A 992326-nucleotide genomic window follows, 5' to 3' on the forward strand; every position below is an offset into this window, starting at 1 on the left:
GAATTTTTTCATAGAGTATATTTCACCTAGATCTCATAGTTATGTATTTACAAAAGACTGTAATAACTCTCTGGACCTCATAAAGTTACTTCTTGCTAGGGACTCAAAACATCATCAGTTGGGCTCCTAAAATAAATGACCATGGGATGTAGAGAAATGAGCCAAAGCTGGATCAGCTGTACTGGCTGACATACAAAGTCAACTTCAACGAATGGGACACTGTGATATTGCCCCTCTCAACAAATCAGATGACGAACCACCTTGAAGAGATATCTTTCTCTTAGCTCTGCATTATCATCTGCATACGTTATTGCTACTGCTGTATGTAACAAAGTAGACTTTTCATTAGGAGTGGGCGCAGCTCACATAATTGCGTATAGCATACTCAAGATGAATTACCTAAGGATTACAGTAGATTACACATCAAGAGAAATTCTGCAATTTGTGCTGTTTCTTAGCACAAAAATGCCCCTCGCGTCCACAATGGACGCAATAATGCATTTTTTTGCTAAGAAAAAGCACTAAATCCAGCAGAATACAACTAGTGAGCACAAGCAGCCATTTGCACTCACTAAATGTGTTCTTCATGTAGAATTTTTCCCTAACTGACTCCTGACGTTTAGCTCTATTTTCATAGTGGAAAATGCACCCTCAGATCCTAAATGAATGCAAGGAGGCTCTTTTGTACTAAAAAATAGCACTAAATGCAGCATAATAGTTAGTGAGCACGAGCAGCCCCTTGCACTTGCTCAATGTGCTTTTGTGGAAGGATTTTCCCCACATATTATGCAAGCCAGAGTAATCACGTAATTATCTGCAATACCGCGCCAAAGAGCAATGCAGAATTACCTAAATGACTATGATTTCTCAGGCGTAACTGAGATTCTGCCCAGGCCTTCTTTTCATGTGGCAACTACAATCTAGTCGAGTTGAATTAATGTTGTGTCCTTCACATATGACAATTCCGAAAATGTTGAATTTTAAAAGTGGTTTTCATTATATATATATTCTTTGATTTATCTAACTCTGCCCTACATACCCATTAGCACCTCTTACCACTTCCCATCCCTGAAATCTTAAAACACTGAGCTCCCTCCTAATGCTACCCTTCCATGAACTGTAAAAAAAATTCTTACTACCCCTTAACACTGCCCTTCTCTGACCCTTATAGCCCCAACTACTAATTACCACAACCAATCCCTGAACCTTACCGTCCCCTAACTACCCCTAAACGCTACCCTTCCCTGAATGCTAAACTTCGCTCTTTCAACCTTTCTGTGAATGCTCCTCTCTACTTTAACAGGAGAATGCTCCCAGTGCACTTACCTTTATCCTAAAAGGCATGACATTCTTCAATATTTTGTAGCCACCTTTTTAACTCTATGTTCTCAGTAGACAAGATTTTTAACAACTTTTTTCAGTCTCCTTTTTGAGATACTATTTTCCATTGCAACCCATTATAACATTAAATATGTTGTGTAGGGGCTTTAGATGTGGGTAACATAAAGTACTTTAATTGTCGAAGAACTGGTGTACCTGATCAACTGAAGTCGCGTAGCATTTGATTTTATATTATGTACTTGCCTGTGAGGAGTCTGGGGTTGTCAAGACAGACCTGTGGAGAATAGATTTTACAATATAGATACTATAAAGGTAATAATCTGACTCTTGTTGTTTGGGCAGTGCCAGTGCTTAATTTGTGCTTGTTGTTTCTAGTGCTGAGCACCGATACTTATTTTTTAGGGCCGGCGCTCATTCTTCTGCCTCAAGCATTTACTGCAAGCAAATTACCACTATGGGAAAGACGGAGGAAGAGAAAAACGAAAAAGCTTCACATTGGGAGAAAACAGAAAGCTGCCAGAGTGAGTTGAAGGGGCTGGGAGTGGCTGTAAATGGAATAAAGAGGCCCGAAATGGCTTCAGGATTACGCTGTCTCAGTATTCCGTGTTCTCACATTTAACTGCAGCAGCCGCAGGTTTAAAAGGAGGGCTTTGGGCACCGGCACCTTTTTATTTACAAATTAAGCACTGGGCAGTGCTGTTGTTTCCAGTTTAAGTAATAAGCAGGGGGTTGATAATGTTAAATATGTTAAAATGTTAGACATACCACGTGTATTTTTATTTCTGTGACTCCATTCAGAAATCAATTGCCTATACTTTCATATGCCCATGCTGCAAAACATGCCCACTCTCCCAGGTAGAATCTCTTTGTTTGTTTGGGCATAAGCTCTGCAAACGTGATGTGGCTGTATCATACAACATTTTGCATTCCTAAATATTTTGGGGGCAGCTATTAATGTGTTTCCGGTCTTCCTTCCTGCTAGATTTCTTGATATCTAAGGCCCATCTCTCTTTCAGACACTCAAGATTGATTTTAGACTGTTTAATAAATGCTTTCTATAGCAAAGTGGCTGCTTTGCTTCTGCTTTTAGTTGTACAAATTAACCTCAAGCCTTAATGTGTAGGCCATTCATGCAGTCTCAACCTCAAGCCTGAGTGTGTAGGTCATTCATGCAGTCTCCACCTCAAACCCGAGTGTGTAGGTCATTCATTCAGTCTCCACCTCAAGCCTGAGTGTGTAGGCCACTCGTTCAGTCTCCACCTCAAGCCTTTGTGTGTAGGTCATTCGTTCAGTCTCCACCTCAAGCCTTAGTGTGTAGGCCATTCATTCAGTCTCCACCTCAAGCCTTAGTGTGTAGGTCATTCATTCAGTCTCCAATTTCTAGCCGCTGTGTAGTGCTGCTCTCACTGTGCCATGCAACTCTAAAATCTTTAGCCACTTCCCTTCGTATAAGAACCTTAGGCTTGCCACTCCCTTCTCTACCCATTGACTTATCCACTTTAGGTCCCATAACAAATCTATGTTCGTATTTTCTGTTGGTAAATCGGGCTATAGGATGTTGTCACTTGTGTCCCCTGTGAGCTGAGCTTACAATTAAACACTATAGTTCTAAATAGTGGTGACATCTTGTCAGTATGGTAAGAAGCCTCTGTATTTAACGGGGCAAATTTATATTCCAGCTGCCTGGTTGGCTGTTGTAAATAGGCCGCCTGGTGGTAGAGATCAAAATCTGGCACAACCACCCTTCAATGGCCAGAAGTAAAACTTTGGATGATGCTATTCAATGTGTTTAAGGGCTGATATCAAGACTTTCAAAATAGTATCCAATTCCTAAATTTTTATGTCAGTGCTCAGATATGTAGGGTAATAAAGAAGTACAGTATGCATCGAAGTAACGCATTTTCACCATGGCAACCACTGATAGTGGTAATGTTTTCCAGATGTCTGGTGCCCTTCTAAGTGCAGCTACAGCTGGTGTGACATTTCCCTTAAACAGATGTATTTCCAAACTATATATCTGGACAACTAGATATCCTATTGTGGTTGCTTCTGTCTGGTGTTTCTGGCTCCTTATTTTTTTCTACCGGCATGTGGACTGGGAAGGTGCTGGACTTACCATGGTTCACCTTACAAAGCTCTCCAGAACCTCTATGGCTCCCACAAAGTCAGCACTGGCATCAGCGACATACAGGAGCATATCATCTGCATACAGGAACATATGGTGCACTGTCCCCTTCGCTATGATGCCTTTGAATAGTTAACCTTGACCACGCCGCCACTGGTTCTACCATGATGCCAAAGAGCAGCTGAGAGCAGACATCCCTAGTGTGTTCCTCTGCCCCATAAATGCTTCAGACAATTTGATCTGTACAGACTCAGGCATTGGAGTCAGTGTAGAAAAAAAACAGTCACGTCCCTAATGCCCTCACCCAACCCCGTTTCATCCATTACAGCATACATATAACTCCACTCTAAAGTTTCAAAACCCTTTTTCCCATCTATGGAGAGCACCTTGACCTTGGGGTGGGGAGCAGTTGATGATTCTATTATTTCTATTATTATCATTCTAAAATGAATAGCAGGGCTGTGCTGCGGTATAAATCTACTTTGGTCAGGATATGTCAGCCCCCGCATTAATGTTAGTTGTGGTGTTGCTAGTTATTTGCCCAGCTCTTTGTAATTTGTGCTAAGCACTGATAATGGTCTGTTTGAAACCATTTCCTCTCTGTTCCTACCCTGCTAGGCAGAGACATTAATGTTGCCTGTCTGGCCGTTGTGGGCATTCTTGCGTCTGGCGCTAGTTCATCCATATATGTTACATACAATCTGGCGGGAGGCAGTCGGAGCCTGGTATTTTTCCCCTGCCACACTTTTAATTGCTGCCCTGATCTCCATTTCACTATTGTTCTCTCCTAGGATTTCTGCATCGACTAGTCTAATTGTGTTATGTCCCACTCCCTGCAGAAATGTGTGAATCAATAATTACTCTGTTCACTCCTGTAAAGCGCCACATAATGCTAGGCAAATGCACTGTTGAATTTATTCTGTGTCCGTACAGTTTTTTCGTCCTTTCTGATTTCTAGTATAGGAGACCCTAATCAAGCCAAAACCCTCACCTTTTTCTCATCCATCATGTACTCTTGCTAGATAAGCTCTATAATAAATAAATCTGAGTCATGTTTTATTTGGTCAGTTGGGGCTGCACTTCCAGGATGTCTATCTTCTTAATCTCCAGGTCCCTCTTCAGCTATTCCTGGTTGTCGATATCTCTCAGCAGTATTGATCTCACTCCTACTACTGCTTTTATGGAGTGACCACATACAGTCTTAAAGGCCTCCCACTCTATTGGTATAGATGCTGTTGTACCTCTGTTTTCCCCTCAAATAATTCTAAATTGCCTTCCTGGGTGAGTGTCAGCATTTCAATTTCTAACTTCGAAACAGAAATAGCTGTTCTGTGCCTGCCCCACAATACCTCCCAGTGATTCATTATGGATTCCAGATTGCTTAGTGGCTTTAAACAGGAACTTATTCCCTTTGGGCCTATTCTATGATTTGTGCATATGGCTGTAGGAGATTGCAAACCTCAAAGGCTTATTATTGCAAAGGCTTATTCAGGATAATAGTAAATTAAATCAATTAAGGTAAGGACATTCTCCACAAATCACTACAGAAACTTATGTGCGCACCTTTACTTTCTAAAGATCTTTCTACTTGGCATGAGTCCCTCCAGGACTGAAGGTTGTCTTTATTTTATTTTTTTAGGGCACATTTTATATTTGTTCTTCCCTAATCATATGACATTAAATCCAGAGTGGAGTATACATGTAATGATACTTTGTAAAACAAAGCATGTGACAGTCTCAATATAGAGATGCAAAAGGTACATGGCATAAACAATTACCTAGAGATGTGTTATTAATCAGAAAGCAAAGTAGGTATCAAAATGTGTAGGGTGGGGATGTGTATAGGATCAAGGGTTTGGAAAGGAAGGGGGTGCCACGAAGTACACATAATCTGTCATCTAAATAAGCACTTTTTACTGCTTGTTAGTGGAATCTATAGAAGAATAATTAACATTCAAAAGCAAAGTATACCTGTCACTGCCCAGTATACACTTTCTGCACAGGTGGACAGGAGGAGTGTCTGAGAATTCTCACTCAAGGTGTCTCAAGCAAAGAATATATCAAGTGTTTTCTCATGGAACGCACTGGGGCCAAGGAAAAAAAAAGCAAACCACAGTGGCAGGAGAGGGTGGACTATATTATGATGAATGTGGTCAGAACCCCATATGCCAGTATGAACACAATAATTATACTAATGATAACCAGATACATACACAAATACAGGCAGTAGTAAGGCTACAAAAGATCCTCCCACAAATATCTTCAATAAGTGTTCAGGTTGGGGTAAGAGTAATTGGCAATGGAGCCCATATCTAATCAAACATCGATAAGGGGTCTTGCAGTTTGTATATGACATAGTCAAACGAGGCCACACATTATAATACAGACATTGAGTTACCTATTGTGGGCACTCTTTTGGCCAACCAATTTCCCAAAATACAGGCGGCCGCAATTGCTAGTGAGGTGGCCAACCACCTGTACCAATTGGTATTAGCTTTGTCTATGGCAGTTATGTCATGTAATATGGTTTAATGTTTGTGGGCCATAGAATATGTCCACTAACAGCTGCCAAAGATGCCCATGTCTCGGAATCAGTGCTTAATTTGTGCTTGTTGTTTCCGGTGCGGAGCACCGGCACTTATTTTTGAGGGCCGGCACTTATTTTTCTGCCTCAAGCATTTACTGCTAGCAGAAGACACATACGTGAAAGACGGAGGAAGAGAAAAACAAATATGCGTCACAATGGGACAAAGCAGAAAGATGCCAGAGTGAGCTGAAGGGCAGTGAGTGACTTTAAATAGATTTAAGAGACCCTATATGGCTCAGGATTACGCTGCTTCTGTATTCTGTGCTCGCACATTTAATTTCAGCAGCCACGTGTTTCAGAGGAGAGCTTTGTGCACTGAACGTTTTTATTTACAAATTTAGCACTGCTCTGAATAGTAGTTCCAATAGTATGTAGTAGGTTGCAGGAGGCTGCAGGAAAGAGACCAACTTGCTTCCATTTGATTGGTGACCCATAAGAGCTATGTAAAAATTTGAAATAAGCAAATTTGATTGCAGACTCTCCTAAGTATGTATTGTGTCTGGGCAGTAAGAAGGGTGAGTCTTCTTCCGAATGTTCGTGGGAAAGATGCACCTCTACATATATTCACAGTTCAATTTCTACTTGCTTTGAGGACCATTTAGTTATTAAAATGCCATAGATGCCATTCACAACACGTTGTCCCCCCTTTTCACTATGTGGGTATAAATCAGCCATGAGTGTTGCACGTGAGGAGTGGAGGCAAATTTGTTTATAATGCAGCCTACTCACTGTCTATATCACCTGTGCTGAGAAAGTGGTATTTGAACACAGTGCTTTGAGCAGGTCCCCCAAAGGGAGTATACCTCTGAACGCCTATTCCAATAGTTCTTAATATGAGCTAGTGGTGGCAAGCAAGGCCCAGCAGCACAGCAGCACTCTCTTTTGGGGACTGGAATTTATTTTAATAATCAGGCTTTGGCCCAGCCAAAGGAGAGAAAGGCAGAAAAAGGGCAAAGAAGAAGAGAAATAAACGTAAACAGTGACAAAGAGAGAACACATGGATGAAAAACAACATGCAAGAATGAGTCTCTGGTGGTGGAAATGCTTCTCCTGCTTTGTTGTAGGTTAATATAACTGCCCTACTGCAGGAAGACAGAACCATGGAAAGTATAAGAAGCAGTGCCTGGAAGCTGGGGCTCAACAGCCACATCAACATCCACATCAGTCATGAGGGAAGGAAAATATACAACAGAAGCAGAGAGTTCTCGTGTAGTGAACAAACGCAGGTCTCCCAGATGTGCCCAACTGTGTTCTCAGCGAGGTCTGCTCTGAGGTCATGATGTGGTCCCCAATCAAGTGGACACTAGGACAAGAACAGAGCAGTTCTTTGGCATTTGTTGCTGCTCTCCAATGTGAACCTATGGGCTGAAATTTACAAAGAACTGTGTGATTTTTTTTGAACAACACATTGGGTTTGATTCTCAATGGCACTCCTACACATACATTGGAAAATTCTTGTATGCTTAGTCGGTCAGTAGATCTCGGTCGCTTGGATAAAGCCTAATGGCATTAAAAGAGGATGATTATTTTAGTGCCCCTGATGTTCCCCTTTAAAGCCAGACTGCAAGGGGTTGTGCCCCAAGTTGCCCAGCTGACTGATATTTTGACTTTAAACTAAAAAAATCATCCGTCTCTCGACCCCATACGTTGATGTAGAACCCAAAAACGCTTTTTGAGCTGTCGATCCTTAAACAGGATCACCTTTTCTGCTTCCTTTACCTTTATAGGTTACGGCAATTTATTTCACCATCTCTTCGAATAAAACTATAGTTCAGCATTCTTTTTCTGTATGGTTTCCTACCCACCGCAGTTGCTGCACAAATCGCAGGAACACAGTGCATTTTGGTGTTTGTCCCTAAATGAATACTGGAATGAAAGTGCCTTCTGTTGTTTAATACCACTGTGTCTCATCATCTCCAAACAGTCCTGTTGTGTCTTTCTATGCTGGGTTCACTCTTTAATTTAGAGGTTGTCAATTACTCATCTGCAGCCTCGTTACACTTTGTCACCCATCATACCTAGACTACTTGACGCAGTTATTCCGGACACGTGACAATGTTCAGCTTCTAGTAGGGCATATGTTGTTTTTTGTATTATTGTGTGATATCTGTTTCACCTTTACCAGGTGCATCGTAGCAGTCTTGATGACATCTTCTGTGAATACGCTGTTAAAATGGCAGTGCACCTTTCATGACAATTCAAGTGGCCTGCACTAGTGGTGTGCAAAAGCACATAATTGTTTTGCACAAAAATTCGTGAAATTCCATCAAACATCAAAAAAGTTCTAAAACTAAGTAAAAATAAACGTTTAGTATGAAATGTGCTTTAGCAGTATCTTGAGTGCAATCTCTGCGTAAAAACATCTTGTGAAATTTGAGCACGACACTAGGTGGGGCAGAAAATGTCTCTTTTGAGAGAATGTCTGCACAATTGAGTCTCCTACATGCAAAAACTATGCACAATTGTATAATCATTTTTTCATTTTTTTTATTTTCTCTAATGCAAAATTCATGAATTACACATATTTTATTGATATCATTAGCATTTTACCTGTCCTAGTCTTAACAGGGCTGATATTATCAAATCTACCCCAGATTTACACACACTTTGCGTCGGATTTGAGTTTCTTTTCCAATGCAAACCCGTCCTATAGTGTTGTGGTGGGATTTACAGTCCAATGCAAATTGCATTGGATTCTAACCTAAAGTAACACAACGCTGCGCAATGTGCTGCCTTTCATTACTTTGGATCAAGGGGCGTTCCGTGGGTGCTGAACGGACTTTCGCATGCAACTAGCCAGGGGTTTTGACATACATACATATCTGCAAAGAATTGTACTTAGGTATTTGCGCTAAAACCCTGTGCCTCCTCAAGGTATGAGTAAAAAAGAGAAATGTGTTCATTTCTCCTTGTTTCGCACACTTTGCCTGGGTGCTGCATTCTACAGCCCACATACAAAGTGGGAAATGCCTTAAAGCTTTTGTTTTGGAAGGGACACCTAGCAGCACAGAACCAATGCTTTCCACAACGCAGACATCCTTGCACTAGGGCTCAACTGTGTCTGCGTTGGTGATGGCATTCAAAGGAGCACTAGTGTAGGGAGAGTAGCACAGCGCCACATATTAGTATAATTGAAGCTGTATTGCTCTCTTCCGTTCACGCAATGAAGTGCAGCAACTTTACTTGCTGTTCTGCGTTGCATGAATTCTATGTAAATCTGGGCCAAACTGTTTACCCCTTTGTCATATGTTGGATTCTCGGACCGTTAACCATTAGCTATAGCTTTGAGATTCCTGAATGCGAGGGTGTATCAAGGTTGGGTGTCGAATGCTTTGGAAGACCGAATTGTCAATTATAATTGATTTGCAGTTTTGTTTTTCAAATGAGAGTTTTTTTCAAGATGTCATCACACCTGGAAAAACTAAGATTTAAGTGGTTTAGCTACCAGGAGATTCAGATTCTCTCTGCCCCTTGCTGTGAGCGGACCTTTGAAAGGATAGACCTCATGTTTTCTATGTGGCTTTATGCCACTGCACCTCTCTTAAGACAGAATCTTCTACTGAAGTTCTGTTTGCTAACCTTTCTCAGATATTCCTTTAGTAGTAGAATAGTTTAGGAGCTGGATTCAGTTGGTTAGGCAGGAGAACTTAATTTTAGAATCCAGACTTGTTGCTACTGAAGTCTTGGACTTTTATATGTTGCTTTAATTTTAATATTATGTGACACCTTAATTTTCCATTGGCGATATGTATATCTATACTATGGTTTTGAGACTCACCTAGGTAACTTTGGCTACAAGTCGGTAATAAAGCCCTTTGGCACTTTAATTTGAACTCTGAGGTTTAATGTGTGACTATTGAGTTGCACTGTAATTGATTTGAATAATCTGGTAAAACTATCTCTTCACCCCTCAGAACAGAAAAGAAAAGTTCCATCAGACGTCAGATGAAAAGACAGAGTCCTAGGCTCCAACAGATGGTAGCAAACAAGGATGGTTCTCTTTCCAAACTGAAGAGAACTAGAATTAGGCTCTAGAACAGTTAGGGCCAGATGTAGCAAACTTTTGCGAGTCGCAAATGGCCCGATTCGCAATTTGCGACCCCGCAAAATCGGAAATGGGATGAAAAAATCCCATTTCCGACTCGCAAATTGCGATGCGAGCCAGTACCGACTCGCAAAATTTGCGACCCCATTTTGCGACCCACAAATAGGAAGTCGCAATTTGCGAGTCACAAACCATATGCAATAGCAACTCGCAAATTGCGACTAGTCGCAAAAAGCCCATTTTGCACTTCCAATTTACCACTAACTCAGAGCAGGTGGTAACCATTACCAAGGTATAAAAGGAGACCCAGAAGGCATCTGGGTTACTCAAGATGGCGGAGATATATGTGATAGGAATGAGGAGGAGAGCCCACGCCGCACAGCAGAGGAGGAGGAGGAGCCAGAGACAGGAGAAGATTTACCGAACAAGGCAGACACTCTTCCAGCAAACTGAGGAGGAAATTTATGACAAATACAGACTTATCAGCGCAGCCATACTAGTTTTAATAGATTTACTCAAACCACAGCTAGAACGCCAGACTGTGCGCGGCTGCGCCATCCCTACGCATGTGCAAGTGCTATGCTCACTGCCCCTCTTGGCCTCGGGTAGCTATCAGGGGGTCATTGCTGTGGCAGGTGGGGTATCCCAATGTGCACTATCAAGGTTCTTTAGGGCATCCCTAGACGCCTTACTCACACACATGTCCCGATACATATACCTACCCAGGAATAAGGCAGAAATTAACAGCACCAAGTTGGACTTTTACCAGATTGCCAACTTTCCCCATGTCATAGGGTGTGTAGACGGGACACATATTCAAATATGCCCTCCTGCAAACCTGGAATATCTGTTCCGCAATAGGAAGTGTACACACTCACTCAATACTCAGGTGGTTTGTGATGCCCATTATGTCATCACTGACATGGTTGCTAAGTTTCCAGGCAGTACTCATGACTCCTACATTTTTAGGCACAGTGGGATACACCAACGCCTGGAACCTGGGGAGTTTGGAGACGGATACCTCCTAGGTAGAGCTGAATACACCTTGTAGACATGCACACAGATCAATGTGCAAACCACCCATGCCTTGCTAACAGTGTACGTTTTGTGCCCAACAGGTGACAGTGCATATGCACTACGGCCATGAATACTGACTCCGTACTTAACACCCAGCAATGAATGTGAGAGGCGATACAACAGTGCACATAAGAGGACCAGGAACATAATCGAAAGAACCTTCGGACTGCTGAAAGCAAGGTTCAGATGCCTCCACCGAAGTGGAGGTGCCCTCCAGTATACCCCCATAACGGCTTTCAAAATAGTTGTCGCATGCGCTATCCTGCATGACATTGCCACCCGACGTGGGCTACCTCTCACCCCTGCACATCCAGATTCGGAGGATGAAGAGCAAGAGCTACCACATCGCCATCATGGGGATAGGAGCATCGCAAATCAAGGCAGACTGAGACGGGAACACATTGCAAACCAATACTTTGGAAGGTACGTGCTAACTTCTACCATACTCACCAATAGAACAAACAGTCGATGTGTTAAGTGGAATGAACAAATGATTTAATAAGTGCAAATAACCAAACTATATACAAGAAAAAACAGTTCAGGGCCTTCAATAGTCCACTTGGCATGGGACACATTGCCATCATGTGCCCCAACATCAGGGACAGTGTTTAGCTCACACCCTACGGTGGGCTCGGCCAGTCTGGCTGGTACTAGGTGGGTCAGCCGTGCTCTGCCTTGTACTCCCACTCCGTAGCACCCTGGTGTCACCGGCAGAGACACTGCTGACAGTGGAGCCCTCCTCACGGTCTTGTGGGGTGTCACCTGTACCCCTGGACACCTGCCGTGCCTCCATAAGGTCTATTGCATGGGTGATCCGGCCCAGTCCCCGTGCCACATCACCCGCAAAGTGGCCCATGTCAACCTGGAGGCTGACTGTTCTCCTAGACAGCCCAGTTGTGTTAACTGCCAGCCTGGCAATAGAGGAGGCCATCCTGTCCAGGCGTTGCAGCAGCTGGCGGTCCCTGCGCCGCGCACGGCCATCTGCGTTAGCAGTCCAGCCACCAGTTTGCACATAGACAGGGCAAGGTCACCTGTGTTGTTCCCAATGACCTCCAGTTGTGAATGCACCTGCTGCATGCTGTTGGCATGGTTCCTCTCAAAGCGCTGCAAAACCCCACTAATCCTCCTTAACTGTTGGTTTTGCAGGCGCTGACCCCGTAGCAGTTGAGCCTCCGCTGGTGTTGTTGAGGGAAGCCCTGACTCTGCCTGCTGCTCTGCTGTCATCATCCTGCGTCGCCTGCGCAGCGGTGGAGGCCCTGGAATGTCTGATGTGGCACTCTGGCTTGTACCTGGTGCAGGCTCCAACACCACTGTTGAAACAGGTGTTGCCAGAGAGGGGATGGTGTTGGTGGTGCAGGTGGGAGTGGTGGCTGGTCCAGTTGTCTCCTCTCTGTGCTGGCTGACCATTGGCACCTGGCTGCTTGGGCTGGCGGGGGTGTCTTGTGGGAGACCTGTGGGACATGGGGAAAACACTGTCAGTGTCTACTATCAGTTAAAAACTTCCTAATAAACAATAGCCTATGAAATGCCTACTTGACTACATTGCCCATAATGCATCATTCTGGTGTTTGCTACTCTGAAATGGAGCTATCTTGGTTGTGCATGCCCCTGTGTACATGGTGGGTGGGCGTATGGCATTGATGGGGGTACAAGCATATCACATGGTACTCACCAGTTGATGGTCTGGGCTCAGAGGTGTTCAGTTCTCCAAATCCAGTGACAGCCTTCGGCTCAAGGGTCTCCTCAACCCTTTCTTCCAGGGGTGTGGGTGGTGGTATGGTAGATGGTCCTCCTCCTGTGCCTCTCATCTCCCGGATCCGCTCTGCCACCCTCCCCTTGGTCCGGGAGCGGAGGTCGTACCACCTCTTCTTTAGTTCTTCCACACTCTGGTGGCTGACCCCCATGGAGTTTACCTTGTCCTGGATATCCTTCCAAATTCCTTTTTTTTCAGAGTCTGGTACAGTGAGGGCTGCCTTGCCAAACAGCTCATCCTGGTGCTGACAGCACTCATCCGTTAGCACCTCCAGCTCCTTCTCAGCAAACTTGAGCTTTCTCATCCTGGGAGTGTCAGCCATGGTTGCTGCTGCTCTGTTAGCTGTGCTGCAGTTAAAAAGGGTGTGGTCCTCCCTCCTCCCAGGTGTATTTGTAAACTTCCTGGCTGTGATGTCATCATCATGTGCCAGGAAGTGTTTTCCTGAGTGTTCTGGAGTGGTTTCTAGAGTGTTCTGCAGCACCTGCTTTCAATTTTCAGCACAGTCGCAATTTGCGGCAACCACTCGCAAATTGCGAGTCCATTTTTTGTGCGGTCGCAAAAAAACGACCTCGCAAACAGCGGACTCGCTATCTGCGGTGCGACTCCGGGTGCGAGTCGCAATTTGTCCGCGCACTTTCTACTTGCATTGCAGTTAGTGACACGCAAATTGCGAGTCGCTATTTTTTTTCTACCTACATCTGACCCTTAGTCCCCAGAGCCCAAACCCTAGTGTCCATGTCCATATTTGGAGAATCAGCAAAGTTGCAGAGGCTCAGAAGAGAGTTTTAATGGCAGTGGAAAAGTGATTATTAAGAGGGTTGTAGAGTGCAGTGGTTGGCGTTTAGCTTACAGTGATTGTGAAAGTAGATTGTGTTTTGCAGACATGTTTGCATGTTGTGTGAGCGTGGTGGTTTATAGAGACATTGAAATGGTTATTGGGTCCGACGTGGCCCAAGAACCCAGGATAATTTAAAGGTGTAGAAGACACTGTTTATATTGTCTGCTTAGTGGTTGTGTTCATTGTGAGATGTCACGAACGGCACGGTTAAAATAGGGATTTACTTTGCATGAATGTGAGACAAATTGGTACAGTGGATCTTAATGCACAGACAGAAACTGTACTGATTTAGCTGTTACCCCACAGGTCGCGGTTTCATCAGGAGTGTTGTAAACTTTCTTGTGTGATTGAAACTGTTCATTCTTTAGCAAAGCAGACAAAGGTTATTGTGTTGTATTTTGTATGGGTGTGTTAGTTTGAAGTAAGTGTGCATGCAAATTGTAAAGGAGGGGGAACTGCTGTGAGGAGTGAAATCTACATCACAGTGTCGCACGCTGGTATAGGGCGGTTGGTGTGGTACTGGGCTGCTATAGGGGGGCAGTGTCATAAGGTGCTGCGTTGCACTTAATGGATGTGTTGGAGCAAAGGATTGTGGATACAGCATTATTTTTAATGTAATTGGAATATTGCGAAAAAGGTATGAAACATGAAATGCTTTAAAGTAATGTGAGACATGTTTAGAGGAGATGTTCATGTTCCCAGTAGGGAGGGAGAAGACGCCTCCGGAAGGTACTCCAGGTCACTATTCAGTGATTAATATATGGCTCCATACATGTGTTTGGCTTGGTCAGTGGTACAAGATCACAGAAAAGGATGGTCCATTGAGATTCCCACAATATGGCACATATAACTTGAGAGTTATTGAAAATTTGAGGAGAGAGTTATATGAAGTGAAGCCACCTCCTAGACCCACACAATGGAATCACTTAATGCTTGGGAACGTGCAGCTCATGCAAGAGAAAAAAAAAGTATCAGCGCAATGTCAAGAAAGCTATGCATACTTATGCAGATGCTAAGCAGAGAAGGTGGTGAATTGACATGATAGAAGGAGTTAGATTGTATCTAGCTTTGAGAGAGAATGGGAAAGGAAAACCGCTCAGAAATCAAAAGAGAGGAAACAAAAATTGCCTGATGATACGAGTATGGACAGTGATAAAAGCTCTGGAGTGAGTCTTTTGGATGTGTTACTATCCAAACGTCCACCTCAATGTAATGAAGTTAGGGATGGAAGTGGAAATCAGCCTGTTGGTTTGACTAACTTCACAACTGCTCTAACTAAGATGATCCCTAGTTCTGTGGGAGTTACTTCCACTAGTGTACCCTGTGAGTTAAGAAGTGAAGGTTTGAGAGAATGTGCCCCAGTTGATCCTACAGTGAGTGCTGTTGATGCCCTTACAGTCCCAATTACTTTAGGCCCGGTAGTTCCTATGTACAAAACAGAAGGCTCCGGGAGAAGTACATAAAATTTGACTGTACTCAACAATGCTGAAAGGCAGAGCAAAGTTCCAAATGCTTCAGGCGTTAAGGAGTTTGTTCCTTTAGTTCCAACCCACACTAGCACTCCATGTGGAGCGAGTGCAGGCACAACTTTGAATATGTCAGTTGATAGGTACTTATCAGAAGATTCCCGCACATAATACTTTTGCATGGAATCCACCTTTGAATTTGTTGGAAATCTTGGCTTGGAACAGCTAGAGACCTATCAAGAAGATGAGCTTTCATCAAGTGTACCAATATTACCAAGTGAGCAGGCCAAGTTCATGATAAACTGGCAGAATTGGCTCAAAAATATGAGGTATACTTAAATACAACCAAGGCTTTGCAAAGGAGTTATTGAGTGCACAACAGTGAAAAGGACATTGCTGATATGAGAAATACGGGACTAAAAATCTAGATTAAAGAACTGATTAGGAAATGGAATAATGTAGATAAGGGGTAGACCAAATGAGCAAAAAAGAAAGAGGTGAAGAAACCTTTGGGTGAACCACCACCCATTGGAACAGACGGAGGTGTTACAATCTTCCCCTTGAGAGAAGTGCTTGGTGGTGGTTATGTTCATGTGCGCTGGAGTCGAAGTGATCTTGCATCATTTTCCAATAATTTCCCAAAGTTGCAAGAGAAGCCAGTGGAAGGGTATCGACAGGTTGAAAGATTTGGACAAATTCCACAGGTGTTGTGGGTTGATTTAAATACATTTTTGACATTGTCATTCTGAGTGACTTGTGGACTGAGTGCAAGATAGCTGTTCGATGGCCTGAGACAGAACTGTCTAGGAATGTAGTAATTAAGGGTCCTTCGTCATTGGTGATGAAGAAATATCAGAAGGTCATGATATTCCTGAAGGGGAAGGTGCCTCCTCAAGATGTTGATTGGGTCAATATTGATAGAACAACTCAAAAACCAAAGGAGGTGATCCATGCTAATTATGAAAGGCTGTTAGAAGCATTCAAGCAGTATAGTGTTATAAAGACCTTAGAATCAAAGGATATGGGACATTTTGTAGCAAGGTTTGTGACAAGATTGAGGCCAGAGGTAAGTCTCATAATTCAGCAGCATTTAATCTGTTGGAAGACTAAGGGGGTCATTCTGACCCTGGCGGTCGGTGTTAAAGCGGCGGCCAACCCGCCAACAGGCCGGCGGTCCAAAAAATGGAATTCTGATCCTGGCGGGAACCGCCAACACAAGCCGCCGCTTTAACACTCCGACCGCCACGGCGGCACAAACAAACAGCGCGGCGGTCACCGCCAACAGCCAGGCGGCAGACAATGTACCGCCCACCCTATCACGACCCACCAATCCGCTACCTTTTCCGGGGCGGGAGCCCCGCCGATAAAAACACGGCGGAAACAGACATTTTCAATGGAAAACGCTCACCTCGAGACACTCCACGCGGAATCGGGACAGCATGGAACCCGAACTCCACATCCTCCCAGCCATTGCCTTCCTGCTCTTCTTCCAGGATCACGAACGTCGCCGCAGACGACAACGGTGAGTACTGCACCTACGACACAGGGGAGGGGGGAGGAGGAAAGGTTACGGGCACACACATACGCGACACACCCACCCCCACCCTCACCCCCACCCAAATACCTACACACCAATGCAGATTAAAAAGTCAGAGTGACACCCCCAAACCCCTCAAAACAAAATGCAAAGACAAAAGGCCATGATTATAAAAATAGATCTATATTATATCAGTAATTAAGTATAGTGAACTTAGCAATATAAAAATAAATATGTACACATCTGGAACTAAATATATACAGGGAGCCAAAGTCCGGCACAGTTTTCCAAGTGCAAATGTCCGTGGGCCAATGTGCATTAACACATGGGCAAAGCCCACACACGAGACCGACTCCATTGGAGAGAACACTGCTGGGGCATCACAAAAATTAAATACAGGCACCTAAGGGGGAAGGGAAGGGGGGGCACCTCTGCCACATGAGTCCACAACGCCAGATCCACGAAGCTCCTCCATGCCCACTGTGCCATCCTGGGGAGTGCAAAGCCACAGTCTCTCAAGTCTCTACAGTGGGTGGGTTGCCCACTGTTACATCCTGGGGAGTGCAAAGCCACAGTCTCTCAAGTCTCTACAGTGGGTGGGTTGCCCACTGTTACATCCTGGGGAGTGCAAAGCCACAGTCTCTCAAGTCTCTACAGTGGGTGGCTTGCCCACTGTTACATCCTGGGGAGTGCAAAGCCACAGTGTCACAAGTCTCTACAGTGGGTGGGCTGCCCACTGTTCAATCCTGGGGAGTGCAAAGCCACAGTCCATCAGGTGGATTACAGAGTCCACTGGTCATGGAGGAGGCATGGTGGGCAGAGTGCCACGTGAAGCCCTGCCCGACACAGATCCGGGGCTGCCAATGGGCCAGCGGTGCTTGACAGGAGGGTCCAGCGGAGCGGTGCTTGACAGGAAGGCCCAGCGGAGCGGTGCTTGAGATGAGGGCCCAGCGGAGCGGTGCTTGACAGGAGGGCCCAGCGGAGCGGTGCTTGACAGGAAGGGCCAGCGGAGCGGTGCTTGAGATGAGGGCCCAGCGGAGCGGTGCTTGAGATGAGGGCCCAGCGGAACGGTGCTTGACAGGAGGGCCCAGCGGAGCGGTGCTTGACAGGAGGGCCCAGCGGAGTGGTGCTTGAGATGAGGGCCCAGCGGAGCGGTGCTTGACAGGAGGGCCCAGCGGAGCGGTGCTTGTCTTGGTGGGGCCCTGTTCAGCGGTGCTTCTCACAGCGGCCCCTCTTCAGCGATGATTGTCTTGGCGGGGCCCTGTTCAGCGGTGCTCCTCACGGCGGGGCCCTGTTCAGCGGTGCTTCTCACAGCGGCCCCTCTTCAGCGGTGCTTGTCTTGGCGGGGCCCTGTTCAGCGGTGCTTCTCACGGCGGGGCCCTGTTCAGTGGTGCTTGTCTTGGCGGGGCCCTGTTCAGCGGTGCTTCTCACAGCGGCCCCTCTTCAGCGGTGCTTGTCTTGGCGGGGCCCTGTTCAGCGGTGCTCCTCACGGCGGGGCCCTGTTCAGCGGTGCTTGTCTTGGCGGGGCCCTGTTCAGCGGTGCTCCTCACGGGGGCCCTGTTCAGCGGTGCTTGTCTTGGCGGGGCCCTGTTCAGCGGTGCTCCTCACGGCGGGGCCCTGTTCAGCGGTGCTTCTCACAGCGGCCCCTCTTCAACGGTGCTTGTCTTGGCGGGGCCCTGTTCAGCGGTGCTTCTCACAGCGGCCCCTCTTCAGCTGTGCTTGTCTTGGCGGGGCCCTGTTCAGCGGTGCTCCTCACCGCGGGGCCCTGTTCAGCGGTGCTTCTCACAGCGGCCCCTCTTCAGCGGTGCTTGTCTTGGCGGGGCCCTCTTCAGCGGTGCCTGTCTTTCGAGTGAACCACACCTGGCCAATACCTTCCGCTCAGTCTGCATCGGTTCTTTCCGTTGCGGGGCCCTCCTGTGATGGAGTCCTGGGGCCCTGGGTCTTCTCCGATACCCCCGGAATGGGGCTGGTGGGGCCCTCATGGCCAGGTCGGCTGCTACCTGCCTTTTGCGCCTTGCTGCCCTTGCCCTCCTTGGCTCACTCACCGTGGCCCTTGGCTCCCTTCCCCGATGTGGCAGGTGACAGTGCAAGGCTACTCTCCTTGGGGGCAGGCGTATCAGGCCTGTCGCGCCTGCCCTTGAGTTTTTGGTCCTCTTCCCAGGGTGGGGGCTGGCTGTGTTTATGCTGCTGGACGATGTCCCTGCCCAAGGAAAGGGCGGACTCCAGAAGCCAGGCACGACCTTTTTGGGAGTTGCTGGGCTGGTGGTGGCTGAGGTGTTTTTGGAACTCTTACGAGATGGAGGGGGTGGGTCAGGTGAGGAAAAGAGGTTAAGTTTAGTGAGGAATAGTTTTTTAGGAGCCATGGGAAGGGTAGCTGGAGTGGGTATGGGAGTGGAGGAAGAGGATGTGGTTGTAGGTGAGTCAAGTCTGGTGTCATTGGGTGCAGGTGCTTGGGCTGGAGGCTGTCGTGAGGTGGATGGCTGTTGGGTGGGTGCCTGCCTGCGTTTGTGTGGTTTGGAAGCGGTGGTGACAGACACACTGGGAGAGGATACAGGGGACGTGTACATGGCAGTGGGGGTGGTGACTGCAGGTGTGCGGACTGGTCTGGAGGGTGTGCTGGTGATGGGTGTACTGGCTGATGGTGGTGTGCATGCAGGTGTGAGTGTAGACGTCACAGGGAGGGAGGAGGGAGATGAGGAGGTGGGGGACACAGAGGAGGTAGTGGCTGTTGGCATGTCTGCATCTGGATGTTGCTTGGGTGAATGCTTGTGTGTTTTGTTGTGCTTATGTTTGGATGAGCTTCCCTTGGGTGTTGAGGTGTGTGCAGGCTGGTCTGTAGGTGTGGATGGGAGAGGCAGAGGAACAGGGGAGTGGGACTGGGTGGAGGCAGTTAGAAGAGGGAGGCTGGAGACAGGGGGAGACAGGGACAATCGCTGCCGTCAGTGCTGAGGCCAGAGCGTTGAACGATCGCTGCTGGGCAGCCTGATCCGAATGAAGGCCCTCCAGGTATGCATTGCTTTGATGCACCTCCCTCTCCACACCCTGGATGGCATTCAAAAGGGTAGACTGCCCAACAATGATGGTCCTCAGGAGGTCAATGACCTCCTCACTGAGGGTAGCAGGGGTGACTGGGGCAGGGCCTGAGGTGCCTGGGGCGAAGGAGATGGCCGGCTTCCTGGCCGTGCGGGCACGGGCCGAACGCCGAGGGGCTGCTGGGAGGGCAGAGCTGGTGCGCTGGGTGGCGGCTGTACCTGTAGTTTCGGTGTGCACGGATGTTGCCGCCACCGCAAGGGAGCTCCCATCCGAGGACGTGTCGCTGTCACTGACGTCTGCACGGGTCCCCGTTGTGGAGCCCCCCTCGTCCTCCGTCTCACTGGTCACCTCGGAGTCCGTTGCATGGCCCTCCCGGGCCATGTGAGATGCAGCTCCCTCTTGCGCCGATGCCACTTCTCCTCCGCCTGATGATGCTAATGCACACATTCCCAGAAAAACAAAGAAAATGGGGGGGGGGGGGGGGGGAAATAAAGACAAGTTGAGTGCATGCATTGGGGACACCGTTGGTGGAGAGGACAGACACAGAAGCCCCCTGCACTACGCTGCGCACTTGGGGTACACTACTCATTCACTGGGACATGCCCTACAAGCCTATGGGCGACAACTGCCCACACAGAATACACAGGTCCATGAATAGCGTTACTAGGCACCCTACAGAGGTGGGGGGCGGGGGGCACAGGGCCATGCCTCACGGAGGGGCCTAGCCTACAGAAATCGCCCTGGCCTAGGGATACCCACAGCCCTTCTCCCCCACCCAGGCACCTCCACTGCGCGCAAAGATAGCAGAATGTGCTGGTACTCACTCCCTTGTGTCTGCTGTGATGTCCTCAAGCGCCCATCCAAATCGGGGTAGGCCACCGCCAGGATCCGGGACATCAGGGGGGTCAAGGTACGACTGGCACCCCTCCTAGGTTGGGAGGCCATCCCCAGCAGAGCCTCGGCGGTCTTCCTGCTCCCGCGGCGGATGTCCTCCCACCTCTTGCGGCAGTGGGTGCCCCGTCTGTTGTGGACCCCCAGGGCCCGGACGTCCTTGGCGATGGCACGCCAAATCTCGATCTTCTGATGGGCGCTGACCTATGTGACATGTACAGGGGGGGAAAAGAAACATCATCACTTTTCTGCATGGTGGGTGTGAGTGGCCCCCCCTCCCCAACCTTGCCATGTGGCACATGCTCTCATCTGTCGTGCCATGCATTCCTCATTCGCTCCCCTCCCCTCCATCGTACATCCACCCCACTCATCCCAGGCATTGCCCACTAAGCATGGTCCCAGTGTACTCACCTGTTGGTCTGGAGGACCGTAGAGTAGCGCATACTGGGGGAGGACCCCGTCCACGAGCTTCTCCAACTCTTCGGAACTGAAGGCGGGGGCCCTTTCCCCAGTCGCAGCAGCCATTGTCACTTCCAGACCGAGGTCACAGCAGCACTTGCAGTATAGGTCCTCTCCTGTGGATGATCAGGTCTTGAGTGATTAAGCAGATAGAAAATGGCGGTTACGGCCGCGGCGGTGCATACCGCGGCGGTGCGTACCGCGACCGCCGGCGCACATCGCCATTGGCTCCTGAAACCCATAGGGTTCAATGTTATCCAATGCGGCTTTGCGCCGCGGTCTTCGACCGCCTACCGCCACGGTGTGCCACGTCAGCGCAATGACCTCACTTCACATTGTCACACTTCACAGGTCAGGCAGCCGCCATTTCAAGGGCCCACATGGCTTAATTCCTACTACGTCACACATGCCTAGGCCTTGCATCGACACTCATACAAGCCATTCATTCCAGAGAGAAACGTGTACTGTGCAAGCTGTGGGAACTTACCTGTGGGTTGATTGACTCTGTGCTCGCTGTTGTCCTTCCTAGGCACCGTCCGCTGGGACTTGCGAGGAGACAGAGGAATGTTCCTGTGTTCAGACCGCTGGTGGACCTGTCGACAATGGAAGAACGACATGTCATACTGACCTACAGACTCAACCGTGCCACTATCCATGAACTGTGTGCCCAGGTGGAGTCTGAGCTGATGTCACCCATCCGCCAACCCACAGGGATCCCCCCTCTAGTGCAGGTGCTGTCAGTACTCCATTTTTTGGCTAGTGGATCATTTCAAACTACAGTGGCCATATCATCTGGGATGTCTCAACCTATGTTTTCCAAGGTATTGTCCAGAGTGTTGTCTGCACTGATGAAATACATGCGGAGCTACATAATTTTCCCTGAGGTGGGTGACTTGCCTACAGTGAAGGGTGATTTCTATGCCCTTGGACACATTCCCAATATCATTGGTGCCATTGATGGTACCCATGTGGCTTTGGTCCCCCCAAAAGACGATGAACAGGTGTACAGGAACCGAAAGAATTATCATTCGATGAATGTCCAGGTGGTCTGTTTGGCTGACCAGTACATCTCCCATTTAAATGCCAAGTTCCCAGGGTCAGTGCATGACGCGTACGTCATGCGAAATAGCAGCATCTCTTATGTGATGGAACAGCTACAGAGACAGCGTTTGTGGCTAATTGGTGACTCTGGTTACCCCAACCTGCCTTGGCTATTGACCCCAGTGAGGAATCCCAGGACCAGGGCAGAGGAACGGTACAATGAGGCCCATGGGCGTACTAGGAGGGTGATCGAGCGGACCTTCGGCCTCCTGAAGGCCAGGTTTAGGTGCCTGCATATGACAGGGGGATCCCTAATGTACTCACCAAGGAAGGTGTGTCATATCATCGTGGCCTGCTGCATGCTTCACAACCTGGCTTTGCGACGCCAGGTGCCTTTCCTGCAGGAGGATGGTCCAGATGGTGGTGTTGTGGCCGCTGTGGAGCCTGCCGAGAGTGAAGAGGAGGAAGACGAAGAGGACGACACAGACAACAGGGACAGAGTGATACTGCAGTATTTCCAGTGACACACAGGTAAGAATTTACTCCAGCATTTAAAACTATCTGTAACAGTACAGGCTCTCTACTGTCTGACCTTTCCCCCCAATGTATGGTAACTTAGTTGTGGATTTCCCTTCCTATTTCAGGGATCTGGTCCCCACGGAGTGCCCTCTGGTTTCTTTCCCCATGGACTACCGCTGTGTGACACTGGTATGTTGTCATCACAATGTAACTGGATATTTTTGGTTGGTTATGTCTAATACATTTGGTTTAAAGAAAATAAATTACAGACTCCAGATGGTTTTGGTGCAATAATTGTGTTTATTGAAGTGAAGAAATGGGTGAATAGTTCAAAAAGGGTGATGGGTGATGGTGGAGGCATGTCCTTGGCAGAGTCCAGACTCTCGTTTGCACAGGTGCATTGTCCATATGCCTGTGGAAGGTGGAGCAGGGGCAGTTCTAGGTTGGACAGGGTGAACAAGTGGGACAGTGGGATGACATCCGGGGGGATCCTTTCCTGGCGGGGGTCTTGACATCCTACTCTGTCTTCTTCCTGGATCTCAGGCCTTTCTTGCGGGGTGGTTCTTGTTCTGCAGGGGGTGGGGTCCGGGTGGCCCGTTGCTGTTGTGTCGGGGCCTCCTGACCACTAGCGCCGGCGGAGGTGGTGGGCTGTTCTTTGTCCATACTAGTGGCAGGGGCCCTTTGGGGGGCCACATGGTCCCGCAATGTGGTAACAATCTGGTTGAGTGCCACCACGATTGTACCCATTGCGGAACTGATGGTGCGCAGTTCTTCCCGGAACCCCATGTACTGTTCCTCCTGCATGGCCTGGATCTCCTGGAACCTGGCCAGGACCGTCGCCATCGTCTCTTGGGAGTGGTGATACGCTCCCATGATGGTGGTGAGGGCCTCTTGGACAGAGGGTTCCCTAGGCCTGTCCTCCCTCTGTCGCACAGCAGCCCTCCCAGTTCACCTTTGTTCCTGGGCCTCTGTCCCCTGGACGGTGTGCCCACTACCACTGCCCCCAGGTCCCTGTTGTTGTTGGGGTGGTGAGTTACCCTGGGTGCCCTGTAGTGGTAGACACACCGCTGCTTGACCTGTCCTGGAGACAGAGACATGGGCCCGCTGGGTGTGTGCTGTGCTGGTGTTTCCAGAGGGGGGTAGGTCTGCTGTGGCCTGTGGCTGCCTGAGGGGAACCGACTGTCCAGAGGTCCCCGATGGTCCGGGCTGGTCATCAGGTTCCAGGTCGACAGAGCTGCTGTCATCACTGGGGGCCTGTTCTGGGGGTGGGATGGACATTTCTGGACCCTCCTGACCGGTGTGTTGGCGTTCGGGTCCTGCAGGGGTAAAAGAGTATGGTTATTGGTTCTGTGTGTGCCATGGCGTGCGATTTGTGTGTGCCCTTGTCCCCCAGTGCTGACATTCCCTTGTGGGAGGAGTTGTGAGGGTGGTTTGTGGGGGGGCGGGGAGGTATGTGCAGTGGTCATGCTTAGGTGATGGGTTTCCATGGTTTGTGGTGGCATTCAGGGGTTGGTGTTGGGTTGGGTGGGTTGTGCTGGTGAGACATTAGCAGGGAGGATGTGTGATGGGGGGTTGGGGGTGAGGGTGGGGGTGTGGTTGGCATGCTGGTGGTTGGGGGGATGAAGTAGTTTAGATTAGACTTACCAGAGTCAATTCCTCCGCCTACACCAGCGAGGCCCTCAGGATGCAGGATGTTCAAGACCTCTTGCTCCCATGCTGTGAATTCGGGTGGGGTGGGTGGGGGTCCGCCGCCAGTCTTCTGCACAGCGATGTTGTGCCTTGACACCATCGACCGCACCTTCCCCCGTAGGTCGTTCCAGCGCTTGCGGATGTCCTCCCGATTTCTGGGATGCTGTCCCACAGCGTTGACCCTGTCAACGATCCTTTGCCATAGCTCCGCCTTCCTGGCTATTGTGGTGTGCTGCACCTGTGTGCCGAAGAGCTGGGGCTCTACCCTTATTATTTCCTCCACCATGACCCTGAGTTCTTGGTCCGAAAACCGGGGGTGCCTTTGGGGTGCCATGGGGTGGTGTGGATGAGGTGTGGGGTGGTGTATGTGGTGATGAGTGTGGTTTTGTGTGGTGCTTTGTGCATAGATGTGGTGTGGGTGATGATGTTGGGTTCCTGTGTGTGTTGTGGTTTGCGTTCCCTGTGCTCTCTCTCTGTGTATTGCGCCTTGTCTCTTAATTTCTAGTAGTGGGGGTTTGTGGGTGATGTGGGTGTGTGTTTTATAGTTGATTGATTGTGTGGGAGTGGTGCATGTATGTGAATCAGGTGTGTGTATTTCGATTTGTCCAATGTGGCTGTGTTTTGGTGCTGGGTGTGTATTCTGACCGCGGCGGTGTGTACCGCCAATGGAATACCGCGTTTGAATGACCGCCGCGTGGATTCGTGGGTCGTAATGGCATGGGCGTATTTCTGTTGGCGTGACGGTGGAGGTTTGGTCATCTCCAGTTTATCGCTGACCGCTGATATGGCGGACTGCAGTGGAGGTCGGATTTTTGGCGGTTTGCCAGTTGTGGGTCAGAATGACCGTTGCGGTTTACCGCGGCCGCGGCGGTGTTATGGCGGTCTTCTGACCGGCGGTAACTGCCTTTTACCGCCGAGGTCAGAATGACCCCCTAAGTCCATTGATGTGATTCTGCATTATGATAAATATTGCCATGATGAAATAGAAATGAAGCATAAAAAATTGAAGAACAGTTGATGCTTGCCCAAATGAAAGTTGCTCAAAGAACTATCCAGATGCCCATGGCTGTAAACTAATGCTGGTGCAAGGTGTATATTAGCAGCCACAAAGTACAATGCAAGGCAGAGTTTAAGGAGTCCCAATAGACCTTAGTACAGGAATGGATGTAAATAGTCTCTAAAAAGTTCAACTCTTTGGCACCTCTGCAATAAGCTGGGACATTGGAAGCTGGAATGTCATTTGAATCCAGTTAATCAGGTCCAAAATGCAGGATTTGTGCCTTCACAGAATAGCAGCCCTAACCAGATCCAGGGTGTCCAAAGACCCAGGAGACAAATTTGTTATGTGCCCCAATCTCCGGTGATGCAAGTACCCCAACCCCTGATGCCATGCAGAATGCTGTTGGATTACGCCAGAATATAAATCAGGTCATGAGAATGAATGTGAATGGAATACAGGATAATAATCTGTTTCAACAGTTCCATTTGTTTGACACAGGTGAAAGAAATGTCTCACAACAGTCAGCCTGATGGTGTCTGTGAGGGGAGGAAGATTGCATACTTGGCACAACATCAGAAGTAGACCAGAGTGGGCCATTCGTACATAGTGAAGTGGATGGCCATCCCATGTCATTTTTGGTTGACACTAGGGTTTCCCATTCTACTCTGAGAGCACTAGAAGTCACAAACCAACCCCTCTCAGGAAAGACATCTAGGTTGCTGGCATGGAGAATTAACAAATGACAGCTCAAGAAGCTGTCCCAGTCACAGTAAAAACAGGATCTTTTGAAGACAACACAAGCTAATAATATGTGATTGCCGTCCAGTGAATCTTTTGGGGAGAGAATTACTGTCCAAACTGGATTGTGTCATCTATTTTACTCCAGCAGGAATGGAAGTTCATACCTTAGATGAAGATGCTGCCTTTGAGCTGTTAATGAAAAGTGAAACGCAGTGCACCTTATTGACTTTGTTAACAGTTGACGATTTGCCTCCAGATTTGAGAGAAACAGTTAGACTTGAAGTGTGGGCTTTTTCAGGAAAACATTTAGGACTAAGAAAAGGTGTAGAACCTCTCTGGATGCTGAATTTCTTAAAACCCCACCATATAGTTTGACCCCCAAAACAATTGCTGGAATAACTCCTGTGATTGAGTTCATGAAACAGCAGGGAATTCCGAAGGAGATCATGGGAAGTATTGTAACTCTCCCCTCATGGGTCTTCAGAAACCAAATGGAAAATACAGAATTATGCAGGATCTCAGGAAAATAAACAATATTGTTGTCCTTTGTTGTCCTGTGGTACCGAATCCATCTGTAATATTGTTTCAGATTCCATGTTAGGCTAAGTGGTTCACGTCATTGTTTTATGTCAAGCCTTCTGTTTTTTTATACTGTTGAATGAGGATAGTCAATCCTGTTCGCATTCCGGCTCGGAAACAGGGTTTTGGCATGGTGCAGAGTTCTACAGGGATATACTGAGACACACCATCGATTTTCAATCAGATAAAAAAAAATGTTGAATCCTTGGTCAGGCCATGCAATTCGGTCCTGATTCAGTATATCAATGACCTTATGGTGGTGTCAAATACTCAAAATGCTTGTAAACAGGATACCACTGTGTTAGAAATGGGGTCTTTGGTTGGCAGTCAGGTTACCCCATGTCCAAACAAGGACCCTCACTCTAGTCAGGGTAAATGAGAATCATCCTCAGTTGACCCCCGCTCAACCCCTTGGTAGCTTGGCACAAGCAGGCAGGCTTAAATTCAGAAGCAATGTGTAAAGTATTTGTACCAACACATACAGTGATATAGTGAAACACTACAAAATGGACACCGCACAAGTTTAGAAAAATAGGGACTACTTATCTAGATCAAACAAGACTAGAACGACAAAAATTCAACATACACAAGTCAAGAATGAATTTTAAAAAGAATAAGAGTCTTAATCCTTAGAAAACAGTGAGAATGTTGTTGTTACACAAAGTACCTGGTTAGCATAAAAAATAAAGCTGCACGGGCAAGCGTGCATCGAAAAAGGACAGCGATGCGCCAATTTCTCACTCAAAAATGAGACCGTGCGTCGTCCCTTCTCCGGGTCTGGTCAGCGTGCGTCATTTCCTCTCTCCCGCAAGAGAGCGATGGGTCGATTCCCAGATGGGCACATTGGGTCCAGGGAGGCTTTCTGTTGATTTTTCACACCCAGTGATGTTGCGTTCGAAATCCGGTCGCACAGTGTCAGGAAATTGTGCTGCATGAGGCTTGCGTCGTTAGCAGCAGCCGCTAGCGGGTGTTGTGCATTGTTTCTCTAGCCAGGATGCATCTATCTCCCAGCCTTAAATTGTGAGGTCTGGTTTCTAAGAGCCAGCATGTAGCTGAATATATCCTGGAGGGGTTTACTGGGGGCTTTCTCCAAAGCCTCATTTACCAGACTCAAAGGTCCCTTGACAGGGTGGTCATACAATAACTCAAAAGGACTAAATCCAAGCCCTTTTTGAGGCACCTCCCTGTAGGCGAGCAGAAGGCATGTCAAGAGGACGTCCCACTTATGCCTCAAGGGCTCTGATAGGCCCATAATGATGCCCTTCAAGGTGCTGTTGAACCTCTCAACTAGACCACCGCTTTGGGGGTGGTAAGTAGTGGTGAACTTACATGTTACCCCACACTCCCTCCACAGAGACTTCATATATGTTGATATGAAGTTGGTACCCCTATCAGATACCACTTCCTTGGGAACCCCATGTTGGTAAATACATCAATCAATGCACGTCTCACCACAGGGGAGGTGGTTGACCTCAGAGGAATGGCTTCTGGGTACCCGGTGGCATGGTCCACCAAGACCAGGAGAATCGTGTTGCCCCTGGCTGTCTTGGGATCCAGAGGCCCCTAAATGTCAATATCAACCCTTTCAAAGGGGGTACTAACCACAGGAAAAGGTTGGAGGGGAGCCTTGCAGCCCCCCCTTGCCACTTGCCTGACAGGTTTGGTGAGATCTACAGAGAGCATCCAAGTGCCTGCACATTTGGGGCTAGTAAAAGTGGGTGACAAGCCGCTCAAAGGTCTTGTCCCACCCCAAATGACCAGCTAAAAGCACATCATGAGCCAGACCCAGTAGGAAGGCTCTGAAGTACTGGGGTACCACCAGCACATGGGCTGACACAGGCTCAAGAACCTTAGGCTCACTATACAGGAGGCCATCCTCCCAGTAAATCAAATGTGATTCATACCCCTTGCCGGACGCCTGGTCTGCAGCCTGCTGTCGCAAACCGTCCAGAGTAGGGCATATTTTCTGTGCCTCACACAATGTCTCCCTGGTGGGCCCCCCTTTCTGCTGCCACTGTGACAGCTCAGGGACCTTTCCCAGTTCAACCACCTGTTTCCCTATAGGCTCCCTGGCCTCCCCCTCAGGTTCAGCCTTCTCCTGGACCATGGGAACTTTTTGAGCCAGTTTCCTGTGCCCCTTGCCCTTCCTCCTTCTGGCAGACACCGGGGCCACTCTTTCAGGCACCAGGGTCTCCTGATCACCCTGACAGGCTACCATGGACCGGGTAGATACACGCACCTGCCCAGGCAGACCCAACATCTCCAAGTGTGACCAGCGTTCCACCTTCTTCCGATGGGAATCCTCCAGGTCATGCCAAGCAAACAATCCACCGGCATGGTTGGAGTCACAACTACTTTCAAGGAAGCTGAGAGCCCCACCCATTCAAAGGGAACCTGTGCCACTCTGCACAGGTGCTCTGAATTTTCCACTGCAACTATTTGGTAAAGTACACAGGAATCTATCTGCTCTTAAAACACCAGGTGACTCCTCACTGTAGTCACACTGCCTCCTGTGTCTCTAAGAGCCTCCACCCTCTGTCCATTGATGGTCATCCACCGTCTGTACTTCATAGTGTTCTCAGGCACTAGGGTTCTCTGGACTATCTCACTGTCCCCTAGTGAGACAAGGGTCATCTCAGCTGGCTCCCACCCACCTGGAACCAACTCCTCCCCAATCGCTACACTGGCCAAACCCTGTGACTGAGCACCAATGGATGCTGTTTGGTGTCTTCAGGAGTCAGACCCTTGGATGACACACTGCTACCTGCCCTGGAGACCCTCCCTACAGGCATAACAGGTCCACCCACTACTCCATTGTGTATACTCTGCACCTCCTCATCTCCTCCTCCTCCTCTGTGTGCCCTCCGCCTCCTTGGCTGTCACCCAGGCCCTCGGTGTCTTTTGCAGCTCCTCCTTCCTGGTGGAGCTCTTAATGGGACAGGCAAGATCCTTACAGAACTGTTTCAACTGAGCAACTGTGTAACTTTCCAATTTCCCTAACTCAAAAACAGCTCCAGCTGGTTCATCCCCAGATTAGGACATGATGGTAAATCAAAAGTGCAAAGTTCCAAGGGAGAAAAAAAGAGTTCCCAATGAAAAGTTCAAAATCAATAAAAAGATCACCAAAATATGGAAGTAGAAAAAAATCCAAAAAGAGGAAAAGCAAAATCACAAAGACAAGTGGTATGTGGTCACGTAATGGTCTGCACTGAAAACAGTAGTGTACACTTATTCACTGTATGTCAAATACAAATACAAGTCCAACCCAAACCCCTGATCACCAATGTTAGAAAAGGGGTTTTGGTTGCCAGTCAGGTTACCCCCTGTCCAAGCAAGGACCCTCACTCTAGTCAGGATAAAGGAGAATCACCCTCACTTAACCCCCATTCATCCCCTTGGTAGCTTGGCCTGAGAAGGCAGGCTTAACTTCAGAAGCAATGTGTAAAGTATTTGTACAAACACACACAGTAATACAGTGAAACACTACAAAATGGACACCACACAGTTTGGAAAAATAGGGAATATTTATCTTACTCAAACAAGACCAGAATGACAAAAATCCAACATACACAAGTCAAGATATAAGTAAATAAATAATAAGTCTTAATCCTTAGAAAACAGTGAGAATGCTGTTGTTACACAAAGTACCTGGTTAGGATAAAAAATTAAGCTACAAGGGCGAGCGTGCATCGAAAAAGGCCAGCGATGTGTCGATTTCTCACTCACAAGCAAGACTGTGCACCGTCCCTTCTCCGGTCGGGTCAGCGTGCGTCATTTCCTCCCGCCCGCAAGAGAGCGATGCATCTATTCCCAGACGGGCACCTCCAGTCCAGGAAGGCTTTGCGTTGATTTTTCACAACCAGCGATGTTGCGTTAGAAATCCTGTTGTATGGTGTCAGGAAACCATGCTGCATGGGGCTTGCATCGTTATCAGCAGCCACATAGGCCCATATTTATACTCTGTTTGCGCCGGATTTGCGTCATTTATTTTAGCGCAAATTCAGCGCAAACCTAACTCCATATACTTTGGCCCTAGACCCGTCTAGCGCCAAAGTTATGGAGTTTGAGTCATTTTTTGTACGTGAAAACCTACCTTACGCTAATGACATGCAAGGTAGGAGTTCCTGTGCAAAAAATGACTCTAAGGCATGTGCGCCTTATTTATCCTCCGGCGTCAAAATGATGCACAAGAGGAGGCGGGCCTTAAAACAAGGCACCCAGCCGGATTTGTGCTGTTTTTTAACGCCTGGGTCAGGGCAGGCATTAAGGGACCTGTGGGCTCATTTCCATGGTGGGAGACAATGGAAGCAGACCACAGGTGCCCTTCCCGGCACCCAGGGACACCCCCTGCCACTCTCGCCCACCCCCGGAGGACACCTGAGTGCAGGTAAGTATTTTTTTTTTTATTAAGTGGCATAGGGGGGCCTAACTTGGGCCTCCCTACATGCCACTGTGCCCAATTGCCATGCCCAGGGGACAGAAGTTCCCTGGGTATGGTCATTGGGCATGGGGGCATGACTCCTGTCTTTGCTACGACAGGAGTCATTTCCATGGGGGTTGTGTGTCAACAAATGGCGCTAGTCAGGTTAGAGCCAATATTTATGACTCTAACCTGACTTGCACCATTCTTTGGTGCACAACCCCCAGTCTTCCCTTCGCCTCCGCTGCCCGGTTACCATAATTTATTTTGATGCTAACTGGGCCGCAGCGCCGGCTAACGTCATTCCATAAATAAGGCGCCCGGCTGGCGCGTTGGAATGGCGTTAGCCCGCGGTAAACTTTTTGATGCAAATCTGCGCTAGCGCTGATTTACATCAAAAAGTATAAATATGGGCCTTAGTTTCTCCAGCCACGATGTGTCGATCTCCCAGCCGCGATACAGGTGGAGCATCGATTTTAGCCACAAGGCTGGTGGCGCATTGCGGATGGTGTGTCGAAGGTTTCCCTGCACGGCGTTCTGTGCGTGGATTTCAGTCCTTTCCACCAGCTTCACCTTTCAAGGGACCAGAGACAGGTTAGGGCACCACTTGGCAGGGCAGGAGTCTCAGCAGAGAGTCCAGGTGCTGGCAGAGAGAAGTCTTTGATGTCCCTGAGACTTCAACAATACGAGGCAAGCTTAGTTCAAGCCCTTGGAGATTCTTCACCAGTGGGAAGTCACACAAAAGTCAGTCTTTCTCCTCTCTCAGGCAGAAGCAGCTACTGCAGGCCAACCCAGCAAAGCACAGTCACAGGAAAAGGGGCAGTACTCCTTCTCCAGCTCTCTGGCTCTTCTCCTTGGCAGAGGTTCCTCTTGGTTCCAGAAGTAATCTGATTTTCAGGGATTTTGGGTGCAATACTTATACCCCTTTCTGCCTTTGATGTAGGCCCACTTCAAATTAAAGTCTCTGTTGTTCATAAGATCCTGCCTTGCCCAGGCCAGGCCCCAGGTGCACAAGGGGGTTGGAGACTGCATTGTGTGAGGGCACTCGCATGTGTTGAGCGGATGTAGATGGAGACAGACGCTACTGGTCCCATATTTAAAGGTTTTTTTTACTTATGCTTGTAGGGTGAAGTCCCCTGGTGTGTTGCTACCGAGCCTATTTTTGCAACCTGTTGTATTATTTAACAAAACTGAGTCCTTATAGTGGTCTGACGGGCCTCTGACTGCCACTACAGGTCGAAACATCGACATTACCTTCTCATTTGACAAGCTGAATTGAAAGTCCATGATGTTGCTTGACCTGGGACTGAAAACCAGGCAACTATTGTGCAGAACTGTGTCATGAGGAGGGGTATAACCCCTTCCTGGATCTGCAGTTGGGATTCAATCTTATGATCTAGAGGGGTTATATACAGTGTTGTTGTTTATGAAATGGACATTCATTAGAATTGTTGCACCTTTTTTTAACTTCCTGAATCCTATTGAATAATATATTGGATTTTAACAGTGCAGAGTTGTCTTATTCATTAATTGAAGACTGGATCATATGTACACATACTATATCTAAATAATTCCTCTAGGAGCATTTTTAAGTAATATATTTTCTAAAAGTGGCATTTTCAAACTAACAATATAAAAACCAACTTCACTAAAAAATATATTTTTAAATTTTGAGTTGAGAGACGCTAAACTCCAAATTTCTGTCTGCTCTCAAAGGAAATCTGCACTTAAAAGTTATTTAAAGGCAGCCCCCATGTCAATCTATGAGAGACATAGGCCTTGCAACAGGCTCCATCAGGCTATACGAATTTTAGGTACAAACTTCAAATGTGTTTTCTACTCACCCCGGAGAGACGGCTCCGCTGTTAAGCCGTTGCATGTAAAGATTGGCTAATAAGTGATCTCTTACAAGATATACACATAGAGGATAATTTGCACAGAGTATGAACATTTTGCCGATTTCCACAAATATGGCAGAGAACCATCACCCTTCACTCCTCGCAAGTAAGATTGTCTGCGGGCAAAGAATTTAGGGTCATAATGACTTATGCATAATGACTTATGCACTTTTGTAACTTATTTGTTCTCCAGAGGGATAATATTGTTTAAGAATCAACTTCTTCGCTTACACCGCCATTACATATGGTTGTGATTAAATCACCAAATCACCTGCCATGTGATATCACAAAGTGGGGAAAATACATGAACAATTTTGGCAAATTCCCACTATCTTTTGCAAACATTTCCTGTATCCACCCCTAACACATCCCCATCCTCCCCTTTCCTATCTCTAGATCCCACGTACCTCAGCAGAAATGTATGCATAGTGTTGCAGTGTTTAAACAGGAGAACTGAATTTCCAGTTTTCATAACATGGCCTGGAGGCAGTTTATAATTAAAGACAGGGAAGTGTGCATCATCTACATCTCCTCTTTTATAGCCTTTAAAGCAGCAACAATAATAAAGGAGCCCGTCATAAAGTGTTAAAAGGGAATCCTGATCCATAATATTCCAGAATTTCGTTTCTGTATCTACTTCATGCAAAGAAAATGATAAAATACCCTTAAAAAGCCTAAAGAAAATTCTAGTCAATCTTGCTTCAAAGACAAAGATGTCTTGCTCAAATTGTTTGTTGATTTTTTGGGTAATACTAAAGAAGAAGAAGAGAGAAATAATGGATAATCTTCTCTACAATATATTGCAGAGAAGTACACATCAGTAAAGAAATGTCACACGTAGTAGCATAACTCTTCCAAATGTCCTTATATATGTATAAATCAACGATATATAACAACAGTCTTTTTTTCTTCCATCAATAACACAATAATTTAGTTTTCTTCAACAAATAAACAAACAATACAATAGTGTGGGAGGGCAGGTTAACATATACATGTTTACTTAATTGCATCATGAATTTCTGGTTACGATACTAGGAAAATCATCATTTAACATCGAAACCGATGGTGTTTATTGTATCATTTTTAAAGGTTATCACTTATGTTCCAAAAGCATTCCTCTCTTGGTTTGAAATAAGAATTGTAAAAACATGAAAGATGTTGTCCAATCTGCAGATTTCGCAATATCCTGTAAACCACTGCCTGAAACTAATCCTTTTTATTCCGCAATGCCTACTACAGAACAAGACCCAAATCTGGAAAAATTCACACCTGCCTCCAACATCACCATACTTACCCACTTAATCAAAGTTGTTAAATAGATTCCCAAACATGATCCGGACCTGATTCACACTAACTATTCTATAATCTTCCGACGTTTACTCGTAAACCTTCAAACCTCTAACCACGCAATTTCGGAAATGCCAAACAAAACGGAAAGAAAAAAGAAGACAGTCTCTTTATGGGTCCTTTAAATTAAACACTATCCTTTCAGGAATACAAACATTTCTCTGATACATCCAATGTGTGGACGTCCAACGCACTCCTAGAAGAAACTGAAAATACCAACCTGCACGACTTACGTGCCAAAATATTTATTGTCAAGAACGTATTGTCCCGCCATCTAAAAACAGGTGTAACGCTTTATAAATAATAAATAGAAATGTAGTCTTACAGTGGTCTCTTCAATGAAATACACCGTCCATTGATATCAGATTGTAATCGAAAGGCTGTCCACTTTAATGGACCAGAATGGCATCAATGGACAGATGCGACCTGGTTTGAATGAGTCTTGCAAAACTAACTCTATCATCTAAACTTGGCTCTTTCCTTTCCCAAACACCCAGTTTGAATTATGGCAATCCCAAGGATACCTCCTTGTAACAAAATCAGTGTTTACTTAGCCTCACTAGCTGCTACCTTAGACACGTACAAAATAGTTGACCATATGGATTCTGAAAATTCCCTGCTACACCTCCTCTGCAGCTTGTTTCATTGCCTTTCCTGGAGCAGGACAGCTGGATCTAAGTTAGCAAGAATAAAATAGAAACTACTCTCCTAGGCCCCGTCAACCCTACATCCAGGGGCAGCTCCTCCGTAAGGGCCCCACCAGCAGCGACAGCTGCAAACCTGTTCCACAGAAACGATAATAAACATTGGCCATGGGGGTGACGAGCAATGAGGGGAACTGCTCAGAACTTCCCCTCACTGCGCATGTATGTTTGGCCAGCCGTCTCGGGCCAGCCAATAATACATGCGCAGTGTGCTCTCTCAAGCCCGGCAACACAGTTGCTGGGCTTGAGAAAGCCTGCACAGGCTCCAAGTCTGCCTGGTAGCACCCTGGCTGGGAGCTCCCAGCCAATCCTGACGCTGCTCTGAACAGCATCAGGATTGGCACAGGGCAGGCTGAGAGCCTGTGAGCCTGTGCCTGCAGCATCCGGAAGGCGAGGAGAGGAGCAGCTCACGGCGCGACGCGGAAGCTGAGGTAAGTTTTTACATTTTTTTTATTTAATTTCCCCCCGCCCTCTCTTCCCCAGTTAATCCACCTCCCTCCCCCCTTCACCGTCACACCAGCCACGACTGCCTACATCTCTCCAAACTCCAGAAAGTTCGGAACTATAGTCTCCACCCGTTGCTGGGTTTTAAACAACATGACCATACCACACTGGCTCGGAAATCCCTTTACCTACCCTGTGAAGAAAATATTGACCTTTACAGCTCTCTTCCTCATGTGAAAGTGGCCCCGTCAATTACTAAACAACCTAACATAACTATATGTCCCTAATCTACTGACCAAAGGCCTAAGGGCTGCTAACAGATGTCTCCTCAATACCCTCCCAACTAGAAAATAAGCAGTTTTTTGTTTAAATATTTCACATGCAGGGCGCCTCACTGTGGAAGTAACTACCACTACACCTGATACTTGAAAATGACATTGCTAAATTCAGAGAAAAGTTAAAAATTCACATATTTTCCCCCTCACTGCATAATCCACTCCCACTCATTATATCCCTTCTGAGGTGGTTTCCAAAGTTCGGGCTCATCAGATTCCTAAGGTGACCATGTTTTTCACTCATGGCTTCCAGGGCCCTGTTTCATTACGGCACAATTGACTATTTAGTTAATATTTCGTGGTATGTCGTGGTATGCGCTTCAGCATGCCACATGCCTTTCTGATGGACTACTTTACTCTACGCCTCCAGGTTTTTCTGAGAAGTACCCCTCTACCCACTAATCCTTAAAAGTACCCACAACTCAAAGTGCCCCGAGGCCACTGTTCAAGGCTTAGCAGTGCTTTACAAAACCCCAAAAGGAATTAAAATAAAAACACAAATCGATACAAAGCAATGCATTCCTGCTGCCAAACCACTATCCTCTAAGCATGATGTGCTGCAAACAGAAAGAGATGAACATTCCCAGGGCTGTTAAAGCTGTTCTCAAAAGTCATGAAATCACTATTGACAATGCAGAAGGTTGTATGGCATGCAAACATTGTGCCAAGCACCAACCAGCTAAAGCAGTCCAAGACAAACTGTACATTTTCTTCGTTCCATCTTCCCAGAATGCCCAACCCTTTCACTAGCCTGTTTTAAAAGTCTGAAATCTTCCATAGTAAGAATTTAAGTTTACCTCAAAGCATTATACTTGATCCCTCCCTCATCCACCCCCCAACACACAACCACCGACTGGATCTATAATAAATAGTGATATATTGACAAGAAGAAGAGGTTCTCTATTAACATTTCCAACACACTCGGATGCCAATAGTGAGAAATCCAACACAGGCTTAGGAAGACTAACATCGCATGAAGCCTCCATTCGTGCAGTGCCACATGAGTTATCATTAAAAAAGAGCAATAAGCTTCAGCTTGGAAAATTTCCCACCTCCAGACCTGCTTCCCACCTGTAAAACCTGTTGAAGGAGATATCTATCCTCACAAAGATACTTATGCTAAACGGTGGCAGATTGTACCTATTTGCTTCCATATCTTTATATACAGCACCCAATTGCTGAACATCAAAAAGAAAATGATAATCCCTCTCTCTAACTACTGTGGAAAAATCTGACAAATATTCCGCAAACACACCAAACAATAACTCACAATTTATGCACAATTTATTCTCCTCTAAGGGACCAATTCTGTTTGGGACAAAAAAGCCCCTGGCACCGTGACAAACATGCACCTCTGCCTGATTTGCCGAGTGCATGGCTATCTAGATCTCTGGTACTGATTTTTAGTATGAGCAAACATGAATCAGGCATGTGCACCATGACTTAGGGCTGTCTCATGGTAATGAGGTTTTGTTAGACTGGAAGAGTACCAAGCATGGTGGCAGTGGTGTACCCCAAAATGACGGGTGCCCCCTACAGAATGCGACGAGGGGCCCTCGAGTCTCCCCATATCTCACAAATGTTCACAGGCCCTGGGCTGAATAGGGACCTCGTGCTGGGTTAGGAAGCCTCTGACGGGTTGAAGCCCCCTTTCTCTTCAGGGGCTGCAGGGGCCTGCATTAAGTCCCGAAGTGGTAGAGGACTATTGCCCTTGCCAGGAGTTAAGTGACATGTATGTGGTTGTAAAGCACACTCGTTTTGTGTTTAGTAGTGATCAGTCGTTTGAACAGGACATTTTCTCTGTGTCACAGAAGTGGTACTTGTAAGGTCAGATTTAACATTACTATTTCAGAAATGCCACTTTTAGAAAGTGGGCATTTCTCTGCTCTTACTGCCCTGTGTGTCTTGAATCCTGTATCTAATACACATCTGGGCCAGGTGACAGCTACTTTTTGTGCATTCCCTCTAGATAGCTGTGAGAAAGTAGCCTCTTTCTAGCCTTGTTACCCCCACTTTTGGCCTGTTTGTGAGTGTATGTCAGGGTGTTTTCACTGTCTCACTGGGATCCTGCTAGCCAGGGCCCAGTGCTCATAGTGAAAACCCTATGTTTTCAGTATGTTTGTTATGTGTCACTGGGACCCTGCTAGCCAGGACCCCAGTGCTCATAAGTTTGTGGCCTATATGTATGTGTTCCCTGTGTGATGCCTAACTGTCTCACTGAGGATCTGCTATCCAGAACCTCAGTAGTTATGCTCTCTCATTTCTTTCAAATTGTCACTAACAGGCTAGTGACCAATTTTACCAATTTACATTGGCTTACTGGAACACCCTTATAATTCCCTAGTATATGGTGCTAAGGTACCCAGGGTATTGGGGTTCCAGGAGATGCCTATGGGCTGCAGCATTTCTTTTACCACCCATAGGGAGCTCTGACAATTCTTATACAGGCCTGCCACTGCAGCCTGAGTGAAATAATGCACACATTATTTCACAGCCATTTTTCACTGCACTTTAGTAACTTATAAGTCACCTATATGTCTAACCTTTACTTAGTAAAGGTTGGGTGCTAAGTTACTTAGTGTGTGGGCACCCTGGCACTAGCCAAGGTGCCCCCACATTGTTCAGGGCCAATTCCCCGGACTTTGTGAGTGCGGGGACACCATTACATGCGTGCACTACACATAGGTCACTACCTATGTGTAGCTTCACAATGATAACTCCGAATATGGCCATGTAACATGTCTAAGATCATGGAATTGCCCCCTATATGCCATCCTGGCATTGTTGGTACAATCCCATGATCCCACGGGTCTGTAGCTCAGACCAGGGTACAGCCAAACTGCCTTTTCTGGGGTTTCACTGCAGCTGCTGCTGCTGCCAACCCCTCAGACAGGTTTCTGCCCTCCTGGGGTCAAGCCAGGCTTGTCCCAGGATGGCAGAACAAAGGACTTCCTCTGAGAGAGGGTGTTACACCCTCTCCCTTTGGAAAATGGTGTGAAGGCAGGGGAGGAGTAGCCTCCCCCAGCCTCTGGAAATGCTTTCATGGGCACATTTGTGCCCAATTCTGCATAAGCCAGTCTACACCGGTTCAGGGACCCCTTAGCCCTGCTCTGGCGCGAAACTGGACAAAGGAAAGGGAAGTGACCACTCCCCTGACCTGCACCTCCCCTGGGAGGTGTCCAGAGCTCCTCCAGTGTGCTCCAGACCTCTGCCATCTTGGAAACAGAGGTGCTGCTGGCACACTGGACTGCTCTGAGTGGCCAGTGCCACCAGGTGACGTCAGAGACTCCTTCTGATAGGCTCCTGCAGGTGTTGCTAGCCTAAGCTCTCTCCTAGGTAGCCAAACCCTCTTTTCTGGCTATTTAGGGTCTCTGTCTCTTGGGATTCCTTAGATAATGAATGCAAGAGCTCATCAGAGTTCTTCTGCATCTCTCTCTTCACCTTCTGCCAAGGAATCGACTGCTGACCGTGCTGGAAGCCTGCAAAACTGCAACAAAGTAGCAAAGACGACTACTGCAACTCTGTAACGCTGATCCTGCCGCCTTCTCGACTGTTTTCCTGGTGGTGCATGCTGTGGGGGTAGTCTGCCTCCTCTCTGCACTAGAAGCTCCGAAGAAATCTCCCGTGGGTCGACGGAATCTTCCCCCTGCTACCGCAGGCACCAAAGAACTGCATCACCGGTCCCCTGGGTCTCCTCTCAGCACGACAAGCGAGGTCCCTTGAATCCAGCAACTCTGTCCAAGTGACTCCCACAGTCCAGTGACTCTTCAGTCCAAGTTTGGTGGAGGTAAGTCCTTGCCTTCCCACGCCAGACTGCATTGCTGGGAACCGCGACTTTTGCAGCTACTCCGGCTTCCGTGCACTTCCGGCGGAAATCCTTTGTGCACAGCCAAGCCTGGGTCCACGGCACTCCAACCTGCATTGCACGACTTTCTAAGTTGGTCTCCGGCGACGTGGGACCCCTTTGTGCAACTTCGGGTGAGCACCATTTCACGCATCCTTGTAGTGCCTGTTTCTGGCACTTCTGCGGGTGCTACCTGCTGCTGAGAGGGCTTCTTGTCTTGCTCGACATCCCCTCTGTCCCCAGACGCAATTGGCGACATCCTGGTCCCTCCTGGGCCACAGCAGCGTCCAAAAACCCTTTTCGTACGATTTGCAGCTAGCAAGGCTTGTTGGCTGTATTTCCACAGGAAAACACTTCTGCACGACTCTGCACGGCGTGGGAGATCCATCCTCCAAAGGGGAAGTTTCTAGCCCTTGTCGTTCCTGCAGAATCCTAAGGTTCTACTGTCCAGTAGCAGCTTCTTTGCATCCACCATTGGTATTTCTTGGGCATCTGCCCATCTCCGACTTGCTTGTGACTTTTGGACTTGGTCCCCTTGTTCCACAGGTACCCTCGTTTGGAAATCCATTGTTGTTGCATTGCTGGTTTGTGTCTTTCCTGCAGAATTCCCCTATCACTACTTCTTTGTCCTTTGGGGAACTTTAGTGCACTTTGCACTCACTTTTCAGGGTCTTGGGGAGGGCTATTTTTCTAACCCTTACTATTTTCTAATAGTCCCAGCGACCCTCTACCAGGTCACATAGGTTTGGGGTCCATTTGTGGTTCGCATTCCACTTTTGGAGTATATGGTTTGTGTTGCCCCTATCCCTATGTGTCCCCATTGCATCCTATTGTAACTATACATTGTTTGCACTGTTTTCTAAGACTATACTGCATATTTTTGTTATTGTGTACATATAACTTTTGTATAATTGCTATCCTCATACTGAGGGTACTCACTGAGATACTTTGGCATATTGTCATAAAAATAAAGTACCTTTATTTTTAGTATATCTGTGTATTGTGTTTTCTTATGATATTGTGCAAGTGACACTAGTGGTACTGTAGGAGCTTCACTCGTCTCCTAGTTCAGCCTAAGCTGCTCTGCTAAGCTACCATTATCTATCAGCCTATGCTGCTAGACACCCTATACACTAATAAGGGATAACTGGGCCTGGTGCAAGGTGCAAGTACCCCTTGGTACTCACTACAAGCCAGTCCAGCCTCCTACATTGGTTGTGCAGTGGTGGGATAAGTGCTTTGAGACTACTTACCACTCTTGTCATTGTACTTTTCATAAGAGAAAAATATACAAAACAAGTTCAGTGTGTGTACACATTGCTAAAAAGTTTTGCATTTCCTCTTTTCCCTCTTTTCTAAGTGCTGAAAAGTACTTCTAACTTTCTAAAAAGTTCTTAAAAAGTTAAAAAAGTTTTTTTTCTCTTTCTAAAAGTTCTGAAAAACTTTTTCTTCACTTTTTCTGTCACTTAAACTCTTTCTAAAATGTCTGGCACAGGCCAAAATGTTGATCTGTCCAAACTTGCATATGACCACCTTAGCTGGAAAGGAGCAAGGAGTCTCTGTGTAGAAAGAGGTTTGAGTGTAGGGAAGAATCCTTCTTTGGAATTGTTGCTTAATATGCTTAGAGAACAAGATAAGGCCATAGGGGCCACATCTGGTGAAAAAGCAGCAAATGGTTCCCAATCTGATCCAGGGACTCCCCCAGGAAAAGATTCAGGAAAGAAACTTCTCAGCCTGCCCATTACTAGACAGTCTAGCATAGTTGGTACTGATGTAGAATCACACCATACAGATGGTGTGCTCTCACACTACACTGTTAGCCATGCTGTTAGGGTGCCTTCTGTAAGGGACAGGTCTCCTTCTGTCCATTCTCACCATACTTCTGTGTCTAGGAATGTCCCTCCCACCCACCCTGATGACAGATTGTTAGAAAGGGAGCTCAATAGATTGAGGGTGGAACAAACCAGACTGAAGCTTAAGAAGCAACAGCTGGATTTGGATAGACAGACCTTAGAAGTAGAGAAGGAGAGACAGAGGTTGGGTTTAGAAACCCATGGTGGCAGCAGCAGTATTCCCCATAGTCATCCTGCAAGAGAGCATGATTCAAGGAATCTGCACAAGATAGTTCCACCTTATAAGGAGGGGGATGACATTAACAAGTGGTTTGCTGCACTTGAGAGGGCCTGTGTTGTACAGGATGTCCCTCAAAGGCAGTGGGCTGCTATCCTATGGCTATCATTTAGTGGAAAAGGTAGGGATAGGCTCCTTACTGTGAAAGAAAGTGATGCCAATAATTTTACAGTTCTTAAGAATGCACTCCTGGATGGTTATGGCTTAACCACTGAACAATACAGGATAAAGTTCAGAGAGACCAAAAAGGAGTCTTCACAAGACTGGGTTGATTTTGTTGACCATTCAGTGAAGGCCTTGGAGGGGTGGTTACATGGCAGTAAAGTTACTGATTATGACAGCCTGTATAACTTGATCCTGAGAGAGCATATTCTTAATAATTGTGTGTCTGATTTGTTGCACCAGTACCTGGTAGACTCTGATCTGACCTCTCCCAAGAATTGGGAAAGAAGGCAGACAAATGGGTCAGAACAAGGGTGGACGGAAAGGTTCATACAGGGGGTGACAAAGAGAACAATAAGAAGAAAGATGGTGAAAAATCTCAAGATAAGCATGGGGATAAGGGTAAAACCAAAGATCCCACTTCTAATCTTAAACACTCTTCAGGGGGTGGGGATAAAACAAATTCTTCCTCTTCTTCTCAACCTACACAATTTAAAAAGCCTTGGTGCTTTGTGTGTAAAAACAGAGGCCATAGGCCAGGGGATAAGTCCTGTCCAGGTAAACCCCCTGAGCCTACCACCACTAATACATCAAGCTCTAGTGCCCCTAGCAGTAGTGGTACTAGTGGTGGGACTGCTGGCAACAGTCAAGTTAAGGGTGTAGTTGGGTTCACTTATGGGTCCATAGTAGAAACTGGGGCAGTCACTCCCAAGACAGTTTCTGTCACACCTAGTGGCATTGGCCTTGCCACACTGGCTGCTTGTCCCCTTACAATGGATAAGTACAGGCAGACAGTTTCAATAAATGGTGTTGAGGCCTTGGCATACAGTGACACAGGTGCCAGTATCACTTTGGTGACTGAAAACCTAGTGCACTCTGATCAACACATCATTGGACAACAGTATAAGATTATTGATGTCCATAACTCCACTAAGGGGGTGATTCTGACCCCGGCGGTACAAGACCGCCGGGGCCAGGGTCGGCGGGAGCACCGCCGACAGGCCGGCGGTGCCCCGCAGGGCATTCTGACCGCGGCGGTTCGGCCGCGGTCAGAAGAGGCAAACCGGCGGTCTCCCGCCGGTTTACCGCTGCCCTTAGAATCCCCCATGGCGGCGCAGCTTGCTCCGCCGCCATGGGGGATTCTGACACCCCCTACCGCCATCCTGTTCCTGGCGGTTCGCCCGCCAGGAACAGGATGGCGGTAGGGGGTGCCGCGGGGCCCCTGGGGGCCCCTGCCGTGCTTGGCGGACGGCCTCCGCCGTCCGCCAGGGTCAAAATCAGGCCCTAAGTTTCTTCCCTTAGCTATAATTCAGTTTAGTTGGGGTGGAGTTACTGGCCCTAAGCAGGTGGTGGTATCACCTAGCTTACCTGTAGACTGTCTCTTAGGTAATGACCTAGAGGCCTCAGGTTGGGCTGATGTAGAGTTTTATGCCCATGCAGCCATGCTGGGCATCCCTGAGGAATTGTTCCCTCTCATTTCTACTGAAATGAAAAAGCAAAGGAGAGAAGGCCTGAAAACTCAGGATCCCTCTCCATCAACAGGTAAAAGGGGTATCACAGTATCCCCTTACCACCCTACCATTCAGGATACCGTTCCTGTGGTGGGAGAAACCTCTCCTGGGGTGGCACCTGTTCCAAGGGAATCATCAGTTGGAAAAACTGTACTCCCTGAGGTGGAAGTACCTCTCTGTGGGATAACTAACATTGGTGAGAAAAAGAGCACCATTTTAGTTAACATGGAGCATCCCTCCAACCCTCCCAGAGAAACTTTAGTGCAGAAACCCTGCACTACCTCACAACACTTAGGTCAGCATCCCTGCCCAGGTGTGGTGCTCATAGGACAGCATCCCTGCCCTGCTCCAACTAAAGAGAAACAGCATCCCTGTTCTCTCTTCCAGCCATATGGACAAAGTTTTTGCCCAGCTATGGCTTTACTGAGACAGCATCCCTATCTGGCATTTCCATCATTACAAATAGGTTCAGTGGACAATTTCCACTGCTCTAAACTAAAACTTACTGATAGAAACTCTACAAATACAGCTTCACATTGTTGCTTAGCTACAAAAATTCAAACAGGGTGGTTTACATCCCCACAGGGAAGTAACCATATAGTGGATGATAAAGGGAGTAACCAGTCTATTGCAGAGCTACTCTCTACTTATCACCACTTAGACAATAAAGTCTCAACTGGCCAAGGTTAGCCTTATTGTCCTTCTTTTGGGGGGGGTTTGTGTGAGAAAGTAGCCTCTTTCTAGCCTTGTTACCCCCACTTTTGGCCTGTTTGTGAGTGTATGTCAGGGTGTTTTCACTGTCTCACTGGGATCCTGCTAGCCAGGGCTCAGTGCTCATAGTGAAAACCCTATGTTTTCAGTATGTTTGTTATGTGTCACTGGGACCCTGCTAGCCAGGACCCCAGTGCTCATAAGTTTGTGGCCTATATGTATGTGTTCCCTGTGTGATGCCTAACTGTCTCACTGAGGATCTGCTATCCAGAACCTCAGTGGTTATGCTCTCTCATTTCTTTCAAATTGTCACTAACAGGCTAGTGACCAATTTTACCAATTTACATTGGCTTACTGGAACACCCTTATAATTCCCTAGTATATGGTACTAAGGTACCCAGGGTATTGGGGTTCCAGGAGATCCCTATGGGCTGCAGCATTTCTTTTGCCACACACAGGGAGCTCTGACAATTCTTACACAGGTCTGCCACTGCAGCCTGAGTGAAATAATGCACACATTATTTCACAGCCATTTTTCACTGCACTTTAGTAAGTTATAAGTCACCTATATGTCTAACCTTTACTTAGTAAAGGTTGGGTGCTAAGTTACTTAGTGTGTGGGCACCCTGGCACTAGCCAAGGTGCCCCCACATTGTTCAGGGCCAATTCCCCAGACTTTGTGAGTGCGGGGACACCATTACATGCGTGCACTACACAAAGGTCAATACCTATGTGTAGCTTCACAATGGTAACTCCGAATATGGCCATGTAACATGTCTAAGATCATGGAATTGCCCCCTCTATGCCATCCTGGCATTGTTGGTACAATCCCACGGGTCTGTAGCTCAGACCCGGGTACTGCCAAACTGCCTTTTCTGGGATTTCACTGCAGCTGCTGCTGCTGCCAACCCCTCAGACAGGTTTCTGCCCTCCTGGGGTCAAGCCAGGCTTGTCCCAGGATGGCAGAACAAAGGACTTCCACTGAGAGAGGGTGTTACACCCTCTCCCTTTGGAAAATGGTGTGAAGGCAGGGGAGGAGTAGCCTCCCCCAGCCTCTGGAAATGCCTTCATGGGCACATTTGTGCCCAATTCTGCATAAGCCAGACTACACCGGTTCAGGGACCCCTTAGCCCTGCTCTGGCACGACACTGGACAAAGGAAAGGGGAGTGACCACTCCCCTGACCTGCACCTCCCCTGGGAGGTGTCCAGAGCTCCTCCAGTGTGCTCCAGACCTCTGCCATCTTGGAAACAGAGGTGCTGCTGGCACACTGGACTGCTCCGAGTGGCCAGTGCCACCAGGTGATGTCAGAGACTTCTTCTGATAGGCTCCTGCAGGTGTTGCTAGCCTATCCTCTCTCCTAGGTAGCCAAACCCTCTTTTCTGGCTATTTAGGGTCTCTGTCTCTTGGGATTCCTTAGATAACGAATGCAAGAGCTCATCAGAGTTCCTCTGCATCTCTCTCTTCACCTTCTGCCAAGGAATCGACTGCTGACCGCGCTGGAAGCCTGCAAAACTGCAACAAAGTAGCAAAGACGACTACTGCAACTCTGTAACGCTGATCCTGCCGCCTTCTCAACTGTTTTCCTGGTGGTGCATGCTGTGGGGGTAGTCTGCCTCCTCTCTGCACTAGAAGCTCCGAAGAAATCTCCCGTGGGTCGACGGAATCTTCCCCCTGCTACCGCAGGCACCAAAGAACTGCATCACCGGTCCCCTGGGTCTCCTCTCAGCACGACAAGCGAGGTCCCTTGAATCCAGCAACTCTGTCCAAGTGACTCCCACAGTCCAGTGACTCTTCAGTCCAAGTTTGGTGGAGGTAAGTCCTTGCCTCCCCACGCCAGACTGCATTGCTGGGAACCGCGACTTTTGCAGCTACTCCGGCTTCCGTGCACTTCCGGCGGAAATCCTTTGTGCACAGCCAAGCCTGGGTCCACGGCACTCCAACCTGCATTGCACAACTTTCTAAGTTGGTCTCCAGCGACGTGGGACCCCTTTGTGCAACTTCGGGTGAGCACCATTTCACGCATCCTTGTAGTGCCTGTTTCTGGCACTTCTGCAGGTGCTACCTGCTGCTGAGAGAGCTCTTTGTCTTGCTTGACGTCCCCTCTGTCCCCAGACGCAATTGGCGACATCCTGGTCCCTCCTGGGCCACAGCAGCGTCCAAAAATCCTTTTTGCACGATTTGCAGCTAGCAAGGCTTGTTGGCTGTATTTCCACAGGAAAACACTTTTGCATGACTCTCCACGGCGTGGGAGATCCATCCTGCAAAGGGGACGTTTCTAGCCCTTGTCGTTCCTGCAGAATCCTAAGCTTCTACTGTCCAGTAGCAGCTTCTTTGCATCCACCATTGGCATTTCTTGGGCATCTGCCCATCTCCGACTTGCTTGTGACTTTTGGACTTGGTCCCCTTGTTCCACAGGTACCCTCGTTTGGAAATCCATTGTTGTTGCATTGCTGGTTTGTGTCTTTCCTGCAGAATTCCCCTATCACGACTTCTTTGTCCTTTGGGGAACTTTAGTGCACTTTGCACTCACTTTTCAGGGTCTTGGGAGGGCTATTTTTCTAACCCTTACTATTTTCTAATAGTCCCAGCGACCCTCTACCAGGTCACATAGGTTTGGGGTCCATTCTTGGTTCGCATTCCACTTTTGGAGTATATGGTTTGTGTTGCCCCTATCCCTATGTGTCCCCATTGCATCCTATTGTAACTATACATTGTTTGCACTGTTTTCTAAGACTATACTGCATATTTTTGGTATTGTGTACATATAACTTGTGTATAATTGCTATCCTCATACTGAGGGTACTCACTGAGATACTTTGGCACATTGTCATAAAAATAAAGTACCTTTATTTTTAGTATATCTGTGTATTGTGTTTTCTTATGATATTGTGCAAGTGACACTAGTGGTACTGTAGGAGCTTCACTCGTCTCCTAGTTCAGCCTAAGCTGCTCTGCTAAGCTACCATTATCTATCAGCCTATGCTGCTAGACACCCTATACACTAATAAGGGATAACTGGGCCTGGTGCAAGGTGCAAGTACCCCTTGGTACTCACTACAAGCCAGTCCAGCCTCCTACAATAGCCACAAAAACAGGAAGAGTGGGTGTGACAAAGGACTCATCTGCATTCTGACGGACCTTCCTTGGCTGGAAGGGAGGAGGGGAGCTCACACTTACACTTCAATAGGCAAGTGCCTCCCCCACACAATAGTCTTAGGGCCGGGCTGGGATGAAAGAGAGACCTGTGCACTCCAAGGAGCTGATCAGAGGTCACCCCTACTTCAAAGGCACTTTTTGGTATGAAGTACTGGAGCTCTGACTCTAGCAAATCAGTACACTTCTGTACTTGGGAAAAATTCTGTTGTGCTGTAAGGATTGCGACTTTGCCTGGACTGACTGTTCCAAGAAACTGCTTCTCTGCTTTTCTAAGCCACCCTGCTGCCTGCTGATCTCTGCTCTGCTGAGGACGAAGACTGGACCCATACTGCTGAGCCCAGAGTGACTCCAAGGGCTTGCTGGCTTGCCCCCTGTTTTTCTGCAGTCTCAGGGACATCAAAGCCTACCTGCAACTCTCCTGGTGCTGCTGGACTCTGCCATCTGTGAGTTCTACTCTTGCCTCAGGTGCTCCCTCCAGTCCCGGTCCTCAGAAATGGGTTCTGCAGCTGGTTTCTGCCTAAAAGCGACACCTCGAGTGCGTGAGAAATTCTGCTGCATCGCCCCTTCAACACTGACTCAGAAGCCAGTAGACAACAGTAGATTCACAGCCTGAGCTACCCAATGATGATGCTCTGTGTGGCCCGATGATGATGCATCTCATTCACTTCAACGGAGCCTGACAATGATGCAGTGACCCCACTGTGTGGAAAATATTGCTGTATCGTACCCTCGACGTTGGTGATTTGTTTTATCAAAGGTACTGTTTCAGCAGGCCCTGTGTGGGTTGTGTAGCTGGCCTACCCTCCATCGTGGTGGGCCTGAACATTGGATTTGCACTGGTCCCTCGCGACCTCAACTAACCTTTTGACTTCTTGTGACTTCTAAGCACTATTTTAGATTTAATCTTTAAAAAATCATATCTCCACTTCTCCTGATTGGATTGTTGTTGTTTTGGTCTTGTTTTACTCAGATAAATATTCTCTAATTGTCTAAACTGGTGTGGAGTCTTTTGTGGTGTCTTCATTGTGTTACTGTGTATGTGTGTTGCACAAATACTTTACACATTGCCTCTTAAGTTAAGCCTGACTGCTTTGTGCCAAGCTACCAGAGGGTGAGCACAGGTTAGTTTAGGGAGTTTAACTGACTTATCCTGACTAGAATTGTGGTCCCTACTTGGACAGGGTGCAAACCTCTGCCAACTAGAGACCTGGGCCTCATTTACAAGCATCTAGCAGCACACTGCGCCACCAGAGCATCATTTTTTTATGTTCCGGTGCTGCAGTGTCCCTGCACATTTTTACAGGGCCACGCAAAGCCACATTGTGAGGCCTTGTAAATATGCCCCCCCTGAGTGAAAGGGGTGTTCATGGGTGTTGCTGTGGGTGTTACCACACAACACCCATGGAATCTGACACATTCCCAGATTTACAAGGCTGGGAATGTGTCAGGTTCCTATGTCACCTCAGGGGTGCCATTAAAGTAGTGCAACGGGGAAAACTAACATTATTTTTCCCAAATGTTTCCTCTTTCTGCATTCTGCAGCACACATAGAAAGAGGAAAGGCCATTAATGATTGTGTATGTGCAAGAAACTGTCCCCTCCTGCACATAAGCAATAATCCCTGCAATGCAGGCACTCTTGCTCCATGGCACAAGTGTGCCTGCGTTGGGACTAGGCAGAAGTTTGGGTGCCAGCGCAGAGGAAAGTACAGGGATTTGTTGCAATTCCGTAAATACGATGCATCCTTGCACTTTTAAAATGATGCAGCGCGGCGCAGCAAGCAGGCTTGCAGCGCCAAGCAGTGTCATTTCTTTGTAAATGAACCCCCCAGTTTCTAACAGAACCGATCACCCAGGAAGTTGCATCCATTTGGCCTGAGTCCAGAGCACCAGCCTTCTACCTGTGTGCCAAGACTAGAGGATCCTGTGAGGAGGAGGAGAGCATCTGAAGGGAGCACACCAAGCGGGGTTCTTGCAGTGTGGATCCCAGTCAGAGAAGTGTAAGACACTAGGTCCAGTTAGGACCATTACAAAACTTCATGCTCTCTATCCACTCTTGCAGAAGCTACCACTGTCACCCTTCAGAGAACTGAGATTTGCGACCCCTGGTTACCACCATGAAGATAGAGCTGTCACCCCTGTGAGAGCTGAGATTGGTTACTTTAGTGAGCCAGGAAGGGTCCACAGTGAAGCTAGGGTCATCACTAATGTGCTTGCTGGAGTCGGCAACCTCTATATACCAGAAAGGGAAGTACGTTGTATCTAGGGCCATCTCACATGTTTGTGCTGAAATAAATGTCCCACCCAAGCCCCCATCCTCAACACCCAACCATGTGCCATGAGGGGTGGCCATCATGAAGCTAGTACCTTTGCCTAGCATGCTGACATTAAGAAACAGTGGCGATTTTTTGTGTGTTGTTTCAGTGCTTTGTGGGATTACATTAAAATAAGCAAGTATTTGCTTAGGCAATTAGTTTATTGCCATTACTTTTTGTACTTTGAGTCATGAGCCAGTTTATGCCTTACACCTCCCTCCCCCATAAAAACAGCCTTGGATTGCTCGGCACACACCACCACTAAGAGTTGAGTACTTAAAGGGGTCATATTTGGCCTATTTATTCAGGACAATAGTGGATCAGGTGCCGGAACAGCTGGAATAAAAGGCCACAACCCTCTTGGTTGGGCCAGTAACCCCTCCATTCCCTGTGGCCCTCTGAAAGGGGTTTTGACAACTTCTCTCCTTTTTTTAGCTCCTTCCTCACATACATACTACAACCGCTGCCATATGGTTCCAAGACCACTTCCAGTAGTGTATCAAAGATTGCTATGCCCTTTCACAAATCACAATTTTCCAACCACCAAATCAAATTATTCATTATTTCCGGATCTAAGGCAACAAGCATTTTTATCATAAACCTTTGAGAGAGCGTAGCTTATATAATCTATATTAACATGAAATGTTTATGAATTAAGGTGTGATACTGCCACATAGAAACTATAATAATAGTAATTTTGCTTAGACATGCACTTGAATTGTGACCACGATGAGTGGCCATCAATATATACATAGGCTAATAATAATGACCAAAGTGTTTATATTATGTTTAAATATGTTTACACTAACATTTGCGTTATTAAATCTGTACTGAAAACCTCATAGGCCTTAAGTTAGCATGAGCCGCAGCTTAGCTGCTCTGGCTCTCATATTAAATGCATTTTTCTATTTTCCAGTGTGCTGACTCACAAGGGGCCATGACCCTGTTTATTCTTTTTCTTCGACTTGGAAGATGAATGTAACCATGTTAGATCCGTTCTCACCATCTCCCCTTGTCCACAGACTAAGGTGGTCATCACAACCCTGGCAGACGGTGTTAAAGATGCTGTAATACCGCAAACAGGCCAGCGGACAAAAAAAGAGAATTATGACCCTGGCGGAAACCGCCAACAAAGACAGCCACTTTAACACACCGCCCGCCACGGCGGTACAGACAAGCAGCGCGGCGGTTACCGCCAACAGACAGGCGGGAGACAATGTACCGCCCACACTATTAAAACCCGCCAATCAGCCACCTTTTCCGGGGCGGATTCACCGTGGATAAAAACACAGCGGAAACAGTTTCTGCAATGGGAAAACGCTCACCTTAGCACATCCCACGAGGAAGGAGGACACCATGGAGCCGGAATTACAAATCCTACCTGCCCTTGTTTTTCTGCTCCTTTACTACCAACAGCTACGTAGGCGCAGAAGATACCGGTGAGTACTGCACCTACGACACAGGGGAGGGGGGAGGCAAAAGTTAGGGGGACACCCCCCAAACACCCCCACCCTCGCATTATACAACATACACACCAATGCAGTCACAAAAATCACAGTAACAACCCACAATCCCCCCGGAAGAATGCAAAGACAATGCGAAATTCGGCCAAACATTGTAATGTGCCAATATACATGTCATACAAAAATATACAGATATATATCTCAAAATCACTCTTATTTACACATACAATCCGAGAAGTAGTGCAGATATGTACACAACAATGTCCGTGCACCAATAGTCCAAAAATGCATGGGCAATGCCCACAATAGATACCTGACCAAAATCGGAGAGAACACTGCCGGGGCATCAGATAGAAACACTACAGGCAACTCAGGGGGAATGGAAGGGGGGGCACCTCAGCCAGATGAATGCGAAGCCAGATCCACGACGGGGCTCCACGCCCATTGATGTATCCTGGGGAGTGCAAAGCCACAGTCTCTCAAGTCTCTACAGTGGGTGGGTTGCCCACTGTGCCATCCTGGGGAGTGCAAAGCCACAGTCTCTCAAGTAGATGCAGGTCTCCACTGGTTCTGGAGGGGGACTGGTGCCCAGACTGGATGAGTCTCCCCGTGAAAGTACCTGTCCTGTCACTGTCCCAGCTGAACATGGGATAAGGATGCCTGATGTGGCGGTCCATTCAGGTGCATGCCCTGTTCAGCGGTGCTTTGCCATGGCGGTCTACGGACTGTTCAGCGGTGCTTTGCCATGGTGGTCTTTGCCCTGTTCAGCGGTGCTTTGACATGGCAGTTCTGGACTGTTCAGCGGTGCTTTGCCATGGCGGTCTTTGCCCTGTTCAGTGGTGCTTTGCCATGGCGGTCTTTGCCCTGTTCAGCGGTGCCTTGCCATGGCGGTCTTTGCCCTGTTCAGCGGTGCTTTGCCATGGCGGTCTTTGCCCTGTTCAGCGGTGCTTTGCCATGGCGGTCTTTGCCCTGTTCAGCGGTGCCTTGCCATGGCGGTCTTTGCCCTGTTCAGCGATGCTTTGCCATGGCGGTCTTTGCCCTGTTCAGCGGTGCTTTGCCATGGCGGTCTTTGCCCTGTTCAGCGGTGCTTTGACATGGCGGTTCTGGACTGTTCAGCGGTGCTTTGCCATGGCGGTCTTTGCCCTGTTCAGCGGTGCTTTGCCATGGCGGTCTTTGCCCTGTTCAGCAGTGCCTCGCCATGGCGGTCTTTGCCCTGTTCAGCGGTGCTTTGCCATGGCGGTCTTTGCCCTGTTCAGTGGTGCTTTGCCATGGCGGTCTTTGCCCTGTTCAGTGGTGCTTTGCCATGGCGGTCTTTGCCCTGTTCAGCAGTGCTTTGACATGGCGGTTCTGGACTGTTCAGCGGTGCTTTGCCATGGCAGTCTATGAACTGTTCAGTGGTGCTTTGCCATGGCGGTTCTGATACGGACATTGGTGTGTGGCATGACGATCTCTACACTGGGCATTGGTATGTGGCATGACGATCTCTACACTGGGCATTGGTGTGTGGCATGACGATCTCTACACTGGGCATTGGTGTGTGGCATGACGATCTCTACAATGGGCATTGGTGTGTGGCATGACGTTCCATCATTGCCCAGCAGGGCTGTGGCATCCTGGTCCCTCATGGGCTGTGACTCTGGCGGTGGTTTCTGGACCAGTGACGATACTTGGGCCCTCCTGGGCTGTGACTCTGGCGGTGGTTTCTGGACCAGTGACGATACTTGGGCCCTCCTGGGCTGTGACTCCGGCGGTGGTCTCTGGACCAGTGACGATACTTGGGCCCTCCTGGGCTGTGACTCCGGCGGTGGTCTCTGGACCAGTGACGATACTTGGGCCCTCCTGGGCTGTGACTCCGGCGGTGGTCTCTGGACCAGTGACAATACTTGTGCCCTCCTGGGCTGTGACTCCGGCTGTGGTCTCTGGACCAGTGACGATACTTGTGCCCTCCTGGGCTGTGACTCCGGCGGTGGTTTCTGGACCAGTGACGACGGTGCTGGCGGTTGTGTCTGGACCGCCGGAAATGATGGCGCACTTCTCCGCCGTGACACTCACAACAGGGTGGGCAGACTTCCTCTGGACCTTCCCCCCCTTTTTTGGAGTTACAGCTGACTCACCAATCGCCTTCGATCCCATGTCACTTGTTGTCCCACCAGGAGTCTTAAGACGGTCCCGTCGTCCACTCTCCAATTTCAGAGCCTTTACAGGGGGTGGGCTGCCAGTGCCTTGGCTCCGGGTCCTACTGCCTGCCCTGGTGGCCGGTGCACTCCAAAAACCTGGAACACGCACCACTGGTACTGGAGGCTTTTTGGCTGAGGCGCTACGACGGGACTGATGAATTGGAGGGGGGTGTGGGGGCAAAAAGGTCAATTTGACATAGGGACAGTTTCTGACGGACACTGGGATGGGTAGCTGGAGGGGGTCTGGGAGTGGAGGAAGAGGAGGTGGTTGTAGGAGGTGTTTTGGGTGCAGGTGCAAGTACTGGAGGCTGTCGTGAGGTGGATGGATGTTGGGTGAGTGATTGCCGGCGTTTGTGTACTTTGGGAGGGGGCGTCACAGACACATTGGGAGAGGACACAGGGGACGTGTAAATGGCAGTGGAGGTGGTGAGTGCAGGTGAGCGGCTTGTGGTGCTGAGTGTCCTGGTGCGAGTCCTAGTGCCTGTAGATGTGGTGCATGCAGGTGTGTGTGTAGACGAGACTGGGAGGGAGAAGGGAGAAGAGGAGGAGGGGGACACAGTGGAGACAGTGGATGTTGCTGTGTCTGTATGTGGGTGAGGCTTGCGTGAGTGCCTGTGGTGTGTGTGGTTCCTATGTTTGCTTGAGCTACTTGTGTGTGTTGACTTGTGTGCATGCTGGTCTGTAGGTGTGCTTGGAATGGGCTGGGGTACAGGAGATTGGGTCTGGGTGGAGGAAGTTGGAGGGGCGAGGCTAGACACAGGGACAATGGCTGCCATCAGTGCTGAGGCCAGAGATTGCAGGGTTCGCTGAAGGACAGCCTGACCAGAATGAATGCCCTATAGGAATGCATTACCATGTTGCAACTCCCTTTCTACACCCTGGATGGCATTCACAATGGTAGACTGCCCAACAGTGAGTGACCTGAGAAGGTCAATGGCCTCCTCACTGAGGGCAACAGAGGTGACTGGGGCAGGGCCTGAGGTGCCTGGGGCGAAAGTGATGCCCACCCTCCTGGGTGAGCGGGCATGGGGCGAACGCTGAGGGGCTGCTGGGAGGGCGGTGCTGGTAGGGGAGGTGGCGGCTGTACCTGTAGAAGTGGGGCGCACAGGTGGTGCCGCCACCACAGGGGAGCTCCCATCGGCGGACGAGTCCGTGTCGCTGGTTGGTGATCCGGTGGCCGACGTGAAACTTCCCTCGCCCTCCGTCCCACTGGTGCATTCAGAGTCTGTGGTGTGGCCCTCCATGGCCATGTGGGATGCAGCTCCCTCGTGCTCCGGTGCCAATGTACCTCCGCCTGATGATGCTGATGTACAAAAGGACAGGGAGAGCAGCAAAAGGGGGGGGAGACAGAACAAAGAGAGTTTTAGTGCATGGCATGCCGCTACCGTTGGCAGACAAGACAGACGCAGCAGCCCCCTGCATTACGCCGTGCCCCTGACCTCTGCACATGCAATTTCTGGGACATGGCCTACATGGCAATGGTGGAAATCTGCGCACATGGATGCCACAGGGGCAACTATACCTCAACTTGGCACTCTGCTGAGGTGGGGTTGAGTGCCACATGGCCTACATTACGGAGGGGCCTTGCCTACCTAACTCGCCTTGGCCTAGGGACACCCACAGCCCACCTCCCCCACCCATACTCCTCCACTGCAAGCAAAATCCACTGAATGAGGTTGTACTCACCCCCTTGTGTCTGCTGTGATGTCCTCAAGCCCCCATCCAACTCTGGGTAGGCCACCGCCAGGATCCAGAACATCAGGGCGGTCATGGTGCGACGGGCACCCCTCCTACGTTGGGAGGCCATCCCCAGCTGAGCCTCCGCCGTCTTCTTGCTGCAGCGGCGAATGTCCTCCCATCTCTTACGGCAGTGGGTGCCCCGTCTCTGGTGTGCCCCCAGGGTCCGGACCTCCTTGGCGATGGCACGCCAAATGTCCCTCTTCTGGTGGGCGCTGACCTACATGACATGCACAAGGGAAGAGGAACAGTCATTACCAACTGCACCGTCAATGTGACTGGCCCCCTCCCTACTCTGGCCATGTGGCCCATTCATTCCTATGCATTAATGTTCTATGAAATCTGGCCCCTTCCCTCTTCCACCCAGCCCTCTCCACCCAGGCCTAGCCCATACAACGTGCTCCCTGTGTACTAACCTGTTGGTCTGGAGAACCGTAGAGTAGCATGTACTGGGGGAGGACCCCATCCACAAGTTTCTCCAACTCCTGTGCAGTGAAGGCAGGGGCCCTGTCCCCAGACGCAGCAGCCATCGTCGCTTCCAGACCGAGGTCACAGCAGCACTAGCAGTGTAGGTCCTCTCCTGTCGAAGGTCAGGTATCTAGTGATTGAACAGATAGAAAATGGCAGTGACGTCCGCGGCGGTGACATCCGCGGCGGTGCGCATCATCACCGCCGGCGCACCTGTTCATTGGCTCCTGGGACCCATAGGGTCCAATGTTAACCAATGCAGCATTGCGCCGCGGTCTACGACCGCCTACCGCGACGGTATACAACGCCAGCGCAGTTACCCCACAATCCCATTGTCCCAGTTTAGAGGTCAGGCAGCCACCATTTCAGGGGCCCACATGGCTTCATTTACTACTGCATCACACATAGCTAGGCCTATACTCAACACACATACAGGAAGGGTTTTTTGTCTGGTGTAGTCTTGTGTGTAACTGTGGGTACATACCTGGAGGAATAGTGACTGGTTCTTCGCTGTTGTCCTTCTTAGGCACCGTCAGCTGGGACATAAGAGAAGATGGCGGAATCCTCCGGTGTACCGACCGCTGGTGGACCTGTTGACAATGGAAGAAAGACATGTCATTGTCACCTACAGGTTTGACCGTGCCACAATCCAGGAACTATGTACCCAGTTGGAGCCAGACCTGATGTCACCAATCTGCCATCCGACTGGAATCCCCCCTGACGTGCAGGTGCTGTCAGTGCTCCATTTCCTTGCAAGTGGGTCTTTTCAGACAACAGTGGCCATGGCATCAGGGATGTCCCAGCCTATGTTTTCCAATGTGTTGTCCAGAGTGTTGTCTGCCCTGCTGAAACACGTAAGGAGATACATCATATTCCCTCAGGTGGAGGATTTGGCTACAGTGAAAGGTGACTTCTATGCCCTTGGACATATCCCCAACATCATAGGTGCCATTGATGGGACCCATGTAGCTCTGGTCCCCCGCGCAGGAGTGAACAGGTGTACAGGAACAGGAAGAGTTATTATTCGATGAATGTCCAGATGGTCTGTTTGGCAGACCAGTACATCTCGCAGGTAAATGCAATGTTCCCTGGCTCTGTGCATGACGCCTACATCCTGCGGAATAGCAGCATCCCTGATATGATGGGTCAACTCCAGAGGCACCGTGTATGGCTATTGGGGGACTCTGGTTACCCCAACCTTTCCTGGCTATTGACCCCAGTGAGGAATCCAAGGACCAGGGCAGAGGAACGGTACAATGATGCCCATGGGCGGACTAGGAGGGTAATCGAATGCACCTTCGGCCTTCTTAAGGCCAGGTTCAGGTGCCTCCATATGACAGGTGGATCCCTATTCTACTCACCGAAGAAGGTGTGTGACATCATTGACGCCTGCTCCATGCTCCATAATTTGGCATTGCGACGCCAGGTGCCTTTTCTGCAGGAGGATGATCCAGATGACGGTGTTGTGGCAGCTGTGGAGCCTGTGGAGCCTGTGGACAGTGATGAGGATGAAGCTGAGGATGAAGAAAACGACAACAGGGAGTCAGTCATACAGCAATATTTCCAGTGACACACAGGTGAGAACATTTTCTGGTTTAACATTACATTAACTTTCACACGTCTACCTCTATCCTGTACCTACATTTCACTCACTATTTGTTAATTGAGTTGTACCCTTCCATTTCAGTTTCACAAGTGTGGTAACCTACGTGTCAACTGCTTGCATCCTTGAAGGGCTTGTGATGTGTGACATTGGTATGTTAGCCTTACAATGGGTAACCCATTATGACACTGTAATTGATATTACAAAGTTCCAAATCATAGACTGACTCCAGATTTTTTTGTGTTTCAAGTGTGTTTATTTAAGTGCTCAAAAAATGAAGGGGGGTTGTAAAATGGGGATGGGTGATGGTGGAGGAATGTCCATGGCAGAGTCCAGTTTATTAGTCTCACAGGTGCACTGCCCATCTGGGCATTGGAAGTGGAGCTGGGGCAGTTCCAATCTGGACAGGGTGACAAAGTGGGACAGTGGGGGGACAATCAGGGTGGTCTCATTTCCTGGCGGGGGTCTTGCCATCTTGCTCTGTCCTGTTCCTGGATCTCAGGGCCCGCTTGCGTGGTGGTTGTCCGTCTGCAGGGGGTGGGGTGCTGGTGTGGTGGTCCTGTGGCGGGGCGTCCTGTCCACTAGCGCCGGTGCAGGTGGTGGGCAGTTCGTCGTCCTGGCTAGTGTCAGGGGCCCCTTGGAGTGCCACGGTGTCCCTCAAGGTCTTTTGAATGTCCGTCAGCACCCCTACGATGGTGCCCAGGGCGGAGCCGATGGTCCTGAGCTCCTCCCTGAACCCCAAATACTGCTCCTCCTGCAGAAGCAGGGTCTCCTGCAACTTGTCCAGGACCGTCGCCATTGTCTCCTGGGAGTGGTGGTATGCTCCCATGATGGAGGAGAGGGCCTCGTGGAGAGTTGGTTCCCTTGGCCTGTCCTCCCTCTGTCGCACAGCAGCCCTCCCAGTTCCCCGGTGTTCGTGTGCCTCCGTCCCCTGGACCATGTGCCCACTACCACTGCCCCCAGGTCCCTGTTGTTGGGGTGGTGGGTTAGCCTGAGTGCCCTGTAGTGGTGGACACACCGCTGATTGACCTGTCCTGGGTAGGGAGGTTTGGGCCTGCTGGGTGGGTGCTGTGCTGGTGTTACCAGAGGGTGTAAGCTCGGTGTTGGGCTGTGGCTGGGCAAGGGGAACCGACTGTCCTGACGCCCACGATGGTCCGGGCTGGTCATCGGGATCCAGTGGGGCTGAGCTGCTGTCGTCACTGTGGGCCTCTTCTGGGGGTGGAGTGGTGTTGTCTGGACCCTCTGGTGTGGTGACGTTCCTTTGGGTTCCTGCAGGGGTATAAGAACATGATTATTGCATGTGTGTGTTTCATGGTGTGAAATGGTTGGGTGTGCGTGATCCCCAGTGCAGGCATTCCTGTGTGGGGGCTTGTGTGGTGATGGTTGGGGGGGGTGTTCTGGGTATGTACAGTGGACATGCTTTAGTGAGGGGTGTCCATGCTTAGTTGTGTCATGCAGGGCTTGTTGTTGGGATGGGTGGTTGGTGTCATGGGTAGATTAGTTAGGATTTGGGGTGATAGGGGAGGGTGTGAGGGTGGGGGTGTGTGATAGCATGCAGGTAGGGTGGGGGATGTGATAGTTAAGATTTGACTTACCAGTGTCCCATCCTCCACCGACTCCTCCGAGGCCCTCTGGATGCAAGATGGTCAAGACTTGCTCCTCCCATGTTGTTAGTTGTGGGGGAGGAGGTGGGGGTCCGCCGCCAGTCCGCTGCATCGCGATGTTGTGCCTGGAGACCGTGGAACGCACCTTCCCCCGTAGGTCGTTCCACCTCTTCCTGATGTCCTCCCTATTTCTTGGGTGCTGTCCCACGGTGTTGACCCTGTCCACTATTCTGCGCCATAGCTCCATCTTCCTGGCTATTGATGTGTGCTGTACCTGTGAGCCAAATAGCTGTGGCTCTACCCGTGCGATTTCCTCCACCATGACCCTGAGCTCCTCCTCGGAGAAGCAGGGGTGTCTTTGGCGTGACATGGGGTGGTCTGTGTGATGTGTGGGGTGGTGTATGTGTTGATGAGTGTGGTGAGTGTAGTGGTATGTGGTGTTTTGTGCGTGGATGTTGTGTGGGTGATGGTGTTGTGTGCCTCTCTGTGATGGGGTTGTCAATAGCTGTGCTCTCTCTCTGGCCTTCTCTCAGAATTTCTGGTTGTAGAGGTTTGTGGGTGATGTGGGTGTGTATTTTATATTGTGTTGGGTGTGTGGGAGTGGTGTGTGTATGTGTCTCAGGTGTGTGTATTTGTAATTGTCCAATGTGGCGGTGTTTTGGAATACCGCGGTTGAAAGACCGCTGCGTGGATTCGTGGGTCGTAATAGCATGGGCGTGTTTCTGTTGGCGTGGAGGTGGATGTTTTGTTTCCGCCAGTTTATCACTGACCTTTGGTGTGGCGGTGTTGTGTGGGTGTCTGAATTTCGGCAGATTCCGTGATGTGTGTCATAATAGCTGTGGCGGTCTACTGCGGCCGCGGCGGTGTATTGGCGGTCTTCTGCACGGCGGTAAGCGCCTTATACCGTCAATGTTGTAATGACCCCCTAAATGTTAAAAGTGAATTGAAACAATGTAGATTAATGTAGTGTACAAGGTCATTCAAACCGGTGAAGACAATGGAACTGCTGACCAAAAGATGTGCAAAGAATTACAGAAGGATGAAATCATACCGGACACCACCTCTGAAGACGTCAATTACGAAGACTAATCAAAAACTTGTAAAATAATATGGGGTCAAGAGTTAGATTACCTAATGTGTTTTATGATAGGTTAAAGATAGTGGGGTATAGCAAATGTCCAATAGAATTTTGGGGGAATGTACATCGAAACAGGGATAAACACCCATGTCACAGGGAGTCATTTAGGTGGGTTAGGGAATGCTATTGATTTTATCCAGAAATTCCGTCTCTCAGTTTGGTGACTTGGTGGGTTACTTAAAACCATCCTCGCCTTAGATTTGCCCATTTTTACACTTTACCTCCTTAAGAGGAAAGTGCCCTTTTGCCCCAGAGCTGAGTTTTGACTGATGGCGATTTGACTGAAGTCCTGGGGACGAAGACTGATCCTGTGCGCTGACCTAAACTTTGGAGGGTAATTATGACAATGCAATTGTAATTTGTCTGTTTGCTTTTCCTTTCTAGGTACCAACTGCTTGCTTTTGACAGAGACCTTAGCTAGATGTTTTCCAAATTGGTGTTCTAAATTGTTTTGCATGAAGCCCAACAAGCGAATGCTAATCAGTGGTTAGGACAGGTGTTCATCAAACTGACGCAAATAGACAAACGACCAAGATTATGTTTTGTTGAACTGACGCGCTATTGACACTCTGCTAAATTGATCTATGTTCACGCCGTGTTATGTTCTGATGTTTGTGATTCTCGCTTTAATGAAAGTTTACCAAAGTTGCCATATCGTGACTATGCTATTATGTTTCTTGGTGTTGAGATTAACACATTTGCTATTAGACTGTAATTAATAGGGAATAAAACTCAAAAAATTCTACTAAACAAGGTGTGGTTATTCATGGCTGAAAGGTCGTGGTAGCGTCTTTGAATTAATTAATGACTTTGACTAAAGTGAAATGCATTGTCGTGATAAATATTGATGACATTATTGATGTATTAATTGATATATTGATTAGCTATCTCGTCCTACGGTGTCTCTCAACTGGATCAAAAAATGAATTGGCCTAAAACAAGTCCTGATGTGTAATAAAATATCATAAAGGGACGCGTTAACACCTTAATGCCTGCTCTCTGGTAAACAAAGCATGGTTATCTTATCTGCCTAGAAATACAAAATAGCCAAAATCTGAAACAATTTCATTTCTGACTTCTTTCTTATCACTACCAAACCTAGGTGCAACAACAGTTGCCTTGTAATTAACAGAAACGCTTAATTTCCTGCAACTTAAAAAAAATGTCACCAAAACAGATACTCAAGTGCACACCTTGGTACACATTTACAAAGCTGTCACATAGCAGAGCACCTGAACCAAAGCTGCTGCACTGGGTTGCCTGAGAGAGAGAGAGAGTGAGAAAATAAAACAGCACCACATCATCAAAGAAATGGTTATCGCTCTCTGCCCCAGTGCTGGTCCACGTTCAGGCTGCCTTGTGCCATGCACACACCTTTGCTCCACACTGCTAGGGTGCCTGTGGGATGTCTGGCCTAGGTTTTATACCAGAAGGGTAGCCTTCCCACACGAAATGCTGTACCTAGACAAACTTGAAAAATGCCCCCGCTTTGGATGGGTGCTGTACTTTGCAGCAGCATGCAAAGTCAGAAACCTCGGTAGAAATTAAAACATTTCTCTTTTATAATGTCAGCCTCAAAGAGGTGTTATTTTTCACTCAAAACCCTGTATCCCGTTCTGCAACAAAAACCATGGATGGTTGCATGGAAGCGTCAATGTACCACCTATGGTATTTCCCCCCTCCCCCACTTGATAAAAAGCAACTTGTTGTTGGTACTGCCCGAATGTGGGACCGCGAGTGTGCGGCTCTGTTAAATGATGGAGCACGTGGCCTTTAATTCCGCGTGTTGGTCGCTGTGAAGCCTTCCTGTTGGTTGATCTTACTAACCTGACTTCCTTGTTCTTCGGCATCCTCCGATCTTCGGATTTGTGTCTTTCTTCCATTGCGGCTATCTGTTGTTGGCATCGCGTTGCGATCATTTCTGCATTGTGTTCTTCTCATTGTGTGGAACTCCTCTGCGACCTGAAAGGAAACAAATGAAAACCACACATTAAAGCCAGCAACTCAAACGCGCTGTTAGTACAGTGTGTAAAAAAAAAATACTTATCTGATTATGTCCTAATTAAAATGTTTAATTGTGCTGGAACCAAAACGACACGAACAAAAGTTTCTGTTGAAGCACATACAGTTATTTCTTGAACTTATAACAGTTGCAGATACTTATTCTGGAATCAAGTTCTTATATATGTATTTTCGGTTTATTACTTTGATATGTGACTGTTGAAAAAACTTATTTGTGGTTACAAACTATTCTTGGAGCCTGAATTGATATATAATGTTAATGACTGTTACGTTTATTTATGGCATAAAGGAATGCCTTCATTTACAGGACTTTGGATGTATTTAACTTAAAGAGAATATCTGCACGTAAAGTGGATATCTGCATGTTTTCTAGAACCATTATTCAGCGCCCCAAAAAAACTGCAAAGGTGCGTTTATAGTAACTGTAGGAGGCTGGCCTGGCATGTAGTGGGTACCAAAGGTACTTACACCTTGTGCCAGGTCCAGTTATCCCTTATTAGTAGAATAGAGGTGTTTCTAGCAGCTTAGGCTGATAGAAGGTAGCTATGGCAAAGCAGCTTAGGCTGAACTAGGAGACATGTAAAGCTCCTACTATACCACTGGTGTCATATGCACGATATCATAAGAAAACACAATAAACATAGTTACTAAAATGAAGGTACTTTTTTTTATGACAATATGCGACAAGTATCTCAGTGAGTACCCTCAGTAAGAAGGTAAGTAATATACACAAGTTATAGGTACACAAACCACAAATAGGTTAGTAAGAGTCAGAAAAGTAATGCAAACAGTGTAGAATTGCAATAGGTTGCAATAGGCAGACATAGGTCTCGGGGCAACACAAACCATATACTCCAAAAGTGGAATGCGAATCACGAATAGACCCCAGACCTATGGGAGCTTGTAGAGGGTCGCTGGGACTGTAAGAAAACAGTCAGGGTGTCCAAGATACCCCACCCCAAGACCCTGAAAAGTAGGAGTAAAGTACACCTACTACCCCAAAAGAGCACAATAGTCGTGATAGGGGGATTCTGCAAGAACAACAAACACCAGCAGTGCTCTGAAAATGGATTCCTGGACCTGAGGGCCTGCAAAGCAAGGGTACCAAGTCAAATAGTCGCGACAGTGTCCAGGGGGGCAGGAGCCCAGAAAACCCCAGATGAAGGTGCAAGGAAGCTGCCTCCGGATGGAAGAAACTTGGAGTTCTGCAAGAACGAAGAGGACTAAGAACTTCTCCTTTGGAAGGAAGATGTCCCACATCACGATGAAGTTAGCAGAGGTGTTCCCACGCAGAAATACCACAAACAAGCCTTGCTAGCTGCAAGGGTTGCAGTAGAGGTTTTTGGATGCTGCTGAGGACCAAGAAGGACCAGGATGTCGCCTTTTGGAGAAGGTGACAGAGTGGGCACTCAGCAACTCAGAGAGCCCTCACAGAAGCAGGCAGCACCCGCAGAAGTACCTGACAAGGCACTTGGAAGATTTGTGAACCGGAGTCCATGCAGAGTTACAAAAGAGGGTCCCACGACATCGGAGGCCAACTCAGCGGGTTGAGCACTGCAGGATGGAGTGCTGGGGACCCAGACTAGGCTGTGCACGAAGAAAATCCTGGAAGAGTACACAGAAGCCAGAGCAGTTGCAAATCATGCAGTACACAGGTTTGCAGTCTAGCGTGGGGAGGCAAGGGCTTACCTCCACCAAACTTGGAGTGAAGGGCCACTGGACTGTGAGAGTCACTTGGGTAGAGTTCCTGTGTTCCAGGGACCACGCTCCTCAGGATGAGAGGGGAACCAGAGGTCCGGTGATGCAGTCTTTTGGTGCCTGCGTTAGTAGGGGGAAGATTCCGTCGACCCACAGGAGATTTCTTCTGAGCTTCTGGTGCAGGGTGAAGGCAGGCGACCCTGATAGCATGCACCACTAGGAAACAGTCAAGAAAGCTGGCAAGATGAAGTGGTACAATGTTGCTGGTAGTCATCTTGCTACTTTGTTGCGGTTTTGCAGGCGTCCTGGAGCAGTCAGCGGTCGTTCCTTGGTAGAAGTTGAAGAGGGAGATGCAGAGGAACTCTGGTGAGCTCTTGCATTCGTTTGGCTACCAAGAAAGGAGGATTGACTACCAAGATAAGAGCCTATCAGAGGGGCTCTCTGACATCACCTGCTGGCACTGGCCACTCAGAGCAGTCCATTGTGCCCTCAACACCTCTGTTTCCAAGATGGCAGAGGTCTGGGACACACTGGAGGAGATCTGGGCACCTCCCCTGGGAGGTACTGGTCAGGGGAGTGGTCATTCCCCTTTCCTTTGTCTAGTTTCACGCAGAGCAGGGCTGGGGGATCCCTGAACCGGTGTACACTGGCTTATGCAGAGATGGGCACCATCTGTGCCCATGAAAGCATTTCCAGAGGCTGGGGGAGGCTACTCCTCCCCAGCCCTTCACACCTATTTCTAAAGGGAGAGGGTGTAACACCCTCTCTCAGAGTAAATCCTTTGTTCTGCATTCCTGGGCCAGGGCTGTCTGGACCCCAGGAGGGCAGAAACCTGTCTGAGGTATTGGCAGCAGCTGCAGTGGAAACCCCGGAAAGGCAGTTTGGCAGTACCCGGGTTCTGTGCTAGAGACCCGGGGGATCATGGAATTGTCCCCCAATACCAGAACGGTATTGGGGGGACAATTCCATGATCTTAGACATGTTACATGGCCATGTTCGGAGTTACCATTGTGACGCTATACATAGGTAGTGACCTATGTATAGTGCACGAGTGTAATGGTGTCCCCGCACTCACAAAGTCCGGGGAATTTGCCCTGAACGATGTGGGGGCACCTTGGCTAGTGCCAGGGCGCCCACACACTAAGTAACTTGGCACCCAACCTTCACTAAGTGAAGGTTAGACCTATAGATGACTTATAAGTTACTTATGTGCAGTGGTAAATGGCTGTGAAATAACATGGACGTTATTTCACTCAGGCTGCAGTGGCAGGCCTGTGTAAGAATAGTCAGAGCTCCCTATGGGTGGCAAAAGAAATGCTGCAGCCCATAGGGATCTCCTGGAACCACAATACCCTGGGTACCTCAGTACCATATACAAGGGAATTATATTGGTGTACCAGTATGCGAATGTGAATTGGTAAATGTAGTCACTAACCTGCAGTGACAAATTTGGAAAGCAGAGAGAGTATAAACACTGAGGTTCTGGTTAGCAGAGCCTCAGTGGTACAGTTAGGCACCACACAGGGAACACATACAGGGCACAGACTATGAGCACTGGGGTCCTGCCTGGCAGGATCCCAGTGACACAAGGGCTAAAACAACATACATACAGTGAAATATGGGGGTAACATGCCAGCAAGATGGTACTTTCCTGCACAACCCCCCCTCCCCAAACGAAGGACAATAAGTGTAGCCATTACCTGATGAGTCTTCATTGTCTAAGTGGAAATATCTGGAGAGCCCATCTGCATTGGAGTGGGTACTCCCAGGTCTATGTTCCACTGTATAGTCCATTCCCTGTAGAGATATGGAGCACCTTAACAATTTAGGGTTTTCAACTTTCATTTGTTTTAGCCAAAGTAGAGTTTTGTGGTCTGTCTGAACAATAAAGTGAGTGCCAAACAGGTATGGCCTCAACTTTTTCAGTGCCCAGACCACAGCAACGGCCTCCCTCTCTATGGCAGACCAACGCTTCTCTCTAGGGGTCAACCTTCTGCTGATAAAAGCAACTGGTTGATCCTGGCCATCAGAATTCAGTTGTGATAAGACTGCCCCTACCCCTAATTCAGATGCATCAGTTTGAACAATTAATTTCTTGGAGTAACATGGGCTTTTTAGGACAGGTACAGAGTACATGGCCTGTTTGAGCTCCTCAAAACCTTTCTGACAGCTAGCTGCCCATAACACCTTTTTAGTCATTTTCTTGCTTGTGAGATCAGTAAGAGGGGCTGCTATGGTGCCATAATTCTTGACGAATCTCCTGTAGTACCCTGTGAGGCCTAAACAGGCTCTCACTTGGGTTTGAGTTGTAGTGGGAACCCAATCCATGATTGTCTGGATTTTGCCCTGTAGTGGTGCAATCTGTTCTCCACCTACCAGGTGGCCCAGATTAACCACTTTCCCCTGCCCTATCTGCCACTTTGAGGCCTTGATAGGGAGGCCTGCATTTGCAGGGCCTCCAAAACTTTCCAAAGGTGAAGGAGGTGCTCATCCCAGGTTGAGCTAAAGCTAAAGAAGATTCCGTCGACCCACGGGAGATTTCTTCTGAGCTTCTGGTGCAGGGTGAAGGCAGGAGACCCCCAGAGCATGCACCATCAGGAAACAGTTGAGAAAGCCGGCAGGATGAGGTGCTACAATGTTGCTGATAGTCGACTTGCTACTTTGTTGCGGTTCTGCAGGCGTCCTGGAGCAGTTAGTGGTCGATCCTTGGTAGAAGTCGAAGAGGGAGATGCAGAGGAACTCTGGTGAGCTCTTGCATTCATTATCTGAAGAATTCCCCAAAGCAGAGACCCTAAATAGCCAGAAAAGGAGGTTTGGCTCCCAAGAAAGGAGGATTGGCTACCAAGAAAGATAAGAGACTATCAGAGGGGGTCTCTGACGTCACCTGCTGGCACTGGCCACTAAGAGCAGTCCAGTGTGCCCCCAACACCTCTGTTTCCAAGATGGCAGAGGTCTGGGACACACTGGAGGAGCTCTGGGCACCTCCTGTGGGAGGTACTGGTCAGGGGAGTGGTCACTCCCCTTTCCTTTGTCCAGTTTCGCGCCAGAGCAGGGCTGGGGGATCCTTGAACCGGTGTAGACTGGCTTATGCAGAGATGGGCACCATCTGTGCCCATCAAAGCATTTCCAGAGGCTGGGGGAGGCTACTCCTCCCCAGCCCTTCACACCTATTTCCAAAGGGAGAGGGTGTTACACCCTCTCTCAGAGGAAGTCCTTTGCTCTGCCTTCCTGGGCCAGGGCTGCCTGGACCCCAGGAGGGCAGAAACCTGTCTGAGGGGTTGGCAGCAGCAGCAGCTGCAGTGGAAACCCCGGAAAGGCAGTTTGGCAGTACCCGGGTTCTGTGCTAGAGACCCGGGGGATCATGGAATTGTCCTCCCAATACCAGAATGGTATTGGGGTGACAATTCCATGATCTTAGACATGTTACATGGCCATGTTCGGAGTTACCATTGTGACGCTATACATAGGTAGTGACCTATGTATAGTGCATACGTGTAATGGTGTCAAGGCACTCACAAAGTCTGGGGAATTTGCCCTGAACGATGTGGGGGCACCTTGGCTAGTGCCAGGGTGCCCACACACTAAGTAACTTAGCACCCAACCTTCACTAAGTGAAGGTTAGACATATTGGTGACTTATAAGTTACTTATGTGCAGTGGTAATATGCTGTGAAATAACGTGGACGCTATTTCACTCAGGCTGCAGTGGCAGGTCTGTGTAAGAATTGTCAGAGCTCCCTATGGGTGGCAAAAGAAATGCTCCAGCCCATAGGGATCTCCTGGAACCCCAATACCCTGGGTACCTCAGTACCATATACAAGGGAATTATATTGGTGTACCAGTATGCCAATGTGAATTGGTAAATGTAGTCACTAGCCTGCAGTGACAAATTTGGAAAGCAGTGAGAGCATAAACACTGAGGTTCTGGTTAGCAGAGCCTCAGTGATACAGTTAGGCACCACACAGGGAACACATACAGGGCACATACTATGAGCACTGGGGTCCTGCCTGGCAGGATCTTAGTGACACAAGGGCTAAAACAACATACATACAGTGAAATATGGGGGTAACATGCCAGGCAAGATGGTACTTTCCTACAGTAACAACATAGAAATTACACACAAAGTATTTAGAGATACTAGAGTCACAAGGGTCTTTGTTTTGTTATACATTCAGCGAATGCACTCTTTGAGCATCCTACTACACTAGGCACACAGAGGAGGGATATAAGGTACTTAAAAAAGTATATTTACCCACAGAATAGATTGCAGGTTCATTTTTTATACCATCTATGTACTGAGTCTCATTTGTTTTTTACTTCTAGGAGGAGAAAGGTGCAAGGAAAGTCCGATAACCAGAGTAGCAGCCCAGTGACAATACCAGCCTCCTTCTGCCCCCTGTTCCCGGTGGGTCAATTTTGACTTTCACTTTCTTGGGTCTTCTTGGCCTACGGGAAAGTTGGGAACCTTCATCATGGGCTGCTTTACTCCCACAAAAATATTCCAGGTGGGAGACTGGCACTTATAGCCCTACTTTGAGTTACTTTAAATCTTTTTTCCAGTGCTGGAAAGTAAATTGCAGACATTTCCAGTGGTTTATGTGCCCCTTTGCGCTCTGTACCTTTGTAAAACAGGAAGGTGTTGAAGACAATTCAAAAGAAAGACATGCAAACTTCCGGTTGTTCCAATTGAAGACATGGCTAGGAGCACAGGTAGTTTGGAAATGGAAATTTAGCATCATTCAGATCTACTTTTACTGACCAGTTTCTAGATTTGACAGGCACTGGATGCTAAGAAGGGCTGTTGAGTTCTTAGGTTGATTGCTTGATTTCCAAAGTGCCACATTGCACAGAGTAATGCATGTGAATGGTGTCAAGTGTCACTTTAAAAGGGTTTTTATTAGGAGGGAAAATCACAAAGGGTAAAACACTTCCTTGGCAAATCTTGAAGTCTAGATTGAAGACAAAGAGTGATAGCACAAATTGCAGGTATATTCGAAAAACAAATGTGCCTTTGTGTGTACTCCATGAATTTTTTATTTCATGTAAATTCATTTAAGCCCCGAAACACATAAATTGATAGTTCACAAATTTGAAAGAACTTACCTTACTTGTTGTGTCAACCTGCTTCACCGTTTAATCTTTTATCCTGGGAGCAATGGGACATTTTTAAAACTCAACGCACAGTGACAACAAATTCCTAAATCGTCTGAGTGGTATTGTTTTTCCCCCCCCAAATACGGCCCATATTTATACTCTGTTTGGGCTGAATTAGCGTAATTTTTTTTTTTACGCTAATTCAGCGCAAACCTAACTCCTTTAGGTCCTAGTGCCAAAGTTATGGAGTTAACTTTGATTTCTGGACGTGAAAACCTATCTTGTGTCATTGAGATGCAAGGTAGGCGTTCCCGTCCAGAAAAGGACGATAGGGCCTTTGCATCATATTTATCCCCCCGTGCTAAAATCCAGCACGAGGCAATGGGGGCCTTAAATAATGGCGCTAAGCTTGCTTAGCGCCACTATTTAACGCCTGGGTATGGGCAGGCGTAAGGGGACCTGTAGGCATATTTCCATGGTCAGAGACCATGGAATGTGCCCACAGGTGTCCTTCCTTGGCCGCAGGGACACCCCCACACGCCCCCACCCAAGGGACACCACAGGATGGGGGACCCATCCCAGGTAAGTCCCGGTAAGTATTTTTTTTTCCACCGCTCGGGTGCCCTGACTTGGTGCCCCCTGCATGCACTGGCTCCAATGGCCATGCCCAAGGAACATTTGCCCCCTGGGCATGGCCTTTGGGGTAGTGGGCATGGCTCCTGTCTTTATTAAGACAGGAGCCATGTCTATGGGGATTGTGTGCCAAAAAATGGTACTACACTGCTTAGAGGCATTTTTCTGCCTCTAAACAGTGTAGCGCTATAATTCGGCGCACAAGCCCCAGTTTCCCCTATGCCTCCCCCGCCCTATTTGCTTCCTTTCCAAGGATGCTAACAGGGCATTAGCGCCGGCTAGCGCCATTCCATAAATATGGTGCCCGGCTAGCGTCTTGGAATGGCGTTAGCCCGCGCTATACTTTTTTTTACGCAAAATTGCGCTAACGAAGTTTTGCGTGAAAAAGTATCAATCTGGACCTTAGTGCGTGGATACGGCAGACTCTGAGGGTTCAGGAAGGACCGCGCTTCTCTTTTACCAGTCCGACATTGGGGCAAATGGTTTTTGAAAGCAGGGACTCTGGAAACCCTCTACATTTCTCTGAGAGGTATGTGTCAGGATTCCCTTAACGACGCATATACGCATCCCGCCATATTTTGTGCTCTGATGTCCACACAGATCACAACTGCAGAATGGCAAACCATGCATAAGTATCCACAGTTAGTAAAGTTTGATTTTGATCTACTATCTGTTCATGCACACTCAATTGCACTAATTCAGAACCAGTAACGATTCATAAATATTCATGTGTGAAAATCTTTACAGGAAAGTCAAGAGGCTCAAACTGTACTTCATTTGTGAATAAAAACATAAGCGCAGTGCCACAAAGTTTTTCTCAGAAACTCGCCGAAAGCTGCCAAATATTTGGGATTACTAAATAGAAAGGATGCCTGGTCTTGTTTCGACTTCAAGCCCCTATCTTCTATCACCCTACACATCCTGTCCCCTTGCCTCACCTTTACAAGTTCTTTTCTGTCTATAATTCCCCCATTTGTCACTTTTTTCTTATTTTTCTCTTACTCTTTTCTACGTAAAATACATCACTTACAATATCATGAAAAACAGTAAAATAAGCCGCCCTCAGAGAGTACGATTTCTGTCACGGACGCACCCGCCCATGGCAATCTTGTTTAAATAACTGGACTTTCATGTGCCGAGAGCGCCTCCTTGTGAAAAACCTAAAAACATCTAATCGTCTACCTAGGTGCTTATTTATACATCCCATGTCCCTCCTTATTCCAATGCACACGCAGGCTTACCAATGTGTTTTAGAGGATTTACAAATTCCACAAACAGAAACATAGCTTGCGCTCTTTAATAGAAGGCGTGGAGGTGGAGTGCTTTCCGAGAGGTCATTTAAAAAGAGTCAGGCACAGAACGTTTTGGATGAGTCAGAATAATAGCCAATCGCATGTAAAAATAAATGTGCAGCGACCCAAATACTTTATTTGACATTTCTCCAGTCCCCGTTTTTTGCTTAAACGACATGCATACTTATCAGTATTTGGATAATTGTTAGGTTGAATTGTGGTTACTTTGAGGCCTAGCTTAAAACATACAAACTAGGAATACCCAAAACGAAAGTCGTGCATCCTTTGACATCAATCAATCAATCAAACAGTATATTTATAAAGCGCACTACTCACCCGTTAGGGTCTCAAGGCGCTGGGGGGAGGGGGTGCTACTGGTCGAAAAGCCAAGTTTTGAGGCGCTTCCTGAATGTTAGGAGGTCCTGGGTCTGGCGTAGCTGGAGAGGTAGTGAGTTCCAGGTCTTGGCGGCGAGGTGTGAGAAGGATCTTCCTCCGGCGGTGGTGCGGCGGATGCGGGGGATGGCGGCGAAAGCGAGGTTGGAGGAGCAAAGATGGCGTGTGGGAGCTTGGAAGGTAAGTCTGTCGTTGAGGTAGGCTGGACTAGTGTTGTAGAGAGCCTTGTGTGCGTGGGTCAGGAGTTTGAAAGTGATCCTTTTCGGTACATGTAGACAGTGTAGGTCTCTGAGGAGGGGGGAGATGTGGCTGTGGCGTGGGGCATCAAGGATGAGGCAGGCGGATGTGTTCTGGATTCGTTGTTTCTTGGATTGTAGCTTGGCCGTTGTTCCTGCATATATGGCGTTGCCGTAGTCCAATCTGCTGCTGACCAGGGCGTGGGTGACGGTTTTCCTGGTCTCGACGGGGATCCACTTGAAGATCTTGCGGAGCATGCGGAGAGTGTTGTAGCAGGAGGAGGAGATTGCGTTGACCTGTTGAGTCATGCTGAGAGTGGAGTCCAGGATGAAGCCCAAGTTGAGAGCGTGGGTGGTGGGTGACGGTGCGGTGCCTAGGGAGTTGGGCCACCAGGAGTCGTTCCATGCTGAGGGGTTGGAGCCGAAGATGATGATCTCTGTTTTATCGGTGTTTAGTTTGAGGCGGCTAGATTCCATCCAGTTGGAGATGGCGTGGAGTCCGTTGTGTAGGTTGATTTTGGCAGTAGTGGGGTTTTTCGTAAGGGAGAGGATCAGCTGGGTGTCGTCTGCGTAAGAAACTATGTTGATGTAGTGTGTCCGTGCGATGTTGGCGAGGGGGGCCATGTAGACATTGAAGAGTGTTGGGCTGAGGGAGGATCCTTGAGGGACGCCACAGATGATCTTGGAGGCCTCTGACAGGAATGGCGGAAGGCGGACTCTCTGGGTTCTGCCGGTGAGAAATGATGAGATCCAGTTGAGAGCCTTGTCACAGAGTCCGGCGTTGTGGAGTCGTGTGCGGAGGGTGTGATGACATACCGTGTCGAATGCGGCAGAGAGGTCTAGCAAGATGAGTGCTGCGGTTTCTCCTTTGTCGAGCATGGTCCTTATGTCGTCTGTGGCAGCGATGAGTGCGGTCTAGGTGCTGTGATTTTTCCGGAATCCAGATTGGGAGGTGTTGAGCACCTTGCTGTCTTCTAGGAAGCAGGAGAGCTGGGTGTTGATGACTTTTTCGATGACCTTGGCCGGGAAGGGGAGGAGGGAGATCGGCCGGTAGTTCTTCGGGTCATCTGGGTCCGCCTTGGGTTTCTTCAGTAGTGCGTTGACTTCTGCGTGATTCCAGATTTCCGGGAAGGTGGCTGACTCGAAGGAGCTGTTGATGGTGTTGCAGAGGTGGAGGGCGATGGTGTTGCTAGCTTTATTGAAGATGTGGTGAGGGCAGGGGTCCGATGGGGATCTGGAGTGGATGGAGGCCAAGGAGAGAGTGATGATTTCTTTGTTGACGAGGGTCCAGTTGTGGAGGAGGTTGTTGTTGCTCGGGGCGTCGGGCTCGTGGATGTCTGCGGTCTGTTTGGGGTTGAAGCTGTTGTGGATTGCTTCTATCTTGCGGCGGAAGTGGGTGGCGAAGGAGTTGCAGAGCTCTTGCGACAGAGGGGGTTAGTTGGAGCAGGTCTTGGGGTTTGAGAGTTCTCTGACGATGCCGAAGAGTTCTTTATTGTTGTGGGCGTTGTTGTCTATGCAGTTTTTTAAGTGGGTACTTTTGGCGGTGCGGATCAGTTGGTGATGCTTGCGGATGGACTCCTTGAGTGTGATGTGGTTGGGTTCGGTAGGATCCATGCGCCAGGCGTTCTCTCTTCCGCGGCGTTCTCGTTGGGAGCTCTGAAGATCTGGGGTGAACCATCTGGCCTTGGCACTGTGCAGGGTGATTGAGGATTTATTAAGCGGCGCAAGGGTGTTGGCGCAGTTTGCTAACCAGAGATGCAGGTCGGTGGCGGCTGTCGGGGTCCGAGGTTCCTGGTGGTGGGGTCTGGGCGAGGGTGGAGATCAGTTGCTCTGTTGAGACTTTGCTCCAGTTGCGTTGGGGGTTGTGTGCGATGATGGTGAGTCGTTGGTTTCTGGTAGGAGAAGTGGATGCAGCTGTGGTCTGTCGGGCTCAGAGGTGTGGCTGAAGGAAACGTGGCTGTTGGCAGCGAAGATGGGGTCGAGTGTGTGGCCTGTGATGTGAGTGGGTGACGTGACGAGTTGTTTGAGGCCGAGGTTAGCGAGGTTGTCTAGCAGGTGGTTGGTGTTAACGGCGTTGTTGTTTTTTAGGTGGAAGTTCTGGTCGCAGAGGAGGATGTAATCTGCTGAGACAAGGGCCTGGGCGCTGACGACGTCAGCGATGGTGTCGCAGAATTGTGCTCGGGCCTGGTGGTCTGTAGATCAGTGTTCCTTTGAGGGTGGCGTTGGCGTTGACATAGATGTTGAAGTGGAGGTGTTCGGCGGAGTTGAGAGTGTCGTGGGTGCTGGTTGAGACTTTGATGGTGCTTTTGTGGACTCTGGCGATTCCTCCTCCTGGTTTATTGGAGTGGTCTCTCCGGGTGATCTTGTAGCCTTCAGGGATGGCAATGGCAATATCAGGTTCAGAGGCCGAGTTAGTCCAGGTTTCGGTGAGGAAGTCGATGTCCGGTGATGTGGAGGTCAGCAGGTCCCAAAGTTCGATGGCGTGTTTGTGGATGGAGCGGGTGTTGAGTAGAATGCAGTTCAAGTGGTTGTTGGCAGGTCTATTGAGGCGTTTTGAGGTGCAGGTGAAGTGGCAGGCTTGGCAGGTGAAGGGTCCTTTGGTGGTCTGGAAGCACGTTGGGGAGCGTCCTGGGTTGAGGGCGAGGAGCTCCTTGGTGTTGTAGCGGCGTCCAGTGGTGTGGGAGGGCCGCAGGGCCAGGAGGACTGATGCTGGGCGCGGTCCAGTCGCGGACGGGCACAGATGGGCTTGCCTCTGGCGCGCCAGCAGCACGCCAGCTGCGCGCGACTGCCATTAAGAAGGGAGGAGGGAGGGAGGAGCAGTTGGGAGGCGGGAGGGGAAAGGGAATGGGGCGCGAAGGGGGTGAGGCCGCAAGGGACGCACCGACGGGAAGGCTCAGAGCGGCTCAGGGAGAGCCAGCAAGGGGAGCGCACAAGGGGCGAAAAAGGCACAAAAAAAGGCACAAAATCCAAACGAAGGCAATAACAGCACAAAATAGCAAGGCACAGTAAAACACAGCACAATGAATGCAAGGCACAAATGCACAAGTCTAGAACGCTTACCAGAAGCCCACTAGACACCAGGGATGAGGCGCAGGCGGGTGCCTGCGTGTGGAGGAGGGCCTCGACCACGCGAACAGCAGAGTGGGCGGGGGTCAAGGACACGGGCACAGCTAGGTGGTGCTGCGAGCGTGGGGGAGCGAGGGAGGAATGTCTAAACCTCATACTCCAGAATCCCTCACTTCAACAGCACATATTTACTGCTAAATATTAAGAGACAGGAAATAAATGGAAGATAAATATGGCTCCTACAAGCCGTTTATTTTCTTGTACAGCTACATCCTTCATGATGCAAGTTTTTATTCGTAAATGAGCCCATGAGTGTTCTCTAACCTAAAAAAGGTTTCAAACATGGGTCAACCCTCTGTTCTAACCTCTACCTCTTTTACTGGAACCTGTTTTTTAAAGTGTTTAATCAACAAAAATCCTATTTACATTTCCAAATAAAGGCATGTTTTGATGTTTGGTATGTGGAATTATACTACACTTTTTACACACCATGAGAGTCCCCATATTATTGGGGCGATTCGTTTTTACTTTTCCAAAAACAAACTCCTACTTTGGAAGTTTGTTTGTGAATAAGTACAGTGCTTGAAATGGAAAAATATAAGGGTAGGTACTCTGTATCAGAGTACCAGCTTATTTCTGAGAAGTGCCCGTACTCTCCAATTAAAAGCATTATGTTTTTCTTGAGAAGTGCAGGTACTCTCCCTCTAAAAATAAAAAAGTGCCGGTAATCCATACCGGAGAGTACCGGCCCATTTAAAGCACTGGATAAGTAAAAACTTTTAAAAGACTTTTAAATGGTTTGGTATGAACCGCCTTGACCGCACTTCATACATATCAATAGAATTCACCTCAAGATGGCGGTGAACTCTAAATTTGGCTGACAGAGTGCAAGATGGCAGACGTTAAGTCCTCTACCACACTGACGGACTCTCGGGACAAAGACTCTGACACCCTTAGTTGTAGCGTAAAAGGCCATTTATTAGGACAGGCTTGCTTATCATGATAGACAAAAGTATAACCGTAACTTAAATGTTGACTTTATCTCAAAACTTGTAACTCCCCTTTGTACATCTTCACTTCAATCAACCACGTATCCTTACTCACCCAATTTCCCCTTTCATTCCCACACATCCCCTTTTCTTCGTACCCCCTGCCTGACTCGGGCCTCCCCCAGTCTGTCATCCTTCACCTGCTTTCTTCCTCCCCTGGAAGAGTGGACAAGCCCGCATCGGACTCTCCACCCTCCCCGTCTACTGCCCGCACGAAGCAACCTGCCCTAAAACTGGCATAACTACCCTGCCAACCTCATCAAACTGCCTCCAAACCCCTTCTTTCACCCCTGCTTACCTGTAGGGCGGGCGAGTGGCCAACCTTCGCACAGCGTAACAGCCAGCGTCGAACAGGCTGATCGTCCCACACCCACCCACTTTTATAATGACCCCTAAGACCCTCCCCCACACCCTCCCCAGCCTAACAAATCCTAGGACATCCTCTTCCGGCCCTGAAAGCTCCCGCAGAAAGACTGGACTGCGCCCAGCTCTTCACGGGGCCCTATCGGGACATAGACTCTGACACCCTTAGTTGTAGTGTAAAAGGCCATTTATTAGGACAGGCTTGCTTATCATGATACACAATAGTATAACCGTATCTTGAATGATAACTTTATCTTAAAACTTGTAACTCCCCTTTGTACATCCTCACTTCAATCCACCACATATCCTTGCTCACCCAATTTTACCTTTCATTTCCACACATCCCCTTTTCTTCGTATCCCCTGCCTGACTCGTGCCTCCCCCAGTCTGTCATTCTTCACCTGTTTCTTTTTCCCCCCTAGAAGGATGGACAAGCCCACCTCTGACTCTCCACCCTCCCCCATCTACTGCCTCCCAGCACAAACACAGTTGGCATACTTGCTGCCCCACCAGCGAACCCACTTCAACTCATCATGCCTCTTCATTGTTTGCACAACGCCAAAATCTTTGCCCCAAGTTAGTCAGCATGAAGCGCAATTCCATCAAGTAATGTGCATTCCCCATGTCCAAGAGATGCATACCGTCATCCCTGAAAAGCACCTGCTCCTCTTCTTTGTGTGTCAATACCTTAATGTCCTGCACCCAGCAGAACACCCTCATAGCCCTACTGACCTTCCTCCGGGCCCTCTCAATGGACCCATGTTTCTGTGCTCCACGCCATTTCCTTCATGGCACAAATTCCATCCATACTAAGCAAGTCCAATGCATGTTGCGCTTCATCAGTACCAAATCATGTTGCATGTGTTGCAGAAGGGTGAGCCCAGAGAGACGCACCAGGTCATTCTCTCCCAGATGTAAAACCAATACGCTAGGACATCCCCATGTTGGTAAAATCGTTGCGATAAGAGGAAGCAAATTGCCCCACCTCATGCCGCTTTTTCTCCACCACAGCACTTCATGCTGCCCAATGAATGAAAGAATGTCTGACCAACCACGTGATTGCCTTATGTTTCTCCGGGCCACTCATACAACCTGGAAAAAGAAACAAATGTCAGGAAGGGAAAAACAACCCCCCTCCCACCCATCCTACAACATCACCCAAAGTAATCACTCTCTACCCCCAAGTTTCCATACCCGTCCCCTCAACCATTCAAGCCCTTACATATCTCTCACAGAACTTTGAACGCCAACGACCAATGCGCCTGATCCTATCCCAGTTCCACCCCAACATGGCAGCTTCCGTCGCTGCGCCAATCCTAAAAGAATGAGTACCGGAATTACCCGCCTGTCTACTCAATTGTCTCAAACTCATTCCCATCGCAGAGAAAAGCTGAAAAAAATGTAACCTTCGTACCATTCTCATGAATAAACACACTGGCCCTCATTCTGACCCTGGCGGTCTTTGACCGCCAGGGCGGAGGACCGCGGGAGCACCGCCGACAGGCCGGCGGTGCTCCAATGGGGATTCCGACCGCGGCGGTAAAGCCGCGGTCGGACCGGCACCACTGGCGGGGTCTCGCCAGTGTACCGCGGCCCCATTGAATCCTCCGCGGCGGCGCAGCTTGCTGCACCGCCGCGGGGATTCCGACCCCCACTACCGCCATCCAGATCCCGGCGGTCGGACCGCCGAGATCCGGATGGCGGTAGGGGGGGTCGCGGGGCCCCTGGGGGCCCCTGCAGTGCCCATGCCACTGGCATGGGCATTGCAGGGGCCCCCGTAAGAGGGCCCCTACATGTATTTCACTGTCTGCTGCGCAGACAGTGAAATACGCGACGGGTGCAACTGCACCCGTCGCACAGCTTCCACTCCGCCGGCTCGATTCCGAGCCGCCTTCATCGTGGAAGCCTCTTTCCCGCTGGGCTGGCTGGCGGTCTGAAGGCGACCGCCCGCCAGCCCAGCGGGAAAGTCAGAATTACCGCCGCGGTCTTTCGACCGCGGAACGGTAACCTGACGGCGGGACTTTGGCGGGCGGCCTCCGCCGCCCGCCAAGGTCAGAATGAGGGCCACTATCCCTTGTATTCAACCTGATTTTCCTGAGCTTGTCCCATTCCCGTACTTGGCATGCTTCTGACAGTCCCCCTTGTTCCAACCATATCCTTTTACGCTTACTCAATTGATCTGTCTTCGAGTGCTGCAACCAGATCCCTATCCTTTCACTGTGACGATGAACCTCACTCATTTTCAAACCAACCCCTTTCCCCACCCCCAACAGTTCAGACACACAAAATGCACCAAAAAACATCCACATCATACATAAACAAAACAATGCCACTTCATTGGCATTAAAACAGCAAACTGGCAACACATGTAAGATCTCCAAGAGGAACTCAAATGTAATAGCTTCACGAACATAAACTGCTCCTGCGCGGATTCTCCCCCACCCCTTCAACATCTTTCCCAAGATATCATTCCTTGCCGGATCCCATCCAAAAAACAATTTTCCATAAAAAGACACTCCTGCCAACTTGCCCAGTGGCGGGCGATAGCCCCTTCCGAATCTGAAACACCACAAAACGCATGACCCTGGCCTCTAGGATTCCCTGTTCCTGTTTCCAAAACTTCCCCTTGTAAACTTCAAAATCCTGAAATTCCAGCCATGTCAGGCGGTAACTCCTGAGGGTTGAATCCGCTAGTGACCTCTCCACCAGTTGCTTGACCGTCACGTGCCCCACTCCCAAATGTCTTCCGGGACCGCTGTCTTGTGTTCCTCTGTGCCGGGTGCCAACTGCCGGAAAACTGCCACTGCTAACAAGACAGGGAATCTGCAATGGAATTGTTTACCCCAGGAATGTGCGCAGCCTTAAATATGATATCTAAAGTTAATGAATGCAACATAAACCTCCTGAGCAACCACAGCACCCTCAGATCCTTAGCTCTCTGTTTGTTCACCAATTTAACCACCGTCAAATTATCAATGTGAAACATCACTGACCTGTTCGCCAGCTCATCCCCCCACACCGACAATGCCACCAGCAGAGGAAAGAATTCTAGAAATGCAGTGCTCCTCCCTTGCCTCAACCATTGTGCCGGCCATGTCTCCGCGCACCAGCGACCATCCCAAAATAGTCCAAAAGCAACTGCTCCCGCTGCGTCCGAAAAAATCTGCACCTGCCAAACAGTGTCCTCTTCCCGAAAAGACATGGAGACGCTATTGAACTGCATCAAAAACAGGTCCCATACATTAATGTCTTTTCGTGGACCAATGGTCAGCCTAATCCTGTGATGTGGTAGAGATGCACTTGACATTGCCAAGCCCATATGCCTGCAAAAAGTCCTGCCGGCCCGTGACCAATCTGCATGCAAAATTCAGAAGACCAAGCAGCTGCAGCGCCACTCGCAATTCAATTTTATGCTTCATCCTGATCCCCCTTAAAAATAGCAGAATCTCCTCCACCTTTTCTGCCGGCAGCCGTGCTATGAGCTCTTTTGTGTCCAGTTCAATGCCCAAAAAGGTCAAAATGCAACTCAGGCCCTCTGTCTTTTCTGAGGCCAAAGGTACCCCAAAATCCAGAGACAGACGTTCAAAATGCCACAGAGCCCTGCCACACGAGCCAGAATGTGCTGTTCCTACAAACAGGAAATCATCTAAATAGTGTGACAACGTCGGGTACCCACTGGCCTGAACAAAAACCCACTGCAAGAAGGTGCTATAAGCCTCAAACAGCGCACAAGAAATCGCACACCCCATGGGAAGTACCCTGTCCACATAAATAGCCCCCTCTAACTGAATCCCCAGAAAAGAAAAATCATCCGGGTGAATGGGGAGCAGTCGAGAAGCTTAATGTCACACTTGGCCAGTTCCTGCCCCTTTTCCACAACTTCAGATGAGCCGGATAGCATCATCCACTGTGGCGTATACCACTTTTGTATCCTCTGGCGCAATGAAGTCATTCACTGACGCCCCTTCCGGCCACGACAAACTATGTATCAGCCTATAATCTCCCTTGTTCTTTTTCGGTACTACCCCCAAAGGTGAGATCATTAAATTCTCCATTGGCCACTTGTGAAAGGGGCCCAAGATTCTACCTTCAGCCACTTCCTTGCTCAATTTCGATGCCACCACATCTGGCATGGCTTTAGCTGACTGTAAATTTTCCGCCCATCTCCTTTGTCTTGGTCCCTGATATCCTACTCGGAAACCATATCTGAAACCCCATTCCAACTTCAGCGCTGTGTCTGTATCTGGGTACACACGCAACTAAGAAAATAACCTCTCCAAACTCATTGGAGTAGGTGCTTTTGGCCCAGTAGGTCCTTGTCTCCCCCTGCCCCTGGTAGACCTCCACTGCTCAGCCGGGCTGGTGAGTGAAAAACATTGCATGAACGGGTGTTTTCCCCCACATTTGGAACACTCGTTTTTAAACTTACATATGTGCCTGAAGCAAAACCCCTTGTTGAAATTCCAACATGCTCCTGAGGTGGATACCTGCGCCCTCTGAGGCATACCCGCCCCTCCCAGAGCGGGACGCTGCTGAAACGGCATATAGACTACCTGGAGACCACTAGCTGTGTGGGTGGAGGCCGCAGAATGCGAGGATGCCATCCATTGCATCCACAGCTCCGAATCCACTTCCCCCCAAGGTTTCTCAGGGTTTATGAAAACTCGGGCCCGAAACTCCTCATCGTAATTTAACCATGCAAACCCCCCAAAGTGTAGTTGGGCTTTCTGAATAATGTCCATATTTTTAAACATGGCAATGGCCCTTTCTATATATTTCTCACAATATATACTGGCTTGGATTAAAAAAGGCAGAGGTCCAGTTGTCCATAGTAATTGGAACACGTGGCCTCCTCGCCAATTTCCATTCCTCTACCTTGGACCCTTCTTTTGCCTGGATGTCCCTATGCGATAGTTTAAAAACATCCACGTATTCATGTTTCCATATCTTTGCCTTGGTCTTATCCACGACATGTGAACCCAAAGGCATGATGAGTCCCATGTATGGGAGCCTCTTCTTATGACTCGCCCCTCCCTTATCCTCCTCTGCCTTCTCCCCATTAGCCCCTGCATCTTCGTCCTCGCTTTGCGCCGCTGTCCCCTCATCTCCCCTTTTATCTTTTCCGCCTGTCTCTACCGCACCTGTAGCAGGCTGCACGTGTATGGAATCTTCCCCCACACCAATAGATTTGTATTGTGCCGCACCGGCCTTACCCTTCCATTCACCCCATGGCGCCCACCATTCTCCCTTACCTTGAACCCCATGATCAGTCACTGCGGCGTCCAGCCTTGGTCTACGCCTGCCTCTATCCTTGCGGGAGACCTCTTGTCCCTGGACGGTAGATGTTGAAGCCTGCAAAACATGAACAGAAGAAGGTGTATCGCCTCTCCTGCCCCCTTGCCCTTTCCCTGGTCCCGCGATCACCTCTTTCTCTCGAAGTTCACCTTCTGCCCACTCGTCAAGGTCCTCCTCATAATCCAGCTCAATCATTTCGTCCTCATCTACACCCATCCCGTCATCAGCACCAGTTGTATCCACCATACTGTATTCATCATCCAACCTGAAACCCCCCTGACGCAAGCCAAGCCAGACGTATACTTCACGAGATCCCACGGTGTAGAGAAGGCCGCCGAAAGCCCCTCTATCTCTTCGGACCAATGTTCTGAGGCTGTGTTGCGTCCCGTTGGCTTTGCCACCTTTCTGCAAACATCTGCCGCTGGCATTGACTCTCTGCACCGCACCTGGCCGTATGCGCCAGATGCTGCTGTCACGCTGCCAGGCCCACCAGCCGCATAGCTTACTGCCCTGCCTCCTGCTAATGTGGAATCCACAACCAACTACACTTCTCTGCCCTACGCCCTTCATCCTGGCCCCCACTAACCCCAGCTGACTTTCTCTTTGCCTTCTCGGACTTCCCCTCAGCCTCCCCCATCTCTCTGCACAGCTTGGCCCACCTGAGTTCTGTCTCCGCCACCAATTTGCGCTGTTCCTGTAGCCTGGCCTCTATATCAATGGATGCCAATCCGTGGCAAGGGGGTGCCGTGCCACCACCCCTGCTAGCCCCACTGCCCTCTTCTGCCTGAACCCCCTCCCATATGCCAGATGTCTCAGCTCTGCCTGGCCCTGCTGCCCCAGGGGCCCCCACCCCAGCACTGACCTTCTTTCCCTTTCCCTTTGGGCCCCCAGCTCTTACCCCCTTTTTGACCCTTGGTCGGGGCCCCAGCCAAAGTAAGATCCAGGGGCTGCTCCAGTCCCCAGGGGTCTTCTTCACCCTGCTTGTCCTGAGATGGATGTTCCCCCTGCTCATAAACCTGAGCCAGGGGGCCTGTGTCACCACAGGGATTCAACCCCCAGCTGCTCAGGCCCTCAAGGCTTCCTCTGTGGACCCCCATCTATGGAACGGGAGGGGGTGGACACACTGCATCCCCGCCCCTTTTTACATTTCTTTTTGGTGTCTTTACCGGGGGAAAGGCAAGCAGCGGTTGCCACTGCCACCCCATGTGATGCTGTGCGCATCATGCCTACCCTGGCCTGGTCAAGGACACCAGGCCTGAACAGGTCTCCTCGACTGGCTTCACCTAGGAGGCGAAGCACAGCCCAAATAGCCCCCAAATCGTGGCCTGCGGCCATGATTATGTGCCCAAAAACGCTAATGCAAACAACTTCCTACCCACTCCTACGATCTCCAACCTTCGCGGAGCGTAACAGCCAGCGCCGAAGAGGCGGATCGTCCCACCACCACCACCTTTTATAATGACCCCTAAGACCGTCCCCTGCCCCCTCCGCAGCCTATCCTATCCTAGGCCGTCCTCTTCTGGCCCCGAAAGCTCCTGCGGAAAGACTGGACTGCATCAAGCTCTCCACGTGGCCCTATTCTCTTTCCATCGAACTCTAACTCAGGCCCCTGGTTTCTTCTTAATGACGGAATTAACGTATACCTTGCAATTAACATATAATATCAAAATAGTAAATGAGGGAAAATCTTTTTAATATTCTATTGAATTTACAATTTTCTTGTGATTCACAAAACGTTTTGCCAGTCATGTGTCCTTAAAAGCAATGCCTCTCCTAAATTCCAGGTGTATGCCTGGAAAGCCTATTCATGATAAATTTATGCACAGTTTGCAATGTTTTGCCTAAGGCAGCATAGTCCATTTGCACTGTAATTTTTCATTTCTGTTCGTAGGGTATGGAAACCTCTTACAGTGGAGTCACGAGGAGATTGTTCTCTTCCTCTTTTGTACTCCACAAATAAACTGTTGTCAAATTTGAGGTAATATTTTATACTAATTATCACAAGCAGCAACCCTCCATTAGGGCCAGGTGCGTCGGCCCCTGTCACCACAAAAGTTGATAAATAAACTGGTACTGAAGTGAATTTATTACCATTTTACTTTTCCCATTCCCCAGCCCAAGCCATGTTTGGGGGCAGGACCACTGCTGCAGCAGGCAGCAGGGAAGTGGTGCTCACTCCACCAATTTACAGTGAGCCTGTCACTTGGGCCTGCCATTTTGCGATGGCCAGCCTGACAAGCACAGCGTAAACCTCCCCACTGTGCTGTCTAAAACGGCTTGGTGGAGCTCAGCCACAGGCCCCCAGTGCCTGCAAGAGCATTGAGGTGGCCTGCTCCACCCAATCCTGGTGCTGCTCTTATGCTGCTAACATTATCAGCAGCATTAGAGCAGCGTTCAGTTTGTGGAGAACTGGTGCAGCCTGTAGACCAGACCAGCGCCAAGGGACAGAAGCAGGAGGACTGGAGGCGAGCTAGTGCATGCAGTGTGTGTGTGTACATTTTTTGTTTACTTTTTTTTAACCCTCTGATGCACTGTAAGACACACTTCTGCCTTCAGCCTGAACGCCAGAGTTCTCAGTCGACGTTTGTTATAAACTATGGCCCGTATTTATACTTTTTGACGCTAAACTGCGCTAACGCAGTTTAGCGTCAAAAAAATTTGCGCCGTCTAACGCCATTCCGAAGCGCCATGCGGGCGCCGTATTTATGGAATGGCGTTAGCCGGCGCAAGCAGACCGGCGCTGCCTGGTGTGCGTGGAAAAAAAACACGTAGACCAGGCAGCGCCGGCGTAGGGGGAAAATGGCGCTAGGGCGTCTTAAAATGGCGCAAGTCGGGTTGACGCTAAAAAATCGTCTTAACCCGATTAGCGCCATTTTTTCGACGCCCAGACGCCATTTAAATGACTCCTGTCTTAGTAAAGACAGGAGTCATGCCCCCTTGCCCAATGGCCATGCCCAGGGGACTTCTGTCCCCTGGGCATGGTCATTGGGCATAGTGGCATGTAGGGGGGCACAAATAAGGCCCCCCTATGCCACCCAAAAAAAATTGAAAAAAAACAAAAATTATACTTACGTGAACTTACCTGAATGTCCCTGGGGTGGGTCCCTCCATTCTTGGGTGTCCTCCTGGGGTGGGCAGGGGTGGCAGGGGGGGTCCCTGGGGGCAGGGGAGGGCACCTGTGGGCTCATTTTGAGCCCACAGGCCCCTTAACGCCTACCCTGACCCAGGCGTTAAAATGTGGCGCAAATGCAGGGTTTTTTGACCCGCCACCTCCCGGGCGTGATTTTTGCCCGGGAGTATAAATACGACGCATTTGCGTCGCCGTCATTTTTTTAGACGGGAACGCCTTCCTTGCATCTCATTAACGCAAGGAAGGCGTTCACGCTAAAAAATGACGCTCTTTGCCAATACTTTGGCGCTAGACGCGTCTAACGCCAAAGTATAAATATGGCGTTAGTTTTGCGCCGAATTTGCGTCGAAAAAAACGACGCTAATTCGGCGCAAACGGAGTATAAATACGGGCCTATGTTTATAACGAGCCATGACTAGTAGCTTTGGCGCTTTGACCAGGGATTGCTGGTCTGTGGATGCCCCCCCCCTCCCAAATATTTGGGGTGCCAACCACCACTGATTATCACACTCATAAGTTTTCTCACATGATAAAATCTGACAAAATCTGTTCAAATAAAAAACACATTACTCTGAGTTGTATACTTCATAATTGGGGGCAGTACACAGTATTCCGTCTTATTGAAAATTCTGAAGAGCAAAATAATGCAGAATGATGCAATAATAGTGCACCCAGTAAATACCACACCCTGCGTTACTGGCAATTTCAAACATAGTATTATTGCACATAAAACACAGGCAGCTCATAATGAGCCTCTTTATATTTGTACACATTTATAATTGCCCTGGAGGGGGAGAATAAAAGTAAAACTTACGCAACCTCTGACTTTGCTAGAGTACCCAAACATATTATGTAGGCTGAGCATAAAGTGCACCGAGAACAGTTAAAATTAGTCCCCAATAGTAAAGGACCATCCAGTAAGTCCAGTAAATATGTAAGTCCAATATGATTGAAATCTTTTTATTCCAATGAAAGCAGGCAGCAGACACATGTTTCATCTGATGACTTTTTTAAGGCTGCAAAAATGCAATATTAAATAGTATAGTATACACAAACAAAGCATGGTAAAATACTGTACTAAATACAACAACATATCCCACACCAAGCCAAATCTCAGATGTGTAAAATCAAAACAGAGCCTACTAGTACTTAAACATATACCCAAGAGATTGTGCCACCTTGAAGGAAATTCGACTACAGAGGTCCAAAAATAATATCCATTCAAAAGTGCAGGAAGAACAATAAATCTCCAAAAAATCAGTTTTGAAGCCATGAGCCCAGGATATCACTTGTCCTGTGCAGAACAGTGGAAAGTGAAACGCTACAGTAGGCAGTCAAGCAATCGATTACCCAAATGCAAAGTAACAGCCGGAGTGAGTCAGCACCAAATGAGCCCACGTTGATTAACAGGCAGTCAATGCTGATGATAAGTTCACGAACATAGCAGGGCTGAGTATCAGGCTCCTGCATGTATGTCAAATCTAGAACATAAAATGCCAGGGAGAAGGAAACAGCAACAACAGTGACAACCATGTGAGCCACAATTAAATAATAAATTAAGGGCCACGTGTAGCAAAGTTCCAATTTGAGACTCGCAATTTGCGAGTAGCAAATCCAAATGTAGGATAGTGTCCTTGACACTATTTGCGACTTGCAAGGGGGTCGCAAATGCCCACCTCATGAATATTCACGAGGTAGGTCGCAATTTGCGATCCCCTTGGGAATGACGGCCCTCACAGTGATGGTGGCCTGCTGGAGACAGCAGACCACCATGTCACCTCACTGCTTTTCAATAAAGCAGGTTTTTTTAGTAATGCAGCCTGTTTTCCTGAAAGGAAAACAAGAAGCATTACAAAAACAAAAAATGAAACGTTTTTGTTTCATTTTTTCAGAGCAGGCAGTGATCCGTAGGACCACTGCCTGCTCGGAAAAAGTGTTTTCAGTGACATTCACAAGTGAAATTCCCGTTTGCGAATGTATTACCACCAGTGTGACACTGGTGGTAACTGCGATTGTTTTGCAACCGCGTTCAGGGTCACAAAACAATCCTACATCGCACTGCGAGTCGCAATTAGGAAGGGAACTCCCCTTCCTAATTGCAAGTCGCAATCCCGGTTTGCGATTCGGTAACAATGTTACTGAATCGCAAAACTGGGTTTGTGCATCGGGAGTGCTTTTTGCACGTCACAAACAGCCAGATTTGCTGTTTGCGACGTGCAAAAAGCATCGTACATGTGGCCCTTAGTGTGCTGGCATCCATGCTATGCCCCAAGCCAGACAGAGTCAAACGGTGTGCCTGTTATATTACAAGTGTAGAGGTCTGGTAGCGTTGTCACAGTAAACAAAGATACAGAGAGGCCTTGATAAGCCCCATGCAAGTCAATGTGTTGCCTCGCCTTGCGATAGGGAGGTGTACCATGGGTGTTACGGTGGGTGTTCCCATGTAACACCCATGGCATTTGACACATTCTAGATTTACAAGATTTCATTAACCTGGGAATGCGTCAAAAGCCTACACCTCACCAGGGGAGGCGTAAGGAAGGCACAAAAAGGAGAAAAAAAATAATTTTTCTTGTTAGTCCTTTTTCTATGCGTGCTGTATTTTGCAACACATGTAAAAAGAGGAAGCACCTCTTGTGATTGTTTTTGTGCAGGAAGGTGCTCCTTCCTGCACAAAAGCAATCATGCCTGCAACACAGACTCCCTTGCACCATGAGGCAAGGGTGACTGCTATGGCACATGGCAGCCCATTGTGCACCTGCACAGGGGAAAAGGACAGGAATGTGCTGTATCTCATAGATATGGTGCATTCCTGCCCTTTTCATTGGAGGCATCGCAGCGCTGCAAGAATCCTTGCGGTGCTCCCCTGCACCAAACCCTCGTTAACGAGGTCCTTTGTTTGCTGTGCTACTTTTCGTGACATCTTTATAAATCTGGGCACAAGTGTCTTGTAAAGTATAAACAGTGAAGAAAAATTGATACATAGTATTTGCAGTTCCATCACTTCACTACCACACTAAACATACAGACGTCCTTCCAAAGGGTACACATGGAAACATAACTCTATTTCCATTGTGAGAAAAAATGAATGGAAAGACACTGTTTGGTGTTTGTGAAGTAAATGTTGATACGAAATATAAAGCAATATGCTACTTCACCAACGATGGCACTGACAATGTAATCTCTGTTGTCATCTTTGTATATAAATAATAATCATTGTTACTACTGCACTACCTAGCATTGCATGTTCTCATTAAAAAATCATTTGGAAACAATGTTGTAGTTCTACAGTCAGCAAACAGATGTAGAAAAGAGGAATCAATTGGGGCTTTAGTGATTGCACTGATGATCTCAATGTCAATTTGATATGTAAGTTGGCAGCCGTAAAAGGTGAGCTCTATTGATCGCAGGGGGTAGGGCCAATTTTAATTAGTACAAATAATTGTAAACCCAAATCAGTCATAAATGGAGCATACTTGTATATCTTGATGAAAAATATTCATCGACCAATATAGTGCATTTCGTATTTCTTTGATTGCAACAAAGTGCACTTATAGCTTTGTATGCACTTTTATTGTTTTTTATTTCGATTTTCAAACCACAATTGTGATTGTCAGTAATTGAAAAAAGTTGTGCAATAGACCATCACAATGTTTCCTGTGAAAAAGTGAAAAATAATTTCAGTACTGAATATTATTTAAATAAACCACACACATGTTCATTATATATCATTACAATCACATTTATGACCAAATTAAATCAAGATTTTATTGAAAATAGAAATGGTTTCTCTTCTACATCCTGCTGATTTTAATTTTCATAATATCTGTCTGAGGGACATAGAGTTGGATAGCACATTTTATCTACAGACAGGCTATCTCTTGAACGCTTTAAGAGGCTTTCTTTCTTTGCTTTTACACCCCTCTCCCAATAAATATGTTCAGTGAAACACAGCAGAAAGATACCTTGCTGGAGTATCTGGGGATGGCCGCAATCCTGGTTATACTGAAATTTGGATGCCCTCACCTCCAAGTATGCACATCATACTCTCCAATCTCCCTTATTAGTGTGGAAACCAAATGTCTTGCCAAAATACTAGCAAATTGGCTAGTCAAACTTATCATCTACCTTGTTCACCCATGATAAAATGGCTTGGTAGGAGAGAGGGATACTAGACACTGCATCAGAAACAAGCCAACAAACCTGGCCCATGTTCACAAATTCTTTAGCACTAGTGCACTGATACTTGAAGGTTTTGAGAAAGTGTTTGTCTCCCTCAATTGGAGATTTCTTTATCAAGTGCTTCATAAAATAAGACTAGGCTCAAGATTTCAAGCACACATCAAAATAAATTATAGTAAACTAGGGAACAGAGTTTGGGTTAATGAAGTACTATCACAACTGTTCTCCACAGGACGAGGGTAAGACAGGGATGTTTGCACTCTTTTAATGGTCATCCAGCCACTTGAGTGAATGGCAGCCTCACTGTGATGTGATGCTCTATTGCATGGTTTTCCGAGGAAAGGGGGACATCAAAGACCTTGCTGGCGCAAATATGCTAATTAGAAATTTACTAATGGATGTTTATGTGTTTTGATTAATGAAAAGTTTGTAGAGAAATTAATTGCAGAGAAAATAAAATGTACGTTTGAAATTGTACCACAGGGATTGGCAGCCATTTATACGAAGTTATGCTAAAATTACTAAAAGATGTGTGAAATAATGAAAATGTGAAAGAATAATGTAGTAATATGTCATATTAAGATGTTTAACCTAAGTTTTACATTAATTTATAGAAGTTAACATAGCTATGGTTAAGGCCTAGTTCTTTCCAGGCCTCACACATGAGGCTCTGAAATTCTAAAGTGCTGCAGAAGAAGCTGAATGCATAACCTGACCCTGAACCACCCGATGTTAAAGTTGCTTAGCTAGAATTTTCTGCAATGTACCGACAGACAGGAGATGATGAAGACAATTTGATACAATTATGTGTAGAGTAGGCTAAATGTTCTTTCCAAGGACTTGAACAATGAGACCACTGACTGAAGAGGAACATGCAACATTTTCGATACCTGAAGAGCCGAATGATGAGGACATCGTATAGTGAACCAATCCGTGTGATGTGAAAGAAATAATATTAAAATTTATAGATTTGGAAAATTAATATTATAGGTTAGAGTCATATCTGCTGATTGACTGACCAATTGGTAATTAGGGGGATGGACTGGGAGACCCTAATAAAAAGTCATGACAAGGGGCTAAATCTTCAGATGCGGGAGAATAGGAGTGAGATGCTGATGACGTCAGGAGATGAGGTTCGAGATTCTATCATTGGGCTCATACTCTGAGAGCCTGATGCGTTGCTGATCTATTGATAACCTGAAGACGAAGACTGACTTTGTTGCTGATCCATTCTGTGGATAGGTAGCTATGACAATGTGGCTGATGTATTTGTGCCTTTTCTTCTAGGTACCAACTGCGCTGTTTTATAGTTTTCTCGTAGCAAGATGTTTTTCCAAATTCATGTTTTCAAAATTATTTTACATGAAGTCCAACGTGCTGATGCTAATCTGGGTTAGGTAGGCTTCTTCAGGGGTGACGTTGACAGTGACAAATGACTGACGAGCTACCTGCTGAATTTTGCTATTAATGTTGTTGTATTCATCTCTATTGGCTTACGTCAAGTTTTCTATTATGTGTTTTCTCAAGTTCTGATTAGTCCATGGTATTGATGGTGACTAACGAACTAATACTTGTGGATTAAATAAAGTTCGGTCTAACTTGATGACTTAGTTTTGTAACAAATAGGGAAATAAAATTGTTAAACGCTTTATGATGTCATGATTATTCATGAATGGATGGTTAAAATTGCTTTGATTTAATGTTATTAATTGGTTATGCTGATTATTGATGCCATTGATCACTACATAATTAGGATATTCCATGCGATCCAAAAGGTTCATCGGCCTATACGCGTCCCCTTGTAAGTTTATTTATTGAGGACCAGGCGCGCTAACAACATCATATTGCTCTACATAGATGGCATGCTACTATTCATATGCTGTCCTCGAAGGGCACAGCAGACACTAATGAAAATGTACATGGGCATATCCAGGTTAGAAATCGGTCGAAGCAAGCCAGTCTGGGTCCTTGTCTGATACAAAAAGGCAGCGAGCTGCCGGCAATCTAAGCTGCACTTCCAAACTGACAGCATTAAATTTGTAGGTTTCCATTTCACACTCAGTCAACAGTGGTTCTAAGAGCGCAGTATGACACTCTTGTTGAGAGCGACAGATAGGAATCTAAAGGCCTTGAACACACCACCAATACAGAAATTTAGAAGATATTCTCACACACAAAACTGCTACAAACTATCCAACAGTACCCCTATGAATTTTCCCAGTATTTTTTTTAATAAATCTGAGCATTGTGTAGATTTGCATGGGTGGATAAATTGCCTTAGTTTGCAGATGAGAAGAATGCATTTAATCTATACATGAAAGTGGAAAAAGAATAGCAGGCATAAGCCTCTACTGGACATCCCAATAGGTCATTGTGAATCATTGGATTCCAGTCGTATAAATCAAAATAGGTTTATGTGATGGCACAGATAACCTGACATTCCCATGTCATTCCCTGATTCCCCCAAGCTCACCTTCCATGATCAAAGTAGTATTGAAAAACTGGTACAGGTCCCTCACCAGAATAGTCTGGAGCGGTTAACTTACACAAGAAACTCCAGTTTGGAAAGACACATTGCTGTTCCACTCAGCAAAGCTGAAGATTTCAGCCACAAAAGCATAGAGGAATCTTGAAACTCCAGCAGTATGGAAAGTGGATCTTATGAAGTTATTTATGACACTCCAGTAAAAGTTGAACTCAGTAAATATCAATTTTATGGACTTCTACAGTTATGGAATGACCTCAATGGTCAAGTTGATGAGACTTCTCTCACTGAATTTAGTCTATTAGAAACCAAGGTGGTCACTGACAGGCTGGGTAGAAAGGCTATCAAGCATATACTGATCCATCGAATCCAACACCCTGGATAGTTTTATGGCAATGAGAATACAATAGGAGGGTAAGTACAGGATTACGAGAGAAGGAACACTAAAGACGTGCAAATACCTACATAAGACTTGGCTATATATGCTAGACTTCTGGATAAGGACATCGATTTATGGGACAATAGGGTAAAAAAGGCTATATATTTATAGTTAGGACTCCCAATTTTATGGTATTTATTTTTTGACATTTCTATCTGTATTTATCCATATTTATTCTTTGCTATTTCTTCCGTATTTATCCATATTTATTATGGTTTTTGTGAAAATATGAAGCTGAAACTATCATATTTCCACATTTATTTAATCAATAATTGTACACTCATGCTTGTATATCTGACAGGTTTCAGTGATGTGAGCATCCTCACATGATACATCGTTGCACTTATATGAAACATGCAAATTTTAGTATCCAACATGTGCATATCTACTGGTATTTAAGCTTTTTACCAGCATGTCTTCCTTTTTTAAACCTCTTACCTGTCAATCTATACAGATATCTACATGGCAGTCATAAGTGACAGCATTTAAAATCACTCAAAAAATAACCCAGTTTCTGTTTTTATAAATGATTTTCTGCCTGTATTTATCAGTAAAAATGGAGAAAACAAGGAGCCTTACTTGTAGCTTCCCTGTAAAAGGCACCTCTGTAAGGGTTTACTCGGGACTCTCACCCATGGAATGTTCAAGGCATACTTCATCATCGAGTCCTTCCACCAGAATTATGTTATCTTTGGCTGGGCTCTACCTTCCTGAACAATCTCTTAATATTGTTAGGAATCAAATGAAGAAATTAAATTGCATAGGGTGAGGAACCAGTCACATATTTTATTCATGGGTTTCCCTGGTAAGATTAAAAATGTTACAAAATGTACAGTGAGGGCAAAGGAAGATGAATAGTAATCAAGCAGCATAGGATCAACATGTTAGTGCCATACTTTGCCTCACGGGTTAGTGGGCTTCATCATGGCCAGAGGGGATCCTTGTCAATGTTGTATGAATCCAGTTGTGATTTGCAATTTTTGAAGAATCATTGTGAGAAATTGGATTAATATCTGGGGTGGTTGAGTAACCTCATCAAGTGATAATGTCACTATTCTGTAACTGTTCCAGCTAGGTTACTGCAATTTAAACCCTAGCTCAGTCTTGGGTAGCTGTGGCACAGAGCAGTCAGTCATAACTCAAAGAAACACAAGTGTATAGAATTTCCTGGTATCAAAACAATCAATAAGTAGAAAACATGGTACAATAAAAATCCTGCTCCATTTTATAAAAAATAGTGCCCATTGTATCTTTAAATAGACACCAAAATTACAAAAATCCGACGAAGAGGCCCAAAGTTATGATTTGTCAAACATTTGCATAAATCAGTGCTTTTCACTCAAAAAGTATCATAAAAGACTGCTTTTCACTTGTAGCTATGAGTCTGGAATGTGGGGGTCTAGGCCAAAGTCAAAGGTTTAGTCCATGATGCAGCACCTGTCGAATTCTGGGTCTGGGGTCAGTCGGGTACTCTGCATCTTGAATGCAGTGTTGGGCTCAACATCAGCGGTCAGGCAAAATCCAGCGGTCCAGGACGAGCCTTAGTTCTCAACGGGAGTTCGAGGCTATCCACAAACAGGAACAACTTTTCAGCAGGTGCAATTGAATCAGCTTTGCTTAGAGGCTTCGATGGGGAGCTGGGTAGTGGTAGCGCAGTAGCCTCTGGTTCTTTTGCCAAAACCAATATCTTTGAGCTCTAGACTCACAAGTCACAGATCCTTTCAGGAAAAGAAAGAGTACCCTCTAGCATGAGCCAAGGGTCCAGGACCAGGGGGGGGCACCTTGTGAGGGCTAGAACTCAATCTCCCAGAATGTACCAGTATGGTCCAAGGAAAATCCAATTGTAACTGGTCAGCCGGGCTCTTCCAGGTGCAGGTCTTGTGCTCCTGGATCTTAACAGGAGTCTATCCAATTTGCCCTTGGGAGTCAACTGACTGGTCCTTGGCAAATGTGGGAGCATGTCCAGCCTTTTCAAAACGCCTTTAACAGACCTCTCCCTGAAGGTCTATTTTTGGTTCAGCAGGAGCAGTCCTCCTTCGTGCATACTTTCTTTCTGAGATGCACAGGTTCAATAGGTGCAGTCCTTTTTGTGATCTTTCAGAGCCCGGTAGTGTCCTGAAGAAGATATCCAGTATGCCACTGTTATGCCTGACTCTAACTTGTGGGTGGGGATGTCTCCCTAACCAATAGGGGAAAGTTCTGGGGACAACCCTAACCACTTTGACATAATTTCGCGGGGTTTGGCCCTAAACAATTCCATGGTGCCCTGCTCTGCCAAAATCCAATGTGGCAGAATCTTTCTTCCCATGGTCACAGCTCTGGGCGCACCCCTGAGTGTGTCTAGAGAAATGAGGAACTGCCTTTCTGAAAACAATTCTGGGACATGTCCCCCTCCTCCTCCACTGGCTAACCACTCTGGCTGCTTAGACAATGGTAGAGGCTGACTTAAGTGGGAGTTACATCTAACTGTGACAGGGGCTGTACCTTTGAAGCTTGAACAGTTGCTGGTCATATGTCCCAGACCACCCTGTGAGAAGGACGTCACACTTCCTCCCAGCAAATTCCCTTTTGTTCCCTTTCCTAAGTGCAAATCACACCTCCCAGCAGACTACTGGGTGACTACTGGGGACAGTGGTGCTCAAACATTTTTAAGAGTAGAGGTGCTGTCATCAATATTACTTCATTGAACTCATAGGGGTGGTGGAAAAATCCCAGTTTTACACAAAGAAAAACCATAGCAAATGAGCCACTTCCATTGAGCAAAAGGCTGGTAAAGGTGCAGTATGTATTTGGTGGTGAATTTTGGTTTACACTAATGCAAATATATTACTAAAATGTGGTATGGTAGCCCATTTATCAACAGCACATTTTTCATTGGAATGGCAACTAATTTTGCACAGACATAGGGGGTTATGACAACTTTGGAGGAGGTGTTAATCCGTCCCAAAAGTGACGGTAAAGTGACGGATATACCACCAGCCGTATTACGAGTCCATTATATCCTATGGAACTCGTAATACGGCTGGTGGTATATCCGTCACTTTACCTTCACTTTTGGGACAGATTAACACCTCCTCCAAAGTTGTAATAACCCCCATAGTGTTTCTGATAAAACCATATAGCCACAAACATTAATGTGTGGACATCTGATTTCAGAGAATATTCATCATTTGGGCATCACCAAGTAAAGTGTCTTGAATTGCTTTGATCCTATTGAAATCTTGGTTTCTGTCACACTTTAGAATTATCAAAAAAGCATGTAATTTGTGCTTTCCTGTGTGCTAATATATTTTGCAAGATATGTATAGTTAATTTATAGGTTTTAAGTTTTGTTGTGTGTTAGAAAAAGCAACACAAAAGGATGATGGACAGAGTGCTAAACAATGCAAACACTCACTCCCAGATCTGGGTTTAATCCATCTTTGTTTTGCTCACCATGCCACCCCAGGTTGGAACCAGCCATATGCAAATCAGTCTTGACCCTGTTCCTCATAGGAACAGTCCAGCCGGAACTGCCAAGCAAGGTCCTCACTGGACCGGAAACAAGCATCCCGGGACCGATTTCAGGGTTTCACCCTTCATCAGCCAGGCTAGCTTGAAGCCAGTGGCACAGTGATCAAGGGACCCATGTCTGGGCATACCCTTCCCACTTAGGGCAACTTTAGAAACACAAAAGGATGATGGACGGAGTGCTGAACAATGCAAACACTCACCCCCAGTCACAGATCTGGGTTTAATCCATCTTTCTTTTGCTCACCATGCCACCCAAGGTTGGAACCAGCTATATGCAAATCAGTCTTGACCCTGTTCCTCATAGGAACAGTCCAGCCCGAACTGCCAAGCCAGGTACTCACTGAAACGGAAACAAGAATCCCGGGACCGGTGTCAGGGTTTCACCCTTCATCAGCCAGGCTAGCTTGAATCCAGTGGCACAGTGAGCAATGGATACCCTGAAACTGGTCCCAGGATGCTTGTTTCCTGTCCAGGGAGGACCTGGCCTAGCAGTTTGAGCTGGACTGTTCCCGTGGGGAACAGGGTCAAAACTGATTTGCATATGGCTGGGTCCAAACTGGGGTGAGGTGGCGAGCAAAATAACGATGGATTAAACCCAGATCTCTGACTGGGGGTGAGTGTTTGAAAAGTTTCAACACTCCGTCCATCATTTTATTTTGTTTTGTGATGTTACTTTGTGCGCCCTAAGTGGCAGGGGTATGCCCAGACGTGGGTCCCTTGCTCGCTGCACCACTGAATTCAAGCTAGCCTGGCTGATGAAGGGTGATACCCTGAAACCGGTCCCAGAATGCTTGTTTCCTGTCCAGGGAGGACCTGGCCTAGCAGTTTGAGCTGGACTGTTTCCATGGGGAACAGGGTCAAGACTGATTTGCATATGGCTGGGTCCAAACTGGGGTGACGTGGTAAGCAAAATAACGATGGATTAAACCCAGATCTGTGACTGGGGGTGAGTGTTTGAAAAGTTTCAACACTCTGTCCATCATTTTATTTTGTTTTGTGATGTTGCTGTGTGTTAGAAAAACACTGACATCCTCCAGCCTTTCTTTAAACACCAACAACATTGCCGCATTATTCACTTTACAAAACTGTCTCACTTTGCAGAGGAAGAGAAGTAAAAGTAAAGATCAGTCTTCCTGGTAAAAGAATAAGCAACAATTTGACAGAAAACAATGCTAGACATCTGACCTCTTTATTTGAATGCACAGCAAATGGGACAAGATTCATAAAAAAAATAACGGCATATTTTTGGCCTATCAACCTTTTGGACTCCATTATGGTTACTTGTGGGGTGCTGCTGCATCCCCAACAACTCCTACTTCTACAATCTGTGATCTGGAATTATTTCCAAAAGGACTACTAGGGACTTTAGCATGAAAATGTCAACTTTCTAAAAGTGAAATTTTCAACGCAATAATTTAAAATCTGATGTCAGCATCAAATTGAATTTTAAATTCTTATTATTTTGTGTCCTGGAATCATGGTTGTAGCTTTTCTCAAACTGAAAGTATACATTATAAGGTCTTTAATGTAACCCAGAGCTCTTCTATAAGGGAGCCGGCCTTGCTACAGAGAAAAAAGTATGATTTTTCAATGCCAGGACATGTAAAACTTAATTACCCGTGCCCTATATTTTAAATACCATGCACCCTGACCTGTGGGCACTTGGGGCCTACCTTAGGTGATTGCTTATACGTATTAAAAAGGGAGGTTTAGGCCTGGTTTATTTTGCCAGATTGAATTTGCATTTTTAAAACTGCACACTCAGGCTGCAAGGGCAGTCCTGAAGACAGGTTTTCCATTGTCACTTTAGTGGTGGCAAAAAAGGTGCTGCAGTCCACTTGTGACGTTTAAGTTACAGGCCCTGGGTATCTAGAGTACCATTTACTAGGGGACATAAACTAAATATGCCAATCGTGTATTAACAAATTCTGTATGTTTTTAGGAGTCAGAGCATATACACTGGGGACTGGATGGCAGCACACCAGTTTTCAGAGTTCAGACACCAGCAATAAAATCCAGCAAAAAAGTGAGGGGTGACCATGCAAAAAGGGCATTTCAGTACAATCAGCATGCACACTCTCATACATACATGCCTTCTCTTTTTTGTTTTTTATAACTAGGTGTAAATCTGTAAGGCAGGGATAAATAGCATACAATTAATGTCCTCTTTTTCATTGGAGTGAAAGCACATCAGGGAAATGAAACACACCCTGGTGTACATTCTCATTATTAAGAAAGCAAACTTCACTCATGGATGTCCTAGCATGTGGCATGCACAACATAGATAAAAACTAATTCTAGGCAGATAAGCATGCTTTTCTATGGCGATGAGTGGGTGTGGGCCACTCACCCCTGGTTGGATTTCTTAGTGCTTCATAAGGTGCGAGGGTGAACTGATATTGTAGTCACATTCTATGTAGTTAAAAGGAGAAACAGGGCTTACAGTTGTAGGTTGAAAGAAAAGAGATGCAAAGGGGTTTTGTTTGCTCTGTGTCCTATTCCCTGCAGTGAACATACACACTTAAGGAAATGAGAATTAAGTAACTGTTGATTCACTTACTGTGTCAAATGTCGAGGGTCTCTGTGGTACCTGAAACTTTACAGCATATGTCCATTAGACCCAGTGCTTAATTTCAGGGGCGGCTTCTCTGCTATGGCGGAGGAGCGTCGCCACCCCCCACCCCCGCCAGCAGCAGCTGGAAAACCTTTACAAAAAAACAATAATAAACTCCCCCTCATGGCGCATGTATGTTTGGCAGGCCGTCTTGGGCCGTCCAAACACACATGTGCTCTAGGCTCTCTCCAACCCAACGCTGTGTTCCCGGGTTGGAGATAGCAGACAGAGACTTCCACTCTGCCTCAGAGCGCCCTGGCTGGACGCTCCATCCAATCCTAATGCTGCTTTCATACGGCCAGCAGCATGAAAGCAGTGTTAGGACTGGATGCAGGGCAGGCATGGATCTTGTGCCTGCAGTGGAGGAGAGGAGCAGAACAGCGCGTAAGGTACGTTTTTTAAAAATTATAATATTTTTTTTGTTGTCCCACCCCTGCCACGTGCTGTCCTGCCCCTTTTCCCTTCCCGCGAGCCGCCACTGCTTAATTTGTAAAAAAATGAGTACTGGTGCCCAAAGCTCTGCTCAGAAGTCGCGGCCGGTACATTTAAACATAAGGACACTGGGGGCACTAACGCAGTTTTGCACCACAATGTTTTGCTCCGGCTTCCACCATTTATTAGCACCAGCTAGGCACCATATTTATGGAATGGTGCAAGCCGGTGCAAAGGGTAGGCTAGCTTAAAAAAAATGACGCTAGGCAGGTTTGAGTCAAAATAAATGATTCTGACCAGATTAACATCATTTTGTGACGCTAAGGGGCAAATTTATACTCTGTTTGCAGTGAATTAGCATCATTTTGTCTTTACTCTATCTCAGTGCAAAACTAACTCCATATTTATACTTTGGTGCTAGACCCGTCTAGTGCCAAATTTATGGAGTTAAAGTCATTTTTTGGAAGTGGAAACCTACCTTGCCTTTATGAGATGCAATGTAGGCGTTCCCGTGCAAAACATGACTCTATGGCCTTAACACCGTATTTATACTCCCATGCAAAAATGGTGCAATGGAGGGAAGAGGGGTCAAAAAATGGGGTAAAGCTTGCTTTGCCCCATTGTTTAAAGCCTGGGTCAGGGCAGGCGTTAGGGGACCTATGGGCCTATTTTCATGTTGGAACACCATGGAATAAGCCCACAGGTGCCCTCCCCAGTCCCCAGGGGCACCCCCATCCACACCAGAGGGACTGCGGAGGATGGGGGACCCCATCCCAGGTAAGTACCTGTAAGAGTGCATTTTATTTTTTAAAGTGCCATAGGGGGCCCTGAAATGGGCACCCATACATGGCACAGGGTGCAATGGCCATGCCAAGGGGACCCCTGTCCTCTGTGCTGGCCATTGGGGTGGTGGGCATGACTGCTGCCTTTTCTAAGGCAGGAGTCATGTGGCATGGTAGGTTTAACACCATAAAATTACGCTAATCTGGTTAGAGTCATTTTTTTTTAACTCTAACCTGCCTAAAGTAATTTTTTGGTGCTAAACCCACTTCTTCTATATTGCCAGCCCCACCCGACTAAAATCATTTTTTTTTACTCTAGCCTACCCTTTGCACCGGCTTGCACCATTCCATAAATATGGTGCCAGGCTAGTGCACAGAAATGGTGCAAGCCGGTGCTAAACCTTTTGGTGCAAAACTGAGTTAGTGCAGTTTTGTACCAAAAAGCATAAATAAGGGCCAATATTTTGTAAGTTTGCGCCACTTTTGCGTCAAAAAATGACGTTAATGTGGCGCAAAAAAAGTATAAATCAGGGCCTTGGTGCTAGACGGGTCTAGCACCAAAGTATAAATATGGAGTTAGATTTGCACCGAATTAGAGTAAAATAAATGATGCAAATTCGGTGCAAACAGAGTATAAATATGCCACAGAGTATAAATATTGCCCTAAATATGGCGTTAAGGACATAGAGTCATTTTTTGCACAGGAACACCTACCTTGCATCCCATTAAGGCAAGGTAGGTCTCCACTTTCAAAAAATGACTTTAACTCCATAAATTTAGCGCTAGAGGGGTCTAGCACCAAAGTATAAATATGGAGTTAGTTTTGCACCGAATTAGAGTAAAAAGAAATGACAATAATTCTGTGCAAACAGAGTATAAATATGCCCCTGAATATCAAGGCTGCCTAATCTCAAAGCCACCTCTTGCAACTTTAATCCACTACCAGACACCCCCTGCCTCTTTATGTCACTCTTGCAGGAGTTTTTTCATTCCTCCTTTCTCCCTTTGTGACGGTTTTGCCCTGTTTCTCTTCTTCATCTTTCCATCTGGGTGTTTATCCCTCTTTTGTGCTCCGTAAATATCTGGTGAAGAAAAATAAGTGCCGGTCCCCAAAACTACCAGCTCAAATTATCTTCTAACTAGACCACACCTAATCCAACTCAAGTTCTTGGTCATGTTATAGAAGAACCCACTGGAGTTCTGGAAGATGGGCTAAACTGTATTTTCTAAGTAAGCCATTGTGACGTGTATTTTTGGACAATCTTTCATATATGAGCCAATGAAGGGCTTGTGATTCTAATGCGTGATATAATGAGATGTAAGTCCTATGTTGTCTGCCGTCTCTTAAATTCAATAAAAAAAAAGTTTATAAAAAATAGAAATAAAAAAGCAATTCATCATGAAGCAAGGATCGCAATAAGAAAGAAAAATAAAATGTGAGAACAGCAATCTTGTTTACTTAAAACATGTACAGGACAGCAAAAAATTAGGTCAGCGAACAACACAAGTCTTAGGGAAGGCGAAATTATGGCAATATTGATGTTCATAAATGTTTATATTTTTGTCCAGAAATACATCGTCACGGTCTATTGTTCTTTTATTGACATTTAAATATGTCTTTTGATTTTTGTTCTTTTTTATTCCTTCCACTGAATGCAGCCTCCTACGAGTCGCTCTCACCATCTTCCCTCACAATTTTGACAGCAGTTGTGGCCGGATTAAGTGATTACTCAGGTTTCCACATGTTAGATTCATCAGCAGCTGTCACTGGGTTGAGGATGAGCCATTTGGCACTCAATTCCAACACGTCTCCGATCTAAACAAAACATCTCTTTTTATTGGGCTTGATGATGCAGAAATCCGAGGCATTTAGTGAAGCGTTATTAGACAGTTTAATTTCTTCAAGATATTTTATTTTGCATTTTGGTGTGCTTTTATTGCACAGAATGCAGTAGTTTAAAAACATATTTCGTAGAACTGTGGAAAATATTTCATGGTTTCCTGTGAAATATGGGTTTTATCATCATACGGACAGCCCCAAAATCATTCTGCAGAGCTTTAGTATCAGTCTGGTCTACTAGGATTCTGCTGTGAGAAGGACCAAATTATGTTTTAAGATCATCTAAATTTGCAGCTAAAAGTACAAATTATGCAGCACATTTTCAGGCAGTTTTATTTTTATCAATTTGAGGTAGAAATAACATTTTTGTGGAATCTGAAAATTATGTAGAGTTGCAGTGAATCCATAATTATGTGGCATATCCTGCAGCCACAGAATTGCATAAATTCACTAGTCCTTACCTGTCCAATGTTCTTCCAAAAATGCATTCACAAAAAGTATACACAACCCAGGGGCGGCACCACCGTAATGTCGTCCCCCTGCTCAGAGTCAGTCTGTGAAAAATAAAATGATAATAAAATAATTGTATTATCATTTTATTTATCACTATCTGACTGAACCATGGAATCTTGGGTGGGGCCAGACCATGGCAGGAAGGAGGAGTGGTGGGCACTGTAAGCGCACATCTTGGTTTGGCCTTCCATCTTAGGATGGCCAAACCGACATGCACACTTACATTTCTCCAACCCAGCTGTGTAATGCAGCTTGGTGGAGAAATGGCACAGGCTCTCTGTGCCTGAGCGAGAACCAGACAAGCCCGCTCAGGCCAAACTTGGCGCTTCTCTCATGGTTGGTCTAGCATGAGAGCAGTGTCTGGATTGGGAGACTGTGCTTTATGCCCCAGTGACTGCTGGGAGGAGAGAAGCACCGAAGCAGCCGGCAGTGGTACTGGGATCAGCAGGTAAGTTTAAAAAAATATATATTATTCACCTAACACCATCCTATGCCCCCTACCCACCCCACCTCTTTAGATTGGCAGCAGAGGCCTCTGACAAAACCTGAGCACTCTAATTCCAACCAATGCCCATTGCTTAGTGCACCTTGAAAGTAGCAGCTTTTCAGGTTGACCATCCCAAAATAAATGATTATTCAATCTATCAGTCAAAATATCTTTTTTCGACCTTTGAGAGAAACATCATAAAAGCACATAGAGAAACTACAAGCTACACATCATTAGATATAATAAAATATTTAAAAGACAGTTAAAATGTTTAAAAAAACATATAAAATCAATTACATCGTAACTCAAAGCAGAATAAACTAACCATAACGTGCAGAATCAAGTACTAGACTATCATCCCATTTGTGACCCACCCATGGTTTTCCTACTTCGAATCGGCATTTTAAGAAAATTACAGATGCTGAAGCATACGAGAGAAATATCAAGCTGAGACACGATAAAGCAATCCTGCACTTCTTAAAAGCAATGATTACACAAGTTGCTTAAGGCAAAGTTTAAAGAAAAATAGCAGAAAAATGTCAAGTGCAATAAAGATTGTTCAGACCTCCCATCACCTGGGCATGGGGGCAACTTGCTAGTCCATGCCCGGGCACCCTCGGAAAAACACATTTGGTGTCAAACTGTACCAGACCGAAATCTGAAGAGAAGAGATCTCTCCCTACAAGTGAGCTCCATCTTAGATAAGTAGTAAGGTCACCTGGAAATAAAGTGCTGACATAATTGTGAGTGGATTGTTTGCTGAGGGCTTACTCGATTCTTAGGGAGCAAGTGAAATCAGCACGGAAAGACTTAATCGACCTCTTATTTAGCTTAGTGGGGTTGCCAGGAGCATTATAGAATTTTGGAAGACTGATGTCAAACAAGGGCCCAGATTCTCAAAAGTTTGGCGTTGGGTTAGCGTTACATTTGTAATGCCAACCCGATGCTAAACTGTTGTTGGGATTCACAAACCAATGCAATTCGGAATTTTGGTTGGTTTGTGGCAAAGTAATGTAAAGCAGCGCAAAACGCAGCTATGCATTACTTTGCGTCAAGAAGACTTTTTATGGGTGGTATATGGGCCTACCCATGCTCTCACCTATGCTTTTTGGCAGTAAACCCTGTTATGAAACATTAGTAGAAAGTGTTTAGTACCAAAAATTAATGCTGCTGAAAAGCAGGCATTAAATGTAGAAATATGTATGTTTCTCTGTGCTTTTCCGACTTTGCATGCGTGCCGCACTGTACAGCACATATGCAAAGTAGAAAAAGCATTTCCACTTTTCTAGGCATAGTATTTTGTACAGGAAGGATACCCTTTCTGTACAAACCTATTTTAGACTCAGGCACACACCCTAGCACTATGGCGCTAATGTGTGTGTATGGCGCACAGCAACTGAAATCAGCACTGGCACTAGGAAGAGGGGAGGGGAGTGCTATTTCTATGTGAATATGGCACTGTCCTGCTCTCTCTTTGTCTCGCAGCGCAGCATTTTTGGCTGCTGCTCTGAATTGGGTGACAGCTTTCAGAATCTGGGCCAAGTTCTTCCTAACATAGGTGAGCCAAGGAATGGAAAGGCCCTTGTCCTGTCTAAGACAGCCTAAAATAACCTCTCTATTGAAGCTGGTTTCACCATGAGCCCACCCATAGCATAAGGGAGGCCAGTTTCGTAACGATCCATTCGATGACTAAGCTCAGGATGCAGAAAAAAATTAGTGCTTGACAGGAGGAGATGCAACAGACTCCTACAGATCCTGTTTTCCTCCAGGATCTGTAGGAGGAGTTCTGTCCATTAGGATGGCATCACCGGCATATAATGATGCCTGTACAAGGGAATTAGCAACTTTGAGGTCATCCCTAGTAGTTGAGAACAATTGAATACTGAGATTATTAATATTAAAAATAAAAAGTAGGGGTGTCAAAAAACACCCCTATCCCACCCCGCTAGCTAAAGAGATGATGTCATAGAGGTCCCCTGACTGGCCATGCCACACCCTGGCCCCTAGATTCTCATGGAGGGGGTATAGAAAGTTAACCAAAGGAATTTCTACCCCCAAATTTATTAAACCCAGCCACAATTTACTCCTGTTGACACAATCGAATGCAGATGGTCAATAAAGGCCAGGTACAGAGGGCAGCACCTGGCGGTGGTATACTTTCCTAAAATCAGGTTCAGGTTAAGGCACTACTCCATGGTAGCTAGCCCAGGGTGAAAAAAATACTGACACGGAGACAAAATGTTATTCTCAGCTGTCCAGGGCAGGCCTGCAAACACTTAAAAATAGCCCTACCAAAACCTTAACAGAGCTGTCAATGAGAGAGATTGGCCTGTAACATTTAGGGGATCCTCTATCACCTTTTTCAGGCCGGGCATAGCAGCGCGCAAGCACTGCTTTTCTGACGTGATGGTATGTATCTGGGCTTTTAACCACACCCACCGTACGCCCATCACTATCACTCGTTTATGGGCTTGCCCTTCAAAAATCCTTTATTTTCGTTGGTAAGCGCTTTACGTTTGTCCCTCCTTGGGGCAGTTTAGTTACCTGCCTTGGACATCCCCCCTGTTACATGGATAATTGCACCTTTGCCGATGCGTTTGACTGCAAGCAAACTTCTTTTTCCTTTGTGTGTCGCTTTACGCTGATGCCGTGGCGCTTTGAATCGGCTCGCTTATGTGAAACTGTTATACTTTTCATTTTCAATTTAATTGGCAAGAAAAGTCTGGTTAGGAGTTTACAACGCTAATAGCTCTAACTCGAGCAAATGCTTGTTTAAATATATGATAACAATGATAGATAGAGACCAAGACTCCGGGGTCACGAACCACCAGGAATTATTAAATATGTTGGTAAGTAGAGGTCCCCACAGTTCCAAATTAAATGTGAGCAGTATATACAGTGGTATTCTACCGGGCCCACAAAGGGCAAAGATGAGAAAGAAAGAAGAGAAAATGAAGAGTTGAACATAGGACAGAGTAGAAAAATTGAGAGTTAGTAGGCTCTAGATCTAATCAGAATTATGTAAAAACTGCACAATGGAATTTTCCAAGATTTTCTGACTGGCAGCTTGATATTGTAATTTTTCTGTAAAATATCTTCAGTTGTATATCTGTTGATCTAACTTCACCCGGTTTTAGTATTTAAATCACTTCAACTTATTTCATGCGGCTTTGATTTTGTAAACAAAGGGTGTAAGTTTGGATTTGGCGGAGGAAGAGGGGCCGTCATAAATGGCTGTTCAAATATCAGCTTTCATGTAGGTCATCTCCCAGATTTAGAATCTGGCGGTTTCACAGACAAAAGTCTGTTATCCGTCCTCCACCTCAGCTGCATTTTATTTACTTCATCAATGCCGACATCCCGTAAACAGGGTGGAGAGATCGAACTAAAATCACTACTCTCTCTAGCAAGAGTATCATTTCCGTCAATGTAAATATGGCGGTACATTATCTCCACATCTGTGCGGAAGGGAACATTGCATAAGTAGCCAAATTCTGCCAACAACATGGGCCCAACTTACTCAATCAAAATGTCACTGTCCTTGGAATCTGTCTGGTGGTGGAGTATCAACAACACAGTGCAACACCAGAATAGATTAGTACAACTTTAAAACCATTGTAGATGCACTATGTATACCAACAGTGTCATTAAACGTACAATTATCTACACCAATCAAATCTAACACCAATTTGCTCTGTCTCCCTATCTGTTCCCGTGCCTAACAATTCCTACCCAAATAAAATACAGAACAAATACAATTTTATTATGCCCTCCCATCTCAAATTATTGAGATACGCACATTTTTCTCCACCGAACATATGATGCAAACACTCTATAACTAACCTGTTTTTGTTACTAAAGTGTATATATAGTATACTAATATGAGAACACCTTTGATTCCTATTTACTCACTCACGTCACATCCATAATCATATGATTCAGTCATGTACCCTAAATAATTATTGCCAAAATCCACTGACTGGTATGTTACATTTTTTTTACTATTGCAAATAATACCGAGGCAGGATACACACTTACATGCCAGACATTGAACTCATACAGGCAACCTAGGTGTTTGCAGACTTAGGCCCTGATTTGTACTTTTTGGTGCAAAAATGCACTAACGCAGTTTTGCACCAAAAAGTTTAGCACCGGCTTGCACCATTTCTGTGCACCAGCCGGGCACCATATTTATGTAATGGTGCAAGCCGGAGCAAAGGGTAGGATAGTGTTAAAAAAATGACGTTAGTCGGTGGGGCTGGCAGTATGGAAGAAGGGGGTTTTGCACCAAAAAATGGCATTAGGCAGGTTACAGTAAAAAAATGACTCTAACCTGCCTAGAGTCATTTTCTGATGCAAAACCATCCATACCACAAAACTCCTGTCTTAGAAAAGACAGGACTCATGCCCACCACCCCAATGGCCAGCACAGGGGACAAGGGTCCCCTCAGCATGGCCATTGCACCCAGTGCCATGTAGGTGGGGCCATTTCAGGGCCCCCAAAGGCACTTGAAGAAACAAAAAATACTTACCTGTACTTACCTGTACTTACCTGGGGTGGGGTCCGCCATCCTCCGCTGTCCCTCTGGTGTGGGTGGGGGTGTCCCTCGGTCTGGGGTGGGCTTATAGCCCCACAGGTCCAATCAGCGCCTGCCCTGACCCAGGTGTTAAAAAATAGGGCTAGGCAAGCTTTGCCCCATTTTTTGACCCCTCCTCCTTCCTGTGCACCATTTTTGCACGGAGATATAAATATTTTCGTTAAGGCCATAGAGTCATTTTTTGCATGGGAATGCCTACCTTGCATCTCATTAAGGCAAGGTAGGTTTCCACGTCCAAAAAATGACTTTAACTCCATAAATTTGGTGATAGATGGGTCTAGCGCCAAAGTATAAATATGGAGTTAGTTTTGCACCGAATTAGAGTAAAGAAAATTATGATAATTCGGTGCAAACAGAGTATAAATATGCCCCTAAATGTATGGCATGTTCTCTATGTGAACCCGAAGGTATAACTACATTTAACCACCTAAATAATAGCATAAATGTAGACACACTCAGAATCTGCATGCCACATACACATAGGCCCATATTTATACTTTTTTAGCGCCACATTTGTGTCGCTTTCTGACGCAAAACCAGCGCAAACTTATAAAATACAATTAAGTTTGCGCCGATTTTGCGTCAAAAAGCGACGCAAATGCGGCTCTAAAAAGTATAAATATGGGCCATAGTCTTTGACACCACCAGTCCAAGCTCCTTTAGCACACAAGTAAGGTAATGAATTATATCTCCCACAATACAATGCGCAATATAATGCAACAATATCTCCAAACAAAAAACAGACACAAAGGTTGGATTTTAACTTTTTATATATAAATGCAAACAACAACAAAATATTCATCTTTGAGTATTAAACATCTTTCTAAAAGCAATGTCCTTAAAGATGAACAAAAATAAAGACCTGGGCTGGGAGGAGTTGCTAGGGTCCTATCACAGTGTCTTAAGTTTTCACTGTAACAGCTATGGTGCATGCCTCCCAACAATCTTTGTAGTTTCTTCCTTAGGGAGCTCTTCATCCTCAGATGTAAATCTGGGCACTTAATTCTTGGGTGGGGTTTTCAAATTTTGGTGGAGGGGCAGGGCTTGCATTACTGGGGAGGAACATTTGTAAGTCTGGTGAGGTCAGGCATTGTGTATGGGCAGGTGTGATAATTGAGCAATATGGAGGAATTGGGTCTTCAGGTGAAATTGTAGTGTGGGAATGAGGTCAGGTGTTGGAATGGGATCAGTTGCTGGAATTGGGTGATGTGGTAAATGAGGCAGGAGAAGTAATAGGGACCGGTATCACAGAAGCACTGGTGTCTAAGGAGTCACTGCCAGAGACAGAAACTCTCTGTGGGATTTACATTCAACGCACATGTTCCCCAGAATATCAAACATTTTTAGCAGTTGCTGACTGACATTCTAGATGGGATGCAACAATGCCATCTCACCGATGGAGAGTTCTAAAGAACCTCTATTACGTCATATGAACCATTGCTGGTGGGATAGGCACCGGTAGAAAGGTATGCGGGTGAATGAAACCATAGTACATTTACAGCCTTGGTGCTGACTTGGTATTGGGGCAGGAGTGATAGTGGTAGTGGTGCAATTGGTGATGGTGGCAATAGGAGCAGATGTTGTAACCTCTGATGGTTTGGCCATCACCACAAGGGCCTAAAATAGTCAGAGGCCTGAGAGTCTGATGGTGATGTTGCCTCCTAGTCAGGTATTTCACCCTCAGCGCACTTGGGTCCTTCAGGACACAACCAATAACCCTCAGTGGCCCTCCTGCTGTTTCACCAGAACATGGCTAGTATTTCCCTCTCTTGCTCTGGAGGAAAATTAAAGCAGGCAAATGCACAAGTCAGTCACATCATGAAAAATATCATAAGGCACACACAACAAATTTGTCTGTAAAGTTACCACACTAAGGGCCAGATGTATGAAAATATTTAGCATTTGCAAACGGTGCGAATCGGTAAATTCGGCCGTTTGCGAGTGCAAAATAGTGGTCTGCAATGCATGAAAGGCATTCGCAGACCACAAAGTAGAAATCGCTAAAATTGCGATTTCTAGCATTGCGACCTGGATTTTGCAAATCGCAATTTGCGATTCGCAAAATCCAGGTCACAAGGCAATGCTGCAAAAAATCGCAAATTGCGATTTTTCGCAGAATGGCATTTTGCACATGCAAAATACCATGATCTGCAACCAGGTGGTAACCTGGTGTAACATTTAAAAATGCAGTTAAACTGCATTTTTAAATTGAACATGTAAAGCACACATGCCCTTTTGGCATGTGTGTACCTTACATGTTGCTAAAAATGATTTTGGGGTGCAGCAGAGGGGGCCTTAGGCCCCCAGCATCCTAGCCTTTTGCATTTCCAAAATTGCGATTTCTGGTTCAGAAATCGCAATTTTGGAAATGCAAAAAATTTGCAGCTATGGGCCAACAGGCCCATAGCTCGAATGGGGCGGGTATTGCAATCTGCAATTTGGTAATAGCATTTGCGATTTTTAAGAAATCGCTATTACCGAATCGCAAAGGGCCGGGATGATACATCTGGCCCCAAAAGCTTAAGACATAGAAATAGAGTCAATCTAATATAGACAATTTAGGCAGAATTTTTTGCGGACCCAAATAAACTGTGGCACATTTTTAGCTTTTGATGGATACTCCGACACTAATGTGGCATTAATACAATGTCACAGCCTATAAATCTCATACGGTTGACATTAAATTTGTCACATTTGTGAAAGAGTATCCCATCTACTAAACTCAAAATCTGCCCTGTAATACATAAAAGTATATATGTTTTGGTTTTAGTGTTGTGACGAGAGTGTCACTAAATGTTGTACCGTCCTGGTCCTTGCCATTTCATTCACCACTGTAAGTTCTATCATACCTTTCCCACAATATGGGCCTATTCTAAATAAAATGTGTTATTACATGTAGGCCTTCTTTGGGTCAATGGTCTGGTCATGCACTTGCCCGGGACCTGGTAGTCCCAAGCTACCATCTCCTCAGGTGATGTCCTGTTCACGGAATATTGTCAAGGAGAAGTGTATTTTGCACTGTAAGACAAACATGTTATGCTTTCTAGAGATCCTGGTATCCCAATACTCTTTTTCTGCATCATTGAAGTGCAGCTCTATTAAAACATCTGCTGAGGGCCCTGGGTTCAAGTTTGTTGGATAAAGAACTCTATCATTAATATGTCAGTTATCACATACACCACATTACAGGTTCATTAAAAGGATGGCACTTGTAATGAAATGTGCATTTTGGTTTGCTATGGATTATACCCTCCCCAAATGTATACCACCAATCATGATGGCATCTTCACAGACTACTGTCTGCTAAACTCTAAATCATGCCCAAAGTCATGTCTCTGGTAGATGTGTACCTAAAAAATACTGCTCTGACAGGCTGTGGTTAAGGCATGCCTCTGACTTGTGAAAGGTAGAAGGTTACTCAGGGAACTCTCAGTAAAATGTTACCGGGTAACCCAAAGGTGAAAGATGGTGGCAGAACTCAAAATATTTGCACACATGTTACTTCCCAACACTTTTAGAGGAGTATCCTTTGTGTACCATACAAATGTTAGGCCTGAGGGTTGATGACACTTTTAGTACAGCAGATGTGACATCTGAAACATTAGGATCAAAGAGTCGTGTCTCTTGCAAAATTATTTAGTATAATTTAAATATGAAATTTATGAAAGTATATGCATTTACCGTACCTGACTCTGAGCTAGCTGTAATGGGTCACAGCCCCTTCCATAAGGGTGTGCAAATCCTCTTGAGTGAAGTTGAGGCACTGTCACCTGCACTTTCAATGACAGTGGGCCCCAGCAGAACGTACTGAGCAACAAGAGTAAAGGAGTTCTACTACAGATGTTGATTAGAGGGCAAGTGACACCATGTTCAAGAACAACGCCTATGTTGACTTGAGAGATTTTCTGTCTACAGATGCTAACAAGGCAGAAGACAGATTCACATACCCATTTAACCACCCAAGAAGGTAGGTACAGAATTGGCTTAGTAATCTGCCATCCAGGCTAGATTCATCAAGCATCCGTCACGCTACATCCACCTTTAAAAGTCACCATCGTCAGCATAGGGTATGCCTGTCAATATGGAGGCCGGGGACTACGTCCTTGTTGGAAGTATCCCTTATCAGTTATGTGATTCTGACAAGAACAACTTGAACATCCCCATTACAATCAATAGATTTGCATCGTCAGCCCAGTAATTTCTGTCATAAACATACTTTATATGTGTGAAGAAATACGTTTTTTTGTATTGTAACCACATTTAAAACTATACATTTAAAAACTATTACCTTTATTTTAATACAACTGTTAAATTCTGTATAAATATAATAAATAAAGTGTTAGAATGTGTATATACGTTAGTTGATAGATACTTAATAGAAACAATATATAATGATGTCTGTTGCATAATATTGTGAAGCATGTCAGCAACAGTGCCCACCTTGTAGTCAAATTATATGTGTGTATTAACAATGTTTGTCAATTTTATCATTAAACAAATGTGTCTGTTTAACATGCGCGTACCTATATCATTTAGACATTGAACTCTTATTTATGGAGCGCTATCGATCATCCACCCCAGGCATAACTGGGAAGGATAAGTCACGTGATGAGCATGGGTAGAGACTACATGTGGATCTACAAACCCAGCAGCATCATATAGGCATTGGACCAGCAAATACAATCTGAACTATTGCCAGACATCAGAACTCAGGCTGCCATACCACCTATCATAGCAGTGTTACATTTCTATGCAACTGTTTCCTTCTAAAAACACAGTGGTTGATTCAAATGGAATGTCTCTGTCAACTATTTTCGGCTATCCTTAACCAATTCCTGGATGAAATGCCCAGATGCATGCATTACTACTTACAACTTCCTACAGATAATGGTGCACTGAACAATATCAAGAATGAGTTTTATGGATTGGGAGGCATACCACATGTGGTGGGTGCCATAGATGAAACCCACATTGCATTAGTGTCACCTCACAACTAGGAGTATGTCTACTGCAATAAGAAGCATTTCTGCTCTATTAATTTGCAAGTGGTTTGCATTGTAGGTCTTCACATTACTAGTTTCTGTGCAAGATTTCCAGTTTCCACCATGACTTACTAGTGACAACGCCAGGGTGATGTTGATGACGTGCATCAGGAGGATGACAGTGAGGAGGAGGAAGGGACAGACCTCTGGCAACAACCCACTGAATACATTGTTGCCTGATGGTAAACTACTGGGTATAGGTGTTCATTTGGTTTTCTGGGATATGGAGGTGTTATCTTTGAAAATGATACTTAATAACCCCCAAAATGTAACTTTTAAGCTATGGGCTGTTTACTGTTTTAAATGGAATATTAAAATAGATTTCATTTTTAATTGAGACAATTATAATAAAAAAACTTACACCATGAAGACATCACTGATCACATCCCTGTTAACACCAAAGTTGTACACAGCATACAGTTACTTAGTGTACATGTGCGCGTCCATTGCATGGCAAATATCATAAACTAACTAGACAAGCATGACCTGGATGTTGAAAGGTATATGGTGTCATCCGTCATGTCAGTGAACATGTCATGAGTGATGTAATATATGAGGTCATAAGCATTGTATAGTGGGGGTGCTAGTTATAGTTACTTTGCTGAATTACAACTGCTGAATTTCAGTGGTTTTTTGGGTTTAAAACATTACATTGTGTGTGACTTTGTCTCCTAACTATAACATCCCTTTAACCTTTTGTGTTTTCAATTAAGTTCACAGCATTTTTTTAACATAACTTTATTTCATGTTTCAGACATAACTAACAAGTCATGTTAACCTTTGTTTTTTTCAGTGAATACACATATAGGAGAAATACCCCCTGCCATACATGATGACGGATATTGCAAGTCACCGATGAATTCTAGGACCACAAAGAGAACCAGCGTGAGTTCCTTGATATGATTATGGAATACAGCCTAGTTGATGTACCCGGGGGGTACTTTATTTCTTGTAATACATGTTCACACCATCGCCTTTTCCACAAACCACTAAAGTAATTGGTACATGGCTCGTTCTTATGAAAGAGAGAGCTTGTTTACAAACATGTAGAATCCCTAGTGCAAAATTAAACACATCAAAAACGTGTTATACATTTCTAACAAGGAGATATTAGAATCAGTATAATACATGCCAGTTTTAAAAAATAAATAAAGTGTGGGTAGCTATGAATGTGTAGAAACATGCATTACAATTCTTACTTTTCTATAATTACCTAAGGAGTACAAAAAGTAACATGTTGCCATAAATACCTCTTTTTTGCTTGTGTTATACTGTACAGCTAGAAACACAAAGCAGAAAAAACAAAGGCAACATGCTGTTTTTTTCTGTAAGCAGCTGCTTTAATTATGCTCCATGACCTTACCTGCCTTTGCCCTCAGCTGCTGGCAGCAGGCATTGTGACATCAAAATGCAACTGTAATACTTTATTACATTTGAGCAGCTACATCCTTTCTTTTGTAATAGATGATTGGATGTGTCACAAGTCGACTAGTATAAAAAAAGTTGAGCCAGGTTTTTGTTCAGGGATTACAGAACTCTATTCTTTACATATAAACATTGGTGGTGATAGTGATAGCACCAATGTAGTTATGGTTGAGTTAGTTTCCATGAGAAAGGCATTATTTTTTAAATAACTTTAGGGCCATTCTATGGAACTCCATAAAACATTAAAAAAAAGTTCTTCAATCATAGGTCCAGTGTGGTGAATTTCGTGCAGATCTGTCAAATAGGGGCCAAGAAAAAGGCAGGGTCCAAAAAGTGCCATTCCCTATTATAATTCCCATAGGAAGTTTTGCTCCTTAATAAAGAAATTCAGAATGCAGCACACATAGAAAGAGGAAGAAACTAGGGGAAATAAAGTTATTTCTCCTTATTATGCCTCTCCTGGGGAATGCACAGTTTTGACACATTTCCAGGTTTACAGATCCTTGTATATTTGGTAATCTGTCAAAACCCATGGGTATTGCATGGAGAAATGCACTGCAATGCCCATGGAACGCATCCTTGAAGTAAAGTGAGGCAACACAGCGCTTTGTGCTGCCTTGCCTTACACCATATCTATGAGGCCATGCAAAGCCACGCAGGTTGGCTTTGCATTGCCTCTTACGTATGATTGAGACGCCTGCGCCAATGGAGCGTCATAAAAAGTTACGCTCCGGCAGCACAGGCCTCCTGTAAATGAGGCCCCTGGTGTACGTCAGCCTTTACTCAAGAAAGCCCTTTTTTTGGTTTGGTGTAAAACCGTTTAGTAGTTTTCGCGAAATTAGTATTTAAATAGGAACTCGGACTGGGGATGAAGTGTTTAAAGCTTAAAACATTTAGAGCTACCTAAGTCTGTGGATCCCCCAAAAAATAAACTAATTGGGTGCCACAACATTGGAAGACAATGATGTCGGAGTTATTACATGAGTTGGGACTCTGTAACTTCCAGTAGCTTTGCAATTTTCCTTTTTCGTTCTTTATATAGTGAGAAAACACTCATGTCTTAACAACTTTCCGGATATTCTCAAAGAGCTGAAAACTTCAGTATGTTACACTACTCCATTCGCAAAGCTTTTATAAACTTTCTGTAACCAAGTCTTCTTCGCTGTGAAATGTGTTATACAACAGCATCTGTCACTCTAAATCACATCTAGTATGCAGTGTCTGCCAATTACTTAATTACATTATAATAAAACAGTTTGGAACAAGCAAACATATAAATAGTTGAAAGTAAAAATGACAAGGCAGGAATATGCTACTAGAGACCTTATTGCAATCCACAGCTATGCTACTTGGCTTAAGATCCATTGTCAAATTGTGCTAGTGTGTGATTTTAAAGCCCCTGAGTATGTTCCATTCTTTTTTCAAAGATATCAAGTTCTTGCCACTAGTGCGAATCATAACTGCAAATGTTTAGATCTGCTCTTTGACACAGCTTTAGCTGTCACATCAGACTACTGATATTTGTTTAAAACATTTATATCTAATACACATACCTAGAAAAGTTTTGGGTCAGTTGTGTTCATGTCAGTTAAATATGCCATTCACATTTTGCTTGGGCCTACCACAACATACAGCAAGGGTCAATGGGTCAGCCTACTTCAGCCTTTGGCTCAACAATTAGGGACAGCATTTTCTCGTGCACAATATGCACATCTGCTGTACGAGTAGTCTCTTCAATTCCGTGGGTGGTTGACCAATGTGTTCTCTTTTTAAAATGCATTAACAAGTTATAATTTAATTTTTTGCTTTTTGTGTGGGCCCAATAGCTCGACCCACACTGCAAACAACCAGCAGATTGCTTCTTGTTGGACGTCACCTCCCGGGCTGGCCTTTGCGCTAGTGGTGCCCTGTGCAACAGACTTTTTTGATGTCCCCGCACCCCATGACCACCTCCTAGGATTCCATCACTACCACCTAGCAAATGTGACCCTCATCTCTCCATAGCCGCTCTTTCACATGCATTCATTTATTTTAAAGGGCTTGTAAAGGTTGGCTTTACTAATCCACTCAGTTATCCACATAAAATATAGTTCTGTTCTTTGCAGCAGGCATATTAACCCTCTACGCTACTTTATGGTGAGTCAAAGCTGCCGCTAGACAAAACTCCCATCTCTTTTCCTAGTAGGAACATTAATCACAAGAGTTATCTTGACATTTTAATTGCTTACTGAAGGCTGGACGCAAAAGGAACTTTTCAGCAGGTGCTTTTAAATTGCAAGTTTCTAAGTTATTGCTAAACACAGCACCCCCCCTGAGGTCAGTGCCTCCTAGTTCAGGTCAGCACCCGGTGCGGCTGCACTGCTCCCACCACCATAAAGTCATTCCTGGTCACTTCCAACAGTGTGGGCACTGCTTTGGCGCCTTCTTTGACATGCTAGATGATTGTGCAAGCACGGGTGTCCATATTTCAATGCTTCTTCTCAATTTTTAGCATTTAGTGTTCTAAGATGGCAAATGATCCAGCCATCTTGAAATGATAAAGAATAATAAAGTAATAAAGTATACCAAAAACATTCACAGATGGACAGCGATACATGCATGTGCAGTCTTGAAATGGTAAAATAGTGATAAAATATGGCAAACAAGCAAAGAGAGAGCTCTTCAGCCGGGTATTAAAGGCTAAACTTTTGTCAGTGCTTGTTTGTATATATAAATGGTTCAATATTAGTGAGCAGGGCTGTTTTCAGCTAAATTTTGTTGTCGCCCTCTCGGTACAGCCTAATTTGTGCTTCCCCTTTGGTGGATCTCAGACATTTTCACCCTCAGCTTTTGCAGCCCTGTCAAGTTTCCCCGTCCATGTCTGATGTGCTGCTCCAGTTCAAGTTGTTTCTTTGAATTACGGACTTGTAGACCGGCCTATTCCATTACAAAACATGAATACAAATTCAGAACTCAAAGAAAAGTGCCTGGTCTGAATCAACCCATCTCGCATGGACTTTGGGAACTTGGCATTAATGCTTTTGTGTCTGGGGTGAATAATTCAAGATCTTTTTGTGACAACTGCTATGTTACTGTGACAGAGGACTATAAAGAGGGGTTTTGAATTTTTCACCTTTGTAGCAGCTTTATTCCTTTTTGGATTTTTTCACTTGTTTTCAAGTCTGTTAAGAGTCCTGGTTATGAAAATGACTATTGTGTCAATGGGAGCTTATTTATTAGTTATTGGCTGCGCCGATCAGTCTCTCTGATCAACTCGTATAGCTCCTCAAACTACTCGAGCCCCTGTTGGCAACTCATCTCAGGCATACATATTTCCCTCTAATTTTCCTCTAAACTTTAAATGTGTCCTTGCCCCTGGGAGCCACTGTTGTGAATCCGGTTTTGTATTTTGACTCACCTATTTCATCCGTCAATCGAGTTCCTTTTTTATTAACTCGCTTGAATATTTCCACTGAAACATAAAAGATAACTTGGCAAAATCCGTAAATTGAAGTGATGTCAGAGTCACGTGATTACATTCGGGTTGCACTGAGCGATGGCCGCAATTCAAACCTCCCGGCAATCGGAGAGGCAACCAGGCATTCTTCCACCACATTCAGCACCTGATTACTTCAGAAGGTATCTTTCGGCAGTGACAGAAGTCATGTTTAGAAGACGTGTTCTGTAATAGATGAATGGATTTTGTGATTAAAGGGACTTGGCAAGATCCCCTAGTAGCTGCTCTTCGAAAGACACTGTCACATTGTGACGCGTTTATCTTAGCACATACATGAAACCAGTTTTGCAACAGTGCTTTCTTGATTTTTTCCACTGATACTTTACTGACAAATTTACATTTGTATTTATTCAAAACCTTTTATATATCAAATGCATCAACACACAAAATAATCTGTGGTGTCGACATGCGCACAGTAAACACCACGGACTACGTTACAGAATACTGTCATGATGTAGTATCTGGCTTCAGTAGGAGTCAATTATGCACAAAGATGGGTCAGTTCGCCAAGATGCTAGAGTTAGCGAAAGTGACATCACACTCCCTTTGACTTCCAATGAAATCAAAGGATTGACCTATTCTACTGTTAGGCCCACAGCTGTGTCTTATTTCTGCGGAGTAGTTTAAGTAAATGAGTTTAAACTACAGAATGGCTCTCAGACCCTTTTCCTGTTGCATACTGTATGATCCCTGAAACCAAGGGTATCCAGGCAGGGGCAGGGTCCAGGGTACCCGGGAGGGAAGCAAAGACTCACATATTCTGCTCCTGGCTACTCCTAAGTAATGCTCAGATGCACGCTGTACTTTTCTGGCAGATGGTATCAAATGCTCTTATTTCATTCCAAAAAGCAATTTGTGTTTTAACTAGTTTTGAAATCAGGTGAAATGCAGCTACTTATCCAGTGTTCCAGTGGCCCAAATGGTAGTTGGGTAAAGACCAACACGACCTCCGACGACCTCTGAGTGTCACACAAAGCAGGTGCTAAACATAGGGGACTGTCAATGTATGTTGAGGCTGTACAGAATGTTCTCTTCGCAGATCGACTTCCACAAACACCTTCCCCTGCTTCGTTCACTTGGAACACAAAAACACAACACCGGCCTCAGTGAATATATTGACATGCAGAGGGAATGCTACCATGACACGACTAATGTGTTTGCTTGCTGACTCCTCACAACCAATAAACTATCCCCCGCTTTGTCTTGGGGAGCAGTCGGCACCACACACCACATCAAATGCACACCGCGCGCTGACACGTGTCCATACAAATACATGCACTACTCAGCATTTTAACCTGCTGCATATCATATTTTATCAGCACCTCTAAATAACATATAGCCCTTAATTTAGTACAGTTCCTTTCCAAAGAAGCCGAACATGGGAGCAGGGTAACAAGTATTGTAAAAAAAAGAGAGGAATTCCCACTGGTCGAATCGTGATTACAATTTGATATCTGCGTGTAATACGCCTTTATTTATTTAATTTCTTGTTTAGAAAGAGATCGTAACGCGTTAAGGGGAAAATTTACAAAAAAGTGGTGCATCGGTCCCAATGCAACTTTTTTCTCACGTCTGCCCCACCTAACAACACCATTGTTGTGCTGTATTTACAATATGGCGCACCGTGCCTGCCGTTAGGACAATAGCGTCAACATTTTTTACGCTATTGTGGTGCTTTGCTGCCCTAGCGTCAATGATTTTTTTCCGCTAGTGCAGCAAAGCACAGGCAGACCCATTGATTAAAATGAGTGTATAATTTTAACGCCTGCCCTGAGCAGGGGTTAAAAATGATGGACAAAATGGCACAGTGAATGCTGTAAATGTAACTGCACAATTGTTTCGGGCCTCCATGAGTTGTAACGTCCCTTTGCATACATTATACCTGGCGCAGACATACTGTGGTCCAAGGATTTACAAAGTGCTGCAATGCAAACAATGCACTACTTTGTAAATAGGGCACCAGAGAAAGGCCTCCTTAAAGCTGCCTTAGAGTTAAAAAAAATGACACTAGGGCAGAGCAAGATGGCGCCAGGGGCTTGTAAATGTACCCCTCAGTATGTCACCTTAGACCACTGGAATAAAAAAGCAGCTTTGAGTGTGTTAGAGTTCACCCAAACGCAAGGGATGGGCTTAGATAGGGAATTTTTGAATGGATCCACCGGAATGGATAGTGCTAGTTGAACGCTACACCTAAGAGTCTAGTTCGCAGGCATTTCCAGAATGGTAGGCAGTAGTCTTTACCTAGAAAACGACCAGGCATGGATTTTCTGTGGTATGGCCACTAGACCTTTAAGGATCTTGCACCATGTGTCTCTCTTCAAAATACACTATTGATTTAGTGCAGAGTAATCAAACTGCAGGTTCCTGGAAGGGACTCAGTGGTGAGCCAGATGTGGAGGTAATCAGGCAGTGCTTAATTTGTCAGAAAATTAAGTGCCAGGGCTCTTGTCAAGAGGCCACTGCAACTTTCATCACCCATTGCTTCTGCCAGTGTTGCGAATGACAGTAACAGCACAACTACTAACTGTCACACTCTTACAAGTGTGACAATTCTGACTTTATACATTAAATATGGCTAACACTGGCCACCCATCTATTCTTGAAGCTTTGAGTGGCAGATATTAGTCATTTTTAAGTAATACTAAATTTTCAAACAACTGTTGTGCTCATCTCTAATTTAGAGAAACAGCACCACTATGTGGCTCGCTGTCATAAGTGCCAGTGTTCACAGTTAAATGCCAGTGCCGAGCACCGGAAGCCACCCGATCAAATTAAGTACTATTTAAATTAGGACCTTTGCCCCAGTATGTTTTGTGTCTGAAGTGAAGTGTCTTCAATTGTATTCTGGCTTCCACTGGAAGCCAGCAGAGAGTTTCAAAGCTAACTTCACAAGACTGTCTCTGTAGATGCATTGAAGGCACATTTTGGCAGTCTGATTTTGCACTCTCTGAAGTCTAGAGATGAGTTTTTGGGGAGAACGGTAAAGACTACACCACAATAATCCATGTCCACTATCACACAGCGATATTTAGCTCTACTTGGTGATCAGTTGGAAGAATGGAAGGACTTTCCTAAGGAGAGACTATTGAAAGTGTGTGTACCTGTGTCCACTGCATTGATTAGTGTAGCAAAAACACAAAACAATAACTAGTAACTAGTTACTCTGTAATTATTTGAGTGTTTATAGTATTATACATAGGCATTTAAGTCATTTTATATTGAGACAGGATATGTTCTAAGTCAAATACGAAAAATAGCAGGTTTCATAACTGGTAGCCCCACATAGGCTCATATTTATACTTTTTGACACAAATCAGCGTTAGAGCAGATTTGCGTCAAAAGGTTTACCGCCAGGTAACGCCATTCCAAAGCGCCAGCCGGGCACCTTATTTATGGAATGACAGTAGCCGGCGCTGCAGCCTGGTTAGCGTCAAAATAAAATAATCTAACCGGGCAGCGGAGGTGTAGGGAAGAATGGGGGTTGTGCATCAAAGAATGGTGCAAGTCAGGTTAGAGTCAAAAATATTGACTCAAACCTGACTAGCATCATTTTTTGACGCACAACCCCCATAGCAATGACTCCCGTCTTAACAAAGACAGGAGTCATGCCCCCGGCCCAACGGCCATGCCCAGGGGACTTGTGTCCCCTGGGCATCGCCATTGTGCACAATGGCATGTAGGGGGGCCCAAGTTAGACCCCCCATGCCACTTTAAAATATAAAATAAAAATACTCACCTCTACTTACCGTAGATGGCTCCCCCTATCCATGGGTGTCCTCCAGGGGTGGATGAGGGTGGCAGGAGGTGTCCCTGGGGGCAGGGAAGGGCACCTGTGGACTGCTTCCATGGTTAGAGACCATGGAAATGAACCCACAGGTCCCTTAACGCCTGCCCTGACCCAGGTGTTAAAAAATGACTCTAAACTGGTTTAGAGTAATTTTTTAAGGCCCTCCTCCTCCCGTGCGTAATTTGTGCATGGGAGTGTAAATAAGGCGCAAAGGCCTTAGAGTAATTTTTTGCCCTGGAACGCATATCTTGCATCTCATTAACACGAGGTAGGTTTCCACGGTAAAAAAATTACTCAAACTCCATAAATTTGGTGTTAGACGGTCTAGCGCCAAAGTATAAGTATGGAGTTAAGTTTGCGCCGGATTTGCGTAAAAAAAATGACGCAAATCCGGCGCAAACGGAGTATAAATATGCCCCATAATTTTACATGAACAGTATTAGAGTAGCAGGGGTAACCAGGGGGCACATCTACACCTGTTCCAAAAGTGGAAAATAAGTGTACATGCATAAATCTTTGAAGGTAATGGGTGTTGAGCACTGGGGGTGGGGGGAGGAAGCTACATCTACAGTTTCCATGTAGGGATAAATATATTCCCAAGTTCCCAAGTCTGATATGGAATAGGCTCACAAACCAAGATCCTGTTTCGCAACTAATTCCAGGAAGAGTGTCAAGTCAATCTTCTTTTATTCCAAACTTCAGTTTATAAGATTAGGCACTGGTCCAACCCATATTCCAAGCTTCCCTTCACAAGTTAATGGTCCTTCCTGGCTAATGTGTTTCGTCTTGGTATTAACCAGATGTCTTTTTCAGGGATAGGAGAAACATGAGTCACTACAAAGTGCTTTTGTACATATACAATGCAATAAGACACCTCCACCAGTGCAGGCTAAGCATAATTTGCTTAGTGTTACACATTTCTCTAAGAGCACAAATAAATTGAATACCTGATCTATTTTGGTGTTTTTTTTTCCAGTCTGCCTGACTGTGCAAGAGTATACTGACTTTCTTCACCAATACTGATATATGTTTGTTATCAACAGTGTGGTGGATGTGATTTCTTATTGATCTAAAAAGTCCCTTAGCTTCATGTACGCTTGCTAAGATTCATGGTTCTAGTAAGCCCAGAGACATAGGGGCTTATTTATACTCTGTTTGTGCCGAATGTGCGTCAAAACTTTTGACGCACTTTCGGCGCAAACCTTGCACCATATTTATACTATGGTGCCTGACCCCGCGAACGTCAAAATTCCCCCTTGTGCGTCATTTTCTGGATGCGGGAAACTGCCTTGTGTTAATGACATGCAAGGTAGGTGTTCCCTTCCCAAAAATGACTTGCACACCCGTGCCCCATATTTATCCTACTGTGCAAAAATACCGCACGGCCGGGAGGCGGAGGCGGAAAATGACTCACAGCCTGATTTGCGTAAAAAAATAACACCTGAGTCAGGGCAGGTGTTAAAATGGGGCAAACACACCAGTACTTAAGGAAAACACACAGAAGCAACAGCAGAGTTCCAAAAGGATGACATGGAGGTGCTATTCATCCAGCATGCACAAAGACGGAGAGCACAGGACCAACACCAGCAGCTTCCACCACACCAACAGGGACCCCAAAGGCAACACAGAAGGTAGGAGAGGATATTCCGGACCAGGACAACCCTTCAGGGACTCAGGCAACAAGACATCACCCAGAGGTACGGACTCAACTGGCAAGCCATTCAGCAGCTGCTGCGCAACATTGAGCCACAGTTGGCACCGAGGTTGCAGACACCCCACATCATTCCACCAGAGACCAAGCTGCTAGCTGTCCTCCACATGTTGGCAAGTGGCTCCTTTCAAACCACTGGTGCCCTGGTTGCCGGGATCTCACAGCCCTCATTCCCTACCTTCCTACCCAAGGTATTGGATGCCATCATCTCCCTCATACCCCGCCACATCAGCTTCCCCATCACACAGCAGAAGCAGCAGGAGACCAAACAGGGCTTCTACCAAATCAACGGCTTCCCACATGTGCTTGGTGCCATTGACTGCACACATGTACGCATTGTGCCACCTGCTGCAACCAAATATCTATACCGCAACAGGAAGCACACAAACTCCATCAATGTGCAGGCCATTGTCGATCACTGGGGGTTCATCACCAACATCGTGGCAAAATATCCTGGGAGTGTACATGATTCATTCATCTTCCACCACTGCACCATCAATCAACACTTCCAGGATGGACGATATGGCAATGGCCTACTTGTTGGTAAGTACAGAAACCTACTTATATACACACAGCACATTAACCCTGTAGGACACACAACACATACACCACTACATTGACACGTGGCCAGGTAGACAATGAGGTTGTGACACAGCTAGGTATGTTTGATATCCTCACCCAATTGGATACACACCTAGGGACAAATGACAGATGCAAATAACAACAGATGGCACTCCAGAGACACAAGGGACCAATTTAAAACCACACAGTGACAATGAAATGGCCTTAACTGCCAGTACAACTTGGAAGATTAATCTTACAATATCACATCAATAACACTCAATCACACACCCTTCCAAACAATATGTACAGTGTAAGGGGTAAGCAATGTGTTTTGCTGCAGGCATAAGAGCATGACACACATAGCACGATGATGATGACTCTAATGAATGGGACATGGAATCATTGAGGCTGTACCATTATCTCACATCACTCCTGCTCGGACTTTGTCCACTACCAATTAGCAAGTGGACTGTGCTGAGAACACATATTGATCTGACAAATTTGAAAGTGCACATTCCTACACATACGGATTGAGACAATTACACATATACACAACAGATGTACCGGCATATGGACCTTCTGACACTCAAACCGTCAACTTCACAACCAAGTTAGCCAGCTGAACTGGACCAGGTTCAGTAGTGTAGGTACACGTTTGAACATGAGTCAACTAGTTAAGGGCAGAAAAATAGGTCTGCAGAGAACTTGTCACACATGGAATATTTGTGCATTGTCAACTGTCAACACGTCAGTGCTGCAGACTTATGGAGATGTGTTGTACAATTTCACATAGCCAAATCAAAGGGCCTCACTGATGTGTAACAAATTCTATCGCCTATGTTAAATTGGATGGGATGTCCAGGCCATATAGATGTAAACGTGTTACCACCACTGTGGAATTGATTCCGTGTATGGAAGTATCATGTCACCCCCAGTTAAGACACATGGACACCTCTTTCACATGACATAATGCGTGGGAGTACACAATGGACTGTAAGTCTACAAAAATACCACTGATATCCGATCAATCAGCCAAACATCAGTTCAGATAATTAAACATCCCAATGCCGATGGTACATCCTAGAAGCCTAGGATTCCACAAAACAACACAAACACAGATGAGTCACAGACAACACTAGAGAACAACTGCCATGCAAAGTGATAATCATGGTGCAAGCAACATCAACATTTTCTCATTTATTTTCTCTTTCAGCTGATCAGGGGTATGGGATCCAGCCATGGATCATGACCCCATTTGCAAACCCAAGCACAGCATCAGAGCGTGCCTATAATGAGGCACATCGGAGGATATGCACCATAGTCGAGAGGACCTTTGGCATCCTGAAGTCAAGATTCAGGTGCCTCGACATCACCGGAGGCAGACTCCTATACTCACCTGAAATGGTCTGCAAGATTATTTTGACCTGTGCCATCCTGCACGACATTTGTGTAAGGAGGAACATTCCCCTCTATGAACCAGACCCACAAATGCCTGAAGAGGAGGAAGAGGAGGATGCTGTCTATCAACATGAGGGGGACCATCCAAACACTGCAGCAGGATTGTGTCGGAGACAACACATTGTCCAAAACTTATTTTTACTATAGTCACTATCACCACTGTCTTACCATATGTCATTAAACACCTATTCTAATCACTATATCATGGTCTGGGTAATCATTTATGTATCACATTATCCCTAAGATTCATCATCAGAGTGTAGCCTCATGGAGCATTGCAGATATACAAATTAGGATACTAAAAAATCCACATCACATTTGAATGAATGTACACCCAACTTTACACACACTGTAAATTACATATATCCTGTCCATTTCACATTTGAAGGGCAATATCAGAGGACCACAGCTATGGCACACATACATGTTGGCAACATGGTTCAATGCAGCATATGGCACACAACTAACACAACATCATTCATAAGGTAAAAAAATGCCTCAGACATGAGGCAGTGGATGTGCTATTGCATTAGTAACAAGAATGTATGACCAGACCATTGACAGCAGTAAGTGTGACATCAGCTATCTCTGCAAGGAGTATGTGTGACAAGAAGTCTATGTAAGCTGCAAATGGATAGCACGAATGCCCCAGGTATGACTAGCATTGCTCACAAGACATGCCCTACACATGCCATCCCAGGTCATAAGTCCTGCCACTGCCATGTTTTCAGTCTCTCCCCACCCTTCTCTAGGAGGCTCCGGAAATTGACTATTTGTACCCAGATAATCCTTCATCTACACACACCCAGACTCACATTCTGACTTCAGTGTGCTTCCCTCTTTAGTATGTCATGCCATAGTCATAGTTCATCTGTCTGCATGGACTTCTGGTCAGATAATGCACTGCCTGGTAGTCTGTAGGACATGTAAGCACCTGTTCATTGCTTCCCATGTGAAAGGAACTGTTGGCCCTTTGAACTTGATTCTCACCTACAGGATTTGTGAGAGACTGAAGCTGCACACACCCTTGAGCACCTCCATGCAGACCAGCCATTTGAACCTGCACTGCCCTTGCTGCTGCCTGGAACGGCATGGAATCTGTCATTATATGTATATGCCTGTTATGCATTGCCTTATAAATCACTTGTGTAACACAGGCCTTGGGTTATTGTGTAACGTTACAGCACACAGGACAAATACAGTTTTCATTTTCCACAGTGTTGTTCCAGCTTTGACCAGTCTCAGTCTGCTCACTGTGTATTTGCCTTGTTCATGTTCGTTCCTGACAGAGCCTCCCTGTTAGCCTGATTGGTCCCTATTGTTCTGTTACCATAATGGTTCCAGGTGGCTAGTTTTGTCTCATAGTTGCTTTCCATGCCCTCACTTTCCTCCTGGGGTACTGTGTCAGGTAGGTCTACAATGAATGCTCAAATACATTGTATAGTGTAATCAATTTACTTATCGTATCATGGGGTGGGACATTTCTTCAAATAGCCTAATCACGGCCCATCCCTTGTCTGGGTTTCAAGTGTGCATGAGTGACAGATAGTGACCGTGTGCCATGGCTGTATGCATGGATTGGGTATGGTGCCTCCAGCACAACAAACAATGTTTGATAATGTGCATGAAATGTCAAAACATGTTTGTACCCTGACAGTCCACACACTGATTCACATCGGCCCTAACCTATTGATCAATCAATCAAAAATGTTTATAAAACACGCTACTCACCCGTAAGGGTCTCAAGGCGCTGGGAGGTGGGGGGAGAAAAAAAGGTGGGGGTGGGCTGCCGTTTTACTTTTCAAAGAGCTATGTCTTGAGGTGTTTTCAGAAAGATAGGAGGAACTGGGTCCTGCAGAGGTTGGTGGGGAGGGAGTTCCAGGTTTTGGGGGTGAGGTAGGAGAAGGACCTGCATCCTGAGGTGGTGCGTTGGATGCGGGGGACTGTGGCGAGGGCGAGTTGGGCCGAGCGGAGGTGGTGGGTGGGGATGTGGAAGTTCACTCTTTCGTTGAGGTAGGCTGGTCCAGTGTTGTGGAGGGATTTGTGTGCGTGGATGAGGACTTTGAAGATGACCCTTTTGTCGATAGGAAGCCGGTGGAGGGATCTGAGGTGGGCGGAGATGTGTTCATGGCGTGGGAGGTTCAGGATGAGGCATGCAGCTGCGTTTTGGATCCTCTGGAGTTTCTGCCGAAGCTTGACTGTGGTGACAGCGTAGAGGGTGTTCCCGTAGTCTAGCCTGCTGCTGACGAGTGCATGGGTGACGGTCTTTCTAGTTTCTATGGGTATCCATTTGAAGGTTTTCCGCAGCATGCGGAGGGTGTTGAAGCAGGAGGAGGTGTTCGAGTTGATTTGCTGGCTCATGGAGAGAGAAAAGTCTAAGATGACGCCGAGGTTGCGTGCGTGGGTGGCGGGTGTTGGCGGTGGTCCTAGGGTGGTGGGCCACCTGGAGTCGTCCCATATTGTTTTGTTGGGGCCAAAGATGATGATTTCGGTTTTGTTGGAGTTTAGTTTGAGGTGGCTTGCTGTCATCTATTTGGCGGTGTCTAAGAGTCCGGCGTGGAGGTTGGTCTTGGCGGTGGTGGGGTTCCTGGTGAGGGAGATGACGAGCTGGGTGTCGTCTGCATAGGATATGATGGTGATTCCGTGTGGGGAGAGGATGTTGGCAAGCGGGGCCATGTAAATGTTGAAGAGGGTGGGGCTGAGGGAGGACCCTTGGGGAACTCCGCAGATGATCTTGATTGCTGGAGATTGGAAGGGAGGGAGGCGGACTCTCTGGGTCTTTTCGGCGAGGAAGGAGGCGAGCCAGTCCAGGGCCTTGTGTCAGATTCCTGCGTTGTAGAGGCGTGTACAGAGTATTTGGTGGCAGACAGTGTCGAAGGCTGCGGAGAGGTCCAGGAGGATGACTCTGGATGACTTTGTCGACTCTGGTTCTGATGTCATCAGTGCAGGCGATGAGGGCGGTCTCAGTGCTGTGGTTCTTGTGGAATCCAGACTGGGAGGCGTCAAGTGTGTTGTTCTCCTCTAGGAAGTGAGACAGGCGGGGGTTCACTAACTTCTCAGCGACCTTGGCGGGTAAAGGTGGGAAGAGAGATAGGGCAGTAGTTCGTGAGGTCATCAGGGTTTGCTTTGGGTTTTTTCAGGAGTGCGGTTACTTCTACATGCTTCCAGGAGTCTGGGAAGGTGGCGGCTCCGAAGGAGCTGTTGATTACGGCTTGGAGTTTGGGGGCGATGGTTGGGCTGGCTTTGTGAAAATGCGGTGGGGCAGGGGTTTGAGGGGGAGCCTGAGTGGATGGAGTTCATGGTTACTTCGGTTTCTTTGTCGCTGGTGTGGGCCCAGGTGTGTAGGACGTTGAGGAGGGGGGGTGTTGTTTGTTGGTCGTGTCTGTGTTGGAGGTGGTGGGTGCTGGTGGTGTGAAGCTGTTGTGTATGTCTAACATTTTGAAGTGGAAGTGGCTGGAGAGTGAGGTGCAGAGGTTCTGTGTTTGAGTGGGGTTGATGTTTCAGGATTTGGGTTTGGTGAGCTCTTTGAGGATGGTAAAGAGTTCCTTGCTGTTATGTGAGTTACTGTCTGTGCATTTCCTTGTAGTAAACCCTTTTGGTTGTCCTTATGAGTTGGTGGTGTTTGTGTATGGTGGTTTTGAGGGTGGAGAAGTTGGTCATTGAGGGTTCCTGGCGCTAAGCTTTTTCAGTTTTGCGACATTCACGCTTGGATACTTGGAGTTCAGTAGTGAACCAAGGGGCGTTCTTGATGTTGCGGGTGGTGGTGTTTTTTCTAAGAGGAGCGAGTGAGTCTGCGCAGGTTGTAATGCATTGTGTGAGGTTATGGGCAGCAATGTTGGGGTCATTGGTGTTGGGGGGGTGTTTTGTGCGAGCTGGGCATTCAGGTGTTCTGCGGGGATCTTGTCCCACATGCAGTAGGGTGTGGTGTGTTGGTGGTGGTGTGTGGGGTGTTTCGAGAAGGAGAAATGGACGTAGTGGTGGTCGGTCCAGTGGAGTTCGGTGGTTTGTGTGAAGGTTATGTAGTTGCTGGAGGTGAAAATTGCTTCTAGTGTGTGTCCTGCTGAGTGGGTGGGTGATGTGATAAGTTGCTTGAGTGCTAGGTTCATGAGGTTGTCTAGTAGGGATGTGGAGTTGTGGTTGTGGTGGTTCTCCAGGTGAAAGTTGATGTCACCAAGGAGGATGTAGTCGGCGATGGCGTCACAGAAGGGGGGCGAGGTCCTAGTGGTCTGTAAATGAGGGTTCCTCTGAGGGTGGGGTTGGCATTTATGTGAATGAGGAAGTGCAGGTGTTCTGCGCTGTCAAGGGTGTCGAGTGCGTTGGTGGTGATCTTTATGGTGTTTTTTCGTACAATGGCAATGCCACCTCCTGGTTTGTTTAGACGATCTCTACGATGGATTTTGTAGCCTTCTGGGATGGCTATGGCTATGTCGGGCTGAGATGAGGGATTCATCCAAGTTTCCGTGAGGAAGGCAATGTCCGGGGAGTGTGATGTGATCAGGTCCCAGAGTTCGATGGCATGTTTGTGTATGGAGCGGGTGTTTAGGAGTATGCAGTTAAGGTGATTGAGGGGGCTTTTGTTGTTGTGGTGCGTGATGGTGTTGTTGAGGGGGAGTTGGTGTTGATGTATGTTGTGGTCGTGTTGTTGTAGAGCGTGTTAGCGTTGTTGTGGGGCTTGTTGGGGTTGGCGTGGGGCGTGTGGGTGTTTTTGGTGTTGTTGATGTGGTGCGTGATGGGGATTGATGGGGCTTGCGTGATAAATAGCTGTGAGATTAATCAGCACAGAGGCACTGATGTTCCCAGCTGCTGTGGGAATTTTAGTAGCCACCCTGTGTACACATGTTGTGAGGAAACCTGCCTGTTTTATAATACTGATCCATTAACTTTGTGAGCACACCACGGTTGCCCTGTTGTCAGTCTCATAAAACGTCTGCAGTGCCAGAGCTGGACTATCCCCATGTGTGTTCTCAATTCCTCTTTGGATTTCGTTCAATTCAGCTGTGAAGGATACTTTGTTAATGCAGGAAATGGCTCCACAGACTCATGACTAGACCTGCACGTAACTGTGACAACATGGACCCCAATAATGACACAGGGTACACATGGCCACACACTTGAACTGGACACCTTTGTGCAATTAACCACTGGAAATATGTGAGCACATGCTGCTTGGTCTGCTGGTCCTCCACTGCCACAAGAGAAAGATAGGTCATTTACATGACTCAAACTGTGGAGTGACATTACATTTGTGGATTGGTTTTGGGACTTTACAGACAGCATTTTCAAATGCCTGACTAATGGGTAGTATACAAACAAATGACCAGGAAGTGGTATCCAACATTCCAGTACATGTGATGACTTAGTCTTGTAACATTGCCATGATCAACCGTCCTCTATCTATCCTGTGCATGGTTTGTCATGGGAGATGCTTTTGTCTCAAAATTCAGGGAAGTTCACTCAACATCTGTTGCTACGTGTATGACAAACACATTTCCTTACTCGTTTCCACACTGAAAAGCATCTGATGATTATCCACATTGACAACACATGCATACAATCACATTTATGAAAACACGTCTTATGATGTTCACACAGTGGGACAACTAAAATTGAAATAGCCAATTCACAGATATTGACACACAGGCAATGAGTTACTGTATTAAGTTGCGTAGCCTTGCTATCCTCTATTGACGCACAACCTGCTCAAACTGTGTAATACCAATTTGTATTCCAAGAGATTGGGTATCTATTGCATCAGTGAAGAGTGCAAATCTGGTACAACAACTAGAGGATCATGGTCTGCAGAAGTGTGATCTGTCACATGTGCCCAAACACTGGAATGCACTGCAATGTTGTACAATGTAGCTGCAAACAGCCTATCTCTGTATAGTTACAGCTGTCATGTACTATAAAAATGTGAGAAATTACCCAAACCCAGTAAAAGTCATAAATGTTGACGCATGTGCGTAAAAAAAGACCCATATGACGCATATGCGTAAAAAAACGCGCATATGCGTAGAAAAATGATGCTCACAGCCATGATACATCCATTGGCCCGAGCAGTAATTACCACACTGTACACCATGTAATTCGTTAACAATGAAAAATATTTGGAAATATGGATGCGGGGTAATTTCTAAGCTTGTGCGACAAAAAAATGATGCACAGACTGTAAGGGTTATAGTATTTTGAAGCATCATAATAAAAAAGCACCACATTTGAGGCAGGAAGTGATGCAATAGGATATCCTTGGTACAGTGGGTGTACTTTCACTTTCACTTTGCAGTCTGTGATTTTTCTTGACTATGTGGCTGTGTTTGGACTTGTCTCCCTGTGAATATTGTGAATTTGTCTCCTGTGTGCTCTTTATATTGCCTTTTGGTGTTTTCTAATCGTCTGTGGTATCCTGTGTAAGTGTATTTTTGTCATTTCTGGTGTCTACTTTTGTCTTTGTACTGTTGGGTGTCTGTTGTGGGTATTGTTAGTTTGGGGATTGTTGGGCTGTTTTAGGGTTATTTACATTTCATTTCCCTCTCCCCCTTCCCCTTCCCCTTCATTATTCTCTGTACCCCTTAATTCCCTTATTATTTCAGTCATGTTTGGTAGGCCATGTCTGGGTAGAATGGGTGAGGAGGAGCTGGGGGGATTCATTTGGCTGGTGTGCCACTTCCTCCCAATGATGATCGAAGCAGGTGGCAGGGTGATACAGGGGTATCACACAGAGGCGAGGAGGCTCCGGTGGTCAAAGGTCCTGTACCATCTGCAAAGCGTCTATAACACACCGTGCAACGACCACCAACTAAAGCACCGCTGGGCTGACCTTGTTACCAGGGAGCAAGACCTGCTGGACCACATGGGTATTGTGATTGGTGGCCCTGTTGGTGAGTACAATTCAGAGTAATGTGAACATTTAAATGCTCTGTAGTGACAGTAGCAGATTTGTTGATATGCTGCAGGCAATGTATTTGGACTTTGGAATGCAAGTTAAACATACAGTGGCCCTGAGTTATACAATAATTGCTACACAATACCGTCATTTGTTGACTCAACAGCTGCACTAAGTTACAAAACACAACTGGAGCCTGTAAATTAGTGCTGCCTTCACGTCAATAGATGTTGCAAATGTGGCTCTAACATGTTTTAGCCATGGTCTGTGAGTGTTCCAGGAAAGACATGTTTTTCACCAGATATTTCAAGAATTAATGTGTTCCCCAATTATTTCTAATACATGTCTGAACTGGATTCTGGCCCATAGTACCAAGTTCTTTTTAACCTCAGGTAATACCTTAGGCTGATAGTTTGACTTGGTTGTGCGCGCAATTAAATTAGGAATGGATGCCAAAGTAATGCACACATGTTCATATCTAAATGTTTGGTGCTACTTTCCATAGCTGTAGCATATAAAATGAAGCAAATGATACAAATTGAGGGATAACAACTATCCATGGCCCTCTGTTCATTGTACCTGTGTGTTTTACATTGGTCTTGGGCACAAAAGCTGGAACAAAGCTAATGCATTTGCCATTTGTGTTACTCTATAGCCATGCACTTCTCATAAGTTATGGGATCATCATGGGATACCAGGCATTGGGGAATGCATGGTCACAATGTATTACGTGCATGATGTCGTGCAAGGGACCCCTGACCAATTCCATCATACATATAAAGTTCCCTAATACTTTGCTAGTTTTGTTTGGTACACCCCTGCTGATCTAGTGCAGCATGTTTTCAATAACTAACTTCCCAGTATGGAGGCTATCACAGATATGGGTGTATGATAAGATCAGAAGACCAGCATTCCCGTGACTGCTGCCATTCCGAAGAAACATACAAATTGAAACCTACATCATCAAGATTGACACAGTGGTACATTTGCTAAACCATGTGTTAATGATACGACAGTGTCCGTTTACTGTATACCTGCTGATGTACCAACTTGGCAAATGTAAGATGATGAATGTGGCTCACTGTGATTTCCAAAACCCATAATGGGTAAACAGGGCAATGAGAGACACATTTCAAGTGCAATCACTACGCCTGTGCCCATGCAGTCTGTCATGGATGACTACAATCTACACTGTCAGCATATATCTCCTTGTTGTATCAAAATAGTAAAAATGGTCAATCCATGGCTTGCCTCAAATTGTCACCAATTAACGCACAGGATCCCTGCCGTTATGGTGTCGTATGGGGGATATGTGGCTCAGGGTACACTGTTAATGTAGCATATGTAACCTACACACAACACAGGCCCTACATTTAAGGGACCATAGAAAGCATGATAAATCATGACCTTAAATCAACCCACAGGTGCGTCACACAGTAAATGATTGCTTCTTGATGCACAAGCCACAATACATGAGTGACTGGTATTGCAGTGCTCCAGGAAAGTGACTTTGCATGTCTCTCATTACTACAAATGATGAGAGGAGTACACAACATAAATGAGCCTGCAAACAATAGATGGAGCATGTTTGTCACCACATGATATGTGTGCATGTGTGCAGATATGTGTGTATCACTCACTGGAGTGACCGGGTCTGTACATGTTTGCAGTAGTATGTCTGTTGGAGTATCATCATGCCTGAGAGGCTGGACTTTCAGATTTAATGTTACACATAGTAATTTTATTTGAAAGTGTTGTACAATGCACAGACATTGAGCACATTTCTCCCTTCCATGCTTTACAGGTGGATCTACCCCCTACACAATCGGAGAAGTGGCTCGATTTGCGGACCCAGACATATCCAGTAAGTGTTGATATTTCAGTTCTGTGTTGTGTTTGCAGCTGTTGTGTGATTGACTCCTGTGTGTTGGACACATAGCAAGGTATGATGTGCTGACAAATGATCTGGTATGTTACTTGACTGGAGTTTCACTTTTATTCCATCTTTGAGTTGGACAATCAGTAGCGAATAGTCATATTTTGGGATTGTAATGCAGCCCTGTAGGCATGGCCATGTGAAGAGGGTGACATTTGTTTTTGAAATTTTTATAAAGAAAAATTAGCAGAGGCCCATATTCATGATTTAGTCAGCAAGTCAGACCAGGTGGTCGATCGTTTACCCACTTGACAGTGACTCACTGGAATGCTTCCCCTTTAGATCTTCGCCTTACCAAGGATAACCCTGTATTTAGGAAAAAACTGAAAACATGGTTCTTTCCTGCCTGATCCACTCACACCTACTTCTCCCCGCTGCTTTTCTGCTGACTATACATAAGAGTCTAGAAAGGGTTATATGGGAGATCGTAATATTAGAATGAGTATTAGGGTGAGTCAAGGAGGGATAGAGAATGGAAGAGTCAAGAAAGGATCCTAGAGAGATCATAGTAATAGAATAGAATACGGTTTGGAATGAGAGTGGAGAAAGAGCACGTATTGAGAGAGGCATAGGATGAGACATAGAGTAGTGCATTGGCAGGAGTTGAAGGTTTATTTTTACTTTCTTCCTCTCTTTCTACTGTAGGAGTAAAGAAATAAATATATAGTTACATATCTATATAGAAATGGAATACATTTATAAGGAAAAAAACAAAGAGATATAAAATTGTATTGCATAAAGTTCCATATGTGCAATTATGGATAGAAAGTTAGAAATTCAGACAATTGGACGCTGCTGTAGGAAAAATCTAATTTATTTGTGTATTTTTATAATTTGTTTCTTTATATATATATATATTTAATATTATTATATTATATTATATATATATTATAATTTAATTTTATTATTTACTCAATATTTCAATAATGAAGTACTTGCAGATACAATTGTTATGATCATACTTACATGTTATGATAGATCAAATAAACAGAAACCCCTAAGGATCCATTCAAATAACTTATATGAGATTTTAGACGTGACTACAGCCAGAACCGCTGGACGGATTTACACCAAATTGGCACAAAGGTAGTTCTTGGTCCACAAAGTGCCCTTTTTTAAAAACGTTTGTATAAATCCGTTCAGTAGTTTTTAAGATATTTAAAGAAAACCAAATTTACATATATGGGTGGAGCCTAAGCACATATTTCATGGTGGGATCTGATTGGCTGTCAGCACCTCAACCAGGAAGTACTGGCAGCCATCTTGGGACCAATATACATGATAGCATCCCATTGAAATGCATTGTAGTTACAATATAAATCATTTGCTGATGGTACCATACTAATTTTAGGAATTGTGGTGTGTTCTAAGGTGATGTTACCCTGCTGGGATTTCATTATTCATTAATCATGTTTGAGAGAAAACTGTTTTCTCATGATTTTCCCATAGAGGTGATGGAAGGTGCTCCAAAAGCTAAAATTAGAGCATATTTTCTATAAAATTTGCACTGTTTTTCTCATCCATATGGGAATGAAGTCTCACATTCTCAGTAAAACATGTACTTCCAACAGGAACAGCCTGTCAGTTGATTCCCTTGTGTTCTACCACAGCCTCCCAGAGTGTTCTAAGGAACAACTAGAGTGCTAAAAGTCTTACTTATGACTAAACTGTGGCACACCTGAAGCCATCTTCATTTAATCAAACTTGTAAAATGTAAAACTTTTAATTTAGAAAAGAACAAAATGAGGGGCTTCATTTTTTCAAAGAAATGATGGTTAGTACTGTGAAAAGAAAAATTGGGACATGTTTTAAGTGAGTTTCCAAATATCTATCTCTTCTATTGCATTAAAACATTTTGACATGCGGAATGAAACATGTACTTTCAACACCAGCACCAGACTGTTCTAATGAGAAACTAGAGTGCTAACATTCAGAATTTATGGCAAAAATGTGGTATATCTGAACACCATCTGGATGGCATTAAAACAAGACAACAGAAAACAATTTCTACTGACGATACTGCAATAAATAAGGAAATTATGGAGCTTCATAACTAACAAGTCTTCCAAAATGCCCCCAAGAGAAAATAGAGCCCAAATTAGCACACGTACCACGTAAAAGTAGCCCAAGTATAGGCCAATAACAGAAGTGTGCAAAATGCTTATTTTTTTTGTTTTTTTGGCAGTTTTATTTAGCGCAGACTTGACCCGAAGGTATTGGGGTGCTTTACATGAACATCAATTACATTACATTGGGACGCATTCATTTTGGTACATACAGATAGCAAATCATTTAAAAGTGCTTTGCCGCTATTTGAGGACTCAGAAAATATGTTCTTATTTTAGTTTTTTAGATTTAGACCATAATTTCAGTGGCAATACAACCATACATGCCAACAAGAGAGTCCACGTGTTTTTAAGCCCAAAAGGGCTTTATTTTAGCTGCTTCCTGCCTAAAATCTCCTCTTTTTCAATATATGTCTGTTGGCCTTGGCCCATTTTTCAGGGTAGGGTCATCCACAAACTTTTTGCCTCCTTCCTCCTATTTTTTCTGACCTGTTTTTTTTGGCTTTACGACTCTGGGCGCTTTGTCACTGTTGACCAGTGCTAAAGTGCAAGTGCTCTCTGTTTAAGCTGCATTTGTGATTGGTTTATCCATGATTAGCTTGTTTGATTTACTAGTAAGTCCCTAGTAAAGTGCACCAGAGGTGCCCAGGGACTGTAAATCAAATGCTACTAGTGGGCCTGCAGCACTGGTTGTGCCACCCGCATGAGTAGCCCTGTAAACATGTCTCAGACTTGCCACTGCAGTGGCTGTGTGGGCAGTTTGGAACTGCCACTATGACCTGGCAAGTGTACCCACTTACCAGGCCCAAACCTTCCCTTTTACTACATGTAAGTCACCCCTAAGGTAGGCTTAAGGCAGCCCCATGGGCAGGATGCAGTGTATTTAAAAGGTAGAACATATACTGGTGTGTTTCACATGTCCTGATAGTAAAATATTGCTAAATATGTTTTTTACCATTGCAAGGCCTATCTCTCCTATAGGTTAACATGGGGATTTAAAAAAATATCTTTTAAGTGTAAAATCCCATTGGGAGCAGATAGAGATGTGGAGTTTGGGATCTCTGAACTCAAAATTTAAAAATACATTTTTGGGTGAAGTTATTTTTTAGACTGTAAGTTTGAAAATGCCACTGTTAGAAAGAGGACATTTTCTTGCTTAGCCATTTTGTGCCTCTGCCTGGCTGTGGAATGAACGTCTGGGTCAGGATGACAGTTAGGCTGGTTGTGACAGTCAGACAGAGGAAGCTGAGGTGTGCCCTGCCTATCCTGATGGGTCTTCCTGGGCTAGAGTGGTGGGAGGAGCTGACACTTGCACCTGAATAGTGCACTGTCTTTCCTTACACAATGCAGTCTCCAACCCCGTAGAGTGGGTCTGGGACAAGGGCAGGAAAGGCAGGGTCTTATGCACTACAAACACTTTCCTTTGAGTTTTGCCTACTTCAAAGGCAGGATTGAGTATGTTTTGGACCCAAATCCTCAGACGTTTGGAACACTTCTGGATCAAGAGGAGACTGCCAAATAGAAGAGCTGAAGAGCTGTGAGGAGGAGTGCTGTCCCTTTGCTGTGTGTACTTTGCTGGGTTGGCCTACAGTTGCTGCTTCTACTTTGGAGAGTACAAAGTCTGGACTTTGCTGTGATTCCCACTTGTGACGTTTCTCTAAGTGCTTGGACTGAGCGTGCCTCCTGTTAAGAAGTCTCAGGGACATCAAAGTCTTCACCTGCCAGCCCCCAACTTAATTTGTTGAGGACCCTGACTTGCCAAGTGGTGCCCATTCCAGTTCTTGGACCCTTGGGAGTGAAATCTGGCATAAAACAAGAAGAACCAGGCACTCCAACTCTGGCCGACTCCAGAGCTGGCACCGCTGGCCGACTCCGCGTCACTGCCTGCACCAAAAGCTGTGGTCCCCACTGAAGTGTGATGACTGCAACTGCAGGCCTGATGCCACCACAGCACCTCTGAAGTCCCACAGCCCCATGAGTCCAGAGTGCTGTGCCACCTATGTCTGTAATACCGGACTCTGCCCTGGTGCCTGTGGCCTTGTGGTGTGACCGCGACCCCGAGAGGTTGCCCCATCGCCTCTTGACCCGCTGGACTCATCAACCCCACCAGATCATATGGCACAGCGCCTCACTGCTGACACCACCTCACCTCCAATGCATCCGTAGACAACCACTACCCCACCTCCCCTGCATAGGAGTAAGGAACTGATGCATCACCTCCTGCGTAGCAGTACAGAACCGATGCTGCACCGGCTCCAGCAACGCCTCATCTCCCCGACTCCATGCCATGTTTTTGACTCTGCCTCGTTTCTAAGGTACTGTACCTGGAATCCGTGCGACTCTGTGACCATCGCTGCACTCACTCGCAAGTGGAGTCAGACTGTTGGGAACGACTCCGTCATGATGACATGATAGCACCAGTTGGAAGTAGTATGTGTTTCTAAGCCCTTTATTGGGATTTAATCTTTGAAAATTCATATCTGTGCTTGTGTATGTTGGATTTTTGTCACTTTTGGCTTGTCTTGCTTAGGTAAATACTGGCTATTTGTTAAACTAGTGTAGTGTCCATTTGTAGTGTTTCCAGTGTGTTACTGTGTCTGAGCACAAATACTTGATACATTGCCTCTGAGATAAGCCGGACTGCTCATGCCACACTATCAAGGGAATGAGCAAGGTTTATCTTAGGGGTGTGACACTCTTATCCTGAATAGGGTGGGGGTCCCTGCTTGGACAGGGTGTAAACTGACTGCCAACCAAAGACCCCATTTCTGACAAAGTCAGTAGGGAAAATCAATTCCACCGTTTTTTTTTCTAAACCTCCTCTTAACAAGTTCAAAATGTTAAATATGGTACATTGGATCAGGGAGGGCAGGAGGAACGGGGTAGGGATGTGAACTCAAAATACAGAGGGCAGGAGAGAGGTGGGCAGGGGCACCAAACTGACCTTACAGAGCAAGCGCTAGGGGTTGCATCAGCACACTACACCACACAGGGCAAGTGGGACAGCAGTGCAGCACAACATACCATGAAAAGCAATAGGGAGGTTCCAGAGCCATGAGCATGGGCAACAGAGAGCAGAGGGGAAAGAGGCAAGGGCAGCAAGCTCACCATACCGGAGAGACATGAGGAACACTTTCAGCATAATGGACAATGAAGGGCAGGACGAATGTGGCAGTCGGAGCACATCAGACCCTGCAGTGCAGGAGGGAGGGGGATGGTGCATGAATTGGGACAACAGAGGGTAGGGAAGAGGTGGATGAGGCAGCAACCTAACTGTTCAGGGCAGATGGGAAGGGCAGAGGCAGAATAAAGGCTACACAGGGCTGTAATGATGGAGCAGGGGCATGGCCTTGGACAATGAATGGCAAGGAGGAGGGGGCAGAGCACCAAGCTTGGAGGGGGCAGCACAATGCCAGGCCAGGCCCTGCATAGAACCCCCCCCCCACACCAAGCATGGCAATGGGCATCTTACTTAACATTAAAAGAACCTTAGAAATTAACTGTATAAAACAAATGTTACAAAGACGTTAGAATTAGGAAATAGAATTTAAAAAAAGTATAAATTCAGGGTGTTCCTTCCTGCACAAAAACAATCTCCCCCTTAAGGCAGCCATCCTTGCACAATGGTGCAAGGGTTACTGCATTGGGACACTGCAGCAATTGCAGCGCCGGCGCAGGGCAAAACACAGGTGTGCGCCGTATTCTTTCAAATATGGCGCATCCCTGCATTTTGAAAATGATGGTGCCTGATGCTGCCATATTTGCCGCAGTGCCACGCACCCTCATTTTTTATTAAATCTGGCCCTCTGTTCTAGGAGAGCAACCCACCCATGATCAAGGCGTTGTACGCTGAAACGCATTGGGTGTGCCGTCCAGCAGGATGATGTTGTTTTTTGGAGATGTAGTTTTTTAAAAAAGTGCATGTCATCTTGTAACTTCTGGAAAGCCTGTGATTTTTCGGTGCGACAAGTGGATTTGGTGTAACCAGTAAAAAAAAAAAATAATATATATATATATATATATATATATATATATATATATATATATATATATATGGTATCATAATTAACAAAAATATTTATTTTATATCATAAATGTTTTTTTAAATGCTAAATTTATTACTATGAACGTATATATATATATATATATATCTATATATTGATATATAGATATATATATATATATATATATAAACACCTATATATGTGTTTACATAAGTGTATATTTATATAAAGTAATACATATAGAGAAGTTGATTTAGTGTACATTATATTACATGTATATATTAAAACATTTAACATTTACTATTCTAAACTCTATGGGGCATATTTATACTCCGTTTGCGCCGAATTTGCGTCGTTTTTTTCGACGCAAATTCGCCGCAAAACTAACTCCATATTTATACTTTGGCGTTAGACGCGTCTAGCGCCAAAGTTCATGGAGTTAGCGTCATTTTTTTGCGTGAACACCTTCCTTGCGTTAATGAGATGCAAGGTAGGCGTTCCCGTCTAAAAAAATGACTTCGAGGCATGTGCGTGGTATTTATACTCCCGGGCAAAAATGACGCCCGGGAGTGGGCGGGGCAAAAAAACCCGCATTTGCGCCTCTTTTTAACGCCTGGGTCAGGGCAGGCGTTAAGGGACCTGTGGGCTCAGAATGAGCCCAGAGGTGCCCTCCCCTGCCCCCAGGGACACCCCCTGCCACCCTTGCCCATCCCAGGAGGACACCCAAGGATGGAGGGACCCATCCCAGGGAAGAAAAGGTAAGTTGTGGTAAGTATTTGTTTTTATTTTTTTTTGTGGCATAGGGGGGCCTGATTTGTGCCCCCCTACATGCCACTATGCCCAATGGCCATGCCCATGGGACATAAGTCCCCTGGGCATGGCCATTGGGCAGGGGGCATGACTCCTGTCTTTGCTAAGACAGGAGTCATGTTAATGGGGGTTGGGCATCGTAAAAAAATGGCACAAATCGGGTTAAGGCGATTTTTTGCCTCAGCCTGACTTGCCCCATTTTTGGACGCCCAAACGCCATTTTTTCCTACGCCGGCGCTGCCTGGTGTACGTCATTTTTTTTCACGCACACCAGGCAGCGCCGATCGGCTAACGCCGGCTATCGCCATTCAATAAATACGGCGCCCGCATGGCGCTTCAGAATGGCGTTAGCCGGCGCTAAATTTTTTGACGCAAAACTGCGTTAGCGCAGTTTTGCGTCAAAAAGTATAAATATGGCCCTATATTTTGGGCTGATATTAGTGTCAATATTTTGTACTTACTATAAGTATAGGAGCACAATATTGTGGAAAACAATATTGTTGACAAAGATATTGCTTACAACGATATTGTGTCAGTGATCCCAGGTCCGAACCTACAAAAATGCAATATATGCCATTGCACACATACCAGGAGAATAAAAATTGGGTGGGTTACATCATCATCCTGGAAGACGCAGACCTCCCCGGCCATGGAACACTTCAGCTATGTAATGGGTCAAATAACTCTGCTGTCAGTCTCAAAATAATCTTCTGTGCCACAGCGACAGACCTAACAGTAACCAAAATAGAGAGGTGTGGTGACAAACATGAATGGTAACTTATGAAAGCCACTTACATCCCTTCTGTGGTTGATGACCAGAAACGGTCAGCATTCAAACATGTTAATGATGAACTATTGTTGATGACCATTTTATTTTCTCCAAATGAGACGTTCAGCTTCTCCAGCTGCTGCAAAGTGTATTACCAGAAGGTAGTGGGTATCTCTGGTGAATCACAATAGCGTAAACGACAAACCCCAAGGTGGAAGCTCTCCTTGTGCAGGGCAATGTGTTTTATGTTTCAAGCTGTTCTAAAGGTGAAAGTATGTTAGGCCATTAGCACTGTAATGAGAAAGTATCTGCATCTGATAGGCGACCCCTGCCCTATTGCCAGATAGACTTATGCCCTGAGCGCTTCCAAGCAAAAAAGCAGAAAACACAAAGGCCTAGATTTACGAGAAAATGACGGAGCGTGACGCTGCACCAGGTTTGGCAGCGCTGCACGCCGTAATTTTCAAAACAAAGGGATGCTCCGCATTTAATAGAATACGGTGCACCCCTGTGTTGCCCTCTGCGCCAGTGCTAAATTTGCTGCCACCCTTGCAGCATGGTGCAAGGACGGCTGTGTTGCGGGGGTAATTGTTTATGTGTAGGAAGGGACACCTTCCTTTACAAAACCAATCTTCAATGGCCTTTTGCTCTTTCTATGTGTGCTGCAGAACGCAAAGTGCTGTATGTCAAGGGGTCGTATTTACAAGGTGGCGTTCAGCCACTAAAAGTGGCTGAATGCTGCCTTGTGAATGTGGCGCAGTGCATAGTGCCACCAGAGCATCACTAAAGGTGACGCTCCGGTAGTGATAGGGCCTTGTATATATGGCTGAAAGTGTCTTAATTTATAATTGCATTCATATAGTGCTTGCTATCTATGCTAGGGCTAGTGTGTGCTGTAGAAATGCAAAAAAAAGGGAAGAAAGAGTTTTTCTTTTTCCTTTATTTCAATGGCTTTTCATTTATTTATTGATCATTGGCCAATTTGCACATTTCTACTAACAGCATATTTTTCTTCGAAAACGTTAACGTACTAGCTGAAAAATAAGAATGTACAACGTGAGGCTGGAGGAATGCAGGTATGGGAGTACTTATTTCATTTTGGTGGATATCAGTGGACGGCACTGTCACTTATTAGTGGGGACAGGGACTATTAAAAGATGGTCGCCTGGGTGGCAAACTCAGTCCTATTTGTAAAATGTTCTTGGCTGCCTGTGCTATTCTTGCAGGAAAGCCAGCTAAGCACCCCCGCATTAATTTTGCCTTTAGGTCTGTCAGGAGGTACTAGCCTCAGGGTGGAGGCTTGACTATGACATCATGTTACACCGTTTTTTTAACAGTCCGTATGCACACAGGGGGGCATATTATGTCCCCTATGAGCATAATAAAAACAAACAGGGGCATATGACTTTAACCAAACCGTGATGTTTCTGCCACTAAAAAGAACCCTACTATGAGGTGTGTGGCATTCTTCAAGACCAAAGCTTTGGACCATATCACTCTGCAGGTACACCTCGTAGTAGGGTTATTTTTAGTGGCAGAAACATGTTGACCTTAGTATCACATTGGGGTAAAGCCAAATTCCCCTGTTTGATTTTAATATGCTCCTCGGTACATGCAAGAGATTAGGTTCAGGCCCACTGAGAGGCATTTTTAATTACTCATTCACATTCCCTTTCCATTTCACTACAAAATGTCCACCAACAGGATTCAGCTCACATTGGGGTAACTCCTGTTATAGGGTACATAGTGGATCTTATTCTGTTGGTTTGGAAGACTTATAGCTCTCTCCTCTACTACATGTACCAATGATAAAAGGAGGAACCAAATTGTGAAGCATGCCACCTAACGGTGGGTGAGGGTTTTTATCTTTAAAGTATTTTACTCCGTGACACTGTTTTTTGGAAATCCTATTGTGCTATGTTTTGTTCTAGATAGAGCCTTGTCTCTTTTTTGTGTGTTGTGTATAATTTGATATCAACATTGCATTGATAGGGTCTTTAAATGCTCTACTCTTGCCCTCTGTGTATTTAATTTTCCTCATTGGTCTATCCACATTTTTCTCAGTCTATTCCTACAGAAGTGTATTGTGGTGCCAACGCTCACCATAACAAGAATAAACTCAATTTTCCACAACACCAGCACCTTTTAAAACAGGGCTGCAAATACTACTTCCAATGATACATTTATCATGCAGCATGTGCACATTCAAATCTCAGAATCTTTGTCCAATCCTCTTTCTTTCAGAGAGAAAGAAACTGTGACTGAGGGTAAATGTGCATTTTGGTGGTTTCAGTGCAGAAAAAGCAGTGGTATAAAAACACATTTATCACAAGGAACCGTGAAATATAGAAAATATTTAATGGATGCCTGTAAAATATGTATTTTGTCCTTTTAATAGCCCCCAAACCATTTTGTACAGCTTTAATATAATCCAGGTTAATAGGATTATGCAGCATTGAAGACCAAAACATGCTCAAGATTATTTAAATTATGCAACAAAAAAATGAAAATGATGTGGGATGTTTTCCAGCAGTATTACTTTCATCAATTTGAGCTAGAAACAACATTTTTAGTGAAAATATATACATTTTGCAAATGATGTGGCTAATTCAGTAAATCCATAATTATGTTGTAAACTCAGTACTGCACAGAACTGCATACACTTGCTGACCTCACCACAACCCCTTGTTTTATTATGAAATTATTTGTGACAAGTAAGCAAAACAAACAAGTTACTTACCTTCGGTAATGCCTTATCTGGTACAGACTATATCTAGCTACCCTACCTATCTATTCCTTACCTTTGAATTCTCCCCAGCTGTCAGACTGCATTCGGAAGATGTTTTGCGAGCAGTACCCCTGTGCCCTGCTAGGTGGCGATGATCAGCTCCCCATCTGTCATCGGTGTCATTTGCACCCAAAATTACATTGATATTCCTATATAGGCGCCACCCAGGTGCACCAAAATCTGTTTTTTTTCATGACTTTCCATGCCAGAAGCGCAGAAACATGCAGAACACTGGCCCTTGGCGTGTCAAAGCTAGGACCCTGAAAGGGAAGTTCCTGCCCCTGGAAATCTGTTTGCAGAGTGGGGAGAATGGGTGGTCAGTAAGGAATCTGCAGCTAGATAAAGTCTCTACCAGGTAAGGCGTTACTGAAGGTAAGTAACTTGTTCATCTGATAGAGAGTTCTAGTTGGTAGGTTCCTTAGAGTTGAATAGATACCCAAACAATACCATCCCTGGAGTTGGGTCTGTGAACCAATTTCAAATCAAAAAGTCCTACACGACAGAACATGCAAAGTGTCCAACCCTATGGACCTGACTGTCCAGGCAGACATACCCATGTTGCTGCCTGGCAAATAACCAGGACCGGATCTCCACATACTAAGGCAGTGGTCGCAGCTTATAGCTCTGGTGGAATGAGCTCACAGGCCCTCAGGGTGTTGCTTCTTGGCCAGTACGTAGCAGATCTTAATGCAAGGTACGATCCAACAAGAGATGGTTCACTTCTACCCTGCCTGACCTTTCTTTGCACCCAGATACCCCAAAAAGTTGGTTGCCCTCCCGGAACTCTTTTGTTAGATCAAGGTAGAATGCCAATGCTCTTTTGGGGTTCAGGCTGTGGAGTCTCTCCTCATTCTTAGAAGGATGTGGTGGTGCATAAATAGTAGGCAAGGTGATTGTTTGGCCTACATGAAAAAGCGTGACCACTTTTGGCAGAAAAGAGGCCTTAGTGTGAAGTGCTACTTTGTCAGGTTAGATAGAGAGTGAAGGCGGCTTACATGATAAGGCCTGCAGCTCACTCACTCTGTGGGCAGATGTCATTGCCACAAGGTAGGCTGTTTTTAATGTGAGAAGTCTGAGGTGACAATTATGGAAAGGCCCGAAAGGAGCACACATCAAAAAGGTCAGAACCACATTAAGATCCCTCTGGGAAATAATGAATGGGGAAGGAGGGAAGAGATGAGTAAAACCTTTGAGGACCTTGTGTGCAATAGGAGACTTAAACAAAGAGGGTTGTTCTGGCAACTGCAAAAAGGCAGAAATGGCAGATAAATACTCTTAAGAGCGCCAAAAGAAAGCCCTTCTGAGTAAAGGAAAGAATGAACAGTGGAAGCTCAGAAAGAGGGGTGGAAAGGGGGATTTGGTGTCTGTGCACCATGCAATAAATTCATTCCAACGACAGGCATATACCGTTTTCATGGAGGAATGCCTGGCAGCCAAAATGACGTTACAGACTTCGGGTAAAAGCTCAAAAGCTGTCAACTGTCACAGCTCAATCTCCACACAAGAAGGCAGAGAATGGACTACTTTGAGTGAAGAACCCTTCCCTGGTGCTTCAAAAGAAGATCTTCCCAAAGGGGCAGTCTGATCGGAGAATCTATGGACATGCTCAACAGCTTGAGATACCAGACTCCCTGTGCCCAGTCTGTATCCACAAGGATTACTTGTGCCTGGTTTTTCCCAATCTTCCTGAGAACTCTGGGCAGGAGTGGTATGGGCCGAAAGGCTTACAGGAGGCCTGAGTTTCACTTGAGATGAAAAACGTCTCTGAGTGAGAGCCGCCTTGGAAACTCCAGTGAGCACAACTGCTGATACTGTGCATTCTTAGTGGAGATGCACAGATCTAACCAAGGCTTTCCCCACTGCTGAAAGAGACCTTGCCCCACCTCCTGGAGGAGACGCCATTCGTGATCAGCTAGGCAGTTCCGGCTGAGTTTGTCTGCTCTGGCGTTCAGAGATCCCATCAAATGTTGAACCACCATGGATTTGCCCTCCTGTTCCAGCCCTGTCCAGAGGTATAGAGCCTCTTGACAAAGGGTCGAGGACCCCAGCCTGCCCGGTTTGTTGCAGTACCACATGGCGGCGGTGTTGTCTGTCAACACCTGCACTAGGATTCCTTTGGTGGAGGGCAGAAAAGCTTTCAGTTCCAGTTGGATTGCCCAGAGCTCTAGCAGATTGATTTGGAGTCCGGATTCTGCCGAAGATCTGAGACCTCTGAACTCCACCTCTCCCAGATGGGCACCCCATCCAAGGAGTGGCACATTTGTCACTAATGTCATATCTGGTTGGGTTAGGGAGAGGGATCTACCATTGAACCAATCGTGGTTCAGAAACTACTGCTGCAGATCTTTCGCGGTTCCCTCCGAGATCTGAATAATGTCATAGAGATTCCTCTGATGTTGTGCCCACTGGATCTACAGTTCCCATTGCCGAACCCACATTTGCCACCTGGCATGTGTCACCAGCAGGGTGCAGAAGGCTAAGAGCCCCACCCACCTCACAGTCAGGCTCACTGAAATCCAAGCTGGAGGTCGAAACGTTGGTATTATAGCCAGATATCCTAGACTCGCCACTCTGGAAGGTAGGCCTGAAACTGCACCATGTCCAGAAGAGCTCCGATGAATGGGAGCATCTGAGAGGGAGTCAGGTGTAACTTTGGCACATTTATAGTGAACCCCAGTGAATGCAGGAGGTTCGTTGTGGTCTGGAGGTGTGAGGCAACAGCCTGGGGTGAGGCTCCCTTAATCAGCCAGTCATTGAGATAGGGGAAGACTGGCACCTCTAATCTCTGCAGATGAGCTGCAACCACAGCCATCACCTTGGTGAACAACCAAGGGGCACTGGTATGGCCAGAGGGAAACATGGTGAACTGAAAGTACTTGTAGCCTAACGTGAACCACAACTAAATTCTGTGGGCAGGTAGGACAGGGATGTGGAAGTGAGGGGCAGATTTATGGAAAGTGGCGCTGCACCAAGTGCAGTGCCAGTTTCCCTGCGCCCCTTAGCACCCCCACAGCCACCATGTGTGCGCTATATTTAAAATACAGCGCACCATGGCGCAGGGTAGGGGACAATAGTGTCATTTTTCCTGACGCTATTGATGTATTCTGCTGGAGTAGCGCCAAAATATTGGTGCTACTCCTGCAGATTACATAGGGCCCCATTCTAAAGAATGAAAGCCCTCTTTCAATGCTTGCTGTTGAGCAGGCATTAAAAGTGCCATAACAAATGGCGTAAGGAAATCTCGTAGATTTCCTTACGCCATTTTTCCAGCTCCCCTAATGGGGGAACGCCCCCTTTGTATACATTATGCCTGGCGCAGGCATAATATAGCGCAAAGGGTTACAGAGTGGCGCAATGCATGCATTGCGCCACCCTGTAAATAAGGAGCAGGGATTTTGGCCTCGTTGGGCAACATTAACGTCAAACACAATGACGTTAATGTGGCACATGGTGGCATTAGGACACTATAAATATGCCCCTAAGTGTCCTGCAAGTCCAATGCTACCATCCAGTCTCCGAGGTCTAGGGCAGACAAGACCTGAGCCAATGAGAGCAGTTTGAATTTCTCCTTCTCGAGGAAGAGATTTAGGGGTCTGAGGTCTAGAATAGGGTGAATACCTTTGTCCTTTTGGGGAACCAGAAAGTAGTGGAAATAACAGCACAGTCTACTTCTGGCATCGGCTCACTTGGCCAAGAGAGCTGCATGCTCACGTGGAGCAGAGACAGGTGATCCTTGGTTACACAGTTGTGAGATGGTGGCATGGAGGGAGGGATAGCATAGAAGGGGGGTAGTAGCCCCTTCAGATGACCTACGAAACACACCTGTCCAAGGTAATGTACTGCCTGCAGGGCTGGTGATGGGTACTCCTTCCACCAGCTGAGTGCCTGTGGTGGTAAAGAGGCAGACCAGGAGGGTTTAGAGGCTGCTGCAGATGGGGAGGCAGCAATCAGGCCAGAACGCTGGCCACATGACCCACAAGGATGGTGGGTACTACACCCTTGTCTACGCAGAGGCTTGGCAGCATGCGCAGCTCGTGGCTGGGCAGGAATAGGCACAGTTGGAAGCCCCTTCCGTACCCACAAAAGGAGCAAAAGGCAGATTGTGGGGGATGAGGGGCCACCGTGAAGCCTAAGGACCTGACCATAGCTCAAGAATCCTTAGAGCCCTCGAGTGCGGAATCTGCCTTGTCTCTGAAGAGGCGGGTGCCATAAGAGGGCATGTCCATAAGAGAAGCTTGGATATCCTCAGAAAAGGCAAATGTCCTCAGCTAGGGGTGGCCCCTCAGAGCAATTGTCATCGAAACCGCTCTGCCAACAGAGTTAGTTGTGTCCAGTCCACAAAGAATGTTGCACTTTGCTGAGTCTCTCCCCTCAGCAACAGCCTGAGAAAGTATAGCTGTGCCTCCTCTGGGGCCTGTAGCAGCACTTGCACAAATGTGTTCCACAGAGTATGGGAATATTGGCCCCAAAAGACATGCAGTGTTCACAGACAGCAATGCCAGGCTGGCGGAACAAAACATCTTCTTACCAAATGAGTCCAGCCTCTTGGATTCCCTATCCAGAGGAACAGTAGAGAATGTGCTGTGGGAAGTTGAGGCTTGTATCACCAAGCTCTCAGCGGTTGGGTGTTGCATGAGGAAGGCTGGGCCCTAGGTGCAGGGTGATGTCAGCAGGCAATCTTCCTCTTCGCAGGAGCCCCTGTTCTGGGTTTGGACCAGGTACCTAAAAGGAAGCCTGTGAGGGCATCAGTGAATAGGAGCAGGGGTTCAGATGTGGAGGTTCCCGGTTGCAGTACTTCTGTCAAGGGACTAGTCTTGACTGCCACCAAAGGAAGCTGAAGGTTCAGGACCTCAGCCGCCCTCCTCATCACCATTGTGTAAGAGGCTCCCTCCTCCGTAGCCATGGTATGGAGAGAAAGCATACCAGTAGCTGGAAATGTGTGTCCAGTCCACTGGCTTCACCCAAATCCTCACGCCAGTCCATTTCCTCTTCATAAAACTGGTATTCTAAAGAGTCCAGTGACCCCTCCCAGTCTTTCCCGAGGCCTACCCTAACAGAATAGGGGTCAGGACCCTATTCTGCGGGCATCAGAGTCGGCATCAAGCAACACCCATCTGGCTCACTCATCCATTAGGCTCGGCAGGGGGACTAGCGACCGGGAAGGTCGAGTTGGTACGACTGCTGTTGGTCTAGATCCAGGACTGGATACATTGGTGCTGAGGCTGAAGCCACTGGTGCAGAACCCACTGGGGCCCTCGTCTACCCAGCATAGCTTGAAGCTAAGCCAACAGGGTCAGACTACTCAAAATTTAGGTACATTGCCTTATAAAATTATTTTAATTTGGCTGGGGTCACTCACGCTCTTGGATAAGTCAGGAGGCATGCAGTTGGCCCAGGAGCAAGTTCCAAAGAATGAGGCCTAGACTGACGATGCTCCTTCATCGCATCGGCCGATGGACAAGTAGAAGTCAAAGACCGCTCTGACTTCTTGCTCTTCGTTTGTGGCTCGACTTACCAGATCACCCTGAGGACTTGGAGTGGGATGGCGATGATTTCGAACTCTGCGACTGATCTCTGGACCTTCCTCTCACCTGGGACCTTGGCCTGCATGGAGTCACATGCTGGGCTGCCATCAAATTTAGAGACCACTCCCCCAAAGCCTTCAGCTGCATGGCCCGGCACTCGGAGCACAAATTTTGGTTGTGGTCACGCTCCAAACATCAAAAACAGATGAGGTGCGGATTGTCACTGACATCACCCAAAGACAAAATCCATAGGGCTTAAATTCCAACTTGCTTGACAACATCCGAACACAGCAGGAGGTAATACCTCAATAAAGTTCGACAAAAGGTTGAAAAAGGCCAGTCAAAAACTGAATGAAGAGTAGATCTTCTCTTGGATCAGTGTTGGCTGGCACGGAAAGAAAAGAAATGACGTTGGCTGGTCTGGGTGGTGCCTATATGGGAATGCAATTCCCAGTGCAGACGACTCTAACGACGAACACAGAGCTGATCAGCACCACCTACCAGCACGCAGGGGTACTGCTCAAGAAAAATCTTCATTATTGAAGTACATGCTTCACACTGTTAATAGGGGTTCAGTCTACTTCTCAGTATCTGTGGGAGCAATTTCTTGTGCTATGTGGGAGATCCTCCACATCCATCTTCTTAGCCAGCATTTGTTTATTATACACATTGCGTGGCTTTTAGTTAGAAAAGATATGCACACCAGGCCCAGCACTCGATTGGTACCAATGGCCTTGCAGACAACTGATGCTTGCAAGTCTCGATGGCGCTGCCTGAGCTCATGCAGTGTTCATTGTCTCATGGAAATGCATTGACAAGGTCTAAAGATCTGGTTTTAATGTGCTAAAGCACAAAGGTAAAGAGGAATGTACAAACGTTATTTGCATGTATTAGAACGTTTAAATCAGACATATTGGGTTTGCCAATGTGTGTTCCAATACTGGCTTTGAGCAGGTCTCGACACCCGCAGCTTGAAGTACTAGCCCCACTCCCCCTGGGAGTACGGGTCTAGTTGCACCCCTGATGTACACTAAGCAGAGTAAAATAATAAAAAGATGACAAAGGGATCAGTTCTCTTGAAAAGAAACAAATAAGATATCTGGAGACCATGAAAGGGACTGGCAGGAAGAGGCTAATATTTAAATCTGTCCATGGATTCTGTGGGTCACTGTTTTTATTTTCCCTTCACCGGAGCTTGAGAGTGAACCGTGTCATGCATGAACACGGGACATTATCTCAGAAATGGATCCCTCCCATGCCTTTACTTTGTTTCGAGAGTGTCCAGCTCAGATGGCAGCAATGTAGTTGGATGTGTGTCTAAAGTTATAAAGCCTTAAAAGAGGTTGCTATGTGTCACTCGGTTACAGCCATAGTAAACTTCCAGACTAATTCATCCTTCTTCTTCCAACTGTTTGTAAAAATAAATAGTTGAGAACACAGTCACAAAACACAAGAATCCGGGTCGCCGAAGAAAACTGGTCAAGGTTAGAGGGCTCGTTTTTGAATTGGCAGATGGACCACAGGCATACTACTGTGTCAAAGGAAGCACCCGTTCATACTGCTGGCTTACAATCCTTCTGATTTAGAGATCACCCCGTTTAGGCTAGCGGTTTTTCTCCTCAAATGGTTCCCCCAGCTTGTGTAACCTCAGGGCAAGCAAATCAGGGGCATTTAAAGGGCGTTCTGCGCAAGGTTGTCATAGTGTTTCTCAGAGGTAGTGTCGATGGAAGTGGTGTGCGCCATTTTTGACAGCATCATGAGCACATAATGGTCTTTTCCCCTGCGCCATCTGGAAAATGGATTTGCCCTGCCCTCTCAATTGGGCTGGGGACCCTGGAGGTGAGAGACAGGACAAATGTAATTTTTTTGCTCAAACTCCCATTTGCCGCCACTTCTAAACCCACGCCACGGTATCTTTATTAGCCACATCATGATCCGAATCTGAGTTGGTTATTACCAATATGTTGCTTCGGCGGTTATTTCCAGCACACTGCTAATACTCCAATTTACATAGCTGTCTCGCACATAACACACATGGACAAAAAGATGAGCAAAAGAAAATGAATGAACGGTCCAACGCTAAAATAAACAACAAACAACTCAGAAAATTAAAAAGAATAGAAACCAAAGGCGAGGATATACAATATGGGCAATTAAGCAATATTCATGCATTAAGCACATGCAACCAACAAAAAATCGAATGCCTTCCAGAAGGTCGTGGCGGTTACAGTAAAAGGTGGGCCTCCGTTGGAAAGGAATAGGAGCTGCCGGACAGTAACGTGATGCGTTTCGGCATCCCTCTTGACGTGTAATGATGTCTGCGGCGTCAGGGCACTCAACCCCTGCCGACTGCCCCTCACGCCGTGACCTTCTGCTACAGAGGTAATTATGAGAGGGTAAAGAACCCCCATCTGTATGAAGCCATCATGGAGCTCAACGTGTTTCCTCAGAGCAAATGCTGAACATTAATGGCCTGAGCCGCAAATGGAAGCCAGTCCCATTCAGTTCAGGTGTTAGGAATTAAAAATGAAGATAAAGGGATAAAGGTTAAGCCATGTGAAGTGAATGGGCAGGCCAGGGGATTGGTCAAGATTAGGGCGCCTGGGCCTCATTTTGATGTCAGAGAGGAGCATTTGGCCACAAGTTACAGTCTCGTCTGCCCAAACCTCACAGATGACAGGCTCAAGAAGGAATTAACTGTCCACTCAAAGGCTTTGCGTTGATCCTTGAGGTCACAACACTGTCTTTTGGGGTTTTGACCCGTGAGGACATTCTGTTTGCCCAGGCAGCCCGAGATGTACTGAAAGACAATAAATCTATTTTCGAGGAATTAACACATATGGTCAAACTAATCCCTCAATATGGCAGCACGGGTCCAGTTCTTACTTAAAAACTACATTAAGAGAAGTCGAAGATGATGCGGCCGCGTCTTGTCTCGTGGCTAATGTGATGTGCACTGGAAGACAATTCCAGGCACTGTCAGAAAGTAGGTTACTGTATGCTGGTATCAGCTAATACAATATATTTTCCAGTTTAAAGATCTGAGGGTTAGTAGGGATTACTAAAGCAGACAGTTATGAACTAAAAGCTAGATATGACCGCTGCCCCATTTATATTACTGAGAACTGATAAGCATCAGTGCAAGGCTATATTAAACGGTAGACATGCTTTACAGACTCTTCTTAAAACTAACATAACACAACACAATCCTGCCTATGTCGGTACGCAAAAAAAAAAACAGAAAAACAGAAGTCCCTATATTCACGCACAAAAAGATAGCAAAGAGACCGGTTGCGTGCTGATTAACCGTGTTGTCGGAATGTCCATATTTTCTTTTCCTGGCCTGAGGTTTGCTCGAAATAATCCATTGTCATGTGAATTCAGATCTCGGTATACGTTGTTGGCAACAACAGTTCTTTTCTTCATCAGTAGCTGACTCTGAAACTACACGCAATAGAGGGTTGTGAATGTTTTATTGAGTGTGTGCATCACAAAATGACTTAAATGTATGACACAACAGCTAAGTCACAAAGAGGGGCAGTTACATTTCATCCATAAAACAGAAAGCTGAAAACGACAGAACTCGTGAAGAAAAGTCTTGGGTACTCCCGAGCAGCGTCAAACAGGTGTGCTTTTTAAATGCCTTACTTTATGTACATCAGAGGATAGCAACTGTGACATGGTGATACAAAATCAGAAGGGATGTAAGAAGCGGGGCCCTGGTATCTGCCTCATCTCTTGCTGGGGTAATTAGCTCAAAGAACGTGTCCTGAGTTGCTGTTTAGGCCTCAGTAAAGAGCGTCCTTTGTCATCGGATTAAGAGATGTTGTCTCAAAATGCCGGCATCACCCCTGGCAAATGGACTACAATATCAAGGCTCAATGCACCTTTTGTCACGCGTCACAGGTATGCCGTGTGGGGGGTGCGAGGAAGGGCCTTTCTAAGTTACCTCACATTTATTGGCCTTTTTATTGAATGTAAAGTACACACGAACAGAGCCCTGGTGGAAAATAGAAAAATGGGAAAAGCTTGATGCATCGTTTCGCTAGCCTAATGCTTAAAAGTATGTACTGCATTAAAGTGCAAATACAACTTTTTTTTCCCAGCGGTCGGGCAAAATGTTTTTGGCCCTGTTCAAAGAATAAAACGCACCAAGGGCCGTATTTATACTCTGGTTGCGCCGAATTTGCGTCGTTTTTTTCGACGCAAATTCGACGCTAAACTAACGCCAACTAACGCCATATTTATACTATGGCGTTAGACGCTTCGGGCGCCAAAGTGCCCGGAGTGGGCGTAATTTTTTAGCGTGAACCCCTTCCTTGCGTTAATGATATGCAAGGGAGGCGTTCCCGTCTTAAAAAATGACTCCCAGGCCTTTACGTGGTATTTATACTCCCGGGCAAAAATGACGCCCGGGAGTGGGCGTGGCCAAAAACGGCGCTTTTGCGCCGCTTTTTAACGCCTGGGTCAGGCATGGCGTTAAGGGACAAGTGGGCTCCAAATGAGCCCAGAGGTGCCCTCCCCTGCCCCCAGGGACCCCCCCTGCCACCCTTGCCCACCCCAGGAGGACACCCAAGGACGGAGGGACCCATCCCATGGACATTAAGGTAAGTCCAGGTAAGTTTTTTTTTTTTTTTTTTTTGTGGCATAGGGGGGCCTGATTTGTGCCCCCCTACATGCCACTATGCCCAATGACCATGCCCAGGGGACAGAAGTCCCCTGGGCATGGCCATTGGGCAAGGGGGCATGACTCCTATCTTTACAATGATAGGAGTCATGTTGATGGGGGATGGGCGTTGGAAAAAAATGGCGCAAGTCGGGTTACGACGATTTTTTCGACGTAACCTGACTTGCCCCATTTTAAGACGCCCATACGCCATTTTCCCCCTACGCCGGCGCTGTCTGGTGTACGTGGTTTTTTTCCACGCACACCAGGCAGCGCCGGTCTGATTGCGCCGTCTAACGCCATTCCATAAATACGGCGCCCGCATGGCGCTTCAGAATGGCGTTAGACGGCGCAAAATTCTTTGACGCTAAACTGCGTTAGCGCAGTTTAGCGTCAAAAAGTATAAATATGGGCCCAAGTATTGCACTAGATTGACGTTGTATAATCTACCCCCAAAGTGAGAGATCAAGCATTGGCAAAGCCACTAAGACTCGCCTTTGGGCCCTATTGGCTTTGGCAATGGATTTTAGCCATGCTGTACAGAATCCCAGATGCTGTGAGGTATGGTTCAATAGGAAAAAAAGTTGAACTGGCAAATAAAAAGGAAAAATGCACGAAATCGTTTTTTATAGTGTGGGTGGCGGAGCAAAACAGAGGGTGCAGGTAGAGGAGAGGAACACAGAGGACGTGAGTGGAGGAAGCAACGCAGAGGGTCAGAAGCAACAGGGAAGGCAAAGGTGAGGAAGCACGGTTTAGGAGATGAGGGTCCAGTGGGTGATGCAACATAGTTAGTGGGGGCGTGAGAAGAAGCCACATTAAATTACAGTAAAGTGGAGGGGGCGAGGGAGACACTCCCAGATGAGAAAGCAGCGTAGGGTGAAGTAAAATAGGGCGAGCGCAAAATGGAGGGAAGGGAAGAAGCACACATGTGACACAGAGCAACGCAGCGCGCAGGTGGATGTCCTTAATTACATAGGCCACAGGTACTCGTAAAACTGTTCCCAGGGGCCACAAAGTTTGGTCTGTGATGTGACTGACGGCCGCACTGATGTCAACAGGGTGGCGGTCAGGGGGTGTGGGTGTATTGACTGTAAGGTGGGTTTAGGGGAAGGGAAGCATATTCATCTAGTGTCTCGTCTGCACAATGTGAAACCAAACACTTGGGATTAATCCTTTGTTCTTTACTTAAGTGTGTGATCCCAGGTAATTATTTTATTTAACATTCCCTCTTTTTCTTCATTATCAATTTTATTTCACTTTCCCTCCTGTTTCTTCATTATCACATATGAGGATCTCAAAATACATTACTTCAGGATGTGTGCTGTACAAAACGTCATGTGTTTGATTTAATAAATTATAATGTTCTCTTTGTGTAATATAATCCCACGCCACCCAAAAAGTTGTGGGGAAGAATGAAAGTTTCTGAATTCATGTTTGAAAACTATCACTTAAAATGCTTCTTAATTCACTGATATAATCTGATGTACTAAAGTGAAACCGTTCTGCATGTTAATGATATACACTGTTTGAAATTTTGACAGATTTTATCATACTTTTGCATTTTTGCTACAAGATGTTTTTAAAAATGAAGGTTTTTCTAAATTTATGAGGTGCAGGACACCCTAGTTACTTGTTTTCTTTAAATTAAATTATCCTTTAAATAAATGCTTTCCTGTTTACTTAACATCTTTTTAAAGTTGGTGCGGAGTTGAATCCAATGCTGATGTTGACCAAGGGGGCCTCATGTAAAGGTCAGGAGGGTTGAATGCGGCCCCTGGGCAGTACTTTGATTATCATTGACATAGGAAAGGATTTCTTGATTTGCAGCTTTGGTCACGCCGCATTTAGAGACCCTCCAACTTTATCCATATCAGTTAATGTATTGCCCAAGGTTGGTGTGGAAATAAACTCAACAGAATAGGCACATACAGTTAATGGCTACAACTGAAAGATTAATTAGCTCTTTACTTTTCATTAATAAATATTTTTTCAAATCCTACTTTGTCCAGGCGGCAAAATCTTGTTTTTTTAAAGATATTTAGACATATTAATCTAGAGTGGACATTTGATTTACTCTTTCCAGCAAGTGACTTTGGCCCGTATTTATACTTCGTTTGCGCCGAATTTGCGTTGTTTTTTTCGACGCAAATTCGGTGCAAAACTATCGCCATATTTATACTTTGGCGTTAGACGCGTCTAGCGCCAAAGTATGGGCAAATAGCGTCATTTTTTTGCGTGAACGCCTTCCTTGCGTTAATGAGATGCAAGGAAGGCGTTCCCGTCTAAAAAAATGACGGCGACGCAAATGCGTCGTATTTATACTCCCGGGCAAAAATCACGCCCGGGAGTGGGCGGGGCAAAAAACCCTGCATTTGCGCCACTTTTTAACGTCTGCGCTAAATTTTTTGACGCTAAACTGCGTTAGCGCAGTTTAGCGTCAAAAAGTATAAATATGGGCCTTTGTTTCAATTCAACTCGTTATTTATTGCAATACTTGGGGTATTTTTGATTTATATTTTTTTATTTGTATCCCCAGATGCTTTCTCAGTCTAAGTCAGAGAGGCCATGAGTGCTTACATTATAGAGTATATACAAATCTCAGAATCTCTTGCTTGATCCTTACGGTTATTTTGATGAAACATTTACGGATGCTTTGAATTTTTAATCATGATTAAGCAATTCACACACATGCTGATTTATTACCATGTGTCAATGAATAATCAGCTGTGGTTTTGAATGAATCTATGAGAGCCATATTGTTCTTCCATTTTGACTGTACACCCCAGTAGTCAGGAGCATTATGAGGGGGCCCTATTTCAGCTCACCTTTGTACCAAAAAAGAGCATCCTTGCAGTACTTGTCCATTAAAAGGAGTAGATTCGTTGAAATGAAGGCATTTCCTAGGGATTGTTTCAATTTGTTATCAGTTAAGCAAAAATATTCATGATAAATCCCCGATAAAGATGTTAAACATGAGAGGATTTGGGGATTCATAATCCTTCTGGAAATTGGTTTCAAAGAGATGATTATTACTGAATAATTGTGCACCCCACTCATTTGGCTTTGGAGACTATTCAATCTTTTAATTGAACAGGTATGGTGACTAATGCTCTGACTTGCACTGTTATTATCTTGGAAGAATTTCGGACCTATGTGGGAACAGAATTTGACATTTTTGGAACATCTGCTGAATTCTGTTAGGAACAGAGGAGCTTAGAGTCCAGTACCTGCCATCAATGGAATATTGAAATTTGATGTACACTGGTGGTTTTGCATTTGATTGAGGACTTTTAATAGCAGCTTGAGTTATAGATTTTGTCATTAGAGGTGGTTGACTGCCCCATGATTCCCATCAGAAAGAAAAATTGACTTTCACATAGGAAGAATATTATATACAATCTTTCCTTGTATGTTTCCGTAAGGTTTTATCTCATCTCTGTTGTAAGCAGGCATTGATATCATTCCACCCCCAACAAGCTAGATTTAGCAAATTGTATTCAGTTCATAGACGTATGTCTTGTCATATCTTGTTGGCAAATAATGTAATATTTCTAAAGGGTTACTTTATCTTTATTGATTTCACAAGACCCTTTGAGAAGATGACATGTTACATTTTATGGTTAAAAAATAATCGGATTTAAGCTCTGCAATACAATGATCTGAAATGGTGGCCTAAATGTGTGTTGGAATAAAACTGCAGAAGCTATCTTGGATCACAGTAATATTAATTTGCATTATAGTGAAAACGTATCAAGCGTCAAACAGAAAAATGTACAGAATTTCCTCAATCACTTATCCATTTCTGCAAGATGATTTACCCATACAATAATGTGTACAAAAAGAATCGACCCTGGTTACTGCCCTCTAACAGTCTGACATGAGCACAAGTCTTTAAGAGCTGCCAATGCTGAATTTACTCTTTAGAATATAGTGTGGCCTTTTGTGAATAGCAATTAATTTTGGCAAGTGTGAATTACTATATTTTCCATTTGTATGTCAGAAGTATGCAACTAAAAACCTTTGTGAACCAGGACATGTGCATCGGACATCTTAAGGCTCTTGGGAAAATAGTAAAATCTTGTAGATGTCTGCAGTAGCTGTTGCTTTTGATACCCAAAATGCCTTAGATTTCCAGTTTTCATTTTCCTCCCCACAAATAGGATGAGAGTGTTTATCCTTCAATAACTTCAGAACATGCATATACACTAGTGAAATTTCCCCAAATTCAATTATTTAATAGAAGGAATGAGAGTTCTGTATCCACTCTTCTTACTGTTCTTTTTCTGGTCCTGGAAGGCGTAACATGTCTAATTGTGGCAATTCTATACTTCTGGCTTTCCTGTTTGTATAAGTGAGGTGCACCCTTTTGTGGATGATGGGAATCATTTTGATCAGTTTTGAAGAAAGTATCCCAGTGCTGGAAATGCCATGAAAAACTATCTGAGGTACTTTCTGAAATAATATAAACTAAAGAGTTCTACTTAAATATTTGAATATTTGTTCTGATTTAGTGATATAAAAGTTTGGTAGAGCTCACCAAGAAAAACCTCTTATATACATAGGGACCTTTTGAAACAAGTTATCGTGAACACAACAAAGTTGTAGACACAAACCAGAAGAGTAGCGGCGGACCCTCCACGTGAGTGGAGGAGTATCACTCTGCTAAAAAAAAATGCCTCCAGAGATGAAAAATAAAATGGTAATAAACTTTCTTTATTACCATTTTGTTTTTCAGCACCCTGTCCTGAACCGAGTGTCAGGATGGGGTGGGGCAATTGCTGCAGAGAGGCAGCAGGGAGCTGTGCTCTTGTTTAAAGTACGCATTGTCACTTTGACCGACCGTCTTGCTACGGCCAGCCTAATGTGCACTTTAAACTGCTCTAACCCAGCTGTCTTATGACAGCTGGATTAGAGAAAGCACAGGCCTCCAGCACTATTGTGAGCACTGAGAGAGGCAGCCTCCACCTATCATGACGTTGCTTTCCAGCATGATAACAAGTGTCAGGATTTGTTGGTGGTGTTTCTTGGTCCCATGTTAGAGCTTCCGGGAGCAGGAGGGCAACGTGAGGAAGACACCTGCAGGTAAGTGACCTTTTATTTTTATTTTGTATTTGTGTATTTTGTATTGTGCCCACCCACACCCTGCCCCACATTGTAAATACACGCCAGTCACCACTGCAGAAGAGTATTAACCTGATTGCCAGACTGAAAGGAATGCTACCATTGAATCAGGGAGTTGCACATGTGAAGGTGAACCACAAGGAAGGCACCGGGAGTCACAAACAACCCTCAATGTGTTTTGTTTAGTATCTCCTAGTCTATTTTGTTAAGAGAGTGTCTCTTCTTTGCTTGCTGTCATTGTGTGTCAACCCTTGGCAGACCTGGAATCTGATGTGTGTTTCAGTGTGGGATTTAGTGAATATTAGAGTCTGGCAGGAAGAGGAAATTGAGCAGGGATTTTGAAAACCTTTGGTGGAGCATGATTATGGTTGGTTATCCATGACTGTCATATTTGATTTACTAGTAAGTCCTTAGTGTAGTGCACCACGTGTGCCCAGGGCCTGTAACTCAAATGCTACTAGTGGGCCTGCAGCACTGGGACCCTGATTGTGAGTTTGGCGGGTAGAAAAGCCCGACAACCAAACACCTGCGGTCAGGTTACCACCTATGCAACAGCCCTCCCTAAGCCCCTATTACAAGTTTCCGGCTGGGCCAGCAGGTGAAAACAATTTTCGTTCACTGGCCCAGCGGGAAACAGCCCACAACATTGATGTTAGCTTGTAATCGAGCTGGCGGCAATGTTGCGGTGCATCAGGTGCAACAGCTAAGCAGACAGTGAAAAGCCCGACTGGGCTGTCCATAGGGGCTCTTGCACTAGCCATGCCAAGTGCATGGCCAGTGCAGGGGCCCCTGGCACCCTGTCTCCCCCAGCGGTGCAAACACCATGTAAAAGCTGGCAGAGAGGGGACTCGGCACCACGACCGCCGGCACCGCCAAGCCATCCACTGGCAAAAAAGTGGCAGTACTGGCAGTCCGACCTTGGCGCATTCACCACAGTCATAATGTGGAGGCCAGAGCACCGCATTGGAGGTGGTCTGACAGCCATCACGAGTCTGGTGGTCCTAGGACCTTCAGACTCATAATGAGGGCCTGATTGTGCCACCCACATAGGTAGCCCTGTAAACATGTCTCAGAACTGCCATTGCAGTGTCTGTGTGCACAGTTTTAAACTGCCATTTCAGCCTGGCAAGTCCACTCCATTGCCAACCCCCAAACCTTCTCCTTTAGTACATGTAAGGCACCAAGGTAGCCTTAAGGGCACCGTGCAGTGTATTTAAAAGAGAAGACATGTACTAGCATGTTTTTCATGTCCTGATAGTGAAATACTGCCAAATTCGTTTTTCCCTATTGCAAGGCCTATCTCTCCCATAGGGTAACAAGGGGATTGCCTTGAAATATCTCTTAAGCATAATTCTCCATTGGAAGCGGATAGAGGTATGGTCTCTGAACTTACCATTTAAAAATACATATTTTAGTGAAGGTGGTTTTTAACTTGTGTTTGAAAATGCCACTTACAGAAAGTGGGCATTTTCTTGCTTAACCATTCTTGGCCTCTGCCTGGCTGTGGAATACACGTGTGGGTCAGGATGACAGTTGGGCTGGTTATGAATTCACTTTAGACAGTCACACAAAGGAAGCTGAGGTGTGGCCTGCATATCCTCTTGGGTTTTCTTGGGCTAGAGTGGTGGGAGGAGCGGACACTTGCACCTGAATAGGGCTGTGCCTGTCCTTACACAATGCAGTCTCCAACCTCTTAAGAGTGTGTCTGCATAGCATTAAAAAAACAATGCCTCACCTTCTACATAGCAGAAAACCGATGCCGCACTGGTTCCAGCAATACTTCCCCTTTTTGACTCCGTGCCACGTCTTTGACACTGCTTCGTTTCTAAGGTACTGTACCTCGGGTCCATGTGATTCCGTGACAGGCGCCGCACTCCCTCAAGAGTGGTGTTGGACTGTTAAGAATGACTCCATCACAATGCCGTGATAGCACCAGTTAGAACTAGTGTGTTTCTAAGTGTTTTATTGGGATTTAATAGTTTAAAGTTTGGATCTTTTCTTGTGTATTTTGGATTTTTCTCACTTTGTTCTTGTTTTTAAATACTGGCTTTTTTTCTAAAATGGCGTGGTGTCCATTTGTAGGATTTTCACTGTGTTACTGTGTGTGGGTAGAGACACTTCACGCATTGCCTCTGAGATAAGCATGACTACCCATGCCAAGCAACCAAGGGGGTGAGCAGGGGTTATTTTAGGAGTGTGACTCCCTTACCCTGACTGGAGTGAGGGTCCCTACACAGACAGGGTGTAAACTAACTGCCAACTAGACACCCCATATTTCTAAAACATATCTAACACATTTCTATTAATAAATTCTTCTTTTGTACAGCTGAGCCTGGTCTGCTTCAAAGACAGATGGACATCTTCAGATTGCCACACAATGAAGTCAGTGTATGCAGAAGACTTATGATGCTGCCATAGAGAACGGCTGTCGCTCCCTTCTTAAATATGCTGCCTTTGAACACTTTAAGGGCCAAGGCATGTGAGCATCCGGGGTACTCTTAAAAAAGATAAAAACAAATAGGAATTTAGAGTAACCAGTGGGATGGAGAGTAGGAAGTGTGTAAGAACTCCAGTGATACGCCTGTGCCACGGGCCAGCATCTCTACACAGATCTAAGCATTTGTGATTGGCTCTTGGAGGGTGCTGGTATCACATACTTGGCTTACGTCAATGTTGTTCATGACAAACGAGAAATTACAATGGTGACAGAAACATAAACATTTGGTGACATCCAATTGAATTCAAAATGATAGCACACCGATGGATTTGATTTGATGATTTTGTGTAGTGGTCCGATTTCCGATATTTGTTAGAAAAACTGAAGGAAAAAGGAAACTAGGGTTTAGGATTGTTTCTTTTTTACCGTTGTAGAATAATAATCACCCTGTTTTTGCATGTTTTACGAATGTCAACAGTTGGTCATAATTCGTCTTTGCTTAAAACATATCTGCTGTCCTGAATGTAGAAAAAGTATGTACTTTAGAAATGTTTTTCATGGAATATGAACAAAGGGATTATCCACTATCCACCGTCGAATTGGGGGTTAACACATTAAATGCAGGAATGCTATTCCTGTCATGATTTAACTGGTAGCATTGACAGAGACATTAGTCATGGCGGTACTGGACGTACTGTTTTTATTTTTTCCAGTACTTACAGCGGCCCAGCGGCCTGAATGTGTTAACACTCCAGATGCTGGGTAGCCTGACAGACTACAGAGGATGTGCCCTGCAGCTGTGTGGAGATAGTAAGAGATGTATGGTCCCACCTACACATGAAAAAGTGCCCCCTTCGCAATCCAGTTGGCTTGCATCTTTATGTGTGCAACAAACACGTTTTATCTATGTAATATGTATTAATGGGTTGACGCTTATTTGAGATAAAGACAGTTTGCTAGCTTTCGGATCAGGACAGTTTGCAAATCACTCTCACACTACAGTACTTCTAGGCACTGTTTCATAATAGACGTGAAGGAAAAGGGAGAGCTTACATATGAAAGATTTTCAATACCTGAAACACATGCAGCTAGATTCACAGGAGGGATGAAATCAGGGATCGAGCCGAGCTCTGATTGGGTGTGAAGAGGCCATGTTTAGTGGGTAAATTCGATTTTAATGGTATTCACATAGAATGGTCTTGTCATGACTTCAGCCCCTCCGCCATTACCAATCCAGTGCTCAGCAGGGACATAAAACACTGGAGCTGCTCATAGAAGATCTTCCTAGCGGACAACAGTGCCCAACACACAGATACTGGTTGAACACTTACATTTTTGGAGAATCTAGCTAGCATTTACAAGTGAACCCATTACTGGCATTTGTTAGGAATACAGCGAGTACCACAGCCTTGAGCAGTATTTGCAGCTGTTCTGTAGGTTGTAGCATCTGGACACTGCAGGACAGGGGTGTCCAGCTTCAGCGCATGAGAGTCCCAATCGTGGCAGAGTTTTGGAATAACCACCGACTTTGCAAGTTTTTATCATTTAGATTCGTGTGCAAAGGTATCATATGTGTTGATCCTAAATATATGGCCCAATTAGACCAACAATGGGCAGCCTGTTATAGTATATCTCTATTGACTTCATATTGAACTGGTAAATGATGACTAGGCAGTTATACAGCATTGTGTTATCTAAGTTGCACAGGCCTGTGCATAACATGATGCAAAACTCCCGACCTTGGAGAGCGTGTATCATAGGCCTGGGCAGGGCAAGCTCCTGTGTGATGGACAAATCTCTTCAGACAAGATTGTGCTTATTAATCCCGCCTAGCAAAATATTTCATCTATATTTTATCTAAAATCCATACAAGTGATCCAATGAGACAAGGCCACATGTAAAACAATATAATTAGAACAAAAAAGAGAAATTCAGGGAAAAAATCTAAATAGTTAATTCACATTTGGATTTTTCACAAGGAAAAAGTTGTCCTGCTAGGCACGTTTTTATAAATGCCCATTTGCTTTGTCACATTTTGTTAAAACTGACTCGTACTAGCTTATTGAACACACTGTGCTTATTTCATTTCTAGTGCATGGTTGCCATCTAATGGGAATGCAGGTTGTGTGGACGCCATTCAGTCAGGCTGCAGCAGCTCTCTGGTTCCACCAGGCTGGCTTGGAGGCTCTTCAGTTTGCAAGTGAATGGAGTGGCTGCTCATCTGAGCCGGAGTGCAGTGTCCATCCGCTTCCACGGGTCGGGGTGTTGTGCCATTCATCAGCTGATTCCACGCGCCTGGGTTGTTCTCGTTGGTTGACACCTTCGCTCCTTTCTCATGCTGGACAGGGGGACCACACACTATAAAAATAGATTAAAGGAGTTAGGCAAAGTAGTTCATGTCCGTCCATGCAATCGCGAAAGATATAAACACTCACATTTAACTCACCCCTCTGAATTGTTGAAGGGGTGGGGTAGTAAGTGGGCATAGGGGCTAATGCCTGGTCTCTTGGCTGCAGCTGAGGTGTTGGGGTTGGTTCCCTACTAGTTTCGGGCTAGATTTGATCATATTCCTCCACTTCAACATCAATAAAGGGAAGCATGCTTTGAAAGCTGCATTGGCATTTCTCCTGCTGCGGCTGTTGCCTTGCAGTCTCCTCGGTAGAGAATTACTGCCCCTTCTTGGACACCTTTACACAGCTCATGATCAGCATGCAGAGCTGTGGGAGGCAAATGCTACCAGAATCGCAAGTGATATCCCGCCCACAACGCTCAATGGATCCAGGTCCACTCCTAATTTTATGACACTTCAGGGCAGGGCGTTTTTCCAATATCCCAGTGAAATTGCCAGTGAAATTCTGAGCCAATGCCGGCTCATGCATATGTACATATTTAAACTGAAATTCCGTTTGATGGCCATGTTTGCTCTGAGGATGGGGTTGTGGCTAATCACAGGAAATTTCAGCAATCTGTTAGGTTTCCTGCCCCTTTTTGTTATCTGAAAGCCTCACATGGGTTTAACTGGTGACTCAGTAAGAATAAGTCTTTTCATCTTAGAGCTGTGGCACAGGTCTGCAGACTAGTGATGGTCTTAAGAATATTCATAGGCCACAATGGTCACCAAATACCCACCTCTCTAGGTTATATGAACTCACAGGAAAGAGTGTGTGACCAAAGAGACCCCAAGCCCATTTATTCTATGCAGGATCGTTGAGTGATCACTCATATACATTCTATTAGGTGTGAATCAATTACAGTCTAAAGGGAAATGTCTCTATGCACCTTCTTGGAAAGCCTAAACCAGATGGACAGGGTATGGTCAGAGGATATAATATGATAGTAGATAAGCACAACTGGAGGAGCACATGTGGGCAAAGGAACTACGAGCTCTGACCACAGATGGTCAAGCTTACCCACATTAAATAAAACACAATAGAAAAAGTTTAAACAAAAGGAAAAGGGTTGATGAGATGAGAATTATTACAAAGGAAGATCAGTAGAAAATTATGGAATGATTAATATACTTAACAGAAGAAAATATTGAAGTACATCATTGTAAAGGAGATGGAAGCCTGAACAGTACAGAAGCTGAATCATTGTAGAAACCGGGGGAGTGATAGTAATGTTTGACTCACAGATGAGTTAAAGATGTGTGGCCCGAGTACATAATTTTAGTCATAACAATGAATCATTGTTAAGAAATAAAACCAAATGCATCTGGGGACATTTCAGGTCACCTAGTGCTAATTGCAGACATCCTTGTAGCATGACACAAGGGTACCTGTGTTATGAGGAGGATTGATATTGTGCAGGAAGGAATGCCTTCCTACACAAAAGTTATCTTTAGAGGTATCCTCTTCGTATGGGTGCCGCAGAATGCAGCAAGTGAAAAAATGAAATAACGAGGAGAAATTAAGATATTTCTCCTTGTTACGCCTCTCTGTTAGGCACACCATTTTAACATAAACCCAGGTTTACAAGTTTTAATAAATCCAGACGTGCGTTAAAATACATGGTCAGATGCATGAGAATGCCCAGGCTCCACCCATGTACAGCCTAACCAAAGCAGTGGAAGACAACTCAGGGCAAGGTGCTGCGTTGCATTACTTTTTTTTTTACATCACCACACAAGGTGACGCAAATTGTTCCTTGAGTGCCTTTGTGAATATCAAGTAGCATTGTGGCTACGCCAAAGAAGTGGCAGAACTACCACACAAAATGTTAGTAAATCTGGATACTGGTGTGTGAAAACAAATGGTGTAAGTATAGCAGGCCACGCATCAAGAGGAGGTGTCCATGGGTTATGTCAAAGGTGCTTTAGCTTAATGCGAATGGCTGGTGAGCCTCGGTCATGTGCTGGTAGCATGGACCAGTTTATGGTTAGCTGGATGATAAGAATGCTGAAGAGATGAATGAGGACTTCAACTGTTGATAGGAACAGTTCTTGGTTTTCAAATCGAAGTGGTGTGGATCAATGAAAGAATCAATATCCTTGCCAGAGACGAGGGACTACTTTTTCAGGGGATTCTTGTCTGTGGCCCATTTGTGCAGGCTGAGCTCCAAGGAGCATGTCATTGACTGGCCTGATGATCAATGATTGTTAACAGAAGCAGGTTAAGAGGTTACCAGATAAAATATAGGTTTTTGACGAACTTTGGAGGCAGTAAAAGTTCATGTAGTAGTGGACATATTTTGTACACTTTCCTGAGACCACTTCAGGACATTTATTTTAATCTTCAGTAAGTTTGGGAACTCTATGAAACTTGTGTGCAAAAAATATTTTTATGGGGGCCAAATGTCTACAAAACAACCTTGTAGCAGGAAAGTTCTTGGGCATTTTTTGCCAAAAGTGTCACCTACTGGTGAAGTTATGTGAAGTCCTCAAACTTTGAAGTTTCACGAAGTTTCAAAGTTCTGAAATTTGTACAGCTCTGCTGCTGATGGACTTTCAAATGCAAACAAGCCTAGGTTGCTTTAGATTTCACTACCAATTGACAGATAAGGTCAGATGGCAACCAAACGTAGCAAGGGTGGCAGAGACATATTTCTGTCTGCGCCAGCGGTATATTTAGGCTTAGCCATACGTAATAAGGCCCATATCAAAGTCCTTGCCTAGAAAGAGATTAGGGATGTCGGAAGTTACAGAATGTCATAATTAAGCTTAAAAAAGGCTGGTCCTTTGCCATTCTGGAATTGTATGAGTGTAGACAGTTGTAATGATTAAGATACTGTATTGCATTGCCTTGTACTCTACTGTGTTATATGGAGTTTTGTAAGCACAAGGATACCTTGGGGTGTCATGACGATGACCCTTTAGCCGAGATACCATGCTGGAAATGGAATTACTTAAAAAAGAGGAACTTTGTAATTGTTTCTGAAAAATGGACGATGAAGGCAAAGTATGCAAATTAGGTGCCAATTTTTTTCATAGGTGTATAAAATGAGATATTGTTCAAGTATCCGCTCTTTAATATTTGATGAGAGTTCAGTAAAATATGTAATCCGGTTCACCATAGGTACAGTGTGGAACACACACTAGAAGCGTCTGTTGCAAGAATAATGGTAATGTACCAAAGATTATGAGATGTGCTACAATAATTTCTGAAAAGATCCACCGGGAGCCAGTGTACAGAGGTGATGCACAAGAAAAACAAATTCTGAGTCCTAAGAGGATACATGCTGCAGGACATTGAGTCACTTCAAGCTTCTTAATAAGATTTTCAAGGAACCCAAAAAAGAAAATTTCAGTTATTAAGAAATTAACACAAATGATCAGTCACGACTATTGCATTCGAGAGTAAGGGCTGCACAATGCTCCTCAAAACAGGCATACGAAAATGAGGACACAGGCAATGTGTTTATATGGGGCAACAAGAACGGGTTAGCATCAAATCTTAAATCCTAAGGTACGCACAGATGCCCTTAAACATGCACCAAAAATTGGTAATCAAGATGTTGATGGCGCTGTTTATCTTAATGACTGGCTGCTTAGGAGAATTCACTTTCAGCAAGTAACTGTCGACCGATCAAACAGCATATGTGAACCTTTGCTGCTGACTCATCTACATTTGCACTTACACCCTGCAGAGGGTGTGGCTGTCTTCTATACACACCTGAAATGTAATTCACGTAACTGACGTAGGGCATTAGATTGCTGACAATACATAGAAATAAAAACTGGCGAAAGTGAGACCTTGTGGTGAAGTCTGGCTGCACTGAACTGTGGTTCGAAGATGAAGGAAAACATCACAACAACATAAAATGAACCCACTACAGAAGAGGCCACACATGTATCTGGCAAACGCAGCCTACAGTAAACAATGCAAAACAGTTGTGGGACTCTTGTTCTCAGAAATGTTGCATCACAGTTCTTTTAAGAACTTCAGGTGCCCTGCGAAGCATAGAATTCATAGGATAACTCGCTGGCTGAATATGGTCTAATGATTGCTACTTCAGCTACAGAAACCTCTGTCTCTTTTAAAGCACCCCGGAACTTAGTAATACAATGTTCTTTCCTAGTTTCAGCAAGGGCAACAGAATTGTAGAGGAGGCTGATTTCAAAGTTAAAACAAAGTGCAATCTCACAGTTGTTTACTACACATTCTAGGAATGAAAGAATGAAAGAAAAGATAAATAAATAAATAATGAAAATAGGAAATAGGAAAGCAAGAAAGAAGGAAAGAGGGGACGAGAGAATGAAAGAAATAAGAGAAGAAAGAATGAAATAAAACATTAAAGCAAGAAAGAGGAATGGAAGAATGGAATAAAAAATGAAGAATGAATGCAAGGAAACAGGAAATTAGAAGGAAATTGGACTGAAAGAATAAAATAAAGAAACAAAGGAAGAAGAAAAGAAGGAAAAAAGAAAGAAGGATTGAAAAAGTGTTACAAGTGCTGCAAGCTAAACATGATAAAGATTTCCTTCATGGGCAAACTTTATTCAGGAACCACTGATGAAAATAAGTCCAGAACAAATATAGTCTGAAGAACTGTCTGCTCATGAATTCAAATATAAAATACAGAAGCTTTCAAGAACAGTTTCAAATGGATGAAGTCTGTTATGCTGTGAGATTCCTTTTGGGGTGTTCTTTGTTTATCAGAGGACATCAGATAAACAAAGAGATTTCTCAAAAAGGAATTTACAACAGCATTAGCAGGAGAGAAGAATTGATAAAGCGTGGAAATGGCCTGTACTCCTATCTGGTATGAAGCGTCCTGCCATAACATCAGGTTCTAGACACGAAAGCAACATCAAATTAATAAATTAAATACAAAATCATTGGCCCAGAGGGGAACTAACTTATGTGTGGATGTGCTCCTTGTTAAAGAGCAAAATGTGTCACTCAAAGTGAAGTTATCCATTGGCTGAAGTGGGCAGACCTCCAGCCCCATGCTGTAGTGGACAGAAGCAAACGTGAATGACACACCAACAGTCCAGTGGATGAAGTCAACTGTCTGAAAGCCCCTTTAAATAAATATATCATACATGTATATTTTTTAAATCAAAAGGTCTTAGCTAATATAAGACTTGAACATGGAAAGCAGTAGAAAATGCTAGTAACAGGAGAAGTGATAGAAAATAGAAAAAGAGCAGGAGTTGCAGTAAAATAGCCCAATAAAACACAGGAGAAAGAGAAAACTAAACAAGAGTAGAAAATAATACATAAAAGGTAGAGCGATAGAAAAGGGAACTGATAGCACAAAGAAGAACAGAAAGCGGAAAATATGAAAAGAAATTAAAGTACTGAGATAAATAAAAACAGTAAAAGTTAGTAAAAAAATTAAAAAAATAGAAACATGTCAAAATTGTTAAAGAGAAAAGAAAAAAACAGAGAAAACACATCAAACAGTAAACATTCTTATTTTGCTCACTGTGTTCTGCAGGACAAGAGGAACACTGACCAGCAGGCTCCCGGTTGATAACTTCAACAACGGTTGCATCATCGACACCACATTGCAGAACCACAATCAGCTGCAAAAGGCACACAAAGAAATGTTGTACTGGTTTTTAATGCAGCAAGTGTGCAACGTGGAGCATTGTACTATTCTCATAATACATTTTGTGAGTTGGGACAGACTTAAAAAATGTTTTGAGCTGCCAATTATACATAAGGTGTGCAAAATGCATTATATAAATGGGCAAATTCCTTCTCCTGATTCACAGAATCAGTAATGTTTGAATTTCCGCTTTGCAAATGGTGTGTACTTACATGCAAATTAAGTCTGGGGGTTTCCACTTGTAAAATCTGGTGACCCCATGAAATCTCAGCTTTATGAGTATTTTCTGGCGATTTGAAAGTTCCTACCCTGAAAAATGCTTTTAATATCACTTATCAATGGTAGGAGTAAATGTATTTTTTGGGAGGGAATCAGGAAGAGTGTCCTTCAAAGCCCCAAAACTTGATGAGAAGGAGGTTGTCCACAAAAAATATATTTTCTCATTGGAGAAAAAAGTTTTCTGGTGCAAATACACGTCTGCATCATATTTCTGCATGTCAAACCCTTGTAATTCAAGTTTACAACTTTTTTGAAACATTTGTTGCTGAGGTCTGTAGGTTTTATGAGAGATTGGGCAGTGAGAATTCTTATTTTGATAGAAGAAGCATTCATTTGTTCTGTGTAAAAAAGCGTGATTAACTTCAATGTTTTGCTTCCTTTAAAATGTTATCTGTTATGTACATTGCAGGAGGGCACCTCTATCACAGTCAAACATATTTACTCTTTATTCATTTTGGGAGACATGTTTTATTAAAAGCAAAATCACCCCTCCTAGAAATTGAGAATCATTTATCCAAAGCAACAGGACTCCTGCTCCAGGCTCCAGGGCATGTGGTCTTGGTTTTCCTACATGAAGTCCCTCCTGCAGTTGGGAGATTAACAGGCCTTTGCCCCCAATCCAAAAAGCTTCCCCTTCTCACATAGCCCGTCTGGCTGCTTGGCAGATGCCAAAGTCTGAGATTTCAACCTCCCCTTCTTATAGCTCATTTCCAGACACCAAAATATAATTTATGTTTGATTATTTGAAAATTTGTTTGGGCCTCAGTTTCTTTTAAAGTGTACACTCCTCTCTTTCTTCTTTCCCCTTGAAAAGGATGTCTGTCACAGCAGGCAATAATCTGAAGCTGATTACCCCACAACACAATTCACAGGAGTGACCACAGTTCACACCAGGATGTCAGCTACAGTGATATGTGCATCAAAAGCTTAATCCCAGGCTCCCAGCCCTACACTTTCTGACTCCTTTATCAGCACCATCCCCTTCCTGAGATGTGTTCAGGCCCCTTCCTTGTGATCTATCACTCAAACAACAATCTTTAGAAGTCTCTCTCTCTCTCTCTCTCTCTCTCTCTCTCTCTCTCTCGCTCTCTCTCTCTTCATACAGCATGTCCCACCTAGTTCACAGGAATGCTGCAATACACAAGTCTGTCTGGGGGGATTCTTCTACTCCTTATTTCTTTACCACGCAGGCCTGAGCTTCCCAACATGAAACATAAGGTCCTCCTAATAAAGTAGCATTGCAGGAACACTTGTACTATGTGTACATTCACAGCAGACTTAGGGCCTTATTTAGAGTTTGGCGGATGGCCTTACTCCACCACAAACATGACGGATATCCCGTCTGCAACATTAGGATTCCATTATATTCTATTGGTATCATAATACGGGGGATGGGATACCCGTCCTGTTTTGACGGAGTTACCTATCCGCCAAACTCTAAATCAGACCTTTAGCATTGAGGACTGTTACCTCCATGCATTTGACGATTACAGACACACGTACACCCAGCAGACACATTCAGTCTACGCGCACTGTTCAGTACTGTAGCTTTTCTGTTTTGTACCAATGAGTGCTATTTGCAAACACACACTGCCAGCACACACACTCACCATGTGCATTGCACAAAGCTTCACCCTTCATGTATTGCATTTCACACAAGCACACACACTCCCAGCACATGCTTTCATTGCGCACACAGTGAGCAGCACTACATCTTCTCATGTAACGTATTCCTCACAGGCTTACTTACACTCAGTTCATGCACTAACCACAAATACAAACCACAAACCACAGTACTGCTCTATCCCTGTAGTATACCCTTCCCAGGCACACATTCATTCAGCGCAATCACTTATCTTGCGAAGCAGTCCACATCTATTTTATGTAAGCAAGTGGTGATTGAGGCACATAGCAATAGAATGTTTACAAATGTGACTGAGGCTGTAGGCCTCACTCCAGAGACTCAGGGTAAAAAGGACCTATTCACTACTACTGATCACTACACAATATTCTGCCCCTCCTGGGCTTGTGCTGCTTAACTCCTGGTGAAGGCAGTAGCCTTCCACCTGTATGAGGGTAACGATTTGAGCACCTCTTCCGGTGCAAAAAGCCCACAATCCATGAGACAGGCCTGTGTCATGCCGCATACTCATGATCATTGTTTGCCTACGACAAAAAATCAGCATTAATGATCCAGCCAACAGTACAGTTAGGCACTTAGGGCTGGAGTACTTGTTTTTTATCATGCAGATGACTTTTCCGTCCCAACATATACATTTCTATGTATAGTGGGAGAGAGAGCCAGAAATAGAGAGGGATAGAGAAAGAGGAGGCTGTATGATTTATCATACAAAAATATCCTAATTAGAAAAGCATGACCTTGAGACCATGCATTTTTTTTGTAATTGTAGAACAATATAGTGTACCTTTAAACTTTGAAAACCTTATTGCCTCACTAGGATTTGATATGGGGTACAACACTGTTTCCTATCGTTAACATATATTCAATTGCAGATTTAAATTAGTTCCTCATGTATAAGTAATATTGTTTAGGTATTCCATTTTATATTTTAATGCGATTTTCAATTGAATGTTTCCTTCATAATGATTTGTTACGATTTATTTGTATTTCCTTAAAATCGTTTTCATAATTGTATTTCAATGATTTGCTTTCTTCCAAAGTGATTTCTCACTTTTTGTTTTTCCATTAAATCAAATCCATCACTGTCCTTGCCTTACACTCTTTAATCTGTATTTTGAACCTCTGTGTGACATCATCAAAGAGTCAGATATTCCTTATCAATATGCAGACGACATCCATCGTTATATGAAGGTTTCTTCCTGGCTGATATCCGTTTACTGGCCACAACACAGTCCTGGATGACACATCACCTGAGACTCAGTGGCAGCAAAGCTGCGAGCCAACGTAGCTTACCACATTCTTACTCCACTCTGGGTAAAAACTGGATGAAATTGGATGGATGCTACTAACATCTTGGACGGCTCCCTATCATCGAAAGCTCCAAATCACTTAGATTTGTTCTGGTCAGTTCATTCAATCTTCATAAAAACATCAACAACATGGATAGAACTGCCAATACTAATTGCCTGCTCAGAGTTATCCATGAGTCCAAATCTAAAATCAAGAGCAAAAGGTAACAATCAAGTCTTTGTTACACTCTATCTTAAACAATGGCAATTTTATTCTCTCTGGCATTCCTAAATTTCAGGTTGCTCCATTAGGGTCTCTTCGCATTCAGCAGCACGTCTGATTTCAAGCCCTTTAATCACATTACTCTGCTTTGCACTCTCTGCTGCATGGTTGTTGCACAAATGTTTACACTGTTACCACCCCCACTGCGTGGCCAAGAAGCTACAGGATGTTTGCGCTAAGTCTACAGCTCAAAAACCCTCTTACTTTAAATTTCTATCTTCAACAAAAAAAAACTGTGTTTCTCCAATCGCACACTCAAAGTTGGAAACTCTAATCATTCTGTCACTCACAATATTTTTCTCTACTTTCATTTAAAAAAAACCTAAAACAATAGCTTCTTAACTATTGCATCGCTACTTCCTCCGTCTAGTTACTTGGCCTCTTTGTTGAACCACAGACCTTTAAATTTTTTAGTTAAGCAACAAAATTCCTGTGGAGGCTTCAAGTATCTTATTTCCCCTTTGATTGTTATGTTAATATCCCCTGAACTAGCTGTGCTATGTGTGATGGCCCCTCTACAGTAATGTACATAGATTGATCTTACTGATTTTAAGCTTATGTTTCCTTTTTACTTCACACTGCTCTTTGTAAAGCGCTCTGTTGCTCTTGGATCTTTTATGCACTATATCAAATATAACACACCGGAGAGCAATTGAAAATGCAGTGCGTGCCTGCTTGCCAAGACCCGTGTGACTTGTGAGGAAGAGAAGAGAGTGGGAGGGAACACAGTCCAGTGGGGGGCCCTGCTGAGAGGACTCCCTGAGCGAGGTGTGAGTGATGGCTGTGCACCAATTGGGAAATTGCCATGTGCAGTGTCAGCTCAACAACCTCTACATACCAGGGGCCTTGAGCAAAGCACCTGGCAGGACTTGCCAAGCCTGTATCACCTGGTTGTGGTGACTCATATGCCAAAAGGGGCCACAGGTGAAGTTTCTGTTGTGGGAGCGCTGAAACTCATAACAGCTGTGGTGGAGACGTTTACACCAGAGGACTCTGAGCCTGAAGTTTGGGCTGTTGCCCATGGAAAGACTGAGGCTGCATTTGGCAGGATGAGCCCACACAGCGAAAGAATTGCCTCTGACTGCCCCCTGAGGACTCCAGAAGATGCAGCGGACGACATGGCACCCTCACTGGGCTCCAGTCTGGAGCTGAATGAAGAAATTATTCCTCTCCCTTCCCCAACTGGGGAAGGTTGACTTACAGCATCTTTGCGATCTGGGAGCTGCTCTGACAACTGAAGGACTCCGGCACCACCACTCAGGAGAGAAAGCCTACACCACTTGGTGCTGCAGTGAATGTCTAACTTCTCAGATTAGGATCAGAGGTCTAAGTTGCAGGCACCAAGGGGACTCACTGCAAAAGCTGGTCGCTTTGGTGCTGCAGGAACAGGTAAGGCTTGAACTGGCCCTCTTGTTCCCCGAGGGACTCACTGCTAACATTGCTGCAGCACCGTAGAGACTTTTGACTAATTCCTGAAGTCAAAGGAGAACTCTTAAGTGCAGTCTAATAAGGAGAATTCTCTGGATGCAGCCACATGTGAATGGGGAAATCCCCGGAACACATTACAAAGAAGAGGGTGGGACAGGGATTTGCCTCACAACTTCTAGAACCTCAATCTCAAGGGGATTGTGTTGTTGCTTCTGAATGTTGTTATACCTTTGCCTGTGTAGAGTTAGAAATAAAATACTTATTTTTTCTTATAAAAGCAAGTATGTGACTGGACCTTTATTTATTGCTCATACTGTTTGTATTTTGAGTTATGAGCCATGTTCACTTACCTGTATCTACATCCCCTTGTCCCATCCCCAAAGGGAGCCTTTGGCTGCTCGTCCACGGTTATTGCTGAGAGTCAAGTGCAAAAGGGGTACTTGGCCTAGTTGTTCAGGATCCACAGTAGGTTGGGCCCCAGGACATCAGGAGTAAAATGCCTCAGCCACCACAGTTGGACCCCGTACCACCTGTGTGCCCTATGGCCCTCTGAAATGGGTTCTAAGAGTATGTATGTATGTTGTTGTTAAACTTGTTTCTGATGTGCAATATTGGGTGACAAATTATTTGTGCAAATTAATATTTTTTATGATGCTTATAGTCATAACCGATTAATTATATCGCACTTGAAATGGCTTTATATTGTTTAGAAATATGATTAACGTAGTATAGCTATGCCACTTTTCGTGTGACAGCATTTTACTCAAATGGATGAAGTTTTCTAGTGTTCTACACATTTTGCTCCTGCTCATTTCCTCCACCCAATCAGTGACCCGCTGCAAGCTTTCTCTCCTCACAGTTTCTGTGGAGCACAGTGTGTTATGATGTAGATGGTAATTTTCCTTAGAAAGCATATATGGAGAATGAAGCTGTCCATTGTGTTCTCTATGTATCATTTTGAAGGACGTCCACTTTAAGTTCAGATGTAGGTCTGCAGAAGAACATTATTTGTATTAGTCTTTGTTTGAGATGGTTCATATTGTATTTTGCTTCTCCGTACTGCAGTTGCAGAGGAAGCAAACAGAAGATTGATTTTACCTTAGGAAATTGAATAGTGCCATAGGTCTTAACTATCATGATTTTGATTCTGATTTGCCCAAAAATGAACTCACCATGATCATGTCATGCTGAATCTGCAGTTTTGCTGATTGTTTATGCATAAAATCTGTATAAAACCTTTGTTTTTGGAGGTTCATGGGTGACATCTCATTTTCTTCCAGAAACGATGACCAATTTACTGAAGAATTCCTTTCTCTTTACAACACTATCAGTACTCTTTATGAGTTTGACACATGGGGGCATATTTACAGCAAGTAGTGCAGGACAGCCCAGCAAGTGACTGTGATGTAGTTTTCTGCGCCACAGGGAAATGGCAGAAATGCACAGTTTTGACAAAATATGGTGCATTTCAGTCCCTTCCCCCTGTGCTGGTGCACAATTGGCTGCCATATGCCAACGCAGGCACCCTTGCACCATGGTGCAAGGGAGCCTTCATTGTAGGCAGGATTGTTGCACAAAAATAAGCAATGGAGGTGTTTTCCTCATTCTATCTATGCTGCAGAATGCAGCACACATGGAAAGAGGGAAAAACTAGGAAAAATGAAAATATTTCTCCTCATTACGCCTTCCCTGGGGAGGCATACGGTTTTGACATATTCCCTGGTTTACACATCCTTGTAAATCTGGGAATGCGTCAAAATTCATTGATGTTGCGTGGGAAAACCCCACCATAATGCCCATTGTATGCCCCCCTGACGCAGAGTAAGGCAACGCAGCCACTTGCTTTTACTCCATATCTAGGAGGACATGAAACGCCACGCATAGTTGCTTTGCCGCTGGAGCGTCAAATAAAGTGACACACCGGCAGTGCATGGGGCTAGTAAATATGCCCCTCAGAATCTGGAAAGATTCAGGCCCATATTTATAAGTTTTTAGCGCCGCATTTGCATAATTTTTTACGCAAAAGCGGCAGAAACTTACAAAATTAAATTGTATTTTGTAAGTTTGTGCCGTTTTTTGCGTCAAAAAGCGTTGCAAATGCGGCGCTAAAAAAGTATAAATTTGGGCCCCAATTTCTTAAATAGGGATTAATATTCAGACTTCTAATTTTGTATTCTGAATCTGGGTCTTCATGACATTTACTGTATTTTTCTATATTGCTCATACTAAGATATTTGTAATACATTTTAAAAACGTATTTCCCATGATCTGGAACTCAGGTATTGATTGGTCCCAGGTACTGTGTGACTATTTGATTCTTACTCTGCTAGACTAGTGGGTTTAATGTTTGGAGGATGGCGTCTCTTGCTGCAGGATAAACATAAACTGTGAGCTGAACTGCCTGGGAAAAAATCTGGGAACTTTACAACATTTCACTGGGCCATTATTTCTGTCATATTTAAAGCCTGCTCAGAGCAGGCGTTAAAATGACACACCCATTTTAATCAATGGTCCTCCCTTGCTGCAATATAGTCAAAAATGTTGACGCTAGTGCAGCAAAGGGCCACAATAGAGTTAAAAATGTTTATGTTGTTGTCCTAACAACCATTAGGTGGGGCAGCGGTGACGCAAGAAAAGTGGGGCATCGGGACCGATGTGCCACTTTCTTGTAAATATGCCCCTAATTCCCTAAAACATGTTCCTTTTCCTTGACCCCTCTTTCATTTTCTCTTCCTGACATTTATTTCCAAAAAACCTTTCTGATCTATAGCTTCTTTTTTGCTAGTTATTTATTTTCTACCACCCATCATGTCTTGAGTGAAACACCACAGATTTGTGGAGTTGCTGCTGATTTTTAATCCGATTTGTCCAGTAACTGCAATAACCAACTCAATCAGGATTAACAGGGAGCTCGCAATGAGGCCTTTAATGCGCTCTACATCCTGTTTTGGATGTTAGCAAGTTTTTGATTTTGCTTACAATAAGTCTTGCTGAAAGCATGTTACCTGTAACTGGAAAGTGGCAAGTATATTTTATACATGCCAATAAACCCGATTCGGGTGGGTTACTCTCAAATTTTTAAGCCAAAATTGAAAATTGTAGTTGCCTCCGCCTTTTAATTGTTTCTTCTTCAATATTAGTCAATGAGGAAAATCTATTCAACCGATTCTTTTCAAGTTCCCCCACTTACCTGTTCTAAAATGTTGGCATGTACTGAATGTGTGCTGACACCTACCCAGGCTCTCATTACGTGTGGCCATAATAATCCCCTCCTTTCCCTTCGCGGAACTACTGTTACTCGGGTCCAGGTAATTGTGGAGGACAGAGAAATAATATGAATTAGGAGTTGTTGGGTAATAACATGGAAATTAGACTTATAGTGCATATTTCCACTTGTTTTTCCCCAATATTTTACCTTCTTCCAGCTGTGAAATCTCCAAGTGAAACAACACAGAGCTGTGATGTTCCTATAAAACTCAATATTTTGATGGAGCCGGTACCTGTTCTTTTACCAGAACCAGCCCCATCTGAATTATTGAGCCACTCCTAATGGTGGCCCTAGTAGAGAAAATGTTAATAATTAAACATAAATAATGTTGAGACAGCAAAGAACACACACTAGCACTGAGGTTGCTAATAGGAATAAAAGGTGATGGTACTGTGGATTCCATTTTCAAAGATGATAGGGCCAGCCAGCATCCTTCCTGATTTACCAAAAAAAGGAACACACCTTTATGAAACTACAGAGGCGGAGATCCAGTGCTTAATTTGAGGCAGAGGTTTCCGCTGCTCGACACCAACACTTAATTGTCAACACTGGCACTTATGACAGTCTCCCACATTGTGGTGCTGTCTGTCTAATTTAGAGATTAACACAACAACTGTTGTTTATTCATTTAAATATTCATTAAAAATGATTAATACCTGCCAGCCAAGCCTTTCTTATAGCCTTGTGTGGTCTGGAATACACTGAATCGTCACACTTGTAGGATAGTGACGGTCGCTAGTTATGTTGGAACTGTCACTGGCAGCCCTGGCCGGTGCTATGGGTGGTACGAGACGCAGCTGCTTCCTGATGAGGGCCCTGGCTCTTATTTCTTTACAAATTAAGCACTGCGGAGATCTATATGTCTAGACCTGAATGCTCTCAAATCTGTTACAGGTCATGCATTTCACAGTCTGGAGCATAGTGCCATATAAATCAGACAAAGTAATCCCAATGTAAGTATAAGTAGTAACATACTTTTAAAAAAAATAAATGGTGATCAGATAAGCTTGAGAAAAAAAGTAGTCTAACAAAATCTCAACGAAAATTAGTGAATGTATTATTGAATGAGTGGATGAATATATCGAGGTGTGTGTGGCGAGAAATAGGTATACATCGAAAGATACAAATGCATGCATGTAGACGAAATTATAAACACATCAATAGAAAAAACACAAAGCAATGGAGGAAGAAGAAACTAAAAACATGAAATAAAGGGATAATACAATTACAGACTTACCTATGTATAGATATACGTTGATATGAAGACAAAGCAATATAGAAGGTACTGAGAGATAGAGAGCTAATGAAACATAGGGCTTTCTTTAGAGTTTGGCAGACAGGGTACTCTGCCACAACATTGCCACCAAATTTGTGGTCCACCCTTTCTGTTCAGAGATGGGAGAAATGCCATGTTTCTGCTGGCAGAGACTCTACTGTTTCCACTGAGTGGCACCGGGCCGTCAGTCAAAGTACCTGAGATCATCTGCTCTATTTAGGTGGGACGTTCAAACAATTTTTGTTCAGACCCGGAACCCCTAGGGAAAGTCTGGTGGTCTTAAAAAGGGAACATGCTGGGAGAAAACGTTCAGCATGTCAGGGACATTTTTTTTTTTTTTATTTCAAAAACAATCTCATGCTTTGGGAGTTTGTTTCTGAAGAGCACAAATCTTTGCTAAGGTACTGCATTAAATATAGCAGCTGCTCAGAAAAATGTCAGTGCTGTCAACCAAGCTGCCACAATGTAGGCACTGCTAATGACATATAGATCTTCACCTACTTGGTGGTCTTACACAAGGGCAGTGGAGTATATTTCTCTGCTGCCCTTTGTGGACAGACAGACATATAGAACAGGAGGTAGAAAGAGAGAGAGAGAAAGTGCTGTTCTGAGTAGATCTGTGATTTGAAAAAATAGTTTGTAGGATTCTCACTACTTCAACAAAGGCATGTGATTTACATAGGTTAACACCACTTTATTCACATGCTTTGAATAATGCAGTAGTGAGTAGGGAGCAGCTATATGTTCCAAAGATGATTTTACTTGTGCTCAGAACTAACCCAGAGTCCTATAAAGGTGTGTTGAGACTGAATAGCTCTTAATTTACTCCAAGTACACAAGGAACAGTGGTACATGCAAACTAAAACACATTTTCTAGCCCTTTCCATTATGAGCTTATCAAAAGGTAAAGATGGATACCACAAATACAGTCATTCTTGCGCAGGTCAGCAGTTCGCTGTACATTACATTGGGGACATTACAGCAGAAGTGTCTTTAGATCAGATGATGTTACATCGACAATGTTGTTACATTGTGGGCACCGTACCTCAATAATCTACTGAAGCACACTAATGCAAGCATTGTGCCACTTTGTAAATACATTGCGGGAGAAAGGCCTCCCTAACGCCGCCTTAGTGTAAAATATAATGACGCCAGGGTGGCACAAAGTGCCACCGAAGCATCACTTTTTGTGACACTCCAGTGGTGCTGTGCACTGCACCATATTTACAAGGCGGCGCTATGCCCCTTTTGTGCAGTTCTCTACGGCAGAGGGGAGCTCCACCACAACTCCCACTGCTTTTGACGCTGCCCCAGTTTTACAAGGAATCGTAAATCTGAGGCATCGCCAAAAACTAATGCCACCCCAGGGGCGGCATTAGCATGGCGCAACGAGGAGAAATACTTTTATTTCTCCTCGTTTTGCTTTTTCTATGTGTGCTGTATTCTGCGCATAAACAATTATTCCCTTCAAAGCAGATACCCTTTCACTATGGTGCAAGGATGCCTGCGTTGGCGCTGGCAGCTCAATTTAGCGGCAGCGCTAGAGGAAACATAGCAGTGCACCATATTTTTGTGTCAATTTTGGCGCAGTATCACATAGGTTCCTTTTAAATAATCTATGAGAAAGTGACCCTCCGGTGGCGATATGCCCTGCGCCGTATTTTCAAGGTGGCGTTAAGCCACTTTTTTGGGCTTAACGCCACCATGTAAATATGACCTCTTCGCATGCAGCCCTTTGCGTGGAAGGGGCTTGCAATAGGTGTTCCTGTGGATGTGCCACAGCAATACCCATTGCATTTTGACGCATCCTCAGATTTACGAGTTTTCGTAAACCTGAAGCAGCACCAAAATCTAACGCCACCCCAGCGGTGGCGTTAGCAAGGCGCAACGAGGAGGAATACTTTTATTCCTCCTCGTTTTTTGCTTTTTCTATGTGGGCTGCATTCTGCAGCATGAATAGAGAGAGCAAAATGCCAGACATGATACCGTCCCACACATAAACAATCAAACCCCTCAACGCAGACACCCCTGCACGATGGTGCCAGTATGCCTGCGTTGGCGCTGGCCGCTAAATTTAGCGGCAGCATGGGTGACAACATAGGAGTGCGCCATATTCAATGCGCTGTGTGAAAATGACAGTGCGCGGCACTGCCAATTTTGGCGCAACATCGCGCTCCCTGATTTTCCTTTAATTATGGGCCTTAGGGGTATATTTATAAGTCCCTAGCGCCACCTTGCGCCACATTAGCGTCATTTTTTTTACGCTAATGTGGCACAATGAGGCCAAAATCCTAGTGCCATATTTACAAAGTGGTGCAATCCATGCAATGCGCCACTGTGTAACCCTTTGAGCTACATTATGCCTGCACCAGGCATAATGTATGCAAAGGGGACATTGCCCGGTTAGGGGGGGCCCAAAAAATGGACCAAGGAAATCTAAGAGATTTCCTTGCGTCATTTTGTACGGCACTTTTAACGTCTGCTCAGAGCAGGCATTAAAAGGGGCATGCCATTATTTATAATAGGCCCCTATGTACTCTGCAGGAGTAGCGCAAATATTTTGGCGTTACACCTGCAGAGTACATCAAAATGATCATGAAAAATGACGCTATTTCCCCCTAACCTGCGCCGTATTTTAAATACGGCGCACACATGGTGACGATAGGGGGGCGCTAAGGGGCTAAGGGATAGTGGCGCTGCACTCGGTGCTCCACCGCCACTTTCCATAAATCTGCCCCTTAGTGTTTAGAAGCTGAGAGGGTTTCGGCAACTGCCTGAGGGGAGCATAATCTGGGCCACCCGGCCGCTTGTCCAGCAAAGCGTATTCCGGGGCATATTTATACTCTGTTTGCACCAAATTAGTGTCATTTTTTTTTACTCTAATTCGGTGCAAAACTAACTCCATATTTATACTTTGGTGCTAGACCCCTCTAGCACCAAATTTATGGAGTTAAAGTCATTTTTTGAAAGTGGAGTCCTACTTTGCCTTAATGAGATTCAAGGTAGGCGTTCCCGTGCAAAAAATGACTCTATGGCCTTAACACCATATTTAGGGGCATATTTATACTCTGCGGCGTATTTATACTCTGTTTGCACCGAATTAGTGTCATTTTTTTTAACTCTAATTCGGTGCAAAACTAACTCCATATTTATACTTTGGTGCTAGACCCATCTAGCACCAAGGCCCTTATTTAAACTTTTTTTGCACTGCATTAACGTCATTTTATGACACAAAAGTGGCGCAAACTTACAAAATATTGGCCCTTATTTATACTTTTTGCTGCAAAACTGCACTAACTCAGTTTTGCACCAAAAAGTTGAGCACCGGCTTGCACCATTTCTGTGCACCAGCCGGGCACCATATTTATGGAATGGTGCAAGCCGGTGCAAAGGGTAGGCTAGAGTTTTAAAAAATGACTTTAGTCGGGTGGGGCTGGCAGTATAGAAGAAGAGGGTTTAGCACCAAAAAATGGCTTTAGGCAGGTTAGAGTAAAAATAAATGACTCTAACCAGATTAGCGTCATTTTATGGTGCTAAACCTACCATGCCACATGACTCTTGCCTTAGAAAAGGCAGGAGTCATGCCCACCACCCCAGTGGCCAGCACAGAGGTCAGGGGTCCCCTGGGCATGGCCATTGCACCCTGTGCCATGTATGGGTGCCCATTTCAGGGCCCCCTATGGCACTTTCAAAAATAAAATGCACTTACCTGTACTTACCTGGGATGGGGTCCCCCATCCTCGCAGTCCCTCTAGTGTGGGTGGGGGTGCCCCTAGGGCCTAGGGAGGGCACCTCTGGGCTTATTCCATGGTGTTCCACCATGGAAATAGGGCCACAGGTCCTCTAAGACCTGCCCTGACCCAGGTCTTAAAAAATGGGGCAAAGCAAGCTTTGCCCCATTTTTTGACCCTTCCTCCCTCCTTTGCACCATTTTTACATGGGAGTATAAATATGGTGTTAAGGCCATAGAGTCATTTTTTTGCACGGGAACGCCTACCTTGCATCTCATTAAGGCAAGGTAGGTTTCCACTTCCAAAAAATGACTTTAACTCCATAAATTTGGTGCTAGACGGGTCTAGCACCAAAGTATAAATATGGAGTTAGTTTTGCACTGAATTAGAGTAAAAAAAAAATGACGCTAATTCATTGCAAACAGAGTATAAATACGCCCCTTAGCGTCAAAAAATGATGCTAATCTGCTCAGAATCATTTATTTTGACTCAAAACTGCCTAATGTAATTTTTTTTTTAAGCTAGCCTACCCTTTGCACCGGCTTGCACCATTCCATAAATATGGTGCCCAGCTGGTGCTAAAAAATGGTGCAAGCCGGTGCAAAACTTTTTGGGGCAAAACTGCCTTAGTGCAGTTTTGCACCAAAAAGTATAAATAAGGCCCTCCGTTTCTAAAGCAACAGGCACTCCACGAACTGTATTTTCGTGCACGTCCAGGAACAAATGCTGCCATGGCTGAAATTCATAACATTTGTGATTTGATACCTGCAGGAACAAAGCGGCCGCAAACTCAGCAGCTGAAACCTCTCGTGGCTGTTCCAAAGAAACTGCAGGCGTCTGCCATGAAAAAACATATTTGCTGGGGAACCTTCGGGGAAGTCAACTTGACGAATGGCGCATTTGTGAGGCTGTTGCTTTCAGCAGCTCGTGTGAAAAGCATGCATATCACTCGACAGTTAAAATACCGATTGCGTTCTAGTCACATATGTAGGCACTATTGATGTCACTGCGAACACAGGGGAATGCATGCACATAAACAGTCGTAGATTTACGACATTTGTAATTTACGACCAGGCGTAGCCATAACAGGCGCTCGTCAAGAATGTCCCCGATTAGGGCCACCAACATTGGACATCAGGGCAACTCAAACGTTTGCTTTTGTTGCAGGAACGGCACTTACCTGTCCATCCCTGATATAACCATATGCACCCGCTGCCAACCCCTTACCTGACTGTGGGGCCTTCCATTGACAGGTAGGTGGTCTGGAAAGGTGTGACAGAGCCATTGTTGCGCATCTTATTTTCAGAGGCACGCCATTTCACTTGCATTACTGTGCATGACGGGGGGGAATGGCTGGGGCTTTTTTCTGTAAAAAGGGTGTCTGTTGGCCGGCTAAAAGGCTCAATAGTTTGAACCAGTGCAGCACCACGAACCACATTCTGCAACATGCTTGTGCACTGCGCACAATAAAAATATTTTAAAGGGTTTTGGAGGTGGGGCACCCCAGGCACATTTAAAAAAGCTGTACCTCACGTCACAAAAAATCGAAAATGAGGAACATTTATCTCAGTACCCAAAAAAATGTAAATGCGACACGGAGGAGGGGAATGAAATGGGATAACAAAACAAGAAAGGAAAAAAGGGGTCGAATTAATGGGAAGGAAAAGAGATATCAGGGTACAGATTGGAGTGAAGCTCTAGGTAAGAACTAAGGGCAGCCGTACAAGGATGTAAACATTTCTAAACGTAGTAAGATAAGATAAAGAACTAGGCAATTTGAAAAGAAAACAATACAAAGTTGAGGAGAAAGAAGCTGAACCAGCTTTAGTTTTGGAGGAGCAATGAAAATAGAAAGAAGAAATAAAAGAGAGTAGACAGAAAGGAGTAATATGAATTGGTAAAAAGGGAAGGGAAACAAATAGATGAAAGGGTTCCCCTATAAAAGAGTAGCAAGGAAGTTATGTGGTTCTGAAAAAAAAACAGACCACCGTATGGATTTTCTTTTCTGACATGAGGAACTTTAACACATCGTAGGAATGCTATTTGTTTTTTTCTGGAAAAAATGTTTCCTGAAATGTGGATTTCTACAGAATCATAACCTCTTTTAACCAGGATATGTTTGTTTGACTGGATTGCAGTTACTTGGGAGATGGCTGGACAGCTCCAGATGTCACGCCTGGGCAGAGATCAGCATCATGTACTGGAGCTCTTGCACTGCAAACGCACACTCCCTAGCCAACATATTCATTTAAATGGAAAGCAGTGCCCTGGTGTGTCATTTTTCCAAGCTGACATATACATGTTTACACACATCAATATGAGAAGATTGCGACGTAACCCACAGCAACATTACACCGCTCCAAATATTTTTCTTTTATGAGCTCAGCCATAGGAAACATCCTGATTTAATCTCGAGTGTACTGAAATTTCTTTCTGAGCCTCATTCCTTTTTGTTGAATTAGAGCCCTCCAAATTAATACTGTCAGATTTAAATTTTATTTAATCCAGTATAATAATGACTGTATTGTAACTAATGAAACAATCTTGGCTATGGTCCCTAGAAAACATCTTAATGCTTAATGTGAGTTTCAGGCATCAGTAAAGAGCACCCTTACTAAGGCTTATTAATGGATTGTGGTGTATGGTCTCCCGGGAGATGCTGAACAAACCAGGAAACACATACTGGTAACAAACATTTGATGCACATTGGAGGTAAGTGGCCTCAGCACTCCAAGTTAAGATATATGATATAACGTTCCCCCTTCCGTACATTATTAGGATATTAGAAGTCACTGGGGAGTTCTGTGACCATGTAGAGAACCGAGGCAAAAGGCCGAGTACCTTTATATGGTCAAGGAACAAATAGGTGACTTGCAATATCAATATAATATATAGGAGAGGGTATTTTATTCTTTTTAATACATGGTCACACCACATATCTCACAAACAACTGAAACCTTTGGAGTATTGCTACTTCATAATAGTGACAAATGCAGATATGAAGAATCTGTAGTGTTAAATTAAACACCCCAAAAATAGTTAGCATTTTAGAAGCAGTTCATTGCAACTCAGATTAAAAAAGGACTATCTCAGAATCAGTAGTAACATGCAGAGGGACTTCTTATTTGCTGTCGTAGTCTATATGCAAAAAAATAAACACTTTGTCATACATTTCTATTTATAAATCTCTCTAAGATCGGTTAATTTCAGAAAAAATATAAATTACAAGACGGGAAGCCAGTTCGCCTTTTCCTTGTTTAAACTGCAGCTGTTTTACCCCTTAATTAACAAAGAAGTGGCTTGCCCACTCACAGATTTTGAGAAGTTTGTTCAATGACCACCACATTGTTTCCCATCTATACAAGCACTTATTAGGCTGTGATTCCATAGAAGAAATTCCAGGGCAGGAACTGGTCAGAGATATTCCACTCAAAAACTGAGAGTGCTTCTACGGTTAGGCCCGAGCTGCCACTAGTTGTGTAAAATTGTGAGAGACTTACTATAAGATCCTTACATACTGGTAACGCACCTGTTTGGCCAAATGGAATAAACCAAAATATGATGCCTGCTAGAAAGTGTGCAGTGCCACAGGCTCCCAGAACCCCGGTTCTGGGACTGCCACAGGCTGCATAGATATTGGGAGGGGGTCATTACAGATATAGACTGGGCTTTCATGGTACTGGTAATAAGGAACTTGTAAGTGATCTTGCTGGGTCTCCCCTTCATTGGTGGACAGTCATATAGATCTTTGCACTGAACAGTTCAAAACTACCCTTGTTACAACCATACAAGTGATCCTAATTCACTGGGGGAGTATCATGGCCTCTACATTTGGAGACTGGCTGTACCGGCTGTGGGACACTCTAGCTACAGAGAAAAGTTTGCTAACTTTAGAGAATAACCTTAAGACATATGATGCAGTTTGGGACACTTTCATCGCAATACTCTCTTGAGATTTCAGGGTACTGACCTGCCCTCACTATCTATGCATTCTTTGGGTTATTCCTTAGGAACCCACGACCACTGATGGAAAAACCCCTTCATGTTGTTATCCAGAGGCTGCCATGTCCCAAGTTAAAGGAGATCTACATAGCAACTCCAGTTCTCCCAGTTTACATAGTAGCCCAGTCATCAAGAGGGGAGGAGGGGAAGGGTTAAAGATTAGGTTTAGTAGTATTACTTTCTGTTCTTGTTTTTTGTTAAGATACAAACAGCTTGAATAGATCCTCGCCAACCAGATGGAATGTAGACAATGGTATGTGTATACAGGAAACTCAATAAAACAGTTTAACTACAGCTATAATTATACTCTATGACCTGCCATTTATCTTAGCTGTGGACTTTGGCTGCAGACATTATGATGTGACAACTCAACTGTAATAAGTTATTAGGGTAATGCAGGTATGTTACTTTATTATTACAGATGACCAGAGAAAGCCATCTTTTCCAGAGGGCAAGTAGTACCAGGCAAGTGCAAATCCAGACTCTGACTTACTAACACTTTGTGCCAGGTATGCATTACAAATATGATGCAAAGTCTGCACAAATCATGATTTGCACTGGAAAGTTGCAGAAACTAACACCAAGTACTTTGCATTACTGAGTCAAGTGGGGCACACCATGGGTGATACCACTAATGCCTTGTGACATGAATTCCTATCTACTAACATTGGTAAACAAGGATCTATGCCAAAAATTAAACATCGTTGAGACAGGCTTATCAGTAGAGCTACTTTTAAAAGTCTCCACATTTTCCATCCTCCTCTGACCCCCATCATTGACTTTTGTGGTCAATATAACAGCAAAACAGCAGATGAACTCTGTTGACAAATAAAGAAAGTATGAAGATATTACAAAACTGTCTACAACAAGTTCGACAAATCAGAATTAGTTTGTTTCCTATGCCCAATTTGGTTAGTAGATCTAAGACAAAAACAATAGCCTCAAAATCAAGTAGGGCTATCACAAGACAGTTCAAATGGTTTTCAGGGGACCCTTTTTTAAACAAAAGGTGTGAATTGTAGCCCCTCCAGGGTGAGAGTATGGTCAAATGATTTGAACAGGGGCAGTTACAATAGACAAGAAGACCAAAAAATTGGATCTGCTTTAGGAGGCCTTCTGAGAGGCCACTGGGGCCTGATGCAGAGCATTTCCATGAGGTTCCTCCAATGTTAACACTGGCTATTTTTGTGGCAAATATGGACCTGGGTCACAAATCATGGAAGGAACCTGCTTAAATGTGCTTGTGCAGGCTAACATCTATGTTTGAAGTAAATTCGTAACATTTTAGGAATGCTAAAAGAAATCTAGGAGTACTTCTGAGAATCTAGACAGTTGCAGATTTCCAGGAGTATTCAAATGTGTACATTTATGCATAAGAAAATGTAACAGGTGTACATGTTGGTGCCTTATGGGCTTCCATTGACATTTGCATTCCAAAAATGTATTTAAACCTTCACGAACACCTCCCTTTTACAGAAGTAAATGAGGACTTATTTGAGTTGGGGATCTAACTTCAGAAGTTTGGTTAACACCCACAAACGTGTAAGGATCACCCTGCCATTGGAAGTTTGATGGTGATCATCATCTCCATTCTTTCCTGACTAATTAGATTGCCAGGAATAGACTGTCATTAGGAGAAGACAATAGCTTTAACATCTGTCTGAGAAGGCTTCACAAACGCAGGAGTGCTAATGAAACCAAAAGGGTAATCAATGATTTGTACTCCTACACCAGTTTGAACCATGAAAGTCAAGGAGCATTTCTCAGCCTTGAATATAGCTGGAATGAAGACACAGCTTGACCGTTTAGTCCTGCAAGACCTATGCCAGACGTACCCTAAACTGAGCGCTGGCATTCCAAATGTCCTATACCAGCAGATGATGAGATTTCCTCTAATTCAGTGAAAACCCATAATCCTGAAGCCCACTATATACCTGAGCTTGTATAGCGTGAATTATTGTTTGTTTAAAGCATGGATTACCCCAGTTATCTATACAACTGTGAGCCATTCACACTCCACTATGAAGAACTAATGCAAGGTATGCAAGCATCACCACAAAAGCACTTTGGAGGAGCTCACCCTGAAGTTTTTTTTAATGTAAATGGAAATTGATGAATTTCTACTGTTTAGAAAGGATATGGGAAGGGATTTGCTGAGTTATTATCCGTTTCGCTTCCGAAGCCTCCTCCACTCTAGGGGCCAGAGCACTGATGAGATAGCTATCCAACAAACAGGCTTGGAACAATTAAAAAGGGAATAAACCCATTTGAAAAAAATATGCGCACTATTTGGAAAACCTTACAGGTCTCGGGTATTGTGGCTGCACTGAATGTTCATAAAGCAAACGTACATTCAGGAAATAACCAGCCAGCTGAGTGGGTATATTCTCTGTTGTGCATGCTATGGGCCTCCTGTGTAACTTCACAGACCTGCTTCTCCTCTGATGCGTACACTGGCTGCTGTAAGCGTGGAACGAGTAGATGCGATGGGGAGACATCTGAAACCCAGTATTCTCACACTCTCTTTGTTCCAAATTGAAGATCAACAAAATGAGAGTCTCTGTTACTCAGCTTCAAACAGAACCTAGTCTGTCACTGCTGTATACTCAACCACTAACAGACCAAGAGCAGGAGAAGGATAAGATGCAACCAGAAAATGTGTAGGAAGGGCCTAGGAGACAGCCTCCCTAAGGAAAGAGACAAGAAAAGCTGGAAAGGATCAGGTGATGTACTCACTTAGTACCACCTCCCCTGACATTAAAAGAAGTTAAAAGTAAAGGGAAATGAGTTTCAGTGCTTTAACAGATCTATAGAGGTGTCTTCATGAGAGATGAATTAGAGATCTCGCGTATAGCCAATAGGAGGGAGCAAAGAAAGGGACCCCGGGAGGTAATGCCATTCAGACATCAAGAAACACCAACACAGAAAATCCGCCTTCCACTCACATAAGCAGTTTAGCTAACTCTATTGAGCACTGTGGAACTGTGAGAATCTGACCTGGTAGGACGCAGACAACACATTACCATAGATACTTTGATGCCAGTACAGCACCCCTCTCAATATATTTACCCCAACAAGGTTACCAGGTGGAAGGTTTTTTTTTCGAAAACAATTGATTACAACAGTTTTTGTGATGTTTTCTTTAGTAATTAAATCATTTACACAACTAAGTTCAATTTAGTGAAAACAACGAATGTATCGGTGAGAGCAAAAGACCAATTCTGATTCACACAATCAAGACATGAGGAATTGTATCCCTCCAAGGGGATTTGTCATTACAAAAATTCCACCCCTGTGGTTAAATTTTTGCAATACTAAATGGAGGGTTTGGGAGGAGTTTGTTTGTGTCCCTTATACCTCCTGCCTGTACAAGGAGATGACACTAATATCCTCGTAGGTTTATGAGTATGCACACACCCTTTGCTGTTTCCAGCACTGGAAACACTTTCAAATTAACTCCTGTCACGAGAATGGATTAATGTATTATCAGGTTAGGAATATCCCATTGGCACACAAAAAGGCAGTCGGCTTTATATTTTACTCAGGTAAGTTTGCTATAATACAGGCCTCTTTAACTTTAGCCAGACTGCTGAACTGTAAACACCGAACAAAACCTGAGCACCAAGGGGTTATATCTATAGTGTGTCATAAAAGCATATTACACAAAATGCACTGTTTTTCCCTCCAAAGGCATGTGCCAGAACCTCTCTCCACCACATGAGTGTGCAAAAACCTCTTAACCATCCCAGCGATTTTGGAACATGATCTGTAGGAAAGACTGCACTGTGTGGCAGAAATAAACTAGTGGAGTAAGGATTAGAAAATAAACTCATTTGCCTGAAGCAGCCATTCACGCATTTAATTTGTTCTTGCTCTTGACATTTTCAGATTCTTTTGAGAGAATCTGTTGTCTGATTTCATATCGTCGGATAAGACAGCATGGTGCAGGTTCTCATCCTTGTCTTTACATTCAGACTCAATTTGTACTGGACCTAATAACCCAGGTTCTCTCGATAAGTTACCTCTGTAACTCTGTAATTCCCTATCAAATATGGGTATTTTACTGGAAGGGTACCCTTCTAATATAAAAGGTATGCTTTAATACTTTCCCCACTTCTTATATGTGTGTACAGCGTGGCACACATACAAAACTTGAAAAATGCAGAGGATTCTAAAAGTTGCTCCACTGTTACATCTGCCTGGAGGAGGTGTAATTTATTGGTGTAAATCCATGTCTACCAATATTAGTAGAAACCCATAGATGGTTGTATGGAAATGCCAGTGTACCACCCATTGTACGTCCCCTTTACGCATTCCAGAGCAAAGTAGTGCATGGCACTACTTTCGGTTACTTTAGGTAACTTTCCAATGCAAATCGTGATTTGCATTGTAAAGTAAATCCCACCACACCACTTTATGCTGGGTTTTCATCTTTTTTCCGAGGCAAAGTGTTAGTAAATCTTGGCCTTCATGTCTGTGTCCTTTGCTAAGTAGGTCCTGAAACTGTACTTTAAAATGCTAACATAAAGCTGTTTATGTTATGTTTGCTCTGTGTTTAAAGAAATGTAGCACAGCTCCCTCGAGCATTGTGCAATTTCTATAGTGGAGCAAATCAGTAGCCTTTTTAACCTTCTACATGTGTAATGCCAGTGATTAAATACTGCTCTTTTACTGCCATGCTGTGCCCTTTGTTTAGGTGTGACAGAAACTTTAACTGCTATTGCACATAGGTTTAACTTTTCTATGTAAATGAACCTTTTACTGCTTCTGCCCGCCCACCCCCGTGCTGTAACTGGCATGAGAAAAGGAAGCTAGTTTTGTGGCAGTATGTATTGTACCTGTTATGCATGTGACAGAAGAATGACCTGCTGCTATTTGTGGCCCCTGTGTCAGAAAACTGTGTGCTGAAAGATTTAAGGTGATAGAACCACTGCCTTCCCTAGGGCAGAGACGAATCAGATTAAATGTTCCCTTTGGGGGCTTGGTGTTGGGGGCGATTTTTGCTGAAAGTACACCTGCTATCAAGGCAAGGGCATTTATGGCAGAAATATAATAATGGGCGGGATGCCCTGTGAGCATGACCCAGGCAGCATTGTTGTCATATTCTTTGTTACAGAAAATATAAAAAAGAAATGCTCCTGGTGCAATTGGAGTTTTTTTCTGAGCATATATGTGTGGTGGGGGGGACGGGATTTTTTGCTTTTTGTTCTTGCTTGTAACTACCATGCCTAGCATAGCAGTCGGAAACATAAAAATACTGGGGCATATTTACAAGAAAATGGCGCATCAGTGCTGCCCCACCTGACAACACCATGGGTGCACCGTATTTATAATATGGCGCACCCTGGCAGTCGTTGAGGCAATAGTGTCAGAATTTTTGACGATATTGTGGCGCTTTCTTGCACTAGTGTCAAAAACGTTGACGCTAGTGCAGCAAAGTGCAAGGAGGCCCATGGGTTTCTATGGTTGCATCATTTTAAAGCCTGCTTCGAGCAGATGTTACAAATGATGCCAAAAATGGTACAGTGAAATCTTGTACATTTCACTGCACCGTGTATGCCAGCCTCCTAGCGCCAGAATGCCCCCCCCCCCCTTTGCATACATTATGACTACTGCAGACATAATGTGGTGCAAAGGGGTGCAAAGAGGTACAATGCAAACAAAAAAAATCTTCCTAACGCACATAAGAGTAAAAAAGAATTAGACTAATTTGACGGAGGAAGGTGCTAACGGCTTGTAAATATGCTCCAGTGTTGAAAGCTCAGACCTAAATAGGGCACGTAACACATACTGCTAAGACAGTAACCCTGCTGTCTCTGCCCTGCCATGCAGACAACGTCAAAGCTGACTGTGCCGATGTGACTGGAAATTCAGTGGTCCTGCCTTCTCTTAAATTAGTGTGGGCCCAGAGAAGTTAACTAAGAGTGCATGGGCTCGTATTGTTTTGTGGATGGTTTGTTACCGCCAACCTCTGATTGAGGCCCCTACTCTTTCTGCACCTACTAACGTGTGTAACAAACCTCAGGACAAGCTGCTGTTAAGAAACACTCAAATAGGCAGACGTTGAAATATCCGGTAATAGAATAATTCAAAGCTCGTTAACCGTTATTCGAGACGTTATCGTTACATAGAGCACGCATTCCTGTAGATTACCTAACAGAGTGTGAAAGGACTGCAGTGATTGTCCTAGCTATGAGCCATGCATCTTTCTTGTTCCAAGGGCAATACTTGTATCCCACTTCAAGGTGGAAACCTATGTATTTTCCTAAAAGGCTCACATTTACTGGGTCAACAGCTTCCCTTGCCTAAATCGCCCTTTCCACAATTTCTCCTCTTTGTAACACTTTTATTTACAGAGTTAGGATGGTACTTTCTAATACTGTTAAAAGTTTGGCTGCTATCAAGCATTCTGGTCCTAAAAATGAGTTGCTATCCAGTAACAAATTACCCGCTCCAGTTTTGGTTATTTCAGCTAAGGCTCTTGAAAACCGGACTGAACCGCCCTTTCCTGAAAAATAGTCCAGGTACCCATATGTAAACCATCATGTAGAGGAAGGTATGCATCAGCTTCCTCTTATCCTTAATATGTTGTTTAATCATGTCACACTATGTTCTGTCACGCAAAGCCGTCATGCTTGTAGCGATATCGTTAAAAAAAACAGCTTCCAGCGTGCACAGCGTTTCCTAACTTCCATGCAGCGCGACAAAAAGCTGGACATGTCCCTCCCAGGGTCATGGAAGCAAAGTGAAACGTGCTGCTCTAGCATGCCGGTGCCCAAGCCATGCGTGAAGCGCTTCCAGAGGCGCTGCTGTAAAAATAACCCATGGGGTGACGCCCTGCGTCATCACAATGTCGGGGCCTTGATTTAGAGCGCCCTCTGCAACAGTCCAGCGCCGCGAGCTAACAATAACACCGGGCAAAGGCCGCGCGGCCGCCGGCAGCTGTGAGCTTCCAGGGAAAACAATGAGGTAAGATGAACCGAGGCCAGCAGCGGAGCACGCCGGGACTCTGGCCGCCATTCAATGCATCTAAGATGTGAATTATTCGACGTATAATCTCAAGTGGATGCCTAATGCTCTTTGATCCGGGATACTTCTCGCGCTGCTGCATATGGACAGAGGGTTGGTTACCCGAGGCTTGCTGCCGGGAGAAGGCTGCGTCAGGCCGTCAGTACCGCTGCCTCCGCCGGTTCCTCTCGCTGTAGAAGCTACAGTGCACACGTGCTTCAGGGGAGTTCTCTTGTTTCTGGAACAGAGAAGGGAACAGAGGGAAAGCGATGAGAAACGAAGGATGTGAAACAAATGGCTGTTATCACTAGAAAGTATGAGAAAAGAGATTTTTCTGAAATGTAAGTTGTATTGAGAAAGACCATTTGAGCAATTTCGAATCGAGTGGATGACCTGCTGCAAATTAACGGCCACCATACAGGTACTCTATACACATGAGGGTCAGTGATTTTTTTGTGCTTCAGACACAAATCATGTTTGCTGACTGGGCCCGGGATCTGCCAATCACTATTGCAAAATATGCTCCTGCAGAACTTCTGCCAATCTGACAGTCTACTAGTATCCGGCAAAATTCTAAAGGTCTCTCTAGGACTTAGATTGTCATTCTCTAGAGGTCCCTCAGTTCCTCTCACTGCCTTCTCCGTCGTTGGACGGAAACACAAATCAATAGTCCACCTTAACTCTGTACTTAGATTTCCTTCCAGTCACTTTTTTTGCCTTTGACCGTGTACAACGGCATGTTTCATTTTGGCTAAGTTTGCACTATAGAAATATCGCATGCATACATAATACATACATACATACAAAACTCTTGCAATTTCCTTGACATTTCCTTATCAGGCGCTGCTCGGCATGTCCTTTAACCCATACTAATATATCCTTACCAGGAGCATGTATCAATGACCATATACTTATTCTGCAGACCCACATGTTGTTGCCAAAAACGGGGTTCTCTAATAAACCAAGGAATAAATGTCAAGGGTACAATTTGTGCCCTTGATTACTCGTTATCCTTATTAAAAGGATAAGGTCAGTATGAGGTCAGTGAGCTGCTGTGGAGTGTTGAGAGGACACAGGGGAATTCCCTTTAAGGACTAGGTGGTCTCACACACTATATAGTGTCATGCTTCATCATTTGACCACCTAGCCCCACCCAGGTAGGACAGTGCCACCTGGGCGGACTCAACCTCGCTATTAAAAGAACAGGAGGGAGTGCATAAATAAATTCTTGGTCTGGAAAGATCGGGATCCAGCTAATCTAGGGAAAATAAAAACACCTAACCAGCCACCTGTATGAAGTTACAATGTAATAATGGTGTCTGTTTGGTGTGGTCAAAAACATGGAGTAGGACACCTCCGTGAGAACAAGAACTCACAGGGTCACCTATCTAAAAAACGGTAGCCAACATGTTTCTGAGACAGTCTGTGGTAGTCTGTCACCTCCACAGACTACATCATCCTCGGTGATTTCAACTTTCACTTAGAAAACCCACAAGACCACAACACTACCTCCCTCATAGGCAACCTCAACAACCTCGGACTCAAACAACTGGGCACCGCACCCACCCACTCAGCAGGACACACGCTGGACGCAATCTTCACCTCAAGCCAACACATAGCCTACACCCAAACCACCGAACCCCTCTGGACAGACCACCGCTGCGTCTACTTCCCCTTCACCAAACCCCCCACACACTACCATCAACACACCAACATTCGCACCCATCACCAACTCATACGCACCGCTAAAAGATTTCACTACAAGACACGCCTTGACAACAACTCCCAAAACAGCAAAGAACTCTTCACCATCAACGAACTTGCCAAACCCAAAGCCAGCAAAGCCAGCAACATAGACCCCACACACACACACAGCCCCTATGTGACGCCCTTTCCAACCACTTCCTCCACAAAATCCTGGACATCCACAATAGCTCCACATCACACACACCTACCACACATACCCCTCTCCCACCCAACTCAACCCCCCCTCAAAACCCCCCACCACACTATCCACATGGACCCCTACCACACACGAAGAAACGGAAAAAAACATGAACTCCATCCACTCCGGTTCCCCCTCTGACCCCTGTCCACACCGCATCTACAACAAAGCTAGCCCTACCATCGCCCCCATACTCTACAACATAATCAACTCCTCTTTTGACTCCGCCACCTACCCAGACCCCTGGAATTACCGCTCTCCTAAAAAAACCCAAGCCGACCCGGAGATCCTCTCCAACTACCGCCCCTTCTCCCTCCTCCCGTTCCCCGCCAAGGTTGCAGAGAAATTAGTCAACCCTCGCCTATCCCACTTCCTCGAAGAAACCAACACCATTGACCCCTCACAATTTGGGTTCCGCAAGAACCACAGCACAGAAACCGCCCTCATCGCATGCAATGACGACATCAGGACCAAAGGCGAGACCGTCGCACTCATCCTCCTAGACCTCTCCGCAGCTTTTGACACCGTCTGCCACCACACACTCCGCACACGCCTCCACAACATAGGAATCCGCCACAAAGCCTTAGACTGGGTCTCCTCCTTCCTCACTGAACGAACCCAGAAAGTCCACCTCCCGCCCTTCCACTCCAACACTACCAAGATCACCTGCGGAGTCCCCCAAGGGTCCTCTCTCAGCCCCACACTCTTCAACATCTACATGATCCCCCTAGCCAACATTCTCCGAGCACATGGAATCACCATCCTCTCATATGCAGATGACACCCAACTCATCCTCTCCCTCACCCGCAACCCCACCACCGCCAAAACCAACCTACACGCCGCTCTCCTAGACACCGCCAACTGGATGACCACTAACCATCTGAAGCTCAACTCAAACAAAACCGAAGTCATCATCGTCGGCCCCAAAAAACCACATGGGATGCCTCCTGGGGGCCCACCGCCGTAGGCCCCGCACCCACCCCCGCTACCCACGCACGCAACCTCTGCATCATCCTCGACCCCGCCCTCTCCATGACACAGCAAATCAATGCTCTAACCTCCTCCTGCTTGCACACACTCCGCACCCTAAAAAAATCCTTCAAAAGGATCCCCCATAGACCAGAAAGACAGTCACCCACGCACTCATCAGCAGCAGACTGGACTACCGCAACGCCCTCTACACTGGCACCACACTCAAACTCAAACGCAAACTCCAAAGAATCCAGAACACAGCCGCGCGCCTCGTCCTTGGCCTCCCCCGACACGAACAAGTCTCACCACACCTCAAATCCCTACACTGGCTCCCCATAGACAAGAGAATCACATTCAAGATCCTCATCAACGCACACAAATCCCTCCACAACACCGGCCCAACCTACCTCAATGAAAGAGTAAACTTCCACACTCCCACACGCAACCTCCGATCAGCCGACCTCGCCCTAGCCACAGTCCCCTGCATCCAGCACACCACCACAGGAGGCAGGTCTTTCTCCTACCTCGCCCCAAAAACCTGGAACTCCCTCCCCACCGGCCTTCCCAAAACCAAAGATATTATTCACCTGAGGATTGTACAGTGCTGTGCGTGAATGATTAATTCCACAGATAGTCAAAAACTCCTTCCTATCCTGGGATGTTAATTAGGTACTAATGTTGGTAACAAGAATGACAGGAAAGCCCTCCTCTTTGAAGACCTCACATAAAATGCTTATTGTTGTTTTGGCAGAAATCTCTGAAATAAATCTTACAATTAACAAATGGTCCCCATAACAATGGCAAATCTCCTGCCAAGATCGATGCCTGCCATGGGACCAATTAAGTCTAGACAAAACTGCTACTCCTGACCTGGGTCACGAATACTGCTGAAATCTGCTTGGAACCAACTATCAGCCTTTTCCCACATTTCTTACACGCAACACAATGCTTCACCCATGACACAACATCACTTTCTATCCCTGGCCACCAAGATACCATCCCCAACCATTTCTTTGTAACAGTTTGACCTAAATGCCCTTCAAGAGCTATTTCAAACAGCCTCTTCCGAACATCACTAGACAATACATTCTTGTCACCATGCATAATCGCCTTACCAGCAACCAGGGGCGACTCGTACAATACTTTACTAAAAGGCCTCAGTGTGTTGGGCAAAGTACGTTCTCTTCTTTCCTCTTTCTTGATCATCTCCTGCACTGCCATCAACACTTTATAGTTGTTCACATCACAAGACCATTCTGAGTCATTAACAGCTCCATGACTCCACTGAAAGACATTTTCCACACTCACCACTGGTCCTTCCTTTGCACTCCTAACCACACTTCCACATCCACACTCTTCCAATCCAATTGCATCCAGGATAAGCAATTCACTTGGACATTCCTCCACCCATGTATGTACTCAATGGTAAAATTGTATTCCTGTAGATGTGAGGCCAGTCTGCCAAGCCTTGCTGAACCTTTCCCAGCTCCCCCAGGGATAAAAGCTTTACTAGAGGCTTGTGACCAGTATGGAGAGAATTATTTGGCAACTCCACACTTATGTTCTAAAATACTCTCCTTCCCATGCTGCTACTAGCATCTCTCTCTCTCTCAATCACAGATTAAAGGCGCTCAGGAATCTTGGAGGAGCTATACATTTGTGATTACACTGCCCCTATGCCAGTGGCACTTGCATCCACAGTGACAATTGATTTTCCTTTATTGACATAAGGAACTAGGATCCCTGCATTGCAGACCTCCTCATTGATACTTTCAAAAAGCTTTTTTTGGAAGAAATTAACCCCCTTTCTCATTAGCACTTTCAATCGTTCCGTTTTGCTTGCATCCAAGCACTGTATCACTTTGTTGAGGATGCATGCGGTCTGTATTCCGTAGCCTGCACATTAAAAAACTTTATATTGTATGGGACTGACTGATGCAAGTCGGTCACACAGGGGTTGGGCACGCAAAGGTTGGGCACACAGGGCTGATTTTTGGCACAGAGATAAAATAAACAGTTTACTTCATATAGATTTCAACCCCTCTATCACCTCTGTGCTTAAGCGCTTCATTACCCCTCACTTATCTGATCTTAGTTAGCTCATGGGTCCTTTGGTATTCAAACGTTGGTTTATTATCATCCACGCGTACAGAGTGACTTCAAGAGATCCTCTTCGCTAAGCTGGCAACCCACTGCTACAATGATGCTGTAATCAGGATGCTTCCAGATTCTCATATATAAAAAACGAGTTTATTAGATGATGTAAGAAAACATACTTTTCGAAGGTTTCCCACAAGTATTTGCCCCATTTTTATACTACTAGCTGCTGGTTTTCGACTTTGAGAGTGCACTGAGGCCTGCTGTCGAGACCTCAGTGACATTCTTTCCCCTTTTAAAATGTTATGTTTAATTGGGTACCCCCAATTGGTATTTGCTGACTTACTTATAAGTCTCTAGTATATGGTAATCCACGTACCAAGTGCATTTAAGGCTGGCTGTCCACAAGCACTGCAGCACTGGATGTGCCACTCTTTGTGTGATAAAGTGAAAACATGACTTTCAGCTGCCATTGTAGAATGAAGAAGCTGTGCATGCACTGCACCCGAATTTGCCATTACTACTAATGACAAAGTCCACTAGTCCCCTAACTATATATGTAGGTTTCCTCTAAGGCAGGCCTCTGAAGCTGTATGGCAAGGAGCTGTATGTTGTTAAAATAGACATGTATTTTCTGATATGTTTATACAGCAAAGCCCTAATGTGTTGGTGTTTGTTGAGGACAGTTAAGTAGCTTTATATGGTAATTTGAGTTAACGTTTGGCACCCAAGGGCATCTAACGTCTGATTGAGGCTACCTAAATGTGTCATGTAAGGTATCAAATTAATGCTGACCACTTTTGCGAAAGTTGTGATGGTTTGCTCCATCTATTCCAATGACTTTACAGAGGCACAGGGACTGAGATAGATTTCTGCCCGCCTAGGGAGACATGTGAATGACTCCCAGGACAAGGGCAAAGGCGGTTGCTGCACTGGAGGTTCGCCGTCATCGACTGGATGGCTGCAAATGGTGTTAGCCCAAAAGGAAAGCATCAAAGGGTGATGCCACCTTTGAAGGGCTGCTGTGGCAATACTCCCACTTAGGAAGCCTTTTGTTTCCCCTAGACAGGGTGGAGCCAAGGCCAAGGGACGAAAAACTGGTTTCAGAACCATAGCCATACCTCCAGGAGTAGGCTGCCCAGGTCTTCACATTTGAGGAAGACTTCAGCCATGCTGGTTGTGGCATGCAAGATTAACTCTGGGATAGTCAGATGCCACACATCACTGGGACTGTGTCACCAGATAGGAGGGGACCTACTAGCCCATTGGCTAGTGACTTGGTTGTTCCCTCTGGGCATTTTACTGGGATTTAATAGGAACCACCAGCACCAGAGATTTCAGTACTTGTTGGATTCGGACCATGGACGAGAAGAAGATCTCTCCGCACCCGTTGGAAGTGCACGAAGAGAGGCTGCAATGCCAGAGTGACCACACCTGCTGCATTTTGGTCAAGTATAGTTTTGAACCTGTTCTGCATGCCAGGCTCAGGGAGAAGTTGATTCCAGGCTCCAATCTGAAGCAAAGATGCCAAGGGTCAGTTGGCTGGCCCCCCAGAACGGCAATGGGGACATTAAAGCTGGAAAAACCCAGACCGCATTTCTGGTAGCCACTGCAGCTGTTTTGCCACCACCAGACGCCTGTCACTTTGAAGGACAAACCAGGAACATCTAGAAGTTGCATCTGAGTCTGCTGGACCCGTGGGTGTTAGTTGTGACTGGATTCGTCCACCCTAAGGGATACTAGTCTTTCCAAACGTTTGCACCAGAACTGCTGTGTTGCAAGAACAAAAGGTCTGCATCAGCAGCCCTTTGACCCCTGCATAGAAGATTTTGTGTGATCCTGAGATCCTTGGCCAGAGTCAGCCCACTCACCCCCAGGAACCCTCATTCATCAAGTACTCTAAAAATTCATAAAAATATGCTCTATTGTTATAAATTGTTGTTGTGTCTCTTTCTTGTTTGGTGACTTTCTTTTTTTGTTGCTCGTTGCTGGTAAATTTTTTGCACATTGTTCTTTTGCTAAGCCTTGCTGCTCTGTGCCATAGCTACCAAAGGGTTTACCTAAAGGTTGAGCAAACAACTCTGACTGGAACCAAGGAGATAAATGTGAGTGTACTGCACAATAAGCCTCCACCTTTACCATATAATACACCTATTTTCTTACAGATGATACAACTCTCAGTGACCAGTGATTCCTCCACCAAACAGCAAGTAACTGCCAGTGGCCAAAACACCTATGATCAGTAACATAATGGACATTCTTATCTTAAAGTGAGATTGATCACCAGTAGTAGATCACAGAATACCCCCTGCCAAACCCACCCTGTTCAAATTTGAAAACACTGGCCTACTGCCACCCACCCCTGCCACCCACTCCCGGCTAAAGCCACTGTTCCCACACTTGGCACTATGATGACAGCATCTCTTTGAGACCATTTGTCAGCATGGTTTAATTTCCCCTCTCAGTGTAGGTCTACAGAGAAGAGCACTGCCAGAGGAGAAGGCAGTTAGAGAAAGTAAAGCACCACCCTTGCTCTAACATCTCCCTCAGGTCAATGGAGACAGCGGAAAGACAATGTGGGTGAGACCACCGCCACCTCCATTCTGCTGCTATGATTGGGACTTTGGAGATGCTGACAAGGTGGAAGAACAGAGTGGTGATGTCACATCCACTTTAGTTAACCATTGTTGTAATGTCACTACAGTAAATAGCTAGATTCCAAGTCAGGTATTGACACTTCCAATCGAAGTCATATACACCAAATCAGTAAATACACAAGGAATTTCATAAATCCATATCCAATTAAGCTGATAATATCAGAAGTGATACAATAGACGTACTGGGACGCTTCTATTTCCACTATGTCAGCCATCATTGAAGTTATTCTCAAAGACACATCTAGGTGGTAGTTGAATGCAAATTCGATACTTCCTGACCATCCCTATCAATTTTATTATGTGGCAATATTCAAAGTTGGAAATGGGACTTTGAACTTTATTAAGAAAAAGAAGAGAATTATTTTTTCATGTCAAGCAGTAACATCAGCGTAAAGAAGGAATGAAGAAATCCCTTTCTGCCTTCTTAAAAATGACTGCTCCGTGGGGCATTAGACTGCTGGGGTTGAATATGTCAATGCAGCCCAGGTGACCATGTGGTGTTCTCACCTTGGAAAATGGCCGGGTCTCTATCTCCCCTGTGCCTCCTATGCCCTTCACTCTCTAGAAGATGGCTAATTGATGTTCTGTTTTAGGTGGTGTTCACCATGTCACTGCTGGCATTGATTAAAATGTTGTTACTAGTGATAAGTGTCTGAAAATAATTAGCATCAGTTACATGACCATCCAAATAAGGTCTGTCCTATTTGCGAGGGACGATTTTAGATTGATGGTTCAACCCACATTAATTATTTTCAAATCTTGTTGTACTAAGTTTTTCCTTGAATAAAACAATTTTGTTATCCCACCTAAATGACACAACCAATAATATTTTATGATAAATCAGTGTTTAATATTCTGAGTTCGCTAGATTGAGAGGTGTGCTGATTTATTTCCCAATACAAACTCTATAGAAGCTGTCTGTCCGTGGCCTCTTTAGTTTGGGCTCCGGGTCATTAACCAGTCAGATCATTGCTAGGTTCTCTGGTCTATCCCAGTGTTGCCATGTTGTCTTGTGTGAAGACGATTGCAGGTTTAGGAGAACACAGGGTTTAGTTGATCCGTTAAGTAACTGAAGAAGAACCTGGTTCTGAGGGACAGGGTTCAGGTTCTCATCAAATCCACTAGTTGCTCAGTTTGTTAAGGGGGTACAAAGGCAAGGGATTCCAGGATTGTTTATTCCACAGCTGACTGCTGAGAAAGAATATTTTTTATTGGCCTGTTTGTGATTGTAGTGAAGCATGACCCTAACCAATGGGCTGAGATGACTTTCCTCTTTTCACAATAATTTTCTGTTTTTCTGTGTAACATTGCTGTGTTTAAGGTGAGTTGTTCAGCAACTTATTTTGAAGTGTGGCCATTTGGATTGGCTGGTAGTTATGACTGACAATTATTCCTATGAATATTTGCACTGAGTAATGTTCACACGACAGATGGTGCCTTCACTGTTCTTTCTTTGATGTATATATTTGAAGACATCCATCTAAAGTCTGTAACTTTACAGCTCAGTTTTGTTTGATCTGCATATCTTCTCTGATTACGACAATAGCCCTGGAAGTTACAATAAAGGTGGTCTGCAGGAGTGATTGTGAACCATTTCTTATGTGCCTTTTTAGGCTACTGGCTGTTGATGGAGTTGCCATTGATCACATATGTGTAGAGCACCATCATCGGCTGACCTTTGCTTTCGGGTCTTATCTGATGATGTTTGCCATCTATTTAGGTATGATCTACCTGTTGGAAACCCTTCACCTAGCATTTTCTTTCATCCTTCCAGGAGAATGTCATGCAACTTCAGGTCTACAAGGTGCATCTCTTCACATACCCATTCACTAGCAGGAGTGACAGCTCTGATTTGTTAACCTGGATTCAAATTGGTAGCTTACAGTCTCATCCTTCGATCTATAGTTGTTCATCTCCCCGTATTCTTGCTATTATCCTGGGCTTCTGTAACATTTACTCTGCTTGAAGGAGATAATACCTTGCTTTCCTTTACTGAACGTTAAGAGGTGAATGGGATCTCTATTTTCAACAATCATGTATCCTCTGGGACAAATGGCCCTTCTCTGTACACCTTAACTTAACTGTCGGGCTTGCGTTCAATTTTCAGGTTAGTCAAACAGATGGAGAAGTTAAGAAGGACTTATATTTATTTTGGACATTGGTGTCATGGTAGGCGCACAGATTACATGTGAAGATCAAACAGGCTGTTCTAATAATTCCTAGTAAGATTTCTAAGTGGTGTCACAAAACTTTGGACCACTGTTACAATACCTGGGTTGTTTCTCTTTGGTTGTGTTGCACTTCAATAGTTAAAGTGCCATGTGTTTGCATGGCTAAAATGGAAGTATTTAAAATGCCTATAAAGTCCTCTCAGATCTGGTATGCCCATGGTATAGTTTATAAGTAAATTGTTAAAGGGCCACATTTCTGTTTCCTGACATTTACAGACCTCTTCACGGACCATATATCATATTTGGGAGTATTTTTTATTTTTTTACATAAAGCCCAGCATGACTTAAAGGACAAAAGCAGTTGCAATTCATTGAAAATCGTGTTGAAACTCTTGTCCACCCTAGCTGGGACTGTCTCAGATTATGGTACTACAATTCTTGGCCTAAATATTGTCCAACATAAATTTCGTGGCCTAAGTATAGTTTACAAAAAATGTTGTCCTATTGGGTGTTCATTTACTATCATTAACTCCACTGTAGCAATATTTTTGCAAACGATATTTATGCCATGATATTTATACTAAACCTTATTCTTGTTATTGATATTCTGATATAAGGCCCCTCTCCCAGAGCTCCCTTTTTTGGACTGCATGATGTATGGAGTATCCTATGTTTTTGAGCAACTGGATTTCACATAATATAGGAGACTAAAGCCAGCCTTTCAGACTGACGTCTAAATGTATATAATTAAGCACTTTTGGCCTCACAAAGGGTATGAAAGCGTGGCATAAATATCACTACTAATCTTTCCAATAATATTGATAATAGCGTCAACTGAATATGGAAAACTGTAAGTCTGTCATATGGGGCACAGCTTCAACAGTCGCTTTATTGGTACATGGCGGCGCTGTGGAAAACAAAGCTCAGAGGGAATCTACAGTGACGTGCTTTATTCTTGAAATTAATGATTATTCCCACTACACAATTAGAAAGCTTTCTGTTCAGTGTGACGAAAAGGAAGATTTTACTACACAGATTCTTACTGGTCCTTTCTGGATAATTTCTATGGCTGTGGGGCCTCGACACAGAGATTATTAACAAAATGGCAAGGCACAAGGCATGGGTTGACTGCACTCACATTGGACCCAATGTCTGCAGTAATAGTAAACTGGCAGACAGTAGCATCCGGGGGAGTCCTTGGACTGTTACGATGGTGTCTTCCCAGTAGAGGACCTGGATAATGTGTCAATAATGTGCAAAAATCAGACTGCTTCGGACTAACATGCTATAAAGAAGAGTACATCTGAATAGTGCAGATATCTGCTTTGTGAAACGTTATAATTTTATCTGGAAAAGATTGGAATTGTCTAGTTGTAGCATGTTCATTAATAACAGGAACAAAATAAGCTAAGGCCCATCCTCACACACGTGCCACCTCCTGAGTGGCAAATTTCCTGACCCTCAAGGTAGGACACACATCCAAAATGCTGGTGATGCTAACTGATTAGCTGGATAAGTGTTTGGGTATATATTTCTGAATTATTGAAGAATTACACAGTACAATATATGGCTTCTATATGAAAAACTATTGCTTTTCAAGGAGAAAGCATTTTCATAGTTGGCCTTTCCTGGCCAAATAGGTCTGCCATTTGATCTCCTACCACGTTCAGTGACTATTCATGCAATGCATTAAGGCTTCACCTGTAGCAATACATGATGCAGGATCCTAGGCCGAGCAGGATGGCCAGGGTCACCATGCAGGCAGCAATGGTAATGTTGCGTCTTTCCATTTCCTCCACATGCTGTTGCTCCCACCAGTTTAAGTCACTTTCTTGGCATCGCACTCCAATATATCCCACCACACACCTGAGTCAAACAGAACAAAGGACAGACATCAGCAGCTGAAGACAGGGAGACTGGAAGCCCCCAGTTTTACTTCAAGAAATGGGGTAAGTGGACAAAACAGACATAAACTGAGTAGATGCATAATCGCGAAGGGTAATCACTTTGATCACATCCCACCAAAACTGTCAACAATTTTATTAGGAGCACTGCAGAAACACAGTGCTATTTTCTTCACAAATTCAGATCTTACCAAATGTAATTTTCTCACAAGACATAATGTAGTGAAACTAAGTAACTTCTGGAACTTCTTTTACATCAGTCAGTTCTTAAAAACGAATTCAACTTCTAGCAGATTATGGGAGCCAACTTCAACTATGGATTAGGCACATAGAATTTCAAGGGAGGCTAAAGTAGGCCGCCCTTTGCTCTGCCCGAAGATGAACGTGAGGCTGCCTTGCAAAAAGAGGTACAACCATATAAGTAAAAAGAATTATCTGTGTCCCATAATTCCTGCATAGCCACAATATGGTTTCCCTCTAAAACATTCACCGGCAATATTCCAACCCATTACTGTGAACCCTGATTTCTGCCGACACACAGTCTGGGTTGGGGAAAAACCCTTACTCTGGCCCTGCTTTGGGATAGGAGTGATGGCGCGTACATGGCACATAGCAAGTCAATCATTTTCATCCAGCCCATGCAAAGGAGCAAACCTATTCTCTTGCGGGATTTCCCTAAATTGAACCTCACCCCCTGGCCTTCAATAAGTGGTTGGGACTGGACACCTATTCCTTAAGTGATTGAAGGCTAGAGACAGATAAAAATACTGCAATGGGAGCACCCTAATCAGTAAAGCTGTATTATGAGTGACTATTCTGGTGAGAATCAGATCACTGGCGAATCTGGGATGCCCTATATTCACCACTGTCCCCACTGATGCATTTCTCCCTCCTCCCAACCCAGCCCAATTTTCTTGCCATAATTATATGGGGTGACAAAAATGGCAATTCACAACTGTGTTATCACACCACTGTCTCACCTTGTTGAGCAAGTCAAGCATAGACTCCCTCTTACCTGCTTTGATTCAGGGTACCCTTCTTAGAACCCTTACTAGAATCGCTGAATCGGTTGAAGGTATAGCAGGGTGAAGTCACCTCCTGTGTCTTTAGCACCTTTTATCATTTCTTGAATTTGACTTCTCAGTCAGACTTTCCTGTTCAGCCGTCTGATTGGGGTGTATATTCATATTTAAGGCAGAGAGTCCCAACTCCCTAGACCCCCGCAGAGGATGGGATGCTTTTGGCCATATTGGCACCGTGCAATTAGGTCCTTCTCTTATCAACCTTTGATCTATATGTTGTCTATTCTCCATCTCGTCCACTTCTCTCTGTGTAGCCTCCTTACTACCACTAGCGACATTTGGCAAAATAGGGAGGGAATCAGTCATGAGAGACTCTCTCTGGGTAGCTGCGCAATAACTTGGGCAAAGGTATATTTTGTCTTCTATCACATTTAAATGAGCCATTATCAGCATTAGTGATTCCTTTAACAGATTTTCAAACATCATAAGTAATGTATTCAGGGCTGCTTCGACATCGGCAGCTTCAGCAACCTCCAAAGTCTCCATTGGCACCTTACCCTTACAGCTTACCTTCCTGCCCCCGCCTCCTCTCTTTTTTTAACCGGTGGGTCAGCGAGGGGAGATGTATTCACATGAGCATGGCCCTCGTAGGTGTGAGCTGCATACCAGGTTGCATCTGGGTTGGCCCTTCCAGGTGGTTATCAACCGTTACAAAAGTTCCATCATTGCTTGGAACCAGGTCTCCCATAGCAATTTCAAGTGAAAGTCTCCATACCCTCAGTTCAATTTCTTTTGTAATGGCCCCCGCAGCCCCTCACCAGGAAAGAGTCAGTGTTAGTAATGGTATCACCTCCACGGGCTCCTGTCACTACTTTGCGTTTCCCCATTGTACTTTAGGCAAAATTATGGACCACAATAAAATGGACTTTGGCAGTCAAAAAGAGTAGCCCAGCCTGGCTTCCTATGACCACTGACTGGTGCGTATAAGCGCTGTGTGTGCGGGAGAGGCAGCACTGTAAGCACGATTGTAAGAGCCTCCTCCTGTATGCAGCTATGACGGCTCGGCGAGGTCCAGTGAGCCTTGAGGAAAAGAGTCCCACCAGGGCAAGATGCAGACACCAGGAGCAGAAACAGAAACACGTTCCTGTAGGGTATCTTCAATCGTGGGAACAAGAGGGATGGCCTGGCCTGAGACGGCCATTGACGGGCTCGGCTGCGGTAGAGATGAACTTGCCAATCCACAGAAGGGGAGAGCCTATATAACCTTCTAGAGCCCAGACTTCAAACAAAAGAAAAAAGCATACAAGCATGGCTTCTGGCAAGATAATTAAAAAATAATTCAAACAGAGGGTAACTTATTGTTTGAAGCCTTGATGGGGCCAACAAAGCATCCTGGGATAATTAGTCGACAATTTTAATAAAATATTGTGTAAAGTTCATGTAGAGACAATGCTGCAAGGCAAAAGTGAGGACTGACAGCCATAAATGATTTAACATGTGTGATTTAATTTAATAAATATCTTTTACATGATTGCCATACAAACAAAACAAAGAGAACTGCATTCGTTATTTAAATTCTTCTGGGAAGAATACAAGAAGTTTTTGAAAAATCAAAAATAGTTATTAAAAAAAACACAGAATGCAAAGGAAGACAATGGGCCTCATTACGACCCTGGCGGCCGGCGGTAAGCTGGCGGTAACACTTCCAACAGGCTGGTGGTGTTCCGCCAGCTATTATGACCGTGGCACAATAGCCGCGGCCATACCGCTGGCCCCTTCACTATACCGCCAGGCTTCTGCCTGGTGGTCATATTCCCCAGGGCAGCGGTGCTTGCCCTATGCCTGCTTGCACCGCTGCCCTGGGGATTATGAGTCCCTGACCGCCAGCCTGGCCACAGCGGTAAACACAGCCATGGAAAGGCTGGCAGTAAGGGGGACTTGGGGTGCCCCTGGGGGTCCCCCCACTGCCCATGCACTTGGCACGGGCACTGCAGGGGCCCCCAGGAATAGCCCCATCGCACATTTCACTGCCCGAAATCAGCACTGCTGCCGGCTCTATTACGAGCTGGCAGCAATGTTGATGTGACTTTTCCGCTGGGCCAGCGGACGGTAACACGGTTATCGTCCGCTGGCCCAGCGGAAAAGTCGAAATAGGGAGCCAGAAATACCGCCAGCACTGGCTGTATTCTGGAGCCCACTGCCTCGGCCGTCTTCTGAGAAGACCGCCGAGTTTGTAATGAGGGCCTATGTGTTTGCAATGACTGATAGTATGACATTTGGAAATAGGAGCTCAGTAGTAACCGTCTCCAGGTAAAGTCACCTAATGGTAATAGACCTGTTACTACAGTCCATGCCATAACGATGTCAAACTGTTGCTGAATGATGGGTCTAATAATACATTGTATGGTCGCTCTTATTTCTTCTTTTTTTAGGCGTCATTCCTATATGATCAAAGTCGATAGTCCTGGAACACGTAGTCCCCAACGAACGGTGCGCTTGGTGATCCCGTGCTGTGAGAGAGATGAAAGCACTTTGTAGTGTGATTTCCCCACCCATAGGTGGCAGCAGCTACTGGCTCCTCCTTAGCCCATGGCAGTCCTGGGACAGGTAGTCCCCAAGGAATGGTGCACTTGGTGATCGTTTACATAATTACAAGCTAGATATATGAAGCTACCTTGCAAGTGCAACTCCCAACAACTGCAACATGTTTTTTTTGCTAGCTACTAAACCCCGTTTGTAATTTGGAAAAGCTTTTTTGAATTTCAAAAGGGGCTCCCCATCCTAATTGCTATTTCAAATGAGGTGCATCAAAGGACTGTGACTGAAGTTGCAGTCACAAGCCATTGAACATTTACTGAATCCTCAAAGGTGCTTGTAAACTATTTACATATAGAAAGCTGCTCCCTTAGGGAATTGTGTTGAGTGGCCTTGAGGGGAGGAGGCAGTAGTCCAGTAGAACCTATGAGGTTTTCATAAAAGTATCTTTTTTTTTAAAGCATCACTGATTCTTTTAAAGAACGTGCACTACTTAACAGAAAAGTTTCTTGTTTGGGAAAGCAAATGCATGGATTGTGGTCTGCTGTTTCATGCAGGGCTCCAATCACATGGATTCAAACAAAAGAGACTGCCCAATTGATATTCATCACGCAGTTTGTTCTGCAAAGCTTTGTGACTGGAGACGTTCATTGGTCACATTGCAAAATTACAGACAGATTACAAAAGGTTGGTGCGTACTTTGAAAACACTATTTGGCTCCCTACATAAGTGCAAGCAAATTTCATAAATGTCATGTTTTATGTTCCAGGATGTATTACCACTGATAATGTCTTCTTAAAATTATACACTTTTTTAAGTGTCAGTCAGAGGTAAGCAGTGAGACACAGGTGGAAAGAGCGATTGATTATCAGCAGAATTTGACACTCTCCCACTACGTTTTATTCAAAGACTGTTTAGGATTGGTGTCCATCAACAAGCAGTGGCATGGCTGGCTTCTTTCCATTCAGATAGGTTACAAGCTACAATCAGTGTCCCTTACACCTTTCTCTTTTACGTCAGTGCCACTGGCATTTGAGGGAATCTGGGGCCTTCCTTAAGACCCACACAGTTTAACACCTGTATGATTCCTCAGTCAAACTAGTGCAGTCTTTGTGCTGTGAAACTATAACATATGCAGAAAACAACCAAATTATTGTTACCATTTCCAATACTGTTTCTGAATCTTGTGCTAACTTTATAGCCTGCATAAGAGCAGTTGCCTGGTGGATGCTTCAGTTCAACTTCAATAAAACAGGAAGCTCATCTCTGGTATAATGACCAGTAGCCTTCTGAAATTTGAGCAGCGCCTATCTATATATGTATTACTTTAGTCCTACTGTACAATTGAAAAATAAATAAATAAACACAAATTTACTCTTTCCAATGCACTATTCTGTCTCACCCTATACCTCTCTCAATCTATCCTCTTTCTCCATTCTCTGACTCATCCCAAACCTCATTCTACTACTATGATCTCCCTAATCCTTTTCTACAGACCCTCCCCTCTTCTATCTCTCCTTTACTCATCCCAAACGTCATCATACTATTATGATCTCCCAATTAACATCTCTGGATCCTTCCCTCTTCTATCCCCCCCATTAGCCTATTTAATCCAATTAACAGACTTACATGTCCACCTCTCAAATTAACTCATATTTCTCTATACTAATACTGTACTCATATTTTCCCTATACTAATCCCCAACTAATCCTTTTAGATCCTGGAATTGCATGCTACTCACCAAAAACCACTTAAACACCTTGTTAGGGGTAGTAAGCGCTATATAAATACAATTACAATTTCACCTGTGTCCTCAATAAGGAACCTGGGTCATACGGGACTAAGGGCCATATGTACGAACACATTTTCCCATAGACACAGAATGGGCAAAACTGCTTGCTACATCTGGCCCTAAGTTCTGTTCATGAGTTAGGATCTGCAAAAAGTGGCAACCATCTATTTGGCAACTTGTAAATGTTGAGAAACATCCTCTCCACAGAGAAATGAAATCTGTCATTGACACATTCAGGCCCATAATTATACTTTTTTAGCCCCGCTTTTGCGTCAAAAACCGGCGCAAATGCGGCGCTAAAAAAGTATAAATATGGGCCTCATTGTATTGAGGCTATACCTTTGTTACTCTCTCTGTCTTACTCGCCAAGCTACAAATGGTCCAAATATTCGACAGCCAGACTCATACTTGATTTACCCATTGAGGAAGTTTGCATATCAATCAAAATTTGCATTATTAACAATGTGCAGAATAGTAATCTGCACTCAAATTCACAACATGCACACTCACAAGATACTTTTGGTTTTGAAACTATTTTGATATGTCCTGTTCAAGTGCATTTTCCTGGCTTATGCTAAATAGACCTCAATTAGATTTTGATGCTCTCTTGTTCAAAATGGATGTCACATTTACTGTTTATTATTTCTGCTGGTAGTAGTCAAGCAACATTTACTGTTTATTATTTCTGCTGGTAGTAGTCAAGCAAGTTATGTTTATTTCTGAATTACATTGTTCTCAAAGAAGATTCTCTAGCATGGCCTCACCAATGTAACATTTTTTCCAAAGATCTTCTGCTTGCATACATTATTACATTCATTCACAATGGTTCACTGTTGTTTATGAAACTAGTTTGTTCTGACAGCTCCAGATGACATTATTTCAGCTTCTCCAAATCAATATCCATGTAGTGGCTAGTGCATTGTAATGTTATGGAATAAATCTGAATCTTCATTGTGATTTGTTGAATATGTATTTCCTTGCACCACAATGACTTTGCACTTTTCGTAATGGTCTATGGAGAAATTCCTAAATAAACCCTTGAATTTGGGGGTGAGCCAGAACTCTGTGGAGGCCTTTCCTGTGCTACTAGGGATGCTGTCCGGTTTCATACTCATTTTGCTGCATACTTTTTTTATGTTGCTGCATTATTCTGAATTGTCCTATTACTGAGAGCTTTCATGGCAGTGACTTTATATATTTAAATTAGATTTGTTGCATTTGCACTTTACTATTCCTGTATTGTACCTTTTGAATTTTTGTAATACATTTTCATTCATTTTTTTAATTTTTGCCCTTGAACTCACTTATTGAGTCAATCCTGTCTTATTTGACTGTGTTTTTGATATGCTGATCTGTATCTTATCTTGGGACACATTGCCTCATGAAACACAATCCCTGAACCGCTCAACGGGTGGGCGTGTTTTCGAGGTGTAAGATTTTAGGGGTGTACAGGGCACACACATCAGGAAGTCTCTTATTTCCCAGTCTCTATGAGATCTACACTGTCTCGATTCACAAGAGAGTTCTGTTCAACACCTTGCCCCTCTTTACAAGTATGATGGACAGGAAAGCCCGTTTGCCAAACTCCTGACAGGGTGGCCGCTGGAGTTATTAAGAGTTTCCCGCTAGGTCAGCGGGCGGAAACCTTAGTTTCCGCCTGCCGACCTAACGGGAAACAGGATACAGCATTGTCTTTGGTTCGTAATGGAGCCGGCGGCAATGCTGTAGCCTGCAGAGTGCACCAGCACCATTGCAGTGTTCACTTTCTGCAAAACAGACAATGAACATTGCAATGGTGCTGAGCAGGGGGGCCCTGCACTGCCAAAAACATGGGTGGTGCAGCAGCCCCCTTGTGGCCCCCTGCACCTGTTCTCTGACAGCCTTTTCATGGCAGTGTTACTGCCATGAAAAGGCTGGCCGAGAACAAAGTCGTAATCCATGCATGCTGCGCTGCCCTGGCGAATTACGATTTCCGCCACCGCCAGGCTGTTGGGATCATAGAAACTAGACAGTGCTGGCGGTTTTGTAATGTGGCAGTTGGACTACCACAGGAGCAGCGTTCCTGACCGTCACCACAAGTGTGGTGGTCTGAAGACCGACGCACTCATAATGAGGCCCCTTCTGTTTGCATCACAGGGCCCTCAACAGTCTTAGTCCTAAGTATCTATTCGGATAATCAAGCTTCGCTGAACTCGGCGAAACGGCACTCTGCAAATGTAGCTTCACTTTTGATCACTCTGATCTTTTGCAGCCACTGTGATGGCTGTGCTTTCTCTTGCTTGCCATCCAAACAGTGGAATGGCTTGCCTTTCAACATTCAGACAGAGTCTATTTTCCATTTGTTTAAGAAAAGATGGGAACATGGCTTTTCAAACAGCCCTAAGCCATCACTCATACTGTCTCATCTGTTTCGCTATCTCTCTTGACATTACCTAGCACCCGAATGAACTTTAATGGGGTTTAGAGAGCTTTACAAGTTCTTAACATAACATAATATTAATAGTTGATACATTTAAAAAACACTTTAATGGATAGGGGAAGACATTTACAGTAGAACAAACAGACAGACTGGCAGATAAGACATGTTTTCATCCATTTTAAATGCCATAAATCATAATGCCCAGCTTGCAGAGATTTTTACTTTTGAGTAGTTGTGCTTTACTTTTTTTGTGAGTAGGACATACTCTTGAATTCAAAGGACTAAGGCATGCACCTGAATTATAAAGCTTTTTCATGAGTAAATATGTCTAATTCATCATTAAGTCAATTGTTAGCCTGGAGTAACACAGAGCTACTCACAGAAAAAGCTTTGTGAATCAGGGCTGGAAATTCAGAAGTAATTCACATAAGAGACGCTATGTGACAGAAAAAAGCTTTGGGACTTGGACCCCATTATATTGTATTATGTAGAGGCAGGACGTTTTATTGAATTGGTAGCCTGATATACTCAACTTAATTTAGATACATGAGGTGGTAAGGAATGTGTAACAGTCAATATAAAATAGATTCTGTAATTGTAGTTTGAGTTAGAGGTCATAGTACTGGGATTTTTTAAAGGTACAACCATACTTGCTCATATGTATAAAAGGAAAGTTAAAACACTGTAGACATAGCAATATACAAATAAACTAGTAGTGATATACTTAATGCTAATGTTTACACCCAAACATGGTCAAAAGGGGGTAGAGGAGGAAATGAGACCTGAAGAGAAAAAGAGGTGAGCGAGGTATTGAAGGGAGCTGAAGCAGGCAAGTAAGCATAGCTCGAACCTGGCTTGGGACAAGTGTCTGAGATTATCACTCCCAAATGCATTTTTGAAAAAGCAAAAACTCCATTCACTTTTCTATCTCAATATTTACTAAATGTCACTGAATGTTGTCTTATGATCTAATGTGATAAATTGAAGCACAAAGGCTGAAGAAACAACTTTATTTTGAGTTGGAAAGTGTTTTTACCATATTTTACGTGACATTTATTTCAAGGTTTGCATGCACATTTTTCCCGTGGATTGGCTCATGCCTGGGCTCTTAGAGTTAAGCCAGACCCCAGTCTTAGCTCACTCTATAAATTTGTTGACTTGTCAATCTCTGGTGGGAAGGGAAAAAATCAAACATAAGCACATTCATTAAGGCACGATGATCAAGCATGACATACAAAACTAACTCACTATGTTGCAGAATTTTGCGGCCTAAAATTCAGGGGCTTTGCTCTCAATGTTGCAGAAGGTGCATGGCCCAAGTCACAACAGTGTGGGGGCAGACAGTACTCTAATTTGAATGTTGTTTACACCCTGTGGGTGTAAGGGGGCCCATTTACGTCGGTTGTTTGAGGGTTTATGGCAACCTTGCTATGCCACTGCTACAACTAGCAGTGGTAGAACATTTCACATGGAAATTATATCACTCAGTTTCAGCTGCCCGTTACCAAAGCTGAGCCTTGAAAAAGCCTGCCTAGTCAAAGATTACTTAAGCCATTGGTTCCCAACCTGTGGTCCTGGGTCCGTGACACATTCCCAGGTAGTCCACAGGCCTGGGCCGGGAGGAAGGCACTTCTCCAGCTGGGGCCTCTGAGAAACACGTGTGTGTTTTTATATGTAATGCTTCCGTTGTGCAGCAGTTTTAAAAGCACCTCAAAATTCCTTGTACATCCAGCATAAAAAGCGTCAAGATAACTTTAAAGATTAATGTACCTGCTGGAGAGAGATGCAAGTTTTGTCTAATGGCAGTTTTGACTCATCTAAGTTAGCGCAGACGGCTAATATGCTTGCTGCAAAGAAACATTTATCATGCAAAGAACAGTATTTTATTAGCATAGGACAGTGGATTACTGCTTTATCACAGAGATTATTTTGTTATTGTGCAGTTTATAAATTACAATTGTAATCTAGCACAGTGAGCTATGAACTGCCATTAAAAAGCTGCATGCAAACTGCATGGCACAAATTAGAAAGTTTTCTTTTTCCCCCAGTCTTTCATTTTTCTTATGCTGCTAAAAAAGGTTTGCTTGCGTAGAAATACATTCTTATTATTGAAGTCAACGCTAACCACTGTGTTGTGTTCTAATCCTGAGGTTGTACTTCTCCAGACCAGCACTCTTAGAAATCAGTGTGGATGATGTGAATACTACACCTTGTACTCCCCTGTAAAGTACTCCGACACCCTACACTGGTATGAAAGGTGCTATAAAACACATTAATTAGATGTGACAGAGAGGCTGTGGAGAGCTGAGAGGCCCCAGTGGTCTTAATTCCTTTCTTCACCACATATTTAAGTGGAAAAGCTTTCTTAGATCTTATGTACCTAAGAAATCAAAACAGAAATCACTTGGAAAATGGAGACTCTGAACTGAGGATTCAACTTTTCTAACTAAAACCAAACATTGAAAAGGTAGTCGCCGAGATGCAGCGCCAACATTCCCATTAGATTGTTTTGATTTTTGCATCTTTTTTCAATATAGAATAATTATATCTTTAGTATTTCGAGTATTTTTTTGGTGTTTACTTGTTTGTGTATTTTTTGTGAATTACTGTTTTAATGGTTGATATTATAATCTTACAAATTGCTTGGGGGCCCCAGCTTCCACTGATTCAGTGGGGGTCCTCAAAAGTCAAAAGTTGGGAACCACTGACTTAAGCCATCTAATTCACCTAGGGCCATATTTATACTCCGTTTGCGCCGAATTTGCATCGTTTTTTTTACGCAAATTTGACGCAAAACTAACTCCATATTTATACTTTGGCGTTAGACGCATCTAGCGCCAAAGTTCATGGAGTTTGCGTCATTTTTTAGCGTGGACACCTACCTTGCGTTAATGATATGCAAGGTAGGCGTTCCCTTCTAAAAAATGACTCCCAGGCCTGTGCGCCGTATTTACACTCCCGTGCAAAAATGGCGCACGGGAGTGGGCGGGCCTTAAAAAATGACGTCTAGCCGCGTTAGCGTAATTTTTTACCGCCTGCTCAGGGCAGGCGTTAAGGGACCTGTGGGCTCGGAAGGAGCCCACAGGGGCCCTCCCATGCCCCCAGGGACACCCCCTGCCACCATTGCCCACCCCAGGAGGACGCCCAAGGATGGAGGGACCCACCCCAGGGACATGAAGGTAAGTTCAGGTAAGTATTTTTTTTTTTTTTTTGTGGCATGGGGGGCCTTATTTGTGCCCCCCTGCATGCCACTATGCCCAATGACCATGCCCAGGGGACATAAGTCCCCTGGGCATGGCCATTGGGCAAGGGGGGATGACTCCTGTCTTTGCTAAGACAGGAGTCATGTTAATGGCGTCTGGGCGCCAAAAAAAAAATGGCGCAAATCGGGTTGAGGCGATAATTTTGCCTCAGCCTGACTTGCCCCATTTTTTTACACCCAAACTCCATTTTCCCCTACGCCGGCGCTGCCTGGTGTGTGTCATTTTTTTGGGCGCACACCACTCCGCAGCGCCGGCTAACGCCGGCTAACGTCATTGAATAAATACGGCGCCCGCATGGCGCTTCAGAATGGCGTTAGCCGGCGTTAACTTTTTTGACACACAACTGCGTTGGCGCAGTTGTGCGTCGAAAAGTATAAATATGGCCCTCAGTATTTGGAAGTACTCCATAAATGCTCAACTACACTCACAAACATAGCTGCATGTGTAAACGTACTTTCTAAAGCGGCTAGTTAAGGCAGCTCGCTAATGAACTGGTGGCTATTTTGTTATCCGTGTTTTTCTAAGAACTTTGGCCCAGATACTCCAAGATTTCCCGCAGTGCAGCTTCATATTTTACTGTGTTGTGTGAAAGGGGAAACAGAGTAGCATCTTGTCTACCATGATTTCCCTGCTTCCGGTGTCATCCCATGTACTAGCGCATAAACAGGCTACCATGTGGGATGCAAAATCTTCCGATTAAAAGTCGAACATTTTGTTAAAGAACATATAAAAAGTCAAATCTCAAAATCACTTAAACAGTCTTTCAAAACATTTTAGAGACTCCATTTTCCTTGGGGGGGCCCAAATTCGATATACGTGTGTCCCCACTACTTATATTCTGGAGATTGCAGAGTTGTTTTAGGCTTTTACCTGACTGAACTGCTCCCAAAGGGCTTCTGCTTTGGAGACTTCTGTCGATTAAGCCCGGATAACCCTTTCCTCCTCCCCGTTTGGAAACCCTCTACAAATGTGCTTGTTTGTCTCAGAGTTGCGTTTAAGCACTCATTTGTGGTGACTTACTGCCATCTAGTGTCAACTGTTATAACGCAAAGTAAATCGAGTTAACAACTATTAAAAGAGCCCCACAAAGCAAAGTCTCTAAGACTCATATTTATACTTTTATGCGCCCCATTTGCTTCATTTTTTGCGCAAACTTACAAAAACAGTATAAATATTGGTCTTAGAGAGTTTGATTTTCAATGTGAGTGTGTGACCCCTATGTTGTACTTACACAAATACAAAATATTTGAGGACAATCGTAACTTAACAAATACAACAGCAACACGTTTGGCTTTGTATTTACTGCAAGAATTTCAACACATACCGACGTGGAAGTAAATGAACACCATAAAATGGCAAGTGATTTTCGAATGGAAATGTAAAATACCAGAACGGTGTAAAATGAGCATCAACAACGCCACTCGTGTTGGGTTTGTGTGTTAAGTGACAGCTTTTGAGTATTGGGGATGAAGATTACTTTACATGTATAGGGAACCTGAATAAAGGCTCTTACGCCCATATTTATACTTTTTTAGCGCCGCATTTGCGTCATTTTTGACGCAGAAACGGTGCAAACTTGCAAAATACAATTGGGGCATATTTATACTCCGTTTGCGCCGAATTTGCGTCGTTTTTTTCGACGCAAATTCGACGCAAAACTAACTCCATATTTATACTTTGGCGTTAGACACGTCTAGCGCCAAAGTTCATGGAGTTAGCGTCATTTTTTTGCGTGGACACCTACCTTGCGTTAATGAGATGCAAGGTAGGCGTTCCTGTCTAAAAAAATGACTCCCAGGCCTGTGCGCCGTATTTACACTCCTGTGCAAAAACGGCGCACAGGAGTGGGCGGGTCAAAAAAAATGACGTCTACCCGCGTTAGCGTAATTTTTTAACGCCTGCTCAGGGCAGGTGTTAAGGGACCTGTGGGCTCGGAATGAGCCCACAGGTGCCCTCCCATGCCCCCAGGGACACTCCCTGCCACCCTTGCCCACCCCAGGAGGACGCCCAAGGATGGAGGGACCCACCCCAGGGACATTAAGGTAAGTTCAGGTAAGTATTTTTTTTTTTTTTTGTGGCATAGGGGGGCCTGATTTGTGCCCCCCTACATGCCACTATGCCCAATGGCCATGCCCAGGGGACATAAGTCCCCTGGGCATGGCCATTGGGCAAGGGGGCATGACTCCTGTCTTTGCTAAGACAGGAGTCATTTCAATGGGGGTTGGGAGTCGAAAAAAATGACGCAAATCGGGTTGAGGCGAAAAATTTGCCTCAGCCTGACTTGCCCCATTTTTTGACGCCCAATCTTCATATTCCCCTACGCCGGCGCTGCCTGGTGTACGTCATTTTTTTTCACGCACACCAGGCAGCGCCGGCGGCTAACGCCGGCTAACGTCATTGAATAAATACGACGCCCGCATGGCGCTTCAGAATGGCGTTAGCCGGCGCAAATTTTTTTGACGCAAAACTGCGTTAGCGCAGTTTTGCGTCAAAAAGTATAAATATGGCCCAATTGTATTTTGTAAGTTTGCGCCGTTTTTGCGTCAAAAAGCGGCGCAAATGCGGCGCTGAAAAAGTATAAATATGGGTCTTACTGTTTAATGTCTCTAGAAGCTATCCGTCTCTACCACCGCCTCTTTTTTTGTGAGTGATGTAGTTGTCATTTCTGTCTCTGTCTCCCTGGCTCCTTCCATCTTTTTCCACCTTTATGCACAAAGTTTCCAAGTATTTGCCTGTCTCTAAGTTATTTTTTAGGTCATTTTGCACTTTTCTATCACTTTGGTCCTCCTGCCACTATGTCCCCGGGTCTGAATCTGTGTGTGTGTTTATATGCAATGGCATGTATTTTTATTTTAGCAGTTATGCTTTTAACCGCTTTACATTTATGCTTAAAGACAGCAGCTAATGCAACCACTTACTTATTTCACGCCCCAAATACAGTGCTTATGCTCTCACAATATTTGTAACAAAAAATAAGAGAACTTCACATCACATCTTTAAATTTCAACACATACACAATATCATACGATAGTCATAGTTGTGTAATTTATAATGTTAATGCAATATGTCAACAGTGTGATAATTTATATAATTTGTGAAGTCATCAGTTATAGTATAGCGTCTTTATCACAGGATTTCAAATTCTTGTTTATTGCCCATACAGTTATTTCAAACAAAAGTTTCCTCCCATTTTCTCACAGGGCTAGACTCTTAAAATCCTAAGAGTTTGGCTGAATTGGTCACTGTCTCCAACCACTATACTGCAGTGCAAGAAAGGGAAAAAAGTCAAACAAATCTAATCTAATGACTTTACATATAAAGTCATTTCAGAAAGGTGTACAATGGAGTGAAATGGGAGTGATGAATAGAACAGGAGATAGGAATGGACAAGAAGAATGGTTGGGGGGCAGGTAGATATTGAATAAGGCAAGAACATTCCCCTCCAGAAAGGCCACATTTTAGTTGTGGTCAGCAAAGACACACCTTTCCAAATTCACTCAAATGAATCAGAACCAGTACCAAAAGTATTAAGCCAGCCCAGCGTGCCCCATGCATATTAATGAAGTAGGTCACCAACAGCCGCCCATTATTATTCGCTGCCATCCCCGGAATAGTGGACTGCTGAGGCCAGCAGACCACCATGTCTGTGATTGTTTTTATATAAAGCATCCTTTTATTTTATTTTTAAAGCAGCACGTTTTCCTTAATGGAAAATGGGAGAGATTTACAAAAAACTGTTTTTGTCAACATAAACAAAGGGGAAGGAGTCCCTGGGTAGGGGGACCTTTCCTGTTTCAAATGGACCACTATCTTTATGTAGTCAGTAAAATATGAATGTTTTGCAACTGGATTTTGGTTGCAAAACATTAATACATCCATTTGCAAATCGTTGTTTGGAACAGGCGCCCCAAATACACTTCTTCCAAATAGCGATTCGGTATTTCCTTGCAATCCTAAATTGCGATTTGGTAACATGATACCAAATCTCAATTTGAGTTTTGTACATAGCAAAAGGTAATTTACTGTCAGTTTTGCATATTGGAGCCTATGCCATAACAAAATCCCTCCATATATCTGGCACTTATTGTGTAAACGGAATTGCTCAGTCGCAAATGATGGTGTCTCTCTAAGGGTACCTAAATGCAATGAGAATGCGTTTTTAATGGTTTTATCTGAATCTAAAAATCAGGATGAGAAATATGATAGCCAAGTAACTAAGCCTTCCGATGAACCGCTTATGCGAGAACATTCTGCTTTGTGATCTTAACATACAAATGTTGTCGGATGTGTACTTTGAGCAGAACCGATCAAGATTAAAATTAACCCTGTTTAGAAACTTCTTTGAATTCTACAGGACCCTATGCATACAGATGCAGAAGTTGGGAACTGACCTGTCATCACAGCGGTATTAAAGCAAGGGGATTTAGTGCCCACTGTGACCATCTGTAATACCACTATACATTCCGTCAAAAAGACTGGTAAGAATGGGTACAACTTTATTCAAGATTTGCATGCCGTAAATAATGTTATACTGAGTTTTCCAGTGCTTCGCAAAACACTGCTACCATATTATCATGTATACCTGCCACTGCCAAATGCTTTATGGTCCTTGACCTATGCTCCCTGATTGGCTGGGCGCAACCTGAAGGAGAAGTTGTGCCCGACTAGGGAACTCAGTCTCTAAGTCCTAAAAAATAAAATAAAATAAGATGTAAGGTGGCAGGGTATGGGCACCTAATCCACTGGGGTCAAATAAAAGGGTTTTTGGGGGTTCTATGGATCTTCAGACCCACTGCAATGCCAAGCACAACACTTCTGGGCTGCCCGTGACATCCTCAACCATCCTCAATGGTTGAGCCCCAACTTATTTTCTTCTCCAGTATTGGATATTTCATAGATTCACATGCTTGAATCAGAATAGTAAGCAATTTGAAATATCATTCATTTATGTTCCTCATACATTGTCGATGGTGGGTAAGAATGATAATAACATAGAGCATGACTAGGAACAACAACCATAGTAATAATAATGATGATAATAACATTTGTAATAATAATAATAATAAAAACATATGCATATGAACGTTCATTATAAAAGATGTTTACTATATAATGAAAGAAAAGAAGGAACAACAGAGACTCACCTTACTGAAATAGATGCTGTAACATAGCCTGTCCAAATGCTGCACTGCTACGATATGATGAGTCTGAACAATAATGTTGAGTGAACGTATGTACACTCTTCCATGTTGCAGCATGACAAATCTGTTCCACTGAAACTCCTGCAAACATTGCAGCTGAAGTAGACACAGCTCTTGTTGAGTGTGCTCTAGGTTTTGCAAGAAGAGATTTGCCAGCAGTAGAATGGCTAAATTGTATTGTTGCCGCAATCCTTTTTGCTATGGTTGCTTTTGCCACTGCAGTACCTTTCCTTGTTTGTGCATATGCGACAAACAGCTGATATGATTTCCGAAAAGGTCTGGTATGGTGTAAATAAAATGTAAGACATCTCCTTATATCCAAAGTATGCAGATACTGTTCTGCTGGTGTGGTTGGATTTGGGAAGTATGTGCATAAGATAACAGGTTCATTAAGATGAAATTGTGACAGTACTTTTGGAATGAGTTTTGTATTAGTACTTAATATGACTCCTTCACTTGTAATTTTTGTGAAACGGCTCTTGTGTTGTAAATGCTTGGATCTCACTAACTCTCGTAGCGGATGTTAAGGCTAGTAATGTGGCCACTTTCCAGGTAAGGAATTTCAAGTCCACTTTATGAATCTGCTCAAATGTTGCTTTTATTAATTGAGCCAAGACTATGTTTAGATGCCATTCTGGAGGTGGTGAGTGAATTGGCGGGAAGACATGAACTAAGCCCTTCATGAAATGTTTGATTATCCTTGCTGAGCAAAGTGATGTATTTTGAGAAGAGCGTCTGTATCTTGAAATATCTGCAAGATGTACTTTCACAGGCATATGCATCAGTCCTGAACGAGCAAGGGAGCGGAGATAAGGTAATATCTGCTCCGGTGATGTCATCAGTGGATGTAGGTTTTGCTTTTGACACCATAAACAAAATCTTTTCCATTTTAATCTGTAAGATTTGTTGGTCGACTCCGCTCTTGCTTTTGCTAGGATGGCCTTACATTCTTGGGGAATATCTGTATCCTGGAACTCATGGAAGTCAGGAGTGATGCACATAATCGAAGAGAGCTTGGATCCAGGTTAAGAACTTGGCCCTGGTTCATTGACAGCAGGGTTTGTTTGTTAGGAAGGCGAATGGGGTCGGTCTTGGATAGGAGAAGTAGCTCTATGAACCAGTGTTACCTGGGCCACCTGGGAGCTATCAGTATTAAATGGCGCTTCTCCCTTTCATCTTTCTGTGCACTTTCGGTATCATAGGGATAGGGGGAAAAGCGTATGCAAATATCCCTGACCATCTTATCCAAAAGGCATTCCCCCATGATCCTGGGAGTGGGTGCGACTGGCGTAGAACTGGCATTTGGTGTTCTCGTTCGTCGCAAAGAGGTCTATTTCTGGTTTGCCCAATATGCAAAAGAAGTTGTTGAGTTCTACTTGATCCAACTCCCATTCGTGGCAACTCTCCTTGCATCTGCTGAGCGTATCCGCCAATGTGTTGCTTGAACTTGATACATGCTTGGCCTTCAGTGAGATGTTGTGTGCTGTCAGCCAGTTCTATAGGTGCTGCGCTTCCTTGCAGAGTGGTTGTGACCTTGTTCCACCTTGTTTGTTGATATAATGCACGCAGTTCATGTTGTCCGTTCGCACTAGCACTGCAGACCCTTGTATGCATGGTAGAAAGTCCTGGAGAGTGAGCAAAATGGCTTGAGCTCCAAATGGTTTATTTGCATGGACCTTTTTGAGTTGGACCATCTGCCCTGAAATCGTAGGTCTTGAAGGTGACCACCCCAAGCTTCCAGAGAGGCACCTGTTGCTATGATGAATTCTGGCATCAGTGGTAAGAACAAAAGGCCTTTGGAGATGTGAGAGATGTGAGTGAACCATTCCAAAGCCTTGATCATTCCTGGAGTTATTGTTATGCGGTCCTCGAATGAGCCTTCTGTTTATATCCATCCGTTTTTGAAGTTTTTCTTGTAGAGGTCAAATTTTCAGGTGTGCTAAAAGAATGAGGTTGATTGCAGCAGACATTATTCCCAGTAGAGACTTGAATTGACATACTGAAACTGACCTTTTTTCCGATATAGTCAGCGCAAGGTGAAGTATTCTTTGCTGCCTTTCTAGAGTAAGGAAAGCTTTGTCTTTCTTGGTACCTAGGATTTATACTAGAAAGGTTATCACTTGTTGAGGGGCAGTGCGGGATTTCTGTATGTTTAAAGTGAGCGCCAAGTTCTGGAAAAGGGTTATACAATCCCTTGTAGCTTTGGCTGCTTGAGTAGGTGTCCACGCTTTTAGCAACCAGTCATCAGGTATGGAAATATTTTGTGACCTCTTCATCTGAGAGTCACTGCAACTGGGGATAGGCCTTTGTTAAAATTCAGGGTGCTGATTTGAGGCCGAATGGGAGGACTTTGAATTGGTAGTGGGTGTCAGCTACTGTGAAATGGAGAATGTTTCGGGTGTAGGGGAATGTGGAAGTATGCATACTGTAGGTCAAAAGTGGTCATAAAGTCACCATTGTTTAAGATACACAGGATGACCACTAAGGTAACCGTTTGGAACACTTGTTTTTTGAGGAATTTGTTGAGTTTTCTGAGGTCCAAAATGGGTCTCCACTCTCCTGAATTCTTTCTTATTAGGACAAAAAGAGAATAGAATCTCATGCCACTTTGGTTGGATGGTACTTCCTCTATTGTTCGCTTGGCAATCATAACTTGGGCTTTTTTTTTTCCACAAGTGAAGGTGAGGAGGGGAGGCCCCTTTTGGTGGCATATTTTGCGGTTTGTGAATGAACTCTAATGTATGACCATGAGCTGTCAAATATAATAACCATTTGTCCGTTGTTATGTTCCACCATTGCGAGGGACATTCTGACATCCTTGTTGTCACCGCCTGAGTGGTAATAGCTGGCACCCAATTAATCTCATTGCCTGCGGACAGCCTCTCTAGATTGTGAAGTCTGTTTACTCCTCCCTTTCTGTCTGTTGTAGGCAGCTGATGGTGGCACACGTTATGTTATGACTGTTGTTGGTAAGTGGATTTAAAGTGTGGTTGAAAGGGCTGTTGGTAGCTCTGGAAGCCACCTGCGTATGAGGAAAAACCTCTGCCTCTAGCTCCTCAAAAGGGGTTTCTGTGAAACTGCAGGGCACCAAGAGATTTGGCACTGTTCGTGTCCGTTTTGATGGTGAGTAAAGCATCATCAATGTGTTTTCCAAAAAGCGTTTCTCCATCGTATGGCATGTAGAGAATTTTGGACTCCACCTCAGGTCTAAACGATGTTGCTTTTAGCCATCCCTGTCTGCACAAGACAGCTGCGTCAGCCGAATGCCTAAATCTGATGCAGGTGACATCCGTTGCACAATCTATTATCTCTGAGGATGTGCGTTCCCCTTCTTGCAATATTTTGCAAGCTTCCGATTTCCTGGCGTCCTGAATCAGTTTCAGCAGAGAACCCATATCTGACCACATCTGCCTGTCATAGCGGCCAAGGATGGCTAATGAATTTGCGCTCAAACTATAATAGCAGACATGCTGGAGAAATGCTTACCAATGTTATCTAAGCATCTGCTTTCCTTGTCAGGTGGAGTGGTGACTGGGGTAGAAGGGATTTTTGATCGTCCTTGTGCTACCTGTGTGACAACTGAGTCAGCTTTAGAGTGCCCAGTAAGGTAGGCAGGAGAATCCTCAGGGGCCTTATATGTTGTATCCATTTGTGGCACTACTGCTATCACAGTTGCAGGTGTCTTTAAGAGCTTAAGGTCCTCCTGCCAGATATGGTCTATTATTGGTATCGGCCTAACAGACTTCCTAGACTTCTCCTTAAAGTCATATAAAAACCATTCTGAGTACTTTACAGTTAGTAGCAAATTGGATCTTCTTGCGTCTCTCTCCATTAAATTGGGGAATCCGAGGGATGTGGCAATGGAGGGGAAGGTGTTGGGTGAAGATAATCATTCCATTCATCTTGAGACAGAAGGGTACCTTGCAGCTCGCCTTCCTCCCCATCGTCATCATCAGATGACAAAGGGTCTTCCCTAGGTGGCGCAGCTATTGTCGATGATGGGGTCATTCTTGGTGTAAATGGTACCATAAGTGGTGGTGGTGGCAATGGTGGGGGAGTTAGTTGTGTACTGTCGGATGGTTTCGGAAAATGTTTTCAGTAATCTTGCAACATAGCCAGCAGATCTCGGACTAGCTGCGATGGAAGTTGCGGCTTGTCCCTTGGATGTTCCTCATAAGTATAATACAGAGGATACCTTTGCAGAGGCTGAGGAGTATAGTATCCTCCATAATAGGAGTCATCTCCCTCCTCCTCATCATCTTGATATTTTACATGAAGTTGAGAAGGGCTATGCGCTGGCTGAATGGCCTTCTTCATCAGAGTCGTCTAGATCCAGTAGAGTACTTGGGGGGTATGGAGATACTTTACTTGGCGCAGTACCCTGTGGCTTTATAAAAGATTTGGTGATTTTGATATGTGTCAGTGGGGCAGCCAATGCTGTTGTTGGTGGTGCTGTAGATGGTCCCGTTGACAGTGGTCTTGACGAAGTTGGTGCCGTCGACGGCGGTGCTTCCGACGATGATGCCATTGATGATCTCGTCGATAGCGGTGTGCTCGTCGATTGTCACGCCAACGGTGGTATGCTCATCAGTGGTGGCCTCGTCGATGGTCTCATCAACAACGATGCCATTGACGGTAGCGTCTTCGTCAACAGTGGGGTCTTCGTCGACATTGAAATCTTCATCGACGCTATGGAAGCATCAACGGCGGTCGTAGTGATTGTACTCAACTTACAAGGCCCTGTCAATGACATAATTGTTACTGTTGTTGTCATCAATAGCATCGTCAACGGGGAAACTCTCGTTGATGCAGTGGTTATCTGTGAAACAGGCCTCAGAGATGGAGTTGGAGGTTCAGAAGAGGAACTTTTTGGGGAGATTTCTGTAGATTTCTCCCTTTTTTCACTGCTTGGCTGCCCATGGTTAGTCTTTAGGGCTTTTCCAGCTGCCTCAGAGGTCTCCTGGTCGTCGGACCTCACCCTTTTTTGAGACTGAGAGTTTGTATCACTCTCCTTTGAAGAGATATCACCCTGTTGTTTTAATCCCTGTAACCACAATAGAAGTCTTGGTTCTCTATCTTTCAGGGTCTTTGTAGAGAAAGTTCAGCATACTTTACAGTCCTTTGGCTTGTGGAACGGATGGAGTCAGTAAAGGCAGCTTTTGTGTGGGTCATCCACATGTAATCTCTTCTTCCCAGAGGTTCTGCAGGATCTGAAGAGTCTCTTTTTTTTAGTATCTGACATTTTTAATTGTTCAGAAGCTGAAGAAAAGGAATAACTGAGCAGAACTCAGGGAAACTCCCTTCACACGACATATAGTAGAAGATCTAAGGGACTGGAGCTTCTGTGCTGGGGGTTCTAGTCTCCCGATTGGCTAGACTTTGGGTCCTTTCTAATGAAGCTAATAAGCTGTTAAGTGAGAGCACTTTAGCATTGTTCTCTATGTACATTTTTTAATTCTGCTATTTTAATGTACAGTGAGACTCCCACTTCAACGACGGGGATGATTCAAGCATGTGAATCTATGAAAGATCCAATACTGCAGAATTAAAGTTACTTTACGTAACAAAAACATAAAAATTCACTGAAAACAACAAAGGTTACAGGGATGGTATAGTTAGGTTCTGAATTTACTTGTACAAATGACATAAATTGAGCAGTTATAGTTAGAGTTCTTTCAGGTAACTATAACTCGCGCCCTATGGTAACTATACTCGCGCTTTCGCCATGCACAACAAATTACTCCACATATTATGTAATTGATGAGATCTTGTATGCATGTTCGATATCACTGCAACATTTGCAATAACATTATTTTTAAGAAAACTGTGCACGGCAAGGGCATGGGTTCTAATTACCTCAGGGCGTGAGTTATAGTGACTTGAAAGAAGTTCATGTACGAGTAAATTCAGAACCTAACTATAATGTCCCTGTAGCCTTTGTTTTTTCAGTGAATACAGTGAATATATATGTATATATATATATATATATATTTATATATATATATATATATATATATATATATATATATATATATATATATATATATATATATATATATATATATATATATATATCCACTCCAAAAATATTATATATATAAATCAAAGTCTGGCACTCCTTACAAAAATATAGTGGCCTTCATTTATTCCAAAATTCCATAAAGCAGAAACATAGGGCTTCTTCCTTGGCCCTTCTTGCAATACATATCTAACAAAAGGAATTCCAGTGCCAGACTTTGATTTATATATATAATATTTTTGGAGTGGATTAAAAAATGGGTCCTGTGCCCATTAACTGAGCACCAACCTCGACAGGCGAGCACTGGAAGGAACACAGGATTACCTTTGGCTGATATATATATATATATATATATATATATATATATATATATATATATATATATATATATATATAATCTTTATTATACACACACACACACACACACATATATAAATAGAGAGAGAGAGATCTCCACAATGCATTGAGGGCAAAGATAAGGTGGGTTATGTTACAGTGTAAGCTGGGACGATTCTCAAGAGATGAGCTGATCCTTTAAGAGTTATATCTTCACCTCTTTTATGACCTGTATGAGGGATTTGAAAAACTTATTTCGAATAATATTGCTACAGTAAGGCCTGTTACCATTCTTTTATGTGACACATCACTTTCCAATTCCAGGTAGCCTTGAATGTTTTTTTTTTCTGCAAGGAGAGATTTTTATAGTTTACTAGCTAGTATGGAGGAGGAGATTCCACTGATGCACTTCTTCTTTACGAGAGGAGTAGTCAGCAGGGCGGACAGTCTAGAGTGGTGGGTTGTGTACTGTTAGAATGTTTTCAGTTTTACTTTGATGAAGAGTGGTCACTTGCATAGATGGATTGGTTGGAAATTCAGACTACTTTCAATGCTGAGTGTCTGGCTGTAGGAAGCTGGCCTGATGTGTGGTGGGTACCTAAGGTACTTACACCTTATACCAGGTCCAGGCATCCCCTCTTAGTGAATTGTAGACAGTGTTTAGAAGCCAGGCTCTCTAGAGGTAGCTGTGGATGAGCAGCCAAAGCTAATCTTGGAGACATGCAAAGCTCATGCAAAACCAGTGTAGTCAAACAGCACTTACACACATGAAAGAAAACACACAGTTTTACAGAAATAAGGGTATTTTATTTTTAATCACACAATACCACAAAATACTAGAAGGGCAACCCTCCAATAGAAGGTAAGTAATACATTAATAATATACACTAGTAAACAGCAATAGTCATAGAAAAGGTTAGAAAACAGTGCAAATGCAGTTAGACAATAGTGACCCTAAGGGGAGCCCAAACCATATACTAAACAAATGGAACGCAAACACAGGACCCACACCTAGGTAAGAGGAATGTGTAGAGGGGAGCTGGGAGTACTAGAAAATCACAGAGGTGCGTAACACAGTACCCCCCCAGTGACCAGGAAATGTTGCAGAAGCCGGAAGGAGCCATGGAAACAATGTTGCTAGAAGAGTCTTCTTTGTGGAGGCAGATTGTCAGTCCCTGGAAGGTCCAGTCATGGTTCCAGTGGCTAGAAGTCTAAGTGGAGGTTCCAGAGGAGTCGTGCTGGAATCTTGCAAGCCGAATCTGATGACCCACCCACGAGGGAGAGCCTAAATAGCCCTAAAATGGGGATTGGTCACCTAGCCAGGTGACCACCTATCAGGAGGGGGCTCTGACATCACCTGCCTGGCCTGGCCACCCCAGTGCTCCCAGAGGTCCCTGCCAACCTTGGATTCAAGATAGCAGAACCGAGGGACCCTCTGGAGAAGCTATGGGCACCACCCCTGGGGTGGTGATGGACAGGGGAGTGGTTACTCCCCTTTCCATTGTCCAGTTTCACGCCAGAGCAGGGGCTGGGGGTTCCCTGGACTGGTGTGGACTGGTTTATGCACAGAGGGCACCAAATGTGCCCTTCAAAGCATACCAGTGGCTTGGGGAGGCTACCCCTCCCAAGCCAGTCACACCTATTTCCAAAGGGACAGGGTGTTACCTTCCTCTCCCAAATGATATCCTTTGTTCTGCCTTCCTGAGCTTGATCAGATCAAGCAGCAGGAGGGCAGAAACCTTTCTGAGGGGTGGCAGCAGCTTGGGCTGCCCGGAAAAACCTAGAAGACTGGTGGTAGCAATGCTGGGGGTCCTCTAAGGAGCCCCAGAGTGCATAGGATCATACTTCCACTACTTGCAACAGTATTGGGGTATGATTCCGACCATTAAGTAGCTGGACATAGGTAATGACCTATGTCCAGTACACACATAAAATGGCATCCCCCCACTCATGAAGTCCAGGAAAATGGAACTGGAGTTCATGGGGGCACCTCTGCTAGTGCTGGGGTGCCCTCATACATTGGTACTTGCACCCTGCCCTCTGGGCTAGGAGGGCCTGCCATAGGGGTTACTTATATTGACCTGGTGCAGTGACCTAAGGTGAAAAAGGGTGCATACACCCTTTCACACAGGCTGCAATGGCAGACCTGCAGAACACTTTGCATAGACACACCATGTGTGGCATAATACATGCTGCAGCCCATGGGGATCCTCTGGTACACCAATGCCCTGGGTACCTATGTACCATATACTAGGGACTTACATGGGGGTACCAGTATGCCAAATGTGGAGTGAAAAAAGGTTCCAGCACCCATGTTTAAAAGGAGAGAACCTAATCACTGGGATCCTGGTTAGCAGGATCCCAGTAAAAACAGTCAAACACACTGACAGACAGGCAAAAAGTGGGGGTAACCATGCTAGAAAGGGGCTACTTTCCTACACTGGCCATGTGTAGCAAGTGGAGTGCTTAGAGAGCTAGTGTGATGTGATAATTTAGGCAAAGTTGATGAAATTATCTTGTGCCACATTTTGTATTCTTTGTCGGTTTTTAAGCTTCAGATAATACGTTTAAGGCCTCCAGGTAAAGAGATGATAAGCACAATAGCAGCATGTAGGTTCTGTTAGAAACCTAGGTCTGGAATACTGCTATGAAGAGATTACAAGCATGGAAAGTGTTTCCTGTGACTTAGTTTATTTGGGAAATTAGTGGCAAACTGGAGGTCATGATTACCCCCGGGTTTCCTCCTTCGATTAATCTTTCTTTTAGATCTACAGTAGCAGGCCCGTAAACCTTTAGTGGAACCATTTCCAGCAGTAGTTTAGGTCAATAATATTGCAATGAGGTGTAATTTACCAATAAAGTATTTTGCTTACACAAACTGGACATCAATGGCCTCAGGCCCTCTTCATTTGGCTTTTATGTCTACCACCGTTTTTCTTTTCTAACACACTTTTGGGTTGTTTTTTGTTATCAGTTGTCACTATCACAGTGTGTTAACTTGTTTACATACAAGAACTGTTTTCATTTACAAATCATTTTGATACAATATTTGATCAAATCAACTATATTTATGTGATATAGGGGGTCATTCTGACCCTGGCGGACGGCGGAGGCCGTCCGCCAGGGTACCGCCGCTGAATGACCGCACCGCGGTCAAAAGACCGCGGCGGCCATTCAGACATTTCCTCTGGGCCGGCGGGCGCTCTCCAAAAGAGCGCCCGCCGGCCCAGAGGAAATGCCCCTGCAACGAGGACGCCGGCTCAGAATTGAGCCGGCGTAGTTGCAGGGGTGCGACGGGTGCAGTTGCACCCGTCGCGTATTTCAGTGTCTGCTTTGCAGACACTGAAATACTTTGCGGGGCCCTCTTACGGGGGCCCCGCGGCACCCCCTACCGCCATCCTGTTCATGGCGGGTTTCCCGCCATGAACAGGATGGCGGTAGGGGGTGTCAGAATCCCCATGGCGGCGGAGCGCGCTCCGCCGCCATGGAGGATTCCCCCGAGCAGCGGAAAGTCGGCGGGGGACCGCCGACTTTCCGCTTCTGACCGCGGCTGAACCTCCGCGGTCAGAATGCTTGTGGGAGCACTGCCAGCCTGTTGGCGTTGCTCCCGTGGTCGGTGGCCCTGGCGGCCACCGGCCGCCAGGGTCAGAATGACCCCCATAGTGTGCTCATGGTCTTTCATGATTGATTTTGGTATAGATAACATATACTGACATCTACTTGAGTTTTTTCTTGGAACATCAGTTGAATGCTATAGCAGTGGGCTCAAGTCGTGGTGTTAGGTGTTTGTAAGATGGTAGTTCTTCAGTTTCAAAGATTAAGATCTTGGTTTTCAATGAGTTCAGTATCATGATGTTTCTCAACGTGCACTGATTGTTGACTTTTTTATTGATCTTGTAGTGTGGCAGCTTGATCCGTCCATTTTTCTTTCTTTAGGATAATTTGTGTGTCCATGGCATAGCTGTAGCTGGTTAGGTTAAAAGACTTGATGAAATCGAGCAGCACATTGAGGTACATGCTGAATAGGAGAAGTGAGAAAATCGAACCTTGCATTAAGCCATGCTTGCTGGTGAAAGGAAAGGACATTAACATGGTGAGCCAAATTATCATAGATCTGTCTTCAAGGTAGGAAAAGATTGAGGCCAGGAAGGTTGTTTAAAAGCCAAGTCCCCCTAATACCACTAGGAGGGAGAGGTTGTGGATAGTCTCAAAAATAGCAATCTGGTCCTGTAGATGATCTAGGAATTCTTTGAGAATAATATGGAGTTCCTTGGTCAGGCATTTGGCACTGGTAATCTGTTACGAGTACTGGAATATATTTGCTGTGTTGATGGAAGATTTGTAGATCCCGTTAAGTAATTGGCAGGCTTTGCCATTTTGTCTTTTAGAATTTTCGTGCTAAAATTGGGTCTCTAGTTGGCAGAGGTATGCATCCTGTTCAAGTAGGGACCACAATCCTAGTCAGGATAAGTCACAACACAACCTAAATAATCCTCTACTCACCCTTGGGTAACTTGGCAGAGAGCAGGCAAGCTTAACTTATAAGGCAAAGTGTTAAGCATTTAAGCAATAACTCATATAGTAACACAGTGAAAATACCACTAAAAGTACTCCACACCGGTTTAAGAAAATAGATAATGTTTAGCTGAATAAAATAAGACCAAAACAACAAGAATCCAATAGGTACAAGTCAACATCTCACTTTTAGAGGTTTAGGTAAGTCCTAATCCATAGGAATCAAAAGTTGTATCTTTTTAGCACAAAGTATGTGGGATGCGTAAAAAATAACAACACAGATGGCCACAGAGGAGGTGATGCGCTGGAAAGTAAAGCGATGCGTTGATTTTTCTGGAACAGCAGACGTGATGTGTTGATTCTTTCTTCGCAGGCAATGTGATGCATCAATTTCAGGTGTGCAGCCTTGGCTCTTTACTGCAGTGCGGGGATATGTTGATGCCCAGGGACAATGTATGGAAAATCCATAATGCATTGCAGTGATGAAACAGGTGATGTGTAGATTCGGGAGGTGCTGCAGTGATTTTTCAGCTTCGAGACAGGCGCCGCGTTGATTCTGCAGGTGATGCATCGATTTATGCAGGCGTTGCATCGGTTTTCCTGGCACAGTGGATTTTCTCCATCTGGTGAAGTCTTAGAAGGTCCTGAGACTTTGTAACAGGAAGCAAGCTCAGTTAAAGCCTTTCAAGATCACTTATGGAAGAAGGCAAAGTCCTTCCAGCAGAGTCAGGGAGCAGAAGACGGCAGGACAACAAGCAGGAGAACAGTCCTTCCAGAAAAGCAGTCCAGATGACTCCTTTGGCAGCACGGCAGCCCTTCTGACAGCGTCCATTAGACTATGAAGAGTAAGTGAGAGCCCCTCCACCCTTCCTGCCTAGAAAGGCCCATCAGTATGCAGATAAGTACAGATGCAGCTGCGTGTCCTGTGTTTATGGCTGTCCGGGAGGTATTACAAGAGGAGCTGTCAACCAGCACAGACCAGACGTGGATTAGAGACAGACTGTAAGGCACAGACAGCAGTAAGCGCAGAGAAATGCCTACTTTTTAAAAGTAAAAAAACTGATGATGGATGGAATGCAGAACATATCAAACATTCACACCCAGTCACACATCTGGGTTTAATCCAAAAAACGATGGTCTAAACCCAAATCTTTGTGACTGGGGTGAATGTTTGCATTCTTTAGCATGCCATCCATCATCTGTTCATTTTGCCTTGCCGCCTTAACTGGGAATGGAATGCCTAGACGTGGGTTTGGTGCTCACTGCGCCTAGCCTGGCTGATGAGTCGTAATACCCTGAAACCGGTCCCAGGATGCTTGTTTCCAGTTTGGGCTGGGCTGCTCCCTTGGGGAGCCGGGTCAAGACTGGCTTGCATTGGCTGGATCCAAACTGGGGTGACGGAGTGGGCAAAAAAAAGATGGATTAAACCCATATCTATGTGACTGGGTGAATGTTTTCATTTTTCAGCATTCCAACCATCATCTGTTCTTTTTGCTTTCTAAAAGTGGGAATTCTAAAATAGTAATGTTAAATCTAAGTTCACCAGAAAGCAGGGTTTCTCACTACCATTCCAACTATACCAAACATGACAATGCCACTCCCTTCAGGCCAGAAATTACCACTTAAAAGTATACAAGGGAGTTTCCAATGCTGTCTAAGAGAGGAACAGGCTGCACAGCAGTGAAAAATGACTTTGAAAGTAATTCACTACCAGGGCATGTAAAACCTACAAGTACATGTCCTGTCGTTTACTTACATAGCACTCTGCACCATGGGCTACCTAGGGCCTACCTTAGGAGTGAGATCTATGTAATAAAAGAGGAGTTTAAGACTTGTCAAGTAGTTTGAAAAGTCGAAGTGGCAGTAAACTGCATATACAGGCCCTGCAGTGGCAGGCCTGAGACATGGTTAAGGGGCTACTTATGTGAGTGGCACAATCAGTGCTGCAGACCCATTAGTAGCATTTAATTTACAGGCCCTGAGCACATGGAGTGTCCTTTAATAGGAAAATCCAAGTGAATTAAATATGCCAATTGGTTATAAGCCAGTGTTACCTTTTTTTAGGGAGAGAGCACATGCACTTTAACACTGGTTAGCAGTGGTAAAGTGCCCAGATCCCTAAAGCCAACAAAAAGGAGGTCAGAACAGGAGGAGGAGGAAGGCAAAAAGTTTGAAGTGACCCTTCAGAGAGGGCCAGTTTCCAACATTGTGCTTCGCCATTTAACGTGGTGATTTATTTTTCATTTTGTTTCTATATCGAAGTGTTGCAGGTCAGTGTCTAGGCTGCAAGGGCATCTTGGAGTCTGTGGAAACCCAGTTGTGAAGCTGCTGCTCTTCTACCATTTGGTCATTAGAGGAAATGACTGACAGATGAGAACTGAGTTGAGTGACATAAGCTGGAATATGTGCCACTGTTTGGTAGATATATTATTTTTCTTCAGAGCATGCTTGTACTAGCAGCTTTAATCAGATTTTGATAAGGTCAGAATGACATCCTTGTTGACCTGCATTATAACTCATCCTTTTTTCTTATTTTCAAAATGACTCTGTAGGCCTGTGTGTGTTTCCACGCTCTCGCAGAATCGGTTCTCTTTGGAGGTCTCTTCCCAGATTTTCGGAAACAACATTTCTAGTATGAGTGATGTGGACATCAGAAAGATCTTTGTGAGGAACACTGAAGGTTGTAATACCTCATTGTTAACAAATGCCTTCACGAAGCATGAATGAAGCACCTACATTGCAGATGTAGTTATAGCCACCAATAATTTCTAGGAATAATGGCTTCTTAGCAGCATCGAAATTTAAATGGCAGAGCTGAGCTTCATATAAATGTAAATGAATAAATAAGGCGTGCACGTGCTGCTACCATAACCACATTTCTAAAACAGACAACACACAGGGCAGTCACCAATAATCACTCCTAATTTGCACATTCACTACAAGTGTATGCTGAACCCATCAACTAACCAAGCGTAGTTTACACGTGTTCACTTACTTGCATGCATATTCCTGAAGTTCAATTAAGTGAATGCAAACTCCTCCGTTGAGGCAGTATTCATTATGTGATTCGGGGCAGTCCTCTACGTACTTCCTTTTCACCGGTGAGGTGATGTTGGTGGGCTTCATAGTGGCAGGGCTGATAAATTCTGTAACGTTGCAAATAGTGATGCCTTTAATTCATTATGAAGTAATATTCAGTTGTACTTATTGCATATGTTTATATGACAGAAGAATACAACACATGTCGCTGCAAAGCACAGCGTTATCCTGCCTCAAGAAAAAGGAGTACACATTTAAGCACTGTAGCCATCTTCATCCACTTAAACATGTTTTAAAGTTGTGCACCAGCTACTTTAATAGCACACGTTAAGCATTTCAACTTACTTATGCAGTGTTAAATAAATAACTTACTCTTGAAATAAATGTGTTATTCACTGATGCTATACTGGGAAGTCTTAATTAGTTCCCTTTTTCTTGATTATTTCAAGCACCTTGATTTATTTGCCTTCGTTGCTCAGTTACAGTCTTCTTCTTTGATGATGGCTATGCAAATATGGTTATCTTAAAAGGTTTTAGGCTGTCATTTGTGTTGGCAAAACGTGTAGTCAGCTATTTCTGCCATGTTTGCACAATGTGTTTTTCTCCTTCCATTTGTGATTAGTGTGGATTTTGTAAGCATATCTGTACAGGCAATTCTATTCTGGCAAAATTCAGCCAGAGACTTCTGCTACCATAAGTTATTAAAAGCTTATGCAAGGTAGCAGGTGCTCCTTAAGCAGCAGAGCCAACTTACACCACTTTGGGTTGTCAGAAACTAACCAGCAGGAGGACATTTAGGGCCTATTTACTACTTTTTAAGATGCTCCAGCAGTGCAGAGTGCAGACCCATATCTACGAGACCAAGCAAAGCCACTTTGCATGGTGTCTCATGGCCTCGTAGATATGGTGTAAGGCAACTCAGTGCATGTAGCTCTGTTGCCTTACACTGCATCAGGGGGCATTCCATGGGCGTTGTGGTGGGTTTCCCAGGCAACACTAATGGGTTTTGATGCAGTCCCAGATTTACATGGAGCTGTAAACCTGGGAATGTGCCAAAACTGTACGCCTCCCAGGGAGTTCTTCCCTTCTGTTCTTCTGTGTTCTTCCGGTCTTCTGTGTTCTTCTTCTCTGTTCTTCTCGGTGCTTCTGTGTTCTTCTTCTCGGTTCTTCTGTGTTCTTCTCTGTTCTTCTCTGTTCTTCTCTGTTCTTCTGCTCTTCCGATCTTCTGTGCTTCTGTCTTCTGTTCTTCTGTTCTTCTGTTCTTCTGTTCTTCTGTTCTTCTGTCTTCTGCTCTTCCGGTCTTCTGTTCTTCTGTCTTCTGTTCTTCTGTCTTCTGTTCTCCTGTCTTCTGTTCTCCTGTCTTCGGCTCTTCTACCTCCTCCGTCTTCTTCCCCCGAGCCTGCCCTCCTGCTCCTTCCTCATCCCCCTCCCTCACTCGCCTCCCCCTCTCTCACCCCTAGCTAACCCGTTCGCTATCTACCTCCCTCACTCCTCCTATCTTCCTATCTCTCTAGCTCCCTATCTCACTATCTAACTCCCCCACTCTCCACCTCCTCCTACCTACCTATCTGTCTATCTATCTATTTCCCTATCTATCGACTTCTCTATCTATTTTCTCTATCTATTTCTCTATCTCTCCCCCCCTCCCGCCACCCCCTCTACTACCTATCTCCCTATCCTCTCACTCTACCTCTCTCCCTCACCCACCTCTACAACCCCCCCTCCCCTATCTTCACAACCCTACTCCTATCTCTCTCCCTAATCTCCCTAATCTCCAAACCTCCTAACACTCACCCTCCTCCACCCTAAACCCCCTCCCCCAGCTCCTCTCACTCTACCTGTCCCCCCCCTCCCTCGCGCTTTCCCGCCGCGACCTCCTGCACGCCCCGCCCCCCAGCTCCCATTCGCCCCCAGCTGACCCCTCCCCCCCCCCCCCTACCTCTTATGGCGGCCGCTGCGCGACAGTGGTAGCGACCCTTGACCCAAGGGTAGGTCGCTCCCCCTGCCGCTGCAGCTCCTCCAAGTTCCCGAGTTCCTGTGTTCCTGAGACCCACCTAACTGTAAGTACCCCCCTCCTCCCAGCCCCTCGCCCTGCCCCGCGCCACTCACCTTCTCTCCTGCTCCTGCTTCTTTTCCTCCTCTCTGTCTCTTCCTCCTCGCTCCCCCTCTGCAATCTTCTTCTGTGTTCTTCTGTTCTTCTCTTCTGTTCTTCCCTTCTGTTCTTCTGTGTTCTTCCGGTCTTCTGTGTTCTTCTTCTCTGTTCTTCTCGGTGCTTCTGTGTTCTTCTTCTCGGTTCTTCTGTGTTCTTCTGTGTTCTTCTCTGTTCTTCTCTGTTCTTCTCTGTTCTTCTGCTCTTCCGATCTTCTGTGCTTCTGTCTTCTGTTCTTCTGTTCTTCTGTTCTTCTGTCTTCTGCTCTTCCGGTCTTCTGTTCTTCTGTCTTCTGTTCTTCTGTCTTCTGTTCTCCTGTCTTCCGCTCTTCTACCTCCTCCGTCTTCTTCCCCCGAGCCTGCCCTCCTGCTCCTTCCTCATCCCCCTCCCTCACTCGCCTCCCCCTCTCTCACCCCTAGCTAACCCGTTCGCTATCTACCTCCCTCACTCCTCCTATCTTCCTATCTCTCTAGCTCCCTATCTCACTATCTAACTCCCCCACTCTCCACCTCCTCCTACCTACCTATCTGTCTATCTATCTATTTCCCTATCTATCGACTTCTCTATCTATTTTCTCTATCTATTTCTCTATCTCTCCCCCCCTCCCGCCACCCCCTCTACTACCTATCTCCCTATCCTCTCACTCTACCTCTCTCCCTCACCCACCTCCACAACCCCCCCTCCCCTATCTTCACAACCCTACTCCTATCTCTCTCCCTAATCTCCAAACCTCCTAACACTCACCCTCCTCCACCCTAAACCCCCTCCCCCAGCTCCTCTCACTCTACCTGTCCCCCCCTCCCTCGCGCTTTCCCGCCGCGACCTCCTGCACGCCCCCGCCCCCCAGCTCCCATTCGCCCCCAGCTGACCCCTCCCCCCCCCTCCTACCTCTTATGGCGGCCGCTGCACGACTGCGCAGCGGGTGCGCGCAGCGGGCACGCCGCTGGCGCGCCGGAGGCGCGCCAGAGGCAAGCCCGTCTGCGCCCGTCCGCGCCTGGCCCGCGCCCAGCGCCACGACCCCTGGTCCCCAGCTCCCCCAAGCCCCGCTGATCCGCTACGACCCCACCACCCTCCACGCCCTCAACCCAGGGCGCTCCAAAACCTGCTTCCTAGCTCACCCCAAACGCACCCATGGACCCTTCGCCTGCAACTCCTGCAAACGCATCTTCCACCACGCAACTACCACGACCACAAGCCCACGCGCCATCAACCACCTCAAGTGCATCCTGATCAACGCTCGTTCCGTCCACAAGCACGCCGTTGAACTTTGGGACCTCCTGGACTCCACAGCCCCGGACGTCGCCTTCATCACGGAGACATGGATGAACGCCTCCTCTGCTCCAGACATCGCTACCCGCCATCCCCGAAGGCTACAAGATCTCCAGAAAAGACCGCACCAACCAAGTAGGAGGAGGTGTCGCCATCATCTTCAAAGACTCCATCAGCGTCACCACCTCCACCGAAGACCCCCCCCTCGCCGCTGAACACCTGCATTTTCAGATTCGCACCGACCCAAGGACCACCCTCAGAGGATCCCTCGTCTACCGTCCTCCCGGACCTCGCGCCTCTTTCAGCGACGCCATCGCCGACTTCATCTCCCCGCACGCTCTCGCCTCACCGGACTACATCCTCCTAGGCGACCTCAACTTCCATCTGGAACAAAACAACGACCCCAACACCACCACCCTGCTCGACAACCTCGCCAACCTCGGCCTCAAACAACTGGTGAACACCGCCACCCACATCGCCGGACACACGCTCGACCCTATCTTCTCCGCCAGCAAACACGTCTTCTTCAGCCACACCTCTGCCCTACACTGGACCGACCACAGCTGCGTCCACTTCACATTCCGACGCGAGACCTCCCACCTCCGCACTCAACCCATCCCTCATCGACAGTGGAACAAGATCCCTGAAGAGCAACTCTTCTCCGCTCTCGCCGCCAACCAACCCACCCTCACCACCGACCCCAACGACGCAGCTCTCAACCTCACAAACTGGATCTCCAACTGCGCTGACAACCTTGCTCCCCTCAAACGCACGCATCGACAGACCAACACCAAAAAACCTCTCTGGTTCTCTGACACCCTCAAAGAATCAAAGAAAACTTGTCGTGCCCTTGAGAAGGCCTGGCGCAAGGACCACACCGCTGACAACATGACCGCCCTCAAGAACGCTACACGCGAACACCACCACCTGATCCGCACTGCCAAAAGGAACTTTTTCACCGACAGACTAGACAAAAACAGCCACAACAGCAGAGAACTCTTCAGCATCGTCAAAGAGTTCTCCAACCCCAGCGCCAGCGCCAACGCCGTCACGCCCTCACAGGATTTGTGCGAATCCCTCGCCACTTTCTTCCATCGCAAGATCAGCGACCTCCACGACAGCTTCGGACACCAGACCCAACCATACACCACTGAACCCGCTTCCCCGGACATCACCCTCAACAACTGGACCCACATCAACACGGAAGAAACCAAATCCATCATGAACTCTATCCACTCCGGCGCCCCTTCGGACCCCTGCCCGCACTTCATCTTTAACAAAGCCGACGACATCATCGCCCCGCACCTCCAGACCGTCATCAACTCTTCTTTTTCTTCTGCTACCTTCCCCGAATGCTGGAAGCACGCTGAAGTCAACGCCCTACTAAAGAAACCTACGGCTGACCCAAGCGACCTGAAAAACTTCCGCCCCATCTCTCTTCTACCTTTCCCAGCCAAGGTAATAGAAAAGACCGTCAACAAACAGCTGACCACCTTCCTGGAAGACAACAACCTGCTCGACCCTTCACAAACCGGATTCCGAACCAACCACAGCACGGAAACCGCCCTCATCTCAGTCACAGACGACATCAGAACCCTGATGGACAACGGTGAAACAGTCGCCCTCATTCTCCTCGACCTCTCGGCTGCCTTTGACACCGTCTGTCACCGCACCCTAATCACCCGCCTACGCTCCACCGGGATCCAAGGCCAGGCCCTGGACTGGATCGCCTCCTTCCTCGCTAACCGCTCCCAAAGAGTTTACCTCCCTCCGTTTCGCTCAGAACCCACCAAGATCATCTGCGGCGTACCTCAAGGCTCATCGCTCAGCCCGACACTCTTCAATGTCTACATGAGCCCCCTCGCCGACATCGTACGCAAGCACGACATCATCATCACCTCCTACGCCGACGACACCCAACTTGTACTCTCCCTCACCAAGGACCCCGCCAGCGCCAAGACCAACCTACAAGAGGGTATGAAGGACGTCGCAGATTGGATGAGGCTCAGCCGCCTAAAGCTGAACTCTGAAAAAACGGAAGTCCTCATCCTCGGCAACACCCCGTCCGCCTGGGACGACTCCTGGTGGCCCACGGCCCTCGGCACCGCACCGACCCCCGCAGACCACGCCCGCAACCTCGGCTTCATCTTGGACCCTCTTCTCACCATGACCAAGCAAGTCAACGCCGTGTCCTCCGCCTGCTTCCTCACTCTCCGCATGCTCCGTAAGATCTTCCGCTGGATCCCCGCCGACACCAGAAAAACCGTGACCCACGCCCTCGTCACGAGCCGCCTGGACTACGGCAACACCCTCTACGCCGGGACCACAGCCAAACTCCAGAACCGCCTGCAACGCATCCAAAACGCCTCAGCCCGCCTCATCCTCGACGTACCCCGCAACAGCCACATCTCCGCACACCTGAGACACCTGCATTGGCTCCCAGTCAGCAAAAGGATCACCTTCCGTCTTCTCACCCACGCACACAAAGCCCTCCACAACAAGGGACCGGAATACCTCAACAGACGCCTCAGCTTCTACGTCCCCACCCGCCCCCTCCGCTCCGCTGGCCTCGCACTTGCTGCCGTCCCTCGCACCCGCCGCTCCACGGCGGGTGGGAGATCTTTCTCCTTCCTGGCGGCCAAGACCTGGAACTCCCTCCCCACCAGCCTCAGGACCACCCAGGACCACTCCGCTTTCCGGAGACTCCTAAAGACTTGGCTGTTCGAGCAGCGATAACCCCCCCTTTCCCCCCTAGCGCCTTGAGACCCGCACGGGTGAGTAGCGCGCTTTATAAATGTTAATGATTTGATTTGATTTGAAAACTGTACGCCTCCCAGGGAAGGCGTAACGAGGGGGAAATATCTTTATTTCTCCTTGTTTTTCCTTTTTCTATGTGTGCTGCATTGTGCAGCACACATAGCAAGAGGGAAAAGCCTCCATTGATTGTTTTTGTGCAGGGAGTGTCCCTTCCTGCACAAAAACAATCCTGGCAACAATGCAAACATACTTGCACCATGGTGCAAGGGTGCATGCGTTGGCACTAGGCTCCCAGTTTTGCGCTGGCTAAAAGGATGGGCATGCACCATATCTCATAAATATGGTTCATTTTTGCACTTTCAAATTGGCGCTAGGGCAATGCAGCAAAAAAGACTTGCAGTGCTGCCCAACGCCAATTCATTGTAAATATGCCCCTTTAATTTTGAGGTTTCTTCCTGTGACATGAAATAAAATCTGAAAAGATGATTGTGCCACAGAATAAGCCAACTTCCCCTTTATTTAGGAGTCCAAGGGACATAGACTGGACAGGCTTGAATCGTACGTGGCAATCAATATTATGTTGTGAAATATAATGTGAGATATTGGGTGAATTAAGAAAATACAAGACTGTCCCTAAAAACATATTTATAGCTTTTGCCATTTAGTGCCTGATTCACATAACATTTGCAGTAGTAATTAACCTACAAAAATGTGTGTCTGAGTAGTTAAATCCTGATTCAGAACATTTTTAGAATACGGGTTGGGGGCGACTGCTGAAAATCTGGCACTATTGCAGTTTTCTCACTGTCCTATATTTAGATTAAGGAGTAGGAATATGATTGTTTCATGGATATGGACAATTGGTGACAATTAGGAATGAGATGAACACTCACAAACGAGTAATTTCGAGAGCATTACCAAGCATTCTCAATTACTTTTCACATGAAAATGCACGGCTAACGTTAGAGGAAAAAATGCTGGAGTAAGCTTGCAAACTGAATCTGAAATGGTAACCAACACCACCATATTTCGATGGAGTTTAGGAGAAGGAGATTTCTGCATACGAAAATATTGATCTTGTGTAAGCCTATGGCTTCTGAAAATGTTTTTTTGTGAATCTGACTCTTATAAAACCTCTTCTACGTAAAATGCAAACAACACATGATTCTATGAGCTAGAAATACAGGGAGTGCAGAATTATTAGGCAAATGAGTATTTTGACCACATCATCCTCTTTATGCATGTTGTCTTACTCCAAGCTGTATAGGCTCGAAAGCCTACTACCAATTAAGCATATTAGGTGATGTGCATCTCTGTAATGAGAAGGGGTGTGGTCTAATGACATCAACACCCTATATCAGGTGTGCATAATTATTAGGCAACTTCCTTTCCTTTGGCAAAATGGGTCAAAAGAAGGACTTGACAGGCTCAGAAAAGTCAAAAATAGTGAGATATCTTGCAGAGGGATGCAGCACTCTTAAAATTGCAATGCTTCTGAAGCGTGATCATCGAACAATCAAGCGTTTCATTCAAAATAGTCAACAGGGTCGCAAGAAGCGTGTGGAAAAACCAAGGCGCAAAATAACTGCCCATGACTGAGAAAAGTCAAGCGTGCAGCTGCCACGATGCCACTTGCCACCAGTTTGGCCATATTTCAGAGCTGCAACATCACTGGAGTGGCCAAAAGCACAAGGTGTGCAATACTCAGAGACATGGCCAAGGTAAGAAAGGCTGAAAGACGACCACCACTGAACAAGACACACAAGCTGAAACGTCAAGACTGGGCCAAGAAATATCTCAAGACTGATTTTTCTAAGGTTTTATGGACCGATGAAATGAGAGTGAGTCTTGATGGGCCAGATGGATGGGCCCGTGGCTGGATTGGTAAAGGGCAGAGAGCTCCAGTCCGACTCAGACGCCAGCAAGGTGGAGGGGGAGTACTGGTTTGGGCTGGTATCATCAAAGATGAGCTTGTGGGGCCTTTTCGGGTTGAGGATGGAGTCAAGCTCAACTCCCAGTGCTACTGCCAGTTCCTGGAAGACACCTTCTTCAAGCAGTGGTACAGGAAGAAGTCTGCATCCTTCAAGAAAAACATGATTTTCATGCAGGACAATGCTCCATCACACACGTCCAAGTACTCCACAGCGTGGCTGGCAAGAAAGGGTATAAAAGAAGGAAATCTAATGACATGGCCTCCTTGTTCACCTGATCTGAACCCCATTGAGAACCTGTGGTCCATCATCAAATGTGAGATTTACAAGGAGGGAAAACAGTACACCTCTCTGAACAGTGTCTGGGAGGCTGTGGTTGCTGCTGCACGCAATGTTGATGGTGAACAGATCAAAACACTGACAGAATCCATGGATGGCAGGCTTTTGAGTGTCCTTGCAAAGAAAGGTGGCTATATTGGTCACTGATTTGTTTTTGTTTTGTTTTTGAATGTCAGAAATGTATATTTGTGAATGTTGAGATGTTATATTGGTTTCACTGGTAATAATAAATAATTGAAATGGGTATATATATTTTTTTGTTAAGTTGCCTAATAATTATGCACAGTAATAGTCACCTGCACACACAGATATCCCCCTAACATAGCTAAAACTAAAAACAAACTAAAAACTACTTCCAAAAATATTCAGCTTTGATATTAATGAGTTTTTTGGGTTCATTGAGAACATGGTTGTTGTTCAATAATAAAATTAATCCTCAAAAATACAACTTGCCTAATAATTCTGCACTCCCTGTATATTTCATTCACATTAGCTGCTTGGTGGCCAGGAGAGATATTGCTAGATATGTTCAAGCACCTACACCACCTATGGTGGCCAAGTGGCTGCGAGAGATGGATTATTGTGTGTTGGCTGAAGACTCTGGGGCTCATTTAAAACATTGTGCTGCAGGGCTGGCTGCACCACCCTGCAGCGAAAGAACAGTGCATTCCTGTCCTCTTCCACTGTGCTGGTGAACAATTGGCTGCCTTGTTCCAACACAGGCACCCTTGCACCATGGTGCAAGGGTGTCTGCGATGTAGGAATGATTGTTTTTGTGCAGCAAGGGACACCTTACTGCACAAGAGCAATCAATGGAGCCGTTTTCCTCCATAGAAAGAGAACAAAATAAGGAGAAATAAGTTATTTCTCCTCATTACGCCTCCCCAAGGGCAACATATGCTTTTTATACATCCTCAAGTGTTCAAATTCTTGTTTATCTGGGAATGCATAAAAATCCAGGGGCGTTGCGTGGGAACACCCACAGCAGCACCCATGGAACGCCTCTTTGACGCAGAGTAAGGCAACACAGCGACTTGTGCTGCGTTGCCTTGCTCCATATCTATATGGCCATGAAAAGCCACGCGAAGTGACTTTGCCTGATGGCCCTGTGCATATGGGTCTGCAGCCTGCACCACGAGTGCATCACAAAAAGTGACGCACCCGCAATGCAAGCCTCTTGTAACTATGACTTTCTATAAAACACAGGGTTGTCGAAGCAAGTAAGAGGATATGGGGCAAATGGTGGCGTATTTCTGAGATTTACTACCTCACTCTCTCTCATTGTGATTTTTCACAATATAGGACATAATGACGATGTCTGTTCTTTTGTGTTCATTGCATGGCAGTGTGATAAATGGTGCTGTGGGGTCACTGCCATTGCTAAATCGATATGGGGCATACTGTTTTTTTTGCAATAAAACAAAAGAAATTCTAAAGCAAACATATTTCCTATTATTGAGTATAAGGATAAGCGCATATTAAAAGTAATCTATTTCTTTATTTATGGTTCATATTTTAAACACTTTCTGACCGCCCTGCTAACACTTACATACATGATTGAAATCAGAGCAAATCAACTTCAGAAGGAAGGAAACGCACCATCAACAAAGGGAGAGCATCACAATATGTGCAGAGTGAAAACACTTTTTTGATTAACCTAAAGTCTCTGATTAATTGTTCATTTGTTAAAACTGAAAATGTTCAATATACAAAAACTGTAACTTTTTGCTCTCACTCACCACTCCAAAAATAAAAATACCTAAAAGAAAATCTTACCTTTACAGTATTCTCCAATTCTGAGCATCCCACCAGAACAAGTACAGGTGTAATTGCCCTCTTTATTGGTGCATTTTGAGTCTTCTGTACATGTGTGTGTTCCTAGCTCACATTCATCAATATCTGACAAATTCAGACAGATTACAATCAAAATAATTAATTGACTTTAGTTAGTTTAAAGCACAAGGCCCTCCTATACAGTAGAATATGTAAAGACCTTCTTCGAAACAAAATCAGATTTTATGAAATATTATTGATAGGGGAAGGCATTGCAAGGTTAACAGAAGTTCCTAAAAAGTATCTATTAATGCATTAATATGACCAGGTAATCTCCGAACACCCTTGGGAAAAATCCCACCCAAACACTCCCTCCCCAACACACCCATGTCACTGACAAGAACACCAATCAAGTTCTTTGGAATAGGGGTCATAAGACCCCCCGACGTATTTATTTATACATATATACAAAAATAAATTTTATTACTTTAAGCACAGTATCCCACAGTCGTATTTTTTTCTTATGGAAATTAAGACCTGGCCTTAACAGAGAAGCTAGTGCATGGTAGTTACCTAACCATAGCTAAGATTGTTCCTGTGCATACTTCAAAACAACATTTACGAGTGAGATCATGACTTTTCCAGTGTACCTTCCTCTTAAAACCCCTTGACTAATAGAATGGGCATGAACGGGTCCCTCTTTAGGGGAGGACCCCACCCACCTTCCATACCGGGATGGTCCGGTGCAAGGGGCTTGTCTGCCTGCTAGGATACCTACCTTGAGCACCCCCTACGCCCATCTTCCTCCCCCAAGGGCCTGTGCTAGTTTGCGCCTACCTCACCTGCGCAGGTGGTAAGCAGGAAGGACTGTGGGTCAGCCATGTCCCCAAGCCCCCCCCCACACCCCTGCAACCTCCTTTCGACCTGCTGCCAGCACACCTTGGAGGGCCCTGTGACGCAGTTGTTATTCTAAGTCAAAAAATATGCCATACATGGACCTAAACTATCCCATCAATTATGACCTCACCCTCCAACCAATATAAACACAACATAATAAATATGACCTGCAAGAGAGAAAGAGGGTTAGACTTGGCACAAGCTATTACTATGACCTCTGATAAAATCCTATCTGAATTGCACCACATAAAATTGCATCACCTTATCAGCTTCTCACTTTCCATCCAGTTATGCCACAACCCCGAGCACTCCTCCCACCTGGTGCTGTTTGCTTTGGGGATGGTGGGAGGGGAAAAACAAAATGCTGGGATAAGTGAGGAGGGATGGTCTTGCCTGGCGTCCTTCATGGCAGCAAGTAGGAAAAGTGACCCACTCACCGCCTCATGGCACCCTATAAGGGGTGGGGCTGCTGCAATACTGGGAAAGATCCGGGAAGCATTTTAGTGTTTTTGGATACTGCCCCCAGCCAGCCATTCCTGCCCAGACTGTCACCGAAATGCTGCAGCGGCTTGCGTTGCGACTCCAGTTTGGGGCCCAGCTCCCATGGCATATGCATGGCTCCCCCAAGTTGGGGGAATCTCTGCCATATGGCCAGGTAATCGTCGATGTCTCATTGGAAACCCCCTTCCCCCATCACTCCTGCCACAACACACCCATGTCACTGCCAAGATCACCAATTAAGTTCTTTCAGTTAAGGGTCGTAAGGGCCCTGCCGTATTTATTTACACATATATACAAAAATACATTTTATCACATTATGCACAGTAACCCACAGTTGTATGAATGAATGAATGACGCTGTACTTATAGAACGTGTGAATACCCAAGGGTGTCTTGGCGCTGAAAGGTCTAGGCACAACTATAATAGCATCCTAAAGATGACATGAACCCACCTGAAATAATATTTCGACTAAGGGCAAGTATGAAAACGCCACTTCGCCGGACCTGCTAAAAAAACTATCTAGTGAGGAAAATATGTGTATAATCAGGATTTTAAAAGCTTGTAAAATTTCTGATGACTCGATTGATTTCTGAAATGGGGTGGCATATTATTCCATAGCTGACTAGTCAAAATTGCAGCCACAAAGCTTTATTTATCTTGCTAACCAATATCAGGTAGAATACTGAAGAACTCAAATGTCGAACTGGATTGTACCATCTGTTTTTTTTTGCTAAATTACCGGATTTGACACTGTATAAAGCTTTGTGGGCCTGGCACAGGTCTTTAAAAGCCACCCGCCTTTGTATTGGGAGCAAGAGGAGGTCTTTTAAAGCATTTTCTGCTGAAATGAACTTTAGTTCTTTAGCTCTGATATTTAAACTTCTAGCAAAATCATCTCTTACAAGAAATTATATACACATAATTGCATTGAAGATCGTTTTCTGACAAATCACAATTCATAAATATAACTTGTTGCTGATCACCTGTGAAAATTACAACCCTTTTGATCCCTTCCTCGGGTCTGTACCTATTCACTGCATTTTACAGTATCTGTAGTTTTTTAAGTACTGTATGTCTCGCTCCCATATGTGAGGCATTACAATAATACAGCATAGGCTGCTGAGGCAAAACCAAAGGGGACCCCACAGGGGAGGGAAAAAGACATAGGGCCTGATTACGACCTTGGCGGAGGGGATTACTCCATCCCAAATGTGACGGATATCCCGTCTGCCATGTTACAAGTTTTATAGGGTATAATGGAACTTGTACTACAGCGGGTGGGATATCCATCACATTTGGGACAGAGTAATCCCCTCCACCAAGTTCGTAAGCAGGCCCTTAGATTGAAAATCCCCGACGGCCACTGTCTGTTTTCTTTCCTCTAGGAAGGAGGCTATAAGCTTGTGAGCAGAACCTCAAAATGCTAATGTTTGTTAAGCTGTTTAATAGTACATAGTGACTGACCATATCAAATGCGGCTGAGAGATCGAGCAGGATCACTGATGCTCTCCCTCCTTTATCCTTTATAGTTCTAATTTCTTCTGAGATGGCAATTAAAGCTGTCTCTGTATTGAAACTGGGTCTAAAGCCATGTTGCGCAGTTTCCAGTAGAGTATTTTCTTCAAGATGGTCTCATATACATACATACATTTACATGTTTTTCCAGCAATTTAACCAGAAAAGAGAGTCTGGAAATAGGGTAGTAGTTTTTCTCCAAACTAGGATCTAATGAGAATTTTTTTATCAAAGGCAAAATAGATACTTTTTTCCAGCTGGCCGGGAAAGTGCCAGTCGAGAAGACCAGATTAAATAAAGAAGTCAAAACTGACACGAAGCAATCTGCGGCAGCCTGCACAACTTTGGTAGACACAGATCCGATGGTGCCCCAGATTTTACTTGATTAATGAGCTTGACCGTTTGGTCAATGCTCAGTTGGGGAAAATGATCTAGGCCAGCTGGTTGAAAATTGTAAGAGGGTGTTGGTCTGGCGTCAAAGATGGAGATAGTTGCATCAGATTCTTTGTAGGCTGCTACAACCTTATTTTTTAAAAAGTCTACTAATTTATTACAACAATCCCGACTAGGAGGAAGACCCGGAGAAGAGCGTGCATTGGAAAGAGATTGTACCACTTCAAAAAGCTCCTTATTTGAGTTTGAGGCCTTTTATATTTTGGATCTAAAATATTTTTCTTTTTCTTCCAGGATGAAGTTCTTATTTTCCCTAATTGATCCTCGATATGTCTTCTAACTGTTCTCACTATAATCTCATCTCCACTCTCTCTCCATTCACAGACATTTTTGTTAAAACAATATTAGAGCTGGTGAAAACCAGGGTGCTGATAGCTGTCTCCTATTACATTTTATTGTACTAAATTTAGTAATTCCCAAATTAGCCACTCTTGGGATCTAACAGCGGCTTTATTTGGCTCTACATCAAGACATGGTGTTGTTTGATTAAGCTGCCCTGTTAATATCTTGTTGTCTAATTTGTTCCACTGTTGGACAGTTTTAGATAGAGCAGGTTTGGTGGTATCATTTCATGACAATACTGGGATACTCATTTTGAATTGTAATGCCATATGATTGGACCATAACAGTGCATTTTCGAAAATAAGGTTTGAGTAATTTGAAAAAATACCATCCAGGGTGTGGCCTAATTTATGAATGTTAAAACAACAAAAAGTTGCACCAGCAACCTTGTCTCTTAAATCTTCCTGGTGAAACATTAAATCAATTAGGATAGTATAGTTTGGGTGTTGTATGGTGATCTCTATATAATTACGAATTTCTTCTATAAAAGGTGCCTTAGGTTCAGGACGTTTATAGATTAACAGTCCGTGGAAGTTGTATTTTTCATTAACCTTGCATTTAAATGAGAGAGACTCACGGTTTAATAAGGGAGGAAGATTGCATGTTAAGGTCAAGGTATATTGGTAAATATTGGCTAAACGTTTGCCCCCTCTGCCCAGTCTACTAATGGAATAATCACCGGGCATTGCTGCCACAATGTCTGAATTGGAGGATTAATTCAACCATGTTTCAGTAAGGAATACCAAACTGGGTTTGTTAGAATCTAGAAACTCAAGAGGTTCAATCTTGTGCTTAGCCAATGATTGCGTGTTGATCAATAAGAAATTAAGAGAGCTGTTCATATGATCTGATGGCCCTAGCCATCTGCGCAGCTTTTGTGGTTTTGATGGATATTGAGTTAACCACTTTCAACGTATTATTGCAGGCAGTGCAACAAAAACTGCTAGAAATCACCTCTAGGACCCATGTCACTGACATGAACACCAATAAAGTTCTTTGGGTTAGGGGTCATAAGACCCCTGGCGTATTTATTTACACATATATACAAAAACACATTTTATTACTTTAAGCACAGTATCCCACAGTTGTACATTTTTGTTCTTATGGAAATTAAGGCCTAGCCTTAACAGAGACACTAGTACATAGCAGTTACCTGACCATAGATAAGATTGTTCATGTGCATCCTTCAAAACATTACTTATGAGTAAGATCATGACCGGTTTCAGTGTCCCTTCCTCTTAAAACCCCTTATCCAATAGAATTGACATGGATGGCTCCCTCCTTAGGAGAGGACCCCACCCACTGACCTCCCATACCGGGACGTTCCTGTGCAATGAGCCCATTTGCCTGCTAGGATACCTACCTCGGGTACACCCTACATACATCTTCCTTCCCTCAAGGGCCTGTGCTACTTTGCACCCACAGTGCCTGCGAGGGTGGTTGGCAGGTAAGGATGCATTTCAGTAAACGCCCCAACTCCTTTCAACTTGCTACCAGCACCCCTTGGAGGGTCCCTTGGTCTAAAAGGATGCCTTATACAGACCCGAACTGTCCCACCAATCACGACCTCACCTGCCACAGGCCAGCATAGTTCACCTACTTTCTGCCCTCCGACACACTAGCACAGGCGTTGAACTAACCACACCGACAAATCCTCCAGAAACATTTAATTACCTTCCTTAGACAAGTGGACCCCAACCTGCAAGAAAAACTACTTACCCTTGATGCAACCATGAGGTATAGATGATAACCTAGCCAACCTAAACAACTTGCCAATCTTATTATTCACTTTCTTCACAGAGTCGTTGGGGGCTCTGACCAACTTACCACCTCTCCTATTCAACCTAGGAATGATGTTTGACCATGCTAGCAAGGACTTGGGGAACTTCATCAGAAACCAACCAAACTCCAAGATAACCAACTCAGACAAGCTTTCCTTCCGATCTCTGCTAAGTCATTGCCACCAAGATGTACAATAATAAACCCTGGGTGCATAAACCCCCAGGTCAAGAGTATGTCCAATGCAGTTCTCAACTGGGCCAAGCTCAACCCTACTTGACCACAAGAAGTCAGACAATATCTCACTTACTTTGCCCTGGCCACGTAGCCACCTGCAGAATAGAAAACTTTTGACACCTCACATACGAATCGCCCAACACCAGTACGTCTGTAGCCCCTGTCGCTCCTGCATTGACAGGAAGCACCGAGCTATTCAGTGCCGTCTCAAATCCTTGCACTGCTGACCTGCCTCAATAGGTGAATACAAAAAGGAGGCGAGGAATTAGATGGAGATGGCTACAGCAGGTTTAATTTCACGTAGCGCTTGTGCGGTCAGATCCCCACCTCCCAATCCTTTGCACAGCCGGACCCACTAGCCCCATCCCTGCTAAAGAGGTGGTGGCCCCAATTCTAAAGGAATGCAGGCCATTCTTAGGTGGGCCCAAACCTGATGTCCTCAGAGCACTGCGAAGTACTCTGCAGAATTGAAACCTAGTGAGAGGTGTTCCATCCTCATGCACCCGCAGGGGGCCAACAAACCTCTGAGATCAGTGGGCCAAAAAAGCTTCCAAATTCCCCAGGGGACACCTTTCATTTCCTATAGCCCTATGCAACAGTATATGATCACCCCTATCTATCTGGTCTGTCTTTGAACTGATGAATGTGATTACCAGGGAGCCATTTAGCCACTGAATGTCAGCCCACTGCAAACCACCTTTCGTATCTCTCATGTTTTGGCCACAAGTTACGCTAACCCTCAGTGCCCTATAAAATGCAAAGGCTGCCCTGAAGAGACAGACCTCATCCTGTGACCGGCAAATACTCTCTAAGGTAGACATGATAGCCGCTAGCTTAACTGTGTCGATGGGGCACCTAGAGTCCAACTTGGCTCCTTCCAAATGCTGCCAATCCTTCAATGCCCTCTGGACCAGGAAAGCTTTTGTCCCATCTGTGTGCCACAGTATCTTTTTAAAACATGATATAGCAGCAATGTTGCACCGGACTAATGTTTCCCACTCTTCTCGAAGGGACCCCTGAAATGCTATCACTGACTTGGGAGCAATTCAACCCCCTACCCCAGCACGCCCCTGAAACTTCTAGTAGGTGCAAAATGGCCACTCATAGGGACGCCTTGTCCTAGATGCTAAACTGACTGCCACGAGGTCTGGTAGACGGGGGCACCAAGCTGCCACAGTTGCTCCGGGAACTGTGTAGGGAACTCAGCTGCTCCTGGGTGATGGTACCTTAAGGCCTGCATTTTAAAATGAGATAAAGCATCCGCTGCATTGTTTAGTATATCAGGTGCATGTTTGGATATAAAAATGATATTCAACTTTAATTACAGTAACACAATTTCTTTTAACAGTCTAAGGATCATCGTGCACTTAGCTGCTTGCTGATTGATGCATTTCAACACAGTCATGTTGTCCGACCAGAATACCACAGACTTATTGTGGAACTGATCTGGCTAAACCATGAGGGCCACTAGAATGGGAAAGACTTTGAGAAAGCCAATATTTGTCACCAACCCAGACTCCACCTACTCATTTGGCCAGAACACACCATTCAGGACCAATAATGGCACCAAAACCTTCACTGTCCACTGCATTCATAAACAATCCTATCTCTTTCTTGGTCCTGGCTGGGCCACACTACTGTCACACAGAAGTACCTTAGAAATGCCTTCCATATCCTCATATCCTGGAGGAATTCACACAATCACCTGGGAAGGCAGTGCTTCGCTTTCAAGCCAGACATGGTTTGTGCAATTGACTGGGAAAACAGGCATACCTTCAGAGCTTGAGGAAAAGTGTTAACTTTCTCAAAGAGGAGCCTAGATGCACCTGTCACTGAGTCTTACTCAATCCCAAGCAACTCAATAGTTGTAACTGGCCTACAGGTGTTACCCTGCACCAGGAGTAATCCAAAGAGCCCCATCAGTTCCTGGAAGGTTGCTAAGCCCCCCGCACAATCTACCATACACTGGGGGCAAAAATAGGAAACCATCCAAGTAGTGAAACACCCACTGGTGCACCAAATCCTGTCTGAACACCCATTTAAGGAAAGTGCAAAATTTCTCTAAATAGGCACAGGAGACCAAGCAGCCTATTGGGAATCCACTTGTGAAAATGAAATGAGACCTTAAACTGGAAACCCAGCAGATGGAAATCATCCTGCTGCACCAGAAACAACCGGAAGGCTGATTCTATGTCTGATTTTGGTAGAAGCTTCCCAGGCCCCAGCTCCTGCAGCATCCTGATCGCTTGGTCAAGCAAAGTGTACTTGACTGAGCATAAGGCTCTATCAATAGCTTCATTCACAGACTGACCCTTAGGTGCTGATAGGTTATGTATCAACCAGTATTCTCCATGCTCTTTTTTGGGGACTACTCTCAGAGAAAGCAGACAAAATTCTCCAGCGGGACGGACTCAAAGTTGACCCGTCACCCTCCCCAGGTTCTTCTCTTTGAGGATCTTAGCGGTGGCAACACTATAATTTGACCTGAGTGACTGTTGATTTTTGCAGCATGGACACTTACACACTCCGCTGCTGGGATCCTAAACTCTTCCAAAAACCCTTCATACAGAGCCTGCACTGCTGGTGGATTATTTTAGACCTTTAACCATGAAAACATTGGCTGCCAGTTCACCGTTGAGGGGCCTTCATCAGAAGGGTGTGATTACTCCTGCTTTTTGGTGCCTCAGTCCCTAGACGTTTTGAAACACTTTGCCTCTGGGTGTGATGGTAGGCCAAAGAAGTAACATCAATGCTTGAATTAGCATTGTCCCAGGGGGTCTGGTACAGGATCCTTTATTAAAATCCCAACAAGACCCTTTCCCCACCTCCCACAGGGGCTTGCCCCTGTGCCTGCCCGAAAGGGTTGACTAGAGGTAGATTCAAGGCTCTGGGGCTTCATAAAGTGCATCTAAGTGTTCATGTCAATCTGATCCCAAGCCAGTGCGGGCCTAGCGGCTTTAATACTTCTAAACCCTTTGTCGTAGTCCCTCCAGGCCATGCCACTAAAACTCATTATAAGTTAGGAAAGCACTCTGCTATAGCGTGGAAAGTTGTGAATCCTTTCACCCAATTCAGCAATGTCTCTTCAACCCTCTTTTTGTAAGGCCAGTGGCCACAATCCCTAGAATGGGAGCACTTCTTGCACCGCTTGCCTTCGTCCTTTTGGGGCCTATCCACAATTAATTCACACATATCTTCCTTTCCAAATGTTTTCTTTCACATCCAGTGGCACATGCCTGCCCTGCTGTCATGCTCAGAATGCACAACTCCAAGACTAATGCTCGACAATAATGTTGTCATACTTCTTACAGTTGCTTCCTGAGGAAGGAGTGCAACCCCCACCGCTGCTGGTACCATTGGGGGCATATAACTGGCGAGCGATGTACTAAGACTTGCAGTACACTGTGCCGCAGGACTAATGTGTAACGCCCAACTGGCCCCCATCACAGGCACGCAACCCACCTGCACTTCCTGTCCCCCTGAACCATACCGGTGGGCCTCTAACCTCCTGGCCCTTTCAACAGTATCACCCTCAGCTATGCCGACCAGTGTGCCACCCACTAAAGCAGTGCCCAACCTTAGAAAGCCAAGGCAAAACACTATCCAAATTTTCAACAAAATCAGGCTGACTAATGCCAACAGGTGTTGCAACCCCAATCGTTATGCAACTTTTTCCATTTTGAACTCACCGCTGGTAACATCACAGTAGAAACATGACCCTGCGCCACCACATTGCTGGCGTTGCCTGCTGGTGGTGCCTGTGGGGTGACACCAGTACTCTTACTTTCCTACCTATGAGGACCCTGACTTCTACCCCACTTCTTAACTGGAGAAATGCCATCATGGGTGCCACCTCCGGTTTCCTCAGCCTCTCTGCCGGGACCATTAGTTTGCTAGATTGCCCCCCGGGGCCTGTGGCGCGAAAGGGCCAAAATCTCATCCACTGTATCCATCCTACACATTAAAGCCTCTACAACAATCTCCTCTCACACGTGTTTAGCACCCTTCTTCATGCCAACTGGCATCCTTGTACAGGACCTAAAACTACACACCACACCACATACCTGTGTACACCGCAACCCTGGCCACCAAGGCTGGATACAAAACCATAAGCTACCACTCACTATTAAAATAAGGCACTACCAGTGACTCTCCTGCAGGAATTAGCCCAAACCAAAAGCTTACAAACACACACTAAATACCCTTCTGAGTTAACCAGGCACCTACACAGCAGCCCCAAACCCTCAGGGGCATATTTATACTCCGTTTGCGCCGAATTTGCGTCGTTTTTTTCGACGCAAATTCGACGCAAAACTAACGGCATATTTATACTTTGGCGTTAGACGCGTCTAGCGCCAAAGTGCACGGAGTTAGCGTCATTTTTTGGCGTGAACGCCTTCCTTGCGTTAATGAGATGCAAGGTAGGCGTTCCCGTCTTAAAAAATTACTCCGACGCATATGCGTCGTATTTATACTCCCGGGCAAAAATCACGCCCGGGAGTGGGCGGGTCAAAAAAACCCACATTTGCGCCTCTTTTTAACGCCTGGGTCAGGGCAGGCGTTAAGGGACCTGTGGGCTCAAAATGAGCCCACAGCTGCCCTCCCCTGCCCCCAGGGACCCCCCCTGCCACCCTTGCCCACCCCAGGAGGACACCCAAGGATGGAGGGACCCACCCTAAGGACATTAAGGTAAGTTCAGGTAAGTATATATATATTTTTTTTAAATATTTTTTTTTGGCATAGGGGGGCCTGATTTGTACCCCCCTACATGCCACTATGCCCAATGACCATGCCCAGGGGACACAAGTCCCCTGGGCATGGCCATTGAGCAAGGGGGCATGACTCCTGTCTTTACTAAGACAGGAGTCATGTAAATGGCGCCTGGGCGTCGTAAAAAATGGCGCAAATCGGGTTGAGGCGATTTTTTTGCCTCAACCTGACTTGCCCCATTTTAAGACGCCCTAACGCCATTTTCCCCTACGCCGGCGCTGCCTGGTGTACGTGGTTTTTTTTCGCGCACACCAGGCAGCGCCGGTCTGCTTGCGCCGGCTAACGCCATTCAATAAATACGGCGCCCGCACGGCGCTTCAGAATGGCGTTAGCCGGCGCTAATTTTTTTCACGCTAAACTGCGTTAGCGCAGTTTAGCGTCAAAAAGTATAAATACGGGCCTAAATGTCTTAGGCACCCAAAAACAGTGTCCCAACATGGCCAAAACAAATTGAAAAAGGCCACAGGCTCTTCTTTAAAAGCAAGTCACTGGTAAAACGTCAGCTAAAACCACAGGCTCAGGGGGCAAATGAATCCTCACCTTAAAGGGTAACTAGCAAAGTGCCCAGGACAGCAAATCGCAATCCCCAAACTTTATCCAACAGATATTGTACTGCACCTCTCATAGCAATTACATATACAACATTACGAAATATAAAATAATAGTTTGTCTCTTGAAAAATCCTCACACTCCAGGCACCCTGTGCCACCATCACATTCAGAGCCCAGTGCTCCCACCAGAGCCGCCACTGAGAAAAGCTCCCAAACCCATGAAGCTCCAAAAGGCATCTTCGGGGGAATGTGGCTGCAGAAATCAAAGGGGAGCTTGCTGGATGCCTGAAAATAAAAGAGAAAACACAAAATGCGGGCAAAAGCGAGGATGGAGGCTCATGCCTGGTGTCCTTCTTGGCGGCGAGAGGAAAAAGAGACCTACTCTCCACCTCACAGCGCTTTTTAAGTGGGCAGGACTGCAGCATTGCTGAACGACCCTGAAAGCACTTTAGTACTTCTGGGTGCTGTGTCCCAGCCAGCCATTCCTGCCCGACCTCCACCGAAAGATCACAGCAGCTTACGCTGCAACCCCAGTTTGGGGACCATCTCCCACCGCATATGCACAGCTCCCCAATTCTACAAATATCTGCTTGTCTTCATTTTGGAAGCATAACCTCCTATCTTCTGTTCCCAAAGGGAATGAAATAGAAACTCTGTATGCTTAAAGGGTGTAACAGGGCCTGATGGGATCCTGGATAGACCCTACAGCCAATAGAAGAATCGTAAGCTTCACACTGAAACATGTGGCAAGAAACAAATGCCCAGATGTACTAATTATTCATGTAGCTCAGCATCTAAATTTGCTAGACTGTACTGTGCAAGGGGGGAAACAAAGCTCAGCTCTATATGTACAACAATTGGCCTCCTACTGATGTCATCCCCTGCACTGCTGCACAAACAGCCTTCCTTGTGTAATCAACACCCTCACAATTTTGCAAAGGTGACTGTGTAGTGTTAAGCATAGGATTTCTACTGGAGGTTGTACTCTTCAGTAGAACTTCCTGTGATAGGACAGTCTCAGAAGGTCCCATGCATTGGATGTCTGCTGTGTTTTGCATCAGACATGCAATGCGTTGCTGTTTTTTGTAAAAATGAAGACATTTTTCTGTTTATGTGTCTGCTCCAATTAGGCATTAGTTTTTGACACGCCCTCTACGCAGGGACCACAGCCTAGCTTTAGAGAAAACTCCAGCAAATTCAGAACGCAGCCGCACGTCTCATCCTCAACCTCCCTCACCACAAACACATCTCCGCCCACCTCAGATCCCTACACTGGCTGCCCATCAACAAAAGGATCATTTTCAAAATCCTTCTCCACGCTCACAAAGGCCTCCACGACACCGGACCGGCCTACCTCAACAAATGAATCAACTTCCACAAACCAACTCGACAGCTCCGCTCAGCCGACCTCGCCCTCGCTACAGTCCCCTGCATCCAACGCACCACCTCTGGTGGCAGATCCTTCTCCCACCTCGCCGCCAAAACCTGGAACTCCCTCCCCACCAACCTACGCAAGATTGATTGATTGATTGATTGATACAAACCCTGCCATGTCTATCTTTGTATATAAGTAACTGTGTCAAAACATATGAGTGTTTACGTGCATCTGCCTCAGTATTACCCCCTAATGCAAAACAACAGAAAATGGTACAAAGTAGTACAAAGCAATTGCTGCGTTTCTCACACTAGTGCCAGCAAACAGAAAGTATGCAAATGCAGGAGAAGCTTCAGGAACAAGTAGGAGGAGAAAGGGTTTTCCCATAGCACAAATGTGAAAAGCTTTCAGACTGCCTGTTGAAGCAGTACCTCATAGAGGAAATGTCCCAAAGGAAGGGAAATGGCTGGAACAAATGCCCAGGCTAGTGGACCCAAAGAGGACCAAAAGAAACATCCATGGGGAAATGCTGTCATGAGTGTGAAGTACACAGCAAGTGGTAAGAAACCTCTGCAATAAGGCTATTAATACAGTAATATAACTATGACTCAAATATCATGTGAGAAAACGGCTGATTGCAGAGGCCCCCTAACTTTTTGCCACCATTTTCCACTTTTTGCTGGTGTTTTCCTGACTCTGATGGTGCCCTGGGTACTGCTAACCAGTCCCAGGGCCTGTGCTCTGTGTAAAATCAATATGCAAATTAGGCTAATTATAATTGGCTAAGTCAACCTACCTATAGGTCCCTAGTATATGGTAGGGCATGTAGGTTATGGGACCACATCATAGGTTGTGCACCCATAGGTGCACTGCTCAGGTGCCCAGTGTCATTTTAAAGGCAGGCCTGCCTTGCTGGCCGCTTTTAAATTAAAGTTATATGCAAATTCGACTTTTGAATTAAAAGTAGTTCCAAAGTCTTAAACTACCTTATTTGTACATATAAGTCACCCCTAAGGTGTGCCCTATGTGCCCCTAGGGCTGGGTGCCATGTAACTATAAGCAGGGACCTCATAAACGTAGTTTTACAAGGACTGGTGAGGTAAAAACAGCCATATTCATTTTTCCCTCATTGTAGTGAATGGCCTTCATATGTTAGAATGGGGAGACTTTATTTTAATTTTTAAAGTCCACTTAAGTAATGGATACTAAGAGTTTGGTATCAAATTAATTGTTATAATAAATCCCACAACTTCCAGTTGTGGGATTTACTATAACTTGTTCAGGGAAAGAGTTTTAAACTTTACCTGAAAAGTTGTCAATTTCAGCCCTGCGTTGTTTTTACTGATGTGCTCTGATTGGCCAGCCTCTGGCAGCCTGGCCAGGGTGCCTTGATGAGGTGTGAAGTAGCCTGGCTTTACACAAAGAGATGTGCCTGTGGGAGGGAATTTCCCCTCAGCAGATGGTGAGACAGGAAGGGGGAGGGCTGCCAAACTGGTCTTCAAAGGCAGAGAAGGACATTTGGAGCACCCCAGCAGAACCCCCTCATCCTGCAACCCTAGACACTAGGTTCCCCCTTGATTGAATTAGGAGAGGGCAGGAGAGGGGTGTGTTTATGATTTTTAGCCACACCAGTGGGTGGGCTCAGCCAGATGTAACCTCCAAAAATCAGATTCAGCCATGATGGATTTTTGAAGAATGTTGCCTCCTGGGATTGATTTTTGCCACACTTCCCAGGAAGTGGTCATCACAGGGGGAAGGACCCTGCACCTGATTGGAGAATCAAGACCCCCCTGTTTTTCACCCAGGAGCAAGGATAAAACTGGCAGACCTGCACCCACACCTCAGTTCCCTACCAGATCCCTACCAGGAAGAACTACGGAAGAAGAAGGTCTGCCCTGCTGGACCCCTGGCCTGCACCTGGAACCTGCACTCTGAAGGACTGCACCATCTGCACACTTGGGCCTCACCACAAGAAGGACTTTGCCTGGCTTCAACTGGTTCAAGGAGGGACTCCCTGTTTGCTACAGGTGAAAAATTGCTAACCAAAGTCCCCTGCACCAACTCCTGAAGAAATCAACCAGCTGGCCACTGCCTAGTGGCCAAAAAGGAGTTTGCGCCAGGTGCATTCTGGGAGTTGTAGTCCACACCCCCAAGGAGAATTTCTGGACCCTTGGGATGAGCTGTGGACCCCAAAATAACCTCAAAAGAACATCTGTGAGAAGACCCAGAAGTTTGGAGAAGTTTTGATAAAAATCTCCACCGCGGGCTCCCGTGACACGTATCCGGAGAAGAGTTCCAGGAGGTCGGATTGGACTGGCAGGTTCGTCCCGCTGAAGAAAATCTTCAGAAAAGAGACTAAGTCCGAAGGTAAACTTTTGACCGAGGCCTCCCGTGAGCTGTAGCCCAGCAGGGCTCCTTCACGGTCGGCCTTAAACTTTGACTTTGCCCCGGTCGAGGAGCAACCAGATGACCCGATTGGCGCTTTTTGTTTCTAGGCGCTAGACAACAATAATTCTTTAAAAATTAATATCTCTGGTTCCCCTTATCCGATTGTATTTGTTTTTGTGCCATTTTAAAGATAAAAATATAATCTATTATTCATAAATTGGTTTTGGATTTTTAAACTGTTTCCTGTGTTTTATTTAATTGCTGTTTTGTGATATTTTAATGCTTTACACTCTGTCTCCTAAGTTAAGCCTTGTCGCTTGTTGCCAAGCTACCAAGGGTTGAGCTGGGTTTAATTTACTGAGACCTAACTGGACCTAAGTGGAGGTTAGTGGCCTATTGCTAAGTGTAAGTACTTACCTGCCCTTACCAATAACCCATTTTCCAACATATCACAAATAAATTAAAATATAGATAATCACAAATAATGCTTTAAGCAGAATACTTGTCTGTGAGCAGCAACAAAAGAGAATCAGTTGCTCGCAATCGAGTATTCTTAGGGCCCATGCTCTCTGATTGGTGGTCGTTGTATAGTTTCCCTTGGTTTCCCAGTTCCCTAAGAATGTTGAAAAGTGTAGTTTTCTGCGGTGTTTTTATAGGCTGCTGTTTAAACATAGGCAAGTAAAGAAGGGATAGCTCTTGCCTCTGTGTCTTTAATAACATTAAGAGTTTCTAACGCTACCATTTTGGACTACTTTACATTTCCTTCACCATTCACAGAACCTTGACAACTATGATACTTCTACATTACAGTTTTGAATTTTATAGTACATTATTATTTTTTAGAACAAGCAATACATACAGCGATATATTACTATGATGGCAATCCAATAGAATACTGAAATGCCATAACATATAAGTGGAAAAAAATAACTACAGTCAATAAAATTTTCAATTACATGATAGTATCAAGGGATAGCCTAAGGAATATCAAAATGCATAAAATAGCATAGTGGTATGAAGAAAAAACTAACTAATGTAGAAAAATGGAAGAAAATAAAGATGTGTCATTGAAAGATGCAAGTCTAATAAAGAAAATATTTACAGCACAATAGCAATACAGTAAGACAATACATGAAGTTCCTTCTCAATCATGAATTAAACCAACAAAAGTACCAGCTTTTATGGAGGTTTCTTAACTTTATCCTTCATACAAATAGGTGAATTATAATGCATAGATGTTTTTGTTAAGTATTCTAATACTTCTGTAACTACTTTTTATTGTGTTCTGACAATTAGTAGTATTAATTTTATGTGCATAACATATGCCATATGCCATTTCACCATGCATTATAGAAAAGTTTAAAATGGTTAGAATTTAGTAATATTTGTAATAATGCAATTGCATCACCCAGTTGTTTAACTTTCATCTGGAGCAGTTGAAATTCAATGGCTATTGTTCCAAGGGAAATATTTCCAGATTGAGGGAAATTGGTTTGAAATACAAATATTAATCTTTTCTAGGTTTTCAAAAAGTCTAAACAAGAGTACAATGAAAGATATGTGTGTAAAAGTACTAGGAGAAAATGAACATGATCGAAAAGAAGTGAGCATTAATATGGAAACAGGACTAAAAAATGGTTGATTATAAAAAAAAAAATTGTTTGGGTAATATTGGTGGCACCTAATGTAGACACAATCTTTGTCCATATTTAATTTCACACTAAAGTTGAACGAGATCTTTTACAATCCTTTTTCCGATGACTCCCCTGTCAGTATGATAGGTTTGAAGTGAGGTACATTGAGCTATTCTCCCGTCAAATTGACGGAATTTTTAACTAAAAGTGTGGATGCTAGGTGCACTTGTACAAATCAAAAGAAAGTTACAGGCAAGAAACTTTTTTTCCTGTAATGCGATAATTTCGTCTGAGTATTAGCCACCTTTTTTCGAAATATTATGTTGAAAGTTTTTAGACTAAAATTAGTTAAGCAGGCTCCCCTCTTTTCTACTTTGATCGCCCCATTGAACTCTCTCTAAATGCAATACCTTTACTTTTCAACTTTATTTTTTCATTTTTTTCATTTAAAAAATTTGTATGCAATATACTTACAATGAAGATAATACGCAGTAATGGAGAAGGAAAACAATACATTTACTGCAAAACTGACTTTTTATGCATGTTTTTATGCATAAATGTAAAATCTGATGGACTTTTCTAACTATGCTTCCGGTGAATCATCATAGTGCAGACAACATATAACCATTAATCTTTTAACATTCTGTTTTATGCCAACTCATGTTTTCAGTAAAGTCCTACAATTCTTGAAATGGTGACTGATCTCAACTTGGTACTGTGGTATCAAGATATCTATGCCTTGCAAATAGCTATATAGGATTTATAAATTAAAGCATAGATTGGGCACAGCATTTGAAGGTCAGTATTTCCTTAATGGAAAAACAGAGTTAGCATACATATTCTCTCTCTCTCTATATATATATATATATATATATGGCGTTCGCCACTAGGAAGTTATAGGTAGAAATACGTTTCCTTACAAAAAGTGTTTTTTTACTTGCCTATATCTTTGGCACCGCTTGAAGAATCTTCACTAAAATTTCCAAAATAATTTGCCCGTTCTGTCAGCTGGTGCCTGGAAGGTTTCAGAGTGATCCGTACGGGAGGGGGGTTGAGAAAAATGGGGGGTCCCAAAACACGTTTTCCCCATCCATTTTTCCATAGGGATTTTGAACAGCGATAGCGCAAAAAAATACTGAACAGAATTACATCAAATTTTGCAGGAAGGTAGGTCCTGGTCCAGAAAGAGTGCTGTTTTTGATTTGGTGTAATTCTTCCCAGTAGTGTTTGAGAAATTAAGGGGAAAACACATTTGTATATCTAGGGACGCAAAGGATTTGCGACCCCTAATGATCTCGTGCTGAGATCTGATTGGCTGATAATACTTCAACAACAGAAGCTGTTGAAGTGTTTTCAGCCATCTTGGAACTAGGCTCCAGCCGAGCCCAAAAAAAGAGGAAAAAAAACAGAAGGGGCCAGGGTACAAACACCCTGACCTCTTAGCTCTGGTGGTGGTGTCCTAATGGGACCCCCACTAGGACTAAAAAGCATTCTTTTTTGTTGATTTTACGAGCGGAGCACAGTGGATCCCCAAATCGGATAGCAAAATCACAAAAACGCTTTGTTAGTCTAATGCCCCAGGGGCCCAAGTCCCAAGGACTCTTTTAGAAAATAGGTGGTTGGGAGGCCTCCCGGCCCCCTGTCGCTGCCCCGGGGGCAATCACCTCTCAGGGGCTCTTTTTTTTTTAATGGGAGGGGCTGTGGTCCCCCTGCTGCCCTGGCGACCGCCATCTCCCCAGGGTATTATTGTAATATGGGGAGGGGGCCACCAGGTCCCTTCACGCTGCCCCGGGGACCACCACCTCCCTCGGGCGATCTTGTAATTAAACAGGGGGCCTTGAGGCCCCCCCGCTGCCCCGGGGACCACCACCTCCCCGGGGAGATCTTGTAATGAAATTGGGGGGCCCTGTTGCCCCCCAGGGGCAAGACTGTAGTTGGAGCAGGGGGGCCGCGTGTCTCCCCTGCGCTCCGGGGACTACCACACCCGGGGCTAAGATCTAGTTGGAGGGGGGCCACAAAGCCCCCCTCGAGGAGCCTCTGATGGCCCTGGAGACCGCCACCCAACGGGGCCGGCTTCTGCTATGTCGCAGGGGGCCCATCCTCGGTACATAGCTGTTTGCTGGGGCTTGGCCTGCCGGGCACGGTGAAAGGGCTGTGCACAGTGTGGGATTGAGTGGTTAGGGAGTGTTGGCCGCAGGGTCTGGCTGCAGGCCAGGTCTGGCAGGCAACCTCCTCTGCGCATGGGTGAAGGAGTACATGGTTAGGTGCTTATAAGGGCTTGGCCTCAGGGCCAACTGCCACCCCGCACGGCCAAAGGCTGTCCACTGCGGTTGTTGGATTAATGAATAGTAATTAGAATTACTGTGCATTAAAAAAAACATTAGAAATTCACTGAAAAAAACAAAGGTTACAGGGAAGTTAAAGTTAGGAAATAGAATACAAAACACTTAAAAAGTCACTGAAAAAAACAAAGGTTACAGGGACGTTATAGTTAGAAAATAGAATTAAACGAACCTTAGAAATTCACTGAAAAAATGGACGTTATAGTTAGGTTTACTCATAGAAAACCGTAGAAATTCAGCAGTTATAGGTACGTCAGCTATCTATAACCGGCGCTTCTGTAATGCACTGCAGTTGACCTCACATATTACATAACTCATGACATGGTCAGTGACATCACTGATAACATCTCATATGACATCACTGATGACATCATCCACACAGTCATACACCAACTCATTTTCTGATACAAACTGTTGTATACCCCCACGCACACATCCACTCATACTTATTCAGAACTGCATAAGAGTAGTGCTATACAGACATTCATTCAAACAGCCACTGACACAACTGCTCACTCACCCATACACTACTCATTGAGGTATTCACAGACTCATACAGTACCTTCACATCCACTCATATACCCACTGACACACCCACTCATACTCATGCACCCCATTAATAGATCACTATTCTAGTGACACATCCAGTTAATCAGCTGTAGAATCACTGACACGCCCACACACTCACCCATATAGTCATTGACACAGTCACAGACTCATTACTCATTATCACAGTCACTTACACACTCAATCACTTAACTGTGCAACTATTCACACACCAACTCACTCACATGAACAGGCACTTACATACCCAGTCACCCAAACAGCCATTCACAAAGCCACTCACTGACCAACAAAAGTTGTCACACATCCACTCACTATCCTATATAAAAACTGACTCACCCACTCAGTTTACAATACAGCTACTCATACACCCACTGACTCTCATATACAGTTACTGACACAGCAACTCAGTTATATTTACAACCATAAAGTAAGTGACTCACCAAGTGACTCAACAATACAGTGACACCTATTCACTTATCCCCGACAACCACTCTGACACCCACTCACTCACACATGCAGCCACCCACAGACCCACTTCACTGTAATGCAGCTGCTCACACAGTCACTTGCTCACCTATACACCAACTTACACATCCATTCATTCTCCCATACAGCAAATTATTCAACCACTCATTCACCCATAGACACACTCACACACCCACTCACACATTGATACAACACTTACACTCACTGGATAATGTCATCAGTGATGTCATATGAGATGTTGTGTATAAATATATATACATTATATATATATATATATATATATGTATATATATATATATATATATATATATATATATATATAATAACAAATAACAAAGTTAGCATTGGCAACATCATCTGATTTTATAGCCTTCTTCTGTGTCAATATCATAGCATGTCTTACCTTGGCAGAGAAGTCCATCACCTTTGTATCCTTCAAAGCATTTGCAGACATAGCCTCCCTCTGTATTAATGCAATCTGCTCGTGTTAGGTCACATAAAGCATTCATGGTGGAACATTCATCCACATCTGCATAAAAAGAAAATTATTGGACATTTTTCATGAACTGTACTCTGACATTCTAAATAAGAATGTACTATGATTCAGATATCGACCATGAACATTTTATATATTTTAAGTTTAAATATTTACGTGCAATTCTTCATTTAATGGCAAGGCACATAGTCCAATATTATGCACAGGTCCTTTATTGCACTCATCCAAAGCAGCAACAAAAGAGCACTGATTTTGAATCAGAACAATAAACCATTCTAGAACATCCTTGAACATACACATATGCTTATAACCTGCTGCCATCTTCCTTCTTTGTTGCTGCTCATACACACAGATAAGTAATACCTTAAGATTTTATATTCTATGTGTGAAAGGGTTATATTTTTTTAAGAATGTGTGTGATTATGAAATAAGGACTAAATGATATTTTCAAACTGTCCAGGGAAATGAGGTGTCTATGCTTTTTTAAGGTGCAAAGAGGTGGTATTTTTTATTGAGTTTTGTGTGGTTATGAAGATTTCTCAAATTAAAACATAGCAACAGAAACTTACTTTTGATTTAAGTTGAATACCTAATTTGGCATTAGATATGCGCTTAAGTGATGGTTCACTGAGCAGAGAGAAATAAATACTTGTCTTCGCTCAAGTGGTAATTTGAAGAGAATGCCAGCAAGTGAATCAGGGATGCAGTCCTTGCAGAGTGGGGTTTACTCGATACCAGCAAATTATGGGTCGAGCGTGAGTGATCATGTTATCCCGTGCCTTGTAAGGAGCCAGTATTAGAATTTTTTGATTGTTGGGTTTGCTGTACGCAAGATGCTTTGTGCATACAGCGACCTTTGTGGGTCAATGGGATGCGTTGGATTGGAATACACTGAAATAAAAAAAAGCCATGCTTTGGGGAGACTCGATGAGGGTTTATGAACGCTTAGAGGCGGTGGTTATAACAACACTTAGTGGATAAATTGGGTGTTGCAGTAGAAAAGGAAATTCTCTTTAATTGGATGAATGTTATTTTGGCGTAAAGAATGATTTTGTGGAGGAGCAGGATTTGGACACTAGCATTAGAATTTATGTGAACAAGGTTTTTGGTGATTTGGCTGAAAGAATAAGTAGGAAAATTGATGATTGTGTAGAGAGCCATATGATAAAAAAGGTAAATCAAAACAGTGTTAGAGGAAGAAAGTTATTGGTCAGTTGAGGAGGGTGAGGCAAAGGCAGGAGTTTCAGCAGTAGCTGGTCTAAAGAAAATGAAAAAGAGGAAGTACATTGAGGTGCAGAAAGATAACAATCTGAAGGTTACTGGGCGTAATGCTCCAGGAAAAGGGGGAATGGGGATTTCCATAATGAAAAAAATTGGGAAAGCTATGAAGGCAAAAAGAAGGAGTCACAAAGCGGTGGCTTTTGATGAAACATCAAGCAGTGGAGATGATGATTTAAGAAGATGAGGAGATAATTAAGCTAAAAATAATTAGAATCAACTGGGCTGAGAAGGGGTCTGAAAATGTTGATTTTGATTCAACATCCTTTATCACTACAATGGACGCCTACAGAACATGTTATATAACATATTAGATGAGGCAGGAAATGTGTAAGGAGGTGCGAACACCTCAGAGATCAGTGTCCAAGACATACTTTAGATTCTAAGATGGAGTATACACCTCAATTAGGTCCTAAGATATTGGTCTTTCTGAATAAGTCTGGCCGTGATCCTAGGAAAGGGTTGGAGAAAGGACTCAAGAGCTGTCAGAACAGACTTTTGGACATTTTGGGTCCACTGGCTAAAGTTCTTGATTTGCAGGAGAAGGCATATAAAAATAATACAGGAGTAGATGTTGTTGAAATGCGCCAATGGTTATATAGGACAATTTGTCTGATGAGAAATTGGATCAAGGACTCAAGGGCTATCAGGACAGGCTTTTGGACATTTTGGGTCCGATAGCTAAAGTTCTTGCTTTGTGTGAGGAGATACAGTAAAGAATGTAGATGTTCTTGAAGTGCACTACAGGATACAAAGGGCAATTTGTCTGTTAGGAAACTAAAATGCTGCTCTTTGTATGGAACTGAGGAGGACTATATTGATAATGATTTAACCTAACCGTCGGATCTGGCCAGCAAGAAAATTGGAGCAGAATATAATGGTATGGTTTTTGAAGAAAACTTTGTAAGGGACATGTCCTGATATGTAGGTACCTTTAATAAGATCCAAAAGGCATAAAAAGAAATGTGAAAGGTTTTTGGTGGAGCCAGGAGAATGTGGGTCGATTTCTTGGGTACTGAGAAAGTATTACTCGTGGATCTTGTACATGAGGATATAGACCCTTTGACTATCATGAAGAGCCAAAGAGTTTTTATCCACAAAAACATAGAGCTCGAGGAATCCAAAGTGAATGGAGAACTAGAAGAGGAGCAGGTATGTCCAAAACTAGGCCCTCTGTGTTATCCAAGTAAATATGGACGGCAGACTAGCTCAGTTTGTGTCATGTGGGAAGGAAATTAAAAAAGATCTTTGGAGTTTGCAGGCAGTGCAGGGATATCATATAGATTTTAAAGGAACTCCTTTGCAGGAAGAACATCAATGGTTTTAAAGTTCTCAAGGAGCCTAAAAAAGGTTGTAATGCAGGAAGTTAAGGCACTTCACGAGCAAAGAGCTGTAGAAAAAGTGGGGAATGTTCAGGTAGTTTTGTGAGCAACATTTTGGTAGAAAAGAAAGACAAATGTATGAGACCAGTCACAGATTTAAGAGACTTGAATGATTGGGTGTGGTATAGTAATTTCAAAATGGAAGGCATTCATATGTTGAGAGATCTATTAAGAAAAGGAGATTGGTTAGCCAGGCTAGATTTAAATAATGCTTATTTGACCATTCCAGTATGCGAGGAACACAGAAATTTCCTTCAGTTCCAGTGGCAAGGAGAACTTCGGTGGTTCAAGTCCTTTCATTTGGCCTGACATTGCCACCTTCGTGTTTCACAAAGGTCATGAGACCGGTGAAAGCTTGGTTAAGGTCAAGAGGGGTACATCTGATAGTATACCTGGACGATATTTTGATTATCACAGAGAACAGGGAATAGGCAATTGAGCTGACAGAATTAGTGGTGCCAATTATACAGAATTTGGGTTTCCAGGTGAAAAGGAAGCAGTCATGTTTAATACCCAATAGGGAAATGATCTTTTTAGGTTTTCATAAATGGATCTTGGAAGGTGTGTTGGCGTTACCAAAAGATAAAGTGAGGAGGATTCGCAGGGAGCTGAAAAGGATAACATGTTCAGAATGGATCTCTTTACGGCAGTTGGCAAGTTTGTTGGGGTTTCTGTCTGCATCAATTCATGCTATTTTCCCAGCACCTTTGCATTACAGAGAAATTCAGAGGTTGGAGGCTTGCCATTTATGCTTGGGTGCCAAGTTCTCTCAGAAGTTGAGGTGAGTCTGAATGCACTACGGGAAGTGAATTGGTGGTCGATCAATTTAGAAGCCTGGAATGGCAGAGCGATTTTGGGGGAAATTCCAGAAACGGTGAGTGAGTGTCAACAGGAGGTAGTTGGTCTGTAAAGGAGGGTGATATGCACATCAATTGCTTAGATTTGTTGGCAGGATCTTTTGCTGTAAGGAGTTTTGTGAGGGATCATGTAAGATGCTGTGTGTTGTTAAAGATGGACAATGTTTCAGCAGTCAGATATGTCAATAAATTGGGGGAAACATGGTCGAGAGTGTTAGCAGAGTGGGTAAAAGAGTTCTGGAACTACAGTTTAGGTCACAATATTATGGTTCATGTGCAGCATATTTTGGGACTGAACAATGTGGTAGCAGATTGGAATTCAAGGAATTTGAAGAATTCAAGCAATTGGGTATTGAACATGGAGGTGTTCATGAGTTTGCACAGGAAGTAGGGTCTATTAGAAGTGGATTGTTTTGCAAACAGGTTGAATGCTCAACTTCCAATTATTTACAGTTGGAGGCCAGATCCAGAGGCCTGGGTGGTGGATGTTTTTCTACAAAAATGGGAAGGCTTTATGCATTTCCACCCTTTACAATGATTCAGAGGGTTCTTATGAAGATCAGGAGAGAGGGAGCGAAGGTGGTGCTGCTAACTCCATTTTGGCAGTCTCAGGTGTGGTTTCAAGGTGTGATGAGTCTGTTGATAGACAATCCTGTGTTACTGCCTTGTTTTCCATGGTTGTTAGTGAATGCTCAATGGAAAAATCATCAGCAGATAGAGACAGGTTAGTTATTACTGATGAGCTAGATGATTTTAGTAGAGTTTGGCAGGTGTCAGGATTATCGTCAGAGGATTCGGAATTCAGCAAAGAGTCTTGGGCACCAAGTACAACAAAGGCATACAAAACAGCATGGAGAAGATGGGGCCATTGGTGTTCTGGAAGGGGTGTGGATCCTGTATCAACGTCTGTAGTGGAGTTGGCTAATTATCTAATGGAAGTTTTTAGGGAAGGACTATCTTACAGTACAGTTAACTTAAGTAGGTCGGTGATTTACGCAGGTCATGCTTTAGAGGATGGAGTGCCAATAGGGCAGCATGTACTATTAAGAAGATTGATCAAGAGCATTCGTGTGTAAGCGCCCCCTGCGGCTAACTATTCATCTTAATGGAATATGACAGTGGTGCTGAAAGATATTATGAGTTGGGGAAGTAATTAAATCCTTTCTTTAAAGTTGTTATCTTGGAATGTGGCGATGTTGCTTTCTGGCGAATGTCGAATATAAGGGCTTTGGGAATTTCTTTGAGAAGTTTCCAACTTAAAGACATATGTTTTTTATGTCAGAAAGCATACAAAAACTATGCTATGGACAATTTTTTTATCCGAAGATGGAGCATCTTGACGATCTCTGTATGGTACGGTGTTTGAAAGAATATGAGAGGAGAACCTTGGGGTTGAGAATAACAGTGTATTTTCAGTTATTGATTTATTTTAGACAGCCACTAGAGGGGCTACAGTAAGTAAAGCTTTCATGATGGGTGGTAGTCTTAACCGTATTATGAAAGGAGCAGATTGGGAGAGTGATTCAACATTTAAGAAGTTTTATTTTAAGCCTGTAGAGAATGTTGTTGAAATCGTTATGGCTGGGCTTTGCAAAAGAGGCCCAGCTAAAAGGACTACCACAGGATGGATAGGAATTAGGAATTTCCTGTTAGAAAAACCCTCACCCACCAGTGTTACCCCTTGGTGGCATGCTTCATCATTGGGTTTCTTCCTGTTCCGCTATGGAGCGGGCGTGCTACAACCTACGCGATACGTGGGAGCACTGACGTAGTCTCGTTAATGTGAATCCCAGGAGGGATAGGAGTAGAGGTGGGGTCTTGGGTGAGTTACAAATACCTGTCTCCTAGTAATTCCAATGATTTAGTAGATCTCTTGGAGGCGGTACGATTAAAAAAGGGCTGCAGAAGTGGGGGATGTAATGTACCTGATTTCCTAGTCTACATGTTTCGGAGCCTTACCCCTAGACGCCTCTTCAGGACCAAGGTGAACTCCCTGGTACCACTCCTTGTTTGACTACTTCTAATGAAAGCTTAAATAATACATGCTCTGTGATATGGTGCAATTCACCTTACAAATTTCAAAGCAACACTCCCGCTCTGTACATAAGGCTCACCTCCCCGGGGTCTGAAACTTGAATGCTCACATGGGAGCTGAGTTTTAATGTGCAGCAGCTCTTGCATCTCAGCATGCTAAAGCGTGCAGCAGTAGACCACTAACTTCCCCAAGATGGCGGCCTCCTGTGGAACGAAGGGGGGTCCATGAGGACCCTAGAAGTAGGTATCCTTGTGGGTGCTTGTAATTGCACAGAGGTCATTGGGGCTTCATGGGCTTACTGAGGCAGAACTGAGGATTCCCATATCGTTTTGATAATTATTTGGGAGTTTCTTTCTTGTGTTTAACAAAGGGTTACTTGTTACCCTCTTACTATGATGGTGACATATATATAAGTGGCTAATATTTATTGTTGAGGGTTTGCTCTTTGTGACGCTATGGAATGTAAAGGAATGAGATGCACAGAGGACCTTCTGCACTGCCTAGGTGTACCATTCATTTCAGGAGATGAATATACGACTAATAATTAATGTGATGTTAATACTTCGTCAGCTGGCTCCAAGGTATGTTTTTATTGAGGCTAAATTGGTGTGTGCACAATTTATAAACCCATCGTTGTTCTTTTTCAAACATTGTAGACTCACAATTAATCTCTTCATGGTGTTCTAGGATAACCCACTGGTAATCTTCCACTATGTGTGTTTTCTCTTTGAAATGAGTGGACATTTTGGTCGTAGCCCGTCCACATCTAATAAAGTTCACTAAACAGGTCTCCTTTGACGGCAGCACAACATGGGACATTAGAGACTTCTCCAATTGTAACACTCAGCGAGCAGCATACATGATCACTTGTCCATGCAAATCGCAATATGCACTCGTCATCAACAGTAAATCATCCTTCAGTAAATATAGAAGAGTCCTCAATTAAGTCCAATACAATCCAAAATTTGGCAAAAATGCTTCTTTATTCTTCTTAAAAAGTTTTGTCCCAAATTTAGTTTCTGCCAAGCCAACACGTGTTTTGTCTGGGAATTACCCCTCAACTTCTTCAGGGCTTTCTATAACAGCAAACAATATACAACGTACAACCTATAAGTACATATCCATCATTCATATAACTTTTCAGCTCCCGTTCGCATGCAGTGTTATACAATAATTTACATACAAAGGGTGGAAACCATATTTCTAGACAACATAAGAATTTATATTAATCCTTGGTATATCGCTATAACCGCTCCTTGTTGCTGATTCTTATTAAAAGTTGTAATAAGAATTCTCCCATATGTGCACACTAAAAGCAGACACGATATCGGTATCACAGTGTGAATTTCCTGGCCTACAGCTATAGTCTTTCTTTATGCTTATTAATACAAAAACAGACGTTCGTCATACAATTTCTCAAACTATCCTAATCTTACTTATTACTTACGACCTTTTCACTTTGAAATTAAAATTAGAATGTCGCCACTCAGATCATACTTTGGGGGTCATTCTGATCCCGGCCGGCGGCGGAAGCCGCCGGCCTGGCTGGGGCCGCCAGAATACCGCTGCGCGGTCAAAAGACCGCCGCGGGTATTCTGGGTTTCCCGCTGGGCTGGCGGGCGACCGCCAAAAGGCCGCCCGCCAGCCCAGCGGGAAACACCCTTCCATGAGGATGCCGGCTCCGATGCCGGCGGGGTGCGAAGTGGGGCCCTCTTACGGGGGCCCCACGACACCCCATACCGCCATCCTGTTCCTGGCGGCCGAAACCGCCAGGAACAGGATGGTGGTATGGGGGTCGGAATCCCCATGGCGGCGCAGCAAGCTGCACCGCCATGGAGGATTCCCCAGGGCAGCAGAAAGCCGGCGGTACACCGCCAACTTTCCATTTCTGGCCGCGGCTGTACCGCCGCGGTCAGAATGCCCAAGGGAGCACCGCCAGGGTCGGAATGATGCCATTTATCTCTTTTCTAATTACCTACATATCTACCAACAAATATAAAGAATTTACTATACAGTATTGTAAGAGCTTTGATCGAATTTCAATCATCATCTTTCCCTAAATCTCTCTAACAAATGTAAAGGATTCATTGTTTTGTTTTATTATGTTAAGGTAATTACAATTAAATTCATATCTTTATATTTGCTTTTTATCTCTCCCCTAAGAAATACTCTAGTTCATACTCCGAATTTAATCCACATTCTACTGCTCTCAGACGTATAATCCATATAGATTCCTTTCTTCTTAATGCTAACTCTCTATTACCTCCTTGGGGACTCTTCCCTATTTGTTCAAATCCAAACATGTTTAAATCCTTATGAAGACCCTGTGTTGTACATGAGTTCATGTGTAATGCAATGGGATAGTGTTCATCATCCTGTCTAATAGCCCTCCAATGTTCCAAAATTCTCACCCTAAGGGGGCGAATAGTACTCCCTACATATATTGTTTCACATTTGCAGACTAACATATACACTACAAATGTCGTATTATAGTTTATATGTATACGAATGCTATATCCTTTGTTTCCAAATCCTTGAAAGTCTTTCTTAGCTTGCCATGCCCATCTACAAACCCCACAGCTTCCACATTTGAAGAAACCTTTATTGTGAGTATCTAGCCAATTGGAATTCAATTTGGGGTTCAAATAGCTGGGATTGAGAATATTACTAAGTGTTGTTCCTCTCCTATACGACACCTCTGGTTTATTCTTAATATACTTTCTTAAGATCTGATCTTGTAATAAAATATTCCAATGTTTTTCATACTTTTTAGTAATAGAACAGAATTGTTAGTGTAGTCCGATACTCTTCTTAATTTGTCAATTTTTCCATCTTTTTCATGTTTTCCGTTTCCTGAAATTGTAACGTCTGTTGTTGAGGTATTCTAGATACCTTACGCTGGGATTTCATCACAGTCTCCTCTCGATATCCCCTGGCTACAAATTGTTTCCCTATATCATGAATACAATTATAAAAATCTTTGTCTTGACTACAATTACGTCTCGCTCTTACCATTTCTCCAAATGGTATTGCTTCTATCTGGTGTATAGGGTGCGCACTAGTAACATGTAATATTGTATTACAGGCTGTTGGTTTATGATGTAATCTACTTTCTATGTCATTATCTTCCACATAAAATTCCACATCCAAAAATTCTATGTGTTGAACTGTACCTGTATGTGAATTGGATGTTCACCTCATTACTGTTCAGATATTCACAAAATCCCTTCAGATTTTCAACACTACCTATCCATATCATGAAATAGTCGCAAATATATCTACTCCGGTAAAAGATATACGTCTGCCATTCCGCTGCTCCACGTCCCCATATCCAACGTTCTTCAAACCATCCCATAAACAGGTTTGCATACGAGGGAAAGAATCTTGATCCCATCGCCACTCCCTGTTTTTGTCTAAACCATTCATGTTTAAAGAGAAAGTAATTCTGATTAAGAATAAGATCTATCATCTGTAATAAAATATCTGTGTGTTCCATTAAGCTAGCTGATTTTCTATTTAGCATATGCTTTATCACCTGTATACCTGATTCATGTTTTATACTCATATATAAAGCAACAACATCCAATGTCACCATCAGCCTTTTAGATTCCCAATGTATATCTGATAGTTGACTTAATATATGCTTAGTATCCTCTATATGTGATGGAAGGTTTGTTACAAAAGGTTGCAGAAATATGTCTACAACCTCTGATATCCTCTCTGTAGGACCTCCAATACCAGATACTATTGGTCTTCCTAGGGGAAATGGAAGCTCTTTATGTATTTTAGGTAGAGTATAGACACACAGGAATTTAGGGTGCTCTACCTGTACTCAGCGAGCAGTGTACGTAATCACTTGTCCATGCAAACTACATTATGTGGGGATGACCACCCACAAGGTAAAGACTCGCATCTGCGAAGACCGTAGTAACCTGAGATGTGGACGGGCTACGTCTAAAATGTCCACTCATTTCAAAGAGAAAACACACATAGTGGAGGATTACCAGTGGGTTATGCTAGAACATCATAAAGAGATTAATTGTGAGTATACACTGTTCGAAAAAGAACAACAATGGGTTTATAAATTGCGCACACACCAATTTGGCCTCAATGAAAACATACTTTGGAGCCAGCTGACAAAGTATTAACATTACATTAATTATAAGTCGGATAAACATCTCCTGAAATGAATGGTACACCTAGGCAGTGCAGAAGGTTCTCTGTGTATCTCATTTCTTTACATTCCATAGCGTCACAAAGAGCAAACCCTCAACAATAAATATTAGCCACTTACATACACGTCACCATCATAGTAAGAAGGGAACAAGTAACCCTTTGTTAAACACAAGAAAGAAACTCCTAAGTAATTATTAAAACGATATGGGAATCCCCAGTTCTGCCTCTGTAAGCCCATGAAGCCCCAATGACCTCTGTGCAATTACAGGCACCCACAAGGATACCTACTTTTAGGTTCCTCGCGGACCCCCCTTCGTTCCACAGGAGGCCGCCATCTTGGGGAAGTTAGTGGTCTAGTGCTGCACGCTTTAGCATGCTGAGATGCAAGAGCTGCTGCACATTAAAACTCAGCTCCCATGTGAGCATTCAAGTTTCAGACCCCGGGGAGGTGAGCATTAGGTACAGAGCGGGAGTGTCGCTTTGAGGAAGTAAGTACCTTTTGAACATTGTTTACACTGCGCTACAGATATAGTAAGATGAATTGATTCTAAAACTTTGCCAAATCTTTAGAGTGTGACTACAAGCACAACCCCCTCCCGGAGGAGCTATGATATGAGAATCCAAATACTACTGAGTAGGTTACGCATGCACCACATGTGTGTTGTTTGGTGTGATTCACGTGTTTACATGTTTAAAAGTTTTAAATGTAGTATGTCTTGTACTGTTGATTGTGAGAGTACTTTAGTCTCTCAGTCCTGATATTCACGAATGCCGTTTCCCAAGAGTGGGGTACAGTTTGAAAATAGGTGGCACCACTCCCACAAATAACATATATAGCTGCCCATTACAAATGGGGGCTATGATAACTATGCCTCTCTTGTACTTCCACAGGTATCAATGACGCAAACCATAAACAATAGGTATTATCTTATGACACCACATTAGTAAGGTGAATTGCAGCATATCACAGAGCATGTATTAATTATGCTTTCATTAGATGTAGTCAAGCAAGGACTGGTACCAGGGAGTCCACCTTGGTCCTGAAGAGGAGCCTAGGGGTAAGACTCCGAAACATGTAGAGTAGGAAGTCAGGTACATTACATCCCCTACTTCCGCAGCCCCTTTTTAATCATACCACCTCCAGAGAGACCTATTAAATCCTTGGAATTACTAGGAGACAGGTATTTTTAACTCACCCCAGACCCCACCACTCCTATCCCTCCTGTGATTCACATTGACAAGACTACATCAGTGCTCCCATGTATCCCGTAGGTTGTATCACGCCCGCTCCGTAGCCAAACGGGAGGAACCAATGATGAAGCATGCCACCAAGGGGTAACCCTGGTGGGTGAGGGTTTTTCTAACAGGAAAATCCTTTTTCCTATTCATCCTGTGGTAGTTCTTTTAGCTGGGCCTCTTTTATAATGTTATATAGGCTCCAGGAGGACAGACCCAGCCCCACAACCTCCTTCTCCTCTTTGTTTTTATATGGCTGGGCTTTAAGCATGCATAAGATTGGCCTCTGTGCTTTGCCATAAAATGAAGATTTTCCACAGCTTTGATGGGTAGAAAATCAAGATTGTATTAAAGACCGCCAGAATAATATTATCCCTCCCCTGTAGTTTCTCTCCCTATTTATGTATTTTTGTTTTATTTCCAGGATGAAATTAACATGACGATTAAGAGCCTGGAGAGAGGATAAAGTTGACTGTAACATTTGGAGTTGGACATGGACGAATGAGGATTGGGATTAAGGGCCAGATGTACCAAAGGGATTTTCCCATTCTGCGTCAATGGGAAAATGTGTTCGTACATATGGCCCTAAATTCTGTAGTGTTAAAATGGGTTCTTTGGTGTCTTCACAGCAAAAATAAGGAGGATAGCAGCGGGTTCTAAGCATATATGCGCATTAAAGGATGTTCTAGAATGGTTTAATGTTCTGATTCTAAGTCAGTGTACTTATGTTACTGCTGTGTATAAGTGCAATAAAGGAACTGTGCATAATATTAGCCTCCATGTCTTTAAAAAAAATCTCGATTTTCTACCTCTCAAATCTGGAAAATCTGCAATAATAGGTATGACCCTCTAAACGGTGATTTAAATAGTAATTAAGATGGACATGGTGTGGCCAGTGGTGGCCATACATCCTTAAGGTGAAACACTTCTATATGTAGGTGAAACACTTTTTGTGATGTTTGTGGCCATTTTTCACAGTACTTTTATTTATGCACTTATTGTGCCACCAATAGGATTTAATCAAAGTTTGAGTACAAGTTTATGTAACGAATGATGTATCTATTGACAATAGGTAGTCACATTTTCTACCCTTGGTGCAACAATTTAACATACAACCTGAATTCAGTTAATGTAAATATTTCTCCCTGTGCTGTCTTCAATCAATTGCCACACTTCCCTTGTCCAATTTTGGTACATCGGTTTCTGAAGAGTATTGTCATTATATCTCTGTGAAGATCCACACAGCATCTATGTGGCCTCTGTCTGGCACATAGGCCACAGGACAGTTAACATTTCATACTTATATTAGGAATCCTACATTACCCTTGCAGAAATAGCCATCCCCGCTGAATCCTCTGAAACACTGACATCTGACACCATCTTTTGTAGTCATCTGCTGAGCATTGATGTCACAGTTTAATGTGGTGGATATGTTGTCTTGATCTGCAAGGCAACCAAGTTATTCAGTGGTGTGTAAAAAAACAGTAACTGATGACAAATTAATGAAAAAACCTTGCTAGAGTCATCCACGTCTACTCGCTAGAGTCTTCCACGTCCACTCAGTGGCTAGAATTGTAGCTGCCTATCACAACTTTGTTTTCAAGTAGGAGTTTACCTCTCTCCTGCTCAGCCACCCCGCAGGACACCTCTGAAGACACTTTTCAAAGGCAATAAGTGGTGTTACCATGGTAGCACTGCGGATGTGCTTGGCCCCGTGCTCATACCTCTGTTTCACACCATGTACAGGGCCTGAAGTATTACAAATGATCATGCTTCTGCGGCGTGTTGGCTGTGAGGGAGGTCTGATTCTTTCATTGGAGATATGTATGTAAGTGCAGTGCTAAGCCTGGCAAACATCCCAAAAGACAGATGCGCCAAAGGATCCTAATGCAGCTGAGTAGCAGGACCAGAACCAATGCAGGTCATAAGTTGAAGAGAAAGTTAAGAAAAGTAAATGTACTATCGATTTGGGGAAGGCTGAAGTGTGGGTGCATGAATGAGTTTGTATGCTTCCCTGTCCATGAAAGCTAGCCCGGGCACACTGATGGTAATTCATTCTTGGCATATTGTGAACATTCAAAGCATGATGGTTGCCTTCCCTTGTCATAATGCTGTCACTGGCACAATGGTGCTAATTCTTGGCGTAATCTGGGTACCCATGACAAAGTAGTGCCTCATCCTGGCTGTATGCTGGTACTAATTAGCATATTGTAGGCATCTATGGCATGTTGAAATGCATCCCTGGCATACAACTGGCCCTGGCACAATCGTGTCAATCCTTGGGATTTTGTGTGTTGTCAAAGGACAGTGATGGCCAGGCCTGGCAGAAGGTATTTCTTCACATACTGTCAGCAACCAGAAGATGATGGTGTACGCTCAAAATAACTATGGTGCTGGCTTAATTGTGGAAGTACCTGACATATTGTAGGCATCCATGGTGCAATGGTAAATCCTTTGCATGCCATATACCCCTGCCATGTAATGGTAATACATGGCCACTTAAGGTACCAGGTGCATATGTTCATACAGTTGGCCTCATGACTGTTTGCTAACATATACACAGTATAATGAGCATGTGTGAAGAATTGGGTTATTGGTTGACTGGGAAGTGAGCCCTCGTCAAGAAACAGCCAAAATCCCTGGCAGGGTAAACCACAGAAAGTCACTAAATTAATCTCTGCTTAACCCTGGTAAGCTTGGTGCGGAAAGCAGTCAGACTTAACTCAGAGACAATTCATAAACTATTCATGCAGCACACAAACACTAATAAAGTGAAAACACAACACAAGAAAAATCCTACACCAATTCAGAAACAAAGAGTACATTTTAATAAATTATTTGACACCAAAACAACAACAAACCAATCAGCACAAAAGGAGTTATGAATGTTTAATGTTTTTAGTAAAGACTAGCACCGAAAAGGTCAAAGCACCAATGATGGACATCTAGTCTTGCGAGACCGGATCAAAGTAAAAAATATGACCTACTGCGATGGAGCAGTGGATTGGTCCTGGTCAGCCCTTACCTTGGGACTTAGAAGAATTTTCAAGAAAAATGTTCTAGAAGATAAAGTTCCGTTGGGCAAGGCTGCAGGTGGTGTCGGGGGAAGGAGCTTCATCACTGGGGAGCCTCTGGATGAAGTTGTGGTGAAGATTTCTACGTGTGGATTAAGGGCCTGATTTAGATCTCGGTGGAGTGGTTACTCCATCACAACGGTGACAGATATCCCATCCACCCAAATCTAAATCCCATTGAAAACAATGGGATTTAAGTACTTGAAAACCATTGTTTTAAATGGGTTTTAGATTTCAGCAGATGGGATATCTGTCACTGTTGTGACAGAGTAACTCTGTCATCGAGATCTAAATCAGGCCCTCCGTCACTTTTATGGAAGACGAAAATCTCCAGCAGGAAGAGGCAGGAGGCTGTAGCAGACCTGAGTTCTAGGAGGCTGGATACCGCTTTGGCAAAGGACCTCTGAACAGGATTTGCTGCTGTGGAGAAAATAGTGGGCACTACTCCAAGGCCAGGCTGACATGCGTTGCACCTCGGGTGCATCCACAAGCAGGATGGTCCTCGTATTTCCTCAGTTCTTAAAGCAGTTTTAGCCAAAACATTTTCAAGTCCCTGGTTTCGGATTGTGTCTATCTTGGCACCTTTAGAACCACCATAAATGGTCAAGGACTGGAAGGGCATCATTTGGGGGGGTTAGGACTCACTCAGCCTGGGTTCAGGTGAGGGTTCAACATGGTGGGAGTGTGTTAAAGCCCTGTGGCACTGAACAGGAGGCCAGCAAACTAGCCTTTGGAGTCCCTCTGGGAGTCCAGGGTTCAGGTGAAGAAGCAGGGCTCAAGCAACAGGGCAGGCTTCTAAGGGTCCCAGGCATGCTCCAGGTATCAAAGCAGTCATTCTAAGTGCAGTGAAACAGTCTTGAGGAGTACATACCAGGCAACAACAGCCAGACGTCCTTTGAGAGTTCTTCCTCGGGTCCACCCAGAAAGTGAACTGAAGAGTGGGTCTGAGGGTTCTATTTTAAACCTGGTGCCTCCTTTGATGTTGAAAAAGTTTCTGGAGGTTCCTCTATAAAGTGCTTGTATTTTTTTTATTCTAATGCCCATGCTCCAAGCTAGCTGCAGAGGCAATGCAGCGGTGACAAGCTCTTTGTATGAAGGCAGAACATTGTAAGTGGGACTGTGCCCAGCTCCGTCCTGCCCTGCCAGCAGATGGCCCATTCAGACACACCTAATCCCTCTATTGTGTGACTGTCTGGGTGGCATTTACAATTTTCTAACTGACAACTACACCCAGCCATGTGACTCAAAGGAGGCTGCAGGCACCAAATGGTAGAGGCAGGAAAATGCCAACTTTCTAAAAGTGTCATTTTCAAAATGTAATTTTAAAATCTGACTTTACCATTAAAGCAGATTTTTAATTACAATTTCATAGATACCAAACATGAAATGCTCGTCTGTCCCCAGTCAAAAGTTAGCACAAATTAAATATAATATTCAACCCATTGTTATCCTATGGGACATGTAAACCTCACAGTAGTGAAAAACAAATGTAAGCGTTTTTCATTACCAGGACATGTAAAACTTAAATGTACATGCCCAACCTTTTATTTACAATGCACTCTGCCCTATGGGCAACCTAGGGTATGCCTTAGGGATGACTAATATACAATAAAAGGGGAGTAGTGGGCTTGGCAAGGGTGTTATATTGGCAAGTCCAATTTGCAAATTAAAACTGCATTCAGGCTGCAATGGCAGGCCTAAGACATGTTTTAAGGGGCTACTTAGGTGGGTGGCACAAAATGTGTTGCAAGCCCACTAGTAGCATTTAATTTACCAGCCCTGTGTACATACTATACCATTCTACAGGAGACTTATAAGTAAATTAAATATGCCACTTAGATGAATGCCAATTTAACCATGTTTAGGAGAGTGAACACAAGTACCTTAGCAGTACTGGTACTGGTTAGCAGTGGTAAAGTACAAAGGGGGTCATTTTGACCCTGGCGGTCATTGACCTCCAGGGCCAACGACCACGGAAGCACCGCCAACAGGCTGGCGGTGCTTCTTGGCCAATTCTGACCGCGGTGGTAAAGCCACGGTCAGAAAAGGGAAACCGGCGGTTTCCCGCCGGTTTTCCCCTGGCCATAGGATTCCGACCCCCTTCCCGCCAGCCTGTTCCTGGTGGTTTACACCGCCAGGAAGAGGCTGGCGGGAACGGGTGTCGTGGGGCCCACTGGCATGGGCACTGCAGGGGCCCCCTAACAGGGCCCCATTAAGATTTTCAGTGTCTGCCTGGCAGACACTGAAAATCGCGACGGGTGCAACTGCACCCGTCGCACCCCAGCAAATCCGCCTCTTTGCTGGGGCTTTCCCGCTGGGCCGGCGGGCGATCTTTTGAAGATCGCCCGCCAGCCCAGCGGGAAAGTCAGAATGGTCCCCGCGGTCATTTGACCGCGGGGCGGTGTTTTGTACGGTTTCCGCCCGGCGGGCGGCTTCCGCCACCCGCGGGGGTCAGAATGACCCCCAAAGTGTGCAAAAACGAATTTCAGCACAAAAATGGAGGGAAACAGGCAAAAGGTTTGGTGGAAGACCACACTAAGGCTGACAAGTCTAACAGCATGTAAGAAAAATTAAAAGCTGGTGCTTCAGGACAAAAATAAGGGTATTTCATGAAAAGGATATGATTTTATTCAGAAGGAGTTTAAGCATATTTAGACAACATGAAATTCTGAGGTAAAATGATATGTCCAAAATATATTATTGAATTTATTAGATTTATACAGCGCAAACCTGGCTACAAAGCAACGGAACACTGTACAATAACATCAATAAAACGGAGCCGCGGTCAGAATTGCCCTTGATGCACCGCCAGCCTGTTGGCGGTGCATCCTCCGTCCCCGGCCCTGGCGGTCCATGACCGCCAGGGTCGGAATGAGGGCCTATGTCTGTTATGTCTTGACAGTATTTTAAAAATCTGTTTTGATAAAACTGTGAGATCTGGGTAGCTTTTTTGTCTTCTTCCAGTGATTATATGCGTCTGCTGTCTTTCTATTTTTCTGTCCTTCCAAGTAGACTATCTGTCATAAAATATGACTGAGAAGCCACTTAGAAAAGGCAGTAGCAGTTAAAGAGACAGGAATGTAGAACTGAAATGTTAAGAATTAGTAATATATGTGAGATTGCACATCCAGACTTTTTCTAACTTTCACTCATACCTATTGCTTTCTAATCACTTTTTAGGGAAAATGGGCAGAAAAAAAACATTATGCTTTTTGCGAAATGGTGAACATTAAACATCCACTGGATGAGTCAGGGTTACTTGGCACAATTTGAAAGGATTTTATGAGTGACTCTTCAGGACCTCTGACTGTTTTAGCCAATGTAGGTGACAAATTAAGCTCTAAAGTGAACTCTTTCTTCCCATTTTTATAAATGCTTTTTCAGTGGGAGAACTGCTAACCCCCCAAAAAATTGCCTTCTCCACCACAGGACCACAGACTCACTTGCTTGGATCACTAGTGCAGTGAAGTTGGGGGAAAGTAATTAACAAATCACAACAGGCATCACTTCTGAAGTTTTGACAGCCACCACTGACAATGGCAAATCTTCAGCAGCATTTCCCACACCCCGAAAACCCTGCCTTTGTGTCTACAGCATGAAATACAAGAAAATGGGTAAGTGCTTTTTTTTTTACAAGAACTCACTTCAGGCTTGATTTAAAGTTGGTCCTCATGGAACATCCAAGAGATTCAGGGGCATATTTATACTCTGTTTGCGCCAGATTTGCATCATTTTCTTTTACGCAAATCCAGTGCAAACTTAACTCCATGTTTATATTTTGGCACTAGACATGTCTAGAGCCAAAATATTGGAGTTAAAGTAAATATATGCCTGCGGAAAACTACCTTGAGTCAATGAGATGCAAGGTAGGCATACCTGGGCAGAAAATGACTGTAAGACCCTAGCACCTTATTTAGCCTCCCGTGCAAAAATCATGCACAGGGGAGAAGGGTCTAAAAATGGTGCAAAGCTTGCCTTGCACCATTTTTTAATACCTGGTTAAGGGTAGTTGTTAGGGGACCTGTGGGCCTATTTCCATGGAATAAGCCCACAGACGCCCTCCGAAGGCCCTAGGGACACCCCCACCCACACCAGAGGGACAGTGGAGGATGGGGGACCCCTATCTCAGGTAAGTATAGGTAAGTACAGGTAAGTATTATATGTTTTTTAAGTGCCATTGGGGGCCCTGAAATGGGCACCCCTACATGGCACTGTCGTGCAATGGCCATGCCCAGGGGACCCTTGTCCCCTGTGCTGGCCAGTGGGGTGGTGGGCATGACTCCTGTCTTCTCTAAGACAGGAGTCATGTGGTATGGATGGTTTTGCATCAGAAAATGAAGCTAGGCTGGTTAGAGTCATTTTTGTGGCTCTAACCTGCCTAATGTCATTTTTTGGTGCAAAACCCCCTTCTCCCATACCGCTAGCCCCACCCGACTAACGTCATTGTTTTTTACGCTAGCCTACCCTTTGCACCGGCTTGCACCATTCCATAAATATGGTGCCCGGCTGGTGCTCAGAAATGGTGCAAGCCGGTGCTAAACCTTTTGGTGCAAAACTGGGTTAGTGCAGTTTTGCACCAAAAAGTATAAATCAGGGCCTGAGTTCTGGATTTAGCACTTCCTCCAGAAATCTGCCACTACCCTATACAAGGATAACAGATTGTAAAATATAAATAGGGCCAACTGTACTTTCGAGAAACCCACACATACCTTGCACCATGATTTCTGCAACCAGAGCAGTTCTATTTTGCACTTCTTCTCCAGTGCCTGCTGCGTTTGATGTGCTGCTAGTTGAGTGGTTCATGTTAGAGAGCTTCAGTTTATTCCAGAGTGACGGACTAATTTCTGAATATTCTTCCCCTGAACCTGTACAGCAAAGGGAAAGCAGTTGAAACTTTTTTTTTCTTAATATTTTGCAGTTGTAGTAAGTGGAGAACATATAATTTTGCAAACACGTGCAGTATTTAAACTTTCCAGAGTGTAGACATCGACTACATTAACAATTAAACATGCTGTATTTACGTGTTAGAGTTGAGATTGGTGCAGCGCAATTTGGCGTTTCATGATTTTATGCATCATATCTGCATGTTATACAATAGCAATGTTAATCTGTGTGCACTGTATTAATCAATTAACAGTAGGTGACTGTATTTACACGTAGGGAGAGCCACATAGACAACCAGTTATAATGGATATATTTACTCAATTCTTCACCATTAAACTCAGCATCTAACCTCGGATTTACAACTTTGTTTAGGTTGTTTCTTTACACATTTTCAAGGATCTTGATTATCAGATAAGGCTAAATACTGTTTAAAACAAATGAATACTTAAAAAATATATATTCATTTATTTTTACACCAAATCACATATGAACACTAATACATTAAAAAAAATTAATTGACATTAAAAAACATTTTTATGTACTTTTTTGTCCTAAAAGTATACTTTCCACATTGGAGAAAATCACCAGAAAACATTAAAAAAGAGAAATAAAAACAAAATCTGTCGATACAGCGTTTCTGAGGATTGCATAACTTTTCTACACCGCCTTCATCAGGTCATACAGTAAAAAACGATAAAATATTCTCTAGTTTATTCCCTGTTTTAGTTTCAAAATTATGAAGCATGGGAGTTTTCTTCCTCCTTTATTGCAGTAAATGATGGGATGGGTGGTGCTTCAGTGTTTTTTAACCTGATGCTAGACGTTCTGTTCATGGTTGAAGGCCTCTGAGGAATACCAGTGGGAACTAATAGCCAGATAGGGAGCAGTGCTTATATTAAGTACTGAACAAGAGAATTAACAACAGGTGTTGCAAGAGTGAAGGTTTTAAGAAACACGATATATAATATAATTTACAGAAGTAAGAATTTTCCTGAAGTATGGTCTTAAAACACAATGGCAGGATAAATATTTAAGTGGCAGCCATGCTCCCAAGTGGCAAATGTGGACACATTCCCATCAAATAATGATATCCCCAGGGCCTGAAAATGCTTGAAAGAAGCAGATTTCAGCTTCAGGGCAGCTCCAAGCAGAAAAGAGACATGTCTCTATTGGTGAAGAGTAAAAACCCTATGTCCCTCTCGGGTTGTAAAAGGGCAGGTTCTAGAATTCAGCAATGGTCATGAGTCAATGAAGGATAATGAAGGCTCATCACATGTGTAGCCTTCGGTGTTCTCTGCAGCTCATTGCAGGTGTTTTTAGATTGGTTCTGGGCATCTGCGCTGTAAGGTCCTCATTGCATATGGGTCGCTCACTTCCATTAAGTAGCAATCCACACAAGCATCGTCATTTGAGTCTTGCTGTATGGTCTTCCTGGTCAAAGGCCTGTTCCCGTTATTACACCATGTACCACATCCTCTTTTTCCAAAGCAGGCTCACTAGCAGGGCCTTCTCGAAGTCTTATATCTTTTCCTGGTTGGGAGGGTCCAACAGCAAACAATACTTGTTTCAAGCAAACGTCTCTCTGGTCGGGTGCACAGCATCTCCTCTCAAAAGCCAGATTATGTATGTATGTATATGACATTTCTATAACAAAAAACTAGCCAAAGGGTAGAGGAGCACTGTACAGGTTCAAAAACAAGCATAAAGTCAAGCAGTGATAGAAGCAGTAGATGAATTATGGTTGGTTAATGATTTGTGACATGGTGTTCTTTAAAGGCGTGTGTTAACTCTTTCCTAAACCGGAGGCAGAGCTTATGGATATGGGAGGGGTTGTTCCAGATCGTGGGTGCATTAAATAGAAAAGGCCTGCTGTCTTGTTTTTTTCTTTTTTATACTTCCTTGTCTGCAGTCTGACGGTGTCCTGGCTATCGGTGTGCCGAGAACCACCAGAGATGGGGAGCTTGTCTGCAAGATAAGCAGGGGTGCTGGATGTGAGGACACTGTAAATGATGAAGTTGGTACTGAAGATCGTGCAGGCTTGCAAGGGGAACCAATAGATATCCATCAAGATGGGGGTGACGTAATCATATCTCTTCAGGCCCTGGATGAGACAAACTGTTTCATGTATGATGACCTTAACAGGTGCCATGGTGGAGCCTGGGAGGCCATGGATGAGGGTGTTACTGACTTAAAAATGGAAGGGAATGAGGGCTTGAACAGCAGTTCTTAAGTCACTTTTTGGAAGAAACAATTTAGCTTTTTTTTAAAAGGAAGAGCTAGTGCCAGGCTATGTTTTTGGCAGTGTCTTCCTTGACAGCAACATTGGTGTCCAGGAGGAATCCAAGTGTCTTCGATTTCAGTGAAAGTTGGAGTTCAAAGATGTTAAGGTTCATGTCATTGAGACAAGTTTGTAATGTTTAGGTCGAGCGCACAAGCGATTTGACCTGTTGTAAGTATTGTAGGCTTTTAACCACACCCACCACACACCCATCACTTTCACTCGTTCGTGGGTTTGCCTTTCAAAAATCCTTTGTTATCATTGGTAAATGCTTTAAGTTTGTCCCTCCTTGGGGCGGTTTTGTTACCGCCTTGGAGACAGACACTGTTACATGGATTACTGCACAAGTGTAGATACGTTTGACTGTGAGCGTTTTTTTTCTTTTTGTGTCTCTCCTTCACGTTCATGCTCATGGCAGCCGTGGCTCTTTGAATGGGCTCGCTTATGTCAACTGCTTTACTTTTCATTTTCATTGTAATTAGCAAGAAAAGTCCAGTTAGGAATTTAAAAACACTAATAGCTCTAACTCGAGCAAACGTGAGACCCATTGCATTACAAATGCTTGTTTTTGTTTGTTTTTCATGGCAAATGCAAGTTATTTTGTCTTGGTTGGATTGAGCCTCAGGTAGGGGACTGGACATGTAAGTCTGGACGGGGTGTAGGCAATATTTGAGGTGTTGGATGTCTGAAGCAGAGGAGACTTTCAATTGTAACTGTGTACGGTCAGCGCAATGGTGAATCTTGATGCTTCTATCTGTAAGTAGACCACCAAATACTGCTTGAAGAATGTGCTGTATCAATCAAACCAGGGTACATTTTCCTGGACCTTTATGGAAAGCAGACGGGGGTTAGAATAAACTGATCAATCCAATGTATATTCATTAACACTGAAAGTAGTTGTTTTCAACCAAAGCCTCACGGAGACTGAAATTCTTTGGCAGGTAAGCAAATAAATTCCCCACAAGCCCACAGGATACCTGTTGAGTGTCATGACAGGGACATGCTCATGCAAACTGCAAGCTCCATAGGGAGGAACAGAGACAACCTGGATTAGAGCACCCATCTCGGTCATTTATCTTAGATGCAGCCTTCCCTATAGATACACACATGTAAAGTACACTTATGTCACAGTAAGCACCACACACCATGGTGGGGACATAAGCCACTAGGGCCCATATTTACACTTTTTTAGCGCCGCATTTGCGTCAATTTTTTACGCAAAACCGGCACAAACTTACAAAATACAATTGTATTTTGTACGTTTGCGCTGATTGTGCGTCAAAAAACGACGCAAATGCGTCCTTAAAAAAGTATAAATATAGGCCTTGGTGTACAGATACAAACACCTGTAGCTCTGGACTAAGTTACCCAATAGCTTGGTGTAGGGAGCATCCAAGGGCATCAGCCACATTCTCCTTTGTTCACCCCGTGGCCCAGTAGGGCCTTGTGCTCGTCCTGGTAAGAGTCACTGAATGATGGAGCTGCTCTAGTGAACTCAGAGACCGTCCACTAAAGGGAAAAATACAGAAATGTAATAAAAGTCAGTGAGGGGATGTCTCCGATTTTCCTTCCATGTGCGGTTGATTTCATCCTAAATGAAGTCAATGAAAGTTATCAACCATGATGCTCGTGTCAGAATATATTTCAAATTGATGTAAGGAACTCACCCACACCTGTTTTTAATCTTCACTTAAGTCTCCATTTCCCTTGGACCTGGGGGTCATTTGACCAGGCACCTTACTGTTGCCTTGGTTCCTTGATTGCACTTTGTTTTTCTGGTGCTGGATTGCTCCCTGGAATATATCCAATACTTTCTCAGGCAGTATCTTCAACAATCGAGTCTTCATGATAGTCTAGTAAAATATTTTTTCAATATGAAGTCTTTCATGTCAGCAAAAATTATTTCATATTTCTTTTTTTCACACGGAGTCCATATGATTACTTTATAGTGGAATTGCATGCCTTTTGATGTTGAGGGAGTTAAAGGTGGGTGAGTCGCTGTAAGCTCGAGCCAGGGTCAGGCCTAAATCCTGGCTCTGACTAAGCTCTAGATCCCGCTGGAACCTCGCGCCAATAACGAGTCACGCCTTAGCATGGTTCTACCTGTCACCCTCGCTCCACCCTTATGCACAAAAAGGTACAAGGAAACCAGTAACATTAAAGGTAAAAAGGAGAGACAAATAGATACCCATTTAATGTCTGGTATTGTGCAAAATGAAACTAGAAAACCTAGATTAATCGTGGTTTCCCCGCTTAACCTAATTGTGTAATCTTGGGCACATACAATGATGCAAGCAAGAAACGGATTATTAAATTGCACATAGACAACCTGTGATGCATAAGAGTTTAATTTTTAAGATATTTGATATGGCACTGGGAAGTCTGGAAATGGTGAGTGGTGCAGAGTCCTTTGCAGTTGAACTTTTCATGAAACAAGTTCCCCCGAGCTTGAGGTGCTGTGTGTGCCACACTATGATATGAGTGGATAATTTGAAGCGATCAAGGGAGGCATCGAATGGGGAGAGTAGAACATTGCACACTATGCAGTTGTTTTTAACATATTAAAGTTAAACATAGTTACAATTTTGAAACCTGTGGACAAAGTGATTCACCTTGATTCACAAAGTGTGTGACTGAGTTAGTGAGTCACTGAGTCCGTCAGTCAACGTCAGACATCGACTATATGGAAAGTGAATAGTTTTCACTATGCTTTGTGAAGTTGTTGAAATTCATTTTGCCACATTCGGGAGGTTTTTTAGAAGTTGGGTAGGTCTGAAAAACAAGGGTGGAAAAAGTCACATAATATATTGTTTGCTAAGGACGTAAAAACTGCAAAACCTACTTTCTGGATGAAAATTCTCAGGCAAAAAACATTTGGCTGAGAAGTTTACCCACAAGTGATGTGGACAACCTTTCTGGCAAATTGCCTATATTTGTGCATTCTTCTACGGCCTTTGAAAGACTGCTGAGGATTGTGCAGCACAAACAATCCGCCACGATAGGTAAAGCTGGCATGTGCATCCGCACGTTACTCAGTTTCCCCAGGTGGAAAAGGATCCCTTTCCCCACACCCCTGACATTATTTTATATCCTGATAACACACTTCCTCTTTCATTTTCTACCAGTAGATGTTTACAGTATTAGTGTTTCTAGAGCTAGAAAAATGTTTATGAATACCTACGAATTTATGAATGTGTGGCTTTTCTTGACTCCTGGTGGAAAAAAAAACTACCGCCAGTCCTTTAAATGGACCGGTACTGTCTGGTACTGAGTACCGGCATTTTTTTATTTTGAGAGGGAGAGTACCTGCACTTCTCAAGAAAAAACGTCATGCTTTTAATTGGAGAGTACCGGCACTTCTCAAAAACAAGCTTCTATTTTTCCATTTCAAGCACTGCCTACCGCCTTACGCTCTGCACTTCGTGCTGCAGGAGTAGTAGGTGGAATTTGAGTTGAGAAAAATCACCAAACCTGATTCAGTGAAATGCGAGCAAAAGGTCAACTTTTTGAACAAACATAGTTAGGTGGAAAAATATTTTGGTGACTGGGTCTTGAGAAAGAATAGAAGATGCCAGGCAGACAAGGCAAATTAATGAAAGAGCAAACAAAAATAAAAGGCCACGGGGTTTACAGAGACATTTTTAGTGCAATTAAATGTTTTTCCAGAAGATGAGGTAGACTACCCTGTACCAGCTGTCTCAGGGGCATGCTTAACATGGCAGATCTGTCCATCTCTGCTTAGCACAAAGCCTGCATCACAGAAGCAGTGCACTACTCCAAACTTATGTTCACACCTCTGGTTACACCCTCCATTTTCCTAAGTGCATGGCTTAACCCCTACATGATTCCAGCAAACAAAAAAGGAAATAAATGGCAGCAAATAATCAGTGCATACATCTAAAAATTAAAAAGTAATCTAGTCATTGGTGCTGGGTTTGAGGTGTTCTGTACAATGTTTGGTGAAAGATTGGTTTAAAAGAGACATGAGCATTTCTCCGTTGACTCTTGGTCCTCAGCCACATAAGTAACTTTTATTATCAGACCTTGCTGTGGATGATTGACTAATTGCATAATTCAAGATGTATCTGGTGTTCAAGAGTTATTCTTAGATTGTAATCACTGCTGTAGGGTCCACAAAACATGATGCTCCACCACTATGTGTTATTGGCATGGCACAGATGGTTATGCTTTTAACTGCATTTAATTGCCCAACTAAAAATATTTGTTGCATTTCCGTATACTGCAATCTTGGCCCAGGGATATTAGAGTGCCTCTTCTTAATACATTCAGTGATTTTCCCAGAATGACAAGATGTTGAACCGAAGTGGGGATTCAAACCTGGCTCCTTATTGTCGGCAACTCTGGCTGGCAGTTCGGGCCGCTAGAACACATCTCTACATTTCCTCCCTTAATAAGGGACAGAGCCACAGCTTGGGTCATGAGGAGAGGCACAATTACCAGTTGAGTGTAACATACTGCTTCTTGTCTTAACTTCACACTCGGACTTAACTCGGGAGGGGTAGTAGTTAATTTCAGCATTTCAAACCCTCGGATTGGCTTATGTGTTTTCTAAATTTCATAGGCGTGGACTATGACAAAAGGGACAGAATCTCAAAACCGAATTGGTCATTCATCCAGAATTCTATTTGCATTACTGGAGAGGAATGCCTGTTTAGTTTTGTGTGTTCTTTTTTTCTTTGGGTTTTTTTCCCATGAGTGTTCATGTTTCCGAGCTATTGGTCAGAGCTTTCATGGTCGAATAATGGAGTGTGACACAAAAGAGTCTGGAATTTTTGTAGTTCACATGTCCCTGGTGTTCAATTACAGTTTTGGAATATTTCCTGTTTTGTCTTAGTAATGAAAAATAGATGTTCTGTTAATGTGACCCAATGGTCCCTCATTAGCTTTTTAGGTTGGTTGAGTCTACTAGGCAGCATAAGCTGTCCAGTTGCAAAAGACCTGTTTTCAGTTTACCAGATTTTACTTGGGGCTAAAGCCTGTCCACCAGTTACCATTGGTTGGCATTGTAGTCACCCTCATTTGTTTGCTTCTTATTTGATTATGTGCCTTGATGTCTTGTGCCTGTTCCTCTCCTGGGGCATAGTCTATATACTTAAGTCCTTCCACTTTCATTTTAGGAGATTACTTTCTTTATTTTGCTGAAGCACTTCTCCGGAGTACATGTTTTCCAGCTGTCGCCCATGTGTGCTTCTCCTCTCTACCATTCTGTGTTGCTGTCTCTTGTTCGAGTGCTTCTCTTCCCTATCCCAACATCTAACATTCTGTGTTGCTGTCTCTTGTTCATTTGCTTCTCTCCTCTCTCCCACTCCATGTTGCTCTCCCTCATCTGGGTGCTTTTTTTCACCCTCTGTGTTGCTCTCTCTCACCTGTATGATTTTTCTCTCTGCCTGCGCTGCTCTGTTTTGTTTCTTTTTGTGTGAGCACTCCACGAATTTGTGTGTTTTACAGCTGTCTCCCGTGCGTGCTTTCTCTCTCCCTTACATTGTTTGTTTCTGTCCCTCTCATGTCCGTGTGTTTCTCTTCCCCTACCCTGTGCTCTGTATTGCCCTCTCACCTGTGCTGTTCTGTCCCAGTTGTGCTTTCCCCCAACCCCCCATGTGCTACTTTTCCCCTCCCTCTCCCCACCTGCTCCTCCGCTATCCCACTCCCCTAAACCCAACACCTGCAGTACTTTTTTCAATTAGCACCCACCATCTTGGATCGGTAAATAAAAAAACAACTGGAGTCCCCATCATACCGCTGATGCGCATTTGTTCTGATTCGTAATAATATTACTGTCATTGCACCTTTTTTTTAATTTGGACGGTGCGGGACAGAGTCCTGACCCTGTCCACGGTACCGTAACATAAGCCCCCGCAGCCCCCGCTGTGCGAGGGGGTGAGGCTAGTGCCTGGAGGCCCCCAGAGCAACATTGGCACCAAGAGCAATCAGGAAAGTTCATATGTTCCAAAATGGAGACATTTTGGATTGCCAATCCTTTGTACATTAGACATTGTGACTGAGTGTTGATGGTTGTGTTCTTGGAAGACCTATTGCAGGCTCTTGCATTTTTATTCGTTTTAAACCTGCAAGCAAACCATAAAGCGACTCGAACTGATTGATAACTTAACTCTAAAACCTTTAGGAGCTGGAAGTGTGTATCCGCGAGGACTTTACCTCCGAATAGACCTGAGGAATTCATTTTCGACTCCAGCAGCTAGTATTAAAAGAAAGTCATGCAGTTTCTCATGAGGTACTAGAACAGGTCAGACGTCTTGTTGGCGGGTAAGCCCTCGAATGACAAGCAGGACAAAGGCAGTATGGACAGATATGTCCGTGTGGGTTTATTTTGTTGTTGTCGCTATTTAAATAGGGAGCTGGCCTGACATGCTGACAGGAAGGGATTATGGCGCTTCAGTAATGCCACCTTCCTTCATCCAGCTGTCATGGAAAGGACTGTGCGGTGTTGTTCCAGTGTAAGTGATGAAGAAGAAACGGCACTTGACTACAGTGATCCGGAATGCTGAAATCTGAAACCCGGAGCCATGCTGGCGTAATGCACCCAGGATGACATATTCGCAAAAACATTACCATTCATCAAAGGGCTCTGAACGACAAAATGCGATCAGGCCTCGGGAATGCTCGCGCCGGAGGGTGCGCACGTGTGCCCGGCCGCATTTCTTCGCGAGCCTGAAATATGCTTTCATCGGCCTGCTTCATGACAGCGCGGGCACCGATGTGTGACGCCCCAGTGAATAGAGCTGCCTCGTAGCGACCGTGAACATGCTTGTCAAATACATTGATAATGCATAGACGAACAATATGCACTTGTGTTGTGCGTTAATCTATCTAAGATTTTGTCTCGAACGTTTCACATAAAATATTAGGTTGTACATTAAAAGTGTAACAACATAGCGAAGAAATATAACACACGTACTTTTCATTGACCAATGGAAGCATCTCAGTTAACATTATTTTACTACCGGGATATGTTTGTTCCTTTCCAGTGGTCCAAACGCTTAGGTGTGTCTATTTCATGTTTATTTGCGGACACGCGAAGCCCACATAGCTCGCTGTTTTTTACTGAGATATTATGATGTATCACGACTTCAAGGTGGGCAGTTATATAATTGGCTGTCTCTCTTCGGTGAATTGTCACTTCTTGCTTTTTTTCTGGATGGGGCTGTACATTTTGATCTCACTTTGTTCTTCAGACTTCAGGACTTTGCATTTCAATATTTTCAACAGATTTTTCACCTGTATTGTTTACTAAAGACATTTTTAAAAAAAATTCGGAAGAGTAGCACCCATTTTTTTTTTGTTTACTTCAGAGTGTTAAATCTTAAAGTGGTTCCAAATATGGTGGTCAAAATGATTAGGACTTGATCATGACCCTCGTCAATTATGAATCCCACGCAGACCATCATTTGTACAAAGGTCCGAATTATGAGTTTGTTGGTAAAAGTTGCCTGCTGAATCTTACCAGGTGAAAAACGCCCGTACAGAACATTTGATTTTCTGGTCAGAAATCTTCCAAAACTGTCATGCTGTTCCTCATTTCAACTGGTGTTATTCATTATTTTTGATAAATAGCAATATGCAAGGTATCATTAATTATCAAGTTCAATAAATAAACCCAAAATGCCAAGGCACTCCTAATTAAGCCTTCAGTTTGATGACTGACTGTCCAAGTATTTAATCTCTTTATCTTTTTTTTGTTAAAAAAAAATCACATACTGATGATTGGACTGGGAAAACCACCAGCTGGGGTAAGAAGTCTAGAGAACCTATGTGGGAAGACCACATTTGGCATCTACCCTTAAAGCTGATGGATTTAGAACTGCCTTCAGACAAAATGCAGCAATGCCATTATTTACATTTATCATGCAGCCCTTAAAAACTGAAGCAGTGGGGAAGCCAACCTCAGAGCCATATCCCTAAAAGCACTGAAAAACATATTGGACGTGATTCACAAAGGTAAACCTGCACATATGTGTAAGTTTATGATTGTTTGCTATTCAAAAAAGTATTTTACTAGTAGTATCTTTACGAAAGTGGAGTCTCAGCCCATAAAAAGACAGGGCTGTCCTTTCGTTTCATGGGCTGAGACTCCTCATTCGTAATACTACTACTATTAAAATGCCTTTGTGAATAGCAAGCAATCATAAACTTACACAAAAGTGTTAGTTTACCTTCGTGAATCAGGCCAAAGGTTTGCTACTTGTCCTTGATTATGACGTATCTGGAATTTTATGAGCTGGCCAACAAACACAGTGGCTTGTGATTTTCCCTAGTGTCTAGAAGACAGTGGGCATATTTAAGTATCCCTAGTGCCACCTTAGCGCAGTAATAGCGTCATGATTTTGACGCTAAGGTGACGCTAAAGTGTTTTTTTCCCCACGCCATATAAACAAAGTTGCGTAATGCATGAATTGCGCCACTTTGCAAACCCTTGCTCCACATTATGTCGGCGCCAGGCATAATGTATGCAAAGGGGCATTCTGCACTAGGAGGCCCGCAAAAATGGCGCAGTGAAATGTAACAGATTTCACTGCACAATTTTTGGCATCATTTTTAATGCCCCTCAGAGCAGTTATTAAAATGAAGCCGTCATAGAAACCTACAGGCCTCCTTGCACTTTTCTATTATAGCGTAAAAAATTTTTGCACTAGTGTAGCAAAGCACCACAATAGCATCAAAAATGTTGACGCTATTGTTCTAAGAACACCATGGTGTGCGGTATTATAAATATTGCGCAACCATGGTGTTGTTAGGTGCCGGTAGAGGAAAAAGGGGAGCATCAGCTCTAATGCACCACTTTTTCCTAAATATGGGCCAGTGCGCCTTCTTTCTTCGTAAGAAGTATGTAGAAACTCTAAAGTCTAGTATAAATGGCCTCTTGATTTAAAACTGGCAATCACAGGCCCTTATTATGAGTCTGGTGGCCCTGGGACCACCAGACTAGTGGTTGCAGTCGCAACACCGCCAAAGCAGCAGTCCGGCGTCCACATTATGACCGTGGTGGAGCCGCCATGGCCCGACCGCCGGCACCGCCAAATTGCTGCCGGTCGACATCCTGGTAGTACCGGCGGTCTTAATCCACCAGGGCAGCACTACAAGCAGCGCTGCCCTGGGGATAGCTCTGCCCTGATGATTACGAGTCCCCTCTCTGCCGTCTCCACCGCCATGCAAAGGCTGGTGGAGACGGGGTGCCAGGGGCCCCCATAGACAGCCCTGTCACGCTTTTCACTGCCTGAATTACAGGCAGTGAAAAGGGCAACGGTGGTGTCGCACCTGACACACCACAACATTGTTGCTGGCTCGATTACGAGCCGACATCAGTGTTGTGGCCTGTTTCCCGCTGGGCCAGTGGGCAAAACTCATAATACGGCCAGCAGGCGGAAAACCGGAGTGACGGTTTTCTGTCCTAAAAAGTTTGCCCACCAAACTCAAAATGAGGTCCTCAGCGTCAAAGTTGCACTGGCCTACAGCTTTTGCTGGCTCCCACCCGCTCTTATACCAATGTGGCAAAGCCCCTGTTCAAAGCAAATTTATTCTAATTGTAGCAATAGTTAGGTGTACTACATGTATCACGATCGCTGTTCGTATAACCATGGCTCATGTTTGACTGAGCTCGTTTGCCCACAATTTAAGTGAAGAGAAATATAACATGGTTGCTCCAGAAAAAACAAGTGGTATGTATTTTAAGTGAAGCACTTGTCACTACATGGGCTATACATTTGCTGTTTGATAATATTTCTACAGATGCCTTGTTGCGTTTTTTCTACTTTGTATCAACTTGCAAACTTTCTAAAAACAAGGTTATATTACTATTTAAAGCATAGATTACCCGAAAATGTGTCATTGCGTTCTAGATGTTAGAACATTGTTGATGGCTTACTCAAGGAAGCTCCCACTGATTGATGATGGAAGTTTAAATGCCAGACTTTTTGTACATCTGTTGGGAAGATCAGCTCTGTCAGTTCTGAGTGGCTTGTTAGATATTAGTCAATATATGACCTTGATTAAGTGTGTTAACAGTAAAGGATGCAAAGTCACTCTGATGATGGACAGGCATCCGCAGAGGCGACGGCTCAGTAGGAGAATGTCAGCAGATGTTCTATTGAAATGCATGTTTAATCAGGATTTCAACAGAATCCCATTGATTATTTAAGGGATAAGGTACCCCTGCCAAACATAAGAAGAGAATACTACAAGTAACTAAGGACTCCTGCGACAATCAACCGGAATAAGAATTTAGCTAGTTGTGACTGGCAATGCTCCTATTATCGTGTGCATTAAGAAATACTTTGGCCAGATTTAAGAGCCCCTAGCGCCATTCTAGTGACACATTAGCGTAATTTTTTTTAACGCTAATGCGGTGTTAGATGGCCAAAAATGCAGCGCCATATTTACGAAGTGCTGCAATGTGTGCATTGCGCCAATTTGTAACCCTTTGTTCTATATTATGCCTGCGCCAAGCATATTGTATGCAAAGGTGTTGTTCCCCGGTTATGGGGGGGCTGAAAAAATGGCACAAAGAAATCTAAAAGAGATCTTTGCATCATTGTTTTAACACTTTTAACGCCTGCTGTGAGCAGGCGTTAAAAGGAGCCTCCCATTGGTTACAATAGTCCTCTGTGTGCTTTGCAGGATTAGCGTCAACATTTTTTACGCTAATCCTACAAAGCGTCGAACTAGCGCAAAAAATTCTGACGCTCATTCCCTAACTACCACCATGGTGCGCCGTATATTAAATACAGCGCACACTTAGGGCCAGATGTAGCAAACTGTTTGCGAGTCGCAAACAGCGAAAATCGCCATTTGCGAGTCGCAAACATGTGTTTGCTATGCAGAAATGCATTTTGCGAGTCGGAACCGACTTGCAAAATGCATTTCAGAGTCGCAAATAGGAAGGGGTGTTCCCTTCCTATTTGCGAGTCGCAGTGGTATGCAACTCATGGAGTCGCAGTTACCATCCACTTGAAGTGGATGGTAACCCACTCGCAAACGGGAAGGGGTCCCCATGGGACCCCTTCCCCTTTGTGACTGGACCCCAAATTATTTTTTCAGAGCAGGTAGTGGTCCAAGGGACCACTACCTGCCCTGAAAAAATCCGAAACTAAAGGTTTCGTTTTTTTTTTCTAAGTGCAGCTCGTTTTCCTTTAAGGAAAACGGGCTCCACTTGGAAAAAAGAAAACTGCTTTATTTAAAAGCAGTCGCGGACATGGAGGTCTGCTGTTCCCAGCAGGCCTCCATCCCCGTGAGTGCCCAGGGTCGCTATAGGGGCGCAAATTGCGACCCACCTCATTAATATTAATGAGGTGGGTCTTTGCGACCCCATAGCGACTCGCAGAAGGTGTCTGAGACACCTTTCTGCATAGCAAATTGCGACTTGCAATTTGCGAGTCGCAGGGACTCGCAAATTGCAAGTCGCAATTTGCTTTATTCCTACATCTGGCCCCTAGTGGCATTAGGGGGGCGCTAAGGGGGTGCAAGAAAGGTGGCGCTGCAATACGTGCAGCACCATTTTTCATAAATATGCCCCTTTATTTCTTAGACGATCATGCCATCACCTCTCCTCCAACACACATTCTAGTCTTTGGTTTACTTGTTACTCCTTGTCAAAGAGATACCCTGGTTGCAGATACACAGAATAAATATGGAAACTCAAGTGAGAGAAGAAGAATACCATTGAGCAAAGTATATGTCTTGTTCAAAGTCACTTTAAAAAGTAGTTTTCGATGTATGGTGAAAGGTAGACATTTTCCTATTTTCTTGTAATGAACTCTAGCCATTTAATGAAGTGACATACTCTTATAAATTATGCCCACATCAGCTAAGATTTGTATTCTCAGGGGAAAATAGACAATAACAGCTGAAAAAAAATTCATCTCCCTTTTAAGCAGCAGTTGTGGGCCATGATGCTCCTGCCCCCATAACTCACATACGTAAGGTAATGCTTGTGACCTCTCAATAATCATAACAATAATTAGCGCACTTCACAGCCTATCTTTAAACTTCAACACATAAATAAATAAAGGCATCATAGTCATATCACTCCAAATGTTAATGGCAAGATAATATGTCATGTCTATGATAAGGTAAACAAAAAATGTTCGGTGGGATGCATGAATTAATTCCATCCACTGTCAATTACCCAGGCCGCATCCCAGTCCATCACTTTTTTGCCCACAGTGCCACTTCATATTAGATCCAGCCATATGCAAAGCAGCCCAAACTGCCACACCAGGTCCTCCCTGAACCAGAACACAAGTAACTGAAAACCGGTTTCACCCTAGTTGCGACTCGTTAGTCAGGTGCAGGTTGGTTTGAGTGGGAAAGTGAGCATGGGACCTATACTTGGACATACTTGTCGCATTTAGGAGTTTCCAGTGAGGTAGACAAAAAAGTAATGAGTGGGATGCATGGCTGATGAGCCTTGATAAGGGCAAAACCGGTCTTGGTGAGCTATATATATCCCACATGATGAAGACCGTGAAGGTTGAAACGCATTGGTGTTTGTTTGTTTGGGATCATTTTATATATTAAATGAAGATTTGTGCAATCCTGTGAGTGCCACGTCTTTGACAAAATTGTCAAGCTGGTGTGAAGATATATATATATATACATATATATATATATATATATATATATATATAATTATTATTTTTTCACTGTAAAAATCTAAGGTTGCAGGGACGTTAAAGTTAGGAAATTGAATTTTGAAAAAATTAAGAGATTCAATCAAAAACCAAAGGTTACAATGACATTATAGTTAGGCTCTCTTTTTATACGTACAGAACCATAGAAATTCAACTGTTATATTTACAGTTATTTCAAGTAACTATAACTCGTGCCCTAAAGTAACTATAGCTCGCACCCTCAGGTAGCTATAACCCGTGCCCTTGCCATGCACAGTTATCTGATCAATAATGTTATTGCAGATGTTACACTGACTTATCAATGATTTTATCAAAGATGCCATGTGTGCTGTAATTTGTGGAGTAGTTAGCAGTGCATGGCGAGGGCCCCGCATTCAAAATTCGCCAGAGGTTCACACAGTAGACCTGTTCAAAATCCCTATGGGAATTAACACTAGAAACATATCTTTTTTTGACCACCCTTTTTTCCCATCTGACGTGACTGTTGAATTTTTAAAGAAAAGTCTTGAAGATTTGTCAAGGGGCACCAAAGATCTAGGCAAGTCAAGAACTGTTTTTTTTTCTATAGAAATTAGGTCCTACCTATAAACTACCTGGTGTCTACCACCACTAGGTAAAATATATATATGTTTAAAAATATATATACCGGGACGTTATAGGTAGGCTCACATTTCACTCGTTCAGAAAGTGTGAAATTCAGCAGTCATAGTTACCTGAGATAACTATAACTTACACCCCTGCAATGCACTGCTTATGGCGTCACATATAACATCACTCATGACATGGTGAGTGACATCACTGATGACATCACTGATGACATCTCAAATGACATCCAGTGAGTGTGAGGGTTTTCTAAACGTTTTTAAATGCTACGCATATATACCAAGGTAGTACAAAAGTTAAAATGGTATTCTTTCTGTACTACTAATGAGTGATACTATTTCTAACATATATTATGTGAGTGGTTGTGTGACCGGGTGTATCTGTTTGTGGGGGGTTTGCGTGCCTTTATGGGTGTCTGAGTGCCTGTATGGGTGTTCAAGTAGGTATGTGAGTAGCTGTGTCGGAGAGTGAGTGGTTGTGTGAGTGACTATATTGGTGAGTAAGTGGGTCTGTCAGTGGCTGTATGGGAGATTAAAGCCCATATTTATACTGTTTTAGTGCCGCATTTGCATTATTTATTGACGCAAAAGCGGTGCAAACTTACAAAATACAATTGTATTTTGTAAGTTTGCACTGCATTTGCATAAAAAAGCGGCGCAAATGCAGCACAAAAAAATTTGAAATATGGGCCTAAGTGGCTGTGTGAGTGGCTGTATGGGTGAGTGAGTGGGTTTCAGAATAGCTGGATGAGTGATTGACAGGCTGTGTAAGTGGCTCTATGGGTGAGTGAGTGGCTGTTTGAGTGGCTGTTTGGTTAAGGCAGTTGCTGTGTGAGTGGCTGTATTGTAGAGTAAGTGTCTGTGTTAATGAATGTCTGAGGGAGTCAGTGGCTTTGTGAGTGCTTGTATGGATGTGTGAATGGGTAAGTAAGTGGTTGTGTGGGTGTGTGAATGTGTGAGTGCTTGTATGGGTGAGTGAGTGGCTGTGTTGTGAGGCTGTATGGGTGAGTGTGTGGGTGTATGAGTAGCTATATAGGTGAGTACATGGGAGTGTAAGTAGATGTATGGGTGAGTGAGTGGGTGTGTGAGTGCCTCCATGAGTGAGTGAGTGGTTGTGTAAGTTGCTCTATGGATGAGTAAGTGGTTGTGCGGGTGCATGACTGGGTGTATGAGAGGTTGTTTAGAGATGCAAGTGGGTGTGATAGTCTCTGTGGATGATGTTGTCAGTGACATCATCAGTGATGTAATTTGAGATGTCATCAGTGATGTCATCAGTGATATTACTGAACATGTAACGAGTGATGTAATATGTGAGGTCATAAGCAGTGCATTGCGGGGGCGTTAGTTAGCTCAGGTAACTATAACTACTGAATTTCACTGGTTTTGTATACGTGAAATGTGAGTCTAACTATAATGTCCTTGTAACCTTTGGCTTTTTCAGTGAATTTCTAAGTATTTTTTAAAATTCTATTTCCTAACCATAACATCCCTGTAACTTTTGGGTTTTTTTTCCAGTGGAATTCCAAGTTTTTTTTATGTTGTTTCCTAACTATAATGTCCCTGTAGCTCTTGGTTTCTTAACTGAATTTCTAAGGTTTTTTTAATTTTATTTCCTAACTGTAACCTCTAACCTTTGACAGTGAGTGAGTGCATAAGTGTCTCAGTAGGTCTGTCAGTGGGTGTGTGAGTGTCTAAGTAGGTCTGTCAGTGGGTGTGCGAGTCTGTGAGTGGGTGCATGAGTGTCTAAGTGGGTCTATGAGTGTTGTGTGAGTATTCAAGTAGGTCTCTGAGTGGGTACATGAGTTTGAGTACATCTTTGAGGGAGTGAATGAGTTTCTCAGTGCATCTGTGAGTGAGTGCTGGACTCTCTGAGTGAGTCTGTTAGTGGGTGCGTGAGTCTAAATGAGTCTGTGAGTGGGTGCATGAATATCTGAGAGGATCTGTGAGCGGGCATGTGAATGTCTCAGTGGATCTGCGAGTGGGTGCATGAATGTGTAAGTAGGTCTATGAGTGGGTGCATGAGTGTCTGAGTGAGTCTGTGTTTGACGACATGAGTCTCTGAGTGGGTCTGTGAGTTGGTACATGAGTGTCTGAATGAGTGTCTGAGTGCGTTTGTGAGTGGATGTGTGAGTGTCTGTGTGGTTGTGTCAGTAGCTGCATGAGTGACTTGGCCACAAAGGAACCTCACCTGACTGTTTATCCAACAAGAGTCTGCAGTTTAGCACAACATCTCTACCCAATTGAAGTACTTTCTACTATTTAGTTAGTAAATGCTACTTCAGAAGGTAAATGTCCAATGTGTTTTACACACTGCAGCTGTGTAATGGACCAGGAGGAAATGTCTCCAGTGACCTTGTGTGCGTTTCGCAATGTGATTGTCCCTCGTGCCTCTTTCCCCAGAATTCTGTGATAACATGAATCCTCCTATAGAGAGGCCTACAAGGCTACAAAGATGTAAATCCCCACCAAACCAGGGTCCTTCCTCTTAGCTATATGATGTAAGTGCTTCTTTGTTTTGTGGGGATATCCCCGTATTCCTCAGCATCAAGAACTCATCATCAAAATCGGTGAGAAATGCACTGGGGAACATTTGGTAAGCTGTCCATCATCCTGGCAAAAAGTGGGAAGACCTTTGCATATTACCAAGTTGGACAAGGCGGGGCCAAATGGGCGAAGCATCCAGGTTATTTGCATATTTGCATACTCATAGCAATTTAAAGGGAGAGCCATTGACTCTCCTCTCACCCAGAGAGGACAAGAAAGAACCCACTTTCCACAGTCACATACAGATGTACAGGCCTCTACATATAAAATAAAGATTTTGTCCCAGGGAGGTAGTGGTCCTCAGGGAGTGGAGTGCTGCATGGCCCCCACACATTTTTGGCCATATCTCCAGCGGTGCAAAGGTCACCCATAACAGCCTATGGGGACTGTGAGGGAAGCCTCAAGGCCTCCGTGGTTCCAGCCGGCCTCATGCGTCCTGCAGGAGCGGTAATTTCTCCCACAAGCAGAGAGCTGCTATTGATATCAGCTCCCTGCTTTGTGGAAGCAATGTTTTCAACTGTTTCTCTGTACGCATATTTGCGTGCAGGGAAACAGATGAAAACTTCACTTTATGCTAGTGAGAGCAGTTTGACAGTGACAGCTCCTGCCAAGTCAGAGCAAATGCTATGTCCTAGGGGGGAGCATCCTAGGACATGGTAGGAGCCGGCCCTGCGGGTGCCGGTACCCAGGGCCATCTATGGCTCCTCCAGAGGGACCACGGGGTCCCCCCCAATATAAAAATCGCCCCAGGGAGGTGGTGGATCCGGGATCTCCATAACAGACGCCCTCCATTATTTTACTTCTGCCCCGGGGAGGTGGTGGCCTCCGACGCTGTGGTTGGGGGCCACACGGCCCCTGCATTGTATTTGATTGATGCCCTGAGGAGGTGGCAGTCCCTAGGGTTGGGGGGGAACATGCGGCCCCATGCATTGTATTTGATTTCAACCCCGGGAGATGTGGAGCTGTCGGGGAGGGGGGCAGGCAGGCAGGCAGCCCCACTGTGTTGTACTGGGGAAGTGGTGGTTCATAGGGGTATGGGGGCAGCACAACCCTGTGTATTGTATTTCATTAAAGCCCCGGGTAGGTGGGGTTCCCCGGGGCTGCAGGGGGCTCTGCACCCCCCCACATTCATCATAGATAGAGCCCCGGGAAGGAGGTGGTCCATGCGGTATTAAAATGCCTAGGAGGGGGACCCCATGCACCCCCTCCTTTATTTCAAAATGCCCCTGGGACCTGGCCCACCCTGGGCCTTCATAAAAACAAGCGCAGGAGCCTGGGCTTCTTTTAAAAAAAAAAAGAAATTGTCTTGAATTTGCGATGACGCAAATTCACAGCAATTTGTTTTTTTTTAAAGTGCTTTTTGCCCTGGCGAGGCCCCTCTGGGATGCCAGCACCAGAACTAAGAGGTCAGGGTATCCCTAACTTGGCTCCCTTTTTTTCCATTTTTTTCTGGGACTAGGCTCAAGCCAAGTCCCAAGATGGCTGCCAACACTTTCTGGTTTGAGGTGTTGGCAGCCAATCAGAGCTCTTCAGCTCCGTACACAAGCTCTTATTATTCGTGAAGTCGTCGGGGAGGGTCTGCGGCCCTAGATATACCACTAGGTCATTTATATATATATAAACCAAAGGTTAGAGGGACAGTATAGTTAGTTTTAGTTTTTGCACGCACACACTGATAGAAATTCCTCAAGGTGGCATTTGACATGGTCCCTAGAGATAAGTTATGGTGTATACTAGGAGATCTAGGGCTCCCTGGTCCTCTTCTCTACATAATCATTCGGCTCCATTATGATAGTTTTGCACAAATTGGGTGGGGAACAAATGGGGAACTACTGATCCTTTTAGGGTGGATAAGGGAGTTTGTCAAGGATGTTCACTTGCCCCCACTTTGTTTTTGTTGTTTATCGATGGTTGCCTTAATTACCTATTGGACTGCGTCAACAAATCCTCAGTGCTTGAGGGAATTAAAATCTTTGTTTTGTTGTTCGCAGATGAGAAGTTGTTAGTATCTAAAACCCGCAAAGACCTAGAGACCCTTTTGACCAAGTTTAATCTATTTTGCTCCGATCATGGCCTGGCCACCAATACAAATAATACAGAGTTTGTTGTTATTCACCCACAGGAAGGCTTTAGGGGGTATTAACACTAAATGGGGAGGTGTAAGAGAAAGTGCTGGATTTGGACTATCTTGGTATTCATCTTTCTGGCACTAACTCATGGGTCAACCAGGTTACAAAAAGTACACTCATATTAAAACACAGGACAGCCGCTAGCTTATAATTTGCGAATAAGACTTCACTTCATCCAATCTCTCTTCTTCTTGAGGTTTGGAGGGCCAGAGTTGTAGCAGCGACAGTTTATGGAGTAGAACTGTGGGGCCATGTTAGCTTAAAAGCACTGGAGGTTGCAGAGAATACATTTATGAGAGCAGCACTTACACTTCCCCAAAACTCTTCATTAGTTTTGAAACAATATCTAGGTATTAGGTTCACAGTCCCTTTAGTTTGTATGAAACCAATTCTACATTGGTTGTGAGTTTGGTCCACCCCTGAGTTGGAAGGTTATTGGGTGGGCCATAGAGATGTTTTAGAAAGGTCTCAGGGAGGAGTGTTGTTCCCATGGTTGGATTATTATACTCCATGAACTTACACTAGTATTGGCTTGACCCAGATGCTATTACATCGTCTGCAATAAAAAAGCTAAAGTCTACTTATTGGGCGCTCTAAGAGGTAAACATTTCTAAGCAGTTAGGTCTGGGACAGTTGGCTGAATGTTTTCTAGAGTTCAAGCGAATCTCATATTTTGAAAATTACTTGGATGACATTGATCCCCCATTTACAAAAGCCCTTTATCTTAGGTTCGGAATTAGCACACTTCCCATTGCTACCTTTACTGTCAAATGGAATGGTTGTCAAGGAGGTAGCAAAATTTGTCCCGCATGCAGAGGTAGCGAAGAAACAGATGATCACTTACTGTGTTTTTTGCCCCAGTAACAACAAGCAGCACAAGCACTGGATAGCCCATTTATGTCGTTCTCCAGGTGTTGGCCAATATAGGGTGGCCCTAAGAATTTGTAGAGTAGATACGTCTCTGGCTATCGTCTTTTCCATTGCCAAATATCTAGAGAGCATTTGGCCGATTGCCCAATTTGGCATAACATTTCTTCCATTTATGCCACTTTAGCTGCAGCTTAGTATTAATATAACTTTTTAGTATTGTAATATATGGGTGTGTTGATCCTACTATATTCATGTTGCTATTTTGTATTTAAAAAAAAATGATGACTGGTTCTTAATGTTCAAATAAGATGTGAAGTATTTGATTTGAATTTTTGAACTGTTACTTTTATGGTCGATGACCGAAATAAAGTATTTAAAGAAAAGACAGATATTCAACAGTTATACTTATCTCAAGACACTATAACTCGTGCTCTAAGGTAATTATAATTTGCACTCCCAATATGCTTAGGTTTTTCATCAATAATTTTATTGCAAATACTGGAGTAATATTATAAATTATATCATAGAGGATGACATTACTTATGTAATATATTAGGTAAGTAGTTTTGTATAGCGAGGGCATGAGTTATAGTTACCTTAGAGCACGAGTTATACTTTCTTGAGTATAAATACAATTGTTGAATTTCTATGGTTTTGTGCGTGTAAAATCTGAAACTTACTATAACGTCCCTCTAACTTTTGTTTTTTTAGTGAATTTCTAAGGTTTGTTTAATTATATTTCCTAACTATATTGTCCTTGTGAGCTTTGTTTTTTCCAGGAAATTTCTAGTTTTTTTTTAATGTTAAGTAGTATTTAATTACCTTATGTAAGCCAAACCCTAGTGCGCAGTGCACGGCAGGGATTAGCAGCAGGGCTTTGCCTGTAGCTAAGCCCTGGGGCCAGCAGCCCATAGCCACTCAAGCACACGCACAGCCTTTGGCCATTTGTGGTGGGGATTGGCTGCAGGGCCTGGCCTGTGTCCAGGACCTGCAGCCAACAACCCATACACCCACCCATACCCCTCCCACAACCTTTGGCCAAGCTCTGCTGGTTTCGGCAGAAGGGCCTGGGATGAGCCCATCCCCCATGGCCCATCCCCATATGAAACTAACACAGGAAGAGGGCACACGGCCCCCTCCCCTGGTCCATCACTGCAAGGGGAGGGGGTCACACGGCCCTGGTCCCTGGGATGATTTTGGCCGTGGGGACCCTATTCCCCGGGGCACAGCCCTTAGTAAAAGGGGATGGGGACTGAGCGCCCTCCTCCCTGGGCCAAGTTGGCCCCAGGAACCTCATCCACAGTGTGTACTGTTGGGGGCTGAGGCGAAGCCTGAATGCCCCCATAGTTCCTGTCATCTCCCCACCTCCAGCAGGAACCTGCATTGCTCCCACAAGCCAGGAGCACTTTTATTTCTGTTTTCCGTCCCGCTTGACAGCAGGCAGGGAAATAGATAAAAAGTCCACTCCCAGCAGGTAAGAATCAGCTTTCCTGCTCCCGCTACTGGGAGTGGACTTACTGTTTGCTCTCACTTGGTAGGAGCTGTCAAAGATGCTGCCAAGCAAAAGAAAACATCTGCGTCCCGAAGGTGGGCACCTCCGGACCTAGGGAGTTTGGGAGGGTTGGCAGTCCTCAGGGCCATTAATGGCTCCAGGAGGGCCTGTCCTCAGGGATGTTGTGGCCCTGGGGCTGAAAACAGCCCTGGAGGGGGTCACATGGCTCCCCTCCCCTTGTATAGATGGGCCTGGGAGGGGGTGGGCCCTGGAGCTGAAAAAAGCCTTGGAGTGGGGATGCGCAGCCCCCCAACCTTGCAAAAAGATGGCCAAAAAGGGCCCGGAAGCGGAGGGGGGGTCAGTGCGACCCCTCTCCCCTTGAAAAGATAGGCCTTGCTCTGGGGCGGTGGTGGTCCCAGGGGCCACAAATGGCTCTGGGATGGGGGTTCACAGCACCCACTTCCCCTTAATAAACATTAATGTGGCCCTGCAGAGGTAGCGGTCTTTGGGATTGAAATCTGCCAGGTGGAGGGGTTCTGCGTGCACCTCCTTCCCCTATATACTTATATCAATTTTTCACCTGGACTTGGCACACCCAGGGGCTGAGGTTTGAACAAGCACGGAAGACCAAGCTTGTTTTTTTTATATTTTTGCCGAGATTCACTGTTCCTCTGCGATTTTCGAGGCTAAATTAAGTAAAGTGTTTTTCGGCCGCTGAGGGATACCTGGGGGACCCCGCCACCATACCTGGGGGGTTCTGAGTATTCCTACCCTTCTTCTTTGTGTGGGTCTCAGTTGAGTCTGAGTCCCAGAATGGCTGCTATCACTTCCAGGTTTACGTTTTGACAGCCAATCAGATCTGAGCATAAGGCCTTTTGGAGCCACATTCCTAGATATACAAATTTCTTTTTCCTTTACTATTTAAAAAAATTGAAATAACTCTAATTATAACTGCTGAACTTCTATGGTTTTGTGAGAGTGAATTCAGAACCTAACTATAACGCCCCTGTAACTTTTGTTTTTTTCAGTGAAGTTCAATGGTTTTGTTTTAACATAAAGTGATTTTCTTTACTATATGTTAATCCAACCACCTCAACAAATGTCCTTCAGCCTTGTGCAGTGGGGGGTTGGTCGCAGGGCCTAGCCTATGGCTAGGCCCTGCTGCCAAACCCCTATAACCACTAAACCCCATGCCACACATGCGGCCAGTCCCTGTGGTCAACCGCCCTAACCACCCAACTCCACCCTACTCATGGTATTTGTCCTTTACAGAAGTGCAGCTCCAACTGGGGCACCTGATATGGTTATATTTATAAATGCTTCCTGTTCAGGTTTAAATTATGTAAAATGAGCATCTAGGTCAGAACAGCCATGCTTTTAATATTTTTTTTGGGAGGTGGGGGAGAGCCATGCAGGCCCCCTCCCCCTGCCTGATTTTGGCACCGGGGAACCCATCCCCTGGGGCCAGGCCATCAGTCCTGGGTGCAGCGCAGGTCCCAGCCAGCTCCTCGCCTCCTGCAGGAGCCGGCATTGTTTTTGCACTCCTGGAGCTGATAAAGATGCATCTCCTTGTCAGGAAACCTCCATTCGCAGCAAGTGAGAGATGTTTGACAGCTCTCACTTGCAGCAAACTGAGTGTTTGCTGTGACTTGGCGGGAACTGTCAAAGTGTCTGCCAAATCACAAAGGTGGGCACCCCGGGACATAGCAGGAGCCAGGCCCTGGGGGATGGCCGTCCCCTGGGCCATTAATAGCTCCTTGAGGGTGGCCGCATACCCCCCTCCAACAAATAAATAGGGAGGTGGTGGTCCCCAGGGCCAGGAGTCTGTGACGGACCCCTTCATTCTTTAAATTCAGCCCCAGGTAGGGGGCGGTCCCTGGGGCTGCAGTGGGGCCCACAGGTCCCCTTTAGTACCATACATATTTTTTGTGAATTTCCAAACTATAACATCCCTGTAACCTTTATTTTTTTCAGTGAATTTCTAGGGTACTTTTAAGGTTAAGTAAGATGTCCATCACAATGCATGGTGGGGGTGGGTCGGATGCAGAGCCTGGCCTGACATTGTGCTGCCCCACCCCCAAGGTTGCAGCATCTGCCCCCCCCTTGCCATCCATTGCCCAAGTCCATGCTCCTGATCTCTCATTACAGTCCTGTGTGGCTGTTGTTCTGGCACTGCCTTTCCTGCCTGCCCCGAACAGTTAGTTTGCTGCCTCATCCACGTACTCCATACCATCTGTTGTCTGAGTCCATGCACCAGCCCCAAATCACAAAGGTGGGCACCCCGGGACATAGCAGGAGCCAGGCCCTGGGGGATGGCCGTCCCCTGGGCCATTAATAGCTCCTTGAGGGTGGCCGCATACCCCCCTCCAACAAATAAATAGGGAGGTGGTGGTCCCCAGGGCCAGGAGTCTGTGACGGACCCCTTCATTCTTTAAATTCAGCCCCAGGTAGGGGGCGGTCCCTGGGGCTGCAGTGGGGCCCACAGGTCCCCTTTAGTACCATACATATTTTTTGTGAATTTCCAAACTATAACATCCCTGTAACCTTTATTTTTTTCAGTGAATTTCTAGGGTACTTTTAAGGTTAAGTAAGATGTCCATCACAATGCATGGTGGGGGTGGGTCGGATGCAGAGCCTGGCCTGACATTGTGCTGCCCCACCCCCAAGGTTGCAGCATCTGCCCCCCCCTTGCCATCCATTGCCCAAGTCCATGCTCCTGATCTCTCATTACAGTCCTGTGTGGCTGTTGTTCTGGCACTGCCTTTCCTGCCTGCCCCGAACAGTTAGTTTGCTGCCTCATCCACGTACTCCATACCATCTGTTGTCTGAGTCCATGCACCAGCCCTCTTCCGCCTGCCATGCATGGTCCGATGGGCTCCCACTTCCCTCTATTTAGCTTGATAGCCCTGCTCTTTCCTCCTGCCCGTTGTTGCCCATTTCAGTGCCATATCATTGCCCTCCTGCTTAGCCTCTGTGCTTAGCTTGCTGCTCCTGCCCTCCTTCCCCCTGCCCTCCGATGTCTGTGAGCATGCTTCTGCTCCCTCCTTTTTGCCCACCATGTTGCACGGTACAGGCACTGCCCCTCATATCTACTCTGAATGTTCTGATGGGCTGCCACTGCCCCTTCCACCTGCCTACCATGGTCAGATGGCTGCCACCTCCACCCTGCCTGTCAGAGTTCCTAGCCCCTGTTCCCTCCCCACTCTCCTCCATGGTCCATTTTGCTGTCAGTCCCTACTGTCCTAAATGCTCTGTTGTGCTGCAGCTGCTCCTCCTACCTGCCTTGTGTGTTCTGTTATGAAGCCTCTTCCCCTGCCCTCTCTTGTCTGTGTCCATCCCCTACCCCTCCTTTCTGTCCACCATGGCCCTTTGTGAATACCCCTGCCCCCTCTCTCTTGCCCACCATGGCTTTTGTGCTGCCACTGACCCTCCTGATTGCCATGGATGGTCTTCTGAGCTGCCACAGCCCCTCCCACCTGCCCTCTGCGGTCAGCTTGCTGCCCCTGACCCCTCCGACCTTCCCTCCATTGTCTATGTGTATGCCATTAAAGTCTCACTGTTGCCCTCCATGGTGTGTTGTGCTTCCAGTGCCCATCCCGCCTGCCCTTTATGGTCAGCTTGCTGCTCCTGCCTTGCTCCCTTGCCTTCTGGCCTCCATTTTCCATGTGCAGGCCCCTATCTACTCCCTCTTGCTTTGTCTGGGCCGTTGTTGTGCCCCTCCACCCTCCCTCCTGCCCTTCATGGTCCATTGTGCTGCAACTGTCCCTCCTGTCTATAAGGTATGGTCATGTTGCTGCCCTTGCCTCTTTCCCCTCTGCTCTCTGTTGTCCATGTGCATGGCCCTGTCTCCTCCCTATTGCTTTACATGGTCCGTTGTGCTGCACTGCCGTCCCGCTCACCTGTCCGGTGTATTGTGGTGTTGCAACCCCTGATGCCTGCCCTGTAAGGTCAGTTTGGTTCCCCTCCCATCTCTCTGCTGCCCACTGTTATTTGATTGCATGTCCCTACCCCATTGCTCCTGCATTGCGTGATACAATGTACAATACTTGCTCACATTTTGAACTTTGTAAGAGGGAGATCGTGAAAAAAACCTGGGGAATTGATATTTCCTATTGACTTACATTGAAAAAGAGGAGATTTTAGAGCGGAGACAGATAAAAAAAAAGCTCTTTTGGGCTTAAAAACATCGGGGGTCTCCTGCCTGCATCGGGTCTGTTGGGATGTATGGTTGTACTGCCACTGCCTCTTCCTTCTGCCCTCAATGGTCAGTTATATTGCCACAGCCTCTCTTGTCTGCCTGCATGGTTGGTTCATTGTCCCGTCCCCTATTTCTCCTGCCCTTCATGGTCCGTTATGTTGCCACTGCCCTCCCTCCTGCCCAGTGTGGCCAACTTGTTGCCTCTGCACCCTTCTCCCTGCCCTCAATTATCCAAGTCTATGCCGTTGACCTCTACCTCCCCGCAGTATTCTAACGAACAACTAGATTGCTAGCAATCTATACTTGTTACAAAAGTGTGGCACGCCTGATGTCATCTTGATGTAATCAAAACTATAACTAAAGCATTTATTTTAGAAATTATAAAAATTAGAGGGTCTTATTCCCATAGAAATTATGGTTAGTTCTCTAAAAAACTAAAATGAGGGCATATTTTATGAGTTCTCAAATAGTGACAAATCACTTTTAAATTATTTGCTGTCTTTATGGTTTTTTTTATCCAGTTGATCACTTGAATATATGTTACACTTAGGGGAGAGGATTTTGGATTTTGGCCAAAGTTGCAGACTTTGTAATTGGGGAACCAGGTTCAAATTTCAACGTCAGCTCGACATCCTGAGATTCAGGGCAAAACACTGAATATCCCCATGCCTAAAACAAAATTGAATGTGTCCATGTGTATTGCAACTGATGCTCATGTCAAGCACTCTAATACCTTCAGGTCAATTCTGTGCTATATAAAACTGAAGAACAACTAAAAACATTAAGCGTTTTGCAAACTTTTGTCAATGGGCTATACTTGGGCTACATTTGGGTGATATTTATGCTATATTTGGGCTCGTTTTTGTCTGGTGGCCATATTGGGAGACCTATTTGTTATGAAGCTCCCTAATTTCCTCATTTACTGAGGTATCGTCAGTAGAAAATGCTTTCAGTTTCCCAGTTTGATTCCATCAAGATGGTGTTCAGATGTGCCACACTTTTTGCGTAAAAACTTAATATTAGCACTGTAGTTGCTCATTAGAATACTGTAGTAAAGATGCTGATCACCAGGGAGTTAAGTGGCTGTCTACTACTGGTATTAAATGTGCATGTTTCAGTCTGCACATCAGAAGGCTTTATTGAAATAGAAAATGAAGATATTTGAGAGCTCACTTTACACATGTCCTAATTTTTCTTTCTATAGCACTAACCATAATTTCTATGAAAAAAGGAACCCCATTATTTTGTTCTTAGCTACATTTAATGTTTTAACTTTTACCAGTTAGATTCAATCAAGATAGCTTCAGATATGCCACACTTTTGTCATAAATAAGACTGTTGGCACTCTAGTTGTAGTTGTTGTTTAGAACACTCTGGGAGACTGCAGTAGAACAAAAGGGAATCAACTGACAGGCTGCGCTTATTGGAAGTACATGTTTTACTAAGAATGTTAGACTTCATTGTCATATGGCTGAGATAATATAAACTTCAGAAAATATGCTCTGATTTTAGCTTTTGGAGCAACTTCCATAGCCTCTATGGGAAAATCATAACAATTCATCTTTCTATCAACATGATCCATGAAATCCCACACCCCACAATTCCTAAAATTAGCATTGCAAATTATTTACATTGTAATTAAAATCTGTTATCACCATTTATTTGTTCTCCATTTTGTGACCCTCTATATCTGCCATTGACTACAGTGCATTTTATTGGGGTGGTTTCATGTATATTGGTCCCAAGATAGCTGGCAGCACTTCCTGGTTGAAGTGCTGAGAGCCAATCAGATGTCACCATGAGATCTGTGCTTAGGATCCGCCCAAATAGCTCTATATTTTTTTCCTTTAATATCTCCATATTCACTGAATGAATGTTCAACAAATAACAAAAAGCATGATCTGTGCTGTGTCAAGATCTAGCTTCCTTCCAAATTTGGTGTAATTGCGTTCAGGGTTCATACTGTAGTCATGACTAATGACCCTACAGGAAAAAGCATGGGGAAAATCCTCTTTGGGACCCCTCTTTTTCTGGGCCCCCACTTGACGGATCATCCTGAAACTTTCAAGAGAGCAGCTGAACCCATTTTCGTATGAGTTTTGCAAATTTTATGAAGATTCAGCACCAAAGTTATTGCTAAAACAAAAACGCTTATCCAATGGAAACTGGTTTCTAACTATAACTACCTACTGGAGACCACCAGTAGGTTTTATATATATATCTTTTCTTTACGTTTGTGTTTGAGACTTGGCTGATGCTGCGGTCACCAGTAGGTAGTTATAGAGTTATAGTTAGGTCCTACTTTCCATTGAAAAAAACATTTTTTGATTTGGCCATATCTTTAGCGCTGTTTGATGAATCTTCACAAAATGTTTAAAAAAAAGTGTCCAAGGGTTTTGTTGTTCATGGAAAGTTTTGGGGTGATCCATCAAGCAGAGGATAAGAAAAATGGGAGGGGGGGGGCAAAAAAAGTGTGTTCATTTTAATTAATTTTATAACATATTAACATATTATTAACATATTAATTTCCATAAGGAATTTAAACATGACAGCAGCTCTGACCACTGGACGGAATTACACCAAATTTGGCAGAAAGGTAGCTTTTGGTCTGGAAAGAAGCCTTTTTGTTATATGGTGTAAATCCATTCAGTAGTTTTTGAAACATGAAAAGAAAAACAAATTTGTATATCTAGAAGTGCGAAGGCTTTGTGAATCCTCCCTATCATGTGCAGAGATCTGACTGGCTGCATCCAGGAAGTGTTGGCAGCCATTTTGAGACTCGGCTTCAGCTGAGTCTCAACAACAAACATAAAAAAGGGAAAAGGTGCAGGGTAAATTTAACCTAAGCCCCCAGCCTTAGTCCAGGGGTCCTGTGCGTGGCGCCCGGTTGGGTAGTTACAGGGAGTAGTGTGGTAGGCCTGGCTGCTGGCTGCAGGCTGCAGGCCAGGCCCTTTGGCCAGCTTCCCATCATGCACGGTGAAAGGCTGTTTTGGTATAACAGTTTTCGTTCTGGTTTTTTCCTACATCATCACATTCTACTGGAAATGTATTCACATAAAGTTATTGACTTTTGGAAGGGTATTTTCAGTGAATTCTGAGCAACTGATTTCTAAGGAAGTCATGACTTCCCTTCAATATGTTACACTTTTCAAAAGTACACATAATTTTTGGTCGACATTCAAGACACTTGGTTACGGTGTTTACAATCTAAAATGCACTTGGATTTGAGGTGACACACGACTTGGTGCTCGCCTCACCTTTTTCTGATTTCTTAACTCCATCAATATTATAATCCTTACAATAATTTTTGGGGACTTTATCTAAATGTTTAGCAATGGTGTGACCGAAATACCTCTTTGTTCACTGCTCAACCATGTTACATTTAAAAAAAAAAAAAATATATACTTTTTTACTTTTCCCTGTACTTTACCATAGGGAAAGTCTGCAATCCGGGTGGAGATCTCCCTATGGTAAAGGATAAGAACAACTAAAAAAGTTTATTAAAATTGAACAAAGGTGGCAATTGTATGCTGTTTATGACCGTCAAATTCACTGCGATGTGTTTATTCCATCTTTTACAAAGATTTCAATATCAAAGTTCACACTTTCTATGATGGTAAAAGTTTTTCTGAGTATTTAACTATTTAGGCTATGTCTCACAGTCCCTTCCAAAGTGGAAAACAGATTTTGCTTATCGTTCTGGCTCGACTTTGTAGCTATAACAGAGTGACAAGTCAATCCTCAAATACATTTTGTTTTGTATAAAATGTACCAGCACATCCAAACAATACTGGAATGAATTAAGACTTAAAATAATTTAAAGAATAAAGTCTTAAAAAATGTTGAGGATTGTTGTATGAGGTGAAAGTTTCTAACAAAAACAAATGGTATAAAAATGCATAGTATAATTGCAAATATGGAAGAATAAGACAAAAAGAAATTAGGGGCATATTTATAAGGAACTGGCACATCGGCTGCCAGTTTCCTTGCGCTGCCTTGCACTCCCGTAACCACACCATGGTAGTGATGTATTTACAATACAGCGCACCATGGCACTCGTTAGCACAACTGCACCAACATTTTTGGTGCAGTTTTCGGGGCTTTGCTGGACTAGCGCCAAAAATGTTGGCTCTAGTCCAGCAAAGCTCAGGGAATCCCATAGGATATAGCACTAACCCTAAGCAGGCCTTAAAAAATGACACTAGAATGGCACAGTGAAATCTTGTAGATTTCACTGCACCAATTTTTTGGCCTCCCTGCAGGGGAATGCCTCCCTTGCATACATTATACCTGGTGCAGGTATAATGTGGCGCAAAGATTTATAAAGTTTGCAAATACGGGTCAGGGTGAGCCTGTGTAGCGCCACCGTGGCGTCAAACAATTATGCTACGGCGGCTCTAAGGAAAGCAAAGGGCTTGTAAGTATGCCCCTTCGTTCTTTTGTCAGATCGCATCAGTGCATCATAATATTCAGTGTATTGCTTCAAACAGGTAAGAGCAACTAGCAAACTACCAGTTAACTTAATTGTCTGCAAACTGCTACTGTAATGTTGAAAAATCCTAAAGTGCTTTCAAAGTTGTAGCAACCTTTAGATAATTCAATCTCACTTCTGCTTTTTAGGAAAATCTGCAGGCTTAGTGCAGGACAACCTACAATCAAGGAGGTCTCCTGTGTTCTGCTCAGCCATTGCTTATAATGTCCATGTCCTGTTCCTGTAAAGAATAGGATTTTAGGGCCTGCTGAATGTATTAAATGGTCCAGATTGTTCTTACCCTCTTTTAAAGGAGAACAGTGGTAGCTTTAGGGAAGGATCTATGGTCTGTATGATGTGCCAGTGTTTCTTGATGGATGATGTTAGCCTATTACTATGTGGGCAGAAAGTGGTAACACAGACCATTTAATTACATTCTTTCTTAGGTTTTGTAGTGAAGAGATCATGCCTTTTGTTATGCCAAGCCCATTTAAGTGCATATCTCACAATTCTTCTGAGATACCCTATCTCTAACAGTTTTCTTTTTAAAACATTGGTCACAGTGAAATAGTCGCTATTAATATTGCAATTGTGTTGTTTTCTTAAAAAGTAACCAGAAGGTAGACCATCTTGCCTGTAACTGCTTTGTAATTCCACATTCCCAATGAGATCGTTTTGGTATTTCATGTGGCATGCTTCTATTATTTAGGAATTTTCAGGTAAAATATGCCATATATACATATGATTCTAGCTCACCATCGACCACTCCTTTCTAATTGGATTTCATTCATCTCTACAAATGCCCCCATATCACTTTCGTTATGATGAGATCCATTTATCCTAATATGGTTTGAAACGTTGTCGAGACAACTGAATGACAATCTAAATAGTGAAAGGCATCATTACCCACTGAACTGTTTTGAGAACGTTTATGAGGTCTTTTGTCACCTACAAGTAAGACCTACTATGTTTGTATCCTGATGTACAGTGTCTTACTATATAATGGCTGTCACAATGGTTTCACATTGCACTGATTCACTTATCAAAATTACTGGCATTTGTATGTTTTTTTTGGTGGACTAATCATAGATGAGTTAAAAGTGTTTTTAATTTCGATTGTGGTGGTCATTTTGTATATTTCTTGTTATATAAGCATTAATTGCATGTTATTATTTAAGCCCCAATCAGATTGAATGATACCTGTGAGAACCATTGCTGCAAAGTAATAGTATATTTTGAACAGCTTCATGTACTGGCCGTTCTTCGCTACCATGCTTCCACAACCACTTAATCACTCAGACAAGAGCATCATATGTCAGCAACTGGCCCACAAGCATCCCCTCAGAGTTGTGAAGGTCCTCTAATCACCTGATCTGATAACACCTAAATTATGTTCTCAATGTCTCAAAGCCTTCTTCTGCCAGCATGTCACTTTTGCTTCAACCATGATTTGCTTAAATAAAAATTCTATGTACCACCATGTTAGGAAAATCCTCTTTTTACATGATCACCCACAACGCTTGGGACTGCTGCTTGTGCATTTTGACTCTGAGAGTGCACTGGGGCCTGTTAACCAGACCTAAGTGCCGGTACCAGAGTGGAGAGATCAGTTGCAAACCAGTTTTTCCTTAGGCATGGAATCACCACCCAATCGGTGTATCTTTACTTACTTAGAAGTCACGAGTATGTAGGGGTACATGGGGCCTGTAAATTAAAGTGTCCCACCAAGGCTGCAGCAGCTACTGTGCAACCCGGAAGGTGACAACGTGAGAACACATCTCCCAGCCTGCCTCTATGGATTGGCAGATTAATTTTAAACTGATAACTCAACTCTGCCATCTCAAGTTATGGAAAAGCCCAAATCACCCTTTCTAGTATATATAAGTCACCCCTACAGCAGGCGTATTGGGTCCTAAAGCAGGGTGCTGTATATTAAAAAGCAGGGCATGTATTTGTATATGTTGTAACAGTAAAACCCCCAAATTGTCATTTTCGTAGTGGAAAGGCTAGTAGCCCCACTGGGGAGTACAGGATTGCATACTGGCCACACAGCTGTGCTAACTTCTGAATAGGACGACTAAAGTTGATAATTTAGATATCAAATATATCGTTATATTAAGACCAAAATGATGCCAAAGTTGAATTTAGTGTACATTTTTAAGAAATGCCACTTTTAGAAAACTTCCACTCTTTTGCCCAAGTTTACCAGTGTACATTTGTAGATGCTGACGACAAGCAACCTTCTGCCCTCCTGGGAGAAGTGTGAACAATAGATGCCTGCCATTGGAAGAGGTGTCACCTTTCCCTGGCAGGAAGCCACACAGGGTGGGAGCCAAAAAGTCGAGCATCAAAGGAGATGCCCCTTTGAAAGGGAAATGCTGGACACACACGAGAGGAAACGCTCTTAGTTGTTGTAGAAAGGTTGGCATTGGGGACAGAGTGAAGAGATCAGTTGCAAACCAGTTTTTCCATAGGCATTTGGTCCTCAGGTAGCCACACCTCTAGGGGGCGCTACCAAGCTCCACACACCAATAGAGGGGTCTTGCCTTCTTGGGAATGGGCAAAATTGTGCACTCTGGGATGACTAGATGCCACAGTTCACAGGAAGTCATTGTTGGGGGAAAGCTCCGACTAGCCTACATAAGAAGGGCTGCCCTGCTGTTCCCTGAAATTGCCAAGAGGGACTGCACCAGTCTCTGGGCAGCACCTGCTGATCCCTGGGTTAGCAAAGAGAGGACTGCACCTGTGGTGCCTGGCTCATAGAAAACTCACTGCTGAGTACCGGACAGAAAAGGTGAACTCCAAGAGTCTGTTGGCTGAGATACTGTTATAGTAACAAGGCTAAGAAATCTGAAGTAGCCTCTTCTGTCTAGTCAGTAGGCATAATTGCTTGACACCCAGTGATTGCCGATGTGGAGCCTGGATGACCTGGGAGAGTCACTCAAGACTGACTCTAGCCTTCACCAAAGGGAACTGCTGGTTTCACTGTGAGTAGAGACCAGTAGTTCAGTAGAAACTGGACTTTTACTGGACCAAAGAGGAATTTGAGAGACATCAGCCACAATGGTCAAGTCACCTAACGTAGACTGTGGAGCGAGGCTGCATATCATCCTCAGCATCTTACATCATCTTCAGCATCCTGTATCCCTTGCCTCAGGACCACTCCATTGAAGTCTATGGCGGTTTGGCCATAGCGCCTGAAACTGGACTTGAAATTCCTTTGGTGACTAAGCAATTCTAGTACTACTTCTTATGGGCCCCCTTGACCTTTAAAATTCTATAAATAGTATATACAAAATGGAATTTCGAACACAGAGCCAGTATAAGGAGCCCAGGCATGCTGAGCTTTACTTGTAAGTAGACCTTAGGAGGAAGTTTCTTGGGCACAAGCAACTTGAATATTGAGTTCATACTGTGCACCTTGTACTACGTAGTTCTTGTTTCATATATGCTCTAGATAACTCACGAGAGGATGTTTTTATGTTTTGATCCTTTTGACATGCGGAATGCATTTGACAGGGTAAATCTACAGATGGATTGGTACGTGAGCAATAGGTGACTATTTTAAATATAATGGAGAGTGATATGAGTCTAGATATGTTGGGCATATGTTGGGCATCAAGATTCTGCATTGGTTAGGTCTTGATACAACCAGAATGTAACATATATGGAATAAAATAATGAAAATTACAAGTTAAGTGGTATTTAAGAACAATATTTTTAGTTGGAGGATTTGAGCATTATCTTAATAACTGTGTGCGATAAAGAACTGGATTGCGAATGTTATGAACTTAGGGTAATCAGATGCTGGATGCACAAGACATTTGGTAAAAAGGATGAATGTATAATGATGGGGATATAGGACTATATATTTACTGGTTGAGGCAGAGATTCAAAACTAGGTTCGTTAAGATCTACATAGAGAGCAGATTGTTTCATCAGTATGATACCAGCAAAGCCTACATTACATAGACAATGAAATGTTTGTTGGGACTGCTTTATTTAGAAGGGTACCGTTTAGTTGGCTCCATATGACATATTTCACGATGTGTGCATATAAGAAATGATTTAATACACAGGGTGTCCTTATTTATTAATTTAAAAAATGAATGGATGTCTATAATTCATAGGAATGAAGAGGAGTTTAATTCAATTAAATAATTGGCATACTTAAGAAATGAATGATTAAGTGTGTGTTTTGTTTAAGGAGGTGATCCAAAGTACTGTACCTCAAACTTTCACGTGTGGGTTATATAACATTGGTGTTTATGAAATTTGTTGCTTAAAAAAGGCAATTTTTACAAATGCGTGTTTAAACTGAAAAGGCTGCCTGTGCTACAGGTAGGTATATTCATCTATTAGTGGAATGATTGGGCAGTGTTTTTAGTTAATTTTAAAATAAGAAGGTTGGTAATAGTTCATACGTAGTATAACAAGAAGAGGGGAAATTTATTCTTTTGGTATGTATGATTTTTTACTGAAGTGTTTAGTTTGAATTTAAGGATCAGGTGTATATATTTATTTATTACAGCCTTGAAAAAAAAGGTTTTTCACCTCGAAACGTGTTGGCTGGTTGGTATCTATGTCGAACTGAAGTTAATAAACTGAATTGATGAATAAAATTGAAGTACAACATCATTGCATTTTGATTCTAAATATTTTTTGGGGGACTTTTACTCTTAATGTACCTTCCCTTAAGGAAGGGTTTGTTGCAGGAGGTTTGTGGTGCAGGGCTACACAAGTCCTAACGCATGAACATGTATAAATATGATAGCTTACAACCTCGAGCAGGGACATCCAACCGCCAGCAGACATGAGTGTAGTGGCAGTGGTGAACCATCGTTCATCACCATCGGGAACAGGGACCAACCAACCATACCAATCGTTTAAGCCCCTTCCACTGTTCTCTCAACCCCACACTACTGGGATACCCATTGGATTTGTGAAGCCATAGAATAGTTTTTAAAATTGGGGGCTATAAATCCCCCTTCATCAGTAAGAAATTGGAATTTGTGTAATTCCACCTTGTGATGACTGCCGTCCCAGGTTAGCTCCAAGAGCTGAGAACATTTTAGGACAATCACTGGCATATTAGCAAAAAAATACAAAAGCCGTGGCAGAACAATCATTTTGCATGGGGGGGTTTCCCTGGTTTAGATAGTGGACATTTATTCCAGAACTGAATGGATTCTCTTATTAACTGTCCTGCCTAGGTTGCCTTCAAATGTGTCTTCATCTTTATGGAATATTTGAATCCCAATTTATTGGAATAACCTGTTTGCCCATGACAATTGTAGGTGTGGACGTTGGGTATTCAGTAAATGCTTTCATGTGGTAATAAGCATGATCTGCTCTTCTTTACCTTCAGACCAGACATCGACCCAAACCTCTTCATTTGCTCAAGTACCGGTACAATGTCAGTGTCTGGGTTATTAATATACACTGATGCATCATCAGCGTACATGGATATTAATCTACTGTGAGAATGTTCATTATTAATTGGAGTGCTTTGGAGACCTCTCTAAGTAATAATGTCTCTATTCTGTATCAGGTCCCGTTAGGTTATTTAAATTTAAACCTTAGCTCATTCCTTAGTATCTGTGACACAGAGAAGTTAGGCTTAACTCCAAAGCATAAAGTATATATATAAATCCTACTCCAAAATAGTATATATATCTATCTATCTTCAAGTAGACACGAAACTGACAATAATCTAAGATTTTTTTAAATCACTGCTATTCACTCAAAAAGTTTCTGAACTCACTGATTTTGATTTGTAATGGCTTTCTATGAGCTTTAAACTAGGGCTTTGTGCCAAAGTCAAAGTTACAGGCAACCACGAAGAATTGCCAATCGGAAGCAGGGGCATGGTATGTCACAGTAAAGTCTTTTACCTTTGCACTTAGAATCTTTTCTGGGTTTTGTCCACATCGATGTGGCTCATTGTCAGGGTCCTCCGCAACTTCTGGGGTTGAGTTTGATGTCAGTGGACAGGCGATGTCCAGCAGGCCAGTGGGAGCCTTGGTTCTTAATGGACGTTTGAGGTTACCTTCAAACCAGTAAACATTTTAAGCTGGTGTAATTTGGAGTCAAATGCCCAGGGAGGCCATGACGACGGTGTGGAGCTGAGTAGAGGTTTCATGGTAACCTCTGGTTCTTTTGAAAAAAACATTATCTTTGAGCTCTAGGTTTACAAGTTGCAGTTCTTCTTGGGGGATAGATTACACTCTAGTACCAGCCACGGGTCCAGGACCTAGCAGCATGTCTTGCGGGTTAGGACTTAATCTATCCAAATGCACCAGCGGGGTCCACTGCAAATCCAGTTGTAAATGGTCAGCTGGACTCTTGCAGATAAAGGGGTTTTCTGTTTTTTTGTTCCTGTAGCGTAAAAGGAGGCTAGTCAACTACCCCATGGAGTTCATCACTGGTCACTGGCAGCAGGTCCTGCCCTTGAGGTCACTCTCCATGGCTTTAGAAGCAGTTTTCTTTGTAAAGTCATGCCTTTGGTTAATCAGTTGCAGTCTTTCTTGGTACAGTCTTTCTTTCAGAGATCCACAAGTTCAGCAAGGACAGTCCTTCTTCTGTTCTTTCGGAGTCTTGTAGTGTTCTAAATCTGTGCCACTCTTATGCAGCCTCAGATTTGTGAGCAGAGAGGACTCACTAACCAATGAGGATTAAATTCCCATGGGCTATCTTACACACTCTTGTATCACAGCCTAGGGATTGGTACTAAACAATTCCAAAGAGCATTTCTCAGCACACATCCAAGCTGCTAGAATCTTTTTCTTTCTGTCACGGCGATGGTGACACCCCTGAGGTATCTCCATTATAATGATCAGATCTTCCCGGAAGGCCAGTTCTGCAACAGGTCTTCCCTCTCCAGGAGAGATGCCAGCATGTCTACCTACACAAAGGCGACGGCAGGCTAAAGTGTGACTTGCTGGTGGGTGCTCCTCAGAAGCTCAACATCTAAAGGCACAACATACCCTCCTGGTCATCTTGTCAGCAGGAGGTCACACCTCCTCCAACTAACAGGGCCTTTGCCTTTGCTCTCATTTCCTAGGAGCAATTTACACCTCCTTGCAGAAAGGCAGCAGGCTGTTTTAGGTGAAAATATCTGGGTTTCATCTGAAATAGCTTCTAGAAACTTTAGGCAGAAAAAGCGGTGACCTTACATTGATATTTACCTTCATAGTTACTTAATTCTGATTTTGGCAATAATTTGGATTTAATCTATTAATTTGCTATCTTGAAGTACAACTTTTGGTATTCCCAAATGAAAGTTAGCACTTTGTAAATATAAATATGTAACCCCATGTTAGTCAATGGGAATGCCAGCCTTGCTACAGTGAGAATGACAAATGGTGACTTTTCACTGTTAGGACATGGATTCAACACGCCTTTCTTTTTAGCATCATTCACCCTGCCTTATGGGCACATGATGCCCACATTAGGGATGGCTTATAAATGTTAAAAAGGAAGGTTTTAGGCATAGCAAAAAATGTTATTTTGCCAAATCACACCTGCAGTTTCAAAGCTGCCGGACTAGGCTGTAGAGGCAGGCCTACAGTCATGTTTTCACTTTGTCACTGCACAGGTGGCACAATAATTGCTACAGCTCACTAGTGACATTTAACTCACAGGCACTTGGTACTCTGAGTACCATATGCTAGGGACGTATAGGTAAGTTAAATATGCCACCAGGTATTAGCTAATTGAACATATATTTCAGGGGTCAGAGCACATGCACAGGGGCTGGTCTACATGGTCTAGAGTAAAAAAACCAGCAGCATCATTCCAAAATTTGGAGGTGATTGCACAAAAACTAGTATTTCCTTACACCTATATTGATAGAGAGTCATCCCACTGTTCTATCTCATCTCTGAATAAAGTCGCCACCAGGGGTTCCACAGCCAACGCAAAAAGCATCAGGAATAGAGGACATCCTCGTTGCATACCCCTTTGTACCGCCCACCTTTCAGAGATTACCTTGCCATTACAAACTTAAGCTTTAAATCCACAATATAGCTAATGGATCTGTGTCATGAACACATGCCCAAATTCTATAACCTCAAGCACCCAAAATAAATACTCCCAACTAAGGGTGTTGAATAACTTCTCCATAAAAACAGAGGCCACCAATGCCTGGGATCTACTCAACAGTGGATGGTTCAGTGTGTGGTATAATTTTCTTATGTTTTCTGAGATGCTCCTCCTAGGAATTAATCCTGAATGATCCAGGTGCATTAGATGTTGTAAAACACTCACTAACCTCTTGGTCAGAACGTTTGCCTGATCCTTATAACCAAGGTTTAACTTAGACAAAGGTCTGCATGAGCTGATCTCCATAGCGTTCCTGTGCCGGTTTGGCTGCATGAATGCTTCCCTTGTAAGTAGCAACAAGCCCCTGTCCACATGATATATTTCCAAAAAGTGAGGAGCAACCTTGGTTGCATACGTGTCATAGAATTTTGAGAGTAGGACGTCACTTCCTTGGATTTGACCCTTAGCTCTCACCCTGCTCATGCGTCACCCTTTCCAAGCCAGCAGCCACCAAATAATCCCTTGTGTTGACAGAGGGGGAGGTGGGAGCCATAGGGTAGAAGTTCATATCATATTCCACAAAGCCCTCATTAGTAGCTGTTTGTGTGTGGAGAGTCCACTGAGAGGCACCCAAATAGCAGAAATAATCTAAGTTCTAGTTCATTTTTTACCAGCAATACCAGCATTGCCAGTAGGCACTCCACTTTATCACCCTCCCTTTGCTTCATGGCAACATATCCCTTATGATTATTTTCCCCAACCTGGCCACAGGTTCTCAATATGCTGCTCTAACTGCGAGTGATAGTTGAGAAACTTCACTGTCTCCAATTCCAATTGAAGCAGTCGGTCCTCCAATTTTATGATCTGCTTTTCCAGCTCAGTTCAATCTCCATATACCATCCCATAAAGACCTTAAAAGCTTTCCAGGTAATATAAGGATCACCAATCAATCCTTTATTAAATATGAAAAACTGGTCAATGGAGTCTCCAAAAGCTACTCAATATGGTGCATTCTGCAGGACGATTAGCTGGAGCCTCCATGTCGGAATTCTCAATCTTTCCAATGTTAACTTAAATGGGTTGTGATCAAAATACATCTTGCTCTGATATTATTCACCAACAACAAAAGGTTGCACCTGTGGGTTCCTCACAAACCAATTGATTATAGTGTGTAGTGTATGCACATGGCAGTAATATGAATACTCCCTCTCAAGTCAATGTTTCATCTTCCATACATCAAGCAATATCTACTTTGTCAACCATGCATGAAATGGAGTGATGGTCTGTATTGCTGCGGCACCTTTCAGTGGCGGGAAGGATCTGTTCTACTATAGACTGGTTACACAGTTAAAATCCGCAGCCCACATGGTGAATAATTTGCTGCTCTCGCAAGATTTGGGACATGACCAATTATATAACTTCTAGTTATTGCGTGTTAGTTGCATATACATTTACAAACTATACCTGTTTATGATGATGTCTACCCCCAATATTATATATCTGCCTAAGTAGTCTACAACACTTTCTTCTATCACAAATGCCACATTAGGATTGGCCCATAATAAGGCACCTCTAGCATAGGTGGAACTTTGCGCAGAACATTTGCTACCACTACTTATCCTTTAACGTCAACACTTCCACTTGACTGATGTGACTTTCCTACAAAATCACAAAATCAATCCCTCGTCTTTTTAAATACAAGTATATTCTGTGCCTTGTCACCATATTACTTGACTCTCTAACATTCCAGATGAGTAAGTTATAAAGAACTATCATATTCAAATTGGCATGGTTGGGATTCCATTGCCATGGCCAACTTGTCCAATGAAACTGTGTTATAACACAGCAACTTCAACAACCATTGACTACAGAAGTGTAGCACTGACACCATTTGAACAAAAGACAGCCCCAGGGGAAAATGAGCATTGCTTCACATCCAAGAAGACGCAACCTTCAACCCTGTTGGACTTGGCCCTTCCTGCAGGACCATCCCCAAACCTTTTGCCTTCACTCCTCTTATTTTTGATGAATGTGTTTCTGCTGGCTACACAATAGTGAGCTTAGGTGCACCTGGATGGGTCATCACTGGTAGGATGGAAGGGAAGAGCTAGGCCCAGCCCCACTTACACTTGAACAGGCTGTGTCCTGCTTCCACACAAAGAGCTACACCTGTAGTTAGTCTGGAGCCAGGGCTAGGAAGGCAGGCCATCAGTGCATTTTAAAGGCTGGAATCTAGAAACTTCTCCCCACATCAACGCACAACGGAGTATAAATAGTGGACCATAGGCACCAACTCTTCAGTTCACTCCTGGACCTGTGGATATACTACCAGAAAGAAGGACTGCTGTGTTGCATCAAGGGCTGGCACTCTGCCAGACTGCTGCTCTGAAGGAGTGCTGCCTTGCTGTGCTGACCTGCTGCCCGTCTGTCTGGGTGAGAAGGACTTTACCTGCATCTGTTGAACGCAGGACCTCAAAGTGATTCCAAGGGCTAGTTGGCTGGCCTCTAGATGACAGCCTTAGACAGAAGTCTCCAACAACCTTGAACAGAAAACCTGAACCCTACTATCTGTGAGTCTAATATGCTAAGTGGTACACCACCAGTCCTGGCAAGCAGAACTGACAAATCGCTGCTGAATGGATCGGACCCATCACAAATCCCTGCATCACCTCTCCAGTGTCATCGGAACCACCACTGCTCGACACATCCTTGGCACACGACCATGCTCCCTTCATTGTCTAACATAGTCTGGTTACTATGCTTATTTAGTCACTGGTCATTGGTTTGTGCTACATGTTTTCTAGAGGCAATAGAACCTGCAGTTAAGAAAGACTGCAAAGTCGAAATGGGTTGTTGTTGGCATCGCAATAAACCTACTTTTTGACCTTGAGGCATGCCTTTGATTTATTTCTTGTTGTCCATATAATATTAAACATGGTGCATCCCGTTATACGGGCATCAAAGCAACTGCAGATGTGACAGGAAACCTGTCATGAAAAAAAAAAAATATATATATATATATATATATATATATATATATATATATATATATACATATATATATATATATATATATATATATATAAATATATATATATATATATGTGTGTGTTTATAGAAAATATACAAAAACATAAACTGTCACTGAAGCGATTGTCAGAATGAGGTAATACCACAAGCATGTATTTCCACAAAATACAAAACATTTTTTTATATGTCAGACATTAACCTAGTATTGAAACATTGTTTACCTAAAACATGTGAGATAGTGGACGTAATGATGTAATGTTTTGAATAATCTCAACCAGTGGTAACTACTCAGGGCTGCATCTCAGTTCATCGTTACATTGCAGACTATGCTATCTCAGTTTTGACCCCAACATATGCAAATCAGTCTTGACCCTACTCCAGTCCAGCATGAACAGCCAAGCCAGGTCTTCCCTGAACTGGAAGAGAGGTAACCTAAGACAGGTTTTGCCCTTATTAGGGATCATCAGTGAGATTTAGGTTGGTTCCAATGGCACAGTTTGCACAGGACCCATGTCTGGTAATACCCGGCCCACGTAGGGTGTCACACTGAAGTAGTCAAAAAAGTAATGGATGGAATGCTTGAATTAATGTCAGACAAAGGTGATTAGTCTGGGCTGCATCCCAGTCTGTTGTTATTTTGCACACCATACCCTCTTAATTTGGACCCAACCATATGCAAATCAGTTGTGACTCTACTAAGTCTGCTCCAGTTGAAACAGTCCAACTCAAAATGCCAGACCAAGACCTCCCTGAACGAAAGACCAACACTCTAAGACCAATTTTGCCCTTAGGACGCATTAGTCATGTACAGCTCCATTCTAGGTGCACAGTGTGCACGGGCCCTACGTCTGGGCATACCCATCACTCTTAGGGCGTCGCACTTAAGTATATAAAAGAGTGAAGGATGGAATGCTTGAATTAATCTCAGCCACTGGTAATTACCCTGAGACATATTCCAGTCCATTGTTATTTTGCAGACCATGACCCGCCCATAGGCAAATCAGTCTTGACCATTCACCAATGGGAACAGGCCATCTTCAACTGCCAGGCCAGGTCCCAACTGGTCTTGGGTTATTTGTCTTCCATTTGAGGGAGGACCTGGCCTTGCTATTCATGTTTAGACTGTTCTTATTGAAGCACAGTCAAGATGACTTGCATATGGCTGGGGCTAAACTGATATAGCATGCTGGGCTAAAGAATGATGGGTTATAAGGCTGCCCCAAACAATTGCCGGTGGGTAGATTTATTGCATATATTCATCCCATCACCTTTTGTGTGTTTGATTTGATGGCATAAGTTGCCAAGGGTATGCACAGATGTGAGTGTTTTGCTCGCTGTGCCACTGGAACCAAGCTATACCCAACTGAAGAACCCCAATCAGCGTGAAGCCAGTCTTGGGTTGCATGTGTTCGGGTTTAGAGAGGACTTGGCCTGGCACCTCGGGTTGGACTCTTCTTATTGGAACAGGGTCAAAACTGATTTGCATATGAGTGGGTCCAAACTGAGGGTAATGGTTGCCTAAAGAAATACAGGGTTTAACGCTACGCCCAGCACTTGCCAGTGGTTAGATTCCTCCCATCACCCCCTTTTGTGTGTTTGGTAGAATAGGTAAAGAACATCTACAGAATGTAAACAATACTCTAAGAGCACTACTTGGTTTCTCTTCTTGCCATTACCAAGACCCTTAAGACACGAAGTAGCAAGGGCAGTACCAGGGGTACACCATGGCAAACCATTAGGAGTAGCTGCTGCCTTGACTATTTGACATCCATGAATGTTACCTTTTGCAAATGTCAGACACTTGTTCATATATCTCTGAAATTGTACAATTGACAACGAATAGCACAAGCAGGCTTACTAAGGGAAGGATTCATGGGATGGACACTGTGGCATTTGGTATACCTGGTCTGGCCAAAGGGTGCACTATCACCAGTGATGAAGGCCTCAGCATGCTTCCTCCAAGACGGACCCTGTTTAATCCTGTCATCTTGTCCACTCGAATTACTGACGACGTAGACCAGTCAGAGAACCAAATGTCATCCTCAAACACTGTGATTCCAAAGGGGTGACCTGGAAGAAAGAGACATTGTTTAGCTGTTGCTGATCCAAAGATCTCATTATCATCACACTTATGTAGACGAAGCATTTTTTAAAAACCCTACATGAACACACATGCACATCAACCCACACCTGTGTTATCGCAAACCCACCTTCCCTAGCCTCTAGCAAAGATTTTCACCCACAATTCAGTTAGGGACCTTGTACACTTAGAAATAGATATCAAAAAGTTAATCTTGTTGTTTCAAGGTTTGGCTTTAATTTCAATAACCCAAGAACGGGAACATGTCACCAAAACTTTATGGTATTAATTTATTTTAATTTAATGATGTATAGCTATTGCCTCCACGAGGTCTACAACCCTTTCTTCCTGGCCAACTTGGATACTTATGATCCTCTATCCAAAACGAGCACAGAATAGATTTACTAAAAGCCAGTTCACACTTCACTTAACAGTAGATACATTCTCCAGCACACAAATGAAAGAAAAGTCCGATTCTCACGACAGAAAAATACCTTAAAAAAGAAAAGAGGACAACATACAAATACAGGATACTGAACACAAACGGCCCTGTAGCTATTTCAACCCTGTAAGACCACAAGGCACTGATACCTCTACATGTGCCGTGGATGACCTCCCTGACATTTTGGGACAAAGTGGGTGCGGATGCTGCCAATGACAAGCTGTAATGCTTTGTTATAATTTTCTTATTTTGTTTCTATTAGATTTCCTCCACCAGTCTTATTGTCACATTCAATGATGTCTCTTCAAGTGTTGTCATTGATATCAAAGGTCACGTGACATCACTTCCTAAGGTTGCAAACCATCTTGTATAATAGATGAAGGCTCCCTGGTACTGTGGCTGATAAAATGATTGCAACCTATCCGCACAAAAACTGCTTGAACATCCCAGCTATAAATCTGCTATAAATGCCAGGAAATGACAACATATTTTAGGTAAATAAAGCATGTACTCTTGGATGTATTTCGGGGTTGCAACCTCTGACTTGTCCTTGGCGATCCCTGGCCCTGATTTTTCGACCCCTGGCCTCAAAGGTAAAAAAAACAGAGACAATAACACAGTTGCAATTCGCTGTTCTCGATCTGTAGGACGCCATTGTCCTTGTTTACTGCCTATATTAATATTTTATTATTTACTATTAATGTAAAAAAAAGAGCATCAGGAGCTGGATCTCGACTTCTGCTACAGCTAAGATAAGCAGACAAATATGTTTAAATGTATTTTGTGTGCATGTCTAAGGGTGGGAATTTGTGTGAGGGAGACACAGGGCCTCATTTCCAAGCCCCTTGCACCACTTCTGCATCATATTTTTCTTGGACGCAGTGGCGGTGCTATCAGTGCACCACTCTGTGCCATATTTACAAACTGATGCATTGGGCCCAATGCGTCAGTTTGTAAAGCCCTGCGATACATTATACCTGCTCCAGGTATAATGTATGCAGCGTAGGTGTTTTCACTGCTTTGCTCTACGCCTTCACTGCGTCTAAATGTTACTGCGTGCTCAGACCAGGAGTAAATTTGACACAGGGCTTTTTCCAATGGGACTCTCCTCACATTGCTGGAGTTGTGTTAGTTTAGCAAAGCAACTACAGCAATGTGTCACTTTTGCGCTAACAGATGCATCAGAATTTTGCGATGCATCGAGAAAACAAAAGTCCGCCATGGAGCTCAGAATTGTAAATACACTGCTTCCATAGGGATGTGCATCAGATGCAAGAAATCTGATGCATTGATGATGATGCGCCAGTTTCTTGTAAATTATGCCCACAGTGTGTATGTTTGAGTGTGCTTTTATGTGTGTGTGAGTTTGTGTGTGTATGTGTGTGAGAGAAAGAAAGTGAGTGGGTAAGTGGATGAGAGTCAGTAACGTTTAGTGAGTGTCAACAAGTGATATTGAGCCTTAGTATGTGATTATAAGTAAGAGTGAGTAAGAACGAGTGAGAGTAAGAGTGACTGCAAGTGAGAGTGGATGAATGAGAATGAATGAACTAACAATCAGAGTGAGGGAGTATTGGAGTGAGAGTGAACAACAATGAGTGAGTGTAGTTGTGAGTGAGAATGAGTGAGAGCAACAGTGAGAGCAAGTGATTGTGAGTACATGACAAGGAATGAATGAGAGAGACTAAGTGAATGAGAGTGAGTTTGAATGAATGAAGGAGAATGAGTGAGTAAAGGTTAGAATAAGTGAGAGTGAGCGAGACTGAAGGAGTGACAGTATGAGAGTGTGAGTGAGTGAGTGAAAAACTATGAGTGGGAGAAAAGGGTTACTCATGGCATATAGAAGTAATTAATGGCAAACATCTAGCACAAACATATTGCATATAAATTGTGACATAACATGGGCCTACCACATATGAGGGGCACCCATTGCAAAATGCTGCCCTGGCATAATTGAGATCATTTTGGAAATATAGGAGCACCAAGCAGACATTATGAAAACATTATGAATATTTAATAAGTAATTTCACAGTCTGTGCATTTTTTAGCAAATGTATGTGAAAATTGTGATTTAAGTGCCTTCTATGACCCAGTTGTTTCTAAATGTTTTAGGGAAGAGCCCCCTGGAGCTCTGATAGAAGAGATCTTGTTAACTCGCTTTACTCATTAGCTACCAATCAGAGCAAATGTGACTCTTAACTACAGTCAAAGATCATATCAGCACCCTATTATAGGTGATATCTAAAAATGACATTTGTCTGTGTTGTGATGTTATATTAATCATGCTGTAATTGTGGAACTTCATCAATGTCAATTTTCGTGGAGTCATCAGGATCGGTTCATGTGACATGTTCTGTGAAGAGTTGGGGTCATAGGTCATATAATGTCGCTTCCTGTGATGTGATTATTTTCTCTACCTTTTTTGAGTTAATGGAAATTGTGAGGAATTATACAATCCACTGCAATCATCTCAACAAGCTTTTTGAAAAATGCGCTTAATAACTGCCATAAAACTGTGCAGCCTTGCACATTATCATTTCCAGATGTGCCTGAGTAACCCGTGCACCCATAAAGCTTTGGTTACTCTAAATAATGACAGCCTTCTCTCTTACAGCTTAAACATGTATAATCTCTTCTAAAGCTTCAAATATGTCCCAAAATGTTGTTAGAATAATCATGACATAAAAATCAAATTTTTCACTGCCGGGCGGCATGAAGGGAGAAAAACATTGCTACTTTTCTATGACTATGCATTAGCTCATGCACCCTCATATTTCTAAAATATGAAGGCACACATAGACATAACAATATTGTAAGTGATCTAGAACCCATAAACCTCACCTACTTCATTCTGTGTGATGATTCGGCGACTGGAACCATCCAAGTTGGCAGTTTCTATCACTGATTTCTTGGCGTCGCACCAGTACAGCTTGTCCGTGATGTAGTCAATGGTTATTCCGCTGGGCCAAACCAAGTTGGTGTTGGCTATGACCAGCCTCTCCGATCCCTGTAATGAGGAGCTTTCTATCTGGGGGTGGTACCCAAGGGCAGTCCAGAATATTCGTCTTCAATAAACAAACACATAGAAAAAATAAATGAAGACACTTCGTTCTAACAGTACGCCCTGTACTAGCATGCACTGTACCTTGGTACTGATGATGTACATTAAACGATGTACCAGCACACTTTTACATTTTTAAACCTTTATTTTTCGCATTACCCTGAGAATGCTAGCTAACATTTGTAGTGACTAAGCGGTTCAAATAACATGAGCTCAGTAACAGAGTAGAGTATTCAAAGATGTTCGATGCATTCCTGTCAATGGTTTACCTTGTCAGAAGAAGGGTCCTTTCTCAAGGACAGATCATAGAACATTGACTATTCTAAGTCTGGCTGCATAAGAATTGGAAAGGATGTAAATTCAAATTAATATGTTGATTATCTTTATTGATTGGGGTATACTCAGGCTTTAGTGGTGCCTATAGTGTCTTGACAGCAATTATCCTGGGAAGCCAATGTAGTCACCTATCCTATTTGGATAAATTTACTTTACAGATTTAGGGGAATATTTACTAATAGTTCAAGCAATGTAGCGCAGTGAGCCAAGTTGCTGTGCTGCGTTGTGCTGCATTGCGTTAACGAGAGCGAGCTGAACAGCACCATATTTATCCAAGATATGGCTCTGTTCAGCTCTCTCTATGGCTGGTACACTTGTGGCTGCCTAGCTGTAACAGAGGCACCCATACGCCATGGTGCAAGAGTGCTCGTGTTACAGGCAGAATTTTTTGTGCAGAAAGGTACCCTTTTTTGCACAAAACAACCCTTAGAGCCATATTCCTCTTTCCATTTCCATGTGTGCTGCAAAGTACAGCACACATGGAAAGAGGAAGTACGGAGAAAAGAAGATATTTCTCGTTATGCCTCTTTCAGGTAGGTAAACCATTTCGGTGTAAGCCCAGGTTTGCATTTCTTTGTAAATCTGGGTTTAGGTAAAAATACATAAGTGGATGCATGGGAATGCTCATACTCCACCCATGCAATACCTACCTGACACAAAGTAACGCAAGGCAGCGGTATGCAGTGTCTTGTGTTACTTTGTACTTACTAAACCACGCGAAACCACAAAAACTAACTTTGCATGGCTTAGTAAATGTCAAAATGCATTTTCCATCACGACTGCACCACAAATTGTGACACAAGCCCCACACAAAATCTTAATTAATCTGGGCTTTAATCATTTCAATAAAATTGAATAATTGTACTTCCTAGATCATGCTGGCAATGGTTGATAAGGTTTTAGTGTGTTTTACTTTCTTTGGAAATTTATGATATATGTTTTTAATGTATTTTCATTTTTTGTGTGTATTTTTTATGGTATTTACTTTTAATTTTATTGTTCTGATAGGTGACGCCTTGAAACTTGGTTAACTCCTGGCAACTGTCTGCTCGTCATACAAAAAGTAAGCAAACCATTTGACATATTAAATGATAAAATGCAGACCCAGATGTGAATAGTGTTTTAAAACCACTATATAATTTGCTATCAGTTCTGTGTTATTGGGTGTGTCTACCTTTTAATGATTACTTCCATTGGAGTTGTTCTACCCTGCAACACCATGTTGCCCTTCTTATATATTCCACTCCCTTAATGCCCACCTACGTTTCTGTCCCATGTTAGGTCCTAAGCATTCAGTTTTTCGTTTCCTTTTTATGTCTTGGCTACAGACAACTTGGGCCATCTATCAGTCAGACCTATTGTTTCCAAATAGAGTGAGCTTTGGTCGGTCCCTTGCTCATGATGTTGTCTCTCCCACTTCCCTGCTCCTGATTCAAAGGCGTTGCTCCCTATTTTTTTGTTTGTCCTACCCAGGAGCGTTTCAGTCTAACAATGTTCTGAATAGCCAACATATCCTTCCACTACCGATTTTGCTAGTATTCGGGTGACTCCTTGTTCTTTTACTTTTGGCACTCCATGGGAGTGCATGTGTTTTTTTGCAGTCTCTCTCTGTGTGCGGCTCCCCCTCATACTCTCCCAGCCCCTCCACTAAGCTCATTGGGGAGAACACATGGAATACCTCAGCATCGAAAGCATAGTATACCTAGCCAAGACCCATACAGATGATACCTAGCCAAGAATACATCAGTACCTCCAGAGCTTTAAGGTTGTTAGCAGCAGCGCGTAACTGCTTGAGATGCTAGTGTTCAGTATCTGTATGTTTTTGGAAAATAACATATGCACAAAAAGCTAGCGCACACAGTAGCAGTTTTTTCATACGTATGTTTCACAGAGCTAGGTTGTCTTGTCAAGTGCTCAACTGAGGTTCTTCTAAGGCTATGCCTCTCTTCTTGTAAGGCTGCTATATGGGAGGGTAATGCAGACCCCTGCATAGCAGAGGAGGGCCCAACCATCTAGGGGACCCCAACCCTTTAAGGGAGCCCCATTCAGCCCACAATCAATGAATATCTGTATCTGTGAGATATGAGAGACTCAGAGTCTGTCATGGCAATCTAAAGTGGGGCATGATTCTGCGTTAGGCCACTGGTGCTACAGAAAAGGTGACTGTCTAATCACAGACAAACAGAGGAGAGGCAGAGGATGGAGGGATGAGAGGATGGAAGGTGGAGACAGGCGGAGAAAAGGGGGTCCCTCCTCCATGATAACTCTTTGGACGAGCACTGTGTCTAGTGTATTTTCATGACTCTTGTCACTTTTACATGGACATTAGCATACATGCCAATAGCCCGGAGGAGACTCCCAATTTTTTAAGCAAGAACTGTCTTTGTTTTGGCTGTCTTCCTGCCCCACCCACACCCCATCCCCTATTATTGGTGAATCCTGTCCCTTCTCACATAAAACCTTATTTAGGCTATCTATATATAATGTGAACAGAAAAGGAGCTAAAATGCACCCTTGTCACTCACCCCTTTTCAAGGCAAACTGAGTAGTACATCCCCCTGAAAGCCCATAACAAACAGCAGCTGTAAGCTATAGTGTAAATAGTATAAAAGTGTAACAATGTTTTTATCAAAACCTATGCCCAATATGATAGTCCCATTTTTGAACCTATTTACCCTATCAAAGGCTAAAGCTAGATCCATAAACGCCAAGTGGAGTGAACCAGTGTTTGCCTTGGTGTACTTAGTTATAATCAAGTGAGGGTTCATACATTAACCTTAATGGGATGGTTATGTTCATCCAATAAGCCTCACAACTGTGAGGCACTAACACCCTGAGTCTGTGTATGGTTGGAATTTTAGAAATTGATAAGTAAACCATTGCACAGATTGTAAAAAGAAAGACAAACTACAAGTAGATTAGGAGACCCCGACTTCAATTGCTTAAGACCACACTTTAAACTTAAAGAGGGAAAGAACAAGAGACCCCCTCCTGGATCTACCTGAACTGGAACCAATAGCAGTAATGAAAAATTTCCTGAAACCCTCCAAGAACAAACTATTGGATGTTTTTAAAGTCTACTACAAAATTATGTTTTTCAATTAGGAATCCCATATTCCTAGCCACCCCTGCCACATTCCAACATAAAATATTAAGGGTAACCTGGGCATTAGAATTCCAAGGCCCCATAGTAATAGCAATCCCATCTCTAAAATGAGAACCATGAGACAGTCGTTCATTGTCTGTGAGAGACTCAGTGGACCAAATCTGTTATTAATGGGGAAGCCTGAGAGAGTGACTCCACCAGTTGGCCCGTATGGTTTAAGGAAGGCAATTGGGGAGGCACAGGAGGAATAGAAGGCTTAGTCACAGGCCTGTGAAAACAACCCAAGGGAAACAACTGAAAGTCACTACATGATAAACTTGAACTAAAAAGATATGTCAGCAGTTGTCCCACAATCCTGCCACTATTACAATTCTCAACTATACTATCTCCAGCCATGGTTTTAAGTAACTTGCCAAGCCCATTTAGACTCCGCGCCATAATAACAGACTTTAAAAAGTTCAATTTTTGTCCCTAGTTGCCCCTCAAACCAGTGAATTATTTTATATTTAAGCTGTGTGAATTGTTCAACCTGCCATGGTTTCAGGGGGGCACATTAGTGAGAACAATTACATAAGGCATGGCAACTGGTGGTAAGTCAAGACTCTAGTGGAGAGGACTAAGGTGTCCATCCTTGGCAGCTGGGTAAGAAGACCCTCTACCTGTCTCCACTCCTCCAGGAGATTCCCGTCTAGGCCAGGGACGAGCACACAATATATGTTGCTCCCACCACTTAATTGACACGGCACAGCAGTGGGGTCAACAGTTGCTCTAAGGCCGAGGTCCCAGTGAAGGAGGTTGGCAGGATGGACAGAAGAGGTCTACTTGCCAGCTTCTTGCACAGCGGTTGCATCCTGCAATGCCGAATGACAAGACTCACAGTGTAACCAACTGAGTTGGCTGTAACCAACTGTGGGGGCTTAAGATTTTAATTTAGTAAGTCTAGCATTACACGCTAAAAAGGAGGTAGTAATTCAATTATACAATTTATTTTAAAAAACGGGGATCAGATCCACCACAAATTTTAGTGTCAGTTTAGTGCTTTTAGTCTCGACGATAATGAGTGCTGCTTTCTTTTTTTTTCTGAGGGAGCTTAGAGGATGGTGCTGGGCTGGCTGTGGAAGGTTGATAAATAATGTCTTCAACAAGGTGTCTGCTACCAGTCAAAAGTGACCCTGTGTCAGTGTTAGAACCGTTTGCACCCCCAGCCACGAAGTGCTATGGTCAGTTATGCATTCCGAAGGTTTAGCAGCAAATACACCTAGACCCAGCCCTTCCTTGACTGAAATATTTGCATTAGTGAAAGCACTGACCACAGATATCAAATATATAAAAATCTAAGAGCCACTGCACTGGCGTTTCTGGGCACACCACATAGGAGACAACTTATGCAAGCCCATCCCTCAAGTTATATGTGCTTATTTGATAAGCGACTAAACAATAAGTAGGCAAACGTTGTGGAAGGGTGGCCCAGCCTCCTCCAGGATCCAAGGGGGATGGTCGGGCCCGGCCTTGGCCCAGGCTTTGGCCATGCGCATCCTGTGCTAAGGAACCCGTTTAACAATTAAGAGCACAAGAAAAGGACCGTGTCCTAAAGTCTGCTGCCCCATTACTGCAATTCTGGGACTAGCAGGCAACTTTAGGCCTTCCTTCTTTACCAAGAATGTGAAAAGTATGTTCCTGATAAGTTGCATCAATCATAATGTTTTCACTGTTCAAGTACTATGAAAAACTGTGAATAAATTCTAAATCTAGATTTTATAATCGCATGAAGACCAGCATTCTTGCCTTGCATACAGACTGCTCTGTGCCAAGCTACCCAAGGGTGAGCACAGGTTTTACAGTGAGTGTAATCACCCAACCCTGATGGGGGTGACAAGTTGTGCCTGGCTAGGCCCTCACCTCAGCCAATCAGAATTTGCTGCCTCCAACTTCCACCTTCTTGTTTAAGTAGCTGCACAGAATCAGCAAATGGAGAAGGAGCCTGTAAGAATAAAGGAATGACCAGCCTAGCTGGTTAACAACTGTCTGGAGTTTAGAGACTCCTGGCTTGTATTCTGGACTTTGAGAGGTCTCTCCAGGCCTGGATGCACCAGTTCTCTGCCCCTCTCTCAGCACCAACTGAGGGTGAACTTGCTGGGGACACTGAAGGATGGGGGTCCCCTAGATGTCTGGGGACCAGCTCAGCACCATTGGAGGGTGGATTTTAAGGGACCCCGAAGGAGGGGGTCTGCTAAATTTTTGTAGAGCTGGTCGTACTGTATGTGCCACTGGAGTGGGTACTCTAAACTTTTGAAGGTCTGGGTGGCTGAAGAGTGCAGGCAAGGAGAGTAGTCTGCCACTGCAATGGGAACGTACCTTCACCTCCTGAGGAATGGACAGATATTCTGCATCGAGCACGCACATCTGCTTGTAGTGTTTCTGGTAAGGAAACTTTAATCAAATTTGTGCACTACTACTATCATACAACTGCTAGATCAATAAAATGGAAGCCAGACGGGGAGGATGGCTGTTGGTGGCAGTGCAGTCATCTAGGCACACTGACACATCCGCTGGCACTGCCTCAAGCTTCAACAATACTGGGCAGAAGTTTTAGCCCGCATTGTTGGAACCTACAGCACTGACATACCCAGCTTCCCTAGTTACACCCTGCTTGGCGGCCTAATGCACTGACTCACCCCTTTTGCTCTGCGAGGGGCCGAGCTACTACCTTTGCCCTCTAATAGCCAAGCAGGTTATACTGTCTAAATGGGGAACCAGTGGCCTCCCGACAAGACTGGAATGGCTGCATAAACTCTGGGGAGTCCTGGGAATGGAGAGGTTAAAGGCAATAGTGGACCACAAACTGCCACAGTTTTATAAAAATGTGGGGACAGTGTATTAGATTCCTATCCCATGAATTCAGGAAACTTTCATGTCTGGCATGCCTACGAGTCCTCCGCCTAACGCAGGTGCCACATGACATTGACTCAAGAGAAAGGGCGATGCCCTAGCGGATATTACTTCCTCACAACGTGCACATTTTGCATAATATAATATCGTAAGTTGTCGAGCAGACCCTTAATTACTTCCCATTGCTTTTCTCCTCACTCTCCCCCTCCTACGCTCTTCCTGACTATCTACCTCCATTTCTCTCTGTTGACTATTCATTACCCTGACTGTACCTCACCAGCCTATGTATGTAAGTGGCTTGTTATTCAATGTTCTTTTCTGAAAACAATAAAACACATCTATCCATAAATAGTTATTCCTTACGCTTCAAAAGCCGTTGTATATATTCATAATGATTTTTTTTTCAGTGGTTTATCAAACGTAAGAAATCCTTAATTTTATATTCCTACATGATCAAGTCCAAACACAAATTATCAATTGATTTAGCAGGACCGAGGGGAAGTGAAAATATAAAAGAGAAATGTGCAAAATTAGCGAAATAGTATTCTTTTAAGTTCAGCAATGCCAGGCCACCGTCTTTTATTGGACTATACAAAGTGCTCAGTGCATTCTGTGGTGTTTTATTAGCCCAGGTAAAAGTAGAAAACAACCCCTCAACTTCCTTTAAAAACGTTATCTGCAAGGCACAGGGTAGAGCAGCAAATAAAAATGTGAACAGAGGCAGTATAGGCATGCGAATCGACGTAACTCTGCCCATTATGGAAATCGGCAGTCCTGTCTACCTGGAAAAAAGAGCCTTAATTTTCTTAATAAGGGTTAGGGTAGATAATTAAATGAAAATAAATCATCTATTTCCTCCGTGGTATAAATGCCCAGATATGTCTTGGGCCTTGAATTCACCAGCGGAGAAAGCTCTATTGCTAAAAAACCAGTCGCACAATTGCATAGGAGAAACTCTGTTTTTAGCCTTTTTATACCCACCTGCGGACTGAAATTCCTGGAAAATGTCAAACACTCTCTGTTCGGTGGCCGTAGAGCATTTTAAAATTAGAGTGACATCATCTGTATATAGTTTGATCTTTGTGATGCCCCCTAAAGGTTGTTCTGCACACTCGTCATTTGTAATGGTAGTCGCCAAAGGTTCAATAAAGAGCTCAAACAGGATGGACTAAGGAAGACACACCTGTCAGGTACCATACTTTATGTTACAGGTGCCGATTTTGACGGTGGTTTTAATTCACCACGCCGTAGACCCCTCATACATTTTAGAAATCACCTTGGTAAAATTCGTAGAAAACTCAAACTTCTCAAGGATGAAAAACAGGCTTTCCAGCTAACCAACCCAAAGACCTCCTTGGCGCCTAATAAAGATATTTGTGCCGGAATAGTTTTTTGTTTAAAATAATCTAAAGCCTGAACCAGAAAATTTGTGTTCCTTGATAGCTGCCTACCTAGAATAAACCCTCACTGATCTGCGTGAATAAGAGCCCCTACTACTTTATGCTTTTGGTTGGCCAGTATCTTCATGACTGTTTTATAGCCTGTATTGAGGAGACTAATGGGCTGATACAAATTGATGTTCTCCGGCTATTTATCCTTTTTCAGAAAGCTCACCATAATAGCCGTGTTAAAAGATGGAGGAATTTTACCCTCCTTCAGAATGGGGTTGGCAAGTTGCACTATTTTAGATGCTAGCAAAGAGGGATATTTTTTATGAACTGTGGCTGGAAGGCCGTCTTCTTCACATGTCTTCTCAGTGGGTAAAGACTTAATGACCTCCACCACCTCCTCTGCAGCAAATGCAGCTGTTAAACCCTGTATTTGACTTTATTTTAGCCTGGGGATAGGAAGGTTTACCCGAAAACGTCTAACATTTTCAACATATGTCTTGTGCATAATGCTATATATCAGTTCATTGTGTTTTTGAAACTCTGCCTAGATCTGCCCTGGATCTGTGATCTGAGTCTTGGTCTCCTCAGTCTGAGCCCTCTTTCCTCCGGTCTGCCAGGCCAGAAACCTCCCCATATATTTGCTCTCTTTGTATACCTTTTGTTGGTAGGCACTATTAGCAGTGTGGTCTCTGTTATAATAATAATCCTGCAATAGCTGTTTCGCTTTCCTAACCTCTTGTTGATTATTGATGTTATGCCACAAAGCTTTTGCATTACCCTCCTTCAGGCCTTGCTCTTAGTCCTCCTTCTTGCCAAGCATTTCCTTTCCGCTGTGCTCTTCAATGTTATATGGGACTGTATGGATGACTTAAAAGCTTTCCATACCTTTTCTAAACTAGCTGTATACTGATTGACCTCAAAGTAAAGATCATTCTCAATTTCTCAATCTCTTTAGTCCAGACCTCGTCCTCTAGCTTAACCCTACTAAGTGCCCACCTAAAACCTGGTTTGTCTGGCTGCATCCCTAAAACTGACACAATGATTAGGGAGTGGTCTGAAACCCTCTAGGTACATGAATATAATCCCCTACACACACATTCTGAGAATGCAGAAAAAAGACCAGCCTTGCTGCTAACTTATACCGTTCAGAAGCACAAGTGAATTCACACCTGGCTGGATATTTGTCTCTCCAACCATCCATCAAACTCAAAACTTTCAAGTAATCAAATATAAGTTTGGTGGACTACGGTTTGTTCTGCCTTCATGTACTTGTAGATTAATTTAGTGTCGGATTCAGTAGAAGGTTAAAATCTCCGCCCAGAATTAATCTACCCAGAATCACTGTAAAAACCTGGAAGAGATCTGACAACGGAGCTGGATCGTCCAATGTAGGGGCATAGGTTGTGGTGACTGTGACTTGAGCATTGTTTATAATTCCACTTACCAAATCCCACCTCCCCTCTTTGTCAGTCTGGAAAGAGCTTATGTGATATTTCAGGAATTTATTCATATGTGTAGCCACTCTCCTATAGGCCACTTTGGCACTGGATAAACAAGCAAATCTGGCCCAATTTCTAAAACTGGTAGGGCACGGCATATCCACTTCCCTAAAGTGAATCTCCTGAAGCCACACAAAATCAGTGGAATGGCTTATTATCCAGTCTTCAGATGACCAACACTTACGCCTATTGTTTAGGCCACTGGCATTGTAAAACATTATTTGCAAACCATTTGTTTGCACCTTTATGCTAGGATGATGTATCTTTGGATAGCAAGGGGGTCTCTCATTGTCTCTCATTGCAAATGCCAACTGCCATCGAAAATATGTAGATTCACCGAAGATTACAGAACACAAAAAATACTTCGCTAAAGCGGCAGAGCCACTACGCGTCATCTGGCAAAGTGCAATGTGCAAATACACTTTGTTATTAAAAATAGTCAGTCACCCTGACCCAACCAGTAAAAGGACCTCTACCATCATTCGTATCCGCTCTCAATAAGATACAAAGTGTCATTGGACAAAGCGCAATGTGCTAAGTGCAGAGGATATAAAGTACTTAGAACTCCCTCTCTCCCCGGCCCATTCATAGCCAGAAGAGAGATCTAAGGCATAGACCCAGTGGATACGCTCATCAAGAGACTAAGCTGTAGAAGTGTCAATTTACTCATGTTACATCTTTTCTTCTCCTCCAATATCACCACCACCTTCAAGGCAAGGGAACCCCAACCCCGTCCTCATTAAACAAAGTGCATATGCCAAAGGGGTAGATTGTTAAAAAGGATTAAAGTGCTTAATGGGCCTGTACCACAGAAGGGCCTTAGATGTCTGTACTTGCACATAAGCTCGAGGATCTCTCTGATTGATCTGGCAAATCAACGACCACTTGTGGGCTCTGACTACCACAGTATGTTATGGAGCCATCTGGATCCTCACCTCTCTTGCAGAATACTGAACCATCATCTTCACTTATGTGTGCTGATTCTACCATACCCTTGGCGCTTTCAGTAGGCAGCTGCAACGCCCCAGTTATTACGCCTGCTCACCCTATATCAGCATGGGGCCACTTGTTTTACCCTTGGCCTCTAGAACAGGGGAGAAAGAGTCTCGTCCTCTCTGGCCCTTGCCAATTTGCCAATAGTCTCTCCGGAGGCTTTCCGTCAAACTTCCTTCGGCTTAGTTTGACCTACTAATGCTAAGGTCTCTCAGGCCTACTCCCATCAAGCGTGTGCCTTTCCCACTCCTATTAGTCGTAATGCCTCCTATGCAGTCTGTACCGGATGTGCCACGGGGCTAGGCATAACTGTGCAGCTTTTTTTCAAGTGATTAAGGCTGACTGGGCTGAGTGTTCCTCTCCCACGGTCAGAGCCCCATGGCATCTGCATCCTCACTCATCTGCAGCTTTGGCGTGGGAGAGGGGCAAGAGAAGCAGCATGCAGCATGTTACGAGGGCCGCCTACACTCCATCACTAACTATTCTTATGCAGAGCTTGATTATTCTCATTCTTTCCTCTATATCTCTGCCCTGCAGGTTACTCAGGCAGTCAAGGTTTTTCCCATTTAAATAATGTTTTCAAAATATAACATAAACTAAATGACTGCTTTGCTTAAAGGTTTGTTCAGTTTCAAAAATCTCTAAAGATTTGGACATGTAATGTGTCTTCTTGTACCAATCAGATTGCACAAATTACCCTGGAAAGAATTTGTGGTGATTCTAAATTCTCCAGTATTAGTCTGAGATTATTTCACAGATTCATAAACACACCCAAATGGAACTTTAAAGGGCAAAGGAAGGCTGGCTGCGTAAGGTTCGGGAAAACATGAGCATGGGGAGCAGAAATACAAGAAGAGAGAAGAGTATGTTATTGTGTATATGTAATGATCACAGGAATGCGCATGGAATATTTTACTACCAGAACATCCAGATTTTATTACAGTTGTGCCAAAATATCACTGCCAAAATATAAAGTACGACAATAAGTAAGAATATAACGCTATATATAGATGTACTGTTTTTAACTCCACACACATGAATGTAGACGATATACATTAAACTTCAAGGTATGTCGATGTGGAGTTAAGAATAGGAAATCTATACTTACCTATAAACGCCTACCTTTATGATAAAGTGATAACTAATATTTTCGTATGTTGATATTTGTGTCCTCAATGTTCTGACCTACAGCCTAACCAATACTGCAGTAAGATAGCACATTGGTTTAATGTTCCCGATGCAGAGCTTTGTAAGTAGACATTGAAGAATTAGCTATTCTGTTGTGCAGCGCAGGGATATGGAGAACAGCGCGACCAATGAATACTCAGACACGTAGTTGCTCTTGACCTCGGGCTACGGGTCCCCAGGCCTTTTATGAACTATCCCCTCCCATGTCATTGACATTACCATCATGTCCAGATGAGGCAGGGTAAATCACAAAACCGCCCTCTCGTGGAACCCCAAATGTGCGAGTCCCACTGCAAACATAACATACCCCCTTTACCCTGGAGAAAATCAAAACAGAAACCAAACAAACGCCAAGACAAAACATGAACACAAAAACTCTGGTCCGTGGCCTCCACATGCCGGGTCCGTGAGGGTGCAGTCATTTCCCACCTGGTTGACAGAGATAGTCAAATGTGCAGGACAGCAGTCAGCCTAATAGAAATTCTTTCAATCTTGTAAACGTTACAGGATTCGGACGTTGAATATATCTGTCGGTGCCTTGTCTATGGGACCTAGGGCCCTCCTCTGCCGTTTCCCTCGCTTCACGAGTTGTCGTGTTAATCAGTCCTATTCTGTTCAGGTATTACTCTTGTTTGGGAGTGGCTCTCTACTTCCCCTTGTGAAGGATGATGTGGTATTGACACTTCATCATCTCGGTCCCGGGCACTGTCCTCTTCCTCTTCACGCTGACACTCTGTTTTGGCGTCATCAGTGTTCTCCTTTCCAAAGTCAGGCTGCTGGTATGGCTTGACAAATAAGATGTTCCTCATGATGAAGTCAGCGCCTTTGTGAGCCGGTATCATAATTCCTTAGATGGCACTTACCCATGGTTCCTTCTCAAACAGAAACATGAATTTACTCCTGGCCTGTCGATTCTTCACTAGGACGAAGTCACTAATCTCAATCTCATGCTGTTTGGCTTGTCTTTGCCTTGATATACTATCATGTGGACTTTTACGCCTTGGTGGGTCCTCAGCAGCCTGGTCCGTGATTTCAGAGGACTTGCTCACATGAAGAATAGTGTCTCCTACCATCCTATTCATGCACAATGTAGTGGGAGGTATTGCAGTGGTGGCATGAGTAGTAAGGGGGTATTCACGGAGAAAAGCATAGAGAGAGCAATCTATGCTCTGATTGTTGGCAAAAGTGATTCTTAGGACTTTGTTTAGAGTTCACATGAAGCAATAGGGAGTGATTTTTCTGTGAGTGACACCCCTAGATGCCAGGTACTCAACGCAATCTTGGCTGGAGAATGGTGGACCACTGTCCGTTCTGAGTTCATTCAGTAACCCATGAGTGGCCATTACTTTCTCCAAATGCAGGCTGGTCTTAGTTGCTGCAGTGGAGACCATGATTACCTCTGCGTATTTTGAGAAATCATTGATCACCACAAGCATGTGGTGACCATCTGGCAGGCTCCCAAAGTCTGCATTAGTCCTGAACCAGGTATTGACAGTATATTTCCGTGGTGGTTCAGCAGGACCAGCCGCTTGACACATTGAGCAGTGTCTCACAGTGTGCTTGACTTGATCATCCAAACCTGGGAACCACGCCTTGCTTCTGAGCCTGGACTTTGTCTTTACCTCTCCTCGGTGTGAGGAGTGGGTCATGCCCAGTACTTGTCTCTGCAGTGCATTGGGATCACCAATCACAGACCTCTTAGGAGGCATCCCTTGGGGGCCTCTTCCACATCTTCAGCATCAGAAGCCTCTCTTGCTGTGGACGGCGTCGCGTGCTGTGAGAGGTAGTCCGCTGGATTCTGGGACCCTGGTCGGTACACCACAGAGAAACAATAGTCTTGCAGTTGTAAGATCTATTTCTCAATCCTGGGAGGTGGCTTGGACAAGGACCCATTGAAAAGGGGTACGAGTGGCTTGTGGTCTGTGTGGACAGTGAATAGCTGGCCGTAAAAGTATACATGAAAATGACGACTGCCCCAGTGGACAGCAATAGTTATTTCTCGATGTAAGAATACTGTTGCCTGTTAGTGCCTGGCTGGCATTCGCTACCGGAGCCCACTCGCCATCGTCCTGTTTCTGAGATAGGACTGCTCCAAGGCCAGTGGCGCGTGCATCTACTGACATTTCTGAATTTTTTTTGGGATCAAAGTAGACCAGAGTTGTGTTTTGTGGTGGTCCTTGACTCTGGAGCTAATAGTAGTTGATGGTATCCAGCTCGCAAATCCATTTTGGAGAATCATCTTTATCCGCTGAGCTCAGCAACAATGTCATCTACCCTGGGTGTCAGGTGTCGTTCTTATTTTATGGCTAAGTTGGGCAGATGCATGTCATCACAGATTCGGACTTCACCCAGTTGTTTGGGCTTGCGAACGATGACGATCAGGGATACCCAGGGCATTGTGCCTTCCACCTGCTCAATAATGTCTGCTTGTTCCAGCTTCCTCAGCTCTTCTTCCACTTTCGGTGGAAGTTGGAATGCCACTTGAAGAGGTTTTGATGAGACTGGCTGAACTGACTCATTGATTTGTAGATGTATGAGATGGTCCTTCAGAGAGCCAATGCCTTCAAATAATTGTGAACATTCTGCAAGTAGATCGTCTACCGTCCCTAGGTGTATGCTGAAAGCAAATTAAATTAGGCTGAGTTGCTCTTCCGTCTTGCAGCTCAGCAGCATTCCGGAACCCTGTCTTGGTAATGTACACTTTGATATGGGTGGAGTGTGTTTCATGGACGATTTCCGTTGTGAATACTCCCGCTAGTGGTAGCAGTGTAGATGATCCAAAACTATAGACTTGAGTATTGGTTTGACACAGGTATGGCTGTATTGGTAGGGTATGTAGTACAAACTGTCCCAAGATGTTTATGGCGCTCCAGTATCAATCAGTGCTGGTACCTAGCAACCCGCGAGTACAGTACATTTTGGTATGCATTTTCGGGGGTATCCTCCTGGCTGCATGACATCGACGGCCTGTACTGTTCCTTCTGTATCTTCATCATCGTACATATCGTCTTCGGCTCCCGGGGCTATTGGTAGTTGTATGAGGTTGATAGGCGTGGGTTTTCGCTGTTTCTGAGGAGCGGACGACCTACATACCTTGGCAAACTGGTACAAGTTGTTGCAGTGTGAGCACTTCTTGCCTTTGGCAGAGCATGTCCTTGATGAGGGTACAGTCTCCCACACATGTAACATGTTCTTACGCTTTTGGTAGTTACTGCATTCACTGGTTCCACCTTGACTTGGCGCTGCAGGGCTGCTTTCAAGAGTTCTTTTGATCACCCTGGCATGAGAATATTGGCAGGATGTTTTCTCTCAACTTGATGGATGCACATCCATGGATAAATTGCACCCAGATTTCGTTGCCTGCATCCAGTAGTGTGCATGTGCTTGCGAGATCCTTTAGTCTAGAGTAAAATGTGTCCACCGACTCTTTAAGGAGTTTCCTAGCTTGACATAGCAGGAACCTCTCGTAGTCTGGGTTAGCGAACAGTTCAAAGTGCTCAGTAAGGGCCCTCTTCAGGGATTGGTATGTGAAGGGTGGACCTTCTTCGGCCACCGACTTTCCCTGCTTGTGGATGGTGGCACCCCCTAAATGTAGAATCATGGGGTGTCGACTTTCATTGTCGAGAGCCACTCCTGCATAGTAGTTCTCTAGCCTCTCCTCCCAGCCCTTCCATCAAGCAGCCTGAGCTGATGGGGGACCTTCTACAACAAAGGGCTCAACAGCTGGAATGGATGCCACTGGAGGGGGCCAACTGGGAAGTCAGTCGAGGGAAGTGGTGTGTCTGATGTCATCACCTCACTCTGCGAGCTTGTGACATGATTGTTTACTTGGTGCTCAAATGCCTGTATACATAGGCCAAGGTGAGTATCGGGGCGACTTAGTAAGTTCCTCACATGCAAGGTGATAGTATATTAGGGTCTTGAGTAACTTTCACTTTCATTACTTGTATTGATGCTGCGCTACCCCTTGTTAGGAATAAGTGCCACCTGGAGTGCATTCAAAAATTAACTTACAGTTGGAGGTGGCTCCGGAACTGGTGTACACACAGTGAAGGAATATGCAGTTTCTGTCTAGGCCTGTAGTGATAGCACAACGTTAGTTTGAAGATGTGTTTGAAGGCATGCTCCCCTGGATATGGAGCTATCTTGTGTTGAGGGTTTGTAAGGAGTGGCACCAGTAATTCTTCAGTACTGTGGCAATTAATCAGTGGTTTTACTGCGTGGTGGAGCAGGCAGCCTTCAAGGCACGAGCAGCTGCTTTCATCATGTGACTGGGCATGGCAGCATCACTGCAACCGTTTGCCGGGGCCGCTGAGGAGTGAAGCAGCCTGCCAGATAAGCATAAGCAACTGCTCCGACATGACTCGCTCGCGGTGAAACACTCAGCGGCACGCATGGGCTGAAAAAGCCGACGTGTAGTGTCAGAGACAGACAGCGCGGGCAGCGGCTTTTCAGGGTCGGGTGTGTGGGCAAGCAAGGCACCACGCAGCAGAGGCTGCATAAGAGAGAAGGTCTGACCTCCCTCATCACCAATTTGTTCTGTTGAGCAGCGCGGAGATATAGAGCACAGCACGACAAACAAATACTCGGACACGTAGTTTGACCTTGGGAAACGGGTCTCCAGGCCTTTTAATAACTAATCCCATCTACGTCATGGGCATTACCATCATGTAAGGCGGGGTAAAGCACAAAAGCTCCTCCCGTGGAACCCCATATGTGCGAGTACCACTGCAATCATAACATAAGTAACGTTTTTTCAACATTTTCAACAAACTTTAAACACGCTTTAATACAAATTTAGGTTTTTGACAATCCATGATTCACAAGAACATTCAGCAGAGTTAGACCTTTTCTCAATCTGTTTTCACATGACTACAGTCTATAATAAATAGCATAGGCACAGTATTGACAATTGTATGTATTGAAGGTGCTAACATAGATTACACAACAATCCTGGCAGATGTTTCATTCAAAATATGTCATTTTACACCGCTTTTGTTTTGGGAAATGCTTGTAACATGCTATAAATGTATAATTGAATGCAACATGGTAATGCCTATTGAGTAAAAGGCTGCTATCCACTAATCTGCAGGTTTTCAATGATTTTAGCAAATTCTGAGAGTTGTACCTTTCGGTTTAGTATGACAGTCATCTGAGTGACCTTTTGGTTTAGTATGACAGTCATCTGAGTGATCAAAACCATCTCTTTCCATTCTTATCGCATTTTGCTCACTTAATGAGTTTGTTTTGCTTTAATACCTGGTGAACTTTTAGGTACTCGTCGAAGATTATTTAAGGAACCACTGATTTTTTCAAATCATGCATTGCATGTTTTGAACATAAATGTAATGGCAGATATGTGACTTTGACGAGTATAGAACCTATATATGTCCTTCCTTGAGAACAGATCTATTCAAGGGAACAAAAAGATGGGAGCGGGTTTATTGAAAATAATATTTATTTGACATAATCCATCTGTAAATCAGTAGTGTGTTCAACATCTAATTAATGGATCGTAATGGTTTCACATATGACAAGCCAAGGTAAAATAAAGGTGTTGGAGAAAAGTAAACTTCCCTTGACGATAAATTGTCAATAGGAGAAAAAAATGCTCAGGTGATAAACACTGTATAGAGCATGCATTGGTTAACCAGACGCTGAAGTCAATTCGGGAATTTTTAACACCATCTAGAAAACTCCAGTAGGATTTTTCTGCCAATTTCCAAACTATGGTCTCAATAATTGTAGCAATTTAAACTCTAACTGTACATTTTTACTCATCTCAAGTTTAGCTTTGATTGGGAAAATTCCTTTTTTTGTTTGTAACCACTTATGACCAATAGTTAATAGAGTTCTCGTTTTCCCCATTATCCACCATCATTGACGAAAAAATACTTCTGTAAACAGCAGGGTTACCAGTGCCTTCTAAGACAAGATACTCAGTTACATCTTACTTTGCCTGTGGGTGCACAGCTATCCCTCTTGGCTTATGAGTGCCTTCTTTAATGATCATTTGTCGCTGTGATCCATTCAAATTACTTCTTTCAATAGTGGACCTCCTGCAAAATATAAAGCATTGAGTAGATACTCTTCCTTTGCTACAAATATATACAAGCAATGTCTGTATAAATGCAGATATTGGAAAATTGATGAAAACTGTCTGAAAAATAAATAACAAATAAAAAAACAGACTAACCCTACATTGTAATTCACTTACGTTCTCATTGTTTTGAGTAGCAAACCAAAGCTTCTTATTTGGTCGAGAATCTGAGCCCCTCACAATGAGTGGGTCAATCTATGTGCAAACTTCTGTAGGTGAAAACAAGTAGTATGTTCGATGACGTAAGGAATTTGTTATGGAAAACATTCACACTAGGAGTTGCCTAAAGCACAGTGTTTGTACTTACAAGGTGCAGAAAATATGTCATATCCTAGCCCACTCGTAATCATGATCTAAGGCATAAATGTGGTGAGGTGTACACACCCATTGTCTGTCCAATAGAGTTTGCGATTTATCCAGTCTACAACAAGCCCTTCAGGAGTATCTAAATGCTCCTGAATCACTTTTCCACGCTCCGAACCATCCAGGTTGGCACGTTCTATCCATTTCAGACCAGCATGGGCAAAGTAGATCTAAGGAAACAGAAAAAAGAGAAGTCAAACACTGCCAGACATGGCAAATAGAAAGCCCCAAAATGGCTATCACTTTTGGTTACATACCGACATGAGGTTCCATATGCCATAGCAGGTGAACTGGCTGGCAACCTTTCTACTTCTAGACTAATGGTAGCATATCAAATGCATTTGGTATCCATCAGGCAAAATGTGGAAGATGTATCAGCATGAATGTCAATTCACCAAATATACCATTGAACCGTTTCGTTCATTCACACAAGCATGTATGCTTTCACATTCACACATACACACACTTACTTAAACATACTCTCAGCCGCAAGCAAACCCACAACATATATTTAAAAGCACTTTTACTTACCTTCACTGCTAGGGAGAGTCATATTCCAGCAAATTGGAGTCCAATTCTTATCACAGTAATAATGTTTAATGTCATATTATTCACTATTACTGTAATAAAAGGTTGACAGGCAACAAGTTAAGTGGAGTTGCAACCCACGTCCATAAGGACGAGCCACCCTTGAAAGCTGCTTTTGCCAGCTCTGATCAGGAGTCGCAAAAGCAGTGCCAGAGGTCACAAGGGGCAAGCTAGGGGTCACAGCTGCAACCCCTGCCGATCCATAGATGATGTCCATGCGTATCAGACTGGAGAATGGAATGAATCTCCAATGCTGCTACTGGTGTCTTTCTTGCATAGATATAAAACTGCTCCTGTTGGGACTGGAACATTCCCTGCATGATGTTGTGAGCCTGCACATTTGCCCTCATCTACCCCAGAATGAATCTCTTACATGTTTTTGACATTAAATTAACCTCAGCACACATGACCACTATGCTTGCATGATGCAGACTGCTTTGGATAGTGTAGCATCTCCCCCATCCTTGTACCCGCTGAATAACTAGGCCACACATGAATCTGCAAATCAAATGTTTTTATTCTTCTGCGTGTACCTGTGAACTCCAACATTCTGAACCAAGCTTTCATTACATTCTATTTTAGTGATTACATCACACTGACATGGAGTCCTCGGGAGGCCAGAAAGGTTCCGTTCTAAACCATGCAAGACACTACATTTCCCCCTCTGTTAAATAAAAAATGTAACATTTTTAGAACATCATTGGACATACACAAGTATGTAAACATATAGAAACATTGTACAACTATGGGGTGGATTTATGAAAAGTGGCACTGCATCTAGTGCAGCGCCACTTTTTTTGCGCCCCTTAGCGCCCTCTAACACCACTATGGTAGCGCCATATTTAAAATACAGCGCACCATGTCGGTAGTTAGGCAGACTAGCGCCATAATGTTTGACCCTAGTCCTGCACTTTGCAGGATTAGCATTAAAAATATGACACTAACACTCCAAAGCACCCAGAGGACCATTGTAATCAATGGGAGCCTCTGTTTAATACCTGCACTAAGCAGGTGTTAAAAAATGCTGATAAAAATGGTGCAAATGAATCCCATAGATTCCTTTGTGCCTTTTTTACTGCACCCCCAGCGCCGGAGCGCCCCCGGCATACATTATGCCCAGTCACGGCTCGCGACAACCAGAAGGGGCGGGGCGGCACGCGTGGCACCGCGCTGCTCCGCTCTATCCGCTCCTCTGCTGGCTGCAGGCCAGTTTGACCTGAGGCCAATCCTGACGCTGCTCAAAGCAGCATCAGGATTGGCTTGAAGCGCCCAGCCAGAGCGCTCCCAGGCAGACTGTGAGCCTGTCAGACTCTCTCCAGCCCGGCAACTGTGTTGCTGGGCTGGAGAGAGCCTACTGCCCATGCCCGAGTCGGCCTGCCAAACACACATGCACTCTGAGGGGAGTGCTCTGTGCACTCCCCTCAAGTGCTTATCACCCCCAATGCCCGCTCCTTTTCAAGAAAATGATAATAAACACATTTTATTATCGTTTTCTTGAAAGGTTTTGTACCTGCTAGCTGCTGGCAGAGGGGGGCAGCGCTCTTCTGTCCTATTGGAGGAGCCACCCCTGATAACGCCTGGTGCAGGCATAATGTGGTGCATGGGGTTGCAAAGTGGCACAATGCAAGCATTGCGCCACTTTGTAAATATGACGCAGCATTTTTCACCTTCTAACTCCACATTAGCGTAAAAAAAAAGACGCTAATGTGGCGTTGGAACAGTGCAAGGCCAGCATAAATCTGGCCCTATATATCTTCAATTAGTCTTCTTGGTTCTTTGTTCAGTTGACCTGATCTGGTTACTGGAAGCTGTGAATTGTCATCTTCAATGTCAGAAATTGCTAAAAGTGGTAAGGAATCAGCAACAGTCACTCAGTTGTCGGAGTCAGTCTTTCTGTCACCATCTTGAGTTGAAGACTGTTAGAAATGGGGTCTTTGGTTGACAGCCAGGTTACCCCCTGTTCAAGCAAGTACCCTCACTCTAGTCAGGGTAAAAGAGAATCACCCTCAGCTAACCCCTGCTTACCCCCTTAGTAGCTTGGCAGAGCAGTAGGCTTAACTTCAGAGTGCTAGGTGTAAAGTATTTGTACCAACACACACAGTAACTTAATGAAAACACCACAAAATGACACAACACCAGTTTAGAAAAATAGGAAATATTTATCTAAACAAAACAAGACCAAAACGACAAAAATCCAACATACACAAGTCAAGTTATGAATTTTTAAAGATTAAACTCCAACAATAGCGATTAGAAACAAAAATGCTTCAATGAGATGTTATTACGGCGTCGTGAGGGAGTCGTTCCTAACAAGCCGACACCAGCGGCGCCGGACACGGAGTCGTGTAGACCCCCAAGTACAGTACCTTTGGTGAAGAGTGAAAGCATGCCGATGCGCGAAGTTGGGGATCACGGCGTCTGTGCGAAACGTTGAATCCGTGCACTTCGAGCGGCGTCGGTCACGACGTGGTGCAGCGGCTTCCACGGAGTCGCGGACTTCAGCGGGGCTGCTGCGGCATCGGGCCTGCGAAGAGCGTCGTGTTCCAGCGAAGGTCACGGCGTCGGGTGCAGGCGGCGTCAGCGGATTCAGCAGCCGCGTCGGTCCGGAGTCGTCCGAAGTCGATTTCCTTGGATTTCCACCAGCTTTCCTTTCAAGGGCCCAGGGACTGGATAGGGCACCACTTGTCAGAGCAGGAGTCTCTCCAGAGACACCAGGTGCTGGCAGAGAGAAGTCTTTGCTGTCCCTGAGACTTCAAACAACAGGAGGCAAGCTCTAACTCAAGCCCTTGGAGATTTCTTCACATGATGGAAGGCACACAAAGTCCAGTCTTTGCCCTCTTACTCTGGCAGAAGCAGCACTGCAGGAAAGCTCCACAAAGCACAGTCACAGGCAGGGCAGCACTTCTTCCTCAGCTATCAGCTCTTCTCCAGGCAGAGGTTCCTCTTGGTTCCAGAAGTGTTTCTAAAGTCTGTAGATTTGGGTGCCCTTCTTATACCCATTTTAGTCTTTGAAGTCACCTTTCTTCAAAGGGGACTCACACCTACTTGTGAAATCCTGCCTTACCCAGGCAAGGCCTCAGACACACACCAGGGGTTGGAGTCTGCATTGTCAGAGGCAGGCACAGTCCTTTCAGATGAGAGTGACCACTCCACCCCTCCCTCCTAGCAGAGATGGCTACTCAGGAAATGCAGTTACACCCCAGCTCCCTTTGTGTCACTGTCTAGTGCGAGGTGAAAAACAACCCAACTGTCAAACTGACCCAGACAGGGAATCCACAAACAAGGCAGAGTCACAGAATGGTTTAAGCAAGAAAATGCTCACTTTCTAAAAGTGGCATTTTCAAACGCACAATCTTAAAATCAACTTTACTAAAAGATGAATTTTTAAATTGTGAGTTCAGGGACCCCAAACTCCACATGTCCATCTACTCTCTAGGGGAATCTACACTTTAATCATATTTAAAGGTTGCCCCCATATTATCCTATGAGAGAGACAGGTCTTGCAACAGTGAAAAACGAACTTGGCAGTATTTCACTGTCAGGACATATAAACCACATTACTATATGTCCTACCTTATCCATACACTGCACCCTGCCCTTGGGGCTACCTAGGGCCTACCTTAGGGGTGCCCTACATGTAAGAAAAGGGACGGTTTAGGCCTGGCAAGTGGGTACACTTGCCAAGTCGAATTTACAGTGTAACAAATACACACACAGACACTGCAGTGGCAGGTCTGGGACATGATTAAAGGGTTACTTGTGTGGGTGGCACAACCAGTGCTGCAGGCCCACTAGTAACATTTGATTTACAGGCCCTGGGCACCACTTGTGCACTTTACTAGGGACTTAACAGTAAAACAAAGATGCCAATCATGGCGAACCAATTACGTACATATTTTAAACAGGAGCACTTGCACTTTAGCACTGGTTAGTAGTGGTAAAGTGCCCAGAGTAACAAAAACAGTAAAATCAGAGTCCAGCACACATCAACAACCTGGGGAACAGAGGCAAAAAGTTAAGGGAGGCCACGCCAAGGATGAAAAGTCTAACAAAGACCAATGAAATACAGGCCTGAAATGAGAAGAGTCGCTGGTAACAGACTTCTCTGGGCGGTGGGCAGTCACCAAGTATCCTTTGGTGGACAATACTTGGAAAGGTTCAGCCTCATAAGGAGCATCAGATTTTCTTTTGCATAACTGTTGAGCGATCACCAAGTCTTTTCTGTATGAGAGGTCCTTTGCATCTCACCTCTTGTCTGCATAAACTTTAATTTTCTGTTTGTGAACCAAGTCCCTTGTACGAATCCTGTTGTCACTTCTATCTCTATTTGTGGTCCACTGGTTGTCATTGCTCTCCCATACATCAAAGTCACAGGACTTTCACCTCTAGTTGAGTGGGGTGTCGAACATTAAGCTCGTAAAGCAGAATTTAATACTGTCTTTAACTACTTGTGTCCCAACGACGTAATGGTTACGTGCCGGGGCACAGTGATCCTGTGCCCAGGACGTAAGCATTAAGTCCTGCCACTGGAGCATGGGGGGAGCACTAGCGCACTCCCCGTGGGCCTCCCCCCAACCCCTCCATGGGCAGGCATGAAAGGGGAATTGCTTCCCCTTCCACCCCCGACCCCTCCATCCTCTCCCCCCCAGTGACGTCTGATGATGTCAGCACTTAATCGCGCGCTGACCTCACCAGAGGCTCCACTCATCACGCTGGAAGCTCAGCTTCAAGTGCGATCAGAAGAGAAATGGAAGCATTTCTCTTCCGATCGAGGGGTGGGAGACGCCACAGAGCCATTAAAGTGAAGTGATCAGGCTGCAGAAATGCCCACTAGACACCAGGGATTTTTGTTTTCTGTAAATAAACAATATAGGGGAGTGACCCATTTGGCAAGGGTTGCTCCCCTGGGGGGCAATTTTTAATTAGGCCTTTTCTGTTTCCCCCCACCCAAGTGCAGATCAACCTATTTTAATTAGGCCGATCTGCCCCCAGGGGCGACAAATGGCACTTGACAGCAGGGATACATTTTTTTTTTTTAGTCAAGGGGTCGCTCCCCTGGGGGTAAATTGCTTTTAGGCCATTTCTGTCCCCCTTGGGGGCAGATCGGCCTATTTTTATTAGGCCAATGTGCCCCCAAGGGAGGCAAAAACCACTAGACACCAGGGATTTTTTTTTATGACAATTTCACTAAAGGGGAGTGACCCCTTAGGCAAGGGTCGCTTCCATGGGGCAAATTGTTTTTAGGCCATTTCTGCCCACCTTTGGGGCAGATCAGCCTATGTTAATTAGGTCGATCTGCCTCCAAGAGGGCAGAAACCACTAGGCACCAGGAATATTTTATTTTTTTCGTATTTTTTACAGATGGGGAGCGACCCCTTAGGGAAGGGTCACTCCCCGGGGGCAAAAATATATTTTAGGCCATTTCTGCCGCCCTTGGGGGCAGATAGGTCTATTTCTATTAGGCCGATCTGCCCCCACTTAGGCATCAGGGATTGGTGTGTGTGTGTGCGTGTTTTGTTTGGGGAGGCAGCCCCTTGAGCAAGGGTCGCTACCCACAGGGGCACATTGCTGTTGGCCAGTTTTGTCCCCTTTGGGGGAAGATCAGCCTGTTTTTGTAAAGCCCATCTGCACCCAAGGGAGGCAGAAAGCCCACCAGAGACCAGGGAAGATTTTTTTTCAAAAAAAGAGGGTGGGGGTATGGCCATACCCCCATCCCAAATAAAGGGGGACAAAGGTGTTCTGCCCACCAGTGGGCTGTTGGGGCAATTACCCTGACCCACTCCCCCAGGGAGCAGAAAGCCTACTAGATGCCAGGGAATTAAAAAAAAATATTGTGGCTACCAACCAGTATGGAGATGGTTATGCCCCCACCCCAACTGAAGTGGGTAACAGTCTTTCAGCTCTTCCCAACACACTAAAACATCTTATCCCACTGCATGCAAGAGGACATTTGATTATTTTGGGTTGTGGTTTTACATTTGGGCTATGAGATCTTGTGTAACTCTCAAAATCGTCCCACTTGGAATGGTGAGGGCTGCACTTTTTGGGCTTTTGGACACTGCCATGTAGAAAAATCTATGAGACCTAGGCGCATCTGAAAACCAAACATCTGGGTGAGTCCATGGTGGTGTGCCTCACATGCAAACACACCATTTTCCTACACACAATGCCCTGCAAACCTCCAGCTTTGCTTGAAATCACACATTTTTCCCATATTTTTGTGATGGAACCATCTGGAATCTGCAGGAATCCACAACATTCCTACCACCCAGCATTGTCACATCTAGACTAATAAAAACTCTGCCCCACTTGTCAGCCTAAAAACTTTTTTTCAAACTAATCTTTTGGACCGCTTTTGTTCCCCCTCAATTTCAACTTGTTTTTGGCTCTTCTCTGTCACAGGCACTTGACCCACCTACACAAGTGAGGTATCATTTTTATTTAGAGACTGAGGGCAACGTTGGGTGGTAGGAAATTTGTTCCAGTGCAGTGATCCCACACAGATATGTGGGTAAAATATGTTTTTTGTAGCTAAATTTGAGGTTTGCTGAGGATTCTGGTTAAGAAAACACTGGGGGATCCATGCAACTCACACCTCCCTGGACTCCCTTGGGTGTGTAGTTTTCAGAAATGTCTGGGTTTGGTAGGTTTCCCTAAATGGCTGCTGAGCCAGGACCAAAAATGCATGTATCCCCACAAAAACAGGTAGTTTTGTAATCATTTTGAAGTCTCCACGTAGTGTTTTGGGGCATTTCCTGTCACGGGCACTAGGCCTACCCACACAAGTGAGGTACCATTTTTATCGGTAGATGTGGGGGAATGCTGGGTAGAAGGAAGTTTGTGGCTCCACTCAGATTCCAGAACGTTGCAGCACCGAAATGTGAGGAAAAGGTATTTTTTTGATAAATTTGGAGGTTTGCTAAGGATTCTGGGTACCAGAACCTGGTGAGAGTGTCACAAGTTACCCCTTCTTGGGTTCCTCTAGGAGACTAGTTTTCAGAAATGTCCAGGTTTTCTAGATTTCCCAAGGTGCCGGATGAGCTAGAGGCCAAAATCCACAGCTAGGCACTTTGCAAAAAACAGGTCAGTTCTATTTGGGAAAATATGATGTGTCCATGTTGTGTTTTGGGGCATTTCCAGTTGTGGGCACTAGGTCTACCCACACAAGTGAGGTACCATTTTTATCAGAACACTTGGAGAAATGCTGGGTGGAAGGAAATTTGTGGCTCCTCTCAGATTCCAGAACTTTCTATCACCGAAATATGAGGAAAAAGTGTTTTTTGACCAATTATGAGGTTTGCAAAGGATTCTGGGTAACAGAACCTGGTGAGAGTGACACAAGTTACCTAATTCTGGATTCCCCTAGGTGTCCAGTTTTAAAAAATGCACAGTTTTTGTAGGTTTTCCTAGGTTCCGGTTGAGCTAGAGACCAAACTCCACAGCTAGGCACTTTCCAAAAAAACACGTCAGTTGTCAATGTAAAAATATGATGTGTCCATGTTGCATTTTGGGACGTTTCCTCTTGCGGGCACTAGGCCTACCCACACACGTGAGGTACAATTTTTATCAGAAGACTGGGGGAATGCTAAGTGGAAAGAAATTTGTGGCTCCTCTCATATTCCAGAACTTTCTATCACACAAATGTGAGGAAAAAGTGTTTTTTTTTTTGCCGAATTGTGAGGTTTGCAAATAATTCTGGGCAACAGAACCTGGTGAGAGCCCCACAGGTCATCCCATCCTGGATTCCTCTAGGTGTCTAGTTTTCAAAAATACACAGGTTTAGTAGGTTTCCCTAGGTGCTGGCTGAGCTAGAGGTCAAAATCCACAGCTAAGCACTTTTGAAAAAACACGTTAGAATTCAATGTAAAAATGTGATGCGTCCAGGTTGTGTTTCCTTTCGCGGGCATTAAGCCTGGGGGGAATGCTGGGTGGAAGATAATTTGTGGCTCCTCTTATCACGTAAGTTCTCATGATCCTAATGATACAACTGGATTCAGATTTTGTTCCGGCTTACTAGTAGTGCCTCATATCCACCCAAGAGCAGGGATGATTGGGCAACCAGGCACAGGCACATGACACAAATGACTCCTCAGGGAAATCGTGGTCATTCAGATCTCATCGTAGCAAATGCACCCTCAACACGCATGTCTGGTAATGAGCCCTGAGTGAGAACATCAACAGATCAGCGTCCAATGAAAGCAAGCGCTGCGTAGAAAGACAAACTTTCAGTGCATATTAAAACGAGCACCAGAGGCACCGAAACACGTGCTGCACACAATGCAAATCTGGTCTGAATGACAGAAACCAGTCTCACTCCAATTTCTCCAGGAGTGATGCTCCAAATTACTGCATCATGCATTCACGACACAGCTGCGCTGGTGGAAGCGCTTCCAGTCCTTCTTTTTACAGTGGGACAGCCATTGCGCAGAAAAAGTAGCAATAGCAAGATGCCACCAATTATAGCCAAAGTTATTGGAAATCCCACCAAAATACTGGAGAAGATTGAGTAGATGGCTGAAGGTATTAAGCCAAATATAGAGAAGGTGTGAATGAAACCAGAACCAACAGCCTTAAAGAAATTTGCGATTCCAGTAGTACTAGACAGATTAAATATTTGTCCCACGAGCTCACCAAAGTGTCTCGGAAAGTTAGTACTTAAAAGGGACTGTATCTCTGCTGATGACCTCGCAACCTGAAGCGCATAGGTCTTGCGTGCAGATGTGGGCGCCACATGTTTTTGAAACAATAAAGCTGTGAGTTTGCTCAACTTGTCAAAGTTCACATTTGAAGTAGCGATATGGGGCCAAATCTCAGCTACTTTCCTTTGTCGTGTAGGAGGAAAAATATGTTCCCGCAGCATGTAACAATCTTAGAGACCGAAACGACATAAACCATTCCGGCTCGCATCCCACAACAGCCTTCACTATTGAGGAGGACATAGCTGCCATTCGAAAGCACCTGGAACGCAGGTCTAATCAAGATAACAAGCCAAGTTTACTGCCGAAGAGTTACACACACCCTGCAAGGATAGCTGTTTGCAAACCATTGAATGGCTGACAGAAGTCTTGCATTCTCTACCGCTAAGAAAGACCTCTTTCATGCCACTAAGACATTTGTACGAGAAGGGTAGCTCCCACACCTCATGGTTGTAACTATGTCCTAGCCTTTCGTATCTGCCTACTGAAATGTGTTGTAAGCAGGACGTGAATTGAAGTGTTAAAATAGGCAGATTAATTACCCCGTGTGTTAACCACTCATCAGAAGGTATTTCAGCCACAGTAAATGGCAACTTTTCTAGCTTCTCAATGTTTAACATGACATAAGTCGCTACTTTTTTAACCATTAGTTGTTGTTGTCGCATTAAGTTAAATGTGAAAAATATGTCCCTTGCAGTAACGTGTTGCAAGGGAACGACCTGCCTTCAGTATTTGTAGTGTCCAACCTAACTGCATATGGACCTTAACTGATTCTGTCCATTATGTAAAGAGGCCATATCACTTTGTATTATGTCTATTGCAGAAGAAATAATGTTGTTTAAGGTGTATATCCGGTCGGACAGGGTAATAATCCCATTGTCTACAACAGCTAATGCTTTCTGTAAATTTTCCTGATCTATTTGCCTTAACCGGGCAGCAGCTTGTTGTTGAGAAAGCTTTCAAATTTCATTATAGACTTCGTATAAGAAGCTCTTTCTGCATTGTTTTCTGGGGCCTAACAGAAAATCCTGTAAGTCAGTGTTATTAGACAGGAGACTGAGGTGTTCCCTAACAGCATCTAGTGCGGAACTCTTCAACCATTGCTAGCATAGTTTCCCTGCACTGTATGTTGTTATTATACCCGCATGTTAAGATAACACATTGTGAGGGTCAGGCCTACTTGTTCTAAAACCCCGTAGAGTTTACAAAACATTTATGACACCCATTGGTATCTAATGGCCACAATAACCACCCACCAGGACGTGAAAGTGAAGCATTAAATGTGCCATTTTGGACCCATTCATCGAGCTGATCTTCAGTTGCATTTATATACTTTTGCCGTTTGTGAAATTTTGCAGGGGCAGGAATACTAGGCACATTCAAATCCTTAATTTTTGTTAAGCCTAAACAATTTGTTTGTTGTACAGTTTAATTTAAAAATATAATTTGACCAGGTATCAGGCATGCTCTAAATAAAGCTTCCTTTCCCCTTACTTGCCAAATCTTTGATCCCCATACACTTTTTAGGTCAATCGACTTCAAACAATATTCATAGCCTTCTATAGCCAACCGGGAAACAAAGGAATCCGAATAAATGAATTTTGTATCTGTCATTAATATATGTACATTTTCCATAAATGGCAATTATGACTCAGCAGTTTTAACATTGTGCCCAGAAAAATATGCACATTTTCAAGATATGTTTTAGAACTCCCTTGTGGTGGAGTCAGACAATGTTCCCGTTGTGTGTAATTAAAAATAGTTGTAAGGGTACTTGCTCTGTGAATGAAATGGTGTCCATAATAATTATAGCAAAACATGTCACCATAATTTTCTTTGGATTGATAAACATCCTCACTTTCAAATACAGTAAAGTACTGCAATTCAGTCATCATAGAATCAACTGTTTACACACCCAAGTCATCAGAAACAACTCTGGGTATTATTACATCATTCATAGAAAGTTTAAACGCATATGGTATTTGAATGACGTCAGTCGGGCCATATATATAAAATGTGACTTTATCCCAAACAATCCCATCAGGAATTGGTATAGCGGAAATGTTCACGAAAGACAAGTCTCTGGGGACCTTGTGAGAAGAAAAATTGGGTTTTAGGACCTCATCCACTAGTTCAACTATTGATTTTTCAGGAAGGTAGTGAACATGTATTAATAGAAAGAAAGTAATAACAAAGCCAATCCACAGATAGTTCCATGGGAAAATAAAGTAATTTTTTTAAGCCAATTTATCAGTTTACATGTTTTTGGCAGTTCAGGTGTAGAAGAGGCAAATGAGTCCGAAAAGGTGTCATTGATGTCGGCAAAGTACCCAGAAGCAGTCTGTGCAAAAACTGGAGCCGTATTTGAAGGAGGAGAACTGGTAGAAGTCTCCTGCGGTGATTCACTGTAAATGACGCCATCCGTTTGTGTAGAAGTCGAGTCAAATCAATCAGCAATTTCCATGTTGCTTGTTGTAATAGATGATAGTGGAACTAATGCAAGATCATTTTCCAAACTCCCCAAGCTCGGAGAGGTGTCAGCATTGCTGCTCAAAATTTGTAGAGTAACATCTTGACCAGTAGAAAGAGGGATTCGGGTACTACTGGTTGTTCCTCTTGGTCTGCCGTGCAGGATCGGCCACATGGTGTAACTTGACATTGTCGATGGAGACAAAGCGGTTTTCTTTAGAACCAGGCAGCGATGGTAGAATGACAGTTCTGGTACTGTGTATTCCCAGGACTGGGACCGGTGCATGATAGGACGGACCGAACTCCTTTTTCACAGCAACTTTTTCACGCACTAGATCCCAACCTTTGGAATCCAGCCAGAAACTCTTCTCGTTTGGCAGGTACTTTACCCATAATCGAATGTACAGTCGCAGGATTAATGCCCGACGTTACTGCATGTGGGTGCGCCCGGACAGCACGTGCTGTGTGTGTTTTTAATGTTTGCATTGCAAACTATACTAATCGTCTGTATATTTCCGTAAGCTCAGTATATAAGCGCCTGACTTCAGCTACCGTCAAGGTTGCTGCATCAGGGTGCGGTGTATATGTGGCCAATAAAGGCCAGGTAGGACCATCATTACTCAGAGCACCTAACCTAACATGTAGGATTGTATGCGGTAGGGCGCCATCAAGCAATAATTATGTTCTTGATAAGATTGGGTTATTTATTTCTAGATATGCATATGCTCTCTATTGTGCAGGTATGTTTGCAGGTGTATAGAGGTGAAATGTATTTGTGTTCCCATCAGCTGCTGGAAATGTGACCCAAGAATAGAAAATGTCTGTTCTATAGGATGGATGAGCCTCAACAACCAATGTACCTGGACCCCCCTGGGCTGCTAGGCCATGTGCCAGTAAATGTGCGGTAAGGGGCGGTCGCATATTAACTGCAATTGCTACCCGTTGTGGGTTCACCATGATGAATGGTACGTTTTGTTAAGAGATAAGCACACCAAATGGGGATTATCCTTTTAGGGTTCAAGCTTGAACAACCGACATCGTTAGTTAGGTACTCCATACTTAGCTGAGAAGGAAAATCATCAATACCACGGACATCTCCGTAAATAGTACTGAGGTGTCTTTGCATGCAGTGAGAGAGATACTCAGGAGGACCCGAACATTAGTGCCTGACCAAACATTGGTGGTGCCAAGTCGCGCAGGTTCTCATTATCCTAATGAGACTGCTGGATTCGGGTGGCAGAATCATTTGTATTGCGGGGGACTGAGTCTGATCCCACACCAGATGACACCTATCGGCCTAATCTGGGTTTTGTTCCGGCTAACTAGCAGTGCCTCATCTCCACTAAATAGCAGGGATGATTGGGCAACCAGGCGCATGACACAAATGACTCATCAGGGAAATCGTGGTCACTCAGATCTCATCCGTTTCACTCAGTTACATTAGTCTTATGAATGCAAGGACAATCAGAGGCAGAGTGTAGTTCAATAAGGTTTTATTGAAGCAATTGCCTCTTAGATAATAAAGCATGTATTGCAATAAGTAGGACGATGAAGCATGACAGGATTACAATTGTGACAAGGAGAGTAAAACACAAAAAAACGCTACCATGTTGTCACTACAATTTTTAAGATTAGTTACTACCTAGACTATGTTACAGTACAGCATGTTAAGCTCTAAATCTGCCCTTCCGGTTCCCTTGGGAAGACATCATCCCTCATACCTGAGAAAGAGGCCTGTAGTCTACATAAGCAGCTGCAGTGAAGCACTAAACAATCAGCATACAGTTGTGGTCATCTGGCTGGAATCTCCCTCTAACGTACATGGGTCAAAGTCATGTTTTTATAATAAAATAGCTGATGTTCCAAAAAAGGATCCCCATTTAAGAGTGTGTATGTTTCTGTGAACATTGGAGACAAAGCGCACCACTTTTGCCAGCAACCTATCTTACTACTTCCTTGAGAAAAGGGCAGAGTGAAAGAAATGTCTTGTTTAAGAACGTAGTACTGCCCTAGGCGAAGAACAGCTAGATAGAGAAAATAAAACAAGGCCGTAACTGTGGCTATTGTTAGAATAATAAAAACAAAGCTGAATAAAATATATTTAGGTTAAAGTGCACATCAACAGGACTAGTATGCTAAAATATTGTGTTTGAAACTATAGCTAAAATGGCTACACAACACTCTCAGGCCCGTATTTATACTTTTTTAGCACCACATTTGCGCCACTTTCTGATGCAAAAGCGGCACAAACTTACAAAATACAATTGTATTTTGTAAGTTTGCACCACTTTTGTGTCAAAAAATGATGCAAATGTGGCGCTAAAAAAGTATAAATATGGGCCTCAGTTTCCAGAACTTTCTATCACCAAAATGTGAGGAAAAAGTGTGTTTTTTTGCTACATTTTGAGGTTTGCAAAGGATACTGGGTAACAAAACCTGGTGCGAGCCCCACAAGTCACCCCTTCCTGGATTGCTCTTGGTGTCTAGTTTTAAAAAATGCAAAGGTTTGGTAGGTTTCCCTAGGTGCCGGCTGAGCTAGAGGCTAAAATCCACAGCTAGGCACTTTCCAAAAAACAAATCAGATCACAATGTAAAAATGTGATGTGTCCATGTTGTGTTTCCTGTTGCGGACATTAGGCCTACCCACGCAAGTGAGATATAATTGTTATGGGGAGATTTGGGGGAACACAGAATAGCAGATCAAGTGTTATTGCCCCTCGTCTTTCTCTCCATTTTTTCCTTCCAATTGTAAGACAGTGTGTAAAAAGACATCTATTTGAGAAATGTCCTGTAATTCACATGCTAGTATGGGGACTCCAGAATTCAGAGATGTGCAGATAACCACTGTTTCTCAACACCTTGGCCCTCATTATGATCTCGGTGGTAAAAACCGCAAAGATCAGTGCTGGCGGCCAACAGAAGAACGCCAGCGCGACGGCCCCTGCCCCTCTGGCCGTATAATGTTTCCCTGCTGGGCCGGCGGGCGGAAACAGTGTTTCCGACTGCCCGTCCAGCAGGGAACAGGGCCTTAACATTGACGGCCAATGTTGGTGTGCGACGGGTGCAGCAGCACCCATCACGCAGATCACTGCCCGTAAATCGGGCAGAGACCTGCGTGACAGGGCCCCCGGGGGGGGCCCCAAATCACCCCAAGACACCCATTCTGCCAGTCTTTCCCTGGTGGTGCAAACCGCCAGGAAAAGGCTGGTGTAATGGGTATCATTTTCCGGAGTAGCACTGCCCTGGCGAATAGGAAAAAACAGCCGCAGCCAGGCTTACTCCTGGCGGTGGCGGTGTTTTCTGCCGTGGGGTTTAGGCTGCATCATTATATGGCGGTCTGAACCGCCATGCCGGTGGTGGTAATTACCGCCACTGCCAGCATGGTCGGTCCAGACCGCCATGTTCATAATGTCCCCCCTCATCTTGCGCCCATTTTGGAAATACAAAGGTTTCCTTGATACCTATTTTCACTCTTTATATATCACCAAATGATTTGTTGTATATCATGTATGCAATGAAAGCCCATTACAAAGTGCAGCTCCTTTATTGGCCCTGGGTACCAAGGGTTCTTGATGAACCTACACGCCCTATATATGTCCGCAACCAGAAGAGTCCAGCAAACATAACAGTATGTTGGTCTAAAAAGTCTGCCATAGCTGGAAAAAGTAATAGAAGAAAACGTGGACAGAAATAGCTCTTTTTTCCACCTCAATTTCAATATTTTTTATTTTAGCTGTTACTTTCTGTAGGAAAAGCTTGAAGGATCTACAGAAATGACCCCTTGCTGAGTTCAGAATTTTGTCTACTTTTCAGAAATGATTAGCTGACTGGGATCCAGCACTGGTTTCACACCTGTTTCTGTCACTAACTGGAAAGAGGCTGAAAGCATAAAACATTGTAAAAATGGAGTATGGCCCAGTAAAATGCCAAAATTGTGTTGAAAAATGTGGTTTTCTGATTCAAATCTGCCTGTTCCTGAAGGCCAGGAAGATGGTGATTTTAGCATCACAGACCACTTGTTGATGCGGTTTTCAGGGAAAAAATCACAAGCTTTCTTCTGCACCCTTTTTCCCATTTAAAAAAAACAAAACAATGTTTTTGCTGTATTTTGGCTAATTTCTTGGTCTCCTTCAGGGGAACCCATATCTCTAGGTACCGCTAGAATCCCTACTATGTTGGGAAAAAAGGATGCAAATTTGGCGTGGGTAGCTTATGTGGCCAAAAAGTTATGAGGGCCTAAGCGTGAACTGCCCCAAATAGCCAAAAAAAGGTTCAGCACAGGAGGGGAAAAGGCCTGGCAGCGAGGGGGTTAAACTGAGCTTTTTAAGAGTTGCACGTTGTACTGCTTTCTTTAGCATACTCATAAAACGCTCAACAAGCCCATTGGACTGTGGCCATAAGGGTGTGATCTTTTGATGCTTTATATTCAGATGCTCCAGAAATTCTTTAAATTCTTTGCTGTTGAAGGATGGACCATTGTCAGACTTTACAATTGCTGATATGCCCCATGTGGCAAAGATGCCATCAAGTTTGATTACTCACTGAAGTGTCATAGATGAAAGATCTTTGGCCAAAGCAAAACATGAATATTCATCTATAATCACCATTACATAATGTCCATTATCAAGAGGACTAAAGGAATTATGGCTAGTCTCTCCCAGGCATGGTTAGGAAGTTCTGATATGTTCAGAGTATATTGAGTGACTTTCGTTGACAGGCAAATGCACATGTGACAGGCCTTAAGTTCCTTTTCAACTCTTTCATCCAAGTATGGAAATTAAACTCGGTCTCAGAGAACTCTCTTTGTAGCAACAGTACCACAATGTTCTTCGTGAGCCACTTTGATCATCTTTTGCCATAGATTCCTCTGAATAAGGATCCTATATCCTCACAGCATAACTCCTTCTTGAGTTATGAACAATTCATCTTTAAAACTTTTGTACTTTTGATACCATCATTACTGAGAGGTTGAATGTGTTTATTCCACAACTGATGTGTAATTATGGGCCTGATTTAGAATTCGGCGGATGGGTCACTCCATCACAACAGTGAGAGTTTTCCCATCTCCCAAAATCTAAATCCTACTATCTTCTTTTAGATTTACATTTCGGCGGATGGAATATCTGTCACAGTTGTGACAGAGTAATCTGTCAGCTGAGTTCTAAATCAGGCCCTCTGTCTTTTAATTCCAACAGCTCACTATCATGACTTGTGGCACCGACAATCTGGGCTAACAAAACAGCAGCTGTTGTAGTTGACTTCACAATGAAATTGATGTAGGCCTCAACTGTTTTGAATGGAGTACCATGACCTTGAATAGGCAATCTAGAAAAGTAGTCAGTAGGATTTTGATTCTTTCCTGTTAGGTGCACAATTGTGTAATCCTACTCTTGCAATCACAGTCCCCATTATTCAATGCGAAGAGGCATTTCTGCTTTTGGATTGCCGAAAATGGTCTGCAAAGCCTGATGATCAGTCACCAGCATAAAAGCTTTTACATACAGGAATGCATGAAAATGTTCACAAGTACATACTACAGCCAAACTTTCCTTTTCAGGCTGTCAGTAAGCACGTTCTGATTAGTATAGGCCACAATATGTTGTCTTGCATTTGGACGTACACTATGCTGTGCAAATATAGGCCCTCATCATGACATTGGCAGTAAATCCCACTTACTGCCACGGTGACGGCTGCCAGCATACCGCCGCGGCGGCGAATATCCACACACACCAATCCAACAGAATACTTCCACATACACAAATCTGCCAGCCCAAAGGTAGTGTTAAACTGTTGGTACCAACACCCATACCGTTACGCCAACAAAACCACACCCACTACATCATGACCCACGAATCACCATGGCGGACATTCAATGGCAATAAACCATTGGCGGTACACACCAGCGCACTCACAATGGACACTCAAATGCTAAACTACAGAACATTGGCCAATACCAAATACTCACACCTGACTCATACACACACCACTCCCACCCACCCACAGCACTATTAAACACACACCCATGTCACCCTCAAACCTTTACGAATACAAATTATTGCCACAAGACTGACATCAAGACCACTGCGACAACTAGATACACAGACCCATACATCCCTCACATACCCCACTACGCACACCAAACCACAGTACCCAACACCCACACACTTACACACACCACACAACACCTATGTCCCCAAAAAAGGCACCCCCATTTCACAGATGAGGAGTTGCGGGTCATGGTGGAGGAAATAGTCAGGGTAGAGCCACAGCTTTTTGGAGCACAGATACAGCAAATGTCCATTGCAGGAAGATGGAGCTATGGCGGAGAATCATGGACAGGGTGAACGCCGTGGGACAGCATCCAAGAACAAGGGACGACATCAGGAAGAGGTAGAACGACCTACGGGGGAAGGTACGTTCTGTGGCAGAAAGGCACCAGCTGTCCCCAGGGCACATCAATCTGCAGTGTGCCCACCTGTACAGGGACCCCAGTCCACACCTCATACCCAAGACAATCAGGGACCTGGAGTCAGTGGCAGTGGGCACACCGTTCAGGGGACAGAGGCCCAGGGAAAAAGGGCCACTGGGAGGACTGCTGTGCGCCAGGGGGAGGGCAGGCCCAGGGAACCGACTCTCTAGGAGGCACTCACCAAGATCATGGGGGCCTACCAACAATCCCAGGACACGATGGGCCAGATCCTTGACAACATGCAGGAGAACAAGCACCTGCAAGAGGAACACCATCAGGAGATCAGGGAGGACTTGCAGGACCTCAACATCACCATGATCTCCATAGCAGGGGTGCTTGCAGACATGGCCAACATCATGAGGGAATAAACTGCACAGCAGCGGGCCCCTACCACTAGCCAGTTTACTGACCAGCCCTCCACTTCTGCTGCAACTAGTGGACAGGAGGCCCTGCCACAGGACCCACAGGCCACCAGCACCCCTCCCCCTGCAGAAGGTGAACCACCCCGTAAACATTCCCTGCAACCCAGACGGAAGCCAGAGACTCTTGCCAAGACCACCCCCAGGAAATGAGATTCCTGACTGTCACCCTTGTGTCCCACCCTGTCATCTTGTGCACTTTGAACTGCCTTTGCTCCCCTTCCTATGGCTCCTTGGACACTGGATCTGTGCTACAAACAGACTGGAACAATACCAGGGACTTTCCTCTACCATCACCCCATTCCATTGCACTTTTCCCTCAATTTCATAGTACTACAATAAAGACCCTTGAACACAACTTGACTGATAGTATTTTATGTGTTGAAAATGTGCATTCAGGGGAACAGTCACATCTAGTGCAAATTATTTGAACACTGTGATAACATACAATTAATGACCTGTGACTGTCTGTAGTAATCATATCAGGACACTGTTGTCATATCACCAACATCTGTAAAATGACAAGACATAGGTGACAGTAAGATGAGATGCAAAGGAAGTAAATGCCATCATGCTACAATCACACAGATGAAATCAATAGTCAGAGCAATGACCAGTTCCACTGTCTCACCTGTGTGTCATTGGATGTATTGACGTATAATTGATGTTTTGTTGTCCACATCCTCATCCTCTGCCTCCTCATCCTCACTGTCCTCAGGGTCCACTGCTCCCACAGGGGCATCTCCAGTCTCCTCCTCCTGCAGAAAAGGCATATGTCGTCTGAGGGCCAAGTTGAGCAACATGCAGCATGCCACTACTATCTGGCAGACCTTCCCGGGTGAGTAGCACAGGGATCCACCTGTCAGATGGAGGCACCTGAACCTAACCTTCAGGATGCCGAAGGTCCTTTCAATTATTCTTCTGGTTCGCCCATGTGCCTCATTATAACGGTTCTCAGCCCCTGTCCCGGCATTCCTCACATGGGTCAGGAGCCACGATAGGTTTGGGTAGCCAGAGTCACCTTCAAGTATTGAGGGACAAACATTAGCCTGACACAATGCTATGGGAATAATACCTGAAGGCATACACTGACATACAGTGGGTGGGGACTCTGGCTCACCTATTAGCCACAGCCTGCGCCTCTGTAGTTGGCCCATCACCTTTGGGATGCTGCTATTCCTCAGGACAAAGGCGTCAAGCACTGTCCCAGGATATTTGGCAGTGACGTGGGAGATGTACTGGTCCACCAGGCACACCATTTGCACATTCATTGAGTGGAAACTCTTCAGATTCCTGAACACCTGTTCATTTATGTGGTGGGACAAACGCAATATGCGTACAGTTGATCGCCCCAATAATATTAGGGATATGCCCCATTGCATAGAATCCTGCCTTCACAATGGCCAAATCTTCCACCTACGGGAAAGCAATGTAGCTGCACTTGTGTTTCACCAAGGCAGACAATACCCTTGCCAGCATGATTAAAAACATTGGCTGTGGCATTCCTGCTGCCAAGCCCACTGTCAGTTGGAAAGAACCAGTTGCCAGGAAGTGGATCACTGATAGCACTTGCACAAGAGGGGGGATGACGGATAGCTGATATCAGGTCAGGCCCCAATTGGGCACACAGCTCTGTGATTGTGGCCATGTCCAGTCTATAGGTGACTATAATGTGCCTGTCATCCAGCGTAGCCAAGTCCACAAGGGGTTGTACACAGTAGGTTGTCTCCTCCTCCTATTCATCCGCAGCGATAGGTATATAAGGGACACAAGAGTGAGTAGGCTGTCACAATTTGAACAATGGAGTAACCACCTCAGTGTACAAACTGCATCTATGTGATGGGACAGTGGGAATGGCAATGTAAGTGCAATTCTAGGCAATGACACAGTTATGGATAATCCGATTCTTGTCCACCACCATGAAATGGCGACCACCTGTCCTGTATCTTGGGACAGGGTGAAGTGAGGTAACTCCACCAGCGCTGGGCGTCGTGGCGGAAGGCCGTCTTGCACTGCCATGCAATTCCTCATTGGCTAATATGGGGCTCTATGGAGTAAAGTGGCCAATATGGATCATTGCCAGCGGTGACGGTATACACTGCCTCGGACGTGACCGTCATTTTCTATCTAAATTCTCACTTGTTTCCTGACTTTCCACAGGACAAGACCTACACTGCATGTGCAGCTGTGACCTGTGTCTGGAACCTACCATGGCCCGTGTGAACAGGGAAAGGGCCCCTGCCCTCAGTTCGGAGGTGTTGGAGCTATTGGTGGATGGGGTCCTACTCCAGTATGGACTGCTGTATGGGCCTCCAGACCAACAGGCGAGTACACCTTGGGGACAATGCATGTGGAAAGGATGCATGGAGATGTGTGTGCAGACATCGTGTCATCGGGGGGGGGGAATGTCTGCTGGTAGTGTGGGTGCCGGGCGATGTATGTGGCAATGGAGATGGAAACGGGATTGGTGGGCCGTATGTATAACAGGCTGGATTTTATGTGTAATGGTGTCTTCCCGCCTGTTTCACCTCTGCAGGTCAGCACCCATCAAAAGAAGGGATTGTGGCGTGCCATCGCCAAGGATGTGCAGACCCTTGGGGTCTACAGCAGGTGGAGCACCCCCTGTCGGAAAAGGTGGGGATGGCCTCCCAACGAGGAAGGGGTGCCCGTCAGAACCTGACCCCCCTGATGGCCTGCATACTGGTGGTGGCCTACCCAGAGCTGGATGGGCACTTGAGGGCATCACAGCAGCCACAAGGGGATGAATACAGTGGGAGTTACAACAATAATTGGTAGGTGGCATGGGATCCGGGTGGTGGGTGTAAGTTAGTGGGTGCCCCTTAGTGCCAGGTCAGACATTGCTGCGTGATCCAGCTCAAGGGTAATGGGTGTATAGCAAATCCAGGTGACCTAGCTAGGTTGCATTCCATGTCAGACATGGCTTAGTGGGTCCCAGGAGGGGTGCAGTTGGCAGTGGTTCGCGCTCTTCTTGCTGTGGCATCTAGCCAATTAAATGGCAGTGCAATGCATAGTGCTCAATCCTGATCCCTGTGTGTGACGGTACTGTGTATGCCAACTGTGGTGTTAGTGCTGTAACTGACCCAGTGCTCCCTTTCTCTCCCTCCCCCCCTTTCTCCATCTGCCATCCTGTTCATGTGTGCATTAGCATCATCTGGCAAAAGAGCAGGGGCACCGGGGACAGAGGGAGCTGCATCCCACAGGACCCAGGAGGCAGAGTCCAACGATGCTGATTCAGATACCTTCTCCGATGGAAGATCCCTGTTGGTGGCGGACACCTCTGTGACCACCCCAGCTGCAGGTACAGCCGCCAACCCCGTACCAGCACCGCCCTCCCAGTAGCCCCTCAGCGAGTTGCCCGTGCCCGCTCACCCAGGAGGGTGGGCATCTCCTTCGCCCCAGGCACCTCAGGCCCTGCCCCAGTGAGCCCTGCTGCCCTGAGTGAGGAGGCTATTGACCTCCTGAGATCCATCTCTCTAGGGCAGTCAACAATTGTGAATGCCATCCAGAGGCTGGCATCCCAGATGCAGCAATGCAATGCATTCCTGGAGGGGATCCACAGTAGATTGGCGGCAGAGATCAGTTCAGGCTCTGGCCTCCTCTCTGATGGCAGTCATTGTCCCTGTTCCTACCATCCCCCCTCCATCTACCACTTCCCAGTCCCAGTCTCCTCAACCCCAACCCATCCAATGCACACATACAGATGAGCATGCACACAAGACATCACACAAGAGTGACACGGTCAAACAGAGGCACCACACGTCAGTCCACCTGCACTCACACAAACACCAGACAGTTCCACACACAACCACATCCACAGCCTCCACTGTCTCCCCCTCCTCCTCCTCCAACTTCCTCACAGTCACGTCCACACTCACACCTGCATGCACTGCTTAAACATCCACCACCAGCATCACCACACCAAGCAGCACACACACACACCTTACTAGCAGACACCTCCACAACATCCATCCACGCGTCCACTGTGTCCTCTCCCACCCTGTCTGTCCCCCCTCCTAAAGGACACAAACGCAGGCACTCAGACACCCAGCAGCCATCCACCTCACATCAGCACACTGCCCATGCACCTGCACCCAAGTCCAGCAGACGTACTCCTCCAAAAACCACTCCCTCAGCCTCCACTCCCATCCCTCATCCCGCCCCACCGTCCCTAAGAAGCATTTCCTTGCCCAAATTGATGTCTTCCCTGTCCCTACCCCCGTCCTGCCCGTAAGAGCAGGGTCCCAATGACATAGCCCAGCACCTCAGCTAAACAAGGGGACAGTGGAGGCACCTCCTAGTCGTGGAGGCAAGACAGTGAAGGATCCCACTCCACCAGCCAGGAAGGGGAAGGATCCCACTCCACCAGCCAGGAAGGGGAAGAAACCCTCACCTCCTGCCAGGAAAGGGAAGAATCTCTCACCTCAAGCTGAGACACAGCAGCCCTTGCCTCCAACAGAGGCTGCTCAGGAGGACCCTTCCCCTGCTAAGACACAGCAGCCCTCATCTCCTGCAGAGTCTGGCAGGGTACAAACATCACCACCACCAGTGGGCACGGGGCCCTCATCCCCTGCAGAGACATAGCAGCCTTCCCCTCCAGCAAAGACTACCCAGGAGGCACCTTTCCCAACTGAGACACAGAAGCCCTCACCTCCTGCAGAGGCTGCCCAGGAGGCACCTTCTCCAGCTGAGACACAGCAGCCCCCACCTCCAGCAGAGGCTGGCAGGATACCAACACCACCACCGGTGTCACAGAGCCTTCACCTCCAGCTGAGACAATGCAACCCTCACTTCCAGCAGAGGGCATGTAGGCTACCCTCCAGGGACTGCTGTACAAGGAGCCCCCTCCAGAACCAGTGGGCAAGTACCCCACCTGACAGACTGTGACATTGCACTCCCCAGCAAAGGATAATGGGCATGGAGGCCCCTCCAGAACCAGTGGGCAAGTACCCCACCTGAGAGACTGTGACCTTGCATTCCCAGCAAAGGATAATGGGCATGGAGCCCCCTCCAGAACCAGTGGGCAAGTACCCCACCTAAGAGACTGTGACCCCGACTCCCCAGCAAAGGATAATGGGCATAGAGCCCCCTCCAGAACCAGTGGGCAAGTTCCCGTCTTCAGCTGAGGTGCCCCTGACCCCCCTTCCTTCTGAGGTGCCTGCCCACTTCCCAAATGATGCCCCTGCACAGATCTGAGCAGATGTTGTCAGGAAATAAGTTGGGCCTTGGATGTGTGCCCTGTGGCCATGTGGGCCCTTTGTACTTTGGCTTGGGCATTGGCCCTTTCTGAACAATTGTACATATCTCTTTGTTATCCAATTGGTTTATTTGGTGGCTGTTCCCATTCAATACATTCTCAGTACTGCCTTGCTGTAGTCCTTGCATTATTATGCAGTGTGTCATGTGCCATTGTTTTTCGTCTGGAGCTGGTTGTGTGTATGGTGTGTGTGAATGATGTGTGTTGTGCGTGTTTGTGTCACTCTCCTTTTCCTCCCTCCCTCCCGTGTGTGCTTGGTGGCTGTACTCACTGTCGTCGTCTTCGTCGGTGTTGGTGTTCCAGGTGGAGCATGGCATAGAAGAGCATCGGGAAGACTTGCAGTTCCGGTTCCATGGCGGCGTTGATCTTTTCTGTGTCTCTGATGGTGAGTATTTCATCTTCTGTGATTTGTTTCCGCCAGGCTTTTGATGGCAGTGGTACCGCCCCGGAAATCGTGGCAGATTGCAGTGTCATGATATGGTGGGTGGTACCTTGTCTTCCGCCTGGCTGTTGGTGGCTACCGCCGTGGTGTGTGGTGTGAACGCTCTGGCGGATGGTGTGGTACATTGGCTGTCTATGGGAGTTCTCACCTCCATGGTCTTAATTTGGGGGTAATTACCACAAGCCTGTTGGCAGTATTCCCGACACTTTAACTCTCACCGCCAATGTCATAATGAGGGCCATAGCGTCTAACCCAACTAGATTAGAGGTGACCACTATCTCTTTACCGAGCTTCAGATTAAAGTATATTATTTCTGTAGCATTTTTCAATAGCATGTTTAATTCTCTTGAAACTTTTTTCATATTCTCATGACCATTTAAAAAAAAAAAATTATTTGTTAACTCTTGTAAAGGAGCACTAACATCTTGAACAGTAACTGCCCATTCCAAGAATAGAATGCACCACTGATGCATCTTGTTGCGGTTCAGCATTTGTTAAAGCTTGTACTCTTGCAGAATCAGGCATCATACCTCCATAAGAAAAGATACCGCCAAGGAATTTCAATTTTGTCCTATTGAACTCACACTTGTCTGCATTTAAAGTTTAAGCTGCATCATTGAGCAATTGACATACTTGTGTGGAGGATTTATCGTGCTCCTTCTGTGTAGCTCCAAAAACTGATATATCATCATTATAATTTATTACATTCACAATATGTTGTATGATGAGTCGTATGATGAGTTGAAAAAGTTCTGCAGCTGATGACACACCACAACTGAGACTCTCATATCAAAACAAACAAACATGTGTTGAAAAGGTTGTAATATATCTGCAGCTTGTCCAAATTTTAACTGATGATCACCTTTGTTTAAATCAAGTCGATAAAAGAATTTGGCACCATTCAATTGAGTTATCATGTCAGCAATCCCTGCGTGTCATTCTCGCTCAATTCCTTTGTATGCCTGGAGCATGTCAACACATATGCGCAGAGTTCCATGACAGTCCTTTTTGGCACTACTACTGTGACAGAAACCCATGGTGTTGGACCAGTCGAACGTTCAATAATGTGCTTAAGTAATGATTCAGGTTCTTTTTCAACAGCTACTTGTAAATGAAAAGCACATCATCTATGTGTCAGAGAAACAGGACAGACATCCTCCTTTATAATCTGTTTTAATTATATAGGGGGTCATTCTGACCTCGGCGGTAAAAGGCGCTTACCGCCGGTCAGAAGACCGCCATAACACCGCCGCGGCCGCGGAAAGCCGCCACGGTCATTCTGACCCACAACGGCCAAACCTCCAAAAATCCGACCTCCACTGCAGCCCGCCACATCAGCGGGCAGCGATAAACTGGAGATGACCAAACCTCCACCGTCACGCCAACAGAAATACGCCCATGCCATTCTGACCCACGAATCCACGCGGCGGTCATTCAAACGCGGTATTCCATTGGCGCTACACACCGCCGCGGTCAAAATACACACCCAGCACCAAAACACAGCCACATTGGACAATTCGAAATACACACACCTGATACACATACACACACCACTCCCACACAATCAATCAACTATAAAACACACACCCACATCACCCACAAACCCCTACGACCACAATTACTGAGAGAAGGAGAGAGAGACACAGCAGACAATCTATAGAAATACACACTGAGGCACACTACACCATCACACTCACCACATAGTAGCACAAAGCACCACACACCAACATACTCATCATCACATACACCACCCCACACCTCACCCACACCACCCCATGGCACCCCAAAGGCACCCACGCTTTTCGGACCAAGAACTCCGGGTCATGGTGGAGGAAATCCTAAGAGTGGAACCCCAGCTCTTCGGCTCACAGGTGCAGCACACCAGTATAGCTAGGAAGGCGGAGCTATGGCAGCGGATCGTGGACAGGGTCAACGCGGTGGGACAGCATCCCAGGAATAGGGAGGACATCCGCAAACGATGGAACGACCTACGGGGGAAGGTCCGCTCGATGGTCTCCAGGCACAACATCGCGGTCCAGAAGACTGGCGGCGGACCCCCACCCACCCCTCCTGAATTTACATCATGGGAGCAAGAGGTCTTGAACATCCTGCATCCTCAGGGCCTCGCTGGAGTAGCTGGAGGAATGGACTCTGGTAAGTCCAATCTCAACTACTATATCCCCCCCACCCCACCAGCATGCCAACCCACACCCCCACCCTCACCCCCAACCCCCCAGCACACATCCTCCCTGACAATGTCTCACCAGCACAACCCACCCATCCCAACACCAACTCCTGCATGCCAACACAATCCATGGACACCCATCACCTAAGCATGACCACTGCACTTCCCCCCCCCCCTAACTACCCTCACAACACCTCCCTCAAGGGAATGCCTGCACTGGGGGACAAGGGCACCCATAACACGCACGCTATTGCACACACAGAAACAATAACCAAACTCTCTTACCCCATGCAGGACCCGAACGCCAACACACCAGCCAGGAGGGTCCAGAAATGTCCATCCCACCCCCGGAACAGGCCCACAGTGAGGACAGCAGCTTTGTCGACACTGAACCTGATGACCAGCCCGGACCATCGGGGACCACTGGGCAGTCGGTTCCCCTCAGGCAGCCACAGGCCACACCAGACCCGACCCCCTCTGCCAACACCAGCACAGCTCCCACCCAGCGGGCCCATGCCTCTGTCTCTAGGACAGGTCAATCAGCGGTGTGTCTGCCACTACAGGGCACCCAGGCTAACCCAACACCCCAACAACAACAGGGACCTGGGGGCAGTGGTAGTGGGCACACCGTCCAGGGGACAGAGGCCGGGGGAAACCGGGCAGCTCGGAGGGCTGCTGTGCGACAGGGGGGGGAGGAGAGGCCCAGGGAACCCACTCTCCAAGAGGCCCTCACCACCATCATGGGGGCCTACCACCACTCCCAAGAGACAATGGCGACGGTACTGGCCAGGTTCACTGAGATCCAGGCACAGCAGGAGGAACGCTACATGGGGTTCAGGGAGGAGCTGAGAATCATCGGGACCGCAATGGGGACCATCGTCCTGGCACTCAACAGGATAGAAGACGCGTTGCAGGACCATGTGGCACCACACAGGGCCCCTGTCACTAGCCCGGACCAGGAACAGACTACCACCTCCGCCGGCGCTAGTGGACAGGAGGCCCCAACAACACGACAGCCCACCAGAACCCCACCTCCTGCTGAAGAACAACCACCCCGTAAGAGGAGCCTGAGATCCAAAAAATCGACAGAGTAGGATGTCAAGACCCCTGCCAGCAGGACATACCCCCTGAAGTCTTCCCACTGTCCCACATTGCCACCCTGTCCAACCATGAACTGCCTCTGCTCCATCCTTCCACAGGCAAAAGGACAATGCACCTGTGAGACTGAGAACTGGACTCTGCCATGGACATTACTCCACCCCCACCCATCACCCTAATAATCACATGTACCAATATCTAGCACTGTAAATAAATCACATATTGCACAAAAATCAGTTTTGAGTCATGCTGTATTATTAACATATGTATTACATATTACTGTTCAATATCTGTTCTGTCAATTACTGATGACAACATACCAATGTCAATACGGTGTAGTTCATGGGCAAACCAAGCAGAAGTCAGGCACTGAGTCATACAGCACTGAGAAGGGAAGGGAAAACCAAAAATTAATCAAAAAGATCTGGGGGGAACTACAGAAAGTACAGATGCAGGAGGCTATAAGCAATTGTGAAATGGCGTGGGTGATTCTTACCTGTGTGTTACTGGAAATACTGTTGTATCACTCTGTCCCTATTGTCTGTGTCGTCCTCTTCGTCTTCCTCCTGTTCACTCTCCACAGGCTCCACGGCTTCTACCACACCACCATCTGGACCATCCTCCTGCAGGAAAGGCACCTGGCGTCGCAAAGCCAGGTTGTGAAGCATACAGCACGCCACGATGATATGGCACACCTTCTTTGGTGAGTACATTAGGGATCCACCAGTCATATGCAGGCACCTAAATCTGGCCTTCAGGAGGCCAAAGGTTCGCTCAATCACCCTCCTAGTACGCCCATGGGCCTCATTGTACTGTTCCTCTGCCCTGGTCCTGGGATTCCTCACTGGGGTCAGTAGCCACGGCAGGTTGGGGTAACCAGAGTCACCTATTAGCCACACACGCTGTCTCTGTAGCTGTTCCATCACATAGGGAATGCTGCTATTTCGCATAACATACACGTCATGCACTGACCCAGGGAACTTGGCATTTACATGGGAGATGTACTGGTCAGCCAAACAGACCACCTGCACATTCATAGAATGATAATTCTTCCTGTTCCTGTACACCTGTTCATCGTCATTTGGGGGGACTAAAGCCACATGGGTCCCATCAATTGCACCAATGATGTTGGGGATGTGTCCAAGGGCATAGAAATCAGCTTTCACTGTAGGCAAATCACCCTCCTCTGGGAAAATGATGTAGCTCCGCATGAGTTTCATCAGGGCAGACAACACTCTGGACAAAATCTTGGAAAACATAGGCTGAGACATCCCAGATGACATGGCCACTGTTGTCTGGAATGAGCCAGTTGCAAAGAAATGGAGGACAGACAGAACCTGCACTAGAGGGGGAATTCCTGTGGGTTGGCGGATGGGGGACATCAGGGCTGGCTCCAGCTGGGCACACAGTTCATGGATGGTGGCTCGGTCAAGTCGGTATCGTAGTATTATATGGCGTTCTTCCATTGTCGACAGGTCCACCAGCGGCCGGTACACGCGAGGATTCCTCCTTCTCATCGCAAGTCCCAGCGGACGGTGCCTTGGAAGGAGAATATGGAGTACAGAGTCAATCCACTCACAGGTACGTACAACACAGCTTGCACAGTACAGGTAAATGTATGAGTTGCTATGTTTGTATGTGTGCCATAGCAAGGCCTAGCCCTGTGTGACGCATTAGAAATTAAGCCATGTGGGCCCTTGAAATGGCGGATGCCTGACCTGTGAAGTGGTACAATGGGATGTGAGGTCACTGCGCTGGCGGGGCACACCGTGGCGGTAGGCGGTCGAAGACCGCTGTGCGAAGACGCATTGGTTAACATTGAAGCCTATGGGATTCAGGAGCCAATGACGATGTGCGCCGGCGGTCGCGGTACGCACCGCCGCGGTACGCACCGCCGCGGGCGTGACCGCCATTTCCTATCTGCTTAATCACTCGAGACCTGATCTTCCACAGGAGAGGACCTATACTGCAAGTGCTGCTGTGAACTCGGTCTGGAAGTGACAATGGCTGCTGCGACTGGGGAAAGGGCCCCTGCCTTCACGTCTGAAGAGTTGGACAAACTTGTGGATGGGATCCTCCCCCAGTATGCGCTACTCTACGGTCCTCCAGACCAACAGGTGAGTACACTGAGTGCACATTGAATGGGTTATGCCTGTGTGGAGTGGGGGGGATGTAAGTTGGTGGGGTGGGGAGGAAATGAGGAGTGCAACGCACGACAGATGAGAGAATGGGACCCATGGCAAGGTTGGGGAGGGGGGGGCATGTACTCCAAACATGCAGAAATGTGACCTTTTCTCTTTCCCACCCTGTACATGTCAAACAGGTGAGCGCCCATCAGAAAATCGATATTTGGCGTGCCATCGCCAAGGAAGTCCGGGCCCTGGGGGTCTACACCAGACGGGGCACCCACTGCTGCAAGAGGTGGGAGGACATCCGCCGCGGAACCCGAAAGACCGCCGAGTCACTGCTGGGGATGGCCTCCCGACCTAGGAGGGGTGCCAGTCGTACCCTGACCCCCCTGATGTCCCGGATCCTGGCGGTGGCCTACCCTGATTTGGATGGGCGCTTGAGGACAGCACAGCAGACACAAGGGGGTGAGTATCAGCACATTCTGCTATCTGTACGTGCAGTCGAGGCGTCTGGGTGGGGGAGGAGGGCTGTGGGTGACAGTAGGCCAGGGCGCTTTCTGTAGTGTAGTCCCCTCCCTTAGACATGGCCCTGTGCCCCCGCCCCCCACCTCTGTAGGGTGCCAAGTGCAGCTACCCATGGTCCAGCATCACCCATGTGCGCGTCTGTTGTCCCTAGACCTGTTGGCCTAGTCAGAAGTACTGAGTAGTGTACCCCAAGTTCGCGACTTAGTGCATGAGGCACCTGTGTCTGTCCTCTCCGCAAAGGGTATTGATAAGACATGCACTCGACTTAGTTTTATTTCTCCCCCCACCCTTATTCTTTGTTTTCTTGTGCTTTAGCATCATCAGGCGGAGGAGATTTGGCGTTGGAGCACGAGGGAGCTGCAAGTCACCAGGCCCCGGTGGGCACTGAAACAGACACCGAGGGCACCAGTGATCCGGAGGGCGAGGGGAGCACCACAACGGGGGCCGGTGGAGACACCAGCGACACGGACACGTCCTCGTTTGGGAGCTCCCTAGCGGTGGCGGCAACATCTGTGCCCCCCGCAACAACAGGTACAGCCGCCACCCAGCACACCAGCACCGCCCTCCCAGCAGCCCCTCAGTCTTCGCTCCGTGCCCGCTCGGCCAGGAAGGCGCGCGTCTCCTTCGCCCCAGGCACCTCAGCCCCTGCCTCTGTTACCCCTGCTGCCCTCAGTGCGGAGCTCATTGACCTCGTGAGGACGGTCATTGTTGGGCAGAGTACCCTTCTGAATGCCATCCAGGGGGTGGAAAGGGAGGTGCATCGGAGCAATGCCTACCTGGAGGGCATTCATTCGGGTCAGGCTGCCCATCAACGAGCGTTCACTGCTCTGGCCTCAGCACTGACGGCAGCCATTGTCCCTGTCTCCAGTCTCCCTCTTCTATCTGCCTCCACCCTTTCTCTGTCTCCTGTACCTCAGCCTATCCCATCAACACCATCAGACCAGCCTGCACACACCTCAACACCCAAGGCCAGCTCATCCAAACATAAGCACCACAGAAGACACAAGCATTCACCCAAGCAACACCCAGATGCAGACATACCAACAGTCACTACCACCTCTGTGTCCCCGTCCTCCTCGTCTCCCTCCTCCCTCCCTGTGACGTCTACACTCACACCTGCATGCACACCACAATCAGCCAGTTCTTCCATCACCAGCACACCCTCCACTACAGTCCGCACACCTGCAGTCACCACCCCCACTGGCATTTACACGTCCCCTGTGTCCTCTCCCACTGTGTCTGTCACCCCCTCTTCCAAGACACATAAACGCAGGCAGACACCCAAACAACAGCCAACCACCTCACGACAGCCTACGTCCCAGTCACCTGCACCCAAGGACAGCACACCTGACTCTCATACAACCACATCCTCTTCCTCCACTTCTATCACCACTAATCCTACCCCTTACCTTGGTCCCAAGAAATATTACCTCTCCAATCTTGACCTCTTTCCCTCCCCTGACCCACCCCCTCCATCTGGGAAAAGTCCCAAGGGCACCTCAGCCACCACCAGCCCAGCTTCTAAGGTGCAAGTGGTGCATGGCTTATGGAGTCCACCCTTTGGCGGCAGTGACACTTCGGTCAGCAGCAAGGGGACAGCCAGCCCCCCCCCAGGCAAGAGGACCCGGAAAGTGAAGGGCCGCCGTGAGCGGACAAAGACGGCTGCACCCAAGGAGGTAACTCCGGCCACTTCACCTGCCACAACAGCCAGGGGAGGCAAGGGCCCGAGATCCCCATCTAAGGAGCGGAAGGACAGCAGGGCGGAGAGGACAACCACCAGGAGCGCGGAGCAGGAGGGCCCCACAAGCCCCATCCCGGCTGCAAGGGACGACACCAAAGGGCCCAGGACTCCGTCCCCGAAGGGGCCTGACACTGCACGGTCGGAGGGCGAGTGAGCAGGGTGTCCAGGCCAGGTCTGACTCCCTTGACATACTGCACGAGCACCGCTGAACAGGGCCCGCCGTGCAGAAGAGCACCGCTGAACAGGGCCCCGCCGTGAAGAGAGGTACCGCTGAACAGGGCCCGCCGTGCAGAAGAGCACCGCTGAACAGGGCCCCGCCGTGCAGAAGAGCACCGCTGAACAGGGCCCCGCCGTGAAGAGAGGTACCGCTGAACAGGGCCCGCCGTGCAGAGGAGCACCGCTGAACAGAGCCCCGCCGTGAAGAGAGGTACCGCTGAACAGGGCCCGCCGTGCAGAAGAGCACCGCTGAACAGGGCCCCGCCGTGAAGAGAGGTACCGCTGAACAGGGCCCGCCGTGCAGAAGAGCACCGCTGAACAGGGCCCCGCCGTGAAGAGAGGTACCGCTGAACAGGGCCCCGCCGTGCAGAAGAGCACCGCTGAACAGGGCCCCGCCATGAAGAGAGGTACCGCTGAACAGGGCCCGCCGTGCAGAAGAGCACCGCTGAACAGGGCCCCGCCATGCAGAAGAGCACCGCTGAACAGGGCCCCGCAGTGAAGAGAGGTACCGCTGAACAGGGCCCCGCCGTGAAGAGAGGTACCGCTGAACAGGGCCCGCCGTGCAGAAGAGCACCGCTGAACAGGGCCCCGCCGTGAAGAGAGGTACCGCTGAACAGGGCCCGCCGTGCAGAAGAGCACCGCTGAACAGGGCCCCACCGTGAAGAGAGGTACCGCTGAACAGGGCCCCGCCGTGCAGAAGAGCACCGCTGAACAGGGCCCCGCCGTGCAGAAGAGCACCGCTGAACAGGGCCCCGCCGTGAAGAGAGGTACCGCTGAACAGGGCCCGCCGTGCAGAAGAGCACCGCTGAACAGGGCCCCGCCGTGCAGAAGAGCACCGCTGAACAGGGCCCCGCCGTGACAAGCACCGATGAACAGGGCCCTTCGTGACAAGCACCGCTCCGCTGGGCCCTTCATCTCAAGCACCGCTCCGCTGGGCCCTTCATCTCAAGCACCGCTCCGCTGGGCCCTTCCTCTCAAGCACCGCTCCGCTGGGCCCTTCCTGTCAAGCACCGCTCCGCTGGGCCCTTCATCTCAAGCACCGCTCCGCTGGGCCCTTCATCTCAAGCACCGCTCCGCTGGGCACCGCCGTCTCTGAACCGCTCCGCTGGGCCCTTCCTCTCAAGCACCGCTCCGCTGGGCCCTTCCTGTCAAGCACCGCTCCGCTGGGCCCTTCATCTCAAGCACCGCTCCGCTGGGCCCTTCATCTCAAGCACCGCTCCGCTGGGCCCTTCATCTCAAGCACCGCTCCGCTGGGCATCGCCATGTCAAGCACCGCTCCGCTGGGCCCTTCATCTCAAGCACCGCTCCGCTGGGCCCTTCATCTCAAGCACTGCTCCGCTGGGCCCTTCATCTCAAGCACCGCTCCGCTGGGCCCTTCCTCTCAAGCACCGCTCCGCTGGGCCCTTCATCTCTAGCACCGCTCCGCTGGGCATCGCCATGTCAAGCACCGCTCCGCTGGGAACCACCGTCTCAGGCACTGTTTATGGTTCACTGTGCCCACCATGCCTCCTCCTTGACCAGTGGAGACTGTCATCCACCTGATGGACTGTGGCTTTGCACTCCCCAGGATGGTACAGTGGGCAGCCCACCCACTGTAGAGACATTGAGAGACTGTGGCTTTGCACTCCCCAGGATTGAACAGTGGGCAGCCCACCCACTGTAGAGACTTGAGAGACTGTGGCTTTGCACTCCCCAGGATGGCACAGTGGGCAACCCACCCACTGTAGAGACATTGAGAGACTGTGGCTTTGCACTCCCCAGGATTGAACAGTGGGCAACCCACCCACTGTAGAGACATTGAGAGACTGTGGCTTTGCACTCCCCAGGATGGCACAGTGGGCAACCCACCCACTGTAGAGACATTGAGAGACTGTGGCTTTGCACTCCCCAGGATTGAACAGTGGGCAACCCACCCACTGTAGAGACATTGAGAGACTGTGGCTTTGCACTCCCCAGGATGGCAGAGTGGGCAGCCCACCCACTGTAGAGACTTGAGAGACTGTGGCTTTGCACTCCCCAGGATGGTGCAGTGGGCATGGTGGCTCATCGTGGATCTGGCGTCATGGACTCATGTGGCTGTGGTGCCCCCCCCCTTCCCTTCCCCCTGAGGTGCCTGTAGTTTTTACATCAGATGCCCCTGCAGTGTTCTCTCCAAAGGACTCAGGTCTCCTGTGTGGGCTTTGCCCTTGTTTCGCAAAACATTGGCCCACGGACATGTTAGATTCGTAGGATGTGCAGGACTTGTTACTTCAGTTATACACTGATGTGTATATATTTATTTTTATTGTAAATATTTATCACGGTTGGTCAATAATTTTCTGGAGCTTTTTTTGTAAAAAAATATTTATTCTAAATTTGGTTGTGTCATTGTATTTTTTACGGGTGTTTGGGTGGTGTCACTGTGACTTGTTGCTCTGCATTGGTGTGTACATATTGGGGGGGTCGCATATGTGTGTGCCCGTAACCTTTCGTCCTCCCCCCTCCCCTGTGTCGTAGGTGGAGTACTCACCGTTGACGTCTGCGCCGGAGTTCGTACTCGTGGTAGATGAGCAGGTAGACGAGAGCAGGTATGATGTTCAATTCGGGTTCCATGCTGTCCGGATTCCGCGTGGAGTGTCTCGAGGTGAGCGTTTTCCATTGAAAATGTCTGTTTCTGCCGTGTTTTTATCGGCGGGGCTCCCGCCCCAGAAAAGGTGGCGGATTGGTGGGTCGTGATAGGGTGGGCGGTGCATTGTCTGCCGCCTGGCTGTTGGCGGTGACCGCCGCGCTGTTTGTTTGTTCCGCCGTGGCGGTCGGAGTGTTAAAGCGGCGGCCTGTGTTGGCGGTTCCCGCCAGGGTCAGAATTGCATTTTTTTGACCGCCGGCCTGTTGGCGGGTTGGCCGCCGCTTTATCACCGACCGCCAGGGTTAGAATCACCCCCATAGTCCTTAACTTTCCTGAAGGGAAATTACTTCAATGAAGGGAATTGATTTACTATTTTGCGATGAGTATTCAAGTTGTAATTCACCAAAATCATTCCCATGCCGGCAGCCATGTTAAAAGTGAGAAAACAGACACACACCACTGTACCTTGAAGCACATGGATCAGTGCTCATGCTTTTGTTTTCTTATGTTTCACTGTTGCTTTAAACAAACCTTGAATTTTTATGGGCATTGATGCAGCCCAAGTGTACACTTTGGTCTTTGACAGCGCAAGCCGTGGTAATTGTACTTTTCTTCAGGCATTCTATTTATCAATGCACTGATATGCTAGTGAAAGGTTTTGAACGTCCATTTATTTCCAATGTAATCATTGGACAGTGTATGCATGATTTTGTTTCTTTGACATGTCAACTTTTCTTTGACTGACTTTTGTCATCACAGGTGACCAGTCCGACATGTGCATGTTTTTCTGAGGTAAATACTGGCATGGTACAATCATTGTCACTTATTGAGGTGGAAGAACTGTTTCACAATGGTTTAGATGACGATCGACTTAGCTTAGCATCTATTTGCCTCAACTGAAGCTGCTGCTTGGCCTTATGGTCACGCATCGAAAGTTGCTTCTGAAAAGTTCTGGTGGACATTTTGGGCCTCATTATGACCCTGGCGGCCAGCAGTAACACAGCCATACCGCCGGCCCATCCACTATACCGCCAGGCGAAAGCACCGCTGCCCTGGGGATTATGAGTCCCCGATCGCCAGCCTGGCCAAAGCGGCAAACACCGCCATGGAAAGGCTGGTGGTAAGGGGGACTTAGGGTGCCCCTGGGGGCCCCTGCACTGCCCATGCACTTAGCTTGGGCAGTGCAGGGGCCCCCAGGCATAGCCCCGTCACACATTTCACTGCCGAATTTCAGGCAGTGAAATGCGCCACGGGTGCAACTGCACCCGCAGCACATCAGCATTGCCGCCAGTTCTATTACGAGCCGGCAGCAATACTGATGTGACTTTTCCGCTGGGCCAGCGGACGGTAACACTGTTACTGTCCGCTGGCCCAGCAGAAAAGTCATAATAGAGAGCCAGAAATACCGCCGGCACTGGCGGTATTCTTGCTCCCGCAGTCTCGGCCGTCTTTTCAAAAGACCGCCGAGGTTGTATTGAGGGCCTTTGTCTTTGCACAGTGACGCACTTAGGCCCACATTTATACTTTTAGATGCAATACTGCGCAAATGCAGTTTTGCGTCAAAAACTATAGCACCGACTTGCGTCATTCCAGTGCACCATCCAGGTGCCAGATTTATGGAATCCAGCAAGCTGGCGGTAAGGGTGGGGTAGCGTTTGGTAAAATTACGTTAACCAGGTGGGGGTGGAGGTACAGGGGAAGGGGGTTTTGCCTCCAAAAATGACGCTAGGCTGGTTAGAGGCAAAAAAATGCCATTAACCATCCTAGCATCATTTGCTGGCCCAAAACCATCCATGCCACATGAGTCATGACCACCAGCCCAATGGCCAGCACAGGAGACCCTGGGCATGGCTATTGCACCCAGTGCCATGTAGGGAGGCCATTTCAGGGGCCCCCAGTGGCACTTAAAATATTTTTTTGAAATACTTACCTATACTTACCCCACTTACCTGGGATGGGGTCCCCCAACCTGTGGTTTCCCTATGGTGTGGGCGGGGGTGTTCCTGGGGCTTGGGGTGGGCACCTGTGGGCCCTTTTGATGGTGTTTCACCATGGAAAGGGTCCACAGGTCACGCCTGCTCTAACCCAAGTGTTAAATAGTGGCACTAAACAGGCCTAGCGCCATTATTTAGGCCCACCTGTGCACCTTTTTTGCACAGGAGGATACATAAGGCGCTAGGGGCTTTGAGTCATCTTTTGGACGGGAACGCCTACCTTGTATCTCATTGACGCAAGGTGGTTTCATGCATCCAAAAATTACGTTAACTCCAATATCTTGACACTAGATGGGTCTAGCATTAAAATATAAATATGGAGTTAAGTTTGCGCTGAATTTGTATTAAAAAAATGACACAAATTCAGCACAGAGTATAAATATGTCTCTTACTTTTTTCTTCACTACGCACATCATCACAAAATGGTTCTCTTTACCATACCCTTTGCATATCTGACCAATGGCAGGACACTTTCCATCGCGCAAAAACACAAATCCACACCTGATACACAACTTCGTTTTGCATGTAGACATTACTTTGTGTTTTTTAGTCTTTTGTTTCAAATTACTTTTCACACTCATAACTGAGACACTCAGAGCACCTTCGGCCTTCATGTCTGCAGTTTGTCTTTCAACATGTTTTGCAACTCTGGCAGCCATCAACAATCGCTCAAGACAAAGAGTTTCACTCAGCATTCGTCGTATGAATCGGACAAGAATTCATCGATCACAATAAGCCGCATTGCTTCTTCATCATTAAATTAATTGAACTTAGAGTGTTTAATGACCGTGTTGAGGCTTTCCAAAAATTCATTCATTGTTCTGCCAACTCTTTGTCTTTTTTGACTGAAACTATATTGTTCATAGTCATTATTTATTACTGGATTAAATTTGAGATTCAACACCATCGTTCTTTGCATTTTCTTTATGACTTTTTTCACACCATCACCCGTACGATTTTTTAAATATTTGATAATATTCCTGTCAACAGTCTCTTCAAGTGCATCTATGAAATCTTCAAACGCCTCTATCCATGCAGTTCATCTATCACAATGTTTTGCTTTTTGGCAGTGTTGAATGGTTGTGTTTTTAGGAAGGTGGAAGCATTGTAGATCAATGTGGAATTTATTGACGTTGAGAGTGGTGTGTACCCTGATGCTGTCAAATGATCCTTTTTGTAGAAATCCTCTTTAAAGTCTTTTGATGTGTGAGTCTCAGTATCAGCTTTAATTTTAATGGGAATTGTATCTTCTCTCTTAGTTGCCATCTTGAAGTTTCTCAGATCCAACTGTTGCCTTCAATCATTATGCTCTTGTAAGTCCTGTGATGTTCTGAGTCCCGCTTAGCAGGTTGATAAGCAACTGCTTCTGGTACGGACAGCTCTAGATGCACAACCCGGAGCAGCTCTAATTGAGCAACTTCGGTGACTGCTGTGGACCGATTACTCTCTTTAGTGGGCTCTGTAAGTCATCTCTTTAATTCTTTTTGCACTTCATTTCGCATTTCTTATACCTGGTTGATCTTTGCCTTGCAGCATTATTTGTTATCTAATTGTCTGTAACTGTGCTTTGTAAACCTAGTTGAATCCACCTTCAGAGTTAACACTCTGTATACTGTCTAACTTTATTTTGTGTGGCAGTGCGGTACATATTTGTATGATCTTGGTTGTAGTTTCTTGGCCAACGAGGCATAGACTTTTTTTTTAAACTCTCTTTCCGTTCACAGGATTCACACTGGCTGGAGTCGTACTTTGACTCCTTGTACTCCAACTGTCCACTCAGCACTTTGACAAAGCCACACGTGGAACACATTTGCAGTTTGCTTTGACCAAGGAAAACTCTCCAGAAGAGCACTTTCATTGGGTTACTTATCTCCTGTATCACCACCAGTCTTAGCATCTTCCCCAGCCTGGTGCCCACTGAATAACTAGACCACAGACGGAGCTGTAAATCACATCTTTATTCCGCTGTGTGTACCTGTGAACCCCAACATTCTAAAAGACGTTTTTATTAAATTTTATTCTTGCGATTAGGTCACACTGATTCAGAGTCCTCGGGGAGCCAGTAAGATTTTGTTCTAAATCATGAAAGACACTACAAATAGGACCATGAGACCCACTGTATGGTTCTGTGATCTAGAGGGGTTCACCATGTGTGCCTTCCATAGCGAGAGTGACTAGCATCTGCTCACAGATTATATGAGACAAGCAGTAGTGACAGAATGATAATGGCAAGAGAGACCTTTTTATACCTGTTGTCAGTGGAAAATTAAACAGCCTACTAGCCTCACTAGTACCAAAGTTCTGTCCAGTCTTAATTAACTTGGTCTTCAATACCTTCCATGTGCATGAATAATGTGCATATATGTAGAACTGATTTTCATGGTAGGATGAACCAGAAGTGTGTGGAATATGTTGTATTATGAGCTCAGTGGGGTTCCATCATGAATATCTACTGACAACATGCTGCACAAAATAGAAGTTGGAGGTAGTCTGCCAGACTAGCATTGTGTATTGCTAGCATTTCTGAAGCCTATATGAAGAGTTGGACTCCAAAGCGCAGAAGGGATGGAGGCTGCTGTCTCTTTGGATTGCACGTGCAGTCTTTTGTCCTTTTCACTGGGACCCCTATCAGCTTGGTGAGGACTGTGGGAAGTCTGCCTCACATTAGAGGTGCAAGATAAGCCTTTTGTCAGGGCCTGCCTCCTTCCCCTGAAGTTGATAGGTGAGGTCTTCCTTCCCCCTTATAATGTTTTTTGGCTTTCTCCATGTGGAGCCTTACCCCCACCTCACTACCATCACCTTAAGAAAAAGAATGTGACTATTTTGTTTCAAAAAAGGTACACAGAGTGGCAGAACACCACGATTCAATCCAAAAGCCACACTCATAAAATGCAAAAGATCTGTTTGCAAGACTATTATGGGAGGTGTGTCCAAGACTTCTATCTAACCAACGTAGGCAACACCTAGCAGAGTGTTTAAAAATCTTCTTAGTCACATGGCTGATGACTTTGACATTTAGGCCCATATTTATACTTTTTTAGCGCCGTATTTGAGTCATTTTTAGTCACTAGACTTAATTTGGTTATAGAGATCTTGCATCTCACAGATTGTCTTTCAATACTACTGCTTAGTGGTAGAATGACATGCATTTTCTTGCCAAAGTTTACGCAGTTGTGAATATGTATCCCCAATGCAGCTCCCAAAAGTATTTGTCTTATCTTCTTAATCCCTTATGGGTTAAAGGACTAAGGGGTGTACTTGGTGCTCAGATATTAATGTCCAGTTGATTGGCGCCAGGTCATCACTAGTAAACTGATTCAATAATCCTGATTGAGGCCCAGTAGCCTTGTGTGCTCCAAAGCCACAAAAACTATCCTGATGGCACATCACACTGCTTATTTCCTTCTAGTAGTAATAAGAAAGAAGCAGCTCTTCTAGGAGTGTATCTTAGGTGCAGTGGAGAAGGGGTAGTGAATTTTTTTTTCAATTTTAACTATTAGGTGCCCTCACTGCCATGGGCATACCTGAATATCAAGTGGAGCCAGGGAACCACCAGGCAGTACTTATACCATTAGGTGGATTGTTTTCTTCTGCCTAATATTGGTGACTTCCAGGCAAAACAAAAGAGGAAATGGCATATTTTTAGCCTAATGATCTTATGATTTAGTAACATACCCACAGTGTCTTCTTTCCTTTTATATTCCCTATACTAATTTACCTAATAAATTTCATTTTTCGTCAATATATTCTCTTACTAGGCTAGGTGTTGTGAGTGAAGATGCCTAATATGACCTTGTGAGTTTTGTATATGTATAGTTTCACATCTCCTTCCCCAATGCCTCCAGAATTGGAGGAGCTTTCCCCTCAAAAACATCCTTTTTCACTCTCTCTATGTATTGCGTTCGTATTGAACCTTCTGCAACAACCAATCATCCATTATGACGCTTCCTTATTTAAATCTTATTTGGTTTTTTTCTGAATAGCCTATGTAATTTCAGTGATCTCCCTCCAAAATGATGTCATTACATATCCCATTCAACAAAGTTCATGATGCTATTTTAGTACCAAATAAAATTTGACTTGTAGTCGAGACCAACCAAATAATTATTCAATTATCGTGAATAAGTCACGCTGGGGTGTAAAATGTATATTCCTTGTGCTGAAACTGGATATCCTCCTGGCATCATCAGCACTGCATATGGTAAATAATGTAATCTGGACATCTCTACAATTTGTGCCTTTAAGCCGTACTCCCTCTCTTCATACAGTCGTATCTTTCCCTGAGTTAAAGTCTCTTCCCTGGCCTGATCTCACCAGTATGTAGACTAACATCTCCCATTTGTTTTATAAAAGGTTGCCCTTGTTTTGGGCAGCATATGGACATCTAGGTTACCGAGGTCCAATATATCCCACCTTAAAGTAATATAGAATGTGCTATTCAACAATATGGCTGCCTCCGAACTTTAGGCATTCTTCTGGAATCTTAAAGTTCTGGATGATATGCTTGAAAAGACAATTCAGTAGGGTTTATAAGATCTATTTGCTGGCAAAAATGGTGAAATCAATATTGTCATAATATCCATAACTAACTTGAGTCCTCGTTATCCCTGCTCTCACTCATACCACTCTGACTCTTGTATTAGTACATTTCTTTTTTACAATGCTCCAGGTCTCATATGTGTTTTTGATATATTAGGACATATGTCCCTTGCCTTTCCTTACCTTTCAAACCACATCTAAATCTCTACCTGCACAGTACGAAGGAGTAGAGAAAACTTTCGGTATCTTGTAATAAGCGTTTTTCCCACAGATGTAATATACACCAGGAACAGTGGGGTCTTGTCCATTTAGCATAAAATCCCATACATTCTTACACAAAAAAACATTTCTGCATTCACTCATTCCTACAAACTTATTGTCAGATTTTGATTGTGGTCTTTAAATATATATATATATTTATATATATAAAGCTTACATGCATGTTGCCAATCTAAAACTAAGAGTCCTTGTGTATCAGGTGTGTTGTGAACCGATTTCTTTCCGAAAACTATACCTTTATCTATCTTGTCTTTCATTGCTTTTCTTCTGTAGTCAACTTGATTAACAAACTCTTTTTCTACCTGTGTGAGAAGACATGTTAAATCATTCTGGTGTGCATATTATGTACCAAAGGTTAGTGTAGGTTCAAAGAACCCATCTACTGTATATATGTTCTTAGACTTTGCAATGCTGCTTAAACGCTGATTAATGGGGAAAAAAGAGAAAACTAAATCAAAGTTAGAATAAAAATAATGAATATATTCTTGATTTTACAAACGTGTTAATAATAAGCTGCGATTAATGCCATAAGTTAGTGGTAAGCTGTGATAGGTGATTCCCTCTTGGACTGACAAAGGAATTTGAGTACACATAACAATCACGCACATTCATTGTGTCCACGTATTCATACAGCAAGCTACAATAAACAATGGAAGACAAATCTCCCTTTGTGTCCTCTAAATGAAGCACTGCCTCTTCCTTATAAACCTTATCCTGCTTAGATGTTGTCATTCTCTGCACTGGAGTTGCTGTGCTTTGCATCTCTCCTTTCATTGAAACAGTCATTCTCGTAATCAATAAAATGCAGTCGTAGTTTTTAGTAATCAAACTCGATCCTGACCTATAACCTTGACATCCTGATCCTCACAGAAACATGGCTCAAAGTCTCATCTAACCGCGCTCTTGACCTTCTTCTTCCTCCCAACTACTCCATTTTGTGGCACGACTGGGAAGATAGACAAAGTGTAGGTCTTGCACTCATTCACTGAAACTCTCTGAATTGCCAAACCCTCCGACAACTCATTTTTAGTCCAGTTGCGGCTGGTGACTGGGCAAAGTGGAGGGAGGAGGCAGGGAGAGCAAAACACAAATAAATACAAAATATATAAAAAAAATAAACTTACCTTAAGGTCGCGGCCGTACCACCGCTGCACTCTAGGTACAGGAACACAGCCTGCCCTGCGCCAATCAGAGCAGTGTTATGATTGGCTGGAGCACCCTAGCTGGGCGCTTCAATGCAGACTGGGAGGCTGGGCTTGCTCTCTCCAACCCAGAAACACAGCGCCGGGTTGGAGAGAGCCCTTGTACGCATGTGTGTTTGGCCGGCCCGAGACAGCCAGCCAAACATACATGCGCACCTATGGGAGTGGTCTGTGCGCGCCCCTCACTGCTCATCACTCCCATGGCCCCGCCCCTTTAAAAATAAAACAATAATAAACACGATTTAATATCATTTTATTTTTTAAAGGTTTACAGCTCCTGCTGTTGCTGGTGGTGGTGTGTGTGTGGGGGGGGGGGTGACGCTCGTCTGCCATAGCGGAGGAGCCAACCCTGTTTCAGTCCTGCGAAAGCTTGTTGGTAGAACTGTCCACATCCACTACTCCAACATCAGATTGAATGTGATTTACCATCCACCAGGTCAATACAACACCTTCATCGAGAAATACATAGATTTCTTCACCTCTCAACTTATCAGCTCTGACAACAATATCTTCCTCACATACAGATCCCGTTCTCTCTAACCAGCTCTTTCACCAAAACATATGGGCAGCTCAAGAAAGATAAAATATGGCTTGAAGACACATCTAACCCTGACACAGAAGCCATGGATATCATGGCCTTTCCCACCCTAATTGTGATCACATCTCATTTTGACGTCAGCGAGGCCACCGACAAGTTCAACTCCTGCATGGAATCCCTTATTGACAAATGTGCATCACTGACATGTAAACTATCCAGATGAAAACCTTCTAGGCCCTGGGTCTCCAAAGAACTTTATGAAGAATCAAAGCTTATCAGAAAATACGAGAAAGGTTGGAGAAAAGTATAATTCTTCCTGAGTACAACTAAGCTACTCAAAACAAAAAAATATTACAAAGACCAAAATCCTCAGAGCTAAATCCTCCCATACCAGAGCCCTCATGAATTCCGCAAAGAGTAGACAGAAGTGCCTGTTCGAAGTTACTGCACAGTCCACTAACCCTGCTATTTCTTTGGCTCCCAAGTCATCTGTGATACATTGCAATGACTTTGTGGATTTATTTGATAAAGAGTTAGAGACATCCTTATTACCCTTTCCAACAATGACACTCTTGAAATGGTTGAGTCTCTACCATGCAAAGCAATAAAATCATGGTCATCTTTCTCTCCAATCTCTGAGCAGGACCTACTACAAATTGTCGCCAAAGTATTACCCTCAAACTATCATAAGGATGCTATTCCAGGATCTATCAGCAAATCTCTTGCCACACACCTACTCCACAAATTGACCACCTTGGTCAATTTCTCTCTCTAGCAGGGCCTATTCCCTGAATCTATGATCCTCCAAATAGTCGATGACTCCCTTAGAATTCTCAACTCCAGCAACTCCTGCCTCTTGGTCCTCCTGGATTTATTTGCCACATTCAAAACTGTCAATCATCATGACCTCTTTCATATTCTTGAACTACGCATGGGATGTGGACGAACGATCCTCAGCTTGTTTTCCTCTTACCTATCTAGCCATTCCAAAATTGTGAAAATGGGCAACTCTTTCTTGAGACCAGTCAACGTTCACCAAGGTATCGCCCAAGGTTCGATCCTCTCCCCAACTCTCTTAAACCTCTACCTAGAACCACTATGTATGATTTTCTTCTACCTCTACGCCGAGGATACCCAAATGTACTTGAAAATCTCATCACCAGAGGATGTTGTCCTGCTTTCAAATGCACTCTTAAAGATTCAAAACTGGATGCCCAACAACAATTTAAAACTCAACACAACTAAAACAGAATTTCTTTTGATCTCACCTACGAAAGCAAAAACGCCTGCACAAGAATGGATGGCAACTTTCCCGCCTTTGCAGGTTGCCCTGCCATTGTCACGAGTGCCAGAACACTCAACGTCACCCTGGACAATCGTCTCAATCTTCACAGCCACATAGCAGGTGTGGCCAACAGCGCATAACACCAACTTAAGCAGCTTTGAGGTATCAGACAACTGATTCCGGAACAAGAACTCAAACCAGTGGTGCAGTCTCGTTCTCTTTAGACTAGACTATGGAATTGCACTTCTCTCAGGCATTTCCAAGGTTTACCTAGGCCCACTGTGTGCAACACTACATGCTGCAGCAGCTTCGTCTTCGGTCTCAATAAATTTGACCACATTTCCCCTGCCCTGCTAACCCTCCAATGGCTTCCCATTGAAACGCAGGCCCAATTCAAAATCACTTGCATCACCCACAGAGTGCTGCACTCACCCTCCTATCTAAATGAGAAACTGAAAATCTCCTGAGCAAAAAGGGGTTCCGGAAATGCCCAAGTCCTGCTCCTGGAACCTCCCATCTTCAGGCAAGAACAATACATGAATCAGTCCTGTTCTGGCAGCGCCACTAGAATCTAGAACTCTCTGCCCCCTCACTCCATCTAACCACCTGCCTAGCAACTTTCAAAAAGGACCTCAAGCTCCTCATATTTGGCATGCATCTTGGTTAATTCTTACTTGACCAGACGTATTTATTTTTTCCAATGCACCCTGATCTGCTTTCGTTTTAACTGTTCATGTCCTCTGCCCTTTTGTTGTAACTGTCTCTTGTGGTAAATCCTGTATAAATACACTCATGTAAATGTCCAACTTCAACTACTATTAATGTAATCTTCTCTACCCCTGTATTCTTTGTGTTATAAAGCTCTCTGAAGCCCTGTCTGTGCTATATAAAATTGCAAAAATAAAATAAATAAAATAAAGCCTCTAGGTAAAGGAGCAACTCACAGACCTTTAGCCCTTTATGAGCTGTATGTGACTTGTAGGCAGCTAAGAGGGAGGGTCTGCAGCCCAGTAAAGAGGCTTTACAAAGCAGCTTCAGGAGCAGGGGCATCCATTGAGATGCATACCTCCCTGAAAGTCTCACGCTGTATGCAAATAAGAGGGGCCTGTCACATTCCCTTTCTGCTCGACGCCCCAAACATCCTAGAACCGTCCCTGTGTCGCACACATACGTTAGTTAAGCTGTACATTTAGATTATAAGGCTTATTTAAAAGAGTGGCTCTTGCCCCCTTTACCGCCCCCCTACCGCCACCATGTGTGTGCCGCATTTAAAATATGGCCCACCATAGCGCAGGGTAGGGGGCAAAGGAGTTATTTCTTTTGGTGCTATTGATGTATTCTGCAGGACTAGCACCAAAATCTTGGTGCTACTCCTACAGAGTACATAGGGGCCCATTGTAAACAATGGTGTGCCTCATTTTAACATCTGCTCTGAACAGGCATTAAAAGTGCTGAAACAAATGACACAGGAAATCTGTGGGGGCATCTGCGGGGGCATAATGTAGCTCAAAGGGTTAAAAAGTGGTGCAGTGCATACACCACACCACTTTCTAAATATGACGTTGGGATTTTAGCCATGTAACGAAATATTTGCATCAAAAAATGGTGCTAATGTGTCGGTAGATGTCTCTAGGGGCTCTTAAATATGCCCTTAAATGTGAAAGGAAGTAAGACATGTAATTCCTATTGAATTGCTGATGTCAGTGGTGCACATTCTTGTCATCCTCTCCAGACTATACTTTGACAATGCCATAATTGACAGACTTCCGCAGCCACACTTGGCTCCAATTAAAGAGCACTTTTACTGAGCTGCCAGCTTGAAAAACAAAGTAAAAAAAATATTCACACGTCACTTCTGTTCTTTACGGCCTCCATTAGCTCCCTCCCAGTGTAGGCCACAAACTGTAAAATGAGAATATTTGCATTTGCCCTAATTCGAAAGTTGGAAGCAACTGACAGCAAAGGAAGAATGTTACCTTTGAAGTTAAGGATTGTATAGTCTGTTTTCGTACTGCCATTAAATTATTTTCATAGCAGCAACACATTGGATTGTCTTTATAGTACAGACGTAATTGACTCATACCAACAACTTCGTGTGTGATAATTTATTCTTATTTTGTCACAAAGGTGAGCTTTTTAATACATCACAAAAAAAGAGTTTTGTACTGAGTCAAAAGCAGTAGTTTATCCAAAATGGGCTTTGAGGCATCTGCTTCATTGGATAGCTCTCAAGAGTGGCCAATGTGCACACATTCGTCATCTGTTTAGCCTTTTACTCTGTTGTTGGTGGTATTTAGAAATAGCCAGCGTTTGCACATTTAATAGACCTGGAATGTATGCCATCATAGTTCTTGAGGTTAAAAGAACGTGTAAATGTTAAAACTACTACAATGGCTGAGCTACGTGCTCCCTCTCGCGGCAGAATTTAAGTAATACAACTAAACATACGATTAGAATAATGTTTTTAATGAATCAACAATCTGCAAATGCAGTGACAACTGAAAAGGGCTCGGCTACAGATACCCTACAAGGCATGTCATGTAGGAGCCCCTTACTAGGACCCATTTTAACACCCGCCCCTCACCCATCCAACACAGACGTCATCAGTCAGGCGACCCTGCAAATAAGAACGGGCCGACGCACGTGCCCTAGGCCAGTTACACCCTCGGCATCTGTGCTTTCTTGTCGGCCTTTACTCCACCTATGTCTGCATAGGCCCACAACTTTACAGTAGCTGTCGAAACCCTATTATGAACAATGCTAATATTAATAGCATAATTTTCAGCAAGCCCTTTGATTACCATTGGAACGTTTTCATTTCAAAGTTATTTTCTGGCTTGGTATTCGATGTCTTGCTTCCTCTTCTTGTGTTTGCCTCTCCTCTAGAACATAGCTTCTTTCCTTTTGACTGGATGACTTGTATCCTTTTAGTGCTCACATTCATGGAAAAACTTTTTTTTCTTTCAGCACTCTATGTGCACGTGTTTTCCTTTAGGGGTTAATTTGTAAATAAAAATGTGCCGGTGCCCATGCCCAAAGCTCTCCTCTGAAACACGTGACTGCTGCAGCTAAATGTGGAAGCACAGAATACTGAGGCAGCGTAATCCTGAAGCCATCTCGGGCTTTTCAATCCATTTAAAACTACTCCCTGCCCCTTCAGCTCTCTCTTGCATCTTTCTGCTTTCTCCCATTGTGACCTGAGGCAGAAAAATAAGTACCGGTCCTAAAAAATAAAAAGTGCTTGTGCTCCACACCGGAAAAAACAAGCTCAAATTATGCACTGGTTTTCTTGCTCTCTTCTTCATGTGCTGCTTCCAACCTCAATTAACAGCTCACCAGTCTGCATTTTAACCTGTTCCCCAGCGTGCCCATTGCTTGCTCAACTCCGCAAAGATTTTTTTTAAAAAATTAGGGTCAGATTTAACAAAAAACGGCGGTGCGCATCTCTGCGCCAAATTTGGCAGCATTGCGTGCCATAACTTTCAAACAGCAGGGATCCGCCATATTTACTAGAATACAGCCCACCCCTGTGTCCCCCCCCCCCCGGATAAATTTGCTGCCGTGTGCCAATGCAGCAACCCTTGCACCATAGTGCGAGGATGGCTGCATTGAGGGGGTGATAAATGGTAATTTGCTCTTTCTATGTGTGCAGCAGAATGCAGCACATGTAGATAGAGCAAAAAACGAGGAGATTGCGCCATGCTAACCCACCAATGGGGTGGCATTAGATTTTAGCGCTTCCTCAGGTTTACGAAAACTCGTAAATCTGGAGCAGCGTCAAAATGCAATGGGTGCTGCTGTGGCATGCCCACAGCAGCACTCATTGCACACCCCTTCCAAGCAAAGTGCTGCGTGCCAAGGGGCCATACTTACAAGGTGGCGATAAGCCACAAAAAGTGGCTTAACACCACCTTGTTAATACGGCGTAGGGCATTGCGCCACCAGAGTCTCAATAAGAGTGACGCTCTGGTGGCCCTAGGGGCTCTTAAATATGTCCCTTATTTTTTCTCCCTCATAAGTTCTTACGTTCCTCCCCTGCACCTCCATTACTCATTTCCCTCGAGTTCCTCCCTGCATTTACCCCACCCTTTCATACCATTCTCCCGCACCCAGCTGTCCTGTCATGATCTTCCTGTTAATTAAAATAAAAATAAATGTTTTTTTAATATATTTTACCATTTGCTACTGGATCAGTCATTTTTTTAAAACAGAGTTTTATACACATCTAATTAAATTTCTTTTTTATTTACTGCATCAATAGTAGCACTATCTTGGAAGAGTAAGTAAAAAAATGACACATGTGCATGCGTGATGACGCATGTGTGGAAATGTGCGCATGCATCATTGTGTTTTTCTCTTTCTGTTTTTGCTGATGCTGAAAAGTATAATCTAAAAGCATAGTTTTATCTCTTTTTTGCTGATGCTGAACATAATCGGCAAAAAGCATTGGCAATGTTTGTGCCTTTCGCTGGTCACAGCAGAAGAATCAACTTTGAAGAAGGTCATCAGTCAACCAGTGGATGCAAATTTGGCTAATTTAGCCCTGTACAGCACATCTTTATTTCCTTTGAGTAAATGATACCCTTGGCAACAATAACTCAGAGAGTGGGGAAAAATCCAGGCCATTTTCCGGACAGCCCATAATGAGTGCATCAGTATTGTTCACCAAGCTCAAATTGGCATTGCCCCGAATTTATTCTGCCACTTCACACTTTTTACACAAGCTAGAAATCTACAATATTCCGCCTGAACACTACTAAACATCTTTAAATGCAGAAAATCCTCTTATGACAGAGAAGCTTTCGCCATTCTAGCCTCACAGTTACTGAGCACTCATTTCTTTTCCCAGAAACACTATTTCACACTTGCTTTTTAGAACAAATCTTAAAACCCTACGTTTCAGATAATTTTTATGTTTTGCTTCTTGCCTCATTAGTTACCAATAGCAACAAGACACCATTGAGTGTTAGTGTACTTTAAAAATCATCTGTAACACAACTACGACTATATAACTGAAGATCAATAGGTTTCAAACACTGAAAATAACTAACATTTCTGTTTTGTCACCGGATCAAAGGTTATGCTGTCCTCCTTGCTGCATTTCTCAAGTCAGTCTTAGGATTTTGGTCTTGTGCTGGAAAGGTTTACCGGCTTTAGAACCACTTAGACCAGTGGTTATTAACATTTTGACTTCTGTGGAGCCCCACTTAATCATTACTGAAATCCGTGGACCATCAATGTACCATTACTGGAATTCAGGGACCTCTACGGTGTCATTACTGGAAACCTGGCCTAAGCAATTTGAATGATTTTAGCCACAATACAGTACAGAAAATTTCAAAGTCAAGCATTCATCTATCAAACACTCAAATTATTAAACATTTTATTTAATTAACAAATGCACCAGACAACTCCTGTGAATCATTCGGAGGAAACAAACTTGATTTTTAGCCTCCAGTGTCAAATTCCTTCACACTTACAGAACAGATTAATAATTACAATTATACATTTATGTACTTTAATATTCTAAGCAGACATGGACCCCCTGAGTAGGGGTTGTGGACCCCAAGGTCTAAATAAAATGGTATTGAGGCATATTCTGTACAGTTCTAATAATAAATGGTTCCTGAATCACTTTTATAAAAGGTTTATGTTTTTGTCAGATATATTGTTTATAGTGCCTCAAAGTGCTGGGAACAAAAAGAATAAGCACTTGATATATTTGAATTTGCAAGTGTACCCTTTGATAGGTGCTATAATTCACATGCATTACTGCTTATGTAATGAGTTAGTGTAAGCAGATTTTGGCGCATCAAAAAGGATGACAAGCAACACCTCTGGGTGGTGAGCATGTGTGAGTGTGTTTGTGTGTGTGTGTGTGTGTGTGTGTGCGCATGAGGAGGTACAACATGTATATACTACATACTACCATTCTCAAGTTGAGGAATTTACAAAATGAAAAAGGAAAAGTACTCCGGGACAGATTCAGACTTTGGCTGATAATACTTTGTCCATCAGGAGGCTTAGGGCACTACTACCTCCAGCCTGATTAATACTTTCCATTAAATTTTAGAGATGACTGATGGTCCAGCAGAAATCTCTGTACTTTGAAAGGAAACACCATCATGGATGTTCCCATCAAGGTACAAACATTATGGTGGATGGCTGCCTTAGGTTTTGAAAGCCGTTTCCAAACTTTGAGACTTTTTTGATTTTGTAGAAACAAACAGACAAAGCAAGAGTATGTTTCTGAAAAACAACAAAACTAATGATCCCCAGAGTGTGGGGGTAATTTTTTGTTTTTTTCTACCCTTCACTGGCAGGTTTTACCTGGTACTGACAGAAAAAATTACTCATCCTGCTCTAAATAAGGTTGGTGTTGTAATGTGCTTCCTCTGATGCCACCTAGCCATAGTACTCTGTCCACTGAACTCCAAATCAAGCCCTCAATGTTTAACTTTACCTTCTTCAATATGTGCTTTACAAGTTTTTCTTCAAACTCCAGAGTTTTTTTAAATGTTGTGCTTTATAGTAATTTTTAGGTCTCACCTGCGGACAGCTTTCAGCTGTGTGTTGTCTAAGTCATGTTGTGGGCAATATGAATACTTACATAGTGGACTTGGGGCCAGCTCAAAACTGTATCATTAGTTTGCTTTCTTGTCAGTTTCATTTGCCCACTTATTATGCAATGACATTTCATCTTCTTCTTCTTGAGTTTGTTTGTTCTCAGAGCTCCGTTTGATTTATCATCCCTTTGACAGCTTAGTTTGTGCACTTTAAATGCTTATATCCAAGGAACTATAATTTTCTTTGTCTTTCAGAATTTCATGCAATGCATGTGTTTCCTTGCCCTCTCTCTCAAGTGTTGCAGCTCCACTCCTCGGCCGTGTGGGTTAGCCACAGTTCTGCGTTCCTCCTTTCCCTGGCCTATTTCAGCCCCAGGTACCCCATTCCCAAGGGCCCGGCCTTCAAAAGTTTATTTTGTTTGGGGGGAGGACTGTACGGCCCCCCTCCCCAGGCCATTCTCAGCCTCATCAACCCCACCCCCTGGGACCCGGCCTAAATATTTATTTGTTTTGGGAGGGAGATGGGCAGTGCAGCCCCCTCCCTAAGTCGCCCTCTTTCCCAGGCCGATCTCGGCCCTCGGGGCCCCATCTTCTGGGGCCCGGTCTAAATATTTAATTTTTTGGTGGAGGATGGGAGACCTGCAGCACCCCCCTCCCCAGGGCCGATCTCGGCCCCTGGGACTCAATCCCCGGGGCTGGCCATGAGACCTGGGTGTCCCACAGGGCACCCAGTCACAAGGTTGGGGATCACAGGGGAGCCTAAAGGCCCAAACAAGTAAAAGGTTTCTTTCTGGACCAAAAGCTACTTTCCTGCCCAATTGGGTGTAATTCCGTTCAGCAGTTCTGGCTGTAGTCATTTTCAAAATTCATGTGGCAATTAACATGGAAAACTGAACTTTTTTGACCCCCCCAACCCCCTTTTTCTCTGCTCCCACTTGACGGATCACCCTGAAACTTCACAAGTACAAGAAGATTCTCTAGAACACTTTCTTTTGAAAAGAATTGTGAAAATTGGTCAAATGGCACCAAAGATATAGACAAGTTAAAAACTGATTTATCTATGGAAACATGGTCCTAACCATAACTACCTACTGGTGACTGCCAGTAGGTGATATCTATACATACACACTCCCAACAACTAGAGTGGTCGCCACTGCATGTACGGTCACCACTGCATGTATGGTTTCCCAAAGCATTGTAACTCAATTTGAGATATATATACTAATTTACATTGCATACAATTTCTGCAGTAATGCTCATATGGTGAAGATATAAGAAGTATTTTATGTGAACTTACTGGAACAGTGTCATGTACAAATAGTGTGTATTCTTTATTTTTATTTTTTGCATTAAAGTGAACTATAACATAAGAAAAACAAATACATATATATATATATATATATATATATATATATATATATTTATATTATATATATATATATATATATATATATATATATATATATATATATATATATATATATATACGTATAAATATATATACATACATACATTTTTACAAAGTTAGATACATGAATATATATGTGTATATATGCTTGGCTTGTAAATCTTGTAAAACTGTGCACATAGACACACACAGGCACCCACATACACAATTACAAAGCTACATTTACATAACCTTAGCACTGGCAGGAGTTCAGGACATCCATACTCCGCCCTCTACTCCCCTCTGTCTCTCTGCTGGGAGTAGGCAGCAACCTCCTCCTGTGCTGCCTGGCAGAAACAGATAAATTATTGCATAATTCAAAGGCATCTGAAAGGAGTGCATACTTTCAAGTTCTGCTTCCCAGGATGACCTGACCATTGCCCCAAAACTGAGACATGTATTTAAAATTGAAAAAAGCATTGGGATACTGGGGCAGTCGTCTGAAAACCGGTACAGTCTTGGAAAATCCGAGACATCTGGCCACCCTACCAGTGCAGGCACATTTGCACTCAGCGTACATCCACAGCACACTTATTGCACAGCACTGTTATCCTCATGTGTTATGTCATCCCCAGCATACCCACGTGCAGCACATGCAATAACTCTGCTCACACTGTTCAATACTGCAGTCTCTCTGTACTCTACCAGAGTGTGCATTTTTGAAAACACACTGCCAGCACACATATTTACCATGTGCACATTGTACTATGCTTCACCTTTTGTGTACTGTTTTTCTTGCGAGTGGACATGGATTCAGCACATGTTTTCACCACGCATGCACTTCCACATTAACCTGATGAAGGTTAGGGATGGGTTAAGCACACAGCAATGGAACTTTTAAGAAGGTGAGTGAGCCTGTAGGCCTCACTCCAGTGACACAGGGTGAAAAGGATCTGTTCACTACTATTGATCACTATATGGTAAGCTGCCACCACCATGCTTGTGCTGCTTAACTCCTGGTGAAGGTGGTAGCCTTCCACCACTATAAGGGTAGCACTTTGTGGGCTCCTCTAAGTCCAACAAGACTGCAATCCATGAGGCAGGCCTATTTCATGGCATACACACATGATCTGTGTTTGCCTATGACAACAAAAAACGGTATTAGGGATCCAGATAACAGGACAGTTGGGCACTCTAGGTAGGGGTTCAAGTCTCTTACAATGCAGATAACTATTCCATCCCAAAATCAACCTGTGGGTCGAGGCTAAAGTTTGTAGCTAGACTGAGGACCAGATACCTTTGCTGCGATGTTGAGCTGAAGTCTTTTTCTACATAGCACAAAACTCTGAGCAGGATGAACCTGTATTGTTTGCCCACTGAGGGTGTACAACCTCAGTTCTGTCTAAGCTCCAGTTATTTATGGTGGAAAGCACTCCTAGTCATTTTTGAAGCCCTTATGTCGGCAGGTTCAGCTTCTAGGCAAAACTTATGTTTCCAGACAGGGTTCCTGCAGGTTCCAATTCACAGTGGGTAGCTGGGACATCTTGGAGTTAGGAGTCCTTCTGCTTTTTGTGTCCCTGTAGCAGGTAACAGGACAACAACCAGTTGACCCTTGGAGATCTGCTCCCGTCTCCATTTCCACCAGGAAATACCGTCTCTTCAGTCTTCTTTCTTCCAGAAGACAGGCAGAATCTTCTTTCTTTAGGATGTTTCTTTCCCAGGCCCAGGAATGTTCTGAGGGTGTGAGGAAGAGGTGTCAATCATATCCTGGGCACTAGGTACTGACTGGGGATTCCCTGCACTCAGTCACAGAAACCCTGCCTCCCTTTCAGCACTGCCTTTCCCTCTAATTTATATTGTGAAGCTTTCCATAATCCCTCAGCCCAGATGGCCCTGTCCTTTTTCAAACTAAATATGGCAATTTACTCCCCATTACTCTATGCAGATGGGGTGTCCTTCCCTCTGCCAATGCTAGAAGTACTCAGAAAGCCAAGACTGCTAGAAGTAGCTATACGGCCTGATTCACGAAGGTAAATGTACACTTTCATGTAAGTTTACCATTCTTTGCTATTCACAAAGGCATGTGAGAGTAGTATCTTGACAAGTGTGGGGTCTCCACACATAAAAATATCTATCTTTTTTATGCAGAGACTCCATATTCATGGGGATACTACTCATAAATCCCTTTGTGAATAGCAAACAATTGTAAACGCACATGTGAGTGTAAGTTTACCTTTGTGAATAAGGCCCAGAAAGTTGAGAGTTGCTCTGGAAATAAGTTGTTGCAGTTCCTGAAGCTCCATTTGTGATCTCTACTTCAAAGGAAGAGTTGTGGAAGCTGCCTTTTGTGTTGCCAACTGTTCCTGGCCCATTCCCTGATAGCCAATCATTGTAAGCATCGCCCCTGTGTTCCTGCTCCCAGAAGAAAAGCTGTTGCCTTCCAGGACATGGGTAGTTAGCCAACCAGGGATGTGTATTCATCCTCTGGAGCATAGATATGAAGCAAACCAGTTATAAACCATTTTACTCTCAGGCAGTGCAAAGAGACTGATTTATATTCCAGCAAACAGATTACTCCTTCACGACAGTGATGGATATTTCATCCACCGAAAAATAAATCACGTAGACTGTAATGGAATTCATATGTCCCGGGATGGGTTATCCATCACTGTTGCAATAGAGTAACCCACCCTCCAAAATATAAATCAGGCCCAAATTCCCTCACTTCCTTTTAAAATTATCAACAATCTACTTTTATCAATTAATTAGATTTATAATACTAAATGGAAAATATCTAATATTGAGCACTCTAGTATTTTCCCAAGCCAAGATATGGTGAAGTGAGCTAGGCCCGTTCATGGAAAATGAAGCTTTGCCTATTCAGTGACAAACAGCTTTTTGTAAGCGTTCACTACAGTGGCATACTTTTTCTAACATCTAGCATGCTCCACTTTTATATTTTAGGCATCCAGTTCTGTGGGTTTACAACTCCCACTTCAGAAGTGACTTAGCTAATTTGTAAAATTAGGGCCCATATTTATACTTTTACACGCAAAACTGTGTTAGCGCAGTTTTGTGTGTAAAAGTATACCTCCGGCTAGCGCCATTCCTTGACACCGGCCTGGCGCCATATTTATAGAATGGCAGTAGCCGGCGGTAATGCCCCGTTAGCGTAATTGTAAATTCTGCTAACCGGGTGGGGAGGCATAGGGGGAACCGATGATTGTGCACCAAATTATGACGCTACACTGTTTAGAGACTAAGAAATGCCTTTAAGGAGAGTAACACCATTTCCTGGCACACAACCCCCATGGACATGGCTCCTGTCTTAGTAAAGACAGGAGCTATGCCCACCGCCCCAAAGGCCATGCCAAGGGGATACCAGAAAATATCTCTATAAGCCTCATCTCAAGGAGTCTTTTGCAACCATGAATGTAGCTTCACCCTTCTCAACCACTGCTCCCCCTACAAGAATGCGAATGAGAGTTTCCTCCAAGATCTGAAAGGTCCACAGAGCTTGTGTCAAATCTCAGATGTGCAATCACATATCCCTCTTTGCATTGCATTGACTAAATTGGTTCTCAGTTCAAATTGTATTTCCCTGCTGCTTTCAATATCTATGCATGTGAAAACCCACCATGGAAGCAGATCCATCTTCAGGGGCACAGCTTACTGCCGGTGGACGTCACTCTCATCTCAAACCTGAGCAAGTAAATGTTATTCAACATTTGAAAACCTAAATACTTTCCTCTTGAATCAAGTTGTTTTGCCTCTTATCTGTCTAGACATAGGCTTCAACCACCTGAGATTACAACAATTACCTATTATGATTAAACGATTGCATCTCAATTACATACCCGAAATTTGTAACTGTTGTACTCAGTACTAAAAAATCTGGGGTCATATTTACAAGCACCTTGCGTCACGTTAGCGTCATTGTTTTCACGTTAATGTGGCGTTAAGGTGGCCTTTTCGTCATGCCATATTTACAAAGTGGCGCAATGCATGCATTGCGCCATTTTGTAACCTTTTGAGCCACATTATCCCTGCACCAGGTATAATGTATGCAAGGGGGGGTTCCCCCGTTAGGAGGCATGTAAATACGCCATTTTTAGTGTCATTTTTGCAATGGGCCTCCCTTTACTTTGCAGGATCAGCACTATAATTTTTTACGCTATTGTCCTAACGACCGCCATGGTGCACCATATTATAAACATTGTGCAACCATGGTGTCGTAAGGTGGCGGAAGAGGCATTCAAGGAAAGTGGCGCATCAGGCCCGATGCACCACTTTTTGTAAATATGCCCCATATTTTGGTGTTAGCTTGATTGCAATATTAATATACAGTGATACCACTATTTGGCAAGAGCACTAAGGTGCTGATTTAGATGTGGGTTGTAGGGGTTACTTCTCAAATTTGTGGAGAAATTGGAAAATCCTTTGTGATGTGACTACTTCTATCATCCTTTCTCACTGGGGCAAAACTCTGCAGGCAAATTCTTCACCGACCATTAATCCTCCATTTCGGGATTCATCTTTTCCTCCACAAATCAAGGAGGACATTTTTTAGTTACCACTAAACCCTAATTTACACTTGAAATGTATTCTGTGCCCTTCCTTTACATCAGCTTTAGTGGCCATGACTAACAAATTTTCTGTCATTCTTCTTCACTATCTTTTCCTCTCTGAAGTCTTCAAAATTAAACTTGTTAATCTTTCACTTCTCATTCATTGTTCAGAAGCAAGTCATTCAGCATTTAATTTAATTGGAATCACATGTTTTTATGGTTACTAAAAAACATCTACTTTTTAAATTCAATTCAAATTTAATTCAATCAGAAACCAAAATACAGCTTATATTAGAGATCCTCATCACACATGAAGAGCTTTCCTTGTCCCTACCTTCTTTTCAAGAGGGTCATAGTCGAGGGCTAAAATTCTCCCCATCCACCAGTCTACCAGACTTTCATAGTTTGTACCATCAAAGTTCATGCGGCGTATGTCCTGAACATTTGCAAACAACAAGTATGGTTTTGGACCTGCAATTGAAGTAGTGCACATGATCTATGTTAGTTGTTGCCAAAAATATGTACCTTCACAAGGATGCTCAAAATCCACCCACGCACTAGAAAACTCTACAGCTCTTTTAAATTCAACAACAACATAGTGTGCCACTAAAAAAACCGTCCTTTATTGAGAAACCTCCAAAAACAAATCTGGTAGATACAGTGCGGTCAGGAATAAGCTTATTCATGCTTTTCAAAGTAAATAAAAATAACACAGGCATCCTCCCAGTAACTGCAGTTGACATTTATGCAGTTAGTCTTTTCCTAACAGTGTGACAAATGTCGATGCAGTTGGAAATTACAAAATCAACAGCATCCTTATAACTACTTCTACCACTCATCTGGTGACCACACCTATCCTATAACATAATTAATTGCCTAATGGCCACCCTCAGAGGTGGGCTACAAAGCAGAGTGGAAATGTATTAAGAATGCAGCAGGAGTATACAAAGCATCAGGCAGGTAGACACTCTGGGTATTATGTGCTCAGTATCAGTCTCTACTAAAAACAAAATAACAGATGGTTGCATGTCAGCAGAATATAACATTCCTCCCTCCAAATTCCAATAAGTACAGACCATTAATTCAACTAGGACTGTCAGCAGGATCGCAGGTGACATAGTCCATTTAATATAGTGCAAGTGCTTAATATGGGTTTGAGCTGTGGTTGGAGAAGATAATAAGAGCCACCAACCTAATAGGGCATTAAGTATGCCCTCTGCTATCCGGGGTGTTCCCCAGTGTTGAAAGCCTCACTGTTCCTTGAGCTCAAAGATGCAGGACTACTAGCAGGACATGGTCCAGCAGACTGAGTTGATGGTGGGACCTGGTCTGCTCCATCACCCTCGGACCCTTTCAGAATGTTTCCAGATCAAACAGTTTTTGTGATAGATTATGTTTCTTAGTCACCACACAGAATCCCTGAACCCCTTTGAAAAAACATGCCAGTCAGCCCAACAAGTATGTATTAGAGGTAGATCTAGGCTTTTCATAATTTAAATAGAGGGAGTTCACAGAACAATGAGAAGATCTCCCCACATTTGTAGGAAAGACATTTCTAAAAAATTATGTTCAATATTCCTGAAAAATTTCGGAAGCAAAATGAAGCAAAATAAAATGATCCCATAATTAATCAGACAATTGGTGACAAACAGTAGAAACTAGAAACAAGAATATCACCATACAATGAAGAATTCGATTTTACAACTGAGGAGATAGTGGGAAAATAGTGAATAAATAAATAATTCATACTTTTATCTGACATGACCAACAACAATGTTTTTTTTAGAACCTGATAATGGACAGTGTGAAATTATTTAGCCAAGTCAGTGCCCATACTGAAAAATGTATGTAGAAACAGCAAAATGTCTTGGACAGTATAAACATTATGCATTAAGCTTTTTTAAATTTTCAGGTAAAAGGAGACATCATTTCTGTGTTCATATTGCAATATACTATCTGAAACAGAGAAAGAAATTGATCTAAAATTGAATGCTAACTGTGGGGATACCACTTTGCTTCAACACTTGATAGTTTTCTGGATTAATTCTGTTACATTACTATCTATCTGACAAAATTAAATGTGAAAGCCTTTGGGACTTTTTGAAACACTTATGCCCTAATTAGATTTTTCAAATATTAGATTTTAAGAAACTGGTTGTTTGGACATCTGACTAGGTCATACATATGAATAGGCACTGTCCTTTAGGGAGGTAGTTAAGAAAGCGGAAGCATCACTTTGACCATGTTAAAATTCATCAAATGGAGCATAGTTGTGCCATTGTGAATTATAGAAATGAGAATGCATCTTTGCATAACATAATATGCCAAGTACCAATGATAAGGATGGTTTCCTTTCAATTTCATTGTTGTCTTTATACAGTGTGGTGTTCTCGCTATTTTTTTTACACTAGGTAGCGAACAGAAAAGCATATTTTATGTCATATTTGACACCCAAATGTAGGTGACTTTGTCCACAAAGTGGTTATGGGAATGTGCGTAGTACTCAACCATCACAACCTGTACTGTACTGGTGATCACCTCACACATGAATCAGTGCATAGCATCCAAAATGACATAAAGCATGAAATCACATATCATATTACTGCTAAGACCATAAATAGCATAATTTAATCTGCTGAAGAAAAGTGTATGCCATTATGCACAGGATGCACACAGCAGGATTTTGACACAGGGACTGGTCCTTGGCTAGTCGTGAAACTGATTGGGAAGGAAGGCTGGGCAAAAAGCTTGCTTCATCTGTGCCTAGTAGGATCTAGGTGATGTGTCTGGCCTTTGAGATACGCTCTCTATTATAGGGAAGTGGTAGAGAAGCAGAACCTATATAGGCCCTGGCCAAGAGGCTTGTGGCTGTGGTTTGGCTCCTCACTGAAATCCTTCCACTAGAGACCAGTAGGCATGTCCATTCGGTACAATGTGTGCCTTCAAGGCCAGGTGTGGGCTAACAGAAGGATGGGACAAATTCACTCCTACTGATTGTGACTTTTCTCATCACACCTTCTTTTGAACTTCCACCAAAACACAATTGCTGTACAAAAACAGTGACAACTTCACCATTCATGGTTATGTCAATCAGGTTTTTAACAAACATTGTGCAAACTTGGCACAAAAAGGGGTGAGTGCATGTGAAAGCCTCAGTGCTTGGCTACATCGAGAGCAGTCATCAAATGTTGAGGACTTGTCCTATAAGGGCCCAGGGAGCATTCAGGAGGTATTGAGTCAAGAAGATCCAAAAAAACAAATTCACACAAGAAACTAACCTAATCAAACACTGCTTAAACCAGTGCCCTAGAGAGAAAGAGACTTTGGATCCATCAATGGGAACATTAACGGTGGTATTTCTATATCCAATCAAAGGTGGCATCTTCTATAAGTAATGTCTAATGACGTATAAAAAAATCCTTCTTTACACAACATGTGAATACTTCTGCACTTCCATCTTGGCGGGGAATAATTCTTTTCAGAAGTTGTTCTCAGGAGTAAGAAAAAAAGCGCCTTGCAGTAATCATGAGGTGTATAGAAAGTGACTTACTCCCAAGGATGGCACCCTTAATGTAGACACCAGAATATCTATGAGACACAACTTGAGGGAAGAATAAAGAAAAATATCCACAGGTAAGTAAGTCTATATTTTCTATGACTAACACTACATTTATGTACCTACATTAGTGTATATATATATATATATATATATATATATTGGCGGTCATCAGTAGGTAGCTAAAGTTAGGACCATGCTTCCATGGAAAAAGCTTTTTTTGACCTGCCTATATCTTTGTCGACCTTTGACGAACCTTCACAAAATTCCACAGAAAAAGTGTTCCCGAAAATCTTGTTTTACATGGAAAGTTTCAGGGCAATCTGTCAAGTGGGGGCCAGTCAATAAAAGTGTGTTTCCCATTATATTTCCCTTAGGGATTTTGAACACGACTATAGCCCGTACTGATGGACAGAATTACACTACATTTTGCACAAAGATAGCTTTTGGTCCAGAAGGGAGCTTTTTTGTTGTCTGGTGTAAATCCTTTCAGTAGTTTTTGAGATATTAAAAGAAAAAGAAATACAGATAATTATAGGACCGAAGGCTTTGTGATTAATATTGAACTCTTGCAGAGATCTGCAGAGCATTGACTGGCTACCAACACTTCAATCAGGAAGTGCTGACAGCCATATTGGGACTCAGCTTCAGTCCCAGAAAAAAAGATAAAAAAAAGAAAAGGGGCCAAGGTAGAGACACCATGACCTCTTAGCTCTGGTGTTAGAATCCCAGTGGGATCCCCCAGGGCAAAAAAGCACTTTAAAAAAAGGTTTTCCAGCAAAATCATGACAGCATCGCCAAGTCGCGGAAAATGTTTAAAAAAACAGGTGTGATCTTCCAGGCTTGTTTTACTAAAGTCCCCGGGTGGGCCGGGTCCCAGGGGCATATCAAAAATAAAGGAGGGGGTGCATGGTGCCCCCCTCCTAGGCTTATTTATGCCCCAGGGAATCAAATAGTATGTGGGACCACCACCTCCCAGGGCAAAGGCTTTTAATTATAGTAGGTGGGGGGTCCTGCGGACAACCCCTGGAGGCCACCACCTCTCTGGGGCAACCATTGTATTATATGTAGAGGAATGTGTGGCCAACCTGCAGCCCTGGGGACCGCCAACTTCCTGGGGCAAACGTTTCAAAATAAGGGGGGCTGCATGGCCCCCCAAAGCTCCAGGGACCGACACTTCTGTGGGGCTGAATTGAAATAACAAAAAGGGTCAGTCGCAGACTGCCAGCCCCGGGGACCACCACCTTGCCGGCGCAGTTGAAATGTTGGAGGGGGGCCACATGGCCCCCATTGTGAAGTCAATAATGGCACTGGGGACTGCCACCTACCCCCTCCTCTCCCCCCCAAGGACGGGCTGCTGCTATTTACCGGGGTGCCCACCCCTGAGACATAACTGTTTACTCTGACTTGGTGACACCTTTGACAGCTCCCGCCATGTCAGAGCAAACACAACTCCACTCCCAGCAAGCAAGAGCTGTCAAACAGCTCTCGTTTGCTGGGAGCGGAGAGTTCCTCTGTTTCCTTGCCCGCACACATGCTGGCAGGGAAACAGAGGCCATGCGCCCACCTCTCTCCCACAAAATATCTGCTAAGGGCAGGACCCATGGGGATGGGGTCCCCTGGGCCAAAATCTCTCTCGCTACTTGAACATGCTTCTCCCCGTACACAAATTGTCACACCACACACCCGGCTATTGGGGCACACAAGTGACTGCAATAATAAAAGCACACCACTCATCTTGCACTCACATGTGCACACCTTTCACCATGCATTCAGATTTACACAGCCCTCCCCTACACTCAAACGGGACAGCGCTCACCCTGCACTCGCATAAACACAATACTCAACCTGCACTGCACAGACATAAACCTTTCTCTTGGTAATAATTCAAAATGGAACAGCCTTATGATGAGGTGTCTGACTATAAGATCTCCTAACACTTAGGGGCATATTTATAGGCCCCTAGAGCCAAATTAATGTAATTTATTTTTATATAAATGTGACCCAACAAGGCCAAAATCTGTGCACGGTACTTAAAGGGTGGCGCAATGCATGCATTGCGCTACTCTGTAACCCTTTGCGCTACATTATGCCTGCGCCAGGCATAATGTATGCAAAGGAGGCGTTTCCCCGTTAGGTGAACCGGTAAAATGGTGCAAGGAAATCTATGGTATTTCTTTGCACCATTTATTACTGCACTTTTAATGCCTGCTCAAGAGCAGGCGTTAAGAGGGGGCTTCCATTCTTTAGAATGGGCCCCCATGTACTCTGCAGGAGTAGCACCAACAGTTTGGCGCTACTCCTGCAGAGTACATCAATAGCGTCATAACAATGATTCTATTGCCCCTTACCCTGCGCCATGGTGCGACATATTTTAAATACTGTGCACACATGGTGGCGGTAGGGGGCTGCTAAGGGGTGCAGGGAAAGTGGCGCTGGACTTGGTGTAGTGCCACTTTCCCTACATCTGCCCTAAGTGTCAATACGTTTTGGAAGGGCTTGTGAGCTTGTCTTGCTGAAGTACATACCAATGCCTTTTGATGACTGTGATCCATTTTCAGTAATTGCAGTCTTGGCGCTATCTTGGCAGGTGTCCTGCACCTTCAGGGCACCCATGCATGAATTTAAATCTTCTGCAACTCAGTGCTTTATGGGGCAAGCTGTTCTTTCCATGGCCACCTTGCTACCTTATGGGGAGCACCACTCTCCTTGTGTAGTTCCCAGCCCTCTTCAACAGTCAAGCTCGCTTGTCATCTCTGTCTTCCCTAGTCATCAGTGTCTTACTGTTCTTGGGGGAGGCGTGTATAGAACATGACACAGTTATCTTCCACTCCACGAACGTAAAAGTCACTTGCATTGCTACCTAATGCAATCTATGTGCGGTATATAGAAAAAAGAGTGAATCCAAATGACTGTGAAATCCTTTTGTGTCAACTTGATTTATGGTTGCCATGGTGAATGCACTTACCAGACGCTCTGCAGTGTTTTGAATCCATCTGCAGTGTGTAACCCGGAAAACAATCACACTTCCAAGTCACTGGGCTCAGGTTAATACACAGCTGGCTGCACCCACCATTATCTGGAGATGTACAACCTGAAAGTCAAAACGGCCCATTGCATTAAATGTCTTTTGTAAACACAGACAACAGAGATACAATGAGGGAAAAACCATGAAAAATTGGAAGGGGGTATATAAAGTTAGGATAAGATTACTTTTGACCATGGGGTGCATAACATCATACAAATTACTTTTTTGTGGAAGTACAGCTCTATTTAGAATTATCAGTCCTGACATGGCCAAACCACATAAAATGTTTCTATAATGCATTATATTCCAAAGGACAATAGTGTGAGTCAAACAATGTGTCTAAAAATGTTACCTGAGACATAGGCCCTCATTACGAGTCTGGTGGTTTTAAGACCGCCAGACTTGCGGTGGTGCTCACACCGCCGCTGTAGTGGCAGTCCGACCCTCACATGACGACCATAGCGGAGCCGCCACGGTCCGACAGCACACTTCGCCAGTTTGCCGCCTGCCAACAGCCTGGCGGTCTCTACGATTGTAACCCACCAGGGCGGTGCTGCATGTAGCACCGCCCTGGGGATTACGACTCCCCAATCCACCAGCCTTTTCATGTCGGTTGGAAGGTCATGGAAAGGCTGGCAGAATGGGGGAGCCGGGGCCCCAAGGGGGCCACTGCATGGGCAGTACAGGGGCCCAATGGACAGCCCTGTCACGCTTTCCACTACCCGAGTTCCAGGTAATGGAAAGCGTGATGGGTGCTGCTGCTTCCGCCACAGCGCCACATTGCCGCTGGCTCAATTACGAGCCAGCGTCAATGTTAAGGCCGTGCGGTGAACTCCTAATAGGGCCAACGGTGTTCTGGCTGCACTAGTGGTCAGGTAACGGTATGAGTTTGGCAAGCGGGCTCCGCTGCCCACCAAACTTGTAATGAGGGCCTTAGTTACATTTTAGTTCAAATTAATATCAGGAAAGCACACACCTGAGCATGTTTTTCCATTTCTCCCGATCACCGATCCTTCTGGACAATAGCAAACATGCCCTTCTGATGTCGAGGAACAGCCATAGCTGCACTGGGTGTCACTTTGTGGACAAGGGGCATAACCTAAGTTCAAGAAAGACAAGAATTATGAATGGTGATAGCAACCAACTCAATCATAAATTATGCATTGTATTGTCTCCTTCAGTCAATCAGAATTAAGCATATCTATCCTCTATGTGACATCTAATGTCTTGTATAAATAATAATAATAAAGAAAATAACTTTTATTGGCATTTCATAAAGTTACTGTGACCATCAGTTATTGGTAATACAATTGATCGCTGGCATTACATCTGGCTAACAATGTCACATTGAGTTTCAGGTTTGTTTATTTCATGTCTTAATTAATTAAAGTCATACATGAAGACATTGACAACTGCATACAAAATTACAGCAGTAAAAACAAAACGTTCTCGGTAATATGACATTCACACTGGTTAAGATACTTTAAGCAGAGCACAATAAAATATTAATGCAAACTGACAAACGTTATTTAAAACACAACTGGCCCTGAAGGGGGAAGTATATCCTAGACTTCCACGGTGGGCATTGTACATTAACCCACATGTTTCAAGCTCCAAATTTTTGAACAATTTATTGACATAAAATATTTCTCATAAAACATATATTCAGTTGGAGCGATGAGGTGCTAGTGATTAGGTGAGTAAGTGAATCAGTGTTGTGCAAAATATATACATGACTAGTAACAATGTATCACAATGAAACCAACAACATCCAAGGGGATGAAGGTTGAGGTCCTTAGGTAATTCTTTTGGGGAAAACCAGTCCAATTGTAAAAATGTCAGCATTTGGACCCATATATATTTTTTACCCAGGGTCATCGCCAGGACAATAACTGTGGTAGGAGACACCCACTAAGGTAAGTAGGTCACACTTGCCAATGGTCCGTGTGTTTTTCTTGGAGTCGTGCACAAGGAAACCACTCTCGGGTGCTACAACCACTTGCACCCTTCTATTGTTTAAGGACAACCAATTTTCAGACTTCGTATATTTCGACAAGTTGTGAAAAAAGAACATTAGAAATATAAATAAACTACCCATACCTAGGCGGGTAGGACCTCTGATTTATTTGGCACCAATTTAAACTTACTGTGATGAGCATATCTATCGGGACACTAAGGGAGGACCGCCCACATTTATTAAATTTTTGCGACTAAACACATCAAATCTCACTAGGATAGTGAGTTCCTCTGCCATCTGATATTGGAAACGTTGGTCATAAGGACTACACATGCTGATTAGAGGTTATCTCTTAGTTGGTGCATATCTCTACGGAGCCTGTGAAAATCGTTTAAGGTCCACTGACATACAATGTAGAAATTGAAAATAAGAACCACTTTATAAAGATTGCTTAGCTTGGCGAAATGAGAACATATAGAGCAAGGCAACATACAGCTTCATGGATGGGGGGTGGACTAATATGGAGTGGAAAGGGTGGTTAAGTCAAATGAAATGAACAACGATGTCAGAAAACACTGCAAATTAACCCCATGGTTTCAATGTTTAAAGGGTGTGGCATGTTAGATGAATAATATTAAATATGAGTATTTGGTCAGAGCATTACCACCTTTCAAAATTGTGTCGCAGTCAACAGCCTTCATTAATGGGATACTATACATGTTCTGAAAAATATAATGAAGACACCACATGTGATCCATCTAAAACATTACAGTACTTAGAGAAACAAATGAATTGTTTGATTATAGAAAAGCTGTCTGTCTACAATCCTCAATTATGTTCAAGCCGTCAGTCATTGATTTAAGTTTGTTCATCCAAAAAAGTTCCCTTCTTAAGAGTGCTGCTGCTTTGTCCCAGCCACGTGGGCCCTCATGAAATCTGTTCAATGACCTGTCATCTTATGTCTTTGTAGGTATGGTCTGGTTATGTTGTTGGAAATGTTCATCCAGTGGTGCTCGGGTTGTTCTGCACTTAATCCAAATTCTGCAAGATTCTAAACTCCATTCTCTTCAATGGTTTGTCCCACATAGGTACAATCACCCATTAAGAGTGATCTTTTTGTTCTTATGAACAAACAAATTTGTATCCAAACTATTCTTGAAGGCCACATATTTGTAATATCCAACAATGGCTTGAAGCCCCCATAGGGTATTTAGAGTCTGTCCGGGTGGTTGTGGTAGGGCTACTTTCACTAAAACATCTTTAAGTTTTTTGCCACTTTTAAAGGAAAATAATGTCTCTTCTTTATGGGTCAAATGATCTTTTAGCAGTCTCCAATGTTGTTTAATTATCTTCTTTATTTCATTACTGGCTGAGTTAAAGGCTGTGACATACTATATAGTCCAAGCTGTTCTTTCCATTCTGCAGTTCTGACAGATGCTCTCTGTTATTGTACGAAGCGTGTTTCTGTGCCTGTCTCACTAGTCGCCATGGGTACCCCTTATCAGTCAGTTTTTTTATGAGGATACAGAATTCTCTAAAGTAGTCTCCTCTCTTGTTGCAATTCCCGGATGTGTAGGAATTGCCCATAGGGTAAATTATCCCTTAAACTTTTAAGGTGGGTGCTACTGTATTTTAGGAGTGAATTTCTCTCAGTGGGTTTTCTGTAGAGTAAAAAGAAAATCTTGTCCTGATCTATGCCCATCTTAAGATCCAGGAATTGAATACTATTCTCACTATGCGCCAAGGTGAGATGAATATCTGGATTATTCAAGCAGGTATGGAAAGAAAACAGGTCTTCTACTGGACCCTCCCAGAGTAAGAAAAATCATACCAACCATAAAAAGATTTGCTAGATTGGGCGCAAGCACCGGTTGCAACTCTTTTCATTTGAAAGTATGACCAATGGTCAAACTGAAAATAACCTGTAGTCTTTGCAATTTCCGTCAGTATGACAATAAACCAACTAGGAACCTGTGATGGCTGTTCTTGTGCATCCATTATGCCCTTAATTATTTAGAGAGCCTCAGCCTGGGAGATGTAAGTATACAAAGAATGAACAACCATTGTGACTAGAAGGTCTGTGGTTTTGACAAAGTCAGTGGCCTCAATCATGTTTATAAAATGCATGCTGTCTCTGACGTACGAGGTGGTCAACGGTACCCATGGTTTATGGAACAGACCTAGGTATTGACAAAGTGGTTCTAAAATTGATCCACACCCCAAAACAATAGGTCTTTCTGGAGGTTTATCTAGTCTTTTATGAATCTTGGACAATGTATACAACGCTGAAGTCCTTGCCTGGTCCCTATTGAGAAATTGGTGTTTGGTCATACTCAAAAACCCCAAGTCCAACTGCATTTGTGTAATATGGGCTATTAATTCCCGTAGTTCACCTGTGGGATCTCTGGCAATCTTTTTATAACATGTGTTGTAACTCAAGTGATTCAAAATCTTGGTTATTTAGTCACAGATATATTGTATAACTAAACCTCCCCCCTTGTCTGCCGATGTAATCACCACCTCTGTGTTGATCCAGTGGCTTTTGATGGCCATACTTTCCTCATAGGTGTAATTGTACTTACTATATCTTTTCTTTTTACTTAAAGTATCCTTATCTTTCATGACCATCTTTTCAAATGTGAGTATTTCAATGGGCATGGTATGTGAAGGGGGTGTGAAACAGGATGGTGGTCTCAATCTGGTGGTGTCCTTAGTCTATGGTATCGGTTGCCCCTCCATAGAAATTATTCAGCCAAATTTTGCAGAATCGTCTTTGGACCTCTAATTTAATGTCAAAAAAGTTAGTTCTGGCTGTAGGGACAAAGGAGAGACCTTTAATGAGAACTAAAATCTCAGGGGCAAAGAGGGTATATTCAGATAGATTGAAAATGCGGGCCATGGTTTGTCCAAGGTTCGTGTCAGGTGTGTTATATGCGATGTCTGGGTCTACCAGAAATACTGTTGTCCCCTAGTCTAGCGTTCCCCGTGTGTCTCTTGATAGCAAGTGTCTCTGCCCCTGCCTCTCCCTATGGCCCTCATGCCCCTCTGCAGTTCCCTCTCTCCTTAGCCGCTACCTAAAAAAGTGTTTGTGTCAGTGTTGCTTGGGTAGGTCTGATTAGGCAGTGAGCTGGGTCCTGCAGTCTCGTTATCCGAACTGTCTGAGGCTGAGGTGTCTGTAAACCCACATCAACCTCTGTGATGGTACTGTCTGTCTCCTTTTGTTTATAATAATCGTCTTTTGTGTTGGGGTATGTCACCTGTTTATCGTATATGGCAATGTCTTTTGCTAGTTTATCTAATTTCTTCTATTGAGTAATGAAGCTAATTTCTGCAGTTTCTAAAGCCTCTAATGCTTCTGTTGCATTCTGTAATGCTGTGTCATCCCTAGGTAGGTCTGCAGTTTCTTTTTCAAGTTGCTGATTTGTTCCAGGGGTGTCTCAATGCCTAGGACAATCCAGTGCCACAAGCATTGGTGGGCCACAAAGCTAAAGTTATTTCTATAATTAGGGTCTTCTACAGGTATTGCCGGTTCATTACAGGCCTGTAAACCAACCGGAATGGTAATGGATTTCAGGTATTCTTTCATTAAATGGCCATGCAACAGAGTCCAGACCAGTTTTTTCTAAATCTGTTCTAATGTCGTAATCTTTTTCTGTAGGACATCGACTATCAGTCTTGGTGTCTTGCTAAGGAATGAAGGGCCCTTAAGTGTCCTTTCTATATAGTTTTCTGTGTAAGATAGTGTGTCTTTATCTGACATATTAAGAGTAGAGGAATCTAAATTAGTTACTTCTTTCCAAGAGAGAAAACTGGCAAGCAGGCAGAGTTAAAGTGCAGATGGGCATATTCATGAGCCCCTAGCCCCACAGGGGTGTCACTTTTTATCGCGCTCCAGTGGCGCTATAGCCTGCGGTGTATTTACAAGGTGGCATTAAGTCAATTTTTGTGGCTTAACGCCACCTCTTAAATACCACCCCTTTCACTCGCAGCTCTTTGCATGGAAGGGGCGTGCAATGGGTGGTGCAGTGGGCGTGCCACAACAACACACATTGCATTTTGACGCTCAGAGTTTTCATAAACGTGAGGCTGCGCCAAAATCTAACGACACCCAGGGGTGGCATTAGCGGGGAGCAACAAGGAGGAATACTTTTATTTCTCCTCGTTTTTTGCTTTTTATATGTGTGCTGCATTCTGCAGCACGCATAGAGAGAGCAAAGTGCCAGACATGATTGTTTATGTGCGGGAAGGTGTCCCTTCCTGCACATTAACAATCATTTGAAAATGATGCTTTGGCACTTCTGTGTGTGTTGCATTTTGCAGCACACACAGAAGTGCCAAATCGCCATTAGTGATTGTTTATGTGCGGGAAGGAAGACCCTTCCCACAGATAAACAGTCACACCCCATAACGCAGATATCCATTCACAATGGTGCAAGCATGCCTGTGTTGGCAGCTATATTTAGTGGCAGCGCAGGGGACAACACAGGGGTGCGACGTATTCAATTAAATACGGTGCATCCCTGCGGTGTGAAAATGACGGAGCGCGGCGCTGCCAATTTTGGCACAGTCACGCTCCATCATTGTCCTATAAATGTGGGCCATAGTGTGTTTTATGACAGGCATACATTAGCAGAATTAAAGTGACTCAATTCTGCTCTTAATGTATGGCTCCAAAGGAGCTGAGGGTTGATATTGTACCCAGGGCCAAACACAGGCCCTTACAAGTGTTTAACATGAGTTTTCATAAGTTGGCCCCCTCACGTTTTTTCTGTAATACCCATAAATTTAACAAATCAGGTGACAATATGCGTCATTTAATGACACGCCATTACTGCTTGCCTGCAAGAGCAGAGACCTAATGAGTTGAAAGGAGGTTTTAGAAAAGCACACCTCTCTTTTAATAGAGCCAGGCAAATGCAGACTATATGGCATATTTATGAGCCCCTGGCGCTGCCGCTGGAACGGCTGTGCAAACCTTGGAAATCATGTCTTTGAGGGCACGCAAAGCCACTTTGCGTGGGTTTGAATGGCATCACAGATATGGAGTAAGGAAAGTCAGCGTGAATCGCTGTCTTGCCTTACTTTGCGCAACTGGAGCATTCCATGGGCATGCCTTGGGTGTTCCCATGCAACACCTATGGATTTTCATGCATTCCCAGCTTTACAAGACTTGTCAACTTGGGGATGCGCCAAAACTTACGCCTTCCCATGGGAAGCATAACAAGGAGAATTATCTTTATTTCTCCTTGTTTTTCCCTCTTTAAGAGGAAAAAGCCTCCCAGGATTCTTTCTGTGCAGGAAGGTGCCCCTTCTTGCTCAGAAACAATCCTGCATGCAATGCAGACCCCCTCCCCTTGCGCCATGGTACAAGGGTACCTGCATTGGTACTAGGCAGCCCATTGTGTGCCAGTGCCGGGGAAAGGACAGGAATGTGCTGTATGCTATAGATGCCGTACATTCCTGCCCATTCCTTTTGATGCAGGGCAGTGCCGCAAAACTGCACCTGTGCTAAAAGCCCATAAATATGGGTATTTGTGTATGTTGAATTCCTTATTTTTGTTGCACACTCTGAAATTAATAATAGTTGTTGTGCGTAACCCTTTCTTGATACATTCTAGTGTAAGTAAGCCTCCTGACCAGTAGTGCAGTAGTTTCTGCTTTATGTGTTCTGAAAAACAGAGACTCCAGATTGATTGAAGACCTAACTTCACATAATTGTTTATGATAAGCCATGTCTGCGCATTAGTTGCTGTTTTACGATCATGATTGCCACCCAGGAGCTTTTGATAGTAGTCTTTGAAGAGTGGCAAAAGTAAACGAGGCAGTCCATATGTTCTTTATCTGAAGGTGCTGAAACAACATCCAAAAAAAGGGCGTGCTGCTATTTGCTTGGATTGGAGATTTCCTGCCACAACTGATGTTCTTTTGCTGACCATAGCTTCAAACATGTTTTTACAATGGACCCTTGTCTTTCCAATGTCTTTTTCAATAAGTCCAACCGGATCTGCGCTGGTGAGCTCTGCTTGGGCAGTCATATCTGGACATATTTATGAGAGGCTTGCGCAGCCGGAGCGTCACTTTTTTTTTAAACCTTGCCGGTGCAAGCCTCTCACTCATATCTATGATGTCACTCAAAGCCCCTTTGCATGGCTTTGCATGGCCTCATACATATGGAGTAAGACAAAGCAGTGCAAGTCGCTGGGTTGCCTTACTCTGCACCAGCAAGGCGTTCCATGGGCGTTGCGGTGAGTTTCCCCATGCAACACCCATGGATTTTGACACTGCCCCAGATTTACTTAACTATATAAACCTGGGGCAGTGCCAAAACCTTAGGTCTCCCAACAGCAGGCATAACGAGGCGAAATATTTTCTTTTCTCCTCATTCTTTCCTCTGTCCATGTGAGCTGCATTCTGCAGCACACATAGAAAGAGGAAAACGCCTCTCAGGATTGTTTTTATGCAGAAAGGTGTCACTTTCTGCACAAAAAACAATCCTGCATCCAAAGCAGGCACCTTTGCATCATAGTGCAAGGGTGCCTTCATTGGCACTAGGCAGACAGTTGTGCATCAGCACAGGGGGAAGGACACAAATGCACCGTATTTCGTGAATACAGTTCATTCCTGCCCTTTCACATTGGCAAAGGGCAGCTCAGCCAGAATACCTGTGGTGCTGCCCTATGCCAACACCCGTATCGGTATTAGTTGCAATTCGATTCAGAAGTCTGGGCTCGGTTCCCAACATGACATCTATGAAGAGTTGGAAGTAGCTGAGCACATATGACTTTTACCATCGGGTCAAGATTAGGGCCTTGAAATTTTTATTATAAGGCTTAAAAAGGTGTGAAGCAGAGAAGAGGCATTTGCCTTCAATAGCTTTTTTGAATGAGGAATGTTTATCGGTTATCAATCACCACCCTCAGATATTTATACTCTGCTACTTTTTGATTGGCAGATCATTCAGTTGCCAATATCCTGATTTCTTTATCTTTTCTCCCATAATCATGTTTTTGGTTTGGTCCGTGTTAACAGTTAACCCATTGGATTCCACATGTTCATGTAGTTTATTTAGAAGACGTTGAATGTCTGTCCTGGTCCGAGATATAAGGAGGACATAATTCACATAGACAAGGGGCCCGATCGAGTTGCCGCCAAGCTTTGGTGCATGCGCATTTCCGTTCTCAAAATCTGGGAAAGATCTGCTATAAAAACAATAAAAAGTACTGAGGCTAGTACAAAGCCTTGTTTTAGATCAGTCCTTGTGTTTATTTGTAAGTGACCGTGCTACCATCTCCAATTTTAACTTGGAGCTAGGTGTTTGTGTATAGTGTCATAATGCACTTTAGCTGACTGGGTGGAATGCCCCTAACCACTAATTTCTGCCATAAAATGCTTGTGGGAGCCTTGCATAATTATCACTTAGCACTGTTCACTCCTCCTGTTACAATATATCAATTCTTTGACTTACATTATTTTATCAATTAATTCATAGGTTCATTGTAGAATGTAAATGAGAAATGACTCATTATCTTAGGGAATGAAATAAAGTGACATTATTATTTAATAGGTAAAACAACCGGAAATGTGACCAATTGTATATGGAAGAATGATAAGACAAAATTGGAAAATATGAACTTGTAATATACATTTTCTGTTCACTAAACATCAACAATAAAATTTAAATGGAAATATTGATATTTGTGTGAAGCAATTGAAGTTAGGCTGTCACAATCAAACATGATGTAAGTATTTTTTCATTCAGATCACCGTAGCCAGAGCATTTGATGGCTTTGCTTCATTGAATATTTTTAATGGGTTGAAGCGCTAGATTTATGCATCAGATGTGATGCAGCGGACACAAACTAGTTACATGCAGATCATAGCCTACTTATACAACTAACTATGGACCATTTTTGCTTCCTCACTGCTTCTAGCTTGCATTGGCTATTCAACAAAGGCTATGGCACCTCATTTCAAGAGCAGCATGGTTTGCCATTGGTTTTAAAATGGCAATTTAAGTCTATCTTTTCTTGCAAAGCTGTATATGTTTTTAATAAAGTAAGACAATTTATATTAAGGTAAGATGTGCCCTTAATGATAGGTGGTAATTGCGTCTAGCCTGGAGGAGGTCAAAGGGTGTATTGGAATTGATCAACCTGAATCTCCTAATGACCCCTGCCCTGCTTTAATATTCAACCTTGCAAGTGAGGTAATCGTCACGCAGCGTATGCAGCTGTGTAACATGTCTCTGGAACTGGGTGCAGTTCCCAGGCCTGGAAGGAAGCTACCGTGGTTCCACTGCTGAAGAAGTCTACAACAGGTCTGAAGGGGCTGACAAATTATCGTCGAGCATCTCTGTTCCATTCTCAGCAAGAGTACTGGAAAGATGGGTTAATATTGCACTATCATCCTGTATTGAGGCAAACAATTGACTGGATGTTACTCAAACCCAATTCAGCCCTTTACACGCGACAGGAGCGGTCATATTGGAGGCTACTAGTGCATTTAAATGCTATGGGACAGAGGTGAACGTGCTGCACCTATCTTGTTTGATTTAAGTGCAGCCTTCAACACAATTTCTCACTTACCTCTGTTCTAGGTTTAGTGTGCTTGAAATTTATGATCAACCCCTGAAGTCGTTTAAGCCATTTCTGTCTAATCGAACACAGTAATGCTGAAGCCATTTAGGTTCAAGGCAAAAAAGTTAATGCACAGATTTCCATATGGGTCTGCACTAAGGCCTACATCTTTAACAGCTATTTGACACCATTAGCAGATCTCATCCACTGCAATGGATTTGTGGTAAAATCATATGGCAATGATGGGCAAATTGGGCTTCCTTTTGCTAATACTCCTGCAGAGACTAAACAAAGCTTCCAAGACAGTTTAAGAGCAGAGGCAGGAAGAACGAAAAATCATTTACTTAAATAGAATGAGGATAACATAGAGTTGTTACTGTTAGGAGGTGCTTCCTTGATCTGGTCCCAAGGAAGATGCAAAAACCGGGGCACTGTGATGTGCTCAACATTATCTTACACTAAATAAATTAATGCCATCGGGTCCTCCTGTTTTTATTTTCTAAGTATGCTCCGCAACATGTTACCATTTTGAACTTAAAGCTGTCATCAGATGGTGGTTTGGCCAGTTAACATCACAAAGTGACTACTGCAACAATCTGGGGCTCCATAGGAAGGCTATTCTGAGTATTCAGCAGATCCAAAATGTTGCATCTAGGGCCTTATTTGGTTTACTATTTCACACCCATATTTCGGACCACCCAAAAAGAGTTGCATTGGCTGCCGATCCAAAAGAGATTAAAATTCAAAGCCCCCTTCCTTGCCGCAGTCCTTGTATAAGACAAGACCCATGTTTATTCAAGCTTAATTGACTTATAATGCCTCTCAGCCTTCTAAGCGTTCAGATGAGGCTAGACTTCTGATAATTCTTCCATCAACCACTCCAGATGAGGGGCAGGGCTTTTTCCTGCCACAGTATGAAACGCTTTACCTGGCACCTTACAAGTTGACGAAAATTTTAAAAAAGGCATAAAAGTTTTAAAATAGTGCTTTTCGGCTAAATTTGGAGTGCATTTCTATTAGTGCTGGGACGCCCGTTGAGCAGCCGTTTTGTGCTTAATAAGTCATTCTCTCATGAACTTACAGCAGGTAATGATTAAAATAAAGGGCAGACTTAAGAAAAGTGTTGCTGCATCTTACCATGTGTGTGCCGTATTAAAGATATGGCGCACCATGGCAGTAGTTAGGGAACTAGCATCAAATTTGTTGAGGCTACTTTTGCGCTTTGCAGGGTTAGCTTCAAAAATGTTGATGCTAATCCTGCAAAGAACATTGAGGCCCGTTACAAATAATGGTGTGCCTTATTTTAATGCCGGCTCTGCGTAGGCGTTAAAAATGCAGCAAATAAATCTTTTAGATTTCTTTGCGGCATTTTTTCAACCCCCAATGGGGACGCCCCCCTTGCATACATTAAGCCTGGCACAGGCATAATGTGGTGCAAGGGGTTACAATGTGGCGCAATGAACGCATTGCGCCACATTGTAAATATGGTGTGGTGATTTTGGCCTTGTTGGGTCACATTAGCGTAAACAAAATGATGCTAATGTGGCGCAAGGAGGAGCTAGGCCCTCTTAAATCTGGGCCAAGGTGTCCTAGCCTGTATGAGGCACAACCACAAATTTATCCCAAGAAGCTGAGCAACTCATAAATATTTATGAAACTTGGAGTGCATCAACTCAGAACTTTCTAATTTGGAGAAGCATTTATTCCTAGAAATTTGGGAACACTCATTCTGCCAAATAGAACTATCTACACAGGATTCAGGTATAGTGACAAAATTAACTTGGATATATATACTTGAAAATGTTGGAATAACAATAGTGAGCCAATCAACAGGTTTATGTAGTTGACCTTAGTGATTAAAGACATTTGGAGTGTTCAACACAGTCCATTTGAGATCTCAATGAATACATGGCATGTAGGAGATAATCTCAATGAGCCAGGTCAAAGGCAATCTCTGGGCCCACCAGGAGCTCAATGAATATTTACAAGAAAGCCCAGATGAATATATTGATGCCAACAAATCGTTCACAATTTTCAAAAATTTTTATTCTTTAATAAAGCATTGCTAATTTTCATGAATCAGGCCACCCAAGGCATTCTCGAACTCTGGTGCTAAGATTTTATAGTATAAGTCATTGTCAGAACTTAACACGGAAACAGACCTATTCAATAAACATCAAAAAAGGGGAGGGCCATAGTTACAAGTCCCTTGCACCGCCGGTGCATCACTTTTTGTTACGCACCATTGGTGCTTAGTGCAGACCCACATCTTCAAAGCCACATTAAGCCACTTTGCATGGCTTTTCATGGTTTTGTAGATATTGTGTATAGCAACGCAACGCAACGCAAGTCGCTGCATTGCTGTAAACCGCCTCAGAAGACGTACCATGGGCGTTGCAGTTGGTGTTCCCACCCAACACCTCTGGGTTTTGATGCATTCCTAGATTTACAAGAATCTGTAAACCTGGGAATGTATCAAAACCGTATGCCTCCCCAGGGCAGGCACAACAAGGAGAAATATCTTCACGTCTCCTCATTGTTTCCTATTTCTATGTGCGCTGCATCCTGCAGCGCACATAGAAAGAGGAAAATGCCTCTCTGGATTGTTTTTGTGCAGGAAGGTGTCCACAATACTGCCAACAATGCAGACACCCTTGCACCATGGTGCAAGAGTGCCTGCATTGGCTCTAGGCAGCAATTTGTGCTCAGGGGAAAAGGACAGAAATGCGACGTATCTTGTAAATATGGTGCATCACTGGTCCCCGTTCGAATTGGCATAAGGCAGCACCGCAGAAAGGCTTGCAGCACTGCCCTTTGCCAATTCCTAGTAAATATGCCCCATGGCTTTTATTAGATTTCAGACATAATGCTATGGATGTCTTATGCCATAAAAGTATAGTCTGATTTATTGCCAAGCATTAGGGAGGCATTAACCACTAGGATTTACTTATTGGATTTGCAAAGCATTTCCAGAGTTCTACCGAAATCTATTCAGACCTAGTGCTTCCCATTCCTCACATTCTTTAACTCAGTCCTAAGCTCCTCTTAAGTGATACCTAAAGTGAATTCTCTGCAATAAGATATTGAGAATGGCAATATTCAGTATGGAACATAGTACGAGGGTGAACAGTATCAACTTTTTCAGTGTAAACTGGGTAGAAGTGACCAGGAAGTGCCTCATATCATGCAAAATATGTCTCTAAGCAGCAGGTCTCTATGCTTTATGAGACTAACATAATGTTTAGATGCTTTGCCCTGTTCACGAAATTCACGAGCACCTACTTATTCAGAAACTAGTCTACTAGTTCTCCCTCGTGCATCCACTGCAATAGCCTTTTGAGTCTAGCTAGTTTTCTAGACAACTTCCTGCACTTTATTTCAAGTAGCTGCTGTTCCAATACATTTTGCAACATTTCAGTTGAACTAAAACAATGTAATTTTTTGCACTGTCCATTGAGTTGAAATTGTATTGAGTATCTGATATTACCTAAGGCTCTCTGAGGTATTCCTGAATTTGAATGAGGCGTGAGCCAACCTTAGTGAGCAGAATGAGCTGCATACCCTTCTACTATGCTAACAGTTTCTGATTTCTACACCTTACTGGGCCTACCGTGTGATTCAGGGAGTCCTTAGTTGTGGAGTGCATGGCTGTTTCCAGGATGATAGCTATGACTGATCCCTCACTCTAGGACTGAGTTGATACCGGGATGCAGATGGGAGCTATGAGTTGGCCTGATGAGAGTGACTGAGATCATCTGTTCATGCAGCCCGATCCTGGAGGAGTGACAACATGCTTACGGATCTGCTTCTGCCCCTGCCTGGGTTAACTGGTTTGAGGCCAGACCCTCTAGTATTGCAATTCAGGGGAGTTTGGCTGCTGAGTCTGGTGTATGATGGAGGACCTGCTAGCCCGGTTGTTTCCTGAACCACTGCCTGTGCCGCACGCTGGCGCCTTGTCCGTTGCAGGGAAGAGCAACTGCAATGAAGGTAAGCTATCCTCTGCTGCAAAAAACTTGCACTGGCCACCAGTGTTGACATGTACGGTGATTGCTTGTTCACCCAGAGTCCTGGTGAGACTATTGAGAATTGAAACATTAAACACTTGCTCCCTGATATGCTTCACAGCTTGCACACAAAATTGACACCCTAACAAACAGGTTGGACTGGATAAGTGATAAAATAGACAAGCATGAGTGTTTCTGTCAACGAAGATGGAGGAATAGCTAGCAGCAAAGGCTTATTGCACATGGAAAAAGTGCTAGAGGTCATCAAGGTGAAAAAAGACCTGAAGGCATGCTTCAGAAGGAACAACATTCACCTTCTTGGGTTACCAGAATCTAATGCCATGCACAGGGTGGAGACCTGTGTAGAGTCCATGGTGCAATCGATCTTTGATGAATGCCTGACTAGTATGTTCTCAGTCCAAAGGGCCCACTGGTCCTTGAGCCTGTGACCCTATTCCTCCCTCCAGCCCATGCATAACCTATCATCGCTCAACTGGTATTGCAATACCAAGAGAACAAGGTGTTGATTACCCGGAGTTCATTTTGACTGTACAGGCAGCCCAAAGAGAGTTCCTCTCAGCCAAATGGTTGTTCATGAAAACTGGCTTGCTTACACTCTTATCTACCTTGCCAAACTGAGAGTCACTGTTAATAGAAAGGCTCATTTTTTCATGGATCATACATTGGTGACTTAATTCTGCCACAAACAGGCTGCATGCATTACTGCTGGTGGAGTTGCTGCAGCGGATAGCTCTGGAAATCACTTTAGTGACAACAATTGAGGAACGTGAAATTAGGTGCATAGTTAGTATCCGCAGGACCCCCCAGCTTTCATGCTACTGTGTGATAGCCTTATCTTCCCCTAGATGGCTGATCACGCTGCTGTATTCTGTCATGCCAGATAGAAGCCAGAAAAAGCCTGTCATCACACCTAAAGCAAAACTGGCTGGCAAGCTGCCCTAGGCATTCGTACAAAGCACAAACAATGGAGAGTCTGCTTTGCTCAGATAAATGCCATGTCCCCTAATTACAGATTGCGATTGATACATGTGAAATACATCTAATTTATCACACCCTTGTTCAACTTCACAAAATATGTCTTATGAACTGCTCCTCCTGTGCTTGGTGTGGTGGGGAAGGTGCAAACTATTTACATCTAGCATTGGCTGTGGCCTACAAAGGCTACATTTTTGACAGCTGTGTATGAGTACATTAGAGAGATCTATGGATATGTTGTCCCCAGTGAGCCATTGATGGTCCTCTTGGGATTTGTCAAAGAAGTTCAGATGAGAGTATGCAAGGTAATAGCAATGAGCTATTGCTGGCTAAAACACAAATGGCAATGATCTGGGAAAGAGGCTATTAAGTGGATATGCCTTGGAATAAGAGTAATCTAAATAATTTGATTGGTTTGTGGAATTGACACCATTGTTAGTGGTTTCTATTCTGTTTAATTAACCCCTTACATGCAGGTGTTGGTCAGTGGCCAACACCCGCACTACCTCCCCAGTACATCTGGCAACCATTGCCTGACACTGGTGAGAATGGGAAATGGGAGTAATTGCTCCCATCAACCTAGGTTTGATCTGTTTCATGTTGAACTTTGGGCAATTTTCTGTTGTGGGCACTAGGCCTACCCACGCAAGCGAGGTACTAACTTTATTGGGAGACTTGGTGGAATGCTGGGGAGGAGGAAGTTTGTGGCTACCCACAGATTCCAGAATATTCCATAACAGAAATGGGAGGAAAATGTGATATTTGAGCACAGTTTGAGGTTGCAAGGGATTCTGGGTGAAAAATCCTGGTGAGAATCACTCAAATCACCCCACCCTGGATTCCCCCAGGCATCTAGTTTTCAAAAATGTGAATGTCTGGTAGGTTTCTCTAGTTGCCGGCTGAGCTGGGGCCCAAAATCCATACATACCCACTTTGCAAAAAAAGGGTTGGTTTTGAGGGTGAAAATGTATCAATTTTTCTTATTGTGCCAGTTCCTGTCAAAAGCACCAGACCTACCCACACAAGCAGGTACCATTTTTATCTGGAGACTTGGGGGATTGCTGGGTGGAAGGAAGTTTGTGGCTCCCCACAGATTCCTGAACTTTACATCACAGAAATGTGAGGAAAATGTGCTTTTGTCAAAGTTTGAGGTTTGCAAGGGATTCTGGGTAAAAATATCTGATCAGAGTCATGCAATCACCCCTCCCTGGATTCCTTCAGGTGTCTAATTTTCACAAATATGCAAGTTTTCTAGGTTTCCCTAGGTGCTGGCTGAGCTAGATCACAAGGTCCACGGATAGCAGTGTAACAAAGAAAGGACCAGTTTTGAGTGAAAAATGTATCCATGTTGCGTTTTGGGCCATTTCTTGTTGCAGGAACTAGACCTACTCAGCCAAGTGAGCTATCATTTTTATCGGAAGAAATGTGGGAGCACAGAATAGTAGAATATTTGTTGTTATCTATTCAATTTTGCTGTATTTGTGCCTTCAAAATGTAAGAAAGCGTGCAAGAAAGAAGACATTTGGAAAAATACCCTGTAACTCATATGTTAGCACAGGTGTCCTAGAGATGTACAAGTAACCAGTGCTCCTTAACTCCACATCTTGTGCCCATTTGAGAAATACAAAGATTTCCTTGATACCCAGTGTTTTACTCCATATTTCAACATATGAATTGGTCTATATTCAGTATGTAACAAAAAACCATTGAATGGTGCCGCTCAGTTGTTTATCCTGAGTACCCTGCGTTCATTGAGAACATACAAATTACTTTTAATCCCTCAACCAGGAAGGTCTAGAAGACATAATGGTGTATTGCTTTTGTAAATCAGACATTGTGACAAAAAGGTTACAGATGAAAAGTTGTCACAAATTGCCATTTTTCCCCTACTCATTTTCAATATTTCTTTGTTTCAGCAGTTCGTTTCTTTGGGAAAACCTCAAGGAATTAACACATATGACCCCGTGCTAAATTCAGAATTGTGTCTGCTTTTCAGAAATCTATAGCTTTCCTGGTTCACCCACGGATTTCACACTGATTTCCACCACAAACTGGTAGGTTCAGAGCACAAAAAATAGAAACAAATGGGCTATCTCTTTGAAAAATGCCAAACCTGTGGTAAAAAAAAATAGATTTTTTTATTCAGCTCTGCATATTCCTGAAAGCTGGGAAGATGGTGACTTAAGCACAGCAAACTATTCATTGATACCATTTTTTAGGAAAAAAAAGAAATTTTTATCCAGAGCACTTTTATTCCTATTTTTCCCCAAAACTCAAAATTTAACTATGTTTTGCCTATTTTCAGTCCCCTTCAGTAGGGCCCACAAACCATGGGTACCTTTAGAATCCCCAGGATATTGCTTATGTTGAAAAAAACAGTAATGGAGCTGTAAGCACAAACTACCCTAAACAGCCAAAAAGGGTTTTTGAAAACAGTCTCTGGGTATCACTGTATGATCAATGTCACTTACCATGGCAGGTTTTCTTATCTGGTAGCAGCACAAAACCTGTGGGGCAGGTACAATAATATGAGCCTGGGGTGTTTACACAGCCCAGAGTGCAACCGTGGTTCCAATTGCCACATTCGTTGATATCTGTTGGCAGAAAAAATGACAGTGCAACGTAAGATGCGCCTTACCGCAAAGATGCACAGTACAACAGCACAACCAACTAGGACTAGAACTGTGACGCTCAGTTTACTGTACATGCGTATCCCAGTTGCATAACACAAAATGTTTCCTGCAGGGCCACACTCTATATAGCATGGTTCTTTTGTGTCCCTTTCTGTAACTTAGTTTAACAACATATTAATGAATGCATGAGGTGCATAATTGTCAACTTGAATGAAACAAAAAGAAACACTGGATTTGTCAGTTGAACAAGCTCAACTGAGATTGGGGCAATACAATGATCCACTTCTTCAAAATGCTCCAAAAAACAGGAGCACTAACTTATAGCGATAGTTGTGCCAGATCAAAAAACAATTTTTGACTGGTGCAATTTCTCGTGCTAGGTGGTAAGTTAAGGGAGAGCTTGGTGCAAACATCTTTCACCACCAATGTGTGAAAGCAGGATTCTGGAGGTGGTAATGTGTGACAAGAATGCTTATGCATATTAATTTTGTTGTGGTGGTTACGTGCTCTGTTTTTATTTGTGCTGCAGTGTGATACGTAAATGCGTTGCGATTTGGAGTTGTATTGTGGTTTTGGTGTTCCGTTCCATTTCAACTTGTTGTGTTGTTCCTTGTGTTTTAATTGATCTTTTACATTCCTTTGTGTATGTGATTGTTTTATGATATAATGTTTACTTTAAATATGTCAACATATGCTGCTATATTTCTAGCCAAAAGCTACACGTGCCATTAACGTTCCAGTATCAAGCATCCTTTTACCATAGGTGGGAAAATATCGCAGCTCTAGGTCTTCAAATACTTAAAGCACCGATTAGTCCAAAACTGTAGCAGAGACCGTGGGTCTGATGCAGAGTTTGGCGGATATTATGGAATCATAATATGACAGACGGGATATCCATTGTGGTTGTGACGAAGTACTCCCATCGGCCAAACTCTCAATCAGGCCCTGTGTCTTAATTTAGCACTCCCATTTCTCACTTTATGTGAAAAGGCCCATTGGGTTTGTGTAAGCATTGGACAGTGCATGCAGTTACACAGACAACAGGTTCATGGCTGCACTTAGCGCCTGTGCTTTAGGAAGGTCATCTGACATATGCAGCATAAGTCTCAGCCATAATTGCAAATTTGGAAGCTGCATAAGAACAAATTGAGCACCTTCAACTCGTCCATCGGACCTGGTAGAACAGCTTGTTATAACAATGCCAGCAATTAAGTTGTGGCATACAAGATACTATACAATTTGCATTTGGCATTTGTTGCTGAAATTCTTCTTCAATGTCAGCTAACCTACAGTGTTTTGACAGAAAGTGGATAAATACAGACAAATCAATATCTTTCACTCCCTTCAGAAGTCCCAGGTGAAATTTCTGGTACGCTGGTAAAATCTCATTAAATTTTGGTACTTCCGTGTTAAGCTTGTCATTCAAAATTCCCAAAATTACACTGTGATTGCGTAATTACACACCATTTCCAGTGCAAATTTAGTAGCATCAGTGCACAAGAACAAAGCAGACCATAAAAAGATGAGAGGCTACTGTGTGCTGCACTTTAATTTCTTGCACTTTTTAGTGTGAAATGCATCCTTTTATCCAAAGTGGACGAGAAGAAACATTTATTGCGATACATTTAGTACCAAATACCGGTTTTGCATTTTGCATAATTATGAATAATGTTCCCAAAATTATCACATAATGACACAAATGCAACTTATACAAATATTGAACATGATTCCCTTAACTCAGAGATTAAACTGCAGGTAATAAATATTAGGCATAGGAAACACCTGCTATTTCAAATTCAGGCTCTAGGAAACCCAACATCTACCTGATATGGACAAACATCTTGCAGCTGTGCCCTTGGATGTATTTGAGCTTTTTCAGGCCACTCAGGCCTCCCTCTCACCCAGTATCTATGGCCAAACAGCAGGTGATGTGTGTCCCTGAAACCCCAAGGCAGTAGCCACAGCATGGCATGTTATGCCATGTTATGCCGATTTGTAGGTCGCACTTTCACCCAGAAGGGCATCCTGGTGCTGAGCAGGTGTGAGTCTAGCAACAGGGCCTAGTAGGACTGCTCAGAAAGCCAGGTCTTCAGCTTCTTGTGGAATTCAAGAAGGAGGAGGTTCTTATGTATAGCTGCATGTTGCCCGCGCTGTAGGAGCAATGTAGGGGAAGGCCCAACTGCCGGATCCGTTTTTCCGTATGTGTGGGATATGTACAAGTAGGAGTCTGATGAGCAGAGTGTCTGGAAGGTTTGTGAAAGAAGATGAGATTGATTGAGATATGCTGGGTCATTTTTATGTAGTCACTTGAAAGAGTAGGTGAGGACTTGGAATTGTGCTCATTTGTGAAGTGGGAGCCAGTGAAGCTCTTTCAGGTGTAGTGTGATGTGAGTATGGCGTGGGAGGTTGAGAGTGATTCTGGCAGCTGATTTCTGTATGGTCTGCAGCCTCATGGTGAGTTTTTTTTATTGATCCCAGCATAGAGGGGGATCCTGTATTCCAGCTTGCTTGTCACAAGAGCATCCGTAACAGTTGGTTTGGGTGCAGAATTTGTACCATTTGAAAATCTTCCCCAGAATTCAATAGAAGCATGGGACAGTGACAGCATTGACTTAGGCAGTCATATCATGTTTGCTGTCAATCAAGATCCTAAGGCTCCTTGCGTTTGTCAGTCCTAGCTCAGCTGGCGGCTAGCTGGAGTTCAAAGTTGATGTGCTCATCCCGAAGATCAAGATTTTGGTCTTGTCAGTGTTCAGCTTTAGACAGTTGGAGCCAGATTTATCAGGGTATCATACAAGGTGGCACAAGGACAACACAAAATTTAAGTGAGATTGATCAACCATCACAAGGCCCCCTTGCATGGCCGTGCCTGGCTTGATAAATCTAGAGTAGCGCAAGGCAGCACAAATCAATTCATTGCGTTACACTGCCCCAAGGAGGCGTTCCATGGGTGGAGTGCATGTGTTCCCAAACATACACCCATGGAGTTTGACACGTTCCCAGATTTACCATTAGTTGTAGACCTGGGAATGCATCAAAATGCTACGCCTCCCCAGGTCAGGCGTAACAAGGACAAACATCTTTATTTCTTCTTATATTTGCCTCTTTCTTCATGTGCTGCTTTCTGCAGCACATGCAGAAAGAGTAAAATGCCTCTCAGGATTGTTTCTGTGCAGTAAAGTGTCCCTTCATGTACAAAAACAATCCTGCCTATAATGCAACCACCCGTGCACCATGACGCACAAGTGCCTGCTTTGATGATGGCAGTCTAAAGTGCGCCAGCACTAGGAAAAGACAGGAATGTGCCATATAATGGTGAATATGGCACATTCTTCCCCTTTCCCTTTCACTCAGGGCAGTGCAGCAAGGTGGCTTGCTGCAATTTGTTACATTAAAACTTGATAAATATGGGCTTTGGTATTTATCCAGTGGGAGATTTCAGTCATGCAGGCATTGAACTTGCTCTTGGCACTGGGCACCTTGTCCTTGAGGAAGAGAATGAGTTGCGTGTCATCGGTGTAGATGACGTTGATGTTGTGGGAGTATCAGCAATCATATCCAGTAACAGTATGGGAGATGGACAGCACCTTATTATGATAGGAATTAAAATGTTTCTCTCACAGATGATGTCTCTTTTTAGTGGATTGTTTTTTTTCCTTTTCCTTCCATTTTGCCTGAAAAAGTGGCTGAAACCAGTGGCCTCCCGTGATTTGAGCAGGGGAGGGTGAGGTAGAGTGGGAATAGGTCACACATTTACACACATACATACTCACACTCAGGCCCTGATTTATACTTTTTGGTGCAAAACTGCACTAATGCAGTTTTGCACCAAAAAGTTTAGACCCGGTACAAAGGGTGGGCTAGTATAAAAAAAAAATGACCTTAGTCGGGTATGGCTGGCGATATGGAAGAAGGTGGGTTTGCACCAAAAAATGACGTTAGGCAGGTTAGAGTAAAAAAAATGACTCTAAACTGCCTAGCATAATTTTCTGACACAAAACCATCCATTCCACATGACTCCTGTCTTAGAAAAGACAGGAGCCATGCCCACCACCCCAATGGCCAGCACAGGGGACTAGGGTCCACTGGGCATGGCCATTGCACCTAGTGCCATGTAGGGGGGGAGCACTTCAAGGCCCCCAATGGCACTTAAAAAAAATACTTACCTGTACTTACCTATACTTACCTGGGATGGGGTTCCCCCACCCTCCACTGTCCCTCTGTCGTGGGTGCGGGTGTCCCTGGGGCCTGTGGAGGGCACCTTTGGGCTTATTCCATGGTGTTCCACCATGGAAATGGGCCCACAGGTCCCCTAACACCTGCCTTACCCGGATTTTTTGACCCCTCCTCCCGCCCGTGTGTGATTTTAGCACGGGGATAAATGTGGCGTTAAGGCCATTGAGTCATTTTTTGCATGGGAACCCCTACTTTGCATCCCATTGATGCAAAGTATGTTTCCACGTCCATAAAATGACTTTAACTGCATAAATTTAGCGCTAGAAGGGTATAGCGCAAAACAATGATTATGGAGTTAGTTTTGCACTGAATTTGCGTTAAAAAAATAACGCAAATTTGGCGCAAAACAAGTATAAATATGCCCCTCAGTACTTTAAATGGGTCGGTACTCAAAAGTACTAAGGCCCTGATTTATACTTTTGGTGCAAAACTGCACTAATGCAGTTTGTACCAAACACTTTAGCACTGGCTTGCACCACTTCTGTGCACCAGCTTGGCGCCATATTTATGGAATGGTGCAAGCTGGTGCAAAGAGTAGGCTAGTGTGTCAAAACAAATGACATTAGTCGGGTGGGGCTGGTGGTATGGAAGAAGGGGGTTTTGCACCAAAAAATGACGTTAGGGAGGTTAGAGTAAAAAAACCTGACTCTAGCCTGCCTAGGGTCATTTTCTGATGCAAAACCATCCATACCACATGGCTCCTGCCTTAAAAAAAGACAGGAGTCATGCCCATCACCCCAATGGCCAGCTTAGTGGACCAGGGTCCCCTGGGCTTGGCCATTGCACCCTGTGCCATGTATGGGGGCCCTTTTCAGGTCCCCCATGGCACTTTAAAAAATAAAATACATACCTGTACTTACCTGTGATGGGGTCCCCCATCCTCCGCTGTCCCTCTGGTGTGGGAGTCCCTGGTGCCTGTGGAGGGCATCTGTGGGCTTATTCCATGGTGCCATGGAATAGGCCCACAGGTCCCCTAATGCCTGCCCTGAATCAGACGTTAAAAAATGGGGCAAAGCAATCTTTGCCCCATTTTTTGACCCCGCCTCCCTCCTGTGCACCATTTTTGCACAGGAGTATGAATATGGCGTTAAGGTCATAGAGTCTTTTTTTTGCACGGGAACACCTACCCTGCATCTCATTAAGGCAAGATAGGTTTACATGTCCCAAAAATGACTTTAACTCCATTCATTTGGCGCTAGATGGGTCTAGCGCCAAAGCATAAATATGGAGTTCTTTTTGCACCAAATTAGAGTAAAAAAAATGACTCTAATTCGGTGCAAACAGAGTATAAATATGCCCTTAAGGACCAGTACTTCTTCATTTTCTCCCCTTGTGTACTGGAACTCCTCCCTGGCGCAGGAGAGTACCAGTACTCAGTAGTGGTAGCAGAGCAGGCTCGGGTGTATTGGTACGTAAAGTGCAAGATCTGCTGTCACTGAGAATTTGCAGAGGTGTGCGTTCTGCACGCCACTTTCCCCCGCAAGCCCTATGCTTATCTGCAGCGACTTGTGTGCATTACCAATACTGGGAGGGGGGTAGATGTGAGGGCCACCGTCACACTCTTAATTAGCAGTGCATTTCCAATTAGATCATGCGCAGTCAATCAAAGTGCAGGTTTAACGTTGGGACTTGAAAGTCACATGATACACAGAAATCTGCAAAAAAAAGGTAACAATGGTTCACGTTATTTCAGGAGGTGGTGAAGCAGCCAGGGTGTGGGCCGAGACACAGCAGACATGAATTGGCTCCTCTGCCACTGGTACTTAAGCTTGTAAAAAAAATGCCATAAATGTTGTCACTGCGCCTGTCTATATGTGTGTGCATGGATGTGGAAATGTATTTATGTGCCCCCGCCAAGCTGCCACAACCCCTCAAGCACCGCTAGAGTTAGGGGAGTCAAGGTGGCAGTCATCCCCTCTGGCTCAATCTGAGCAGCCCCAGGCCCTCCCTGCTGCGCTCTTCCCTGCCCGCCATTTCTGAAGTCTATGAGCCTGATGTATACTTTTTTAGCGCCGCATTTGCGTCATTTTTGACGCAAAAGCGGCGCAAACTTACAAAATTCAGTTATATTTTGTATGTTTGCGCCGATTTTGCGTCAAAAAATGACGCAAATGCGACGCTAAAAAGTATAAACTAGGCCCTCTTTTCTTTAAAATGGTTACTGACATAAACAACACCGCAAAGGTGCGCTTCCATTGACCTCTGAAAAATGCCATACTCAATGCTTCGCATTACTGCGACCAGGGGTCTCAAGGGGCAAGCCAAGGGTCGCAGCTGCAACCCCTGGTGACCACTAAATGACGTCCATGGAGATGCATCCTTTTCAAAAGTAGGTGTAAAGGTCTGCAGGGAAAGCGGATGTTTTAGATTTATTATCCTGGATATTGTCTGATATAAAGGAACACATACGCGGAGGGCCTTTCGCAAGTTTTGTGAAAGTTGTGTGTTTAAATGACAAGCATCGCATGTGTTGCTGAAGTGATTCTCTGTGCATGTGTGATGTGGTGTTCTCGCTTGTGTTACAGGAACGCCTTCTTTTCCAGATATTGTGTTAAGATTCATGACCAGCATGCCGCTTTTTGTTTCTCTGTGGTTGCAATAGCCAATTGTGCTGGGAATAAAATGTAAAAGGCTAATGTGCCTGCTGCAGAAATCTGCATTCAGAGTCTTGGGTAGAATACTGAGAGGGTATGTTTGGCCTTTTATTTTTCTGAATCTGGTCAAATCATCGCCATTTAGATTGCTTGTAGTAAACTGTAATTTACACTATTAGCACTGTAATTAATACCTTTGCAAAAACGTCTGTTAAAAACGAGCGATTGCTGTTTTGATACACTGTAGTGATCAGATACCCCCCAGGGTGTAGTCTGCTGCATCTAATGGCAAAGTTTTTGTAAAGAGAAGAGCTCTCTCAAATACAAATTACAACTGGGGATGCCTTTTGCTCTAATCACAGGAAATTTAGAGCAGCTCACTGGATACATACACAACTTTATCTCCAGAGCAGTGGCGTAGCGTGGGGAGTGCAGGGGGGGCCGGCCGCACCGGGCGCAACATCTGGGGGGGGGGGAAATCAACGGGTTAGGGGGCGCAAATTACTTGCCTTGCCCCGGGTGCTGACACGGGTTAGGGGGCGCAAATTACTTGCCTTGCCCCGGGTGCTGACAACCCACGCTACGCCACTGCTCCAGAGAACTAATCATGATTGTTCTGTATCACACTTTCAGTGCTTAATTTATGCTTGCTGTTTCCGGTGCGGGGCACTGGCACTTATCTTTCTGCCTCAAGCATTTACTGCGAGCAAAAGACACATATGGGAAAGACTGAGGAAGAGAAAAACGAGAAGGGGTCACAAAGGGAGAAAGCAGGAGTTAGCTGAAGGGGCAGGGCGTGGCTGTAAATGGATTAAAGAGGCCCGAGGTGGCTCTAGGATTACGCTGTCTCAGTATTCCGTGCTTGCACATTTAATTGCAGCAGACGCGTGTTTAGGAGGAAAGCTCTGAGCACCGGCACGTTTTTGTTTACAAATTAAGCACTGTATACAGTGCTTGTTATTTCTAAGCATGTGAATAAATAGATATTCCTTTCAGTATACAAATCGATAATATGTCTGCCTTACAAGGATGAAAGGCTGAATCTCCCATTTCGTCTCCTACGGGTTGTACAGAAGCCTCAGAATTTACTCACAGCCTCTGCTGAGCTTTTATAGAAGCCTAAAGCGCAGCAGAACAGGCCCCCCCAAGCGAATATTGGGCATTTACTTCCACATTTGTCAAGCTATGGCTGTTCTGTTCTCCAAGTTAAATGGGAAAATAGCTAAAAGAGTTAATGTAGCTATACTATTCTAAGAACATCTAGTTTAATAGAACACAGGAATATGATTTTTGAACAACAATATCACCTGCGTTTTCAAGCTAATAATGACAGCGTGTGCAAATCCTGTCCCCCCCCCAGAGAAGCAGTAGTCGTCCTGGGCCCTACGCCCAGGACGACTACTGCTTCTCTGAGTAAGGAACCAGAATGAAGGCTATACCTGTATCTTAGTGTTTAGGCAAACACTATTGATCATGTAGCATCAGCAAATAAAAAAACATAGAAACAATACCCTCTAAACTTACAATTAATTATTATGTTTTAAAACATTAAGGCCCTCATTACAACCCTAGTGGTCGGTGGTAAAGCGGCGGTAAAACTGCCAACAGGCCGACGGTAAAAAAAATGCAATTATGACCATGGCGGAAACCGCCAACATAGACAGCCACTTTAACACTCTGACCGCCACGGCGGTACAAATAAACAGCATGGCGGTCACCTCCAACAGAAAGACGGAAGACAATGTACCGCCCACACTATTAAGACAGGCCAATCCACCACCTTTTCCGGGGCGGATTCAATGCGAACAAAAACACGGCGGAAACAGGACTTGGAAGGGAAAACACTTACCTCTACACACCACACGAGGAACCAGGACGCCATGGAGCCTGAACTCCAAATCCTCCCTGCGATAGTCTTCCTGCTCCTCTACCAGGAGCACGAACGACAGCGGCGATGACTACGGTGAGTACTGCACCTACAACACAGGGGAGGGGGAAGGGAAAAGAGAGTGACACACACACGCAACACGCAACACCCCCACCCTCACACACAACATACACACAAATACATGCTGCAACATTACATTTACACCCACCTACCCCCCTGGAAGAACGCAATGACAAATGGAAATGATTGTAACCATTGTAATCAAGAATAATCCATTAGTCAAAAATGTATATACACTATAAACAATTATGTACACCAAGAATTCAAGTCCAGGTACTGCACCTATATAGTCCGTGGACCACTAGGCCCAAAATGCATGGGTGAGGCCCACACTCGATACCCGATCGAAACTGAGAGAACACTGCAGGGGCATCAGATCGAAATAAAACAGGCACCTCAGGGGGAAGGGAAAGGGGGCGCCTCAGCCGGATGAGCGCACAATGCCAGCTCCACGAGGGGGCTCTATGCCCATTGATGTATCCTGGGAGTGCAAAGCCACAGTCTCTCAAGTCTCTCCAGTGGGTGGTTTGCCCACTGCTTTACCCTGGGGAGTGCAAAGCCACAGTCTCTCAAGTCTCTCCAGTGGGTGGTTTGCCCACTGCTTTGTCCTGGGGAGTACAAAGCCAAAATCTCTCAAGTCTCTCCAGTGGGTGGTTTGCCCACTGCTTTATCCTGGGGAGTGCAAAGCCACAGTCTCTCAAGTGGATAACAGTCTCCACTGGTTCTGGAGGGGGCTTTGTGCCCAGAGTGCTTAATCCTGCCAAGGACAGAGGTAGTGGATGTCTTTCTCCACTGGTTCTGGAGGGGGCTTTGTGCCCAGAGTGCTTCATCCTGCCAAGGACTGAGGTAGTGGATGTCTTTCTCCACTGGTTCTGGAGTGGGCTTTGTGCCCAGAGTGCTTCATCCTACCAAGGACAGAGGTAGTGGATGTCTTTCTCCACTGGTTCTGGAGGGGGCTTTGTGCCCAGAGTGCATCATCCTTCCAAGGACAGAGGTAGTGGATGTCTTTATCCACTGGTTCTGGATGGGGCTTTGTGCCCAGAGCAACATGCAAGCTGCCCAGGCCCCTGGAACTGACCACCAGCCTTGTACGAATGACCACTGGGGATGGAAGCCATGTCTGCGGTGGTGCCACTGGCTCAGGATGTTGCGGGGCCGCTGGCGGCGGGGTCAGTAGCGGCGGTGCTTGCGGCGGTCATTGTGGCGGCGGTGCTGGTGGCGGCCTCACTGACAGGTGGCTGGCTCACTGACTGCCGTGCTGGTGGCTGGCTCACTGACTTCCGTGCTGGCGGCGGTGCTGGTGGCGGGTGCACTGACTGCGGTGCTGGCAGCGGTGTCAGTAGCGGCGTTGCTGGTGGCGGGCTCACTGACTGTGGTGCTGCTGAAGGGCACAGTGTCTGCGGTGTTGGTGAAGGTCTCAGAATCTGGGGTGCTGGCGGCGGTGTCCGTGGCAGCGGTGCATGTGGCGGTGCCAGTGGCAGTCTTGTCCGCCGTGCAGGTTGGCAGCGACGTTGACTTGCCTTTCATTTTCAGGCCCTTCCCCACCTTGGATGGTGGCACAGCTGTCTTGCCACTTCCAACAATTGTCTTGCCTGAGCCCTTGGTGGCAGGTGTTTTGGCCTTCTCCCTCTGGGATGTGGGCAACTTTTTCTGTTTTGGAGGTGGGGGAATGTCCTTGGCCTCGCTCCTTGGGACACTGGCAGCCCTGTTGCTTGGTGCACTCCAAAATCCGGCTATTGCTGGCACCACTGTGCCCAGTGATGTGGTGGCTGAGGTGCTGGGTTGGGACCTGGAAAGGCGGGCCCTAGGGGACGGACGGGGTGGGGGAGGTGTAGGGAAGAGGTCAAGATTTGATAGGAAAAGCTTTTTAGACACACTGCGACGGGTAGATGGAGGGGGTTTGGGAGTGGAGGAAGAGGTAGTGGTTGTAGGAGAAGTTCATTTGCTGACTTTGGGTGAAGGTGCATGGGCTGAAGGCTGGTGAAGGTGGATGGCTGTTGGGTGGGTGTGTGACTGCATTTGTGTACTTTGGGAGGATGGCTCACAGACACACTGGGAGAGGACACAGGGGATGTGTGAATGGTAGTGGGGGTGGTGAGTGCACATGAGCGGTGTGTGGTGATGGGTGTGCTAGTGATGGAGGTAGTGGCTGAAGATGTAGTGCATGCATGTGTGAGTGTCGACGTGACAGGGAGGGAGGAGGGAGACGTGGAGGAGGGGGACACAGTGGAGGCAGAGGATGTTGGTATGTGTGCATGCGTATGATGCATGTGTGAGTGCCTATGGGATGTGTGGTGCTTACGTTTGCCAGAGCCACTCTTGTGTGTTGAGGTGTGTGCATGCTGATCTGATGGTGTGCTTGGGTTAGGCTGAGGTACTGGGTATTGGGTCTGGGTGGAGGAAGTTGGAGGGGAGAGGCTGGACACAGGGACAATGGCTGCCATCAGTGCAGAGGGCAGAGCCTGAAAAGCACACTGTTGGGCAGCCTGGCCAGAATGAATGCCCTCCAGCTATGCATTTGTCTGTTGCAACTGCCTCTCTACACCCTGGATGGCATTCAAAATGGTAGACTGCCCAACAGTGAGGGATCTCAGGAGGTCAATGGCCTCCTCACTGAGGGCAGCAGGGCTGACTGGGGCAGGGCCTGAGGTGCCTGGGGCGAAGGAGATGCCCACCCTCCTGGGTGAGCAGCCATGGGACACATGCTGAGGGGATGCTGGGAGGGCGGTGCTGGTGGGGTGGGGTGGTGGCTGTACCTGAAGATGTGGTGGGCACAGAGGGGCCCGCCACCGGAAGGGAGCTCCCATCAGAGGAGGAGTCGGTGTTGCTGGTCTCTGCTCCTGTCCCCGCTGTGGAGCTCCTCTCACCCTCCGTCCCACTGATGACTTTAGACTCCGTTGTCTCGCCCTCCAGGGCCATGTGGGATGCAGCTCCCTCCTGCTCCGGTGGCACAGCTCCTCTGCCTGATGATGCTAATGCACACAAGAACAGGGAGACCACAAAAAGGGGGAGGGGAGAAAGAAGAAATACATGTTCAGTGCATGCAATACCGCTACCGTTGGCAGACACTACCGACATAGCAACCCTCTGCACTACGCCATGCACTTAGAGTTCCCCAATTAATCACAGGGTCATGGGGCACATGGCCTATGCCCGATTGCTGCACACATGGAATTCACAGGAGCCTGACTAGGTGTAGATGGCTCTTACCACTGGTGGGGTTGGGGTGCCACTTAGCCTGCCTCACAAAGGGTCTTTGCCTACAAAGCTCGCCCTAGCCTGGGGGAACCCACTGCCCACCTCCCCCACCCAGACACCTCCAATGCGCGCAAAGTCAGATGGCTGTGACGGTACTCACCCCCTTGTGGCTGCTGTGATGCCCTTAAGCGCCCATCCAACTCAGGATACGCCACCGCCAGGATCCGGAACATCAGGGGGGTCATGGTGCAACGGGCATCCCTCCCACGTTGGGAGGCCATCCCCAGCTGGGCCTCCGCCGCCTTCTTGCTCCAGCGGCGATTGTCCTCCCATCTTTTATGGCAGTGGGTGCTCCGTCTGTGGTGGACCCCCAGGGTCCGGACGTCCTTGGCGATGGCACGCCAAATATCCTTCTTCTGGTGGGCGCTGACCTACAGGAATAGTACAGGGGAAAAGGAAAATCTTTAACCGCCCGGACTGTCGCAGTCATTGTCCCATGTTCCCACCCTTGCCCTGACCCACATACACTCACCGTCCGATCATGCAGGCCTCATCCCCCCGTATCTTCCATCCACACCACTCCAAACAGGCATTGCCCATACAGCATGCTCACAGTGTACTCACCTGTTTGTCTGGAGGACCGTAGAGTAGTGTGTACTGGGGGAGGACACCATCCACTAGTTTATCCAACTCCTCTGATGTGAAGGCAGGGGCCCTTTCCCCAGACACATGAGCCATTGTCGCTTCCAGAATGAGGTCACAGCAGCACTTAATATATAGGTACTCTCCTGTCGAAGATCAGGTATCAAGTGAGTGAACAGACAGAACATGGCGGTCACGTCCACGGCGGTGCGTACCGTCACCTCCGGCGTACATCGTCATTGGCTCCTAGGTCCCATAGGGCCCAATGTTAACCAATGCAGGATTGCGCCGCGGTCTTCGACCGCCTACCGCGACGGTGTACAAAACCAGTGCAGTTACCTCATATCCCCCTGTCCCACATTACAGGTCAGGCAGCTGCCATTTCAGGGGGCCACATGGCATTACTTTTAAATGCGTCACACATATCTAGGCCTTGCATACACACAAAGACAGACAAATAGCGGATTGACAAATGTGTGCAATAAAATTGTTTTTTTACTACCTCAGTGTTGGCTGACTCCATGCTCGCTGTTCTCCTCCATAGGGCACGTCTGCTGGGGCAGGTGAGGAGATGGCAGCATCCTCTGGTGTATAGACCGCTGTTGGACCTGTGAACAATGGAAGACATGTAATAGTCACCTACAGACTTGATCGTGCCACAATCCAGGAACTGTGTGCCCAGTTGGTGCCAGACCTGATGTCAGCTATCCGCCATCCCACAGGAATCCCCCCTCTAGTGCAGGTCCAGTCAGTACTCCAAGTGGGTCTTTTCAAACAACAGTGGCCATTGCATCAGGGATGTCCCAGCCTATGTTCTCAAATGTGTTGTCCAGAGTGTTGTCTGCCCTGCTGAAACACATGCGCAGATACATCATGTTCCCTCAGGTGGAGGATTTTCCTACAGATAAAGGTGGCTTCTATGCCCTGGGACATAACCCCAACATCATAGGTGCCATTGATGGGACACATGTGGCCTTGGTCCCCCCCCTGCAGGAGTGAACAGGTGTACAGAAACTGAAGAGCTACCATTCAATGCATGTGCAGATGGTGTGTTTGGCCGACCAGTACATCTCCCATGTGAACGCCAAGTTTACTGGCTCAGTGCATGACGCTTACATTGTGAGGAATAGCAGCATCCCTTATGTGATGGGGCAAGTCCAGAGACACCGTGTGTGGCTAATAGGTGAGGACAAGGACCCTATACCCTGTGAATAGTTGTCTGGGTCTGGGGTTGTCTCTAAGGGTAAGTGTGTGTCTAACAGTTGTCCTTCGACATTTGCAGGTGACTCTGGTTACCCAAACCTGTCATGGCTACTGACCCCAGTGGGAAATCCCAGGATAAGGGCAGAGGAACGCTACAACGTGGCACATGCGCAAACTAGTAGAGTGATAGAAAAGACCTTTGGCCTCCTGAAGGCCAGGTTCCGGTGCCTCCATATGACAGGTGGTTCTCTGTACTACTCACCAAAGAAGGTGTGCCAGGTCCTCATGGCCTGCTGTATGCTGCATAACTTGGCTTTGCGACAACAGGTGCCTTTTCTGCAGGAGGATGGTCCAGAAGGAGGTCTTGTGGCAGCTGTGGAGCCTGTGGACAGTAAAGAAGAGGCAGAAGAAGAGGATATTGACAACAGAAACAATGTGATCCAGCAATACTTCCAGTGAGACACAGGTAGGAAGACATCGCTGCCTCCTACATCTGATAAAATTGTTAGACCTATCATATGTCTGTCACCTTCACCCAGTGTATGGACCCTGACCTGTCACTTTGCCTTTCCATAGAGGTGGTCCCACTGTGTGACCTCTGCTATGTTACCTCATGGACTAGAGCTGTGTGACACAGGTATGTTGACAATACAATGGACATTGCTATTTTCCTCAGTTATTGCAAATACACATTTGTGAAAGCACAGACTGACTCCAGCTTGTTTTGTGATTCAAGGGTGATTATTTAAGTGCAAAATAGTGGAGGGGGTTGTAAAATGGTCAGGGGTGATGGTGGAGGAATGTCCATGGCAGAGTCTAGTTATTTGTCTCACAGGTGCATTGTCCGAAGAGGCATAGGACGTGGAGCTAGGGCAGTTTAAGGATGGAAAGAAACAAAGTGGGACAGAAGGATGACATTCAGGGTGGTCTCATTTCTTGGTGGGGGTCTTGGCAATGTTCTCTGTCTTTGTCGTGGATTTCAGGGACCATTTGCGGGGTGGTTCTCCATCTGCAGGGGGTGGGCTGCTGGTGTTGTGGTCCTGTGGCGGTGCCCCTGTCCACTAACGCCGGCGGAGGTAGTGGGCAGTTCATCGTCCAGGCTAGTGTCAGGGGCCCCTTGTTGTGCCACAGTGTCCCTCCTGGTGTTCACAAGGTCCTTGAGCACCCCTACAATGATGACCAGGGTGGTATTGATGGACTTGAGTTCCTCCCTGAACCCCAAATACTGTTCCTCTGAAACTTGGCCAGTACCGTTGCCATCGTCTCCTGGCAATGATGGTACGCTCCCATGATGTTGGAGAGGGCCTCGTGGAGAGTGGGTTCCCTGGGTCTGTCCTCACCCTGTCGCACCGCAGACCTCCAAGTTCCCTGGTTTTCCTGTGCCTCTGTCCCCTGAACTGTGTGCCCACAGCCACTGCCCCCAGGTCCCTGCTGTTCTTGGGTTGGTGGGTTTGCCTGGGTTACCTGTAGTGGTGGACACACAGCTGCTTGACGTGTCCTGGGGACAGAGGTATGGGCCCGCTGGGTGGGTGCTGTGCTGGTGTTTCATGAGGGGGGAGGCCCTGTGGTGGCTTGTGACTGTGTCAGGGGAACCAACTGTCCCGAGGTCCCAGATGGGCCAGGCTGGTCATCTAGATCCAGTTGGACAGAGCTGCTATCATTACTGTGGGACTCTTCTGTGAGGGGGTGGATATGTCTGGAACCTCCTGTCTGGTGACATTGGGTAGGGGTTCTGCAGGGGTGTAAAGGCATGATTATTGCATCTGTGTGTGCCATTGTGTGCAATGGGTGGGTGACCCTGTACCCCAGTCTTACATTCTTGTGTAGGACCTTGTGTGATAATAGTTGTGGGGTCTGTGTGGGTATCTGTAGTGGACATGCTTTGGTGATGGGTCTCCATGCTTTGTTGTTGCATGCAGGTCTTGGTGTTGGGATGGGTGGTTTGTGATAGTGGGGACATATGTGAGGTGTTGGAGTGATGGGGGTGAGGGTGGGGGTATGTGATAGCATGCTGGTAGGGTGGGGGATACAGTAGTTAAGATTTGACTTACCAGATTCCATTCCTCCAGCTACTCCAGCGAGGCCCTCAGGAAGCAGTATAGCCAAGACCTGCTCCTCCCATGTTGTTAGTTGTGGGGGAGGAGGCGGGGTCCGCCGCCAGTCCTCTGAACTGCAATCTGGTGTCTTGAGACCACAGAACGCACCTTCCCCCATAGGTCGTTCCACCTCTTCCTGATGTCATCCCGTGTTCTTGGATGCTGTCCCACTGCTTTGACCCTGTCCATGATTCTGCGCCATAGCTCCATCTTCCTAGCTATGGTGGTGTGCTGCACCTGTGATCCGAATAGCTGTGGCTCTACCCGGATGATTTCCTCCACCATGACCCTGAGCTCCACCTCAGAAAACCTGGGGTGTCTTTGCGGTGACATGGGGTGGTGTGGGTGATGTGTGAGGTGGTGTGTGTGGTGATGTGTGAGGGGATGTGTTTGTGCGTGTTGTGTGAGGTGCGTGGATGTTGTGTGAGTGATGGTGTTGAGTGCCTGTGGATGCTAGTTTGTTGTTGGTGGTATCTCTCTCTGGCCTTCTGTCGCAATTCTGGTCGTAAGGGTTTGTGGGTGATGTGGGTGTGTGTTTTATATTGTATTGGGTGTGTGGGAGTGGTGTGTGTGTATGTGTATCAGGTGTGTGTATTTCGATTTGTCCAATGTGGTTGTGTTTTGGAAGTGTGTGTGTATTTTGAGCGCGGCGGTTCGTACCACCAATGGAATACTGTGGTTGAAAGACTGCTGCATGGGTTCGTGGGTCATGATAGTGTGGGCGTATTCCTGTTGCCGTGACGGTGTCAGTTTTGTTATCGCCAGTTTATCACTGACCTTTGGTGTGGCAGACTTGTGTGGGTGTCTGGATTTTGGCAGATTCCGAGGTGTGAGTCGTAATAGCTGTAGCGGAATTCCGCGGCTGCAGAGGTGTGTTGGCGGTCTTTTGCACGGCGGTAAGCGGCATTTACCGCCAATGTTGTAATGAGGACCAAAGTAAGCAGGCCCTACTCCTAGAGTAGTGGCAGTGCTGCACTACAAGTGGGTGTAGTAACAGGCTATGAGACACAGACAATGGGCTCTTACTAATGCGTTCAATCTGCTCGAAGCCAACTTCAACTGGGGCAGGAAAAAGGAGCTGACTTACTGGCAGATGAACAACATACTGGTACAGTTAGGAAGTCGTGAATGGAGTTTGGGTGTCCTGGTTTTACAGATTACACTTTATCCATTAGACTACACCCACCTACAATGCTATATGTTCACCATTATGTTGTGCTAGAAATGTTTGTATGGTGAAAATATGGCTTATTTGCAAGAAAACTGTATGGGAAATTGTGCTATTTAGCTCAGAAAACACTGTCTGATGCACACAAAGAAAATGATGATTTTATGAATGCCTCCTTCCCGTCACGCCACTCAGCACTCCTCTAAGCACATCCTACCCAATTTGGTGAGGACCAGCACTTCTTTTTCTACATTTAAATCACTGCTTACACTCACCCATCTACATGCACACTCACTCACCCCTACATTCAGAAGTATGCTCACATTAACGCACAATTCACAAGCACATACATGCGCACACACCCATTCACAGCACCCACGCACTAATACACATACATTAGTATGCGCACAAGCATTAAAAAAAACATATCTAACTGCAGGGGTATTCCTCTGAGGTTCCTTTATTCCTGGAGGGCTGAGATCACCAACCCATCCAATGAGAGGAGGAGGCAGTCCCTTACTTGCCACAGAATGGAATGAGGTCAGTGAGAGTTACTGACCTCAACCCTCTCTGTGACGAGGTGTCACTGATTGACACCCAGGCTTGGGCACTTTAGGTCTTAAAATTGAAGCACCCAGGTCTGAGGCTATCAGTGACGCACCCTCTCGTTGTGAGGAGGAGGACCTCAATGTGGTTTGTAGGGCTGAGGGGGTCATGCTCACAGGGTAGTGAACTCCTCAGCCCGACTGCTTTCAGCTCAGTCCACCAGGCACCTGCTCGTTTAGCGCATGTATAAAACCTGGGTGCCTGACATGAATACAAAGAGTATAAGTCAGGCTGACCCTTGCTCAGCCTGACAGACATTCTTCATGTCTGCAAAAAATGTGTGAGGGCAGGGCCCTTAAGGATGTGTCAGGCCTGGCTGAAACCTAGTGAGAAGCAGAAATATCTGCTTACTTAAAGACTGCCATGCAACACACGTCTGAAGCCAGGTGAGAAATTCCCCACCTATTTCAGACAAAAACAAAAAATCAACCAGGATGCACTCAGTTAGCATTGTTGCCCAATTATACAGGGCAATGATCTATACAGAAACTCTAATGAGACCACAGCATCCTGTCTTGGGATTACTGATACTGCATAGTCAAAAGACATGCCAGCGGAGGCAGTGCAACTTGCTTTTTCTGTCTACCCTTCCCCAGCTACCAAATCTGAGTGATGTGGACAGCCCACTGTCCCTCTTTTTAGTGGTACAGGATGATGCGCTGTCAATGGACCTGCCCACTACAGTAGGGTGAGTTTCTCCTAATGTCCGTCTCATGCTAGCTTGTACACCTAAGTGTGGCATGCCACAGAGTCAGAGGATCAGAACTGCAGCATCCCCTGCCCTGAGAAGGAAGAATGTCACATTTTTTCTAATATCCACCCAACCCCACTTGGCACACATGAGTGGGAAAGACTAGTTACAAAAGATCAAAACTGCAGTGGCACTTGTCAAGCCAGAACCACTGTAACTGACCTGGGTGTGCTGTGTACACAATATTACAAAATATATAAATCAAAAACTTGCACTTATCAATCTGGATACATTTTACATAATCATCACTGCAGGAGATTCAGGTGTATACAGAGGGGCTGGACTATGGTTAGAGGGTAAAGATGGGATTACATACTAGAAAGGGAGGAAAGGCTTCCTTCAAAAAGTTACATTAGTGTTAGACCTGACAGCCTTAGGGTGGTCACCCCTAACTTTTTGCCTGCCTCCCTCCACTTTTTGGACACTGTTTTTGCTGGTTTTTAGACTCTGCACACTTTACCACTGCTAACCAGTGCTAAAGTGCATATGCTCTCTCCCTTTAAACATGGTAACATTGTATCATACCCAATTGGACTATTTAATTTACTTATAAGTCCCTAGTAGTGTGCACTATATGTGTCCAGGGCCTGTAGATTAAATGCTACTAGTGGGCCAGCAGCACTGGTTGTGCCACCCACTTAAATAGCCCCTTTACCTTGTCTCAGGCCTGCCATTGCAAGGCCTGTGTGTGCAGTTTCACTGCCAATTCGACTTGGCATTTAATAGTACTTGCAAGCCTAAAACTGCCCTTTTTCTACATATAAGACACCCCTAAGGGATGCCCTAGGTAACCCATAGGGCAGGGTGCTGTGTAGGCAGAAGGCAGGACATGTACCTATGTAGTTTACATGTCCTGGTAGTGTAAAAAGCCCTAATTCATTTTTACACTACTGTGAGGCCTGCTCCCTTCATAGGCTAACATTGGGGCTGCCCTCATACAATGTTTGAGTGGTAGCTGCTGATCTGAAAGGAATAGGAAGGTCATATTTAGTATGGCCAGAATGGTGATATAAAATCCTGCTGATTGGTGAAGTTGGATTTAATATTATTATTTTAGAAATGCTACTTTTAGAAAGTGAGCACTTCTCTGCACTTCAATCTTTCCGTACCTTACAATCCACGTGTGGCTGGGTTTAGTTGACAGCTCCTTGTGCATTCACTCAGACACACCCCAAACACAGGATACTCAGCCTCACTTGCATACATCTGCATTCTGAATGGGTCTTCCTGGGCTGGGAGGATGGAGGGCCTGCTCTCACACAAAGGACTGCCACACCCCCTACTGGGACCCTGGCAGACAGGATTGAACTGAAAGGGGACCTGGTGCACTTCTAAGACACTCTTTGAAGTCTCCCCCACTTCAAAGGCACATTTGGCTATGTTAACAGGGCCTCTGCCCCTTTCAACTCAGACACTTCCTAGAAGAGATAACTGGAACCAGAACCTGCATCCTGCCAAGGAGAACTGCCTGGCTACCCAAAGGACTCACCGACTGCTTTCTGTGAAGGACTGCTGCTTTGCTGTTGGCCTGCTGCCTTGCTGCTCTCTGGCTGTGGTGAAGAAGTGATCTCCAAGGGCTTGGATAGAGCTTGCCTCCTGTTCCCTGAAGTCTCAGGACCAAAAAGACTTCCCTCTTGCAACTGGACTCCTTGTGCAGTGAAAAGTCGACGAACAGCTGCTAAAACCGACGCACAGCCTGCCCCGCGGTGAGAAATTCACTGCATCCCGAACCAGAACGACACAGCTCGACTTCGCAAGGAGAAGATCGGGGTGGCGCCTGCGTTGCGAACGGAACTTCGACGCACGGCCCACCGGATCAACGCACAGCCGACCTGGGACGACACAGCCCGACTTCCAGAGGGGAAATCGACGCAGTGCCTGCCATGCGCAAGAAACTTCCATGCAACGCCCACCGGAACGACGCAGCGCTTGTGACTTCACTCTGCAGGCCCCGGATTCGACACACTGACCCGTGGTGTCTGAAAACCCTGCAACCCGAAGAGGATACACAACCGAGCGCCCGAAATCGACGCACAGCCATTCCTGCGTGGAAACTAAAGGATGCTTCACCGTGTGCGGCCCAAGAAATCAACGCACACCCCTTTGTTTCCACGCTTCTCCTCCTCTGCGGCCTTTTGCGAAGATTTTTCACACGAACCAGGTACTTGTGCTTGAAAGAGACTTTGTTTGCTTTAAAAAGACTTAAGACATTTTATATCACTTTTCAGTGATATCTCTACATTTACTGATTGCATCTTTGATCGTTTTGACCTGCAAATATCCAGATAAATATTATATATTTTTCTAAACACTGTGTGGTCTATTTTTGTGGTGCTATATTGTTTTATTGTATGATCTATTGCACAAATACTTTACACATTGCCTTCTAAGTTAAGTCTGACTGCTCAGTGCCAAGCTACCAGAGGGTGGGCACAGGATAATTTGGATTCTGTGTGACTTACCCTGACTAGAGTGAGGGTCCTTGCTTGGACAGTGGATAACCTGACTGCCAACCAAAGACCCCATTTCCAACATTGGTGATCAGCAGTGAGGATAGGACTTGTATTTGTGCAGTGACATACAGTAGCTACGTATTTCACTACCTACCCACAGTTAAAGGTCAACTTGATTTTTATCTATTTTCTGCAATTTCGTTTTTCCTGTTTTCGTTTTCCTGATTTTGATATGGCTATGCTGGAAACCTATACTGTTAAACAGCTGAGAGCATTCTGCAGGGATATGGGTGTACCTACAGAGAAAGCCTCCAGGAAGGAGAAATTCCAAAGGGCACTGAGGGCCTGGGACAGGAGCCCCTGCTGAGGAGGATGATGAGGAGGAAGGTCCAGAAGATGGCCCTTCAGAGGATTTTTTGCCCTCACTAGATGAAATTAGAGCTTCAATTGTGCCCCCTGCAAAACCAGGGAGCAGTGTCTCTGATCAAAGCCTGACCGCAGAGGAAAGGAGAGAGGAGAGAGAGTTTCAGTTGCAGGTGGCAAAGTTAAAAATTGAGGCTCAACAGGAGGAAAGGAGAGCAGAGGGAGAGTCCAAGCAATGTGAGGCTGAAAGAGCAGCCAAACAGATTGAAGCTGGAAGAGCGTAAGCTGCAGCTGAGAGAGCCTTGGCTGAGAAAAAACAGTTGTTGGCTCATGAACTGAGTCTCAAGGAGGTGGAGATCAAGGCGAGACAGTCTGAGTCCAGCAGTGATGGTGGCAGCATACATGCAGGACCGGTTGGGGACAAACAGGTTTGTATACCCAAGAATGTGGTGCCAAGTTTTCTGGTGGGAGATGACATTGATAAGTGGTTGGCTACCTATGAAGTTGCTCTAAGGGCCCATGGGACACCTGAGGAGCACTGGGGGGCAGCTGTGGTTTCATGTACCATCCTTAGGGAGGGACACACTTCTCACACTTGCTCCACAGAATAGAAATGACTACCAATATATGAAAGTGGCTTTACAGGCCACGTTTGGGCTGACCCCTGAGAGATACCGTGAGAGGTTCAGGGACAGCACCAAACTTTCAACACAAACTTGGGTGGATTGATATGATTTCTCCAACAAGGCACTGGATGGATGGGTGCGGGGCAGCAAAGTAGATGATTATAAAGGGTTATATGACTTGATTCTGAGAGAGCATATGCTCAGTATTTCTTTTACACAGTTGCGCCAGCACTTGGTAGATAGTTAGCTGACTGACCCCAGGAAGCTTGCTGAGGAGGGGGACCTCTGGGTTAGCACCAGAAGGCATCTGGGGGGGACTCCCACAAAGGTGGTCAGAGTTCCCAACAGAAGAAAGAGGGAGGAGAAAAACTTAAAGAAAAGGAGTTCTCAAAAGGCCCTCAAACAAATTCCCGGGGGTGGGGTGGATACCATTCCTTTTCTAGGTTTGTGAAGAAGCCAGGGTATTTTGATAAAACATTAGGGAAACACATACCCAAATGCTTAGAGTGCTACCAGCATGAACACTCTAAGGGCGACTCCCAGTGCCTCAAGAGGGCACAGTCCACCACTGGACAGACACCTGGGTTGGCTAGTGTAGCGGTCAGGGGAAGACATTCCCAGTTAGCTTTGGGGAGCAGGCAGAGGTTTCCCTAGTGTCCCTGGGAGAAAGAGAGATGGTGCCTAAAGCCTACATGCCAGAAAATACTTCAAAGTGTAGGCAGGGGATCACTATTGATGGGCAAAGGGTGGAGGCTCTGCATGACACAGGAGCCAGTATGATTACTGTCAAGAGTCAGCTGGTGTCATCAGAGCAGATAGTCCCAAATATATTCCACCAGGTCATAGTCACTGACAATCGCGAGAGTCACCTACAAGTGGCTATGGTTCCCTTTGAGTGGGGGGTCTCTGGACTCAGAAAGTAGCTGTGAGTCCTGCTATGCCTGTAGATTGTCTGTTAGGCAATGATCTTGCGCATACTGCTGTGAAAGAGATAGAGCCTGCAGATGTTAGGTTTGCCTGAGTGGGTCTGCATGACCACGCGGTCCATGGCTGCCCGGGAAGGGAATCAAGGGCGTCTGGAGCCTGGAACAATGGCCAAGCCAGCTGCAAAGAGGAAGGGCAAGAGGCACGGAAACCCACCTCAAATGTTCCCATGGTGGTGGACGTTGCCCCTGAGGAGGAGGTGGCCCCTGAGCCAACTGGGGAGGACTTAGCTGACCTGGGTAACCTACCTGAACTTGCTGGCTGACAAGTAGAGGGTGAGCCAACCAGGGCAGAATTATGTAAGGCGCAGAAGGAATGCCCCACCCTTGAGGGTCTGAGGCGACAGGCAACAGCCAAAGCAGCAGGTGACACCTCTGGCAATCACCATATTTACTAGGAGAATGATCTCTTTTACAGTGACCCTAAGGTTCCAGGTTCTGGGGTAGCACGTGTGTTGGTGGTCCCCTAGTGTTACTGGGCCTTCATACTGGGTCTGGCTCACGACATTCCCCTGGCAGGACATCTGAGCTAAAACAAGACCTTTAACAGGCTTGTCACCCATTTCGTTTATCCCAGAATGAGGTTAGCCTCAGATAATTTCTGCAGAGCTTGCCCTACCTGCCAGGCTAGTGGGAAGACAGGGCAAAAGCTTAAAGCTCCCCTCTTCCCACTCCCCGTGGTTGGCACCCCCTTTGAAAGGGTTGGCATCAAGATTGTTGGTCCCTTGGACCCCAAAACTACCTTAGGCAATAGGTTTATCCTGGTTTTGGTGGACCATGCCACCCGCTATCCAGAGGCAATCCCTCTGTGACCAGTGACTGCACCGGTGGTGACCAGAGCCCTGTTGGGAATATTTACCCGTGTGAGATTCCCTAAGGAAGTTGTGTCTGACAGGGGCTCAAACTTCATGTCTGCGTACATGAAGTCCATGTGGGATAAGTGTGGGGTGACCTACCGGTTTACCACCCCTCATCATCCTCAATCCAATGGGCTTGTTGAGAGATTCAACAAGACCCTGAAAGGCATGATTGGTGGCCTTACTGACGCCATGAGGCGTAAGTGGAACGTTCTCTTACCATGCCTGTTGTTTGCTTACAGGGAGGTGCCTCAGAAAGGGGTGGTGTTCAGCCCCTTTGAGCTTCTCTATGGTCACACCGTCCGGGGACCACTGAGCATAGTTAAAGAGGGCTGGGAGAAAACTCCCAAGACATATCCCCAGGATGTGGTCAGCTACATTCTGGCCCTCTGCAACCAAATCCAACGCTTCTGGAAGTAGGCTAAGAGTAACCTCGAGGCCAGTCAAGGCGTGATGAAGGAGTGGTATGACCGGTAAGACCACTCTGGTTGAGTTCTCACCTGGAGACAAGGTTTGGGTGTTGGAGCCAGTAGAGACCAGGTGTAGGAAGTTGGCTCTGTATGTGCTATTTCAAAGTAAGGAATAGCATGCACAGAGTCCAAGGGTTCCCCTTAGAGGTAAAATAGTGGTAAAAATAGATAATACTAATGCTCTATTTTGTGGTAGTGTGGTCGAGCAGTAGGCTTATCCAAGGAGTAGTGTTAAGCATTTGTTGTACATACACATAGACAATAAATGAGGTACACACACTCAGAGACAAATCCAGCCAATAGGTTTTTATATAGAAAAATATCTTTTCTTAATTTATTTTAAGAACCACAGGTTCAAATTCTACACGTAATATCTCATTCGAAAGGTATTGCAGGTAAGTACTTTAGGAACTTCAAATCATCAAAATTGCATGTATACTTTTCAAGTTATTCACAAATAGCTGTTTTAAAAGTGGACACAGTGCAATTTTCACAGTTCCTAGGGGAGGTAAGTATTTGTTAGGTTAACCAGGTAAGTAAGACACTTACAGGGCTTAGTTCTTGGTCCAAGGTAGCCCACCGTTGGGGGTTCAGAGCAACCCCAAAGTCACCACACCAGCAGCTCAGGGCCGGTCAGGTGCAGAGTTCAAAGTGGTGCCCAAAACACATAGGCTAGAATGGAGAGAAGGGGGTGCCCCGGTTCCGGTCTGCTTGCAGGTAAGTCCCCGCGTCTTCGGAGGGCAGACCAGGGGGGTTTTGTAGGGCACCGGGGGGGACACAAGTCCACACAGAAATTTCACCCTCAGCAGCGCGGGGGCGGCCGGGTGCAGTGTAGAAACAAGCGTCGGGTTTGCAATGTTAGTCTATGAGAGATCTCGGGATCTCTTCAGCGCTGCAGGCAGGCAAGGGGGGGGTTCCTCGGGGAAACCTCCACTTGGGCAAGGGAGAGGGACTCCTGGGGGTCACTTCTCCAGTGAAAGTCCGGTCCTTCAGGTCCTGGGGGCTGCGGGTGCAGGGTCTCTCCCAGGCGTCGGGACTTTAGGTTCAAAGAGTCGCGGTCAGGGGAAGCCTCGGGATTCCCTCTGCAGGCGGCGCTGTGGGGGCTCAGGGGGGACAGGTTTTGGTACTCACAGTATCAGAGTAGTCCTGGGGTCCCTCCTGAGGTGTTGGATCGCCACCAGCCGAGTCGGGGTCGCCGGGTGCAGTGTTGCAAGTCTCACGCTTCTTGCGGGGAGCTTGCAGGGTTCTTTAAAGCTGCTGGAAACAAAGTTGCAGCTTTTCTTGGAGCAGGTCCGCTGTCCTCGGGAGTTTCTTGTCTTTTCGAAGCCGGGGCAGTCCTCAGAGGATGTCGAGGTCGCTGGTCCCTTTGGAAGGCGTCGCTGGAGCAGGATCTTTGGAAGGCAGGAGACAGGCCGGTGAGTTTCTGGAGCCAAGGCAGTTGTCGTCTTCTGGTCTTCCTCTGCAGGGGTTTCAGCTAGGCAGTCCTTCTTCTTGTAGTTGCAGGAATCTAATTTTCTAGGGTTCAGGGTAGCCCTTAAATACTAAATTTAAGGGCGTGTTTAGGTCTGGGGGGTTAGTAGCCAATGGCTACTAGCCCTGAGGGTGGGTACACCCTCTTTGTGCCTCCTCCCAAGGGGAGGGGGTCACAATCCTAACCCTATTGGGGGAATCCTCCATCTGCAAGATGGAGGATTTCTAAAAGTTAGAGTCACTTCAGCTCAGGACACCTTAGGGGCTGTCCTGACTGGCCAGTGACTCCTCCTTGTTTTTCTCATTATTTTCTCCGGCCTTGCCGCCAAAAGTGGGGCCTGGCCGGAGGGGGCGGGCAACTCCACTAGCTGGAGTGTCCTGCTGGGTTGGCACAAAGGAGGTGAGCCTTTGAGGCTCACCGCCAGGTGTGACAATTCCTGCCTGGGGGAGGTGTTAGCATCTCCACCCAGTGCAGGCTTTGTTACTGGCCTCAGAGTGACAAAGGCACTCTCCCCATGGGGCCAGCAACATGTCTCGGTTTGTGGCAGGCTGCTAAAACTAGTCAGCCTACACAGATAGTCGGTTAAGTTTCAGGGGGCACCTCTAAGGTGCCCTCTGGGGTGTATTTTACAATAAAATGTACACTGGCATCAGTGTGCATTTATTGTGCTGAGAAGTTTGATACCAAACTTCCCAGTTTTCAGTGTAGCCATTATGGTGCTGTGGAGTTCGTGTTTGACAGACTCCCAGACCATATACTCTTATGGCTACCCTGCACTTACAATGTCTAAGGTTTTGTTTAGACACTGTAGGGGTACCATGCTCATGCACTGGTACCCTCACCTATGGTATAGTGCACCCTGCCTTAGGGCTGTAAGGCCTGCTAGAGGGGTGTCTTACCTATACTGCATAGGCAGTGAGAGGCTGGCATGGCACCCTGAGGGGAGTGCCATGTCGACTTACTCGTTTTGTCCTCACTAGCACACACAAGCTGGCAAGCAGTGTGTCTGTGCTGAGTGAGAGGTCTCCAGGGTGGCATAAGACATGCTGCAGCCCTTAGAGACCTTCCTTGGCATCAGGGCCCTTGGTACTAGAAGTACCAGTTACAAGGGACTTATCTGGATGCCAGGGTCTGCCAATTGTGGATACAAAAGTACAGGTTAGGGAAAGAACACTGGTGCTGGGGCCTGGTTAGCAGGCCTCAGCACACTTTCAATTGTAAACATAGCATCAGCAAAGGCAAAAAGTCAGGGGGCAACCATGCCAAGGAGGCATTTCCTTACACAACCCCCCCCCAAACGAAAGAGGATGAGACTAACCTTTCCCAAGAGAGTCTTCATTTTCTAAGTGGAAGAACCTGGAAAGGCCATCTGCATTGGCATGGGCAGTCCCAGGTCTGTGTTCCACTATAAAGTCCATTCCCTGTAGGGAGATGGACCACCTCAACAGTTTAGGATTTTCACCTTTCATTTGCATCAGCCATTTGAGAGGTCTGTGGTCAGTTTGAACTAGGAAGTGAGTCCCAAAGAGGTATGGTCTCAGCTTCTTCAGGGACCAAACCACAGCAAAGGCCTCCCTCTCAATGGCACTCCAACGCTGCTCCCTGGGGAGTAACCTCCTGCTAATGAAAGCAACAGGCTGGTCAAGGCCATCTTCATTTGTTTGGGACAAAACTGCCCCTATCCCATGTTCAGAGGCATCAGTCTGCACAATGAACTGCTTAGAATAATCTGGAGCTTTTAGAACTGGTGCTGAGCACATTGCCTGTTTCAGGGTGTCAAAGGCCTGTTGGCATTCTACAGTCCAGTTCACTTTCTTGGGCATTTTCTTGGAGGTGAGTTCAGTGAGGGCTGTCACAATGGATCCATATCCCTTCACAAACCTCCTGTAGTACCCAGTCAAGCCAAGGAATGCCCTGACTTGAGTCTGGGTTTTTGGAGCTACCCAGTCCAGAATAGTCTGGATCTTGGGTTGGAGTGGCTGAACTTGGCCTCCACCTACAAGGTGTCCCAAGTAAACCACAGTTCCCTGCCCTATCTGGCATTTGGATGCCTTGATAGAGAGGCCTGCAGATTGCAGAGCCTTCAAAACCTTCTTCAGGTGGACCAGGTGATCCTGCCAGGTGGAGCTAAAGACAGCAATATCATCAAGATAAGCTGTGCTAAAGGACTCCAAGCCAGCAAGGACTTGATTCACCAACCTTTGGAAGGTGGCAGGGGCATTCTTTAAACCAAAGGGCATAACAGTAAACTGATAATGCCCATCAGGTGTGGAGAATGCTGTCTTTTCTTTTGCTCCAGGTGCCATTTTTATTTGCCAGTACCCTGCTGTCAAGTCAAAGGTACTTAGAAATTTGGCAGCACCTAATTTATCAATGAGCTCATCAGCTCTTGGAATTGGATGGGCATCTGTCTTGGTGACAGAATTGAGCCCTCTGTAGTCCACACAAAACCTCATCTCTTTCTTTCCATCTTTGGTGTGAGGTTTGGGGACTAAGACCACTGGGCTAGCCCAGGGGCTGTCAGAGCGCTCAATCACTCCCAATTCCAGCATCTTGTGGACTTCCACCTTGATGCTTTCCTTAACATGGTCAGACTGTCTGAAGATTTTGTTCTTGACAGGCATGCTGTCTCCTGTGTCCACATCATGGGTACACAGGTGTGTCTGACCAGGGGTTAGGGAGAAAAGCTCAGGAAACTGTTGTAGGACTCTCCTACAATCAGCCTGCTGTTGGCCAGAGAGGGTGTCTGAGTAGATCACTCCATCTACTGTGCCATCTTTTGGGTCTGATGACAGAAGATCAGGGAGAGGTTCACTCTCTGCCTCCTGATCCTCATCTGTTACCATCAACAGATTCACATCAGCCCTGTCATGGAAGAGCTTAAGGCGGTTCACATGGATCACCCTCTTGGGGCTCCTGCTTGTGCCCAGGTCCACCAGGTAGGTGACCTGACTCTTCCTTTCTAGTACTGGGTAAGGGCCACTCCATTTGTCCTGAAGTGCCCTGGGAGCCACAGGCTCCAGAACCCAGACTTTCTGCCCTGGTTGGAACTCAACCAGTGCAGCCTTTTGGTCATACCAAAACTTCTGGAGTTGTTGGCTGGCCTCAAGGTTTTTGGTTGCCTTTTCCATGTACTCTGCCATTCTAGAGCGAAGGCCAAGTACATAGTCCACTATGTCCTGTTTAGGCTCATGGAGAGGTCTCTCCCAGCCTTCTTTAACAAGGGCAAGTGGTCCCCTTACAGGATGACCAAACAGAAGTTCAAAGGGTGAGAACCCTACTCCCTTCTGTGGTACCTCCCTATAAGCGAAAAGCAGACATGGCAGGAGGACATCCCATCTCCTTTTGAGTTTTTCTGGGAGCCCCATGATCATGCCCTTTAATGTCTTGTTGAATCTCTCAACCAAGCCATTAGTTTGTGGATGGTATGGTGTAGTGAATTTATAAGTCACTCCACACTCATTCCACATGTGCTTTAGGTATGCTGACATGAAGTTGGTACCTCTGTCAGACACCACCTCCTTAGGGAAACCCACTCTGGTAAAGATACCAATGAGGGCCTTGGCTACTGCAGGGGCAGTAGTCGACCTAAGGGGAATAGCTTCAGGATACCTGGTAGCATGATCCACTACTACCAGGATATACATATTTCCTGAGGCTGTGGGAGGTTCCAGTGGACCAACTATGTCCACACCCACTCTTTCAAAGGGAACCCCCACCACTGGAAGTGGAATGAGGGGGGCCTTTGGATGCCCACCTGTCTTACCACTGGCTTGACAGGTGGGGCAGGAGAGGCAAAACTCCTTAACCATGTTGGACATATTGGGCCAGTAGAAGTGGTTGACTAACCTCTCCCACGTCTTGGTTTGTCCCAAATGCCCAGCAAGGGGAATGTCATGGGCCAATGTTAGGATGAACTCTCTGAACAGCTGAGGCACTACCACTCTCCTAGTGGCACCAGGTTTGGGGTCTCTGGCCTCAGTGTACAGGAGTCCATCTTCCCAATAGACCCTATGCGTTCCATTTTTCTTGCCTTGGGACTCTTCAGCAGCTTGCTGCCTAAGGCCTTCAAGAGAGGGGCAGGTTTCTTGTCCCTTACACAGCTCCTCCCTTGAGGGTCCCCCTGGGCCTAAGAGCTCAACCTGATAAGGTTCAAGCTCCAAGGGCTCAGTTCCCTCAGAGGGCAGAACTTCTTCCTGAGAAGAGAGGTTCCCTTTCTTTTGCTGTGTTGCAGTTGGTTTCCCAACTGACTTTCCTGTTCTCTTGGTAGGCTGGGCCATTTTTCCAGACTCCAGCTCTACTTTTTCACCCTGTGCCTTGCATTGTGCTCTTGTTTTCACACACACCAGTTCAGGGATACCCAGCATTGCTGCATGGGTTTTTAGTTCTACCTCAGCCCATGCTGAGGACTCCAGGTCATTTCCAAGCAGACAGTCCACTGGGATATTTGAGGAGACCACCACCTGTTTCAGGCCATTGACCCCTCCCCATTCTAAAGTAACCATTGCCATGGGATGTACTTTTCTCTGATTGTCAGCGTTGGTGACTGTGTAAGTTTTTCCAGTCAGGTATTGGCCAGGGGAAACCAGTTTCTCTGTCACCATGGTGACACTGGCACCTGTATCCCTCAGGCCCTCTATTCTAGTCCCATTAATTAAGAGTTGCTGTCTGTATTTTTGCATGTTAGGCGGCCAGACAGCTAGTGTGGCTAAATCCACCCCACCCTCAGAAACTAGAGTAGCTTCAGTGTGGACCCTGATTTGCTCTGGGCACACTGTTGATCCCACTTGGAGACTAGCCATACCAGTGTTACCTGGATGGGAGTTTGGAGTGGAACCTTTCTTGGGACAGGCCTTGTCTCCAGTTTGGTGTCCATGCTGTTTACAGCTATGACACCAGGCCTTTTTGGGATCAAAGTTTTTACCCTTGTACCCATTGTTTTGTGAAGAGGCTCTGGGCCCACCCTCCTGTGCAGGTTTTTGGGGGCCTGTAGAAGACTCTTTACTATTTTTAGTTTTGGTTGTCTCATCACCCTTCCCCTGGGGAGTCTTTGTGACCCCTTTCTTTTGGTCACCCCCTGTTGAAGTCTTGGACACCCTTGTCTTGACCCAATGGTCCGCCTTCTTTCCCAATTCTTGGGGAGAAATTGGTCCTAGGTCTACCAGATGCTGATGCAGTTTATCATTGAAACAATTACTTAACAGGTGTTCTTTCACAAATAAATTGTACAGCCCATCATAATTACTTACACCACTGCCTTGAATCCAACCATCTAGTGTTTTCACTGAGTAGTCTACAAAGTCAACCCAGGTCTGGCTCGAGGATTTTTGAGCCCCCCTGAATCTAATCCTATACTCCTCAGTGGAGAATCCAAAGCCCTCAATCAGGGTACCCTTCATGAGGTCATAAGATTCTGCATCTTGTCCAGAGAGTGTGAGGAGTCTATCCCTACACTTTCCTGTGAACATTTCCCAAAGGAGAGCACCCCAGTGAGATCTGTTCACTTTTCTGGTTACACAAGCCCTCTCAAAAGCTGTGAACCATTTGGTGATGTCATCACCATCTTCATATTTAGTTACAATCCCTTTAGGGATTTTCAACATGTCAGGAGAATCTCTGACCCTATTTATGTTGCTGCCACCATTGATGGGTCCTAGGCCCATCTCTTGTCTTTCCCTCTCTATGGCTAGGATCTGTCTTTCCAAAGCCAATCTTTTGGCCATCCTGGCTAACTGGATGTCCTCTTCACTGGGGCTATCCCCAGTGATTTCAGAGGTGTTGGTCTCTCCTGTGAGGGAACCAGCATCTCTGACTATTATTTTTGGAGTCAGGGTTTGAGGGACCCTGTTCTCCCTAGATAGAACTGGTAGGGGGGAATTGTCCTCCAAGTCACTATCCTCTTCCTCTGAGTTGCCACCCTCAGAGGGGTTGGCCTTTTCAAACTCTGCCAAAAGCTCCTGGAGCTGTATTTTGGTAGGTTTGGGGCCCATTGTTATTTTCTTTATTTTACAGAGTGACCTTAGCTCCCTCATCTTAAGATGGAGGTAAGGTGTGGTGTCGAGTTCCACCACAGTCACATCTGTGCTAGACATTTTGCTTCTAAAAGTTGGAATACTTTTTAAGAATCTACAACTGGTTCTAGAATCTAATTCAAACTTTTACAAACTTTTAAACTCTAAAAGAAATGCTAAACAGGATCTAACACAAGGCCCTAGCAGGACTTTTAGAATTTAGAAAACTTTTCAAATTGCAAAAATCAATTTCTAATGACAATTTTGGAATTTGTCGTGTGATCAGGTATTGGCTGAGTAGTCCAGCAAATGCAAAGTCTTGTACCCCACCGCTGATCCACCAATGTAGGAAGTTGGCTCTGTATGTGCTATTTCAAAGTAAGGAATAGCATGCACAGAGTCCAAGGGTTCCCCTTAGAGGTAAAATAGTGGTAAAAATAGATAATACTAATGCTCTATTTTGTGGTAGTGTGGTCGAGCAGTAGGCTTATCCAAGGAGTAGTGTTAAGCATTTGTTGTACATACACATAGACAATAAATGAGGTACACACACTCAGAGACAAATCCAGCCAATAGGTTTTTATATAGAAAAATATCTTTTCTTAATTTATTTTAAGAACCACAGGTTCAAATTCTACACGTAATATCTCATTCGAAAGGTATTGCAGGTAAGTACTTTAGGAACTTCAAATCATCAAAATTGCATGTATACTTTTCAAGTTATTCACAAATAGCTGTTTTAAAAGTGGACACACTGCAATTTTCACAGTTCCTAGGGGAGGTAAGTATTTGTTAGGTTAACCAGGTAAGTAAGACACTTACAGGGCTTAGTTCTTGGTCCAAGGTAGCCCACCGTTGGGGGTTCAGAGCAACCCCAAAGTCACCACACCAGCAGCTCAGGGCCGGTCAGGTGCAGAGTTCAAAGTGGTGCCCAAAACACATAGGCTAGAATGGAGAGAAGGGGGTGCCCCGGTTCCGGTCTGCTTGCAGGTAAGTCCCCGCGTCTTCGGAGGGCAGACCAGGGGGGTTTTGTAGGGCACCGGGGGGGACACAAGTCCACACAGAAATTTCACCCTCAGCAGCGCGGGGGCGGCCGGGTGCAGTGTAGAAACAAGCGTCGGGTTTGCAATGTTAGTCTATGAGAGATCTCGGGATCTCTTCAGCGCTGCAGGCAGGCAAGGGGGGGGTTCCTCGGGGAAACCTCCACTTGGGCAAGGGAGAGGGACTCCTGGGGGTCACTTCTCCAGTGAAAGTCCGGTCCTTCAGGTCCTGGGGGCTGCGGGTGCAGGGTCTCTCCCAGGCGTCGGGACTTTAGGTTCAAAGAGTCGCGGTCAGGGGAAGCCTCGGGATTCCCTCTGCAGGCGGCGCTGTGGGGGCTCAGGGGGGACAGGTTTTGGTACTCACAGTATCAGAGTAGTCCTGGGGTCCCTCCTGAGGTGTTGGATCGCCACCAGCCGAGTCGGGGTCGCCGGGTGCAGTGTTGCAAGTCTCACGCTTCTTGCGGGGAGCTTGCAGGGTTCTTTAAAGCTGCTGGAAACAAAGTTGCAGCTTTTCTTGGAGCAGGTCCGCTGTCCTCGGGAGTTTCTTGTCTTTTCGAAGCCGGGGCAGTCCTCAGAGGATGTCGAGGTCGCTGGTCCCTTTGGAAGGCGTCGCTGGAGCAGGATCTTTGGAAGGCAGGAGACAGGCCGGTGAGTTTCTGGAGCCAAGGCAGTTGTCGTCTTCTGGTCTTCCTCTGCAGGGGTTTCAGCTAGGCAGTCCTTCTTCTTGTAGTTGCAGGAATCTAATTTTCTAGGGTTCAGGGTAGCCCTTAAATACTAAATTTAAGGGCGTGTTTAGGTCTGGGGGGTTAGTAGCCAATGGCTACTAGCCCTGAGGGTGGGTACACCCTCTTTGTGCCTCCTCCCAAGGGGAGGGGGTCACAATCCTAACCCTATTGGGGGAATCCTCCATCTGCAAGATGGAGGATTTCTAAAAGTTAGAGTCACTTCAGCTCAGGACACCTTAGGGGCTGTCCTGACTGGCCAGTGACTCCTCCTTGTTTTTCTCATTATTTTCTCCGGCCTTGCCGCCAAAAGTGGGGCCTGGCCGGAGGGGGCGGGCAACTCCACTAGCTGGAGTGTCCTGCTGGGTTGGCACAAAGGAGGTGAGCCTTTGAGGCTCACCGCCAGGTGTGACAATTCCTGCCTGGGGGAGGTGTTAGCATCTCCACCCAGTGCAGGCTTTGTTACTGGCCTCAGAGTGACAAAGGCACTCTCCCCATGGGGCCAGCAACATGTCTCGGTTTGTGGCAGGCTGCTAAAACTAGTCAGCCTACACAGATAGTCGGTTAAGTTTCAGGGGGCACCTCTAAGGTGCCCTCTGGGGTGTATTTTACAATAAAATGTACACTGGCATCAGTGTGCATTTATTGTGCTGAGAAGTTTGATACCAAACTTCCCAGTTTTCAGTGTAGCCATTATGGTGCTGTGGAGTTCGTGTTTGACAGACTCCCAGACCATATACTCTTATGACTACCCTGCACTTACAATGTCTAAGGTTTTGTTTAGACACTGTAGGGGTACCATGCTCATGCACTGGTACCCTCACCTATGGTATAGTGCACCCTGCCTTAGGGCTGTAAGGCCTGCTAGAGGGGTGTCTTACCTATACTGCATAGGCAGTGAGAGGCTGGCATGGCACCCTGAGGGGAGTGCCATGTCGACTTACTCGTTTTGTCCTCACTAGCACACACAAGCTGGCAAGCAGTGTGTCTGTGCTGAGTGAGAGGTCTCCAGGGTGGCATAAGACATGCTGCAGCCCTTAGAGACCTTCCTTGGCATCAGGGCCCTTGGTACTAGAAGTACCAGTTACAAGGGACTTATCTGGATGCCAGGGTCTGCCAATTGTGGATACAAAAGTACAGGTTAGGGAAAGAACACTGGTGCTGGGGCCTGGTTAGCAGGCCTCAGCACACTTTCAATTGTAAACATAGCATCAGCAAAGGCAAAAAGTCAGGGGGCAACCATGCCAAGGAGGCATTTCCTTACACCAGGGCTCTCCAGGACCGCTGGACTGGCCCATTTGAGATAAAGGAGCGTAGAGGTGAGGCCACTTACCTAGTGGACCTCAAGACCCCTAGACCCCCCCTAAGGGTCCTTCATCACAACAGACTCAAACCTCACTTTGGTAGGTCTGAGATCAGTATGCTCCTGGCCACAGATGAGGGCATGGAAGAGGAGAGTTAACCTCTCCCCGACCTCCTCTCTGCCAAAGAAGGTGATGGGTCAGTGGAGGGTGTCATTCTCTCTGACTCCCTGACTCAAAATCAGAAAGGAGACTGCTATGAACTTTTAGAGCAGTTCTCTTCCCTGTTCTCCCTTACTCCTGGACTGACCCACTTATGTGTTCATGATATTGGCACAGGTGACAGTCCCCCTGTGAAGAACAAAGTTTACAGGTTATCGGATGAGGTGAAGGACAGCATCAAGGAGGAGGTCTCCAAGATGTTGACTTTAGGGGTTATTGAGAAATCCAGTAGTCCATGGGCCAGCCCTGTGATGCTGGTTTCCTAAGGCTGCTGCCCCTGGTGCGAAGCCATAACTCAGGTTTTGCATGGACTACCGGGGTCTCAACTCAGTCACACGGACTGATGCTCACCCCATCCCCCGAGCTGACGAGCTTGTTGACAGGCTAGGCGCTGCCAGGTTCCTGAGTACATTTGATCTTACATCAAGGTACTGGCAGATCGCCCTGACTGAGGGGGCTAAAGAGAGATCGACATTTTCCACACCTGATGGCCATTACCAGTTCCGGGTGATGCCAATTGGGTTAAAAAATGCCCCTGCTACCTTCCAACGGTTGGTTAACGGGGTCCCAGCTGGAAAGGATGCCTACTGTGCAGCCTAAGTAGACCACATAGCTGTCTACGGTTCCAGCTGGGAGGAACACCTGCTCCACCTCAAAGAGGTGCTTCAGGCCCTGTGACAGGCAGGCCTGACCATCAACGCTAGTAAGTGCCAGATCGGGCATGGTTCCATGGTGTACTTGGGACACCTAGTAGGTGGTGGCAAGGTGCAGCCACTCCAGGCCAAGATTGAAACTATCAAGGCCTGGCAACCAACTAGAACACAGACTGAAGTAAGAGCCTTTTTACGCCTCACTGGATACTACCGCAGATTTGTCAAGGGCTATGGTACCATTGTGTCACCCTTGATGGAACTCACTTCCAAGAAACAACCTAGGTTGGTGAATTGGACAGAGGCTTGTCACAAAGCCTTTGATTCTCTGAAGGAAGCCATGTGCACGGCCCCATGCTCAAGGCCCCGGACTACTCCCAGGAATTTATTGTGCAGACAGACGCTTCAGAGCATGGCATAGAGGCTATTCTAGCACAGCTAAATGAGGAGGGCTCAGACCAACCAGTAGCCTTTATTAGCAGAAGACTATTACCACAGAACAGAGGTGAGTGCTATTGAAAGAGATGCATTTGCTGTGGGCACTGAAGAAGTTAAGACCCTACCTGTTTGGGACTCACTTCCGGGTTCAGACAGACCACAGGCCCCTCAGATGGCTCATGCAGATGAGGGGTGAGAATCCTAAACTCTTGAGGTGGTCCATTTCCGTACAGGGGATGGACTTTACAGTGAAGCATCACCTGGGGATTGACCACGCCATCACTGATGGTCTCTCCAGATACTTCCGCCTTAGCGATGAGAGCTTCCAGGAGGTTGGGTAGCTCTCTCCACTTTCAGCTGGGGGGGGAACTCATATTAGACCTGACAGCCTTGGGGTGGTCACCCCTAACTTTTTGCCTGCCTCCCTCCACTTTTTGGACACTGTTTTTGCTGGGTTTTAGACTCTGCGCACTTTACCACTGCTACCCAGTGCTAAAGTGCATATGCACTCTTCCTTTAAACATGGTAACATTGGATCATACCCAATTGGACTATTTCATTTACTTATAAGTCCCTAGTAGTGTGCACTATATGTGTCCCGGGCCTGTAGATTAAATGCTACTAGTGGGCCAGCAGCACTGGTTGTGCCACCCACTTAAATAGCCCCTTTACCTTATCTCGGGCCTGCCATTGCAAGACCTGTGTGTGCAGTTTCACTGCCAATTCGACTTGGCATTTAAAAGTACTTTCAAGCCTAAAACTCCCCTTTTTCTACATATAAGACACCCCTAAGGTATGCCCTAGGTAACCCATAGGACAGGGTGCTGTGTAGGCAAAAGGCAGGACATGTACCTATGTAGTTTACATGTCCTGGTAGTGTAAAATTCCCCAATTCGTTTTTACACTGCTGTGAGGCCTGCTCCCTTCATAGGCTAACATTGGGGCTTCCCTCATACATTGTTTGAGTGGTAGCTGCTGATCTGAAAGGAGTAGGAAGGTCATATTTAGTATGGCCAGAATGGTGATATAAAATCCTGCTGACTGGTGAAGTTGGATTTAATATTACTATTTTAGAAATGCCACTTTTAAAAAGTGAGCATTTCTCTGCACTTAAATCTTTCTGTGCCTTACAATCCACGTCTGGCTGGGTTTAGTTGACAGCTCCTTGTGCATTCATTCAGACACACCCCAAACACAGGATACTCAGCCTCACTTGCATACATCTGCATTTTGAATGGGTCTTCCTGGGCTGGAAGGGTGGAGGGCCTGCTCTCACACAAAAGGACTGCCACACCCTCTACTGGGACAGACAGGATTGAACTGAAAGGGGGCCTGGTGCACTTCTAAGACACTCTTTGAAGTCTCCCCCACTTCAAAGGCACAGTTGGCTATATAAACAGGGCCTCTGCCCCTTCCAACTCAGTCACTTCCTGGAGAAGATAACTGGAACCAGAACCTGCATCCTGCCAAGAAGAACTGCCTGGCTGCGCAAAGGACTCACCTGACTGCTTTCTGTGAAGGACTGCTGCCTAGCTGTCGGCCTGCTGCCTTGTTGCTCTCTGGCTGTGGTGAAGAAGTGCTCTCCAAGGTCTTGGATAGAGCTTGCCTCCTGTTCCCTGAAGTCTCAGGACCAAAAAGACTTCTCTCTTGCAACTGGACTCCTTGTGTGGCGAAACTTCGATGCACAGCTTGCTAAAACTGACGCACAGCCTGGCCCATGGTGAGAAATTCACTGCATGCCGAAACGGACCGACGCAGCGCGACTTTGCAAGGAGAAGATCGACGAGGCGCCTGCGTTGCGACCGGAACTTCCACTCATGACCCACCGGATCAACGCACAGCCGACCTGGAATGACGCAGCCCGACTTCCAGAGGGGAAATCGACGCAGCACCTGCTGTGCAGAAGAAACTTCCAAGCAACACCCACCGGAACGACGCAGCGCTTGTGACTTTCCTCCGCAAGGCCAGGATTCCATGCACAGACCCACGGGCATCTGAAAACCTCGCAACCTGAAGAGGATCCACGACCGAGCACCGGAAATTGACGTACAGCTGTCCCTGCGTGGAAACTAAACAACGCATCGCTGTGTGCAGCCCGAGAAATTGACGCACACCCCTTTGTTTCCACGCTTCTCCTCCTCTGCGAACCAGGTACTTTGTGCTTGAAAGAGGCTTTGTTTGCTTTAAAAAGACTTAAGACATTTTATATCACTTTTCAGTGATATCTCTACATTTACTGATTGTATCTTTGATCGTTTTGACCTGCAAATATCCAGATAAATATTATATATTTTTCTAAACACTGTGTGGTCTATTTCTGTGGTGCTATATTGTGTTATTGTATGATCTATTGCAGAAATACTTTACACATTGCCTTCTAAGTTAAGCCTGACTGCTCAGTGCCAAGCTACCAGAGGGTTGGCACAGGATAATTTGGATTGTGTGTGACTTACCCTGACTAGAGTGAGGGTCCTTGCTTGGACAGGGTGTAACCTGACTGCAAACCAAAGACCCCATATCTAAAAATTAGCATGCCTTCTTTCAAGCTTTTAGCAGGTTAGTTATCTCTGGGACATGTGCTCAATTCAATAAGGACCAGAATGAGATAATGGGCATGGATGTAATGGTCTGTATGTTGTTTAAGACTGGTATATGAAGAAGAGCCAGGATGAGGACTGTAAATGGTTCACTGTAAATCAGTTTGACATCAATGCCTTAAGTGGCTGGATGATGAGATGTGTTTGTTTTTTGTACTCTATTTGTTTCACCTATATGTACTCTGGGACCAGTCATCATATTGTGCAAATGGGAGGATCTGATAATTGCATGCTACTAGAGGTAGACTAGATTGGTGATTGTCGTCTTTAAGCATCTCAGTGTGTTTACTGGTGTTTGCATATTGTGTTTTTAGAAGTTCCGTTCTGCACGTACCAAGGCCCTGTCCTCCTACTACACCAATCACTGTGATGATTATATTATAATGTCTTTGTTCAGTCTGTCTATCGCTGTTGGCAACATTTGTTGATATGTAGGGATTCTCTCTCACTGCCAGGCCCAGAAGCTTAGGGATTTTTTAAGCAACAAAATACGCTGGAATGACCCTATGCCCAGGTTACTTTCACCTTTTCTTCATCTGACTGTATCTAATTGAGGTCTTTGAGCATTTTCATTTCAGGGCCTTCTTGATACAAATGGTTTCAAGAAGGTTCAAGGTTTAGTGGGTTAAGATTTACAACCTGATACTGAGAACCACATGTTACCAAGTGGTCACATATTCAAATATCAACAGGGCAGTGTGATTGGTTTCTGGCCTGCTTAATATTAGGTGTCAGAATGATCAAAGTTATTAGTGCTGAGTGTATCCTCTTCAGTGGGACAGAAAACTGAGGGACATATTTACATGGGGAGTTGAGTCGCTCTTGCACCACGCAATGTGGCCCCGAGTGACTTCTTAAATCTGCAGTAAAGCAACACAGTGCAAATTGCTGTGGTGCGTTATTCTGCCCCAGGGAGGCATTCAATGGGTGTTGTGTGGGTCTTCCCATGCAACATCTATAGATTTTGATGCATTCACAGATTTACCAGAAGTAGTAGACATTGGAATGTGCCAGAATGCTACGCTTTCCCAGGTGAGTGGTAATGAGGAGAAATATCTTGATTTCTTCTCTTTTTTCCTCTTTCTATGTGCCCTGGATTCTGCAGCACACATAGAAAGGGAAAAATGCCTCAGGGGACTGTGTTTGTGCAGGAAGGCGTTCTTTAATGCACAAAACAATCCTTACAGCACAAGATCCTTGCACCATGGTACAGGGGTGCCTGCCTGCTTGCTGCACTGTGTGACTTGGCCATAAATTTGGCCCTGAGTCAGCATTAGCATTATTCGCACTTGTGGTGTTCTGGTTACAGGAGCATTGACCCAATTAATAAAATCAGCATTCGTTTTCTTGGTGTGCGTCACCGGCTAGTGTTCTTTCATCAAAGGATAATCACAGAAAAATAGGTCTGGCATTATACTCACCAGGTCCACAGAACACAGTACCTCATGAACTAGTTATTCCAGAAGGCATAATAGCTGACATTTCTCTGCCCAGGAGTGTGCATGTGATCTGCATGTTACATATATGTCTCTACAGAAGTCTCATTATCTTGATTTTCTACAGATCTGTGCCTTGAAAGCGAAGCTTCAAAAATAATCCAGAAATAGTTGTTTTTGTTCTCCTGCATGAACTGCCAAGCGAGAGTCAAGGGAACATTACTGACAACCATTCAGTCCGAGTGGGCAAGGAGGCACCACCTGAGAGATGCCCAGTAGGTAATCCTTTCCTAGGACACCATACACTGGCAGCAGATCAGAACCAACATTATCATTAAAACTAAAGACTGTACACAATGGTAGGTGGCCATAGCCCTACTAACATTAAAACAAAAGTTGGTAAGGGTGGCACACTTATAGAGGAGCATACATGCATTGGGACTCCGGAACATTTTTTGCATAGCGAGCTCCATCATTTCGCATATCTCAATAGGTACAGCCTGGACCATTCCCATCCCATGATTCATCAAAATTTCAGAGAGGGATTCACATACCGCCTTCTTTCCATTTAATGAATGTGACATTGAGGTTTAACAGTGAGGCACACTTGCACTGTAGATAAGAAAGCAACCACACAACAACATAGCAACCAGCCACAGAAACGTTAATCCCCAACCCTCCTACCTCTTAAGCAACCCATCAACTACAACCACCCACTCACCACATGGGAACAACTCAGCACATCAACAACAACCACCCTGATAAATTCCATCCACCCAGGAGCACCCACCAACCCATGCCCCCATTGACTCGTCAACCTCTGAAGCAACAAGATCAGCCACCAGCTCACCACCATCCTCAACGCCTTCATAACTACAGCCACCTTTCCTAATGCATGGAAACATGCGGAGGTTAGACCCCCCTCCTCATGAAAACTTCAGCCGACCCCAGTGAGCTCCACAGCTACTGTCCCATCTCCCTTCTCCCATTCTCCGCCAAAGACCTGGAGAAGGCCATCAACCTCCAACTCACTGACTACCTGTAAAGGAACAAACTGCTGGATCCATCTCAATCCAGTGTCAGAACCAACGACAGCACCAAGAGAGCCCTGATTGACACAACAGATGATATCTGAGCCCTATTCGACAGAGGAGAATCAGCCGCCCTCATCCTCCTGGACCTCTCTGCAGCATTTGACACTGTCTCTCACCACACAGTCATCGATCGACTACGCCAGATTGGAATCACGGACGAAGTGCTCAAATGGATGGCTTTCTTCCTAACAGGACGCACACAGAGAGTATGCCTCCCTCCTTTCATCTCACAACCCAAGCACACTGCAGAGTACCCCAAAGCTCATCCCTCAGCCCAACCTTCTTCAGAATCTACATGACACAATTCGCAGGCATCGTCAGATCACACAATATCAACATCATCTCCTATGCCTTTGACACACAGCTCATCCTCTCACTCTCAGCAGACCACAACTTGACAAACACCAACTTACACAACTGTATTAAGAAAGTTGCAACATAGATGAAAGACAACTGCCTGAAACTCAACACAGGCAAAACAGAAGTTCTGATCTTCGGCAGACACCTCCCTTTGCAACGATTCTTGGTGGCCATTGAAGCCCGGACATACCCCCATGCTGAAAGACCACACAACCTTAGCATCATCCTGGACAGAGAACTCTCCATGAAAATTCAGGTCAATGCTGTCTCCTCAGCCTGTATCCACTTGATCCGCATGCCGCACATCATTTTCAGATAGCTTCCCATCAGCACAAGGAAATCTGTGACGCAGGCCCTCATCACAAGGTGGCTTGACTACGGCAACACACTGTATGCCAGCACCACCACCAACCTCATGGCAATCCAGAACACAGCAGCCAGACTAATCCTCAACCTTCCCAAGAGGACGCACATCACCCAGCACCTAAAAGACCTCCAATGGATCTCCATCCAGAAGACATCCCATTTCAAGCTCCTGACCCTCACCTACAAAGTTTTCCATAAACAAGGACCAGCCTACATCTACCACCACCTGATCTTCCACCAACCTAGTAGAAACCTTTGCTCTGCACACCTTACTCTCGCTCAGACACCATGTATCTGCTGCAGCCGTTCTGGAGGACGATCCTTCTACCACCTCACTGCCAAAGCCTGGAACACCTTTCCATGCCACCAATGCACTGCCGCCGGGCAGACCCACTTCAGGAAGGGACTCAAGACCCAGCTCCTCAACTGATACAGCAGCACAGCGCCTGGAGACCCCCGGGGGGGAATAGTCATGCTCTACAAATACTCGAGTGATTGAAATACTTGATTGATTGATGAGATGATGGCTAACAGGTAACAATCACAACTGGGAGGCTTGACACGTTTCGGCATGTAAAATATATCCCAGTGTTTGTTTACAGCTTGAATTTTACCTTCACAGTACATTCCATTCCAGTTTAGGGAAAACCCATCTGAACACTTGCATAGGCGAGAGCGTGAGTCCACTTTACAAATCATTCTGCACTCCTCCTTGTTGAAATGGCAGGATTCCTGTTCTGAAGAAGAAGATATTTTTAGATGGACAGGTCAAGATTGCACATTGTCTGAGAATGATTACAACAATTAATTTGAAAGGCACTGAGGTAGCATGTGAAAATATCTTGCTAAAACTGACTACAAAAAAAAATCAAATCTGAGACTGCAAAAATAAAGTCCATATTAAGTAAATATTCCTGCTACCAAACCCATAGGCCCCAATTTGCTTGAACTTGCCCCAAATATGCTTGGGCACGAGCAGGAATAGTAATGTATATAAATCCTACAATATGTGAAATGTGAGGGTAGTTTAGGCCAGCAAATATCAAGTCACAACTTTTGTAGATAGTCTTTTTTGTGTATAGTCTTTATTTATACATTTTCGAGTGCCTATTGCTATAGTTTACTTTCTATTCTATATTTTCTTAGGGAGACATTATTGGACAATAATGGCGTGATATCTATGTAAAGTAACCTGAATAAACGAAGCCATAAATAGAATTTCCTATTAACGTACAGATATTCGATTTCATATAAACAGTGAGAATGTTTTTCTGAATTACTAATAATTTAAAAATGTATAATATATATTACAACATGTTTAGTAGTGAATGTTTAAAGAGATGATGTAATGTCAATATGCAACTTGCATGCATTATTGTCCTGTGCGTGCTGACTGCTAGCAAATGCTGCCTGTCTCATTTTGAATCTGTGTCATGGATGAATAGTTGAATCTTTCAGAACAGAACTCAGGTTCGTAATTAAGGATCAAGCCTTCAGCCGCAAATCCGTTGTGAGCTAACTTGCTAAAGACCACGTCCCCTTTGAGCAGAAGAGCTACGGTTGTATGGCAAAATGTATAGTTTTCTTTATTAAGCTCCATAAATAAGGAATCCAAAATATAGCCTTCTGCTGTTTCATCTAGCTACATATATTCGGCTAAGTATAGATTTGCTCTTTTTAAATCCATATCTACATACTTTAAATATTTGGAGCTAGGAGCAATACATCTGTACTTAGTTACTTACAAAATATACTTATAGATATATATAGTGGTAGTCGATATTCTGGGTTCAATATTTTTGGAAGTCGATATAGAAATTTCGTTAATGTAGCAAAAGAACAAGCACTACTCAAAGATTTGCATGAACTAGCACCTGGTTTCTTCCCCTCTGCTTTCCCACTTCCTGTGACGCAGTAACCTATCTGTATCAAAAGAAGGTAGATCAGTTTAACCGAAGCACCAACCTTTTAGTATGTGTGCCCCAGAAATTATAGAGTATTAACACCTTAACCAGTCTGGTGTTGTAAAGAATAAAGGTATCGCTTCACCCAGTGGTGACCAGCAATTTTTAAGGGAGATGGTTCTATGGTGAGCAAACTGACCACTGCTCAGAAATACTGTGAGTGAGGGGGTGCTCTGGAGTTTGGGTGAGAGCACATCTCTAAGTAGAACTCCTACAATAAATTGAAAGGTTCTCCATCATTCTTCAGTGCTGAGAGACTTTGTCAAGATCTTTCTCTGTGCTCACACCTCTAAAATATTTCTCTCCATATCCCCATGAGGAATGTCATAACAGCAGACAATGGTTCTACTACTGCTAGTTGCATGTACTGCATATTGAATCGGATTACAGTGTTGAGCACTGTCTGTAGTGCGAGGTGCTCCCTTCCTTTGGTCCGCACCTTTAAACTTTTTATATAAAGTTGTTTACAAATCAGAACGTTCCCCTCCACATTATCTTTAAGTGATCATAGATCTTCAATGACTATCAGAAGTAGATGCTACAAAACCCCAAAATATGCATAAACACGTGCTGTAGGCCAGGAAGTAAATGTCTCATCTCAAATTTACAATGAAACGACAGAAGGCAGAGAGTCGCATCAGATGGCTTTGTTTATTATGTGTGCACTAGTGGGATGATCTCAAGGAATGAGATACCTTTAGTGCTGCACGGTTCTGAGCAGTCGGAACCCAGAGAGACTTCTAAAGGAAGGAGCTTGCCGTGTGAAAACTTTGACCACAAAAGTCTTGGTATTTCACAGGTTTTCAGATGCAGACTTAGGAGTCTGGTCAGCTTGTAGGGATCTAAAAGTTTGTAATCTTTGAATTGCTTACCCATTGGGCAGACCGTTTTAAAGGCCGATCCTCCCTTTTTCAGAGCCAGTTCAGATAGCTTAAAGTGAGGTTTGAAGGTCTGAGCTTTTCAGCCTGAACATCAGAGCAGTTTTGATTAGTATCTTGGTGTAAAGACCTGTGCAATAGCTATGACAATAGTTGTAAAGGCATGTATAACTGGATTAGTTATTGAATGTCGATGGCGGCAGGCCTAAGAAGCTTTAAGGTAACATTTTGACTCGTATCCCAGATTTTTAAAGAGGGTGTGGCATAAATTTAGAAGTAAATTAGTGCATACTTCAAATTCTGCTTGGATTATGCAGATGAAGTTGAAGATCGTAAAACTTTCACTTTGAGAGTAGGGTGGGAACACAGATGTTGCTGTGCTTCTGTGTAATTCTAGCACTTTGGTATAATAAATGTCTGCAGACCTTATTCTTCTGCACTTTGGTATAATAAATGTCTGCAGACCCTATTCTGTAATATTGAATCTCCACTGAAGCATTAACAAAGTGCTTGTACTCATCTTCATGGGGACATCGCCATGCAAAAGAGCACAGGCACTATGAAAATGGAAATGCCTCTGGAGTGGTATTCTATCATTCTTCGCAGGATGTTTAGTGACATCAGACCATGCTGAGGACTTCACAACTCCAAGCCTGTTTGGCCCTCCAGTATTTTTTTGTGTACTTTTGGATGGGCCAGAACTGTCCTAACTTTCATGGAAGCCAGTTCAGTACTTTTTCAAATTTTCATTTGACATCTGAATTATCAAACCACCTAATTACCGATGGCACCATTGACAGTGGTAGAAAGGTAATAATCTTTGATTATAGCGATCTATCATAAGTATCTTTGATACATTATTGGGGGGCATGGCCAGCATCGCACGGAGTATGCTGCTGAATTGGGAGCTCTGGCATGCGAGGCCCCATCCAGCTCCATTGAGAAGAGCCCCCAAGAAGCTGCCTGCTATGCCCAGACTCTCCGCACACTGCAAGGTGCATTGAGGGGGATGGGAGGCTGCTTCATTGTGTAACCAGAGCCCCAAAATCTATTTTGGCCGCTGAGGCTATGGGCCCAACAAGGTGGCCACAGCCCTACACTGAGGGGCGGACCTAGTGGAAGGAGACACTGCCGGAGAGGCTGTGACCGCTGCAACTGCCAACTTCCAGCCCCGAGACCACGGAGGGGGAAGCCTTTACTATCCTGCCACCCTGTTCAGATTGGAAGAGACTGCACCACAAGCAAAAACGTCAGCCTGCCTTGCAACAAGTTGGAAGTGGGCCCGCATGTGAGGACAACCTGCGAGGACAGCCCAGTGTTCCCTGCAGAGCACACCACCAGTGTCGATCCTGTGCCAGAGAAGAAGGACGCTCACCTGCAGATAGACAATTGTCACCTTAGGGCTGCTGATGCAGTCCGGGGAGTGTGGCTCACGGGGGTACTCCCTCTACTCTATCCGCTTATTCCTCTGCGCTGAGCACAACAGCGGCGGGCCCATGGGCCATGATTGGTGGTAGGGAGCCAGCTGCGACTGTTACAGAGGCTGGAAGACCCTGTGGGTCACCATCAAAGTACTGCCATAACTTGCTTACTGCTGGGCCATACGCTAATTACAGAGGTAGAGCAGCGTGACTCCTGACGACTCTAGTGGTGAGCCGTGGACCAGCTGGGCCTGCAAAGTTTCAATTGACCTACGAGGAAGTAAAGCCTAGACCCTGTGAAAATGGAGTAAAGAAGAGGAAACTACTTACCCTGAGATCACATAGACTTGATTGTTCTTGCCTGGATCCACAGCTGCTTAGAGTCTGAACTAAGTATGGATTGAATTGGGAAGGTCCTAGTACCCTGACTAGTCCTCGCAAAAAACATAATTTACTGTCTGCTGCACAGAACTAACGCACTGGCCGACCCGGCGCAGTGGCCCTCATGCATGGTCTTTAAACTGCACTGCTCCTGACAACCATCCAGTGCCCACTGACCAGCCCCCCTTTATTGGGAATTAAGTCAAACTCCCCACACATATAATTAGTACTGTGCCAAGAATAGGCTATGAGCATGCAAGGCTCACTGAATGACTGCTAAACCCAAGTTTCCTAGATAGTGTGCTCTTTGGGTTTGGGTTGATTGTGACTGCCTCCACTATACTGAGTACGGCCACTGCTTGCCCACGACTGAGCCCAAGACTTCTCTATTCACTGAGCACCAGCTGTGGTCTGAAACCAGTTCTGGCTCCTGCTTGTGACCCCCCTTGGGAGACGAGATGCTCATCCTACCTTTCGACTCACCACTCTCTTGCCTTCCAGACTCCAATGGAGAAGAGCATCTCCAAAAAAGGAAATGCAGGCCCAAATGCCAGTCCAAAGTCACTAATGCCCACAGTGCAAATTCCAAACCCCAACTTGATTCCTGACAAAATCATGACTCCACTGTTCAGGGGCATCATGTTGGAAATTGGCAGGCACCTCAGGGGGTGGGGGGTGAGGTGGGTGTTTGTTGCAACTTATTATGAGGGGGCTCCTAGCCCACTGGTTTTGGAGGGGTCTTCCTGCCCACAGGATGAGGAGGTGGCTGGCTGCCCACTGGTTCTGGAGGGGTCTTCCTGCCCACAGGATGACGAGGGGGCTGGCTGCCCACAGGATGAGGAGAGGGCTGGCTGCCTACTGGATGAGGAGAGGGCTTCCTGCCCACAGGATGAGGAGGGGGCTGGCTGCCCACAGGATGAGGAGGGGGGTGGCTGCCCAGTGGTTATTGATGGTGCCCCTTGGCCTCTGGTTCCAGATGCTGTCCTTGGCCTCTGGTTCCAGATGCTGCTCCACAGCCACTATAATGTGGGCCTACTGGTCCAGGGATTTCTGTGGGGCTTTCTTGTCCAGGGATTTCTGGGGCTCCTCCTTGTCCAGGGATTTCTGTGGGGCCTCTTTCTCCAGGTATTTCTGGGGGGCCTCCTTCTCCAGGGATTTCTGGGGCTCCTCCTTGTCCAGAGGTTTCTGGGGCTCCTCCTTCTCCAGGTATGTCTCGGGGGCCTCCTTCTCCAGGGATTTCTGGGGCTCATCCTTGTCAAGGGATATCTGGGGCCCCTCTTTCACCTTGGATGTCTGGGGGGCCTCCTTGGTCTTGGATGTTTGGGGGGCCTTCTTGGTCTTAGATGTCTGGGGGGTCTCCTTAGCCTTGGATGTCTGGGGGGCCTCCCTGGCCTTTGCTTTCTGGGGAACCTCCTTGGCCATTTATTTCTGGGGGGCATCCTTGGGCAGGGACTTCGTTGGGGCCTCCTTGGCCATGGGTTTTGGAGGTGGTCCCATGGTCTTGTCAGTCTGTTTGGAAGGAGGTGGAGTTGGATGCAGGTGCATGGACAGTGTGCGTGTGTGAGGTGGATGGCTGTTGAGGGTCTGAGTGCGAGCGTGTGCGTGTTACTGGAGGGGGAGACAGGGTGGGGGAGGACAAACATGACGTGTGGATGGATGTTGTGGTAGTGTCTGCAAGTGAGGTGGGTGTGCTGCATGTGGTGTGTGGGATGTGTGTCTGCAGGACTACTGTTGTGGTGACTTAGGGCAAGGCTGTGCAGGCAAGGATCTGGGACTGCTGATGCAGTGCATGCAGGTGTGAGTGAGGACGTGACTGTGAGGGAGAAGGAGGAGAGGGAGACAGTGCAGGCAGTGGATGATGTTGTGTGTGCATCTGTCTGTTGGCTGTGTGAGTGCCTGTGGACTGAAGTGTGCTGCTTGTGTTTGTCTGTGCGAGTCTTGTGTGTTGTTTTGGGTGCCTGCTTGTCTGAATGTGTGCCTTGGAAGGGTTGGGGGTGAGGAGACTGGGACTGGGTAGTGGTAGTTGGAGAGGGGATGGATGAAACAGGGACCATGGCTGCCGTCAGTGAAGAGGCCAGTGTCTGAAACGATCTCTGTAGGGCCGTCAACCCACCGTGGATGCCCTCCAGAAGGCATTGCATTGCTGCATTTGGGATGCCAGCCCCTGGAATGCATTCACAATGGTTGACTGCCCTGCAGAGATGGATCTCAGGAGGTCAATAGCCTCCTCACTGAGGGCAGCAGGGCTGACTGAGGCAGGGCCTGAAGTGACTGGGGCAAAGGAGATATCCACCCTCCTGGGGTGACCGGGCACGGTGGGGGCTACTGGGATGGCGGTGCTGGTACAGGGCGTGGCGGTAGAACCTGTAGCTTGGGTGGTCCCAGAGGGGTCCACCATCACCACGGAGCTCCCATTGGAGGACGATTCAGAGTCAGTGGTGTCACCTCCTGTCCCCGGCGTGGTGCTCCCCTCGCCCTCCATCCCACTGGTCCCCTTGGCGTCAGTGGACTCTGCCTCCTGGGTCCCGTGGGCTGCAGCTCCCTCACTCGCCGGTGCCCCTGGATGAATGGACTCCTGTAAGTCGTCCACATTTACCCCATATACATCATACCTGTAATGCATGCACCACCCCACTCCATCCACACCCACCAGGACCAATACCCCACCCAGGCAACAGCCACCTACCCCTGCAAGGATCCACAATGGAACTACACCCCCCCCCCAATGCATCCCCACACCCAAAGCAAAATGCGGTGTAAACCTGACAAAGGCACCCTTGATGGCCACTGAAAGTAACACCAGCACAAAATAGCCCTGTCCTGTGCACCACGACCATTCATGCATGTAACAGACATGCCTATGTCCCCCAACAGGCACCACCACCCATGCCACCCTCACGGACGGGACAAGGAGTGCCAGTGCCCCTCATGGAGACAGAGCCACCTCACAGGACACTGGTGAAGGATCCCAGGACACTGATGAGCAGGCAGGCCCCTCACACAGTCCTGGACTGTCACCATGCAGCAGCCCCTCCCAGGATACCACTGACACCCCTACCACCCAGTCAAGAACAGCAGTCCAGGGCAAGCATCCCCACACCAGTGTATCCAGGCCACCGACTAGTGGAACACAGGTACAGAGGCCACAGTCTCCCTCTCCCAACATGCAAGAAGGCGAGGGCACCAGTACAAGTGGTACTGCCAGACCTGTGCATGGGACACAGGCATAGGGGGCTAGGGCAAGTGCCTCAGTGGGCCAGGGGGGAGGCCACAGGATGGATGCAGTAGCCCAGGACGTGATATCGTAGGTATTGTGTGCCTACCAGCATACCCATGACAGGTTGGCACTGATAGTTCCACCCTGGAGCACAGGCAGAGGATGCAGCAGGAACACCACCAACAGGCCATGGAGCAGTGGAAACAGCACAACGCCACAATGGCCAGCATAGCACTGCTGCAGCTGGTACAAACCCAGTCTGAGACCCACACAGGACAGGATGCCCCCACTACAGCACCAGACACAGACCTGGCAATTACACCATCATCAGAAACATCCCAGGAACTACCCTCACAGGAAACCCAAGGGCAAACCATGTCATCCCCTCAAGATCAACAGCAGGTGCCCAAATGGACCCTCAGGCCAAGATATGGCACTGGAACCCCAGCAAAGAACAAGGCCCCCTTCAAGACGTAACTCAGCAACAATCTGCACAGCAACCATCCCACTCAATCAACCACCACACATTGCTAAGAGGCAATATGAACTATTGTAAGAAGTGATGGACCCATCAATACTACCAACAAGGCTGCCACCATCTTGGCATTGAGGACACCCATCCATGACGATTTGCCATCACTGTTAATAGCACTATTCACTTCCTACCACCAATAAAACACATATCACACCTGTAACACTGCCCCCTGTGTTAAAATGTGTACAAAGTGAAGTATGGATGCAACTGGCTGATAACCACTTTATTGTCAAATTGTTGCATGAAAGGACTCCTGTGTGCCTAAATGTGGGCCCAAAGTAAATGCACTAAATTGAAATCTTTACCGTGCAGAACTGGAACCTGTTTCACATTTCAAATTCAAACCCTCCCTATATGACTAAGCACACTGACAGTATGTGTCACAAACCCCAATGTCAGCCCTAACTCCCACACAGTTTGGAAGTAGAGTTGTATCAGTTGGGTCCTGGAATTGACATCGTCCCCTTCCTCATCATCACCATCACTCTCGTCCCCTCTCTGAAGTAGCTGGTCAGGACATACAGCACCCTCCACCTCCAAGAGGGGGCTAAAATGTCTCACTGCCATGCTGTGCAGCATGCAGCAGGCCACCACTATTCTACACACCTTTTCAGGCCCATAGGCCAGAGAACCCCCAGAGATATGTAGACAGCGAAATCTAGCCTCCAGGAGACCTATTGTGTGCTCTATCACGATCCTAGTACGCCCATGGGCCTCATTGTAATTCCTCTCTGCATCCGTCCTAGGATTCCTCAGGAGCCAACGCAAGTTTGGACAGCCAGAATCACCTAGAAAAAGGTGCAATGCAAATTAGTTATTGTCAAGCCCCTTTGTCAGACAGGCTGTCTGTCTGCTATGTGTCAGTTAGTGACAGAAACACTTACCTATTATCCACCCTCTGTCCTCTTGGAGTTGTTCAATCTTCTGTGGCACACTACTGTTCCTCAGCACAAAGGAATCATGGACTGAACCTGGGAACATGGCATTCACATGTGAGATGTACTGGTCTGCAGTACATACCAATTGGAAGTTCATGGAATGAAAGTTCTTTCTGTTTCTGTACACCTGTTCACTGACTCTTGGGAGTATCGGTATATGGGTGCCATCGATGGCACCTATCACAAGGGGGAGGTTGGCAAAGGCATAGAAATCAGACTTGATGGCAGGGAGATCAGTACTTTGGGGAAATCTCACATAGGACAGCAGGTGTGGTACAATGCTGAACATTGGCTGTGAAAATCCAGCACCCATGCCCACTGTCACTTGAAATGATCCAGTGGCCAGGAAATGGAGTGTGGAGAGCACCTGCACCTCAGTAGGGATGGACTTGCTGATTACGATTTCCCAGAGTTAGTGCAGGATCCAGTAATGCACAAAGTTCCAGAATTGCGCACAGGTGAGTCTGTAATTGATTATGATCTGACGCTCCACCATGGTCCTCATATCCACAAGTGGTCTGTACACCGATGGTGCCCTTCCTCGCCACAAGGGTCGGTACCTACGAGGGATATCAAAAAGATGTGATGAACACACATACATAGGCACACATTGTCATCAATTGTGCACTACATACTTCATTGTAGTGACTCAACAGTAACACGTTCTTGACAGATCTACATCTACACCTCAATGAGGGAACAGTGTTTTTCATGTGTGTTTTATCTCGAAATGGTCACATGCATAGGTGCTTCATGTGGCAAGTAGGGGCTGCATTGTGCACAATTTTTATTAATAGATGCGTAGTTACTGCCAAAATGTCTGCCCACTTTAATCCAGGCCTGTCGTTATGGAAGTGACCTCATACCACGAGCGGTTGCCGCAACAGCGTAAGGCGCTGTTTACCACCGTTCGCACTGTCATTGGTTAACATGGATGCCAATGGGGAATCCTGGCGTATTATGATCGCTGCCGGCGGTGACGGTGCACACCGCCACGGTACGTACGCGAATTTGTCATCTATACTTCACTTGACTCCCTGATCTTGTGCGAACAGGTACTCCACTGTGTGTACTGCTGTGTCCTGCCTCTGGTCATGGATGTGGCTCGTGTTGCAGGGGAAAGGGCCCCGGCCTTCACCCAGGAGGAACTGGAGAGGCTAGTGGACGGGGTCCTGCCCCTGTATGCAAAACTCTACGGACGGCCAGAGGTACAGGTGAGTCTGGGTTTGGGGTGCATTGTTTGGGTGTAATGGATGGTGTTGTAAGGACATATGTGTGCACCTCTGAGCCTGCATGGGCCATGGTGCATGGCATGCTGCGTGCGTATGCCTGACCTCCGTGTTCCATTTCTGTGTCACCCTTTAAGGTCAGCGCCCACCAGAAGAGGGTATTTTGGCATGCCATCGCCAAGGAGGTGCAGACCCTGGGGGTCTACAACCGGCGGAGCACCCACTGCAGGAAGAGGTGGGAGGACCTGCGGCGCTGGGTGCGTAAAATCTGTGAGGCCCAGCTGGGGAAGTCCTCCCAACATGGAAGGGGTGCCCGTCAGGCACTGACCCACCTCATGCATGTATCCTGGCGGTGGCGTACCCAGACCTGGATGGGCGCTTGAAGGCTGCACAGCAGTCACAAGGGGGTGAGTACTCATGTCACAAACGTAAGTCTGGAAGGATGTCTGTGTGTGCATTAGGGTTCATGCTGCTTACAGGCAGGGTCTCTGACTGGTGTCCATCTACATGATGGTCCCCAAAGGGTGTAGGGATGTGTTTGTCAGGTTTCCCACACGTCGGCTCCTTAGGTAGTTCAGGGGATTGGTGTAGAGGAGGGTTCTGCTCAGTAGTCAGGGGCATGGCCATGGGAATAGTGAACAGTGCTGCCTGTTGGGGGTGTCTTCTGGGTGGGTGTATGTCTGGCCACTATGTACCTCCATTCAACTATTTACAAGTGTCTCTCCTGTTTTGTCTCCCCATCCCTGTTTTCTTGTATTGGTTTTGTACAGCAGCAACATCTGGCAAGGGAGCTGAGGAACCGGCAAGTGGGGAAGTAGCGGCCCGCGGATCCTCGGAGGCAGAGATATCCAACGCCAAGGGGACCAGTGGGTTGGAGGGTGAGGGGAGTACCATGGGGGAGGCAACTACCACTGGAAGTAGTGACTCCGACACCTCCTCTGATGGGGACTCCCCGGTGGTGGCAGACCCTAGTGGCCACACCACTACAGTGACACCACTCCACATTCCATCACAACCCTCCCTTCTGCGCCCCACTGAGTTGCCTGTGCCCGCTTACCCAGAAAGGTGGGCGTCTCCTTCGCCCCAGGCACCTCCTCCCCTGCCCCAGTCTGCCCTGCTGCCCTCACAGAGGAGGCTATTGACCTCCTGAGAACCATCTTTATAGGGCAGACAACCACTGCCAATGCCATCCAGGGCTAGCATCTGAGGTGCAGCAGACAAATGCCTATCTGGATGGCATTCACGGTGCTGTGTCTGCCCTACAGAGATCTTTTCAGGCTCTGGCCTCCTCTTGGACGGCAGCAAGTTTCCCTGGCTATTCCGTCCCCCTCCACCCTCCACCCTCCTCTACCCCTTCCAGCACCCCACTCCCTTCACCCGTCCAAAGCACACAATCTGACACGCAGTCAAGTACCTCAACACACAAGAAGCACACTTCAAAACACAAGCACCACACCTCCCACCACAAGCATTCACACAGCCAACATAAACATGCACACACAACAATATCCACTTCCCCCAGTGTGCACACCTCTTCCGCCTCCCTGTCTGTCCCCTCTACATCCACACCCTCATGCACTGCACCTTCAGTCACTGTTGCTGCTCCTCTTACTGCACTCACAATAGCAGACATCCATACATGCACCCCAAACACCACACCTGCACTCACCACAACTACTGTAGTTGACACATGCAGCACACTCACCAGACTTGCAGACACCCACACAACATACATCCACACTGACAGCCTGTCTTCTCCCACTGTGTCCACCCCCCTTCCTCCAAAAACACACAAACGCACTAAGACACCCACCCATCACACATCCACCACACCACAGCATACTGTCCAGTCACCTGCACCCACTAGACGCACCCCTACACCACATACATCCACAGCCTCTGCCTCCACTCCCACGCCCTCATCCAGGACCACCCCAATTGCTCAGAAGAAACATTTGCCCTCCCGTGCTGACCTCTTCCAACCCACTGGCCCACCCCATCTTGTCCCTAAGCGTGTACACCTCATTGCCCTTTCCACTCCTTCCACTTCACAGCCCACCCCTGTCCGCCCCTCACATTCCCGTGCCCCTTCCTCCAAGAAGAAGAAGTCCCGTGCAGAGCCAAGTCCTTCTGGCTCCACCCGCTCGAAACAACCTCCCCATCCTTCAAAGGACAAACCCACACCCCCTCCACTTTCCAAGCGCAAGTCCAAGCCCCACCCCCGTCGCAAGTCCCCACCCCCACCAACCCCTGCTCCCGTTCCATGAGGTGCCTGGATGCCCCTTTGTTGCCCCATTAGGTGGAGTACTGTGCACTTTTGGGAGTCAGGAGGGGTCCGTTGTGGCCCATGGCACTTGTAGTTCTATGGACTGGCCATTGGCCTTGATGGAAGTAGTTGGCTCTGTGAGCTTTAATAAATATTTCTGTGTGGCCTCTATTTTGGCGGCACACTGTTGCACCCTGGTCTATCGTTTCATTGTTTGTGGGTGTGGGGCATTTGTATGTACTATGGTCAAGTTGGATTTGCCTTGTGTCGGGTAAGTACCTCTTGCTGTGGGGTGTATGGCTTGTGCTTCTGGGAAGGGTTGGGGGGCATTGCGGGCTGGGTGGAGTGGGTGGGTATGTAACTGTGCCCTTTCCTCCCCTGTTTCGTAGTTTGCCGTACTTACCATTGTCGTCTTCGGCGGCGGTCTTGGTTGTGGAGGTATATGGCAAGGAGCAGGGCTGGCATGATCTGCAGCTCTCTATCCATGCCTGCTTCGGTGCGTTGTGTGGGCCTCCAGTGAGTGTTTCCTTGGATTTGGTTCAGTTCCGTCTGGCTTTGCATGGTGGTGGTTCCCACCCGGGAAACGGAGGCGGACTAGGGGTTCATAATTTGATGGCGGATTGGACCTTTCCGTTGGCCTGTGGGCGGACTCTGCCGTCATCGGCAGCACTCCTCTACTGGCGGTGGGTAGTTTTCTGGATGCCTGTGTTTCGAATGGTTCATTATTTGGCAGTCCAGACCCTCCTCTGTTGGTGGTTTTTACTGCCACAGCCGGCGGCGCAGTACGGATCGCCGTGTTCATAATGAGGGCCTTTGTCTCTATTGATCAAGACAAATTGCATCATGTGGTCGATCCTACACAGTAGGTTCAGAGATTTCCTAGGTAGTTTCCTAACCCCTCTTACTACCGTACAGGAAATACCTCTGCAAGCTTTAAACAACACTGAAATTGTTTCCCCTAGGCTGGGGAGGGCAGAGAATGAACTTTTGTTGATTCCAATTACCGCTACCAGTGCAAGAAATCCACCAGATGAAAGTCCACAGTCTTCTACTACTTCTCAAAGCAATGGAGTTGTTTATGGTGAGCCATCTTGAGAGGTGTCCACCAGTTCCCTTTCACCTGCAGCAGTACCTATCTTCACACAGACTGCTTCTGGGTACTTTGTCGAGATTGACGTCTTCTTTTCAGATTCAACCACCACTTCTCTTCATGGCATATGTAAGCTTTTTCACTGACTTACATGCACTTCTCTGATATGTCCATGGTCCTATTTGTGGATTAAACTCATCATGCTTGCTCTGTTCTTGTGGATTGGATTTGTGATTGTCTTCTTCTTGCTTATAAATAGGCACTATCTTCCTGAACCCTCTGTTGTTGAACTTGTAAATGAGATTCTAAGGCCTCATTTGTCATCCCACAAAGTGTGAAGGGACTTGTCCTTAGTGAACATTTATGCTGTTCCATTTCCTGATGGGATTGTTTGGGATAAGGTTCCATATGATATATTTGGTCCTACAGAAATTATTCAAATTCTATATATGTTTTTAAAATTTCTATGGGCGATATATTAACACTTGATATTGTGTCAGATGATTGGGATGTGAAAGCGGTTTCTTCAATGCTTTCTGAGCATGAATATTATACTGTATTTGAAAGTGATATATGGCAAAATGTTTTTCTATCATTATCATGCACACCATTATCTACAAAGACCTAGTAGTCCACGTGCCATCTTTAATTACACAAAATAGGAACCTTGTCGAACTCCACAAGTGGGGAGTTCTAAACTATATTTAGATAAATTCAAATATTTTACTGGGCATGATACTAATGATCTTGCATCATATTTCAAATTACCCGCAACAAAAGTGAAAACAAAATATACTGACAGCTACTAAGAATATTAGAAAGAAACCATTGATTTAAAATCAGTCTGGGAAACAATAGATTGGCAAGTGTGGGGCATGGATGCCTTATTTAAGCCATGTCTTTCCATTACAGATTATTTTTCTGAATGACACTGTGCAGCAGACAAGTTGCCTAGGTTAGCAAAAATTAAAGCTATGGTGGTGCTCAGTATCCTTTCAATTGCAAACTTTGACAATTGGCAAGGTTTGGTTAATTACACAGAAGATCAGCTCAATGGCATGGCCAGAAATGGTACATTCAATTTGAAACTCAGGTGCCAATGGGTGGTTGTTGTAGCCAGAGAACACAAATGGTTGTCATGCATGTTTTATAAACTCTGTATGGGGTTTTAAAGCAAGCAGACCAGACCCTCATTATATCGAGACACAAGATGCAGGAATAATCACTAAATACAGCGTAAGAAAATTATGTCAGCAATGGTTGCAATATTCCACCTTGGCAACTGTAAAAGAGCACCTCTCCTCCTGATGACATGGATTTGCAAGTTTTCTTGTTAGGTCATGGATCACCACACTCCAAAAGGCTCTTGTATGCAATACACAATGAAATTTGAAACCTTTCTCAAATGGAAGCTGCTGCTCACCTAAGGCAAATAGATCAGGCAAATTTAGAGAAAGCATTATCCGTTGTTGATAATGGGATGAATTAATTGTCCACTTGCATTTACACACTACCAACATTGTGTCTTCTGTGATTGATATTGTAAATGGAGTTAGCTTAGATTCATATTGCAGCTGAGTTGAACATAACAGGTTCTAAAATCGAACCACTGTGCCCTGGAACAAGTGAACTCGAAAGAGTCATTCTTGCAATTTATTCTAACATGCAAAGAACAGGTAGTGGCAAAGAAGGATGCAACACAGTGCTTAATTTAGAAAAGGTGCCTTTCACAGTGGCTGAAACACCATCAGCAGTGTGGTTAGTGCACGGATTTAGCTTCCTGTCAATCTCCATGTTTCAATTCATATCATCTTTGAAACATTTTCGGGTAAACAGATTTGAAAGTTTGGGGGAGAGTTTTATACATGAGCTGCTTTAGGGGAGAGTTATATACATTAACTGCCTTTCGACTGCAAATGTATGAGCAGGGATAAGGAAGTTTTTCTCAGCGAATAGTAATTGTGAAACTTCTGTAAGCCACTCAATGATTTGTAAACTGGTGACATTGCACTGCGTATATAACATGTCGGTAGCTAATTTGGTGTCTTACTTGAAGGGAGTTACAATGCCCTTGATTCACCAAGTGTTTCAGTTACTTTTAAATGGAAGTTACTTAGGGCCAGATTTAGAGTTTGGCGGAGAGGTTACTCCATCACAACAGTGACGGATATCCTGTCCACTGAAATATAAACCCCATAGGATATAATTGGATTTATATTTCGGTGGACAGGATAGGAGTCATCGTTGTGATGGAGTAACCCCCCCCTCCAAACTTTAAATCAGGCCCTTAATGTTAAGTGATCAAGGCTGTTGTCGGAGAGAGCAGGTGTCCCGTATGTGATTTCTCTTTTTCAAATAGTGACCTGCTGTGGTAACATGTTATTTCCCCCACACATGAGATTAGGGTAGCAAGTTTGTGGCCTTTCATTCCTCCTTTAATGTTAACTTTTACAAACTGGGCTGACTAAAAGCACTATTGTTCCAAAAACACGTGGCACTTACATCTGCCCATGAAATATTTAAATTGCGCGTGGCAAGGTCATTTGCCGAGACACAGTTGCTTTTAAAATACCATCTTTCCAAGAAACTTTGGTGAACTTGTAAGCTACATTTTTAATGCTTCCAACGCTGCAGGTGTTATGCATTTGTTTAAGGTGATTGGGTCTTGTTTTGTCAGCCCCCTACAGAATGTCTTTGGAGTAATTCCATCCTTTGTACACTCCCTGTTTTCAAGTGTTTTTGGTCGCATACCACTTGTATTGGCATTAATTGGTGGTATTTTACTATTACTGTCTTTGCTCAGCAATGAATCTCCCATTTCAAAGCTGAAAGGTGATGGAATCACCACATGTCCAGATGTGTCGTGAATGCATGGTACATCCCTTTGGGGAAAGAACTAAACAACAACTGGTCTCTGTTTTTTGACCAGTATTGTTCTACTGAATGCAGCTTATGTTCCGCTGTCTTTGGTATTCTTTTGAGTGCGCAGTAGATGTATCTTGCACAGCAGTTGGTGCTATCTAAGGACATGCATCTTGTAATGTTTCCATTGAGGCTTCATTTCTGGTGGAGTTGTCTGATGAGACTACAGTTGCTTCAAAATGCTTTTTATGAGCCATCCTAAATGGATATGGATATGGATTCTATGGCTACAATTATGTTTCTATATGGCTCAACAACTTAGGGCAATGTGCAGGATGCTACTTCTTCGGCTGAGGTTTCTTATCATGTCTGTTCCTTCGATTTGCTCACCACGGCTTTGATAGTTCTATCATCTGCAGATGTAGGATCCTCCTTGTACTCCTTTACCACTGATGTGCTGGATGACATCATGGCTGCCTCCAATGACTTTTAAATGTGGCCAAAATGTTTTAAACAAAGTGATTATTTTTACTTGGCTCATTTTGTTTGTTCTGCTTGTTGGTGTGAACTTTTTATTGCCTTTAGTATTTTAGACATTTTATTGCTCCTAGTGTTTCAGATGGGTTTTTTAGAATCTGTTGTCTCCAATGGTCAAAGGGAGGGTGTGTCATGAGGACCTCTAGGACCCGAGCTGGTCACCCCTGTCTTAGCTTTGTTTTACAGTTGTTATTTTATTCATTTTAGTAAGACTGCTTTTAGCAATGATTTTTACATACTTTTATTAGCTTGCTTTTATTCTAGGAAAGTGAGGAACAAGCTGCTTGCACATGATATGCTAGTATGTGTTGCCCTCTCAAAAGCCTGCTTTTAACACCTAGACACAGCATCGCATTAGAACTGTACTTCCAACACAGTATGGTTTATTATAGAAACAGTGCACTGACTCAGAGGGGGCAGAGGGCATTCCGTCCACAACTATCCTAGGATGTATGCTGTGGGACAATAAGGCCCTCATTATGAACATGACGGTCTGGGCCGCCATGCCGGCTGCGGCGGTAATTACTGCCACCGGTATGGCGATCCATACAGCCATATAAAGAACGTGGCAGAACCGCTGCTTTTGAAACGCTGCCAACCGCCAGGCTCCCACCACCAGGCAGCCTTGCAGTTGGTGGCGTTTCATATCCGACAGGGCAACGCTGCAAGCAGCGCTGCCTGCCGGATAATGAGTCATGTTACACCAGCCTTTCCCTGGCTGTTTAAACCTCCAGTGAAAGGCTGGTGGAATGGGTGACTCGGGCCCCCCTGGGGGCCACTGCACTGCCCATGCACTTGGCATGAGCAGTGCAGGGGCCCCCATGCACAGTCCCGTCGCGCATTTCACTGCTCAATTTACAGGCAGTGAAATGCACGACGGGTGCTGCTGCACACGCTGCACCACTACATTGCCACTAGCTCCATTTGGAACCGGCGTCAATGTCCAGGCCCTGCATCCAGCTGGGCCAGCTGGCGAAAACACTGTTTCCGTACGTCGGCCTAGCTGAATGTCCTTTATGTGGCCAGCGGGGGTTCTGCACGCTGGCAGTCTTCTGTTGACCGTCAACGCTGAACTCGGTGGGTTTTCCCACTGAGTTCGTAATGAGGGCCTAAGTTTGGCTGGCGCTAATACACCAGCTTCTGAGAGGATTGCCATCTACAACACAGACCAACTCTAGACACTGTTTCCAGGTCTGGGCCTAATACCTAAGATCGAGACAGACAGAAGGGTTCACCTACTATGCTGATAGTGGATATATAGGGTTGAGTAGGAACCTCTACAAGGTCTCGACCTACAAACACCATGGTTGGATTGTTTATCCTGTTTACAGTGTTTGCAATGCTGATTACCTTGCTTTGTTTCATCTGCCTAATTATTGCAGCTCATTCTTTATATGCAAGATTGCAATTGTTTCAATAAATGAATTGAACATGTATCTTGCATCTTTTGTGCCTTGCCTTGGCATGCATGCGTAAGAACACAAAAAGCGTAAGATCTGTTTCCACAGCTTCCCTGGGGAGTCGGAGTGGTATATTCAGGTTGCCATAATCACCTTTCACCCCAGTGGCTTTGAGGGTTAGGGTGAGGCACTGCGAGCTAGCCAAGAGTAAGGCTGACAGCTACTCATGGTGTGGATCGACTTAGTCTCCCACACTTTTTCATTCTGCTATCCCAAACACACAGTATTTTTTCTGAGTAAGGACCACATAACACCTTGTACCACTACTTCCCTTATCTAAAACTTTGTTTTACCCACAATAAGATGCTGTTATCAATATGTGTGTATTATCAAAGTCCCCAATGCCACCCTAAACTCTGGGGTGTAGAGATCTCAGTACCAACTGCCAGACACTTAAAGGAAAGCACCAGGAATGAGACTAGTAGAAGGCAAGTCTTATTCTCAGCAGTTTTCTCTCTGGCTCTGCCACATCCGTAATTCCACATTGGCACTGAATCCTGCCGAAGCAAGATGTGGTAATGCATTTGAATGGGTCATGCCCAAAAACAAATACATTCATAACTATCTGACTCAACCCAACAGTGTGGTCCACCAATGAGAAGATCTCAATGATGGATCTAGAAGTTTGGCTGTCATCACTTGAGGTAAGGGAGTAACACTCACAACTACCGGTAACCTCGGATACCAGCAGATGTGACCCTAAAGGCCATTACATAATAAGGGTCTTTTAAAAAAATACTTTTGTTCTCTCTACCTGATCTTGGCCTTGATTAAACGGTCTGGTTATGTTTTAGCACTCATATAACACCTATAAAGGGATGTTATCTGTAGCTTACCCACAACTGAGATTCGCTGGTTGGTACATATTATACACAAAGAGAATGGTATCATATTACATACGGTGTTGCAATTGTTTACTCACACACCTAACTGCCTTTTTCTGTAAATGCAGTATTTCTTTATTGTCAGTGTTGCTGACAGTGGGTTGCTAGGTCTACGCACGACAAATCATCTGCTTGAGGCTTTATTCTCTGCGTCATTCAACTGTTTTGAGTTTCTTTGACTGCAAACTCTTAGACTGTCCATGGGCTCCACAAAATGCCCTCAGCACTCTGCAGAAGGTTATTACACATTACAAAATGGATTATACGATCCATATAGCTTGGACATTAGGACAAGGATGAAGGAACTTCTTCAAGTCCAACCTTAGCCAGTCTCATTGATGGCTGACAATAAACACTCAACATGCATATTTGGTTGTGTTACTACTTGTAAATCAGTAACTTACCCTCTGTGTTGAAATCTGCTTTGGCAGCAGGCTGACTTATTCTGTGCACCACCTTTAGCTGGGCAGAAGGAAATAATGAAGTGCCCAGACGTAGTCTAACAGTCTCCTTCCCTGTGTACTTGTTGGACTGTCTAATGGTGCCTGTTTTCCATTCGGAGTAGTAGACATCATCAGCAAAAAGGGAGATTCCAAAAAGGTGATGCCTGGGCCAAAAGATTAAAAAAAATTAGATGTGTTAACAACAGTTGCAAACTCATTCACGTCATCTTACATTCATCTAGTGAATTGTCGAGAAAGTAGGTGCATTCAAGAAGTAGTTGGTATTGTGTCAGGTTTTTCTTATCATTCCGTTTATAGTGTAGAAAGTTATTCTGAGATCACCAATGACTATTAGAGACTATTAGAACTGCTGGTTATCTACTAATACTTTGGATAATCTACCCACTCCAACAAATGCATTGTCTTCTCCTCAAAAACACCAGGCTACAAAAGCATTATGAAAAATAGCACACAGGCCTGTAACCAGAAATATATTTTTAGGGAGGAATGGCCCTCAGCTATGACCAAACATCAAAGGTGCATTCAACATCACATTGGTGCATTCTTTACCAAATACTGATAGGGAAAAAAGGCACAGTACTCAAGGTTTTAAAGGACACAATGTTTTTTTTAGTGATTTTTTATGCATGTGATTGGCTTTAGTACTAAATATCAACCACCAGAATATTGTGTACAAAGCTATCAAGGACATAGGCGGTCATTCTGACCGCGGCAGGGGGCGGTCGCCGCCCGCCATGCGGTCACCGCCAGAAGACCGTACCGCGGTCAAAAGACCGCGGCGGTCATTCTGACTTTCCCGCTGGGCTGGCGGGCGACCGCCAAAAGGCCGCCCGCCCGCCCAGCGGGAAAGCACCAGCAACGATGAAGCCGGCTCCGAATGGAGCCGGCGGAGTTGCTGGTGTGCGACGGGTGCAGTTGCACCCGTCGTGATTTTCAGTGTCTGCAAAGCAGACACTGAAAATCTCAATGGGGCCCTGTTAGGGGGCCCCTGCAGTGCCCATGCCAGTGGCATGGGCACTGCAGGGGCCCCCAGGGGCCCCACGACGCCCGTTCCCGCCATCCTGTTCCTGGCGGTTTTTACCGCCAGGACCAGGATGGCGGGAAGGGGGTCGGAATCCCCATGGCGGTGCTGCGAGCAGCGCCGCCATGGAGGATTCACTGGGCCCGGGGTAAACCGGCGGAAAACCGCCTGTTGCCCTTTTCTGACCGCAGCTTTACCGCCGCGGTCAGAATGGCCCAGGAAGCACCGCCAGCCTGTTGGCGGTGCTTCCGCGGTCCCCGGCCGCCAGGGTCAGAATGACCCCCATAATATTGAAAGTTAAGTGCATACAGGAAAGGATAGATTTATTATTCTTAACTCCACATCTACGTACCATGAAGATACATATATTGCATAGGTACATATATGTAGAGTAAGGTTTAAAAAATCCACAGCCATTGCCATGGCAGAGGAGAGTGTTTGACGGTCAGGCCAGCCCTTATTAACCTTCCCCCACCACAAAGTGATCCAGGTAGCTGGCACATTATTTATTGAAAGCTTTGTTTATCTAAAAAAACTGCACTCATATTTGAATGCATACAATATATTTACAAAGCGGATACAATCAAAATAAATGCTGGTGTTCAGGTGGTGAATGAGCAATAAAAATACTTTTACATTTTGTTTTCATCTTGTCACATTTACAGTGCCAAAAGCAGAGGGCAAATGTCAGACTATGGGGGTCATTACAACCCTGGCGGACGGTGTTAAAGGTGCGGTAATACCGCAAACAGGCCGGCGGACAAAAAAAGGGAATCATGACCCTGGCGGAAACCGCCAACAAAGACAGCCACTTTAACACACCGCCCGCCACGGCGGTACAGACAAGCAGCGCAGCGGTTACCGCCAACAGACAGGCGGGAGACAATGTACCGCCCACACTATTACAACCCGCCAATCCGCCACCTTTTCCGGGGCGGATGCACCGCGGATAAAAACACGGCGGGAACAGCTTTTGCTATGGGAAAACGCTCACCTGAACACATCCCACGAGGAAGGAGGACACCATGGAGCCCGAATTACAAATCCTACCTGCCCTTGTTTTTCTGCTCCTTTACGACCAACAGCTACGTAACCGCAGAAGATACCGGTGAGTGCTGCACCTACGACACGGGGGAGGGGGAAGGCAAAAGTTAGGGGGACACCCACCAAACACCCCCACCCCCACCCTTGCATATCACAACATACACACCAATGCAGTCACAAAAATCACAGTAACAACCCACAATCCCCCCGGAAGAATGCAAAGACAATGCGAAATTCAGGCAAACATTGTAATGTGCCAATATACATGTCACACAAAAATATACAGATATCCATATCTCAAAATCACTCTTACTTACACATACAATTCGAGAAGTAGTGTAGATATGTACACAACAATGTCCGTGCACCAACAGTCCAAAAATGCATGTGCGAGGCCCACAATAGATACCTGACCAAAATCGGAGAGAACACTGCCGGGGCATCAGATAGAAACACTACAGGCACCTCAGGAGGAAGGGGGGGCACCTCAGCCAGATGAATGCGAAGCCAGATCCACGACGGGGCTCCATGCCCATTGATGTATCCTGGGGAGTGCAAAGCCACAGTCTCTCAAGTCACTACAGTGGGTGGTTTTCCCACTGTGCCATCCTGGGGAGTGCAAAGCTACAGTCTCTCAAGTCACTACAGTGGGTGGTTTTCCCACTGTGCCATCCTGGGGAGTGCAAAGCCACAGTCTCTCAAGTCACTACAGTGGGTGGTTTGCCCACTGTGCCATCCTGGGGAGTGCAAAGCCACAGTCTCTCAAGTAGATGCAGGTCTCCACTGGTTGTGGAGGGGGACTGCTGCCCAGACTGGATGAGTCTCCACGTGAAAGTACCTGTCCTGTCACTGGCCCAGCTGCACATGGGATAAGGATGCCTGATGTGGCGGTCCATTCATTCCTACACGGTGCATGCCCTGTTCAGCGGTGCTTTGCCATGGCGGTCTTTGCCCTGTTCAGCGGTGCTTTTCCATGGCGGTCTTTGCCCTGTTCAGCGGTGCTTTGCCATGGCGGTCTTTGCCCTGTTCAGTGGTGCGTTCACATGACGTTTCAGGACTGTTCAGCGGTGCTTTGCCATGGCGGTCTTTGCCCTGTTCAGCGGTGCTTTCCCATGGCGGTCTTTGCCCTGTTCAGCGGTGCTTTGCCATGGCGGTCTTTGCCCTGTTCAGCGGTGCCTTCAGATGGCGTTTCAGGACTGTTCAGCGGTGCTTTGCCATGGCGGTCTTTGCCCTGTTCAGCGATGCTTTACCATGGCGGTCTTTGCCCTGTTCAGCGGTGCTTTGCCATGGCGGTCTTTGCCCTGTTCAGCGGTGCCTTCACATGGCATTTCAGGACTGTTCAGCGGTGCTTTGCCATGGCGGTCTTTGCCCTGTTCAGCGGTGCTTTTCCATGGCGGTCTTTGCCCTGTTCAGCAGTGCTTTGCCATGGCGGTCTTTGCCCTGTTCAGCGGTGCCTTCACATGGCGTTTCAGGACTGTTCAGCGGTGCTTTGCCATGGCGGTCTTTGCCCTGTTCAGCGGTGCCTTCACATGGTGTTTCAGGACTGTTCAGCGGTGCTTTGCCATGGCGGTCTTTGCCCTGTTCAGCGGTGCTTTTCCATGGCGGTCTTTGCCTTGTTCAGCGGTGCTTTGCCATGGCGGTCTTTACCCTGTTCAGCGGTGCCTTCACATGGCGTTTCAGGACTGTTCAGCAGTGCTTTGCCATGGCGGTCTTTGCCCTGTTCAGCTGTGCTTTTCCATGGCGGTCTTTGCCCTGTTCAGCGGTGCTTTGCCATGGCGGTCTCTGCCCTGTTCAGCGGTGCTTTGACATGGCGGTTCTGATACGGACATTGGTGTGTGGCATGACGATCTCTACACTGGGCATTGGTGTGTGGCATGACGATCTCTACAATGGGCATTGGTGTGTGGCATGACGTTCCATCATTGCCCAGCGGGGCTGTGGCATCATGGCCCCTCATGGGCTGTGACTCCGGCGGTGGTCTCGTGACCAGTGACGATACTTGGGCCCTCCTGGGCTGTGACTCCGGCGGTAGTCTCTGGACCAGTGACGATACTTGTGCCCTCCTGGGCTGTGACTCCGGCGGTGGTCTCTGGACCAGTGACGATACTTGTGCCCTCCTGGGCTGTGACTCTGGCGGTGGTCTCTGGACCAGTGACGATACTTGGGCCCTCCTGGGCTGTGACTCTGGCGGTGGACTCTGGACCAGTGACGATACTTGGGCCCTCCTGGGCTGTGACTCTGGCGGTGGTCTCTGGACCAGTGACGATACTTGGGCCCTCCTGGGCTGTGACTTCGGCCGTGGTCTCTGGACCAGTGACGATACTTGTGCCCTCCTGGGCTGTGACTTCGGCGGTGGTCTCTGGACCAGTGACAATACTTGTGCCCTCCTGGGCTGTGACTCTGGCGGTGGTCTCTGGACCATGAACGATACTTGGGCCCTCCTGGGCTGTGACTCCGGCGGTGGTCTCTGGACCATGAACGATACTTGGGCCCTCCTGGACTGTGACTCTGGCGGTGGTCTCTGGACCAGTGACGATACTTGGGCCCTCCTGGGCTGTGACTCCGTCGGTGGTCTCTGGACCAGTGACGATACTTGGGTCCTCCTGGGCTGTGACTCTGGCAGGTGGTCTCTGGACCAGTGACGATACTTGGGCCCTCCTGGGCTGTGACTCCGGCGGTGGTCTCTGGACCATGAACGATACTTTGGCCCTCCTGGGCTGTGACTCTGGCGGTGGTCTCTGGACCAGTGATGACGGTGCTGGCGGTTGTGTCTGGACCGCCGGATATGATGGCACACTTCTCTGCCGTGACACTCACAACAGGCTGGGCAGACTTCCTCTGGACCTTCCCCACCTTTGTTGGAGTTACAGCTGACTCACCAATCGCCTTCGATCCCATGTCACTTGTTGTCCCACCAGGAGTCTTAAGACGGTCCCGTCAGCCACTCTCCATTTTCAGAGCCTTTACAGGGGGTGGGCTGCCAGTGCCTTGGCTCCGGGTCCTACTGCCTGCCCTGGTGGCCGGTGCACTCCAAAAACCTGGAACACGCACCACTGGTACTGGAGGCTTTTTGGCTGAGGCGCTACGACGGGACTGATGAATTGGAGAGGGGGTGGGGGCAAAACGGTCAATTTGACAGAGGGACAGTTTCTGACGGACACTGGGATGGGTAGCTGGAGGGGGTCTGGGAGTGGAGGAAGAGGAGGTGGTTGTAGGAGGTGTCACTTTAGCTGTTTTGGGTGCAGGTGCAGGTACTGGAGGCTGTCGTGAGGTGGATGGATGTTGGGTGAGTGATTGCCGGCGTTTGTGTACTTTGGGAGGGGGCGTCACAGACACATTGGGAGAGGACACAGGGGACGTGTAAATGGCAGTGGGGGTGGTGAGTGCAGGTGAGCGGCTTGTGGTGCTGGGTGTCCTGGTGCGAGTCCTAGTGCCTGTAGATGTAGTGCATGCAGGTGTGTGTGTAGACGAGACTGGGAGGGAGGAGGGAGGAGAGGAGGAGGGGGAGACAGTGGAGACAGTGGATGTTGCTGTGTCTGTATGTGGGTGAGGCTTGCGTGAGTGCCTGTGGTGAGTGTGGTGCCTATGTTTGCTTGAGCTACTTGTGTGTGTTGACTTGTGTGCATGCTGGTCTGTAGGTGTGCTTGGGATGGGCTGGGGTACAGGAGATTGGGTCTGGGTGGAGGAAGTTGGAGGGGGGACGCTAGACACAGGGACAATGGCTGCCATCAGTGCTGAGGCCAGAGATTGCAGGGTTCGCTGAAGGACAGCCTGACCAGAATGAATGCCCTCCAGGAATGCATTACCGTGTTGCAACTCCCTTTCTACACCCTGGATGGCATTCACAATGGTAGACTGCCCAACAGTGAGTGACCTGAGGAGGTCAATGGCCTCCTCACTGAGGGCAGCAGGGGTGACTGGGGAAGGGCCTGAGGTGCCTGGGGCGAAGGTGATGCCCACCCTCCTGGGTGAGCGGGCACGGGGCGAGCGCTGAGGGGCTGCTGGGAGGGCGGTACTGGTAGGGGAGGTGGCGGCTGTACCTGTAGAGGTGGGGGGCACTGATGGTGCCGCCACCACAAGGGAGCCCCCATCGGCAAACGAGTCCGTGTCGCTGCTTGGTGATCCGGTGGCCGACGTGAAGCTCCCCTCGCCCTCCGTCCCACTGGTGCATTCAGAGTCCGTGGTGTGGCCCTCCATGGCCATGTGGGATGCATCTCCCTCGTGCTCCGGTGGCACTGTACCTCCGCCTGTTGATGCTGATGTACAAAAGGACAGGGAGAGCAGAAAAAGGGGGGGAGACAGAAGAAAGAGAGTTTTAGTGCATGGATTACCGCTACCGTTGGCGGACAAGACAGACGCAGCAGCCCCCTGCATTACGCCGTGCTCCTGACCTCTGCACATGCAATTTCTGGGACATGGCCTACATGGCAATGGTGGGAATCTGTGCACATGGATGCCACAGGGGCAACTATACCTCAACTTGGCACTCTGCTGAGGTGGGGTTGAGTGCCACATGGCCTACATTACGGAGGGGCCTTGCCTACCTAACTCGCCCTGGCCTAGGGACACCCACAGCCCACCTCCCCCACCCAGACCCCTCCACTGCACGCAAAGTCCGCTGAATTAGGTTGTACTCACCCCCTTGTGTCTGCTGTGATGTCCTCAAGCGCCCATCCAACTCCGGGTAGGCCACCGCCAGGATCCGGAACATCAGGGGGGTCATGGTGCGACGGGCACCCCTCCCACGTTGGGAGGTCATCCCCAGCTGAGCCTCCGCCGTCTTCTTGCTGCAGCGGCGAATGTCATCCCATCTCTTACGGCAGTGGGTGCCCCGTCTCTGGTGGGCCCCCAGGGTCCGGACCTCCTTGGCGATGGCACGCCAAATGTCCCTCTTCTGGTGGGCGCTGACCTACATGATATGCACAAGGAAAGAGGAACAGTCATTACCAACTGCACCGTCAATGTGAGTGGCCCCCTCCCTACTCTGGCCATGTGGCCCATTCATTCCCATGCATAACTGTTCTATGTACTCTGCCCCCTTCCCTCTTCCACCCAGCCCTCTCCACCCAGGCCTAGCCCATACAACGTGCTCCCTGTGTACTAACCTGTTGGTCTGGAGGACCGTAGAGTAGCGTGTACTGGGGGAGGACCCCATCCACAAGTTTCTCCAACTCCTGTGCAGTGAAGGCAGGGGCCCTTTCCCCAGACGCAGCAGCCATCGTCGCTTCCAGACCGAGGTCACAGCAGCACTAGCAGTGTAGGTCCTCTCCTGTCGAAGGTCAGGTATCTAGTGAGTGAACAGATAGAAAATAGCGGTGACGTCCGCGGCGGTGCGCATCATCACCGCCAGCGCACCTGTTCATTGGCTCCTGGGACCCATAGGGTACAATGTTAACCAATGCAGCATTGCACCGTGGTCTACGACCGCCTATCGCGACGGTGTGCAACGCCAGCGCAGTTACCCCACAATCCCATTGTCCCAGTTTAGAGGTCAGGCAGCCGCCATTTCAGGGGCCCACATGGCTTCATTTACTACTGCATCACGCATAGCTAGGCCTATACTCAACACACATACAGGAAGGCTTTTTTGTCTGGTGTAGTCTTGTGTGTAACTGTGGGTACATACTTGGAAGAATAGTGACTGGTTCTTCACTGTTGTCCTTCTTAGACACCGTCAGTTGGGACATATGAGAAGATGGCGGAATCCTCCGGTGTACTGACCGCTTGTGGACCTGTTGACAATGGAAGAAAGACATATCATCGTCACCTACCGGTTTGACCGTGCCACAATCCAGGAACTATGTACCCAGTTGGAGCCAGACCTGATGTCACCAATCCGCCATCCGACTGGAATCTCCCCTGACGTGCAGGTGCTGTCAGTGCTCAATTTCCTTGCAAGTGGGTCATTTCAGACAACAGTGGCCATGGCATCAGGGATGTCCAAGCCTATGTTTTCTAACGTGCTGTCCAGAGTGTTGTCTGCCCTGCTGAAACACGTTAGGAGATACATCATTTTCCCTGAGGTGGAGGATTTGCCTACAGTGAAAGGTGACTTCTATGCCCTTGGACATATCCCCAACGTCATAGGTGCCATTGATGGGACCCATGTAGCTCTGGTCCCCCCGCAGGAGTGAACAGGTGTACAGAAACCGGAAGAGTTATCATTCCATGAATGTCCAGATGGTCTGTTTGGCAGACCAGTACATCTCGCAGGTAAATGCAATGTTCCCTGGCTCTGTGCATGACGCCTTCATCCTGCGGAATAGCAGCATCCCTGATATGATGGGTCAACTCCAGAGACACCGTGTATGGCTATTGGGGGACTCTGGTTACCCCAACCTTTCCTGGCTATTGACCCCAGTGAGGAATCCCAGGACCAGCGCAGAGGAACGGTACAATGATGCCCATGGGCGGACTAGGATGGTAATCGAACGCACCTTCGGCCTTCTTAAGGCCAGGTTCAGGTGCCTCCATATGACAGGTGGATCCCTATTCTACTCACCGAAGAAGGTGTGCGACATCATCATCGCCTGCTCCATGCTCCATAATTTGGCATTGCGACGCCAGGTGCCTTTTCTGCAGGAGGATGATCCAGATAACGGTGTTGTGGCAGCTGTGGAGCCTGTGGAGCCAGTGGACAGTGATGAGGATGAAGCTGAGGATGAAGAAAACAACAACAGGGAGTCAGTCATACAGCAATATTTCCAGTGACACACAGGTGAGAACATTTTCTGGTTTAACATTACATTAACTTTCACACGTCTACCTCTATCCTGTACCTACATTTCACTCACTATTTGTTAATTGAGTTGTACCCTTCCATTTCAGTTTCACAAGTGTGGTAACCTACGTGTCAACTGCTCGCATCCTTCAAGGGCTTGTGATGTGTGACATTGGTATGTTAGCCTTACAATGGGTAACCCATTATGACACTGTAATTGATAATACAAAGTTCCAAATCATAGACTGACTCAAGATTTTTTTGGCTTTCAAGGGTGTTTATTTAAGTGCTAAAAAAATCAAGGAAGGTTGTAAAATGGGTGATGGTGGAGGAATGTCCATGGCAGAGTCCAGTCTATTCGTCTCACAGGTGCACTGCCCATCAGGGGCAGTTCCAATCTGGACAGGGTGACAAAGTGGGACAGTGGGGGGACAATCAGGGTGGTCTTATTTCCTGGCGGGGGTCTTGCCATCTTGCTCTGTCCTGTTCCTGGATCTCAGGGACTGCTTGCGTGGTGGTTGTCCGTCTGCAGGGGATGGGGTGCTGGTGTGGTGGTCCTGTGGCGGGGCGTCCTGTCCACTAGCGCCGGCGGAGGTGGTGGGCAGTTCGTCATCCTGGCTAGTGTCAGGGGCCCCTTGGAGTGCCACAGTGTCCCTCAAGGTCTTTTGAATGTCCGTCAGCACCCCTACGATGGTGCCCAGGGCAGAGCTGATGGTCCTGAGCTCCTCCCTGAACCCCAAATACAGTTCATCCTGCAGACGCAGGGTCTCCTGCAACTTGTCTAGGACTGTCGCCATCGTCTCCTGGGAGTGGTGGTATGCTCCCATGATGGAGCATAGGGCCTCGTGGAGAGTTGGTTCCCTTGGCCTGTCCTCCCTCTGTCGCACAGCAGCCCTCCCAGTTCCCCGGTGTTCCTGTGCCTCCGTCCCCTGGACCGTGTGCCCACTACCACTGCCCCCAGGTTCCTGTTGTTGTTGGGGTGGTGGGTTAGCCTGGGTGCCCTGTAGTTGTGGACACACCGCTGATTGATCTGTCCTGGGTAGGGAGGTTTGGGCCATCTGGGTGGGTGCTGTGCTGGTGTTACCAGAGGGTGGCAGCTCGGTGTTGAGCTGTGGCTGGGCAAGGGGAACCGACTGTCCTGAGGCCCACGATGGTCCGGGCTGGTCATCAGGATCCAGTGGGGCAGAGCTGCTGTCGTCACTGTGGGCCTCTTCTGGGGGTGGAGTGGTGTTGTCTGGACCCTCTGGTGTGGTGACATTCCTTCGGGTTCCTGCAGGGGTATAAGAACATGATTATTGCATCTGTGTGTGTAATGGTGTGCAATGGTTGGGTGTGCGCGATCCCCAGTGCAGGCATTCCTGTGTGGGGGCTTGTGTGGGGATGGTTGGGGGGGTGTTCTGGGTATGTGCAGTGGGCATGCTTTAGTGAGGGGTGCCCATGCTTAGTTGTGTCATGCAGGGCTTGGTGTTGGGATGGGTGCTTGGTGTCATGGGTAGATTAGTGAGGATTTGTGGTGATAGGGGAGGGTGTGAGGGTGGGGGTATGTGATAGTATGCAGGTAGGGTGGGGGATGTGATAGTTAAGATTTGACTTACCAGTGTCCCATCCTCCACTGACTCCTCTGAGGCCCTCAGGATGCAAGATGGTCAGGACTTGCTCCTCCCATGTTGTTAGTTGTGGGGGAGGAGGTGGGGGTCCGCCGACAGTCCGCTGCACCGCGATGTTGTGCCTGGAGACCGTTGAACGCACCTTCCCCCGTAGGTCGTTCCACCTCTTCCTGATGTCCTCCCTATTTCTTGGGTGCTGTCCCATGGCGTTGACCCTGTCCACTATTCTGCGCCATAGCTCCATCTTCCTGGCTATTGATGTGTGCTGTACCTGTGAGCCAAATAGCTGTGGCTCTACCCGTACGATTTCCTCCACCATGACCCTGAGCTCCTCCTCGGAGAAGCGGGGGTGTCTTTGGCGTGACATGGGGTGTTATGTGTGATGTGTGGGGTGGTCTATGTGTTGATGAGTGTGGTGAGTGTAGTGGTATGTGGTGTTTTGTGCGTGGATGTTGTGTGGGTGATGGTGTTGTGTGCCTCTGTGTGATGGGGTTGTCAATAGCTGTGCTGTCTCTCTGGCCTTCTCTCAGAATTTCTGGTTGTAGGGGTTTGTGTGTGATGTGGGTGTGTATTTTATATTGTGTTGGGTGTGTGGGAGTGGTGTGTGTATGTGTATCAGGTGTGTGTATTTAGAATTGTCCAATGTGGCGGTGTTTTGTATGTGTGTGTGTATTTTGAGCGCCGCGGTGTGTACCGCCAATGGAATACTGCGGTTAAAAGACCGCCGCGTGGATTCGGGGGTCGTATTAGCATGGGCGTGTTTCTGTTGGCGTGAATTTCGGCGGATTCCGTGATGTGTGTCATAATAGCTGTGGCGGTCAACCGCGGCGGTGTATTGGCGGCCTTCTGCACGGCGGTAAGCGCCTTATACCGCCAATGTTGTAATGACCCCCTATGTGTTTTGACAACCGCTGTTATTCTTTTAACATGGAGATGTTTACTTTTCTTTCTCTGACTGCAAAAATAACAATTTTTTGTAAAGTGAAATATGTGACTAAGAGTGTAGGATGTCAGTTTTTTTTCTAATACACAACAAAAAATGTAAATAACTGTAAATGAATTGTTCAATATTTCAAAATATATCAGCAGTTATGAAAGGACAAATGAGGTACATTTTGTTTTGTAAATCTTAAGTGTGATGGAAACAAAGATTTTAAACAGGAAGAAAACAAATCTTAGTGATGCACAAATTATAAATATCGTATTATATTGTGTTCTATTGTGGCATTTGCATAGTGCTTACTACCTGTATGTGGAGCACTAAATCACTTACGTACATGGGCCATAAGCTACGTTATGTAGGGTGTGTGTCTGGAATGTTGTTGTCTTTGTTTTGTGATCTTATGTGGGAAATGCTTCCATGTCATGTGTAAAGGCCAGCGAGGTGTCGTTATCGTATTATGGTACAAAGCAGTGTGGTGAATGATGAGATGTGAGAGACACAGACACTCAGTCAATGGTTTTTCAGTGTGCTGGAAAGTTTGAACTACTCTGCAGATCACTTTATGGTATTTGTTATGATTATAATCTACCCATATAGTTACTGCGCTACGTTGTCCAATCAGAAATTGTGTGTGTAATTGTGGGCCTGAAATGGCATGGTTGAAGAGAGAGCGAAGTGGAGGGATCTAGTGGGATTGGGCATTGTTCTTTTAAATAATTTCTTTTTTCGTTTTTCATACACAAATAGTACATTGTTTCTTGAACTGGTACTTAACCATGTTTGAAACTGGGAGATCACTGCAATACATATATACATAAAAGGATCATTAGTATTTAACAGTAATTATTGTACAAAAAGAAGAACATACCTTTTCAAAGGCCCAATCAACAGACACTTGTCCCCTTCCTAATGCCCCCCCATCCAAGAATGTCCCAGGGGCTACAAGGTCCTGTAGCTCTAATCACCCCTTCTTAGCCGATGAGTCCCCTGTGGACTGGAGATCCTCCCCTTCAAATCTTGCCCGCAATGTCTCCTAAGTGTGTAAATAATCCTCTACTTTATTGTCTGTCAGTGTATGTGTTAAACACATTTCTTCTGCCACTGCCCATTCCTTTACATAATTGTTCCATTGGGCAACATCCGGCCCCTTTTGCCCCATCCATGTGACAGTGACATATACTTACACTCCATCTTCTTGCCCTTGTGTGAGTGCACATCCCCCAGCAACCCCACCTCCATGCCTCGCTCCAACCATATCCCACACCTAACCTCCATATGTTGGAAAAACTCCTCCCAAAATGCCCCCACCAGTGGACAGCTCCAAGTCAGGTGTATAAAAGTGGCATTATTTGCATGGCAATGGAAACAGCATGTAATCCTAGTGGGGTCCATTCTACTAAGTAGAACAGGTGTGACGTATGTACAGTGCAAATAGTTCAAATGTGTCAGTTTGAATTTAGTGTTGGATGACACTGTGCAGACCAAAGTGCACATCTTGGACCACTGTTCATCCGTGAGTGGGATCCCAGGCTCACTTCCCCCTGCCTCCCTAGCTGGAAACTGGGCTTTTGGTCTGTCATTGATTTGAGCTTTATATAGGTGCAATAGTAAGTGCCCCATAGTCCTCTAGTCGTGGGATGTCTAATGTGGCCTGGAGCCCATTCGCCCTGGTTGTGTGCTGTATAAAAGAAATGTTGTAGACCTGCTGTAGGCGATTGCTTAGTACTGTCAGCAGGTCTGACTGAGGGTATGCATCTCCACCTTGGGGGGTTCTAAGGTGCATAATGGTGTGACATGGCAATTCCTTGCGCAGTATCCATGCAAGGAGGTGCCCGAACAGTTCCCCTCCAGATACAGTAACTGTTGATATGATTTCAACGTGTATCGTTCACGCCTAACCTTAATTTCCATCACTTGCCTCCTTATATTATCCTTTCATTACCTGTCAGTGTCTCTTCCGGGGGCAATCATTGCAGAGCCGCCAGCTCCTCCTCTTTTTGGGAAAGTTCTATTTGGAATGTCTTACGCACCTTATAGGTAAGTCCTCTGCATCACCCTCTTATCACTGCCTTTAAGGCTTCCCATTCTACTGCTCTACTTCCTGTGGCCAGCAAATTATCTGCAAAGTCGTTTTGCAAGGCCTCTGCTAGTGTCTCTCGTCCATAGGGGTCTTGCAAAATGTCAGTGGAAACCTCCAGGAAGTTAAAGCTCCCATGCCCATCCCGCATGCTACTGAAACACCCACGGGAGCGTGTCCGATAAATAGCAAGAGAGGTGCTCCACTTCAGTCACCCCTGATGCCAACTCATCTGATATCAATATTCTGTCTGGTCAACTACATGTGCAGTGTGTGGGTGAATAGCAGGTATATTCCCGTGCCTAGGGTGTGTTTTTCTCCAGACATCGTAGAGTGACAAGTGTGTCATAACCTCATATAAATGCACTGTCCTATAGGGTTTCCTGTTATGTTTAGTTGGATGTCTCTCTAGGCCGCCATCCAGGATACAATCAAAATCCTTAGCCCAGATCAGCTTTGTATCCACCTCAGGAGCAACCATGTCTAGTAATGTACCATCAAATTTACAATAGTCAATGTTCGGCCCATAAGAGTTCAAAAAGGCCATATCTATTCCATCCAATCTACCCTGCAGAAACTGGTATCTGTTGTGAACATCTGCCTCCATTTATTTTAGTACAAACGTTATGCCCTGGGCAAACCATACTACCTACCCCAAGAATAAGAGGAGTAATTAGCATAGTATACCTGTCCCCTTCATTTCTTCTTCAATTTGGCAGCTTCCTGAACCACAAGGTGAGTCACTTGCAGGCAGGCTATATCCACCCTACGTCTTTTCAGCATGTGCACTCTATAACGTTTTTGATAGGACCCCCAACCCTCGAACATTCCAGATAAGCAGCTTGTATTTACGCATGGGCAACAGTTAATGATTGCATGAATGCCCCATGGGAGCACTCTCCTCAATGTATTCACAGTTTCTTAACCAACTAACAAAACATTGCAACACCATGCCCCCCGCCTGCACCCACCCTGCACAGCGAACAATTAAACAACAACACGTTCTTGTCCATAATTCTAGATTTGCCAGAATGTGCATCATCCTCGTTCCCCCCTTGAGTGTATAAGTGTAGGAGCCACCTCAACCTACTATCTGAAGAATCCATCCCCAACCCTACTGGGTCTGTCGCAGCAGTCAAAATGAGAAGAATCCTCATTAAATGCCATTTGTATGCCATATGGGCTAATAAGCTATATCAGGAGGGTTGCCCCCCAGAACAATCATACGGTTAGCCATCAATATTAAGGAGCAGTATAAATTGTTGCCTCATTGTCTGCCCAGCACTCCCCAGAAGCCCCTGTAATAGTTTCCCTCGAGCCCCACCGGGAGCGTGACTATCAAATGTGTTTATCTACAAGGTCAAATCTTGTTTAGTCCCATCATTTCTCATGTCCAGGTATAGCCCTACACTCTGGCATTCAGTATAACACAGATTACTTCCTGCTGTCTCCACTGCAAGTCTCTACACAATGAACCTCCACCTCAACTCCCCCCTCTTTCTGTCAGAGATATATCTTTTTCACACCATAGTACAGTTAAACCCACTTGTCCCACATCATCAAATCTTCTGAAGAATCGGTTTGTTGGCCCTGAGATGCCCCAGATCCTCTCACATGTCTAGCCTGGATTACCTATAGCTGCTCTCAGGCCTGGGCTCCAGGAGCTCCCATTTGTCCAGTCTCTTTTTCCGTGGTGTGTCATCCCGACCTGAGGAGGGAGATAAAGATCAAGCCTCCTTCATCGGTTTTGGCCTTATTTATCATCCGGCTTGGAGACGCTGTCTTCCATGTTCATTGTCCCATTGTTTCCAATCTCCACTTGTCTCAGTCCCTCCTACCCAGGTGAGGGCTGCTGTGTAGAGCCATCTCCCGGGGAGCCTTTTCGATCTCCAGACTTTCTCTGCGTTTTCCTTTGTTCAAATAGTCAGTTATGTTTAGCCATGCTCATGCCTCCTCTGGCTATTCAAAAAGTGGGACTTCCCATCATGGATGGCTTTAAGTTTGGCCGAATAGAGGAGCATATACCTGATGTGCATGGCTCGGAGGTGTTTTTTAACTGCAAAGAATGTTTTGTGTCGCTCCTGCACTCTGCGAGTATAGGACAGATGAACTGCTATGTGCCGGCCTTCATATTGCGGAGTATTTTGTTGTCTTGCCACCTTAAGAACTGCTTCACTGTCCCCTTTCCTAAAATCCCCTCTAAGAATAAACCAACCCAGCCTCTACAGTCCTTCAAACAAATATCACAAGGTGAATTTATGGATTTGGTCAAAGCAAGCAGGCCCACCGGTTCCCTTCTGACCCTTGTCCCCCACACATCTTCAAGAACATTCTTTTATCTACTTCTGCTGCCACACCTGTAAGAAGAATCATCAACAACTCTTTAGCTACAGGAACTGTTTCTGAAGACCTGAAAAACGGCATACATATGTCTGTTATTAAAGAAAACAAACCTAGACCCACAGGACCCCAACAACCACAGACCAATCACAGATGGACCTTTCCTGGGCAAACTGATATAAAGAGCAGCATTCGCAGCCGATGTCTCAGTTTATTGAAGACAATTCCATACTTTCAGACTACCAAACTGGATTCCGCCCAGGAAGAGGCACTGAATCGGCACTAATAGCAATCTGGGATGATCTTAAAAACACAGTTGACCACAGTGGAGTTGCTGCACTACTTCTCTTGGACCTCTTGGCTGCCTTTGATACGGTTGACCATGACATCCTAATTCAAAGACTCCACAAAGCCGGCATAGAAGGGACTGCTCTCGACTGGACTACATCCTACCTTCAAAACAGAACTTATATTATCTATTCCCCCCACTTCTCATCCAAACCCTATCTCACAAAAGCAGGTGTCCCCCAAGGATCAATCATCTCACCTTTGCTTTTCAACATCTACATGATATCATTACCAGAAATGATCAATGATTTTCAACTCACATGCTACAACTATGCACATGACACACAAATACTACTTAAATTTGAATGCCCCAAAGACATTGAAAGCTCACAAATCTTCAGTTGCCTCAGAGCTGTTGACCAGTGAATGACTTGGATCCATCTCAAACTAAATGCCTCCAAAACGGAAATACTCATATGTGGTGACTGGAAAGATTATGACCCACTGTGCACCTGGCATGACGATCTCGGACCACCTCCTCAATTATCGTAGGAAGTCAAAAACCTCGGAATTACCATGGACTCCAAGTTAACTATGAATGCCCAAGTGGACAAATTAGCAAGAACAAGCTTCATCACCTTGAAGACTCTGTAACGCATCTTCCCCCACCTCGAATTTCCACACAAGGTGTAGGCTACTATCTCTCTTGTACTATCCAAATTGGATTATGCCAGTGGCCTCTCCCATGGATCATCTCTATCTATTATGAAAACATTACAACGTATTCAAAACTCCGCTGCCAGGATAGTATTACATGTAACACCCATAGCCCACATCTCCTCTGCCTTGAGAGCACTTCACTGGATACCTGCTGGCAGAAGATCCACCTTCAAGCTGCTTTGTATCACCCACAAAGCTATACATGGAACAAGACCGCTTTTTATCAGAACAAAATAACCAAATACATTCAACAAAGAAACCTCCGCTCAAGATTGGCACCCCACCTTAGGACACCACCATACAAGAAAAATACTATAGGTGGTATATCCTTTCTGTTCAAGCAGCCAAACTATGGAATTAATTACCCTCAAATATAAGATCCCCGGATAACTATCTTGTCTTCAGAAGACTATTCAAGAGTTGGCTCTTTCCTTCATAACCACCATATTCAAACAGCAATGGACTGCGTATGCCTGTGTTGATAAATATTTTTAATCTGAATCTGTGTATACTCTACATATATATAGTTCTTTAGGAAATATGTATTGCTACTATGTCCTAACAATAAGTTAAACACATACTCTTTCAACCTTTTTAACAAATGTATATTTACTCACAATTAAATATGTATATGTATGTGAATATATATATATACATATATATAAAACAAAGGAGAACTCTGGGAAGTTCCCAAATTTAGGTGGAGAGCAGCTTTAGTAAGGAGCACCCTGCAACACCAGCGACACTCTAGATTTGCTCACCTCAAATGTCTGCTTATCTAGCAAAGTTTTTAAGCATAGGATCAGCACAGTGCTATCCACGCCGAGCTAGATAATGACAGAGTCTTTTGCCATTTGTACAGCAAAATCTTTAAGCATAGGATTGACAGTGTCATCCTCGCCGAGCGGTAAAATGACAAAAGCCATTTACCACTCCAGGCACAGTATTACAGCTTTGGACTGGTCAAATACCATCCATGCCACCCTGGAATGAGTAAAGCAACCCCTGACACGTGTTTCGCTCTCATTAGAGCTCTTCAGAGGGGTTTAGCTTTGTCCAGACACAAGGGAGCACCCAGTATAAGTCAAAACAAGGCCCTTTCAGGGTTAGAGTGACCCATAAATTATGCAAAAAACAAAGGAGAACTCTGGGAAGTTCCCAAATTTAGGTGGAGAGCAGCTTTAGTAAGGAGCACCCTGCAACACCAGCGACACTCTAGATTTGCTCACCTCAAATGTCTGCTTATCTAGCAAAGTTTTTAAGCAAAGGATCAGCACAGTGCTATCCACGCCGAGCTAGATAATGACAGAGTCTTTTGCCATTTGTACAGCAAAATCTTTAAGCATAGGATTGACAGTGTCATCCTCGCCGAGCGGTAAAATGACAAAAGCCATTTACCACTCCAGGCACAGTATTACAGCTTTGGACTGGTCAAATACCGTCCAAGCCAACCTGGAATGAATAAAGCAACCCCTGACACGTGTTTCGCTCTCATTAGAGCTCTTCAGAGGGGTTTAGCTTTGTCCAGACACAAGGGAGCACCCAGTATAAGTCAAAACAAGGCCCTTTCAGGGTTAGAGTGACACATAAAGTCAACAACCACATGGCGGGCCACGCCCCAGCCGGTCTACAGACTGCAGTCCCCACACTGATGAATCAGAGCTCCAAGGTGAGCGCCATAACCCCAGGGCCGCCCCAAGCAACAGTGAGGTCCCTTCGCTCAGTTCCTGATATGCTTCACTCACTCAAGGAGGGCCCTGCCACTGCTGGGCCGGGATCCAGCCATTCTTAACGCGGCAGCACCCCCTCGCAGCTATGCCACAGGCCCCGTCTGGGTTGCTCTAGCAGGCAGTGGCACTCCAGCCTCGCATCCAGCACCAACGCGGTGGGCCGCACCCCTGGCCGATCTCCGAGCCGCAGGCCCAGTATATTAGCTCGGGGGGGTCACCCCCAACCTCAGCGAGGACCCCCACCGAGTCCACAAAGTGCTCAGGCACACAGGATCCAGTTGGGACCCGCCCAGCTTTGCCTGCTCTCAGCTCACCGCAGTCTGGGGCCTCAGTCACGCAGCCCGGTGCACCTCGCTGGGTCACGGTTGTCCTTTCGCCTCACCTGCCAGATCCAGCAGTGGGCCAAGATAGCTTGGGCTCCCTATCAAGCTGAGCAGTCACAATTACATTAGGGACTCCATATTTCAGTGCATGTTTCGCACTTGGGCGCAGAATTAGTCAGGATTTGGGAAGGCAGGCAGAGGAGCCCTCTAAGATGGCGTCCTGTTGGCCATGTTCGGGATTGGACATTTTTACCATCATCCCATATCTGAGTGTCATTGTGAAATGTAAAGAAGTGGCCACTGTGTATAGATATTTGTGACCTGCAGTGGTGGACTGGATTTAAGTCCTCCGATTGACCAGCAGTGTGTAACAGACCTCTTCATTTATTTCATTCCAGTTTATTAGGTGATGGCTGGTTTATTGGCTGCACAGTATTGTGATGGAGAACCCCTGTAGCAGATATGTCTAATGCAGATGATTTAATTCGAGTTTAGACATAGAAACTTGACGGGTATTGAACCAAAAATTGCATTTTTACCGGCAAGGCCACTATAAGCAGTATTCTTTTCAGGACATTTTCTCATCAGGTAGTTGAAATGATTCATGAGAATCAAGTATAGTTTTCTTTAGTAAAGATTTAGAAGAATCACATAACTTCTCCTCCAGCAATACTTTTTTTTAAAGTTGCAGTCATGAAACTGGTAAATTATATATAAATTAATTAATGATCTAAGGTGGCAGGGAATCTCCAACTTTCTTCCCATTTTCCTTGATAATAATGACTGCTCTTGCAGCCTGCGTTAACAAATCTTCAAAACCCTCCCTTATCAATACTAATATGAAAGGAGAATTTTGTAGGAGAAATTATGGGAGTAATTTCTGAAATCAGCTGAATTTTAGAACTACAAAACCAATAACTCAATGTATTTGTGAATAGAATGTGGTCTGGCAACAGCCAATAACAGACTACAAAATTATCTCAGATATTCAAACAGCGTTCTTTTGGTCTGATCTTGCATTGACTTTTTAAACTGCACCACAGAATTTTTAATGGATTAGAAACTCTCTAACTAGCCTACTAGACAGCGTATGCGCTGTCTGCTGCAAGACATTTTGTTAGCTTACTGTGGTCTTAGAGCCCAACCATTTCTAACCATTTACTGCCTTTGTTGTCACTCTTATTTGTTTGCTTCTTATTTAATAACTTGTGTGGTCTTTCTTTCCTCATCGTGTGTTTCACTCTCCCTTTAAGCATGGACACATTATTCTGTTTTTACACTCCATGCTTTTCCAGGTGTTATTTTACTTTTTCTTTAACCACTCTGTGAGAGTACGTGTTTTCCCATGTCTCCCTCATTTACTCCCACCCCTTCCACTGTGCTTGTGTTGCTCTTTCTCTGCGTGTGTGCTCCTCTCCCCTCACCTTCAGTGACCCTCTTGCCTTCATGTATTTCTCCCCATTGCTTTTTCGCCCATGTGCTTCTCCCCAGCTCCACATTGTGCTCTATCTTGTCCATTTGCTTCCCCTTCTCCATTTACTTCCATCCCTGTGTCCTCTGTGTTGTGTCCTTCCAACCTCTATTTGCTGCCACCCCCATGTTGCTTTTCCTATTGCTGCTTCTCCCACATCCCAGAGCTGTTTCCTTATCAGCTTTTTTTTCTTTAAAAAAATACTTTTGCTCATTTTTTTGTTTTTGGCTACTGATCCAAATAGAATTAGTCACTAAAATGAAAAAAAACAGCTGCATCATTTTGTTGAAGCACTCGAAAATGATATGGGTGGCCACACCAAAGGCTTTTTTAAGCTTTATATGCTGCACAGCATCAGACATGCTGTGCAACATAGTTAAAATCCATTGTCAAAGCCAATAGGACCTTAAGGCATCAGAAGAATCCATGAGATTGTCATACAAGAATTCACTCTCAAATGGATCTGTTCCTTCCTCCTGGGAAAAACTCAAAGGGTGAGCCTGCCACCTTTTACATTATATACCAAGAAATTGATCTGCGGTGTCCCACAGGGATTGTCCCTCAGCCCCACACGTTTCAACATATACATGACACCACTCCCCAAAATCATCTAATCACAAGTTATCACCGTCATCTCCTATGCTGATGATGCTCAACTCATTATCTCCATTGGTGATCGGGCCACTCTACTCTAAAATTTGTCTTTTCATCACCTGCAGAAAGGTGAAAAATGGAAGCTTCAATGTTGTTGCTGTCACGTGGTCTAGACCCTGGTCATATTGTAAAGCGTTCTGATGAACTGTAAAAACACGAACATGCACATCTACTGTGGTACAAGGACAAGGCAAAAGAAAATGTAATGTAAATACTCAATCATGGGAATTTTATTTTTATTGTGCATTGAAATCTCATTGGATTTACACTAGTCTCTAATTTTAGCAAATTTTGGTTACATTGACAGAAAAAAACAGCATTCTACAAGCATTTCGCCTATTGCTCTAGTATGATTAAAAAATTTTAAAATAAAGTACTGATGCTTACTACACGTGCAACTGTATCGTGTTTTAAGAACATCAACTCTAAAATCTGAGAGAAGAGCACATTTTCTGGCTGTCAGAAAGATAGCGGAGCATTTACAGCTGGGTCAGACCAGGAACCAAAACCAACCACTTAGGTGTGGATTCACCAAAATGCCAGGGGTAGCTGAAGTGACATCACATACCGTTTGCCCTTTGTGACAGCACAACAAGTGACATCATATGCCCCTTGACCCTGAGTAAGTAATTCAGAGCTCTTTTAGGAGGTTTCTTCTCTCAAGAAAAATTTAAAAAGAATGGGGTGAAAAGGTGCATTTCAAAGTACTATTTTGACTTAAATTTGCTAAAATGCCATACATGTGGAAGGACACTCATTAAGTATTGAAATCCTTTCATGGTGTACCAAGTCAATGAAACCTGACTTTCCCCAGCAGGTGACCCAATTTCTTTCAAAACGTGGTATCTATACCCCATTTGTTAAAAATGTATTTCATTGTGCCAGGGGCCAGCATTTTGTCAGGGATGGTTACCCTTATCTCAAAATGGCATAAATATTCCAGTGTCAAAGTTTTGCAATTTAGGCGATCCATACACCACAGACAACCCTTTTATCAAATATTATCTCATTGTGTCAAAGCCAGCATTTTGTCATGGTTGCTACGCTCCAGTTTGCCAGGTTGTCCACCTATGTGCTAAAAAATACCTCCATTGTGCTAGTACCTGCATTTTGCCACTGGTGTCCACATGCCAATAATTTCCTCAAGCTTGACAGTATTTTTTATACACCCCTCTTACACACAATCTTATTCATTCTTATTCTCACCCATTTTCACTGACTCTCAGGCCCAGCTTTGCTAATGCTTTGTGTCCCTTCTGTGATTTAAATCTGTGATTTAAATCTAGGCCTCCTCATCATCACATGAAGGCACCTTAAAATACATCAGTTTGGTGTGTGAACTGAAATGTATTACAATGGTCCTCGCATTCTAAAGAAATTCACTGTTTTGAGTTTTGAAGAGTCTTAATCATATGTATTGGGCTCCATGAGCCAAGCTACAGCAGATCTCCCACCCTCTTTCCCCCTGAAGCCCTGAAGGCCAGCACTGCATAAATTGCGAACCACCCTACTGCACCAATAAATGGTTCTGAAGCGAGCGTTCATTGAAAGGGCACTCTTTAAAACCATTTTTTTTTACTTTGTTTATTTTCTAACGAGCTGAAGCGGTGCAAATGGCAAACCTTGCTGGTGCACCCCATCAACAAAACCGGGTCTTATCAGCAGTCAGACCGACCCCCGCATTTACAGCCCACAAGGAAAAATCCCGATGGCTGTAGTGCCGGGCCTGTGTCACAGGGAGATCCCTCTGGTGACGAAGTTGGCCAAGCTTCTGCTTTTGAAATGTGAAATACATGAACTAACCAATTGCAAAGCTGAACACTTGAGGATGTTGCCAAATAGACCACACTTTTCCCTTTCCATCTGTCTGCTGATTCACCTTATGCTTTTGTTGCCTTGACTGTGAACTTCTTCATGATAGTTATTTATTTACTTATTTATTGGTTATTGAGCACGCGATTACCCAATGGGTATCCTGTCACTTAGCCCAAAAAACAAATTCAGCATGTCAATGAAAATAAAATAAATCCAGGCTTAAATACATAAATAAGATTTCAGTGCTTTTCAGACTTTTGTGAGTCTTTTTTTCAGACAAATAGTCAAATGCAGCGTATTCCATGCCTGGGCAGTAGCCACAGAAAGGCCCTGCCCCCTAGGCATACTTTACAAATCTCGGGGGTAATGATCAAACACACTGAGGATGTAAGATAGAGTGTTGAAGGGCAGTATCTTTTGGACACATCTATGATGTATGAGCCCCGAATTGCCAGAAAAAGAGCCTTGTGAGCCATGCAAAGGGCTTTAAACTGCCATCTCCCCTTAAGAGGCAGCCAATAAAGCTGCCAAAGAAGTTGGTATGCACTGTCAAATGTTCTCTTACCAAAGATCATTCCGGCTTCTGCATTCTGTATAGGTTGTAGCCTTCTCATAAGGTACTGAGGAAGCCCACTAGAAAGGGCATTATAGTAACCCAATCTACTAAGTACCAAGGTTTCCACAAGCAATTGCCTAGGATACTGAGGAATAAATTGGGTAATCTACCTAAATTGTCTCAGAAGTAGGAAACAAGTTAAGATCAATTTATTAATGTGCTACTTGAATGAGAGCCTGTTGCCAAATAAAACTCCTAAATTCCTGGCCAAATAGCAGGTACTGGGCATTCCCACAAAGAGTGTTAATGCTGATTTTATTTTTGAAAATTCATGTATTTTGAAGTGTTGAATTTGCGTAGAGATTGTATTAATTTAGAGAAAAATAATGCACACATTTGAAAGTGCCCTCACCAGTGTAGTTGCCAATGTTCACGAAGTGTACTTAATAATGGCTTACTAATATGAAATATTGAGCTTAAATTTGATTAATTTAGTAATATATCTTATTAAGGGTTATGCATTATGTATTAGCTTTATTAATTGTAGACCTTAACTTAGCAGAGGTCCTGGCCTAGTTGCACGGCCTCATGTAAAGCTGTATTTCTTAGGCATAATAAAATGTCTGCTTAAAGAATTAAATTGTGATTTTCCACTGTACAGTCCATGTGCTTGTAGCTAAAAATCTTTCTCATGAGACCTGCTTGCTAGGAGATGATGTACTAGCTAATGCAACATTGTTAATGTAATGTGTGTAAGACTGACTTTCCCAGGAGAGGACAATGGAGACTCTGACTGGAGTATAAGCTGCAACAATATTGTTACCTGACGAGCCGAATGAGGAGAGCGGGACAAGAGGAGACAGTCATCGACATGTAAACCATGTACTAGTAGAAATGTAGATCTGAAGTTTTAGTTTTATTGGACAACGTGTGAACATGCGATTCTTGAACCAATTAGGATGTGGGAAGTAGTTTTAGGAAATCTAACTTACCCAGACTGCACAGAGAGGAGATACCGCCATTATTTTCTTGACCGTCTTGAGAAGAGATGTGCTTAACTTTACTGCTTAAAGAAACTTTGCTTTTTCTGAAATTTGATGCTGAATCCTGATGCCTTGTTGTCCAGATTGATGTCCCGATGACGAAGACTGTCACACTTTGCTGATCCAAACTGAGGATATGTATAGTAACTATGATTTTGTTTGCTATGTCTATTTGCTTTTGTTTCTAGGTACCAGCCGTTATTTTGATAGAGCCATGGTTAGATGTTTTCAAAATTTGTGTGACTAAATTATTTTGCATGAAGCCCAAACATGCTATTCTAATCTGGTGCTATTTAGGGAGCTCACTGATGAAGTTCACTAAATGGAATAACAGCTGATGTCTTTTCTGTGCTGAAACTAAATGTATATAATATCGTTTGCGCAGTTATTCTTGTTATTAATTTGCACTGTAACCTTAGAATGTGTAGTAGCCCAAGCGTTGATTAGATTGCAATTCTTTTGCCGCTTCGAACAGCCAGTGTTGTTTCTATATGTTTATCATTTGATCTTGAGAATGAGTTACGTGATCTTAGCATTGTTAATATAGGGAAATAAACATTCTAACTTTTACATAAAAGGTGTCGTTATTCATGACTGGAAGGTCATGGTGTGGACAATTACTGACTCCTATTGATTACTAATGTTATTGATTGTTATTGATTATTGATCTGCATGTACGGGATATATAGTGGGAAAACCCCAAAGCAAGTTTAAAGGTTAATCGACCTATTTGCGTCTCCCTTGTAATTTTACTTATTAAGGTCTGACGCTCAAACAGAGATGGTAGCAGACTGATGGTTTGTCTCCTTATGAGTCCATCATACATGCCCGGTACAGGTTTGTCTTTCAAGAGCTTATCATCACTGAGATTCTGATTTATTTTTTCAATTATACAAATTGGAGAGAATGTGCCCCTAGATCTTTATGATGACTTTCCCAGAATCTTGGAGGTTGCCAATGATTGTTTAAGGATGTTATCTGCATTCTAGTGATAGTGTGAATGGAGTAGGTTCTGCGCTTGCACAGCTTATGCAAATCGCAGGTGAATTGTGATGTTTGTGAAGGTTTAGGGAGTTGTGTACTTCAAATGAAGTTGTAGAAGGAGTGTGCGTGCTCCGAAGTGTGAGTGTAGGGAAGTCGTCGAACTTCACATGTGTGTGGCGCTTTGTGCTCAAAAATTGTCCGCGTGGTTGTTGGTATACGAACCGTGCATGGTCTAAGACTCTGGAGTATATTGAAAAGTGTACGAGACACTTGGGTTTTGTTGTAATTTGTGTGGTTTAATAGGTCGATCAGGGTGGTAGACAAGTCAGAGTGTGAGTGAAAGTGAGTGAAAGAAATTTTCAACTGAGATCTGGCGAGTCCTATGTGCACCAGGACAGATACACTGATCAGCTGAGAGGAAAATTTGCGGGTCGAATTTTTCTTGCGCATCAAGGAAACTGAGAAAGAAGGAGTAGCTGCTGGAGCGCAAGCTGTCAGTGAAAAATCCGTAAAGTTTTTGATGTGATGTAGTAAACAGACAAATTGGGTTTTGATTTTGTTTGGTGCTCGCAATAATTTTGCATTCGTTTCGTGTGAATCTGAGCTTAGGAGGATAAGCCGCAAGACTTTGTCAGCCACCGTACGTGTGAGTGTGCCATAATTAGAGCCATGCTGGGATAGGTTGGTTAGTAAGAAGGGTCGAGCACGGATTGGCAGCCGTCTGTGAAGCGAAATTGGTTGAGAAGGTGGGTGAAGAGAGTTCTGGGATTAAAAGTCACTTCCTGATTTGATCTTAAAGGTTGAAAAGATGAAATTCTTCAAAGCTTTAAAGAGTGCTTTAAGGGGAGGTACATACATTACAACAAGTATAGGGGATATTGCACCAGAAGATACATGAGCTTACATTGTAATTGAAGAAAAGGGTGTTGCGCCATGTCTTTGGTTGAAACAGTGGTGCAAAGTGACAGAGAAGGATGGGAGTTTAGTGTTTCCTGTCCACAGAACATTTAATTTGAGGAGCTTAGAGCATTTGAGGAGTGTGCTGTCCAACCTGTAACCCCCTCCGAGACCAGCAGAGTTCAAGGCATTAGCAATCTGGGAGTTAGTAGCCAGACAGCAACAGAAATTTCAGAGGAGAATGAGAAAGGCAGAAAAGAAACTAGCAGAGGCTAAATGGGATCATGACCAGAGGTTTTGGAGAACCAAGACTTTGCAGGGGAATAAGTTGTTTCCTGTGATTACACAAGACAGTGAGAGAGAAGGAAGGAAAGCTACCAGAAAAACAAATAGAAGCCCTTCTGAGAGTAGACAGGGGAGACCAAAGGAGGCTAGGAGATCTTTGACATATGAGGAAGAGTCAGACGATAATGAGTTTATTTTACAGTTATTGAGAAATCATCCACCACCATATGCAGCACATGAAAGTGGTCCGAGCACCAGTGCAGATTCTTCGGCTCCGACCCAGGTTAACGCAACAATGAGTCCAGTACAGGTTAATCCGAGAGTGACTCAGAGCCTGATGCAGGGTACCCCCATTGTACCTATTACTCCAGCAGCACAAAATCAGGTGCCACAGTCAAGTGCTCCAAAGATTTACCCTGATGTACCTATTGAGGAAACTGACACAAACGTAATTGTACCTACACAACAGGTTTTCCCGAGACTGACATTGGTTCAGACAGAGCCAACTCCACATTTACTGCCTCAAGTGCAGTCACAAACAAAGCTGAAGTACGCTCCAATAACAGGGACACAGTCAGATATGTCTGTACTGATTAAACAGAATGCAGGGATTACGCAACCACAGAACTTAAATATCAGACCAAGCCCAGATGCTGTATCTGTACTGTTACCATAGGTCCAATTGTGCCATTGTTTGCACAAGAGAATAACAGGTCAGGTGGAAATTATTGACACCGCAGACTCCGAATACTTTTGTACAACAGGTACCACCTGTTAAGACCAGCAACATTTTGTTGCATGGTTTGACTGCCCAGCAATTGACCGAATGGTTAGATAAGCTGAACACCCTGCAGAGTGCTCCTAAGGGAGAGGAGTTCTAGAACTATACAAGACTAGGAATGGAAGCGGGTGAGCTCATTGAAGGAACTCTGGGGGTGAACAGATTAGAGTCCTACACAGAAGCAGAATTAAGATATCTGTGCCCAAAAATAACGAGGGAAGTGAGCAATGTGCACCAGAAGTTAGCAGACCTGGCACTGCAGTACGACATAGAAATATAGAAAACTAAACATTTGAAAAGGAGTTACAGGTTAGAGTTTGACACAAAAGATTTTGAACACATGAGATCTGCGTCGATGAAGGCACACCTTAAGGAGTAACTCCGGAATGCCCAGACTTGGGGAGCATTAGACAGATGGGAAGGCAGATGGGTAAAGAAAAGAGATAAAAGAGAAAGTGATTCTCTAGAGCTGACTGCAAATGTGCAGCAAAGCAAGGATCCAGTAAAAATGTTACCAATGAGAGAGATTCCGGGAGGGAATTTTGTTCATGTGCCTTAGAGCAGAAGTGACATTCTGTCCTTTAGAAATGATTATACCAGGTTGAGAGAGAACCCAGTGGAATGGTACCAGCAGACAGACAGGTTTGTGAAACTTGTAAAGTGCCTGTGGGAAGACTTGAACACCTTATTAGAGGTATTAGTTCCAGCTGATCTGTGGATGGAGTGCAAGAGGAGTATAGACTGGCTGACAAAACAATCAGAGAATGATCAGGTTACAGGTGTGCCGTCTCCTGAAGTAAAGAAATATTACTATAAAGTGATTGAATTTTTGAAAATGAGAATTTTGCCCAAAAACATTGATTGGAAGCAAAAGAGTCGATACATGCATACTATGAAATATCGTTGCAGGTGTTCAAGCATTACAGTGGTACGGAGACAAATGAGGTGAAAGACATGATTCACTTTGTGTCCAGATTTGTGAAAGGATTGAGACCTGAAATTAGCCAGATGATTAAGTCATTTGATTTTCTGGGAAGCGAAGCCGATTAATGAGGTGTTGCAGTATGCAAAGTACTGTAGTGATGAGACTGTTTAGAAGCAGAGAAAGTTGAAGGAAAAGGCAATGGAGATACAGATTAAAGCCACCCAAACAATGATGCAGGGAATTTTTCCACAACAACAGCAGCAGCCGGGAAATGTGGTGTTTCAAAATCAGATGAGAAGTAGAGGTCACGGAGGTAATGGAAATCGTAGTCCCGATTTGAATACTGTAGTGGTTCAGAATGATGTGCAGGGAATGAAAAGAGTGCTGCCTTGTCATGCTTGCGGAGCAGTCTGACATTGGAAATGGGAGTGTCCGATGATGGTGCAGGAAGGTGTCACTCAGCAAACTAATGACATCAATTTGTTTCAAAACATGGGAGAACCAAGAATGAGGGGTCATAAACCAAATTTTCAAAATAATGTGAATCAAATGCAGAATTTTCAACCCATGCAGCAGGTGCAAATGCCATGTGTACAAATGACACAGTCGTAGGCAATGCAACAGCAGGTTCCCATGGTACCTAGACAGCAAATCCAAATACCTCAAGCCCCAATGGAACAGCAGCAGGTGGTACTTCCTCAACAGGTCACAGGTCAGAGGTCCAACCAAAGTAATAACACAGTTCACCAATTCCCATTACACAGTGATATTGGAATAAATGAAGATTGGGTGAGCAAGAGTTCGGATGAAGAGGAATGTGTGCTTGTAGCTTCTTTGGAAGTAGATCAGAAAGGTCCCTAGGTGAAGGGAAAAGTCATGGGTCACAAGGTTTACTTCTTGGATGACACAGGAGCTACATGCTCTACAGTAAGATCTGCAGAAGATCTAAATTTGCCTCTTTTAGGAAAGACAGTCCAGATTGTAGGAGTAGCAAATCAGTATTTTACCAACCCAATTGCAGAACCAGTTCAGGTTAAAATTGGCAACTTTAGAGGATTACACAAATTCGTAGTCTGTGATTCAAGTTCGGTATCTCTACTGGGAAGAGACTTGCTGTGCAAAACCAGGTGCTCAATTACTTGTTAAAATGACGGAATCGAGATAGAGACGAATAGTGATGATGAGGATGACCCAGCTCCAGAAACAGAGTTTGAGATGATAAATTAGGAGTACCCCACAATTAATTTCTTTCCAGTGTTCACAGTGAAGGAGATTCCTCCTGATTTACAGGTAACAGTTAAAGAGAAAGTGTTGGATCTGACAGGGAAAGAAATAGGTCTGATAAAGGGAGTTGAGCCAGTTAAGGTTCCTGTAAAGCCGAATGCAATTTTTCCTCAGATTCCCCAGTACCACATGCCACATGATGTTCTTATAAAGGTTGCCCAGATAATTGTGGAGTTTGTAAAACAAGGGGGTTTGAAAGAAGTGTTGAGCAGCCCATGTAATTCACGGATAATGGGACTGAAAAACCCCTTTGGGAAAGTTCAAATTGTCCAAGATTTGAGAAAAATAAATGACATTGTGATAGAATGTTGTCCAGTGGTGCCTAATCCAGCTGTGATAATGTTTCAGATTACATGTGATGCTTAATTGTTCACCGTCATTGATTTGTCACAAGCCTTCTTTTCTGTGGCTCTTCATGAGGACAGCCAATTAGACCGAGTTTACTGTTGATGTTGAATTCCTCAAAGGCTTTCAGACTCACCTTCCATATTCAATCCGATCTTGAAAAAGACTTTGGAGTCGTTGGAACTGCCTTTCCAATTGATCTTGGTACAGTACATTGATAACTTACTGATTGCGTCCAAAACCGGGGACGAGTGCAAGTATGACACGATTTCCTTACTGAACCATTTGGGAAAGAATGGTCATAAAATGTTGCCACTTAAATTGCAGTACTGTCAGAAGGAAGTGAAATACTTGGGTCACCAGATTGAGAAGGGATCAAGGAAAATATCCAGAGAAGGGGTCACGACCATCTTGCAGATGAATCCCCCAGCCACACAGAGAGATGTCAGGATGGTTTTAGGGATGGTAGGCTATTGTCACCAATGGATTCCCAATTTGTCGGTGATTTCCAAGCCCTTGCAAAAGCTGACCTACAAGGAGGTCACCGATCCCATAGTGTTAGACCAGGATTGCATGAAAGCGTTCTCTGAGTTGAAAGAGAGTCTGTGCAAAGCTCTGGCTGTGGGTATGCCTGACTACACTAAGGCCCATATTTATACTTTTTGACGCAAACCTGCGTTAGCGCAGGTTTGCGTCAAAAAGTATAGCATTGGCTAGCACCATTCCAGGATGCCAGCCGGGCGCCATATTTAAGGAATGGCGCAAGCCATCACTAAGGCCCGGTTAGAGTCAAAATACATGATGCTAATGGGGTAGGGGAGGCGTAGGGAAAACTGGAGGTTGTGTGAAAGAATGGCGCTAGTCAGGTTAGAGTCATAAAAATGACTCTAACCTGACTAGCGTCATTTTTCTGATGCATAACCCCCATGGACATGACTCCTGTCTTAGTAAAGACAGGAGTCATGCCCCCCAGCCCAATGGCCATGCCCAGGGGACTTATGTCGCCTGGGCATGGCCATTGGGCACAGTTCTATATAGGGGGGCCCAAGTTAGGCCCCCCCATGGCACTTTGCAAAATAAATAAAAATACTTACCTGGAATTACCTGGGATGGGTCCCCCTATCCTTAGGTGTCCTCCAGGTGTGGGTGGTGGTGTCCCTGGGGGCAGGGAAGGGCACCTATGGGCTGTTTCCATGGTCTCTGACCATGGAAAAAGGCCCTCAGGTCCCCTAACGCCCGACCTGACCCAGCCGTTAAATAATGGTGCTGAGGAGGCTTAGTGCCATTATTTAAGGCCCTCAACCTCCCGTGCGTGATTTTTGCATGGGAGGATAAATAAGGCGCTACGGCCTTTGAGTCATTTTTTGCCTGGGAATGCCTACCTTGCATCTCATTGACGCAAGGTAGTTTTCCACAGGCAAAACATGACTTTAACTCCAATATTTTGGCACTAGACATGTCTAGCGCCAGAATGTAAATATGGAGTTAAGTTTGCGCCGGTTTTGTCATGAGTGTGATACATGTTCTTTGTCTGTCTTGACACAGGTCCATGGAGGTGTAAACCACCCAGTAGCATATTTTTCAGCTACTTTGGACCCAGTCACAGCAGCTCTACCAGGCTGTTTGCCTGAAGTTGCAGCTGTTGGACAGAGCCTCACACAGTGTGAAGGCATTGTGATTGGACACCCTTTAACTATCATGGTCCCTCACTCCATTGAAATCCTACTCACAAAGGCGAAAACTCAATACCTGACAGGTGCAAGATTGACCAGATCTAAGACGAGTATTCTAGGGTCATCAAATGTGTAATTGAAAAGATGTACAGTGCTTAACACAGCAACCTTACTTCCAAATGAAAATGTTGAAATTGAAAAGTTGGAAGACATTGAGCATGATTGTCTTGAAGTAACTGATTTGTGCACAAAACCGAGACCTGATATTAGAGGCATCCAATTGGAAGAAAATGACCAAATTATCTTTGTTGATGGTTCCTGCCGAAAAAGACAATTCGGGAACACTGAGAGCAGGATATGCAGTGTGCACAATTTCTGGTGTACTGGAAGCGTCTTAGCTTCGAGGAGTATATTCTGCACAAGTAGCAGAACTGGTAGCCCTCACTAGAGCGTGCCATGTTTCTGCTCAGTTAAAAGTTACTATCTATACAGATAGTCAATATGGATTTGGAATAGTCTATGACTTTGGCCAGTTGTGGTTACGAAGTGGTTTCATGACCTCTTCTGGTTCACCAGTGAGAAATGGTGAGAGAATTAAAGAATTGTTGCATGCTATCCAAATGGCCAAAAAGATTGCCTTGGTGAAAAGCAGTGCATATCTGAAATCACAAGATTTTGTGTCAGTGGGAATCAAGTAACGAGGTTTTGCCCATTGAACTGTATATCGTTCAAAGATAACTGGGAATTGTTATCTGAAGAAGATGAAACATGTCCAAGTTTTGCATTGCATGTAATAGATACATTGGAAGAATTGATAACATTGCAGAATAATGTTCATTGGGAGGAAAAAACAAACATGGAGCAAACTGAAATGTGTACAAAGACAGGATGGGTTTCAGAAGAGGGTCAGTTGGTTCTGCCAAACAGACTGTTATTTCAAATGGCTAGGTATTATCATGGTCAAGCACATGTTGGGAGGGATCCCAGGATTCGACTGTTTAAGCATAATTGGTCAATCCAAGGTTTAGACAAGTTGCTGAAGCAGTTTGCCGTTGTTGTGTCATTTGCCAGCAAATTAACTCAGGAAAAGGGACAGTGGTTAATTTGAGCCACATTGGAAGGGCAGGAGGTCCATTCAGCAGAATGCAAATGGATTTTATTGTGATGCCTGTGTGTGGAGGTTTGAGATATGTGTTGGTGATTGTATGCATCTTTAGTCATTGGACTGAAGCATACCCTATATGAAGAAATGACAGCCTCACAGTGCTTAGGGAACTAATACCACGTTTTGGGTTTCCGATCTTTTAAGAATCAAATAGGGGAAGTCACTTCAACAATGTAATTAAATTACTGAGTGAAGCATTGAACATTGAGCAGAAGTTGCATTGTAGTTAACTCCCTGAAACATCAGGACTAGTGGAATAGATCAATGGTACCTTTAAGTCAAGAACGGCAAAGGTGTGTGCGTCCACGAATCTGAAATGGCCAGCGCACTGCCGTTCTGATGACAATGAGAAACACACCTGACAGGAAGACAGGATTGTCACCGCATGAAATCTTCATGGGCCACATGAAATCTTCATGGGCCGAGCAACGAGGTTGCCAGAGGTGCCTGCGAATGCCCTTGTGAGTATTACAGTTGATATGGTGTTGGACTACTGCAAAAGTCCGGCTGATGTAGTTCGCTCTTTCTCCAGCGGGTAGAAGACACCACACTACCACTGATCCATTACCCAGGGTCCCTCCTGAGAGCCGGGGACTGGGTTGTGGTCTGGAAACATGTGTGGAAGACGTGTTTGGAGCCTTGCTGGTAAGGACTGTTCCAGGTAGTTCTGACTACTACCACAGCTGTGAAGAGTGCTGGAGGTCCGAACTGGATCCATGCCAGCCATACGAAGAAAGTGGCATGTCCTTTGGACATTGAAGAAGAGTTGTTGAAAGTACCAGCGATGATCAGACAAGCCTCACAGACGGAAGGGGAAGAAAGAGGAACTGAGACCGGAACTGAGCACGTTGGGAACGGTTCAGTCACACCTGTCAGAAACGAAGGAGAAGACCTCCGGGAGGGTAACAGTGAGCCAATCTCAAGTAATGCAACAGGAGAGTCTAGTCAGAAGGGGACTCACCCAGAAGTAGACGATTTTGAGAGTCAAATAGAGCAAACACCAGACCTCGAGGGGGAAGGATTTGAGGTGGATCGAAGCCAATGTGATCTGACTCCTCCTGAACCAGTTGCAGGTCTGTCAAGAGAAAATCCTGCAGAGCAAGAAGAAGTTTGAAGTTCAACACTGAAAAGAACATTGACAAAAGGTCCTCTGAAAGGAGGTAAGTGGCCGGAATCACAAGCAAAGAGAAAAGAAGTAGTTGTTGGAACAACAATCGAGGAAGAAGTAGATACAACAAGGAGAGAAGATCTAAGTGAGAGAGAATTGAATGGAGATCGAAAGTTGAAAAGAAAGAGAATAGCAAGTCGAAGGTACGCAGGTCCTGAATGGGCGTATGCCAACTACAAGCTGAATGGCAAAGAGATTTTTTGTCTTTTTGTTTTGATCGAGACATTCCAGGCCAATATTTTGGCACTTGAAGGAAGCTAGTGAACCGAACTGTTGAGACGAATTGAGAAAAGTGCAAAGAGAAAGAAACTGTTGAAAGTAACTGGAAGAGACATTGATAACCTGATTTTGACAAGATAACCTCATTTTTGACAAGCATACCGATTTTGAGAAAAGGATCCTGGAAAAGAGACTGACAGCTCTAAATAACTGCTGAAAGAAGATTTTTGTTTTTGATTTTTGTTGCATAGTTCCTAAATTTTCTCTTCTACTTTCTGATTCTTTACAGATCATGAATAACATTAGTCAACAGGGTAGGAAGAATAGGTGCTGTAAATACATGAGTGTTGGTTTGGCAATTGTGTGTGTGATATTGTCTGTGATATTAATTGTGGGTATGACTGTTCATGACAAGAGGGAAGCCAGCCATACTTCAGTTTTAGAGACAACTACCACATTAACAGCAATAGAGAAGTTTAGGTTAGATGAGAAGTATCTTCTTCTAATGTCTTCTATCACTTATTGAGTGAGTATGTTGAGACGAAAGATTTGAAGAATTGTTTTGTGTGTACGCAGATTCCTTCATCAGTCGAAGAAGGAGTTACCTATCATAATTTGCCTCTTACTTATGGGATAGGTTGTAGTCTGTTTCTAACAAGATTCTAGAACCAAGAGTACATTCAGTATTTCTACTTCAATCATGATGTATTGTATTTGTTTGTCCCCATAATTAGATACTTGTGTACAGTAGCTAAGGATAATGACATAGTATTAGTTAGAGGTTTCTTTGAACCTACGTTAACTTTTGGGACAGCTTACGCTCACAGGAATAACCTGACATGCTTGCTTACACCTTTAGAAAAGAGCTTCCTAGACGACACAGATGACAGGAAATAGGCATTGAAGGAGAAGTTAGAAAAGTGCAATGACTCCTGTTTTGCAGTTGTCCTCAAGTTTTGGCCAGTGCTTAAATTGAGCCCGTAGTTGCTAGTGATGGCCACTGGCACTTATTTTTAGGGACAATGTGCTTTTAAATATGACACCAGTTACATACTACACCCTACATCTCTCTTGCTGAATGTGCGTGGCTCATTTGCGACACTTGTTCTTTGTGTGATGCTTGCTTTTTTCGGAATCCCTGTGAGTTCAGTGATGTAACATTGGTGGCACCACCCCTAGTCTGAAAACTGTTCTAGCATCACTGCCTATTAGGGCAACAGGAACTCTTAAAGTACTGGGAGCTTGCTGTTAGGTCTGTCTGATTCCAACAGTTGCAAGAGTCAGACTCCAAGCAGCAAAATCTACTGAAGCATGTGCATGGACACTGCGGAGGCAATAAATGTGCACACTAAAATGCCAAGCAGTACTAATATACACTTTTGTAAAAGCAGAGTGTGCTATTTAGCCATGGCTGCCTGGTGTCAGCAGAGGTCAAAGAATAAGTAATGTCTATACTGCTGGGTGGTTTCTGAAGGCAAGACAGTCATTGTAATCAATGCTTCAGCCTGTAGGTGGAACGCAGACAATGGCAGTAATAGAATATACACTTACATAGGAAAGAGTGCTGGGATTGGAAAAATGAATGATTTGTGTATTGATTTTTAAAACGTATGTTAAAACATTACACAGGTAACTTTAAAACACCTTCTTGGGCCTGCTAATGCATGATTAATTTGTATTAAAATCAAAAATAGGAACAGTTATCCTTCTCAAACCTGTGGAAACCTGCCAGACTCTCAGAAAACAAGGTGTTGCTCTCCAGAGTGAGATAATGAGAGAGGAGAAACTTGAGTAAATGTTGTTTAACAGTACAGTAGTTGAAGTGGGTGAGTCAGCAAATTACCATGGAGAGCTGAGTTTAGGGTCTGTCTTGGCTCTAAGAGAGAGTCTTGGCTCTAAAAACCCAGAAATGAGCTGAGCCATAGGAGCATTTGACATGGACATTGTGTAACAAATATTATGTTAAAATATCATAAGTTTACTTCAAAATTAAAAATATATATATATATTTTTCTTTGGCAAGTGTTTCACTTTAGTGCATCAGATTATATCACTCCATTGAGAAGCGTTTATTAAAAGTGATAGTTTTTAAACATGAACTTAGAAACATTCAGCCCCATACCACACTTTGACAACAAGTTGTCCTGTTCCCCCATATGTGGACTATAATTTCTTATTTTACTTGGAGTAACATTATAGTGCATTAAGTCAAACATAGAAGAGATTTTTGTACATCATACATCCTCACATATTTCAGGGTTTTCTGATATGCAGTAATGAAATAAATAAGAGGCATGATCAAATAAAAGAATTGCTTAGGGTCACAAAATTTGGTCAAGTAGCCAAGCCAAGATTTATCCCCGATTTTCAGGTTTCACATGGTGTAATTCATCCACTGGATTGGTATCCCTTTCTCACTCCAGTTTGGCATCAAAGTTTAATTATTTGCCTTTCTTTCTTGGTGCAAGAGGTTGTGCGGGTATTAGGGAGAAGCCAGGAGAAATGTTAGCTCATTTTGGGCTTGAGGGCTCATGAGGACCTCAAGCAGAAACAGAGCCTAGCATCTGTTTCAAACCTTAGTGGTTCATCTGCCTCTATACCTTTCTCTGGGCATTTTGTGCCTCAAATAGGCTTGGATGCTGCTGCCAGTGTGATACCTGTTTTGTATGTGAAGATGTCTTAGCTTGCACTGCTGATGCCCGTCTTGTGCCTGTGCTGTGTGTGGGTGGAACTTACACTGCTGACAAATGCTGCACATTGTTTGTGTTTTCACACAGGCTTGTACTGCTGCAGATGCTATCCATGTTCTGTGCATGCAATGGTGGCTTACCTTGTTTCTGACTAGACCAGTATGTCTTCAAGGGTGTGAGGGAAGTGTGTATTCCTGCCTGGTGCTATACCTGTTTTGTGTGTGGATAGTTGGCCATTTGTGAGTCAAGTCTGTATTATGCACCCCAGTGATGCTACTTACATTGCTAATTTAGTAACTACCGTTCACTCGGGAAAGCATCTACTTAAAAAGTGATGCTAAAGAAGAAAAAGGAAACAAAACATAAAATAAAATGACATGAAATCAGGTGAGCCTACCACAAGACAAAACCACCCACTTAAAAAGTGATATTAATCCATTATAAGCTAATTAAAACTCAAAAATATATTGCACCACCATCTGTCTAAAGTCTGTTCCTTTTAGTGAGCATAGTACCTGTGTGTGAGCAGTGTGGTTGTGTGAGTGCAGGATAACCACAATGTTTTGTGAGTGCACTGTGAGAAGTGCACCTGTGTGAATGCAGGGACATTATCTTTTGTGAGTGCAGGTTTGAAAGTTGGGCCTGTGTCAGTGCAGAGTGGGGCACATGCCTGTGTGGGCACAGCGAGAGAGGTATGCCTACGTGAGGGCAGCGGTGTGAGTGTGAGGTCCCTGCATGTTATGTCGTTGTGAGCATGCACTTTACAAGGACCACACCTATTGACTTTTGTAATTCTTCTTAGGGTTTTGACTTTGACTTTCAGAAATGCAGTGCAAAGAGTGGAGATACACTATTCTATGCATGAAAACGGCAGTTCATTTTGATATAGCAGACTCTTTCAAAAGTGGTTGAGGAGTGTCTGTTCTCCCTGTACAATAGAGTAGCTCTTGAGGCGTACAATGCATATAATATCCCATCAATCCAATTCATCCCTAAATTTAGAGCATTTGTTCTTATCACATACATGGAAGCAGAGGGGGTGTGGCCGCGCGATCGAAGATGGCGCACGCATAAGTTACGAGCTCCGGAGGGGCCTACAAATAATCCTGTTAAATCTACACCCAGCCCTGGGGGCAAACCGCAATCGCAGTGCGGGAGAGCTGTGGAGGACACTGCAAAACAGTGGAGCCCGAACGGAGCGCGGCTGAGAGGCTCCGATGCAGGTTGAGGAACTGCAGAGCTGTCTACTTGGTGGGCCCAGCGCAGCCGGGGACCCGAGTATGAACACGCGGCCAGCGCTGAGACGACCGGCTGCGCTCGAGGAACAGGAGGGAGCGGAGCGACTTAGCGAGTGACGGCGCTGGGGCCAGGGGGTACTCACTGGACCGAGGGAGTACCGAGAGCGTGCTGCGGAGACCCGAGGAGCGTGCCCTAAAGAAATACAGTAGCAGGGAGTCGGGCGGAGCCAGTGGGCCCCGTTCGCCGCACCTACGCCCGGAGTCGGGGCAGTGAGAACGCGGGATCTGACCCTCTGGACACATAAGAAATACACAGGCTGCACTGAGGAACAGAAGGGAGAAGGCGGAGGCCTGAAATTGGCGCCCCGGAGTAGGGTGAGTGTTGCACGTGATTCCCCTGGCACTCCGGCGGAGCCCCACTGGAACATACCTGCGCCCCCAAAGATTAGATCAGCACCCTGAAAGGGGCCCATAAATAAATAAATAAACATATAATAAACAGAGAGAGAGAAATCCTGGCGTACGGCGGCGGAACCTGATCCGAACAGGAGAGACCGAGAGTGGAGCGGTCTAGCGGGTGACGGCGCTGGGCCGGGGGGCGCTCGCTGGACCGAGGGAGTGCCGAGGGCGTGCAGCGGAGACCCGAGGTGCGGGCCCCAAAGAAACACAGCAGCAAGGAAGCGAGCGGAGCCAGTGGGCCCTGATCGCCAGACAATCGACACTTACGCCCGAAGTCGGGGCAAAGAGAATACGGGACCTGACCCTTTGGACACATAGGAAGTCACTGTGCTGCACCAAGGAACAGAAAGGAGATGGCGGAGGCCCGAAATCGGCGCCCCGGAGTAGGGTGAGTGTTGCAAGAGATTCTCCTGGCACTCCGGCAGAGCCCCGCTGGAACACGACTGCGCCCCTAAAGATCAGCACCCTGAAGTGGGCCCTTAAATAAGTAAATAAATAAATATATAATAAACAGAGAGAGAGAAACCCCGGCGTGAGGCGGCGGAACCTGGTCCGAACAGGAGAGACCGGGTGCGGAGCGGCCTGGCGGGTGACGGTGCTGGGGCCGGGGGACGCTCACTAGGCCGAAGGAGTGCCGAAGGCTTGCTGCGGAGACCAGATGAGCGAACCCCAAAGAAACACGACAACAAGGAGGCGGGCGGAGTCAGTGGGCCCCGACCACCGGATAATCACGCCCGGAGTAGGGGCAGAGAGAACACAGGATCTGACCCTCTGGACACATAAGAAATTCACGGGGCCGCACCGAGGAACAGAAAGGAGATGGTGGAGACCCGAAATCGGCGCCCTAGAGGAGGGGGAGTGTTGCAAATGATTCTCCTGGCACTCCCGCGGAGCCCCGCTGCAACACACCTGTGCTCCCAAAGATCAGCACCCTGAAGGGTACCCTTAAACAAATAAATAAAAATATAATAAACAGAGAGAGAGTAACCCCGGCGGGCGATAGCGGAACCTGGACCAAAGAGAATTCCGGCCTCGGACGGTGACGAGTAAAGAGACACTGACCATCTGAGCAACCCCGGCAGACCTGGTACGACAAGTGCCCGCGGGGTGCCGGAGGCGGAGAACGAAGTGAGAAGTCAAAAGGAAACCTGCGAGATCCCAGAACTCGGCCCAGCCTGAGTGGGTGGCCCTACCCGGGTGCCAGATGTCCCCTAAGAATCGCCACAAAGGCAAAATAATCAGCAATATGACACCCATTGAACGTAAAGAGGGAGAGCCGCTGGACCCTCCCCAGCTTAAAATGCAGGACACCTTAGATAAGATACTGGGTGCAATTGAGGACACTAAAACTACTCTACAACGTGACATTAACCAGGTCGCAGTTGAAGTTGGCCTACTGAGGGCGGACCAGCACAAGTTAGTGGATAGAGTAAAAGATACGGAGAATGTCCTGGCTGAAATTGCGCCGCAACAAAAAGACCTAAAAGCTGAGGTGACGTGCCTTGTGGATAGGGTTGCGCGCCTAGAACAAAGAGCAGAGGACCCGGAAGGCAGAAGCCGCAGAAACAACGTGCGTGTGGTGGGGCTGCCGGAAGTGGCCGAAGGAGCGAACATGTTGAAGTTTCTAGAGGAATGGCTGCAGACGGTCGTGGCCCCAGAGTGCCTGACCCCATTCTACACCCTGGAGCGGGCGCACCGGGTGCCTTCGAGGCCTTTGGCGCCGGGCCGTCCTCTGCGTGTGGTGATCGCCAGTCTCCTCCACTATAGAGATAGAGATATTCTTCTACAAAGAGCCAGAGAAGCGGGCCCTTTTAAAGTTGCGAACAGGGAGGTGACACTTTTCCCCGACTTCACACTGGATGTTCAAACCAAGCGAGCATCATACCTGACAGTCAAAAGGGCCTTGAGAGAGGAAGGAATCCAATACTCGCTCCTTTTACCGGCAAAACTAAAGGTGACTATGAATGGTTTTTCCAGTCTCCCGAGGAGGCGTGGGACTGGCTAGAGGCCCGAGGGGCCCAAATGGTGCGACACGCAAACAGGGGAGTATGCCGGGGCTCGATAAGACGACGAACCAGGAGCCGACCCCGCTTGGCACCAACCCAGTCGCAAAAGGAAATGGGGAAAAAAGCGGCATTAGAGGCTGCTGCCTCCATGAGCAGAGAGGAATCGCCCCCCAGGGACTCAGGCGGAGAATCGGACGGCACGGTGATGTCCTCGGTGGAGGGGTCGGGCTGCTCGGTGCAGGTACCAAAAGTGACCCCCCAGACGGCGGATGAGCTCGGGTAATCGAAAAAGCAGGGCAGCCCTGAGATGGAGGTGGACAGCGATCCGATGGCCCCTCCGGGCGTGGTCCCCCCCACCAGAATCTCGTCCATTCCGACAGTATGGCGAGAACTAGAGTTGACAGTTTGACTGAGTTGCACAGTTGCACAATATTTTGGGCAGCCTTCTGTTTAGGGGGCGCCCTGGGGAAGGGGAGTTGGGGTTCAAGATTGTTAGTTCTGATGGCGCTCTGCAGTAGGTGGGTTGTTAGGATTAGACATACAGTCAGATACAGAAGGTTTCAGGCCAATGGGACGGGCCAAGAAGGAAATATAGTGAATGTCCTTCCAATATGGCAGAGTATAATATGCTAACATGGAATGTGCGGGGGTTGGGAACACCAAACAAACGACACAAAACTCCTAAAGAGGAGGGGTATCCAAGTGGCGTTGCTACAAGAGACCCACTTAGCAAAGGGGAAAGCTGAAAAGATAAGGCAAAGATGGAGGGGTCAGGTGTAAGCCACAGAATATTCTGCATATGCTAGGGGGGCGCTGATATGGATACATGCTGGGGTTCCCTTTGCAGTAGAATCCACCAATATTGACCAGGAAGGCAGATACGTGGTGTTAGAGGGAAGGTTACACGGTGTACCAATTACCTTGAGTTGCATTTATGCCCCTAACCAGGACCAGATCCCCTTTATGACACGGCTATCGGGTCAACTCACAAGCCAGCGGGGGGAGGCCTCTTGATAGGGGGAGACTTTAACAGCGTGTTAGATATAGAACTAGACCGCTCCACCCCACCACTGTCGGGGGCAACGACAAGCAGAGTAGCCCAAAAACTTAGAGAATGGCTAGATGCATGGGAATTATTAGACATATGGCGTGAGCAACATCCTACTGAAAAAGATTATTCATACTACTCAGGACTCCACAGGGTACACACAAGAATTGACAGGGTGCTTTGTACAGCAACACTAATGCAGGGGATGGTCCACTCTGAATACCTGGGACGTACGCTCTCTGACCATAATCCTCTTCTGCTGACCTGGAGAGTGAAGGAGGTTAGGCCCCCCATCCCGATGTGGCGATTGGCCCCTGGAGCCTTGGAGGACCAGGTGTACAGGGATGACCTTCGTCTCTTCCTAGCTGACCATATTAAAATTAACGAGGGATCCACTGACTCTTGATCCGTTGAGTGGGAGACCCTTAAAGTGACAACCAGAGGATACTGTATGGGACAGACGACGGGGGTGAGACGAACGCTTGAACGTGAACTGACCAGACTCGAGAAAGAAATACATGAGGGGGAACGGAGACAGGGAACAGATGAGCAGGAAGTGGAAAAGTATGCACAGGCACGGAGAGACCACTCCCAGGTTGAGGAACAACTTAGATGCCATAGTGTGCAAAACTATATGGCCTCATTACACTCCGAGGAGGGGAGGTCAGGCAGAATGCTGGCGTAGCTGGTAAGACCTGGAGGGGAAGGAGAGCCTATAACCAAGGTGATAACCATGGAGGGAGAGGGAAGACACAGTCCGAACACTATAAATGACGCTTTTATGGAATACTATGCTCATTTATATAGGAAACCCGGGGAGCTTGACGAACCAGCTCTTGAGGTGTATCTGCAGCATCTCCCATTGCCAACGCTGACAATTGAGGAACAGGAGGGACTGGGGGCAGTTGTGACAGCAGATGAGATAAAGAATGCCATATCGCAATTAGCGCCCGGGAAGACACCGGGAACGGACGGCTTACCTATGGATTTCTATAAGAAGTACGAAACCTTACTGGCCCCCAGACTGGCGGTGGGGTACTCTGAGGCATTGAGCCGGGGTGTGTTGCCGGCCACGCTGAAGGAAGCATTGGTGGTCCTACTGCCCAAGTCTAAAGCTAGAGAGACATCTGTCGCTAATTTCCGCCCCTTGTCAATGCTGAACAATGATTTTGAAATACTCAGCAAAGTTCTGGCCAATCGGCTGCTCGGCCACATGCCCAAACTGAAACACAAGGATCAGAATGGGTTTGTCCCGCACCGGAGCACGTCCCTTAACATGAGACGACTATTTGCCATTCTACATATGCCCAGGGAAGCGAAACCTTTGACTGGGGTATTACTCGCCGTGGACTTTGAAAAAGCCTTTGATTCAATTAGATGGGACTACCTGAGGACAGTGATGAGAAAGATGGGGTTGGGAGAGGGTTGGGTAAAGTGGGTGGACCTGCTATATGCATCCCCCCTGGCTAGAGTGAGGACAGGCAAGACGGTATCCGACACCTACCCAATCCACAGGGGCACTAGGCAGGGTTGCCCTCTATCACCACTATTATTCGCACTGGCCATCGAGGCGCTGGCAGCCCAGCTACGAAGGGATGGCAAGGGCAGAGGGATACAATGAGGACAACCGGAGCACATCGTTTCCCTTTATGCAGATGATATACTCATCTATCTCGGGGACGGAGAGACGGGACTCCCCGGGCTCTGGATGCCCTGGAGCACTTTGGGTCCTTATCGGGATTGCGTCTCAATAGGGGCAAAACATATGTTTTTCCCATACTGGCGGGATGTGACCGGCCCGCATCGTGCCCCGAGGATGTAGGCTGGGCGCCGAGGACATTTAAGTACCTGGGGATACAGGTGTTCCACGAGGTGGGGGACCTCCGGGATGGCAATCTTGGGAGGGCGCTCCGCTCCCTGCGTTCCTCAGTAAAGTTCTGGCGCTCTCTAAGGCTATCCATAATGGCCAGAGTTGCACTGTCCAAAATGATAATTCTGCCCCGGTTACTTTACTATTTCGCGAACCTGCCGCTGCAGATCAATTCGGCGTGGTTCCGCAAACTTAAAATGCTGATCAGGGAGCTTATATGGGACGAAGGCCGTAGACGTACGGCACTTTCGATTCTTTGCAGGCTGACACACATGGGGGGCCTGGGAGTCCCTGACTTCAAGTTTTATTATTTAGCATCACAACTGCAGTGGACTACAGCGTGGATGGGAGGAAAGGGACAATTGGATAGATACACTGTTCAAGGAGAAATTGGAATGGAAAGAATCATTGCGCGGGTGGTGAACATTAGAGTGACCAAGCGCGCGGACAGTATGATGACGAGAGTAGCGGCAGCATGTTGGAATAAAAGCACGAGAAGAGTAGGGGTGGGACAGCCTTATTCCCCGGAGCTCCCACTCTCAGTACTGGGGGAAGGAACAGATGATAGGAAACTGGTGGGCTTTGGCCTCGGACCCTGGAGGAGGGCGGGAGTAGAGACAGTCGGAGCGCTGTTTCAGGAGGGGGTGCTGAGGTCCTTCTCGGACCTAATAGAAATGGGCGTCCCAAGGGGACAGTTCCTCCAGTATGGGAAACTAACACACATCCTCAAAGAGCACTGGGGAACGGTAAATGCAGAGCCCCCAACCCACAGAGTACTACACTTACTACTAACGTCTGGTGGGGAATCTCACTTAATAGCTAGGATCTATAGGTCCCAAAATGAGGAATCACTGGACGCACTACAGCCCCGAAGAGAACAGTGGGAAAAGACAGTGAGCAGGGAATTAACAGACGCGGAGTGGAGCAGGGCACTAGCCTATCCTCGAACGGTATCCAGAAACACCAGGTTGAGATACATACATTACAACTACATGCACAGAACATACCTCACCCCACACAGACTGACAAGAATTTATGGGGGAACCCCCAAGACATGTCCTAGATGTGGAAATGTAACTGCAGACTTTGACCATATGGTATGGAACTGCCCAGAGCTCCAGAGGGGCTGGGCTGTGGCGCTGGCGGACCAGGAGCGGGTGCTGCGGATGGAGATTGGGCTATCCCCGGCGTCATGCTTACTGGGTTTGAGAGCGCATGCGCCTCTAGGGAAAGTGAGGGGACGCTTCCTGGACCTTGCACTTGTCCTCTATAGGAGACGAATCACAATAGGTTGGAAATCTCCCAGCTGCCCATCGGCGAGCGAATGGAGGCGGGATGTGTCAAGATGGGCCCGAGCAGAATTGCAAGTGCTGAAAAGTGAGGAGGCAAGGGGTATGCGCCAAACCCCCATTGCCCTGGCATGGGAAGAAATACTCCTGAGATGGGATAGTCAGACTAAGGAAGGGGGGGTGGCAGTGGAAACCCAGAGTGACTAATAGGGTTGAGCACAGACAATGGGGCATGATGGGGGAACCAAGAGAAAAGGAGTGGAAAGAGGGTGACCAGGACCGTCTGGAACAGGCAATTAGGGGGATAGGATGACTGAACCCCAAGAGACAGAACATGGATGTTCTCGGCCCCCAAGCACATCCGTCTCGGTATGAGGAAACAGAGACAATAAGCATAGGAAGGTACCAGCCTGGTCTCAATGGATTGAAAGAAGGGGGAAAAAAAATAAAAAAACAAGAACAAGTTAACAATGAGTAACACCTGCCATGGCTGTGAATGTAGCCTGTTTGAACTACCGCCATCAAGTTAAAATAATAAGTAGTTTTAGAGAAGTTTGCGATACGGACAAGTGGGCACTCCAGATTAAATACGACCACAGGATGGGGATGTACCCCTAAGACACCGAAACAATCTAGGCGCATTGCATCCCCAAGGAACCTATGCACGTCTAGGATAAGAAGAAATGAGGTGGGAGCATTAGAAAATGAAAGAGTATGCTGTATATTCAATGATCAATTATATGCACTAAATGGAAATCTATTGATGCCATCAAGAATGTTGCAGATGTAATGCAGTGAAAGTTAATTAATAATAATAAAAATATATTTAAAAAAAAAATTAAAAATCACATACATGGAAGCTGGCACTGTGTAGAGCAAAAAGGTAACCAGCACTGGGCTCAGCCGCAAAATTGAACATTTCTTCCAGTCAAGTCATCGCATAAAATTACATTTTATTCAGGTTTAATTCCGCTTTCAAAGATACGCTCTTAGAAATTGCCCCACATACATGAACCTTTTTCTCTTGGTGGCTGGCAATTTGGCTCCCATGCTGCTGTTGTGCGTACTGTGGAAGCTGCTAATTAGTGAAGGGGCATAGCCAAGTCAGTAAGAACTGGGGTGTGAATCATAAATCTTTCATCTAAAAAGATCAGTATGCCGATGGGTGGAGTGGTGACAAAGGTTTGGGATACACTGTTCCCATTAGGAACAGGTTTAATACTAATTTGCATTAGGTGGACCCTGTCTACGTTCTTAATACCAAAAAAATAATAAAAAGGTAAAACCTTTTAGTCAAACGAGGACAAGAAAAACCAACAAAGGCATAGGAGACCCAGCTGAAGGCCTTAGACCCAAATCTCAAGCCAAGAATGCAGTTATCTGGGGGTCTGTCACACCCCAAACAGCCCCCCTGAAGTTATGCCCCTGAATCAGTGCTCAGTAGCCAGGAAAGTTAATAACTTGCTTGTAGGGTGCCCTGATAAACATTCTGTTGGCCTCCCAGGTAAGGTTTAATGAACATTTGTGATTTTCTGATAAAATAATTTACATTTATCAGTGGTGGTGGTGCACGCAGTAAGGATTCTCCGGTCGTAAATCATAACAAGTAACAGATCCATATCATATTTATATAGAGACTTCCAGAATGTTACACGCTGCCACTCCAGTCAAAAGATTACTTATAACCCTCCAAAATAGTGCATTTTTAAAAAGTTCTGATGACATAAAACTTACTGTCCAGAATGCGTTATCATGTGCAAAAAGCTTCCATTGTAATTACACGATCCAATCCGTGGCACGTGTTCTTCATGACTGAACTGTGTCCAATAAATCCGCTGGTCAATTAAATCCGGGGTGAGCGCATTCACCTGCTCTGTGGTGCTGTGGAGTGACTTCATGCTGCTTCCATCCAGATCCACTCTATTTATAGCAGAACTGGCACTTGCCGATGACCAAAAGATGAACCTGAAGAAAGGCATCACAGTCTTGTAACAATGTATAGACGCTATGTACATACAAGATAATTCAGGGCCCGATATACCTACCTGTTTGCGGCCCCAAAGCATTCAATTCACAAAATACCTGACTTTGTGATCAGCAAATAGCAAGTCCTAATATACATACTGCAAGTCAGAGACCTTCTGTCTCCAAAAAATGCACTTTGTGACTGACTGCAGTTCAGTAGGACAAGGGCCTGAAAGAGACTTTCTCTTTCTCCTCTCTAATCGCCATTAATGATTTTTTGGTCACAACTTCAATAACAAACCATTGATCTGATACCAAATATCGAAAGGGAATGGTAACCAATTCACAAAGTGGAAACGGCCCCCTTGCGGAACACCACGTGTTGTGAATGTGTGTGTTTGGCATCGTTATGGTGGGAGACACTGGCATTGCATTCTGCCCGATGTCATACGATGAACTCCAACTTTCATTTTTTAAAAAGCAGCTCTTTTTCTTTAGAGGGAATATGCTTCTTTCAGAAATAAAAGCAGGCATACAATGAATGAAAATGCAGGCATTCAAGTTTGCTGTACTTCGCAGACCTCCATTCCTGCATACGCAGACATTTGCAGGAAGTCACAAAAACAATTCCTGCCTCATTCATTTTTGTGACTCCTAGTGAATGGGCATTTTGAGACATGACTGGTACAAAAGTCACAGCTTAAAATGTGAGGGATCACCATCCTTTCCTTGGCGGGCACAAACATTGTACAGCAGAAGGACCACCGTAAATGTGGCAGGCCTTCTGATGTAGATTGACCAACTGACACGATAGATGGGCGTCAGTCAAAAGCTTCCGCTAGTGGAGCCAACAGAGTATCCGCCCTCAGAGCACTCTCCTGACAGATTTTGGGTACCGCATGTTTGGCACATGGGGCATCTGCCTATTTTCTAGGGATTCCCCACGTACGCCTAATTCTAAATAACCCCTTAAATGCCTCAACAAATAATCACACACTGCTGATTGAGTACCACCCTTCTGTCTTCATTGCACTTATTGCTGAGAAAGAGTGGGCTCACGCGAGATATAACGCTGATCGAAGGAAGATGGGTAAATCAGACATCATTTCAAAGAAACAGAAAGCCTGCAGATAGCCAGGTCACAAACGTGCTCCTTTACTCAATGCATCGTAGGAGGATATCTACCCATCCAACACATAAAAGGCACCAGCACCAAATTATGTGGGTGTGAGACAAATTCCCCTCTGTCTCCCTGTGGTCCATTGGCAATGGCCATCATATAATGGCACGCCTGGCTGGAGATCATAGGGGCACACTGTTAATGCGTGCTCCCGTCCTCTTTTGTAAGAGATGACAAGAGGATCAATTATTCTACAGTTAAACTTATTTTGGAAGTTGGCAGGGGTACATTACTTACTAGTATTGATCCATATTTTTGTAAACTGAGTGAAGGCCCATTTCTTTCTTTCATCATCCTCATAAATCGTTTTCTCACCTCCTTTGTGCCCAGATTACGACTTTTTTAACCTAAATTGACTGTGGGGTTTTTGGAGGGGTGGGCAGAATGCCCTACGTCCCCCTCTGAAATCTTTGGGCGAGTGGTAGGGTCCTAAAGGTGAGGGATAGATAGGATTTGCTCAGGGGGGCAGGAGCTGGGTGAGTTTTTGAAATTTAGTTTAGGGACAGTTAAAATAGGGTGCTATTTTAGATTAGGTACACCCTCGCTGACAAGGACAGTCTGTGGTTTTCCTTCTTCCATAAAGGATAAGCATACAACATTGATACGGAGGACAGTGTGGCGCAGGCTCTCCAAGTTTTAAAGAATGCAGGCAGATTGGACTTGCTGTCTGCAGGGGCGCTTCAGAGTGTGCCATTGCCAGGGACAGAGCGACGTGAGCAGGTGGTGTGGCTGCGGCTGTTATGGCCTAGGGCTCACTGTCGAGCAAGCTACCAATGGCCCTGGTAGGTCAAGGGAGGGACATGAAACTCCAGAGGGCCAGGTCATCTGCGATCATTGTACATCATCAAGGTGGGTGGGGGGGAAATGTGGCCAAAGCAGTGTCTGGCACCCGGGGGTCAGAGGCGTTAGTGGTGCTTCTTCCTAACCTGCCTGGGTGGCGGTAAAGGAAACATTTATGGCAGTACCGCAGACAAGGTAACGTGGCCCCAAAGTCATGTGTCACAGCTGGGGCAATGGATGTTAACAGGTGCACAGTGCAAGGCGGCACATGCCCACAATTTGCTGCATTACGTGTCCCCATGGGCCCACAGGGAGGAGTCTCACTGCTGGAACACACATAGTGGCTCTGCCTTGTGCAGAGCAGGCCCCAGCTGTCAGAAGGCCTCGTGGCCAGGGGGCGGCACACATGATGCAGGAGGTGGGGGGCGGGCCGGAGATTCACTGGGCCTGCCTCTAGACTTGTGTATCCCAGGCAGACAGGCCCAGCACGGTGGAGCAGCCATTTTGGGAGGCAACACTTCAGGGGATAATGGAGGGTGTTTAGCAGCACAGTCTTTCTTGGCCCTAGGGGATAGCTTCAGCTCAGTTACGGGGGAGCGAGTGGGAGCCCATGGAGGTGGCCCCTTCCATACTGGTATCCAGGGCATATGGCAGCCAGGGCTCTGGGGTAATAGGGAGTCACTAGATCTAACAGAAAGGGACAGGCCCACCAGGTGGGCAGGGGATGCATAGGAGAAGGTCAGCCCTGGGAAAGGGTCTGGGATGGGTGCCCCATGGGTCTACAACCAGATCTGTAATTTGGTTGGGACCAGAGGCTTTCCTGCATGGAGTCATGGCAGGTGGGTATAGAGCTACGAGGGGCTCCAAGCATCGCGGTGCAGGTGGGACAGAAACTGTTTAGTGTAAGCCAGGGTCTACAGGCAGGGGTGGCGTTAGCGACAGCAAGTAAACAACTGGGAAGGTCTAGCCCCGCCTTCTAACCCCTGTCCGAAGGCAGAGCGCATGTCTCTGCGGCCAGCTCTGGGACAGCAATGCACCAACCCTGGGAGAGGCAAGGATTTAGCAGTGAGCCCTCCTTGCAGGAGTTTGACCCTTCACCAGATGTGTATGATGCCTAGTTTGGTGATGGGGTTTGGGGGGTGGTAAAGTGCCAGGCACGAGTGCAGAGTGCAAGGGTTTGGATGCAGAGCCTGAATGGGATCCTGATTATGAGGTGGATGAACTGGAAGAAGGATAGATACTGGAGCCTGATGGTGGGGAGACTGAATGGTGAGCAACACCACAGTCTGTGCAGTTGGGAGTGAGAGAAGATAACAGAAGGAGAGGAGTTGGTGTTATGCAGCTTTTGGCATCCACACCGGTGGTGTCCAAGGATCACAGAATGCGAGCTGTGGCAGGACAGACGGCTTCTGTTCCGACCCCACTTTTGAGAACAGAGGAGGTGGAGGTGGGGATGCAGACAGGGAGGGGAATACGGCACTGACAACGGGGCACTTTCATTTCGTCAAAGGCAAATATATTCAGGATCAGGACACAGATGCATAGGCTCTGTATAAGAAACAGGAATTTGGGGTTGTGCTGTTGGGAGAAGTTGAGAAAGAAACAGGGGAGGAAAAAGAGAGCAAAGATGTGAAGCATAAGAAGTTGCCATATATTGGCACCAGTAAGCAATTAGGCGCTCATTTGACATTAGCTGCCAAGAAGTGCATGTGGAAAGGGAAGTATAAAGAGCTTTTCATGCTGTTATACGGGGAGGTTCAGGCTAAAGAGGACTCAAAGGAAGAATACAAGTGTCCCGCCAGCCCAAGGTGCCAGTTAACATAGAGAACCGGACGCCGGCCTTTTTAATTAATGCGAGCATCTATTGCAAAAAGTAGCCAGAATGGTGCGTAGCGCTCTTTGAATATTTAGACGTGGTGTGAAAGGCACAGGTGACTTTTGCAGGCTGGGTATGGGTTCGCTACAATGAAGAATTTCAAGCCTGCCTTGCAGAGGAGGAGGAAAAGTTGTGGGGACAGCTCGATAATTAATTGTTTTTGAAGACCATGACTCCAGAATTGCCAGCCCCATCAACTTATATGGCGAGCAGCTGGCCAGTCTCTTAATAGCACTTTTGGGGGGTCCCATCTCAACGGGGGTGGGAGCAGCAGGCAGAGGGCAAGGAGGGAGCTCAGGCACATGCTGGTCATATAATAGAGGGCAATGTGTACAGGAATACTGCAAGTATCACCACAAATGTTTTAAATGCAGGGGAAGCACATGCTTTCTCAGTGCGGCACACAGGGGTCTGAACTCAGCCAGCAAGGTAATGTAGGGGGCAGTGGGGTGGCTCCGGGAAGCAGCGACAAGGTAGAGGGGGGCAGCTTCACATGAGAAAAAGCACCAGTTATGCTGGAGAGGTTGCACTTCTGGCTGCAGATGGTGAGACACAAGACAGAGTTGTTATCAGGTTTCCAGTTCTGTTTCTGCTTATGCTATGGGGGTTCCAGGGTTCAACAATGAGCAAATAACTTGAAGTCTATCAGAGGGCATTAAGTAATGCATCAAGTTTGGGTAACAATTCATGCCAAAGCACGCACCCCTGTCCAAACTGTTTCAGTTGTACCATTGTATCAGGCAGTACCAACTGACGTCCTCTCCTCTTAGAATCTGCATGCCTTGCCACCCATTTCATGAAAGAGTGGCTGCAGATCCACACCCCAATATGGCCCCTCCCAGGGTCCGCAATGCAATCTAGGAGTAAAGGAATGAAATTAGTGCACGTCATGAAAAACCCAACCCAAACGCAGATAGTGCTGATAGAAGTTAGAACACCAGTGCCCCACATACTTAATCTCTACTGCAGTCCAGCCCCTATGCTCTGCTTCCACCGCCATCCCAATCCAAAAGGAGTGGGTCCCAAAATCCTGAGCCTCATACCACAAAAACCTGAGGGCTCTTCTCAAACCCCCAAAACCTGTGAAGCCAAAAAAACACGCAACATCTTGATGCCAGAAAACCTTCCCATGTCCCCCACCATGCTTGGGCAAGGATAGCCACCAGTTCTGAGGGCAAACCCACTCATCAGGGTTATCACACAACTGGGTTTGCCAGACTGGTCCGTTTTCGACGTGGGAATCCTCACCTGCATGGCCCCAACTATTGTCCGAAGGTCCTATCAATGAACCTACCTGTACTTTGCTCCCGACAACGTCCGTGACCTGAAATGCCCCAAAAAAATATCCATGCCATTATGGCTGAAAAGCACAAACACTCCTATTCATCCTGACACATCCGTGGTAATACAGGAATCATTTCCTTCAAGAGGCGCAGTGTGATGTATCCAAACCCCGGTACCCTCTTCCCTGACCCAACACTCCACAGAATCCACGATCCAAGCTCATCTGTGGTCAGTTCATAACCCCTCAACAGCTTCCCATAGAATGCCACCCCATACAACTTCCCAGCTATTGCAACTGCAGAAAGCCCTCTTCCAATAAGGTACATAATGAAGTGCACCACATCATTGCGATGTGCACCTCCTTCTGCACCGTTACGCCGGACCACACCCAAGTGAACAAACTCATCCCATGCCAAACCATATGCCTTACCCTATGACACCGATAAAGACCCAATGACAAGTTCCATCATGCGCTCTCTCCCACAGCCCACAAGTGGTCTGGTATCTCCATCTTCCACTCGTCTGCCCAAGGAATCTCATCCACTAAAAACGAGAAAAAGCATCAGCAACCTCCCTGTAGACTCCAGCAATATGTTGCATCTTGTAAATAACATTCACGTGTAAACATTGTCGGACAAGAAGCCGCAGCGGATGCCAAACCTTGGTGTCTGATGCCGATTGGCGGTTGACCATGTTCACAACTGACATATTGTCCTCTTTGAAAAGCACTGTCATGTTAGCAAAATGTCGGCCACATAAGCATGCTGCCACTACCAGGGGAAAGAATTCCACAAAGGCAATGCTGCGACCCCTCTTTTCCATCACTCTGGGCATTCCTCTGCACACCCCTGGCCTTGCCAAAGTATGCCAAAACCTTGGCCACCTGCTGCGTCAGAAAACAGCTCAACAGACCATTCCATCTGTTCCCCCAGGACTGACAATGGGATGCTATTGAATTCACACAGGAAACTCTTCCACAGCCTCAATTCCTCCCGAAACCCTGCTTTGAGGTACATTCAGTCGTGTGGGAGGGATTTGCCAGTCAGAGCCCAACCTAGATTTCTGCAAAAGGTCCTCCCTGCTCTGACCACCCTACATGCAAAGTTCGAGTGGCCCAGTAGAATTTGTGTGTCGTTAACTTGTGCCATGTCTTTTACCAACATCCTGTCCAACAATTCAATACTGCCCCTCTTCTTCACCTCAGGAAGGTGGATCTCCATCTTAAAGGAATCCAACTCAATGCCAAGAAAAGTAAGCAACTGGACCGGGCCTACCTTCTTTTATTGTGCTAAAAGCACACCCAAATGCTCCATTACTTCCTGAAACAACATTAGGCTTCTGTGACAATCATCTGACTGCACTGCACCCACCATGAAAAAATCATCAAGGTAGTGCATCATGACCTCTTTCCCTGCCCTGTGCGTAAATACCTTCTGCAAAAACAATGAATATGAAAATTAACAACCCATGGGACGAGCCTTGTCCACCACAAAATTTTCCCACAAACTGGATGCCCAAAAGCTTGTAAGATGCACTGTTAGGAGGCGAAAAGCTGATTTCACATCACACTTCACATTCCAAGCTCAAAGCCTCATAGGATTCACCAGCTGCACTGCCACGTCAACTGATGCCTAGCGCACCCTGATGGAGTCCTCGGGCTTGAAATCGTTCACCAACCATCCATATGGCCAACAGAGGTAATGAATCAAGCAAAACTCACCCGGCTCCTTCTTGGGCACCACCACGATCCAAGACACTCTCAATTTTCTCAATGGCCAATTGTCAAATGGCCCTTCCATCCGTCCTTCCCATACCTCCTTCAACTGCTAGTTCCACACCGAAACCTAATGCCCTCTGATAGACTTTAAGTTATCTGCCCGTTGTTGAACCCTGGAACCCCAATAGCATTCACACCAATGAACAGCATAGTTTTCATGTTTTTAGGGGTCATGTTTTATTATATTGTCTCCCAAAATGTTGAGTAAAGTTCCACTCACCCCATTATGACAATGAGGGCTTGAGGAGTTTGTATGACACTGTATCAAGATTGATAATATTGTTCTGCAATAATATTGCATCCACTACATTGCCTTCCACTACGTTGTCATGTAAAGAATATAACAACTGATCATACGACCACAACTAGTCAGCATAGTGATTAGTTTGATGTAAAGAATGCAATATTTATGCAATGAGATATGTATACTGTAGACTCAAATAGAATTATATATATAATGGCAACGGAACCGGAAGCTTTCATGAGACCTTGCTAATCACCCTTCACCAAAATTCCTCTCTTGGAGAGACTATTTTTTTCAGGGACTCATTACGAGTTGCCCGTTAAAAAGTATAGCAATAAAAACTCACAGTCCACTGTCCACCACATTGAACTTCAGCAAGTGAAACCTGCTGATATTCTTACGGGGAAAAATACCCAGATAGACAGAGTTTGGTGCGGTAAGAACCAAAACACACGTTATTATTCATTAGCATGGAAAAACTAATGTACTTAGTATAAATATTTGTATTTGTCATTGCGGACTCAGAGTGGGATTTAGTCGGATGCGATAAATAGAGCACAAATTACTGCAATAAATACAGCCCCAATTACCGACCAATGAGGGACTCTGTCTTTCAAATGAAATTGTTTATTTTACTTTTTTAATACAGTAAAATGTAAAAGCGTGCGTCAGTGTAAGCCTTCAGAAGAACTATGGCTCTAAGACATTTTTTTTTCAGTTTTACATAGCGCAAAGGTATTGGAGCTCTATATATAAGCACTAGTTATCTTACACAAGGACACATTCATATTGTTTTTGCAAGCATGGGGACATTAAGGCCCTCATTACAACCCTGGCGGTCAAAGACTGCCAGGACTATTTCAATGATTGCATCGCCAACAGGCTGATGGTGCAATCCTTGGTATCACGACCGCGGCGGAAGCGCCACCGTCGCACCACCGGGACCGGCAGTTTACCACCACGTTAGTCCCGGCGGTGCAGCGCTGCCCAGGGGATTACAAGTCCCCCTCCCGCCAGCCTTTTCATGGCGGTAGGAACCGCCATGAAAAGGCTGGCGGAAAGGGGAGTCACAAGGCCCCTGGGGGCCCCTGCACTGCTCATGCCTTAGGCATGTGCAGGGCAGGGGGCCCCCTGGCACAACCCCATGGAGCTTTTCACTGTCTGCATAGCAGTTTGGAGCCGGCTCCCGTGTTGCAGCCGACATCCCCGCTGGGCCGGTGGGCGGAAACTCTGTTTCCACCCGCTGGCCCAACAGGGATGTTGTAATGGCCACCGCGGAAGTGCGGCCTCTTGGGCGGCCGCGCGGCGGTTACAACTTGGCGGGCGGCAATAGGGCCTAAGTGATTTGTCCAGAATCACAGGATGTTGAGCCGACACCGAAACGCGAACGTGGTTCCCCAGCTCTAAAGTGGGCAGCTCTGGCCCTTACCCCCATCCTCTCCACTTTACAAGCTTTGAATAGTACATAGCAAGAAAGTCGTTTGGTTGTGTGCAGATATTCCCATTTATAGGCATGCCTATGACACTTGAATCAGGTTATTTGCTTCTACTAAATTCCACTTGAAGAACAGCGACCATCTGGCAGTGTATGTATCGGCAGCCTACGAAGTCACCTACGCTCTTAGAATTAAAGGGACTTCTTCATTAGCCAATCTCATTAACACCAGTTAACTGCAAGAAATAACAGTGTTGTGTTAGAACAAGCTGATGATGCACATATAGCCACCTATGAGAGATTCATATTGTAATTGTACATTTAGAATATGGTTTAAGTGGAATAAACACCAACTGAACAATACAAGTTAGAAATGTCAAGATCTACACAGTTAAACTGTCTTAGTTATATTTAGGGTGAATTTCCCTCATGGGAGTGTCAGTGTTTTGCAGTCGTGGGTGTAATCAAGTAACTACGGAATTGAAAACCAGACCATGGCTGCCCCACCAAGGACATAATCAACAAAATAAGTAATTTCACAACGCTGTGACATGGTACCCGGGGTTGCACAAAGCTATAAAGCTCCTTTTCTTCCCAAGTGTCGGCTGTGAAGGAAGTCAACAAAGAAAGGAGACTTAGCTCACCTTTCTAGGGGATCCACTGTAACTCCCGATGGATGAGCTATCTCGCTCAGAAGGACCCGGGAATTCTCTCCCTTCATGTCGGTTTCTTCAATTGTCCCTTTAAGACAGTTAGCCCACAGAATTACGTGGTTTATCCAATTCACTGCGAATCCTACCATCCCTGCTTCTACTGCATTTACCTTCTGTAAAATAAAACAAATGCACTATATAAACTAACTCGGCAGAGCAAGCATTGCTCTCTTTTCATCCAGTACCAGCTTTCATTACCCAGTTTACTGAAGAGAACTGACATCTTAAACTAAGTATCCAGATTTCCAAACTCGCTGTCTTTCCAAAGGTTTCCATATCATGGAATGTCTTGAAAAATATGCTTTATTTTTATATAAAATGTCAGTACCTCTCTGAGTTGCTTTTGCTGTGGTTTATTGGAAGTGCCAGTGCCTGCTCTCATTGCATGCCTTAGAAATGCGTAAACACGACCTCTTCCACACACGCCTGTGCCACTGCTAGAACACACCACCCTCCTCTAAACCTGAGGCTACATATCAAATACAACTCAACATGACATAACCTAACAGCTGGCAAAATAATATCCTTAACATACTGCCCTTAAAAACTATGAACATATGTACACCCCCAATCCACAGCACAGACCTCAACCCTACTGTTAATGTCTAGAGAAGCAATCATGCGGCCCACTCCATAACATAGCACCCTATCACAACACATAGTACAGGCAATACTGACAACCAATAAATACCCACACAACATGTCTTGCCCAAATGTACAGAACACAGCTAACTGACCACAATAGACGATGAAACACATCAACTTGCCTCTCAACACACCATGCGCCTTGAACAGAATAAACACTAATTGCAAAACACCCCTACATCAAACAGCAAAACAGAGGCACACGTTCAACACCAATTACAAACTCATCACACTCTCAACATCACGCAACACAAATCATTAACACCAACCCATGCGAGCCATCTTAACAATGGCCTAACAAAATATGACACATAGGCCCTCATTCTGACCCTGGCGGTCGGCGGAGAGACGGCGGTCGGACCGCGAACAGACCGGCGGTATTAAAAATGGTATTCTGACCGCGGCGGTCCCCGCCGCGACCGACCGCTACTTCTCCACTCCGACCGCCGCGGCGGTCATGACCGCGGGGCTGGAGTTTGCGCACTCCGGCCCGGCGGTCGTCCCAAGACCGCCAAGGGTATTATGACCCTGCCTACCGCCGCGGTTTCTTGCGGGCGGGAACCGCCGTGCGAACCATGGCGGTAAGCACTATCGGGGCCAGGGAATTCCTTCCCTGGCACTGATAGGGGTCTCCCCCACCCCCCACTACCCACCCGAGTCCTCCCCCCACACCCTCCACCCCCCTGCCACCCCCCAGAGGTGGTACGAACCCCCTCCCCACCCCCACCCCGACATGCACATACATGTACCCCGACATGCACACACCCCCAACATGCACATATACACACCCCCTACACACACATACACAACGGGGACACATACCCGCACACATACATGCCGACATGCGCACCTGCCGAACAGCACACATTACCCATAGACACAGCAGCACCCCCCGCCCGCATACACGCACTCACACACCCCCTCTACACACTCACACGCACACCCCTATGCACGCCCACATCACACAACACCCCCCCACCCCCTCCCCTCACGGACGATCAACTTACCTTGTGCGTTGGTCCTCCGGGAGGCGACGGGAGCCATAGGGATGTGACCGCCAACAGAAGACCGCCAACAGAAGACCGCCACACAGAAATGTGGGTCGTAATTCTGTGGGCGGTGTTCTGCTGGCGTGGCGGTGGAGGTTGACCAGTCTCCACTTTCCCGCCGACCGCCAGTGTGGCTGCTGGCGGTTTTCCGGCGGAACGCTCCCAGCGGTCAGAATGCGCACAGCGGCACACCGCCGCGGTCGGCGGTCTTCACCGCGGCGGTAACTCAGCGGTCTTGCGAAAAGACCGCCAAGGTCAGAATGAGGGCCATAATAGATTTAATTAACATAACACCACTTGACACAAAAATACACCTTACATCATTCTGCAAACACCAGAAAACTCAATACAATAGACTCGCGATTCAACAAAAAATGCACCCACAAAAAACACATTTTCAAATACAACACTTCACTGTATAACACACAAGACTGCAGCCCTGACAGCTCATATTTCGTTCCACTACAACACAGATCAGGTCAGCATCACCACCCAAAACTAATTCATGGCAAAGGAACATGGGGGCAGATTTATGAAAGGTTATGCATCATGCCATGATGCACCACTTTTCTAGCATCCCACTACACCCCCCTAACGCCACCATGTGTGAGCTGCATTTATGATACAGCACACCATGGCGCACGTTAGGGAACTTGCGTCAAACAAGAAATGTTGACACTAGTTTGGCGCTTTGCAGGATTAGCACCCAAATATTGACACTAATCCTACAAAGTGAAAGAAGGCCCATTGAAAACAATGGAAGACTCATTTTAACACCTGCCTTAGGCTGGCATTAGAAATGACACTAGACATGGCGCAGTGGAATCTCATAGATTACATTACGCCATTTTTCTGGGCCTCCTTATGCCAGAACTCCCCCTTGCATACATTATGCCTGGCGCAGGCATAATGTGGCACAAGGGTTTAAAAAGTGGAGCACTATGGTGCTGCGTTTTTGCCAACCTAATGCCACATTAGCGTTAGAACAACACTAATGAGGCACAAGGTGGTGCTAGGGCCTTCTTAATTCTGGCCCATGGTGTAAATGCGCCTTATGTATGAAGTGAAGTAGTGTCTTTGAAATACCTAAGATCTACCTGGTAGAACTTCGTGAGAGGACAGCATTAGTACCTCTTGTTGTGTGCCGTTCAGATAGGCTCGCTGCAGCACTGCTTCCTCAGAGTCTACCCAATATACGCAGCCTTCCTTGTAGTGGAAATCGAGGAAGGCTCCAGTGCCAACAACGTCTGCCAGTTTCTGTTGATTGGTCCCGTCCCTGTCTATTCTTAAAATGGACGCCCCCTTCCGGATAATGAGGAATGGTTCCGGATCTGAAATATATAAAAAGAATTGGAGTCAAATTTCTTATTACTGTACTGTTAGATGGGGATTTTACAGTGCAGTGGCAGGCTAAAAACAAACAAGTAAACACATGATTTGGACAACATGAGACCATTAGTCATGTCACGCAATCAAAAAGTATTGAAAAGGTAAGTAGCAACATTACAAGAAAGTGTTAGTTTATATACTGGATACAAATGATCAGTTCATAAAATCATCACTACAGTCGAGTATATTTGCACGAGCCCCTGGCTGAGCCCTCTGGAGATTACTATATAGGTGTGATTTGTGTCAGGAACAAGTCAGAATTAACGTGCATAAAGCGTGAATGAGTCTCGAGCTCTGCAGCTGTCCTCGTTCCATGTAAAGCTTCAAGAAAGTGCCAAGTGCTAATCATATTAATGCTCGGTTGTTAAATAGCCAGTTGCCTTAGATGTAAGGCACCAGTAAAGTGCCAAGTGCCAGGCTTATTAATGTACACTTTCTCAAGCCCAACAGCTCATCAGATATAGAATTTATTTGAGGTGTCAAATGCTGTACTTGCTAATGCAACCCTCAGTGCGTTGTTCAGATTCCTCCTGGGTTTCTCTGATCACAACCCAGTGGTACAAGATACATCACTGAATCCATTGTTAAATAACCAGTTGCTGACATGGGTCTGTGGTTAGTTACTATCCACTACCGGTACTTCATGCTGAGCCCTTATTCGCATCTCGTAGTTAATTACTTGTTGTGCATGCATACACTGTCCTACAGGACCCTAATATAGATGCATATCTGTGCATGAAGAGCCACATTGCATTCTCAAGCTCCTGTGTAGCAAGCGCCATATATTTTAATGAGCGGCTCACGAGCTGAAGATCCAAGCTATACCGGTAATCATTCATTGCTGCCTTAAGTAACCTAACTCCCCGTCTGTTAAAGCATGTGCCCAATTACCTCCTTTCACGGGTCAGTAAAAGTGGGCACAAACAAGTTTACATGTTCTGCTGTTTCGGCGCGAAAACTGCAACCTCTGCAGCAGGTGCATTCCTGAGTCCACTTCTATGGTTGTAAAGTTTAAAGATTTAGCAGCATAAATCCCAATTTTTATGAATTTGTGCCTCATGGATTGTTTCATATTGATTGACAAGTATGGCTGTGAAGACAGTGAAGAATAATATGTTAACAAAAGCTTGCCCTTTTCAGCTTAGAAAAGGCCTGTTATTTCCTCCAGAATGACAATAGCTTTGCCGGTAAGAATGCAGAATGCAGCACAGATAGAAAATGCAAAAAACGAGGAGGAATAAAAGCATTCCTCAAAGTTTTGCCATGCTAACTCCACCAATGGGTTGTCGTTAGTTTCTGGTGCTGCCTCAGGTTTACGACAACTCGTAAATCTGATGCAGCATCAAAAGCAATGGGTGTTGCTGTGTAACCCCCACTGCAACACCCATCGCACTTCCCTCTGACGCAGAAAACTGCATCAGAGGTGCCCATATTTACAAGGAGGCGTAACTCCACAAAAAGTGGCGTTACATCTCCTTATAAATATAGAGCAGTGGTTAGTGGCGCTAGCGGCTGTCAAATCTGCCCCTTAGTACCTTCCAGACTAAGGGCACGTTTATCAAAGGCTTGCGCCACCAGGGCGTCCCTTTTTTTGACGCTCCGGCATTTCTATGGGGCTACACAAATCAACTTTGTGTTACTCTGCTCTAGGGAGGCATTCCATGGGCGTTTTATTGGGTATTCCCACGCAACACTCATGGATTTCGTTGCTGCTCCACATCTACTTAATCACGTAAATCTATGGCAGCACCAAAACCTTACACCTCCCTAAAGCAGGCATAAAATGGAAAAATATTTTCATTTCTCCTTGTTTTTTACTCTTTCCATGTGTGCTGCATTCTGCAGCACACATTGAAATAGAAAAACGCTTCACAGGATTGTTTTTGTGCAGGAAGGTCTACATTCCTGCACAAAAACAATCATGCAAGCAACACAGGCACCATAGTGCAAGGGTGACTGCGTTGGCGCTAGGCAGCTAAATGTGTGCCAACATAGAGGGAAAAACAGGAATGCACTATATTAAATACGGTGCATTCCTGATCTTTCACATTGGAGTAGGGCAAAGCAGCAAGAAGACCTGTGGCGGTGCCGTACGACAAATCCCCATAAAATGCCCCTTAATGTTTAGTTTTTAGTGATGCGATTGCTGCATTCCTCAATCTTGAGCTATAATTAATAAAGTGAGGCCCGTATTTATACTTTTTGACGCTAAACTGCGCTAACGCGGCGTAGGGAAAAATGGCGTTAGGGCGTCTTAAAATGGGGCAAGTCAGGTTGAGGCAAAAAAATCACCTCCACCCGATTTGCGCCATTTTTAACGATGCCCAGACGCCATTTACATGACTCCTGTCTTAGTAAAGACAGGAGTCATGTCCCCTTGCCCAATGGCCATGCCCAGGGGACTTCTGTCCCCTGGGCATGGTCATTGGGCATTGTGGCATGTAGGGGGGCACAAATCAGGCCCCCCTATGCCAAAAAAAAATATAAAAAAAAATATATATATACTTACCTGAACTTACCTGAATGTCCCTGGGATGGGTCCCTCCATCCTTGGGTGTCCTCCTGGGGTGGGCAAGGGTGGCAGGGGGGGTCCCTGGGGGCATAGGAGGGCAGCTGTGGGCTCATTTTGAGCCCACAGGTCCCTTAACGCCTGCCCTGACCCAGGCGTTAAAAAGAGGCGCCAATGCGGGGTTTTTTGCCCCGCCCACTCCCGGGTGTGATTTTTGCCCGGGAGTATAAATACGACGCATTTGCGTCGCAGTCATTTTTTTAGACGGGAACGCCTACCTTGCATCTCATTAACGCAAGGAAGGCGTTCACGCAAAAAAATGACGCTCTTTCCTCATACTTTGGCGCTAGACGCGTCTAACGCCAAAGTATAAATATGGCGTTAGTTTTGCGCCGAATTTGCGTAGAAAAAAACGACGCAAATTTGCCGCAAACGGAGTATAAATATGCCCCGAATGTCCACAGGAGCTGTTAGGTCTATCATCCTAAACTCCAAACAAAGTTGACAGACTGGAGTACAATTTGGTAGGCCAAATACCATCCAAAATACTCCTGAATATACCTTCTCTAAGTCATTATGTAATTTGTAGCCCCATGTAAGAGACCCATAAAAAATTGTTGGTGCCAATTTCTAATCTAAATATCGCTACAATATTGGAACCTTTCAGGATATTTAAGTTTTTATTGATTTAACTAGTTCATTTTGCAGGAGTCTCATATGGATTCTAAGTTCCTTAGTTGGCTTTTGAATGGAAGTTTTGCATCTAGTCATACACAAAGATTTTAAGAACTTTCTCTAATTGCTATTTTTTATCTCCAAACCATAATATGTGTTTTATCTTGGTTTGCCGAATTGCAAGATTTTTGTTTTCGATAAATTTTGCTATAATTTGTTCTTGTGGATATAGATTCGGAGTCCATCGAACTCCCTGTGCAATCCTATTGCTATTTGGTCCAGCAATGCCTAATTTTGGAGTAAAACGTTTCTGATTCATCAGTAAAGATGAAAGATTGACAGTGTATAATTTGAACATTACTGGTGCCAACACACAGCTTTGTTTTAAGCCTCTGTTTATTGGAATTTTTTTTGATATCATTGTTAATTTGCCAAATCTAATGCAGACTCATGTGCTGGTGTGTAGCAATCACGTTGCTTTGATTATTTGCTCCGGTATATTCTACTTCTTCAGCTTTTTGCTACAAGGTGTTCTAGTTGACTCTATTGAAGGCTACACTACAGTCTAAGAAACATACATATAGTGTGGCTTCTGTTTTATAGCCTTGTTGAAGAGTAGATTAATGGCTGCAATGTTATACAAGGTTTCAAAGCCTCTTCGAAAGCCGGTCTGAAATCTTGGAAGAATGTTCAGACTGACAATCCAGCCCTCCAATTGCTCTAAAAGGATTTTGGCGAACACTTTTGCTTTCTCATTCAAGAGTGCTACAGTTCTGTAATTTTGGTGGTTATTTCCAGTGGCATCTCACAGTAGGGAAAAAGGGCGGGCGGCGCATTGCAGGGGAGGGAAGAAAAAAGTAATAATAATTTTTAAAAAACAAAAAAACGTACCTTTATTTTCATGCCGAGTTGCACCAATTTGCTCCTCCATCCTCGACTGCAGGAACAGGCTCCCAGACTGCCCTATGTCCAGTCCTAATTCTGCTTTCATGCTGCTGGCAGCAGTGCCAGCGTTGATGGGATGGAGAGAGCCTAGTGCGCCTGTGTGTTTTAAGAGACGACTGGCCAACATACATGCGCACTAAGGGGGAGTGCTATGCACTCCCCCTCCGTGCTCGTCACAGCCTGTGGCCCTGTCCCTTTTTCAAGAAAACGATAATAAACTATGTTTTTTATTGTTTGCTTGTAAATGTTTTGCAGCTGCTGCTGCTGCTGGTAGGGGGGTGATGCTCCACCGCCATAGCAGAGAAGCTGCCCCTGGTTATTTGTAGTGCCCTTCTTGTGGATGGGATGTAGGATTGAACCCGCCAATTATCTGGAATTATTCCTGTTGCCAGGATCCTATTCTAGCATGTTAGAATGGAGATTTTCCAAGATTTCCAAACTTCTTTGAAAACTGCCAGAGTTAGTTAGTCATGTCGAATGCATGTTAGTAAATTCTAAACTTAAATATGACATTTACAGTGTAAGTCATCAAGGTTAAAACAGTGTATAATTGAGTTTCAAAAGCATATGAAGTTTCCTTTTAATGTGAGGAGGTTACTTGAAATAACTATTGAACACCCATGGTAATGGAAGGGACTCCTGAGGTCTATTGTGGTCCATTCTTTATTTATAGAGTCGAACGTACCCAGATGGACTGAGATGATCAGTTTGTTTAAAAAGATTTGACCCACAGTAAAGCATGCCCTGCAGCAACTGCCACTCAGATGGATAAGCACTAGCAAGCTGTCAATGTCCACGGTGTGAAGAAATGCATTGGGTTAACCACCTATCTGATCTTAGGCACACAACTCCTTACTATCTTCTAGAACCACAATGAGGCAATCCTCTCAACCTGAAAATGCAACGGGTAGCAGTCAGAATTAAATAGGTCGTCCCAATATGGTATAAAGAGGAATGCAAATTTATAAGAATAGGTATTAATATATGTTTTGCACATTCTCAAATTCCATATTTTCTTCCATTTAACCTGCTTTGGGTGCAATCGTAAAGGAGACAACTTATCCTGGGGACTTTCCAGTTCCTAGAAATCATTCACTCATACATGCATGTGCAACAGTTTCTTTTCCATATTCATTCAAGGAGTTACATCTTGGATGTTTGGACAGACTGAATTACCTTAATTTTTATGTTGAGCATAAGAGTACGGCCTCTTGTATACTTACAGTATACGTCTGTGGGCTTAAAGCCATTTAATTTGTTCATTTCAGTGTCATTTAAAAATTCTTGCCTGATAGTGGTCAGTCATGCCTTTTTGTTCCTCCTTTTGCTCTTTGGGGGACGGGACTAAACACTGTGGGGGTCATTCCGACCCTGGTGGTCATGGACCGCCAGGGCCGGGGACCGCGGATGCACCGCCAACAGGCTGGCGGTGCATCCATGGGCATTCTGACCGTGGCGGTACAGCTGCGGTCAGAAACGGGAAACCGGCGGTGTCCCGCCGGTTTCCCGCTGCCCTGGGGAATCCTCCACGGCGGCGCTGCTTGCAGCGCCGCCATGGGGATTCCGACCCCCTTACCGCCATCCTGTTCCTGGTGGTTTTCGCCGCCAGGAACAGGATGGCGGTAACGGGTGTCGTGGGGCCCCTGGGGGCCCCTGCAGTGCCCATGCCAATGGCATGGGCACTGCAGGAGCCCCCTAACAGGGCCCCACTAAGATTTTCAGTGTCTGCCATGCAGCCACTGAAAATCGCGACGGGTGCAACTGCACCCGTCGCACCCTTTCCACTCCGCCAGCTCCATTCGGAGCCGGCATCCCCGTGGAAGGGGGTTTCCCGCTGGGCGGGCGGGCGGCCTTCTGGCGGTCGCCCGCCGGCCCAGCGGGAAACTCAGAATAACCGCGGCGGTCTTCTGACCGCGCAGCGGTATTCTGATGGCAGAACTTTGGCGGGCGGCCTCCGCCGCCCGCCAAAGTCCGAATGACCCCCTGTGTGTTCAAGCTTTATCGTGTTTATCTGTTCTTTGGGGGACTTTTTTTTTCTTGGGTTCCTGCTCGTGTTCGGTGAAGCTTCCCTTTCTATTTGCATAGCATTCTTGCTCTCAGCTAACATTCTCTATGTGTGTTTGATTTTTCCAGGACGTTGTTACTTATTTTTTTTCAGACAGCATTTTACTCTTGTCTCCCCTCCTTCATAACCTGAATACACAGAGTAAAACTTCACATAATGGCCAATGAGCCAGCCCTGGCCACAAAACCAGCCACTTGAGAATGATCGCAGAAGTCTATCACAAGATTAATGCAACACTATCCAGCAAGCACCAAACATATTGTAAATGCAAATTATTATTCCAGTCGACCGGTGCACTGCTGTCTGATCAGTTGGAGCATGTGATGCTAAATTCTAGCTATTTTAACCCTACAGTTATACATTTTTTCTCAATGCAGTAAGTCAAGTAAGGACACATAAGCAAACAGGAACTAAGATAGGTACTAAGAAGCATGTTCTGGGCTGTTCTCTAGGAAGAATGTAAGAAGATCTTAAAAAACAAAAAGAGCAAACTATGGTAAAATGTTTGACATCACTAAGGGGGTCATTCTGACCCTGGCGGTTGGTGTTAAAGCGGCGCCCAACCCGCCAACAGGCCGGCGGACCGAAAAATGGAATACTGACCCTGGCGGGAACCGCCAACACAGGCCGCCGCTTAAACACTCCGACCGCGGCGGCGGCACAAACAAACAGCGCGGCGGTCACCGCCAACAGCCAGGCGGCAGACAATGTACCGCCCACCCTATCACGACTCACCAATCCGCCACCTTTTCCGGGGCAGGAGCCCCGCCGATAAAAACACGGCGGAAACAGACATTTTCAATGGAAAACGCTCACCTCGAGACACTCCACGCGGAATCGGGACAGCATGGAACCCGAACTCCACATCCTCCCAGTCATTGCCTTCCTGCTCTTCTTCCAGGATCACGAACGTCGCCGCAGACGACAACGGTGAGTACTGCACCTACGACACAGGGGAGGGGGGAGGAGGAAAGGTTACGGGCACACACATACGCGACACACCCACCCCCAGCCTCACCCCCACCCAAATACCTACACACCAATGCAGATTAAAAAGTCAGAGTGACACCCCCAAACCCCTCAAAAATAAATGCAAAGACAAAAGGCCATGATTGTAAAAATAGAACTATATTATATCAGTAATTATGTATAGTGAACTCAGCAATATAAAAATAAATATGTACACATCTGCAACTAAATATTTACAGTGAGCCAAAGTCCGGCACAGTTATCCAAGTGCAAATGTCCGTGGGCCAATGTGCATTAACACATGGGCAAAGCCCACACACGAGACCGACTCCATTGGAGAGAACACTGCTGGGGCATCACAAAAATTAAATACAGGCACCTCAGGGGGAAGGGAAGGGGGGGCACCTCAGCCACATGAGTCCACGACGCCAGATCCACGAAGCTCCTCCATGCCCACTGTGCCATCCTGGGGAGTGCAAAGCCACAGTCTCTCAAGTCTCTACAGTGGGTGGGTTGCCCACTGTTACATCCTGGGGAGTGCAAAGCCACAGTCTCTCAAGTCTCTACAGTGGGTGGGTTGCCCACTGTTACATCCTGGGGAGTGCAAAGCCACAGTCTCTCAAGTCTCTACAGTGGGTGGGCTGCCCACTGTTACATCCTGGGGAATGCAAAGCCACAGTCTCTCAAGTCTCTACAGTGGGTGGGCTGCCCACTGTTACATCCTGGGGAGTGCAAAGCCACAGTCTCTCAAGTCTCTACAGTGGGTGCTTTGCCCACTGCTTTATCCTGGGGAGTGCAAAGCCACAGTCTCTCAAGTCTCTACAGTGGGTGGGCTGCCCACTGTTACATCCTGGGGAGTGCAAAGCCACAGTCCATCAGGTGGATTACAGAGTCCACTGGTCATGGAGGAGGCATGGTGGGCAGAGTGCCTCGTGAAGCCCTGCCCGACACAGATCCGGGGCTGCCAATGGGCCAGCGGTGCTTGACAGGAGGGTCCAGCGGAGCGGTGCTTGACAGGAGGGCCCAGCGGAGCAGTGCTTGACAGGAGGGCCCAGCGGAGCGGTGCTTGACAGGAGGGCCCAGCGGAGCGGTGCTTGACAGGAAGGGCCAGCGGAGCGGTGCTTGAGATGAGGGCCCAGCGGAGCCGTGCTTGACAGGAAGGGCCAGCGGAGCGGTGCTTGAGATGAGGGCCCAGCGGAGCGGTGCTTGACAGGAAGGGCCAGCGGAGCGGTGCTTGAGATGAGGGCCCAGCGGAGCGGTGCTTGACAGGAAGGGCCAGCGGAGCGGTGCTTGACAGGAGGGCCCAGCGGAGCGGTGCTTGACAGGAGGGCCCAGCGGAGCGGTGCTTGACAGGAAGGGCCAGGGGAGCGGTGCTTGACAGGAGGGCCCAGCGGAGCGGTGCTTGACAGGAAGGGCCAGCGGAGCGGTGCTTGACAGGAGGGCCCAGCGGAGCGGTGCTTGACAGGAAGGGCCAGCGGAGCGGTGCTTGAGATGAGGGCCCAGCGGAGCGGTGCTTGATAGGAGGGCCCAGCGGAGCGGTGCTCCTCACAGCGGCCCCTCTTCAGCGGTGCTTGTCTTGGTGGGGCCCTGTTCAGCGGTGCTTCTCACAGCGGCCCCTCTTCAGCGGTGCTTGTCTTGGCGGGGCCCTGTTCAGCGGTGCTCCTCACGGCGGGGCCCTGTTCAGCGGTGCTTCTCACAGCGGCCCCTCTTCAGCGGTGCTTGTCTTGGCGGAGCCCTGTTCAGCGGTGCTCCTCACGGCGGGGCCCTGTTCAGCGGTGCTCCTCACGGCGGGGCCCTGTTCAGCGGTGCTTCTCACAGCGGCCCCTCTTCAGCGGTGCTTGTCTTGGCGGGGCCCTGTTCAGCGGTGCTCCTCACGGCGGGGCCCTGTTCAGCGGTGCTCCTCACGGTGGGGCCCTGTTCAGCGGTGCTTCTCACAGCGGCCCCTCTTCAGCGGTGCCCGTTTTGTGTTTGGAGTGAACCACACCTGGCCAATACCTTCCGCTCAGTCTGCCTCGGTTCTTTCCGTTGCGGGGCCCTCCTGTGATGGAGTCCTGGGGCCCTGGGTCTCCTCCTATACCCCTGGAATGGGGCTGGTGGGGCCCTCATGGCAAGGTCTGCTGCTCCCTGCCTTTTGCGCCTTGCTGCCCTTGCCCTCCTTGGCTGACTCACCGTGGCCCTTGGCTCCCTTACCCGATGTGGCAGGTGACGGTGCAAGGCTACTCTCCTTGGGGGCAGGCGTATCAGGCCTGTCGCGCCTGCCCTTGAGCTTTTTGGTCCTCTTCCCAGAGGGGGGGCTGGCTGTGTTTATGCTGCTGGACGATGTTCCTGCCCAAGGAAAGGGCGGACTCCAGAAGCCAGGGACGACCTTTTTGGGAGTTGCTGGGCTGGTGGTGGCTGAGGTGTTTTTGGAACTCTTACGAGATGGAGGGGGTGGGTCAGGTGAGGAAAAGAGGTTAACTTTAGTGAGGAATAGTTTTTTAGGAGCCATGGGAAGGGTAGCTGGAGTGGGTATGGGAGTGGAGGAAGAGGCTGTGGTTGTAGGTGAGTCAAGTCTGGTGTCATTGGGTGCAGGTGCTTGGGCTGGAGGCTGTCGTGAGGTGGATGGCTGTTGGGTTGGTGCCTGCCTGCGTTTGTGTGGTTTGGAAGCGGGGGTGACAGACACACTGGGAGAGGACACAGGGGACGTGTACATGGCAGTGGGGGTGGTGACTGCAGGTGTGCGGACTGGTCTGGAGGGTGTGCTGGTGATGGGTGTACTGGCTGATGGTGGTGTGCATGCAGGTGTGAGTGTAGACGTCACAGGGAGGGAGGAGGGAGACGAGGAGGTGGGGGACACAGAGGAGGTAGTGGCTGTTGGCATGTCTGCATCTGGATGTTGCTTGGGTGAATGCTTGTGTGTTTGGTGGTGCTTATGTTTGGATGAGCTTCCCTTGGGTGTTGAGGTGTGTGCAGGCTGGTCTGTAGGTGTGGATGGGATAGGCAGAGGAACAGGGGAGTGGGACTGGGACTGGGTGGAGGCAGTTAGAAGAGGGAGGCTGGAGACAGGGACAATGGCTGCCGTCAGTGCTGAGGCCAGAGCGTTGAACGATAGCTGCTGGGCAGCCTGACCCGAATGAAGGCCCTCCAGGTATGCATTGCTTTGATGCACCTCCCTCTCCACACCCTGGATGGCATTCAAAAGGGTAGACTGCCCAACAATGATGGTCCTCAGGAGGTCAATGACCTCCTCACTGAGGGCAGCAGGGTGACTGGGGCAGGGCCTGAGGTGCCTGGGGCGAAGGAGATGGCCGGCTTCCTGGCCGTGCGGGCACGGGCCGAACGCCGAGGGTCTGCTGGGAGGGCGGAGCTGGTGCGCTGGGTGGCGGCTGTACCTGTAGTTTCGGTGTGCACGGATGTTGCGGCCACCACAAGGTAGCTCCCATCCGAGGACGTGTCGCTGTCACTGACGTCTGCACGGGTCCCCGTTGTGGAGCCCCCCTCGCCCTCCGTCTCACTGGTCACCTCGGAGTCCGTTGCATGGCCCTCCGGGGCCATGTGAGATGCAGCTCCCTCTTGCGCCGATGCCACTTCTCCTCTGCCTGATGATGCTAATGCACACATTCCCAGAAAAACAAAGAAAATGGGGGGGGGTGGAGAAATAAAGACAAGTTGAGTGCATGCATTGGGGACACCGTTGGCGGAGAGGACAGACACAGAAGCCCACTGCACTACGCTGCGCACTTGGGGTACACTACTCATTCCCTGGGACATGCCCTACAAGCCTATGGGCGACAACTGCCCACACAGAATACACAGGTCCATGAATAGCGTTACTAGGCACCCTACAGAGGTGGGGGGCGGGGGCACAGGGCCATGCCTCACGGAGGGGCCTAGCCTACAGAAATCGCCCTGGCCTAGGGATACCCACAGCCCTCCTCCCCCACCCAGGCCCCTCCACTGCGCGCAAAGATAGCAGAATGTGCTGGTACTCACCCCCTTGTGTCTGCTGTGATGTCCTCAAGCGCCCATCCAAATCGGGGTAGGCCACTGCCAGGATCCGGGACATCAGGGGGGTCAAGGTACGACTGGCACCCCTCCTATGTTGGGAGGCCATCCCCAGCAGAGCCTCGGCGGTCTTCCTGCTCCCGCGGCGGATGTCCTCCCACCTCTTGCGGCAGTGGTTGCCCCGTCTGTTGTGTACCCCCAGGGCCCGGACGTCCTTGGCGATGGCACGCCAAATCTCGATCTTCTGATGGGCGCTGACCTATGTGACATGTACAGGGGGGGAAAAGAAACATCATCACTTTTCTGCATGCTCGATGTGAGTGGCCCCCCCTCCCCAACCTTGCCATGTGGCACATGCTCTCATCTGTCGTGCGATGCATTCCGCATTCGCTCCCCTCCCCTCCATCGTTCATCCACTCCACTCATCCCAGGCATTGGCCACTAAGCATTGTCCCCCGTGTACTCACCTGTTGGTCTGGAGGACCGTAGAGTAGCGCATACTGGGGGAAGACCCCGTCCACGAGCTTCTCCAACTCTTCTGTACTGAAGGCGGGGGCCCTTTCCCCAGTCGCAGCAGCCATTATCACTTCCAGACCGAGGTCACAGCAGCACTTGCAGTATAGGTCCTCTCCTGTGGATGATCAGGTCTCGAGTGATTAAGCTGATAGAAAATGGCGGTTACGGCCGCGGCGGTGCGTACCGCGACCGCCGGCGCACATCGCCATTGGCTCCTGAAACCCATAGGGTTCAATGTTATCCAATGCGGCTTTGCGCCGCGGTCTTCGACCGCCTACCGCCCCGGTGTGCCACGCCAGCGCAATGACCTCACTTCACATTGTCACACTTCACAGGTCAGGCAGCCGCCATTTCAAGGGCCCACATGGCTTCATTCCTACTGCGTCACACATGCCTAGGCCTTGCATCGACACTCATACAAGCCATTCATTCCAGAGAGAAACGTGTACTGTGCAAGCTGTGGTAACTTACCTGTGGGTTGATTGACTCTGTGCTCGCTGTTGTCCTCCTAGGCACCGTCCGCTGGGACTTGCGAGGAGACGGAGGAATGTTCCTGTGTACAGACCGCTGGTGGACCTGTCGACAATGGAAGAACGACATGTCATACTGACCTACAGACTCAACCGTGCCACTATCCATGAACTGTGTGCCCAGCTGGAGCCTGAGCTGATGTCACCCATCCGCCAACCCACAGGGATCCCCCCTCCAGTGCAGGTGCTGTCAGTACTCCATTTTTTGGCTAGTGGATCATTTCAAACTACAGTGGCCATATCATCTGGGATGTCTCAACCTATGTTTTCCAAGGTATTGTCCAGAGTGTTGTCTGCACTGATGAAATACATGCGGAGCTACATAATTTTTCCTGAGGTGGGTGACTTGCCTACAGTGAAGAGTGATTTCTGTGCCCTTGGACACATTCCCAATATCATTGGTGCCATTGATGGTACCCATGTGGCTTTGGTCCCCCCAAAAGACGATGAACAGGTGTACAGGAACCGAATGAATTATCATTCGATGAATGTCCAGGTGGTCTGTTTGGCTGACCAGTACATCTCCCATTTAAATGCCAAGTTCCCAGGGTCAGTGCATGACGCGTACGTCATGCGAAATAGCAGCATCCCTTATGTGATGGTACAGCTACAGAGACAGCGTGTGTGGCTAATTGTTGACTCTGGTTACCCCAACCTGCCTTGGCTATTGAGCCCAGTGAGGAATCCCAGGACCAGGGCAGAGGAACGGTACAATGAGGCCCATGGGCGTACTAGGAGGGTGATCGAGCGGACCTTCGGCCTCCTGAAGGCCAGGTTTAGGTGCCTGCATATGACAGGGGGATCCCTAATGTACTCACCAAGGAAGGTGTGTCATATCATCGTGGCCTGCTGCATGCTTCACAACCTGGCTTTGCGACGCCAGGTGCCTTTCCTGCAGGAGGATGGTCCAGATGGTGGTGTTGTGGCCGCTGTGGAGCCTGCGGAGAGTGAAGAGGAGGAAGATGAAGAGGACGACACAGACAACAGGGACAGAGTGATACTGCAGTATTTCCAGTGACACACAGGTAAGAATTTACTCCAGCATTTAAAACTATCTGTAACAGTACAGGCTCTCTACTGTCTGACCTTTCCCCCCAATGTATGGTAACTTAGTTGTGGATTTCCCTTCCTATTTCAGGGATCTGGTCCCCACGGAGTGCCCTCTGGTTTCTTTCCCCATGGACTACCGCTGTGTGACACTGGTATGTTGTCATCACAATGTAACTGGACATTTTTGGTTGGTTATGTCTAATAGATTTGGTTTAAAGGAAATAAATTACAGACTCCAGATGGTTTTGGTGCAATAATTGTGTTTATTGAAGTGAAGAAATGGGTTAATAGTTCAAAAAGGGTGATGGGTGATGGTGGAGGCATGTCCTTGGCAGAGTCCAGACTCTCGTTTGCACAGGTGCATTGTCCATATGCCTGTGGAAGGTGGAGCAGGGGCAGTTCTAGGTTGGACAGGGTGAACAAGTGGGACAGTGGGATGACATCCGGGGGGATCCTTTCCTGGCGGGGGTCTTGACATCCTACTCTGTCTTCTTCCTGGATCTCAGGCCTTTCTTGCGGGGTGGTTCTTGTTCTGCAGGGGGTGGGGTCCGGGTGGCCCGTTGCTGTTGTGTGGGGGCCTCCTGACCACTAGCGCCGGCGGAGGTGGTGGGCTGTTCTTCGTCCATGCTAGTGGCAGGGGCCCTTTGGGGGGCCACATGGTCCTGCAATGTGGTAACAATCTGGTTGAGTGCCACCACGATTGTACCCATTGCGGAACTGATGGTGCGCAGTTCTTCCCGGAACCCCATGTACTGTTCCTCCTGCATGGCCTGGATCTCCTGGAACCTGGCCAGGACCGTCGCCATCGTCTCTTGGGAGTGGTGATACGCTCCCATGATGGTGGTGAGGGCCTCTTGGACAGAGGGTTCCCTAGGCCTGTCCTCCCTCTGTCGCACAGCAGCCCTCCCAGTTCCCCTTTGTTCCTGGGCCTCTGTCCCCTGGACGGTGTGCCCACTACCACTGCCCCCAGGTCCCTGTTGTTGTTGGTGTGGTGGGTTACCCTGGGTGCCCTGTAGTGGTAGACACACCGCTGCTTGACCTGTCCTGGAGATAGAGGCATGGGCCCGCTGGGTGGGTGCTGTGCTGGTGTTTCCAGAGGGGGGTAGGTCTGCTGTGGCCTGTGGCTGCCTGAGGGGAACCGACTGTCCAGAGGTCCCCGATGGTCCGGGCTGGTCATCAGGTCGACAGAGCTGCTGTTATCACTGGGGGCCTGTTCTGGGGGTGGGATGGACATTTCTGGACCCTCCTGACCGGTGTGTTGGCGTTTGGGTCCTGCAGGGGTAAAAGAGTATGGTTATTGGTTCTGTGTGTGCCATGGCGTGCGATTTGTGTGTGCCCTTGTCCCCCAGTGCTGGCATTCCCTTGTGGGAGGAGTTGTGAGGGTGGTTTGTGGGGGGGGTGGTGGGTATGTGCAGTGGTCATGCTTAGGTGATGGGTGTCCATGGTTTGTGTTGGCATTCAGGGCTTGGGGTTGGGTTGGGTGGGTTGTGCTGGTGAGACATTATCAGGGAGGATGTGTGATGGGGGTTGGGGGTGAGGGTGGGGGTGTGGGTTGGCATGCTGGTGGTTGGGGGGGATGAAGTAGTTGGGATTAGACTTACCAGAGTCCATTCCTCCGCCTACTCCAGCGAGGCCCTCAGGATGCAGGATGTTCAAGACCTCTTGCTCCCATGCTGTGAATTCAGGTGGGGTGGGTGGGGGTCCGCCGCCAGTCTTCTGCACAGCGATATTGTGCCTTGACACCATCGACCGCACCTTCCCCCGTAGGTCGTTCCAGCGCTTGCGGATGTCATCCCGATTTCTGGGATGCTGTCCCACAGCGTTGACCCTGTCTACGATCCTTTGCCATAGCTCCGCCTTCCTGGCTATTGTGGTGTGCTGCACCTGTGTGCCGAAGAGCTGGGGCTCTACCCTTATTATTTCCTCCACCATGACCCTGAGTTCTTGGTCCGAAAACCGGGGGTGCCTTTGGGGTGCCATGGGGTGGTGTGGATGAGGTGTGGGGTGGTGTATGTGGTGATGAGTGTGGTGGTGTGTGGTGCTTTGTGCGTAGATGTGGTGTGGGTGATGATGTTGGGTTCCTGTGTGTGTTGTGGTTTGCGTTCCCTGTGCTCTCTCTCTGTGTATTGTGCCTTGTCTCTTAATTTCGATTTGTGGGGGTTTGTGGGTGATGTGGGTGTGTGTTTTATAGTTGATTGATTGTGTGGGAGTGGTGCATGTATGTGTATCAGGTGTGTGTATTTCGATTTGTCCAATGTGGCTGTGTTTTGGTGCTGGGTGTGTATTCTGACCGTGGCGGTGTTATGGCGGTCTTCTGACCGGCGGTAAGTGCCTTTTACCGCCGAGGTCAGAATGACCCCCTAAATCTGAAGATCTCACTTCAGAAAAAGGCAACACTTACTTGAATAATTAAGCTAAAATATGCAGTGTACAACATGGAATAAGAAGATGGCAACACATTTAAAATATGTTTAAATGTGCAGTAATGCTGAGGCATTAGTGTGCTTTATGCAGGTATAGAAACAGCTGTTAATACCAAACGCTAGGTATACAAAAAATGGTGTCGTCATAAGTCAATGATTTAAGTCCCCATTTTATAGAATGTACTCTAAGGATAAATTTCAATGTAACCTCCTCATCCAGACGACAGGGGAGATGCAAATAGACCAAGCACTACAGATTTTTACTCCCCTGTGCTTATCAGCCTAACACACAAAGTGAAACTGTTACTGCTTTCTGCCAAATGTGCATTTTTCTGTATACGAGATCAAAGTTCCTTTGAAAATTAACATTGGAAATCAATGTTTTGTGACCCTCCCTACCACTCCTCTCGGCCCCCCCTTGACTGATCAATGCAAACCTTCCGATAAAGAAGCCAAAGTGAGTGAAATTCCTTTTAGAAAGTTGTGTGCATATTTCTCGATTTCTTAATAAAGACACAAAAGAATGCCTTTCATATAGGATGTGGATCAAACTTAACAATACACCAATGTAATGAGAAAAAACAGAACTAGATAAAGCGCATTTTGGTTTACTTATAACTGTAGCTCCATTTGACAAACCTTCTCAAGAGTTTCCAAAAAATAATCTCAGCCACCTCAGCTCATTCCTGAAAAGTTCTGGGATGATCTGTCAAGCGGGGGCTCAATAAAAGGTGGGGTCCCTATTTATTGTTCCTTGGGAAAATTGAACATCAATACCACAAAAACTGCTGAATGGAATTATGCCAAATTTGGTGGTAAGTCCGACCGGGGCCCAGAATGCATTCTTGCAATTTGGAGTAAATTCATTCAGTATCTTTTGAGATATTGGCCCAGATTTAAGAAAAGTGGTGCTGCATCCAATGCAGCGCCACTTTTCTTGTGCCCCTTACCTCCCCCCTAGCTCCACCATGTGTGCACCGTATTAAATATGTCATGTCGCAGGGTAGGGGCAATAGCTTCAAACGTTTTTACACTATTGATGTACTGTGCAGGATTAGCACCAAAATGTTGGCACTAATCCTGCAGAGTACATTGCGGCCCATTGAAAACAATGGTATGCCCCCTTTTAATGCCTGCTTTGTGCAGATGTTAAAAATAGCCGGTATAAATGTAGCAGTGGGATTTCTTTGATTCCACTGCATCCTTTTTGCGGTCCCTCTAGTGGAGGAACACCCTGCTTACTTACATTATGCCTGGCGCAGGCATAATGTGGCACAGGGGTTACAAAGTAGCGCAATGCATGCATTGCACCACTTTGTAAATATGACATGGCGAATTTGGCCTCGTTGGGCCACGTGAGCGTCATAAACAATGATGCTAATGTGGCGCAAGGAGCCGCTCGGCCCTCTTAAAACTGGGCCATTAAGTCTCAAATATATAAGGATAGCTGGACAGTTGGATTCCGATTAACTCTTGCAAGAATACCTCAAACCCAGTTTTGAAAAATAGAGCATTCTAATTGGCCATCGTTTTTTTTCTTCCCTTGGGTCAGTTCGCTCCCACAGGAGACATGCTCCAGTGGGAGCGAGGGCTTTGATTGGCTACCATCAACATGAAGGAAAATGTTGCAGGTAGCCATTATAGGACTTGAGGACTTAGGATCTGATTTAGATGTCGGCAGAGGAAATACTACGTCACAAACGTAATACGGCAGATAGGATATCCATCACATTTGTGATGGAGTATTTCCCTTGGCCAACATCTAAATTAGGCCCTTAGGTAGGGATACACTGCCTTCCTAGGCCTTGTAAGGGGGATCCCAGAGGAATTTACCCTGGGGCCTACAGATATATAGATATATATACATATACATATATATATATATATATATTTATATATATACATATATAAATATATATATACATATGAGTATATATATATATGTATGGTCCCCCATGCCTTGGGGACCACCAACCCCTGGGACAAAATGCTTTTTAAGGTAGGGAGGCCCTACGGCCTCCCCCACAACCCTGAGGACTACCACCTCCCTGGGGCAAATATGCAAATATGAACAGGGGGCTGCACGGCCCTGTACCCTAGGGACCATCCCCCCGGGGCAAAAATGTTGTAAGGAAGTGGGGGTCACCTGATGGCCTCCACCCTAGCCCTGGGTACCACCACCTCCCGAGGCAAATATTTACAAAAAATAAAAGGGGGCCCTGGGGCTACACTGATTTATGAGAGGAGGGGGGGGGTGCTGTCCCCCCCACACTGCCCCGGGGACCACTACACCTGGGGCAAATATTTCCAAAAAGACATGCCCTGCGGACCACCCACCTCCTTGGGGCTGTGTGCACAGTTGGAGGGCAGACTGCGTAGTCCCCCTCTTGGAGCCACAGATGGCCCTGGGGACCACCACCCCCAGGGACAATGCTGTTTACTGTGGCTTGGCTGCAGCTCTGTAGCTGTAGCCAAATCACAGCAAACAATTTGAGTTTTGACAGCGGGACCTGTAAAGCAGGTCATGCTGTCAAAATCCAAAGCTTTCATCTTTGTCCCCTGCACGCGCGCAGGAGACAGAGATAAAATGTTTCAGCAAGCAGGAAGTTGCTGGCAAAGCAGCCCCGTGCTTGCTGAGGCAATGGCACCGCGAGGAGAGCCTTAAGGCTTCCCATGCAGTGCCAGATAGCCCAGAAGGGCATTTTCAATAATAACAAAAAAACATTTTTTTTTTTTAAATGAATAGGGATTGCGGGAGAGCCCTTGATTGCTCACTTGGGGTCCCAGATAGCCCATAAAGGGATTAAAAAAAAGAAAAAGAAAGGGAAATCACGAAGCTCAGTGTGAAGGTTGCAGACCTTCATATTGATCACTGGGGGTTTGAGTCCAGTTGGACTCATTTCCCTGTTTTTTTTTTTTAATAAACATAAATTATTATATATTTTAAAATAATAAATATTTTTTATTTTATATTGTACACAAATATCCTTTTCTTAGTATGTCAGACATCAAAGCCTAAAAAGATACTATCTCTCCTTTTCACTTTCTTTCTCTCTTTCAATCAATTTCTCCTCCTCACGCACCCACTCAGATGCTTATGCACCCACTCACAAACCCCCTTAGACACTCACGCACCCACTTGCAGATCTACTCAGACAGTCTCCCACCCACTCACAGCCCCAGTCAGACCCTAATGCAACCTCTCACAGACACACTCAGACAGTTGCGCACCCACTCACATACCAAGTCAGTCTGTCACACACCCACTCACAGACCCACTTACTCCCCCATGCACCCACTCACAGACCCTTGCACACACTGACGTATCCACTAAAACACTGATGTATGCACTCTCACACCCAGACTATCTGACAGCCACTCCCACACCCAGATCGCCCTCTCACATCTATTCTCACACCCAGATAGGCCGCGGACAACTCCCGTCGTGCACGACAAAGCGGCAGTGCGCAGCATGAGGTTGGGTGGTTTAGGAGGTTGGCCGCAGGGTCTGTTTGTAGGCCAGGTCTTGCAAGCAACCTCCGGTGCTCATGGGTAAAGGCAATGCATGGTGTAAGGTTGGGTGCCTATAGGGTGTTGGCCACAGGGCTTGGCCGTGCACAGTGGTTGTTGGATTAACATATAGTAAAAGAAATTACTATATGTTAAAAAAAACATAGACATTCACTGAAAAAAACAAAGGCTACAGGGACATTATAGTTAGGAAATATAATTTTTTTTAAAACATAGAAATTCACTGTAAAAAACAAAGGTTCTCTAACTATAACTCAGGAATTTCTAAGGTTTTGTACTTTTAAAATGCAAGCCCAAATATAACATCCCTATAACCTTTGTTTTTTTCATTGAACATATATACAGTACACATACACTATATACTATGTACATATATACATATTCACTAAAAAAAAGGTTACAGTGATGTCATAGTTAGGTTCAGAATTTAATCGCACAGAGCCATAGAAATTCAGCAATTGTAGTTTGAGTTCTTTCAAATAACTAAAACTCACTCCCTAAGATAACTACAACTCGCATCCTCGCCATGCACAGCTTTTTTTTGAATAAATTGACTGCTAACGTTTTAATGTTTCATTTATAGTTCTAAGGACATTATAGAAGTTGTCATGATTGCTGTAATATCTTGGGTAATTAGCAGTGCATGGTGAGGGCGCATTAATCCAACCACTGCCAAGCACCTCCTTTGGCCGTGCACAGCGGTGATTGGCCGCAGAGCCTGACCTGTGGCTGTGCCCTGCAGCCAACCCCTGTAACAACCCAACCCCGCACTGCACATGGCCCCTGGGCTAAATTTAAACCTGGGCAGTAGGGCCACATGAACTCCCAGGACCCGGGGATCACCACCTCCCGGGGCCAGAAACATAATGAAACCGGCTGCGCGGCCCTCCTCCCGGGCCATATGCGGCCCGGGGATCCCCACCTCGACCAGGGCCAGCCCATGCAAATTTAAGAAGGGGGGGCACATGCCTTCCTCCTGGAGCAATTAGTGGCCCTGAGGACCACCACCCCTCAGGGCCGGCTCCTGCTATCTCCTGAGGTGCCCACCCTCAGGTGATAGCAGTTTGCTTTTACTTGGCAAGAGCTGTGACAGCTCCTATCAAATGAGAGCAAGCACTAAATCAACTCCCAGCTAGTGGGAGCTGTAAAACTGCTCCCACTTACTCAGAGCAGAGTGTTCATTTTTTTTCCTGCCCTCTGTAATGGGGTCAGGGAAACAGATAAAAGATTGCTCCCACACGCAGAGCTGCATTTCTTTCAGCTCCCAATGTGCAGGAGTAATGCCGGCTCCCACAGGAGGTGGGGAGCCGGCTTGGACCATGGGGCACTCGGGGCCCCATTGTTGCATACTGGGTGCACTGGGCGACGTGGCCTAGCTGGGGGTGGGGAAGGGGGGTGGGATCCCTGGGACCAAAAGGACCCGGGGGCAGCGTGCCCTCCTCCCTTTTTATAATGGCCAGGGCCCAGGGGATGGTGTCCCCAGGTCAAAAGTGCCCCAAGGAGGGAGGCCACATACAACAGTGAGGCCAGGGAAACAGATCAAAAACCTCCGCCCAGCCAGCTGGAGCATTTTTGAAGTTCATGGCCACTGGAAGCAGACTCAGTGTTTGCTTCTGCTTGGCCGGAGATTTAAAAATGCTCCTGCCAAGCAGGAGCAAACACAGGTTTCCCGGCCCACACTAGTGCAGGCAGGAAAACTGTTCTGTCCCTGGGGTGAGCCATGGACATCAATTAACCAAAATGCCAGGGGTAGCGGAAGTGGCATTGCACGCCCTTAGACATTCAGGAGCATATTTAAGAAACGTGGTGTTCCACACGGTGGTGCATAAAGTGGTGCTAAAGTTTCCCTAAGTTGGAAGAGTATGCCTAAACATGGGTCCCCTGTTCACTGTGCCACTGGATTCAAGCTAGCATGGCTAATGAAGGGTTAAACTGGTCCTAGGATGCTTGGTTTTGATCCAGGGAGGACCTAGTCTGGCAGTTTGGACTGGATTCTTCCAATGGGGAACAGGGTCAAGACTGATTTGCATATGGCTGGTTCCAAACTATGTTGGCAACCTGAGCATAAACATGATGGATTAAACCAAGATCTGTGACTGGGATTGAGTGTTTGAAAAGTTTCAGCAGTCCGTCCATTATCTTTTTGTGTCACTAAAGTTGCCCTAAGTTGGATGGGTATGCCAGACATTGGTCCCATGCTTACTATGCCACTGAATTCCAGCTAGCCTGGTTGATAAAAGGTGATACCTTGAATCCAGTTCCAGGATTTTTGTTTCTAGTCCAGGGAAGATCTAGCCTGCTAGTTTGAACTGAACGGTTCCCATGGGGAATAGGTTCATGAATGACTTGCATATGGTTGAGTCCAAACTGGGATTGCATGGTGAACCAAAAAATGATGGATTAAACCCCAGTTTGTGACAGAGGGTGAGTGTCTGAAAGTTTTAGCACTCTGTCCACCATCCTTTTGGGTTGCTAAAGTCATCCTAAGTGGGAAGGGTATACCTCTGGGGTTGCGTGCTCACTGTGCCACTGAATAAAAGCTAGTTTGGCTGATGAAGAGTGATGCTCTGAAACCAATCTCAGGATGCTTGTTTCTAGTTCAGGGAGGATCTGATCTGGTGGTTCAGACTGGACTGCTCCCAGGGTGAACAGGGGCAAGACTGATTTACATATGGCTGGGTCTAAACTGGGGTGGCGTGGTGAGGAAAAAAACAATAGATTGAAGTCAGATCTGTGTCTGGTGGTGAGTGTTTGAAAGGTTTCAGCACTCCGTCCATCATCCTTTGTCTACTAAAGTCGCCCTAATTGTGAAGGGTATGCCCAATCCTGGGTCCCGTGCTCACTGGGCTGCTGAATCAAAGGTAGTCTGGCTGATGAAGAGCAATACCTTCACAGCATGCTTGTTTCTGCTTCAGAGAGGACCTGGCCTGGCAGTTCAGGATGGACTTTTCCTGTGGGCAGCAGGGTCAAGACTGATTTGTATATGGCTTGGTGTAGACTGGGGTGGCATGGTGAGGAAAACAACAATGGATTAATCCAAGATCTGTGACTGTGGGTGAGTGTTTGAAAGGTTTTAGCACTCCGTCCAGCATCCTTTTTTGTTGCTAAAGTCAAGCTAAGTGGGAAGGGTATGGCCAGCCGTGGGTCCCATGCTCACTGTGCCACTGGATTCAAGCTCTTCTGGCTGATAAAGGGTAATACTCTGAAACCGGTACTAGGATGCTTGTTTTCAGTCCAGGGCAGACCTAGCCTGGTGTTGTAGGCAGAACTGTTCCCATGGGAGGAGGGTTAAGAATGATTTGCATATAGCTGGTTTTAAACTGGGTTGCGTACTGAGCAAAATAATTATGGATTAAACCCAGATCTGTGACTTGAGCTGAGGGTTTGAAAAGTTTCAGCACTCTGCCAATTCTCCTTTTGTGTTGCAAAAGTTGCCCTAAGTGTGAAGGGTATGCCCATTTGTGGGCCCTCTGCTCACTGTGCTACAGGATTCAAGCTAGCCTGGCTGATGAAGGGTTGTACTCTGAAACTGGTCCCAGAATGCTTGTTTTTCTGTCTAGAGAGGACTTGGTCTGGTAATTCAGGCTGGATTGTATTGTTTCCCAAGGACAACAAGGTGCAAACTGGGGTGGCATGGTGAGCAAAAGACTAATGAATTAAACCAGGTCTGTGATTCGTTGTGAGGGTTTGAACAGTTTCAGCACTTTGTCCATCATCTTTTTGTGTTGCTAAAGTTGTCCTAAGTGGGAAGAGTATGCCTAGACATGGGTCACATTGTGTCACTGGATTCAAGTCAACCTGGCTGATGAAGGGTAATACCCTGAAACTGTTCCCAGGATACTTGTTGCTGGTCTGTCTAGGGAGAACCTGGCCTGCGGTTTGGGGTGGACTGTTCCCATGAGGTACAGTGTCAAGACTGATTTGCTTATGGCTGGGTCCAAACTGGAGTGACCTGGTGAACAAAAGAATGATGGATTAAACCCAGATCTGTGACTGGTGGTGAGTGTTTGAAAAAATTCAGCACTCCGTCCATCATCCGTTTGTATTGCTAAAGTTACCCTAAATGGGAAGGGTATGCCCAGACGTAGGTCCTGTGCTCACTGTGCCACTGGATTCAAGCTAGCCTGGTTGATAAAGGTGATATTTGGAAGAAGGGTCTTGGGATGCTTGTTTCTACTCCAGGGAGGATTTGGCCTGGTTGTATGGGCTGGACTGTTCCCATGGGGCCCAAGGTCAAGACTGATTTGCATATAGCTAAGTCTAAACTGGGGTGGTATGGTGAGCAAAAGAATGATGGATTAAATCCAGATTTTTGATGGGGTTGAGTGTTTGAAAAGTTTCAGCACTCCATTCATCTTCCTTTTGCGCTGCTAAAGACTACTTAGTCATACTTTATTATATTTTCACCTTGCTACAATGTTCTTGCTGTTCTGTTTTCTCTCTTTCACGTGACACAGCGAAGCAACTTTGGTTGCTGAGCTCTGTTGCATGAAATGTTAGGAAATCTACCTCCACATTTGAGATTCCCACAGCACATGTACATTGAATGATGTGACCTTCAACACTGGGGATGCTCAAGAGAGGAAGTGGAGGATATTCCGCAATCAGGCATCTGGCTATATTAATAGTATCCGTGCCATTGGGGATGCTTTTCCTCTTGGCGTGTCATGCATAGTCTCAGGGCACAAGTCGAGGGTACACGTGGGTAGACAGCACCTACCCACTATTTTCTCAGGGTAGACTCTGTCTAAACTTCCGTGAGGTTGGACCCCACAGAAACATGCTAAGCTTGTCCCAGTGTAATTTTCATATACCGGGACACATTCAGCAGCGCCTGCACGTTGCCCACTTTTGTTCAGAGAACAGCAACGTGCAGGTAGTGAGGGTGCTTATTAGATTCCGGCTGGGCTCCCATAACAAAGGCCCAGTTAAGGGGCCTTCAAGCCTCTTTTTGTTTGAGTGTCCTGTCTGGGAGCTATTGGGAGACTCACACCTAAATGCAATAGAGGGGAAACAAAGGCACACAGCTTATCACTTACCAGTTCTGAAGAGAGGCATGCTTTTGACTTTATCCAATCCCTGTATATACGATATAAGCATGTACTGTAGGAATGTCAAATTTGTTAGTCTGTCCCAGTATTTACACAAATAACAATTTAAATACCATTATTTTGTTTTATTTTTTATAGCACTACTCATCCCAATGCAGGGTGTCAGAGCACTTTACATCATGCACTAAACATTATACATTGGCAATAATTAAAGTGTGTGTAAATCAATGTACAGGATAAGTTACATAAGACAGTGAGGGTTACAAGGTATAGGAGTCATATCTCCTTCATAGCTCATTGTGCTATATTAGAATGTTTACAGTTTATGAAAAAAGCATCTCTGTGTCAAAAGTGGTAACCCATTTACTGATCTACATAAAATAACAAGCATTTGCAATGCAATGGGTCTCGCATTTGCTCGAGTTAGAGGTATTAGCATTGTAAATTCCTAACCAGACTTTTCTTGCCACACAAATTGAAAATAAAAAGTATTACAGTTTCACATAAGCAAGCCGATTCAAAGCGCCACAGCATCAGTGTAAAGCAGCATACAAAAGGAAAAAGAAGTTAGCTTGCAGCCAAACGTATCTGCAAAAGTGCAATTAGCCATGTAACAGGGGCGGTGTCCAAGGCGAAACTAAACCGCCCCAAGGAGGAACAAACGTACAGCATTTACCAACAAAAATAAAGGATTTTTGCAGGGCAAGTAAATGAACGAGTCATAGTGATGAGCATGGGGTCGGCGTGGTTAAAAGCACAGATATATAACAACACATCGGAAAAGAAGTGCTTGCGCGCTGCTCTGCTCAACCTAAAAATGTGCCATCTGCATGTTACATGATGTGCTTTGCAGGAGACACATTAACCCTCCGTGCTACTTTTATTCAAATCTTTGTCTATACAAAACACAGATCTCTCCGCCAGGCGCATTAACCTCCAGAGCTATCTTACTATTATTATTGTTGCCTGAGATTTAGTTGAAACACAAAGATCTCTGCAGCAGCTGCCGTAACCCCATAAGACATTTTAAAATGCATTTCTCCTTGTTGCCAATTTCTTTTTGTGGCAGGATTTTAACAAATAAATATATAAGTTGAGGCCCAGATTTTGCATTAGGTTGCATTACTTTTTTGGTACAACCCAGACGCAAAATCGAATTTGTTAAACATTGCAATGTGCTCAAATGTACTCATGATAGACCTGCTAAACATAGGTGTGAGGTCTTAAGATCTGATGTTACTTCTTGTGATGTTACTTCCTGTGAGATCATGGGTTGTGATATCACTTCCTGTGATTCCACGTGTGATGTCGCACTGTGATCTCATGCAAGATGATTTTACGTGCCATGATGTCACTTGCATACTGCCTATCTTGATTAGTCCCCCACTTATTTTTTAGGACTTGTGCACTGCATAGCTTACTCTGGCCCTTCTTTAAAAGGGATTAGCGCCTCCTTGCACCATATTAGATGCATTTTTTATGCTAATGTGGCCCAACGAGGCCAAAATCTCTGCGCCAGATTTACAAAGTGGCTCACTGCATGCATTGTGCCACTTTGTAACTCCTTGCGCCACATTATGCCTGCGCCAAGCATAATGTTTGCAAGGGGGGCATTCACCAGTGAGGGGGGGGGCAAAAAAATGGCATTATCAGCATTTCTTGCGGCAGTTCTAATGCCTGCACAGAGCAGGCATTAATAGGAGGCACACCATTATTTTTAATGAAACTCAATGTGCTTTTCAGGATTAGTGTAAAAAATGTTCACACTAATCCTGCAAAGTGCCAAACTAGCACCATGGTGCGCCGTATGTTAAATACGGTGCACACATGGTGGTGTTAGGGGGCGCTAAGGGGTGCATTGGATGCAGCACCACTTTTCCTAAATCACGTCATCTGTTTCTTGGTTTCATCACTAAGGGCTCAATATGATGCTATCGTCCATTTCGAGAGTTCAGACAAGATATTACGTCAGTTACGTTTTGTGGTGTTCCTGTAGTGAAGCCATTATTTCTGTTGCCCTGTGGTATACTCACAGTTTGCCTCTGAGATATTCATCTGTTGCTGCGTAATAAGCCGGTGTCTTTGCAATAGTCCTCTCTGGCCCTTTTGCCAGCTAAAAACCTCATCTTGGTAGCAGTCATCGTGGTCTTCACATCTAAACCTAGGTGAGCAACATGAGCAACATGAACGTTTTTAAAGGTTTTTCCCAATAAAGCTGTCCTACACCAGACCGTCCTTTCATTCTGAATTTTTTTTCTACATTTCATTAGACCCAGAATATTGTCCTTCTTCAGAACCGGTTTTGCGCAGAATAACTTGGTTACCGCACCTTTGGCTGATCTTGCTATCCTGCACTTTCTATGCCTTACCCTTTGTTTGTCACCTATGAACAAAGGTCCCAATGATATAAATGAACAACTGCATTTTCACAGCGATTTCAGGTTGCCTCTTTTACTACCCACGAGCAAGATGCGGCTTCTTTGGTCTCTGCTGGTCTCCTAGGAGCATGGTTTCACTTGGGGCAGGACATCAGGGAATGGTCCTTCGTGATATTTACTCCACTCCCACGTGACCTCTGAATTGACTACTGGCTTCAGCAAAGATGTCTTTGACACAAATATGTTGAATGCTGCTTCTGTAATATTCACTTGATTAAACACATTAAACAAGGGCGTTGTTTGCATGTGATGAGTCTGGGTTTTCTACTGCGATTATCAGGTGATCGGAGTCAAGGGAGTGGAACACGGTGACAATGGCTTCATTACTTACTAGTAATTTTCATTATGTGGAGAGTGATAATTCACATTCACTGTCCAACTTATACTTCTGCACTTATGTCTCTTACTGTTGATAAATTGTACGAGGGGAGATCATTCTCAAGGGGGATGAACCGGATTACGGTATGTTTTTTTGTGGTTTTTTTTTTGCCATAAAACGAGTCAGACGTGACTGCGAGGTCTCCACTAAGGGGATCAGCCCTCAATCAGTGAGAACTGTGATTCGAAAGAGTTGGACTCCAAAGAAAAGTAGACAGCAAGGAATGCATGCCAAATGTGAGATGCAACTTAATGCATTAAAACAGTACATGTGACACATCAACCAATTTCAGATTTAGGGCCAGATTTATGGAAAGTGGCGCTGCACCGAGTGCAACACTACTTTCCCTGCACCCCTTAGCACCCCCCTACCGCAACCATGTGTGGACCGTATTTAAAATACGGCGCAGGGTAGGGAGAAATAGTGTAATTTTTCATGACACTATTAATGTACTCTGGAGGAGTAGCGCCAAAATGTTGGCGCTACTCCTGCAGAGTACATATGGGCCCATTCTAAAGAATGGAAGCCCCTTTTAACGCCTTCTCCTGAGCAGGTGTTAAAAGAGCTATAAAAAATGGCGCAAGGAAATCTCATAGATTTCCTTGCACCATTTTTCTGGCTCCCCTAATGGGGGAACGCCCCTTTGCATACATTAAGCATGGCGCAGATATAATGTAGCGCAAAGGGTTACAGAGTGGCGCAAAGCATGCACTGCGCCACTCTGTAAATACGGCACAGGGATTTCGGTCCCATTGGCCCACATTAACGAAAATATAGTACGACGCTAATGTGGTGCAAGGTGGCGCAAGGGGATTATAAATATGCCCCTTAGATGCTTGTGTATTGATCAGAAATGTACTGACACATTTTTGTAACAACAATCGCACAATGCATTATGATTAATACTGCATTAGCAGTCTTGAAATACGGCAGACACCCAACATCAGCACCCTACCTCTCTCGCCACCCCTGCTTCCTGCCCATGTGGTCTGAGACTACAACCCCCGGACTCCAGCCTATGTGGTCTAAGATGCATGCTTCATAAGTGTCAACTAAGAGGGCAGAGGAAGAGCCCACCCACTGCCTTTAGCAACACGGGGTGAGCAGACAACGCTCCCCTGAGCCTCACACATGCCTCACTGTCTCCGGACGTCTGCTCAACCCCTCGCACTTGAACCCACATCCACGAAAATGCCATTATTGGACTTGGAATCGGATTTGTTGTGACTGTGGAGCCATGCACGTCAATTCACCATAATGCCAGGGGTATTGGAAGTGACATCACACGCCATTAGACATTCAGGGTCATACTTAAGAAAAGTGGTGCTGCACTCAGTGCAGCGCACCTTTTCTTGCGCCCTTTGCTGACCCCCTATCGCCACCATGTGTGCACCATTTTTATGGCAGGGTTAGGGGCAATAGCATCATAATGTTTTATGCCACTATTAATGTACTCTGCAAGAGTAGCTGCAAACGTTTGGTGCTAATCCTGCCGAGTACATAGGGGTCCGTTTTTAAACAATAGTGTGCCTCCTTGTTAAAAGTGCTGAAATAAATGATGCAAGGAAATCTCTTAGATTTCCTTGCACCATTTTTCACCCCCCCGACGGGAGAACGCCCCTTTGCATTCATTAGGCTTGGCACAGGCATAATGTAGTGCAAAGGGTTACAAAGTGGCGCAATGCATGCATTGCACCAATTTGTAAATATGGCGTGGTGATTTTGGCCATTTAGTGAAACATTAGCATCAAAACAATGACGCTAATTTGTCGGTAGATGGCACTAGGGGCTCTTAAATATGCCCCTCCGTCTCTCTCACATACACATGCTTACACATACACACATTCACTCATACACACTTTCTCACATAAACACTCTCACCCGCAAGCACACACACAACATATATATAAAAGTGATTTTTACTTACCTCAGCTACCAAGGAGAGTCATTTTCCAAATTTTTAGAGGTGGGTGCCACTAAACTCTGCTACTGGATGGCGGATTTTTTGTCAAACTCTGCACTCCAGGCAGCACATGGAGTGACAAATCTCTGTGAACTACGCCAGTGGAGATCCCACCCCTCCCCCCCACACCACACTTCCAGGCAGGAACAGCCCTATATTCATTTTGAATCTGTTTTAGTGCCTCTGACAAAACAGCTATTGATGGTGTACCATTTGTTATGGTAGATACAGCAGCAAAGACGGTGACCCAAGTGGTACAGTCTTCAAAAGGAGGACCATACCAATTAGCTACTTCAAGCTAATGTGTTTTTTGTGTATTATAGAACCGAACTCCTCCCATCTGGTGAGAACCTCACCCATGATTGCATTAATAGTGACAGGAATAAGTTCAGGCACAGCTAACTGTGGCTGGACAGCTTGAACAGCCCTGGCTGCAACAGTTTTTATCATTTGCATAACAAACTGAGTAGACATCTATATAGTCAAACCAACCCTGGGTGTAGGGTACGCATTTTACCAGCATTTAATGGTGCTAAATTTGGGTGCTAAATTTGGGTATGGCATGTTACCAGCTAAGATGAGCAAGGTTGCCCCATCATCACTGAGAGGACCCAGTCTTGAGTTTTGCAGTGCATGTAGAAGGTTTCTTTGGATCCAACTGTGGTGTTCCTGCTATGTTAATGCTATTTCTAAATGGTGACATAGTCTATATCAATTAGGTGCTGCCACCTCAGTGTATGTATGAAATGTTTGTGTGTTTGCGTCTTCTGCAGGAAGATCAACCCATGAATAGAAAAATTTGCATGTATATGCTTTGTGGGCTTCTATCACAAAGGTAACTCAGCCCCGTGCACCCCTGAGAGGGAGTCCCTGTTGTGCCAAATATCTTGTGCCAGCCTGTCTGCAATTTACCACAATGTTAACTGCATTTTCCCTATTAAAGAAAAGAACTCAGAGAGGGGAAACTGTAGTGGGGTGATCCTTTTAAAGGCGCAAGCTTGAACAACCTGCAGGTTGAAATAGGGGTTTACTATTTAAGCTGAGGAGGATTAATCCATAACACCACAGACCTCTCCATATGATGGTAAAAGGGAGACATTTGGTTGCGTAACAACTAATCAAAGATCCATTAAATAAATACCTGACCTAGATCATCGGCAGCACCAAGTTATATGGTTCTTAGGAATCAAGTAGGGCTGTGTATCTGGTCAGCATAAACATCAGCGTATAGGGACTCAGTCCGCATATACCATCAGGAAATGTTAACAGGTTTCCAAGGTAGCTCACAGTTCCCCATAATGATCCCTAATCACCCCAGGGTACCAGATGGTATTTTCAACCTCTTCCATGACTACTTAGATTCCCAGGGAAACCATAGAAATAGATTTACCCTTGCATACCCAAGATGAGACACAACATGTACTGCAACAATCTCATTCTTGCACAAAAGCATACAGTGCAATTATTAGGCAAACAAGGCAAAGCACGGCAACCAGCATTCCAAAAATGGTGAAAAAGACAAACAATTCAGTCATGGCAATGTTATTGTGTTGGTACACTCCTATCTGTTACTACCTGCACTATCGAGAGAATAGTGGGAGTAACCTCTACCAGATCAATTGGCAAGGTGCTAGCCAGTTTCAATCATTGGCCATGCCCAGGGGACTTCTGTCCCCTGGGCATGGCCATTGGGCACAGTGGCATGTAGGGGGGCCCAAGTTAGTCCCCCCATGCCACTTTAAAAAAATAAAAAATTATACTTACTTCTACTTACCAGTACTTACCTGGGATGGGTCCCCCCATCCATGGGTGTCCTCCAGGGGTGGGCCAAGGTGGCAGGGGGTGCCCCTGGGGCAGGGAAGAGACAATAGGACAGGGAAGAGACCATGGAAATGAGCCTACAAGTCCCTTAACGTCTGCCCTGACCCAGGCGTTAAAAAACGGCGCTAATCAGGCTGTGCGCCATTTTTGAAGGCCCGCCCCCTCCTGTGCGTCAAAATGACGCGGGAGTATAAATAAGGCGTACAGGCCTTAAAGTAATTTTTGGGCCGGGAATGCCTACCTTGTATGTCATTAACGCAAGACGGTTTCACGCATCCAGAAAATGACGCACACTGCTGAATTTTGACATTCGCGGGGTTTGCCGTAAAGAATCAATATGGTGTTAGGTTTGCGCCAAATTTGCATCGAAAATTTTGACGCAAATTCGGCGCAAACAGAGTATAAATATGCCACTTAATGTTTTGTTCCCTTATGGTTTGTGAAGTGCTGTGCCACAAGCCACATTTACCAAGTGCTGTTTCCGTTTATTAGCACTACTTCACACTGGTCTGGGCCATAGAACTGAGTTTGGGTAATTGTAATCTTGCCATGCAGATTGGTAAAAATAATATATATAAATTTGTGCCAGGGTTACAGACACCATCACAATTTCCCACATGCAATACTGAGCTGTCACTATACCAGGAGAGTGTGGCCCTGTGCGCAATACCTGATGAACCAGCTGGCTTTTTGATTTTGAGATGAGAGACATATGGGTACAGAAAGAGCTAGTGCGGTCGAGTGCATGAAATGCCTCTAGTCTGTCATGTCAATACAGTATAGGTGCCATCTTTGAAAGAAACCTGTACCATTTTCCTGGTTTCACATAGCTTCCAATTGTTTAATGTAACAGATACATTAGAATGATGTATTAAAAAAACACATATAGAAATTACATGTTATATGGTGCATAAATAGGTACTGCTATAGACTCCCTCTGTAGTAACAAGGCTGCTGGATTTTTGGCAGCAGCACCACCAAGTATGAGGGACTGAGTCTGATCCCACTCCGTGTGACAGCTGTGGGTCTAACCCTTCTAGCTAGTTAGTAGCACCTCACCAATACAAAAGGTAAGAGTAATTTGTGGCAGCCTATCACATGACACTCTGACTCCTCAGGGAAGTCATGGTGGAACATATCGTACCACTTTCTCTCAGTTATACACGTCTCATACATGCAAAGACAAACAGAAGCAGGATCTTGGTTCAACATATATTTTACTGAAGCAACTGCATTCTACATAAAAAGGCATGAGCTGCGAGTATAGAGAATAATGAAACACAGCATTATTACAGCAGTGACCAGGAAAGTTAATCACAAGAGTCCCATCATATTGTTACAATAGCATGTCTAACATCCCTACGTACACTACTAAGGTTCGACTGGAGACCAAGTAGCGGTAATATCTGTATTCCACCTTACTGGTCCTAGGAAGGTAGCCCAACGGCCATATCTGCATTCAGAGGTGAAAAGCAGGTCTGTTAGTGTGTAAATGCTAAAATAACCTCACAACAGTACGTTTCACAAACAAGTATATTTTTCTTTTAGACAGGATCTAGAACTGTTCATAGATATTTCTTCCAATATGCTCCACTACATAAACGAAGTATGATTCAGTAATTTTGTTTTATTGTATTTTTATGCCACTGCAACTGGTTAACGTATTAATCTGCATGAGGGCTGTTCTGTTTAGTTATCTTAGGGACAGCGTGTCAGCCAAAATTTTCTATTGTTATCTTTCTTCTGTGTCAGTGTTGAATGTGACCTCTCATTAACTTCCAAAGTAGCGGCAGCCAATCTTTTCCTTGGTATCTGGTTTGCAGGAACCAGCACAGACTGTGCTGTAACTGGCGGTGCAAGGCAGGGACCTGCGTCCTACACATATCTCCACTGAGCGGCTGTTGTGAGAGGGGGGTCCAAAGAAGGATCAGAATAACAGAATATCAGCAGCACAATCAGGGGTGAGGTGTGCACCACCTACCAGCAGCCCAGAGCGACTCTGCATCACTGCCCCTGTCATCACTATACACTGCTGCAGGCCAGTACTTGAATAAGCAGCGGGATATAAGGCAGCACTGAGGTCCTTAAATACCGGAACATCAAAAGAGGGACATTACTAAAAATTGGCTAGCACGTGCTTTGTTGAAAATCAACAAGTGGCAATTAATGCCGTGGACTTCTGCAGCCCTCAACATAAGCAGCTTTGTGCATTGAAAGTAAAACTAGACTGGTTGGAACCCCATGGAATCTTGCAGAGTTTTTATTAACTCTGCGGGATTCCGCTGAGTAAAACTCAGCAAGTTCCGCCCACCACTACTCCTGTCCTGGACTTGGGGCTGAAATTAATTGGCAACTTTGCCACAATTTGATCAATTATATTTAGTAATATTAAAGGGAGGCAGTAGCTCTGGCAGTACCAATGACTCTCACAAGCTCCTGTACAAGATCAAGAACTCAAGTTGCTGAAAATTATTGGGGACACACAGCTTAAAGGCAAATCTGACCAAGATAATTCTAAACAGGTATCAGAGCCCTTGAAAAAACACTGGACAAACAAAAAAATAATGATAAAACAAAAACACTGGGTAGATCTCTGCAACCGGAGCCCACTGAAAAGCGTTACAATTTACATAACCATGATACACTTAAACAGCCAGATAAATATCAGTATACTGATACATGTCCTTCTTGTTCCTTTCAGGACTCACCAGACAAATGATCTGACAGAGGAGTAAGGACCTAGTGCAGACATGAAAAGTATGTGAAACCAAAAACGGATTCACAATGCTCATCTGACATCATCATAAAAAAGGAAGAGAAACGTCCACAACAAAAAACCCAATCCAAAAAGAAGAAAGTGACAGGTATTTCTGTTGAATGTGTCACACATACTGAGAACACTCCTTCTGAGCAAGACAAGGACATTGACACTGTAAGACAGCACGGCAGAGGTCACAATATTTGAATGGAATCTTCAAGAGTTTCTGGTTTTAAGAGCTACTAGTAAATTTGTACAAGTTGAACCACCAGATCAGCGGGTGAGCCCTCCCAACTGAATATATGAATTGGACATTCAAAGTGAGAGAGACATGCCACGTACCATCAAAGTGATTTCCTGGGCTAAATTAACATACACTTATGACATTTTCTTGGCTGAGGTAGATTGGATGCCTGAGTTTGTTACGAAAGTCCCACAAGGAGAAGATGTAATATTGCCGTCCTTCACAGTTCTTGTTCCTGAAGCAGATAAACAGGTTTATGCTGAAGATTGAGCTCTTGCACAAGCCCCAGCACCATACCGCAATCATGAAGGTTGAGACAAAGGTTCCCCCTACCATATAATACCTATAAGCTCTAGTCCGCAGGTACAATCACAGTACCCTATTAAACATGAATCAAAGGCTCCAGGGAGGGAAAATCTTTCACAACTTGTATACCAGGGAGTAATTGAACCCTTAACACCTCCAATTAATAATCCTCCTTTTCCTGCCATGAAACCAGATCATTCTTATTGCATAGTCTTAGACTATAGACATTTGAACTGTCACACACACACACCTTTGCAATTCAAAACAACCACAGTATGACCTTAATGAACAATACAGCCTGTAAAAATACAAAACAACATTGGACATTTCCAGTGGTTTCTTCTGTCAAAATATATAGTGCCTCAAAGAAATGACTGAGTGATGCTCTCCACTCTAGGTTAATATCATCAATTTTGTCGACTTCCTCAGGGGTATAGGAACAGTCCTTGTTTGTTTGCAGACCGAGTAACATCAATTGTACCTGAAATTGACTCAGAAGCATCGTCCTGTGTTAATGATATCTATCTGATGAACAATGGCTTAAACACAGATTGAGTGGAAGTAGATTGCTCGGAGTTGGGAGTTACCAAATATGGCTACAAATGTAATTTCCAAAAATCAAAAATTGCTTTTCTTAGTGTTGTGTTTTGGGAATATAAACCTTCAAATAAAGGCAAGAGCCTTGCCCACACTTTCTAGAGAAATGTGCTCCTTAACAACCATCAAACACTACAAACTGCAGTCATTGTTAGACTTTAGAATGCTGGCGGAACAAACATACTAGATTATGCACAGTGGATTAAAAACTGTTGTATGATTTAATTCACCTAGATTTTTCCGGTACACATTGGACATCTGAACATACACAAATACTCAGATCATTCCCAGCTGACATGCTTGCATTTAGACACGTGTATATGTGATCACAATAAACTTAGCAATACAAGTCATCGCAGGATCCACTGGCTATACATATGTCACCTTCAATGAAGGACACACAGTGCTTATTATATATGAATTGCCATTATAATCCAATGCTGAAATATATTTTGCATCCACTGAAAAAATATTGACTGCAGTTCAAATGGCTGTCATAAAGAAAAGACCATTGGCTCAGGCGAAACACATCATTGTTGTAACCCCATTTTGAGCCTTAGAGGCTATCACCAAGACAAGAGTCCCTAACGCAAAGGCCTTACATACAAGATGGATACAGTGTGCCACTTCCGTGACAGCTACTGATGTAGACTATGACCCAACTTTGCAGACTCAAGAATCCCTTCAATATGAACAAGAGTACCCTGTGGTAAGTGACATTTTGCCTCTTGAACAGTATGATTTTATAATCTTTATTGATGGTTCAGCTCAACCTGCGATTGGCACCCAACAGCAATACTCTGCCACTTGCACAGCAGTACATTGCGTCATGAAAAATAGCCAATTCCAGCCAATAAAAACGTTTACACAGTCCAGGATACCATGGGTATCCCTTCCTAATACCGAGTTGCAGGACAATGCAAGAATGTTTTGTGACCGGGAATGCGGTTGCAAAACATTCTCATTTACCACCAACATCAAGTTGGTAGTAAACCATTATCAAAGAAGAAGGGGTCACCAAAGGATCCCTTCCCCTTTGCGAATAGGGGTGCAAACATTTTTGAAGAGCAGCTAGTGGTCCCACAGACCAATGCCTATTCTTCACAAATGATAAAAAAACTTTTCAGTTTTCTTTTTATAATTTCGGAAAACAGGCTGCATTACAAACAAAGACTGTTTTATTTAAAATCAATCATAGACATGGTGGTCTGCTGCCCACAGCAGACCACCATCCCTGTGATTGTGGCCATTCCCAAATGGGTAGCAAATTGCGACCTGCCTCATGAATATTAATGAGGCAGGTCTCTTGCAACCCAGTTCGGAATCGCAAGCAGTGTCAAATACACTGTACTACATCCCAGTTTGCAATTTCCTAATAGCGAATCGCAAAGATTCGCTATTAGGAAATTACAAACCCCTTTTTACATATATTTGGCCCCTAGTTTCCTATAAAAAAAGCAGTTTTTGACTTGGCTATATCTTTGGCGTCGTTTAAAGAACCTTCAAGAAATTTTTGAAAAAAAGTGTCAAGTTGGGTCTTGTTATGCATGGAACGTTCTAGGGTGGTCTGTCAAGCGGAGGCCAAGAAAAAGGGGTGGGTCAAAAAAAGTGTGTTTCACATGTTAATTCTCACAGGGATTTTAGACACAACTGCAGCCCGAACCACTGGACGGAATTACATCAAATTTGGCAGGAAGGTAGCTCTTGGTTCGAAAGTGGCCTTTTTTGTTTGGTGTAAATGTATTCAGTAGATCTGGAAATATTAAAGAAAAAACACATTTGTATATCTAGATGCACAAAGCCTTCGCAAATCCACTTGTGCGGGTTCACAACGCTATGTGCCACACAAAGGACCTGATTGGCTGGCCGCAACCTCAGCAGAAAGTTGCAGTTACCATTTTTTATACCTGGAGCTGAAATGTGGCCTGCAGTTTATTTGAAGTGGTCAGGGATGAGGTTACTTGACCACATGTTTGTGGTATGATTGTGACTAAAAGAATTATAAAGTAGAAAAAAATAGTCTTGAATTTTTTTTTTGTCATCTGTATGATTTGCAAACCTATCACAACGTTACTTGGTGCTGCTCTGAGCACCACGATAGATCCGCAAATTCCTCTACGTATTTAAAAAAAATACACACACACGGACTCAAAGACCTACAGAGACAGTCATAGACTCACTCACAGACACTTACACATCCACTCATAGACCCCCTCAGGCACTCACACACCCACTTACAGACCCACTAAGGCCCTGATTTATACTTTTTGGTGCAAAACTGCACTAATGCAGTTTTCCACCAAAACGTTTAGCCTGGCTTGCACCATTTCTGAGCACCAGTCAGGCACGACCATGGAAATAGGCCCACAGGTCCCCTAATGCCTGCCCTGACCCAGGCGTTAAATAATGGTGCAAAGCAAGCTTTGCACCATTATTTGACCCCTCCTCCTCCCCGTGTGTGATTTTAGTGCAAGGGATAAAAATGGCGCTAAGGCCATAGAGTCACTTTTTGCACGGGAATGCCTACTTTGCATCTCATTGTCGCAAAGTAGGTTTCCACATCTAAAAAATGACTTTAACTCAATAAATTTGGTGCTAGACGGGTCTAGCGCCAAAGTTTAAATATGGAGTTAGTTTTGCACCAAATTTGTGTAAAAAAAAATTATGCAAATTAGACGCAAAACAAATATAAATATGCCCCTAAGAGTCTCATACACCCACTCACAGACTCACACTCACTCACAGACCCACTAAAAAACTGAGATGCCCACTCATAGACTTACTCAGACACTCAAAGACTCTGTATGAGACTGGCTCTCTATATAGTTTACGAAAAAGATGTGCACTGTGCAGAGAGTCCAAGCAACCCCACTTTGGTCAAGATGTAAAAGGCAGACCACCTAATGCTCTGTTTTTGTGGTAGTGTGGAGGCGCAGTTGGGCTTATCTTGGAGATGTGCTAAGTATTTGTGGTTCTCACAGTATCAATAAATGTGGACACACACTCAGCAGAATAGTTTGAGACCAATTTACAAAAACACTTCAGATTTTTATACAATTTTTAAGACCAAGATCATCACTATATGGTAAGTACTTCTTTTGTTATGATGTTTTAAAGTTTAGCAAAAATAGTGTTTTGTGCGTAATTACGCAACATAGAAATGAACGGTAAACACGTTTAAAATGCATAAAAAATCAGGCAAAGCTTTTACAAGTGTCACCTTCTATTTTTAGGTTGAGGTCGTTGAGATGTCCTATGGGACAGCCAGAAAAGTTAGAATTGTTCCCGGTTCAAGTGGGAGCAGGGGCTGAAAGTCTTGGAGGTGGTGTACAACGGAGAAGGGGACCAATTGGAAACACACTGCACTGTGGCCTGAAAGGTAAGACCGGTGCATCTCCTTAGAGTGTAGAGGTTGGAAGGGGTTAGGGACCACTAGGGCACAGCTGGTTTGGCATTGCAGCTGCCATGGAGGCAGGGTGCAGTGCAGATAGGTGAGCCAAGGGTCGTGCACCAGGGGGCCCTTGGAGACAGGTGCAGGTCACTTTGAGTGTGGATTTCAGGTCAGCAGGGCCACTCTGGGGGGTTGTTCTTGGGTGTCCTGAAGTCCCTTAACTAATGCTTGCTTCTGGTCCTCAGAGAGTCCGGAATGGACTTTTCTTCTGGGGCTCCAGTACTCAGGGCAATGGCACATCTCAGCCACTGGAGGTCGCAGTGCCAGCAAACTTAGCACACTGGCAGGGGTTGTCCTCCTTCTCCATTAAGTCCAATTTGGTCTCCTTTCTGAGTACAGTTTGTTGGTCAGCAGCCGGTCAGTGAACTGGACATCACCAATTACTTGCTTACAGGTTGCAGGAGAGTGATACCTTCACTTTGCAGGAGGTTCTTGGCAATTTACAGAACGCTCTGTTTTTTTTTTTGAGTCCTTCAGGTCTCCAGCGGCGATTGTTGAGTCCTTGGAGCAGCAGTTAGGGTTTAGCACCTTTTTCTTCTTGCAACAGGACTTCACTTCTAGTGCCTTAGGTCCTCTTTGTTCCTTGTCTTCCTGTGTCCACTAAATATGATCTGCAGGTCTGGGGATGCCCACTAAATATTGCATTTAGTGGGCGTTAGGGGGAGAACCTGGTAGTGGCCAATGGGCACCCTACCTTAGGGTGGCTACACCCACAAGGTGACCACTTCCTGTGGGAAGGGGTCACATCCCTAACCCTGACTGAATATTTTCCTACCATCCAAGATGGAGGAAAATGAAATGGAGTGGTGGTCACCTCGCCTGCCACACCTGAGGGGTGGCCCAGGCTGGTGGTGGTCACTCCTACTATTCTGGCTAAGTTTTCCCACCGGTTTTCCCACTCAAAGTGGAGTAAAGACTGTTGGGCAGCCATCTGCTGCTAGCAGCAGAGTCAGAGGTAAGATTTCAAAGGTGGTAAAGCCTTTGAAGCTGACCGCTGGTGCAGGGTGCCTGCCTGGGGAGGAGGTGTTACACCTCTACCCAGGAAAGGCTTTGTGCTGTGGCTCCTGAGGAGCCCGGACTTCTGTCTGGTGGTGGCGGGCTGGTTAAAACCATTCAGCAACCATGCCAGAGCTGTTAGGTTTGCAGGGGGGCATCTCTAAAGTGCCTTCTGGGTACATGTTAAAATAAATCCAACTCTGGCATCAATGTGGGTTTATTATTCTGAGTTGTTTGATACCAAAGAACCCAGTATGCAGAGAGGCCATCATGTAGCTTGGGAACTCGTAATGGCCAGTGTCCGGTACATATATTGGCTATACCTTCCCTATACATTTACTATGTCTTAATGTTTGGTAAAGACACAATAGGGGCATATTTGCTGATGCACATAAATGCCCTCAAATGCATTATAGTGCACACTACATTAGAGCTGTAAGGTCTGCCAGAGGTGTGACTTACCTCTAGTGCATGCAGTGCTAGTAGACATGGCACTCTTGGTGAATGCCATGTTGAGTTTGCAACTTTTAACTACACCTTGCCATGCACTTGCAATGGCAGTTTGCATGAGGCTGGTGTGGGGCCTCTCAGAGTGGCACAATTGGTGCTGCAGCTCTCTGGGGCCCTCATCAGTACCCATGCCCTAGGTACCAGGGGTACCATTTACTAGAGACTTACAAGGGTGGCTGAACTGCCAATACATAGTACAATTTTGGGGAAAGAGATCTGGCCCTGGGAACCTGTTTAGCAGGGGCCGGGGGCACTTAAAGTTTTAAACCACGTATTTTTCCAGGCAAAATGTGGGGGGCTATCATGTTAAAAGACACAGACTCACTTTCTCACAGACTCACTCAGATACTCACACACCCACTCACAGACCAACTCAGACACTCATAAGCCCACTCACAGACCCACTAAGACTCTCACACACCAGTTCACAGACCCACTCAGAGTCTCACACACCCTTTCACAGACCTACTCAGACATTCATAAGCCCACTCACAGACCCACTAAACACTCACACAGCCATGCACAGACCCACTCAGACACTAACACACCCATTCATAGGCCCACTCAGAGACTCCCACAGCCACTGAGAGACCCACACAGACACTCATGCAACCAATCACAGAACCACTGAGGCACTTACGCACCCACTCACAGACCCACTCAGACATTCATGTACCCACTCACAGACCCACTGAGGCACTCAGGCATCCATTCACAGACCCACTCAGACACTTATGCAACCGCTCACAGAACCACAGAAGCACTTATGCACCCACTCACAGACCCACTGAGGCACTCATGCACCAATTCACAGACCCACTCATACACTCATGCACCCACTCAAACACTTGTGGACCCACTCACAGACCCACTGAGGCACTCATGTACCCACTCAAACACTCATGCATCCACTCACAGACCTACTCAGACACTTACATGATCACTCACAGACTGATGCAGACACTTACACACCAATTGCACACACTCACAGACCCACTCCGACACGTATGCATTCACTCACAGTACCACTGAGGCACTTATGCACCCATTCACAAACCCACTGAGGCACTCATGCATCCACCCACAGTCCCCCTCAGACACTCATGCACCCACTCACAGATCTACTCACGCACTCACTTACAGACCCGCTGAGGCACTCATGCACCCACTCAAACACGTATGCACCCAATAACAAATCTCCTCAGTCACTCATGCACCCAGTCACAGACCCACTCAAGCACTCATGCACCCACTCACAGAACCACTCAGACACTTTTGCATCCACTCACAGACCCACTAAGGCACTCATGCACCCACTCACAGACCCACTCAAGCACTCATGCACCCACTCACAGACCCATTCAGATACTCAAGTACCCACTCACAGATCCACTCAGACACTCATGCACCCTGTCACAGACCCACTCAAGCACTCATGCATCCACTCACTGACCCACTCAGGCACTCATGCACCTACTCACAGATCCACATAGACACTCATGTGCCTACTCACAGACCGCCTGAGGCACTCATGCACCCAGTCACAGACCCACTCAGACACTCATGCTCCCACTCACAGATCCACTGAGGCACTCATGCACCCATTCACAGATCCATTCAGGCACTCATGCGACCACTCACAAACCCACACAGACATTTATGCACCCACTCACAGACCCACTGAGACACTCATGAATCTACTCACAGACCCACTCAGACACTCATGTAGCCACTCACAGACCCACTCAAGCACTCATGCACCTGCTGACAGATCCACTCAGACGCTCATGCGCCCAGTCACAGACACACTCATGCACCCACTAAAAGTCCACTCAGACACTCATGAACCAACTCAAAGACCCACTCAGACACTCATGCACTCACTCACAGAACCACTGAGACACTTATGCAACCTCTCACAGACCCACTCTAACAGTTAAGCACCCACTCACAGGCTCACTCATACACTCATGCAGCCAATCTCATTCCCACTCAAACACTTGTGGACCCCATCACAGACCAACTGAGGCACTCATGCACCCACTCAAGCACTCATGCACCCACTTAGAGACCCACTCACTTATGCACCCATTCACAAACCCATACAGGCACTTATGCACCCACTCACAGGCCATCTGAGGCACTCATGCATCCACCCACAGGATCCTTTCAGACACTCATGCACCCACTCCCAGACCTGCTCAAGCACTCATGCACTCACTTACAGACCCGCTGAGGCACTCATTCACCCACTCACAGACCCACTGAGGTTCTCATGCACCCAGTCACACACCCACTCAAAAGCTTATGCTTCCAATAACAGATCTACTCAGTCACTCATGTACCCACTCACGGACCCACTCAAGCACTCATTCACCCCCTCTCAGACCTACTCAGACATTCATGTACCCACTCACAAACCCACACAGACACTTATGCACCCACTCAAAAATCTACTCAGACACCCGTGCACCCACTCACAGATGCACTGAGGCACTTGTGCATCCACTCACAGACCCACTCAGACACTCATGCACCCACTCACAGACCCACTCAAGCAATCATGCACCTCCTCACTGAGGTTCTCATGCACCCAATCCCAGACCCACTCAAGAGCTTATGCGTCCGATAACAGATCTACTTAGTCACTTATGCGCCCAGTTACAGACCCACTCAAGCACTCATGCACCCACTCTCTGACCCACTCGGATACTCATGCACCCAATCCAAATCCACTCAGACATTCATTCACCCACTCACAGATCTACTCAGACACTCATGTGCCCACTCACAGAACCACTCAGACACTCATGCACCCACACACAAATCTACCCAGACACTTATGCACCCACTCACAGATGCAAAAAAGGCACTTGTGCCTCCACTCACAGACCCACTCAGACACTCATGCACCCACTCACAGACCCACTTGAGAACTCATGCACCCCTCACAGACCCACTCATGCACCCACTCACAGATCCACTCAAAGACTCATGCACCCTGTCACAGACCCACTCAAGCACTCATGCACCAACTCACAGACCCACTGAGACACTCATGCACCCATTTACAGATTCGCTTAGACACTCATGTGCCCACCCACAGACCCACTGAGGCACTCATGCACCCACTCAGACACTCATGCTATCGCTCACAGACCCACTAAGGCACTTATACACTCAGTCACAGTCCGACTCAGGAACTCATGCGACCACTCACAGACCCATTCAGACACTTATGCACCTACTCACTGACCCACTGAGACCCTTATTTATCCACTCACAGACCCACTTAGACACTCATGTAGCCACTCACAGACCCACTCCAGCACTCATGCACCTACTGACAGATCCACTCAGACGCTCATGCATCCAGTCACAGACCCACTCAAGCACTCATGCACCCACTAAAAGTCCTACTCAGACACTCATTCACCAACTCACAGACCTTCTCAGACACTTATCCACCTACTCGCATAAACACTGAGGAACTCCTGCACCCAGTCACAGACCCACTGAGACACTCATGCACCCACTCACAAACTGACTCAAGCGCTCATGCACCAACTCAGAGACCGACTCAAGCGCTCATGCACCAACTCAGAGACCGACTCAAGCACTCATGCACCCACTCACAGACATATTTATTCACTTATAAATACATCTACTACTACAGGTACTCACTTACACTTACAGATATTCATACACTCAATTACTCACCGAAATAGCCACTCACACACCCACTCACTCATTTATACAGACACTCACCCACCCAGTCATTCAGTTATACACCTCCTAACACACCCACTTACTCACCCATACAGCCACTCACACACCCAGTATCACACTCATAAAGCTGCTCGCACCTCCGGTGGCTCAACCATACAGCCTCTTATGCCCTCTGGTCGGTCACTCACACATCCACTCACACTCCCCTGAAACTCAAACATACAGTCGCTCATGCCCCCAGTTGGTCACTTGCACAGCCATTCATACCCTTAAGGACTCATTATGAGTTTGGAAGTCCTCAGACCCCCAACCTCACAATGGCGGTCAGACCGCTGAACTCCTGGTGGTCCAACCGCCAGATTATGATCCTGACTGTCGGACTGCCAGGAGACTGCCACCACCACTAGGACCACATATCGCAATGAGATGGTGGTGGTCGAAGTCATGGTCAGGCACGGAAGAGTCCATGGCAGCACCACTGCAATGCTGATCATGATTTCACTTTCCACTAGCCTTTCCATGGGGGTTTCACTGTCATTAAATGGCTGCTAGAAAGCCAGTACTGGAACCAAGTCGTGGGCAGTGCAGGGGCCCCTCCAGCACCTTCGGAATGCTCACTGTCTGTTATGAAGACAATGCGCATTCCCAGGGTGCTGGTGTACAACAGCATTGGCCTCTGTTTCCGCCATACTGACCAGAGGAAACATTGCAATACAATGTTTCTGCCGGTCAGCCCGAGGGAAGCATCATCATATGACAGGGGTGAGGTCACCGGCTTGAAACCGGCCTCATCCCTGCAGCTTTGGTCAGACTGGCAAGGTCATAATTAGGCCTTTAGTCACTAACACATAAATCTGCTCACACCCCCAATTGGTCACTCACACAGGCACTTCCAAAAACAGTCACTCACTCATACAGCAACTCAAACAATCAGTCACTAAGTCATACAACCACTCACACTCCCAGTCATTACCATACAGCCACTCACACTTCCAGTCACTCACCTATAAATCCAATTACACTCCCAGTCACTCACCCATAAAGCTGTTCACACCCCCAGCTGGTCACTCACACAGCCACTCACACTTTTAGTCATTACCCCATACAGCCACTCACTCCCTCAGTCAGTCACCTCCACAGCACTCACTCTCCCAAGCACACACCCTTACAACCACTTACACACTCAGTCATTCACCCATACAGCTCTCACACTAATACATACACTAACACACCCAAGGACACACTGATGCATTCACTAACACACCCAGGCACACATTAATACATACACCGACACACCCAGACATACAATGCCATATCCACTGATACATCCTGGCACACACTCATGCATACACTGACATACCAAGGTACATACTGATGCATACACTGATAAATCCAGTCACACACTGATACACACACTGACACACCCAGGCACACAAGCATGCATACACTTTCACAAATATAGGTACGCAAGTAGACATTCACACATTAACATACAAACATATAACATATAGGCCCTCATTATGACATTGGAGGTAAATCCCTCTTACCGCCATGCTGACGGCTGCCAACATACTGCCGCGATATGACACACACACACCAGTCCGACAGCATACAGCCACATACACAAATCTGCCAACCCAAAGTTCAGTGATAAAGTGGCGGTCTCAAAACCCATACTGTTACCCCAACAAAAAAACGCCCACCACATTATGACCCAGAATCACCATGGCGGACATTCAATGCGGTAAACCACTGGCGGTACATACTGCCGCGCACAGAATGGACACCCACATACAAAACAACACAACATTGGTCCATACCAAATACACACACCTGACACTCATACATACACCACACCCACACCACTATAAAACACACACCCACATTACCCACAACCCCTTACGAACACCAATTGCCACCAGGAGACTGAGAAGAAGAGCACAGAGACAACTAGACACACACACCACTTACACTCATACACCCCTCATGCACTCCACATCACACACCCCACCACATTACCCAACACACCCTCACCAACACACATCACACAACACCCATGGCACCCCAAAGGCATCATCATATGACAGGGGTGAGGTCACCGGCTTGAAACCGGCCTCATCCCTGCAGCTTTGGTCAGACTGGCAAGGTCATAATTAGGCCCTTAGTCACTAACACATACATCTGCTCACACCCCCAATTGGTCACTCACACAGGCACTTCCAAAAACAGTCACTCACTCATACAGCAACTCAAACAATCAGTCACTAAGTCATACAACCACTCACACTCCCAGTCATTACCATACAGCCAATCACACTTCCAGTCACTCACCTATAAATCCAATTACACTCCCAGTCACTCACCCATAAAGCTGTTCACACCCCCAGCTGGTCACTCACACAGCCACTCACACTTTTAGTCATTCCCCCATACAGCCACTCACTCCCTCAGTCAGTCACCTCCACAGCACTCACTCTCCCAGGCACACACCCTTACAACCACTTACACACTCAGTCATTCACCCATACAGCTCTCACACTAATACATACACTAACACACCCAAGGACACACTGATGCATTCACTAACACACCCAGGCACACATTAATACATACACTGACACACCCAGACATACAATGCCATATCCACTGATACATCCTGGCACACACTCATGCATACACTGACATACCAAGGTACATACTGATGCATACACTGATAAATCCAGTCACACACTGATACACACACTGACACACCCAGGCTCACAAGCATGCATACACTTTCACAAATATAGGTACGCAAGTAGACATTCACACATTAACATACAAACATATAACATATAGGCCCTCATTATGACATTGGAGGTAAATCCCTCTTACCGCCATGCTGACGGCTGCCAACATACTGCCGCGATATGACACACACACACCAGTCCGACAGCATACAGCCACATACACAAATCTGCCAACCCAAAGTTCAGTGATAAAGTGGCGGTCTCAAAACCCATACTGTTACCCCAACAAAAAAACGCCCACCACATTATGACCCAGAATCACCATGGCGGACATTCAATGCGGTAAACCACTGGCGGTACATACTGCCCCGCACAGAATGGACACCCACATACAAAACAACACAACATTGGTCCATACCAAATACACACACCTGACACTCATACATACACCACACCCACACCACTATAAAACACACACCCACATTACCCACAACCCCTTACGAACACCAATTGCCACCAGGAGACTGAGAAGAAGAGCACAGAGATAATTAGACACACTCACCACTTACACTCATACACCCCTCATGCACTCCACATCACACACCCCGCCACATTACCCAACACACCCTCACCAACACACATCACACAACACCCATGGCACCCCAAAGGCACCCCCGTTTCCCTGAGGAGGGGTTAAGGGTCGTGGTGGAGGAAATTGTCAGGGTAGAGCCACAGCTCTTTGGAGCACAGGTACAGCAGATATCTATAGCAAGGAAGATGGAGCTATGGCGGAGAATCATGGACAGGGTCAACGCCGTGGGACAGCACACAAGGACAAGGGACAACTTCAGGAAGAGGTGGAACGACCTACACGGGAAGGTACGTTCCATAGCAGCAAGACACCAGCTCGCCATACAGAGGACTGGCGGTGGACCCCCACCTCCTCCCCCACAACTCACAGCATGGGAGGAGCAAGTACTGGCAATACTGCATCCTGAGGGACTCGCTGGAATAGCCAGAGGACTGGACACCGGTAAGTCAATATTTAGTACTTATCACCCCCCCCCAATGCCTGCATGCCATCTCACACCCACAACCTCACTCCCATCACTCAGAAGGTTTTGACATATAGCTGAAGGCTACTACAAACAGCTTCTGGTCTATTGAAGCCCTAAGCAGACACAGCTTTCCACTAGAAGAGTTTCCACATCCAAAGGCAAAAAAGTGGACTGTGACCAACAATTATTTTGTATCTGTGCATGCTTACATGCAAGTCAGACACAAAGGGTGCTGGGGTTCAGTCAACTGCATGCAGGATACTACAAGCTATTCTATTGTTTTTGCATTTTCCATAGGACACCATTGGACACCTTTTTCTGTTGATTTCTAATGGGGTGAGTTTTTTAAAATTTCTTATAACCTTTTATTCCTGTGTCCTCTCAAAACTTCAAGACGTCCTCTGTTAATCCCAGAGTAACATGCACAGCATTTCAATAAAAGGTTTATATAAACTGAAAGCTACTGGTGTTCATTAATTTATTAATATCTAATGAACATGTGAGAATAGACTACTCTACCTTTTTGAGAAGGTAGGACCTCATTACAAAAAGTAGACTGTGACAATCATTAATCGTATTTGGTAACAATAGGTGGGAGTGAATTAACAAACTGAGGGGCATATTTATACCCTGTTTGCGCCGAATGTGCATCAAAAATTTTGACACACATTCGGTGCAAACCTTGCCCCATATTTAAACTTTAACGCCGACCCTGCGGACATCAGAATTCCACTGTGTGCGTCATTTTTTGGAAGCAGGAAACTGCCTTGCGTTAATGATATGCAAGGTAGGCATTCCCTTCCAAAAAATGACTTTAAGGCCTGTGCGCCTTATTTATACCCCAGCATCATTTTGACACACAGGAGGGGGTGGGCCTTAAAAAACGGCGCACAGCCTGATGAGCGCCGTTTTTTTACGCCTGGGTCAGGGCAGGCGTTAAGGGATCTGTGGGCTCGGAAGGAGTCCAGAGGTGCCCTCCCCTGCCCCCAGGGACACCCCCTGCCACCCTCGCCCAACCCTGGAGGACACCCATGGATCGGGGACCCATCCCAGGTAAGTAAGGGTAAGTTCAGGTAAGTATTTTTTAAAGTTTTTTTAAGTGGCATAGGGGGGCCTAATTTGGGTCCCCCTACATGCCACTATGCCCAATGACCATGCCCAGGGGACAGAAGTCCCCTGGGCATGGCCATTGGGCAAGGGGGCATGACTCCTGTCTTTGCTAAGGCAGGAGTCATGTCAATGGGGGTTGTGCGTCAAAACAAATGGCGCAAGTCCGGTTTGAGGCCTGATTTTTGCCTCAGACCTGACGTGCACCATTTTTTGACGCACAACCCCCATTGTCCCCTACGCCGGCGCTGCCTGGTGTGAGTCATTTTTATTTACTCAGACCAGTCCGCAACGCCGGCTAGCATAATTCCTAAAATAAGGCGCCCGCATGGCACGTTGGAATGGCGTTAGCTGGCGGTAAAAAAATGTACGCACAACTGCGTTGGCGCAGTTGTGCGTCAAAATTATAAATATGGCCCTTAGAAACTGGTAAAATTAAAAATTTCAGGATACCAGTTATAAAAAATACCACTACCAGTGAAAGAATTGCCAAATATATAAGATAGTGTTACCACTGTTTCTCATTAAAGGTACAAGAGAATTGCATTTGTGGAGCAAAATGTTCCAACAGTGTGGCCCCTATTGCTAGGCTAATGTTTCTTAACCTTTTGACTTCTGCAGACCACCACTTTAACATTGCTGGAATCCGGGGACCCTCAGTGAATCATTATTGGAATCCAGGGAGCCCCACCGAGTCATTATGAAAATGGGGCTCCCCGGCTAAGCAATTTTAATGATTGGACCGGCAAAACAATGCACAAAAGTAAGAAACAAGTATTTATTAAACTAATACACAAATGATGAAGTATATTACTTAATTCACAAATCTATATTATAAATTAAAAATTGGGAAGATTGGAGCTATCATAAATTGAGTTGAGGCCCCAAACTGGTCCATACAATGTTCTGTTTAATGTTCCAGTACAGCTCCCACAAAGGCATCTGAGAATACCAACTTAGGGCCTGATTTAGAAGTCACAGAGGGAATACTCCATCATAAACATGACAGGTATACGGTCCACCGTATCATGATCCTCATAAGATAGAACGGAATCCTAATATGGCATGCGGATATTCGTCATGTTTGTGACAAAGTATTTCCCTCCACTGACTTCTAAATATGGCCGTTGAATTTTGGTCTCCAATTTCAAATTCCTGCACATTCACAGAACATTTTAAAATGTTAATTTCTACATTTTCCTTCTTTATTTATATGTACTTTTTTAATCTGTTAATATTTTTTAATTTTTTAAAAAGTCGCGGCCCCCCCCTAAGTAGGATTCAGGGACCCCCAGAGATCCACAGATCACATTTTAAGAACCATTGTGCTAAACAATAAGCCCATTTATTATTTCAAACATCAGCTGTGGTGCACTGTTATCCCTTTTGCAGTCAGGAAAGGAAATTGAAATTTAAAAAAATGCAGCTTTTATTTCTATTTTTAGCAAATTATTGTTGTTTGCTTTATGTACAATGTCCTCCGTTATGAGAGACTGCTAAAGCCTAATGGCAATAAACTTTAAAAAAATGCAATTGCAATGCTGTGCAAAAATGCTGGAAATATGTTATCACCTCTAAACAGGTCCGAGAACGTGCAATGTGAAATTTGGCTCACTTGCGATCTTTAAGCTCTGTGGTGCTTAAAGGAGCGTTTTCTGCTGTCCCAAAAATGTACTTGCTAGAAATGCTTGAAAATGTTTGTAACTTCAGGCATATCTGACCAACAACTGTAATTAACTGTGACAGTACTTAGTGCTACGATGATGGTAAATAAATATTGCACGACTACTGATATTAACGCACAGCAAAGAGCTAAGTAAACTCAGCAGAGTGTTAATTTATGTGGTAAAGTAGCCTCTTTCTAGCTTGGTTACCCCCACTTTTGGCCTGTTTGTCAGTGTGTTTGACTGTGCTAATCAGGACCCCAGTAGTTATGCTCTCTCCCTTAAATTATGGTTACTGCATACAGTATTTCACCCACAATTGGCATACTGGTGCTCCCTTATAAGTCACTAGTATATGGTACCTAGGTACCCAGGGCATTGAGGTTCCAAGGGATCCCTATGGGCTGCAGCATTTCTTTTGCCACCCATAGGGAGCCCATGCAATGACTTCTGCAGGACTGCCATTGCAGCCTGCGTGAAAAGGTGCATGTACCCTTTCACTGCCATGTACACTGCACCAGGTCACTTATAGGTCACCCTTATAGTAGGCCATCCAGCCCTGAGGGCAGGATGCACTAGCAGAGGTGACCCCACGACCTCCAGGACCATTTTCCTGGACTTCATGAGTGTGGGGACGCCATTTTACACGTGGACTGGACATACGTCGCTTCCTATGTCCAGCTATATAATGGTAACTTCAAACATAGGCATGTTTGGTATCAAACATGTTGGAATCATACCCCATTGCTTTTGCAAGCACTGGTTGTATGATTCCATGCACTCTGGGGGCTCAATAGCTCCATAGAGGACCCCCAGTAATGCCATGCCAGCCTTCTGAGGTTTTCCAGGCAGCCCCAGCTGCTGACACCACTCAGACAGGTTTCTGCCCTCTTGTTGCTTGAGCAACTCAAGCCCAGGAAGGCAGAACAAAGGATTTCCTTTGGGAGAGGGGTGTTACACCCTCTATCTTTGGAAATAAGTGTTACAGGCTTGGGAGGGATAGCCTCCCCAAGCCACTGGAAATGCTTTGAAGGGCACATTTGGTGCCCTCCTTGCATAATCCAGTCTACACTAGTTCAGGGACCCCCAGTCCCTGCTCTGGCATGAAACTGGACAATGCAAAAGGGGAATGACCACTCCCCTGTCCATCACCACCCCAGGTGTGGTGCTCAGAGCTCCTCCAGAGTGCCCCTGGGTTTTGCCATCTTGGATTCCAAGTTGGCAGGGACATCTGGGAGCATCTGGGTGGCCAGTGCCAGCAGGTGACATCAGAGCCCTCCCCTGATAGGGACTTACCTGTTTAGCTGACCAATACTCCTTTCAGGGTTATGTAAGATCTCTCTCTTGGGTGGTTCTTCAGATTAGGACTGCAAGACTCCAGCAGGAATCCTCTGCATCCTTTACTTCACCTTCTTACAGAAGAAACTGCATCTGGACCCTCCAGGAACCCTATAAACTGCAACAAAGAAGCAAAGACGACTTCTGCAACATTGTATCTTCAGCTCCTGCCAGCAACTACAGCCTGTCTTCAGCCTGCATCAGAAGAATGAAGGAATCTCCCTTGGAGTGGAGGAGTCAACCCCCTGCTTCAGCAGGCACCTCTCTACCTCGACGACCAGCTGTATGGGACCCCTCTTCTGATGAGTTGCGTGGATCCTGCCTCGCAGGTGGTGGACTGAAGTGGTCCCCATGTTCCTGACGTCCAACTGTCCAACTTTGGTGAAGGTAAGAGCTTGCCTCCCCACGCAAGACAGTACCCCCGAGCACCACATGTTTTGCAGTTTCCAAGACTTGTTGCCATCCTTCCACAAAGTTTTTTGTGTACGGGGCAGCTTCAGCCCCCAACACTCCTTCCTGTGACGTACAGCTTCCTGCGTGGTTCTCCGGCGGCGTGGGACCCTTTGTTGTAGTGCTGCATGGGCCTCTTTTTGCACCTTCTTAGTCCCTGTGCTGTGGGACTCCTGTGTGCGCTGCATGGTCTTCTGGAGGCTCTCTGAGTTGCTGAGAGCCCCCTCTGATCCCCCCTCTTGAGTAGAGTCCACCAGGTCTCTCCTGGTCCCAGGCAGCGCCATTTGCCGCTAACCGCGAGGTTTGTGCACGCCAAGGCTTGTTGGCAGAATACAGCAACGCAAACCAGACTGCAATCATCCATCTGGCATGGGACATCATCTGCAGTAACCTGGAACCCACATCATCTTCTTGGGTGCAAGACTGACTGTTCTTCTTCACCATTGGCTTTTCTTTTTCACCTCCATCCGGGTTAGCAGGGGCTCCTGTTCTGCCTGGACTCTTTTGTGCTTCTTGAACTTGGGCCCCTTCTTCCACAGGTCTTCAGGTCCAGGAATTCATTGTTGGTGTCTTGCAGTCTCTTCTTGTTTGTGCAATATCTTCTTTCTCGTGTTCTTGTATGTTTTAGGAACGTTACTGTGATTTACTCTTGCTTTCCTGGGCTCTGGGGTGGGTTATATTACTTACGTTTGGTGTTTTCTAATACTCCCAGCACCCCTCTACACCCTACACTTGCCTATTTGGGAAACCGACATTTGCATTCCACTTTCTTAGAATATGGTTTGTGTTCCCTTAGGCCCATTTCTAACTATTGTGATTTTCACTATTTGCACTGTTTTCTAACTGTTTTTACAGTTTATATCTGCATACTAATGTATATAATTGTGTATTACTTGCCTCCTATGGGAGTATAGGGCCAGATGTATGAAACTTTTTTGCACTCGCAAACAGTGCGAATCGCAAAATTCGGCTTTTTGCGAGTGCAAAAAAGTGGTCTGCGATGCATGAAAGGCATTCGCAGACCAAAATTAAGAAATCGCAAAAATTTTGATTTTTTGCGTTGCGACCTGGTTTTGCGAGTCTCAATTTGCGATTCGCAAAATCCACAGCGCAAGGAGATGCAGCAAAAAATCGCAAATTGTGATTTTTCGCAGAATGGCATTTTGCACATGCAAAATACCATGAAAAGAAACCAGGTGGTAACCTGGTGCAAAATTAAAAAATGCACTTAAAATGCATTTTTAAATTGTACATGTAAAGCACACATGCCCTTTTGGCATGTGTGCACCTTACATGTCCCCCAAAATATTTTTGGGGTGCAGCAGAGGGGTTTTTAATTTCTAAAATTGCGATTTCTGGTTCAGAAATCGCAATTTTGGAAATGAAAACAATTCGCAGATATGGGCCAACAGGCCCATAGCTGCGAATGGGGCCGGTATCGCAATTTGTGATTCTATGATAGCATTTGCGATTTTTAAGAAATCGCTTTTACCGAATCGCAAATGTGATACATGGCACTTTGCGAGTCGGAAATAGCGATGTCTTAAAAATCGCTATTTCCGAATCGCAAAGGGCAGTGATGATACATCTGGCCCATAGTCTCTATGGTATTTTTGGTATTTGGGTCACTAAAATAAAGTACCTTTATTTTTGTAACACTGAGTTTTTTCTTTCATGTGTGTGAGTACTGTGTGACTACCGTGGTATTGCATGAGGTTTGCATGTGTCCTAGATAAGCCTTGGCTGCTCAGCTACAGCTACCCCTAGAAAGCCTGGCTTCTAGACACTGTCTACATTTCACTAATAAGGGAAAACTGGACCTGGTATAAGATGTAAGTACCTTAGATACCTTCTACAAACCAGGCCATCCTCCTACTATTGATCATCAGAAGTATTTGTTTGTTCTTGATATTGCTCTGAGGTCATTTGGAGCCTTTAGCCCATAATGGAGGAGGGAAGAGAATGACCTGCTTAAAGGAGGAGGCTTTGCCATGAAGCAGCTATCACGGTGCTGAGGGGTTCCACTTTGAACAGCGACTCACACTTGATGAGACAGGCTCTCAAACAGAACAAGCCTCATGACAGCGATAGGGGAGTAGACACATTTCTTATGGATGAAAAGTCACCATGCTCCACCTGAGGGTATGATGCAATGTGTAGGACCTCCATATAGGGCAGACGATCTGCGACCAGAACTGCAGGTGACAACAAACAACAGCAGCCGAGCAGAGGGTGGGGGGGAGGAGATTGATAGTGTAGGCCCTAGGGGGCAGTGAAGCGGTTAGAGAAGAGGTAGCATCAGAGTATGATGCCGTGCACAGGTCAATCGGCATACTGTTGCAACACCCGCTGCCATTTTACAAAGTGATGAAATGCAGGGGAATAGCCGATGGGAGACTGAAGAGCACTGTCCAGCGACCAGTGCTTCAGAATTGGGAGTCAGGGAAGTGACACGAGGAGGCAAAGACAAAAGCTAGTTGAAGAGAAAATCAGCGTGTGGTAAGACCCATGTGACAAAGAATGCCAGGAGCCGGAAGACCCAAACTCAACTTCGACAGAAAAACCTGCTGACAAAAAAAGAGAAACAATCACCAATCAATTGAAGAAATACAACAGAAACCCATCATCCAGCGGAAAACCTTAGGAGAAAAATGAAACTGAAAGTGGGAAAGAAAAGCACGCAGTTGAAAATCGTGTAAATGTCTTTCTAAAAGAGGAAAGGGGCTTGGATGGAGGCGAAGTGATATACTAATTCATCCCGGAGTCTAGAAATAGGTTATTTTTATGGGTGTTGGGGCTTCTCGCCCACTAAGAGTTGATAAGCCATGGACAACGGCTGGACTTGCAGGGGGAAGAAAAAGGAAGGTATTTGAATAATTTCTGTTTGGGAAGGGTAAGCAACACATACAGAAGGAAGGTGAATGGGAAAGGAAACAGACGGGTAGCTTTTTATTGGTCATCACTGGATGTGAACAAGAAAGTAACAGCCTGATCTAGGCTTCCATTTTGCTCCCAATAAGAGGATAGAAATTCTTAGAGACCTGCTATGTACAAGGGGAGACATTTATTTCCTACAGAAGACACACTTACCTCCTCTAGACACGCAGAGGCTTAGATCATGTTAATTTCCACCAAAACTCTTTGCTTCTGCCACAACAAATGTTAAAGAAGTGCGGACCTTGTGCTCCTGTATGTTGGGTTTCCAATGTACTGCAAGCCACGTTTGCTGATAAGGAGAAATTTAGTTTTTTACTAAATAGATTACAGCGGAGTCAGCCAGTTTCCTTAGCAGTGGAAAATTCTCCTAACCATTGACAGGAGAGATTCTTCAGACAGATGATCCAGAGGCCGATGAGTGTTGCAGAGTCCAACACATAGCGGGAGGAGAACTTAGTTTAGATGGACTTAGAAATAAATGAAGGCAAATGCATGGGGACAAGATGACCATCCAAGAATGGGAGTAAGGGATTTTAGACATGTCTGTATCTTACCTACAACGTAAGTTGTATATAAAATAAATGGTTATGCATGGTAGTAAGTTGTAATATTACATTTTAGTATATAATTGTGCACTGAAGAGTCTCTTAACTTCAGCAATAGCAGTTATTGTGATTTAACCAGGATTAAGGTCATGGAAAATTACTTACTCTGAGGATTTCGTGTCAGATCATATGATGTCACTTCCTGTGATGTCAATGAGTCAAAGAGATGTGATGTCACTTCTGCTACCCCCTGGCATTTTGGGGAATGGACACCCATGTTTCTTGGGTGGTAGTTTATGGTAAAGGGTATTATTATCTAGTCATATGCCTTTTCCACTCTCGGGAGTAAGTGTATTTTCCATACGCATTTCAACATGGAGCCCAAAATCATGACACCAGATGTACGAATATTTCAAGAAGGAGAATGGGGAAGATATGGATCTTTTGTGAGGCTGTAACAGAGCGTTGACGCCATTTGTGGGTCACCAGGGGTTGCAACTGCGACCCCTGGACAGATGTAGGTCCTGACATACAAAGAGACATGCAATACATATCCACCATTGGTTAATTTGGGGCAGAAAGGTCAGCTGTATAAAATGCCACTGCTAAAGCCTCTAAAATTGCAAATGGTAGAAAATCCATGATTATGTGGGAAAACGGCCTAAATGAGAAATCTATTACAGCAAATCAATTGCCATGCATGATGAGGCCTAAAGCCTGACTGCAGTAAGAAATAGGACCAGTGAGCTTCTGTAGAAGTATATACTTGGGATGATTATTTTCAAAAACCTTGGCTGAAAGAGACATTTGGCAAAATTAGATAAATAATAAATGTACCTCACCTTTAGCAGTCATCACTAAATAATGGCAAGAGGTTATTTAAGCGACAATTAATTTATCTTGTTGCTTTTAGTATGATTAATGAATACTTGCAATACGTGCAGACATTAATTCCAACAAAAGGTGGGCATTATCATGAAAACCTATCATAAATCTTTGTTCAACTTGGTCTATGAGCGTGGAGTTAGTTGGAAATACAAGAGATACATAAATGTGAAAATCACTGATTCTTACTATGAATTAAGTTCTTTTCTATTTTTCTTTTTTCCTTTGTTACATATACATCATTGGTTTGCTGTCACATTTCGACTAGCATCATGTGCTAATTGCTTTAATGAAGTAGACAAGAATAATTTACTCAGACACATATTATAGCAGGCTTAGTTGAATTAGTCTACTTTTGCACATGAAGCATAAAAGGTCTACACCTGTACGTATACATTTCCACTGAAATACCAACGTGACATGCATGGGTCAAATTGCCCAATTTACCCTGTGGATTGGAGCATAGGAAAAATCACTGTAATCACCAGTCCACCTTCCATTGCCATCCGGTAAAAAATGCAGGCAAGAGGTACACTGTCTGTATTTTTACCCTGCATTTTTTCACATATAAATGCTGTGCATTTTGTCTCTTGTTTTTTTACATTCCTCATCACCAATTACAAGTTAGAGGGACGGAAGTGAGAAACTATTTTGCAATGCCAAACACTCTGATTTGGTGTTTGTGACCAGAGAAACCTTGTTTCCACTCTAACAAACCCATTTTAGGAACGGTGAAACTTTTACTGACACCATAAATAAGTTTATGAATGGTTATGGTTACAGAATCGTAATTTGGAAGCGGTGTGGTAGAGTGTTCCATTCAATTTGTGATTCAGATACATCTATTAATGGTTTGCAACCAGAATTCCAGTTGCAAACTGTTAGAATGACAGCCTTAGGGTGGTGTTCCCCCAGCTTTTCGCCTGCCTCCCTCCATTTTTCTGATCTCGTTTTTGCTGGTTTTAGAACTCTGCGCACTTTACTACTGCTGACCAGAGCTAAAGTGCCTTTTGCTCTCTCCCCTAAACATGGTAGCTTTGTCTCCTCCCCAAATGACATATTTAATTTACCTTTAAGTCCCCAGTAAAGTGCAGTAGATGTGCCCAGGAACTGTAAACTGAATGCTACTAGTGGGCCTGCAGCACTGAATGTGCCATCCACATAATTTGACCCTTAACCAAGTCTCAGGCCTGACATTGCACGATCTGTGTGGGCAGTTTCACTGCCACTTTAAGTTGCCATTTAAAACTATTTGCCAAGCCTTAAATGCCCCTATTCTTACATATGTCACCTCTAAGGTAGGCCTTAGGTAACCCATAGGGCAGGTTGCTATGTAAGTAAAAGGCAGGACATATACTTGTAACGTTTTACTTGTCCTGGTAGTGAAAAACACCCAAAGTCGTTTTGCTCGTCTGATCGGCCAGCATTGGAAATTCCCTTATATACTGTTAAGTGGTAATTTCTGATCTGAAAGGAGTGGTGTTTTCATGTTAGGTATGGTCGGAATGGTAGTGAGAAATCCTTCTTAGTGGTGAAGTTGGATTTAACATTACTATTTTAGAAATGTCACTTTTAGAAAGTAGGCATTTCTCTGCACTTACTCCTATGTGTGCCTTACAGCGTGTCTCCATTCCACATCTGTTCTGTGCTGGTTGACAGTTCCCCTTGTGCATTCCACCTAGACAGTCATAAACATAGGACACTCAGCTGCATCTGCATTCATCTGCATACTGATGGGTCTTCCTGGACAGGAGGGGTGGAGGGGCTCTCCCTTACACTTCAAATACTAGTGGCCTGAACACACACAAAGGACTGATAGCCTCCCACAGATCTTCTGGCAGACAGGACTGGGTTGAAAGTGGAACTGGTGCACTTCAAAACCACTCTTTGAAATCTCAACCTCAAAGGCATATTTGGGTATATATACTGGTTCTGTGACTCCCTAAAATCCGACACTTCTGGACCTACAACTGAACTCTGTCAGAGGGACTGCCACACTGCCCAAAGGACTCATCTGGACTGCTTTCCTGGAAGGACTGTTCTCCTGCTTGTTGCCCTGCTACCTGCTGCTCCCTGACTCTTCTGGAAGGACTTTGCCCTCCCCCATCAAGTGATATCCAAGGGCTTGGACTGAGCTTGCCTTCTGTAAAGAAGTCTCCAGGCCATCAAAGACTTCACCAGAGAGAGAAAATCCACTGCGCTCGAAAACCTATGCAACGCCTGCAAAAATCAACACAGCACCTTTCTTGTGCCTGAAAAATCGTCACAGCACCTCCCAAATCGACGCACCACCTGTTTCATCATGGGAGAGCATTTTGGATTCTCAACGCATCGCACCAGCCCTGGACATCAAAATATCCCCACATGGCAGAAAGGAGCCAAGGCTACACACTTGGAAACTGACGCATCATCTTGCCACAAAGAAATAATCAATGCATCACCTCCCTGGTGCCAGAAAAATCAACGCATCTCTTTACTTTCTGATGCATCACGTCTTCTGCAGCCCTATGCCTCATTATTTATTTTGCATCCCAGGCACTTTGTGCTAAAAAGATACAACCCCTGATTCCTATGAATTAAGACTTACCTAGACCTCTAAAAAGTGATATAGAGCCATATGTACAAACACTTTTTCCCATAGACACAGAATGGGTAAAAACCTTTGCTACATCTGGCCCATAGTAACGTATGCAAATTGGATTCTTGTTCTTTTGGTATTATTTCAATCAGATAAACATTATCTAATGTTCTAAACTCATGTGGAGTACCTTTTGTGGTGTTTTCACTGTATTACTGTATGAGTTATTGCACAAATACTGTATACAATGCCTTCTAAGTTAAGCCTACCAGCTCTATGCCAAGGTCCCAGAGGGTGAGCACAGGATAAATTAGGTTGTGTTGTGACCTACCCTGACTAGGATTGGGGTCCCTCCTTGGACAGGGTGAATACCTCTGCCAACTAGAGGCCCAATTTCTAACACAAATCATTAAAATGTTCCCAACTGCCAAGCTGGATAACCTATTCGCAAAAGGCAAGAGGTCCCCTTTAGGCCCCTTTTCTTTTGTATAGTATACTGGGGTAAAACCTTCAGGGGAAGGAGGCAGGAATCCAGGAGAATGCTGTCAATTCTCTCTGAAACTTTAAATAAAACAGCATGTCTTTGTTATTTAAGCAGCCTGTTTCCTCTATGGAAATCGCAATGCTCAATACAAAATGGTTTATTTTATTTAATGTCATAATGTCAAACTCAAGCACGATGGTCTGCTGGCTCTTGCAGGCCACCATTCCTGAGATAGTGCCCAATTAGAGTGAGTCACAATTTGCGACCTACTTAATGTATATTGATTACGTAGCTCGGATTCCGATGTACTCTGAATCTTTATTTTGCAAGCTGGCCTATTAGTGGTACGCAATGTAAATTTCTGGTCCCAAAAATACTTTTTCCAACCAGAACTTAAGGGCCAGATTTAACAAAAAATGATGGTGCGTGGCGCTGAACCAAGTTTGGCAGCTTCACACACCAACATTTTCAAAATGCAGGGATGCACCGCATTTAAAAGAATACAGTGCATCCCTGTGTTTTCCCTAGGCCCATGTGCTGTATTTGCTGCCATGCGCTAACGCAGCAACACTTGCACCATTGTGCAAGGATGGCTGCGCTGAGGGGGAGATTGTTTTTGTGCAGGAAGGGACGTCTTCCTCCACAAAACCATTCTTAAATGGCGATCTGCTCTTTCTATGTGTGTTGCAGAATGCAGCACACATAGAAAGAGCAAAAAACAAGGATAAATGAAAGCTTTTCTCTTTGTTGCGCCCTGCCAGCGCCACCCCTGGGGTTGCATTAGATTTTGACGCTGCCTCAGGTTTACAAAAACTCTTTAATCTGGGGCAGCGTCAAAATGCAATGGGTGTTTCTATGGCACACCCACAGCAACACCCATTGCATGCCCCTTACACGCTGCATGTGAAGGGGCCATATTTACAAGGTGGCGTTAAGCTACAAAAAGTAGCTTAATGCCACATTGTAAATACGGTGCAGTGCATACCGCCTCTGAAGTGTCACTAAAAGTGATGCTCCGGTGGCGACAGAGGGCTCTTTAATATCACCTTAGTACATCTGGCCTTAAGTCTTTAGTTCTGTCCACTACCTAAGGAGCAGCGAAGAGCATCAGGGAACACTTATGGTTCTCTTATGTTTGCCAGTAGATGGTTTTTAGCGTTCTGGAAGCCCATGTACAGTGCAGTAACCCTCACCTTCTGTTCTCTGCCTATCTGTGCAGTTGATACTTCATGGGTAATTCATCATAAATATACTTGACTTAAAGATGCATATACTTTGTAAAAAAATTAAAAGTGTGTTGTTCCTTATCATTAATTGGTAACTTTGATCGGATTTAAAATACTCCCTATTTCTGTATTATCTTTAATATTTCAAACGCATTAACCTAAATATGCTGTCCTTCATTGTGAACTAACAAGAACCACAAAAACATGCTATTACATTAGAGGAGGACATAATGTGCTGTTGTAGTCTGGAATATCGAGTATGTTGTGATTACCATGTGTTGTAGCCAAAATATTGAGGGCCAAAAAATGGAAAGGTATCGGCATGTAAGAAAGTAGAGATTTACTATTCTTAACTACACATCTGTGTTCTTTGAAGATGTATATATTGTGATTTGTGATTTAACACATGCTTTATTCGATCAATCGATCACCAAAGCAAATATACAATAGTGATAGGAATAAAAATAAAACCAATAATAATAATAATAAGAAGAATACATAAATATAAAATATAAAACGTAGATGCCTAAGAACATGATTCAGTTAAAATTCTCAGTACTCATAATACACATAATACGGCTGCGACCCCCCCTCCTGCAGTTCTTATAAAGAGTAAAAATGTAAGACACTAAATTAAAACACAGTCCTAACAATAGAATTGCGTATACGCCATGCTACTAATAAATATTTACTAACAGCATGTATTAAAACCGTAGAATTGTGGCTTTTTAAGATCCTCAAAGCAGAGGCACAGTCTCTTATCCCCATTTCGTGACAGATGTAACGGATCCACTTAGACCTGGGAAGGGAGTAAACAGGGCAAAAGAACATAAAATGTTCAACTGTTTCAGATTTTGCACCACAAGCTGGACATGTATCTGTTTTTGTACCCCATCTACACACCAATGACTTCAGCAGCAACGACCCAAAACGGAATCTGGCATATAAGCTTTTACCTAGGATGTCAGGAATATTGTCTAGATATGGTTCAAATTGTGGATACCACTTAAAATCTGTAAAGTGATTTGTTAAGGTGCCATAGGTTCTGTGGGTGACATAATCGTTGCATACATCGGACCAGTATATGCGTTTCAGTACATTGGAGTGAGCTTTTTCTAGTTTATGGGGTTCCTCCCAAAAGTGGCCTAGGCCTAATTTATTGAACCATCTGGATACATGTTTAACCCAGGGAATAGTGGTTGAGTTGGAACACTTTAGCAGGTCGTGGAGTGAGGTCTTATAAACGTCTAATTCAGGGACGGTCCATAGTCTTATTCAATATAATAATGGTCTTAAGATAATTAGATCGGCTATGTGTTTCAGGCCCAGATCTAAGAACAGTGGTATCAATGGAGTACTAGGAGGACAGGCACGCAAATACCTCGCAAAACTGTTCTCACTAATAGTAAGCCTGTTACGGTCAGTAAAACCCCAGACCTCAGCTCCGTATGCGGCGGCACCCTGTGCTCTGGCAATGTAGTTTTTGCTGTCGTACCCCTATAGAAACGCAGGATTGATGCTGCACCGTGCTGCAGGCGACCCACACTTTTATTGACCTGTTCTGCCCAGTTCAGATTATCAGTAAACCTTACACCCAGATAATCAATGGAGGAAACCTTATCCAGGAGGTTCCCTTCTAAATGGATAGTACATTTCTTCCGCACTCCTGAACGGAACGCCATTAACTTGTTTTTTTGGGGGTTCAGCTCTAATCTCGGCAAAAGGAGTTGAATCTATTGATAAGCGTTTGGAGGCCCATGGGAGATTTAGAAATAAGAAGAGAGTCATCAGCGAAAAGAAGGATTGGAATTTTTTGGGCGCATAGGGTGGGTGCATCATTCTGGCATGTCATTAAAACCTGTACAACCTCATTGATAAAAGTAGTAAATAAAAATGGTGCCAACACACAATCCTGGCGAATGCCCCTATTTATGGGGATTTTGTCCGTTAGTTCGCCTTGGTTACCCCATCTCACCTGCGCATATGTGTCCTCATGCAACCGCTTCAAAAGTTGGATTAAGTTGGCCGGAGTCCCTATTTTTTGTAGCACCTCCCACAACTTTTCCCTCGGGACAAGGTCAAATGCTGATCTCAAATCAACAAAAGCAATGTATAATGGTTGTTTTGCCAGGGCTGTGTATTTCCAGTACAGTATGGCCAGTCTAAAGACCTGGTCTACTGTACTGATCCTTAGTCGAAATCCAGCTTGGAGAGGAGAGAGAATGTGCTGATCTTTGGCCCAGTGGGTTAATCTACCTAGGAGTTGCTTGGCAAATATTTTTTGGAGGTTGTCAATTAAACTGATTGGTCTATAGTTTGTCGGGAGGTTTACATTACACTTTTTATGGATGGAGATAATTTCTGCACCCTTCCATGTCGTTGGAATCTGCCCCCCTTCGGCAATTTTATTGGAGAGTGTGTTGATGTACCAGGTCCAGACTATTGGTTCTAACTAAAAAAGATCCCCCGGAATTTTGTCTGGACCTGGGGCTTTCCCAGGTTTTAAAGAACTAATAGCCTCGGCAGTTTCTTTGATAGTAAAGCAGATATGGCCCTTAGAATCCTGTGAGCCCCCTGCAAGGGGAGCTGGCCCATGATGCTCATCAGGAATAGGGAGAAGGTCTTGGCCTGCTTCCCCTGTAACTAAGATTGTAGGGGGTCTCAATTTTTCCATATAGGCCTAAAAAATGCTCAACCCATCTTTCTGGCTGTATGTGGCTTCTTACACCAATCCTGCCCTCTTTCTCTCGCTTACCTAACAATTCCCAAAACAATTTATTGTTGTTGGATTGAGTAGCATCTAACAACTCCTGCCCAGTTGTATCTTCCCAGGTTTTTTTTGCTCGGGTGATGGATACTTTGTAAATGCGTCTAGCTAGTTGTATTTCCCCATGGGTTCCTTCCGTGAGGGCACTTTTTAATCCTTTCTTGGCCGTATGGCAGGACTCGTCAAACCATGAGATAGAAGTAGCTCCTTGATGTCTTGCCCCAACTTTCCTATAGAAAATACGTTGTAATCTTGTGATCATATTTTCGTGTATGGATAAGAAGGGGATATCATTGGAATCATAGTCACTGTATGGAGTAAAAAAGTCTAAGAAAGCCAGGTAAATCTCACGTAACAGATAAGGATTTGACTGGACCTTTGGCCACCTGACCTTCGTAGATGTAATGTTCATGGTAGGAATAGGGACCAAAGTAGTTTGTTTATTCAGGGTCCTACCAAAAACATCGCCTGACATAGAGAGTAGCAAAAGCTAATGGTCGCTTTCGGTTCTAACATCCACCTTTATGTTGTTCAAAAAGGGCCACAATCTCACATTCACTAGAAAATAATCGATTACGCTTGTAATTGAACCTCGTTTAAAAGTGGGTGCAGTATCCAGGTCAGAGGGCATGCGGCCATTACATGCCCTGAGACCATGTTTCAAACAAAGGGATGCCAATTGGATAGCTAACCGGGAATTAAAACAGTTACTATCACTAGTCAGCTGTGGAATCCCCCATGTTTGATCTTCATCCTCTGTGAGACCAGTTAGTATCACAGAGGGTTCAAAAGTGCAATTTACATCCCCGGCTATTATTAGGTAGGAGGTTGATTGTAAGGTGTCTAGGAAATCAAGAAGCTGTTTTAGAACTTGGGACTCAACCCCTCGCGAAACGGATCGGGCATAAACATTGACAAAAATTATGATAAAATTCTGTTGAAACGTGATTTGTAGCCCCATCAGATCTCGGCTATCAAACTTTAGAGTCTTATATGTGCACTGCACAGTTTTGTTTATTAACATCAAAAGTCCTCCTTTGGCTCGACCCGTCAGTTTTGTAGAAGGTTGAGCAGCCACATTAAAAGAAAGGAACCCATCTAGGGTAATCAGCTTTTCAGCCCATGTTTCTTGAAAAAGACATATATCTTGGGTGTTGATGTACGAACACCAGTCAGTATCGTCTAATTTCCTCCCGAGGCCAGATAAATTCCATGTCATAATTGATATGCCTTTTTCCTCAAAGACCGGACTTAGTGGCTGTGGGTTGGGCCTCTCAAAAATCAGCTGTGTCGGTAGGTCCATCAGAGATCATCGGGCTGGGTTCCGCTAAACTAGTCCCAAGAGTTGTTCCCTGGGCTGTTGCCAGTCATACTGGGTTAGGCTGTATATATTGTCATGGTACAAAGATGTGGAGTTAGGTAAAGAAATGTTATACATTCATACAAGTCGGGTTTTTTCAGTCCCCTCTCTTTTGGCTACAATATTAAAATATAAAGATAATCTGTGCTCTATAGTCTGGACCCAAACCACAGTGTGCAAATATTTTAACCAAGGGCGGCTGCTCCTCTATGGCGGAGGAGTGTCCCTAAACCCCACCCACCTGGTGCCAGCAGCAGCTGCAAAACTTTTACAGTAGAACCATAATAAACTACTGTGAAAGGGATGGAGCCATGGGGCATGAGAGGGACAGAGGGGGAAAGCACAGCACTCCTCCTCAGTGTGCATGTATGTTTGGCTGGCCATCTCGGGCCGGCCAAATATTCATGCGCACTAGGCTCTCTCCAACCCAGCACTGTGTTGTCAGGTGGGAGAGAGCATGCAGAGACTCTCACTCTGCCTCGGAGCAGCTTGGCTGGGCGCTCCGTCCAATCGTAATGCTGCTTTCGTCACATGCCGCGCCGTCCCTTTTCCTTCCAGCCAGCCACAACTGATTTTAACAATAGAAGACTTGCAAAGTAAATGATACATGTTCTTTCACTTTCAAAAGATCAGAAAAGTCAATCTTTAACTTTTCACGTTTGCTGCTGTAATGGAGCCATAGACTGCACTCCACTGATAGAGGCTGTGCATAGAAAAATCATACACAGAAATACTGTCTGACATAAATATAATGTTCTTCATACCTTTTACATAATGTCATCCTATTTGGGTATAGATTTTGTGTTTGTAGCTCAGAAGGGTCAATAGTTTTGTAAACGATATTGAGGACACAGTACTTATGTCAAAGGATGTTCTGATAACAATATCACCATACAGCACTTGTCACTTACAGAGATCATGATATTGTGTAAAAGACTGACTTGTGATGGGTAAATAGAAACGCAGGGCCTTATTTAGAGTTTGGCAGATGGGTTATGTTGTCAAGATGAGACAGATCTCCCCCCTATCTTATTTCAAGTGGCATATGTTATGACGGTCTTGTAATACGGAGGACGGATTAAATAAGGACCTGAGAAACATGGCATCACATTTAATTACATGGCTACTAACTTATTATATGAAAACGGATTTTTGGTGGTCAACGATGACATACAGAATTCATGACACCAGGTGTTGTATAACAGAAAATGTCTAGAGGTGCAACTGATGTTAGCACCCGCTTTTTACACCAAGAGGGCACTTAGGAATTACAAAATGGGCCACATAGTACCCCCCACTTCTGTACTATGCATCTTGCCATCCTAAATGTGCATTGAAGTGATCTCAAGGAGTCATTACTTCTTTTGCATGGAGGCATTGACACATAAAAAGAAAAATGAGAATATTCATTGGCTCATGGACCCACACTCATCCTCCTGTAGATCACTCAATGGACCCTAAAAGAAAGCTTTAAATAGCTGGTCCATCTTTCGCGAATGCATTGATCACAGTATGTGCGAGTTTGCACCTGCACGGTGAACAGCTCATTTGCACTGAGAAGGCTCACCGTCCCAATTTGAGCTTGGCACACACACTTAAGGGTGCAAAGCAGCAAAGACTGGAATAGTGTGCCTTATCCATAACGCTGCCCATGACTGTAAACACAGAAACTGATAATGCAAGCCAGACCCATTCAAAGAGACAATGGTTAACTTAATGTTTCTGTGTGATTTATCACACTCCTTTGGGTGATTTCAAGTTGAACCAGACTTTACCCCATCACACCAGCTGGCGGTAAGAGGAGAAGGCCTGCTGGTGTTTACACTGAGCACTGTCAAGTGAGAACGTTTAAAATATGTCGACGGTGTTTGCGTGAATGGCAAATACATGTTGAACTGTAGTACAGTCCGAAGATTGGCATCTGGGATCTGGCAGCTGTACCACGTTCCTTGCTGTTGCGAATGTCTCCATTTTGGACATGCCTTCAATGTGAATTTGGCTTCCTCCTGACCCCGTCAGTTAAGTGCACTTATTGCATAAAAGGGGAGAAAGAAAGAACGCGGGGATAATGTTGCTTTATGGGTTATCACACTCTGAAAGATACACAGGCAAACTCACCCTTTAGTAGCGCCTGTTGAGTGACAGTTCTTAAATGAACGTCACCTTCACAATTCACCTTAAAGCAGATGACATTTTGAAGCAATAATGTACATCACACGTGGAAATACGTTAATTAAATGAATACATAATTGTGCACACGTATTTTGGTATCATTTAATTTGAAGTGAGGATTATCTACTGTTAATATGTTGCTATATCTATACCTACAAATTAACAACCAGGTGTGCAATAACGTATTGTGCAATTGTGCTCTCAAAAGCGTTATAGCGGCTGTTAATTGCCAATGCTACTAATAAGGCTAAAGCAGAAGTTTATAGTGTTTAATAAAGGGAAACGCAATTAACAGTCAGTAATGCCCAGTAGAATGTGGGGTGGCATAAAGGCTGATCCCTTGTGGATACGTTATAGCTATGAATATGGATAGTATCCACAGAGACAGTAACAGAAACCCCTGTGTATATATGCATGTATGGATAGATAGATAGATAGATAGATAGATAGATAGATAGACAGACAGATAGATAGATAGATAGATAGATAGATAGATAGATAGATAGATAGATAGATAGAAAGATAGATAGATAGATATTTTATGGTCTTGCTTGATAGTGCAGCTGTCACCAGACAATTATGTGAGAATCACCAGGAAAGGGGTTTTTGCTCTTCCCATATGTGGGGCACCAGAAGTTCATGTTTTGATTGGGTAGAAGTTGTGTGCTTTCACAAAAAATCCTTTTGGGGGATATTTATGTAGAAGTCACGCAGTGAAGCAAGTCATTTTGCTGTGCTGCGCTACGCTGCACTGCGTGATAAGGAAAGGGCAGGAAAGCACCATATTTAAAATAGTACAAAGCCTTTCTGCCTTTTCCCATTTCTGGTGCACATTGTGCTGCCTAGCACCAATGCAGGCACATTTAAACCATAGTGCAAGGGTGCCTGCATTGTACGCAGGATTGTTTTTGTGCAGGGAGGGATACCTGCCTGCACAAAAACAATCCTGATGTATTTTCCTTTTGCTATGTGTGCTGCAGAGTTCAGCACACATAGAAAGAGATAAAAATGAGGAGAAATAAACATACTACTCATTACGCATCACCTGGGGAGCCGTAGCAGTTTTGGGGTGTCAAATTCCATGGGTGTTGCATGGGAACACCTACACACCACCCATGGAATGCATCTCTGGGGCAGAGTAATGCAACGCAGCAATGTGTGCTGTGTTGCATTATTCTGGATTTATGAAGTCACTCAGAGCCATGCAAGGTGGACTTGCGTGGCTTGATTAATTGCATTTAGTAATTGTGTCACACTTGCAACCCATTGCGAGGTGGAAAACAATGCAACTACATCAAAATATGGCCCATTTTGTTATGTATCCTGTTGCCTGTTCATAAACCTCCAGGGGCACAAAATAACATTGTAATGCTATTAAACTAACAAAATTATGTCTTGGTGGTATGTATGCTTGCAACAGTAACAACCGTGACAGAGTATACATACCTCCAAGATAAAGGTCTATCCTCAATCCATTAATCAATGCCAAGACTGATTTTGTCTCCACTGAGATTAAGGGGCATACTTATGTAGAACTCATGCAGCCCAGCAAGTTACCTTGCTGCACTGTGCTGGGAACACCCACAAACCATCTGTGGAACACCTCCCTGGAGCAGAGTCACATAACACAGCTATTTGCGCTGCATTGCATTACTCTGAAGTTATCAAGCCACTAAGGGCCACACAAGGTGGACTTGCGTGGCTTGATAAATTGCATTTAGTAGTTGCATTGCACTTGCAACTCATTGCGTGGTACAAAAGCAATGCGACCCCTTAATCAATCTCTACCTACACCCCTCCAACAGCCCCGTGGAGTTCTGGGTGTTGGAGGAAGACTTCCAATTCTGCCCACATAACTTGGATGGGTGAAATTAGAGGTACTTTTTTAGTACAGTCAATGTAAAAAAAAAAACCTGCGGTAAAGGACAGTAAAAACTGCTAAGTCCTCCCCTTGCCATGGGAGAGGACTCCCATGGTGGGAGGAGCATTTTCTTTTTGAACATGTTAACGACTCCATGCACCAAACTTTAAATAGAGTTGCCAGGATGCTGTGATGGCAGTTCCTGCTAATACTTTAAGAAATTACCCCCTTCTCTGTGGTCACTCCTCAATTTGGCAGGCAGACCCTCTGTCAAGGTGACAAAGTAATTTACTCTGTCTCCCTGACAGAGAAACAGGACGTTCACCAACATCTAAATTAGGCCCAAAGTGTCTCAGAAAACTAGATCATTTATGATGATTTTTACTCTGGCAGCAGCACAGATGGGAGGAGGGTAGTCAATTATGTCTGGCTTGACTCTGCAACTCTCACTTGATCTTTTAAACTAAACCAGTATTATTCTACAGTTTATTCTTCCACACAAATAAATCTCCATCCTCATACCATTTTCTTGTAATGCTTCACATTACCATACAGCATTTCTTCAAAACCATACCTATTGACATTGCTGATGCGTCCCTAAACGGTTTTCATCAGAAGGGTGGACCGAGTATGCTATGCTTATTTCCCTGGTTCCACATGTAGAATGAAGGCAAATAGTCATTTTCCCGTTCTACGGGTGGTTCAGTTAATATCAGCATTATTCTGAGGATACTAATGCAATATGTACTAATAAAATATGTACACTTTTATTTATTTTACAGACATATATACATTTTGTATTAACCTTTTTGAAGAGAAATCTCATGGCATCGGAGGATTTCAGAAGACCACGTTCATTTCAAGCATACTTGAAGACATACCTAATTTCATAAGCATATCTCACTCCCACATGTTCTGATAAAGACAGTGCCTAAAGGCCATCTGGGTCAGAATTCAACACTTCACAAGATAGCCTATCGTAAAATAGAAAAACAGTGATACAGTCGTGAGGCAGCGCTACCATTAGTGTAGCAGGTGCAGTGGCACTTTCTGGCACCCCAGTGACACTAGTGCACAGAGCTGTGAAGGGTTCAGCCAGTTCTACCTGTCTTTAACTACCCAATTGGGTGACCAGGGGGAACGGGGTTCAATATCCATGTGTGAATTGTGAACCATGGGCCATATTTACAAAAGTATTTTTGCAGTCAGAAACTGGTCAATTTGCAGAATTGGACAATTTCCGACCACAAAAATGCTTTTTTATATGTACAAAATACAAATTGCGATTCAGTAGTATGTTATTTGTGTAACGTGGCAATTTATGTTTAGAGATTGGTATTTGGAAGGGGCATGTTTAGGGCATCCCTTCCAAATACTGAATTACAGTGCTAGGTATGATTTTTTTCCGAACGAATTACATTTGCAAAACGTTCATTTTTTACCAACACCTCACGGGTGGTGGTAACCAAAGGCAAATGTGAAGAGGTCCCAAACAACCCCTTCTCTGTGAATATTGAAACAAATATTTTTTAAGAGCAAGCAGCTCTTGAAAATGTAAACTTAAACGTTTCAGTGTTTTTTTTTTTAAATGCATAACATTTTCATTTAAGGAAAATGGGCTTCATTTAAAAAAAGATTACTTTATTAAAAAGCAATCACAGGAACGATGGCCTGCTGACCACGGCAGGCCACCATCTCATCATCTCAGTGATGGCTGCAGTTCCTAATGGGTCACAAATTGCAAACTACCTCTTTAATTTCCATAAGGTAAGTCTATTTGCGACCCCATTAGGAATTGCTAAATATCTGAAGATTGTAAGTTTTCTTACATTAGGAATTGCAATTTTGCAACTGCGATAAGGTAAAAATTGCAATTAGGTAATTGCAGTTCCTATTTTGTGTGCAAATGGACCTATGAAACCATGGTTGACATGTGAGGATTTCTTGTACAGGGTGTAGAAGAAAATAATTCTCTTGCAGCTAGAGATCCACTGATCTAATGGCGATGCGATGTGTTCAAGTGATTTGGTGCCGTTTAATAATCATTTTCAGGCCTGTGATAACCGTCCAATTATCTGTTTTTGTCAGTGAACTTCTGACTTTCCTCAATCGGGCAGAGGAGGCAAGTTTTACTAAGTACAGTGTATTGTCAGCAACATTTAAAACAAGCATTGGCATAGCAAATAGGACTGGCTATTTGCTAAGGAAAATCGGTTCTTCTTTCTCTGGCAAGTTTGGTGTGTTTGTGTTTAAGTGGTTCCTGGGTGAAGGCATATGACTACTTGGATAGACAAAAGCATGGGTGGATGAATCACTGATTGAAGGCACGAAATGATTGATGAATTGGTGCTTAAATGGGTGAGAACATGGATGAGTGGTTAAATATTGTGAGTTCACATATGGATAGCTAGATGAAAGAGTGAGCAAGTATGTGCAAGGATAGGTACAGGTTGGTTAAATTAATCTTAAAGGCAGCGACCAAGCAAAGTTATTATGGATACTAAAAGTTAAGAATCACCGATATTATACCAGTGGAAGCATTACACCAGAGCTGGACACCATTGTGTCAATATTGGACACAATATATAAAAATTGAATACCACTACGCAAGGCAAATCATCAAGAAGGAGTGGGCATCATTATGCCATAGACAACCACATTCTGTCAAGGACTGCCACCATTATGGCAAGAATTACCACCCTAAAGCCATGTTCAGTCATGTCCAAAGTGGGTACGGTTGCGATTAGGGGTGTGTGTATTAAAAACATAAAGGGGTGCGGAAGGTGTTAATCGAGGATTGCCTATGTAAAGAAGGTGCGAGGAAATTGAAAATGGAGAGTGGCTGCGACAGCAATATGGAGAGGCAGCTGATAGAAGTTAGAAAGACACATTACGAAATGATGGAAAGGTTGTGATGTATGTGTTATATGTATGACTCCTGGATTTATGGTATTTCTGTTTTTTTATACATTTCTGTGTTTTATTCTTCTGGTTCGTTATATCTATATTTTGACCTTTTTATTTTGTGATTAATGTAAACATGGTGTTGTAACACGTATATTTTCACATTTGTATAACCAATATCTGTACCCTTATGCTTGCATGCCTAAACGATTTTGCACTATAGGGACCCATATACAATACTACAAGGCTCCATATAGAATACAATCATGTGAAACACTAGCATTGTAGAACAGTTTATGTGGCTGCATGCACTTCATTAGGACACGTTTTTCCTTTAAATCCACTACCTCTCTATCTGCACAGTGACTCGAATGGAAGTCAGGTTACAAAGTCATGACACTTCCAAAACAGGACCTGTTTTATAATGCTTTCTAAAATGCCAACACAAAATCCCAGCTTCAGCCTCTGAGCAAACGCAAAAAAAACACACTACAGCACAGGGACACAGCAGCACATCACAATATCAACACACCACCACAGAAGCACAACCACAACACATAACAATCCAAAAACGTACCACAAACATCACAACCTAACACTGCACAATTGCATTGTTTTGTTGTTTTGTGTTGTATTATCTGTTGAGTTGTGTGGCTTCTGTTTTTGTTAGGTTCTTCCTTTATTTTCAGTTTTAATACAATTGATACATCAACAGGACAGGTATAAAATCACATATGTGCATTTTATATAAAATTACATTCAATTTTCCAAGTAAAAACAAATTAAAAACATATGACAAATTCATAAATGTAATATCTGCACATAAACACCAATATGTCATTATTTATATTTTTATTTTGTTTGATGTGTTATTGTGTTGTTTTTTTGAAGTGATGTACTGTACTGTGTTCAGATGTTTGTTAGAAATTGTGTTGTATTAGAGTTCTTTATTGTGGTATATATGAGATGAGAGGTTATTTTTGTATTGTGCTGTGCTGTGTTGTTCAAGCGGTTGTGTGATTTGTGTTATTATTGCTATGTTGCTACTGCGATCCGTTGTTCTGTAGTTAATGCGGTGGTTTGGTGTCATCATCTGTTGTAATTGTTGCAATTGTTGTTGAGTTGTGTTATACTGTACTTGATTGCACGGTGCTATTGTTGCCTTGTGATGAATCATGGGTAGCGGTTATGTGTAGTTGTGTTGTGTTTTGTGTACTTCTGTGAGGTATTGACATAATGCTTTTGCTAATACAGTTGGGTGCCATTGTAACTCGGTAGTATGAAGTAGCAGTGCTGTGCTGTGATGGTATAGTGGAGATCGAGTGGATCAAGTTGTGGTATTGCGGTGTGATGATGGTGGGTAGTAGTAAGGTACTTCCATGTGCTAGAGTAAGAATGCGGATGCTACTACAGTAGTGGTGTGTGGTGTCAGAATGCTGGGTGGTAGTGTGTAGTGATGGAAGGTGGTAGTACAGTTGTGGAGTGGTTCAGTGGTATTGTGAGAGGAAGAGCTACAGGACAGAGGTTAGTCATGCAGTAGTGTTTGGACATAATACTGTGATGATATACTGGCAGTGTACAGTGGTAGGGTGTAATGCAATGGCAGAGCTTATAATCTTTAGGTGTGCAGCAACAATATGGTGTATTAAAAGTGTAAAAAATGTATTGATTAATTGCAGCTTTGAGATGTAAAATAGTCCCTGGCTACGCCTCATACTTTGATAATGAAAGCTGCCTGTAGCCAGACATTAGAAGCAAAATAAAAACCAGGAAAATAGGTATATCAGTCTCAGGGTGAGACTAGATACATGTAAAAAATAGAGCCTGCAGGTAACCTCCTGGCTGGAATATAACTTAATCCAATCAAAGATGCCCAAATTAAACAGAGTACTTAGCAGAGATTTGCAGGGCATTGCGCCAAAAGTGGTTAGAAGCTCTGATAATAGAGTAGAAAACCCATGATGCATTGCAGCCTCATACTAGAACAGTAAAGAAATAAGTGCCTGTAGATTTTTAGTAATAGCAAGACCGATATTATTGTGCACATTGTCCTTACTTTCTGAATAATTAATTGATCAAATTGATTTTGATCCTTTATAAGTATGAAAGCATGTGAATAAACTTTACCTTAATTGCTTGTTAAGGAAGCAGGGTGGTGTAAAATGTGTTCTCTCTGGTTTTCCCGAGAGCAGAATAGTACAAATTATATCCCAAAACGTATTGGCTTGCACTCATGGTGTGCAGCATTTCACTTTACATTCAGATTTAAAACAATGGACACAAACTTTTTAAATAAGTAAGCCAGACTTGAGGATAAGAAAGGAAACAAGAAAAGAACATCACCTGCTTTGCACCTCTAATCCTTGAAAACATCCATCTGCACATTACTCCTGTCCAATCCCTTCTACGTTTTCGAAAATACTTTAAGGCACACCTCTTAAAGGTACACCTCTTGTGTTCTTGATAGAGACCATTCCACCTCCTCACACTCCTGGAGTGTTCTTTATATAAATCACACAAGCGATCACGTACTGTTTCACCTACTAGAGGTCATCACTCATAAGTCCATTAAAAAGTGTATAGTCAAAAAGGTGGCAGTAACAATGAGACTGTGGGGCATGACTTCAGGCATCAAAATGGCGGTCGCCTTCTACTAGCGCTCCAGACCCTCTCCGTCATCTGCCACCAAAAGCTTCCCTTTTCCAGTACCTTCCCAGCACCTCCCTATCCTCGGACTCTGGCTGAGGTTGGATGTCTCTAAGGGGAACACACACGAGACACTGATGACCCACATATGCCTTCCGATGATGGGCCCAGCCAAGGGGTGAGTGCTGGCAGCACTCAAAATGGCAGCCCCTCAGAGCTCTGGGCCCGATTACTGACACTCCCACTTGAGGGCCCTCGTCTGCTCTCATCTTGGCGGCCCGGGCCTAGGGGATGGCCTCACTCCCAGTTGTGGGGATTAGTCACTGGGGGCAGTGCCGCAGTGCAGAGGAGAGACCCTGGAGGCAGCTGATGCGGACTGCTTTGGAGGGGCCTATTGCGGTGGTGCTGCCCTGGTGGACTTGGTGGCCTAATGGGAGCCATTGCACTACCTGGACAGGAGTGTTGACTCCTCTCACCCCTCCCCTCGAGATGTGAGGACATCCAGCCATCGGCCGGCAGAGCCCTAAATGTAAAGATTGTCTGAGTGCGAGCCGGTTGCCATGGAGGCTTTGTGGCAGATCCTCATCAAATAACCTGAAGGGCTGCCTCCAACAGAAATATACTTAAAATCTCGCCATCTGAGGAGAGATTAATGAGGGCTGGATGTTTGACAACCTTAGCAACAGTAAGTGGTGTGTGTGGTGGCTGGGGGCCTCCCCTTTATTTTTGATCTCTTCAGCTGCTCGTGCACCCTATACCCGTGGGGTACGCGGGCAAGATGCATACACTCCATCATACCGGACACCACTGCAGCTGAGACAATAGGGAAAGACAAGACCCAGCATGCCCACTCCTCTCAGACATACATTGACAAGTTCATCAAGGGTCCAGCGGGGTCCCTGCAGCTTCAGAAGAGTCCTCAGGAGCCCAGTTGGGCTGGAAATCCAGGGACCTTTCTGCAATCCTACAGGCCATGTATGCATTGCAAACTGCAGTGGAGAGAAAAATTGTGGAGGTTCATATTAATGTGGCGCTTCTGTGCTAAGAGCTGCATAATGTGGCAGGCATAATCACACAAGCAGAAGGCCGTATATCATCATATGGGAGATGATGTTTCTGAGTTGAAAAGGAAAGTCTCCAAACTAATGCCCAAGCTGCAGAATTGCAGGTTCATGTCGAGGATGCTGAAAACCAGGCTCAGCGCAACAATCTCTGGCTGGTTGGCTTCCCCAAAGGTTCCAAGACAAGTTCAGAGAAAATTAAAAAGCATGTATTTAAGAAAAATAAAGTGTGCATTTTCAGAGCGCAAAAGCTAATGTTTGGAGAAAAATAGCTGAATTTTCAAAATGTGTTTAACACTGTTATTGGAGTTGTAGAGATGTATTACTCAAATTTATACTTGATGTCAGGGATTGCGGCTATGGTTTGTATGTAGTACCCATGAAATACTTCTATTCTAGTTGTCAAAGTCTTTTTTACATTACTGCTGGAAACCCTGACTAATACACAAATGTGATCATTGCTGACAATCGTGGATGGGGTGTTCATTTTTACATCAGTAGTATTGGTAGCTCTGCATGATTTTCATTGAACATAGGTAGCTCTTGTTACAGAAAAGGTTGGAGACCCCAGGTCTAAGGCGCAAGATACCTATAATTAGTAGTGCTTTATTGATGCCTTCCGCACCACAATGATAGGACACAATAAGGCTAAAATCAGCCTGGGAATGCATGTGTTCCTTTTCAGGGGGAACATGGCATGGCAGTTCAACGCTGAATATCTTGTTTGTTGTATGGCATAAACTGATATTCATCTATTTGGTCTCTGTAATGGTGTAAATAAGCTAAAGAAGGAAATATGCTCAGAATATTTGCCAGTAGTTCTGATTGACTCCGTCATTTCCATTTATCACCTTTAGGCTGTTTAAAGTACAAAATGTTAAGTGAAAAGGAAATGTCGACTTATACAAGTAAAGTAATTTTAAAGTCATTAATTAAGGGTCTCCCAATCAACTCAAGTCTGGTAAGTTGTTGAAAAGTGAAAATAATACTGAAAGCATCAACTTTACTTCATCTGCTGAAACCCTGGACATCCCATATCCCATCTGTAGCATCTTCCTCAGCCCAGGAGAATGCAGATGAATTATATCACACAGGGGTTGAGGTCAAACATTACTTTATTCCTGAGCGTACACTAACACACTAAACATGACATCATATTTTCCATTAACCACACCTTAACACCTCCCCATACATTACATACATCCTGTTTAAAGTCCACCCAGAACCGTGGGGATTCTAGTGCGCATAACATCAAGCTGCTACATCTCCCTCTTGGTTTAATTGCACAGATCTCTCGCACACACCGCTGCCACACCGGATGTTGCTCCTTCTTCTTACTTGGCGCCAAGGCCTGGAATGCGCTCCTCCTTCAACCTCACACCTCCCCTATGCTGGTCAAATTCAGGAAGGGGCTCAAGTCCTGGCTCTTCGATTGAAACCTGCACCTAGTGCCTGGATACCCTCACGGATGACAAATCGCACTCTACAAATACTGATTGACTGATTGTAATTAAAAAAGTGACAGACATCACCAAACCTATACTTCCTCAATTAGGTGAAAAGTCACTCTCACTTGTCTACTGGTTTTGGTGATCTGAGATGATTGAGTTCCACCCTGATCAGGCAATGGTGCCATATGCCCATGCTCTTGACATGGACCTCCTGGATGGTTTGCTTCCAGTACCGTGTCAGGACTCAACATCAGCGGCAGCTGCCACAAATGTCAAGGGGGTGGGTAGGGGTGATGATGGGGACGGGGGAAACAATTACCATTCTTGTTGTTGCCATGGTAGATGCTGACTCCTGCCGCCTCGCTCCTCTTCTGGTGTCCCAGCATTCACTGGGACACCAGCACAAGCTCCCGAGCAATTCTGGTGCTGCTTTCATGCTAAACCCAGGGTTATCAAAGATAGGTCTTCCACCAAAGGATAACATGGATATTAATTTATGACTACCTTGAAATGGTGTCCATTTCCTAAAAGTCTAAAAATGTAAACTGCAACTCTTTCCCAGGCATGGGCAAGAAGATCAGACATTGTCACTGGGTGTTGCATCACCTTGGAGGTCAAACAATTGAAAATGTGGCATGCCTTCATTTCTTTGTTGACTCACTCATCCAGCCGAGGGAACCACACTCAATCTCTTAATACTCTTTTGGTGGCTACAACACCACGGTGTCCCTCATGGGCCAGCTCAATATCCCGTTGGCTGAGGCATCCAGGCATGAAAATTCTCTAGCCTTATAGTATTAAGCCTTCTTGGGTGACTGCTAACTCATCCTGTATATTTTTTTAACTCTTGGAATTCAACATCATCGGCAAAGAGCCAGGTATTTCTCTTCCATAATTGTGATGGTAATCAGTTCTTTGATTATATTCATGTCTCTATCTAGATTGGTGGCTGCAATGATTTATTCCCCAGACATAGCCGCTGGTGTGCTGAAGTTCACAATAAAGTTGAGGAATGCTTCAACTGTCTTGGATGTCAAACTGTGACGATGCAGTGGCATTCATGAAATGTAGTCTGCTGGGTTTTGCTCCTTCCCAGGTTTGTGCACAATTTCATAGTCATATTCTTGTAGTCATAGCTTCCACCTCTTGAAGCAAGGGGGCATCTTAGCCTTTGGCCTTTCAAAAATTGTAAGCAAAGCCTGCTGACTCATGATGACGGTGATTCGCTGTCTGTAGATGAATACATAAAAATGCTCACAGGCCCACACCGCTGCCAGACGTTCCTTCTCTGACTGAGAATATGAAAGTTCTGTATCACAAGGGCTTCGACTGGCTTAGGCAATGATGTGTCTCTGAGCAACTGGATGGCCAATGTGTTGAGCAAGGATCACCCCTAGTCCTACCAGGCTCATTTAGTGTTGTGCATGATTTAGAACAGAACTTTCTGGCTCCCATAGGACTCCATATCAGTGTGACATAACCTCTAGATTAGAATGTACTGAAAGCTTGGTTTAGAATATTGAAGTTCACAGGTACATGTAGAGGAATAAAGACATGTGGTTTACAGCCTCAGTCATTCAGCCTAGTCATTCACAGGGTACTAGGCTGGGGAGGATGCTACAATTGGCAATGAAACAAAAGATAAGTAACCCAAAGAAGAAATTTCTCATCTGGAGAATTTGCCATGGTCCAAACAAACTGTTGGTGTGTGTCACATGTGCCTTCTTCAAAGTGCAGTCGACGGTTGGCGTCTGCGGAACTCCAGCTGGTGTGAAGCCTATGAATGGAAAGAGAGCTTCACAGAAAAGTCTACGCGTCACTGGTCAAGAACTACGACCAAGATCCTACAAAAGGTACTGCGCTGCCATGCAAAATAAAGTTATACAGTGTACGAAGTGTAAACACTTAAGGCGGATTCAACCAGGTTTATAAAACGCAGTTAAAGACAATTATCATTTATCAAATAACGTTGTATGTAGAAGTGCTGAGGGCGGATCAACTAGGTTTTAGAAAAGACAAACTGAAGTGGGAAAAGGCCTGCCAAAGAGAGTCACTATGCCACAGCAGTCACCAATGTGTCTCAAGGAGAGGTGCTCAGCGTTGTGTTTACAGAGCTGTCTGTACCAGTGGTTGCTTATAAAGCTGCCAAGTGGGGCTCAAAACAACCTCATAGATCTTCCAAGAGCAAATAGGTTGAAGGCAACAGTTGGATCTGTGAAGTTTGAAGATGGCAACTAAGGAAGAAGATACCATTCCCATCAACTTTGAAGACAATCCTGAGACTCACAAGTCAAAAGACTTTAAAGAGAATTTGCACAAAAATTATCATTCAAAAGCATCAGGGAGCATGATACACTCAACGTAAGTGAGTTCCACATTTATGTACAATGTTGCCACTTTGCTGAAACCACCACCACCATTCAACACCACCAAAAACAAAAATGTTGGTGATAGATGAACTGCCTGGATAGAGACATTTGATGATTTCATTGATGCACTTGAAGAGACAGATAACAGGAAGATTATCAAATATCTAAAAAATCTTGCTTGTGATGTTGTGAAAGAAGTCATAAAGAAAATGCCAATAACTGATAAAGTTCCATACCGTTAGATTAAGAATGTATTGAATCTCAAGTTCAATCCAGTACCAAACATTGACTATGAACAAAATACCTTTAGTCAAGAATGCCAAAGAGTAGGTGAACCAATCAATGAATTTGTGGAAAGACTCAAATCATTCGTCCAACACTGTAAGTTCAATGAATCTAATGATCAAGTAGCCATACGACTTAGAGTGATCAATGGATGTTGGTCTGATTCATTCAGACAACAAATGCTGAAAAAAACTCTTAAACTAGAGCGAGTGTTGATAGCTGCCAGAGCTGAGAAACGTGATGAAAGACAAACTGCCGACATCGAGGCCGGAGGTACCCAGAGCGAGTCAGTCATGAGTGTGAAAAGTAATTTGAAACAAAAGACTGAAGGACACAACATGATGTCTACATGCAAAAAGAAGTTGTGTTTCAGATGTGGATTTGTCTTTCCACACGAAGCAAAGTGTCCTACGATTGGTCAGATAAGCAAAGGCTGTGGTAAAGAGAACCATTTTGTGATGATGTGCAGAACGAAGGAAAATGTAAGCGGGTCACGGCATGAAGACAAAATGGCCACCAGAATGTTACAGAAGCAACGTTCGATGCGGGTCCACAAGGACAAGTGGCAACATCAGTTAAAGCAAATAGATACTAAACGAAGTTGATAGTCATCTAAATCATCGTCAAATAGTTCTTCCACCTTAATAATATGTGAAAGTCATTGTGCCATGTCAATGCTTACCTCAGAAAAATGTGCAAATGTCAGACTGATTGCCTGTGAGGAGAAAAGTTATTCACAGAAAAGCCGACAAGGCAAAGCAACAAAATCATACGAACACTGTCCAAAGGTTTCACTGGAAATAAATGGATGTTCAATACCTTTCATTATTGATAGTGGTGTATTGATAAATATAATGCCTGAAGAAAAGTGCAATGAACTTGCTCGTTACCGTGGCTTAAGCTGACAAAGACCAAAGTATACACTTTTGCTGCATTGATGCTCATAAAGAGTCAAGGATTGTTTATAGCAACAGTAAAACAGAAGAAAACAGAAGTACAAACACTGATCCGTTGCTTCAAGGTACAGCGGCAAGTGCTTGTTTGCTCAACTTCAACACAGCTGCTGACATGGGACTGATTTTGGTGAATTACAACATGAATGCTCAGCATGAAATAGTAAGTCAATTCCCTTTATTTTTGCATGGTTTAGGAAAGGTAAAGACTATGAAAATAAAGCTGCATATTAATGAGGATGTCCATCCTGTTGTTCAGAGACGTAGACAAGTTACTTTTCATTTAGAAGAAGCTGTTGAAAAAGAACTTGAATCATTACTTAAGCATGACATTTTTTAATGTTCCACTAGTCCAAAGTCATGGGTTTCTCCCATAGTAGTAGTGCCTAAGAAGGACCTCAAAGGAGCTTTGCGCTTATCTGTTGACATGTGCCAGTCAAACAAAGCAATTGTATTAGAACAACATCCAGGATGGCACATTGCTGGCATGATAACGCTACTGAATGATGCCAAGGTCTTTTCTCGACTTGATTTGAATACAGGTTATCATCAGTTAGAACATGAAAAAAGCTGCAGATATATTACAACCCTTTCTGCATGTTAGTTTGTTCAGATACGTGAGACTAAGTTTTGGTGTGTGATCAGCTGCAGAACATTTTCAAGGTGCCATATGACGCATTATACAACCTGTTGTGAATGCATTTAATTATGGTGATGACATATTAGTTTTTGGACCTACACAGAAGGTTCACAACACAGTCCCCACACAAGCATGTCAATTACAAAAAGATGCAGGGTTGACCAAACAAATGTGAGTTCAACAAGAGAAAACTGAAATTCTTTGGTCATATATTTTCTGATGGGGGTATGATACCTGATCCTGCAGAAGTACAAGTTTAAAAAATGCTGAATCTCCACAGGATGTTTCAATGGTATGTTCTTTTCTTGGAATAGCCAGTTACTGTTCAATATATATATAAAGGACTTTGTCACTGTTAGTGCTCGATTTTTAGAGTTAACAAAGAAAAATGTTTATTTTAAATGGTCACAAGAATGTGCAAAATAGTTACAAGAGACTCAAACATGCCATCAAAAATTCCATGGAAATGGTGTCCTTCAATCCAAAACTCCATACAGAGATTGTGGTTGACACTAGCCCAGTTGGGGTAGGTGCTATACTTGCACAGCTTAGTGGATGCCCAAATGCTAGACAACATATTGTGGCCCGTGGTGGCAGAAGTTTTTTTCAAACAGAACATGTTTACTCACAGCCTGAGAAGGAAAGTTTGACCGATCATCAAGCTTTGCTGACTATCATCGGCAATCCGAAAGCCGAGATACCTCCTCAAATTGAACAATGTGGACTACGATTGCAAGAATACGATTATACAATTGTACATTGACGGGGTAAGGATCAAAGTCCTGCTGACTAGTTTTCAAGAGAGTCTATCGAAGGTCATGGTATTCCATCCAAGACAGCTGAGGCCTACATCAACTTCATAGTGAAGTCCAGTACACCAGCTGCTATTTCATTAGCTCAGATTGTCACTGCTATGAGTCGTGAAAGTGACCTGCTGGAGTTAAAAGACATAATTACACATCAGTCATGGAACAAACACATTTGACCTCTCAGTCATGATAATGAATATCAAAATTACAAATATCTTAAAGATGATTTGTCCATAACTCAGCAAGGAGTTATGCTACAAGGATCCTGATTCTAGAGAGCCTACAACTAAAGGTGATTGAAGTGGCTCATGAGGGGCATTGTGGTATTGTTGCAACAAAAAGAGCTCTCCAGGGCTGAGTTTGGTTTCCATATTTAGATGAAAGAGTTGAAAATGAACTCAAGGCCTGTCACATATGCAATTGCCTGTCAAACAAAGTTACTGAACATACCCTGAACATGCCAGAAGTCCCTAAACATGCCTGGAAGAGAATAGTCATTTATTTCTTTGGTCCACTTGATAATCACCATCATTTAAATGTGATTATAGATGAATGTTCACATTTTCCTTTGGTCGAAGATCTCTCATCCACAACACATGAACAAGTAATCGAAAAATGTGATGACATCTTTGTAACATGGGGCATACCAGCCATTGTAAAGTCTGACAGTGGTCCACCCTTCAGCAGTAAATAATTTAAATAATTTCTGGAGCATCTGAACATAAAGCATTGAAAGATCACACCCTCATGGCCACAGCCCAATAGACTTGCTGAGCGTTTTATGAGTACGCTAAAGAACACAGTGCAGCTTGCAACTCTTGAGAAGCAAAGTTTAAAGACTGTGTTGAATTCTACTTTACAAGCTTATCGTTCGACACCCCACTCGATCACAGGTGAAAGTCCTTTGACTTTGATGTTTGGGAGAGCGATGGCAACCAATTTACCTCAATGGACCACAGTAAGAGAAAGAAGTGAAAACATGATTCGTGCAAAGGACTTGGTTCACAAACAAAAAATGAAAGTTTATGTAGACAAGAGGCGACGTGCAAAAGATCTACTCATTCGGAAAAGGAGATTTAGTGATCACTCAATGGTTACACAAAAGAAAATCTGATGCTCCTTACGATACTGAACCTTTCCAAGTATTATGTACCAAAGGACACATGGAGAATGCCCAGCACACCTGGCAAGTCTATTACCAGAGACTCTTCTCACTTCAGGCCTGTATTTCAATGGTCTTCAACTCAAGATGGTGACAGAAAGACAGAGTATGACAACTCAGTGACTCTTGCTGATTCCTTACAAACTTTAGCGATTTCTGTATCCTAAAATCTGACACAGGGTTTTGCGTCAAAATGTAATGCCATTTAAAAGAAGATGTTAAAAGGAGAACTGTTTTCATTTTGTATTCTCTTTTCCTACTTTGCACGTGTGCTTTACTGTACAGCACACATACAAATCTGAAAACGTTTTGAACGATGTCCAAGCATAGTATTTTGTACAAGAAGAAAATCCTTCCAGTCCAAAACCTATACTAACTAAAGTCTCACACACACCATTTCACTATGGAGCAAAGGTGTGTGTCTGCCACACTGCAGCACACTTCTACGCTAGAGAAAGAGGAGGAGAGAGCCATACCTCTGTAGATATCGTGCTCTCCTATTCTCTCCCTGTCACACACTGCAACACAGCATTTTTGATTGCTGCGCTGCATTGAGTGACATTTTCATAAATATCGCCCCTCTGTGCCTTGCTATTTCCCTTTTAAAGAATGATGTCTATACACAGCTGCCTCTGTCTCAGAATAAGTAGCCATTCAGTTGCAGCTTTTAAACCCATTTCTGATAATTGTTTTGCTATCAATTTCGTTTTGCTATAATCTACCATCCCTTTAACCTATTCTTACTATTTTTGAAGTATTGTTTTAGTAAGATCTTGTCTTTTTAAAGGAAGATGGCTTGAATACTGAAGTTTTTTTCTATTATTTTTGTTTGTGCTAACACGCAAACATGATTTTGCGTTGAGAATTGCCAAGCTGCTCTGGTATAGCTATGAAATGTAAAATACATTTTCCAAGAAACATGTTTAGCTCTGTAGACAAGACTTCATGACACATGTCAATCAGTCAGTCCCTCACAATAGACATTGTATGCATGTAATACAAGTGCAGAAAAGAAAATTACTCTTCTTAAATGTAAGGAAAACACTGCCTTTAATATGAAATATTGTGTCAAAATATTTAAGTATCCCAAATCGTTCTAGTGGAATGATGAATTTCTAACTCCTTGTAAATAAGGACATTAGACAGACACCAGGACCATTTGGATTGGTATGTATGTGAAGTAAAATGGCAAAGGGCATGGATACAACCTCTGCATTAGCAGCCATTGCATGACATATTTCGGTGGTTGGTTCTACACTGTCTTGAATTCTATACAAAGTCCTGTATTACATAACACACGTCCCCACCATGCACAGTTTTTTTGTCAAAACTTTTACTGCAAATATGACATTGATATTATCAATGATATTATCAAAGGTGTCATGAATGTCATAATTTGTGGGGTAATTAGCAGTGCATGGCAAGGGCATGAGTTATAGTTACCTATAGCTGGTGAATTTCTATGTTTTTGTACTCGTAAATTCAGAACCTAACTATTACTTCCCTGTAATCTTTGTTTTTTTAAGTGAATTTCTATGTTTTTTTAACATAAAGTGATTTTTATTACTATATGTTAATCTGACAACTGTTGCACATGGCAAAAGGTGGTAGATGGCAGCGGTTGGCCGCAGAGCCAACCCCCGATAATCACCCAACCTTGCTGTGGGGTTGGTTGCAGGGCCTGGCCTCTGCCCAGGCCCTGCACTCAACTCACCTAGCCAACCAACCCTTGAGAGAAAGAGAGAGTAATTCAGAGAGATACAGTGATTTAGGCTTTGAAGAATCAAATATGTAGAACGAGATATTTTAGGACAAATTAAAAAGAAAAGTGTATTTGACAATTTAAAACAAGTGAGATCACCTTTCAGTATGAACTTTTAACTTTTGAAGTTTAAATGAAAGCAAAGAAGGGAAAAGACCACAGACACCCCTGGAGTATAACCCTCACCTTCCAGTGTGAGGGTTTGTTACCTTAACCATTACACCACAGGTAACTCCTTACCCTGATATTTCGGGACATACTTATGACCTTCAATCCACGCATGTGATAGGAAAGAAACGTGAATGTTCCATCACTAGGAAGGTCTAACAGTCAAAACACTAGTCAATAAACAAACACATTGACTAGCAATACTAGGATTTAAGGCTTCAGCCTACTGAGTGACAGCAAAATACCTTGACCGTTAGGCCAGAAGTTACTCTGCATACAAACGTAAGTATAGCAGTCGTACCAGACGTCTTGGTAATCTTACTATTTGAAGTCATTGCATGGAGAGAGCACTGCAATAGCCATCTCTCTCTCTTCCATCCCAACATGGGATGAGAGAGAGAGTGACAGGACCGCAGGGGAGCCTCAAGGCCCCCACGGTCCTAGCCGGCTCCCCGCGTCCCTGCTTGTGGGAGCAATGTTTCATTTGTTTCCCTGCTTGCATATTTGTGTGCAGGGAAACAGATAGAAACTCTGCTTTCTGACAGTGGGGGCTGTTTGACAGCTCCAGCTGTCAGAAACCGGACTTTGTTTGCTTTTGCTTGGTGGGAGCTACCAGCTCCCACCAAACAAAAGCAAACAGCTGTGCTCCAGGGAGGGGGGGCGCCCCGTGACAGAGCAGAAGCGGCCCCTGGTGGGGTGGCAGTCCCCAGGGCCATTACAGGTAATATATATGTATGGCATATCTTCACATAGTGGGATATATTGTAAAACATCTATACCCCTCATTAGCATGGTGAAAAGGCTGGTGCACCACAACCAGCCTACAAAAGGTGCCATCATCAACTCGTATGGTTGGTTGATGAAGTTGGAGCAGTGTACCTGTTGTGGTGTTAGTCTGTTGTGAATGTTGATGGCACCACAAGAGCAGACTAAGGCCCTGATTTAGAGTTTAGCAGAGTGTAGGAAAGTACCATCTTGCCTGGCATGTTACCCCCATTTTTCACTGTATATATGTTGTTTTAGTTGTATGTGTCACTGGGACCCTGCCAGCCAGGGCCCCAGTGCTCATAAGTGTGCCTGACTGTGTTACCTGTGTAGTGACTAACTGTCTCACTGAGGCTCTGCTATCCAGAACCTCAGTGGTTATGCTCTCTCATTTCTTTCCAAATTGTCACTAACAGGCTAGTGACCAATTTTAGCAATTTACATTGGCATACTGGAACACCCTTATAATTCCCTAGTATATGGTACTGAGGTACCCAGGGTATTGGGGCTCCAGGAGATCCCTATGGGCTGCAGCATTTCTTTTGCCACCCATAGGGAGCTCTGACAATTCTTACACAGGCCTGCCACTGCAGCCTGAGTGAAATAATGCCCACATTATTTCACAGCCATTTTCACTGCACTTATGTAACTTATAAGTCACCTATATGTCTAACCTTTACCTGGTAAAGGTTAGGTGCAAAGTTACTTAGTGTGTGGGCACCCTGGCACTAGCCAAGGTGCCCCCACATTGTTCAGGGCCAATTCCCCGGACTTTGTGAGTGCGGGGACACCATTACATGCGTGCACTACACATAGGTCACTACCTATGTGTAGCTTCACAATAGTAACTCCGAATATGGCCATGTAACGTGTCTAAGATCATGGAATTGCCCCCTCTATGCCATCCTGGCATTGTTGGTACAATCCCATGATCCCACGGGTCTGTAGCTCAGACCCGGGTACTGCCAAACTGCCTTTTCTGGGGTTTCACTGCAGCTGCTGCTGCTGCCAACCCCTCAGACAGGTTTCTGCCCTCCTGGGGTCAAGCCAGGCTTGTCCCAGGATGGCAGAACAAAGGACTTCCTCTGAGAGAGGGTGTTACACCCTCTCCCTTTGGAAAATGGTGTGAAGGCAGGGGAGGAGTAGCCTCCCCCAGCCTCTGGAAATGCTTTCTTGGGCACATTTGTGCCCAATTCTGCATAAGCCAGTCTACACCGGTTCAGGGACCCCTTAGCCCTGCTCTGGCGCGAAACTGGACAAAGGAAAGGGGAGTGACCACTCCCCTGACCTGCACCTCCCCTGGGAGGTGTCCAGAGCTCCTCCAGTGTGCTCCAGACCTCTGCCATCTTGGAAACAGAGGTGCTGCTGGCACACTGGACTGCTCTGAGTGGCCAGTGCCACCAGGTGACGTCAGAGACTCCTTCTGATAGGCTCCTTCAGGTGTTGCTAGCCTATCCTCTCTCCTAGGTAGCCAAACCCTCTTTTCTGGCTATTTAGGGTCTCTGTCTCTGGGGAAACTTTAGATAACGAATGCAAGAGCTCATCAGAGTTCCTCTGCATCTCTCTCTTCACCTTCTGCCAAGGAATCGACTGCTGACCGCGCTGGAAGCCTGCAAAACTGCAACAAAGTAGCAAAGACGACTACTGCAACTCTGTAACGCTGATCCTGCCGGCTTTTCGACTGTTTTCCTGGTGGTGCATGCTGTGAGGGTAGTCTGCCTCCTCTCTGCACTAGAAGCTCCGAAGAAATCTCCCGTGGGTCGACGGAATCTTCCCCCTGCTACCGCAGGCACCAAAGAACTGCATCACCGGTCCCCTGGGTCTCCTCTCAGCATGACGAGCGAGGTCCCTTGAATCCAGCAACTCTGTCCAAGTGACTCCCACAGTCCAGTGACTCTTCAGTCCACGTTTGGTGGAGGTAAGTCCTTGCCTCCCCACGCCAGACTGCATTGCTGGGAACCGCGACTTTTGCAGCTACTCCGGCCCCTGTGCACTTCCGGCGGAAATCCTTTGTGCACAACCAAGCCAGGGTCCACGGCACTCTAACCTGCATTGCACGACTTTCTAAGTTTGTCTCCGGCGACGTGGGACTCCTTTGTGCAACTTCGGCAAGCACCATTTCATGCATCCTCGTAGTGCCTGTTTCTGGCACTTCTGCGGGTGCTACCTGCTGCTGAGAGGGCTCCTTGTCTTGCTCGACGTACCCTCTGTCCCCAGACGCAATTGGCGACAACCTGGTCCCTCCTGGGCCACAGCAGCGTCCAAAAACTTTTTTCGCACGATTTGCAGCTAGCAAGGCTTGTTGGCTGTATTTCCATGGGAAAACACTTCTGCACGACTCTCCACGGCGTGGGGGATCCATCCTCCAAAGGGAAAGTTTCTAGCCCTTGTCGTTCCTGCAGAATCCTAAGTTTCTACTGTCCAGTAGCAACTTCTTTGCATCCACCGTTGGCATTTCTTGGGCATCTGCCCATCTCCGACTTGCTTGTGACTTTTGGACTTGGTCCCCTTGTTCCACAGGTACCCTCGTTTGGAAATCCATCGTTGTTGCATTGCTGGTTTGTGTCTTTCCTGCAGTATTCCCTTATCACGACCTCTTTGTCCTTTGGGGAACTTTAGTGCACTTTGCACTCACTTTTCAGGGTCTTGGGGAGGGCTATTTTTCTAACCCTTACTATTTTCTAATAGTCCCAGCGACCCTCTACAAGGTCACATAGGTTTGGGGTCCATTCGTGGTTCGCATTCCACTTTTGGAGTATATGGTTTGTGTTGCCCCTATCCCTATGTGTCCCCCTTGCATCCTATTGTAACTATACATTGTTTGCACTGTTTTCTAAGGCTATACTGCATATTTTTGGTATTGTGTACATATAACTTGTGTATAATTGCTATCCTCATACTGAGGGTACTCACTGAGATACTTTGGCATATTGTCATAAAAATAAAGTACCTTTATTTTTAGTATATCTGTGTATTGTGTTTTCTTATGATATTGTGCAAGTGACACTGAGTGGTACTGTAGGAGCTTCACTCGTCTCCTAGTTCAGCCTAAGCTGCTCTGCTAAGCTACCATTATCTATCAGCCTATGCTGCTAGACACCCTATACACTAATAAGGGATAACTGGGCCTGGTGCAAGGTGCAAGTACCCCTTGGTACTCACTACAAGCCAGTCCAGCCTCCTACACAGAGGACGTTATTCCATCACAAACTTGAAGGATATCCCGCCTGCCGTATTATGATCCCATTTTAGTCTATGGAGATTGTAATACGACAGACGAGATATCCATCACATTTGTGACGGAGTAACCCTTCCGCCAAGTTCTAAATCAGGCCCTAAATTTGAGAGGTGCAGATGCTGTAAGGCTCTTCAGGCTGATTACAAGTGTGGTGGTGTTGGACGTGGGAACTATTGTACCTGATAAAATCTGGAAATCAACAGGTGCGAAACTTATCATCAATTCCAAGTGATGTCCTGAAAATGGGGTATAAGAATGGATTTTGCTGCAACTCTGCACATGGATCGCAATTGTGTGAGGTACTTGTAATCAGCTCCATAATGTGCATTGGAATCAGAAAAGGCTGCCATGCCCAGTTAGTTAAAGCTTTATCCTAGCACAGGGCTTTAAGTGGGACGAAAAAAGTGTGGAGCAGGAGAAGCTGTAAAATCTTTAATAGGGGGTGGCCTATATAATTATGGGTGTGATTTAGACATGTAAACTAAATTTCTGAGAGTCACATAGTATGCAACCCAACAGATATTTTGGTGCCTCTATGAGGTTTATTCTTTTGCATACCTATATATTTAACACAGCAACTGACACACACCTAAAACCAGCCAGAATTACTGGCCTTATCAGTGCTCGTTAGCTATTTAAGATAAATCACTATACAAGAGTAACGTGCCACACAGAAAAAATGACGAGAAAACAACTTCCTGGAAATAGCTAACATTCAGTCAGGGATTCGATGTAAAATGAAACAAGCGAAATATAAACTGGATTAAATCGCTGTTTCAATGCCCGCTTTTAAATACTCCCAGTTCTGAGACCTGGATGGACACAGCCCACTTAAAGCCCTATCCTGGCATTACCTGGCTCGCCATTGCATGCAAAAAAACAAATTCAACGTGCAGATACCAACCAACAGCACCTTGCACTGACACATTTACCAACTTTGAAGCTTCCATTTCATTATACGGCAGTTTGCAATTTAAATTAGGTGACAACTCGGTGGATTTTAAATGCTGTGTTTATCAAGTTCCTTCGGGTGCACTTTATGTGCAGTATTTGGTACCCTTCCCTCAGGGTACTCTGCGAGTTCGAACCAAAACCTACGCCATGACCTGGAAAACTTGTCAGGGCTGGGAAGGACTGGACCCTGCACTGGACAGATACCGTTGTCTTTTCAACAGTCTCCGTACACCAAGACAGGCCATCGTTAAATGCTAACACTGTTATGTGATGGCTGCTTAGAGTATCCAGGCAGCAGCATCGCCTGGTGCCAACCTTCACACGAGGGGTACTGGCTGAAAGAACTGAAAGGCCCTCTACGGAAGCGTGACAAGCGCCAGTGAAAGGGAGAATGGCGCGCCTGGGGCCCCAAAGAAAACACCCCTTATTCCTTCTTAGTGTGAGACGCTTGCAAGACTCGGCGAGCATCGTGACTCGCGCCCCGCGCCGGGGACGCTAACTGCCATTGTGCACGGACGCAAACATTACTATGCACATGGAGGCCTGAGAAACGCTGCGTCCTCACAATGAGGTACATTAGTATTCCGCAGAGGTCGTCGAGTGTAAACTATTCACCAGTCCCGTGCATTGTTTGAGCCGCGTCGGCGCGGGCCCACCAAAGGCCGACATGCCAGCAGCGCTCTTCACGGTAGACTTCACAGGGGCATGCTTTGAAAACAGAGGGTCAGTCAGTACATGAGCCACGAAACAGTGTTTTTATCGCATTTTTTATCAATTATATACGTGAGTTGGCTAATTAATTGGAAGCCATTGTCAGTCAGCATATTTTGTTAAACAAGGTTGCCCACAATGCACTCGTCCTTACGTGAGAAATTGAAATTTACACCATCCCCGACTCAGCATCCTTGCAGAATGCATAACTGTGCGTCAGTATTTGCATTAATGTACACTGCTGTTGTGTATGCATCGCGGTAAAATGTAATGCCCCACAAACTGCACGAGGCTGTCTTGTTTAGATACACTCCTGGATGTAGGCAGAATTTAGGTCCTGAATTCATAAACAAGTAGACCTTTATCTCAGGGCTTTTTGCCCTAGCATGCTCAGGTAGTCAGTGTGGCATAGACCCTAGTGCAAGGAGGGAAAGGAGCTCCTTGTTTGAACAGTGAAATATAGGAACATACAGGGGGCTTCTAAACTAAAAGAACCTTATCAAAAACGAATATGAAGGACAGTGTAATGCAATAATTGGAAAGTAGACAAATAGGGGGCAGATATCAACCTATAATGCCTTTAAGTTGATGGAGCGTCAGAACCTTAATAAGTAAACTTACAAGGAGACGCAATCAGGTCAATTAACCTTTGGACCGCGTTTGGAGACTTCTGAGTATGAAATGCCCCCTTGTACACCATCAATCAATTGGTCAATAGACATTAACAATACCCAATCAATAAACAATCAATATGGATCAGCAATTTGATACACCATGACCTTTCAGTCATGAATAACCACACCAGTTTAGTTGAAGTTAGAACATTTATTTCCCTATTGTTAACAGACTAATATCAAGTAGGTTAATCTCATTAGCAATAAACACCACACAATTAATACACGAATTACGTATGACCAAATTATAATGCGCACCATTAATATAAATCAGCTTAGCAGAGTTTCACTAGTACATGATTCACACAAAGCAAGAACTCAGTAATTTGTCTATTTGCGTACAGTCCCCGTGAACATCTCAACTAACCACGAATTAGCATTAGCATGTTGGGCTTCATGCAAAACAATTTAGCAACACAAATTTAGAAAACATCTGAACTAAGACCTCTATCAAAATCAGCAGTTGGTACCTGGAAAGGAAAAGCAAACAGACAATCACAATTGCATTGGATAGTTACCAATCCTGCAAAAATCAGCAAACAGCGTCAGTCTTCGTTCTCAGGACATTAGTCGATTCACCATCAGCAGAGTTCGAACGGGACAAAGTCTTATCATTAGGTAAGCAAGAGTCTCTTTCAAGACGCACAAGACAGCATAGCTGAGGAATGATCACTTCCCTCAGTAGAGGAAAGTCAGCATCAAGCAAGAACAGGTAGAGGATGGTTTCTAAAGTACTCCGAACAACCAGAAGTGTCCAGAGAAGTGTCTCCGGTAGCAGATTAAATGCACAATGGCAGAAAAGGAATGCTGGAAAAGCAATGGGCAATCGCCAGGACAGGAATGCTTGATTTCTCCTTGTGTATGTCCATTAGGTCAAAACTGTCCATCTATCCCTCAATTCCCTATTGGATCAAAGTCGGTGCATCGTTATCTTCATCCAATGAGTTCACGTTTATCCTTCCAGAAACTTCAACAATTCACTGTTCCCATGTCACGGATAGGTCCATTTCATTGACGCTTCCAACGGCTAGAATGTCAGGTGACAATTTGCTACACACAAGTTCCAGTCAAAGTTCCCATTGTTTCCCCTAGCATAGTAACCTTGTCCTTGTTGTGAATTACTGTTGCAGTTAGCAAGAACATCATCTTCATGCAAGCTAGTTCTCATGAGAAAGAATTCTACTACAGATACACACACATAGCTTCTGGAAAAGTACAACTTTGTGTCCTTCAGGAAAACAGCATTAAACCAGCTAGAAATACAAATAAAAAATTAGGCCAGGCAGCTAGGCCACAGCCCTCACTAAAGTTAGGCCTGTGTTAATATAAAGCAAACTCTTAACAAGAAACCTTAATTATGACATACTAGTACAAAATTAAACCGATATTGCATAACATTTCAACATTAGTAAGCATTTTCATTAGTCTTCGTATACAGTGGGGACCACTCCCCGTGGGCACATTTCAGATGCGTGCATTATTTCATCTACATTAGACACATTTTCTAAGCAGTTTCAGCACACAATATGTAAGCAATTGCATTAATATTTCTTGTTAAAACACACGCGTCACCTATGTCCAATAAGCATGATAATGGACACAGAGGGCACAGCGCCTTTGACAAATCCAGGTTGTTCATACATGTACCTTTGAAACTTCAATCAATCATGGGGCCACATTACATATAGGGTGCACTTTCCCAAATTACATCACAGTGTAATTTTATTTGGTTGCGCCGAACGCAGACCCAAACTGTGTCCTCAATTACAAAACATGCACTATCAGAGACAATAGGGCATATTTATAATGTCCTAGCGCCACCTTGTGCCACATTAACGGCATCATTTTTTACGTAATGTCCCCCAACGAGGCCGAAATCCCCACACGTATTTACAGAGTGGCGCAATGCATGCATTGCACCACTCTGTAACCCTTTGCACTACAATATGCCTGCACCAGGCATAATGTATGCAAAGGGGGAGTTCCCCCATTAGGGGAGTCGGAAAAATGGAGTAAGGAAAGCTATGAGATTTCCTTGCGCCATTTTTTACGGCTCTTTTAATGCCTGCTCAAGAGCAGGCGTTAAAAGGAGGCTTCCATGCTTTAGAATGGGCCCTTGTGTACTCTGCAGGAGTAGCGCCAATATTTTGGCGCTACTACTGCAGAGTACTTTAATAGCATCATGAGAAATGACGCTAGTGCCCCCTATGGCGCACACATGGTGGTAGTATGGGGGTGCTAAGCGACGCAGGGAAAGAGGTGATGCACTCTGTGCAGCGCCACTTTCCATAAATCTTCCCCAATGTTTTTACAGCAATATGGCCTTGAGCAACTAAACATAATCTTTTCCAGAATTATTACCAACACCCTCTCCTTCCAAAAAAACACTATGACAAACACGCAATTAGAGCACACTGTTAACATGAGGGCAGTCCCACATAGCTTCTATGGTAACAAAATGTATGTATACAGTCACTTTGAATGATGTGGATGATGCCATATATCGCTGACAATGGAAGACTATATCTGCAAAATTCACTTGGACCACTCAATGGCATTTAGCAGTAATGATCACTTAACAGACAGCCAAGCTCAACAGCACATGTCGTCACTATTGGTGTAAGGTGCTCCCTACATTTCTATCCTCTCGCAATATATATGTATCTATATGTATATATATATATATATATATATATATATATATATATATATATATATATATGGTTATATATATATATGTATATATATATATACATATATATATATATATATATATATATATATACACATGCATACATATATATATATATATATATACACAAATATATATATATGTGTGTGTATATATATATATATATATATATATATATATATATATATATATATATATATCTTCCACAAAAGTTTACCCGAAATATCGAGGCTCTAACAGTGGCGGTCTTGACATGCAATCGGGAATCCCATTAACATATAACCAAAATTTCCTTATAAATATAGAGGAAAAGTCAAGACACCAACGGATAGTTGCAAACTTATATTAACAGTAACAGAAAAGTGTTCCTCCCAATGCGTTTCAGCCGTAGCCTTGTTCACGGATGGTGGAGTGCTTGATACACCATGTATAAATACAAAATTACCTAAACATAAAAGAAGGACTCAAAACCCACAATATACACACAATAGTTTGAAATGGTAGGCGTCATTTTGGAAGAGTTCCTATAGCTCAATAGATACAAGTAAGTACTAGAAAACAATCAAACAATAATCCCATCGCAGTTTTGATCCATTTCAAATAACATAACAATTTATAATCTAAAGTATGGTTGTCCTTCAATGTTTCCAAAATCCCTATTCAACATTGATAATAGCTAATTAAATAAAAATAAAAATATAGTCCATATTACAGTCCATCGCTATTGTTGTTATGCTATTTCCCACCAAAATGTATATTTTGAGTCCATCAACCCCCCAAAATTAAAAAGAAAAAATCTTCATAAACACCTGGATACCTTACATTTACACCAAACATTAAAGAAGCTCGATGTTCTTGTCAAACTGAAAGGGCAGAAACAAATATTTAATTTCCAAGATGTGTATTCATCTCTTCACTTAAGTTCAAACCGCTTGGGGAGAGAGTTATAAAATTAACTATGTATTTGGATTCCAAAATGTGTAACATTTTCTGTCTATCACCTCCCCGAGAGTTTAATCTAATCTGATTACACACCAAGTAACTCAGTTATCTTTCATCCCCTTGATGCATCTCATGAAAATGTCGTGCTACAGGGTAACTACGGTCAAAATTCCGGATGGCTCTGACATGTTCCAAAATCCTCTTTTTCGCCTTGTGTATCGTACTTCCCACGTATATCTTATCACATGGGCATCTCAAACAGTATACACAAAAATCTGTATTGCATGTAAAAAATCCTTTGATCTCATAATCCCTATGTCCAGTATCCAATCTTACATTTTTGCAGTCCTTGCTGTATTTGCATGCCTTACATTTTCGGCAGCAGTAGAAGCCCTTGACTGTAGATCTCAGTGTCACAATTACTACTATTCGCCACCATGTTATGACTGAGATTATCCCGTAACGATCTGCCACTACTATATGTCACTGATGGAGCATTACACACAAAACTTTGTAGGTCAGGATCAGTCTGTAAAATGTGCCAACTTTTGTTGAGTGCCTTCCTCAAATTGTACGCAATGGGTGATGGCAGCTGAAAAGATGGAATGGTTCCAACATATCATATTTTGGACACGATATATTGATGATATATTCATGATATGGAAAGGCCCAGAATCAGTGTTATATGATTTTTTGAATTCGCTACCGAACAGGGTCCTAAATTCATATAAAACACATAAACAGGTGATGGAATTTTTAGACATAGAGGTCTGTTTAAAAGAAGGCACATTACATACAAAACTGTTCAGAAAAAGCACATCAGGGAACAGCATTCTACAAGCCACGAGTCACCACCCTCCGAATGTAAAATGGAGCATACCCTATGGGGAATTATTAAGAGCTAAGAGAAATTGTAGTACCCCACAAAGTTTTGAGAAAGAACGATTAACAATGACACAGAGATTCAGATCTAGGGGATATCCATACAGAGCAGTAAAGAAGGCATGCCAAAAGACAGCAGTAGTTCAAAGGGCGGAACTATTGATTCCCAAAGAGAGAGGAGAAGGCACTAATACCCCAAGATTTGTGACAGTCTTTAATGCATATTCGTCAGAAGTCAAAAAGATCCTCATAAAATATTGGCATCTTATCAAGGCAGGACAGAATAATTGGGCAGCTAGTCAGCCGTACTCCTTTGATAACTTACAAATGAAGTAGTTCTTTAAGGGACATTTTGGTACACAGTCATACAAGGAAGAATAACGAAACTTTCTTAGATAAATATCAAGGCTTCTATAAATGTGCCAAGTGTAAAGCATGCAGATACAGTTCAAATTGTAAGCAATATGAGTTACCCACAGTTAGGCAAGCGAATATTAAAAAGTATATTAATTGTAACTCAGATTTTGCTATCTATGTAATAGAATGCCCATGTGGATTACAATATGACGGCAGCACAATTTTTCCTCTGAAGAAGCGTATTCTTGAGCACTGGAGAGCGATATCGAACAAAGATGCTGCGTATCCAGTAGCAAGACATTGCAATCTCGAGCATGAGGGGAAAGTTGAGAAGATGACATTTTTTGGTATAGACACGGTCCTGGCCACTCCGAGAGGAGGGGACAAAGAAAAACAATTGAGGAGATTGGAGTCTGAATATATTATTCAGCTTAATAGCCGTTATCCTTGGGGATTGAACAAGGACGAGGAACTTTCTGTTCATATTGGTTAATATAATGATGTCAAGGCAGGGTCTTATTATAACAATGTTAGGTCAGGTTACCTCTTATTTTTTGTTGAAAGGCCTACAAAAATATTAATTTGATGATACATTGTGTTACAATAGTGGCTCATCCGATTAATGATATGATTTTTGGTTAAATAGGAGTATTATACTATAATGGGAAGAGTATGCAAAATGGACATTTAAAATGATAATATTAGAATGTATATTCCTATGTACATATATAAATATATATATATATAAAAAAAAAAAAACTATATATCTTCTATGTCTATGGATGATGGTATATATAGCAGATGGGCGGGGGAACATTTTTTCTGTTGTATAACTCTTGTAAGAAGGGCCAAGGAAGAAGACTGGGAAGGTTGAAACGCGTTGCCCTATGTTCTGTTTTATGGATTCTTGAAATAAATCAAGGCCATTGTTTTGCAGGAGTGCCAGATTTTGATTTGTATTTTGGCGTGGATTTAAAATGAGTCCTGTGCCCATTGACTGAGCACCAACCTCGATAGGCGAGCGCTGGAAGGAACACAGGATTCCCTTTTTGATGAGATATATATATATATATATATATATATATATATATATATATAAGAAATAGAATTTAAAAAAAACAGAAATTAACTTAAAAGACCAAAGGTTACAGAGATGTTATAGTTAGGCTCACATTTGAAACATACAAAACCATAGAAATTCACCTGTTATAGTTAGAGTTATCTGAAGTACCTGTAACTTGTGCCCTAAGACTATAACTATATAACTATAACTCACGCCCCCACCATGCACAGTTTTTTCATCAAAACTTTTACTGCAAATATTACATTGATATTATAAATGATGTTATCAAAGATGTCCTGAGTGCCTTAATTTGTGGGGTAATTAGCAGTGCATGGCAAGGGCGCAGCAGGAGTTGGCCGAAGATCCGCGTTGCCCCCCACCCCTGGCCGATTTCAGCCCTAGGGACCCCATCCCCTGGGGCACGGCCTTCTAAAAAAACATTTTCGGGATTGGGGGCCTGGTGGCCCCCCTGCCGATTTCGGCCCTGGGAACCACATTCCTCAGGGCCCGGCGTTAATATAGTTATTTTTTGGGGGGAGGGAGGCAAGTTCCCATCCTCCTTGGGCTGATCTCAGTCCTGGGGACCCCATCCCACATGGCCTGGCCTTCTAAAAAATGTTTTTAGGTGGGAGGGACGCCTTGCACCCCACGGCCGATTTTGGCCCCGGTGACCCCATCCCCCAGGGCCCATTGTCATTATATTAAATTTTTTGGAGGAGGGGGTGCGTGACTCCCCTCCCTGGGCCCATCTAGACCCCGGGGACCCCATCCCCCCAGGCCCAACCATAGCATTTTTTGGAGGGGGGCTTGTATCTTCCCTCCCCAGTCCAATCTCAGCCCTAGGAACCCCATCCCACGGGGCCCAGCCATGTCACCTGGATGCCCCCCGAGGAAGATGCATCTCCCTCTCTGTGACAGCAATAGTTTCCTCGGTTTCCCTTCCTGCATCTCTGCAGGCAGGGAAACAGAGGAACCCTCCGCTTTCACCAAGCGAGAGCTGTTTGATAGTTCTCACTTGCTGGAACTGGAGTGGTTGCTCTGACTTGGTGGGAGCTGCGACAGCTCCTGCCACGTCAGAGCAAACAGCTGTGTCCTGGGGGTGGGCACCCTGGGACATAGCAGGAGACGGGCCTGGGTGGTGGTGGTCCACAGGGCCCTCTATGGGTCCTCTACAGGGGCCACGTGGCCCCCCTCCAACTTAAACAGCCCCGGGGTGGTCCCTGGGGCCAGGAGTCCGTGACAGATGCCCTTAATTATTTAAATTCAGCCTGGGAAGGTGGCGGCCCTGGGGCTGTGGGGGCAGGGTTACACAGCCTCTCCTCACATCCACAATGTATTTAGCCCCAGGGAGGTGGTAGTCTGTCAGGCTGCTGGGGGGCAGCCCAACCCCCCGCATACACAATGGGGGTCATTCTGACCCTGGCGGCCGGTGACCGCCAGGGTCACCGACCACGGGAGCACCGCCAACAGGCTGGCGGTGCTCCCGAGGGCATTCTGACCGCGGCGGTTCAGCCGCGGCCAGAAAGGGTAAACCGGCGGTCTCCCGCCGGTTTACCACTGCCCTTGTGAATCCTCCATGGCTGCGGAGCGCGCTCCGCAGCCATGGGGATTCTGACACCCCCTACCGCCATCCTGTTCCTGGCGGGTCTCCCGCCAGGAACAGGATGGCGGTAGGGGGTGCCGCAGGGGCCCCCGTAAGAGGGCCCCGCAAAGTATTTCAGTGTCTGCTAAGCAGACACTGAAATACGCGACAGGTGCAACTGCACCCGTTGCACCCCTGCAACTACGCCGGCTCAATTCTGAGCCGGCGTCCTCGTTGCAGGGGCATTTCCTCTGGGCCGGCGGGCGCTCTTTTGGAGAGCGCCCGCCGGCCCAGAGTAAATGTCTGAATGGCCGCCGCGGTCATTCAGCGGCGGTACCTTGGCGGACGGCCTCCGCCGTCCGCCAAGGTCAAAATGACCCCCAATGTCTTTAGCTCCGGGGAGGTGGTGGTCCCCAGGGCTGCAGGGGACACGGCCTTCCCCACCTGCATTTACAAAATATTTAGCCTAAGGGAGGTCCCAGTCCCCGGGGCTCTGCACGCCCCCCCCCCACATACACAATGTCTTTAGCCTAGGGGATGTAGGAGTCCCCAGGCCGACGGGAAGCCATGCTGGCCCACCCGCATTTAAAATTTCAACAGCCCCGGGGAGGTGGTGATTCCCAAGGCTAACCTAAGACTTAGGAGGGAGGCCCCATGAACACCCCTCCTTTTTCAATACCCCTGGGACCTCGCCCACCCCAGGGCTGTTTACAAAACAAGCTGTTTTTATTTAATTTTCACTGGATCCACCAAGACACTCTGTGATAATTTTCAGAAATTGCTTTTTTGCTCTGGGAGGGCCCCTCTTTGACCCCAGCACCAGAGCTAAGGGATCAGGGTGTCCCTACTCTGGCCCCTTTTATTTTTTTTTCATCCTTTTTTCTGGGACTTGGCTGAAGCCAAGACCCAAAATGGCTACCAACACTTCCTTGTTGAAGTGTTGGCAGCCAATCTCATCTCAGCATGATTGGGAGGGTTTGCAAAGCCTTCACGTCCCAGTATAAAAAATATATATATTTTTTTAATTTCTCAAAAACTACTGAATGGATTTACACCAAATAACAAAAAGGTTTCTTTCTGGACCAAGAGCTACCTTTTCTTCCATATTTGGTGTAAATCCATCAAGTGGTTCGACTGCTATTCCTGTTCAAAATCCCTATGGAAAAATACATGGGGAAAAAACCTTGTTCTCAGCCCTCACTTGCCAGATCACCCCAAAACTTTCCAGACAGCAGCTGAAGTGAGTGTAATATATTTTTGGAACGTTTTGTGAAGATTCTTCAAATGGCACAAAAGTTAGCAGCTAAACAAAAAATGTTTTTTCTATAGAAACTAGGGTGGCGATTATGAGTTTGGCAGCCGTCAAACTTGCAGGGAGGGCACTGCCACCATGGGGGTGTCATCCCCCCACTCTATTGTAAGATGTTTGCCAGTCTGACCTGTCTGACTGGCGGAAACCTTGAAGTAGAACGTTCCCACCCATCAGACCGGTGGTAACAGTGCTACCTGATAGCACTTGGCTCCCTTAAAGGAGCCGAGTGCTATCTCGTAGCACAGAGGGGGCCGACCAGCACACTCAGAATGCACGGTCTGCAAAGCAGACAGCGCGCATTCTGATGGTGATTGGCAGGGGGGCCCCTGCAATGCCCATGCCATAGGCGATCCCTCAGCACTTGTTCTTCACCAGCCTTTTCATGGTGGGGAAACTGCGATAAAAAGGCTGGTGGAGAACAAGGTTGTAATCAGCAGGGCAGCGCTGAGTTCAGCGCCACCCTGGCTAATTACAATCAGGACCGCTCCGCCCACCAAACTCGTAATGTGATGGTCCGACAGCCACCGCAGGTAATGTAATCAGGCCCTAGGTCCTAACTACAACTACCTAGTGGCAACCGCTATATTAGAGGGACATTATAGTCAAGTTAGGATTTTACACACACAAACCCAAAGAAAAGTAGCAGTTATAGTTATACTTATTTCATGAAACTATAACTCATGCACTTAGGTAACTATAACTTGCATCCCCACCATGCACTGATGTAATATGTGGGGTAATTAGCAGTGCATGGTGGGAGCAGGAGTTACAGTTACCTTAGGGCACGAGTTGTAGTTTCTTGAGACAAGTATAACTATGACTGTTGAATTTCTATGGTTTTGTGTGTGTAAAATCTGAACCTAACTATAATCACTTAAAGCATTGATTGTTAGTTTGAGCATTTCAATCAACCAATACAATGACTATACCTAACTTTGCCTTAGAACGACAGCTGAGCAGAGAATTGAAACCCTCCCCAGCAGTTTGGATTTGATGCTGCAAAACCAAATGAAACTCACAAAAAAATTGAGTTTCTACTCCTATATTCCTCCCCTTTGCACTTCTCAATCAACAATATTTGTCCTCACATTGGAACATGAACATTAGCATTTAATAAAATAAAAATGCTGTATTTGGTTTGGAAAACAAAACTACATCTGGATTTTCACATGAAAGTACGCCACTACAAACTAAATGTTTGAGATACATAAAACACACCATTCTGGAAGCAAACCTATAAGCTGTGATTGCACGTTGCCTTTGTGTTTAGCCTAAGCTAGGGAAAGGTATTTCTAAAAAATATTTTTTTTAATTGTTCTCATCCTGATAAAAGCTCATAAGCTCAGCTTGTTTATATATCAAGACAGTCTGGCAAGATCTTGATCTCCCAACACTGGCTTACCGTAGAAACCCAGTGTGTCTTCAGAAGTGCATGCTTTATGCAGCAGAACTCTGGACTCTAATCACCACCTTACAGAGAAATGCACATGTTGCACAAACATAAGGAAAATGTCCAGCTACAAAAAATAAATCACACTAATTATTTTTTACGATGAGCTTGTACAATGAGGAATGCTACCCCACCAGAAAAATGTCCCAATCCATACTTCACAATATTCCAGAAAGAGCTGAAAACTCTCCTTTTCAAGTACAATGGGCCTGTCTTTTAGGTTAATGAACAGAGCACCATCCAGCGCAATGACAAAGACAGTTATGTGCGCCATCCTGACTGGACTCCATCCATCAAATTTAGAGATGACAGCTGTCAGACCTAACATCCTTGATGTGATTTTCCCCCAACATTTTGCCTTCAATTGTCCTGTTTTTCCTAACTTTGTTTCTGCTGGTCTTAAGACTCTGTACATGTTATCACTGTTATCCAGTGCTAAAGTGTTTGCGCTCTCTTCTCTAAACATGGTAAAATTGGTTTACGCCCAATTGGCACATTTAATGTACTGTAAAGCTCTAGTAAAGCGGTGCTACATGTACCCATGACCTGTTAACTAAATGCTACTAGTGACTTTGCAGCACTCATTATGCCACCCACTTAAGTAGACTTTTGAACATGTCCAAGGCCTGCTATTGCAGGCTGTGTGTACAGTTTTAAACTGCCATTTTGATCTGGCAAAATACATTTTTTAACATATAAGTCACCCTTAGGGAAAACCATAAAGCAGCCACAGGGCAGGGTGCATTGTATTTAAAAGGTAGGCCATTTACGTTTACCTTTTACTTGTCCTAATAGTGAAAAACTCTTAATTTTGTTTTTCCCTATTGCATGGTTTATCTCTCCCATAGGATAACATTGGATTACCTTTTTAGATTTAATAAGTGGTAACTTTCAATTGGGAGCAAGTAGGAAAGCCAAGTTAGGTCTCTAAGGAATTGTAATGTAAAGCCCTCTTTAAATGTAAAGTTGGATTTTAAGTCACAATTCTATAAATGCCACTTTTAGAAAATTAGCACTTTCTTGTCCGAACCGTTTGGAGCCTGCAGCCTGTATTCTTGAGCATCGACTCCATCAATGTGTGACGCATCTTGATAGCATATCTTGCATCACAGCTTCTCATCAACAGCTTCTTAACACAGGCCCGTGCAGCTCGATGCAAGTACTTGACATCTTGATGCCCAGGAACACAAGGTTCTTTTCAGCTGACTAAATTCAGTCCTGCATCTGGCCTGTATTCCATCATGGTCGGCCTGAAGTTATGACTTAGGTCCGGTCTAGCATGACCAAATTACCATGGTTGGTGCTTTTTGCTTCTTAGTGCTTGAGTTGTACAAAACCTTCAAAATTGCATAACTTTGGATCTACTAATTGGATTTTTGTCGTTTTGGTGTCAAATAATTTCTATAATTTTGCTCTATTTTTCTAAATTGGTTTGGGGTTTTTTCCTGTTGTTTTTTCACTTTATTACTGTTTGTGTACTGCATAAATACTTTACACATTGCCTCTAAGTTAGGCCTGTCTGCTTTTGTGCAAGCTACCAGAGGTCCATTTTATAACGGTGGAACCCTATGATGATATAGCAGGAAATATTAGAAAACTATTGCTGAGAGCAAAAAACAGAAAGAAATATTGTTACATGACTTTGCACTGCCTTATCTCCCAGTGCACTGGAAGGATAATCAACATGGTAGTCAATAATATCTTAAACAGAGGGGTATCCCAGAAAGCATGAATATATGTAGGGTACTGGTACCCCTACTTACTCAGGTGGAAAGTCTACTTTTTCACATAGCACTGAATGTCATTAAAAGAATAGCTTTACCTCTCGGAAAAGCAATATGAGTGATGTCCTTGGAAACTGGGTTTTCTTCCTCCTTTCTTGATGCACTGCTTGTCAGGTGTAGAGGAAGAGAAGCTGGCTACAGCCTGACTATAACGTACTTCAGACAACTTCAGTCTAATTAGTCTCGCTTCAGGAAGATAGGACAAGGTGCTGACCTTTGAACAATACATTGCTTCTTTCCTCTTTGGTGTAGTTTGCCTTCATCATGGAGAATATGGGCAGATATGGCGATATGAGTAACAAATTCTGGTGGGTGCATAGGCTGTGTTTACATTCTCGTTTTAATATGCCATTGTTTTAATTTATTGAAAGGGTGTGCACCTGGCAGACGGTCAAAAGAACAATTCTGTGTTATATTATCAACATCATCAATATTTAAAATTAATTCACTCAAAAAATCCCTTAGTACCAGTCATTGCAACGCTGTCAGACTTTTTTTTTTTTTTAAATATCTTTTATTGAGTTTTTAATATAGGGGTGTAACAATCATCAACATGAATTGACAATGATGGCAACTAGATACCATATGGCTATACCATTGCATTAGACGGTAAGCATAAAATATGACACATCAGCATATATAAACCAACATAATTCTCATCTCTGCTCGGTCATACTTGGGATTCTGGGCAGTAAGCAATAATCATCACCTTGCATCAATAATATATGCCATCCTAGCATCTTTAGAATGTGTGCATGTTGATAGCTCCCATCAATTGGTGGGAGATAGGAGTGTTCAACGGGGGGTAATAACAACTTTACTAGTGTCTGGTCTGACGGGATATGAGATGGTGGGCGTACCACCATTTCAGGAGGGGGTTCTGCATCAGAGGAGCAATACAATGGGGGTTTAGGAGGATAGCGACGGCCCCTGTCTTGTGCCAGGCCTGTGGTATCATTGTTTGTGGGATTTATGAGGAGAATCATGTCTTGGATTGAGGTGTATAAGAAAGAGTCTTTTCGAGGCCGTCAACAGGGCGATGTTAGTGGTTAGGGCTAGGCCGGAGCTGCCGCTACTGGGGGTATGTTCTGGGTTCCGGTCTCAGCAGTCAATTGTGAAGCTTGTATTTCTGTTAATTTGAGTAGGTAAGTGTCCCACATTGTGGCCACCCCATTCCCGCCCCGGGGTCAGTGATTGCGCGCCATTACACTGGTTTCTGCGGTGGCCCATCTCAAGGCGTATGTAGCCAATTGTCAATATTGGGGGGTTGTGGTGCCTTCCATGACATGGCAATGAGCCTTTTAAACAATATTAAGGCTAAGTCTACAAATTTTAAATAATGTTTCATTGTCTCAGTTCTTTTTGCGAGCCCTAGAAGACAAAGGAGTGGGTCTAATGTGAGCGGTGTATCTATGATCTCTGACACATATAATAGGACTCTGGACCACACGGGGGGCAACATAGGACACTACCAAGTCATGTGTGAAAGGTGGCATCATCGTGCCCACATCTTGGGCAGTGGGATGAGGTGCCAGGAAATATTTTATGTAAGCGATGCGGTGTTAAGTATGTTTGGTGTAAATAGTTGAATTGTGTATATTTCAATCTACTGTTACGTGAAACATACTTTACCCGTTCTAATGCCATTTCCCATTGCTCGTTAGTTAAGTTCATGCCTAAACAATCTTCCCATCTGGCTTTACTTTGTGGGTGACGGACAGTCTGAGGTTCTCGTAGTGCTAAAAATAATGCCGAGATTGCTTCGCGGTTTTGTCCCTGAGATAGCATACAGTGTAGTCCGCTATGGGCTGGAGGTTCAGCTTGTCCCAACTGCCATATTTTGCTTACCACCATACTCACTGCATTATGGGCAAGGAATTGCCCTGGGCCCAGGCCATGTGTTTCCATAAGGTCCTGGAAAGGTAACAGCAAACCATCACCGTACAAATCCCCTGAACAGCGTACTTCACCAACTTCCCAGGGAGTAAAATTGTACCGACGCTGAAGGCATCTCAGTAGAGATATTTCCCACAATGGTAGCCGCGGGAAGTACGGCATCACCGCCTTCGGAGGCTGGATATATCGCTTCCATACTAACCGTGCTGTCCGCATGAGCAGACCAGGATCAGGGTGTCGCGACCCAGCATCTAGCAGCCATTCAAGCACCCCTCTCTCACCTAGCGTGGCTCGTACTATGTCCCCTTCCGTCATCTGGTCACCAGCTATCCAGTGCATGGGCCACTGCAGCTGCGCTGCTGCAAAGTAGCGTTCCATGTCAGGGACCGCCATTCCTCCCTCCCTCATTAGTTCCTGGAGAGCACTGAGGGAAACCCTATTAAAACCCTGCCCCCATATAAGCCCTGTTAATAAGCTTCTTAAAGTTCGAAAAAAAGGATTTCAGTGGGGTTACCGGCAGTGCCACAAAAAATATAAAAGTTGGGTCAGCACCAGCATCTTAACTATAGACGCTCTTTCCATGGGAGACGGGGGAGTCATGTCCAGAAGGGCAGGGAGTGGCGAAGCGACATCAGAGCCCTGCCATGATTGCTCTCAAATAGATCGGCCTCAGTATGATATAAATGCACCCCCAAGTATCGGAACGTCCCCTGTGTCCAAGGAAGTCACCCGCCACCCAAGTGTGCGGATTGTGAGTGATCCATAGTTCACAGTGGGAAAACACAGGATTTCCCCCAGTTCACCCGTAATTCGGATGCCTCAGCAAACCCATCCAGCAGGTCAAAAAGAGCCGGGAGCACGCCTGCTGCATCTCTTAAGTAAATAAGAACATCGTCTGAATACAGTAAAGTAATGTGCCACTGTCGTCTCACCTGGATTCCCCAGTCAAGTCTCCTATTCCGGAGACATATTGCCAGAGGCTCCATTGCTAGTGCAAATAACATCAGTGAGAGGGAACAGCCCTGGCGTGTACCCCTTTGAATAGGAAAGGAGCGAGAGATCTGGGCGCCTGTGTGCACCCACGCTCGTGGGGTGGTGTATAATAGTGTCACCCAACGCAAAAAATTTGGACCCAGCCCAAATCGCCAGAGGACCTGCGTTAAATATGACCAACCCAAGGTATTGAACACCTTTTTCGAAGTCTAGAGAGAGACGGCCACTGGATGGCCCGTTTATTTCGACACTGCGTCCATAATATGGCACTATTGTCTAATGTTACGATGCATAGCCCTTCGCGGTACAAACCCACATTGGTCAGGGTGTATCAGGTGGTGAGTTAACGGTATCAATCTACTTGCAAGGATTTTACTCTTTACTTTTGTAATCAATGCTTGACATTGACAATGGGCGGTAGGAGCTTGTGTTAAGGGGATCCCTGCCCGGTTTAGGTAGCACTACTATAAGTGCCTCACAAAGTGAATCTGGTAGTTCCCCTTGTTGGTGGGCAACCAAATACATATCCAATAGTCGTGGTGTAAGGATGTCCCTGAAGGTGGCATAGTATTCAACTGGGAACCCATCTGTACCTGGTGTCTTCCCCCTAGTCATTTGTTGGATTTCTAAATTATTCTCATCTATTTCCAGGAGTTTTTCCAACTCACTCATCTGGGACTGAGTTAAATGAGGTAAGGTGAGACCCTGCAAAAACAATTGAATATGATAGGGGAAGAGAAAGCAGGTGAAGAGTAGAGTTGCTCAAAATAAAGGGCAAAGGTTTAATTGATCGCCTCATGCGTTTGCACCTCCTGGCCTCTACAGTTGCGAATCACTCCCAGAATAGTGTGGGGGTCTCAGACCGCAACAGCCACGCTAATATGCGTCCGGGCTTATTGCCTTCCATGTGTTGTCGAACTAAGTATGACTCACGGTAAAGGCCCCGTTTAGCTGTCAGGAGAAGGAGCGCAGGAGGGGAGTGGATCGCCTCCTTTTCAAGCTTACGAATGCTATCTTCTAAGTCTGTCACAGTGTGTAAGAGGGATGACCTCGCTTCCCAGGAAGTTGCTATACAATGGCCTCATATCCACCCCCCTTTACTCATCCCAAGCCTTTGGGTTGAGTAAATGAAGGATATACTCCCAATTAACACCTCTGGATTTATTTCCTCCTCCACCCCTCCATTACTCCAGTCTAACTAACAAACTCTCATATCCGCGGCTCAAATTAACTCATAATAATACTAAAACTGTACTCATTATTTAATGATACTAATCCATCACTAATTCTTGTTGGGTTCCAGAGTAGCGTGCTACTCATCGAAAATCGCTTCGCCGCCTCGTCAGGGGTAGTAAGCGCTATATAAATACGATTACAATACAATACAATTACAATAATGCCACCTTCATGGCATCCCATTCCACCCTTAGGTCATCCAGCGAACCTGAATTGATAGTGAAGTAATTTGTGATACAATTCCTTATTGTTTCCCTCTATGCAGTATCACACAGGGCCTCCACTCTCATGCTCCACGTGGGGATGGCGGCCTGACTCTTTCCCAATGAAATGTGAGTTTAAGGGGGTTGTGGTCTGATAATTTCCTGCCCAAATACTTAGACTCTCGCATCATAGGCCAGCCCTCTGAGTTACAAAAAAAATAGTCTAGTCGGGTATGAATCTGGTGTCCCGGAACATAGTAGAACTATTCCCTGTCGCTGGGGTGATGGAGGCGCCAGACATCGTGTACATTTAGAGTGGAAGACCACTGCCGGAAGTGTCTAATGATCTGTATACCTGGGGTGTTCGGGAAGGGAGGTATTGACTGATCTAATTCAGTATCATGTATGCAGTTGAAGTCCCCTCCCCATTGTCCCGGTGCTTCGGGGTTCTGCAGTAGGGCTGGGGAGGGCATATTCAAGAAGGCGCCTTGTACTGTGTTGGGAGCATAGATTGACGCAAGCATAATAGAATGCCCATCCAATGTGCCTTTCCAGAAGGACATAACAGCCCTCTGTATTTACATGAATTGTCTGTTTAACAAAGGGCACCCCTGGGGCTATCCAAATAAGTGCTCCTCTAGCATAGTCAGAGTATCCTGTACCATATATCTGCCCTATTCACCTTTGACTAAGTTTAAGCAGTTCACCATGTGTCATATGTGTCTCTTGTAGGCACACTAAGTGTACCTGCCTGCGCCTGACATAGGCGTACACCCTGTGTCTCTTAGCCGGAGTTCCCATCCCCCGAACATCCATGTTAATACAGTGTAATCAGACCCCATAATAGCGATATACTATGTCCAACACAATCCCCATCACCCTTCTTCCCGCTCCCGTCACGCGCCCTAGGTGTCGCAGTCTTCCCCGGTCAACCAGACACATCTGAACTATAAAAACTTTTTGAACAACTCCCCGATCTCAGACGTGAACCACAACAAGCAGCATGCCAAAACTTCCCAAACTGTGCATCCAATACAAAATGGTAATCATCGAACACTGTTAGTCCATGCGGTGGGGCAGCGGACCACACACTATTCCACACCTTCATGGTGCGACAGAGGACGTACTATCAAGGGAGGTCCGCAGGGATGGGCCCCCAGTAGAAGAGCACCGAGGAAGCCGGTGCCCACATGGGGGCTACAGGCAATCAGCAGGTGTGCCTGCCATAACATAGGCACCCTTCTGGTAGGGAGTCCATGGGGCGCAATATGGTTCATTGTTCCTGTCACTATAGGTCATCAGCTGTACGGGGAGTAAGCACCGGCCCGTCTCCCTCGGAGGCCTGTGAGGAAGCCGGGGTGGCTATCTCGGAGCTCAGGTCTCCCGCTGGTTGGTTATCCAGGACATGGAAAGGGTTAAGTGACAGTTGCGAGGCCTCCAGTACCGCCTCTGCTCTTTCAGGATAGGCCGTTATCTCTGCGTTCTCATGTCGCCATGGACCGTTTGTTCGGGACAGCTGGAAAATCAAGTCACAGTCTCTGAAATTAAGGAGGCGAGCTATGATGGGCTGTCGTGGGGATCCGGGCTTGGGAGGCCTCCCAGGTATCCTGTGAGCCCTCTCCACTGAGAAGAACCAGGAGGGAGTTTCTCCTAGCAAATTATCAATCAGCCATTGTTCCTCAAACAGCTCCATACTGGGGCCCTCAGTCCATTCAGGAAAGCCCAGCAGTCTGATATTGTTGCGCCAAGACTCCCCTCAGCGTCCTCTGCTCATTTATGTAAAGCGACGGGCTCTGCCTCGAGCTGCAACATTTGGGTTTGAAGTTCCGTGAAAGTAGGCCGCAGAGAGGAAAGCGTGGACTCTGTCTCCGCAACCCGCTCTGCCAGGTTGCGATGACCCACCCTGAGCAGATTCACATCCAAGGAAATTGCATCAAACCTGGACTCCAGGGAGGTCTTTGTATCCAGGATAGCTTGGAGTACCTTATCAAATTGTGCAGAGTGCATCTTTAGAGTAGTTTCCAGTTGTGTGAAGGCCGCCGTCATAGATTCTTGGGAGCTCATTATGTCAGGACCCTGCAAGGGGGTTTTACTGCCACTGGGTTTCCCCATCATGATGGGGCTGCAAGCCCAACACCCCTCTACAGCGGGCGAGTGCGACCATCTAGCAGTGATCGGATTCTTAGCAAGCAGAAACGGGCAAGCAGAAACGCTGTCCCCTGGGTGACCAGTACGTACCCGCAGGTATTAGACAGTCTTCCCAGGACGGAGCGTGTTGAAAGGGGGAATCCCGCCTATTCCTTCGCCTCTGAGGGACACACCCCAGAGGAGTGCCACCCAGTCACTACGCAGCCCCGCACTTCAGCTCCAGTCACCTCCTCGAGGTGGGGCACTGTTCAGATCAAATGCGCCGGAATGGGTAAGGCGCTAATCTCCATCGAGGGAGCCCACAGCTCCCGTAGCTCAGCGAAGGCGGGGGCTCCTCGCAGAGGCCCTCCTGTGTACAGTAAATAGGGCCGTCCGCTAGCTCCTCTTCAAGGCCAGCAAGGGAAGCCCCAGTTAGGCGGCGGCAGGCAGGCTTAGGAGCCAGGGGTGCCAGCACTCCACAGCCCCTGCTCTTGTTAACAACCAGCCGGGAGGTCCGTGCCTGGCAGCGGCCAGTCCGCACACCCACCTCCTCCGCTGGCCCCAGGACGCCTGGTTGGCTCACCTCGCTGCAGCCACTCCGTCTTCCATTCCTGCGCGTGGTGGAACGTCCACTCATTCGGCGCCTCCGTTGCGCCTGACCGCCACAGCTCGCCGTACCAGTGAAGGTCCAGCTGTGATCTGCACTCCACAGCGTCTCAGGGTCCCATCTGCTCCGCTTTACGGCCATGTGGCCTCTCAGCCTGCCACGCCTGTAGGCTCTCCCATTCGCCTCTCGGGGGTCACCACCTAATTGCCTGGCGCCCCAAGCCCCCGACTTTGTGCAGTCCTGTCGGCACCAGCTACCAGCTGATTACAGGATAGTTAACAGGGGCCCGCGCGGAGCTCCGGTTTATGCGACTGCACTGGTCGCCATCTTGGCTCCGCACCCACAATGCTGTCAGAAACTTATGAGTCTAACACAAGTATGTTATGTTTTTTCCTGAATATTTGAACCTAGATTCTCGTCTTTAGTATTTAGGACAGTTGTTCAGCCAGCACACTCCTAATTTACCTAGCCTGCTTCACCAAACAATGGGGAAGTTTAGCAGGAATTTGAACAAGAAAATCCGTTCTGCTAGATGGTGAGGTTCTTGTGAGATTAGGGTCCACTTCACATATAGTGAGTACTGAAAGTACTAATTTAAGACATATGTCTGCCACTGGGCTGACTGGTGTCCTAAACTACTGGAGAACTAGACGAGTCGGATGTTAACACTTCAAGAAGTCATAAATGGCTGTTCTTCTGTAGAACCTTAAAAAATTTGCTGTTTTTGACTGGTAAAGTAGAATTGTATGTTAACATTTCTAAAGTAATCACAGAGCAAAACAGAACACACCATAATGTAGCACAAAGCAAAATACCAATACAGAAAAAAAGCTTAATGCCACAATAGAACAGTCAAAACAGACTCCAACACACGATCCCAGTATAACAGAACCATAACACAATTCAGTAATGTTGTACAAAATGCAACAGAAGAATCAACATATCCCTGTCACAATCAAAATGCAATACCATGAGTATGCATAAATATCCTAGTCACAAATTACCACAGTCATAAGTCTTTTTTCATAATACAATGGTAAAAGTTATTTGCACCGAGCGCTATTTTACTACTACGATCATCCAATGAGCTTAAACAAGAATGTTTTGATTGTATTCCTGAGATACGTGTGTGTGATGTCGACCTTAACTGAGAACAGTGTAGTGTTTTCTCTCCTCTGTCAAATAATCTTTTTGCCATCTACTATTCTTACCCTCATATTATTTGTTCTTTGGAGGCTGGCAAACTATTCTTTGTAAGATTCAAGCACATGGTATTTCCACAGCATAATCTTCTGTTTACTATATATCCAATGAGAATGTCTTAGTACGTTTGCTATATATTTTTCTACTCAATCAGTTCAATGTTAGATTATGCTTTTTATTGCTTCCTCCACTTGACATTTCACAGTGGGTTTCTAACTAGGCCCATAGATATTTTATTTTACTGTTTGGCCTAATGCTCTGCTCAACTTGGAAAATTGTTAATGCAGTGAGATTCCTGTTTAGCATATTCTTAGTTCCAGACATAAGATTCAATTGCAACAAGATGTTGAACATCCATGAGTGAATCTCTTTCAGGCAGGAAAAAACAGAATCTATCTTTGAATTAATTATTCTAGTCTACCCCAAATAGAATTAGGATCTCGCCAGCCTATGGATTGGTCGTATAACTGAATATGACTGTGATCAGTTATGGTTTGCTATTATTAGTCATGCAAAAGGGACCACTGGCTTAATGCCCTCTGGTTTGATCAGTCTAATCTCAACTTTTGGCTTGGTTTGTGGTCCACCTTCTTGGATGTAACTAGCTGAGGCTTCAGAGGTCTATGAGTACTTAGTTAAACTGGATCTTCACCTTTTGTATATCAAAAACACACGCAGTTACGTTTAGAAGTATAACAAGCATTTGCAATGCAATAGGTCTTGCGTTTGCTCTAGTTAGAGCTATTAGCGTTGTAAATTTCTAACTGGAACTTTCTTGCCACACAAACCGAAAATAAAAAGTAAAACAGTTAACATAAGCCAGCTGATTCAAAGCGCCGCACTGAGTGCAAAGGAGAGACACAAAAGGAAAAAGAAGTTTGCTCGCAGTCAAAGTTATCGGCAATAGTGCAATTATCCATGTAACAGTGTCGATGGCCAAGGCAGTAACAAAACCGCCCGAAGGAGAGACAAATGTAATGCTGCTACCAACGAAAACAAAGGATTTTTCAAAGGCAAGCACATGAACAAGTGATAGTGATGGATGTGGTTAAAAGCCCAGATACATACCAACATGTCGGTGGTTGGTGCAAATGCTGTGGAGCGTGCTTCATTGCGTAGTTGGTGTACTTCATCTCTTTATTTCATATTCTATGGTACATTGCATTGGGGTGATGGAGCTTTTCACTACATGTGAAATTACAGTGTTGTGTTTTGTTTAATTTTCTTTCCACCGTGTAGCACCTTGTGCAATGTATTTCTCTTAGAAGCTACTAACTGTTGTGTTTCTTGTCATTTATCACCTAGACTACCCAAACAAATTATCCTTCTCTTCTTTTTCTGAAGATTTCCTTTTCGACTGTGCGACCACATCACACTAGCCCTCAAGCCATGACCAGACACTCCTCCTTCAAGGCACTCTGACCTGCCCACAAGCCCATTTGCAACACGGGTCCAACTTCATTGAAGTAAGACTGTAAAAATGCATGAGGAAGCCTTTGCTCTAGACCGACACCCCTCCTGCGTGTACCATCACATAAGAAGATACACATCACTGGAAGCCCCCTCTTCCTACATGTAGCAATCTCTTGTTCTCCAAAGCAAATATTAAAAACTACCTACAATTCAGGTGGATGGTCAAGACTATCTCTTCTACTACAAGTGATGAAGAATTGTGCTAAGCATAAGCCAGAACCATCCTCAGGCACAAGGTGGGTATAGACAGCAGATGCTCTGGGTCACACCCACCCAAGAACCAGGACTAAATCCTGGTCACAAAGGTGACTGGCTGGTCACATGTACAGCTATCTTTCCCCCTCCTTAGCTCCACTACACACATAAGCACAGCTTCACAAGACATAAAAACACCTTTCACGTAGGCCATACTTCCAAGCCACACACTTACAGCCAAACACAGCAATAGTTTTACATGTAGGTGCTTCCTCCCCCTGCCTCTTCGTTCCACTACACTCTCAATTAAAGCAACACATGAACAAGAGCACCATTCTTGTTATCATGATAAACACCAAAACACTTATCACATTGGCCATAGTGCAAACTCACACTCTGCTAACCAAGCACAATCAATAGACTATCTACCCTTACTACTCATCTACCAAAGCGATTTCACACCTCCTCAGGGATATGAAGCGATATATAACTGGAATTAAAAAACTAAAATAATATATTATGAAAGTCAGCGCCCAAACCTAGGTAAATGGTATATTTTTGAAATGTGGATCAGTGACTGATAGGCCCAGCGCTGCTAAGCCAAATCACCATCTCTACAGTGCGTTTAGGTTTTTCAAAAAAGATTCCCAAAATCGCTTTTTAATGTTTTCCAAGGTGTTTCAAAGCATGGTAGAATTTGACACTTCTTCAGATGTGTACACTTCTAGCACTCTGTTGCCTAGCAAAATTTACTCTATGAAAATTGCGGTTATCTAGAAAATGCAGAAAATATTATTTAAGATATTTTATACTGCACCAGAGGTGCGGGCTACAGTCACACACCTCACAAACTCCAATGTTGTAGAGCTGATGAAGATTGTATAGTTATAGAACACAGTAGGATCCAGAAGCTTATTTGTAAACACAAGGTGATAAAAACTATTCTCAACAGTGTTTGCAGCATCTGTGAATGGCAAAATGCTTCAAGCTAAATTTCCAGAGCAAAGTATGGCAGTGAAGTCAGATATTGGGAATGGATCAAAACATATTTTTAAAAATAGACATTACCCTTAAGTGATACGAAGGTGAAGGACCTGTTCCTTATTTTTAGTTTTAAAATGCTGATCTCTCATTCTGCAGCACACATAGAAAGAGGAAGAAACAAAGAGAATTTAGAGATATTTCTCCTCGCTACGCATCCTCTGGGGAGGCGTAAGATTTTGGAACATCCCCAGGTTTACACGTTCTTGTAAATCTGGGGATGTGTCAAAATCCATAGAACTTGTGTGAGAACACCCATACAAGGCCCGTGGAAAGCCTCACTAGTGCAGAGTAATGCAATGCTGCACTTTACACTGTGTTTCCTTGCTCCAGATTGTTAAAGTCATTCATAGCCATGCAAAGTGGCTTTGCGTGGCTTCAAAAATCTGACTTAGAGGTTTGCGTCACTCACGTACCACTGTGCGTGGGACAGGCATGATGCAAAGCTCTAATAAATATGCTCCTTGGTGACTTATTTGCCGCTCAGTATATCAGTGTAAGGTTCAATTACAGAATGAAAGCTTTGAAGGTGAGGCCTGCAGCCTGCCAAGCTTCCCAGGTCCATGTGTGAGAGTGTTGCTCTAGTATAGGTTTTTTCGTTGAATGCTGGGACTTGTAGTGTTGTTTATTCTATGATAAAACAGGACAAGTCCCAGAATTCAAAGAACAAAACCTGGACTGGAGCAGCGCATCATTCATGGACCTGGGAAACTTGGCAGCTCTGCCCAGTCTGTAATGTCAAACTACAAACTCAAGGTAGAGAGTGCCCCTCCCCATTCCCCGAGTGAAATTGACATTCATAATCCAGATAACACAGTGACTAAAACAGATTCTTCGTAACCTCTGTAAGTGGGAAAGTAATTCAAGGGAGCTTCACGGGCAAATAAGTGAATCAATGTGACGCACTAAAAGAGTCAGAAAGAGCTTTCGTGGAACTTACGGTTACACGGCCCGCCTCCTTCATCCACAGGGAAGCCTGGGCAATGCCAGGGCTGTGACGGTGCCAGGCACACAAAATCGAAGTTAGCAATTGTAGTCAAAATAACGGCAAGTAACAGCAACATTTTCTTCAGTTTTCCAGCATATCAGTTCCCCGGGGTTACAGCTAGCGCGAGTGGAGCCTGTGAGCTACCAGGAGGGTCTGCCCTGGATGGCATCTTCCGACAATGCTCGCCTCAGCCTCTCTTTCTCTCACACGCACTCCCTGCCACCCCCTTTCTGTCCTGGTTACACGGCCTCCCCGTGTCCTCGGCTCTATCCCTCGGTCTCTCTCTCTCTCCTTTCATGCCATGTCAAGGCTGTGGCGCGCCCCGAGTCATTCACTCAACGGGCACGGCAGCGGGGAGCCCCAGACAGTGCCTTCTGGAGCCAAAGTACGAAATCCCTGACACTCTTGTGTCAAACCTAACACATTCAATATAGAAAAGCCTCCGAACTGACGTCTTCATTCAGTGTGGCGCAGCACACAAAAAGAGAAGGCCAGGCAATGGCTATCCCACTCTGCTCTGCCTGGGCGTTAAATTATGCAATTAGAAATCTTTCTTACTCCTCTTGCTTGCCCCACCCACCTCTTGGGGATTTAATGCCACCTGACTTAGGCGTTCCTGTCTGCAAGAGAGGGGGCAGTGTGTGTGTGTGCACTGTTATCTATAGCAGATGACATTCAGTCCAGTGTGCGTCCATCGATTGCCAATATACACTATGAAATGGTCATCCACACTAAATGGCGAACGTCGTAGTCCCCTGAGGGATTCATGGCCCCCCGCCCCCCAGGTCTTAATGTCCCCCTCTTAGTTCTAGCGCACTGACGCTTAGATATATTTGCCCATATTTATACTTTTTTAGCGCCTCATTTGCGTCTTTTTTTACGCAAAACCGGTGCAAACTAACAAAATACCGCTGTAGTTTGTAAGTTTACGCCGCTTTTGCGTCAGACAGTGGCGCAAATGCGGCGCTAAAGAAGTGTAAATCTGACCCGTAGTGCCCTACTGTTCCCAGCTAGGTTCACGCTTTATGATATATGTAGGTGTATAGTATACACATGTAGGATGGAGTTTACCTTCACCACCTGCTGGATGTTGCCTATGTAAATATTCCGAGAGCGCATGGCTGAGAGTTCTGGACAGCAGTGCCAGGATGGGCTCTTTCCCTGTGTTTGCACGAGGTCTGATTTTCATGGGACCTCAGAATGTTGTGACTCTCGAGGAATGTTGCATCTGACCGCGAAAGGCCAGACTAAGACCATGCTGGCCAGTTGCGTCCACAATGTAAACAGTTAAAAGTGCTTTCAAGAGCTATTTGCTTTTCTACTGGACATGGCTGCTTTGGATTTGTTAATCGGTCCTGCTAGAAGAAATGCATCACCCCAGTGTCAGATATTAAGGGATTTGCAGTGTGCACCAACAGATGTGTTCACTCTACGAGTCTGATAAAGCACACTCGTAGCTGCGTTCACTGTTTCTCTGGATGCTCTGTCCTCCCTTATGTAGTATGGTTCATTCTGTCTCTTTTCTATCTTTTCAAACAGACAAGTGGATTGTAGAGGTTTGGGAGGCGGACGAGTGTAGCCATAGACCTTCCATAGACATGAGTGCCAGGCATAGGGCATCATTCGACCTATGAAACATACATACACATGCCAGTGAGATGTCCAACCAGAGACGGTTAAGGCATGGGGAAAGCGGACTCTTGCCCAAGGCCCCGGCCTTTCAGGGATGGCCTCTGAAAGACCGGACTCTGTTCTCCACACAGTGAACCCAAATGATTCTTATACATTGATTGTTTTCAACAGAATTCCCTTTATGTTAAATATGGGTAGTGTGTGGGAGTCCATTGCAAACTTTTTGCAGAGAAATATTACTTGTTTTTTAGCACCATCCAACATCCATAAAAAAAACTCATTTTAGATCAAAACAGGACTTCACATATGAGAAATGGCCGTCAGTAGCAAGGATTATTTGCATAACATTAGTGGGCTGCTGCTGCTTTATTACAATATTGAAAACATACATCACTATCCCTGAATATTAGATGGAAACACATTTAGATTTTGGGCCAGTGTGCCTATGCAGTGTCATTCACCTGGGCAACGAAGCATGACAAAAACTGAAATTGGATCATACGTTCAAAGCTGTTCCAAACAGGGGCCCTCAAAATACGTTTGACAAAGGGCCCCTAAAATATTTAAGATGTACCTGTATCCAACAGCACACAAAATGGTTGGCTTTAACTTATGTTTTTGCCAAGTGCCACACATACAATACCCCTTCACTCCTGAACAAGCTTACAGAGCATGATCGAGGTTCTAGGAATCTGTGTCTGCTTTTTATTTTCCTATCCCCCAAAGTATGTCCTTCACGTAGATGTATCCAAGGTGTACCAATCTGGCTGAGATTGAATGGAGAGTGGGAAAACATTCCACAGTAATAGGCCTAGAAGGCAAGCAAACACCTACCTTGACGCATTGTTTGAACCAAAGGATAGGGAATAGGAGCAACCGTCGGAATATATATTTCTGCAAATATTGTAGTTACTGAAACACTCTTGAAGGCCGAAATTTCACATGAAGGCTAAATATCTACAGGAGCTACTCAGTGACTACAATACAATCAAAGTCAGAGACTTCATATTGCTTGGCTATTTAACTTCCCCGTTATAGAAATCCCTATGCCTGACATTGTAGTAAAGTTTCAAGAAAAAAAAAATCTTCCTTTGTTGCACCAAAAATCCTTAAATATGTGTTTTGATTACGCTGCTATACATTTATTCATAGCAGTAAGAGTGTAATTGTTATCTTAGAGAGAACATATATCGTTTGTGACAATGTCATCACAAATACATAGTTCACATCAAAACAGTGGTCGCTCAGATCCAGTCTGGTGATGATGAATAGCATAGGATGAAGATCTGATGACAGATACTGATCTGAGTGTCCACAGGTTCTGCGCCCCCCGAGTAGATCTCCATATGGAAAAGAATAAGGACATTTGTAAAAAGTTTAATTTAACTTTAAAAAATAGTAAACATATTTTAATGTTAAATCTTAATGTAAATCATGTTATATATTTATTTAAAATATTGAATACAAAATGCTACAGAACTTTAAACTTAAATTTCAATTACATTTTTAATTAATTTAAATATACTAAATTAAATTAACATTTTTTAAAAGATTTATTTACAAAAATTCTTCTTAAGTAAAATGTTTATATTCATTTATTTTGTTTCACTAATTATAAAATGTTAGGTACATAATTCATTTAAATTGAATTAATAGTTTTAAAACAGTAAAATTACATATATTTTTAAATTAAAAAGGGAGCTGAAATATTGTATCATAAAATAATATTTATTTTGATGTATATTTAATTTTTTTAATATTAAATAATTTACACATGTTTTCAGAAAGTCAAAATACGTTATATTAATTGATTTGTTTTTTACTGGGTTCTATTATAAGTCCCTGCCACCATTAATTTCTTTGAGAGGGTGTTGCAGTATCAGTGCTTGGTCATGTGTGGTGTTGGACTTACTACTGCTCCTTTTTGGCGTTAGTAACATGCACGCTTAAATGTGGTTCCACCCCGTTTTAGGGGGTGGAGATATGCAATTCTATACTTTTGAGCAAGTTTACACTTGTAAATGGCGAATAGTTAAAAGTAGTAAAGCTACTCAAAAATGTATGCATGAATTTACATGGGGAGTTTACTCACAGTTGTAAGTTACCTTTATGAATAGCCCCAAAAGTGTCTATTCTATATGGGCAGATCATAGCCAGCTTGACAGACACATCAAAATACATTGATTGTTTTTGTTTCTAGTACAGATGTGTAATCATCCTGTGATTCACCTTTGGCGGGATCTGCAAAAATATGTTATATACCTTTGTAACAATTGAAATATATGAAACCTGCTTTTGGAATTGGTTATTTTGAAATTATATCAATAGCTAGCTGCATAAAGACCGTAATTGTATATTTAGATCAAGGAGCATAGGAACACCGCAGATGAGCCAGATGATGCCTCCATCTATGCAGAAGGGAGATCAAGGGGTGATAGGTGGGACTGCTGCCAAGGCTGATGATGTCCTTAGTAGTATGGTGGTCATTCTGACCTCGGCGGTAAAAGGCAGATACCGCCGGTCAGAAGACCGCCATAACACCGCCGCGGCCGCGGTAAACCGCCACGGTCATTCTGACCCACAACTGCCAAACCGCCAAAAACCCGACCTCCACTGAAGGCCGCCACATCAGCGGGCAGCGATAAACTGGAGATGACCAAACCTCCACCGTCACGCCAACAGAAATGCGCCCATGCCATTACGACCCACGAATCCACGCGGCGGTCATTCAAACGCGGTATTCTATTGGCGGTACACACCGCCGCGGTCAAAATACACACCCAGCACCAAAACACAGCCACATTGGACAATTTGAAATACACACACCTGAAACACGTACATCAACCACTCCCACACAATCAATACGATATAAAACACACACCCACATCACCCACAAACCCCCACAAATCGAATTTCAGAGACAAGGCGCAATACACAGAGAGAGAGCACAGGGAACGCAAACCACTACACACACAGGAACCCAACATCATCACCCACACCACATCCACGCACAAAACACCACACACCACCACACTCATCACCACAAACACCACCCCACACCTCATCCACACCACCCCATGGCACCCCAAAGACACCCCAGGTTCTCGGACCAAGAACTCAGGGTCATGGTGGATGAAATAATAAGGGTAGAGCCCCAGCTCTTCGGCACACAGGTGCAGCACACCACAATAGACAGGAAGGCGGAGCTATGGCAAAGGATCGTAGACAGGGTCAACGCTGTGGGACAGCATCCCAGAAATCGGGAAGACATCCGCAAGCGCTGGAACGACCTACGGGGGAAGGTGCGGTCGATGGTGTCAAGACACAACATCGCTGTGCAGAAGACTGGCGGCGGACCCCCACCCACTCCACCAGAATTCACAGCATGGGAGCAAGAGGTCTTGAACATCCTGCATCCTGAGGGCCTAGCTGGAGTAGCCGGAGGAATGGACTCTGGAAAGTCTAATCTCAACTACTACATCCCCCCCACCCCACCAGCATGCCAACCCACACCCCCACCCTCACCCCCAATCCCCCATCACACATCCTCCCTGATAATGTCTCACCAGCACAACCCACCCATCCCAACACCAACCCCTGAATGCCAACACAAACCATGGACACCCATCACCTAAGCATGACCACTGCACATACCCATCCCCCCCCCACAAACTACCCTCACAACTCCTCCCACAAGGGAATGCCAGCACTGGGGGACAAGGGCACCCACAAATCGCACGCCATGGCACACACAGACGCAATAACCATACTCTTTTACCCCTGCAGGACCCGAACGCCAACACACCGGCCAGGAGGGTCCAGAAATGTCCATCCCACCCCCAGAACAGGCCCCCAGTGATGACAGCAGCTCTGTCGACCTGGAACCTGATGACCAGCCCGGACCATCGGGGACCTCTGGGCAGTCGGTTCCCCTCAGGCAGCCACAGGCCACAGCAGACCTACCCCCCTCTGGGAACATCAGCACAGCACCCACCCAGCGGGCCCATGTCTCTGTCTCCAGGACAGGTCAAGCAGCGGTGTGTCTACCACTACAGGGCACCCAGGGTAACCCACCACCCCAACAACAACAGGGACCTGGGGGCAGTGGTAGTGGGCACACCGTCCAGGGGACAGAGGCCCAGGAACAAAGGGGAACTGAGAGGGCTGCTGTGCGACAGAGGGAGGACAGGCCTAGGGAACCCACTGTCCAAGAGGCCCTCACCACCATCATGGGAGCCTACCACCACTCCCAAGAGACGATGGCGACGGTCCTGGCCAGGTTCCAGGAGATCCAGGCCATGCAGGAGGAACAGTACATGGGGTTCCGGGAAGAACTGCGCACCATCAGTTCCGCAATGGGTACAATCATGGTGGCACTCAACCAGATTGTCACCACATTGCGGGACCATGTGGCCCCCCAAAGGGCCCCTGCCACTAGCATGGACGAAGAGCAGCCCACCACCTCCGCCGGCGCTAGTGGTCAGGAGGCCCCGACACAACAGCAACGGGCCACCCGGACCCCACCCCCTGCAGAACAAGAACCACCCCGCAAGAAAGGCCTGAGATCTAGGAAGAAGACAGAGTAGGATGTCAAGACCCCCGCCATGCACGGATACCCCCGGATGTCATCCCACTGTCCCACTTGTTCACCCTGTCCAACCTTGAACTGCCCCTGCTCCACCTTCCACAGGCATATGGACAATGCACCTGTGCGAACGAGAGTCTGGACTCTGCCATGGACATGCCTCCACCATCACCCATCACCCTTTTAGAACTAATCACCAATTTTCAAACTTAAATAAACCCAATTATTGCACAAAAACCATCTTGATTGTGCTTTTTTTAATTTATTTTTAACCAAATGTATTCAAAATAACCAATCAAAAATGTGCAATTACATTGTGATGACAACATACCAGTGTCACACAGCGGTAGTCCATGGGGAAATAAACCAGAGGGCACTCCGTGGGGACCAGATCACTGAAATAGGAAGGGAAATTCTCAACTAAGTAACCATACATTGGGGGGAAAGATCAGACAGTAGAGAGCCAGTACTGTTAAAGATATCATAAAATGCTGGAGTAGATTCTTACCTGTGTGTTACTGGAAATACTGCAGTATCACTCTGTCCCTGTTGTCTGTGTCGTCCTCTTCGTCTTCCTCCTCTTCACTCTCCGCAGGCTCCACAGCTGCCACAACACCACCATCTGGACCATCCTCTTGCAGGAAAGGCACCTGGCGTCTCAAAGCCAGGTTGTGAAGCATGCAGCAGGCCACGATGATATGACACACCTTCTTTGGTGAGTACATTAGGGATCCACCTGTCATATGCAGGCACCTAAACCTGGCCTTCAGGAGGCCGAAGGTCCGCTCGATCACCCTCCTAGTAGGCCCATGGGCCTCATTGTACCGTTCCTCTGCCATTGTCCTGGGATTCCTCACTGGGCTCAATAGCCAAGGCAGGTTGGGGTAACCAGGTCACCAATTAGCTACACACGCTGTCTCTGTAGCTGTTCCATCACATAAGGGATGCTGCTATTTCGCATGACGTACGGGTCATGCACTGACCCTGGGAATTTGGCATTAACATGGGAGATGTACTGGTCAGCCAAACAGACCACCTGGACATTCATCGAATGATAATTTTTTCGGTTCCTGTACACCTGTTCATCGTCTTTTGGGGGGACCAAAGCCACATGGGTACCATCAATGGCACCAATGATATTGGGAATGTGTCCAAGGGCATAGAAATCACCCTTCACTGTAGGCAAGTCACCCACCTCAGGGAAAATGATGTAGCTCCGCATGTATTTCATCAGGGCAGACAACACTCTGGACAATACCTTGGAAAACATAGGCTGAGACATTCCTGATGATATGGCCACTGTAGTTTGAAATGATCCACTAGCCAAAAAATGGAGAACTGACAGCACCTGCACTAGAGGCGGAATCCCTGTGGGTTGGCGGATGGGTGACATCAGGTCTGGCTCCAGCTGGGCACACAGTTCCTGTATAGTGGCACGGTTGAGTCTGTAGGTCAGTATGACATGTCGTTCTTCCATTGTCGACAGGTCCACCAGCGGTCTGTACACAGGAACATTCCTCCGTCTCCTCGCAAGTCCCAGCGGACGGTGCCTAGGAAGGACAACAGCGAGCACAGAGTCAATCAACCCACAGGTAAGTTCCCACAGCTTGCAGAGTACACGAATCTCTCTGGATTGAATGGCGTGTATGAGTGTAGATGCAAGGCCTAGGCATGTGTGACGCAGTAGGAATTAAGCCATGTGGGCCTTTGAAATGGCGGATGCCTGACCTGTGAAGTGTGACAATGTGAAGTGAGGTCATTGCGCTGGCATGGCACACCGTGGCGGTAGGCGGTCGAAGACCGCGGCGCAAAGCCGCATTGGATAACATTGAGCCCTATGGGTTTCAGGAGCCAATGGCGATGTGCGCCGGCAGTCGCGGTACGCACCGCCGCGGTACGCACCGCCGCGGCCGTAACCGCCATTTTCTATCTGCTTAATCACTCGAGACCTGATCATCCACAGGAGAGGACCTATACTGCAAGTGCTGCTGTGACCTCGGTCAGGAAGTGATAATGGCTGCTGCGACTGGGGAAAGGGCCCCCGCCTTCAGTTCCGAAGAGTTGGAGAAGCTCGTGGACGGGGTCCTCCCCCAGTATGCGCTACTCTACGGTCCTCCAGACCAACAGGTGAGTACACGGGGACAATGCATAGTGGCCAATGCCTGGGATGAGTGGAGTGGATGTACGATGGAGGGGAGGGGAGCGAATGCAGAATGCATGGCACGACAGATGAGAGCATGTGCCACATGGCAAAGTTGGGGAGGGGGGCCACTGACACCCACCATGCAGAAAAGTGATGATGTTTCTTTTCCCCCCCTGTACATGTCACATAGGTCAGCGCCCATCAGAAGATCGAGATTTGGCGTGCCATCGCCAAGGACGTCCGGGCCCTGGGGGTCCACAACAGACGGGGCACCCACTGCCGCAAGAGGTGGGAGGACATCCGCCGCGGGAGCAGGAAGACCGCCGAGGCTCTGCTGGGGATGGCCTCCCAACCTAGGAGGGGTGCCAGTCGTACCTTGACCCCCCTGATGTCCCGGATCCTGGCGGTGGCCTACCCCGATTTAGCTGGGCGCTTGAGGACATCACAGCAGACACAAGGGGGTGAGTACCTGCACATTCAGCTATATTTGCGCGCAGTGGAGGTGCCTGGGTGGGGTAGGAGGGCTGTGGGTATTCCCAGGCCAGGGCGATTTCTGTAGGATAGGCCCCTCCGTGAGGTATGGTCCTGTGCCCCCACCTCTGTAGGGTGCCTAGTAACGCTATTCATGGATCTGTGTATTCTGTGTGGGCAGTTGTCGCCCATAGGCTTGTAGGGCATGTCCCAGTGAATGAGTAGTGTACCCCAAGTGCGCAGCGTAGTGCAGGGGGCATCTGTGTCTGTCCTCTCCGCCAACGGTGTCCCCAATGCATACACTCAACTTGTCTTTATTTCTCCACCCCCCCCCCCATTTTCTCTGTTTTTCTCTGAATGTGTGCCATAGCATCATCAGGCGGAGGAGAAGTGGCATCGGCGCAAGAGGGAGCTGCATCTCACATGGTCCCGGAGGGCCATGCAACGGACTCCGACTTGACCAGTGAGACGGAGGGTGAGGGGGGCTCCACCACGGGGACCCGTGCAGACGTCAGTGACAGCGACACGTCCTCGGATGGGAGCTCCCTTGCGGTGGCGGCAACATCCGTGACCACAGATACTACAGGTGCAGCCGCCACCCAGCGCACCAGCTCCGCCCTCCCAGCAGCCCCTCGGCCTTCGGCCCGTGCCCGCACGGCCAGGAAGGCGGCCATCTCCTTCGCCCCAGGCACCTCAGGCCCTGCCCCAGTCACCCCTGCTGCCCTCAGTGAGGAGGTCATTGACCTCCTGAGGACCATCATTGTTGGGCAGTCTACCCTTTTGAATGCCATCCAGGGTGTGGAGAGGGAGGTGCATCAAAGCAATGCATACCTGGAGGGCCTTCATTCGGGTCAGGCTGCCCAGCAGCGATCGTTCAACGCTCTGGCCTCAGCACTGACGGCAGCGATTGTCCCTGTCTCCAGCCTCCCTCTTCTAACTGCCTCCACCCAGTCCCACTCCCCTGTTCCTCTGCCTATCCCATCCACACCTACAGACCAGCCTGCACACACCTCAACACCCAAGGGAAGCTCATCCAAACATAAGCACCACAAAACACACAAGCATTCACCCAAGCAACATCCAGATGCAGACATGCCAACAGCCACTACCTCCTCTGTGTCCCCCACCTCCTCGTCTCCCTCCTCCCTCCCTGTGACGTCTCCACTCACACCTGCATGCACACCACCATCAGCCAGTACACCCATCACCAGCACACCCTCCAGACCAGTCCGCACACGTGCAGTCACCACCCCCACTGCCATGTACACGTCCCCTGTGTCCTCTCCCAGTGTGTCTGTCAACCCCGCTTCCAAACCACACAAACGCAGGCAGCCACCCACCCAACAGCCATCCACCTCACGACAGCCTCCAGCCCAAGTACCTGCACCCAAAGACACCAGACTTGACTCTCCTACAACCACATCCTCTTCCTCCACTCCCATACCCACTCCAGCTACCCTTCCCATTGCTCCTAAAAAACTTTTCCTCTCTAAAGTGAACCTCTTTTCCTCACCTGACCCACCCCCTCCTTCTCGTAAGAGTTCGAAAAACACCTCAGCCACCACCAGCCCAGCGACTCCCAAAAACGTCGTGCCTGGTTTTTGGAGTCCGCCCTTTCCTTGGGCAGGGACATCGACCAGCAGCATAAGCACAGCCAGCCCCCCCCCCCCCCCCCCCCCCCTGGGAAGAGGACAAAAAAACTGAAGGGCAGGCGCGACAGGCCTGATACACCTGCCCCCAAGGAGAGTAGCCTTGCACCGTCACCTGCCAAATCGGGTAAGGGAGCCAAGGGCCACGGAGAGTCTGCCAAGGAGGGCAAGGGCAGCAAAGCGGAAAAGGCAGGGAGCAGCCGACCTGGCCATGAGGGCCCCACCAGCCCCATTCCGGGGGTATCGGAGGAGACCCAGGGCCCTAGGACTCCATCACAGGAGGGCCCCGCAAAGGAAAGGTCCGATGCTGACTGAGCGGGAAGTATTGGCCAGGTGTGGTTCACTTGCAACACAAGACAGGCACCGCTGAACAGGGACCGCCGTGGCAAGCACCGCTGAACAGGGACCGCCGTGGCAAGCACCGCTGAACAGGGCCCTTCAAGGCAAGCACCGCTGAACAGGGCCCGCCGTGGCAAGCACCGCTGAACAGGGCCCTTCAAGGCAAGCACCGCTGAACAGGGCCCTTCAAGGCAAGCACCGCTGAACAGGGCCCTTCAAGGCAAGCACCGCTGAACAGGGACCGCCGTGGCAAGCACCGCTGAACAGGGCCCTTCAAGGCAAGCACCGCTGAACAGGGCCCTTCAAGGCAAGCACCGCTGAACAGGGTCCGCTGTGGCAAGCACCGCTGAACAGGGACCGCCGTGGCAAGCACCGCTGAACAGGGCCCTTCAAGGCAAGCACCGCTGAACAGGGACCGCCGTGGCAAGCACCGCTGAACAGGGCCCTTCAAGGCAAGCACCGCTGAACAGGGTCCGCCGTGGCAAGCACCGCTGAACAGGGACCGCCGTGGCAAACACCGCTGAACAGGGCCCTTCAAGGCAAGCACCGCTGAACAGGGACCGCCGTGGCAAGCACCGCTGAACAGGGCCCTTCAAGGCAAGCACCGCTGAACAGGGCCCTTCAAGGCAAGCACCGCTGAACAGGGTCCGCCGTGGCAAGCACCGCTGAACAGGGACCGCCGTGGCAAGCACCGCTGAACAGGGCCCTTCAAGGCAAGCACCGCTGAACAGGGCCCTTCAAGGCAAGCACCGCTGAACAGGGCCCTTCAAGGCAAGCACCGCTGAACAGGGACCGCCGTGGCAAGCACCGCTGAACAGGGCCCTTCAAGGCAAGCACCGCTGAACAGGGTACGCCGTGGCAAGCACCGCTGAACAGGGACCGCCGTGGCAAGCACCGCTGAACAGGGCCCTTCAAGGCAAGCACCGCTGAACAGGGCCCTTCAAGGCAAGCACCGCTGAACAGGGACCGCCGTGGCAAGCACCGCTGAACAGGGCCCTTCAAGGCAAGCACCGCTGAACAGGGCCCTTCAAGGCAAGCACCGCTGAACAGGGTCCGCCGTGGCAAGCACCGCTGAACAGGGTCCGCCGTGGCAAGCACCGCTGGACAGGGACCTGCCGTGGCAAGCACCGCTGAACAGGGCCCTTCAAGGCAAGCACCGCTGAACAGGGCCCTTCAAGGCAAGCACCGCTGAACAGGGACCGCCGTGGCAAGCACCGCTGAACAGGGCCCTTCAAGGCAAGCACCGCTGAACAGGGCCCTTCAAGGCAAGCACCGCTGAACAGGGCCCTTCCTGTCAAGCACCGCTCCGCTGGGCCCTCATCTCAAGCACCCCTCCGCTGGCCCTTCCTGTCAAGCACCGCTCCGCTGGCCCTTCCTTTCAAGCACCGCTCCGCTGGCCCTTCCTGTCAAGCACCGCTCCGCTGGGCCCTCCTGTCAAGCACCGCTCCGCTGGGCCCTCCTGTCAAGCTCCGCTCCGCTGGCCCTTCCTGTCAAGCACCGCTCCGCTGGGCCCCTACTGTCAGGCACCGCTCCGCTGGGCCCTCATCTCAAGCACCGCTCCGCTGGCCCTTCCTGTCAAGCACCGCTGGCACATTGGCAGGCCCGGATCTGTGTCGGGCAGGGCTTCACGAGGCACTCTGCCCACCATGCCTCCTCCGTGACCTGTGGACTCTGTAATCCACCTTATGGACTGTGGCTTTGCACCCCCCAGGATGGCACAGTGGGCAAACCACCCACTGTAGAGACTTGAGAGACTGTGGCTTTGCACTCCCCAGGATGGCACAGTGGGCAAACCACCCACTGTAGAGACTTGAGAGACTGTGGCTTTGCACTCCCCAGGATGGCACAGTGGGCAACCCACCCACTGTATAGACTTGAGAGACTGTGGCTTTGCACTCCCCAGGATGGCACAGTGGGCAAGCCACCCACTGTAGAGACTTGAGAGACTGTGGCTTTGCACTCCCCAGGATGGCACAGTGGGCAAGCCACCCACTGTAGAGACTTGAGAGACTGTGGCTTTGCACTCCCCATGATGGCACAGTGGACAACCCACCCACTGTAGAGACTTGAGAGACTGTGGCTTTGCACTCCCCAGGATGGCACAGTGGGCATGGAGGCCCTTCGTGGATCTTGCGTCGTGGAGTCATGTGGCTGAGGTGCCCCCCCTTCCCTTCCCCCTGAGGTGCCTGTATTTTATTTTTGTGATGCCCCAGCAGTGTTCTCTCCAGTGGACTCGATCTTGTGTGTGGGCTTTGCCCATGTGTTGCTGCACATTGGCCCACGGACATTTGAACTTAGCAAAACTGTGCCGGACTTTTGCTACCTGTATATATTTAGTTCCAGATGAATGATAATTTTTTATATGTTTCTAAGTTCACTATACTTAATTATTGGTATAATATAGTTCTATTTTTTCAATCATTGCTTTTTGTCTTTGCATTTTTTTTGGGGGGGTTTGGGGGTGTCACTCTGACTTTTTAATCTGCATTGGTGTGTAGGTATTTGGGTGGGAGTGAGGGTGGGGGTGGGTGTGTCGCGTATGTGTGTGTCCGTAACCTTTCCTCCTCCCCCCCTCCCCTGTGTCGTAGGTGCAGTACTCACCGTTGTCGTCTGCGGCGACGTTCGTGATCCTGGAAGAAGAGCAGGAAGGCAATGACTGGGAGGATGTGGAGTTCCGGTTCCATGCTGTCCCGATTCCGCATGGAGTGTGTAGAGGTGAGCGTTTTCCGTTTGGAAAGTCTGTTTCCACCGTGTTTTTATCGGCGGGGCTCCCGCCCCGGAAAAGGTGGCGGATTGGTGAGTCGTGATAGGGTGGGCGGTACATTGTCTGCCGCCTGGCTGTTGGCGGTGACCGCCGCGCTGTTTGTTTGTGCCGCCGTGGCGTCGGAGTGTTAAAGTGGCGGCCTGTGTTGGCGGTTCCCGCCAGGGTCAGAATTCCATTTTTTTTACCACCAGCCTGTTGGCGGGTTGGCCGCCGCTTTAACACTGACCGCCAGGGTCAGAATGACCCTCTATGTGCCTTAGACATCTTTGCAGCGCAGGATGGCATAGGGAGCATTCCAAACCTATGTTGGTCAGGAAGGTGTAGATCCATTTGTGTAAAGGTAACTTGCTGTCTATAGCTAACCAATGGACTTGGCTATATCAGTGATGGAAGCAACCTTACCATGTTGGCAGCCATACACAGCATTCAGGTTTTGACAGGCCTCCTCAGATGCGCAAGGGAAAGCAATACCCACACAAAAGTAATTCTGGGCTAATTGTGGAACAGTTGAGATAGCTGATCTGTGTAGTCAGTTAGAAGAAGGGATCAGAATCAAGACGTCCATGCCATGATCTAATTTCTCCATCTTAGTGAGATTAAGTGTAGAGCTGGCACCCACTCTTGTCTCCAGCTCCTGAATCTCTCCCTCAAATGCCTCATGTGAGCCAAGTCTGTTCATCACTAATAGAAGGGATTTCCTTTCTGGCACTCAGCTGCTTGTTCTCTATACTGATGATGTTTGTAACTCATTGGACAGTATTGATGCTGCTTCACCAGATTATTGTCACAAAGCATTAGTCCAGTGCCAGAGAGGGTCAGTTCATGCCCTACTTTTTGATCAACTGCACATGGAGCAGGGGCAACATTTGTATGAAATGATTTCATAATTGCAGGAGGCAAAAATCATTTCTCATCACTGACACACAATTGCCAGATGTCTTCTGCAAACCACACAAATGAGGGAATCCCATGAAAAATGATGCAGCACAGTCTCCCAGATATGCATCACTGGTGTTTGCCATGGAATATGGGAGGGAAATAGGAACCCACTTGATTAGAGTGTATTATCCCAACCATTCACTCCTGTCACTGTATCCACCTTATCCATGAACAGTGGTGGTGCTGCATTATACTTGTTACCTTTTCTATGGTCTTCCTAGATTAAGTGAGATGCAACTAGGTGTCCTAAATTAAATTCTAGTAAATCTAAAAAGTGTCAGGCAATCACTAATGTGACACTTTTAGACGTGCTTGTACATAATAAAATCAAAGGCTTCTACGTGTTTCATTGCTCTCATGAATTTAGTACATTTATTAGGACAAAAAATCTATTTCATTGACTCAACATACTTACAACTCTCAGTATGTCACTCTTCAGTACCCATATTGCTAATGAATGTTGGTGGAGTGTGCATGCATACAGCTGTGCATAAGGAAATGAGAACTCTCTTGTTAGACCTGGCATCCTTGGTGTGGTATCCCCTGTCTTTTTGCACCTGTCTCTTGTATTATTGACTGTGTGCTGGATTTCGTTTTTGCTGGTTTTGGTACTCTGGGCACGTTACCACTCTTGATCAGTTCTAAAGTGCAAGCGCTCCCTGTGTAAATTGTGATTATGATTTGTCATTCATGATTGGTATATTTTATTCACTAGTAAGTCTCTAGCATAGCGCACCCTGTCTGCCCAGGGCCTGTAAATCAAATGCTCCTAGGTGGCCTGCAGCACTGATTGTGCCACCCACATAAGTAGCCCAGTGAATATGTCTCAGACCTGCCATTTTAGTGTCTGCGTGTGCAGTTCGAAACTGCCATGATGACCTGGCAAGTGCACCTACAGGCCTAAACCTCCCCTTTTAGTACATGTAAGGCACCCCAAAGGTAGGCCCAAGGTAGCCCTATGGGCAGTGTGCAGTGTATTTAAAAGGTAGGAGATGTACTGGTGTGTTTTACATGCCCTGATAGTGAAATACAACCCAATTTGTTTTTCACAATTGCAAGGCCTGTCTCTCACATAGGTTGAAATGGGGATTGCCTTAAAATATCCTTACACAATGCAGTCTCCAATGCCCTAAAGTGTGTCTGGGACCAGGGCAGGAAAGGTAGAGACCTTCATTTGAAATGTGACTTCAAAGGCAGAAATGAGTGTAAGTATTGGACCCAAAACCCCAGACTTTTAGAACACTTCTGTTTCAAGAGAAGACTAGGCCAAGGAGAAGAGCTGAAGGGCTGTGAGAAGGAGTACTGCCCCTTTGCTGTGTGTACTTTGCTGGGTTGGCCTGCAGTTGCTGCTTCCACTTTGGAGAGGAAAAAGATTGGACTTTGCTCTATATCCTGCTTGTGAAGTTTCTACAAGGGTTTGGACTGAGCGTGGCTCTTGTTAAGAAGTCTCAGGGACATCAAAGACTTCACCTGCCAGCTCCTGGGTTCTCTGGCTGAGGACCCTGACTTGTCAAGAGGTGCCCACTCCAGTTCCTAGGCCCTTGGGAGTGAAGTCTGGCAGAAAAACAAGAAGAACCAGGTACACCGACTCTGGGCGACTCCAGAACCGGCACCGCTGCCCAACTCTGTGCTGTTGCCTGCACCCAAAGCTGTTGTCCTCACTGAAGTGTGACGACCGTGACTGACACCACAGGCCCAATGCCGCCACAGCACCTCTGAAGTCCCACAACACCATGAGTCCCGAGTGCTGTGTCACTAAAGTCCGTGACACCCAACTCTGCCATGGCACCTGTGGCGTTACCGCAACACTGCAAAGTCACCACACCATGTCTTGACCTGCTGGACTCATCGACCCCGCCAGAGCATAAGGAACCAATGCCTTGCTGCCAATGCCAGCTCACCACCGCTGCCTCCGTAAGGAACCAACACCTCGCCTCCCCTGCATAGCAGTAAGGAATCGACACCTCACCTCCTGCGCAGCAGTATGGAACCGATGCTGCACCAGCTCCAGCGGCGCTTCACCTCCCCGACTCCGTGCCACTCCTTTGACTCTGCCTCTTTTCTAAGGTATGGTACGTGGGGTCCGTGCGACTGTGACCGGGCTGCCCTCCCTCGTGAGTGGCATCAGGCTGTTGGAAATGACTCAGTCACGATGCCGCGACAACACCAGTTGGAGCTATTGTGTTTTTAAGTGCTGTATTGGGATTTAATCTTTAAAAAATCATATCTTTGCTTGTGTATGTTGAATTTTCGTTGTTTTGGCCTTGTTTTACTTAGATAAATATTGGCTATTTTTTCTAAACTGGTGTGGTGTCCATTTGTAGTGTTTTTACTATGTTACTGTGTGTGAGTACAAATACTTAACACATTGCCTCTGAGATAAGCCTGACTGCTCGTGCCAAGGTACCAAGGAGGTGAGCTGGGGTTAGCTTAGGAGTGTGACTCCCTTACCCTGACTAGAGTAAGGGTCCCTACTTGGACAGGGTGTAAACCGACTGCCAACTAGAGAACCCATTTCTAGCATCCCTCCTTTCTAAATCCAGTATGTGAGGCGTTTGTGGAGTTATGAGCTTGCAGTGATTACACCCTCAATTGTTTACCCAGGAAACTCTATTCTTAAGGCTGTTCTAGTATCAGTAGCAGATTAACTTCCTTCACTGAAGCAAAATGAAGTAGCGAGCAAGGAATGTTCACAACAAGACTGCTATCAAGGGCACTTTTGTGTAAGTAAGTAGGCTGCCATGATATCCTCAACTACCACATCCTTCGAAATATGGGGATAAAAAATTGTTAAAATAGATGTGACAACATTTCTAATAGTTCTAAAAACAATTACCAAATCTGCAAAATTGCCTACTCTACTCCTAATTACTCCTGTTTAAGCGGGGTATCCCATAAAATGTGACTAGTAAGTACATGAAAACCTTAAGAGATTATATTAAACCAAGTTAATAAGATAAATACTGTTTCCACCATTCTGCCAATAAATTAAGGACCATTTTCATTTTTAAAACTTTATTTACATTGCCATTTAATTGATTGAGTAGAACTGGTAAAAGTCAAACAACCAGAGGTAACATCACTGGCTACACAGACAGCATAAATATCAGTTCATATTACAGGCCATTCAATTTTAATGTGTTATTTCATGTTTCCACTGATGCCTTTCAAAGTGGTCTCTATTCCATACAATGTAGAGGGCATTGATACATGCACTTACCATGTTTCCCGTGCACGACCCACATTTTCTTAGTTTGGCCAATAGAAATGCCGAGGTTTGTTTTCAATGTCAAGTGAAGGCCAATAATGGCGATACCATGATAGGAGTGGTATGAAGGAGTGTCTTATGAGGTTGTGAAGGAACCACCTCCATTCTCCACATAGATTAGTGAGTAACAATGTGCTACCTTGGTGCCAATAGAGGGGGGTGGTGGTTGGACAAATGTATCTTAATGAACATGAATCTCTATCAGTTTGATTAAAGATCCACAACACTAGACAGCACTACAAATAGCAGATACAACTTTGCTGCTGGCTTAGACCTGTTGAGCATAATCTCAAAATCGTCCAATTGTGTTCCATTTCAGCCCAAGTTCCATTTCCTTATCTCATTTGACTCCAGTCAAGACATCTCAGTGTCAAATCACTTTGATTTTGTAGTTCATCTTACTCTGACTGCATGGCGCTAATTGATGTACGCCAGAGGAAGATAATCCCTTGCAGAAACTCTGCTTTTGAACAGCGCCATTTAGTGAAACGTTTAAATTTGAACTGCTTTCAGGCTTGCTATACTATAGTTCTTCCAGGAGCTCCCAAATGCGAAATAAGTATCAGGAATTGCATTCCATATATATTTGTATATTTGCATACCATAATGCACGGATTTGGACTACTGGACCAAAAGACTGTATTCAATGAAGTTGTGAAAGATGAACTGTATGATACGTAACACATGGTCCATAATCCTAACTAAGATAAAAACAAAGAAATAGTTATTTAAACCATGAGCTACATATGTTCTTGAATTACTAAACATATGGTGTATCAGCACATTCAGTTGTTTCTGGGTGTATCTGTTTTAAGATTATTACATAGACCTTGGACAATAATAAATACATCTTTTTCAATATTCAAATCACAACACGAATTATCATTCGGCATACAAGTAATAAGTTGCATGCTGATATGGAACATTTTTAAAGATGAATGTTAAAAAGTTACTGAATGACAGCAAAAGGCCACTCTTGAAAAAAGTATGTATGCTAATCGTGTAGGAGCTAATTAGTGCCAGCAAGTTTGCCACAGAATTTAATGCCTTAAACACAACAGTACCACCCGTGAAAATGAATGTAACCAGCTCTATATTTCCACTGGGCTACTTAAAGAAAACCATTTGGTGAACAAATTACTCACAGAAGGGGACTAGTATAACGATTCACAGACCTAATTTAAACATGGTACGAAAGGGTATAGTCCCCAGATATCCACTGGCATACTGTGATTTTAGGATTACGATTTTGTCTTTATGAGTCTAATGTAAGAGATCAGATTTCAATAAAAAGGTGAGTTGCTCAAATCACAAATGTACAGACAGTGTGTGTGCACTCGGACAACTTCCCACAAGTTCCCATACATATCCTGTTTCAGCTCACTTTTGCCAGACTGACAGTCAGCTATTCGAAATACGCTACAAATTACCTTTATAAGGAGCTCATTTTTCCATCAACTTTGTAAGCTGGTTATACATTCCACCACAATTACTGATCCTGTCCCTTATGACAATTAGCTATTGTCCTTTCATCATACTATTCTCCCGGAGCCTTAGGAAGGTCCAAGTGACGAAAAATTTGATGACTGTTTTACTGTACTTTACACAATAAAAAAACATATCTGTCATTTACTGAAGTAGGGTAATCAAATCTGTATGACGTCAACTATGTGACTCTAAACATGTTTATTGTTTTCTTTTTTTTACTAAACACTATTTTCATAGCATTGATCCCTGTGTGCCTCCATTGCGCTGGATACAATCATATATGTGTCCTGCCAACAGCCAATATTGTTATAGGTAGAGCAAAAATCAGGCTGCAAATGGATGGCATAAGTCCTTTGAAAAATAGAGAACGAAGCCACTTTGGGCCTTTAAAAATAACTCCTATTACATTAATGGTGGTGTAATATTGTGCTTAGTACTACTACAGAAAAGCTGCTGCACACTGCAAATGGTCCTCTGTGAGAACACACATGTGACAGAACCTAAGAGGTTGCACCATGCTCTCTGATGCAACTGTTGGCCATCTCATATTTTCACAGAAGCTCCACCGGAAATCACAATGGTCCACTAGGCCTGCCCACCTCTAATCCAAATTGACTGACAGCATCACTGAAGGCTCTATACCGAAATCTGTTCACGAGGAAGAAGATTCCCCCCTTCATGTCCAACATAAGTCACTTATAATAGTAAACATACTCTTGTAGAAATACAGAGAAGAGGCACCTGTCCTTAAAAGGGTCATGTTATCTTTGAAAATCCCCAGGATCCTGGCCTTTTGCCACTTGCTGCAGAGCCCTGAGCGGGGCACTCATTGCAATAGTGATCACCCCCTTGATGAACACAGTCCCTTGTATTATCACTTCAGTGTACTGAAATAATAATGGTCTGAGTTGTCACAGCTAATATAGTCCATGCATTAAATGAGTCTTGCCTCCGAAAAATGCTCACAAATACATATGACACACAGGTAAACATGGGTCATGCATAAAAGCAGATCATCATGCGTTTCCGTCATACACTGTCTTTAAGTTTTCCATTACCCATTAAGTACCTAGCCACTTTTGCAGGCAACATATGTAGCTGACAGCTCTACCATTCATGTTGTTTTGCACTGTCTGGTGAATTTGTTCTCTAGCAGAAGTACTCTGGCCTGGAGCCTTCACTTTTGTAGGTTTGCTGGGAATCCATGCTTGATCTAGAACACAGAAGAAACCTTTCTGATTCTGTGGTGTCCCTGCGAGTCCATAGCTCCCCCCCACTATTGCTGGCGGACTGTGGCCTAAGTGACAGAGTTTCAAATTTGACATATGTCTCTTTTAAAAGTTCCTCTTCCCCCAGAGACTCTGGTTTCTGTTGAAGTTTCAGAACTTTGTATAGTAAGAAAAAAATTAATGGTAAGATAATCACACATGCTGCAGTACTGGCTATGGCCAAAACAGGGACCTGGGAACTGCTGTTAATGCGTAACCCATCAGTTGAGAAAACGATGCACTGGTCCTTTCTCGGCTGGAGCCCTTTCGGACAAACACATGCCATGTACTTTGTGTTTGCTTGCAAGCCATCTATGGTGACTTTATTTTTATTGGGATCCGTACTCAGTCGCAGCATGTCTTTCTCACCATACTTTGAGTATAGCACAGCTAAGACCTTGTTGCTTGTAGCATTCAGGGTCTTCCAAGTCAAAGTGACCCTGTCCTTTGTTTCAATAACTACTTCCAGACTTTTGACAGCAGTATTTGATTCGCTGAACATAGAGATGTTTACTGGTGACAGATCTTCTCTCTTGACTGTGTCAGCTGGTGGGACTTTCTTGTTTGTGGTAATTGTTGTTTGTATCTTTGAGTTCTTCTTCATGACAGGCACCACCTTGGACGGTTGCTTCTCTGTGAGCTTAATGGTTGTCAACACTTCAATAGAATTTAGTGCTGTGGCTGCTACTGTTGTCTGCGGTAGAGTCAGCATTGGCAGGGACACAGTTGTTGCTTCAAGATCTTTCTTCACAGTTGCCGGCACAGTAGCCTGCAGCTCAGTTCCAAACTTCTTTCCAAACCTGTGCGGGGACACGGTCGTGGTGACCACGCCAATCACGGTGACTGTTATCGAGGCTTCTGACATGCCGGCTAAGTTTTTGGCCTTGCACCTGTATTCTCCAGCATCCTTGTATGAAATACCAGTGAGACTTAAAATAGACCATCTGACACCATCGCCTGGAGTCTCCTGAATCACTGCAGAGAAGTAAATGTGTGTTAATAGTTAAAAGAGGAAATCATAAAAACTCACTAAAATGACATAGTTATGAACAGACTTTGGTCTCAATAAGAGAAGGGTGGTAATGTATAATCCCCTGAAAATAGTGGTAACCTAACTTTACATGGAAGTTGCATTACTTGGAGAAACCGTGGTAATTCCCCTGACCAGAATACTCTGGTGGCAATTTCACCGTGGATTAAAGTGGGTTACTACTGTATTCCCTCTGACAAAGAAACTTTGATGGAAGTTACACTTTGAAGGAAATTATGGTATCAATATTTTTCCAAACATCACGTGCCCTCACCCTTGTCTTAATAAGACCATTTGTCTAAAATGGGTAAAACAAGTGAAATATATCACAGTGCTTCTTAAAACCTCAGCTGACATCATCACCAAAACAACTTTCTAGAATGCTTATTGTTGGTAATTGTAAGAGATGCTGGACTGGGTAAAGAGAAATGGAATGGTTGCTTTAATGTAAACATGTTGCATGATTTACATTTCTCATACTTTTAAACGTAAACGTGTATTTCAAAGATTTATTAGACCAAATACAGAGATACAACCGATGGATCAATAGAGCAAAATTGGTCATATGTAAAATAAAGTCATAATATGAAATTATCACATTAGGATTAACAGCGGTAAATGAAAGGCTACAACCAGATGTCCTGAGTAAATAGCTGTTTTGATTTTAGCAATAAGAAAAAGAGTGGAACCAGTCGAAGGTGAGGGGAAGGGCAGGAAACTGGTGAGCATAGATGAAAACAAACTAATGTAAAAAATATTACAAATCAAAGTAATTGTATGTATGAACAAAGGCAGCGAAATATTAATGCAAGTGGGAGTAACATTATACTAAAATGTTATACTGTTTTTGAAGCGAGCATTTTATGGTGCTTCAGGTATATTTTCATTAAAATTATGTAATTACCATGTATGTAACTCATTGACTCTGGAGCTTTTTAATCGACATTCGAATTATGACTTGCTTTTAACTTAGGAAGGACGAGCCATAGGTCGAGTCTGACAGTTTTTTAAATCGTTTTCTCTTATTGTTTTGAAATGGTCGTTATGTTTAAAATAAGAGAACCTTATGCTCCATAGCCAGATTTGCTCAGTCTGTCTTTCTAAGACCTCTAAGCAGCATATTTACACAAAGCAGCGATGTGTCAAAAATACGTACGATGCACAGAGATCCGTTTCAACGCCATTTACAATATGGGGCACCATGGAGTAAGGACTCGAGGTGCATCAGTGATTCTTGCGCATCTGTGGGAACTTTGCCATAATGGATTAGCTTCAAAAGTGGTGCATATCTGAAGATGGCCTCAGAACTGATGCAATGCATCAAACTTTAGAGGAGCTGCGTCAGTTTTGAATGACGCTAGTAGCATAATGCTTTAGGACCAATGTAAAAGACTGTAGAATGGGGGAATATCACCTTATACATTTTTACATTGGTCCTGGATGTAAGAGTTACTGTATGCAGTATGTCTATGTGTCACATTACAGTGGGCATAGTCTACTCATGTGTATGTAGAGACCTGACTATGTGTGACATAGTGAGTGGAAGTGTAATGTTAGTCAATACAAGTATGTTTTGGAATGTGAAGTATTGATGAAGCTGAAATGAAGGTTTTACATTTATTAGCGCATAAACGTAGTGTAGCAATAATCAAGTGTGACTTTAATCGAACTAAATAAGATTGTACGGGGACAAATGTGCCCTCAGAGTAGTTTGCCAACATTTATAAGCGTGCTTCATATAACGTGATGTATTAGAATTGTACTAGTTTGACATAATCGTAAACGTGTGCCATGATTTGCTTGTTAGAAATGCTTTAGCTTAGCATAACTTTAGTGGAGGCTTTGGCCTAGTTGCCTTGTCTCACGGTTTAGATGCTCGTATTTTTCCAATGTGCTAATAAACGTGTATTCTTGCTTGAAGCTGTACTTTTCCAGTGAGATCGTTCACATGCTTATCTTAAGGTTTCGTGCCAGCCTGGCATCCTTTTTCTTCACTCCAAGGTCAATCTGCAGGTGCAGACAATGGACGCTCTGAAAGTGAGTTAATTGGTAAAATATGTTGCAACTTACGTTCCCGACTCCAAGGATAATGTATGCTTAAGTAAAAGCTTGAGAACTGTTGTTTTTGATTGGACAATTTGAAGCTAACCTATGAACCCTCCAATGGAAGACCCTACTGGATTTGAACTGTTGTCTATTTAAACCAGGTGCACAAGGAAGAAAGCAGCCATTATCTATTGCACCCATTGAGACATTGCAGACATTATGGCCCATCCTGCTGCGACGCCATTTTGAGAGACTTTGATGCTTTCTCTAATCGAGAGAAAGAGACTTTAAGTAATTCTCGCCCTAGAGACTTTAACTTTGATTTGCCCTTTGCATGAAGTATTAGTCTTATCTTGCCGCTGTGAGGCAATTGCCCCGTCCACCCTGCCCCTTTGCCCCCGTCCCATGCTGATCGAAACCGGTACCTGTGAGACGAAGACTTCATTGAATGCTGATTGAATTTGGTAAATATGAAAGGAAAATTGCACAATTGCATTGTGTTTTCTTTTTAGGTAACCAACTGCTGAAATTTTGATAAGAGCCTTAGTTAGGAGTTTTCCAAATTAATGTTGCTAAATTGTTTTTGCATGAAGTCCCACATGCTGATGCTGATTTGAGGTTAGATGAGGATTCATTTGATGCACGATGCAATTTGAGACCTTGTTATGCTGACTAAATGTATGCAATTAGCCCATTACAGATTGTAGTTTTAGTGGTTTGCGTTGCCATTATAGAAGGCATTGTTATTCAAATGCTGCATAGATTGCATCTGTTTCGTCGTTATGGACAGCTATTAATGTTCATTTACATATATCATTTGGTGTTGAGACACATCTACATTGTGCTAGCTTTGTTAATATAGGGAAATAAATTCATTAACTTTGCATAAACTGGTGTGGTTATTCATGACCGAAAGGTCATGGTTTCGCCGAAATGTATTCTGGATTAATTGTGAAGTGTTATGTTGATCGGGGAATTGCTTATGTTCGTTATTGATTATCGATTGTTGATTTTGATTGATTACTCCTGGGTAAAGAGGGTCCCACTTGGTCAAAAGATTCATCGACCCAAGAGTGTCCAAATACATGTAAATTATTAAGTTGGAACGCTCTATCAGTAGATGGTAGCAGAGGACGGTTTTGCCCTTTGGGTCCCCGTACTTTTAGAGTACATGGTGTTGAATTAACGGTTACGCCCTTTGAGACCCACTCGAGAAGTTGAATTAGATTTTTCTTGGATAAAACAGATTGAGAGAATGATGATGGGCTAAGTCCCCCGCGACTTTCCCGGGATCTCGGAGCTTGCGAATGGAGAGAATGGAGGTGTGGAATCGGCGTTGGTGGTACTAGTGACGGTATGAGTGAAGTTAGGATTTTGCGCTTGCACAGCCTATTGCCGCAGATTGTGTGAAAAGGTTGCGAGGATTTTAGAGAATAGCGGAGGTGCGACTCCGAGTGTAGAAGTAGAGAAGTCGTCGAACTTCATAGAAATAGCGGAGGTGCGACTCCGAGTGTGAGAGTAGGGAAGTCGTCGAACTTCACATGTATGTGGCACTTTGTGCAGAAAAAGGTCCACGTGGTTGTTGTTGTTGAGACGGGCCCTGCGAGGTTAAGAGACTCCGGAGTATGTTGAAAAGTGTATGAGACACTTGTTATATGTTGTGGTCTGGTCGGTTTAGTAGGTTGATCGGGCGTGGTCAACAAGTCGGTACGTGTGTTAAGGGAGTGAAAGAAACTTCGACTTCGGGCTTTGACAAATTCTAAGTGCACTAGAATAGATCATTGACAAGTTGAGAGCAGAGTCTGCGGGTCAGATTTGCTTGCGAAAGTGGGGACCGAGAAAGATGGAATAACTGCCGAGGCTAGTGAAAAATCCCTAAGGTCCTGAAGCGATTGTGTTACCCTTCCTGTAGTAAACCGACAGATCTGTTTTATATTTTTTGGGTGCTCGCGATACATGCTAGAAGTTGTTACGAGAGGAGCTGAGTGAAGGAGGACGAGCCGCGAGGCTTTGTCAGCCGCAGTGTGTGTGAGTGTGACGTCACTAGGAGCCGCGCTGGGATAGGTTGGTTGCAGAGAAGGGTCGCGCACGGATTGGACGCAGTCCGTGGGGCTCGATTGGAAGGGGAAAGGCAAGCGAAGAGTATTCCGGGAATTAAAGTCACCTATTGATTACATATTTTGTGAAATAAAAGACGAGAAAATGAAATTTTTTAAAGCATTAAAGAGTGCGATGAAGGGAGAGTCTTACATTAAAGCGAGCGTAGGAGAGGAGACGCCACCCGAAGGTACACCAGCTTACATTGTAATGGAGGAAAAAGGGGTAGCTCCGTGTCTTTGGCTGAAGCAATGGCACAAGCTGACAGAGAAACATGGGAGCGTAGCGTTCCCGATTCATGGGACATTCAATATAAGGATCTTAGAGAATTTGAGATTCGCGATGTACGACATGAAGGTACCTCCAAGGCCAGCACAGTTTGAGGCTCTAGCGATTTGGGAACTAATGGCTAGACAGCAACAGCAAAAGAAGTTCGAGACCAGGATGAGAAAGGTAGAAAAGACACTAGCAGACGCTAGGTGGGATAATGCACAGAAGGTGTGGAGGTCAGATGTATTGCAGGGGATAAAATTGTTTCCTGCGATTGCTAAGGAAGAAGAGGAGACAGGCAAGAAAGCTACCTGTAAGACAAACGGGAGGTGTTCCAAAGATAGAGAAGATGAGTCAGATGATGAGGAGTTCATCATGCAATTGCTGAACGACCGTCCACCACCTTATGCAGAGAATGGACAAGGTCCAAGTACCAGTTCTGCCCCTCCGGCACCGGTACAGAATAATGAAACCCGAACTCAGAAATGCCATCGGGATCTAAAGACCCGAGTTTACTGTTCACCCCGCAGATACCGCAGGTTAGGAGAATATATCCAGATGTGCCTATATTGAAACCAGCAGAAAATTATCAGCCGCAGGTCCCAAGGTACTACAGCAGTGACAACAGTACGGGAATGATTCTAGATCCAACCGTAATGGGAGTACAGAATGGCCACAACCCAACATTGGCACAAGCTGAATCAACTCAGTTTTTGATGCCTCAAAAGCAGATGCAAGGGGGAACCGCACATGCTCAGATGACGGGGAGTCAGATGGGCATGCCGGCAATGATGACCCATGGTGTGGGAATGAACATGCCTCAGAACCTGGGGAATGGACAGAACCCAGATGCGATAACCCTACCCATTACTGTAGGTCCACCGGTACCTTTGTACACCCAGCCTAACTTAGGTATGAGTGGTCAGGGATCAATGCTGCAGAATGGGACGGAGAGGAGGTGCATAGAAAACACTCCAGAGGTAACTCCGATAGCGGCTCAGCCAACTGGATCTGGGTCCTTGATGGAGTTTAGTCCCATATGTGCTCAGTCAACAGTGGTGAGGTCGAGTCCCCCACTGATAACATCGAACACTGAAAAGTTGCCGCAACCATCAATGGCAGTCGATGTGAATGCTACACTGATGGGGTTGAATGCGCAACAGCTAACACAGTGGTTCAACAGTCTGAATTCCACACAAAGCTCAACAAGTGGGAAGGGGGAAGACTACCTGAATAGGGTAAGGTTGAGCATGGAAGCAGAAGAGTTGGTGGAAGGGACTATGGGTGTGAATAGGCTAGAGTCCTACTCGGAAGAAGAGCTGAGGTATCTATGTCCCAGGATTACGAGAGAAGTGAACAAGGTACACAGAAGGTTGCAAGAAATAGCTGACAAAAACGGGATTGAGATAGACAAGACAAAACACTTGAGCAGGAGCTATAGATTGGATTTCGGGACCACAGACTTTGAACACATGAGGTCAGCAGGCATGAAGACGCACCTTAGAGAATTGCTGCAGAGTGCACAAGTGTGGAGGTGCTTAGACAAATGGGAAAGCAGGTGGGCAAAGAAAAAGGAAAAGAAGAAAGACAGTGTCCCAGAGCACAAGGAGAAAAGACCACAGAGTAGTGATGCGGTAACAATGTTACCAATGAGGAAGACAGCAGGGGGAAAATTAGTACATGTACCGTGGCACAGAAGTGACATTCAGTCTTTTACGGACGATTTTCCCAAACTGAGAGAGAAACCGATTGAATGGTATCAACAGACTGATAGGTTTGTGAAGCTTGCAAAATGTCTTTGGGAAGACCTGAACACCCTCTTTGAGATTGTGGTTCCGGCAGATTTGTGGGAGGAATGCAAAAGGGCTGTAGGTTGGCCGACAAGTGAACCAGAGAGAGACAGGGATACGGGTGCACCATCACCTATGGTGATGAGCTTGTACCACAAGGTGATCGAGCATTTGAAGACGAAGGTTGCCGCGAAAAATGTGGATTGGCAGAAGATTGATCGAACTGCCCAAGAGGCTAAAGAGTCGATTCATGGTTACTATGAGAGGTTGTTGAAGGCGTTCAAGAACTACAGTGGCACGGAAACAATAGAGGCGAAGGACATGCTTCATTTTGTGTTTAGATTTGTGGAAGGGCTGAGACCAGAGATAAGTCAGATGATAAAGACGCATTTGATTTGTTGGCAGTCGAAACCGATTGATGAAGTGTTGACTTATGCGAAATACTGTAGCGACGAAATTGAGGTGAAACAGAAAAGGTTGAAAGAGAAGGTGATGATGATGCAGCTTAAAGCAGCTCAGACAGGTTTGCAAGGGTTGCAAGGGTTCCAACAGCAGATACCGCAACTGCAGCCGCAGCCGCAGGGAAATATGGTGTTCCAGCCGCAGGCGAGAGGCAGAGGAGGTTTTGTGAATAATGGTCCGGATTTGAATACTGTTGTGACTCCGAATGGTATGCAGGCAATGAAAAGGGTGATGCCGTGTCACGCGTGCGGAGTCGTCGGACATTGGAAACGCGAGTGCCCGATGGTGGTGCAGGAAGGTGCAGGTGTTGGTCAGCAAAACAATGATGTCAATGCATTTCAGACAATGAGGGGACCAAAAATGAGAGGTCCAAACCCAAATTTTCAGACCATAAATCAGCTGCAAGGATTACAGCCTATGCAGCCGCAGCAGATGCAAATGCCCCGTATGCAGATGACGCAAATGCAGCCGATGCAACAGCAGTTACCCATGGTACCTAATCAGCAAATGCAAATACCTTTGGCACCAATGAATCAGCAGCAAGTGATGGTTCCTCCACAGGTCTCGAGTCAGGTGATGAATACAAATGGCACAGTACAACAGTTTCCATTACACAGTGAGAGTGGAATAAACAATGTATGGGAGAGTGAAAGTTCAGATGAGGAGGGAAATTGTGTGCTTGCAGCATCCTTGGAAGTTGATCAAAAGGGTCCATATGTAGAGGGAAAAGTTATGGGTCATCGTGTTTCATTCTTGGTGGACACAGGAGCCACACGTTCAACTGTTAGGAGCATTGAAGTCCCAAATTTGCCCCTCTCAGGGAGAACAGTTCAAGTGGTGGGAGTAGCAAACAGGTACCTGACGAACCCAATTACAGATCCAGTACCAATAAGCATTGGTAACTACCAAGGGTTACATAATTTTGTGGTATGTGACTCAAGCCCGATAGCACTGTTAGGGAGAGACCTATTGTGCAAATTGGGATGTTCGATTATGTGTTCGTACGATGGAATTAGAATTCAGACGAGCAGTGATGGGGAAGAGGAGGACAGTGTAGAAGGGGACGAGATGGAAGTTGTCGATGAAAATTACCCTCTGATTACCCTTCTTCCGATGTTAACTGAAGAAGATATTCCAGCTGAATTACGGGAAACAGTCGGAAGAGAAGTGTGGGATATGACAGGAAAAGAGGTGGGATTGGTGAAAGGAGTGGAACCAGTGAAAGTGACCGTAAAACCCAATGTAACCTTTCCCCAGACCCCACAATACCACATGGCACAAGACACCCTCATGAAAGTTGCCCAACTCATTGACGAGTTTGTAAAACAGGGAGTACTGAAAGAAGTGCTAAGCAGTCCATGTAATTCACCAATAATGGGACTAATAAAGCCGAGTGGAAAGGTCCGAATTGTGCAGGACTTGAGGAAAATAAATGACATCATAGTCAAATGCTGCCCCGTAGTACCGAATCCAGCTGTGATAATGTTTCAAATACCTTGCGATGCCGAGTGGTTCTCAGTCATCGACTTGTCACAAGCCTTCTTTTCGGTGCCTCTTCATGAGGACAGCCAATTTCTCTTTTGTTTCAAATTCTTAGACAGAGTCTACAGTTGGTGTCGAATTCCTCAAGGGTTTTCTGAGTCACCGTCAATTTTCAATCAGATTCTAAAGAAAGACTTGGAAGCGTTAGAATTGCCATTCGAGTCAGTCCTAGTACAGTACATTGATGACTTACTGATTGCAGCTAAGACAGAAAGTGGCTGCACAGCCGATACCATTGCCCTACTGAATCATTTGGGAAGGAATGGACACAAGGTGTCTCCTTCAAAGTTGCAGTTCTGTCAGAAGAAAGTGAAATACTTGGGTCACCAAATAGAGAAAGGGTCACGGAGAATAATGAAGGAAAGAATAACAAGTGTACTTCAAATGAGTCCACCAAAGACAAGGAGGGAGGTGAGGAAGTTTTTGGGGATGGTGAGCTACTGTCGCCAGTGGATTCCCAACTTCTCGACTCTAGCAAAGCCTTTACTGAAACTGACCCAGAAGGATGCGTTGGATGAAATTGAGCTGAAAGGAGATGAGATGGATGCTTTTATTGAATTGAAAGAATGCATGTGTAGGGCTCCAGCTTTAGGTATGCCTGATTACACAAAGCCTTTCACATTGTTTTGTCATGAACGTGATGCATGTTCTTTGTCTGTCTTGACCCAAGCCCATGGTGGCGTAAACAGACCAGTAGCGTATTTTTCAGCTACTTTGGATCCGGTCGCAGCAGCACTCCCAGGGTGTTTGCGCGCCGTAGCAGCAGTTGGTATCAGCCTCACTCAGAGTGAAGGAATAGTGATGGGACACCCATTAACAGTCATGGTCCCTCACTCAGTTGAGATACTTTTGACCCGCTCCCGAACACAACACATGACTGGAGCAAGACTCACAAGGTATGAAACAATAATTCTGGGCTCACCGAATGTGCAGCTGAAAAGGTGCACTACGTTGAATCCAGCAACCTTGCTTCCCGGAGAGAATGCTGAAATTGAGAACGCTGAAGACGTCGAGCATGACTGCCTTCAGGTGACTGAATTTTGCACAAAACCCCGACCTGACATCAAGGATACTAAGCTTGATGAAAATGACCAAATTATTTTTGTTGATGGGTCATGTTTAAGAGATGCAATGGGAATTTTGAAAGCAGGATATGCTGTATGTACTGTAACAGGTGTCTTGGAAGCGTCCTGGCTTCAAGGAGTCTATTCTGCACAAGTAGCAGAGCTTGTAGCCCTTACAAGAGCATGTCAACTGTCCACATTGATGAAGGTTACCATTTACACTGATAGTCAGTATGGGTTTGGAATTGTGCACGACTTTGGGCAACTATGGTCACAAAGAGGTTTCCTGACTTCTTCAGGGTCCCCAGTGAAAAACGGGGAGAGAATAAGGGAATTGTTACATGCCATTCAAATGCCAGCCGAAATTGCAGTGGTAAAGTGTAGTGCTCATACAAAAGGACAGGACTATGTTTCCTTGGGAAATGCATATGCGGATCAAGTCGCAAGATTTTGTGCCTTGAACTGTATACTGCTCAGGGATGAATGGAATTCGATAAGTGAGCCAGAGCTTGAACCAGCTGAAGCATTTGCTTTAAAGGTCGTGGATACAATGGACGAACTAAAAGCATTACAGAATAGTGTCAGGGAGGATGAAAAGGCTTCCTGGATTAAATCACAATGTACACAGAGACCAGATGAGTTATGGGTTTCAAATGAGGGAAAATATGTTTTACCAAATTGTCTCTTATCGCAGCTAGCGCGGTTCTATCATGGGCAGGCTCACCTAGGGAGAGATGCCATGATAAGATTGTTCAAAACTGATTGGTTTAACCCCAGATTTCGTCAAGCTGCAGAAGCAGTTTGCCATCGTTGTGTCATTTGCCAGCAGATGAACCCAGGAAAGGGAACAGTTGTGAACGCGAGCCACATTGGCAGGGCCAGTGGCCCGTTCAGCAGAATGCAGATGGACTTTATTGAGATGCCTGTGCATGGAGGTCTGAAGTATGTGTTAGTGATTGTGTGCATTTTTAGTCACTGGATTGAGGCATACCGTACACGTAGAAATGACAGCCTTACAGTTGCAAAACTATTGTTGAGGGAGTTGATACCACGTTTCGGATTCCCGATCTCTTTAGAATCAGATAGGGGAAGTCACTTCAATAACGAGGTGATAAAGTTACTTTGCGCAGCGCTGAACATTGAGCAAAAACTGCATTGTAGCTATCGCCCTGAAGCATCAGGACTGGTGGAGCAGATGAATGGTACACTGAAATCAAGAATGGCGAAAATATGTGCATCGACAAATTTGAAATGGCCTGACGCATTGCCTTTGGTGTTAATGTCAATGAGAAACACCCCCGACAGAAAGACTGGATTGTCTCTGCACGAAATTCTCATGGGCAGGGCCATGAGACTTCCTGCAGTTCCCGCAAACGCGCTTTTGAATATTACAGATGATATGGTGTTAGACTACTGCAAAGGTCTGGCTGACGTGTTTCGCTCTTTCTCTCACCAGGTGGAAGCAACCACCTTGCCACCGATCCAAGGTCCAGGACACACACTGAAAGCAGGTGACTGGGTCGTGATAAAGAAGCACGTGAGGAAGTCGTGTCTGGAACCCCGTTGGAAAGGCCCTTTCCAAGTGATCCTGACAACAACTACCGCTGTGAAGTGTGCGGGGGTTCCCAACTGGATTCACGCCAGTCACACAAAGAAAGTGTTGTGTCCCACAGATGAGGAAGTTGAAGCGCTGAAACTGCCAGTAGCTGATAATAAAGTGTCGAGTGCTGAGACCGAGCAAAACAGAACTGGAAGCGAACCGGCAGACATAGAGGAGAGAGAAATATTCTCTGAGGACGAAGCAACAGACTCACTTGGGGAAGACCAAGGAGAAACCTCAGACAGCGACGAAGAAGCTGAGGGCGACAAAGAACCTGAAACAGCTGAGGGCGACAAAGAACCTGAAGCAGCTGAAGGTAACAAAGAGCCTGAAGCAGCCGAAGGTGACAAAGAGCCTGAAGCAGCTGAAAGTGACACAGAGCCTGAAGAAAGTAACGGTGACAAAGGGCTCGAAAGAGGTGAAAAAGCAGGAGAGCCTGATCAGAGGAGGGCTTTCCCAGAAGCAGACGGTACAGAAAAAGAAAAGGAAAACGTGATTGTCTCCCCAGAACAAGGGGACAAGGCAGAACAGAACGAAACTGTTCAAACTTCTTCAGAAGAGATCGCAGGTCCATCAGGTGGACACAGTGCAAAGAAAAGACAAAGTAGATCGCCAGTAAAATTAGGAACTAGAGAAAAATTGAATGACGAAGGGCCAAGAGTGAAAGAGAAAAGAAAAGAAGTGTCTGTCGTGGTACCAACCTCAAGTGAAGGAAAAGACTTGGCCAAAGAGGAAAGTACCAGTGAGGCAGAGTCAAAGAGAGATGCAAAATTGAAAAGGAAAAGGATACCGAACAGGAGATATTCCGGTCCAGAATGGGCATATGTAGTCCATGACGATTGGACTGACGAATTTGTAACTCTCAGCCTCGAGAACGAAGAAGAAGAGATACCAATAGAAAAGAAAAGTTTTATGGACACTGTTGATTGAAAAGCTGGTAAATGACATTGCTTGCTATAATATAACGTGATACAACCAGCTGAGACATTGCTAAACCGGATGAGACATTTGCTAACTTGATAAGACTTTGAAAACCTGATTGACTCTTAAACACGATTTGAGACAACGTTACCAACTGAAAAAAAAAAAAAAAAAAAGAGAGAGTGAGTTATTGAACTTTGAAGAAAAAAAAAAAAAAAAAAATTTGAGTTATTACCGAATTGAGACTGAGTTATTGCCGAATTGAGACAAATGCTGCTAACCGATAAGTGACTTGGCTCCTGAAGAAGACTGTGTGAACATTGCGCTCGTTCAGCTTTGTAACTGAATTGCTAAATCGTTTCTTTTACAGGTGCTTCTAGCTCTCTGATTCTATACAGATCATGACGCAAAACAGTAGAAAGAAATATTGTAAATATGTGTGTATAGGCTTGGTAATTGCATGTGTACTAATAATAATGGCAATAGTGCTTGGAATGCATGGCAAGGGTGAGAATGAGAAAATTGATGCTTCTACCTATGCTCCTGTTACTGTCACTGAACTAACCGCACTGAAAAGACTAGAATTAGATGAGAGACACTTGCATGATAAAAAGGAGCTTTCGTATAATGTTTTCTATCGCTTGCTAACAGAATATGTTGAGACTATGGATGCGAAAGATTGTTATGTGTGTACACAGATACCGACATCGGTAACGGAAGGGGTGACTTATCACCACATGCCTCTTACATATGGGATTACATGTAGTATAGTAACTTCTAGATTTTATGGTCAAACCAACATACAGTATTTTTACTCAAATTATGATGTTACCTTTGCATATGTTCCTATAATCACGCATCTTAGCCAGATTGCTAAAGATTGGGATGCTAAAATAATGAGGGAATTTTTCGAGCCAATGCAACCTTTTGAAACAGCTCACGCTCATAGGGAGAATCTTACCTGCTCCCTCTCTGCAGTAGAAATAAGCTTTTTAGATCGCACAGATGATAGAAGGGCACACATGAATGCGAAATTAGAAAAGGAGCTACATAAGAGGACTTCAGTAGATAATTATGCTTTTGCTGCAATAAAGACACAAGGGAGAATAGCTTTAGATGCTTGGCATGTAGGGAAATTTTGTATATATCGAGGTGAATCTTATTATGACAACATTTTTGTAGGAGCGAGTGAGTGTAAACATACGTTTATCTTTAAAGCCAAATGGACATTCATGCTGAACGGACTTGACCCTGTCATACCAGGTGTATATTACATTTGTGGGCATAATGCCTATTATCGTCTTCCAAAAGGATGGTGGGGGAGATGTTATTTGGGTATAGTGTTCCCAAAGGTTTATCAAGTGGATGACCTATCGATGATTCCAAAGACATCTGGATCCCATCGTATCCAGAAAAGAGAGACCGCAGCTGCTGTGGTAGGAGATATATTTGGAGCCATGATTCCTTCATTGGGAGTGGTGTTGAATTCCATCAAAATAAGGAATTGTCTACTATAGTGGATAACATGTTGACAAAGTTTTCAGGTGCTATAATCCTGATAGATGCTGAACTTGCAGCGGAAAGAGCTATGACTCTTCAAAACAGGCTTGCCTTAGACATTCTTTTAGCAAAGGATGGCGGCGTTTGCAAAATGCTTGGTGCACGACACTGTTGCACGTATATACCAGATAATAGTGTGAAGATTAAAACAATGCTTGCTAACCTAACAAAAGAAAGTGCAGATTCGAAGGAATTGAAAGAACCAGGAGTGTGGGAGAAAGTTGGAAAGGGACTTGCTTCAGTGGGAAATTGGCTTGGTGGCATTTGGAATGGAATCTTGCTAAAAATAATACAGGGAATTCTAATAGTACTAATTTGCATATTTGGAATTTGGGGAATAAAAAGGGGAATAATAATGATCATGGAAAGAATTAAAAGAAGGAAGGAAGAGAAAATGATGAAAAGAATGGCAGAAGAATACAAAGCAAGGACAAGGGGAACTAAAAGGCAAAGGGAACTGACAGAATTTTAATGGAATAAAATTTGTGGGATTAGTTTTGTGTGATGACAAGTAGTCATCAGAGGAGGGATTGATGAAGCTGAAATGAAGGTTTTACATTTATTAGCGCATAAACGTAGTGTAGCAATAATCAAGTGTGACTTTAATCGAACTAAATAAGATTGTACGGGGACAAATGTGCCCTCAGAGTAGTTTGCCAACATTTATAAGCGTGCTTCATATAACGTGATGTATTAGAATTGTACTAGTTTGACATAATCGTAAACGTGTGCCATGATTTGCTTGTTAGAAATGCTTTAGCTTAGCATAAATTTAGTGGAGGCTTTGGCCTAGTTGCCTTGTCTCACGGTTTAGATGCTCGTATTTTTCCAATGTGCTAATAAACGTGTATTCTTGCTTGAAGCTGTACTTTTCCAGTGAGATCGTTCACATGCTTATCTTAAGGTTTTGTGCCAGCCTGGCATCCTTTTTCTTCACTCCAAGGTCAATCTGCAGGTGCAGACAATGGACGCTCTGAAAGTGAGTTAATTGGTAAAATATGTTGCAACTTACGTTCCCGACTCCAAGGATAATGTATGCTTAAGTAAAAGCTTGAGAACTGTTGTTTTTGATTGGACAATTTGAAGCTAACCTATGAACCCTCCAATGGAAGACCCTACTGGATTTGAACTGTTGTCTATTTAAACCAGGTGCACAAGGAAGAAAGCAGCCATTATCTATTGCACCCATTGAGACATTGCAGACATTATGGCCCATCCTGCTGCGACGCCATTTTGAGAGACTTTGATGCTTTCTCTAATCGAGAGAAAGAGACTTTAAGTAATTCTCGCCCTAGAGACTTTAACTTTGATTTGCCCTTTGCATGAAGTATTAGTCTTATCTTGCCGCTGTGAGGCAATTGCCCCGTCCACCCTGCCCCTTTGCCCCCGTCCCATGCTGATCGAAACCGGTACCTGTGAGATGAAGACTTCATTGAATGCTGATTGAATTTGGTAAATATGAAAGGAAAATTGTACAATTGCATTGTGTTTTCTTTTTAGGTAACCAACTGCTGAAATTTTGATAAGAGCCTTAGTTAGGAGTTTTCCAAATTAATGTTGCTAAATTGTTTTTGCATGAAGTCCCACATGCTGATGCTGATTTGAGGTTAGATGAGGATTCATTTGATGCACGATGCAATTTGAGACCTTGTTATGCTGACTAAATGTATGCAATTAGCCCATTACAGATTGTAGTTTTAGTGGTTTGCGTTGCCATTATAGAAGGCATTGTTATTCAAATGCTGCATAGATTGCATCTGTTTCGTCGTTATGGACAGCTATTAATGTTCATTTACATATATCATTTGGTGTTGAGACACATCTACATTGTGCTAGCTTTGTTAATATAGGGAAATAAATTCATTAACTTTGCATAAACTGGTGTGGTTATTCATGACCGAAAGGTCATGGTTTCGCCGAAATGTATTCTGGATTAATTGTGAAGTGTTATGTTGATCGGGGAATTGCTTATGTTCGTTATTGATTATCGATTGTTGATTTTGATTGATTACTCCTGGGTAAAGAGGGTCCCACTTGGTCAAAAGATTCATCGACCCAAGAGCGTCCAAATACATGTAAATTATTAAGTTGGAACGCTCTATCAGTGGCAATACATATATTACCTACTTTATGTGTGTACTTGCCTGTTGTCCTTTGCTGTTCGCAAGCCTGAACATGGGGACAGCTTACTCCATGGAGAAGTGACAATCCTGGCCTGTCCCTTGCAAAAACGTACACATCACATTGCCTTGCAGCAGAGGATGGCAGAATTATAGGTGTGATGATCCCAGCTTGGTCAAGGAGTCCTACAACATGATTCTTAGACCCACTACTAGTACAGGGCAAGTGAAATACAGACATATTCCAGAGTGCAAATTGGCTTCAGCTGGCCAGGTTCCTAAAGAAAAGCCTATGCATAATTTTTACGCCTGGGTTAAGAAAGCGTAGAATTTTGACGCATTTTAGACTTGCCCTAGATTTGCCAATGACGCGCCACTTCCCTGAAAACTTGTAAATATGGATGTGTCAATTCTGCATGGGATTTTAAGAGGGAACTCCTACCTTGCATATGATTACCTTAACCTGAGGGTGCCATTGTAGCGCAGGTAAAAAATGACTAATGCGATACTTTATAAATATGGAGCAATGAATGCGCCACTACTGCATCAAAAAATGATGATGCAGTGGTGAAGCAAGCCCCTTGTGTTACCCTACAATTCAATGCACACAATATTTTATTAACGTGGAATAAAGTGGGGGAACATGCTCAATTAAATAATCATATATGACAGGTGACCAGCTAGTAATTTGTACTAAGATTATCTTATCAACCGATGCCAACATTTCAAAACTGGAAAGTGGGAGATTCAGAAGAAATAGGGGAATTTATTTCCCATTGACTTATTGTAAAGCAGAGGCATTTCCAGACAGCTAAAAATAAGCAATTTATTTGCTTTAAAAATCAGGTGCCTCCCGCCTGAATCTGGTCTGTTGTCATGTATGTATCACATTTATTACACCTTCTAACCAAGTGAAACTGATTTAGGAACCCACATTTGTCTGAGAATTGATACAACAAGCTAAATCTATAATATGTTTGTGCCAATCACAACTCAAACTAGCATTGACAAAGCCAATATGTTTGGGTTTAATGTGCTAATGCCTGCAGCGGAAGCACATTAAAGCCAGACAGAGAAACAACAGGGTAAACTGTACTGAAGGCTCCCTTGCTTTTGGAACAGTCCTGCTTCTATTTAAAATACACGTAGAATAACAAAGAGGTCAAGTGCTTTCTTAGCTTCTCTATCATAGAAAGAAAAGAAGGATATATTGAAGGCTCACTTTCACTGAGTTACTTTTACCAAAGAAAAAGAAGTAATTATCTATGAAAATGGCAAAACAATTCAAACTGATCCTGGCGACAGTGAAGACATGCTACTGGGAGGGAGGAGCATAAGATGATGCTGGTTTAGGCTTGATCTGAACCTGGTTGCAGTGACACTAAAGCAAAGCCACCAATAATAAAGCAACACAAGAGGGTGAGAGTTTGGCAGGTGACAGGAGAGTGAAGAAGTCTTTAAATAAATTATGGCCACCATTGAACCTAGATGTGCATGAGCTTTGAGGAAATCATTTACCTCCTAAAAAGACACAGGAGTGCTAGAACTGAGGTAAAAAAGGAAAGTGTATGCAAAAGAAAATGGGACAAGTCTGGTCCCAACTATTGCCTCCTAAATTCTCCCTGCCACCCCAACTAATATTTGTTTTTGTGACCCCTTGTTCTGTGTGTGAATATCAGAACTACAAGTGAAGCCATGCCCTTTGTGGGGTATGAACGCAGAAAACTAGGCACCACTGCCTCTGGGTGGCTGGCAACGGAGTATTCTTGCCTAACTGTGAGCTTTTTTCATAGAACACTGGTTGATTAGAAGAAAGCTCTGGAAAACAGGGCTCACTATCATGATGCTTGGAATGACAAACTTAAGATGGTGAGATAGTCAGGGTGGGAGATGAGAAGGACACTTGGCATGAAATCTGGTCCCAGCAGTAGTAAAGAGAAAAGAAGGGGAGGGGTCATTTACATCACAAATCAAGGGGTGAAGGAGGATTTACGTGGAACCAGCCCTGGGGCCACTTAAAGGAAGCTGGAAGGAGTGAGGTACAAGTGATAGTGATGGGTAGGGATAACATGATGGAGAGCACATGGGAAAAGAGGGAATGAAGCTTGTGAGACATTGGTGAGTGGAATGGGGATGATGAGAAGAACGGGAAAGAAGAAGTGGTGGATGGGAGGCACTAGATGGTGATAGACTGGGGCAGCTTGAGCAAGAATGAAGAGTACACATTGAAAGGAGGGAGGGCTGAGACAAAATGAGCAAGATCCACAGGAGGGAGCAAACAAGAGTAGACATAAAAAGGGCTACAGGGATAAAGTAGTCCTTCATGTTGTTCAGTTTAAGCACTCAAGTGGAGTTGTGAGGAGGCAGAAACAGAGCATAATTTAACTAGCGTCATGTGGAGGCGGAAGCATACACCCAAACAGCCAACAGAATTAGATGAGAGATGAATATTTCAATGGGCTGCGTCAAGCTTTCATTGGAAAAGTTTCAAGCAAACAGTGCCGTAAGGCACAAAATATACTTTGATGGTAAGCAGCATATTCAATTTGAGGCATAGTTGAAGGTAGTTCAAATAGCCACCTGGAGGCTCTGTGGTGAAGTAAGAGATGAAAGATGTGACGTGTTATGAGCTGGAATTCTTCCTGGGCTCTGGTGCTCCTTCTACCTATGACTGGAGTCACACTACTGATTCGTCCACAGGCTGGACTAGTGCTTTAAATGGTAATATAGAAGTGCATGTAGTCACTCTTGCTCCTTAGAAAGGCTGGTACTCGTCCATTAAATGAGTTGGAGCTGTGCGGAGAAGTGCAGGTACGCTCCCTTTCAAATTAAGGAAGTGAAGGTACTGGGTAGTAGAAAGGACCTGCACATTCTAAGAACTGGTATGGACATATTGTAAAATGCCTCTTTGGTCCTGTGGGGTCAGTTTTTTGATGGACAACTGGGCTGGATCAGGATCCTCCGACACTGGTATCAACTCCTCCGATCCTCCTGGGCGTGCTGTCCAGCACAGGTCTATGGTCAACTGACATGGGGGATGAAATGGGGATAAAAGCATAATTGAAATTATAGCACTGGACTTACCATGCATTTGCAAACACTTCCCCAGAGAGCCCAGTCACTGAGGAAGAATGCTGCTATTTAGTGATTGTGAAATACAAATATGGCCATCTGAGGCAGTTCCAGGTGAGGGGTGTAAAGACATGCCTCCTTTTGGATGATTACCCCCGATTGTGCTGGTTTTTCGACTCTGAAAGTGCACTGGCCCTGCTGACCAGGTCCCAGTGCCAGTGTTCTGATCCTTAAAAATATATATATTTCATTAGTTTACACCCAAGTGGCATAAATCAACTTACCTATAAGTCATTAGTATATGGAACCAGGGGTACCTAGGGCCTGTAGGTTAAGTATATCTCATGGACAGCAGCATTTATTGTGACATCAGGAGTGGGTCAAAGTAAAGCAAGATTCCCAGTCTGCCATTGCAGACTGACAGTGCAGTTTTTAAATTGCTAACTGCAACCCTTGGCAAAGCCCAAACCCTCCTTTTTAGGATTTTAAGTCACCCTTAATTCAGGCCTGATGAGCCCAAAGGCAGGGTGAATTATATTAAAAATAATTACATGTGTTATGATAAATAGGTCCTGACAGTAAAAACCTAGTAGTGTTGTTTTTACTGCAGTACCGCTAGTAGCCTCATCGAATACGAGTTACACTCTGACAACTCAGCAGTGCTAACTTTCAAATGGGCCTACTAAATCAGATACTTCACGGTATGAAGGAAATCAGTGCATCAAAACTGACATGTTATTCAAGTCAAATTTATTGCAACCTTTTTACCAAAAACAATTTTTTAGAGAGTTGACACTTTATTGCTCAAAGTTTTCCAGCAGATGTTTCTATTGCAAATAGCTGCTGTTATCCTGATGTCCTGCAACACTTCTATAGAGAGGGGATACCAACTCTCAGGAAGACAAACAAAGAATCTGCTGAAGGAATAGGTGTGAGCTCCTCCTAGCAGCCCAAAGGTGAACTTCAAAGGGGAAGCCACCTTAGAAGGTCAAATGACAGTCACACTAGGAAAGGGCTGCTCTTTAGTTTAGATAGATAGGCTGGCACCTTGAGCAGAAAGGAAAAAGCTGTTGTCAAACAGTTTTTTTCAAGAGGAGTGTAGCCTTCAGGTAGCCACACCTAAAGGATGGGCTAGAGATCTCCACACACCAAGACAAGTGTCCAGCTATGTTGGAAGTGGGCAGAATAGCTCACTCTGGGATAGACAGATGCCACACTTTACGAAAAAATGTCTTCAAGCGGAAGGGGACCTGGCAGACCAATGGCTAATTAGCTGCCACAATCCCATAGGCTCATAACATGCATAAACGTGGCATCCCTGCTACCCAGACCTCAAATCAGTATTGTTTTGGTAAAAGGACTGAAGAAGGACATCCTTTCTGCTCCCTGAATTCAGCAAAGAGAACCTACAACAAATACTTGACTGCACCTGTGGAGAGGCAAAGAGAGGACTGTGCCTGCGGTGCCTCATTCATAGGAAAGTTGCCCCCGAGTACCAGACAGAAGGAGTGGATCCAAGAGTAATTTGTCTGACTCCTCATTACAGCCTCAGTGCCATAAAAGCTTAGAAGTCTGCACCCTTGAGAGCCTAGTGCCAAGAGGCATGACCGCTGCTGGAGGGTAAGGTGCCACCATGGATTCCTGACCCTTAACAACATGCCCCCAAGGCTGCCGAAACCCTGAAGGCCATCTGAATGTAGTTGGGTCACTCTGCAAGAAAGTTATTGCTAACTAAAGGAAACTGCTGGGATTGCTAAAACTGGAGACCAGTACACTAGTGGCAACATCTCCTTGTAGGAGGCTGGCCTGGTTTGTACTGGGTACCTAAGTTACTTACACCTCATCCCAAGTCCAGTTATCCTTTATTGGTGAAATGTAGGCAGTGTCTAGCAGTCAGGCTTTCTAAGGGTAGTGTGGGTGAGCAGACAAGGTCTAACTAGGAGACATGCAAAGCTCATGCAATAACACTGTAGCCACACAGTACTCACACACATGAAAGAAAATACTCAGTGTTACAAAAATAAAGGTACTTTATTTTGGTGACACAAATGCCACAAATACCATAGAGACTATACTCCCTGAGGAGGTAAGTACTACACAAAATATATACTAGTATGCAGAAATAGCTGTAAAACAGAAAACAGTGCAAATAGTGAAAATCACAACAGTTAGAAATGGGCCTAGGGAAACACAAATCATATGCTAAGAAAGTGGAATGCGAATGTCGGTTTTCCACCTGGGCAAGTGTAGTGTGTAGATGGGCGCTGGGAGTATTAGAAAACACCAAAGTTAAGTAATAGAACCCTCTCCAGAGCCCAAGAAAGCAGGAGTAAATCACAGTAACTTTCCTAGAACACACAAGAACACAAGAAAGAAGATTATGCAAGAACCAGAAGAGACTGCAGGACACCAACAATGGATTCCTGGACCTGAAGACCTGTGGAAGGGGACCAAGTCCAAGAAGCACAGAAGAGTCTAGGGAGAACAGGAGCCCTTGCTAACCCAGATTAAGGTGCAAAAGAAGAACCACCAGTGAAGACCAACAGCCAGTACTGCACCCAAGAAGATGGATACGGGTTCCATGTCGGTGCATATTATGTCCCACACCAGATGGATGATTGCAGTGTGGTTTGGGCTTCTGGATTCCGCCAACAAGCCTTGGCACACACAAAGCTCACAGTTAGTGGAAAATGGTGCTGCCCGGGACCAGGAGAGGCCTGGTGGACTCTACCCAGGAGGGGGAGTCAGAAGGGGCTCTCAGCAACTCATAGACCCTCAGAAGACCAGGCAGCGTGCATAGGAGTCCCACAGCATGGGGACAAAGAAGTTGCAAAAGGAGGCCCATGCAGCATTACAACAAAGGGTCCCACGCCGCCAGAGAACCATGCAGGAAGCTGTGCGTACCAGGAAGAAGTGAAGGGAGCCGGAGCTGCACAGTGCACGAAGAACTTTGTGGAAGTATGCCAACAAGCCTTGGCAACTGCAAAACACGCAGTGCACAGGGGTACTGTCTTGTGTGAGGAGGAAAGCTCTTACCTCCACCAAAGTTGAACAGTAGGACGTCAGGACCACCACCCGTGATGCTGGATCCACGCACTTCATCAGGAGAGGAGACCCATGCCACCAGTTGTCGCTGCAGAGGGGTGCCTGCTGAAGCAGGGGAGTGACTCCTTCACTCCAAGGGAGATTCCTTCATTCTTTTGGTGCAGGCTAAAGATAGGCTGTCCTCTGAGGATGCACAACCAGGAAACAGTTGCAGTTGCTGGCAGGAGCTGAAGATACAATGTTGCAGAAGTCAGCTTTCCTTCTTTGTTGCAGTTTGCAGAGTTCCTGGAGGGTCCAGATGCAGTTTCTTTGGTAAGAAGGTGGAGTCTTGCAATCCGAATCTGAAGAACCTCCCAAGAGAGAGACCCTAAATAGGCTTGAAAGGGGGTTGGTCAGCTAAACAGGTAAGCACCTATCAGGGGAGGGCTCAGACATCACCTGCTGGCACTGGCCACTCAAGTGCTCCCAGAGTGCTCTGCCAACTTGGAATCCAAGATGGCAAAACCTAAGGACCCTCTAGAGGAGCTCTGAGCGCCACCCCTGCGGTGGTGGGATTGACAGGAGAGTGGTCACTCCCCTTTCCTTTGTCCAGTTTCGCGCCAGAGCAGGGACTGGGGGTCCCTGAACCAGTGCAGACTGGACTATGCAAGTAGGACCCTGTGGAGATTTACCATTTATTGTAGTATCTCCTTTATGGAATCTAGAATGTGATGAGGTAGAGGATGAGGTGTGGAATAGAATGAAGGGTGGTGAAGGATCTGGGAGGAGAAGAAAGAGGAGTTGTTTCTGTATCTGCTGAAGGTGTTGAGACTTCATGTCATAATAAAGATAATTTGGAAGAAGAAAGAAGAAGTCTGTGGAGTTGAACTTAACATTATCGACGAGGACCTGTGCAGGAGACAGGCTGAAGGACACCTTCACTCCTGGAGTATTGAATATATTGATAATAATCTTCGAGGGAGCTTCGACAAAAGGTACTCAAAGCAAAAATAATCTCTTTTACCGGCGTTACTCTTCAACTTGGAAATTTATTTATTTTTTTTTTTTAACAACCAAATTGTACTTTTTGAACCGTTATAACTGTGCCCGTGTTCCCACGCGCCGATTAATCTGTTGGCATTCATCTTCCTCGCGCTGAGGGAAAAATAGCCATGCGCGCGTTGACACGCGCTGAAAGCAACTGGCTGTGTCTGCCGCGCGTTGCTTGAAAAGTAAATAAACGCGAGGACTATGCGCGCGTTAACACGTAGTGATTTTTTTTGAAAAACAAATTAAACAAATACCGGCGCACATCGCTTGAAGGACTTTTAACACATTTTAGTGCAAAGTCGGATTGTTCCAAGTATAAACAAGCTTACCTGCATCAGAACGGAGTTGAAAAGGGACTAAGGAAAAAAAAAAAAAAATGATGAAACTGAAGAAAGACTATTTCAGTAATGCAGTGAATGAAAAGAACTGAGGAAGTGAAGATATATTATTATATTTCTTCATTATCAACTATACTTATGTGAATAAATGTATAAATGCTATAAATACATTTATATTATATTGGAGAAAATAACGAACATTTAGTGCACAAAGAAAGAAAAAAAAAAAAAAAAAAAAGGGGGAAATGGGTGATCAAAGTATATTAGCGCCACCCCCATTTCTTCCAACTCCAGGAGATCCATCCATACCTTGGAAGCAGTGGAAGAAAATTTTTAATACCTATATGTTAGCTAGTGGCAATGATCGATATGCCCCTCCTAGACGCCAAGCTATATTGTTGCATCACCTTGGTATTGAAGGGAGAAGGATATATGAAAATTTACCAGAAGTATCGTTAGGAATGGGAGATGGTCATCCTTCTAACGTCTTTGACATGTCTATGCAGATGTTAGATATACAATTCATTCCAAAAACAAATTTGGTATTGCAACGTCATAAGTTTTTTTCAAGGATACAGCGGAAAGATGAGGACATTGCATCTTATGTGGCGAGTTTAAGGGGCCTAGGGCTATCCTGTGAATTTGATCATCTACTTGATTCTCTAATAAGGGATCAACTTGTGAGGTGTACAAGTGATAAAAGGATACGCGAAAAATTACTAATGAGGGATCCGAACTTGGAAGAGGCAATACAGATTGCTAAAAGAATGGAACATGCAGCTGTGTGGCTGCAAGAAATGGAAGTAAAATCTACACAAGCTGAACAAGGGATTGTAGCAGAAATCAAGAGGAAAGAAGAACCTCGTGGTGCAGTGCGATGGAACAAGTTTGATAAAGATGATGATGGTGTTAGGGAGAATAAAGTTGAGAAACGGAAAACACAAGATTGGAGAGTAATAAAATGTTATCGATGCGACGCTCCGGGGCATATCGCTTCTAGTAAAATGTGCGCTGCTAGGAATGCTATTTGTCGCAATTGTGGAAAAAGGGGGCATTTTGCCAAGGTTTGCAAACTCAAATTGGGTAATAATAACAAGATGGTTCAGGAGGTGCAAGACATATGCGAAAATGTAGAAGATATAATCTTGACAGTTCATGGTGAATTGGTTTCCCACAATTGTGAAGAAGTTTCTCTACAAAAAATCAGAAAGGAGAGCACTGAGGCACTTGATAAACCGCATATCCAAGCTATGTTAGATGATGTTCCGGTTAGGTTACTTGTGGATTCAGGGAGTTTATTCACTCTTATTTCAAAAGAAGTGTTCGAGTCTGGATGGACAAATTCTTTATGCAAAAATCTATCAACACCTGATATAAAAGCAGTGGGATATGCAGGAAGAAGAATAGAGATTATTGGAATGTGCTGCATGATGATTTCATTCAAAGAAAGGATCATTCAGGGAAAGGTGTATATTACAGATTCTGGTACAAATCTTCTTGGTTGGCGCCATCAGAAAGATCTTGGTATAATTTTGAATCCTAACGCAAAGGAACCTGTGTCACTCACTGAGGAGAGTGGTATTGGTGTTGTGACAGAATCTATTGAACATGGTTTAATTGCGAGATATCCAGAGGTTTTCTCCTCTAAATTAGGACTATTAAAGGGATTTGTACATAAGATTATACTGAAAAAAAATGCTACACCTGTTGTGCATAAAGTAAGAAATGTTCCAAACTTAATGAGGGAGCCATTGAAACAAGAATTAGAGAAACTGTTGAAGGAAGATATTATCGAACCGATCGAATCTTCTGAATGGTTGGCCCCGGTTGTCGTTGCACCGAAGGATGATGGCAAGATTCGCTTATGTATCGACCTTAGAGATCTCAACAAGTGTATATGGGTTGACCGACAACCTCTTCCAAACATTACAGAGATGCTGTCAGTGAAGGCGAAGGGAAATACATTTAGTGTTTTGGACATGTCCTCTGCGTATCACCAAATAAATTTGCATGTGGAGTCGCGACATGTAACATCCTTTGTAACACCGCTAGGAGCTTTCAGATATAAGAGGATGCCTTTTGGACTTGCCTCTGCTTCTGCGGTGTTCCAAAGGATAATGGAGCGAATTTTTGGGGACATGAATCGTGTATTATGTTTCCAAGATGACATACTGATCATAGGAGAAGATGAGTCTGATCATGATCTTTTATTCCATGAAGTAATGCATAGGTTGAACAAAAATGGTCTAACGATTAAGAAAGAGAAGTGTCAGATTCGTAAACAGGAGGTAACATATTTGGGACACACAGTAAATGAGCATGGGATTAGGCCAAAGAAGAGCATTGTCTCTGCAATCAGACATGCTCCAGAACCTGGCTCAAAAGACGAGTTAAGGTCATTTCTGGGGCTTGCAGAGTATTGCTCCAAGTTTGTTAAGAACTTTTCTGAGATTGTTGAACCATTAAGAAAACTTATGAAGAAGGGAGTAACGTATGAGTGGGATGAAAGTTGTAGGTACTCTTTTCAAGAACTAAAGAATCATATTTCAGAGGTTCCTACGTTGGGAATATTTGATTCATGTGCCAAAACCTTTTTGACAACTGACGCTAGTAACGTGGGTATTGGTGCTGTGTTAACGCAGGTTAAGGAAGGTGAGGAACGCGTTATTGGATTTGCGTCTAGAAGATTGCAAGGTGCTGAAGTTTCGTACTCCGTAATAGAGAGGGAGGCCCTAGCTTGTTGTTGGGGAATAAACCATTTTAAATTTTACTTGTGGGGTTTACCCTTTAAATTGAAGACCGATCACAAGCCACTTACTTACATTTTTAAAGGGGGACGTGGGCTGGAAGGAGGTATTACCCCACGAATTTCTAAATGGTTGTTGTCAGTTTTGAGCTACAATTTTACGGTGGAATTTGTGAAGGGTAGTAAGAATGTTATTGCAGACTATTTGTCTAGAGCGCCTGTGAGTGAAGAAGGGTTCCTGGAGGAAGAGTCAAAGGATGTAGTGAGCACTGTTTTAGGAGACGTAGCTATAACGGCGCAAGAATGGGAACAGGCAGAGGAGAATGATTCCACTATACAGGTTGTGAAAGAAAGAGTAGTTAATGGTTGGAGGAATGGGGATGAGCAGGATTGTGACTTAGTGAAGTATTTTAGAAATAGGGATCAACTAAGTATAGTCAGTGGGAGGCTATTAAGAAGGGACCAACTTGTTCCACCGGTTAGTGTACGTAAACACATTATTGAGATTACCCATCAAGGGCATCTGGGCAGGGGAACAATGAAAAGAAAGGTGAGGCAAACATTTTGGTGGCCTGAGATGGACAAACAAGTTGAAGAGGCTGTAAGAAATTGTGTGGCATGTGCCAACAGTGACAAGACCAAGGTGGTAAGGCATGTACCTCTGGCTCCTGTGAGATTCCCTAAGGGTCCATGGGAGAAATTGGCTGTGGATTTTATTGGACCTATGTCCAGTCTAGGAATGGGGTGTAAATATATCCTGGTGTTAGTGGATTATCACTCTAAATGGTTCATCACTAAGGTGGTTGGGGATGTGAAAACTTGCGTAGTGATAGAGTTCTTTGAGGAAGTATTCATGGAAGAGGGCATACCAAAATACATCGTGTCTGATAATGGGGTGCAATTTATATCATCAGAAATGACTGATTATTTGCAAAAAGTTGGGATCACACATGAGAGGGTAGCACTTTTCCATCCGCAAGCCAATGGTCTTGTGGAAAGGGTGAATCGATTGGTTATGGAAAACATACAGTTATCTTTGGCGAATCAACTTCCGTGGAAAAAAGAATTGAGAAAAATGATGTGGACCTATAGGACGACTCCCCATTCTATAACGGGAGTGTCACCTTTTGTATCATTAAAGGGAAGGGAACCTGGTGTACTGGAGTGTCCGGTGTGGTTGAAGGCTAACAAGAAAGTGGTGGTTGATAGAGAGTCGATAAGGGCAAAGGTTGAGAAAATGCAGGAAAAAAGTGCCACATACTACAACAGGAGGATGTGTGCGAAATCTAGCATTATACGAAGGGGAGATTGGGTAGCAGTGAAGAAGAAAAGTATTGTTCTTAAAGGAGAAAGTAAATTTTATCCTCCTCAACGAGTGTTGAGTGTAAGGAAAAATGTGGTGGTTTTGGAAAATGGGTCTACATGGAACTTGGGAAATGTTTGCAAACTTGATCGTCAAAATTTTTGAAGTGTTCTATATTGTTGTACATAGTTGATTATATTATCTTCATTGCTTTCTATTTGATTTATTTGTCCTTATATTGTAAGGGGGGAGGTGTGTGTAGATTTACCATTTATTGTAGTATCTCCTTTATGGAATCTAGAATGTGATGAGGTAGAGGATGAGGTGTGGAATAGAATGAAGGGTGGTGAAGGATCTGGGAGGAGAAGAAAGAGGAGTTGTTTCTGTATCTGCTGAAGGTGTTGAGACTTCATGTCATAATAAAGATAATTTGGAAGAAGAAAGAAGAAGTCTGTGGAGTTGAACTTAACAGACCCCTTCTGTGCCCTTAAAAGCATTTCCAGAGGCGTGGGGACACTACCCCTCCCAAGCCTGTAACAACCCTCTCCAAAGGGAGAGGTAGTAACAACCCTCTCCCAAAGAAAATCCTTTGTTCTGCCTTCCTGGGGTTGAGCTGCTCAAGCAACAGGAGTGCAGAAACCTGTCTGAGAGGTGGCAGCAGCTGGGGCTGCCTGGAAACCCTCAGAAGGCAGGAATGGCAAAACTAGGGTCCTCTAAGGAGCCCCCAGAGTGCATGGACTCATTCAACCAATGCTTGCAAAGCCTTGGGGTATGATTCCAACATGCTTGATACCAAACATCCCTATGTTTGGAGTTACATTATGTAGCTTGGACATAGGTAGTTACTTATGTCCAGTACACACGGAAAATGGCATACCCGCACTCACAAAGTCCAGGAAAATGGTCCTGGAGGTCATGGGGGCACCCCTACTAGTGTACCCTAAGGTACTCTGCACCCTGCCCTCAGGGCTAAAGGGCCTGCTATAGGGGTGACTTATAAGTGACCTGGTGCAGTGTAAATGGCAGTGAAAGGGTGCATGCACCTTTTCGCACAGGCTGCAATGGCAGTCCTGTAGAAGCCTTCACATGGGCTCCCTATGGGTGGCAAAAGAAAGGCTGCAGCCCATAGGGATCCCTTAGAACTCCAATGCCCTGGGTGCCTAGGTACCATAAACTAGGGACTTATAAGGGGGCACCAGTACGCCAATTGTGGGTGAAGTTCTTGGTTACCAGTATGGAGTGACAACATTTTGAGGAGGGAAAACATAATCACTGGGGTCGTGGTTAGCAGGATCCCAGTTAACACAGTCAAACACACTGACATCAAGCAGAAAATGGGGGTAACCATGGCAAAAATATGGTACTTATCTACACAAACCCCCCTCCCAAACAAGGGACAATAAGGCTAACCTTGCCAAAATGAGTCTTCATTGTCTAAGTGGAAATATCTGGAGAGTCCATCTTCATTGGTGTGGTTACTCCCAGGTCTGTGTTCCACTGTAGGGTAATGGACAACCTCAACAATTTAGGATTTTCTCCTTTAATTTGTTTGAGCCATAAGAGTGGTTTGTGGTCTGTCTTAACTATGAAGTGAGTCCCAAAGAGGTATGGTCTCAACTTCTTCAAGGCCCAGACCACGGCAAAGGCCTCCCTCTCTACGGCTGACCAAACGCTTTTCTCTAGGGGTCAACCTTCTGCTGATAAAAGCTACAGGTTGATCCTGGCCCTCTGAGTTCAGTTGTGCTAAAACTGCCCCAACCCCTAACTCTGAAGCATCAGTCTGAACTATAAACCTCTTAGAGTAGTTTGGGCTTTGTAAGTCCGATGCAGTGCACATAGCCTGCTTTAACTCCTCAAAAGATTTCTGACAGCTACCTGTCCATAATACCTTCTTCGCCCATTTCTTAGAGGTGAGGTCATTAAGAGGGGCAACAATGGAGACATAATTCTCACTCCTGTAATAGCCAATGAGACCAAGAAAAGCTCTGACCTGGGTTTGTGTTGTAGGGGAAGCCCAGACTAAAATAGTCTGGATCTTCTCCTTTAGTGGTTCAATCTGTTCTCCACCTACCAGGCGTTCCAGAGAAATCCACGCCCCCTTCCCTATCTGGCCTTTTGAGGCCTTGATAATGAGGCCTGGCTTTTGCAAGGCCTCCAAAACTTTTCATAGGTGGACCAGGTGGTCATCACAGGTTGAGCTGAAGAGAGCAATATCATCAAGATATGCTGCACTCAAAGAGCTTCCAGACCTTGGAGTAACTGTGTTCACCAACCTATAAAAATTTGCAGGTGCATTCTTCAAACCAAAGGGCATAACTGTAAACTGTTAATGCCCACCAATGGTAGAGGAAGCTGTCTTAGGTTTAGTATCTTCTGATAATTTGATCTGCCAATACCCTGCAGTCAAATCAAAAGTGCTGAGATACTTGGCAGATGCCAGAGTATCAATAAGCTCATCTGCCCTGGTTATAGGGTGAGCATCAGTCTTTGTGACCATATTGAGCCCTCTGTAATCTACACAGAACCTCATCTCTATTTTCACATTCTGGGAGTGAGGTTTGGATTCAAGCACCTCTGGGCTGGCCCAGGGGCTATCAGAGTGCTCAATCACTCCTACGTCAAGCATTTTCTGAACTTAAGATTTAATGCAGTCCCTGACATGGTCAGGCTGTCTATAAATCTCACTTTTGACAGATAAACTGTCTCTAGTATTTATAGTGTACTCACACTAAATGGTCTGACCAGGTGTCAGGGACAAGAGTTCAGAAAACTGACCCAAGAGAGAGGTTTCTGCAGTCCTCCTTCTGAGACTCATTAAGGCAGTCTGCAAGAATAACTCCTTCCACTGAGCCATCAGCTGCAGTGTTGGAGAAGAGATCAGGGAGAGGGTCAATCTCATCTTCCTCCTGTCCCTCATCACTGGCCATGAGCAGGGTTAAGTCAGCCCTGTCATAGTAGGGCTTCAGGCGGTTCACATGAAGTACTCTAAGAGGACTTCAAGGAGTGCCTAGGTCAACTATATAAGTGACCTCGCCCTTTACCACTATGATGTATGGTCCACTCCATTTGTTTTGGAGTGCTCTGGGTGCCACAGGCTCCAGTACTCACACCTTCTGTCCTGGTTGGTACACTGTCAGGACAGCCTTCTGGTCATGCCATTTTTCTGTAACTCTTGGCTTGCCTGGAGGTTTTAAGTGGCCTTTTTCATGTACTCAGCCATTCTTGATCTTAGGCCAAGCACATAATCCACTATATCTTGTTTAGGGGGCTTCAAAGGTTGCTCCAACCCCTCTTTCACAAGAGCTAATGGGCCCCTAACAGGGTGACCAAAGAGGAGTTCAAAGGGGCTATAGCCCACTCCTTTCTGGGGTATCCCCCTGTAGGCAAAAAGGAGGCATGGTAATAGGACATCCCATCTCCTTCTGAGTTTTTCAGAGAGCCCCATAATCATACCTTTGAGGGTTTTGTTAAACCTCTGAACCAATGCATTTGGGGATGGTAAGGTGTGGTGAACTTTTAGGGTACACCACACTCTTTCCACATTGCTTTCAGCTATGCAGACATGAAGTTGCTACCTCTGTCTGACACCACCTTTCTTGGAAAACCCACCCTGGAAAAGATTCCCAGGAGGGCTTTGGCCATTGCAGGAGCTGTAGTGGTCCTCAGAGGTATTGCTTCTGGGTATCTAGTGGCATGGTCCACTATCACTAAAATGAACCTACTGCCAGAAGCAGTAGGAGGGTCAAGGGGGCCAACAATGTCAACCCCTACCCTTTCAAAGGGCACCCCAACCACTGGCAGTGGGATCAAGGGGGCCTTAGGGGTGCCACCAGATGTACAACTGGCTTGACAAGTGACACAGGGGCGACACAACTCCTTTGTGTCTTCTGACATGTGAGGCCAGTGAAAGTGAGGGGCCAGCCTGTCCCATGTCTTACTTTGCCCCAGATGTCCAGCAAGGGGAATGTCATGAGCTATGGTCAACAGAAATTCTCCATACTGCAAGAGAATGACCAGTCTCCTGGTTACACCAGGTTTTGGGTCCCTTGCATCAGTGTATAAGAGATTGTTTTCCCAATACACCCTATGGGTGTCACTGACATCCCCTGCCTCTTGTTTGACAGCGTGCTCTCTTAAACCCTCAAGATTGGGACCGGTCTGCTGAGCCACACTTAACTCCTCCCTGGCAGCACCCCCTGCACCTAAAAGCTTACCTGTGTCAGCTTGCAGCTACTCAGGTGTAGGTTCTGTCTAGGGAGTTGACTCCTCCTCCTCAAAGGGGGAATCATCAGTGGAGGGAGGGATAGTGCATAGTTTCTTACCCTTTCTACCCCTACTTTTGGGAGGCCCTTGGTCCATTGTTCCAGGATCCAAGTTCCCTGTCCTCTTTGCTTCTTGGCCTGTGCCCTTGTCAAAGCAAAGATATGCCCAGGAATGCCCAACATGGCAGCATGGACCTTCAACTACACTTCAGCCCAAACTGAAGTCTCCAAGTAATTTCCTAGTAGACATTCTACAGGTAGGTCTGTGGATACCACACCTTTCTTTGGGCCAGTTACCACCCCCGCCCCCAGTTGAAATCAACAACAACCATGGGGTGGCTTATAGTGTTGGCGTCTGTCACTTGGTACAGGAGCCACCAGTTGTTCAGTCACCATTGTGACACTGGCACCTGTGTCCCTGTAGGCCTCAACCTGAAAACCATTTATTATGGATTGTTGTTTGTACTTATCCATATTAAGGGGACAAGCAGCAAGGGTGGCAAGGTCAATGCCACCATCTGAGACTAAAACAGCCTCAGTGGTTTCCCTAACTTAACTAACCCCCACTACACTTCCCAGAGTGAGCCCTGCTACACCCTTGGATTGGCTATTGGTAGTATTAATTTCCCCATCACCTCTGCTATTGCTAGGGGCACAAGTTGAAGCAGCTGAGGTTGTGGTGGTAGGAGCCTTGGAGCTTTTCTTTGGACAAGTACTGTCACTTGCTCAATGGCCTTTGTTCGTTCTCATGTAACACCAAGGCTTCTTATTCTGATGGTTGAAAGAGGATTTAGACCCACCCCCCAGAGGATTGTTGTAGGCCTGATGAAGACTCTGTGTTTTTATCTTTGTCCCCACCTTTGTCATGAGACTTACCATCCTTCTTCTTGTCCTTGTCACCCACTGTATGAGCTTTTCTGCTCAACATTGTTCTTACCCATATGACTGCCTTCTTCCCCAATTCTTGGGGAGAGGTCAGATCTGAGTCTACCAAGTACTGGTGCAACAAGTCCAACACACAGGTATTCAAAATATGTCCTCTCAGAATCAGATTGTATAAACCCTCATAATCAGACACTTTGCTGCCATGTAACCAACCTTCTAAAGCCTTATCAGAACAGTCCACAAAGTCAACCCAATCTTGTGAGGACTCTTTTCTGGTTTCTCTGAACTTAATCCTGTATTGTTCAGTGGTCAAGCCAAATCCATCCAAGAGTGCAGTTTTAAGAATACCATAGTTGTCTGAGTCTTCTTCTCTGACAGTGAGAAGTCTATCCCTCCCCTTGTCAGAAAAGGACAACCACAGAATAGCAGCCCACTGTCTTTGAGGGACCTTCTGAACTTTGCAGGCCCTCTCAAGTGCAGCAACCCACGTGTAGATATCATCCCCTACCTTGTATGGGAGAACAATTTTATGCAGGTTTCTAGAATCAATGGTGTCCCCCCTGACCCCATAACTCCTGAAACTGCTGCTGCTGCCACCATGGGATACTAACCCCAACCCCTGCTGTTCCCTTTCCACAGCCAAGACCTCCCTATTTATGGCTAGCTGTTGCTGCTGCACCCTCAGCCTGGTCTCCTCCATTCTCAGTTTCCTTAGCTCCCTATCTCTGGAGTCATCACCTGGAGTTGAATCATGGGATTCTTCAGTCACTGAAGTGATATGGGAAGGGGCAGAGGTAGACCTTTCCCTATCTTTTGTGAACCTAGTGACTTGACCACTGGGTGTGAAGGGAGCCCTACCTGAATTACTACCCCTCCCACTACTAGCTACACTACTGGGTCTGCTAGGTGTGAGGTATTTGGAAGAGCCCTCCCTCCCCCTTGAATCTGAAGGATGATTCTCTGATTCTAAGGGGTTAGAATCTCCCTGTACCTCCCTCTCCTCCTGGCTATCAGCATGTTCCTGATCATCTTAAGGAGAAGGCTCAAAAGAAACTTCTTATTGAGGTTCTTTCCTACTTCTAGATTTCTGTCTGAGCAAAGCCCCTTCAATTCCTTGAAGGTCATGCCCTCATAAGGAGTTCCCATGACCTCAGAGTAAGGCCCAGCAGTAGACATGATGTAAGTGTGTTTTAGTGTAGTGTAGGAAAACCTAACCTACCTAACCTCTAGTCTCCTGGAAAGGAAAGTAAGAGACCCTGTACTAGGTATATGTGTATAGCTCTAAGTACAGAGTATTCTTTCCTGTGGAAAGTACCGGTGACAGAGTGATAAGGCAATTGCAAGTACTTATCCCACCGCTGCACCACCAATGTAGGAGGCTGGCCTGGTTTGTAGTGGGTACCTAAGGTACTTACACCTTATCCCAGGTCCAGGTATTCCTTATTAGTGAAATTTAGGCAGTGTCTAGAAGCCAGGCTTTCTAGGGGCAGTGTGGATGAGCAGCCAAGGCCTAACTAGGAGACATGCAAAGCTCATGCAGTACCACTGTAGTCACACAGTACTCACACACATGAAAGAAAATACTCAGTGTTACAAAAATAAAGGTACTTTATTTGGGTGACACAAATGCCAAAAATACCATAGAGACTATACTCCCTTAGGAGGTAAGTACTACACAAATTATATACACTAGTATGCAGAAATAGCTGTAAAAACAGTTAGAAAGCAGTGCAAAAAGTGAAAAACACAATAGTTAGAAATGGACCTAGTTGGAATACAAACCATATACTAAGAAAGTGGAATGCGAATGTTAGTTTCCCACCTAGGCAAATGTAGTGTGCAGAGGGGCGCTGGGAGTATTAGAAACCACCAAAGGTAAGTAATAGAACCCACCCCAGAGCCCAGGAAAGTAGGAGTAAATCACAGTAACTTTCCTAGAACACACAAGAATACGAGAAAGAAGATTATGCAAGAACCAGAAGAGACTGCAAGACACCAATGATGGATTCCTGGACCTGAAGACTTGTGGGAGAAGGGGACCAAGTCCAAGAAGCACAGAAGAGTCTAGGGAGAACAGGAGCCCCTGCTAACCCGGATGAAGGTGCAAAAGAAGAACCACCGGTAAAGAACACAGTCAGTACTTCATCCAAGAAGACGGATGCGGATTCCTGATTGGTGCAGATGATCTCCCAGACAGGATGGATGATTGCAGTCTGCTTTGTGTCGCTGGATTCCCCCAACAAGCCTTGGCACACGCAAAGCTCGCAGTTAGCAGAAAATGGCGCTGCCCGGGACCAGGAGAGACCTGGTGGACTCTACCCAGGAGGGGGAATCAGAGGGGGCTCTCAGAAATGCAGAGAGCCCTCAGAAGACCAGGCAGCGCACCCAGAAGTCCCACAGCACGGGGACAAAGAAGGTGCAGAAGAAGGCCCACACAGCACTACAACAAAGGGTCCCACGCCGCCGGAGAACCACGCAGGAAATTCTGCGTCACAGAAAAGAGTGCTGGGGGCCGGAGCTGTATGGTGCAACTTCGCGGAACGATGCCAACAAGCCTTGGCAACTGCAAAACACATGGTGCACAGGGGTACTGTCTTGCGTGGAAAGGCAAGCTCTTACCTCCACCAAAGTTCGAAAGTAGGACGTCAGGACCGTTGAGACCACTCCAGTCCACCACCCGTGATGCTGGATCCACGCACTTCATCAGGAGAGGGGACCCATGCCACCAGTCATCGCTGCAAAGGGGTGTCTGCTGAAGCAGTGGAGTGACTCCTTCACTCCAAGAGAGATTCCTTCGTTCTTGTGGTGCAGGCTGAAGACAGGCTGTCCTCTCGGGATGCACGACTGGGAAACAGGTCCAGTTGCTGGCAGGAGCATAAGATACAATGTTGCAGAAGTCATATTTGCTTCTTTGTTGCAGTTTGTAGAGTAAGAAGGTGAAGTAAAGGATGCAGAGGATTTCTGCTGGAGTCTTGCTATCCGAATCTGAAGAACCACCCAAGAGAGAGAGACCCTTAATAGCCCTGAAAGGGGGATTGGTCAGCTAAACAGGTAAGCACCTATCAAGGGAGGGCTCTGATGTCTCCTGCTGGGACTGGTCACTCAGATGCTCTCAGAGTGCCCGGCCAACTTGGAATCCAAGATGGCAAAACCCAGGGCCCCTCTGGAAGAGCTCTGAGCACCACCCCTGAGGTGGTAATGGACAGGAGATCGGTCACTCCCCTTTCCTTTGTCCAGTTTCACGCCAGAGCAAGGACTGGGGTCCCTGAACTGGTGTAGCCTGGATTATGCAAGGAGGGTACCATCTGTGCCCTTTAAAGCATTTCTAGAGGCTTGGGGAGGATACCCCTCTCCAGCCTGTAACACCTATTTCCAAAGGGAGAGGGTGTAACACCCCTTTTCCAAATGAAATCATCTGTTCTGCCTTCCTCGGCTTGAGCTGCTCAAGCAACAGTAGTGCAGAAACCTGTCTGAGAGGTGGCAGCAGCTGGGGCTGCCTGGAAACCCGCAGAAGGCTGGTGTGGCAATACTGGGGGTCCTCTAAGGACCCCCCCAGAGTGCATGGAATCATACAACCAATGCTTGCAAAAGCATTTGGGTATGATTCCAACATGTTTCATACCAAACATGCCTATGTTCAGAGTTACCATTATGTAGCTTGACATAGGTAGTGACCTATGTCCAGTATACGCGTAAAATGGCGTGCCGCACTCACGAAGTCCGGGAAAATGGTCCTGGAGGTCATGGGGGCACCTCTGCTAGTGCAGGGGTGCCCTCACACACAGGTACTCTGCACCCTGCCTTTGGGGCTGAAGGGCCTGCTACAGGGGTGAGTTATAAGTGACCTGGTGCAGTGTAAATGGCAGTGAAAGGGTGCATGCACCTTTTCACACAGGCTGCAATGGCAGTCCTGTAGAAGCCTTTGCATGGGCTCCCTATGGGTGGCAAAAGAAATGCTGCAGCCCATAGGGATCCCCTGGGACCCCAATGCCCGCAGTACCTATGTACCATATACTAGGGACTTATAAGGGGGCACCAGTATGCCAATTTTGTGTGAAATGCTGGGTTACCAATATGCAATGACAAACTTTGGAGGAGAGAGAGCATAATCACTGGGATCCTAGTTAGCAGGATCCCAGTGAACACAGTCAAACACACTGACATCAGACAGAAAATGGGGGCAACCATGGCAAAAAGAGGGTACTTTCCTACAGTCCTGTTCTGGACTTTACGGGACCCTGTGGGAGATTGACCTCTGAAGACAAACTCAACCTCCCCCAAGCTTGAGGACCGAGGGTTGGCCACAGGAAGAGCCCCGCACCAGATCAGCGTCTTCAGCATCCTGTATCACTTGAATCAGGACCACTCCATTCACTTCAATTGTGGTCCTGCCTAAGGATTTAAAACTGGACTGGAGATTTCTAAAATTGATAGGTAATTGTCCCTCTGGACCTTTGTGGTCCCTGTGACTGGCTCCCTACCAGAAAAGGCACCCTCAAGAGTGCCTACATAGCTGTTTTCAAATTGCTTGTTGTGGCTAACATGAAACCGCTATTTTGATGGATTGCAATTATTTATTGCTTAGTGAAAAAGCAGTGATTTATTGTTCCTTCAAAATTCATATTTCCTGATATTTAGGTAGACTTTATTCGATTAGCTGTCTATTTAATGGTACAAATATAACCTATTTTTTATGAATTGCTGTCCGATTTTTATTGCATTGTGTTTTCCTCTTATTTGCTGTTTTTGGTACTACTTGGTGTTTTACACTTGTTCCTTTGATAAAGCCTGACTGCTCTGTGCCACATCTACTCAGGACTCAGCTCAGCTTTTGCAAAATAACCTGACTTGACCTTATACAGAATTATGACATTATTACACAGTGAGGTCCCACAACCACACCTACAATAATCCACATTACTGACAAGGTCCCAACTTTCTGATGTTTACTAGAGGCTAAGACTTCACGACCAGCTACGACATATTTTGGGATTGTAGAAAAGACATTGAAAAAAGTATAAGAGGATTTTTTTTGATTTGCAAAAAGAAGTTGTGCACTCTGGTTGGCGGTCACTTATCTACTGCAACCACTGGCTGGCAAAATGGATGTCATGGAATAACGACTACACACATAACATACAATATTTACAGGAAAAAATACATAGGAAAATTATGGCATATATTTCATAACTGTGTTTGTAGTCAACTGAGAGAATAGTATGCACTATAACTCAGCACTATTGTAGTTTTCTATGCTCTCCTACCTCATTAAAGACTTTTATTGAAGTTTATGAACCAAGGCTAGACGAGGTGTTACACACAAAATACAGTGGCCCAGACGGCATAATTCATACTACATCATATGAATTAGTAAATGCATATTCGTTTAGAAGAGGATATACCCAAGAAAGAGAAGCATTGCTAAGCATAAACAGTTTAAGAACTGGGGCAATAGAAACAAGAAGGAATGGAAGAAGGACTATGGAGGAGGGTGAACCTTGGCTACGGGATAAGGTAAGAGTGCATGTTGAGTCATAGACATGGCTAATAAGTTGGGGACTTAAAATACGAGCTAATGTAGAATTTAGAGCGGTGGTGTTGATAGTATCTGACACATTTTAAGGGAGAAGTAAGTTACTGTTCATGTGGTTTGTAGTGTTGCATGAACAGGTCTAATTTGTTCTGTAGTTTGCGTCAGCTTTGGGTGCAATAATTGTTAATAAGAACATTGTTGTCAGCACTTCTGGTGAAGCACAGTCACACCCACCAAGCATGGTAAGAGAGGCTATTCTATGATTTCCACTCTCAGAAGATGTTTGTCATTCCTGTTGTTAATAGAAGATCTAGGAGGGGAAGATGTACATTTTGTTTGGCGCCCCCACACTTGTGATACAAAACCGAAGGCTGCTCAGCAGTTTAAATGTATTACGAATAACTCTGTGGTCATTATGACCCGGGCGGTCGACGTTAAAATGGAGGAAAATACTGCCAACAGGCTGGCGCTACTTTTCTCCTTATTATGACATTGGTGGTTGACCCTCATGGCGGTAACAACTGCCGGGCAGGAGACTTCACTCTCCAGTCCAACGGTTGTCACTTGCCCACCTGCGGGATTATGACCCCGCCAACCGCCATGGTTTTTGTGGCATCCTTACTGCCACGAAAATCATGGCGGTAGGCACTATCAGTGTCAGGGGATCCCTTCCCTGTCACTGATAGGGGTCTTCCCTGCCCTCCTTCCCCTCCCCAGGTTTCCCCCACCCCTCTTCCTCTCCAGACCCCCCATACACAACCCTCCCTTCACACACGCATACACACACCCATTCCAACATTCATCTATGCATGCATACATCCATTCACACACACATCCACACACACTTACATACATACATGCACACATACATTCACACAACTCAACATACACGCACTCACATATCCATGCATGCACACACACACAACACGCAACACACATCCGCATACACACACGCACAAACATACACACACGCCCCCACACACAACACCCCCACACCCTTCCCCTGACGGAGCACCCACTTACCTGTGTTCAGGGTGTCCAGATGGGGTGCTGCTGCCAGCAGCAGCGTCCGCCAGCAGAACACCACCAAGCCGTATTATTGTCATAATACGGCTGGCGGCGGTCTCCTGACATGGCGCTGCCATCCGTTGGCATGTCCACAGCCCGATTTCCGCCATCCTTCTGGTGGAAATCCGGCTGTGGTCATAGTCCAGCGAATGGCTAGTAGCCGCGGCGACGGTCTTTTGCCACCCGTTGCCGTGACGGTAGGTGGTTTTTACCGCCGGGGTATTAATGACCCCCTATATGTTTAAACTGCTACTATTCTGTGAAACAAATGTTTATCCGAGAACTATCTACCCTTTTCATTGTGTATATACTTACTCTGGCGGGGGTGGGAGGTAGAGGAACTTCTGTTTTCACGCCTGCTTTTCAAAAGTTAAATCAATAAACACAAGCTATAGAATTGTCCTCTAAATTCTGCTCTCTCTGGCTCAGATTTACAAGAATCTGGCGCATCAGTACTGATTTCTTCCCTCACTGCCACCTAAGGACACCATGGGCGCGCCATAGTTACAATACAGCGCACAATGGTGCATGATAGGCCAATAGCATCAACATTTTTGAAGCTATTGTGCCGCTTTGCTCCACTAGCATCAAAAATGTTGGCACTAGTGCAGCAAAGTGCAAGAAAGCCAACTGATTTGCTTGGAGCAGGTGTTAAAAATGATGCCAAAAATGGAGCAATTAAATCTTGTAGATTTCATTGCGCCATTTTTGCGGGCCTCCTAATGCCAGAACATCCCCCTTGCGTCCATTATGCCTGGCGCAGGCATACTGTGGTGCAAGGGGTCGCAAAGTGGCACAATACATGCATTGCGCCACTTTTGAAATATGGCGCAGCAATTTTTGCCTCGTTGAGTCACATTAGCATAGAGAAAATTACGCTAATGTGGTGCAAGGAGGCGCTAGGGCTTTGTACATCTGGCCCTCTTTAGATCATTTTCACTATTGCATCCAGTGAAGTCCGAAGATTTTTTGTTCATTTTCTTCCCCTGCCCTGTACCTCCTCCACTCTTCCTATGTGGTCACTTTGGTCAGACAATGACCTCTAACCCTGCTTAGTAGGAGAAATGACAGGGGACAGGAGAGAGGAGGACAGAGAGGAAAAAACCTCCTCACTACTCTTTTTACCTGACTTATCTTTATATACCTATTATCATTTTGCTTCTTTTTCTACCTCACTGCTCCCTCTATCTTGCACCTTTCACTGTCTCTCTTCACTATTTGTCTCACTCCCTCAGATTTCTAGCACTCTTTTTTCTATCTGTATCATTCAGTCTGGCTATCCCTCCTATACATCTCTTCATACTGCACGGACTTCTCCGCCTCGCCTCTAGCTTCCTGCACCTTCTACGTCACCTCTCTCACTACACTGCTGTTTTTTCCTCTCTGTCCTCCTCTCTCCTGTCCCCTGTCATTTCTCTTTACTACTGCAAGGCCTGCCTCTCTTAGAGTATAACATTTGATTACCTGATCACATTTAATAAGTGCTATCTTTCAATTTGGAGCAGGTAGGAATGTCAAGTTTGCTTCTAAATAATGGTAATTTAGAGCCCTATTTAATTGTAAAGTTGGATTTCATGTCACAATTCTGCAAATGAAGCCTGTACCCTCAGTCACCTGGCTAGATTTAGTTGGCCAGTTGGTCTTTTTGTGTTGCTCCTAGACACTGAAACAAAGGCTATAGGCATTGGCAGGGTGGGCCATCTCCGACTTGGTGAGAAGGAGAAACTGTGACGTACCACACTTGCACATCACCAAGGCTCTCTCTGAGCAAACTCGCAAAGGGGATGACACTAGTCTTTTGTGTACCCACACAAGCTGAGTTAAGGACTGGGCCTGCATCTTGAATCCATGAACATCAGAGTGATTACAAGGGCCAGTCGCCTGGCCTACTGATCAGAAGCATCAGGAAAAGAACAGGCTCCAACCACCTTAAACCCAGCACCTAGACTCAGACTGCTGTGAGTCTTGTACCCCAAGTGGTGCCTGGACCCTAGGAAGTGAACATGAAGGTGCTCTGCCAGCCCACCCGAGGTCCTGTGGGCAGAACAACCTCAGTGCAACACATCTTGCAGTTTTGCTTCAGAACAGTAACTAAACAATGCATTCCAGATCCAGGACTTTGGATCACAGCCCTCAGTCTTCTCGAAACTGCAGCTGAGGGATACATCCTCGATGCAGGACTTCACATTGCAAGCCCCTCATCAACGGCATCCTCGATGACGCAGGGCTGTGCTTCACAAGCCCCACAACTTCTTCAGAACCACTGGCGCACTATGCATATCCTCATCAACGGTATGCTCAACAAAAATGCTCAGAACGTTGCAGCATGATGCATTCTCAACATGGGATCTCGCAACGCTCCACTACCAGGATTTAAGGTACTCTTGTTCAGCAGACCTAATTCGGTCCCTGTACCCTGCCGGTGCTCAATCACGTTTGCCCTGAACTTGTGACTCAACCCAGTTTGCCACGACCAGATAGCACAGTTGGCCCTTTGTGCTTCTAGCAACTATTTTTACCAAAAACATTGAAGTTGCATATCTCCAGTTCTAAAATTGGAGTTTTGTTGTTTTGGTATCAAATAATGTATTAAATTTTACTCTTTTTGTTTTTAAATTGCTGTGCGATTTTTCTTGTGTTGTGTTTTCATTTTATTACTGTTTGAAGTGCTGCATAAATACTTTACACCTTGCCTTTAAGTTAAGGCTGATGGCTTATATGCCAAGGTAAGCTACCAGAGGGTTAAGCACAGGCTAATTTGGAGTTTGCCTATGTTTAACCCTGAAAGAGATTGTGGTTTCAGCTTGAAAAGAGATCCACCCCAACCAGTGACCCAGATTCCAATAGTTTTCATAAAGTGGTCAATGGAGGTAACAGATGCTTCAGAGCACTTTGGTTACCCAAGCTAGGCACAGTAAGGATTGGCTGGTCATGAACACCAGCAATGAGCAGAGGTTCTTCTGATCCAAGTAGATTCTGATGAGAAGTGTCAACTATAATAAAGTGGGAAGTGAACATACAACATTTTGATGTTATTTGTCCATGCCGGTAAGACTGTGAACAGATATTAACAGAAATTGTTCAAAAAAATAATTGTTCACCAGTTCAATCCTTTTCTCAACCTGTGTCCATTTTTAATTTTGGCAGAAGCCAATACCCTTTGATCTTACTGAAATTGTATATTTAGTACATTTAATTATAGGGACTGTCAACAAGCCCTCTTCATCCATTATCCTGGTTTATTGTCATTCACGTTTTGTTTCTGTTCATTACAGCATGCGGCATGGGGCAGTTGGGAGCCCACATCAGCCATTGGCTATCTTCACAGTGAGTGATAGAATTTTGCTCTTGCACATGTGCACATCTTCCTAAAAAGTATTCCATTTCAATACCTGAGATTGTAGCCATTCTGTTAATTTATTTCTGCTTTATTTTATAATTTTGTTTTAGTATAATTGTTTTGTTTTATTTCATTTTGCAGTGGGTCACTTTTTAACTATTTATTCCAAACCTATGAACACTAACTGCAGACAGTGGCATTTGCTATGTCTTTTATTGCTTTTACATTTTAATGTCTACTGCTAATGTTTGGACAAAAGAAATCAAAAACATGCCAGACTTGCCTATCCTTTTGGCTTTGCCAATACCTTTTATAGGTAGCTTTTGGGCAATTGCCTCTCAATTGCACATGGTGCGTGGTGATTGTCAGAAAAGGTCTCAACTGCAGCATGTATTCTCCCACAATGCATGAAGGAAGAAATACAAACTACAGAAGTGCAATGCAAACGAACTTGCAAAAAGTAACTATTGAGTCATTTTCCCACACTATGGGACTGTCTGCCTTCCAAGAGTGGAAGCTTAACTTCGGTCTCAGGTAGGGGAGAGAGAAACTCAGGATATTTGACTCCTCGGAATTCTGAAGAGTTACATTAAAAACTCCTTGAGATCCTGCAGAGTTTTGCCAAAGGGCAGAAATAGGATCATCGTTCTGGTTCCGCTGTTAATTAGCGCCGGGAGCACGTTTTGCACGGAGAAATCAGCGCAAATGGCACCATGAGGTGCACCAGAGGGTGCAACTACTCAAGTTGATTTTGCTGTCGCTTGAGTAGATTTTCTACGCGAGCAGCAGCAGCTTTCTGGTTTCGAATAGTTGAGACTGCCTGCGACCTCCCACATTCGAAAAATTTTGCCAGATGTCCTCCTAGCAACTGAAAATTGCGCTATGGGACGTCAAAACTCACTTGTGCTTATCAACTTACTGTCCTGCAGCTGCGCACGAGAAAAAAAATCACCACGCGCCTATTGGCGGAATTTGGCCAGAAATCTGCTTTACAAAAGTTACAGGGAGTCGCCAAAAGTCTGGCAATACTGCCGGCAGAACAGAATATTTCGCCCACTCCCTGGCCCATGGAAAAAAGGGGGTATAAGGGGGTGGAATGCAAACCTCCATTTGCAATGAAGTGATCTAAATGCACACACCATCACCTTCCTCTTGATCAACGCACACCGAGGCCTGAGTATAGCTCCCATTGGTGCAGCAGACCTTGGCCCAGTCTTTGAGGGGCCCACCAAATTTTGATTACTGGTGCATGATTTTACAATTCAAACAGCAACCAGAGGGCCTATTTACTCCCTTGCACTAGAGCCCATGACTGTCTACATCATTGGCTGAGACCTCATGCATTCGGTGTAATACTTTGACATACTTTTTTCATTTTGGGGATGGTCTCAATCAGAAATTTCCTATTTATGTGGTAAAATAGAGTATAGATCTAATGTAGAACAACAATCAAATATTGCTTACAGACAAATATTCTTGAACAACAGCACCCCGTAGCATCTTGAATTTGTACATGCCTGACATCTTGGGATAGAAATGACTTTGAGTAACATTCTAACCCTCATATGTGGTGAAACATGCGATCAATACATTTCAGACTTAAGTCAGATTTGTAACCTTAAGGAAAATGTTAACTTCAGAGATTTCACTGCCTGTGGATCATGGACATGATTAAGTCCGTGGTGTGGTCAGTATGGGTACGTCACTCACTTGCCTAACATTTTGTCATCACTTTAACTGCATGGCTTAGCTTTAACCACTTGAACACTTTACCTGTTAAATCTGAAAAGTAATTGTTCATCATATTTGCGACCAAATTACATGATATAAAACCTACGTTACCTTTGTCTCCTCCCCTTTTGGCTTCAGTTAAAAGTGTTCCTTGACAGCATTAAAGTTATCCCTTCAGGTGTTCTACCTGCTTAGACCATTAGACAGTCTGCCCTGACCAATCAACAGCAGGATTTCCAATCTGTAAGCAAAATAATTTTAGAAATACCTGTATAGTTCACTGTTGGTACATTGGCGCGGGACCAGAGCAGCTGAGGCGTGGGGTGACCTGTAGCATCACAGCGCAGCAGGACGTTGCTTCCTAAGGGGGATGTTATTTTGGTGGCCGACGTCATCACTGATGGCTTAAGACACTGGTCCAGTTCTGCCCTTTGGAATAGGATGCCTGCCAGGTTCTCAGGCCCACTGCAGGCCACAGAACAGTCTAGAAGTACCACTTCTGGGTCCACTATCTTGGAAAGTTCAATTAACTTGGAAATCCGGCAGTCACAAAACCATGGGTTATCTTGCAGACCTTAAGCAGAAGAAAATTACAACTTTTACTTCCTCATAAATTAATTGTGAAGTATGTGAAGTAGTTCAAGAATGTTCTAGCAAATGAGCGTTACAGCTGACATTTCTCAATAACTGCATAGTAGTGAAATGACTACGAACATACAAGTCATTTTTTTCAAAACATGCTAAAGTAATGACCTGGCTGAGTCTTGCATGTTCTGCCTGCCACCTTTTCCACGTTTCCTATAATTTTTCCATCCTGCACAAAAGTGTGTCCTCATGTAATTTTCTATGGGCATTTGATGTATTTTTTCTTTTTCCTTTAATGTGTGTGTTTCACCTTTTTCATTTGTCATTTTCCTGCTAAGGCAAGGTGTTCCCAAATGCCAATAAAACCCAATCTATTTTAAAATATATTTTTTAGAAGTCATGAGTTAGAGACAAATACGTTACAAATCAAAGCAACATAATTCCTTTTGATCAGGAAATTGAAAGCTTTGACAATTCAGATATTCTCTGCTCACCAATTATCCACCCTCTATCCTGCCTCTTGTCCCTGACCTGCTTCCCCATCTCCCTTGCCACCCGAATCTGCTAGCAGACTTCAGCTCTGCCGTGCAGGCCTCATCTCATCAGTGCCCATGTCCCTTCACCCAGTGACTTGGAGTGGGGTTCAACACCCAGTACCAACTCTGTTCCCTTGGATTCCCCCTCTGGGGATATCTTGTTACCACTGTCCACCATCTTCACAACCAGTTCTGTTTTGCAGGCTTCCCACATTGCTTCTCTTAACAGTCACTGCTCACTTTGTGGTATTCACCACCCTACACAGATCCTCAAAAGCATCTGAGGTGCAAGAATTGTATGTTGATCTCTTTTTAGGAGCTGGCCAAAGACAGCTCTAGCTGTTTGTTACTAGACCTACTGTGTCCAATGTTTTACACATACATTCACTGAACTTTGAGTCAGCCTCTTGATCTTCAGTGGATGGCTCTGTTGTTTATCTCACTTCCCCGCTCCCAATTCAACAGCCTTTCTTGCTATACTTGTGTCTGTCCAACCCAGGAGCATTTCAGTCTCCCAATGTCTTTACTGGTTGAAGTATCTTTCCTTGCTGACATCAAAACCTCGCATTGCAGTTCATATGAGGGACCAATGTATCTTCTTCTCTCACTTCCTGTTTACCAGGCCAATTCTTAATTAGCTGCCTTTCCCTTTCACACCCCCCACCCAGTGCCCCCTTGTGCACTAACACCTTACTCATTTTTGGGCCATTGCCATGTTTTTAGTGGGCAACCACCTTCAGATAGCCTTTTGGCGATTTCAAGGTGAAACTCGTAACTTATAAGGTCTTCTAGAATTGGGATGTTCAGGTCTGATCTCCTAGAACTAACACAATACAAACTAAAGCAATATTATACATTTGACAATTGAAAACCCAGAAAATGTATAAAGTATCGGTGGGTGATCTCCTCCTGTACGATAAATCAAAATACAAGCATGTTTCATAAGGTTATCGGTATGTGATTTTTCTAATGTGGGTGTTTAACAGTCCACAACGGCAGGAGTTTGGAGCTCAGAATGCATCCAACATTTTTCTCTCTCTTCTATGCTGTTGTCATCCCAATAGCTTACATTTTGTTCCTGTATGTGGGGACGGGAAGGCATCATTAGTGTGCAGTGAAATCACAGCTCTGCTTCTGCTCTCTGTGTCCCCATCTGTGGCTGGTGGTTTCCTCTAGGGTTTGTGTGTTCAGTGCCAGGGTGAATCACATTAAAAGTGTGTTTTATCAAGCTAGCAGTATGTGATATTTCGGACATTTGTGTTTAGCAGCCCACACAGGCAGTAGTTCGGAACATGTAATTTATTGCAACTTTCACTCCCTCTTCAATGTTGTTGTCCTCCCAATTGCTTCCGATTTTAATCTTACTCTTTGCAGGGACGATCTCGGTGTCTATCTGTGGCGGGTGGTTTCTCTAGTACTCCACTCCGGCCCCTCAGAGCATGAGCAGCCTTGGAAGCGAAGGCAACTGAAGAGAAGTTAAAAGAGATTGAGGCCGAGCATGGGGCTACAGTAACACTGCAACTCCTAAACTGCAACCAGAGTCACCACCAGAACTAGAGTTCCCCGCTGCTCACCGAGCAGTCAGTCTTGCCAGACACCCCCCTACACCAGTGCATTACAACCACTACAACACTGAGTAGCAGCACAGCCTCTAACTGATCATAAGGCGGCCAGAGCAACTAACATAAACATGTCCCAGCCTACAACTTCCAAAGTAGGAACATTCACAGAACGTTGGCAAAGCTTTAAAACAGTCCAATCTACCCTGTATTATCAGGTCACTTGCTCTGCAGACAGGTCCCCCAAGCACCACCACAGTAACCATCGACCACAAAAGCTTTTACAGATTAGACACACAATCGTCCATTTAGCCACTGCTCCTGGCATAAGGCTGCAGCTGGTACCCTCAAATATACACAACCTGTCATTCCATACACATGAAAACACTTTTACCCATTTCATAAACTGTGGGATAAGTGTGTAATGCTCTCACATTAATAGGGTTATCACCAACCCCCCCACATCCCAGACGGGACATTGCACCCCTCCTCATAACATACAGCTCCACTGTGAAGGGACCCAGCAAAGTCTGGGATAGATGAGGAAATTGGGATACAAGTGACCCTGAAGCTTGATCAAAACACAGTAGGGAAGGACAACTTGAGAGACCCACCAGCAAGCTTCTACCTAGGAGCAGGCTAGGGTAAGATCAAGTACCCAGGACATCCCTTCACCTGTAGGAAATGTCAATGCCCAGAAAAGAGCTCGAAGGGGACCACTCATGAAACTAGTGGATGCACAGGCAAGAAGATATTCAACATCTGCAGCATCAAGGTACATATATACTACTAATGCCCCGAGTAAGAGAAGAAAAAAAACCTACACGGTTGCAGCAGCAGGAACCCCAGCTCTGAGAACCACCAGAAACCAATTGGACCTAGCAGCCAATGCAAAGGTGAACACCTTCCTGAAGGCTTCCAGAGAAGATGCAGGGAAGAATCACAAGCTAGAAAGGAAGGACACCCTAAAAGGACTATTAACAGTAAAGGCAAGATGGCAGAAGATGAAGGGAAATAAAGGGAGGAAAGGAGGAAAGAAGTAGGATCCAAAGAACAGCAGCAGAGTGGATGAGCTGGCATATGAATTAAGCTAGACACAGTCCCAGACACTGCAAGGAGAGGGAGGAAAAGGAAGAAAGAAGAACACCAGGTTTAGTTAGAAAACATAAATACCTGCTACAGCACCTTCAACTGACACAAGACCCAGACCAAAGACGGTCAAAAAGAAACAGGTTGAAGACCAAGGACCCACAATAACCAACAGTAAGTGGACTTGACCAAGGAAGACTTCTACACCAGGATGAAGATCTGCACCTCTCAGGCTGAACAGGATGACAAGTACATAACCGTCAAATCCCACTTTGAAGAAGACATGGAAGGCACGGGGGTCAAGCCAGCAGAACTAGAAAAGAACTCCTGGAAGAAATGCAACAACTACACTTGGAGCTCAATAAGATACCAGACACAGAACCGATGGAAGAGGAGAAGGAAGAAGTTGAATTGCAAGATGTGCCTGAAGCTGAAGAGGAGATCTTCATTGAAGTCACAGAGAAGAACATTTTTGAAGACCTGCAGGTGGCTCAACAGTCCACGTCAGAGTACAATGGCTATATCATTGTTCACTTTAAATGTCAGGAGTGTGAAGAATCAGGCTAGATGCATTTGTACATTGTGCTTCCTGGCTGTCCAAAACTCAGACATCTCCATGGTAGAGTGCTTGTCATGGACAGTTCGTAGTTTGGGGAGCCAGTGAAGCTCTTCAGTGTGTATTCCTCCTACCCCAAAGAAGAATAATCAGCTTGAGATGTTCCAGTTCTTATACAGTAGCTCATGGCCTCCAGGACAGTTCTGACGGGTGGTGATTTCAGTTGCACCAGAGAGGTGGATGGCCGCACTGGAACAGACTCTGCATGAATGTATGTGACATCTAGGCTGTTGTGGAGATGGTAGGCAAGGCTTCCCTGAAGGGACACCGTTGGAGGCATAGGAGCGATTGCCAGGAGTTTTTCCAGGAGTCAGCTTGATGGTTCTGTGGATTACAGGATTGACTTCCTGTTCACTTCACTAGGAGTGCAGTCATTCAAAAAAAGAGAGTTGGTTGAAATTCCCTATATGTTTATTTATTTATGTTATTTTTTTTTGGGGGGGGGGACACATGAGGCTAACAAGCAAAACTGACAAAGGCCCGTCTGAGAAAGGATTTCACCATTGACATGTTTTGGTATAAAAGGTCTGACAGACAGCTTCTTGATATTGGCTGTGGCTGGATGCATCATTTGGTGATAAAAGGGTGGTAACCGTTCGCGAGAACCTAACCTCTCCCATGTCTTGGCCTGTGAAGTAGCAATATGAATCAGACTCTATCTAGAACACATAGGATAAAGGTCCACCATGTGCACATTACATGGATTTTGCTGGTCACTGAAGCACTCTGGGGTCATAGAGAGGAAAGGCTGAAAGCCAAGTGGCTTTATAAAATCACAACAGTCTCAGGTGATGTGTAATATACTTTTAATGTATTGTGAGTGGTGTTTAATTTCTTATATGATCACACCATCACCTTTCCCACAAACAACTTTAGTCCTTGGTGTCTTGTTCTTTCACATAAAAGAGACAGTGGGGGTCATTACAACCCTGGCGGACGGTGTTAAAGCGGCGGTAAGACCGCCAACAGCCTGGCGGTCTATTTTTGAGGATTATGACCATGGTGGTTACCGCCATGGTCATCCGCCGCTTCTCCGTTCCGCCCGCCAGGGCGGAGACGACCGATGGGCTGGAGACCTGGGTCTCCAGCCCGGCGGCCATGACAATACCGCCGTCGGTATTTTGACCCGGCTTACCGCCGTGGATTTCCAGCGGTAGAAACCACCATGAAATCCATGGCGGTAAGCACTATCAGTGCCAGGGAATCCCTTCCCTGGCACTGATAGGGGTCTCCCCCATCCCCCACCCCCATCCCGACGCCCTCCCCCACACCCCGCGCCACTCCTGCCACCCCCAAAGGTGGCAGGACCCCCCTCCCCACCCTGACCCCGACATTACCTTATACATGAACACCCGACACGCACGCAGGCACCACCAACACACATAAAGGCACACACACCGACATACATGCCAACATCCACACACACAGTCAGACACGCACACCCACATTCAAACATACACGCGCACATCCATACAGACATACCTACAGACATACATGCACTCATTCCCAAAACACGCAACACCCCCGCAAGCATACACGCACTCACACACCCCCTCTACATACACCCATGCACACCCCCATGCACCCACACAACACACATCACCCTCCCCACCCCACTCCCCTAACGGATGATCGACTTACCTGTTCCGTCGATCCTCCGGGAGGGGACGGGAGCCATGGGGGCAGCTCCGCCGACACCACACCGCCAACAGAACACCGCCGTGCCGAATCACAGGACATGATTCGCTAGGCGGTGTTCTGTTGGCGTGGCGGTGGAGGTGGAGCAACCTCCACTTCCCCGCCGCCCTTCACTATGGCTGTTGGTGGCTCTCTGTCGGAAAAATCACGTAGAGCTGCCAACAGTCATAATACACTGAGCGGAAAACCGCCACCACTGGCGGTCTTCAGCACAGCGGTCCCTTGGCGGTCTTGTAAAAAGACCGCCGAGGTTGTAATGACCCCCAGTATCTTTACAGACATGAAGAATAAAAGTATAATCTGTAGTGCAAAGTTAAACAGGCCAAAACGTAATTACTAATTTTTAGCAAAACATTAGATGCAGTTTAATGTGTGTCAGATTAAAAGAAATGCTGTCTCTCACAATTTGTAGAAATATGCATAAAGATTCTATCTTTCTTGTTATAATGTGGAAGTAAATAAACACATTGCTATAAATGTCTAATTTCTACTGATCACTGTTCATTTTGGAAAAACTGATTAACCGAATGAAAATCCAGTTCTCTTTTTAATTTTTTTAACTGCAGCTGCAATTATGCTCTATTACTTAAGCCTTATGACATCATGGCTCAACGGTAATTATGTCACAGTTGGGCAGCTAAATCTCTTTCTTATCACAGGTAACTAGAGACATCGTAATTTGACTGTATTTAGTAAATTAGAGAAAAGCTTTTATACAGGGATTGCAAGCTCCCCAATATTTTACTGACACAGTGTCAATAGCAACCACAAATGGAAACCATGCAGTGTTTAGCAAACTGCATGAACATTCAGAAAGCACTGCTACAATTAATTTGGACCAGAAGGAGATTACACATATGTTTTTTCTTGTATTGCATGTGGAGTCTCACTCTCCCTATTGCATTAACCCCAAGGTATGGTAAAGTAATCTTAAGCAGGTGTGAGATCAGTTTCTTGGCATGTGTATGACCTTAAGCATACAAAGAGGCTTCATACATCTGTTCCTGGATGACTCTAACCTAGATATGCTATAAAGATTATAATATTAACTACTTTCTTTTAATTTAACAAAAAGATTACAATTTCCATATATTAACAAAACTAAGGATAAAAATAAATTAGCCAGGGGGCCTTGTCTGGCCACCGACGCTGATGGCTGCCTGAGCCCCGGGCTCCGTTAGGCAATTGGCCTTTAAAGGGGGTAGGGGCCGTGGGGAGCAGCGGAAACCTGCGGCTACTGCCAGGGTGATCCCGCAAATGGAACAATACGTTCGGATAGCCTGCGGGGGGCCTCCTTCTGTGGACGTCTGTTTTCCCCACCGCCACAGAGGCAGGTGAGGCCTAGAGGAGCAGAGCGAGGCAGCGGCCTTGCGTGTGGGACGGACAAGGTTGGCTACGCGTGAGAGGCGCGCTGCTGGGACCGGGGCCTCCTGATCACACCGCCACATTGGCCGCACCATACCAGCACCCCTTCCCTTCCCCCCTCCTTTTTTGGAGGACCCACTGAACAAGGTGGGGGGCTGGTGCCCACAATACTGAAGGACACCAGGCAGCAGGCCTTGGGCAGCCAGGCAAGAGGAAGTCCAACCACCTACTTACTCAGGACAGTCCCACACCACTGTGAGGATCTCCCTGTACCCCCTCGGCTACATCTCACCTCCCCCCCCGGGGACCAATATCGCCTCCACATGATGATTCAGGTGCGTGGAACGGGCCATAAACAGACCAGCACCAATCCTAACCACAAAAGACCCAAGGCTTACCACGGGGACACATCAGGAGGTACCTCATACCAGTGCTTGCACCTGAACCCTCTCCCCATCTCCTGAACAAAGCCGCTTCTCAGGCCTCGTAGAGGGGTGCTGATCCTCTGCCTGGAAGAGAGTGGCAAGGCCAGATCACGGCCATGACACATGGGGGGCCCATCTGAGGCCAGAGACCAAGGGCGGTCTGTGGTGGCACCCATTCTCCTGTGCCTAGGGCGACGAACAGGTGAGGACCTTTGTAGGCGGAGGCAGGAGGGCTGACACACCCCTGAAGGAAGAACTTGGCCCCTGCCTGAGTTACGAGGCAGACGAGGATGCAACCAGGTTATGCACTGTGAACGCGCTCCCACTTACCAGACGCTTGCAGAGGCTGAGAACTAGGGGTCTCACCCCACCTCCCGCTCCTCTGCTGTACTTTGGTGGCAGTAGTCAAACTAAAGGTGTAGTTGGGTTCACGTTTGGGTCCATTATAGAAACTGGGGTAGGTGTAGAAACCCCCAAGACGGTTTCTGTCTCACCTGGTGGCATTGGCCTATCCACCTTGGCTGCTTGTCCCCTTAACATGGATAAGTACAAGCAGTCAATTGAAATAAATGGTGTTGAGGCCCAGGCCTACCGGGACATAGGTGCCAGTATCACTTTGGTGACTGAAACCTGGTGTCACCTGCACAACACCTCCTTGGACAGACGTACCAGGTTACTGATGTCAATAACTCCACTCAGTCTCTCCCTTTAGCTGTAGTGCAACTTAGTTGGGGTGGAGTTACTGGCCCAAAGCAGGTGGTAGTGTCACCTATCTTGCCTGTAGATTGTCTCTTAGGTATTGATCTAGAGTCCTCAGGTTGGCCTGAGGTAGAGTTTAGGACCCATTTATCCGTGCTGGGTATTCCTGAGGAATTGCTTCCTCTCATTTCAAGTGAAATGAAAAAGCAAAGAAGAGAAGGAGCCTCAGGATCCTCCTTGCCCCACAGGCGTAAAAGGGTATCAAAGTATCCCTTCCCCACCCTACCACTAAGGATACCATTTCTGTGGTGGGAGATACTTCTCCTAGGGTGAAACCTGTACCAAGGGAGTCCACAGCTACCACAGCTGAACTCCCAGAGATAAAAGTCCCTCTCTGTGAAAACACTGAAACAGATAAGCGTAACTGCACTGTTTTGGTAAATGTGGAGCAACTCTCCAGCCCTCCCAGAGAAATCTTAGTGCAGCACCCATGCACTACCTCTAAAGACATAGGACAGCAGCCCTGTCCTTATTTGGAGCCTTTAGGACAGCAGCCCTGTCCTTATGTGGAGCCTTTAGGACAGCAGCCCTGGTCTTCTCCAACCCAAGAGGGACAACAACCCTGTCCTCTCTTAGAACCATGGGGACAAACTTTTTGCCCTGCTCTGGCCTTGCTGAGACAGCACCCCTGTCTAGTGTTGCATTCCTTAGGACAGCAGCCCTGTCTTGACATAGGATCCCAGGGAAAGTTACACTGCCCCACTTTAAAACGTTTTACTAATCTTACAAATAGGGAATCTCAAAGTACGCACTTGCACTGTTCTCTAGCTAAAAATCTCCAAACAGGGCGGTTGACCTCCCCACAGGGAAGGGTCCATACAGTGGATGATAAAGGGAGTAACCACTCTATTGCAGATCTACTCTCCACTTATCATCACTTAGACAATAAAGTCTCAACTGGCCAAGGTTAGCCTTATTATCCTTCGTTTTGGGGGAGGTGTGAGAAACTAGCCTCTTTCTAGCATGGTTACCCCCATTTTTGGCCTGTTTGTCTGTGTGTTTGACTGTGTCACTAGGATCCTGCTAGCCAGGACCCCAGTGCTTATGGTTTGTGGCCTACTTGTCAGTATATTTCACTGTTTTTGTCACTATGCTTTACTGTGTCACGAGAGTCCTGCTAACCAGGATCCCAGTGCTTATGCTCTCTCTGTTTCTAAATTTGTCCTTACATACTGGTAACTCAGTATTTCACTCCAAATCGGCATACTGGTCCCCCCTTATAAGTCCCTAGTATATGTTACCTAGGTACCCAGAGAATTGGGGTACCAGGGGATCCCTATGGGCTCCAGTATTTCTTTTGCCACCCATAGGGAGCCCATGCAAAGGCTTCTACAGGACTGCCATTGTCATTTTCACTACACCAGGTCACTTATAAGTCACCTATATATCAGGTCTTCCAACCCTGAAGGCTGGGTGCAAATTACCTGTGTGTGAGGGCACCCCTACACTAGCAGTGGTGCCCCCACGTCATCCAGGCCCATTTTGCCAGTCTTCGTGAGTGCGGGGACGCCATTTTATGTGTATAGTGGATATAGGTCAATACATATGTCTAGCTTCACAATGGTAACCCCGAATATGGCCATGTAAGGTGTCTAACAACTGGGAATCGTACCCCCAATACTGATTCCAGTATTGGTTGCAGAATCCCATGCACTCTGGGGGCTCCACACTGGACCCCCAGTACTGCCATACCACCCTTCTGAGGTTTTCCAGGCAGCCCCACCTGCTGCCACCTCAGAGACAGGCTTCTGCCGTCCTGGGGCTTGAGCAGCTCAATCCCAGGAAGGCAGAACAGAGCATTTCCTTTGGGAGAGGGGTGTTACACCCTCTCCCTTTCGAAATAGGTGTTACAGGCACGGATGGGTAGCCTCCCACAGCCTCTGGAAATGCTTTGAAGGGCACAGATGGTGCCCTCCTTGCATAATCCAGTCTACACAGGTTCAGGGACCCCCAGTCCCTGCTCTGGTGCGAAACTGGATAAAGGAAAGAGGAACAACCACTCCCCTGTCCATCACCATCCCAGGGGTGGTGCCCAGAGCTCTTCTAGAGTGTCCCTGGGTTTTCCCATCTTGGATTCCAAGGTGGTGGGGCACTCTGGGAGCATCTGAGTGGCCTGTGCAAGCAGGTGACATCAAAACCACTCCTGATAGGTGCTTACCTGGTTAGGTGACCAATCCCCCTCTCAGGGCTATTTAGGGTCTCTTCTTTGGTTGTTTCTTCAGATTTGGATTGCAAGACTCCCGCAGGGATCCTCTGCAACCTTTACTTCATCTTCTACCAACAGAACAGCCGCTGACCGCTCCAGGAACTCTACAAAACTGCATCAAAGAAGCAAAGACGACTTCTACAACCTTGTAACTTCAGCTCCTGCCAGCAACTGCAACAGTTTCCAGGTCGTGCATCCTCCGATGACTGCCTCTGTTCAGCCTGCACCAGAAGAACCGAAGGAATCTCCTGTGGAGTGAGGGAGTCACTTCCCTGCTTCAGCAGGCACCTCTCTGCAGCAATGACCAGTGGTATGGGTCCCCTCTCCAGATGACAGGCATGGATCTAGCAACATGGGTGGTGGAATAAAGTGACTCCAATAGTCCCAACATTCATCTGTCCAACTTTGGTGAAGGTAAGAGCTTGCTTCCCCACACAAGACAGTACCCACATGCACAGCATGACTTGCAGTTGCCAAGGCTTGTGTGCAACCTTCCAAAAAGTTCTTCATGCACAGCACAGCTTAGGCCCCCAGCACTCCACCCTGCGACGCACAGCTTCCTGAGTGGTTCTCCGGCGGTGTGGGAATCCTTTGTGTCGTGCTGCGTGGGCCTCCATTTGCGCCTTCTTTCTCCCCATGCTGTGGGACTCCTGTGTGCACTGCCTGGACTTCTGAGGGCTCTCTAAGTTGCTGAGAGCCCCCTATGTCTCACCCTCCTGGGTAGAGGCCACCAGGTCTCTCCTGGTCCAGGGCAGCACCATTTTCCGCTAACCGCAAGCTTTGCATGTGCCAAGGTTTGTTGGCGAACTCCAGCAACACAAACCAGACTGCATTCTTCCATCCGGTGTGGGACATCTTCTGCACCAACCAGGAACCTGCATCTATCTTCTTTGGTGCAATACTGACTTTGTCTTCTCACCGGTGGTTCTTCTTTTGCACCTTCATCCGGGTTAGCAGGGGCTCCTGTACTCCCTGGACTCTTTAGTGCTTCTTGCACTTGGTCCCCTTCTTCCACAGGTCTTCTGGCCCAGGAATTCATAATTGGTGTCTTGCAGTCTCTTCTGGTTCTTGCATAATCTTCTATCACAACTTCTTGTGTGTTTCAGGAAACTTACTATGATTTACTCCTGTTTTCCTGGGCTCTGGGGTGGGGTCTATTGCTTACCTTTGGTGTTTTCTTACATCATCAGCGCCCCTCTACACACTACACTTGCCTAGGTGGGAAACCGACTTTGCATTCCACTATTTTAGTATATGGTTTGTGTTCCCTCTAGGCCCATTGCAACCTATTGTGATTTTCACTGTTTACACTGTTTTCTGACTATTTACTCACCTGTTTTTGGTTACTAGTCTATATATTGTGTATAATACCTCCTAATGGGGAATAGCCTCCAAAGTATTTTTGGCATTGTGTCACTAAAATAAAGTACCTTTAATTTTGTAACACTGAGTATTGGCTTTCGTGTGTGTGAGTACTGTGTGACTACAGTGGTATTGCAAGAGATTTGCATGTCTTCTAGTTCAGCCTTGACTGCTCTGCCTACAGCTACAGCCTGGCTTCTAGACACTGACTACATTTCACTAATAAGGGATAACTGGACCTGGTATAAGGTGTAAGTACCTTTGTTACCCACTACAAGCCAGGCCAGCCTCCTACAATATACTGCTCACCCTACCAGCCCTGTTGGAGATTATTGACAGATTTGCGACCCTTTCAGGGCATCAGATGAACTGGGACAAGAGTGAAGAGCTGCCCCTCTCCAATAACACCACATGGGTGGCAATCCACGACTTCCCCTTCTGCTGGACACCATTTCACCTCATATACCTGGGAATCCTCGTTAATGGAAGACTGCAGCACATAGTAGCAGACAACTTAGACCCACTCATCACTCACATGGATATGGATTTCAAAAAGAGGTCTCATATGGGCCTTTCCATGTGGGGGAGGGTACAGGTGGTGAGGATGGTTACACTGTTGCACCATACCTATGTGCTAGGTATGCTACCCATACAGGTGCCTCTCTCATCCCTCAGACAGATCGACAAGGCGATCAGAGGCTTTATCTGGGGCTCCTCCCGCCCCCTTGTCCTCAGCCAAACTAATGGCATGCTGCTCTCATGGAGGCATGGGGCTCCCTTTGATAGAACACTATGCCATAGCCCTACATCTATCTCAGTTAGCATATTTGCTACCCAAAGTAACGGATCCACCACAGTGGGTCATTATGGAATGTATGCTGCTGTCCAGTCGAGGCGGACTTAGGGGGTCATTCTGAGTTTGGCGGGCGGCGATCGCCGCCCACCAAACTTCCCCCGTCGAAAGACCGCGGGGTCCATTTCGACTTTCCCGCTGGGCCGGCGGGCGACCGCTAAAAGAGCGCCCGCCGGCCCAGCGGGAAAGGCCCTGCAACATTGAAGCCGGCTCCGAATGGAGCCGGCGGTGTTGCAGGGGTGCGATGGGTGCAGTTGCACCCGTCGCGATTTTCACTGTCTGCAAAGCAGACAGTGAAAATCCTGCTGGGGCCCTGTTAGGGGGCCCCTGCACTGCCCATGCCAGTGGCATGGGCAGTGCAGGGGCCCCCAGGGGCCCCACGACACCCATTCCCGCCATCCTGTTCTGGCGGTGAAAACCGCCAGAAACAGGTTGGCGGGAAGGGGGTCGGAATCCCCATGGCGGCGCTGCAAGCAGCGCCGCCATGGAGGATTCTCCCAGCCGGGGGAAATCTGACGGGAAACCGCCGGACCTGGCTGGGCGACCGCGGCTTTACAGCCACGGTCGGAATACTAAAGGAAGCACCGCCAGCCTGTTGGCGGTGCTTCCGTGGGTCAGAATGACCCCCTTAGCGTCTTGTACCAAACAGGCCCTCCTCAGTCAGGTTCCAGTATCCCAATGCTGAGGGCCATGCATGCGGCCTGGCGTAAGGCACATCGCCTCCTAGCCACTCATCCTTTTCTCCACTCGCAGACCCCTATATGGAGCAATCACGGCCTATGGATAGGAGGGTCCACCATTTATTGGGAGCCCTGGAGCTCAGCCGGCATTGAATGTTTGGATCATATCATCGAGAAAGATGGAATTAAACCATTTGCGCGCCAGAGGAGGAAATATGGCCTCCACCGCCATCAAAAATGGCGTTACTTGCAACTCAAACACTGTCTTTGACGTAGCATGGGGACCGGGCCCTGGACCCTACAGGTCTCGCCTGTCCTGTCTTACCTTAAGAAGTGGGGCAGCTTCAAGGGCACGCTGGCGGGCCTATATGGGGTTCTTACACATCACCTTTATTCACAACCCCTTCTAGACGACCTACGCTCCATATGGCCGATACGCCTCCAGGCAGAGTTTGAGACAGAGAACCGGATGGATATGTTAGAGGGCCCTGGACAGAGGTGTCCGAGAAGCATGCCTGAAGTTTTGCCTTTTTAAAGTGATTCACGCTTGGTACCAGACCCGTGAGAAATTGCACAGAATGGTTCTTTTATACCACGCCGACTGCTGCCGCTGTCTGGAGAACCGATTTGACCTGGTCCACGTCCTATGCGAATGTCCGTCAATCAGGCACTTCTGGGAGGCTGTAGGCTCCACCCTTAGCACTTCCATAACACTCAGGAGGCCGCTCTCTTCTTCTTTCATACTCTTGCACGACATGAGAGATACCCCAGAGCTAACCCAACTGCAACCGTGATAACTACATATGGCTCTTGCGACGGCCAAGTTCTGTATCCTCCGCCACTAGAGGTGTCCGGCCCTCCCCACGTCGGAAGAGTGGATGGTGGCAATGGCCCGTACTGCCGCGTATGAACGCGTTACATACCAAATGCAAGACCAAAGTTCCCAGTACAAGCAGACATGGGCGCCCTTTCTCAGAGAAAACTCGTAGCATACTTCTTGTCCAAGCATTCTACCTCTGAATAACTATCCCCCCTCCTCTCCCTAGACAGGTATCCTCACGGCACTCCCCACATCTGATCTCTGCCCTCCCCCATACACCCATTCGCCTACACTTCTCCGCCCTCCCATCCCCCCAAGCCCCTTCAGAATGCAAAGGACGCTTGGTGCTCCCCTTCCTCCCCCTTCCTCTTTCATGATAAACCTATCACATCATCTCCCACCCTACGCTGCCCTACCTCCTTTTCCCCTACACACCCCTCCTCCTCATTTTATTTTACTATACTGTACCCTGTCTGTTGTCACTCATTCCTCCTGAACTTGACTTCACCCCTCCCTAATCCATCCTACCTTACCCAATCACGCACTGGTGACTAGTAGTCCGTCACACTACCCCTGCATAGGCTGCTTTCCACACCCTCGCTTCCACTACCCCCTCTACTATATCATGGTATGGACACACGGTCCTGCAGCCATAAAATAATGGCCCACAGTCAAGGCCTACTGGATAATGCACCTTCCTGTGCCCCTCTCTACCTACCTACCTCACTACCGAATACTCACCTCCCATCCTTTTCCCCATTGCAGCATGAAGTTTGGATAAACCGATGGCCAGAATCACTCCCACGGCGACCCCTTGATGCTGGGCACAAACCCAGAAATGGTTTAGGGAACGGGACCCTCCAATCCCTAGGTTAACATGCATCTGGCCTGTACCAAGACCCCAGTAGCCCTGCAGAGACCTGTCCTCTGTCAGATAGTAGCATACTTGCAAAGTGGATCATCCTCACCATTGCCCTCCGCCTTCACTGTTTACGAGTCAATTGATGGTCTTCTGCGTTCTGTTCTTTTTATGTATTGACTCACTGCAGGCTATCCTGGTTATACCATGTATCTGTATACAGTCTTGTTACACCAATAAAAAAATTACAACACAAAAGAAATAAATAAATGAGCCAATCCATAGCTTCCAAATGCTTCGCACTATGTATTTACATATTTTTTTTACATTTTTTGTTGAATACCTAACACGGCAATTCAAATGATTCGGAAAAGTAAACTACAGGCTTATGATACGTCTTAGTTCTCAAACACAGAAATATACAAAGCAGACAATAAACATTCTCTTGCGTGCAACAAAGTTACTGTTAGGGAGCATAGTTTCCACATCACACTTTATCTTGTCTTACCTTCAAATAAAACTTTCTGCAAATCCACTGTATGAAAGTGCCCCTTTAAGTATCGTCACCCCCCACTTTTTGTCCCTCAGTGCTGATGTGTATGACGCTGTTAGTGTGCTGGAAGTCTGCTAACCAGGCCCCAGTGCCTGTGCTCTATCCCTAAATTGTTATGTCAACATGGTGATTCCCCGATTGGCATCACTTTACCACTTTATAAGCTCCTAGTAAATAGTACTCAGGGTACACAGGGCATAGGTGGTAGAGGGGTCCCCAAGGCTGAAGCACAAGTGTGTGCCCCCCTAGGTGACCCACACATATTACTGAAGGCAGGCCTGCCACTGCAGACAGCCAGAGCGGAGCAAATTTTGATTTCTGCCATCTCGGGAATGGCAGAATAGAGGGTTCAGTATAGCTAAAGGTGGCCTGTCCCACCGGATGTGGGCATCTCACGGCCGGATTAGCTGTAGGAGCTAGCTGCCCATTGGCCACTAGTCTCCACATCTCTAACTCCCCTCTATCCAGAATTTAAGGGACAACCTCTGACACCAGACCCCCGTTCTGACTGACCTACTTTAAAAAGGGACAAGGAGAAGCTCTGCTTCACCGACAACCAGACTCTGCTCACTGCACCAAAGCAAAAGAGGGATATGTTGTCCCTGAGGCAACAGACGGGGAACTGCAAGATTGACTCTTGTTCTGGCTGAAACTCAACACTTCCGACCGGAGGGTTTCTGTGAAAGCCGGAAACACCCCCAGACACCCCTTGATTGGTGGCACCGGTCCACTGCAAACTGCAGGTAAAAGCTCTCACAGGATCTGAAGTTTTGCCGACCATCAGGCCCACTTTTAAATCAATGAAAACCAGGTGGTCCAGTGACTTCTGGGAGGCGTTGTTCACTCTTCCCTCAAGTCTCAGGCCATTACCTCACTCCCTCAGACCCAGATAACTTTCCAAGGGATTCCTCCACCTTTACCACTGACAAGGATTGTTGGTTGCAAGTCTGGTAACTAGCCCCCAAACTCGATACTGCACGTATAGGGCACAGGGTGCAATCTGCATTTGACATTTGCAATCTAGCCCCACCTAAGATTTTGCATCCTCTTGGCAGCACCATTGTGTAAGCTGTAAATTCAGCATCAGCGCGAGTCCCATTCAGCACCACGGACAGCCAGGACAACTCTGCACACGGGCCCCACGGACCAGGTAGAAGTTAACTGATGGCTGTGGCCTGATCCCAGGACATGCACAACCTTAACCCTGTAAGTGTTTCCCCACAGCTCAGCCTCCAAGTGGTCATTTGCAACCAGGAGTTCCCTGCATTGACTTCAACATTAGTTCAGTTCAGCACCATGGACAGCCGAACAATTCTGCACATGTATGTCATGGGCCACATAAAACTGCACTGACTATCATGATCTGGTCCTAGGGACTGCACAACTTTAACCCCAACACGGTTCCAAACAACTCACTTTCTAAGTAAGATTTTTGCAGCCAGTGATCTAAATACTAGTTCTGCTGTGATTTAATATTGCTTCAGAAATCTTGTTCATCTCTGCTCATTTTGCGTTCTAAATTAAGATACAAATAAGCTCTATTTTTTATAAATTGTGTCAGATTCATTTTAAGTTGTGTCAATTACTTATCATCCATGTTTGCTCTGTGAAACGCTTAACACATGTTACTCTAAGTAAAGCCTGAATACTCTTTGCCACACTACCATAACTGAGCTAAGGATTTACTAGTGGGAATCCAAGGACCATCTCTGGGGTATTGTGAGAGTATTACATGGTGAGGAATAACCCCTACACCACATAATAATCCACTTTCCTACATTGGTGTTTGAGCGGTGGGATCTTGAACTTGTTTCACAGTACCACTTGATCATAAGTGTATTTTGTACGAGAAATTGACTTTAGCATCAAAGGCTATTTTTTCAAAATGTTTTCGATTTTTCTAAGTGGCTTTTAAGGGCTCTGTCTTAGACATTTAAATAGGCCTAGTGAATTAGGAACTTTTGTCTTGAAAGTTTTTTACCCATTTTTAACAAGATACCAAATCTTAGGTTAAAAAGCACAACGGATACTGACAAGAGTCTCAACTTGTTTATCCTGCCAGCCTTCAGGATCAGTGACCGAGAGCTTTGTGCAAAGCTAGAGGCATTTGCTATAGACCCATGGCCAAAAAGGAGGACGAGAGAAGGCACTCAGGTTCTATAAAGAAGAGAGGGTAGAGAAGGAGGTTTATTCCTCAGAAGGTGAATTTGTAGAGGTGGATGAAGTGGCTTGTGCCCCAGAAAATGAAGTGGAACAAGGTGAGGACCACCGTTCTCAACCACTCCTCTGTCCCCTTTACCTGTGGGAAGTGACAGAGGTCACTCTAGTAGACCCTCACTGGTAAGAGAGTAGGACTCCTAGAGAAATAGTTGGGTTTAATTTCCTTGGAGAAGAGAAAACTTGAACTCAAGGAGAGGAGACTAGCCCTAGAGGAAAGGGGGGCTAAATTGGGTGTTGGGTAAAAAAATGGTGGCTGCAACGATAACAACAGGGAGAAGGAGGAATCCTTTGACCCAAAAATCCCCAAAGGAATTGTCTCAAGCATAGTGATGGAGACAACATTGACAAATGGTTTGCAGCCTTAGAGAGGGCTTGCAGAATGAGGATGGTTCCATCTCATCATTGGGGTTCTCTTCTTTGGGAGCTCTTTCCATTTAGGGGCAGAGGAAGACTTCTGAGGAGGTGACTGAGTCCTACAAACACATGATGGATACTCTCATAGAAGGGTTTTGCCTCACCACTGAACAATACAGACTGAAGTTTAGGGACACCCAGAAAACCAGACCTGTGTGGACTTTGTGGACTCTTCAGTCAGAGCACTATAGGACTGGATTAAAGGCGATAAGGTGGACACTTATGATGGTCTGTACAATATGATCATGAAAGCACACTTCCTGACTAACTGCAGCACAGAGAAAGTGTTTCAGCATCTAGTTCATTCTGAGCTGTCCTCTCCCATAGATCTGGGAAAGGTAGCTGACAAACAGGTCAGATCCAGGGTACCTAAAAAGACTCAGGGTGGAGGTGACCATAAGAAGGGTTCATAGGCTTTCCAGCAGGGGAAAGAGGTGAGCGAGGAGAAAAATGAAAATAAAGAGTTCTCTAAAGGACCTCAAAATACTTCTCAGAAGGGTGGGTCACGAGACTACTCACACTCCAAAGGAATGGATATTAGGGTAACACCTGGGACACAAGGAAGGCTTCTGGATTGTGTCATGACTATCATCAGGCAGGTCTTAAGAAAGCAGATGCATAATGCTCTAGAAAGTACCTAGTGGTGGACAATGCCAAAGGGTTGGCTAGCCTAGAAGTGAGGATGGAAGTGTACTCTGGAGGGACCAGAGGTTACACTGAAGCTACCTTAGTGTCCATGGCTAGGGTGGATATTGAATCCCTGGCTGTCATACGTCCAAGCATGGAGAAGTACAGATAATGTCTGAAGATCAGTGGGACTGAGGTTGAGGCTCTGAGGGACAGAGATGCCAGTGGCACTACGGTAGCTGCGAGACTGGTTTCCCTGGACCAAATGTTGCCTGGTGTCAGTCACTAGGCCACCAGCGCTGACAATGAAACTAAGCTACATTCATGACTTTGGTGAGCTTAGAATGTGACACGGTTACTGGCCCAAAGAAGGTGGTTGTGTCCCCTGCCATCCTGGTGGAGTGTCTGTTGGAAAATCATCTAGAGACTTCTACTTGGGCAGAAGCAGAGTGGAAGGCTCATGCAGAAATGCTGGGTCTCTCTGAGTGGGTGTGTGTTTCCACTAGAGCACAGGTAGCACGTCAAGGAAAGAAAGGGGACTTGGTCATAAATGGTGGACCAAGTAGCCCCTAGCAAGAGAAAGGACATGAAGTCTGCTGAGACAGCTTCAAAGAGGTCACAGGACCAGGGGAGATTTCTCCGGAGGGACATGCCCTAGTGCCCGAGGAGAAACTGCAGCTGAGACAGCCTGGCATGACCTTCCAGAGCTTTTCAGTGAAGGGGGCCCCTCCAGAGAAGACTTTTGCCAAGGGCAAATAGAATGCCCTACTCCTGATGGCGTTAGGCAGCAAGCTGCAAGGCAAGAGGCGGATGATGTCAGTGGTACCCACAGGGCCTACGGGGAGGATGGGCTTCTCTACACTGAGGCTAGGGACCCCAAACCAGAGGCATCCAGGAGAGTGGTGGTAGTCCCGCAAAAGTACAGAGAGGTTATCCTCACACACTGGCCCATGACATCCCCTTAGCTGGACATCTGGGGCAAACCAAAACCTATTGGTTCCCCATTTCTACTAGCCCATGATGTCTGAATAAGTAAAGGAGTTCTGTTACTTCTGTGTGACCTGTCACACCAGTGTCAAGACAGGCATATGCCCAAAGGCTCCCTTAATTCCACTACCTATGGCTGGAACAACTTTTGAGATGGTGGGGATTGACATTGTTTGCTCCATGGACCCTCAGACTGCATCTAGAAATCATTTTATTTTAGTGGAAGTGGACCATGTCACAAAACATCCAGAGGCAATTCTCTTTAGGACTGCCACTGCTCCTGTAATAACAAAGACCCTACTTAGCATCTCCACCAGGGTTGGGTTTCCTAAAGAAGTACTGTCAGTTAGAGAAAGTAGTTTTATGTCTGCCTATCTGAGAGCCATGTGGGGTGAGTTACAAGTTTACCACCCCCTATCACTCTCGGACAAATCGTTTGGTTGAGAGATTCAACGAAACCTTGAAAGGCATGATAATGGGACTCTCGGACAATCTCAGAAGGAGGTAGGATGGCCTGTTACCTTACCTATTGTTTGCATACAGAAAGGTAGCAAAAAAGGTGGTTGGATTCAGCACTTTTCAGCTTTTGTTTGGTCATCCTGTAAAGGGTCCATTGAATCTTGTAAGGTAAGGATGGGAGAGGCCTCTCGAAGAGCCCAAGAAAGACATAGGGGACTATGTACAAGGCCTGTGTTCACGCATGGCAGAGGACATGAAAAAGGCAACCAAGAACCTTGGGAGCCAGCAACTAGCTAATTAAAAACTGGTATGACCAGAAGTCAGCACTGGTGAAGTACCAACCAGGTTGGCTGGTGTTGGTGTTGGAGCCTGTGGTTCACAGGGCCCCCCAGGACAAGTGTATTGGGCCCTTTCCAAATTTGGAGAAAAAGGGGTACATCACCTACTTAGAATACTTAGGCAGGTGCAGGAATCCTCACAGGGTTCTGCATGTAAATTGCCTAAAATCCCATCTGGACAGAGCTGATATGCCCATGCTCATGGTCACTGAAAAAGGACAGAAGGAGCAAAGTGAACCCCTCCCTGACATTTTAGCAAATAACCCCCAGGATGGGTCAGTGGAAGGTATGGTCTTGTCTGACACCCTCACTGCCCAACAGCAGACTGACTGCAGGCAAGTCCTAGCTCAGTTTGCTGAGCTCTTTTCTTTAAACCATGGTCAGACAACATTGTTTACCCATGATGTGACACTGGTGATAGCCTCCCTGTCAAGAACAAAATATATAGACTGTCAGACCAAGTTAAAGCTTGCATAAAGACTGAGGTCAGCAAGGTGTTAGAGCTTGGGGTCATTGGGCCTAATAACAGCCGATGGGAAACCTCAGATGAGGTTCTGTGTGGATTGCAGAGGCCTCAATGCACTTCCCAAACTTGATGCTTATCCTATCCCCAGGGTATATGAGCTGACTGATAAGTTGGGTGCAGCCAAATTTCTAAGTACCTTTGACTTAACTTCAGGGTACTAGAAGATTCGACTCACCCAGGGTGCTAAAGAGAGGTCTGCATTTTCCATCCCAGAGGGCCACTACCAGTTCAGTGTGATGCCTTTTGGATTGAAAAATGCAACTGCCACCTTCCAAAGATTGGTGAATCAAGTTCTTTAGGCCTGGAAGACTTTAGTGCAGCATACCTGGATGACATTGCTGTCTGTAGGCCCACCTGGGAGGACCCACCTGGTCCACCTGAAGGAAGTGTTACAGGCCCTGCAGCAGACAGGCCTAACTATTAAAGCCAGTAAGTGCCAGCTAGAACAGAGTTCTGTTGTGTACCTGAGCCATCTTGTAGGTGGAGACTACATATAACCTCTCTGTAGGAAAGTACCCTCTTTTTGGAATGTTACCCCCAATTTCTGCCTGTTGTCAGTGTGTTTTGTCTGTGTCTCTTGGATCCTGCTAGTCAGGACCCCAGTGCTTATGGGTTTTGGCCTGCTTGTCAGTATGTTTCACTGTTTTTGAACGTATGCTTGACTGTGTCACTGGAGTCCTGCTAACCAGGACCCCCAGTGCTTATGCTCTCTCTGTTTCTAAATTGATCACTACATACTGGTAACCCAGTATTTCACTCCAAATTGGCATAATGTGCACCCTTTATAAGTCCCTGGTATATGGTACCTAGGTCCCCAGGGCATTGGGGTTAAGGGGAATCCCTATGGGCTGCAGCATTTCTTTTGCCTCCCATAGGGAGCCCATGCAAAGGCATCTGCAGGACTGCCACTGCACCAGGTCACTTATAAGTCACCTATATGTCAGGCCTTCCAACTCCGAAGGCTGGGTTCAAAGTACCTGTGTGTGAGGGCACCCATGCACTAGCAGAGATGCCCCCTCATCGTCCAGGACCATTTTCCCAGACTTCGTGAGTGCGGCAACGCCATTTTACGCGTGCACTGGACATAGGTCAACACCTATGTCCAGCTTCACAATGGTAACCCCGAATATAGCCATGTAAGGTGTCTAACAACTGGGAATTGTACCCCAATACTGATTCCAGTATTGGTTGCACAATCCCATGCACTCTAAGGGCTCCACAGTGGACCCCCAGTACTGCCATACCAGCCTTCTGAGGTTTTCCAGGCAGCCCCAACTGCTGCCACCTCAAAGACAGGTTTCTTCCCTCCTGCTACTTGAGCAGCTCAAGCCCAGGAAGGCAGAACAAAAGATTTTCTGTGGGAGAGGGGTGTTGCATCCTCTCCCTTTGCAAATAGGTGTCACAGGCATGAGAGGGGTAGCCTCCCAGAGCCTCTGCAAATGCTTTGAAGGGCACAGATGGTACCCTCCTTCCATAATCCAGTCTGCACCAGTTCAGGGACCTCCAGTCCCTGCTCTGCCGTGAAAATAGACAAAGGAAAGGGAAGTGACCACTCCACTGTCCATCACCACGCCAGGGGTGGTGCCCAGAGTTCCTCCAGAGTGTCCCTTGGTTTCGCCATCTTGGATTCCAAGGTGGTGGGGCACTCTGGGAGCATCTGAGTGGCCAGTGCCACAGGTGACATCAGAGCCCTCCCCTGGTAGGTGCTTACCTGGTTAGGTGACCAATTCCCCTTTCAGGGCTATTTAGGGTCTCTCCTATAGGTGTTTCTTCAAATTCGGATTCCAAGACACCAGCATGAGTCCTCTGCATCCTTTACTTCTTCTTCTACCGACGGGACTGCTGCTGAAACCTCCAGGAACTCTACAAAGTGCAACAAAGGAGCAAAGATGACTTTGAAATTCAGCACTTGCCAGCAACAGGTCGGGCATCCTTTGAGGACTGCCTGTCTTCAGCCTGAACCAGAAAAAAACGAAGAAATCTCCTGTGGAGTGATGCAGTCACTTCCCTGCTCCAGCAGGCCCCTCTCTGCAGAAATGACCGGTGGTGTGGGTCCCCTCGCCAAACGACGAGCGTGGATACAGCAACACAGGTGGTGGACTAAAGTGACCCTGACAGTCCCAAGGTCCAGCTGTCCAACTTTGATAGAGGTAAGAGCTTGCCTCCCCACGCAAGACAGTACCCCCATGCACCACGTGACTTGCAGTTGGCAGGGCTTGTCTGCGACCTTCCAAGAAGTTCTTCATGCACAGCACAGCATCCTGCGACACACAACATCCTGAGTGGTTCTTTGGTGGTGTGAGATCCCTTTATGTCTTGCTGCATGGGCCTCCATTTGCACCTTCTTTGTCCCAATGCTGTGGGACTGCTGTGCATGCTGCCTGGTCTTCTGAGGGCTCTCTGAGTTGCTGAGAACCCCATCTGTCTCCCCCTCCTGGGTAGAGGCCACCAAGTCCCTCCTGGTCCCAGGCAGCACCATTTTCTGCCAACTGCAAATTTTGCATGTGCCAAGGCTTGTTGGTGGAATTCAGCGACACGAACCAGACTGCAATCAACCATTCGGCGTGGGACATCTTCTGCACCAACCAGGAACCCGCATCTGTCTTCTTGGGTGCATAACTGACTTTGTCTTCTCACCGGTGGTTCTTCTTTTGCACCTTCATCCGGGTTAGCAGGGGCTCCTCTTCTCCCTGGACTCTTCAGTGCTTCTTGGACTTGGTCCCCTTCTTCCACAGGTCTTCAGATCCAGTGATCCATTGTTGGTGTCTTGCAGTCTCTTCTGGTTCTTGGATAATCTTCTATCACAACTTCTTGTGTGTTTCAGGAAACTTACTGTGATTTTCTCCTGTTGTCCTGGCTCTGGGGTGGGGTCTATTACTTACCATTGGTGTTTTCTTACATCCCCAGAGCCCCTCTACACACTACACTTGCCCAGATAGGAAACCGACTATCGCATTCCACTATTTTAGTATATGGTTTGTGTTCCTCCTAGGCCCATTGCAACCTATTGTGATTTTCACTATTTGCACTGTTTTCTGACTGTGTACTTACCTGTTTTGAATATTAGTGTATAGATTGCGTATATTACTTACCTCCTAAGGGAGTATAGTCTCTAAGGTACTTTTGGCATTTGTGTCACCAAAATAAAGTACCTTTTTTTTGTAACACTGAGTATTTTCTTTCATGTGTGTGAGTACTCTGTGAATACAGTGGTATTGCAAGAGTTGTGCATGTCTCCTAGTTTAACCTTGGCTGCTCAGCTACAGCTACCCCAAGACAGCCTGGCTTCTATACACTGACTACATTTCACTAATAAGGGATAACTGGACCTGGTATAAGGTGTAACTATCTTTTGTACCCAATACAAACCAGACGAGCCTCCTACACTCTCCAGCCCAAGATCCATACCTCTCTCTTTATTTCTTCATTTTCAGATTAGTATAACAAATCCTAAAAAGAGAGCACTGACCATTCTGGACTGGGAACCTCCCAAAACCCAGACACAGGTCAGGATCTTCCTTGGCTTGTCTGGGTACCATAGATGGTTTGTGAAGAATTATTGGACCATTGTGGCTCCCCTAACTTCACTTACCTCTAAGAAACAACCTAAAAAGGTCATATGGACTGACGAATGCCAAAAGGCCTTCAACACCCTAAGAAAAGCTATGTGCTCAGCACCTGTACTCTAACCACCTGACTACACCAAGAACTTAATTGTCCAGAAAGACGCTTCTGAACATGAGAATGGGGCAGTCCTAGCACAAACAAATTATCAGGACCAGTTTCAACCATTTCCTTATATATCAGCTGGCAACTCATCCCTAGAGAGCAGCGTTGAACTGCCATTGAGAGGGAAAACTGTGCTGTGGTTTGGTCCCTGAAGAAGCTGAGACCATACTTGTTTGGGACTCACATCAAGTTTCAAATTGACCACATGCCTTTCAGATGGCTGATGCAAATGAGAGGGGAAAACCCCAAAATGTTGAGGTGGTCCATTTCCCTACAGGGTATAGACTTTACAGTGGAACACAGAACAGGAATTGACCATGCCAATGCAGATGGCCTTTCCAGGTTTTCCACTTAGGTGATGAAAACTACTGTGGTGTAGGTTATTTGCTCATCCCCTTTTGCCTGGGGGCTGGTATATAGGAAAGTGCCCCTTTAAGGATGGTCCCCCCCCCCCCAACGCTTTGCCCCCAGTGCTGATGTGTATGACTCTGTTAGTGCACTGGAAGACTGCTAACCAGACGACAGTGCCTGTGCTTTCTCCCTAAATTGTTATGTCAACATGGTGATTCCCTGATTGTCAGGACTTTACCCCCTAATAAGCCCCCTCCATGCACGGTTTGTTCTTCAATATTTTGAGTGAAAATGTTTCATTTATATTTTTCATGATTTTATAGCAGTCGTCATGAGTACTGTAATATATGTGGTAATTAGAAGTGCATGGCGAAGGCCCGAGTTATAGTTATCTGAGGGCACGAGTTGTATTTGTTTGAAAGAACTCTAACTATAACTGCTGAATTTCTATAGTTTCGTACGAGTGAATTCGGAACCTAAATAAAACCTCTGTGTAACCTTTGGGTTTTTCAGTGATTTTGTAAGGTTTTTCAATTCTATTTCTTAATTATAACGTCACTGTAACCTTAGTGTTTTTCAGTGAATTTTTATGGTTTTTTTAACGTAAAGTAATTTTCCTTACAATACGTCAGTCGAACCACCATACTGCACAGACTTTGTCTGTGCACAGAAGCGGTTGGCCGCAGAGCCTGGCCTGTGGCCAGGTTCTGCAGCCAACCCCTATAGCCACCCAACCCCGAACTGCCTCCTCTCCGCAGGGCGATCTCTTCACTTGGGACCCCATTTCCCAAGGCCCAGCCTAAATATTGAATTCTTTTTAATAAATTCTTTAATTAATTTATTTATTTTTTAGGAAGGGGGTGTCCTGCACCTGCCCACCTTGTCCCCAGAGACTCTATCCCCCAGGGCCTGGCCTAAATATTGAATTTTTAGGGGGTGGAGAGGGCCCTGCAGCCCCCCTCCCCTGATCGATCTCAGCCCTGGGGACCACATCCCCTGGAGCCCAGCCAAAATTTGTTTTTGGTGGGAGAGGAGGCAGCAAGCCCCCCAGGCAGATCCCACCCCCCAGGTCCCAGGATTGGTAAAGTTCCAATCACAGTTAGCCTACCAGGGCTTTATAATATGACTACGCAAGCACCTGCATGTTAGGCTGATGTCACCAGCTCTGTTAACCTCCATATAGATACTCCCCAAACCACATCCAAAAATATTGCCCCATGAATATACAGTAAACTTAATAGCGGGAAAAGTCAGGCAATATTAGTGTTATACCAATATCTTTGAAATTACTCCCTTGCACTTTTACTCTGTATGAATGCATTCATAGGCTAATACAGACAAATGCTTAATTTGTGTTCCAAATATGGATCCAGGAGCCTCACCTCACACGAAAGAAGAAACAAAAGTACAACCAACATATGGCTTGTACAATGAATTTTCAAAGACCCCTCTATCTCTTGAATTGGTCTGTGATGCACATGACAGCTATACTCCTCAATAGTTAATCGGCAGGTAATCTGGATGTAACTCTCCCATCTGTGGCCACGTTACAGAAACTTTGCTTTAATTATATAAATCCAGACAAACACATTTTCAGCAATGTGTGTTGTTTGTTTAATAGGGGGCAAATGATATTTGCATCCATCGATAGAGAATTGAGTATAGCAATCACTAAAACTAGTGCAGCATTAAGCACCATCAACAGAAATGATGTCCTAGTCTTCATATACCCAAATTTATCTTCCACTTTAGCAGAACCTTTCAGATAAACATACAATCAGTTCCGAAAAATGCTACATTAAGCAGAACTTGGTTCAATGAGGAATGTGAAAGAGTTAAAAGTAATCTTGTGCAGGCATTTAAAAGCAGGGGTTCCCCAGCCAGAGAAAGGTGGGCGAAAGGGGTGCTCCAGGGCCCCACTGGGGGCCCCTGCACTGCCCATGCACTTAGCATGGGCAGTGCAGGGGGCCCCCATGCAGTGCCCCGTCGCGCAGGTCACTGCCTGATTTACGGGCAGTGATCTGCGCGACGGGTGCTGTTGCACCCGCTGCGCTGAGGCATTGACGGCGGCTCCATGTGGAGCTGTCGGCAATGTCCCGGACCTGCATTCTGCTGGGCCGGCGGGCGGAAACACTGTTTCCGCCCACCGGCCCAGCAGAATGTTCTTTATGCGGCCGGCGGGGTATCAAGGAGGCTGGCGGTCAATAGAAAGACCGCCATCATGAACAGTGCAGTGTTTACTGCCATGTTCATAATGAGGGCCTCAGTATTACAAAATCATTGGAAACATTTGATTTTTATTATCTACACTGTTTGTCCATGTTTTAAATGCCTGTCTAAAACTTAGTGATAATGATTAACAGCTTTACGGTTGCTCTAACTTATCAACTGTGGCTCACGAATAATTTTCCCCTTTTAAACCTACCGCCCCTTGTAGATGCCTGCCTGGAAAAGTCAACTCTACCAAAAGATGCAGAAACTCATTAAAATGTGTCCCACACACAAATAGATCGCATTTCCCTGTGAAAGGAAAGCCAAAACACTCAGGCCCATAATTATACTTTTTGACACAAACCAGTACCAGCGCAGGTTTGCGCCAAAAAGTTTACCACCGGCCAACACCGTTCCAACACGCCAGCCAGGCGCCTTATTTATGGAATGACGTTAGCCGGCCCTGCGGCCTGGTTAGAGTAAAAATAAATTACTCTAACCAAGCAGCGCAGGAGTAGGGAAGAATGGGGGTTGTGCATCAAAGAATGGTGCAAGTCAGGTTAGAGTAAAAAAATCTTGGCTCTAACCTGACTTGCACCATTTTGTGACGCACAACCCCCATTGAAATGACGGAGTTCTGTCCCCTGGGCATGGCCATTGGGCACAGTGGCATGTAGGGGGGCCCAAGTTAGGCCCCCCATGCCACTTTAAAAAAATTAAAAAAATACTTACCTTTACTTACCTGTACTTACCTGGGATGGGTCCCCCCATCCATGGGTGTACTCCAGGGCGAGGGGGGCAGGGTGTGTCCCTGGGGGCAGGGAAGGGCACCAGTAGACTGCTTCCATGGTCTCCCACCATGGAAATGAGCCCACAGGTCCCTTAACGCCTGCCCTGACCCAGGCGTTAAAAAATGGCGCGAATCAGGCTGGGTGCCATTTTTTAAGGCCCGCCCCCTCCTGTGCGTCAAAATGGCGCGGGAGTATAAATAAGGTGCACATGCCTTAAAGTCATTTCTTGCACAGGAACGCCTACCTTGCATATCATTAGCGCAAGGTAGGTTTTCACGTCCAAAAAATGACTGAAACTCCACAAATTTAAAAAAAGTATAAATATGGAGTTAAGTTTGTGCCGACTTTGCGTAAAAAAAAAATCCAAATCCAGCGCAAACAGAGTATAAATATGCCCCTCAATCCCTTGGTGTAGATAATCCAAGCTCAGACAAGTAAAGTCCATGACAGTGGGGAAGGAAGAATAGATGGGTCCTCAGAGGTGGAGATTTTCATTGGTGCTTGTTGGGAGGAATTGAATGTGTACTGAAAGGAGTTTGGAGAGAGGAAGAACTGGAGACAATGTAATTATACATCTGTTATTTTTTTAGATATTGCAAGGGACTCTTGGATAGATTTTGGCATTAAGCTTGTTCCTATAAATTAACTAAGCTCCTCTGCTGAAAATGTTAAGTGGAGAATTTGTGAGCAATACCCATGGGTCATTCCCATCCAATCACAAACTGATTTGGCCTTTAAAAAATCTTGTAGACCTGCTCTATACAGTGGGAAGCATCATGCATATTGAGCACTGTGGACATGGATGTGGGCGCAGTGCCCAAACCATGCTACAAATGGCCAAAGTCATGTCCAGCTCATCTGGTGGAATGAGGGTTGGTACAAGGCCGGGCATGGCCATGCACTGTTGGTGTTGTGGGATGGGGACAGAGCATTGTATGACAGCAGGCCAGGCTCTGCAAGCAACCCCCTACGTTGTGTGGATATGAGCCGCAGTCTATCGTCTACGTTGCGTTTTATTCTCGCATGGAGGTGACGAATGAGTGTCGGATTTTAAAATTTAAAGGGATCGCTACCCTGCCGTGAGCTTGCCACATTCAAGTGGCTGGGATACAGCAAGAAGTTTTGGGTGTTTTATATATATATATATATATATATATATATATATATATATATATATATATATATATATATATATATATATATATACATGATTACTGATGGACACACACAAGTCGTTTAGTGGCAAGATTCCAGTACAAGCAGTTACAGGTTTGTGCACCATGCAAACCTCTTGCCTGAGGTCATGTGCATTGTCCTTGACAGTCAGATATCGGATGTGTGCCATAGTTTAAAGAAGTGGTTCCCAACCTTGTGACTTCTGTGGACCCCACTTTATCAGCACTGGAACCCGGGGACCCCCAATGAGTCATTACTGAAAGTTGGGAACCTAATCTGTTAATATTATTACATTTTCTAAGCAGTCACGGACCCCCTGAGGAGGCTTTGTGGACCCACAGGGGTCCCCTGACCACAGGTTGAGAACCACTGGTTTAGAGGCATGGGCACCGAGTGGAAACTGGTGACTGCAGCATATGCTGATGGCGTTATCCCCTTGGGACACCTTACTGGGATATAATGGGCACCCTGGGAACCCAATACTTTAGTGCTCGCTGGACTTGGAAAAAGGACAAGAAGGAGATGACTCTGTACCTATTGGAAGCCCACAAAGACAGGCTGCAACACCGGAGAAACTGCACATGCCAGTGGAGTATGGACCCTGTTCTGCATGCTTGGCTCAGGGAAAAGTTGACTCCTAGCCCCCATCCGAAGCAGAGGCTCCAAGGGTCAGTTGGCTGACCCCCCCAGAAGGGCACTGGGGTCATCACAGCTGGAAGAGCCCAAACTGCATTCCTGGTAGCCACGCCAGCTGTTTTGCTGCTACCAGAAAAGTGGCGCAAATGCAGCGCTAAAAAAGTATAAATATGGGCATCAGTGCTTTAAACTTTTCCAAAGTTTTCAAAGATTTTCAAAGTTTTTTCTTGTCAGAGCTTGTTTGCACTTGATGTTAAAGTTTTTACATTTTTAAAAACTCATATCTCCGGAACCCTGGGGTGGATTTTAGTCCTCAAGGACTCTAAACATTCAGAAAAATATGCTCTATTTTAAATAGTTGTTGTGTCTCTTTTATGTGTGGTTACTTTCTTATTTTGTTGTTTAGTGCTGTTAAATGCTTTATACATTGTTGCTTTGCTAAACAATGCTGCTCTGTGACTTAGCTATCAAAGGGTTGAGCTGAGGGTCGAGCTAAAATCTCTGACTGGACCCAAGGAGACAAATGTGAGTGTACTGACCAACAAGGCCCCAACGTTGCCATATAGTACAGCTATTTTCTTACAATCATTTAGAATGTAACCGCAACATTTGCAAAAAAAAAATATTAATGAGAAAACTGTGCGTGGCGGTGGCATGAGACAGAGTTACCTTAAGGCACGAGTTATCGTTTCTTGAAATAAGTGTAACCATATTTGTGAAATTTCTATGGTCTTTTGCGTGTAATGTATATATATCTATATGTATATACATATATATATATATATGCAAAAAGGATGGAGAGCAGCTCCAGTAAGGAGCACGCTGCAACACCAGCAACACTCTAGATTTGCTCGCCTCAAATGTCTGTTCATCTAGCAAACGTTTTAAGCATAGAATTAGCACAGTGCTATCCACACCGAGCTAGATAGTGACAAAGTGTTTTGCATTTGTACAGCAAAGTCTTTAAGCATAGGTTTGACACTATTTCAAACTTACCGAGCTGTAAAATGACGAAAGCCATTTACCACTCCATGCACAGTATTATAGCTTTGGACTGGTAAAATACCATCCAAGTAAACATCTAATGAATAAAAGCAACCCCTGACACATGTTTCACTCTCATCTGAGCTCATTAGAGAGGTTTAGCTTTGTCCAGACACACAGGAGCATCCAGTATAAGTCAAAACAAATCCCTTTCAGGGTTAGAGTGATGCATAAATTATGCAAAAAGGAAGAGGGAACTCTGGGTAGTTCCCAGGTTTAGGTGGAGAGCAGCTCCAGTAAGGAGCACCCTGCAACACCAGCAACTCTCTAGATTTGCTCACCGCAAATGTCTGTTTATCTAGCAATTTATTTAAGCATAGAATCAGCACAGTGCTATCCACGCCCAGCTAGATAGTGACAAAGTCTTTTGCCATTTGTACAGCAAAGTCTTTAAGCATACCATATATATTTTCTTTGGACACTATTAGATCATGTTATTGCTGCCGACCCCAACTAATGATATGCTGTCCAATTCCACCAGCACAGTAGGCAGGGACAGGAAATGTGAAGGTGGTTAGGATATGTACCTAAATTAACTAGAAGCAAAGTCAGATCAAAGCCCACTTTGAGAGAGCACTAAGAATGACATGGTCGCCTCAATGATGTGAGGAAAGAAATATCTGTCACAAAGAGGAAAACAAGAGGTACAAAAATGTAACACTGAATGGCACGCCCATGGGGTGGATTAGAACTTTCTACCCGAGTTTTATTATTTAGGGTACCCTGGAAGATACGTCACTCATCTTCCCTCTGGCGCATCCTTCGCTGCTCCCCCTTCCATCCTATTATTAGTATCGATCTCCCACCATTAATATGTATTGATTATAGCAAGACTGTGTTTGATGATGAAATTACACAAGTTCACTATGCCCTGCTAGCTGATTTGGTAAGGTAACCAGTGTAATAGTCTCCAGACTAGGTAACTGAATACAATACTAAAATGATGATTGCATATAGTTATAATATTGGTTGTATCATTGTAAAAAAAAATCAATAAAGAGATATTAAAAAACCCAACAAAATAGATTTTTTTATGAACATACTGATTAACAAGGATTCAACTAGTCCCTTAAATGGCATAAAATCATCAAAGATGACCTGTATTGGGCGCTGAGAGGTAGTAGCTGTATGGGCCTAGAGTCTGGATTTAAGATCTCCCACCTTGGCAGCAGTTTTCAGGAGATATTTCCCATTCTTGACAGCATGGTTCTCTTTCTGTAATAGGCAAATTAGTCATTGCACTGATTTGCATTACTTTGAATCAGGTAGATGTTCCATGAGTGGTACATGGCCGTTCCTGTGCATCCATCCATAGATTTTGACCCAATCCTCATTGACAAAGAGTTATAAACATGGGTTTGTTGCAAAATGGTGTGCATGCCTGAGGCTGTTGTAACAAGGAGAAATATATTTATTCTTATTACTTCCTCTTTGCATGTGTGCGGCATAATGCAGCACAAGCACAATGAGTAAAAAGCCTTAACAGATGCTTCCTTTGCAGGAAAGTATCCCTTCCTGTACAAAAAAATATCCTGACCATAATGCAGGCACTCTTGCACTATGGCACAAGGGTGACTGCATTGATGCCAGGCAGCCCAAAGTGTGCTAGTGCAGGTATAGAGCAGAACTGCATCATTAATTTGAAACTATGTTGCAGTTCTGCTCTCTCCCTTTCACATAATGCAGCAAAAGAACTTGCTGCAATGTGTTTGTAAATCTGGACCTTCATATTTCTCTAGCACATTGAGAGGATTCCACTGCGCACATATGTTGATCACTTCACTGTTAATATCATGTTCCCCTTCAAACATGGAGCCATTATCCTTCACCTAGTTATCAACACACACATACTACCTCAATGAACACATGGGCTAATTAGCAATTTTAATTGAGGTGATAATCAGTATATCCTCAGCATTACTGTTACAAATAAGACTGTATGTATTAAATTGTTTGATTACCCAGGCTGATACTGCAGTTGAGAGCCACAATTCAACATCCATCCAGTCCCTTTTCAACATGGTGCTCACTTGCAGCATCTTGTTTTCATCACATGTTCTACTGGTGACGCTACTTTATCAGACATGGCCCACTGTGCTATATATTTATATCTGCTCCCAGTATCCTTGTCTTTCATCTACCACCTTCATCTAAGAGATCCTGATGCTGAGGTAAGATACCTATTGGTGCTATTTTCACTATTACATTAGTGGTACTTTTATTCTATCCCTTTCTTATCATTACATCATAGATCATACATCTAAGAAGAAACTATTTCCATTGATACCCCTACCGATGACTAGAGATATACCTAATTTGTCTTTATGCAACAGAGAAACTTCCCAATTCTAATAATTAAGTGTAGGTGTAGGAGGCTGGCCTGGTGTGTGGTGGGTACCTGAGGTACTTACAGCCTTTACCAGGTCCAGGGATCCCCTATTAGTGTAGTGTAGGCAGTGTCTAGAAGCCAGGCTCTCTAGAGGTAGCAGTGGATGAGCAGCCAAGGCTTAGCTGGGAGACATGCAAAGCTCATGCAATACAACTGTAGTCACATAGCGCTTACAATCATGAAAGAAGACACTCATTGCTACAAAAATAAAGGTATTTTATTTTAGTGACACAATACCAAAAAGTACTAGAGAGGCAACCCTCCAATAGGAGGTAAGTAAACACGCTAAATGCGTACACTAGTTATCAGCAATAGGAATAGAAAGTGATAGAAAACTGTGCAAATAGACAATAGTGTCCCTAGGGTGAGCACAAATCATATAGTAAAAAAAAGGAATGTGAACACAGGACCCCCAGTTAGGTAAGTGGATTTGTATAAGGGAGCTGGGGGTACTAGGAAACCCCAAAGGTAAGTACCACAGAGCCCCCCTAGCGACCAGGAGGAAAGGAGTAAGTTACTGGATTTTCCCCAAACCACCCAAAAGGAAGGAAAATAAGAAAATGCAACACCAAGACTGCAAGAAACCAGCAGTAGATTCCTGAAGAGGAAGGCCTGTGGAAGAAGGGGACCAAGTCCAGAAGTCACAGAAGAGTCCAGGAGGAGTAGGAGCTACTACCCACGCAGCTGTGGATGCAGGAGTTGGTCGACGGTAGGACGAAGAAGGCTAGGAATGCAGCCCTGGAGCAGGTGAAGAATTCCTGGAGGATGCAGTTGATGCCCCAAGCCGAATGGATGATTGCAGTCAGTCAGTGGTGTGGAAAAGCCACCAACAAGCCTTGGCAAAGGCAGAAGTCGCAGTGAAGCAAAAGTGGAGCTGCTGGGACCAGCAAGGTCCAGGATGACTCATCCCATGGGGGGAGTCCTAGGGAGACCCTCAGGAAGGCAGAGAGTCCAAAGAAGAAGAGGTAGCCCCCACAGGAGACCCACTGGATGAGGAACAAGGAGTCACAGAGGAGCCCATGCAGCAAGACTGGAGAAGGGTCCCATGCTGCAGGAGAAGCATGCAGAGGGCTCTGTGTCGCAGGAAGGAGAGCTGGGGGCTGGGGCTACAGGGGGCTTGAAGATCCCCTGGAGGAGATGCAAACAAGCCTTGGTAGCTGCAAGAGACGCAGTGCACGGGGGTACTGTCCTGCATGGGAAAGCAAGGGCTTACCTCAACTGAAATTGGACAGCTGGCAGACAGGATCAAGTGGACTACTCTGGACCACCACCCACTGATGCAGGATCCATGCATCTCAGGATGAGAGGAGATCCAAGCAGCTGGTCAGCATTGCAGCTGGTGCCTGTGAATGCAGGAGAGTGTAGGCAGGATCAAGTGTACTACTCTGGACCACCACCCACTGATGCAGGATCCATGCAGCTCAGGATGGGAGGCGATCCAAGCAGCTGGTCAGCATTGCAGTTGGTGCCTGTGGAAGCAGGAGAGTGACTCCTTCATTCCAAGGGAGATTCCTTCTTTCTTCTCATGCAAACTGAAGACTTGCTGCCCTCAGAAGATGCACAGCCGGGGAAATGTTGCAGAAGCTGCAAGGAGCTGTGTAAACAATGTTGCAAGCAGAGTCTTTGTCATAGATGCAAATTGTCGGTTCTTGGAGGGTCCAGTCGCGGTTCTAGTGGCTAGAAGTCGAAGTAGAGGTTGTGGAGGAGTCCTGCTGGAAACTTGCAAGCCGAATCTGCTGACCCACCCAAGAGAGAGAGACCCTAAATAGCCCTGAAAGGGGGGGTTGTTCACCTAGCCAGGTGACAATCTATCAGGAGGGGGCTCTGACAACACCTGCCTGACCTGACCACTCAGATGCTCCCAGAGGTCCCTGCCAACCTTGGATTCAAGAGCTCAGGGGAGTGGTCACTCCCCTTTCCATTGTCCAGTTTCACGCCAGAGCAGGGACTGGAGGTCCCTGAACCGATGTAGTCTGGTTTACGCATGGAGGGCACCAAATGTGCCCTTCAAAGCCTAAAAGTGGCTTAGGGAGGCTACCCCTCCCAAGCCATGTAACGCCTATTTCCAAAGGGAGAGAGTGTTACCTTCCCCTAAAGGAAATCCTTTAATCTGCCTTCCTGAGCTTGAGCTGTTCAAGCAGCAGGAGGGCAGAAACATGTCTGAGTGGTGGAAGCAGCCTGGGCTACCCGAAAAACCCCAGAAGGTTGGTAGGAGCAATGCTGTGGGTGCTCTAAGGAGCCACCAGAGTGCACGGAATCATACTTCTAATACTGGCAACAGTATTGAGGTATTATTCCAACATGTTTGATACAAAACATGCCTAGATTCTGAGTTATCATTATGTAGCTGGACATAGGTAGAAACCTATGTCCAGTCCACGCATAAGATGGGGTCCCCACACTCATGAAGTCCATGAAAATGGAACTGGAGTTTGTGGGGGGACATCTGCTAGTGCAGGGGTGCCCTCACACACAGGTACTTGCACCTTACCCTCTGGGCTAGAAGGGCCTGCCATAGGGGTGACTTACAGTCACCTGGTGCAATGACCTGTAGTGAAAAAGGGTGCATGCACCCTTTTACGCAGGCTGCAATGGCAGGCCTGGTAGAATACTTTGCATGGGACCCCCATGGTTGGCATAACACATGCTGCAGCCCATGAGGATACCCTGGTACCTCAATGCCCTGGTTACCTAGGTACCATATACAAGGGACTTACATGGGGGCACCAGTATGCCAAATGTAGGGTGTCAGTAACCAAGTTAGAAGAGAGAGAGAGCATAATCACTGGGGTCCTGGTTAGCAGGATCCCAGTGAACACAGTCAAACACACTGACAAACAGGCATAAAGTGGGGGTAACCATGCTAAAAAGAGGCAACTTTCCTACAAGTGTTAATTATCACAACATGCACCTTTTTTAGATAACTCAGTCCAGAATCTTGAAAGTAGGATCACAACCCATGAAGGGTATGCTGTCTAATGAAATAATTGGTGCTTGATAGAACCTTGTCCTTTCTAGACTTAAATTGAACATAAGAATTACTCTATGATGTATTGCAGGTGAGGGAAAATGCTTACTGTTACAGGCTCCTTTATGATGCATTGACATTGATATTACCTGTATTCACACCATGTCCATCTTATCTGGCCACATCCTGCTTCTCTCATACAATTCTTGATCTCATTCTTGATCTGGCAAGTAATACTTTAAAAAAGAGATCCTGGAGCCAGATTTCAACTACTTCTTTTAAAGATGTGGAATCAGGTCTTCCCATTCTCAAATCCTATAAATCCTGTCACTGCCATCCCGCTGATATTGGTGATCATTTTCAGAAAGGATCAGACTGAAGCAAGCCTTGTGAGATAGAAATGTTCGGGTGAAATCTCTCATATCTTTTCACAGTTACCCACTCAAATCGCTGCTGGAAATGCAACAAAAGAAAGAATGAATGTTTCCGACTATTATGCTTTTCAGGTATAATGGAGATACCTATGAAAAGACTTGTGGTGCCATGGGCTCTTGGTGCCATGCGCTTCTCTATATGGTGTCACCTTGCATTGCAATGATGCAGATTTACTGGTATTGAAGGTGAATTTCACGCTGCATTTTCAAACTAAAGGTTACACCATGCTGCGTGACTGCAGTGCTTTTGACAAAGTTATTTAAGTTATTAGCTAAGGTCGGCTGGTGGGGCAGTGGGGCATGATACATATGCCCAAACCAGTGCAAAGTGACACACTTAGGCCTGCATTACGTATAGTGCCCAGGAGTACAATGGTATGTGGGCCCAATTTTTACACCCTGGGGAGCTATGGTTTTACAGAAGGGATTGCAGACGATTGTGCAGCTCCTTCTTTATCACTGATAACACTCTTGCACATGTAGCACCAGTCCTATCTTCAGAGACCAGTCCCTTATTTGCTTGGGAATGTGGCCCTATGCAAGTGATGGAATCACTTCCCCTGTTGCAAATAGGACTTTAGGAGGTGCATGGCAGTGCTCCACAAAATGGAGGTCCACTGTCAGGGTGCCTCCTTAAGCCAGACCTCTGAAGGAGAAAAATGGTGTCCCTCTAGTTTTATACTGTAAGAAAACAGTATCACCTAACTTGATGTAAATATAGCACATTTGCAAGATACCATTCGCATTACCTTTTGTTTGACGACCCAGTTTAGTAGATTAGAGTTGTTTCTGGCCCTGATAAAATGCCTTCAACCTTTCTGTCGCCTAGGACATGGAACATGTCGACCTCACTGTGAGGGCCTTTTTTTTAAACTTGGCACAGACGCTTGGCAGGAATAAATAATCTCAATAGAGGTCTGAGACACTTTTAACTTCCCCGTTACCCAATCTACCTTCCTTCTTTACCCATTCTAAAAGGGCAATGTCCTGAGCTTTGGCAAATACCAGGTTAATGGGAGAAAAGATCTCCGTGACAGAGGCTGGCTTATGGGAGTCCGTTGGGTATAGCAGTGCCCACCCAGTGAGGAGCAGTTTGAATTGATTTGATGAACCAATACATCTTTGCCCTGAAGAAGATCCCTAGTCAGAAGGAATGAAACGAGCTGGCTGTTTTGTTGTATCATTAATCAAGAATGAAGAAAGACTACTTGAATTGGTTAGTTGGATGTTTCTTGTTAGCAGATTACATTAATGAGTATACTCTTCCCAATTCTTATCAGAAATACCATATCCCTGTTTGATATTAGGTCAGGCTGTCAAAATCTGGCTTCCAGATCTTCTCTCCCAAGCACTAATGGGTTGAGACATATCACCCCGTATTGCAGCACTTGTGGGACTGGAAGCATCACATGGGCAAAACTATCTGGGTGCACATGCTTAATATGTAAGCCAGTGCATGTTCACAGTGGGTGAAAATACCGATGAAAGTTAAATTGTTACATGTACTTCCTGTGTTTCCAAGTCACCACACAAAAAGCTAGATCTGACTCTCCCTTGTAATGGACTGGGACCATATTCATAACCCTGGCTACAAAAGGATATGCAACATCCTCAAACGTAGTAGCACCCCTCAAAGTTTAGGTAGTAGCTACGTGGTTACACAATGCATCCAATTCTGGATCAGTATCTTATGTTCAGGTGGCATTCATTTATCTGAAATTTATGTTTTGTTATTTGTAGCTTGCTTGGATGGTCTAAACTGGGAAAATAGCCAATGTGATTTGAGAATCTTAATTAGGTACAACATGTAGGGGCAGATTTACTTACATTTCACACAACGAAGCAAGACAGCTTTCTATGCTGTGAAGTGTGAAATGGAGACAGCAGAACTGTACAATATTTACAAAAATATGGTGCATTCCTGAGGTCGCCATACTGCATGAATGCACATGCTACGGGCAGGACTGTTTTTGTGCAAAAAGGGAGGGCTTCTTCCACAACAACACTCTTTAGAGGCATATTCCTCTTTTTATGTGTGCAACAGAATGTAGCACAAATAGAAAGAGGAAGTAACAAGGAGAAAAATATATTTCTCCTTGCTACATCTCACTGGGACGACATAGCAGTTTGACACATTCCCATATTTACTAGCAGTAGGAAATCTGGAAGTGGGCCAAAATCCATGGATGGATGCATGGGAACGCCCGTGCTCCACCCATGGAACGCCTTCCCAATATATGGTAACGCAACGTACCAATATGCGCTGTGTTGTGTTACTTTGTATTTGCTACACCAGTCAAAGCCACGCAAAGGTACTTTATGAGTTTTATTAAATGCCAAAAAGTATTTTGCAAAGGGCTGGCCACAAAAGTGGCACAACACCTTAGTAAATCTTCTCTGTAGTGTTTTCTGAACATTCTTCACACAGTGATGGGCCTGATTCACAAAGATTATGAGCGAATATGACATACTCTTGTAGTACTCCTGGCTTATATGGGAATTTTAGGAGTAAACCAGGAGAATTCCTGGTTTACCTCTGGTTTATTCGTGCAACTTTGAAACGCTAAAAGAGTAGGTCACGGCAAAATGATTGTGGATTGGTCACATTGTCATTATTATAGAATATACCCTGGGCAGTTAGATCCAACCTCGAATCTGATCAATTATTCCTCCTGGAAGGACTTAAGTGAGCCCTGAGTGTCAATAAATTGCTGTTTTGCAAGTCAACCCATTACACTCAAGGTGTGTTCCATGAAAAATGTGGCACTTTGAAGCACTTCAGAAGGAAAGACGTAACATATTTTGATCTATTTAAAGGCTCTGATTCTCAGTTAAGAAATATACCAAGTATACCTGTGTGTGGCTATTTGATGAGACAGTGACATTCCTGTAATTCAGTTGCTTCCTTTAGATTTTAACAGAAGGAGGGCAGTAAAAATACACATAATTGCACATAAACAGCTATTGGTTCCTGAAGCTTCCAGAACCAGTAGAAATGAATGAATGGGGGGGCGTGGCCGGGCCACGAAACAAGATGGCCGCTTAGAGCGAGAGCTCCGCGCCGAGGCGGTCCCGGAGGGGCGACGGGGGCGAGAAGACAGCCGGACAACACACCGGGTTCGGTGCCCCTCCACCCCTACAACAGCGGCGACACGGAACCATGTCCGGGGACCCCGTAGGAGCGGGACGCAAGGCAGGAAACTCGCGACTCGCCCCAGGCCGATAAGGCCTGGAAAAAGGGGGCGGAGTCGCGTCTTCGGAAGACCGCGGACGGCATGCCTGTAGCAGCAAGGAGCAAGTTGAACAGGCCGCAGGGACTGCGGGAGTCGTGACGACCCGCATCCATCTCCCTACAACGCCAACAAACACCCGTGGACCTTCCCCCCCCCCCCCACAGGGAGACGGGAAGACACAGCAAAGGGGTGCGGCCCCTTCGACAGCCGGGAGAGAAACCCAAAGAGAGGTAGGATCGAATCTCTTCAAAATAAGAACGGCATCGTCGGAGGCAGAGGCACGACTTCTCTCCTCTTTTCCATCACAGAGGGACAACAAAAACCCTCCCGCTGAGATAATAAACTTTCTCCCCCCCCCCTCCAGACAACTAATACTGAGGAGGGCAGAGGGGCACGACGGGAGGCACGTGGAGGCGAGGGGACGAGAGGGGTGAGCGACTGGGGGGGCACCGGGGATGAGGAGAGCCAAGAGAATAGAGATACAGGAGAAGGGAGTGGACTGACACCAGTGTAAGCCACCGAACATCTATATCCTTATCGGAATCTAGGGAGGGAATCTCGGGCCCCACGTGGTCAGACTCTGTAGACAATTGAGGCGATGCCCGGCAACAAACCGAACCATAAACCTGTCAGCAAGCCTGCACGACAACTATTATTCTCAGAAGCACTACAACACAAACGCCTAACCCCCACGAAGATAAACCCTCAAACATCGCCACCTTTAAACGAGTTCACCACGATGCCTGATAAAGATCAATCCACGACTATGGACAGGATACTACAAGAGATCACCACCGTCAGCCGCCGCATAGAGGGGATGGACGCCTCTATAACTTCATTGACACTAGAAACCAAATCCATGCGATCTGACATTGCCGGCTTTCAATCTAGAGTGACAGGGCTAGAACAACGCATGGGATCACTAGAGACGCAGATTAACACGTCTCAGGTGCGAGAACAAGACTTCATCTACCTCAGGAGCAAACTAACGGACATGGAGGACAGGAGCCGGAGAGACAATATCCGCATACTTGGGATCCTGGAAAACGAAGAAGGCTCGGATATGCAGACTTTTCTGACCTCCACTCTTCCAAAAATGATTCCATTGGACTTTGACCCGCCGCTAGAATTCCAACGGGCACACAGGATAGGCCCAAAACGCTCTGACAACTCCTCAAGACCCCGCCCAATCATCGCATGCTTGCTGCGGCATAATCAAACCCGACAAATACTCCAAGTAGCACGCAACCACGGCCCTTTCCGAATAGACCAGCACGAGATCCGAATAACCGCCGATTACTCCAAGGAAACCAACGAACGTAGAAAGGCTTTCCTAGCCCTACGACCCCGGCTTCGCAAACTAGAGATGAAATACGGTCTCTTTGACCCTGCAAGAATGTGGGTTACAAAAAATGGAGTATCCAAGGACTTTTATAACCCCGACGAATTGAGACTCTTCCTTGACTCTTTCCAATCCCAGCCTATGGACTCTTACAACACAGACAGTGAGCATGACATTGCAGGAGGCAGTGATAGGGCCGAAACCCCCCACTTGGGAATAGAACAGGTGAAGACGGCTCTACACGACACCGGAGCCAGTCATAGAGGTAGAGACATGGAGAGACTAACTAGATCATATGATGACAGGGGTCAGATTTTACACGCAGTAGTGACCCACACCCAATTATCGGAAAGAGACAAATCCCGCTCCCCTTTAAAGCCTACAACTGGGTCTTCTTGAGAAGGTAACGCGACAAGACGACTTATGGGACTATCGCCAGAGAGTCGAAAATAACAACTATAGACTCCGCGGAAGGATGAGTACCTTTCCAGATCATATGTGTATTACTATTGTAATTGTCTAAGACTGCTAGTATCAATGTTAAAACCAGATACATGAAAAATATATGCTCTTTATGACTAGAGCCGAGGCCCTGTAATGGAAACTACCGGTAAATCGTTATTTGCCCTCAGTACACAACAGATGACGATTACTAGAACAGGGATCAGACCCCACCAACTCACTGTATGTTGAATAAGGGCCCGGTCCCGACCCTATAACCCTATAACAAGGTAACAAGGTAACAGGGGCATTAAACAGATAACAAAAAATAAACACTAATTAACTATCATGGAACTTACCTTACATTCCACACACTACAAAGTATCTCATGGTAGTAAACAACAAAGTATGTGAAACTTTCCTAATACACACCACACTCGACCAGCGCCGACATTAGACCCGTTTAGCCCCCATTATCACCCCAAGGGATGGGACTAGACAACGTAAAGATAAATTAATTCCAATACAGGGACACACAATACGATATAACCTGAAACATATCAAAGCTCCCACTACTTGACTTTACCTTATTCTACAATAAGAAACTGGGGAAAAAAAAATAGAACACGAGGACATAATACAACATACTACCGCATAACAAAGCGAAATATTAGGACATTCTACACTGCCACTCCACACCACATTATAACATCACAATGTAAATTATAAACTATTAGCTATTCTTTTCCCCAGATGTTCGTACCTACCCCCATCCTAATCATTATTACTATCTTAAACTATCACCAACAACAGAACGACTATGATGGTGGCACATACCAAGCAAGACCTTAGTAGGTCAGTATTATGATGTAATAATACACGGCAAGGAGTTAGTAATAGGATGAGATACGCACTATCCTCGCGTAACCCGGGGCTCAGCTACACTCATTACCTATCCTACGATTAATAGAGAGACGTTTGGCATAATGGCTCCTAACATGATAATGTGATAAGATGCCAGGATATGTTATGTTGATCAACCTAATATGTCATTGAACAGTTGTAAGGCGAGATGAGACGAGGCAGTGTTATAGTTGAAAAGAAATGCTCAGGAAGTATTATATTATACTGTATATTGGTATCTTTATGTACCCATGCATACGCGAGAACTATAATACTCTGTTTGAGCTCTCTCCCCCCCCCCTCCTCTGCCCTGCCCCTCCCCTCCCCTCGCCAGCCGGTCTCGGTCTTTCTGTCTGCCCAGTCCCTACTTTAATTTACGACCCTATCTTATGAACTCCTAAACACCCTACGATACCATACAACATCAAGTACTAGGCACAACATCCTAAACACCATACCCCATCAACACCCGACACCCCCTCCCTCCTCTCCAGCGCCGCTCAGGTACTATAGTTATTAACCGATCATTACTTCTGCCAATATACACTTTAGTTATATAACTAATACACTAGCCACTAACCACCGATGAACAGACCCACTTCCCGATACATAAACATAAGCACAGCTGTGTGCCCCCCCCCCCACCCCTCCTTATCACCGACATATCGATAACTGGCTGTCTGCTGTTTCCCCCCTTCGCCCCCCCCGATCGAGACCGCCCGACGGCACAAGAGCTCCGAGAGAAATCGGTCCCGCCGTTTACAGACCTAACGAACGAAGGAGGTTGGACTCCTAACCTCCCTCATCCCTACCCTTCTCCACTTCTTCCCCCAAATTGCACGCTCTCTTGCTATACTCTCAATCTCAACTTCAGCACACGCATCCATCCCTTCCCCCCCTTCTCCCTCTTTTCTTCTCCCTCTCATTTCTCCTTGCCTTCTTTTTCCCTCATATTTCCCCTCCATCTGGCTCTCGTCCTACTTATATTACCTCTCTTCCTTCACCCTCTCCTCTCTCTTCTCTTTCTTCTCCAGAGGATTCCCTTGGCCTCCACCAGCTCCTAACCCCCGTATAAAATAAAATAAAATAAAACACCGTATCATATCGAAACACAACTCCCACTCTAACTACTAAGTCAGTATCTCCCACAGGGTGCTTACTTACTCACAATTATCCAATATGTCGAAGCCCCACCCTCAAGCGACGCGACCATTACGCATACTCTCTTGGAATGTACACGGCATGACGAGCTATGTTAAGCGGAAAAAGATACTGTCCTATTTTCAATCCAAAAAAACAGATATAGCCCTGATTCAAGAGACACACCTTGACACTCTGGAATCCAGTAAACTTAAACGGGATTGGGTAGGGAGGGTTGCCTTCAGCTGCCGTCCAACGAGTCAGGAATCTGGAAGTAACGGACCCCGCAAATGTGGAGTGGCGATACTAGTGCGTAAATCCCTCCCGGTCACTATCATTAAAACCTGGAATGATACGGAAGGAAGGTATATATTTGCTAAATTAAAAATAGGGGACACTGTTTTATGCGTGGGATCCGTTTACGCACCAACCGGCCCAAAACGCCCATTCCTTCTACAGCTAAATCGCCTACTGACAGAAATCGGAACTACTCGATACATAATCGGGGGAGATTGGAATCTCGTCCAAGACGCCATAATGGATAGGACAGGTCCTGTCGATGTATGTAACAATCACGACAGAGCGCTTCTGACAGACCTGACCACTGACGTCGGTCTGGTGGACTGCTGGAGAATACAACACGCGAAAGATAAGGAATATACTTTCTTATCCACCGTCCATGGCACCCAATCGCGTCTGGATTATTTCTTAGTATCACACACTGTAATCCCTCATATACAAGACACCTGTATCCTAGACAGTGGGCTCTCAGATCACTCCCCAATACTAATCCGGATCCAGGTGGGACTCTCCTTCTCTGGTCGTAAACCATGGCGATTGGCTCTACACAGATATCGCTCTCCACAAGGGAAGGAACAATTAAAAGCTCATGTAACCACATACATGGCCGAGAATTCAGGCACTGTATCCTCAAAAAGGATCCTATGGGCGGCAGCAAAAGCAACCCTAAGAGGGAATATGATGCGAGATGCAGCACTGGCCAACAAAGACAGAATAGCCCGTCAAACCACCTTAGAGACCATGATACGGGACCTCACTAAACAATATACCGCCCAACCATCCCCTAGGCTGCGACACGCCTTAGAACAGGCCCGCATGGCACACAATGAACTCTATACATCTCAGGCGGAATACGCACTGCAAAAATTGCGAGGCCGCCATTACGAACAAGGGGAAAAAGCAGGTCGCCTCCTAGCGGCGCAGCTCCGACAAAGAGAGGCAGCCTCTGCCATTGCGGCCATAACATCTTCTTCAGGAGCAGTGCTAACTCGCCCACAAGACATTGTAAACGAGTTCGCCAAGTACTACCGACATTTGTACACTCCTGAAACAACGACAGATCAAACACAAATGGAGACATTCCTTGCCGCGGCCAATCTACCCCGTCTGTCTGAGGCAGGCAGGGCCCTCTTGGACGGTAACATAAGCAAAGAAGAGATAACCCAAGTTATAACAAGCCTCCCCTACCATAAATCACCAGGAGAGGACGGATTCCCTGCGGAATTCTATAAATGGGCTGGGGAGGAGGCAATAACCGCAGTACATGAAGCACTGACGGAAGCATGTCAAGAAGGCTCCCTGGGCGCTCTATCCAATAAAGCCACGATTGTCATCTTGCCTAAGCCAGGGAGGGACCCCCTTCTTTGCGGCAGTTACCGTCCTATCTCCCTTTTGAATGGGGATGTCAAACTCCTAGCCAGTGTTCTAGCAGCGCGGCTCCGCAAGGTGATACCATCGTTGATTCACAATACCCAAGTAGGATTTGTACCAGGCCGTACCTCCAGAAATCATATGCGAACTCTTTGCCATACACTGTTAGAATCCATACAATTACCTGACGAAGCCCTAGCCCTGTCCCTAGACGCGGAGAAAGCATTCGACCGCATTGAGTGGCCCTACCTATTCACAACCATGAAGCATTTTGGCCTGGGGGAACAATTTATCTCTAAAGTACGTTTATTATATGACCACCCCACAGCACAGGTTAACTGTGGGGGCATCATGTCAGACCCATTCCCTATCGGAAGGGGCACACGCCAGGGATGCCCCTTGTCGCCACTTCTATTTTTATTGGCCATGGAACCCCTAGCTGCCACCATACGAAATTCTCACCAAATAAAAGGGATCCATATCACCGGGGGCATATCCAAAATATATCTCTACGCAGACGACATTCTGTTAACAATGTCCGATCTAGAAACCTCGCTCCCAGCACTACTTTCCACTATAGAAGACTTTGCATCCCTATCCGGATATCGGGTAAACTGGGATAAAAGTGAGGCACTACCATTATCCCGCATAACGACGAGGGCAGCGATACATGGCCTTCAATTCAAATGGACCCCGACCCGCCTTAAATATTTAGGAACGTTTATTAACAGAGGTCTAGAACATATGGTCAGGGACAACATAGACCCCCTTATATCTAAAATGAAACAAGACTTTGCCAAATGGTCCCTACTAGGCCTGTCCATGTGGGGCAGGACACAGGCGGTCAGAATGGTCACCTTACCACGCTTCACATACGTGTTAGGCATGCTTCCCCTACAGATACCTCTTTCCTCACTCCGATTAATAGACGCATCCATAAGGGCCTTCGTCTGGGGCTCCTCACGCCCAAGACTGAAACCTGCAATAATACTGGCACGACGGCTCTACGGAGGATTAGGACTACCCTCGGTAGAACAATACTCTCTGGCCCTCCAACTCTCACAGCTAATATATACGCTTCCGGATATAGCCGATCCACCGCAATGGGTGATCACAGAGAAACTCCTATATGGACAGTATACGGAGATGGGAGGAACATACGCCGACCACGTTCCCTTAACTAACCCCATCCTCAAGGCTACAAACACAGCGTGGTGCAGAGCCCATCGACTACTAGGAGTACACCCCTCCCTGCATACTCAGGCTCCCATAGCAGGGAATAAAAGCATTAAAATAGGAGGGACTATTCTCAGATGGCCCCAATGGTCCGACGCAGGTATTCACAATATATCTCACATAATAGATGGAGATAGCTTCCGCACATTCGCCTCCCTCCAGGAAGAATTCGGTATCCAAAGTAACCAGGAGTGGCGATATCTACAGCTCAAACACTGTATGCGGAGAACATTAGGAACCCCCCCGTGGCTGCTCAAAACCTCACCCATCGTCACCTATCTTCAGAAATGGGGCCGACAAAAAGGCGTCTTGGCTGGCCTCTATGCCGAATTAACTAACCACCTTTACTCTCAGCCTTTACTTGAACGACTACGCTTAAAGTGGCAGGACATACTAGAGATAACCTACACGGACGAAGAATGGCCAGACATACTAGAAGCCCTCGACAGGGGCGTACGTGAAGCACGCCTGAAATTTTGCCTATTTAAAATCCTTCAGGGATGGTACTGGACCCCCGTTAAACTTTTCAGGGCAGGGTTGATACCTCACGCGAACTGTTGGAGATGCACAGAGCCATATTGCGACCAACTTCATATCTTATGCCACTGCCCCACGGTACAGTCACTATGGGACGCGGTACGCCTCGCCTTATCGGACTTCATACAGATACCAAAACCGACCCCACCAGCATTTATCATTCTACATGACATTCGCCCGTATCCCTCCCTATCGCGGGCACATAAACGATTAATCCATACGGCGCTAGCCACGGCCAAAATATGCATACTCCGGCACTGGAGATCTAGCATTGCCCCCACACCCATGGAATGGATGACTGCCATGTATCAAACGGCTACCCATGAACGAGTGATTTATAACCTACAGGACCAAGCAGAACAGTTTGAGGAGGTCTGGCGCCCATTCTTGAAGAGACCATGAAGCGGCTGGTGGATGACCAACGGATGATCAATGTTCAATGATCAATGATTAGGGAATATTAATTACCAATCACCCTCTGAGAATCCTAGACTCCGGAAACACATTTAATTTCCTATTGCCCCCTCTCTCTCTCCCTAACTACGCTATCCTCTCTTCTCTCTCTCTTTTTTCTCTCTCTTTATCAATCCACAGGCCTCTAATTTTGTCACATGCCCGAGACCCTGAACTACCCAACATAGTAATACAAGTCGCTTCCTAACACAAACAAGGACTGAGAAATCAACTCATATAAGATGCAGACATTCTCTAACCGACCTTACCATACCTATCATACATATTATCTACCCCTAGATAATAACTTGCTACAGACGGAGAAGTACAGAACGATCTACTCTTAGGCCTGAACAAGCTAGTCTCAGGATACAAAGACCCCCTGCCTACCTCGAGTCTCTTCATTCTACATTCCCCCGCAATTACCTTTCCTCTTTCTCCCTCTTTCTTTCCCTTCCCTCCCCCTCCCCATTTCATATGACTATTTTGCCTCTCCCCTATACCAAGAACAACCCCTCCTACACAACCCTATCCTCGCTCCCCCTCCCTTTACCACCCCCCTCACCTGTTTTCCACTCTTCTTCAAAATAAGGGTACACAACTCAACTATGCCACTGGGAATTTTTATTTACCTGACAGTACATGTATATATGCTTACAATGGAAATAATTGTGGTAAACGACCAAAAACAATGTTTTGAAAGCTAAACAGTTTGTTTATATGCTGTATGTACCGCCTTATATATTCTTAATAAAACTTTTGAAACTAAAAAAAAAAAAAAAAAAATGAATGAATGAATGAGAGTCATGGATAAGGTGTAAAGTCTGGATATATTGAAAGCTAGTGTTGATAAAAGAGCCACGTTTTACGTTTTCTATGAAAAACAGACATAGAGATAGCAGCACAGATCGATGAGAAGTGAATTCCAGTGTTTGCCTGAAAGCCTGAAAGCAAAGGAACATCCACCGATTCTGAAGCAACTGACTTTGGTGATAGCAAAAAAGCCTGCCCCCGTCAACCCTGGGATTCTGCCTAGAAAATATCATTGGAATAGATGCTGCAGACAGATTGGACCTTCTTCCTCGCCAAGCAGCAGACTGAATGGAATTGGATGGCCAAAGAGCAAAATCTATTTTTTTCTGCATTAAGCTGGAGACATCTATTGTGCATCTATTTGGCTGTGGCTCACAGACAATCTTTCAGAAAAGTTCTTGGGTATATGAGATCTGCTCAGAAATCGACACAATTAACTGTGTGTTATCGGCATAAAATACTGTGGAAAAGCAGAAAAATTATACATTGTGGGCCAGAGGATATAGACAGACATTAAAAAGGTATGAGACACAGAGATGATCCCCGCGGCACTCCTTATTTGAACCCAGAGATTGCCAATTTGAATGGGTCCAACGTTATACTTTGAGATCAATTCAATAAAAGGAGTGCAACATTTACGTGCAGTTCCAGGGATTCTCATAAAAAGTAGGTGAGCTAGCAAAATGGCATGGTAGACAGTGTCGGACACTACACTGAGGTCCAATGCAGCTCGACCATCTTTGTCTACAATAGAACGCACATGTTTTGAGACAGCTAGCAGCTCCATTTCTGTATTGTGGTGCCATCTAAAACCAGATTGAGATGCATCTAAATGGTGATCCTCTTCCAAAAAGCTGACCAGTTGGCAACAAATAGCTTTTTCCAAAACCTTATTGTGAAAAGGGAGGTAGGGCCTATAACAGTTCAATAGAGACAGGTATATGCCAACGTTCTTTTAAGCAAAGACACTAGATTCCTGGAAAAAGAAACCATAGCTAATTCAATGGAAGTATTCAGAAGCCTGCATAATTGTGAGCCAATTCAGCCAAGGCCAAGCTTTAAAATCTTCAGTGAACAAGGACCGAAAGGGGAGCCCAAAGAACAGAATAAAATGTTGGTACTCAAATCTGCCAAAGTAATAGGAGTGTTAGCAGTTGAAGAAGGAGAAGTGAAATTCTGCTTAAAGTATAGATTATAAGAAAGCACGGCCAAATTAGGCATTAAGAGGTGAAATTCATTCTAGTTGGTTTCAGTGGTCGGTCAAACTGATTTAAAGGATGTATTTTTTGCATATGGAATAAGTGGGAAGTGATGTAGTGTCATGAAAGGACAAATAAACCTAAGTTTAAATTTTGATTTTGATTTGCTCAACCCTAATTGGATTTCCCAGCACACAAGTTAAATAGCAGAACGCATTGGGCCAGATGTGCAGAGCTTTTTTCTTGTCACAAACGACCCGATTCACAGAATCTGGCCGTTTGAGACAAGAAAAAAGCATTTTTTAATGTACACACCCAATTTTGCACTTTTGTAATCTATTTACCGAATTGCAAAAAGGGTTTGCGAGTCGCAATTAGGAAGGTGCGTTCCAAGGGCATCCCTTCCTAACTGTGAGTGACAGTGGTATGATTGTTTTGTGACCATGAATGCAGTCACAAAATAATCACAGTTAACACCAATTTCAAATTGGTGTTAACCCATTCACAAACTGAAAGGGACCCAGAAGGGACCCCGTCCCCTTTGTGAATGGTAGCGAAAATATTTTTTTTAAGAGCAGGTAGTGGTCCCACTCTGAAAAAAGTAAAAGAAAACTTTTCATTTTTTTGTTTGAAATGCATACCGTTTTCTTCTAAAAAAAATGCTCCATTTAAAAAGCAGTCACAGACATAGTGGTCTGTTGACCCCAGCAGGCCGCCATCCCAGTAAGTGCAGCCGTTCCCAATAGGGTCACAAATTGGGACCTACCTCATGAATCTTGATAAGGTAGGTCATTCGTGAACCCATTGGGAATTGTAAGCAGTGTACTAAACACTGTTGTACATTTTGTTTTGCGACTCGCATTTTGCAATTCCCAAAGGGATCACAACTTGCGAGCCGCAAAAGAAATGGTTGTACCTCTGGCCAATTATGTGTAAGGAAACCCCATTTTGTTTGCTATGAGGAAGACAAGGTGGAAGTAAACTGTGGCTTTTTGTAAAGTAGAATTTCTTAGAAATGTTGTAATCTTTTAAAAATACCTGCCAATGTGTCCAACTTTTTTAAGTTGGAAGTATCGAATCAGGATCTGTTATGTAACATTCTTTGGGCATGATGTACAATGCTTTTTCCTGGTCACAAACGCCCTGATTTGCAGAACAAGGCCATTTATCAACCAGAAAAAAAGCATTTCTGGATGTAAGGCCCCATTTTGCGATTCGGTAATCCATTACCAAATCACAAAATGTTTTTGCGAGTCACTATTAGGAAGTGGCGTGCCATGGGCGTCCTAATAGCAAGTCGCAGGGCCAAGAAAGATTGTTTGACAACCGTGAATGTGGTCGCAAAACAATCATAGTTACCCCCAACTTCAAGCTAGTGGTAACCCATTCACAAATGGGAAGAGGTGCCAACGGGACCCCTTCCCCTTTGTGAATGCGAAAATATTTTTTCAGAGCAGGTAGTGGTCCCACAGACCACCTCCTACTCTGAAAAAATGAAGAGAAAACTTAATTTTTTGTTTGGAGTGCATCCTGTTTTCCTTTAAAGAAAATGGGCTGCATTTGAAAAAAACTGCTTTATTTTAAAAGCAGTCACATACATGGTGGTCTACCATCCTCAGCTGTGTGACTGCTGCCATTCCCAAAGTGGTTGCAAATTGCGACCTACCTCATGAATATTGATGAGGTAGGTCTTTGCAACCTATTGGGAATCGCTAAATATGTCTGAGACACATTTGTACCTTTCATTTTGCGAGTCTCTAATTGCGACTCTGGCCCTTTGTGTTTTTTCAACATAGCTGAAAGGTCTCCAGTTTATAACAAATCGGGTAATTTGGATGATCTGTGTTAAAATGGCATATAAACATTGTGATGAATATGCTGAGTTAACCAATCCATTATGTAGAAAAAATATAGAGCTATGTCATAGTGTACCAGTCCTAGAAACAAACTAAGATCAAATGGGAAGCGTTAGTCCCCTAGACAAAAATAAAAACCTACATCCAAAGGAGATTCACAGTGAACATCTCGCAAAGTTGAAATCGCGATGTTTGAGTCCTATATGTGGACAAAGACCTGGCATAAGTTATACGTTGTTACTGTACTATTAAAAGTTTCACCCTTAACATGATGAACAGAAATGAGTATATTGACAGACAAGCTAGATGTTCCTTACAAATTATTTAGGAAGTACAATGTTTTTTTGCTATTGTACGATAATCCCAGCAGGATATCCTATACGGATTTTGACCTTCGATATTGTTGTACAACATTATATCCCGTTCAGATTCGGAACTCGATATACCCTGCCTACAGCCAAATGAGTGAATGCAGAGAAATTGTATTTTGTAAGTTTGCGCTGCTTTTGCGTCAAAAAATGACGCAAATGCGGCGCAAAAAAAGTATAAATATGGGCCTAAGTGCTTTCTACTTACATGTCTCTGGGCTATGTGCATGAATTGGCAAATCAAATAGATTAGGCATTGGTAAGATAGTGCATAGGGTACATGTTTAAAATATTTTATTGCAAGCATATGTCACAAATATAATCAGAAATGTATAAAAGAAAATGTTGGTGTCTAAATATATTGCTTCTATACTTGCAATAAGAAATAATATTAAAAGAAAATAACCATAGCATATATTTTTAATAGAACGGGTTTTGGGTGTTTCCCGGGAGACAGGCTGTACTTAATAGAGGTAAAGCAACCCAGTTTGGTATTAATGAACCTCACAGGCAAATATTACTGTAAGGCAAGGCCGTATTTTAAACACAGAAGGATAACTGAAAAAAAAAAAATAGAAACAAATCGGAAGAAGAAGAACTTTGGCCAAGGGAATTATTAGCCCACCAGCTGGCATACTACTCAGTGCAAGACAGCTAATGGCCGTGGACGTCATTTAGGGGTCGCCAGAGGTTGCAGTTGAGACCCCTGGCACTGTCTTTGCGACCCCTGAAATCAGTGCCAGGACACAAGGGGAAGCTCGTCCTTACACTTGTCAATTGCATTTCCACTTTCCATGTCTTCTGTCATTCTTGTATTACACTAATAGTGAATAGTTATACATTATTCACTATTAGTGTAATAAAAAATGGAATGCAATTGGCTAGAATATGACCCTCCCTGAGACCTGAGATACGCAAAAAACGCTTCTAAATGTATGTGTGCATGTTTGCTGGACAGAGTGTGTTTATGTGAAGAGGGTGTGTGTGTATGTTTGAGCGTGTGTGTATGTGTAAGCAAGTGAGCGTGAGTAAAGGTTAAATGGCATGTGATGTCACTTCCGCTACACCTGGCATTTTGGTGAATTGACATCCATGCTAATGGCTGAAGTTGTTTGACCCATTACCCGTGTTAAATCCTGTGACTGGTGGAAGCAAAATGTGAATGACAGGTGAAGACACCAATAAATGAATAGAGCTGCCCCAAAGCCCATCTAGGTGGGAGAGACAGCATAGTTGACTCTGGGCCAAAACTAAAAATTATGATGATGATTACATTGTTTCCCCTAGTCTCAAACAAAGATGTAACCTTCCTTTTGAAGGTTCAAAATTCAAATTAAATGACACTGCTGAAAGGGATGAACCACAGAAGAGTTTTCGAGGATAGATATATATACTTGGGCAAGTTAAGATACCCAGCATACCAGAAAGACAATAGCCAAATTATTGCGAATGTTGTACAAAAAGGAAGGTCAGTGAGATGGCCAGGTACTTCTAACACTTGTGAACAGGACTATATTCATGCATTAATTAATCATATTTAAAAGTGAAAAGGACAGCGGTCAAATGAAATATGAAGTGCAAAGAACACATGTGAAACACCAGGGTCCAAATTACAGCAAAGGGGCACTGTCCCTGTTTGTGCCACAGGGCACCTTTAACTATGTGCGCCGGTTGCAAACAGAGACACGCTCCCTAATACTGATACTGCACTGCCCCCGCAACAGCCGCAAACCTGTGCTGCCCTGTGGGCAGCGCCTCATTGTAAGGCCATGCAACTAATCGAAGAAGCTGCTCCATCTTTTTAGACTGTAGTTGGCAATTTAAAGAGGAACAGAGATCCCCTTGCAGGCGGGTGCAGTGTATGACTCTGCCTCTGTGCATACACCATGTTATGAATACAAGTGCAAAGGGAAAGAGACTGCCAGGAGGCGCTCTAACTTTGTGTCACAAAGAGGTGGTGCACAGTCAGAGCGCCCCCAATGCTGGTCCTCTTGAGGGGGAAATGGAGCCCTATGGACTCCCCTGCCCCCAGACATCCCCTTGGCGAGATTTGGAAAATTTGATTGGTAGTGCTTAGCATAAGTATTCCCAGGGTCATCCATGGAAACAGGTTTTTCAAATAAAATGTGGCTTCTTCATGCTAGCAGTAACCTGCAAGTCAGCTAAACGTATTTGTGAATCTTGGCAGGATCATGGACAAAGTGTTTCACAAGATATAAAAAATGCTTTGGATATTGGAACAACTACTCTTATCCTTTATTATACACATGACAAAGAACATGGGATATCTCATTCAAAGAATAAGCACTGGTGTCCCTCGCATGTACCTCACACTCTTTTAATTATTTCCAGTGTATAAAAGCTATCCCCAGATCAGGTGTTGAGTTGAAAGCAAGGTAGCTACTGGACTGAAACCAGCAGGCAACATAACCAGCAACCTAGGACATTAGGGCCTTATTTTAGTAAAGAAGAGAAATTCTGTTTTTTTGGTCATTGTGTGGCAGTAAGAGCCAAGTCCTCTTGTCACCAGGAGCCTAAGACTTGACGGAATGTGGCAGCCTATTGTCCCTTGCCCATAGCCGGCGCCTGCTTTTCAGCTTTCAATAAATGCTCAAAATTCACCCCACCAGAAATACATTGGGATGCAGATAAGTACTTAAGTAACCCTGTGGACAATGAAAGGTATCCAAGTATTCTCAGGTCTACCTTCCTTTATGCAGGAAAAGGGGACAAATCATTACTCAGATCCACAGTATGAGAAGCGACAACAGCCCTGTTCATCATAACTGAGACCAGGAGGCCATCAATGTTGTCATCATCTTCATGCTCACAGTTAGGTTTGAACCTTCTTTATGCCCCTGTTTCAATCCGAAATCAGGGCAGTGGTGAAGGTAACAGTTTGCACTGCTCTTTTCTACAGCTCACCTGAATGGCCACCTTCCAAAGTAATTATACACATTTTGTCTTTCTCCTCATCTTATTCCTCTTCTTTTCCCTTCTCTTCTTAGTCTTCAAACTCCTAAGAGTCTCAGGGCGCCCAGCTAGAGGAAGATAGGTATAAATTAGCAGTATTTTTAAAAATATTTTTAGGCATAACAGATTCCATAATGGCTCTGATTCCCAGTTACATGGTATTGGAATAATCACGTGATTATACAGTTACCATGCGGTAATGTTATACCTGTGTGATGCAATTATGAGTAAGACCTCTTGATACAGGGAATCACTGTGAGTGACTGATTTTTCCAGTCGTAAAACCAAACAGAATTTATTTGTCATATTTTGAGCAGGTGGTAAATATATGCACGGGCCTGTGTGGTGGTTGGGGGAGATGAGAAGGGAAGGGATAATTTTTCTAGCAGGAGGGAGCTTCATATGCGCCCCTCCATCTGCTAGAATCTAAATGCAGAATGAGTCTTGGCTGAACGCACTTCATGGGCAGATGAAATCAAGGCCTGCATGACAGTGTATTTCTCAACGTAGCCTGCAGTGCTCTCTTGATCATTGTTAAAAAAAAGATGCTCAGAGTGTCAAGAAACCTCTAACATCCTGCTCCACACAGGTGCTGTTCAGAAGCAAAAAGCTCCTTGGTCATTTTTGTTCTCTTCTTCTGTACTGTGTTTACAGTTCACAAATTACCCTTCATTCGTTTTTTTTAAAACCATTTTTCTTTAGCGAATAGGCATAGACATACAAATGCAAATAAAATACTGGAAACAAAATACACAAAAGGAATAGTTTACACAGAGCAGCATCATATCAGACAAAAAGTACAAATCAGGGATTCACATTTAATAAGGTCGCTCTCTGCGGTCTTGTCTGTGATCTCCCCTAGAATCCATTTGATTTGGTCCAAATCCACCACGACCGCCACCTCTTCTTCTGAATCCACCTCTGTCACCACCACTGCCTCTAAAGCCACATCTGTCAAAGCCACCTCTACCACCACAATTTCTCTGCAGCCACTCAGCAGTCAAGCATAGCAATGTTTAGCCCTGAAGTACAGATGTAGAAGACTGAGGGTGTCAATAACATCTATTGTATTATAATTAAACATTTTTTAAAGTGCAAATCAACCTTATGGGGTCACTAAAGGACTTGCCTACATGGGTTACATGTTACACCATGTAGTGTGTGTATGGTTGGAAGTGTGCCATCTTTGTTTTTATCCTTCGTGGGAAGTGTTTCCATGTTTTGTGTGTTGACCACTGAAGTGCAGTTATCATTTTGTAGGATGCAGTGGTTAGCACTGAAATGGATGATGTGTGAGGGAGAGGTGTGCTATTTGAGATATTCAGTAAGCCCTGCATGTGCCCTTACGATAATGTTTTAGTTCGCTTTTCTGGTTATTTCACTGGACTGTCCATTCTATGATAGTTTGTTTAAAATGTATGGTTTGAGAGAGAAATGGTGGGAAGATCTGCTGGGATATCTGATTGTCATTGTGTGGTACTGATAAGCAGTCATAATGAGTGGCTCACTGGGAGCTGCAGTGGTGCATTAAATTAAAGTCCTCTGTTGGCCAGCAGCATCTGGGAGATCTCTTCAGTTGCTTATTTTTTTATTTATTCGGTTTTGTCAAGGTACAAGTACAAATTACCTCAAACAGTTGAGGTAAGTAACCACAAGAAAGAACAAGCAGAGCAAAGCACAATATCAGTACAGTAAGGTAAAGAGAGCATAAGTGACACCCCACAGACCCACCATCGGCCCTCAGTCATAAAGCATTGGGCCCACAATTTATCGGTTCACAGGCACAGGAGCTGCAAAGGCTGTGAGGTGTGTCGCCGTGGTCGATAGGACTCCCTATAATAGATCATCTTGCTCAGTTGGGAGCTGGAGGCGTTAGCCACACAAGGGTGCCTACACCGTGGGGAGGCACACCTCTCATGTATCAAGGGATTGGGGGCATGATCTCTTCAGTTATTCCATGCCTGTTCAGTTGGTGATGGCCAGTTTATTGTTATGCACTGGTACATTCCTGGGCGATGGGCATGACCCATAGAAAGTTTGTCCCATCAGAGTGTTAGAGTGTCAAGCAGAACAAGGTATAAATTATGCAGAATGTATTCACTAGAATCGACTGCATAACCACTGTTACGGTATTAGTATTAATATGGGCCAAAAGGGTTATATATTTTATTGCACTGTACTTCTATTTACAATGCACTTAGTGCCCTTGATGAGGCATTAAACACTTTGTGTCTACAGCACGCTGCTCCTGAACCAAAGGTTAGTTTTTTTTCCCTGTTGTTAGTGTTGAGAATTGAGATTAGTCTTTTTAAGAAAACAATCTCATGCATTTACAACAGTTTCTATGTGGTATTTTAAATTAATAAGAATTAGGTGCGATATTTAGCAGGGGTGTGAATTCATGCAAATGGTTGATGGTATTAATAGATGAGAAGCAGGAGATTAGGTATAGTTAGATTGCAGGGGTATCACTTTTAAAGGTTAGTTTGTGACCTTTGTAATGAGATGTGAGCAATGTGGAAAAATACAATACTAGGGTTTAGGGCAAACATGCATGTGACTGAGTTAGCTATTGTGAGAAACTGGCCTGGTTTGTAGTGGGTACCAGAGGTACTTACACCTTATACCAGGTCCAGTGATCCACCTTAGTGAAATGTAGCCAGTGTCTAGCAGCATAGGCGTTCTAGAGGTAGCTGTAGCAGAGCAGCCAAGGCTGAACTAGGAGACATGCAAAGCTATTGCAATACCACTATAGTCACACAGTACCTATACACAAGAAAGACAATACTCAGTGTTACCAAAACTAAGGTACTTTATTTTAGTGACACAAGGCCAAAAATATCTTAGAGGCTACACTCCCTTTGGAGGTAAGTATTATACACAATATATACACTAGTAACCAACATCAGGTAAGTACACAGTCATAAAAAGTACAAACTGTGAAAAACACAACAGGTTGCAATGGGCCTAGGGGCAACACAAACCATATACTAAAATAGAGGAATGTGAATGGTGGTTTCAACCCTAGGCAAGTGTAGTGTGTAGATGGGCGCTGGGAGTGTAAGAAAACGCCAAAGGTAAGTAAACTACCCCACCCCAGAGCCCAGGAAAACAGGAGTAAAGTACAGCAAGTTTCCTCAGGACACACTAGAAGTCGTGGTGAAGGATTATGCAAAAACCAAGCAAGACTGCAAGATACCAATGATGGATTCCTGGACCTGAAGACTAGTGGAGAGAGGAGACCAAGTCCAGAAGTCGATGAAGAGTCCAGGAAGAAAAGGAGCCCCTACTAACCCAGATGAAGGTCCAAAAGTGGATTCTCCGGATGGAAGAAAAAGTCAGAAGTTCACCAAAGAAGACAGCTGCGGGTTCCTGCTTGGTGCAAGAGATGTCCCACCTGAAGTCGTTGGATGCAGGCTGGCTTTTGTCGTTGGATTCCGCCAACAAGTCTTGGCTCATGCAAATGTCGTGGTTGGCAGGAAAAGGTGCTACCTGGCACCAGGAGAGACCTGGGGGTCTCAACTCCAACTGAGGCAAAAGGGAGGACTATCAGCACTTTCAAGAGCCCTCAGAAGACTAGGCAGCACCCACAGGAGTCACAGGACACGGGGACAAAAGAGTTGCAAAATGTGGTTGTCGCAGCACTACACAAAGGGATCCCACACCGCCGGAGAACAACTCAGGGAGCTGAGCGTCGCAGGATAGAGTGCTGGGGACCTGGGCTATGCTGTGCACAAAGGATTCCTGGAAAAATCACACAGAAGCCCTAGGAGCTGCAGAACATGTGGTGCACAGGTGTACTGTCTGGCTCAGGGAGGCAAGCCTTTACCTCCACCAAATTTGGACTGCTAGGCCTTTGGACAGTCAGGATCACTTCGGTCCACCACCTGTGTTCCAGGGATCATGCTCGTCAACAGGAGAAGAGTTCCAGAGTACCGGTTGTCATTGCAGAGAGGTGCCTGCTGAAGCAGGGAAGTGAATCCGTCACTCCACAGGAGATTCCTTTGGTCCTTCTAGTGCAGAATGAAGACAGGCAGTCCTTGGAGCTGAATTTACAGAGTTGTAGTAGCCTTCTTGGATACTTTGTTGCCGATACAGTGTTCCTGGAGAAATCTGCGTTGACCCGACGGTCAGAAGCTGAAGCAGAGGATGCAAAGGAGTACTGGTGGAGTCTTGCAAACCGAATCTGAGGAAACACCCAGAGGAGAAACCCTAAATAGCCCTGAGAGGGGGATTGGTCACCTAACCAAGTAAACACCTATCAGGAGGGGTCTCTGATGTCACCTGCTGGCACTGCCCACTCAGATGCTGTCAGAGGGTCCCCACACCTTGGAATCCAAAATGGCTAACACCAGGGACACTATGGAAGAGCTCTGGGCACCACCCCTGGGGTGGTGGAGTATTCACTCCCCTTTCCTTTGTCCAGTTTCGTGCCAGAGCAGGGACAGAGGGTCCCTGAACCGGTGTAGACTGGATTATGCAAGGAGGGCACCGTTTGCGCCCTTCAAAACATTCCCAAAGGCTCTGGGAGGATACCACTCCCATGTCTGTAACACCTATTTCCAATGGGAGAGGGTGTAACACCACTCTCCTAATGAAAATGCATTGTTCTGCCTTCCTGGGATTGAGCTGCTCAATCCCCAGGAGGGCAGAAACTTGTCTGTGAGGTGGCAACAGTTGGGCTTGCAGTGGAAACCTCATAGAGCTGGTTTGGCAGTAGTGGGGGTCCATTGTGGCGCCCCAAGGGTGCATGGAATTGGCCCCCCAATGCCAGAATGAGATTGGGGGTATAATTTCTCAACCCTAGACACCTCACATGGCCATATTCGGAGTTACCTTTGTGAAGCTACATATATGTATTGACCTATATGTAGTGCACCCTTATAATGGCATCCCCGCACTCACGAAGTCCAGGAAATTGGTCCTGGACAATGTGGGGGCACCTCTGCTAGCGCAGGGGTGCCCTCACACACAGTAACTTTGCAGATAGCCTCAGGAACTGAAGGTTAGACATATAAGTGACTTATACGTTACCTGGTGCAGTGAAAATGGCTGTGAAATAGTGCTTGCACTATTTCATTCAGGCTGCAATGCCAGTCCTGAAGAAGAGTTTTTATGAGCTCCTTATGGGTGACAAAAGAAATGCTGCAGCCAATAAGGAGCTCCTGGAACCCCAATGCCCTGGTACCTAGGTACCATATACTAGGGACTTATATGGGGGTTCCAGTATGCCAATTTGGAGTGGGATACAGGGTTACCAGTATGTAAGTACAAATTTTGAATCAGAGAGAGCATAAGCACTGGAGTTTTGGTTAGCAGGACTCCAGTGACACAGTCAAGCATACTGACAAAACAGTAAAACATACTGACATAGAGGCCACAAACTATAAGCACTGGGGTCCCGACTAGCAGGATCCCAGTGAGACAGTAAAAACACACTGACAAACACTGACAAAGAGGCCAAAAATGGGGGTAACCATGCTAGCAAGAGGCTACTTTCCCATAGCTGTGCTCAGAAGGAAGGTTAAAAAAGGTATGTTTTTATTGTTCTGGTTATGTAACCATAACAATGTAAACAGAAATATAAAACAGGTAAACAAGGAGAAAATCGATAGAATCACAATTAATCAATTGGACGCATACAATTGCCAGTTCAATGTATCATGAATGCACTTATTCCTTAAATCTTTTTCCAGTCAATAATAACATTATTATCAATTAAACTATTAGTAAAATAAAGTACTATTCTGCCAACTCAATACTTGGACAACCTTCAGGCCAGGAGAGTAAAGTGCAATATGCTTTAAAGTACTTGCAGGGGTTGTCGGTGTTGCTGCATAATAAAGAGATGGGATTTAGCAATTGGCAGTATAGATGATTTAGGCATTGCGCCGAGAGCCACCTTAGCATTGAACACTAAAAACTTAAATCACTGAGCAACAGATCTTGACCTCAAAATAAACAGTACATACATAAGTGGTGTTTCCAGTCATGGTCATAAAGCTATTTTAATTTGTCATTCAAAAGCCTTGGGGATTCCAATCATATTCATTAAACACATTTCACAGTATCAGGGGACCTACCAAACCTAACTTGCACTAGTACTGACCAAGATGGAACAGCAATCTTATAGGCAAGTGAGTAAAGTGCACTGTGGAGTTTCACTGGGCTTCAAAAACCAGGCAGTTACCAATAAAGTTCAAAAAGTGCTTTTTGCAGTGCCAGATGGCCTACTTAACCTAACACACACTGGACATAGCCAAATGTGGGGAGGGATGAAGTTATATAACTTTCTCTGCAACCATGGTCCAATAAGATTCTGGACCAGTTAATAGGATGCACTGTGCAGGTTCACTAAGCGGCAAATCCACTGGGTAGCTTTTTTGTGGCCCCTCTTAAGTGGGAAAAACATGCACTGGTTCTGGCCAAAGTGACCATCTGCAACTCAAGGCTCGAGTTCAATAAATTAAAGGATTCCCTAAGCAATTTTATTAAGCTTCAAAAACCTGGTGGGGTCAGATTCATAAAGTGCATTTTACAGTGTTACGGTGCCTGCCAGACTAACTTGCACTGATCCTGAGGGAGCAGACATGCAGATGTTGGGATGGAAAGTAAGTAGTAGGCTATTTGAAAGAAGAGGAAAGGCAACAATTGAAAGTTTTAAGTCAAGGTCAATTTCAATACAGATGAGGCTTTTTGAGATGTAATGCAATCTGAGGATGCAAAACTATAGAAATAAACACCATTACTTACATATGAGATAGTGCTATATTAGGTATTTTTGACGAGCACTAGAATCAGGGAATCATTCTATCCCCTGAAAGGTGCTTGACCACTACTTCAGCAGCAACAGCTGAGCAGCTCTGGGGCTGGAGCAAAAAGTAATGGCTGGACCCATATTTAGGGAGAATAGGAGAGATTAATGCTGTGTTCAAAGGAAGCAGTACCCTTATGATAGAGTGTATATGGGGTAAATTATGCAAACATTGAAAAAGAGATTCTCCCCTTTTATTGCATATACGCCACTCCTGAGGTAAGCCGATAGGACAAGGTGCAAGGACAGGTTGGACATATACTTTTAAATTGTGCGTCTCCTGGTAATGAAAAACTCTTAAATTCATTTTTCATTACTGTGAGGCCTACCTTTCACATAGGTTACACTGGGTGGCCTTATTATATGTATTTAGTGCTAATAAACATTTCATGTTTGATTTCAGAGAAATTATAATTTGAAATCCTCTTTAATGGAGAAGTGAAGTTATAAGTCACAATTTTGAAAATGCCTCGTTAAGAAAGCTGGCATTTTCTTGCCAAAGCTTTTTGGTGCCTGAAGCCTGTTCCTGGGTCACATGACTGGGTGAAGTTGACAGTCGGAATTTGTTTATTCCATCATAGACAGCCATACAATTTAGGGATTAGGAGTGCCTGGATAGGCCATTACTGGTAGGATGGAGGGGCAGAGCTGGGCACATCCCCATTTGCAACTGAATAGACTGGGCCCTGCCTTCAGGCAAAGGACATGCCACCTCTGCATTATTTCTGAAGACAGTGGGGAGCCAGGGCAGGGGAAGCAGGAAACTTCAACCACTTCAAAAATAATTCTCTAAAAACGTCCTCTATTTCAAAGACAGCACCAGTTATAAAAATAAGACTCTCGGATCCACCCTTCAGTTCACTTTCTGGACCTGCTGAGGGACTCTCAGAGGAGTGCCTGCTGGTGTGGCCTGCTGTACTTCAGAGAACTGCTTTGCTGCACCTGGAAGGGCTACTTTGCTGCCTGAAGCCTGCCTAAAACCTCAGAGGCCTGCCATACTGCTTGAACCCAGTTCCACTTATTGAACCCAGGACTACCAGAGTGACTGAAAGCGCTAGTTGTTTGGCCTCAGAGCCTCAGGGACAGAAAAGGCCCCAGCCATCTTGAACCCACACCTGGACCGAGCCTGGGTGAGTCCTAAACCCCTAAGTGGTGTCCCTCCAGTCCTGGACCATTGGTGGTGGTGTTAAAGGTGCATGGATAGCCAAAATTCAAAGCTTGGGACTTGGAAAAATATTGGCTAAAAACTGCTCTGAGAACTGAGAGGAGCCTGGGGCCAGCCCGCTCCTCTATCCGCCCAAGGTGCATCACAGGTCAGCCTGACTTCGTGCAGCAGCAAATTCTGTTCATAGGCCCTTCACTGAAGGCGTTCCGGCCTCATGGAACTCAGCCTCAAGCTCCGTCCAGCTGAAGATTTTTGAATTTCAAAAAAGAGACTAAACCCTAACATAGAAATCTTCATCGCGACATCATCCAGCATCGTCCCAACTACAATACCTCCTCCTCAAACACTGCCTGCAGCCTTGCCCCACTGAACTTCCACCTTCTCAGAGACTCTTTCTTCTAAGCTCGGAGGTAAGCTCCGACCGGCCCCAATCCCCTTCTTGTATCTGACTCACGCTCCATCGTGCTTGACCATACTTTTCAGCTTTGGCCTGGCCTCGCACGATTAGATGTTCACAGTTGGTGCTTTGATCTTTTAGGCTCTAGTTTTACCTTAAACTTTAAAAATGTATAACTCTGGCTCTATTATTTGGATTTTGGTGTCACATAATCACTCAAAAATGTCTCTATTTTTCTAAATTAGCATGGGAGTTTTCTTGTGCTATGTTTTCACCATATTACTGTTTGTGTGCTACATAAATATTTTACTCATTGCTCTGAGTCAAGCCTGACTGCCTTTGTGCCAAGATACCAGGGGGTTAAGCACAGGTTAATTTAGTGACTTTAGTGGTTCACTCTGACAGGAACTGCAGCTGCTAATTGAGCAGGGTTAACGCCTCACTAATGCAACAACTAACTCAATTTCTCACAAGAAAGATGATGCACAGAGTTTGTGAAGTGTGCATAGCATAAGGGTGCACTGTGGACCTGAAAAGTTTGGTGGAGGATGTAGTGTTAGGGTGAGGAAATACAAAGTGTATGATGGGTCTGCAGCAACTGCTTGTTAGTGTGCAGAGCACAATTCATCATCAACAGACCAGGCTAACCAAAGCATTTTTAAATTTCCACTGGCTATAGCTTAGGGTGTGCAGTGAGAATGGATCTGTGACAGTATGCTAAAGAAAAGGTGCAGAGCATGACTGAATATGTATAAAAAAGAAATAAAGGGGGTGACAGTGGTATATCCAACTTAACTCACAGATCCTTCAGGAAGTAAATAGTAGTTGTTAGGAACATATGTGATTGTTTGCCTAAGGAAAACTCTTGTCACCTAAGAGTTCATTTATTTTACAATTGGGGGATGCAACGAAACCTACTGACCTCCATAACTGTAAGTAGTGTAAAATATAAGTGATAAGGTACCAGTCCACTCAACTATAGATACATAATGAACAAATTGTGAGGATTTTTGTTGTTTCTACATATGATGTATCAATTGTTAGAGCATAGGATTGTATGCGTCGTAGTATGTATACAAAAAATCTGGCTCAATGAGATTTATATATAAAAACAATGTTGCAACATTGACCAACTCAAACCACGGATTAAATTATGTTTGTTTGTTCAAATTATTACTATATAGCTCTAGTGAAATAAACCGTTAGGCAAATTGAGTCTTTGTTGTCAATCATGCCGTAGATTGCCAGAAGTTACATCCTGTTGTGGTATTCTGAGATTAGAAATAAACCAGACTGCATGTGTTTTGCTCGGACTGGAACTTTTTCAAGGCTGCAATGACTGGAATTTAAAAATCCAGATCCTGCCACATCTACACCATGAGTAGAAATTTACAACAAATCGCTAATTAGATAAGCAGTAGAGAAAGGTACCTGATTTCTTATGTAGTTGCTCTCTTAAAGTAGTCCAACACAATTATGAAAAGGTAAAACTGAAGGCCACTCGGTGTGCAGAGACAAGAGAAGAGCTAGGATGTGCCACAGAAAATATGAAGTCCATTGGTAAAAGAAAAATAGATAATTGAATTAAAGAAGGAATGGTGATTTCTGTTATAGGGACTAAAGCTATTGTTATCCATGTGCTCATACACAAGTGGAGAATGTGGGAATAAAGTTTGAAACAGAAAACTTCATGCAATACAGTCTTATTTGGAAAAAAAACAGTTGTGTTTTCTAACGTGTGTAAAGATGATTACCTCATAATGTAGTAAACAGAACATTAGTTGTGAGATAAAGGCATATAAGGATATTAGAAGAATGAACTACAGAAAACTTCAATGAATAAAAATGGTCATCTTTAAAGATTGTATAGGTGATTCTGTTGGTTCTGAGAGAAACGTATATATAATTAACATATATATATATATATATATATATATATATATATATATATATATATATATATATATATATATATATATATTATATGTGTTTGTTTTGTATAAGATTGAGGTGGCTATTATGTGAAAGTATATAATGGGTTTTTAAAGCAGATTGCTAAGTCAGAATTAACCTATGTGATAGCGAACATAAATATATTAATCAGTCAAACATTAATATAGCGTGGACTATCACCTGTGGAGGTCTTGAGGCACTGGAGCTGTATGCTGCTGCATGGAGGAATGATCATTCGAATGTCCAGGTCTTTAGTTCTCTTCTGCATTGCTGTACTGGTGGCGCAGTCCTGAGGTGCAGAGGGAGTTTGTTCCAGGTCTTGGCTGCCAGGTGCAAGAAGAGGTTTCCTCTGCTGTTGCCTCGATGGAATCGTGGGATGTCTGCGAGAGAGAGGGAAGATGATCGTAGGTGTCTGGTCAGTTGGTGGAAGGTCAGGCATTTCTTGATGTATGCTGGCCCTTCGCTGTGCAGGGCCTTGTAGACATGGGTCAGCATCTTGAACTGGCATCTCTTCTGAATCGGCAGCCAGTGTAGTTTTTTTGAGATGGGATGTTATGTGAGTCTTTATGGGGAGGTTGAGTATGAATCTTGTCGCTGAGTTCTGTATGTCTGGGCAGGAGGCATGCTGTGATTCCTACATAGAGTGTGTTTCCGTAGTCCAGTCTGCTGGTGATGAGGGCCTATGTGATGGTCCTTCTGGTGTCTACTGGGAGCCACCTGAAGATCTTGTGGAGCATACAAAGGGTATGGAAGCAGATGGATGAGACTGCTTTGACTACTTTCTTCATGCATAGCTTGCTATCCAGTATGATACAGAGGTTAGTGGTCTGTTGGGCCGTGGGGTGTGCTGAGCTCTGCGGGCCACCATGTGGCAGTCTATGGCGAGGTGTTGTTCCCAAAGATGAGGACTTTCATTTTTTCAGTTTTGAGTTTGATACAGTTGTCCTTCATCCAATACGCTACGTTCATCATGCATCTGTGGAAGTTAGCTTTTGTGGTGGAGGGATCTTCAGACAGTGAGAGGATGAGTTGTGTGTCATCAGCATAGGAGATGATGTTGAACCCGTGTGATCTGACAGTGACGGGCAGGGGGGGCATATAGGTGTTGAAGAGGGTCAGGCTGAGGGATGATCCTTGAGGGACTCCACAGATGATCTTCTTGGGCTCTGAGGTGAATGGTGGGAGACTGATCCTTTGGGTTCTGCCGGTGAGGTACAAGGTGATCCATTTGAGGGCATTTTCTTGAATCTGGATGTGGTGGAGTCTGTTGATCAGGATGTGGTGGGAGACAGTGTCAAATGCGGCGGACAGATCCAGGAGGATGTAGGCTGCTGTCTCCCCATGGTCCAGGAGTGCTCTGATATTATCTGTGGCTGTAATCAAGGCTGTCTCGGTGCTGTGGGAGGGGTCCAGGAGGTTGCGGTCTTCAAGGTGTTGGGTGAGTTGCTACTTGATCACTTTCTCAAAGACTTTTGCTGGATAGGAGAGCAGAGAGATGGGCTGGTATTTCTTCAGTTCAGCTGGGTTGGCGGATGTTTTTTTCAGGAGGCACCTCACTTCAGCATGCTTCCAGACCTCCAGGAAGGAGGCCACAGTGATGGAGGTATTCAGGATCTTCTTGAGCTCATCGCTGATTGTCTTGCTTCTGAGGTTGAAAACATGGTGGAGGCAAGGGTCCATGGGTGCTCCTGAGTGTATAGAGATCATGATGGGGATAGTGTATTGCATGGTGAGAAGTTCCCAGTGGGTGAGAAGGTGGTCAGAGTTCATGTTTGTGCATGTGAGCTGGTTGATGCTGTCTGCGGTGGAGAGTTGGTGTTCAAAGTTTTCGTAGACAGCTGAGATCTTTTAGTGGTAGAAGTACGTGGGGTTGTCGTACATTTCCTGGGAGGGAGTGATGTTGCACTTGGTGGCTGCGGGATTGGTGAACTCCTTCACAATGGCAAAGAGTTCTCTGCTGTGGTTTATGCTGGGTTTGATGTGGTCTGCTAGTGTGTTCTTCTTGGTTTCTTTCAGGAGGTGGTGGCACTGATTGAGGGCAGTCCTGAAGACAGTGCGGTCTTCTGTGTATTAGCTGGTGTGCCACTTCATTTCAAGTTGTCGGCATTTGCATTTGGAGGAGTGCAGTTCCTCGATGAACCAGCGTGTTGTATAGAATAATAAATACAATGTATAGTGAGCAGTTAGCCTAATGGTAAATCTTACCAGTGACCTATTCATACATAAAGGTCCAGGTCTTGATGCTGATAATTACCAAATTGCAGCAATCTGTTTGAGTGTTGGGTACCTCAAATGGTATATGTGGCGATTCATACTCGTTCAAGTGCTGTCGGCGTAACATTGGCCAGTCACAGAGGTTGCAGCTCTCAGTATCTGCAACATCTTGGGGAGCATTTAATTAGTGCTTCTGAGGCTTGATTGCGCACAGAGTTTGTGCAACCACAGGGCAAGCGTAAGGTTGTGCAGAGTGAAGTTTATGTCTGAGGGTGTGTAGTGTACGACTTGGTGTGTTCAGCATGGACGTGTGGGTACGCCAAAGTTGATAATGGTGTCAGAGAAAGGTAGAGCACACGTAAAGTTTGACAAAGGACAAATCCTGTTCCCCAATAAGGTGCTCGGAAAATGTTCTTTGTCCTGACTCCCTACATGGCGTGCCAGTCTGCTAGAATTTCTGCCAAAAAAAATTGTAGAAAGCAGTGAGAGCCGGTTAGGGATGGATCACAGCAATCTTGCCCTGTTCCTGTTGCAGCTCCTCTATACAATAGTACTTGTAGTGATATGCACCAGCACCTAACATCTAACAAAGACCATGAGATGAGCAGGGCTGCATATCATTCATTGCAGAGGACAGCAGGCTTACAAGCTGCTACCTGCCAAGATCTGCTTCTGGTGAAATGAATTTGAGATCCAGGCACTGGATCGGTATATCCAAATCAATTCCCTGCCTAGATGATCTACCGCTTAAAATGAGAGGAGGGAATTTCAACTCCACTGAGAGAAGTGCTTGTGAGATAGGAACAAACGGAAATGAAAGAAGAGAAGACCCGTGCACGATCCCACTCATTGTCCCATGATTGCACTCCTTCAGCACCCCCTCACCTGCCACTTGGTAATCTGTGACAGTCCACATGTCACACTATAAACAAATAAGCAACTGAAGTTTGATTTAAAACTTTAGTTGTTGATTCCTATTATCGGTAAAACCTGCTAAAAAGAAGACCAGCCTTTAGAAAAAGTCATATAAGTAAATAAACACATCTTCAAAAATGCCCTACCTTCCGACTGCCTGTGGCGGCCATGTTTCTGCAACAGGCCAAAATAGAAGTTGCTAATTTTTTAGACACATTTACAAAATTGAGAGGCTCTCTTAAACGGCTCTGTGTACAACCTTAGACATCTTTGCTTCTGCTGTGAGATATTGTGAGATCAGACATTACTTACACTTATGTGGCATGTCATTGCGTGTGTTTTGTTTGGGATATGATGTGTTTTTAAGTGTGTGTGAGTAGTATTAAATAGTATGGGCCCCTTTGCGAGTTTGGCAAACAGGAACATCTGTCCGCCAAAATCCGACAGGGTGGTGCCTCCATGCTGGTGACCTCCTCACCGGCCCCATTAAGACTTTCCCTCTGGGCTGACCGGCGGAAACGAAGGTTTCCACTGGTCAGCCCAGCAGGAAAGTGACAGCAGCATTGTCACCATCTCATAAGAGAGCCGGCGAAAATGCTGCCACACCCGGGGGCACCACCAACCTCAAAAATGGCAATGTCTGCTGTGCAGACAGTGTGCATTTCGAGGGAGCTGGGCAGGGGGGCCTCTGGCACTTGTTCTCTGCCAGTCTTTTCATGGCATTGGCACCGCCATGAAAAGCGTGGCGGAGAACAATGTTGTAATCTGCAGGGCGGCTCTGAGTTCAGTGCCGCCCTGGCTGATTGCAGCCTGACCAGCCGTCAGTCTGTCTTGATCTAAGATCCTGGTGGAGATGGCGGGAGGTCGGCGAGTCTGCCCGTCAACCTCGTAATGTGGCGGTCACACCAGCACAATTGTGGCGGTCCAACAGCCACCACATCATTGGTGGCCCTCGGACAACCAATGTCATAATCGGACCCTAATTGAGTTTGTTTTATAATCTATTACCAATTTAAATGTTTGTCATTTTCGAAGTGTGCGCATTTTCTAAATGTGTTATTTCCTTCCTCCTTTGATTTCCATGTGATTCCCTTGCAGTTCCAGTGAGTGGCCTTGTGTTGTATTTGTCTTACGCAGGAGTATATTTGAGTTTGATTGAGCTGTACAGCTGCAGGAGTATATGTAGATGTATGTTCATGATTTCCAATTCTCCTTTAGTACACGTACTTATGTATTTTCAAGTCTGTCCATATGCCCTTCCTTAACTTTCCTTTTCCTCTTCCCACTTTTAAGTAGTTGTTCTCCAATTTACAGTTTTCCTCCTTGCCACTAACACACTTATACCTCAAAGGTACATCTGTGAGTCCGGAGTTCTACGCACTTCCGGTGCATAACTCTACACATTAGAGTGAAAGTAGGGGTAGATCTATGAGTGCAGGAAGCAGTCAATTAATTCCAATCATGGTGACACGCTAGTGAGAAAAATCTCTGATAGCTTTATCACCGGTTAAAGACCTCAAAAACAGGCTTGTGGCAACTGGTGCAATGGCTGATGCAATTGGCGCATTCTACAACTTGACAATGTGGGAGTAGAATGTTTACAATAAACAGGAAGAAACAAACAAGCATTGAAATGTTTCAGCCGAACGTCATACCAGCCATGTCCCACTTCGTCATTCAATTAACATTTCAGTAGTTAACTGAGAGCAGCTGCGCGCAGTTGTAGTGCGCAGGTGGGTGACATAAGGATCCGTGACTTCTGTGTACCACCTGCGCACAGTTACATTGCTCGCGGGCAACGGCCAATAATTGGTGGTGACAGCTGGGAAATCCTGGATAAGCCCACCTGCACTTCTTATCCCGGGGAGACTCCTGCCCGGTAGGGTAACGACATTACAATCCAATTACACTCTCCTGCCAACACTGATAAGGCGTGCTTAAAGAGACGCACGCTGCTCGCTGTTCGCTAGGGTACACACGCAGTGTGGGCCTGCAGAGTACCTTGAAGTGTTACCCATATGGCGTTCCTCGCGCTTTCAGACAGGGATTTTTAACAGCCGTGAATGTTTGGTGCGCATATTGGGGCACAGATTTGCCAATAAAACATTTAAAATATAATTTCACGTTTTCCGAAAGGCTGTTGAAAGGTTGCTGAAAGGAAGAGGCGGGGGGAGACGGTGTGAAGGGATGTGGACCAGACTATGACCTAAAATGCAAGAGTGTTAATCATCCTTTGGTTCACATTTTGTGAGATGTCTCATTAGGTTAATGTACATGAAGGAGACTTGAATCTTGGTAGGAATTAATCAGCCTTTCATTCACTTGAAGTTGATAGCAAAAGTACTGTTGAAATTGGTAAAAGTGAGGTTTTTCTGAAAGTGCTGCACCTCTTTACAGCAGGGGCTGAGTCAACTACAAATTAATATATTCCTGTGTGCGAGATTAATGTTTCAAATAGGAGTGTTAATGGCAGGGTCACGTGCCTCTCGAAGGCCCACTTTGCATACAGGATGCACATCTTGACCTTTGTCAAGTGACATAAACAGGTAACATTCGTGTTATTCCCTTCATCCTTTGATTTCCACGCGATTCCTTTGCCGTCTTGTGCTGGAGTATATTTGAGCTTGATTGAGCTGTAGATCTGATGGCGTACATGTAGATTTAACTTTAATGAATTGCATCTGACTTATCCTTTTGTAGAAGCAGTTTTGAATTTTCAAATCTCTTCGTATGCCCTTCCTTAATTTTCCTGTTTCTCCTCCTACTTTTAAGTAGATATTCCCTATTTTACAACTCTCCACCGTGTCTGCGCCATAGTCACACTTAAAACGTACAACTGTGTGTTCAGAGTAAAATGCGTTGCTAGTGGAGAACTCTACATATCAGACAAGGTGTGTAGATCTAGGCGTACAGGAAGCAGTCCTACGGGAGTATTACTACACATTTTTGTAAATACCTTTTTGAATTTCCCTGTATTCAACAATGCTCCGGAAAAATTATATAGCAGGGCTAGACTGCACCTAAGAAAGGCCTGTAGGGCTTCCAAGTAGTCAGTCACATGTGAAAAACGTGTCTGACTCGTAAAATTGTTTTTGTACATTGGGAAAAGGCATTTGTAGTCGCAAACCCAGTGATTTTGCAAACCACAGGGTTTGCAATCAGAAAATTATTTCGCACATAGGTTGTCAAATGTTTGACATGATAAATGTCTCAGTAAATAGTGAACCTAGCGAACTAATGAAACTTGCTTATATATGATATTACACCACCAGCAGAAGAGGCTGACTCTCAGTTAAATCATCTACCCTTGCCTGCTGAAAGGATCATTCACTTCCATATGCATGGATGTACTACTGAATATCTATGTTAAGAATATTGTGGTACACAAGGGAGTAGCCCGAAAACTAAAATACCCCCATTTTGAACTAACGCTCTGATGGCACCAAACAAGTGAAGCAAGTGAGCTTAACCTTCACTAGAAGAGCTTCCTTGTTTCTTTTATTTAATCATCTATCCATTCATCCTTTTACCCTCCCATTCACCCGTCCACTAATATCTGCTATTTAAACTTTACATTCTGCAATCCATTCATTTTTTAATCCATCATCAAATCTTTCCCCTTCATCTACTCACTTTGCCATCCATCAAATCCATCCACTCTGCCATCTCCGCATCCCTCTGCTAACCACCCATTCACTCTGCCATCACCCCTCCACACTGCCATCCACCCATCCATCATATAACACACAATAAATGATTGTTCAGTACGTACATTTTCTTTATAAAAGGAGAAGTACATTTATTAAACACACACTACTAAATACTAAGCAGTAATTTACAAATATATACATTGCAGATAGAACATACCATAGATGACATTGTGCAATCATCGGTGAGCCTCTAGAGTTGTCACCCAAACATATCAAGTGAGTTTAAACAGTAGTTTTGTAATAAACACATTGCCTTTGCATGACTCATTGTCATTATTGGGATATTGATGAACCAATAAAACATACGCAATCAATTTGATAACTTTATAAAACACCTTTCAGGAATAAATCTTATGTTTGAGAATTCTTTCATGTATTTAACCTTAAACTGTAATTGTAAAAACAATCCTACAGAATATCACATTGAAAAAGCATTGCACCATACAAAAAGTCCCTAGAACATGTATCAGCATGAGCATTGTATTTGTGTATTTTCAGGCCTTCCAGAATATTAACATACATGTGGCCCCTAGAAAACAAAACCCTCCCAGCTGTAGAACAAAGGCTTCAGCCATGGGAGTGACTTGAAATGTACCAAAAATTCAGAGGAGGTGATAACTGTTTAGTCCCCCCAAAACAGGGGGAGCTACCTTTAGAAAAAGGCAGTGCTATGCAGAATTGATGGTGGTGGTCCCATCACCCTGTGACCATCACAAGCAGAGATATGGGTAAAAATGTGTTTAAAATCAAAAGGCCCTGCAAAACATTGTGGGCTGATTCGTGTATGAACGGTTAAATTTAGAAGAGCGGCTCTCACGCTGTGCCAGGGAGAGACGCGTTTTCAGTTTGTTTCCTTTAGAGAGTGGCCCTCTGCCACATTCCTGTTTTGGATCTGGGTGCCCGGTCCCACCCTACCACCCCCATGGGTTGTCCTCATTAAAGGGCAGCTCGGAAAGGCCACCCCTGGCTCCCTCGCCAGCTCCCCTGTTCGGCAGCATTCCCGTGTGCTGCAGCAGGAGCTGGCAGCGGTCATCTGTGTCTCCCTCTCAGGCAGAGATGCAGAGCTTGTGACCACCTATAGCTCCCCCAGGCATGGGCAGGGGGAACGAAGAGGGTAGACCACGTGAGAGGAGTGCAGTGACACTCCACCAGACCTCCAAGTTGACTCGGGCCCAGGGATGGGGTCCTGGGCCCCTCTCGACTTCTCCAGGGGAAGAGCGACAACACTCCCCCATCATTCAGAATCTCAGGGAAGGGTGGCAGTGCTTCTCCACATCGTGAATCACACAGGGGTCTGGGGATGAGGTCCTGGCCCCCTTAATCAAGAATCTGCCCAGGGATGGGGTCCCAGGTGTGGTGAAAGAATGAGAGGGGGCCCTACACATGCCCTCGCCCCCATCAAATAATAACCAGCATCTTCACGCCGCCCTCCAGGCCCTTGTCCACCTCAGAGGGATATGGTCGGACTGGCAGTGGAGTCCCACACGCTGCAAGACAAGAAAGTAGCTCAAAGGTTACCAAACTTTGGAATACCATAACTTGCTAAGACCCACTCTGCCAGCTGCCAAAACCTGAGATCTTTTCTAATGGTTCTCAGAATCTATTACCCAGACCTGAGGAGAACCTCAGCTAGCTCTCAGACCCCTTTGAATTCAATGTCTAGACAGGCACTTCTTGTCTGTGGGTATTGTCTTTGCTTGGAGGAAAATCCCAAATTTAAGCCTTGATCACGTGGAAATTACCATGCCCTCGTGCAGCAACTTTTACCACTCGTATTCTATGCAAACAATTGTGCACACACACAGCTTTGCGCTTCTGTGTTTATGTGCAACTTGCTAGCAGAGTCTTGCATTTTATAAGCAATGCTTATCTACCTTCTGCACAGCACTGTGATGGTCAGAAGTGTAAACCCTAGTAAGGTAGCACATGTGCTTGTTAAAGAGATGGTTCTGTAGCCTGGAGGTCACACGTGCCTATCCTAACCAGTATTTTAGTTTGTTGTGTACTAGAAACAATCATTTGAAGGTGATCTGCTTGGTCATAGTTTTAATTCTCGCATGACTTCATTCTCCATGCACTGATAACAATAATAAATGCCATTTAGTTAAGTAATATTATTCTTGCATGCTAGAAAATAAATATGCCTGTATTGTGTGCCGTTTAAGTGCTCAAGTGGTACATGTGCATAATTGAGTAAATATATTTCTTTCCCCTCTCTAAAGAAGAAATGGTGAAATATACATGTTCTGTCTTCTTATTTTGTTATCACCCATTATTCCTAACTTCTGCTATGTAACCCATTTTTAGGCACCTTAGGAAAGGAAAGACTTTAATTTCTCTGAGGAAGCCCTGACTAATTTGTGAACAGGAAAGAGTGCATCTTTCATATTATATAATTGAATAGAAGGGCAGCCAAAGAAGGGCAGAATTAACAAGACAAGGGCTGAAATAAGCGTGCTTAACTTGTAAAAGAATACGTGCGGGGGACCAAAATTTTGATCAGAAACCTGTGGCTGACGCGGATAAGGGTCGGGGTGCAGAATACCAAGGCTTGTAGTCTTCATCATCATGCTAGTTTAATATTCTATATCAGGACCGGAGGCTTTGGATTATGCTTCTCTTTCTTTACTGAATAATTAAACAGCAGCCAATAAACTTACAGTGAACAGAAAAACTAAATTTCCCAATAGCACATGTAGTCCAGCCTGTCTAATCCCAGACTTGCTCTCTTCTATAAGAGTCACTACCACCAAAGTCCTTCCTCTTTCGTTGCTGCTGCGCAGCCAAAGCTAAGTCTTTCTCCTCATTCATATTAATTACTGGTTCTTACTAATTGGCCCGTGGAGTGGGAGCGGGACTGAGCAGCGCTCGTCTGGAAGGTTTTTTTCCCTTATATTTGGGCACGCATTACGCTGCTTCTGCCCTTGTTGACGTGGCGACTGCCCGCGCGATCAGTGTGTCTCCTACCCCTCCGGTCCATGCGAGATGAGTTGCAATGTTTCAAAATTAATTACGGATCTCCGTCGGAAACCCGTCGAGCACTGCGGAGAGAGTTGTCCTCTCTTTATTTCTGTGTATTTTGCTCGCGCATGGGCACACAGCGAAATTTCTGATCCTTTGAATCGGACTTCGTCATGTGACTTGCCCGAGTGAAATACTCACTCTCAGTGCTCCTAGAATGCCCAACGGGGCACAAAAACGAATAAGGGCTTTGCCTTAGGAGGTTTGTGCAGGTGCTCCCTCCACATCTATACTGGGCCTTGTGAGACTGTCTCAGAAAGAATTTAGCAGGAACAAATTCTTATTTTTGCCTGCAGGGGTTTCCTCCCCCCTTGAACTCCTTCTGTACCTCTTATCATGCCTTACTTTGCTGAAGAGAATAAATATTATCAGGAAGAGGCCGAAGGGCCCTTCCAAGATCAGATGGAGGACAGATTGGTACAGGCCTTAGGTCTTCATGAACAGGATTCAGTGAATCAGGCCTTGATTAAAGCATTGAAACCTTTTACACTGCCTCTGGCTAGATTTGGGCAGAGAGAATTGATGGGACCCCAACCCTCTGGGTCAATGGTTAGAGAAAGTCAGTCTGATGATAGAGGCGTGAACCTCTGTCACGTCCCCGTACGGAGCAATCACATTCCTCTGATTCCCATTCGGATTCTGAGCTTTCAGAACCTAAGCAAATGGGAAAGTGTAAGCGTAAATCGCATCATGTCACGGAGGAGGTGGTGACGCAGAGAAATTTGCTGTTTGACCCTGAGAGTATTATTCACCCCAGATCTAAGGAATGGGTGCCATGTGTGGAGGTGGCACACTAAGTGCAAGAAAAATTGCACAAGAGTTTCGACAAGGACGTACGCAGTACGCTGCACTCCAAATGTCCCCGTCCCCCGTTACTTGGTAGCTGATACCTCTGAACTAGACCCTAGTGTGGCTACCTTCTTGAAGAAGTTTACGAAGGACCCCAAGAAGGGACTGGAAGGGTTGCCAAGGTAAGATGCTTGATCTTTCGGGCCCTATTACCAAGATTTTGGAATTAGCGGTCTGAGCTAAAGAGAGCAGTACGCCCTTTGATCCGGAGGCCATTTTGGAGTGGGCTAAAAGAGCCATTTGCCTTCTGGTGAACGCTAACTGTGCTATGTCCACAGATCGACGGATGTTGTTTCTAATGCGCATTGATCCCAAAATTAGCAGACCTCGCTCCCACAGAACCAGGATCTTTAGCTAATGGGCTCCTATTTGGAGACAGGTTTGTGAAGGACCTGAGTAGATATGTCTCCACTTTCTCGGCTCTAGACAAAGCCCAAACCTCAATGAAAAGAATGTTCAGTGGGGGCCTTTTTGCCAGGGCCGGATGCTGTCGGGTGTCAGGCCCAGGCTTTCAACAGACCTCCCCCAATTACGTCCCTAGAGGTTGAGGCTACTATCAACCCTCCTCAGAATTCTATCCATCCAGGGCCAGAAGAGACCCAAGTCATGGTTATAGTGGAAAGGGTGCTGAGCGCAACTCAGATCCCTCCGGCTCAGGTGAGGATTATTTCCTTTGCAGAAGTGACCCTTGGGGGGAGGTTGGAGAATCATGTTCAGGCTTGGGCACACATAACTCAAGACTCTTGGATTCTACAGACCGTTCAGGGTTACAGACTAGAGTTTTATTCCACTCCGTCTCAAAGTCAATCTCCTCTGCCCCTCCTTTTTTCCCAAAAAGAGAGTACTTTTATAGACGTAGAGATCGAAGCACTTCTGAACAGGCAAGCGATAGTCAGATCAGGACCCCATCCAAGGGCTTTGTCAGCACTATATTTTTGGTGCAAAAGAAAGGAGGAGGTTTTCGCCTGGTGTTAAACTTAAAAGACTTCACATCTTGGATAGTTTATCGTCATTTCAAAATGGAGGGTATCCATTTATTACGAGACCCCCTGTAAGAAGGAGACTGGTTAGTGCGCTAAGATCTCAAGGACGCATATCTAACAGTGATGATTTTTTGTCCATACCGACGTTTTCTTCAGTTTGTCTGGAGATACCAATGGCATGAATTCAAAGTACTCCCTTTTGGTGTGTCTTCAGCCCTTTGGTGTTTCACCAAGCTGTTACATCCCGTAGCGCAATTCCTTCGAGAATGAGGCGTTCGCCTCATTATTTACCTCACCGATATTTTAATCATGGCCCAATCCAAAGATTTAGCTTTGATTCTTCTGGCCTGGGAGATTCAGCTCCTTCAAGATCTGGGTTTTTTGATCAATAGCAAAAAGTCGAGAACGTCCCCCTCACAATGTATAGAATTCTTAGGTTTTCAGGTGGATTATGTGCAAGCGCAACTCAGGTTACCGCTGTCGAAGCAGACCTCAATCAAGAGAGAGTTATGGAGAGCCCTTGCCTCTCCGACTATATAATTACAGACTTTAGCCCGCCTGTTAGGGCTACTTGCCTCTTCTATTCAGGTGATTTTCCTGGGCCCGTTTCACTATCAAGCCCTTCAGCGTCTGAAAATCATACTTCTCCGCAAACGTCTGGCTTACACAGAGCAGATCCTGTTATCAGAGGAAGCCAGGACGGAGATTGTGTGGTGGCTGGACCACATGAAAGCTTGGAACGGCAGAGCCATATTGGCATCCTTACCGGAGATAGTTATCGAGTCAGATGCTAGTAAGTGGGGATGGGGAGCTCATTGTGGCGCTGTAGAGACGGGAGGATGGTGGTCCTCAGAGGAATTGAACCTTCACATCAATTGTTTTGAGTACTAGCGGGAGCTTTCGCGATTCGCTTGCTCTCTGCAGTCAAGGCCAGCTGCTGTATTCTGTTGCGGATGGACAACATTTCAGCAGTAAGGTCTATAAATCACCTGGGCGGGAACAGGTCTCGCATTCTGGCAGAGAGTGGCAAAGAATTTTGGCACTTTTGTCTCCAACACCAAATTCATGTGATAGGGGAGTACATTCCGGGTCGCTCCAATGTGGTAGTGGACTTGAACTCTTGTTTTCTGAGGGACGGCAGCGATTGGAAGCTTCACCTTTCGATATTTCAGAACCTGATGGATAGATGGGGTTCATGCTTGATAGACCTCTCTGCATCCCGACTCAACTCCCAGCTTCCATGGTTCTTCATTTGGAGGCCAGACCCGTTAGCGAGGAGCTCGAATGCTTTCCTTCAGGACTGGTCCCAGGGTCTTCTTTATGCTTTCCCTCCATTTTCAATGATTTAAAGAGTCCTTGCACAAGTCAAGTGACAGTTGGCAGAGATCATTCCAGTGACACCTCTCTGGAAAGCTCAGGCTTGGTTTCCAGTAGTGATATCCCTATCATGTGTGCTCCAATTCTAATTCCATTATTCCCTTCATTGCTCCTGGACCCGTTGAGTCTTCCCCATCCTCTGAGAATACAGGGTCAGTTAACCCTCATGGCATGGAGACTTTCAGGAGACGTTGGCAAATGCCAGGTGTGTCAGGAGCAGCTATGTTCTTCCTTTCCCAGTCCTGGGCTCACTCACCCCTTAAATGTTATGAAACCTCAAGGAAACGATGGGTGGGTGGTGCAGTGAATGGAGTACTGATCCTTTGGGGGCCCAAATTACCATGATTGCAAAATTTTCTCTCCGAATTAGCAACTCAGGGTCTTGCCTATAGAACCATTAACAATTTCATATCGCCTATTTCAGCAGGTCATCCGCACTTACAAGGTAGACTGGTTGGGGAATATCCTTTGATTTCTAAGATCCTTTGGGGTATTCGGATGGTCAGCCCCCCTCAAACCCTGTATTCTGTTCTTTGGGATGTAGATGTTGTCCTGCGTTTTATCAGATCCTGGGCATGTAATGAGAATTTGTCTCATAAGCAATTATTTGCTAAGCTAACAGATTTATGCCTTATTTCATGTAGACCTGTGTCAGATGTGAGAGCACTGGATTTGACAAGTAGAGCATTTACTCTCACTGGAGTCTCATTCACTGTTTCTAGATGTACAAAAACTGCATCTAGATGTATTTCTTACCCTGCTTTTCCCCACAATCAAAAGTTATGTATTGTACAATGTTTGAAAGCTTATGAGAGTTGTACACATGAGCTCCACAGAGATGCAGGAGGTCAACTGCTGATTTCATTGCAAAAGCCGCATAATCCAGTTTCATCAGCTACCTTAGCTAGATGGGTTAAATGGTTACTGGGGAAGCTGGTATAGACACCACCATTTTTGGCGATCATTCAGTTCGAGGAGCTATGGCTTCTAAGTCTTTTGGGGCTGGTTCTTGACTAGAGGATATCTTGTCAGCGGCAGATTGGTCTTCAGATAATACGTTTAAAGTGTTTTATCATAAGCCTATTGTTGATATAGCGTCGACAGTTGTGGGTCGGCTTTGAACTAATATAATCCAAAGCCTCTGGTCCTGACATAGAATAAAATGATTTCTAGCTACTGAGTCAAGAATGTACAATTCTATTAAGGACACGGAAGCGAGGATTATCCCACCCTTAGTTGTGATGCTATCTGCTATTTTATTGCATTGATAAATGTTTAAAGATTATACATTTTTATGATGATAGATGTAATGTGACTATCACGTTTTTCTCTCCCCTTATGGCTTAATCATTTCCAAATAGTATAATTAGTGCATTTCTTTCATCCATAGGTTCCGCTAATAAATGCGATTGATAGACCAGACAGATGATGATAATGAGATCAGGCCGCTGTTGGCAGTCGTTGGAAGTTGCTGAATATTGGGAAGAATATTTCAAGTTGGTGCAAAGAAAGAGGAAGGACTTTGGTGGTAGTGACCTTTATAGAGGAGAGCAAGCCTCGGATTGGACAGGCTGGACTACAGGTGTTATTTCGTTTTTCTGTTTACTGTAAGTTTATTGGCTGCTGCTTAATTATTCAGTAAAGAAAGAGAAGCATGATCCTCGCCTCCATGTCCTTAATAGAATCGAAAATTCTTGACGCAGTAGCTAGAATTGTTTTAATTCAACCCACACTCCCTCCCACTTTAGCTCAATCTTGCTGGTTCTTTTTCATTCCTGTTATCTCCCTGTCACTGTTTGTCCCCTCTTTCTCTTATTCGTCTTTCCCTTGTTTGTTTTTTCTCTCTCTTGCACTGGATCAGAGGAAAATATGTACCAATCAACAAAAATGAGTGCCAGCGAGTCCCACTGGCAACCACCACTTCAAGTTAAGGACTGGAATTAAGGAAAGGTTTTGTAGTTGTTTCTGGTCCAGAATTACAAGGAAATACTTTCTTAGGTAGGTGGCCTAACATGTAAATTAAATTATGCATGTTTTGTTTCCCTCTTGTTAGTTTTTTTCTCTTGTGTTGATAACTTTAAGGTGGCATCCCTTCTGTCTTTTGCTGTGTCCTTGCCATTGTTCTACACTTTATTCTAGACTTGTGGCTACTGGATTTTTCCTCCTCTGCCTAACCAGTGAATGGGCATACTTCTAGCCCTGGGGGCACCTAGGATACATGGAACCTGGCATGCTAATTCTGATGGCTGAGCTCTCTGTAAATTCAGCTTGTTTTGCAGGAGTTGCATTTAACTAAGCAAACAGGCTTTTTTTCTGTTGACTTTGCACCCCGTGACAAACTATTGAGCCCCCAGAGGAGCACTTTCCACGGTTTGTAGAGCATTTTTGCAAATTATGTTGATTTCCCTTTTAAATGGGAATATGTGTACTTAAAAGAACAGAGATGAGATGATAACGATGATGACTCAAGTACTATTTTTTCTTTCCTAATTAATTTATCCAAACTATTGAGCGCCTTGGCTGTAGCCGAAGAGCAAAGAGAAATGGCAAATGAAAGACAGCTATTTGCTTGTAATGCTGTCAGTGCACTGAAGGTCTACCATTACCAAAGAATCGTAACATGTAGACAGAACACTACCACACAAATAAGCAACATTCTTGTGGCTGGAGTCACAAAAGTAATAGCCTAAGTTTGAAGATGATGTCCTACAGGATGTCATTAATGACTAGATCAACGATGTTAGGTGTAAAGTCATCTACATTGTTACGTCTGAGGCCGTTCGCTGTGTGTGCATAAGGTGATGTATGGTTGGTAACCTAACCTTATTAGTACAGTGTGAAATTTGTAAAGATTTGTGTGGTGATATAACATTTACTGTGTATGCCTTTATCAAACTTGACAACATATTCAAGGTGCCACCATCTGTCACGATATTAGCTCTGCTCACTCCGTCACACCGTGGGGATAATATAAACTGGAAACCATCTCACAGTGTGTGTTTCCAGATCTTTTTTGGATACTGCACAACTGATGACCACTGGAGATGTGCAAACTCCCCAGGAAATTAGTGGAAGCCTCAGAAGATTTTTGTATTTGTTGGGGGGTAAGGGTCAGCATTCCACACAAAGCTCTGTGCTCTCATGCCTTGTAAAAGTAATGGGCAGAAGGCCCTGTCCCTCACCAGGCTCTATCCCTTAAAGCCCCACTCCTCACACTGTAAGATTTATTTCAAATTTGACAGATCTGTGTGTGTGTGTGTGTGTGTACACATGCATGTAAGCAAATGTATGTGGTTGTGTGTGTCTGTTCCATTTGCATCCACGTGCGCAAGTGGTTTTGTCTGCATTTGTAATCTTGTGTGCATGTGCCCAGGTGTATGTATACCAGTGTGTGTTTCTATGATTTGTGTTTGCGCTTGTGTTGAGTGAGTATGTGTGTGTACATTGTGTGTGTGCGCATGTATAGCTCATGCTGTTAGGACTGGTTCGCTCTTCATATCGTGGGTAAACACTGTCAGTTCCAGACAAACTCTAACCTTGTGAGGACCGGTGCGTTAGGAGGACTGGTCCCCGTAGTGTGTTTAGGTAGTTTTGAGCGACTGCATAAAAAAACTAAAAGTGCAGTTATATTTGCCTTGGTCCGCTTTATAACCTTCCTTACTATCAAAGCACGTGTGAAGTTAGAATAGTAAATAAACACTTCATTACGGTCAGTGGCCGGTCCTCATAATTATAGTTATGTCATGTTGTGTGTGTGTGTGTGTGTGTCTGTGGGGTACCATTCCGGAAGTGTCTAAATTAGCAGTGTGTCTCTTTCCAGTGTGTCTATTGATGATCTTGCATGTCTGGTGGATGGGAGTGTGTCTACAGGACTAATGGGCCTGTCTGGTGTGTGTGTTTATGTTTCTGTGTGTGTGTGCATGTTCCTATACTAAAAATGATCTATGACACTCATTTGTAGAGGAGGCCTTCACGGTGGAAGTGCAGTAACTTAAAAACACCAGTAAAACAGCAGCGACCCACTTAAATATGAAATAAGCATTACAGCATCCTTTCTGTAGATGTTTTTATGCATTTTTTAATTTGTGCATTATTAACAACTTGTAGAATGTGGATGTACACTTGAATTTACAATTGTGTACTTAGTTGATGTTTTTGCTTTCGAAACACGTTTGCTGTGACTGGTTAAAGTGCATTTTCCAGACTCATGCTAACTAGGCTTCAGCTATGCCTCAACACCATATTGTTCAAAATAGATGCCTCACCATGTCCGTTTACTGTTTATTATTTATGCAGCATACAGTCAAGCAGAGTAATGTTTGTTTATTTCCATTGATGTTATTCTTGCTGTTCTTGGGAAAAAAAATGTTGAGGCCTGTACAAGGTCACTTTTGCTGCCCACTTTATTAAACTTATTCAGATTGATTCACTGTTGTTTTTGTAACTAATTTGTTTTGCCATCTCCGGATGATCGCAGCTCCATTAGCTGAATCAATAATTCATGTAGTGGTATAGTGCTTAGATGATAAGGCAATAAGGCGTTTAATAAAACTGTGTTCTGATTTGCTGAAATTATAACTCTTTTGCTCAAACCGTGATGAATTTGCAGTTTTAGTTATTTTCTATGATACAATTTCCTACAAAACCCCTCAAATTTGAAGGTGAGACAGTGACTTTTCTGATGCTCTGTATGATACTAAAGATGATGTCCGATTTTTTAAATAGATTTTTGCTGCTCATTTGGGACTTAGAATGTTTTTTAAATTGTCTTCTTCTTTGTATTGTTCTATTACTGAGAGCCTTCATGGCACTCGCTTATTATATCTGCATTCATAATTTCTCTACCTTTTGAATGTTTGTAATAAATCTTTCTAAAATATTTTGTTTCTGCCCTGGAACTCACTTATTGAGTCTATATTTACTTAATGGGGTGTAGTTTGATATGCTGTGTGGTATTTTATATCGAGGATAGATTGCCTCATGAAATTGAGGCTTAACAGAGCCTCTGTTTCATCCACTTGGGTGTTTGTGATGTTGGGGTGTCATCTTGTGGTGTAAAATTTAAGGGGTTCCCTCGCACTTACAAATTTGGTACCAGAAGATGGTTGTGAGATAGGAGCACCTCCTTTCTGTTTTAGGGATTCATTCTTGCTCTGTGCTTAGTTTTTGGGTGCAGTGGAAAATTCATCAATTGTCACTTTGACCGTGGATTATCCTTGTGGACTGTTTACTTAGCTCCTGACCTTCAGTGTATGCCTGAGTAAAGAGGAATGCAATTATATGTAGGGCACAGAATGATTCTTGAGATTGAGAGTATTTTGGTATGAGACCAAATGAGTAAATTACAGTGTAAGTATCAGAACAATGGGCCAGATGTATTAAAAAGTTTTGCACTCGCAAACAGTGCGAATCGGTAAATTCGGCCGTTTGCGAGTGCAAAACAGTGGTCTGCGATGCATGAAATGCATTCGCAGACCACAAATAAGAAATCGCTAAAATTGCGATTTCTTGCGTTGCGACCTGGAAATTGCGAGTCGCAATTTGCGATTCGCAATTTCCAGGTAGCAAGGCTATGCTGGAAAAAATCGCAAATTGAGATTTTTCCAAAAATGGCATTTTGCACTTGCAAAATAGCATGATATGCAACCAGGTGGTAACCTGGTGCAAAATGTAAAAATGCAGTAAAACTGCATTTTTAAATTGAACATGTAAAGCACACATGCCCTTTTGGCATTTGTGTACCTTACATGTTGAAAAAAATGATTTTGGGGTGCAGGAGAGGGGGCCTTAGGCCCCCAGCACCCTGGCCTTTTGCATTTCCAAAATTGCGATTTCGGGTTCAGAAATCGCAATTTTGTAAATGCAAAAAATTTGCAGCTATGGGCCAACAGGCCCATAGCTGCGAATGGGGCCGGTATCACAATTTGCGATTCGGTAATAGCATTTGCGATTTTTAAGAAATCGCTATTACCGATTCGCAAATGTGATACATGGCCCTTTGCGAGTCGGTAATAGCGATTTCTTAAGAATCGCTATTACCGAATCGCAATGAGCCGTGATGATACATCTGGCCCAATATGAATTAATTGAAAGATCTGTTGGGAATGGAAAATGTTTCTTGTTGAATCCAATACAAACCTCAATGAGCAAATTGAAGGACCTCCATAAGATGAAAAACAGAAATGGAAAGTATTAGCATGTTAGAAAAGTTTCAATGACATCTGGATTACTCCTGAATAAAAATATGTCTTGACTGATTCAATGTTATAGTCCACCCCCTCATTTACATGGCTAGACAAATAAAGAGAGGAACTCAATGGCTAGGACTTTTAAAAAGCGCAGGTTCAGCAGTAAGTTTTGGAATGCTGCAGAAGATCTGTGTCAGAGAGATGTAATTTGTCAGAGAACTAATCAGGGAAAAAGAGCCACTGTTCTTATGAATCAAATTGGCAAATCGGAGGGCCCATTTACAAGACTTCAGGCAGACTTTATTGAGATGCCAGTTTACAATAGCCTTAAATATGTTCTTGTGATTGCCTGTTTGCTTTCAAAATGGGCCCTGGCCCGTCCTACCTGGAGATGCGACAGTAGGACAGTTGCCAAGCTCTCATTAAGAGAAATGATTCCACATTTCAGCCTACCCAACTTCTATTAATATGGCCTCATTTAATAATAAGATCCTATAATTTGTACAGCTCCACAGTTTTATCCGAAGTCTAACAGTAGTTATCATCCTCAAACATCTGGCATTGTAGAGAAGATGAACGTGACCATCAAAAATAAGGTGGCCACTCATTAGAAATGGTCAATGTTCTTCTTCTTGGTATGATGAGCATTAGAAGTACCCCAGACAAAAATACTGGACTCTCATCCCATGAAGTGTTAATTGGCAGAGCCATGAGGATTGCATACATACCTTCAGCAGTGGCTTCTTCTGTGTGTGTGTGTGTATGTTTGTGTGTGTGTGTGTGTGTATGTGCGGGTTTGTGAGTGTGTATGTATGTGTGTGTGTTGCTGAGTATAGAGGAGAGAGAGACAGAAGAGTGCATCATTGATGCTATGTCAGCAGTAAATATGTGCTTTTGTGAGGGATGTATTTGTATATGAGTGGCATTAGTGTGAGCAGTGGCAATAAAATGTTTGGTTTGGAGAACGTCTGAATGATGATAAAGGTGTATCAAAAACAGAAATCAAGGAGATGGAAAGTGGGCACTAGACATGGGTAGAAGCGAAGCTGAGTGGATGCTGTGAAGGTATAACACATACATTAGGTATTCTTTGATACAAAAAGCAAAGGCAGTTTTACCTGCAAGGATGGAGGTGGACAGGTACTGGATAGGTTGTGGAACAATGTACTCTGCCCTATCAATCACAAGAGGGTTGCAGGACTGTAGAAAGAGTAAGTGCCTGATTATGAGCTAAGGTGTAATTTATTGCCTTTGATAATTAATGATACCGCAAGGTACGCTATGTATCAGGTACGATAAACAACACCTATTACAAGTTCATGTGGAATAACATGTGGATCTTGGTGTTTAATTCACAAAATCAACATGATATGGTAATTACTGTATGGCTTTTCCCTGTTAAATCTTTGTAGGTATAACGTACCGAAATGTAACAAATGTTGAGTTATTTAATGCATCCAATAATTTCGAATGTGTTAAATATCTTCAGACTCACAATTCCGACCCATGCCTAAATAAGAGTTTATGCATGGGTTGGAATATTAGAAGTAAATAGTAATCAGGCCCTAAGTGTACGTAGCTGATTAGAGCAATTTATGGAAATTACTATTTGTCTGGCTGCCATCTAAACAGCATATAATCCCTGCTAGGTACAAATTGGGCAGCAAAAAAGTTAATCATTCCTGCTATTTAGCCGGCAGTCGATTAAATATTTGAAATTTCACTACTTATCCAGCTGCAGGCTAAATAGCAGAGACTATACAGATAAATAGCGTGGACAAGGTATTTATCTTGTCAAACATGAACAAAAAAATGGACTCCCAGCAATGTCAGGGTGGTGGCCATCTAGTAATGGAGGTTCAGGAAAGTGTGTTAAACATTTGAATGGTAATGCATATACAACTTCACAAAGGATGTACAAAAAGTAAGTGCATGAATTAAACTAGATTTGCAGATAAAACGAAAAAATCAAAGGAATACATTTTAATTTATGATATTCAAATAATTTGTAGAAATTAAACTTCTGCTTCAGGCACTTCGGGGAATGGTACACAGATATTTTAGGTTACAGTCTGGGGTTATTTGGCTGCCTGCATATCACTCCTTAAAATTCTACTGCAAAGAATAATGAGAACATTTTTAATGCATGTACATACACATGCTCATCATTCATGAGAAAATATTCATGAAGTTGTAGCTCGGAGAGGAGGGGACCTGGGAACGAGAACTGGTAGAAGGAGGATGATGACACGTAGGAGGATACATACCAGGAGGTGGGCCACTCAGAGATGCAGGACGACCAGAACTAGGAGGACCATGGCAAAGAGGCCCAAGACCAGGGATACCTAAGCCAAGCAATAAAAACCAGGGTGACTGAAGCCAGAGGGAGCTGGGACCAAAAGCATGAGGAAAAACAGGACTAGGAGAAACAGGACCAAGGTCCACAGAACTAGGGTGAAAGGGATCAGGAGGTGGATCTGGCCCACAGGGATCAGGACCTGAAGGTCCATGCCAGAAATAACCGAAGGACCATGGGTAGGAAAACCAGGAGATCCCAGAATATAAAGGGAAGCAGAACAATGAGGGTCTGAGACCACCGTGCAGGACTAGGGGACTAGGAAGAATAGAGCTTGGAGAAGCAGACCCCAGTGGATCAGACAAAAGAAAAATAGTACCAGGAGAACAAGGGAGAGGAGAACCATAGACAAGAGGGCCAGGACTTCAGATATCAACTAAATTAAGACCAGTGTACCAGTCAGAAGAACTAGGAATGGGAAGACCATGAGGAGGAAGGTCTAGGGCTATCAGGACCAGAAGACCACAGATCAACAGAGCCAGGTGAAATAGAAAGGACCAGGCGGTCTAGGCCTAGTGGGATCATGATCGGAAAGATCAGACTCAGGAAGGTCATAAAGCAGAATGGCAAGGATTACATGCATTGGTGTGATTTGTACTAGCGGACAGGAGGGCTAGGGGCAGGGGAACATGAACCAGGAAGACTAGTCAAAGGAGGCCTACTATCAGGAGAACCAGTACACAGTCGACCAGGACCAAGGGCAACAGAACAAGGTGGACCAGGAACAGGCAAACTAGAGGGCCAGGAGGTCTATGATGGAGCAGTAGAACCAAGAAGACTATGCCAGTGGAACCAGCATCAGAAGTAAAATACATTAGGCCCAAAACACAGGAGTACCATAATTAGGACTACCAGGACTACATGGAGCAGGGAAGTGAGGAGCAAAAAGATTAGGAAAAGGCACAGCAAGGGGACTGGGTGAAGCAGAGGAGAAGGACCAGGAGGACATGAAACCCAGAATTTCTATGAGTTTGGTGAAAAAGGCCGGGACTTGGAGTCTATGAAGTAAGAGAACCAGAATCCAAAAGACCAGGGGCAGGGATTCCTAGAAATAATGACCAGAAGGACTAGTATTAGGAAGGCAAGGACCAGGAAGTACTAAGGCTGGCATGAACAGGACACCTTGGCCATTAGAACTAGGAAAGACCAAAAGGACCGATGGTGGGCCAGAATCTGTTATTGCAGCACCATAAGGGCAAAGATCAGGAAGACTAGGACAACTAGGGCGATTAGAATCATTTACCACCTTCTCTAAACAGGTGGTTAATGTATGGGTTAAATCCCATGGAACTGGTAAATCTGTATGTTTTTAAGACTGTTACTCTGCACGGCAGTTCCCTGTTCCATGGGACTTAACTCATAATTTCACTGTATTGATTCTGTGTTACTGCAATGTAACACAAAGTTTACATGTGGACTTACCCTGCTGCCAGTACTGTGCAACTCCTAAAGAGCATGAGTTAGGCAGACCTATGATAACAAGGAGTCAGAGGACTTAAAGGACGAGGTCCCGGGTATCACAAACAAATAGGGAAGAACCAGGAGAACTAGGGACATCAGAATCAGGTAAACCAGGGCCATTAGGAGTAAGGAGCAGAGTGAGGAGGATTGGGTGGTTTAGAGGGATCCGGACAAAGAGGAACAGGCTAGGAAGACGAAGGGGACCAGAATAAAGGTTGACCAGGACCCAGAGTATCAAGTGAAACAGGTTAACCAGGGAAACAAGAATCAGGAGGACCAGGACGATGTGAGCCTGGAGGGGTCCAGATCAAGATGACTAGGTCCAAAGAGACCCAGATAAAGAGAGCCAGGACCAGTGAGCACAATTCCAGGAGGACCAAGATGACAAAAAACAGGGCCAGCAAAATCAAGATGATTCAAACACAGAGAATTTAGTTTCTGTGTCTTGTGTCCTTGGTATAGTGGAGTATCCTTTACCACGTCTCCCAAAATAACCTGGAAACATGCATTCTCTTTGATTGCCGTTGGGACTTTTGGACCTATGAATTAGTTAGCAGATACAACTCACTATTTACCCAGCAGCTGGCTAAATTGCCATCACTGTGAAACAACTGGCATGTCAAAGTGTTTTTGAATAGGGCAAATTTGATACTGTGGCACTGCATCATTCTGGGTAATGTCTTAACCGGAGCACATGTGAACATGAAGAAAGCCATTGGTAACTTAAAAAAGCAGTTATCTAATTTATTTCATCATCTTGTACCTGTCACTATGTCAGCCCAAACCTGGAGCAGCAGGAGGAATGTCATGGCCCCCTCTTGTGCCCTCTGTGCTGTGGGTTTTACACACCAGGCTTCCATAACCCTTCCCTTGTGGCACCTCTCTGTCTCATGCACTGCATGGATCCCTCCCAGAGGTCTTGAACCATTGAACCTCCAGAACTGTTGCTAGTTTAGTCTGTCCTGCACCTGCAGAAGAACCACATGTTTCCCTGGGCAATTAGCTGTATCCACCCTGACCTGTTGACTTTTACGATAATGCACTTGTGTTCCGTAAACCATGGTTAATTGTTTCCAACTGCCACTTGCACTTGCCTCCTGCAGGAGGTCATATCCACTTGTGTAACAAATGCTCTTCCTCAGGTTTTTTGGAAATTTCCACGCTTTCACTTGAGACATATGCCTTTCTGGAACAGTCTCCTCTTCCAGCATAAATACCCCATCTAACTCCCCAAATTTTGGCGTTTGGCCTCGTTCCAGTCCTGCACAAGCATCTTCCCTGCATTCACCTCCTGAGTCACCCGGAACCTTCAGCACTCTAGTCTTCCAAGCCTTCCTGCTCATCCACTGAACCTGACTCCTGAAATGCTTCCCGTGTCTTTATCGATGGGCTATGATTTGCCTCCTCTCGGGCTTCTTGCACCACAGTCACCTGTCTTCTTTCGGATTTAAGTTACAGTAATAAGATAAGGCTAAGTACATGAAACTCAGCGGTTAGTGCACACCAATCCATAGTTTTGTTTATTAATCCAAGACTGAGGGCCATATTTATACTTTTTTAGCGCCGCATTTGTGCCGCTTTTTAACTCAAAGACGGCGCAAACTTTCAAAATCCAATTGTATTTTGTAAGTTTGCGCCGCTTTTGCGTTAAAAAGCGGCGCAAATGCGGCGCTAAAAATGTATAAATATGGGTTTGAGTTTCTTGAAAGCATGAGTACGCCCTTTGATATCGGACATTGTATGAGTCCCTATGACCGAAAGCAGCCCAGGGCTCCAGACTCTTTTCAGTGAAGAGCCAAACTTTATTTTAACTGAACGGAAGGTCTTTCTAAAGTATTCCTTGACAAGTTGTATTGAGTATTTGGAGGGGCTTCAAGAGCACAAAACTGCATTTGAGTTTGGATCTGAAGATTGTATGTTATGACTTTCTTAGGAGTGCCAGAAAATGCCAGTTTATTTTTCAAATGATTCCTGCTCTCATATGCAATATTTACGATGAAGCCTGCAAGTGTATATTACTTATAAACAATTGCAAAATCATTATGAGCTGAGAACTGTTGGTAAACAGTGCTTCTTCTTGTTTCTAGTGCTCCACACCTGCATCAACACTAACAAGGTACAGGGAGTTCAGACCCTACTAGGCAGTGTTGCAAGGCAGCGAACAGAACCAGTGGTGCCAGTCCATCTTTTTTTTCATACCATCCCACCTTACTCTTGCAGGCAGTTTGTGAAATTAGATTAGTGCTGCTTGTTTCACTTTGCTGCCTCAGCTGTGATTGGAGGTCCAGCATTATCTCTGAGGTTGGAACCAGGTGAGGTGTGACAAGGAATTACTGCTTTTTCTAATAGATGCATTAAGACACTGATCCTACTTCTGAGGATCAGGTCTTCTGTGGGGAACATGGGGTGACCTGTTACTTGCAGTGGGGGAGTGTGTGAAGCATTATCAGAGTCATGCAGGGTTGCTCCGTCCATCCACTGCTGAAAATCCAAAGGGGTGGTGCTTAGGGCTTGAAGAGGTGATCTGTATGAGGAGCAGAATTTCACACTACAGAGGATGCAGGAGGATCATTAGATGTTCTTTCTCCAACCTGAGGGATTACCCCAGCCCTTAACAGTCTAAAGTACCCAGAGATAGCTGGGCTTCTTGCATGTGAGTATGGAGACCAACCTTCTCCTCATGCACTGGGGGAGCAGGACACTAAGCACAAATGAATGCTACAAAAGCAATAGATGTATACTACAGAAGTGGGCTAGTCGTACCATCAACCTACGAGAACTCATTAAAAGGAAAATTTAAAAAGAATGGGGAGAAGGCTTTTTCTAAACCAAGATCACCAGCTGAGAATGATGTGGTGAGAGACAAGGGGAAAAGTGTGTGAAAAAAGCCCAGGAATATTTCCCTGGGTGGAGAGAACAATATTAAAGTCAGTCAAAGCAACGCTCCAGTATTCACCATGATATGATAGTACAACAGAGAAAATGAAGCTAGCCATCCAAGTGGTAAAAGTGTAGTAGCAACAGGTAACTGGCAGAATGACTCGGCTTGAGCAAGCTCAAGCAAAGCTGCAGTAATCGAACAGAAAACATTGAATTTGGACTCCTTTCTATAGTATTGCAGATTTGCACATCAGAATGTCTGCTGAGAATGGAGTTGAGAATGCAGTCATTAGACAAGATGAGTGGGCTACAAATTAAAATACATCGGTCTTTCTTCAATACAGGGTAGCCAATTGCAAGAGGTCCTGGGAAAAATCATCTACGATGGTAAGCATGATCAGCATGAGCAAGCTGAAGCGCCAGATGCTTTTTGACTACCAGTGAAGAGTCCAAATGAAGGAACAGGAAGGGACATGGTCATATTGAAGCAGAGAACCAGGGCCAACCAAGAGAGCATCTGCTGTGTAGCGATGCAGCAGAAGGATGTAAGACTTGAAGCAGAGGATGTACGACTGAACAGAGGCCCGTGCAGCCCCTGCGGTGCAGGGGGTCACCCAAGCTTATCCATACTGGAAGGGTCCCCCGCAGCCCCTACTGATGTAAGTGTGGTGTGATGAGGCCCTTCAGAATAACTTGCAGGGCCCCCTCACGTTTTGTTACGCTACTGACGTGAAGTACATTGAATCATTCTGTTTCTGCCTTTCTCTGTCTTTTCTCTGTCTTTTGTCTTTGCTGAAGAAAATGTCACACTTGGAAGTTACTAATGATTAAGCCTCTACTGTACTTGGGTTACTTGAATGCTGAGGCGCTCTAAACGTGTTAAAAATGGATGTTTGGGTATGATCAACAGGGAAATGTTAGGGCTTTGGGAATACTGGGATGGTAGACTACTCAGAAATTTCTGTGAAGGGGTGACCGAATTTCTGTTGCACTGGGGTTGAATACAGTTCTGACATTGAATAAAAAGCAGTTATACAGACCGGTCTTAAATGTATCAGGATTGTCAGTGCTATCGAGGTCACTGAGAATGGCAATGCAACACCCGCTATCCTGCCCCTCCCCCCACCGCACTGCAGAACCGCTTCAAGTCAGACAGAAAGCAAACTGTCAGAGATTGAGCGTTTTCTTTTCACTTTGAGTGATAATCCCACTGAGCCTATCCTCTTATAGGATACCAAGGTTGGGTATTTTTGTATTGACAGTTTCGATTTAACGGTAACGTGATATCATGTTTATGATATCAGTATTTTACGTTACTAATACACATACCTTGGTGCACTGACAAATCAAGATATCTGCCTTTGTAACGGGGAGTACTGCCTCAGATTCATGTAAAATATTACTGGTTTCGGTCGTTGCCCACAAAGGCCCCAATTCTGAGTAGGTCGGATAAGGGTGAGGTACAAGTAACCACCATTACCATGGAATTAGGCATTTATCGGGTGCAATAAGTACCTCATGTTCACTTTTTTTGTTTGGGAATGCGGGTATAACATGCGGAAAATGTATTTAAAGCAGTGAGTTCAGGATGTTTTGCCTTTTTTTCTGGTCTTTTTGATTAATGTCTGCATGTTTGACCTGAGAAACTGATCTAGGGAAACATAGATATTGCAAAAGTCATAAATCGACATTTAGTCAGGGGTTAGAAATATACCCCACACTCAGAATAAGGGCCCTAGACTGCACAGAGACCAAAGACGAACAGGTCTGTAGCCCCATGATAAACAGTGCAGTTGGCCTCGGTAGGATTGCTTCGTATTGCTTTATCCTACTTTCCTGCAGGTGGTGGGCACTGACCTGAGACACAACGTGGAACATCTTGTTCAACCTAAAATATTAGTAGAGTGTGAAATCCTCTGTTCACGCTGTGTTTGCAGCTGTATGATCCAGTAATCCGCGTACAACCCTTTTAACCTAATAACATTGATCCCCACATAAAGGTACCTTAAGTCTAAGCCAGCCATTTCATTGATTTGTTGTGTTTATCCTTAAAATTGCTATGTGTTTTAATAGTAGATATCATTCTACAGATAATGCACACTCTTATGGGTAGCACTACAATAATTGCAATGTGCCCAACGTCTTGTCTGTGTAATGAGATTACATCGGCGGCGTGTGTTAAACGTAAAACTATCAGGGCCAATTCTTAAACTTTTACTCATACCGATATTTCACCCAGGAGCTAAAAACAGAAATCCTCTTTTTGTTTTTTTTAGAATTAGGGTTTTTAGAGGACTTCCAATTACTGAAGTTGAAAGCTCTGCCTCTCTGTCAACGTTCGTGTTCAGTAAGTAAAACGTTTGGGATCTACCATAAAGAATTAACTTTGGGGCATATTTACAAAAAAGTGGCACATCGGTACTTGCGTCGCCCCGCCTCACCTAATGATAACATTGTTGCACCGTATTTAGAATACAGCACACCATGGCACTCGTTAGGACAATAGTATCAAATTTGTTGACACTATTGTGGTGCTTTGCTGCACTGGCATCAAAATGTTTGACTCCAGTGCAGCAAAGCACAGTGAGGCCCATTGATTAAAATGGGTGCATCATTTTAACTCCTGCTCTGAGTGAAATGTTGTAAATTACTCTGTACCTTTTTTACGGGCCTCACTGAGTCTAAATGCCCCCCTTGCATACATTATGCCTGGCACAGACATAATGTGGCGCAAGGGTTTATAAAGTGGTGCAATGCAATCATTGTGCCACTTTGTAAATGAAGCGTGGGAGAAAGGCCTCCATAACACCACCTTAGCGTAAAAAAAATGACGCTATTGCGGCGAAAGATGGCCCTAGGGGCTTGTAAATATGCCCCTTAGTTGATTTATACATGTTTTTTCCAATAGTTTTCTAGTTTTAACACGTTAAACACATATAACACACTCACCAACAAAATATTGCCATTATTGTGCTTGCTTGGTGAGAAAGAGGAAGGGAATGTTAATGAAAGCAAAGAGGTTCCTCAACAGTGAAAATGATCTTGACTGTGCAGAAAAATCAGAACACATTACAAGGTAAATGCCCTACTCTGCCTAGGAGTAAACAGTTGGATTTTATTATGCAGAAAGTTGCTTGTAAGTATACTACAGGTGTGGATTTCCTGGACACAATCGGGTTTGTTAATCATAAGAAAATAGTAAATCAGTCAAGAGTGAGACTTACTTTTTCACACACTTAGGGCCTGATTGCGAGATTAGGCGTTATTTATCACTCCTGGTAAATAACAATACCACTGAGAATGTTATTTATCGGGTGCAATAAACAACACCTGTTATGGGTTTATGGGGAAAACATGCAGATATTGGTTTTTAAAATCCACATGATACAGTAATTGCCATGTGTTTTCCCCTGTAAAATTTCGGCAGGTTTGATTTGCTGCAAATGAACAAATGTTTGGTTAACACATCAAATAATTATCGGATGTGTTAAATAAAATTAAAGTCATAATTCCATCTTGTGCCTAAACAGGGGTTAACGCATGGGACAGAATTAAACGTCCCACTCATAATTTGGCCCTTAGACTTATCGCACTACAGCAACCGCCAGCGACAACCGACAATGCAAGATCTGCACTTTGTACTATAACAAGAACAGCCTGCAGTGATCGCCAATGCAAAACCCCAGCGACAACCACCTGCGGCACCTGACCAGATCTTCGCACAACAGCAACAACCATTGATTATGCCAGGCCTGCTCTTCACGCTGCAATGATGACCAACCACAAAACTCTTGCTGCTCCTCGTGGCCTCCTCCAACATAAAATGAACTCTTTGTGCTGGACTTTGAGAAGGTAACTTTTTCAGCTGGATTAATCTGGTCCCTGTATCCAACCCTCTCTCTATTGTGGTTGCCTGGAATATGTGATTTCTCCCCAGGCTAGCGCGACCAGATGATGGCAAGTGGTACTTTGTGCTTTTAGGCCATATATCTACCTAAAACTTTGAAATGACACAACTCCGGTTCTACTGATTGGATTTTTGTAAGTCTGGAATCATTTTATTTATTAAAGTTTATTCTATTTTTCTAAATTGGTTTGGGATGTTACTTGTGTTGTGTGTTCACTTTATTACTGTTTGTGTGCTGCATGAATAATTTACACTTTGCCTCTAAGTTAAGCCTGACTGCTTTGTGCCTGCCTACCACAGGGTGAAGCACAGGTTAATTTAGCAACTTTTGTGGTTCACCCTGACAAGGTGTGTTGTTATTGGCTCAGTGGGGCTTCCACCCCCCTTCGACCAATAACCCTATTTCTTACACCCAGGTAGTGTGGAACAGACAGCTTTTCTCTGTTCAGACAGGTAGATCCCAAAATCCTTTGTTGGAGTTCGGCCAAATCATCACTGGGCTTTGAGCAACACCACCCTGTTTTAAAAAGGTAGTCATGGTTCTGGCACATATGAAGTCAGGAAACCTGGCACATTACTGGTGCTGCCCCCATTTCCCCCTTCTAATTGAAAGCTTCAATCTGCCAAAGTCTAAGTAGTCCCCTAAGTTGAGTGACGATTACTTCAAAAATGTAACAAATTATGAGAACATAATTAGGAGTCAGTTAGCAATTAGGACACAGCGCTGGTAGTCAGAGTTTACTGCAAAATCATTAAAAAAAGTATAAATCAAGATAAGGGATGGTTTAATCAGGGCGACATGCCACTATTTATGAGGTGTTTATTCATAATGGTGAACCCTCATCGAAAAAAGAAAAAAATTCTGACTTCATGTACCTAGATCGGCTAAGTGCAGGGTGGAATGCAGTGATTAATGCTCCTACGCTCCTTGTATCCTGAAGTGTAGTATGTACAGATACAAAAAGTGCTAATACCATTGCTATGAATTACATTTTTGAGGGGTTCCCCACTAAAAAGGTGAGGAGAATTCTGGGCCTGATTTAGGGTTTGGCGGATGGGGTTACTACATCACAAACGTGATATCCCATCCGCCGTATTACGATCCCATTATATGCTATGGGAATTGTAATACAGCGGACTGGATATCTGTCATGTTTGTGACGGAGTAACCCATCTGCCAAACTCTAAATCAGACCCTCCGTCTCAACTATTGCATTTCACTATCACACACTTCAGTCTTGAAAGAAGGTGTTACTCACACAAATAATATATACATTTTTTGGAGTGCGAACCCGACTGAAAGACACTGGGGCACTTTACATGAGAGCCAGAATAGGATACACAAGGTTAGATTCATTTTTGTAGGCACTGGGAGTTTAAATGATTTTCCAAAGCACACAGCAGATGGAGCTGGCACCAAGAATCAAGACTGGTTCTCCAGTTCCAAAATCAGAGGCTCTATCGTTTGGCCGCACCTCCTATTTATTGCGTTACAACAACCACCTTTTTAAACATGAGACACCATCACTTGTACATGCCTCTAGTTTGAGTTCCTTTAAAATTATTTTACCGCATTATGCTTAGTTTCAAAACAGTTATGGCAGCTAAATGTCTGACTTGTCATGACTGCATCCAACTCTAGTTGCCACACAACAGAACAATCATCTAGTTTCCTTATAATGTGGCTCATTGTTCTACAATCCCTTTTACCAGACCATAAGCCCGGTGTAGATGTTAGTTTCATCTACAAATTGGCATATGCCCCCGCGGCAAGTCCTAGATAAGGCTTTGTGGTACCCAGATCTCATTGATTCACATGCAGCTGTTTGCCAACACTCTTTTCCGCATCACTCATCTATGAATTTCAGAGCCAGCTGGCATTTCAAGCCATGCAACCTCGAATGAAACTTTCCTGAAACCTAGCTAGTTCAGCCCATTACTCTCCCACCATCCTACTTTTTCTTGCAAATGATCTGCCTTTTCTTGAGCAATAGTAATTTCTAAGATTTCCTAAAGTTTATATAAATCTCCTTGAACTTAATTCTTTGTCAAAAAAAACTATATGATGCATGTATGTTTATGTCCATGTTATTTGTATAGTGCAAAGCAAGCCAGAAGGTGGCAGAGAGCTGTATAGGGTGAAAGACAAAGATAAAGTCAACAACTGATTTGAGGGTTAGCAAGTTTTGAGGGTAGAGGTGGAATACTTGTTCCTTATGATGTAGTGTTCCTTAAAAAGAGATGTGTCTAATATGATGTGAGGTTAGAACAATCTAAAAACCTGCATCCTTCTATGGTTGGATAACTTTATATAAATATATTTTATGACACATACTGTCATGATCTGCTTTTCGCTTACTGCCCTTGTAAGATGAAGCTGGAGGACGACCTCATTTCTTGCATGTTCTGCTCGGGCCAAGATAGGGGCGATCCCTTCCGGTAGCCACAGTACTGCTGACAACGGAACGCCAAGGCAGTCTATGCCCTCCAGAAGGAGTCCCAGAGAAAAAACGGAAAGGGAAAAAACCTCTTTAGCAGTAACTCCCTGGAAACAAGGACAGTAAGCCGGAGCGAGGACCACCACCAAAGGGAAGTATTGCAATGCAATGAGAGCAAGAATCTGGCTCCTTATATACTACTGAAAAGGAAGTGAGGAAGTGACATGCAGGAAGAAGGAAGAACGCTATCTTGAATTGGGAAGAAGCCATAGAAAAAGCAGAAAAAAGCAAAATTTTACAAAGGGAAGAAAAAAGGAAAATGGTGCATGCAGCGAAAAAGAACTGAATCCTGGAAAGAAGAAAACATGGCCCGCAGCAGAAGAAAAGAAGAGGAAGAAACCTCCCAGGACCAGACACCAGGTGAGTAAAGGGCCCTTGGGGGGTCGCAGCGAGGCCTGACGCCCAGCCCTGGGCCTCCGACTTCACCGCGAGCAACAATTCGTACTGCAGTCAAGAAAAAGGCCGCCAGCCTGAAAAACAGACCGTCAACCGCACTGCAGCCAGAGCAGGAGACGCCGCGGGCGCCCGCTGCATAACACATACAGTATGTACGTACCTCACCAAACATATTTTCTTTATTTCCTTGAGTGTATTTATAAACACAGATCTAGCCTCATTAGACAGCAAAGTTATATATATATATATATATAGCAACAGGAGGAAAGGTAGCCAACATGTGGGGAGAGGGACATGGAGGTACGTTAACCATTAGAACACTAGACAGTACATGGCAAGATTTGATCACTTTATGTTGAAAATTAGAGGATTCTTCTGTATGGTGGCATTCCTTACCCTCTCAACTCTACTTGCACATTTAAAAAGAGGAGGTAGCAGCCCACTCAGATTTAATGAAAGACTAGTCATAAAAAGTGTTTTTTCATACTGCGTACTCATGCTTTTGCAACCGGTCTTTAGTTTCACCATGTGGCCTATATACTAAAAAGTCACATTGCAGAATCTTCTGTTACAAGATATCGTAGAACTACATGACTAATGAATAATAATTAGGCAGATCGCTATTTGTGATTGGCTCCTAGCACAGGGATGTTGGCCTGCAGGGAAACCTTTTCTTGCTTTTAGAGCTGCCCCTGTCCCTTAAAGGAGCCAATGCTGCTTTAGAAAAAACATTGCTCATTTGTGAAAATATCAGAAGGGAGCCACAGCCTACTCCCCACCCCATTCACAGTGGGGGCACTTTTGCCTTTGCAAATGTATTCCTTTGATGTATTTGTAACTGATCAATGAATTGCAATTACAACTGCAGTAGCACACCCTTGATACATATGATTGGGAGTTGCAATTCAGGGGGGACAACCCTTTCACACACCCTCCTAGTTGCAACTCAGACTTGGTTGCCAAATGGGTTTGGTAAATAGAAAAAAAGCCATTTAGCAGTCACAGACTGTGGTTTTGCAATTAGCAGAGTGTGCAATCAGAAAACAGCTTTGCACACCTGGCCCCAAATGTATTATCAAATATGATGATCAGGGAGATCTGGATGTTTGTGCTGCAGTCCATGTGGCACAATACAATTAGTGCTAAAAGCCCTCACCAATATAGTGTGGAATGCTTCCTCACAGGGCTCTCCACAGTGATATACCGAGAAAAACACTCATGAGGTTACAGTCACTCATACGTCATAAAATGAAAGGAGGTAACGCCATGTCCCTGTCAATGATGCATGTGTTCAATGTATGCCTAACATCTTCATGGTGTATTCGTCTTGTGTAACTAAAAATGTATGAAGGTGAGCAAACCAAAATGGATTAGTAACCACTTCAACATGAGAGGTACACATTTGTACTCTTCATGTTGTGAAAAAAGTCAACATGTTTTGATGCTCTCTAAAGTACTGGTATTTTCACAGGGGTACAGCTAGCTATAGAATCTACTGAACACCTCAGTTCAAGTCATAGGAATCACAAATATGATACAAATCACAGCATTAAGCATTCCACACTAAAAGGACAAGAGATATTAGCACCAATGATGTTGTACCTTGTGAACATTAGCCAATAATCCTTCCCATCAACACAACTGGTAATACATTTGGTGGCAGAAATAAGGAAGAAGCACAGCATCAGACAAGATCCAACCTTATTCATTTCTGCTGCATAAATTATCATCCTTGAGCATGAGTTAGACTGGCCAAAATGATACATACAAAGAGGTAATAGGACAGGAAACTATAAGTGGCACCATAAGAAATTCTCTAAATCCCTGATCTTCCACTTCTGTCATAGGATGCTAAAAACCTCATAGCATTGAAAATTAAAAGAACTATTGACTCACCCAAAATGATACGTTGCGGGAAGGGATTTGTGCTTTTCGAAGATCTTGACTCGGAAAACGGTGGCCAAATATCCATGAGATCTGATGGCAGTGTTGTCAACTTGTTGCTGGAGATGTCCAAGTACGTAATATTGCTTATGTACTTGCCTGCCTCAGCTGGGATGCTGGCCAGCTTGTTGTTGTGAAGATCCAGAGTGCGCAAATTTGGCATCTCAGCTAAAGACTCCCAAGGGAAGGTGGACAAAATGTTCCCGTCCAGACGTAGCTCGTGAAGTTGTTTCAGGTTATAGAAGCTGCTGGTATCTACACTGGAGATGCAGTTGTATGTCACCCACAGGTATTTCAAGTCAACCAGGTAGTAGAATGCTTCAGTAGGAATTCGACGTATCACTGTCTTCTCAATTCGAAGCTTGACAGTGTCCACTGGAACATTGACAGGAATGTCGTACATGTCTGGGTCGTTACATAGGACAGACCTGTCAGTTACAAGCAAATGGCATGAAGAAGGTAAAACATAAGTATGCAAAGCAATGACTTTTAAGCACACTACTCTGAATGTTGTGCGTTTGTAACACCATTTGGTGAACATCTCGTAATTTACATTCTATAACAAGAAATGCTTACCTATTGAGTAAGATGTTTGTAATAGAATTAACAGTACATTCTCTCTAGAGCCCTGCTAATGCTATTTGAGACAACGCATTCCTCTATCACTCCTCAAAGCAAGCATCATCCTTACAAAAATACATAGCAAAGAAAGAGTAAACACCTTCAAATGAAGCAATGCTGAAAGCCAGAAAGTTTGTAATTGAGAAAGAAATAGAGTGGAAAAGCGATGAAGGAAATTATAAGGGAAACAATATCGGGAGAGACAGGTGGAGAGAGATGGGTAGAAGTAGAAGAGACTTCACGACTGAAGGATTGAGAGTGAAAGGACGTAAATGGAGGAGCCAAGGTGTCTTCTGGTTGCTGTGGAAACAATTATGCTTGCTCCATAGTACTGAGACACTTTCAATGCCAGGTAGCACCATACAATAGGAGACAGAAGGCCCTGCAAACACAAACACCCTTTAGATAACAATATGAAGTATGTCACAGTATTCCTCTTAATTACTGAGTCACACAAAAAACTGTTTGTCAGAACATTGAGCATAAAATAATTGTATATGGGTGGTGGAGTTGAGAGTGGGGGAACATTGTGGGGAGCTGAAGGAGCGGGCCAGGAGATCTCCTCTAATGCCTTGTAGTATGGGTGCATAGGATTTACCTTGTATGTGATTCAGGTTTCAGAACCGGCATCTGGGGGTGTGCATATGTGTGAGGAGTCGGTGGAAGTCAGGTGGAGATATCCTGCAGACACATGTAGTGGTATGGCTGTTTGGAGGCAAGAGGAAGTAGGCAGTATGTTTTTTTCGCAGAGACCATCAAGCCTCAGTTGGAATCCCCCTCTGGGGCACGGCAGGCGTGGTAAGCAGTGTCAGCACAGGCTGGTGGCTGATATGTGAATGCACTGGGGACAAGGAGCGCCACAATAGAGGAAGGGGACAAAGACCCCAGCAAACAAATGCATTCAACAAGGAGGACTAACACCAGAAATGAGCCAGAGGAAGGAGGATAGTGCATTCCGGTGCAGTAGGCAGCAGTTCATTTTGTGTGTGGGGCAGGTATTCCATAAGAGGCGGGAAAGTAAAAGTGGTGATTTTGGTGAACCCAGAGTATAGTGTAACGACATTGGAAGTGAATGAAACACTAGCACTTGTCTCTTCCCCTTCGACAGCCAGCCTCACTGCTACTAGCACAAGCACTTTCAATATTATTTCCTTGGTGTTAGCTCCAACCCCCATCTGTATACCTCCTTGGAGAAAGTGGAAACAGGATAAGCAGAATAGCTTTCTGGAGAAGTGGGGCAATCAAAATCTCTACATAGTGAGAAGACTACCACCTCTCTGAGGGCCTTCTTCAGGGTTAAGGGTTAACAATCTGTCTCCAAACAAGAACTTCAGACGTTAGACTTAGTATGGAGGTGAGGGTGGGGAGATAGGACGCAGAGAGCCGAAAGCTCTGAAGAAGGTATAGTTAGAGTGCCTGGAGAGAATAGATTTCAGGTAAAGGTGGAGGAGTGTCTAGAGTGTGATCAGGACAAAGGTATTCGAAGCCACAGTGGGAAAGCTGGTGTGGCTGACCCTTTGACACCATAGGTTGGCATTGAGATGAATTTGGCCAAATTATTAGAAGACGTCAAGGTGAAATTTACAATTCTTGAAAAAAAACAGAAAGGCATTAAATGCACTTGTAAGGCTTTGGAAGGGAAAAAAGACTACATAGTGCAAAGGATGAACACATTTGAGGTCTTGATGGAGGAATTAAGGGTTGAGGTTAAATGCTAGGAGATTCGGAGATTGAGAACAAGTGAGAAGGAGATTCAAGAGAGGTTGGAAAATTTGGAGAACAGTGCCAAGCTTACAAACTTGAGGCTGTTGAATATTCCTGAAGGGGCTGAAGGGGATGATTTGAGAGGATTTGTGATTAATCTAATCAATAAGGCCATTCTTTCTGTAGATTCCAACAGCATCATTGCTGATAAACAGCAGTTGAATCAAGACCCATTTAGGAGGAATTTGAGCAGGAATAGCGCAAGGAAGATACTTGTTAACTTTAAGACATATTTGCTTAAAGAACAGATTGTCAGCAGCTTTGAAAATGAGTCATTTGGATGTAGATGATCTCTCCTTTCGAATTAGACCAGATATTTCAAGAGTTACCCAGGATCTGCACTGGGAGTTGGGGAAGCATATACAAGAGCTGGGGGAGCTAGAAGCTATTGCCCAGCTTGAATTTCCTCCTTACCTCAAAGTTATGTGTAATAACAGCATGCATAACTAAGAGCCAGGGGAGGTTGGGTGTTTAATCAAACAAATTAAGTCACACAAGTGTTGCATGCAGTACTAGAGGAGGTACTCAAAAGGTACTATGGGAATACTCACAGTTAAATTAGGGAGGGCTCCCCAGGGTGGGTTGGGACAAGGCATGGGTGTCAGGGGAGTGTGGCACTGGGTGAGGAGCACTAGGGAAAAAATAAAATAAAAATTGCGCTCAATTGTGGCAGGCTGTGATGGAAAAGGTAACAACAGATTGGGGTTAGCGGAACATTGAGGAAGATACATTAGACACTATAGTTGCAAGGGAAACTAGAAGAATGGCAGGCTTTAATAGGAAAAACATCCTTTTAGTTCTGTCCTGGAACAGGAATGAGCTCAGAGTAAGAAACAGAAGGAAAAAGCTCTTAGAGTAGTTAGAGCACTCAGAAGCTCAGACTATGATATTGCAAGTGGTGCATTTGCTGAAGAAGGAGTGTGAGGAACGGTTAAGGGTGCAAAGATGGATTAGAGAGTTGCATACACAGACCAGTCATTCTGCACGAAAGGGGTGGCCATCTTGATTAAAAAGTCTGTGCATGCGACCGTGGGAGAGTATATTGCGGATGCTGAAGGTTGATGTTTATAGCTAAGATTCAAGCATATGGTTCCTTGGATATTATTTGGTTGGTTTCTATGTCCCCAATCTTGATGACCCAGGTCCCCTTCAGGCTCTTTATGGTCACTTGCTAGAGGTTACAGTCCCAAAAATGATAGGGGGGGACTTTAATGTATTGTTTGACCCCACACTGGACACAACCACCCGTAGGAAGACGGCTCCCTTTCTGAAGATGCTAGCACAATTGAAGCTGATGATTAAGGGCCCTCCTTTGTGATGTATTGCGAGAAAGGGCTGGCAGTGTGAAGGAATTCACTTTTCATAATAAGGGACCAGATCCTCCAAGATGGACCTTAGACAGGAATTTACTGCATGGCCAGATGGTGGTCGATCAGTTGAGGCAAGATATAGCAAGATACTTTGAGATAAATGTAGGATTGGCTCCCCTCCCTATAGTTTGAGACTCGTTCAAGGCATTTATTAAAGGGAGAATCATATGTATAGCTGTATGTAAGAACAAAGAGTCTAGGTGTAACCTATGATATCTAGAGGGGAGAATTACTAAACTACAGGAGGCAGCAAGGGAGTCCCAACATGGAGCAAATGGCTATGATCAACAAAGGACCCAGAAAAGCAAGGAATGATTTAGCAGAATATATAGAGGAGGTTTGCCTTAAGAAATGGGAAGCTAGTAAATTAGCTCACTATGAGTATGGGGAAGAGAACAGGAAGCTTCTAGCCTGGAAAATTAAGGTGGGCATGCAAGGAACGTTATCCGGTGGTAGACAATAAATATATGGGGAGATGGTGTACGGATTAGGGAAATATACAACATGCTTTTGTTAACTTTTATCAGGAATTTTATTCTGAGGAATCTGAGGCTTTACAAGGTCAATTAGAAGACTGGCTAAGGGAGACCTCACTCCCAAAGCCTGGGCCTAACCTGAAAACTACTTTAAATCAGGAGGTAAGTCAGGAGGAGGTGAGAGCAGCAATGAGAGATTTAAAAAGGGGTGAGGCTTTGGATTCCGATGGCCTCCCCATTGAGCTGTATAATGCTTTAAAAGATAAGATTTTCCTAGCCTTTGCTGGATAAATGGAAGACTTTTTTTTTTAGGGGAAGTACTCCATTGTGATCATGGGATTAAGGTATAATAAATGTGACTTCAAAAATGTAATAAGGATCCAAAATTCTGTGATTCCTACAGACCAATATCTTTGCTAAACTGTGATTAAAAGATCTATATACATATATTGGCAAAGAGATTGGGTAAAGTGTTTGGAGGTCTAGTGCATGAGGACTAAAAGGGTTTTATCAGGGGATGGCAGTTACATGAGCTAACACATTGGCTGTTGCGAGCAGTGGATATGGCAACAGAATGGAAAATACCATTAGCGACTTTAACATTTGGTGTCACTAAGACTTTTGATGGAGAGAGTTGCCAATAGTTAAATACTGTGCTCACGCATAATGATCTGGGCGAGAAAGTTTACAGAGCAATCCAGCTAATATATAGAGAACCAGTGGCAAGAATTGCTATAAATGGGAGATTGACTAAACAGGTTAAAATAATGAGAGGTACCCGACAAAGATGCCCGTTGTCATCTTTGTTATTTAACCAGTACATAGAAATGTTGGCAAAAGGTATGAGGAAGAACACAGGTATTAAGCCATTTGTATGCAATGGTTGAGAGATGAAGGCTGCATTACACACAGATGACCTGATGGTTTATATATCAAATTTGGCAGGCTAATATTCTTACTGCAGATCATGGAGAAATTAGGTTACTACCTATTTGTTGAATACACTAAAAACTGAAATTATGACCTGCGATAGTCCCCTGGTAAACTTAGAGATAAGGTACCTTTGTGCAAAAGCAGTGCACGTCTTGAGCAGGATGGCTCAAGTTAACTTTAATAAAGCTATGATGGAGACTAAGAGATTGTTAAAAACATAGATGATTCTCCCGCCACCAATTCAATGGAGGTCCAATTTTATAAAGATGTGAGTCCTAACCACATTTACCTTACTTTTTAATGCAGTCCCATTATCATTTACAACGGAGTGGTTTAGGAGGTTGCAGGGGAGACTGAGTAATTTTATTTGAGCTTCCAGAGGGGTAAGAATTGCATGGAGAAAGCTTTGCATGGAAAGGTAACTTCCAAATTTGATGTTGAGGCTTTCAGCTGAAGAATGTTAGAAGGTTGCTTCTGTATTTTCAGATAGGTCTCATGCTTCAAGCAATGGTACAAGAACTGCCACAGGGGGATATGTGATTTTGTATAAGGTCATTGATGCCAAATTCTTTAAAAAGGTTTAACTGAAAACTGTAAGTGCTGCAATCAGGTTCTGGGCACAAATTAGGTTTTAGGCATACCATATCATAGTGAATTTGCCCCCATTTGGAATTTGCCCGGAACTCTTGAGTGTTTATAAGACTGGTTAGCAAGATCCTTGAGAAACACTGATATTAATAGGTGGGGATACACTATCCAGGAAGGACGCTTCCTGTCCTGGGAAGATATGTCACTAATAACAGGGAAAATGCTACCAATTGGCTAGTTGGGTACGCGGAATGGTCCAGGAAGCCAGAGGTGATGCCAATTTGGAAAATCAACTGAAAGACAGTTCCCCCATAAAGAAGGCGCTGGGGAAACAGTATTGGTCATTGATGGAAGGCTTGGATGAAGTCTTCAACTTGCCAGAGGAGATATGGAGAAGGGACATGCCAAGGCTGGAGCTAACAATCTTTTGGCAAGTACCAATGTCTACTTTGTACGAATCTGTGCAATTCTGATTTTTAAAAAAGAACCATTTGTTTACATTTCATAGAGCTTATTGGACCCTAGAAAGGCAGTTGAGGATGGGTAATCGAATGGCGAAGATCTGTGCGGCCTTGAGAAGGCAGACGATTATGGCATATTTATGCTGTGTCCGGTATTCAGCTCTTCTGGTAAGAAGTGGGTAAGGTCTGTATCCAAGATAATCAGTAGAGAAATTAAGGTAAGCCTTGCATTGGTGATTTTTGATGTCCCAGAGGATTAAGGGTCAATAGTTCCTTTACCCAAGAAACAGAGATTACTTCTAGAGAAGGGAGCTGTGTGTGAAATGGCTATCTTCTGTCCCTCCAGGGAGTACAGAGTGGGCCCTATCAGTACTACAGGTTGGCAGGCTCAATAGCAAATGTTCCCCATCAGAAAAGGAGGGTATGTGGCTGCCCTTGATGCATTGGTGGGAGAGGTGGAACTCAGTAGGCATAGACACCAAGAGAGGAGGGGTCCGATGATGACATATGGAAGGTCCTGGGTCTACTCAGCCTAAGCAATAGATGTTGGAGAAGGTCTTGCTCAAGTGCACCTGATGGATCGCGTACCCATTGTCACCCTTGTTATTTAACCAGTACGTAGAGCCGTTGGCAAAAAGTATGAGGGAGGACAGAGGTATTATGCCTTTTGTATGCAATGGTTGGGAGCGGAAGGTTGCATTACACGCAGATGACCTGATGGTTTATATGTCAAATTTGGCAGTCTCATATCTCATTGAACTGCAGATCCTGGAGAAAAGAGGTTACTGCCTATCTGGTCAACACGCTAAAAACTGAAATTATGGCCTGGAACAGGTTACGTTTGTGCACAAGATACCTTTGTGCATTGCAAGGAACAGGAGCTCCTCAAGAGGGCAAACACTACCTGCTGCACAATGAGGACAAAAAAGAAAAAGAAAACAAAATAATTGGGCATCATATTATTAGAATATCATAGAGTCTCACAAGACTCTTGCAGGAGCAGCAATTTAAAAATAAAGCGGTCTGATTGGCCCAGGGTGCTTTATTTCCCTTGGGTCATCTCACTCCCACGGTAGTCAGCCTCATACAAGCAGGCAACATGAAAAAAATTGTGCTGGCAGCCATTATAGAAAGCAGGGACTAAGTCCCCTGTCCTGAAGTTATTAAAAAAACATAAAGATATCTGGGGGCTGAGTAGGAATACCCTGCCTCTATAGGCCCATGGGGGGCCCTATAGGGACCCCCTGGGGCTAAAGAGAAAAAAAACAGCAAAAAATGCTGTAGTCAGGCAAGACTCATGTGGGATTAAAAAGTAAATGGTGGCTAGGTCCCATTTGATTACATGCGTAGCACCCCTCCCCATGCCTCCAGAGCCCCACCCCTGATCATTGAGGTCATAAATTATATCACAGAACATGTCATAAGTGATGTCATATTGTCATATGTGAGGTCATAGGCAGTTCATGGTGGGGCACAATTTATAGTTAGTGCTGCTGACTATAACTGCTGAATTTCTGTGTTTTTTTTGTTCAAAACGTTACTCAAATACCAAAGGTTACAGGGACGTTATAGTTAGGTTCAGACTTCACACACATAAAACCATAGAAGTTCAGGAATTATAGTTATCACAAGAAACTATAACTCGAGCCCTAAGGTAACAATAACTCGCACCCAGACCATGCAGTTTTCTCATCAATAATTGTATTGCAAGTATTGTGATGATATTATCAGTGCGGTCATTGAAGATGTCATGACTGACATACCTTTTGCCATACATAACACCGTTACATGTGTATCACAAACATAGAACCATTTTTGTAAATGGGAGAAATTTAAAGTGCAGAAAAATGTTCTGCAAATATGTTCAAAATATTTTTCAAAATATTTTTCTGCACTTTAAATTTCTCCCATTTAAAAAATGACTGTATTTTTCAGTTATACAAATGGCGCAATGTCTACTAGCCACTGGGAGCAAAAGGCCTGCTGTTTGTAAATCTGACACTTCGAAATGGGAGAAAATTAAAATGAAGTGTTAACTTAATCATAAAGTAACTTTTAATTTTAATGGTTTCCCATTTAACAGCAATCAGAAACATCATTTTGTTCTCATGGTCCCATATTGAGTTCAGAAGGACTTTTATTTTAGAGTTCAATACCTCAGTGCTTCAGTTTTTCACCTCTGTGCCCCAGCCCCAGCTTGGGCCATGCATCTGACTGAGCACTGCTCTTTATCAGACCCTGCTCACTACAACCTGATGATAATAATCTAAAATAAACAGAACCCCCCCCCCCTTTAACTTTAAAATTGAAAGGAAAACGTGACCCTGAGCTTAGTTAAAAATAAACTTAAGGATGCAAGCTACTGGAAGTTCACACACGACTGGGTGAAGACACCTGCCTTACTCCAACAGCTGCCATGCACAGCATTTAACTGTGTGGTAACGAGTTGGCCGCAGGGTCTGCATGTGGTCAACTTCGTGCTGTACACTGCCTTTGGCCCCTTCCCCAGTAAATATAATGGCAGGCACCAGGGGATAGGGACACCGGGACCAAATCCAGCCCAGGAAAGGGAGGCCACATGCCTCCTCCCCTAAAAAATGCACTGGGCTCCGGAGGGTGGGGTCCCCTGGGCTAGAATTGGGCTGGAAGGGCCCCCTGCCACTTTTTAATAAGGTCAAGCCCCGGGGGGATGGGGTCCCTGGACAGAAATTGGCCCAGGAGGGGGGCAGCATACTTCCCTCCCTCTTTTTAATAAGGCTGTGCTCTGAGAGATGGAGCACCTGGGGCCAAAACTAGCCCCAGGAGGGGACTCTGTAGCCCCCTACCACTCCTCCTTATCAGCTGCATCCCACAGGATTGGGCCCCGGGGCCGAAATTGGCCAGGGGGAACATGCACCCCACTTCCCTCAGATATATAATAATGTTCCCCCCAGGATCTGACCCACCACGGGCTGGGGGGGGCGGAAGGGGCTAAAAAAAACAAAATAATAATGATGCCGCACTTGGTTTTTTCCTACTTTTACCACGGATACTCCACAAATTTGTGGCAACATTTTAAAAGAATGGTGGGGTCAGATTATTCCTACCCTGCCCCCTGTGCTTTTTGCGTTTTTTTTGGGACTCAAGTCAAGTTCCAAGTCCCAAGATGGCAGCCACCACTTCCTGGTATAAGTGGTGGCAGCCAATAATGGTGCTGCTATTGGTCTGTGGATCCACGTATCTACCCCGGTGGATGTCATAGAACATTTCATGAGGGATATCATATGCGAGATCATAAGCAGTGCATGGTAGGGGTGCAACTTATGGTTAGAGCTGCTAACTGTAACTGGTGAATTTCTATGTTTTTTTTATTCAAAAGCTTAATGTTGCCACTAAGAAATGCACCTTAAAATAATGTTACTTTAGCCTTTGTTTTTTCAGTGAATTTCTAAGGTTGTATTTTAAACGAAAAACAGATCTTTTGATTGCATCTGACTATAATGTTACTTTAACCTTTGTTTTTTATAGGTTTTTTTTTTAAAGTAAATTGATTTATTTTGTGACTAAATGTATGGTAGAATTACTATAATATATGTCGGACACCCGAGCCCTTACGGTGGAAGAAAATCGGTTCTGTAGAAGGCTATTGGGAGTTGGGCAAAATATCCCTGGTTTTAGCCTGCATTTAGAGCTGGAGCTTGAGTTTGTGCAGGACACTATTCAGTTGGCTCCATATCTGCTATGGATCTCAATTTGGAGTAACAAACATGCCACTCTGAATAGGGATATCTTAAGGGACTGTCTGGCTTGTGACAATGTAAAGAATATTCCCTGGTTGATGCACATAAGGAAGACGGCTCGTGATTTGGGGCGGCCTAAATTGGTTGATCATCCTGAAGGCCTGACCAGCTGTGATAAGAAATGGGTTAAGGAGAATTTTTTAAGAATCCAGGAGAACAGGAGGGAGGGGGAGGCCTTAGGGAAAAAATCGATCAGGGATTTCATTATGCTAAAGATGTGGGTAAGTCCTGAGCGCTATCTCTTAGAGATAAAGGATGTGAGGGAAAGGTCTTTCATAACCCGTTTCCGTTTGGGAATTATCAGAAGTAATCTGTGTTTCCCCTTAGGTCAGTATGGGGACAAATGTATTGGACCCTGCCCCTGTAATGGGGTGTCCCAACAGACCTTGTCCCATTTTACTTTGTTCTGTGTTTTTTATGCACCATTCAGGACTCGTTTTTTATTACCTCTCTTAAGGCCCAAGGGTTTTGTGCAATATAGTCCTGCTTTTATGTGGTTGCAGATGGCCTCAGATGTATTGGTGTGGAAGGGGCTGGGATCATTCCTGAAGGGAGCTATTACTTGGTGTAATAATGTGGAGTTTTTAGAATGAATCTTTCTATTTGAGTGTTTCTATGCATGAGGTTATATATGTTTATATTCTTGATGGGTGTTTTTATTATCTATGGTTTGGTTTTATTTCTATTTTTAAACAAATGTATTGGTGATTATTTATTGTAATGGATGAATTTTTTCATACCTAATAAAAGTTATTATTATTATTATAGTATATGTTTTGTGTGGACATTATTTTGAAAAGGATTTTTTAATTGTAACATAACAATGTGCCTATCTGCGGGCTGAACTAGGACCAGCAAAGAGTGGATTGAGCCTGTCTGCATCCAAGGTGATCCTGTTCTTCAGCAGCAGCTCACTGTGCCCTGGCCATCAGCCTGAGCCTTCCTGATTGGCTCTCTGGCTCCCAAGCATCCCTGTGCCCTCCCCCAACCTGCAGTACCCCTTAAGATGTGCGCAAGGCCCCCAAAGACAGCCACCTCCATCTTGTAACCCCAGTGTCTGTGTGTGCTGCAGATCCCAGTGAACAAATGGCAGCTTGTGCTGTGGTTTTGAATCTTTAAAACTGTTGCTTTTTCTACCAGTGGCTGTTTGAATTTAATCTGTTGTCCTGTGTGCAATTAGTACTGCTAAAATCTGTGTTTTTTTGCTTATGGCTGTTTGAATTGAAGTCTTGGTTTTTTGTGAATTTGTCTAAGATGCTGTGCTGCTGTTTTTCTACAACAATCTGTCCTAGTTTCCCCTGTGTTGTGCTTAGGCATGCAGGAGCAACCCCTCAACCCCACTCCTTTTGTGTCTTTAAAAAGTTAAAAACTGAACTACACACTCAGAGACTAAGCGGAGTGTGTTTATGAGAATGCTGAACCTGCTTTAACTGCTTGGTTGCCCAGGACAAGCTGGTCTCGCCCTCGGCAACGGTGGCCCGGTGCCGAGGATGAGACCAGCTTGTCCTTCTATGGGCCCTAGCGCTCCCCCCGATGGCCAAACACCCCCCTCCCCTGTGCAGAGATGGAAGGGGAATCACTTCCCCTTCCACCCCCACCCCGCCAACACCCCGTGGCGTGTGATGACATCAGCGCACGATTGTGAGCTGACCTCATCAGAGGCCTACCCCTCAGCGTGGATTGGAGGAGAAATGCAAAGCATTTCTCCTCCAATCACATGGAGGGGGCGAGAGAGGCATGAAAGGAGAGGAAAGGCCTTTCTCAGCATTTCTGCTGCCCAATCGCAATACGATGGGGCTGCAGAAATGCCCACTAAACACCAAGGAAATTGTTTTGTTTTTTTGTTTTTTATGCATAAGGGGAGCGGCCCCTTGGGCAAGGGCCGCTCCCCAGGGAGAAAAATATTTTACAGCCATTTCTGCCCCCCCTAGAGGGGCAGAAACCCACACCAGGGATATTTTTAGTTTTGTTTATATATTATTTTTTACATGTGGGGAGCAACCCCTTAGGCAAGGGTCACTCCCCTAGGGGGCAAATTATCTTTAGGCCATTTCTGCCCCCCTTGGGGGCAGATCGGCTGATTTTTTTGGGGGGGCCGAAATGCCACCAGACACCAGGGATTTTTTTTAAAATGTATACATAAGGGGAGTGGCCCCTTGGGCAAGGGCCACTCCCCACGGGGGCAAAATATTTTTAGGCCTTTTCTGCTATATTGAGGCCGATCTGCCCCCGGGGGGGGTAGAAACCCCTAGACACCAGGGATCTTTTTTATTTGTGTGTTTATTTTTGAACGTGGGTCACTCCTCTGGGAGCAAAATGAACTCTAGGCCATTTCTCCCCCCTTGGGGGCGGAGCAGCCTATTTTTATTAGGCCAAACCACTAGGCACCAGGGATTTTTTTTTGTTGGCGCTAATGTCTCGCAATGGGAGTGACCCCCTAGGCAAGGGTCGCTCCCCTTGGGGGGGCAAATTCATTTTAGGCCATTACTGCTCCCCTTGGAGTCAGATCAGCCTATTTCTATTTGGCCGATCGGCCCCGGGAGGGGTGGGGGGCAGATACCACTTAGGCACCAGGGATTGGTGTGTGTGTGTATGTGTGTGTTTTGTTTGGGGCGGCAGCCCCTTGGGCAAGGGTTGCTCCCCATGGGAGCACATTACTGTTGCCATATCTGCCCCCCTTGAGGGCAGATCGGCCCATTTTTGGAAGGCTGGGCAGAAAGCCCACCAGAAACCAGGAAGATTTGTTTTTCAAAATAAGAGGGTGGGGGTATGGCCATATCCCCATCCCAAATAAATGGGGCCAAAGTTGTTCTGCGCACTAGTGGGCAAATGGGGCAATTAATCCCGATCCACACCCCATGGGGCAGAAAGTCTACTAGATGCCAGGGAATTAAAAAAAAAAAATAGTGTGGTGGTGCCTACCAATCTGCATGGGCATGGTTATGTCCCTACCCCATCTAAAGGGGGTAACAGTCTTTCAGCTCTCCCCTGCACACTAAAACATCTTATCCCATGGCAAGCAAGAGGACATTTGATTATTTTGGGTTTGGTTTGGTAGCTTGGCTAACTCTCAAAATCTTCCCACTTGGAATGGTGAGGTTTGCACTTTTTGGACTTTGGGACACTGCATTGTAGAAAAATCCACAAGACCTAGACACATCTGAAAACTAAACATCTGGGTGAGTCCAGGGTGGCGTGCTTCACATGCACCCCGCACCATTTTCTTACCCATAATGCCCTGCAAACCTCCAACTTCGTTGGAAATCACAAATGTTACCCAGCATTGTTTTTTTTCAAACTGCACTTTTGGACCCACTTTGGTACCCCCTTAATTTCAACATGTTTTTGGCTCTTTCCTATTATAGGCACTTGGCCCACCTACACAAATGAAGTATCATTTTTACCGAGAGATTGAGCGGAACGTTGGGTGGTAGGAAATTTGTCCCGGTGCGGTGATCCCATACAGAAATGTGGGAAAAATTTAATATTTGTAGCTAAATTTGAGGTTTGCTGAGGATTCTGGGTGAGAAAACATTGGGGGATCCACGCAGGTCACCCCTCCCTGGATTCCCTCGGGTGTCTAGTTTTCAGAAATGTTTAGGTTTGGTAGGTTTCCCTATATGGCTGCTGAGCCCAGGGCCAGAAATGCAGGCCCCCCGCAAAAACAGGTGGTTTAGTATTTGATAATTTTGATGTGTCCACATAGTTTTTTGGGGCATTTCCTTTCGCGGGCACTAAGCCTACCCACACAAGTGAGGTACCATTTTTATTGGGAGACCTGGGGGAACGCTGGGTGGAAGGAAATTTGTGGCTCCTCTCAGATTCCAGAACTTTCTGTCACCGAAATGTGAGGAAAAAGTGTTTCGTTTTTTTGGCCAATTTTGAGGTTTGTAAAGGATTCTGGGGAACAGAACCTGGTGAGAGCCCCACTAGTCACCCCATCTTGGATTCCCCTTGGTGTCTAGTTTTCAACAATGTGCAGGTTTGGTAGGTTTCCCTAGGTGCTGGCTGAGCTAGAGGTCAAAATCCACAGCTTGGCACTTTGCAAAAAACAGCTCTGTTTTCTTTGGGAAAATGTGATGTGTCCACATTTTGTTTTGGGGCATTTCCTCTCACAGGTGCTAGGTCTACCTACACAAGTGAGGTACCATTTTTATCGGGAGGCTTGGGGGACCGCTGGGTGGAAGGACATTTGTGGCTCCTCTCAGATTCCAGAACTTTCTGCCACCGAAATGTGAGGTAAAAGTGTTTTTTGGGCCAACTTTTGAGGATTGCAAAAGATTCTAGGTAAGAGAACCCAGTGAGAGCCCCACAAGTCACCCCATCCTGGATTCCCCTAGGTGTCTAGTTTTAGAAAATGCGCAGGTTTGGTAGGTTTCCCTAGATGCCGGCTGAGCTAGAGGCCAAAATCCACAGCTTGGCACTTTGCAAAAAACAGCTCTGTTTTCTTTGGGAAAATGTGTTGTGTCCACGTTGTGTTTTAGGGCATTTCCTGTCACGGGCGCTAGGCCTGCACACACAAGTGAGGTACCATTTTTATTGAGAGACTTGGGGGAATGCTGGGTGGAAGGACATTTGTGGCTCCTCTCAGATTCCAGAACTTTCTGTCACCAAAATGTGAGGAAAAAGTGTTTTTGTAGCCAAATTTTGAGGTTTGCAAAGTATTCTGGGTAAAAGAACCTGGTGAGAGCCCAAGTCACCCCAACTTGGATTCCCCTAGGTGTCTAGTTTTCAACAATGTGCAGGTTTGGTAGGTTTCCCTAGGTGCTGGTTGAGCTAGAGGATAAAATCCACAGCTTGGCACTTTGCAAAAAACAGCTCTGTTTTCTTTGGGAAAATGTGATGTGTCCACGTTCTGTTTTGGAGCATTTCCTCTCACGGGTGCTAGGTCTACCTACACAAGTGAGGTACCATTTGTATCGGGAGACTTGGGGGAACGCTGGGTGGAAGGAAATTTGTGGCTCCTCTCAGATCCCAGAACTTTCTGCCACCGAAATGTGAGGAAAAAGTGTTTTTTGGGCCAACGTTTGAGGTTTGCAAAGGATTCTGGGTAACAGAACCCAGTTTTAAAAAATGTGCAGGTTTGGTAGGTTTCCCTAGATGCCAATTTTAAAAAATATGCAAGTTTGGTAGGTTTCCCTAGATGCCGGCTGAGCTAGAGGCCAAAATACACAGCTTGGCACTTTGCAAAAAACAGCTCTGTTTTCTTTGGGAAAATGTGATGTGTCCACGTTGTGTTTTGGGGCATTTCCTGTCACGGGCGCTAGGCCTACACACACAAGTGAGGTACCATTTTGATTGAGAGACTTGGGGTAACAAAGGGTGGAAGGAAATTTGTGGCTCCTCCCAGATTCCAGAACTTTCTGTCACCAAAATGTGAGGAAAATGTGTTTTTTTTAGCCAAATTTTGAGGTTTGCAAAGGATTCTGGGTAACAGAACCTGGTGAGAGCCCAAGTCACCCCATCTTGGATTCCCCTAGGTGTCTAATTTTCAACAATGTGCAGGTGTGGTAGACTTCCCTAGGTGCCAGCTGAGCTAGAGGCCAAAATCCACAGCTTGGCACTTTGCAAAAAACAGCTCTGTTTTCTTTGGGAAAATGTGATGTGTCCACGTTCTGTTTTGGGGCATTTCCTCTCACGGGTTCTAGGTCTACCTACACAAGTGAGGTACCATTTTTCTCGGGAGACTTGGGGGAACTCTGGGTGGAAGGAAATTTGTGGCTCCTCTGAGATTTCAGAACTTTCTGCCACTGAAATGTGAGGAAAAGGTTTTTTTTTGGCCAACTTTTGAGGTTTGCAAAGGATTCTGGGTAACAGATCCCAGTGAGAGCCCCGCAAGTAACCCCATCTTGGATTCCCCTAGGTGTCTAGTTTTAAAAAATGTGCAGGTTTGGTAGGTTTCCTAAGAGGCCGGCTGAGCTAGAGGCCAAAATACACAGCTTGGCACTTTGCAAAAAAACAGCTCAGTTTTCTTTGGGAAAATGTGATGTGTCCACATTGTGTTTTGAAACATTTCCTGTCAAGGGTGCTAGGCCTACACACAGAAATGAGGTACCATTTTTATTGAGAAACTTGGGGGAACGCTGGGTAGAAGGTAATTCACATGGTAGTATAGGCACCTTGGAATTCAGAGATGTACAAATAACCACTGCTTCTCAACACTTTGGGGGTCATTCTGACCCTGGCGGTCGGTGTTAAAGCGGCGGCCAACCCGCCAACAGGCTGACGGTCCAAAAAATGGAATTCTGACCCTGGCGGGAACCGCCAACAGAGCCCGCCACTTTAACACTCCGACCGCCACGGCGGCACAAACAAACAGCGCGGCGGTCACCGCCAACAGGCAGGCGGCAGACAATGTACCGCCCACCCTATCACGACTCACCAATCCGCCACCTTTTCCGGGGCGGGAGCCCCGCCGATAAAAACACGGCGGAAACAGACTTTCCAAACGGAAAACGCTAACCTCGACACACTCCACGCGGAATCGGGACAGCATGGAACCGGAACTCCACATCCTCCCAGCCATTGCCTTCCTGCTCTTCTACCAGGAGCACGAACGTCGGCGCAGACGACAACGGTGAGTACTGCACCTACGACACAGGGGAGAGGGGAGGAGGAAAGGTTACGGGCACACACATACGCAATACACCCCCACCACACCCCCACCCAAATACCTACACACCAATGCAGATTAACAAGTCAGAGTGACACCCCCAAACCCCAAAGAATAATGCCAAGACAAAAGGAAATGATTATAAAAATTGAAGTATATTATAGCAAATCTTAAGTAATGTGAAGTATGAAATATATCAATCAAAATTTTACATCATTAACTATATATACATGTTGCAAAAGTCCGGCACAGTTTGGCAACCTTCTATTGTTCGTGGGCCAATGTGCATTAACACATGGGCAAAGCCCACACACGAGACCGAGTCCATTGGAGAGAACACTGCTGGGGCATCACAAAAATAAACTACAGGCACCTCAGGGGGAAGGGAAGGGGGGGCACCTCAGCCACATGAGTCCACGACGCCAGATCCACGAAGCTCCTCCATGCCCACTGGACCATCCTGGGGAGTGCAAAGCCACAGTCTCTCAAGTCTCTACAGTGGGTGGGCTGCCCACTGGACCATCCTGGGGAGTGCAAAGCCACAGTCTCACAAGTCTCTACAGTGGGTGGGCTGCCCACTGTTCAATCCTGGGGAGTGCAAAGCCACAGTCCATCAGGTGGATTACAGACTCCACTGGTCATGGAGGAGGCATGGTGGGCAGAGTGCCTCGTGAAGCCCTGCCCGACACAGATCCGGGCCTGCCAATGGTCCAACGGTGCTTGACAGGCGGGCCCAGCGGAGCGGTGCTTGAGATGAAGGGCCCAGCAGAGCGGTGCTTGACAGGAAGGGCCCAGCGGAGCGGTGCTTGACAGGAGGGCCCAGCTGAGCGGTGCTTGAGATGAAGGGCCCAGCGGAGCGGTGCTTGACAGGAAGGGCCCAGCAGAGCGGTGCTTGAGATGAAGGGCCCAGCGGAGCGGTGCTTGACAGGAAGGGCCCAGCGGAGCGGTGCTTGACAGGAGGGCCCAGCGGAGCGGTGCTTGAGATGAAGGGCCCAGCGGAGCGGTGCTTGACAGGAAGGGCCCAGCGGAGCGGTGCTTGAGATGAAGGGCCCAGCGGAGCGGTGCTTGACAGGAAGGGCCCAGCGGAGCGGTGCTTGACAGGAAGGGCCCAGCGGAGCGATGCTTGAGATGAAGGGCCCAGCGGAGCGCTGCTTGACAGGAAGGGCCCAGCGGAGCGGTGCTTGACAGGAAGGGCCCAGCGGAGCAGTGCTTGACAGGAAGGGCCCAGCAGAGCGGTGCTTGACAGGAGGGCCCAGCGGAGCGGTGCTTGAGATGAAGGGCCCAGCGGAGCGGTGCTTGACAGGAAGGGCCCAGAGGAGCGGTGCTTGAGATGAAGGGCCCAGCGGAGCGGTGCTTGACAGGAAGGGCCCAGCGGAGCGGTGCTTCACAGGAAGGGCCCAGCGGAGCGGTGCTTGAGATGAAGGGCCCAGCGGAGCGGTGCTTGACAGGAGGGGCCCTGTTCAGCGGTGCTTCTCACGGCGGCCCCTGTTCAGCGGTGCTACTCACGACGGGGCCCTGTTCAGCGGGGCCTGTCTTGGCGGGCCCTGTTCAGCGGTGCTACTCAAGGCGGGGCCCTGTTCAGCGGTGCTTCTCACGGCAGGCCCTGTTCAGCGGTGCTACTCACAGCGGCCCCTGTTCAGCGGTGCCTGTCTTGGCGGGGCCCTGTTCAGCGGTGCTTCTCACGGCGGCCCCTGTTCAGCGGTGCCTGTCACGGCGGGCCCTGTTCAGCGGTGCATCTCACGGCTGCCCCTGTTCAGCGGTGCCTGTCTTGGCGGGGCCCTGTTCAGTGGTGCTTCTCACGGCGGCCCCTGTTCAGCGGTGCTACTCACGGCGGCCCCTGTTCAGCGGTGCTACTCACGGCGGGGCCCTGTTCAGCGGTGCTTCTCACGGCGGCCCCTGTTCAGCGGTACTTCTCACGGCGGGCCCTGTTCAGCGGTGCCTGTCTTGTGTTTCGAGGGAACCACACCTGGCCAATACTTCCCGCTCAGTCACCATCGGACCTTTCGGTTGCGGGGCCCTCCTGTGATGGAGTCCTGGGCCCCTGGGTGTCCTCCGACACACCCGGAATGGGGCTGGTTGGGCCCTCCTGGCCAGGTCGGCTGCTGCCTGACTTGTCCGCCCTGCTGCCCTTGCCCTCCTTCTTTGCAGAATCGCAGGCCCTTGACTCCCTTACTGGATGTGGCAGGTGACGGGGCAAGGCTACTGTCCTTGGGGGCAGCCGTCTCAGGCCTGTCGCGCCGGCCCTTCCCTTTCTTGGTCCTCTTCCCAGGGGGGGGGCTGGCTGTCCCCTTGCTGCTGGCCGATGTTCCTGCCCTAGGAGCTGGCGGACTCCAAAAGCCATGCACTATGTTCTTCGGAGATGCAGGGCTGGTGGTGGCTGAGGTGTTTTTGGAACTCTTACGAGATGGAGGGGGTGGGTCAGGTGATGGAAAGAGGTTCAATTTTGAGAGGAAAAGCTTTTTGGGAGCAATGGGAAGGGTAGCTGGAGTGGGTATGGGTGTGGAGGAAGAGGATGTGGTTGTAGGAGAGTCAAGTGTGCTGTCTTTGGGTGCAGGTGCTTGTGACGGAGGCTGTCGTGAGGTGGATGGCTGTTGGGTGGGTGCCTGCCTGCGTTTGTGTGGTTTGGAAGAGGGGGTGACAGACACACTGGGAGAGGACACAGGGGATGTGTAAATGGCAGTGGGGGTGGTGACTGCACATGTGCGGACTGGTCTGGAGGGTGTGGTGGTGATGGACATACTGGCTGATGGTGGTGTGCATGCAGGTGTGAGTGGAGACGTCACAGGGAGGGAGGAGGGAGACGATGAGGTGGGGGACACAGAGGAGGTAGTGGCTGTTGGCATGTCTGCATCTGGATGTTGCTTGGGTGAATGCTTGTGTGATCTGTGGTGCTTATGTCTGGATGAGCTGCCCTTGGGTGTTGAGGTGTGTGCAGGCTGGTCTGTAGGTGTGGATGGGATAGGCAGAGGAACAGGGGAGTGGGACTGGGTGGAGGGAGTTGGAAGAGGGAGGCTGGAGACAGGGACAATGGCTGCCGTCAGTGCTGAGGCCAGAGCGCTGAACGATCGCTGATGGGCATCCTGACCCGAATGAAGGCCCTCCAGGTATGCATTGCTCCGATGCACCTCCCTTTCTACACCCTGGATGGCATTCAAAAGGGTAGACTGCCCAACAATGATGGTCCTCAGGAGGTCAATGACCTCCTCACTGAGGGCAGCAGGGGTGACTGGGGCAGGGCCTGAGGTGCCTGGGGCGAAGGAGATGGCCGGCTTCCTGGCCGTGCAGGGACGGGCCAAACGCTGAGGGGCTGCTGGGAGGGCGGAGCTGGTGCGCTGGGTGGCGGCTGTACCTGTTGTAGCTGTGGGCACGGATGTTGCCGCCACCGCAAGGGAGCTCCCATCCGAGGACGTGTCGGTGTCACTGACGTCTGCACGGGTCCCCGTGGTGGAGCCCCCCTCGCCCTCCGTCTCACTGGTCAACTCGGAGTCGGTTGCATGGCCCTCCGGGGCCATGTGAGATGCAGCTCCCTCTTGCGCCGATGCCACTTCTCCTCCGCCTGATGATGCTAATGCACACATTAACAGAATGACAAAGAAAATGGGGGGGGTGGAGAAATAAAGAAAGTTGAGTGCCAGCATTGGCGACACCGTTGGCGGAGAGGACAGACACAAAAGCCCCCTGCACTACGCTGCACACTTGGGGTACACTACTCAATCACTGGGACATGCCCTACAAGCCTATGGGCGACAACTGGCCACATAGAAAACACAGGTCCATGACTAGCTTTACTAGGCACCCTACAGAGGTGGGGGGCGGGGGCACAGGGCCATGCCTCACGGAGGGGCCTAGCCTACAGAATTCGCCCTGGCCTAGGGATACCCACAGCCCTCCTCCCCCACCCAGGCACCTCCACTGCGCGCAAAGATAGCTGAATGTGCATGTACTCACCCCCTTGTGTCTGCTGTGATGTCCTCAGGCGCCCATCCAAATTGGGGTAGGCCACCGCCAGGATCCGGGACATCAGGGGGGTCAAGGTACGACTGGCACCCCTCCTAGGTTGGGAGGCCATCCCCAGCAGAGCCTCGGCGGTCTTCCTGCTCCCGGGGCGGATGTCCTCCCACCTCTTGCGGCAATGGGTGCCCCGTCTGTTGTGGATCCCCAGGGCCCAGACGTCCTTGGCGATGGCACGCCAAATCTCGATCTTCTGATGGGCGCTGACCTATGTGACATGTACGGGGGGGAAAAGAAACATCATCACTTTTCTGCATTGTCGATGTGAGTGGCCCCCCCTCCCCACCCTTGCCATGTGGCACATGCTCTCATCTGTCGTGCGATGCATTCCTCATTCGCTCCCCTCCCCTCCATCGTACATCCACTCCACTCATCCCAGGCATTGGCCACTAAGCATGGTCCCAGTGTACTCACCTGTTGGTCTGGAGGACCGTAGAGTAGCGCATACTGGGGGAGGACCCCGTCCACGAGCTTCTCCAACTCTTCGGAACTGAAGGCGGAGGCCCTTTCCCCAGTCGCAGCAGCCATTATCACTTCCAGACTGAGGTCACAGCAGCACTTGCAGTATAGGTCCTCTCCTGTGGATGATCAGGTCTCGAGTGATTAAGCAGATAGAAAATGGCGGTTACGGCCGCAGCGGTGCGTACCCCGGCGGTGCGTACCGCGACCGCCGGCGCACATCGCCATTGGCTCCTGAAACCCATAGGGTTCAATGTTATCCAATGTGGCTTTGCGCCGCGGTCTTCGACTGCCTACCGCCACGGTGTGCCACGCCAGCGCATTGACCTCACATCCCATTGTCGCACTTCACAGGTCAGGCAGCCGCCATTTCAAGGGCCCACCTGGCTTAATTCCTACTGCGTCACACATGCCTAGGCCTTGCATCGACACTCATACAAGCCATTCACTGCATAGAGATTCGTGTACTGTGCAAGCTGTGGGAACGTACCTGTGGGTTGATTGACTCTGTGCTCCATGTTGTCCTTCCTAGGCACCGTCCGCTGGGACTTGCGAGGAGACGGAGGAATGTACCCGTGTACAGACCGCTGGTGGACCTGTCAACAATGGAAGAACGACATATCATACTCACCTACAGACTTAACCGTGCCACTATACAGGAACTGTGTGCCCAGCTGGAGCCAGACCTGATGTCACCCATCCGCAAACCCACAGGGATTCCGCCTCTAGTGCAGGTGCTGTCAGTACTCCATTTTTTGGCTAGTGGATCATTTCAAACTACAGTGGCCATTTCATCTGGGATGTCTCAGCCTATGTTTTCCAAGGTATTGTCCAGAGTGTTGTCTGCCCTGATGAAATACATGCAGAGCTACATCATTTTTCCTGAGGTGGGGGAATTGCCTACAGTGAAGGGTGATTTCTATGCCCTTGGACACATTCCCAACATCATTGGTGCCATTGATGGGACCCATGTGGCTTTGGTCCCCCCAAAAGACAGTGAACAGGTGTACAGGAACAGAAAAAGTTATCATTCCATGAATGTCCAGGTGGTCTGTTTGGCTGACCAGTACATCTCCCATGTGAATGCCAAGTTCCCAGGGTCAGTGCATGACGCGTACGTCATGCGAAATAGCAGCATCCCTTATGTGATGGAACAGCTACAGAGACACCGTGTGTGGCTAATTGGTGACTCTGGTTACCCCAACCTGCTGTGGCTACTGATCCCAGTGAGGAATCCCAGGACAAGGGCAGAGGAACGGTACAATGATGCCCATGGGCGTACTAGGAGGGTGATCGAGCGGACCTTCGGCCTCCTGAAGGCCAGGTTTAGGTGCCTGCATATGACAGGTGGATCCCTAATGTACTCACCAAAGAAGGTGTGTCATATCATCGTGGCCTGCTGCATGCTTCACAACTTGGCTTTGCAACGCCAGGTGCCTTTCCTGCAGGAGGATGGTCCAGATGGTGGTGTTGTGGCAGCTGTGGAGCCTGCGGAGAGTGAAGAGGAGGAAGATGAAGAGGACGACACAGACAACAGGGACACAGTGATACAGCAGTATTTTCAGTAACACACAGGTAAGACTCCACACCAGCATTTTAAATTAACTTTTACAGTACTGGTTCTCTACTGTCTGACCTTTCCCCCCAGTGTATGGTAACTGAGTTGTGATTTTCCCTTCCAATTTCAGAGATGTGGGCCCCACAGCGTGACCTCTGCTTTGTTTCCCCATGGACTACAGCTGTGTGACACTGGTATATTGTCATCACAATGTAACTTGACAATTTTGGTTGGTTTTGTATAATACATTTGGTTTAAAAAAAAAGCCAGACTCCAGATGGATTTTGTGCAATGATTGTGTTTATTGAAGTGCAAATGTTGTGGAATAGTTCGAAAAGGGTGATGGTGGAGGACTGTCCATGGCAGAGTCCAGACTCTCAGTCTCACAGGTGCATTGTCCATATGCCTGTGGAAGATGGAGCAGGGGCAATCTAAGGTTGGACAGGGTGAACAAGTGGGACAGTGGGATGACATCCGGGGGTATCCTTGCATGGCGGGGGTCTTGACATCCTACTCTGTCTTCTTCCTAGATCTCAGGCCTTTCTTGCGGGGTGGTTCTTGTTCTGCAGGGGGTGGGGTTCGTGTGGCCCGTTGCTGTTGTGTAGGGGCCTCCTGTCCACTAGCGCCGGCGGAGGTGGTCGGCTGTTCTTCCTCCATGCTAGTGGCAGGGGCCCTTTGGGGGGCCACATGGTCCCGCAATGTGGTGACAATCAGGTTGAGTGCCACGACTTTTGTACCCATTGCGGAACTGATGCTGCGGAGTTCTTCCCGGAACCCCATGTACTGTTCCTCCTGCATGGCCTGGATCTCCTGGAACCTGACCAGGACCGTCGCCATCGGGGTGCTGTGCTGGTGTTCCCAGAGGGGGGTAGGTCTGCTGTGGCCTGTGGCTGTCTGAGTGGAACCGACTGTCCAGAGGTCCCCGATGGTCCGGGCTGGTCATCTGGTTCCAGGTCGACAGAGCTGCTGTCATCACTGGGGGCCTGTTCTGGGGGTGGGATGGACATTTCTGGACCCTCCTGGCCGGTGTGTTGGCGTTCGGGTCCTGCAGGGGTAAAAGAGTATGGTTATTGGTTCTGTGTGTGCTATAGCGTGCGATTTGTGGGTGCCCTTGTCCCCCAGTGCTGGCATTCCCTTGGGGAAGGTGTTGTGAGGGTGGTTGGTGGGGGGGATGGGTATGTGCAGTGGGCATGCTTAGGTGATGGGTGTCCATGGTTTGTGGTGGCATTCAGGGCTTGGTGTTGGGATGGGTGGGTTGTGCTGGTGAGACATTAGCAGGGAGGATGTGTGATGGGGGTTGGGGGTGAGGGTGGGGGTGTGGGTTGGCATGCTGGTGGGTGGGGGGGATGAAGTAGTTGAGATTATACTTACCAGAGTCCATTCCTCCGCCTACTCCTGCGAGGCCCTCAGGATGCAGGATGTTCAAGACCTGTTCCTCCCATGCTGTGAAATCGGGGGAGTAGGTGGGGGTCCGCCGCCAGTCTTCTGCACGGTGATGTTGTGTCGCGACACCATCGACCGCACCTTCCCCCGTAGGTCGTTCCAGAGCTTTTGGATGTCTTCCCGATTTCTGGGATGCTGTCCCACAGTGTTGACCCTGTCGACGATCCTTTGCCATAGCTCCATCTTCCTGGCTATTGTGGTGTGCTGCACCTGTGTCCCGAAGAGCTGGGGCTCTACCCTGATGATTTCCTCCACCATCACCCTGAGTTCTTGGTCCGAGAACCTGGGGTGTCTTTGGGGTGCCATGGGGTGGTGTGGATGAGGTGTGGGGTGGTGTTTGTGGTGATAAGTGTGGTGGTGTGTGGTGTTTTGTGCGTGGATGTAGTGTGGGTGATGATGTCGAGTTCCTCTGTGTGTTGTGGTTTGGGTTCGCTGTGCTCTCTCTCTCTGTCTCTCGCCTTGTCTCCGATTTCCTAGTAGTGGGGGTTTGTGGGTGATGTGGGTGTGTGTTTTATAGTTGATTGGATGTGTGGGAGTGGTGCATGTATGTGTATCAGGTGTGTGTGTATTTCAAATTGTCCAATGTGGCTATTTTTTGGAGCTGGGTGCGTATTTTGACCGCGGCGGTGTGTACCGCCAATGGAATACCGCGTTTGAAAGACCGCCGCGTGGGTTCGTGGGTCGGAATGGCATGGGCATATTTCTGTTGGCGTGACGGTGGAGGTTTGGTCATCTCCAGTTTATCGCTGACCGTTGGTGTGGCGGCCTTCAGTGGAGGTCGGGTTTTTGGCGGTTTGGCAGTTGCGGGTCAGAATGACCGTGGCGGTTTACCGCGGCCGCGGCGGTGTTATAGCGGTCTTCTGACCGGTGGTAAGCGCCTTTTACCGCCGAGGTCAGAATGACCACCTTTATCTTGTGCCCATTTTGGAAATACAAAGGTTTTCTTGATACCTATTTTTCACTCTTGATATTCAGCAAATCAATTGCTGTATACCCGGTATAGAATGAAATCCCATTCCAAGGTGCAGCTCATTTATTGGCCCTGGGTACCTAGGGTTCTTGATGAACCTACAAGCCCTATATATCCTCGCAACGAGAAGAGTCCAGCAGACGTAACGGCATATTGCTTTAAAAAATATTACGCAGGAAAAAGCTACAGAGAAAAAAGTTGAGAAAAATGGCTGTTTTTTTACCTCAATTTCATTTTTTTTTTTTATTTCAGCTGTTATTTTCTGTAGGAAAACCTTGTCGGATCTACACAAATTACCCCTTGCTGAATTCAGAATTCTGTCTACCTTTCACAACCTTTTAGCTTTCTGGGATCCAGCATTGGTTTCACACCCATTTCTGTCACTAACTGACAAAAATGGGGTATGTCGCAGTAAAATGCCAAAAATTGTGTTGAAAAATTGGGTTTTCTTATTCAAGTCTGACTGCTCCTAAAAGCTGGGAAGCTGGTGATTTTAGCACTGCAAACCCTTTGTTGATGCCATTTTCAGGAGAAAAAAAACACAAGCCTTTTTCTGCAGCCCTTTTTTCCAATTATTTTTTACAAAACAACATTTTTGCTCTATTTTGGCTAATTTCCTGGTCTTCTCCAGGGGAACCCACAAACTCTGGGTACCTTTAGAATTCCTAGGATGTTGGAAAAAAGGATGCAAATTTGGCATGGGTAGCTTATGTGGGCAAAAAGATTTTGAGGGCCTAAGCGCGAACTCCTCCAAATAGCCGAAAAAAGGACTGGCACCAGGGGGGGAAAAGGCCCAGCAGCGAAGGGGAAGGTGAATGTAACTCTCGTTTTTTGGCTAGATAAAGGGATTTGTTTAAGTAAATGGAAAGCAGTATTTGATTGGGCCAGATTTATGCCTACCTGCGGGATGAACCAGGACCAGCAAAATGTGGATTGAGGCTGACTGAATCCAAGGTTATTCTGTTCTTCATTATCAGCTCACTGCCGTCTGGCCATCAGCCTGAGCCTTTCTGAGTGGCTCTCTAGCTCCAAAGCAACCCTTAGCCCCCATTCCCCACCTGCAGTTCCACTTAAGGTATGTGCAAGGGCCCTGAAGATAGCCACCCCCATCTTGTAGCCCCAGCCTCTCTGTGGCCTACAGAGCCCAGTGAGCAAATAACAGAAAAGCTGATAAGTGCACAGACCTCTGCTGTGTTTTTTGAATCGTTAAAACTGCTGTTTTGACTACCGGCAATTGTTTCAATTTAATCTTTTGTCCTGTGTGCAATTGGTACTGCTAAAATCTGCATTTTTTGCTTGTGACTGTTTGAATTGAACCCTTGGTTTCTGTGAATTAGATATTGTCTAAGATGCTGTTTTTCTACCTCTGACTGTTTTACAATCTGTCCCAGTTTCCCCTGAACTGTGCGTAGGCGTTCAGGGGCAAACCCCCAGGCACCCTTCCTTCATTTTGAGTCTTTTAAAAGTTAAAACCTGATCTACACCCTCAAATGCTAAGCAGCGTGGTAATGAGACTACTGAATCTGCTTTAAGGTCTAAAAACTGTCTTTGGAAAGTGTATGTAACCCTCTTTTTGGCTAGAAAAAGGGATTTGTTTAAGTGTGTGAAGAGCAGTTTTTAAGTAGTTAAGTGGATCCGATTTGAGCCTACCTACAGTTGAAACAGGACAAGCAAAGTATGGATTGAGCCTGTCTGAATCCAAGGTGATTCTCTTCTTCAGGAGCAGCTCACTGTCCCCTGGCCATCAGCCTGCCCTTGAGGTCACACGTCCCTTACATAAGATACTATTGGACGTTACATGTGTGCTCTGATTGGTTCCTGTATAGGGTGTTTCTATTGGGCTTAGGGTTAGGTTTTCTAATTGGCTGATAGATCTGGGGCTGTGATTTGTCCCTGAGGCTAGGGTTCCTATTGGACATGGGGCTTAGGGTTAGATTTGTGATAGGCTAATAGGTCTTGGGTCCTATTGGTCTTAGGGCTTACAGTTAGGGTTTTGATTGGCTAGCAGGGATAGGGCTGTAATTGGTTGTAAAGGCTTGGTCTCCTATTGGTCCTAGGGCTTGGGGCTAGTGTTCTCATTTGTTAGGTTTAGGGCTAGGATTCCCAATGGTCAAGGGGTCACCTGACATAGGTCTACCTACGTTTAGGACTAAGAGCATCTCAGCCCAGGCGTCAAGGCTAAGGGTGGAGAGGATAAGGGCAGTTGCCTGTTTGGGCCTGTTCAGGTTGGGCCTAGTGCCAGAAATGCTACCCTTTTTGCCATTCACCAGAAACCACCTGAACACATCCACCTACACAAACATATTATTACACTCACAGCAAATGCACCACCCTAATTTACTACAAACATACACTAACCACATTTCAACATCTCAACAACCACCAAAAACCCACACATACCACACTTATACACCCTTCTACCTCAACTACCACACAATGGCACCATCACTCACACAGAAAAAACACTCCATCCTAAACCATTAGGTAATTCACATATTGCCAATACAACTCAAATCCACACTATATGTAACTCTGTCCCATCCATATACACATTACCTACTCATACAAAGAAGCTGATCTACCCTCTACTTACTCTTAACAAACTCCTTTCTGTCACCACCAAACCTATACTCAGCCTTCTATCTTTTCATCTACCAACACCCTCCTCCTCTTTTCACCAAAAAACCACAACCACAGAACCCTTGCATTACACTCTACCACACGTATTACCCCTTCTAATGATCAAATCGAACACAAGCACTATTTTGTCCATCACCTCTCACATACCACATACACTCTTTTCCAAAACACATCACTACTCCCTTTACCTTTCAGCTTCCACTTGCCAACAATACTTCACATACAAATACTTCTCAGAAATAAATACATCCTCTCCTCTCACTACTCATCAAAATCAAAACCTAGCGCACACACCAGCACAGTAAATTCTCTCTCACACAGTACCTCATAATACTTTCAATCACAAACTAGAAACATACACCCGCTCTTACCCTACTGACTACACAAATAGTACACACTCTGAACCAACTCTACTGCCAAGCTCAACGCAGCAACTCTCTTCTAACTGCCTCTCATCCATTGGATAATATAGAGCATTACAACCTGACCCACATTCTGTACCACCACCCCTAACTCATACTCCTTCCACCCTAAACAGACGCAAACAAATTAAACAATATACCATTCTTCACAACTTCGCATCTCCATGTCTACTGCACAGCAAGGCAACTCTACGAAAGCAACACAGCCCACCAACTCACTCTCAGCCATCTCCACCACCTACACAGGCAGACCCATCAAAATGCCTTCTTAGCCTGCTGGACGAGGAATACGATACCGAAAAGCTACACTATTGCTATCCTCATACAGCTAATACCAGCACTAACAACACACCTGCTACAAGTCCACAAAATACAGCTCAGTCTTCCACAAAACAAAGTCACACCATCACCAAACACATTCTCTAAACTGCCTACTAATAAAGTCTTGCTCACACTCTTAAAACAAGCAACCTGACCTACTCCTCATAACTGAATCATGGTTTGGGAGACAACATGGCTTCAGTGTTGCATGAAGCCGCTCCTCTAGGCTATCAAACTATCACACAAAATAGTATAGGCAAAACAGGAGGTGTTCTAGCTGTTGTATTCAAACAAACATTTAGGGACAGATTTAATGGAAAATGACGGTGCACGGCGCAGCACCAGATTTGGCAGCGTCGTGCACCGTCATTTTCAAAACGCAAGGATGCACCTTATTTACTAGAATACAGCACACCTCTGTGTTTCCCCCTGTGCCAGTGGTAAATTTGCTGCTGTGCAAGGATGGCTGCATTGAGAGGGAGATTGTTTTTGTGCAGGAAGGAACACCTTCTGGCACAAAAAAATCTTAAATGGTGATTTGCTCTTTCTATGTGTGCTACAAGATGCGAGTGCAAAAAACGAGGAGAAATTAATGCATTTCTCCTCATTGTGCCCTGGGGTGCAGTTAGATTTTTGCACTTCCTCAGGTTTACAGAAACTCGTAAATCTGAGGTAGCGTCCAAATGCAATGGGTGTTGCTGTGGGTGTGCCACAGCAACACCCATTGCATTTGAATCCATTGCAAGCCCCTTTCATGCAAAGTGCTGCGTGTGATAGGGTCATATTTACAAGGTGGCGTTAAGCCACAAACGGGGCTTACCGCCACCTTGTAAATACGGCGCAGTACATAGTGCCACCCGAGCGTCATGTAAAGTGATGCTCTGGTGGCACTAGGGGGTCTTAAATATGCCCCTTCATATCACAAAGCTGACAATGTCTCCATACAAGCATTTCAGGTCCTCTTCACCAGATGCAACCCTACACCATCTTCCTAATGCAACTCTACTCTTTTATAGATATCCACCTATGCAAAATTCCCAGACACACTTCTAGACACAGTTTCAAACCTGATACTACTGCACTTCAACGTATGCATTGTTGGCGACCTAAGCATTTGGTTTGACAAATCCAATATGCCCCATCCGAAAACAATCATCACTGACCCAGACGCACTCAACCTGCATCAGATCGTCCACAAACCCACACACATGACTAGCCGCATCCTAGATGTCATGTTTGCCAATAGGGAACTAGTTAGCTTTCAAACCATTATTCCAGCCACATGGTCAGATCACCATTTGCCTGCTTTCCAAAATAAAACAACACAAAGCAACACACCTAAAACCACCTTGCATGCAGCCACCTATCGACCGTGGAACAAACTCACTTTTGAACACTTGAAACACAACTAACATTCGATACAGATCTAGGCACAATAAATTCCATTAAAAAACTACATGAGTGGCTACAAGAAGCTTTTGATATCCTAATACCAAAAATAACAACAAAACAGGACAAAAGAAAACAGGCACCTTCGAGAAAAACAGAGGTAAAAGAGATAAACCATCAATTAATACAGCTGCAATGCACTTGGCTCAAAACAAACACCAATCAAGACAAACTTCAATCAATTTCAGAAACCTAACAGAAGCAATAAGTCAGCAATCATGGCATCTAAACAAATATACTATTCAGACAGAATTCAAAATGTTCAATGTGCAAATAAATGTCTATAAAATTCTCACTGAATTTCATAAACCAAACGACCTACAAAGCGCTCATTCATTACTCAACAATTCAAAGAAAAGCTTGCAAATCATTACACAACCAAAGCAGACATGCTGGACTCTCATTTAAAACAAAGGAAAACCACCAGCACGAAGGCCTTTCCAAAAATCTCCTCCATAAGTATTCTAACCCTGCCTCTGGACTCCTTCCAACACATATCACACAATGAAATTATGGACCTGGTCAAAGCAAGCAGGCCTGCCAACAGCCCTTCTGACCCATGTCCACCACAAACCTTCAAGAAAATTATTCTAACTACCTCTGCTGCCACACTAGTAAGAAGAATCATCAACAATTCCTTATCTACAGGAATATTTCTTGAAGACCTAACAATATCATACATACGCCCATTACTAAAGAGACCAAATCTGGACCCACTTAACCTCAATAACTGCAGACCGATTACAAAGAGACCTTTCTGGGCAAACTGATAGAAAGAGCAGCATTCGCCCAGATGTCACAGTTCATTGAAGATAAGTCCACAATTTTAGACTTCCAAACAGGGTTGCATTCAGAAAGAGGCACATAAACAGCCCTTATTGCCATCTGGGGTTATCTTAGAAACACAGTTGACTGGAATAAGGCTGCTGCAATACTTCTCTTGGACCTCTCAGCTGCCTTTGACACAGTTGACTATGACACTCTAATACAAAGACTCTACGAAGCTGGCATAGAGGGGGTCTGTCCTTGACTTAATCACATCCTACCTTCAAAACAGAACATATGTCTTCCATACCACCCCTTGTAACCAAACCGTACTTCACAAAAGCAGGGGTCCCTCAAGGCTCTATCATCTCATCCATGCTTTTCAACAGCTACATTAAGTAATTACCAGCACTGATCACATGCTACAACTATTCAGATGACACATAAATATTCCTTAAACTGAAAAGCACCGAAGACATTGGAAAGTCACACATTTTCAGTTGCATCAGAGCCGTTGATTAGTGGATTACACGGAGCCATCTCAAATTGAATGCACCCAAAATGGAAATACTCACATGTGGCAATTAAAAACAAAATTGACTCATTCCCTGCCTGGACTTAAGATCTGGGAACACTGTGGACTCTAAGCTATCAATGGATGCCCGAGTGGACAAACTAGCAAGATCAAGCTTCATTACTATAAAAACTCTGCGAATGAATCTTCCCCCACCTGGGATTTCTACACAAGGTACAGGCTACTATCTCTCATGTTCTGCCTAAACGCAGTTATACCAATAGCTTCTACCATGGATCATCTTTAACAACTATGAAAAGACTACAAAGGATTCACAACTCTGTTGCCAGACTACTCTTACGTCTAAAGCCATGAGCCCACATCTCCCCTGTCCTGAAGGCCCTACATTGGCTACCACATTCCAGAAGATCCACATTCAAGCTGCTTTGTATTACTCTCAAGGCGATACATGGAATGCTTTTCATCAGGAATAAAATCACCAAATACATGCACCAAAGGAACCTGCCCTGTAGACTGGCACCTCGCCTCAAAATCCCTCCATAGAAGAAAAAAACTTGGGTGGCACATCTTTCTCTGGTCAAGCAGCCAAACTATGGAACTCTTTACCCCCAAAAACAAGATCCATGGATAACTATCTTATTTTCAGAAGACTACTCAAGAGTTGGCCCTCCCCAACATAACAAACATACTCATATACAAATGTACTGCATATGCCTGTGTATATCATCATTTATGTGGATTTTATATGTGTATCTAGATATGTCTATTCCCTTGTATAAATGTGTATAGCAATTATGTTTATAAATACATAGATATTCGTTAGTTCTCCGTAACAAATCTACATATTACTTATGGTTAAGGGTATTATTCAATGTTTAACATGTATATAGGTGACTGTTAAAACAAGTACATTTTTATTATAACTATCTACAATTACTTCACTATTGAACTAATTATATTGAAAGCCTGAGTTTATTAAATACATCTTTAATCTAGCTTTATTACGTTTGTTATACATATATACCTTCCATGTACATATCTTTATATTTATTTCTTTACTCCTAATTCAGCATCTCCAATGCACTACCCTACATCTCACCCTCTACCTCTCTCAATATATCCTCAACCTCCACTCTATGACTCATCCCAAACCTCATCCTACCACTCTCTCAAATGCACTACCCTATTTCTACCTTATACTCCTTTCTATATATCCTCTGCCTCCGATCTCTGACTCATCTCAAAGCCCTTTCTACTACTATGATCCCCAAATTAACACTTTCTAGATTATTCTCTCCTCTACCCCTCCTTGCACCATCTCAAACCTCTTTTACTATTCAGAACCCCAAAAAGCCTTTCTAAACCCTTCCCTCTGGCTCTTCCCTCTCCACTTGTCCTTTACTCATCCCAAACCTCCGTCTACTACTATGATCTCCAATTGAACACTTACTAATTTGCCACTAATACTTTTTGAATATTTTGTGTTCTGTGGTAGCTTGCTACTCACTGAAAAATGCTTTGACGCTTCGCCAGGGGTAGTAAGTGATATATAAATACAAACCCTTCCCTCTTCTATCCCTCCACAATCCTTTTTTCAAGTCAACTAACAGACCCTCATGTCCATGCCTCTGCCTTTGCCAAACTGCTGTGATCCTGGCCACCTTGTTCATCTGGAGGGTATACCGCCTCTAGCTACTCCACAAGGGTGCACCCCACATGATCACTAGCAATGTAGTTTTAACTGTACATATTCATGTCCACTGTGGATTTGCTTACAGGTTGTTACTGTTTGATGTTTATGGGAATGGACTTAGCATAGACGGGATGCAGAAGTGTGAGTGGGGGTTCTTTTATTAGCGGATGCATTTCCATCACAATATCACCAATGATGTTTACACAAAGTTATGTGACCATACAGTGTGTGTAATGTATGTACCATGCATTAGAGGTGCATGAACACAGTGGCTCAAGGCTTAGGATGCATTATTTACCCACATGGAATATCCGTGGCCTCAAAAACCCTAAGAAAGTCAGGCAAATATTTGTATATCTCGACCGGCACCACATGCACATTGTGTTGCTTCAGGAAACCCACCGTACCTTGCAAGCTGCTCAGACATTTTGATCGAATTTGGTGGGAATCCGCATAGCATCAGTTGCATTTGTTCCCTTTATATGTTTGCTTCAGGCTGTAAGTTTTATTAAACCTAATTTTTTTTAAAGGTTCCCGTGTGGTTGGTTGAGCATTCCTGCAGGGTCTTGGTCCAGTTTTCTTTGGATGTTTTGCCTCAGTGTCTTGATGGTACTTTGAGTTTTCTGGTGGGGTGACTTGGTAAATGGATATCTTTAAATGATTGATATGGTGGTTGGACCATGTGAGCGGGGTCGAGTGGGTAGCGGTGCTCCTGTTGTTGAAGGAGAAAATAGGGTCTGCTGTGTGGGTTGGTCCTTGGATGAGCTGGGTGAGTCTGAGGTTGCTGAGGCTGTTGAAGTGAGCAGTAGAGTTGTATCCCAGTTGAAAATTGAGGTCCCCGAGGAGGATGTAGTTGGTTGATCTGATGTAGAGGGGAGTGATGAAGTCTGAGATGTGGTTGCAGAATTCCACTCAGGGGCCTGGTGGGCAGGTAGAAAAGGGTTCCCTTCAGGGTACAGTTGTAGTCCATCCATATTTTAAATTAGAGGTGTTCCATGAGGTTGGTGTCCAAGTCCGTGGAGGTGGCGAAGTCAGTCATATTTTTGTAGATTATCGCAAGTCTTCCACGTGTTCTGTGGGTTTGGTCCTGGTGTATGATTTTGTAGGCAGACAGGTTGGCTGCAGCAATGTGTGGGTTGGAAGCTGGGTTGAGCCATGCTTCAGTCAGGAAAAGAAGGTTGGTTGGTAATTCGAAGTGCTGCTGAGGTCTTGGACTTACAACTACCCTCTATTGAGGTTAAAACAAATGTCCTTAAAGAAATCTCGCAGCCTGGTCAGACACATTTGAACCCTTTCAATGAGGCTATCACTGACACTTCTAACAACAAAGTCCTACTCTTGCCCTCCTATGAATCGGCAGGTGGCCAAACCTCATAAACCAGTGCCTTGCAACCCTCATTTTCACACTAAATCTCTAGTCCTGAAAATCTGGTGGATCAGGGTTCAACCAGCAGGATTATTCTCCATGACTTACCCAGATAGGGAGTTAAAGAGGATTGAGCTGTTCAGAAAACTAATGTTACTATCAGCCAACCTAGCACTGAGGTCAGTCAATGCGATTTGTTTGTTAGGCAGGTATACGCACCCCATGGCCAATGAAACCTTGTCAGAGGTCCCAGAGGATATTAAAGCATAATTGGCTCAAACATTTCCGGTTGGCCAAGGTATAGCCAAATACTTGATTTGTGTTGGCCCTGATACTACTGATTGTTGGAAATGGGCAGCAGACATTAGCTTGGAGCTCCATTGCCATGCATAGATGTTCTCCACAGGATTCTCTCAAGTTGTACAGGCCTCTTTCATGGATATGCCTTCAATGGCTTATGTCTGTTCGTCGAAACAGCTGATTGTGCTTTAGAACCTATAGGAGAGAATAGGACCAGCGAACATTCTCTAAGACTTTTGACCACTGCTAAACAGTTTCCTCACTATTTTTAGAAATTCAGAAACTATTATAGGGGTCTGTGTATAGGCAGTATTAGTCTCCCCAGACTCTCCTGCAATCACCCCTCTTCTTTCAAGGGTGGAGTTATGGATCGGGGCGGGCAGTGTACAGGCCACCAAGAGCACCAGTCTTCCCAGTCCCCATCCCCTGTGGCCACAGCCACCAAGCTGCTTGAGCTTGGCATTAGTGGCCAACATCCAATCTGGGGGGAACAGGATCCAGCACTTTCTCCCTGGGTGATGACCCATCATATCTAATGGGTGGTAGAAAGGCCCTCCAAATTGTCCAGCATGGCTATGCCCTATCCTTTCTTTCTGCTCCACCAAATCTTAGCCAACATCAGAATGAATTTTGCAGAACCATCAGTCAATTCTGTTGCAAGAGGTACACATTTTACTATATGGGGGCTTTGGCCCATCTTAGATCGTCGTCCTCTGAATGCCTTCCTGCGAAAGGACAAATTCAAAATGCTCACTCTGGCCCAGGTTCTGTTTGTCCTGGACCCAAATGACTGTGTGGTGTCCTTGGACCTGCAAGATGCGTATTTTCATTTACCCGTTTTGCAGTCCCACAGGCTTTACCTATGGTTCAAGTTATTCCAGTATCATTTTCAATTTGTAATGCTCCCTATCGGCTTTTCCAGTGCTCTTCGGGTGTTCACAGAACTGTTCATCTTTGGGGGTCAGGGAAGACTGGCTGTTGAAGATGGCTCAACAAAGTCAATCCTCTCATTGGAGCTGTCCTGAACATGGTTTAGTTCAGGGCCATCTTTCAGATGCAATGAGTGCATGGCATTTGGGATATGATCCCAGTGTTTAAGCATCAGTCCTGGAGCTTGGTGATAGCAGCTCTAAGTCTACTTTGCTTTTCAGCCTCCTGCATCCTCCTTGTTGACTACACCAGCCCTTATATGGAGGCTTTGCAATGGAATCCTGTAGTTCCAATGGGCCCAGTACCAAAGACACTTGTCAAATGCCAGTCATATTTTGGAGAAAACTACACACGACCTGCAATGATGGAAGCCTTATCGCAAAGGGACTGGTGACAGAGCTCTCTCCCTTCCCCACACAGAGTTAATGGTGGTGATGGATACATCACTGCTGGGTTTGGTTGGGTCATCAGGGAGAGGTGGGGATCAGAGGACTCTGCTCATTTGCGTACGCTGGCTCTGTATCAGTCTGCTGAAGTTTCAGGCCATTTCTCTGGTGCTGAATGCCTTCCGGCTATTCATCAAGGTAAGGACGATGCAGGTTCTCATGGACATCACCATCGCCATTCTGTACTGTAAGAAGTGGGGCAAAAGGCGGTTATGGTTCCTATGCCAAGAGGATCTGCATCTGTTGAGTTGGCTGGAGCGTCACAACATTTCCCTGGTAACGAACAACCTGGCCGCCTCTTTGGATGCCTGGGCAGAAGAGCTCAGCCAGTGGCATCTGATGGATTAGGAATGACACCTGCACCCTGAGGTGGCACAGGGCACATTCCTGAAGTGAGGAGAACCCTGGATAGATCATTGTTCCACTATTGAGGACACACAGTGTTCAAGGTTTCCCACATTAGATTTTCCAGAAGAAAACTCATTAAGAGATGCATTGCAGCTGGAATGGAACACGTGACTCCTGTACGACCCGACATCTGTTTCTCCAGCACAAGTTCTGTAAAAGATCAAAAACAACAGGGCCCAAGTCATCTAGGTGGATCCAGATTGGGCCAGGAGTGTGCTACCCGGCATCTGTGGGCATGAGCTCCTACCCTCCAATCAGAGCCCACCCTGAGAGGATCGCCTGTCACCGGCGCAGGGCAGTGTCCTACACTTCCATTCGTGGAGACTGAGTGGTAGCAATTAACTGCATTTGATCTGCCACTAACAGGGTGAAAGTCATCTTTGCTATCAAGCATCCTTCCATGATGACCATTTACGCCAGGCACTGGGATAAATTTGTGGCCTGGAGTGGAGTCTTCAATACAGACACCTTCTAATCTGAACTGTTGGATGTCCTGTTATTTGTCTTTGGCCCAGCAGGCCTTGCTGTGGGAACTATTAAAAGCTATTTGACTGCCTTTTCAGTTCCTTTGCATTTATCAAGCCAACCGTCTTTCTTTATATCACTGATTGTGATTCGGTTTATTAAAGGTTTGACACATATATTTCCTCCCAAAACATTGGTGTGTACCCTTCGAGTCGATGCACATCTGCTTGTTGCATCTTCTGACTTTAAATACTATTTTCCTCATTGGGATCCCTTCAGCTCAGCAAGTTTGAGGGCAGGAAAGAGTCAAGCAAGAAACTGATGTCAGCACATGACATTAGCACTTTTATGCTGCTCTGTTCAGTCATTTCTGAATTGGTACGGAGCTAGTGTGAGTAATCTGTGGTTAGATAGAATATCCTCCAGTAAGAGCATTTTCAAAGGGAAGTATTATGTCCTTTACAAGAACTTATATATCCCTGTAGAGATCAGAAGTCAGTTGAAAGACAGGTCATGGACACTGATGAAAATGGGGTAAGAGCAAAACCCCTATCTCCCTACTTGTTTATGACAGAGCTGTGGTCTAAGAGGAAGACACATAGCTCAATGAAGGGACACAATCCACACTGGAGACAGCTTTTGGACGTCTCATCTCATGCTCAGGACCTGGACAAACCAGTTTAACAAATAATCAAAATGGAGTAACAGACCTCATTAAATGCAAGGGTAAAGAAGTGTTCCCTATGATCCTATGTGAAAATGGATTTCTGAGAACCTGAGTGATCACCACTTCTTTTTACTGATTTCCCCACTGACAGGTTTAAACTGAAATTGATACCTTAACCATTTCTCATTGAATGACTCAGCTGTAGAAAGACATATTGGGCATGACAGAGTCTACACATTAAAACAGGCACTGCCTAGGAGAGATTAATGAACGATGTCCAGAAGTCACTCAAAAGGTGAGTGCAGCCAACCTGATCAAATCAAAAGGAGAAATCTGACTGTAGAGTTGAGAAGAATCTGACATGATGCCTCAAAGAGACAGGAATTTAATAGAAATGTTAAATAGGAGCTGTAGGGCCCATGGTGCCAAACCATCCTCAAACAAAAAAGTGAAAGTAAAACAAAAAGCTGTGTCTAAAACGGAATGTCATTAACTAGTCCAGTACAAAGGTAGGAGGGTAGTAAGGGTGTAGAATGCTGCACCTCCAGGGGGTAAACACAGTAATGAGAGCATGGAAATATTACAATTTATAAATGGTGCAAGTGGTCAGGTGCCTTACTACCCATAAGCACAAAGAATGTGTATAGCTATACACAAATAACAATGAACAATAAAGACCACAGCACACAATATAAACAGCAGCAATAAATAAGTAGTAGCATCCAAGGTATGCAGAATTCATTGGCGAAGAAGGCACGTTAGTATCCCACGTTCATAATAGAAAGTCTTTTTATTTGAAAACGCAGTTTGCTTCATTGAGAGGGAACGTCCATCAAACACAGCCAACACGTGTTTTGTCACGCAGGTGACTTTTTCAATGCTAAAAGGTGGGTGTAGTTGTAAAAAGATATATCCAAGTTATGATGTTGGTTTCACATCTGGAACTGTATTGGCGCTGGTAATTTAAACGTGCCCCGATAACAGATGTCGACACGGTTAGAAAGTAATTCGATTGAAGGGCCTTGATAAGTCCAAGACGCAGTCCATATGTGGCGGAGTGCCGTGTGGCGTAAGGTTTGCGTGGAAATTGTATCAGGTTGATGAGGTTGATACAATTTCCACTTTCCAATTTCCAATTCTATTAAGAATGTGGGATACTAACGTGCCTTCTTCTCCAATGAATTCTGCATACCTTGGAATCTACTACTTATTTATTACTGCTGTTTACATTGTGTGCTGTGGTCTTTATTGTTCATATTCCATTACACACCAGGTAGCATAACTCAAACATACGGAACGATGGGATGAAAGAGGGGGAGGATTCCCTCTGTTAGAGAACTTTCCAAATAGAACAAAACAAACCGAAGCATGATCCATCTTGAAACAGCAATGTGGGGGGTCAGATGTAACACATTATGGTGGCAAAGCTCTACCCGCAACAGATTCTGTTCCTCATTGAAGAAAGTTGCAAAGGTTGGACATGTCACGGCCAAACCACTTCAGTTTTATGCTGGAAGATTCCCTCAAATGCAAGGAAGGGCGCTGGCTAGGTGTCAGTGTTGAAAACAAAAAATGGCTCTCCTGCTAGCTTCAATTTATGTAAACAGCATAGGATAGGAAAACATTTTTTTTTTTAAAAACAGAATTTCAAAACATTCTGGTCCCCACTGTTTGGCCAAAAGAACACCTAGTGGAAGTATCAGTTTTTGTTATCAGTGTTACATGCTGGAAAAAAGTGACTTGAGTACTCAAACTTCTTTCACCTCAGAGGTATAGACACCCTATACCAATTGACTTCTCACACTACTGGGCAGTTTGCATGACTAACACAAGGTTAGATCATATGCACCTATATAAGGGGCATAGGAGTAAATAGAGCAAGTCCTCATTCTCAGCAGCTCAAAAAACTAAACCAGGGTGAGATCATATAGTCCTATTTAAGCGACATACACACCACTAAGCCAATAAAGCAAGTGCCAACCTCAGCAGCTCACAACACTAAAACAGGGTGAAATTATATAGTCCTACATAAGCAACATCTAAACGCCAATGACTAAATAGAGCAAGTACCCATACACAGCAGCTTACAACACTAAAACAGGATGAGATCATATACTCCCATATAAGCCGCATCAAAACGCCACTGAGCAACTAGAGCAAGTCCCCATGCTCAACAGCTCACATCACAGAAGAGGGTGAGATCATATACTTCTATATCATGGACAGCTAAACTCCATTTAGCAAATAAAACGAGCCTCTATACCCTTAGGAAAATAACAGCTCACTCACTTGCATACTAAGAGGAGAGGCACTGGATGGGAGACATAAACCGTCATACTCATTGGATGATGTCATCAGTGATGTCATGAATTATGCTATTGAGCATGTCATGAATGATGTAATATGTGAGGTCATAAGAAGTGCATAGCAGTGGCGCAAGCAATAGCTCATTAACCTATAACTGGTGAATTTCAGCGTTTTTTTAGTTTCAAATTGTTATGTTTTTTAGTATTAAGCAAGATATTACCATACCTAACTATAACATCACTTTAACCTTTGTTTCTTTCACTTAATTTCTATGGTTATTTAATGTAAATTAGCAAATTATTACCATCCCTAACTATAACATTGTTTAACCTTTGGTTTTGTCAGTGAAGTTTGAGGGTGTTTTTTAACATGAAAAAATATTACTAACACACCTAACTGTATGTAGTTGGCCCTAGCCTACATAAGGAAGCTTGAGTATGTAGAGCGAGTGGGATGTGTGTAGTAGGGGCTTCCAACCTAATGGGGCTTAAGTGTCAGAAGGAGAAGGAATGCCCACACACTCTGTACACAGAAGGCAGACTGTGTGTAGTATAGTTTGGTGAGAGACTGGCCTCTTCGCAATGTCAGCTGAACAGAGTGAAGGCTGTGCATATTAGGATTTGGTGAGGGACTGGCATCTCTTCAAAGACCACGGTACAGGATGAAGGCCATGTGTAGTAATGTCTGATGAGAGGCTGGCCTCTCCACAAGACCTCTGAACAGAGTAAAACCTATGTGTATTAGGGTTTGGCGAAGACCTAGCTTCTCCATGAAAACTGCTGTATAGGGTGAAGGCTGTGCATAGTAGAATTTGGTGAGGGACTGGCCTCTCTGCAAAGACCGCTGTACAGGGTGAAAGCTGTGCGTAATAGTGTTTGATGAGGAATTGGCTACTCTGCAAATATCTCTGTACAGGACAAAAGCTATGCATACTAGGGTTTGGTGAGAAACTGACCTCTCTGTGAAAACCACTGTACAAGGTGAAAGCTGTGGATAGAGGGGTTTGTGAGAGACCGGCCTTTCTGTGAAGACAGCTGTACAGGAGGACATCTGTGAACAGTAGGGGTAGTGAAGCACTGGCCTTTGTGCAAACACCACTTTACAGAGTGAAGGCAGTGCGTGGTAGAGTTTGGTGAGAGAATGGCCACTCCGCGAAGACCTCCCTAGAGGGAGAAGGCTCTGCCTAGTAGAGTTTAGTGACACACTGGCCTCTCCACAAAGACTGCTGTGCAGGGAAAAGTCTTTGCATAATAGAGTTTGATGAGAGACTGGCTTCTCCACAAAGACTGCTTTACAGGGTGAATGCTATACTTAGTATGGTTTGGTAGGCCCCTGGTCTACATAAGAAAGCTTGAGTATGTGGAGGAAGTGTGTTGTGTTTAGTAGGGGCTTCCCATCTAATGGGGTTTAAGTGTCCGGAGAGACAGAGCTGTACACATACTCTGCACACAGAGTGAAGAGTGTGAGTAGTAGATTTTGGTACAGGGGCTAGGTTCTCTGCAAATACCTCTCTACAGGGCAATTGCTGTGCATGGTAGGGTTTGGTGAGAGGCAGGCCTCTACAAGAAGACCATTGTACAGGGTGAAGCTGTGCATAGAAGGATTTGGTGAGGAACTGGCAACTCAGCACGGACCGCTGTACAGGGTCAAGGCTGTGAGGAGTAGGGTTTATTATTTATGACGTTAATGTAGCCCAACGAGACCGAAATCTCCATGCCATATCTATTGGGTGGCGCAATGCATGTATTGTGCCACCCTGTAACCTTTTGCGCTACACTATAGTTGCGCTAGGCATAAAGAATGCAAAGGGGGCATTTCATGGGAAATTATGCTATTGCCCCCTATCCTGCACCATGGTGTGTCGTATTTTAAATACGGTGCACACATGGTGGCAGTACAGGGGTGCTAAGGGGCGCAGGGAAAGTGGCGCTGCACTCTGTGCGGCACCACTTTCCATAAATCTGTCCCTATGCATGCAAGGGGGGCATGCTAGGGGGGGCAAAAAATGGCACAAAGAAATCTCAGAGATTTCTTCGCATCATTTTTGTTGGCATTTTTAACGCCTGCTAAGAGCAGACGTTAAAGGGAGGCTCCCATTGTTTTCATTGGGCCTCTGGGTGCTTTGCAGGATTAGGAATTTTTTTACACTAATCCTGCAAGGCGCTGAACTAGCCTAAAAATTATGACGCTAGTACCCCTGACTACAGCCATGGTGCACAGTATTTTAAATATTAGGAAGGCGCTAAAGGGCGCAAGAAAAGTGGCGCTGCACCTAGCTGCAGCACCACTTTTCATAAATCTGCCCCTTTATGTTCATGCCTGTTACCTTGTCTGCCAAAATTGGACAGAATTGAGGCTAAATGCTAGTATTATTAAAGAGTGAGCTGTAAACTAAAAGGGAAGGAATGGTTGAAGGAAGTGCAGAATATCGTTTTTGAAAATCCCTGCTGCAAAACATTAAGTCAAAGAGAATTAATTTATAAAAAGTGAATAGTATTCTCAATACTGTTTTTGGCCCGTCTTAATGGGGACGATTTGAGGGTTTGTTTGTTCGTGTCACTGGAGGTCAGACAGATGCACCAGTAAGTGTAAGAAGAAATTCATCTTTTTTCAGGGCCCTGCCATTTATACAAAGTTGCGGACGCACAGAGCCTGATTCAGGTAAATTTACCCTTTTGTGTAAATCTACTATATTTTTTGGTATTTAGAAACTACAGCCCAGATTTATCAAGCCCTTGTGTCGTGCTTGCAAGGCGACACAAGGACAACGCAAAGGCTTCAGTAATATTTTCAAAGCCAATCATGATGCGATTTGCACCGCCTTACGTGGCGTTGTAAAGAAATGTAACGCAACGCATCTGCCCGCACTGCATTACGTTACATTCCAGCTAGGGTAGAATGGCATGGGAGAAGCATGGCTGGTCCCATGCACGCACCCATGGACTCTGGTGCATTTTCAGCTACTAGAGGTAGTTAACCTGGGAATGCGTCAAAATATTATGCCTTTCCCATTGAGGCACAACAAGGAGAAATATCCTTATTTGTCCTCACTACTTCCTCTTTCTATGTGCGATGCATTCTGCAGCACGAATAGAAGAAGATAATACCTCTACTGATTATTTATATGTTGGCTCCATGAGGCACACATGGCGCTAGCGCAAGAATAGAGCAGGAATGCTCCACATCTTTGTAAATATGGAGCACTCCTTCTCTCTATCTTTCTCGCAAGCCAGCGCAAAAACATTGCTTACTGTCCTGCTTTGGGTGAAAGGTTAGTAAATAGGTCACTACGAGTTTATTTTACTAATATTAATTTTATGACTGCAGAGACTCCATATTTGTGGTGGAGACAGCACATGAAAAGCGAGGCTTGTTCTATCTTTAATGTGCAGAGTTCACTGCAGTCATAAAATTATTATTAGTAACATTAAACTCGTAGTTTGTGAATACCAAAAAAATAGTAAATACAAACAAAGGTGTAAATTAATTTTACAAATCAGGCCAATTGACTATGATGGAGATATAGACCAAGGTAGGACTAGAAATATTCATTGCCATAGGAAAAGAGCTCTTGAGAAACAACTGTGCACAGGTACAGATCACCCCAGAAGTGTCTGGATATTTTCATTTTGTGGTTGCATATCTACATTATGCACACCTCAGAAGTGGTTACATACATGTATTATACCTACTGTAGAAGGGGAGGCTTCCGGGATTTATGGTCACCCGAGAACGTACGTTTTGCATATTGTATTATGGACACCGTTTAAGTGGCCGAACACTAGGTTACCTTCACTTTAGCAAAAGCTACATACTTTATTTAAACCACAAAAGCTTTGTGATGAAAATAAGCCTTTAAATGAGGGTTCCTCACTTTTTTGCCTGTGATCTTTGCATACATTTTGTAACAGTTCTGCAACACTATTAATCACTGTACAGGTTCGTGTAACAAGCAAGGTGCTTACGTTGGAGTGGGTTGTTACTGCAAGAGACAACGCCCTGCAGATACCAAGCAGATATGAGAGCCTACAGTGTAAATATTTGCAAAGCTGAAGATGTGGGGTCACAGTGAGGTGGAATGTTTTCAGAATGAAAAATCGTAAGTGGTCTGGTGAAATGTTTTCGTCGAACAAGATTGAAGATTTTCTCTTCAAGAATGCAGCAAAACCGACCTGGTGAAAACATTCCTTGACAAAAAACATTTTTTTTCTTATTCTTTTAAGACTTTTTTTTTTGCAACAAAAGGGGGTTCTCCCTTCCCTGATCAGTCGTCCTTCCTTCTCTCTGCTTTTAAATGTCTCTTTTGCTGCCCTCCGACCGTTGTACTCCCCCTTTTTAATGTTCCTAACAACACTTTACCCCATCCATACCTCCCCCTCTTCTATTCCCATTTCATTTACTGTTCTTACCTTCTTCTCACGCTGTCCTCCTCTGTCTTCCTGTATCACTGCTTGCTTTCCCTTTTTTGTGCCGGTTCCCATTACAAATCAAAGAAAAACCACTGTGTGACCCTTTCAAAGGGACCTTTTACAGTGTCCACGAATTTGTTTTATGGAAATGTATTTGTCATTTTGAGTTTTCTCTAAAATGAGGATTTTTAAGCCTGAGAAAGGCTAACTTTCTTTAGCTGGAACTTTTCATTCACTTGCATGTAGCTCGGCTTCCTCGTCCTCAGATAACTTAGATCATCTGACCGTATCCTCCTCTGAATGCTTGCAAGTCTTCTTAATTGATCCTTCTTCCTCTTTGACCCACACACCGAGCTCCAATGTTTCAGGATTCCCCTCCTTTTCTGGATACTATCCACCTCATCATCTTATTGCAGTCTGTTCCCAGAATGTCCTGTAGGCTCCCAGAAGTTTTCTTGAGAAGCTCGTGACCTAAGTGAAATGACCCCCCTCAGCCTCCCTGCGATGCAGGACTTCAAAGACATTCAAGACTAGCTCTTAAGGTAATATTCTTCTCAATATGATGGCAATGGCGCTTGAAGACCGCTGTTTGGTTTTGGTATTCATTTGAAGATTGTAGAGCCATTTGTCATGCTCTCCTCCCTCGTTAGAAGATGTATTAGATCAACCATCATTACATATACATTGGAACACGCCCTCACCATCATCCATGTAAAATATCCATACACAACAGACCTGCCAGCCATGCTCAATCTACAATTATCACACCCTTTGCCATGCCACCACACCTCATAGTCTCATCTGCAAGCACTGAGGTCTGACAAACAAACGCAGACAACATTGGCGTTTGTGTCATTCAGCTCACCTATCCACCATAAAGAACCACGGCCAGCAGCAGTTCCTCCGCTATGACGGAGGAGCGTCGGCCCCTGCGAGCAGCAGCCGCTGCAAACCTTTAACAATAAAGCGATAATAAAAGGGGCAGGGCCATGGGGGATGACAGGGACAAAGGGGCAATGCACAGCACGCCATATTGGTGCCCTTGTATGTTTGGCCGGCCATCTCGGGTTGGTCAAACACACATGCACACTATGTTCTCTCCAACCTCCCACTGTGTTGCTGGGCTGGAGAGAGTAGGCACAGACTCCCAGTTTGCCTGGGAGCCCCGAGCCAGGGCGCACCCGCCAAATCTAAAGGTGCTTTTATGAAGCATTACAATTTGCCGCAGGGCAGGCTGGGAGCCTTTGCCTCCAGTGACCAGGAAAGAGGAGTGGCGCGGCGGTGAGGCAGGTACGTTTTAATTTATTTATGTTTTAAATTGAATGCATAATTTGTTCCCGCTTCCTGACGTGTGCCGCCCCGCCCCTTCTCTGTGCAGCGACCTGCAACTGGAATCACCTACAAGTCATAGGTATACAGCAATGCCAAAACCAGTGGGTATGAGACACACTTAAAACACAATTCAGAAACAGGAAGCGATAATGGAAAGCCAAGCAAACAGGATGTCAAGTTTATCTGCCTTGGGTAAATTCCCCAGTCATAGAGGGGATAAATTTACTTATGTGTCTAATATCGGCTTTCGTTTGTGCTGTCTTCATTCTGTGATAACAGCAATTTTTCCAAAGGTCATCCAAACACTTCTAATTTATAAATTAAATATAACAAGATACCTGCTTAGTAGCTCCCTGGCATGATGGGATCACTTGACCATATATTGAAGACTTATTTCTTTAATAAACACTACATCACAATGCATTAACTGTCTTCAACCCAGCTTCCTCCTCTCTAACTTTGTGAATTTATGCTTGTCTTTGACCACATACAGTGCTCTGGTGCTTTTAGCTAGGCTTGGGCTACAGAAATAACATGTACACACATACATACATACATGCATGCATACAAACATACATACATACATACCTACATACATACATACATACATAAATACATACATACATACATATAGTTACATATATTGGGTCATTGGGACCATTGCTTTAAATGGGCAAGTACTCACAGGTACTGAGCACCTGCACTTCTTTCATTTGAAAGGCAGTGCTAGGACTGCTCAGGAGTGGTGCAGTAATTTCAATTCAACCAAAAAAGGAAGAGAGGCCCCTATTAAACTGAAAGGGACAGGGTCAATATATAACAAAACAAAAAAAGAATTCCCTTTCCTGCTAACAAACCTTTTGGGAAAGTCAGGTATTTTTTAACTGTGGGGGGCTGGCCTGTTTGTAGTAGGTACCTAAGGTACTTACACCTTATACCAGGTCCAGTTATCCCTTATTAGTGAAATGTAGCCAGTGTCTAGCAGCTTAGGCTGTCTAGAGGTAGCTGTAGCAGAGCAGCCAAGGCTGAACTAGGAGACATGCAAAGCTCTTGCAATACCACGTTAGTCACACAGTACTTATACACAATAAAAGACAATACTCAGTGTTACCAAAAATAAAGGTACTTTATTTTAGTGACACAAGGCCAAAAATATCTTAGAGGCAATACTCCTTCTGAAGGTGAGTATTATACACAATATATACACTAGTTACCAAAATCAGGTAAGTAAACACTCATAGAATAGTGCAAACAGTGAAAAACACAATAGATTGAAATGGGCCTAGGGGCAACACAAACTAAATTATACTAAAATAGTGGAATGCGAAAGTCGGATTTCACCCTAGGCAAGTGTAGTGTATACAGGGGCGCTGAGAGTGTAAGAAAGCACCAAAGGTAAGTAAAGTACCCCAACCCAGAGCCCAAGAAAACAGGAGTAAAGTACAGCAAGTTTCCTCAGAACACACTACAAGTCGTGATGAAGGATTAGGAAAGAACCAAGCAAGACTGCAAGCAACCAACAATGGATTCCTGGACCTGAAGATGTGTGGAGAGAGGAGACCAAGTCTAGAAGTTGATGAAGAGTCTAGGAAGAGCAGGAGCCCCTGCCCACCTAGAAGAAGGTGCAAAAGTGGATTCTCCAGTTGGAAGAAAAGTACAGAAATGCGCCAAAGAAGATGGGTGCGGGTTCCTGCTTGGTGCAAGAAATGTCCCACATCAAGTTGTTGGATGCAGGCTGGTTGTGTCGCTGGATTCTGCTAACAAGCCTTGGTTCACTAAAGAACGTGTTTTGCATCAAAGAGGAGCTGTCCGGACCCAGGAGGGACCTGGGGGTACCAAATCAGACTGAGGAGACAGAGGGGGCTCTCAGCACTTCAGAGAGCCATCAGAAAACCAGGCAGCACCCACGGGAGGCCCAGGACACGGGGACAAAGGAGTTTCAAAGTGCAGTTGTCACAGCACTACACAGAAGGATCCATGCTGCCGGAGAACAACTCAGAGAGCTGTGCTTCACAGGATAAGGTGCTGGGGACCTGGGCTACACTGTGCACAAATAACTTTTGGAAGAAGTGCACAGAACCTAAGGAGCTGCAGAGGATGCGATGCACAGGGGCACCAAATTTGGGCAGTCAGGATCACTTTGGTTCACCACTTGTGTTCCAGAGATCACACTCGTCGACAGCAGTGGAGTCCCAGAGTACCAGTCGTCGTTGCAGAGAGGTGCCTGCTGAAGCAGGGAAGTGACTCTGCCACTCCACCGGAGATTCCTTCGGTTCTTCTGGTGCAGGGTGAAGACAGGCAGTCCTCAGAGCGTGCACAACCTGGAAACTGTTGCAGTTGCTGGCTGGAGCTGAAGTTGCAGGTCACAGTAGCCTTCCTGGATACTTTGTTGCAGTTACAGCGGTTCTTGGAGCAGTCTGCGGTAGATCCGACGGTCAGAAGCTGAAGCAGAGGAGTCCTGGTGGAGTCTTGCAAACAGAGTATAAATATGCCGCAGAGTATAAATATGCCACTAAATATGGCGTTAAGGCCATAGAGTCATTTTTGCACAGGAACGCCTACCTTGCATCTCATTAAGGCAAGGTAGGTTTCCACTTCCAAAAAATGACTATAACTCCATAAATTTGGCGCTAGACAGGTCTAGCACCAAAGTATAAATATGGAGTTAGTTTTGCACTGAATTAGAGTAAAAACAATTGATGCTAATTCAGTGCAAATAGGGTAAAAATATGCCCCTTAGCGTCAAAAAATGATGCTAATCTGGTTAGAATCATTTATTTTGACTCAAACCTGCCTAACGTCATTTTTTTTTAAAGCTAGCCTACCCTTTGCACTGGCTTGCACCATTCCATAAATATGGTGCCCAGCTGGTGCTAAAAAATGGTGCAAGCCGGTGCAAAACTTTTTGGTGCAAAACTGCGTTAGTGCAGTTTTGCACCAAAAAGTATAATAAGGCTCCTAGTTTGCTATCTCTTCATAAGGACTTAAGAGAAACTATGATTTGGAGGTATGGTTTTGACTTTCTTCAACCCCTGTAAGTTAGAGATATGCATACACGCAAAAATGTGAGCTGTATCTGTCTGTGTGACTAATTACAATCGTAGTGTTTTAAATCAAACTTACCACATTTTCTTATTTAATTTAATTTACAGTGATATTCACTTATATGTAGATGGTCAGAGCACTTTACATAACACCCACATATTCTGCAGAGACAATTAATCATACAAGTGTGTAAATCAATGTACATGAGAAATTACATAAAACAATATGAGTTACAAGGTGCTGTAGCCACATAAAATCTATACTTGTAGGCATTACATGTTAATTAGACTTTTTAAGGTTTAAGATGTAATGCAGGAATTGGGAGTTGTCTGTGCTAATAAAACCCTATAACTACTCAAAGGAACCCTTTTAAGCAGCATTTGATTTAGATAAAGGCAATAGGGTTCTAAAACTCAAGCCCTGCAGTTTGCATGTTGTGTCTTGAGGCTGGTTCATACTCACTCTACTATATTAGAAGCAATGTAACTTATGAACTACAAAAAACAAAAGGATCTCTCTGACAAAAGCAGTAACTACTAAGCCATCTACACAAATACAAATCTGTGATTAGCTTGTTACCCTTTGTGCTTTGTAGTAGGCAAATTAACCCTTCATGCTACTTTACAATGTCATCACTGATGCAAGCACATTAACCAACACAGTTATCTTACCATTATTATTATCCCCCAAACATTGCTGGACACACAAGGATCTCTGCAGCAGATGCCTTAACCTTGCGAGATACCTTAAAATGCAGCCTGTTTGTGATCAATTAAGTAAGCAAGAACAGATTTACTGTCACATTTGTCTTTGTTGCCAATGTCTTTGCAGCAGTATTTTTTAAACATATATGTATAGGTTGACTGTTTGACTTAGCTTTTCATGATTCCACCCCTGGAGCCGGCCTACACTTTGCACTGCTACTCATTGACCTAAATTTATGGGACCCAGGGTAATTTATTTACATTTTAAGCTCTGGGAGTAACTATCGATGGTGCAGCAGGTGTAGTGGCCCAGGAATTGCAAGGCCAATTCCACCTAATCTGTGGCTGCCTTTACTACTCAACAGGAAGTTGTGGGCCTATTTTACTTGCTTGCATAAGTACCCCTGGCCCTCTTACTATGCCCCAGATTCTGGGAGTGTATTACTACATCATTTTACTGGGGAACTCAAAATGAGACACTTAAGGGTTTATCTACTAAAAAGGTGCACAACATAGTGCAACAACTATGGCTGCATTGCAACAGAGGGAGAAAGCAGGAAAGCACAATATCCACTAAGATATGGCACTGGCCTGCCCCCTCTGTGGAGATGGTGCACAATTAGGCTGCCTAGGTCCACACCTTTGCACCATAAGGTACATGGGTGATGCGCGATGGTGTTGGTTACCTTCCAGTACATAATAGTATACAAAGTTAAACTTTAAAACACATGCAAACTTGAAAAAGTTTGGCGTAATAAAAGCATTTTTTCCAAATTTACGCCACTCGAAAAGTTTTTTTTTTAAATGTACGCCACGCTCAAAAGGGTATTATTGTTGCAAAACTCTTGTCTACCATTATGACGTTTCATCAAATCCCATGAGTGGTTGCATGGAAATGCAAACATAAAACCCACGGACTGATCCCCTAATGTAAATGTTTGTTGGAAACCTTTTTTTGTGAGTGCAAACTATATGACACACTGCTGATACTGTTTGCCTAAGAAAACATACAACATGGTACAATCTGTGCACACTCTGCCATACGCCACACACAGCAATACTGCATAATTAATTCAGTTCTTGGAAGCAAAGCTTTACATAAAGAACAACGCAGGCGTTGCGAGCTGGCCTTGTTTCAGAAAAAGCCACATACCTTGTTCCAGTGCCGTCGCTTCTTCCGTGGAAAATGCAGGTGCATTGCGAAGGACAAAAGCAGTGCAGTTTTTCGCACAGATTGACGAAGAAATAAACATAAAACATAGATTTCATGGCTTCTTTGCTTTGGAATGCGCAATTCGTTCAGGCTTTAAATCCCAGGGGTTGGTGCGCGATGGTTCGGCAAGTAGCCCTGACATCCATTTAGTAATAGAAGATTACAGAGGATTAAACCGCGATCTGTAGTTACTTAACCCTCAAATGGATTCTTCGAAGAAGCCCGGGAGGAAGCCTTGACTGCGCTTTCTCACGAAATAATAAAACTGGACGTAAAATAAAATGCGCGATCTGTGGAAAAACTAAACAAGGAGGATTAAAGTTTGAATGCATCCCTTGTGCCTCTTGATAGAGCGTTCAGTACTAATAAATTACCTGTATTTGGGTCGATGAATCTTTTGACCAAGTGGGACTCTCTTCACCCGAGATCAATCAATTTAATCTAATCAATAATCAATAACGAACATAAGCAATGCCCTGATCAACATAACACTTCACAATTAATCCAGAAAACATTTCGGCGAACCATGACCTTTCGGCCATGAATAACCACACCAGTTTATTCAAAGTTAATGAATTTATTTCCCTATATTAACAAAGCTAGCACAATATAAATGTGTCTCAACACCAAATGATATATGTAAATGAACATTAATAGCTGTCCATAACGGCGGAAAAGATGCAATCTATGCAGCATTTGAATAACAATGCATTCGATAATAGCAACGCAAATCACTAAAACTATAATCTGTAATGAGCTAATTGCACACATTAGTCAGCATAACAAGGTCTCAAATTGCATCGTGCAACAAAAGGAATCCTCATCTAACCTCAAATTAGCATCTGCATGTGGGACTTCATGCAAAACAATTTAGTAACATTGATTTGGAAAACTCCTAACTAGGGCTCTTATCAAAAATCAGCAGTTGGTTACCTAAAAGAAACACAATGCAATTGTACATTTTCCTTTCATATTTACCAAATTCAATCAGCATTCAAGGAAGTCTTCGTCTCACAGGTACCGTTTCTCGATCAGCATGGGACGGGGCAAAGGGGTAGGGTGGACGGGGCAATTGCCTCACAGCGGCAAGATAAAAGGACAAAACTACTTCCTTATGCAAAGGGGGCAGATCAAAGTTAAAGTCTCTAAGGCGAGAATTATTTAAAGTCTCTTTCTCTCGATTAGAGAAAGCATCAAAGTCTCATTCAAAATGGCGTCGAACATAAATTGGCATCGTAGAAGATGGCAAAATGACGAGGTCGGCAAGATGGGCCATAATGGCTGCAATGTCTAATGTCCTCAATGGGTGCAATGGATAATGGACAATGGCTAATGGCTAAAGGCGGGTAATGGCTGCTTTCTTCTTGTGCACCAGGTTTAAATAAACAACAGTTCAAATCCAGTAGGGTCTTCCATTGGAGGGTTCATAGGTTGGCTTCAAATTGTCCAATCAAAAACAACAGTTCACAAGCTTCTACCTAGGCATACATTATCCTTGGAGTCGGGAACGTAAGTTGCAACATATTTTACCAATTAACTCACTTTCAGAGCTTCCATTGTCCGCACCTGCAGATTGACCTTGGAGCAAAGAAGAAGATGCCAGGCTGGCACGAAACCTTAAAGATAAGCATGTGAACCGATCTCACTGGAAAAGTACAGCTTCAAGCAGGAATACACGTTTATTAGCACATTAGAAAAACACGAGCATCTAAACCGTGAGACAAGGCAACTAGGCCGAAGCCTCCACTAAAGTTATGCTAAGTTAAAACATTTCAAACAAGCAAATCATGGCACACGTTTACGGTTATGTCTGATTAGTACAATTCTAATACATCACGTTATATAAAGCACGCTTATAAATGTTGGCGAACTACTCTGAGGGCACATTTGTCCCCGTACAATCTTTATTAGTTCGGTTAAAGTCACACTTGATTATTGCAGCACTACGTTTATGCACTAATAAATGTAAAACCTTCGTTTCTGCGTCATCAATCCCTCCTCTGATGACTACTTGTCATCACACAATGCTATTCCCACACATTTTATTCCATTAAAATTCTGTCAGTTCTCTTTGCCTTTTAGTTCCCCTTGTTCTTGCCTTGTATTCTTCTGCCATTCTTTTCATCATTTTCTCTTCCTTCCTTCTCTTAATTCTTGCCATGATCATTAGTATTCCCCTCTTTATTCCCCAAATCCCAAAAATGCAAATTAGTACTATTAGTATTCCCTGTATTATTTTTAGTAATATTCCATTCCAAATGCCACCAAGCCAATTTCCCACTGAAGCAACTCCCTTTCCAACCTTCTCCCAAACTCCTGGTTCTTTCAATTCCTTCAAGTCTGCACTCTCTTTTGTTAGATTAGCAAGCATTGTTTTAATCTTCACACTGTTGTCTGGTATGTACGTGCAACAGTGACGCGCACCAAGCATTTTGCAAACGCCGCCATCCTTTGCTAAAAGAATGTCTAGGGCAAGCCTGTTTTGAAGAGTCATAGCTCTTTCTGCTGCAAGTTCAGCATCCATCAGGATTATAGCACCTGAAAACTTTATCAACATGTTATCCACTATAGTAGACAACTTTCTTATTTTGATGGAATTCAACACAACTCCCAATGAAGGAATCATGGCTCCAAATATATCTCCTACCACAGCAGCTGCGGTCTCTCTTTTCTGGATACGATGAGATCCAGATATCTTTGGAATCGCTGATAGGTCATCCAGTTGATAAACCTTTGGGAACACTATACCCAAATAACATCTCCCCCACCATCCCTTTGGAAGACGATAATAGGCATTATGCCCACAAATGTAATATACACCAGGTATGACAGGGTCAAGTCCGTTCAGCATGAATGTCCATTTGGCCTTAAAGATAAACGTATGTTTACATTCACTCGCTCCCACGAAAATGTTATCATAATAAGATTCACCGCGATATATACAAAATTTCCCTACATGCCAAGCATCTAAAGCTATTCTCCCTTGTGTTTTTATTGCGGGAAAAGCATAATTATCTACTGAAGTCCTCTTACTTAGCTCTTTTTCTAATTTCGCATTCATTTGTGCCCTTCTATCATCTGTGCGATCTAAAAAGCTTATTTCTACTGCAGTGAGTGAGCATGTAAGGTTTTCCCTATGAGCGTGAGCTGTTTCAAAAGGTTGCATTGGCTCGAAAAATTCCCTCATTATTTTAGCATCCCAATCTTTAGCAATCTGGCTTAGTTGCGTTATTATAGGAACATATGCAAAGGTAACATCATAATTTGAATAAAAATACTGTATGTTAGTTTGACCATAAAATCTAGAAGTTACTAAACTACATGTAATCCCATATGTAAGAGGCATGTGGTGATAAGTCACCCCTTCCGTTACCGATGTCGGTATCTGTGTACACACATAACAATCTTTCGCATCCATAGTCTCAACATATTCTGTTAGTAGGCGATAGAAAACATTATACGAAAGTTCCTTCTTATCATGCAAGTGTCTCTCATCTAATTCTAGTCTTTTCAATGCGGTTAGTTCAGTGACAGTAACAGGAGCAGAAGTAGAAGCATAAATTTTCTCATTCTCACCCTTGCCACGCGTTGCAAGCACTATTGCCATTATTATTAGTACACATGCAGTTATCAAGCCTATACACGCATATTTACAATATTTCACTCTACTGTTTTGTGTAGTCATGATCTGTATAGAATCAGAGAGCTAGAAGCACCTATAAAAAAAAAACGATTTAGCAATTAGTTACAAAGCTGAACGAGCGCTATGTTCACACAGTTTTCTTCAGGAGCCCAGTCACTTATCAGTTAGCAGCATTTGTCTCAATTCGGCAATAACTCAGTCTTTTTCTTTTTTTTTTTTTTTTTTTTTTCCTTCAGTTAGCAACGTTGTCTCAAATCGGGTTTAAGAGTCAATCAGGTTATCAAAGTCTTATCAAGTTAGCAAATGTCTCATCCGGTTTAGCAATGTCTCAGCTGGTTGTATCACATTAGATTGTAGCAAGCAATGTCATTTATCACCCTTTCAATCAACAGTGTCCATAAAACTTTTCTTTTCTATTGGTATCTCTTCTTCTTCGTTCTCGAGGCTTAGAGATACAAATTCGTCAGTCCAATCGTCATTGACTACATATGCCCATTCTGGACCGGAATATCTCCTGTTTGGTATCCTTTTCCTTTTCAATTTTGCATCTCTCTTCGATTCTGCCTCACTGGTACTTTCCTCTTTGGCCAAGTCTTTTTCTTCACTTGAGGTTGGTACCACGACAGACACTTCCTTTCTTTTCTCTTTCACTCTTGGCCTTTCACTGTCGTTCAACTTTTCTCTAGTTCTTAGTTTTATTGGTGATATACTTGGTCTCCTCTTTGCACTGTGTCCACTTGATGGACCTGCGATCTCTTCTGAGGAAGTTTGAACAGTTTTGTTCTGTTCCGCCTTGTCCCCTCCTTCTGGGGAGTCAATCAGGTTTTCCTTTTCTTTTTCTGTACCGTTTGCTTCTGGGAAAGCCCTCCTCTGATCAGGCTCTCCTGCTTCTTCACCTCTTTCGAGCCCTTCGTCACCGTTACTTTCGTCAGGCTCTTTATCACTTTCAGCTGCTTCAGGCTCTTTGTCACCTTCAGCTGCTTCAGGCTCTTTGTTACCCTCAGCTGCTTCAGGCTCTTTGTCACCTTCAGCTGCTTCGTCGCTGTCTGAGGTTTCTCCTTGGTCTTCCCCAAGTGAATCGGTTGTTTCGTCCTCAGAGAATATTTCTCTCTCTCCTGTTCCTGCCTGTTCGCTTCTAGTTCTGTTTTGCTCTGTCTCAGCGCTCGGCACTTTGTTGTCAGGTACTGGCAGTTTCAGCGCTTCAACTTCCTCATCTGTGGGACACAACACTTTCTTTGTATGACTGGCGTGAATCCAGTTGGGAACTCCCGCACACTTCACAGCGGTAGTGGTCGTCAGGATCACTTGGAAAGGGCTTTTCCAACGGGGTTCCAGACACGACTTCCTCATGTGCTTCTTTATCACGACCCAGTCACCTGCTTTCAGTGTGTGTCCTGGACCTTGGATCGGTGACAAGGTGGTTGCTTCCACCTGGTGAGAGAAAGAGCGAACCACGTCAGCCAGACCTTTGCAGTAGTCTAACACCATATCATCTGTAATATTCAAAAGCGCGTTTGCGGGAACTGCAGGAAGTCTCATGGCCCTGCCCATGAGAATTTTGTGCGGGGACAATCCAGTCTTTCTGTCAGGGGTGTTTCTCATTGACATTAACACCAAAGGCAATGCGTCAGGCCATTTCAAATTTGTCGATGCACATATTTTCGCCATTCTTGATTTCAGTGTACCATTCATCTGCTCCACCAGTCCTGAGGCTTCAGGGCGATAGCTACAATGCAGTTTTTGCTCAATGTTCAGCGCTGCGCAAAGTAAATTTATCACCTCGTTATTGAAGTGACTTCCTCTATCTGATTCAAAAGAGATCGGGAATCCGAAACGTGGTATCAACTCCCTCAACAATAGTTTTGCAACTGTAAGGCTGTCATTTCTATGTGTGGGGTATGCTTCAATCCAGTGACTAAAAATGCACACAATCACCAACACATACTTCAGACCTCCATGCACAGGCATCTCAATAAAGTCCATCTGCATTCTGCTGAACGGGCCACTCGCCCTGCCAATGTGGCTCATGTTCACAACCGTTCCCTTTCCTGGATTCATCTGCTGACAAATGACACATCGATGGCAAACTGCTTCTGCAGCTTGACGGAATCTGGGGTTAAACCAATCAGTTTTGAACAATCTTATCATGGCATCTCTCCCTAGGTGAGCCTGCCCATGATAGAACCGTGCTAGCTGCGATGAGACTATTTGGTAAAACAAATTTTCCCTCATTTGAAACCCATAACTCATCTGGTCTCTTTGTACATTGTGACTTAATCCAGGAAACTCTTTCATCCTCCCTGACGCTATTCTGTAATGCTTTTAGTTCATCCATTGTATCCACGACCTTCAAGGCAAATGCTTCAGCTGGTTCGAGTTCTGGTTCACTTATCAAATTCCATTCATCCCTGAGCAATATACAGTTCAAGGCACAAAATCTTGCGACTTGATCCGCATATGCATTTCCCAGGGAAACATAGTCCTGTCCTTTTGTATGAGCACTACACTTTACCACTGCAATTTCGGCTGGCATCTGAATGGCGTGTAACAATTCCCTTATTCTCTCCCCGTTTTTCACTGGGGACCCTGAAGAGGTCAGGAAACCTCTCTGTGACCATAGTTGCCCAAAGTCGTGCACAATTCCAAACCCGTACTGACTATCAGTGTAAATGGTAACCTTCATCAATGTAGACAGTTGGCATGCTCTTGTAAGGGCTACAAGCTCTGCTACTTGTGCGGAATAGACTCCTTGAAGCCAGGATGCTTCCAAGACACCTGTTACAGTACATACAGCATATCCTGCTTTCAAAATTCCCAATGCATCTCTTAAACATGACCCATCAACAAAAACAATTTGGTCATTTTCATCAAGCTTAGTATCTCTAATATCAGGTCGGGGTTTTGTGCAAAATTCAGTCACCTGAAGACAGTTGTGCTCGACGTCTTCAGCGTTCTCAATTTCAGCATTTTCACCGGGAAGCAAGGTTGCTGGATTCAACGTAGTGCACCTTTTCAGCTGCACATTCGGTGAGCCCAGAATTATTGTTTCATACCTTGTGAGTCTTGCTCCAGTCATGTGTTGCGTTCGGGAGCGGGTCAAAAGTATCTCAACTGAGTGAGGGACCATGACTGTTAATGGGTGTCCCATCACTATTCCTTCACTCTGAGTGAGGCTGATACCAACTGCTGCTACGGCGCGCAAACACCCTGGCAGTGCTGCTGCGACCGGATCCAAAGTAGCTGAAAAATACGCTACTGGTCTGTTTATGCCACCATGGGCTTGGGTCAAGACAGACAAAGAACATGCATCACGTTCATGACAAAACAATGTGAAAGGCTTTGTGTAATCAGGCATACCTAAAGCTGGAGCCCTGCACATGCATTCTTTCAATTCAATAAAAGCATCCATCTCATCTCCTTTCAGCTCAATTTCATCCAAGGCATCCTTCTGGGTCAGTTTCAGTAAAGGCTTTGCTAGAGTTGAAAAGTTGGGAATCCACTGGCGACAGTAGCTCACCATCCCCAAAAACTTCCTCACCTCCCTCCTTGTCTTTGGTGGACTCATTTGAAGTACACTTGTTATTCTTTCCTTCATTATTCTCCGTGACCCTTTCTCTATTTGATGACCCAAGTATTTTACTTTCTTCTGACAGAACTGCAACTTTGAAGGAGACACCTTGTGTCCATTCCTTCCCAAATGGTTCAGTAGAGCAATGGTGTCAGCTGTGCAGCCACTTTCTGTCTTAGATGCAATCAGTAAGTCATTGATATACTGTACTAGGGTTGACTCGAATGGCAATTCTAACGCTTCCAAGTCTTTCTTTAGAATCTGATTGAAAATTGACGGTGACTCCGAAAACCCTTGAGGAATTCGACACCAACTGTAAACTCTGTCTAAGAATTTGAAACAAAAGAGAAATTGGCTGTCCTCATGAAGAGGCACCGAAAAGAATGCTTGTGACAAGTCAATGACTGAGAACCACTCGGCATCGCAAGGGACTTGAAACATTATCACAGCTGGATTCGGTACTACAGGGCAGCATTTAATTATGATGTCATTTATCTTCCTCAAGTCCTGCACTATTTGGACCTTTCCACTCGGCTTTATCAGTCCCATGATTGGTGAATTACATGGACTGCTTAACACTTCTTTCAGTACTCCCTGTTTTACAAACTCGTCAATGAGTTGGGCAACTTTCATGAGGGTGTCTTGTGCCATGTGGTATTGTGGGGTCTGGGGAAAGGTTACATTGGGTTTTACGGTCACTTTCACTGGTTCCACTCCTTTCATCAATCCCACCTCTTTTCCTGTCATATCCCACACTTCCTTTCCGACTGTTTCCCGTAATTCAGCTGGAATATCTTCTTCAGTTATCATCGGAAAAAGGTTAATCAGAGGATATTCTTCATCGACAGTTTCCATCTCCTCCCCTTCTACACTGTCGTCTTCTTCCCCATCACTGCTCGTCTGAATTCTAATTCCATCGTTCGAGCACATAATCGAACATCCCAATTTGCACAATAGGTCTCTCCCTAACAGTGCTATCGGGCTTGAGTCACATACCACAAAACTATGTGACCCTTGATAGTTACCAATTCTGACTGGTACTGGATCTGTGATTGGGTTCGTCAGGTGCCTGTTTGCTACTCCCACTACTTGAACTGTTCTCCCTGAGAGTGGCAAATTTGGTACTTCAATGCTCCTAACAGTTGAACGTGTGGCTCCTGTGTCAACCAAGAATGAAACACTATGACCCATAACTCTTCCCTCCACATATGGACCCTTTTGATCAACTTCCAAGGATGCTGCAAGCACACAATTTCCCTCCTCATCTGAACTTTCACTCTCCCATACATTGTTTATTCCATTCTCACTGTGTGATGGGAACTGTTGTACTGTGCCATTTGTATTCATCACCTGACCCGAGACCTGTGGAGGAACCATCACTTGCTGCTGACTCACTGGTGCCAAAGGTATTTGCATTTGCTGATTAGGTACCATGGGAAACTGCTGTTGCATTGGCTGCATTTGCGTCATCTGCATACGGGGCATCTGCATCTGCTGCGGCTGCATGTGCTGTACTCCTTGCAGCTGATTTATGGTCTGAAAATTTGGGTTTGGACCTCTCATTTTCGGTCCCCTCATTGTCGGGAATGCATTGACATCATTGCTTTGCTGACCAACACCTGCACCTTCCTGCACCACCATCGGACACTCGCGTTTCCAATGACCGACGATTCCGCACACGTGACACGGCATCACCCTTTTCATTGCCTGCACACCATTCGGAATCACAACAGTGTTCAAATCCGGACCATTACTCCCAAAGCCTCCTCTGCCTCTGCCTCTCGCCTGTGGCTGAAACACCATATTTCCCTGCGGCTGCGGCTGCGGCTGCGGCTGCGGTATCTGCTGTTGGAACCCTTGCAACCCTTGCAGACCTGTCTGAGCTGCTTTAAGTTGCATCACCATCACTTTCTCTTTCAACCTTTTCTGTTTCACTTCAATTTCGTCGCTACAGTATTTCGCATAATTCAACACCTCATCAATAGGTTTCGACTGCCAACAAATCAAATGCGTCTTTATCATCTGACTTATCTCTGGTCTCAGCCCTTCCACAAATCTAAACACAAAATGAAGCATGTCCTTCGCCTCTATTGTTTCCGTGCCACTGTAGTTCTTGAACGCCTTCAACAACCTCTCATAATAACCATGAATCGACTCTTTAGCCTCTTGGGCAGTTCGATCAATCTTCTGCCAATCCACATTTTTCGCGGCAACCTTCGTCTTCAAATGCTCAATCACCTTATAGTACAAGCTCATCACCATAGGTGATGGTGCACCCGTATCCCTGTCTCTCTCTGGTTCACTTGTCGGCCAACCTACAGCCCTTTTGCAGTCTTCCCACAAATCTGCCGGAACCACAATCTCAAAGAGGGTGTTCAGGTCTTCCCAAAGACATTTTGCAAGCTTCACAAACCTATCAGTCTGTTGATACCATTCAATCGGTTTCTCTCTCAGTTTGGGAAAATCATCCGTAAAAGACTGAATGTCGCTTCTGTGCCACGGTACATGTATTAATTTTCCCCCTGCTGTCTCCCTCATTGGTAACATGGTTATTGCATCACTACTCTGCGGTCTTTTCTCGTTGTGCTCTGGGACACTATCTTTCTTCTTTTCCTTTTTCTTTGCCCATCTGCTTTCCCATTTGTCTAAGCACCTCCATACTTGTGCACTCTGCAGCAATTCTCTAAGGTGCGTTTTCATGCCTGCTGACCTCATGTGTTCAAAGTCTGTGGTCCCAAAATCCAATCTATAGCTCCTGCTCAAGTGTTTTGTCTTGTCTATCTCAACCCCGTTTTTGTCAGCTATTTCTTGCAACCTTCTATGTACCTTGTTCACTTCTCTCGTAATTCTGGGACATAGATACCTCAGCTCTTCTTCCGAGTAGGACTCTAACCTATTCACACCCATAGTCCCTTCCACCAATTCTTCTGCTTCCATGTTCAACCTGACCCTATTCAGATAGTCTTCTCCCTTCCCACTGGCTGAGCTTTGTGTGGAATTCAGACTGTTGAACCACTGTGTCAGCTGTTGCGCATTCAACCCCATCAGTGTAGCATTCACATCGACTGCCATTGATGGTTGCGGCAACTTTTCAGTGTTCGATGATAGCGGTATCATCAGTGTGGGACTCGACCTCACCACTGTTGACTGAGCACATATGGGACTAAACTCCATCAAGGACCCAGATCCAGTTGGCAGAGCCGCTATCGGAGTTGTCTCTGGAGTGTTTTGTATGCACCTCCTTTCCGTCCCACTCTGCACCATTGATCCTTGACCGCTCATAGCTGAGTTAGGCTGAATATACAAAGGTACCGGTGGACCTACAGTAATGGGTAGGGATATCGCATCTGGGTTCTGTCCATTCCCCATGTTCTGAGGCATGTTCATTCCCACACTATGGGTCATCATTGCCGGCATGCCCGTCTGACTCCCCGTCATCTGAGCATGTGCGGTTCCCCCCTGCATCTGCTTTTGAGGCATCAAAAACTGGGTTGATTCAGCTTGTGCCAATGTTGGGTTGCGACCATTCTGTACTCCCATTACGGTGGGATCTAGAATCATTCCCGTACTGTTGTCACTGCTGTAGTACCTTGGGACCTGCGGCTGATAATTTTCTGCTGTTTTCAACATAGGCACATCTGGATATATTCTCCTAACCTGCGGTATCTGCGGGGTGAACAGTAAACTCGGGTCCTTAGATCCCGATGGCGTTTCTGAACTCGGAGTTTCATTATTCTGTACCGGTGCCGGAGGGGCGGAACTGGTATTTGGACCTTGTCCACTCTCTGCATAAGGTGGTGGACGGTCGTTCAGCAATTGCATGATTAACTCCTCATCCTCTAACTCCTCTTCTCTCCTTAACTTTTCCTCGTCCTCTCTATCTTTGGAACACCTCCTGTTTGTCTTACAGGTAGCCTCCTTGCCTGTCGCCTCTTCTTCCTTAGCAATTGCGGGAAACAATTTTATCCCCTGCAATATATCTGACCTCCACACCTTCTGTGCATTATCCCACCTAGCGTCCGCTAGTGTCTTTTCTACCTTTCTTATCCTGGTCTCGAACTTCTTTTGCTGTTGCTGTCTAGCCATTAGTTCCCAAATCGCTAGAGCCTCAAACTGTGCTGGCCTTGGAGGTACCTTCATGTCGTACATCGCGAATCTCAAATTCTCTTGGATCCTTATATTGAATGTCCCATGTATCGGGAACGCTACGCTCCCATGTTTCTCTGTCAGCTTGTGCCATTGCTTTAGCCAAAGGCACGGAGCTACCCCCCTTTCCTCCATTACAATGTAAGCTGGTGTACCTTCGGGTGGCGTCTCCTCTCCTACGCTCGCTTTAATGTAAGACTCCCCCTTCATCGCACTCTTTAATGCTTTAAAAAATTTCATTTTCTCGTCTTTTATTTCACAAAGTTTGTAATCAATAAGTGACTTTAATTCCCGGAATACTCTTCGCTTGCCTTTCCCCTTCCAATCGAGCCCCACGGACTGCGTCCAATCCGTGCGCGGCCCTTCTTTGCAACCAACCTATCCCAGCGCGGCTCCTAGTGACGTCACACTCACACACACTGCGGCTGACAAAGCCTCGCGGCTAGTCCTCCTTCACTCAGCTCCTCTCGTAACAACTTCTGGCATGTATCGCGAGCAACCAAATAATAATAAAACAGATCTGTCGGTTTACTACAGGAAGGGTAACACAATCGCTTCAGGACCTTAGGGATTTTTCACTAGCCTCGGCAGTTATTCCATCTTTCTCGGTCCCCACTTTCGCAAGCAAATCTGACCCGCAGACTCTGCTCTCAACTTGTCAATGATCTATTCTAGTGCACTTAGAATTTGTCAAAGCCCGAAGTCGAAGTTTTCTTTCACTCCCTTAACACACGTACCGACTCGTTGACCACGCCCGGTCAACCTATTAAACCGACCAGACCACAACATAAAACAAGTGTCTCATACACTTTTCAACATACTCCGGAGTCTCTTGACCTCGCAGGGCCCGTCTCAACAACAACAACCACGTGGACCTTTTTCTGCACAAAGCGCCACATGCACATGAAGTTCGACGACTTCCCTACTCTCACACTCGGAGTCGCACCTCTGCTATTCTCTAAAATCCTCGCAACCTTTTCAAACAATCTGCGGCAATAAGCTGTGCAAGCGCAAAACCCTGACTTCACTCATACCGTCACTAGTACCGCCAACGCCGATTTCACACCTCCATTCTCTCCATTCGCAAGCTCCGAGATCCCGGGAAAGTCGCGGGGGACTTAGGGCATCATCATTCTCTCAATCTGTTTTACCCAAGAAAAATCTAATTCAACACCATATACCTCTCGAGCGGGGTCCCAAAGGGCGTAACCGTCCTCTGCTACCATCTACTGATAGAGCGTTCAGTACTAATAAATTACCTGTATTTGGACGCTCTTGGGTCGATGAATCTTTTGACCATGTGGGACTCTCTTCACCCGAGATCAATCAATTTAATCTAATCAATAATCAATAACAAACATAAGCAATGCCCTGATCAACATAACACTTCACAATTAATCCAGAAAACATTTCGGCGAACCATGACCTTTCGGCCATGAATAACCACACCAGTTTATTCAAAGTTAATGAATTTATTTCCCTATATTAACAAAGCTAGCACAATATAAATGTGTCTCAACACCAAATGATATATGTAAATGAACATTAATAGCTGTCCATAACGGCGGAAAAGATGCAATCTATGCAGCATTTGAATAACAATGCATTCGATAATAGCAACGCAAATCACTAAAACTATAATCTGTAATGAGCTAATTGCATACATTAGTCAGCATAACAAGGTCTCAAATTGCATCGTGCAACAAAAGGAATCCTCATCTAACCTCAAATTAGCATCTGCATGTGGGACTTCATGCAAAACAATTTAGTAACATTGATTTGGAAAACTCCTAACTAGGGCTCTTATCAAAAATCAGCAGTTGGTTACCTAAAAGAAACACAATGCAATTGTACATTTTCCTTTCATATTTAGCAAATTCAATCAGCATTCAAGGAAGTCTTCGTCTCACAGGTACCGTTTCTCGATCAGCATGGGACGGGGCAAAGGGGTAGGGTGGATGGGGCAATTGCCTCACAGCGGCAAGATAAAAGGACAAAACTACTTCCTTATGCAAAGGGGGCAGATCAAAGTTAAAGTCTCTAAGGCGAGAATTATTTAAAGTCTCTTTCTCTCGATTAGAGAAAGCATCAAAGTCTCATTCAAAATGGCGTCGAACATCAATTGGCATCGTAGAAGATGGCAAAATGACGAGGTCGGCAAGATGGGCCATAATGGCTGCAATGTCTAATGTCCTCAATGGGTGCAATGGATAATGGACAATGGCTAATGGCTAAAGGCGGGTAATGGCTGCTTTCTTCTTGTGCACCAGGTTTAAATAAACAACAGTTCAAATCCAGTAGGGTCTTCCATTGGAGGGTTCATAGGTTGGCTTCAAATTGTCCAATCAAAAACAACAGTTCACAAGCTTCTACCTAGGCATACATTATCCTTGGAGTCGGGAACGTAAGTTGCAACATATTTTACCAATTAACTCACTTTCAGAGCTTCCATTGTCCGCACCTGCAGATTGACCTTGGAGCAAAGAAGAAGATGCCAGGCTGGCACGAAACCTTAAAGATAAGCATGTGAACCGATCTCACTGGAAAAGTACAGCTTCAAGCAGGAATACACGTTTATTAGCACATTAGAAAAACACGAGCATCTAAACTGTGAGACAAGGCAACTAGGCCGAAGCCTCCACTAAAGTTATGCTAAGTTAAAACATTTCAAACAAGCAAATCATGGCACACGTTTACGGTTATGTCTGATTAGTACAATTCTAATACATCACGTTATATAAAGCACGCTTATAAATGTTGGCGAACTACTCTGAGGGCACATTTGTCCCCGTACAATCTTTATTAGTTCGGTTAAAGTCACACTTGATTATTGCAGCACTACGTTTATGCACTAATAAATGTAAAACCTTCGTTTCTGCGTCATCACTCTCCAAACCTGTAACATACGGAGGTTTTTTTATTAAGACTGTTATGGAAGGTTAGTAAAGCCCCCACAAGCATTGAACAGTAAGACAAAATGCTAAAAAAAAATGTCAGCAAGCTCAATATGACAATAGAAACCGTGGGCCAGGTGCATTTTTAAGTTCAAAGCCCTGGTGTGCACGAGGTTTCCGAGTCACCCTAACACTGGCGATGTGGCTTACCTCAAGGGAAGCCCTTTCTCGCTGTTCCCAAACCTGCCCAAATTCAACCGTAGCTTCTTTTGACCTTGCCTTATAATGACACTAGGTTTCCGGAGGGATTGTCCCCATTGTTAAAAGGGGCGGAGAGGCTGTAGCGTGAGGGCCAGAGTAGGGTGACTAACTGGCATGGAAAAAAATTCTGGACAGGACTGGAAAAAATATCAGGACAAAGGGTCAAAATTCAGGACAAAAATTCAGGACAAAGGGTCAACATTTAAGACAAAAAGCCAGGACAAAAGGGCAATTTTATATACCCATCCAAGAAGAGGCCATAACCCACTACTTTACCAGTGCATTTATTTACTATTTTCTACATAGCACGATTGATTCACTGTGGTCTTTTTATGATTGCCTCTAGGTATGCTACATTCAGGTGGAACATTACATTCTTATTCAATAGTAAATAAATGCCCTTGAGCAACCTGTCAAGGCCATGACCCCTTCCCAAATTTACCCACTCTTTCTTGGAGAGAATGCAACAGCAAATTTTTGATTATGTTTCTAACCATTTTAAAACCCATGACAAGCAGCTGGGGAAACATAAAAGTAAGTGACCTTCCACCTTCCGCTAGTTCAAACAAGTTGACAAAAACATTTGGCTCACCTCAACCTCTAGTAGACTTTAAACCTAGAAAAAATTAATGAGGCATAGCAGATGGTGTAGGCAAATGTCTCATACCTAATGTCAGCATGTGAGGTACCCACAACTTGTCTATAGTCTCAAAGCACTAGAGTGAGCATCCGGGACTTAGCATTTATCTCAGAACTGGGAGCCTTATTCAATGAGATCTAAAGAGGAGGATGAAATCAAGATCAGATGGGAGATCCACAGCAACTAAATCAAACGGTTGTTGCTAAGAACTGGATAAATGAGGACGAGATAAACAAGGTGGGACAATTCCTAAAATCAGACAAGATGGGCCCGCCATGAGTATCAGAAAATATTGCGTACCCAGGGAGTTGTCTCAGCAGAGAAGAAAGACACTTGGTTAAACAAGCAGCTGGCATACTGCTCAGAGCAGGCGTTAAAAGGAGGCACACCATTGTTTACAATGTGCTTCAATGGGCTTTGCAGGATCAGCGTCAACAATTTTGACGCTAATCCTGCAAAGCTCCGAATTAGCGGCAAACATTCTGACACCAGTTCCCTAACTACCACTATGATGCGCTGTATCTTAGATACACCGCACACATGGTGGCATTAGGGGGGCACAAAGGGGTGCAATAAAAGTGGTGCTGCATGCCAGTACAGCGCCACCTTTCCTAAATCAGGCCCTAAGACTTTGCAGAATGCTTGGTTCAAGAACGTGCGCTGTGAGTGTTTATTTTTTTAAGCGTTAGCTTTTATAGAGCTGAGGTTCATTTGTTAATAAGAAGTGGCAGTATATATTGAAGTGGTCATGAAATCTGGTACTATAAAAATGTGCTTTTAGCATATTTTCTAGTATAGACTGTAGTGTGATTACGATGGGTTTATGAAATGAAATGAGGACTAACCTGCTCTTTTTTTTTTTATTAAACTGTCATACTTAATTATAAAAATCTGAGAAAGTGACATTTCCTCCCGTTCAATCTAGTGGCAATTTGCAAAAATGCAGATTAAGTCGGAAGATGCTTCACTTTCATGGGTAGTAATTATGAACTCTTAAGTTCCCTAGGCATTTGTAGAATGGTGATTCTAATAGTGTAATAAAAAGAGAATCTAGATTTCATTAAAGGCACAGAGGCTACTTTTTCACAGTTTAATCCTCTAATGCCACTTCAAGCAGCACATTTCAAAGAAAACATTACATTATAAAGAAACATTCCAGAATAGAACACTAAACCCTATAAAGAGTCTCTGAACTGCAGCTGTATCCTCGTTTAAATTGTGAATCCAAAAACTCCATTAGATAATTCCAATCCAAAAAATCATCCAGCAACAACGATCCACTTACTGATTATTTTCTGAAAAACCATACAGAAAAAAATCAATATAATAAAACATACAAAATATAATTTAAATTATTTTTTTTTTAATAAAAATAACTTATCACAAAACAACTATACATAACACTCATAGCATACATTTTTTATGAAATTAGAGAATGAACAAACCTAAAACATATCCTATACTGAATGAAGTATATTGCATGTTTGTTTTTATTTTTCTGTTTTTATTTAATTATAAGAAAACAGAAATATTCCAGGGTGCTAATGGAGGGATAATGCTATCCTCTGTGTCTTCAATGAAATCTAGATTCTCTTTTCATTACACTATGGGAATCACCATTTTATTACAAGACTGGAGGGTATCATTATGCATGATGGTAGCTCTCCAGCACCACTATAGACATATGTTCAAAAGTTTGAAATCATTATTTGCAATAATAGAAGCATTTGACCAATCTGCTGCTTTCTGAATATCTTCCAATCTACCACCACTCCAAAACGCTTTGCTGGCCCTGGCCCCTCTCATAGAATGTGCTGTAGATATTTTCATATCAATACCTGCTTCTTGCATTGTCATTGTAATCCACCTTGCAATAGCTGTTGTGCTAACTGCTTTGTAAGATTCCATTAAATATATTACAGTTAGTTCACTCCATTAGCTCTGATTTCCAGAGTTCTTGATTCATATTTGTTAGGCAATGTACCACACACAGATTTTTGCATGAATCCTATCTTGGATAAAAATATAGTTTCTGACATAGTCTGTCCTTTTCAAAATTTCAAAAGTTACCCCAAAGAGACCATAAACCATGTTACTTACCTCGAAAACCTTCACATTCAAAACGCTGTGGCATGAGATCAAACATAGCAAAGAAACTAATTTTATAGACAATCTCTTAATTTCCAAATATTTATTACTTGGCCAAGATATGAACATAGATAATACCTTATTCACATTTCATAATTCTCTGTATCTTGACATTAGAGATCTCTTCAGTCTATTACTTTTCATAATCCTATATACCAAAGCATTACTCCCTACACTTCGACCTGCAGTATTTGCTGACCTATAGCAATTTATAGTTCTGTAAGATAAACCCTAATCAAATGTTTCCACCAAAAAAATCACAACTTCCACTATATGGGATTCCACAGAATCCAGACCCCTTTCCATGCACCAACATACCCATTTATTCCATATTCCTTTGTACTGATGCCTGGTTTTCGGAGCCCATAACTCATACAGTAATTCTTCAGCCTTCTCCAAAGGACCCAACACACCTGAATATCTCCTGATATTCTCCAAGCAAGAAGGTTCAAATCCCCTGACTGTACGATTCGATGATCCTCTCCTTCCACTCTCATTAAAAGGCCTTCTCTTGCTTGCAAATAAAACGGAACTTCGCAAGCCATCTTGAGACGTCCAAAAGGAGTTATCAACACCAGAACACATATTTCCCTTCTCATTTTCTGCAAAACCATCTGAATAATGGCAGATGGAGGGAAGGCACAAGACCTCATTCTCTTCTAACTGTGCTGGAATGCATCTACTGCAAGAGCTCCGGGCTCTGGCAAACAACTGAAATACTTCTGAATCTGACAAGTCAACCTGCTTGCGAATAAATCTATCTCCAAAGGACCCCAAAGAATATCTATCTCCTGAAAAACTCACAGGCAAAGCTTCCTACCCATATAATCCCTCAAATATCTTGAACTCAAGTCTGCATACACTTTTTCCTTCCCAGGTAAATATTCTGCTCTCAGGCTTATCTCATGTTGTGAACAAAATATCCAATTTTTGTTTGCCTATTCTGGACCTATTTATAAAGACCACCGCAGAAACATTATCCATCTTCAGAAGCACTGCATTGCCTTTCAAAACATCTTTGAAACTCATGAGCAAATAAAGACTAGCTATTATTTCTAAACAATTGACCATAAACCACCAATCTCCTGAGCACCCAAATGTGCACCCCGACCTGAAAGACTGGCATCTGTCTCCAATACAAAGTATGGAACACATCCAAAAATTGCACGGCCATTCCAGGCCTCTAAATTCTGCAACCACCAAGTCATCTCTGACTTTGCTTCTGAACCCAAAGTTATGTTGTGTCCATACCAAAGACTTGATCGAGCAAAGTGCTTTCTCCTTTACTCTTTGCACTGTTCGATAATGTAAAGGTCCCCAAAAAACTGCCCGAATTGCCAAGGATAATAAACCCGTCAACCTTGCTAAATCTCTCAATGTCAAACAATCCTTTCTCAACACATAACGGATTTCCTTCTTTATTTTGATCACTTTCTTCTCTGGTAAACTCAACACAACATTTAATGTGTCTATTGTAAACCCTAGAAATTCCAACTTCTGAGAAGGTTTCAAAGCTGACTTCTCCATTCTTCTTAAAAAAAAAGTCACTCCGAAAGATCTTTTGCCTTCTGTAAATCTTTGTGAAGCTGTTCCATACTTGAGACATTAAAAGAATGTCATCTGAAAGAATGTCACAACTCTCTCCCTTGGAAAGGATATCACCACTGTCATTATCTTGGTGAAACACAAAGGTGCTGAGGACAGACAAAAAGTTAGACAACAAACGTGATAAATTTGACTCTGACAAATAAATTGGAGGTATGGTTGACTTTGTATGGACATTTGAATGGGAAAATAAGTATCCTTCAGGTCTAACCTGACCAACCAATCGTTCCTTAACAGCATATCTCTCAAAAGATGGATTGAAATCTTAAAACGTCTGTAAACTAAAAAATTGCTGAGTTCTCTTAAATTTATTACAGGTCTCCTTCCTTCGTCCTTCTTTTCCCCTAGGAACAAAGTACTTATATAAACCTTGGTTTCTACACACACTGCCACAATTGCATTCTTCTCCAGCATGTTTGCTATCTCTTCCTTGACAACATGTTGTTCCTTGTTCCGCACCAATTCTCTTGGCTCTCTGTACTGACAAGGAATCTCTGTAAATTCTATTTTGTAACTCTGAATAGTATTAAAAACCCGAGGGTCCTTTGCAATTCTTTCACATTCTTTTATGAAATACCTTAAACATCCTCCTACGTTTTCTAGAAAAAAACCGTAGTAGTCATTGTACTCGCCAGAAGATCCGTGACTCCGAGCTCTAAATCCCCTTTTTTGGGGGATCTTCCCTCGCTGAGGATAAAAATAAGCTGTTGCGCTAGCAGAGTATCATCTTCCTCCTCGTTGAGCATAATGGGACCTTTGCAATCTTCTGCCAGCAGAAAGTTCTCTTCTGCCAGCCCTCCCAAAAACACCACTGTTGAACATGCAGCTCATATTAAATTGAGCTTTATCCAAATCTGTAAATGTTGAAACATATTTACTCGAATTCTTAACCATGTTTTCTGAAATAACAACCCTTTTGGGTTTTCAGAAGTTTCCTTGACCACAAGGCATCCCAATTTTGGATTTATATTTAACAAGACAGGTCTTCTTTCAGCATTCAAACCTGCATTAGCATTTCACAAAAGGACAATAGCTCTTTGGCTCCATCATCTCAATAATTCTAAATCTACTGGAGTATCATTATTGTAGGCTTCCTCATCCATGTCAAGGATATAAGCCAATGGACCAATGACATCCAAGAGTTTATTTTGGCACTGTCCAAGTGATTATTCCAGGCCCTTATGAGGATCTCTCCCCATTTTAAATAAAGTAATAAACTCAGTATCCAAATTAGGAGTGAGACAGACCTTTCCATCTATTACTGGTCTGGAGCATTCTGCCTTCAAAATATTCCTCACCTTCTTATCTAACGGATTCCATATCCATTTCTTTATAAATTGAGTTATGTGGTCTTTAGGCCACCAAAGAGTGCTAGGGGTAGTGAATACTATAAGGAGAAAACATCACCTCCCCCAAAGGAGTTTTTAGAAAATCATTGTGAAACTCATTATCGTTTCCCAAATCTAGAATATACTTGTCAAGATTTTCCACATTTTATCACCAAACTCATCATTCATAATCTCCAAACCTTGGGTTTCCAAATCCTTTGCCCTGCTTCGGATGCCTTTCTTATTTATGCCTCTAAGGACATGTTTCTCACAACTCTCTGTGCCACCTAGGACATCTTTTCCTTTTTTTTGGTATGAAGACCAACCATCTCTTTCTTGCTAACAGGGATTTTATTAAAATATTTCATCTTTCTCTTTCTTTTACCTTGACTGACATTTTGTTCTGCATCATTCACTGATAATGACCAATAATAATTTTGAGTTAGACTTTTCTTTTTTCCCAAAACATCTTTTAATGAATCTTGGATACAATTCTTCATTTAATTCTGAATTTATTTTCTAATTATATTCTCACTACTATTTCTGTCAAGAATGACCACAGTACTCTCTAATTCAGGCATCCTACCTAAATTTATTATTATAAGTGGAACAATCTTTAATAAATGATGTAACTATCAATACAATAAGGTATAACTTTCCAATAATCCCAAAAACCTGACAGGAAAAAACCTCTTCTCCAAACTGCAACTTGTGACTGACAAACTGTCAAATTGCTAATTGCGGCAAAGCTGAAAACACAAGTGCTTGAAACATAAAGTAATCAAGGCCAAAGAAATATAGCCACATCAGGTAAGAATTAAATCCTTCTCCTTAATGCATTCCTTTAAAGCTTTGCTTCCACCGCACGCAGAATCGGTGCCCCTGCAGACTCTCAACCCATGGCACAGTGGTAATGAAAGAGGCCTAAAACTGCCTCACAAATGTTACCTTAGTCTCGAGCAGCTAACACCAGAGCTGCTTGAGCTCTCGATACTGCCAGCTCAATCGGACGGCACCAAATGAAAAATTCAAGGCTGCGCACCAATGGCGAAGGAAAATACTTTTTGGTGAAAAACTGCACTAACGCAGTTTTGCACCAAACGGTTTAGCACCGGCGTGCACCATTTCTGAGCTCCAGCCAGGCACCATATTTATGGAATGGTGCAAGCCGGTGCAAAAGGTAGGCTAGCGTAAAAATTAAATTACGTTAGACAGGTGGGACTAAGTGTATGGAAGAAGGGGGTTTTGCACCAAAAAATGACGTTAGTCAGGTTAGAGTAAAAGAAAATGACTCTAACCAGCCTAGCCTCATTTTCTGATGCAAAACCATCAATACCACATGACTCCCGTCTTAGAAAAGACAGGAGTAATGCAAACCATCCCAATGGCCAGCACAGAGGACCAGGGTCCCCGGGCATGGCCATTCCATCCAGTGCCATGTAGGGGGGCCAATTTCAGGGTCCTCAATGGCACTTAAAAAACAAAAAAATACTTACCTGGGATCAATCAATGTATTTGTAGAGCGCCCTACCCACCCGTAAGGGTCTCAAGGTGCTGAGGGGAGGGGTGCTGCTACTGCTCGAATAGCCAGGTTTTGAGGTGCTTCCTGAAGGTCAGCAAGACTTCGGTCTGTCGTGGGGGCCAAGGAAGGGTGTTCCAGGTCTTGGCAGCGAGGTGGGAGAAGGATCTGCCTCCGCTGGTCGTTCGTTGGATACGGGGGACTGTGGCGAGAGCGAGGTTGGCTGAGCGGAGTTGGCAGGACGGGGTGTGGAAGGTGAGTCGTCTGTTGAGGTAGGCTGGACCGGTGTTGTGGAGCGCCTTGTGTGCGTGGGTGAGGAGCTTGAAGGTTATCCTTTTGTTGATGGGGAGCCAGTGTAGGTCTCCCAGAAGGGGAGTGATATGGCTGTGGCAGGGGCATCGAGGATCAGGCACGCCGAGGCATTTTGTATGCGTTGCAGTCATTTGAGGAGTTTGCCCGGGGCTCCTGCATAGAGGGCATTTCCATAGTGAAGTTTGCTGCTGACGAAGGCCTGGGTGACTTTTTTTCTTGTATCTGTGGGGATCCATCTGTAGATCTTGCGGAGCATGCAGAGGGTGTTGAAGCAGGATGAGGAGACGGCGCTGACTTGCTTGGTCATGGAGAGTGTTGAGTCGAGGATGACGCCCAGGTTGCGTGCGTGGTCGGTGGGTGTTGGGGCTGTTCCCAGAGCTGTCGGCCACCAGGAGTCATCCCAGGCTGAGGGGTTGGCGCAGAGGATGAGGACCTCCATCTTATCTGAGTCCCCCATCCTCCGCTGGCCCTGTGGTGTGGTTGGGGGGTCCCTGGGGCCTGAGGAGGGCAGCTGTGGGCTTATTCCATGGTGTTCCACCATGGAACTACGTCCGCAGGTCCCCTAACGCCTGCCCTGACCCAGGCGTTAAATAATGGTGCATAGTGAGCTTTGCACCATTATTTGGCCCCTCCTCTCCCCCGTGCATGATTTTCGCACCGGGTGATAGAGACATTTTTTGCATGGGAACGCCTACTTTGCATCTCATTGACGCAAAGTAAGTTTACGCGACCAAAAAATTACTTTAACTCCATAAATTTGGCGCTAGACACCAAAATATAAATATGGAGTTCGTTTTGCACCGAATTTGCGTAAATAAAAAATGACGCAGATTCAGTGCAAAACAAGTATAAATATGCCCCTAACTGACCTAAAGTAAGTTGATGTTTCTACTCTAATTAAAACAATTCTCAAAACTGAATCAGCTAATAGTAATATTCTAAAAAACACAAGCTCACATACAAACAATATTAGTCTGATAAAATCGAAAGCATTTCATTTAAATATAACGAAGATCCTGCTCAAACAAAATCTCCATAAATTGGAGACTGAATTTGTACAAATAAGTCTTAACAATCTATGAAATAAGTGCTACTTATCTGAACTGGAGCAGCATCTAAAAGGCGATGTGGCTGCAGTTCAGAGATTATATATAGGGTTTAGTGTTCTATTCTGGAATGTTTCTTCATGATGTAATGTTTTCTTTGAAATGTGCTGCTTGAAGTGGCTTTAAAGGATTTAAATGCATAATGTTAGTCTTGGTCTTGTAATGAAATTGGTTGCACCTGGGCAATGTCAAAGAAAACGTCAAAGAAATACAATGCAAGTACAAAATTCCTATATTACTCTTGGGAATCTGGTTGTGGTTTCCTACCTGAAGGGACCTGGGTTACCATTAGCACATACAGAAATCTAACAATGGTGCAAATCTGAGTGGGAAATTAGATGCAAAAGAACATTTAGAAACTAAGGGCCGTATTTATGGCCTGGCTTGCGTCACTCTTGCACCACACTATGTGGTGCAACAGACACACAAGCATTAAGTGGAATTTATGAAGCCATGCACGGCCACCCTGCGTGGCCCTGCGTCACTTCATAAATCTCGAGTAATGTAACACAGTGGAAATTGCTGTGTTATATTACTCTGCGCCAAGAAGGCGTTTCCATAGGTGTTGCATAAGTGTTCCCACACCACATACATTGATTATGACACTTTCCAGATTTACAAGAACGTGTAGACCGGGGAATGAACCAGAAAGATACACCTCCCCAGGAAAGGCATAAAGAGAATAAATATGTTTATTTCTCCTCTTTTTTTCCTCTTTCTGCAGCACACATGGAAAGAGAAAAAAAGCCAGGAGCAGCTCATCAATTATAGCAGAAGAGCGTCTTCTTGCTAAAAAATGCCCCAGAAAAGCCCCAGAGATGATACAAAATAAAATGTTAATAACATTTATTTATTACCCTTATGTTTTTCACCAACCCACCCCAAACAAAATGTCAGGATGAGATGTGGCAATCGTTGCTGAGTGGCAGCAGGGAGCTATGCACTTATGTTTAAAGTGCGCGTGTCCCTTTGGCCGGCCATGTTGTGAAAGCTAGCCAGACCTGTTTATTTTAAACCTCTCTAACCCAACTGTCTAGGACAGCTGGTTAGAGAAAGCACGGGCCTCCAGTGATCTTAAGAGTGCTGAGAGGGGCTGCTCCCTCCAATCCTAGTGCTTCTCTCATGCTGATCAACAGCATGAGAGCATCACCAGAATTAGTTAAGGGAGAGAAGACTGGAACACCAGAGCAAGGAGGACATCGTTTGGCAAGTCACTAAGGTATGTGACTTTCTCGTTCACCATGGTGCAAGGGTGCCTGCGTTGGTGCTAAGCTGCCAAAAGGGCACCAGTTCAGTGGGAAAGGGTAGGGATGCTATGTATTGGACAAATACAGCACATTTCTTCCCTTTTTATGTGATGCAGGACAATGCAGCAAGGGGACTTGTTGTGCAGCCATGTGCCAAAAGACACATAAATATGGTCCCAATTTTGTTTCTTTACAGGGAAAATATTTTCCCTCATGTAGAAACTAATTTCTTCCCCCATCATTTTGGGGCTGTTCCCGCTTCTTTCTAATTAGGAACCACTATTCAATGCAATAATATTTTTCAAGAAGGGAAGAAATAGAATAAACATATAGTACATTAAACACCTTCCAGTACTCGTGCAGAAACAATGTGATGGAAAGAGATGGGGCCTAGAGACTCAAGATCCCACCCTTAGAAGATGTGGACCCAGTCTGAATCCACCTCAGCACTAGATTCAACATTGGGTGATTCTGAACAAGTCACTTGATATTCATTTGCCTAAGTGTGTTTAAAATGTATTTGTGAATTCCCACTTGTTGCACACAGTCTTGTAGATTGCCTTCCAATCCTTCACCTAATAAAGAGAGCTCCGTTGTTGCACAGATTAGCACTATATAAATACACATTAATTAATTCCACATTTGTAGGGTTTTGGGAAATAGGAGCAAGACAGCAATGTTATTAAACACCATGGCCCTCATTACAACCCTGCCGGTCGGTGTTAAAGCGGCGGTAACACCGCCAACAGGCCAGCGGTAAAAAAAATGGGATCACGACCACGGCGGGAAACCGCCATCATAGACAGCCACTTTAACACTCCTACCTCCACGGCGGTAGCAAAAAACACCTCGGCGGTCACCGCCAACAGACAGGTGGAAGACAATGTACCGCCCACCCTATCACAACCCGCCAATCCGCCAGCTTTTCCGGGGCAGTACCAATACCATAAAAAGCACGGCGGAAACAGTGTTCTGAAGGGAAACCACTCCCCTTTCGACACTCAACGAAGAACCAGGACGCCATAGAGCCCGAGCTGCAGGTCCTGCCGATGCTGGTGTATCTGCTAATACACCAGGAAGACCAAAGACGGCGGCGGCGGCGGCGGCAACGACCACGGTGAGTACTGCACCTAGTACACAGGGGAGGGACGGAGGAAAAAGAGAGTGACACACACATGCAACACCCCCACCCTCGTTCACAACACCATACACACAAACACATGCAGCAACAGTAGATTTACACCCTTAACCCCCTGGAAGAATGTAAGGACAAAAGGAATTGAGTGCAAATAGTGATATTTTGAAATATGCAGATAAAGTTAACGATTGGAAAAACAGTATATACAAATGTTTACAATATGTACAGAAGGCCGTACACTGTTCTTTGCAAATGTTTATGGCCCAGTGGGCAAAAAAATAATGGGCGAAGCCCACACTTGACTCCTGCCTCAAAACGGAGAGAACACTGCAGGGGCATCAGGTCGAAAACACACAGGCACCTGAGCCGGAAGATGGTACTACGCACTGCTCCTGGAGGGGGCAACATGCCCACAGCTTACTCCTGGGGAGTGCAAAGCCACAGTCTCTCAAGTGGGTGGTTTGCCCACTGCTTGCTCCTGGGGAGTGCAAAGCCACAGTCTCTCTAGTGGGTGGTTTGCCCACTGCTTGCTCCTGGGGAATGCAAAGCCACAGTCTCTCTAGTGGGTGGTTTGCCCACTGCTTGGTCCTGGGAGTGCAAAGCCACTGTCTCTCTAGTGGGTGGTTAGCCCACTGCTTGGTCCTGGGGAGTGCAAAGCCACAATCTCTCAAGTGGGGGGGTTTGCCCACCGGTTCTAGACGGGTCCTTGTGCCCAGTCTGCTTCATCCTGCCACGGAAAGTGATAGTGGATGCATATCTCCACTGGTTCTGGAGGGGGCCTTGTGCCCAGTCTGCTTCATCCTGCCAAGGACAGGGTGAGTGGATGCATTTCTCTACTGGTTCTGGAGGGTGCCTTGTTCCCAGTCTGCTTCATCCTGCCACGGAAAGTGATAGTGGATGCATATCTCCACTGGTTCTGCAGGGGGCCTTGTGCCCAGTCTGCTTCATCCTGCCAAGGAAAGTGATGGTGGATGCATATCTTCACTGGTTCTGGAGGGGGCCTTGTGCCCAGTGATGCTGCACCTGGGGTGTGGCAGTTCCCATTCCCTCACCTGGGTGTCTGAGGCACGAGATGTGCAGGGAACAGGTAGCATGATACTCCATGGAGGCAGAGCCAGACTCCATCCTGCAGCGACTAAGGCTGCAAACTGCTAGTAGTGCCGGTGCTGGTGCTTCAAGTGGTGGGTCCAGGCCGCCTCCTGCATCCCTGGACAGCTGCCCACTGGGGATTCTGCTGCTGACAGATGTAGTGGAACCGGCTGGGCATGTGGCGGTGCAGGTGGCGGTGCTTGCGGCGGTGTCTGCGGCGGAGATGCTGCCGGTGCTGGCCTTGGTTCAGGTGCTGGTAGGGGTGGAGGGAGACACAAGGCCGTCTCCTGCAGCCTCGTACGGCTGCCCACTAGGGATGATGCTGCTGACAGTTGTTGTGGCAGCGGTGGTACGGGTGGTGGTGCAGGGGGCGGTGCAGGTGGCGGGGCAGATGGCGGTGCAGGTGGTGGTGCTTTCTGCGGTACAGGTTGCGGGGCTGTCGGTATTGATGGTGGGCACCAGTCCCTCACCTGGAACCTCCGAGGCCTGAAGTGCCTTGCCTTGGCTTTTCTTCCCCTTCCCCACCTTGGCAGATGCTGCTGGGACCTTGGCACTGGCAGCTTGAGTTTTGGAGGAGGCCTTGCTGGGTGGGTCGTGCTTCTTGGCCGTGCTCCAAGCTGGCCCCTTCTTCACCTTGACAGGTGGCAGAGTGGGTTGGTCCTTTGCAGGGGTCAGTGGCACACTGGCAGCCCTGACGGGTGCCCCCTTTGATCCCCTGGGACTTGCAGGTACCACAGCGGACGCCGACTTGGTGGCTGAGGTGCTGACCTGGGATCTTGACACCCTGGCCGGAGGCGTAGGGAAGAGGTCAAAGTTTGCCAGGAAAGGTTTTTTAGACACACTAGGATGGGAAGATGCAGAGGGTTTGGGAGCTGGATGCTGTTGTGAGGTGGATGGCTGTTGGGTTGGTGGGTGCTTACGTTTGTGTACTTTGGGAGGAGGGGTCACAGACACACTGGGAGAGGACACAGGGGACGTGTACATGCTTGCAGGGTGGTGACTGCCCATGAGGGGTGTGTGGTGATGGGTGTGCTGGTGATGGATGTAGTGCATGCAGGTGTGAGTGGAGATGCTACTGGGAGGGAGGTGGACGATGAGGAGGAGAGGGACACCGTGGAGGCAGTGGATGTTGGTGTGTTTGCATGGGCATGGTGCTTGTGTGAGTGTTTGTGAGATGAAGTGTGGTGCTTATGTTTGCCTGAACCACTTTTGTGTGTTGATTTGGGTGCATGCTGGTCTGAAGGTGTGCTTGGGATAGGGTGAGGTAGAGGGGATTGGGTCTGGGTAGTGGAAGTTGGAGGGGGGAGGACCGACACAGGGACAATGGCTGCCATCAGTGCTGAGGCCAGAGCCTGAAATGCTCTCTGTTGGGCCGCCACGCCAATATGAATGCCCTCCAGGTATGCATTTGTTTGTTGCAAATGCCTCTCGACACCATGGATGGCATTAAGAATGGTTGAGGGATCTTAGGAGGTCAATAGCCTCCTCAATGAGGGCAGCAGGGCTGACTGGGGCAGGGCCTGAGGTGCCTGGGGCGAAGGAGATGCCCACCCTCCTAAGTGAGCGGGCACGGGAAACACGCGGAGGGGCTGCTGGGAGGGCGGTGCTGGTAGGGGGAGTGGCGGCTGTACCTGTTGTTGGGGTGGGCACAGAGGTGTCTGCCACCGCCAGGGAGCTTCCATTGGAGGAGGAGTTGCTGTCACTGGTCTCCCCTCCTGTCCCCGTCGTGGAGCTCCCCTCGCACTCTGTCCCACTGGTGCCTTCACCCTCGGTGGATTCGGCCTCCAGGCCCATGTGGGATGCAGCTCCTTCCGTTGCCGGTGCCTCTGCTCCTCCGCCAGATGATGCTAATGCACACAAGGACAGGGTGACAAAACAAAAAGGAGGGGAGAGAGACAGAGGATACACTTGGTCAATGCCAGCAACAACACTACTGTTGACGTACACAACACACAGGGAGGTGCCCTATGCACTAGGCCATGCCCAACCAGTCACTAATGTAGTCACCAGCCCATGGGGTATAATGCCTAACGCCAGCATCTGCACACCTGACACCCACAAGACCCTGCCCAGTAGGTGTTGCCCACTTGAACCATTGGGGTAGGAGTGCTTCAGAGCCTGCACACAAGGGACCTACCCTGCCATGATCGCCCTGGCCTAGGGGCACCCACAGCCCACTTCCCCCACCCAGCTAGCTCCTAAAGCACGCAAAGTCAGCATTCAGAATTTTTACTCACCCCCTTGTGGCTGCTGTGATGCCCTCAAGCACCCATCCAACTCCGGATAGGCCACCACCAGAATGCGGAACATCAGGGGGGTCATGTTGCGACAGGCACCCCTTCCACGTTGGGAGGCCAGCCACAGCTGGGCATCTGCCGTTTTCTTGGTCCAGCGGCGCAGGTCCTCCCATCTCTTGCAGCAGTGGGTGCTCCGCCTGTGATAGACGCCCAGGGTCCGCACCCTCTTGGCGATGGCACGCCAAATACCCTTTTTCTGGTCCGGACCGGCATACTAATTTCCAACCAGTTCCCACCCATGCCTGGACGCACATACACTGACCACCTCTCATACAGCACTCATGCCAGGACGCCTCAGCACCCCCCAACATGTGACTTACATCCACACCACTCCAAACATGCATTGCCCACACATCATGCACACAGTGTACTCACCTGTTTGTCTGGAGGACCGTAGAGTAATGTGTACTGGGGTAGGACCCCATCCACCAGTTTCTCCAACTCCTGCGCAGTGAAGGCAGGGGCCCTTTCCCCAGACACTATAGCCATTGTCGCTTCCAGACTCAGGTCACAGCAGCACTTGCAGTGTACGTCCTCTCCTGTTGACGATCAGGTAGCAAGTGAGTGAATAGTTAGAAAATGGCAGTGACGTCCGCGGCGGTGCGTACCGTCACCGCCGGCGTACATCGCCACTGGCTCCTGGAACCCATGGGGCCCAATGATAACCAATGCGAAGTTGCGCAGCGGTCATCGACCACCTACCGCAACGGAGCACAACGCCAGCGCACTCACCTCATTTCCACTTGTCCCTACTCACAGGTCAGGCAGCCGCCATTTCAGGGGGGCACATGGCATGGCACTTAACTGTCTCACAGCAGACATTGGCCCACAACTAACTCTCGACTTCACATACTGCTTTTGTGACCTAAATTCAGCAACAGTTGTGCAATCTATGTGGAAATATGACCTTCTGCTCACCATTCTCCTCCATAGGCTACTACCGCTGAGGCAGATGATGAGATGGCGGCATCCTCCGGTGTACAGACCCTTGGTGGGCCTGTCGACAATGGAGGACAGACACATTATCACCACATACAGACTTGATCGTGCCACAATCCAAGAACTTTGTGCCCAATTGGAGCCAGACCTGATGTCAGCTATCCGCCATCCCACAGGAATGCCCCCTCCAGTGCAGGTTCTGTCAGTGCTGCATTTCCTGGCAAGTGGTTCCTTTCAAACTACAGTGGCCATGGCATCAGTAATTTCTCAGCCAATGTTCTCCAACGCGTTGTCCAGAGTGTTGTCTGTCCTGCTGAAGCACATGCGCAGCTACATCGTGTTCCCCCAGGTGGATGATTTGGCCACAGTGAAAGCTGACTTTTATGCCCTGGGCATATCCCCAACATCATTGGTGCCATTGATGGTAAACATGTGGCATTTGTCCCCCCCGGAGAAATGGTTTACAGGAATAGAAAAAGCTATCACTCGATGAATGTGCAGATGGTGTGTTTGGCGGACCAGTACATCTCCCATGTGAATGCCAATTATCCAGGCTCTGTGCATGATGCCAATATCTTGAGGAATAACAGCATCCCTTATGTGATGGGCCAACTCCAGAGGCACTGGGTGTGGCTAATAGGTGAGCCCAAGGTCCCCATACAGTATAAGTAGGTGTCTGGGTATGGGATTGTCCCTGAGGGTTAGTGTGTGTCTAACAGTTGTCCCTCAATATTTACAGGTGTCTCTGGTTACCCCAACCTCTCATGGCTACTGACCCCAGTGAGGAATGCCAGGACAAGGGCAGAGGAATGGTACAATGAGGCACATGGGCGTACAAGGAGAATTTTTGAGAGAACCTTTGGCCTCCTGAAGGCCAGGTTCCGGAGCCTCCATCTGACAGGTGGATCCCCGTACTACTCTCCCAAGAAGGTGTGCCAGATCATCGTGGCATGCTGTATGTTGCATTACCTGGCCTTGAGATGTCAGGTGCCTTTTCTGCAGGAGGATGAGCCTGGAGATGGTCTTGTGGCAGCGGTGGATCCTGTGGACTGTGAGGAAGAGGAGGCAGATGAAGAAGATGTGGACAACAGAACAAACATTATACAGCAGTACTTCCAGTGACACACAGGTAAGAGACTGTAACTCAACTTTACATTTCAGTAATCTTTTGGATATCGTACATGGCAGCCTCTTACCCTCTGTCTATGGACTGACTGTACCCTTTGGATTCTCTATTTTCAGATCTGTGTGCCCCATTCTGGCTCCTGCTATATGTACTGCTGCCCACTAAAGGTCATCCTGTAGTATATTTCACTGAACAATGCTTTGATAATGTTGTACTAATACATTTTTCGATTCATTACACTCACTCCAGTATGGTATTTGTTTCAAGGGTGTTTATTTTTGTGCCAAAAAGTATGGGGGTATGTGCAAGGGGCTGGGGTGATGGTGGAGGAATGTCCAGTTAGAGTCCAGTCTATTGGTTTCACAGGTGCATTGTCCAAGGGGCATAGGAAGTGGAGCAATGGCAGTTCAAGGTGGACAGGGTGACAGAATGGGACAGAAGGGTGACAATCAGGAGAGTCTTATTTCCTGGCGGGGGTCTTGGCAATGTTCTCTGTCTTCTACCTGGATTGCAGGGACCGTTTGCGGGGTGGTTCTCCTTCTGCAGGGGGTGGGGTGCTGGTGGCCTGTTGGTCCTGTGGGGGGGCCTCCTGTCCACTAGCGCCAGCGGAGGTGGAAGGCTGTTCATCGGTTTGGCTAGTGCCAGGCGCCCTTTGTTGTGCTACTGCCTTCCTCATGGTCTTGCCCATGTCGGCCAGCACCCCTGCAATGGTGACCAGGATGGTGTATATTTTTGTTAGGTCCTCCCTGATCCCCAGGTACTGTCCCTCCTGCAGCTGCTGGTTCTCCTGTAACTTGGCCAGTACCTGGCCCAGGGTCTCCTGGGAATGGTGGTATGCTCCCATGATGTTTGAGAATGCCTCGTGGAGGATCAGTTCCCTCGCCCTGTCCTGCCCCTGTCGCACAGCAGTCCTCCCAGCTTTCTTGTTTTCCTGTGCCTTTGTCCCCTGAACCGTGTGCCCACTGCCACTGACCCCAGGTCCCTGATCGTCCTGTGTTTGTGGGGTTGCCTGGGGTCCCTGAAGTGGTGGACACACTGCTGATTGACGTGTCCTGGGGACAGTGACATTGGCCCGCTGGGTGGGTGCTGTGCTGGTGTTTCCTGAGGGGGGAGGCTCTGTGGTGGGTTGGGATTGTGGCAGGGGAACCGACTGTCCAGTGGTCCCAAATGGGCCAGGTTGGTCATCCCGATCCAGGCGTGCATAGCTGCTGTCTTCACTGTGGGCCTCTTCTGGCGAGAGGCTGTATATAGCTGCGGTGACGTTGGGTAGGGGTCCTGTTGGGATGCAAATGCAATGTTAATGTATCTGAGTGTGCCATCTTGTGCATGGGTGTGCTTCCCTCTATGATTGTGATTTCCCTGTCGGCTTGGCCTTGTGTGAGTGGTGATTTTGTGGGCTGGATGAATCTCTCTATTGGGCATGCTTGGGTGATGGGTGCCCATGCAGGTCTGTGTGGGTATCCATGCATTCGGGGTGCATGCAGGGCTTCTTGATGGTTAGGTCTCCCTGCACAGCTATACTTGTCCATCTCTTCTTGCCCTAGTGTGCCTTTCCCCTAACCACAGTGTCATTGTCTCCTTGTCAAAGGTACCATTTTTATCTCTCTCGTTGTCTATCGCTCCAGGCCCAAATGTGTGTGCCTGCCTGCCATTGTGTTCCTGTCTATGCCTTGCTATTCTAGAAGCCATAATAATTTTTTGATTTTCCAAGGTCTGTGTAATATCTCCAGTTCTCTGCATTAATGCCTATTTCTTTGTGTCCCAGTGTCTGCGTCTCACTGACTGACAGTCTCAGTGCATGTCTCTCTAGCCCAGTTACTGCATCAATGCATTCACGTTTAATGGTCTGTGTGCATTTGTCCGTGTCATGTTCCCATGTCTGTGTGCCCTGTTCAAGTGTCTTCATCTCTTTGTCCCAGTGTTTGAGCCCATGTCTCTCTGCCCTGATTTGCATGCACCCCTGCCCCAGTGTTCATGTTTCTCTATTCCAATTTTACTGTTCAGATGGTCTGATCCCAGTGGCCGGCCTTATTCCCATATCCATGTTCTAGTTAAGTTGTCTCATAGTCCATGTCTCTTTGTCCCAGTGTCCATTCCCTGACCTAGTACCTCTGTTTGTGTGTATGGCTGCGTGAGCGTCAGTATATTCTTGTTTCTGTTGCTACATCCATGACGTCTTGACCAAAAAGACTGCGTCTCATTTTCCTAGAATCCATGTCCTCCTACCCCCAGTGGCTAAGTTTCAATTTCACACTGTGTTCCTTTCTGTCCTGGTTCTATTTTACAAGTCTCAGGGTCACTCAGGCCCTGTGTTAATTCCAATTGTCAATGCCCTTCAACCCAAATATTCCTGATGATCTACCCTGTTGCATATTTTAACAATGCCAATACCTGTGTCTCCAAGTCTCAATGTCTGTGTCTCTCTATTCAAGTTTTCAGTGACTCGTTACTCATGTCTGTCTTCACAGCTCTCTGCACCAGTGTCTGTGTCTTCCAATCTGTTGGGTTTAGCCCTCTGTTGGAAATGACCCTATCTACAGACGAGTGGTAAAGTACCCATAGGGCAGGGTGCTGTGTAATTAAAAGGTTGGATATGTACTTTTAAGTTTTACATGTCCTGACCTAGTACCTGTGTTTGTGTGTATGGCTGTCTGAGCATCAGTATATTCTTGTTATTGTAGCTATATCCATGACTTCTTGACTAAATTACTGTCTCCGTTTCCTAGAATCCATGTCCTCCTACCCCCAGTGGCTATGTTTCAATTTCACAGTGTTCCTTCCTATCCTGGTTCTTTTTACAAGTCCCAGGGCTACGCAGTCCCTGTGTTAATTACAAGTGTTTATGTGCTTTTACCCAAATATTCCTGTTGATCGACCTCATTGCATATTTTAACAATGCCAACACCTGTGTCTGTGCAGGGCATATTTAAGAAAAATGGTGCTGAACACAGTGCAGCGCCACTTTCCTGCACCCCTTAGCGCCCCCCTAACACCACCATGTGTGCACCGTGTTTAAAATATGGTGCACAACGACGCTAGTTGGGGACTGGCGTCAGAACTGTTGACACTAGTCTGGTGCTTTGCAAGATTAGCGCTAATCCTGCAAAGCACCCAGAGGCCCATTGTAACGAATGGAAGCTTCCTTTTAATGCCTGCTCTGAGCAGGCATTGAAAGTGCTGAAAAAAATGGCACAAGGAAATCTTTCAGATTTCCTTGTACCATATTTTTGCCCCCCCTAATGGTGGAACGCCCCCTTTTCATACATTATGCCTGGTGTAGACATAATTTAGCTCAAAGGGATAAAATGTGGCGCAATCCATGCTTTTCTCCACTTTGTAAATATAGTGCAGCGTTTTTGGCCTTCTAATACCACATTAGCATAAAAAAAAATGACACTAATGTGGTGTCCGAATTGAGCTAGGGGCTCTTAAATATGCCCCTAAGTCTCAGTGTCTGTCTCTCTATTCAAGTTTTCAGTGACTCGTTACCCATATCTGTGTTCACGGTTCTCTCTGCCATTGTCTGTGTCTTTCAATCTGTTGGTCCTCTGTTGGAAATGACCCTTTCTACAGGGTGATCCCCAAACATATTGCTAGATGTTTTGTCTTGTTGGCCTTAGGATTCTCTGCACTTTACCACTGCTAACCAGTGCTAAAGTGCTTCATAGGGCAGGGTGCTGTGTAATTAAAAGGTTGGATATATACTTTTAAGTTATACATGTCCTGATAGTGAAAAACTCCCAAGTTTGTTTTTAACTATTGTGAGGCCTACCCCTCCCGTAGGATAACATTGGGGATTCCTTATGGCATTTTATAAGGCGTAATTCCTAAATGAGAGGAGGTAGATATGACATGTATGGTAACTATGGAATTGTAATGATAACCCCTCTTTAATGGTAAAGTCAGATTCATCTATACAATTTTGAGAATGCCATTTTAGAAACCTATCATGTTCCTACCCTTTGCCCTTTGTACCTGCAGCCTATATTGGGTCACATGACTGGGTGTAGCTCCACAGTTAGACTTTGTAAATCCCTCCCAGACAGTCACATCATACTGGGTTTATGTGTGCCTCAATGGGCCATTAACTGGCTTGATGGAGGGGTGGAACTGAGCATAGCCCAACTTGCACCAGAGTAGGCTGTTCCTTGTCGCATCATAATAGGCCTAGCAACCTAATAGGCCTGCAGCCATCTTAGAACCAGGACAGGTGAGTCAGGAAATTCCAAGATCTTCAAAGAACCTTTCCAGAAACATCTCCTACCTTCTAGGAGATGGGCGCCAGGGTATAAAATAGGACCTTCAGACCCACTCGTCAGTTCAGTACTGGACCTGCAAAAGGGATGTCAGAGGACTGCCTGCTGCTGTGACGTGCTGTGCACTCTGCCAGACTGCTGATGTAACTGAAAGGACTGCTTTGCTGTCTGGAGGCTGCATTGAACACTCAGAGGTCAGCCCTGTGATTGAGCCCTGCTTCTACACCTGCACTTAGGACTATACAAAACTACTACAAGGGCTAGTTTGCTGGCCTCCTGTTCAGAGCCAAAGGGACATAACAGGCTCCCACCATCTTGAACCTGCACCTGAACCCAGCCTGAGTGAGTCCTGATCCCCCAAGAGCTCCCCATACACTCTTGTGCCTTTGGTTGTAGTGCTAAAGGTGACCAGATGTCCAAAATTGGCACTTTTATGTTTTAGACCCTATTTTGAACCGTAAAACTTTAAAAATTCTTAACTGTGGTTCTACTGATTGGATTTTTGTCATTTTGGTGTTCATAAAATTGACTCTATTTTTCTAAATTGGTTTAGGATTTGTCTTTTGTTGTACTTTCACTTCATTACTGTTTGTGTGTTGCATAAATACTTTACACATTGCCGCTAAGTTAAGCCTGACTGCTTTTTGTGCCTATGTACCCACGGTTAGGCACAGATTAATTTAGTGACTTTAGTGATTCACCCAGACTAGGAGTGTGGCTGTTGCTTGAGAAGGGCTCACACCCTCCTCAACCAACAACCTGTGTTCTCACACTATCCCAGTTCCTATGTCTTCTTGCCTACATGTATGTGCTTACCTGTTCCAGTGTTCATATGTCCCAAAGGATCTGTGCCCTAGAATCAGTGTTTATTTGGGTCAGTGCCCCTGTCTCCCTGCCCTAGTGACTATGTCTCACTCTCCTCCTGTCTGTGGATTCTTGCACTGGTGTCTTTATCTGTGTCCAGCTGTGCTAATATCTGTGTCTCCCTTCCCAGTCTCCATACCGGACTGTCCTAGTGTTATGACACCTTGCTCTAGGAATCCTTTCTTCATTACTCCTGTCTGTGTTTTGCCATAGCGGTGGCCATGTCTTCATTTCTATACCCAATTTTGAGGTCTCCTTATTCTATTAACCTTGTGTCCGTGTCCCAGCATCCTTATCCATGTCTTCTTCTTCAGTATTTGAGACCATGCATCTCCAATCATTCTATGACACTATTCATATCGCCTGATTCAAATCTATGTCTCCCTGCCTCAGTATCCATATCTTCCTGCCCTAGTATTCATGTTTTATTTTCAAGTTATCATCATCCCAGTGACTGTGCCTGACTACCGACTGTCAATGACCCAGTGTCTGTGTTTCACTGGTAAACTGTCTTGTTTGTTTTATCAACTATACGGATTGAAAAGTCCCCCATATAGTAACAGATGTGCATCTTAGCACACAGAGCATCAGCTACATGTAGATCTGGCACACTGGTTACGAAAATGGTCTGCAACATGTACTGATCATGCGTCTGTGCTGTTCCCTAAGCCTACTTTGAAGGACTGTGGTCTAACCTAGACTTGGAGGGGTGCCAAAAGCGACACTCTCAGAACTGATCATGATTCTGCCATCAACAAGAGGAATAATAGCACTGTAATGGAAGCATACCTGATACTGAAATGCAGAAGGGCCGGGCTGTTTCCCTTTTCTCAGCAGAGGGTCCTATTGGCCCACACGGTTGAAGTTCCACAGCTGTATTTGTGACTTGCTTGGCCTACATTAGAAGAATGCATTGCTGTGAAGCGCACACATGTATGTGTGTGCTAGAGACTGTGTGAGTCTGTGTCTGTGGGAGTACACATCGTAGAGGCCCATGACTTCCATTTTGAGAAGCCCAGGGCCTAGAAACATCTGCGATAGAGATGTGGATTTTTAACATTCATGCAGCTGTGAGGATCAAAGGTCTATTATAATTCAGGAAGGGTGCTGGGCAGGGTGGTCAGAGCACAGTGTTTATTGTAGATAGTGGGACTGATAAAGTACACACTACAGTAGCACAGAATCATAAAAGAAGATGCTTAATCCTTTCAACCTTTAAGAGGCATTTGTTGTATGAGGCTGTTTCTTAGGTGTAACCCTTTGCTGCATCCATGACCGGAGTTGTGCATCCATCTTCTCTGGTACCATTCCTGCGCCGGATGACAGACCCATGGAGAACAAACAGAAAAAAGGAATGAGCACTTCAGAGAACCTGACACCCACAAAACGGATTCCACAGGGCCAGGCCCTAAATCAAATTTGTGTCAGGAGAGACTATATACAAGTGAAAGCTGAAAACCCACTTCTTGTTCAGAGTTGTGACCAGATCACCATAACTGGAGCTACTGCTACAAGGACCAGAGTTTGAGGTCTGAAGGTCTCCGATCTGTGCATAGGGACATTGCCTAAGATGCCAATAACACTTTCTCTCTGCCAAGATCAGTGTGCCCTTTGAGGGACTGAAGAACCTGGAAGGAGGCAGGCCCAGCATTGATCTGGAGAAGTGGATACCAGTGACTGAGGTGTGAGGGCACATGTCCATCTGAAATGACTTTTGCTGTTCTACCACCACAGTGCACCCTGAGCTGCGTGCCTGTGTGTTGTGGGCCATCACCCAGTGACCTCGTGGGGGCTGTCAACCATTAGCAACAATTAAGGTCATTGCAGTAGGACAAGAGGATAGCTACCCAAGTGCTTCATCAGGGCTGTCACCCAAGGAATTGAGCAGACTCATGGCCACCCCCCATATTTCCACATAGGGGTCCGCTTGACTTGGGTGCTGCCATCCTAGACCCCAAGTGTGCATCACACAAGGAGCCTGGGAGATGCTTACCTGCTGTCAACTCTCTGACTGGTCTGCATGATTCGGCATAAGTAGAAGGTGTGTGCCATCCAGTTGGACTGCTGACTCCTGCCAAAAGGGTCCTTCTCTGCCAGAGAGGTTTACTGCATCGCTGAAGGTACTCTACTAGGCTGTAGCACTTCTGTCCCAAAGCTGAAATCATCTGAATATTTGTGAGAGCATAGAAGGCGACTGCTTAATTGTTACTACTGTCTGGGTAAGACACCATGAGTAGGGGCTCCCTGTGACTTGGGGAGAAGGCATTATGTGCCGAATGTGAAAAATGTGCAAGAGGCTTCAGGCGTTAGCTGCAAACTTTGTGAACAGAAGCCTGGAGAAGCCGGGAACCGCAAGTAGGGAAGAGTATTTTCACAGATGACCTAGACAGTTAGATGGGAGGTACTCGGGTGAACTCACCCAATGTGCTAGAAGTGGCTAAGTAAGGAATTGTGTTGATTATTTTACTGTGGTAGATCTATCTGTTGTGTTGCAAAAAATACTTTTTTTTTTTCCTTAAAACTCTTTGAGGCTGAAATTAGTGAAGTTGCTGGGGGGACTTCTTGTGTGTTTGCACTTACACTGACACTCTACGTCTCCCTCAAAGCTTTGGACTGCACGACCTACGTTACCACTGAGAGTCAGGTGATGACATGGCAGTACTTGGCCCAGTTGTACAGAGTCCGTAGTAGGATGAGCTCCAGGATAGTAGGAGTAAAGGATCCCACCTACCACGAGGGCCCCAGGAAACCCTGCCTGCCCTGCAGGCCGCTGAAAGGCGTTCTAACACCAACTCTCTGTGAAAGTCTGTGTGCCTCTTAGTCTCAATATCTAAAACTTCTTATCTCCATGTCCATGTCTCCTTGTTTCAGAACCCATGTTAAAAATGGGGTCTCCAGATTGCAGTCAGTTTGCACTCTGTCCAAGCAGGGACCCTCACTCTAGTCAGGGTAAGGGAGATGCACAGCTCAAATAACCCCTGTTCACCCCCTTGGTTGCTTAGCACAAGCAGTCAGGCTTATATCAGAGGCAATATGTAAAGTATTTGCACAATCACACACAGTAACACATTGAAAACACCACAACAGGACTCAACAACAGATGAAAACAAGACCAAAATGACAAAAATCCAACATACACAAGCAAAGGTATGAATTTTTAAAGATTAAACTTGAATATAGTGCTTAGAAACACAAATGCTGCAATATGGTGTTATCACTGTATTGTGCTGGATTTGTTTCCAACATCACGAATGGCGCTGGTCACAGAGTCACACGGACCCCTCCCCCAGGTAATGTACCTTGTGAAAGTGAGGATTCAAGCTGGTGCACAGAGTTGAGTAGCAAGACGTTGCTGGATCCGGTGCAGAATTGGTTCCAGTGCTGCAGAGCAGAGGAGCAGAGGCATTAGTGTGAGGTGTCGGGTCCTTACAGCGGAGCAGTGGAGATGAGGTGGCGGCGGTGAGAAGCGTCCGGTTCCTTCTGGGTAAATGTCCAGCAGGTCAAGGCTCGGTGGGGTGACCTCACGGGGTCACGGTCACTCCATGGGGCTGCAGGCGCTGCAGCGGAGTCAGGTGTCACGAATGTCAGTGACACGGCACTCGCGATTCATGAAGTCAGGGGACGTCAGTGGCTGCTGTTGCATCAGGCCTGCAATGTTGGTCGGGGTTGTCGCACTCCAGCGGGGACCACAGCTTCAGTTGCAGGCGGCTTTGCATGGTCAGGCAGTGGAGTCAGTCTGGGCATCGTCCGAAGGCGGTGCACTTGGTTTTTCTTGGTTTTTCACCTACTTTCAATTCAAAGGCCCAGTAAACTGGAATAGGCACAACCTGGTGAGTTATAGTCCACAGCAAGTGAACCCTGAGGCTAGTAGGTAAAGTCTTTGCTGTCTCGGAGACTTCTTAACAGGGGGCAAGCTCAGTCCAAGCCCTTGGAGAAACTTCAGAAGCAGGATACACAGCAAAGTCCAGTCTTTGCCCTTTCCAAAGCAGAAGCAGCAACTGCTAGCCAACCCAACAAAGCACACACAGCAAAGGGGCAGTACTCCTCCTCCAGCTCTTCAGCTCTTCTCCTTGGCTAAGGTTCCTCATGATCCAGAAGTGTTCTAAAAGTCTTGGGTTTTGGGTCCACTACTTATACCCATTTCTGCCTTTTAAGTAGGCAAACTACAAAGGAAAGTCTCTGTTTTTTCTAGATCCTGCCTTGCCCAGGCCTGGCCACAGACACACACAAGGGAGTTGGAGACTCTATTCTGTGAGAACAGGCACAGCCCTTTCAGGTGTCAGCTCCTCCCTTCCCACTCTAGCCTGTGAGACTCATCAGGATATTCAGGACACTCCCCAGCTCCCTCTGTGTCACTGTCTAGGGGGAATTCATAAACAGCTAACTGTCAGTTTGACCCAGACGTGGATTCCACAAGCAGGTAGAGGCACAGAATGGTTAAGCAAGAAAATGCCCACTTTCTAAAAGTGGCATATTCAAACTGACAATCTGAAAACCAACTTTACCAAAATATGTATTTTTAAATTGTGAGTTCAGAGACCCCAGACTGCAAATCTCTATCTGTTTCCCGTGGGAAACTGCATTTAAAAGATACTTAAAGACAGTCCCCATGTTAACTTATGAGAGGGATAGGCCTTGCAATAGTGAAAACCTAATTTGGCAGTATTTCACTATTAGGATATTTAAAACACATCAGTACATGTCCTACCTTTTACAAACACTGCACCCTGCCCACGGGGCTACCTAGGGTCTATCTTAGGGTGACTTACATGTAGTAAAAGGGAAGATTTAGGCCTGGAAGTGAGTACACTTGCCAGGTCGAATTGGCAGTGCAAGCCTGCACACACAGACACTGCAGACTTGTTTGTATGGCTACTCATGTGGGTGGGACAATCAGTACTGCAGGCCCACTAGTAGCATTTGATTTACAGGCCCTGTAGTGTATTTTACTAGGGACTTACTCGTAAATCAAATGTGCCAATCATGGGTAAACCAATCACCAATACAATGTATAGAGAGCATATGCACTTTGCACTTTGCACTTTAGTACTGGTTAGCAGTGGTAAAGTGCCCAGAGTATGAAAGCCAACAAAAACTGGTCAGAAAAAATTTGGGGATTACCCTGCAAAAGGGGCCAGGTCCAACAATCCATGACTCCAGTCTATGTCTCCCTATCTCTGTGTCCAGCCCTCACTCATTTGTGTGTCTTTCTGTATCAATGTCTCTGCTCCAATGTCTGTGTCTCCCTGATGCCTGCCCATTGGCCACAAACTCCAGCCCAGTGTCTATGCTGACTTTGCAAGTGTTGGTGTCTCCTTGCCCTGTTTGGTAGTGTATGTCTCCCTGTAAAGTGTTTTATTGCGTTCTCATCTCACAGTTATCCATGCTAGTAATCACCATGTGTGACTGTCCCCCTAAATGCACATTTTCAACACATAAAATTCTATCGGTCAAGTTGTGTTCAAGGATGTTTATTGTGGTGATATAAAATTGAGGGTAAAGTGCAATGGACTGGGGTGATGGTAGAGGAAAGTCCAGGGTATTGTTCCAGTCTGATTGTAGCATAGGTTAAGTATCCAAGGGGCCATAGGAAGGGGAAAAATGGCAGTTCAAAGTGGACAAGGTGACAGGATGGGACCCAAGGGGGACAATCAGGAGAGTCTCATTTCCTGACGGTGGTCTTGAACTTGGCAAGTGTCTCTGGCTTCTGTCTGGGTCGCAGGGAACGTTTGCGGGGTGGTTCACCTTCTGCAGGGGAAGGGGTGCTGGTGGTCTATAGGTCCTGTGAAGGGGCCTCCTGCCCACCACCTGCAGCGGAGGTGGTAGGCTGGTCAATAGACTGGCTAGTGATAGGGTCCCACTGCTGTGCAGTCCATTCCCTCATGATGTTGGCCATGTCTGCCAGCACCCCTGCAATGGAGATCACGGTAGTGCTAAGAGCCTGGAGGTCCTCCCTGATCTCCTGATGGTGTTCCACCTGTAGCCACTTGTTCTCCTGCATGGTGTCAAGGATCTGGCCCATCGTGTCCTGGGATTGCTGGTAGGCACCCAAGATCTTGGTGAGTGCCTCTTGGAGAGTCAGTTCCCTGGGCCTGTCCTCCCTGTGTTCCTGTTGCCCTGTGCCCCTGTCCCCTGAACGATGTGCCCACTGCCACCGACCCCAGATCCCTGATTGTCTTGGGTGTGAGGCGTGGACTGGGGTCTCTGTACAGATGGGCACACTTCTGATTGACGTGTCCTGGGACATCGCTGTGGGGACCCTGGGTGGGTGCTGTGGTGTTTGATACTGATGGGGCAGGTTCTGTGGTGGACTGTGAGTGGGCTGGGGTGACCGACTGTCCAGTGGTTCCTGATGGTCCGGGTTGCTGATACAGATCCAGATGTCCAGAGTTACTGTCATCACTGGGGGTATCTTCTGTTGGGGGACGGGTTTGTCGTGGCACCTCCTCTCCGCTGACATTGGCTGGGGCACTTGCTGGGATGTAAGGGATGTATAATGCTTCATGCCTGTGACATATTGTACATCCCTAGCTTCCCCTCTTTCGTTGCTGTTTCCCTGCCACCTTTGTTTGTGTATGGTGATGTATTTTGGGATTGTTAGTTCCCCAATGCTGTGCATGCTTTTGTGATGGGTGTCCATGCAGTACTTGGAGGGCTGTCCATGCATTGGTATTGCATGCAGGGCTTGGCATTGGGGTTAGTCATATGTGTAGGTGCAGTTTGTGGGATGTAGTGGAGTGATGGGAGTGAGGGTGAGGGGGTGTGATGGCATGCAGGTATGGGGGGTGATAAGTAGTAAATGTTGACTCACCAGTGTCCAGTCCTCCGTCAACTCCAGTGAGTCCCTCAGGATGCAGTAATGGCAAGACTTGCTCCTCCCATGCTGTGAGCTGTGGGGGAGGAGGTGGGAGTCCACCGCCAGTCCTCTGTATGGCGAGCTGGTGCCTTGCTGCTATGGAACATACCTTCTCCCGTAGGTCGTTACACCTCTTCCTGATGTCGTCCCTTGCTCTTGGGTGCTGTCTGATGGCGTTCACCCTGTCCACGACTCTCCGCCATAGCTCCATCTTCCTGGCAATGGATATCTGCTGTACCTGTGCTCCAAACACCTGTGGCTCTACCCTATTTCCTCCACCATGACCCTCAACTCCTCATCTGTGAAACGGGGGTGTATTGTGGGGACATGGGTGTTGTGTGGTGTGTGTAAGTGTGTGGATGTTGGGTAGTGTGGTTGGGTGTGCGTAGTGGGGTGCGTGAAGGATGTAAGGGTTTATATGGTGTGTGTGTCTAGTTGTCACAGTGGTCTTGGTGTCAGTCTGGTGGCAATATTTTGTATTTGTAAAGGGTTGTGCGTAATGTGGGTGTGTGTTTTATATTTATAAAATACAAGAAGCTGAGGCAAAAAAGACAAGGGAAATCACGTCAAGGATGCTAAGTCTAGCACTAAGCAATATTTGCCCTTGTATTTCTAGGATTTGCTAGATCACATGACTGACCCCCTCACATTACAGAACACCAGCCACAGCACTTATGTAGTGTCTGAGTGACCTCCACATAATGGATCTCACATAAGGGAGTCTTGTCAGCTGTCCTCCCACGTCAATTTTTTCGACATGGGCCTGCACTCACATCTGCATTCTACGACCTATGTCACATTTCCCATGAGTGTATTTACAGCTATGAGTAGAGAACCTGTGACATTCAACTAATCTGTCTCCTTCATCACATGTACAATTTGGAAAGGGTCTGCTACATGTTTGGACATTACTTGTCTTACATGCATATTCCAAACTGGATTGAGTGTGAGAGACCTAGACAGTTAAGATTTTTGGTCCTTGTATGTCAAGCTCTCTTGGTCAAACATGTGAGTGCCACTGAGGAGTATGTTTTCAGTAATTATGTGTGATAGTGTCATTCAGACTTTGCTTGTTTGCCTAGCAGACACAAACCTGCCATTGTAGGTAATTGCTACACTTTTCCTACCTAAGCCATACTTTTGTACAGCGGTCTTCACATGTATTTTCAGGATTGCTGCAGGCATATTTCAAGCCAACACACTTGGGTGATATGTGTGTGACAATGTAAAATTGTTATTGCTACAGACTATGCCTGCATCTCACCCACACATTCATGTGATGATAGTACATTCTATTTATTTGTTTTAAGTTCCGGACGATGCTCCTAAGATATTTACATATGTTGTGGTGTAGTCTTGCTCTCTGAGGTATGGACATATGCGTCATTTGTAGTGGCTACTTTTAATGCCTACACAGAGCTGGCGTTAAAAGGGGGCACATTATTTCTTTCAGTGGGTCTCTATGTACTGTGCAAGTTTTGCACCTAATATTTTACACCAATCCTACACAGCCCATCAGTAGTGTCAAATATTGTGACACTATTGCCTCTACTCTGCGCCATGGTGTGCCATATATTAAGTATGGCGCACACATGGTGGCTGTGGGGGCCGCTAAGGGGCACAAAAATAATTAGTGCTGGTTTGGATGCTGTGCCACTTTTCTTACATCTGGTCCCTTAACTTTAGGCCTGCAGAACAGTGATGTTTGAGAAATTTGAACCTATTTTGTGTACCATGTGACAGGTGTTGCTCCCTTTGGGTTGCATGTGAATTCCCCCCTTTGCCCTTGAAATACCTCAGTTGCACAAGGTGTTGTTGTTGCTAATTGCTGGCAAGCATGTGTATGTGCATATGGTTCATATGCACAGTGTGGCACAGTTGTATGAGATGTATTGTGATGTATGCAAGAATTTGCAGACGCCTGTGGGACAGGACAGGACATGAGGTGCTTTTCTGCACTGCTCTGCATCACCTGTCCAGTCCTGTAAAGTCCCATCTCTCCTTGATATTAGGCATTTCCGGCCTCTACCAGTGGATTGACAATGGTTAAGCTGCCATATTCCACTGCTGGCACCCTTGTATCATGGTAAGGAGATGGCAGAATGTGGGGCGGAGTGGAGCAAGATGGTGCTGACGTAGTTGACGGCCATTAGGCCCCGCCCACCCCGGCCGCCGGCAGAACACGGAGCGGCTGATCGGAGGAGGTGAAGCCACGCCACTGGCAACACCGCGCTGCCTTTCTCTAAGAGATACTTGCATCAGATCAACCGACAGCCCTCGCTAAGCGCACCTGGTCAGGCTCTACTGACCCTTGGCAGCACCAAGCTGGGTTTCAAGGAGGGATCTAAGGTGACTGACCAAAGGCGGTGCAGGCGCTTGAAACTATCATGCTGGTCCCTCGTTTTACAGCAAGCAAAGAGTAGAATATAAAGCACGCCTTTTCCTTAAGAACGCAGAGTGGCTGATCGAAGTCGCTCTACCAGCGACTCCGTGCTGTCGTCCCCAGGTCCCCTGCTATGCAGCATGTGAAGAGGAAGAAGCACAGGTCGGAGTTGGGAGCGTGAGTGAAACAACAAGAGGTATTTGCATCAGATTAACTGATCATGCTCACTAGGCACATTTGGATAAAGTTTGGGCAGCGCTGAGCCGTGTTCGAAGGAGTGCTTTAAGGAGGCTGACTGAAGGTGGCAGAGCCGCAGTTGGAAATCCTCACGCTGCCTCCCCCCAATCCCTCTAGTTTCTCACTGTGTGTAATTGAGATTTGGAACTTGGAGTGTGCCCCCCCTTATAGGAATAGCGAGGCTCGGAGATGGAATTTGTGAACGCTGTCATCGAAATAGCTTTCAAGGCGGTGGTGGGGGAGATTCAATGTTGATCGCGCTCACTCTTAGGCTTGGCACTGCTGGTCAAACTTATAAAGACTCCTGGCAGGTGCTGAGACGTATAGTGAGGTGTGCTCTAAGCCAGCTGACACGGAGCACGATATCGCTATTAGTGAGAGTCGGTGAACTGGTTGATGGACTCCCTGACACCTTAAAAACAAATATGGCACCAAAAACTACCCAGAACTCTGGTGACAAGGGTGACAAGGGTGAGGGAGCCAAGGCAGCACAAACGGGGAAAGACAAAGGGGTCACAGCCGCTGCAGGAAGGCTCCCTGCAGGAAGGCTCCCTATCTCAACAATAGCGAAATCATGTGGAAAACTTACAACAGGTCCCGGCAAAGATGTTAAGATTGATGATGGCATCCCTCCCCCTTGGACGTCAGGGGGAGGGACAAAACTCAGCCCACTATCACTGCTTTGCTCTCAGCAGGACAGCAAGAAAGTTATTCTGAGCATATTCGGCCTCCCCTGGCAGACAGTTATTTAGCAGTAAAAGAAGCATCTTTACTAACTAGCGGGGAGAAGGCTCATACGGAAGTAAGTGGTCCTCCCCTAACTGCACTGCAAGGAGTCGAAGGTGTTGATGGCGGGCCGCATGCCGATCTGGGCAATAGAGAAGTCTTAAAAGTGCCTAGTAAGGGGGGAAGTGATTTACCCGCTAGCGAAAAAGGATATCAAACACAAAGGTCTGAATCCTCAGGTAGTGTGCAGCTGATCCGCGACATGAGTGACATGCCCATTGCATTGAGTGTGAAGTACTCACATCAAGTAGCTCTAAAACTGGCAGCTCGAGTTAAGAAACCTGGAACAAGTATAAAAGCACCTGACTGGGCTAAGTACGGCGGCGATAAATTCTACTCTTTAACGGAGGAGTCTGATTTTACTATCAGTGCACATAATCAAAGTGAATCTGGCAGCAGTATATCCTCCGAGACGGGGAGCATATCGTCAACTAATGAGCCCACTATGCAGGTATTAAATTAATGGAGGCGTCTGTCGCAGATGGTCAGCAAATGGTTGATGGAAGCATTGAAGGGAGCAGATATGGCCCGGCTATCAGCACGTGCACTACTAGTAATGAGTCAGGAATGCTGCAGTCAATATATGTCTCAATCAAGGAGCTTCAAAGACCAGGGTAGAGAATCGCCACGCACAGGTCGCCACAAAGCGCCTACAAGGCACGGTCCGCAAAGTTGCGAAGTCATGTGTTGAAATCGAAGCGAAGTTAAATGCAATGGAAGAAAGAACGATGGCGGTGGAGGCGGATGTTGAGGCCTTAAGAGAACAGTGTGCATCACAGGATGGACAATTGACTGATATAATGTGGAAACTCGAAGACAACGAGAATTGGCAGAGGAGAAATAACTTACGTTTTCTAGGCATTAGAGAAGGGGCTGTGGGTAATGATATCCGGGCCTACATGATCAAGATTTTATGGGTCGCCTTCCCGGAGCTCACCAACTGGGACTAGGAGACTGAGTTTCAGCCGGCCCATAGATTTCCGGCAGCTCGTCGGGAGGGTGGTCGTAAATATCCTAGAGCTATATTGTTTTTTTTTGGAAACTATCTGCTAAGACAGGCTATTTTTAAAAAAGCCCGCCCTGACGCCACACGCAGTGTAGACGGGGTAACTTTTTTTTACCCAACCAGATTATTGCCATACCACTGTTGAGCGAAGATGGCGGCTTCGGCAGATGATTAAACCATTTCAGGATAAGGGAACGGAGGCCTATTTGTTGGCCCCCGCTCGATTCAAAACAGTGGTCAACAGGAAGGTGAAACTGTTTACCTCAGAAGTCCAGGCAAAGGAGTATCTGATGGGGGTTAAAGGTATAAAGTAGTGAGGGATTGGCCCTTCGGTGACAGTAGTTATTGGTGGCAGGGTAGGTGTATGAAAGTATAATGCAGCACAAACATTCAGGCCAGTGGTGGTCTGATTGCTCATCAGGGTGGGGGGTATGGCTTAGGGAAGGAGGACCCAGCTAGGTCCCTCTGTGGTGGCAGAGTGGAGGGTGGCCGGGAAGATGGGTGGGGGTGAGGATGGTAGGGGTAGGTTAGGTGGCAGGTGGGGAAGGAGAGGGGTTGGGGGAGGAAAATAAGGGAAAAATGGTATCCAAGAGATTGCAGACTAGAGACAAATTGATCAAGTTTTAGCTGCTTTTGTGCGTAGAGCATGTGGTATGAGGATGGTAGCAAAGGGTCAAAGGCTGATATATAAGAATAATTGTGAGAGTAGGGAGATGATGTTTTATAAAGGCGGTTCGGCGGTGCAAAATCAACCCGTGGTATCTTGATGGCCACACTTCATATAGCTACTATTAATATATGTGGTTGAAATATTCCCGTAAGAGGCGAAAAATGTCTCAACATTTGAAAATGTTAAAGGCAGACATTTAGGGGGTCATTCTGACCCTGGCGGTCAGTGTTAAAGCGGCGGCCAACCCGCCAACAGGCCGGCGGTCCACAAAATGGAATTCTGACCCTGGCGGTAACCGCCAACACAAGCCGCCGCATTAACACTCCGACCGCCACGGCGGCACAAACAAACAGCGCGGCGGTCACCGCCAACAGCCAGGCGGCAGACAATGTACCGCCCACCCTATCACGACCCACCAATCCGCCACCTTTTCTGGGGCGGGAACCCCGCCGATAAAAACACGGCGGAAACAGACATTTTCAATGGAAAACGCTCACCTCGAGACACTCCACGCGGAATCGGGACAGCATGGAACCCGAACTCCACATCCTCCCAGTCATTGCCTTCCTGCTCTTCTTCCAGGATCACGAACGTCGCCGCAGACGACAACGGTGAGTACTGCACCTACGACACAGGGGAGGGGGGAGGAGGAAAGGTTACGGGCACACACATACGCGACACACCCACCCCCACCCAAATACCTACACACCAATGCAGATTAAAAAGTCAGAGTGACACCCCCAAACCCCTCAAAAATAAATGCAAACACAAAATGCAATGATTGTCAAAATAGAACTATATTATATCAGTAATTAAGTATAGTGAACTTAGCAATATAAAAATAAATATGTACACATCTGGAACTAAATATATACAGTGAGCCAAAGTCCGGCACAGTTATCCAAGTGCAAATGTCCGTGGGCCAATGTGCATTAACACATGGGCAAAGCCCACACACGAGACCGACTCCATTGGAGAGAACACTGCTGGGGCATCACAAAAATAAAATACAGGCACCTCAGGGGGAAGGGAATGGGGGGCACCTCAGCCACATGAGTCCACGACGCCAGATCCACGAAGCTCCTCCATGCCCATTGATGTATCCTGGGGAGTGCAAAGCCACAGTCTCTCAAGTCTCTACAGTGGGTGGGTTGCCCACTGTTACATCCTGGGGAGTGCAAAGCCACAGTCTCTCAAGTCTCTACAGTGGGTGGGTTGCCCACTGTACCATCCTGGGGAGTGCAAAGCCACAGTCTCTCAAGTCTCTACACTGGGTGGCTTGCCCACTGTTACATCCTGGGGAGTGCAAAGCCACAGTCCATCAGGTGGATTACAGAGTCCACTGGTCATGGAGGAGGCATGGTGGGCAGAGTGCCTCGTGAAGCCCTGCCCGACACAGATCCGGGGCTGCTAATGGGCCAGCGGTGCTTGACAGGAGGGTCCAGCGGAGCGGTGCTTGAGATGAGGGCCCAGCGGAGCGGTGCTTGAGATGAGGGCCCAGCGGAGCGGTGCTTGACAGGAGGGCCCAGCGGAGCGGTGCTTGTTAGGAAGGGCCAGCGGAGCGGTGCTTGACAGGAAGGGCCAGCGGAGCGGTGCTTGAGATGAGGGCCCAGCGGAGCGGTGCTTGACAGGAGGGCCCAGCGGAGCGGTGCTTGACAGGAAGGGCCAGCGGAGCGGTGCTTGACAGGAAGGGCCAGCGGAGCGGTCCTTGACAGGAGGGCCCAGCGGAGCGGTGCTTCATAGGAGGGCCCAGCGGAGCGGTGCTTGACAGGAAGGGCCAGCGGAGCGGTGCTTCACAGGAAGGGCCAGCGGAGCAGTGCTTGACAGGAAGGGCCAGCAGAGCGGCGCTTGTCTTGGCGGGGCCCTGTTCAGCGGTGCTTCTCACAGCGGCCCCTCTTCAGCGGTGCTTGTCTTGGCGGGGCCCTCTTCAGCGGTGCTCTTCTCACGGCGGGGCCCTGTTCAGCGGTGCTTCTGACAGCGGACCCTCTTCAGCGGTGCTTCTGACAGCGGCCCCTCTTCAGCGGTGCTTGTCTTGGCGGGGCCCTGTTCAGCGGTGCTCCTCACGGCGGGGCCCTGTTCAGCGGTGCTTCTGACAGCGGCCCCTCTTCAGCTGTGCTTGTCTTGGCGGGGCCCTGTTCAGCGGTGCTTCTGACAGCGGCCCCTCTTCAGCGGTGCTTGTCTTGCCGGGGCCCTCTGCAGCGGTGCTCCTCACGGCGGGGCCCTGTTCAGCGGTGCTTCTGACAGCGGCCCCTCTTCAGGGGTGCTTGTCTTGGCGGGGCCCTCTTCAGTGGTGCCTGTCTTGTGTTTCGAGTGAACCACACCTGGCCAATACCTTCCGTTCAGTCTGCCTCGGTTCTTTACGTTGCGGGGCCCTCCTGTGATGGAGTCCTGGGGCCCTGGGTCTCCTCCGCTACCCCTGGAATGGGGCTGGTGGGGCCCTCATGGCCAGGTCTGCTGCTCCCTGCCTTTTCCGCCTTGCTGCCCTTGCCCTCCTTGGCTGACTCACCGTGGCCCTTGGCTCCCTTCCCCGATGTGGCAGGTGACGGTGCAAGGCTACTCTCCTTGGGGGCAAGCGTATCAGGCCTGTCGCGCTTGCCCTTGAGCTTTTTGGTCCTCTTCCCAGGGGGGGGGCTGGCTGTGTTAATGCTGCTGGACGATGTCCCTGCCCAAGGAAAGGGCGGACTCCAGAAGCCAGGCACGACCTTTTTGGGAGTTGCTGGGCTGGTGGTGGCTGAGGTGTTTTTGGAACTCTTACGAGATGGAGGGGGTGGGTCAGGTGAGGAAAAGAGGTTAATTTTAGTGAGGAATAGTTTTTTAGGAGCCATGGGAAGGGTAGCTGGAGTGGGTATGGGAGTGGAGGAAGAGGATGTGGTTGTAGGTGAGTCAAGTCTGGTGTCTTTGGGTGCAGGTGCTTGGGCTGGAGGCTGTCGTGAGGTGGATGGCTGTTGGGTGGGTGCCTGCCTGCGTTTGTGTGGTTTGGAAGCAGGGGTGACAGACACACTGGGAGAGGACACAGGGGACGTGTACATGGCAGTGGGGGTGGTGACTGCAGGTGTGCGGACTGGTCTGGAGGGTGTGCTGGTGATGGACGTACTGGCTGATTGTGGTGTGCATGCAGGTGTGAGTGTAGACGTCACAGGGAGGGAGGAGGGAGACGATGAGGTGGGGGACACAGAGGAGGTAGTGGCTGTTGACATGTCTGCATCTGGATGTTGCTTGGGTGAATGCTTGTGTGTTTTGTGGTGCTTATGTTTGGATGAGCTTCCCTTGGGTGTTGAGGTGTGTGCAGGCTGGTCTGTAGGTGTGGATGGGATAGGCAGAGGAACAGGGGAGTGGGACTGGGTGGAGGCAGTTAGAAGAGGGAGGCTGGAGACAGGGACAATCGCTGCCGTCAGTGCTGAGGCCAGAGCGTTGAACGATCACTGCTGGGTGGCCTGACCCGAATGAAGACCCACCAGGTATGCATTGCTTTGATGCACCTCCCTCTCCACACCCTGGATGGCATTCAAAAGGGTAGACTGCCCAACAATGATGGTCCTCAGGAGGTCAATGACCTCCTCACTGAGGGCAGCAGGGGTGACTGGGGCAGGGCCTGAGGTGCCTGGGGCGAAGGAGATGGCCGGCTTCCTGGCCGTGCGGGCACGGGCCGAACGCCGAGGGGCTGCTGGGAGGGCAGAGCTCGTGCGCTGGGTGGCGGCTGTACCTGTAGTTTCGGTGTGCACGGATGTTGCCGCCACTGCAAGGGAGCTCCCATCCGAGGACGTGTCGGTGTCACTGACCCCGTTGTGGAGCCCCCCTCGCCCTCCGTCTCACTGGTCACCTCGGAGTCCGTTGCATGGCCCTCCGGGGACATGTGAGATGCAGCTCCCTCTTGCGCCGATGCCACTTCTCCTCCGCCTGATGATGCTAATGCGCACATTCCCAGAAAAACAAAGAAAATGGGGGGGGGGAAATAAAGACAAGTTGAGTGCATGCATTGGGGACACCGTTGGCGGAGAGGACAGACACAGAAGCCCCCTGCACTACGCTGCGCACTTGGGGTACACTACTCATTCACTGGGACATGCCCTACAAGCCTATGGGCGACAACTGCCCACATAGAATACACAGGTCCATGAATAGCGTTACTAGGCACCCTACAGAGGTGGGGGGCAGGGGCACAGGACCATGCCTCACGGAGGGGCCTAGCCTACAGAAATCGCCCTGGCCTAGGGATACCCACAGCCCTCCTCCCCCACCCAGGCACCTCCACTGCACGCAAATAGAGCTGAATGTGCTGGTACTCACCCCCTTGTGTCTGCTGTGATGTCCTCAAGCGCCCATCCAAATCGGGGTAGGCCACCGCCAGGATCCGGGACATCAGGGGGGTCAAGGTACGACTGGCACCCCTCCTAGGTTGGGAGGCCATCCCCAGCAGAGCCTCGGCGGTCTTCCTGCTCCCGCGGTGGATGTCCTCCCACCTCTTGCGGCAGTGGGTGCCCCGTCTGTTGTGGACCCCCAGGGCCCGGTCGTCCTTGGCGATGGCACGCCAAATCTCGATCTTCTGATGGGCGCTGACCTATGTGACATGTACGGGGGGGAAAAGAAACATCATCACTTTTCTGCATGGTGGGTGTGAGTGGCCCCCCCTCCCCAACCTTGCCATGTGGCACATGCTCTCATCTGTCGTGCCATGCATTCGTCATTCGCTCCCCTCCCCTCCATCGTACATCCACCCCACTCATTCCAGGCATTGCCCACTAAGCATGGTCCCAGTGTACTCACCTGTTGGTCTGGAGGACCGTAGAGTAGCGCATACTGGGGGAGGACCCCGTCCACGAGCTTCTCCAACTCTTCTGAACTGAAGGCGGGGGCCCTTTCCCCAGTCGCAGCAGCCATTGTCACTTCCAGACCGAGGTCACAGCAGCACTTGCAGTATAGGTCCTCTCCTGTGGATGATCAGGTCTCGAGTGATTAAGCAGATAGAAAATGGCGGTTACGGCCGTGGCGGTGCGTACCGCGGCGATGCGTACCGCGACCGCCGGCGCACATCGCCATTGGCTCCTGAAACCCATAGGGTTCAATGTTATCCAATGCGGCTTTGCGCTGCGGTCTTCGACCGCCTACCGCCACGGTGTGCCACGCCAGCGCAATGACCTCACTTCACATTGTCACACTTCACAGGTCAGGCAGCCGCCATTTCAAGGGCCCACATGGCTTAATTCCTACTGCGTCACACATGCCTAGGCCTTGCATCGACACTCATACAAGCCATTCATTCCAGAGAGAAACGTGTACTGTGCAAGCTGTGGGAACTTACCTGTGGGTTGATTGACTCTGTGCTCCCTGTTGTCCTTCCTAGGCACCGTCCGCTGGGACTTGCGAGGAGACGGAGGAATGTTCCTGTGTACAGACCGCTGGTGGACCTGTCGACAATGGAAGAACGACATGTCATACTGACCTACAGACTCAACCGTGCCACTATCCATGAACTGTGTGCCCAGCTGTAGCCTGAGCTGATGTCACCCATACGCCAACCCACAGGGATCCCCCCGCTAGTGCAGGTGCTGTCAGTACTCCATTTTTTGGCTAGTGGATCATTTCAAACTACAGTGTCCATATCATCTGGGATGTCTCAACCTATGTTTTCCAAGGTATTGTCCAGAGTGTTGTCTGCACTGATGAAATACATGCGGAGCTACATCATTTTCCCTGAGGTGGGTGACTTGCCTACAGTGAAGGGTGATTACTATGCCCTTGGACACATTCCCAATATCATTGGTGCCATTGATGGTACCCATGTGGCTTTGGTCCCCCCAAAAGACGATGAACAGGTGTACAGGAACCGAAAGAATTATCATTCGATGAATGTCCAGGTGGTCTGTTTGGCTGACCAGTACATCTCCCATATAAATGCCAAGTTCCCAGGGTCAGTGCATGACGCGTACGTCATGCGAAATAGCAGCATCCCTTATGTGATGGAACAGCTACAGAGACAGCGTGTATGGCTAATTGGTGACTCTGGTTACCCCAACCTGCCTTGGCTATTGACCCCAGTGAGGAATCCCAGGACCAGGGCAGAGAAACGGTACAATGAGGCCCATGGGCGTACTAGGAGGGTGATCGAGCGGACCTTCGGCCTCCTGAAGGCCAGGTTTAGGTGCCTGCATATGACAGGGGGATCCGTAATGTACTCACCAAGGAAGGTGTGTCATATCATCGTGGCCTGCGGCATGCTTCACAACCTGGCTTTGCGACGCCAGGTGCCTTTCCTGCAGGAGGATGGTCCAGATGGTGGTGTTGTGGCTGCTGTGGAGCCTGCGGAGAGTGAAGAGGAGGAAGACGAAGAGGACGACACAGACAACAGGGACAGAGTGATACTGCAGTATTTCCAGTGACACACAGGTAAGAATTTACTCCAGCATCTAAAACTATCTGTAACAGTACAGGCTCTCTACTGTCTGACCTTTCCCCCCAATGTATGGTAACTTAGTTGTGGATTTCCCTTCCTATTTCAGTGATCTGGTCCCCACGGAGTGCCCTCTGGTTTCTTTCCCCATGGACTACCGCTGTGTGACACTGGTATGTTGTCATCACAATGTGACTGGACATTTTTGGTTGGTTATGTCTAATACATTTGGTTTAAAGAAAATAAATTACAGACTCCAGATGGTTTTGGTGCAATAATTGTGTTTATTGAAGTGAAGAAATGGGTGAATAGTTCAAAAAGGGTGATGGGTGATGGTGGAGGCATGTCCTTGGCAGAGTCCAGACTCTCGTTTGCACAGGTGCATTGTCCATATGCCTGTGGAAGGTGGAGCAGGGGCAGTTCTAGGTTGGACAGGGTGAACAAGTGGGACAGTGGGATGACATCCGGGGGGATCCTTTCTTGGCGGGGGTCTTGACATCCTACTCTGTCTTCTTCCTGGATCTCAGGCCTTTCTTGCGGGGTGGTTCTTGTTCTGCAGGGGGTGGGGTCCGGGTGGCCCGTTGCTGTTGTGTCGGGGCCTCCTGACCACTAGCGCCGGCGGAGGTGGTGGGCTGTTCTTCGTCCATGCTAGTGGCAGGGGCCCTTTGGGGGGCCACATGGTCCCGCAATGTGGTAACAATCTGGTTGAGTGCCACCACGATTGTACCCATTGCGGAACTGATGGTGCGCAGTTCTTCCCGGAACCCCATGTACTGTTCCTCCTGCATGGCCTGGATCTCCTGGAACCTGGCCAGGACCGTCGCCATCGTCTCTTGGGAGTGGTGATACGCTCCCATGATGGTGGTGAGGGCCTCTTGGACAGAGGGTTCCCTAGGCCTGTCCTCCCTCTGTCGCACAGCAGCCCTCCCAGTTCCCCTTTGTTCCTGGGCCTCTGTCCCCTGGACGGTGTGCCCACTACCACTGCCCCCAGGTCCCTGTTGCTGTTGGGGTGGTGGGTTACCCTGGGTGCCCTGTAGTGGTAGACACACCGCTGCTTGACCTGTCCTGGAGACAGAGGCATGGGCCCGCTGGGTGGGTGCTGTGCTGGTGTTTCCAGAGGGGGGTAGGTCTGCTGTGGCCTGTGGCTGCCTGAGGGGAACCGACTGTCCAGAGGTCCCCGATGGTCCGGGCTGGTCATCAGGTTCCAGGTCGACAGAGCTGCTGTCATCACTGGGGGCCTGTTCTGGGGGTGGGATGGACATTTCTGGATCCTCCTGACCGGTGTGTTGGCGTTCGGGTCCTGCAGGGGTAAAAGAGTATGGTTATTGGTTCTGTGTGTGCCATGGCGTGCGATTTGTGTGTGCCCTTGTCCCCCAGTGCTGGCATTCCCTTGTGGGAGGAGTTGAGAGGGTGGTTTGTGGGGGGGGTGAGGGGGGTGGGTATGTACAGTGGTCATGCTTAGGTGATGGGTGTCCATGGTTTGTGGTGGCATTCAGGGGTTGGTGTTGGGTTGGGTGGGTTGTGCTGGTGAGACATTATCAGGGAGGATGTGTGATGGGGGGTTGGGGGTGAGGGTGGGGGTGTGGGTTGGCATGCTGGTGGTTGGGGGGGATGAAGTAGTTGAGATTAGACTTACCAGAGTCCATTCCTCCGCCTACTCCAGCGAGGCCCTCAGGATGCAGGATGTTCAAGACCTCTTGCTCCCATGCTGTGAATTCGGGTGGGGTGGGTGGGGGTCCGCCGCCAGTCTTCTGCACAGCGATGTTGTGCCTTGACACCATCGACCGCACCTTCCCCCGTAGGTCGTTCCAGCGCTTGCGGATGTCCTCCCGATTTCTGGGATGCTGTCCCACAGCGTTGATCCTGTCGACGATCCTTTGCCATAGCTCCGCCTTCCTGGCTATTGTGGTGTGCTGCACCTGTGTGCCGAAGAGCTGTGGCTCTACCCTTATTATTTCCTCCACCATGACCCTGAGTTCTTGGTCCGAAAACCGGGGGTGCCTTTGGGGTGCCATGGGGTGGTGTGGATGAGGTGTGGGGTGGTGTATGTGGTGATGAGTGTGGTGGTGTGTGGTGCTTTGTGCGTAGATGTGTTGTGGGTGATGATGTTGGGTTCCTGTGTGTGTTGTGGTTTGCGTTCCCTGTGCTCTCTCTCTGTGTATTGCGGCTTGTCTCTGAATTTCTAGTAGTGGGGGTTTGTGGGTGATGTGGGTATGTGTTTTATAGTTGATTGATTGTGTGGGAGTGGTGCTTGTATGTGTATCAGGTGTGTGTATTTCGATTTGTCCAATGTGGCTGTGTTTTGGTGCTGGGTGTGTATTCTGACCGCGGCGGTGTGTACCGCCAATGGAATACCGCGTTTGAATGACCGCTGCGTGGATTCGTGGGTCGTAATGGCATGGGCGTATTTCTGTTGGCGTGACGGTGGAGGTTTGGTCATCTCCAGTTTATCGCTGACCGATGATGTGGCGGACTGCAGTGGAGGTCGGATTTTTGGCGGTTTGCCAGTTGTGGGTCAGAATGACCGTGGCGGTTTACCGCGGCCGCGGCTGTGTTATGGCGGTCTTCTGACCGGCGGTAACTGCCTTTTACCGCCGAGGTCAGAATGACCACCTTATTGTTTGCAGGAGACCCACATAGAAAATTCTGATAAGGTTTACTGGAGACCCTGGGTTTGAGGCTGTTAGGATGCTCAGAGCAGAAGTTTAAAACAAGGGGGGGTGCTATTTTAGCAAGTAATACTAAATGTGTTGTTCCCCGGAAGAAGGCTGACCCCTGTGGGAGATGGGTGATCATTAAATGTTTCTTGGATAAAGCAAGATTCACGCTATGTACATTGTATGGCTCGGTAGATGACGATCCGACATTATTCGACTACATCTCGGCAGAACTATCAAACTGGCCCGCTCTGTATATTGTTTGTGGGGATCTGAATATAAATGGGTCATGGGACGGACCGCAGAGTTTAAGCAATGTTACAAATAAGTGCTATACGGGACATAAACCCAGAGTTTTCAAGGCCCTTAAGAATATGCAAAGGGAAGTTGGATTGGTAGATGTATGGCCAACACTGAAATGGCCAAAACCAGGATATACTTATTTCTCAGCTCCTCATAGGAGGTTTGCATGATTAGATTACTTTCTCGTTTCATCTATCTTCCTGGAGGGGCTGGAAATTGCGCTTTATCCTCGATATATGGCAGATCATAACCCGCTCCTTTTAGAGGTTAAGTTAACGGGTTGGCAGAGACCTAGAAAAGATTGGATGTTCGAAAGAGCTTTGCTGAATGACTCTCTGTATATTCAGCATATGTGTAAGCGGCTGAGTGACTTCTTGGAAGTCAATATGGGGACTGCACCACTGGAAATTTTGTGGGATACATTAAAGGCAGTGATATGGGGGGAAACACTCGGTTTTTGTATTAGACGGCAGAAATTGGTAGCGGCTCAGGAACTTATGGGAAAATTGAATGCAGCAGAGGAGCAGCTTATTAAGGCGGTTGCGCCAGGCACGGGTATTGAGCAGGCCCTACATCAGACATCGATAGCCAAAATGTTACTTGATAAGAGTGCGACGGAAAAGATCGCAGCTAAATATATGGCTAGGAGGAGTGAGTGTTATGAATATAGTGAGAAAGTGGGGCATATTTTAGCAGTCAAAAGGCATCCTTCAGGGTAGTTTTGCGAATCCGGAATAAAACAGGGCTGATAGTTACCGGCTCCGATGCAATCAGGGAAGCCTTTCGGGAATACTATGGGGAATTGTATAGTGCCATCCCCATTGGTGTACAGCAGCATGCTAGGTGGATGATCAAGGCTCCGGGCGCCAGGATCACTTTAGAGGAGCAAGGAGTGCTAGGACAGGCGCCTACATGGGAAGAGCTAGAGGAAGCATTGAGGGCACTCCCGAATGGGAAGGCTGCAGGTCTGGATGGTATCCCGCTTGAGTTATATAAATGATTCAAGGCTATGCTTTTACTAGTGATGTTGAGAATATTGATACAAGTGCAGCGAGGGGGTAATCCTCCGCCATCTTGGGGCACTGCAAACATAGCAGTGTTTTTAAAGAAAAGCAAGGACCTGCTCAGCTTAAGCTCATACCGCCCAATCACTCTTATAAATAGCGATGTGAAGATTTATTCTAAAATACTCACGACTCGCTTGTCTGTCTACATTGGTAAGCTGGTAACTGTTTACCAACATGGGCTTGTTCCACGGAGGGACACAACAGATCATATTAGAAGGGTAATAGCACTGTTCGATGCCACACATGTGGCAGAAGAACCCATGGCTATGGTTCTGTTGGATGCGGAAAAAGCATTTGATAGGGTGAACTGGGGGTATTTGTAGCAAACCTTGCGGATATATGGCCTACGGAAAGATTCATCACAGCCATTACGGCCTTGTACAAAAACCCAAGGGCCAGAGTACAAATAGGTGGAAGCTATTCAAGAGATTTTCAAATGGAGCGAGGTACCAGGCAGGGATGTCCATGCTTGCCTTTATTATTTGCATTATATCTGGACCCCTTCCTGCGATATCTGGAAAAAAATACAGAAATTCAGCCAGTGGTGCACAAAAATTCTGGCTTATGCAGATGATATTGCAGTTATTACTGATAATGTGGATCTGGCTCTAGCGGAAATTGAGAGAGCGGCAGAAAGCTTTGGGATCGTCTCCGGTTATTCACTCAATGAAGATAAGACCCAAATAAATGAATATTGCAGATCGACGGACACACGAAGGGTAGATCACGCAGTTTATTTGGGGATCGATATTTATCCGCAGGTAGAGCGAATAGTTCGGCATAATCTCATGCCGATAATTAATAGCGCCATGGTTAGTTTCTATAGATGGAATAACTTACATATGACGTTTATGGGTCGATGTAATTTGGTTAAGATGATGCTCCTCCCAAAAGTGTTATATCTATTTCGTGCCATTCCATTAGAGTTTGAGAAATCCTGGTTTAACATGTTAGATCAACTAATAATGAGGTTCATTTGGTCGTACGGCAAGATTAGGAGGGCCAGTAAATATACAACGCTGCCTAGGGAGAAGGGTGGCTGGTCCCTCCCTAACTTCAAGCTTTACCAGTTGGTGGCTGAACTACATTATATGCACCTCTTGTTTAATAACAGTAGACTTATACAGGGTACAGAGCATGTCCCGAGTATTTTTTGCGAATTATCAATCGGATCCGTCGCTAATGGTACATTGCTAGCATTCTTGGAGCCTAGCTATTTTTAAAAGGTTAGGTTTAAAATTATATCTGCCGCCTTTCGATGCTGGGATCCTCTGCGAAAAAGAATGGGGCTTAGGAGGTATAATTATTATACCCTGATTAGGAATAATTCCTCGCTGTCTGAGATATTTAGAGATAATTATATGGTGCGGTGGAATCGGCAGGGAATACAAAGTTTAGGTGATTTTTTTGAAGGACCTACAGTTACTACGCTTGAGAACCTCTGGGTGAAATTCGGGTTAGATCATAAGGGCTTCTTTAAGTATTTGCAAGTGAGGGATTTTATACATAGGAAATCTGGAGGGGCGGTAGGGTTTGTCAAGTGCAATCTGCTAGAGACTATGACACGCAGCGAGAAGATTACGATAAGCCTAGCCTACGCTCGGTTGAATGAGAAATTATTGGATGACCTGCCAAAGCATAGAGAAAAATGGAGTACGAAGCTAAATGTGGAAGAATCAGTCTTTTATGATTCCCTAGGACTGGGCTGTAGTATTTTGAATTCGGCTTCCCTGCAGGCACAACATTATAAAACGATTTTTGACCCTTTACTTCACTCCAGGGAAGCTATTAAAGTGGGGTCAGATAGAGGGGATGCATTGCCCAAGATGTCAGCAGCATGGTGCCGAACTCCTACATATGTACGCCATGTGTACTAGGTTATTCACCCTACGGGAGAAGGTGGAGCAGTTTATTAAGGAAGTTGTTGACCATGATGTCGAACTAACCCCAGGGGTAGTAATGCTCGGGTTGTCCGATTTCATCCAACCTCGTGTGTCTAGATTGTTTTTTGTATTTATGGCGGTTTATTGTCTATGCATATCTCCGGCATGGCTAGATGAATATCCCCCTACATTTCAAACTTGGTTAGACCGCCTCTTTTCAAATTATCAGCTCGAATTTACCCTTTATGAGTGTAAGGAGAAAGAAGGGAGACGAAAGGGGCAAGCTACTTGGGGAGTACTGGGTAGCTGGTTAGCCAAAAGGTTATGAAGTGCTGGATGCGTGGTTGGTGGAATAAACGTGCTCTATTTGATGTTATTTTCCAATGTACATTGTAAGAAGGATCTTTGTTTCAAATTATGGATCTGTCACTGCACTCTCTTTTGGGTTTATAGATAATAAAAAAATAAAAAATAAATCATGGTAAGGAGATGTGGGATTTAAGTGTATGATTGTTGGTTTGTTGTGAGGTCTCCATTCTTACACATGATCTATCAATGAGGGTGATTTTGTATTTCAATGTGTGCTACACTATGCACCACACATGGGAAAGGTGAACACAATGAGTACATCACGTATGTTTTGGTGATATGTAGATGGTGATGGCACCACTATGGTGACATTAATTATCGGTGCTGCTTCAGGTTTCTACAGCATGGTAAATGTGAGGCAGTGCCAACCTGTGATTTGTTTGACAGTGGCATGGCCAATGCAATATACATAGCTGAGCTATTCCATGCTAAGTGTTATGTGTGACGGATCTGTATTTTGTTATATACTTGTGGACATGTAGTAGTTTGATTCCAGCTTTTCTATGCAAAAGGGGCATTGCTCCACCAGTCCATCATGTGAAGTGTCAGTCAGGTAGTGCGTTGTACTTGTACATATGGACATATGTGAAGATGATGTGCATTGAATGTGGTATAGTGAGGCATGCGGCATATGTGTTGTTGTCTAAACATCTGTGTGTTTAGTGAGGTGTATGTATTGTTTGTCCCACAAGTTTAGTGTGTTGTGTGTGTTAAGAATTGTATGCTGGCTTACCTACAAGTAAGCAATTGACATATTGTCCATCCTGGAATCTTGGATTGATTGTTGAGTGTCTGAAGATGTAGGCAGCAGGGACGCTGCCAGGATATTTTGCAAGGATATTATTGAATATGGCATGATGGTCCGCATTGGCCTGCAAATTGATTGAGTGTTTATGTTTGCAGTTCCTGTAGAGGTGTTCTGTTGCAGCAGGAGGGGCAAATTGGACATGGGTGCTGTCCATTGCACCCAGCGCATGTAGGCACCCAGCAATTTGATAGAATTCTTTCTTGGTCTCCAGCTGCAGTTGCTGGGTGTTGGGGAACTGGATGTGGTGGGGGTGTGAGAAGGATGATGGCGTCTAGGACCATAGGAAGGAAGGCAGAAAGAGATGGTTGTGATATCCCACCCACTTGTGCTGCAGTGGTCTGGAATGATTTAGAGGCCAGCATGTGGAGGACAGCCAGGAGTCTAGTCATGGGTGGTATGGTTGTGTGGCTTTCCTCTCTTGCTGTGATGTCAGGAGCAATCTGATGGACCAAGCGTACAATGGACTCCTGCTTCAGACTGTAGAGTCTGATGACTTCTTCTTCCTTGAGGCCAAGGATAGATGCATGCTGGCCAAATATCCTCTCCCTCCTTTCCTTCTGCGCTGCCTTTGTGGCTGCAGTGATGGTGTTTGAGGTTGTTCCTGTGGTGCTGGTGACACTTGCTGTTGTCGCTGTTATCTTCTTGAGGTGCCAAGCTGTTGCAGTAACAGGTCTATGTTGTCCAGTTGCTTGCCAGGGTTCCTTCTGTGTGTTTTCCTCATGTAGTTGTGGCTTGGCCTCATTTTTACACCTACTCTACCAGGCATTAAAATGTTGATACTAATCAGAAATAGTGTCATTTTTTGGACCCTGTCATATGCGTGCATTGTTTTTCCTTTGGCTTAGAGATATGGCGCTAGCGGGCTAGTGTAATTTTTTTAGCAAGGAATTACTACCTTGCATATCATTGTCGTTAAATGACGCAAGGTGAGGTGGCGCTCTGAAAAAAGACTAAAAGTCTGGAAATTTGTCGCTAGACTGCTCTAGCGACAATATCTAAATATGGTATGGCGCTTTTACGTTAAAAAAAAACGGCACAAATGCAGTCCTAACTTTTCTTAAAACTGGTCCGACCTGTCTTGGAGGCAAACAATTGCGGGAGGGAACCTCGACAAGCTGTACAGCTTTGATGCTTCCAATCCAGCCTATATTTAAGAATATAATTTACATATTATTGCTAGAAAGGAAGTTTAGAGCCACCACTTAGTTTATTTTCATTTATATTGCTTGAGAGCCAAGACAAGGAGATATCCGTTTTTGTTTTATCCTCTTTGGAGAGACTATGGTTCCAGTTTGTCAATCTCTGTCTTCAATAGGGATTGTTAACACGTCCACAGATCCATTATTGTATTTATCACCATTACAGCAGGGTTGAGAAAACAGATGTTTTGCTTCCCTGACAGGAGCATGAATGGAGGAGGGGATACAGAAGATTTGTAATGGATAATGGATGGATTCGCCATCCTGCACAGGGCCCATCTGACACCACAAATACTCCATAGAATTTTTCCCACAGCATTGTCTGAACGTCCTTGATTCCAGGCAGAGGCTACAGATCTCATACACTTGTTATGGACCTGTCCTGCACTATCAACACACTGGAGGGAGGAAGGGGAGGCATCTCAGAGGTCACAGGGTGCACTCACTGATATGTAATGGAACACTGTCTATTGGGCCTATACCTTCAACCCAAGGCCTTTAGGATGGCAGCGCATTTTGTAGACCTTGTACTACTTTTAGCTAAATGACAGATTACTAGGCCCTGGAAGTCTTTATAGACCTCACTGGCCTCAGAGGATGAGGATTCATAATTATTTAGTACTATAAAGCTTAGCAGCCCCCTTTCTCCCGAACATACTCCCTAAACTGAAGCTAGACCATTAGGCAAACATCTCCCACTTCAGATTTATTGATGATTGACGGGGTCTCATTCTACACTGTATGGATTCACGTGGAGAGACTTGCTCGATGGCAAGTTGGGGAGAAGGTGAGAGGGTGTAGAGAATTTGGCTATGTACTATGTTCTTTCTTAGTGTTTGTTTTCCATTTTTTATCAGTTCCTTTGCGACAAGCTGCAATGGTATATGAATAATGTTACACAGTCCACAAATTATATCTGATTGCCTTTATTGTTGTACTGTATCACTGTACTTGGCCATATAACTAGGGCCAGTGGAAGTATGCGATTGTGCGGCTGTGGCGATTTTCCCATAATGATAGATTTGCTGCAGTTCACACATAATACATCATCTGCCGCATAATCTGCAGATTGTAACAAAAAAAAATGTTCAAAAGTTGCTGAAAATGCAGTGACGTGTTGCCGCACAATGGAAGGCTCTTTAGCAAAGCTGGACTGGTCAAATTTCAGATACTTATTGCAATTTTTGGGTGTTACACGGGTACTAATGAGGTGCAGCCAACATCCTGACAATGTTACCAAGTTAAAATATGATGAAATAATGATGCAACACTTATACAAAAAATGTGTTGCATTATGAAGTGTAATTTGCCCTTTCTTGTCGCATAATTTACTCAACCCTGTCACATAATTTGACCTTCTCCTTCTGCATAATTCCAGTGCCCCTGCATAGAACCATGGCAACATGGTTCTTATTTTACAACTGTAATAAGATATGTGTACAAAAACACTATTTTCAACTCAAACACCAGGCAGTCTCTTTGGTGGTGGATAACACCATTTTGGCTACCCTGAACGTATCTTCAGACTACTAAAGTTACTCCACTGAGTTGTTACTAATATTTGCCCTACACTCATGAGCCACTATGGCTTTGAACAGGTAGAATAATCTTGCAATGATGGTTTGCAATACTTGATGTGCAGGATTCTTCAAAAGAAAGATGGTTTGGCTCCAAGAACCTAATTTAATCATGAATCAGCTTGGGCTGGGTGGTTTAGTGCTACCCGGCGATCTATGCAAGAGATTGCAAATATTTTTGTAAAAGAGGACAAAACAGATAATTTACATCAGTCAGCTATTTGGGCTTGCATCGACTTGCATCAAGACACGTACTCTTAAAATTGTTCAGAGCAGCTTTAATTTGTTTTGATCTATGACACTTCTGTGTTGTTCTCCACAATTTGCTATATTACCGTTATCCTATCTCTGGGCATATAATCTCTGATTTTAGGGCCTCTCATGATCATAAATAAACATGCGTTTTCGCTCATTTTTGTTTAGAATTAAACTAGGGCAAACTTTATGCCCCGTTCAATTTCTTATGTGGCATTTCTGACAGTGCAAAGCGTTGTGGATAGGCTGCTTAAAATCATATGAGATAAAAACAGCAATACTAAAATGTCTTCTTTTTCCCAGATCTTCATCACCAATTGAAAAAACTAACTACGTCCTCTTGGGTTCAGCAAGTATTCAAAACATATGGTATGCAACGACATCTGAACAAATCACATAATTCATTACAATAATTCAACACAATTGATAATTCATATATTCATCAATTGTCAAAAAATTATCACATTTAATCTCTGCAGTGTAAATGTTCTCTGACCTACAAGGTTAGCACTATTTCACTGGTGGACGAAAAGTGCAGGGACATACTAGCATTATAGGGATTAGTTATTTCAAGTGTCTCATGATGCAGCATTATTATCTGGTACTCAAAAGTAAACATTCTTTTTTTCTAATTATCCTTGAGAGTGAGCAAGTCTTCGACTTTCACAAGAAGGGTCGTGCACATTCATCTGCAGAAATGGGATACCAAGTGGACTGTGGCACCTAAAGCATTTCAGCAGAGGTATATTTAACAAGCATTTTAGGAGAATGAAGTCCACCTTTTCATAATGCATATAATTTCTGTATAATTTCAGATTTAAAATGATTTGGTAACAAGCTCAGAGATCCAGAAGAAACATACTAAATACAAATATTCACAAGTTTTTGGCAATTATATGCAAGTGTTGCTGAGTCTGTTGTTTTTACTGTTTATGATGGAATTCTGGGAAATATAGGCGCCCAGAACACCATAAATGGAAGGAGATTGAATTTGAGACTTTTTATAATCACATTTGTTCGTATGAATATTAAATAAGATGACTTGATAACAACTGATACATTTTCGAATGATTATTCGGTAACTGTACTCAGGCTTTACTAAGAACTTTATTTAGAGTTTAGCAGACACGGTCCTTGGAGAAAAAATTGGCAGATGTCTCATCCGCTACATTAAATGCATAACAGCCAATGGCACTCTAAATGCAGCGATATGACATCCACCACGTTTAGATGGAGAACCATGTCCGTTAAACTCTAAGGGGGTCACAGGGCCACGAACGACTGACGCACCGCCAACAGGCTGGCGGTGCTTCAGCCGCGGTCGGAAAACCGGGTCCGGCGGTTTCCCGACGGATTTCCCCCGGCTGGGCGAATCCTCCATGGCGGCATGGGGATTCTGACCCCCTTCCCGCCAGCCTGTTTCTGGCGGTTTTCACCGCCAGGAACAGGCTGGCGGAAACGGGTGTCCTGGGGCCCCTGGGGGCCCCTGCACTGCCCATGCCACTGGCAGTGCAGGGGCCCCCTAACAGGGCCCCAGCCTGCTTTTCACTGTCTGCCTAGCAGACAGTGAAAAGTGCGACGGGTGCAACTGCACCCGTCGCACACCTGCAACACCGCCGGCTCCATTCGGAGCCGGCTTCTATGTTGCAGGCCCCTTTCCCGCTGGGCCGGCGGGCGCTACCTTAGGTAGCGCCCGCCGGCCCAGCGGGAAAGTTAGAATGGCCCCAGTGGTCTTTTGACCGCGGGGCGGCCTTATGGCGGTTCCCTCCAGGCGGGCGGCGACCGCCGCCCGCCGGGGTCAGAATGACCCCCTAAGTGAGGCCTAAATCCTCAATACAAGTTCAGAGAAATAATGGGAATTGTTGAAAACTATGAAAGATTATAGAAGAAGCAAAAAGGTTCAGTTGGGGACACCATTTTAGGAATACGTTGGAAAGTAGATATGGTACACTAAGGTTATATTGTACAAAATATGCGTTGATAATAGTTCGTTATAATTAATTAAAACTCTTATCTTTAATTACATTGAATACATGTGACTGTATTTTTTCTGGTTAATGTTGGGGAAGCTTTTTAACACCTTGTCGTATAATGATTGTTTGCCCCGAGACATGCAGAAGGAAAAATATTGTGCTTTTTTGCTTTATCTCTTTCCACAGAACCTATAAAACAGAACACCATCTGTGTTTTACATAACGTATACCTAACGGTATTTATTGTTACATTAAACATAATAATTTGTTGTTTAAAAACATAATAGAACAAAACTGCAGAGCTAAAATCTCCCTTAACCCCCAGCCTGCAATCACAATTCGAAAAGTATACATATTTGTCTCTTCTGTAGCGACAAAATGAAGGAACTGGGTCATGCATTTGGCTATTGGTGCTAAGATATTTTTAATAACTGGTGGAATGAAAGATGCTGATTCGTCTAAGGGATTAATGTGCATAGCATTCTAACAGGTGCCAGCACTCATGTCCTAGATAGTATTGTCATGCTTCAAACAAAGGGCTTTATCCACAAAATATTATGGGCCTGATTACAACTTTGGAGGAAGGTGTTAATCCGTCCCAAATGTGACGGATATACCACCAGCTGTATTACGTGTCCATTATATCCTATGGAACTCGTAATACGGCTGGTGGTATATCCGTCACATTTGGGACGGATTAACACCTCCTCCAAAGTTGAAATCAGGCCCTATGTGTAACTAAACATACTAAAGTTAAAGGATCTGTTCAGAAATGGTTAATTATGAATAACAGAATCATGATTCCCACATCTTTTGTGTCCCTAAAATTCCACTTCCTGCTGCATATGTAAAGTCCCCGATCCCAGTGATTTTTCCACTGTCTCTTAGTTTAAGGGTGGGGCTGTAATCGCTGCTTTCACAGTGGCTGCAGCAGAGGCCTAATATTTAGGATGACAGTGAAAACCCCCCCAAGTCATAGCTTTTCAGGTATTCACAAAGTTGTCTATGATTTTTCTCACCCAATTTGTGGATTAACACTTAGACCCTCATTTAGGGGCAGATTTAAGAGCTCCTTGCGCCATCGGACGACACATTAGCATCATTTTTTATACGCTAATGTGGCGTTAGATGGCCAAAAGCGCTACACTATATTTACAAAGTGGCGCAATACATGCATTGCGCCACTTTGTAACTCTTTGTGTTACATCATGCATGCGCCATGCATAATGTATGCAAAGGGGACATTCCCCCGTTAGGGGGGCTAAACAAATGCTGCAAAGAAATCTAAGAGATTTCTTTGCATCATTTCTTTCGCCACTTTTTATGTCTACTCAGAGCAGGCGTTAAAAGGAGGCACGCAATTATTCATAATGGGCCTCAATGGTCTTTGCAGGATTAACGTCTAAACTTTTGACGCTAATCCGGCAAAGCTCCGAACTAGCATAAAAAATGTTGACACTGGTTCCCTAACTACTGCCATGGGGTGCCATATCTTAGATATTGCGTGCACATGATGCTGTTAGGGGGTGCTAAGGGGCTCAAAAAAAGTGGTGCTGCAGTGTGTGCAGCACCACCTTTCTTAAATCTGGCCCTTAGAGTTTAGAAAGACAGGAGCACCGCCATTATTTGGCAGAGCTCCTGGTCCACGAAATTCACAGTTCCCCTGCTTGATTTACAGCAAGGGAATAGCTGGGTATCCAACAACGGAGCCTCAACTAGCTCCACCATTTTAAATCTCTGACCTTGCATTTGTCCACCATTGGGGTTCCTCATTTCTATTTAGGGTGAGGCATGGCAGTCCCAGGAAGGTAAAACAATACATGGCTCTTTTGGGAAAGTACCATCTGTCTTGACATGTTACCCCCAATTTCTGCTTGTTTGTCGGTATGTTTTTCCCGTCTCACTGGGATCCTGCTAGCCAGGACACCAGTGCTCATAGTCTGTGGCCTAATGTGTATGCTGTCAGTAGTGCTTAAATGTGTACCCAAAGGTCTTCTAACCAGAACTCCAGTGCTTATGCTCTCTTCACTTCCAAATTAGTCAATATAGTTTAGTGACTTCATATTCTAATTCCAATTTGCACACTGGACCCCCCCCCTTATAAGTCCCTAGTATATGGTACCTAGGTACCCAAGGCATTGGGGTTCCAGGAGATCCTTATGGGCTGCAGCATTTCTTTTGCCACCCATAAGGAGCTCATACAAACACTCCTTCAGGACTGCCACTGCAGCCTGAGTGAAATAGTGCACACACTATTTCACAGCCATCCATTTTCAATGCACTTAAGTAACTTATAAGTCACCTATATGTCTAACCTTCATTTACTGAAAGCTAGGTGCACTAGCAAAAGTACCCCCACGCTGACCAGGGCCAATTCCCCGGACTTCGTGAGTACGGGGATACCATTACACGCGTGCACTACATATAGGTCAATACCTATATCTAGCTTCACAATGGTAACTGCGAATATGGCTACGTGAGGTGTCGAAGATCATGGAATTGTTCCCCCATCGAAATCTGGTACTGGGGTGCAATCCTATGCATCCTGGGGGCTCCACCATGGACCCCCAGTACTGCCAAACCAGCTCTCTGAGGTTTCCACTGCAGCCCCTGCTGCTGCCACCTCATAGACGGGTTTCTGCCCTCCTGTGGTTTGAGCAGCTCAGTCCCAGGACGGCAGAACAATGCATTTCCTTTAAGAGGAGGGTGTTACACCCTTTCCCTTTGTAAATAGGTGTTACAGGCTTGGGAGGGGTGGCCTCCCAGAGCCTCTGGAAATTCTTTGAAGGGCACAGTTGGTGCCCTCCTTGCATAAGCCAGTCTACACCGGTTCTGGGACGCCCTGTCCCTGCACTGGAGCGAAACTGGACAAAGGAAAGGGGAGTGACCACTCCCCTGTCCATCACCACCCCAGGGGTGGTGCCCAGAGCTCCTTGAGTGTGTCCCTGGTGTTAGCCATCTTGGATTCCAAGGTGTGGGGACACTCAGGAGACTTCTGAGTGGCCAGTGCCAGCAGGTGACGTCAGAGACCCCTCCTGGTAGGTGCCTACCTGGGTAGGTAGCCAACCACCCTCTCAGGGCTATTTAGGGTCTCTGCTCTCAGTGTTTCCTGAGATTCAGCTTGCAAGACTCCTCCAGGAAACCTCTGCATCCTCTGCTTCAGCTTCTGACTGTCGGATCAACCACAGACTGCTCCAGGAAATGCTGTAACTGCAACAAAGTATCCAGGACGACTCCTGTGACCTGCAACTTCAGCTTCAGGCACCATTTGCAACAGTCTCCAAGGTGTGCACGCTCTGAGGACTCCCTGTCTTCATCCTGCACCAGAAATACCGACGGAATCTCCAGTGGAGTGACAGAGTCACTTCCCTGCTCCTGCAGCCACCCTTCTGCGATGACGACCAGTTCTCTGGGACTCCTCTGCTGATGACGAGCGTGCTCCCTGGAACACAGGTGGTGGACCAACGTGACCCAGACTGTCCTAAGGTCCAGCTGTCCAAATTTGGAGGAGGTAAAAGCTTGCATTCCCAGTTTGCACTGCATCATCTCCAGCTCCTTGTGCCGCTGTGCATTTCTTCCAAGAATCCTTTGTGCGCAGTGTAACCCAGGTCCCCAGCACTCCATCCTGTGACGCACAACTCGCTGAGTTGTTCTCTGGCGGCGTAGGACCTTCTTTTGTTGTGCTGCACAAACCGCACTTTGCATCTTCTTTGTCCCCGTGTCCTGGGACTCCCGTGGGTGCTGCTTGGTCTTCTGTGGGCTCTCACCAGTGTTGGAAGCCCCCTCTGCCTCCTCAGTCCGAATTGAGGCCCCCAGGTCCCTCTTCGGTCCAGGCAGCGCCATTTTGACGCAATCCGCAACCTTGCTTGAACCAAGGCTTTGTGACGAATCTATTGACGCAAATAGCCTGCATCCAACATCTCAATATGGGACATCTCCTGCACCATGCAGGACCTCGCAGCCATCTTTTTTGGTGCTCTTCTGCAGACTTCTTCTAACCGGAGAATCCATGTTTGCACCATCTTCTAGGTTGGCAGGGACTCCTGTCCTTCCTGGAATCTTCTGCCACTTCTGAACTTGGTCTCCTCTCTTCACAGGTCTTCAGGTCCAGGAATCCACCATTTGTTGTTTGCAGTCTTGCTTGATTCTTGCAATATCTGTTATCACAACTAGTAGTGTGTCCTGAGGAAACTTGCAATTCTTTACTCCTACTTTCCTGGGCTCTGGGGTGAGGTATTTTACTTACCTTTGGTGTTTTTTTACACTCCCAGTGCCCCTCTACACACTACACCTGCCTAGGGGGGGTAATTTGTGATTTGTGTTCCACTTTCTTAGTACATGGTTTGTGTTGCCCCTAGGCCTATTGCATTTTATTGTATTTTCTACTGTTTGCACTAATCTATGACTACGTACCTGATTTTGGTCTCTAGTGTATATATTGTGTATAATACTTACCTCCAGAAGGAGTATTGCCTCTAAGATATTTTTGGCCTTGTGTCACTAAAATAAAGTACCTTTATTTTTGGTAACACTGAGTATTGTCTTTTATTGTGTGTAAGTACTGTGTATCTATAGTGGTATTGCAGGAGCTTTGCATGTCTCCTAGTTCAGCCTAAGCTGCTCTGCTACAGCTACCCCTAGACAGCCAAAGCCGTTAGAACACTGCATACATTTCACTAATAAGGGATAACTGGACCTGGTATAAGGTGTAAGTACCTTTAGTACCTACTACAAACCAAGCCAGCCTCCTACATCTCTGTGCGCCATGACCATTGTATTTTGGTTTACTGAAACAAATGTCTGCCTCGGGAGTATGTTTCAGTTAAACAAACAAAGAATAACGAGTGATGCAGAACAAACATGGCACCCACTTGACATTCTACTCTGCCTTCAGTGCATCCTTCACACTAGATACAAAAAGATACCTGTGTTGGCCAATGTTCCATCTAACCATCTTAGAGAAAATATTATTTTTGTCCTTGTCCATCGGTGCCACTGTTGTTTTGGTCCTGGACTGTTGTTAAAAATTCCTTTGCTAAATCGAACAGTACCTTTGAAAAATTGTAAAGCAGCAGTTTAATTTAAGTAACCTAGCTCTATGTCCTTACTTAACCATACCAAAATCTATTGAAGTTTAAATATGCTGATATTTTATTTTGCTTCTGTTTTATTTTGTTTGGCGGACGTTTTATTTGCCGATACAGTTTAAGGTTAAACTGACCAACAGATTTTGCTTTTAAACAAGTCTACTGCTCTTTAGAGAATGTTTGACGTTTACTTCAAGCAGCAACAGAGCGAACAGGCTGTTATCTTTGCTAATGGTTAGAGCAGACACAAATGCTTCCGGCATTGGGCCTTGAAACAAGAAAAATACAAGCAGAATATATGACATTTCTGTTATTTCAAATAAAAAAATGTATAAAAGGTACCTGCTTCACAAACCCAGATTACGAGCCTGATTTAGAGTGTGGGGGACAGGCATTCTGTCACAAACCTGACAGAGCACCCTGTCCACCAAACCCTCTGTCTCCTTCCTCATTTAAAGATGGGTAGACATTAAGGGTCATATTTAAGAGCCACTAACGCCTCCTTGCGGCACATTAGCATCATTTGTTTGGCACTAATGCAGCCCAACGAGCCCAAAATCCCTTTGACATATTTACAAATGTTGTAACCCGTTGCGCTACATTATGCCTGCACTAGGCATAATGATTGCAAAGGGAGTGTTCCCCCATTAGGGGGGGCCAAAAAAATGTCACTTTTAACGTTTGCTCAGAGCAGCCGTTAAAAGGGGGCACACGATTGTTTACAATGGGCCCCTAAGTACTCCGCAGGAGTAGTGCCAACATTTTGGCACTACTCCTGCAGAGTACATCAATAGCATCATAAAAAATAACACTATTGCCCCCTACACTGCGCCATGGTGCGCCGTATTTTAAATACAGCGCACATATGGTGGCAGTAGGGGGGGCGGTAAAGGGCGCAAGAAAAGTGGTGCTGCACTGTATGCAGCACCACTTTTCCTAAGTGTGCCCCTAAGTTTTCTATCTTTGGTGCTCATGTTGGCTCTGTCAAATGAAAACTTCCTCTGACAGCTTGGTGGAGAAGGGGCAGTTGAGGAAGTAAATTGCTCTGCCTACCATAGTTAGAGTGGACGGTGTACTGTAATTTTTCCTGTCCGTTATCGCCAGGGAAAACCTACCGTTCCTTTAAATGTCCAGAGATGACCACTGGGCTGGCAGTCATCTCTAAATTTAACAGACGGTTTCAATATTAGGATCTTACTTCCTTTATTTGTCTGTTTTTAACTAGCATTTGGGGGGTCATTCCGACCCCGGCGGGCGGCGGCCCCCGCAGCCGGGCGGAAACCGCCCAAAGACCGCACTGCAGTCAAATGACCGCGGGAGTAATTTTAACTTTCCTGCTGGGCCGGCGGGCGATCTCCAAAAGATCGCCCGCCGGCCCAGCGGGAAAGCCCCTGCAAAGAGGAAGCCGGCTCCGAATGGAGCCGGCGGATTTGCAGGGGTGCGACGGGTGCAGTGGCACCCATTGCGATTTTCACTGTCTGCAAAGCAGACAGTGAAAATCTTTGTGGGGCCCTGTTAGGGGGCCCCTGCCCTGTTAGGTGGCCCCTGCACTGCCCATGCCAGTGGCATGGGCAGTGCAGGGGCCCCCAGGGGCCCCACGACACCCGTTACCACCATCCTGTTCCTGGCGGGTTTTACGGCCAGGAACAGGATGGCGGGAAGGGGGTCGGAATCCCCATGGCATGGAGGATTCCCTGGGCCAGGGGTAATCCGGCGGGAAATCGCCGGATCCCCTTTTCTGACCGCGGCTTTACCGCCACGGTCAGAATAGCCCAGGAAGCACCGCCAGCCTGTTGGCGGTGCTTCCGTGTAACCCGGCCCTGGCGGTTTGAAACCGCCAGGGTCGGAATGAGGGCCCTCTAGGAAGAAAAAGAAGAAAGGCTGAGAGGAAATCTTTCTAAAGATGTGCTGAAAGAGGACTTGGATTATATTGCAGAACAGTGGCCTCAGGTCATATAGAATCAACAATACTTGCAACCATATTGTTATTTATTTTTGACAATTAAAGGTATTTTTTTTAACCTAGACATCGGCACAGTGGATGTTAATAAAAAATATGCTCTCTCTTATCAGTGATACACAGATGGAGGGGCGAAGGAGTGTCGCCCCTCCGGCTAAGCCAGCAGCATGTGCAGGGAGGAGCGGGCTGGGCCATAGGAGGAGGGAGAAGGGAGGGGGAGTTTCAGCCTTAGGGTGGTCATCCTCCAACCTTTTGTCTGCCTTCCTCCACTTTTCGGCCACTGTTTTTGCTGATTTTAGGACTCTGCGCACTTTACCACTGCTAACAAGTGCTAAAGTGCATACGCTCTCGCCCTTAAACATGGTAACATTGGTTCATTCCCAATTGGCACATTTGATTTACTTGTAAGTCCCTAGTTAAGTGCACTACACGTGCCCAGGTCCTGTAAATTGAATACTACTAGTGGGCCTGCATCACTGATTGTGCCACCCACATACGTAGCCCCTCAAGCATGTCTCAGGCCTGCCATTGCAAGGCCTGTGTGTGCAGTTTCACTGCCACTTCCACCTGGCATTCAAATGTACTTGCCAAGTCTTAAACTCCCCTTTTTCTACATATAAGTCACCCCTAAGGTAGGCCCTAGGTAACCTATTAGGCAGGCTGCTATGTAGGTAAAAAACATGACATGTACATGTATGTTTTATATGTCCTGGTAGTGAAAAAATCCTAAATTTGTTTTCAACTACTGTGAGGTCTGCTCCTTTCATAGGGTAGCATTAGGACTACCCTGATATATTGTTTGAGTGGTAGATCCTGATCAGAAATATGGTAACCAGGTCATATTTAGTATGGCCAGAATGGTAATAGAAAATCCTGCTTATTGGTGAGGTTGAATTTTATGTTACTATTTTAAAAATACCACTTTTAGAAAGTGAGCATTTCTCTGCACTTAAAATCCATTTGTGCTTTACAGCCTGTCTCCAAATAACATCTGGGATGGGCTGGTTGACAGCTTCCTTGTGCATTTCACCCAGACAACCACAAGCATAGGACACTCAGTCGCACCTGCACTCATCTGCACACTGAATGGGTACTCCTGGCCTGGAAGGGTGGAGGGCCTGACACCCCACACAATGGACTGCCAAACCCCCTACTGGGACCCTGGCAGACAGACCTCTACTGAAAGGAGAATGTGTGCACTTCAAAACTAGTCTTTAATGTCTCCTCCACTTCAAAGGCACTTTTGGGTATATAAACTGGGTCTCTGATTCCACCAACCCACACACTTCTGGACCTGAACCTGCAACCTGTCAAGAGGAATGGCCTGGTTGACTCATCTTGACTGCTTTGCTGAGAAGAACTGCTGCCCTGCTGTTGCCCTGCTGGCCTCTGACTTTGCTGAGAAGTGCTCTCTAAGGGCTTGGATTGAGCTTGCCTCCTGTTTTCTGAAGTCTCAGGGCAAAAAAGACTTCAACTCTTCAGGGAAATCCTTGTGCGCCAAAAATCGATGCAGTCTGCCGGAAACAATGCACAGTCTTCCTTGTGACCGAGAAATCACCATAATGAATGGCGCAGCCCGACTTACCAAGTGGAAATTTGATGCAGCGCCTGCCTTGCGACAGAAAAGTTGACGCACCACCCTACCGGATCGACGCACAGCCGAACTGGAATGACGCAGCTGATTCCCTGAGTTGAAAATCAACGCAGCACCTGCCGTGCAACAGAAAACCTGACGCATCTCCCTACCGGATCGACGCAACGCCTGTGACTTCTTCCAGTGCACCCGGGATTTCCCCCCATCATCCTTGGGCATCAAAAAGATCACCGCATTGCAGTGAGGAACCAAGACTGCATGGCGAAAAACAACGCAAACCCCTTGCAGCGAGGAAAAAAACAACGTCTGTGCTGCGTCGGAAAATCCCACACACACCTTATTTTTCTAGGCATCTCCTCCTCTACGGCCTCCGTGCGTGTTATTTGTGACGCAAACCAAGAGACAACTGTTGATTTCTAAGATTTAAGACTTTTTAAACCTGCAAAAGTGATATTTCAACTTGTGCTTATTGAATCTTCATCATTTTTACCTTATTTTAACATGATAAATATTATCTATTTTTTTAAACCTGTATGATTTATTGCACAAATACATTACACATTTCTTTCTAGGTTAAGCCTGACTGCTATGTGCCAAGCTAGCAGAGAGTGAGCAAAGGATCATTTGAATTGTGTGTGACTTACCCTGACTAGGATTGCGGTCCCTACTTGGACAAGGGTGTATACCTCTGCCAATTTGAGACTCCATTTCTAACAATGGTGATCATCGGTGAGGATAGGACTTGTGTTTGTGCAGTGACATACAATAGCTACGTGTACAATACCAAACCACAGTTAAAGGTCAATTTGATTTGCTCTCTTTTGGTTGCAATGTTCCTGCTTGACATTTTAATCTAATCCTATACAACATGTCTCTGGCTGGTTCTTAAGGAGGAGCTGGAGAGTTTGACCTAGCTAAGATGGAGTCATACACTGTCAGCCAGCTGGAAGGGCTCTGCAAGGGGATGGGAGTACCTACCCGGGGTACCTCCAAGAAGGAGGAGTACCAAAAGGCGCTTAGGGCCTGGGCAGAAGCCCGTTCACAGGAGAATGTTGAGTTGGGCGAGCAAGAGGATGGCTCTCCAGAGGATTTGCACACAGCAGTGGGGGACAACACCCCTGGATCTGTGCCCCCTGCTAAACCAGGGAACAGTGTCTCAAGTCACAGCCAGACCGCAGGGGAAAGGAGGGAGGAGAGAGTTTCAACTGCAGTTGGCCAGATTAAACATAGAGGCAGAAGAGAGGAGAGCCAAAGCTGAGAGAGAAGCCAAACAAGCTGAGGCTGCAGCTGAGAGGGCCTTGGCTGAAATGAAACTACTTCTGGCTCATGAACTGAGCCTGAAAGAGCTGGAGCTCAGGTCTAGGCAGGCTGAGCCCAGCAGTGATGGTGGCAGCATACATACAGGACCTGCTGGAGACAAAAAGGTTTGTATACCTAAAGATGTGGTGCCAAGTTATGTGTCGGGAGATGACATTGACAAATGGTTTGCTGCTTACGAAGTTGCACTAAGGGCTCATGGGGTTCCTGAAGAGCAATGTGGGGCGGGCTTGTGGTAACATGTGCCAATAATTGGGAGGGACACACTTCTCACATTAGAAGTTAAGGACCAGAGCACGTACCAATTCATAAAGGCCATTTATAATTGCCAAGTTTGGACTGACCCCTGAAAAGTATCGCCATAAATTCAGGGACAGTACCAAACTCTCCAACCAAACTTGGGTAGACTTTTATGATTTTTCTAGCAAGGCACTAAAGGGATGGGTGCGGGCAGTAAAGTAAATGATTATGTGGGTTTATATAATTTTATCCTGAGAGAGCATATGCACAGTATTTGCTTTACAGAGTTGCTCCAGCACCCGATTGACAGTAATCTGACTGATCCCAGGAAGATAGCTGAGGAAGCGGACGTCTGGGCTAGCACCAGAGTATTTAGAAAGGTATCTGGGGGGAACACCCACAAAAGTGGTCAGGGTTCCCACCAGAAGAAAGAGGGGGGAGAAAAACTTAAGCATAAGGAGTTCTCAAAAGGCCACCAAAATAATTCCCAAGTGAATAGAGGAAACCAGTCCCAGTCTGAGTCTAAAAAGAAAGGGTTCTTTGACAGTAAGACAGGAAGGTTTGTACCCCAATGCATAGAGTATGGTCACTCTAAGGGCGACTCCAAGTGTCCCAAGAGGGCACAGCCCCCCACTGTAGGTCAGACAACTGGGTTGGCTAGTGTAGCGCTCAGGGAGGAGGTAGTCCCAGTTAGTTTTGGGGAACAGATAGAGGTGTCCCTGGGGGATGCAGAGATGGTGCCAAAAGCCCACATACCTGCAGATACTTCCAAGTATAGGCAGTGGGTCACCATCAATGGGCAACTGGTGGAGGCTCTGCATGAAACAGAGGCCAGCAAGACTATTGTCAGGGGTCAGCTGGTGTCAGCAGAGCAGGTCCTCCCAAACACATTCCACCAAGTCATAGTTGCTGACAATCATGAGAGCCACCTACTGGTAGCTCTGGATCCCTTTGAGTATAGAGGAGGGGGTTTCGGGTACTCTAAAAGTAGATATGAGTCCTGCCATGCCTGTATATTGTCTGTTAGGCAAGGACCTTGAGCACACTACCTGGAAGGAGGTAGAGCTAAGGTCTCACTAGGAAATGTTGGGATTGCCTGAGTGGGTCTGCATGACCACAAGGGCCATGGCTGTTCAGGAGGGAAGTCAAGGGAGTCTGGAGCCTGGAAGAATGGTCCAGATAGCTGCCAAGAAGAGGGACAAGGATGAAGAAAACCCATCCCAGACCTTCCCGCAGTGGTTGATGGGGTCCCTGAGGAGGAGGCCCCTGAGCCAACCGGGTGGGACATTACTGCCCTAGGTGACCTACCTGAGTTTGCTGGCTGGCAAGTTGATGGTGGGCCACCAGGGAAGAATTCTGAAAGGCACAGAAAGAGTGCCCCACTCTTGAGGCAACAGGCCTCTGCCCAAGCAGAAGGTGAAGCCTCTGGTGATCACCTCATTTATTCGGAGAATGATCTCTTTTACAGTGAGCCTAAGGTACTGGAGGCTGGGGCCGCATGTGTGCTGTTGGTCCCCCAGTGTTACCGGGCCTTTGTACTGGGCCGGACTCACCACATTCCCATGTCAGGACAGTTAGGGCAAGACAAGACAGTCACCAGGCTTGTCACCCAATTTTATTGGCCCCGAATGCGGACGGCCTCAGATGCATTCTGTAGGTCCTGTCCCATCTGCCAGGCCAGTGGGACACAGGGAAAAGGCTCAAGGCCACCCTGATCCCACTCCCCGTCTTTGGTACCTCCTTTGAAAGGGTGGGCATCAACGTCATTGGTCTATTAGACCCCAAAACTGCCCTAGGCAACAGGTTTATCCTGGTTTTGGTGGACCATGCCACCCGCTACCCAGAGGCAATCCCTCTGAGGACGGTGACTGCACCAGTGATGACCAGAACTCTAATGGGGATCTTTACCCATGTGGGGTTCCCAAAGGAGATTGTGTCTGACAGAGGCTCAAACTTCATGTCTGCATACATGAAGTCCATGTGGGATGCGTGTGGGGTGATCTGCAAGTTCACCACACGCCTATCATCCTCAATCCAATGGTCTTGTGGAGAGATTCAACAAAACTTTGAAAGGCATGATCACAGGCCTCCCTGAGGCCATGAGGCATAAGTGGGATGTCCTCTTGCCATGCCTTCTCTTTGCTTCCAGAGATTTACCCCAGAAAGGGGTAGGGTTCAGTCCCTTTGAGCTTCTCTATGGGTACCCTGTCAGGGGAACCTTAAGCACTGTAAAGGAGGGGTGGGAGAAAGCTCCCAAGAAACCCCCTCAGGATGCGGTCAGCTACATGTTGGCCATCCGCAACCAGATGCACCACTTCTAGAAAAAGGCCAAGAGCAACCTCGAGGCCAGTCAAAAGATCATGAAATGCTGGTATCACCAGAAGGCCACACTGTTGGAGTTTCAGCCTGGCGACAAAGTTTGGGTAATGGAACCAATAGATCCTAGAACTACCCAAAACCACTGGACTGGCCAATTTGAGATCAAGGAGCGTAAAGGGGAGACCACTTATTTAGTGGAACTTCAGTCCCCTAGGAACTGCCTAAGGGTGCTCCATGTGAACCGACAAATGCCTCATTTTGAGAGGACTGAGGTCAACATGCTTCTGATGACAGATGAGGGGGTGGAGGAGGAGAGTAAACCTCTCCCTGACCTCCTCTAAGCCAAAGAAGGCGATGGGTCACCGGAGGGTGTCAATCTCTCTGATTTCCTGACCCTGGACCAACGAGGCAAGTGCTACCAGTTACTGAAGCAGTACTCCCCAGCATCAAGGAGGAAGTGCCAAGATGTTGGCTTTTGGGGTGGTTGAGAAATCCAGAGTCCACACAGAACCAAAGTTCTGGCTTGGCACCGGGTGCGGCAGCCTTGGGTACCAGCAGCATGTTATTAAGTTTCCCTCATAGGCCACTACATCCAAAATCTACAGTGTGATGCCCAATACTGTGGATATTCAGGTTAACTGGGTGCCATTTTCTTTCCCAAGCCATGGAAGCTCAATCACAGGGTGTCCCGTGAAAATGTGGTCCATGAAACACCACATCCTGCTGTTCCTCATATGGGGAAGGCTCTTCTGAAGGCCTATTTGCGGCTTCTTGTCACCTCCTACATAACTAGCAAGTACATCTTCTGTACCTTGTTTAAAGTATCTTACCGTACCAGGATTAGCAGGACCTAAAAAAAGGACTCTTGGCAAAATAGTGACATTTTATTGAGATAACCGTTCCCAACCACAAGAAGCACATTGTATGCTATTGTTGAAATGTCACCACAATGTCTCTCAAGAGGGTTTTGTAATTTGCTGCAAATAGACAGTAATACAATTGAATAATGTGTTCTAAGGTTTTTTATTGATTTAGTTTTCATCATCTCAAAACTACTTTTTTTGGGACCAACGTTAAACTGACTGCCTCTGTTTTTTAGTCATGTTAATCTTGTAGACGGCCAACATGTCCTAAAGGTACACTCTGAGTTTCACAATTTCCCTAAATCATTTGGGATAGGTTCCATGAAAAATGCAAATAAAAGTAGTGAGAGAGGACATCCCTGTCTAGTACCTTCTTGATGTTGACGGTAGAGGAAAGTAGCCTATTGACTTGTACCCTGTCAGTGAATAAAGCATAACTTGCTCAAACGCAATTCATAAAATTTGGCCTAAACTCTCCAATCTCATCATTGCACTACAAAGTCCCCATTCAAGGAAGAGAAGCATTATCGCCCCTTCAGCTTTGGAGCTTAATCCATCAAGTGGATGACCTTCTTGGTGTTGTCGGTCACCTAGGTTGTGTGTATGAAGCCTGGTGAGCAGGTCCATTAGCAACCAGTCTAAATGAGAGGCTAAACTTTTTGGGACGATTTTTATATCAGCATTTAAAAAAAAGATTAAGTTGAGACCTGCATTCCAGCATGTCCTTGTCAGGCTTGGGCAGGAACACAATCCTCACTTCTAATTTCTGAAAAAGAGCTGCTTTCAAAAGAAGGTTTAACCACTTTCCTGCTTTTCACAATGGCTTTCCATTTTACTGTTGAAGGTTGCGAGGTGGAGGTCTGCCTCAAAGGCACCCCTATTTCTTTGTTGTCATGTATTTCATCTTGCAAGACTCTCTTTCCCTTCTCGTAGTGATCAAACCTGATGTAACTGTTCCTGCTACGTAAATATAATCCTAAATGGGGGACCCCTCTGTAAAGTACATCACAAGCTTTAAGGAACTCTATGACAGACCAAAGTGTTCTTCTCTGCTGGAGGAATGTGTGACATTACAAAGCATGCCTTTACCAAGTATGCTACATATACCACCATTTTTGTGTTTTTGTATTAATATTTTATTTGCTTTTTTGTGAGGGACCTCCCACATCTCTCAATGCTTTTAATTTACTCCTAAACTCACTTTACTATTGCCAACACCTTAACCCTAAATTTACCCTTACCTCCATTTACCAGTGCCAACCTGCAATCTCTAAAATTCCCCTTACCCCCTTTACCACTAGCCATTCCTGAACAATAAAATTATCCTTGGCTCCCTTTACCACTACCCAACCCTAAACCCTAAAATTACCCTTACCTCCCTTGCTGCTACCCACCGCGTGACCTTAAAAGTTACTCCCTTTCAAATTATGTTATTTAAAATAAAGCTATATACTTGTACTTACCTTACCTATACTTACCATGTGTGGTAAAGGCATCTGCATGGTAAGGATGTGTGGTAAAGGCAGGCTAGGAAAAGGCTATATGGTAAAGGTTGTTTCCCCTTCTGGAGGGTAGCTGAATACAATACTTGGTAAAAGGTGATCAAGTGTCCCTCCAACTAGAATGAGTAATTCTTCCTTGCTGCTGTCAACATTTTTCATTTACTTAGTAAAAGTGAATTGTGGTCATGATACTAGGAAGAAGTGTGTCCCATGACAGCATGTCCATTGTCTTAAAGTTCTGTGCAGAGAGTGAAACACGGTTTGGACAAATAGCTTAATGTTATCGCTCTTGGTGCTTTGAAGGGTTCTCATATTACTATGCCATGAGCAGAGCTTTATATGGACAGACACATCTAATGTTAGAGTCCTTCTATTTTATAGCAACACAAAAGGATGCAACTTTTCAAAAACTCAATCCCCCGTCTTAGATCGGAGTTAAAGCCATTGTTCTTTTTCTCAATATGCCAGCCCAATTTGAACCCATCCATATGCAAATCAGTCTTAAACTGGCTCCCCAGGGGAACAGTCCAACCCAAACTACCAGGCAAGGTCATCCCTGGACCCGAAATAAGCATGCAGGGACATGTTTCAGGGTATAATCCCTCATCAGCCAGGCTAGCTTGAATCTAGTGGCACAGGGAAAAAGGGACCCATGCCTGGGCATACAATTGGCAACTTACAGAGTAGTGCTGCAACTTTTCAAACACTCACCCCTAGTCACAGATTTGGAATAAATCCATTGTTCTTTTGCTTACCATGCCACCCCAGTTTGGATCCTGCCACATACAAATTACTCTTGAACCTCCTTCCAATGGGAACAGTCCAGCCCGAACTGCCAGGCCAGATCCTCCCTGGACGGTAAACAAGCATCCTGGGATGGGTTTCAGGGTATCACCCCTTATTAGCCAGGCTAGCTTAAATCCAGTGGCACAGCGAGAAAGAGATCCATGCCTGGGCATACCCTGAACAACTTACAGTGCCTTTAGGAACACAAAAGGATGATGGACATAGTGCTGCAACTTTTCAAACACTCACCCGCAGTCACAGATCGGAGTTAAACCAATTTTTATTTTGCTTATCCATGATACCCCAGTTTAGATCCAGCCATATACAAATCAGCCTTGACCCTGCTCCCCAAGGGAACAGTCCAGACCAAACTGCCAGGCTAGAACCTCCTTGGACTGAAAACAAGTATCCTGGGATCTGTTTCGGGGTATCATCAGCCAGGCTAGCTCGAATCCAGTGACACAGCGAGCAACGGAACCCATTCCTTGGCATAACCTGGCCAACTTACCCCACCATTAGTAACACAAACGGATGATTGACGGAGTGCTGCAATTTTACTAATATTCCACCATCAGAAATGTCTGTCTGCTTAAAGCACTGCCTGGGAGCAGTTTTTGAGATCTTCAAACTTTTCTTGGAGTATGCCATTTTGCTCTTGTAGACAAGTCACTTTTTCCTTCGTGATTTTTGCTCTAGGGAACGATGTAAATTGACTTCTCTAAAAGAACGATCTTTTACCCAGCTCATTGACAAATCTTGTGACTTCTTAAATATATTTGTCTAAGTACATTCCTAATGCTGACAGTTCTGTAATTATTGAACTAGAAATATTTTGCTAACCTCAGGTCGTTCTTCATTTCAGTGGTTTGTAGTGTCTCATCGACCAATGAAGCATACGTTTTCCAACATACCAGTAGTTCTCTTAAATGTTCTTCTTTTTTATGCTTTGAACCAACCATCTTCATTGTGTGTATTCCCCACCCCCCAGTTCTGCCTTGGTAGGATTATGGACTGTCCTGTGTTTTCACCTCTCAAAGGCAATTGGCCCACGCTTACCGTTTACCTGAGGCCAATGTAATCTGTTCAAATGTTTAAGGTTTTTTAATTCACAAGCTGAGGGTCTGCGTTCAAAGCTACTTCACTGGACCATGAACGCCCCAAAAGTTTAAGTGTGCTTACAGCCTTACTTATTCCATATGTAACAAGCCGGGTTGGTTAACATCGACTCTCTGTGTGAGGCAGCTTTGTCACTAGCCAATAGTGATGCAAATGTACCCTCATAGTGTCCCTGGTGCCAGCCTGCATCCCTCTTCTACCAATGCCACCCCGCGGCCCAGAGCCTCCAGCCCCACACAGATGGATGCAACAGGTAATCAGCACACACCCATAGCCTCAGCTCTCCACAGCTTGTGGGGTCATTCCCTCATCTAGAGCTGGCCTGCTCTCCTCACCTTGCGCATCACAGGACCGTTCATTGCAGCTCTTTGTTACTCACTTCCAGGGGGTGGCAGAGCTGCTCCCCATCTCCTATCTTGTGCGGATTGGTAGGTGCCTTCAGCTACAAACAGCTCAGGAGTGCACTTTAGGATGCTGAAGCCTATGGCTTTGTCTTGAAGTGCCACAGTTCTCACGAGCAGAATTTTCAAGTACCACTCTGCTCGGTTCACTGTCCCCAAAGAGCAGGACCATTCCCCAATCCCAATCCTCATCTTCTTGGAATGTGGGTGGATCGCAGTCAAGCACTCATCACCACAGGACCCTTTTACTTTGTTGCCATCTTGCTGCACCATCACTGTCTTGCCTGACACTCTCTAAGCTCCGAGTATGACCTTGGCTTCTCTTAAGGCTCCAAAGATATAGCAGGCCGGGGGACTAGGAAACCATTTCATCATTGCCAGGTTATCTGCACCTAGAGTTGCACAGTAGGGCCGCAGGATAGGAAGCCAGAGCAGAGGGTGACCAACAAGTGTCCTACTCCATGTCTGCCCTTGCCACACCACTCCTACGCGTACTTTTAGTTATGGGCATGTGAGGTGAAGGCAAGGAGGAGAACAGTGGGTCAGGTTCCCAAAAGAGACAAAGCATATCCAGTGCAGGACATAGAAGGAGAAGGTGGCTAGAGAGACCAGGGACTTTTTTTTGTTATTCTTACCTGTAAGCTGCCATCGCAGAAGACAGTGGTAGTCAGGAGTTTCAGTTAAGTCAGGAAACGATGCAAACAAGACAAAGGAGTCTTTCATTTAAGTACCTATCATTGTTATTTGACCTGTAATTAACCAACCGAAATTCCTTTCCAAATAATTATTAAATGTTCTTCTCACAAGAATTATCTCCATCATGTACAAATTCCTAGCAGGCACACAAAATGTGGAACTGCGTTTGAAAATGCACTGCTTGTTGAACAGGAGGCACAAAAGCAACGAGTGAATAATTAATAATATTACATAAATTGAGGCTAAAAATTATAAGGAAACTATACATTATATTGCAATTATAAACAAAATAATCAGACTTCTAAAGTGTGAATAGTAGACACTCAACTCGTTGAACCCGAGCTGCAGACTAAGCAAACAGTGGGGCATATTTACATGCCCCTAGTGCCACCATCGGATCACTTTTTGTGACGCTCAGGCGCTGTGCTCTGTGCCATATTTACAAAGCAGCGTCAAGCCACTTTTTGTGGCTTAATGCCACCTTGTAAATATGTGCCCCTCCCACGCAGTTGTCTGTGGCAGAGGGGCGTGCAATGGTTGTTGCTGTGGGTGTTCCACCACAACACCCATTGCTTTTGAAGCTGCCCCAGATTTACAACAAACCGTAAATCTGTGGCAGCGCCAAAAACTAATGCCTTCCCAGGGGTGGTGTTAGCATGGCACAACAAGGAGAAATACTTTTATTTCTCCTAGTTTTTGCTTTTTCTATATGTGTTGCATTCTGCAGCACACATAGAAAGAGCAAAACGCCATGATTGATTGTTTGTGTGCAGGAAGGTGTTCCTTCCTGTCCATAAACAATCACTCAATAATGACGATTTTCTACTTCTACGCGTACTACATTCTGCAGCACACTTAGAAAGAGCAAAAGGCCATTAATGATTGTTTATGTGCAGGAAGATGTTCCTTACTGCACATAAACAATAAACAATCATTCAAAAACAACGATATGCCACTTCCATGTGTGCTGCATTCTACAGCACACATACAGGTAACACATCGCCATTCTAGATTGTTTATGTCCAGAAAAGGACATCTTCCTGCACATAAACAATCATTCTCTTCAACGCCGACACCCTTGCACTCTGGTGGCATCTAAATTTAGCACCAGCTAGAGGAAACACAGGGGTGTGCAGCATTTGTGTAATCCCTGCGTTTCAGAAGTCACGCAACGTGCGTTAGGCCACTTCTATGTAAATATGCCCCAGTATGTTCAGCAACCACCCACCTTATACCACCTTGTCCTCTAAGGTCAGTGGTAAAGAAACTGGAGATTTGAACATGAGATAACCAGCATCAACTTTTCAAAATTTGTTGTAGTCAAATCAGTGGGGTCCCGCACTTCCGCTCATGCTCTAAATTCTGAATACTTAAAACAAGAACGTATTTGGATTCACTCCTGTGAATTCACCTGCTTTCCTAAAAAGTGGCATTCTGTGGTATTTTTCTTGGATTCCAGGACAGACAGAGGGAGACTATCTTTCTATTACATTGTGATATAAAGAAGACTAATCAAGATTGGAATAAAGAAGTATTAGTCGTTACTTGAGTTTATTGGCGCAAGGAACTCTATCTTACCATGCGAGAACCCAGTGTGTTGCGGGCATTTTCTATAATGGAGAAAACGTCTGTGCAAAACGTGTGTAGCTACAAAGGATCACAGTATATGACCGTTATATCCGCTTCTAGCATACAACACACCTCTCACATTGTAAATCATTTTTGTATTCAGTCTAGGTTATCATAAAAAGTGATGCAGGGTATTTTGGCCACTGGGATTCTCTGCGCCTGATTTATACTTTTTTAGCGCAGCATTTGCGTCATTTTTTTACACAAAAGCGGCGCAAACTTACAAAATATAATTGAATTTTATAGATTTGCACCGCTTTTGCATAAAAAAATGACGAAAATGTGGCACTAAAAAAGTATAAATTAGGCCCTCTGTGCCTTAAATAAAACGACCTGTAGAGTTCTTGCGGACATAGATAACCCCAGCCAGCCGGACCACCTTGTTGACCGTTTGAGCGAGTCATTCCTACCATCTTTCAGAAAAATATGGCATACTAAATGTATCCACCGGATCTTTGGATGGGAAAATAGTAAAACAGAAATTGAGTGTACATAACAGTGACATAGAGCACCAGGAAGCATTGAGATGCCAAAGGATTTTCTCATGGCATATCAGCGTCCGAGAACTCAAAAACAGATTTGTACTTGACCTCCATGAAAAGGCGTGAAACACCACCGTACTTTAATACTGATACTCTTTATAGGTTGAGAATGTATATCAAGCAGGACACGTTGGAATAGAGATATCCCCCGATGGTTTTATAGATGTAGACCCTTTCCCTCTCAACGGAAGTGTTCACAGGTATCCTGATTTGTTTGTGTCCAGCACTCATGACAACTATATACATGCTGAGGCCTAATGGGTGTGAAACGTTCTGAGACCTAGAATGTGGCTCTGTGGCCAGGAGGGGCGACTACTGACCATGCCCAAGATGTAATCATGGAACAGCGGTGGCAGCATATCATGTTTAGGTTGAGCACGCAAGCGCTTCAGACCTGTTGTCATCGTTTTGTGGGTTTTAACCAACCCATTTCATGCCCATTACTTTCATTCGATCGTGGGCTTGCCTTTAGAATTCCCTTGATTTCAATATATATATATATATATATATATATATATATATATTTTTTTTTTTTTCATTCAAATCAGCCTTTTAGCTGCAAGATGTCGCCGTGCACAGGGCACATCCTCATTCTGAAATAGCAAAAGTTGCCGCAGGGTTATGACGGAAACTTTTCTCTCAAAGACACTGCAGCAATTGCCAGCAATATTAGTTTCCAAAATGTATTAACACTGCATCAAAAGATGGAGCCGAAAATACATGAATGGGCTATTTTCTCATTTAAATAAGTTTCCATTGCATTCTTTCTTGGAATTCAGACTTTTAATACTTCGAGAGTTCACAATCCGCTTCTACCTTTTTTAAGAGGAGCCAGGTGTGAAGTTATCATCCAAAGTAGGTTGTTTTAATGGGATTTTATTAAGTCCAAAGTAATTATCTCATCCACAATAAACGATCCAGCAGCTCACAACACCTCCCTCTATCTTCCTCCTCTCAACCAGTTCTCCCCTCACCTTCCAGAATCCCCACAAGACTCCAACATCCCTTTACACAATAACATTCTACAGATAGAGATGAGATGCCCAGTACATGAAGATACCACACATCTTTCCCCCCAAAGCAAACAGAATAAACAAAAACATGTAACAGCAGAAACTTTGTACAATATCATAATAACAAGATAAAAAAAAAGCATATAGAAAAGTGGAATACTAAACAAGAATAAGATTCAACATGGAATCTTTACACACATTTTGTTTTTTAGACACAACAATGCGATTAAAATTCCAAATTCTTCCATCACACACTTTTACAGCATTTCTAAACAACTTTGTAACAGTAAATGGTCCCCAAAACGTGCTCCCACCTTTACCAAAGGTTGGTCTCTTTATCAGAACCTTGTCCCCAACTTCCACTTTCACATCACAAGTATGTTTCGTCATATCAAAATAATCCTTCCTCCTATCCGCCGCTTTCTCCTCATGTATTCTACCAGACCAAGACACGGCATCATTCTTGCCTCCACCAACCCAACCAGGGACCAGCATTGTATTAGCCTTCCTTCCCCTAAACAACTCAAACGGAACAACCCCTGTGGAAGTATGTGGAGTAAAACGATAAGCCATCAAAAATCTCTTCAATCCTTCCTTCCAACATCTCCTTGCTGCCATCTCTAATTGAACACACTCTTTAACACATTTGTTAAATCTTTCAACAATTCCATTTTCCTCAGGATGATAGAGAGAACACAACTTGTGTTTAATTCCCAACTTCATAAGATACTCTTCCATTTCTTTGGAAACAAATTGTGGTCCATTGTCCGTGAGAATAGCATTGGGAAAACCTTCCCGAGCAAAGATTTCCTCCAGAAGAACTATAATCCTCTTGGTTTCAACACTATGCACAATACCAATCTCCACCCACCTGGAGAAATGATCGACCAAAACCAAAATATAGCTATTACCACCTCTACCATAAATAGGACCCACGATATCCATGCCCACAATATCCCACGGTCTTTTAGCCGGACTTCTGATACACATCGATGGTACTCTCATTCTATAGATCTTGTCACTGTTACAACAGTCAGGACAATCCCTGACCACCCTTTCTATACCCACATCCATTCCTGGCCACCAATAATTCAAGCGAATTCTAGATTTGGTTTTACTTATTCCTTGATGACCTGAATGTCCAAGTTGAATGATCCTATCCACCAAAGTACCAGGAACTACTAGTCTTTCACCACGAAGTAACACACCATCTGAAATTGACAATTCATCTCTTATCATCCAAAACCCTTTTAATTTTTCAGAGTTCCTTAAATTTGCAAATTTCCATTTGCTCTTTATGAAATCACATACATTCTGTAGAATAGGATCATTAGCAACCTCACGTACCCATTCATCATGACTAATAACTCCCTCCGTAATGCTACACACACTAAACTTATCCTCCTGTTCCTCACAACCGTCCTCCTCTGAAACCAACGTAAGTCTTGATAAGCAATCAGCCGTGTTATTGCATGCCCCTGGAACGTAAAATACCTTGAAATCAAAATCTTGCAAATTTACAACCCATTTACTAATCCTGTATGATATTTGATCAAGGCCTTTTTTCATGAACACCTCAACTAATGGTTTGTGATCCGTGTACACATAAAAGGATCTTCCCCATACAAAATTTTTCAATTTCCCTATCGCCCAGGCAACACCCAGAGCTTCCTTTTCAATAGTTAAGTAATTCTGTTCCGAACCTCTTAAAGTCCTTGAACAATATGCCACAGGTTTCAAATTATGCTCATCTCCTTTTTGAAGAAGCACAGCACCCAAACCTCTAGTACTAGCATCAGTCATAACAACACACGGTTCATTAGGATTAAAAGATTTCAAACACCCTACCTTGGATAAGCTATTCTTAACCTCATTAAATTCCCTTTCACAACCTTCACACCAGTTGAAACCAACACCTTTCTTTAGCAATTTACGCATACTTTCCGTTTTGGCTGCAAGATTTGGAAGAAACTTCCCATGAAATTCCACCATACCAAAGAAAGCCTGAAGCTCTTCTTTGCTCTCAGGCGGTCGCAGATTCAAAATACTCTCTACCAGTTCTCTTTTGGGATACAACCCCAAAGAAGTAATTCTATGTCCCAAATATTCTATCTCCTCCTTCGCAAAATGACATTTGTTCAGTTTCAACGTAAGACCATGATCACCCAACACTCTCAGAACTTCCTTAACCCTCACATCATGTTCCTCTTTTGTCCGACCAAAAACCAGAATATCATCCTGAAAATATTTCACTCCTTCTACTGAGCCAAACAAATCATGCATCACACGTTGAAACACCGAGGAAGCTGAAACCAACCCAAAAGGCATCCTCACAAACCTGAAAGTACCAAAAGGTGTAATAAAGGTCGTGAGATCCCTAGAATCTACATGGAGCATAACCTGATGGTATGCCAAAGCTAAATCTAATGTACTAAAATATTTAGCTCCATGCAACAAAGTTACCATCTCAGAGATATTGGGAAGAGGAAATACATCACTAACAACAGCTTTATTGAGATTCCTCAAATCCACACAGAGACGAATCTCACCAGATGGTTTACGTGCCACCACTACCGGTGAAACCCATTCCGAGGCTTCAACAGGTTCTATGATACCACTCTGACACAACCTGTGTAGTTCTTTCTGTACATCCTCCCTAACAGAAATTGGTATGGGTCGCACTTTGCACACGATTGGTACTGCATTTTCTTTAAGCTTTATACGGTGTACATACTTAGTAAGACATCCCAATGTATCACTGAACAAATTTTTGAATTTGTTCACAAAATCTGGAAAAACACTGTCACTAACCACGTCAGATATCTTACATATACTACTAACATCATTCTTAAAATCTTTTTTCAATATCACAGGCGTAGGATTATTAGGATCCAGAATAACTTCAAGATCCTTCTGATGTGGCCAGCTAATAACACTGTCTCCTTTTACTGGTACATAAATCTTACCCACAATTGAATTAGACTTAAACTCAATTTTGGATTCGAAGTATCCCCTCAGTTCTATAGCTTGGCCACCATAACCCCCTGGAACCACATCGGGATTTTTTAGTTTCACTGAATGACTCAAATATTTATCAAATGTTTCATTAGACATAAGAGTTAACCAAGCTCCAGAATCAAAAAGGACTTCACACATAACACCCCCCAGGTTTACAATGTCCTTAGGATATTTCTTCTCTGTGACACGATCCTCCACCATCAAGATACAGTCTTGCACCACTTTAATAGATGTTGAAGGTAATTCCTTTTGCGATCTACAGCATTTTGCAAAGTGTCCACGTTTTCCACACAATTTGCACACAGCAGCAATTGCAGGACATTTTTTATATGAAGCAAAATGACCCAGGTTTCCACATCGAAAACATTTTTTATCTTTAAACTTAGATTTCTGTATCTGTGATAACTTAAGTTCATCCTTCTTTCCATCAACCTCTAAAACATTGTTCTCTTGTGACTCACTTTTCAGACCAATTTTATTCACAGAAGGATACTTATTTTTCTCTAATTCACCAACACACGCCAACGTGTGCTCAACACCTTTAGCAATCGTTATCACTTCATGAAGAGTAGGATCATCTTTACTCCAAAGTTCTTGTCTGATTTTGTCACTGGAGCACTTCAACATAAATTGATCCCTTATGCGTTCTTCAAGAGTCACACCAAATTTGCAAGTCGCAGCTAATTTCCTCAAGGCTGTTATATATTCCTCTATAGACTCATTCTGTCCTTGTTCTCTCATACCAAAATGGTAGCGTTCCAAAATTGTACTAATCTTTGGAAGATAATGAAGATCCAGTTTCTTTATGCAAAGTTCAAATTCATTTAATTCTGCCCCTTCATCCTCAGGTTCAGGTAACGTTTCAAAGACTTCCAAGCTCTCACATCCCAAACAATGCATGAGGAGTGAGACTTTCCTTTCATTAGATAAAGAAGAACCACAAACTCTTGTGTAATGAAGAAATGACTTTTTCCATTTCGACCAAATTATAGGAGCATCTCCAGGTACAGTTAAGAAAAAAGGAGGAGGTGGTATGTTCTGCATGTTTGAACTAAAATGTAAAATGTAAAGTAAAATGTACAGCTCCTTCACTTTATTGCTTTCACCACATTCAGCCTAAAATACAAGCAAATATTTAGTACCTTTGAGCCCTCGATGTGATACACAAAACGAAGGGGCTATTTTCTACGCTGAGTTCGTCTTGTTTTATGAAGATGAGGCTGTATTCAATACTTGTAAATGTATTTCTTGTGTTTATACAGTGAGAAAATGCCCAACGATCACTCAAAACACCTGCACCGAAAATCCAGGAGGCGCGCTGAATCGCAGCAGTTCGTGTTTGTTTGTTTAGAAAATCGGCGAGCGCTCGAGATTAAAACCCAGCTTCAGAGGAAGCGCGAGCGCTCGCATCTACCACAGAACCCGACAATTGAAAACAACGCGTGCCGGCCTCACGCGGTGAGTAAAATATTCAAAAATATACTAGCGTCGAGCGGCAACTGTTGGCAATACATCAAGGTCCATAGAGTATTACTGAACTTGATGAAACTGTACACCATCCACACAACAAAAAAAAAATATGACCATAGTCAATTAAGCCCTAGACACAGACTGTAAATCGCAGTTATTAATTCCACGTCATTTCTTTTAGGAGACAGGGCTTAAGGCAGACAATCCAAAGAACGAAGTATGGATATATATCCTTGCAGGTCCTCCTATTATTGCCACATACCTTGTTGTTTCAATTGTTGGATCCAAAATAAAGTCATCCAATATAGGAGCTCCAGTTCTGTATTCAATGTAGAAGTTCCAATATCTGTGTTGAGATAATTTCACCAACGTATCCCATCCTCGTCGCCAATGTGAAGTTATCATCCAAAGTAGGTTGTTTTAATGGGATTTTATTAAGTCCAAAGTAATTATCTCATCCACAATAAACGATCCAGCAGCTCACAACACCTCCCTCTATCTTCCTCCTCTCAACCAGTTCTCCCCTCACCTTCCAGAATCCCCACAAGACTCCAACATCCCTTTACACAATAACATTCTACAGATAGAGATGAGATGCCCAGTACATGAAGATACCACACCAGGCATTAGATATTCTATCACTTTTATTAGTCCTGGAACTGTTTTCAAACGGTGGTGCTGGTGTCATAGCTTTAAAGCTGAAAATGTAAACAATCTTTAAACTTCTTCAAGATCTGCGTGCTGGTAGCTCCACCTCTAGTGGTCAATATAACATATTTTTAGTACTACTGTATTGTGCTTCCCAACACTGCATAATCATGCATATAAAACATATTTCTGGGTAATAAAGTACTGAAAGGTTCAGAAGCCAGTGTATGTTGGTTGTGCAGTTGTCCTGTCCCATAGCACAAGTGCCCATCCAGGGCCGGCTTTAGGACTGGTGGCACCCTGTGTGACAGTTTATTGTGGCACCCCCAACCCCATGACCTCCTCCTCGGCTTCACTCACTACCACCGGTAAATGTGCCTCTCATCTCTCCATTGCTCCCCTTTTACATACATTCAGGTGTTTTAAAGCACTTGTAAAGGCTGGCTTTACTAATCCACTCAGCTAGCCACATAAAATATAATGGCATATTTAAGAGCCTCTAGTGCCATTATAACGCTACATTGGCATCATTTTTTTTACACTAATGTGGAGTTATAAGGCCAAAAGCATTGTGCCATATTTCCAAATTGGGGCAATGCATGCATTGTGCCACTTTGTATCCCTTTGCGCTACATTATGCCTGCACCAGGCATAAAGTATGCAAAGGTGGCATTCCACCGTTGGGGGGGCCAAAAAAATGACACAAAGAAATCTGACAGATTACGTTGCGTCATTTTTTTCTGCCACTTTTAACGCCTGCTCAGAGCAGGCATTAAAAGGAGGCCTCTGGGTGCTTTGCAGGATTAGCATAAAAACAATTATGCTAATTCTGCAAAGCGCCGGACTAGCATAAAAAATTCTGACACTAGTCCCAACTACTGCCATGTTGCACTGTATTTAAAATACAGCGCACACATGGTGGCATTAGGGGAGCATTAAGGGGCGCAAGAAAAGTGGTGCAGCACTGTGTGCAGCTTCATTTTTTTTCAGATATGCACCATAGGGGCCTATTTAAGAGCCCCTAGTGCTATTCTAACACCACATTAGTGTAATTTTTTTTAAGATAATGTGGCGTTAGGAGGCCAAAAACGCTGTGCCATATTTATAAAGTCCTTTGCACTACATTGGGCCTGCACCAGGCATAATGTATGCAAAGGGGGCATCCCCCATTAGGGGGGCCCAAAAAATGGTGCAAAGAAATCTGACAGATTTCTTTACATCATTTTTTTCCAGCACTTTTAACGCCTGCTCAGAGCAGGCATTAAAAGGAAGTTTCCATTGGTTGCAATGGGCCTCTGGGTGCTTTGCAGGATTAGCGTCAACATTTTTGATGCTAATCTTGCAAAGCACCGTACTAGCATATAAAATTCTGAAGCTAGTCCTCTAATTACCGCCATGGTGCGCCGTATATTAAATATGACGCACACATGGTGGTGGATAGGGGGGACGCTAAGGAGCGCCTGAAAAGTGGTGAGGCACTGTGTGCAGCAACACTTTTTTCAAATATATCCGCTAGGGCAGTGCTTAATTTGTAAATAAAAAGGTGCCGGTACCCAAAGCCCTCCTCTTAAACACGCGGCTGCTGCAATTAAATGTGTGAACACATAATACAGAGGTAGCATAATCCTGAAGCCATCTCGGGCCTCTTCAATCCATTTACAGGCACCCCCTGCCCCTTCAGCCCACTCTTGCGGATTTCAGCTTATTCCCCATTGTGACGCTTTTCCGTTTTTCTTTTCCTCCGCCTTTCCTATATGTGTCTTTTTCTCGCAGTAAATGCTTGAGGAGGAAAAATAAGCACAGGCCCTCAAAAATAAGTGCTAGTGCTCCGCAACAGAAACAACAAGCACAAATTAAGCACTTCCCTAAGGGCATATTTAACACCACATTATTGTCATTTTTTTACACTAATGTGGCATTAGAAGGGCAAAAACGCTGTGCCATATTTACAAAGGGGCGCAATGCATGCATTGCACCACTTTGTAACCCTTTAAGCTATATTAGGCCTGCGGCAGGCATAAAGTATGCAAAGGGGGCATCCCCCCGTTAGGGGGGCCAAAACATGGATGCAAAGAAATCTGTCAGATTTCTTTGCGCCATTTTTTTCCAGGACTTTTAACGCCTGCTCACAGCAGGCATTAAAAGGAGGCTTCCATTGGTTACAATGGGCCTCTGGGTGCTTTGCAAGATTAGCATGAATATTTTTAACGCTAATCCTGCAAAGCGCCGGACTAGAGTAAAAACTTCTGCCGCTAGTCCCCTAACTACAGCCATGGTGCGCCATATTTTTAATATGACGCACACATGGTGGCATTAGGGGGTGGTAAGGGGTGCACGAAAAGTGGTGCTGCACTGTATGCAGCGCCACTTTTCTTAAATATGCCCCATAGTTCTGTTTTTTGCAGCAGGCATATTAACCCTCTATGCTACTTTATGTTGAGTCAAAGCTGCCCCTAGGCAAAACTCCTATCTCTCTCTTATTTTTATTTTTATTGTTTCTTGAAGGCTAAACGCACAAGGAACTTTTCAGCAGGTGCTTTTAAATCGCAAGTTTCGTAAGTAATTGCTAAACACAGCGACCCCCCTGAGGTCAGCGGTCGCACCACTCGCACCGCCCAAAAGCCGGCCCTGTGCCCATCAGTCCACAAGGGGTTCTCACTGGTTTCCCTCATCTCTGAGGCCCCCTTGTTGGCGGCCATTTTATAATATTGCACTCTTCACAGAGGCAAAGGGGAGCACAAGATAGATTTGGGTGCCAGGAAGGCAATATATCAATAGCCATTAGTTTATGTGGGATTAAGTTTTTATTAGGTGCTCTGTTTTAGTTTTTGGTCCTAGAAATCCCAGACACAGCAGAAACCTGCAAGAGCTCATTACTCTGCTCTTTGCCAGCCAAATAAAAAATTGTAATTGGTGCTTAAAATGTGTTTCTCCCGCTTGGAGTAAATACTTAGAACTAAAAGATAACCTATGCCATGCGTGGCATTCCTTCCTTTAGCTTCTGTGGCAATGACTCGCTGCGCCCCCTCCCACCGATCAAGAGCCTTATGGGCTCCTAGACCTTCATGGGCTGTAGCAGATGCGAGCCTAGCTTGGTGTGTTATTCAAAGGTGACATCTCCTGTGCCCCCTGGCAGACACAGAGCATGAGGCAGTCTGTTTGAGAAAATACGTCTTGTACTCAGGGACGCAAGCAGAAGTCTGTGGCTCCGTGTTTGATACCTTCCCCACAGGCTGCCTGAATTTAATTCACAGTCAGCTTTAATAAAGATTAGAAAAAGAAAGTAAACAATCTTTATAATGCTCAGATATTGGGAATCATCACAGCCTTAATTCGTTCCAGGCACCGCCACTGGAATTATGTGGCAGGAAAAGACAAGAATATGCAGCAGGGTTGGCCCATTTATGTGGCAAGAAAAGTCCAGTTGTGATTTTACAATGCCAGTAGCTAACTCGAGCACTATTGGACTGCAAATACTGCAACTCAGGTCTGTAGTAAAGGGCAGGCCTTTTTCCTGTGTCCTTGAAGAGTGAGATGCCAATCTACCTCATTCAAGTAAATATCTGTCACCATGTGTCTGGTTCAAGCCCTGACATCCCTGAGTTGGTAGTGCCCACAAGTAATATATACTGTGACTTGTAGAGTGACTTTATGTTCAATACAAGTGTGTGACTGGGAGGCCAAAGGGATACGATGCAGAACACTCCTTGTAAAGCATGATACAAAATGTCAGCTGAGCGACAGGTTCACCAGACTGGCAAATTGTATTACTGGCATTCCTAAGCTTTGGATTTAAGCCCTGATTCATACTTTTTGTGGCAAAACTGCACTAATGCAGATTTGCACCAAAAAGTTTAGCACTGGCTTGCACCATTTCCGTGCACCAGCCGGCACCATATTTATGGAATGGTGCAAGCTGGTGCAAAGGGTAGGCAATTGTAAAAAAAATGACGTTAGTCGGCCTGGAGTCATTTTCTGATGCAAAACCATCCATACCACATGACTCCTGTCTTAGAAAAAGACAGGAGTCATGTTCACCACGCCAATGGCCAGCACAGGGGACCAGGGGACCCTGGGCATGGCCACTGCACCCTGTGCCATATATGGAGGCCCATTTCAGGGCCCCATATGGCACTTTAAAAAATAAAATATAATACTTACCTGTACTTACCTGGGATGGGGTCCCCCATCCTCAGCTGTCCCTCTGGTGTATGTGGGGGTGTCCCTGGGACCTGGGGAGGGCACCTGTTCCACCATAGAAATAGGCCCACAGGTCCATTAGCGCCTGCTCTGACCCAGGCGTTAAAAAATTGGGCAAAGCAAGCTTTGCATTGTTTTTTGACCCCTCCTCCCTCCTGTGGACCATTTTTAGACAGGAGTATAAATATGGCGTTAAGGCCATAGAGTCATTTTTTCACGGGAACGCCTACCCTGCATCTCATTAAGGCAAGGTAGGTTTCCACGTCCAAAAAATGACTTTAACTCCATAAATATGGTGCAAGATGGGTCTAGCGCCAAAGTATAAATATGGAGTTAGTTTTGCACCGAATTAAAGTTTTAAAAAGTGACGCTGATCCGGTGCAAACAGAGTATAAGTATGCCCCTTAGTATCAACGAGTATGGTAGGAGGACGAAGGCATTACAGCTTTATGTATTCAGCAGTTGACCTCTTCAGCAGAGACCTCTAACTAACCCTGGTCACCCTGCCTAAAAATTGCCATTTTTACGCTGCAACTAGAAGAGTTATGGGAGGCGAGGATTCTGAACTACAACTTAAACCAACTTAAACAAATAGTCAGGAAACAGTTAAAAACTCTGTTAACTATTCAGGACCTGGAGCAACTCAAAACAAGAAATATGCAAACTAAACAGCAAGCTTTTCTGGGAAGAAATTGGTCAATTACTTTTCCTGCCCTCTGGTGAAATCAGTGAGACTACAATTTATCCAAATTCTGTTCTTATGCTCTCCGTTAATGTAGTTCAGACAAGCATGGTTATCATATAAAGACTATTCAAAACAATATATTAAAAAAATGCAATTACAAACCAAAATCATTATCGCATATTGTATGTATTTGCCGTGCGCTTCTACTTCAAGAGACAAAGATGGCTCAGACCCATCTTCGTAAAAAATGGGTGTTGCTGAGTAATGGATGACTTGAAATACGTATTGAGCAGAGAGAACATCTAAATGACAGTGAGCCTTGCAAAATGTATAGAGGAAGCTCTGTCTCTCTTGTTATCCAAAGAGCCCCACTGCACTTTGGGAAAAGCTTGTTGAATGGCTTTGTATGAACTGTTTTTTCTATTCACGTTTACATGTTATTTTCCAATACTGCAATAACTGTAGAACTGTTTATATATTAAGAGGAGAGATTGCGCTTTCTAATTATGCTTTTATACACTTGTATCCTATTTAGCCCTTGCACTGGCTTTTATGGCGCATTTTATCCAGGCCCGTAGCCAGATTAAATTTTTAGGGAGGCATGGCCCCCAGCTATGACCAAACATTAAAGCTGTTCTCTATATGTGATTTCTTTCCCAAATACTGGTTGTACTACTAATTAACAAACCTCGGAATATCACGGTGTAAGAATATCAAGGATGCAGTATTGAAAGGTTAGCGCATAAAGGGAAGTACAGATTTACTATTACTAACTGCACGTCTACAGACCTTAAATTTATATGGAGGGTACATATATGTGGAATAAGGTATACAAAAATTACACTTACTTACTTACCTGTCGATATTCTGGATTGAATATCTGTTCTCAATGTTCTGTGCCATCAATAATCTAGGTTTGATATTCAAATGCACACTGTGTCATTCTAAGTTAAGAATATATGTGGATTTTTACACAGTACATATGAAAACACAATCAACTTTTCACAATCTTACTTTAAATTCTATCAATCATGTGGGATTTAAAGTAGGAGTGTGTAAATTTTAAAGCAGGCTGACTCACAATTTTGTCTATTGTCTAAACTGTTCAAGCTTTGTGCAACGAAAAGCTTATCAAGTTCTTTTTAAAAAAAATATATACCTCAGCTCAGATCCCGCCCTCCCACACTTCTTACCTCAGGTGGTGAATGAACAGCCTTCACACTCAAAATGTATTTGCTAGAGGAAGTCCTACCTGAGACATTCTGTATCAGATAATCATCACACCTGGAAGGCCTGAAAGGATAAGCCCTAATCACATTAATGTAGGAAAATTAATCTGCTTCAAGAAGTGCGAATCTTCCTAATTCCAACCAACTTTGCAAGTGAATTTAAATTTAACTTTTCACTAATTTAAAGTGTGTTTTATACATGTTAGGCATGCAACAATGGAAAAAACTGAAAAGAATTTAAATGCCACTTTACAGGAGAAGTTGGGAAGGTTGTACAATGAATTTCACAGCCAGGTTGTGTGAAAGGTTTCGTACAGAAGGAGACCCTTGTTAGATATTGACCAGCAAGACATGTAGACATGGTAAGGTATAAGTGATTGTGTGAGCCCGAGATGACTCTATTTGTAGCCTGTTGCCTTGCTGAGGACACTTAATCCATCTCCAGCCAGAGAAGCCAGAGATGGCAGGCAGGGGCACTGCCTCTAAAGCTCTGAGTGGTGGTTTCAAGGTTTGCTTCTAGGATCCTGCTCCTCATTAACATTTATTTTTGATACTGCTTGCATGGTCCCTCCCATTTGGATTCTATAGTCATCCAACTGCAGAATCATGACCCTGAAGGTGGCACCCTCTAACTGGCTAACATTGCCTGGACAAGCATACACTTTTTTGAGCGGCGAATGTAAAAAGTATAGAAGCCTGCAATGTCTATTAAAAATGGAAAATACTTGCAAAGGGATTGTTCGACCTTACTACAGGTGCAGATAAAAGTCAAGCTTCATGTTATGAAACAGTTAAGAGACTGACATATATAAATGTACACTGGAAAGCCTAAACACTTACTTGATATAACTTGGAATTCTCAGTAAGTAGGCTGTACTCTCAAGCGGTTATAGTACCAAATGTAGACATGGCTGATAGCCATTAAAATAGAAGCACTTCTCACGAAAAGCATATAGTAAGAAATAACAAGGGAGTGTCATTCGCAAAAAGCAATATGAATCACGTAACAATAGTTGGACCATATCAGAATTTAAAGACCACTATGCAAGGTGATTTTTGACTCTTACACTAAGATCTCTTTTAGAAAATAAAGTGCAAAATTGTGCTTTGAAATCACATTGGTCCAGGTGTATTGGGCAAAACATGATAAGCTATAAATTCCACTTAAAATCTCCACTCACTTTTTCACCATGTGTACCTAGCTCTCACTTCGCTCCTTTAGGCTCTGTCTTATTTTTTCTATTCTCTCCCAGTCTCCCAATATCTGACCTGCTTCTTCTTCTCTCAACATTTTCACCGCTATCTCTTTCTGTTTGCTGCCACATATATCTTCCCATTCCTGTCTCTCATGCTCTCTTAATTTTTCTATTTACTCCCCTTTCTTTCTCACAAGCTCTCGTTTTCTAGAACCTCTTCTCTCTATCTTCTCTTCTGCCTTCTTTGCATGTTTCAATATTTTTTATTCTCTCTCTAGCCCTCTTCTCAATTGAGCATGTATAGCAACTGAACATTTCTGTTGGCTGTGCATTACTATTAGCAGCACCTGCCACCCTTTGTTTGACCCATGCGCTTTTTTTTATTCCCCAGTCCCAGAAGCCTACTGTCCTGGGTCCTCCTGGAACTAGGGAAGGCCCCTGCGATCATGGAAAAAAGACGTTAGTGCAACTTCGCCATCATAGAGCTGTGGCTTGTTGTCAATTATTCTTTCACAAGAGATCAGGCTGCATGGATTTGGTGGGTTTTAACTGCGTTAGGGCAGACAACAACCGGTTGACGTCCACGACACTACTTTCACAGTGTGGTGGACTTAAACTAGTCATCCACAGTCCTGGAAAAGAAAATGTTTCTGGTAAAAATACCAGGAACATTTTCTAGTCCAAAATCAAGGTCTGCATGTAGGGAAATCCTTCCCATGAGTTTGATTTTTTGTTTTTCTGTACTGAGCAGCATGCAATGTGCACTGACGTTACACAGCAAAACAAAAGTGAAAACAGACCACCCATCTGGAATCTGTGGGAATCCACAAGTGCCCTTTCACACAGCCTTTGTACCCTTCTCCCGATACCAAAAGTATACCCATTGTGTGACTGAACTACTGCCCGTGAAGGGAAAGGCTCTTTGAGGCCTCTAAGAAGCAAGGAAATATCAAGATATTGACTTGAAAATTGACCAGTTCAGCAAAGTGGGTAGCTGCGATATTTAGGCCAGGGCATGGTGGGCACCCAGGGAAAATTGCCAGACCTAGACATTTCTAAAAACAAAGTAACTTGAGTAGTCGGGGTGGTGTGACTTGCGTAGATCCCAATACCCTTTCTTACAAGAATGTCCAGCTAAAACAAACTTTGGCTAAATCACAGATGTTCCTCATATTTCGGTAAAGGAAAATGCCAGAATCTATGAGGATCCATTAAATTCCTACCACGCATCGTTCCCAACCTTCTCTTAATAAAAATGCTACCCCAAATGGTATGTATGTATGTATGTGAGTATATTTGTAAAGCGCATTCCGGCTCACAAAAAGCATTGAAGCGCTAACATAGGTAAAAAAAGTCACTAAACTCATTAGGAAACCCCAACCCGCAGAAGGAAAAGAAAACAAGGATTAGTTAGGAAAGAGCCAAGTTTTAATCAATTTCCTAAACCGTAGATGTTTCAGCCCTAATGTTTGGAGGGAGGGAATTCCAGCACTTACCTGCTGCCACAGTGAAGGCTTTTTCACCCCACTTCACTCTATTAGTATGGGGGACAGGAATGTAGTGAGCTGACAATGATCTAATATGTCTCTTAGGTTTATACCAACCTAATTTAGCGGACAGGTGTTTTGAACCTAGGCCATGCACTGCTTTGAAAGACAGACAAAGAGGTTTAAAAATGATCCGTTGAGCCACCGGAAGCCAGTGCAGTTGTCTGAGGCTACTTCTGACAGAGGTCCAATGTGGGGGATTAAGAACTGCTCTGGCGGCTGAGTTCTGAATCAACTGCAGCCTATTAAGAAGGCCTTTATCAAGATTGAGAAACAAGGCATTGAAATAGTCCACTTTAGACATTACCAAAGCTAAAGTAGCGGCAACTCTCCATGTATGCGGACGAAAGGGAAAAACTTCCCTCAACATTTTAATCAACCATAAACCAGTTTTAACCGTGTGGTTTACCTGATGTTTAAAGGACAGTTGATTATCAAACATAATACCCAGGTTTTTGCTAACATTGGTGGGGGTTGGAAGGGAACCACAATCTGATGGCCACCAGCGTGGATTCCAATATTTAACACCAGATCCAAAACAGAGAATTTCAGTCTTAGAAGCATTCAATTTCAACAAATGGTCACCAAATATTATGCATTTAGCACACATTTATTACATAAGAGCTCATGACAACAGTTTATTGGCTCTGACCATAAATTAGATAAAGATAATGCAGAAATTCAAAGGAGCCAAAAAAATAGATTCCTATTACACATATCCTGAATTATAATATACAAAAATCTGACAATGTTAGTTGATATTCTGTAAAAATGTCAAGAGGGATCAAATATAAAACAAATGCTTTCAGCCTCAAATGCCCTCATTATGGTTTCCACAATTTCTGGTTCAAGGAGATAAACCCTCAGTGTGTTGATTCTGGCAGGCTTATTTAGATAATAAACCATTTCTGAAAGACAGTCTGGTATGGAAAGCCTTTTTGACATGGAAGGCTATACTCGGTCTTTTCAGATTCACACTTCTGCTAGTTAGGTATTTGTAGCACTCTGCAGCAGGCACATTAACCTAACAAAATATCTGGCTTTTACAACAAAATAACAATCTTAAGAACAGAAACATTCTCTCACCAGGCTGTATTACACAACAGGCTAGTGGAGGCTGGAGCAATGTCATTCAACTGTAAGTTGTACCTAACTTGTGATAACTCTGCCTGTGCACAACAGGCTATTGAAAGCAGTATGCTATGTTGGAATCTGGTGTTTCCAGACTGAACATTGCATCTGAATGACTAGTAGGTTTAGGTAGTGCCAACCACTATGTACCAGGTATGAAAATGTCATGAAAGCTGTTGGCTTAGGAACAATGACTCAATGGCCTGTACAGTTGCAGCTTGCAGCAGGTTTGACGTACCATATCCAAAAAGAGAGAAGGGAGTTCAGCTAATGCTCATTGAAATTCTTGGCCTCTCAGCTGTGACAGCAAAGTAGTGTTGATACTAGTGTTGATACTGCCTTTCAAGTCAGCTCCCTACAAACAACTCTGTAGTGGCCCACAGGGGTTAATCATATCCTCTCTATTATTCAACATCTGCCTGGCCCCCATACCAAATCTGATTAAATCATTCAACCTCACCTGTTACAATAATGCAGATTACACCCAATTTTTTTTTTTAATGGTTGTCTGAAAGACCTCTGCAATTTAAAACTAGACAACTGCCTTCAGGTATAAATACATGGATGATGAATACCCATCTAAAGCTAAATACCGCAAAGACAGAATTTATGACTTGCTGACAATACAAAAATGCCAACCTAAGGAACATTAGGTCTTTCCAACAATACCAAGAGAAGTAAAAAAAACTTGAAGTAACCATGGATGCAGACCTACACTAGATATTACATGTTAACGATGTAAACCAAAGTGTCTTCTATACAATGAAAGCACTATGCTGCATTCTCCCATACTTTAGATACAAACATAAATTGCAAGCCATCCTGACACTTTTAATCTCCAAGGTTAACTATGCCAATAATCTATACCTTAGCAACACAAAAGGATGATAGACCGAGTGTTGAAACCTTTCAAACACTTACCCCCAGTCACAGATCTGGGTCTAATCCATCATTCTTTTGCTCACCATGCCACCCCAGTTTGGACCCACCAATATGCAAATCAGTCTTGACCCTGTTCCCAATGGGAACAGTCCAGCCTAAACAGCCAGGCCCTCCCTAGACCAGAAACAAGCATCCTGGGACCGGTTTCAGGGTATCACCCTTCATCAGCCAGGCTAGCTTGAATCCAGTGGCACATTGAGCAAGGGACCCACACCTCCTTCTAACTTAGGGCAACTTTAGGAACACAAAAGGATGATGGGCAGAGTGTTGAAATATGCCATATGCAAAGTGGCGAGGGTATGCCCAAACGTGGGTCCCTTGCTTGCTGCGCCACTGGATTCAAGCTAGCATGGCTGATGAAGGGTGCTACCCTGAAACTGGTCCCAGGATGCTTGAATCCTGTCCAGGGAGGACTTGGCTTGGCAGTTTGGGCTCAAGACTGATTTGCATACAGCTGGGTCCGAACTGGGGAGATAGGGGCAAGCAATTTGTTGTGAAACAATCTATACCTTGGCACACCCGCATTCTCTATATGCAAAACCAAATCATCCAAAATGCTGGTGCAAGACTTCTTCTCCGGGACTTCGCCCAAAAGAACACGTCTCCAGTCTTGCAATCACTTCACTGGCTACCTATGGCAAGAAGGGCAATGTTCATTACACTTTCCATTGTTCACAGAGCCCCCGAGGAAAAGGACAGCTATACCTACAAGCTAGGTTTGAGCAATAAAAAAAACAGATCTGAACACTATGCTCTGGGCTTGCACCACCTAACACACCATCTTACTATAAGAAATCAGGAGGTACTGCTTTCCCAATCTCTGGAACAAACTACCAGCCAGCATTCAAAGCATTCAGGAGGATATACACTTCAGAAGGCAGTTGAAAACATGGCTATTTCCAAGACAACTACATCACCACACACCCAGGCAATAAAACCTGGAAAGAAAGTCTCACCCTCAAGCCTATTCTTTAGCTTACAATCCACAGATTGGAAACAAACAAACCAGCAAACTTCTTTTGATAAGCATATAAGTTAAGGAGGGCTGGCCTATGTTTGGCCTGGGTATTAAACAGTTATGCAAGTTCAAACATAGCATTTCTGGCCCATACTAATACTAAGACCATAATACTCAGCAATCAGCGTCCAACTGTAACTGACACCTCTTACATTCAAACAAGGCATATATGCTACAAGGGTTTTCCATCACCAGTACTGTGCAACCAATAAACCAGGCAACACTAAATGAACAGGCATAGAATAACTGAAGAGATCTGTCACACGCTTTGGGTCAATCGGAGTACTTTAATCCAATCCATGACTGCAGGTCCCAAATATCTATACACTATGGCTGCGTCTTTACATTTCACAATGGCTTTCAGATATGAGATGACAGTAACAACGACCATCCCAGCAGGTCTCTCATCTTCTCTCTCCCTCCAACAAAGCCATCTCTGGCTCAGAACTATAAACTAGGGGCAAATTTACTAAGATTTTGAATCTCGTTGTGTCACTTTCGTAGCACAGAGCAGATGCAAAATCATTTTTGGTATTTACTAAGCCTTGCAAGGCCACTTTGCATGGCTTTGCATAGTTTACTAAATACAAAGTAATGCAAGGCAGTGCATATCACTGCCTTGCCGGACCTTGCTTTGGGGTGGCTTTGATGGGTGAAGCCTGGATGTTTCCATACACCCACCCCTGGATTTTGGGTCATTTGCAGATTTACTAATGCTAGTAAACCTGGAAAAGTGTCAAAATGCTATGCCTTACCCATTAATGAATAACAAGGAGATTTATTTTTATTTTTCCTTGTTGCTTCCTCGTTCTATATGTGTGGCACTCTGTAGCACATGTAGCAAGAGGAATATGCATCTAAGAATTGTTTTTGTGCAGAAAGGTGCCATTTCCTGCAAAAAACAATCCTGTCCATAACAAAGACACCCTTGCCCCATGGTGCAAGGGTGCCAGCATTGGTGCTAGGCAGCACACAGTGTGCCAGTGCTAGGAGATAGCAGAAATATGTAATATCTTTGTAAATATGGCACATTTATGCTTTGTGTTGAGTTGTGTGAAATGTAAATAAATCTGGCCAAAAATTTTGGATTGGGCAACCCAATGCAGTAACCAGCTAAGCAGACTATAATCATGAGAAATACCACAAAGGGACATGGAGAGCTGTTCAAAGCTACCAACATACTGAAAAATTATATACTGTGCATCAGTGGTGGCTGGTGACTGAAAGCAGTGGTGGTGCACAAATACAAGACAGAATTGCACCTTGTGAGAGAGCCTCACTACCCACTTATTTCCATTCACCTACTCACCCACTGCCTTTGGTCACCTACCCATTTACTCATCCACATTGTCATCCACTGCCATTCACACAACTATTATACACAGATACCCACATTTTCTCAGCCACTCAGTCCAGCCCTGCAAACATATTCAAACAAGCACACATTGCTTCACCCATCCATTATCCAGCAGTTTCAGTGATAAAAGGTACACGTTTATTTGAGCTGCAGATTACGGCCCTCATTCTGACCCTGGCGGTCGGCGGAGAGACGGCGGTCGGACCGCGAACAGACCGGCGGTATTAAAAATGGCATTCTGACCGCGGCGGTCCCCGCCGCGACCGACTGCCACTTCTCCACTCCGACCGCCACGGCGGTCATGACCGCCGGGCTGGAGTTTGCGCACTCCGGCCCGGCGGTCGTCCCAAGACCGCCAAGGGTATTATGACCCTGCCTACCGCCGCGGTTTCTTGCGGGCGGGAACCGCCGTGCGAACCATGGCGATAAGCACTATCGGGGCCAGGGAATTCCTTCCCTGGCACTGATAGGGGTCTCCCCCACCCCCCACTACCCACCCGAGTCCTCCCCCCACACCCTCCACCCCCCTGCCACCCCCCAGAGGTGGTACGAACCCCCTCCCCACCCCCAGCCCGACATGCACATACATGCACCCCGACATGCACACACCCCCAACATGCACATATACACACCCCCTACACACACATACACAACGGGGACACATACCCGCACACATACATGCAGACATGCGCACCTGCCGAACAGCACACATTACCCATAGACACAGCAGCACCCCCCGCCCGCATACACGCACTCACACACCCCCTCTACACACTCACACGCACACCCCCATGCACGCCCACATCACACAACACCCCCCCACCCCCTCCCCTCACGGACGATCAACTTACCTTGTGCGTTGGTCCTCCGGGAGGCGACGGGAGCCATGGGGAGGTGACCGCCAACAGAAGACCGCCAACAGAAGACCGCCACACAGAAATGTGGGTCGTAATTCTGTGGGCGGTGTTCTGCTGGCGTGGCGGTGGAGGTTGACCAGTCTCCACTTTCCCGCCGACCGCCAGTGTGGCTGCTGGCGGTTTTCCGGCGGAACGCTCCCAGCGGTCAGAATGCGCACAGCGGCATACCGCCGCGGTCGGCGGTCTTCACCGCGGCGGTAACTCGGCGGTCTTGCGAAAAGACCGCCAGGGTCAGAATGAGGGCCTACATGTTTAATATGACATATCACGTCATTATTCTGCAGAAGAAATAAAACAATAACTAGCCATGATAAATTACTCGAACCATTACTGCCTTTGAGAGACGAAATCACCTACAGAGGCAGTGAAAGGAGAGGAGAGCTGAGAGAACAGATTATTTTCTTATTGTCTGTAAAAAAGATAGCGCTCCAACTTACTTGTGTGCAGGGTTGTCTTTGGCATATTTATGACTTGGGGACTTCAGGTCACACTCTTGTCTCCCAGAGAGCCCTGGATGGAGTTATTTATTGTATTTATTCAATTTCTCTGCCACAGACTGGGGATTTTCTTTGAGCAATGCCACATTCTTTTAATAAAATGTGACCTCTGGTACGTAGACCCTTCTGATCACACCCCACCATTTGAGTAAATAGGAAAGGGTGGAGAATAATATCGGAGTGACATGAAGTTTTCAGAAACCCGGGCTGAAAAAAAAACGCTCCAGGCTGTTTACAATCAGGGCTTCTGGTGGAGGAGGAAATAAGCCAGGGACGTCACTGCGTTCTGAGAAAACGTAAGGGCTTGAGCCCTATCAGCTCTACTGTGCAGCTTTCAGCCACATACTGACGCAGGCACAGTGGGGCTTTTCAAAGTGCACAACTTTCACTCCGAAAATGTTGTGCAGAAAATGTTTTACTTTCATCATGTAATTAAATGTATGCTTCCCTAGAGAGGCCAGAAAAGGCTAGGGGTGCAGCCCCTTAGCCCTTG

At 45.4% G+C, this 992326-nt stretch overlaps 2 protein-coding genes across 5 annotated transcripts; both read right to left on the minus strand.

Annotated features, from left to right (window-relative positions):
• Window positions 1-160106: 160106 nt before the first annotated feature.
• On the minus strand, window positions 160107-668529 carry EGF (epidermal growth factor). 4 transcript variants are annotated; one of them, XM_069230246.1, is made up of 23 exons: window positions 668002-668276; window positions 552613-552812; window positions 549719-549900; window positions 540268-540498; window positions 493795-493997; window positions 474343-474465; window positions 431665-431787; window positions 414637-414759; window positions 413601-413726; window positions 407411-407547; window positions 349883-350031; window positions 349353-349457; window positions 331777-332000; window positions 328319-328486; window positions 283920-284075; window positions 277460-277579; window positions 265080-265205; window positions 244843-244965; window positions 234578-234728; window positions 204278-204442; window positions 192858-192972; window positions 168433-168502; window positions 160107-162891 (listed from the first exon to the last, which is right to left on the minus strand). In XM_069230246.1, the coding sequence occupies exons 1-23, from the start codon at window positions 668123-668125 to the stop codon at window positions 162671-162673; spliced, it is 3465 nt and encodes a 1154-aa protein (XP_069086347.1). In that variant the 5' UTR covers window positions 668126-668276; the 3' UTR covers window positions 160107-162670. The 4 variants fall into 4 exon arrangements, with proteins under 4 accessions (XP_069086347.1, XP_069086346.1, XP_069086349.1 ...); XM_069230245.1 differs by having other exon boundaries at window positions 160135-162891; window positions 168403-168502; window positions 668002-668529; XM_069230248.1 differs by lacking the exon at window positions 244843-244965 and having other exon boundaries at window positions 160135-162891.
• Window positions 668530-685603: 17074 nt separating this feature from the next.
• Window positions 685604-884481, minus strand: LRIT3 (leucine rich repeat, Ig-like and transmembrane domains 3). The gene is made up of 4 exons (XM_069230249.1): window positions 884311-884481; window positions 833860-834335; window positions 733718-734023; window positions 685604-689570 (listed from the first exon to the last, which is right to left on the minus strand). The coding sequence occupies exons 1-4, from the start codon at window positions 884424-884426 to the stop codon at window positions 688477-688479; spliced, it is 1992 nt and encodes a 663-aa protein (XP_069086350.1). The 5' UTR covers window positions 884427-884481; the 3' UTR covers window positions 685604-688476.
• Between the last annotated feature and the right edge of the window lie 107845 nt (window positions 884482-992326).

Source organism: Pleurodeles waltl, chromosome 1_1 (assembly GCF_031143425.1).
Source record: "Pleurodeles waltl isolate 20211129_DDA chromosome 1_1, aPleWal1.hap1.20221129, whole genome shotgun sequence".
Lineage (NCBI taxonomy): Eukaryota > Metazoa > Chordata > Amphibia > Caudata > Salamandridae > Pleurodeles > Pleurodeles waltl.

Coding starts and splice junctions, on each gene's coding strand:
- LRIT3 (XM_069230249.1), bottom strand. CDS start 884,426: ATGAAATCTATGTTTTATGTTTATTTCTTCGTCAATCTGTGCGAAAAA. Junction 734,024..833,859: donor CCCGCAACGTATCATTTTGG/GTGAGTCAATAG, acceptor CTTCTGCTTAAG/GTCTGCAAGATAACCCATGG. Junction 689,571..733,717: donor ACCAACAGTGAACTATACAG/GTATTTCTAAAA, acceptor ACTTCTCTGCAG/TGATTCAGGAGACTCCAGGC.
- EGF (XM_069230245.1), bottom strand. CDS start 668,125: ATGTTGCTGTTACTTGCCGTTATTTTGACTACAATTGCTAACTTCGAT. Junction 552,813..668,001: donor AGGAGGCGGGCCGTGTAACC/GTAAGTTCCACG, acceptor TATATATTTCAG/ATCCGGAACCATTCCTCATT. Junction 493,998..540,267: donor ATGATAACGCATTCTGGACA/GTAAGTTTTATG, acceptor CTTTTGGCCCAG/GCATCACCTTTTTGGAATCT.